This window comes from Castor canadensis, chromosome 15, assembly GCF_047511655.1.
Source record: "Castor canadensis chromosome 15, mCasCan1.hap1v2, whole genome shotgun sequence".
In the NCBI taxonomy this organism is placed as follows: domain Eukaryota; kingdom Metazoa; phylum Chordata; class Mammalia; order Rodentia; family Castoridae; genus Castor; species Castor canadensis.
In genome coordinates, this window is record NC_133400.1 from 12,443,518 (window position 1) to 13,596,950 (window position 1,153,433).

General features: G+C 42.7%; 18 protein-coding genes, 3 long non-coding RNA genes, 11 other non-coding genes and 6 pseudogenes across 90 annotated transcripts; 19 read left to right on the forward strand and 19 right to left on the reverse strand.

Annotated features, from left to right (window-relative positions):
- Window positions 1-297: 297 nt before the first annotated feature.
- Rfwd3 (ring finger and WD repeat domain 3) lies at window positions 298-37,657 on the forward strand. Of its 5 annotated transcripts, none has more exons than XM_020179656.2 (13): window positions 298-429; window positions 4,104-4,728; window positions 8,128-8,330; window positions 12,288-12,361; window positions 14,881-15,075; window positions 15,157-15,248; window positions 18,114-18,228; window positions 18,713-18,941; window positions 25,316-25,466; window positions 26,828-27,004; window positions 29,876-30,090; window positions 32,771-32,982; window positions 34,969-37,657. In XM_020179656.2, exons 2-13 carry the CDS (start codon window positions 4,106-4,108, stop codon window positions 35,110-35,112), a joined length of 2,430 nt encoding a protein of 809 aa, XP_020035245.1. In that variant the 5' UTR covers window positions 298-429; window positions 4,104-4,105; the 3' UTR covers window positions 35,113-37,657. The 5 variants fall into 5 exon arrangements, with proteins under 5 accessions (XP_020035245.1, XP_020035247.1, XP_020035246.1 ...); XM_020179658.2 differs by having other exon boundaries at window positions 14,884-15,075; XM_020179657.2 differs by having other exon boundaries at window positions 12,291-12,361.
- Window positions 4,742-8,104, forward strand: LOC141417359 (elongin-C pseudogene; annotated as a pseudogene).
- Window positions 37,658-47,981: 10,324 nt separating the features above from the next.
- Glg1 (golgi glycoprotein 1) lies at window positions 47,982-158,599 on the forward strand. 2 transcript variants are annotated; one of them, XM_074055661.1, is made up of 27 exons: window positions 47,982-48,481; window positions 96,167-96,199; window positions 106,664-106,750; window positions 111,137-111,352; window positions 115,412-115,615; window positions 116,459-116,530; window positions 118,078-118,261; window positions 118,979-119,193; window positions 123,349-123,470; window positions 125,311-125,412; window positions 127,300-127,453; window positions 129,842-129,979; window positions 132,874-132,960; window positions 136,115-136,177; window positions 136,810-136,923; window positions 138,410-138,498; window positions 139,692-139,809; window positions 141,287-141,379; window positions 143,724-143,861; window positions 145,376-145,499; window positions 146,426-146,568; window positions 146,743-146,844; window positions 147,962-148,069; window positions 151,868-151,988; window positions 152,588-152,694; window positions 153,560-153,723; window positions 154,678-158,599. In XM_074055661.1, the coding sequence occupies exons 1-27, from the start codon at window positions 48,011-48,013 to the stop codon at window positions 154,751-154,753; spliced, it is 3,645 nt and encodes a 1,214-aa protein (XP_073911762.1). In that variant the 5' UTR covers window positions 47,982-48,010; the 3' UTR covers window positions 154,754-158,599. The 2 variants fall into 2 exon arrangements, with proteins under 2 accessions (XP_073911762.1, XP_073911761.1); XM_074055660.1 differs by lacking the exon at window positions 154,678-158,599 and having other exon boundaries at window positions 47,983-48,481; window positions 153,560-154,122.
- Trnat-agu (transfer RNA threonine (anticodon AGU)) lies at window positions 53,996-54,075 on the forward strand. Its single transcript has one exon. It is a non-coding gene; the product is annotated as a tRNA-Thr (tRNA).
- On the forward strand, window positions 63,538-63,643 carry LOC141417656 (U6 spliceosomal RNA). The gene has a single exon (XR_012442306.1). It is a non-coding gene; the product is annotated as a U6 spliceosomal RNA (small nuclear RNA).
- LOC141417657 (U6 spliceosomal RNA) lies at window positions 70,470-70,577 on the forward strand. The gene has a single exon (XR_012442307.1). It is a non-coding gene; the product is annotated as a U6 spliceosomal RNA (small nuclear RNA).
- Window positions 93,645-93,884, reverse strand: LOC109684992 (cytochrome b-c1 complex subunit 7 pseudogene; annotated as a pseudogene).
- LOC141417742 (small nucleolar RNA SNORA51) lies at window positions 104,436-104,552 on the reverse strand (annotated as a pseudogene).
- Window positions 158,600-178,645: 20,046 nt separating the features above from the next.
- On the forward strand, window positions 178,646-235,733 carry Pdpr (pyruvate dehydrogenase phosphatase regulatory subunit). 3 transcript variants are annotated; one of them, XM_074055662.1, is made up of 20 exons: window positions 178,646-178,780; window positions 184,281-184,339; window positions 185,628-185,756; window positions 186,627-186,883; window positions 191,148-191,281; window positions 201,971-202,052; window positions 202,146-202,309; window positions 203,027-203,148; window positions 203,897-204,014; window positions 204,732-204,881; window positions 205,644-205,836; window positions 207,963-208,087; window positions 209,965-210,120; window positions 210,324-210,457; window positions 210,820-210,968; window positions 212,595-212,707; window positions 214,061-214,155; window positions 215,684-215,773; window positions 226,845-227,027; window positions 228,152-235,733. In XM_074055662.1, exons 3-20 carry the CDS (start codon window positions 185,739-185,741, stop codon window positions 228,557-228,559), a joined length of 2,691 nt encoding a protein of 896 aa, XP_073911763.1. In that variant the 5' UTR covers window positions 178,646-178,780; window positions 184,281-184,339; window positions 185,628-185,738; the 3' UTR covers window positions 228,560-235,733. The 3 variants fall into 3 exon arrangements, with proteins under 3 accessions (XP_073911763.1, XP_020017200.1, XP_020017201.1); XM_020161611.2 differs by lacking the exon at window positions 185,628-185,756; XM_020161612.2 differs by lacking the exons at window positions 184,281-184,339; window positions 185,628-185,756 and having other exon boundaries at window positions 178,647-178,780.
- LOC109684979 (10 kDa heat shock protein, mitochondrial pseudogene) lies at window positions 217,345-217,906 on the reverse strand (annotated as a pseudogene).
- Window positions 235,734-251,683: 15,950 nt separating the features above from the next.
- LOC109684991 (C-type lectin domain family 18 member A-like) lies at window positions 251,684-264,864 on the forward strand. 8 transcript variants are annotated; one of them, XM_074055663.1, is made up of 12 exons: window positions 251,684-252,096; window positions 252,649-252,740; window positions 255,748-255,987; window positions 259,533-259,630; window positions 259,979-260,139; window positions 260,319-260,426; window positions 260,987-261,079; window positions 261,472-261,578; window positions 262,204-262,333; window positions 262,696-262,792; window positions 263,814-263,908; window positions 264,448-264,864. In XM_074055663.1, exons 1-12 carry the CDS (start codon window positions 251,955-251,957, stop codon window positions 264,525-264,527), a joined length of 1,443 nt encoding a protein of 480 aa, XP_073911764.1. In that variant the 5' UTR covers window positions 251,684-251,954; the 3' UTR covers window positions 264,528-264,864. The 8 variants fall into 8 exon arrangements, with proteins under 8 accessions (XP_073911764.1, XP_073911765.1, XP_073911766.1 ...); XM_074055664.1 differs by having other exon boundaries at window positions 263,817-263,908; XM_074055665.1 differs by having other exon boundaries at window positions 259,994-260,139.
- On the reverse strand, window positions 261,886-266,418 carry LOC141417360 (uncharacterized). Its single transcript, XR_012441896.1, has 2 exons — window positions 265,937-266,418; window positions 261,886-264,745 (listed from the first exon to the last, which is right to left on the reverse strand). It is a non-coding gene; the product is annotated as an uncharacterized lncRNA (long non-coding RNA).
- LOC109684981 (RNA-binding Raly-like protein) lies at window positions 265,876-279,999 on the forward strand. Of its 5 annotated transcripts, none has more exons than XM_020161620.2 (7): window positions 265,877-266,044; window positions 273,245-273,323; window positions 277,238-277,285; window positions 277,369-277,514; window positions 277,660-277,776; window positions 278,121-278,260; window positions 279,244-279,999. In XM_020161620.2, exons 1-7 carry the CDS (start codon window positions 265,972-265,974, stop codon window positions 279,280-279,282), a joined length of 642 nt encoding a protein of 213 aa, XP_020017209.2. In that variant the 5' UTR covers window positions 265,877-265,971; the 3' UTR covers window positions 279,283-279,999. The 5 variants fall into 5 exon arrangements, with proteins under 5 accessions (XP_020017210.2, XP_020017209.2, XP_020017207.2 ...); XM_020161618.2 differs by having other exon boundaries at window positions 265,879-266,044; window positions 277,663-277,776; XM_020161619.2 differs by lacking the exon at window positions 265,877-266,044 and adding an exon at window positions 269,982-270,211.
- Trnag-gcc (transfer RNA glycine (anticodon GCC)) lies at window positions 276,096-276,166 on the reverse strand. Its single transcript has one exon. It is a non-coding gene; the product is annotated as a tRNA-Gly (tRNA).
- A 63-nt stretch (window positions 280,000-280,062) lies between the features above and the next one.
- On the reverse strand, window positions 280,063-283,017 carry Exosc6 (exosome component 6). Its single transcript, XM_074055670.1, has one exon. The coding sequence runs from the start codon at window positions 282,014-282,016 to the stop codon at window positions 281,198-281,200; it is 819 nt and encodes a 272-aa protein (XP_073911771.1). The 5' UTR covers window positions 282,017-283,017; the 3' UTR covers window positions 280,063-281,197.
- A 148-nt stretch (window positions 283,018-283,165) lies between these two features.
- On the reverse strand, window positions 283,166-305,937 carry Aars1 (alanyl-tRNA synthetase 1). Of its 2 annotated transcripts, none has more exons than XM_020161622.2 (21): window positions 305,848-305,937; window positions 302,711-302,875; window positions 300,819-301,007; window positions 300,340-300,485; window positions 296,607-296,798; window positions 295,963-296,107; window positions 295,466-295,611; window positions 294,736-294,844; window positions 294,456-294,606; window positions 292,945-293,069; window positions 292,300-292,444; window positions 291,213-291,391; window positions 290,465-290,578; window positions 288,699-288,905; window positions 288,141-288,325; window positions 286,253-286,361; window positions 285,488-285,601; window positions 284,758-284,877; window positions 284,538-284,624; window positions 284,051-284,164; window positions 283,166-283,682 (listed from the first exon to the last, which is right to left on the reverse strand). In XM_020161622.2, exons 1-21 carry the CDS (start codon window positions 305,881-305,883, stop codon window positions 283,497-283,499), a joined length of 2,964 nt encoding a protein of 987 aa, XP_020017211.2. In that variant the 5' UTR covers window positions 305,884-305,937; the 3' UTR covers window positions 283,166-283,496. The 2 variants fall into 2 exon arrangements, with proteins under 2 accessions (XP_020017211.2, XP_020017212.2); XM_020161623.2 differs by lacking the exon at window positions 305,848-305,937 and adding an exon at window positions 305,549-305,840.
- Window positions 305,938-311,970: 6,033 nt separating this feature from the next.
- LOC109684983 (ATP-dependent RNA helicase DDX19B) lies at window positions 311,971-327,234 on the forward strand. Of its 2 annotated transcripts, XM_020161624.2 has the most exons (12): window positions 311,971-312,173; window positions 316,723-316,771; window positions 318,317-318,370; window positions 318,708-318,843; window positions 319,165-319,257; window positions 321,736-321,838; window positions 322,536-322,650; window positions 323,753-323,930; window positions 324,256-324,493; window positions 325,050-325,212; window positions 325,691-325,882; window positions 326,281-327,234. In XM_020161624.2, exons 1-12 carry the CDS (start codon window positions 312,006-312,008, stop codon window positions 326,340-326,342), a joined length of 1,551 nt encoding a protein of 516 aa, XP_020017213.1. In that variant the 5' UTR covers window positions 311,971-312,005; the 3' UTR covers window positions 326,343-327,234. The 2 variants fall into 2 exon arrangements, with proteins under 2 accessions (XP_020017213.1, XP_073911783.1); XM_074055682.1 differs by lacking the exon at window positions 316,723-316,771 and having other exon boundaries at window positions 312,154-312,173.
- LOC141417363 (uncharacterized) lies at window positions 318,838-321,824 on the reverse strand. Its single transcript, XR_012441901.1, has 3 exons — window positions 321,696-321,824; window positions 320,935-321,189; window positions 318,838-320,329 (listed from the first exon to the last, which is right to left on the reverse strand). It is a non-coding gene; the product is annotated as an uncharacterized lncRNA (long non-coding RNA).
- Window positions 327,235-329,777: 2,543 nt separating the features above from the next.
- LOC141417362 (uncharacterized) lies at window positions 329,778-352,044 on the reverse strand. 2 transcript variants are annotated; one of them, XR_012441899.1, is made up of 2 exons: window positions 351,953-352,044; window positions 329,778-337,964 (listed from the first exon to the last, which is right to left on the reverse strand). It is a non-coding gene; the product is annotated as an uncharacterized lncRNA (long non-coding RNA). The 2 variants fall into 2 exon arrangements; XR_012441900.1 differs by having other exon boundaries at window positions 347,742-352,038.
- Window positions 352,045-352,077: 33 nt separating this feature from the next.
- On the forward strand, window positions 352,078-372,840 carry LOC109684984 (ATP-dependent RNA helicase DDX19A). 2 transcript variants are annotated; one of them, XM_020161626.2, is made up of 12 exons: window positions 352,078-352,244; window positions 357,109-357,157; window positions 359,655-359,705; window positions 360,515-360,650; window positions 363,274-363,366; window positions 365,898-366,000; window positions 366,367-366,481; window positions 369,198-369,375; window positions 369,700-369,937; window positions 370,490-370,652; window positions 371,131-371,322; window positions 371,721-372,840. In XM_020161626.2, exons 1-12 carry the CDS (start codon window positions 352,188-352,190, stop codon window positions 371,780-371,782), a joined length of 1,437 nt encoding a protein of 478 aa, XP_020017215.1. In that variant the 5' UTR covers window positions 352,078-352,187; the 3' UTR covers window positions 371,783-372,840. The 2 variants fall into 2 exon arrangements, with proteins under 2 accessions (XP_020017215.1, XP_020017216.1); XM_020161627.2 differs by lacking the exons at window positions 352,078-352,244; window positions 357,109-357,157; window positions 359,655-359,705 and adding an exon at window positions 359,739-359,914.
- On the reverse strand, window positions 372,037-381,547 carry LOC109684985 (uncharacterized). 3 transcript variants are annotated; one of them, XM_074055691.1, is made up of 5 exons: window positions 381,274-381,547; window positions 379,533-380,593; window positions 375,473-376,690; window positions 372,994-373,172; window positions 372,037-372,584 (listed from the first exon to the last, which is right to left on the reverse strand). In XM_074055691.1, the coding sequence occupies exons 2-3, from the start codon at window positions 379,564-379,566 to the stop codon at window positions 376,077-376,079; spliced, it is 648 nt and encodes a 215-aa protein (XP_073911792.1). In that variant the 5' UTR covers window positions 379,567-380,593; window positions 381,274-381,547; the 3' UTR covers window positions 372,037-372,584; window positions 372,994-373,172; window positions 375,473-376,076. The 3 variants fall into 3 exon arrangements, with proteins under 3 accessions (XP_073911792.1, XP_073911789.1, XP_073911791.1); XM_074055688.1 differs by lacking the exon at window positions 379,533-380,593; XM_074055690.1 differs by lacking the exons at window positions 379,533-380,593; window positions 381,274-381,547 and adding an exon at window positions 378,321-379,526.
- A 143-nt stretch (window positions 381,548-381,690) lies between these two features.
- On the reverse strand, window positions 381,691-432,294 carry St3gal2 (ST3 beta-galactoside alpha-2,3-sialyltransferase 2). Of its 7 annotated transcripts, none has more exons than XM_074055683.1 (8): window positions 432,086-432,294; window positions 396,691-397,072; window positions 393,995-395,343; window positions 390,539-390,732; window positions 385,387-385,566; window positions 384,298-384,343; window positions 383,892-384,011; window positions 381,691-383,100 (listed from the first exon to the last, which is right to left on the reverse strand). In XM_074055683.1, the coding sequence occupies exons 3-8, from the start codon at window positions 394,331-394,333 to the stop codon at window positions 382,927-382,929; spliced, it is 1,053 nt and encodes a 350-aa protein (XP_073911784.1). In that variant the 5' UTR covers window positions 394,334-395,343; window positions 396,691-397,072; window positions 432,086-432,294; the 3' UTR covers window positions 381,691-382,926. The 7 variants fall into 7 exon arrangements, with proteins under 7 accessions (XP_073911784.1, XP_073911787.1, XP_073911786.1 ...); XM_074055686.1 differs by lacking the exon at window positions 396,691-397,072 and adding an exon at window positions 415,144-415,282; XM_074055685.1 differs by lacking the exon at window positions 432,086-432,294 and adding an exon at window positions 421,601-425,376.
- Window positions 431,152-468,549, forward strand: Fcsk (fucose kinase). 9 transcript variants are annotated; one of them, XR_012441897.1, is made up of 26 exons: window positions 448,572-448,644; window positions 452,827-452,931; window positions 453,283-453,434; window positions 453,705-453,752; window positions 454,217-454,267; window positions 455,545-455,670; window positions 456,029-456,101; window positions 456,500-456,597; window positions 456,998-457,078; window positions 457,687-457,806; window positions 457,989-458,160; window positions 458,551-458,663; window positions 459,167-459,268; window positions 459,389-459,559; window positions 460,027-460,091; window positions 460,468-460,838; window positions 461,544-461,754; window positions 461,904-462,070; window positions 462,158-462,379; window positions 462,772-462,915; window positions 463,077-463,196; window positions 465,473-465,660; window positions 465,738-465,837; window positions 466,398-466,621; window positions 466,791-467,005; window positions 468,425-468,549. XR_012441897.1 is itself a non-coding variant. In XM_074055674.1 (25 exons), exons 2-25 carry the CDS (start codon window positions 452,850-452,852, stop codon window positions 466,875-466,877), a joined length of 3,288 nt encoding a protein of 1,095 aa, XP_073911775.1. In that variant the 5' UTR covers window positions 431,152-431,295; window positions 452,827-452,849; the 3' UTR covers window positions 466,878-467,502. The 9 variants fall into 9 exon arrangements, 8 of the variants coding, with proteins under 8 accessions (XP_073911775.1, XP_073911776.1, XP_073911781.1 ...); XM_074055674.1 differs by lacking the exons at window positions 448,572-448,644; window positions 468,425-468,549 and adding an exon at window positions 431,152-431,295 and having other exon boundaries at window positions 466,791-467,502; XM_074055675.1 differs by lacking the exons at window positions 448,572-448,644; window positions 468,425-468,549 and adding an exon at window positions 431,379-431,561 and having other exon boundaries at window positions 466,791-467,502.
- Window positions 434,384-434,487, forward strand: LOC141417665 (U6 spliceosomal RNA). Its single transcript, XR_012442314.1, has one exon. It is a non-coding gene; the product is annotated as a U6 spliceosomal RNA (small nuclear RNA).
- Window positions 467,759-497,958, reverse strand: Cog4 (component of oligomeric golgi complex 4). 2 transcript variants are annotated; one of them, XM_020161635.2, is made up of 19 exons: window positions 497,770-497,958; window positions 495,630-495,712; window positions 494,309-494,423; window positions 492,727-492,901; window positions 491,739-491,932; window positions 489,100-489,205; window positions 488,448-488,605; window positions 486,721-486,779; window positions 483,927-484,060; window positions 481,001-481,119; window positions 480,293-480,459; window positions 479,218-479,383; window positions 473,193-473,255; window positions 470,469-470,585; window positions 469,803-469,895; window positions 469,152-469,235; window positions 468,844-468,945; window positions 468,463-468,591; window positions 467,759-468,251 (listed from the first exon to the last, which is right to left on the reverse strand). In XM_020161635.2, the coding sequence occupies exons 1-19, from the start codon at window positions 497,926-497,928 to the stop codon at window positions 468,117-468,119; spliced, it is 2,358 nt and encodes a 785-aa protein (XP_020017224.1). In that variant the 5' UTR covers window positions 497,929-497,958; the 3' UTR covers window positions 467,759-468,116. The 2 variants fall into 2 exon arrangements, with proteins under 2 accessions (XP_020017224.1, XP_073911782.1); XM_074055681.1 differs by lacking the exon at window positions 467,759-468,251 and having other exon boundaries at window positions 468,474-468,533.
- A 220-nt stretch (window positions 497,959-498,178) lies between these two features.
- Sf3b3 (splicing factor 3b subunit 3) lies at window positions 498,179-542,380 on the forward strand. Of its 4 annotated transcripts, none has more exons than XM_074055672.1 (27): window positions 498,185-498,373; window positions 498,687-498,754; window positions 500,644-500,783; window positions 503,522-503,848; window positions 504,584-504,756; window positions 505,109-505,250; window positions 507,933-508,045; window positions 510,157-510,294; window positions 511,129-511,232; window positions 513,537-513,702; window positions 515,910-516,005; window positions 516,679-516,751; window positions 522,229-522,380; window positions 522,838-522,993; window positions 523,767-523,922; window positions 524,714-524,857; window positions 528,886-529,008; window positions 529,698-529,852; window positions 534,902-535,076; window positions 536,044-536,249; window positions 536,345-536,501; window positions 537,467-537,592; window positions 538,417-538,629; window positions 539,189-539,287; window positions 540,481-540,624; window positions 541,018-541,122; window positions 541,761-542,380. In XM_074055672.1, exons 3-27 carry the CDS (start codon window positions 500,714-500,716, stop codon window positions 541,899-541,901), a joined length of 3,654 nt encoding a protein of 1,217 aa, XP_073911773.1. In that variant the 5' UTR covers window positions 498,185-498,373; window positions 498,687-498,754; window positions 500,644-500,713; the 3' UTR covers window positions 541,902-542,380. The 4 variants fall into 4 exon arrangements, with proteins under 4 accessions (XP_020017228.1, XP_073911773.1, XP_020017229.1 ...); XM_020161641.2 differs by having other exon boundaries at window positions 498,213-498,319; XM_020161639.2 differs by lacking the exon at window positions 498,687-498,754 and having other exon boundaries at window positions 498,179-498,319.
- Window positions 504,150-504,228, forward strand: LOC141417770 (small nucleolar RNA SNORD111). The gene has a single exon (XR_012442401.1). It is a non-coding gene; the product is annotated as a small nucleolar RNA SNORD111 (small nucleolar RNA).
- LOC141417769 (small nucleolar RNA SNORD111) lies at window positions 509,756-509,844 on the forward strand. The gene has a single exon (XR_012442400.1). It is a non-coding gene; the product is annotated as a small nucleolar RNA SNORD111 (small nucleolar RNA).
- On the reverse strand, window positions 511,640-511,827 carry LOC141417604 (U2 spliceosomal RNA). Its single transcript, XR_012442261.1, has one exon. It is a non-coding gene; the product is annotated as a U2 spliceosomal RNA (small nuclear RNA).
- LOC141417324 (thymosin beta-10-like) lies at window positions 526,554-526,686 on the reverse strand (annotated as a pseudogene).
- Window positions 542,381-548,935: 6,555 nt separating the features above from the next.
- Il34 (interleukin 34) lies at window positions 548,936-607,894 on the forward strand. 11 transcript variants are annotated; one of them, XM_074055694.1, is made up of 7 exons: window positions 548,936-549,115; window positions 595,123-595,540; window positions 600,904-601,124; window positions 602,021-602,098; window positions 602,348-602,578; window positions 606,108-606,243; window positions 606,481-607,894. In XM_074055694.1, the coding sequence occupies exons 2-7, from the start codon at window positions 595,513-595,515 to the stop codon at window positions 606,642-606,644; spliced, it is 858 nt and encodes a 285-aa protein (XP_073911795.1). In that variant the 5' UTR covers window positions 548,936-549,115; window positions 595,123-595,512; the 3' UTR covers window positions 606,645-607,894. The 11 variants fall into 11 exon arrangements, with proteins under 11 accessions (XP_073911795.1, XP_073911800.1, XP_073911799.1 ...); XM_074055699.1 differs by having other exon boundaries at window positions 602,348-602,509; XM_074055698.1 differs by having other exon boundaries at window positions 602,351-602,578.
- Window positions 574,333-578,579, reverse strand: LOC109702718 (B-cell CLL/lymphoma 9 protein pseudogene; annotated as a pseudogene).
- Mtss2 (MTSS I-BAR domain containing 2) lies at window positions 607,517-628,234 on the reverse strand. 4 transcript variants are annotated; one of them, XM_020181688.2, is made up of 14 exons: window positions 628,092-628,234; window positions 623,549-623,610; window positions 623,390-623,463; window positions 622,549-622,633; window positions 622,362-622,453; window positions 622,191-622,265; window positions 620,846-621,003; window positions 620,397-620,504; window positions 619,478-619,575; window positions 617,619-617,748; window positions 611,915-611,989; window positions 611,341-611,517; window positions 611,006-611,171; window positions 607,517-610,816 (listed from the first exon to the last, which is right to left on the reverse strand). In XM_020181688.2, exons 1-14 carry the CDS (start codon window positions 628,158-628,160, stop codon window positions 610,029-610,031), a joined length of 2,157 nt encoding a protein of 718 aa, XP_020037277.1. In that variant the 5' UTR covers window positions 628,161-628,234; the 3' UTR covers window positions 607,517-610,028. The 4 variants fall into 4 exon arrangements, with proteins under 4 accessions (XP_020037277.1, XP_020037275.1, XP_073911793.1 ...); XM_020181686.2 differs by having other exon boundaries at window positions 617,619-617,838; XM_074055692.1 differs by lacking the exon at window positions 628,092-628,234 and adding an exon at window positions 623,999-624,930 and having other exon boundaries at window positions 617,619-617,838.
- Window positions 628,235-629,678: 1,444 nt separating this feature from the next.
- Vac14 (VAC14 component of PIKFYVE complex) lies at window positions 629,679-738,971 on the reverse strand. 4 transcript variants are annotated; one of them, XM_074055705.1, is made up of 20 exons: window positions 738,586-738,971; window positions 728,786-728,892; window positions 725,829-725,979; window positions 725,397-725,564; window positions 724,573-724,635; window positions 723,644-723,751; window positions 723,014-723,123; window positions 722,636-722,742; window positions 721,552-721,686; window positions 720,907-721,059; window positions 710,518-710,581; window positions 702,138-702,282; window positions 701,793-701,858; window positions 681,723-681,879; window positions 670,612-670,744; window positions 640,276-640,450; window positions 638,776-638,894; window positions 637,549-637,628; window positions 634,530-634,680; window positions 629,679-630,313 (listed from the first exon to the last, which is right to left on the reverse strand). In XM_074055705.1, the coding sequence occupies exons 2-20, from the start codon at window positions 728,881-728,883 to the stop codon at window positions 630,151-630,153; spliced, it is 2,346 nt and encodes a 781-aa protein (XP_073911806.1). In that variant the 5' UTR covers window positions 728,884-728,892; window positions 738,586-738,971; the 3' UTR covers window positions 629,679-630,150. The 4 variants fall into 4 exon arrangements, with proteins under 4 accessions (XP_073911806.1, XP_020037280.2, XP_020037281.2 ...); XM_020181691.2 differs by lacking the exon at window positions 728,786-728,892 and adding an exon at window positions 731,114-731,251; XM_020181692.2 differs by lacking the exon at window positions 728,786-728,892.
- Trnag-gcc (transfer RNA glycine (anticodon GCC)) lies at window positions 720,033-720,103 on the reverse strand. The gene has a single exon. It is a non-coding gene; the product is annotated as a tRNA-Gly (tRNA).
- On the forward strand, window positions 726,991-727,061 carry Trnag-gcc (transfer RNA glycine (anticodon GCC)). Its single transcript has one exon. It is a non-coding gene; the product is annotated as a tRNA-Gly (tRNA).
- Window positions 727,673-727,743, forward strand: Trnag-gcc (transfer RNA glycine (anticodon GCC)). Its single transcript has one exon. It is a non-coding gene; the product is annotated as a tRNA-Gly (tRNA).
- Window positions 738,972-744,506: 5,535 nt separating the features above from the next.
- Window positions 744,507-1,141,916, reverse strand: Hydin (HYDIN axonemal central pair apparatus protein). The gene is made up of 86 exons (XM_074055707.1): window positions 1,141,833-1,141,916; window positions 1,097,436-1,097,593; window positions 1,095,244-1,095,369; window positions 1,089,011-1,089,130; window positions 1,085,288-1,085,422; window positions 1,072,256-1,072,455; window positions 1,064,701-1,064,825; window positions 1,049,121-1,049,322; window positions 1,042,114-1,042,297; window positions 1,027,852-1,027,951; window positions 1,003,294-1,003,412; window positions 997,959-998,182; window positions 991,909-991,976; window positions 986,686-986,921; window positions 984,487-984,587; window positions 981,695-981,830; window positions 979,162-979,326; window positions 977,515-977,667; window positions 947,428-947,666; window positions 942,031-942,304; window positions 940,132-940,275; window positions 935,831-935,974; window positions 930,894-931,207; window positions 906,054-906,194; window positions 905,312-905,390; window positions 902,940-903,050; window positions 902,455-902,664; window positions 900,202-900,339; window positions 887,131-887,308; window positions 884,771-884,895; window positions 873,346-873,479; window positions 872,825-872,961; window positions 872,446-872,573; window positions 872,118-872,309; window positions 871,648-871,797; window positions 869,354-869,593; window positions 865,812-865,980; window positions 863,271-863,447; window positions 861,253-861,426; window positions 856,606-856,779; window positions 852,229-852,449; window positions 848,202-848,339; window positions 845,530-845,713; window positions 843,010-843,151; window positions 841,139-841,301; window positions 833,656-834,276; window positions 831,517-831,738; window positions 826,447-826,652; window positions 826,052-826,234; window positions 824,778-824,897; window positions 821,890-822,049; window positions 821,618-821,790; window positions 818,128-818,326; window positions 814,420-814,519; window positions 812,696-812,795; window positions 809,859-810,027; window positions 809,117-809,355; window positions 804,509-804,626; window positions 802,475-802,679; window positions 801,360-801,595; window positions 799,299-799,450; window positions 799,021-799,210; window positions 795,532-795,634; window positions 795,015-795,302; window positions 793,350-793,492; window positions 790,820-791,038; window positions 788,167-788,327; window positions 784,438-784,535; window positions 782,995-783,193; window positions 781,690-781,902; window positions 781,157-781,295; window positions 779,096-779,261; window positions 773,706-773,853; window positions 773,049-773,256; window positions 772,364-772,585; window positions 765,309-765,478; window positions 762,889-763,087; window positions 761,075-761,233; window positions 758,841-759,118; window positions 757,409-757,628; window positions 753,120-753,332; window positions 752,025-752,188; window positions 751,032-751,182; window positions 749,459-749,689; window positions 746,782-747,006; window positions 744,507-745,123 (listed from the first exon to the last, which is right to left on the reverse strand). Exons 2-86 carry the CDS (start codon window positions 1,097,568-1,097,570, stop codon window positions 744,641-744,643), a joined length of 15,342 nt encoding a protein of 5,113 aa, XP_073911808.1. The 5' UTR covers window positions 1,097,571-1,097,593; window positions 1,141,833-1,141,916; the 3' UTR covers window positions 744,507-744,640.
- Window positions 1,141,917-1,153,433: the final 11,517 nt, after the last annotated feature.

Here is a 1,153,433-nt window from a genome sequence, read left to right on the forward strand (position 1 = left end):
AAACGAACCGAGAAATGTTTTCCTCGTATCTTTCTCCTGCCAGAAAGTTCAAATATAGTGTGGTTTAAAAATAATAATAATAATCTTTTGCTCGGCTCTGGAGCGAGCGGGGCGCGAGGCGACAGACTTCGATTTCTACCGATTGTACCACAATTCTTAGCGCGAGTTCCCGCCTAGTAAGACTACGAAGGACCAGCCAGTGAGAGCCCCGCTTTTTCAGCTACTGGCGACTAAATGAAGAAGGAGCGTGTTCATTGGTCGCCGTTTGGAGCTGCTGTCCAATCGGAGCTGGCCGGGGCCGCGGCTCGGGCGGGGAGCTTGAGTTGTTCCAGAAGCGGTGGTTGGCGCCGGCGCGGTCGGGAGTTCGTCTGAGGTAGCGACTGTGAGTGCTGCGGTCTCGCAAGTCGGGCCGCGTCCTTTCAGCTTCAGGTGAGGTGGGCGCTTGCTTCTCCTCAGACGGTGGGTCTCTAGTTCCGGGATGACTCCTGGGCTACGTAGTTCTCGGTGGCGGGGCCTGGGGGCGGGCTTGGAACTCGGCGGCCTGAGGAGGTTCGGAGGCTGAGGGGCTCGAACCCTCGCCCTTCCGCTCTGGAGGTGGGGGCCGGGGAAGGCGAGAACGCCGCGCGGTCGGTAGCGGCTCGGGGGCCGGAATCGGCGTTCTCGAGGCTTCTTCCCGAGGGCGGGTCTTCGAATATTTGAGCGCCTGCGTTCAAGTTAACAGAAGAACTTTGGGTGTTTTTTTTTTTTAATAATAAAGTAATACTTTCATTATCCCGGTTTTGCGGGTGAATCTGTTAAACCGAGGTCAGGAAAGCCACTTCAGGTTCCCCCGGGTCGTAAGTGGCAGAGCAGGGATTCGAACCGAGTGCGGACGGAATTTCCCGCTGCCTCGTCAACTCCTGCTGTCGGGGACTCGGGGGCCTTGAACGCGGCGCAAGCTTTCATGGCAGGCGGAGGTGGAAAGGCTGGCCGCGGGACTTCATCGTTAATTTGATGTCTTTTGGGGTTTTTTTGTTTTGTTTTGTGTTGTTTTTTGGCGGTACCGGGGTTCGCACTCAGGGCTTCGTGCTTGCTAAGCAGATGCTCCACCGCCTGAGCCACTTCGCAGCCCTGCGCTGGTTATCCTCGAGGGCCTCGAAACCCCAGCCTCTGTATCTCTGCCTCCCAAGCAGTTAGGGTTACGGGCGTGAGCCACGTAAATGCGTGGTTTCTGGTGTGTTCATTGTTGTTTGTGTTTACTTGTTTGGTTTTCTCCTTGTTTTGAAGTGGAGGGGATACTTTTGGTAGGTGTTAGCACTAGCTGAACTTGACGCCCTGGGGATTTCACTGTTAGGTTAGGCGTGGATTCTGCTGCCTTCCTGTTGTAATTAGAACTGGTTGCTGTCTTGACACAGGATGGGAGGAAATTTAATTTTTTTTAGTATATAACCATGCTGATAAGTACAGAGACTAATAAAAGAATGTTCATTCATCACTCAGATCTAATGAATCTTGGTCTTCTGACATAAATATTTCCAAATTTTTAAAGGACATATAACTTTCTTTCTGTTTGTATTTTTGAGACAGGTAGTCCAGGGTGGCCTCAAACTTGCCATCCTCCTCTCCCAGCTTCCCAAGTGCTGGAATTACAGGCCTGTAATTACAGCTGCTACCATGTCCAGCTGAGAAATGCAATTTTATAGTTGAAATCTCTTGTGTACCCCTGCACACTCTCCTGAATTTGGTGTTTATCATGTATTTATAAGTCCACATGGTAGCATTTTTTGGTTGTTTTTTTTTTTTTTTTTTTTTTTTTGGCAGTCCTGGGGTTTGAATTTGACTGCATGTTTGCCAGGTAGGTGCTCTACCACTTGAGCCACTCCACCAGTCCTTTTTTTGTGTTGGGTATTTTCAAGATAGGGTCTCACTTTTTTTCTTTTTTTTTTTTTGCCTGGGCTCATTTTGAACTGAGGTGGTCCTGATCTCTGCCTCCTGAGTAGCTAGGATTACAGCATGAGCCGCTGTGCCTGGACCCCTGCCCTTTTTTTTGCTTTTGTTATTTTTCAGATAGAGTTATATTTTTGCCTGGGGTGAGCCCCAGATCATCTCCACCTAAAGTCTCCAGTTACTTCACACCAACATCTTCCCAGTATCTGCCTAAAGTAGTTGGGGTTACAGGTGTGAGCTGCTGAGCCTGGTCTTTTAAAAGAAAATGTTATCATGTTTACGGGTTTTCAGAAATGACTAGAGAAAGAGACACAAGTGCTTCATCCCTCTCTTGACTGGAATTCCTCCATTTACTCAGCCACTCCAGTCTGACCTCTGACCTCACCACTTCAGGGAAACTACCTTTTTTTTGGGGGGGGGTCATCTAATGCTAAATCTAGTGGCCATTCTTCCCTCAGTGGCACTTGATGCTTGAAACATTCTTGTAAGACACCACACTCGCATATCTTTGTCTTTGTAACTGGGTTCTTTTCCTGTAACTGTCGTCTTCTGATTTTAGTCTTTGGTGGTCTTCTGTCATTTTTCCTTCTGTGGTGATTTAATCTGTGATTTTAAAAAAAGCATGACTGGGTAGGAAGTGTAGCTCAGTGACAAAATACTTGCATAGGATGTGTGAGGTTCTGGATCTATCCTCAGCACTGTAAGGAAAAACAAAAAGCATTCCTGTTCTGAAGATTCCCGCCTCCCCCCTTTTTTTTTTTTTGAGAGAGGAGCAAGGTTTGAACTTAGGACCTCTACTGCTTGAGCCACACCTCCAGCCCTAAAGATTCTTAGTTGTCTACTTCCCATCTCCACTGTTTCTCCTCTCACCCAAGCCTCCATGAGTAGTCTGGACTCCCACAGTTGCTCTAAACTCATCATATGACTTGCATTTTTGCTCCTCTGTTGTCTATTCCTAATACAGAAGAAATTTACCAAAGCCCATAAGAACTCTGCTGATAGTGTTCTGCCCATCAACTTCATCATACGCTACTGTCTTCTCTTTCTCATTGTGTTGTTAACACTGGTCTGCTAGCCTCTCTGGTACCCATGCCCACCCTCGTTACGGACCTGTGCACTGATTTCCTTTTGAAAAGTTTACTTAGTTCTTCATAGAGCCAGCTTTTTAAATCCTTCATTCCTCACCTCAATTTTCTTTTTTGTAGAGCCTTTCCATCACAATTGAGTCTTTAAGTGGCACTCCCTGTTCCCCCTTCACTTCTAAAACCAAACATCACAATATAATTTTCTTTTTTTTTTTGGCACTGGAGTTTAAACTTAGGGCCTCACGATTGCTAGGCAGGTGCTCTTAATGCTTGAGCCAGTCTACTATCCCTTTTTTGTGATTTTTTCCAACTCTTTGCCTGGGCTGGCTTCAAGCCATTATCCTCCTGATCTCTGCCTCCTGAGTAGCTAGGATTATAGGTGTGAGCCACCAGCACCCAGCTCCATAAATGCTTCTTAATGGAACTAGACATATGGTATAAGCCTGTAATCACAGAACTTGAGAGGCAGAGGTAGGAGAATCTTCAAGGCCAGTCTGGGCTATATAGTAAGACTCTGGAAGGGGGAAAAAAAAAATGCTGTGGTGGCTCAAGCCTGTAATGCTAGCAACTTGGGAGGTGGAGATCAGGAGGATCACAGTTCAGGCTGGCCTGAGCATAAAGTGAGACTATAACCAATGTAAAAAGGACTGGCAGAGCAGTTCAAATGGCCTTGTAAGTATAAGACCCTGACCCCAAAGTGCTTCTTAAGAGAAAAAGTGATTACCAAAACACTTGACTTAACTAAAATCTTTTTAGTGTCTCTTTTGTGTGTGTGTATTTGTTTTTGGATGGGACTGGGATTTGCACTCAAGCTTTGCTCTTGCAAAGCAGGTCCTTAACTCCAGTCCATTTTGCTGTGGTTATTTTGTTGGGAACTATTTTCCCTGGCTGGTCTCAAACCTCAGTCCTCCTGATTTCACCTTCCCAAAGTAGCTAGGGTTACAGGTGTGAGCTACTGGCGTCCAGCAGCTTCTGAGTTTTGCTAAGAATGATCTTAAATGAACATCTGAAAGACTAGTTGTGATTATATCAACTATATAACATATTTCATCTATTTCACTAATACTTTTTACAAATATATTGCATCCCCAGTTATGACTCATGAAGCAATGGACTATGATCTTCAAGTGCAGTTAGATGGTGCTACAGAACAACTTGCTCCTGCTGAAGTGGTCAGCAACCAAGGGGGGCCACCTTTGCTCCAGCTTGGTCCTGCTGAAGTGATTAATAACCAAGGGGGGCCACCCCCGCTCCAGCCTGCTTCTGCTGAAGTGATCAGTAGCCAAGGGGGACCACCCCTGCTCCAGCCTATGACTCCTGAAGTGTTCAACAACCAAGGGGGACCACCCCTGTTCCAGCCTGCTCCTCCTGAAGTGGTCAACAGTCAAGGGGAACCATCCCTGCTCCAGCCTGCTCCACTGGTGTCCATTGACCAGGTTGAGGAAGTAGAGCTCTCAGAAGAAAATAGGGAGAACAGCAATCCAGGAGCTTCAGAGGAGCATACGCAGAGATCTGGTGCTAACCACTCTGTCCAAGCATCTTCGTTGGATTCAATGAACAGCTTCATCAGTGGACTGCAGAGACTTCATGGCATGTTGGAATTTCTGAGACCTCTACCTTCAAACCACAATGTGGGTCCAGTGAGAGCAAGGAGGAGGAGGGAGTCTGCTTCACATAGGACAAGAGCTGGAGGGTCTCAGAGGACAGATAGTGCCAGGTAAATACATATGTATAAGTTATATGGTTGGTGCCATTCTAGAAATAATGAAATGTAGGCTCTAGTCATACTCCCAAGGCTGCCAAAGATAACTTTTCTGAACCCCCATTTCCTAGTAAGTCAGATAGAAATAAAGCGTTTTGTTTACTTCATTAAGTAATTCAAGGGATAAGTTTTGCTGAGTTTGAATATGCTTTTGTTAGCAACAGTCTCAATAGAGGTTGTGTTTTTTTTAATGTGCTGGGGGATCTGATCCAGGGTCTTGCATGTGCTAAGTACATGCTGTATCGCTGAGCTATGTGTTCAGTCTGAAAATAATTTTCTTTCATAGTCTTTGGACTTGCCTCTTTAAGGGCTTGACAGGGTTATATAAAGAATAACAATTATCTTTGCCCTATCTGTGGTGTTTGTTTTACTTCAACTTGCTTTACTTAAAATATCTTCTTTCACTTTTGACCTTCTAAATATTTTTATAATGTTGAGAGATTGAGTTCAATATTTTTATTTTATATGTGAAAGAAATTTGGACCCTGAAAGAATACCATTGTTGAGGGTTTCATAGCTATAGCATGGAGGGGTTAGCTGATACTGACCTTGGATCTGACTTGGTTTTACACAGGCAGATGGAGGAAGCTTCAGTAAGATCCATTTGTTTTCTAACACTGTGTAAATATTGAGATTATATTAAAAAGTGGTATCGAGGTCATCTGTACTTATGTTGTATAAATGAAGCAAATGAAATAATGTTTTATTTACCTGGGGTAACTTTGGAATTGGACTGGTACCTTTTGGTTCTTGATTCTATGGATTCTGCTGATAATTGTCTCAGACCCTGCTACTACTATGGCTCCAGTCTTGAGTTGTAAATGTGCATTGATTAAAATAGTTATAGACTTGATGTACACAGAAGCCAAACTCTTTCTCAGAAAATTGCTTGATGTGGGAGTAACGGCTGTGGCGGTGCACTGGGGAGATGGCTTCTGTGGCTGTAGTAGCTGCAGGGCTGACAAGAAACTATTAAAGTTCCTTTGGAACCAAAGTAAAATTTTATAAGAACATAATGGATGGAGAGGAGAAAACCTAATAATGGCTGTGAAGGCCTTGGTACCATGTATATTAAATTGATATATTCTGATGGTCACAAATTTATTGTAAAGAGATAACATGTACTAACATCAGGAACAATAAAAGCCATGTGGAGAGGCCCAGGTCAGTTTGCTGAGAATGAGGTAAATTTTAGACAGATCCTTTCCCATGTTCTTTCAAAGTATGCTTGTATTTTACCTACAAGATTGACTATACTAACAGCTCCACCAAGATTCCTGAATTCCCCATTGCACCCAAAATTACACTGGAACTGCTGATGGCTGGAAACTTTTTAGAGTGTTAAATAAAATAAATTGTAATAAACTGTTACTTTTTTCAGTAAAAAAAAGAAAATTGCTTGATGTATTTAGAATCTGTGCTCAATAAGTAGATTATAGGATTTAGATGTTGAAAGATGTCACCCAAGCTATTTAGCTGATAGTTGTATGTCTTACTTCTCCAAAGAAAGTAAACCTAGAAATCCAGGGGCTATATAATTCTGTGGAAAGAACATGGATCATGGAGCCAGATAAATGTGATGTTAAACCTCTTTTCCCACCAGGTACCTGTGGCTCACATCTGTAATCCTAGATACTTTGGAGGTGGAGATTGGGAAGATTTTGGTTAGAGGCCAGCCCAGGCAAAAAGTTCCATGACATACTATCTCCATAATAACCAAAGCAAAAAGGGCTTGGGGGTGTGTGACTCAAGTAGTAGAGTGCCTGCTTATCAAGTACAAAGCTCTAAGTTCAAACCCCAGTACCGCTAAACAAAACAAAAAAACCCAAGCCAAGTGCCTGTGGCTCACACCTGTAATCCTAGCTGAGAAAGAGGCAGAGGTCAGGAGGATCATGGTTTGAAGCCAGCCCTGGGGCAAATAATTCACAAGACCCTATCTTGAGAAAAAAAAAAAAAAAATCACAAAATGGGCTGGTGGAGTGTGTAAGAGCACCTGCCTGCCTAGTAAGCAGCAAGCCTGAGGCCCTGAGTTCAAATCCCAGTGCCCGAAAAAAAAATTGTTTTTCCTAATATTATATTGTAAGTAAGTACCGCACTAAGTTCATGGAAAAGTGTGAGTATTCCTAGGACTGATTGCTTATGACTTCTAAATTTCTTGGGGGTTTTTTGAGACAGGATCCTGCTTTTCCAGGTTGGCCTGGAATTTGTGTTCTTCCCACTTCTGCCTCCCAAGTAATGAGATTATGGGGAGGTAGCACAGACATGTGCCACCATGCCCTGCTTCCATATAGTCATCAATTTTCTTAATAGAAAGCCCTATTTTGTCATAAATTGCAGCTAAATTATTAGAAATTAAAAATTTTCTGTGAGTGGCCTCCAATAATATTTCTGGGTAATAATATGAATGTCATAAAGATGGTTATTAAAACTTGATATTAAGTTACCTTTGAATAAAATTTTGTAGTTATTAGCTAGGTAATATATTCTAAAGTTCAGAATACTGTTTTTGCTTTAATATAGAACTTTAATTCTGGGGCATAAGTAGGATATGGTTTGTTATCCCAGAAATAAGAGAAACTGAGGTATAGTAGTTGTCATGGTTAAAGGTCAGTCAACCAGAATGAATTCAAAGTGGTTAAGTCTGGTCCAAGCTCTTATTTTATTTTAAACAAATATGATTTAAGTTTTAAAAGGAAAATACTGTTATTAAATAATAGATGAGCAATGATGACTGAAGCCAGACTTTGTTCTGTACTACAAAAGGCCAAAACATCTTGGTCTAAAAGCAGCAGAACCCCCTGAGCCCATATTTGGGCAACAAGACCCTTTTGCCCTTTTCTTGCCCAAACCCTCTTTTTTTGTGGTACTCAGGGTTTGAACTACAAACCCCTGAGCCACACCACCAGCCCTTTTCTTTTTCTTTTTCTTTTTTTCTTTTTTTTGTGATGGGTTTTTTTTCTCTTAACTGTATGCCCAGGCTGGCTTTGAACCTTGATCCTCCTGATCTTTACCTCCTGAGTAGCTAGGATTATAGGTATAAGTCACTGTTGCCCAGCTCCCAACTCTTTTCCACTCCCAGATACTAATAAAACAGAAAACCAGAAGAATTAACTTTAAGCAGAAAAGTCGAGCTCTAGTGTGAACTATTGTAGCCATGACTAAATGGAAAGGAATATCTAGGCCAAATAGCATCTGCCCGAATCTGCTATTACTAGTGCTTCAGCTTTCAAAGGCTGCATTCAATAGCCTGGAAATAGATTAGAAGAAGTAGAATTTACCTTTCTATCACTATGAGTTATTCTTGTAGTGATGATCCACTGTATTATGATTCTGTTGTCTTTCTGCCTTATATAGGTTGAGAGCACCGCTAGATGCTTACTTTCAGGTGAGCAGGACCCAGCCTCACTTGCCAACCACCTCTTATGATTCAGAAGCTAGGAATCCTGTGTCCGAAGATTTGCAGGTGTCAAGTAGTTCTGATTCTGACAGTGGAAGCTCTGCTGAGTCTGAAGAGGTTGTTGCCCAGGCAGAGGAACCCAGAACTGTCAGTTCAGAAGGTTAGTATTTTATGCACGTTTGGATTCACAAAGCTAATACCCATAAAGCTTAGTCTTGAGAAAGGTAGAAATTCTTATTTTTGTGCTTTGGTACTACCCGACCTCCCAAGTGCCATGGAGTTCTATTTTATAATACAGAGCTTTTACTGACCATGGTGGTAGTGAAAGAATTTGATCAAACTTGCAGTTTTATGTGATTTGAGTCGTCAGTCCCCTTATAATCCCATTTTACATTCCCTTTCATTTTCTTACACATTTGATAAAGAAGTAGATTGTTAATTTAAAAGAAAGATTTTGTGCAGCCAGGTGTAGCAGTGCACATCTGTAATCTCAACACTCTGGAGGCTGAAGCCAGAGGGTTGTGAGTTCAACGTCAGCCTGTGCTATGTAGTGAGACCCTGTTTCAAAAAAGAAAAGTTTTATAAAACCAGCACCTTTTGTTTAAACTGTCATTTTCAAACCTTGGTATAATGCTAATATATTATGTAAATGGAACTTTATTATGTAAATGTCCTTTATTTAGGAACAGAGACCCCTAAAGTAGAGATCCCTGCATACATTAAAACCCACTGATGGGCTGGAGGCATGGCTGAAGTGGTAGAACTGGCTACCTAGAAAACACAAAGCCCTGAGTTTAAACCCCAGTACAACCAGGGTGGGGGAGCCACTGATAATCACATTGTGTTTTTTCTGTACCTTTTCCCGCTAAAAGGGGAAGAAACGGCTTTCCAGGTCTAAAATAAGAAACATACAGGATGTGCCTTGGACATTTTATTGTGCTAGAAAAGCAAAGAAGCCATCTAAGTCTCATAGAGTTTGGTTAATAATAGGCACAAGAGCTACCTTTTTTTTTTTTCCCTTTTTGTATTCACTCTTTTTTTTCTTTTATTCATATGTGCATACAATGTTTGGGTCATTTCTCCCCCCTTTCCCCCGCCCCCTCCCTCACCCCCCCACCCCCTCCCTCACTCCCCCCCACCCCCTCACTACCAGGCAGAAACTATTTTGTCCTTATCTCTAATTTTGTTGAAGAGAGAGTATAAGCAATAATAGGAAGGACCAAGGGTTTTTGCTGGTTGAGATAAGGATAGCTATACAGGGAGTTGACTTGCATTGCTTTCCTGTACATGTGTGTTACCTTCTAAATTCATTCTTCTCCAACTAACCTTTTCTCTAGTTCCTGGTCCTTTTCTATTGACCTCTGTCACTTTAAAGTATCTGCATTAGTTTCTCTGCATTGAGGGCAACAAATGCTATCTAGTTTTTTGGGTGTCTTACCTATCCTCATACCTCCCTTGTGTGCTCTTGCTTTATCATGTGATCAAAGTCCAATCACCTTGTGTTTGCCCTTGATCTGATGTCCAATATGAGGGAGAACATACGATTTTTGGTCTTTTGATCATTGTGAGCTAACTTCGCTCAGAATGATGTTCTCCAATTCCATCCATTTACTTGCGAATGATAAGATTTCATTCTTTTTCATGGCTGCATAAAATTCCATTGTGTATAAATACCACATTTTCTTAATCCAATAGTCAGTAGTGGGGCATCTTGGCTGTTTCCATAACTTGGCTATTGTGAATAGTGTTGCAGTAAACATGAGTGTGCAGGTGGCTCTGGAGTGACCTGAGTCACATTCTTTTGGGTATATCCCCAAGAGTGGTATTGCTGGATCAAATGGTAGATCTATGTTTAGATATTTAAGAAGCCTCCAAATTTTTTTCTAGAGTGGTTGTACTAGTTTGCATTACACCAGCAGTGTAAAAGGGTTCCTTTTTCCCCACATCCTCACCAACACCTGTTGTTAGTAGTGTTGCTGATGATGGCTATTCTAACAGGGGTGAGGTGGAATCTTAGCGTGGTTTTAATTTGCATTCCTTTATTGCTAGAGATGGTGAGCATTTTTTCATGTGTTTTTTGGCCATTTGAATTTCTTCTTTTGAGAAAGTTTTGTTTAGTTCACTTGCCCATTTACAAGAGCTACCTTGAAAGGACTTATAGTGGCCTAAGATAGTGTGATTTAAACATCAGAAAATTAATATATTATTCCTGGGTTATGGATTGAGATACATCAAAACTATAAATTCATAATTACATAATTTTCAAAAACCTCACCTGTTACCATCATAAGTAAATTGTTTGAACTTCAAGTCATTCTTTCAAAAACTGGTAAGTAAATGATAAAGCATTTATCCTGCATTTACTATATAAACTATTTAGGATAACTAAATAGTTAAAAGAAGTTTTTTTGTTTTGTTGCTATGCTGGAGATCAAGCTCAGGGCCTTACACATGTTAGACAAGGACTCTACCATTGAACTACACCACCAGCCAGGAAGATTTTATAAGTAGAGATACATAGCTAATAATTGCAGATGGAATGATAGAGAAATCACCATTTCATTAATCTAAGTAAAATGATGTATCTAGACAAAGATCATCAGTGGAGCCTAAAATCATTAGGCTGAAAGCTTGATGGTATTTGACCCAGTGATCAATTTTAGCATCTTAAAAAGCAGAACCACCAGATCTAATGTCCCTTTTAATAGGCTGCAGTCAGAAATATTCGTACCTAGGAAATACTGCTGACACCAAAAAGAAACCTGAGTCTACTCACAACTACAGATCTAGTAACCAGTTTGCACGTTTATGGGAAAGGGATAAAGGAACAAGGTAAACACCTCAGAGATGTATTCATATAGGACATTTTACAAATGGAACATCTAGAAAACCATTCAAACGTGTATTTGAAATATATTGTGTTGTAAATAGAATATCTCAAATTAGTAGAGATAGTACAGAACCATAAAAGGATATATTTTACAAGTAGATCAGAGATCTAGGTTAAAAAAATGAAACCACTCTATTATCAGAACAAAACATAAGTGATGATACCAAGTAGTAGGGAGTACTTTATGAGTAAACGATTACATGGAGCCTGACACCGATGGCTCATGCTTATAAACCTAGCTTCTCAGGAGGCAGAGGTGAGGAGGGTCACGGTTCAAAGCCATCTTGGGCAAACACACACACACACACACACACACACACACACACACACACTGACAGAATGGGTCAAGTGGTAGAGCACTTTACTAGCGGAAGTGAGGAGGGTCACGGTTCAAAGCCATCTTGGGCAAACACACACACACACTGACAGAATGGGTCAAGTAGTAGAGTGTGCGCGCACACACACACACACACACACTCTGACAGAATGGGTCAAGTGGTAGAGCACCTTACTAGCAAGCATGAGGCCCTGAATTCAAACCCCAGTACCACAAAAAAAGACAGAGATTACATTGAAAAAATATTTCATAGAACAGTATACTAGCATAACTATTTCTGTGATTCTACTTATTAAAATGTCCAGAAAAGACAAGTCTACTGATACAAGACTGGTGGATGCTTAGGGTTTCAGTGGCAAATGGGAAGTGAATAAAATAGACATGAGGTATCTTTTTGGGCTAGAAATGTTCTTTTGTTTATTTGGCTTTTTTGTTTCTTTGTTTTTTTATTGTGAGATGGGCCTTGCTATATTGGCCAGGCCAGTCTCAAACTCTTGGCATCAGGTGATTTTTCCTGCTTCAGCCTCCTGAGTAGCTAGCACTACAAATGCTCACCACTGTGCGTGGCTCCTAGAAACGTAAAACAGTGGAATGGGGCTTAGGTGAAACAAGATTAGCAAAATGTTGATAATTTTTTTAAATGAGTTGATGGGTACTTGCAGGTTAACTGAACAGTCATGTAGTTATGTATGTCTGTTTGAGACTATCCAAAGTAATTAAAATAATAATTTACTGATGCTATTTGAGGGACTTGTTATCCCTTTTGCAGGAACCTATCAATTAAAAATTGAAAACCACAGTGAGTTAAGCTTTTTCCTGCTGACTTCTCATACCTAACTCAGGTCTTCTTTTGTGTATTACCTATCCCATCATTTCTGGGTACAACTCAGTAGTGCCACAAGGAGTTACTACAGCAGAGCAAGAAGTGACATGTGTTAGCGAAGACAAGACCCTCTCCAAACAGGTAATATGAACTTTTTTTTTTTTTTGGGGGGTATGGTGGGTGTTGAGCTCAGGGCCTTGTGCTTGTTGGGCAGATTCTCTACCACTTTAGCCATGCCCTCAGCCTTTTTTTTTTTTTTTTTTGCTTTAGTAATCTTTCAGGTAGAGTTCAGCCTGGGACTGCAGTCCTTCTACTTATGCCTACTGTGTAGGTGGAATCACAGGCATGAACCACCATGTCTGGCATGAGATGGGGTCTTAGTAACTTTTTTCCTTGAACTGAAATTCTCCCAATCTCTGCCTCCCAAGTAAATATAAATATGCTTTAAAAACTATTAAACAGAATTATTACTTAGTGATAAAACAACTTTAATTATTGTTTATTATACCTGCTGTGAATTCTTCTACTGAAGTTGAAGCATTATTTATCTATTAGTTGCATGTTTTTGTATGGTCTCCAGGTTTTTCTTTCTGGAAAATTGTATGTACATGTAAGTCTGTGTATGTGAAATTTAGTTAGTTAGTTAGTTTTGAGACAGAATCTTGTTAATGTAGTGCAGCCCTGCCTTGAACTTACTATGTAGCCCTCAAATTCTCAGTCCTCCTGTCTCTATTGGAATTATAGGTATGTACTACCACACCTGGCTAAATGTTTTTTTAAGTTTACACAAGAGGGATTTTTTTTGGGAGGGGGGGTTACTGGGGTTTGAACTCAGGGCCTCACTGTTGCTAGGTTAGGTAGGTGCTCTTCTCCTTGAGCCATGCTGCCAGCCCTGTTTTGTGTTGGGTTTTTTTGAGATAGGGTCTTGAGAACTATTTGCCTGGGCTGGCTTCAAACCTTAATCCTTTTCATTTCTGCCACCTGAGCAGCTAGGATTACAGGCATGAGCCACTGGCACCTGACAAAAAGGCTTTATTATATATAACTTGTTTTGAGTCTGGCTTTTTTCTTTCCCCAGCTTACTACATCTTGGATAGCTTTTCATTATCACTGTACTACAAAGTTGCAGTTTTGTAAGACACAGAAGCATAAGCCTGTGATCCCAGTACTCTGGAGGCTGAGGCAGAAGGATTGCAAGTTGAGACTAGCCTGGGCTACTTGGCGAGACCCTTCATCCGGAAAAAAAAAAAAAAGTTGAATCTTGTTTTTGTTTTTGTTTTTGGTGCTAGAGATCAAACCCAGGGCCTTAGGCATGCTAGACAAGCACTGTACTGCTGAAATACATCCCCAGTCTTTGTTTTTTTTGAGACAGGGTTTCGCTTTGTAGCTCAAGCTGGCCTTGAACTCAATATGTAGTAGCCAAGGCTGGCCTGGATTCTCAGTCCTCCTGCCTCATCCTCCTGAGCGCTGAGTTTAAAGGTATGCACCATCACACCCAGTAAATCATGTTCTTAATAGCTATCTGGTATTCTATCATAGTTATAGATTTTCAGTTAACTCTTATCATACATACCATAGTTGGATTGCTAGGTCTAAGAAAAGAGATGTATTTTCATTTTGATAGATAAGACCAAACTGCCCGCAGAAATTTATATACCCATACTTTTAACAGCATCAGTGTATAAGCATGTCTGTTTTTCTATCACCCTTAATGGTGCTTGGTGTCATCAGTCATCAATTTATATCAATCTAATAAGTGAAAAATGGTTTCTTAGCCAGGCGCTAGTGGCTCATTCCTGTAATTGTAGCTACTCAGAAAGCAGAGATCAGTAGGATCTTGATTCAAAGCCAGCCTAGGCACTTGCCTAGTTCCCAAGATCCTATCTTGAAAAAACCCATCACAGAAAAGGGGTGGTGGAGTGGCTCAAGGTGTAGACCCTGAGTTCAAACCCCAGTACTGCCAAAAAAGAAAAATGGTTTCTTTAATTTGCATTTCTGTAATTATAGTGATTGTCTGTTGACCACTGTGTGTTTTTTGTAAGCTGGTATATCTTTTGATTTTCTGATTTTTCCTGAGAGTCTTATGTGCTAAATATTTTATATCTATCTGAGTTGGTAATAGGCCTAATTTTAAATGTGTAACAAGCCTATTATTCTCTGTTGTTGATTATCATGGTAGTAGCTAGAACATTTTTTGCTATTTTATAGCTCTGTATAGATAGCTGCTTTCCTTTGTTTGAATGAAGGAAAAAAATCCAAGAATTTCATGAGATCAGAAAATAGGCCAGGCTGACTCATGCCTATAATCCTAGCATTTGAAAACCTGAGTCAGGAGGATCATGAGTTTCATATCCAGACTCTCGATATTTTTTTTAAAAAAAAGGTAGTGCTGAGATGTAGCTCAGTGGTAGATGACAGCCTTAGCAGGCACTAGGCCCTGAGTTTAATTCCAAGAAATCAAAAATAAAATCAGGATAAATTTGGCTTATGTTTTGCCATATTACATCCTAGAAAAAAAGTGGCAAGTGATTTCATTGTTCTGCAGCCTTTTCAATTAGGTTCATTTTTGCCTACTTTTGTTAACTTGAAAGAATTGTACAGCCTCTTTAAGGACTACTTCACATTTTCTCATTTGATTTTATTTATCAATTTCCATCTAGCAGTCTCCCCAGAAACCCAGCTCACCTCTAACTTCTGCTTCTGTGGATGATGAAGAAGGGGATACTTGCACGATATGTTTGGAACAGTGGACCAATGCTGGGGAACACCGGCTCTCAGCATTACGCTGTGGGCACCTCTTTGGCTATAAATGCATTTCTAAATGGCTCAAAGGACAGGCACGAAAATGCCCCCAGGTAAAGACTATATGTAAGGACCCAACATGTTAAGTCAGAATTCCTAGAACCACACTAATTGTGTCTCATTGTACTCTTTAGTGCAACAAGAAAGCCAAACATAATGACATTGTTGTCCTTTATGCCCGAACCCTGAGAGCTTTGGATACTAGTGAACAGGAACGTATAAAAAGGTAGGTAATGCTTAGCTTAAAAATTCTCTTTTGTTTCTTTGTAGATTTTATTTATTTTTGCAGTGCTGTAGTTTGAATTCAGGGCCTACACCTTGAGGCACTCTACTAGCTCTTTTTTATGATGGGTTTTTTCAAGATAAGGTCTCACAAACTATTCAGACATGAGCTGCTGGTGCCTGGCTGTAGATAAATTTTAGTGAGGAAGTAGGAGACTACTTTTAGTGTGTTTCTAAAGCTTTACTTAACTGTGACTTGGGATCTTTGGGGATCATTGCAGTTTGTCTCACATTATTATAGCATACACCTAATTGTCTTTTTTTTTTTTTTTTTTTTTGGTGGTACTGGAGTTTGAACTCAGGGCTTTGTACTTACTAGGCAGGCACTCTACCACTAAGCCACGCCCCCAAGCCCCCCACCTAATTGTCTATAGGGAGTCTATGTTGTTTGCTGTCCATGAAGCATTAACAATAATATCTAGGGCTGAGGACTAAACTTAGTGGTAGAGCACTGTCTAGTATGTGTGAGACCCTGGTTACTATTCCCTACTGCAACTGCAAAAAAATCTTTCTTTTTAAAATGAGAATCTGAAGCTGGACACTGGTATACTCCTATAGTCCCAGGTACTTGGGGAGGCTGAGGCAGGAGGATTGCTTGTGCCACAGTTCACATAACAAAGACCCATCTCAAAAATAAAAAAGGATCTGTCACATTACTTGTTATTTTTACTTTTCATGTCCCTGAGCCTCCATACAATAGTAAGTGAAGATTGCGCATGCAGTACAACAACAACAAAAACAAATCAGGATTTTGCAAGCCCTGAATGATTGCTAATAGCATTACTTAATATACTTTAAGAACAGAAAAGATGGTAGTTCATGCCTATAATCCCAGCACTTGGGGGGCAGAGACAGATCACAAGTTTGAGGCCAGCCTAAGCTATGTAGGGAGATCTTGTCTCCAAAAAATAAAAATAAATAAAAGACTTGTTTGTCTTCAAAAGACAAAATCAGGCTGGGATTGTTGCTCAGTGGTATAGCACTTGCTTAGCATGCATAAGGGTCTGGATTTGATCCCCAGCACTTCCAAAACGCAAAATCTGTGGACTTTTTTTTTTTGGCAGTAGGCATGGCTGTTAATGAATGATTTAAATTTAAAAACAATTCATTGAGATCAGTGTGTTTGCTAGTTTCCTTAGGAAAAGTGAAAAAAAAAAAATTAAATGACAGTTAAGTGGAAACTTAAAAATAGAACCCATTTTATCAGGCTACCAGGGCCTGGCTAGGAGTTCTTTATGTTAAGGAAACTACTATTTTTGTCAGTTGTGTACATTGCAGGTATTGTCTCCCAGTGGGTGTAGTTGTCTCTTTAACTTGTGTATAGTATCTTGTTGAACATGAGTTTTTTTATTTTGATGCAAATATATGTATTCCTTATGCTTTTTTTGTGCTACTCCTTTAAGATCATAAAGGCATGTCGTCTAAAGGTCTTTAAAGTTTTGCTTGTCAGACTGACTCTTAACTATCTTAAATCTAGTTTTATGAATAATCGGAAGGTATTTTCTAAATAGTATCTACTTTCTACACAAATTTGCATTGCCACCTGTATGTTAAATCAAGTGTCAGGGCTGGAGGTGTGTCTCAAGCATAGAGAGCCTGCTTTGTAGGCGGGTCTCTGAATTCAGTGTCCAGTCCTACCAAAAAAAAAAAAAAAATCACGTTTCCACTTGTGGATTGTTTTTTGTTTGTTTGTTTTATGATCTGTTGACTCTTCTCTAATATTGCAAGTTAGAATTAACCATTGCTTTAAAAAATTTTCTTTGAGATGGGGGTTCTCAATATGTTGCTCAGTCCAGACGTTCAAGAAATCTTGTCTCAGCCTCCTTGAGTTGCTGGGATTTGGAGCATACACCACCACACCCAGCTCATCTGATTTACTTGGTCTTGAGTTCATCAACTTTGTTGTGTGGGTTCTTTTGAATTTCCCATTTCACTGAAGTGGAATTCTATTCTTCCATTCTTGTTTGTTCTTTTACCGTACATTGTTCCTCTTTACGTCTATTCATGCTTTTCTTTTTCTTTTATTTTTTTAAATTTGGGCTGTGTTGGGGTTTGAATTCAGGATTTTATTTGCTAGGCAGGTGCTCTACCAGTTAAGCCACGTCCTCAACCCTCTTCATAGTTTTTTACCTTATTCTCATTGGTCTTTTATTACCTTTGCTTAGTATCTCTTTTTTTGTTCTATTAATTTGGGTATCTCATGAATAGCCAACGTTTTTTGGTGAGATTGGGTTTTGAACTCAGGGCCTCAAGCTCACAAAGCAGGCACTCTGCCACTCGAGCCACAGCTCTGGTTCTATTATTTTCTTTTAATCCACCAGATAATCTTGGTCTTTTAACACATAATCTCTTAGAATTTGTCTTAACTCAAGCAGTGAGTTGGCTCTGTTCCCTCATTTTTCCTTGGTGTTTTTTTTAGTCCCCATTCCCTAGTAGGAGTCAAATTCCTAGTCATTGTTTGCTTTAATATCAAAACCCAGGTAAGCTTATTAGTTCAGCCCTGCATGCTACCCTCCTTTAGTGTTTCTGTATTGGAGAGATTTTTCTCTTTTTGTATTTTATCCACTGTCAGGACATTTACAGCAAAGTATGTGAAATACAGTACATATCATAGTAATGCCAGTTTTTTTTTTTTTTTGGTGGCACTGGGGTTTGCATTCAGGGCCTCACATTTGCTAGGCAGGCCTGCTACCACTTGAGCTACTCTGCCATCCCTTTGTGTGTGTGTGTGTGTGTGTTTTGGGTATTTTGATGTGAAGTCTTCGGTAGCCTTCCTAATCCCCACCTGTTGCTGACTTTCCCCTTCTAGTGACTTACTAAAGGAGCAAACACTCAGGAAGAAGGCAGAGTTAGAATCTGCACAGTGCCGCCTCCAACTTCAGGTCCTCACTGATGAATGCACTAAACTTCATAGCCGTGTCCAGGTGAGTTTATCCTTTCTTATTCAAAGAACTTTTGGAATCACAATTAAAAAGGAGGATGATTTAAGAGGGATTTAAATATTACTTAGATTTATTTTAGATACAATTAAGATTTGCCATGTTGTTTCACAAGTTAACATAACCAACATTTCCTTTATGATTAGGGCATTTATCCAAAACATACGTACTTTATGATGAATTCTGCCACAATGAGAATTTTAGAAAAAAATTAAACAGCCAGCTGAGAATGCTAAGCTTACTTAAGTCATTTTACTTCAGGGCTTCAGACCATTAAGAGGTTCAACCCCAATACTTGATATATGTTTTCCTTTTTTCAGTGGCTTGTTGAAGTACTGTAAAAACTCATTTCTTTAGGATTTGCAGTTATATGTTCATGTAATAGACAAGAATTCTAGATTAAGAATGTATTCTTAAAGGGAGTATCAAATGAAGAAGCTTTGCATTTACAAAATCTTTTTTGCTTTAGGACTTGCAAAAACTTATTGTACAGCATCGGGATCAGGTTTTACAGCGCTCTAGGTGCCCCCATGTACATTTCTTAAACTGCCTGCCCTCCAGTCAGAAGCAGCATAAATACCACTTCCAAAAGACCTTCACAGTGTCTCAGACAGGAAATTGCCGAATCATGGCATATTGTGATGATATGAGCTGCCTGGTGGTATCACAGCCTTCTCCTCAGGCTTCCTTCCTTCCAGGTAAACAATTTAGCTTCTGTGTTCATTCTTGGACTCTTTTTTATTTCTCTTCTCCTCTTTTCGAGGAATCTAGTCGAGGAATCTAGGACTCAGTGTACATAAACACTGACCACAGTTCACCAAATCATCTTTTTCTGTCAGTTCCCTATTAGTACGAGTACTTTAGGGTACTTCAGAGGTGTCTTATCTATTGCCTTCATTCAGTAACTTTGTTCACCAAGAGGATAGAAATACTGATAACTTTGGTAATATGAGAGAAAAAGGAAGTACATGGGTGTGTGGGTCATTAGTATAGTTCTATATGTCCCGCTTACCTTATAGATTGATTTTAGGCTTGAAATGCTTGACAAAACACTATGCTGAGGGCTAATTCAAGTTGCAGTAATATTTAGTACTTGTTTTTAGTAGTATTCAAATTGCCAAATTCTAAGACTACATTGATTATTTTTATTAATGTCATACAAGTCCCCCCTCCCTCCCCCCAACATGGTCTTGGCTATATGTAGTCCGCACTAACCTCAAACTCATGATCCTCCTGCTTAATTGTAGGTTATCTTGTTGAAAACCAAATGTCCTCACCTGTCTAAAAATCATTCCTAAATGTTGCAGGTTTTTTGTTTATTTGTTTTTGTTTGTTTGTTTGTTTTGGTGGAACTGGGGTTTGAACTCAGTTGTTTGCACTTTCAAAGCAAGGTCTCTATCATTTGAGCCACACCTCCAGTCCTAGATCTTTCTACCTTTGGCATGTAATTTCTGCCAACTGTGAGGTTCCTTTACTTTAGCTTCATTTCCTTTGTTTTCTCAAATGAGTTCCATTCAAGTGCTTTAAAAATATGTCCCCCAAACTTATGTTTGTACAGGTTTGGGGGTGAAATTCCTAGATTGCCCTGGATTTTTTGTTTGTTTGTTTGTTTGTTTTGCCATACTGGGGATAAAACTCAGGACCTACAATTTGAGCCACGCCACCAGCCCTTTTTTGTGATGGTTTTTTTTAGATACGGTCTTGAGAACTATTTGTTGGGGCTGGCTTTGAATCTTGATCCTCTTGATCTCTGCCTCCTGAGTAGCTAGGATGACAGGCGTGAGCCACCAGCACCTGACTGTCCTGTATTTTTTTTTATTTAGTGATGATATAAGTTGAGAGGTTATCCAGAGCAGAAAGTACAAGGATTATTTATAATGTTCCTGTATCCCATACAAGATTTGTTTTTGGTGGTACAGGTGTTTGAACTCAGGGCCTTGTGCTTGCTAGGCAAGCACTCTACCACTTAAGCCACATCTCAGACCTTTTTGCTTCAGTTATTCAGTTATTCAGTTATTCAGATAGGTTCTTGCAGCTTATGCTCCGGCAGGCCTCAGACCATGATCCTCCTATGTCCTCCTCCCAAGTAACTGGGATTGCCCATATGAACCAACAGGCCTGATTTGCTCTTTGAGAAAGGGTCTCATGAAATTTTTGGCTGGGGATGCCCTCAAACCTCAATCCTTTTACTTCTATGTGCCAAGTTTTTATGTGGTTTTTGTTTGTTTATCTTTTGGCAGCATGGGGATTTGGTCTTGACCTCAGGCTTGCAAGGTTTTAATAAAAAGATTTATCATTAAATAAAACCTTACCTTCTGTTGTTCCACTAATTGGGTACACATTCTATTCCTTTTTGCTTTTTTGTTTTTTTGAGAGAAAATCTCACTAGGTAGCCCATGTTGGCCTTAAACTCAGGATCCTCCTGCCTCAACCTCTTGAGTGCTGAGATTACAGACATGCACCACCATGCCCAGCTTTTTCTTTCTTTTTTCCTTTTTAAATTTGTTAGCTTTTAATGAACCATCCTTTTTGTGACTTCAGTCCACCAGAGCACAGGCATCCCCAATACCCTTAATCTTCTCAGCTCTTCTGAAGAATTTGACCTTCACAGTGAAAGCTGCTTAGTGATCTTTCCCTTCTGTAGAACTTTGTAGTAGCCTTCGGAGAGAAAGGGATATACACCTCAGCAGGTACTAACTTCCTAAAGGGCATGAGGAAAGAGGCCTGCCCATCCAATCATTCTAGGATCCAGGTGGACATATTTCTTATCTGGGCACTAACAGGTGCTGACTGCTTTTTCCAGTGAACCAAGACCATCAGGTTCTCCCTAAAACAAGTGCTGTGTTAGGATGTGACTCTGGTTTCAGCTTTGTTTTTTCTTAACATGTCTATTCTAGTCTACACAACTAATTGTGCTTGATAACCTGCAAATGCTAATTTGTCCTTATTCTCTCTAGTGATGAATTAGGCATTAATGATTTTAAAGCCTGTATTTCTCCCTGGGCTCTCCTAATTCTCTTTCAGGAAAAGAAATAGACTTGGACTAGGGCATGGATCAAGTGGTGCTTGCCTAGCATTTGGCCTTGGGTTCAATCCTCAGTACTGCCCCTCCCCCAAAAAAAATTTAAAAAAGAAAAAAAATCCAATAAACTTTATCCCATTTATCTGTCTGAATAAACTGAAATGTGGTTCAAGGCTATCTTGAATGTAGGATTCTACAAATTCTGATTTTTTTTTTTTATATAATTCAGGCAATAAAAGATACTTAGTAAAAATAAGTTACCATAGCCTAGTAGGGGCACTGACTGAATACTTGAGGTGCCATCTATTTCATTGTCTTTTTTCATTTTAATAAATTTTAATATTCAGAACAACTTTAGATTTACAGAAATATTGTGAAACCTATACAGAGAGTTCCCATATACACTCCCATACCCAGTTTCTCTATTACTGACATCATATATTAGTCTGTCACAATTGATGGACCAATATTAATATTTTACTATAACTGGAGTTATACTTAATTCACATTTTCTTAGTTTTTATTCAGTATTCCTTTTCTATTTTAAGTTACCATATTACATTTAGTTGTCATCTCTGCTTAGGCTCCTCTTGGCAGAGACAGTTTCTCAGACTTTTCATGCTTTTGGTCACTGAGGCAGTTTTGGCCTGGTTAGGTGTTTTGTAGGAGTTCTTCCATTGGGGTCTCTCTGATGTTTTTATGATTATTAGATTGGTGTTGTGAGTATGGAGAGGAATACCTCGGAGGCAAATGCCGTTCTCACCATATTTTACCAAAGGTACATACTGCAAACATGTGACTATAACTTATCACCTGTCAGTTACACCATTAGTGTTGACCTTGATTACCTGTTCATCGGGTTTCTTCACCATAAAGTTATTCTTACATTATTGAACACTCTGGAAAAAAATGAACTATGCACAGCTGGAATGACTACATAATTTATCTTGAATTCCTCCATCTATTTGTTTATTCAAATATTTACTTATTTCAGTAAATATTTTATTCTTTGAGATATGATCCAATACTCCATTTATTTTGTTGTCCAAATTATTTCTTTTTTTTTTTTTTATTCATATGTGCATACAATGTTTAGGTCACTTCTTCCCCCTCCCTTACCCCCACCCCGCCCCCTCCCTCATTCCCCCACCCCCTCGCTACCTGACAGAAACTATTTTGCCCTTATCTCTACTTTTGTTGTAGAGGGAGTATAGGCAATAATAGGAAGGACCAAGGGTTTTTGCTAGTTGAGATAAGGATAGCTATACAGGGAGTTGACTCACATTGATTTCCTGTGCATGTGTGTTACCTTCTAGGTTAATTCTTCTTGATCTAACCTTTTCTCTAGTTCCTGGTCCCCTTGTCCTATTGGCCTCAGTTGCTTTTAAGGTATCTGCTTTAGTTTCTCTGCATTGAGGGCAACAAATGCTATCTAGTTTTTTTAGGTGTCTTACCTATCCTCATATCTCCCTTGTGTGCTCTCGCTTTTATCTTGTGATCAAAGTCCAGTCACCTTGTTGTGTTCGCCCTTTATTTAATGTCCGCGTTTGAGGGAGAACATACGATTTTTGGTCTTTTGGGCCAGGCTAACCTCACTCAGAATGATGTTCTCCAATTCCATCCATTTACCAGCGAATGATAACATTTCATTCTTCTTCATGGCTGCCTAAAATTCCATTGTATATAAATACCACATTTTCTTGATCCATTCGTCAGTAGTGGGGCATCTTGGCTGTTTCCATATCTTGGCTATTGTGGAATAGTGCCGCGATAAACATGGGTGTGCAGGTGCCTCTGGAGTAACCTGTGTCACAGTCTTTTGGGTATATCTCCAAGAGTGGTATTGCTGGATCATATGGTAGATCAATGTTTAGCTTTTTAAGTGGCCTCCAAATTTTTTTCCAGAATGGTTGTACTTGTTTACATTCCCACCAGCAGTGTAAGAGGGTTCCCTTATCCCCGCATCCTGGCCGACATCTGTTGGTGGTGGTGTTGCTAATGATGGCTATTCTAACAGGGGTGAGATGGAATCTTAGTGTGGTTTTAATTTGCATTTCCTTTATTGCTAGAGATGGTGAGCATTTTTTCATGTGTTTTTTGGCCATTTGAATTTCTTCTTTTGAGAAAGTTCTGTTTAGTTCACTTGCCCATTTCTTTATTGGTTCATTAGTTTTGGGAGAATTTAGTTTTTTAAGTTCCCTATATATTCTGGTTATCAATCCTTTGTCTGATGTGTAGCTGGCAGATATTTTCTCCCACTCTTTGGGTGTTCTATTCAGTTTAGAGACCATTTCTTTTGTTGAGCAGAAGCTTTTTAGTTTTATGAAGTCTCATTTATCTATGCTATCTCTTAGTTGCTGTGCTGCTGGGGTTCCATTGAGAAAGTTCTTACCTATACCTGCTAATTCCAGAGTATTTCCTACTCTTTCCTGTATCAACTTTAGAGTTTGTGGTCTGATATTAAGATCCTTGATCCATTTTGAGTTAATCTTGGTATAGGGTGATATACATGGATCTAGTTTCAGTTTTTTGCAGACAGCTAACCAGTTTTCCCAGCAGTTTTTGTTGAAGAAGCTGTCTTTTCTCCATCGTATGTTTTTAGCGCCTTTGTCAAAGACAAGTTGGTTATAGTTGTGTGGCTTCATATCTGAGTCCTCTGTTCTGTTCCACTGGTGGTCTTGTCTGTTTTTTGTGCCAGTACCATGCTGTTTTTATTGTTACTGCTTTGTAATATAGTTTGAAGTCGGGTATCGTAATACCTCCAGCACTGTTCTTTTGACTGAGTATTGCTATCTTGAATGTAGGATTCTACAAATTCTGATTTTTTTATATAATTCAGGCAATACAAGATATTTAGTAAAAATAAGTTATCATAGCCTAGTAGGGGCACTGACTGAATACTTGAAGTGCCATCTGTTTCATTGTATTTTAGGCTGATGTAGCATATCTTTTTTTGTACTGGGGTTTGAACTCAGGGCCAGGGCCTCCTGCTTGTTAGGCAGGTGCTCTTACCACTTGAGCTACTTTATCAGCCCTTGTTTTGTGATGGGTTTTTTTTCAAGATAGGAACTGGCATTGAACCATGATCCTCCTGATCTCTCCCTCATGAGTAACTAGGATTACAGGCATGAGCCACTGGCTCTAGGCCAGATATAACATGTCTTAACCACCAGACATAGAAATTACTTATCTCCTTTCTTTTTGGTAGGACTGGGGTTTGAGCGCAGTGCCTCCTGGTTGCAAAGCAGGCCTTCTCCTGCTTCAGCCACCCCTCCAGTCCCTTTTGCTCTGGTTATTTTTAGAGATGGTATCCCACAAACTGCTCAGACTAGCCTCTAACTATGATCCTCCTGATGTCAGCCTCCCAAGTAGTTAGGATTACAGGTGCGAGTCTTACCTGCATTGTTTACTACTCAAATATCCCACCTGCATTTTTAATATCTGTGTTTCAGGTGTAATATTCTCAATACCTCGGTTTCAACAGTTTATTTGAACTATAATTGACATAAAATAAGTTGTACCTATTTAAAGTGTATTTGGTGAGTTTCAACATGTGTGTACACCCCTGAAACCATTACTGAGATTGAGATGTAATGAACATTTGGGGGGAAGGGGAAATTTTTTTTTTTAAAAAGGAGTAATAAATATACCTATTCTCCCCAAAGTTTTCTTTTTAATAATCCTCTCCCTAAGCAACTACTGATAATGCTTTTTGTCACTGTAGACTACTTTGCATTTTTTTCTTGTGACTTTCAGCAGTTTTTTTTTTTTTAAGATTCATCCATGTTTTTGTGTAAAACAGTACTGTTTTACACTGTTAATACTGTTACTGGACAGTATTTTTTGTGTGCATCATTTATCTGTTGATGGACATTTGGAATGGATTGTGCCCTTTTTTAAGTAAATTATAGCACTTAAGAATTCCTTCTTTGACAAGTTGTTTCCCTGGAACTTAACATGCCAAGAAAGATGAGCAAAAAAGTCAACTAAAAAGGTAGTTTGCTTTTGCCCTAAATTGACTTTCAGTTAACTATTTTAACTCTTTGGTAGGCTTTGGTGTTAAGATGTTGAGTACTGCCAATATGAAAAGCAGTCAGTACATTCCGATGCATAGCAAACAGATCCGTGGACTGGCTTTCAGCAGCCGATCCAAAGGCTTGCTGCTATCTGCCTCCCTAGACAACACTGTTAAACTGACCAGGTGAGTGAGTCAAGAGAAAATGGGGCCTTATTGAATTAATGTCAGTGTTGAGATGTCCTTAGCACGCCTGTTGGTCTGAGGCATTGTCTTCTGAGATTTACTTAAAATGCATTCCTTTAAAATGTGAGCATATCTGGTTACTAAACTGTATGTGTAGTGTCCTTTTCTTTAAAGTCATATTTTACAAAACATTTGTTAAAGTTTGTGATTAAGAGTAATAGTCTAGAGATTTTTTGGAATGATAATATAAAGGATCCTTGGTGCCTAACACTACAGAGTTACCATAACAGTTTAGGACTGCTTATTCCAGATCCGTTTCTTAGATAATTCTGCCCATCAGAGATTCTCACTGGGCCTTAGCTCTCTCTGGGTGCCAAGATAACTTTAATCACTTAACAGCATTTTATATTTTACATGCTGTGTTGGTACTTTGAACCAAATCTGCATGTTGGCCTTGCTTTTATCTTTTAGAAAATTGTTCTGATCAAATGTGTGAGAGCTGATTTCCTATTAAGTTTCCACTTCGGAGTATGAGCAACATCCTGATAGTGCAATTAGGGTGGATAAGCCTTTTGACTTTTTAAGAGTGTTTCAAGGCTGGGGGTATATCTCAGTGGTAGAGCCCTTGCCTAACAAGAATGACACCCTGGGTTCAGTCCCTAGCACCATTTAAATAAAAATAATAAACTGGGCACAGGTTGGCGGGTCACAACTGTAATCCTAGCTACTGGGGGAGGCAGAGATCAGGAGGATTGCACTTCAAAGCAAATAGTTTGCAAGACCTTATCTGAAAAGTATCCAATACAAAAAAGGCGTTGAGGAGTGGCTTAAGTGGTAGAGTGCCTGCCTAGCAAGCATGAGTTCAATCCCCAGTACTACAAAAACAAAAAATAAAAAACAGAATGCTTCTGGAAAAACTTCAGTGTGTAAGTGTTGTTTAAAACAGGGAAGAAACATACTAAGTGTGGATAATGATCTCTCCTGGATGGTTGGATTATAATTTATTTACTTCTCCTTATATGTATTTCCTGATTTTCCTATACTGATTACTTGTATCACATTTAACTATGGAGAAGGTAATAGGAGTAGAGTGGAATATACTGTTCATATGTTCCTTTAATTTATCTTTTTACTTACTTTGTAACTCAAGAGGAAGGCTTGTGGACCCTAAAACAAAAGTTTGGGGAATGAAAGGGGTTATCTGGACAGTTTCTAGAGGAAATTGGAAATCAACATAGTTTGGGTTTGTGTATATGCTCTCAAAAAGGATTATTGATTTTATCCTTCAATTGATAATCTTTGTTTCTTTGTCATGATTTTCTTAATGTATAGTAATAAACATCTCTCTTGTAATTCTACAGTCTAGAGACAAATACTGTGGTCCAAACTTACAATACTGGACGTCCTGTCTGGAGCTGTTGCTGGTGTCTTGATGAAAACAATTATGTCTATGCTGGACTGGCCAATGGTTCAATTCTGGTGTATGACCTACGAAACACAAGCTGTCATATGCAGGAGTTAGTACCTCAGAAAGCCAGGTAGGAAGCCACCCACTTTTTTTTCTGTTGGTAGTAGCTTTCTTGCAGATGGTTTATTTTATTGTTTGTATAGTCCTCTCCTCAAAGGGTATCTACAGTTGGTTAGCAGTACTCTTAGAAGACAGTTCTCTAAGATTTGATGCTTACTCACCTCAGAATCAGTAGAATTTGTGCTTATTTCACATGGTGGAAAACTCTGGTACCAAGTACAGCCAGGTTCATAGAATCAGTAATCACCCAAATGCAAATAATGTGAGGTCTGTTTTCAAACACAGCTCCACTACTTATGAGCTGTGTGACTTTCCTTGATGTTTCTTGACCTTTTAAATACAGTTCTCATAGACTTGGTTTCATAGCTAGCACACAAAACAGATTGATAAAGGATAGTCTACTTAAAGTGACTTCACTTAATCTAAAGTTAAAACACCTTAGTCTGAGGATACTGTGTTACTATGATTTATCATGTATTATCTAGTTATGGGTTTAGAATGTTGTCAAGTTTGCCCAAGTTCTGAGGGTGGCAGCACCACTAAGGCTTTGAAGAAGCTGGGCACCAGTGGCTCACGCCTATAATCCTAGCTACTTAGGAAGCAGAGATGAGGAGGATTATAGTTTGAAGCCAGCCCAGGCAAATGGTTTGTGAGACCTTTGAAAAAAACCCATCACAAAAAAAGAGGAAGTGGAGGCTCCTAAGAATGCTTTGAATATCATGTAGACTGTCCTGGAGATATAAAATTCTCAAAAGGGGTATAGGGTATGTAACTTGGCCAAAATAAGTATCTCTTTTTTTAATTCTGGTGTTGGGGATAGAACCCAGACTAGGCTATCTTCATCCCCAGCCCTAAGTGAAGAATACCTTAAGAGAGAATTCCCATTTCCACTTTCAATAGATATAAAAAGGAGCAGGACAATCTCAACATAAACTTGTTATGCAGTAAGTTTCCTCTTCCCTCCCCCAAGCACTGGACTTGGCTTCTGTGCAAGCGCTCTTAACACTTGAGCTACACCCCCAGTCCTTTTACTTTTTGTGATTTTTCAGCTAGGGTCTCCCACTTTGCACAGGTTGGCCTTGGACTGTACATCTACCTTTGCCTCCTTAGTAGCCGGGAAACCACAGGTATACACCACCACACCTGGCTTATTTTTGAGATAGGGTCTTGCTGACTTTTTTGCCTAGGCTACCCTCAAACCATGATCCTCCTGTCTTCATCTCCTGAGTAGCTAGAATTATAGGCATGCTTATTTTGTTTTTAAGAGACAAGGTTTCACTATGTAGTCCAGGCTGGCTTTGAATTCACAGTCCTCCTCAGCCTCCCAAGAGTTAGATTTTTGGCATGTACCACCACTCCTGGCCCAGTAATTTACTGAATTACTACATGCTTCAGTGATGAGCGTGAAGATGATTGATGTGAACCGAAGCCAACAGGTAGCTGCCATTGATGCAGAGGGTCCCATGTAAAATAGTCCATAAAATACAACAAGCTTAAAAATAGCAAGGTCCAGGCATGGTGGCACGTGCTTGTAGTTTTAGCAACTCATGAGACTGAGACAGGATTACTTGAGCCTAAGAGTTTGAGACCAACCTGGGCAACATAGCAACATTCCCATCTCTTTAATTAATTAAATAAATAAAGCAAGGAAAGACTGTGTGTTTCGTTTGTTCTTTATTTAGTTTACCTGGGTAGCTTCATTATGAGAAGGAAAAATGAAATAAAAGGAAATGGTCACTTTGGCAACTTAGGTACAATCAGCTTCAGAGGAACATAGTCTTCAGGCTGATGTTTCTGGGAAGATTCTTGCCCTACAGTTCTGGTCATGAGCTTTCAGAAATAAATTCAGAAAATCTGAAGAAAAAAATCCTATTTCTGAATTTAAAATGTAGTTGCTGGCTGGGCACTGGTGACTCACACCTATAACCCTAGCTACTTGGGAGGCTCAGATCAGAGGATTGCAGTTTGAGGCCAATCCAGGCAAAAGTTAGTGAGATCCCATTACAAACAATAGTTGTGCCCTGTGGTACACACCTGTCATCCCAAGCTATGTAGGAGAATGAAATCAGGAAGATTGTGGGTTCAGGCCAGCTGGGGCAAAAATGTTTGCAAGACCCCATCTCAGTGGATAAAAGCTGGGCATGATGGTTCCTATCTATTATCCCAGGACAGTGAGAAGTGTAAACAGAAGGATTGCAGTTCAGGCTAGCCTAGCCAAAATGCAAGACCCTATCTCCAAAACAATAAGCAGTCCAAAAAGGAGACATGGCTCAAGCAGTAGAGCTCCTAGCAAGCACAAATCCCTGAGTTCAAACACTAGTATGAAGAAAAAAAATAAAATAGTAGCTTTGGGCTGCATTTTTATTAACTAGAGTTTGGGTTTTTGTTTGGTTTTTGGCAGCACAGGGGTTTGAACTCAGGGCCTCATGCTTGCTAGGCAGAAGCTCTTAACCACTTGGGACACTCCACCAGCCTTTTTTTGTGGTGGACTTTTGGAGATAGGGTCTGGAGAACTATTTGCCCAGGGCTGGCTTTGAACTATGATCCCTCCTGATCTTTCTCCTTAGTAGCTAAAATGACAGGTGTGAGCTACCTTCACCCCACTGAGGTTTTGTGTTTCTTTTTTTTCTCTTCCTCTACCCTCATTTCTTTTAGAGCATCTGGTGTCTCTGTTGAAATTAGATGCAGAATATTATATGTATGCCCTTTTTTCCCTATAGAATGGGTTAATAGTTTCTGTAAGTTGTCAGAGAATACTAACAGGTGTTGAACCTTTTCTGTAGGCATAGGAATGTAGTCCAGGGCTCCTGCTTGTGAAATCTGGAGCACTCCAAGTGTTGAGTTTGGAGTGTGATGTGTGATTTCCTTTCTTTCTCTTCAGATGCCCACTGGTATCCCTGTCCTACATGCCCAGAGCTGCCTCAGCTGCATTTCCACACGGTGGGGTGCTGGCTGGTACCTTAGAGAATGCATCCTTCTGGGAGCTGAAAGTGGATTTTTCTCACTGGCCTCATGTGCTACCTTTGGAACCAGGGGGCTATGTAGACTTTCAGACAGAGAGCAGTACTCGACACTGTCTTGTGAGCTATAGGCCTGGTAAGTGCTGGAGTCCTCTGGGGCCTCCTAGTTTGTTTGGGAGCAGATAGTAGAGGGGAGAAAAGAGCTAGACCCTCCTCTTGGTGGCTGCAGTAAGCCTTTTTTTTAGTTCACACAAACACCTTTGATTTGAGACAAAGGACAGTATGGACACAAGGGGAAGCACCTCTAGATAATGATGCCAGTGTGATTCTCACAGAACCTGTGACATCCAAGCCTTTTGCGGCCTTGCGTAGAACATGGGCTCATGGTGGGTGGTGTTCTGTTTTATTTTTGTTTTTTATTTTTGTTGTACTGGGAGTACATTGTATCATTAACAAAAATTCTTAAAATATACCATAATTTAGTTCACCCCCTCCATTTTTCCCTTCCGTTCCTTTCCCCTTCCCCTTCCTTTCCTTTTCTTTCTTCCTTTCTTTTATCTTCCTTTCTTTCTTCCTCCTTTTTTGGCGGCACTGGGGTTTGAACTCAGGGCCTCGTGCTTGCTAAGCAGGCGGTCTTACTACTGCTTGAACTGCTCCACCAGCCCTCAGTTTTCCATTTTCATACATGAGTGCATAGTATTTCCACATATTCACTTTCCTACACCCTTTCTTTATAACCTCCCCCCTCTTACTGGTGCCAGCCCCCAGACAGGACCTTTTTACCTTCCTGTTTTCTGTTTTTGAAAAAAGACATTTCATTTATTTAAGATAACTCCACAGGGAGTTTCATTGTGACATTTCCCTGTATATATGGATTATAATCCGAATTGGTTTACCCCTCTATTTTTCTTCTTTCTACCTTAGTCCCCTTTGTAGTAAGCCCTTAACAGGCTATGCTACAGCTCTTACTGCTGCAGTGAGGATTATGGCTCCCAGTTCCTCCATGTTGCCTGCCTCTCTGCTCTTTGTGAGAACTACAACAAATTCTGAGTACTTCTAGATGTGAAGTAGCCACTCTAGTGGCTAGTTCTTAAAAATACCTGTATCTTAAAACTGTAATGTATTCTCTTAGAAGCCATTCAGCAACCTTCAGATCAGTTTCATGTTTTCTGTTTGTCCCTCACTTCACCTAAGAAAAAGACCCAGATGAAAGCAGCCATGTTTGGCCCAGACTTTAGGGTATTAGCTGTTCTTCCTTATTTGGGGCCAACAAAGGTAAGTAAGAGAAGACTGATAGCCATGGTTGTGGCCTAGCCAGCTAAACTTCACTGGCTCCAGAACCTGGGTACCCCTGACATCTGACTATTCTTAAATTCACAGAGTTTAAAGGCATGAATCTAAATTCCTAATGAACCATACTGATTGATGGTCAGTATTGTAGGGTTTTTTTGTTTTGGTTTGTTTTTTTTTCCCCTTTAAGTCTTGAGGTCTTTCAAGAAAATAGCTAGCTCTGTCCTGATGGGGCTTTGATATTTAGTTATGGTTGCTTACAATGTCCCTTTCATGGGATACTTTATCCTGACCTGTGACCAGGTATACCCCTCACAGGAAATATGTTTGTACTGGCATGTGCCTTTGTAGCTTTTATCTTACCTGAGTTGGGTTTATTCCTGCCAAGATAGCTGCCCTCTTGGCCAACCAAAACAGAAGATAGATTTAGGTGAGATAGAGAGGAGGCAACACAACAAAACTCATGAAATAACACAAGCAGTTTATTACAGTTCCAGAGAGAAGAGGGCAGCGTGCCTTGCAGGGCCATTGGGAACAAGGAGGAGCCATCTGGGATACGCATGCTCAGCCAGCAGGTGGAAAGCAAGAAAGAAGGTCCTGTGGGACTGTTCTCATTCAGATACATGAGCGTTATCCCTTAGACTTTCCTTCTGGGAAAGAGAGTGGATTGACTGGTTTAAATAAAACATTTGTGAAGAGAAGAACTTATTTATATGACTGGTGGCAACCATTTGGGTTTTATTGTGGTCATCAGTTTGGAGATCTGTTCGGATTTGGATCAGTGAGATTGGGAACAAGTGGGCTATGTTAAAGACAACCTTTCAGGGAGGGAAGTTTTAACTAAGTCAAAGGTGTCAGTGTACAACTGGCTTTCAAACTTAGGTCAGGCCTAAAAATGGGTGCTGAGACAGCATCTATATTAATCAAACGTATAACAATTAGATGTTCGGTCAGGGTCAGTCATTAAAATGCCTACACTTTTGCTACTTAAGAGTAGATGAAATTTTGTTTGACTTAGGAAACTGTCTCAAGTTGATTCTTCTGACCTTAGCAAATCATGGTATGATTTGTATAGAAAGCTTGAGGATTCCATTTTATTCTCCAGCTTTTGTTTTGCCTCCCATCCAAACCTTAGGTACACTTCTCCTTCTGTAATACCATGTTTTTACCTTATAAAAATACACAGTCCTGGTGCTAATGAGGTCATCACTGGAGGAAGGAAAAAAACCCCTCTTAGTGAGATCTCATGACAGATAAGTCTACCAGGTCTACCAGGATAGAGATTTTTTACTAAACCAGAGAGTGTGTTCTCAGAATTGTTTCTCTTGTAGACAAAACCTATTGTAGATAACTTGCTTTATCCTTGCCCATGGTTCTGAATTTCACTTATGCTGTCTGTGTTACTTTGTTTCTGTCATAGCTGTTCTTGTGGTTGCTATCCAATTATGTTATATCTGAGGTTCAGGTACTTGGTTAATTTCTTTTGGACCATCCAGTGGGGCAGCACTAATTTCTCTATGCCATAGATAAAAACCACAACACCGTACGAAGTGTGCTGATGGAGATGTCCTATAAATTGGATGATGCTAGAAACCCTGTCTGTACCTGCCATCCTGTGCAAACATTCCTTGGGGGACCCACCTGCAAACTATTGACCAAAAATGCCATTTTCCAAAGTCCAGAGAATGATGGCAGCATCCTGGTGTGTACTGGGGATGAAGCAACAAATTCTGCCATGGTATGACTGTTTTTTTGTCTGGGGGCTGAGGGTATGGTTCAGTGATAGAGTACTTTCCTAACCTGTGAGATACTGTTCAATCCCAGCACTGCAAAATAAATGAAGGAAACCTTGACCATTTTTATACAGAAGTACATAAAGCAAAGCTAAAATCCCACCTATTTTTATATGTGTATATATGTAATTTTTGGAGTTTTTTTAAATTTAATTTTGGGGTTTTTGTTTCTTTTTTTTCTTTGTGGTGAACACAGGGTCTTTCATATGCTAGGCAAATGCTGTACCACTGAACTATGCCCAACTCCATGGATTTTTTTTTTTTTTTTTAAAGGTATACTCAAATATCTACAAAATAGATCTGAGGGCATTGCTCAAGTGGTAGAGCACCTGCCTTGTAAGCACAAGGCCCTGAGTTCAAACCCCAGTACTAAAAAAAAAAAAAATCTATAAAATAATTAATTCACACATTAGCTTCATCAATTCAGGATGAAACCAACAGATGAAGGGGAATTTTAGCCTGTCACCACCTGCATGTATAGGTCAATCTTAACATCACTGTAATGGGTTAGCCCAAATAAATTCAGCTCTTTGTAAGCTAATGTGAAGCACAGGGTGCCTCCTGTGAGATATTCTTGATCCTGGCGAAGCAAGTCTGAGCGATGCTGTCCAAATAAGTCACACTAGCCACTTGAGCATTTGAACTGTGGTTAGTGAAAATAAACAACTCAATTTTTTATTTTATTTTTATTCTTATTAATTTAAAGATAGACTGAGGCTGGAGGTGTGACTCAAGAGGTCATCCAAAATAATAAAGATAAACACACAACCAGCCACTGGTGGCTCATGCCTGTAATCCTGGCTACATGGGAGGCTAAGTTTGTGAGGGTTACAGTTCAATACCTGCCTGGGCAAATAGTTCCTGAGACCCTAGCTCCACAGTAACTGGGGCAAAATGGACTGGAAGTATGCCTCAACTCAAGTGGTAGAGCACCTGCTTTATAATTGAGAAAGTCCTAGCCAGTCTCACCAAAAAAAAAAAAAAGAGAGCAAGAGACTATTGGATAGTGCCATTCTAGAATCTAGTGCTGATTTTCATTAATTACAGTTACAGGAATTAGAGGAATACACTAAGTGGTAACACAAAAAGCAAACAAATCCAGATTGTAGACATTCTATAGGTTAGCTGGTCCAGCTTCTACAAGTCAGTAGAAGGTTAGATTTGCTTTAGATGAAAGAAAATGTGTTAAAGTTTATAACCAGGCTGGGGGTATAGCTCAGTGATAGAGCACTTGCCTAGTATACATGGTGTGAGCCCTAACACTTATCAAAAAAAAAAAAAAAAAAAGTTTATAACTACCAAGTGTAATATGGACCTTACTTGGATCCTGATTCAACAATTGTAAAAACACACTGAGAATATTTTGGTTATGCAATTAGGTGTTAAATAATATGGAATTGTGTATTTTGTTGGCTACGACGACACTGAAATGTAAGAAAATGGCTTTTTTTTAGAGATGTGTATTTAAGTATATAAGGGTAAAACAGTGTACTCAGCAAAGGACAAAATAGGATTGATAAAACAAATGTGATAAAAGCTTAATTATTGAATCCAATGACGTGTGGCTCATTGTGCCATTTTGTCTACTTTTTGATACTTAAATGTTTTTCATAGTAAAATTTTTAGAAAGGAAATGAAAGCATCATTTAGAGTACAGATTCCGTGAGGACAGGGGATAGATAGCGACTGTCCTTAGAAGAGACAGTACCTAGAAGACTACTTGGCACATAAATGGAAGGAATGAGTCTCAAGCTTGCTTTTCAATAAGTCTACCCCTCATAGGTAGATTTAATTGCTGATCATAGTAGATGAGGCAGGCCATACCTGCAGGTATTGTCAGATGTGCTTTGTGCAAACTTGTGAAGGTTAGGGACAGTTATTTCCCAGCTGAGCTTACTGACTCTGACCTTTCTCTTTGCTTATTTCCTTAGCTGTGGGATGCTGGCAGTGGCTCATTGCTACAGGACCTGAAGGCTGATCAGCCTGTCTTAGACATCTGTCCATTTGAGGTGAACCATAACAGCTACTTGGCTACTTTAACTGAGAAGATTGTCAATATCTATAAGTGGGAGTGAAGATGGTCTTGAGACCTTTCAGACATGCTGCTAGTTAACATTAAATGTTTGTTAGCACTTAGCAGGCTAGAGCTGTTGGGGTCGTGGTTCATTTGTGTTAGTGTGGTTCTAGGACTTTAGGTCATTGAGACACTACAGATTGTTAAGAGTGGATCATCTATATTCATTCTCAGGTTAAAAGCCTTCCTGAATCTTTGCTGTGATTTTTATTTTCTATCTAAGGTCTGCTGAACCTTAGAGGGTTCTCTCAGCAATCATTTAGGGTATGAGTGTGCACCATACATTTTCTAGGTGATATGACACCCACCTGAGTTGTCAGTTGGGCTAATTGGCTTGAAAGGGATCTGCTTAGTTGCGGTGTGAATGCAGAAGTCTTTCTCTGTTGAACACAAGGGGGCACTATAGAACCTTTTGGGGTTTGAGTTATTTCTGAGTTTGAAGGCTCGTAACCAACGTTAGTAACAGTCCCACCCCCTACCGGAAGTGTGTTGTAAGTAAACATTTTTTGTGCTTTGTGGCAACAGCAGTTGTGTTCCAAGTGCACAATTCTAGGATGTTGCATGTTGGCAAGCCCAGTGATGGAGGTGGATGGTAAGCTATAGAGCCTTAGCTAATGCCCAGTTTGTAGCATTGTGAGAGTTAAGGAAAGGAATTGGTTTTTTGAGCAATGGCAAAGATTCATTTTTTTTCTAACTTGCTTAGGATCTCAGGGTTGGTTTTACCTAAGCCAGTGTTCTAAAGAATAATCACTTTTTCCTTCCTATTAGGAAAAGATGAATGGCATTTCAAAGCTTTTACTTAAGTTTCCTCTAATATCAGAGATCAGGAGCAAGGGACTAAATAAGAGCTTATAGAAAAGAAGCTGTGCAGACTGCTTAAGAGAAGAGGGGAAAAGTTGGTCTCCCATTTTGATAAAATTCCTGTCTTAATAAAGCCAATCCCTTGAAATTAGGAGCTGTTCTTAACCATTTCAGATTCCCATGTAAAAGCTTCCCTCTGTGCAACTGATGTTTGATTTTAAGTACTTCTGATTTGCCTAACATTTTCTTAAATGTTGTAAGTAAAATGGCTATTCTCAAGAAGATGTGTATCTGCTATGTCCATTAAAAGAGTGTGACTGGTCCACTATGGAGCACCAGTCCTCTTGGAGTCCTTTGAATAACAGGAAGGCACCTACTAAATTTTATTCCAATCCTGGATTACCCAACACTGAGAGTTACACTTCCCTCCAATAAAGAGCTTAGTTTCTGTTTGTCTACTCTGTCTCAGACTATTCTGGTAAACCACTGTCTACCAGATATGCCTCAAAGTATGGGCAAGTCAGTGTTCTTGGCTGACAGCGTGATTTTCTTAAGTAATTGTTGGTAAGGTATATTGTCCTTTCTATAAAACAGCTGTGATCTATCAACTCCTGTGCTGTTTCCAGGATCTTTCTTACAAGCAAGGGATTGTTAAAGTAGATTTCCCCAGAGTTCCAAGTTCTAGCTATGCCTTTTAATGAAACCTGTTTGAGGATATTTTATTTTTGGAGATTCTTTCAAAATGCCAGCTTCCACAGCCTGGGAAAAGCCCCCTTTTTCAGAGGAGATTTTTTTTTTGATATGTTGATGACTAAGAATGACTGCCCCAGCCTAAAGCTTTAGAGACAGAAAATTATTCAAATGAAAACAAAAGACTGTCTCAAAAAAAACAAAAAAGCAAAATTTACCTGGCTTTAGCAGATTGTCATAGAAAGGATGCTGGTGGGGCAAGGTTAGGGTTTGACTTGCCTTGAAGTATACTTGATGCTGATTGATTCCTTTCAGAGTAGTAACCAGGGGACTTCTTTTTTTAAACCAGGAAAATTGGGTGAATATCAAGTCTTGCCAATCCTTGAATTTCTATAGTAAGTTTGTATTGTTGGGGGTAGGGGGGAGTGCTGAAGATTGAACCCAGAGCCTCATGCATGCTAGGCATGCACTCTTCCACTGAACTACATCCCCAGCTCAAATTTGTATGTGTTTGGAAGGAAAATCACAGGATAAACTGATTTCTCTAAAAAAAAATCTCAGGCTGGGAATGTAGCTTAGTGATAGAGTGCTTGCCTAGCATTCACAGGGGCTTGATTTGATCCCCAGCACTGGGAAAAAAAATAAGAAGAAAAAAATGTTTCCATCTGGGCATGGTAATTCACATCTGTTAATTCCAGCACTCAGGAGGCAGGAGAATTTTGGGTTTCAGGCCAGCCCAGGCTACTGAGACCCTGTCTCAATAAACCAAAAAAGTAAAGAAAGTGTCCTCCCAGTCCCTACTCTCATTTCCACTTGTGGGAGACTTCATCTATAGACCCAGAGTCTCCTGAGCACCACCAGAGACTTTGACCCACTGTTCCCTTACTCCTATCTCCAAGGTTTTCCCATTTTAGGGTATAACATTAAGCAAATACAGAATATGTTATTTTATGTATCCTTGCACCTGCTTTGAGAACAGGGCAATGGGATTTTTGTTTGTTCATGCTCTGAGTTTTAAAGTTAATATGAAAATAAAGAATTTGCCATGTGTAAAACAGCTCCAGGTGTCTTTTGTATCTATACCTGCTCTCCAGTAGAATATGTCTGCCTCTTGGGAAAACAGTATAATCCTAGCCTGGTAGATTCTTCATGTTATGCAGTACTGAGTCTGAATTACACAGGATGGTCCCTAGAGCTGAAGTAAACATTTTATTTAAACCAATGAAGCAGTTGAAAGTTTAGCTGGCAATCTTTTGTGCCATTGCTAATGGAAAGCTGTGTCTTTGCCTCATAAAGAACCCCCTGTATCCTGGGCCTTCATTCCTCCCCTGCCTCCTTGGCTTCCTGTTGTTTCTTTGAATTCAGGAGACTAATATGGGAGGAAAAAAAATGAGAAGGAAAGGACTTTTTTCATTTTCTTTGAGTCATTGGCAACATTTCTGACAGTGGTAGCAACAGTGGGCAAGTGTGGGCTTTTGGGTTCCTGCTCAGCCCAGTTCTGGTCACTTACATCAGTTTGAGATAAGGAGTCTGTTGCCATAAAGATGGTATTCTGAGATTAGCTGCAAAGGCTGCAAATGTCTTCCAGTTGAACAGCAATAGAGTATACTGGATTCCAAGACTGAATCTCTAAGCATAAGCTTACTATTACGGAGTCTCATGCTCCAAGGAAAGTGACACGAGTCCTGGGGTAAATGTAAAGAAATAAAGCCCAATTACTAAGAAAACAAACACCATTTTTATCATAGTCCTTTTTTTTTTTTCATCTGAGGGAATGGCTATAAATGAAGTTTTTTCTAAAAATAAATGTTTTGTGTTCTTATGCTTTATTGCCTTTTTTTCTTTTTTTCTTTAGTACTGGGGTTTGAACTCAGGACCTACACCTCCAGCCATTCCACCAGACCTTTTTTGTAAAGGGTTTTTTCCAGATAGGGTCTTGCAAACTGTTTGCCTGGGCTGGCTTCAAACCTTGATCCTCCTGATCTCTGTCTCCTAAGTAGCTAGGATTACAGGCATAAGCCACCAGCACCCAGCTACAAAGCCTTTTCTTAATGTTCAATCTGACCACTAAATAGTATTTGAACTAGGAAAAGGTCACTTTCACTAACTTCATGTGTCTATATCCAGAACAACCTAGACTGGGTTCCCACAAATTATTTTTCCCATGTTTAAAATTAAAATACATAATCATAAATATTTTGGCATTTTACACTCTTCCAAATACCCTCATTGTCTTAGGTTCCTGGGTATTGAGACTGGGAACACCACTGTCCAATGGAAGAAAAAATGGCTCATAAAGAAGTCCCTAACATATAGCTAGAATCACTCAGTTCAGTGATCATCACGGAAGTCAGCTGAAGGGAAGAAGGTGATACAGAGTAAGTTACTCTGGCTTACTATAGAAAATGGGAAACAAAGCTGATTGAATAAGGAGTCTACTGTTAAGATAATGGTGTGAGAAGGAATGCCATGAGCCCATACTGGCTCCTGAGGAATAACAATACGTTTATCTAGTAATGGCCACTGCAAGTAGAAGGACTTCCCTTGAGGCTGGTCATGGGCCCCAGCTAACAGTATCTGAATTTGGATAAAGGAACCATTGAACATTGAGAGGAAAATAAACAGTTTGAGATGGCAGTTAAGCTGGGCACTGGTGGCTCATGCCTGTAATCCTAGCTACTCAGGATTGCCATTCAAAGTCAGCCCCAGCAAATAGTTCACAAGGCCCTATCTCAAAAAAACCCATCACAAAAAAGGGCTGGTGGAATAGCTCAAGATGTAGGCCCTGAGTTCAAACCTTAGACCACAAAAAAAAAAAAAAAGAGACTCAGTTAACAAGATAAAAAGACCTGAGGATTTAATTACCTCAGCAAGTTGGATGAGCCACTAATTAATGAAAATAGAGGTTTGGCAAACCAGTTATTCCTGCTAAAAGGTAGAAGATATTTGCCCTGGACAAATGGTTATTCTGTGCCTTAAAGCTCACTTAGATGTCCATAGACCCTACCATTTGATTTAAATGCCACATTAAATCAGTTCTAGAAGAGTGCTCTGAATTCCCACTCTAGTGGAGATGTTGGAAATGGTGTGGTACAGAAAATTGATCAAGTACCCAGGAGCCAGATGGAAGGAATGAGGGCTTAACATGAGAAATGGTGACAGGAGCATGGGTAAGAGGAGAAACCGCTAAGTAGGACCTGAGTTTAAGCCCCAGTACAGCAAAAACAAAAAAAACCCCTCTGAAGAACGATGAAATTCCTACAACTTGGCAACTTTTCATAAGGGAGGTAATACATCAGTCATGCCTCTGCTGCCTATGGATTAGGTAAGAGAGTTACACCCTCTGGATTTTAGATTTTCAGCCTATATTGCTGAGATTGTGACAAAAAGTTACGGTTCCTTACCTGGATAATTGGAGGGTGCCTAGAAGTTCCACTTTTTTCATTCTTTAAGTCTTGCCAGTATTAAGTTACTGATGTCCTAACTGAGGATTTTGATTTTTTTTTTTCCCCTGAGAATCAGGTATGAGGCTCTGAGTTAATTTTAGATTTAGAATGTGTGCTTAATGCCTTGCTCTACCTTTTATACAAAAGGGATTCTTGGGGCTAGGGGCGTGGCTCAAGTGGTAGAGTGGTTGCCAAGCAAACTCAGTGCCCTTAGTTCAATTCCCAGTACCATCACCAAAAAAAGTCTCATCCAGAGATACATGGCCATAGCACATGTCAGATAACCAGATATGTGGTATTGTGAAAATGAGCCTCTCAGTTCTCCAACTAGATATGTGGTATTGTGAAAATGAGCCTCTCAGTTCTCCAACTATGGGGAGTATAATTGACAGCTGTTGCAGCTGCTGAGTGCCAAGTCCATTACTGCATTCATGCCAAGGCCATACTTCCCAAAGGTTGCTCCCAGCCAATGAGAGGCTGGGAGGCTTCTAAGGCAGGATGATTTCTGGGAGACACAGAACTCTGACAGGCAGCTTTTGCTTGAATACTCTCCAATGGCCTTGGCCAAACTTCCTTGGGATTGAACTTCAGTTTAACTTTGGTTTTAAATATTTCCACCTAATCTTCCTTCCCTTCAGATGGCTGGCACTCTCAGCTGCCCCATTTTTTTTCTACAAGTGCTGCCCCTAATCTCTTGCAAGGGGCCAAACATGATGGCACATGCCTGCAATCTCACCATTTGTGAGGCTAAGGCAGTAAGATCTCAATTTACAAGCCATAGCAAGACCCTGTCTCAAAGATTTCTCGCTTTTGTGGTTGGCTTCCTAGAAGACTTGGATCAGTACAAGTAGTGCTAGAAATGTTTCAAGAAAGCAAGTTGTGAGATGAGGATGATTGGGGCCCCAAAATTATGAACAGAAGACCAAGAGGTCTTAGCTAGCAGGTAGTTGTGAAGATTGTTAATAAAGTAGACAAAAGCCAGATGTCAGTGGCTCCCACCTGTAATCCTAGCTATTTGGGAAGCTGAGATTGGGAAAATTGCTGTTCAAGGCCAGCCCAGGGAAATAGATCACAGTACCTCCAGAGCCAAATGGACTGGGGGCTTGGTTCAAGCTATAGAGTGCCTGCTTTGCAAGCATGAACCCCAGAGTTTAAACCCCAGTCCCACTGGAAAAATAAAAGACAAAAATAGATACAATAGAAAAGCCAACAAGGGTGCAGTTAAACATCTCAAACCAACAAAGTTGACCAGAATGAAAGAACAAACACAAAGGATGGTCACCTCTAATAAGTCAGGCTCCCTTGCTTAGGTTCTAGAATGCAGCCAGTTTGCAGATCCAGTGTCTGTTAGTGAAGGCGTCTGAGATGACATTGATAACTAAAGGCCAAAAGCATCATAGTCCCCTGGCCTATGGGACCCAGTTAATAGAGTTTTGGCTAAAGTATGGCTCACAGTGAGCCCAGTGGATGTGTGGGTCTACCCAGTGATTTTTACATAACTGGAAATGATCTGGAATAACCCCACATTATTTACTTGACCTATAGGGTAAGGATTATCATGGCAGGAAAGGTCAAATGTAAATTTCTGACAGTGCTCTCCACCTGTGATTGAGATAATGAAGAAAATGTCATTGGGAGGGTAATAGATGGTAGAAATTAGAGCCACCATTAGAAATGGTGGAGGCATGGCTGAAGTGGTAAAGCACCTGTACAGCAAGCACAAAGCCCTTGTACTGACAAAAACAAACAAACAAAAAAGATGGGTGGTCTTGAAAGGCTGCAGGTGTGACCCTGAAAGATGGAGGGTAAAAACTATTCCCAATGGGAATAGCTGCTAGCTGTGCCCTTGGTCTTTCCACCTTGTATGGAAGAAATCCGAACATGTACAAATTACTGGATACGTCCAGCAAGTCTGCTCTAGGGCAGAAGCATGCAGGTAAAATGGAAGTAGTCCACTATGTAAAACTCACATCAGGATAATGCTCACCAGAAAGTATGAAGGATGCAAAATTGTTTGGCCAGGCTGTGTGTGTGGTACATACTTACAATCCAGCTACTCAGGAAACAGGAGGAGGATCCCCATTTGAGGTTGTTCTGGGCAAAATCACAAGACCCTATCTGAGCCGTACACTGGTGGCTCACACCTGTAATCCTAGCTACTCAGGAGGCAAAGATTAGGAAGATCATGGTTCGAAGCCAGCCCAGACAAATAGTTTGTGAGACCCTATCTTGAAGATACACAACACACACACACAAAGAAAATACACAACACAAAACAAGGCTGGCATAGTGTCTCAGGTGGTAGAGAGGCTGCCTGCCTAGCAAGCATGAGGCCGAGTTCAAACCCCAGTACTGCCAAAAAAAGAAAAAAGGGAAGGGAGGGAGGGACAGAGGGAGGAAAAGAAATTTTTTGGTCAATCGACATTATTTATCCTTCAGCCATTCCAAACCTATCATGCTGGGCACATGAACAGAGCAACCATAGTGGTAGAAATAGCATGGACTGGGTGTTTGGGGATTTTTCTGGTGGTACTTGGATTTAAACTCAGGGCTTTGTGCTTGCATGGTTCTACCACTTGAACCATGCCTGTACTTTGAAAACCATTCCTGCAGCCCTATTGATGCCTCTGAATGTCCAAATTGACAATAGACCAACACTGAGTCTGAAATGTACTACTTCTATAGAAGACCAAGAAACTACTTGATAAGTCAATTACATTGGGTCCATTCCAATGTAAACTGCTGCAAAGGCCAGCAGTTTACTCTCAGAGATAAACTGCCTAATGTTAGCATGGGTTTGCCTTTCCTGCTCTCACAGCCTCAGGTAGCTGAATGCCTGATGGAAACAAATTACTACCCAACGTAACTTTTGATCCAAGGAATAATCCTGTTGAAGAAGAAAGTACAGAAGGGGACCTGCTGGTCTCATATTCCACATTGTCCAGAAAACTGGTAATGACTTCCTAAAGGCACAAATGAAGCACTAACTGAGAATCAACATTCTGAAAGAATGAGGTGCCATTCTCCAGGATATGCTAAATTACAGACCTCTCTTTGGTGCTGTATACTCAATAGGAAGAATACATGGGTCCAGGAACCAACTGGGAAACGGGCATGGCCTTACTTATCATTCCCAATGACCCAGCTGATTTTGTGCTGCTTATCCCAGCAATTCTGGGCCCTGTATGGTTGATGATCCTGGAGTCCTACAGTATGGATGCTCAGGACTACTCATGCCTAGGGATCAGTTGGTAAGAAGAGTTACTGTAGTAGTTACTGGCAGTAGTAATAAACCCTGATCATAAGGAGGAAATGGAACTGCTTTTACATACTGGCGACAGGAGGAAATAACCAGCTGATCCTCTTGGGTGCCTGTTGGTAATTCTCTTGCCCCTCTCTAATTGTGACATGTACAACAAAATACCATACCACACAGAAAAGGGTAGGATGACCAAGAGTTCAAATACCACCACCACAAAGAAGGGTTTGGATCACACCATTAGGTAAGTATCAAGACTTACAAGGTACTAGCTGAGGGGAGAAAAATTCAACAAGGAGGAAGAAGATGAATACCAGTTGTAGTCCTGAGATTAGCTGTAATGATAAAGGTCAGTTTATCTACTAACCTCTCTTCTGAGTTTTTCCCTCAGAAATGGGCCCAAGGACACTAGAGTAGCTGTTCACCATCTTGTACAGAGAAATAACTCTGTGGGGCACAAAGGGTGGGATGTACTGGTAATGAAAATATGACTCTCAGATCTCTTAATATTGGGGAGTATAACTGACCAACAGTCCTGGTTGCTGTGCTCTGAAATCCATCGTTGCACTCACTCTGATGCCACATTTGCAGGGTTGCTACCAGCCACTGACAGAACACAGCAGAGATGATAAAACAGGCTCGTTCCTAGTAAGTCATTGTGTGGCTTAATCCCATTGGAAGACTGTTTCTCAGAGAACCCAGAATAAGCTGGTGTGGTGGCACATACTCAGGAGGCTGAGGCAGGAGGGTCCTGAGTTAAAGACTAACTTGGGCTACATAGACTGCCAGAGAGAGAGAACACACAGAATAACCTACCAGCAAGCAATGGTGGAGTAGTTGGTTAATGGAGCACAAACAGCCCAGGCTGGTTCTCCTAACCACAGTGCTAGCCCCAAACCACACTGGAGGTGTTCAGAAAATAGCTACTAAAAAAAAAGGGGGTTAAAATTAACAAGGGGTTAATTTTCCTAGGAAACTTCAGAAATGTTGAGGCTTTTGAGAAAGGAATTAAGATGAAAAATAAAGTTTGGGGTAAAATGTTAGAAATTCATGAGTCAGTGTCACATCTATTTGATCTGGAAGTCTTGGATATGACAAAGTTCAGGAAGTTGCCTAAAGAAAGATCAATCACCATTCTGGTCATATACTAGAGCAATAGTTGCCAACAAGCATCAGGAATCAGTGCTGTTAGTTGTTAGAAAAACATATTCCTGGATACTAAAATCAGATTTTTTAACAAAATGCTCCAGGTGATTCAGCTGCACAATCAAGTTTGGGAAAATTGTATTACCTTAAATGTGAAAAATGGTAAGAAATGAGAGACACAAGAGGAGTGCCCTGCCCCGTTGCCGGTTTTCACTTCACTTATCCAAACAGTGGGCCAGAGAAGGCTGTTAGAGGCTTCAGGGAAGTGTGAACTTTACGGCCACTCAGCAATGGCAGCTTGACCATGCCCCCAGCCCCTATTTTTTCGTTTATTCACTTATTTATTTTTGTGGTACTGGGGTTTGAACTAAGGGGCTACACCTTGAGCCACTTCACCAGCCCTTTTTTGTGATTTTTTTTTGGAGATAGGGTCTCACAAACTATTTGCCTGGGCTGGCTTTGAACTGTTATCCTCCTGATCTCTGCCTCCTGAGTAGCTAGGGTTAACAGGTGTGAGCCACCAGCACCCAACTCCCTCTTTTATTTTTTAATTTAACATATTAATAGGCCAATAGGAAAAGGGGAACAGGTACTAGAGAAAAGGTTAGATCAAAAAGAATTAACCTAGAAGGTAACACCCACGCACAGGAAATCAATGTGAGTCAATGCCCTGTATAGCTATCCTTATCTCAACCAGCAAAAACCCTTGTTCCTTCCTATTATTGCTTATACTCTCTCTACAACAAAATTAGAAATAAGGGCAAAATAGTCTCTGCTGGGTATTGAGGGGGTGGGGGGAGAGGGAGGGGGTGGAGTGGGTGGTAAGGGAGGGGGTGGGGGCAGGGGGTAGAAATGAACCAAGCCTTGTATGCACATATGAATAATAAAAGAAAAATGAAAAAAAAAACATATTAACTATGGTTTTTTTAAAGCCCCCAACTGATAAGTCAAATGCCTGAATCATGAGATTTGTTTTTTGGTTCGTCTTTGGTTTTGGTTATTTAGTTCAGTTTTGCTTTATTTTTGGCATGCCTCATACTTTTTTATTCAGTACTGGACCATATGGACAAAAAAATTGTAGAGGCTTTGCATGATGGTTATCTTTTCTCCACAAAAGGTTAGTTTTCCTCTTATAGCAGGGGACTGGTTCACCTTGATCCCACTGGGGCGTTTTAGGCTTTATAAGGGTTGATCTATTTTAGTTTTGTCCTTTCATCTAGGGCAACGTTCTTATTGCTAGGGTGTGTCCTTCCTCCTGGCTTTAGTTCTTATTCCTAGGGTGCAGCCTTTCTAAGGCCCAACTAAAAACCTGAAGTGTTAACCATGGCTCCTATACCTCAGCAGGGTTTAAACCCTAACATCTATTTCCCCCGCACTTTGGGGGCTGCTGAAATCTCCATATCAGCTTATTACTAGCCAGTATTGTTTTCTGTTTAATTTGGAACCTTGCCCTGTGCATGCAATTTAGGAGTCAGCTAGTGACTTAACAGAAACTTGTTCACAGATTTTTGGCTCTTTTTCTGTGGTTTTCTTTTCTCCAACGGTTTTGTTTGTTTTTTAACACTAGGTCTTGCTAAATAGCCGAATAGCTATTATAATATTATAATAATATATTATAATAGCTGGGTCCGAACTAGAGATCCTGCTGCCTTAGGTTCTCGAGTGCTAGGTTTACAATCATTTGCCACCCAACCCAGTTCTCTCCATGGTCCTGACTTGTAAATCCCAATCACTTTGGAGGCTCTGAACTCCTTCCTACCTGTATATTTTTAGCCCACTAAGATTGCTACTTCCTGCATGGGTTCTTCCTAGCTGCAACTTGGAGTGTACACTTAACAAAAATCTGAGTAGGATCTCCCCTGTGTACTTCCTTTTTCTCCAAGACTAGCCCCTCATTCCCTATGGCTTCCATTACTTTCTTAACCTTTCCAAAGATACATAGATATTTGATCACTTTTTATGGTTTTATTGAAGTAGAAATACAAACTCTTACTCATGGTTGGAATCAGAGCCTCCCAGTTACACATATATAGGTTCATAGGGTCCTGTATGATCTAACCTTGGCCAGTTTGCTAACTTTTTTTTGTTTTGGGGGGTGGTACTGGGGTTTAAACTCAGGGCCTTGTGTTTGTGAACAGTGAATTCCTAGTTTATGATAGAGGTAGAATATCTCATCTGGTCTGGGGACTGAACTCAGGGCCTTGTCCATGCTAAGCACACACTACCATTAAGGAACATCCTCATCCCTACAGTAGTATATTTTATATTGCAAAGTCAATGAGGACAGGAGACCTGAGTTAAGTCAACTATCTTCCACTAGTTAGGAGGCTTGTGCTAGATTTGCCTGACACAGCCTAAGCTGGCCAAGTTCCCAGATTTCTGTTTCTTACTTCTTGGTCACTGTGATTTCAAGATAGCCTTATCCTCTGCCCCATCTCAGGGGCAGTCTGTGGCTGGATAAAGGATTTCCTCAATTCATGATGAAAGATAGGTGACTGCTGGCTTCTCTAAGCGCATTCTCAATGTCTAGCCTTAAATTAACTTAAAATAATATTCCACTGGTTATGTGACCACATGCACTATTGAAAATTAATGGTCCTTAGTTAGTTCTCAAGGACTTCTGGTGATGGCTCTGGCTTGCCTGCTGGAGACTTATCTATGCAGGGTCTTGTTAGTGAACACATATATACTTACCTGGTCCATCCTGGGCTGCTTTTGTCAATGTTCAAGTTTGGCAGCAGCCTCAGGATCATTTTGTGGCAGTAGCAAGGGCAACTGCTGGTGGAGATGCAAACAGTGGGTTATTTGTTTACTTATTTCTGCACTGGGGTTTGAATCAGGGACTCACGCTTGCCAGGCAGGCGCTTTACCACTTGAGCCACTCTGCCAGCCCGATTTTGAGTGTTGGGTGTTTTTGAGATAGGGTCTCACTTTTGTTGCCCAGGCTGGCCTTGACCCGCGATTCTCCTGATCTCTGCCTCCCGAGTAGCTAGGATTACGGGCGTGAGTAACCAGTGCCCCGATATTTTGTATTTTTAGACAGGGTCTCGCTAAGTTGCCCAGGCTGGCCTCGAACTTGTGATCTTCCTGCTTCAGCCTTCTCATCACATCCAGCTAAGAGACAGGTAGATTCCGGAATCACCTAATTGCCTAAAATTCACCTCTACACACAAAATTGTTTTGATTTTTTTTTTTCCTCCCATTTCACTGAACCGGCGACATATTCCACCGGCCATCTTGGTTGTGGCAACACCAATTCCTTTGATTTTTTTTTTTCCTGTAACGACAACCAAGGCAGTTAGACCATGCTTCCCCAGTCAAGATTTTCAAAGCAGTACCAGCAGCTCCCCGGGAAGGAAAGCCACCTTCCCGCCCGCCAGGACCAGGATGTAGAACATTTCGAACGCTACCGCGCCCTCGCCCTGCTCGGGAGCTCGCGGGTCTGCGCCGGCAGAGGAAGGACGTGCTAGGGTTACGCCGGCCCACGCCCCGCGGCTCCGCCCCCTCATTTAAATACGTGGCGCCGGCGGGTGCGTCGAGCTCGCCGCGGATCCAAGATGGCGGCGTGTGGACGTGTACGGAGGATGTTCCGCTTGGCGGCGGCGTTGCAGCTGCTGCTGCTAGCTGCGGCCGGGGCCCAGAAACCCCTGAGCCAAGGCGGCCACAAGCAGGGCCAGGGTCCCGGGGATAACTTTGCGTCCTTCATAGGGCAAGGTGCAGGCGGCGGCCTGGCGGCTCAGGCGCCGCCCCAACTGCCTCAGTCATCGCAGCTTCAGCAGCAACAGCAGCAGCAGCAGCAGCAGCAGCAGCAACAGCAACAACAGCAACAGCAGCAACAACAACAGCAACAGCAGCAGCTGCCTTTCCCGGCGGGTGGGCCTTCCGCCCGGCGGGGCGGATCGGGGCCTGGTGGCGGCTGGAAGCTGGCGGAGGAAGAGTCCTGCAGGGAGGACGTGACCCGCGTGTGCCCCAAGCACACCTGGAGCAACAACCTGGCGGTGCTCGAGTGCTTGCAGGACGTGAGGGAGGTGAGGAGGCGGGCCGGGCCTGGTGCGGGCCCGAGGGTGTCGCCGGCCTGGGAGCCGCCGATGCCGGTCTGCTGCCTCCCTCGCTTCCCCTGTGCTGCCCTCGCTCCCCCGCGCCTTCGGAGCAGCGGGCTCCACCCCCACCCCTCCCCCACCCCGGCCCTTGTCTCTCTCTCACTGTTGCGGAGGGGTCTGGGACGAAGACCTCGGCGCCGGTCCGCAGTTCGCCGAGGCCCTGAGCGTGTTTCTGTTTGCTCCTGTCTTTTGTGTGATGCTGTGTGCAGAGTGGCTCCTCATGGAAAACCAGTTTAGGATTTCTCCTCAGTTTCACCTAGATAATTTGTAGCGATCCATTTAAACATGAAAAATGATTGGCGTATTTAAGCTGTTAAGGACCGAGCTGCTTGTTGATTAGCAGTAGGTAACGTTTGGGAGAGGTAACCCAGGTTCTGTTCAGGAGTGCATTGTAGTCAACAGCAGAATTCTTGCTATCTTTACCCCATTCTTTTGTAATTCGCAAATGCCTACTATTTACCTGGGTGAAGAAACTAATGTATGCTTTTTTTTTTTTTTCTTCTTCTTCTTTGGGCAATTTGTAGTGAATCTCATTTTTACATTATTACTCCAAGTGAATTGGAGTCCTAACGCTTGAAAAGTCGGGGCAACATTTGAGGCTGTAGTATATACCCAGTGCTTGTGATTGGGTTGTGGGTCCTTTGTGAGGTGTGACTATAATTTTAACAGTACTGCCCTCCACTGCTGGGGAGAACCCTGGGCTTCGCTTATGCGAGGGAATTGCAGTACCACTGAGCTACATCTACAGCCTTAACAGTACTAGTGAATTCTAGATCTGATGTTTGGTGTTGATCAGTTAAGAGACATTGGCAGTTTCTTCTCTAGATTTAATACTGTAGACATAAGTGCAATATTTGAGAATTCTCAAAGTTTGGGAGCAAATCTGGTAGGAATACTTTCTTCAAAGGTCTAAGTAAAAATAGAATTAGTTCCAAAGGTTCAAGTAGAATGAAACTGCTGTGTCTTGAAAATTGTTTAAGGCCATGAGAAGATTGTGGGCTTGTAGCAATTTGTCACTCTTGTCAATTTCCCTCTCCACTCCACTGTGATATTTGCTGTAGTATTGTATGCCAAAGTACTTTAGAAGAGGAAAAGACATACTTAATCAGGACACAGAAAGAAAGTTTTCAGAGCCACAGAAATGTGGGATCTTCCATGAGTTCTCTCCAGCTTGAAGACTTACAGATTAATTCCTTGTTATTCTGTGCTTTAACTATTTCTGTAGTAGATACAGCTAAGATTCTTGTTTTGTTTTTTGCTTTCAACTACGATTATTGGCTATGATTATTAACCTGTCAAATGTGTTGGAATTTTCTGTTTGGTTTTTGAGATGGTAGGTTTTTTTTTTTTTTTTTAAAGATAAATGTTTCGAAGGAGGATCCTAATATTGGTGACCAAATATTGTTAGTGGATTGTGGCAGAAATAAGACATTGTTAAGGAAAGTGGCAAGCTGTGGCCAACTGAAGAAGTGCGTGTCTGTGCATTCTGGACACTTGGAAACCTTCATTTAACAGTAGCAGTTGTTCTTTGTCATGTGTGCAGTAGGGTCCTAGAAGTATGCCTCACCCATAAATAGCATAGACTGCTCTAATTTTGGAATGTTTAATTTAGTGGGTACTATTTTTCTTACATTTAGTTAGTGTAAAGAAAATTACAGTGTCCTGGAAATTTACTCCCAGTTCTACCATTAAGATTCCCAGCAAGGATATTATTTCAGTACCTACATTTTTCTTCCGTTTTGGGTATAATATGTAAACTCTGAGGATAGGTAGTGGGTTCTGTATTTCCTTTGTAACATTTCAGAGTACCCAGTTCAATGCTGGGATTCAGAAAATACTGTCATCCAATTGAGAATGAGTAAATTAATGGATGTGATCTTAACGTTCCAGTGGAAGAAAGGTGTCATGTAAATTGGAGATGGGCTATTTTGTGGGATGGGGAAGCCAAATTTCCAATTTAATTAATTTGTTTTTCTTTTTTTGGCAGTACTGGGTCTCTAGCTAGCACTGTAGCATTTGCCACACCCCATCCCTTTTTGCTTTAGTTTGTTTTAGATAGAGTCTCATATTTTTGCCCAGGTGACCTCAGACTGCATTCCCTTATATCTGCCTCCTGAGTATCTTCGATTACAGACATGTATTACCATGCCTGGCTTGTATTTAGGATAGGGTCTTTGCTAACTTTTTTGGCCTGCTAGCCTTGATTCTCAATCCTCCCACTTCTGCCTGGCTTTTTCTCCAGTTTTATACACAAATATTTAACAAAGAGTACTGTGAATACCTGAGTGTGTGTGTGTGTGTGTGTGTGTGTGTGTGTGTGTGTATTTTTTTTTTTTTTGGCAGTACTGGGGTTTGAACTCAGGGCCTACACCTTGAGCCACTCCACCAGTACTTTTTTTTTTGTGATCAGAGTTTTCCAGATAGGGTCTCAGGAACTATTTCCCTGGGCTGGCTTGGAACCAGGACTCTCCTGATCTCTGCCTCCTGAGTTGCTAGGATTGCCGGCATGAGCCACCTGTGCCCAGCCTGAGTATATTCTTCAGGAGGTGGAGTTACTAAAGAAAGCAAAAGGAAATTTCATTCCACTTTGAGAACTGATTAAATCTGACTACATGTTTGGAAGAGCGTAACTTAAAAAGTGAAAAGGGTGGGCTGGAGGCGTGGCTCAAGGGGTAAAGCACCTGCCTTGCAAATGTGAAACCCTGTGTTCAAACCTCAGTTCCACCAAACCAAAAAACAAAAAGTAAACTGGGCACATTTAAAGAGAAATGGGACTGGGGGCATGGCTCAAGTGGTAGAGTGCCTGACTAGCAAGTATAAGGTCCTGTGTTCAAACCCCAGTACTATGGGGGGGGGGGAAGAGAGAGAGAAGGAGGGAGACAGGGAGGGGAGAGACAGGTAGCAGAGAGGAAGAGAAAGAGATGTTTTGTACTTGCTGTAAGTAGGACTATTTGATAGGGAATATGTGGCTTTTTTTATCCCTTGGGATACAAATTCAAAGAGGATTGTTCCCTAATTACTTGCTATTAGAATTATGAAAGGGCAGAGTATGTGAGTATTTTAAAGGCAGTTTAGTGAATGACGTTTTTATTTAGAAATAATGTGGATATGTAGTGCTAGTTTTTGTTTTTTCCCCCAGGGCCTTGTTTATGCTGAGCATATATATATATATATATATATATATATATATATATATATATATATATTCTACCACCAAGCTATACCTACAGACCCTTAAGGTGAAATTTTAAGGTTTTCTGTAGTATGGTCCAAAGTTACAAGGTAATTCACTTACAGAACCCAGTTGAAAGTAGTTATGGTTACCTTTAAGTCATGTTAACTGATACTTTCTAATTTGTCTAATGTATCCTCTGGCAGCAAATTGAAAATCTGTGTATAACTTAATAAAACTGCCTATTAACTACAGATCCATTCACAGCTTTTCTTCAGATTCTTTGGCTATTATTTTGAAGATATGTGTTATGTGGGGTAATCTTTTTTTTACACCCTCAGATGAATCATGCTTTTAAAAAGGCCTGGTATACCCAGTAGACCCACTCTTAAATAGATGCAGTAGCAGTCAGAGATGGTGGGGGAGCAGTCCTGATTTAGTGTGTGTTTATCACACCCAGTTTCAGTGATCTCTATCCTTTTATTTTGGGGGCACAGTTTTGGTAGACTGACATATTTAAAAGCAAATCGCCACATACTATGTCATTTCTTTTGTACATACATCAGTGTATTTGTGTGATAAAAGACTTAAAAACAAACCAGAACCAAAGTGTTACTTTTTCGTATGTATAACTGCATCACAAAATATTTCTTCTGCATTTCTAAGTACCTTCTCTGGATATATCAGTCTCAGATTACAAATTTGTGAGCCACCATCTAAAACTGCGCAGAGAGTGAATGCTTTGTAAATATTTATTTAAGATGAACTGTTTTATATATTGGATAGAATTAACATTCACCATCACAAACATACTCCATTTCAGACTCATGGTAGACATTTTGTTACTCTGTTCTTTGTTTTTTTTTTCCATTTTTATTAGGATATATTTGTTCTATGTTACCGTGTTCTTTTTTGTTCTGGTTGTTTTTGGCGGGGCTGGATTTGAACTCAGGGCTTTACGCTTGCTGGGCAGATACTCTTACCGCTTGAGCCACTCCTTCAGCCCTGTTACTTTGTTCTTAACCTTTCACTTGACTGTGTACCAGAGGTAGTGGACCACACTATCTCTTGTTATCTCATTTAATATTCTTGATAGTCCTGTTAGGTGGGTAGTGTGATTTTTGTTATCTCAGTTGAGAAATAGGCTCAGAGAAATAGAGTGACTCATTCTACATTGCATGGTAAGTGGTGAAACTGGAGTTCGGCACGTCCTCTATGTTGTAGAAATCATACTCCTTCCACCGTACATGGGTGGTTGCAGCTAGAAAAATTAGGATATGACTGTAGAGGATGTCACAAGTTAATAAATGGACACAAAATGGGAAGGGTCTCCTGGAACTAGAATCTTCTCTTCATTATCAAAAACAATTGAAGGCTAGAGGCATGGCTCAAGTTGCAGAGCACCTGCCTAGCAAACGCAGGCCCTAAATTCAAATCGCAGTTACCCACCACCACCCCCAAAAAAGAAGCACTGAGTGGCAACAGTTCCTATGCACCAAAGTACTGTAGACTCCTCAGGCATATAGAACAGCATTATTTGACAAAGCTAGTTTTATTGCTAGCCTGAATCTATAATGAACAGAATTTCTGCTTAATGAAAAGATTTTCAAATCCCAACTCACTTGAAGCAGACTTTGTGCTAGTGCCATAGAAGAATTTATATTTCCCTGCTATTTTGAGTTGAATCCATGGAACAGTCCAAAAAGTTAACTATAATAAGAGCTGGCATGGCCATTAACTACTTGAATTACTGTGGGCAAATCATTCTACCATTCTTGGTCTGTTTTCTCCAGTGTTAAATGAGAATTTGAGGTAATAATGGGATTTCTGAGGTCTTTGTAATCTAACTTAATATGAGATGTTTCCTGTAGATCTATATTGTATAGTTTCTAGGATTTATATTTGTACCATCTCCTTATCCCATATTCATTCAGAGGGAAATAGTGATATGAATAATACATTTGACTTGACTTTAGTATATGATTGTTTTGTTTGAACCAATAGGGAGTTTCCTCTTATGCTAACTCTCAGCAGTTGAAAGCAGTCTAACCACATAATCAAGGCACTATTGATCTCCTGTTATACACCTATCATTTGTGGAAGGACACTAGTACTTTAAGACACCACCATTACTTACAGTTGGTTTGATAAATGAGATTGTGATCAAGAAGCAATTATATAAGAGTGTTAATCACTTGATTTCATACAGACAATAAATTCTTTCAGGGCAGTGAAATGAGCATAGATTAGTCTTTAGATCTGGGTGGAACTCCAAGTCTGGGGTATAGCTCAGTGGTAGAGCACTTGCCTAGTATGCAGGAGGCCCTGGGTTTGAACCCCAGCATTGGAAAGGAAAAAAAAAATCACATTTTTTTTCCTTTATTTTTTAGTCAGGTGATTTCTTTTTTTTTCATTGTTGTACTGGGGGTACATTATGACATTTACAAAAGTTCTTAGAATATATCATAGTTGAACTCATCCCCTCCATTCTTTATTCCCCCACTCCCCGTTTTTTCTTTCTTTCTTTTTTTTTTTTTCCCTTAAGTAAGGACTGTGTATTTTAGTTCTGCTGTAAATGGAGATTTCATGAATTCAAGAGTTTTATGTGCTAATTTGGGTTAGGGGTGGAGCTCAAGTCCTAGAGTCATGGCAGGGTCCTGGGTTCAATCTCCAATACCACCACCAAAAAAAAAGAAAAAAGTTTTATGTACTAATTATGCTTTTTAAAAGTATACCAGATTGTCCTTGGGCTGGTGATCTTCCTGCTTCAAGTTTCTAAGTGCTGGGATTGCAAACCTGTTAGCACCATGCCCTGCTGGGATGGATTTTTATCCCATCCTGAGATAAAAATGTTCCTAAAGATAATTGAGAGTTACCTGTAAAAAAAGCATTGTCATTCATGGCAAATACTTTTAAAATGTCTCTTGATAGGAGTGCTTTATAGCACAGTTGCTTAATAATTCATTGTTCTGTAGAAAGAAATAAAGTATTTGAACAGTCCAAAATAGGAAATACTGTGTTTCTGCTCATGTGCTAAAAACAAATTTAGTCAGCAATAATATAAAAAACCTATTTATATGATATATTTATGTATTTTTTGGCTGTACTGGGGCTTGAACTCAGGGTCTGCTTAGCATGTGCTAGGCCACTCTGACAGCCCATAGGTACATATTTTTTAAAGAAACAGTTAAAATGGCTTCCAGTCTGTCATGCAAATTAACTTTTCATTCATCAGCTTTTATTGAATCTTGTTGTGTGCAAGACACTGTGCTCAGTTCTGGAGGATACAGATAATGATAACAGGTAGAATGTGTGGAGAATTTCCTATGGCCCTGTCCTCCTGAGCTACATACCATCTCATTTAATTCTGTGTATTATTTTTATTATCATTATTATTATCATCATTATTATTTTATAATATAGAAATTTTTTTGAGCCAGTCTCTCGCTATGTTTCCCAGACTGTTCTTGAACTGGATTCAAGCAGTCCTCCCACCAGCCTCCTAAGCCTCCCAAGTTGCTGGGCTACAGTTGCACAGCATCACAACTGGCTTCATATAATGCAAAAAGAAAAAAGCTTCTTTTTCCTGTACTAGGGATTGAACCCTGGGCTTTGCTAGGCAAGTGCTCTACCACTTGTTTCTGGGGGGATCACATTTTCAGCCTGCCTAATCTATGAACTCTAAGGAGTGCTTCAGTTTCAACTTGAGAGGAACAATGCTGTGATAAAACTGGAGTTGGTAAGGGACACATCTTTATTTAGCTGAGTTTGATAAATTGGAAACTTGATGTCCCTCAGAGCTGTGCCAGTACTAACCCTTGTATCTGCATTAGAATAGAGTGTGGAGAAGCCTGAAGTGTGGACTGGAATCTAAAAACAGTGAGTACAGAGAGCCAGGCATCTGTTTTCATTCAGTGTTAATAATTTTGCTAAAATCAGAAAATGTTAGATTGAATGTCTGATATTTATGGTACCTGTAAATTCTCCTATTGAATGACTGAATAGCACCTGGAACTTTTATTTTGAGACAGGGCCTCACGATGTAGCTCAGGCTAACCTTGAAATTTCAATCCTCCTCCCTCAGTCTCCTGAGTGCTAGGATTCCAGGCATGTGCCACCACACTTGGGTTTTGTATACCTTTAAAAAAATAATCATTGTGGTGCTGGGGATGCTGGGGATATAGGATGTAGGGATATTGATCACCAGCCCTGAAAAAACAAACTAGTATATATTTAAATCCATAAACAAGATAAACAGTGAAATAAAATGGTATGTGGGGAAATTGTACCAGAAGAATGTAGATATAAGTTCTTTTTCATTTTTTAAACTTTTCTTACTGTGTTCTTTTTTTCGTAGTGCTGAGGACTGAACCCAGAGCCTAGTGCATTGCTAGGCAAGTGTTCTGCCACTGAGCTATAACCCTAGTTCTGTTTTTCTTATTTAAAAAATTTTCCCATTCTCGTTGAATGCCTGGATATTAGTTCTAAACTAAGCCAGGTGCCAGTGGCTTGTACCTATAATCCTAGCTACTTGGAAGGCAGAGATCAGGAGGATCACAGTTCAAGGCCAGCCCAGGCAAATAGCTTGTGGGACCTCCATCTCCAAAATAACCAGAACAAACTGGACTGGAGGTATGGCTTAAGAGGCAGAGCACCTGCTTTGCGAGCGTAAAGCCCTGAATTCAATCTCCAGCTCCACCAAAAAGAAAAAAAAGTTCTAAACCAATTCATATACAAGTAGAAAAAAGAATGAGAGCAAAAGAAGTCATGTTCAAAGAATGCTCTGGTACCTAGGAAAGCTTCATTTGTAAGTTAAGTTTATACTACAAAGTTAGAACTGGTCTAAATCTGGTAGAGTGATTGCCTGACGTGTGAGGCCCTAGGCTTGATCTCCAGCATCATAAGAAATAAAAATAGAAAATCACCTTATAAGTCACTTAACAGAATTTTCAAAGATCTTGGACTGGCCAAATCAGCTTTGTAATGTGATAACATGGAAGTAGAGGATAATTTTTAGTATGGAGAGTTGTCATATGAACAAAACCTGGCATGTGTTAAGTAGTACCATCACATACTGAAGGACATCTTAGTCAATTCCAAATGTTGGCGATGATAAATAGAGCTGCTCTAAACATATGGGTGTAGTGTATCTTTTTGGTAAACTGGATCACATACTAAGCACATCTTACAGTTTTTGACTTGACAGTCTCACTGTTCAGAATTGTTCCTGAAAGGCAGAAGTGGTCACTATCACTCTGGGGCCCCACAGCAGAGCATGGAGCCTGGCAAGTAGTAGTGACTACTTGTCACTTGCTGATGCATGGAACCTTTATCAGTTTATAGCTGCTAAAGTGCAATTTGGAGGACTGGGGATGTAGTTCACTTGCCTGGCATGAGCAAGGCCCTGGGTTCAGTCCCTATTACCACAAAAATAAAAAATAAAATGCAGTTTTGGGAAAAGTCAACATTAGCTAGCTAAAAGTAATGTAAATAAGATGAACATGGAAGGCTGGATGTGGTGGTACATGCCCGAAATCCTAGTACTTGGGAGGATTGGGAGTTTGAGGCTACCTTGGGCTACAAGATCAAGCTCAAGTCTGACGTGGGCAACTTTTTTGTCTCAAAAAAACAGAAAAGAAAAAGACAGATGTATAGAGAAGATAAAACACTTGTGGTGTGCACTTACTGCATGTATGTCTAAGTTCAGCAGTGGTAAGAGTTCATGTGGGCGAACCTCACTTGTTTTTTATAGGTTCTCCCCCTCCTCCAATAGTGCAGGACCATATTCACAGTGTCAGTCCAGTAATACAGACAGAGCAATGCCTTCCCTGGTCTGCCCTTCATCCCAGACCCCTCTCTAGAGGTTTTGGTGTCGTCTTCCAGATCTTTCTGACTTCCTATCCATTTATACATACACACAGAGGCCTCTGGCTTCTTCTGCCTTTCTAGAAATGATGTCTTACTGTTGTATGGGTCATGGTGCTTTTTCCCACATGAGTGCAAGCATTAAAGAGCTGTTCTCATTCCCATTGGCTGGCATAGTGCATCCCATAGCATGAAGACTCCCAGATGAATGCTTTGCCTGTTTATGGACATTTAGGATCATCTGATTTGTTGCTGTTACCACACCTGTGGTCCTAAGGATCTTGGTACACATTAAAGCTTCTCTTTGGCTTCTGAAAGGTTTCTCCTTGTTCTCAGCTCCATCTGTTCTGAATCTTCAGGTTTACCTTCTTTCATAGATTGTGTTCATCAATTTAAGAACAGACTCTCCACAGTCTTCCATTTAAAAGAAGCACTAAAGGACTGAAAAGAAAAACCTCATTTGCCTCCATGTCATTTCTCCTCCATCATAGTAAATCTCCAGAGGTCTCAGCATTCCCTGTCTCTGCATCTGGAACCTTATACAGCCTCAATGTCATTTTTATTTTTTATTTTTTATTCATACGTGCATACAATGTTTGGGTCATTTCTGCCCCCTCCCCCCACCCCCTCCCTTAGCCTCCCCCCGCCCCTCCCTCCCACCCCCCCATACCTGGCAGAAACTATTTTGCCTTTATCTCTAATTTTGTTGAAGAGAGAGTATAAGCAATAATAGGAAGGAACAAGGGCTTTTGCTAGTTGAGATAAGGATAGCTATATAGGGAGTTGACTCACCTCAATGTCATTTTTAAAGAAATATTCCAAATGCACAGAAAAATACACTCAGTAATATAAAAACACATAGGTACTCATACCCAGCTTTACTTGTATATAAATAGTTGTTTATGTTTCCCTCACATTTATCTAAAACCTATTACAACATGATCCCCAGTTGAAGTCTCACAAACTATTTGCCTGGGCTGGCTTCGAACCACAGTCCTCCCAATCTCTACCTCCTGAGTATCTAGGATTACAGGTATGAACCGCCAGTGCCTGGCTTTGCTTTTAAAATTTCTTATGTATCATTAGGAAACGTATTAATTATTTTCTTGGTGAATCTAATTAAAATGTCATAAGTAGGTGAAAAAAAGAAAAAACCTTGGAGTAAGGTCAAGAACATTTGTAGAAGACCAGGTGTGATTAAAGCAAGAGGATCTTGAGTTAGAGGCCAGCTTATGCTACATAGTGAGACACTGTCTCAACCTTCCTGTGCTCCCCCAAAAAGGAACATTGGCAATGTCTTCACCAGGTATTTAAATATGCACACTTTGAGATTAGAGAATGCTAAGGAGTAAATACTCCAAATACTTTTGGCCTAAAGGAAGCCTACATTTGGAATATACTGTGTACCAAATGCAAACTCCATACTCTATTCTCAGATATAAGAGGGCCTCATGCTTGCTAGGCAGACACTCTACCACTTTCGTCTCTCCATCAGTCTTTGTCTTTCCATATTATGTGCTTTTCAGATAATTTTGACAGTTATATAGATAATATATTTTGAAGGATTTTTAATATTTTTATAGCCCTTTCCTGATTTTTATTTAAATCAACAAATATTTCAACTTACATATGTGCCCAGTATTTCTTTAGTTTTTCTCTTCTTCCTCTTCTCCCAGGTTCTTAGGCTCTAATCTTATATGCACTAAGTTGATTGCCATTGTTCTATCAGTCATGAGGCTCTGTTTTGTGCCCCCTATATTATGTTTTTTTCTGTTTCATTTTGCTTAGGTGAACAAAGTGAAGCTGTAGCTTAGTATAGCGTGTCACCTTTTTTATAATCAAAGAGGAAGAATAAGAATAAAAAGTGGTGCTGGGTTGTAACTCAGTTGGTAGAGTGCTTGTGTTGCATGTGCGAGGCTCTAGGTTCAATTGCTAGCATTAAAAAAGTAAAAAAAAAATGAAAATTAAAAAAAAGTTGGGCTGGAGGTATGGCTCAAATGGTTGAGCACCTGCTAGCAAGTGTGAAGCTGAGTTCAAACCCCACTGCTGTCCCCACTCCCCCAAAAAAGTTAATACTGTTTGTATTTGTGCTAGAATGCTCTAGAAGTATTCAGAAGAAACCAGGCTAATGGAAGATGAGTGGGAAACTTCCCACTGTGTTCTTTTTTAAATTTTTCCTCTGTATTTTATGTATGTATATAAACTAAAATAAAACCAGGTGCCAGTGGCCCATGCCTGTAATCCTACCTACTTGGGAGGCAGAGATGGGGAGGATTGCCATTCGAGGCCAGCCCAGGCAGATAGTTCAAGACACGAGACCCTATCTCTAAAATAAACTCCCTAAAATGATCAGAGCAAATGGACTGAAGTCATAGAGCACCTGCTTTGCAAGTGCAAAGCCCAGAGTTCAAACTCTAGTCCTACAAAAATAAAATAAGCCTGACATGCATCCACATATCTGTAATATGCACAGTATGTTATCTGTAATGACATTTGGGAGTTGAGGCAGGAAGATCTTTGTGTTTGAGGCTAGCCTGTGCTACATAGCAAAACTCTGTATCTAAATAAATAAATAAACAAAAATTAAGATAAAGGAAGATCTTTATTTTCCATTGCCCAATGTTGACAAAACTGCTTTAGTGTGAAAATTGCACTAATAGAGTTTGTTAAAACTTGACTTTTAGCTAATACGCCGTGTATCGGCATACAAGATAAAAGATACCCTTTCAGTTTCTGTATTATTTAAGGTAAAACTAACTGCCATAACAAACCCACAAATATAGCAGCTTACCCCGGGAACAGTCACGCAAGGCTGTCCGCCACCTGGTGATGCTCAGACTCTGGTTCTTCCCATCTGTGGTTCCATTCATTTCCTAGGATTTTGAGGCTTCTGCTTTCAGGCAGGTAAGAAAGTTGAGATGCCTTGCCAGTCACACATGCTAGAAGTTTAGTAGTGGTGCTGCTAGGAATGTGATTATCATACCCTTCACCTCCTCGCAGATGACATGATTCCTCCCCTCATGGAGTTTACATCCAGTGAGGAGGTAGCCATTAAGAAATCACAGGCAAATAGTTTCTCAAAAAAAAAAAAAAAAACCCATCACAAAAAGGGCTGGTGGTGTGGCTCAAGGTATAGGCCCAAGCTCAAGCCCTAGTACCACCAAAAAAAAAAACAAAACAAAGCACAAAGTAAGTGGAAGGTTATAGCTATTAAGTGCTGTGAAAGAGAGGCACATGGACATTTGTCTAGTGGGAGAGCCAGGAAATGTTTTCTCGAGAAGACAATGATTGAGCTGAAACACTAGTAGAATTCATCCAGGTGAAGAAAGAAGTTAGAGTTTTAACTGTTAGGCTACTTCCAAAAATATGTAATTCTTAACTTGTGTTGGGTTTGAAACAGCAGCCAGGCACTTCAAGCAATTTCCAGTAAGACGATGTAAATTTGAAACCAAATCTTGAACTGAATCTAAATTTTACAGTCATCCAGTGTACCAGGGTATAGTTGGAGCCGTGAAAGTGGTTGAGCCCTCTTAAAGAATACGTAAGTAGAGTATAATTCCAAGGACAACACCTGGGGAATGCTCACAATTAAGGGTTTCGAAAGAGGTTTGTTGAAGGAATTGGAGGGAACAGAAGGAGTGGTTGAGAGTAAAGGATGATTTACTAGAGTTTAGTTGTAGGACTGACAGAGTGGCTCAAGTGGTAGAGCTCCTGTGAAGCAAGCAGGAAGCCCTGAGTTCAAACCCTAGTTCTGCCACAAAAAAAAGGTAGTTTTAGTTGTGGGAGTCAAAGAGAGGGAATTTTCAGAGGAGGTAGTAGTAATCACTTGGGTAAATAGAATAGCACAGGTAAGGTTAATGACTAAGAAAAGAGCATTGTTTTCAGAAAAATAGGACAGTTCCTACAGAACCCAGACTTCAACTATTTGAGTTATATAAGTATATTTATACTAATATAAATATATTTGAGAAATTTGTTAGTAAAAAGAAAGTGAGAGTAGCATCCCAGTTAATGAAGGGGCTGGGGTTGTAGGTCAGTGTGCTTAGCATGTGTGAGGCCCCTGGGTTCGATTCCTAGTACCACAAAAGGGGAGAGCTTCAAATCAATGCAATACCAGAAGGCATGACTTACAATTGTTTTAAAAAGAACTTAAGGACTGGTGGAGTGGCTCAGGTGATAAAGTGCCTGCCTTGCAAGCATAAGGCCCTGAGTTCAAACCCAGTACTGCCACAAATTAAAAAATAAGTAAGTATAATAAAAAGAACTTAAAGGCAAGTTGGGTATGGTGGCATAGACCTGTAATCTCAGCACCTGGTAGGATGATCTTCCCATCCCATGAGAAGTCGTGTCACTGACTGTCCCTTGATGCACAGAAGTCTTAAATTTCGATCATGTCTACTTAATTTTCCCTTTTGTTGTTTGTGCTTTTAGTGCCCAATCCAGTTCATCATTGCCATATTTAAAGAAGCTTTTCTTCTATGTGTCTTACAGTTTTAGGTCTGTTACACATTCTGAGTTGATTTTGTATGCAGTATTAGGTAACAGTACAACTTCTTTCTTGAACTCAGGATCTGGCACTTGCTAGGCTGGTGCTTTGCCACTTAAACCATACTCACAGCCTTGTTTTTTCTTTTTTTTGCAGTACTAGGGCTTGAACTCAGGGCCTACACCTTGAGCCTCCACCAGCACTTTTTTGTGATGTGCTTTTTTGAGATAGGATCTTGCAAACTATTTGCCTGGGCTGGCTTTGAACTGCAGTCCTCCTGATTTCTGCTTCTTGAGTAGCTAGAATTACAGGTGTGACCCACTGGTGCTTGGCTCAGCCTCAGACATCAATCCTTCTGCCTATGGCCTCCTGTGCACCTGAGACTAAAGACATATGACACCACACTGGGCTTGTTTGAGATGAGGTCTTATCAACTTTTTGCCTGGGCTGGCCTTGAACCAGGGATCCTCCTGATCTTCACCTCCTGAGTAGCATGGATTACAGATACGTACCACCACATTTAACCCTCCAACTTCATTCTTTTGCATTTTGATATTCAGTCTCTCTAGCACCATTTGTTGAAAAGACTGTCCTTTCCCTGCTGAGTGATTTGACACCCTCATTGAAAATAACTTAACTATGCAGTAGACCCTTGGCATCTTTGGGTCTGTGGTTCCAAGGAGACTCCCACTGGGCAAAACCATGAATAATTAGGATACATAGAGTTCACTACTCTGAAATTACTCACATTTCCCTATACCATACATACAGTGGTTCTGAGTATCCTAACTTGAATCCTCATGAGTAGGCTACATTACTACCACAGAAATCAGTGTTGCACACATCAATACAGCTCACCTAAAACTAGAGCTCACAGTGCTCTTTATCCCAAATGCTGCAGATGCTCCACTCACTTTTCCCATAATGCCGCCTGACTTCCACCAAGGACATGCCGCCTTTCACCAAATCTAAAAATTTAACTTTATCACTTCAATAAGCATTCCTTTTTGGCTTGGGAGGGGTATCACCATAACTTTTGCCTTGCTTTTGGAATACTATTTGCTTTTTGGAAAGTACCTTTCCATAAAATTAAGGACTGGATGCCCTCAACAAATTACCAAGTGATTTAAACACAATATTTAAATAACATAGGACTGAATGAGAACTTCTCCACATCTTTTTGAGAGCTGCATAGTGCACACAAAAAATTTTAAAAAAACGTAAGATTGAACTATTCTGAAAACGTTATGCTAAGGTCTTCAAATGAACATCTCTTGAGTTTTGAAAACACACTTCTCAAATCCTGGTATATTGCTGGACATGGTAGTGTACACCTATAATCTCAACATTTGTGAAGCTGAGGCAGAAGGATTGTGAGTTTGAGGCCATCCTGAGCTACATAGTGAATTCCAGGCTTCTAGGGACTACAATAGTGAGACTGTCTCAATAAATAAATAAACAGTGCTCTCTTCAGCAGCAGGTACACTAAAATTGGAATGATACAGCGAAGATAGCATGGCCCCTGTGCAAGGATGATGCACAAATTCATGAAGCGCTCCATATTTTGGAGACGTGTTGAAACTATTCCAGGAATGGGGGCAGGTGGGATAAAGGAGAATGATGGAGGGGCAATTCAACTGTGATACATTGTAAGAACTTTTGTTAATATCAGCGTATTCCCAGTACAATAGTAAAAGAAAAAAAAGGAACCTCAGTGTGCTGCTGCTACTCAACTTGTTTTTGGTAGTGCTGGGGTTTGGTGCTTGCTAGGCAGGTGCTTTACCACTTGTTCCATACCCCAACCTGACCAGATGCTTTTTTTGGTGTATTAAAGCAGAGCAGAGTAGAACAGGAGTGCATCTTCAGAAAATGTGCAACCATGTATCCTGGCAGGCACATGGTTTGGTCTCTTCCCCTCATTCTTTATTCAAGCAATGCATGTATGTAGTTTTAAAAGTATGCATGTCGCCAGATGTTATGTGAAAAACTGTAATCTCCTATCTTAGTTCTCCCCACTTTGAACTCTTTTAGCTCTTTATTCTTGTATTTGCCTAACTTTTTAATAAAATACTTTAGTTGTTCTGTTGATTTTTTTTTTTTAATTTTGCTCAGGATTGAATGCAGAGCCTTCTGCATGCTAAGCAATTGTTCTGCCACTGAACTACACCCTCAGCCCACCTATTGATTTCTTATAATTTACCTTTATTCCTCATAAAGCATACTTGAAATTGAACTTCAAGGATATCTTAAAGCTAAAGGATAAAATGGGCTATGCTGCACTACAAACAGTAAGACAAGTCAGTAGCTGCAGAATCTGGTATTAATTGGCTGAGTTCTGCAGCCAGCTTTTCCTTACTCTAACGAGATCAATTTTAGTGTATTTCCTTGTCTCAGTCTCATTCATCAATCATGAGTCATCAACATACTCATATAATAAGCATGGCTTTTTTTTAAGAGATCACATTCACTGTTAGTTTGGTCTGGTTAATTAAGGGGAAAAAAAGCAGACAAAAAATACCCTTAAATAACCCAGAGTTGTGTATTGTTCATTCTTCTGTTTAATTAATTAATTAAAGCAGTATTGAAGGTTGAACTCAGGGGCTAGCTAGGCCCGCACTCTTAACACTTAAGCCGCAGCCTCATTCTTTTAGTTTTTTTATTTTATTGGTTTTTTTGGTGGAATTGGGATTTGAACTCAGGGCTTCTCCCTTGCAAAGCAGGTGATCTGCTTGGGCCACTTCTCCAGTCTATTTTGCGCTGGTTATTTTAGAGATGAAGTCTCAGGAACTACTTCCACCGGCTGGCCTGGAACCACAATCCTCCGGATTTCAGCTTTTCAAGTAGCTAGGATTACAGGCGTGAGCCATCAGTGCCAGCTCTCTCTTTCAAAATTGTTAGGTTCTTCCAGTTCTAATATACTAGACCTTTTTTTTTTCTTTCCTGATAGTGCTGGGGATTGAATTCAGAGCTAGCTTCAAATTTCTGATCCTCCTATTTCAGTCTCTGTAGTACCGGAGTTACATGTGTTCACCACTGTACACTGCATAGAGATCACTTAGAGATCACCTGTTCTCAAAAGATTTTTTCCAAGTTTATCTTATTTTTTTAAACATTGGTATATCAAGACCCACTATGGTAACCACCACCATATATGACTGTAGAACACTTTGAAAAGTATGTTGTATAAATTGAGATGTACTATAAGTATAAAATATAAATTGTATTTCAAAGACTAAAAGTGGAAATGAAGATACCTCAATTTTTATATTGCTCACACATTGAATTTTGGATATTAGACTAAATAAATTATATTAAAATTTATTTCTCATGTTTCTTTTTATTTTTTAATGTGGCTCCTAGGGAATGTAAATTGGCATGTGTTGCTCATGTTATTTTCTGTTGGTCAGCACTGGTCTATACTCTAATGATGATGATGATGATGAAATTGATGTAGAAACAATAATTTAGACTAAATGTTCAGATGACAGTATTTTAGGCAAACTTCCTCATGCTCAAAATTCAATGGATGAACAAATTATTTTTTTTTTCCTTTCTTCATATGTACATGCAATGATTGGGTCATTACTCCCCCCTTCCCCCTGCCCCATCCCTTTCCCTCCACCCCCGACAAATTTTTTCTAAGAATAAAAATGAAATGTATTCCAATTCAGTTATCTAATAGGAAGGTCTTCATCATGCAAATTTTCTGGCATGCACTTGCAACAACTCCTTTTGCAAGGAGTATTACCAGGTAAAGGCAGAGGCTGCTTATCACTCAAAGGCCAGGAGTTAGTAGGAATCAGGTTTATTCAGGGGCTGGAATCTAGAGAAGATGGAGGGGCTATGGACCTCCAGGCTTCTTCTTGAGGTCCTAAGGGCTTAAAAGGGCTTTTATGAGAAAACAAAGGAGGAGCAGGGCAAGAAGACTAAGTGCTGAGCCTGCTATCTAGGGCCTCCTTTTTTTATTCTAAACATTATAATGGCCCTTGACCTCCTGGTGCAACTCCTACAATTTTGTTTGTTTGTTTATGGCAGTACTGGGTTTTGAACTGAGGGTCTTGTGCTTGCTAGACAAGGGCTGTAGTTCTTTTTAGACAGATGTATTGCTTTTCTGCAAGTTAAAATAAGATTAATTTACAGTCTTTGTGTTAGTTGCTGTACAGAACTAAAAACTATTCGAAGAACTTACAAAAGTCACCAGATGTTCTGGGTTTTGTAAATTTAAAGAAAGATTTAGCAGTTAATATCTTAACCCTTTGGATTGGGCTTCTCCTTGTAATTTGGAATGTCAGACTCTTGAACCGCACCACCAGCCCCTAATTGATTTAATAGAAAAATAAAAATGTTTTGCAATTATGGAACAAAAAAGAAATATTTCTCTTTAAAAAAAAATTGAGCCATCAAAATTTTCAAAACTATTGCATTTTGAAGATAGGAGTACCAGAAATAATGATAAGTTAGGTTCTATTAGAGCTGTATTTGAAACCTGGAATCAATATTTACAAGGAAAGTATATTCCAGGTTTGTGAATTAGTGTTTGGTGGGTTTCATTATGTTATCTTTGTGTGTTTATGGGTGTGTGTGTGTGTGTGTGTGTGTGTGTGTTACATACTAAGATCCTCTTCACACACAGCACCTTCTCTTTTTGTCCTCCCCTCTATTACCCCCACCAGCAGTCCCCCTTTTACTCTCATGTGACATTATTCTAATTATTTTAGGTCTAGATTGCAAATATGAATAAAAACGTGATATTTGGCTTTTTTTTTTTTGGTGGTGGTAGTACTTGAGTTTGAACTCAGGGCTCATATTTGACAAGCTTGTCTTGTTTTGCTCAACATGATGATCTCCATTTCCATCCATTTTCCTGCATAAAAACATATTTTAATTCTTCTCTCTGGCTCAGTTATACTCCTTATACCACATTTTCTTTATCTGTTCATAGGTTGTTGGGTACCTAGGCTGATTCCACAGCTTGCCTATTATGAGTAGTGTTGCAATTAACATGTATATGCAGGTATTCTTCCTGTATGTTGATTTACACTGCTTGGATATATGCCCAAGAATGGTATAGCAGAGTCATAATGTAGGTCTATTTTTAGTTTTTGATGGACCTCCATACTGCTCCTGAAATCTTTTTATGTTTAGTTATTCTTACTATATATTGTTCATTGTCTTTGGGAAATTATACGTAGGAATAACTTGAGCCCTAAGATGAATATTCTGTTTTTCAGAAAGGCAGGTTGGACCATTACCATTCTAAGATCATCCTAAACTATTTTCATAGTCTGAAAATAATGGATGTTTTCTGAAACATCCAGACAGTACAAATCTTTGTTCAGATCAGTGGAAAGGCTGTTTTGCTTCTGATTCGCCCTTGCCTTAAAGATACAGGTTTTTGAAATGCTAGTTTAAAGCTGGAACAGTCTGTTAGATATCCTACCTTGGACAAATCTTGGGCTTGATTTCTGCCCACATGGCTTTTCAAAAAGCATCCAAGCTGGGCACCAGTGGCTCACACCTGTAAGCCTAGCTACTCTTGAAGCTGAAATTGGGAGGGTCACAGTTCAAGGCCAGCCCAGGCAACAAGTTCTTGAGACCCATCTCAACAAAAAGCTGGGTACAATGGTATATGTGCCTGTCATCCCAGCTACTCAGGAAGTATAAATACCAGGAGAGTCCCAGCCCGGGCAAAAAGCAAGACCCATCTCAAAAATAACCAGAGCAAAAATGGCTGGACGCTTGGTTCAAGTGTAGAGTGCCTGCCTAGTGAGTGTGAAGCCCTGAGTTCAAACTCCAGTACCACCAAAAAAAAAAAAGGGGGGGGGGTGGGAGGAGCAGACCATCCACTTTGATGGATTTAGCCTGTGCCTTCAAGGCACAAGTTAGCTTTAGAGCTCTCCTGTGCTTCTGGGTATATACCCTCTTTTTCCTTCAACTCTACTGGGTAATAGATTGCATTGTAGTTAGAATTTAGTTGCTTTTTTGTTTGTTTGTTTGTTTTGTTTTGTTTTGTGGTACTGGGGCTTGAACTCAGGGCCTACACCTTGAGCCACTCCACCAGCCCTTTTTTATGATGGGTTTTTTCGAAATAGGGTCTTTTGAACTATTTGCCCAGGCTGCTTTGAACCTCAATCCTCCTGAGTAGCTAGGATTATAGGCATGAGCCACTGGCACCAACCTTAGTTGCTTTTAAGAAGATTATCTTCCCACATTTTTAGATGTTTATAGTTACAGGGCTATAGTTATAAGTTATAGTTACAATCTTCCAGAAGTGAGTAAACATTTTTTCCCTTTTCCCCTGTTAATTGGTGTGTGCACTGGATTTAGGGTACTTATTGTTTAAGCACTTTGCAAATAGAAGATATATAGAGAACTATAAAAATTTAAAAGGTAGGGACTCATTTATTTGGGAGGTAGAACCAAGAACATTAAGTCAGTGAGTAATGTTCGTTTCAGTTAAGCATAAACACAAACATGAATGCATACCAGAGAAAGCTTTTTCTTCAATTAACAAAAGGATGAAACAAAATAGTTTTATTATTTTTGGACCTTATCACATTTTGGACGTTATCACATGTCTTTGAGTTGGGTTAATATGTTTAAGACAGCAGAAAGTTGAGTGTTTACCAGCATGGAAAATTCAGGGTTGGAATGAAAAAAATAAAGGATTACCCAAAAAACATGGATAGTTGCTATAGTGTGTAGATGACAGATCACCCATGCTACACTTACGAATTGTGATATGTCTGGTGGAAATTTGAGGTTAAAAGTCTTACATTAATTTTATTTTGAAAGTAGTTCCATGAATAATTTACATTCATTTTAGGGTTCAAATCTTATATATGTGTGTGCTTGTGCATGTATGTGTATATATATATATATGTATATGTGTACACACACATATATACACACACACACACACATATATATATATATATGTACACTTTTTTTTTTCTTTTTAATCAGTTTTTTTAACCTAGTTATTTTCTGCTTCATTTTCATCCTGCTGTGGCTGGGGAAATGACAGCTTTTTCTTCACACTTAACAAGTGGCTTTGCTTGCTACTCCCTTTAAACCCTGTGGTTTATTATGTTGCTCTGGACTACCCAGGGTAGCAATTAAGATAATTGAGTATTTTAGGAAGATCAAATATTTTGGTAGCTTACAGTAAACTGTTTGGATCTTGAGGTTAGCTATCTCAAATGTGTTTTTCTTGAACATCCAAACAAGTGTTTTAGAGCCGTGTATCAGAAGATATGATAGAAAGTGAACCAAATTGGTATGATGGTAAATAAATATTTAACAGCTGGTGTGTGGTACTCATATTGAAAGATACAGTTGACAAAGGCAAAATAAGTAAATGTAGTTGTAGACTTTAGGAGTGAAATTTTGGCCTTCTGCTTAATCTAATAACTGTTAATGTGCCTGGTAACAAGCTCATACGTAATACTTTGGTTTATTGTGCATTAAAATCAGCACTGATGTTTACATTTGTACAGTGAATTGTGTATAGGAACATTGTCAGCTGAGAGTCACACTATACAGTCAAACTAGAGTTATTCAAGTCATTGAATAATTAAAAAAACACTTCGAGTTGCTCAACTAAGTGTGTTAATATTTACCAGGTTATAAACATTTACCACATTTTTATGGCAGTGAATCTGTCCCATTGTTATGAAAGCCTGAGTTAAGTTCTCTTCTTAAACTTGTCTTTTTGTTTAATACACTTCTCTCTCTCTCTCTCTCTCTCTCTCTCTCTCTCTTTCTCTCTCTGTACTGAAAGTGATAGTAAAGTTTATTAGGAAAGGAGTACACTTTTAATAGAAAGGGAGTAGTCACTAGAGTGAGAGTGACCTGTTTTTTTCTCTGACTCTTGAACCCTTGTGGTAATTGCAGTAGCAACTACTACAAACCAACAGCCACAAAATTACTTTTTGGTAGATTTGGTTTCACAAACCTAAGCCTGAGAAAACAAACGTGGCAGCTTCTTTCCACGGCTGCTTACATTATCACGTTCTAGGCCTTCCAGAGGACAGGCATTTTATTTTCAGTAATTCACAAAACCTCCACTTGATTTGTTCTGCTGTGACACTATCATGAAATCCTCTTCAGAATTTCAATATGCCATAGCCACAACCAGAATTTGTAAATAGATTTTATTTAATACTGAGGTATAAACTTAGTAGTTTGCCATCTGCCTGTTAAGAAACAGAGACTTCAAATGAACAGGTGAAAATCTAGTCACTTTCTCAGACCTTATTGAAAATGTAATTTAGAAGGCACATAGATCCCATTGAGATTGGTAGATACAGAATATGAGAAGCATGTTATGTCACTTTTGGAAGATACTAGACAGCAATCACTGTTAAATGTGTTTTAAAATCAAATAGGCCGTGCTCTCTTCAGCAGCAGGTACACTAAAAATTGGAACAATACGAAGAAGATTAGCATGGCCCCTATGCAAGGATGACACGAAAAATCATGAAGAGTTCCATATTAAAAAAATTAAAAACCAGACCATTTGCCAGAGTATAGAATAATTAGCTTTAATGTCTTAAAAATAACATAGTTTCCATTTTTCCATATTTCCTTGGCTTGGGTGACTCAATTGTTTTTAGCATAGTGTGCATAACAGCATAGGATTTCTTTAAAAGAAGACCTTTATTGTCATTGAATTTGTTAAAAAGTATGAGCTAGATTTAAAAAGTGGAAGAATTATTTTATTTCTTTCAGCTTTTATCAGAGTGAAATTTAAGTGTAAAGTACATGCATCAGTTAGAACTCAGTATTTCTGGGCTGGACGCCTGACTCAAGCAGTAGAGCACCTGCCTAACAAGCATGAAGCCCTGAATTCAAACCACCAAGAAAAAAAGGAAGAACTTATTACTTCTTTTGTAACAGGAAGTCCTATCCAAACAAGTTTGTTACAAAGAAAAATTGCCTCCTTTGACTGTAAAGATAAAGTGTAGCACTTGTTTCAAGCTTAGCTCAATACTGGGGCTCAACATCTTAGCTGGACCAATTTCTATCTTTCTAATGTTTCTGAACTGGCTTCCTTCACAGCTTACACATTGCTGCTCCATCTGTGCTGGCAGTATTTGCAAATGTTCTATTGTTCCCCATTGTCTGAGTCCCTGAACTAGTGAGGAATATGATGAGGATAGTCTTAGAGGAAACTCATTTTCTCTAACCATGTCTCAGGTGTGAGGCCCTACTTCAAGCAGTTGAACCAAGAGTGAGAGATGGGGATCTCCTTAGTGAAAGCCAGGATGCTTTCAGCAGAAATTTTCCATACCTAGTGAGGGATCAGAACCAGAAGCAGTGGGGGAGGGGGACAGGGGAAAAATGACCCAAATAATGTATGCACATGTGAATAAATGAATAATTAAAAAAAGAAAAGAAAATGTTAGAGAATAAAAAAATCTTGAAACAAAAAAAAAAAAGGGAAAGAACCAGAAGCAGTGATTTTTTTTTTTTGGAGAGGGAGAGTGGTACTGGGGTTTGAACTCAGGGCCTCACACTTGCTAGGCAGGTGCTCTACCACTTGCCACCCCCTGACCTTGTTTTTTATTGGACATTTTTTTTTCACCTAGGGCTCAAGTTCACATTTTTTTTTCATTTTTCTTTTATTATTCATATGTGCATACAAGGCTTGGTTCATTTCTCCCCCCTGCCCCCACCCCCTCCCTTACCATCCAGTCCGCCCCCTCCCCCCACCTCAATACCCAGCAGAAACTATTTTGCCCTTATTTCTAATTTTGTTGTAGAGAGAGTATAAGCAATAATAGGAAGGAACAAGGGTTTTTGCTGGTTGAGATAAGGATAGCTATACAGGGAGTTGACTCACATTGATTTCCTGTGCGTGGGTGTTACCTTCTAGGTTAATTCTTTTTGATCTAACCTTTTCTCTAGTACCTGTTCCCCTTTTCCTATTGGCCTCAGTTGCTTTAAGGTATCTGCTTTAGTTTCTCTGCGTTAAGGGCAACAAATGCTAGCTAGTTTTTTAGGTGTCTTACCTATCCTCACCCCTTCCTTGTGTGCTGTCGCTTTTATCATGTGCTCATAGTCCAATCCCCTTGTTGTGTTTGCCCTTGATCTAATGTCCACATATGAGGGAGAACATACTATTTTTTGTCTTTTGGGCCAGGCTAACCTCACTCAGAATGATGTTCTCCAATTCCATCCATTTACCAGCGAATGATAACATTTCGTTCTTCTTCATGGCTGCATAAAATTCCATTGTGTATAGATACCACATTTTCTTAATCCATTCATCAGTGCTGGGGCATCTTGGCTGTTTCCATAACTTGGCTATTGTTGTATTGGATATTTTTGAGATATGATCTTGAGAATTATTAGCCTGGGGCTGAGTTTGAACCAGGATCCTCCTGATCTCTGCCTCCTGAGTAGATAGGTATGAGTCACTGGCACCCAGCTGTTTGCTTGTTTTTTTGAGATAGGGTCTCACTATGTAGCCCTGGCTGGCCTCCAACTTGCCATCTTCCTGCCTCCACCTCTTGAGTACTAGGATTACTAGTATGCACCTCCACATCCATATGTAATTTTAGTTAGGATTCATTCATATAGAAATTTCAAAAACACCAGATTTTAGACTGAATTCTAGACCAGAGGCCCAACTCCAGGGATTCCAACCTGTCAGGTCCCACCATTCGCCCAGTATGCCAAAATAGAGATGACTAGTGGTGAAGGGCAGAAAAAGGTTTATTGCACAGCCCAAGCACACTATGAGAAGAGGCAAAGTAAGCATATCAGTCTGTCTTAGAGGTACAGGCATGAGCTTTAGCTTTAAATAAAGGAAGGACTGGGATAGGGAGTGAGAAATGCTCGTAATCATTCCGTAGTCCTGATCAGAGGCGCAGTCTGACCATGGTAAGACAGTCATGGTGGCTGGGGTTTCAGCTCTTGTCACAAGATGTTGTCCATCAACCCTGACCTCCCTGGATTGCAAGGTGACTGCTCAGAGCACAGACAAATGTAAAATAGAGGCAGGGATGCCAAGCTTTTCTCATGCTTTTAGTTAACTCTGGGCCAAAGAAAGGAGTCAGTGCCTTTTAGAAAGAACAGTTTCTATGTACTGGGTATTTTATTGTTTTACTGCTTTGAAAAAAAAAATGCAGTACTGGGATTTGAACTCAGAGCCTCATACTTACTCGACAGGCCTTCTACCACTTGATTCATGCTCCCAGCCCTTACTACTTTCTTTATATTAACTTGTGTCTGGAATTATAAACTTCTCTTTCTCTCTTTCCTCTCTCTTCTCTCCTTCCTTCCTCTCTCTCTTGCTTTCCTTCTCTCCGGTGATGGGACTAGAACCCTGGGTCTTGCACATGCTAGATATGTAGCTCTACCATTGAGCTACCCCCCCCACACACACTTTATAGCATGTGTCTAACGTTTAAATTTCTTTCTTTTTTTGCAGTGCTGGGTTTGAACCCTCTTTTTAAACTTTTATTTAATCATCTTTTTTATGGAGTATACAGATTTTACATAAAAAAGGCAACTGTCTCCAGCTTAAGAACATAGCTGAAACTGTATAATAGTCTAACATATGCAGGCTATTTCATCACATACGCAAATAAAAACAGCTCTGTTGTGCCTTTTAATGAGTTAATATGGCAATTCATGCATTCTCATAAAGAAAATGTATTCAGATTTTCATTGTTCAAGTACACTTTATATTTTGGTAGCAGGAAGGATTTGCTTACCACATTTTTAAGCTAATCAAAGGGAGAGCCTGTATTTTTCCCACTGATCAGTCCTCCCTGACATTGGTAAAGAGTCAAGCAAAACTAGGGCTGGTAGAGCGCCTGCCTAGCAAGTACGAGGAGGCCCCAAGTTCAATCTCTAGTACTGCTTTAAAAAAAAAAAAAATTGAACAAAACTAGAAGGAATCCAGAACCTTGAATTCAATAGCTCTGTAAATCCTTATTTCAGATATTACACTTTTCTGTAACTACATATGAATCAAGTTGTTTCATTTTGTTTTTATGGATCTTTATGTATTGAGTAGTTACCCACTACTATGTAAAAGTGAGCTGAAATGAGCAGCAAGACTCTCCACTAAAGAAAAGATATAATAATAGAGGTTTTTAGATGTTAAAATATATAGGAAGCTCTCTGTGGGTCTGCAGCATAGCCACAGTATAGGCTGTGTGTGGATGAGCTGTTGGCCTAAGAAGATGTGAGTAGGTGGGGATGAAGACCATTGGCAGATGCTGGTAGGCCTAGATTCTTGGCAAGCTTAATGTAGACTCTGGTCCAGCTGCAAAAGACTCCAGGAAAGCAGAACAAAAGCTTGAGTCAGGAGTTCTGAGGCTGAGCAAGTGAGGCAGAAAGCAAACCAGGCTGAAGATCTTCCAGAAGACCATATCCCAGAAACATCTGAAGGAGGTCTGGGAACAACCATCTTGGTGCTCTGGTGGAATTGTCTTGTCTTGAAGATCATAGGCCTTATACTGAAGGAGAAATAATATTAGTCGGGTTTTTTTTTTTTTTTTTAAACAAAACACTAGTTATTTAGGAAGAACATATTCTAAACAAAATAGAAAATGCTGGGGCTGGGGATGCAGCTTAATAGTAGAGCACTTGCCTAGCATGTGGGAAGCCCTGGGTCTATCCCCAGCACCTCAAAAACAAGAAAAGAGAATAATCCAGAAACACCTACTTTTGTTTGTTTCTAACACCTTGTCATATACCTTATTATATACTAATATCTTCTAGAGGATTGGTTTGCTTTCTTGAAATACAGGCAACAGGTATATTTTGTCATAGGAATTTATTATTAATCTACAGTAATATTAAGTAGATGGATTATCACCAGCTGTAATTTTCTCTGTATGAATTAGTGACTCTGAGTTTTCCACAGAAATCTTTTAAATCTTGGGCTAATCTAATTGTTCCTAAAACCCAGCATGTTTCTTAGCCATTAGTTAACCTTCAGGAACAGGAGCATATTTTAGTAGTACTATCAATAATTAGCTTTAAGAGGCCGGGGGTCATGATTCAAGTCTGTAATACTAGCTGATAGAGATCGGGAAGATTGCAATTTGAGACCAGCCTTGACAAAAAGTTCATGAGACCTCTCCGTTCCCATCTTAACCAATGGCTGAGTATGGTGGTCACACCTGTCATCCCAGCTATTCGAGGAAGCACAAAAAGGAAGATCATGGTCCAGGCAGGCCAGGAAATAAAGCAAGACCCTATCTCAAAAATAACCAAAGCAAAAACGGCTGGCAAGTGGCTCAAGTAGAGCACTTGCCTAGCAAGCGCAAGGCCCTGACTTTGATGCCCTGTACTGCCAAAAATTAAAAAAAAACCTCCAAGTTAAAGTTAATTTTTGCTAAATGAAATAATATTCAAAAGAAAAAGCAAAATATAAGCATAAGTATGGATATATATATCCCAAATCAAGTTCCTTAGCACAAACCCAGGAATGATCTCAGTTCTTGACATAGGAGAATCTAGCAAGAGACTTTTTCTGCCATCCTGTGTAGGTGAAATTTTTGCCACTTGCTGCACTGTATTACAGAAACTGATTAACACACACTAAGTTACCTTGATTTTATACATAGTTATTTAACACAGAAACATAAAAATTGTTACAAGCCCTTTTTTTAAAAAATTTTTTTGGGGACAGGGTCTCAGTATGTAGCCTAGACTGTTCTGGAATTCATGATCTTCCTGCAGAGTGCTGGGATTACAAGCTTGCACCACTAAGCCTGGCTCACCAAGTCCTTGTTTGGAGCATGGGATCACATTTTAAATGTAGTGATGATATAGTTGATGTTTCAAAGGAAACTTGTACTAAGTTTTCTGTTTTATATTTGCATAGTGGATCCTTTCACATATAAATAATTACTTCCTGTTTTTGTGATACTGGGTAATTACCCTATTTTATGTTTTGTCAGTTGGGGTCAGAACCACTAGACAAAGACAGAATTATAATTTGGGGAAATTGGTGACATGACCCAGTTTACAATGAAGGAAATTTTTCAATTTGTGAGTTTTTGACAGGGCCTTGCTGTTACCCAGGCTGACCTCAAACTCTTGATCCTCTTGCCTTGACCTCACAAGTACTGGGATCACAGGAATGTACCACCATGCCTGGCTGTGAATATGTTTTTTAAATCACCACAATGAAGAAAAACAAAGCAAACAAACAAACAAAAAAACACAGTGATCATTTGACCAATAGGTAAGAATAATCCACCTACTTGATAACTTCAAGAACTGTTATGACTGTTTGGTTTTTTTTTTTTCTTTCATATCATCATGAAGTCCTATAAAGTAAATTGAAGGAAATTATATCTTTTGTATTAGCATCTCATCTTTATTTGGGCATCTATCAAGTTAGGTCCCTGTTGGGGAAAGAGCTGGTTAAAGTGACAAACAATGATGGCATTGACTTCACAAGTTGAGGAAATGAATACTAATAAGATACATCCATCAAAAAGTAATTTTATTCATGTACTTTACCAGAGTTCCTGTCCATATAATAATTCTTTTCCTGACTGATCATTTTCATCCTGGCTTAATGAAATTCTATCTGCTGAGTTAAAGTGACCACCTCATATTTAGTAGAGACACATTGAGAAAGGTGTAGTAACCTCACATCATTTATTGAGGAAATCTTGTCTTAGTCATTTTGGAATAAATCTGAGTTTAAATAAGTAATAATGAAGAGCAAGTTATTTATTTTTTTTCCTAAGACAGATTTTATGCAAAACATAAAACAGTACTTCCCTGGTTATCTCCCATAAATGACAGTTTTGTGTTGTATCTAGTTGGTTCTTAAATGTGTCTATCACTAAGATTTACTTAGGCCATGGTTGAGAATATTGGATGCATGTACTTTGGTTGAGGGTTTTAATAATCCCACAATAAATCCAGATTGATGACTGTATATTTGTATATGAGATTGATACTATTATTAGATTGTTATTTATGCAAAAATGCTGTTTACCAAGTTGTGGAATTTGGACAAATGGAAAGCTCAGCTTCTAGAAGCCACAAGAAGACAAAATGATAGCAGAATGTAGAACTCTGCTATGGAGTCTATACCTATTTTAAAGAATTCCAGAAATTTTCCATTTATTTAATTGATACTGTTAAGATAAAATTGGTCTGAAGAGTCAAACTTTGAAGAAAGAAGTAAAACAAGGTCTCATGACTCAACTATGGACTTAAATGCAAGTTCAAATCTTTCAAATTGGTGAAGGAATTCAGAACGAAAGAACAGCTTAAGGACTTCAGTGAAAGGACCTGCATCTTAACAGAGTTACTATTTTCCAAGTCAAGTAACCTGAAGGGAAAGAAGGTAGTCCATCCACTAAAATGTTGTATCTCAAGTAAATATTAGATATTGTTTTGATTGCTCAGGAAAATTTTTATGTAGCCTGTTTTCTGTATTCCCCAGTCAAGGTCATAGCAGTGACTAAAACTATATAAACTTCAAATTTCTTTGGATAAAACTTAACTCTTCAGTAGGAAACGTGAAAGACTGGTATGAAAAGGAAAACTAAGAAGGTGTTTGCTAATTTCTTCTAATGATAATTCACTTTCTGTTCTATACTACCTGTTGTGTCTACTTGTACTAATGTGTAAGATTCTTAAGAATTGCAGGTAGAAAAAAGTATTTTTAGAAACACTATCATCACCACTTCCCTTCCCATCCGCAATAATTCTCCTGGTGTATTTGAAATGGGCTGCATAACAGCAGACTCTGCCCCTGTGCACATAGACCGACATGTGTATGCAAGTCAACTTTCAATTTTAGGTTCAACCTGATCTTATCTTAAAAATGGTTTGCCTTATATAAAACCCATTTTGCCAGCTCAGGGAAAATGAAAAGCTATTTTTATTACTTATAATTAACCTAATTCAGGGGAAAGGAGCAGGCTTGTGGAAAAGCTAGCATTAAGGCAAGTGAGAAAGCTCAAAAATTGCCTTTCTCTGTGTGTGTGTGTGTGTGTGTGTGTGTGTGTGTGCGTGCGCGCGCCACTGGAGTTTAACTCAGGGCCTCTCGCTAGGCAGGCGCTCTTACCGCTTTAAGCCACTCCAACTCAAAAATTGCTTTCTTGACATTACAGTATTATCAACCCTAATTTGAAGTTGTTTTTAGAATTAGGGACCATACTAAATCAAATCTAGGACTGAGTTTGTGGAAATTAAGCAATTTGTCTGGTATATTCAACATGAATCTTTACCAAGTTGCTCCAGCTTCAAACATTGGATCAGCTTGTGTGAGTGGCTAATGATGTGTTATTGTGCAAAATCTGGAGAAGTAGCTGGAGAGCAATTGGGAGTCAGCCCATTGATGTGCTGCTGTCTCTCATCTTCTCAATCTGTCCTTATTTGGCATTATCAAAATGTAGTATTCCAAAAGCTGTTTTTATGCAGGGCACCTTTATATTTATAGCACAACTAAAAAGAGGCTTCACTTAAATCTTTAAGAGATTTTTTTTTCCAGAAAATTATTGCCAAGCTTATTCCCCATTTCTTGACTTTTGTTTCAGTCTTTGTCTTATTTCAAAGACTGAGAGCAGTTACCTTACTGAAACTTAAACAACAAAAGTCTAATATATTTTAGATCCTAAAATTTAAAAAGATCCTTTTCAATTTAAAACATTCTTATGTCTTAAATTTGGAATCTGTTACATTCCATGGCCCAGAATAGCATATTGAGCTTTTGGCATCTTCTATCCTCCCTGTGCCAACAAAAGCCAACCATATGGTAGGACTGCTGTTACACTAGGAAACCCACACACAGTGTGGAGACATTGCCTGGCGTGAAGTAGCACTGCTGCTCCCATATGCTTATCTTGTTAAAGCCAACATATTGACCAGGATATATTAGGACTACAGTACATCATGGCGTCCTCTCAATTGAGTCTTTCAGCTCTTTCTCCTACCAGTTTCAACATTTGACCTGTTATGAAAACAAACTCCAAATTTCATGGAATCTCTTACTCAGTTGTAGAAAGAAGCTTTTGGATAACTACTGTAGGAAGGGAAGAATATATACCTTTTAGAATCCAATCAGTATTTTAGTGCCCTGTAAGTGCTAGCACCTCTCCATCACTATGCCCTTTCTTCATAAGAATAACTTCTCTCATATTCCAACCCTAACCAGATATCTAGAAGGAAAAGAGACTGCAAATATAGATATTAGGTGTTCGTGTAAGTGTGTGGGAGGAGGGACTGGAAGGGAGGAAAGGGCACATGCAAGAGAGAAAGAGGAGCCAAACACCCAACATAGCTAACCCATTCCTGCAAGAAAGTGTTAATCCAGTGATGAGCGTTCCACCCCATGCATAAACACTGCTTACTAGACCCTGTTTCCCAACATTGCCACACTGAGGAGTCAAGGTTCCAATACTTGTACTTTGCCATAATACCCTCAAACCATAGCAGTTACCATATGCTCATATTGTAACAAGTGATACATTACTGAAATGTTTAGCTTTTGGGTTTTGTTTGTTTGTTTGTTTTTGAGTCAGAGTCTCACTTTGTAGCCCAGGATTTCCTCAAACTGAAGATCCTCCTGCCACAGCCTTCCATGTGCTGGTATCATAGGTCTGTGCCACTGTGCCCAGCTCTAGAAATTCTCTCTCACTCTTTTTTTTTTTTTTTTAACTCCTTCCCATCCTAGTGCTTTTCCATTAAGAAAACAAAATATTGGGCTTAATTTTCTGTAAATAGCATTAATTCTAAAACTGCCCTTTAACATCTTTATTTAATAATTTCTTGTTGTGGCCATATTGAATCCATCTCATAGATTTTTTCTTTTGTTTAGTGGTTTTGTTGTTGCTATTGATATTTTGTGGTGCTGGAGATGAAATCCAGGACTGTGCATATTCTAGGCAAGCATTCTACCATTGAGCTACATACCCAGCTTCAGCTTTGGTCTCAGTTTGAGGCTATGTTAGGAAATTGAGGTTGAAAGCTTAATTTGACCCCAGTAATTGATAGTTTACTTTTGGATGCCTAGAGTTCAAGTAGAATGTCCACCAACCAAATGACAGATATGATAAATGGAATGACAGTGTATGCCTAGTATTGTGGTAGGCCAAACTGTGTTTATTGACTTTCAGGAACTTTATTAAGTGGAAGTATCAGTACTGTGTTAGTTAAATTTTTTTTTTGCCATGACAAAAACTTGTCTAATAGAGGTAAGATTTATTTTGGTTCATTATTTCAGTCCATTTTGTCTGGTTCCATTGTTACAGGCTTCAGGCAAAGCTGAAATAACATGGTGGAGAGAAGCTGCTCAACCTCATGGCAACTAGGAGTCAGAAGACATCCCCAGTGATCCACTTCTTCCAACTAGTCCCCACCTCCTAGTTTGTACCTCACCCCAATAATGTCATCACATTATGAATCCATAAGTGGATTAATCCATTGATTAAGTCAGAGCCCTTATGATCTAATCACCTCTCTGCATCCACCAGCTGGGGACCAAGCATATATTCAGCACTTGAAATTTTGGGGACACACCATACACAAACAATAGTAGTTATCTTAAAATTTCTGCCAGATTCTTCTTATGGTCAAGAATTTATTTTATTAGGATTCTGATAGTTTCAGAAAGAATTACAAAGTAGATAACAGTTTGGAACCAAATTTATGCCAGCAAAATCATTTGTGCAGTTGTCTGCTTTGTACAGTCCTAGTTGCACCAGATTAGAAATGGAACATGGGTAGGAATTGCATTCTCACTATTCCAGTGTAACATCTATGACTTGTGTTCTTAAAAGGGAGCAGTTAAAAGGGTTGCTGCAAGTCAGGTTTGCATTCAGAAAAAGATACTGAATACTATCAAAGCTTCAGAAAGATAGGCTCTAATTTTTATGAGAGAAAAGTTTGAAAAAACGTGTTTTTCTGTTTTCACCATGGCTCAGGTTCAAAGCATTTTCATGGTAGAGGGTGGAATTAATGATTGGTTTCCCCCAAATGATAGCACAAGTTAACTGGTAGAGTAGGAGTTAGAGTTAACAATTTCATAGTCTTAGCCAGTGAGTTGCTTTCCTCATTTTCCAAAAAGAAAGTCAAATTTTGAAAAGAAAAAGAAAAAGAGTTTTATCATATATGTAAACTGTAGCCTTCAGCCAATATACAGCCATAAGACACTTTTGTTGTGTCTAATCTATTTTGGTGGCAATTACTTATATAAGCTAGATCTGCTTAATCTTAAATTCTAAAGCAAATGGATTAGTCATCTTTGGGGGAGGAATCTGTACTTCATTTTTTCCTGAGGTACTGGGGCTTGAACAGAAGGCCTATGCTTTGAACTACTCTACCAGCCCTTTTTAGTGATGGGTATTTTCGAGATACAGTCTTGCAAACTATTTTGCCCAGGCTGGCTTCGAACCTCAAACCTCCTGATTTCTGCCTTCTGAGTAGCTAGGATTACAGGCGTGAGCCAGTGGAGCCCAGCTTCTGAGTTTTTAAGAGAGGATCTATAATTATATTAAATAAACTATTGAAAAAGAAGAGAAAGGTTGAACAGGTACTATGTTTATAGAAATTATTTTTGTTTTTTATTTTAATTGAGATATTCCTACCTCCCTCTTAGAGAAGGAGCACACAGTATAATCAGAAAGATTTAGGATTTTTTAATGGCCCTGAAATAAACTAAAAATAGAATTTTATCTTCAAATTTTTATCTGTTTGTTTTTGAGAGAGTTTTGCTATGTTTCCCAGGCTGGTCTTAAACTTGTGACTCTCCTGTCTCAGCCTTCTGAGTGCTGAGAGACTGTTTTCAAATGGAAAATCAACTTTCTATTCTTCCTTTTTCTTTCTTTTTTTTGTTTTGTTTTGTTTTGTTTTGTTGGGAGTGAGGTTTGAACTAAGGGCGTCTCACTTGCAAAGAAGGTATTCTGCCACTTGAGCTCTGCTTCCAGTCCATTTTTGCTTAGATTATTTTGGAGATGGGAGGGTCTCTCAAACTATTTGCTCAGGCTGGTCTTGAACTGTGATCCTCCTGATCTCAGCCTTCCAAGAAGCTAGGATTATAAACATGAGCCACAAGGCCCAGTTCAGCTTTCTCTTCTTATACATTATTTCTTTGTTCTAAAAGCAAGGGCTATTTTAGTAATCAGTTGAATAAATTATTTTTGGTAAATCGTGGGTATTGATCATTTGTTCAGTTTTAAGTTTTTTGGGAAGAAAAATTAATGCATTCACTTCTTTCTTTTCAAACTGCATTAATTTGCTATCAGATCAAAATTATCCCAAGTTATCCAATTATAGTCATGGATCCTTATCTTTATTTCTGGTGTAGACTAGTTTTAGAGGCCTTAAATCAATGCTTTGTGTTTTAAACATTAGATTTCTCAATATTCTTCACAATAATAATAATAATTATGATAAAAATTTTAAAGATACTATTGTAAGGTCTGAGTGTATTTGAAAGAATTAAGATAGCCTAGCTCTGGACCTCCTTTTGCACTGTTTTGTGCAAAACAGTGTTCAGAGGTGACTGTCAGGTGATTTAAAATAACAAGCCCAGACAGATTCATGACACTTGAAACTGGATTGTCAGAGTTCTAGATCTTGCTTATTAAATTTGACCAGTTGATGATAAGCAACATGTATTTTCTTATTTTATTTTATTTTTTTAATTTTTATTTTATTCATATGTGCATACAATGTTTAGGTCATTTCTCCCCCCTTCCCCCCCCCTTTACCCCCCTCTTCCCCCCTACCCCCTCGCTACCTGGCAGAAACTATTTTGCCCTTTTCTCTAATTTTGTTGAAGAGAGAGTATAAGCAATAATAGGAAGGACCAAGGGTTTTTACTAGTTGAGATAAGGATAGCTATACAGGGAGTTGACTCGCATTGATTTCCTGTGCATGTGTGTTACCTTCTAGGTTAATTCTTCTTGATCTCACCTTTTCTGTAGTTCCTGGTCCCCTTCTCCTATTGGCCTCAGTTGCTTTAAAGTATCTGCTTTAGTTTCTCTGTGTTGAGGGCAACAAATGCTATCTAGTTTTTTAGGTGTCTTACCTATCCTCATCCCTCCCTTGTGGAATCAAAGTCCAATCCCCTTGTTGTGTTTGACCTTAATCTGATGTCCACATATGAGGGAGAACATACGATTTTTGGTCTTTTGACCATTCTGAGCTAACTTCGCTCAGAATGATGTTCTCCAGTTCCATCCATTTACTAGCGAATGATAACATTTCATTCTTCATGGCTGCATAAAATTCCATTGTGTATAAATACCACACTTTCTTGATCCATTCTCAGTAGTGGGGCATCTTGACTGTTTCTGTAACTTAGCTATTGTGAATAGTGCTACAATAAACAAGGGTGTGCAGGTACCTCTGGAGTAACCTGAGTCACATTCTTTTGGGTATATCCCCAAGAGTGGTGGTATTGTTTGGATCATATGGTAGATCAATGTTAAGTTTTTTAAGAAGCCTCCAAATTTTTTTCCAGAGTGGTTGTACTAGTTTGCATTCTCACCAGCAGTGTGAGAGGGTCCCTTTTTCCCCACATCCTCACCAACACCTGTTGTTAGTGGTGAGCAACATGTATGTTCATAAAATGGATCAAATTGAATTGATGTGATGAGGTAAGTAAGCATACTGACTGCCTGTGGTGGGCAGGAAACATTTCCCAAGAAAAATTCAGAATAAAGGTCTAGCTTGCAAGCATCCATGAGGCCCTGGCAAAAAAGGAGAGCTCTAAAAAGAAAACAACAACAAAAAGAGATCTAGGTTAGATAACTAATACTCTGCATTTTTTGCATATTTGAAGATAACTGCATCTGAACAGTTGAATTTAAGTACAAAGTTGAGCTTAAATGCAAAGATGTTTTACCTAGAAACAGAAACCAAAATGAAATTCAAAATAAATATCTGAATCTAGACTTGTACATGGATAATTGATAGTCAGATAGTTCCATTAGACTAAGAGTTTTCCATCAGAATTTACTAAATTACTACTTTTCCCCAATTGTTTCTAATGTAATTGAACTAATATAAATTGAAGCTGCCTTCCTATGATTTAGAGTCTACATATCCTTCAAGGTTTTCTTCCTTCCTCTTTCCTTCCCTCCCTCCCTCCCTCCACCCCTCCCTCCTTCCCTCCCTTCGTCTTTCTTTCCTTCCCTCTCTCCCTCTCTCCTTTATTTCTTTTAATGGTGCTCAGAATAGAACCCATTTGAAGACTTAATACACATTATTAATGCTTGTAAACTTCAATATATTCGGTTTTATAGATACATGGATTAAGTTTTCTGTAATTCTGCCCACCCTACACATCTTTCAGAATTACGTAGTAATGTAGTGTGCTGCCTTAATCCAGGTGACAGACCAGTTCCAGAATCAAAGCTGTTCTTTCAGAAGCACCGGTAATTTGAACTGGGTTCTATGGAGAGAAACCTGCACATTCTGGCAACTGAGCCCTGCTTGCTCTTGCCTAGACCAGTGAAGTAAACATGTACTCACTGCTAGTCAGTATGGGAGAAATGTGGTAGTTTTGGTACCTGGTTATGGGGAATGGGAAATTATATTTAATTTCATGACTCGTTTTCATCCTATAATCTTGTATGCTTCTTTTGGCTTTATCCCTTTCAAAATTATAGAATAGAAGTACTGTGGTTAGATTGACAGAATCATTCCAGATTGACTGGGTTTAAAACATTGGTGTTGTTAGATGTCTGGAATCTTTTCTCTATTTTAATCTAGTTTCCTACTACTTTGCATCTGGCGATAGTAGCTACTGCCTTGACAAATTTGTACCTATATTCTACTGTCCCAGATAATCTGAGAGGCAAACAAAGACCATAAAGGATTCCATATCAAAATTGATAAAATGCCCTTTAAAGAATTATATTCTCACTGTCACTTTTAGTTCCCACGTAAAAGTTGGTCATTCTGGGAGTTAGACCTTCAGTTGTTGATGGGTTTTTCTTAGAGCATAACTACCAGTCCAAGACTCAAGAAAGGAGGATTGCTACTTACCATGTCCTACAGGGTTTAGGTATCCTATGCTTCCTTCCCACCACCACCCTTTTGAGATAGTGGAAGGGAACAAAATAGAAAAATATAGAGAGGGAGAGCATATCATTAAATCCCTTCATGTCCCAGCCATGAAAACTTATTTCAAATATTTTCAGAGATGTCTGTGTATATCTTAAAGTGGAATTCCCTTAGTTTTTCTCTCTACCTTCTTCTTCTGTTCTTTTTTCCTTGCTTCTTTACACACATGGTACAAAAATTCAAAAAGTGCAAAAGGTATATAGTAGAAATAAATCTTTTTATATATCCTTTCTGAGATAATTCAATATGCAATCTAAACACAATGAAATATGTATATCAAGTCTTTGAAGTCTTATTCTTTGCTTTTGTGAAGTATGGCTTCCTGAAGAGCAGGGATGTAGATTTGATGCTAAAAGTTTTACACTGGGAATAAAAGGCCAGTGGTATTTTGTATTTCAGAAGTCCTAATTTTTAAATTACATAACAGCATTAAATCTGTAACAATTTCATGAGGTATGTAAACAAGATTTATTTCTGTTTTAGAAGAGTTTGCTCAGGCACTGGTGGCTTATGCCTATAACCCTAGCTATTCAGGAGGTAGAGATCAGGAGGATTGCAGTTCTGAGGCCAACCCTGGCAAAAAGTATGACCCTGTCTCAAAAATACACAACACAAAAAAGGGCTAAAGGATTGGCTTAGGTGGTAGAGTGCCTGCCTGGCTCCTGCGTAAGCTCTGAGTTAAACCCCAGTACAAAGAGTTTGGTACTGCATTTCAGTAGTAGTTTCAGTCTCATGACCCAGAAGTGTGGTCTTTTTGCTGTATGGTTTGTAAATGTTAGCCACTTTAGAGCAAGTAATGATGTTCTAGGTGCCACTCCTTAACAAGGACAGCATGACTGACTGTATTCAGGCAGCTGGGCAGCACAAGGGCCTTTTGTCCCTTTATAACTGTGCACTCACTCTATTTGAGAGTGAAATTGATAAATCTATCCAGCATTCTTCTGGAGACTACAGTAGAATCTAACCAAGCATTTAATAAAGTGCCTGACTCAGTTTCCTTCCCCCATAAATTATGTAAGAATGCTCATCACCAACACCAAAGTGTGTTCTAGATTCTAAGTAATCTCCTTGGGAGGAAAAATGAATGGTAGGAGGAAAAGATTTCTGATAGAAGGTTCTTAGGACAATTTGATCTCAGAGTTAACTCATTCATTCACAATAGAGAAGTGAGGCAGACAGCTTGCAAAGCTGGAATCAGGTTTTAAAACTTTTGTTATTACAAAGCAGTCTTTCCATTTTTTGATTATTGGGCACTTCCAAGTGGAAAGTTGATGAAAAGTCTGGCTGAGTTGTATGTATAAAAAGAAGTTTCTCAGCTTGTGGAGTGGCTCAAGCAGTAGAGTGCCTGCCTACCAAATGGGAGGCCCTGAGTTCAAACCCCAATACTGCCCAAAACAAAATTAAAAAAAAAAAAAAGTTTCTGTGTATATTCCTTTGAGGATGGTCAGTTTCCAACAGTTTATAGGTACTTTCTTTCTCATTCGCAGCAGTAAATAGGAACAAAAAAATGATTGTAGAGTGGACTAGGGGTGGCTCAGTGATAAAACACTTTTCTAGAATGACTGAGGTCCTGAGTTCCATCCTCAGCATTGCAAAAAAGAAAGGGGTATGTGTGTGTGTGTGTGTGAGTTCTTGCATAGTAGAGAAAAATTATGTGGTTCTTATGTATTTTTGTAATCTGTCTATCTTTTACCCTTTTTAAAACTCAACATGTTCCTATAGAAGTGAGTTGATTTTGTAATATTTACCTACTGTATTATATGGGAAGCACACAAGTAATAAAAGTTAATTAAACCTACCACACTGTGTTTAGTACAGCATATTAGTTTGGTCTGTGTGAAATCATTATTGAACTGGTGTGGGAATTTTTATTAAAACCTTGTTGCTATCCCACCATACATAAGGAGATACAAGTAAAATGAGCCTAAGAATGATCACTTAGGGCTCCTCACTTTCTCACTAAGGTGTCTGTCCTTTGCACAGAACATGCATTTTCCATTCCCCTTCCAAACCTTGTGTTATACCCTACACAACTCCTCTCATCTGCTTCAGTATCCATGAAACAGCACACAGCCAGTTATAACCTCCTGTTAAGGCTCATCTTAAATGTGTCCTCTGTGCAACATTAACTGATTTTCTTTCTGTTGTCCTATTCATGAAGTTGCTGGTGCTTTTTCCCTTCTTTACAATATTAGCACTAATCGGGAATTATTGGCTCATGCCTGTAATCCTAGGTACTTGGGAGGCTGAGATTGGGAGGATCACAGTTTGGGGCCAGCCTGGGCAAATAGTTTGAGAGACCCCATCTCCAAAATAACCAGAGCAAAATGGACTAGAGTTATGGCTTAAGTAGTAGAGCGCTTGCTTTGCAAATGCAGAGCCCTGAGTTCAAACCCCAGTCCCACCCTCCCCAAATGTATATATACATATATATATTTGTATATATACATATACATATTTGTATATATACATATACATGTACATATATAGCACTGTTCCTCCCTCCCCCAACTCCACATTCAACCATGAATGACGGTTAGATGGTTAGGTGTAGTCTCATGTTTTATCTCCTTTACCACACTAATTTAGTAGATCCAGCATCTGTATTTCATACTTAACCAAAAACAGTAACCATACACTGAGCCTCCTACTGGACCTGTACAGTAAATACATCCTTGTTTTAAAAAATGTTGGATTCATGGAGAAGCACAACTCTTCAATGAATCAGTATTGTTAGAAGACATAAGGCCTATATTCAGCACTATCCCTTGGAAAAATAATATTCAGATGCTGTCTCTGGATATAGTACTGGGTTGAACTCAGGGCCTTATACTTGCTAGACAGGTGCTCTACCACTTGAGCTACTCTATCAGCCCTTTTATTATGTTGGGTATTTTTTTGATAGGGTCTCATTTTCTTTTTCCCTGGGCTGGTCTTGAACTGCAGTCCTCCTCATCTCTCCCTCCCAAGTAGCTAGACTTACAGGTGTGAGCCACCAGTGCCTGGCAAGAAAAATAAATTCTGATTAAGGCCAGAATAAGGCACTAAGAGGAAAGTAGTTATGAATCTGACTGAGGAGATTTGCTCAGAGAAAATTTTCCAAGACTAAAAGATTGGGTTTATCTGATTTGATAGCAATTCCATTATATTCATATTGCTTTGGGGAGCAGGCTTTGGAGCAGGTTAGTAAATGAATTGTTCATGTGATTGGGAGTTTACTGGGTTCTTAATTAATAAAGTCCCAGAAGAATCTACTTAGTTCTGCAACAGAATGTTCCTAATCAGCAGGAGTGTTGTTGCTGCCTTCAAATTTTGGGGAGGACATAAAAGCATATATACTTCTGGCATTTTCATTTGTTTGTTTTCTCCCAGGTGAAACAAATCTATTGTCACTTGAATACTTAGTACTGGGTGCTTTGAAAAAGGTAGCTGTTCTTTTGCACACCTCTCTTTGGTGGGTATTTCAACTTCAGTTGATGAAACTGTAGCATGTTCAATATTTTAGACACCATCCAATTCCCAAGCATTTCTGTTTCAGAAACTAGGACAGCTTCCAGGTTAGTTTTATGAATCCTTTAATTTCTTTGGCCAGAGTCATTAACTCAGCCTGTTTACTGTAGAGAGATCATAGTTCAGACTCATACTTCCTGTAAAAACCACCCTCCTAAGTGAATGGGGTGGTTGTGTTAATATTCACCCCCAAGCTTTTTGGTAGTTTATTCTGTAACCTATTTGTTGTGACTTTAACCAGCAGAGAATGAATAAATAAAGCAGTTGATAGGCTCATGGAAAGAACCTCAACCAATGTTCCAACCAGTTTTTTTGTTTGTTTGTCTTATAAAATTTGAGGGGATTATGACAGCTGTGCATAATATTCTCAGAAAAAAATACACTTAAACTCAAAAAGTATGCATTCATTTTCAAGACAGTCTTGGGCTCCTACAGGTTATTCATGAATCCTAAGTGAAGAAATCTCTGTTCCAGTCCCAAGCCCGAAGTGACAAATGTAAAGCCACATGGATTCTGCAGCTAAATACTTTACTTTTGTTAATCAAGTCTCTCTCTCTCTTTCTCTCTCTCTCTCTCTCTCTCTCTCTCTCTCTCTCTCTCTCTCTCATATTCTCTCTCTCCCCCTCTCCTCTCTTTATTTACTTATTCATAGATTGGGTTTCCCTATGTAGCCCAGGCCCACTTGGAACTCTCCTAAATGCTGGGAGGTGTTCTTTTTCTACTTAAAAGAAGGGCTAGGAGTTTTAAGCCTTAAAATCAGTGATTCCACCTTTAGTGTACCATACTAGGAGAGTAAAAGTGCAAGAATACCTAAAACCTTTAAGTTATTATTTTAAAAAGCCAAGTAAATTAAACAAAGTTTTCATAATTCACTGGACATTAAGATGTAATGTAGATCCCAAGTTTATCTAATTATTTCATCATTTTCTTACCTGGACTGTCTGCATCTGAATTCATCATGACATTTCATTGGACAGATCACTCTAGAGTACTACATTTATGTGTTCATGCTATCTACCCTTTCCTTTTCTTGTTCCTCTCAAAGGGCCACCATAATTGTGCTCAACCTAAGCCACTCTACCAACACAGCCTTTTCTGGGAGGCACCAAGCTCACAACATCACATACCTTTTGTTACAATTCAGTTATCATTTATTATCCCATTTACATCCCGGTTTTGTTGTCTCCTAGCAGTGTGTCTTTGATTGTGTTACTCAATTTCTCTGTACTTGAGTGTTTTCATCTGTGAAATTGGACACAATTCCATTTGTCTTGCAGTCTGTTGTGTTTTAAGAAACAAATGTAGCATCTGGCTCAGTAAAGTGTTCCTGTCACACCCATTGCATCCTTCATTGAAGGCAGGCAGGTGTCTCCAAGTACTCAGTGCTTTGTTTGCTGCATTATTTGCTCAACATTAACCATGTCCTTCTCTGTTTAATCACTGATGAGCTGGGATGGGGAAGTGTGCTACCTTCTCCTTTTCTCTTTCCTGTGTTCATAATCGTTTCTTCTTTTTTTTTTTCCCCAATACTGGAAGTTGAACTCATGTTAGGCAGTTCTCTACCATTTGAGACATGCTACCAGCACCCTTTTTGGTTTTTTATTTGTTTGAACTCAGAGTTTCATGCTTGCTAGGCAGGTGCTCTATCACTTGAGTCATACCTCCAGTCCCTAAAGTACCTGGAAGTCCAGATTTCTGTCTCCAGGATGATAGGGATCAGCTGATAATATGGCATAACAGCTTACAACTTGATGCTTCCACAGGTTGGGAGCCTATACTTTGCCTCTGATTTGAAGGGCAAGAATTGACATAGGATTCCAACACTGATTAGAAAGATTTCAGCTCTTAATCCTCTGTCTTGAACATTTGAAAAAAAAATGCACATCCCCAGTGAATACTTATTCATAAGATATTCTTTCAGCATTACGTATATTGAAAAATACTTTAAAATTTAATTTTAAGGCTGAGCTTTTTTTTTTTAAGTAGGGAAAAGAATACTTTTCTCACTGAGTCCTAAGGGATCATGCTACTTCCTCATGGAGGAGTAATGTAACTCTCCTTTCTGGAGGTTTTGTTTTGTTTTGTTTTGTTTTTTTGGTGGAACTCGGGGCTTCACACTTGCTAAGCAGGTGCTCTACCACTTGAGCCACTTCACTAGCCCTTGGAGCTTCATGCTTGCAAAGCAGACACTGTACTGTTGAGTCACCCCTCCAATCCATTCTCCTTCTGGTGATTTTGGAGATGGGGGTCTTAAGAACTGGCTGGCCACAATGCTCCCAATCTCAGCCTCCCAAGTAGCTATAACTACAAGAGTGAGCCACTGGCAGAGCAGGCATTCATTTATTTATTTATTTATTTATTTTAAGATTGGGTCTTGCTATGTAGCCCAGGTTGGCCTCAAACTGATGATCCTCCTACTCAGCCTCCTGACTTACCTGTTCTTGGACATCACTCTCCTAAGTAACGCTTTAAGCCTACCTCAAGTTTCTACCCTTGCCTCATTATTTGATTTCACTATTTTATCTGTTCTATGTGGATTGTAAACTGCCTGAGATTAGAGACTAAGTAAATCTTTTGTTTCTTTGGTATCCTGCAATAAAGTGTAGCACAATTTTGGATACATAATTATTAAATATATACTTATTGATTTATTTCTTGGGATCATTTCAGAATATTCTTTTACTGATGGCTAGCAAAAGAGGGGAAAAAACACTCAGCCTTGATCTACCTCACTAATTCTGGGGTTTATTTTTGTGTTCTTCTTCTTTCAGGATTATAGACAACCAAGCCTATCTGTATTTACAACTTTGAGGAAATGGGTATACTGTAGCTGATGAAATGATTTGATTGTGATACCATGGGAATGGTGCATTCTAGGATCCAAACCTGAATTACTAACACCCACATCTGTTATGGGTTTTGAGGGTTTTGTCCTTTAGTTCTTTATCAAAGGCTAAGTGCTAAACCATACCATTTTATGCTCATTTCCTTTTTATATTTATTCATGTTGGCATTGATGTTCCAAAGTTGTATAAAATACTACTGTGTTTTATTTTGCAGGACTCTGTTTTGTTTCTCTGAACCACCCTCTCCTCAGAGGCATTTCTAAATTTCTGAAATTAATTATTTGTGACTATACTCAGAAATTCTATATAATTATATGGTTCCATAAATCTTGAGCCTAACATCATAATCTTGTTCATATGGCATTCCTATATTGTCATTTTTCCAAAGAAATTATCCTAAATCTAGGAGGAAAATATAAGATCAGTTTATAATCAGTTGGAAATCAAAATAGCAATAGAGATGAATAACAAACACTGGTCTTTATGATGTCATTCCTTCATAAAAGGCATATACTCTATACTTCCTAATATAATTCACTAATTTTAGTTGATAGCTGTTACCCATTACAACTTACAGGTTTGAGGATTTTTGTTATTTTATTTGCTTGGTAGTTATGCTAGGCTTTTTTTTTTTTTATTAGTACTCACTTTGAGGGGCTTATATGGCAAACATTTATTTTTCTTGCCCATGAGTATACAGGTTATTTGAGGTGGCTTTACTCCAGGCTGCAGGTTGGGTTTAGATCTGCTGTACATTGTCTCTCTTCCTAGTACTACCAGCTACCTGGACATCTTCCCATGGGGAAGGGCAGGATTCAAGAATACAAAGCTGGGTGTGGTGGGACACACCTATAATCCCAGCACTTGAGAGATAAGGCGGGAGTTTGTAAGAGTTCAAGGCCAGCCCGAGTTTCCTAGGGAGACCCTATCTCCAAACAAACAAAACAAACAAAAAAAAAAAAACAAGCCAAACTCATATTGTGTCTACTAAAATTCGTTTGGCCAGTGCAAGTCAGTACAGCAGGATATATACTCATTCACAGCAGGAGGCAAGCACAGTGCAGAGGATCTGATGTAAACATCCTATGAAAGGCCAAGTGGAGGGGAAAGAACCCAGTTTACCAACATAGGGGAGCAAGTCATTGAAGCAATCACTAATTTGCTGACATAGATCCTATGCACTCTAAGCATGATAAATTTTTCTTTCTGTGGTTTCTTATAACTTGACTACATTGTTTCAGAAATTCTCCACTGCTTTGAATTTTATTCACGAATGGCCCTTTAATCCAAAGTTGTTTGGTAGAAATGTGTTCAAGCAGAGAAGTTGTGATATTAATTGCTTTCTATGCCTTGTTTGAGAAAGAACTAGATTGATTAGAAATTTTTAAGAGGTAAATTAAAATAGGGTAGAAAACTACCTAAAACAAGCTGAAAGCATTCTTGTTGGTAAATGGAAAAGAGTTAGAAATTAAGCACTCCAAATTGAAATGGATAGGAGCAAAGTTAAAGTAGATAGTGTGGAGACTGATTGCTGAGACGCAAAAGGCGTTTAATTAACTTCTTAGACAAGCAGGGAGAATGTTTAAAAATAGTGTGTTTTAATCTCATCATTAACTAATAACCTCATTAAAATCATTTTAATGTAATATTTTATAAATAGGTGTAAAATTAGTTTGTATGGTTTGGTTATTGCCTGCTAAATTCTGCGATGGAATTAACAGATGCTCTGTCAGCTAAAACCTAGTCCACCTTTGCTTAGGGAATTGAAAGTTCATTTTAGCTCTGTTATGTGTGCGTTTTAAACTTTCCTGTTTGTTTATTAATTATAGACACAAGAAGTTGCAAAAATAGTACATAGTAGTCCTGTGACCCATCACCTAGCTTCTCCCAAGGGTGACATTAAACTAAGTGTCATTTCTTATAGGTAAGACACCTAAAAAACTAGCTAGCATTTGTTGCCCTTAATGCAGAGAAACTAAAAAAAAAAAAAAAGTGTCATTTCTTATTCTTATTTTTAATTTAATTTTTATTTTTTTATTTAAAGTAATATGTCTGTAGACCAAATAATTTTTAGGTTGTATGTTTCAGGTTTAACCAACTTCATAAAAAGTTTGGCCGCATCCACAGATTTCATCTGCATGATTACTTCTTTGCCCATTCTTCTCTCTCTTTTCTTTCCCGTATAATTTCTTTCAGATATGGCTCAAGGTAGAATTTATCCTCCTCATATTTTGTCCACTGCTTTTTAGGCAAGATCTGATGCCTCATGGTCAGGCCCAGTGTTCTCTTGATGCAAAACCTCCTGTCATTATAGAGGTTTTCAGGAAGCCTTCTTAGGGCTTCTTTCACATCCTCATCTTCATTTATTGTACCATCTCACATTAACCCCCATTTATTGAATCCTGCAGCATCGTAAAACCATTTTCGAATTCCTTCTAGTCACTAGCCTGATGCTGAAATGGCAGGCCTGCCTGCGATTTTGACCCAAGAGTGAAGTGTTGCCTTCTCTAATTTTATTTTTAAAAACTGAATGCATACCTGGTTGCTGGTGGCTCATGCCTGTAATTCTGGCCACTTGGAAGGCTGAGATTGGGAGGATCTTGGTTTGAGTCTGGCTAAGGTAGGGAGTATTGGAGACCCCGTCTCTTCCAATAGCTGGGTGAGGTGGCATGCATCTGTCATCCCAAGCCACATGGGAAGATCATGGTTCCAGACTAGCCTAGGCAAAAAAGTTTTTGAGAACGCCATCTCAATAGGAAAAAAAAAAGGGCATAGTAGTGCACACCTGTTATGCCAGCAATAGTGAGATGGGTGAAAGAGCATGATCCCTGTCCAGGCCCACCTGGGCAAAAAGTGAGACCCTGGCTCCAAAGATAACCAGAGCAAAAAGGACTGGAGGCATGGCTCAAGTGGTAGTGCACCTGCCTAGCAACCTGGAATCCCTGAGTTCAAACCCCAATACCACAAAACAAACAAACAAAAACCTGAATGGTTGCATTTAATGTGCTTGTTAGGAATAGAAGGAATACAATAGGATTAGAGTTTATACATTAGACATTTATATAAAAGAGGCTTCATTGTTTTAAAGAAGTTTCTCAATTTCTGTCTTTTCCATCTTTCCCAGAGCAATAAATAGCAGTCAGTACTCTTCTGAATAAATGCTCCATTATGTTAGAGTAATATCTTTATTTTTCACATCATTATCAACTATAGTGTTTCACTGTAAAGTTACTCCATTTGAATTAGAAGAGCTCATAAAGTTAGAGCAGTCAATTCAAGTGAACGAATGCTAGAGGTCCAAGGATTTTAAGAACTGGCACAAACCGATTCATATTATTAAAATGGCAGTAGTGGAAAAGAAAACTACTTTAGTGAAAAGAACTTATCAGAGATTTCTATTGGTCCTTTTGTTATTGATTCATTTGTCGTTTGTATCTGCACCCCTGTAGTCAACTTGGCCTTTTTTCTTTTTTTTTGGTGGTGGTATTGGAGTTTGAACTCTGGGCCTTGTATTTGCTAAACAGACACTCTACCACTTGACCCACTCCACCCACCCAGTCATTGGACTCTTATACAGCTTTTCTAGGGCATATATGACAAACAGAAGGTATGACTCCAGGATTTTTTTTTTTTTTTTTTTTTTTTGGTGGAACTGGAGTTTGAACTCAGGGGTTTGCACTCTACTACTTGAGCCACACCTCCAGCCCATTTTTCTCTGGTTATTTTGGAGATGGGGGAGGGGAGGCGGCGGATGTCTCAGGAACTTTTTTGCCAGAGTTGACTTGGATCCTCCATCCTCCTGATCTTATCTCCCAAGTAGCTAGGATTACAGGCCTGAGCCTGGTGCCCAGCTTCAGAGCCAAACTGGAGTGATAATACTAAGAATGCACATCATTGTCTCTGTGTGGGCTCCTAAATGTGAGGATCAGAAATGTGTCCAGAGTGTCAGGGTGCAGGCCACCTCAGAGTAGCAAGGAATATAGAACTCTGGGCTGGCTGGAACTCCAAGAGTGCTGCTGAGCTGGAGCCCAGGCCAGAGCCTGCTCCTGGCTCAACCTCATACTTTTTATTTTTATGTTTTTGAAATAGGGTCTTGTTACATAACCCAGGCTGATCCCAAACTCACAATCCTCATTTTCTGCCTCAGCCTCCCAGGTGCCGTAAACCGAGTTTTAAATTATTGTTGGATCCACTTTGCGCTTTCTTGAGTGTGGGTTTTTTGTTTTTGTTTTTGTGTTTTGCAGTACAGGGATTGAACTCAGTGCCTCATGCTTGCTATGCTAGCTCTACCATGTAAGCCATACCCCCAATCCTTTTGCTTTTAATTTGTCTTTCAGATGGGGTCTCCTACTTTTGCCTGTCCAAGGACACCCATGTTGTGCCTCTTTACCTTTCAAAATTAGAAAGTATCATGTAAAAGAAAGGGTCCTTCTATTGTTACTGCTTTCTTGTGTTAGTATATTTTCCTCCATTCCCCCCATTTCCACAGTTACTATCATACAGGAAGGGATTTTGTCATCTGTACCTTTTTGGTACATTGCTCCCCAGCAATCCAAAAGATTTCTAGTTTTGAGTTTGTTTTGGTAGTATTTTAAAACTTCAGAGGCTTTTTTGTTTGTTTGTTTGTTTGTTCAACATCATCTCTCTTTTTCTTTCCCCTCTAGCCTGAGAATGAGATTTCTTCAGACTGCAATCATGTAAGTATGGCTTTTCTATAACTCACCATATGTAATTTATAGATATGATGACAGATTTTTGTATGTTTTCCTTTTGTTCCAGGAAGCTTTATTCTTTGTTTGAGTCTCTTAATCTTAAAATGATAAACCTTGTCCAAGGACCATGGAAAAGGCTACAAACACCCAAGTTTACATTTTCCTTCATTTTAACTACTATAGGAAAATAATTAGCTCTCTTTATCAAATTGACAACTTTAAAATACTATATTTTAAAGTTCTTCAATTTAGTTGTCATTCAGTTATCTACTTTGTGGGTTGCACATTAAAAGCACACAGTTGTGGGAATCTCTACTCACATTTCCTGCATGCATTGGGAGCAGGAAATGTTTCTCCCTTTTTTCTCATTTCTTCCCCACTTTCATCCTGTCACACTAAATTTCTAATAAACTTTACTATTCTACTACAAAAAAAAAAAAAAGGCAGACAGATGTGAGATTAAATCTGTGCAAACAGTGGTGTGCAGCTTTGGTGGAGTCTATGCAGATTATAGTGGGGCACAGATTCCATCTGGAATGTGTCCAGGTGGGTTGTGGTCAGGAAAGGCTTGCTGGGGGAGAAAGTTCAAAATGAGACCATGAGTGACCTAGAGGAAAACGAGTAGAAGGAAGTCTTTCCCAAATATGACATAACCCCAGAAGATGTACACTCACACTTCCTGATTTGAAAACACTGCAAGGCACTAAGTGTGAAGCCCTGAGTTCAAGCCCCAGTCCCACCAAAGAAAGAAAAAAGAGGATGCAAATGAAACCCATAATGAGATACTACTTTACTTGCACTAGTGTGACTGTTGTCAAATAGACATAAAGTAACAAATGTTGACATGGATACAGAGAAATTAGAATCGTTTTACATTGCTAGTGGGAATATGAAGTAGTACAGCCTCTGTGGAAGACAGTTTGGCAGTTCTTCAGAGTTGAACAGTTACCATTTGACCCATCAGTTTCATTCTTAGGTATTTCCCTCTGTGTTTGGAAAACAAACTGCCTGTTTTTCCTCTGCTCACACACCACAGCAATCAACACGGAAGACTTCTTTGACCTCAGAGGGTGTGGCGATTTCTTCCTATCAGCAAGCAGTCAGTTCTGGTGTCTTCTACCCATTTCAGTTCTGGCTGGATCTACCTGGAGATAGTGTCAGATCCTATCCCACCCCCACCCCCATACACTTTAGATGCCAGTCACAAACCCAGGTCGTTTTTGTTTATTCAGTTTGTTTGTTTGTTTATTTTTAAGAGGTGAGGTCTTACTATGTTTCCCAGGCTGGCCTCAGCCTCTTGAGTAGCTTGGGCCCACAGGCATGTTACAACATGCCCGGTTCCCAGGTCAATGTTACCTGTACTCTAATTGACTGGCTGTAAATTGGAGTTCCTACAGCCCCTTCCTTGGGTTTAATTAATTTGCTCAAGCAGCTCACAGAATTTTGGGAAAATATATTTAACAGTTTATTATAAAAGTTAATACAAATAACAGATGAAGGTATGGAAGAAATGTACAGAGTTTCTGTGCCTTCTCAGAATGTGCCACCCTGCAAGACCTCATGTTCAGCCCTCTAGAACCCTGTCCCTTTGGGTTTTTATGAAGACCATATTGCACAGGCATGATTGCTAATGGAATTGGTGGGCAAACAATAAGTCTGTCTCTTCAGATTCTTCTTAGCCTCTGTACAGAACTCCCTGCTCTTAAGTCAGGACCCCTCTGGAGTGATACTGGATAGAAGTAGATCAGAGAATTCCTTTATGGCCAGCTCCAAGACAAAAGGTGAAGGAAGGTTTGAGTTTCATGACCTGCCTTGGGGAAGATAAATTGTAGTTTCTGTGACCTGCCTTGAGGAAAGAGTTATAAGTTCTAAATTGTGGATGAAAACCAAAATATATATCATAATATCACAATATCTAAGAGAGTTGAAAGCATGTTCACAGATATGTGCCTACAAATATATACAGCAGGATTATTCATAATAGCCTAAAAGTGGAAACAACTCAAATGTCTACCAACTGATGAATGGATAGGTAAGTAAAAATGATGTAAGCATCCATGGGATATTATTTGACCAAAAAAGGGTGATATGCTGTTATGTGCTACATCATGGATTGACCTTAAGAACTGGGCCAAAACGTCATATGTGATTCATATGAAATGTCTAGAATAGACAAATACACAAAAATAGGAAAATTACTGGTTATCAGGGGCTGGAAGAATTAGAGAATGGGAAGTGACTGCTAACAGATGTGGAGTTTTTTCCCTTTTTTTGGGGGGTGCTGGGTTTTGAACACAGGGCTTAGTGTTTACAAAGCAGGCATTCTACTGCTTGGGCCACACCTCCAGTCCACTTTGCACTGGCTATTTTTGAAGATAGGATCTCGTGAACTATTTTCCCAGGCTGGCTTTGAACCATGATCCTCTCTGTCTCAGCCTCCCTAGTAGCTAGGACTGCAGGCATAAGCCAACGGCACCCAGCTATTGTGGAGTTTCTTTGGGGATGATGAAAATGTTCTATAATTAGTAGTGAAATTAGTGTAATCCTATTATGCAACTAATAATCACCAAATTGTACTTTGGAAGAATAGATTTTATGGTGTGAATTATATCTCAGTGGATGTAGTCAGCTCCCATGTAATCACCATACAGCTTCAGTTATTAATTCAGATAGATCTTGTTTCTTCTGTAGCCCTACTTACTTCCCCTTCATTTGTATTATTTTGAAGCAAAACATTTCATTTGATTTCATATGTTACTATTTTAATAAATACCTGTCAATAAGGGCTTTTAGGAAAACTACCATGATACCATTATCATATCTTAAAATATCATAATTCCTAGTCAGATATCTACATAGTGTTCAGATTTCTAATTTCAGCTTCCATTCTAGGAGGGAATTTATCTAATCTGGTAAATAGTGCTATAAAAAGACCTATATAGCAAATGTAAAATATTGATAGCTTTCTACCCAAGATTGGCAACAAGACATACTTGCTCACTGTCATAGATGTCTTAGCTAGTGCAGTAAGGCAAGGAAAAAAGGAAATAAAACAGTTTAGGATTGGAAAGGAAAAAATAAACTGTCATTATTTATAAATAACATGATTGTATTAGTAGAAAGTCCAGATGAACTTACAGATAAACTATATCAAGTTATAAATACATGACTTCAGTAAAACCCCGAGACACAAGGTCAGTATATAAAACTCAATTGCATTTTCATATAGTAGAAATAAGCAAAAATTTTAAATGAATTAATAAATACTTTTTAAAAACAATATGCATGCCTAGGAGTAAGTCTTTTAAAAAATGTGTAATACCACTCTGCAGGTAACTATAAAATATTATGAGAGTTGGTGTGGTGGCTCACATCAGTAATCTTAGCTACTTAGGAGGCAGAGATCAGGATCACTGTTCAAGACCAGCCGAGGCAAAAAGCTCGTGAGACCCCCATCTTAACTAAATAACTGGACTGTGCACCTATCATCCCAGCTACATGAAAGCATAAATCAAGGTCTTGGCTGGCCCAGACATAAAGTTAGACCCTATCCCAAAAGTAACTAAAGCAAAAACGGCTGGGGGCATGACTCAAGTAGTAGAGCACCTGCCTAGCAAGCATGAGGCCCTGAGTTCAACCCCCAGTACCACCAGAGAGAGGGAAAGAGAGACTGATTTAAGAGACCTAAGTGAATAAATAAGCAACTATCCTCATGAGTTGGAAAACTTGGTATTATAGAAATTTCAGCTGTTACCAAATTACCAGTAGATTCTGTGCAATTCCATATTTGTTACTATTGGAATGGAAGGACTCTAAGATTTTTGTGGAAAGACCAATACCAATAATATGCAAAAGAGTCCTGAGGAACCAAGCAGAGACAATTTGACCACTTGATTGAAGAGTTAATGTAATATACCCAAAAGACTGTGACACAGGTTACTCCAGAGGCACCTGCACACCCATGTTTATTGCGGCACTATTCACAATAGCCAAGTTATGGAAACAGCCAAGATGCCCTACCACTGACGAATGGATTAAGAAAATGTGGTATCTATACACAATGGAATTTTATGCAGCCATGAAGAAGAATGAAATGTTATCAGTCGCTGGTAAATGGATGGAATTGGAGAACATCATTCTGAGTGAGGTTAGCCTGGCCCAAGACCAAAAATCGTATGTTCTCCCTCATATGTGGACATTAGATCAAGGGCAAACACAACAAGGGGATTGGACTTTGAGCACATGATAAAAGCTTTAGCACATAAGGGAGGGGTGAGGATAGGTAAGACACCTAAAAAATTAGCTAGCATTTGTTGCCCTTAACACAGAGAAACTAAAGCAAATACCTTAAAAGCAACTGATGCCAATAGGAAAAGGGGACCAGGAACTAGAGAAAAGGTTAGATCAAAAAGAATTAACCTAGAAGGTAACACCCACGCACAGGAAATCAATGCAAGTCAACTCCCTGTGTAGCTATCCTTATCTCAACTAGCAAAAACCCTTGTTCCTTCCTATTATTGCTTATACTCTCTCTACAACAAAATTGGAAATAAGGGCAAAATAGTTTCTGCTGGGTATTGAGGGGGTGGGGGGAGAGGGAGGGGGCAGAGTGGGTGGTAAGAGAGGGGGTGTGGGTGGGGGGAGAAATGACCCAAGCCTTGTATGCACATACAAATGATAAAAAAAAAAAAAAGAGTTAATGTAAAGCTGTGGTAATTAAGCCAGGTGGCAGTAGACCAGTGGAACATAATGAGACAGAAACAGGCCACACATGTATATGAATACTTGAATAAGGAACCTTAGCCCTTATTGCCTATTATTCACAGAAAATTTATTCTGTAACCAAATGTGAAAAGCAAAACTAGGAAGTAACAGAATACCTTCATGACTTTAAGATTGACAAATATTTCTTAAATAAGAAACCAAAAGCACTAAACACAAAGCAAAGATTGAAAAATTATGGAAGACTGTTTTTCCATAAAATTATTTTATTGGGGCTGGTAATGTAGTGCAGAGATAGAGCATTTGCCTAGATCCCTAGTGCCACTTTGAAAGTTTTACTTTATTAAAGACAATATTAAGAGTGAAAAGGCAACCAGGCCACCGTTGGCTCACCCCTGTAATCCTAACTACGTAGGAGGCACAGTTCAGAAGGATTGCAGTTCAAAGCCAGCCCCAGCAAATAGTTCATGAGACCTTATCTCAATAAAACCCATCACAAAAAAGGGCTGGATCTTAATATCAGACCCCAAACTCTTAAGTTGATACAAGAAAGAGTAGGAAATACTCTGGAGTTAGTAGGTATAGGTAAGAACTTTCTCAATGAAACCCCAGCAGCACAGCAACTAAGAGATAGCATAGATAAATGGGACCTCATAAAACTAAAAAGCTTCTGTTCATCAAAAGAAATGGTCTCTAAACTGAAGAGAACACCCACAGAGTGGGAGAAAATATTTGCCAATTATACATCAGACAAAGGACTGATAACCAGAATATACAGGGAACTTAAAAAACTAAATTCTCCCAAAACTAATGAACCAATAAAGAAATGGGCATGTGAACTAAACAGAACTTTCTCAAAAGAAGAAATTCAAATGGCCAGAAAACACATGAAAAAATGCTCACCATCTCTAGCAATAAAGGAAATGCAAATTAAAACCACACTAAGATTCCACCTCACCCCTGTTAGAATAGCCATCATCAGCAACACCACCAACAACAGGTGTTGGCGAGGATGCGGGGAAAAAGGAACCCTCTTACACTGTTGGTGGGAATGTAGACTAGTACAACCACTCTGGAAAAAAATTTGGAGGCTACTTAAAAAGCTGGACATCGATCTACCATTTGATCCAGCAATACCACTCTTGGGGATATACCCAAAAGACTGTTACTCCAGAGGCACCTGCACATCCATGTTTATTGCGGCACTATTCACAATAGCCAAGTTATGGAAACAGCCAAGATGCCCCACCACTGACGAATGGATTAAGAAAATGTGGTATCTATACACAATGGAATTTTATGCAGCCATGAAGAAGAACGAAATGTTATCATTCGCTGGTAAATGGATGGAATTGGAGAACATCATTCTGAGTGAGGTTAGCCTGGCTCAAAAAACCAAAAATCGTATGTTCTCCCTCATATGTGGACATTAGATCAAGGGCAAACACAACAAGGGGATTGGACTATGAGCACATGATAAAAGCGACAGCACACAAGGAAGGGGTGAGGATAGGTAAGACACCTAAAAAACTAGCTAGCATTTGTTGCCCTTAACGCAGAGAAACTAAAGCAGATACCTTAAAGCAACTGAGGCCAATAAGAAAAGGGGACCAGGAACTAGAGAAAAGGTTAGACCAAAAAAAATTAACCTAGAAGGTAACACCCACGCACAGGAAATCAATGTGAGTCAATGCCCTGTATAGCTATCCTTATCTCAACCAGCAAAACCCCTTGTTCCTTCCTATTATTGCTTATACTCTCTCTACAACAAAATTAGAGATAAGGGCAAAATAGTTTCTGCTGGGTATTGAGGGGGGGAGCGGGAGGGGGTGGAGTGGGTGGTAAGGGAGGGGGTGGGGGCAGGGGGGAGAAATAAACCAAGCCTTGTATGCACATATGAATAATAAAAGAAAAATGAAAAAAAAAAAAAAAACAAAAAAGGGCTGGAGGAATGGCTTAAGCAGTAAGAGCATCTGCCTAGCAAGAGTGAGGCCCTGAATTCAAATCCCAGTGCTGCCAAAAAAGGCAAACCAGAGTGGACAAAATATTTTCAATATATCTGAAAATATATCCAGAATATATATAGAAAATGCACAGAAAGCAGTAAAGAAGATACAAACTAATTAAAAGAAAAAATGGATAAGAGACCTGACCAGCCTTGTCTCACAGATGACATCTGAATAACAAACATTGAAAAAGTGCTCAACCTCATCAGTGGTCAGGTACCTACACTTTTAGAATTGCTACAATTGAAAAGATTGACAGTGTTGCTACCAAGTATTAGTATGAACATGAACAAGGGAGCTGTTTGACACTATTAACTAAAGCCAAGCATAAATATAATGTATTACACAGATACTTCACTTCTAGATATTTACTCAATGGAAGTGCTTATTTATCTGCCCAGAAAGGCACATGTAGGACATTTGTAGCAGTTCGAAAGCTGTATGAGTAAAACCTTTCCTCCTTCTTCATGAGAATTTGAATTACAATGACTTCTTAGCGCAGTGCTCTTCTCAACCTGATAAGTGTAAAATATTAAATAAGTTTCCAGGCAGCATTGTTTATGATAGAAATAAGTCAGTAAAATTTATATGGACTGGGAAAAACTACTAAGAAATTACAGATACCCTAAAAGGTTCCCATACTTGGGCTTCTCTGAATGGGGTGACTCCCACACTTGGGTGTATACTTTGCAGACCCTGAAAGCTGTCCTCAGAGGGTTAAAAAGATTCTGGCTTCCATGTGTGTGACACTTCTAAGTGAAGGTATGTTCTTCTCGTGCCATGGTGTCTTGTCTTCTCACAGCTGGAATGTCCCTTTGGGGAGAAGGTCCCTTTAGATGGCTTCCATTGTAAAGGGACAATTGACATGACCTTACTGGCAGTTGTGGTTTCTGTGTTTTTTTCTAGCCCAGCTCTTTCCACAGAATTCCAGACCCTATCTGCTGAGTCCATATTTCTTTTTTGTCTAGTGTTCGTTTTCCAAACCTCACTCTTAACTTCGAGCCCCTAAACCCTCTCCTGTTATAGTCTTCCCATATCAGTCTGTAGTTCATGTTTTTCCCGTTGCTCAAATCAAAAACCTTGGTTCCTTCCTGTCATTCTCACTGCTTCTTTTTAAATATATCCCGAATCTGACCACTATCACTATCTCCTTAGGCCAGATCATCCTCAGTTCTCTCCTGGACTTCTAGATACATTTTTTGTTTGGTTGTTTTTTAGTTTTTTGGTTTTTTTAATTTCACAGTACAGGGGATTGAACCCAGGGCTACTTGAGTCACACATCCCCGCACTATACGACCCTTATAGAAGCATTTGACTTAACAGGTAGTTTTCATTTAAAATATAGAAGAGGAAATAGATAAAATGAGCTATATACTATACTTTCAAAGAACTTGACTATGAAGGCAGGGTTTTCCTTCATCCCCTACACCCCAGTTCTATAATCAGGGTTCAAATATTTTCTTCCATCCAAATCAGTTCTTTCTGTTGCCCTCCTCCCTACCCCCATTCACAATACAGACCAGGCACAGGGCCTGGGCTGAGGTGTAGATGGGGTAGGTTTACTTTGCCTCCTCTTTCTAAGAACACAGACTGTGGAGCACTAGGAGGCTCCAAATCAGCAGTTGTCTCTTAACCTCACTGACCTAATCTCTCGCTCTCCTGTATACTGTAATCAGAGTTGATCTTTTGAGTTATCTGGTTAAAATTATCTAGTAGGTTCCCATTTCCTTTAAGCTAAAATTCAAAATTTTTGATATGAACTATAATACTCTGTGATCTCACCCCACCCCACCCCCAATCTTTCATACTGTCAATTCCAGCCATTCTGAACTACAGGTGATTCCCATAAGTTATCCTTACTCTTTTTGTTCTTTCTGCCTTTGCACACCTGCTACCCTAATTTTCCTTAGTTCATCAACAGAGTCCTTCTAATCCTTGTAAATTGAGCTATGCTACCATATGCCCCTCTTCCTCCTCCATTCACTGAGATGATGTGTTCTTTTTTTTTTTTTTTTTTTTGTGGTACTGGGGTTTGAACTAAGGGCTTCATGCTTGCAAAGCAGATGCTCTACCACTTAGCCACACCTCCAGTCCAGATGTGTTCTTTTCTGCTCCCAAAACATCCTTTACATGCTTCTGTTAGCACATTTACCACACTGTTCTGTTCTTATTGCTTATTTTCTTTCCAGTTTTCCTTCTCTTGTCATGCTATGGCTAAGTGCACTAGTGATGGGAGATTAGAGTTTTATACTGTGTTTCGGAGGAGGAAGAAAAGAAACCCTACTCATCTTTCTCCTGCTTCACCAAATCTTCCTTAGCACTCACACAGAGTTAACTGCTTATTTCTGTGTTGTGGTGACAGTGCTATGTATATCCCTCCTCTTTACTTTTTAAAGCAGATCTAGTCATATCATACCCCTTACTTTCCCTTTAGTGACTCCCCATTATTCTGGGGTTGAAGTCTAGACATGGCTTGCAGGACTTTCTGATCTGGCCTTAGCTTCCTCTCCTGAGTTGTCCTCCCTGGGACTTGAAATTCCTTTAACACACCCTGCTTCCATGCAGGCTGCTTCATTTGTTTAAAACAGACCTTTCTACCTTTTAATCTGGCTGACTGCTGCTGCTGACCTTTCAGATTTCATATTTCCATTTTTTCCCTCATCCCACCTCCATCTGGGGTACTCCTCCCCTGTTAGGCCATGGCCCCTCATTAGGCTATTATCCACTTCCTGCTATTGATCATTGCCACCACTGGATAGCCTGGGTCTTTATGCCCCAGTTCCTAACAAAGTGCCTGGCACATAGTAAACAATTGCTTCTGTTTCTCCTCCAATAGCCTATGAAGCTCCTAGAGATTAGACTGTGCATGGTGCATCGGAAGTGCTAAGTAGATGGTTTACTGATCCAGTGAATGACTGGTTGTATACTTTTATCCTGAAGTGTGGCAGTCAGAAAGGAATGGACACCTTTCCAAAAAAGATCTCTACATTATCCAAAGCCTCTGTTTTGTCTCTCCTTCTGAACAGTTTGAAGGCTTAATTTTGCTACGTTTCAGAAATTGGATGACTTCCTGAAATTTTTCAACTGAAGCCAAACAGATAAAGTAGTATTCAGTACTCATCTGGGAATAATAGCAGCATTAGATATTTTCTAGCTTAAAACATGTTAAAACAATATATTGTGTAAAGTAGGCCTTGTGGATATGGTCAAGTCAAGTGTTTTAAATGAATGAAGATAGATATGCCTAGAAACTAGACCATGGACAACTCTCCTTCATAAAACTGATCTATGAAAGCACTGTTGGTTGTGAGATCTGAGACAAAACCCACCACCTCTGAGCTTCTTCTGGGTTAGACTTTTTGACTGTAGCAGAAGTTACCTTATATAACCTGTTTATATTTTCTCAGAAAACTATATTGGGATTTCATTAAGTTTTTGATAGTCAATTTTTAATTCATAGGGTTTTGTTTAATATCCTTTAGTAAAAAAGAAAAAATATGTCAGTATGGTACTGCTTTAATTTTGTTTGTATGTTTTTTACTTTAATCTGTGTCATGTTATTTTATCTTTTTATTTGTTATTGGACATGTAAATATGCTTTATCTGATGGTCTAATTGGCTTTTTGTTATTTATTTATAGTAACCACTAATGATAAATTTCATACTTTTCTAACTGGATTTTTTTTTTCTCCCTTTGTTTTGTTTTCCCCTTTGAACCTAGTTGTTATGGAATTACAAGTTGAACCTGACTACTGATCCCAAATTTGAGTCTGTGGCCAGAGAGGTTTGCAAATCAACCATATCAGAGGTAGGTTCATAAAAGATTTTGTTGTTATTTAGTGACTTAGAAGAGAAAATGCATCTGTGACCAGCCCCCTCATTAAGAGAAAAATGACTCAGTAACCTTACTTTTCTTGTAATTTGCATCTGTCTTGGTTGAGACATAGGAAGAGGGGTATAATTAGACTCCATTTTGTTAACACCCAGCCTACACTTACAGTAGGATGCTACTGAATGAGACAGTTGGAAATCAGGTTCAGTTGGTCCCCATACATGTCATAGTGCAGCTGCTGAGGTTATCAGCACTGCTCTCCTACCTCTCACAGACTGCCCTGACTGAGGCAAATCACAATCATCTGTCTACCCCTCCCTCCCTATTATAAACCTTCCTAAATGTTTTGACCTTGCAGTTGGACCTATTGAACTACAGAGTCACATGCTTCAAATAATAGGAGTTAGTGCTAAAAAGATTAAGAGCATGAGTATTTATATAATTACAAATTGATATTGTATATAAAGAATAGTACATGAGAATGTATAGCACTATACAGATACTAATTGGGGAAATTTTTAAATTATTTTATTTTGTCTCAGTATAAACAACAAATGATATTAATGAAAGTTGTAGTTGAAATTTCTTTTTTGTTTTGGGTTTTGTTTTTTGGTTTTTGAACTCAGTCTTGCTAGGCAGGCATTCTACCACTGGAACTACTTCACCAGCCATGGGGCAGGTTTTTTTGAATCAGAAATAGAAAATCCAAAAAGCCTGAAATTTCTGCGTAATTACAAAGAGGAAAAACAGTTGCTATTTTTTCACCTCAAAGTTATAGTCATAAATCTTGCAACATAATAATCTGCCCTCAAGTTAATGCTATTGATGACATAAGTCATGGTTAGTTTCTCCACAGCTCTTGAAGGAAGATCCTGACCCACCCAGGTAAGCCCTTAGTTTATGGTCCTCATTTTGGTCATTTTGGGGTCTGATAGAACTGACTTTCTTTCTGAAGCCTTCTAGTACTGTATCAGATACATTTTATTCTTTTAAATCCATGACCCTTTATATTTATCTTGGGGCTTCAGAACAGAATAGCATATCTTTGGAAAATTGATCTTTACCTCCCAGTTTTAATATTGTACATCTCAAACTCCCTTAGCTAGTTATATGACTAAACCTCCAACTTTAAAACACCATGAGGAGAGGTGTTTGCTTAATAAGAGAAAGACTACTAATAAGGAAATGACCCTAGGCTTGAACTGTACATGTTCGTATATTCCCACTATCTTATGAACTATCAGTTACAAGCTTTTTCTTTTTTAGGCACATTTTAGGCTTGTTTTATCCCATTCTAAGATCAGCATTAAAAATATATATCAGTTTGATTACCCTGTGGCAACATTTCTGTGTTTCTGTAAATCCTCAAGTGGTAGCTAAATAAACTTTCAGTTGATTATTGGGGCTCCAATTCGAACTTTGTTCTCGATTTTTCTGCAGATTTTCACACTTTGCTTATCCAGTATTGGGGCCTATGTGAATGCTTTTCTACCCCCATTAACTTCTAAAACCTGCCAATGGGCCTATATTTTATACAAGATGTTTTTAGATGGTTGAGTTACAAATGCTGGGATTTTCAAGCAGCCATTTTACCTTTCACTTTTGAACCTTAACTCTATTTTGCTTTAAAAAAAAAATACACTCATGGTCTTGTTTTTACACATCACAAAAAAGTGCTCAAGGTTAAGCTGGAAGAACATTCACCTTGATTGTTGAATAACTACTGCCTCTGAAGCCAGTGTGTGACTATTAAATGCCCAAGTTTGCTTCTTTAAAAGTTAACAAAATTTTCTGACTTAAAAATGAGGTTTTTTTACCTAGTCTGAATTTGGTATAGCAGTTAGACATGAAGAGACCCAAGTTGTCTATAGGGTCACTTGTGGAATATCCTTCACCCAGCACCTTTTAGAAAAGGAGATTATATTTGTTTTGCCCCAAAACAAATTATTATATTAATTATAATAATTATATTATAATTATTTATTTTAAATATGTATTTAAAATAAATCATATGGTAGGGGAGAATGGTCTCCATTGGTTTAAAATAAAGGAAAAAAAAAAGAACTGGTACACTTTTTGGGTTTATATTCAAAACAAGCATTTAAGCCGGGTACCAGTGGCTCAAACCTGTAATCCTAGCTACTCAGGAGGATAGTGGTTCAAAGCCAGTCTGGGCAAATAGTTCATGAGATCCTATCTCAAAAAAACCTATCACAAAAGGACTGGTGGAGTGGCTCAGGGTGTAGGCCTTGAGTTCAAACCCCAGTACCACAGAAATAATACTAATAATTAATAATAAATTTTAAAAAGAGCACTTACATTTGGCTCCCTCCTCTCTTCCTCTTGTCAAAACCACCACTTCTGTTTGTTTTTATCTTTGTGTTTTTGTTTTTTGGGGAGTTTTTTGGAAATACTGGAGTTTGAATTTGGTGTCTTGCACTTGCTAGGAAGGCTGTCTGCCACTTGAGCTACGTCTCTAGTCCTGTGATTGTTTTTAATTTCCTTAAATGCAAAACCTTCTGCTTTAACTCATGTGTATAGCCATACACATAGATTTCATCTTTATGCCTGAATTTGTGCTTTTTTGGGGGGACCTAGTTTACTTCATTAGCTTTGTGGTCTGGGATGTACTTCACAGAGCACCAGCCATGTGGAATCACTGCCTGATCCACTAGACAAACTAGCTTTGCATTGGCTTTCCCCTCCTCAGATGCTTGCCAGACTGCACTGGATATTGTATTAAACATGTTTCTGTACCAGACCACAGCAGTGAAACTTGCATTCTAGTAAGTTTAGAAATACATGTCCAAATCCATAGTTAATTCAGAGCACCTTAATGTCATGTCAGAAAGTAATATGATGCCTTCCCTTTTCTCTCATTTTGGCCATTAGATTTGCTGTGAGGCTTGGGTTGGGATATGCAGTTAGACTTCAGTTCTACACCTGTTTCCCAGACCTGCTACCTAATTCATCTCCGCTACATTCATGACCACTGCATTCTTTGCATGGTTAAATGGATTTCTCTATTTCTTAAAGTTGTCAGTATTAACTCTGTTAGTTACTCCATTTAGAAACAAGTTTGTACCTAAGCATTTGGTAGAACTTCTTGCAGAAGACATTAATTGATTTTTCCTAGAAGACACAATAATTTGAGTAGGGATGTGTATCTAGGGAAAACAGTATGTTTTTCTGTAAACTGTAGCTAGTGTCCTCTGCTTCAGTTTAATTCTGACAGTGTCCACCTGGAGACAGCTTCAGATCCCACAGGTTAAGGGCTCAGTCTTCAAGGCTCTCCCTTTCCCCACTTTTAGGTTCTAGTCAGAAACCCCAGATTTTTTTGGGGGGAGTAGGGGACAGGTGGGAAAGGGTTATTGGTTTGTCTTGAGACAGGGTCTTGCTCTGTAGCCCAGGCTAGCCTCAAACTCATGATCCTGTCACCTCTACAGTGCAGGAATTACAGGCATTGGACACCATGCCTTGCTCCCAGGCTGGTTTTACCTGTGCTTCTAACCACTTATAAATCAGAATTCCTTACTTCTTCTTCCTTGGGTTTGGTAATTTGCTTCAGTGACTCACAGAACTCCAGGATACACCAGCTTATTATAAAAGATACTTAAAAGGATAAGACGCATAGGTCAAGAAGGGCCGTATAGCCTCGGTGCCCTCTCCAGGTACATTTCCCTCCAGAAACCTCTGCAGTGCTCCCAACCCTGTCCTTCCAGGTTTTTATGGAGATTTTATTAATATCTAATGCTAAACTGGATGGGGATACCCAACAAGGCCTGTCTGCATCAGCATTCTTCTTGACCGCTCTGTACAGTATTCCTCCCACCAGGATATGGATTAGGACGACTATGAAATGAGAAGGGTTTTTATGATCTCCTGTCAGAGTGCCAATTCAGAAAAATGAAAAGTATTAGAGTTTCTCTGTCCTACCACAGGGAAAAGAGATTCTAGTTTTTTATGGAGGAAGTTGCGAGGTAGGAGCCCTGGATAAACACCAACATTTATGTCCTCATCGTAACACAGGATGGTACATTCTCTTTAAAATGAATTATTTCTTTTTTTTTTTTTTTAAGGATGGTTTTTTTTGTTTGTCTGCTTTTTTTTTTTTTTTTTTTTGGTGGCACTGGGGTTTGAACTCAGGCTCAGGGCCTTGAGCTTGCTAGGCAAGTGCTCTACTGCTAAAGCCACTCCACCAGCCCCCTTTTTTTTTTTAATGAATACATTTCTAAACATTTTTTTCTTTCCCAGGTAAAGAGATAGGAAATCAACAAGAAAATATCAAACATTTATCTTCCTTAAAACAGTTTGATATACTCACAGAATACTTGTGTAAAGCAGCCTCTTTCTTTTGAACAGATTAAAGAATGTGCTGATGAACCAGTTGGAAAAGGGTACCTGGTTTCCTGCTTGGTGGATCACCGGGGTAACATCACTGAGTATCAGTGTCACCAGTACATTACCAAGATGACAGCCATAATTTTCAGTGATTACCGTTTGATCTGTGGCTTTATGGATGATTGCAAAAATGACATCAACATACTGAAGTGTGGCAGCATTCGGCTTGGGGAAAAGGTATCTACTACATTGGCTTCACGAGGGGGTCTTAAGAACTTTGTAGATCAAAACCATTGTGTACCTCACATGGGAAAAAGGACTAGAGGAGATCTGAAAGTTGAAATTAAAAAAACTTGCCTGGGCACCCTAAGATCTAAGCCTTAGTGACTTATGAATATATTTCATGTGTTTGTAACAGTGTTTCAGTACTACATGGGAAGTAGAGGAATTAATATCTATTAAGAGTAGCTTAATCTTCAAAACATTACCTATTTAAAAAAAATATATTGCCTATAACATGCATCTGGCAAAGGAGAGACCTGAGTTCTCTAATATTTTTCTGCATGTATTCTACTGTTACCATTAAAAAAAAATCATGTAACAAACACACTGGTTAGTCTCCATCTACAAAATGAGGTATTTAAATGTTAGAAAGCTTTAAGATATGTAAAGGTACTTCTAACATACAGAAGAAAAATGCTCTGTAAACTGGTGCTTCATAAATCTGTTCTTCAGATTATAGTAAAGACAGAAACCACTTAGCTAGTTTCTTCTTCCCTATTATAGCTGATTTTGTTTGAAATTATTAGTCTATGGTACAGAAGGTTACAATGGAGGTTTTCCCAAGTTTATTCTGAATTTGTTTGCTCAGTAAAAATGAAAGAACCTCTTGAAAAGTAATGAATGCCAGTGGGAAAGGTGCACAAATACCTCTGGCATCAGCTATTAATTGTTACTGCTCATTAATCTGTTGTTTAGGACAGGATGGAAAACAAAATCCATTTGTCTCTTTGTGCTGTCTTTGTCCCTGACATGAATGCTATATCTGAGCACACCTGCTCAAGTGAAGGATTTAGTGCTGGGTGTTGGCTGGTTGTCACCAAGCCCTGATGCTCTGTCCTCCATATCATCACAGGGCCCTATCCCCTTGCATAGGTACTTCTGAGTCAGTATCTCCTCCTTCCCTTCCCTCTTCTCTCCCTTCTTCCCCTCCTCTCCCCTCCTTGCCATACCTGGCCTGAGTCAGTCTTGAAAGATCTTTTAGCTTGGCATAAAGCTGTCAGACAGCCAAAGAAAGGCCAATTTTAATAAAAGCAAATTTTTTTTTCCTTCCCAACAGACACTAGCAGTGGCATAAAAGTACTATTTCACTCTGATAATTCAGGAAGCTTGACTTTTTACTTAGGTTGTTGGAGATTCTGTGTGATGCCAAGCCTCCCTCCTTTTAAAATTTGCACAGTGTTACGGATACACTTTTTGGGAATCAGTGACGACGCTTTCTCACATTGCAATCAGTGGTCACACTATAGAGTGGACCATTTCATTTCCCCCCTTTGTAGTAGTTCATGCCTGTTGACCACCAGGATGATAGCTGACTGGCTTCCCCCAGTTCTCTGAATTATCTGTATAAATCTGTTTGTAGCTGCAGGCATAAGCTAATTTCTAAATCTGCAGTGGCTGAAATGACTGCAGGAAATAGTACTGCTGGAACTGAAGGTCATGACAAGATTGTTTGTTCAACTCTGATAAAATAGCAAAAGGATAGTTCCATGAACCATCAATGTTTTTTTTTTTTTTTTTTTTTGAGGCAGGGTCTTGTAGCCCAGTCTGGCCTTAACTTCTTGATCCTTCTATCTTAGCCTCCCACGTTCTCGGATTACTGTGTGCTCTACTACGCCCGATACATTTTATCTTTTGATGCACCTACCAGTTAGGTGAAATTTCTGTTTGTGCCACGTCCACCTTCACATCACAAGTTTGCTTCTGTTTATGGAACAGTGAGATGTACTCACTCATGCCTCATGGAAAAAGCATGCTCCCTCCATGTAACTCATGCTGGTGCCACAGCCATGTTTTAACATGAGGGCAGCATGTCCTCAGCTCTTTGCATTTTCTTTTTCTTTCTGTTTATTTTTGCAGTACTGGGGTTTGAACTGGGCCTGATACTTGGTAGGCAAATGTTGCCCTCTTCCACAGCCCTGCATTTTCTAACTATAGTTTGCTTCCCCAAAGCCAGTTATTTAGATGTAGAAAGTCCATAAAACTTCACTAATTGGCTTCTGACCACAGAAGAGAATAAGCTTCTCAGCTTCAAATCTGAAAACTGTAACTGGCTTTGAACTGACCTCCAGAGGTCAGAGGAGAGGGCTCATGCTTAATCTGATGTACCCTGTCTCTATGTGAATATATAAATATCAGAATTTCAAAAATAGAGTGAATTTTTCCAGACTATTAATATATATAAATTTTAGAGCAAAAAAGACAGATTAACAAAACCTTTTAGAATTTCCTAAATAAATACTGTCAAAAGAAAAGGGCAGATTTCCATGGATCTCAGTTTAAAATTTTTAATTTTAAAAAATCTGATAAACAAAACCATTAAGAAATATAGTAGCCCTAAATATTTAATCTCTCTGGTTGCATATTCAAAACAATTACAGACCCTAAATATACAGGGAAACACTTAGCAACTCATTACATGGAAATCATTTCCTTGCCAAATAATGCCAAAATTAAAAACTGAAATTTAGTCAAGTTAATTAACCTGCTATTATTTTTTAAACCTCCTTTTGATGCTTTATAACAGTGCTTCTCAGAGGGATCCATAGTCTGTCAGATCTAATGATGAAAACTGCAAGTGCTTTCTTTTGATTCTTATATGTAAAAGTGTGGTTCTATAGACTTTACATATTTTTATATGTAATAAAGATCTAAATATTTTTAAATAGAGGAAAAAAGATCAGCTGTTAGCCATTTTAAGTTTTTGTGATCTACTCAAATTTGGAATAGTACATTGTTTTATAATATCATGTTTATTTTTCTGTTCAGAATTGCTCTCCAAAAACACTTATCAGAGCCAATTATGGTGACTCATGCTATAATTCCAGCACTCAGGAGCCTGAGGCAGGAGAACTAACAGGTGGCTCACACCTGTAATTCTAACTACTCGGAAGGCAGAGATCAGGACAATCATGGTTTGAGGCCAGCCCTGCCAAATAGTTTGGGAGACCCTATCTCAAAACACCAGGGCTGGCAGAGTGGCTCAAGTGATAGAGCACCCGCCTATCAAGCGTGAGGCCCTGAGTTCAAACCCCAATATCACAGAAAAACAAAGAAAAAAAAGTTCAAGGCCAGCCTAGGCTAAATAGTGAGGCCCTGTCTCAAAAGAAAGAAAAAAAAAACGATCCAGAACTTTTTGGTCATTCCAGGTTTCTAAGCATTGGATAGATTCATAGAGCTAGTAAAAAAGGTTATTCCTGAATACAAAGCAGTTAGGGGAAATTTCTTCTATTTTGTTTGAGTGCATTGTTGTGTTACTATGGGACAATATAATGTAGTGCTTCTTTTTTTTTCTTCTTACCACTTGAACCACTCCACCAGCCCAGTACAGTGCAAAATGAAAGGTGATTGGATGGTTTTAGGAAAACTCTCAGAAACAATTTGTATAAATGGGATAATCTTGTTAAGTCGTGTTACAATAAATTCAAAACATCAAAGTGAGTGTAACACTGCACTGGTACATACTGTGTTGTTTGAGGACTGTATAGAGCAGAAAAGAAAGGCCAGGGGGTCTTTATAACATATTAAAGGATTTTGAGCTTTGTTTTGTACTGGGGATCAAACCCAGGATCTCGTGCATGTTAAGCGCATTGCTGCCACTGAACTACTTTCCCAGCTCTGCTGTTTTTTAGCTTGACTGAAAGCATTTGGAAAATGCCTAGCTTTTTAGAAGTCAACGTGTAGAGATTTCTGCAATGTTATATTTCATATTGACATGAAGTATGATCAGAGCATTCGGCTATTGTCTTTTCTTAAGAATTTTTTGACATTTAAACTTTAAAATTTAGAATCTTATTTCTAGTGCTAACCTATACTTGTAGCATACAGCATGGTTATTCTAAGTGAAGACTGTTGAGGGCATTGCCATTCACTTCACAGTGTGGTTGATTCTCAGAATATTGTTGGGGTAATAATAATGTTGGGGGATTGTTACTTTTTTTTTTTTTAAGCCAAATGATTTTTATTTGAAACCCACGAGATGAAAGTTTTAAAATACTAGTATCCTTGCTATTTTAGGATGCACATTCACAAGGTGAGGTGGTGTCATGCTTGGAGAAAGGCCTAGTGAAGGAAGCAGAAGAGAAAGAACCAAAGATTCAAGTCTCTGAACTCTGCAAGAAAGCCATTCTCCGGGTGGCTGAGCTGTCCTCTGATGACTTTCACTTAGACCGCCATTTATATTTTGCTTGTCGAGATGATCGGGAACGTTTTTGTGAAAATGTGAGTCAGCTAAGAAGCTCATCTTTTTTTCTTCCTTTTCTCTTTAAATATCTTTAATACTGTGCTCCAAAATAAAATAAACCATCACAAACCCTCACATGTAGAAAAGCCACTGTAATGGAAGATGGAATTAGTCCCAAGATAATAGACAATAGTGTAAGATGCTCAGTCTTGAAGATTTAACATCTAGCTAACAGTTGGCTTCCAACAATTTCCACACGTAATTTTTTCAACTTTATCTCATTTTCTCAGTTTCATTTCTTAGAAGTCTATTTTATCTATAGGAATCTTGTTTTACCAGGGATTCCTGTTCATACCTGTTCTGTGGCTAAAACTGACACATTATATATTTATATGGTCTCTTTTTCCTTCCTTCCTTCCTTTCTCTCCCTCCTTCCCTCCTTTTCTCCCTCCCTCCTTTCAAAGCAGGACTTCATACATGCTAAAACCAGCACTTTACCACTAAACTACTCCCTCTAAGCCCATAGACAGCTTTCTGACACTTTAAATACAAGTCTCCATCCTCACAACAAAGTTACTTATACTTCCTCTCTGCCTGCTGTCTTGAATTAACAGCATTAATTAATATCAGAGCTACTTATTATAAGTTTTATGACTAGCAAAAAGTTGTAAGAAAGGAGACTCACTCTGACACTTCTTGGTTCTTTAGCAGCGTATTTAATAGAAAGTTCTACATGGAAGTGGCGAATATCAAAGTACATTATACACATATGTGAAAATGTCATAATGAAGCCCATTTGGCACATTATTCACAGTTGTGGATAATGTGCAACATAACTATTTTGCTAGCAGTAGTAATAATGTGTATGTTCTATCTTACAGACACAAGCTGGTGAAGGCAGAGTGTATAAGTGCCTCTTTAACCATAAATTTGAAGAATCCATGAGTGAAAAGGTATTAGTTTGAAACAAACTGATATTTTATTAATTTCTTAAAAGTTTTCAGAAACTCGTTCTTATATGGTTGTCCCATAGTATCCACAAGGAGTTGGTTCCAGGACCCCCTCAGATGTCAAAGTCCAAGGATGCTCAAGTCCCTTAAATAAAATGGCATAACTTTTGCACGTAATCTATGCACACCTCTTCTGCACTTTATTTTATTCACCACTATACTAACAAAAATCCTGTGTATTTTAAATCACCTGTAGATTACTTACAATACTTCATATTATGTAAGTGATATGTAAATGGTTGTTGTACCGTATTGTTAAGAGAATGACATCTATACATGTTTAGTATAGACATAATTTTCTTTCCCCTGAATATTTTCATTTTGTGAATACAGAGGGCTGAACATACAAAATATGAATGAGCATTCCCTTTTCAAAGGTGAAACACTTGTGTTTAAGTAGAAGAACAAAGCATTTTTGGGCAACAGGTATGGTGATACATGCCTGTATCCCAGTATTCAGTTTGAGGCCAGCCTGAACTATATAGTGAGACCCTATCTCCAAAAAAAATTGGCTTATGCCAAGAAAATGAAGCTCTAATTGTGGTATCTAGACCGTGGGAAGTCATTAAAGATAATTTGGGAAGTAAAATTGGAAAATTTTGTATCAGAATCCCACTGATGCCAACACTACATATCTTGCAGTTTAGGCTAACCAAACCAGTATGCCTCTCAGGTAACCTTCTGTTTAATTTTTCATTAGCTTTCTCATTAAATGTTCTCATTGTTAGTCCTGTGCCTGGAAGAATGCAAGATCTCATTTTAAAATTAATTTGTCATTCCTATCATTTAGTTTCCTGTGCAGCTGAAGAAATGTTTATCATTTAGGTTTCCTTATATTATTTACTATTTACTACTTACTGTCTGATAAAAGTATAAAATGGAACATTCAAGTGTTATTGTCAGTTGCCACTTTGATTCTGATAAGATTTATTCTAGGATTATGGTTGAAAAGGAAAAGAACACTTTGTGTCAAATTAATGTATTACAATTTATCAAACATTTATACATTTAGGACAACTGCTATTGTAGCAACAGTTAGCAGTTCACTGTCATTTCAGGGTTTCCTACCCATGTACTTCTACCTCTTTGTGTGTGTGGTATTGGGGTTTGAACTCAGGGCCTCCACCTTGAGCCACTCCACGTGCGTGCGTGTGTGTGTGTGTGTGTGTGTGTGTTGGGTATTTTCTAGATAGGATATCAAGAACTATTTGCCCAGGCTAGTTTCAAACCACAGTCCTCCTGATCTTTGCCTCCTGAGTAGCTAGGATTACTATGGCTCAGTAGCTGTGAGCCATTGGCGCCCAGCTACTCCTACCTCTTGCCACACTAGTTTAGCACACCTGTGCTAAATTTTAACCAAACTTACAGACAGACATTTCAGTAATGACTGCAGTTGACATGTGTGGGATTAAGTTTCCACTTGTCTCAGAGGTCCATGTAAATTGCTGAGCCACACAAGTGGCATTACTTTTGCTGTACTCTTTCCTCAGTGTAGAGAAGCACTAACGACCCGCCAGAAGCTCATTGCCCAGGATTATAAAGTCAGTTATTCATTGGCCAAATCCTGCAAGAGTGACTTAAAGAAATACCGGTGCAATGTGGAAAACCTTCCTCGCTCCCGGGAAGCCAGGCTCTCCTACCTTCTAATGTGCCTGGAGTCAGCTGTGCACAGAGGTGAGAGTTCCTTTTATCTCACACATTTCTTTTGGGATTCACACTTTGTACCTCTAAATGTCAGTTTCCTCCTATCTTTTCTGAGAATTTTTAATTTTTAAAACACATAATGTTTACACTTAGGAAAATGGGGTAACATGATTTAGCATGTGAGCTGTGGATCAGAGAGACTTGGCTTCAACTTAGGGCTAACTGGCTGGATGACCATTTTTCTTTTAAGTTTATTTTTGTTGGCATTTACAACTCAAAAGTAGGGGTGACAGAGTGAATATTTAAAATGTAGTCTTTTCCACAAGTATTAATTGTGTAGACCAATGGGGATTGTTCTTTGGGTTTCATTTTACCCCCAGTAGTTCTCTTATTGGTAAAATTTCTGGGACTAGGGATACAGCTCAGTGGCTTATTGTTTCTGAGTGTACATAAGGCTGTGGATTCAGTCCCTAGCACCAAATAAATGAATAAGCACTTCCACTGGCAAAGCATTTATTTTACTAGTTTAGGAGTACAAAATCTGTATAATGTACAATACTGATAGGATAAACCTGAGTCTCCAGCATTTAAGTCTGCTTTGTGCTTATTAAAGCTTTTCGGTCTAGATATTAGGATAAGTGACATATTCTATTCCAGACAAAAACATGCATTTTACATTTTGTTATATGTGGTGATTTCTGATCCTCAAGTTCACCAGTATTGTGTGTGACTTGTGTCCTAACTCAGGGCGACAAGTGAGCAGTGAGTGCCAGGGGGAGATGCTAGATTACCGGCGCATGCTGATGGAAGACTTCTCTCTGAGCCCTGAGATCATCCTGAGCTGTCGTGGGGAGATCGAGCACCACTGTTCTGGATTACATCGGAAAGGGCGAACCCTGCACTGTCTGATGAAAGTAGTTCGTGGAGACAAGGGGAACCTTGGAATGAACTGTCAGCAGGCGGTAAAGAAAAATTTTCTACTGCCACCTTTACTATCACATTTTATCAGTTAAGGAGCCTCTCATGACACTTCTTGATATCTGGATCATTTCTGCTATCACAGTGAACATTAGGTACTAATGACCACACAAGAATACTGGTTTTTTGAGCGTATCTGAATAAGAATGTGAAATTTGCTGCAGAACAAAAGTTTGAGCTCATAATCAAGAAAAAAGAGGTATATAGTTAGGTAAAGAAAATGCATTTGTTTGCTGCAGTTTCTAAAGAAAGGATAACTTGGCTAAATTGAATTTACTAAACTCAAAATCAAGACAAATCAGGTTCTGATAAATCAGGAAGGGTCCTTCACCAAAAGAGATTTTTGCCTGTTTTAATAAGTTTGATTGAGTTGAGGCTGAAAGAGCTGACATGGGTTGAAACTTCTGAAAGTTTCTTTTTATTACCGATGTGCAACATGGCCTGAAGGATCAGGAAAGCATGCCATTTTTAGAATTGTACCATCTATTTTAATTAGACAAGGGCAACTATGAGTGAAAGGGTCTTTATTTTGCCACCCCCAGACTTTGAAGTCAGTGCTCTTAAGATAATTGGAATAATTAGCACACTTTGCTTGAGAAAATTATTTTTGCTGCAGTATTCATAGGCAGTTAGATAATTGCAGATCAAGTGTGTAATATACAGTTAACAAAACACACACATAATGTATCTGTGTCATTACCACTGTCCGTATTTGTTACCTTTCACTGGGTCTGAGTCCTTGGCTTAAAATACCAAATGCAACAGTAGCACTCTGTACGACAGACTTTCCTTTAGGAATCACATAGTTCAGTTTTAAACCTAAAGTAGGTTTTCCCCTAAGTATAACTTTAGGAAACACAATTAGTCCTTTATCTTGTAGTTGACATTTTTATTAAAAACTATTACTTGAATTTTATTTTCCTACTAATCATGTAAAATCAGAATTTTACAACCTGAAACAAAATTTTACCGTCTAAAACACAAATTTCTATAGTCTTTGGGTATGGAGTAAAATTTCATCTTAGCTTCTGTTACTCACCCTAACTCAAAGTAGACAGTTATGTTTATGTACCCTCAGCGGGAAAAAGAGGTAAATGTAGCATCTCATCCAGACAGCAAGCCTGGCTACAAGGAAGGCTTCTGGGATCTACTGTGGTTTGAGTTTGTTGCAATATAGTCCTTCAGGAGCAGTTCTTGCTGGCAATTGCCCTAGGAAGCCTCTGTGCCAATGAATGTGCCTGGCACCAGACCAAGAATGAATCAGAAAACAGCCTATGCTGTATTTCCCTTTCATCCCCATTTCTGCCCAGAAAGATTTTGGAGGAAGGTCGGGGAGAAAACCTGTCTTTTTACTCAGCCTGCACCTGTTGTAAAATGTTCAGAAAAAACAAAATAGACTGAGCTAGCTTTATTTTGAGGCATGTAGTTCACTCCTCAGGCTTTTTGAAATTGAGCTTGTTGAAAGATCTAGTGACTCAACATGAAAATAAGTAAGTCCCGCCCACCTCACCCTTGGTGCCCACAAGAGAGTACTTTCCCACCTAGAGGGCAGCCTCAAATAGTGGTTTTGCCCACATGAAGACTAGCCAAGTGGGAGAAACTCTTGACTTTTAGTTTTATGAACCCATGTTTTTTAGCCTTTTCTCATAAAAACTGAAGGCGTTTCTCCAAAGGGAGAAAACCTTCCTTAGTCTTCTTTGTTGTCCATCCTCAGTCAAATTGAGGAGTGCTTTGAAGTAAATTATTTTGAGTGTCTTTCTTTCGTTTTCAGACATTGCTTCCTTGATACAGTAGACTTTGTTTGCTAAGCAGGCGCCCTGCCCCATGAGCCACCACCCCCAGTGTAAAGCAAGAGATTTTGATACCTGTCTGATTGAGCATTAATTTTTCCTATTCTCTTCTTGGATTGTTTAGTGATCACTCAACAATAGTAAACTATAAAGTATAAGGATAATTAGTATCTTAATGAGTACATATACTTCCAAATTTACCACAATCTTGAACTATTCACTTTTCTGTGATTACAGGTAAATGATTTCAGACAAGGCACTCCCAGGCAAAAATGATCCCCCAGACTATTCTAGAGTAATCTTTTCTCTGAAGTGCGTCCCAGGATTTCCTAAGTGTGTCACAAGATACGCTTAGGAATAGATGTACAATCATGTAGCACCTTACTTTTTTGTTGTTGTTGTTGTTTTGTTTTTTACTGTACTGGGGCTTGAACTCAGAGCCTACATCTTGAGCCACTTCACCATCCCTTTTTTGTGAAGGGTTTTTTCGAGATAGGGTCTCCTGAACTATTTGCCCAGGCTGGCTTCAAACCATGATCTTCCAGATCTCGTGTCTCCTGAGTAGCTAGGCTTATAGGCGTGAGCTACCAGTGGGGGGCTCACATTTCTTTTTTTGTATTTCACATACTTCCATCACTGACTTCCAGAATAGCAATGATCCCTTGAGCTGTTAGCCTGTTAATCTCTATAGGGTGTTTATTTTCTCCTTTAATTTTAGCTGCAATGTAATATATTCATTGTGAGTTCTCAAAGTTTGCCCATCAGTCATGAAATTTAACTGACACATTTCTTACAAAGTCTTCCAGACTCTTTGTTGCTTCTAACTTCCCTTAGAAAAAGATATAAAGATTTTTATCTTTGTCAACATAACATCATAAATTAGGTGGATTATCAAAATACTGTAGTCTTTTATCAACTAACCACAGCATTTTGTAATTTCTCCAGATTGCTACCAAGAATCTATATAAATAATTTCCATCCTAGAACATTGAAAATCTTTCATATTTCTCTTAATTGGCTTCTTTTAGGATAATGGAAGGGTTTTTTGTTCTACATTTCCTTTGATCTGTGATTTCTGGTAAATACGTGAAAGGGTCAGGGCCTCCACATGAGCCTTTGTAGGATCAACGTCAGGTGTATACATCAGAGAAGTCTCCTAGAGAGGATAAATCACTGACACAAAAAGGGGTCTAATTCTTTAACTTGAGGGAGGAGAAAAGACTCAAACCAGTAAAGCTTGTAATTTTTAAATTTTCTTTCTCTTATTTAAGATTTCCCACCCCTGGAGTTGGGTTTGTAGTTCAGTGGTGGAGTGTGTGGCTAGCATGTACAAGGCCCTGGGTTCAATCCCCAGGACCAAAAAGAAAAATATTTCCACCCCAAATGCCATCTGCCACCCATCTGTAGTAATAATGATGTTTTATTTCTATAAAATGCCTTGCAGTTTACCCAGTTTCTCCCCAAGTAGTAGTATTTCTTATAGTCTGCAGTTAAACTGAAACTTAGATGTTAATCAACTTGTCCATATTCTCAGCACTAGTATTGTGCAGAGCCAGAACCATCAATAGAATTCTGATCCTTAATTTAGAGCTTTTTCCTCCATGCCCCAAAGGCCTTCTCAAAGACAGGAAAAGAAACTAAGGCATCTTTACTCCTCCCTTATTCCATGATCAAGGATGGATCAAACAAAACTATAGATAGAGTGCCTGTTATCAGTTTCAGTTGCATGATGACATACATTTTTCCTGTAGTCTTGTAACAAATGAGTTGTGGGGTTTCTCTTGGCTGTGTAAAAACAGTTGAGGACAAAATAGGAAGTTATAAGTGTTCTTGTTTTGTTTCTGCAAGTTAAATATCTCTTATCTGACTTTAATAAACAGTATACTTGTTTTAGTACCAGTGTCATTAAAGCAAAATTTAAATTCATGTTAGCCCAAATTAGGTCTCTAACTGGAGATGTGTTTACTCTCTCATCCACTCAACTCTGGCTTGACACCTTGTGTGTCAAGTTTAGTTATCTGATTAGCAAGTAGCCAGATAAAAAGAAAGAGGTAGCCTTCCCAGTCACATTGTGAAGACCTGTTGTTTTTCAGGTATCCAGGGATAGTTTATAACAGATAGATGAGCTACCTCCACAAGGACATAAACAGAAAAACTTGCAACAAGGTGGAAAAGCCAGTTAGAAAGTATTTGGCAACAATTCTTGAGCTTGGCCAGTGACAACTCCAGAGCCTTGTTAAAGTACATTGTGATGTGCCAGACTGAGCAGCTGATAAATGGTGGCATGACACTGCTCTTTTGTGGTGCCTTAAGTGACTTTTTCTTCCTTTGTAATTTTCCTTCATCCAGCTTCAAACACTGATTCAGGAGACTGACCCTGGTGCCGATTACCGCATCGATCGAGCTTTGAATGAAGCCTGTGAATCTGTAATACAGACAGCCTGCAAACACATACGATCCGGAGACCCAATGTAGGTTCTCTTGTTTGGCATAATCCATATTGTATGTTAGCTGGCAGCAAAGGGAACATTCTATCAAATGACTTTGGGTGGCTTAATTTTTTTTTTTCCTTCAGTACTGGGCTTTGAACTCAGGGCCTACACCTTCAGCCACTCCACCAGACCTTTTTTTGTGATGGGGGTTTTTTCGAGATAGGGTCTCACAAACTATTTGTCCAGGCTGGCTTCAAACCACAATCCTCCTAATTTCTGCCTCCTGAGGCTTAACATCTTGACTAAAATTTTGTTGAACAGGAACATACCAACTTGTACTAAAACTAGTATTGGAATTCAGGCTTCCTATAGAGGTACAGCACTGTGATGGTGTTTGTTGACAGTGACTGGGCATGTATGGGCCTGTCTACCAGGTCATGAAACAGCTTCCTGTAATGCAGGTGAAAGTGAGACAGAGACACCCTGTTTCTGTCAAAGACAAAGTGACATATACACTGGTGCTCTGTTTGTACATTGACTCATCATGTGCTTTGGCTACTTGATGATCGTTAGAAAGCAGTTGACTGTAATTGAAACAAAATGTGGTAGTTGGAGAGTGTAGTCATGGACCAACTAAATATTGGAGTTGCTTCCAAGGTCTAGGAAATCTAAATAAATGCTATGATAAAATGTTTGATTCTCTTGTATTAGTTTTATTCTATATAATGTGAAAACAATTCTCAAAGCCAGATTGCAAGTAAAAACAGGTTTCCCAGTCTGCAAAAGTTTTTATAGATTTCAGCTGGCACTACCCAACATTAAAGTGAACTCAGTCCAGGTTTATTGTCATTATGCTATGTAAAAACTGCTGTTCATGCTGTGGTAGGGAATTAAAAATGGTACTCTTGCTGAACGTGGTGGTATATGCTTATAGTCTCAGCAATACAGGAGGAATAGCAGGGGGATTATGGTCCGAGACTGACCCTGGGAAAACGTGCAAGACCTGATCTGAAAAATAGCTAAAGCAAAAAAGGGCTGGCGGGGGGTGGGGGGTGGGGGGGGGGTGGGCGTGTGGCTGAAGTTGAGAGTACTTGCCTAGCAAGCACAAGGCCCTTGAGCCCAGCACAGCACCAAAACAAAACAAATATTCTATTTAAAGCTTTTGGTGATCATGGAAGAGAGAGATAAGCACACTTACACTAAAAATATAATAATAACTGCTTCAACCAAAACGTCCAGGGGGTTGGGGAGGATCTGCTACAGATTCAAACAGACTTAGATACTTGAAATTAAATACAATGTGTGGACCTTTGCCGGGTCCTAATTTAAACAGCATGTAAAAAGACATGAGGTAATTGGAAAAATTTGAAAATGAACAGGATATTACTTGATATTAAGGATTTTTTTTATTGGTGGTGTGACAATAGTACTATGTTTCCATATTTTTGAGAAAATGCCAAAGTATTTATTACTGAAAGGATGTGTGAGATTTGCTTCAAAATATCAACAAGGAGCGCAGAGTCAAAAGAAACTCTGCACCAGGCTGATAAAGCTATGGGCGTGAGGGAGGTAGCCAGTATGTCATTCTCTATTTCTGTGTGTGTTGAATGTTTTTCTTAATAATAGTTAAAACAAAGCAGCTGTGCACATTTGTGCATGCAGAGCTCTCCACGCAGGGCAGCTCTAAGGTTGATAGAAGACATCACTATCAAGTTCCATTCATTTTAGTGATTATCAGAAAAAATATTTCTTATTGCCTTAGGAAAATAACTGAAGGGCTTTTTCTGTGGACCAGGGAACTAGTGTACAGACATAAGCATTCCAGCTTGTTGTCAGAACACTTGTCTCTCTCACTACACTTTTACCTCTTTATGGCTAGGATCCTGTCGTGTCTAATGGAGCATTTGTACACAGAGAAGATGGTGGAAGATTGTGAACACCGTCTCTTAGAGCTGCAGTATTTTATCTCTCGGGATTGGAAGTGAGTATTTTGAATCTAGCATAAGGCATTACCTCAGCCTGTTCTCCTCTGTAGTTAGTATCATCTCTGGGGCAGGTGGTAGAAGGGGTGCTGGAGAATAATCCCAGGGTTTCATGCTTGCTACGTCACACTCTATGCTACTGAGCTATACTCCCACCCCTTCCCCCCCACCACGTATTTTATAATAATCAGGAGGGAATTATTTTCAAATTCTGGGATGGCTAACATATTCCAACCTCCTGAAAACCTGTTATTGCTTCCAGAGTAGTATCTGAAAGCAGAGTCTTATCAGTCATACCAAGTATTACTGCTCACCACTACTTTGGAAGTCAGGGCCAAAATGATTCTGATACCACAGACATCTGTCTAGAAAGAACTCTGGCATCTGAGGTGCACCAAAAGCATCTTTAGATATGACTAAGAAGATAATAGTACATTTGTATCTTCATTGATTTTCACTAAGAATAGGTACTTGCTTTTATTTCCTTAACTATTCAGAGTTATTGAATTTATTCTTTCTTGAGAGATTGTTATCAATAAGCGACAACTGTATTCTCTAATTGCCGTCTCATCCTGTTAAGGGAAGAAAAAAGAGGGTGGGAATGAAGTGAGAGAAGGGTCTCTGTTACAGTCAGAATCGCTATTGTTTACTGGCTGTTTCTCCCCTCTTTTTTCCATGTCCTTTTTCCCTTCCACCTCCAGAGCCACTGATAATGGATCTCACTACTGCTTCTGCTTCCCAAGTTCAGTTGCTTCCTGATTCAATTATTTAAGCCACTGTATGTGGGCATTAATCTTTTCTGGTGATTAATCTATGTTTTGCTCATATGTTATAATAGAAAGAGATTACTTGAAAATTTGAGGTGGTTTTATTTCTGTTCAGAGTAACTTCGGAAGGCAGTTGTTGTGGTGTACACCTGTAATCCTACCACTTAGTAGACTGAGGCAAGAGGATCAAGAGTTTGAGGCTGACCTGGGCTACTAATGAGACCCTGTCTCAAAAAAAAAAAAATTATCTGTGGGAAAGGCCACAGATAGCTGTGCTTGGTCAGGCCATTTGAACTGAAGTTACCAAGAGTTTCCTGAAAGCACATGTCACCTTAGTCAAGACCATGATTTCTCCTCTTCAGTTCTTTCCCCAATGACCAAAAATGTGCCTTGGAGCCCTAAAAGCTACTCATTAAGTATATAGCAGCCTCTCTCCTATTAAATAGCCTTCCTCCATGATTGATAATATAATGTAGACGGAATGAAAGCATTCCTTGTCTGGTTTGAAGAAAAGAAGCAGGCTTATTGCCTAATTCAAGTAGTTCAGGCTGACCTCAAATTCATGATCCTACTGACTTAACCTCCCAAATACTGGAATTATAGTTTTGCACCACCACACCCAGCTCCAGGATGACATCTTTGAGGTAGGGCATAAGTTTTTTGTATGAAGGTTAACAAACTTTTGTAGATTGACCATGGTGTGTCCACTATGAATGACATTTAGGCCTGATGTGGTAGTGTACACCTGTAATCATAGATACTCAGTGGGTAAAGATCAGGAGGATTGAAGTTCAAGACCAGCTGGGCAAAGAGTTAATGAGACCCCAGCTCAACAGACAACCCAGGTGTGGTGGTGCATAGCTGTAAATCCCAGTTATGTGGGAAGCAGATAGGCGTATCACAATCCAGACCAACCCAAGCAAAAATCAGGAGACCCTATCTAAAAACAAAATTAAAGCAAAAAGAGTTGGAGGTGTGGCTTGGAATATGTTTTTCCATATCTACTCCTGAGGTGATTTTTCAACAAGTACATAAGCAAGCATCCTGTAAAAACCCTTAGTGTGTATGAGGCAGAAAAGTATGGTAAGTAGCCATTCTTTTTAACTCTTAACCTTCTAGGCTGGATCCTGTCTTATACCGTAAGTGCCAGGGAGATGCTTCTCGTCTTTGCCACACCCATGGTTGGAACGAAACCAGTGAACTTATGCCTCCCGGAGCTGTGTTCTCTTGTTTGTATAGACACGCCTACCGCACCGAGGAACAAGGAAGGAGGGTATGCAGTCTGCACTGTTTTCTTACTGTCATTTGCTTTTCTAAAAGCTTTGGTGTCTATTCTGTTTTCTGTCATCCTAGGGAAGCTCTTTTGGTATATTTGGGGAGAGGGTTGCTGTACTACCAGAAACTGCACTCAGTGATGTTCCTGCTGCTGCAGTTGCCTTCCCAGCTTCCCCATCTGGTGATGTCTTTAACAAAGTGAAGAGGGGAACATTTCCAGATTTTTTTCTTTAAATTTCCGAAATCTGAATCACAAATGGACAATTAAATTCTTCTGTCCTGACTTTATTTAGGTTTAAAGATCCATTAGAGGTTTTTAGCCAGGATACAAGTGGTTTTCTAGGCTTCTGCTCTTGGCTGCCAAACACAAACAAGGCCTCTGTGACAGCACTGACTGGAGCTGAACCTTCCATCCCTGGTTTCTTGGTGTCTGTCTGCCCCTATATCTTTTAATGTAGTATTTGTGTGACCTCGGTTCTCATGAAACCAAGAGTTTTGGACACAGGGCCCAACCCCCTGGGCTTCCACATTTGAGGTCCGGCCACTCGCCTAGTATGCCAAATAAAGAGACATGGTGAAAAGCAGAGAAAGGAGATTTATCACATGGCCTTGGACACACCATGAGAAGAGGCACTTCAGTCATCTTCAGAGTGCAGACAGGAACTTTAGATTTAAATAGACAAAGAATTGGGGTAGATGACAACAGGTATGCATAGTTAAACAGTCCCAGGTGTGTTCCAGTGGGTCATTTTCTCAGTCCTTGTCTTAGGAGGAGTTTCCGAAGAAGTTGTTATTGTCCTGGGGGTGGGGGGGGGCTCTGATGTACCCTTCCTTTGGGGCAGCTTCCTCCATCCCTCTTTGTAAAGATTTTATCAGTAAGTCCTAAATCCTGTCCTTCCTGGATTCCAAGGTGACCGGAAGGCTTAGACAAAAACATGCAAAATTGAGGTAAGAATGCCCAGCTTCTCTCCTGTTTTTGATTAATTCCTGGGCCCATGCTTTTCAGAAAAAGTAGTTTAAGCATCTCTTACACTCATGCAGCATTGGTTGCCTTCCGGTGCCACATTGACTTGCTGCTTTCTCTCCAGAATGGCCTTTTTATGTCTTCTTAAAAATGCTACTGGAAGTTAATCTTGTATTTGTTACAGAGAGTAGCTATGGTATTATTTCACATGCTTGTTTCCAAACAACCCTTCTGAGCCCAGTGCAAAAGTCTGTCTAGGATTCCAATTGAGGAAACTCAAGTAGAAAAATGTCATACTTAGTTGCTGAAAGCCTAGCCCATTTTTTATGACTATGTAAGAACACATGAAGCTAAGCACTGGTGACTATCACCTATAATCCTGTAAACTTTAGAGGCTAAGATTGGAAGGATTATGGTTTGAGGTTAGCCTGGGGAAAATAGTTCTTGAGACCCCATCTCCAAAAAATAATCAGATCAAAATGGACTGGAGGTGTGACTTAAGTAGTAGAGTGCTTGCTTGCTTTGTTACTACCTGTCTCACAAGCACAAAGCCCTGAGTTCTAACCCTAGTTCCACTGAGGAAAAAAGAAAAAGATTACATGAGACTGTTACATTTTTCTTCATATAATGAACCTCTTACTAGCCACAGGGGCTGTCAAATCCTGACACTTGGCAAGTCTCTATAGTAGGAAGGTCCATCTCTTGTAAATAGGGAAAAGGTAGAATCCAATGCTCTGGCTTTTAAAAATGAAGTGAGATTCACATAACATAAAATTAACCATTTAAAGAGAAAAATGCAGAGGCATTTGGCACATTTGCAGTGTTGTACAACCTCTTTCTAGAGTCAAAACAGTCCATGACTCTAAAAGAAAACCCATGCCCATTAAGGAGTTATGTCATCCCTCTGCCTCAGGTGTGCTGGCCTTGTCAGGATAGGAAACTGAACTTCACCTGTCAATGACTGCTTTCTTATAGCTCTTAGAAAAAAAAAAAAAGCCAGTTTTCACCTGGTTCATTCCACATAATTCATCTAGAAGAGTCCTGATCTGCATAACTACTTAGGTCAGTTTGAACTCAGTTCTCCTGAACCGTGGATATTCTTGAGCAAATCATACCTGATGTTCTGTTCTTGTGCATAGAACAGTAAGTGAATTTTGATGAACAGAAACTCTACTTTGAATAAATCTAGATCTTCACTTTTATCAGGATACTCTCAGAAATAGATGTCATTTTATATTAGAGAATACTGAATGTATGTGTAATTGCACCCTAGAGATAAGGAGTTGCTCTGGAAGAGATCCAAGGTATAGCATTTAAGAGATAAATACTGAGTTGTTTGTTGTTTGACCACAGGTTTGCTCAGTTTAGGGTCTTCATGGATTTGCTTTTTTTACTTTTAAAGTCTCATTCTTTCTTATGTAGCTCTCACGGGAGTGCCGAGCTGAGGTTCAGAGGATCCTACACCAGCGTGCTATGGATGTTAAACTGGATCCTGCCCTCCAGGACAAGTGTCTGATAGATCTGGGGAAATGGTGTAGTGAGAAAACAGAGACTGGCCAGGTGGGTAACAGGGCTTCCAGTTTGTCTTACAATAATAATATTTGATTATTTTCATTCTCTCTAGAGGTGGCCCACTTTCAGTCTATTGAACTCATATTCCTTTCCTATAAACTTTACTGTCACTTTCACTACTATTTAGGGAGGAGGATACCCTATGCTGTGAAGTCTACCTTGGTATTTACTTCATAGACTTGATTTATTACTCAGTGTTCTTTGTAGAAGAAATCCTCAAGAAATACTTCTGTTGTCTTTATATCAAGAATAATTGTTTATTTCCTAAGCAGCTAATTTGTGTTTTGTATTATGGCTACTGTATGTTGTAATTGATTATTTTCCCTCTTTGTGTGGCCTTTAGAAAGTTTAGAGCCAAAGCCTTGGCCTACCTCTAAGAACTATATGAACATTTTTATACTAGGCTTACTGCTGACTCCATCACACTTTCCATAACATATTTCCCTTTTCCTCCTTCTTTTTTACTGATTTTAATTCATTTTATCTTGCCTGAGATAAGCAAGGTATGAATATATTCAAGTATGTAAATACTGGTATGCATGAATAGGATGCAGGCCCTGGGACAGCACTATACAACACATGTGGAAATGGAATTGTTTTTTTCCATGTAGTTACCCAAGTTGAGACTCAGAGAAGTAAAACAACTGACTTTTCTTACCTAAAACTCAAGTCTCATTGTAACTGGGCATTCATTCCATTGTAAGAACCTCTGCATATTGGAAGGTATGGGGAAATAGTAGCTCCCAAGAATTATGTGCATGTTATGAATAATTCCTCAGAATTATGTCCTAGTTCTGGGAAAAAGAAAGTTATGTGACTGCAAGTTACCAGGGAAGGCAGTATGTCTTCCATCATGAAGCAGAATAACAGTGAGGAAAACCTGCTTGCTTAAAGCCACATTAGTACTAGAACGAGGAGTGCTCTCAGGCTTCCAGGCTCCATTTGTCCAAAACTGCTTCTAGGGCTAGAGATGTGGCTCAAATAATAGAGCTCCTGCCTAGCAAGTGTGAGGCCCTGAGTTCAAACACCAGTACTGCCAAAAAAAGAAAAAGAAAATATAAAACCCCCTGGAATTAGAGTATTAAAAAGTCACGCCTATAGGAGTTGGGCATTTTAAAGCAGCAGTGTGTATGGCTGCTTCCTAGGTCTATTGGATATGGGAATATCATTTTCAGCAGTCTGTTTCCACGGCCTGCTGCAGTTTTGTGGGAGTTTTGTTAGAAAATGCCTATTGTTTAGCTTTCTGAATCCTCTGTCTGATGGAACAAAGCTGTGTTGATATGGGACCCCAGGAAACAATTTCCTCCACACCCTCTGCAAAGTCAACATTTAGACAGATGCACCCCACCACCAAGAAGCTAAACCTAAGGAACAGTTTCATGAGCAAGGTGTTCAGTTTAGTGCACTTCCCTTCAGGTTTTTTGGGTTTTTCCCTCCTTCCATTCTGGCTGCTTTGTAATTCTTCTATCCCTTCTCCTCACTTCCTATTCTAAAACAGAGAGATCCTTACAGAATGTTCAGTATGTGAAGCCTGATCCCTGAGCAGAGCACTCTGCTGAGAGCTAGCTGTTGATTTGCTTGGGAATGTGAGCTGCTGCTACACCTGAACCTGCAGACCGCTAAATGGAACAGTGACAGAGTAAGGCTTCAGCAGCGTCAGCTCCATTTCCAGAGCCCAGACAAAATAAATCTCTTGTTTTGGAATTTCCTTCAAAGGATCCTTTTGATGTAGGCTGGGTTAGAATCCCCATTCTGCCTTGGAGGAATTTTAGCTCTGTGTTATGATCCAGGGTCGTGGATCCCCACCTACTTTGCCCATGAAGAGTTTTAGTGTAGTTTATGCCTTTCACTATGAATTTGTTGTCCAGTGATCATTATCAAAGTGCTCATCTAAAATGAAAGATAAGGCCAGTACAGTAGCTCACACCCATAATCCTAGTTATTCAGGAGTCAGATTGAGAGGATCAAGGCCAACCTGGCAAAAAGTTAAAAAGATCACATCTCAACCAATAAACTAGGCCTGCGTAATCCCAGCTGTGTAGAAGGTGGAAGGCATTAAGTCAAAGCAAATGGGCAAACTCAAGACCCTATCTGAAAAATAAAGTGAAAAGAGCTAGGGGTGTGGTTTAAGTGGTAGAATGCCTGCCTACAAACATGAGGCCTTCAGTTCAACCCCCAGTATGGTGAAAAAAATGAAAAATTAAGAAATAAAATGGGAGGTAAAAAATATTCAAAACTTGGATTAAAAGTATAAAAGTGGAATAGCAGGGGCTGTAGTTGTGGCTCAAGCAGTAGAACCACCTACCTAGTAAATAGAAAGCCCTGAGTTCAAACCTCAGTACCACCCCAAAATAAAAAAAAATGGAGTGGCAGAGCAAGGCATCAGTGGTTCACACTGTAATCCTAGCTACTTGGGAGGCTGAGATCAGGAGGATCTCTGGTTCAGGGCCAGCCCAAGCAAATAATTTGAGAAACCTCATATCCAAAATAACCAGAGTAAAATGGACTGTAGGTGTGGCTCAAGTGGTAGAGCATGAAGCCCTCTCTGAGTTCAAACCCCAGTCGCACAAAAAAAGAGGGGAAAAAAAGTGGAATGGCAGATGTGGATGGAATGGAATACAAGCCTGGTAAGATTTTCACACTTTGAGGACATCTGAAGATTGCTTTCTGTTGGGCTTTATAGGCTGTTCTTCTATGGGGTATGCAGGGATGCTGGCCCTCTTAACCACCCGCTACATCACAGAACAGTCTTGATTGGAGAATTAAGTGAAGTTTTTGTGTTGCGTTCATAAGGTTGTTCTAAAAGGAAGGAAAAAAGAGGACAGGTATGAAAGGGAAGGGCACTGGTGTCTCACCTTCCCTTGTTGCCTTTTTCCATGTAGGAGCTCGAGTGCCTCCAGGACCATCTGGATGACTTGGCAGTGGAGTGCAGAGACATAGTGGGCAACCTCACAGAGTTAGAGTCAGAGGTAAGCAGCACGCAGCTCCCTGGAGGAGAGGGGCTGCCAGCAGCCTGGCCTGTTGTGCCCAGTTCTGCTGTTTCTACTCTTGAGAGTGCGAAGCCTCTGTTAATCAAAAGAAACCTAATCAGGCTTTGCCCATTTGCTTTATAAAGACAAACATTGCATTGTGTCCTGACCCTTCCCTCACTTCTCTAGAAAAGCTCTCTGTACAGTTAACACTTTGGTTTTCTTCAGAGTTATCATAGTGATTAGACCTTTGGCTCCCATGAGAAAAGATAGCTGCTATACTTCAAACTCTGAATCACATTCAAGAGTAAACCAAGCATTCATTCTCTTACCCTTAGAGCTCTTTTACTTAAGTCATTGGAAATGTATGTATAACAAAATAAAAGCCTGGGATTTCTAGTAACACGTAGAAGATTGAGCACATGTTTATCCCTGTTCCGTCCTGAAACCCACTAAAATATAAAACATGAGGTTTGTTTGTTTGTTTATTTATGGTGGGTCTGAGTTTTGAACTCAGGGCTTCATACTTGGAAAGCACACACTCTACCACCTGAGCCACACCTCCAATCCATTTTGCTCTGTTTATTTTGGAGATGGCTGGCCTGGTACCATGATCCTCCCCATCTTAGCCTGCCAAGTAGTTAGGATTACAGGCGTGAGCCACTGGTGCCTGGCTACAGCAGGAGTTTTAAAAACCTCACAAGCATAGTCATATTGTTCAGAAAGACTGGGATTATTACTGTGGCAGACACAGCTAAAAATGCTAAGGTGATCTTATGGAGGCAGAAATGAGAGAAAAAGGGAAATGCCATTTTTTTTCTTTTCTTTTTTTTTTTTTACTTGCTTTTATTAGTTGTACAAAGGAGTTTCCTTGTGGTATTTGCATATGCATACAGTATACCGCCATCAAATTCGCCTTCTCTTACCTTCTCCTTTTTATTCCTACCCCCTTCTTAAAACAATTTCAGCAGGTTTTATTTTATTTTCGTACATGTGTATAAAGTATTTCAACCACTCCCCCCCCCCGCCCACTTCACCTTCTCCTTTTGCCCTCCTGCTTGTATCATCCCCAGACAGACAGGCACAGACCTTGTTTTGTTGTTGTTGTTTTGGTGGTGCTGAGGTTTGAACTCAAGGCTTTGCTCTTGGTAAGCAGGAATTGTACCACCTGAGTCACACATCCAGCTCCTGTCATTCTTTTTTTTTTTTCTTCTTCTTTTTCACACAGCTAGTAAGTAATCCTGTCATTCATTTTTAAGAACTGATTCTGCATATGAGAGAGAACATACAATATTTGTCTTTCTCAGCCTGGTTTATTTTTCTTAACATAATCTCTAATTCCATCCATTTTCCTACAAATGCCATAATTTCATTCTTCTTTATAGCTGAATAATATTCCATTTTGTGTGCGTGTATGTATACTGCATTTTTTTTCATCCATTCATTGGCTGCTGAGCACCTAGGCGGATCTCATTTTGGCTTTTGTGAATAGTGCTGCTGTAAACATGGATGGGCAGCTATCTTTTTTTTTTTTTTTTTTTTGCAGCACTGGAGTTTTGAACTCAGGGCCTCACACTTGCTAGACATGTGCTCTTACTGCTTTAGCCACTCTACCAGCCTTTTTTTGTGATGGGTTTGTGTTTTTTGAGATAGGGTCTCATGAGCTCTTTGCCCAGGCTGGCTTCGAACCACAGTCCTCCTGAGTAGCTAGGATTACAGCTGGGCGCCAGTAGCTCACTGCAGATGTCTTGATTGTGTGTTGTTTTACATTCCTATACCCAGGAGTGGTATAGCAGGATCACACAGTAGGTCTAGCTTTGGTGTTTTAAGGAACCTCCATGCTGATTTCCATAGAGGCTGCACTAATTTACATTCCACCAACAATGTATAAGGGTTCCGCCCCATACTCATCAGCATTTCTTGTTTTGTTTTCTTGATGATTGCCATTCTGACTGTGGTAAAATGGAATCTCAGTGATGTTTTGATCTGTATTTCCTTTATGGCTAAGCATAGTGGGCATTTCTTCATGTACTTATTAGCCATTTATACTTCTTTAGAAAACTGTTCAGTTCATTTACCTACTTATTAAATGGATTATTCTTTTTGTGTTTAATCTTTGGAGATCTTTATATATTCTGAATATGAATCCTTTATCAGATAAATAACTGGCAGAGATTTTCTCCCTTCTGTAGATTTTCTTTTGATTCCAGTAATTCTTTCCTTTGTTGTGCAAAAGCTTTTATTTGATGCAACCTCATTTTTCAGTTATTTTCTGAGCAATTGGAGTTCTATTCAGAAAAGTGTTACCTAGGCCTGTATCTGTAAGGGTCTTCCTTCAAAGTTTCTGGTCTTATATTAAGATCTTCAGTCCATTTGGAATTAATTTTTGCACAGGATGAGAAATAGGGGTCTGGTTTCAGTGTTTTACAGGTTGATAACCCTTTTTCCCAACACCATTTTTTTTTGAGACTATCTTTTCTCCAACATAAGTTTTTGACACTCTTGTCAAAAATCAGATGGTTATACCTGTGTGGGTCTATGAATCTTCTGTCCCAGTGATCTACATGTCTGTTTTTGTGCCAATAAGCCCTTTGGTACTATTTGAATTGTCAGGATTGGCAATAATAAAAATACATTTCTCAGCCAGCCCTTCTTTGCTTCCTGGTTTTCAGAAGTTTGTTGCCTTCTTACCTCCCATCTCTCCCTTCCATTCTCATTGTCTTTGGGCTGCCCCGTGTTGTTCTGCTTAAAGGCATCTAGCAAGTAGCTGCTACTTATGTAAGCTCATATGGCTTATGAGCTTACAAACAAAAGATACATGACAGGTATCCCTGTTTTCAATTTAAACCGCTTAGCATTTTGGAAAAATTCCAAAGGCTTTACGTGCTCTAATATTATTGCTAGATGTTTCTTTATCCCACCTTTCTTAATTCTGCCTGCTCTTTTGTTCAGGCACAGGGGGAATCTGTTTTCTAGAGTATAAAGGCAGAGCACTTTTGTATATTCTGGGACTATCTAACCTAAATATAGAATCATTTCTAAAGGCACATGCTAGATTGTTTGCCTGGTGATGCTACTGATTCAGGAGAACTGCTCTTCCTCTACCTTTAGCTCTTCTTCAAGCAGAATGATCAATCTGTTTCATCTTCTACAGGATATTCAAATAGAAGCCTTGCTGATGAGAGCCTGCGAGCCCATAATTCAGAACTTTTGCCATGTAAGTGATGTCTGGAGGAACAAGGGTTAGAAACAGAACCAAATTCATTGGGACTCTGACCTCCCAATGGTATGGGACTCATCTGTGTCTTCTGCATACATTGGAAAAGTATATAAGAGCAAGATCCTGGGAAACCCTGTTTGATTAGCCTTTGTACATGGCTAGGTAGCAGCAATAGTTGAGATGCCGTTATAAGAAAAGATGCAACAGAGAAGCCATCAGGAACGTGACTGAATTGCTTTCCAAGTAGTAGTGGCTTCCCCTTCCTCAGGTCTCCTTTGTTCCTCAGTGTTGAGTGAGTGAATTTTGTTACCTTGTTACTCACTGAACCACCCAAATTATGGCAGTAAAACACAGTCAGGAACCTTTAGGATCTGACAGTCAGGAAGCTGTGTTAGTTATTACTCTAAAAGCCAGCTGTACAGTCATGTAAAGACAATAAGTAAAAGCCCTTAGAGTACATATTCCTTCCTCAGGTAGAACAACTTGCTGTATGAATTTTATCCCACCAAGTGTTACTCTTTTGTGAAGGCTTCTAGAATCAGCCCTATTCATATTTTTCATGAACTGAGCTACAGGTTGTATTCATTAATTGTTACAAATGAAGTATAAGTGTGTACTGTCTTCTCCAGGATGTAGCAGACAACCAGATAGACTCTGGAGACCTGATGGAGTGTCTGATACAGAACAAACACCAGAAGGATATGAATGAGAAATGTGCCATTGGAGTCACCCACTTCCAGTTGGTCAGTTGGTTTCCTGTTTCAGCTGTGTGAATGATTACTGAATCTTATTTGGAACATCAGTGTATCTCTGCTGTTCTTTAAAAAAATCTTTTTTTTTATGACTATACATCCTATTTTGAACTATTCTCAGTAAGTGTGGTTTTTCTCTACTGTGACCAGGTGCTTTTCTAGGCTCCCTGATACAATGATCAGTGAGACCTAGTCCCTGTCCCTAGGGAGTGTTGAGTCTAGTGGGCATAGAGACAAATAAGCAGGCATTTTCTGCATCAGTCACAGTGCTCACATGAGGTATTTTTGCCTCCCCCGCAGTAGTTAATATCACTGGTACCTGTTCTGTGTAACTATTCAGTGCACCTGCCCAGAGGTGCATCAATACACTGGACTCAACCTTTTTTTGCTTTCAAATCATGAAATCCAGATCTGGGCTGGTGGAGTGGCTCAAGTGGTAAGAGCCAGCAAACATGAGATCCTGAGTTCAAACCTAGGTACTGCTCCCCGCCCCCCAAAAATTAAATAAATAAAATCCAGATCTGACATATGAATAAGAAGGTTAAAGTGCTGGAGGTGTGGCTCAAACAGTCAAGCACCTGCCTAGCATGCATGAACCCTTAAATTCAAACCCCAGTACCAACAAGAAATTTTAAAAAATACACTTGGAGGGAAGAGGGAAGAGGATGAAGGAAAATGAGGGAGGGGGCAAATTTAAGATACATTGTAAGCACTTTTGTAAATGTCACAATATACTCCCGGTACAACAATAATATAATAAAAAAATTTTAATTTTTTTTAAAATGCACTAATGAAAAAAGAGGACTGGAGGCATGGCTCAAGTGGTAGAGCACCTGCCTAGCAAGAACAAGACCATGAGTTCAATCTCCAGTACTGCAAAAAAGGCAAAAAAGAAGATTGGACCGTACTCCTCATAATTACTTGTAACTAAGGAAGTGTGAGATATAGTGGACACTTCCTGCAAGGAGGATAGTCACCTGAGGTAATTGCTTCTCAGGACAGGTAGCCCACTTGCCTGAGTTCACCGTGTTAGCCAGCACCCCTGCCCCAGTGGACTCCAGACTCTTTAAAAAGAGAAAGATGCCAAAACAAGTATACAGTGATTGTGGTCTCAGGTGGTTTGAAAAAGAAAAAGCAAAGCAGGGGCTGGAAGGTGAAAGAGAAAAGAGGTTTCAGGAGGAGGTATTAGGATAGAAACCTGAAAGAAGTAGCAGAGAGACCATTACAAAGATCCAGGAGAAGAGTGCTTTCAGCTGAGGGAGCCATGTGTGTGATGCAATAGTAGTGAGGCCAGGGTGCTGTCACCTGGGGAGCCATGAGAAATTAGGTTGTGAAGTCTAAGAGACAGGGAAGTTGTACAGGGTCTTGTGAGCAGGCTTCTGAAATCTGTGTGACTAAAATGTCACCAAATGTCACTCACCAGTGCCGACTACAGCTTGCTACAGAGCTTCTGATTTTCTTTCTCATCATCTTTCAGGTGCAGATGAAGGATTTTCGGTTCTCTTACAAGTTCAAGATGGCCTGCAAGGAGGACGTGTTGAAGCTTTGCCCCAACATTAAAAAAAAGTATGTAGCCTTTAATTGATAGGCGTAAGTATGCAGGATGTCAGGCCAGCCTCCTGCTGTCTGGCAGAAGTAGCCCAGAGGATTCCTGTGCCTCTCCCTTGGTAATATGGCCAGATACTTGCATTGTCTGTACAAATCATCTTCAGAGCTGCCTGAGCCACACCTGGTGGTGGAACCTCTCGTAAGGAGAGCCCATAGGCTATAGGAACATTCTTAATTTTTCCAGGTTCAGATGCCAAACTGATGGAACAGATAATAGATTGTATACTTAGAGAAGCAAGTTGCAGTGTGAGTGGGAGGTAAACCAACTTCTTCCCATTACATCATCTCTGCAGAGAAGCAGCCACAGCTTTCACTGAGTTAGATATTTAATGAGGAAGCAGAACCTTGATTCACTGAGGAATTAGGTCTTAATGAGGAGACTGATAAGTTTTGACAGTGAGATTGCCCAAATTCTTCTGTGTTGCTCTTCAAAAAGGCACATTTCTAGAACATATTTTCCTCTCATATAAACCAAGTTCCCATTTTGCACAGATTTCTCTACCTATTGGTAATAAATCTCATTGTATGTCAAAGGCACAGCCCTGCAGTGAAGAGCAGCATTCCTCTTTGGTCACATGTTTTTAACAAACAAGTGTTAGAGCTATCCTTGCACATATGTCCCCTCTCTGGCCTCCCCTCTAGTCAAGAATGGAATCAGCATTCAGGCTACTGGCTGACCTTTGTGCAGTGGTCCCTCCCTTATAGTTAGTCCCCCCTTATCAGCAGGGGATATGTTCCAAGACCCCAGTGGATGCCTGAAACTAGAGATAGTACCAAACCCTATAGGAAATTAACGAAAATAACTTAATAGAACAAATTAAACAATACTTTTTTCCCCATGTTAAATCCAGAACTTTGACCTTTTCACTTAAAGGAAGCACTTTATGGCTTCTCTTTGGCATATCTTGAGTTTCCAGTGCTACTACTCTTACACTTTGGGGCTATTATTAAGTATTAAGTACAGGCAAGCTACTGCTTTTAGCACTAGGGGAAAAAATAGTGAAGCATATAGGAAAGACATTCAAAAGGAGAGCAAAAAAGATGACTAATTGCAGGTAAACGGTGTGGCCCTGCCCCTGCTTCAGACGAGGTCTTAGGCCATCTGCCTGGTGTGGCTCTAGACAGTGTCATGCCTTCTCCTTTCTTGGCAGGGTGGATGTGGTGATCTGCCTGAGCACCACTGTGCGCAATGACACTCTGCAGGAAGCCAAGGAGCACAGAGTGTCCCTGAAGTGCCGCAAGCAGCTCCGAGTGGAGGAGCTGGAGATGGTAATGCCTCCCAGAAAGTACAGGGGCTGGAGCTCAGAAAGCTGGGAATGGGTTGGGTCAGGGGAAAGATTATAGCAGCCGTTGTGATGTTGAGACATGGAGTCCTATGCTAAAATCTTGCCGTGTAACATTTAGCTTCTTGTTTCACTGTTTTTAAATGGTAAAACTTTTTTTTTTCTTTTTTTTTCTGTCTTTTCTTTTTTGGTGCTGGGATCGAACCCAGGGCCTTGCGCATGCTAGGCAAGCACTGTACCACCGAGCTACATCCCAAGCCTTTAAATGGTAAAACTTTTTTAACACACATAACTAACTGGAAGTGAAGCTGTAGGACAAACTGTAAGTTGTAATGTTCTCAAAGATTGAGGGCTTTTCTCTCTACTCTGCTGTCCTTGGCATTGGCTTCATCCTAAGGCTACAGAATGGCTGCCTGAGACAGCTGGATTACCTGCTCCATTGTTCATCTACAACAAGATAAGGCAAAGAGAGAGAAACCTCCTTGACCAAGAATAAAACTCTTTCTCTTCAATCTGATTGTGTCAGCTGGGGGTCCATGTCCACTTCCTGACCACAACAGCAATGTCTGGGGAACCGATGTAGTACTGATGAACTGACTCATCAGGGGCAGTGAATTTAGGGAAGTCTTCCACAGTGTGCACTATAGGAAGAAACTTCTTGCTTTACTCTTAAGATCAAGCCCAAACCATGTTAAACATAGCTAAATATATTTTAAATATGTTTTGCATCAATTTAATCTAAGCAAAAACTAATAATGGAGACCAAACACCATTAATAATATCCCAGAAGTTACTTACTAGATTCTCACACATTGGCAGTGATTCAGTGGTATTCTGTTTAAATGGGGCTGCCCTGAGTATGCTACTATAATAGAGATTTGTTTTGAGCTTTTAACTTTTGGTTCCCTCTCTTTGAGCCTAGCTCTTTAGTAAAAAAGAAATAAAAAAGGTAGAACCCTACATTTTCACATAATATTTCTTCTCAGATCAGTCCTTTGAAAGACTAAACATGGCATTTCAGGGTAAATACAACATTTTATTTTAGAAAGAAGGTTCAAGGGTGTGTGGCTACTTGGTGGCAGAACTGAAAGTAAATCCCAGTTCCCCTGTAGCATGGCCACACTGCTGCCACTTGTAGCAGTCATGGTCTCTGAAAAAGATCCAGTCAGTAAATAACTTTGTAGAACCTTTGACATCTTCATCCTAAAATCAGCTCACTGCCGGGCACCAGTGGCTCATGCCTGTAATCCTAGCTACTCAGGAAACAGAGATCAGGAGGATCGAGGTTCAAAGCCAGCCTGGGCAAATAGTTCTGTGAGACCCTATCTCAAAAAATCCTTCACAAAAATAGGGCTGGTGGAGTGGCTCAAGATGAAGGCCCTGAGTTCAAGTCCCAGTACTACCAAAAAAAAAAAAAAATCAGCTCACTGTTCCATGGTTCGTCCTTCTTCCCTCTCATCCAGACAGAGGACATCCGTTTGGAACCAGATCTGTATGAAGCCTGCAAAAGTGACATCAAAAACTACTGTTCTACTGTGCAATATGGAAATGCTCAGGTAATTTTTTGTTTTAATTTTTTAATTACAGAAGTCACATGAAGGTAACATTGTCATAACTCTTTGCTGGTGAGACAGGACCATCACGTCCCATTCAGCTTAATCATCCCTTTATGCTACACCAGACTGCTTTTCCCAGAGTTCCTACCATAAACTCTTTTGTTTCCTGCTCATTTTCTTCCCTTTTTCCAGGTACCTCATCCTTTTCCATCTTGTCTTCCTAATAAATTCAGAGTGATCCCTCAGATTGCCTCCTCAGGCCTCACTGGGTTCCTGTTGCAGGGTCATGGTTTTTTTGTTGGTTTGGTTTTTTTCCTTCTTTTTTAAATTTTGTTAATTGTGCAAAATAATAGGTTTCATTGTGACATATTCATATATACATGTTATGTATCTTGATCCTCCATTCACCCCTCCATCTTCCGCTCTTATCCCCATTCTTCCTCCCTCGATCCCTATCCTATTACCTAGTTGTACCCTTCGCAGAAATTCTTTTTTTTTTTTTTTTTTATTCTCTTTAATCCATAGCTTTAGTTTTTAAAAAAAAGTGAAACCAAGACACTATTTCAAAGTCTGGGCTCTTCAAGCCTCACAGGAGTTCTTAACGAGAAATCACATAAGAATCAGCTAGAGAGCTTTTTTTAAATACACAGAAACAAGGCCCTACCCAGAATCGCCAGGAATGAAATACAAACAAGTGATTTTTTTTTTTTTTTAATGTTCTCTGGTTACTCAGCTACCAAGGGCATTGCTGTGGTGCTTTAGCCTCTGAGATAATTCCTTCATTATCTTGGGTCTGCTACTGCCAGTGCAAAGTCCGAATCAAGAATTTTCATTTCTTTGTAGTTAGTCCTTTTCTGGTAAGTGTTATTCTTCTGTTTAATGATTTATCATTTCAGTGTGATGTGACTGCAGTTTTTTGCTTTTTTTTCCCCCAGTTGGGAAGTTCTGTCATTATTCTTTCAAATATTGCTTTACTTTTCCTTCTTGAACTCCCATTTGAGCATTGAAGCTGGAGCATCTGAGTCCTCCAGGTCTCTTACCTGTTTCTTTTATGCTTTCCAGACTTTGTTACTTTCTACTACATTTGAGGTAATTTTTGCTCAGTTCTGTTACCCAGTTTAACAATTTATTTTTCACTTCTATCCATTCTTAAGAGACTACCAGTTGGTACTTAATTTTTATTTCTTAGATCTCTAGTTGGTTCTTTTCATAACTACCTGTTGTTTATTCTTATTTATCATTTCCTTCTATATTGTTCTGAGGATATTCAATATATTTTTGGTTTTTTGTAGGCATGGGGTTTGAACCCTACATGCTTGCAAAGCAGGCGCTCTACCACTTGAACAACACCTCCAGTCCAATATTCAATATATTTCTGAACTCTTGTTTTATCATGTTTCTTTACTAACTAGTTGGTGGTTCCTGATGATGCCTTGAGAATTTCATAGAGGTCTCATGGTATCATCCCGCAGCCTGGCTGCTACAGCTTCCCATCTGTTTTCCTTCTTTATATTTTTCATAGTAGCTGAAGGTTTGGTGTTAGGAAGGGAAGATTTCAGAATATACTTAATTCACTCTCTTAAAATCCACTTTTTTTTTTTTTTTTTTTTTTTTTGGTGGTACTGAGGTTTGAACTCAGGGCTTCATGCTTGCTAGGCAGGCAGTCTACCACTTGAGGCAACCCATCCCCAACCATGGCACTTTTATGTTACCACTCATTTTTTTCTATGACAGTTATTCAAAATTTTCTCTGTGAGACTGTATTATCAAGGCTAAGGATTGGGTCTCATTTATACCTAGCATCCAACAGTCTATTCTCATTTGATACATGATGAGTTGAACTGAGCCTTCTGGCTTCTGCCTACTATCCAGTCAGGGTTGTTGCTCCAAGGCCAAGGTAGAGAGCCTAGTGTATGTTCCAAAATGAATCTTAACAAGGAATGGCTTACAAAGACCAAAGAAATCAAAACCTGAGTGGGCTCCCTTCCCATTAGACTCAAATGCAGCTTTCTAGTCAGCCTAAATTTTTAATACCATTTGATTTGCTATTGGCCCTAAGCTTGTAAATCTATAATTCTTCCTAATAAGGAAGTTCTGATTCCTGTTGCTTGGAAATTAAAAATGAAAGGTACTTGGATAAAAAAAACGGGGACATGCTTTAAGAACTAAATGCTTTAGTCAAAATACATGGACTGTGAATCCCTGTTACATCCCCCAACTTGACCATAATTGTTGTTTGTTTTTGCAGTACTGAGGTTTGATCTCAGGGCCTTGTACTTGCTAGTTAGGCACTCTACCACTTGACCCATGCCCCCAGCCCTTGACCATAATGCTTATGTCCTAGATTATTGAATGTCTGAAAGAAAACAAGAAGCAGCTGAGTAACCGTTGCCACCAGAAAGTATTTAAGCTGCAGGAGACAGAAATGATGGACCCAGAACTAGACTATACGCTCATGAGAGTCTGCAAGCAGATGATAAAGGTAAGGGCCACGTGCAGCTTAAGTGAAAATAAGAAAGAACATAGCCTCTTTCCACTGGGATCTGTGAAACATTGGCCAGGTGAGGTCCCTAGACCAGCAGCATCACCACCACCATGGAGGTGAGGTAATTGGCCTCACTTTGACCCAAGGCACAAGTAAATAGATGTCCAGTAAATACACCATTGGTTTTGTGGGTGGTTAAAGGTGAAAAGAAAGCCAGGAAACAATGTCCTGGTCAGACTATCTCCTACACTCAAAAGATTCGTTTGTTCTGTGGGGTTTTTGCTTTATTTATTCTTCCAGTGAATGTTCTCAGAAGTTTCTTGATCTGTCCACATACACAAATAATTTCCTTATTTCAGCTTTCCTTTAAAATAAAATGCTATTTTTCGCCTTATCAAGTAAATTCCAAAGAGAATTTTGAACGTTCAAGGTCTTAAGTGTACAATTGGATCATATAAAGAAGTATAAAAACCAGATTCTGATTTGAGAGAGACTTAAGATTTTATTAAGAAATCAGAAATCCCATATTAAGATGACAATAGAAGCCGGGCACCGGTGCTTCACGTCTATAATCCTAGCTACTTGAGATGCACAAATCAGGAGGATCATGGTTCAAAACCAGATCCAGGCAAATAGTTTGCAAGATCCTATCTCGAAAATATCCAACACAAAAAAGGCTGGCAGAGTGGCTCAGGTGATAAAGCACCTGCCTAGCAAGCATGAAGCCTAGAATTGAAACCCTAGTACCACAGGAAAAAAAAAAAGCCCATAGATTATAATCACACATGATTTAGAGAACTAGAAACAGAGGCTGTGAAGGGAGGATTGGTACTGAAGTATCCCAACCATAGTTTATCAGATGCTGTGATATTTAAAGACCTGAAGATTAGCAAATGAGAGGTGGGGTTTCAACCAATCCAAAACTGGGTTCTGACTTAAAGGACAATGTAAGTGTACAATGTTTGGTTTGGCTGCAGTTAAGATGAACCAGATGGAGCCAGATTTGGTGGCACATGCCTGTAATCCCAGCACTTGATTAGACTGAGGCAAGAGATCAAGAGTTCAGGGCCAGCCTGGGATACATAGTGAAACCCTGTCTCAAAACAAACAAAAAGATGAACCAGATGGCTCTTCAGTCCATATGCCTGGGGTTGGGTAGATATGGCTCAAGGGCAAAATGGCCACCTGGTGTAATGCTACCATCGTACTCGAACAATAATCATACTCATGAGATGGCATGTAGTTTAATATAGCTGTAACTGTAGGAATCAGTCCCATGCAAAATAGGAACCAGAGGGGTAATGGAGAGAAATGTGAGAAACACAGTAGAGAGTAAGTAAAGCAGGGGAAATGAGGGCTGGGCATATATTCAGGCTTAACTGTTCTCTTACACCAAGCAATGCCTTCTTGCTACTGCTTTCTTGAGCTCTCTGACAGCTGTAAGAGTAGTCACAGATGTGTTCTTGCCAGTTTTGAATAGCTGTTTTTATAAAACTGCATTTTTTTTGCAGAGGTTCTGTCCAGAAGCAGATTCTAAAACCATGTTGCAATGCTTGAAGCAAAATAAAAACAGTGAATTGATGGATCCCAAGTGCAAACAGATGATTACCAAGCGCCAGATCACCCAGAACACAGGTACCATCTTGGCTCAGTTCTGCTGGTCCACTGAGCAGAGCCTAAGTGGAACTGAATGGTCATAGAATTATCCAGTTAATCAACAGGGGCTTTGCTGCCTGTGGATTTTAAGAGTGGAGTCTGGGGCTGGAGGCATGGCTCAAGTTGTAGAGTGTTTGCCTAGCAAGTAGCAGGCCCTGAGTTCAAATTCTAGCACTGTTGAGAGAAAGAGGGAGGGAAAGAGTCTCAATATAAGCAACAGTACTTTCCTCTTCCTTTGAAGAGCATCTAGGAAAAATAGTATAAAAGGTCAAAGGAAAGAGGAGACTAAAAATCTGGACAACTGGTCTTGAAAACATACAAAAGGAATCAGGGATAGAGTTCCTTGGGGGAAAAAAAACCTAGAGATTTAATACAATTTCATGACTATAGCAGAATATATGGGTAGTCTTTTTAGAACAGAGAAGCTTCAGCTCTGGGTTGCTAGACTTTGTAGCTTTATGGGCAAAGTGTGTTGAATATTTTTTTCTTCATGTTTGCAAAAATGTTATGAACAAGTTTGCTGATGTCTACTTGGTTTTTTAATATTGGACTGGAAGGATTCTTAGGGACCTGCAGAAGTGCTCTTTAAACAAGACATGTTGCTGATTAACAACGGTGGAGAGCAGGGCATAACAGTACATGCCTATAATTTTAGCATTTGGGAGGCTAAGGCAAGAGAATTGCAAGTTCAAGTCCAGCTCGCACTACACAAGACTCTGTCTCACCAAAAAAAATAACAAAACAGTGCAGTGAAAGCTCAGTGGCTTTTTATCTTAATAAGCAAAGTAGAGTTTGTACTTACAGCCATTAATGTAATATGCCCTCTTTTGGAAGATGGATTCCTAAGAATTTGTGAAAGTTTCCAGGTGGAATATTTTATCATGTATTAATTATTTCTGTTCTAGATTACCGCTTAAACCCTGTGCTAAGGAAAGCCTGTAAAGCTGACATTCCTAAATTTTGTCATGGTATCCTGACCAAGGCCAAGGATGATTCAGAACTAGAAGGCCAAGTCATCTCGTGTCTCAAGCTGAGATATGCAGACCAGGTAAACTTACCAGGCTTTCCACAAAGGTGTGTTGACACAGCCACCTCTGTCCCTGGGAGTTTTCTTTGTGGATTCCCTCCCCACCTTGCTCTTATTTCCCAAGCCCTTTTCTGTGCCTTTCTCAGGGCTAAGGAGCCAAATAAAAATGATATGTTCTCCCTTTGTCGAATGTAGCGCCTGTCTTCAGACTGTGAAGACCAGATCCGAATCATCATCCAGGAATCCGCTCTGGATTACCGCCTCGACCCGCAGCTGCAGCTGCACTGCTCGGATGAGGTAGGGTGCAGGTGCAAAGCTGGATATGGACAAAGCTACTCAGAGAAGGTGTGATAGGAGGAAAGTTCTTCACTGGAATTTAGCTCCCTTTAACCCTGAACACATCTTAGTTGCAGGCCCATCTTCTAGGATGTCCATTGTCTGAGTTCCAGATTCTGTGTAAAGCTGAACTGGACTTAGCATCGGTTTATCACTCTACAGTGTGGGTTCCATACTTCTCTGTTGAACAAGCTTATTGATTCCACATGTGATTTGTTCTTTCCTTCTCCCTGTTCTGTATGGTCAACTCAGCATCCCAAGACTTGCTAGAAAAATGAAAGTGCTCTCATAATAGCTCTAAAGCACTGCCTGTCCTTTGAAATCGTTTGACTGCCTAACTACAAAAGGCCATGTGACGATCCCGCTCATCTTACAAAAGCTTACCCATAAAACCGACCAAAGAAAGTGAAGTTTGTCATCTTTAGTATAGGCTGTGCCAGAGCTCTTTCATCTATATGCATGTTCATTTTCACATTGTGAGTCTGAACTCTGTACAAGTTAAGCATTTGCTTTTGGATTTTACTTACTATCAAACCGCTGGTGGTATTCAGGAGTAGTCTTTGTGACAAGTCCCGGGACAGTCTCACTCCAGTTTCAGGATTGACAATGAAGAGATGGGTGTATTTACTAGCTTTAAACACTGCCAGTTGTGAAGGAGACTGGAGCCTGGGAGCCTGGCCTCCAGCATGGGAGGGAGGAAGGAGTGCACACTCCACTAGGACGCTCTGAGCTGAGCCCTGGGTACTCACGTGGGAAGGTCATATCAACATGTGGGAGGCACAGGTTTCTGGCGACACCAGTGCTATCCCTTCCCTGTCACTTGTCAGCAGTGGGCCAGTGCAGAAACAGCACAGACACTGCTTATCCAGAACAGGTTGGACTCACCATGCTCATCTGGAAGTTGTTTGTTCTTTTGTTAAGATTGTCTCACTCTGCAGCCCAGATTGACCTTGAAGTCTTAATCCTCCTGCCTCAGCCTCTCAAGTGTTGGGATTATAGGCATGTACCACTACATCTGGCCCCATTTGCTCTCTCTGTCCTCAGTGGGTGGCCTTGTTTTCTTGTGCCTTCTGACCAGATCGCCAGTTTATGTGCTGAAGAAGCAGCAGCCCAGGAACAGACAGGTCAAGTGGAGGAATGCCTCAAGGTCAACCTGCTCAAGATCAAAACAGAAGTGTGTAAAAAGGTAATGTTATAGTGTACCCATGCCAGAGTGAACTGCAGCCTCTGCCCAGCTTTCTTGCCTGTGGGCTGTGATCACTGAAGAAGGTTGCACAACTTGTTTTTTTTTCTCAAAGTGTAAAGTGGGAGAGTTTATTGAGACAGAAAAGTGTAAAGTGATCAGGTGCTGGTGGCTCATGCCTGTAATCCTAGCTACTCAGGAGGCAGAGATGGGGAGGATTGCAGTTCAAAGCCAGTCCAGGCAAACAGTTCCTCGAGACCCTATCTCGAGAAAACCCTTCACCAAATGGGGCTGGTTGAGTGGCTCAAGGTTTAGGCCTTGTGTTCAAGCCCCAGTACCGCAAAAAAAAAAAAAAAGAAAAAAAAAGAAAAGTGTAAAGTGGGAGAGTAGAGCTCCCAGAGTTGGAGGAGTGCCAAGAAAGGGTGCCCCTAAAGGTGGAAACTCACAGTCTGTCACAGGGGGCCCTTTAGGTCAGAACTTCTGTTCCACTTCTTGCTCTGCACTAAGGAAGCCTTGCTCCAGAGGCAAGGATAAACGTTACCATAGCTGTGCAGACAGGACAAGGTCCAGTGGCCTCCATGTCCAGATTTGGATGCACCAACTTTCCCGCTCCCCCAAAGCTTATTTTGTTGGGGCAGTACGGGGGGGGGGGGGGGGGGGGGGCGGGAGAGAGACTGAGTTTGAACTTAGGACCTTGCATTTGCTAGCCTGGCGCTCTGCCATTTTACCATTTGAGCCATGTCCCCTGCCCACACAATTTGTAAACAAAAATAAAAGAAGAAAAGGTAACCATTATAGCCTTCTTTTCTTTCTTTCCTTTGCCTCCCTTTTTTTATCTTCTCCACACCCAAAATGGGATCCTCCTGTGTTGCCCAGGGCTGGCCTTGAACTCTTAAGCAAAAGTGACCCTCCTGTATTACCTCCCCAATACCTAGAACCACAGCCATATTCCCCCAGCTTTGTCCCTCTTTGTCTCTTCTTCCTTGTATTGATTGCTTGATCCTTGTATTGATTTATGGGACTGGTATTTGAACACAGTGCTTCACACTTGCAAAGTAGGCACTTGGACCACACTTCCAGTCCATTTTGTTCTGGTTATTTTGGAAAGATGGGGTCTTGCAAACTATTTGCGTGGGCTACTCTTGAACCATGATCCTCCTGATCTCAGCCTCTCAAGTAGCTGATTTATAGGAGTGAGCCACTGGTACCTGGCTTTCTTCTTCCTTTTAATCCACTCCTTAATAAATAATAAAAAATCTATTCTCTCTTACCAAACTGTAATCTGGTCCTGGGCCATTAGCCTATAACTTTCCTGTGACTTGACTGTTCTTTCACTTAGACTAATTATGTGTGAATATGTCACTCGACAGCTAGACCGAGGGTACTGTGAGTGCATTATCAACAAAATGGCAGTACCACCATGTCAGTAAGTGTTGTACATTCATGAAAATGTAAGAAACTAAAATTTTAGTTCATTTCAGAAACACCAAATAAAAACAAATTATCAAAATTTGCTAAGCATACATTATCTTGCAATATTGAAATGAAAATTTGACTTTTTTTTTTTTTTTTTTTGCTGTATTGAGGTTTGAATTCAGGCCCTCATGCTTCATAGGCAGGTGCTTTACCTCTTGAGCCTGACTTTTTTTTTTTAAATCTTAATCTTAGGCCAGGTATGGTGGCTCATTCCTATAACCCCACCTACACAGGGCCTGGTAGAGATCTTAAGGATCACAGTCCAGGCCAGCCCCAGGCACAATAAATGTGAGACCCTATCTAAAAAATAATAACCTAAACCAAAAAGGGCTCAGGCATGGCTCCAGTGGCAGAGTGCTTGCTTAGCGAGTAGGAAGCCATGAGTTCAAACCCTGGTACTACCAAAAAAAAAAAAATTAAATCTTGTTTAAAAGAGGGTTTCTTTGATGTCATTGTTGAGTTATGGAGAATGTCATTTGCACATTTTCTCATCCACATGTTTTCCTTTGCCTGCTTTGTCATCCCATGATCCCATATAACTTTGGGGAGGGTTTTTTAACAATGTTCAGTCTTTGGGGGAAATTTTTGTATTTATTTTTGTTGTTGCTGTCTTACAGAACTACTTCTGTTGAGAGCAAACTAATTTTTATTAAGAAGTGCTCCTGGAGGGCGGGGAGGGGGCGTAAAAAGGAGAGAGTGAATATAATGAAGAAACATTATAAGCAAATATCACAATGAATTCCCTGTAGAAAACCAATATAAAACTAATAAAAATGTTACTTTAAAAATGCATTGCTGGGTTTGGGGTTTTAGCTCAGTGGCAGATACAGCACAGTGGTAGAGTACTTGTCTAGTGCAAGCAGAGCTGTGGGTTTAATATCCAGCACTATGCATTTGTGATTGATAGATAGATAGATAGATAAACACACACATACATACATACACTTTTCTGACTTGTCTTTGCCCCCTATAATTTTCATCATATGTAAATACAGCATCTAGCCAGGCGCTGGTGGCTCACACCTATAATCCTAGCTACTCAGGAGGCAGAGATCAGGGGGTTCGAAATTTGAAGCCACCGGGGCAAATAGTTCCCGAGACTGTATCTCGAAAAAACCATCACAAAAAAGAGGATTAGTGGAGTGGCTTAAGGTGTAGGCCCTGAGTTCAAACCTCAGAACCACAAAAAAATAAATAAATAAAATAAAATTAGTAATAAATAAATGTAGCATCAGTTCTAATATGTTTTTATCTTTTTGCTCAGAGCATCTTTAAATTCAAATAATTACTTTCGTGGTAGAAGTTATGTTCTGTCCTTTTTCTCTTTTTGGGGGTGGCAGAGGTAAAGTGAAACATTTCATGAAGAAAATATATCCTTATTTGATTGGTTGGTTTTTTGATGAGACTGGGGTCTGAACTCAGATTGTCACACTTATAAAGCAGGCACTCTTATCACTTGAGCCACACCTTCAGTTCATTTTGCTTTGGTCATTTTGTGTCTTTTTTTTTTTTGGCAGTATTAGGGTTTGAATTCAGGGCTTCATGCATACTAGGCAGGTGCTCTACCACTGGCACCCAGCTTTTGGGGAATTTTAATACAGTCTATCACTCTGATTTTCAAATATCACATTTTTTTCAGATTTCCTAAAGTAACAAAATAGCTTCATTGCAGCAAAAAAAAATACTAACAAGGTAGGCACTGGTGGTTCAAACCTGTAACACTAGCTACTTGAGAAGCTGAGATTGGGAGGATCCCAATCTGAGGCCAGCCCAGGCAAAAGAGTATGCAAGACCCCCTCAATGGAAGAAAGCTGGGCATCGTGGCACATGCCTGTCATCCCAGCAAGTGGGAAGCCTAAAAAAGGGTCACAGTCCAGCAGACCAGGGCAAAAATCAAGACCCTGACTCCAGAAAACCAAACAGAAAGGACTGGAGGCATGGTTGAAGCAGTAAAGCGCGTGCCTAGCAAGTATGAAGTTCTGAGTTCAAACCCCTATACTACCCAAAAAAAAAAAAGCACACAGTACTAATAGTTAGGAACTTTATAATAACATGGCATACTGCAGTGCCACAAACCCACTTGTGAATATTACACACTCTCCTTAGCTTTCTGTAGCCCATACTGGATCCCTTAGAGGAAGTGAGTGGGTGAATTAAATTAGATGCCAAAATCTTCATTTCTGTATATCATGACCCTATCCCAGAGTATCTGTAGTTAACTCTCAGCCTTCCCTCATTGACCTGCTCATTTGCATGTAAAGGATTTGCAAACCTGATGCATTTCCTCTGTGAAAGCTCTCTCTAAAATGATCCTTCCTTTTCCAGGAAGTGCTGAACATGCTGAAGGAGAGCAAAGCAGACATCTTTGTGGACCCAGTTCTTCACACAGCATGTGCCCTGGACATTAAACACCACTGTGCAGCCATCACCCCTGGCCGTGGACGTCGTAAGTCTCTTGTTTATTCATCTGGCCCTCTCTGAACTCTCTTAGCCCTTGCAGCTACTCTGTTCTGTGGCTGCAGGCCAGCCATAGGCAACCATCCCCTTGGGACCTGGTTGATGCAGAAACTAGGCCTTTATGGCATAATGAATTTAGAAGTAGTCTTACAGGTTTAAACTGACTTAACGATGACTAGAACTAAAAATTTGGTGAAAAGGGGGAAGTGAGTTATTTATCAGGAAAGCAATGGTTACCTTCATGGTTCTCTTCTCCCTTGGCCAGACTAAGCTTTCCCAGGGACCACAGTGGGCAAAATAGGCAGGTTCTCTGTGAGGATGGAACCCAGGTGGGTGTAAACGTTTCTGAACCAGGCATGCCAAATAAAAATAAGAGACGTGGTAAGAGGGTCTCTGAACAGCCAACTCTGGAAGCTGTATTCCACCCTCACTATGTTAGATATTGGGTCAGTTTTTTCTAGAATAGATTTGATTTGTTAAGCCAAAAGATCTGAGTCCCCTGGGTTGGCTATCCTTCTCCCCAGCTTTACAGAAATGTAAAGTCTGTTCTGTATAGTTGTAGATGTTTCTTCCCACTTGCTCCCACAGAAATGTCCTGCCTAATGGAGGCCCTAGAGGATAAGCGGGTGAGGTTACAACCCGAGTGCAAAAAGCGCCTCAATGACCGGATTGAGATGTGGAGTTATGCCGCAAAGGTAAGACCAAGAGAGGCTCGGACATGGCCATCTTTTCTGTTCGTTTCCAGACTCTGTCAGAGACATGACTGGTCTTATTCTTACTGGAAATCTAGGTGACTCACACCTGTGATTACATCATAGCTACTTGGGAGGTAGAAATCAGAAGGATTGCAGTTTGAAGCCTGCCCAGGCAACTACTTCTCCAGACCCTATCTCAAAAATACTCAACACAAAGAAGGGCTGTCAGAGTGACTCAAGTCATAGAGTGCCTGCCTACTGAATGTGAGGCCCTGAGTTCAAACCCCAGTTCCCCCACCCACACACACAAAAAAAGCAACCAACCTGATGAAAAACTTGTGCAAGTTATATAACCACCCCAACCCAGGCCACCATATCTTCATTTGTAGTGTGGAAATAATTCGGTCTCCCCATTGGGCTGTTGTGAATGGTAAACTAGGGAAGAGATGAGGAACCTTTTCTCAAACCAACATGGTCATGTCCACAGTGCAAGGAGCCATGAGTTTGTTAACAATGGTCGTTACCCATGAAAGAATTAGGGGGTGACCACAGCCCTTTATGTTTTTCTGTGTCTTTTTTTTTTTTTTTTTTTTTTTTTTTGGCAGTACTGGGGTTTAAACTCAGGGCTTCACACTTTCTAGGCAGGTGCTCTACTACTTGAGCCACTCCTCTAGCTCTTTCTCTGTCTAATTTTGTGCAGTAGACATGCAGTTTTATGATCAGGAAAAGAATTAGCTTCATGTTGGTTTTCTTGTCTCCTTCCCTGAAAGAAAAGACATAAACTAGGAATTGAGGGAACAAGTTAGACCTAGAACTGCCAGTTGCCCAGCTCTCCCCAGAGGGTCACATTGCTGTCTCCTTCCAGGTGGCTCCAGCAGATGGCTTCTCTGATCTTGCAATGCAAGTGATGACATCCCCATCTAAGAACTACATCCTCTCTGTGATCAGTGGAAGCATCTGCATATTGTTCCTGATTGGCCTGATGTGTGGACGCATCACCAAGCGTGTTACACGAGAGCTCAAGGACAGGTAGAGCCACCTTGATCACCAAAGGACCTACCTGCCCAGTGCCCAGTTTGTACAGCCTTCCTGTATAGTGTACCCTCTCACCTCACCCTTCTAAGAGGTGGCACCAACATCTACAGTAGAGCAGCAGCAGGTGCCCACTGCATTGTCCCGTCCAGACTTGGTCTCGCCCATGGTGTCCTCTTCCTCCTAGCCGTCTGTGCAGCATCAGCAGCTGGCCGCTTTGGTGGTAGCCTTTGTTGGCAACTTTGGGTTTACCTGCCTGTAGACAACAGAACTACCAGTACTTCCAGAAACAACTCTCCTGACCTGCAACTCAAATGCTTTTTCAAAAAAAAAAAAAAAAAACAAAAAAAGAAATTTTTAAAGAAAGAAAAAAAATGTATATATAACACATCTCTAGGCTTGACTTGGACAATGGGTTATTTCTTCCATGTAATTGTGTCAGATGAAGGCAGGACTTGGAGGGCGCACACACACAAGCAGTATGTGATTACTGAAGTCTGGCTTATCTCCCAGAAGCACCTCTGGACCAGATCAGGGCAGGGACTTCACCAAATAGTGGGAAACACTAACCAGCCTGCTTTGGGTTGTCTGCTTCTGCTGAAGCAGCAATCCCTTACTGCTCCCACCCTAAATGAGCCACTGCTGGTCACAGTCCCATGGCTTATGGGTATTATGATTTAACTGCAGTACAGAAAGGCCAAGGACAAGTCATTCGGGGAGAGGTTGGAAGTCTGTGAAGCAGGATAGTCCACTTATCTGCACTCAGAGGCTGGATTCCCATCACCTTCCTCCTCCAGGATGGCAGAGGACTGTCATATTTCTGTTGGCCCCGCTGAGGATGCCCTCACTCCAGAAGTTCTCTGCTTCACTGGAAGACAGACTAAGAGGGTCCTATAAGACTGGTGTGGGGGTAGGGCAGGAAGGGGGTGTGGGGGTCACTTTATTTTTCAGGCTACAATTCAGGCCAGAGACAATGGCTGATAAACATTTAGTGTGGTCTCAGGGTGTGACTGACAGTGCAGCCTGACCTTCTGCACACTCCAGGTAGACTTTCCAGACACACTCCTTTGTGCCTCTGTGTGGAGGGTTGTGGAAAGTGATTGCATTAAAAGATGGAGAATTTTCTCCCTTTTATTTCTGTCCATTTTCTGCATGTACCCACTCTAGTACTAGGCTCAACGTATTTGGGTGATTGGTCAACCTTTCCAGAATCTGAGCATTACAGGAGCAATATTGCCAGCCATCTTTCCTCATTCATTCAGCATGGAGATGTCAGGGTTGGGGCATAAGATGGAGGGGCCCAGGCATTGCAGCTTAACCTGCCTCACCTTTGGTTGAGTTCAGGGCATGGCATCACCGTGGCTGTACAGAAGGGCAGCATGTACAGTAGGAAATATATTTATATAATATATATTTTATTAACCTGTTAGATGTCCACAAAGTATTATGAATCACGTGCCTAAAACTGTCCGCATAGACTGAGGCCCCCTTGAGGTGGCCTTCCTCCTCCTGCCTCCTACTTGTACTGTCCAGGAGTGCTGCTGCACCTGAGCAACGTGTGCTGCGCAAGCTGTGTCAGTTGTGGATCCATCCCAATTACTCTTTGTTTAACCTGACTGACGTACATTTGAATTCCGTGGTTTTCTTCTTTTTTGCTGCATTTCCTTATAGCAATAGGCTCCAGAAACCAGCTATATGTCCCCTGTCTAGGGTGAAATAAGCCTAGCTGCTAACCTGCCTGGTCCCCTCATTCCGGCTCTTCTGGTCTTCCTGATTCTTCATTCTCATTAGACTTAAAACACCTGCAGTGCCAGCAGCACCCCCATGCTGTTGACTGACCTGAGCTGGTCAAGGGAGTCCCTCCCTCTCCAGGGATTCTTATGAGGCTCACTAAGACTTTATATCCAGAATTGGGAACATGATAGAATGCAGGCCCCCTGGCACCTCACTGTTGTTTGCAGGATAGGATCACCTTTAGTCCAGGGTGGGGACTGTCATTCTCCACCTCTGCAGCCTCCCTCTCAATGTATTTAAAACATACATGCATCACAATATTTTTGTTCTTTCTAAACTATAGAAAATCTCATTGGTTGTCTGCAGCAGATTGGGAGGTTTGATGAGCTTGGTTCTTGAAATATTTGTCATCTTAGAAATGGTCAGAATAAGCCCAGCACCAGTGGCTTACACCTGCAATCCTAGCTACTTGGGAAACTGAGATTGAGAGGATCACAGTTTGAGGCCAGGCTGAGCAAATAGTTCGCAAGACCCAATCTCCAAAATAACCAGAGCAAAATGGACTTGGAGGTATGGTTCAAGGGGTAGAACACCTGCTTTGCAAGTGCAAACCCCTGAGTTCAAACCCCAGTTCCACCAAAAAAAGAAAAACAAAAAAAAACAAATGGTCAGAACAGAAAGGGTAACTTTCTATTGAATTGTTTTGGTATAAGGAACTGTTTGCCATCCTCCTTTGAGTTTCCTATGACTGGCTCTTGAGAGCCCCTGTTCTGGTCTTCAGCAAGTTTTTCTAGTCTAAGTCCAGGCACAATTTGTACAGGCAGCCCAATCACATCCACTCTAGCTCATAGGGCATGAGTCTGCAGCACCACTCATCCCTGGCCTCATAGGTCAATTGTGGATATAAATCAGCCATTCAAGAACTAGTCAAGAAGAATACTGACCCTACTGCAGGAGCCAATGATGAACTCTGACCTTTATCTATTCTACTGATGCCTAACCCCCATGTAAGAATTTAAGAGTGGATAAGGTTTGGGCCAAGACTAAGGCTCCGGGCACTTGCTCACAACTGTCATAGTCAGTTCACTGTCATCTGGCTTTGCCAGCTCACCCCACTGTCTCAGGAACTCTTTACACCCAGTGCTCTACCACCTTCCATAGGCTCCTGATGCCAGGTACCTAGGCCAGAGGCACTTCAAACAGGAGGGCAGAAATCTGGACAGAACGCCAAGAACAAGACTAACTTCCTCTGATGGGACTTCTCCCACAGAAGAGAAGCTCCATGAGCAAAACATGTCTTTACCTTGGCACCATTGCTGCTGGACTTCTCTGCCACTGCTGCTATCCCAAGGCAGGGATACCAGACAAGACATGCTGACAGAAAAGCCATACCAAAGGCTTGGGTCCACTCCCTGGAAAGTCCTCATCCCTTGCATTACCAGGAGATGTTTTGCCACTTCCAGCCCCAGTCCTGTGGATCCAGTGGGTTGGTCTGAGCTAATGCGTCTGCAGAAGCTAGGAGCATTCTAGGTCTACTGATTACCTGGTATCAAGTGTTGTCAGAAGCCTGTTGCAGCCACCCTGGCTGTCTCCTCCTGACCTAACTCTCCTGGGGACAGTAAACTACTGGGCCTGCTCAGAGCTGGGGAGAGTGTAGGGAAGAGACCACTGTCCTAGAAGATGTGGCAAAAGTTACTATCCGATTTCATGACTTCCTGTTTCCTGAGGTCACCTGATAGAAAAACTCCAATGACAAAGACATCTACATTTATATTTTATCAGACAAATTAGGAAGAGAATTAGGTGGTTAGTGTCCGTTGACCTTACTAAAAAAAGGTTCACTCTTATGCATCAGTGTGATTTCTGGAACTCTCTCCATCCTCCCCACTTCCAGGCTGCCCTACAGAACCCCTCTGTAATGAGTCATGGGGGCATTTTCTGGGCCTCGCTGTTCTCTACTCTCTCTGACAAAGTCCTTCCTTCTCTTCCATTCCTTCCCCTGTCTCATCACAAAAACAAGCTTCTTCCATGTGTAACAGGTCTTACTGTCTCAGAAGAAAACTGGCCTGGGGCCCTCAGAAGTCAGCCAGCCCAGCTTGTACCCTAAATTATGGCCATACATCCAAAGGAAGGAGGTAGCTTTTTGAATTATGTGCATTTGGTGTGTTTACTTTATTTCAGAATGCTCTCTGATTGTCACCCTTTGGGCACACCAGAATGGTTTTATAAACTGCATCATGAGTTCTTGGGCCATTGGGGTGCATCTTTCCTAACTCCTTTCTGTCATTTGGCTTTAAAGGATGCGAGGCTGGATCTAATGTACTGGCCTTTCCTTCCCTCCATTGCCTCCAGTTTGACATCTATCTAACCACACTCCCCCTTGATCCCTCCACCAGGGTCATGTGTTGGGGCAATAGAGGTGAAGCCAAATTCCCCTTACTACCCAGTCCTCACACAACAGGCAAGTCATAGCAAGCCCAGACAGAACCTCAGGGTGACATGCTCCCCAAAGCCATTCAGTTGAGACTGCTGTGAGGACCCAAGGGCTGTTTGTCACTGTGCAGTCAGGTGGTGACAGGATGCTGACAGGGCCTTCTTGCCTCACATCTACACACACACACACTGGTGGGCACCAGGACTAGGTAGCCTGCCCAGCAAGGAAACCTAGACCATACCTCTGTGTCATGTTTTGCCTTCCCCCAATCCAGAAGTGCTATCTGGACCCCAGAGCCCTTCTTTCAGGAAGCAGGGTGGTTGGAATCGGTCCCCTGGGTCCTGCTGCAGTACACTTGGCAGCAGGAGACTACCTGAGCTCCTGCTCCCCAGTACAGTACCCCAGGTTGGTCCCAGCCAGAAGACAGACTGCACGGCATGTGCTGTGTGAGATCTTAGGCCTCTTTTTTTTTTTTTAATTGAGTTTTTGTTTTGTTTTGTTTTTTGACAGAAAAGTACAATTAACAAGCCTCTTGTAAATGGGTTTCTTTTCTTATGTATAAAAGCCCGGCAGTTCCTTGTTTTTACATGTTCATGCTGTGTAATTTTGAAATGTTACTGAGATTCTGAACATAATGTGCATTTTTTTCTGTACAGATGAAATGGGAGAATTTAATAAAGAGTTTGCAGGTTTGTATTTGTTAAATCTTCTGTAGTAACTGGGAGGAATCTCCAACCGCCTGTTCTACTTGTGGACATTTAAGGAGCTGTAAGTGCTGACTGTGAACTTGGTGATAAGATCTTCAGTTCCTGGCTAACCAGGTCCAGCAAAAGGGGACTACAGGACTGTTGGAGACAAGGGAACTTCCATCCTATTTTCTGTGTGCCAGTGGCAAAGCTGGAAGTCTCATCTGGGGTTTTCCAACTCCCAGAGTGATGCTTCCAGAACTACTCTTCCACCAACATGTTTAAGGCGCCACACTGGGAAGGGCACGGACCTAGAACCTCTTGGAATCCAGCACATGAATGACTGGCCCTGTGAGAGGTGCCTGATCTCAGCCCTTGCCAGTGCCCACCTGAGTCCCCTTCTTGGTCTTCTCACCATCACGCAGTAGTTCAGGCCCTCAGTGATCTTCCCTGGACGCCCTTCCTGGCCTTTTCTTCTCCCACTCAGCAAAGCTAATTAGCATCTGGGTAGAGTGTTAGAAGTTAGTGGCTTAAGTAATTTGCCTTGCAGCAGGGAGGACTTGAAGTAGTGGTGGTGGGGCACACAATAAGAGAAAGCAGTAACCTGGACCTTGGGCTTCTCCCTGGACTTCCTCCAATCCAAGCAGGCAGGTGTCACTTAGGAGGTGGTGGGCTTTGGCATGAGGAGAGGCCGGGGGTGAAGAGAAGAGGGAAGGAGAAGATTTGAGAGCCTACCTAACTGCAGATAACTCCTCTACCTTGAGTGCTGTCCTGCCTTGGCTTAAGCTCAGGAAATGGGGTCCTGGGTTGGAGCTCCTTGTCACCAATATCCTACACAAGGGAGACATGGTTTGCCTCACTCTTTTCCTCATAGGACACTCCAGCTGCCAAGTACCTGGCATTGTGGGGAATATACAGTCAGTCAGCTGGTGCCTTATCCGTCAATGAATCACTTCACCTTCAGTTTTCATGGGTGAAGATTTTTCTGGTTAAAGGTCTTTTGGCCAAGATTCAGTTCTTGGAGGCATTTGTGCTCAAATGGGGCTCAAACTTGAAGGGCTTTAGCCAAAAAAGGGAAAAGGTTAGATCAGGGGCTGGACTGACCTTCACACTTGGATGGCCAAACAGACCTCCCACCCCCATCAAGTACCAGCTGCGGTAGGACCTGATCGGGTCCAGGTGTCTGCAGACTCCCTGGGAGCTGTTGGCCTTGGTCCAGGTCCTCACTTCCCTTACCCAGAACAACCCCCTGCACAGGTGTTTGCTCAGGTCCCCTCTATCTGGGGGGAAACTTCAAAGGAAGTAGCTGAGGGGTGATGAAGGCAGGAGACTAGGAAGAAGCTGGCTGGAGTGAGGATTCGAGGCTGGCACACAGGCAGCCCTCCTGAGGCCTTGCAGGCCACTGGGTCAAGCATGTCATCCTCCAGGGCCTATCAGGACTGGGCTCCCTCCCACCTGGGGCCTGGAACCAGGGGCTGCTCCTTGACCCTTTTGGGTGAGTGGCTCCTGCAGGTGGGCAGGCAGCAGTGATTCCTCCAGAGAGCAACCAGGATCAGGTTGGAGAAAAGAAAGTGGCACCCAGCAGCCTCAGGTAGCCCAGATCTGCTCCAGCTCAGTGGGGAGGAAGCAGACAGAGGTGGGAGGCAGCCACTGCTGTGCTCCAGAGAGCTCTTTCCTCCTGGAGGTGGGGGTACTCTCTGGTTCCAGGTCTAGGGGTCGATTCAGGAAAAAGTATGGATACTGAACACATAGAAACTTCTTTCTTCAAACAATACAGTAACATTGTGTTAGATATTACAAGTCATCTAGAGGTGATTTAGAGTATGCAGAAGAATTGTGGGGGTTATATGCAAATCCCACCCACTTTTGTGTGTGTGTGTGTGTGGTACTGCAGTTTGAACTAAGGCTACACCTTTGAGCCACTCCACCAGCTCTCATTTGTGATTTTGTGGTGGGTATTTTCAGGATAGGGTCTCATGAACTGTGCCTGGGCTGGCTTCGAAATGCGATCCTCCTGATCTCTGCCTCCTGAGTAGCTAGGATTACAGGTGTGAGCCACTGTCTCTCCGGCTTCCCACACACTTTCTACAAGAGCTGAGCATCCATAGATTCTGGTATCTGCTGGCGGTAGGGCTGGAACCGATCCCCACCCCCTTAGTTTCAGAGGGACAACTGTGCCCCCAATTTCACAGGTGGAACTCTTGACCTTCCTTCTGCAAGGGCAAGTGTTTGTTTTGTTCACTCTGTAGCCTAGGACTGGGTGTGATGATTTGTGGATGGGTCTGAGGCCCAGAGATGGGCGAATGACTCATCCGGGCGGCCAAGAGACTGGGCAGAAGCTGAGCAATCCCAGGTTCTCTTTATGTACTTAATCAAGTCAGGACTCCGCCCCAACTCTGCATCCTTCAAGCAGAAGGCTCCTCCCCTCTGAACTCCTGGATGGTCTCTTCCTAGTACACTCTTCCCACATTCTCCTGCACTCTGAACCTTGGTTCAGTTCTGACCTAGCCTTCCAGACACCCTAGCATTCAGATTTCATGTGCCCTGGTAAGTCCTTGGTCTGCCATCAATATCTATTGACATTTGACAGGAAGTAGTTGTCCAAAGACCTGGCTTCATCAAGGAAGACCCAGGTCAGCATTAGGGAGCCATAGCAAGAGGAATGTCTGCACTGCTCTCCTGAGCCTCATTCCAGATGAGGGCATGGCTCAAGTGGTACAGCATCTTCCAGGCAAACATGAAGCCCTGAGTTCAAACCTTAGTACTGCAAAAGAAAAAGAAAAGCCTGGCAATGGTGGCTCACATCTGTAATCCTAGCAACTGAGGAGGCAGAGATCAGGAGGATTGCAGTTCAAAGCCAGCCAAGTAGTTTGTGAAACCCTATCTCAAAAATGCCCAACACAGAAAAGGGCAGCTCAAGTGGTAGAGTGCAAAAAAGCCCCTCTCTCCCTCCAGACCCACAAACTCCCACCTCCCATTACACCCAGCCAAGCTTAGTGGTATCCTGGTCTTCCTGCCACCTAGGTTGGCACCACTCCCTTGCCTTCCATCATCCCAGCAACCCCCCAAGTGTGTCAGTCCCGCCGCTAGTAGAAGCCACCTAGGGTAGCTCTTCACTGGGGACTTCCAAGTTCCTCCCTGGTCTCATTGCCACAGGTTACAGTGAGGAACAAACCCCTGTCCAATTCCCTGCCTTAGGCAGGCAGTTTTCAGGTCCCCAAGAGCCTCCATCCATCATCTTCCTCCTCCCTTCACCCCAGCCCAACCAGCCCAAGCCGGTTTTCCTGCTACCTCCTGCCTACCCCTTCCCTTGTTCTGCCACAGCTCTGCCATTCTTACCAGGTCCTGCTCACCATCCTTATGACCCATCCCATGCTAAGGCTCTCCCAAGTTGTCTAGAGTCCAGTGAGATAAGGTCAGGCACCCAGTGATTGTTTCATGTTATTCTTTCTACTCCTGTGCTTTGGATGGTATCATGCAGGTGACACCCACCACCACCTCCACCCTCAACCAAGTACTGCCTCTGCCTGTTCCCGACCCTCAGCTTCCACTTCTCAGTGCCTTCCCAGTCCTCGGGCCCTGGGTTTGTCTCTGAGAGGGTCAGTGAGGAACCCACAGGCTCCTGCACCAGCTGCTTCTGAGCCTATGGCCTCCATAGCTCCCCCCTGCCTATAAGCCCCCCAACCATGGGCTTCTTCACTGGAACTGGTTATCACCTCCATTTCCATCACTAACATGAACAGCAGCAACAAGAGGGACAGGGCCCTGGCCAGGTCCAGACACAGCTCAGAATCCACACTTAGTACTTGGGTTGCCAGCTCCTCGTAAGCCCAGGACATAGGTACAGCCTTCTCAAACTGAGCCCTGCTGTGGTCCCAGAATCAAGACTTGGTGTCTGCTTCCTCCCTAGTGTGGAGGCTGGAGCAACATCCTGGACTTTGGGAAAGCCCCTGGCCTGGGCCCTAGAGTGGGCAGTGCTGGGGCGAAATGTCCACCACTGCTTCAGTTGCAAGGAACAAAAATGCAACTACAGCTGCCATACAGGAGAAGCAATTTACTGCCCTTGCAAACTGCAAAGTCCTAGGGCAGTCCAGGGTTCAGACATTGCTGCCTACATGGGCTTCAAGGATGCTGTCAGAAATCCAACCCTTCCTTCTCTCTGCTCCGTCTCCTGTTTGGGTGTGATTCTCCAGCAGACTCTCCCTAGGTGGTACAGAGATGTCCACTGGGCCCTCAAGCCTCCCACTCAACAGCTCTGCCACCCCAGCTCAAGGAAAGATCTCTTTTCTGTTAGTTAAAGCTGACGTCCAAGGCTGATGAGTCCACTAATCCCAGACCAGCCTGGGCAATATAACAAGTCTCCATCTTGAAAGCTAACAAGGCTTTAGCTGCACCTCCATAATACAGATATGCTGTGTTGCCCTGTCATTCCATTTCAAAAGGAAAATTTCCCTGTGATTTTTTTGTTTGACTTACTGGTTATTTAAAATAGGTTAATTACCAAAAATCTGTGGAATCTCCAATTGCCTTCCATTATTGGTTGATTATTGAATTCTGTTATTGTTGGAGAGCATATTTTGTATTTCTGTCCTTGTCGGGGGAGGGGGCGGGAGGAGGGGAGAGGTGGCCCGCACAGTGTATTCACATGTAAGTAAATGTGAGAATGATAAAAGAAAGAAAGAAAATTTCTGTCTTTTTCAACCTATCAAGACTTGTGACCTATGTGACCTAGTGTACAGTAATGGCCTGGAGAATGTCCCACGTGTGTTGAAAAGAAAAATGTATTCTGTTGTCACAGGGGAATGTGTTCTGTGGATTTCACAAAGATCAAGTTGGGTGGTGGTTTTGTTGAAACCTTTGTTCTTTTTTTTTTTTTTTTTTTTGCAGTACTAGGGCTTGAACTCAGAGCCTTCATCTTGAGCCACTCCACCAGCCCTATTTTTTTGTAAAGGTTTTTTTTTCGAGATAGGGTCTCACAAATTATTTGCCTGGGCTGGCTTCAAACCATGATCCTCCTAATCTCTGCCTCCTGAGTAGCTAGGATGACAGGCGTGAGCCACCAGCACCAGGCAAACTCTTTGTTCTGATTTGATCAATTATTAAGAATAGGGTAGTGCTGAGGTTTCCAACTACTGTTTCTGTTGGGGTTTTTTTTTCTCTTTTTTTTTATGGTACTGGGGTTTTAACTCAGGGCCTTACACTTGCTAGGCAGGCAATCTAGCACTTGAGCCACACTCCCAGCCCTCCAACTACTGTTTTTATTTATTATTGATTGATGTTTTTTATTGTCCTGGGTGGGGGTACTTTGTGGCACTTACAAAAGTTCTTACAATATATCAAATATATTGTACTTGAATTCACCCCCTCCACCACTCTCCTTTATGCCCCTCCCCAGACTGATTTCTTTTTCAAATATTATTTTGAACTCTTTATTTCTCTCTTCAGTTATCAGTTTTTGATTCATGGATTTGGGGGGTTCTGTTGTTAGGTCAATATACATTTATAATTGTGCCTTCCATATTAGTTAACACTTTTATTGTTATAAAATAACCCTGTTTAGTCATTAGTAACTTTTTTTTTTTTAAGGTACTGGGGATTGAACCCAGGGCCTTATTTTTGCTAAGCAGGTACTCTGACCCCTTCCCCCATCATCCTGTAACTTTTTCTTTTCTTTCTTTTTTTTTTAATTTTCTTTTTCTCTTATAATATTTTTAGCCTTAAAATCTATTTTGTCTGATATTAGCATAACCGATCTAGCTCTCTCATAATTGCTGTTTGCAAGGTGGATCTTTTTGCTAGCCCTTTACTTCCAACTTATTTGTGTCACTTATAGACAGCAGGTAGTTGAATGCTGGGGTTTTCTGTCCAGTCTGACAATCTCTGATTTTTTTATTGGCATATTTAATTCACTTACATTTAATGTAACTTTTTATGTAGTTGGGTTTATGTCTTCCAGTTTGCTCTTTCTTTTCTGTATTATATATATACATATATAATATATAATTGTTACATTATATATTATTCAGTTATATATTGAATAATTATATAGAGAATAATATATGTATATAAAATTATATATGTATATATAACTGTTATATTCTAATTAGTTGTTCAGTTGGGAAGGTCTAGAGCATAGTAGAAAGAGTGGAAGCAGTAGATCTGAGCTGGGAATGAAGGACAAACATCCAGATACATTCCAGGCCCTGGAAAGCACAGGTGTCCAGTCTCCAGAGGTTAGCAATGTCAGTGCCAGCTGGTGCCCACAGGTGCAGGGACTGGGACTGGTATGCATGGAAAGATGGCATGCAGACTTAGGTAATTGCAGCCAAGTCCCAAGGTGCACCTGCAATAAGTCTTCATTAAATGTGAGTGGTTAGTTTTAGAAGTAAACAAGTCATAATGAACTCAGTTACAAGACATCTGTGCCAGTGGTGCTTTGGGACTCCATCCCAGCTCCTATAACAAGAATCTGGTGACAGTTCTGGGCCCAGGTCCTTTGCTCCTCATTCAGTTGCCTGTTTCTTAGCCTCCTGGGTCATTCAGTTTTATTTGCCTCCCACCATCTCCCTCACTCTGGAAATCCCAGGAGCCAATCCACATGGTCCACCTTGTAAGACTAACAAAAATCACAGCTGTCACTGGAGGCACGGCTCAAGCAGTAGAGCACTTGCCTGGCTCAAAGCCCTGGCTTCAGACTCCACTACCACACACACAAAAAAAGAAACAGAAAAAAACACAGCGGTCATACACAGAATAATGTCATGGATAGAGTTTCTCTCTCTCTCTCTCTCTCTCTCTCACACACACACACACACACACACACAACTTCATTGCTCATTTTAGAAGCAAGTGAGTATGAGCTGTGATGGTTAATTTATGGGTCAATTTTGCTAGACCATTGTGTCCAGGTATTTGGCTAAATGCCAGTCTAGACATTGTAGTGAAGGTATTTTTTAGATGTGGTTAACATTTAAATCAATAAACTGTACAATATGTTCACAGTCTTAAGAGAAAAGACTAAGGTCCCCTGCCCCAAGGAAGAAGAACATCCGCCTCAGACTTTCTTTGGACTTGAGCTGGCAAGTTCAACTCTTTCCTGAATTTTCAAATTTCTGGCCTGCCCTGCAGAATTCAGGCTTGCCAGGCTCCACAATTGTACCAGCCAATTTCTTAAATCTATCTCTCTTTTACTCTCTGTATTTCCTGGTGGTTCTGTTTCTTAGGAGAATCCAGACTAATACTGAGGTTCAGGAAAGGCATCCTCCCAAGGTCATACACCAAGGGTGAGGCAATGCTGCCATTCAGATCCAGGCAAGGTCAAGCCCAAGGTCATACTCTTTGCCATCACCACAAGCCAAGATCCTGAGAGGCTTAAATAAGATGATGTAGATGACACCCAGATCTCAGGGTCTGAGAGTCCCTGACTCTATAGACCCTTTTGTAGGACAACACAGCTGGAAGAAAGGGCACATCCCTCTTTTTAAGGCTATCCAAAGGAGATCGATCCTCTGTCCCTTCTCTACCATAGAGGTCATGCTGAATTATTAATTTTCACAGGGAAATTTTATCAGTCTGACTTGGGTTTCTAATAAACCTGACAGAATCCACTCAAGGTAAGAGCCCAGAACACAATTCACGGTTGCCATTGCCACGTAGTCATCCGTGTGTGAGCTGAAGGCAGGAAGTGGATCTCATATGGTCTGTGAGGCAACTGCAGTGTGATTCCATTTTAAAGATTGGCAATCATTTTAAAAACTTGAAAACACTTAAAAGTTTGAAATACTAAAAACATTACAAAGCTTTTGGCCTCCACTTTATTCTGTTGATTTAATCATCTGTGACATGCAGACAAGGCTGGTATTGGACTTTTAGACAGCCCAGTCCTCCACAGGGAGACTAACAAGTAAAGATGCATCAGAAAAGGGACAGTGGGCTGAGCACTGGTGGCTCACACCTGTAGTCCTAGCTACTCAGGAGGCAGAAATAAGGAGGATCATGTTTCAAAGCCAGCCCAGACAAATAGTTCTCGAGGCCCTATCTCAAAAAAACCCAACACAAACACAAAACAGTTGGCAGAGTGTGAGGCCCTGAGTTCAAACTCCAGTACCACCAAGAGAGAGCGAGAGAGAGAGAGCTGGGGCTCTGTGATGAGCAGGAACCCTCCTGACTATAGACAGAAGTCATTGCATAGAGGAGCTCTTTGACTTCTTGTATGCAAGGGACCACTGTGTGGTTCACAGACTCTCTAATAGCTTACAGCAAATATGGAGCTGCATTCACCCCAGCCTTCATCACCTGGCCATTAGGATATTTCCTTCTGATTTTGAATATGTCATTTGTTTCTAATGCATTTAACTCTAACTCCTGTAAACCCATGGATTTTGACTTACACGGGTGGTTTCTATATAATTAACAGTATTTCCATCTTTTACTTTCTTTTTCTTTTTCTTTTTTTGCAGTACTGGGGTTTGAACTAAGGGCCTACACCTTGAGCTCTTCCACCAGTCCTTTTTAGTGAAGGGTTTTTTCGAGATAGGGTCTCTCTAACTATTTGCCTGGGCTGGATTCAAACATAAATCCTCCTGCTCTCTGCCTCCTGAGTAGCTAGGATTACAAGTGTGAGCCACCGGTGTCTGTTTTATTAAGATGGAAATCTTAATAAAGACCCGTGACCTACACACACACACAAGAAAGACAGTGGGGATGAATGAGAGACCCATCCTCATGGGGAAGCAAATAATTGAATGAATTTTTTCTTTTGCAGTGCTTGGGATTGAACCCAGAGCCTCACACACACTAGTAAATGCTTCTACCACTAAGGTACATCCCCAACTCAATGCAATGTTTTTTTTTTTGGTAAGATTGTGGTTTGAATTCAGTGCTTTGTGCTTGAGGCACTCTACTGCTTGAGCCATTCTATAAGCCTAACGTCATCCTTATGGGAGAAACTAAACTCTTTTCTCTCCTAAGATCAAAAACAGGACAAGAATGTCTTCCCACCATTTGCACTAAACATTCTACTCTTTTTTGGGGGATGGGACTGGGGTTTGAACTCATGGTTTCACACTTGCAAAGCAGGTGCTCTAGTGCTTGAGCCACACCTCCAGTCCATTTTGCTCTGGTTATTTTGGAGATGGAGTCTCAAGAACTATTAGCCTGGGCTGGCCTCACACTGTCAATCTCCCAATCTCAGACTTCCAAGCAGCTAGATTACAGGTGTAAGCCATCAGCTGCCAGTAACATTCTACTCTTTAATGTGCAATGACAGCAACTGTTACCAGTCAGAATCAGATACAACCACCCAACAAAGACTTTAAAGGAGAGTCTTTATTAGCCAGCTGGCAACTGCTCTGACCAACAGGTCGGTTGGATCTCAGAGCAGCCCCTCTCTAACTTTTTGCAGGGTTTATAAAGGCAAAAACTACATCCTATCTGGCAATCTTTGCAAAGCAAGCTAGCCTAGGTACAGAAGCGAGACAATAGCTGTTAGCTAAGGTACAGAAGTGAGACAATGGCTGCTATCTATAAGCACGAATGAACACAATCAACACAATCTACACAATCATTTGACCATATCCTAGTTTGGTTCCATCTGTTCTTCTAAATTTATGAGAACCAGAACCCTCATGAACCTCCTTCAGCTTTGAAGCTAACACAGCACCTGATTAATGGCTTCCCTCTGGCTAAGTCTTTTAACAAGAAGTCATTGAAAAGGAAATAAAACACTGACCACAATGCAGTAAAAGTAGAACTCAACAACAAAAGTAAAGACAAAAAACATGCAAACAGCTGGAAACTAAATAACTCATTACTTAATGAAGAATGGATCATCGATGAAATAAAAGAGGAAATTAAAAAGTTCCTGGAAGTCAATGAAAATGAAAACACAACCTACCGGAACCTATGGGACACAGCTAAGGCAGTCTTGAGAGGAAAGTTTATAGCCATGAGTGCATATATTAAAAACATTGAAAGATCCCAAATCAATGACCTAATGATACATCTCAAACTCCTAGAAAAACAAGAACAAGCAAATCCCAAAACAAATAGAAGGAGAGAAATAATAAAAATAAGAGCTGAAATCAACGAAATAGAAACCAAAAAAACCATACAAAGAATTAATGAAACAAAAAGTTGGTTCTTTGACAAAATAAACAAGATCAATAGACCCCTGGCAAACCTGACTAAAATCAGGAGAGAAAAAAACCCAAATTAGTAGAATCAGGAATGCAAAAGGGGAGATAACAACAAACACCATGGAAGTCCAGGAAATCATCAGAGACTACTTTGAGAACCTATATTCAAATAAATTTGAAAATCTAAAAGAAATGGACAGATTTCTAGATACATATGATCATCCAAAACTGAACCAAGAGGAAATTAATCACCTGAATAGACCTATAACACAAAATGAAATTGAAGCAGCAATCAAGAGTCTCCCCAAAAAGAAAAGTCCAGGACCTGATGGATTCTCTGCTGAATTCTATCAGACCTTTAAAGAAGAACTGATACCAACCCTCCTTAAACTGTTCCATGAAATAGAAAGGGAAGGAAAACTGCCAAACACATTTTATGAAGCCAGTATTACACTTATCCCAAAACCAGGCAAAGACACCTCCAAAAAGGAGAACTATAGGCCAATCTCCTTAATGAACATTGATGCAAAAATCCTCAACAAAATAATGGCAAACCGAATTCAGCAACACATCAAAAAGATTATTCACCACGACCAAGTAGGCTTCATCCCAGGGATGCAGGGGTGGTTCAACATACGAAAATCAATAAACGTAATAAACCACATTAACAGAAGCAAAGACAAAAACCACTTGATCATCTCAATAGATGCAGAAAAAGCCTTTGATAAGATCCAACATCATTTCATGATAAAAGCTCTAAGAAAACTAGGAATAGAAGGAAAGTTCCTCAACATTATAAAAGCTATATATGACAAACCTACAGACAGCATTATACTTAACAGAGAAAAATTAAAACCATTCCCTCTAAAATCAGGAACCAGACAAGGATGCCCACTATCTCCACTCCTATTCAACATAGTACTGGAATTCCTAGACAGAGCAATTAGGCAAGAAGAAGGAATAAAAGGAATACAAATAGGTAAAGAAACTGTCAAAATATCCCTATTTGCAGACAATATGATCTTATACCTTAAAGACCCAAAAACTCTACTCAGAAGCTTCTAGACATCATCAATAGCTATAGCAAGGTAACAGGATATAAAATCAACATAGAAAAATCATTAGAATTTCTATACACTAACAATGAGCAAACGGAAAAAAGAATGTATGAAAACAATTCCATTTACAATAGCCTCAAACAAAATCAAATACCTAGGTGTAAACCTAACAAAAGCTGTGAAAGACCTCTACAAGGAAAACTATATACTTCTAAAGAAAGAGATTGAGGAAGACTATAGAAAGTGGAGAGATCTTCCATGCTCATGGATTGGTAGAATCAACATAGTAAAAATGTCTATACTCCCAAAAGTAATCTACATGTTTAATGCAATTCCCATCAAAATTCCAATGACATCCATTAAAGAGATGGAAAAATCTACTGTTAAATTTATATGGAAACACAAGAGGCCACGAATAGCCAAGGCAATACTCAGTCAAAAGAACAATGCAGGAGGTATCACAATACCTGACTTCAAACTATATTACAAAGCAATAACAATAAAAACAGCATGGTACTGGCACAAAAACAGACATGAAGACCAGTGGAACAGAATAGAGGACCCAGATATGAAGCCACACAACTATAACCAACTTATGTTTGACAAAGGAGCTAAAAATATACGATGGAGAAATAGCAGCCTCTTCAACAAAAACTGCTGGGAAAACTGGTTAGCAGTCTGCAAAAAACTGAAACTAGATCCATGTATATCACCCTATACCAAGATTAACTCAGAATGGATCAAGGATCTTAATATCAGACCCCAAACTCTTAAGTTGATACAAGAAAGAGTAGGAAATACTCTGGAGTTAGTAGGTATAGGTAAGAACTTTCTCAATGAAACCCCAGCAGCACAGCAACTAAGAGATAGCATAGATAAATGGGACCTCATAAAGCTAAAAAGCTTCTGTTCATCTAAAGAAATGGTCTCTAAACTGAAGAGAACACCCACAGAGTGGGAGAAAATATTTGCCAACTACACATCAGACAAAGGACTGATAACCAGAATATATAGGGAACTTAAAAAACTAAATTCTCCCAAAACTAATGAACCAATACATAAATGGGCAAGTGAACTAAACAGAACTTTCTCAAAAGAAGAAATTCAAATGGCCAGAAAACACATGAAAAAATGCTCACCATCTCTAGCAATAAAGGAAATGCAAATTAAAACCACGCTAAGATTCCACCTCACCCCTGTTAGAATAGCCATCATCAGCGACACCACCAACAACAGGTGTTGGCGAGGATGCGGGGAAAAAGGAACCCTCTTACACTGTTGGTGGGAATGTAGACTAGTACAACCACTCTGGAAAAAAATTTGGAGGCTACTTAAAAAGCTAGACATCGATCTACCATTTGATCCAGTAATACCACTCTTGGGGATATACCCAAAAGACTGTTACTCCAGAGGCACCTGCACACCCATGTTTATTGCGGCACTATTCACAATAGCCAAGTTATGGAAACAGCCAAGATGCCCCAGCACTGACGAATGAATTAAGAAAATGTGGTATCTACACACAATGGAATTTTATGCAGCCATGAAGAAGAACAAAATGTTATTATTCGCTGGTAAATGGATGGAATTGGAGAACATCGTTCTGAGTGAGGTTAGCCTGGCCCAAAAGACCAAAAATCGTATGTTCTCCCTCATATGTGGACATTAGATCAAGGGCAAACACAACAAGGGGATTGGAGTTTGAGCACATGATAAAAGCGAGAGCACACAAGGGAGGGGTGAGGATAGGTAAGACACCTAAAAAACTAGCTAGCATTTGTTGCCCTCAGTGCAGAGAAACTAAAGCAGATACCTTAAAAGCAACTGAGGCCAATAGGAAAAGGGGAACAGGTACTAGAGAAAAGGTTAGTTCAAGAAGAATTAACCTAGAAGGTAACACCCACGCACAGGAAATCAATGTGAGTCAATGCCCTGTATAGCTATCCTTATCTCAACCAGCAAAAACCCTTGTTCCTTCCTGTTATTGCTTATACTCTCTCTACAACAAAATTAGAAATAAGGGCAAAATAGTTTCTGCTGGGTATTGAGGGGGGGAGAGGGAGGGGGTGGAGTGGGTGGTAAGGGAGGGGGTGGGGGCAGTGGGGGGAAATGACCCAAGCCTTGTATGCACATATGAATAATAAAAGAAAAAGGAAAAAAAGAAAAGAAAAGGAAATAAAACTGACTTCACTGACATGGTCCTGTAAATTAAAACTCTAAAGAAATATTTTTTTTTTAATCTGGGCAGGAGTGTAGCTCAGTGGCAGAGCACAGCTCCAATCCTTGGGTCCAATCCCACTACCAAAAGCAAAAACAAAAATAAAAAATCAAGGGGTGAATTCAAGTATGATATATTTGATACATTGTAATAACTTTTATAAATGTCACAATGTACCCCCAACCAGCACAACAATAAAAATCTAGGTGTGGTGGTGCACAGCTGTAATCCTAGCACTCAGGAGGCCAAGGCAGGAGAATTACAAGTTAAAGATCAGAATGGGTTACAAAGTGAGACCTTGTCTCAAGAAAACCCCAAAATAACAACAAAAACCCTAGAAAAAGTTCTTAGAATACATTTTTTTTTGAGTGTGTATGTGTGTGTGTGGTACTGGGGTTTGAGCCACTCCACCAGCCCTTTTATGTGATGGGTTATTTCGAGATAGGGTCTCAAGAACTATTTGCCCAGGGCTGGCTTCGAATCTCAATCCTCCTGATCTCTTGATCTCTTCCTCCTGAGTAGCTAGGATTACAGATGTGAGCCACTGGCTCTTGCCAGAATACAATTTTAACATGCAGAAATCAATTGCACTTCCATTAACTTACATTTCAATAAACAACTGAAAAAAATGAAATTGAGAGAACAATTCTATTCACAGTGGCATCAAAAAAGAACAGAGATGCCAGGGATGGTGGCTCACGCCTGTAATCCTACCTACTCAGGAGGCAGAGATCAGGAGGATCATGGTTCGAAGCCAGTCCAGGCAAGTAGTTCTCAAGACCCTGTCTCGACAAAACCCATCAAAAAAAGGGGCTGGTGGAGTTCAAACCCTAGCACTGCAAATAAATAAATAAATAAAGGATGGGTCACTTGAAATCCAGGAACTCAAGAGGTGGAGGTGGGAGTTCAAGGCCAGTCTGAGCAACTTAGTGAGACACCCTCCCCCCTCTCACACACACACAAAATGAAAAGACCAGAACAAATAAAACAATAAGACAACCAGGGGCTGGTGACTCACACCTGTAATCCTAGCTACACAGGAGGCATAGATCAGGAGGATCATGGTTCTAAGGCAGCCTGGGCAAATCATTTGAGAGAACCTATCTCGAAAACATGTAACAACAAAGGGCTGGCAGAGTGGCTCGAGGTGTAGCCCCTGAGTTCAAAACTCAGTACCATAAAAAACAAAAATCAAAAAACTATAAAACATTGGTCAGAGAAATTCAAGGTCTCAATGAATGGAGAGACATTCCATATTTATAAATTGGAAGAATCAATATTGTTAAGACAGTGATTCTTTCCAAGAGTCATCTACTGATTCAATACAATTTGTATTAATATTCCACAAGACTGTATTCTTTCTTCCTTCCTTCCTTCCTTTCTTTTTCTTTTACCTTTAATTCCACTTTGACTTAAATGACTTAATCATTTAATTTACAAATAAGTCTATGTGGGGAAGTATCTTTCTTTAATTCTTCTTCCAATTTATTTTACTTATTCATTTTTGTGGTGCTGGGGATTGACCCTAGAGCCAAGTGCTCTATCATTGAGCTCATCCCAGGCCCCACATTTTTTTTTCTCTGGCAGTACTGGGGTTTGAACTTGAAGCCTCAAGTGCTCTACCATTTGAGTCATGGCCCCAGCCTCACATAAGAGTTTTTTAAAAAGAAATTTGACAAGTAGATCCTCTATCATAGAGGTCAAAAAGAATTATAACCTCCTCAGGGAGATTTTATTAGTCTGACTCGGGTTTCAAAGAAATCCCCACAAAGTCCATTCAATGCCAGGAGCAGAGACAGCCAGGCCACCCCAATTCATGGCCGCCATCGCCACCTAGTGCTCGGTGTATGAGGACTCAGCTCTTGCATCACGCTCAGCTCAGCCAACACCTGGGGCAAGGCTGCCAGTCACACCATGGGGACCTCAGCTGACCACGTGAGAGGTTTCAGCCAGTGAGCAAAGTGATCTGCCGTGGCTTGGAAAGAAAGCCCTGTAGAGAGAGGAGGAAAAATAATTGAAGCGATTACCATCAGTGTAAGGAATGGCAAGTGTGTCAACGATGGCAGCAGGAGCAGGGAGAGGGGTGTAACTACAGGAAACGATCTGGAGAATGACAGTGGGCGGTTGAAGAGCTGGAGGCGGAGGCAGAGGTGAGACAGGAGACCAGTGCCTCTCAGGTCATGAAACTGAGTGAAAAGGGGCAGGTTTGGAAGACAACACGAAGAGATGGTTGCAGACACGTGAGCCTGCGGGATCCCCAGATGCAGCTGCTCAACAATTAGCTGGAGAAGCAGACTGAAGACCCCTGACTTCCAAATATGCTATGCGTGAAGAGTTCCTTAAGCAGGGTAGGTCCTGAGTCTGTCATTTCTATACAGCTACACTGACAGAGAGCAAAGAAGCTGCATAGCAAAGCAGCCCTGAAGCGTGCCTGGCACGGAGCATTTGGTGTCATGCTTCTGGGCCTGCAGGTGCCTGGGCATTGGCCAGACACGTCTGTTTCAGGCTTGGCTGCAGACAGAGCTCAGGTCTGTTTCATGCATCTCTCGTCCTCTAATTCTGTGCCTAGTCAGGGCAGGACCTTGTGATTCAGGGAAGGGTGCCGACAGGCTATGCAGAAGCCCAGTGCCTCCCAAGGCGAAGCTTCAGACTTGTTCAGTTTGGCTTGGCCTACCTTGAAGAAAAAGGTCAGATGGATGGCTGAAGCCAAGCAGCGTCACTGGAACTAGAAATTCCTCCACTCCTTTCATGTTCTGGAAGATCACTTGGCAGGAGGGAAGGAGGAATTGAAAACAGTGCCTAATCCTCCCCAGCTACACGGCATTGTGTGCTCCTTCTATTCCGTTTCCAGTCATTGAATCATCACAACCTCAGATGCCCTTAGGCAGAGGGCCTCAGATGTCCTATGGCAAAGACTGTGGGTTCAGCTATGTAGTGTCAGTATATTCAGGTTTTGAGAACTCCATTTTCAGCTCTTCCTAGTGGCTGTGTGACCTTAGAAAGCCATCATCCAAGTCTATGTCATCTGTTAAAAAGTTACCTGCTAAAATTGTCATGCTGACTAAAGAGGATGGATGTAAAGAAAAAAAAAATCTCGTCCTTACCACTTTGGTTTAGAGGTTTAGACTCTGACTGGGGATGTAGCTCAGTGATGGTGTGCTTGCCTAGCATCCTCGAGGCCCTGGATTTGATCCCTAGCACTGCGAGGGAAGGAGGGAAAAAGAATCTTTGGTTAAGGATTACAAGTTCAAGGACTGTCTGGGGTATATACCAGGACCTTAAAAAAAACCAAAACCACAAGGGCCCTGCTTAGGTCCTCCTGCACAAAGCTCTAAACAAGCACCACTTTCAAGACTCTTAAATAGCTGACATCCAGTGCCTTGTGGATACAAAAGAAGTTCCTGGGAAATTGTTTAGACTTTTTTTTGTTGTTGTTGTTGTTGCTGTTTATTTATATGGTACTGGGGTTTGAACTCAGGGCCTTGTGCTGCTGGGCAAGTGCTCTACCACTTGAGCCATACCTCCAGCCCCTGGAAAACTCTTTGGAACTATTCTCTCCTTCAGTCTGTGAATGCGATCCACACAGAGGGTATTGGTTTAGACTTCCCAGGTGAATCTAACAGCACCCAGGTCTCTACCACCCCACTGAGCTCTTACTTGAAAAGGTCACCCTTTACACCTGCCGGGTAAAGACTAGCAGGTGAGTCCTGGTTTTCATTATCTGCAACTTGAGAACATGCTTTTCTAAGCCTCCCTCTCCTCATGGTGATGGAGGGATGCTTTCGCTAGTGTCCCCAGTTTCAGTGACGTGTTGATGACACAGTTAGGGCCTTGGGCACAGTCCTGGTACAGAGCCTGGCAAGCGCATCTTACCATCACTCAGTCTGACACAGACTCTAGGATATAGATGCACATGCATGACAACCAGATGTGCAGCCACAACGCCCAGAGGTTCAGGCACGGAGGCTGCGGGCACTGAAAGGGTACATCACAGCTGCTGCTCCCCGACAAGGTTCTCTTCCCACAGGCGTGAGCATGAGTGTACACACCATTTGTCTTCCACACAAACACAGGCTCACAGGGACATAGTCGGGGTGTCCATCAACCCTTAGTCAATAGTAGGCTGGTGTCAACTGCAGTGATGACAACAGAAAGTGCAGAAGTGCAGGAGGAGGAAGGTGGGGCTCCACCCCCAGCCTGGCCAGCACTGCACAGTCAGACACAGGCCTGCATCTTCCTTACCTTGGTGTCCAGTTCTTGCTTATACACTGGTATCACAGGTACAAGTGGTTTTATGTACAGCGTTTATCCTTTGTGATAAGAAATATTATACTGTACCAAGTTCCTGCAAAGGCCATTTCGCAACTGGACATTTTGCAAAGTACTTAAAATGGCTCTTTGATCAGATATCCATATTTAATACATGAACAGAAAAATCTCAACTGAAACACAGCCGGCTAGAAGTACAGTGCTCAATGTTAATACCATGTTGGGGGGGGGGCAGAAATGCTGGGTCACCTTGTGTGCCCAGTCACGTAGACTCTAGGGAAAGGTCCCATTTATTTAAGCACCTCAGGACCATATGCTAACTCTGTAAAGGAACAAAAGGGGGATGAACAGAACTACACACTTACAAACCACAATTAGAAACAGGGTTTTATAGCAATTACAACGGTAATTTTTACATCCCAAGAGTTGACCAGAGAGTAGTGTGAACTGGGAAATGCTTCAGTGAGTTGAGCTACAAAACTTTCCGTCCCATATCCAGGAACTCACAGACTGAAGTGGACTTCCTGCATTGTCATTCTTTCAATCTCTATCCGCAGCTTGACATTCTGGAGCGTAAGGCACTAAAACTGGGCGTAGAGAGGTTCCAAGCTAGAGTTCCTGGTTTGTAAAGGCAAACCTGGCACAGGTCTTTAGAAACACATGCCAAAAATGTCCTCACTTCCCCTTGTAGTTTCTGTCCTTCACAGGAAAGTCAGGCGGCAGATGTTTGCAAAATATAAAAAGTGCGTCCAACTCTCTTAAACAATTAACCCGTGAAAAATGCTTGATTTTTCAAGAGAGGCTCAGCGCTCAGATGTCGGGAATCAGTCAAGAAATAACTGATGTTTTATGCAAAAAAGAGAAGCCAAAATATAAATAATCCTCTTGGATGCACCCAATGGTGTACTAATGGTTATGAGAAAGCACAAAGGAGAACACTTGTCACTGGTGGCACAAAGTGCTTTTGGACTTAGCATCTCATAGTGGAGAGCCAGTAACAGTGATGGGAAGCAGGGAGAGGTCTGTGAAGCTTCTGCACTTCACTACATGTGAACAGAAGAATGCAATCAACGTGTTACCTAGTGCTTCATCACAGCCACTGTCTCCTGCAGACAACTAGGTTTCTCCCAAATTCATGTGCTTAGAAATGACAAGAGGTCATGAAGAGAATTCGTACTGTTTCTCCTCAAAATTGCCACATCTGGGCATCACAAAAGGTTTCCCTAAGAATGTCTTCCATTGGACAGGTAGCATTCAGTTCTTAGCTAAACCATGAAAAGGTTTTTCTAGCGCAGGAGCCCAGATGCCTATTGTATGTCAGGAGAGCAAGGAGCAGACTTGAGTCCTAGTGGGCAGATGTTGTCTGAGTGACCTTGAGGAAGTTCACTGGCCAGTCAGTAGTAAAATATCCAGACTGTGGCAGGAAAGAAATCATGACACAGGGGTTCCTGGAGCCTTACTGTCACTCCCGAACGGCAGAAGCCCCTGCTTGTGCAGGGCTGTACCCCATCACGCAGAACAGTGCCTGGCCACAGGTGGTCAGCAATGATGCCCAAGATAGGCTTGTGTGCCAAGATGATCTTGAATCCGAAGAATGGGAACTGGACAGCGTGGCCCACGTGCGGTGGTGGCTGCAGCATGGATCACTGTCCATGCAAAGAAGATCCTACTGGATGTGCCAGGCAGCGGGTGTGTGCTGAGAATTTAGGGGTGCCGAAGACTGAGGTTCTGCAGTCAAGAGGTCAAGGTGGCGGGCAACGCCAATGGGCAAAGCATCCTGCAAACACTTCAGTTTTTGAGACAGTGGTGAGTTCGTGAAGGAAAGAAAACTGGGCGATGTGACAGTGGGGGTGGGGTGGGAATGGGGGCTGTCGCTGAGGCTCCAGTGAATGAAGGCGCAAGGAGGAAGGTCGGGCAGGGAGCTCAGGTCGGCCTGTCCTGCCTGTCAGTTAGGCAGGCCGCATATCAGGATTTGGGCCCGCAGTGCTACAGCCTGAGCAAGCAGAGCCCGGAGTGACTTTCGGGGAACAGCGCGACCACAGGCCCAAAAGGTCTTTTCTGCCCTGGGCTGGATATGGCTCTGGCCGGGGACCCACCTAGCAGGGCTGGCCACACTGTCCGACTCTCTCCGACAGCTCCGACGCCGAGGCCGGACTTCTCAAACCGCCTGGGGATCGCAGCCTCTCAACCACCTCGGCGCCCGCCGAGGCCCAGCCCAGGGGGAGGGGCGGAGCCTTGCGAGACCCAAACAAGCCCACGTGCTGGGCTGGGCCTCGTCGCTGACGTCACGGCGCGCTCGTGCGCGGAAGAGGTCGCGCGCCCGCTGTATCCTTGCTGGGGCCGTAAAGCGTGGAAGGTCGCGGTCCCCGGCGCTCCCGGAACTTTTCGCTCCTCCGTCCCGCCCCCCTCCCCATGCCCTGTCTCCCCGTTTCCGGCCCGCGGCGACCCCCGGCAACCGTCGCGCCGAGCCTCTCTGCCGCCCGGGCGTTGCGGCGCGCGGAGCCGGTGGGCCCCATGAGGTAAGGAGACGGCGGCTGCGGCCTCCGCGTCCCGTGACCCCCGGCGCGCGTCCCGCCTTTTGCTCTCTGGTCCGTGGCGGGGCGGGGTCCGCACTGCCTCTAGCTCCGTCCGGTTCGGAGCCGCCAGGTTCTCGGAGGAAGTGCGGCGGGGCGCCAGGACTCTGTTCGCGGAGCGTCCGGGCCTCGGGCACCCGCTGCCTGGAGCCTTGCACGGGCTCCTGCGGGCGCCGCAGTTCAGTCCGACGCCCGGGGCGGCCGGGACCTCCCCGCGGGCTGCTGCTCGGTATGCGCGCACCAGCCGCTCTAACCCGCCCATCAATCTCTGCAGGTGACGTTTTCCCGCCTTGAAACGTGCTGTGCCCCTTGCCTTACTAAGTCTTTTTCTTGCGGTACTGGGGTTTGATCTCAGGGCCTACACCTTGAGCCACTCCACCAATCCTTTTTTATGCTGGGTTCTTTTCGAGGTAGGGTCTCACAAACTATTCGGTCGTGCTGGCCTCAAACCGCGATCTTCCTGTCTCTGCCTCCTGAGTAGCTAGGATTACAGGCGTGAGCCACCGGCGCCTGACTTTACTTACTCTTAAAACCGCGGCTAAATCTAGCGGAAGTCGTAACCTGGTAAGGGCTTTCCTCTTAAGGTTCGACTTTTGGGAGCTGTTGTGTATCAGGTTCCTGTTTGTAAGCATGGGGGCATGAGGTGCGAATGGTCCACTTTTCTGTAGTAGGGATTTGTTCTAATTTCTCCAACTCTCTTGAGCACCTGGTGCGTGTGTTGAAAACTGCAGTGCTCTAGACCAGCAGGATCAGAATCCAAAGGTGGAGCCTGGGTATCTGTTGTTGGAAACAAGTGTGGGAAATGTGTTAATTCACTTGTGCTCACCCAGTCTTTCTCGTGTCCAGCAGCCCCACTGTGGCTAAAGCGCTAACCAGAGGAAAAAGTCAGGAGCTGAAAACTGTCACCTTGTTGGGCTTTGTAAAAGATATGAGCAGAACCAGCCTGGCTCTTAAGGTTGTTTAGCAGAAGGCATTCTTTTATTTTTTTATTTTACTTGCAATGTGTCCTGCACATTGTAACTACCTATAATTTCATTTTATTTAATCATTTTTTGGTGGGACTGGGATTTGAACTCAGGATTTCATGCTTGCAAAGCAAGTGCTGTACTCCAGTGCATTTTGCTCCAGTTATAATTGGAGATGGAATCTGTTGAACTGTTACACCAGCTTGCCTCAAAACTCCATCCTCCCAATCTCATCCTCCCAGGTAGCTAGGATTACAGGAGTCAGACACTGGCACCTACAGTCTATTTGGCAGTTCTTTCAGGCAGGACATGGTGGCTCTCCTCTGTAATCCCAGCTATTAGGGAGGGGTAGATCCAAGGAATCTCACTTCCAGACCAGGCGGGACAGGGGTTAACAACTCCCCCATCTCACCCAACAAGCTGAGCATGGTGGATCATATCTGTATTCCCAGTTACACTGGAGACACAGGTCGGCTGGTTGCAGTCTGAGGCCAGACCCTATCTGGAAAAAATAAATAAAAACTAAAGTAAAAGGACTGGGGACATGTCTCAAATGGTAGAGCGCCTGCCTAGCAAGCAAGAAGCCCTGAGTTCAAACCCCAGTAATACACATACACACACACACACACACACACACACACACACACACACAAATAAATAAATTCAAGTATTTGATATCCTCTTGAGTCTGGGAGCTTAGCCTTGAATCTTGAAGTCACCACTAATTTTTTTTCTTTTTTTTTTTTTTTGATGGGACTGGTGTTTAAACTCATGGCTTCATGCTCACAAGGCAGGTGCTCTACTGCTTGAGCCACATCTCCAGTCCATTTGGCTCTGGTTATTTTAGAGATGAGGTCTCTTGAACTATTTGCCCCAGCTAGCCTTGAACCCTGATCCTCCCCATCTCATCTAGGGTTACAGGTATGAGCCACCAGCGCCCAGCATCATTGATACTTTTCTCTGTTTTCAGTCATCTCAGCATGGTTCCTAGGTATCTGTGGTGAATGCTGGAAAAGCAGGAACAAGTTATTGTTGGTCCTTGTTCTCAGGGAGTTCCATGTAATGAAGAAATAAAAACTACTACTTTGAGTGCTTTTTAGGTGCCACGTGCCACATTCTTCCTGCATTGTGGTCTAAGTCTCCACAGCTGTGTGGAGTAGATATTACTAGTCCATGTAACAGATGAGGGGCCCGACACACACAGTTACTCCAGCTCAGAGTCATACAGCTTATGAGTGGTGGGCAGGTTTTCACACCAGACTTGCCCAGTGCCCAGCTTGCCCCCGTTAGCACGCAGATGGTTCAACTGTGTGGAACGTGCGTGTTGGCAGAAGTGCAGGGTGTTACAGGAGAACACAGGAGAGGCCCTTGACCAAGGGTTGGGCCGCCGGATAGATGTGGACCAGGCTGTGGGTGGAGATTATCTCTGTGGGGGAGGGTGGCGGGCACAGTGCCCTGTGTACAGGTGCTGAGCATGGTGGGAAAGTTAAGGCTGACATGTCTGAGGAATGACCAGTAGTTCAGCTGGACTTGATCAGAGTGAGAGGACAGAAGCATGGTGAGCCCTGTGTACTAAGGAGTTTTGAGTTTTTCTTGAGAGCTCAGAAAGTCATTGGAGGGTTGGAAGCAGGGCCATGAAGACGACTTGCTCTGACTCCTGTGTACAGATTGGGGTATTGAGGAGGGGAGGAGGAGTGCGGATGAGAGGCTGGAAGCTTTGGGAGGAGGCTGAGCGAGAGTGAGATGTGGCTCTGCTCAGGTACTGGCAGTGAAAATGGAGAGTAGATGGATCTTGGGAGATTTAGGATGTAGACTGCTAAGGCCTTGAGTGTCTAGGCAGGGGAGATGAGAAAGGAAGGAAGCCAGGGTAGCACTAAGGGTTCTGGTATGTGGGGCCACTGGGCACACAGGGTGAGCAGGCTGGAGGTTGAGGGACAGGCATTTGTGTTTGGATGTGCTGGGTTTTACCTTGCTGGGTATGGGAGGTGGAGCTCAAATCTGGAACTTGTGAGTGAGTTGGAAGGAAGGGTCAGCAGTGTTCATGGCATGGAGAGGTCCAGTGTGAGGGTGCTAGAAACCGTCTTCAGGAACTAGCAGCTTGAGTCTTTTGGTGAGAGTAGTGTTTGCTGTGGTGCAGAAACAACTTGACTACTTTGGGTTCAGGACGCTGGGGGCCAGGTAGTGAAAAATTGGGAGTAAGAAACCCTTTCTGTTTATTAATTTACTATCAAGTGAGAAACGCAGATTGGGAAAATATGTATATATATTTTTTTAAGGTAGTGCTACGGATGGCATCCTGGATCTTATGCCTACCAGGCAAACTGTACTATTCAAATATATTTTCAGTCCAAGAATAAATATTTCTTCAAGAAACTCACCTACTGGCATACTGTTCAATTACTAAAGTATGAAGAAATCAATTTAGAGTAGGATAGTGGTAGAGATTTTGCCATCAAGACAGCTCATTGCTACTAAAATTCTGAGAAGATACCATCAACACTGATGATTTTCTTTAGTGAGAAACCTTAATTCCTTCCTGTATATGTGTTATTGCAAAGATCATAAACTTAGTATTTTTGAAGTAAAAAATTGCTAATTGAAGAAAGTTTTAGAGCTTTTGTTTCATTTCTTAAATCCTCTGGGAGGGACTTGAGGATATTAAAATGGTGAGGAGAAAGAGCCATATGGCAGCAAAACTTTGCTGATGTGTGAGAGAGGACAGTGGATGGGGCCAGGGTGCAGAACAGAGAGAAGGTGGGATCCAGGGCACTTATGGGATGAGACACTGTGTACCCACTGAGAGAAGCAGAGATGGCACATGTGCAGGTAGGTTTCTGGGAGGGGTTTTAGGAATGAGCTGATACAGACTGTCAGTTTAGGGAGGATCGAAGATAGTGGGGTGAGGCTAAGCGAGGAGTATGTTATGGGCTCAGAACCTGAGTTTGGAAATCTGCCTATGGCTTCCCACATGCTAGCCCAAAGCAGGTGTGGCGCCTACTAGTCTGAGCCACAGAAGAGCAGGGGCTTTTTAAAGCATGACTGAGTGGTAACCGTTAGGGAGGGTGGGTAGGCAGGCCAATGAAACTGGCTGGCTATGGTACTGTCTTCCTGGAGAGAGCTGCTACATTTCCTTTGGAACAAGAGGACATGAGAATGTTAGTGAGAGGGTAGGCATTTAACTTGGAAGGGTGGTCCTGAGGGTACAGAGAAGTTTTTAGGGCAGTTAAGTGCATGGAGAGAAACGGTAGATGAGATTACAACTAGCCATGTAGAGGAGCTTTTATATCGAGTGGAGCATAACAAGGACCACAGATGTGAGGCATGGTGGCATCCACAAGGTGGTCATGATACTTGGTCTCCACTGGCATGAAATTTACCTTGGCACACAATTTGTACCTGTATTGGTTGCAGTTCTGAGTCCTATCTGATGGGTATGTGTGAACTTCTTTGGCCTTAGATAACATGGGCTGATCAGGGAGCCATCTGTGGGTCCAGGTACTGATGTTGGAGATGGTGGTGGCTTTCCTAGTACTGTGCTGCTCTGATGCCTACATGTCTGCCACCCTGTGTCTTTAAGTCCTCATGTACCTGTACTTTAATGGTAGCATAGTCTGCCAGTAGGTCAGTCTTTAGTTTCTTGAACAGTTCTCTGTTTTGGTGTTAGAGTTTGTTAAAACCCTACCTTTTCTATTTTCAGCCTGTAGTAACTCATCTAACACATCAGACCACATACTCAGAGTCTTATGGTCTTGGCTCCACCTTCAGTTCCTGCTACATAGCAGTTCATGGTAACCCTTTGACCTCCATACCAGTTTCCTTACTGTCGTCCCAAGCAGACATCACACCCAGACTTATTCCACATCTTTACTGTTTATGCTTTCCATTTCTTGTCTTTGTCCAAATTTTACTCTTCTATGCTCAGCTTACACCCTACTTCCTATGTTAGCCTGTTCCTAGTGGCCTTAGCCTTCTCCCTTCTTCTGTAGCCTGTTGTATTTATTGCTTATAGAAATATGTGCTTTAGCTGGGCACCGGTGGCTCATGCCTGATTCCTAGCTACACAGGAGACAGAGATCAGGAGGACTGTGGTTCAAAGCCAGGCGATAGTTAACAGGACCCTATCTCGAAAACATCCATCACAAATACAAGGCTGGTGGAGTGGCTCAAGGTGTAGGCCCTGGATTCAAACCCCAGCTCCACAAAGAAAAAAAAGAAGTGTGTGCTTTACTACTACCTGTGTGTAAATGATAAGTAGTGTGTAAACGATGACTAGTAATCCTTTCTTCCTTTCCAGAAAGATGTCTAATATTTAACTCTCCACCCCATCACCTGGGGGAAACAAGGCCTGCCGTCATTCACTTGGGCTCTGGGTTCCATCTCTTTCTTTCCCAAGGATTTCCATCTTTATTATTCTCTCGTTGCCTTTTTCTGGGTCTTTCCCACCAGAAGTGAAACATTCTTTTTGTTTGTTTTGGGACTAGGTTTTGCTGTGTTGCCCAGGCTAGCCGTGAATTGTGATCTTCCTATCTCAGCCTCCCAGGTAAGTGGGGTTAACAGCTACTGGGATTCAGGATGCCTACCAAGTCAAGCTGAAACATTTGTGATACTGCCCATCTTTGAAAAATAAACAACCTTGTTCTATCCCACATTTTTCTCTTGCTTCTGTGCCATTTTTCTACCTTGAGAGTAAACTGTAATAGAGCTGTCTCTACTCCTTCATCTCTTCTACTCATCAGTTTCTTCTAGTTCATATTCCATCCTTAATACTCCCATGGAAATGTCTTTTTGAGGACACTAAGCCTTCTATGTTACTACATCTCTCTGGACACATGTTCATCTTCCTAGATCCCTCAGGACTGCCTGATGTTAACCTTTCTTTCTTTTTTTGTGGCATTGGGGTTTGAACTCAGGGCCTTGTACTTGCTAGGCAAGCGCTCTGCCACTACAGCTGTGCCCCCAGTAGCTTTCCTCCCTCCCTCCCTCCCTGTTTTGGTGTTACTGGGGTTTGAACTCAGGGCCTCAAGCTTACCTACACAGGTGCTCTACCGCTTGAGCCACTCTACCATCCCATCTTTCTTTATTTTTCAAATAGGGTCTTGGTTTTGTTCCCAGGCCAGCTGTGATCCTCCTATTTACATTTTCCACATAGCGGGGAGGACAGGCATATGCCACCATTCTTAGCTATGGTTGTGATGGAGACTTTTTGCCTGGCCTCAAACTGCATTTCTCCTGATGTCCACCTCCCAAGTAGCTAGGGTTAAAGGTATGAGCCATCAAACTGGTTTATAATTTACCTTTTCTTGAAACACCTTCTTCCAGCTTCTGTGATGTGCTTCTGCTCCATTTCCTTTCTGTCTCTTTTTTCCATCTCTGTAGCCAGTCCTTTCCTTATCTGGACACCCTTTTTGAGTCTGGCACAGTCTTAGTCCTTGCTCTTTGTCCTTTGCTCATCCAAATCTGTAAGTTCTGGGGTACCTTGATCTCTTCTGTTTCCTCTATATGCGAGGACTTTAAACTTACTTAAGCAAAGAGCACCCAGGTCTCTTTGCCACATTGCAGACTTGTATAGGCAGTTGCTGCTTGATAGTTCCACATGGATGTCTGGTGGGTACCTAATACATAACTTATCTAAACATGTAACCTTTGATTGTACATCCTTCTACATTTATCCTCTCCCTCACTCTCTTTCCCACCTCTTATGTTTTTTTACTGACACCAGTTCATTGATGAAACTGAGCTGTCATTCTTACTACTCCTTTATCTACCCTTAGTTTGTTGGCAAGTAAGTTCTGTCACTTCTTTTTCTTTTTTTCTTTCTTTTGAGACAGGGTTTCACTATGTAGCCCAGGGCAGCTTCAAACTCACTATCCTGCCCAGGATGGCTTCTCACTGGCAATCCTACTCCTGCCTCAGCCTCCTAAAGTGCTGGGTTTACAGGCATGCACCACCATGCCCAGGTGAGTTCTGTCATTTCTACTTCCAGAACAATCTGTTTTCTTTCTCTGACTCTACTTGACTTCCAGTCTAAACCACCATGCTACCTCTTGAACTGCTGCAGTAGCTTCTTTCTCAACTTTTTCTCTCATTCCACATGGCATCCTCTCTCTACCATGGAGCCACATTGACCTTTGAAGACATACCAGATCATAGAATTCTCATTAGTGATTTTTCTTTGCACCTTCTCATGATGGCATCTAAGGCCTGTAGAACTGGTTTCTTCCTGTCTCTCTACCTTTGTCTTAGATTGTTTCCCCATCACTTACCAAATTGTAGACACATTAGCTTCCTTTCTTTGATTGTACTTATCAAAGCCTGTCTTGCCTTAGGGCCTTTATTTGTGCTTGTGTCTCTGTCTGAACTTTCATATAGCTGGCTCCTTGTCATTCATCAGCTCTTTTTCCGAATGTCATTTCCTTAGGGGCTTTTCCTGACTGTACTATTTTAAATATATCCTTGCTGTATTATGTTAACTTTATTTACTTGTGTATTGATTGCCCCTCCCCCATTTGTACCCACAAGTTCTCAAATGTATATTTTATAAAGGCAGAAATTTTTTTTTTTTTTGTGGTGCTGGGGATTGAATCCAGCGCCTAGCGCATGTTAAGTAACTGTTCTACCAGTGAGCTACACCCCTAGCCCAAGACTTCCTTGTTCTTGTTTATTGCTTTATTTACACCTAGCAAAGTGTCTGAAACATAGGTCTTTAAATACTCATCAAATGAATAATTACTCTTTGTTAAATCGTTTTTTCATTAGTCCTATGCACTGAGTTAAATGATTGACTATGTTTGACTTTCTCTGTCTACTTTAAATTCTTGGGATCTCAGCTGAATGAGAGCATATCCCAGTTGGTGACAGACATGTTTTACCGGTTGCTGTCAATTGTCCGAACACAAAGAAGCAGCCCAGGATGGCAGAGTTGGTCCTCGACAAGAAGCATCACGTCAGCTGCCGAGGCGCATTCTGTCACCCTGCCCTCTCAGGCCCAGGTGGTCATTTGTGGAGGTGGAATCATGGGCACATCTGTGGCCTATCACCTCTCCAAGATGGGATGGAAGGATATCATCCTTTTGGAGCAGGGCAGGTAAGGATTAAATTAGACTTGATTTGTGGCTGTGCTGTCCTAATGAATGGTATAGGACTCCCTCAATCCCTCTCTTTTCCATGATGATGTCCCACCAATAGCTAATCTAAATGTTGCTCAATAGCAAGAAAAGAATTGGGACAGACTCTTCTGCACTTTGTGTTGCAATGCCTAATAGTGCTTACATTTTCTGATTTTTAAAAAGGTGGCAGATTTCAAGAAAACACAAGTGTCTTAGAAGAATGTGTGTTCACAGCACATCTTATCTTGCTCTCCTTATAGTTGTCCAGCAGCATAAATCCTAAGGCCACGGAGCTGAACAAAAGTGGCTACATTCTGCCCAGATTTCTGTTACTTTATTTCATTTAATTAACTTACTTTACAACAGTTTTAGATTTACAGAGAAACTGTGAAGATAGTATAGAGTTCCCATGTACCCTGCACTCACTTTCACCTGTTACTTTTTACATTATTATGAATGTTTCAGTGAACCAGTGTTCATGCATCAGTGTTAATAAAAGTTTATACTTTATCCACCTCTTTTTCATTTTTATCCCTACTGTCTTTTTTCTGTTCCAGGATCCTATCGAGGATCCATTACATTTAGTTATCATATCGCCTCAGTCTCCTTGGCTATGACAGTTTCTTGCATTTTACTTATTGGTAACTTTGACAGTCTTGACTTTTCTCTAACAGTTTAGACTTTGACAAGAATTTTTCTTTATGAAATAATGAGCAAAATAGGCAACTACTTGTTTGTTTTAGCTTAATTACTAGATATTTATTTATTTGTTTTTGACAGTACTTGGGTTTAAACTTGGGGCTTTGCCCTAGTGAAGTAGGCGCTCTACCACTTGAGCCATGTATGCCTCCAGCTTTTTGCTCTGATTATTTTGAGGATAGAGTCTCACTTTTTGCCTACACTGACCTGGACCATGTCCTTTTGTTTTAAACTTCCCACCATTGTTGGAATGACAGGCATGTACCACCATGCCCTCCTAGGTTTTTTTCTGTTGAGATGGGGTCTTGAAAACTTCTCTTTTGCCCGGACTGACCTAGAACCACAATCCTCTTGATCTCAGCCTCCTGTGTAGCTTAGGATGCCAGGTGCATGCCACTGCACCCAGCTAATTGCTAGATTCTTTTTTTGGTGGTGGTTGTACTGTAGTTTGAACTCAGGGCTTTGCACTTATAAGCAAAGGGCTATACTCCTTGAGCCATGCCTCTGGACTAATTGCTATATTCTTATTTCTCTCTTTTCCCTAAAAGAAGTGTGCTGTCTTTGTGGGTTTTCTTTTCTTTCTTTTTTGTGGTACTGGAGTTTGAACTCAGGGCTTCACATTTTCTAGGCAGGTGTTTTACCACTTGAGCTACTCCATCAGCCTCTTCATGGGTTTTCTTTGTTCTTGCCTTCTTTTAGATCAATCAAGTATTTTTAGTTTTCTCATGGGCTAGAGTATGACTCAGGTAGTAGAGTGCCTGTGTCACAAGTTTGAAGTCCTGAGTTCAAACACCAATACCAACCAAAAAAAATTTTTATTTTTAGTATTTCATTTTTATTTCCTCTGTTGGGTTTTAAGCTAAATCTCTTTGTGTTATTATCATCATCATCATAATTGAGGTGGGCCTTGAGAATGGCTTATGACATGGTTTCCCTACTTCCTTCTTATAGTCATTGTCCTCTTCTCTATCTCTACTACTGTGTTTCTCATTGGTGGTCTCAACTTTGGCTGCATATTAGAATGACCTTGGGAACTTGGAACACATAACAGTGCCCACAACAAACCAGAATCTCTTGAAGTGAGTGAGATCCAACTTCAGTATGAGCTTCCCAGGGGATTTTTTTTTTTTTTTTTTTTTTGAGACAAAGGCTTGGGCTTACTATGTAGCCCAGGCTGGCCTTGAACTCACTATCCTTCTGCTTCAGCCTCCCAAGTGCTGTGCCATCATGCACAGCTCCCAGAGTACTCTTAATGTTTATCCTAGGTTGGGAACCACTTACCAGAGCTGTTCCAGGAGTGCTGTCCCACCCTCAGTAGAGCACCACACAGTGACTGTGCATTAGTTACAAAAATTATAAAGACATTTGTGTTTAGGAAGGTGACAATCTGACATGGAAAATAGAACCTTTAGAGCAAATTCTGTAAACTTTCAGTGACAGGAATACTGACGAAGGTGGTAGTTTCCTGAGTGCCCTTTTACAGCATCTTATGTTCAGTTGCCTACCACAAATTGGAGAACATTTTTTAAATAATTTATTTTAAAATTTTTGGCAGCACTGGGGTTTGAACTCAGGACCTCACACTTGCTAGGCAGGCGCTCTACCACTTGAGCCACTCCACCAGCTGGAGAATATTTTTCAGTTAAAATTGTATTTATTTTTGAATAGGCAGTACATTTATGTGATTTAGAATAGAGGTGAGATTATTTCCTGATACACTCCCTACATAAACAGTATAAACAAATATGTATTGGTAACCTGTGTTTGTGTATATGGGTATTCATTTTTTTCCCCTTTTTCATACAAATGGTGACAGGCTTTATTTATTTATTTTTGTGGTATTGGGGATTGAATGAACTCAGGAACTTACGCTTGCTAGTGAAGCACTCATATCATCTGAACCATATCCCAGTCCTTTTTCTTTTTCTTTTGTTTTTTAAATTTGCTTTTCTGTGATTATTAATAAATCTGAGCATACTTCTTTTTATGGGTTAGTCATTTTCATTTCTCATTTTGTTAATTGCCTATTGTGGTCCTTTACTCAGTTTTTTACTACTTATTTTTAATTTTGCTCATTGATTTGTAAGATGCTCTTCTAAATTATAGGTGCATGTTTCTGTTCATTTTAAATGCCTTTGCACAGTGTGATTTTTGTCTGTTAACTTTGTCAATGTTTAGCATTAATATAATCAATTTGTGTGTCTTATTATCCAAGATACTTATGGTTGGTGGTAGTTGAATGCTTTTTACAATTATTGTTATTATTCATTTATTCACATGTACATACGTTGTTTGGGTCATTTCTCCCCTCCTTCATTTTTGTTTTTTCAGCCAGGGTCTAATACTAACTTTCTCCTGAGTATATGGGATTATTGCAGGTGTGCATATTTATGCCTGGCAAAGTCAGTGGGGTTTTTGTTTGTTTTTTTGTAGTACCAGGGTTTGAACCCCAAGACCTTGCACTTTGCACTTGCTAGCAGGTTTGAGCCATGCCCTCATTCCTTTTGTGTTTTTGTTTTGTTTTGTTTGTACTGGGGTTTGAATACATGGGGTTTCACACTTGCTAGGCAGGTACTCTACTACTTGAGCCACTCTGCCAGCCCTTTTTTGTGCGGGGTATTTTTAAGATAGAGTTTCTCAAACTGTTTGCCTGGGGCTGGCTTTGAACTGCCTGAGATCCTCTTGATTTCTGCCTCCTGAGTAAGTAGGATTATAGGCATGTGCACTGGTGCCTGGCCCGTGTCTTCATTTTTAATAATTACATAGTATTCCATAGTATACGTGACCACCAAAATTTTAAATCAGTCCTTTGTCAGTGGGCATTTAGATTGGTTCCATTTATTTATTTAATTTTCTTGGTGGTAATGGGGTTTAAACTCAGGGCTTCACACTTAGGGGACAGGCACTTTACTGCTTGAGTCATACCTCCAGTATTTTTTTTTTTTTTTGCTCTGGTTAATTTTGGAGGTAGAATCTTGCTTTTTGCCCAGGTCCTCCTATTTTAAACTTCACACCATTGCTGGGATATGGGCGTGCTCCATCATACCCAGCTTTTCTCCGTTGAGATAGGGTCTAGGAAATATACATATACATATATATGTGTATATATATATATATATTTTTTTTTTTTTTTTTAACTAATTTATTTGTTTGCCTGGGCTTGACTGGAACCACTATGATCCTTTCATTCTTAGGCTTTTGTAGCTTAGGATGATAGGCACACACCACTGTGCCCAGCTGTTTGTTGACATGGGGTCTCATGAACTCCCTGGCTAGGCTGGCCTTAAACCGCAGTCCACCCAATCTCAGCATCCTGAGTAGGTAGCATGACAGACATGAGCAACCCGGTCCCTGGCTATTTACTTATTTTGCCTTGCTGGGGTTCAAATCCAGGGCTTTCTTAAGCACGGCTCTTATCACCAAGCTACATCTCCAGCTATATTTCCATCTTTTGATATTACAAGCAATACTGTAATAAGGAACTTTGAACTGTATTTACAGATTTATGAGTCTATCTAATAGCATTTTGCCTCCATCCTGCAGGCTGGCTGCTGGCTCTTCCAGGTTCTGTGCTGGCATCGTGAGCACTGCCAGACACTTAACCATTGAGCAGAAGATGGCAGACTATTCAAACAAACTCTACTATCAGTTAGAGCAAGAAACAGGGATCCAAACAGGTAAGCAGGTATCTTCTAGTCTGCCCAACTCTTACTTAATACTTAATATATCTGGTCCTATAACCAGGTTTGCCTGGAGTTCGGGTAATTAAGACTTGGGGTTTAGTCTAAACTCTGCAGCTAACCAGGATGCTACCTTGGGCAAGTCATATAGCTTGTTGAATTATCTTTGATTTGTCTGTAAAATGGGGATTCAGTCACTATCCCTGGTCCTTCTTTGTTATAATAATTCTTGTCATTATATGAAAGTTTTCCACTTTCTATATATTTCACTCACTTATTACATAGTAAATGGCAACACATAGCTCATAACAAAGAGGAGAAAGAACATAATATTAGATACTTGACAGTTAAATCATAGTTTAACTTTTGAACTTCATCAATTACTATTATAAAGCATAGACATATATTTGTTCTTATCTGTAATTAGGGGGAAAAGGACACAGCAAACTGTAACCTAAATAGTATTGGAATGAACAGGAACTATTTCAAGAACAGAATGCTAATCAACACTATGATTAAATTTAATAATAAGTTGGAAAGAGGGTCTGTTAGTTTGTCCTAAGGTGATGGGTCAGCTGGAGTCCCAGAATAAAGCTGTCTCATGAATGATTTAACATTTTGCCTTGCTTGCCTTACCTTAGTCCCTGCCCTGTGGGAACATCACCAGACCCACATGGTGTCACTGAATTTGGCCTTACTTCCTTTTTGAGACAATGGTTCTAGAATGAACTTAGTAATAAGTGGTTATGCTATGTGTCTTCAGCTTTTTAAAAAAAAAATAGCCTCGACTGGTCTCAAACTTGATCTTTCTGCCTTGGCCTCCAGAGTGCTGGGATTACAGATGTGTACCACCACCCTGGATTCTTTGCAGCTTTTACTAGGAAAGATGCCTGCTATATGCATGGCAGGTGGGAAACAGTCCCTTTTGGTTGGATTAGATTTGATGTTGGGCTAGTGGAGTAACTCAAGCGGTAAGAGTTCCTACCTGGATTTGATGTCAACAGGTGCTTAAATCAAGTCTTAACAGCATCCACAGTATGGGCCAGAGATGGAGTACTGAGTCCCAGTTCACTGGAACAGTTACTAGTGTTTTGTAACTGAGTGATGACTTAGCATCACTCAGTTGGATAGATTTCAGAAGAATTGGGGTCATTGGCTTCTTTATTTTGTGAGATAAATTAGTCCAGTGGTAGTCCTAGGTCACAATCTAGAATCTTTTATTTAGCTTGACTTATTTTTGATGCTTGTGGGGCAGTGGAAGGTGAAGATGGGGAGCAGTGAGAAAGGCAAGGGAATGCAAAGATACTGCCTGAAATTATCACCCCATTATAGTGTACTAGTAATGTAGCGAAAGGTGACTTGAGAGCTTCAGTGTTGGGAAGTTCTCTGTTAACTGGCAGTGTGTATGTGCGTATATTGACATAATTGTTACTGCTTTTGAGTCATAAGATGAAGTGACATTAAGTATAAATTAGATTTAATGAGAAGAGTATTCTAGTCTTCTAAAAACAGCTCATCCAGGTGAGGTGTATGTTAATGAGTTTTTAATCTGAAATTCTGGATAACTTCAAGATTCCTCATTGACTTTGTTAAGTAAAACTTTTTAAAATCCTTTCATTAGCATGCTAATTTTGTCAAGTAAATGGTGTGGATGTAATTATCTAAAAGTTAATGATATTTTAGGCTGGGGATGTGGCTCAGTGGAGGAGCACTTGTCTAGCATGTGCAGTACTTGGGTTGAATCCCCAGCACCACAAAAAAATTAATAAAAATTTAAAAATAAGTTAATAGTCTTTTGAAAACATTCCATATACTATTGGACCTTATAATAAAGAAAGGCCATTCTTTTACAGATAAACCAAGATGCAGTAATAGTAAGCCAGTTTTCCAATTCAGTGAAAAGTTGATTTAAAAAATTAGTGCACAAACTTTTAAAAGTTTTAAGCATGTATAATAAGTTATATAGTCATTAGGGTAAGTGTGAAAGATACAGACATAAAAATGAAAAGTGGAAACCTTCCAATGCACCAAAAGGCTAATTTGTGGTACTATACTTTACTATACTTAATTATATGGATTTGTTATATAGATGCTTTTTGTTTGTTTTTTTTGCAGCACTGGAATTTGAACTCAGGGCCTTCACCTTCAGCCACTCCACCAACCCTATTTTTTTGTGAAGGGTTTTTTTTTTTTTTTTTCCAAGATAGGGTCTCATGAACTATTTACCCAGGCTGGCCTCAAACCGTGATCCTCCTGATCTCTGCCTCCTGAGTAGCTAGGATTATAGGCGTGAGCCACTGACCCCCAGCATAGATGCATTTTTTTAATCAAAATATATTAAGTATGTTATCATAGACCTTATTTTTTTATACCTTGTAATGTTCTATACAAAAATTAATGTACACAAGGTATATATATGAAATGTGCTTGCAAAATGTATATCTCAAAAAAATTTTTTTTTTTGATATTGGGGTTTGAATGCATGGGCTTATGCTTGCTAGGCAGGTACTCTACCACTTGAGCCATGCTGCCATCTCTTTTTGCTTTTGTCTTGCTTTCTGCCCAGACCAGCCTGGACAGTGATCTTTCTATTTATGCAACATAGCTGGATGACAGGTGTCAGCTTTTTACTGTTTGAGATGGGGATCTTGCTAACCATTTGCCCAGGCTGACATTGAACCACAATTCTCCTAACCTCTGCCTCCTGAGTAGCTAGGATTACATATATGAGCCACTGTGTCCAGCTCCTAGGGAGCTTTTGACCATGGTGTTTTTGTTTTTTCTTGAGCCGGGGTCTTGCTGTGTTGCCCAAGTTGCACTTCAACTCCTGAACTCACTTCACCTTCCTGAGTAGCTTAGACTATAGGTGCATCTCATCACACTCAGTTTTGGCCTTGGTGTTTAAACTCTTTCCTCTCTGTCTAAACACAGGCAAAATTTGATTATGCAAGTTTATTTTCCACAGAGGTGTAAATAATTCTGCTTTCTGTGTATTCTAAGGTTGAGAAAATGAGTAATACATGATGATAAAAGGAAGGTAACTCTATTGAGGATAAAGAGCTGGGTTTCTTAGTGTTGGAGAAAGGAGTTAAAATATGGAAAGAGAGGTAACTAGAGGAATCCTGTGGTAGTTTTAAAAGACATTCTAACCTGAAATGAATCAGGGCTTCTTGAAGAAATGATTGATTTCTGACTGGGGCTAGAAAGGTACAGAGTAGTGAAACATGGAGCATGTTAACTGTGCCAGAAAGTAAGGAAGTGGTCCCCAAGTGATGGGACATGGCAAAGGTACATAGAGAAGAAAGAAAAAAGACAGAGAAAAGAAAAGGTGCATAGTAACAAGCTTGAAAGGTCTTTTACTGATCAAATCTGGTATAATTCAAGCAAGGAAATAAATGAGAGCAATGGATTATAATTCATTATACAAAATAGCAATCCACAATTCCATATTGATAAAAGAAGTACAAATTAAATTAGGAGTAAGGGAAAACTATAACCTACTGAAGAATGCCAACTAATAGATGTAGCAGAGTGATAGAATTAGAGCGCACCATTTCACCTCCATCATACTAATAATTACTTCAGGTAAAGACCAGGGGCATGGGTGAAGTGGTAGTTTACCTGGTAGCAAACGCAAGGCACTGAGTTCAAACTCAGTACAACAAAAAGATCAAGAAAGACAAGCTGGGCATGGTGGCATACATTTGTAAATCTCAGCTATGTGGGAAGTGGAGCTGGGAGAATCATAGTTTGAGACCAGACCAGGCAAAAAAGACAGTGAGATCCTATCTCAAAAAAGTAAGCCAGGTGTTGCGTGGGATATGCTTGTAATCTCAGTTACACAGGAGGTAGAGGTAGGTGGATCATGGTCTGAGACCAGCTCCAGGCAAAAGGAAAGACTCTACCTGAAAAAAATAAGCTATAAGCAAAAAAAGGTCTGGGGATGTAGCTCAAGTGGTAGAGCATTTCTAGCAAACACAAGGCCCTCAGTTCAAACCCCAGTAGTACCCAAAAAAAGGCAAAAGAAAGGAAGAAAAACTGTACTAGATTGAAGAAGACTAAAGAGATAATACAACTCAGTGTAGTTACTGACCTTAGACTGGATTCTGGACTGAGGGCAAAAAGAAAAATAATAGGGCTGGAGAAGTGGCTCAAAGTGGTAGAATGCCTGCCTAGCAAGCATGAGGCCCTGAGTTCAAACCCCAGTACCCAAAAAAAAATGAAAAAAAAAAAAGGGAAGAAAAATGAAGAACATCATTAGACAGCTGATGAAATCTGAATATGCACTGTGGATTAGCTAATAGTATTGCTAAGTTTCCTTCTTAAAAAAAAAAAAAAAAAACGCACCCTACTCTAATCCCAGATTTGGGGGGCTGGGCTACATAGTGAGACTTTGTCTCAAGAAAAAAAGGAATGCATGCTAAAGTAATTAATAATAAGGGTACTTTGTCTGCAGTTTCCTGAAATAGTTCAGGAAAAAAGTGGGGGAAGAGGAAGAATATGAATGAATGATTGATAAAGCAAATACAGGAAAATCTAGCTGGTGAATCTGAGTAAAGAGAGCTCTTGATACTGCTCCTCCACATTTTCTCTCAGTTTGAAATTATAATGAAAAATTACCCATTCACCACCCCCATGCACCCCCCCCCCCCAAAACAAAACAAAACAAAACAAAGCACTCAAGGTACTTTTAAAAAGTGCTATTTCTGGTACAGCACTTCCAAGAGTCTGGTTATATTTATTGGACTGAAATAGGGCCTTGGCCGTGGATCATGTTTGAAACTGCTCAGCTGATATGTGGCCTGGCCTGAGAACCCCTGCACATTGGGATCATCTGTGTCCTGGTCTCACTTCACATACACTGAATCAGAATCTCTGGGTGTGAGGCCCAGATTCGGGTCATTTTTCAAAACTTCTTAAAGGCAGACATGGTGGTGGACTCCTGGAATCCCAGCTACTTTGGATTGCTTGAGCTCATGGACTTGAGATCAGCCACCTAGTGAGTGAGACTTTGACTCAAAAAAAAAAAGCTGGACACAGTAGTGCACATCTGTAATACCAGCTACTCAGGAGGATCACAGTTCTGTGGCAGCCCAGGCAGAAGAAGTTAGCGAGACCCTATTTTAACAAACAAGTTGTGGTCCCAGCTACTGGAAAGCATAGGTAAGAGGATCATGGTCTGAGGCTAGCCCCAGACAAAAACAATAGAACCCATCTGAAAAATAACTAAAGCAAAAATGGCTGAGCTGGGGGTATGACTCAAGTGGTAGTGTGCCTTCTAGCAAGTGGGAGGGCCTGAGTTCAAGTTACAGTACCACCAAAAGACAAATATATGATTGGTCCCAAGATGATGGATTGAGGACACCTACCAGAAACCAGAAATACAACCTCGGACCAGTAATGAGAAATGGCAGATCAAGCCTGTTACTACCGAGTCCTGCCAGAATATACAGAGTAATTCAGCTAAAAGACTTTCGGTGATTAATATTTCCAGTTAATGACTTGATCTGAAACGAGCAAGTCTCAATGCAGAAACACAAGAAATATGAAAAAAACAGGCCAACATAACACCTAAAAACAAAAAACAAAAAAAGCAAGAATCCCACAGTAAAGGATTTGAATGATAGTAAAGTGGATGAAATCTCAATTCAAAAGAATGATAAGGGTATTAAAGATGACATGTAAACACCTCAATGAATTCAAAGAGAAAACAAATTTTAAAAAATTCCTAGAATCAAATGAAAATGAAAACACAACTTACCAGAACCTTTAGAACATAGTAAAGGCAGTGCTAAGAGGCCAAGTGCATAGCTATGAGTGTCTATATTTTAAAAATTTAATGATATATCTTCAGCTTTCAGAAAAACAAGAATAAGCCAAACCCAAAAATAGTACATGGAAAGAAATAATAAAGCTCAGGGCAGAAATTAACAAAATGGAGACTGAGAACAATATAAAGAATCAATGAAAGAAGTTGGTGCTTTGAAAAGATAGAGTTGACAAACCCTTACCCAAATTAGCCAAAAGAAAGAGGGAGAAGACCCAAATTAAAAAAATGAGAGATGAGAAAGGAGATAGCCCAACAAATACCAAAAGAAATTCAAAAGATCTTTAGTGAATACTTTGAAAATCTATATTCAAATAGACTGTAAAATCTAGAAGAAATGTATAAACTTCTAGATCCATATGATCTACCAAAATTGACCCAAGAAGATACTAAACAGATCTATAACAAGCAGTGAAACTGAAGCAGTAATAGTCTCTCAACAAAGAAAAGTCCAGGATCAGATGAATTCACTACTGAATTCTGCCATACCTTTAAAGAAGGATTAACACCAATGCTTCTCAAACTATTCCATAAAATAGAAAGAAAAGTAACACTACCAGACTCATCCTATGAAGCCGGTATTACAGTGATTAAAGAAAAAAAAAAAAGCCAAATAAGAACACAGGGGAATAAAAAAAAACACCTTTCATACTGAATTCAACAACATGTTAAAGAGATCATACACTATCATCAAGTTGGTTTTATTCCAGGAATGCAAGGATGGTACGACACAAGCAAGTCAGTAAACATAGTACAGCACATAAACAGAATCAAGGACAATCATATGGTCATGTCATAAAAGCAGAAAACCTTGACAGAATTCAATATCCCTTCATGATCAAGCACCAAAGAAATTAGGAATAGGAGTATACCTCCACATAATAAAGACTATATACAATAAACCTGTAGCCAGGTTATCCTAAATGAGGAAAAACTGAAACCATTCCCTCTAAAGTCAGGAGCAAGACAAGGATATCCATACTCTCCACTCTTACTCAGCATAGTTGCTAGAATTCTTAGCCCAAGCAATAAGGCTTGGGCTAAGAATTTGACTTCTTCCTTTTCAGAAACAGAAAAGGAAGAAGTCAAATTATTCCTATTTACATATGGTATACTATACTACGTTTATTGATTTTTTTATGTTGCAAAATGGATTGGAGGTGTGGCTCAAGCAATAGAACACCTGCTTTGCAAGTGCAAAGCCCTCTGTTCAAACCCCAGTATCACCAAAAATAAAAAAAACTAAAAGAACTACCACATGATCCTGCTGTACCACTCCTGACATCTGTCCAAAGGAATGTAAGTCAGCATATAATAAAGATACCTGCACACCATGGTCATAACAGCACCATTCTCAGTAGTCTAACTATGAAATCAGCCCAGATACACAACAAGTGAATGGATCAAGAAAAAGGATATGTGTATGTGTGTATATATAGGTGTATATGTATTATTTATCTTTATGTAATGGGGTACTATTCAGTCATAAAGAAGAATGAAATTACGTCATTTGTTGGAAGTTGAATGGAACTGAAGATCATCATACTTAGCAAAATAAGCCAGACTAAGAAAGATAAATATATGTTCTTTCTCATATGTGGAATTTAGAGTGTAAACTGGAGACTTTAGGTGTGGGAACCAACAGGAGTGGGGGAAGGCAAAAGGAGAGGGTAAAGTGGGAGGGTGAATATGATCAAAGTACTTTATATACATGTATGAAAAAAGAGTTATGAAAATGTTTAAAAAGGGGAGCAAGATAAAGAGTAAAAGAAGGGCCACATTTGATCAAAATACATTATATGCATGTATGGCAGTATCACAGTGAAACCCCTTTGTACAATTAATATTTGCTAATAAAAAAATCAAAAGAAAAGACCTTCTTAGGTGATTCTAATGTATAGCTAGTACTAAGAACAATTGACTTATATCAAACTGAAATTTAACTGACGAGTCATAGTATTCATCTAACTGGCCAAATTTTTTTTTTTTTTTGCTGTGTTGGAGATGAACTCAGGGCCTCGTGTATGCTAGGGAAGCACTTTATTGAGCTATATCTGCAGCCCAACTGGCCAAATATGTTTGGTTAATTTGTCCTTTTTTGATGGTACTTAGAGTTTGAACTAAGGGCTTCATGCTGAGCCACTCCACTAGCCCTTTTGTGTTGGGTAATTTTGAGATAGAGTCTTGCAAACTGTTTGCCCTGGCTGGCTTTGAACTATGATCCTCCTAATCTCTGCTTCCTGAGTCAGCTACATTGTGAGTGTGAGCCACTAAAGTCTGGTGGTTAGTTGGTTTGTTGGTGGTGCAGGGGTTTGAACTCAAAGCTTACGCTTGCTAGGCAGGTGTTTTACCACTTGAACCCCATCCCCCCCGTTTTTTTTGTTTTGTTTTGTTTTTTTGAGACACAGTCCTGCTGAATAGCCCAGTTTAGCCTAGGAATTTAGCCTCCTGAGTGCTAGGATTATAGGCATGTACCACCATGCCCAGCTTGGTTTATCCTTTCAAAGTTACTAAATAACTGCACATCAGCTTCTCTCAATCTATCCACATGCTTAAATATCCTGATATATTAGTACTTCAGAAGGCATGTATTCCATACTGTTCAGCCCACCTGGATCTCCCCTTTCTCTAACCTTTATATTAGCTTTTGTTGTGTTTAACAATTCACTATGTACTTTTTTTTTTTCCTCCACAGTACTTGGGTTTGAACTCAGTGCCTTATGTTTGCTAGGCAGGTGTTCTACCTCTTGAGCCACTCCGGCAGCCCTACTACCATGTACTCTGTACCACATTCTGGGGCTTACACTCAGGACCTATATCCTGAGCCACTCCACCAGCCCTTATTTTTATTTATTTTTTTTTTTGTGTGTGTGATGGGTGTTTTTGAGATAGGGTCTCACGAACTATTTGCATGGGCTGGTCTTGAACCATGATCCTCCTAGGCATGAGCCACCAGCACCTGGCTAACATTTTTAATAATAGTTAAATGAGAGTATGTGATAGTCTGCTTTCTAAAGTAGCATGTAGAAGTCTGTTTCACTATTCATAGCCGCAGAGCAGTGTTTCATAGTATGTCCTTCCATAGCTTGCACACCCATTTCCCATTGCCTGACATTTACTGGGACACTCTCACTTCTTGCCGCTATAAATAGTGATTCAGTTAAATTTTCATTTCATAGGCTTACTGGCCATTTACATTCTTCAAACTGCCTTTAATATTATATGTCTTTTTTCCTTATAAGAGTTTTCTTTTATGGTTCTCTACATTTGACAAAATAAATTATATGTCAGAATTGCTGTAGTCCAAATCTTAAAAGTCTTCTGTGGGAAAATAGTGGAAATAATTTTGTTAATAATTACTGTATTGAGTTACGGTGTGTAGTTCTATTTTAGGAATATGGTTTAACGTAGTATAACATGAGGTAAGGTGCCAAAACTGGTCTTCTATGCAATCTTCTAGTTTGAGCAGAAACTAGCTGCTGAACCCTTTATCTTCAGGTGAAATTCTTAGTGTGGTAAGCTAGCTCACATATCACTAGCCAAAATCACTTCATGAGGCTGGTATATTTACTATTTTTGAAAAACAGTTTTTAAAATACCAGTTCCTCCAAACTGGGACCTTGTGGTCATGTCAGCGAAGGACACACTTATCTGGTTATTTTAAGAGACAGTAGGAAACTTTAAATTACCCTTACTGTACTTCATATTTAAAAGATAACTGACAGACATTAGATCAAGGGCAAACACAACAAGGTGATTGAACTTTGATCACAAGATAAAAGCGAGAGCACACAAGAGAGACATGAGGATAGGTGAGACACCTAAAAAACTAGCTAGCATTTGTTGCCCTTAACGCAGAGAAACTAAAGCAGATACCTTAAAAGCAACTGAGGCCAATAGGAGAAGGGGACCAGGAACTAGAGAAAAGGTTAGATCAAAAAGAATTAACCTAGAAGGTAACACACACGCACAGGAAATTAATGTGAGTCAACTCCCTGTATAGCTATCCTTATCTCAACCAGCAAAAACCCTTGTTCCTTCCTATTATTGCTTATACTCTCTCTTCAACAAAATTAGAGATAAGGGCAAAATAGTTTCTGCCAGGTAGTGAGGGGGCAGGGTGGGTGGTTAAGGGAGGGGGTGGGGGGCAGGGGGGAGAGATGACCCAAGCATTGTATGCACATATGAATAATTTAAAAATAAATAATTAATTAAATTTAAAAAAAAGATAACGGATGAACTCATCATTTTTTCATAAGAATGACAGACCATTCAGTACATTTTAGACCTGTCATCAACACAAGTAGTTATTATATGTCAAGTGTGTTGATCCCAAACAACAAACTGACTCTAACTTGGGAAGAGAAGTGCATGTTGAAAAGATGTTAGGCCCTTGTGGAGTCAGCAGAAGGCTACTAGTTGGAGACAGCCTTGGGGCCTTGATGTAGGAGTAAGAAATGAGCTGGCCAGGACACTACTGCCCCAATACCAGAGACCCTTAGTCATTTACCCACTTTCTCAGGACCAAGTATTCCAGGAGGTTCTGGTTGGCTGCACTTAGGACACAGCCCATTGTTTGACTGTCCTGGGGAAGGAGAGGGAGGACCTGACCCTCTAGTAGCTAATATTATGAATGACTTTCACCACACTCCTACCGAAGGGAGGAAGAGTGAAATTGTCTCAAAGGAGTAAAAAGTAGGAATGGATTCCAGGTTACATCCCTGCCCTAAAAGGATTTGTTAGCCATGGTATCTTTCACTTTTATTATAAGTGATTTTATGTACATTAAAATCTCATTTTGATCTAATAACCTAGTGGATCCTACTAGACTGCTCAGTTTGGCTGATTTTGTTTTACAGGTTACATCAGGACTGGCTCAATCTCTCTGGCCCAAACGCAGGACCGGCTGATCTCCCTGAAGCGCATCAACTCAAGGCTGAAGTATGTAAGAGCTAGAAGCCTATCCTGACTTTACCAAACTGACTTCTGCCAAAGGGCCTGTGAATGTCATTGTCCCCTTATGTTCTGTGGCAGTGTTATAGGCATCCCTTCTGAGATCATCTCCCCCAAGAAAGTGGCTGAACTTCATCCTCTCCTCAATGTGCATGACCTGGTGGGAGCCATGCACGTTCCTGAGGATGCAGTGGTGTCCTCTGCTGATGTGGCTCTTGCCCTGGCAAACGCTGCCTCCCAGAATGGTGAGTGGGCTTTTGCATTTTTTAATCGAGGTTTGGGAGAAAAAGTTTATCTAAGAAAGGGTCTCAAAGTAGACAACAGCATCAACTCAAGTTTGGGGAATGTATCCTCATTGGGGTATTCAGCTTCACATTTTTGAACCCTGCACCATATTTTTAAACATAGTATCTGTTAATGAGTATTTTCCCTCAGGACTGCATTTTAAAGTAAAAAGTTAAAGTTCTAAAGAACTGCTTTTAGTGCTAATACATTTCAGACTTAAGGGAATCCTCCATCTCCCTCTTCCCCCAACTTGAGAAGATCCAAGGTTAGAACACATCTTGGGAATTCAATCCACAGCTTAAATTATGAGCCAGAGTTGGAATGAATGAGTGGAAGACTTACTAGTGTCCAAGGTGTTACATACTTTGGATAATCTGATTCATTATGTGGGTAGACGAGGATTTAAGATGCCCTATTTGAATTCTGCCCCTGCCTCATATTTATGATTGCCAGTATTTAGTTATTGTTTACTTAAGTCTGGTTTTAAATTGGCTTACTATTTTCAGTCTTGGGCAAGACCCAGTTACACTCTCATGTTGTGGTTCCTGGGAGTTTTGTCTCTAAATTAAAGCGGTAACTCAACCTTCTCAGGATCTCTTTTGGGTGGAGAATCTGCTGCAGAAGCTTTAATACTGGAGCATCAGACAATGCAGCATTCTTTCTTTCCCTTGTCTTAGGCATTCAGATTTATGACCGGACAACTGTTCTTCATGTAATGGTCAAAAAAGGCCAAGTTACTGGTGTGGAGACAGATAAAGGACAGATTGAGTGCCAGTATTTTGTCAACTGTGCTGGTCAGGTAGGTTAACAACAATACTAGACTGCTGATTTTATTTTACTTGGATTTTGTGTACATGGTTTATTGATGTAAGATTAATATTGTGACTGATTAAGAAGAGATACAAGGTACTACACTGTTTCTTGTTTGGGCTTGGAAATTTAGAATCATGAATTCCAAATCAGAAACCTATAGTTATTCCTCAGATAGAAGCATACGTGACCTTTCCTTCCTCCACACTGGGTAAATTGGTGCCATCCTCATTAGGAAGACCAGCAAACCATCAGGCATTGACATGAATCCTTGGTGCTGGGTTTTTCTATGGTGTTACATTTCATTCTACAACCTTAACAAATAAAATATTAGCTAGCTTGTTCTGTTGTGTCAGAACTATGCATTCATTTTCTAGACACTAAGCTGCTACTTCTGAGATTGGTCACTTGCCTTCCACTATAATCTTAAAATGAACGAGGAAATATGTTTTGCCCTGTGAAGTTCATTTAGTGATTAGTTTGTAGTTGTACTAAAAGGGCCCCCTTTAACGAGCTAGTAAATCTATCTTCCTCTGATCGAAAGGTAATTTTATAGTTTAAAAAGCATAAAGTTGCTCCCATCCAAATACTTGAACTCAGTAAGCAGGCTGAAACTTGGCGTGTTACACTGTAGCAAGAGCACACAAAGCCACTTGAAATTAAACTGTTTTCAAGGGGCTGAACTTGCTCATTTGTGTTTCTGTTCCTCTTTCCACCCACAAATTGTCCATTTTTAGTGGGCATACGAGCTGGGTCTGTCCAACGAGGAGCCGGTTAGTATCCCGGTACATGCCTGCGAACACTTCTACCTTCTGACTCGCCCCTTGGAGACCCCTCTGCAGAGCAACACACCAAGTGAGGATGTGTACTTTTTTTTTTTTTTTTTAACAGTTTTATATCCTTGCTAGGATCCTGTGCTCTGAAAAGAAAGACTTTCTGCTAAGGATAAATTGTGCTTGAAAGAGTCTTTTTCTTTTCTGGAGCATGTTGCAGGGAGGTGGACCCAGTTTGAAAACTCCTTAGGAAAGGATGGCCAAAATAGGCATGCCATTAAGCAATTTATATTTTGTTTGTTTTGCAAACTAACGTAGTCCAAAATAGAGGTCATTGAGAATATTTGGTATGTTAATTTTGAGTTTTTAACTTGAATGCTATCAGTTATAGAAATGTCATGGGTAAAACATAAACTTGGGTGGTTTAGTGGCTCAAGTGCTGTAAGAAAGGGGTTAGATATGATTTTAGAGGTCTTAATATCTAGAATGGGCTCTGCAATTCCCCTTCTCGTTAGACTTTGGGTTGGCACAGTGAGAATCATGTAGTTCAGTTGTGAGGCCTTAAAAAAGCTTCCTGGTTCCTACTAAGATTTGGAATCAGAGAAACTATCTTCTCTGTAAATCTAAATGGGAAGATCTCTCCCATAGGCTAACAGATGCCTATGTTTATTAGATGCTCTTCCATTAGTAAAGCCATTCATAGATGTTTTATGTCTTTTTCTCCATTTAGGAAGCTGGCTTGCCTCTAAACTCTTTGTTTTTTTCTTCTATTCCCCACTCCCTTATTTCTTTTCCTCAGCTATTGTGGATGCTGATGGAAGAATTTATATTCGGAACTGGCAGGGTGGCATATTGTCTGGGGGCTTTGAGAAGAACCCAAAACCTATTTTCACTGAAGGCAAGAATCAGCTGGAAATTCAGAACCTGCAGGAAGACTGGGATCATTTTGGTGTGTTAAGTAGATTATAACAATTTGTTATACTATTTGTCTAAGATACTATATTTTCCAAAGCATTTTCAGGAGTAGCTCCTTAATCACATGCAGGAAACTAAAGTCTTATTTAATGGACTTGGACTTGGCTCGTTATTCACCTAGAATGATTGCTGAAATTTTAGGCTAGAATGAGATCTCCTTTTGATAAGACTATATAAAATCGAGCTTTTTTTTTTTTTTGTGTGGTACTGGGTTTGAACTCGGGGCCTCATAATTGCTAGGCAGGCATTCTACCACTTGAACCATTCTGCCAGCCCCTCAAAGACCTTTTTAGAAAGCTGAGCTATTTCATTAATGTGGTCTTTTATTCAATTTTAAAAGAATTTTAATACTTATTTATTGTCTTTTGCACCTATATCAATGTAGAAAAACAGTGCCTTCTATGGAAATTTCTTTAGGTGCCATTTAAGAGTTTTTCCACTCATGCTGACCTCTCAAAATTATCTGTAGCCATGTGTATTACTTGTTACTCTGTAGCTCTTTTCCTTTCTAAAGAGTATGTTTTTTTCTCATGCTTTATACCAAGCATTTTGCAGTTGTGTCTTATGATTCCAGCAGGCTTTTTGGTTTTCTGGTAAGTAGCCTAGTTGGCTCTTAGAAAAATCTCTCCCAAAGGATTTTCTGAAAGGAGAGGGCATAAAGAAGTTTAAAAGGGCTTGAAAGTTTTTAAGTTCCCTAAAGGTGAAGACTGTGTTTGGGTTTGTTTTGATTGCTCAGAGCCCCTGTTGAGTTCCCTCCTGCGTAGGATGCCAGAATTGGAGACTCTGGAGATCATGAAGTTGGTGAATTGCCCCGAGACCTTCACACCAGACATGAGGTGCATCATGGGCGAGTCTCCTATAGTACAGGGCTACTTTGTCCTGGCAGGGATGAACTCTGCAGGCCTGTCATTTGGTGGAGGAGCTGGAAAGTAAGTCTTTCTCCCAATGTCAGCTGTGGACACATCAGCTTGCTGGGCTTTTTCCCTTCTCACATTACTTATTGTTAAGATGTTATGTGACATATTTAATCAAATGTTAAGAAGAGACATGTAATTTGAGAGTTACCTTCTTCAAAGTATTCATTATGGGAGGATTTCCCCACATTTCAGAAATGTCATTGTGCAAAATATTTTGGGTGGAGTTAGTCACAACCTGTGAGATAATCTTTTGTACTTTTTCAATAACAAATATTGGTCCTTTAAGTGTATATGTGATTTTAAAAGCAGGCAAGTATGGTGAGTAAGGAAAGTGATCAGCTGGGTAATAAAAATTTTTAGTTAAAAATCAGGTACCGGGCTAGAGGTGCTCAAACGGTAGAGCACCTCCTAGCAAGAATGAAGCCCTGAGTTCAAACCCCAGTACTGCCAAAAAATTAGGTACCAATAAAAAAATAAGGCAGTCACAAAAGGGATACAAAAACTGTGATCCCACTTATGTGAGTTTCCTAGAGTAGTCATTTTTTTTTTTTTTGGTGGTTCTATGAGAACAGTACTTGGATCCATGTTTGTGTAGTCCAGAAAAATTAAGGAAATTGCCCAACTTGCTCAGCTGTCTGTGACAACATAGGATCTTTTAATTCCCTTGGTTCTTTTTTTTTTCATTTTTCTTTTATTATTCATATGTGCATACAAGGCTTGGTTCATTTCTCCCCCCTGCCCCCACCCACTCCACCCCCTCCCGCTCCTCCCCCTCAATACCCAGCAGAAACTATTTTGCCCTTATCTCTAATTTTGTCGTAGAGAGAGTATAAGCTGTAATAGGAAGGAACAAGGGGTTTTGCTGGTTGAGATAAGGATAGCTATACAGGGCATTGACTCACATTGATTTCCTGTGCGTGGGTGTTACCTTCTAGGTTAATTCTTTTTGATCTCACCTTTTCTCTAGTGCCTGTTCCCCTTTTCCTATTGGCCTCAGTTGCTTTAAGGTATCTGCTTTAGTTTCTCTGCGTTAAGGGCAACAAATGCTAGCTAGTTTTTTAGGTGTCTTACCTACTCACCCCTCCCTTGTGTGCTCTCGCTTTTATCATGTGCTCATAGTCCAATCCCCTTGTTGTGTTTGCCCTTGATCTAATGTCCACATATGAGGGAGAACATACGATTTTTGGTCTTTTGGGCCAGGCTAACCTCACTCAGAATGATGTTCTCCAATTCCATCCATTTACCAGCGAATAATAACATTTCGTTCTTCTTCATGGCTGCATAGAATTCCATTGTGCATAGATACCACATTTTCTTAATCCATTCGTCAGTGCTGGGGCATCTTGGCTGTTTCCATAACTTGGCTATTGTGAATAGTGCCGCAATAAACATGGATGTGCAGGTGCCTCTGGAGTAACAGTCTTTTGGGTATATCCCCAAGAGTGGTATTGCTGGATCAAATGGTAGATCGATGTCCAGCTTTTTAAGTAGCCTCCAAATTTTTTTTCAGAGTGATTGTACTAGTCTACATTCCCACCAACAGTGTAAGAGGGTTCCTTTTTCCCCGCATCCTCGCCAACACCTGTTGTTGGTGGTGTTGCTGATGATGGCTATTCTAACAGGGGTGAGGTGGAATCTTAGTGTGGTTTTAATTTGCATTTCCTTTATTGCTAGAGATGGTGAGCATTTTTTCATGTGTTTTCTGGCCATTTGAATTTCTTCTTTTGAGAAAGTTCTGTTTAGTTCACATGCCCACTTCTTTATTGGTTCATTAGTTTTGGGAGAATTTAGTTTTTTAAGTTCCCTGTATATTCTGGTTATCAGTCCTTTGTCTGATGTATAATTGGCAAATATTTTCTCCCACTCTGTGGGTGTTCTCTTCAGTTTAGAGACCATTTCTTTTGATGAACAGAAGCTTTTTAGTTTTATGAGGTCCCATTTATCTATGCTGTCTCTTAGTTGCTGTGCTGCTGGGGTTTCATTGAGAAAGTTCTTACCTATACCTACTAACTCCAGAGTATTTCCTACTCTTTCTTGTATCAACTTAATCCCTTGGTTCTTGATTTGTACAGTATTGCTTGATTTATTCTTGTGTATCACATCTGAGGCCCAATAACTTTTTGTTCCTGTCTAAACAGGTATCTTGCTGAGTGGATGGTACATGGCTATCCCTCAGAAAATGTCTGGCCATTGGATTTGAAGCGCTTTGGAGCCCTCCAGAGCAGCCGGACCTTTCTACGCCACCGGGTCATGGAAGTCATGCGTAAGTGAAGCTTTATTCCAATTCTGTCTAGCTGTAGATATCTTTCCAGTGGCCTGTTTTATAATTTAGAGGGGCAGATTTTTCCTTAATTTTTTTTTTTTATTCTCACCATTAGTTCTTTAATAACTGCTTGGAGTTGGCCTTGTGATGCTTGACTGTTTCAAGCCTGAGTAAGAGGACATATGCCCATGTGATACATGTGGATTTTCTTTAGTATATTGTACCTTGCTTACTTCTAGGAACAGGAACAGTAGAATATATTTACTGGTGGTATGCAGCAGATTCCTCTGTGTTTCTAGCAATGCCTCCTTTCCAGTTTAATGGGTTTTAAAATCATTGTTTTCTTTCTAAGGCAGAGGATTTGCCAAGGTTTTCTCAAAGTTTCAGGCCCTTCTGAGTGACTTTTATTATTAATTCAGCACATGCTAGTCAGTTAAGAAACTGCTTCTGATGTTAGTACAAAACATTTCTTCTCCTTGTTCTTTCCTCCGTCCAGCTTTGAAGAGTTGGCCTTGTCATTTTAACTCTTTATTCTACCTTATCTTTATTTTCCAGTAAGCCCTTAGAAACAGCTTTTGTATCAGGAATTGATCCAAAGTTTGTGAGTTCTCACAGGCTGTAATTTCATTTTCCTATTCTGAGAAACTTCTCAAACTTTGTCAAAGGATTACTAAATATTTTCAGCATATTTATCTCAGGACTAAGTTTCTACATTGACTGTCTCCCCTGTTCTTTGTTACAAATGCATTTTAGCTTAGTAGCTAGACAACATTCATGGTAAGGCCTTTGAATGGCTTTTAATGCCTGAGTGCTAATTTTGGCTTGTGGCAGACTAGGAGATGAGGTAGCCTAACAGCAGTTTGTTTAACTGTTAGGGCTAACTTTATGCATATACAGTAAGTCTAATTTCTCCACCCATAGTGACTTTAGAACTGTGCAAAACATAATTGAGCTTGAGCTTCTCCTTGGTTGTGTGATGCTTTTGGTGGCCTTCTTTTATTCTCATAAATAGAAACTGTAGCCATGATAGACAGTGGGAAAAGGAAAATAGAACCTAAAGTACCAGAGGAGGTTGACAAATTGTCACAATACAAGGAACTCAGTGTGGCTTCCTTCTCCTCCATCTCTCAATCCCTCCTCCGGCCCTGATGTACCTTAGGCTTGGAGTGAGGTCAAATCTTCTCTTTGGAAGAGATTCGAGTTCACACTTGTTCTGGTTGTTCTTACTTACTGATATCACAGATTGGACTGTATAAGAAATGAATTCTGACCTTTGCTTTGTTAAGTGAATAATGTCATTGGGGCAGTACAATGCAACCTCTCAGATTTCAGAGCCACCAAATCAAAGTATGCTGTGTACCCTTTCACTTCAAAATTGGGGTAAATATTAAGAAATGAAATGTCTGTAAAAAGTCTGAGGTCCCAACAACACAGGCAAAAAGAAAAGTTACCATTTTTTCTCACTTTATTATCACCTGTATCCTTCTCTGCTGTAGACTTGAGCAAGGTTTTAGAGCTATGACCTTCCTCATTGTTCCTGCCTACTAATTTGAAACTCTAATTGTGAACAGAAACCATGAGCTATTAGCTACTTACAGAGGGATAATGCCAACTCTGGTAACATGGTCCTTGCTTCTGAAGCAGGCCTGTTACACTGGGTAATATTTGACAAATTAAGCTACATTAGCCTGCAAATTATGCTCTCTTGAATAAAAATGACTGCAGAATCTAGTGGATATTGGTCACTCAGTTCTTAAATCTATGAGATAGGCTGTTATAGACTTTTTTTTTTTCTGGCAGTACTGGGGTTTGAACTCGGCTTCGTGCTTAGCTAGGTATGCGCTCTGGCCCTGATAGACTATTCTTGTCTGCTGTAGCTCTGATGTATGATCTGAAGGTTCCCCGTTGGGACTTCCAGACTGGTAGGCAGTTACGCACATCTCCTCTCTATGACCGGCTGGATGCACAAGGAGCCAGATGGATGGAGAAACATGGATTTGAGAGGCCAAAGTACTTTGTTCCACCTGACAAGGGTAAGAAGGCTCATTTTTGACCCCCCCCCCTTTTTTTTTCTTCTAACTGGTAATAAAACTTATTTGTAATTGCATATAGCTAGAATGTGTTTCTGGAAGAATAAATAATAAAAACCTGCTAAGCTATATCAAATTATATGGGGAGAGTCCTCAGTATAAATCCCCTCTTTTTCTTTCCACCTTTTGTTTTCTCTGTTCTGTAGATCTCCTCCCACTAGAGCAGAGCAAGACTTTCTACAAGCCAGATTGGTTTGACATTGTGGAGTCTGAAGTCAAGTGCTGTAAGGAAGCTGTTTGTGTCATTGACATGTCGTCTTTCACAAAGTTTGAGATAACAGTAAGTATTTGGAACCAAAATAACAGATTGGGAAACTGCATGTTTTTTGACTGTCTTCAGTTTCTCATCTGTCACTTTGAAACTGATTCTGTGAGAATTCTGATATATTTCACTGTTTCACCTGCATTAATCACATTTTTTTCTGAATTCTTTGCTCCTTACATATGGGTTTTTAATTTCCTTAGGTTCATTTATCATAAGAATTAATAGTTTTTCCTGGAACTTCTTGCAGGAGAGTAAATCTGCAAATACTGTCTCTTGGGCGTGGGCTTATTCAACTTTCTCAGCAAGGTACAGTGCTAGGTGACTACTACCAGTTTGGCACGCTTGTGCTCATTGTGCCACTTCATTCTACCCTGCAGTCCACTGGAGATCAAGCATTAGGAATTCTACAGTACCTCTTTTCCAATGACCTGGATGTGCCTGTGGGCCATATTGTGCATACCGGCATGCTCAATGAGGGTGGAGGGTACGAAAACGACTGCAGCATTGCACGCTTGAACAAGCGCAGGTGAGATCAGCTGCTGTTCTGCTCTGCTCCAACTGCTGATTCCTTAAGGGTTTTTTGTTTTGTTTTGTTCTGGATTGGACTCAGAGCCTCCAAGCACTCTGTCACTTGAACCACATCCTTAGTGATTCGTTCAGGGTCAGCAGAGCAGAGCACCTAATGTGTTTAGTTCTCCTGGAGACCACACTTATCCCAGAGACTGAAAAACCATTTCATAGACTCGTGGTCAGTTTATTAGCAGCCCTAAACAAAGAAATTAGCAGAGAATGGGGATGGGGGTGTGTGTATGTAAAGAATCAATGGGATTAAGTTAGTTTAAGAAGACTTTTTTTTTTTCTTTGAAAGTGTAAAGGGGGAGAGTTTATTGAGTTAGAAAAGTGTGAAGTGGGAGAGTTTATTGAGATAGAAAAGTGTAAAGTGGGAGAGTAGGGCCCCCAGAGTTGGGGGGCAGGGGGTCCCAAGAGAGGGTGCCCAAGAAATGACATGATCTGAGGGTTTTTTTTAATCTGTTCTCTTCAGGGTGTTGTTTCAAGGTAACTCCCTCCTCCCTCTTCTCTGTCCTTTATGTTTCTTAAAGATGTATGTGTGTGCTGCGACTCCCTTTTCCCCTTCTTTATCTTGTATCTGCTCCTTAAGAGATGTGTGTGGGTTGCCATGTCTGTACTCTCTATCTTCTGGCTGCCCTTTGATCTGTGCTGTTGCCACTTCTGCCCCTCACCCTAGCTGCCTATGTCCCAAGCTTATGCCTGTCATTTCCCCCTCTGAAGATGAGTGATTACTGCTCTAACTGCTTCTTTGCTGAGAGGGGGAGAAGGCAAGGGGACAGCAGTCAGGCCTTCTGACAGAGGCCTATCTAAGGGTCTCTAGTAAATGGAGGTCTTTATTTGAGATTCCCATTCTTTCTCAAACCCAGGAGGTGACAAAGAAGATTGAGCTGGCAGGATATTTAGTTGATGGGTTGCCAGGACCAGGAGACATCCAGTTACTTTTTACTAAAAGAGAAATTAAACAGAAATTAGTGAAAACCATCTTTTAAAGAAAAAGATTGTTTTGTTGTTGTTTATGTGGATAAAACCAATACGATTTTTAAGAAGAATCATTAAAAACATTAAGGAAAATGTATAAAGTCTACTGAAAATACCTGCCATTTATAGAAACAGTATGGTGAATTGATAGCTGCTAGTTTATAATCCTTGCTTTGCTTTAAACCTTAGTTTATTGTCTCTAGTGAGGGAAAGCTTTGAGGTCTTTAAAATGTATTTTAACAGGGGTGGCATCAGTTGCTCTGTTTTACCTGAGAAGCTCACAGTTTTAGATTCACATCTGTCTCTGTTAAGGGTAGACGTAATGATTGTGCCAGTGTCATGAAGATAGTAGCGTGCATACAAGCCAAAATGTTGGAAGAGGATTTTTTACCTCATGTTAGTAAGTCTTCGTAATTTCTTGGCACTAACAGGAAGGCAGAATTTTGTTTTGTTGTTACGTGGTATATTGTAGAATGGTGCTGTTGACTCTCTTGCAAAGTTAAGAGATAATTTCCCAGTAGGCTTTGAAGCTAGATGAAACCCTAATTACTGCTTGATTCTTTTCTGCTACCTGGTTTTGATTATTTTGGGGTCTCATTTTCAGTTTCTTCATGATCTCTCCAACCGACCAGCAGGTCCACTGTTGGGCCTGGCTTAAAAAATACATGCCAAAAGACAGCAACCTGCTGCTGGAGGATGTCAGCTGGAAATACACCGGTAATGGGACATTCTGGGCTCAGCCAAGTGAGAAAAAGCTAGCAGATCCAGATGTAACTACATTAGCCTTCTTTATATTTGACTTTATTTATTTATTTATTTTGTGCAGTATTAGGGCTTGAACTCAGGGCCTTTACCTTGAGGCACTCTGACAGCCCTTTTTGTGATGGGTATTTTTGAGATAAGGTCTCTCAAACTATTTGCCCAGGGCTGGCTTTGAACTGTTATCATTCTGATGTCTGCCTCCTGAATAGCTAGGATTACAGGCGTGAGCCACCAGTGCCCAGCTATATTTGACTTTAAAAAATGAATGTCAGAATTAGTTTCAAAGAGGCTTTCTGGTTATAGAAAATGGATCTCTAATATATCACCACTTTTTTATTAGCAACATAAAATGAGTTAGTGCTTCAGTTTCTGTTTATTTTGTTCTTTATTATACTCCCTACAACAGCTAGTATGCAGGAGCACAAATACCTGTAAATGAACGAATAAATAATTTTTAAAAGAATTTTTTATATTACTTATGTAATATATTCTTCAAAATTTCCTCTTACCTTTTCTTTTTTTAAATGAGTATATAATTTTAGGACTGGAGGCAAGTGGGAAACTCTTGAGTTCAAACTCTACTACCACAAAAAAAAAGTTTGCCAAAAATAAGTCTATAATGATGACTTAATTTCCTGGTTATCTTTTCTTCAGCAGTCCGGTTGGGAATGTGTCCCCAACCTCTTCTATTACCCCATTCTGGGTTTGACCTTTCCCTCCTCCTCATGTGATACCTGCTCCTTACCTCACCAGTGTTTAACTCTCCCTGGTCCTCAATCTCAATTTGTTATTAGTAGTAACTGACTTCTTGCTTCCAGGTTGTCAAACTGTAGAATCTTACTTAACAGAAGTTGTTTTCTAGCCTGTACTAAGGTGCTTAAGGTGTAATTAGCATAAGCTGCTGTCACAGATACCAGTTCCCAGGTGAATGGACAGCTTCCTCCAGGTACTGACTTGGGATTGAGGCTGTATTTATCTTCTAGCCGCACTGGAAAGCGGGAAGAGTCCCATTGGCCAGGGCCCTACTCCCACTGCAGAGGAGGCTGTAGAACTGTCTTCCTGGTGAACCGGGGGAGGAACCATACTGGTCAGACTTACTCCAGCACAGTTAGTAGCTGCATTCAGCAGGCCTGTAAACAATGGTGTGTGTCCTTGGCATCCATCCTTGGATTGCATAAGAAAAGGGACACTTTTGTGGTCGTAACTACCCAGGTCTGGACCTAGGTGAGCAAGTTCACACCAGCCCTTTCCCATTGGCTCAGCTGTTACCCTGGCGAGGCTAGACATTTCTTGTTCTTTTCCCTGTAGCCCTCAATCTGATTGGCCCTCGAGCTGTGGATGTGCTGTCCGAGTTGTCCTATGCCCCTATGACTCCAGACCACTTCCCAACTCTCTTCTGCAAGGTGGGTGCTAGCAAAGTTCTGTTTTGGTTTTGTTTGTTTTTTTGGCGGTATTGGAGTTTGAACTGAAGGCCTTGCACTTGCTAGACAGGTGCTCTACCATTTGAGCCACACTTCTTGCACCAAAATTCTGTTTTTTAAATAGGCAGAGAATTTTTCTTTCATAGTTGTGACAGATGAATAATGTTGCTGTGGCATGAGCACAGTGTTTAGACCTTTATTAAGCAAATAAAGCAACCAATTAAATTTATTTTTTTTACTTTTCAAGCTTTTATTTAGTAAGCATTAGAATATCTTAGTTATTTTAATTTCAGTTGACAGCAAAAGGTGCCCTCTGAGATCAGATTTTTTTTGTGTGTGTGGGGATTTGAACTCAGGGCTTCATGCATGGTAGGCAGGTACTCTACCATTTGAGCCACTTTACCAGCCCTTTTTTTGTGTTGGGTATTTTTGAGATAGGATCCCACAAACTGTTTGCATAGGCTAGCTTCAAACTACTATCCTTCTGATCGCTGCCTCCTGAGTAGCTAGTATGGTATAAGCCACCGGTGTCCTAGGAGGTCGGATTCTTTCTCCCTGGTTTTGATTCTTTTTCACACACAGAGTACTTACATGCATTTTGGGAGAGAAATAAATCCCTAAACAATTAACATAAATTTTTTCCTGGAAATGGTCTCTGTAGCTGACAGACACAAATTTTAACTGAGTCAAAGCAATGATAACTGAGTATTTTTTAGGAAACAGCTACTTAGAGAGGTCCAGACATTTTGGCAAACTATAACCTGGCAGCTGCTGAACAGTTTCTGATGGAGGTTCTTTGAAGTTCAAGCCAAAGTTGGGCTCTAATGAAAAACTGTTTCACAGTTTTCCCTCTTCTCTGAGGTAAAGAAAGCAACAGGAAATTCTCCATGTTAGCCATCAGCAGAGCCCTTCACTGTTCTCTCTTATGCCTGGAGAGTGCCGCATCATGTCAAGCTTCCAATGGCAGTTGTGTGTTTCAGCGCTGAAGCTTACCACTTTCCTTTATATGGCAGCAATTTAAGTCAGTGACCCAAGTAGGTAACTGACCTGTTGTAACATGTTTTGAAAATTAGAAGCTGGATCTTTAATCCCAGGGTAGCAGATGAATTTTGTTCTGTGGACATCAGGCATCATTTTTTGTGTGGCATGTGCCCAGCATTTGTCTGCAGTGTCCCCTGGAGAAGAAATGTGCCTAGTCTTCATTGCTCCATATACCCCCAGCTAACCCAAGTCTTCAGTAAGACTTGGTAAAGAGGAATATTCTGTGCTTAACCAAGACTGTGCCACCAGTTCCTACCTTTGGCTTGACTAAAACTCTGGAAATGGTGATATTCATGAGAAGACATGTGAAGACTGTGCTCCATTTTTAGGATGAAATGCTTTCCTAGACATGTATCTCCCTTAGGGCTAAGCAAAGGGTAGGACACCAATGAATGTTCCTCTCAATTAATTCCCTTGACTAGAGTGTGTGAGTGCCCTCTTCCACTGACCGCTTTCTCTGTCTCTACAGGAGATGAGTGTGGGCTACGCAAATGGGATCCGGGTGATGAGCGTGACTCACACAGGAGAGCCAGGGTTCATGCTTTACATCCCCATAGAGGTAAGAGGGCTGCTTTCTTTTCCCAGGACCACTGGGAGAGGGGCTGGCCTTGAACTCTTGATCCTTAGCCTTCAGTCCAGCTTCTTTTTTCATTCATTCATTCATTTTTTTGTGTGTGCTACTTAAAATTCATTGTTATTGATTTATATGAATTGTACAAAATAATGGATTTTATTATATTTTCGTACATGTATGTAATGTTATTTGATCATATTCACCCATACCTTTTCTTGTCCCTTCTCCCTCTGGCCCCTTTCCTCTTCCAAATATCCCTGTCTACTTTCATGACTTTTTTTTAAATGTATATTCCGTGTAAGAGAGAAATCAAGCTATATTTGTCTTTCTGAGTCTAGCTTATTTCACTTAACATTATCACCTCCAGTTCCATCTGTTTTCTGGCAAACGTTTTGTTCCTTATGACTGAATAAAACTCCATTATGTATATATGCCAGATTTTCTTTATTAATACTTTTGTCAATGGGCACCTAGGCCAATCCCTTGTCTATTGTAGTTAGTGCTAAAATTAACATGAGTGTGCAGGTATCTCTATTTTGTGCTGACTTACATTCCTTTGGGTGTATACCAGTTCTATTTTTAGTTTCTTGAGGACCCTTCTTACTGATTTCCATAGTGGCTGAACTAATGTATGTTTCCATCAACAGTGTGTAAGAGTCCCCTTTTCCCCCACATCCTTACCAGCATTTGTTGTCATTTGTTTTTCTGATGAGAGCCATTCTGACTGGAGTGAGTTAGAATCTCGGTGTTGTTTTGATTTGTATTTCCATTGTAACTCAGGATGTTGACTATTCTTCATGTGTTTATTATTTGTACTTTTTCTGAGGACTGTCCAATTCGTTCACCCATTTATTAATTGAATTGTTTGCACTTTTATTGTTGTTTAAGTTTTGGAGCTCTTTATATATCTTGGAATAGTAATCCTTTAATTAATACCCAGCAAAGGTTTTTTCCCATTCTGTTTGCTGTCTCTTGATTTTGATAATTGTTTCCTCTGCTGCAAAGCTTTTTATTTTAATGCAATCCCACTTGTTATTTCTTGCTTTTATTTCTTGAGCAATTAATGTCCTATTCAGAAAGTTGCTGCCTATGTATGTATCTTGAAGTGTTTTCCCCTAGTAATTTCAAAGCTTTAGGTCTTACATTTAAGTCTTTGATCCATTTTGAATTTATTTTTTGTACAGGGTGAGATCGGGTGAGACTGAGACTAGATTTATATGAAACTATATGTGGATATCCAGTTTTCCCAGTACCATTTGTTGAAGAGTCTTATCTTTTCTCCAATGTATACTTTTGGTACCTTTGCCAAGAATCTGGTGGCTTTAGCTGCTAGGGTCCTCTGTTCTATTCCACTGGTCTACATATCTGTTTTTGTGCCAGTACCATGCTGTGACTCTATATCTCTAACATGCTCTTTTTAGGATTGTTCTGGCTACTTGAAGTCTTTTGTGCTGCCATATGAATTTTAGGTGAAGAATTTCATTGGAATTTTTTTTGGTATCATTGGTTTATTATAAAAGGGAGACACATGGAAATTACTTACATGATGAAAGATTTCAGGATGTCAGTGGAATGGGCAGCTTCATGTGATGCCATCTCAGTGATTTCAGTCTATGTACTTTCCAAGAATGTCACCATCTCTAAATAAGAAATAATCCTTGACATCTAGAACTACTTTGGTGCCTCCATATTCTGGCAGAAGAACTTTATCTCCAACTTGTACACTAACAGGTTGGATCTCTCCATCCTTTCCTTAGAGCCTGATCCCACGGCCACTACTGCTGCTTGCAACACTTTTCCTTGAGATTTTTCTGGAAGCATAATGCCACCTTTAGTCACCGTTTTGGCTGCATTCCTTTCTACCAATACTCGGTCAAACAGCGGAAGAAACTTTCTAAATGCTTTTCCTGCCATGACTTGCGCCATCACAGCTCGGACTCTGCTCTCGAGCCACCACCGAAAGGCTGCCATTGGAATTTTAATAGGGATAGCATTGAACCTGTAGATCCCTTTCAGTAATACAGCTATTTTCACAATACTAATTCTGCCTATCCATGAACATGGGATTTCTTCAGATTCTTTCTTTAGTGTTTTAGTTTTCATTGTAGAGGTCTTTCACTTCCTTGATTAGATTTATTCTGAGTTTGTTTATTTATTTAGGCTATTGTGAATGGGGTTGTATTCTTTATCTTTTTCTCAGCATGCTCATTATTGGTATATAGAAAAGCTACCAATTCTTTATATATTGCTACTCTGCTGAAAATATTTATTAGGTCTAAGTTTTCAGTTGGAATCTTTAAAGTCTTATGTATAGGATCATTATCGTCTACAAATAGGGATAATTTGAATTTTTTCTTCCTATTTGTATCCCTTTTACTTTTTTCTTTGGTGAAAGTGCAATTTGCTCTTGGGTTTACGCTCGCTAGGCGGGCACTGTATCTACCACTTGAGAATATTCCCAGTCCGTCTTTTGCTTTTCTTGTTTTTCAGGGAGGGATTTTGTGTTTGTCCTGGGCTAGGCTCAGACCATGATCCTTCTATTTAAGGCCTCCTGCATAGCTGGGATCACAGGCATGAACCATCATGCCCATCTTACTGATTGAAATAGGGTTCACTAACTTTTTTGCCTGGGCTGCCCTCAAACCACAAACCTCATTATCTCTGCCTCCCAAGCAGCTAGCATTATAGTCACGAGCCACTGCACCCAGTCTCCTTTTCTTTTTCTTGCCTTTTATTGCTCTGGCTAGGAATTCAAGTGCTACGTTGAATAAAAGTGGAGATAGTAGACACCCTTGTTTTATTCCTTATTTTAGAGGAAATGCTTCCAGTTTTTTCCCACTCAGTATAATGTTAGTGATAGATTTGTCATATATAGCCTTTATTATGTGTAGGTATGATCCTTCTATTCCTAGTTTCCTTAGAATTTTATCATGAAGGGATGTTGAATTTTGTCAGAGACCTTTTCTGCATCTATTGAGATAATCATGTGATTTTTTTTTTGGTCCTTGATTCTACTTATGTGCTGTATTATACACTGTTATTTATTGATTTGCATATGTTAAGCCATCATTGCATCTCTGGAATGAAACCATTCTTGGTCATTGTGTGTCATGTTTTTGTACATCCCTTTATTTAGGATTTCTCACTATATTACGCTCTTTTGCTTGTGAATTCAACAAAGATGATAAGAGGCTTTGGCACACTTCACATTATTTCCCTATGTGTTGTCATGTTTGCTAGAAAGATCATATGATAACGAGGCCTTCCCACATTGTATACTGAGGAGTTCTCAGTAGAGTGAGTCCTTTCATGTTTCTGAAGGAAACCAGAACAAGTGAAGACTTTCCCACATTTCTTACATACATAAGGCTTTCCCTGCTGTGATTTCATTATGTCTTTGAAAGTTACTGGATAAGTAAAAGCTTTTCCACATTTCTCACAATGCATTGCATTTCTGATTTCCTTCATATGTTTCTGAGCATTCCTGTCTTGCTTTATGCCCAGGCTGGCCTGAACCAATGATCTTCTTTATGCTTTCCATGTAGGTGGGATGACAGGAATGCACCATTGTGCCCAGTTGTTTTTTTGGTTTTTTTTTTTTTTTTTTTGTCATCCATTAATAATATGCAGGGTCCGGGTGCTGGTGGTTCACAACTGTAATCCTAGCTACTCAGGAGGCAGAGATCAGAAGTATCTTGGTTTGAAGCCAGCCAGGGCAAATAGTTCGAAGACCCTATCATCTTGAAAAAAATCCATCACAAAAAAAATGACTGGCAGGATGGCTCAAGCAGTAAGAGCGCATGCCTAGTAAGTGTGAGGCCCCAAGTTAAAACCCCAGTGCTGCCAAAAAATAATGAGGGATTTCATTGTGATTAATTCCATACATGCATAAAGTATACCTTGATCAAGTTCACACACACACACACACACCACTATATTACTATTTCCCTTCTCCCTAAGTTTTTATTTGAGATGGGGGATCTTGTGGATTTTTTTCTCAGGCTGGCCTTGAACCTTGATCCAACCCATATCTACCTCCTGAGTAGCTAGGGTTACAGGCATGAACCACCTCACCCAGCCCTTTGAAGTAACAGTAGTTCTTTTAGTTTCTATTCTATTAATTTCTGCCCGATACTTCTTTTGATCGACTACTTTGGGGATTAATTCTTGTTTTTCTAAGAGTTTGAGGTGCGTCATTAGGTTATTTGAAATTTGATTTTTTATTTTATTTGTTTTTTAAGTACTGGAGGTTGAACTCAGGGCCATGCTTGCTAAGCAGGTACTTTACCACTTGAGCCATTATGCCAGCCCTCTCTGATTTTTAATGTAAGGCAGTCATAACTACAAACTTCCCTCTTAGAATTGCCTCTGCTATACCCCAAAGGTTCTGGAAAATTGTTTTTCATTTTCATTTGATTCTAGGAATTTTTAAATGTACTTCCTGATTTTGATTTCTTCAATGATTCTCTGATCATTCAAAAGTGTATTACGCAATCTCCATTTGTTTGTATAGTTTCTGTAGTTCCTCATGCCACGTTTTTCTGATTTTACTCCATTATAATCCAAGAAGTTATTTCAATTTGGTGAGTTTTTTTTTTTTTTTTTTTTTTGTATTTGTTAACACTTGCTTGGACTGGAGGTGTGAATCAAATGGTGGAGTACATGCCTAGCAAGTTCAAACCCCAGTACCACCAAAAACAAAAACAGCCCCTTGCTTTGTGGCCAAAAATGTGATCTATTTTGAGAAAGTTCCATAGGCTGCTGTAGATGTTTGTTGAGTCCCTTCATAGTATGGTGCAATTTCACTGTAAAGTTTGTTGACCTATCTATTGATGAGAGTAGGGTGTTGGAGTCACTGACTTTTCTTATGTCCCCTTATGTCCTGTAGTGTTTGTTTTATGAAGCTTGGTATACACTTGTACCAAGTTACTTACATAGACAAAACCATGAGAATAACAGCAGATTCTTAGCTGAAACACTAGCAGCCAGGAGAGCAAATGTTTATTTAAATACATTTTTTTTTTTTGTATACTTGGTTTGAACTCAGGGCCTACACCTTGAGCCACTCTACCAGCCCTTTTTTTGTGATGGTTTTTTTCAAGATAGGGTCAGGAGCTATTTGCCGGGGCTAGCTTTGAACCACAATCCTCCTGATCTCTGCCTCCTGAGTAGCTAGGATTACAGGTGTGAGCCATCAGCACCCAGCTTAATTGTTGCATTTTCTTGATGGATTGTTTCTTTTATTAGTACTTCACTATTTATCTCTTTTGACGAATTCTTTATACTTTTAAAACTAATTTTGGCTTAATTGTATAGGAGTGTAACAACTCCTGCTGGCTTTCAGATTCTGTTCACTTAGAATGTTCTTTTCCATCCTTTCACTTTCAGTCTGTGTCTTTGTCAGTGAAGTGAGTTTCTTGTAGATGGCAAACAATGGATCGTTAATCTGTTTAGCCAGTCTGTGTCTTTTGTTTTTGAGTCTTGCTGTGTACCCAGGCTGACTTGGAGCTTATGATCCTCTTAAGCCTCCTGAGCTTTAGGATTACAGGTATGCACCACTATGCCATAGTCTGTCTTTTAGTTGGCGAGTTAAAACTGTTTACATTTAGGGCTATTACTGAGAGTTATGTACTAACTTCTCCAGTCTTTATCTTAGAGGTTTGCTGAATTCTTTCCCATTTCTTATTTGTTTATTCTCTAGTGAGATTTATTCTTGAGCTTCTGTACTTGTTGATATCTTTCTTCATTTTCTGTGAGTAGTATTCCTTTAAGTATGTTCTTCAATGTTGGCTTCAGTGGTCACGAATTGCTTTAGTTTATGCTCATTGTGGAAGATCTTTACTTCTCCTTTTATTTTAAAGGATTACTTTTCTGGATATAGTAGTCTTGGTTGGCAGTTAATTTGTCCTTGCTTTCCTGGCCTTTAGGATTTCTGCTAATAGGTCTCCTGTTCTGACAGGTTTGTCTATGTAAGTAACTTGGCACTTCTCTCTTAGAGCTTTTCTTTGTTCTGTCTCTCAATATTTTAACTATAATATGATATGGACAGGTTCTTTTTTGGTCATGTCTGTTTGGGTATCTAAATGTCTCATATACTTGGATATCCATTTTTATTCTATAATTTCATTGAATAAGCTTTCTGTGCTTCTAGTCTGTATCTTGGTTCTCTCTTCTATACCATAGATTCCTACAGTTGGTCTCTTAATCATACCACAGAGGTCTTAGATGCCGTCTAAGTCATTCTTCAACCTTGTTCTCAATTCCTGATGTTCTTTCTTCTGCCTAATTTAATCTATTAGTGATGCTTTCCATTGAGGTTTTGGGTTTTTTTGTTTGTTTGTTTTGTTTTGGTTTTTTTTTTTGAGCTTTTCATTTCCAGGATTTTCATTTTCTTCGTTCTTTTTTGTTTGTTTTCTCCCCTAGAATCTCTTTGGTGAATTTCTCATCCAAGTTTTTGGCTTCTGCATCCATATCGTCAATTGATGTCTTTTTTTCTTGGCAGCACTGAGGTTTGAACTCAGGGCCTCATCTTTGCTAGGTAGGCACTCTTATTGCTTGAATCACTCCACCAACCCTTCAATTGATTTCTTTACTTCATTTGTTTATTTGAATCCTCCTTAAGGTCATTGATTATTTTTAAAACTAGACTTTTGGGGCTAGGATTGGTATCACATACCTGTAATTCCAGCTACACAGGATGTAAAGATGGGAGGATCTTTGGTACAAGGCCAACCCAAGCAAAAATATTTAGAGTGACCATATCTCAAAAGACAAGCTGAGTATAGTAGTATACACCTATATTCCCAGCTCTGTGAGAGGCAAAGGATTGTGGTCTGAGACTGGCCCCTGGCAATAACAGCATGAGAGACTATCTGAAAAATAAATAAAGTAGAAATGGTCAGGGTATGTGGCTCAAGTGGTAGAGCATCTGCTTAGCAAGTATTATGGTCTGAGTTCAAACACTAGTACTACCAAAATATAGATAAAACTGGACTTTTTGAATTCTTAGGTATTTTAACCTTTTCAGTTGTGGTGTTTGTTTATTTGTTTATTTGTTTGTTTTGTGCTACTGGGGTTTAAACTCCAGGCCTCACACTTGCTAAGCAGATGCTCTGCCACTTGAGCCATTCTGCCAGCTTCAGTGTCTTTGGATTCAGTGATTAAAGAGTTCTGAAGTGGAGGAGCCATGTTACCTTACTTTTTTGTATTTCTTGTGTTTCTACATTGTGATCTGCATCTGTTGGAATGGTTATGTCTCCCAGTTTTATTCAGGGATCTTTTACTGAGCAGCTTTCTCTTGAGGTCTCAGTCCCCAGCACCACTCAAGAGAGAAAACAAACTGCTAAAACAGCAACAACACTGAAAAAAACCAGATACAGAAATACAAATAAAATCAGTTAAAGTCACCTGGTGCCAGTGGGTCATAGCAGTAATCTTGACTACTTGGGAGACTGAGATCAGGAGAATCATGGACAAATAGTTCATGAAACCCCATCTCCAAAATAACCAGAGCAGGCTAGCAGTGTGGCTCAAGTGGTGGAGCACTTGTCTAGCAGGCACAAAGCTCTGAGTTCAAACCCTAGTGCCACAAAACAAAAACAAGCAAAAAAAAAAAAAACCAAAATAACCAGAGCAAAATGGACTGGAGGTGTGGCTCAAGCCATAGAGTGCCTGCTTTGCAAGTACAAAGCCCTGAATTCAAACCCCAGTCCCACCAAAAAAAAAAAAAATCAGTCAACTCTATACCACCAATAATAATAGAAAAGAAAATGGGAAGAATAATGTGGAATAAACTGTGAAGTTAAAAAAATTGAGGTAAGCATAATAGTATTAAAGGAAGGAAATAAAGGATGAAGCAGGAAAAGGGGGAAAGGAAGATGCCAGGTTAAATAGAAGAAAAAGAAAAAAGAAAAATAGAGAAAAGAGCAGATTTTTTAAAAATCTGATTGCAAAATGAAAAAATACGTAAGTAAAATGAGATAAACAAGAATAAAAAGTGGCCTGGCATAGTGGTTCACTTCTGTAATCCCAGTTACTCATGAGGTAAAGATCAGAAATTTAGCAAGATCTCTTCTCAGTAAGCCTGGCATGGTTGCACATGTCTGTGATCCTAGCTACATGGAATTTTAGGATCAAGGTAGGAGGCCTGCCTTGGGCAAAAACACAGACCCTACCTGAAAAATAAAGCAAAAAAGGGCTGGGAACATGGCTCAAGTAGTAGAGTGCCTAGTCAGTTTGAGGCTCTGAGTTCAAACCCCAGTACTGTCAAAAAACAGGAATAAAATTGAAAGAATTTTTACAAAATAAACTAAAAACAATACTAAAAGTATAGTACAAAGAAAACATTTTAAAATGACAAAGAATTAAAGCTTTTTCTGGGTCTTCTAATACTGGAACTGCTTGGTTGTGGGGGTGTAGCTGGAGTTGTATTTCCCAATGTTCAGGCTGGTCCTATATGTGGGCTGAGGGCCAGACCAGTCAAGGGTCAGTTGTCAGTTTCAGGCCTTCATTCCCTTTAGAAGTGTCCTTTCTTGCGTATTCATAGCCACTGCCGGCCCCAACAAGCTTTGGGACTTGTGTGCTGGAGAAGATGCCACTCATTCCAGAGCCCCGTTTTTATACCCAGGGTCAGCAAATGTCCAAGCCTAAGGGTGTCCCCTGAGTGTGCTGGCAGGTGACAGAAGTGCACACTGCCTGCGGGTTTCAGTGTTTTCACAACCTACCTAGCATTAAACCACTCTGTGGTGGAGGCTGAAGAAAGCAAGTGATCTGCTGGACCTGGGCTCAGAGCTCTCAGTCCTGCCCAGCAATAAGCATGTATGACAGGAAGGCAGCTTGAAGGTGAGTGACCAGCTGACAATAGACTTGGCGCTCTGTCTCTACTATAATGCTCAGTGATAAAGCTTGCTCCTTGCCACACAGAATGGGACCACTGCCCATCACACCCTCCACGGCCTGAGCTCCCTTGCCTTAAACTCAGCAGGTCTATGTCCAGTCCTCTTCCCCTCCATGACTGCCTGTTGTGGCCGTCTCCCATCCAAGTACTGTGGCAGTGTCCTCAAGCTCCCTGACTTGTGATTATTCTTTGTTTTCAAGTCCTCAGAATAGCTCAGTCTCAAATAAGTTTGTTTCAAGGTGACCCTAGATAGCACTCCAAACATGGACAGTGTTAGAATGGATTTCTTTTCCAATGCTAGCCCACCATACAGTAATCACTGCACACCACATTCCTCCCACTGGATTTAAGATTTGTGAGAACTGGATTTCTTCTGCAGCTAGCACTGCCAGTCCGTTTTCCCCAACCCCTGGCTGGGAGAACCTGGGTTTGGAGTTGCAGGCTGTTTCCTACTTTTCTTTTTTTTTTTTTAATTATTGTACTGGGGGTACACTGTGAAATTTACAAAAGTGCTTACAATATATCTTAGTTAAATTTACTCCCTCCATCATTCTCTTTTATCTCCCCCCTTCTTTCTTTTTTTCCCCTGCACTTTTCAGCTGTCTTGTCACCTCTTTGGTGATTCCCAGTGGTTTTTTTGGGACTGTGGTTTGAACTCAGGCCTTTGAGCTTGCAAAGCAGGTGCTCTACCCCTTGAGCCACACCTCCAGTCTATTTTGCTCTGGTTATTTTGAAGATGGGGGGTTCACTCCAGCTATTTAGACCTGCTGGCCTTGAACTGTGATCCTCCTTAGTCTCTCAAGTAGCTAGGATTACAGGTGTAAGCCATCAGCCATCAGCCCCAATGCTCTTTACTCTCTTCAGAATATAGTCTTTGTTATCCTGACTTTCTCATTCACAAATTGGCACTGAGGAAGTTTCCAATCCACCATCTTACTTCAGAAACCCCTTTTTCTTTAACATTGACACAGTATTGCATTTTATGGCTGAATTGTAATTAAGTTAAACCAGTCTTATACTAACACCCATTTGTAGTGTATCTAGTCAGCTATTATAAAGATCTTTGAACCTTTGTGCTGGTGGCTCACGCCTGTAATCCTAATTACTCAGGAGGCAGAGATCAGGAGGATCAGTTCAAAGCCAGCCCTGGCAAATGGTTTGCAAGAACTTATCTCAAAAAAAACTCATCACAAAAAAGAGTGATGGCTCAAGGTGTAGGCCTTGAGTTCAAGCCCTAGAACTGCAGAAGAAAAGGTTCTGTCTTATGTTAAGAGTGTTTTTTTTTTTTTTTTTTTTTTCTTACTGCATGTACCAACAAATAGAGTTGTCAGGCTTGAGGCTTTTTTGTTAATTAGATACAAATACTTTGTCAGTACATAGGAGTTTTTGTTTTGTTTTTTGGAGAGAGTTTCACTGTGTAGCCCAGGCTGGTCTGGAACTCGAAATCCTTCTATCTCAGCCTCCCAAGTGCTTGGGATTACTAACAAATCTGGCTTGTTTTAAAGCAAATGGCATAGACTTTAAACTTAACAGACTGCATTTAGAGATTGAATTTGATTTCAGTTTTGCAAACCTTTTGCTCACTTCAATTATCTGATACTTTACATGTTTCTGGAATCAAGAAAAGAATATGTAAGAGCTGAGATGTCAGTAGTTGAGCTCTGCTTTCCTGGCTCCTTTGTGATTCATTCTGGGTTCCTAAAATATGCCATAATCTGTGTGAAAAATCAGATATGTGCATACATAGCTGTAGTTAAGTGAAAAGCTTGGGCAAGAAGAGGGAATTTCAAGAAACTGGAGCAAGATCCAGAACTAGATAAAGATGGGGGAGGGTAAGTGTGCTGTTTTAGAAACAGTGATGAGATTGGTCATTTACCCAGCAGAGAGAATGCTTCTGTGAATTATTATTTAATAACTGCTATATATTGAAATCGGTATACTAGACATTTTGGGGATATGAAAGGCTCCCACTTTTGTGGAGCCTACAGTCTAGACTTGGAGTGACCCCAGCACCATGATTTATTGAGGATGAGATGTCCCAAGAGTTCTGTACACTCTCCCTTGTCCACATTAGTAGTGTTAGCCATCACCATTTCCATATATACTTCATGTTTAATTCTGAAGGTCTGAGGGTTACTAACTTTTTCTCTTTCCCTATAGTATGCCCTTCACGTGTACAATGAAGTGATGAGTGTTGGGCAGAAATACGGAATCCGGAATGCTGGGTATTATGCTCTTCGCAGTCTCCGAATTGAGAAGTTTTTTGCCTTCTGGGGTCAGGATTTAAATACCCTCACCACACCCCTGGAATGTGGAGGAGAGTCTCGGGTGAAATTAGACAAGGTACTGTGTTTATCCAAGCCCCACTTGTCACTCAGCTCCCTGAGTAGTGAGATCTGCTTCGGATAGGAAGAGTTTGACATGGAATATGAGAAGAATGGAAAATGTATCTATGGGATGAACATCTTCATATGAAACATAACACAGCAATATTTTTGAGCTCTTTCCTCTCAAAAAGCTTGAGCACTTTGGGGGAAGTTGTTCATTAGTTCATTATGGTGATTCATTAACATGCCACAAATATTTATGCAAATCAGTCATCTTCCAGTCAGGTGCCTAATTTTTTCTTAATAGATGAGCATTTTTTAGAAAACTGTTGTTCAAAGAATGTCCTGTAAAAATTGAGTCTCTTTCCCACCTTTGAACCCCACCCAATCTCTGTTCCCTTTTGTTTGAAGAAGCAGTTTCTTGTCCCTCCTTTTGGAAATGTAATGCAAGATTCCAGTGTAAAATTTCTGCTTCCCCTATTTTTAGACAGGGTCTAATGGGATTCTAAATGCCTAATGGGATTCCAGGCATAAGCCACCATGCCCAGTTCCCATTTGCACTTTTTTTCACCTATGCTGGGGTTTGAACTCAGCCTATGCTTGCTAGACAGGCACTCTACCACTTGAGCCACTCCCCGGACCCTTTTTTGTGTTGGGTATTTTCGAGATAGGGTCTTGAGAACTGTTTGCCAGGGCTGGCCTCAAAGGGCAATCCTTCTGATCCCTGCCTCCCAAGTAGGCTGGCTCCATCTGCACTTTTAATCTAGATGGTGCCATATTTGTGCCTTTTTTCACAAAACAACGGATGGTTTTGTTCCCTTGAGCAATTACATGTAATAATTTTTCTGTGATAAAAAAGTAACTTATTTTGGAAAATAGGAAAAAAAATTACAAAATGGCTATTTCATCTATCACATAATCACTATAAACCTTATTCTAGTGATTAAAATGTTACAAATAAAAGAAAAACACATACTTGTGTTACAAAAATTCTGTTTTCTGTATTGTGAATGCAGCTTAACACATTCCCCAAAAGCCAGCAGGAATGTGGGGGAAGGTGCTGCATTCCAATATAGTGACAGCCTTCCCCGTTCATGTCCCAGGTCAGACTACTGAGTCCATGTTTCCTTCCTTTCCTAGGGCATGGATTTCATTGGCCGGGATGCCCTGCTGCAGCAGAAACAAAATGGGGTATATAAACGCCTCACTATGTTCATCTTGGATGACCATGACACAGACCTAGATCTCTGGCCTTGGTGGGGAGAGCCCATTTATCGGAATGGGCAATACGTTGGCAAGACTACCAGCAGTGCCTATAGCTATACCCTGGAGCGCCATGTGTGCCTAGGCTTTGTGCACAATTTTTCTGAGGACAGTGGGGAAGAGCAGGTGGTGACAGCAGATTTCATCAACCGAGGAGAATATGAAATTGACATCGCAGGAAACCGGTTCCAGGCCAAGGCCAAGCTCTACCCTGTCCCTTCCCTCTTCACCCACAAGCGCCGAAAGGATGATTCAGAGCTGAGTGACTTGCATGGAGGGAAGTAATGTTAGGACACGCCCCTCTCCTCCCGATCACCTCATCCTGAGGAGCATCCCTTTCTCTGTCCCTGCCCATGCTTACTGAAGGTAACTTCACCTCCCCTCTCTTTATCTCCTTGATATAATTTTGAACTTGACCTACCTTAAAGCTTACCTTGCAGCCTTCCTGTCCTTTCAAAACTCTTCACCTTCCATTTGCTGTTGCCCTCATAATACCCTGAGCTTTTCTTCCCATCCCCCACCTGACGGGAAGTGTATCTAACAGCAGGACAGAAGCAAGCTCTATTGTAGAATTGTGTTAAGGTAACAGATTTTAAATTTGGCATCTCTAAACAGTGCAAGCTAGTGTGACACAGGCCTCAGGGCAGGAGTCCATTACTTTTCTAGGAGTAACCTGCTAATCTGATGGTAACAGCTTGTGCCTCTTAGCCAGGCAGATTGTTCTCCTATTCCACTGCTCTCTGTGGTTTAGCATCTGATACCTCTAGCAAAAGGATGATCATCTACCTCAGTATTGAGAGGCACTCATTGCATGGACGTTGTCCTGTCTGTCGCAGAAACAATTCACCTGGCACCATTCTCACCCTCCATCCTGAACTAGTTCTCAAACCTTTGGGCTAGGGCAGTTTGCCTGTAATTTTCTTATTTTTTGTTTAAAGATTATCTTTTTCCCCCCCGGGGGAGGGCAGTACTGGGGTTCAAACTCAGGCCCTCACACTTTCTAGGCAGGTGCTCTACCACTTGAGCTACTCCACCAGCTATAATTTTCATCTTTTGCTAATCTCTGTAATAAGGTAATGTTTAGTTTCCTAGTTGAGTAAAACAGGATACAGGTGTTTATGCCACTGTCAATACTAAATTTCCTAATATTGAAACAGCGGCTGCTTTTCTTTCAGCTATTCAAAGGTCATTCATTCCATCTTGATTTTTCCTCTTCACGTGACTCTTAGCCTCACCTGTGTAGTCAGACCAGAAGCTCAACATAATTTCTCTCCTTTTAGAATAGGGAGGGATAATTTCTCTCCTTTTAGAATAGGGAGGGAAAGGCTTTTTTTTGTTTTGTTTTTGAGGGGGAAGGTTTGAACACTGCTGTTCATGCCAAGTTCTGAGAGCTACCAGCACTCCAAGCTTTATGTTCCCTGGCATGGTACAAACAAAGCCACACAGAGCTGACCACTGAGCTGGTCCATTGAAAGATCTGAGTACCGTGGGTATGATAGAAGGCTAGAGGACTGCCTTTTATCTTTTCTTTCTAGGCTTTACCCCCCGAACACACACACCATTCAGCCATCCCTCTATCTTCTTTGGAATGGAAAATGACTTGGGGTACCCCAAAAGTGCCCTGCACCCTCTCAAGCTGTATCTGTTTTCTGAAGGTGAACCTTGTATATCACAGACTGTGCTACCCAGCCCCAACCTTTAATTTCTCTTTTGTAAAAACTGTCCTAGTATAGGTTTTTAAAAGTATAATCAAACTGTTGTAATTCAACTGTAGCCTGTGCTGTCTTGGTACCTTCAGTCTACAAGTATATTAAAGGAGAGCCTTTATTTCATTCATAGAGCAGCTTAAAATTCTCAGGTTTCTGTCATCTCTGTGGGATCTGTTACCCACTAAGTCAGACGAGCTCCTTCCAGACATTTATTGCTATTACCCCAGCTAGACCACTCCTACTTGATTACTGACTTTAGTGTCCACCTGTTTTTGGTGGGGCTCTTAGTTGACTTGCTAAGAGAGCATGTAATTCTGTTTGGGTCCTTGCTCTTTTGTAGCAAATGTATATTTAACTAGCTGAGAGATGCTTATAGGCAAACAGGAGAAAGGAGGAATGGTATTGCCTCATTGGAGAGCCAAGTAAAGGAGGACTCAGGAACATGCCAAAGTCATCTATGTAAGTGAAAATTTGGAATTGAATCCAAAAGAAATTCTTGATTTAAGCATAGATAGTACAAATGTGACAATGTTTGTTAACTGTTACATAGGAAGGCTCTATTAAGTTCCAAATTGAAAAAAAAAATCACCATCTCTATAGTTTAAAAAATTGGGGAGAATCATCCTCACAGTGTATCATTCAAGTAGAAGTGTCATCAGAAGTATATTCAAGCTGGGTGCTGGTGGTTCACACCTCTAATCCTAGCTGCTTGGGAGGTTCACACTTTGAGGCCAGCCCAGGCAAATAGTTCTCGAGACCACCTATCTCCCAAATAACAGAGCAAAAATGAACTGGAGGTGTGGCTCAAGTGGTAGAGTGCCTGTTTCATAAGCTTATAGCCCTGAGTTCAAACCCCAGTCCCACCCCAAAAAAAGTATAGTTAACATAGACTTTAAGACTTGAATTCCTTTCTGCATGTATTGATCTCTAGCTAATTACTGTTTTATTAATTTGCTGTCCTAAGTAGGTGGGAAATTTGATGTGTCCAAAATCATGCAATAACTTTCTATTAAACTAGAGCTAAAAGCACTGGCCTCCTATTGATGGTAAAGTGGGGTGTGCACTCAGGCTAGGCCTTGAAGTACCTCATCCATAAGTTACATTTTTTTGACTTTGGCAAGGTACTGGTCTTCTGGGGTATCACTTGTTTACTGAGTATCCTGAAACAAATTATCTTTGGCACTTTAAATATATCTTGGAAGTCTCTCTTGGTTCATTCATACACAGGCAGTGTAAATCATATTTATTTATTTTTAATTTTTTTTTGTATTTGGTCCTAATGTGAGTGCTTTGAACAGACTCTTCCCCTGCCTCTAGCATAACCTGTGCCTGGTGTTATAAGCATCTTATGTGGTCAAGAGAGGGCAGCAGAAACTCCGTGCACTGATGAGACTTTAGAGCCTTCTGGGCTCTTCTTGAGTAGGTGCAGGTTCATGGAATCAATCTAGAGGAAATCCAGCAGGACTAAGGAAGGACAATCAAAGCATCTTCATTTGTGTGTCATTTCCATCTCAGACAGTGGGGCCTCATGGGTTCACCATGTGTGACAACTCACTCTGGGAAGCCAGATTCAAGGAACTGTGGACTTTAGCTTTAAGTGATCAGGTACTATTTTCTCTCTGAAATCCTATGTTGTCAGCTATAGTCACGATAGGGGGAAGGCTCTAGGTTCTTTTATTGTGTCAACATACTCAGTTAAATCTTTTTGAAATTGGGAACAGGAAGCATATGGGCAGTGGCAGTACTGGAAAGAATGGCAGGAGCTTCTAAAAGTATGTTTTTCCTCAATGAAGAGATGAACCACAGCTTTGATTCTGCTGTTTATTCTCTAGCTTATGGATACATTTGTTGGCATTTTGAATGTATTTTCACCGTCCATTCATGAACCCGAGACAGATAGCAGGAAATGTTCTGGGTGCTATACAAAGTCTGTAGAGCTTGCAAAAGTGAACTGTAAGGTTACCTCTTTGTTGCTTTTTTTGCTTTTTGGCCAGGCTAGTCAACAGGAGTCCTCTATAACATCTAGGACCGAGCTCTGGTTAACAATGAGTAGTAACTTTCTGCCACTTTAGTTTTCTTTTTGTATCTCCATCATATCCCCTAACAAATGTTCTTATAAAACAAGCAGCATTTTATCATCACAAGTACATTTTTCTTATAGTGGAAGAAAGATAAAGTAGTATGGTATCTGTGTGGATACTGGAATTTGTGAGCTGTGGGTCTGTCTGGCAGCACCTCCCTCCTCCCAGCTACATTTTTGGCCTCCACTTCAAGGTGCTGAGTTGTAAGCCCCCATGAGCATGTCACTGTGGGGCTTGTTCTTGCAGTTCCTTATCACTACCAGTGCACTGTTTTTCACAAGGATTAAGTATTTTTGTGTATCTTTGCCTTCTCTTTGTCCATTAAACATCAGCATTGTTCCCTGTATGATGGGATTCTTGAATTCTGAGCAAACTCTCTCTTGGAGAATTATGCATTTCTTCAAGGGCTATTTTTCTCATGCTCTTTTCAATCCTTTGCAAACATCTGCCTCGTTTTCCTGTCTTTGAAGGACAGAAACTATAAGAGAAGGGAGGATATTTTTAGCATCTGTTCCAGGAGTTCCTTTGCATACCAAGAACTAGAGCTTGGGGCATCTCTAAGCCTGGTTCTAGTGCCTTACACTCCAGAATGTCAGGTAAGTAGATAGGAAGAGTGAGAATGCAGGAAAGTTCATTTCAGTCTGTGGGTTCCCATCATTCCACATAGCCGAAACAGATGGGTGTAGGATTGAAAGTTCTGTAACTCATTTCACTAAAGGGTTTTCCAGTTCACACACTACTTTCCTGGTCAACTCTTGGGATGTATAAAAAAACCACTGTAATTATTGTAAAGTCCTGTAACACTTTATTTGCATTTGTAAATAAGGGTGTAGATCCATTGAGTCCCCTTTTGTTCCCATAACAGAGTTAGCATGTGGTCCTGAGGACATTCTGGGAATAAATGGAATTGTTTCTTAAGAACCAGCTGGACTGATTTTGAGCACACAGGGTGATCAAGCATTTTGGCCCTCCACGAATACAGTATTTACATTGAGAACTGTATTTCTAGCCAGCTGGGTTTCAACTGAGATTTTTCATGTTACTAAGTGTCAATAAACAGACGTAAAACTTTTGAAATGTCCTTCGTCTGCAGGGACTTGGTACAGTAAGGATAGAAATGACACCATTTGTGCTGGGTGCCAGTGGTTCACATCTATAATCCTAGCTGCTCAGGAGGCAGATCAGGAGGATCAAGGTTCGAAGCCAGCCCGGGAAAGACCCTATCTCGAAAAACCTTCCACAAAAATAGGACTGGTGGAGTGTATCAAGGTGAAGGTTCTTGAATTCAAGCCCCTGTTTTAAAAAAATTTTTTTTTGTGTACAACTGTAAGAAAGGACACTGAGGTAAGGAAGATGCAGGCCTGGCTGAGGAAGGAGCACCTCTCTTCCTCCTCCTGCAGTTACTACTGTCGCAGCTGTTGGTATGCATCCAGGTAATTCCCAGTGTTTCCAGTAACAATTCTTAAAGGTCAAAACAACTATGCAGCTGGACATGGTGACTCCTAACTGTAATCCCAACTGTTCAGGAGGTGTGGGTAGGAGGACCACAGTCCAAGGCTGACCCGTGGTAAAAAGAACCCTGACTGGTGGGGTGGCTCAAGTGGGAGAGTGCCTGCCTAGCAAGCTCACTACTGCCAAAAAGTGCTAGGAGTGTGCCTTAAATGATAGAGCAACTTGCCTAGCAAGTACAAGGCTCTGAGTTCAAATCAAGCTCCAGTACCAACAAGAATAATTTAAAAACCTACTCAGTGCCACCAAGAACTTACCAAAGAGTGAGGAAAGGGAAAAAAATTAGCCACCTAGGAAGACAAGCCATTCTAAAGAGTTTACTTAAAAGATAAAGCTATCTTAGGTGAGAATGGTCCCAGAAAGAGGCTTTTACTTAAAGGCAGTGGGCTCTCTCCCTCCACTTATCAACCAGACAGACAAAACTTTTTAAAACCAGGCTCTGGTTGCTCATGCCTGAAATCTTAGCTACTCAGGAGGCAGAGATCAGGAGGATGGCAGTTCGAAGCAAGCCCAGGCACACAGTTCATGAGCCCTAATCTGGAAAATAACACATACACAAAAAAGGGCTGGTGGTGTGGCTGTAGTGGTAGAGCACCTGCCTAACAAGCATGTGAAAGTCCTGAGCTCAAATTCCAATACCATGGGGGAAAAAACAAAACTTTATGTTGCCTTGGTATCCACACATATATTTTTCAATTTGATTTTGGGGATTGAACCCAGGGCTCTGAGCATCCTAACCACATGCTCTACCACCAAGCTACATCTTCAGCCCCTTTCAATACCAATTTTAAGTATAATCTGGACTTTCTCATAATACAACATGGGCTCAGTCACCTTGGCAGCTTCCAGTTTCCCACATTCTCCTAGTTCCTCAATGTGGTGGGTACATTTATCTGCCCCATACAAATGCCTTCTGTTGACTATGGGACAGGAATACAGAACTTCAACTGCTCTCACTGACTCCACAGCCCACACTGACCATGCAGATATGCCACAGTGACCACCTATCAGTCACACGGTGACCACCTGGAACTTGAGCACTTTAAACTGTCAATTAGGACAGGATGTGTAACTCAGTGATAGAGTGATTGCCTAGCATGTTCAAGGCTCGTGGTTCCATCCCTAGTATTAAGGGAAACAAACAAACAAAAAACACCTTATTTCCCAAGTACCCTACGAAGGTAACCAATCTCAGTAGTTTCTGCTTTTATCCTGTTACATCTGCTTTCAAAAGAACAAGCCAATACTTGCATACTTTCCTGTTTCTTACACAAAAGTGTCACACATTTGTACTCTTAAGACTTTTTCTCACTTAACAATGTGTTCCAGAATCACTCCATAGTAGTTCAGACAGCTTCCTCTTTTTTTTCCCTTGCATCCGTAGCAGGTTTTTTGTGTGATGTTCCACTTTACTGACCAGTTCCCATGTGTGGACATTTAACTTTGCAGTCCTACACTTGCAATTATACAGTGCCACAACAAATCTGCATGTACATTTTTTCCCTTTCTTGTGGGGGTGGGCATCCAAGCTAGGAAAACACTCTACACCTAGGACCCCCCCTCCTTTTTTTTTTCATGAGAAAAGGTCTTGCTATGTCAACCCAGCTAGGCTCAAACTTTTTTTTTTTTTTTTTTTTTTTTGGTGTTACTGGGGCTTGAACTCAGGGCCTATACCTTTGAGCTACTCCACCAGCCCATTTATGTATGGTGCTTTTTGAGACAGAGGCTCATGGACTATTTGCCTGGGCTGGTTTGAACCTCCTGAGTAGACAGGATTACAGGCATGAGCCACCAGCACCCAGCTTGGGTTCAAACTCTTGATCCTCCCACCTTAGCCTCCTGAGCAACTAGGGTTCAGGAGTGTGCTACCACACACAATGCTGCATGTGTATTTCTGTACAAAACATTCTTCGATGGGAAAAATGACACCTAGAATAATCTCCTTAATATATTTTGGTTAAAGAAAGTATACCTATATAAACATACTAAAAAAACCCAGCTACATAGCAGTACCCTTTTGATAGGTATTTAGTGTGAAAGTTTTATATTTTTGTTCATATCTATTAAACTGAATATGTAATTTGTTTTTTAACCTATTAAACAGAATTTTAAATGTTCCAGTGACAAAAAAATTGATATAATCTTGCTTCATCTAGTGTTCTTTTTGTTTTGTTTTGTTTTGTTTTAAGACAAGGTCTCATTGTGTAGCCAGGCTACCCTGAAACTCACTATGTAGCCCAGAGGGGCTGAGGGCCACTTCTCGCCTTCTACACTCCCACCCACGGTGACTTGCTTGACCATGACTGAAGGCCTGACCTTCCATAGGATGAGCTTAAGACCCATTTATCTACTGCACAATGGCCATGTCCACTTGACCCCACAGGTAAAACCCAGCACATCCAAACACAAATGCCTGTCCCTCAACCTCCAGCCTGCTCACCCTGTGTGCCCAGTGGCCCCACATACCAGAACCCTTAGTGCTACCCTGGCTTCCTTCCTTTCTCATCTCCCCTGCCTAGACACTCCTCAAGGCCTTAGCAGTCTACATCCTAAATCTCCCAAGATCCATCTACTCTCCATTTTCACTGCCAGTACCTGAGCAGAGCCACATCTCACTCTCGCTCAGCCTCCTCCCAAAGCTTCCAGCCTCTCATCCGCACTCCTCCTCCCCTCCTCAATACCCCAATCTGTACACAGGAGTCAGAGCAAGTCGTCTTCATGGCCCTGCTTCCAACCCTCCAATGACTTTCTGAGCTCTCAAGAAAAACTCAAAACTCCTTAGTACACAGGGCTCACCATGCTTCGGTCCTCTCACTCTGATCAAGTCCAGCTGAACTACTGGTCATTCCTCAGACATGTCAGCCTTAACTTTCCCACCATGCTCAGCACCTGTACACAGGGCACTGTGCCCGCCACCCTCCCCCACAGAGATAATCTCCACCCACAGCCTGGTCCACATCTATCCAGCGGCCCAACCCTTGGTCAAGGGCCTCTCCTGTGTTCTCCTGTAACACCCTGCACTTCTGCCAACACGCACGTTCCACACAGTTGAACCATCTGCGTGCTAACGGGGGCAAGCTGGGCACTGGGCAAGTCTGGTGTGAAAACCTGCCCACCACTCATAAGCTGTATGACTCTGAGCTGGAGTAACTGTGTGTGTCGGGCCCCTCATCTGTTACATGGACTAGTAATATCTACTCCACACAGCTGTGGAGACTTAGACCACAATGCAGGAAGAATGTGGCACGTGGCACCTAAAAAGCACTCAAAGTAGTAGTTTTTATTTCTTCATTACATGGAACTCCCTGAGAACAAGGACCAACAATAACTTGTTCCTGCTTTTCCAGCATTCACCACAGATACCTAGGAACCATGCTGAGATGACTGAAAACAGAGAAAAGTATCAATGATGCTGGGCGCTGGTGGCTCATACCTGTAACCCTAGATGAGATGGGGAGGATCAGGGTTCAAGGCTAGCTGGGGCAAATAGTTCAAGAGACCTCATCTCTAAAATAACCAGAGCCAAATGGACTGGAGATGTGGCTCAAGCAGTAGAGCACCTGCCTTGTGAGCATGAAGCCATGAGTTTAAACACCAGTCCCATCAAAAAAAAAAAAAAAAAGAAAAAAAATTAGTGGTGACTTCAAGATTCAAGGCTAAGCTCCCAGACTCAAGAGGATATCAAATACTTGAATTTATTTATTTGTGTGTGTGTGTGTGTGTGTGTGTGTGTGTGTGTGTGTATGTGTATTACTGGGGTTTGAACTCAGGGCTTCTTGCTTGCTAGGCAGGCGCTCTACCATTTGAGACATGTCCCCAGTCCTTTTACTTTAGTTTTTATTTATTTTTTCCAGATAGGGTCTGGCCTCAGACTGCAACCAGCCGACCTGTGTCTCCAGTGTAACTGGGAATACAGATATGATCCACCATGCTCAGCTTGTTGGGTGAGATGGGGGAGTTGTTAACCCCTGTCCCGCCTGGTCTGGAAGTGAGATTCCTTGGATCTACCCCTCCCTAATAGCTGGGATTACAGAGGAGAGCCACCATGTCCTGCCTGAAAGAACTGTCAAATAGACTGTAGGTGCCAGTGTCTGACTCCTGTAATCCTAGCTACCTGGGAGGATGAGATTGGGAGGATGGAGTTTTGAGGCAAGCTGGTGTAACAGTTCAACAGATTCCATCTCCAATTATAACTGGAGCAAAATGCACTGGAGTACAGCACTTGCTTTGCAAGCATGAAATCCTGAGTTCAAATCCCAGTCCCACCAAAAAATGATTAAATAAAATGAAATTATAGGTAGTTACAATGTGCAGGACACATTGCAAGTAAAATAAAAAAATAAAAGAATGCCTTCTGCTAAACAACCTTAAGAGCCAGGCTGGTTCTGCTCATATCTTTTACAAAGCCCAACAAGGTGACAGTTTTCAGCTCCTGACTTTTTCCTCTGGTTAGCGCTTTAGCCACAGTGGGGCTGCTGGACACGAGAAAGACTGGGTGAGCACAAGTGAATTAACACATTTCCCACACTTGTTTCCAACAACAGATACCCAGGCTCCACCTTTGGATTCTGATCCTGCTGGTCTAGAGCACTGCAGTTTTCAACACACGCACCAGGTGCTCAAGAGAGTTGGAGAAATTAGAACAAATCCCTACTACAGAAAAGTGGACCATTCGCACCTCATGCCCCCATGCTTACAAACAGGAACCTGATACACAACAGCTCCCAAAAGTCGAACCTTAAGAGGAAAGCCCTTACCAGGTTACGACTTCCGCTAGATTTAGCCGCGGTTTTAAGAGTAAGTAAAGTCAGGCGCCGGTGGCTCACGCCTGTAATCCTAGCTACTCAGGAGGCAGAGACAGGAAGATCGCGGTTTGAGGCCAGCACGACCGAATAGTTTGTGAGACCCTACCTCGAAAAGAACCCAGCATAAAAAAGGATTGGTGGAGTGGCTCAAGGTGTAGGCCCTGAGATCAAACCCCAGTACCGCAAGAAAAAGACTTAGTAAGGCAAGGGGCACAGCACGTTTCAAGGCGGGAAAACGTCACCTGCAGAGATTGATGGGCGGGTTAGAGCGGCTGGTGCGCGCATACCGAGCAGCAGCCCGCGGGGAGGTCCCGGCCGCCCCGGGCGTCGGACTGAACTGCGGCGCCCGCAGGAGCCCGTGCAAGGCTCCAGGCAGCGGGTGCCCGAGGCCCGGACGCTCCGCGAACAGAGTCCTGGCGCCCCGCCGCACTTCCTCCGAGAACCTGGCGGCTCCGAACCGGACGGAGCTAGAGGCAGTGCGGACCCCGCCCCGCCACGGACCAGAGAGCAAAAGGCGGGACGCGCGCCGGGGGTCACGGGACGCGGAGGCCGCAGCCGCCGTCTCCTTACCTCATGGGGCCCACCGGCTCCGCGCGCCGCAACGCCCGGGCGGCAGAGAGGCTCGGCGCGACGGTTGCCGGGGGTCGCCGCGGGCCGGAAACGGGGAGACAGGGCATGGGGAGGGGGGCGGGACGGAGGAGCGAAAAGTTCCGGGAGCGCCGGGGACCGCGACCTTCCACGCTTTACGGCCCCAGCAAGGATACAGCGGGCGCGCGACCTCTTCCGCGCACGAGCGCGCCGTGACGTCAGCGACGAGGCCCAGCCCAGCACGTGGGCTTGTTTGGGTCTCGCAAGGCTCCGCCCCTCCCCCTGGGCTGGGCCTCGGCGGGCGCCGAGGTGGTTGAGAGGCTGCGATCCCCAGGCGGTTTGAGAAGTCCGGCCTCGGCGTCGGAGCTGTCGGAGAGAGTCGGACAGTGTGGCCAGCCCTGCTAGGTGGGTCCCCGGCCAGAGCCATATCCAGCCCAGGGCAGAAAAGACCTTTTGGGCCTGTGGTCGCGCTGTTCCCCGAAAGTCACTCCGGGCTCTGCTTGCTCAGGCTGTAGCACTGCGGGCCCAAATCCTGATATGCGGCCTGCCTAACTGACAGGCGGGACAGGCCGACCTGAGCTCCCTGCCCGACCTTCCTCCTTGCGCCTTCATTCACTGGAGCCTCAGCGACAGCCCCCATTCCCACCCCACCCCCACTGTCACATCGCCCAGTTTTCTTTCCTTCACGAACTCACCACTGTCTCAAAAACTGAAGTGTTTGCAGGATGCTTTGCCCATTGGCGTTGCCCGCCACCTTGACCTCTTGACTGCAGAACCTCAGTCTTCGGCACCCCTAAATTCTCAGCACACACCCGCTGCCTGGCACATCCAGTAGGATCTTCTTTGCATGGACAGTGATCCATGCTGCAGCCACCACCGCACGTGGGCCACGCTGTCCAGTTCCCATTCTTCGGATTCAAGATCATCTTGGCACACAAGCCTATCTTGGGCATCATTGCTGACCACCTGTGGCCAGGCACTGTTCTGCGTGATGGGGTACAGCCCTGCACAAGCAGGGGCTTCTGCCGTTCGGGAGTGACAGTAAGGCTCCAGGAACCCCTGTGTCATGATTTCTTTCCTGCCACAGTCTGGATATTTTACTACTGACTGGCCAGTGAACTTCCTCAAGGTCACTCAGACAACATCTGCCCACTAGGACTCAAGTCTGCTCCTTGCTCTCCTGACATACAATAGGCATCTGGGCTCCTGCGCTAGAAAAACCTTTTCATGGTTTAGCTAAGAACTGAATGCTACCTGTCCAATGGAAGACATTCTTAGGGAAACCTTTTGTGATGCCCAGATGTGGCAATTTTGAGGAGAAACAGTACGAATTCTCTTCATGACCTCTTGTCATTTCTAAGCACATGAATTTGGGAGAAACCTAGTTGTCTGCAGGAGACAGTGGCTGTGATGAAGCACTAGGTAACACGTTGATTGCATTCTTCTGTTCACATGTAGTGAAGTGCAGAAGCTTCACAGACCTCTCCCTGCTTCCCATCACTGTTACTGGCTCTCCACTATGAGATGCTAAGTCCAAAAGCACTTTGTGCCACCAGTGACAAGTGTTCTCCTTTGTGCTTTCTCATAACCATTAGTACACCATTGGGTGCATCCAAGAGGATTATTTATATTTTGGCTTCTCTTTTTTGCATAAAACATCAGTTATTTCTTGACTGATTCCCGACATCTGAGCGCTGAGCCTCTCTTGAAAAATCAAGCATTTTTCATGGGTTAATTGTTTAAGAGAGTTGGACGCACTTTTTATATTTTGCAAACATCTGCCGCCTGACTTTCCTGTGAAGGACAGAAACTACAAGGGGAAGTGAGGACATTTTTGGCATGTGTTTCTAAAGACCTGTGCCAGGTTTGCCTTTACAAACCAGGAACTCTAGCTTGGAACCTCTCTACGCCCAGTTTTAGTGCCTTACGCTCCAGAATGTCAAGCTGCGGATAGAGATTGAAAGAATGACAATGCAGGAAGTCCACTTCAGTCTGTGAGTTCCTGGATATGGGACGGAAAGTTTTGTAGCTCAACTCACTGAAGCATTTCCCAGTTCACACTACTCTCTGGTCAACTCTTGGGATGTAAAAATTACCGTTGTAATTGCTATAAAACCCTGTTTCTAATTGTGGTTTGTAAGTGTGTAGTTCTGTTCATCCCCCTTTTGTTCCTTTACAGAGTTAGCATATGGTCCTGAGGTGCTTAAATAAATGGGACCTTTCCCTAGAGTCTACGTGACTGGGCACACAAGGTGACCCAGCATTTCTGCCCCCCCCCAACATGGTATTAACATTGAGCACTGTATTTCTAGCCGGCTGTGTTTCAGTTGAGATTTTTCTGTTCATGTATTAAATATGGATATCTGATCAAAGAGCCATTTTAAGTACTTTGCGAAATGTCCAGTTGCGAAATGGCCTTTGCAGGAACTTGGTACAGCATAATATTTCTTATCACAAAGGATAAACGCTGTACATAAAACCACTTGTACCTGTGATACCAGTGTATAAGCAAGAACTGGACACCAAGGTAAGGAAGATGCAGGCCTGTGTCTGACTGTGCAGTGCTGGCCAGGCTGGGGGTGGAGCCCCACCTTCCTCCTCCTGCACTTCTGCACTTTCTGTTGTCATCACTGCAGTTGACACCAGCCTACTATTGACTAAGGGTTGATGGACACCCCGACTATGTCCCTGTGAGCCTGTGTTTGTGTGGAAGACAAATGGTGTGTACACTCATGCTCACGCCTGTGGGAAGAGAACCTTGTCGGGGAGCAGCAGCTGTGATGTACCCTTTCAGTGCCCGCAGCCTCCGTGCCTGAACCTCTGGGCGTTGTGGCTGCACATTGTCATGCATGTGCATCTATATCCTAGAGTCTGTGTCAGACTGAGTGATGGTAAGATGCGCTTGCCAGGCTCTGTACCAGGACTGTGCCCAAGGCCCTAACTGTGTCATCAACACGTCACTGAAACTGGGGACACTAGCGAAAGCATCCCTCCATCACCATGAGGAGAGGGAGGCTTAGAAAAGCATGTTCTCAAGTTGCAGATAATGAAAACCAGGACTCACCTGCTAGTCTTTACCCGGCAGGTGTAAAGGGTGACCTTTTCAAGTAAGAGCTCAGTGGGGTGGTAGAGACCTGGGTGCTGTTAGATTCACCTGGGAAGTCTAAACCAATACCCTCTGTGTGGATCGCATTCACAGACTGAAGGAGAGAATAGTTCCAAAGAGTTTTCCAGGGGCTGGAGGTATGGCTCAAGTGGTAGAGCACTTGCCCAGCAGCACAAGGCCCTGAGTTCAAACCCCAGTACCATATAAATAAACAGCAACAACAACAACAACAAAAAAAAGTCTAAACAATTTCCCAGGAACTTCTTTTGTATCCACAAGGCACTGGATGTCAGCTATTTAAGAGTCTTGAAAGTGGTGCTTGTTTAGAGCTTTGTGCAGGAGGACCTAAGCAGGGCCCTTGTGGTTTTGGTTTTTTTTAAGGTCCTGGTATATACCCCAGACAGTCCTTGAACTTGTAATCCTTAACCAAAGATTCTTTTTCCCTCCTTCCCTCGCAGTGCTAGGGATCAAATCCAGGGCCTCGAGGATGCTAGGCAAGCACACCATCACTGAGCTACATCCCCAGTCAGAGTCTAAACCTCTAAACCAAAGTGGTAAGGACGAGATTTTTTTTTTCTTTACATCCATCCTCTTTAGTCAGCATGACAATTTTAGCAGGTAACTTTTTAACAGATGACATAGACTTGGATGATGGCTTTCTAAGGTCACACAGCCACTAGGAAGAGCTGAAAATGGAGTTCTCAAAACCTGAATATACTGACACTACATAGCTGAACCCACAGTCTTTGCCATAGGACATCTGAGGCCCTCTGCCTAAGGGCATCTGAGGTTGTGATGATTCAATGACTGGAAACGGAATAGAAGGAGCACACAATGCCGTGTAGCTGGGGAGGATTAGGCACTGTTTTCAATTCCTCCTTCCCTCCTGCCAAGTGATCTTCCAGAACATGAAAGGAGTGGAGGAATTTCTAGTTCCAGTGACGCTGCTTGGCTTCAGCCATCCATCTGACCTTTTTCTTCAAGGTAGGCCAAGCCAAACTGAACAAGTCTGAAGCTTCGCCTTGGGAGGCACTGGGCTTCTGCATAGCCTGTCGGCACCCTTCCCTGAATCACAAGGTCCTGCCCTGACTAGGCACAGAATTAGAGGACGAGAGATGCATGAAACAGACCTGAGCTCTGTCTGCAGCCAAGCCTGAAACAGACGTGTCTGGCCAATGCCCAGGCACCTGCAGGCCCAGAAGCATGACACCAAATGCTCCGTGCCAGGCACGCTTCAGGGCTGCTTTGCTATGCAGCTTCTTTGCTCTCTGTCAGTGTAGCTGTATAGAAATGACAGACTCAGGACCTACCCTGCTTAAGGAACTCTTCACGCATAGCATATTTGGAAGTCAGGGGTCTTCAGTCTGCTTCTCCAGCTAATTGTTGAGCAGCTGCATCTGGGGATCCCGCAGGCTCACGTGTCTGCAACCATCTCTTCGTGTTGTCTTCCAAACCTGCCCCTTTTCACTCAGTTTCATGACCTGAGAGGCACTGGTCTCCTGTCTCACCTCTGCCTCCGCCTCCAGCTCTTCAACCGCCCACTGTCATTCTCCAGATCGTTTCCTGTAGTTACACCCCTCTCCCTGCTCCTGCTGCCATCGTTGACACACTTGCCATTCCTTACACTGATGGTAATCGCTTCAATTATTTTTCCTCCTCTCTCTACAGGGCTTTCTTTCCAAGCCACGGCAGATCACTTTGCTCACTGGCTGAAACCTCTCACGTGGTCAGCTGAGGTCCCCATGGTGTGACTGGCAGCCTTGCCCCAGGTGTTGGCTGAGCTGAGCGTGATGCAAGAGCTGAGTCCTCATACACCGAGCACTAGGTGGCGATGGCGGCCATGAATTGGGGTGGCCTGGCTGTCTCTGCTCCTGGCATTGAATGGACTTTGTGGGGATTTCTTTGAAACCCGAGTCAGACTAATAAAATCTCCCTGAGGAGGTTATAATTCTTTTTGACCTCTATGATAGAGGATCTACTTGTCAAATTTCTTTTTAAAAAACTCTTATGTGAGGCTGGGGCCATGACTCAAATGGTAGAGCACTTGAGGCTTCAAGTTCAAACCCCAGTACTGCCAGAGAAAAAAAAATGTGGGGCCTGGGATGAGCTCAATGATAGAGCACTTGGCTCTAGGGTCAATCCCCAGCACCACAAAAATGAATAAGTAAAATAAATTGGAAGAAGAATTAAAGAAAGATACTTCCCCACATAGACTTATTTGTAAATTAAATGATTAAGTCATTTAAGTCAAAGTGGAATTAAAGGTAAAAGAAAAAGAAAGGAAGGAAGGAAGGAAGAAAGAATACAGTCTTGTGGAATATTAATACAAATTGTATTGAATCAGTAGATGACTCTTGGAAAGAATCACTGTCTTAACAATATTGATTCTTCCAATTTATAAATATGGAATGTCTCTCCATTCATTGAGACCTTGAATTTCTCTGACCAATGTTTTATAGTTTTTTGATTTTTGTTTTTTATGGTACTGAGTTTTGAACTCAGGGGCTACACCTCGAGCCACTCTGCCAGCCCTTTGTTGTTACATGTTTTCGAGATAGGTTCTCTCAAATGATTTGCCCAGGCTGCCTTAGAACCATGATCCTCCTGATCTATGCCTCCTGTGTAGCTAGGATTACAGGTGTGAGTCACCAGCCCCTGGTTGTCTTATTGTTTTATTTGTTCTGGTCTTTTCATTTTGTGTGTGTGTGAGAGGGGGGAGGGTGTCTCACTAAGTTGCTCAGACTGGCCTTGAACTCCCACCTCCACCTCTTGAGTTCCTGGATTTCAAGTGACCCATCCTTTATTTATTTATTTATTTGCAGTGCTAGGGTTTGAACTCCACCAGCCCCTTTTTTTGATGGGTTTTGTCGAGACAGGGTCTTGAGAACTACTTGCCTGGACTGGCTTCGAACCATGATCCTCCTGATCTCTGCCTCGTGAGTAGGTAGGATTACAGGCGTGAGCCACCATCCCTGGCATCTCTGTTCTTTTTTGATGCCACTGTGAATGGAATTGTTCTCTCAATTTCATTTTTTTCAGTTGTTTATTGAAATGTAAGTTAATGGAAGTGCAATTGATTTCTGCATGTTAAAATTGTATTCTGGCAAGAGCCAGTGGCTCACATCTGTAATCCTAGCTACTCAGGAGGAAGAGATCAAGAGATCAGGAGGATTGAGATTCAAAGCCAGCCCTGGGCAAATAGTTCTTGAGACCCTATCTTGAAATAACCCATCACATAAAAGGGCTGGTGGAGTGGCTCAAACCCCAGTACCACACACACACATACACACTCAAAAAAAAAAAATGTATTCTAAGAACTTTTTCTAGGGTTTTTGTTGTTATTTTGGGGTTTTCTTGAGACAAGGTCTCACTTTGTAACCCATTCTGGTCTTTAACTTGTAATTCTCCTGCCTTGGCCTCCTGAGTGCTGGGATTACAGCTGTGCACCACCACACCTAGATTTTTATTGTTGTGCTAGGTGGGGGTACATTGTGACATTTATAAAAGTTATTACAATGTATCAAATATATCATACTTGAATTCACCCCCTGATTTTTTATTTTTGTTTTTGCTTTTGGTAGTGGGATTGGACCCAAGGACTGGAGCTGTGCTCTGCCACTGAGCTACACTCCTGCCCAGATTTAAAAAAAAACATTTCTTTAGAGTTTTAATTTACAGGATCATGTTATCTGGAGTGAAGTCAGTTTTATTTCCTTTTCAATGACTTCGTGCTCTCATTGCACATTAAAGAGTAGAATGTTACTGGCAGCTGATGGCTTACACCTGTAAGCTGAAGTCTGAGATTGGGAGATTGACAGTGTGAGGCCAGCCCAGGCTAATAGTTCTTGGGACCCATCTCCAAAATAACCAGAACAAAATGGACTGGAGGTGTGGCTCAAGCACTAGAGCACCTGCTTTGCAAGTGTGAAACCATGAGTTCAAACCCCAGTCCCACCCCGCAAAAAAAGAGTAGGATGTTTAGTGCAAATGGTGGAAAGACATCTTTGTCCTATTTTTGATTTTAGGAGGGGAAACACTTTAGTTTCACCCATAAGGATGATGTTAGGCTTGTAGAATGGCTCAAGCAGTAGAGTGCCTGCCTAGCTAGCACAAAGCCCTGAATTCAACCCCGATCCCACAAAAAAAGAAAAAATTGTTGAATTGGGTTGGGGATGTACCTCAGTGGTAGAAGCACTTACCTAGTGTGTGTGAGGCTCTGGGTTTGATCCTAAGCACTGCAAAAGAAAAAAAACATAATTGAATTGTTTGCTTCAGATCTGTACAATGAACTATATAAATATTAGCTCAATTTTATTTGTGTTTACATATGTAATCACTTCTTATATCACCTTTTTTTCAGGCTTGAACTCAGGGCCTACACCTTGAGTCACTTAACCAGCCCTTTTTTGCATGTAAGATATTTCCGAGATAGGGTGTCTTGAGCTATTTACCTGGGCTGGCTTGTAACTACAATCCTTCTGATCTCTGCCTTCTGAGTAGCTGGGATTACAGTTATGAGACATTGGTGCTGGCTTATCACTTATTATATACATAAAAAAGTCAAAATTTTAGTAATTGATGAATCCAGGTAAAATGTGTTTAAAGTTTATTGTACCGTTTTTTAAAAACTTTTCTGTGTTTTTTTTTTTTTTTTTTTTAAATAATTGGGCAGGAAGAGGTGGTACTGGGGTTTGAATTCAGGGCCTCATGCTTACCATGTAATTTCTAGAAGAGAGTGGCCACAGATCTGGAGATTTTTTTGGAGAACATGAGTAGGATTTTATGGCTCTGAAAACATAAGATGCTTCAGGAAGAGACAGAATGGTCTGAACACTGTGTAGAAAGAATACACACTGAAAAAGGAGGAGTCTGCCAAGCATGAGCTGGAGAATCATGTGTGGTCATTAGCTTTCCATCACTGCAACAAAATACCCTGAGATAATCAACTTAAAAGGAGCAAAGGTTTATTTTGCCTCATAGTTTCAGAGTTTTCATTCCAGTGTTGGTTGGCTGTATTGCTTTTGGGCCTGTGGCAAGGCAGAACATCATGGCAGGAGCTGTTTATCTTATGATAGCCAAGATGCAAAGAAAGAGGCAGGAAGGGGCCAGGGTCCCAATATCCCCTAGAAGGGGATGCCCCCAATGACCTAACTTCCTCCAGCTAGGCCTCAGCTCTTAAAAGCTCTACCACCTTTCAATAGTGCCACGGACTTGCAGCCACACCTTTAGCATATAGGCCTCTGGGGGGACATTCCAGTTCCAAACTATAGTAGTTGTATGGGTAGAGACAAATGTAACAAAGCATATAATAAAATGCAATAACGTCCTCTGGAAAAAGTTATCTTACAAGAAGAGGCCCATAGGGCTGGCAGAATTGCTCAAAAAGTAACAGCGCCTGCCTAGCAAGCATGAGGCCCTGAGTTCAAACCCCAGTGCTGTAAAAAAAAAAAAAAAAAGAAGAAGAAGAAGAAGAGGCCCACTTTCTCTTTTCTTTTTTTTTTTTTAATTTTTATTTTTATTATTCATATGTGCATACATGCTTAGGTCATTTCTCCCCCCTGCCCCCACACCCTCCCTTACCACCCACTCCGCCCCCTCCCTCTCCCCCCACCACCTCAATACCCAGCAGAAACTATTTTGCCCTTATTTCTAATTTTGTTGTAGAGAGAGTATAAGCAATAATAGGAGGGAACAAGGGTTTTTGCTGGTTGAGATAAGGATAGCTATACAGGGCATTGACTCACATTGATTTCCTGTGCGTGGGTGTTACCTTCTAGGTTAATTCTTCTTGAACTAACCTTTTCTCGTTCCTGGTCCCCTTTTCCTATTGGCCTCAGTTGCTTTTAAGGTATCTGCTTTAGTTTCTCTGCGTTAAGGGCAACAAATGCCAGCTAATTTTTTAGGTGTCTTACCTATCCTGACCCCTCCCTTGTGTGTTCTCGCTTTTATCATGTGCTCATAGTCCAATCCCCTTGTTGTGTTTGCCCTTGATCTAGTGTCAGCATATGAGGGAGAACATAAGATTCTTGGTCTTTTGGGCCAGGGTAACCTCACTCAGAATGATGTTCTCCAATTCCATCCATTTACCAGCGAATGATAACATTTTGTTCTTCTTCATGGCTGCCTAAAATTCCATTGTGTATAGATACCACATTTTCTTAATCCATTCGTCAGTGCTGGGGCATCTTGGCTGTTTCCATAACTTGGCTATTGTGAATAGTGCCGCAATAAACATAGGTGTGCAGGTGCTTCTGGAGTAACCTGTGTCACAGTCTTTTGGGTATATCCCCAAGAGTGGTATTGCTGGATCATATGGTAGATCAATGTTTAGCTTTTTAAGTAGCCTCCAAATTTTTTTCCAGAGTGGTTGTACTAGTGTACATTCCCACCAACAATGTAAGAGGGTTCCTTTTTCCCCACATCCTTGCCAACACCTGTTGTTAGTGGTGTTGGTAATGATGGCTATTCTAACAGGGGTGAGGTGGAATCTTAGTGTGGTTTTAATTTCATTTCCTTTATTGCTAGGGATGGTGAGCATTTTTTCATGTGTTTTTTGGCCATTTGAATTTCTTCTTTTGAGAAAGTTCTGTTTAGTTCACGTGCCCATTTCTTTATTGGTTCATTAGTTTTGGGAGAATTTAGTTTTTTAAGTTCCCTATATATTCTGGATATCAGTCCTTTGTCTGATGTATAGTTGGCAAATATTTTCTCCCACTCTGTGGGTGTTCTCTTCAGTTTAGAGACCATTTCTTTTGATGAGCAGAAGCTTTTTAGTTTTATGAGGTCCCATTTATCTATGCTATCTCTTAGTTGCTGTGCTGCTGGGGTTTCATTGAGAAAGTTCTTACCTATACCTACTAACTCCAGAGTATTTCCTACTCTTTCTTGTATCAACTTTAGAGTTTGTGGTCTGATATTAAGATCCTTGATCCATTTTGAGTTAATCTTGGTATAGGGTGATATACATGGATCTAGTTTCAATTTTTTGCAGACTGCTAACCAGTTTTCCCAGCAGTTTTTGTTGAAGAGGCTGCTTTTTCTCCATTGTGTATTTTTAGCGAAGAGGTCCACTTTCAAAGCCTACCCCAACCACTGAACAAGCTCCAAATTCTAGACCAGGGAGCTGGGAGTATAGCTCACATTTTATAGCATTCACCAAGCAAGCAGAGGCTCTGTATAGTCCCTGGTACTGCCTAAGCAAAACCTCTGAACCAAGGTGCAATGCCCTGGTTAGGGAGTTCAGCAGTTTATCACCCCTTCTTTTTGCCATTGACACTGAAGCCCAGGGGTGGAAGTGACATCCCAGGGGTCACACAGAGTGTCTCAGTTAGAGCCTAGGCCTTCAGGACTCTGTTTTGTCCATGTCCTCTCCTCTTCTGGTTCCTAAAGCTAAGTGTGACATGGCCTCCTGGATTGATCACACTTTTTGTCACTATGACAAATAGCTGAGAAAACACCTCAACAGGAGGAAACCTCATGGTTTCAGAGGTTTCAGTCCATGGTCAGCTGGTTCTGTTGCTGTGAGCCTGAGGCAAAGCTAAACATCATGGCGGAGCAAAGCTGTGGAACAAAGCTGTCATCCCATGGCAGACAGGAAGCAAGGCAGACAGGAAAAGGCCTGTGGCAAGGTATAACCCCTTCCTCCATCTAGGTGCCTTCCTCTACCTAGGCCCCACCAACTAAAGTTTCCAGTGCTTCCCAAAAGAGCACCCCTCGGGCAGGGCATGGTGGCTCAGGCCTGTAATTACAGCTACTCAGGAGGCAGAGATTGGGAGGATCAGGGTTTGAGGCCAGTCCAGGGAAAAAAATAGCAAGACCCTATCTTAATTAATAATCTGGGTGTGGTGACACTTGTCTATTAACTAATCCCAGCTATGAGGGAAGCACAAGTAGGAGGATCGTGACCCAGGCCAGCCCAGGCAAAAAGCATGAAACTGAGAAATAACTAGCAAAACAGGGCTAGGGGTGGGGCTCAAGTGGTGGAGTACCTGCCTAGCAAGTGTGAGGCCCTGAGTTCAAACCCCAGTACCCCAGGAACAAAAAACATACATATATTCCCCTAGTTGGGGACCAAGCCTTCAATACATGAGACTGCAGGGACATTTTATGTTCAAACCTTAACACCTCCTTTTACAGACAGCCAAAGCCTAAGGATACTAGGGTTTCTCAAAAGTCATTGCACCTCTTTCTTCCTACCTGTCTCAAGGGCCTGGCATCACTATTATATAAGACACATTTACCACTGAAGCCCAAGAGCAGGAATGGGGTCATTTATCATATCACCTGGCATAAAGCAAGGCTGTTGAGAATTGAACTCAGAAAGATACGGTGTGAATTAAAGCCCTGGGGATATGAAGGAGAGACCTTGAGTTAGCTGGGATGCACCATGTACTTGCTGAGTGACCTTGGACAAGTCTCTGAGACACACTGAGCCCCAGTTTTCACATCCACAAAATGGGCATCACATCTGCTACTGTACAAGGTGGTTGTGACAATGAAAGAATTTACGTGTGGGAACATGCTTTGTAAGCATATGGCTATCACTAAATTAAGCATGGCTGGGACCCCGATGTGGTGAGTTTGAGGTTGCCAGGTCATCTGTTTGAAGGGGAAGAAACTCCTGTGGCCCTGAGTACCATGCACTCCCAGGCCGGCTTTTGGGTCCTTGTGCCTGATACATCCACGGTGATATCCACATTTCCTCCTTGTCTCCCTGGAAAGCCATGCTGCCTACCTGCTTCTCAGCAGAGTTTCCTCAGAGTTCACATCCAGCCCTGAGAAGGCACTGGCTCAGGGGTCAGGGGTCACATCAACCTCAGGAGGAAGTAGCAGGTTTACAAGCCTGTGCTTTGGGATGGCTGAATAACCTTTGATCCGCTCCCCTAAAGGAATAAGGGCATTTGGCTGTGGCCTACAAGTCAGCCTTTAGTTTTCTAGGAAATGTGGACTGCAGATCTACTTCAGTGATTCTGGGGGGATTATGTTGGCTGCTGCCAGGCCTGGAACATCATGGCAACTGGCTGCCCTCCTACTGCATTGTGGCCTATCTGTCCAGAGGCAGACTTGTTCCCAGGACTCAGCCAAGGGCATCCATCACGTGCTCTCCTGCCTGCCTGCCTTGTCCCCTCCTGGCCCACAGTCACGTGAGGGTGGCAGGTACCAGAGCTGGCCTCAGCCCTCCATGCTGCCCAGACAGACTTCCGGGAGGCACCTCTTTGTTCCTGAAGGTGCAGCTCCAGTCCACTTCCCTACATGCCCACCGATGGCACCTGTCTGGTGTATGGTTACCTCCTGCCTATGTTTAATTCATGGCTGGGGGTTGGGATGAGCTTCCAAAGAAAGGAAAGAACTCCCCTGAGATCTTGCCCAGTTTCTGACCATCTCATAGGGCCCACAGCCGAAGCCCCAGCCTCTTCCCCAGGTCTGGGTCTAGGGAGTAGAAGCTCTGGATGGGCTTGGAGACTGTCCCAGCCAGGGTATAGCCATCCACTGTCCCAGCCAGGGTACAGCCATCGGTCCACTAATCCACAGCCCTGGAATGTCTGTGGGCCAATCAGCAGGGTCTCTAGGGGCTCCCCGAGGGTGCTAATAATCCTGCAATGATTAGCAGGGGCCAGGAGGTCAGTGCACACTGTACTGCCTGCTGTCGGTGGGGCAGGCTGGCCAGGCTGTGGAGGCTAGAGTATGAGGAATCCGGGAAGCTGTCTCTTTTCAAGCCAGTGCCGACTACAGGAGGCTGTTTGGACACACTGATTACTCACCAGCCTCCCTCTTTTGTCTGCCAGCCCAGCCTGACTCCTAGAGATTGTGAATAGCTTCATCCAACCTGCGAAGCAAGCTGGACGGTTGAGCCAGGCGGTGCCTGCAGTGCCCCACAGGTCCATGCTGCAGCCTGAGTCCTCCCCAGGGCTGCGAGGCCAGGGCCCCTGGTTTGGCCTCCTGCCTGTGCTCCTGGCTTTCCTTGGCATTGCCTGCGCAGAGGTACAGCCACCTCAGTCACCGGAGCAGACTCCAATGCCTGGAGGTAAGGGTCACCTGGGTGAGGACAGGGGTGGAGGAGCCATTGTGAGCTCTGCAGAGGGGACACCAGGGGACTTCTGGAAGCTAGGTCCCAGACCTGAGCCCTGTGTTGTGCTGATGTGACCTGATGAGGGACTCATCAGGACAGTCTAGGGTGTGTGGTGGATGGATGCTAGGCTGGGGGGAGTAGAGGGGATGAAGTAGATGGGTCCGGGGTTGGGATCAAGGAAGGATATCAGCTGGAACCTGCAGCTGGAGTCCCAGAAAAGACAAAATGATTGAGAGGAGCCCCAGCTGGGGCACTGCTTTAAGCCCAGGGTTGGGCCTCTCATTCCTCTGCCATCCCCTATTGTCACAGCACTGTTTTATAACACCATCTCACCTCCATTCCTGTCTCCATTTTCTGGTCTCCCTCTATCCCCGCTCTGCACCCTCCCATGATCCACCATGATCCTCCCCATCTAGGTCTTCTTCCTAGGGGTGAAGAGGCACTCTCACCTCGCTAAGGTGACACTGCTTCCTGCTCAGTGGGCTGACTTTCTTCCCTGTCCCCCAGCCCTTAGCAGGAAGGAGCGTTTCTTTCTCCTCTCCCTACACAACCGCCTGCGCAGCCGGGTCCAGCCCCCTGCAGCCAACATGCAGAGAATGGTGAGTGCTCCTAACCCCCATCTACCAGAGAGGGCAGTTCAGGGCTCAGGAGGCCATGACAGTGACAAGCACTCTTTCACCTGGGTAGGACAGCCAGTCACCTTGCCCCTTGGAGGGACCATGGTCCTGGTTGCTCCTTGACTTCCTCCTCCCCAGAAGGGCCCCTAGTGTAGGAGGTCAGGCCCCTAGGCTCACACTTGCCTGAAGGGCAGACCTTGGGCCTTCCCTGGCATCCCGTTGCCACGGAGACCAGAAGACACGGAAGGAGCCTGGATTCCCTCCTCCAGGGAGAGAAGCTGCACAAAGAACTCCAGCAGGAAGGGAGGTGGGTACAGGGAGAGAGAAGTGTCCTGCTGGCCTGCAGAAGGGCTTGTGTGTGACCAGGGTTTATCTGGGCAACTAGGAGAGGCCTCTCCTAAGTTCCTCACTCATTTTGAAACCTGGGGTAGGGTCTCAATTCTAGTTGAGGTGCAGGGTTGGGGCTGCCATCCTGGGGCTCAGAAATACTTCCCCATAATCTGGGTCCCCAACAGCCCCCGCCCATGTGAATAGGCCAGAAAGCAAGGGCAAGAAGGGTAAGGACAGGCAGTGTTTCCCATGGCTGCATCCCATAAACTCCTCCGAGGCTGGCAGCCACAGTGGGTGGCGACCTTGAGAGCTCTGAGGTCAGTTTCCCAGGACGTGGGGGTGGGGCAGGAAGGGAGGGTTCGGCTTCTCCCCCTTTCCCTGCCCTAAGTGGTTTTGCTCCTTCCCCTGCAGGCAGGGGGACAGCTATGGATCAGCTGGTTGGCAGTTTGTACCTTTTTCAGGCCTTTTGGTCAAAGTCTTAGAAAATTACATTAAAAAGAAAAAAAAAAGGCGCTGGTGGCTCACGCCTGGAATCCTAGTTACTCAAAAGGCAGAAGAGATCAGGAGGATCGCAGTGTGAAGTCAGCCCAGGCAAATAGTTCATGAGATGCTATCTTGAAAAAAACCATCACAAAAAAAGGGGTGGCAGAGTGGCTCAAGGTGAAAACCCTGAGTTCAGACCCCAGTACTGCAAAATAAAAACAAAAAAAAGGAACAATGTGTGTGAGAAACTCTGGGTTCGATCCATAATACAACCAAAAAAAAAGCACAAGTAAGCCAGGCATGGTGGCTCACACCTGTAATTCCAGCTACTCAGGATTGCAGTTTGAAGCTAGATCAGGCAAATTTAGCAACATTCCCATCTCAATAAACTGGGCGTGGTAGTGTGCACCTCTGGTCTCAGCTACTCAGGAGGCTATAAGTAAGATTGTGGTCTGAGGTCAGCCCATGCTCCCTCCCCAAAAAAAGCTACTTGAAAAATAACTAAAAGTAAAAAAAAAAAAAAAGCAGGGGGAGCAGAGGTCATTGTTCAAGTGATAGAGCGCCTGCCTAGTAAGTGTCAGGTCCTGAGTTCAAACGTTAGTACAGAAAAAAAAAAGAAAGCACGAGTGGTGCCTTACCACTCAGCCTCCCTCCCATCTTGTCCTGCACACCCCTGTGGGTCTTTAGTGTTCTATGGTGCCTGTCTTGGAATACAGTGGAGAATGAAGCCCTCTGGGTGGTGGGGGCTGCTGAGGAGACCTGGGAGACCCTTCCCAACCTTCCTCAGCGCTCATCATAGGTGAGGCCTGCTACATCCATTTAATCTCCGTAACAATCTTGTTGTGGTTTTCTTTTCTTTCCCCTTCCTTCCTTCCTTTCTCCCTTCCTTCCTTTTCTCTTTCTTTTTCTCATTTATCTTTGTGGTGTACTGCAATTTGAACTTAATGTCCCACTTTGCAAGGCAAGCACTCTACCATTTGAACCTTTTTTGCTTTAGTTATTTTCTGAATAAGGTCTCACATTCTTGCCAGGAGTAGCCTGGACAGCAATCCTATTTATACCTCCTGTATAGCTGGAATGATAGGCATGCACCTCCACTGTTGAATTGGGGGGACTCACTAATTTTTTTGCCCAGGCTAGTCTCAAGATGAAATCCTCCCAATTCTTGCCTACCAAGTAGTTGGGACTGCAGGTGTAAGCCCCCTGAGCCAAGTTTATTGTTTCTGAGACAGGGTCTCACTATGTAGCCCTATCCTCCTGCCTTTGCCTCCCAAGTGCTGGGATTACAGGCGAGCTCCTCCACCCACCATGCCCTGTAGGCACTTTATTGATGCCATTTTAAGGTTGAGGATATTGAGTCTCATGGAGATTAAGTGATTGCTGGAGGCCTCATAGCCGAAATGAGGTAGCTGGGTTGGACCAGGAGTGGTGATGAGATGATGATGGCTGAGAGCCAGGGGTGGGAGTGATGGTGGAAGTAAGCTGGTGCTAGTGGGAAGAGCAGGTGAGACCTTTCCAGAGAATTCAGCTCACTGGGGCCATAGTGTTGAGACCCAGGAGACCTCTCACATCCTTTTCTTCCCACTGGTTCTCCCAGACACCCCAGGGAAGTGGGGCCAGGAAAATAGGAGAGAAGCATGGCTACTGGGGCCATTTGCATTACCGAGGGAAGTTTGGCCAGGTGAAAGAAGCAGAGTCCTTCTGACAATGGCCAGGGCCAGCTTCACCCAAAGGCAAACACAGAACCAGTCTGCAAGGCTTGGGCACTGCCCAGGCTCACATCACCAGATGCAGAAAGTGGTTGCAGAAGCCCATCCTGTGGCCTGGACTGGCACCTGGGCAGAGCCTAATGATGTCCATGTGGGATTCAAGAAGATGGAGCCTCAGTCCTGGCAGAACTAGACTCTGGGTCAGGTGTCAGACACTACCTGTGCTTTCTCAACACATCTTAGGGAGTTCTGGGGTTCTGTCTGACCTTCCTCAGTCCTGTACAGTGAGGGAAACCAATCCAGAGCATTAGGCAGCCACAAAGGACTCTTCATCACTCAATGTTCTCTTCCTGGCATGACCTGGTACCTACGATGCTGCAAGATAATGAGGAGTTCAACTGTTGCTCAAAGGTCTCCCTCTTCACCCCAAGGCTCCCTGCAGATGTCTCTGTTTGTGTCACCCTCAGGACTGGAGTGAGAGCCTGGCCCAAATGGCTCAAGCCAAGGCAGCCCTGTGTGGCACCCCAGCCCCAAGCCTGGCATCTGCCCCAGGGCGTGAGTCACAAGTAGGCTGGAATGTGCAGCTGCTGCCCACAGGCACAGTGTCCTTTGTTGAAGTGGTCAGCCTCTGGTTTGCAGAGGGACAGCAGTATAACCACGCGGCCGCTGAGTGTGCCCGCAATGCCACCTGCACTCACTATACTCAGGTGAGTGTGTCGCTAATAAGGCCAAGGCATGGCTCCCCAGAGGCTGCTTGGGTCCTATCAGAAGAGATGGGCTACACTGTTCTACATACTAGGATTCTTTTTCCTTCAATTTGCTTAGTCTTACTTTTCTCAACTTTAAATAACAATTATTTCAAACATAAATTTAAAAAGAAGCCAAATGTGGTGACACATGTCTGCAATCCCAGAACTCAGGAGGATTGAGAGTTTGAAGCCAGCCTGTGCTACACAGTGAGCCCTGTCTCAAGAAAACCAAAGGCTGGGGGTGAGACCGGGGGTGTGGCTCATGTGGTAGAGCTTGCCTAGTATGTGCGAGGCTCTGAATTTGGCCCCTACACCAAAAGAAAAAAAAAAAGGCCCCCTCTTACCCACTACCTAGATTTAGAAGATATTACTAAACCAAAGCCATGTACCTCCTCTTTTTCCTGTTCCTCTCCAGAAGAACCTTCCCAAAGTTCCAACATAACATTCCCAAGCAAGTCCCCCCCCCCAACACTTTATTCAACAACTATTTCTTGAATGCTTTCTGTGTACCTGACACTGTTTAGGCACTAAGATATAATACTGGAAAAAAGCAAAATCCCAAACATGTTTTAAAACCTTTGCTACACACACAATGGTAATGAAATTGACTTTTAATTTTCTTTTCTCATACTGCCCTTACCTGAAGTGAATCCGAATCAGTGCCTCATTTTCTAGTCTCTGAGATAATTTCTATATGTGCTATAACCCTCCTGTAAAACTGGGCCTTATACTATTTTGTGTTTGTTTTCTGAGTGTGGGGGCATGTGTAAATGGATTCTTAAGCACTGATTCAACTTTTAGAAATGGTGGACTGGAGGTGTGGCTGGATCAAGTGGTAGAGTGCCTGCTCTGTAAACATGAAGCCCTGAATTCAAACCCCAGTCCCACCAAAAAAAAAAAAAAAAAAGAAAAAGGAAAAAAGAAAATGGTTATACGTCATTTCAGGATTTCTATTTTGAGATCATTTGCCAAATTCTATTTTTCTATGGAATTTCCTATTTTATGTTTTCCAATTTGTTGGTTATGTTGTTCATCACTTTTTTTTATTTTTATTTTTTGGCAGTACAGGGGTTTGAACTCTACTTGCTAGGCAGGCACTCTACCTCTTGAGTCACTCTGCCAGCCCTGTTGTTCATTATTTAACAGCTTTGAAAATTGACTTAAATAGATTTTTAATATATTAACTGTCTTTAATTATGTCTTTTTTAGAATTCCCAATATTGTTTCTTTGTGCCTTCTCTCATATTCCTTATTGATATTCCCAGAGGTTTGTCTATTTTTTAGTCTTTTCAGTAAATTAGATTTTTGTTTTCTGTTTTTCATTATTCTTAATTTCTGCTCTCTTCAATTTTCTTCTAATTTATTCTTATTCTTTTATAGTAGTACTGGGGTTTGAACTCAGGGCCTTGTGCTTGCTAGGCAGGCGCTCTGCCACTTAAGCCACCCCCCAGTCCATGTTTTCTTCTTTACTTACTTATAAATTATTGACTTTACATGGTATGACACTGAGGCAATACAAATAGTGGCACATGTCTGTAATCCTAGCATTGGGGAGGCTAAAGCAGGAGGATCACAAGTTCCAGACCAGCCTGGGCTACACAGTGAGACCCTGTCTCAAAAAAAACCCGCTGAGGTATAGCACAGTGGTAGAGCACTTGCCTAGCAAGGTACTTGGGGTTCAATCCCCAGTACCATAAATTGTATTGCACCGAATTCATAGAATGTGGCTTCCAGGACATTGATTCTTTGGTATTTGTTGAAATTTGCTTTGTGGTCTAGTAAGATGTCAATGTTTGCAAAAGTTCCATGTATTTCTAAGAAAGAACGCACATTCTACTTGTTGGATACATAAATATGACTCTATGTTTATACCTTTTTCACACAACCCACTCTCATATTTGTCAAAAATAGCCACTATTTTTTTAGTGGCTACCGGAGAGTTTGCTTAACTGTTCCTGTGTATCAACCATTTGTGCTATTTCCAATTTGTCACTGATTCTGAGACTTTTAACCTAAGTTAAAAACTTGCATCCTTCTGGGTGCTGGTGGCTCATGCCTGTAACCCTAGCTACTCAGGAGACAAAGATCAGAAGGATCACGGTTTGAAGCCAGCCAACCCAGGCAAATAGTTTGTGAGACCCTATCTCAAAAAAAAAAAAAAACCCATCACAAAAAAGGGGCTGGTGGAGTAGCTCAAGGAGTAGGCTCTAAGTTCAAACCCCAGTCCTGCAAACAAACAAACAAACAAACAAAAAAACCCTGTATCCATTAGTTTTTTTTTTTTCTTTTTTGGTGGGACTGGGGTTTGAACTCAGGGCTTCAAGATTACAAAGCAAGTGCTCTACCATTTGAGCCACACTTCCAGCCCATTTTGTCCTTGTTATTTTGGGGATGAGGTCTCCTGAACTATATGACCAGGCTGACCTTGAACCATGAAACTCCTGATCTCAGCCTCCCAAGTAGCTAACATTACAGGGATGAGCCACCAGCGCCCGGCATCCATTAACTTTTGCTGGATGACACACCACCTCCAAAATAGCAGGCTACGACCAGTTGGATTGGACTCAGCTGGGAGAGTCTCTAGTCTTATCTGGGCCCATTTATGAAACTGTAATCAGCCAGTGGGTTTGCTGGGAGCTGGCTGTCCAGAGAGACCTCAAACGTATCCTCTCTGCCCTGTGAGATGTTTCACGCTCCAGCAGGCCAACGTGGGCTGGTTCATGAGGTAGATGAGCATGGATCTATGAGCATGAGTGGAAACTGCAGTCTCTTTAGGCCTGAGTTCAAAATCAGCTCAGTATCACTTCTGCTGCATTCTTTAGGTCAACACAAGTCACAAGGCCAGTCAGACTCAGGGGTGGGGAGAAAGACATTGCTTCTTGTGGCAAAATAGCTGCAAAGTGACATGAAAAGAGTGGGCTTGTGGGCTGGGGCTATAGGTTAGTGGCAGAGTACTAGGGTGCTTGTTGAGCATTCATGAAGCCCTGGGCTTGAGCCTCAACACAGCAAAAAACAAAAACAAAAACAAAACTGACTGTAGATGGGGTACTTGGGGTTGAACTCAGGGCCTTCACCTTGAGCCACTCCACCAGCCCCTTTTTTGGTGAAGATTTTTTTTTTCAAGATAGGTCTCGAGAACTATTTGCCTGGGCTGGCTTTGAATCATGATCCTCCTGATCTTTGCCTCCTGAGTGGCTAGGATTACAGGCATGAGCCACTGGTGCCCTGCTCCAAGTCTTTCTTTCACTACTCTCTACCTGCCCATGATCTCCCCTTCCTTCAATATCTACTAACCCTTACCTCCTGCTCAGAAATTCTTCTCACCATCATAATGGCCCTGCCCTGCTGCTCCCGAGGACCCCAGGGAGGACAGAGAACTCTCTGTGTGCCTGGATTAGTATCTTAGCTATGTCATTTCCCTGCCTGATGTGTACTGCCTGTGCTCCTATCTCCCCGATTGACATGGGGGTGGTTTGTGACTATGTCCACTATGTCCCCTGAAGCTCGTGTGGGCCACTTCAAGCCAGCTGGGCTGTGGGTGGCATCTGTGCTCTGTGGGCCAAGCAGCGATGGAAGCCTTTGTCTGTGCCTACTTCCCTGGGTAAGCCCCTAAGACATGGGCTAGGGTGGGGGGCAGGGCAGGACACTTTCACTGTGGGTGATACTCACCCATCCACCCAAAAAGTCTGCACCCCTTGGTCTGCACCCTTGGTGAGAGAGGGAAGAGAAGGAGAAGGAGAGGATGAAGAACAGGGTCTGTCTGGGCACACCCCTTCCTGGAAGCATGGCCCTGCTTTTAAGGACTTTGCCCAGGATTTGTGTAGAAGTCATCTTTTCTTTCCTAGCAGACCTCCCTGTCTCACCCAGCTCCCTAACTCCCTGGCTGGGCCAAAGACACTGAAGGGGACAATGGGGAAGGCAGCAAGTCCCTTCCCTTGCCTTGCTCAAGGCCAGGTCCTTCCAGACCCTCTGGCACTTGCTCTCACAGAGGCAACTGGGAGTTAGATGGGAAGACAATCACCCCCTATAAGAAGGGCACCTGGTGTTCGCTCTGCACAGCCAGCGTCTCAGGCTGCTTCAAGGCCTGGGACCACACAGGGGGGCTCTGTGGTGAGTGTTCCACCCTGCTTGCCTCCTACTGAGGCAGCAGGGACATGAAGGTTTGGTCTGGTGACCCTGGGGTTGGGGGCAGAAGTCTAAAGGGCTGTCATGGAATCCCTGGCCCGTGGAAAGCACCTGTCTGGCCTACTGAGAAGTGACTTCTCAAGGTTCCCTCCTCATCTGACCAGAGGTCCCTAGGAACCCATGTCGCATGAGCTGCCGGAACCATGGACATCTGAACATTAGTACATGCCACTGCCACTGCCCCCCTGGCTATACAGGCAGATACTGCCAAGGTGAGAACACAGCTCTCATTCAGGCTGCCCGAAGGTGAGGGGGAGGTGCACCTGGGTGTGCACACATCTGCCCTGAGAGCTGGGTGGTGGGAGGCTGAGAGTATTTTGAGGGATATTTGAGTGGGTTAGGGATGCTGACCATGTACTTACTGGGTTTGCACAGTGCATGCATTCAGTCAACAAGCATTCATTGAGCACCAACTGTGTGCCAGACCCTGAGTCAAAATGCAATCAGGTTTTGCCCTGGAACAGTGGGGAGGATAGAATTAGAGAACCAAAGTGGATTTTTGTTGCATGCTTCTCCCATGACCATGGGTAGATCATCTCTCAAGCTCCTATTTGCTTCTGTCTACAATGGAGGATCAAATGAAGAAATCCAGTATGCCAGCAGCTGGAAGCCTGATAGCTCCATCTGAGAGGATTGTCCTGACTATGGTGGACATTCCCCAATTCTCCAAGGCCTATGGGGGGAAGCAGGCGTCCAGGGGGCTAGCGGCTTAGCTCTCTGCCCTCCTGCCCTGTCCTGCTGAGCTCTCGGCCTTTCTGTCCTGTCCTGGCAGTGAGGTGCAGCATGCAGTGCGTGCATGGCCACTTTCGGGAAGAAAAGTGCTCTTGCATCTGCGATGTTGGCTACGGAGGAGCCCAGTGTGCTGGTGCGTCCTACCCTAAGAACCCTCTCAGTACTCCCCTTCTAGGGTGCTGGATCTGGCTGTACCAGCTCACAGCAGCCCATTGTGTGCATCTCTTCCTAATGTCTCATTCAGTGATATCACATTAATAGCTTGACATTGGCCATGGTGAGGGTATTTACACCACAGAAGCTAGCCAATGCTACAATCTGTGAATCTTGCTATTTAAGAGAGTGAGAGAGAGAGTTCATTGTTATACATTTACCAGCACACCACTAGCCCTGACCTACTTCCAATTTGGAGCAGGTGTGGCCAGAGAAAGGGGCACTTTCAGCTTAGCTCCCTGGCAAGGTGGGAGAGGGGGACGATTCTGAGGTTGGCACACACAAACTTAGTCTTCCCATCACCACCACCAGCCAAAGTGCATTTTCCTTACCACACCTGTGACCTGAGGATCGATGGAGACTGCTTCATGGTGTCATCAGAGGCAGATACCTATTATGGAGCCAAGATGAAATGCAAGGTGATGGCTGACTCCTGCCTTCCCAGAAACCCCCTGGGTCTCAAACAAGGGTCATAATGGAGTGATTCTAGACCAAGAGTTGGTTCCTTCAACTTCTCCTGCTCTCTTCATTAGTATAAAGCAGGGATCTCAGACTCAGAAGCTCATAGAAGCCAGGAGGTCACTTAATGACCTATGGTACCCAGCCAGGCACAATGTCCCACCAAACCTCTATCTAAGGAGGTCCTGACTCAGCTCCAGCTGCTGGCTGTCATTCAGGAGTGCCAGGTCAGGGTGGCCAGAACTGAGGAAATTTTTTAAAAGCAGAAATCCAGGTTTTTAATTAGTGTCTATTGATTTATTAAGGTTGGCAATCAATTCATATATATTTAAGACATCCTTCCAAGGGCAGGGCCCTGACTGGACCTGGGGGCTCCCAGTTGGGCCACTGTGCACTGATGGAGGAGAAGCTGGAAGCAGAGAGGAAGGGGGACCCACCCCAACTCTCAGAAGCAGGTGGTCATTGGGGGTGGGGGTGACGACAGCCTGGCCAACACATACATACATTTTGGATCCATGGCCATGTGGGGTGGCAGGATGGGCAGGAAGGGGGCCCTGCTAATGTGACCCGGGATGGGGGTTTCAGGGAAAGGGAGGGGTGCTAGCCCAGATTGAGAGCCAGAAAGTACAGGACATCCTCGCCTTCTACCTGGGCCGCCTGGAGAGCACCAACGAGGTGACCAACAGTGACTTTGAGACCAGGAATTTCTGGATTGGTAAGTACCCAGCTGGTTGAAGGATGAGGTGAATTTGGGGACTAATGCCTCATGCAGCCTCAGGAATCCTGGGTTGTAGCAACCCAGAACACCCCCTAGCAGACAGCTAGGGCATGGTGAGGGCTTGGAGCCCAGAATGGGGCCAGTAGTCAGACTGCCAATCACCTTCCTTTGGGAGAGGGCTGCAGGGAGGGGAGAACCCAGGCAGTAGGGGCTGGAAACACTGGGAAGAGAGGTTTGGGGCTAGGGTCCCAAAGGCATTAGGCAGCAGACTCCTCCCTAAGGTCTCCTGGCTCAGGCCCTCCTCCCAGGGTCTCTGAGTGGGGGCCCAGGCTCTCAGCAGGTTGGCTACTCTGACCCAGGGCTCACCTACAAGACAGCTAAAGATTCTTTCCGCTGGACGACTGGGGAGCACCAGTCCTTTACCAGTTTTGCTTTTGGGCAGCCTGACAACCAGGGGTAAGTCTGAGTTATCCACTCTCCCCTGGGTCCCTTTCTCATTTGGGCCTGCCTGACTGAATCTTCAGACTCCATTGTAGAACCAGCCCAGCCAGCTGCCTGGTCAAGCCTCTGCGGCTCTGGGTCTTACCTGGTGCCAGATGCCAGGGAAGCCTGGACCCAGCTGATGCAGGCACAAGACTCAGGAGAAGGAGGGACAAGTCAGAAGGCACATCATATAAAAGAGAGAGGACCCAGGAAGGCCTTATCTACCATCCTCACTCTTTTTCCTCAGCTGTCCTTCCATCATTATCCACTCCTTCCTCCCTCTGCATTGAAACACTGGTTCTGGCATTTTTTAAGCCACCCACCCATCTGCACTCTTCATGCATATAACCAGCCACCAGCTGACCCACCAGATGGCCTGTATAAAGGACCTTTTGGCTTTGTGGCCTTGCTTTGGTCTGCAAAGCCCACAAATATCCAGGGCAGGGGTGGAGGTGGTGAGGCTGTGTAGCCACCAATAGCTCCAAATACCTCTGGGCTCTGAGTGGGGCCCCAGGCTCTCAGGTGGTGGGCAACCTTGGTTACCTAGGCCCAAAGAGTAAGAGCTCTCCTTGCTGGCAGCCAACCCTGACCAGACTCTTCTGCTGGGAGGAAAGAATGTGGGTCTGTCTGTTCCAGACCTCTCCCCGTCCCCCACTGATGTGGCTGAGTGCTGAAGTGGGGGCTTTCCTGAGACCCTCTCAGCTTCCTGGAGGAGAGCTGCAGTGCTATGGAGGTGGGATAGGAGTTTGGTAGTGGGTCTGGCTCCCAGCAGCCCCATCTTCAAGTTGGGAGCACTTGGGCCTCACAGATGCAAGTGGCCTAATGGGGTGGAGGGCTTTAGACTCTCCCAGACTCCATGGGCTGGCAAGGTGGCTTAAGTGGTAGAATGGCTGCCTCACAAGCATGAGGCCCTGAGTTCTAAGCCCAGTCTGGGAGACTGTCTCAGACACCTGATTTCACTCCTCTACCCTGAGCACCTCATATCCTGATTCAGTAGGTTTGGCAACTGCGTGGAGCTGCAGGCATCTGCTGCTTTCAACTGGAATGACCAACGCTGTAAAACTCGAAACCGTTATATCTGCCAGTTTGGTGAGGGTCTTCTCTCAGCTCCCCTCCTCTAGTTCCTATCCCCTGGGGTAACGATGATTTGCTCCAGGCTGCTAAGATAGGCAAGTCACAGGCACAGAGACTGTGAGGACACAGGGCCACAGCAGATGTCCTGCTCGGAGACTTGTTTGAGGTGTTTGAGGCTCAGAGAGGGTACGGTGGGCCCAGCATCACATAGTGAGTCCATGCAAAGGCAGGACTCAAGTCACATTTTGGTGGGGCCTTTCCGGGTGCTGGTGATTCACACCTGTAATTGTAGCTACTCAGGAGGCAGAGATCAGGAAGATGGCGGTTCAAAGCCAGTCCAGGCAAATAGTTTGAAAGACCCTATCTTAAAAAACCCATCACAAAAAAAGGCCTGGTGGAGTGGCTCAAAGCCACTCCCTGAGTTCAAACCCCAGTACTGAAAAAAAAAAAAAAAGCCATGGCATGGGAACTTCCAGACTGAGTGCAACAGGGTCCCTACCCCAGGACTGCCTTGGATGCCACCAAGCCCCACCTTTGTGTTGCTTCCTTTCCAGCTCAGGAGCACATTTCCCGGTGGGACCCAGGGCCTTCAGCTTGGTCAGGAAGCTCTCCTGCCAGCCCTGGGGCACACTGACCCTACCTGCCTGTCTGCTCACCTGTGTGGAATGAGGGGCCAGGCTAGGACTGCATGTTCAACATCCAAAGAGGTCTTAGACCTGGCTCCATGCAGGAAGTTGGTCAGAGGATGGCAGCAAAGATAGAGAAGGGGTGCTTCAGGAGTCTGGGATGGCACGAGGAGAGCCTGGGCCTCTCACCCTGCTTTTGATTGAGAAGATGGGTTTCCATGAGCCACTGAAAGAGAAGCCAGAGCCTGAGGTCAAAAGATGTCACTCTCCTCCAACTGGGCCAAAGCCTGGGGCAGCTGGAGCTTTCTGGGAACCCAGCAAAGGATTAAACTAAGTTATGAATCAGCTGGGCTAGCAACTGTTTGTTTCAAAGGGGAATTTAGATGACCCAGAAAGATCCTGGGAAGACCAAAGGGGATCTGACGCTTCACTGCCCAGTTGTCCCTTTCCTGCTCACCCTCGTGACTCAGGCCACTTTCTGGTTGTTTTCAGGTTCCCCAGTAATTTGGAAGACCAGACTCTACCTGGTGTGTGTGTATGTGTGTGTGTGTACAGATGGAGTGCTGTCACATACCAGGGCTGACATAACAATTAGAATGTATAGTTCCATTCCCTCCTCCAGTTCTTCAGACATCATAGCTGGCACTTAAACACTGTGTGTCAGGTGCTATAATCAACACTTGACATCTATTAACTCATTTAAACACCTACACATCCTCATTGAGAAGGGAGTACTACTACGCCCATTTCACAGTCAAAGAAATGGAGGCACAGAGAAGATGAGTAACTTGTCCGAGATAACACAACTGGGAAACAAAAACCTTTTTCTAGTTCCGTCTGAGTGATGGGGACAGAATGGGGGCGAATGGAAGGCTTGGTTGTGCCCAAGTTCAGAACGTGGGCAGACACGGGGCTTTCACAAAATGCCAACAATATCGGCCATTCACAAGAGGAGGCAGTTAGACGGTCGCTGCAGGGCCAAACCCCAGACCCCATACTCAGACATTTGCCGGAGGTTGTCTGCAAGGACCAGGCTACAAGGGTCGGGGGCGACTTGCCCAATGCCCTGCTGCCAATGCCCTACCTGCCTTGGTTCTGTCCGTTAGTCAGACACGGACGAGCCACTCTTTCCCCTGGACAGGGACACGACTTCCCCTTAGGAGTCGCAGACACAAGCATGGTCTTGACATCACGCCTGCAGCTCAAGCGGCTCAGGAAGACCAAGCCCAAGTGTGCGCGCCCCCTGGGAGCCAGGCCCGCGCACGCGCCGCTGCAGGACCCCGTCTCTGAGCTCCCGCGCAAGGCCCCGCCCCCTCTCGAGGCCACGCCCCCTGGGCAGACCACTCCGTCTCCGCCCCCTCCCCTTGAACCCGCCTCTGCAACCCCTGCCCCTCTTGCTGCGCCGCGCGTTTGTCACCTGGTCGAAGTCCTTCCGTGCGCCTCGGGTGGAAGATGGCATGTCGCCGGATGGGCCCCCTGCGGGTGGCAGTGGGGCTGTTGGACGGCCCGGAGGCGCGTCAGAGACGTGAGTGCGCCTGCGCGCGCCCGCCGGGGTCGGGGAGGGCCCGGGCGCGCGCCCGCCGAGGCTGGACCCAGACCCCACACAACCCTCGCCCAGTGGGCAGCCGGAGACGCTGTCCAGTGCCCGCAGTATAAGCAGGCAGGTGTCAGCGTGGGCGGAGTCACTTCCTGGGCCCGGCAGGTGTAGACACCGGGTGCGGGAAAACCTGCCTCGCGCGGTGGCCCTCAGGCGGTGGTCCTCAGGTCACAGCGAGGGAAACCGAGGAGCACGTCCAGTCACCCCTGCGGTTGTCATGGTCCCGGGCTTTGGCTACCTAAAAGGAGAGTCCGTCATGGGCAGGTGATCAGCCTAAGGTGTGAGGAGGCTGCCTGTCCGAGGCGTGGTGTCCTGGGCAACCTCCTCTCCCTCTACTTCCTTCCGTCTGGCACTCCTGGCCCATATCTTGGCCTAGCCAACAATCCGAGGAGACAATACAAACCAAGCAATCGGCATTAATCAGATGGTGGTTATTTATGATACAAGAAGATTCTGCAGCTCATAGTGAATCCCTGTAGTAAGTTCTGGAAAAACTTAGAAGATCTGACTTACCAGCCTGCATGGTGGTACATATCTGTAATCTCTACTACTCGGGAGGTAGAGACAAGAGGATCAAGAATTCATCCCGGGTTTGAGGACAGGATGGAGACCATGTCTCAAAACAAAGACAAAAAGGACTGGGCATGTGGCTGAAATGGTAGAGTGCTTACCTAGTAACTATGAGGCCCTGAGCTCAAACCCCAGTCCAAAAAAACCAAACGAGCAAAACCCGCTGACTTAGCATGTCTATCTCTGTGGAGTTTTATCAAGGGAACTTATTTTTCTTTGAGATGGTAAACTTTTCCAGGTCAGGGTGCGTGTTTCCCCAAAGGCTGTGAAAGTCCATGAAAGCACATGGTGCTTACTTCATGTACTGGAAAAGTGATGAGGGGCAATGGACCTTGATCTGGTTCTTTAAAAATCCTCCCTTAGGTATGGCTCACGACTGAAATCCCAGCTACTAGGGAGGTGAGATTGGGAGGATTGAGATTTGAGGTCAGCCAGGCAAAAAGCTAGCATACCCCATCTTAACTAATAAAACCGTGTGTAGTGGTATGTGCCTGTTATCCCAGTCAGGCAGGAAGTTTAATAGAAGGATCTTGGTTCAGGTCACCTGGAACAGAAATTTGAGACACTATTAAAAAAATAACTAAAGCAAAAAGGGCTGGGGACATGGCTCAAGTGGTAGAGTGTTCAAGTACAAGGCCCCAAATTCAAATCACAGTACCACCAATAAATGAATGAATGAATGAATAAATAAATATCCCCACATCTCAGGAAGCTGAGGTAAGAGGATCAGGAGGTCCAGATCAGCCTGGGTTATAGTGAGGACCTGTCTGAAAAAAGAAAAACAAAAGTTCCCACTTGTGTTTACCTTCACCAGGGGAAAGAGGGAAACAAACTCAGTTGACTGTGGCCCAAACTCAGACTGAGAACAGATGCATGTCCAGGGGGAGAGGGAGAATGTGGAATAAGGCAAACCTGGGATTTCCCAGGCAAAAGAACTGCTTTCCTGAGATTTTCCCCAGAACTGCACAGAGGACCCTTTGCTATGCTTTCTGGCTCAAGCTGGTGTTCTAAATGTGGTTCTAAAAGGCAGAGCTCTGTCTGGGCCACAAACTTGGTGACTTTGTAGCTTGGTTGCAAACAAACAAACAAAAAACTACATAACCATATGCTTCCAATTAGGAATGGTCTGCATGTACTACAATACTAAAATATATGTACACTATGAGAGAGACACAAATAAAAACATTAAAGGGCAAATATAAAAACAAATATAGCCAAGCACTGGTGGCTCACATCTGTAATCCTGGCTATTCAAGAGGCAGCGATCAGGAGGATATCAATTCAAAGCCAGCCTAGGCAAATAGTTTGTAAGACCCTATCTTGAAAATACCCAACACACACACACACACACACACACACACACACACACACACAGAGGCTGGTGGAGTGGCTCAAGTGGTAGAGTTCCTGCTTAGCAAGCATGAGGTTCTGAGTTCAAACCCTATTACTGCCAGAAAAATGAAAAAAAAAAAAAGACAAATGTAAATATCCTAACACTTTTGTCATGGATCTGGAGGGACTTCCTTGTGGAACTTGAGCAGTGCTACCTGCTCTCTGGAGACCATGCATACAGAAAACCTAGGGTGCCTACAAATGTGGGCATTGCCTTCCTATGGCCATTAGCACAACTTCTCTCCCCAACAGATCTTGACTTCAGTGTGACCTTTGTACCCTTCAATGGCAGGAGCCAGTAGGTCCCTCAAAGCCTTGCATTTGATGGGTGCTTTGTTCTAGGGGACCACAGGATTAACTGTCTTGCCATGACATGCCATGGGCGGCTGGCGTCCTGTCTCTTAATACTAGCTGGATTTTCACTGTTCTCTGGCCACCTACCAACCTTAGATTGCCCCAGTTTCCTTCAGGCCTTCTTGCTCCATCCACACCTAGTCCTATTTTGGTATAAAATCAAAGTTCTTCATTGTAAGCCACAGAAAAGAATTCTGGCAACTCTTAAGTAGAAATGAGTTTGTGGACTATAGTTGTAAGGTTATAGGGGCCCTGGAAGGGTCAGAGAATAAGATCATGGCAGAAGTGGCATGGTGAAGACCCCACTGCCTCTGTGGGGCACAGAAGCAACACTTGGCACCACTGAAGTAGGACAGAGATGCCACCCATGTAGCTGTTGCTGTCACCTCCAGTTGCTGAGATGCTTCTTCTCCCCATTAGCAGCTTTAATTCAAAGTTGGGTCTGTGAGTTTGATTGCCCAGGTCCTAGCTGCAAGGAAGGCTGAGTAAGGAAGGCAGAAAGGGACATTTTCAGCTTCTTTCATGGTAGGCAGGCTCAAAGTTTTGGAATAATGATAACACAGGAAGAGACTCAGATGTGGGACAGACAAAACAATGATGCATGTCCACTGCAAGAAGCCACTGGTGCATGAGGATTTGGGGCCATAGTGCTAGTCTTATCATCGCACGTCCTCCCCACTCTGCCGCCACTTCCACACTAACCAAGGAGTCATCAGCCATTGATTCTGTCATGGTGGAGTAGGTAATGGAGCAACCCTATGCAAAGGCAATGAGGTTGCCCTGCTTTGTGTGTACCTGGACTTCAGACTATTTGCAACAAACCATCTGATTTCTTGAAACAGTGTATCAGTTTCCAGGAAGGGGACTGAGATCTCACCACTTCTAGCTAGCTGTCCATGTGGCCCTGGACACATTCGTTAACTTTTTTGTAAGATAGGGGTTAGTAGTAATAGCATCTCCTAGTGAGGTCAGTGGGGGTTAGATGGGATATTGGATGGAAAATTCATAATGCAATACCTGGCAAAGAGTAGGAATTCAATCACTGTTAATTGCTGCTTGAAGTCTTTAATATTGGGGATGATACAATTACCCCTTCCTTTCTTCCTGAGAGCACAAGGAAAAGGAACTAACCAGTTGGTATCCATTTGATGAATTCATGGGGGATGTCTGGGAGTTGGCTGGGTGAACTCCAAAGAGGACTTTTCTTTGATATGTTCACCCCTTTCTGCTTCTCTCCTTGGCCTCTCTGCTTAGTTCTTCTTTTACCCATCCGATTGCAAACCTGCACTCTTTGAGACATCCCTGTCAATCATTATGACTCATTGGCTAACAGTCCTACTGTGTTCCTTGCTGTCAAGCATGAATAGTGAGTAGGAATACAAAAGGGTGTGTCTCTGAGGAAATTCTTGTAGGGGCTTTGTGAGCCATAGATATACAGCAAAGACCTCCAGCCCTCTTCCTAACATGTGCCCCTGTGATAGTTAATTTACTTATTAACCAGACATCAACTGAGCACCTACTACCTGCAGGTCCCTGAGCCAATGGAGAGGATCCAGCAGTGAGCAGGATTCTTCATCCTCTCCCCGTTATGTGGAGCCCTCCTCTCCAGGGAAGAATTCTGAAGAGGAGGCCAGAAATGAATGGCCTGGTGAGGGGTCTATCCACAAAGCAACATATCCATGATGGAGTGCAGATGGCTGCATCTTTTGACTTCTCAGACCTCCTTGAATGAATGGGCTTCAGATAACATTTGACTTCAAACCCACACATCTGTTTGATGTAGGTGAAGAAAAAAAAAAAACACAAAAATCAATAGTTACCTGGCAAGTGGGGACAATCCTAGGCTGATTGAGTAGACTGCTGAGAAGCTGCCTGAGTCACTATACACACACATACAAACACACACACACACACACACACACACACACACACACACGCACGCACGCACACACACCATTTACATATGCTTTGACCTTCTTAGGGCCTGAAAACAGTAATTCTTACATTTTTTGTTTGTTCCCAGCACAGTTGCAAGTGTGTGTTTCCAGGTCACACTTTGGGGGTCTAGTCAATTTTCTTGCTGACTAACAGACATTGGCTACTGGGAAGGTTTGACACTGGAAGAAGATTCCTTGCTGAGGGGACATGAAGATCATCAAGCTCAGTGAGATGAGCCAAGCTTAGAAAGATAAATATTGTATGTTTTCACTCACATACAGAAACTAGAACTAAAAAAATGACATGATTGCAAAAAATGAACTGTTCGGAAGTAGGATGGAAAGGATGATGGGAAGTGAAAATGCTCAAAGAACATCATATATATGAAAATATATCATATAATATAAAGTATATATATTTAATATAATCTATAATAGTTTAATGAAACCCACTAAAAAACTGTTTTAGAGCGCAAGGGATGTGGCTCAAGTGCTAGAGCTGGACTCAGACTCTAGGAGGCCATCCTGGACATGCCCCTAGACAAAGAGACAAATAATCCCTTTTGCACATTTCAAAAATACCCCAAGGGTCAGGAAGGTTGTACTATTTTCTTCAGACCCATTCCTTAGGTCAGAATCAACCCCATGTCCAGGCCCTGGAATTTGGGATGGTACCGTCAAAAGGCAGGAGGAGGGATGCCTGTGATCCTTGTGTCCTCTGAGGAGACACTCAACCCTGGTCTAGGTTAATTCTCAAGTGTCCTCCTGCTGCCTGCCCTGGACTGAAAGCATCTGTCCTGCTGCTTGCACACTGGTCTGCCCATTGCCTGGCAGTTGTCCTGTGCTAAGCCCCTGTTTGCTGGCTGCTGCTGAACACTGCGGAGGTTCAGAACCTGAAGGAAGCTCCCAGGTCATCCACTTTAGGTAGCTGAGCAAGGCTGAGGCACAAGACCAGCTTTATGATTTGTCGAACCTGGTACAGACTGAGAATTAAGAATTTCAAGCAAGGCCCTGAGTTCAAACCCCAGTACTGTAAAAAAAAAAAAAAATAGAATTCCAAGATAGTGACAACAGAGCATAAATTAAGTGCAAGGCCTCTGAATGAGTCACTGTGGACCACACAGGTGGTACACCCATGAAGGCTGCCCACATTTGAGATTATGGGAATGGGGTCCGACCCATTTTTGCCATCATTGCACACCAAGGCCCCAGTTTGGGTCCTTGATGCCTAAGTGTCCTGACTCATGGATGCTCCCTGGTTCCACTAGCAACTAGGTGGTTCCCCACCCCACACCAGATATGAACTTAAACATTATAGCAGAGATCCCCTGTCCCAAGTAACGTCATGGACTGCCATCTGCTTTTCAGGTCACGAGAATCTGGGGGAGGAGAGCGAAGAAGGGAGGAGCCAGGCATGGTGGCCACAGCTATAATCCCAGCGCTTGGAGACTGAGGCAGGAAGATCTTGAGTTCTAATCCAGCCTGGATTACCCTCAAAAAATGACATAGTGTTACCCTCAAAAATAAAAAGAAAGAGGAAGGAAGGAAAAGAGGAAAGGAGGGTAGAAGGGTGAGAGGGCTATCCCTCATGGTTCCCTGCTTTCTGCTGCCTTGGGCCCAGGACACTCATTTAGGGATTAGCCTTCAGAATTTAGGCTAATTTAGGGTTCCTCTGTGTTCATCTTAAAAATGTCTCATGATTGGGCTGGGAGTGTGGTGCAAGCGATAAGAGTGACTGCCTAGCAACTGTGAGGCCTTAAGTTCAAATCTCTCTTGTTGCTGGGTATGGTGGGGCAAGCCTGTAACTCCAGTTACTCAGGAGGTGGACATAGGAGGATCTCAGTTTCAGGCAATCCTAGGCGAAATCACAAGACCTTATCTGAAAAAAGCAAAAGGACTGGGGGTGTGGCTCAAGTGGTACAGTGCTTGCCCAGAAAGCCCTGAGCTCATACACACAGAGGCTCCTGCTAACATTTAGCTGGTATGCCGAATTGGCAGCCATAAAATTCCACATAATATCTTTAAATGAAATGTGGGCAAGGGGCTTTTAATTTGAATTTCAAATCTGTTCAATTTACTGTAATAGGATTTCTTATAACATTACTGGCTTCTCTGATGACTTAAAAGTTGGGACTGTCTCCGCCCATAAGCACTCAAGCCCAGTGATGGTGCCGAGTGTGGCTACCATGTCTCATTCTGAGTCTTTCGCCTTTCTGGGCTGCTTCTCTTTTAAATTCAAGGTAAATAATCTGGTCTGGGGTCTAGGAGGTTGTTGGTCGGAGGCCAACAATTTTGTGAACTTGATACTATTTACTTCCTGTTCTGAGCCACCCCAGGCTTTTTCAGCAGAAGCCAACAAACGGGGGCTTAGCCTAAACAGGACAGCTGCAGGGTGTAGGCCAGGCAATGGGCAGGCCAGTGTGCAGGCAGCGGGACAGATGCTTTCAGTCCAGGGCAGGCAGCAGGAGGACACTTGAGAATTAACCTAGACCAGGGTTGAGTGTCTCCTCAGAGGACACAAGGATCACAGGCATCCCTCCTCCTGCCTTTTGACGGTACCATCCCAAATTCCAGGGCCTGGACATGGGGTTGATTCTGACCTAAGGAATGGGTCTGAAGAAAATAGTACAACCTTCCTGACCCTTGGGGTATTTTTGAAATGTGCAAAAGGGATTATTTGTCTCTTTGTCTAGGGGCATGTCCAGGATGGCCTCCTAGAGTCTGAGTCCAGCCCTGGGTGGGGGCCAGGTCTCTCAGACGAGAGTTCTGCCTTCCAGAGCTGAGCAACAGGGCAGAGCCCTACATGTGTGGGTCTTCTCTTGCACACCTTCCTTCAATCCTTCAACTCTGCCTTACTCTCATGTTTTCTTTTTAGATTTGGACATGGCTGGTGAGCCCAGACCAGGCCCCACCCGGCCTGGCCAGAAGAGGCAGCAGGGCACAGCTATCTTTTGGTGAGTCTGTCCAGGTGGTCTGTTGGTGAGGGAGGCTGTTTTCTGGCTTGTTTGGGTTCCCCTGAGATGGGACAAGGACCCCAGTAGGCTCCCTAAGTATATTGCTTAGAGCCCTGTGAGGAGGTCCCTTGCCCCTCAGCCTCAGGTTTTGTCTGTAAACTAAGGGAATTTATCCAGGGCATTCCAGCACCCCTTCTGGCTAATGGACTGAGCCACCATTCTGAGGACTGAGGGCAGGGGCGTAGGTTCCCTGACACAAGCCTCTCCTCTGGTAGCTGGGACTTTTTCCAGGTATAAATGTCTGGGAAGTAGTAAATGGGAACCTTCTGGGATGGCATGTTGCCCCTTGGAACCTGCAAGCAATTTTAAAGAAACTTTGAAGCCTTTTCAAAGTTCTGCCAAGCCAACATGCTATATTCCCAGGGGTAAAGAGGGTGTGTAAGCCATGATGGCCTCTTTGTCCCCTCAGCAGGGCATCTGTAATGGCTGCAGTCAGCTCCTGGCCTCATTGTGGGCATTTGGATGGTTTCTGAGGTGAGGTGGGGAGAACAGCACTGTTCTAAACACAGTTCCAGTTACTTTGGTGTTCATCTCTGCCCGTTTCCCAGAAAGTAGAGTGGCAGGGCTGGATGTGGGCTGCTCTGAGGTGCCTCTGCAGCTCCATGTTGACCTCAGGAATGATTCAGTGTAACCCTATAGTAGACCAGTGGGGTAACTGAGGGTTTTTAAGCTTGTGTGTCCTTGGTGATGCAGACCTGTTGCCTCTTGCTGTGTGCTTAATGCTATGTGTCACCTTGCCATCACATGTGCAAGACTTTCGTCTAGGGAGTGATGTGGTTCTGGGACTTTCTGTCTGATGGGGGGGCTAGTGGTTCTCCTAGTTATAATATGTGGATTTTTTTTTCCTTTTCTTTCTTTTTTCTGATAGTACTAGAATTTGAACTCAGCACCTGTGCTCAGTAGACAGGCACTCTACTATTTGAGCCATGTCCCCAGCCCTTTTTCTTTCTGTTGAGACGGAGTCTATTCCTATAGTGCAGTTTGCCTTGAGCTCCCAATCCTCTTGCCTCTTCCTTTTAAGTGCTTGGATTGTAGAAATGTGCCACCATGCCTGGTTCTCTTTCTTTTCTTTTCTGTCTCTGTCTCTCTCTGTCTCTCTGTCTCTGTCTCTGTCTCTCTCTCTCTTTCTCTAATTAATTAGTTTTTTGTGGCGCCGGGGTCAAACACAGAGCTTCATGAATGCTAGGCGAGTGCTCTACCACACAGCTATACTCCCAACCCCCCATATGTGTTATTTCTGCATCCCCCAGGGGAGGACCCATTCCTGGAGGCCCTGCAATACCAGATCAATGGGTAGAGTAGACAGAGCTCCTATTCCATCTCCTGCTCCAAACATCCTTTATCCTCAGATATTAAACTGATAAGACTGCTGAGAAATAGTCACATGGGTTTTTTTTTTTTTTAAATTTGCAATACTGGGGCCTGAACTCAGAAGTGTTCACTTACTAGGCAGGTACTCTACTACTCGAACCACTCCACTGGCCCTTTTTTGTGTTGGGTTTTTCTTCCTTTTTGCAGCACTGGGGTTTGAACTCAACTCAAGGCTTCACACTTGGCTAGGCAGGTGCATTCACTGATCAGTCCACTTTGTCAGCCCTTTTTCTGTGGTATGTTTTTCCAAGACCTATAGGTCTCATGAACTGTTTGCCCAGGGCTGGCTTCAAACTGCAATCCTCCTGATCTCTGCCTCCTGAGTAGCTAGGGATTACAGGCTTGAGCCACAGGTGCCAGCTTCATTTAGTCATTTTTGAGGCTGAGTGAAGAGGCCTCCTCAGTTCTCCAGTTCTAGTTACGTTAATCAAATTCCATATTTTTTGCTCTAAGCCCTGGCCCAGCAGGCTTGGACCTAGTGCTGTCAGCCTTCACTGGGGTTGTACATGGAGGGTGGAAGTAACAGGGACTGATGTCTGTTCTACAGTGACTCAGGCTCCATTTGGAGGGGTCCCTGGGCTTTCATGACAGGAACAGAGGTGGGCAAAGGTAGCCTCCTTAAGGCCCTGTTGTCCCCAGGGGACTCCTATGAGGCCAAGTACTTCCCTAGGCGCTGGGGTAGTGCAGATGGGAGGCTGGGGTGGTGGCTTTGGCCCCCTTGAGTCTATCCCCAGAGGAGGCAAAGGTTGGGGATAGGGCTGTGCCGGGCACTAAGCAGCTGGACGCCCTATGAAAAGTGGTCAAGTGCAGGCCATAGGATTTGGGCCTTGAAAGGGAATTTGCCAACATGGAAAGTTGTGGTGGAAGGATTGGCCACATAGGTCCTCTCCTGTCTCACGGGGTAACCCTTAGAAGAGACACTTGAAGACACTTGAAGAGATGTCTTGATCTCTGCCCACAGATCCATTCCCCCGTGGTGTTTCTTTGTTCCTTTTTGTGGAAAGTCCCAGACCAGAGGCAGGGGCAGCTGCTGCCCAGGGGCAACTAGGCAGCTCCCCTTGGGGAGGAATGGGCAAGGCCACCCAACTGGGGCACAGACCTCAATGTGGGTGAAACAAGGCAGGGATGAGAAGTTTCCAGGAATCTTTGCTTTTAATAGGCAGAGGCTGTAAGAGCACAGGTGTCTACCCTGCAGTTTCAATTTGGGCAGCTGCCAGTAAAATATTGCCTTTTGCACGGCTCATTCCTGGCTAGTTAGGACAATAGTGTTGGGAAATGTAGAGAAAAAAAAAAAAAAACCCAAAACGAACAAAAACCCCACAAACCTGAAAAAACAAGCCATGCATTGGCCGGGAATCGAACCCGGGCCTCCCGCGTGGCAGGCGAGAATTCTACCACTGAACCACCAATGCTGCTATATGTCACTCTCCCATCTGGTAACCCAGGTGGTTGGTTAAAGTGCTGTGTACATGGGGCTAGACCCCACAGGAGAAATGAAGTGTTCATGTTTCCAAGAAATCTGAATGACTATCCTGGCCACAACACCCCTCCAGACCCAACCCCGCATGGCTGAGGGTGGGATCTGAGCCCGGCAGCCTGCTGGCTCTCTTCTCTCCTCCAACCGGAATCAGCAGCAGCCGTGTTTCCTGGGCCGCCCACCCAGACCTCCTGAAGCCAGAAAGCAGCGGGTGGCTGGAAATTTCGCCTGCATTTCTGGGGACCTTGCAGGATAAAAGGGAAGGGCTGGTACTCCGGCCTCACCTTGTAGGCCGGTCTGAGCTGTGGACATGGACAGTATCAGAAAGTTGTTTCAGAACTTTATTTCCGTTCCCATGCATTCTTCCTCTAACCCCCATCTCATCACTCTCCCCAGCACCGGGTGTCCCCACAAACCCTTCCTGCCCTGCAAGAGATCCCCAGTTGTCTGCACAGATTCCCCACCCCGGCACCAGTGCCTTGGAGTGAGCGTTCAGTGTGAGCCTGGAACCTTTCCGGAGCAACTGTCCTCTTCTAAGGCCTGCAGGCAAGGGGCAGGTGGCCTGGCCACAGCTCTGACTCTGCTTGCTGGCTCTGCATCCTGGCAATTCCCACGGCAGGATTAAAGGCTCTCACCCTCCAGAGTGGCTTTGGGCTCTGTCTTAGCTCTTTCCTTTCATCCTTTGCCAGACTAAGACCCATAACATCAGCAGTGCCTGGCTCAAGCAGAGGAGCCTTTAGAGGGGTCAAGGTGCTGGCCAGAGCCTGCAGGTGATGTTTTCCTCCTGCCACCTGGGACCATCAGGTGGGCTCCTTATCAGAGTACAAGCAGAGGGAAGCTGGTTTCCTGTGGTCTTCCAAAGTGATCTTGAATTAGGGTTTCTTCCAGTGAGGAATTCTGGCTTTCTAAAGAAGAGCTGCTTACTTGTTTCCCAAATACAAATGGGGACCAGGCAGAGAATTTGGCCCTGGACAGTGACCCTTCTCTCCATTTGTCTCTGCAACAGTAACTATGACCTGAACTACAAATTGCACAGAGAAGATGTCCCTTACAGGTGGGTGAATCTTGCCCTGGATCCTCTGGGGAGCAGCAGGTAGAGCTGGTTGGCCTGACTGTCCCTCTACCCTGTCCCTTTAGGGTGTATGAATATCAGAGGATTCCTCCGCTTATCAACCAGGTGCCTGCCAAGATCCGCAGGACCCATGTGGGCCTGGGAATCAAGAGCAGCTGCAACCCACACAAGGCCTCCAGGAATAGCCATCTGGCCCCCAGGCAGATGAAACGTGAGTGATGGGGCACAGACCTTAGCTGCAGCACTAGGGAAGAGCTGGGCAGCCTTATCCAAAGTGAGGGTAGGCCCCAGAGCCTTGCAACACTACCCTCGTCCCCTACAGCCTCTGTGGGCACCAACCCTGGCCTCTCTCCCAGCAGTCCCAACTGAAGAGCTGCACTCCATCAGGAGGGCACTGAGTCAGATCAAAGCCCAGGTGGACAGCCTGTTGGAGAGTCTTGAGCACATGGATCAGCAGGACGACCAGCCTGAAGGTCAGGTATCCAATAGGCCCAGGCCACACTCTAAGCAGGCCCAGCTTTTCCTGTTCCTGAACTTGCCAGAGCACCAAGGGTCTTGCCTTGTGCTCTCCCTGACTACAGGCCTCCCCTACCCAGAACACACCTCTCCTCCACTCCCTCTGGCTGTTCGTCTCTTGTGGCTTCTGGGTTGTCCCATTACCTTTGCTCACTTAGCACCTCTCTAGAGCCAGAGCAGTGTCCCTACTTATCCACCTCTTGCTCTCTGGAGTCCTAGAGGCCTGAGATCACTGTTGGGCCCCTGATGGAGTCAGCTAGGGCCTCCAAACTCAGCCATTGACTGTTGACTATCTGCACAGGGAAAAAGGAAAGTGAAGAGAGCAGGAGCTCAGGAAGTGAGAGCTCCTCATGCAGAACTACTGAGTCTCAGCAGGAGCCCAGGGACCACAGGGCCTGTCCAGAAGCAGATAGCTCCGAGGAAAACACGGATGTGGTGCAGGTAGTGAGTGGTCTGCTCTCCTTCCCTTCTCCACCCTACTTATGTTGGGTCCTTATGGCCTCCCTGTGAGCAAGGAAGGATCACTTCAGTTTATGCAGGAGCCCACAGTGGGGTGTGGGGAGGCTTATAACTTCTATCCCAGAGCAGTGCCCAGAAGGATGAGCGCTACCCTGTTTTTTATTCCAAATCTGGGCTTGGTTGGCTCAGCTGTTTCTGTGAGGCAATTGGTCACTTGGGTCAGTCAGTCCCAGGCTGAAATATCTAGCTGGAGGGGAGGAGAGAGTTCAGCATTATAGAGGTACTATCACAGGTGTGTTTCATAGCCCTCGCATAGGAACCACCTTGTGAACTTGTTAAAACTCACATTTTTGCCCTCTCCCTGGGTCTACCCCCACCTACTGCCCCAAGGTTTTTGGGCTACACCATACCATACTCCCTCGGAAAGCTGTGGAATATTGACTTTGCTTAATGTAGAGCCAAACATGGAACCGATAATGGTCCTTTGTGCAGCATTAAAGGGTTTGAGTCTTCCCTGCCCTACCACTTCCTTCAGTGGTCCTTAAGCTAAGTCCCACAAAGCCTGGGTTGCAGAGGGAGGGACTGGAAGAAGTGAACTGCCCTCCTCCCCTGCTCAGCTGAGCTCAGGAGGGCCCTCACTGATACCCATGACTGAGTCACAGCTGCCTATGGAAAGAGAATGGGCTACATGGAAAGAATGTTTTCTTTTGCCTGTTGGTTCTGTGTTCCCAGGTCTCAAGAAGGGCTGGGGAAATGTAGCTTAGTAGTACAGGGTATATTTAGCATATGCAATCCCTAGCAACCCTCCCCTATAAAAAACGTACCTAGAGTAGCTCTAGAGCTGCTAAAGCTCCAAGACAGTGACGGAGTGGGTGGGGGAGCAGGGGGGGACTAGATGCAAGTAGATGACTCTTTCCTAGCTCTGACCTCTGGTCCAGAAGTCCTGCTTCTGTTTCTTTCTACAGGTGAAGAATCAAGCATCCAACCAGGAGGGCAGTCAGTAGGAACCCTTCCAGGATCATCAGCTCCATGCGTCTTCTTGGGTGACTCTCTTCCTTACCTTGTGTATTTTTTTGAAGGCCCCTCCAGCTGCACCCCTCAATCTGAGGCACCCATTCTGAGCTAGGGCAATGGAAGTGAAGGCATGGCATAACCAGATCAGCCAAAAGACCTTTCCATAGTGGTGAGGTTAGCTTTGGAGGTTGTTTCCAAGTGAGTTCTGGAGCTGGCAGGATGGGGAGGCCTGGGACAGCCTGAAGAGCAGTATCAGCCTCCCTGAATGCAGATATTGCCTAAGCTGCCCATGTGCAAGATCTGCTCTAATGACGTATAGCACCATGCATTCTCCAGCCACAGTGGTAAAACACATCTGTGTTGCAACACTGACCTGTGAAGTTTTTGGCATGTGTCCACCTAACCACTTGTCGTTCCAGACTTCCTATGTACCCTACAAAGCCACCAGTTAGAATACGAACATACATATTTTTAGTTTTTTGGGAGTGTCTTTTTTTGGAGGTGGGTGGTACTGGTGTTTGAACTCAGACAGGTCTTCGTGCTTGCTAGTCAGGCAGGCATGCTCCCCTTAGGTCACTCCTGCAGCCCTGGGAGTTTGTTTTATGTCCTGTTTCTATCTCCTGTCTCTCTAGTATACTATGTATTTCAGACCTGCTCTAGAAAAACAGAAGGGGGAAAAAAATAAAATCTGTATTTCTTCTTCCTCATCAGTGGTTATCGTGATCCCCAAACTCCTGATCCTTGGGCTATGCTAGGCCAGCCCTTTCTATAGCTTAACAGCCCCTTGAGACACACCCCAGGTCCCTGCCCTGACTTAAGGGCAGTCTCACATGGCTTCCACCATTCCAGCCCAGAGCACAGCAGGGCTCAGGAGCCACCCAAGGAAGACCCCACCCTCCTAGTTAGCCAGGTGTATCTGTATCGTTTCCCAATATCCAGTTCAGTCTGTGCTGCCCAGGGCCTTGCTCCTAGGAGCAAGGTTGGACAAGAGGGACCAGATGATGAAGTCAGTTCAGGATTCCCCCTTCTCACCAACAGTGGAGGCGCCTTCTGGTTGCTCTGCTCTGCTGGCTAAGAAAGAATGGGATCTGGCTCTCTCCCTGCACCCAGCACCTTTTCCAGCTGTGTTCTTAACCCACACTAAGCCAGAAGCAAAGAGTGCTCTTGGGACCACTGAGTTCTCCCCAGTTTTGTCACATGTCAGCAAGTGCTCTGGAGTCTAGCACTTGAGTGGGCACCCTTTCCTCCTCCAAACCTCACTACCCACAACCACCTCTGTAGTCACTTCAGTATTTCACCCTACCTCTTCTGCGCTCATTGGTCTAAAGGACAGGAAACACTTAAATTTAAGGCACTGCTGTCCCAATGCCTAGACAATAAGGATCCAGGAACATACCAGAAGAGCCTTCTCTTTAAATCTCATACCAAGAAGAACCACAACTCAAATGTTTTTCAGATATAAAAATGTTTGTTGTTTTAGCTCGGATAGTGAGAAGGCACAGCCACTCATCCATCCTCCTAAAAGTAGCCCAGTTATATTGGAGGGAGTCAATGGTCGTCCTGCTCAGGGTCCATCCCCAAGACCATAGCTCCAGGTCTCATTTTGCAGGAAGTCCAGCTGAGGTCTTCTTCCAATTTCGGAATAAGGCTGCTTTCACTTTTCTCCAACTGCATCGTAGCTGGGAGCCAGCTCAAGTAGCAAAGTCCCTTTAATGGGATGGTTTCTAAGAAGCCTGCCCAACACGGCTGTCCAGTGTAGCGCTCTTGTGTGTGCGCACCAGTCCGCACCCTCTCCTGTGCTCCGGTTTCTTAGCTCGGGCAGTAGGGAGACCGACAGCGGAGGCCCTGTAGGGACGGGATGGTGGCAGCGTGGTCCTCGGCGTCCTTGTCGCTCAGGCATCTGATTCAGGGCGGGGCGGCGGCGCCCCTCCGGCGGGCAGCCCGTACCAGGCACTGCTGCAGCACGGGGTAGAGGCGCTGGCAGCCCTCCAGGCCCAGGCGCACGGCCTCGGCCCAGCTCTCAGTCTGGCCGCCCTCTCCACTGCCCAGCAACCCAGCCACCTGGTTGAGCACCGGCATGAGCGCCACGGTGAGGCCGGTGGCGGCGCGCTCCTCCTCTAGCCGCGTGGGGTCCAGCAGCCAGGTGGGCGCGGGCCCCGGCGCGAGGCTCAGGCCGCAGCCCACCACCAGGTCATACATCTCCACTCCCGCGTCGGCCAGAGCGAGTGCAGCGGCCGTGAGCGAGGCAGCCAGCGCCGAGCCGCCGTCCTCCAGCAGCAGCGCGGACACCTCGAGCTGCGCGCGAGGGTAGCGGCCCAGGCGCACGGCCGGCTCCAGCGCCTCCTGCAGCGCCAGCGCCAGCTCGCGCTCCTCGCCGCCGCCCGGGGGCGCGCGGCGCCGGCGGCCGGAGAAGGGCGCACGGCGGAAGTCGCAGACCAGGCGGCCGCGCAGCGCGGCCGGGGCCTCGCCTCCCGCTCCCGCAGGGCCGCCTCCACGCTCACCGCCCTCGGCCTGGCGCGGGCCCGACACGGCGCACAGCACTTTGGTGCCTCCCGCCTCCAAGTAGGCCGAGCCCTTGGCCTGGCTCAGCAGCCCGGCGCGCGCGTACACCGGCCGCAGCCGTGTCGGGTCCCTGGCGGCGGGCGCCTCGTCCTCGTCGGCAGCGTACAGTTGCGGTGGCTGGGACTCCTCTGGTCCGCGAATGCGGCGGTGGTCCCCTGGCATGGCGGCGTTCCGCGTGCTAGCCGCTTCCGCCTGCCGCGCGGCCTCGCACTGCGGCTCTTCCGCCGGCTTAAAGATACGCGCCCGCGCAAGGGCTGTCGGGATAGCGGCATCCGCATCGCCCCCTGGCGGCCTGGCGGGAGAACGGCGAGCGCTGTCCCTCTCCCCAGACAGGCTAGCTAGCTGGGTGGCTGGCTCCAGCAGGCCTGCCCACGTGATAACTGACCTCTAGCCTTCCAAGCTAGGGCCATCTCAGTGGCGTGTCTTCTTCTTTTCACCTGTGAAGGTTGCCATTATTTAAATTTCGCACTTACCCAAGATGATGAGGGCTTCTGTACTCAGTGCTCAGGTGCTATTAACACTTGAATAAATAGGAATGTCTGCCTTTCTGCACTGGTCACTGGGCTGTGTGATCATCTTTCTACCCTAACACTTAATCTGGCATACGCTCCTGGAAGCTCTCTAACACTCCAGGTGAAAACTGTGTCCTCCTGCCCTCTCCCCACCAAACTCTCAACACCCTCCACTCTGCCAGCAAAGCTCAGTGACTCTGGGCCCCAGGACCAGCCTGCTGTATCTCTAGGAGCTAATGCAGACAAACAGTACTTTTACCTCCCCCACCCTATTGATTTCCAATCCCACTGTTGTAGACTTGGCCGGAAGGGACTCAGGGCCAGGCCACGGACTCTATCCTATCTTTGGGTCACAGAAGCAGGAATGATGGGCAGTCATTGGGGCAGAGGAGACAACAACTTGAATCCTGAATACCTTCTGTGGTCAACACCTCACCTGGCAGAGTAGCACCAAAAGGAGGATGAGGAAGGACAGAAGCCTAAGACAGGGCGAGGTTCTTCCAACAGAAGCTCTAAGAAAGGTATGTCACCTCTCTGAGTAACCTGGTAAAACTTACTGAATTATATCAATGCCTTGCCCCATCTCTTCCCACCTAGTCTGCCTAAACCTCCACAAACGTCTTGACGAAACTCCAGGGGCCATTTCCCAAAGTTCAGGGGTCTAGAGCTGGACTTAGTGAGGATGGCAACCAGAAGCCAGCTGGATCCACAGCCTGTCTTCTAGACACTCAGGGAGCCAGGGGCTGTATGACAGGGGCTCCCTCAGGAGAAAGGATAGAGACTGCATGGCATCATCAAATATTGCACATGGTCCTTTTATTCTCTGCAGCAAAAAGCCTCGGGTGAGCAGAGAGAAGTTACCTACACAAGCATGAGGACATTAAATAGCGATCCTGGGGTAGTGGTTCTAGACAAATGGTGCTGACGTGTAGGGCTCAGGGCAGTAATGGAAAGGGACACTGAGTCACAGGATGGCTCCAGGTGTGTTCCAGTTTCTGCTGGGTTAGGACAGATGGGGCTGTATCTTGGGTCCCAAGATTCAAATGTCTTTGTGGCAAATAAAGAGTCCTCGGCTAGACTGATACATCCAGGTGGCAAGAGATACTTCCCAGTGAGAGCTGCCTCTCCCCTCAGTTTTTCACATCTCCCAGGCGGAGCTGGGCAAAGGAAGTGGCCAGCTGCAGTGCTTCCTGCAGGCAGCCCACGTTCTTGCCTGTGGCCTGGGCAGACCCGTCCTTGCCCCCACCTTTGCCATCCATCAGGCCTGACACCTGCTGCACCCACTCGCTGGCTTTCAGGCCCCGGTTGGCAGCATTCTAGAAGACAGGAAGGGAAAGTGGGAGTCAGGACAGAGGATGGGACTGGGGAGAAATGGAGGGACAGAAAAAGGAGGGAAGCCACTGACACCCACCCCCACACTCAGTGATACTACCAAGGGCTACAGCTGGTACAGGGGAACAGCCAACGGCCACTGCCAAGACAGGGCAAGTGGCAAAGCAAGACACCAGTCAGTGCAGTTGAATATTCACAAACAAGGTCTGGGGGCTAAAGGGTACTGGAGAAGGTGACAGACAGGTGGGTGGGTGTTTCTCACAGGGCTGCACACATATAAACAGGTCTCAAACTCTGAGAAGCTACAAATGTGCTTCCCACAGGATTTGGAACAAGGCGCAGGCATTCTGACCTGGGGAACTTGACACAAGCATGTGATCTTGCCAGCCTCATTGTCCACTGTGAAGAGCATGGCAGACGTCTGAGGGGAATATGTCTTGAAAAGCTTCAAAGCTTCATTCAGAGCCTGTGGGCAGAAACTTGGTCAGGCTACAGCTCTGAGGCAGGAGACCCAGCTGTCCATGAGGGAGTTTGTAGGGCTCAGCCCAAGAGCACCATCCTATTCCCTTCCCATAGCAGGTGTTGTCTCCAGAAGCTTGTATGGAGAAGGACCCAAGCACAGGGCTCTGCCCTGGCTCTGAAGTATGCCTTCCACTTCCAGGGAGCTGCTCCTTCCTCCAGCTACTAGATCTCTCCATGGCTCAGCCTAACTTCAATCCTACGTAATAGGCCCTCAGGTGACCATATGGCTTAGAGCCATAAAACCCACCCATCGGGCCAGGAGGGAAGGGGACCTATAGCAGACAGGCAGGACAAGCCTAGACCCAGCCTCTGATTGCCTTGGCTGAGGCACCGCTCTCCATCTCCAGGATGACCAGAGGCTGGTTAGGGTTGCTGTCAATGAGCTGTTTTGTCTTCTCCAACACCTGTGAAAAGAAAAGTCCAGGAGAGAAGCTTAGGCCAAGGCCCACACCCCAAAACCCAGGCAGCAGTCCTGCCAGCCTCTGCTGAGGAAAACCTTTTGGCTCCCTTCCACACAAGAGCACTACCAGAACTCACTCGCTTCTGGACATCAGCTTTGCTGGCGCGGTCTAAGTCATCCATGACCTTCTTCAGGGATTTCAGAGTTTCTCGAAGTTCATCCTTCTGCCATTGGGGGATGACTGCAGTGGCCAGCGCCTGGAACCAGAAGGAGAAAACCATCTGGGTTGAGCCACAAGGAGCCAGGAGAGGCCTTTACTCCACCCCACTGTTCTGTTTGTAAACCAAAGTCCTCCCCAACTAGTGTCTGGGGAAAAAAATCAAAAACAAAAAGGTGCTTTGAGAGTAGTCACTATAGCAACTGCAGCAGCTGTCATATGTAAGGTGGGATGAGAGAAAAGGACAGTGCAACAAGGGCTCAGCTTTCATGTAAAGACCTAGTCCTTACTAGACCATGAACACAGCCTGGGAGGGTTACCAGATGCTCCAAATACTAAGAAACACCAGGCAGGCTCAGAAACAGTGGGCTCCCTCAGCACTGCCCCGACTCCCTCACCCCAATGCCCACTCTAGCTTGGAATGAGCTCTCCTGCTCCAGCACTTGGACCGAAAGGCAGGGCTCTGTGAGCCATGATCCATGGAGTCCCCTTGGGTAAGGCTTCAGGACAACAGAGTTCAGCCCAAAAGTCCAATCCATGAGAATCAGGATCTGACTGGCTCCCATGGGGATTTTTCAACAACAGTGAGGGTCTTACTCCTCAGGAATAAGGAACAAGCAGGCCCCAACGAGGAAGAAGGCCGCCCTTACCTCACCAAGGTCAGCGATCTCCCTCTGCACATCCTTGTTTGGTGCAGTCTGGGCCTTCACTTTGGCCTCCATGACAGACAGCAATTTCTTCAAGCTCTCCGCCTTTCTGAGGGCCTGGGAGGGGGACAATCAGAGCTGTGACTCCAGGCAGATAACTGTCAGTATGACTGCTCTATCTGCAAATAGCCGTGGAAGCACTGATGACAAGGTGTGAAGTATACACCCCAACACACCAGAAATTTATTTCCTTCAGGGAGCAAGTCCTAGGAGCCTCCTGAACCAAAAATGAGCACCTGCCTCACACTTCTAGCCAGCAAAAACTGCACCCTAACTCAGGTTCACAGGGTGACCAGGAAGTCACAAATCAGAGTCCCCTTTCACCCTGTGAAATGACCACTCCTCAGGACTCAGCACAAGCTACAGTTCCCACCCCCACAGCAACTATCCTTCCATGCACACACCCCTCCGAATACATGGGGAAGCAAGAGAGCATCTGAAGTTGGAGCCAAACCCTGCCTTCCTTGCTAGACACAGATGTATTAGGAGTAGGAGGCAGAATTTACATATATTTATAAGATTAAATGTGACAGCAAGGAGAGTTTGTGCGGTGGTAGAAGCAGGGGTAACTAGAAGCCTTCTGGAAACAGCACAATTGGTGCTTTCATTCTGACTGCAGCAGCCACAGAAATGTTTGCTCTAAGGATTCACTAGCTGGGTTCCCCTTGCCTTGATCAAGTAAGTCACATTCTAGCCCAATCTGCTCACCTTCTGGGCTTCAGCACCTGTGACAGCAACAATCCTTCGGATACCCTTGGCAATAGCTTCTTCAGTTACAATCACAAAAGCTCCTGCGTGACTTGAGTTCTGCAGATGCCTGAATGGCACAACAGAAAGGCCATGGTGAAGAGGAAGCCCAGGTGCCCTGGCTTCCTCCCTGATCTGGGAGTCACTGGCAGGAAGCTTACGCCCCAATAGGCAATCCCTCCAGGGACAGTAGATGAGTAAAGGCCCCTCATGTTTAAGGGAATTTCAGAGCACAGCTCTGGCTAGACAGGGCAGGAAAAGCAGTGGGAAAGGAAAGAGAGCCAGAGAAAGCTTGAGTTTGAGAATATTCTGACACTACCTCTCTGAGCCTGTTTTCTCATGTATAAAATAAGGGCAGTTCTACTTCACATGGCTGCTGTGAAAATCAAATGAGACACACATGAGAGTGCTCTGTAATCCCTCACATCCAATACAACACTACTGCTTACTAGGCTCTACATGACATTTTTGATCCTTTGATAGAACGTAAGATTTTTTATATCCCTGCTCACTAGGTGAAAATACTGGAGGATTACTTTTAAGATCTTACCACAATCCCTTAAACAAATAGGTGTTATTCTCTAGCTGCTCAGAGAACTCAAGGACTCATTAACTCTCATAATCATTTTACGGGATGGGGTATGAAGTCTTTGAATACTGTTTCCTGTGCTCTAAAGGGTATTAGCAAAGCCAGGTCTAGTAGCTTTGCCCAGCTATTCAGGAGGCAGAGGCAGGAGGATCATGAGTTTGAAATTAGCAAGACCCCATCTCAAAATAAAAAAATAAGTCAGGCACCAGTGGCTCATGCCTGTAATCCTAGCTACTCAGGAGGCAGAGATCAGGAGGATCACAGTTCAAAACCAACCATGCGCAAATAGTTTGCTAGACTGTCTCTTGAAAATACGCGTCACCAAAAAAAGGCCTGGTGGAGTGACTCAAGGTGCAGGCCCTGAGTTCAAACCCTAACACGGCAAAAAAAGGGGGAAAAAAAAAAGGGCTGGGGGCATAGCTCAAGTGGTAGAGATATCTGATACAAGTGGGACTCACTTGAAGGCCCAATTCAGCTGGGCAGAGCCCTGGAACACAATCCTTCAGATTCCTAGCCCACCACCTGTTCCCTAACTGCCTGAGGCCTGCCAGGAGCATCTAGCTGGGCTTGTCCAGGGCCTTAAGAATATTTTTTTCTTTTAGAATGAGGAACTTTCCAGGCCACCATGACCTTCCCCAAAAGATCCCATGAGCTGTGAAGGAATCCAAGTTGGCAGAAACAAGTGGCCCTCCCAAGCAAGCTAAACCAGGTCTACTACATGGTCCACCCAGGGGCTCTGAAACAATGGTCTCAATTCCCCAGGTGCTGCTCAAGCTGACAAAGGCATTTGGGTGGGCACAGGAATAGAGGGAGCTAGGAATACAACAGGCACTCCATGAGCACTCCATGCTCATATATCCTCCATGTTTGTGAATCCTGTGTTCACACTGGCCTCTTTGTTAGGAGTGGCTCAGAAAACAAGAGCAAGCAATTATGTGGCTAGGTGAACATGCAGTGTTTCTGACCTCCCCCCTTATAGGAAGAACATCTTATCATAAACCTAGGAATTTCTGAAGCATTAGGTTGCTAAGATTCTTGAGAATGCTTCTGACAATTTCTAAGGACTTCATTTCAACCACAGAAAAATGAGAGGTGGGGCTAGGGATGTGCCTCAGTGGTAGAGCACTTGCCTAGCATGTGAAAGGATCTGAGTTTCATCCCCAGCATGACAAAGAGAAAAGAAAAGGAAAACAAGAGCCTACTACAAATTAATAACAGGCAGTTGACACCATCTCGTGCTGCTCCTGCTGCAATACTCACGTTCCCCCACAGAACTCAACCGAAGTAAGGGAGCCAGCAGGACCAGAGGGGTCATCCAACAGCTCAGACACTGGGACCCCAATGGAGACGACTCTCACTGGGTCAGGATAGGTCTCATCAAACACAGCCCGCAGGCCCTGGATGGCTTTTGCTGCTGCCAAGGAACAATCCTGGGTGTACACAGGCTGTCATAGAAAGAAGACAGTAAAAAAATGCTGGAAAAAGCTACGGAGGTGCAGTAAGAAGCAGACAGAGAGCGTAAGAATCTATCCTAGGCTCTGCCTGGCATGTGCCGAGTCTTCTGAAATAATGTACCATGCATAAGGGAAAAGGGTAAAGATGGCAATTTTCAACTTTTTTGTTAAACTGTGAGCCAAATCTTATGTGCATACAGTGTATATAAATAGAAGAGCTGACTGTCTACCAGACACTACTTTAAGCAAATCTATATGTAAGGCAGAACATGGTACAGTACAGGACAAGTATCTGTACTGCTGGGCCTCTGTGATGGAAGGTATGGGGTTTACGACCCAAGAACACAGACATAGTAAAACCTACCTTGGCTGCCTCAATCATCTCATTAGCGATTTCTTCAGCCTTCTTGATCTGTTGGGTGGACATGGCTCCCTTGGCAGTAAAGTCAAACCGAAGGCGATCAGGAGCAACCAGTGAGCCTTTCTGATCAGCTTCCCCAAGCACTGAGCGCAGGGCAAAATTCAGAATGTGGGTAGCTGTGTGGTTGCTCATGACAGGTCTCCGCCGGGGCTGTGGAGGGCAGACATGGTGACGGAGAGGTCTGAATAAGCTGGCCAACGGTCCCCAAGTGATAGGATTTTTAGCTGGACACCTGGCCACCCAGAGTAAAAACTTCATTTCCTTGCAGGTAAGTGTGGCCATGTGACTGAGTTCTAGCCAAGAGGATGTGAGAAGTGAGATATATCCTTAAGAGAAGGGGCATGGCCTCTTCCTTCTTCTTCCACTGCCTAGAACAGGAATTAACCATTGGTCTATGAACCAAATCTGACTTACAATTTATTTTTATTAATTTTTATGCATAGTTTTATTGGGAAACAGCCACACTCATTATTTATATACTGTCTATGGCTTGCCTGTGTACTATCTCAGCATGGCTGAGTAATTATTAATTATGATCAGGACTGTATGGTCTGCTAAACCAAAAATATTTACTATCTGGCCCTTACAATAAAAAATTTGTGGCTGGGCCTGGGAGCGTGTCAAGTGGTAGAATGCCTGTCTAGCAAGCGTATGAGTCCCTGAGTTCAAAGAAGGGACCACAGCCGAACATGGTGATACATATCTGTAATTCCAGCACTTGGGAGGCTGAAGCAGGAGGATCATAAGTTAGAGGCCACCTTGGGGTACATAGTGAGTTTGAGTCCTTTCTGGCCTACATACTAAGACCCTGTTTCAAAATGAAAACATCAATAACAAGAAAAAGAAAAAACAAAACAAACGAGAAACACAGCAACAAAAAAGTTTGTCAATTAATGGCCTAGACAATGGATCTGAGTTACCTCCTTGTTCATGAAATCCTGGGCAAATGCTCAGAAATGATGGTGGAACAAAAGTAAGGAGAAACTGAGCCCTATGACTCTGTGGGGGCCAGAGACTTGGATCAGCTTGGATTCAGAGGTTCGAAATATACACTACTATCTTGTTTTAAGATACTGTTACTTTTGTTGGTGGAGTGGCTCAAGTGGAAGAGAACACCTGAGTTCAAACTCCAGTACTGCCAAAAAAAAAAAAAAAAAAAAAAAAAAAATCAAGATACTGTTTCTTTGGGGCTGTCATAGTCAACAGAACCTAGCTACCCCTACCCCCTTCTCTAGCAGTTCAATCCAGGGCCTCATGCATGCTAGGCAAGCTCTCTACCACTGAGCTATGTTCCCAGCCCCTCACTCCTTTTTGGAGTCAGGACGTTGTTATGCAGTCCATGCAGGCCTCAAAGCTATTATCCTCGTGCCTGAGCCTCACTTGTGCTGGGACTATAAGAATGCACCTCCATGCCTGGCTTCCAAGTTCTTAATTAATACAGGATCCTTGGCTTCTGAAGAAGTACTTGAGGTGAGAAATACAATTCATAAAACAGATCTACAGGATCTCAAATGAAATTCCTGGTAAAATGACTGACTTGGGAACACACAGATTTTACAGTTGTTTCACATCCCTCACAATGTGATTCACAAAATTTACTCCAGCACTCTACTTAAAATTTCACATAGGAGGACAACAGTAATCGGTCAATTGAAAGCCAAAATGTGATTACTAACTAGATTCAATAGGGGCAGCATGATGCAACTCACCTCATCAATAAACAGCCGGACTTGATCCCCCACTTTCAGGTGGCCATAGATCGTGCCTATGTGCAGCACATAGCCTCCTCGTACCTGAGCATTCTTCACCGTAAACTCCGATTTCTAAGAGTTAAGTGGGACACCAATAAGGAAAACCCTTTAAAGACACCAATATCAATTCTCCTCCCCCCTTTCTTTCTCTCTCTCTCTCTATATCTGTGTATTTTTATATACACACATATATGAACATATGTAAATTCTCCTTTTACATATATGTTATATATACATATTTTCTAAAAGAACTCAATACTCTGTATGCATACACTTATATACAGCTATTACTACATACATTAAATATTACTAACGCACACAATAATAAGGAGCATCTTAAAGAATTTGAAAGCCATTGTCAGGAACCAGAGGCCTAATTAAGACCAAACTCAGGGGGAACAGCGCTAGAGACTGTTTTCTATAAGAATATTTTCCTGCAGAGAGCAACCACTCCTCCCTTATAGAGCAAGCATGTAGGAGTCAAGAATCAGTCTTTACACTCTGGCAACAAGGATCCTCCTACAAGGATACCTACTGGTCAAGAAAGCAACAGGTACTAGATGTAACTCCCTGAGCTGCAAAAACATCAACAATGGAACCTTAAGCCAAATATCTTGTCTGTCTGCTCCCCAAGGTGGAACAAAAGAAGCTACTGGGTTCTCCATGCCTGGCCCTCCATGGCAAACAGGAAGAAGTGTTGGCTCACATCATCACTGCTGTCATCAACCTTCACCAAGTAGCCTTCATCGTAGATCTGCCCTCCTTGCTCAGCATAGAAGCAGGTCTTGTCCAGCACCACTCCACACTCCTGGCCAGTGGACACCTCTTCTACGAACATCTTGTCCCTGCGGAGAGCCAGCACTGTAGCCACTGTACTCTCAAACACTGTTTGATGGAAATGAATAGATAAAAGAAGACAGGTCAGTGACTTCATTCACTCATTTTTTATTTTTCAGTGCTGGGATTGAACTCAAGGCCCCATGCATGTTACACAAGCCTGTACCAGAGCTACATCCCTAACACCATTTCCATATTCTTAGCTGGCTCTTTTGCTGGATTCTATTTCTGAGCTCTTCTTAGATCTTAATTATCTAATTTTATTTTGGAAGCAAGCCCATAGACTCCACAAAGGAACTAACATGTTGCTTTCCACCAGAGAACCAACAACACTCAGCAGAGTGCCTAATGGTCCCAATTTTTAGGACTGAGGGGTTCCTGGGATATGGTCTTTATATTAACACTGAGACAGCTCTGAGCAAACTGGACAGGTGGTCACCCTAGAACTCAGACACTAAACAGTAACCTGGTAAGTCTGATTAGATCTCTAAGAATAGTAATAAATTCTCTAGTCCAAGATCAACTGGCAAAGAGTGTATTCAATTTGTGGTTCACTTGTACAGATTTTGGAATAGGGTGCTCTCTGTCACAGCAAAAAAGCAAAAAAACATATTACCTATTTTTTGTTCGTTTCTTTAGAATGCTATTATATTGATGCAAAATTCAATAGCCACCTGGTTTCCTACAAGGTGTTACAGGGAAAACTGATGAAGGGTTCATGGAACTTCCCTGTGGGTTTTTTTTATTTTTCCCTCACAATTTCCTCTAAGTATAATTACTTTAAAATAAAAATAAAACCACCAAACAAGGAAGCCTATGAGAAGAAAAGTACACAGCATGATTGTGTGGTACTACAGGAGAAGCTGCTGGAGACTTGCTGGGCATCTTGAAACTTATCTCTTAAAATCCCCCAGATAGGGGACAGACAGCTCAGAAGCAGGAACCCAGCAACATACCATAGCTACCACTGGAGTCTGAATGGTAATTATACTTTGGAGAATCATCTGTAGCTTCCAAACACTTTCCCCGGAGCTCTTCGATAGCATAAATGTCCAGCATAATGAGGTCTTCCCCACCGGCTCCCTTTCCCTGTGATTTTAGCTGCCAGTAAGAGAAATAAGCATTAGTTACCTTAAAGTAGGAAAAAAAAGAACATTAAAGAATTCGAACTTGCTAGAGCCTCTCTGCTCCTACCCCCTCCTTTGCCCTGCTTTACTAAATAAACTTTTGCTATAATCTTTAATAAAAAAAAAAAAAGAATTTGAACTTGGTTAACTATGCCCAAAGTAACAGCATTTTCCAATCTCAGCATCACTGGCATTTTGGGCCAAATCATTCTTTGTTGCAGGGACTGCCCTATTGTATTGTAGCATGTTAAACAGCATCCTTGGCCTCTACCAATAAGATGACAGGAGCACCTCAACTCCAGTTGTAAAAATTAAAACTACCCCCATGGGAGCAGAACTGTCCCAGTTGAGAGCCAGTGGTCTAGGGAAAAAAGAAATTCAAAGGCTTTAATAGAACAAAAGTCATGTTTGCTTTGCAGTTAAGTCTTGTCTTGATAGGTGTTAGGTTCCCTGCTCACTCTCCATATTCTTTACCTGGGCCAGTTTCCTCTCTTCTTCAAAGCCATCCATATCTACCACCAGGCCCTTCTCTTCTGCAATCAATCCGGTGAGATCCACTGGGAACCCATAGGTGTCGTAGAGTAGCCAAGCAGTGTCTCCTACACAGCACAAAGGAGATGTATCAAAATAACATGGGCAGCCATCCCCGCCCCTCCCCTTTTCCATGCCAAACCCTCCCAGGAGGATGCTGGAATTAGAGAAGGGATTAGAGTCAAGGCGAAATAGTAATGGCCCTGTGGGCCTGCCACAATATCCATGAAATCTTTATTCTTTTTTGGAGGTAAGATTTGAACTCAGAGCCTCAAGATAGGATCTAGCAAACTATTTGTCCGGGGCTGGCTTTGAACTGTGATCCTCCGGATCTCTGCCTCCTGAATAGCTAGGATCACAGGCATGAACCACCACTGCCTAGCTCCATCAAATCTTTTAAAGCTAACCTGCAGGAAGCACTAGGGGTTTACTGATAAAGTCCTGCTTCTTCTTTTTTTGGTGGTACAAGGGCTTGAATTCAGAGTCTACATCTTGCCACTCCACCAGCCCTTTTCTTATATGTTAGGTATTTTTGAGATAGGGTCTCTAGAACTATTTGTCTGGGCTGGCTTCAAACCTTGACCTCCTGATCTCTGCCTCCTGAGTAGCTAGGATTACAGGCGTGACCCACTGGCACCTGACTTAAAGTTCTGGTTCTTGATCTGAACACTAGTGTGTTCAGTTTGGAAAAATTCATCAGACTTTCTCTTTATACATTGTATTTCAACAAAAAGAAAAAAAAGCTTTAGAACTGATTTTCCCATCTGGTGAAAAATAAAGCAAATTGCAAAATAGTATACACCAAATGTTCCCATTTTTGCTTGAAAAAAATATACAGACACATAAACACCCACAAGCATTTGCATACAAATGAGAAAAATCCTGAATAGTTATACATCAAAGTCTACTTTTTTTTTTAAGTGGGACTGGGGTTTGAATTTAGGGCTTCAAGATTGCAAATCAGGCATTCTACCACTTGAGCCATACTCTAGTCAATTTGCTTTAGTTATTTTGGAGATGGGGCCTCAAGAACTATTTGCCTGGTTGGTCTCCAACTGCAATCCTTCTGATCTCAGCCTCACAAGTAGCTACGATTACAGACTTACCATGTAGCCCAGGATGGCCTGGATGTTCATTTTGGTCTACAGAGTGCTGGGATTACAGGCATGTCCTACCATGCTTGCCTATATACCATACTCTTAAAAGTTGTTATCTCTGAGAGATAAAATCTGGGAAACGATTTTCACTTCTTACTTCTGTACAGTTTGAATACCTTCCCACAATAAATTATTTACTTTCATAATTTTACCTAAATCTGACTTCATACCAAAAGCAGTTTAAGCAAGCTATGCTCAGCCTTGGCAGACATGAGAGTCTGGTGTTAGTCTGTAGGGCTTGCTTTTCCAAGAAAGATGCCACAGCTCAGACAGAGGAAGGCACACACTGAGCCCTACCGGGAATGGTCTTGCAGTCTCCCAGGCTCTGGATTTTTCGGTCCAGGATGCGACGTCCTCTGCTGAGAGTCTTGAGAAACTGCACTTCTTCTTCATTAATGATGTCCTTCACCATGTCTGGGTCCTTCTTTAGCTCTGGAAATGCATCTCCCTAACAAAGAGAGCTTAATGCAGTCAAAGACCATTCCACGGCCTCTCTTTAAAATGCCCATTAACAGTAGGCTACCATCTTAAGAGTATGGCTTCATTACAAAAGATGTAAGCAGGGAATTATACCTACCAGGGACTGGACGACAACATCAACTAACGTAGCAAAGAAACCCTTGCTGGCGTTGAGTTTCTCATGGGAATAGCGAACAGCCCGGCGGAGAATCCGTCGCAACACATACCTGTAAGAGGCAGACTCTAGTACCCTGCTAGACAACATTCCCAGATGAGGGTTCTGTTGTAGCTCCTGTGAAGTCTATCCAAAGCAACATGAGCTCTTAGTTCTTACAGTGATTTTCTTCTATCCTAAGCCTGCTTCTTTTTGTATTCCCAAGGTCCATAAGGCTAACTTCAGCATAAACTAAGTAACATACCTACAACTACATGATCAGGCCTACATTAAACCCTAGCTTCTTGTCCTTCAATGCGTGGCTATCCTGAGAGGCAAAACAGGCTGGATACATATGATCCTAGGCCCTGTCTGTCAGTAATGGAGTTTCCTGAGACTACTCAAAACTTATCCCTACCTTGCCCCTGCCAAGGTCCTATCAGGCAACCTAAAATATAATCCTTAGCCTCTGTATTTAGAAAAGGTTTAATACAGAGATGCCACTGAATCTCTTCTTTAACATAAGCTGAAACTCCCTCTATCCCTATTTAAAATAACAAAAATGGGATCCCTCCACCTATCCAGAAGACAAAGAAAACAATAATAAAGTTTGGCTTTTATTTTATTTTATTATTTAGAGTTATAAAACTCATGGTATTAGTCTAAAACCCCGTCCAGGGTGCAACATACTCACCCCCGCCCTGTGTTGTCAGGTCGGCCACCATCAGCCAGTGCTACAGTGATGGTCCGAGCATGGTCAGCTAACACCCTGTAGGCCATGTCAATCCCATCAACATCCTCAGCACCAACTTTTCCAGTGTACGGCCGGGCACCTGTGCCCTACAGGTAAACACCAGGAGGCAGCCCATCAGAAGGCAGCCCTTCTGGTGCTGTCTTGCCCAAGGAGGTTCCCAGAGGATTAAGGAACATTGTGAAAAAGGATGACCATCTTGCCAGATCCCTTAACCTCAAGAAATGGGATAGTAGGGAGGGAAAAAGAGTCTTCAACCAGTCTCTCACACTCAACAAATTACAGTGCCTATGCCTAGACCCTCATGCTATTAGCAATGAACTAGGCAACAGGTATTTTTGGTTGGCAAAGCATATGGTCATTTATCTTTTGACAGCATAGCTAAGAGTTCATCCTGGAAACCTCCACTAAAGTTTCATTGTTTGCAATAGGATCAGTACCTTCTGAATGGCTTCAAAGTAAGGAACAAAAAGATCAGTGTCATAGTTGGACATCTTATTCTGTAGCACAGATACCAATCGCTCCAGGCCCATCCCTGTGTCAATGCTTTTCTTGGGAAGAGGTTTTAGAACGCCATCATTCTCCCTGTGTGATCAAGAAAAGAAAGTTGAAGTAGGCACACAGGCTGCTCCAGGTAGCCCCTCCAGGCTCTCCTGGATAGAACTCAGTAAGTACAGTTTGCAGGCTGTGACTATTTGCCACTTGCCTCTGTCTCTTTTGTTGGGAAGAGAAAGAAGAGGTGGAAAGAGAGGTAGTCTGGGGTCCATATTAAAGGCAAGTTTTAAAGAAACGAACTTTTAAAACCACAGACCAAATTTCAACAAAAATGGACATGAAGAAGAGTAGCCTCCATGAAAGCATTATGTGGGATAAAACCACTTTTTAAAAGGATTAGACCAAGCCCTTCCCAGAGATCAGAGGAAAAACCTGAGAAGCTAAAGAACTACCACAAGATCCCATAAGGCTGCATCTTTACTGCTCCACTGTTCCCAAAAGATGAGGATCCAAAAAGAACCTCAGCTCCAAAGATAGTCACATAGTTCTGATTCCTCTTTCTCTACATAGAATAGGACTCCACAGCTACCTGTTATACTGGATGAACACAAGGTTCCAGATCTCTAGCACATTGGGATCATCCTGGTTGACAAGGTGAGCGGCATCTCGACCACCAATCCGATCATAATGGATCTCACTACAGGGACCACACGGGCCTGTGTCACCCATCTCCCAGAAGTTATCCTTCATATTGCCAGGGAGGATTTTGGTGTCATCCAGCCTGCACCGAGTAGTGAAGAAAAGCCCAGTTATAGACAATGGCAAGAATTTTGCTCAAACTTGTGTCTTCCATAAAAGGAGATCTTTATGATTTATTGCAAGGAAGTCCCACTCTTTGGCAATTACTAATATTAAGCCTATATATATAGCCCAGGCACCAGTGGCTCATGCCTGTAATCCTAGCTACTCAGAGCAAATAGTTTCTGAGACCTCATCTCTGAAAAACCCATCACAAAAGAAAAAAAAAAAAAAAAGGTGGTGGAGTAGCTCAAGGTGTAGGCCCTGAGTTCAAACTCCAGTACCATCATAAAAAAAAAAAGCCTACATACAAACTCTACTAAAGGGAAAGAACATGACTCTTCTCAAGTGTGACTACAACATAATAGAAAATATGCATATGGTATGATCATAACTCAATAAAATGTGTAAAGATATGGAGAGACCCTAGATGGGAACACATAAAAATGAAATTGTTTATGTTAAATATGACTAGAATTTAAGTGAATACATTTTTCACAAATGTCCCTTCATTTAAAAAAAGAGCAGTATGGTTTGGATATGGCATGTCCCTGCCAAAGCTCATGGCATAATTTTCTTTCTTCCTTCCTTTTTTTTGGGTGTGATTGGAGTTTGAACTCAGGGTTTCATATCTACAAAACAGGCACTCTACCACACCTCTAGGCCTTGTTTGTTTCTTTTGTGTGTGTGTGTGTGGTACTGGGGCTTGAACTCAGGGCCTTCACCTTGAGCCACTCCACCAGTCCTATTTTTGTTTTTCAAGATAGGGTCTCATGGAACTACTTGCCTGAGCTGGCTTTGAACTGACAGCCTTCTCGTCTCTGCCTCCTGAGTAGCTAGGATCACATGCGTGAGCCACCAGTACCCAGTCCTTGTTTATTTCCTGAGAAAGGATCTTACTATGTGACCCATGGTGGTGTCAAACAAGTGGTCTTCCAGCTTTGGCCTCTCAAGCACTGTTTTTTGTTTCTTTGTTGTGCTGGGAATGGAATCCAGAGCCTCACATGTCTAGGTGAGTGTTCTACCACTGAGCTACACCTCCAGCTCCCCAAGCACTGGTATTTCAGGTGTGCCATCATGCCCAGCTTCAACACTGAAATTTAATGAACTGCCAAGGGCTGAGTACAGCCCAGTGGTAGAGCACATGCTTGGCATGTTTGAGGTCCAGGTTTAATCCCTAGCATTAAAAAAGAAACATACAAAAAAAGGAAGAATGGAAGAGAAATTTAATTGCTTATGTAGTGGTGTTAAGAGGTGGTAGGTAGGTAGGATTTTTAAAAATTAATGCAGTTCCTGTAAGTATGAGCTAGGTACCTTGAGAGCAGGATTTTTTTTTCTTTTTTTTTTTTTTTTTTGTGATGCTAGTGATTAAACCCAGGGTGTTATTCATGGTAAGCACATGCACTACCACTGAGCTACATCCCCAGCCTCTCAACAAGAATTTAGTAAGGTGAAAACATCTCCAAAGTATATGACTTTGCTGAAAGCTGCTAAATAAAAAACATTGTTTGATAAACAACGTGCAAATATACATTGACGTCAAGTAAAAGAGAATTTACATAGAGTTAAAGTAATAAAAGAACAAAAAACAGAAGCATTGCTTCCAAGTATAAGAAGCCATGACTATAGGATAAGTGAGTTATTAAGAACAAAAAAATGAGACAAGAACAAGAAAATGAAAAACATAGGCATGTTAGTGATTTATAAGGAATACACCTCACTACATTTCAGATTCTCCTTAATGTAGTACATCACAAATTCTATTAAATTCAGGGGGGAGGGGAGATGAGGGAGACAGATGGAGGGAGTGAATTTAATTAACATATATTGTTAAGCACATATGTGACAATGTATCCCCTGTACAACTACTATATGCTAATAAGACAAACAAAAACAAATTTGGGCTAGAGGTGTGACTCAAGTGGTAGAGCACCTGCCTAGCAAGCATGAGACCCTCTGAGTCCAAACCCCAATGCCACCTGGGCTGGTGGAGTGGCTCAAGAGGTAGAGCACCTGCCTGTCAAGTGTGAGGCCTAAGTTCAAGCCCCAGTACTGCCAAAAGAAGAAAAAAGAAAAAAAGAAAAACCCCAGTGCCACAAAAAATAAATAAAGTTCTATTAAGTTAAAAGCACAAAACACTCTTGCTCACCTATGTTAGCTTTTTTTGGTGGGGGGGACTGGGATTTGAACTCAGGACTCAGAGCTTACAAAGCTGGTGCTCCATCACTTGAACCACACTTCAGTTCATTTTGGACTGGTTATTTTTAGAGATGGGGGTTTCGTGAATCATTTGCCCAAGCTACCCTCGAACCTCAATCCTACTGATCTTACTCTCCCAAGTAGCTAGGATTACAGTTTTGAGCCACTGGCATCGGGCTCATGTTAGCTTTTATAGTACATTATTATGGTGTATCATTATACTTTAGGATTATATTTAAAAACAAACAAACAAAACATGTTCTTTTCCTCATCCTGTTTGACATTATTACATTTCCAAAAGAAATAGTCTGTTTCACATAAAGAATACCAAGGTGAGGTGGGGGGAGGGTGGAGATAAAGTATAAGGGAGAGTAACAGAAGGGGTTGAATGGACCAAAGTAAAGTATACCCACAGTGGACATGCATTCTCAAACCCCTTTAAACACCAACTTAAATATTAATAATGAAAAACAGGACTGTAAAACAGGTACAGTGTGTATGGGGGGTACTAGTGGGAAGGAGAAGGAAGGAGATGAAGGTGAGGGTATATGGTTGATGGACTTCACATACCTACATGAAATAGAACTAAGAAACTTCTTACAATTGCTTTAAGTGGGGTGTGGGGGGGTTTTGAGGGGGTTGATGGGGACAATGCAACTAATGTACAATGTAAGTCTAATTGGAATTGTCACTATGAATCCCCTTCTGTATAACAAATATATCCTAATAAAAAAATTTATTAAAAAAAAAAAAAAGACTACCACTGTTGAAAAAGACAAACCCATACACACAGGGCTAGAAAGATACGAAAAGGCATGCAAGACTACATAAGGAGTATCAATGCATTAACAATAATTAATTTTAGGGTCCTTCCACTTTCTATTTTCTACATTTCTGTACAATTTGAATTTTTTCCAAAGTGTGCAAAAGACAACATGTTTTGATTTTTTTTTAAGAATATGTAAAAAAGCAAAAAACAAAAACAAAAACAAAAAAACCTCTTGTATCAGCTTTGGACAGCAGAATGACCAAACATACTAAGAAGCAACAAATATACCAAAAGGTAATTAATTACTCACCAGGCTCAAGTGGTAGAGCACCTACTTTGCAAGCGCAAAGCTGAGTTCAAACCCCAGTCCCACCAAAAAAAAAAAAAAAAAAAAAAAGACAATTACTCGTGGGCTAGGAATGTAGTACAATGCTTAGCATGTAAGGCCTTGATGCATACCCCAAAATGAGAAACAGCAATGTACTCCAAGTCATAAAACTCCACTCTGGCACTGAGTTTAGGAATCTCTCTCTCAGTAAGTGAGTTGCATTCTTACCCTAAATTTTGCCAGATCTGTTTGCACTCCAGATCTGGTTCTAAGCCAGCTGCTTCATCTCCACCAAAGTAAGTAACATAGAGTCTTTCAACTGGAATGCCAAACTCTTGGGTGAGAAGTTCCAGAGCCATCTTACATGCCAATTCCTACAAAAAGAACAAGAACTATAGAACACGGCCAAACCAAAATCTATGTAGTATGAGTAGAAAAAGATCAGGTTTTGAGACCAGGAATTTAAAACTACAGTATCTTCATTATAAATTCAACCAATGGAGGATCAATTGATATATCTAAATATAATTGAAAACCATCAAATTACAGTACTTCTAGGTAGTCATAGAATTATTAAATATCCTCACTCCAGAATCAGAAACATGATGATGTTTCATGTTTTAAAACAAGCAAAATTAGAAACCAGTTTCCTTAGTGGAAATGATCGCTTTACTTAAAATTCTAACAGTTCTCTGAGCTAAGCTTACCTTGAAGTAATCTCCAAAAGACCAGGAGCCCAACATCTCAAAGAAGGTGTGATGGTAGACATCCTTGCCCACATCATCCAGGTCATTGTGTTTGCCCCCAGCCCTGATGCACTTCTGGGTATTGGCAGCTCTGCTCAACTTTGCCATAGGGTGAGTTGGGTCAATCGTGTTCAAGAAGATGGGTTTGAACTATAAAAAGGAGAAGGGAACAGTTCAACTTTTAAAGAGCTACAGGTTATGTCAGGAGGCTACAACCTGGCAGGAAGAGGCTGCACACAAACTATCCTTTCAATTTAGTAAGACTGGAATGCAGATGCCTTGTACCAGGTGGCCCACTGGAGCCAAAGCAGAAGTCTAAGGGCTGGTGGAATGGCTCAAGTGGTAGAGTGCCAGGCCAGGAGGTGCGAGACCGAGTTCAAGCCTCAGTACCACCAAAACCAAAAGAACAAGAACAAAAAAGCAGAGGCAGCCTATCTTGGAGGAGTTTCTATCTGGACCTAATTCCCAGAAGGTCCTCATCACTGCCAGTGATACCACCTGCAAAAGGGAAGGCCTGCCAGATCTCCAAAGTCAAGCTGACATATGAAACCTATGCTTCTCCACAAGTCTCTGATGCTGACAGCTTAAATAATTCTTCTGTTTATGTTTTTGTTGTCTTTATCATTTATTTATTTATTTTGGTAGTATTGGAGTTTGTACTGAGGGCCTTGCACTTGTGAGACAAGTGTTTCACTGTATGTATCATCCTTCTAGAAGAACTTAAGAATAAGTTGCTCACTTGGGAATAAAGGTGAAGAAAAAAAGGGAGTAAAACTGGAACAAGATGATGAATGACTGGGTGTGTATGGATAGTATTTCTTTCCTTACCACATCATACTGTTTTTTCTTTCTCTTTTCTTTTTTTTTTTTTTTTTGGTTGGACTGGTGTTTGAACTGAGCTTCTCACTTGCAAAGCATGCACTTGACCAAGTCATACTTTGATGTACCATTGCTATTTGTGTAACTATGCCTTATTTTTCACACTAGACCGGTCCAATTCACATTTTTCCAACTTTGTAACTACTAATTACTTGTGACCATGTCAAACAAATTAATTGAAATTCAATAATTAGTAATTTAAAAAATGTTTTGTTGCTTGTAATCAAACCCATGGCCTCATGCATATTAAGTATGTAAGCGTATGATCTATCTATCCCCATCCCTAATTAATATTTTAAAAAATTACAAATATCTGTTCCTTGGTTATACCAGCTCAATAATCACATGTGGCTGGTGATACCATACAGGGCAGAGAGTATGCTTTACAAGCATGAAGCCCTAGGATCAAACCCCAGTCCCACCAAAACTGAAAAAACAAAAAAAAAAACCAACCAGATTTCTCAACATCTTGGACATACTGAAAAACTTGTTTTAAATCTCTTTTATGTGGCCAGGCACAGGTGGCTCATGCCTATAATCCTAGCTACTTGGAAGACTGAGATCGGGAAGATCATAATTCAAGACCTGCCCGGACAAACAGTTCATAAGACCCCATCTCCAAAATAACCAGAGCGAAATGGACTGGAGTGGTGGTTCAAGTAGGAGAGTGCAAGGCCCTGAGTTCAAACCCCAACAGCCAAAAAAAAGTTAATGTCTGAGTATCTCCTATGTACTAAATATTGTGCTAAACATTTTGCTTGCATTATGCCTTATCTATTCATTTCTCACTGTAACCCACAGGCAGACACTATTCTCCATTTCACAGAAAAACTCAGGTAAATGACATACAAAAAGTTCTGCAAGGTCACACAGTAAATGACAAAATTGGGATTTTGTCTGACTCCAGACAAAATCTTTTCATCACTGCTCTGCTGCTTTGTATGTAGACAGTCAATAAAAGAAAAAATCCTTACCTGGTTCATGCCCGCATTGGCAAAGAGCAAAGTCGGATCATCCAATGGGATGGTGGCAGATGAATGAACATAGGTGTGCTCATTTCTCTTGAAGAAATCTATAAACCGCTCCCGGATTTCCCTTGCTGTTAGAGTCGAGTCCATCTTGAAAGTCGCTTCAAAGAACTAACCAAAGGAAAAAATAAAGAAAAATTTGGGGACTTGAAATTAAAAGTAGGCATTACACAAAACTCCTGGTTTCTTAAGCCAAGTCAAAGCAGGACACAGGTTAGCTATTTAATCCTAAAACCTTTATGTTGCAAGGTCTAAGGCTAAAATCATCATCAAAGCAAAACTTGCTGCACAAGCAGACGGCAGCCCCATCCACTCTTCTTTCCTATGCCAATCTCAATAGGATCAACACACCAACATTATAAAGTAGAGCAAGAGATGGTTCATTCATTCATTCAACAAATATGTACAGAGCATCCACAGCTAGGACTTAGAACAGAGGAATAAAAGCCCTATATAACTAGGGAAGAGGAAGTGACTCAGGAGACCTACATTCCAGTCCTACTTGCAAGTCCTTGAGGGGGGGGTCACATTACTTTAATGGAAGCCTCTATCTTTCAAGCTTCCTATTAATTTATATGCCTAGAACTGTGCAAAATTCCACATCTCCAAAGCCAATTATAGCCAATGTTATACAAGGTTTGGCCTGATATCTTGATGAGGCTGCTAACAGTGGCAGTGGACCCAAGGACAGGCCCTTCTGTAGAAGGAACCACTTGCAAGGAGCAGGAATGTACCTACTTCTATGTAGCCTAACTCCCCAGAATCCAGACAAGTAAACTGCTGCCTTCCCAGTCATTAGATTACTAAAGAAGAAGCTAGGGCTATAGCTCAGTGGTAGAGAGTATACATGAGACCTTGGGTTCAATCTCCAGCATCTCCCCACCAAAAAAGATTATTAGGAGGTGAGTAAGGTGTGTAGGCCTACTGAGGAGGTAGAGCTCACTGAGTGAAAGAGCAAAGGAATAAGAGAGGGAAACTGAGAAATAAGACAACTTTACAACTTCAAAGCTCTTTTCATATACTATGACTTCCCTGTGAGGCAGGCTGAGGAGAAGTGACAGGCTTTGGTAAGGGTGTCAATCACTGCCTGGTGGTCTGGTGCCATGTAGCACTGGGTGCCATAAAAATGGGAACCATCTCATTCATGACATTATTTAAAGGCCTTTAGAATTCTAGACCGAACCCTAATCTTAAATAAGTCACTTTGCTCTGAATTTGGGGCCTTTTCTGAAAAGAAAATCTACCTTGCCTACTCAACCAGAGTGCTGTGAGTATCAAGAGGAACAGAATGGATACTACTATGAACCACTCAGTATAGTTTTCTTCTTATGAAGATAAAAGGATGGGAATATAGCTCAGTGGTAGAGTGCAGGTACAAGGCTCTGGGTTTGAGCCTCATCACTAAACAAAGATATGATAAAGAAAGATATATAAGGCGAACATGACTTAGAGTTATGGTAACCACAATTCTAACTGATTTAATCACAATTTCAGTCAACACATTACTCAAACAAAAGCCCTTTGGGCAAAAAGATGGTTAAGCAAGCTGACAACCAGAATGGACTCAAATTTCCACAGATGAGGACTTGCTGTCCATGGTAAGGAGTCAAGGCTCAGGTTTTCAGAAATCTTGTTATACCACATTCTTTCTCATCCCTCCCTCCTCAGGTCACTTAGTAAATATTAACAATGGTGGCAAAAATGATTTCACCCAAGTAATTCTGCCTTCATAGCAACATCATAGCTGTTTCAGAACATTGACTGCTCCTCCTCTAAATAGTTGGCTTGAGGTAAGTAAACAGTTAAATTTCAAAAGACACGAGTTTACCATTTTCACTTACTCATTCAACATAATGAATGCACACTATGTGCAACTCAGATGGAGAGTCTGTGCCCTTAGTGAGAAGACTGCCACATACAGGAGTGTTGTGGAAAAGGACCTAACATGTTAAACCCCAGTACAACCAAAAATTAATAAACAAAAGGATCTATCTAATATGTTGGCAATTAGCCCAATGAAGGCTGAGGCTATTAAAAGCTGTGTCCCTGCCACCATGACTTCATTTTTTTCAATATACATGAAATCTGTACAGGATATAGAAGTTAGCACAAAGGCTAAGGGACCTGTGAAAGGCTTGGGTATTTTTCATTGCTTTTCTAGTGCTGGGGAGGCAACTCCCAGCTATTTTCATAGCCTTGGGTACCTTAAATTATTGCACTGTGGCTTAAGCTACAAGACTTTGTAACATACCCTAGTGCCAGGTAAGATGTCCACTCCTTTCTCCTTTCCTACTTCATTTTTCAATTTTGATATTTCAATTCCAAAGAAACCCATTTCAGGAAGCCTTTCCTTTCTTCACCAGGTTCTGCCTTATGTGTCTCCCCTCATAATTTCCACATACATTTGATGGCTGTTTATGTCCATCTCCCTATCAACCTGAAAGTCACAGCTCAGTGGAAATCGTGGCTGTTTTTGCCTCACCATTACAGTATATCCTCAGCGTCTAGTACAGTGGTTCCTAAATACACACCTCATTAGTAATGAGGTATGTATTTAATGTCACTCTCTGAATTGACCCACATGAAGCACTCCAGGAATTCTGACTTAGGAAAAAGTAACAGCTGAACATGATGGTTCGGGTTGAGCCTGGACAGTATCAACTATTCCGTAAACGTTTTAAGAATTGAGGGAATGGCTCCTAGCGGGACTCCATCTGGGTCACCTTTCTCTCCTACACCCTCCCCGCCCCCCGCCCAGAGGATTCAAACCATGGAAGATAAAACCTTAGCTTTGGGTGGTATACGATGGCAACCGTGATCCTCTGAAAGTCTTGGTCCTCAGCAAGTCTACCAAGGCCGCTCCACGAGGCTGGCAAAAAGCCACTATCGAGTTCCCGCTCCAGCCCGGGCCCGGCTTCCCCAGGCCACGCGGGGACCCGCTACAGCTGCTGCCCTTTCCTCCTAGACCTCGATTCCTCTCAGGACGCCGCAGAGTTCCCGAGGGCAGCCTGGGGTCCTGCAGTCCCTGGAATCGAGGACCCTAACTGCCACCTCAGTGCCCACCGCCAGGGTCCCACAGTTACCTGTTCTCGCAGACGCGCAGACGCGCAAACGCACATCCGTACCACAACGGGTCCTAACACGCACGTCCTATCCAATCAGAGCGCGCGGATGGAAAGTGACCTACTACGCCTTATCCTTTTCAGATATTATTGGACTATCCACATGCCAATCAACCTGAGCACGAATCAGCTTATTGGTCGGTTTCTAGGAAGGCGGCTGAACTGGGCTGATGCAATGACCAAGAAAGACGGGCTAGAGGGTGTCATGTGACGGAATTGGATGCTGGATATCCGAGGCAGTTGGTTTTTGTCTCCTAATACTTGACATTTAACAAGAGGGATGGTAAGGGGTTGGGGATTTAGCTCAATGGAAGATCGCTTGCCTGGCAAGTGGCAAGGCCCTGAGTTCGGTCCCCAGCACCAAAAAAAAAAAAAGAAAAGGAAAAAATAGAAAAGGCAAAACAAAAAAAAAAAAAAAAAGAGAGAGGGATGGTAACATGTGTTTGGTAGAAGTAATAGGTCTGGGGAATCGTTTCTTCATTTTGATTGATAAATGACATGCAAACTGTTGTACCCAGATCGCGAGACCCCAAAAGACCGCTCAGGAGTCCGAAGTCGCATGCAAAAAATAAGAGCCTTTATTCGGGCTTAAGCTCGGGCTCTCCGACCTCACCGACACAGCGGATCGGCACAGAGAGCCCCGAGCCTCAGGGTTTTTATTGGGGAAGGGCAGGAGGCAGGACTTCCCATCCTAGGGGTAAACAGATTGGATGTTATTCAGGTGAGGGGGTCTTGGCATATTGGAATTGGTTTTTACTCCATTGTGTCTTGGTCATCAGGAGTGTGGCTAGAGTTATTCCTTTTTTTGGTCACCTTGGGCAAAGGCCTGCTTTGCTCAATTATGATTGGATCAGGGCTGAGGTGGTGCATTGCAGAGGAGGGTTCACGCCCAGGTTATGGTGCATTCCAGGGGAGAGGTTGTGCTCAGGTCAGTGCTAAGGAACAAAGGAGCCTGAGCCTGAAATGACAATGTCCCTGTTATTTTTTTAAACGGGGCCCCACATCTGTTATTTTTTTCCCTAGTTGGGGCCCAACACAGACCTCAAAGATTCTTGCTGTGACCACGGATATGTTTATCCTTCTTGTCAACTTAAATTTTATATAGGAGAAATGACCTAACAGTAGTTAAAGGACTTCTATTTGCCTTTGAAAAATAATGATTAATATTTATAGGCAAGACACTGCACTAAATATTCCATAAACTCATTTTAATTTCTATTTCCTTTATTTTTATTTATTTGCTGTACTGGGGTTTGGACTCTGGCCTTCGTGCTAGACACCTTACCACTTGAGCCACGCCTCCATTCCCTTTTTTGCCTAGGCCAGCCTGGACCTGATCCTACTATTTTAAGCTTCCTGCCTTTGCTGGGGTTACAGATGCAACACTACACCCAACTTTTTTTCCATTGAGGTGGGAAGGGGGGGGTGTCTCTTTTTTTTTTTTTTTTTTTTTGGCCAGGGTTGGCTTAGATCCTCAATCCTCCAGATCTCAGCCTCCAGAGTAGCTTGGGATGACAGGTGCATACCACTGCACCCAGCTATTGGTTGAGATGGGGGTCTCATGAACTATTTGCCTGAGCTGGCCTCCAACAGAAATCCTCCCCATCTCAGCCTCCTAAGTAGCTAGGATAACAGGTATGAGCCACTGGACCCCAACTATTTTATTTTATTTTTAAATTGTGCTTTAGTTCTGCTGGTATTCCCTTTTTACAGGTGAGGAAACTGCTCAAGTTCATAGTTACAGAGTTACTTTTGCCTATTTAATTCCAAAGCCCGTACTCTTAATCACCTCATTACCCTATATGATCAGGTATACCCAAATGCAAGGTGTAAAATTGTTACTGATCATAACTTGGTTACACACATGGCAGAAAAAAATATGACTTTTTAATGTAAAAAAGCATCCTTAAGCCAGGCATCGGTGGCTCACATCTGTAACCCTAGCTATTCGGGAGACAGAGATCAGGAGGATCTCAGACACAGGCCAGCCATGGCAAAAAGCGAGATTCTATCTCAAAAATGCCCAACACACACAAAAAAGGGTTGACAGAGTTGCTCTGATGGTAGAATGCCTGCCTAACAAGCATGAGGCTCTGAATTCAAACTCCTGTACCACCAAAAAACAAAACAAAAAAATCCAAAACTTTGATGGGCTTGATCTCAGGGCTTTGAGCTTGCTAGGCAAGCACTCTACTGCTTGGCCATATCTCCAACCCCTAAAAGAGCATCCTTTACAAACAGATCAAGTTTGAAAGCCAGAAAAAAATAAATCACTTGATTTAGCTTTCCAGTTCACAGCAACTCATTAATAGTAATCATTTTACCTAACATTTGTTGAGTACTTAATATACAATAGGCGCTGGCCTAAGCATTCTTTTTTGTCCTCCTCCTTCTCCTCTTCCTTTTTTTTTTTTTTTTTTGAGATAGAATCTTGCTATGTAGCTTAGGTTTCTGTAACTTGCTATCTTTCTAGGTAACACACACTCACAGGAAATTAATGTGAGTCAACTCCCTGTATAGCTATCCTTATCTCAACCAGCAAAAACCCTTGTTCCTTCCTATTATTGCTTATACTCTCTCTACAACAAAATTAGAAATAAGGGCAAAATAGTTTCTGCTGGGTATTGGGGTGGGGGGAGAGGGAGGGGGCGGAGTGGGTGGTAAGGGAGGGGGTGGAGGCAGGGGGGAGAAATGACCCAAGCCTTGTATGCACATATGAATAATAAAACAATAAATAAAAAAACTTGCTATTTTTCTGCCTCAGCCTCCCGAGTGCTGGGATTACAGGTATGCGTCACACACCTAGTTCTGATCTAAGCTTTTGATCCTTAAAACAACCTTATAATGAGTTATAGTTCCTGTCTACTGCCCCCCTCCTTTTGGGGTTGGAGATAGGATCCAGGGCCTCATGCATGCTAGGCAAGCACTGAACTACACCCCCAGCCCCAGTGACAGGATTTAAAATGTTTGATCTACCTGAAGGATGCATATACCTCAGCTATTTACTCACTCAATGTGTGCCTACTGTGTTAGTCCCTAAGGATAAACATTTTAAAAAGCAGACAACCTGCCCCGCCTCATGTAATTCTCAGTTAGGGAGTCATTCAGCAACCATGTAAAAACTCCTTAAGTAAAGGAGCCCTCTGCTTGAAGCTCGCTGTAGTCTTTGGCCCCCACATCCCTTGGCGCACACGTGCAGTCTGTTCCATCCCCTCTTTTGATTGGTTGGGCGGGACCAAGCCTCACCCAATGAGGTTTGGCTTTGGCCTGGGTGATGAGCAGCGGTTGCCCGAGCTTAACCGCCATGCTGAGCAGCGATGGCTGGGGCTACTGGCCGTGTCGGAGGCACAGCCAGTGGACGGTTTCCACTGTCCCTGCCAGTGCGCAGCGTGAGTATCTGTGAGAGTAGAAGCAGACCCTGTTTCCTCGCCTTTAGGCGTCTTCCTTGCTCCTGCCCCTGGGAGGAGGGGGATAATAATAAAAAGTACTGTTTTTTAACCTTTGCTATAAACCAGGCACTGGGCCCCGACCCTTGTGGTCTTGTAGAACCCTGTAATGCAAAGCGGGTACTAATCATGACTTGGGGGAAATGGAGGCTGCCTAAGGCCATGAGGGAGTAAATATGGCCCCTGAATTCGAAGCCAGATGGTCTTACTTCCCTAACACTCCTTTCTTCACTTTCTTCATGCCCCACTTTGGATAGTAAAGATTTGTTGTTGTTGTTGTTGTTGTTGGTTGGTTGGTTTTTTTTTGGTGGGACTGGTGCTTGAACTCAGGTCTTCATGCTTGCAAAGTAGGCACTCTACTTCTTGACCCAAAACTCCAGTCCATTTTGTCCTGATTATTTTAGAGATGAGGATCTTATTAACTATTTGCCCAGGCTGGCCTCAAACCTTTGTCCTCCCGATCTCAGTCTCCCTAGTAGCTATCATTACAAGCCTGAGTCATTGGTTCCTGACTACCAAGTTCTTTCTTAGCTGGAGTCTCACATTGCTTATATATGTTGGGGTAGACATAGGAGAATCTAGAGTTCCGATGCTTGGTTTTTTGTTTGCTTTTTTCTTTTTGGATGTTTGTTTTTTAAAGTGTTTTTTTCCTTTCTGCGTTAATAGATAAAGTAACACTTGCTAACCATGTACAAGAAGGATAAGCACCAAATTCAGGATAGCTTTTATCTCTTGGGATGGGTGTACAGGGTGCTTCAATTGAAGTTTTGGTTTTGTTTTGAAGTGTTGGGGGTTGAACCCAGGACCTGGAATGTGCTAGACAAGTAAGTGCTGTACCACTGGGCTCCATCTCCAGCCTTTCTCTTGAATCTTGTTTTATTTTTTAAGCCTGTGATGGAAGCCTCAGTATTTGGTATATCATTCTCTTGTTTGTCTCAAATACAATTTTAAAAAGGAAAATGGGCCAGGTGCTTGTAGCTTATGCCTGTAATCCTAGTTACTTGGGAGGCAAGATATCAGGAAGATAGCAGTTCGAGGTCAGCCTGGGCAAAAAATTGAAGCCCTATCTCAAAAATACCCAACACAGCCCAGTGCTGGTGGTTCCTGGCTGTAATTCTAGCTACCTAGGAGGCAGAGATCAGGAGGCTTGTGGTTCCAGGCCAGCTGGGGCAAATAGTTCATGAAACCCTATCTAGAAAATACCCAACACCCAAAAAAAGGGCTGGCAGAGTTGCTCAAGTGATAGAGTGCCTGCCAAACAAGTTTGAGGCCTTCAGTTCAAACCCTGGTAGCACCAAAACAACAACAACAAAAAATCTAACATATAAAAAGAGGGCTAGCAGAGTGGCTCAAGTGGTAGAACGGCTGCCTAGAGAAAAGGCTGTGAGTTCTAACCCCATTAGCACCAAAAAACATTTTTAAAAAGGAAAACAAGGACATAGAAAGTAATTTCAGAGGCTAAAGTGTACACAACAAAAAAGGAAGTCTTTTCTCACCTTAGCCTCAGAAAACCCTTTACCCCAGAAGCAGTTCCAGTTGTCAGTTTCATATGTATCTTATGTATTTTCTGTAGTATATACAAAGCACATATGTGAGATCATTTGTTTTATTTTGTTGCACAAGTGGAATCTATTATATACAGTCTTGCACTTGGGATGATGAAATTTTTAACTTCATGAAACTATGTTTGGAAAATTCCTTAACCTTCTTTAGCCCTGTGAAACAACAAAATTTCTCTAGCAACATTTTTCCAGGATTGCTGTGACTTCAAACTTAAATCACAGCTCCCAGGTTGTGTTTGCCTTTTTCTTATTTGCACATCCTCACCTGTCCACCGTTGTTTGAGATTAATTTACTGTAGTAGAATATTGCCAAGAGAATTCATTTTCGAGTTTCAGGAAAATGTCCAGCTTTTTTCTACGGAAGGAACAAGGGGAGGGACACTTGTTTGATTCTGGTTAAGGAAAGCGAATATCTCTTATTCATTCTTTTTTTGGAGGGCGGTAGTGGGGTTTGAACTCGGGGCCTTGCACGTGCTAGGCAAGCACCCCACCACTTGAGCCACACCTGCAGCCCTCACTTATCTTTAATTACTTAATCTACTCTTAGCAGTTTCTCCAGGAACTTTTTTGTTCTGTTCCACAAACCTGTTGCTTTTTCCTGTCTCTTTAGCCCTTCCGGGAACACTTGTCTAGCTTTTCAAAGCTTAATTCCTGTAAGTGGTGGTGTCATGTGGTCTGTGGTACAACTCTTTACCGTTCAGGCCTTTAAACAGGTGTTTTGTTTTTGTTTTTGTTTTTGTTTCGGTGGGACAGGGATTTTAACTCAGGCCTCGCTTGAGCCACACCTCCAGTCTACCAACTGGGCATTTAAATATTTAATTAATCAACCTGAAAAGTGCAATAGCGATCTGCCTGCTTATGCATTTTGAAGTAAGTGGAATGGTGTTCTGCTTGATGGGACGTCCTCCATGCCTCTGCGCTGGACGGGAATGCGATTGCCGCCTTTGAGTTCAGGCGTTTGAAGACAGCGTCCTAATTCGGAAAAGAAGGCATGCGCGGGCGGGGGTGAAGGGCGAGCGTGTGAACGAGCCCAGGGGCGGTGAGACGGCCGAGCGGCGGGAGCTCTGACGTCACTGCGGCGCGCCGCTTCCGGCCTCCAGCGCGGTAGCTAATGACTTCCCCGGCGGGGGAGCCAAACTCCGGCTCGCGGCGAAGCCCCGGGGCCCAAGATCGCGCCGCGCCAGCAGGCGAGTCAGCTAGCGTCCCACCTGCGCTGGGGACCATGGCTACGGACTCGTGGGCCCTGGCGGTGGACGAGCAGGAAGCGGCGGCCGAGTCGGTGAGTTGTCATCTGCCGTAAAAGGGTCAAGGAAGCAGTTCTGTCCCGGGTTTGGTCCCTGGGAAAAGACACTTGAGTAGGCTGGTCATTGCAGAGATGCATGGGGAGGGATGGAGCCTGGACCTTGAACTTGGCTTTGTTTACCCGCCTGCCTGCAGCGTTACGTAAAACTCAGGTGCGTCCTACAGTTCCGCAAAGTGTCCAGCCACTTGCCTGTCTTCCTGGAATCAAGACTGATCATGGCTTGCACTAATCACCCTGATTTGTACTCAGGCTCCATTTTCAGATCTGAACTCTGGGCTCAGGACCATGTCTTACTTAGATTTGTGTGCCTCGTCCAGCTTGCTCACTGATGAATGATCGACGCGGTGGGTCAGGCAGTCAGCAAATCCCTCCTGATTGCCTTAACTTTGTTCGTGTTTCTGAGCCTGATACATAGTAATCGTAGTAAGAGTTAAACATTACTATGTAAAATTGATTTCTCGCACCAAGACATTCTGAATTCTGGTAGGACTTTTGAAGCCTAATTCTCTTAGTACATATTTCTGTGAATTCCCTGAGAACAAAGACCTTGTCTTTTTTTTTTTTTTTAACTTTCAAAGAGAAAAGGTTTGAGTTCACACCTTGTCTTATTTTTAATAGATGGTAAAGTTGTTAGCGCATAGTTTAAAGAGAAATAGCCTTAAAAACAGTTATTCCTGCCGATGTTTTTCTCCACAGAGGCAGCTACATTTTCTCTTGAAACTGATTGATAGTATTTCCCCTCTTCTTCCCTAAATAACATGCTTGCCTTGCTACCTACTGAATTCTTAGTTTTAGATATTTGTCTTGACTCTTTTTCCTCCATCTTCCTTTCCCACCACACATGCATGCTTTTCAATCAATACCACATTTTCATTATAATATAATTTTAATTGGATCAATATTCCATGTTTGTATTTACTCATGAATGCTTTTACTTTTCTATAAAACTTATTTTTCTTGGAATTTCTAATCGCTTTGTAGTTTCACTTTATTTTAAGAAGATATCCATTCAACTTCAAATTCAGGCAGTCAGCAAATCCCCTCCTGATTGCCTTAACTTTGTTCGTGGTCTGTTTATCTTAGGATGTTCACACACATCAAGCATTTTGTGAGTGCCAACTCTCTCAAGCCTACAGTTTGATTAAAACTGTCCTAGTCACCCCAAGTGTAAGCACAATTCATTTTGGGAGGAACAGGGCAGACTGCCTTCCACCTCATCCTGGGAATTCCCTTCTCCTCTCTTGGGTTGGATCCCCTTTCTTCATCTTTCTTGATGTATTTATTTTGGTGCAGATATCAGCTTTCTCCCAGTGAATGAAAAGTAAAAATTTTAAAGATAAGGGATAACTAAAAATCTTATTTTGCATTATCATTTGGATATTTGCTGAGTGTAGAATTGTTGGTGGTAAATTATTCTTCCCCAATTTTAAAGGCATTGTTCTATTCTGTTGACATCTATGTTTTTAGTTGTTGGGATGTCTGAGACCATTCAGAGCTTTGACATGGCTTTTTAAAAAAATTTTTTTTGGGGAGTGGATGAGATAAAGTCTCCTCATGTAGCCCGGGCTGGCCTTGAACTTGTGATCATTATGCCTCAGCCTCCAAGTTTCTGACAGTGCAAGTATGCACCATCATGCCCAGCTTGTTTTTTTTTTTTTTTTTTTTTCTCTTCTTTTCTAAACGTGGAGAAATATGTGTTTGTCTCTGGTATTCAGGAAATTCCTGGCCAGGCACTGTGGCACCCTCCTGCAGTCCTAGCTACTTGGGAGGCTGAGGCAGGAGGATTGCTTAAGTCCAAAGTTCTAGGCCAGTCTGGGTAACAGAGAGATCCTGTTTCTGTCTTGTTTTGTGAGTTTTGTTGTTGTTTGTGACATAGTCTCATTATATAGCTTTGGATGCTCTTGCTTTAGCCTACCCAGTGCTGGGATTACAGGTGTGAGACACCACTCCTAATTCCCTGTTTCAAAAAAGAAAAATTCTTGATCTCTTGATATGGATCTATTTTCATTCATTGTACTGGGTGCTGAGTAGGATCTTCCAGTCTGAAAAACTTATTCATCAGTTATGGGGATTTTAAAAAATTATTTCTGGTTTGGTGTTGTTCTTTTTGTCTACTAATATAACCAATGGTGGGCTTGATCGTACAGTCCTCTTGCCTCAGTCTCCTAAGTGCTGGGATTACGGATATAAGCCACAATGCCTGGCTTTTCTTGAATAATTTCATTGTTGATTTCCTCCTCTTTGTTTTTTTCTTCATTTCCTTTTTTCCAGAGCTTTTATGACTTGTGAGATTTATTTATTTATGTAGTCATGCTGGGGATCAGACCCAGGGCCTCACATGTCAAGCAAATGCTCTACCTTGAGCTAAGCCCTCAGCCCTCAGAATTCTTTAGTTGAATGTTGTAAATTATTTTCCTCCCAAATTTTAAAGGCCTCAAACTTGAGATCCTCCTGCCTCTGCCTCGAGTGCCGGGAGCACAAGCACTTCCACGCCCAGTAGGCTTCATATTTTCATTAGCCAATATCTTAAGGCACAATATACACTTAGGAAACACCATACTATTAGCTGGTATAGAGATAAATACTCTATAAATATGTACACACACACACATTTCAAATAGTTCTGGTAATTTTTCTTTCTTATGGTACTAGGGTTTGAACTCAGGGTCTACAGACTGTGCCACTCCACCAGCCCTTTTTCGTATGGGTTTTCTCAAGATAGGATCTAACTATTTCCCGGGGTTGGCTTGGAACTGCTATCCTCCCAGTCTCTATCTCTGTCTTTCTTATAATAGATAGGATTATAGGCATGAGCCACCAGTGAGGGCCCCCCCAATACATTGTGATAAAAACCCAAACATTTATTGACTTCCTTTGCAGTTGCTGGTAGCAACTTTTCTGCTCATTTAATTGAATCCTGCTAACTTTGGTTTGAACAATATATCAATGAGAATGATTTATGTCATTAAATGTTCTTTTTATCATTGAGTATTAAAATGCTTTATAGTAATGGATATTACTAACTCATTTATACTTTACTTGTACCTCATTAACTTATTTATATCTCAGCCCTGTTGTTTATTTTACTTAGCAATTATTTGTCACCATAGGAATGAGTATTTCTAGCCTTACTCTTGTAAATATTGCCAGTCGCTCACTCCCTGTCTCTCTCTTCCCTCTTCTTCTCCCTCCCTTTCTCCCATCTCTCTGTCTCATCTCTCTTTCTTAAAGATCCTGAGTACTAGACTTAACTGAGATCGCTTGGCAGGATGTAGGGGAGTGCTTTAGCATTAAAGCACTGAAGTGTATGAAGCAGCCACTATATATCAAGTCCTGTGCTGTTGTCTGTTAATATGTGCTCTGTCTTTTGGGATTAATGGAGGATTTTTACTGCTTTATGATGCTTTTTTTTCCCCCCCATTTCTTTCCTGGTTGGTCTCTTGAGTGTATTCCCCCTTTGCTCCTCTCTCCCCAACACCAAGCAGACAGCCAAAACTTTCTGCTAGTTTCTGTGAATAGAAGTGGGGCTCCTCCATTCTCAGCTTACCACCTATTAAAATAATTTTTTTCATTCCTGTCTTCCCACCCTTCTTCCTCTTTCCCTTCTTCTTGGACTTAAAGGAAAGATGGAAATGAACCTCAAGACACAAAGAACCTGGTGATGGTTTAAGAAATAATTTCATTAGGACTTTCATTCTTTCACCCTTTACTAGATGATGTCTTAGTCCCCACTTAATATTTTATAACTAGTGCACCTACTTTATACTAGATCAAATAGAATTGTCATTGAGGTATTTGCATTTTAATTGGGGACACAAGTTCTACCCGGATATCCCTAAATTTATGGTGTTTGATGACGTCCTAATGACTTTTTTCTTGAAATATTTTTCTGATGTGTCTCTTCCTTTCTATTTTCACTTCAGCTGGGGGGTATTTTGATTACACACTGTGCCTCAGTGCTCCACGCTGTTCCCAGTTAGAATGTCAGCACCAGCACTAAGCTACTTGAATATGAGGCTGCAGGATCGTGCTGAGGTGCTCTGGCTTGAACATGTCCTGCAGCAGGGCCCTGTCCTCCCCACATATGCTTTATGCTTTACATCCTAGACCTTCCTATTCTGTGTGCTTTGTCTGAAAGGTAACTGATTTTCCAGTATCTCTTTATATTTACTTTTGTTTGGAACATGAGAAAATGACAACTCTAATGATACTACACTGGGAGAGGCTTTGTAATCAAGGCATTAAGCAAGCTCACAAATTATAAATGTGAGTTATAGAAATTGTAATTAGGAAGTGTGGAGTTTGAGCTGCTGTGGAGTCATGGTTTTCTACTGCTGTATTCAGGGGAAATTTTATTTGCAAACATTTAGTAAGTGAAAGGGACCCAGCAGAACAGCTGTGTGAGTTCATTTCTGTGAATGCACCTAGTGAGTAGGTCTTGAGTGGCTTTTCTCCCACTGTTGATTCAAAATCTTTTAAGTGATTTTCCTGACAATTTCCCCCCTCCCCCATATTCTTCATTTAGTTGAGCAACTTGCATCTTAAGGAAGAGAAAATCAAACCAGATGCCAATGGTGAGTAAAAAAAAGCTAGTTTGAAAACAAATGTGATTTCCTTTCGTATTTCTGTTTTGGCATAACAACTATCTGGAAAAAATTGTATTTGCACTAGATAGGGGTCTAGCAGATTCTGGCATTCATTTGATTTGGGAATCAATAAACTGGAGTATAATGACCAAATTGTATTTAATGTAAAAGTGAGAATACTTAATTGGCTTATAAATTATTAAATTTATTACTCACCATAGCACTGTACCTCCAAAGATTAATTTGTTGTGTTTTTTTTAAACTGTTCTTCAATTTTGGGTGAGATGGAGAAAATATGACCAACCTGAGAGTTTATCTGTTCTAATATTCTGAACTTGTATCTATCCAAAATCTAAGGATGAAGACTGGGAGTGTGACTCAGTGGCAGAATGCTGGCCTAGCATACGCAAAGCACTGGGTTCCATCCTTGTACTGAAAATAAATAAATAAATAAATAAATAAATAAATAAATAAATAACCTAAGAGGGGTAGTTGCAACATTTCTATCATCTTTTTTGTATATTTTTCTTGTGTAAAATTTTACATAACTACAGTGTTGTTTGACTATACATTTCTGTTACATTTCTATGTATCTAGACTTTTAATGACATTGTGTTCATATATTGACAATATGATTTGCACAAATACTCTGCTGTATTCATGCAAATTAACCAAGGTGCTTTCTAATCATTGCAGTTGTATTTGCGTGTGTGTGTGTGTGGTACTGAAGTTTGAACTCAGGGCCTTGTGCTTGCTAGGCAGGTGCTCTACCACTTGAGCCATATATTAGCCCTTTTTACTTTGGTTATTTTTTATTTATTTATTTTTTTGGTGGTGCTTAGGTTTGAATTCCGGGTTTCATGCTTGCTAGGTAGGCACTCTACCATTTGAGCCACTGCACCAGCCTACTTTGGTTATTTTTAAGATAGTATAGTGTTTCACTTTATGCCCAGGTATCGTGGACTATGATACACTTATTTACACATCCCATGAAACTGGGATGACAGGCGTACACCACCGCATCCAGCTTTTATTGGTTGAGATGGATTTCTTGAACATTTTGCCCAGGCTAGCCTTGAACTGCAATCCTCCTGATCTCTGCCTCCAAGTAACTAGGATTGCAAGCATAGCCACCATGCCTGGCTACAATTATAATCTTTTTATAGTATTTCAGAAATGTTGATCCTGTGAGGAAAATAAGCATTGATTTTTGAGCTAGGGTAAGGTGACCTGGAATAGGAAAGACTTAAATATAAGCAACAGTATTTCAAAACTTTATTTAAAAAAAAACTTTGCTTATTTAGGCACAATGAAATATTTTAAAAGTGGCTTGTTTTCCTCATTTATGTATGTATGTATATGTGTGTGTGTGTGTGTGTGTGTGTGTGTGTATATATATATATATATATATATATGTAATTTTTTGCTAGAATTTGGGAATTTTTTTTGTCCTAGAATTTGAGTAGTCTCATAGTCTCAGATGCTGGACATGGGATAGGATTTTTAATGACAATAACTTTGTTTCTGAAAAAGGTGCTGTTGTCAAGACCAGTGTTAATGCAGAGAAGACAGATGAAGAAGAGAAAGGTAACACAGCTTTAAAGCTTTATAAATGCAGTTCTATATTCTAAGAAAATGAGTTGTTATGAGCCTTCATTTTTATGCCCAAATTGGTTTGACTTTAATGGGGGTCATAGTGCCAGAATAAAAGTTCAATTTATGTAATCAGGAGGTGAAAGAACTCCAATGGTTTATATACCTAGAGAAATTTTTAATTTAATTTATAAATTAAAGCTAGGATGTGCCTTCAGTTTGAAGACTTAGTACACATACATGTTATTACTTCAAAAACTAATGGCAGTTGAATTCAAATAAGTTCACAGTGGGTTTCATAGACTTTTTAAAAATCTCTCTTTTTTGACAGAAGACAGAGCTGCCCAGTCTTTACTTAACAAGCTGATCAGAAGCAACCTTGTGGATAACACAAACCAAGTGGAAGTCCTGCAGCGGGACCCGAACTCCCCACTCTACTCAGTGAAGTCCTTCGAAGAGCTTCGCCTGTGAGTACTTCCTTACTTTCTGACTCATGCTCTTGTATTTAGATATCAATCCTAGACCTGGTATGTGTATTTTTTCATATAACAGTAGATTTTTAACTAACACAGTGTTAATACATACATGGACTTAGCTGCTTTGGCTGTTGAGTAAAATTTCCAGACTCTCTGTAAAAGCTTTAGCTGCATTCACACATTGGCTTGTGTTCAAGTCAACCATTGTTCGTTCCAAACTACATATAACAGAGGAAAAAAAATCTCCCAGATATTTTGCTATGTTCCCCAATCAAAGAGACTGTGATTGTCATCTTTAATGTTTTTTTCTAGGAAACCACAGCTTCTCCAAGGAGTCTATGCTATGGGTTTCAACCGTCCATCCAAAATCCAAGAAAATGCATTGCCTTTGATGCTTGCTGAACCGTATGTAACTTGATAATACTCTACTTCATTTTTACTTTATATTTTTAAATTTTTTCTTTTTAAAAATTATGCAAGTAATTCATGCTCTTTGTAGAAAAATTAGAAAACAATGAGAAATAAGAGAAAAGAAGTCATCTATAATTTCTTCCTACTCTGTCAACATTTTGGACTACAGACTTTGAGAATTTTTTTCTGTGTGTGTGTGTGTGTGTGTGTGTGTGTGTGTGTGTGTGTGTGTGTGAGTTTAAATAAATGGAACCATAGGGATTGGTGATGTAGTTCAGTGGTGAAGCAATTGCCTAGCATATATAAGCCTTGGGTTTGATTTCTAGTGCTGCCAATATGTATGTTTGTATATATGTATATATATATGATTTGACTTTTTTTTTGTGATTCTGAGGTTTGAACTCAGGGCCTTCACCTGGAGCCACTATACCAGCCCTAGTTTTTTTTGTGAAGGGTTTTTTCCGTCTCTCAGAACTATTTGCCTAGGCTGACTTTGAACCAAAATCCTCCTGATCTCTGCCTCCTGAGTAGCTAGGATTACAGGCATAAACCACGAGTGCCTGGCTCCATATGTAATATTTTATATACTGTGTTTTTTAAACTTAATTATACAGTCCTCTTTCTGTGTTAGTTAGTATACTAATTCATATACACCAAGATTTCATTATATGGATATGTAAAAATTGTATCAAACATAGTAGGCAGAAACAAAATAGGGTTCTAGGAGACCTGAATAGTATTACTGAGATTGTTTTCTGGTACAGTGCTTCTCTCACTTTCATAGGCACATGAATGTCATGGAAATTTATTACATACACATTCTGATTTCAGTAGGTCTGAGTTGCATGGAGAGGTCAAGGTCAGTCTGGCTACATAGCAAATACTGGTTCAAAAACTCAAATAGAAACCAAAACAAACATAAACAAACAAGGTGTGAGGGTGATCTGGCTGCAACATCTGTCATGCCATTGATTGCCAGGGCTGGCTAGGCTGCGTCCCCTTTTCTCACTTCTCTATGCAGTGTTCCTCCTGAAGCTGTGCGATTGGTCAAAGAGGATGACTTTCTCTGAAAGAGGAGGACCATTCATAGTCATGGGTATAAGAGTAGCTATGCTCCCTTGTTAGAACTGCCAAACAAACTCTCAAAAAAACAGCCAAGGGCTGACAGAGTGGCTCAAGTGGTAGAGTGCTGCATAGCAAGCCTGAGGACTTCCTAGTACTGCTCCCCCACTTAAAAAAAAAAAAAAAAAAACCAACTAAAAAATCAATCCCCTTATAAAAAGCTGGGCATAGTAGTAAACACCTGTAATTCTAACTACTTGGGAAGTGGAGGCAGGATTTTGAGTTTGCATTTACAAAGCAGTGGCTCTCCTGTTTGAGCCATACTTTCAGTCTGTTTTGCTCTGGTTATTTTGGAGATGGAGTCTTTCAAACTATTTGCCTAGGCTGGCCTTGAGCAGTAATCCTGCCAATTTCAGTCTCTCAAGTAGCTACGATTACAGGTGTGTGCCACCAGCGCCCAGCTGCTAAATTTCTTTCCCCTGTGACCAGGGTATGTCTCACTGGCCTTCACTTTTAGCTCCTCAAGTTTCTTCTGCTTCTCTTTTTTAAATTTGTATTTTTATTGGTATGAATTGAACAAAATAATGAGTTTCATTACGAATTTTGTACCTGCATATAAGGGACTTGGATTAGATTCATCTTCTCTTCCTCTTTTTGCTCCTGTTTGAGAGCTGTATCTTCCTCCTTCATCTCTTTGGCCTACTATTGAACTGCTCAGGGGCTTCTTCAAGGCATTGAATGCAGATCCTGCCGCCCCTTCCGCAGGCCTTGTCACTGAAAGCCTATGTCTTGTTTTTTAAGGCATCTCAAAGTAGGTTACACTTTTAATCAGGTGCTTCAGGTAGGGTCTCAAGTTCGTGATAGCTGCACAAAGATATAAAGGAGAGGAAAGAGTGAGTATGTTGTCCCTGGATTGTCCCAGGCAGAGTACAGCCAGTGCAGAAGCCCTGGACTGGAGTATGGCTGACACATTGCCAGAGCTGCATTGGGCCTGTCGTGGTGGTTTGGAGTGAGGGAAGGAGGAAGAGAGTGGTAGGAGATGTGAGCTGGTACTGGGAAAACACATTGGGTAGGACCTTATAGACCATCATACGGTTTTTAACTTGTACTCTGAATATAATGAGGAGTGATTTGGTACATAAAAGTTACATGAGCTGACTCAGATTTTATTAGAATCAGTGGCTGCTGTATAGAGAACAGATAAAAGATAGGGAGTGCTTCAAATCCAAGAATAAAACCTTCTCTCTATAATGCTCTGTACTGTAAAACTATTACATGTAACCCTGCTGCAAGAGGTCACCTTCTGTAAATAAATTATAACACTCATTGTTTTAAGCTTTATTCTTCATTTTTATTAACTAAAAACTTACTTGATATTTAAGCTCCTAAACAGTTTGTTTTCTTGTACAGCCCACAGAACTTAATTGCGCAGTCTCAGTCTGGTACTGGTAAAACAGCTGCCTTTGTCTTGGCCATGCTCAGCCAAGTAGAACCTGCAAATAGATACCCCCAGGTAAGGACTTGTCAGAGTTTGGTTTTCTACTAATGTATAACTAGAAGGGAAATTCCATTTGATGTATTAAAAACCAAGCTGTGTTACTACTTTTTACATAAACTGAACTCAAGTTGAGGATGAACAGTTTGATTGATCTTTCCGTGGCAACAAAAATCTTAATTCCACTTTCCATAACCTGCCAGTTCTATGATGCTGCTGACAGGCTTGACTTTTACTTACAGCAAAAATCTCCTTCATTTACAACTGTTCCCACTTAGAAAGTTCTGAAAACTGTCAGGTATGATGGCATGCACCTATAATCCCAGCACTTGTGAGGCTGAGACAGGAGAATCATGACATTGAAGCCAGCCTGGGCTACACAATGGACCCTGTCTCAGAAAAGTAAAGAAAGTCATGAGAACTTTTGGAGCAAGTGAAAAGGAAGCTAATTTCTAATTGGAATTTCAGATCCTTGCTCATGGGTAGGTTTTTGTGCTCCAGTGGCCAATGGCTATTTGCAAGTGTTTGTCCTAGCCAGAGTCCTGACCGCTAAAAATTCTAGTTTATGAGTGGTGCTTAAAGAACCAAAAGGAGTACATTTTCATTTATAATTTTTTCCTTCAGTTTCAGCTGCAGGGATAAGCCCCAATGAGAATTTCCCTTAGCAAAAGAGATTTTTGTCTTGAACTCTCATTATGCACTCTTTCCCTGCCAGTGTCTGTGCCTCTCCCCAACGTATGAGCTCGCCCTTCAAACAGGAAAGGTGATAGAACAAATGGGCAAATTTTACCCTGAACTGAAGTTAGCTTATGCTGTTCGAGGCAATAAATGTGAGTATGAGTGTGTGATCCTGAATCAGTGACCCAATCACTTTTTATTTTGAAAAATTTCACAATATACCCTGTAGTTAAAATAGTATAATGAACACGTGTATTTTCTTCGCCTAAATTTAAAAACATAACATTCTGTCACATTTTCTTTATCTGTACACGTGTATGAACATTTTCTGTTGAAGCATCTGAAAGTAAATCGCACATGCAGTAACTCTTCGTTATGAAATACTTCAACACACGTCTCGTAGGGACAGTTACATACCTAAGACACCCATGTCCAACCAAGGAAATTGACATGTCCTGGAGTAACTACTATCCAATCCATTTTCTTTCTTCCCTAGTTGTGCTAAAATGGTTTTTTGTTTGTTTGTTTGTTTTTATTTTTGCTTTTTGAGATGGATATCACTATGTAGTCCAGGTTGTCCTTAAACTCACAATCCTCCTGCCTCACAAGTGCTGCAATACTCAAGGCCTTACACTTGCTATGCAGGTGCTCTGCCACTTGAGCCACTTGAACCCCTCCTCCAGCCCTTTTTTGTGTTGGGTATTTTCAAGATAGGGTCTCTGAACTATTTAAAAGGTATGGCTTCAAACCACAGTCCTCCTGATCTCTGCCTCCTGAGTTGCTAGGATTGCAGGTATGAACCACCATTGTCCAGCCTGAGCAACATTTCTTAAGTTAGGTTTAGTTGTAAAACTAAAGATGAATAAAGCAAAAAGAGTTACAGACAGGCGCCAATAGCTCATACTTGCAATCCTAGCAATTCAGGAAACAGGCATCAAGAGGATCATGGTTCAAAGCCAGCCTTGACACATAATTCCCAAGACCTTATCTCCAAAAACCTAATCACAATAAAAGGGCTGGTGGAGTGACTCAATGTGTAGGCCCTGAGTTCAAACTCTGGTACCGCAAAAAAAAGCTCAGGACTGGCAGAGTGACTCAAGTGGTAGGGTGCCTGCCTCATAAGTGTGAGATCCTGAGTTCAAACCCCACTACAAAAAAAAAAAAAAGCATTAAATACATAATAGCTGTAGGATATCAGAGAGGAGTTCTGGTTTTGCCTTTGAAATACCCACAGAAAACATGTCATCTCCACAGTGGAAAGAGGTCAGAAGATCAGTGAGCAGATTGTCATCGGCACTCCTGGCACTGTTCTGGACTGGTGCTCCAAGCTCAAGTTCATTGACCCCAAGAAGATCAAGGTGTTTGTTCTGGATGAGGCGGACGTGATGATAGCTACTCAGGGCCACCAAGATCAGAGCATCCGCATCCAGAGGTAGGAGCTTGAGCCAGGGGGATCTTGACACACCTCCGCTTGCTTCTGTTGGGTTCTTCATTCTGCTACTTGCAGCAGCACTTGTTTGGTGGGCCATTTCCTCATCAGCACTGACGATGCTTCCAGCCTGGTTGAGAAAGGAGACCTGGGACCCCTAAGCCAGCCCAGCACCACCCTGGCTCTGCTCCTCCTGCCCGAGGTGTTTTGCCCTCACCCCTTACAGCCTGCTGGGGCCATAGCCCACCCAAACAGGGGAGACTGAGCTTCTGTTCCTTGCGGTAAAAACCTGGAGGCTGAGCAAAGTTGCCTGGGCCTCGCCTTACAGGATGCTGCCCAGGAACTGCCAGATGCTGCTTTTCTCCGCCACCTTTGAAGACTCCGTGTGGAAGTTTGCGCAGAAAGTGGTCCCAGACCCCAATGTTATCAAACTGAAGCGTGAGGAGGAGACGTTGGACACCATCAAGCAATATTACGTCCTGTGCAGTAACAGAGACGAGAAGTTCCAGGCCTTGTGCAACCTGTATGGGGCCATCACCATCGCTCAAGCTATGATCTTCTGCCATGTGAGTAGCAGCTGTAGGCCGGCAGAGCCGCTCCACTCCTCTTGGGTGAGAAGGATCTAATCCCCCTGTCTGAAACTGTAAAGAAGGAAATGACAGTCCCCTATTCCTAGTCAGTTTCCTTGGGTTTTTGAGTTTCAAGTGAACTTTTTTCATCCCACTTTAAAGACTGCTTAAAAATAACGCCAAATTATGGGCTGTAGGTGTAGCTCAGTGGTAGACCACAGGGTCTGTGCACAGGGGCCCAATACCTTAAAAAAAATCCCAAATAATATCCAATTATATAATTTTTAATCATGAATGATACAGATTATTTAGAAATGAAGTTCTGCAGCTCAATTCATAGTCTTCCAAGATTTAAAGAGCAGTTATTTGATTCATCTAAACAAATCACATGGATAAAATTCTATATGAGAATTTTTAGCCTAACCCCAGAGTTTCAAGTTCCTTGTGTATTGTAATAGTGATAAGCCACATGTTTGTGGATATATATATATATATATATACATATATGTTTTTTAATAGGTCTCTTAATTTAAAACAATACTTTTCACTCCAGACCCGCAAAACAGCTAGTTGGCTGGCAGCAGAGCTCTCAAAAGAAGGCCACCAAGTGGCTCTGCTGAGTGGTGAAATGATGGTGGAGCAGAGGGCTGCTGTGATCGAGCGCTTCCGAGAGGGCAAAGAGAAGGTTCTTGTGACCACCAACGTGTGTGCCCGCGGTGAGCAGAGACTTTCCTGGTGTGCCAGGCTCAGGATCCTGGCCATGTTAGCAAGAGAATTTCTCATTTCCATGGTCTCAGGGCTTGGTAGGGACATTTCTTTGCAGCAGAGACTGGATTTCCCAAGTGACGGGAACTGATACACAATCCAGGAGGGCTGCCCTGGGGAAGGAGATGCACAGGCTCTGAGTGCTGGGAACCGAGCCTGCTTTTCCTGGAAACCACCGGGTATTCAGCTGTGTCTCCAGATGCTTGAGTCTAGAGACTTGCTTTCTGACTTCAGAGGGGTTTTTGGCAGTGCCAGAATTCTCTCTCCGGTTCTGCTACAGGCCTGTATGCGCCCTTTCTTGTGCCTACATCCAGAGCTGGCCTGTCCCAGGTCCCCCTCCCTCCACCTGAAGTGGGTATGGCTGACTGTGAGTGACTTTGTGTCCCACCCTGACTCCTCTGTCTCTCTCCTCCCCCTGCCACCGTGCAGGTATCGATGTCGAACAAGTGTCTGTCGTCATCAACTTCGATCTTCCTGTGGACAAGGACGGGAACCCAGACAATGAGACCTACCTCCACCGGATCGGGCGCACCGGCCGCTTTGGCAAGAGGGGCCTGGCTGTGAACATGATTGACAGCAAGCACAGCATGGACATCCTGAACAGAATCCAGGAGCATTTTAGTGAGTCCCTGGAGGTGCTCTGCCCAGCATCCTCTTTGTGGAGGGGAGAGGAAGGGAGGGTTTTCCTGTGGCCTTGAGAGAGGCCTGTGTCCCTGCTCACGCTCCCCTCCCTTCATCACCACCTGGACCTTTTCAGGAACTAGAATGGCAGTTTTCCCGAGGCCAGGCTGGGAGACAGGGCATTGACTGTCGGTGCCAGTGACCAGGGTCCTGTTGCCCCCTCCTCTGAAGACCTTCTTTTGTGGTTAGAGGAAGCATCACTGTGACCCAAAGTATGATGCGTGCCTTGGCAGGGAACTGTGTCCTTCCATATCCCTGCTGTGCTGGTCTAGGTGATTTCAACTGTGTCTCCTTAGTAACTCCACATTGGTCTCCCTTCAAATCTTTTTTTCCCCCAGATAAGAAGATAGAAAGACTGGACACAGATGATTTGGATGAGATTGAGAAAATAGCCAACTGAGAAGCTCCACCAGTCACTGGTGCCCACTCTCTGCGCTGCCCCTGCCCTTGCTCGGGACACTAGTGCTTTCATGGCATAGGCCTTGATGGTCACCTCAAAGACGAAGGCACGAGTAGAAAAACTACCTACCTCATTCAAAATTACGTTTGGACTGGACAAAAAGTTGTGCAAATGATGGGGAATGGTAGAACAATTGTTTACGCAACTTTGGATGATTAGGCATGAATATACAGAATTTACCTTGGGGAATTCCTTCATTTTTTTGGCCAGCGTTTTACTCATCATTACTCAAGTCTAGATGCTGTGGCTAATCATTTGCCTAGGATACTGTGTGACAACCCCTGCCTGTTCTCTGGCTTGGAGTATGCAGTCCAGCCTCGAGTTCTTTCAGAAATGACAGCATAGAGATGAAGAGGGAACACAGAGGGAAAGGCTGCAAGTAAGATAGGTGTGTAAGCCCATCCAGTTGTGTCTGGAGGATTGTATATGCAGCAGAGGAGGTCTTTGAACTGCTGCTTAGGATTTGGCATGGAGCAGCTTCTCTGAGTATTGCCAGCCCCTCTTTCCTAATGCCCACACCAGGAAAGGATTTTCTGTGATGGACCATTATGCCACCTGTGGGGCCTTTGTTTGCAGGTTTGTGCCTCAAGACCATGACCTGCTCTTTTCAGCTGGTCCAATCTGTGTGCAGTTCAAGTCCAATCACTGGTGGGTTTTTTGCTTGTGCTTTATCAAGTCCTGTGGAGGAGTCACCGTGGAGAACTAATGGTAGCCCTAGCTTACCACAAAACTTGATTTCACAGGCACTTGCAGCATCTTTCTTTTTTTACATCCCTCACATTGCCGTGACCCTCAGTACCCTAAGTAAATAAAAGGTTATCTGATATTTGGATCCTTGGTAAAATTGTGGTTTCAAGTTTCTGATGGCCATCCTCAATCAAGGCAGCTCCAGACGCGCTCAGCAGTAGTCGAAAATTTTTGCTTTGCCTGAAGATGTCAAAAGGCAAGTTTTGTCAGAGCTGAGGAGTGATTACAGATATTGGGCATCTTGACTAGAAAGGGGTACTGAACATCTGTGTTCACAGTGCCTGGAATACAAACAGGTACAACTGAAGGACAAGATGGACTACAGCCATTCATCTGTCCAAGGCAAGAGTGATTTCCAAGGCCTTTTTGCCATCTTACCTTGGTACCTATGTGTAGAATACTTAGAGCAAACAATAGAAACGAACACTTGCTCACTCCTGGCCAAGGCTGTTGATACCCACAGAATGAAAACAAGATGAGATGAAACTCAGTTGCAAGAGCAGTCTGAAACCTCATCCGAAGTCCTCTTCAGCATTTGGCCTTGACCTTGATGCAGAGTGACCACTTTATCTAGATACTAGAAGAGGATTTCTTTCTTTCTTTTTTTTGGTGGTTCTGGGGTTGAACCCAAGACCTTCCTCAGGCTAGGCAAGCACTACACCACTGATTTATATCTCCGGCCCTAGAAGATGAATTTTATATGATAAGAGCTAATCTCCTATCTTTCTTGTAGGCATCTATGTTTCTAAGCCAGATCTAGGAAAGGAAGAGGCCAATGCCACTCTCCAGCTGGTCTCCTTAATCTGACACTACACAAAGAGACCAGCATACTCCTTCCTGTCACATTCCCCCAGTACATACTTGACTACGTAGCGTTTTCTCTACACTGCTGGTCAACCATCTTAGGAGTCTTACAAGAAGAGGAGAAATTTTATGTTCCCTTGAAGTACTGTGGACCAACCCTGAAATAACTAAGAACAACGATAATAATTAAAGAATTATACTCTTCACTAGTATGCATACTGACCACTGTCCTCACAATATGTATAACCCATCCAATACTGTAGCCCTAAGTCTGAGAAGGAAAAATGGGAAGGTGTGTGCAACAGACTCTTCAGTAGCAGGAACAAATGGGCTTCCGGGAGAAGTGTAGATCAACAGTTCTTTACCTAGGGTCTTGGACTTCTAAGAATTCACTGGATGGGTTTCTGAAGGATACACGTTAGTTTGAATTTAAATGCATTTCGTTGGGGAGACTCAGGATTATGCATCTTTTAAAAAGGTAAGACCCACTGCTGTGAATGGCTCTGCAATGTCACCCCACTTCCAATGCAGACCACATTCCTTCACAGTCCATATTCATTCCTACCAGTGCCTATCTGGCATTGAGCCCAGGGCTGAATGTCCACAGCTCCTGCTGTGACCTTGTACAGCCTGGAAACATCGGTGATGTGAAGATGTATTGAGCTTGATGAGCGTTGGTCCCCAGGGATTCTTTTACTGATTTTAGTAAATACTTAATGTGTATATGAAATGATAAACTGTGCCCTAGAACAGAGAAACTCAGGAAAAGAAAATTTTGTTCCAGTGGAAAATTTTGGATATATTTATTGTCCATAAACAATGGATTTTATTGTTTTGTTTTTTTTTTTTGGTGTCATTCGTTGGCTGTATGCATAAGAACTAACCAGTTGTTGATATAGTCTTTATTGATGTTAACTGAACTTAATTATGAAGTGTTCATGTTACTAAAACATTAATGAATTTAAGAAGGAAGGGCTGGAGGTGTGGCTGAAGTAGTAGAGCACCTGCCTCATAAGCACGAAGCCCTGAGCTCAAACCCTAGTACCTCCAAAAAAAAAAAAAAAAAAAAGGAAGTAGCAGTATGTTTTTGGTTGCTAAAGAGTCATGTGTTACTCCTTAGGCTAGTTATGACCTGACATTACTATCATATTTCAGTTGGTCTTGCTCCAACATGAGCAACTGGAGTATCTCCACAGGCTAAGTACCCTGCTCAGTTGCCAGAGGCTGTTCACATTACTTTTTTTCTGTTGGTAACCAGAGGATGTGAGATAACTATTTAGAAAGAAAATTGATGCCAGTAAATACAAAGTCTTCACATTCTATTCCTAGGAAAAGGAAAGGTATAGAAATAGGGTTTGGAGGCTGGGCATGGTGGCATATACCTGTAATCACAGCACTCAGGAGGCTGAGGCAGGAGGATCACTAGTTTGAATCCAGTCTGGACTACTTAACAAGACCCTGACTCTAAAAATACCCCAAAACAAAAAGAGTTACATGGGACTCGGACATGGGTCTTCTTTCTTTGTGGTTTTTGTGTCTTGTTTCTTATTCAACGTGTAGTTTGTTTCATATAAAGAGTCATTGGGGTCCAGAATTAATGTAAGAATTTCTGAGGCTAGAGGAAGTTTTGTGGAGAAACGGAGTTTGCATGTAACAAAAGCAGAATTGCAAGTGACAAGAAGAGTGCCCTAGGGACTAAAGTAAATTGACCAGAGTAAAGGAAGTATGTTAGTCATGTGGACAGAGAAAAGTCTGATTGGTAGAACATAAAAATGTGTCTTAGTCTGTTTGTCTTGCAATAACAAAATACCTGAGACTTGGTAGTTTATGAAGAACAAATTTATTTCTCACAATTCTGGAGCCTGGAAAGTCCAAGATTAAAGCACCAGCAGGCTGGCGTCTGCATCCAAGATGGTACCTTGTTGCTACATCCTCTGGAGGGGAGGACCATGTGACAGAATGGGTGAAAGGGCAATTAGCATGCCCTTGCCTTGAGCCCTTTTGTAAGGGTTCTGATCTCATTCCACTCTCAGGATTCCTACATGACTCTTCCAAAGGCCACATCTCAGTACTGTCGTATTGGAAGTTAAGTTTCTACATGAGTTTTGGAGGGGACACCGTAATTCAAACCCTATCAAGCCAAGCATGAGGGTACATACCTGTAATCCCAGTATTTAGGAGGCAGAGGCAGAAGGATCTCAAGTTCCAAGCCAGCCACTGCTACATTGCAAGACCCTGTCTCAAAAAAAAAAAAAAAAGTGGTATTTGAATTTAGTAGTAAATTTTTATATATATATTTTTTCTCATGAGCTACATCCTCAGCCATTCCATAGATTCTTAAATCACAAAAAGGAAGTGATAGTACTGTCTTTTACTGGGGGGTAGAGGCTTAGCAAAGATATACAGGTTTATCAGAGGTAGAAGAGGCTGGCAGAGCTAGAGGGTGTAGCTTAGTGGTAGTGTGCTTGCCTAGTATGCACAAAGCCCTGGGTTTAATCCCCAGCATTGAAGAAGAAAAAAAAAAAAAAAAAAGAAAAGGCTAGCAGCAGATTTCCTTCCATCAGTCCCATCACAGTCAGTGTTGGGATGTCATTGGCTGTATTGAGAGCATAGAAGAAATGCTATAGATTTTACACCTTCTTATTCCAAAAAGGATGTGTGTCTCAAAAATTAGCTTCACTATGCAAAATAATCTGGGAAGAAATCCACAAGGAAGATTGGAAGGAATAGGTGGCATCAGGGTTGAATCTCCTACACAGTGTTTATGATGTTGAGCTTCTCACTTGCAAAGTGAGAAGGGACTGACCCCTCCTTCTCTGACACCACCCAAGATGTTGATTTAATGGATTCTCTTCAGGTTTCTCTTGCTCATGGACATAGGCACCAGATTCTTGGGAACCCACTGCAGTTTCACATGGCTTTTGCTTTACTGCTTGAGAATAAATATTTCTTATTCTCTTGCCTGTGTCCTATTGTAGCATCTTCCAAAAATGTCAGGGTAAGGGCAGCCTGAGGGGGTGATGCTAAGAGGTTCTCTTAGCTAAAGAGCTTTTCTTGCCCTGAATCTGACACAGGTTCCCCAGAACAGCTCTGAGCACCTACTATGAAGTTAGAGGACATGAATGGGTGGCAGATGCTTCTCCTTGGCTTAGAAACTGGCCTAGCATTGGTATTCAGCAGGTCAGGGAACTGCTTCATAGTACTTCTAGGTGTGAAATAGGGGATAGGAGTCATAGCTTGGGAAAAGAATGCTAGATTAAAAAGCCAGGTGTGGAGGCAAACAATTGTAATCCCAGCACTTGGAGAGGCTGAGGCAGGAGGCTTGAGAATTCAAGTCCAAGCTAGGTTGCATAGTAAATTTGAGGCCAGTCTGAGCTATATGGTAAGCTCTAGGTTAGCCTGAACTATGCAGTGAGACCCTGTCTCAAATGTTAGATAAACCTTGACCATTGGGCTCTGTTGGTTCACACCTGTAATCCTAGCTACTTAGGAGGCAGTGATCAGGAGGATCGAGGTTTGAAGCCAGCTCAGGCAAATAGTTCTCAAGACCCTATCTTGACAAAACACTTCACAAAAAAAGGGCTTGTGGAGTGGCTCAAGGTGTAGACCCTGAGTTCAAGCTCCAGTACTGCAAAATAAATAATAAATAAGTAGATAACAGTGATGGCTGGCTGAGATGCTAGCCACTTAAAGGACACACTCATTTCCTCTGCCTTAGCCATATCTCATTGCAGGGGAGGGGCATGGGTGCAGAAGCACCCAGTAGCCCAGTGTTTGCTGGGGTAGGAGAGGAGGACAGTCAAGGTGGAACTCTTCTAGAAGACTGCTCTCATTTTGTGCATCTTTATAATTCTTCTGTTACATCTTCATATGTTTCCTAGTACTTGGAATTGCCCAGGTGGAGAACAGCATAATGGTCTTAGGTTCTTTGCTTATCCCTGAGAGCAAACAACCTTCTGCTTACACTTGAAAGAACACCTCAGCCCTGCTCAGGTCTTGTAGGCAAGTGTGCCAGGCTTATTGTGCTGTGATCTATTTTGTCAGACACAAGTAGCTGCTAAATTTGCATGGAAATTATGGAGATAAACCAATGTAATTTGAGTCCAGTTTTAGCCAACAAAGTCCTAATGTTTAGGCATTGCCTTATTAACTTCCAAAACAAGATTAGATCAGAGGGACAAATTAAATAATGTTATATTGTTCTGATTCCATATTTAACACCAATGGAGAAGAGAGCTTCACAAAATACCCCAATACCTCTAGCCCCAAAGACCTCTCTGGATAACTCCCCACTCTCCACAGTGATTATCTCAAGACTTTCACCTCAAACTTCCAGTCCAGTCATCCCCCTCAGCTGTCAGCAAATCTCCCTATTCCAAGAAATTGGCCAACATAAATTCCCTCAACCTCCTACCACCAAACAGACCTTCCTCTGTATGGCACCGGTCCTCCCTCTTCGTCCTGTTTTAAATTCCCTCTCCTGGCTTTTTAGGGTTCTATTGATTTCATATTTTCAACCTCTCCCATCCTAGTTGCTCCTTTTTAAAACATATTCATCCTTGGCAAAATTCTACTGTCCCTCTACATCCTCCAGCCTTGTTTCTCCTCAATTAACAAAAGTCCTACAAGAGGCATGTCTTTGTGTCAAGTCCTACTCCTCAATGCTTTGCAGTCTGACCTGCCCCACAACTCCCCTGAAATAACTTTCATCAAGGACACTAATGGCCTACATGCTCCTAATCCAAAAACAAGTTTCAGTCATCACACTTCTCAGCAGTATTTTAACACTGGGCAGTCCCTCTGACCACTCTCCTAGTGACCAAAGTGACACACCCCACTTGCTGATCTTCCTTTTCTAACCATTTCTCAGACTCCTTAGCAGACTTGTTTATTCAGCTATTTTATGTATGTATGTATGTATGTATGTATGTATTTACTTATTGGCAGTACTAGGGTTTGAACTCAGGTCCTCATGCTTGCTGTGCAGGTACTCTTCCACTTGAGCCACTCTGTCAGCCTTTTATTCAATTTTTGTTTTTTTGGGTGGGACTAGTGTTAAAACTTGAGGCTTCATGCTTGCAAAGCAGACCTTCCATTGCTTGAGCCTCACCTCCAGTCTGTTTTGGTCTGGTTATTTTGGAGATGGGGTCTCCCAAACTGTTTGCTGGGGCTGGCCTTGATCTGTGATCCTTCCCATCTGAACCTCCCAAGTAGCTAGGATTACAGGTGTAAGCCACTGGTGCCCCACCTTTATTCAACTCTTAAATATGACTCTCTTCTGTACCATTTCTTCCTTTCTCTGCCACAGGCAATTTTGTTCATTCCTATGGCGTTGGTGCTATCCTCCAAATCTACACTGAGACTCGATTGTTGAGCTCCATGGTGATAGGGACAACTGTCCCACATCACTCGCACTTGGGAGGTTTTCAAGAAGTCCTGTACTCATAAAAAATAAGGATACCATCATCTCACCCATCACCAAACACCATCACTCCAAAAACCCAGGCCCTGCCCTTGGTTCCTCCTCCAACTTTACCTCACAAAATGGCATTATAATTGCCTATTTGCTGCTCAAGCCAAATTCATCATGCATCTTGCTCCCTGGTCACCAACCAAAAATCAGCAACTCCTTGTGGATCAGTTACTATGGCTGTGTCACAAGTCACCACAAAACAATGGCTTAAAAATGACAACCTGTGTTGAATTTTTTTTTTTTCCTTTGGAGACAGGGTCTTACTTACATAGCCTAGGCTGGCCTTGAACTCAAGATCTTCATGCTTCCATATTCCGAGTGCTGGGATTACAGACATGTGCCACCATGCCAGACTGTTATGGTTCTGAGTGTTGTCTGGATGGCTTTCTGGTCTCTCCCAGGCTTGCTCATGCAGCTTCCTTCCTCCAGCTGGCATTTGGGCTCAGCTGGGCCAGCCAGACACCTCTACCAGTTCTATCATCTTCACATGAAGGAAGGTTGTTTACCTTAAGAGCACAACACAGAAACTGAATGGTTCCTTAAGGCCTTGGCTCAGAACTTCCCCAGTGCTACTCTGTCGTGTTCTTTTGGTCAAAGCAAACCACAAAGTCAGCCCAGATTCCACAGGTGGGGAAATAAACTTTTTTATCTCCTGATGGGAAGAGCTGTGTAGTATCTAGTTGCAACTTTAATTCACCATTACTATCTCCTATTGGGTCAAACCAAATGAAATTGCCACTATTTGTTCTTTTTGTTTTGGGCAGTATGAGGGTTTCAACTCTTACCTTGCGCTTGCTAGGTGGTCACTCTACCACTTGAGCCAGTCCTGGTTCCAGCCTCTGAAAGTGATCCTCCTACCTACAGCTTCCTGTGTATCTGGAATCACAGGTGTGCACCACCATGCCTGGCTTATTGATTGAAATGGAGTCTTGCTAACCTTTTCCTCGGCTGGCTTCAAACCATGATCCTCCCAATCTCTGCCTCCTGAGTATACTTGGACATTTTTGTCCTGTAGAGGCAACACTTCCATATGATACTTGGGAATACCCCTGATCATCTGTTGCACTAGCTTTCTGGCAGGTGCTTGTGACTCCCAGTCCGCTGTGTCAGCAGCCAGTGTGATCTTTGCAAATGTTGAGTCTGGTGATCTCACTCCTGCTTACAACTCACCACTCCATTTTCCTTAAGTGCAAAATAACATGGTATCAGAGGCTCTTCAGATGGGCACCTTCTTACTCATTTCCTTCATTTGCTTTGCTTTCCCTTTCACACTCTGCTCCCACTGAATTTGTCACATGCTGGGATATGTCACAGAAACTGATGGAAAATAGTGGCAAATTTGAGATCTTGAGGGCCGTACTTCTTTCCCCAGCCCAATCTGAAGCAAAAAGTCTTTTTATCTGTTATTTATTTTTTTGGTGGGACTGGGTTTTGAATTCAGGACTTCACACTTATTCTACCACTTGAGCCACACCTCCAGTCCATTTTTGCTCTGTTTATTTTGGAGATGGTGGTCTCTTTAACTATTTGCCTGGGCTGGCCTCAAACTGAAATCCTCCTGACCTCAGCCTCCCAAGTAGCTAAGATTACAGGTGTGAGCCACCGGCACCTGGCAGAAACAGGTCTTAAGAAACTGTGAGGACTTAGGGGTGAGGTGAGGAAATTTTTACCTCCAGGATTCTAGCCAAGCACGGCATGGGGAGAAAGAGAAGGCCATGGAAAATGGGAGGCCTCTGGTACTGCAGAGGCCAGAGAATTGAATAAAGGAGTTCAAAAGATACTGCCTTGTGTCCAGTCCTGCTCTCTTGAAGTGCCCCACTCTTCCCAAAAGAGCTCAAGAAATTTGGATAACCTATGTGGAAGAGGAACCTGGAGGGGGAGCCTTACTTCAACAAAGATGGCCTAAATAACCTGTGATCTGGTGCATCCAAGTTACACCTCTAATTGGAATTCTTTCTTCCTAATCTTTCCTATTTCAGTGGTAAAAACCACTTCTTTTGGGAAGGTGTGTCCCGTACCTGTCATAATTCTCTTATCAACTTTACATTAAGCAACCTTCCAAAGGTCTATATAGATTAGCTCATCCACTCCTCACAGCAGTGTGATGATTCCCATATTACAGTTGAGGAAACCGGCCCAGAGAGGTTCAGTAATTTGCTTTACAACATTCAGCAGGGCTTTGTAGCACCAGGGCCCACGTTCTTAACCATTAGCCTGTGTTTGCCATGTGCCAATTTGGGACTGCTTATTTAGCATCTGTCTTCCTTTGTATTTAAGTCCAGAAGCCCAGCAAGGGTAGGGAAGGATTTCTCAATTACCACTGAATTTTAAGCTGGCAGCAGAGGGTGGTGCAGAGAAAATTTTCCTGTTACTGTGTCTTAACGAATGAAACGTGGGATATGTCTTGAGGAAGATGATTCCCAGTCACTTTTTCATGCAGATCTTCAATTTCTTTTTCCGTGCTGGAGACTGAGCCCGGGGCTTCGCTAACTCCACATCCACAGCCCTTTATATAGTTTTTTAAATTGTCATAGTATAAGTTAGTCGTTTGACCTTTGTGAGCCAATAGGCTCCTGCCATTATTCCTAAATTATTTTCTGAGTTCTTGTAGCAGTCTCTTCCCTTCCTCTCCTGTTGCTTCTTGTACTAGAGGTCTCAGGAGGGTAAAAAGCCGCCTTAGTATTGTCCCTACCTTCCCTGCAACATTTAGAACCGCAATGCGAGTCTCCCGCACCTATTCGCTGACAAGGCATGCAAGCGCGATCTTGATCATTAATTCACTTACTGATTCGTCCATTCCTTAATTCAGCCATTGTTTATTGTGCCCTGTTATGGGCGAGGTGCAGGGGGCGAGTGGCGAACCCGGGACTCAGTTAGGAAAACCAAACTCTTCCTGCCATCAGGCCAATTGTAATTCCATCTACAACCTTCACAAAGCTGTGGCTCCGCAGCCTGTCAGGTCCAGGAACCGATCTAGGCGCCCTCCGCTGATTGGATGGTTCGGCTAACCTCAGCCAATCAGGTGGCCCCCTGCGCGGCTTGCGGAGAAGGTGAGGTCAAGTTGTCAGGGATTGCGCAGAGACCCGCCTGGCTGGTTCCAGGGAAGCCAGCGGCTGCCTCCGTCCACATCTAGTTTAGTTGCCCAGTGCTCTGGACTGGGTTTCCCTTAATTGAAATCTCAGATTTGCCACTTAATATTAGGGCGTTTGATCTTAGTAAAGTTAACTTCAATTTCTCACCTGTAAAATGGACATAACGCTAACGCTAGGAGTGGCTGTGAGAATTAGCTGATTGAAGTAAATCGTGTAGAATGCCTTTTTTTTTTTTGGAACGTCTAAGAGCAGATTTATCAATGTGGCTGCAGGGGAGCACAAAAGATGACATTCAAGGGGCTTACAGGACTTTTGAGGTTTTCTAGAAAAGGGAGTCGAAGGAGGGGTTTGAAGTACGCGAAGCTGGTGCTCTGAGTTACCACTGCCTCGGTTCTAAGTTGCAGAGAAGTCACTGCTGTTACCACGTGAGGGTGAGGGCAGGGAGCGCGTTCCCAGGAGATGGTTGCTCCTCCTCCAGGTACAGCATCTAAATTATAGGTAATCGTTCTCATTTAGGAGGGGTGGTCCATCCCACAAGGCTCTACTGTTCTTTAGGGGTAGTTTTAGTCCCTTGTCATAAAGATGTTTTTCATCAGTTCTTTTTCTCCTAGAATGCAAGGTGACTGTGGGCTCCAGTTACCAAAACTGAGATTAGCCTTTCTCCAGATGCCAAGGGGGCCAAGGCTTCTGGGGGTTGGCATCCTCAGCTTCCTGCATGGTATTTCTGGTAGAAAGTTATTTTTATTTTATCTTGTTGGACACCATACTGGGGAGGGAATTTGGTTTTTTCAAATGATTCAATTTTTCTTTTTAGTTTTCAGGAAATAAATGTTGATTCTCACTGAAGAATGGAAACTTCTTCTCCTTCTCCTTCCCTTCTTAGAATAACAATTTGGTCATATATCACATCAGAATGAGGGCCCTATGAGGACTCTAGAACACATTTTTTTGAGGTGTTAACTTATGTGATCTGCAGCTGAGTCTGAATTTGACCCAGGGCAGGCTGCCTAGTCCAAGCTTCAGCAGGTGCCTTTCTCTTTGGTCTGAGCTCTGGAGAGAGGCTTCCGGCTGGCTACCCTCCCTTTAGAGTACACATGCTCGCTGGTGTGGGTGGAGGGAGCACCAGCTGTGGCAGAAAGCACCCTCTTCCCCAGGGCTGCTCCAAACACTGACCAGCTGAGTTCATCGTCCCAGGTGAGGCCTCAGCCTAAACCTCGCTAGGAGCACTTGCTTGGATTAAGCAAATGGAGGAGTGCAATCTGTGCAGGAGGAGTGAAATAAGTAAAAAGAAATATCATTAAATATCTGAAAATCCAATGCAAGCAAAAAATCCTGTCGTCAATTCCTCCCAGACACCACGTTCAGCTCTAGGAATTGTGTTTCAGTGGGGGCACCATAGGAATCCCCTGCTCCATCCTAGAGCAGCTGTCTGTGCTTCATAGTGACCTAGGAAGAGAAAGAGGGCAATGGACAACCAGACTTCAAATTTTGCTCTAAGCAAGATCTTCTGCCCCAAAGAATTTACAATTGAATTTTTTGGCCTGGGTTTTTTGTTTTGTTTTGTTTTGTTTTTGGTGGTACTGGAGTTTGAACTTAGGACCTATGGTTGCTAAGCAGGTGCTATTTCAGCTGCTTTTGATTTTGATGAAAAGCTTTGGTCTATAACTTTTTTTTTCAATTAGCAATAATCGTGGCTACGATACTGCCACTGCGCAAAGCTGGTTTATAAATATTTGAGATACCGGGGGGTAAGGAGCAGGACTGGGGTTGTGGCTCAAGTGGTAGACTGCTTAGCAAGCATGAGGCTCTGAGTTCAAACCCCAGTACCACCAAAATATTTTAGAAAATAAAAATATAAAAAAATAAGGGAGCTGGGCACTGGTGGCTCATGCCTGTAATCCTAGCTACTCAGGAGGTAGAGATCCAAGCTAGCCATGGCAAATAGTTTGTGAGACTCTATCCTGAAAAACCCTTCATAAAAAAGGGCTGGTGGAGTGGCTCAAGGTGTAGGCCTTGAGTTCAAGCCCCAGTACCAAAACAAACAAGCAAACAAAAAGGTAAGGGAGCCAGTAGCTGGTGGCTCATGCCTGTAATCCTAGCTATCAGGAGGCAGCAATCAGGAGGATTGCAGTTCAAGGCCAGCCTGGGAAAATTGCTCCAGAGACCCTATCTGGACCCAACACACAAAAAAAGGGCTGGTGGAGTGACTCAAGTGCTAGAACTCCTGCCTAGTAAGCATGAGACCCTGAGTTCCACCATCCCCCCCCCAAAAAAAAGGGAGTTGCCTCAAGATCTAATATTTTTACTGATTTTTTTGGTGGGATTGCGGCTTGAACTCATGGTCTCACGCTTGTGTTGTACCACTTGAGCCACACCTCCAGTCCCTTTTGCTCTGATTATTTTGGAGATGGGGGGTCTCACAAACTATTTGGGCTATCTCAAACCTTGATCCTCTTAATCTCAGCCTCCCAAGTAGCTAAGATCACAGATATGAGCCACAGGTGCCTGGCTTGCTACTTATATTTTTTAAACTTCAATTTTTTTCATTACATTGATTGTATTTTATTATTTTATTTTTAATTGACATACACTTTACATGGAGTACAGTGCAAAAATATTAGGTGCACAATTCCATGAGTCTTGACAGTTATATACACACATGTAATTCCAATTCCAATCAAGGTAGAATGTTTCATCACCTCTCTAATTTCTCTTCTGCCCTTTTTTGATCAATCCTCCTCACCCCAGCCCATCCCCAGGCAACTACTATTTTGATTTCTATATCAGTGGGTTAGATATACCTGTTTGGAGCCTATACAAATGAAGTCATGCACTGTGTACTCCTTCTGTGTCTGAATTCTTTCAACATAATATCTATGATGGCAAACTTCTCACTGCACTTGTATGTATCAGTATTTTTTAAAGTTTTATCTTCCTGCTATGCCATCCAACCCCCACTGCTACATTATCAGAACACAGACTTGCTTGTTTCTTTTTTTTTTTTTTTGGCCCTCCTCCCTGTTACATCTCAGCCTTTCAATTAGCTAGGATTACAGGCGTGAGCCACTGGTGCCCAGCTGAAATAGAGGAGTCTTACAACCTTATCTTGAAGGAAAGATGCCAGACACAAGAGACATAGGTAACCTTTTTTTTGGGGGGGGGGGTTGATGGGAACTATCTCTTCTGCAGCCTAAGCTGCAGCTGGTTTCACTCCTTGCAAAACAAAGCCCACTGTTTCTTATCTCCCACCCCCCTCTTTCTTGCCTGTCCCTAGACCTCGCTTCAGCAGCCGGTCTCATCCTTTGCTGATCAAAGCTCACTGTTCCTTATCTCCTGCCACCCCCTTTGGCCTGAGACCTTGCTCCTGCAGCTGGTCTTTTCCTTTGCCGATCAAAGACCATCCCTTGCCCTTGCTTTCTCCCAAATGCTACTTAAGGCCACACCGGCTGAGAGAAGTGGCTGCGCCATTTTTCTTTTCCTTTTCTCGGCCAGCAAGCCTGCTTATTAAACTTTTGGACATGAGATAACTTTCGTGAGCCTCCTTTGTGCGTGATGTGTGGCGTTTTCCTAACACTTGGTGCGTTGGCTGGGAACAGGTGAGCTTCCGGCATTGACCTTGCTCTCCCAGTCAGTAAATTCAGGTCCTTGTAGGTGGGAGGTGCCTTCCTTAAACCTGGATAAACTTACTGGGATCTGAGCTGCTTTGCCGGGACCCCTGTTCCTAGACTAGTGCCGTCATCGCCACTCCTGCTCACAGGGAACCTCCTCAAGATCAGTGTGCTTCCTGTAACTCACCCAGCACCAGCTGATTTCCTCGGTCCTCCCTTGGTGAGCTCCCTTGGGTCATGAGTCGTGACTCTCAGTTGGGAAATCCTAGTACTAGGTCCCGACTCACTCAGCTCAGAAACCGGGTTCCTGAGGCGTGGGCGATCCTCTCGGTGAAGACATTCTCTTGAGGTCCCTCCATTTCTCTATTTCGTCCAGGAAAGGAATATCTCCGGGACGCCTGCCATATTCTTCCTCGGACCGGGTCTCACCATCAGCACTGGACCTTCCAAAATTCCCTCAGACACCTCTCTGGGCTGTCTATTGGCCAACCTCGAGCCCCTACGGCTCTCACCTGATCTAAAGGCAAAAACTCATTTTTCTTTCCAATCAGGCTTGGCCACAATACCAATTGGACAATAACTCTAAATGGCCACTAGATGGCACACTCGACCCTAACATTCTCAGGGATCTCTACACCTGTGAACGCACTGAAAAATAAAAGGAAATTCCCTATGTCCCAGACTTCTCTTATCTCCGCTCTAAGCCTTCTCTCTGCACTTCTTGCTCCCCTGCCCAATTCCTTTTGGCCATAAAAACCCCAATTAACATCCCTGACTCTAAAACCTTCTCTTCCTTTGACCCTGCCAACAAACCAACTCCTCTCCCTAACCTCCTCCTTCCCCATGTAAACAGACTTCTTATACTGCTCATCTCTTCCTATCATCCTGAGAAACTTTCCCGTCATGGAGTTAAACAAGCCACTCCTTGCCAACTCTAGCCTCACGGTGATTCCGGCTCTGGGGAGTTCATGCTCCCTCCCTATGGGCTGTGACCAAGCCCCAGGTTTATTCAGTACGCCTCATGCTACATTGGCGGAATCCTGTTTGATTATGGCATCTGACAACTGTCCCGTCCCCCCCCCCCCCACGTCTAATGTCCCTTTTTTCTGAGGCAGTGATCAGAGAATGGAGGTTTGGTGTTGCTGAAAATGTTCCAGTACCAGTCAATGGGAACGACCTGGAGACACAGGTGATGGCTAATCCCTCAGGCATGTGTCATGCCTCCAGGCTCTGCCCTCCCTCCCCTTACCTAAGATGTCAGCACATCTTTTCTGCTTCCTCTATGGTCTCACCACATGTCCTTTGTCTCTGTCTGCCTTCCCCTCCCTGGGCTTATGACTTAAATTATTCCAACTAGTTTGCCAGGCTTCTCAGTCTAAAGTAACTTTAAATCAGCTGCTTTACAAAAGCGCTTGCAAAAACCTGCAGCTGCCACACTTCCGCGGTAACTCTGCCCCCACAAGGGGAGGAGGGAAAACAATCAGGCACCCTCCGCTCATGCACAGGATGCCAGCTCCTGGGCACAGCAGAATGCCTGCCATAGCCAAAAAAAAAATCCATAGAGAAGACCCAGCACATCCTGGGCCGCCAGTCACACGTAGCAATGAACTCGCGCAGAGTGCGCAGGAAGCGGGGAGGGGCCACAGGCTGCAGGATCAGGCTGAGACAGACAGGCTCACTTGTCCTGTGTATATGTAGAGGGAGTGGCGCCTTACACAAGGCCTGCTCCTAGTCCCACCTCACACCTGGCACCAAACCCAGCCCTTGTAAGCCAATTGTTAACTCAAGGTTATAGTCCCAAAAATAACACATTCCTGTAGTCTCTAAGCTTCTCATTTAAAATTTTCTATACTTTTGGCCTTAACATAAATTTTTTCCTCCAAATATTAACACGAGTTGTCCCATATGGTACAATTATTGGTCCAAAAAGCCCTCTGAATGCCCTTCTCTAACTTTACAAATAATTTATTTCTTTGTTAAAAAGGGTAACCTTTATTAAAGAGGCTGCCTGCTGTTAGCTAAAAGGCAGGATCCTAACATTTTGTTCTTTCCAGATGGGATCTGCAGTCTTCCAGTCTTCTGGCTTGTAGATGTTAAAAGCTTTGTACTGAGGCCTGGCCTCAATATGCCTTGGGTGACCAAGAGAAGAGGCCTTCACAGGGTTCCTTAAATTACAATACCAAACTCCAATTAGACCTTTTCTATAAAAGTAAAAAAGTAAACTAAGGTCCCCATACAAATTTTCTTTCATTTCAGAGTGGCTCCACAATTACTATTTAGATACTCAAACACTGGCCATTCTTTGTAAGCCACAGGATAAACATGGAAAGGAGGACCAGAAAAGCCCCTTATCAATGACAAGGCCCAGCCCTACTGCTCCACCCTCTGCCCTACCTTCTAAGCCACCCCAATATCCAAAACGTCCTAATGGGTGCTTCCCCCTTCAACAGGTAATGGAAGGGGTCCAAACCTTTCAATTAACATAAAAGGATATTATGCTTCTACTAGACCAGACTTTTGTCTCATTAAAAATACAATGGGTTCTGGCCCAGGCCACTCAGGTTAAAAAATGATTACCATTTACAATAAGCACCAATACTAGTGATGCCTAGAAATGAGGAAATAAATACACCTACCTACAGGGGCACAGACAGTCCCCTTAACTGATCCATAATCAGTGACTAATGATATAACTCAAGCAATAGAGTGCCACTTTGCAGGCATAAAGCCCTAAGAGTTCAAATCCAGTACAGCCAAAGGAAAAAAAAAAAAGATATTTGGGGCTAAAGAAGTAGCTCAATGGAAGAATGTCTGCCCAGCATGTACAAAGCCCTGGGTTCATTTCCCCAACATTACTAAATCAAATAATAATAATAATAATAACTGTCATTAATGCCACTTCAGCCACCTCATAATGAAAAAAGTAGTTTAACCTAGACCAGTTTCCTCATTCTTCAAATGGAGGAAACCGAGGCCCAAAACAGTTCAAAGACCTGTTTTCTAGAGTGTCAGGTGCCAATGTAAAATAACAACTTTGCTTCACAGCAATGCCCTAAAAGAAAATCCCCTTACCTTTCTACAACATCTTAAAGAGGCTATCAGAAAACATACCACAATGGACCCAGAGTCACAGGTGAGAGAGGTTCTCCTCAAAGATAAATTTCTAAGTCAGCCCCTGATATTTATAAAAAACTCAGTCTATGCTGAAGGAGAAAAGTCATTGGATCAACTAATACAACTAGCCATATCTATACATTATAACTGGGACATTACTAACAAAGAGAAAAATAAGAGACATCATGACCTCATTGCTGCCCCCACCCAATTGGGGCCTACGTCTCCAGTTTGCTACCATCGAGGACAGGAGGGGCACTTCTACAGAGAATGCTTAAGGGGGGACAGCCTGGGAGACAGCCCTGCTGTTGTACCCAGATTGCGAGACCCCCAAAAACCACTAAGGAGTCTGAAGTCGTATGTAAAAACAAGGAGCTTATATTCAGGCTTAAGCTCGGGGTCTCCGACATCACCGACACAGCGGATCTGCACAGAGAGCCCCAAACCACAATTAGGCAGGGCTTTTATTGAGGGGTAAGCAAGGGACGGGGCTTTCCAACTTGGCAGTTACGCGACTGGGTGTTATTTGGGTAATGTAGTCTTGGCATATTGGGATTGGTTGGCCCTAGCTGCATCCGGGCTGTAAGGAATGCAGCCAGGCCTATTCCTTATTTGGGTAAATATTTAGTCGTCTTGAACAAAGGGACTGTCTTGTTCGTTTTTGATTGGCTCAGGACCGGGAAGGTGCATTCCAGAGGAAATCTGTGGTTTTTCCAGTAACTCAGGGTCAGGCTTAGGTTAGCTCTAAGATGGAGCCTAGTTTCGAAATGGAGTTACCTCTGTCAGTCTAGCTGGGGTCCAATACCGCCCCCAACCAGGACCCTGCCCTGTCTGAAAAGGTAACCACTGGAGGTCTAAGTGCCCCTGTTTCCAGATGGAAGGCGAGGTGCCACCACCCATGGATTGATGGATCTCAGCCTCCTGTCATTTTCCTCCTATACAGTGGAGCCCATTTCTTTGTTTTATCTTTCTCTCCTGGTCCCCAGTCCAATGACAACGTTATCATCCAGGACAAATCTGGCCAGCCCCTCGATCGCTAGTTTACCCGGCGTCTGGCCTGCTCTTGGGGAGACCTCCTCTTCTATCACTCTTTCCTCATAGTACCTAAAACTCCAATGTCCCTGCTGGAACAAGATTTACTATCACAACTAAAACTCAAATTCTCCTCCCCCAGGCAGCTATCTCTGCTGCCCCCTCCTTCAGAAACAAATAGATCCCACAATGTAAACTGATAAAATGAGTGTAGGGTGAGAGGCCCTCCCTATTTAAATAAAACTCAAAAATCCCTCACAGTTTCCACACCCAAAACAACATCCCCTCAAGCCTGAGGGACAATGAGGCCTTAACCCTATCATAAATTCCTTAAAACAACAAGGGCTGCTAATTAGTTAGTTCAGCTCCTATAATAAAATTATTATAAAAGTTACAAAGTAAACAACTAAAAAAGATATAGATAGGTAGTAAATGTATTTTTTTAAAAAGTTAAAAAAAATGTTTTTAGATAAAAAAGGATTCTATAGAAAAGAGTTTGTCCTAAATATTGTTTCAAATAGGAGGGATAAAGACAAGCCATCAAAGGGTTTAATATGTTATATAAAGGTCTAAGTAAGTTTTAAAACTGTATAATAAAAAGCTTCAATATTGTAATAAAGTTAAAGTTAAATATAATCTAAGAGTTACCTATGTTGTACCCAGACTGCAAGACCCCAGAAGACCACTCAGGAGTCCGAAGTCACATGTAAAAACAAAGAGCCTTTATTCGGGCTTAAGCTGGGGCTCTCCGACCTCACCTCACCGACACAGCGGATCTGTACAGAGAGCCCCGAGCCTCATTCCGGCAGGGTTTTTACTGGGGAAGGGCAGAGGCAGGACTTCCTCTCCTGGCAGTTAAATGATTGGGCGTTATTCAGGCAAGGTGGGCTTGGCATATTGGGATTGGCTTACCCCAACTGTGTCTGGGCCATGAGGAATGTGGCCAAAATTATTCCGTATTTGGTCACCTTGAACAAAGGCCTGCTCTGCTCAGTTATGATTGGATCAGGGCTGGGATGATGCATTCCAGAGGAGGGTTCATACTTAGGTTATGGTGCATTCTAGGGATAAAGTCATGCTCAGGTCAGTTCTAAGATGGAGCCTGAGCCTGAAATGAAGCTACCCTAAAAGATTTTTAGGGTCATGTCACACTAAAATCAAATTCTCTATGTCTATAAAATAACAAGGTTATCTTAATATTGTTCTGCTCTGAGTAACATCTACCAAAAAAACTGTTACAGAAAAAGACTTTATCAAGGAAATTATTTATGTTTTCTGTTGATCTTGTCAAACTTTAAGTACTACTAAATCAGAGTTCATTTATATATTTTCTCATGCAACACTCTCTTAAATGACCACCTTATAACTGAGTTCAATATCTAGACTTTATCTAAATATGATACAAACATTTACAGAGTTAAATGTGTCAATTTATGTAAAATGATGAGCTAAATCTTTTATCCAAAAGTGTTCCATTTAACCTGCATCCTGACAGTCAGCCTCTATTTGCCTTTAAAGGTCCCACAAACGCTTCACAACAACTAACCTGGTCAGTCTTGCCACAAGAATTTAAAGACAGCCCTCATCTTTGTGGACAGGCCCTAACCAGAGACTTATTAGACTGGCACTAACCAGAGGCCACCCTTCTTCAATGCAGAGCCACAGAGCCCCTTATCTGCAATGCAACTCAGTCCCTTTTAAAACTTTCTGGCCTCCAGAAATACAGTCTCTAAGGAGAAGGCTCAATTATGTCTCCCTCAGGTCATCTACCTACATGTGTTCTTCAAAGGACAGACTCACTCCCTGAGTCATTAGTAAATCAACTCAATCCTCTGTTTCCCACTTCCCATACCATAAAAGCAGCTTAGAGCTTTCCTGGGAGTTATAGGATTTTACAAACTTTAGCTCCCTAGGTATGCAGTCCCTTAGCAGACACCTTTTATGTTCCTCCTAATATTCCTGTTTGGGTATTAAATAATATATGGCCACCCATTTCTCTTAGAAAACTTGCCTCCAACAGACCCTGCTCTTCTGGCTGACTACCTGCCTTATCTTAACCTTCTCAGGGAACTTCTCAGAGAGTATACAGACCAGATCCTGCCTCACCCTATAACAATTTCTGTTAAACCAGGGGATCTTTTTCTCCTAAAAGATCTTCTACCCTCTCCATTGGGACTTCGATGGACCAGTCCTCATCTGGTCATTTTCACGACACCCACTGCTGTCAGGCTCAATGGAATCCCCCAGTGGCAGCACCTCTTAAGGAACAGACTCTTAAACCCCTCTTGAGAACAACATTTCACAGTGGTTCTCCTGGCCAATGCCCATCCTGATGCCTATGTTCTTGCTCTCCTATTCTTAAGCTTCCTCCTTTGTATCATACTACATGTCTGCTTTTGCTAATCAAAATTTAATCAGTTGTACCTCCAGGGATATCAGCCTCTCCAAAACTGTCCAGAGGACTGCTATGAGGGCCCCCACCAGGATGCCAGAGGAGACTGAGGATCCTGCCCCATACAGCGCCCCCTGCCAGCAGGAAGCAGCTAAGAGACCAATGCTTTGCCCCAATTCCTGATCCTCAGCTCCTACCTTCATCATTATTAAACAAAACATGGGGGAATGATAGGAACTGCCTCTTTTGCAGCCTAAGCTGCAGCTGGTTTCACTCCTTGCAAAACAAAGCCCACCGTTCTTTATCTCCCACCCCCCTCTTCCTTGCCTGTCCCTAGACCTCACTTCAGCAGCTGGTCTCATCCTTTGCTGATCAAAGTTCACTGTTCCTTATCTCCCGCCACCCCCTTTGACCTGAGACCTTGCTCCTGCAGCTGGTCTCCTCCTTTGCCGATCAAAGACCATCCCTTGCCCTTGCTTTCTCCCAAATGCTACTCAAGGCCAGACTGGCCGAGAGAAGCGGCTGCGCCATTTTTCTTTTCCTTTTCTCGGCCAGCCAGCCTGCTTATTAAACTTTTGGACATGAGATAACTTTTGTGAGCCTCCTTTGTGTGTGATGTGCGGTGTTTTCCTAACAGGGTGGAACTGGAATTTGAATTCTGGGCTTCATGCTTCCAAGCAGGTACTCTACTACTTGAGCCACACTTCCAGTCCACTTTTGCTCTGGTTATTTTGGAGATGAGGTCTTATGAACTACTTGCTGAGCTGGCCTTGAACCTCGATTCTCCCAATCTCAGCCTCCCAAGTAATGTATAATCTATTTATATAAGATTTAAAAATAGGAAAAATGGTTGGGCACTGGTGGCTCATGTCTGTAATCCTAGATACTTGGGAGGCTGAGACTGGAGATGGTAGTTGTGGCAAGCCCAAGGAAAAGAGTCCATGAGACCCATCTCCAAAACAAACTAGAGCAAAATGGACTGGAGGTGTGGCTCAAGCAGTAGAGTTCCTGCCATTTGCAAGCACAAAGCCCTGAATGGAAGAAGCCAGACTCAAAGCCAGGCACAGTGGCTCATACCTGTAATCCTGGGTACTCAGGAAGTGGCGATCAGGATGATCTCAGTATGAGTCCAGCCGGGGCAAAAAGTTCCTGTCAAGACTCTATCTCGACCAATAAAAGCTGAGTATGGTGGCGTGTGCTTGTAGGGGAACCATAAATAAGAGGATCATGGTCCAGACTGGCCTGGGCGAAAACACAGGATCTTAACTGAAAAATAACCAAAGCAGGACTAGAGATGTGCTCAAGCAGTAGAGTGCCTGCTTTGCAAGGCTGAAGCCTTGAGTTCAAACCCCAGCCCCATAAAAAAGAAAGGTTTCATCTATGTCATTTAGTGTATCAGTAATTTATTCTTTCTTGTTGGTGAATAACATTCCATTGACTAAATAAACCATAATTCTTTCATCAATTTTCCTGTTGATGAGACTTGGGTTGTTTCCAGTTCTGAGTACTATGGGTTAAATCTGCTAGGAACATCAGTGCACATGTCTTTTTGTGGACATGTTCTATTTTCCTCAGAATTGCTGGATCAGAGTAGGATTATGTTTAACTTCCTGAGAAGCCACCAGTGATATGAATCTATTGTGTCATTTTACATTCCTTCCAAAAATTTATGAGAGGGCTGGTGGAGTGGCTCCAGTGAGTGCCTGTCTAGCAAGCATGAGGCCTGAGTTCAAACCCCAGTTCCAGGAGGCAGAGATCAGGAGGATCATGGTTCAAAGCCAGCCCAGACAAATAGTTGGAGAGACCCTATCTCGAAAAAACCCATCACAAAAAAGAGCTGGTTGTGTGGCTCAAAGTGTAAGCCCAGCATCGCACCAAAAAAAAAAAAATAGTTTATATTCTAGTAAAGAGAGAATGACAAAAAATAAATTGTAGGCAAACAAGCTGTTTTTGACTGTTTGGAGATGCTCACTGAAATGTAATCAATCAGTAGCAAAACATTGGAAATAAGTTGTTATCCTCTAGGGTGGAAGGGGGACTTAGGGAATATGTGACATGAACTTGATGAACTATTATACTTCTGTCATGAAAGAGCTATGCTAGAAACATAGACATGCTGTATCAGAATTCACTGAAGATAGCAGAATGGCTCAAGTGGTAGAGTGTCTGCCTAGCAAGCGTGAGGCCCTGAGTTCAAACCCCAGTGCTGCCAAAAAAAAAAAAAAAAAAAGACTGGAGATGTGGCTCAGGTGGTAGAGTGCCTACTTTGCAAGTGTAAAGCTCTGGGTTCAAATCCCAGTCCCACCATAAAACAAAGCAAAAAAACCCTTCAAGCAGAATTCATTGAACAACAATAAATTCACAGATAGTTGCCAGAAACATCCTTGTACATTTTTTTTCTGTGGACGTGTTTTCAACCCCTTTAGGTAAATAAGGAGGAAGATTGGTGTATCATCCAAATTTCTGATTTTTGAACCATCTGAAGAAGACACCCCCTCAAAAAGTAAATTGAGCTGCTTGTGGTGGCTCACAACTGTAATCCCAGCTACTCAGGAAGTAGAGGTAGGAGGATCACTAATTCTAGGCCAACCATAAGCAAAAAGGTACCAAGATCCTGTCTCAAAAATAAAATGAAACAAAAGGGCTGGGGGAATAATTCAAGTGGTAGAGCACTTACCTAGCATGTCTGAGGCCCTAATGCCATGGGGGGTGAGGGGGAAGGAAACTGAAATAATTTAAAAATAAATTCTCTTTTTGTGGTACTGGGGTTTGAACTGAGGGTCTCATGCTTGCTAGGCAGGCACTCTATAACCTTTTTTTGTTGTTGTTGTTAACATGGGTTGTACATGGGTTGTTTTTGTGACATTTGCATATGTGTTTACAATGTATCTTAATTAAATCCACACCCTCCACCATTCTCCTTCATCCCCCATCACCAGGCTCTTAATTACTGATATTAGCTCTCACATTATACTTCACACAATGACATATGTACAAATATATCATAGATATATGATATATGTGTAACATATACATGTTACAGAATGGCTAAGAAAGGTTAAAGCAGTAGGCTGTAAGGCTCAAAGTGGCCTACTAAAGTCAAGAGCAGAGAGCTGATATAGATGTAAAAACAGTCTCTGCAGGTGGTTAAATATTAATGTAAGGAACCTACTCACAGCTGTGTGGCACAGGGCTGACTTGAGGGACAGAGCTTGTTCAAGGTGCAGAACTGGTTCCAGGCTTAATGGGTCCAGGTAAATGGCAACTAGAAGCCAGGCTTGGTGGTACACACCTATAGTCCCAGAACTTGGGAGGCTGAGGCAGGAGGATCACAATTTCAATGCCATCCTGGGCTACGTACTGAGATTCTGTCACAAACCATCAAACAAAAAATAGGCAAGTAGAGTGGGCCATGTCAAGAGGAGGTGTGCAGAGTTGAAGTCCTCGGGACAGAGACAGGAGTTCATGGTCTGTCAACCCAGATGCACGCACCAGATGGTCTGATGAGGGGTTGCTGGGTGCCACAATACTCCAGTAGTAGGTGACTCTTCTTTTAGAGAGGTTACATCTAGGGTGATCAGTAAGTCTACCAGCCTATATTTTTCTGATGTTTTTGATATACCCATGTGTCCATGTGTTCCTGATTTCACTCTAAGTTCATAGGGAGTAATACTTTGTGTAAACAGTTGTTTATCAGTCTGTGCCTGATGGTTTGTGCTGGACTGAAGGTGGTGTTTCTTGCACAAATAATATGTAGTCATTCTGCCTCAGAATTTACACTCAAAATGGAGCAAACTGCTGTTTTATAAAATGAAGTCACTTAGGGCAAGGCATGGCCTGAAAGCTACAGCTCTATACAATATGCAGTTAAGTTAGAGCAGGGCACAGCCTGATCTCCATGACTGCTTTAAACTGGTAATTATAACATTAAAAATACTCATCCATGGCTGGGTATGGTGGTGAACTCCTGTAATCCCAGCACTTGGGAGGCAGAAGCAGGAGGACTGTGAGTTTGATGCCAGCCTGGACTACATAGTAAGAGCTGTCTCATACAAAATAAACCTATGCATATAACTAAACAATTGTATGCGTAGGACTACCTAAAATACTTGTGCCAGATGCAAAGCTGTTGTGTGTTATGTTTTGGAGCCAGGAGACTGGGAATTTAAGGCTTTATGTTTCACTGTTGTTTCCTTAATTTTTTTTTTTAATGGTTAATGACTTAGCCAAAGGGGAGTCATTAATCAGGTGCCATTTTAGCTTTCAAGCTGAAGGAGGTTCATGAAAAGGTCTGGTTCCCATAAAAAACAAGGAAAACAGAAGGAACCAAACCAGGATGTGGTTAAACGATTGTGTTGTGTTCACTCATGCTTATAGCTAACAGCCATTGTCTTGCTTCTGTACCCAAGCTAGCTTACTTTGCAAAGACTGCCCAACAGGATGTGGTTTTTGCCTTTATAAACCCTGCTAAAAGTTAGAGAGGGGCTGCTCTGAGACCCAACTGACCTGTTGGTCAGAGCAGTCGCCAGCTAGCTAATAAAGATTCTCCCTTAAAGTCTTTCTTGGGTGGTCGTGCCTCATTTTACCTTGTAACTTTTTTTTTTTTTAGCAGTACCAGGGTTAAACTCGTGGTTTCACACTAGCTAGGCAGGCGCTCTACAGCTTGAGCCACTCCTTCAGCCCTATTTTCTTTCTTTTTATTTTATTTTTTTTGCAGAACTGGGGTTTGAACTCAGGTCTTTGCACTTGCTAGGTGGGAACTCTACTGCTTGAGTCACACCTCCAGCCCGTGGTGGGTATTTTCGAGATAGGGTCTCGCGAACTATTTGCCCGGGCTGGCTTCCAACCGTGATCTTCCTGATCTCTGTCTTCTGAGTAGGTAGGATTACAGGCGTGAGCCACGGGCGACCGGCCCTATTGTGTTTTAAGAGTAAAAACTGACAACATAATTTTGTGCTGGAAATCAATTCTCTCTTCCTATCTCTTGTTCCTTCCTTCTTCCCTCCTTCCTTTCTTTCTTTCTTTAGACACGCTCGCTATGTAGCCGAGGTTGGACTCGAACTCACATTCTCCTACCTCAGCCTCCCCAGTGCTGGGACTACAAGCGTACTCCACTACACCTGGCTCCAATAGAGTATCTTCATGAGACTTTACAATTCACAGACTTGTTTAATATGAGACGTGGCAACTATGAAGTGAAATTTGGGTTAGCTAAGTATGAAGCAAGGCAGTATGAAGCTTCGTTTTGCACAGCTCAAGGATTCCAACGCTCGATGAGGAGACTGTACCTGGGAAGTTGGAGGAAAAGGCGTCAGTCTGCTCACTTATACCGGGGACCAGGCCTTCGTCCATCCTGGGCGCGCAATGGTGACGGTTCACGCCGCATAGGAAGTGACGTCACCTCCACGCACCACCGCTTCCGGCCCACGTGAGCCGAATCTCGCGCCGGCTGCAGGCTGGAGGTTCATATTGGCTTGCTGTGTGGTGCAGTTTTTCCCGAGTGGCCCACCCTTCTTCGGGACCATGGCCACCGACTCCTGGGCCTTGGCGGTGGACGAGCAGGAAGCGGCTGTCAAATCGGTCAGTAGCTTTAGGCAGGGAGACCGTAGCAGGGGCTCATGCGGACCCCGTTTCGAGCCCAGGGGCTTCCCGAGTGGGCCGGCAGGTGCCCAGCACTCGCCTGGTATTGGCCGCGGGCAATCACGTAGTCCTGGTTTGCTCCTAGGGCGGAAGAAACCGATGTCGAGCTTTTTCCTTTTCATCTAGGCTAAAGACTTCGCAGATCTGTGTTCTCTATTTGTGCGGTGTCTCCTACATTGCACCTCTTTCTCGTGACGATTGTAAGGAAAAGCAAATTTAAATTCTGATTCTTTTTAACTGACAAGTTTCTGAGCGTTCTTGTGCTACTTAATATCTAACGATTCTTAGGTTCATTGTATGTAATTGGCAGTTTGTAGCTCTTTGCAGAATAACAGATTGTTTTAATGTTTCAATCAACTGCAGGTGTTGGAGGGAGACACTTAAAAATTGTTTCATTGATGTTTTAAGTGACATTTAGTTTCATAGTTTTTTTTTTTTTTTCAACTGGAAGGTAATTACAGTGTAAACTGTGGCTTTCTGTTTTTACATCTAAGACCTGAAGTTTAGTTTTCAGAATGTATCTTTTCATTGTTTTTTTTTTTTTTTTGGTAGTCTCAGCCTTATATAACTTTACAGTGTTGAAATTACATTTCTTAGCCGGCGTGGTGATGCAGACCTGTACTCATCTCAGTACTCGGGAGTCAGGCAGGAAAATCTTAAGTTCGAGGTCTGCTTCGGCTTCGTTAGGGAGACCTTATCTCAATCAATCAATCAATCAATAAAATTTTTTAGCCATTTTTATTGCTTTGAGAGGATTATTAAATAAATAAATAAATTACATTTCTTTAGCCATTTTTATTGCTTTGAGAGGATTACCAGTCTTTCAGCAGGTGTTCGAATTGGACTAAGCCTCATACAGTGTAGGAAGCAGCTTTACAGTCTCATTGTAGGGTTGGAGGTGTGACTCAAACAACAGAGCACCTGCCTAGCAAGCCAAGGCCCAGAGTTCAAACCCCTGTACTGGGGGGGAAAAAGTTTCATTGGAAAGGCTAGAGTGGGGGAAATTGTGGAAATGGTAAGGGTGATGTGATAAATGAGCCATGACCAGATATGTATGAGTAAGAAATCAGATACATTTCTTGTGAACTAGATATCAGTGAATAAATATTTTTTAAGAGCAAGGTGGAAGTTAGTAAAAAGGTAGAGAGAATGCACCAAAGTGTTGGCAGTGTAGAAGGTTTTTTTTTTTTTTTGTGTGGTACTGGGGCTTGAACTCAGGGCCTTCACCTTGAGCCATTCCATCACCCTATTTTTGTAGAGTTTTTTGAGATAAGGTCTCGCAAACTATTTGCCCCGGCTGGCTTCAAACCGAGATCCCCCTGAAGTCTGTCTCCTGAGTAGCTAGTATTATAGGCATGAGCCACCAGGGCCCAGCACACATTTGAGAATTTTTAAGAGGGATACTTACAAAATTAGTTCTGCCAGTTCACAAGACATAAAGGACTAGCTGGGCATGCCTGTAATCCCAACACTTCCAACTTTTGGAAGGCAGAGGCAGGAGGATTGTGAGTTCAAGGGCACCCTTGGGACTAGCCTAGGCTCCATAGTGAGACTTTCTCTCAAAAAAAAAAAAAAAAAAGAAAAAAGAAAAAGAAAAAACAGGGCTGGTGGAGTAGCTCAAGTGGTACAGTGCCTGCCTAGCAAGTGAGAGGCCCTGAGTAGTTCAGTCCCCAGTACCACCAAAAAGAAAAAGAAAAGAAACAGGCTGTGGGTATAACTCAGTGGTAGAAGGCTTGTCTAGCATGCTCAGAGCCCTGGGTTCAGTCCCTAGCACCTTAAAAAAAAAGAAGAAAGAAATCAGGGCTGAGGTGTTGCATGTAAGAGATCCTGGATTTGTTCCCCAGTGCAGGTTTTTTGTGTTTTATTTTGTTTTGTTTTTCTTAATCTCACCAAGATATGAATGTCACAAAGATAGGGCTACAATACTTGATATCTTGGTCTAACCATTGATTGCACTTGCCAGAAAACTGGTCTCAATACATTTTTTAAAACATTGCTTTGTAATATTCGGGGAAGGACCCATGCACACTTTTTCCCCCATGTGGAATTAATTACCTTTTCCTTTGAATGCAGCTGAATAAATGCTGACTTTTTTTTTTTTTTTTTGTGGTACTGGGGTTTGAACTCAGGGCTTCATGCTTGTTAGCAGGTGCTTTACTATTGAGCCACAACTGCAGCCCTCATTGTTTTGGTTATTTTGGAGATAGGATCTTGCTTTTTTGCCCAAGCTAACCTAGACCAACATCTTCCTATTTTACACTTCCTGCCATAGCTGGGATGACAGGCACCTTTACCCCCCTCCCCCCAGCCTTTTCTGTTAAGCTGGGGTCTTGTGAACTCTTTTTGCCCAGGGTGGCCTGGAACCATGATCCTTCCAGTCTCAGCCTCACAAGTACAGGTGTGAGCCACCAGTGACTCAAAAGTGCTGACAAGGCCTGGGGGCATGGTTCAAGTGGTAAAGCACCTGCCTAGCAAGTGCAAGGCCTTGAGTTCAAACTCTAATACTGCCAAAAAAAAAAAAACACCTTATGGCTGTGGAAAATGCTGACGAATTCTTGTTGGCAAGATCCCTTTTTCTAGCTTTTAAGCATGCCTCTGTTTATTAACATGTCTGTTCTTCAAACACATTAAAGGACAGTGGATTTGTGAATTCGGTTACGGTTTCTTTTCATTCATCCGTCAGACTTTCTAGTGACCACTGTAATCAACTTGGTTGGGTTACGGGGTTCCAGCTGGTCTCAGTCCTATTTTCAGACCATCCCAGTTGTAGTCTGTTGCTGTGGATACCTGTGTATACATCCTGGAAATGAGGATTAACCAACCAATAAATAAGTTCTGATGTAAGATCCTTTTCTGTGTATGTGTCAGCCTTCCCATTCCCAATCAGCCTTAATGATTTTTATTTATTTATTTTTTTTGCAGCACTGGGGTTTGAACTCAGAGCATCATGCTTGCTAGGCGGGCACTCTACCACTTGAGCCACTCCACCAGCCCTTTTTTTCCTTGATTTCCGCCCCCCAGTTGGCCTTCAGAGAAAGTATGTTCACCAGTAAGGAGGAAGTGTGCTAATCTGCTTTTCTCTGGAAAATCTGGTTTCTAAACAGGTCAGATGAGAGCCAGGTACCAGTGTCTGACGCCTATAATCCTAGCTACTCAGGAGCCAGAGATCAGGAAGATCAAGGTTCAAAACCAGCCTGGGCAAATAGTTCTTGAGACCCTATCTCAAAAGTACCCGACACCAAAAAAGCTGGTGAGTGGCTCAAGGTGTAGATCCTGAGTTCTCAAGCCCCAGTACTACAAAAATGTAAATAAATAAAAGAACAAGAAAAGAAAGAGATCAAAATGAATACTGTGTGTGGGTGTGCTTCCTTCTCCCAAAGACTCAGAGCAGGGTCAGTTGGAAAGGGCAAATTGGAGAAGGCATAGTAATTTAACGAAGTGTAGCAAGACTTCAGGAAACTAACGGTTATCATAAGGATAATGAGTTGCTACATCAACCCAGGGATCTTGGGGGTGAGCTTGGACCTAGGGCTTGATTTGGGAATTCTTCAGACCCTGACAATATACCTTTATAATACCATCTTTATATCACACTCCTACCAATTCTCAGAACTTAGAAAGTTAGTCTTCCTGGAGTTCCTAGAAGTGGGGAGTTTATTAATTATTGTTGTGCTTCCACTTTTCTTTGCAATTTACTAAACAAGTTTGTATTGAGTAGATCTGCATAGCCAAGAGTAAATGGAAAAGCCCTTTTATTCAAGTTTCTGGGCTTTTCAGAGCAGGGTCTTGGGTTTGTCAATTGTTTCATGGCAGTAAATAAGTTTTTACCAAACTGGGCATGGTTGTGCACAGTTGTAATCCCAGCACTCTAAGGTTAAGGCAGGATTGTGAGTCTTCTGAACACCAGCCTGTACTACCCAGCAAGACCATGTCTCAAAAAATGTTTTACCTAACTTACTGTGCAGTTGGTTGATATTGATAAAACAAGATGGAGGACTGTAGTTTATTTGCAGTGGGTTTCAGGATTAAAAAGAAAAAAGTGGAGTAGGGGGTATAGCTGAGCAGTAGCCACTTACTCAAGGATTCAATCCCCAGCACCACACACACTAAACAAACTCATTTGTTCAGATGGTATCATTCTTAGAAAGGAACTGTGAGTGTTTTTGCCACACTGAAAGGATATAAAGGATTAGATGGTCTTTTTTTTTTTTCTTTTTTCTGTTTTTGGCAGTGCTGGGGTTTGAACTCAGGGCCTCACGCTTGCTAGGCAGGCACTCTACCACCTGAGCCACTCTGCCAGCCAGGATTAGATGTCCTAGAAAGAGTATAAGTTGGAGCCAGGCACCAGTGGCTCATGTCTGTACTCCTACTTACTCAGGAGGCAGAGATCAGAAGGATCACGGTTCAAAGCCAGCCTGGGCAAATAGTTTGCAAGACCCTATCTTGAAAAAACCCTTCACAAAAAAGGACTGGTAGAGTTGGCTCAAGGTGTAGGCCCTGAGTTCAAGCCCCAGTACCAAAAAAAAAAGTATAAATTCAGGGAAGAGAAGAGGTTTTGAGACTTTTTCTTACTCTTTCTCCATATCATTACATTTAGCCCAAGGGGGCCCCCCCGCCTTTTAAGGTTGAAAATGTTTAAAATATTTGTGTCTAAACTTTTAGCAATTCTGCATTGTGTAGAACAAACCAACTTCCTACAGTTCTGCAGTAGTCCTTGCTGGGCTTGCAATAGGGAGTGTGTCTTTGCTCAGAGCCTTCCTTGGCTTGGGTCATTTGTTTACTCGTTTCTTTTTCTCCTATTCAGATGAACAATTTGCAGATCAAGGAAGAGAAAGTCAAACCAGACACCAATGGTGAGTCATTAACTAGTAACTACAGACTAGGTACAGATTCCACGAGTGCTTCTGCTTTGCCCTCACCTGCAGTGAGCTCTCCTTCATTGCACCATGTGGCAAAAGATGGCACTGGAATGGAGAGCCCTAAGTTAGGGTTCATTCCTAAAGGAGGAATATGTCACTTTTCCAGATTTTTCTTGCCTCTGACTCCTTAAAATCAAGACTCACTATTGGATTTTTTCCACCCCTGTTCACTGGACCTCTGTTCCCTGGACCCCTGTTCACTGCATGATACTTCCTTAAGTATTTTTAACTTTCTAAAAAATGAAAATAGCCTCAAAAGTATAAAAAGTATACTCAAAAGTATAAAAAAGTACAATGTAGAAGCAGCAAGATTATGAGTTGGAGGCTAGCCCAGGCAAAGGTAGAAGCAAGACTCTGTCTCAACAATAAATAAGGACTAGGGGTGTGGTGCAAGGGGTAGAGCACTTGCCTAGCATGCTTGAGGCCTAGGTTTCCATCTCTAGTGCTGCAAAAAGATTCAAGGCCTTCTTCCCATACAGTTCCAATATGTATTTACCATCTTCCCATGCTTCTGGTTTAACCCAGCACGTGGGTTCATTTGCTGGGTCTGCCCCAATAAAACATCACAAAGCTGCCAGATGCCAGTGGCTCATGCCTATAATCCTAGTTACTCAGAAGGCAGAGATCAGGAGGATCATGATTTGAGGCCAGCCCGTGCAAATAATTTGGGAGACCCTATTTCGAAATAACCCATCACAAAAAAGGGCTGGTGGAGTAGCTCAAGGTGTAGGCCCTGAGTTCAAACCCCAGTCCACAAAAAAAAAAACCAAAAAATTACAAAGCTGAGTGGTTTAAACCACAGCAGTTTATTGTCTCACAACTTGGGGGGCCAGAAGTCTAATATCCAGGTGTCTGCAAGGTTGGTTTCTTCTCAGGGCTGTGAGGACAAACCCCTTCATGCCTCTCCCCTGGCTTCTGGTGGTTTGCTGGCAGTCTTTGGTGTTCCTGGGATTGTAACAGCATCACTTGGATCTCTGCCCTCATCTTTACACGGCATTCTCCCAGATATCTGCATCATCCCCCACCCCTTTGTTTTTTTGGTCACTGCTAGGGATTAGACTCAGGGCCTCAAGCAGGCTAGGCAAGTGCTCTGCCACTGAGCTACATCCCAGCCCTAACTCTCCCCTTTTTATAAGGACGTGTCACTCTAATGCTCAGTTATGTCTGCAAAGACCCCATTCCAAATAAAGTCACATTCGGAAGTATTGGGGATTGGGACTTGAACATATAAATTTTAGGAGGACGCAGTTCAACCCATAACACTACCCCATCCCACAAGTAACCACTGTTACTGGTCTTTTAATATTCTTCCAAAGTTTCTTTAATGTCCTCCCTCCCTTCCACTCTCCACTTTCCTCTCACCAAAAGGTGGTGTGAGTGGCATTATAGTACACAGTGTACTTCTTTTTTACTCAAAAATAACCTTTCTCAAGCTTTTCCTATCAGTGCATGGTTTCATCACTTCAGTTGTAACTGCATAGCATTCTATTGTGTTACTGTACCATAATTTATTTAACCAGTCATCTATTGATAAATGATTTGGGTTGGTCCCATTGTTTTACATTATGAACAGTGCTTCTTGGAATAACCATGAACTTAAATTGTTTACATACGTGCAACGTGTTTGTAGGATAGATTCCTCAAAATAGTTTTGCTAGGTCATAGGTATCTGCAGCTTTTATAAGTATTTTCAAAGTACCCATCAAAAATATACCAATTTGTATTTCAGCAGACCACGAAAATGTCTGTTTCCTTACAACCTCATCACTGAGTTTTTTTAGTCAAACTTAGAATTTTGCTAATCTGATAGGTTAAAAAAAATGGTGGATTGAGTTTGCTAATATAATGCTGTATTTTAACTTAGTATAAGTAAGTCAGGCTGAGTGCAGTAGCTCATGCCTGTAAGCTCAGCTGCTGGGGAGGTGGATATTGGAAGGATTGCAGTTCTAAGACAGCTTGGGTAAAAAGTTAGGAGACTCCCAACTCAACAAAACAAGCCAGTTGTGAGGGTTCATACCTGTAATCCCAATTACAAAGGAGACATAGGTCAAAGGATCGTGGTCCCAGGCCAGCCTAGGCAAAAAGCATGAAACCCATTTGGGAAAATAGCAAAGTAAAAAGGGCTGGAGATGTGGCTCAAGTGATAAAGTGTTTACCTAATAAGCACAAGTCCTTGACTTCAAACCCCAGTTTCTCCCCAAAAAACGTAAGTCAGAAGTGACATACCTGGTCACTCCAAGTTCAAAATCCTAGACATTTAAATTTTTGTTAAGCACCTAAATACTTCCTAGAAATAAAATCCATTGAACATAAATGCAGACTATTCACATTTGAGTCAACTGAGTAAGTCCTAGTGTTTCCGTTGTCCTACCATTGTCCTTTGGGTGGGTTCAATATTTGTCTTTCTGATGATAACTCTTTTCTTCTATAGGTGTTATCAGAACCAGTACTACTGCAGAGAAGACAGATGAAGAAGAGAAAGGTACTACTCTTTGAAGCCCTGTGACAAAAAACAGGGTGTGGCCCAGGGCTTGCCTTCCTGGAACCTGAGACACTCTTGAGTTACAAGATACAAGATCGGGCAGTTGTGGGGAACTCAGCAGAAGAGGTTGAGAAGGAGCAGTCAGTGAAGTGCAGCAACAATCAAGAATGTGCTGTCATACATACCAGAGGAAGTGTCTCAAAAATAGGGTATGGGACTGCATCCCTAGCAGTAGAGCACTTGCCTAGGTTGTGCGAGGCCCTGGATTTGATCCCCATCGTGGCCAAAACAACCCAGAGGGTGTCAATTGAAGGTAATAAGGTGATAAAGAGAAGTGCAGGCCAGCCTGGTGACTATATCTCAAAAAACTAAGGATGGCCAGGTGCTTGTGGCTCACACCTGTGAGTCAGGCGCCGGTCCCTCGTGACTATAATCTTAGCTACTCAGAAGGCAGAGATCAGGAGGATCGTGGTTTGAAGCCATCCAGGGAAAATGGCTGGTGGAGTAGCTCAAGGTGTAGGCCCAGAGTTTAAACCCGAGTACTGCAAAAAAAAAAGGTATAAATAGGGGTTTGGGAGAAGAATGAATAAGTGGATTACGGAAACAGGAAGACTTGCTGAACAGCTCAGTCCATTTGAGTCTAGTGGTCAAGAATGTAAAAGGAGACCTGTTAATGTGAGTGGGTTTTCCTCCAGCCATGCTTGGCTATCCAGGTGCTGATGCAGGGATAAGGAGAGGGTAGGGTGTCTTTGTAAGGGTAGGTTTTTTTGCCCAGTGAGTCTGAAGAAAATCTGTTTTCTTCCTGACAGAGGACAAAGCTGCCCAGTCTTTACTTAACAAGCTGATCAGAAGCAACCTTGTGGATAACACAAACCAAGTGGAAGTCCTACAGCGGGACCCGAACTCCCCACTCTACTCAGTGAAGTCCTTCGAAGAGCTTCGCCTGTGAGTATTCATTGCTTTGAATGGCTATTCCTTGCCAGTCCTTCCCCATAAAACAGAGATTCTTGGGAGAACTTTACTTTTTGCTTTAACATTTTTAATACATTTATTTCTTTGAGTAGGTAATTATCCTCATGATTCAGAAGTCAAAAGTGTGCATGAGTTTACAGTGATGCGCTCCCACTCTTCTCTTGGCTGCCCAGTACTCCTTTTGGTAGAGGTTTTTTGTTGTTGTTTTAATTTAGTCTCACTGTGTTGCCCAAGCTGGCCGTGAACTCCTGGGCTCAAGGGATCCTCCCACCTCAGCCTCCTGGGTAGGTGGGACTACAGGTGCACGCCACAGCACCCAGCTTTCTCGGTAGAAATTTTTAAATGCCACAAATTTATTCGTTCATAGCTGAAAGTCTTCTTTCTTTTATGCTCTTAGAACTATCAATAAAATATTGGCTGACAGGTGATTTCTGGATGTCAGGAACTTTCTTATTAGGTAAGCCCTTTTGTTAGACTACAGGGTTTACGGTTTTAAGAACAGTTTACCTACTTTTAGATAGTCTATCAAAAGATTCCTGGTACCTATCATAGAGCAACCTTTGATAGTTCAAGATTTAAAAAAAAAAAAAAAGAAAAAAAAAGAAATCCAGAACCCAGAATTCAGCCTTAAGGGAGCATATTTACTGAGAATGACCTTTAGTGTCATCATTTTCAAAGGCAGGGAATTATGAAAGGTCATACTGCATGTTTGTTTTCTTTACCAAGTTAGTAAAGTAGTATTTATGGATGATTGCCTCTGGGCTGGGTGTTAATGTGGAACACAATACAAACCTTGCTACTTGTCAGGATCCAAATCATAAATAGAAGGTAGCTGGTGAATTAGACTGTGGTACAATGGATGGATTATTTGCTTTTGTTGAGCAAAATCTGTAGTGTGCGAGGGCAGAGGCCACATTCCGCTGGCTGTTGCCACTGAGGAAGAGACACTGTTAATAAAGTACCTGTGAAGAACAAGGTTTTTGAAGTGTTTCTTTTAGGCTTTCAGGAAATTAGATTTTCTATGGGTGTTTCCTTTGTCCCGGGCTTTATTCACCAAATGTGTCATCCCTGCTTCTGTTCTTAAACTATATCAGGGCTTAGTGTGTGCTCTGTTTGCTGAGACCAACAGTTTGTTCTTCCAGGATCGGAGAGTTTTAAAAATTCCTTTTGTTTGAAAGACTTGAGGTCTAAGTTCAATCACTGATGAATCATCCCCTTTGAAAAACAAGTTCTGTCTGATTTAGCTGTTGGAATCCAAAGGAGATAGGAATGAACTTAAAGTCTCCTATTATACTTGGGCTCTTTTATACTTACAAGATTTAAAATATTGTGCAAAAATAAAAGAAAATTAATGACCCAATGGAAGCTGTTTGGTTGCAGGAATTCCAATTAGGTAGTAACTTTGTTTCCTTGACAACAAAGTCAGAGGCTTCCTTCTTTCCAGATAGATGACACCAAAGTTTATGGTTTCTTAAGGGGCGGGGGGAGTTTGGAAGCATTGGAGGTGGAACTCAGGGCCTCACACTTGCTGGGCACTCTTACTGCTTGAGCCACTCTGCCAGCCCTTTTTTGTGATGGGTTTTTTCAAGATAGGGTCTCTCGAACTATTTGCTCAGATTGGCTTCAAACCTTAATCCTCCTGCTCTCTGCCTCCTGAACAGCTAGGATTACAGGTGTAAGCCACCAGTGTTGGCTGGTTTTTGAAAGTTCTTTGTTTCTGAAAACCAGCATATGCCAGAAAAATTGGCCTTTTAAAGCGCCTGCTAACTTCTAGGGAAAGTTTAGAGTATAGAAGGCTTAATTAACTTGGTCTGGCTTTTCTTCACAAACAGTCTGGTGTGGTTTTTGTTAAACACCCGGTCAATTTAGAGGTTGCAGAGAGCTCATTGTAATGCAACGAAAGAGTAATTTTAATTGTTATTTGTTGTGTGTCTACTTACATAAGTTGGTGCTTTTCTAATCTTGATTTTTGGCTAGACAAAATAGCTAAATCTGAGCATATGTAAGGTTCGGTCTGATAATCAAACCACTCTTACCTGACTATATATCAAGTACTAGAAACTTAATCAGTGTTCTTACCTTAATCAGTATTCTCACTTTTTTTGTTGTCCTGTGTATTTGCACAGCTGGAACACAAAAGGACTGTGGCTCAATTTTAATATGTGCACCAAGAAATAAAAACTGAAATTTCATTCTCTAAGGCGATTTCTCTGTCTTAGCAATATAGCAAGCACTGTTCATTTTTAGGTATTTTTTAATAATTTGCTATATTATAATTTTAATAATATGCTATGAATTAGTAAATACTACTCTCGCTGTATCCAAGGAACACTTGTCATCATAAGCCAACCAGATTTGTGGTTCTGCTGAAAGAATTAGTTTCTTCAGGAAAGGAAACCAGTGTGTGTCTTATGAATTGTGTACTAGTTGCAGATTAAGATTTAGTAGGAAAAGATGATGGTTTAGATTGTTTTAAATGGTGTTTTTTAAGGTACTAGAAAATAGTTGGAGGTAGGAGGCATCATTTCTTAACTAATAGGCCTCTAGAACAATTTCAGCTGCTAGAAACCCATCCTCTCTGTACCTTTCCTCCTAGGAAGCCACAGCTTCTCCAGGGAGTCTATGCCATGGGCTTCAATCGACCGTCTAAGATTCAAGAGAATGCGTTACCCATGATGCTTGCCGAACCGTGAGTGCAGACCTAAGTGTACCTCTTCCAAAGCTAGTTTAACTAAATCGTACCTCAGACAGCTCTTACTGTTTCTTTTTTTATTTTATTATTTAGCTTTTCATAGGACTGGGGTTTGAACTCAGGGCTTCATACTTGCTAGGCAGGTACTCTCCCTCTTGAGCCAAACTGCCAGTCCATTTTGCTCAGGTTATTTTGGAGATGGGATGTTGGGAACTATTTGCCCAGGCTAGAATCAAACCACTGTCCTCCCAAACAGCAAGGATTACAGGATCGAGCCACCGGCATCTTCTTACTATTTCTAGGAAACACATTTTCTTCAGGAAAATAACTCAAACAAGTATAGAGAGTCACATGGATTTGGACACCATTTCTATTTTTCCCACTTAACACTAAAAACTGGTAAAGTTAGCTGAATGCCAGTGGCTTATGTCTACAATCCTAGCTACTCAGAAGACAGAAATCAGGAGGATTATGGTTTGAAGCCAGCCAGGGCAAACAGTTAGCGAGACCCTCTCTCGAGAAAATCCATCACACAAAAGGGCTAGTGGAGTGGCTCAAGTTATAGGCCCTAAATTCAAACCCTAGCACCTAAAAAAAAAAAACGGTAAAGTTAGTACTTTATTTTCTGTAATTTTAAAATTTGGTATTTTTGCCGGGTGCCAGTTGCTCACAGGAGGCAGAGATCAGGAGGATCTTGGTTTGAAGCCAGCCTGTGCAAATAGTTTGAGAGATCCTATCTCAAAAAAACCCATCACAAGAAAGGCCTGGTGGAGTGACTCAAGGTGTAGGCTCTGAGTGCAAGCCCCAATACCACAAAAAAATACATATTTTTTTGGATTTTACCTTTGTTTCCTTTCTTTCTTTATTGGTGGTACTAGGGTTTGAACTCAAGACCTTATCTTGCTAGACAGTTGCAATACAATGTAAGCCATGCTTCCAGCCCAGAAATTGGACTTAAAAATAATTTTTTTTGGCAGCACTAGGGCTTGAACTCAGGGCCTCAGGCTTGTTAGGCAGGCTGTCTTACCACTTGAGCCATTCCACCAGCCCTTTTCTGTGATGGAATTTTTCAAGATAGGGTCTCACACACTATTTGCCTGGGATGCCTTCAAACCATGATTCTCCTGATTTCTGCCTCTTGAGTTGCTAGGATTACAGGCGTGAGCCACCAGCTCCTGGCTTATGTAGCAACTTTTTAGCTTAATGTTTTTTTTTTTTTTTGGTGGGACTGGGGTTTGAACTCAGGACTTCATGCTTGCAAAGCAGGTGCTCTACCAGTTGAACACATCTCCAGTCCATTTTGCTTGGTTATTTTGGAGATGGGGGTCTCATGACCTATTTGCCCAGGCTGGCCTCAAACCATGGTCTTTCTGATCTCAGCCTCCCAAGTAGCTAGGATCATAGGCTACCAGCCTCCAGTTCAATTTTTAATTTTTTTCTTTTTTCTTTTTTTTGTGGTACTGGGGTTTAAACTCAGGACCTACACCTTGAGCCACTCCACCAGCCCTTTTTTTGTGAAGGTTTTTTTCAAGAGAGGGACTCGTGAAACGATTTCTCTGGGGCAGGGTTTGAATCACAATCCTCCTGATCTCTGCCTCTTGAGTAGCTAGGATTATAGGTGTGAGCCACCTAAATATATATATCAGCTTATATATATATTTTTTTTCTTTTTCTTTTTTTTTTTTGTATATATATATATATATATTTTTTTTTTAATGACAAAAACACTACCCATTCTCATGAGTCTGTGTTAACATGAAATAGTATTCTAATGTTCTCTCTAAAACATTTATCTTAGTTGGTATCATAAACTGTCTGTAAAGACAGAAAAAGGGAGCTCAGAGAAGGAGCCGAGTTCTGGGGACACATTGTGACTCAGCAGAAAATGTCATTGGGGACTTGTCTGGCCCAGATCTTAGTATACCTTCTTGATTTCCCTGAGTACCATGAAATACAAAATTGGAGCACTCTAACAGTGCTAAAGTCTGGAAAGAGGACTTTTTTTGGTGGGAATTCATCTAAAACAATTCTTATTTCCTTCACAATTGAAGCCATTTTTAACAACATACAAAGAATGTAGAGCTGGGGATGTATCTCAGTGGTAGACAACTTGCCTAGCATGCGTAAGTCCCAGATTTGATGATCCCTAATGCTACAGGAAGAAAAACGAAAAGAGAAAAAAAACTGCTCAGTGCAGAGACCTAGATAATATAGAGAAGCATAAAGAGAGAAATAACTTCTTCTACCTTGAGTTATGTGACAGTTATGTCTGATTCTTTGTGTGTGTGGTACTGGGGTTTAAACTCAGTGTCTACGCCTGGAGCCACTCCGCCAGCCCTTTTTTTGTGAAGGGTTTTTTTCAAGATAGGGTCTTGGGAAACATTTGCCAGGCTGGCTTCGAACCTCAGTCCTCCTGAACTCTGCCTCATGAGTAGCAGGATATCAGGCGTGAGCCACCGGCACCCTGCTTTCTGTTTCTTTATTTGTTTAAGCAATATTAATTTCATTTCTGTTCTTCACTGATCCAGCCCACAGAACCTAATTGCGCAGTCTCAGTCTGGCACTGGGAAAACAGCTGCCTTCGTCCTGGCCATGCTCAGTAGAGTAGAACCAGCAGACAGATACCCTCAGGTAAGGGCTTAGAAACCTGGGGGCCTGATTTATCTACCCTGAGAGGGAAGCACCATCTGGTGGGGGGAGGGAGTTACTGAGAAGATTGACCATGGCTAACACCTTTGACTGTGGCTCAGGCAGAGCAAGTTACTGCACAGGTCCCAACCAGGTAGAATTCATTTGGAAACAGTAGCCTTAAATAGTGACTTCTAAAGGCCTTTCTAGAGCCAAGGCTCCCACCAGGCCAGGGCTCCCTGCTACAGGTTCCAGGCCACACCTGAAAGGTGTGCTTGGTCCAGGATGCTGTCGCTCCAGCACTGTTCCGGTGGTAGTAACATTAACATACGTGGTGCGTAAACTCATCCTCCATGATCTCTCTCTCAGTGTCTGTGCCTCTCCCCAACATATGAGCTGGCGCTTCAAACAGGAAAAGTGATTGAGCAGATGGGCAGATTTCATCCAGAACTAAAGCTCGCTTATGCTGTTCGAGGCAATAAATGTGAGTATAAGGAATGGGGCCTAAATATCAGGCAGGAGGCAAGGCAGCTGGGTGTTTGGATTTTGAAGGTGTCACGATCATATTCAGCTTTTAAGGTCTGACCCTGTCACCCAGTTGTATTGCTTTTAGCACAGCTGTTGAAATCCTTGCTGATTTGTTAGCAGTCTTCTCAAGTCTTCCCTCTCCTGTAACCATTGCCATCCATCATGGAAATCAAGCTCATGCCTTGCACTTGCCTTGAAAGGGCTCTACCACGTAGCCATAAGCCCAGCCCCTGAGATACTCTCGATTCCACACCCAGCCTTAACAAATGGTAATTACTGAAGTTAGTTGGCCAGGGGAGTGGTGCATACCAGTAGTTCCAGCACTTGGGAGGCTGAGGCAGGAGGATCAGTTGAACCCAGGAATTGGAGACCATCTTGGACAACACAGCAAGACTACTTTCCAAAAAAAAAAAAAAAAGTTAGTTGCATTGTGGTTTCTTAACCTTATTGAACTTGTAGACTGTGTTACATTAAAATCTATTGGTCTCGCTTAGGCTTTGAATGTATCTCTTGTTCTAGAATGAGTTTCTGACATTATACCTTGGTCATTTTAGAAATACTGGCTTACTTAGTAATGTTGATCTTGAAAACATTGACACATCTCATACAGTATTAAAAATGCACGTGTTCGTATCATTACTAGGCTCGTCAGAGCTGTTTGCACACATGGGGAAACTTACTTTCAGTGGCACTTAGAAGTTTTCCAGAATTCTGATTTTTCTCTTGAAAGCTCAGATACTGTAATGGCAAAACAAGTACTGTCTGGAGAGGTGGCTTTGTTTGTTCATTTTCAAGAAAGTGTATATCAAATTTTCAACTTGAATAGCGATAGTTTGTCTATCAGATGACAAATAAAAATGCTAGTTCAGTTCACCTCACAATGAATGAGGGTTTCCCGAAGAAAATCATCATGCTCTGTCATGAAGCAAATGCACTTTATTCAGAAATTCTAAGGTTGAGTGTTTTTATCTGATATCTCAAACTGATGTGAAGTATGCCAGAAGCTTGTGACAACATTATCTTCTCTTCTAAATTGTTTTGTAATGTTTGTGTGAAAGGCTGCTACATTAGCTATATTTTATGTGTCATTCTTGAGAGGTTCAATTTTGAAAAGCGGTGAACCTTGAGGAACCAAAATGCTTTTAAATGTTAATTTATAACTTTTATAATGGATAGTAAGTTTCTAAAGAAAGACCATTTACCATCTTTCCAACACAGTGATTTTATTTTTAGAAATACTTGTTTTGGTGGGACTGGGGTTTGAACTTGCAAACTGGTGCTATACTGCTTCTACCACATCTCAGTCCATTTTGCCTTGGTTATTTTGGAGATGGGGGTCTCTTGAACTGTTTGCCAGGGCTGGTCTTGAACTTTGATTCCCCCCAATCTCAGTCTCGAAAGTAGCTAGGATTATAGGCATGAGCCACCAATGCCTAGCTTGAAGTTTTTAATACTGTTTAATATCTGGATATTTAATATTTAAATTTTATGTATTTTTTAGATTGTGAACACATTTACATGTTTTAAAGTTAAAAAGGGTCTGTTAGAAACCTTTCTTTCTCCCATGCCTCGAGCCACCTAATTCCCTTCCCTTGAAGTAACTAGCACTACCCTTTCCTGTGTTCTACCAGAGATACTCTTATTTGTTGACAGATAAGGGATATGTGTATATATGTGCACATGTGTATGAATGTGAGTACATGTACAGTGCGTGTTGACATGTGTTTACATATATTACATGCATCTTTTTTGCCCTTTTCCGTATACAAACTAACATTTTTATTTTTGATAATATATTTTGGCAGAAAATGGAGGTGCATGCTTGTAATGTAATCCAGAATTTGGGAGGCTGAGGTAGGAGGATTGTGAGTTTGAGGCCATCCTGGGCTACATAGCAACACCCTGGTCATCTCAAAAAAAAAAAAAAAAAAAGTGTTCGCGTGCTCATGTCCATGTGCACACATGCAGGTGGTTATTTCTTACTGGTTCCTAAACACTTTTCACACTTTTTTTTTGGTGCCATCCAGGGGTATATTGTATTTCACTAATCAGCTCTTCTGCTGTGTGCATATTCTTACAAGCATGGATATATCTGTAGAATTCATTTCTAATAGTGGAATTTTAGTCAGAGGGAAGTTTTAATCAGAGGGCATTGTAATTTTGATGAATGGTTGTTTCAGTTTCAACTCCATCTATAGTTAGAAGGTAATGCAATGTTTTTTCAATCAAAGTTCTTTGTACTTATGAAAATTAGTTAGACAATTAAATGTCTAGAGACCAGAAAATAGCAAAGAATCATGGATTCTAGAATCCTGGGACTCAAAACTACCAGCTTAGGGGGAACTCAGTGAACCATGCTTGAGTAGGTGCAAAGAAATAGACTAATGGTGAAGAGAAAGAGTTGTATGATGTTGAATTCTAAGAGGAAGTGCAGAAGCTATTGACATGTGCTGAGGGTCTGTGGTGTGGAATTTAGTCCTGACCACAAACCACTGAGACAGGAGTCATTTTACTCACTTCACAGTAGAATAAATCAAGGCTTGAGGGTATGTGTATGTGTTTTGATGTTTGGAATTAACATGTTCTACTAGTCCTGGAGGGATGGGCAGGGCTTTGATTCCAGAGCTGCCTTTGCCTTTGAAATACCCACAGAAAACATGTCATCTCCACAGTGGAAAGAGGTCAGAAGATCAGTGAGCAGATTGTCATCGGCACTCCTGGCACTGTCCTGGACTGGTGCTCCAAGCTCAAGTTCATTGACCCCAAGAAGATCAAGGTGTTTGTTCTGGATGAGGCGGACGTGATGATAGCTACTCAGGGCCACCAAGATCAGAGCATCCGCATCCAGAGGTAGGAGCTTGAGCCAGGGGGATCTTGACACACCTCCGCTTGCTTCTGTTGGGTTCTTCATTCTGCTACTTGCAGCAGCACTTGTTTGGTGGGCCATTTCCTCATCAGCACTGACGATGCTTCCAGCCTGGTTGAGAAAGGAGACCTGGGACCCTAAGCCAGCCCAGCACCACCCTGGCTCTGCTCCTCCTGCCCGAGGTGTTTTGCCCTCACCCCTTACAGCCTGCTGGGGCCATAGCCCACCCAAACAGGGGAGACTGAGCTTCTGTTCCTTGCGGTAAAAACCTGGAGGCTGAGCAAAGTTGCCTGGGCCTCGCCTTACAGGATGCTGCCCAGGAACTGCCAGATGCTGCTTTTCTCCGCCACCTTTGAAGACTCCGTGTGGAAGTTTGCGCAGAAAGTGGTCCCAGACCCCAATGTTATCAAACTGAAGCGTGAGGAGGAGACGTTGGACACCATCAAGCAATATTACGTCCTGTGCAGTAACAGAGACGAGAAGTTCCAGGCCTTGTGCAACCTGTATGGGGCCATCACCATCGCTCAAGCTATGATCTTCTGCCATGTGAGTAGCAGCTGCAGGCCGGCAGAGCCGCTCCACTCCTCTTGGGTGAGAAGGATCTAATCCCCCTGTCTGAAACTGTAAAGAAGGAAATGACAGTCCCCTATTCCTAGTCAGTTTCCTTGGGTTTTTGAGTTTCAAGTGAACTTTTTTCATCCCACTTTAAAGACTGCTTAAAAATAACGCCAAATTATGGGCTGTAGGTGTAGCTCAGTGGTAGACCACAGGGTCTGTGCACAGGGGCCCAATACCTTAAAAAAAATCCCAAATAATATCCAATTATATAATTTTTAATCATGAATGATACAGATTATTTAGAAATGAAGTTCTGCAGCTCAATTCATAGTCTTCCAAGATTTAAAGAGCAGTTATTTGATTCATCTAAACAAATCACATGGATAAAATTCTATATGAGAATTTTTAGCCTAACCCCAGAGTTTCAAGGTCCTTGTGTATTGTAATAGTGATAAGCCACATGTTTGTGGATATATATATATATATACATATATGTTTTTTAATAGGTCTCTTAATTTAAAACAATACTTTTCACTCCAGACCCGCAAAACAGCTAGTTGGCTGGCAGCAGAGCTCTCAAAAGAAGGCCACCAAGTGGCTCTGCTGAGTGGTGAAATGATGGTGGAGCAGAGGGCTGCTGTGATCGAGCGCTTCCGAGAGGGCAAAGAGAAGGTTCTTGTGACCACCAACGTGTGTGCCCGCGGTGAGCAGAGACTTTCCTGGTGTGCCAGGCTCAGGATCCTGGCCATGTTAGCAAGAGAATTTCTCATTTCCATGGTCTCAGGGCTTGGTAGGGACATTTCTTTGCAGCAGAGACTGGATTTCCCAAGTGACGGGAACTGATACACAATCCAGGAGGGCTGCCCTGGGGAAGGAGATGCACAGGCTCTGAGTGCTGGGAACCGAGCCTGCTTTTCCTGGAAACCACCGGGTATTCAGCTGTGTCTCCAGATGCTTGAGTCTAGAGACTTGCTTTCTGACTTCAGAGGGGTTTTTGGCAGTGCCAGAATCCTCTCCCCGGTTCTGCTACAGGCCTGTATGCGCCCTTTCTTGTGCCTACATCCAGAGCTGGCCTGTCCCAGGTCCCCCTCCCTCCACCTGAAGTGGGTATGGCTGACTGTGAGTGACTTTGTGTCCCACCCTGACTCCTCTGTCTCTCTCCTCCCCCTGCCACCGTGCAGGTATCGATGTCGAACAAGTGTCTGTCGTCATCAACTTCGATCTTCCTGTGGACAAGGACGGGAACCCAGACAATGAGACCTACCTCCACCGGATCGGGCGCACCGGCCGCTTTGGCAAGAGGGGCCTGGCTGTGAACATGATTGACAGCAAGCACAGCATGGACATCCTGAACAGAATCCAGGAGCATTTTAGTGAGTCCCTGGAGGTGCTCTGCCCAGCATCCTCTTTGTGGAGGGGAGAGGAAGGGAGGGTTTTCCTGTGGCCTTGAGAGAGGCCTGTGTCCCTGCTCACGCTCCCCTCCCTTCATCACCACCTGGACCTTTTCAGGAACTAGAATGGCAGTTTTCCCGAGGCCAGGCTGGGAGACAGGGCATTGACTGTCGGTGCCAGTGACCAGGGTCCTGTTGCCCCCTCCTCTGAAGACCTTCTTTTGTGGTTAGAGGAAGCATCACTGTGACCCAAAGTATGATGCGTGCCTTGGCAGGGAACTGTGTCCTTCCATATCCCTGCTGTGCTGGTCTAGGTGATTTCAACTGTGTCTCCTTAGTAACTCCACATTGGTCTCCCTTCAAATCTTTTTTTCCCCCAGATAAGAAGATAGAAAGACTGGACACAGATGATTTGGATGAGATTGAGAAAATAGCCAACTGAGAAGCTCCACCAGTCACTGGTGCCCACTCTCTGCGCTGCCCCTGCCCCTGCTCGGGACACTAGTGCTTTCATGGCATAGGCCTTGATGGTCACCTCAAAGACGAAGGCACGAGTAGAAAAACTACCTACCTCATTCAAAATTACGTCTGGACTGGACAAAAAGTTGTGCAAACAACAGGAGAAAATCAAAGGAAAATTTTGCATTTTGGTAAATAATCCCCCCTTCCCCACCCTGACCCTTTTTTAAACCACAGTTTGCCCAGTTTAGTCATCTGGTTGTCATTGGTGATCACAGGACACCTGCGTCCTCTGACTGTGGTGTTAGGACCTGCTTCCAGCCCTGAAGGGATGATAGAGGTAGAGGTGGTTGGTAGAGTTGGGGAAGACACGGTGTGGCCCCATCACCATGGATGTAGTGGAGGGATTGGGGCTGAGTCCCCTGTGCTGCCCTCCAACCCTACTGGATGCCCTGAGGCTGTCTTTATTCTCCTGAAATTCAGAGACATTCCAGGTCTCTTTTACCTGCTCTGGGACAGAAGCTGGCCCTCTTTCTCCCTGATTCGAATCCTGGCTACTTTTGTATTCTTCAGATTGGGGAAAGAAACTCGGAAGTCACAGCCTTGTGAGAGAGATTTGTCTGTCAGAGTGGTCACATCCTTCCAGGATCTAGGCCTGCCTTCCACCAGTCATATTAGCCACTCTGCACCTGGTACTCAGTTGTGGCAGCCAGGAGACACTGGGTGGTTTTCTCAACTGCCTGGTCCAGTTAGTTGGTTCTAATCCATGGGTCGTCATTTTGTGCCTAAAGCCAAGAAGCAGTTTGGAAAGGAAAAACTCTAATTATGCAGTTATCCATAATAGTGGACTTTATGGGTTACTTAATTCATACATTGTCCGTATGAATAAGGACGGATAAATTATAGGTATACACATCATTCATTATAAGAAATTTTAAAGTAATTATGAGAACGCTTTACTAATCATGATTTGGTATTTGTATTTTTCTGCTTATTAGACTAATATAAGCTCATTAAAAACGTGTGTCTGTATACTGCGAACATGTCCTCGGTGCCTCCCTTCCCAGAGTTCACCATTGCCACCAGCTTGCTGAACATTTCCCCATATCAAAAAATCAACCTGCTTTTACAAAAGTGTAGACATTCTCTTCATACTATCATGCAACCTGTTTTTTTGTTTGTTTTTTAACTTACTGGCTTATCTTGGACATGTTGACACGTCCAGCACGCACACACGTATCTCACTCTGGAAGATGGCTGCCACTGCAGCGTAGCGTTCATTTCAGTTGTTCCCCCAGTGATGGCCATCATGGTGAGTAAAGTACCTTTTCCTAGTCTTGGAGCCCTGGTCAGAATCACTCTAGGATATATTCCTGAAAGTAGAATTGTTTGGTCATGAAACAGGACCATTTAAAGCCAATTCATTGCCAATTTACGTCTGCCAAAAAGGTTTTTCCAATTTATGTTAATTGCAGTAATACAAAAATAATTTTATCCTCTTACCTGCTTGCCAACTTGGGCTGAAGGCCTTGGTTCAAGCAGTAAAGTGCCTGTTTAGCAAGTGCAAACCCCAGTACTGCCCAAAACAAAACACCTGCTTGCTACAAGGGGCCAGTGGCTCACACCTATAGTCTTAGCTACTTGGGAGGCTGACATTGGGAAAATCAAGGTTTGAAGCCACCATGGGCAGATAGTTCATGAGACCCATCTTCAAAATATCCAGAGCAAAATGGACTGGAGGTGTGACTCGAGCAGTAGAGTGCCTGCTTCGCAAGCACAAGGCCCTGAGTTCAAACACCAGCCCTGCCAGGCACTGGTGGCTCACACCTATAATCCTAGCTACTCAGGAGGAAGAAATCAGGAGGATCTTGGTTCAAAACCTGGGAAAATAGTTCATGAGACCCTATCTCAAAAAACCCTTCACAAAAATAGGACTGGTGGAGTGGCTCAAGATGAAGAAGATGAAAGCCGTGAGTTCAAGCCCCAGTACTGAAAAAAAAAAAAAAACCACTCCAGTCCTAAAACAAAAAAAAACCTGCTCGCCAGCTCTATATTACTAATTTTTAAAACTTTACCAGTCTAAGTAGGAAAATCAATATATGTCATTGCTTTTTTTTCTTTAGTGAGGCTTGGCAAATAAATACAATTATCCAATAAATTAATTTCTTTCTGGGAGCTGCCCATTCCTGGCTTACCATTTTATTGGATTTTTGGCAACCTTTGTATAGTAGGGAAATAAGACTTTGTCCTTAGTTGTAGATTTGTTTAATATATTATTGTACTGGGGGTACATTGTGACATTTACAAAAGTGTTTACAATATATATTAAATTCACCCCCTCCATCGTTCTCCTTTGTCCCCCCCATATTTGGTTTCTTAGTTTGTCTTTAGAAGCTCATTTTTTTAGTGCTACACAAAAGATTATTATTTTGCCATACTGGAAATCTTGAACCCAGGGCTGTGCATGCTAGGCAAGCACTGCACCACTTGAACTACACCCCAGTTCCCCCAGATTTTAATTTTAATGTTAGATGCCACTTTTTAAGAAATCTGGATTTTTAGATAGGTGCTAGTGTTTCACACCTGTAATTCTAGCTATTTGGGAGGCTAAAATTGGAAGGATTGAGGTTAGAGGCCAGCTTAAGCAAAGAGTTTGCAAGACCCCCATCTCCAAAATAACCAGAGAAAAATGGACTGGAGATGTGGCTCGAGTGGTAGAATAAGTGTGAAGTCCTGAATTCAAAACCCCAGTCCCACCAAAAAAAAAAAAAAACCTGAAAACTAAAATTCCAAAGGGCATGATGGGTCTGATGCTAAGAAAGTCTGCACAATAGATCAAAAGAGTTCACTGTAGGTAAAGTAAGTCTTACGGAATGGCCAGGTAAACGATATCTGGATTCTTAAAGAGAAAAGAAAATCCAATGCCCGTGGCTTTTTGTTTCGTCTCTTTTGGTTGAAACATACTAAGCATGTGCTTTACCATTGAGCCCCCACTTCAGTTTTTTGTTTTTTGTTTTTGGTGGGATTGGGATTTGAACTCAGGGTTTCACCCCACTTTTTCACTATAAAGAAAACAAAATTATGAAATAAACTTAGGCAAAAGCAGTAGTGTGTCCTTTCACAAGCGCCTGTTAAGTCATGGTAGCCTGACACTGACCAGGTTGGGTATTTACACCACAGGAATCAGCAAATGCTGTAAGTCAGTTCACCACGAAAAACCCAATGCAGATACAAATTTTAGAAGTGGGAAAGGTAGCCCTTGAAATAAGCACAATGGATGGAAGTCCTAGATTTTTAATCCTAATTGTACCCTTAAGGACAAGAATAAAACGTGTGGTGAAACATATCTGTAAACCCTAGGACTTGGGAGACTGAGGCAGGAGGAACTTGAGTTTGAGGCCAGCCTGGGCTACATAGTGAGCTGTCTCCAAAAACAAAAACTGGAGATGAATGTCAGTGGTAGAGCATTTGCCTAGCATGCGTGAGGCTCTGAATTTGGTCCCTAGCATCACACACGCACATAAAAATAAAAAAAAAGCCTTTCTTTCTGGACTTGGAGGTGTGGCCCAAGTGGTAAAGCAAGCGTGAATCCCTGAGTGTGTATCTGCCCGTCTACATACTCAGCCCGCTGGTTCCCGTCGTTAATTTGAGGTTATTAGCATGCCGCACTTACTACAATTAAGGAAGCAATGTTGACACACCGTACGTGGCTGTTAACCAAAGTCCGCAGGGTGCTCGACTCAGCTTCCCCTACAGCCCCTTCTCTGTTGGAGGATCCACGGTCCATGTGGTCGTCTTTGTCCTGCTCCTCTGGCAGTTTCTCACACTTGGCACTGGTGACTGTTAGGAAAACGCGGCACACCGCACACAAAGGAGGCTCAGGAGAGGTCTCTGTCCAGAAGTTTACTAAGCAGGCTGGCAGAGAGAAAATGGCGCAGCAGCTTCTCTCCGCGGGTCTGGCCTTAAGTAGCACTTGAGAGAGGTGGCAGGAGATAAGGGACAGTGGGGCTTTGTTCTGCAAGGGATGAGACAAACTGCTGAAGCAAGGTCTAGGGGCGGGCAAAGGAAGGTGGTGGGAGATGAGGAACGGGGCTTTGTTCTTCACGGGGAGAACGAGCTGCGGCTTGGGCTGCAGAAGGGGCAGTTCTTATCAGTGCCCCTGCCAGCGTTGTGTTGGTCAGGGATTTTGTAGTTTGTCTGATGTTCTCAAGATTAGGCTGTGGCTAGGAGTTACTGAGAGGAAGAAAAGGCCATGGGGGTTAAATATTTTCATCACATCAAAGATGCCCATCATGGGGTCGCGGGGGGCGGGGCTGGGGGCGTGGTCGGGCAGGGGGCGGGGCTGCGGCCCCGGCCGCGAGCACGCTAGCGGAGCGGAAGATGGCGGCGGTATCGCGGCTGCAGCGGGGCCGACTGGGGTTAAGGCGGGGGAGCCGCCGGCTCTGACCTCGCCCTGGCTCCGGTGCGTGCGGCTGCGGCTCGGCCCCTCGCCTCCTCGGAGGGGGCGGCGGCGGCGATGTCCTCGGTACTCTGGGACGGGCGGCTGGTGGCCCGCGCCATGCTCGGCGGCCTGTCGCAGACCCAGGGCCGGTGGCGGTGGCGGCGGCGACTTCGGGCTGGTGACGTCGGGCTGCGGCGTCGGCACGGACTTCCGTAAGGGCCTCCTCAAGAAGGGCGCGGGCCACGGGGACGACGCGTGCTTCGTGGCCCGGCACCGGCCCGCCGATGTGCTGGACGCCGCAGCCTGGCCGCAAGCTGCGGGATCCCGAGCCGAGCAGAGCGGACAGCAGCGTGAGCCACCGACAGCCCAGCCGCTTTCGTTCCCTCCCTGGATCCGTGACCAGATTGTCATCCTTTCCGGAGTCTCGTCGTGGGGAGGGAGGCTGCTGGCCTAGTGGAAAAAAAAAGAAAAAATTCTCAAAACTGATCTTGTCCATTTTGAGGTCATCTGGGGTGGCAGACATTCTCCTTTACCCAAAATAAAATGGCCGAACCTGCTGGGAGAGTGCTGCCAAGACAGTGTTGAGAATTGGGCACTGCCTTTTCCAGGCCACAGGTGCCTCCTAAGGCCTATTCCAGTTCCAGGTTTGGGGAGTGGGAGATGGGGAGAGCTTCAGAGAGGGCTAAAGAGAGCTCACAAGCAGTGAGAAACTTCATCTACTGTATGTCTTTGGAGACATGCCACGCCCTTCTATGCCATTAAAGCCCTTTTAGTAAATAAAGCATTTCCTTTGGAAAAAAAAAATCTGTCATCATTTGATGTTGACTTTGATCACCTGAGTGTCAGGTCTCTCCCCTGCAGAGTTTCTTTTCCCCCCATCCATACTGCACTCTGGAAGTCACTGTGTGCAGCCCACACCTAACTAGTGAGGTGTTAGGCTCTCCTTCCGAGGGTGGAGTAGTTAAATTATTTGCAATTCTGTTCTTTGTGTGTGTGTGTGATCTTGCTATGTTGCCTAGGCTAGTCCTCCTGTCTCAACCTCCCAAGTAGCTGGTACTACAGACTTGCACCACCATGTCCAGCAATTATTTAAAATTCTTCTGTGAGCCGGGTGCTGGGTGGCTCATGCCTGTAATCCTAGCCATTCAGGAAGCAGTGATCAGGAGGATCATGGTTCAAAACCAGCTCCAAGCCTATAGTTCGTGAGACCCTATCTCAAAAAAAACCACACACAAAAAAAGGGCTGTTGGAGTGGCTCAAGTGATAGAGAGCCTAGTAAGCATGAGGCCATGAGTTCAAACCCCAGTACTGCTAAAAATAAAAATAAAATTCTTTTGTGAGAGCTGGAGTTGGGGTTCAAGCAGTTTGCCTGCCTTGCAAGTGCAAAACCCTGAGTTCAAACCCCAGTACCACCACCAAAAATATTCTTCTGTGAGAGATGTGTCTCTTTTCCCTCACTGATGAACTTATCTAATCATGTATTTGTATTAGTATAGACTAGTGATATCAACCTTGATCACTCAGTTAAAGTAACTTGATAACTTTTAAAATACTTTAAGTATGCTAAGTCATAAAATTTTAATTATTTCCATGGATAGCAAAGACAGCTGAGCTTTCAGACTTTTCCCAGAAGTTGTCTCTGGTGTGTGCTCACTGGGGCCTCACAGGAACAGAGGTGTGGACACAACTCAGTGACTGGGCCAGCCATCCACATGGGCCAATGTCCTCCATTCAGCTATGGTTCTCTACCCACTTTATGACAAGTGATAGATATAAAAGAAATACTGCAGGGAGGCCTCCCAGTTTTTACTTCCTGTATCTGCTTAAATCGTTTTGTAATGAATATGTGCTATTTTGTTATTTAAAAGGAAGAAAAGACAATGTCATTTTGTAGCAAAGGTAGAATAGCATTCAGACCCCTGAGTGCAGGCACCTTATGTTCTTTCTACTTCACAAGCTTCCTCCCAGGAGAAGCCATCTGCCACAAGAGCCTGTACTATTCTCAGGAGCAGAAACAGTTGTTAGAGGAAAGATATTAATCCTATATTCTCAGGGGACCACGCTGGTCCTTGATACCTACTGTTCAGCAAGCTTGGGGGTGGAGTGAGGGGCAGAGGAACATCCTTTTGCATTTTTGTGGGTTGGTTGTTACCCAGGCATAAACCAACTGCAGAAGCTGTGTTTTTTCTAGGAGGGTAATGGACAAGAGCATTGGTTCCTAATTCAGTCAAAAAGGAATAATTTGTCACTTAGCATGTGCAAGCTTTTGGATTTGATCCCCACCCAGGGTTTGAACTTACAGACTCATGCTTATTAGGCTAGTGCTCTACTGCTTGAACTGAACTCCCAACCTGGAATCACTTGATTTTTGAAAATACAGTTTTGGGATTTGACTCTCCCCACCCAACCCCCAATACCTGCCAAGCAAGGAACAGTGTTTTCCTACCTAGCCAAACATGTCATAGGAAATAGAAGTTTCTTGCCTGCTGAATGGTAGCCTGCAGATGTTCCAAAGTTGGTTAAAATGTTTGCTTCCTTCCCTTCTCTTGGCACTCTGCCAGTGTACAAGTCAGGTGTGTGTCTCCCCACCCCACCCTAGACCATAAAGCCGGGGGCTTCTCTCCAAAGAGCTGTCTGAATTAGCTATGTTAGTGCATCCAAATATGGCACCTTGCCCAGAGGCAGACCACACACTGCCCTGACACACTGAGGCTCTGCTGTGAGACTGGTTTAGCCTCAAGGATACAAACTTCACAGAAGCCTGAGTCAACGTGTAGCTCACCAACTTTCCTTTCCCCTGCCCTTAAGATCAGAAATCCATCTTAGATGGAGCCACTGAGTGGCTATTATGGAGGTGTGACTTGTGTGAGGTGTAAACTTTGCTGTTTCAAGCCACTCAAAGTTTGGGGTTTGGGGGGTTGTTGTTACTGCACCATAACCTAGTTCATCTTAAGCACCTTCCACTCCAGGTGATGGCCAACTCTCTGTATACCACCCTAATGTCAATCCTGACCATTGATAAGCCCCAGTCATGTACACAAAACTGGCAAGCAATTTCCCCCAGTTGATCCACTATTTCAGCAAAGAGCATAGTCTTCCATTTCCAGACTTCAGAAGTCTCCACTGTGACAGAGAGTGGTGAAACAAACAACTGATGTTTGTGTGTGGGGAATCTGTGGAGACCAGGAAATCAAGGCAGAAAAAGGTGTTTGCTAAATACATGGTGAAATCTCACATGTCCCATAACCTCACTAAGGCTGTAGGAATGAAAAAGGTAAGCCAGGTGCCTTACCAGCTACCCAGGAGGCAGAGATCATGAGGATCATGGTTTGAGGTCAGCCCAGGCAAATAGTTTGTGAGACCTTATCTGGAAAAATCCCATCACACAAAAGGGCTGGTGGAGTGCCTTAATCAGTAAGAGTTCATGCCTAGCAAGTGTGAGGCTCTTAGCTCAAACCCCAGTACTGCCAAAAAAAAAAAAAAAAAAGGTATAAACTCATACAAGCAGATAGGGATAATTATAGCCATAGATTAGGAATTTAACAAAATGTTTAGAACACAATGTTTTTCCCTTTCAATAAGGGGAACCAGAAAGCATGGGAAAAAAAAAATCCCAATCTAAAAAACCAACTAAAGCTGTAGATACATATATAGAATATATCAAAAAGCTACCACTATGGGGGTTTTATTTTTTACATTTTGTTCTGTGATCCATTTGGCATTTATTTTGGTAAGTGAATTTAAGGATCTAACTTTATCTGGGTCTAACTTTGTCTTTTCCCAATGGCTATTCAGTTACCCACTGAAATTTAAGCATCCATCTTTTCCCTAATGATATGCAAGACTGACAGAGGAACTCTGCCTCTAGCAGTTCTCCAAAATGAAGTGTAGCACAGCACTCACGGCACTTGCAACAAGCTGTGGGCACTTTGTGGTGTGGTGGGAGTAGGCTGCAGACACAGCAGAACCATGCCAAAGCCAGGAAAACTGGGGATGACCTCACCACGGGAAGATGAGGATGGTCCAGCGTGGGACATGCCCAAATGCACCGAGCCTTTAATGGAGACCCTGCATTTATGGGACAGGCCAGAGTGGCTTTATGACAGCCAGTGCAGAAAGTTCCTGCCAGAAATTCTTTTCAACTAATTCCTCCTTTGGAGAAATCTGGAGGACAAGTTTATTTTTAACCAAAATACTTGCAGTCTCTCAGATTTAAGTGTCTTGGGGTGGACAGAGAGCAGTCTTCAAAACCAGGCTCCTTCTGTGTAAGGGAAGGGTGTAGGAAATTGTCGTTATCCATCCATGTCTTCCCAAACTCCTTAGCCATCACTTGGTCACAGCTCCCCATTCTCTCTGTGATTGTATAGATTTCAGAACAGACAAATGATTGTAGATTGTTGTTCTTTTAATTCAGAAAGAGAAAGGGAAGGAAATAAAAAATGTTTAAATAACTATTGAAGAAAAAGAGATCTGGGCTGGGTGCTGGGACCTACCTCTTCCTGGATGGTGATTAATGGTTTAAACAAAACAGATAGAAAAAGAATCAAAAAAGAAATAAATTATTCTGCTCAATACTGTTTGGCATAATTGCATTATTTTTCATCTTCTGAACACTCAAAACAGCCTCTTGCAGAAGCAGAGATGAGACTGGCAAGAATAGAACAGCTGGTGCCTTGACTCTCCAAATAGGGAACCCTGAGAAAGGGGTTCTACCACAGTCCCTCCCATTCCGCCCCATTTTCTACCCTGCCTACTCTTGGAACTGGGAAGGAAAAAGACTCAAGCTAACTTACCAATATATTAATTTTCAGGGGTGCTCAGTGATCCACCCCCACCCTCCTCTAACCCTCTCCCCTATGGGTGACTGTCCCACAACCAGCTGCAGCAACCAGGAGACTGCTTGGTGGTGTCAACTCACTAAGAGCAGTATTTGAGTCATCACTATTGGGAAGGAGGATCCTTCCCATGGTTTGAGAGCTTCACAGAAGCCCCTTCTCCCCGCTAAACTTCCCCAATCTAGAAGGTTAGAATACCATAAGCAGCTTCCTCTAGGGACTTGGTTGGGTCCAGTCACACAAGTAGCTTCCAGTTGTAATCCCTGGTTGTTGACTTCCCAAACCTTCTGGAGCTGGAAAGGAAAGAGGGTTGGAAGGAGGAAGGAGGTGAGCAGAGTAGGGGTGTGGAGAGACGAGGGGAGGCATGCCGGGCAGCCACAATTCTGCTACTCCCCAGCAAGGCTCAGGGCTACCTGCATGGCCTGCTTAGAATTGTGACGGAATCTTGTGGTTGACAGCTTTCACAGTAACTAAAGTATGAGCCCAAAGCAAATTCCACCCCCAAGCAAGAGGATGAAGGAAAAAAACGTGCATGCACAGGCGGTTGGGCTCTCCTCTTTAGCCTGCTTTCCAACCTCTCTTGCCCTAGGGCCAGCTAAAGAGGGGTGTGTATAAGTGAGTGAGTGTGTGTGTGTGTGTGTGTGTGTGTGTGTGTGTGTGTGTGTGTGTAGGGGAGAGGGAGGGAGAGAAGGAGAGAGAGAGAGAGAGACAGGAGAGAGGGGGAAGGGGGAAGAGGGAGAAAGGGGAAGGGAAGGGAGGGTGAGGGAGAGGAAGAGGGAGAGAAAGGAGACAGAAACAAATAGGGCCCCAATCCCAGGACAAGTTTCCTGATTTTTTCCAAGAGCAACTCGTAGGATGGTGAGGAGGCCCAGGGCCTGAGAGACACTAAAAAGGTTGTGGGTGAATAGTAGGGACGAGGGCATAGTGAGAGAAGCACCTTACATGTGAAGTGACAGGGCTTCCTGGTCCCCTGCCCTGTTCCTGACACCTCTGTTACAGAGTTAGACCCTAGGCAAGTCTACCCCTCAGCATGGGGTGAATACAATTCCCTAGTTTCTGGTGAGACACGAAATGCCCTGGTCAGAGAGGCCATTGCAAAGGGAGGCGGGAAGCAGGAGGTCCCATTTGCCCTCTGGATTTTCACCATGACCGCCTTTCTTTGGTGGGTTTGCACTCACTCATCTGGGCCTGATGGAGAAAGGAAATGTGCAGTCTAAAATGCTCTCGGATTTGGGGACACCAGCTTTTCTCCTGGGGTGAGGCGCACTGTCTCTCGTCCACAGCCTCGGTGGACGCCTCCCTGACCCCCACCCCCACCCCCACTCCGACAGGCCATCCTGGCGGTCCAGGTAGCACCCAAGGCCGCCACCCAACCCTGACCCTTCCCTGGCACTTCCTTCTTGGTGCCTCTAGTGGAGTCAGGCCGGCCAGCGACTAAGACGCTCCTCCTCTCGGGCCTGAGAAAAGTACTCAAGCGAGGCCCTAAGCAGCCTCAACTTCTTAAAAAGCGGAAAACAAAATCCTATCCAAAAGCAGAAGGGAAGGGGATTGAGGGGCCGCTGGCCCGCCTCCGAAGGCCATTGATTGGAGGAGACGGCCAGCACCGGAAGTTCTCGAGTCGCAGCATTGGCTGAGAGAAACAAGCTCCGCCCGACTACAGCGCTGATTGGTGCCGGGCCCGAACCGACCCACAGGGTCTCGTGATTGACAGACAGCAGGCACTCGCTGGACTACAGCTTGACTGGTCCAGACGTTGTCCTGGCGTCGCTCATGATTGCCTGGTGACGCCCAGAGCCGAAGCGCGTCCCCGCGCCTCGCGGCTGGGCAGAAAGGGTCGCGGCCAGGCCCTAGTCAGTTGCCCCGGTAGACCTCGATTTTGCTGGCCTTGGCCAGCATGTCGATGATGTGAGCCTCGAAGTCCGCATCGTGCACACCGGTCTTCCGAAACTCGCCCGCGTACCGGTTATTCTCCCAGTAGTGGTGCCAGTTGCCTCGGCTGTCGGCCCCGAACCCATATACGTTCACCTGCGGAGGACAGCGTAGGGTCACCGCGCGTCGGGGAGGACAAGGGAGCATCACCGGAGACAGCAGCCTGGAAGGCTGGCAGCTTACCACTTCACAAGCGGGGGACACTGTTCCCTTTTCAGTTCTCCTGCACAACCCCCCTTCCTTTTTAGAAAAAACTTAAATAGCGAGGTTTTATTTGAAAGCTGATCACATATCCAATATCGTAATAGTGAATTTACTGGCAAAAGTTGGCAAAATGGGTGTGGCCGGGTTTGAGCAGATGCCCACTGTACCACTGGCCCACTAAAGAAATGCAGTTCTTTGGATGACTAACCTGTATTTTAAATTAAACCAAAACCAGGATCTGGGAATCTGGCTGTGTAACCCAGGCCAGCCTCCAACCGAAAAAACTTCTTGTCTCCATCTCCCAAATGCTGGGATTAAAGACAGCAGTGTCCTCTCCTCCATCCCCCACCCCCTTGCACTTTTAACACAGAGTAGGCCTGAGGCTGCAGGCTGTTTGCAGTTACATTTCATTCTGTTTGTTGATGGTTACCCTTCCTTTATGGCAAGTAACCTATTACTGTGTAGTTCAGGCTGGCCTTAAACTCTTGGGGCAGGTGTTCCCCTGGCCTCCCCAGTAGCTTGGGATTACAGGTGCCACAGTGGCTGGCCATAAATTTAATTTTTCAATGAAGTGGTTTTAGATTTGATAAAATCATCAAAGTAACAATGTTTCAAAAATGCAAATTTAGCTGCTTCCCTGCTCTACTGATTATTTCACCTTGGGACTGAGGTCTACTACCTACCTCATCACACACATGCAGGGCAAAAAAGAGCACTAGCATCCCTGTGGAAGGGTACCGCCCATGATGCTCTGTCCACCTGTCGTGAATGTACTTGAAGAATGCTGGGTTATAGATTTGAACCTGGGAGGAGAAAAAGGTAACAGACACATGAGGAATTTGAGGGCCCAGAGACTCAGGCTAGGTTCTGTGCAGCTTCTATAAGTTCTTAAGTGCTTGTCAGCAGTACAGAATGTGGGTGCTACTTGGCTCCTGTGGTCAATGGTAGGCTCAGGCATACCAGCAGATGGGGATTCTGAAGGTGCTGGGAGGGCACTCCTGAGCTATGGGACTGAGTACACTATGAGTGAGGTCATCACTGTTTCAACAGAGATGGGGACCAAAAAGGGGGAAGTGGTGGGGAACTTACCTTTTCTTTGTCTACTCGAAGGAAGGACTTCACTGGGGCATAGGTGCTGTAAGCAGATAAAAAGATAACATTTCAGATGGTCCATGGGATCTAGAGATGCCTCTCTTCCCTCTCAAGACAGAATGATGGCAGCCTCACAACTTCCAGACTGATCTGCTTCCAGACTGCTCCCCATTGCACAGTCATCACTGTAGTACCTTGATCAGAACCTTTCAGTGGCTCCCATATCATTCAGGATAAAACAGGGATGTTTTAGACAAGTCCTACCTAGGGACCACCATAATCAGCCCCAACCCTTCTTCCCCTTGTCTTCTGAGAACTTTGTAGTTGGATTAGCTGAACACCTCAAATCCACATTTGTGTGCATACCTCTGCTCAGAATGACTCTCTCTTTACTGCCCTCAGGCTTCACCTGAACCTCACTTCCCTCTTTACCAGTCATGGCTTCTGTAACCTACACTGCCTTTTCTGAGGTATGTAACTTCAAGTCCACAGCACTGAACTTAGCCCTCCAGCCTCCCAAATGTAAGATAATGAACATCCTAAAATCAGGAAACTATAACTTATTTTTTCTTTTAAAAAATTAGGGCTTTTTTGGCAGTACTGGGGTTTGAACTCAGGGCCTCATGTTTGCTGGCTCCATCTCCAAAATAATCACAGCAAAATGGACTGGAGATGTGTCTCAAGCAGTAGAGAGCACCTGCTTTGCAAGTGTGAAGCCCTGAGTTCAAACCTCAGTCCCACCAAAAAAAAAAAAACACCTCAGTAAATTGGATTTCCCATGGTTCCCAGCTATGGTGGGACAGCTAGGCAGAGCTCCCACAGTCAGGAGCTAATTCTGGAGGAAACCAAAACCAGACTGTCCTTTCTTTACTTTTTCACCTCTAGTATACTGGATGGCACCATGCAGGAAGTGACACAGAACAAGCTGTGTGCTTAGCCAATCCATCATTTTAGGCCCTCCCTCCTCACTAGCCTTTTTTGGACAAAATATTCAATTGAAGGAATTCTGTAACCCAGACCCCAGGGAGATGTTTCACAGGTAGTGCTATCACCCATATTCTATTCTTAGCCAGCAAAGAGGCTCACAATCGGATCTGCCCCGTAGACAGGGCACTGGCAATCCACAGTAGGTCCAGGGCCTTGAAGGGCACCAACACAAAGCTAACATTGGCAGGCAGATTCTTGGCACTCTCAGGGTACATGAAATGGTGGGTGGTTCGGCTGCCAACATCCCGCTCAAAGCCCACAGTTGGTGCCTGATTCATCCTGCAGAAAAAAAGAGGGTGACATGAGAAGAAACTGCCATGGAAACTGGTACAAGATATTTAGAGGACAATTTGGTGCTGTCCATCAAAAATGCAAATGGTTGACACAGCAACTCCAATTCTGTAAATATATCTTATAAAAATGGTTGCATAGGTGTGCAAAGACTTACAAGGCTATTCAATTAATCAAAGAACTGGTTAAAAATACATTTTGCACATCCATATAATGAAATACTATATTGCCATCAGAATAAATGAAGTAAATTTATATGTGCTGGTAAAAAATAAATCCAAGAGCTACTTGGTAAAAGAACCAAGCAGTGTGAGGTATCCCACTTCTTTTAATACATGTCTTCAGTAACAAATATGTATGGCATGAGGAAATTCCAACACAGAAAGGAAAATTTTGGCAGTATTGGAGTTTGAACTCAGGGTTTCATGCTTGAGAGGCAGGCACTCTACCACCTGAGCCATGACTCCAGTCTCAGACAGGAAAATTTTAAAAGATACTGGGCACTGAGGCATCCTAGCTACTCGGAAGGCAGAGATCATGGTTCAAAACCAGCCCTGGGCAAAAAGTTCGTGAGACCTTATCTCAAAAATAACCAACTCAAAAGGGCTGGCAGAGTGGCTCAAGCAGTAGAGCACCTGGCTAGCAAGGGTAAGGCCCTGAGTTCAAAAAAACAAAACAAAACATATTTTGGGAACTGGAGATATAGCTTAGTTGTAGAACACTTGTCTAGCATGCACAAGGCTCTGGTGTAATCCCAGCACCAAAACCAAACAACTTGGGCTGGTGGAAAGGCTCAAGTGGTAGTATGCTTGCCAAGCAAGAGTGAGGCCCTGAGTTCAAACCACAGTACAGCCAAAAAAACCAAACAACAACAACAACAGGGCTGGAGATGTGGCTCAAGTTGTAAGAGCACCTGCTTTGCAAGCATGAAGCCCTGAGTTCAAACTCCAGTCCTACCAAAATAAAAATTGAAAATTAAACAATTAACAAAAAACCCAAACACTCCAAAAATGAGTGTAGCCTTCCTATGGCCCAGGATATAATAAGGAGGCATTCCTTCCTTCCTTTCAATGTAGTGTGTACAAAATACAGGATAACTATAACCAAGGCTCCCTTTTTTGGTGAACATCTTACATGATAGGTAAACTAGCTATAAACACACACCTGTTGGTCTGATCTTCTGCTATGACTCTTTATGAAGACATTCCTGTCTCCTGAGAACACTTCAACTGCCAAGGCAGAGTGACCATAACCTGGTCCTCCACTGGGACACTGGAACCTGGGAGGGGAAGGAGCAGTTTCTTCCATCTTTGTTGCCAACTCTCTAAAACCGGTACAATTGCTTCCTGTCCTTAAAGTGGGCAGCACCATTAGCTGGGCTGGCTGCAGACTCGCTGTGCTGCAGAAGTTCCCATGTTATCTTCCTCCCACTCCTCATTCAATGATGGGCCCAAGCAGACCAGGGCTGCACTGTCCAGGATGCCCCCACATCTGCCAGTCATATCACTGTGGCTCCTGCCTCTCTTTCCCTTGGGAGATTGCAGAATGCCTTGGTGTGGGAGGCCATAAAATATGAATAGTGAGTAGGGCCTGGGGTACATGCCTATAATCTCAGCACTCAGGAGGAAGCAGCAGGAGGACTGCCAGTGTGAGGCCAGACTGGGTCACATAGCAAGAATATCTGAAAAATAAATAAGTAAAACTTGGAATCTTTGCTCCCATTTCCTGCATGGGGAACAGGAAATGTTTCTCTCTTTTTCTCTCCCCTGGCCCTTGTCTATACTTTATCTCGTTATACTAAAATAAATCCTTGCTAAAATGTCAAAAAAAATTAAAGCTTAGCTAATGAGTTTTTGTCTCTACTTCTGTTCTAGGTTCAATCAGATACCTAGAATCTTCCTTATAGAACCTACAGTGCTACATGCCCATAATAGGGCTCTAGATCCTGCCTTCCTACCCCAGAGATCTATGGTGTTAGAGGAATTGCCTCTCTGCTCTCCTGGGTACAGATACTGTCTCCTAGAGTAGCCAAGAAGTATTTTCCTTCCAGTGAGTAATGCTTAGCAGCTTAAGGGCTGCTGGAGCTCCACACAAAGGAACTGGTATCCTGCGGTCAGCACAGCCAGTCTGTGCCTGCCTTCTGCCAAGTCACCCAGGCTCTGTGGGGACAGAAGGTTGGTGAGTAGCTGTAACAGGGGATGGTGTCAAAGCTGGTAGGAATGGAAAGGGTCAAGCAGGAGGTGGAAGAGTTGGGTTGTTGACATTAGGCTGGACAGGAGCTACGGTCCTCACATGCTTGTGAGGACCTAAGAAGCAAACTTCATCTCACCAGAGACAAAGAGGCCAAGCTGTTCCTGCAGATCAAAGAACTGTGGCTGCCTCAGGCCGGCTTCTGAAGACCCTACTACCTGCCGTCTCCACTGCACCAGCAGCCAGAGCTCTTATAAGTCCCTCCTTAGACATGGCAAGCAGGACCACCTGTCTCTAACCCCTGCAGGTGGCTCTGCTGCAGAGCCTCCTCCTATTTCCTTCCCCCCTGCTGCCCAGGTACTAGTCACCAGACCAAGGGTCTGGGAGGGGAGGAGCAAGAGCTCCCAAAAGATGTTTCATAGCTTCCAACGTAAAGGGAGACTGTGATTCATTCTGGAGAAGCCAAGCTCTGAAAAGGGGCCAGAGGATGAGCTGGATCTCCAAGATGTGGTTCCAAGCATTCTGTGAGGAGCTAACTTGATCTTAGGCATTAGGGTTGGGGGTCATAAAGGAGCAGTTAAAATCAGCAAGAAACAGATGTTAGGCAAAAGAACAGATAGCACAAAATGGCCTTGAAAATCCGAGGGTGGACTCAGGATAGGGAGGGAATAAGGGCCCACCCAAAGCCCTACCTTTTAGAAAGCTGTCTCCAGGGCTTACCCAAGGGCCCACTTGTCAGAAAGCTGTTTCCAGGGCCTTGCAAAGTCCGCCCCAAAAGCATGCCAAAAGCTAGATAAAAATTTCTAGATGTTGCAGTTGCCACGGCTCAGTCCTTCTAAGTCCCATCTCTGCCTTTTCTTTACTTCAATAAACTTCTTTTTCACTTGCCAATCACCCATTGTCTGGGCTTGTCATTCTTAGACTGACCCTGGATAAGAACCCGATGAACTCAAAACTGGTATCAATTCCAGAAACCTGTCTGCCTCCAGCAGCCAAAGAGGCACTGAGGTGGGACACAGGCAGGGTGGTTATGCGATCTTATTTAGGATCCAGTGTCTGACTGCCTAGTCCCTTTCAGACACTCATATTTATGGCATGTCTATCTTCCAGGCACTGTACTGGGAGTTGTGGATGTATCTCCTAGCCAGATAAGGCAGGAAAAGCTCAACTCGATTTCGGGGAGTCAGCAGGGCCTGGAGGGGCAATATCTCTGGGAGAGACAGGAAGGTAGGGTCATCATTTCCTCATAAGTGAGTTTGGCTCTCTCAGTGCAGTCTCATATTGATCTTGCTTCCAGGGTAGAAGGCCTCCCTGTTGGTTCCAAAGCAAGACAGACCTATAAGCAGAGTCATTTTCACTGCCACCTAATTCCTTATACAGATCAGCAGACAGCAATTTACTATTTGGGTCACCTCTTTTAGAAAGTGATTCTAGGGCCCACTCCAAAACACCTCATCTCTAGCCTGGCTTCTGTGAAGGAGCATCTGTGAATTTATCTACAGTTGGGCCTGGGCAGTTACCACCCACGTATCATAAGCATCCAAGATTTTTGAATCTGCAGGGTTTCGATCCTGGAGCTTCCTAGGCATAACTAAGGTGCCTAAGGAAAACTCCCACTCTTGTGCAGGTGGCTGGGGAGGCTGGTGCTCAGGCTCTGAGAGCATTTTCCTGGGTTTCCCAAGTGCCATAGGTAGCACTGGAACAATGAGCAAACATTCCCTAATCTCCACTACTGTCTGGGTGGAGCAAGTTCTCTCTCTAACTCCCATTATACCTACAATTGGGAGGATGGGAATAATTCCAGATGGCTCAGGTGCTAGGAGGGGTCCAGCATCCTCTTCCCCCACCCATCACCATTTCCCAATATGAGGAAGGTCTTGCAAGGAATGTGGAAAGCCTCAGAGACATATCACTGCTAGGTGTTGCTATGGAGACAGCAACAGTTTCTAAGACAAAGCCTTGCCTTCTGCCTCTTGGGAAATCTGGTCTTTCTATAATGCTCATCCAAAGTGATGCTTACCAAAAACCTGGCATTTTCAATGTATTTGTAAGGCTCCTCCTCCACCAACAAATAGGGTGGAAGGAACCTCATTGTGACATCCTGTCCAGGCCAAGTTAGGAGGAGAGGGTTGTGTGGAGGGAAGTCAGAAAACACACAGGTTGAGAACAGAGACAGCAGCCCATTTGGGGTCCCAAGTCTACCCTATGTTCCTTATTCACGCCCAGGCTTCCCTTGCTCTGTCTTTGTCTACACTCAACACATTTCCAACCCTTCTCCCTTCCTCAGGGCTAGGCACAAATGTTCGTGGACGTCTTATAAAGATGAAGGAAAAGGGCAGCCACCCAGAGCAAGCACGGGACAGCTACCTTCTCTGCTTAGGACATCTGCCTTCCATGAAACTGCCAGAAAGAATTTCCTGTTGCAAAAAGCAAAATGATAGTTTGGTTTGGGGTCCTCACTCATTGCCCAATTGCCCAACAGCTGGAGGGGACCAGGTAGGTAGAAAGGGCCTTTGGTGGGAACTCCCACATTAGTTTCCAGAGGATTCAGAGCCATGGAAACTGATATGGGCCTCCAGCAAGGTTTAGATTTGGGGCACCTACCCTAGACAAAGGAGAGAGACCTGAGCCTTTCATCAAATGCTCTGGGTGACAGGGTCTCTCAGCACACTAAGCAACTGGTAATTCGTACTCTGACAGAAAAAGCCATGGACACATGGCCCCTTCTGGAAGCTTGTCTTGGCCCACCCTGGGTTCCACAAGGGCTCACCTCATGATAAAGTTGTGTCCATCCACATCCTGCCCGTAGCCAGAGCCCCGCAGGTTACCCGAGTTCCCCACCACAGCACAGCGCCGGCACTGGTTGGGGTCCCGGAAGCGGTAGGGGTTCTCGCCTGGCACGATCTGAAACAGCTTCTCCAGCACTTCGTTGGTGTTGTGTGACTTGAATTGGGGTTGCAACATCTGGGGGTGGGGGAAGAGGCCTCTGAGGAGGGAGGGACACCACCAACCCTTTTAGCAGTCCCATTCAATCGGAGACAGTGAGTCCTCGTCCCAAGCAATAAAGGCCCGCCCTTCTTTCAACAGCAGTAAAGTTCCCAATGGTCTTCACCACCATTCAAAGACTGGTGTCCTGCCTGGCATGTGGCTGCTCTGATGCTCTGGAAAGGGCTTGGGGATAAAGGTGCTATTCCCTATGTTCTGGAGGGACCTGCAGGCCTGTGCCATGAAGCAGAGAAACTTCCTTCAGAGCTCCTTTCCAAGAAGCCTTACAGGGGTGTCATTGGGACTCAGTTTAGACGCCCATGAAGGCAACATTCATGGGATACCTGAGGCTACTCAGGCAGAGAGGAACATAAATTCTATCAAAGCCAGATGGCTGGAATAAAACTCGTCCCTTATACCACCACCTACCACCAGCTGGTTAAAGACATATAATAAAGTGGGACTGCAATTCAATACTTCCAGGACCAGGCAAGAAACACAGGTGTGAAGGGGCAGGTGAGGTCCATAGCAAACAGAAAACCATGTGTTTATCACAAAGAGCAAATTCAAATTCAGCCAACTGTTGCCACTTGGGATTGTGATCCCAGAAAGGACAAATCTCCCAATTTTTCAAAAAAAGCTAAAAATAAGCTAGGCGCCTTACCAGGTGGCTTATTCCTATAATCCTTACCTACTCAGGAGGCAGAGATTAGGAGGATCGCAGTTTGAAGCCAGCCCAGACAAACAATTTGAGATACCCTATCTTGAAAAATCTCATCACAAAAAAAGGGCAGGTGGAATGTTTCAAGGTGTAGGCTCTGAGTTCAAGCCCTAGTACCACAAAACAAATTAAATGCTAAAAATATAGATTTCATTTGAGATACCTAGATTTCATTTTTTTTTTTTTTGGATGGGACTGGATTTTGAACTCAGGGCTTCACACTTGCAAATCAAGTGCTACTGCTTGAGCCACACTTCCAGTCCATTTTGCTCTGATTATTTTGGAGATGGAATCTCACAAACTATTTTTCTGGGCTGGGACTGGTAGAGTGGCTCAGGTGGCAGAGTTACTGACTAGCAAGCATGAAGCCCTGAATTCAAGCTCCAGTACCATTACAAAAAAAAAAAAAAAAAGGATTATTTTCCCGGATTGGCCTTGAACTGCAAATCTTCCTGATCTCAGCCTCTCAAGTAGCTAAGATTGTAGACATGAGCCACAAGCACTCATTTGTGTTTTTTGTGGTTTTTTTTTTTTTTTTGGTTCAAGTGATAGAGAGTCTGCTTAGTAAGCACAAAGCCATGAGTTTAAACCCCAATACTGCCAAATAAATAAATAAATAAATAACAGTAATAAAGAAAGTGACACCTAAAAAATTAGCTAGCATTTGTTGCCCTTAACGCAGAGAAACTAAAGCAGATACCTTAAAAGCAACTGAGGCCAATAGGAAAAGGGGACCAGGATCTAAGAAAAGGTTAGATCAAAAAGAATTAACCTAGAAGGTAACACACACGCACAGGAAATCAATGCAAGTCAACTCCCTGTATAGCTATCCTTATCTCAACCAGGAACACTTGTTCCTTCCTATTATTGCCTATACTCTCTCTTCAACAAAATTAGAGATAAGGGCAAAATAGTTTATGCTGGGTATTGAGGGGGTGGGAGGGAGAGGGAGGGGGCAGAGTGGGTGGTAAGGGAGGGGGTTGGGGGTAGGGGGGAGAAATGACCCAAGCCTTGTATGCATATATGAATAATAAAACAATTTAAAAAATCCAAAACAAAAAAAAAAGAAAGTAACAAAATAAAGCAAAATTAATTTTTTTTTAAAATGCTGTTATAGCTGGATGCCAGTGGCTCATGCACATGTGAGTCCTGGGTTTGATCCCCAGCACGTCAAAAAGAAAAAAAGGCACTGTGGACTGAGCCATAATTCCACAGCTTAGTGAACAGGAGGACTGCTTAGGGGACCAGAGATCTTTCTGGAGAGGGACCTGGCTGGTGTCTGTGAGAGAAGGGAAGTTTGTGGGCTGAAGAACACATTTGGTGTTTACAAACCATTGAGTTCCAGCTCTGTGGGCATGAGGCTTGTGCTGTCCCCTGCATCTACCCCTGCCAACAGTCCTAACCTGACTCTAGAAGGCCACCACTGAGACTACAATGCTGTGCAGACCCTGTGCATGCTCTGAACCTTAATTTTCCCCATAAAATGAAGGTTGTGACTACAAGCAACAGGTATAACCCTTCAAAGGCTCCAGGTTGCCATGGGAAGGGCCTATGGAGCTCCTAAACAGCCCTGTTCTGGAGACTCCAGTCCTGGGGGCTCTGACAGTATGGGTCAAAAGGCATTGCTCTGATAAGCCTGGTCACATGAGGTCATCCTGCTCCCATTTGTCAGCTGGAGAAACCAGGAACTAAAACCTACCTCCTGAGGCCCCCCAGTGGGGAATGCAGGTAGACTGTGGGCCCAAGGATAGGGTTCCATCCTTGGCTCTTAGCCCAGGCAGCAATCAGATGGCTCTGCAGAGCATGGAAAGTGATGCTCCAGAAATGATGGGAGCAGGGTGGAGGGCATTAAGAGAAACAGAAAGGTGCTGGGATCTAGAAGAGTGGAAGGTGGATCTGTAGCCCAGACCCCCAACCTCCTCCTCATTTTTCTTATCCTCTGAGGACAGTTTACAATGCTTTATCCCAGTCCAGAGCAAAATCTTTCTCAGCAACTGCAAAAAATCAAAAGTAGTTCTCAAGGTATTTAAGATTACCTCCAATTAGGATATTCAGTTTAAAAATCCAGACTTCTGGGGTCTGATAAGAGGTTGGAAGAGCAACAGCATGAGCTCCATCCTGGCATAGCAGCACTAGCTGAGGGTGGAAGGTGGATGCCTCCTACATAACAGGCACCCCTGCCCCCACTGCATGACTCTCCCTTTTCCCTACCTTCTCGCTCAGGCCGCTTCTCCCACTGCCTGAACCAACAGGCATTTCTAGTCTATGTTGGGCTGGTACAAGCATCGCAAATATTAGTTCTCTCTCCTTCCAGGTCAAAGCTCACTCTGCCTTTCAATAATTTGTGATCCTGGTACATGGCTCTGGTCAAATGGGCTTTCCACTTTGTCAAGGCGCTGGGGGTCAGAAGACAGACAGCCCAAATCCAAGAGGGGGCTCTAAGGGTGACTCCAAAACAGGGGGAACCAATCCCTGTAGAGGGGGCAGCAAAGGGGAAGCAGAAGGGGCTGCAGCTCTCACCATCCACCACCTCTGGACATCCGGAGGGAGATCCATGTTCTCTCGAGTCCAGACAGGCGAGATGTTGCTGTCAAAGTGACTGTCGAACCAGTCAGAGGTGCCAGTATCACTCATGCAGCGGCGGCAGGCACAGCTCTTGCCTGAAAGCCCCTCCTTGCCAAGGCGCTGTAGGCCAGAATAGCCAGGTACCAGCTTCACCCGATGTGTCCCGCCCAGGGCCCCCGAGTCCAGGTAGGGCAAGGTGGCCATGCTGTGATGTGAGTAGGTGAAGAGCAGGGACATGATGAACACCAGCAGGAAGGCCACGGAGAGGAACCACACCCGCAGGGAGCACTTCATGGTGCTGGCGGGTGGGCAGCAGTCACCGTGGCCACTCCTTTCCCAGTCCGCTAAGGAGCTGGCCACGGTGCAGCCTGCGTGCTCTGGCAGCACATGCAAAGGGCATAGGACCACGTGCTGCAACAGGGGATCCTCACCACGTCCTCTCTCAATAAAAGGAGAAAGCACGTTGGCAGGAGCGGCTCCCCTGTCCCTGAGCCACTTTGGGCCCCTGCTTAGGGCTTCATCAGGTTTCTCTGTCACTAGCTGGGCCACAAAGACTCTGCTTCTCCTGCCACCCTGGCCAGGAGAAGGTCAGTCCATCCCAGCCCTCTAGTCCCTTGTAATTGCTGGTTGCCAGCTCTGGGGGCTCTCCTCTTTGGCAGCTTGAGAAGGTCCAGTCTGGAGCAGTAGGGGTCCTTGTGGCTCATGAGCAGACACCGAGGCGGCCCCTCGTCCCCTGCAGTGGGGAAGCTTTGGAACTCTGACTACAACAGGGAGCACGCAGGCTTCAGGGGCTTGCATTCCACAAAGTCCTCCCCTCTGTGGGTAGCCTTCCTGGCCCAACCCCTCTAAGGGATAGGAGCCAGGTACCAGCCCTGAGAGAAGAAAACCACAAAGCTCCAAGGGCAGTGAGAAACTCTGCTGCAGAAAACAAGATCCTTCTTTAGTTAGCTTCTGTCCTACTGCTTCCCATTCAGTGGACTGGTCCCTTCTGGTGGTCACAGCCCAGCTGCAGTTGCACAGAGAGGTCACAAAGCACCTACTCCTTCTAAGGGCTCCTCTGGGGCTGGGAACAGGTGTTGTTCAGTGGGGTGCTGTGTCCAAGTCAAATGGATCAGCAGAGCATGTCAGGAGCTCCCCACCAGGGCCCAGGCCTCTTTTCTGAGGTTGCCGGCCTGGGCTTGACGGATACTCTGCCCATCCCCACTCTCCCGAGACCAGCCTGTCCTGCCGTTGGCTAGTGCTAGCAGTAATCCCCTGGCAGGTTCTTCCTTACTTATCAGGCACCAGGCTGCTGCAGCATGACCCTGAAATTTCAGAGAAGAAAAAGAATGTGAGGATAAATCACACACAGGCTCTCCCCTCAACCCTGCCCCTAGACCTAGAGGGTCTACTACAAAGATAGTAGTAGAGGAGATGCCCACTTAAGGGTGGACAAAAGAAAGAGCTCTCCCTTCCAACCATCCACAGATAACATTGCTCTACATAACTCCAGGGCCTCAGAGAGCTAGATTAGCCAAGAATTTTACTTATTAGACAGAAGGTAAACAAGGACTAAGGTAAATTGATTTCCCCAGAGTCATACAGCAAGTTACTGGAAGTACTTGGTTTAGAAAGCCCCAGCCCAGCTTTATGCAGCTTCAGGGGAAACAAGAAAAAATCAGCCCAGAGAGGATCTCAGGGGACTGTGAATACTGACTTCACCACATGATGCTCTCAGGGGCCTCTTAATGCCTGTGGGAAGCACACCCAACAAGGAGGAGGGTTGGGCCTGTCACTTTCCCTTTTCCCACTTGGGTGTGGATTACAGAGGAGGCATTTCTGGTTGGTTTGGTAAACCATGAACCATCACTCCTGCTCTGTCAGGAAATGGAGTTGCTAGGCTCAGGACCATCACCAATAAGCACTCTGGGCAGTTGCCTTGGTCTGTACATTGCAAATGAAGTGAACTCCAGGGTCCCTGGTAGAACCCTGGTAGAGGGTCCTATGTCATCCTGGCAGACAAAAATAGGGAGAAGAGTACACCTGCAGTGTAGTTGTGAGTACTGACCCTAAAGAAAGGAGCTTGCACCCATGCCATGGCATATGCCTATAATCCCATACTCAGCACACTGAGGCAAGAGGATTTCAAGTTCAAGGCCAGCATGGGGCACATAGAAAGACCCTGTCTTTAAAAAAAAAATGGTGGAGTGGCTCAACTGATAAAGTGCCTGCTTAGCAAGCATGAAGCCCTGAATTCAAATTCAAATCTGGACAAACCTGGTCCTTGGGCCTTGCTGCCTTCCCCCCCACACTGCCCCTACTTGTTAAAAGCTCTAGTTAGCCCTTTCAGGCAGGGTCTTCTGGCTTCTGCCAACAGTTGGAGATAAGTTCTCTTATGCTTTATGTTCAAGAAACACTGCTGCCCCCTCTATTTGTGGTTGCTGAAATTTCTAGGGCCAAGTCAAACCCCAAAGCCATCAGGGAATGAAACTAGCACATTCCAATAGGGAAGATATTATTCTGGGTCAGGAAAATGATGCTCACGGAGATGAAAGTACTGCTTGAAGGACTAGAAGTGTAGCTCAAGTGGTAGAGCACCTGCTTTGCAAGTGGGAAGTCCTGAGTTCAAACCTCAGTACCACCAAAAAAAAAAAAAAAAAGGAAATACTTGCTTCAGGCTGTGACTTCATGAATGGAGGTGAGGTTTGAGCCCAGGTTTGTCTGACTCCAAAGCCTGGATGAGCATCTTGAGTTGCTCAGAGCACAGGGTTGTGAGGGAAGGAGAGACACAGAGGCTGGCTTTGCAGGGACAAGAATGAAGCTTCACCCAGGGATCCTGGCTTGAATCCATAGATCCCAGCAGAGTTGACTCAAATGTGCTTCTTTAAATGTTCTACTGTACTCCTAGCAGATCACACTCTAGAAGAGGTCTTTCAATGAACAGTCTGTAAACAGGAAGCCAGGCAGGTCACTGTCTCTTCTATTTCTCCCTTTGTTCACTTCCATGCCCAACATCTAAAGTTTCTCTGGGTCCTGCTCCTGATTTCCTGTGACCTGAAGAGAACCACTCATGAGAAAGGTAGCCCTGGGAGGAAATGACTTTGCAGGCTGGGCAAATGACGGAATCAAGGAGCCTCAGCTGGGGAGATCTGGCTTGCAGGACTACAGCCCCACTGAAGACGGAGGCTGGGCAGAAGCCAGCAATGGGAGGTTTCCAAAGCAAACATCTCAGTTAGGGACGTCACTAACTTCTTGAGATTCTAAATCAATGTGGGGCATTTGAAGTAACCAGACTGCCTTGCTGGGGAGAGGAAATATCCCTAGTTCAACAATGCGCTTGGGAAGAGCAGAGGAGTAGGGTCACTGGCAAAAGTTCTTGCATTGGGAACCCCATGTCCAGGTTGGTACTGGGAGCTTACGCTGTTTAAATTGTGTGGAGGGCAAATGGAAGCATAGGGAGGGACAAAAAGCATGAAAAGCCTCCAGACATGCACCAAAAACCAGAGGTCAACCCATGCTGGCACTTGTTCATCCTTTTTTGTTTTTTTTTGGGGGGGGACAGGAGGGAGTACTACTGGGGTTGGAACTCAGGGTCCTTCACTTCCTTAGGCAGGTGCTCTACCACTTGAGTCATGCAACCAGTCCTTTAGCTTTTAGTTGTTTTTCAGATAAGGTCTTGCATTTTTGCCTGGGGCCAGCCTCAGACCATGATCCTCCTACCTATGCTTCCCGCAGAGTTGGGAACACGAGGTGTGCCCCAAGCCCAGCTTACTGGTTGAGGTGGATTCTTGCTAACTTTTTGCCCTCAATGGCCTTGAACCTTGTTCCTCCCAACTTCCTCCTACTGACCAGCTTGATAGACACGTATTGCCATGCCTGGCCCATGAATCATCTCATTTCTACCTAGGAACTCTCCATGTCCCTCAGGTGGCCCACTGCCTAACTGAGATCTTTCCACTTTATGAGCTGCTCAATCTTTCGCAGTCAGTCCATGCACACCCTGATATTAAAAAAAAAAAAAGTTGGGGGAGAGGCCGGGTGTGGCGGTACATGCCTGTAATCCTAGCACTTGGGAGACTGAGGCAGGAGGATCTTGAGTTCGAGGCCATCCTAAGCTACATAGCAAGTTCCAGACCATCCTAAGCACATAGCAAAACTATCTCAAAAACAACTATATAAACAAGCAAAATCTCCAGGACAACTGTGAAAACTTTCTAGTCTCCCATTTTATACCCATACCATGTGTTCTGTGAGAAAGATGGTTTTTAATTCCTCTTAAAGAAAAAAAAAGTGGGGATATACTCACATCCATTTAAAGTAAGGTCAAAGTGTCTTCCAAGGCACTGAACCAAATTCCATTCTTATACTCCACATTCTCTCCAATCTTGATACTTGGGTTTTTAAACAGTTTGCTCCAAGGGTCCATTTTAAAGTAGAAACCAGTTTGTGATGCGTTCCTTCTCAAACCTTCCCACCAGGTTCCTAATAAATCCTAATCAAGCCTCTTGGCTTCCCCTTTGACATCTGCTCTGCCTTGCTGGCCTTAAAGGCATGCTTTCTTTGTTTGCACTGATGCAGATGAAACCAGGGCCCCACACATGCTAGGCAATTGCTCTACCCGAGTCATATCCCCAGCCCTATACCATGCTTGTAATAGGTCAGATTGATTTCCTCCTGAGGTTCTTTGCAGTTCTTGTTTCCTCCCATTTTCTTGTAATTTCCCTTTTACAATGCTTGGTAATTTCCTGTCTTTTGTTGTTGTTTTGAACTCAGGGCCTCACATGTGCTAAATAGTTACTCATACAGCTTGAGCCACTCCTCCAGCCCTTTTTGTGATGGTTTCTTCAAGATAGGATCTTGAGAAATACTTGCCCAGGGCTGGCTTCAAACCTCAATTCTCTTGATTTCTGCCTCCTGAGTAGCTGGAATTACAGACATGAGACACCTATGCCTACCTTGCCTGTGTCTTTGAATTTGCACTGGACTGAAAGCTCCATGTGGACCTGAATGGGTATGTCCTGTTCCACAATGGCCCAGCACTGGCCCCTAAGTGCCTGCTTAAGGAACACATGAGTTCCTCCATCAGCTGACTGGCCCAGGAATATCGGCAGCTTTCTTTTGGTGGCAGCACAGGTGGGGGCTAATGCCAAAGTGTGCACCAGGCTTTGTCCTGGGCTTATTTTATGACATTCCATGTATGTACACATCCTCAGAGATTGCTTTCCCCCTCAGGTTTGGGTGGAAAGGAATGGTTTCTCACAACAAAGCCAGTGAATTCTGCCTGCTTGTCACACCAAGTAGATTTAAAGCTTAAACTGAACCCCAACAATGGAGTTGGCTATAGTATTTAATTTCCCCATCCAAATCTCACTTAGGTGACTCTTGCTCCAATGTGGGTCAATCTATTTTTGAAAAGGTTTAATTGGTACATATTAAAATACAGAAATCTTTCAATGTAAAGCTTGATGGAAGTTTACCTATGTGCTTATTAGTGTGACCACCCAGTTTAGAGTACAGAACATTTCCACCACCCCAGAAGTTCCCTTTACTCCTTGCCAGTCAATAGTCATGGCTCCACCAACTCTTCTGACTTCTTCATTAGAGATAAGATGCACCTGCTCTTGAACTTCACATGCATGCATGTGTGCCTGACTCTTTTTGCGCAGCATAATGTTTTAGAGATTTCTTCGTGTGTGCATCAGTAGTTTGTTCTTTTCCATGTTTGGATATTGAGCTGTTTCTAGTTCTTGGTTGTTATTAAAACTGTCACGAATTTCTTTGTACAAACCTTTTTGTGGACACATTCTCTCATTTCTCTTCAGTAAATATCTGGGAGTAGAATTGCTAGGTCATAGAGTAGGCATATGTTTAACTTTACTAAAAATCATCAAATAGTTTGCCACAGTGACCATAGCGTTTAGATTCCCACCAGAAAGAATGAGAGTCCCATGGGCTCAAGTGGCATTGCATTTGCCTGGCATGTGTGAGAGCCTGACTTCAAACCCAAGTACCACCAAAAAGGAAAAAAAAAAAAAAGGAATTCCATTATTTCCATGTCCTTGTTATGTTCACCCTTTTTAATTTTAGGCATTCCTGTTGGTGTGTATTTCTCTAGTATTTCTACTACCATCAGGTACATGAGAACATGTGTACCAAGAGACATGTATAAGAATGTACTCAGTTGTACTGTGTAATAGTTGAAAACTGCAAACAACCTAAACGTCCATCAGATAAACTGGGGATATTCCTGCCATGTGGAAAAAAAATGAACTCTAGTCTCAGACATCAACAATGATGAATATGACTAAAACACTGTTATGCTAAGCAAAAAGAGTAAGTAATAATTTCCCATATCATGAATCAGTGAAAAGTTCAAAAATATGCAAAGCTAAGTAAGGTGTTTATAACTCAATATATAGATAACCAAATAAAGCAGTAATTCCATGAAGCAAAACAAAATTCAGGAAATCTCTGTGGAGAAGGAAGATAGACAGAATCAAGGAAGGAACCCCAGAGGCTTCAGGAGCACTGAATAATGTACTATTATTATTATTATTATTATTATTTTGGCAGTGTGGGGGTTTGAATTCAGGGCTTCAAGCTTGTTAGGCAGGTGCCCTACTACATGAGCCTTGCTCCCCAACCCTTTCTTGCTTTAGTTATTTTTTTGGATAGGGGTCTAGTTTTTGTCCAGAGCCAGCCTCAGTCTGAAATTGTCCTACCTATGCCTCTGGCATAGCTGGGACCACAGACATGTACCACAATGCCCAGCTTTGTGTTTGTTTGTTTTTGGTGGTACTGGGGTTTGAACTTAGGGCCTCAACTTGCTAGGCAGGCACTGTACCACTTGAGTCACTCTACCAGCCCAAATGCCCAGCTTTTTATTGAGATGGGGCGGGGGAGGAGGTGTCTAACTTTTGGCCTAGAACAGTGATCCTCCCTATCTTTGCTTCCTGAGTAGTTGTAATTACAGGCATGAGCAATGTATTACCTTTTAATGTGGGTGGTGAGTACAAAAATAATTTTTATGTTTTTTAAGAGTACCCATATAATATATACTATTTTGAGTATGGATACATCTCATAATAAAATTTTAAAAACTTCTGTGTGTGCTGGGAATCAGACCTAGGGCTTCATGCATGCTGAGCATGTGCTCAACCACTGAGCTATGTCCCCAGCTCCTAAATTTTTAAAAATTAAAACATGTTTTATTAAAGGACTGCTCTGGCTGCTGTGTGAGACTAGCAGGGAGACCAGACACTAGTTATGGCAATATCACAGGCAGTAGATGTGGTAAGAAGGGGCTGGATATGTATTAAAGGATTTAACTGATACAGATGATGGAGGGATTTGGGAGGTGAGGGGACCAAAGAGAACCAGAAGCTATGGCCTAGAAACTGGTGGATGGGAGTGCCATTCAGTGATGGAGAAAAGACAGGAAATTAATGGTTTGAATTGGAAAAAAACAAGAATTCTATTTGTGATAAGTTAAATTTTAGACACCTGTGTGCAAATAGCAATAGAAGCTGGAAACACACCTGAAGCTCATGGGGGAAGTCAGAGTTGGGGTGACGTAGTTGAGAGTTTAGAGAACAGTTGATTTTGATTTTATTTTTTTGGCAGTACTAGAGTTTGAACTCAGGGCCTACACCTTGAACCACTCCACCAGCCCATTTTGTGATTGATTTTTTTCAAGCTAGGTCTTCCAAACTATTTGCCCGGGTTAGTTTCAAACCAAGATCCTCCTGACCTCTGCCTCCTGAGTAGCTAGGATTACAGGTGTGAGCTACCAGCACCCAGCTAACAGGTGATTTTTAAAACTACAAAACTGGAAGAAAAATGATCTAGGGAGGGCCTGACATGAGAGAAGGCAGCCCCTGCTGGAGCCTAGTGACAACCTTCACAATGGCTGATGCAGAAGTTGGATGAATGTGAAATGGCCAATAAGTACGTGAAAAGAATTAGTCCACAGGGAAATGCAAATCAAAACCACAATCAAACACTTCCCAGGATGGCTGTAATAAAAAAGACAATAACAAGTGCTAGTTGGGCATAAGACCCTATCTTGAAAAAACCCTTGGGCTGGCAGAGTGGCTCAGGTGGTAGAGTGCCTGCCTAGCAAGCATGAAGCCCCTGAATTCAAACCCCAATACCACAAAAAAAAAACAAAATACAAAAAACAAAAAAAAAAACCTTTCGTGGCTCAAGATGAAGGCCCTGAATTCAAACCCCAGTACAGCAAAATAAATAAATAATAACAAGTGCTAGAGAGGATGTGGAAAAATTTTAAGTAGTAGAAATGTTCAAATGGAGCTGGGTGCTGGTGGCTCACACCTGTAATCCTAGCTACTCAGGAGGCAGAAATCAGAAGGATCGGGGTTTGATGCCAGCCTGGGCACACAGTTCAAGAGACCCTATCTCGAAAAAACCCATCACAAAAAAGGGCTGAAGTGGCTCAAGATGCAGGCCCTCGAGTTCAAACCCCAGTACTACAAAAAAAAAGAAAAGAAAAAAGAAAGAAAGAAAAATGGAAAGAAATGTTCAAATGGCACAGATGCTCTGGAAAACAGCCTGGCAGTGCCTCAAAATGTTAAACACAGAGTTATCATATGACTCAGTAATTCTCCTAAGAATATAACCACAAGAAGTGAAAGCTATGTCTACATAAAAACTTGTACACCAATTATTTACAGCAGCATCATTCATAACAGCTCCAGAGCGGAAACAACTCAAAGTTCCATCAACTGATAAAAGAATAACAAAATATTATGTATCCATATGATGGAATATTATTCAGCCATAAAAGGGAATGAAGTTCGACACATCCTATATCATGGATGAACCTTGAAAATACGGTGCTGAGTGAAAGCAGTCAGAAAAGGCCCCCATATTACATGATTTATATGAAATGTTCTGAGTAGGCAAATCCATAGAGACACAGAGTAGATTTCTGGTTGCAAGGGGCTGGAGGCTGGGGTAGAATTGGGAGTGACTGCTAGTGGTTAGAGCTTCCTTTTGGGATGATGAAATATCCTCCACTTGTTTGTGGTGATGGTTGCACAATTATGTGAATAGATTTAAAAAGCACTGATTTGTATACTTCAAATGGGTAAACTATATGGTATGTAGATTATCCCAAAAAAGGTGCTATTTTAAAAAAGAGAGAAAAGCCAGGTGCTGATGGCTCACACCTGTAATTCTAGCAACTCAAGAGGCAGAGATCAGGAGGACTGCAATTCAAAGCAAGCCCGGGGAAATAGATCACAAGGCCCTATCTCGAAAAAAAACCTTCACAAAAATAGGGCTGGTGGAGTAGCTCAAGGTATAGGCCTTGAGTTTAAGTCCTAATACCAAAAAAAAAAAAAAAAAAAAAAAGCAGCTGGTGGAGGAGAAAAGAATAAAGAAAAATAGTGGACCAGGGGTTAAGCTGGGATATGCTACAGAACGTGTGTATACTGATGGGCATGAATTAGAGAGGGTGTAAGAAAGCCAAGTGAGGAGCTAAGTCCCTGAGTAGTAAGAGGGGTTGGGATTGAAAGCCTACGTGGAGAGGGACTACCTGAGGAACAAAAGACAAAGCAGAGCAGAGGGGCCAGGATAACCAGAAGGGTCTCTTTATTGTTGGGGTTGAAGAGATCAGATGCGAAATAATTTCCTAAGAGAGAAGAGTAGTGGCCAGACAAATTTAGTAGGTGGCAATGCCACCATTCTTTTTCTTCTTTCAATATATATATCCTTTCCAACCTGGGCATGGTGTACACAACTGTAGTCCCAGCCACTCAGAGGCTGAGATAGGAGGATTGCTTGAGCTTAGGAGTTTGAAGACAGCCTGGGTAACAGAGTGAGACCCTCCAAGAGAGAAAGAGAGGAGAGAGGAAAAAAATTTTTCCCTTCTCTATTTCTCATATTTATTTATTATTTATTGATTGATTGCAGTGCTGGGATTGAACCTAGGGCCTCATGTATGCTAGGCAAGCACTCTATCCACTGAACTACATCCCCAGTCCAATGCTATGGTCTTTTAAAAGTTTGTGATCACAAATTTGGGGAGACTACATAACAATAATCATCCCCTGAAGGGCTGATCATTACATGCTGCTGAAGCTGAACAGAGGAAGTGAAAGCCAGGGTGGAGGTCTGGGGCAGCTGGGACCTTGAGGTCCTGCCAACACGCAGGTAAAGGGAAGGAAAAACCAGAGCAATGGATTAAGGAGCAAGGGATGGCAGGAAAGGAGAACAGCAGGGACTGTTTTGGAGGCTGCAGTGGCTTTAGAGCCATTCCTTGTCAGATCTCAGGAGACCAGCCATCGAATTTACCTAATAAAGCACAGGATAGCACAGCCTCAGATCAGCACAGTTGAACACAACCTTTTTGGCAGGCAGAGAAAAGAAATGTCAAAATAAGGCACTGAGGTTGGGGGGATGGGAACTGCTTACTCTAGGAAGGATGAGAAGGAAAAAAGCTAAGCCCAAGACTGACAAAGCATCTCTTTCCACCACTTACACACAACCTGCGGGTGTCCCAGAGCCTCATTCTAAAGACAGCAAACCACACACTATTACTCAAATGGTATGATGCTTTATGAGTCTCCTGGCAGTTTGGGGGATAGCTTTTTATTTAGTATTCTCCCAGTACTATCTGAACAAGGTCAGTCTGATGGAAGTGCAAATTCTAACATCAGTGCCTTTCAAACAGGCTTTTCCTACCAACTGAGGTATACCACCAAAAGGCTCCCTGATCCCCAGATGCTTGCCAACCTAGCACCCCAGTAAACTCCCTGCCAGGGTGAAGAGACTACCAACCCTGCAGAAGGTGCCCTGGGGGCTCAGTCATGATCTTGAGGGAAAAAACAAATGCCTGTCCCTATAACTCAAACCCAGTAAGTCATGCCCTGCCATGTCTGAGAACTGGTTGCTTCATCTCCGCATACTTACTTATCTGAAATCACCAGGTTGCAACATCCTGGCATCAGTGTGTGGCATCACAGACTCCTTGCCAGCCTAGTGACCCAGTCTGTGTTCCAACTCCCTGGGCAGCCCTTGCCTTCTTACGAGACACCTAGCCTTGACTCCTAACACTCAGCTCTGGTACTACTAATCCTGCCCAGAGTTAGCAGCCAGAAAACCAGAAGGCAAGAGCCAACATGTCTTCAAACCTAAGGTCAGAAGTCTGGCTAACCTTCTGTTAACTCCTAGAGAAATGATCGGTCTTCACTGCAAGAGGACCAATGCCATGCCCCTAAGTAATGTTCCTTAGGGCTGGCGGAGTGGCTCACGTGGTAGAGTGCCTATCTAGGAAACGTGAGGCCCTGAGTTCAAACCCCAGTACCACCAAAAAAAAAATGGCCTTTAGTGGGATGTGGTGGTTCAAGCCTGTAATGCCAGCACTTGGGAGGTTGAGGCAAGAGGACCTGAGTTTGAGGCCTTCCTGGGCTACATAGCAAGGCTCTGTCTCAAATAATTGACAAAAGAAGAAATACTCTTAAGGGAGGAATGCTGGGCCCAGAGGCATAGGGAGGGGGCAGGGTTGGAGAGAACTGGGATATAGTTTCTTTAGATGAGTCACCTGCTAGTCTCAGGTCTACTTCCTCAGGAGGGAGCCCCAAGTGGTTTGGGAGAGAGGCAGTAATTTGCCATACATATGTACACTGATGCAGGAAGGTAAGTCTAGACGAACAAAGTTATTGCAATAGCTGGACAGGCAGACTAGATAGGAAAAGTTGAGGAGAGGGAAGAAAGATGTGGCAAGGAATAGAATGGTTACAAGTGTGAAAACCTATGTGGCTCCTGTGATTGTTTCTTGCTGACAGCTTTCTCTAAGCACCAGACCACTTTTTATCTAATCTGATAGTCTTGGGTTTTCCTTTTTCTCTTTTTTTTGTTGGTACTGGGATTTGAACTCAGGGTATCATGCTTACTAGGCAGGTGCTCTACCACTTGAGCCACTATTGACAGCCCTTATTTGTTTTTTGAGACAGGATCTCCTTATGTAGCCCAGACTGGACTCAAAACTCTTTTAATTCTCTGGCCTCAGCCTCCCTAATGCTGGGATTACAAGTGTGCCCCAGCACACCTGGCCCTGTTTGTTTTTAATACATGAGCTTAATCCATTACACTTAGGTATTTATGCATGTATTACCTTTGTGTTTTCTCTACTATTTTTTTCTTCTTTCAGTGAATTGACACATTATCCCCATCTCCACCACTTTCCTCCTGGTTTAGAAATGTTCTTTTAGTGATTACCTTAAATTGCATATATATACATTTTCCTGATGAAGTCTAGTTTTTCAATAATGTCATTTTCTTGAAAAAGACAGAAACTTGGTGTGATTTAACAATGACACTCATGTTTGTTTGGTTTTTTTTTGGTGGGACCAGGGTTTGAACTCAGGGCTTCATGCTTGCAAAGCAGGTACTCTACTTGAGCCACACCTCCAGTCCATTTTGCTCTGGATATTTTGGAGATGGGGAGTGGAGTTCTCATGAACTATTTGCCTGGGTTGGCCTCAAACTGTGAACTTTCTGATCTCATCCTGACAAGTAGCTAGGATTACAAGCATGAGCCACCAGTGCTCAGTACTTCTAATCTTTCTTGATAATGTACTTAACAATTCTAGTTTTCCTTTTTTTTCATGTCATGAGTTTATTTACAAACATATCTAGTGTGCTGAGTTCAATCCACTTTTCCAAAGATACTGCCCCTCCTGAAACATTCTTCATAGCTGTTGAATGGGTGAATTAAAACACTCTTATTTCCTAAGCAGTGGTGTCTTACTATAAAGAATGGCACAGCAAATCCAATTCCAAAATACAAGGCCATCATATCCAGTAATCACCATTTGTTTTCTACTGAAAATGGAATATTCTTCCCAGGTCTTCCTTGTAGTGGCTCCGATGAACCACAGAGGTTATGAACCTCTGGATGCTCTGCCTCAACCTAGCGCTGTTGGAAGCTCTGCAAAAGGTGCAAAGACGACTAGTTTTCTTTTTTTTTAAGTTAAAAACCCAACAGCTGGGTGTGGTGGTACACAGCTGTAATCCCAGCACTCAGGAGGTTGCGGTAGGATGATCATAAGTTCCAGGCCAGCCTGGACTATACAGTGAGACTATCTCAAAAAAAAATCTAAATAAATAAATACCCAAAGAGATAATGATTTTTTGCTGTGTGTTTTGTCATCTGTGGCAGACACTGTTGGTTGCCTATCAGCAGTCACTCTCCAGTCACTCTCTTCTTTTCCTGACAACAGAATCCTGACTTGTTCAGGCAGCTAAAGATCTACTCCCAGGAGATGCGGCAAGACTGGTCAAGCTAACTACAACCAACCTGTTCCTTTTTAGCATGAAATATTCTAAGGATGGATCACCTTAGACTAAGGAACTAAGAAGATACTTAGTAGAGCTGCCTTAGAAAAACTCTTCCTCCCCAAAAAGAGGCACATGAAAAGAAAGCTTCCTTTCTCCTAGCATCTTCTTGCATTCCTGCTTGAGATATTAAAGGGTGATGAGACAATGTCTGCATCTATAGCAGCCATCTTACAACTACAAGGAGGAACATCTTACGTCCTGAAGATGGCAGAGGAGAAAGATCCAGGATTTGTCATATCCATACTAGAACTACCCCTACCTCCATTTCTCATTATTAGCTAAGTCAACTCTGTGTGTGTTTGTGTGTGTATTTTGTTGGAGACTGAACCAAGAGCCTAGTGCATGCTAAATAGGCTTTCTACCACTGAGCCCCAATACTCGTTATAGTTCAAGCCACTGTGGGTTAGCCTGATACTTAAGAAAGTATCCTGATATGCCATCAATAGTTAACTTTACCAACACAGTCAGGCAACGGTGGCACATGCCTCAAATCCTAGCTACTCAGGAGGCAGAAATCAGGATGATCATGATTTGAAAGCCCAGGCAAATAGTTCAAGAGAACCCATCTTGAAAATATCCATCAAAAAAAGGGCTGGCGGAGTGGCTCAAGGTGAAGGCCCTGAGTTCAAGCCCCAGTACCACAAAAAAAAAAAAAAATTACCATCACAAAATATCAATTTTTTTTTTCAGTACTGGGGATTGAATTTAGGATCTCATGTATGCTAGGCAAATACTCCACCACTTCAGCTATGGGGCCGTGGGCATGGTTCACATGGTAGAGCACCTGCCTAGCAAGTGTGAGGCTCTGAGTTCAAATCCACTTCAGCTATGGCCCAGCCCTTTTGTTTCTTTTTTTGAGAGACAATGTCTCACTGTGTTGCCCAGGCTGCTCTCAAACTCCTAAGTTTGGGTTGACAGAGTGGTTCAAGTGGTAGAGTGCTTATCTAGCAAGCGTGAAGCCCTGAGTTCAAACCCCAGTCACACCAAAAAAACACCAAAAACTCCTAACTTCAAGCAATACTCCTACCTCAGCCTCCAAGTAGCTGGGACTACGGAGGTGTGCCATAGTGCATGGCTCAATGTGTTAATTTCTGTACTCTCTGTTGGCACCAGCACCTCTTGCTTCCCCCACAGGTTTACTTCTTACTAACATGCACCTTTAGTAAACTATTTAGCAAGGGTTTGATGGTGACAAAACTGTCTTAGGATGTCCAGAAAAACTTTTATCTCATCTTAATCTTGAATGATAGCTGGATATGGAACTCTAGGTTGACAAGTAATTTCCACATAAGACATGCCCAGCTGCCTCTCATAGTTTTTAACATTTTTTCTTTACTATGTCAAATGGCATATTATTTACTGTTAGATACATATTCATACTGCTTTTTCTTTTATTTACTTATTTATTTATTTACTGTTGCCCTGGCTGTACATTTACAAAAGTTCTTACAATATATCATAGTTGAATTCACCCTCTCCATCATTCTCCTTTATCCCCCCACCCCCATTCCTGAAATTCATACTATTTTTTCAAATCCAGAATTCTTAACCATTATCCCTTCAAATTTAAATATGTGTGTGTGTGTGTATGTGTGTGTGTGTGTGTGAGAGAGAGAGAGAGAGAGAGAGAGAGAGAGAGAGAGAGAGACACACACACTCATTTTTGGTGGGACTGGAATTTGAACTTGAGGCTTCATACTTGCAAAGCAGGTGCTCTTCTGTTGAGCCACACCTCCAGTCCTCAAGTGTTTTTATTCATATCTGGAATTCCTACTAAACACATTTGTAAAGGGTGTCTATCTGTCCTCTGTGTGTGCTGTATTCTAGATGAATTCCTCAGTATTATCTCCCAGTTCCATGAGTTGTCTGTGACCAGGCTAGCATTTCTATTGTTTCAAATTCTAATAACACTATTTTTCATTTCTAGAATTTTTTTTTTTTTTGAGATAGGGTCTTGCTGTGTTTGCCTATGTTGCCCAGACTGGATTGAACTCAGGCCTCTCTTTCCTCAACCTCCCAAGCAGCTGAGATGTCAGGCACATGTCACCATGCCTGGCCTTTCCTAGATTTTTTTTGGTGGGGCTGGGGTTTGAACTCAGGGTTTCATGCTTGCAAAGCAGACATTCTACCACTTGAGCCACTCTTCCAGTCCATTTTTGTTCTGTTTATTTTGGAGATGGGGGTTTAGTTAACTATTTGCCCAGGCTGGTCTCATCTTCCCAAGTTAGGATTACAGGCATGCCCAGCCCTAGAATTTTTAATAAAGTACTTTTTCATATTCACATGTTCTTTCTCCCTTCTTAACTTTCCTTTCTTTCGTTCATGGATTTAATGTATCCTTATCTCTTTGAGGGTCCCAAACGTTTTTATACTGAAGACATTTTCCAGTTACTCTATTTTCTTCTGGGACAAATTTTTCTTTGATTTTATTGGTTCTTTTTTTTTTTTTTTCTATTTATTTTTCTTTTTTCACATTAGTTTTCTCCCACTAACTCAGAATGTGTATGTAAGTTCACCCTAACTTATTATAACAGGTACTTAGAAAATGCTTTTGCTCAAAAGCACTGACTCTTTACTGGGGCCCCTGAATTAACTAAAAGCAAGAGAGAAACATGGCATCTCTGTCTCCATTTTACATCTGTCTTTGCTCTGAGCCATTCACCTGGCAGCCACTTTGAAATGTGGGAAGGACAGACTGATTGACAACATCTTCATAAGGAGTCAGTGACAGGACAAAGTACGGAAGAAACTGCCCCCAAAGAAAGGAACTGCAGAGCCTCCACTGGACAGACCACCATGAAGCAACAATGACTCGCTTATCCTGACCACATTACTCCCCTCAAGTGATGACACCAATAACAACTTGGAAACCTTTCAATAATGATCAAAAAGGCCATATTTTGACCCGGACTGTATAATAATTATGTCCTTTACTCAAAACTCTTTCTCTATTTAAATCTAAAGCCCCAATGATGGGTTGAAATGCTTGCTTTGCTTCTTCCTATATCACACCCATGCCAAATAATAAACCTCCTTTTTCTACCATTCACCCTTACTTGTCTCTTTATTTGGCATACAGGGGCAAGTGGCTGGACCTGACATGTGGAACCCCTGGAGTTGAGCCTGGAGCTTAGAACTTCATATGTGTGTGTGTGTGTGTATGTGTGTGTGTGTGTGTGTGTGTGTATTCTTTTTTGGCAGAACTGGGGCTTGAACTCAAGGCTTTGCTCTTGCTAGGCAGGTGCTCAACCACATGGGCTCTACCTCTAGCCCACTGTCTCTTATATTTTACTTTTCCCTCTCTGTCTAGGAGTTTTCACATCTCTACAGTCAGATCTTAAAGCAGCAGTTCAGCTTAGGTCCAGGATGTAAGATTATGTCTTCCTAGGCAAGCCTCCTTAAAATAAACCACAACCCAAAAGAACAGTTGTAGCGACTTTTATCAGCTTGCTTTCCCAGCCCTCGGGTTCTAGCAGTTTGCTGGCTCTAATTCCAAGCTTCACATGGAGCACTTTATCACTGTGACCCCAAATTTCTGCTTCCACACTAGAGACCAGCAGGTCTGTGGCTTCACCCTGGCTTTCTTCTTTGTGTGCCTGCTCCAGTTCTCGTCCAGCGGAATGTTTATCCATTGTGTGGCTTATCCACTGGAGACTGGAGAGGGGGAACATGATTGTTTTTAGAATATTATCCTTTAAGTGTGACTGCTGTGTGTTTAGAGTATAAATTTATAGTGCCATCTTGATGGGCTGAATTGGATTAAACTATTAATACCAGGGAACTGGGGATCCCTGCCAATACTGTCCCTTGGGAAAGGGTATCAAACCATCTCTAACAAGACTGATAGAACTCCAGCCAGCACACTGAAGGAAGCAGAATGAGATTCCCTCGAGTAAGCTGATCAAAAGTCCCAATTAACACTGCTCTTTCTCACCTTCATTCTAGTCCGCAGTGGGATGGGACAGAGTATGCAACCATGACAATGGGATCTTTCAGATGCGAGCTGAGCAGGGCTTCACTGCCAAGGCAACTTCCATAGCACCTGATCATTTCAATCTTTCACCTGGCTAGTGAAAAATACATATTGGCCAGATGGACAACCTTGATGAAAGGCCCATCTGGCTCCCTTCAAGTCCTCTGCCTGCCTGCAACAGACCCAGTTTGACATTTCAATGTGTACTGGAAGGGCACTGGAGGCAGGTGTGGTGGCCTGTAATCCCAGCATTTGGGAGGCTACAACAGGAGGACTATGAGTTCAAGACGAGACAGGGTTACAGAGGGAGAGCCTCTCTCAAGAAACAAACAAAAAGGACTAAAGGCATGTTTAAACAATCGAGTTCCTGCTTAGCAGGTGTGAAGCCCTGAGTTCAAACCCCACAGAGTCAAAAAAAAAAAAAAAAAAAGGACAAGAGGACAATCCTACCTCTTCCTCTTGGATTGTCCCTGTTTGTCACCGTGGACCATCACTTTGACCTCCAAGTCACTGTAATCTTACTTTCTTGATTCTCTGAGGTATTCTGAAAGTTCTGCTCTCAGCCCTTTTTGCTCTTTTGCCATTGTACTATGCAGCATCTCCTTTCAAATCTAAGAGCCTGCATTCTCAACTGCTTCCTTAGCATGGCTATGTATTTCAGACTTAACTCATCTTCTTGCACTCAAATACATGAGATAGGGTACCCTTATTGATGGGAACAAGGTCAGGCTCCTTAACATAAACAGCATTCAGAAATCCCCAAACCAGTCTCATCTCTCACATCTGTTCTCTTGAGATTATGACCTAATTTGGATCACAAGTAAAATGTGGTCCACATTTATTAAAGTCCTATATTGAAACTAAACACTTGTATGTGTCCATCTTCCTCACTTGAAATAAAAATTGTAAGGCTATAAAGACCATATTATTTAATTTATCATCTCTGTCCTACTATAGGACCTAGCACTGTTCTACGTATAGTGGCATCAATAAATGTTTGCCCAACTGGACTATCATCTCTGCACATAACCTCAGTGCTCTAAGAATTAGAAGAAATACTGGCTATGGAAAAATGCTTTGAACCATTTTTATAAATTATATAAGTAAGCAAATAGAAGTGATAATTATATTCTGCCCCACTCTTCTGTTCCTGACATCTAGAAGTGAGAGCTTTCTTTAACTTCTCTTAGACCACCAAAAATCCTGAGGGCTCAGGTACAAACCAATTTAGCAAATCTGAGACACTGGAAAAGAGGCATGTGTGTGTGTAAAAACTGTAGAGGCTTCTTGGACAGTGGGACAAACTGGAGTACTCTGCTCTTAAGTTTCTGTCAGCAGACATACATCAGGGTTGCTAAGACCAAACTCTTTTATCACTCCCCTAAGAACTGTAGGCAACTGGCTGTAGACCATCCTAGGTAGGGCTTTCATATGGCTTGAAGTCTCAAAGCTGGAATGGCAGTACACCTCAGTGATAGAGCACTTGCCTAGCATGCTCAAGGTCCTGGGTTTGATTCCCAGCACCTCCCCCCACAAAAAAAGAACCCTCACAGCCTCCCAAAATGAGGGAAATACTTTTATAAAAACTTGGATTCATATTCTGGCTCACCACTTGTCAGTTATTAACCACTTACCCGCTCTGATCTGTATCCTCATTTGTAAAAGGGAAAATTACCCTTCTCAAAGGAGTTCTATATAAATTAGAGGCAAAAAATTCTTGGCTCAGTAGCTGTCATCTTGGGCTGGGCAGGCTGAGGCCACAGTTCTGCCTGGGGAACCCCTGGAAATAGCATTCTAACCTTGATAGCATCCCAAGGCAAAAGCCCCTCCGGCACTGCCCCAGCTCTGGTCCATCAGCACCCACACTCCACCCCAGACTCCCTACTGGTCTTGCTCCAGAGCTTCCTTCCTGGCCAATCACAGGTACTGATGCTTCCCCTCCCCAGTGGCAGGCACCAGCTTCTAGGAAGACTGAGGTCTCAGAGCCAGTTCTACCTTGAATGGCAAGCTGAGAGGCTGCTGTGTCCATCCTATATCAGAACTTACGGGTCATGGAGCCTGTCACCTCTTCCCCAGCTTCTATTTCATCATACCACATGGAACAGAGGCCTGAGGTGGTTCTACACAGCCTCCTGAGGACCATCTCACACAGCTCAGGCCTGTGACTCTCTAGCTATAAGTCAGCAGCAAAATTCTAGGGAAGACAGAGGGTTTCTCCTTGGGGCTGAAAGTCTCAGATATAAGAAGAGGCAGGAGACACATGAAGACCCTAAAGATAGGAGAAATGAAGAGAAATGTAAGATCCTTTGGAAGCAGAGAGTGGGATGGATAAATGGTAGCCCAGGGGAAACCAGGAGTCTGCTTCATCTCCCAACTCTCTTGACTGCCTCCAAGGGGTAATAGGATTTGACCACAGTCCCCACCCAGGGTGAAGGGCCTAGAGTGCAGATATTCTGATTTTTTTTGAGGCTGTTGCTCTGTTGCCAAAAACCTTTTTTTTTTTTTTTTTTTTTTGTGTGAGACTTGGGTTTGAACTCAGGGCCTTACACTTGCTAGGCAGTTGCTCTACCACTTAAGCTATGTTCCAATCCTCTCTGATTTCCTTTAAAGACAGCGTTCAAGTGAGCTGTGGTGGTATATCCCTATAATCCCAGCACTCAGGAGGCAGAGGCAGAAGAATCTTAAATTTGATGCCAGTCCAGACAACATGGCAAGACCTTGTCTCAAAAACAAAATACAAACAAAAGGACCAGGGGCATGGCTAAGTGGTAAAGCATAAGGCCCTAGGTTCAATACCCAGTACTACAAAAATAAAATAAGGATATAGTTCAAAGTGCCAGGTGCTTTGGCTATTTATCACTTGATGACTATGATCGCAGTCATACCATAGATGTTTAACTTTTTTTTTTTTTTCTAGTGCTGGGAATTGAACCCTAGAGCCTTGTGCATGCTAAGAAAGTACTCTACCATTGACCTACACTCCCAATTAAATTTCTAGGCAGAATGGCCATCTCTCTCTCTCTCTCTCTCTCACTCTCTGTTTGGGTTTTTTGGGGGATGGGGCTGTGTTTTTGTTGTTGTTGTTTTTTGAGACAGGGACTTGCTATATAATCCAGGCTGGCCTCAAACTGATGATCCTCCTGCCTCAGCCTCCCAAGTACTGAGATTATAGGTGTGTTCCACTATTATCTGGCCCAATTACAGATGTTCAATGAAGAGCCATCAAGAAACTTCAGGGTAGGCTGGTAGAATGGCTCAAGTGTTAAAGCACCTACCTAGAAAGTGTGAAGCCCTGAGTTCAAACCCCAGTACTGAGAAGAAGAAAGAAGGAAGGAATAAGAAAGAAGGAGGAAGAAGAAGCAACAGTTACTGCTACTTCAGGGTCCAGGCAGGAGCTCTAGCTCAGTGGTACAGCATTTGTCTTGCATGTGCAAGGCTCTGAGTTCATTCCCCAGTACCACAAAAATAAATAGAAGGACAACAACAAAAAGAAGCTTCAGGGTCCTCCTTTTCTTTTGTGCTTGACTGCTACCTACAGAATGTTTTGAATTGCAAGAGAAAAACAAAGGATGTGGTCATTCAACAAATATTTATTGGTCCCACACCAGGGAGTGGCAACCAGCATGGGCAAAGCCTGTCTTTTCCCGTCAGGCCATATCACTAACCCCTCCACAAAGCTTTGTGGCTCCTCTCTGGCAACCATTAGGCCAGCTTCCTGCTGTCCAGGAGCAGAGCCATGGAATTTCTTTGTTTTGAGGTCTCCCTAAGGCCTCAAAAGCTTTCCTACCACCAGGCTCCTGTGTAGCCAGGCTTCCTCCAGGAGGGCTGCTCTTCCACAGGTTTGCCAACAGATATCTGACTTCCAAGACAGGCACCCCAGGTCTTGTCCTCTTTACAGAGTGGAGCTGGTGACATGCTTCTATTACCTATCCCAGAGAAACACATATTAGTGGAGAATTGATGCTGAGAGCAGAGCCAAGGCTTCAAGGAGAAGAAATGAGGGCAATCCTCAACTTATAGCCCCTCTTTCAAGGCAATTCTCCTGACTCTTCTCAGAAACATTGGTCAGTCCAACCCGCTCCAACTCCCAAATTCCCCAAATATATATACATACACTCTCTCGCCTGGCTTGAGAGGATCTAAAGAAGGTTCAAAAGAAAGTCTGATTATGCCCCACTGCCCACTCCAGAAGATGGGTGAAAGAGAAGTGGAGCAAGTGTTTTCTCCAGATAATCTTCATCTGTCTCTTCTCTAGCCCATGTGTCCACAGAGCAGGAAATCAGAGAGTGATAACAGAGCACACTGTTATCAGAGAGGCTTCTGGGAAAGGATACACAGCTGGAAAGGAAGCTCCAATGGTGGGAAAAAAAGCCCTCACTAAAGGGGACTAAAGGAGCCCTAGCTTCTCCTACCCTGTCTGTCCTTACCTAGGGCTCCTAAAGGAGAGAGCCAGGGTGACTTATACAAAAACATGGAGAAGGGTCAGGGCATTTCATCTCTAACTCCTAACCCTTGGCTATCAAAAAAAATTCCTAAATCTGATTCCTCTTTCCTTACCGTCAAGAATGGAATGGGACTGGTGCTTCTGTTTTCCATTATTGCCCTCTTTTTTTTTTTTTTTTTTTTTGCAGCACTGGGGTTTGAACTCAGGGCCTGACACTCATCGTTGCCTTCTTTTATCCCTTCCCAAGCCTGGACTATGGCCAGTGGCATTGGTCTGGTTCTACTTCTCTTTCTACCTGTGAGCACTGGAAGGTTGGCCACTTTGGAGAAGGGTCAGGCTAGCTTGACCCCAGCAGGAGCTGATAAAAAAGGGCTGAACTTGGCTACATGTAAGTCCTGCCAACATACCTAGGAAGAAAAAGTTATGCCTCCTGAAGCCTCTACCAGAACATTCTTCTGCAGCTCAAAACTCTGGTCAGACCTTGGCCCAGACTTATAGAACCCAACTTAAACATTCAGCATCTCTATCCGGGTGCCAGTGGCTCACACCTGTAATCCTAGCTACTGAGGAGGCAGAGATCAAGAGGATCACAGTTCAAAGCCAGCCCAGGCAAATAGTTTGTGAGACTCTATCTCAAAAAAAAAAAAAAAAAAAAACCTTCACAAAAAAGGACTGGTGGAGTGGCTCAAGATGTAGGCCCAGTATGGCAAAAAAAAAAAAAAAAAAAAAAAATCAGCATCTCCCACATTCTTTGTGGGATTCGAGGACAGGGAACAGAATTAACAGAATTAATCCAATAGCCAGCTTCACTGGAAAGGAAAGCTGCAAGGTGGGATCTGTAGAATCCACAATGTACAGTCCAACAGGATCCAGGCCCTCAGAAAGCCAGAGGGCAGCAGCACAGCATCCTGCCTGGCATGTTTGAGAGAGGCTTAGCCCAAAGCTCTGACACAGAACAAGCTTCAGCACCTAAGAATGCTAGGAGACCTTCTGGGACATATAACCTAATTCCCTTGGAGTGCAGCAGTCTTGGACCTGGGAAGTCTCCTCCTCCAGTCCAGTGACCAGAAATCAAGAGTGGTTTGCTCACTCATCTAGTGCAAGGGTCACACTTGAAGATGCAGGTGAGAATAAGATTCTCCATCGTAAGCCCCAGAAATGTGCCACACCTCCTCTACTGAGTGTGTACGGCCTCTGGTTGTCACCTGTCAATCCTCATAGCCCAGCATGCTACCCAGGTGGAATTCAGGCCAAGTAGAATGCCTTGCCTCTAAGACCAGGCAATATCATCAAAGTGACAGTCCAGGATGCAGGTGTGGAAGCTAACTTTCCAGATTTCTCTAAAAGACTCCAACATTAGCAGCAGTCTAGGGAAAGTGATTGTAACCGACTACTTATCTTCCCTTTTTAAATCCATTCTGCCCCCACATTTCCCTGAGATGGTGGTTCTCTGATTTCTTGCGACTTCATCTGAACATCTGGCATGCAGTAGGGGTACTGTGTGTGCTGACAGGCAACAGTTTGGAGCCTAGAGACCTCTCTGGCTCCTGGGCCTCATCCAACATCAGGTGGGATACAGGTGCTGCAGGCTGGAAACTCAGCTTTGTGGTCAGGCTTTTATCTATGTCTTTCATCAAGACTACGTGACTTCAAAGTACTGGTTGATTTATTTTTTTCCCCAAAACTCAGAACAATCTTTCCTCCAACCCTCCAATAGACTACCATGTACCACGCCAACTTCTTATCATTTTCTATTCTTGTGGCCTAGTGGAAGATAGGAACCAGGTTCTACAGTTCCTGCCAAGATCAGATGTTGAAAAACCACCAGCCTTTTGTTTGACAGCTTGTGGGATACGTAAGGCCTGAGCACTGCTGTGTAGAGTGTAGATATATTTCAAGGCTTACTTAGAATAAGACTGTACTCCCAGAAAGCACAGTAATGTAGATACCAATCTCCTGGGAGAGCAAGGAAGGAGGAATCCCACACAAAGCCAATGAGCCCTGAGTAGTGAGGAGAGGGTAGATCAGAGGCAAGGTTTCATGGCGCTTAGACAGGAAAACAGCCAGTGCCAGGAGGCCAGAGAGTGAAGCAAAGGCCACTGGGAGGAGTGCTGGCCCTAGAGGTGGCTACCTTCAGGAAGTAGTAGAGCAGAGCAGCGTCCGAAATCCTTGGAAACAAACTGGCACCTGTACTTTGTGAGCTGAGCTGTTTTTATTCTCTGTATACCCTATCTTTAGCTTTCTTTTGTTCTCCTTTTATATTTAGTAATGGCTTTTGGAAAGGTCAGCCTATGGCAGCTGTACTAATGGAAACCCAAAGATGTTATAACCATGCTTGGACCAGAAGATTAAAGAGAAGCAGTGCTTCCCCACTACTCCACAGTACTCTCGGGAGTGGAGGTTAAGAGAAGAAGAGTAAAAGGATGGGAGATGACCAGAGTTGGGTTCCCTGCTCTGTCACTGTATCTTCTGGACATCTCCTTTCCAACAGAGACCTTGAAAGTTCCAGATAGGAAGAGAAAAGACATGAGCCCATGGCCAGTCTGGTGCTACTGGGTAACTTCCAGCATCAACCCTGCAGGTGGCTTTGAGAAGCACCCCTGCCCTGCACCCCACTTTTTCATGTCACTTACTTCTGCCCTCAGGAGGTGGGAGGAGGGGGACAGATGGTGAGCTGAGGCCCAGTACACATTGTTTTCACTTCTCTCTGCTTCTGGTTGAGCAAACTTCCTCTTCATTGAGGAGTTGGTAATATGTTATGACCTACTCAGGAAGGGCCCTGGTTGCTAGGTTAATCACTTGACCACTTCCGGAAAGTGGCAATATTGGCTGCTTTGAGAAGGCACAAAGAGGCCTGCTCCTTGCATTGCCTGTCATCACTCTCACCCCAGGTGACGAAAACCAAGCTGGGGGAGCCAGGGGTCTTCCCCTTCTCTGCTGACCATCCTGAAGAATAACTCATGCTCCTATATCTGTACTAGGTTATGAGCTCCCTGCCATGATGATATCCATCACTACATGTGCTAATACTGCCAACTGTAGGAAGATATAGAAGGTAAGGACATACAGAGTTTGGTCCATTAAAATGGTCCCAAAGGAGCAGGCTTTGTTCTCTAGCATATATATCTTGGGTTACAGAGGGATTGCCAATATGACAGTATTGTCAGTGACTGAGTAGGGGTGACCTGGGAGCTATGAGGAGTTGGGGATAAGGCCTGCTCTCAAGTCCCTTGCCTTCCCTTATGAGGCTGGAGTGTCCTTACCCCAACACATGCCTCCAAGTTGACATTTTGTAATGAATAATGAACTAAAGCCAGAGGACCCTGATTTTTCTAGGAATAACTCTGCTAGTTGATGATTGTGTGTCTTTGGGCAAATCTTATCTCTCTCAATTGGCCTCAGGTTCTCCATTTGTAAAATGAGCATGATAATATCTTTCCCGTTAACCTCACACATTCCCTGCAAAGATTTTCTCCTTCTGGATCTGAAATTAGCACCACTCTCCTGCACATTCCCTTTCAAAGACGTTAGAGGGGCACAACACTCCCCAGCAGGAAATTCCCAATATAAACCAGAAAATACAGCATCCCTAGAGCTATATCCTGATCCAGTCCCTACAAGAAATACCACAAGAACAGGGTGAACATCCCTGAAGCAGAGATGACAGGGGAGACAACCCTAGGGCAGAATTCAGGCAAACAAGGCCAAGTCTTATTTACTGGGATTTGGTCGAAGCTACCACATCTCCTGTCTCAGATCCAGTTACAACACCAGCCTCCATGCAGATTGCCCAGAGCAATAGGAGGAAGAGCCCATTTGCTACAACTTGCCTGTGCCTGTCTTTTAGCTCCACAATCCAGAGAATGAATCAGTCCTTGTGGTTAAGCAGCCAGGGAAAGGAAGCGGTTCCTGCCTAAAATGCAGCACTTCATACTAAAGTCATCAGCCAGCACAGCAGACTACTTTGGTACTTGTCTTAGTTCTTCTACCTACTAGTTTGGGGATTTCAGTCACATTCCTCAACTTCCACTTCCAGATCTGTATAGGAAATGACTCAATGATTCCAGTTTTTAACAAAGTAAATTAATAAATGGCAGCAAATCCTGATTAGTTTCCCTACAGTGGTGTTTCTGATACATAGGCCACCAAACTACCATAAAGTCTCCATGGGTCCAAAAGCACACTGGGCACTGCCTCAACACAAGACGTCTTGGGCTAAGGATGTAGCTCATTGGTAGAGTGTCTGCCTCGTATGCACAAGGCCCTGGGTTTGAGCCCCAGCACCAAAAGAAAACAAAGTAAAACAAAACAAAACAAAACAAAACAAAAAACCATGTCAATTTTCCTTTAGGGAACCATCTGTCCTCAAATTGCCATCTCTGTGCCATGCGCCAGGCCCAGCAAATGACAGCACCAACTATATCCATTCCAGTGATTAAGGCCAGTGCTGGGCAAGGGCTCCAACTCAGGATTCCCTGCAGAAATCCCAGGAAGGGATGCTAGGAGAATGGAGACCTGACCTGGGATTCATGTGGAAACTGAGGGCTGAATCCGTCCTTGTGCTAGTCTAGTCATATCATTAGGTATATGAGGCAATAGATTCCCTTTATTCAAAGGGCACTTTATTAAAGGAGATTTCTGACCTTTGTAATTGAAGAAGTGCAACTGATATAATCTCACACACATTTACAGCTATTTTCCATTTCTTAAAAGAATGTTAAAAAGGCCCTCACCGTATCACTTGCCATCTGACATAAAAAGGTTGCCCTGAACTTATACTTAAAATTCCCATCCTTGGTAGGTCAACCTAGCTCAGAGACCCACAAAGCAGAAGCGGTCTGGGCACCAGTGCTCTGAGATTCCCAGCAGTGGCTCAATTCTGGCCAGGACATAAGTTTTTCTCCAGCTAAGGTCCCTGCCTATGTATACAGTCAGTAAAGGAAGCTCTAGTATCCATGGCCTTCCTGGGAGGCCTGGGATCAACACTGCACACTGTCAAAGTCCTCCCAACATCAGAGAAGATTCAACAGGGGAGGCTGCCTTTTGCTATTGAGTCATGCTCTAAGCCAGAAGTCAGAAAGCATGAAATATGACTCTGGACATGGACTATAATATGAAGTCAAAGCCCTAGGTTCCATTCCTCATCTTGCAATGGATTTGAGATTGTAGGGGTCTTTCCAAAATTGCTTTTCAACCAATAAGAATCATCTCTGGTTTTTCAAATGATGCTAGATACTCCCCTGAATGTCAGTCTCATCTATCCAACTGACTCTGGACATTACCCTTTAAATGATGTAACTTGGGAGTACCCAGAAGTACCTCAAACTCAACTTGCCTCAAACAAACTCACACATGATCTGAGACCTTGAAGCCCAGTCTTTTTTCTGAATTCCAAATTTCTGGGAAAGGGATCACATTACCCATCTCACCCTAAAACATAAGAGTCATTTGTAACATCCCCTCCCTGTGGCTTCCCTCAGCAAATCTATTAAAAAACCCAATGGATTTTTACCACCTAAATCTCCCTTTTTCGATTTCTCTCCACATCCTCAACCATCCTTTCTACCCAAGGAACTGTCATCCTTCAGCTAGGGAACCCTCCAAACTACTAATTCCCTCCAATTTCTTTTCCATAAGAAGCCAAATAATCAATCTTCACAAATGCAAATCCCATCAGATCCCCGCCTCCAACTGTCCCAGCAAAACAGTCAGACCTCCCAATGTTTTGAGGCAAAGCTAGGACCTCCCCAATGCCCACACGGCACCAGGTCTGTCAGGCTGAGCAACAGAGACATCTTACCTAACTGGAATAGGCAGGTCTGGGAGTCTCTGATCAGGTCTCCTGGAGTGGCTTCAAACTCCTAGGTCAGGCTCACAATTGGCTCTCTGTCTCATCAGGATTGCCCCCCAGTGCAGACCTCATCTGATCCCAGACAAGGAAAGGAACTGGCAGTCAGACAAAGGAAATCCAGCTGGGCTGAAGCCAGGGACTATGAATTTCAGGAAGAGCAGATGGAGCAAGAACCACATAATACACTGTCAGAAGCTGTGAGGCCGCCCAGCCCAGGCAGCTGTCTAAGTGTAAAATCCAAGGAGTCTCTCTCCCCTCTTATCACACTGACCTCTTGCCGCCTAACAGCCAATAGAAAACCACCCTCATTAACAAACTCTCCCACACTTCCAGGCAGGCATAATCTTTTGTGGCCAGCCAGCCCTGGTTCTGCCAGAAAGTTTGCTCCTCCTCCCAGTCAGGGTTGAGCTTGGGGCTCATCTCTGGCCAGACCCCTCAGTACTGCCCCTTCTCCTTAAACAGTATTCCAAGAATTCTTATGTCGTGCTCAAACTGGTCTCCTCAGGGTCCTCAAATGTCCCTGCCTTTTCCATTCAGGCCTTTCCCTCAACACCTTTCTTCTGTACTAGGAGACCCCACTCTGCCCCTCTCAGGCAAGTTCTCAACTCCTAGCAGATAGGATCAGTCTGTGATCTCACTTCCCACCTCAGTTTTGGGAAAACCTGGCTAGAGCAGAGTTCAGAACATAAGGGAGTGAAGGAACCTGGAACAAGAAAACAGGAACCCTTTTAACCTTTTCCCCAGAGCCTAGTGAGTGGCCACTGTAAGGAGAGGGCCAGATGGGAGTTTCTGACTGAACCTAGGACAGAGCTCAGAGCTGGAGTTAGGGTTGGGGGAGAAGAGGGAACTACTCACAGTGGTGGAATAGCTCCCTTGGCTGCAGGAGGCTCTGCTCTCCAGAGACAGCTAACTGACAGAGCCAACTGACTGCTGCTTAATGATCCCAGCAGGTTAGGAGGAAGATCAAACTAACTCCAGACATCGGGACCACAGAGTGGCATCCTGGGTCCAACTCTACTCAGGATGTAGCACTCTTTTGTCAAGTCACCCAGATGTTTGTTTTATTTATTCATTTATTTATTTTTTGGTGGTACTGGGGTTTGAACTCAGGGCCTCACATTTGCTAGGTAGATGCTCGACCACTTGAGCCACTCCACCAGTCCTGTTTTGTGTTGGGTATTTTTGAAATAGGGTCTTGAACTATTTGCCCAGGGTTGGCTTTGAACCACAATTATCCTGCTCTCTTGCCTCCCCAGTAGCTAGGGTTACAGGGGCGAGCCACCAGCACCCAGCTTGCCCAAATGATTTAAGAGCAAATTCCTGAGCAGTCCTCCTTGGAATTCTTTACTTACAGACAAAGACCCTCAGGTCTAGAAAGGGGCAGCAACTAGCACTAGGTCATACAGCACTGAATCCCCTGGGGGTTTGTAAATGCTATGTATGCCCTATATGTACCCAAGTAGACTGAACCTGGATTGTGGAAATCTAGCCCTGTAGGCCACCCAGGCAGATAAGCTACTGCCCATTTGGGAGAGCTAAAGAGCCCAGTCCTGAAGCTCTCGGGTCTGTTTGGGGGCTGCCAAAACAGAGAGCCTGTTGACTTCCTCTCCCTGTCCTGCACAAGATTCAGCCCATGGATTCAGGATGGGCCAGAATTTCTAGGACTGGCAATGTGGGTAGAAGAAGTCACCCTGAAAAGTACCTCACCAAGGTTTGAAGGTGGTGAAGAATGCAGACAGCAGTATCCTCTGTGTAAACCCACTTAACAAATTAAAACTCACATTCATTCATCCTAGAAGTTTGCCCACTATTGCTTTAAAGTCAAGTGTGGATTGCTTTTCAGGTACTGAGGACATTCCTTTATCAAATGGCTGCCACTTTGGCCTTGGGATGAACCTCCTTGACGTAAACTATTTACCTGCTCCCCATTTCACACTTCTAAAGAAGTGCCCCCTCCACTGGAAGAGCCTGAATGGGGTCCGAATTCCTCTTCTCACCCCCTTCAGGTTTTCTGGTCTCCGGAATTATCTCCTTCCCCATGGCACCTGGAGTATTCCCCTAAACTATGCTGGAGGCCCCAAGCATTAGCTAGAGGCTAAATGGGCATGGGACCAGGGAAATACCAAGCCCTAGGGGCAGGAAGGACAGAGAAGGCAAGAAAGACCACTAGCAGCCTTACACAGCTCCCTAGAGAACCTGAGAGAACTGAATGAAAAAGTCCCTCCCTTTGGATGCATGGTCTTTCCCATCCAGCTGAGTCCCTGTTGGTTGCTGTTTGCAGCACAGCACAAGGACTCAACACAGGCCCACAGAAACTTTCATTTCCTCTTGTCAATCTCGTTCCGAGTCACCATCTGCTTCAAATAACAGTATTTATCTTTAACTGAATTTGGGAAGGAATGGGGGCCCTGGGAACCCCACCTATGGGACAGGGAGATTTAACATCTACTGATGTCCCTTTTAAATTGAAAGGAACCCTGCAAAAAAGGTAAGAGGAAGTAGAATGGGGGAGGCAGCATGGTAGAGGTCAATGAAGTAGTAGAGTGACAGGACCAAGTAGATCCCCACCTCACCTCCTTGACTCCCTAATCTGTGCCTCTGCCACAATCCATCTCTTATCTTCCCCTCTTCACTAAGAGTCCCATCCTCTCAAAATTCCCTTTACCTACAAAAACAAATAACTTGTTGATTTTCCCTCACCAGAGCTGTTCCCTCTAGACCAATTAGCTATTTGCTTTTGTGCTGATTTTCTTCTTCTGAAGGCTGCTGACCTGCTAAGGCTGAGAGGATTCAGGACAAAGAGGTAGACAGTCCTGGTCCCCAGGTCATACCCCATCACTTCAGGGTCCTTTGCCTCTTCATCTAAGGATGGCCTCAAGCCCTAACCATACAGCAGGGGTGCTGTCTGTGTCCCTGTGGCATGTCCCCACCCTAATCCTAGATCAGAAGAAAAGGAGAGAAAAGGAAAAGGGATGCTAATGGGCTGAAATCATGGCCTGCTGGGTAGAAAACAATGCCCCAGAGGCAGGAAACCCAGGTCCTGCTAGTTCCCCTCCCACCTCAGCAGAAATCACCCTCACTGGGCTTCTTCATCCCTCAAGAGAGTTTTTTATCTGCCAGAGGGAGAAGGTTAGGCTGATGATCCCCTTAAGTTTTCAACATCCGATACTAAAACTATGTGTGCGGTCTTAATATTGATATTGTATAAATAAAAATTCAGCATCCATATCAAAATAAACAAAAATTATATTTTTTGTCAAAATTCCCTTGTCTCTTTAATACAGTAGTAGATGGGAAAATATCACAGAGATTTGAATTGAGGGAAACAACCCTCTTCAGGAAGATGACCTTCTGCTCTGGGAATCTATGGGGATAAGGACTCTTCATCATGGCCAGCTGGAGTGGACCCTGTTTCCTCCCTTTTCCCATCCCTGCAGGAGGAAACTCCCCCCTTAAGCTAGGAAGCTGGGTGGCCCAAAGCCCAGCCTGTGCCCTAGAGCCCTCAGCAAGATCTACAATGGCTACATGATCACTGGACTGACAATATGTTGTAATTACAATAAGGATTTATAAATAAGCAACAAAAAGTACTTGAGACGGCTGGTTGGGGACACAGGCAGCTGTCCCTTGTGAGTCCCACACAAGTGGAGGAAAAGCCTCCTTTCTCCAGATGCAGTCCAAGTTCAGACCCTTTCCTTGGGAAATGTCACTTGGAGATGTCTTCCCTAATAGTTAGGAAAAACTTATTATTAACAATCATTTTGAACAGAGAGAGAGGAAAACACAGGTCCCCTTTTGTTGGTAAGGGCTCAGGTACATGGGAACATAGGAGTGGAAGGGGAGATGGGGCGTGTGAACTGTGAGAAGCAAAGGGGAAGAAAGGCAAGGCTCATCCTGGGATGAAGTATGGAGAGAAGCGATACAATGGTGCTGAGCTAGCCACAAAGCCCCAGCTGCTTTCAGGATGTAGATTTGTGGCACCACTTCCTCTGGGCTGAGGCCCCAAACCTCAGGTAGCTTTGGGTCTGAAGTAATAAACTGACCAGGATTCCAGCTGTACTGTCAGCATCTGCCAACAAAGCAAGGCAAGTCATCTGCAAGCCTTTCCTCCTCCTGAATGTTCCTTTTCAGCTAAAGGAATGAACCCTCATTACCCTAGCACCAAAACATCAAATTCCAGCCAAACAAGTATATGTTCCAGAAGATGATACTGACTTTTATAGCATCTCTTGAATCAGTCCCCTCTTTTCCATTTCTACTGCCAAGTTCTAGCCTTCATTACATCTTACCTGAACCATATCTGGTTTTCAGTATCTTACTCACTTCTCTCCTTGTCCCCTGATGACTCAGCCATACCCTGCTGCATATCAGTCTGGCTGATATGCAGTCTTGGCTGGTCAGAAACTTGCTATATTCACTAAAACCTTTGCCACCTGACAACTCAAGTCCTTGTTTAATACCTTTCTGGGGTGATATCTTGCAATATCTGCAATGTCCATTTCCTTTTCTGCTGGGGATTTTTACTTTTGGAGACAGTATGGAAGGACTGCCTATCTACCAGACCACCAGTCCTTTCCTCGCCAAGTGAAGCACATGGCTCAAGCTGAGCTAACCAGACATTTCCTCTCTGGAATGGGAATCTCAAGTTGTGGTGACAAAATTACTGGTCATAGCAGGAGTAGGTTTATCCTGGCGACAATAGTACTCTCATGAGGCTAGCCTTTGGTTCCTGCCGCACCCACTCGGAGACCCTAGAAGAGATGTGGGTCCTGAGTCACCCCTCTGAATCTGTAGTTCTCATAGCCTTCTAAGGAAGCCCTTTCCTGCCAATACTTCCAAGTGAAGGCTTCAGAAGCAAAGCTTCTCTCTGATCCTCTCCTGCCTTCCTATCTCCTGCTGCCCTTTCTTCCTTCCCCCACCCCAAGGCAAGTCACAGAAACTAAAATTTCTCTTCCCTAAGGCAGGTTATAGAAATGAGAACCCTTTTCCCCCAAAGCAAGCCACAAAGCCTAAAAATATTACTTTAATCTTCCCTGCCTGCTTTTCTGTTTTCAGGCTGGCCACAGAGAAATTCTTTGATCTGCCTTGTCTGATAGTAACATCCCCAGTTCATAAAGGTCCTGTCCCATACCCAGGAAGAAGAAATGCTGCACAGAGAGGCAAGAAGAATCTGAACAGAGGCCCTCCTGGGTTTCTTTGCTCATTCTATCAGCATTAGATCCAACCTTTTTTGTCCAATCATATTTCTACACCACTGTCTACACTTCCTCCAACCTAAGCATAAAAATGGATAGTTTTTCCTGGGTCTTTGGGTTTTCAGTCTGAAGGCTCTCGTGGCACATTAAATTATGATCAAATAAATTCATTATTCTTTCCTCTTGTTAACTTTTTTTGTTTTAGATAGGGTCTTACTATGTAGTTCAGGGTGGCCTTGAACTCTTGATTCTTCTACCTCCCAAGTGCTGGCTGGTGTTACAGGTATTTGTTACCACATCTGGCATTCTTAACTCTTTGGTAAAGGAGTTAATACGATATGCAGGAAGGGAAGGGGATTACCCCTTTTTTGCCTCAACACCTGCATCCAACAAATAAGATCGTCTCATTACTTTTTTTTTTTTTTGGGTACTGGGGTTTAAACTCTGGGCCTCACGCTTACTAGGCAGGCGTTCTACCACTTGATCCATTCTACCAGCCCTTCTCATTACTTTCGAAATGCATCACCTATGCTCTAGAAGAAAGGGACAACTCCCTAAGTGTATCCTGTGATGGCCTCTCTGCACCTGGTGGCTTGTGCACCTCTCTAGCCCTCTATGCCTGTAAGCCCTGTGGAGGAATGACTTCTACCTCCTTTAAACTTATAAGCCACTGGTTCTACCACCTGCCTTCTACTGCTGATGTACTGGTGTACTTGTCCTATCCTTCTCCCAGAGGACAATGGCTTGGTCATTGTTATCTCCTCCACAACTCAACATAGTTCCAGGTTCAAAAAAATCCATCTACTAGGCTTTGCAGGGCAGATCACCACAAAGGACAATTACAGGTGTGCTGGGTAAGACAGACCACAAGTGACTAAGAGAATGGGATATAAATCCCAGGTCCTGTTACTAGTTATCTGAGTTTGCATAAGTCTCATACATTCTGTAAGCCTCAGTTCTTTCATCTGAGACAGTGAAAATTTTGCCAACTTCACAGTGTTGCTATAAGGATTCACTAACACATGACAGCATCTAGCATAGCACCCAGTTACCAATAAGCACTCAATGAACAGCAGCCATTATTTGAGCAGTTAGTAGCAACTGGCTTAGCAGATACTCAGCCAAAGGATTAGAATCAGGAGTCCAGGGACTGCTGTATGGTCTAAGTATACCTCTCTGCTCCTCAGTGACCCTACCTGTGTCTATACCTGCTTTCTATCTATATCTACCTCTATGTCTATCTCTACCTCTCATTGGCCTATAAACCATAGATAGAAAATGTTTTGCAAAGCACAATGTGATTTGTCCTGCTTGTCTTAATTTCAGATTCCTAGAATCCTGTCCAGTGTGTGGCCAGAGCAGGACTTCACCTAACTGACACTCTCACCCATTTGGTCTGAGAGACTGGCATAGGGCAGACAAGGGCCTGGCTCAGCTTTGTTTTCACTGTGTCCCTGCAGCCACCCTTTTCCAAAGCCCTGGTTCCTAAATGTCCTGCTTGGTCATATGGCCTTCCTTCAAAGAACAATGGGGCTGTGGTTTCAGTGAAACTGGCAGCTCAGGCACCACGAGTCAGGCCTCTCATTAACCTAGCCAACCCTGAGCAGCATGAGAATGAAAGAAAAAGGCCAAACCAGTGCAGATGCCAGAACGAGCCTGAGGGGGGAAGTAAGGTGGAAGGAAGTCTCTCATAAGACCTTACATCTGCCAAAATTAATTTGCCACACAACTGTAATGGCCCGAGTCCAGTGGTTTTCAAACTGTTAGCCCCAAGGAGCTGGGTAGAGATGCAAAATGTAGGCCCCACCCAGACTGATTGAATTAGAAAACTCTGGTAGTACAGTTTAGCAATCAGCCTCTGGAGAGAGGTGGGGGGAGAGGAAGGACAGAATCCAAGATCTGATCAAGTATGAAGAACCCTGTCCTAAATCTTTAATCATGAGATGCTCTGAGGTAACTTTACAGAACACCTACTATGTGCCAAGGACTGGGCAGGGAAGGGTATTAGGACAAAAATGGAGTCCTTTTTGTGAGATAGGGTCTACTCTACTAGCTAGGTCACAGCTCTCTTAGCTCAGGGGCAGAAAGCTCCCAATTCTTTGTTCACAAATATGAAGAATGCAGTCCATCGACAACAAAGGGTGAATGCACAGGCAAGAAGTTTATTAAGCGAGAAGACAAAGCTCCCACAGGAGAGGGAGGGGTCTCCAGGGGCTTCTTGGGGGGACTCTGCTCAGTCCAGGGATATTCATTTAGTTGAAGAGGGCATTGTCCTGCTGAGTATGTTAATCAGGCCTAGGAAATGTACATTTTCTACTGGCATCTTTAGCTATGAGTACCCAATGAGATTAGGACTGGGCTTGACCAGTTCGGAGGGGTTGGGTCCTGAACTCAGAAGATAATCTTCAACAAGGTTCATCCCACACGTTCTATTTTCTCTCCTCCCCTGTTCCTTTATCTGGTGAAATGCACCTTGTGACTAGGGTGTATGGATAGCATATGGTAACTTTTTTTTTTTTTTTTTGCGATACTTGGGCTTGAACTCAGGGCCTCATGCTTGCTTAAGCAGGCTCTCTACTATTTGAGCCACTCTACCAGTACTTGACTTTTTTACTGTGGGATTCCTAGGCTCTCAGGACCCTTCCTACCTTTGTACTCTTTTCTGGCTAGTGTCAGATACGGGCTCTTTGCTCTTTGTAGAATAGTAACCTAAAGAAAACCAGCATTCTCACCTTCTTGGTCTGTGCCCTGAGTTCTGCTTACATAGGTTCCTTCCTTTCTGTAAATGAGACTAAGGGGGCTCCCTACCCTAACTGCCTAAAGTTAATACTACCTCCTGCACTCAAGGGTTTTTGAGAAATGAGCTCAAGTGGAGGAGTGCCTGCCTAGCAAATGTGAAGCCCTGAGTTCAAACTCCATTACAAAAAAAAAAAAAAAAAAAGAACTTCCGATCTAATGTGAGCCAAAATCAAATACATAAAACCACCAAAATAAGGCAGAATTTGTTGTAGAACACAAAGGAACTGTTTCCTACCTCTCTTCCCAGACCCTACCCCCTATATCTTCTCTTACCATGAAAAGAGAAGCAGACTGCCTCACCTCCCCCACATTCCCAATCCTGCTGTTTTAGATTCCTCGGTCAAAGGGCTGGGGATGTAGCTCAGTGGTACAGGCTTATGCCCAGACTCCTCAATCACAGGTGGCCTTCCCAAGAAGAGTGACAGTTGTGATCCTCACCCTGACAGCTTGGCTTGAGGGGAACTGCTCTCATGAGGCCACATGTAGTGGGGGGTTTTTTGTTTGGTTTTTTTGAAGCAGACTCTCACTATGTAGCCTGGCTGGCCTCTGGCCTCCAAGTGCCAGGATTACAGGTGTGCATACTACCACACCGGGTTTTAGTGGGTCTTACTAGCTTCAAAATTGGATCTATCTGGGATTTGGGCTCTGAAAGTGCCTAGGGTTGGGACAGCATGCCACAGGCACTTCACAATGCACTCTCAGCATGGTCACTCCCCTAGGCCCTTGGCAAGCTTGCAAAGTATGCAGATGCAGATATAAACACACACACAGAGACAGTTGGCCCCCTGGCCTGGCCTCCCTTCCTCCATTCTCAAGTTACAAGTTAAAAGCATCCTATTCACAGCCAAGGAGGTAGGGATGAGAGAGGGGTACTGGAGCAGAGAACCACCTGGTTCAGATCAACATGGATCACTCTGGACCCCTCCAAACTCCTGGGGCATTCCCTCCCTTATTGAAGGCTCACAGGTTTCCCTCCTTCCCTTTCCCCCTTTCCCCTGGGAAACTGGGACGGCCCAAAGGAAAATCTGCCAATGGAAGATGACAAAACAGAAAAGTGAATTATGCAGGCAAGTCTGTGACACCCCTCAGAGCCCTCAGTCCCACTTTCCCTTCAAATCCTGAGTACTAAGACTAAACTTAAGATCACCACATACAGGCAACCAAGCCTTCTTCCACACTCCACAAAATGTTCGGAGCACCTAGCAGGTATTCCCCCCAACCCCCACCAAGGGCAACTCCCTCCAAAGTTAGCAGCAGAAGCAAGATGAGGCTTAGGGGTGTAGTCTCCCAGAGTCCTCTAATGCCACTAACCCATAAAAGTAGGCAGATCGCATCCCTCTGAGAATCCCAGAGGGACTTCCAAGTCTACCAGGCATAAGAGGAAGGGGTAGGCAACTAGTTTACAGACATTTGTCCCAAAGACAAGGAGGAAGTGTGTATTACTGGTGTCCCAGGTGCTCCAATCCCCTCTCAGTGGCAGCTGCTGAAAGAGACTGCAGATGCCTTTCTGCCACCAGCATCTATTTCTCTCTCTCCCTTCTCCTAACACCACCTTACTCCTTTGAGCAGCTGGAAAGCAAGTCAAGATGGGAGATGGATGCAGCTGGCAAGAGACAGAAACGAAAGGCTAAGTCGAGCAAGCAGCAATAGGTGGGTGACTCCTCTCCAAGCAGAAGGCTATGCAATGGAAAAGAGGGCCAAAGAAGTGGGACAGGAGCTAAAGGAGAGACTAAAGTGAGCTCAGCCCAGGGGCTGGTAAGTTTGGTCCAGTCGCAGGAGAATGACTGGAGGGAAGGAATCAGTCTTCCAAGGCATGGAAGGCACGTAAGAGACAAGGGATGGGGCTCAGGTCAACGTTCACAGGAGTGGCCCATTGGCCAAGTTTCTGGCTTGCATCGTGCCTCACTTTCTCCAAGGTAGGAAGGCGGTCAAGCTACCAGGTCTTATCAAAGAGAACTGGGCCACAGAGGGTGGCTAGGGGACGGTGCCAAGTAGGCGAACGGCTGTAGGGGAAAGGGGAGAGAGGTGCTGATGGTGCAGAGAGCCTCCGGCCAGGAGGACTAGGGCAGAGGGCTCCAGGTGGAGCAGAGGCCGGAGCGCTCCAGGTTGTCCGTACGAACTAGGTAGTGGACTGAAAGCGGGGACTGGGGCAGGAGCTCTTCAGGGGCTGGGACTGGGGGCTGGCGGCAAGGAGTGGAACAGGAGCGCATGCAAGGCTGGGAGCGGCTTGATGTGCAGAAGCAGAAGGCGGGGATCCGGATCGAGGCCGAGGCAAGAGGACCCCCGCCCACACAGCGCCCCGACCCAGGGGAAGTTGCCAGGCGGGACCCAGCCGGTCTGGGCCGCTGGGCCGAGCCCGTTGCCCGCGCAGAGGTGGTCTGGGGGCAGCGAGGGGCCTGGGGCACCCCGCATCCCGCCCGCCCTCATCCCGCCCGCGCACCTCAGTCAGTGACGGGCTCCGCGCGGGCCATGCTCGCCGCTCCTGCCGCCGCCTCCGCCCGTGCAGAAAGGCGCCGCTGCCGCCGCCACCACCCGCGTCCAGACCCGTTAGCTACGAAGCTCTCCAGTCCGCCCGCCGTGGGCCAGTCCCGCCCTTGCCTGGCCCTGCCCTCCAGGAGCGCCGCGGCCGCCGCCTCAGCCCGGCCCCTCCCCCCACCCCTGCCCGGCTGAAGGGAAGGGTGGGGGAAGGGGGCGGGTGCCCCCTCCTCATTCACATCCTCCCGGTCTCTCCCCTCCCTCCCGTCTCTCATGAGCTTAGGCATGCTGGGATATGCAGTCCAGCAGGCGCTACACCGCAGTGGTCCTCCCGCATCCGAAACTACCACCCCCAGAAGGCAGCGCGTATCCACAGGAAGGATTACGGGCTTTGTAGTTCGGCCGGGACTCACTGGGGCCAAGGCGCCGGAGGTGGTGCGGTGGGGTGGAGTAGGGGGGATGAGGTGGGGTGGGCGGCGGGGAGGAAATCTCTGTTTTTGAAAAGCCGTACTTGGGGCAGCTGAATCAGAAACAGTGGAGTCTGCAGTGCCCTTTGCCTGGGCTGGATATCAGGATTCTCAGAGGGATGCGATGTAACTGAGGATGCCTCTCAGAAGCTGCTGTGTCCAGTCGCTGCCGATCCCTGCTGAAGGGGACTGTTCGCAATTGCTCTCTCAAAAAGCCATGACCCAAGCCTTCTGGGTTCATGCCCTGGCCCTGCAAGCTGGAGCTGTTGTGAGGCCGCTGCGTCCAGGGGATGAGAGAGGGACCCCAGCAGGGGTGTAGGCAAGGGTTTTGGCCTCACCAGACTTTGTGTTCCCCACCTGTGAACAGGGCATCTCTTCATTCCAATCTTTCTCTCCCCCTCTTCATGCCCTTAGCCTATGTTTAGGGTAAAGTGCATGCATTTAAAAATATTTTTTCATGTCTTTTCTTAGCAAGAAAAAAAAACTTTTTTTTTTTTTTTTTTTTGGCGGTAGTGGGATTTGGACTCAGAGCCTTGTGCTTAATAGGCGGGCACTCTACCACTTGGGCCATGACCACAGCCCCTTTTCTGAACTTTCAAACCAAGCTCCAAACCTTTATGAAGCTCCCCATTAACTGATGGCACTTCCACCCTCCAGGCTTCTTCCCTTCTGGCAGAGGGGAGGCCTGTATGTCAGTGGTTCTCCAGCTTTGGTGTGTATTGAATCCCCCTAGAAAGCCTGTTCAAGCAGACCCTCAGGACGAACACACACACACACACACACACACACACACACACAGAGTTTCTGATTCATTATCGCTAGGGTGGGCCTCAAAATGTGCCTGTCTAACAAATTCCCAGGAGATGTTGGTGCAGCTGAAACCACTTTGAGAACCATTTCTGTTGGTGTTTGTTGGCTACAGTTCTGGAATTGTCCTTCAAGCGACGCCCTGATTTAGGATAATAATAGCATATGAAAGGCCGGGCAGGAAAGCAGGGTCTTGCTATGTAGCCCAGGCTGGCCTTGAATTCACTGTGTAGTACAGGCTGGTCTCAAGCTTTGGATCCTCCTACCTCTGCCTCCCAAGTGCAAGTGCTGGGATTACAATGCATCACCACCCCTCACATAGAAATGTCTTCTTCTTCTTCTTTTTCTTTTTTTCATTGTACTGGGGTTTAAACTCAGGGACTTGCACTTACTTGCTTTGCAGGTGCTCTACAACTTGGTCCATGCCTCCAGCCCAGGAATGTTCTTTTTAATAGGAAACAGCAAGTGCCCCTAGTAAAGGAAGATACTATGTGAGCCATCCTGAGGCAGGATCACTATAATTGAGGCATAGGAAACAGCAGCCAGGAATTTACAAATAAGTATTGCACTCATGAAAAGCTGGAATAAAAACATATAGATACTATTTTCTCTGCTTTAAGCCTTACAATCCCTCAACAAACTGCAACATTTACTAAAAAGGAAAAAAGAGTAGCTCTTTCCCCCAACCTTGCCTGAGAATGGAACAAGAATATTTTAAAGAAAGATACTTACCCTGGGAAAGAACACTTATCTTGGGAAAATGACTTCTCTGGGCACAAAAAGTATCTACAAAGAAAAATACCACAAAGATGGACACCTGTCCTGAAGGGAGCATCTGGTAGGACCTATCTTTTCTTTAAAGGGATGTTCAAGCCTGGCACAGGTGGGTCACACCTGTAATCTTAGCTACTAGAGATCATTAGGATTGCTGTTCAAAGCCAGCCCTTGGCAAATAGTTTGGGAAACCCTATTTCAAAATACCCAACACAGTGCTGGCTTGGGAAGCACATATACTAAAATTGGAATGCCACAGAGGAGGTTAGCATTCCTATACAAGGATGATACATAATTCCTTTAAAAAAAAAAATCTAACACAAAAAAAGGGCTGGCAGAGTGGCTCAAATGGTAGGATGCCTGACTAGCCAAGCATGAGGCCCTGAGTTCAAACCCCAGTACCACCAAAAAAAAGTTTGAACATCTATGTCATAGTGACTCAGATTTAATGAGTGGGCCAACCGTGAGGTCTCTGTGACCAACTGAGAAAGCACTATAACAGCAAAAATAATATAATATACCAGGTGTCAGAACAAAGAGGAAAACTCTTCCCTAAGGCAAATTTGAACTAAACCCCCAACCCAGTTTTTCACAATAAATACCCTGATGTTAGGGCATTTCTTGAACCTATATCTGGGCTGTGTACTATCTATCTTTGTTTTCCTTTGCTTTACTCATCAACTTTCTTGGCCTCTACCTTGATCTTTTTTGCAACAACATCACAAACTCCATATCCAAGGTCCAGGCAGAGTCCTCCTCCCTTTTGGAGATCTCCTTGGAGCCTCACCAATTCCAGTAACAATCCAACTGAAAGGTATGCCAGATTTTAGCCCTTGATATTCCCCCTATAGCTGGAAGATTATTCTGTTGCAAAAGGGGCAGCTGAGGCATGCCTGGTGCTACCTATTACACTCTGGATGCAAGTCAGAGGTTGTGATATGAAACCCCTAGGTCAGGGTTGGCAAAGTAGAATCCGTTACCAGTGGGTGGACTATGACGTAACCCGGGCAGGAGTTGTGAGAGATTGAAAGGTAGATTTTCCTGATCTGTCAGGTATCTGAGAGTCATTCTGACCCAGGTAGATCCTCCTTAATACCTATTATCCTGCTGACCTTGGAGTTGCAAAATGCTGAAGCCAAAGCTTGATGAGCACCACCCCCCAGAATAGTCCTAGATTCTGGAATTGCAAAGTGATCCTCTCCTTGACCAAACTCTAGCTGAGCCTTCTTCTCAGCTAGATCTCAATGTTGGCCTATAAAAATGACACATTTGGGTGTGTGTGGAGGGGGTGAATGTGAGCAAAGTGTATCATATGCATGTATGATAATAGAATAATTAAATCCATTAAAAATTGTAAAAAAAAATGTGAAAGAAGAAGGATAGAAAAAGAAAGAGAAGTTGGGTGCCTGAGGCTCATGCCTGTAATCCTAGCTACAAGAGGCAGAGAGCAGGAGCATCACAGCTTGAAGCCACTCCTGGGCATATAGACTCTACCTCAAAAAAAAAAAAAAAAAAATCACAAAAAAGGGCTGGTGATGTGGCTTAAGAGGTAAGAGCACCTGCCTAGCAAATATGCAGCCCTGAGTTCAAACCCTATGCTGCCAAAAAAAAAAAGGAGTAATGGGGGTTGACTATGATCAAAATATATTATATGCGGATATTTCCATGTGGAAATATCACAATGGAACCCTTATACACAATTGATATATGGTTTTTAAAAAAGACACACTAAACACAAATGATTTCATCCCCCTCCCTCCCTGAAGGTTAAAACCTGTAAATACTAAGTTTCTAACAGCCTAAGGCCATATCTCCAGCTTGACCTTAGCCCTCCCTACAAGTGCTTGCCTGAGAAACTCAAGACTGACATCAGAGAGTTTACTGTTTGTTCTAGCCCTCCTTTTAAAGCACCTCTGTACAAATCCAAGCTGAGTTCAATTCATGCTGGCCTGTTCTCTATTGCAACACTGCTTTACTTAATGATTAAAAACCATCTCTACCACTTTAACTAGGGTTTGGCTTTGTTTATCTTTGATAAAGTGAGTCTCGTCCTTGAGTTCTATGGGCCCAGGCTCTACCCTACCCATCTCACCTGCCCCATTCACCCAGAGGCAAAGAGTAACTTACCCCTAAGTCCTTGGGCAAGCAGCCAAATGGCTACCAGAAGCATTGGACCTTGACTAAGTTGACTCAGGAATGCTTTTCTGTTTCATTTAGATTTGTGTCCTTATCACAGGCCATGGGGGTGGAGGGGGGGCTAAGTAATTCCTATGTAGTCCCATGTTCTGCCCATAAAACTAGCAGGTAGGGCCTCCTTGCAAAGACTTTGCTTCACAGGCAATGGCAACATTCCCTCTCAGGCAGAAGTTAAATGAGCCTTTTTGGGGCTGGGGATGTAGCTCAGTGATAGAGCACTTGCCTAGCATGTACAAGATCCTGAGTTTCATCTCCAGAACTCAAGAAAACAAAAAAACATGGTTTGGCAGAGTAGCTAAGTGGTAGAGTCCCTGCCTAGCAAGCATGAAGCAATATATTCAATTCCCAGTACCAAGGAAGGAAAGAAGGAAGAGAGGGAGGGAGAAAGGGAAAGAAATGAAGGAAGGAAGGAAGAAAGGAAGGAAGGAAGGAAGAGAGGGAGGGAGGGAGGGAGAAGCTTCTTGGAGTTTATATCCATCTCCCAAATTTTTTGGTGCTGAGGATTAAATCCAAGGTCTCATGCATGCTAAGCATGAGCTGTACCTCCAGCTTCTCAAATTTCTGTCAGCTTATTCAGGAAGAGTGTAAATATTTCCTGGGTAAGGTAGAGAGATCCTCTCTATCCTTCAGCTCCATCAAGAGCCCCCATCATCATCCTCACTACTTTGCCATTAGTGTGGAATTGGTTCACCCAGTCTCCCTTGCTGGTTATGCTTTGCATCTGGGTCTTCTCCACTCATTTAGATACTCCTTGGCTGTCCAAAGTTTATCTTCAGTTTCCTTCAGAAGGTTTTCCCAGCTGCCTCAGCCCCATGTGAACACTGTGTTGCACTCCTTTTGCATTATTCATTGAAAAGCCTGCCTTTGTGCTAGGGATATAGCTTAATGGTACAGCAAGGTCCTGTGTTCAATTTCCAGCACCACAAGAAAACAAAACAAAAATCTTGTTCTCTAAAAGTCTAGCTTTGCTGGGGAATTGTGTAGTGCAAGAGAGGCAGTCCTACGTGACTAATGGGAGCACAGGGCTTTGGAGGCAAAGTACAATTAAGGAGTGAGGTACAAAGAGGAATGGGATCCCCTCCTCCCTGGCTTCTGTTTGGGATTCAGACAATTAAAATCAGACCAACCTGGCAGCTCCTCCACCTAATGATTTCTATGATGTGGGGCCAGTTGCACAGTCTTTCATCTGTAAAGAGGGAAAAAGAATAATAGACTACATTTTAGAGTTATGAAAATTAAATGAAAAAAAATCATGATTTTGGATAAGAAGACTATCAAAAACAAGTCAAGTTAATCTATAAATTTAATGCGATTCTCCATGCACATGGCCTTGGCTCAATCCCCAGCATGACAAAAAAAAAAAAAAAAAAAAAAAGAATGTGATATATTAATGAAATAGATCAGAAAGCCCAGAAATAAACTCCAATACACATGGAAATTTGGCATATGGTAAAGATGCATTGCAAATAAGTGGGAAGGGGAGATTGACTTTTCTATAAATGGTATAGGGACAACTGAGGAACCATCTGCTAAAAAAATTAAGCTTTCTCTGAATAAATTAACAAATCTAGGCAAAAATCACCAATAGCTACCAATATCCTGAAAAATGATGAAAGCTAGCTTCATGTGAAGACAGATAACTGACTCCTGATGAAGGTACATGATATTTGAAAGCAGTGCAGAAAAAAAAAATCACCTTAAATCTGACAACTGCCAATATATAGAAAGTACAAGTATCAGAATTAAGTGAATCCCTTGGGGATGCAATTAGCAAAATTCAGTGAGAAACTCTACAGGACAAATGACCCAGTTGTTTTTGTTGTTGTTTTGGTTTGGTTTTCAATGAATGCATTGCAATTTAAAAGAGAGAGAGAGAGAGAGAGAGAGAGAGAGAGAGAGAGAGAGAGAGATACTGAGATGAATCTATAACTTAAAAAAGAGGTGTATCAACCAATTGCAGTGTATGACTTTATTGAATCTTAATTCAAACAAACTGAAAAAAAAAAAGATGTCTAGGGAACTGCTTCAAAATAAACCAGGGTTGGGGTGTAGATATACATATAACAGAGTTGGTTAAATTGGTAATTGTTAAAGCTGGGAGAAGATGCTGCCTCAGGGTTCATTACAACATTTAAAAAATTTGTGGACATATTTGAAGTATTCCATGTACAATATTTCCTTTTTAATAAAGTTTCAGTCAGATCCCTTACCTCAGACCTTACTAAAAACCAAACATTACAACAAAAACCAAGTCAATAGAAAAATGGAAGAAATTTCTGTGATTTATATCAGAGGGGAAGGGTTAATACAAAAATACTTTTGCAAATCAGTTCAGAAAATGAGCCAGAACTGGGTGCTAGTGGCTTATGTGTATAATCCTAGCTACTTGGGAAGCAGAGATCAGCAGGATCAAGTTTGAGGCCAGCCCAGGCAAACAGTTCATGAGAACCTGTCTCAAAAATGCTCAAGATGAAAAACGGCTAGTGGAGTGGCTCAGATGGCAGAGTGCCTCTCTAGCAAGCATGAAACCCTGAGTTCAAACCCCAGTACTGCCAAAAAAAAAGTCAGAAACCATTAGGAAACATACAAAGGATATAAAGTTAGTTCACAGAAATATAAAGGGCTTTGACATGAAAAGAGAGAGGGTGGAGCCACCCTTCCAGCCCTTTTCTTCTTTGTAATGGCTTTTTTCGAGATGGGGGGTCTCTTGAAATATTTGCCTGAACTAGACTGAAACCTGTTTCCCCTGTGTCCTGCCCGGGTTCTCTCTTCTTTTTAATTGTGCTAAAATACACATAACACAATGTACCATCTTAACCATGGTAACCATTTTCCAGCATGCAGTTTGATGATACTAAGTATATTTATATTGTTGTCCAATTATCACCACTATTCATCTAACACTTACCATCATCTTGCAAAACTGAAACTCTGTAGCTAGCTATTAAGCACTGATTCCCTGGATGGCAACCATTCTACTTGGTGTTTCTACTAATTTGACTACTCCAGGCACTTCATTTAGGTGGAATTGTACAGGATTTGTTCTTTTGTGCTTGGCTTATTTCATTTAGCCTAACATCTTGTAGGTTCATCCATGTGGTGGTATATATGGCAGAATTTCCCTCCTTTTTTAAGGCTGAACGGTAGCCTGTTGTATAAATACCACAGTGAAAGGATGAACAATGGATACAACCTTTTGGCTGTAGTGAGCAGTACTGCTATGAACACGGATGTTCAAACATTTCTTTGAGTCCCTGCTTTCAATTATTTTTGATATATCCAGAAGTGGAATTCCTGACTTATATGGTAATTCTGTTTTTATTTTTATTTGGCTGCACTGGGGTTTGAACTCAGGGCCTCTCACTTACTCACCAAATACTCTACCACTTGAGCCATGCCCCTAGCCCTTTATGCTTTAGCTATTTTTTAGGGAAGGTCTCCTGTTTTTGTCTGGAGGTGGCCTCAGACCTTGATCCTCCTAATCACAGCTTCCCACAAATCTGGCATGACAGGCATGCATCACCACACCTGGCTTATTGATTGAGACATGATCTTGCTAACTTTTTACCTGAATTGGCTTTGAACCAGGATCCTCTCAATCTCTGCCTCTTTAGTCACTGGAACTATAGGTATGAGCCACCTTGCCTGGTCTATTTTTAATTTCTTTTTGGTGGAACTAGGATTTGAACTCAGGGTTTTGGGCTTGCAAAGGAAGTGCTTTACCACTTGAGCCACACCTCCAGTCCATTTTGCTCTGGTTATTTTGGAGATTGAGTCTCTCAAACAATTTGTACAGGCTGGCCTCAAACCATGATTCTCCCAATCTCAGCCTCCCAAGTAGTTAGGCATGAGCCACCAATGTCCAGAATATTTTTAATTTTTTTAGGAACTGCAATACTATTTTTCATACCTGCTGCACCATTTTACATTCTCACCAACAGTGCACAAGTGTTCCAATTTCTCCACATCATTTCCAACACTTCTTATTTTCTGAGAGCATCATCCTTTTTGTTGTTGTTTGTTTTATTTTTTTGAGATAAAGTCTTACTACGTAGACTAGGCTGGCCTAGAACTCATAATTCTCCTGCCTCTGCTTCCTGAGTGTTGGGTAGGATTACAGGCATACACTACCATGATTGATTTTAGAGCTTCACTCTTAATTAAGAAATGCAAATTCAGCCAAGTGTCAGTAACTCCTACTTGTAGTCCTAGCTACTTGGGAGGCTGAGAGCTGGAGGATTGAGGTTTGAGGCCAGCCCAGGCAAATAGTTTGATAGACCCCATATCCAAAATAACCAGAGCAAAATGGACTTGAGGTGTGGTTCAAGTAGTAGAGCATCTGCATTGCAAGTGCAAAACCCTGAGTTCAAACTCCAGTTTAACAACAACAAAAAAATGCAAATTGAAACCACACTGAAATATCACTTTTCACCTAGCAGATTGGCAAAGAGAACAAGGTGATAACTATCTTGGCAAGAGTGCTGGGAACAGGCATTCTCATTCAGTGCTCCTGTGACTGGAATCTGTATGATCTCTGTGAAGAGAAGCTTGGTAACATCTCCAAATTTGTACATGCAGAAACCATTTGATCTACTTACTAATGTCTCTTCTAATGAAGTATCTTATTTGCATGTAGTGATCAAATCAAGTTAGGGGCTGCTAGTGTAGCAAAAAAAAAAAAAAAAAAAAAAAAGGTAGGAGAATGCCTGACTGGGAAGTGCAAGGCCCTGAGTTCAAATTCCATTATTTAAAAAAATACATTGGTTGAAAAACATAGTTATATAGGAGGAACTAGCTATTGTTTTCGTTTTGTTTTGGTGGTACTGGATTTGAACTCAGGACCTACACACCTTAAGCCACTCCATCAGCTCTTTTTGTGTGTGTGTGTATATGTGTTGGATATTTTTGAGATAGGGTCTCGAGAACTATTTGCCCAGGCTGGCTTCAAACCTCAGTCCTCCTGATCTCTGCTTCCTGAGTGGTTAGAATTGCAGGTGTGAGTCACCAGCACCTGGCAGTTATTATGCTTTATGGCACAGCAAGGTAACTGTACTCTACAAACTATGATATATTTCAAAATAACCAGAAGAGTCTGAAGATTCTTTTTTTTTTTTTTTTGGTGGGATTGGGGTTTGAACTCGGGGTTTCAGGCTTGCAAAGCAGATGCTTTACTGCTTGAGCCACATCACCAACTCATTTTGCTCTGGTTATTTTTGGAGATGGAGTTTCTTGAACTATTTAATTGGTTGGTCTCCAGCTGTGATCCTCAGGATCTCAACCTTCCAAGCAGCTAGGATTATAGGCATAAACCACAAGTGCCTGGCTTTGAAGATTTGTTTTTTTGGTGGTGCTGATATTTTAACTCAGGGCCTCAACACTTGCTAGGCAGGCACTCTACTGCTTGAACCTCTCCACCAGTCCTTTTTTTTGCACTGGATATTTTCAAGATAGTGTCTAGAAAATTATTTCCCCAGGCTGGCTTTGGACCACGATCCTCCTGATCTCTCCCTTCCAGATAGCTAGGATTAAAGGCGTAAGCCACTAGCACCAGATTTTTTTTTCTTAACATATAATGTACAAGGGGATACATTGTGATATATACATATGTGCTTACAATATATCTTAGTTGGATTTACCCCTTTCATCATTCTCCCTCACCTTCACCCCCAAGATTTTTTTTTTTTTTTTTTTGCAGTACTGTGGTTTGAACTCAGGGTCTTCACTTTGAGCCACTCCGATAGTGCTTTTTTGTGATGGTTTTTTTCGAGATAGGGTCTCTCGAACTATTTGCCAGGTCTGGCTTCAAACCTCGATCCTCCTGAGCTCTGCCTCCTGAGTACCTAGGATTACGGGAATGAGCCACCGGCGCCCAGCCCCCCTGAAGATTCTTAACACATAGAAATAATAAATGTTTGAGCTGCAAATGCTAATTACCCTGATTTGTGGGGATTTTTGTTGTTGTTTTGTTTTGTTTTTATGTGCTGGGATGGAACCCAAGGACTTGTATATGCAAAAGTGAGTTCTATTTTGAGCTACACTAGCAGCCCCTCCCCTGATTTGATCATTACAATTGTATCTATTGTATATATGTATCAAATTATTGTCCTGTCCCCAACAAATATTATGTGTTAATTTAAAAAAGAAATTGGGGGGGAGGGGAGGTGGCCCAAACAGTATATACATGAGTAAATGTAAAAATGGTAAAATTTAAAAAATAAAGTTGGGCTGACAATGGTGATGTAGCTCAATGGTAGAGCACCTGCCTAATGTGTTCACTTCACGGTGCTGGGTTTAATCTCCAGTACGGCAAAAAAAAAAAAAAGGGTGTAGCTGGTTTGGTATGGTAGCACACACCTGTAACCTCAGCACTTAGGAGGCAGGAGTGTAATGAGTTCAAGACTAGCCTGGGGTACATAGCAAGTTTGTGACCAGCCTGAATTTTATAGCAAGACACTGTCTCAAAAAAATATTGGTTAAATTAATGAAATTATTTTTCAGTTTTTGGCAGAGCTGCATTGGCAGGCAGCTCAGGAAAGTTAGATGGCTTGTCCAAGGTCATTCATGCAACACATACTACCTATCCTTTATGTGCAAAGCACAGTGGCATACTGTAAAAATATACTGAAATCAGAGAATTGGGTCTTACCCTCTAAAAACCTGACATCTAGTTAAACACTCTGGCGGCCATTAAAAATATCAAGCTCTTTTTTATTGTCCTTTCAATTATGTCATCAGAGACCATTATTTTGCTCTGTATAGATCAGAGAAGCAATTCCTTCTTTTTTTTTTTTTTCTTTTTTTCATTACTAGGATTTCAATTCAGAACCTTGTGCTTGTTAGGAATTGCTCTACCACTCTGACCCATACTGCTGGGCCAGAGAAGCAGTTTCTTAAAGACTGTACAAATAAAGAGAAGGATGATAATTAAAACTGACATCACAAAGAGTGCTTACCTACCAAGTGCAATGACCTGAGTTCAATTTCCGGTGTCGCCCAAAGAAAAAATAAACAGAAGGCACGTTTTGGTTGTGCACATTCTAGATCTCTGAGAGCCTCATTTCTAGAGATCCATTTTCTACCAACATTCCACATTCGGGATTATCCTTCTCTATGGAAAATCACATTATGGGCCCTGTACCATTCATTCTCTAGAAAAGGGTTCCTGACCCCACACATTTGTGAGATGCTTTATATATCAGCCTGCATCTTAGAATATTTTTCCCTAGTTCTGTCTACTAGAAGGTCTGAGAGCAGTGAAATCCCATTAGCAATAGGCACACCTACAACCTAGATCTTTTTTTTTTCCAATTGAGGTGAAATTCACACAATGTAAGATTAACCACTTTATTTTATTTATTTATTTATTTTGCAGCACTGGGGCTTGAACTCATGGCCTACACCTTGAGCCACTCCACTGGCCCTTTTTTTGTGACAGATTTTTTTGAGATAGGGTCTCTTGAACTATTTGTCCAGGGCTGTCTTCTAACCGTGATCCTACTGATCTCTGCCTCCTGGGTAGCTAGGATTATAGGTGTGAGCCACTGGTGCCCAGCTGTTTAATTTTTTTTTAAGGCAGGGTCTTGCTTTGTAACCCAAGCTGGCCTGGAACTCACCATCTTCCTCATCTTCTGAGTGCTGGGATTATCGGTGCCCACCATCACACCTGGTAAGACTAACCACTTTAAATTTAGTGAATTTTGTAAATTCATGTTTTACAACTGAAGCTGAAACCAGAGTTTTAGACCCAAGGCCCAAACTCCTGGGATTCCAAATGCCAGGCCTAGCCACACATCCCTAAATGCTAAATAAAGAGGCATGGTGGCTAGATGCCAATGGCTCACTTCTGTAATCCTAGCTACTCAGGAGGCAGAGATCGGAGAGAATCGCAGTTGGAAGCCAGTTCATGCAAATTGTTTGCAAGACCCTATCTTGAAAAAACCCATCACAAAAAAGGGTCGGTGGGGTGGTTCGAAAAAAAAAAAAAAAAAAAAAGGCATGGTGAAGGCAGAGAAAGATTTACTTATTTTTGGCAGCACTGGGGTTTGAACTCAGGACCTCACACTTGCTAGGCAGGCACTCTTACCACTTAAGCTACTGCACCAGCCCCTTTTTGGTGTTAGGTATTTTCCAGATACAGTCTCCAGAACTATTTGCCCAGGCTGGCTTCGAAACTTGATCCTCCTAATCACTGCCTCTTGAGTATGAATTACAGATATAAGCCTTTCACACCCAGCAGAAAAGAGATTTATTACATGGTTTGGGACATGCCATGGGAAGAGGCAAAGTAAGCACTCAGCCCATCTTTAGCCATCTTCAGGGTATAGACATGAGCTATAGGTTTAAGGAGACAGGGGGGCAGGGGACAAAGGTATGTATAAACAGTTCCAGTCACAGGTTTGGTCTAGTTGGTCATTATCTCAGCTCTTGTTCTGGGAGAGGTTCTGGAGTTATCTGGAGGGTGGTCCATCCAGAGGCAGGTTTACTGTTGGGGGTAGTTTCAGTCCCTTGTCATAAATATGTTATGATCAGTCCTGTCCTTGCTTGATTCAGGTAGTTACAAGGTGACTGCAGAGATGATGGCTTAGAGCAAAGATAGATACAAAATAGAGGACAGATACCATGCTTTTCTCCTACTTTTAGTTAATTTGTGTGCCTGAGTAAGAAGCTCATGCTTTTCAGTAAAGGCAGTTTAAGCACCTCTTACAATACCTCTACTAGTTTTTATTACTTCCCAAAGAAAACCCTGTACTCATTGAGCAGTTACTTTCTATTCTTCCCACCCCAGCTCAGGCAACCACAAATCTGTTTTGTCTTTATGGATTTACATATTCTAAATACTTCACGTAAGGGAAGTCAGACAACATGAGGTCATTTGTATCCACTTCCTGTACTAAGTATGCTTTTGAGGTTCACCCATGTTGCAGCATATACTAGCATTTTATTATTTTTTATGATTGAGTAACATTCCATTGTATGGATAGAACACATTTTGTTTATCTAGGAATATTAGTTTATAAAAGAAGAAACTAAATATATCTACCTATGTCTCTTCCTGAAACCACCTCTGCAGCAGCAGCTGTTAACTTCCTACAGAATGCTCTTTGGAAAATACTGCACAGAATATTTGACCTTGGCAATGGTTGAACTTTGGCAGAAGAGACTACTTAATGATAAAGTACACTTAATAGCTCTCCAGAAGGGGTTGGCTGTTTGGTTATGCTATCAAGTGTGTGTTTTGACTATTTGAAACCAGACTAGGCTGTACATTATGGTCAACACTACAGTACTACCACTTGAAAATCTGCTAAGAGGGAGTGGGGTGCAGGTGGCTCACACCTGTAATCCTAGCTACTTGGGAGGCTGAGGTCAGGAGGATCATGGTAGGCCAATCTGGCAAACAGTTCATGAGCCCTCATCTCCAAAATAACCAAGCAAAATGGACTGGAGGTTGACTCAAGTGGTAAAGCACCTGCCTAGCAAGCGTGAGGCCCTGAATTCAAACTCTAGTCCCACCCATTTACTAAGAGGGGAGATCTTGTGTCAAGCGTGCTTACCACAATAAAAAAAAACAAATCTATACCAGTTGTTTCATTTTCTCCTTGGAAGACACAGGAGAATTTAATATCCCCTCCCCATTTTCTTCCCTCAGTTTCCATCTCTTCACTGGTTTCCTGGTGTAAATGCTACTGGTGCCCCTTCCATGGGGCATCCCTTTTCAACAATGGTGTACCTTTTCCTCAACTCTTGTGAGTGTTGGCCACTCATGGCTCACAGCTTCACCTTACTCTGGTGAAGTCGTCCTTAGCCCATGTGAGTTGCTTTCAGTCATGCTTGGAAGTTATGCTCCTTTTCCCCACTTCCTACTGGCCCCTTGCCCATGAATAACTTGTCTTCAGTTCAAAGTCCAGCTCCTTTGCTTCTGAGAGGGATCAACTTTGAAGATCAGAGTATAGATTTAGGTGAACCACATCTTTGCTTGACTTCTTCTGCCCTATCTTGCTTTCTTAACCCCGCAATAAGTCACTTGCACAAAAATCCCTGGCTCCAGGTTTGGTATCTAGGAAACTAAGATAATCCTCCAGACAGTCTGGGCTCCCAGAAGGATTTCTGTTTTCTGGAGCAGCAGGCCACACATCAGGGTTTTGAAGATTTCACCACCTTTAGGAAGACTTCCCAGCAGGGGGTGGTGGTGCAATCCTACACTCCAGAATGGGAGGAGCCTGAGCTACACAGAAAGACCCTGTGTAGCAAAGCAAAGCAGAGCAGAGCAGAGCAAAGCAAAGCAAAACAAGAGTTTGTGGTGTGGCTCAAGCAGTAAAGCGTATGCTTAGCAAATGCAAGGCTGTGAGTTCAAACCCTAGTACAGAAAAAAAGAAAAAAAATGAGCTTCCCAGTCTTGACTCCTGTAACTTGGACGGTATTTAAGAATGAGGAGGTTGGATGCCTGGCCCTGTGCTGAACCCTTTATGTGCAGTAGCTCATTGAATTCTCCCAGCAATCTGACTAATTACTATTAGAATTTCACAGAAGAAGCTTCAGTGGCTCAGAGGTTTGAGTGGCTTGTTTGTTGCTGGCACAGTAGGGAAGCATTGGGAGCTGGAGGATTTGACAATTTCAAACTCTTGGATTTAATCACCAGATTCTTCTTCTTCTTCTTTTAATATGCTACTAGGGTTTGAACTCAGGGCCTACATCTTGAGCTACTCTAGCTGTTCTTTTGAGATATGGTCTTGTGAACTATTTGCCTGGATTGGCTTCAAAACCCGATCCTCCTTATCTCTGCCTCCTGAATAGCTAGGATTACAGGTGTGAGTCACCGACTCCCAGCTTTGCCATATTTTGTTAGGGCTCCCTATACCCCAGAGTCAGTCGGATGACATACACAGAGTTACGTGATTTTATGTCTGCTGCTGTCAGAATGCAATGAGAGCTTTATTATATTAGTGCTGGGGATTGAATTCAGGGCCTCATGCAAACTAGGCAAGCACTTGACCACTTTTTCATTTTCTTTGGTGGTACTGGGGTTTGAACCCAGGGCCTCATGCTTGTTAGGCAGGCACTCTACCACTTGACCCATGCCTCCAACAGGGGCTTTACCACTGAGCTACCCTTGCAGTGCAGGACTCTCCCCTTCCCTCCCATTAAATTTCTTTCTCTTTTGAGACAGAGTTTCACATGTAGCACATGCTGGCTTTAAACTCTCCAGCTTCCATCCTCTGCCACCCAAGTATTTTAATAAAACCTTCCTTGAGTATCTTTGCTTCTCAGGCAGGGAAGCCCTGGAGCCATCTCTGACCTTGCTCCCCCCCACCCCCACCCCCACCCCCGGCCCCAAACCATGCCTGCCTCAGGAAGTGGGGTGAAGCCCTTTGCTTCTGATCTCCTTGGGGACACTCTGTTTTCTTAAGGTCCTGCCAAAGCTGCAGTGTCAGGCATCCCTGCGTCCCACTCACTGCAGAGCACTGCTGAGAACAGCAGCAAGGGGAGGCAACTTGCTGGCTGATTTCTGGAGGCCTCCTACGTTCAGAGAACAGCAGGGACTGAAGTGGAGAAAGTGGCTTCCAGTACATACTGTTCTACAATTTGCTTCCTTTTCCTTAACAAAATGTCGGGAATATTGTGCCCTACTGTACATATTGCTGTACTGTGTTCTAACTAACTGCTGCATAATATTCCACTGTATACCTAGTTTAGTTTCCTGGACCCTAGAGAGTGACACTTCCAATTTCCGGCTATTACAAATAATGCTGGCATTCACAACCATGCAAAAGCTCCGCAGATCCGTCTTCTCGCTGCATAGTTGGAAAAGTTTCTTGCGGAAGGATCACGTAAGAAAACCAGGGGGCAACATAGCCACTATTAATCCAAAGGTTGCAAGACCTGTGATTTTTTTTTTCTTTTTAAAATTTCCTTCCGAGAAAAAGCGGCGGCTCCGGGCTCCAGCTAACCGACAATAAAATAAAATAAAATTCATGGGGTGTGGTGGTGCAAGCCTGTAATCGAAGCACTCGCGAAGCTGAGGCAGGTGGATCGTCGAGTTCAAGGAGGCTTGACCCTGTATCAAAATAAATAGAAAAAAATTCCCCTAAATCAAAAGCAACCCAAACCTGGGACCCCCGAGTCCCGAAAAGCTGGCGTGTGTTTTTAAGACGCACGGGCTGCTCTGCTCCAAGTCGCTCGAGGTCGGCGGGATTCAGCCGGAACTCCACTTCCCAGCATGCACCGCGCGCTCCGCCCCGCCCCCGTTAAAGAGCCCGCTCCGCGAGCGCCGGCGCCGCAGGTACGTGGTCGGTTGGGCTCCCCGCGCCCCATCGGGTACCCCGCGGCACGCACCGGGGCTCACAGGGAAGAGTCTCGGGGGCTCTGCTAGCGCCACGAGTGCCCGCTTGCCGCCGGGGACTTCCGCCACCCCGCCTCCCCTTGCTCGGCCTGGGCGATTCGGCTCAGAGCGAGCCCCGGGGAAGTGGCAGTGGACACCTGGGACACAGGGACTTGCAGCTCAGCTCTAAGACAGCTGGGGCTCTGGATGCCGGTGCTGCTCTGGCTTTGCTCCTCCTTCCTCCGGCTGCCTTCTCCCTCAGTTTACCCCACCGGGGTTTCTCATTATGCACGAATTTCAACTGATTTTATTCCCAATCAACTTTATTCTTCTTGTTTGCAGAAGGTGTCAAATCAGTCCACCTTTTTCCTTTTTTCTTCCCCTTCCTTTCTTTTCCTTCCTTCCTCCCCTCCTCTCCCTTCCTTTCTTCTTTCCTTTTTAGGACTGGGACTTTGCACTTACAAAGCAGGGGCTCTACCACTTGAGCCCCTCAGCCAGCCCTGTTTTGTGAAGCACCAGCACCCGACTTTTTTTTTTTTTTTTGTGGGTGTGTGCCAAAATGTGCACACTCTGCCTAGCCCACCTCTTTTCAAAAAAAGTATATATAAATCCGGGCATAGAGGTACATGGCTGTAATCCCAGCACTAAGGAGGGAGCTGGAGGCCAGCCTGGCCTACAATGGTGAGACCCTGTTCCAAAAAACAACCAACCTCCCCTTCAAAAAAACAAACATACAAACCCCAAAAAGCATATGAGGAGGTTTATTCTTTTATTCAGTCTCTGACTCCCCACCCTATCCTCAGTGACATTAAAAAATATTTCATTTCGTAGTTGGGAGCATAGCTCAGGGTTAGGAATGCGTGACAGCCATGGGTTTTGATCACCTGGATTGAAAAAAATTACATTTGATCTTGGAGGATGAAGTTCTGTTGAAAGTGGGCAGAACGTTGAATAATTAGGAACCTGTATTCTAAGGCGTTAGCCACACCTCCAATCCATTTTGCTGGTTTTTTTTTTTTCAGTTCTGAGGTTTGAACTCAGGGCCTCAAGCTCGCTAGGTAGGCTCTCTACCACTTGAGCCAGCTTTTTGTGTGTATGTGTTGGGTATTTTTGAGATAGGGTCTCAATATTTATTTATTTATTTATTTATTTTTTTGCCCAAGCTAACCTTTAACTGTGATCCTCCTGTTTTGTTTCCCATGTTATTCCCAAGTGAGCCTCTGGCACCCAGCTGCTCTGGTTATTTTGGAGGTGGGGTCTCAACAAACTATTTGCTGGGGGTGGCCTGGAGCCTTGGATTCTCCTGATCTCCACTTCCCAAGTAGCTGAGATTACAGCTGTAAGCCAGTGAGCCTGGCCTTTTTTAATTTTTGCCATGCTGGGGATTGATTCCCCGGCCTTCACATTCTGGGCAAGTGCCCTACTACTGTGCTACATTCCCTAATAATGTCTTAACTGTGGGAGAGAGTGTGAGCTCAGCCCTACCTCCACTTCATGGTCACCTTGTATTTGATTAGGCTTTGTCAAACTAAGTAGCAAATACACATTGAGCACTTCAAATATTTTTTTTTCTTTTCCTCTTATTTATTTATTTGTTTATTTATTTATTTATTTGCTGTGCTGGGGATCAAGACCTAGGGTCTTGTGCATGCCAAGCAAGTGATCTACCACTGAACTACATCCCCAGTGCTCCTATTTTTTTCCAGCCCTACAAGGTAAATTGAGTATAATAGGAAAAAGAATGGACTCTGGAGAAACCAACGTGTTTGGCTCACTTTCTGTGTCTCAGTTTCATCCTTAAGGATAAAGTTGCTTTTTTTTTTTTTTCAGTACTGGGGCTTGAAGTCAGGGCCTACACCTTGAGCCACTCCACCAGCTCTTTCTTTGGTGATGGGTTTTTCAAAATAGGGTGTTACAAACTATTTGCCCAGGTTTGCTTGGAACCATGACCCTCCTGATCTTTGCCTCCTGAGTAGCTAGGATTATAGATGTGAGCTATCATGCCTGGCAGGATAAAGATGCTTTCCAGCATTAAATTAGAGATTCTCTCTCTCTCTCTTTTTACTTGGTGCATGCTATGCACCGTTGAACTACACTCCCCAGCCCCATATTGTTGGTTCTTACAGTGTTTTTTCATTTGAGGTTGCCAAGAAGGGCATGATGATATGTTCCCCATGTCAGTTCAGGTCCTTGGAGAAGCCATCTCCAAGATGGGGTTAGGTTTGCCAGAGTTTCTTGTTTGTTGGGGGAAGGAAAAAAGGGGCAAGGGGCTGGAGCAGCTGGAGGAGCTGTCAGCCTGCTATCCAGGTCTGCCTGTTGTGAAGGAGCCCTGGAAGGAGGGAGGGAGGGGCAGGAAGGCAGTTTGGCTGGAGAGTGCTAGAGTTCAAGTTGCCTGTCAGAGGAGTCTAGAATCTTGCAAGAGTGGGTCAGCCTCAGTAATTGGTTGGGAGTAGTTGGAAGCTTCCAAATAAGCAAGGTGGTGGATTCAGAGTGAAGCAGCTTGGGGTACCTGTCAGTTACTCTCCCTGCCTCAGGAGACCTGGGAGGGTTCAGGTGCCTAAGGCAAAGCAGTGGATTGGCAGCCACACTGCAGTCCCAAGGCCAGGTGCTAAAGGAAAGCCTTTGTCCTAAGGTGCCTAGTCAGATTCTTTAGGTGGATTTCCCTTCTGTAGGAACAGAACAATTTCTGTTACTCTGCTGAGGCCTTTCCCGGAAGCTGGGAGGTGCGTAGGAGTTGCTAAGTGGTGGTGTCTTGTCAGCTGTAACTGTAGGCTTGGTAGCCATAACTGAGTCTGGCATAAGAAGAGACTGTCACCAAAGTTCTGGTGTCCTGCTGGCTTTTGATTGGGGCCTGAAGTGACTGCTGGATGCATGCTTGGGGCACATTTTGGATGGTGGCAAGTGGCTTCTCTTGGCTGTCTCTCCCTATGCTAAACTTTGGGAGCTGGAGAGTGGGCTGCCTTGTGTGTGGGACAGCAGCAGAGCCCCTCTAGAGGCAAATGTTAGCACCCTCTTAAGGCCTTATCTATACATGATCTCAGGAGGTCTGGGCTCTGGAGGCAGATTGGTTCCCTTATCTGGCAGCAGAATTAGCTTTGGCCTTAATATCTCAGAATCTGACAATGTCCTGGAGGAGGATGGCTAACAGGTTAGGTACAGTCTGTTCTGGTTCCCAGAATGTGGAAGGGGAGGTCCTGAGTGTCTTGAGTCTCCATGCTCCTCTAGCCAGCTGGTGTCTGTCTCACAGCTCAGTGTGTGCTTTGACTTCCCCACAGCTACCATCTCCTCCAGGGAGTCCCCTCAGCCTAAGGAGCCTGGGAGGTTAGAAGTTCTGCCCCTTTTCCCTTCCCTGGCTCACAGCTCATTATCGAGTGATGAGGGACTGCTGGTACAGAAAGGGCTGTCCCTTATTTTAGGACCCAAGATCAACCCTGTCTTACTCCCCTCACTTTGTTTTCTCAAGTCTGCTCCTCCAGGAAATTGCATGTGCACATTTTAGAAAGTCAAAGACACACCATATAAGCTAGAATTCCCATTTCTGGTATCTACCTAGAGTCATGAAATGTGGCATTCATTCAAACCTGTACCTGAAGGTATATGACAGCTCTATTCTCAAAGCCCAAAATGAGAGAGTCAAACCACCCTTCAATGGATGAACAGAAGAAAAGACCATGGTACCTCCACTTCAGGGAATACTGTTTAGCAGAAAAAGGATCTGGCTATTGGTGTATGCAACAATCTGGATGTATATCGGAGGCATTGTATTGGAGGAAGGGCATTGTGTTGGGGCTCGAACCCAGTGCTTTGAGCAGTCTAGGCAGGCGATCTACCACTTGAACCATTCCCCCATCCCCAACTGACATTTATGAAAAGACTAACCCATAAATGAAGAACAGATCAATACTTGTCAGGAGTGAGGAATGGAGGAGAGTTTGTCTAAAAAGCCACATAGAAGACTGGCAGAGGGCTCAAGTGGCAGTGCATCTGCCACTAGTAGCAAGTGTGATGCTCCGAGTTCAAACCTCAGCAGCGTAAAAAAAAAAATCTATGCTTGTATTAAAATTCATAGAACTTCATACCAGAAATTTTAGAGTATGACAACTTTAAAAAATATTCACATATACTCATACTCTGCTGCCTCAGGAACACCATCCATTTTCGCCAGAATGGAGCAGTCAAAGGGGGTTGATTGGACAGTCATCATCCTGACATGCCAGTACAAGGACAGTGTTCAGGTCTTTCAGAAAGGTAGGTGAACACTACACCTGCCTTTTAACCAGAGTGTCCCATTCCCTTCCTTTGCTAGAACCCTACAGCCCCCAGGAGCTTGGTAGACCTAGGTTGAAATCCAGACGCCTTCCTGCTTGTGACTTCATACATGCCATGCCACTTTATTGTGCCTGAGTTTTCTTATCTGTAAAATAGGAGTGATAATAGTACTTACTCCCAGAGTTGGATAAAGATCTAACTAGCTACTGTAGGAAAAGCTAAGTCAAAGAAGTCAAAAAAAGACTATTAGTAGGCTTACTCAGATCCTTTGCACCAGGGCAGGTGGCTGGGGAGGGGTTGGTGTCCCAGCATACCTTCTGAACACAACAGAGCTGGAGGTACGGCAGAGGCGGGAGCAGATCCCTGCTGGCACACTGTTACTGGCTGTGGAGGACCCTGAGATGCGTGTGGGCAGTGGAGGAGCCACCCTCAATGCACTGCTGGTGGCTGCTGAACACCTGAGTGCCCGCGCAGGCTTCACCGTGAGTGCTCCCAAGCTACCACCTCTCTGGTCCTTGTCCTTGTTGGTTCCAGAGAGTTTCCAAGATTCCTGGCTCTTCTGGCTCCATTGCCCCTGGCTGGTTGGGCATTTGGTTTGTGGTTTGGAATCTGTAGGTTGAGCAGACTCATATCTGACATGCCATCCAGGTGAGGATGGAAAGCTTTTGTAGTATTTTTAGAAAGTTGTGAGACTGTCTGGCCTCTTCCAACTTCCAAAGCTCTTCCAACTTTGGGCTCTCACTCCCACATAGCACCTGTTCACTGGAACTGAAATGTGGCTTCTCCTTTGGGCAGAACATGTGAGTCAGTATCCCCACTGGGCTGTATCCCACACCCCCCGCCCCCAGCTACTTCACGCAGCCCCTTGTCTGTATATCACCCTGGTATGGAGAGTGAGGATGGGCACAGGCATAGCCATGCTTTGGCAGTTGAATAAGGAATAGGCAAAGGATGGCAATACTGTGTGGTTCCTATGGAGCTGACACCCCTTCTAGTCACCCAGCTGGCCTATAATTGTTGCCAATAATCTCCCATCACACAGGGCAGGGAGGTGACGCAAGTAGAGGGCTGCTGGGCTCCCTTATTCAGAACAGGCCTCGGCTGCCTCTTGCCTGCCTGTGGCCATTGGTCTTGACCTTGCCTTTTGACTTTTTGAAACATGAGTGAATTTGTGTTGGGGGTTCCTCCTTGGACTAGAGGGTTCCATAATCCAGGTGCCATCTTCCTAAGGCCTCTGTCAACAGGGCTGTCCTTCTCCTGACAGGTGGTCACATCTGATGTCCTTCACTCAGCCTGGATCTTCATCTTACACATGGTAAGTGAAATCTGGGGCATGGGTCTTAAAGAGTTTGGAAACCTGGTTCTCAGGATTGTGTGGGACTTTTGGGGTGTTCTACCTTTGTGTGCATCAAAGTGTTCATTGTGCAAATCCAGAAGAATCAGAATTAATCTAAATGTCTAAAAACTGGGTACTGGGTAGGTATATATAGCATATAATCCTGGTGAAATATTGGACAGATTAAAAGGCCCATCTAGGCCAGACATGGGGGCTCATGCCTGGCTATTTATAATCCTAGCTATTTGGGAGGTTGAGATCAGGAGAATTACAGTTCGAGCCCAGCTTGGACAAATAGTTTGAGAGAACCTATCTCCAAAATAACCAGAGCGAAATGGACTGGAGGGGTGGCTTAAGTGGTAGAGTGCCTGCTTTGCAATTGTGAAGCCCTGAGTTCAAACCCAACCCCAATCTCTCTACCAAAAAGAAAAGCCCATCTTTCTCTATCTGTGTGCATTAACCTGGAATGAGGCTTATCATCTCATTGACCTTGGCAAGTCACTAGGCTCTTTCTAGGCCTCAGTTTCCTCATCTGTAAAATGAAGATGGCAGCAGTTCCTACTTCATGCAGATGTAGATGGGGACATGGATATGCTGAGACGATGCACGTGAATTCTTGAAACAGGGCCAGGCTCACTTTAAGTGCTCAGTGAAATGTATTTTCATTGTTAAGTGAAAAGGGCTGGGGACAGAAGTTTGTATAGAATGATCTCACTTATTTTTTTTTGGTGTTACTGGAGTTTGAGTTCAGGGCTCTGTGGTTGCTAGGCAGGCACTCTACTGCTTGAGCTATGCCGCCAGTCCTTTTTGCTCTGGTTATGTTGGAGAAAGGCTCTCGTTTTTTGCTCAGGAGGGCCTGAACCACGATCCTCCTATTTTGTGCTTCCTACTGCCACTGGGATGACAGGCATGTACTACCACGCCCAGCCTTTTTCCATTGAGATGGGGTCTTGCAAACTTTTTTGCCCAAGTTGGCCTGGAGCCATGATGTTCCCAATCTCAGCCTCCCAATATCTTGGAATGATAGGTGCACACCACCTTACTGATTGAGATGGGGTTTCTTGAACACTTTTGGCCACGATCCTCTCATCTCCACCTACTGAGTAGCTAGGATTATAGGCATGACCACTGCATCCAGCTGAGATAACATTTTTTTATATATCCTCTACTTAATGCCTGTCACCCTTGCACAGCTGTGAGGTGTCCCAGTTTCTCTGCCCTAAGGGCTCCCTCACTAATCCCTGCTCCCACTCCAGGGCCGAGACTTCCCCTTCGATGACTGTGGCAGGGCCTTCACCTGCCTTCCTGTGGAGAACCCCCAAGCTCCTGTGGAGGCCTTGGTTTGCAACCTAGACTGCTTGCTGGACGTCATGACCCATCGAGTGAGTGGCCCTGGGGGCCTAATCTCAGAGACACTTCTCCCCTATTGCACCACCAGATAGGGTCTGTGCTGGCTCGGATGGGAGACCCCAGGAAGAGTGGTTTTTGGGGCGCTCAGTTAGTTAGAGCCAAGAAATTAGTCTTGGCCACCTTTGGGGAAGGTGTGGCTCCATGGGGTCAGAGGGGTGGGTCAGCATCATATCACTGGTCTTCAGAAGGCCCTAGCACTTCAGCAGAGGAGACCCTTTGGATGAGTTGGCTGCTAGAGCATTAGGAACAAGTGACATGGGGATGAGGGAAAGAAGGAAAGGCTGGGCCAGGCCACCAGCTGTGTTCTCTCTTTCACTCTGTCCCCTGCAGCTGGGCCCAGGCTCCCCACCAGGTGTATGGGTCTGCAGTACTGACATGCTGCTGTCTGTTCCTCCAAACCTTGGTGAGCTTGAATTGGCATGGGACCACCTTCCTTTGTCATAGCTTGGGCTGGCTTGGGCTTTCTAGCCCACCTGGTCTCTTGGCTGCCCCAGTGTTCTATTCAAAAGGGAGTCAGAGGGTATGGAGAATAAAGCCCAGACCAAGAGTCAGGCCTTGTCCTGCTGGATCTCAGTTTGTCTGTCTGTTCAATGAGTATAACTGTCCTGCCCCTTCCCCCTATAAATTTTTGTCGTTGTCATTCTCTCCTCTGGAAGGATGACTTTGGAATGGCTCTGGAAAACATTTTTGCCTTTTAGAGGTGCCTGAATACCTTATCCCTGGGCTTTTGCCTCCTCATGGCTGGGACTCCCTGCCTTGGGTTGGGGCCCCTGAGAGCCTTCTGACTGCATCACCCCACAGGCATCAGCTGGGATGACTTCCGGGGAGCCAGAGTGATTGCTTTTCCAGGGAGCCCAACCTATGCTATGAATCATGGTGTCTACCTCACTGACTCACAGGTAGTGCCCCTGGTTGCAGCTGAGCAGGCCTGGGACTGGGATTGGCCTTCCAGTACTGTGTTGTAGACAACCTCTTGATCTGAATTTTCCCATGTTGTTGTGAGATAGAAATTCCCTCTGTGGCAGCATCCCTGGTGCTTACTTACTTCTTTGCCAGAAATGTGTTTCATACTGACTGCATGCCAGGCTTTGCTCAGGCTTAGAGGCTGTGATGACAACTAAAGCCTGCCTTAACCTTCTGGAGTACATCTTGTGTCCTCATCAATATGCTGGTACCTGCCAGACTTGCATTCTTAAGTTTTTACTTGGAAAACACTTGCTAACACCTATGGCTGTGCCCACCTTCTAGGAATAAAAGAGATTTTATTCCCTTCCCTAATTCTGTTGTCTCCCCACATAGGGCTTTGTTTTGGACATTTACTACCAGGGCACTGAGGCAGAGATACAGCGGTGTGTCAGGCCTGATGGACGAGTGCCATTGGTATGTCTCTTGGGCATGGGTTGTGGGGTGGTTTTGGGGACCTTTTGGGACAGGGGAGGGAGAGTTTCTCTTGTTTCTTGAGGGAGGAGTCCCACTCCCTCCAGAAGATCCTAGCTAGAACAAGAATCGGAGAGAGGTCTGCACTTGGCATTCAGGGGTACCGCTGGAGTCAGAATCTGAGGAAGGGTTAGCCTTAGAATTAAGGCTCTGGCCTTGAACCAGAAAGTCTAGAACCAGAATGTGAGCAAGTCAGGGAATACCGTTAGCAGGAGGTACAGAACCAGTTTTGAAAAGATGCTTCCAGGATAAAGGTCAATGATGGAAGTGTTGGGAAAGGGTCTGAGCCTGGACTGTGGGGAAAGTGAAGAATGGGGTTGGGAGGAGGCCTGAGGTTGAGGGGAGTCCCAGAAGTGAGGAGAGTCCCAGAAGGTGCCTTGGTGGGAGCTGTTTCAAGTAAGCCTGGAGTCTGGGTGCTGAGAGGCTCAGAAGACTGACGTCCCTGCCTGGTATGGCACCTGGCCTTGCTTGTCCCATCTACATGTGCCCTCCTCAATTCATGCCTCAGCTGTTCCCAGGGTCCCCTTCCTGACCCTTGTGGACTCCTCCAGGTCTCTGGGGTTGTCTTCTTCTCTGTGGAGACTGCTGAACATCTCCTGGCCACCCACGTGAGCCCACCCCTGGATGCCTGCACCTACATGGGCTTGGACTCTGGAGCTCGGCCTGTCCAGGTGACTGGGGGGAGAGTGACTGGGGCACTCTGACTGGAAGTGAGCTTCTGCGTGATCTCAGGGTAGTTTTTTTCCCTCCCTTTGGGTCAGAATCTCTGCAGATGGGACTGCCCTGGCTTGGCCTTACAGCTGTAGGGCCCAGCTGCTGCTCCCCCAGTAACTACCTTCCCCTTTCTCCCCAGCTGTCTCTGTTTTTTGACATCTTGCTCTGCATGGCTCGGAGTGTGAGCAGGGAGGACTTCCTGGCTGGGCGGCCCCCAGAGATGGGGCAAGGTGACACAGATGTAGCAAGTTATCTGAAGGGTGCCCGGGCCCAGCTGTGGAGAGAGCTTCGCGATCAGCCCCTTACCATGGGTGAGTGTTGCCTGTTGGCTCTGTGGGTGGGGAGACCATTGGAGTGAGGACCTCCATGAGGAGATCTCCCCTGCATTCTGGACCAGGGGCCCAATTACCCTCTCCCCATCCAGAGCCCTCCTGCTGAGACACCTATCTCTCCTCCCATCTGCCTCTTGTCTCTTTTCTGGGCTCCAATCTCAGTCTGCCCACTTGCTAGCTGTGGGGCTTTGGGTAGGGTGATGACCCTCTAGACCTCAGCTTTCCCACTGGTCCAACCGGCTCACTGCCATGCCTTCCCTCCTAGTGTCTGATAAGGGTATGTCTGCTGGTAGGACATACCCTCATCCCTGGCCTGGCACCAAAGCTGTAGCAGGCATAGGGTTGGGGTCAATACTTGTATCTTTACAGTGTATGTTCCTGATGGCAGCTACAGCTACATGACATCCTCAGCCAGTGAGTTCCTGCATAGCCACACGCTGCCTGGGGCCCCTGGGCCCCAGATCATTCACTCTCAGGTGGAGGTGAGACTTGCCTGCCCCTCAGAGGTGACTGGGATCAGGATGTAGGCTCCAGGGAAGGGAATAGGTCATGCTTGGAACAGATTACCTGAGTGCAGGTGTGATTGTTCCCATTTTATACACAACACACTGGAGGTTAGAGAGGCTAAGTAACTTACCCAAGGCCACAGAGCAAATAAGAGGCCAAGTTAGGATTTTCCTTCAAGGTCTCCCTGATTGAGAACTGAGGAAGACCTTTTGCAGAGAGAAGCACATGTGGAGTTGAGGAATGGGGCAGCTAGGGTTCAGGGGTGGCCCTTGGGTGGTGGGGGTAGCTGGATAGGTAGAATGAGGAACAGGCCTCAGGCTGGAGCCAGGACAGGTTGAGAGAAGGATCTGGCTGGCTGAAGGTCGCAGGGAGCAGCAGGCCTCAATGCTTCACATGCAGATACTTGGGTGTGGGGGAAGAATTGGGGCAGCTACTTGCCCTTGACCCTTAGCCCTCATGATCTTTTCTGGCTTCACAGGAGCCACAGCTCCTGGGGGCTGGATGCTCCGTGATCAGCTGCCTTCTGGAGGGTCCTGTGCACCTGGGGCCTGGTAGTGTTCTGCAGCACTGCCACCTGCGGGTGAGGCATAACAGCTCAGGCAGAGGGAGGGGAGGCAAAGGCAGTGATGTTCTTTTTGGGTGTGGGTGGGGGCCGGGGCAGGTACCTGCCCATCCAGTATGCCTGTCTTCTTTCTGCCAGGGCCCCATTTACATTGACACCGGTTGCTTCTTGAGTGGCTTGGACATAGCCCAGTGTGAGGCACTGCATGGCTTGAAGCTGTGTGATGTTGTCCTGCAGGGACACCACGTGCGGCTACATGGTTCCCTGAGCCGAGCCTTCACCCTCTTTGGTCGTCTGGACAGCTGGGAAGTAGGCACCTGCCTAACATGCCCTCACTCCCATTTTCAAGCTTTGGGGAGCCCCCCCCAGGGATCTCTCTTCCACAGCACACCACCTTGAGGACTGGCCTGGGGGATAGCCTATGGGAGGTGTGGCCTGTAGTCTCAATAGGTTTTTGCCTCCCTCTTCTCTGCTCTTAGAGGTGGGCTGGGTGGGGATTTTTATCCCCATTTTATAAACTAGAGACAGGTTTAGAGAGGGAAGTGGCCCAGCCTGGGTCCCAGAGACAGTTACAGTGGATCAAACCTGGAACCCAGGATTCTGCTGTAAATTCCAGGCACCCAGGCAGAAGTGTTAAGTAGTTTCAGAACCTGCTGGAGTATGGGCCTACCTCTTTCAGTCCCAGCTGGAGGAGCTGCTCCCTGCCCTCTGGCCTGGTGTCCTTTATTCCTTCCCATGACTGGTGCAGCCTTGACTGCTTCCTCTTCTTCCCCCAGAGACAGGGGGCAGGCACATACCTCAACATATCATGGAGTGAATTCTTCAAGAAGACAGGCATTCGGTAAGCCGGATGCCCTGGCAGGCCTGTGTGGGCCTACGCAGCCAGTGTGGGCTCTTCTGTGAGGCTTATCCTTTCCCCTACCCCAGAGCAGCCTTGCCAGTCACCCTTACAGTCCTACCATGCCTGGGGTAGTTGGGAGACCACTGGGTTCTCTCTAGCACTTTTACTCTGGGCAACTCCAAAGCACTGGCTGTGCTGATTTGGGGATTTTTGTTTAGTGACCTGGGAAAGGTGGCAGGGCAGTGTGGCCACCTCCTCCAAATTGCTCATTTGTGCTGCCTCTGGAGTTCTGTCCCCATGAATTCACAAGCTGGTTAGAGCTTGGGAGGAGGTGGGAGCCTTGACTTCTTTCCCACTAATATTCTCTGCCCTTCAGAGACTGGGACCTGTGGGACCCAGACACACTCCCTACAGAGCGTTGCCTTCTGAGTGCTCGCCTCTTCCCTGTGCTGCACCCCTCGAGGGCCCTGGGGCCCCAGGACATGCTATGGATGTTGGACCCCCAGGAGGATGGTGGCAAGGCCCTCAAGGCCTGGCGAGCCTCCTGGCGCCTATCCTGGGAGCAGCTACAGCCACACCTGGACCGGGCTGCCACCCTAGCCTCCCGTCGGGACCTGTTCTTCTGCCAGGCCCTGCAAAAGGCAAGGCATGTGTTGGAGGCCCGGCAGGACCTCTGCCTTCGGCCGCTGATCCGGGCTGCTGTCCGAGAAGGCTGCCCTGGGCTCCTGCTGACCACGCTGGATCAGGGTGAGTGTGCTGGGCATTAGTGCTAGGGAGTCAGACCATGGTCAGGACCCACTCAGCCTGTTGAAGGGACTAGGGAGCCATGTGACGAGGGCAACAGAGAGACACACTGGAGTTTACTTTGGGTATCTGGAGAGCTTCATCCCTGTCAGCAGAGGGTCTGGCAGGAGTTGTGGGCTGGCTGCTGAGCCTCTGGGTCCACAATATCCACAAACCTGCGTGCTCTGTACCAAGTGCGAGGACGTGGGTGCAGAGCTCCAGGAGGGCTGTGGGGCAGTTGGGCTGCTCTACCTGAGGTCCCACACCGGCTGGAGCTTCAGAGTATTAGTCTCGGAGGCTGAATCTCATCAGTGGTCCTGCAGAACATTGGAACTGTAGAACAATGTCCCTATTTAAGTCACTCACCCAGAGCCACAAAGCTAGAAGAGACTGAGACTTGAACCCGGGTGGTTTGACTGTGAGCCTGAGCTCTTAACCATTATGGTGTCCTGGGTGGGGGTGATGGGGCACATTTCAACTGGGGATAGCAGGATGAGAACTTTTCTGGAAAGAAAGTGGGATGCATTCATAGGGAGGGGTACATTTTAGGCAGAAGCTAGGAGGGGTGAGGGGTCTGAAGCATTTGGGAACTGTTGAGTAGTCTTTGGGGACAGAGGTTGTTGGGAGGCCAGTCCCCTTCCCTGACTCCCCTAATTCCTGGTCCCTCAGTTGCAGCTGGGGCGGGAAACCCTGGTGTGGCAGCCCGGGCTCTGGCCTGTGTGGCCGACGTACTGGGCTGCATGGCAGAGGGCCAGGGAGGCTTGCGGAGTGGGCCGGCTGCCAACCCTGAGTGGGTGCGGCCCTTCTCATACCTGGAGTGTGGAGACCTGGCAGGAGGTGTGGAGGCACTTGCCCAGGAGAGGGACAAGTGGCTGAGCAGGTGGGTGCTAATCAACGTCAGAGCCCTTTGAGAAACTATCCAGGGATGTAGTCCCTGATGGTGGAAGCCCAGGGCATTCCAGTCCTCCAAATTGGACAGTTTGCCCCCAGCTTGGGGCTCCTGCTGCCATCTGTCTTCCCTCCTGGCAGGCCAGCCTTGCTGGTGCGAGCTGCCCGCCACTACGAGGGGGCTGGGCAGATTCTGATCCGCCAGGCTGTGATGACAGCCCAGCATTTTGTCTCCACGGAGCCAGTGGACTTGCCAGCACCTGGGCAGTGGGTGGTGGCTGAGTGCCCAGCCCGTGTAGATTTCTCTGGTGAGCCCCTTGTGTGGTTGGGGATGTGGGTAACTTCTCCAGGGCCAGGCCATCAGGCTCTATGAATAGCTTGTAAAAATGCCTTAGGAGGCTGGAGTGACACGCCACCCATTGCCTATGAGTTTGGCGGGGCAGTGTTGGGTTTGGCTGTGAGAGTGGATGGCCGCCGGCCCATCGGGGCCAGGGCACGCCGTATCCTGGAGCCTGAGTTGTGGCTGGCAGTGGGGCCTCGACAGGAAGAGATGGCCATGAAGATAGTATGCCGGAGCCTGGACGACCTGCAGGATTACTGCCAGCCTCATTCCCCAGGTCAGGACACTCCAGGATATCTGCTTGTGGGAATGGCATACATAGTCAGCTGGAATGGGGGCAGAACCTGGAGATCCCTCCATGGACAACTGCAGGTCATGGGGACCTGACCTGAGGGCCAGCAAGTGTGTGGATGAGGAGTCCCAAAGGAAAGGAAGGGCTAGAATTCATCTTGTCTAGGCACCTACAGGCACAGAAAAAAGCAGTGACACATTTGCCTATGTTAAGGAACCTGGATGCCCTTTTGTGATTTGAGGATGAGGCCTGCACTGCTACTGGGCTTTTGTCCCACCACATGAGTCCCATCCTGAGCTGGGAAGTTACAGGGAGAGTGGGCTGTCTGAATGGTGTGAGGAGACCAAATTGCTTGCTTTATGCCCATCTCTCCACAGGGGCCCTGCTGAAGGCAGCCTTTATCTGTGCGGGGATTGTGCACATTCGCTCTGAACTCTCTCTGTGTGAACAGCTGCTGCATACCTTTGGGGGTGGCTTTGAACTGCACACCTGGTCTGAGCTGCCCCATGGCTCTGGTCTTGGTGAGTGGATCCTGGCCCCCTGTTGCTCACCTATTCTTCTGCAGCTTTTCACTTTCACTTGTGATCCCCTTCCCTGGCCTCAGTGCAGTATAGAGGGAGTGGGGCAGGACTGGGCTTGGCAGAGATGGTTCATGCCTGGTACCCTCCTCCATGCCCTGCAGGCACCAGCAGCATCCTGGCAGGTGCTGCTCTGGCTGCCTTGCAGCGGGTTGCAGGCCGGGCAGTGGGCACGGAGGCTCTGATCCACGCAGTGCTGCATCTGGAGCAGGTGCTCACCACAGGTATGAGATGGCCCGGGGTGGGGAGTGATCTCTGGCACTTTCCCAAGGGCTGTGGGGGGCTTCCCTGGATTTGCATGGGATTCCCAGGAACCATATAATTGTGCTTCTTACCACTTTGACTTCTAGTAGTTTTCAACTTGAAAAGTTCTCCCTTGAAGCAGGTAATGTTTTTTGACTACCTACTGAATGCCAGAAGCTGCTGCACCTTTCATGTGCATTGGGTACCTGTTGGTACCAGGTACTAGTCTTTTTTATTCTGCCCCCCATCCAGGCTGTTTTTCAGAGCTTGTGGGGCAGAGCTGGGTTTGGATTAGAGGATGGATCTTAAACCTGTCCTTCTGGTGACTTGCCTCTCCCTTGGGCTGTGATCATCTGTACCCCCTCACTGCTCCTTGGCCATATGGTAGGGCAGTAAGGACTCAGCCAAAGCTGTGATCTAATGGGATATTTCTGGTGCCAGGCTTCTCAGTTCCTGGCAACTGTGGCACCTTACAATCTGAGCACAATGTAGAGCAGCCAGCGATTTGTCTGGTTCCAGATTCTAGTGTGTTCAGTTCACCCCCCCAGGGCTTGTCTTCAGCATGACTCTAGAAGGAAACTGCCACAAAGGTGCCTGATTATGGTGTCTACTCCCATCCCTTTGCAGCCCAGGTCCCTTCCTTCACAATGACCCATACCCCATAATAGGTAGTCATTTACAAAAGGGTTAGCTGAGGGGAGGCTTTTTTAGTTTCCTTTTGAGGTAAGTTATTGATTTGGTCAACTAAGCCATTTATTGGTAATCCACTCTGTTGGGTCCTGGGGATAAAATGAGCCTAAGTAGGGTCCTTACCCTCAAAAGTAGTCATAGGGTGTAAGGAAGATAGACATTAATGAATGGTCACTTAAATAAGTATTGTTTCAAACTGTGACAAGTACTCTGATGGAGAGGGATACATACACCTAAGGAGTTCTTGACATTTCTAGTCTACCCCTATATGTTGGCTGTAAAGTTCTATATGCCTCTTGCCATTTGCATTCTGTATTTTAAATCCTTGCAATCCCTTTCCCAGACATCAAGGTTTTGTCCCAGAAGCAATTCATTTTGTCTTATTTATGCTGGGGCTTGAACCCAATGCCTTGGGCATGCTAGACAAGTGCTCTACCACTGAGGCTACAACTCAATCCCTATTTATTTATTTACTTATTTTAATATTTTTTTGGTGGTACTGGGGTTTGAACAGGGCATCATGCTTGCTAGGCAGGCACGCTACCACTTGAGCCAGTCCTGTTTTGTGTTGGATATTTTTGAGATAGGGTTTCATGAACTATTTTCCTGGGCTGGCTTTGAAGAATTGTAATTCTCCTGATCTCTGCCTCCTGATTAGCTAGGAGTATAGGAATGGGCCACCAGTACCTGGCTCCTATTTATTTATTTTTGAAATGGGGTCTCACTATGTTATCCAGGCTGGCCTTGAACTCCTGGGCTCAAGTGTTCCTTCTGCCTTAGCCTTCCAAGTAGCTGAGACTACATATGTGTACCACCATACCCAGCTTTGTCACTTTTATCAGTGACAGTTAGGGCAGACTCTTTTTTTTTTTTTTTAATGGTACTGGGTTTGAACTCAGTGCCTTGCACTTGCTAGGTAGGTATTCTACCACTTGAGCCATTCCCCAGCCTTTTTTTTTTTTTTTTTTTTTTGAGATAGGGTCTCATTATATAGCCTAGGCTGTCCTTGAACTTATGATCCTCCAGCCTCTGCCTCCTGAGTTCTAGGACTACAAATGTGTGCTACCACCTCTGCTTTGTCATTTTTACATAGATATAAGGAGAAAAGGGCCATCCCTTTTCATTACTAAGGCAAGATGTATATAGCTCTTTCCAGTTAAATAAGATAAAAATGAGAGATGCTGAAAAGCTTATTTTCAACATAAGCTTATTTCAACTGAGAAGAAATAAGCTTCTTGCTGCAACTCCCTTATGAGGGGAGAAGTTAACATACAATCCTTCTTTGATGTGGTTTATCCCAATTTCCAATTTCAGATTTTGTCTTCAAGGCATTTTAGGTCTTGTTAATTCCAAGGTTGGCCCCAGATTGTGGCCCCTTTCCTTTGCTGGGATAGACCTGCTTCCAGGTCTGGGGACAGAAGCTGCATAGCTCACCTGTCCCAGCTAGAGTTGGGGGAAGCTATTTTACCATTCTGGTCCTAGCCAGAGGTACAGGGCTATAAGCCTTGGCTGGGAGAGTGAAGTTGGTCAGATAGGGTCTAACAGTGATAGCGTCCTGGACTTCTAGGAGGCGGCTGGCAGGACCAGGTGGGTGGCCTAATGCCTGGCATCAAAGTGGGGCGCTCCCGGGCCCAGCTACCACTAAAGGTGGAGGTGGAGGAGATCACTGTGCCTCAGGGCTTTGTCCAGACACTCAATGACCACTTGCTCCTGGTGTACACTGGGAAGACCCGCCTGGCCCGGAATCTGTTGCAGGTGAGTCCAGCTCCAAATGAAGGCAGATGGCTCAGCTGGGACTGATCCTCATTGCACCTCTTCTGCCCCATCTGCAGGATGTACTGAGGAGCTGGTATGCCCGGCTGCCTGCTGTGGTGCAGAATGCCCACGCTCTCGTACAGCAGACGGAGGAATGCATTGAAGCCTTCCACCAAGGTGAGGTGCTTCTTTTACCAGAAATCAGGTCATCTGGAGTGAGTGCCTTGTCATTTGTTGGTCTCAGAGGCCAGGAGCTATTGCAGGTTTGGCACAAGCTCCAGATAGTAGGCTGCTGGGGATCTTCTGTCATCTCCCTGATCTACTTAGATAGGGTCTCAGGGCAAAACTTGCCTCATGAGAAAGGTCCTCCAGCCCCACCTACTGGGCGTGGGGGGGGAGACGCTCCACCCTGTGTTTAAGTTGCAGGGAAGTTGAATTTGGAGCTGGCTCCAGGTGTGTATGCCTTTTTTTTTTTTTTGGTACTGGGGTTTGAACTCATGCTTCCTAGGCAGGCACTCTTACTGCTTAAGCCACTCCACCAGCATGCAGTTTTTTTGAATACTGACAGTTTTGGACACCATGTCAGTTGCTTTGTGCACATTAGTCCTCAACCCTGTGCAGTGGGCTTTATTATTCCTGTTTCCAGCCAGCAGTGAACCTGGGCTAACCCTGACACTGCTCTCTGAATGGGTGTCAAGTATCTTGGCCCAGGCCATTCCTTTCTGCCCCGACCCCAGGAAGTCTGCCTCTGCTGGGCCAGTACCTGTCCTCCTACTGGCAGCAGAAGAAACTCATGGCTCCAGGCTGTGAACCCTTGGCAGTGCGGCGAATGATGGATGTCCTGGCTCCCTACGTGCATGGCCAGAGCCTGGCAGGGGCAGGTGGCGGGGGCTTTCTCTATCTGTTGACCAAGGAACCACGGCAAAAAGAGGCTCTAGAGGCTGTGCTGGCCAAGACTGAGGTACGTGATGGTGCTGGGGTTGGTAGCTGGTGGGGGTAAAAGACCTCGGGGTGGTCTGCTAACTCACCAGGGGTATGTCTGCAAGTCCTTTTGGTCATGCTGCCTCAGTCCAGCCTCCAGAAGGCCTAAGAATTACCCAGATCCCTCTAAACACCTCTGTCCTATCCAGGGCCTCGGCAAGTACAGCATCCACTTGGTGGAAGTGGACACTCAAGGTCTGAGTCTGCAGCTGCTGCGGAGTGAGGCTTCCACCTGACACCTATCTCAATGATGCTGGGCGCTCTGAAGCAGTTACAGCTTCTCTTCTTCTGCAGGAACTCTCAGCTCTCAGCCTGCTGTTCCCCACCCATCTCCAAGTCTGCTCCCAAAGGAACCAAGAGTCAGGCAAGAGAGGCAGTGCTTGGGGACAGGACTACACCTCATGACTGGCAGTGGCTGAGATTTGGCTTCTGCTCCATGTGGGTTGAGGAAGGTCCTAAGCTCAGTCTCATGTGCGGTTCTTACAAGTCCCATGGCTCAGTTTAGGCCTTGGCTGTCTCACTCTCCAGAGGGCCTTGGAAGGGGATGACAACCAGATGTATCAGGGGGTCCCTTGCTAAGACTGACCCTACAGAGGCCCTTTGAGGCATTTCCTGTGGCCTGATGTAGAGTTACAGTTTTCATGTTCAGTCCTTACTCCTTAGCCTTCCTGGGAGAGTGAGATGAGGGCAAGGCTCCATCCCTAGGTCTGTGACAGTGAGCCAGTGCAGTCCTTACAGCAAGTCCCTGCCAACGCAGGCCTTAACCAGCAACACTACCAACAGTGTCAAGTGACTCACCGACCCTGTGGGCAATGGGTTTTTAAGACTGACATTCTTGGAATAAATTCACTCTACCCTTCAGGGTTGTCCTTAGAAAACTTTGTTTTTGCTGGGAATGGTTCCATTTCTCCTGGTATTGTGGGAAGATTCCCCAGCTTCTAGTACTGAGGGCCCATCCAGGATTGGATGAGGGCTCCTGCTGTCATACTGGGTTGTAGATGTGGTGTGGAAGGAGAAACTGAGGCCTTCAGCATTTGCCTTCATGGTTCAGTGCCACGTGGTAGACCTATCCTGCCCCAGAGTGGCCAGCCCTCCCTGGAACCAGCACACTAAGATCTCTCCAAGCAGTATCTTTATTTTGATGTGTAGTCATAAAACATCACAGCTTCTCTTTGAAGTCAAACCTAACTCCCAAGTTCCCAGATACACCAAATTCTCCAAGGCTGGCAGGGGCAGTGGGATGCTGTAGTGTGTGAGGGTGAGAGGATGACTACCCACACAGAAGGCTAGCTGGGTGCATGCTGCTTGTCTTGGTTCTCCCACTTCTCTCAGTGCCACTCAGCGAGGTCTGAGGACAGAGTGTGGGGTGAGGCCAGACATTTTCTGGCTGTCAGCTTCCCCAAGCCAGATAGCCTCATGCAGCTCCTTGGCTGCAACTTCAATAGGCCCTGAAGTTTGATAGACCAGATGGGTAGCTATAGGCGTAGCCTCTTAATGTCCTCGTTGCGGAAGTCTATACGCAGAGCCAGCACCTGGCGCACTTCAGCAGGGGTGAGGCGCCATGTCAAGGGTCCAGAGTTGGCACCCCAGTAATCTAGGATCTCTGTCACCTGTAGAGAAGAACAGAGAAACCAGTCAGCATGGCAGGGGCTATCCTGAGGGAAGGCCTTGAGCTCCACCAAGGCAAAGGGGTACTTGGGAAAGGGAAAGTGGCCTGCAGGACTGGGCTGCTAGCAGGCATGAAGGAGTGGCTGGGTTCAAATTTTGCCTTTCCTCTTTCCAGTCACCTTTCCCTGGCTAGGATGAAGGAGCCTCACATACCCGCTCCAAATTGAGGATTGTGGCCATCTGGGAGAGCCGGGCAAACTTGTCTCGGATGGTCCAAGTTGTCACTGTGGTAAGATAAGCAATGAGTGACCTCAGCTCCTTGTCAAACTGCAGACCGCCCAGCTGCAAGAGAACACAGCCTTAGGCATGGCCTGTGACCAAGCAGAGCTAGCATTCAATTGCTCTCAGAACTGGGAGGCAAGACCAACTGGGGCTCAGGTGGCACCAAGGGTCTAGTTTGTTCTAGTGCCTCAGAAGCCAGGGCAGATATACAGGACCTGCAGGTAGCAGAGGGAACACAAATCTGGGGTGGCATGACCTGTCTTCCTCATAGGAAAGGAGGAGAGCCGTGGGCCCATGACCCTTTGAACTTACCCGGTTGAAGGTAGATTTCAGCACCACTTTCTCCAACTCAATGGCAACAAGGTTGGTCATGAGGCCAGTCAGGCTGTCATAGATCACTGGGGACAGGCTGGCCTGCACAGAGGCTTGACATCAGTGGGAATTCCACCAAGCCCCTCTGTCTCTACACTGGTCTTCAGGGAGACAGGGCAATTACATGAGGCCATGGGGGAGTGTTTCCAAGGTTGGAGCTTGGTAGAACTTTTGGAGTCTATAGCAGGAATAATAAGCTGCAGGCTGCTGGTGTGGGCAGACAGGTAATTTTAAAGGCTTCCACTCACCTTGAACTCTGCCATTTGCTGCTCCAGGTTAAGGATGAATTGTTGTACCCAGGGGTCATTGGCCTCATAGTCATTGAATTCTTCCTATTGTCAGGAAGCAAGGGTGTGAGATAGTTTGCCACAGACCTCTTTCTAAGTACCATTCACCCCCACCCACCTCTAATCCTTTAGTGATAGAATCTAAGAGGTCCTTCCTCTCTGTAGCTTCTGACTCCTCAGTTCAAAATCTGCTCAAGCCCCAGGCTGGTGGGAGCTGCTGCTACATCATACTCTACACAGCAAGCAGCCCTTTGATATAGTAGTAGCCCACATACTGGGGCAAGGCTCCTGGCCATTTGTTTCCTCTTGCAGTTCATTTTCTAAAGGTGTGAAATCACTAGGTTAGGGAAAGAAAGCTCCTAAGTTTATGATAGGTGGCACAAAAAGAGCCTCAATAAAGGGATGAATCAGATCAAGGCAGACTCCTTTTACATGTCTCTTTGAGCCTTTCTAACTATAGAAAGCTGTTTCTTCGGAGGAACCTAGTCTTCCTAGTCTTCCATGGGGAGGGAGGTAGGCCTAGTCTACTCAGAAGGCACCACTGTCTTTCATGTGGGGGGTATGGAAGACAAGGGTAAGCCTGGGCTTGATGGCTGCTGTGGTCAGGCTGACCTCCTCGATGTTGTGGGAGACGGAGAGAAAGCTATTGATCCAAGGCTGCACCTGTGGCTTGACTGCTGTGCTGTTGAGCTCTGTCAGCCCTTCCTGCACAAAGACAGGGCAAGGACAATTAGACACATGTCCTACCCCTCCCCTTCTCCTCTTCCATCCTTCCCTTGACTGCAGGGTCCTCTTGTAGGTCTGTGACTTTCTGCAGGCCCTGTGGGGAGCATGATGGTTATCATGCTAATAAAAGTCAGGGATGTCTCCCTTTCCAGATCTATGCAGATTCAGGCTCAGAGATGAGACCCTGAGTTATTCTAGTAAACTCTGCAAAGATTTTACAGTCCTCATGTGGGCAGCACCTGTGGCTAAAATCAGAGTAACAATGTGGTTCATTTCTCTGAGCATCTTTCTGAGGGCTCTTATCATTTTGGGGCCAAGTGGAGATTCTCAATAACCAGACACTACTAGCTTGTTAATGTTGACAACTGTGCTGTTGAAAAACCATCAGGGCCTGTAGTCTCAAAGGATTCACATAATTTCTGTGGTTTGTATGGTACGACCTCCCCCCTTTCCTGTTTCCTTGTACAAAGAAGCCCACATAAGCCCGTTAGCAGTCTCTTCTGAGCAGCACACAGGTGCAGGGTCTGGGTAGCAGGTGAACCTGGAGCTTACCTGCAAGAGATCTCGGAATTTGTTGGACACAGCAGCCAAGTCAGACAGGCAGCTGTCAAACTTGGCCTGGGCCTGCTCCCCTCCAATGCCCTGGCTGAACATCTTGGTGCAATCACTCTAGGGGGGAATATGGCTTTAGATTATTGAACATGCCTACACCATGGGAATGTGAGTAGAGGTAGGGCAGGCCAATATGCAAATGGCCATTTCTCCTGCAGCCTTCTCTGTGAGCAGCTATGGCTTATCCTGGGCCAGAGCTCTGGATGACCTTCTGAAAGCTGCATTCTATTCTGGTGGCTCTCCACTTTGCTTCTACTTCTCCCTTTGTGATATGGGGTACTAGTTTCAGGGGAAGTGAAGAAACACAAATACCACAAATTTCTTTATACCTTTAGAGCCAGACATTTCTAGGTTGAGTGACCTTGAGCAAGTAATTTAGTTTTCAAGCTTCAATTTCCCTGTCTATAAAATGAGAGTACATATTCTTGTTCCCTTGGTGGTTGTGAGTCGCATGAGATGATGCACAAAGTGCTTAGCTCAGTGCTTGACACACAAGAGACACTATTACTGTTATAGTTTCTGCTTCTTAAATATTTTGGTCTGGTTGTAAAAGAGAGGTTGTCATAGCTAAGACTTAAGTACTTACTGTGCGGCAGGCCCTGTTCTAAGCATTTTACTTTTATTAAAGTTCCTATTCTCCTCTAGAAGCACACATACAGGCACATAGAAAAAAACTATCATAAAGAACTTTGAACTTTAAAACTCGGCTTATAAAGTAAGTACTATTATTATTCCTTTTGCACAAATGAGGAAACTGAAGCATAGATAATTTAATAACTTACCAAAGTCACAGCAGTAGGATGTAGAGCTGGGATTCTAGCTCAGGAATTCAGGCTCCAGGGTGCTTGTTCCTAACTACTGCACCATAGGCCAGATGTAGAAAACTCCACAAGGGGTCCTGCTTGAAACTTGGGCTATTTTGGATTGCCTGCAGCTGCCCACTTTTCTTGTAGCATTCCTTAGAAAAGTTTGTGCTGTTTTGGCTATAGCAGAAGCAGTGTGGAAGAGCTGCAAAGGGACTGGTCTATCAGGCAGAAGAGTCAGATTCCCACGGCAGCACGCCCCACTTAGGCCTTAAGCCTTTTTACCTCATCTGGAAATGGGTCTTGGACCTGCCTATCATTATGGGCTGATAATGGGCCAAGGAGGATTATCTGTGAAATGTGAATCTCATTTATGGGAACTGTTGTTTCAGGTTTTTGCTATCTTTCTTTTTTCCAATGTAGCTAATTCTACTGGATTAGTTATGAATTTCTATCATTTCCCAAAATTTTACTTAAGTACCCAACAGACTGATGTTAAGGATGAAGCCAGGAATACAATCTGAAGTGCCATGACTTAGGCCTAGGGATGTAGCTCAGTGGTATAGCACTTGTCTAGCATGCACAAGGCCCTGGATTCAATCCCCAGCACTACAACAATAATGAACAATAAAGTTCCACTACCTAAAAACAATGACAGTCGCCTTGTTAAAAACATGAGGTAACAGACACTATACTATCTGTACATTTGTGAATATCACTTTATTTTATTCCATTTTAAGGCCTTTTTTTTTTTTTTGTGGTACTGGAGATTGAACTCAGGGCCTCATGCTTGCTAGGTAGGCACTGTATTACTTGAGCCACTCTACCAGTCTTAATGGCCTTTTTGGGGTAAATTCCTAACACAGTCCCTTCCTTCTTGTTCTCTGAGCCTTTTTCAGGAACCCCATTAACTACAAGGTCTGTGTGCTGGCTCCAGCCTCCTCAGTTTTCTGAGTTCCTACTTCACACCAGCTTGTGCAAACAGCCTTTTGCCTCTGCTGCAAAGCATCCTCTATACTCTGACCTACCAGGGAGGCAGGACTCTAGTCTCCCTCCTTCCTAGGTGCTGATTCTGGGAGTAGGGAAGAATTGGGCACCTCATTTCCCAAGGCTTACAGGGTGATCTTTCTATACTGTCATTTTTAACTGTTAATACAGTTAATGAGTTCTACTGTATGCTTTACATGTGCCAAGTGCTTTATATTACCACATTCATCTCATTACAACCCTTTGGGTTAGAAGTCATTTAAAAGACAGGAGAGTGAGGCTCAGGGAGGTTACAGAACTTGTCTAAGGCCACATAACTGGTCAAAAATCAAGTGGATTTGAACTCTCTGGTATCTGACCGCAAAGCCCAAACATTTCCCACAATACTCTGCTGTCTTCCTTTAAAAAAATAACTGCAATTGGCTTTGTGCATGATTTGGTCAACTTTATCTAATTTCTTTCATTTGTAAGAGGGCTTAGTCATAAAAAGCAATTTTTTAAATAAAGTGCTTGAATTTCAACCCTGTTTTCCATAAGGCCACCCAACAAGCCCAAAGTAGGGTAGGACAGAGATGTATATCTCATTTCATAGATAAGAGAGAATTGAGGCTCAGAAAGTTAAGGGACTTGGCCAAGGTCACACAACAAATAGGTGCTGGAAGATCTAATTTGAACTTGATCTTCCAACTCTTGGGCCAGAGCTTTCCTCACAGGTCCACAGATGCCTTGCTACCATGTCAATCATCAGTGAATCCCTGCAAGTGTAGCTCTTTGTCAGAGAATGTTTTGGTCTCTACCAGGATGAGTTTACAGGGCTTTCTGTCAAATTGGATAGCTACAGTGGTTGAAAGCTGATAGACAATTTCTCCTGTACCTCCAGAGTCTTCTTCAGAGTGGAGATGTTTTCACTACAGACTTCCACGTTGTTCAGAGTCACCTGGAAGATAAGGAAGGAAGAACTTGGAGTCCTGCTCACTAGGGTTGCTGCCTACTCTGCTAGCCAGGTTGATGAACACCTGCACTTCATGCTGTGAAGAGCTGGCTGGAATTCAGACTCAGGCTAAAAGAAAGCCTGCACTGCAGTCATCAAGTGGGATGTGCAGATCTTGGATCAGGCAGAATTTAGGCTCACACTTTCTCCTGTGCCCGATGCCAGGGCAGCTAAGCCATCTGGACTGCATAGGTAGCATGAACAGGCTCCAAATCTTTTTACAACCATGTTAACTATAGACCAGAAAGGACTCAGGCACACAGGTCTGAGATAAGTCTTGGGGCTCAAACTGGCAAACCTGGGTCAGGAATGCAAGGTCTGACATTCATTAAAAAGGTCCTGGACTTGAAGGGGCTAGAGGAATGGCTCAAATGGTAGAGCGCCTACCAAGTGCAAGGCCCTGAGTCCAAACTCTGGCACTGAAAAAAAAAAAGATTCCAGACTCAGGAGACTGAGGCAAGGAGGATCCTGAGTTCACAGTCTCGTCTCAAAAAAACAAAAACAAAACCTCCCCCAAAACAAAACAAAACCTATCCCCTTCATGGAGTTGATACTCTAGAAAGGGAATCAGAGTAAACAAATATATGTATGATATAATGTCAGATAGTGATAAATGCTATGAAGAAAAATAAAACAGATATGGGGACATATTCGGCTAAAAGGCCAGAGCCAGCATTAGAATTCAAGGGTCCCCAATGTGGATCAAGGGCTCCTCTTTCATTACTCATTTGCCTTTAAGTTTAGGTGCAAAAAAAACCAAACAATCATAAAAAGCAGTATGTGATAAAGCACAAACTGCTACAGCCATCTAGAGGAAAGGAAAACTGCTTTGGTCTAAGGTATTTAAAGAAGGCTCCATGGCAGAGTTGGTGGCTGAGCCAAACTCACAAGGCTCGAACATAGTTCTAACAGTAGATGAGTGTGAGTAAGCTCCACTCTATCAGCTTCTCTAGCTCACTGTCCTATTCCATAAGTTCCCTACCCCTCCGTGGTACTGGGGATTGAACCCAGGGAATTGTATCATTCTACCATTAAGCAATACCCCCAGCCCACTGATATTTTCTCAATGGTACTTAGTTTTCGGATATTAGCTAGCTATGTTTCTTATCTATAATGAGATCCCAAGAAGGTAGGAATCTAGTTTGTCTTCACCCCCACTGTCTCTCTGTCAAATTCTTGATGATGGAAATACTCTAAATTTGTACCCTCAAATACACTGGCCCCTAGCCATGTGCAGTTACTGAGCACCTGAAATGTGGCTTATATGACTCAGGGAATGGATTTTTAATTTAAATTTAAGTTAATTTAGTTTTTGTTTTGTTTATTGTAGACAAGGTCTCACTATGTAGCTCAGGGTGGCCTTGAAATTTCGATCCTCTTGCCTCTACCCTCCAAGTGCTGGGATTATAAGCATGTACCACCACACTCAGCTTTTTTTGGTAGTACTGGGGTTTGAACTTGCTATGCAAGTGCTCTACCAGTTGAGCCACACTCTTCAGTCTAAATGTACATTTAAATATCTACTGTGAGTGGTGGCTACCTGTTATGCAGCTCAGTTCTAAAACTATTTGTTGAAAGAGTTAATGAAAGTATTCTGGAAAAGGGATGATGTAAGCAAAGGCAAAGTAGCAGAAAACTTCAGAAGGTGTTTGGAGATCAGCAGAGTCAGTTCATGGACATGTTCAGGGAGTGGCACAATATAGAGTTGCAGAGGTGGGGAAGGTCTGACTGGGACTGGAGTACTGTGCTGAAAGTTAGCCCTTTGTCCTGTGGACAACGGGAAAGCTCCAATGAATGAGGATTCTTTTAAAAAAGAATGGTACTTTTGGTGGTACTGGTGTTTGAACTCAGGGCATTGTGCTTGTATGCTTGCTGGGTAGGTGCTCTATCACTTGAATTTGAGCCACACCCCCAGTCCTTTTTTTTGCTTTTAGTTATTTTTCAGGTGGGTCTCCAGTTTTTTGGTGGGACTGGGGTTTGAACTTTGCACTTTGCAAAACAGGTACTCTACTGCTTGATCCATGCCTCCAGTCCAGTTTTTGCTGTGGTTATTTTGGAGATGAGGTCTCATGAACTATTTGCTTGGGCTGGCCTTATATGGCAATCCTCTTGAGAGCAGTCTCCTAAGTAGCAGTATTACTCAGGAGGCATGAGCCACTAGCGCCCAACTGAGTCTCCAGTTTTTGCCTAGGGCTAGCCTCAGACTGTGATTCTCTTACCTGTGGCCTCTTGAGTAGATCACAGGATCATGCCACCATGCCAAATTTATTGATTGAGATGGGGTCTCACTAACTTTTTGCCCAGGCTGGCCTTAAACTTTGATCTTCCTGATCTCTGCCTCCTCTTAGATTAAAGGCATTAGCCATCTTGCCTGGCTAAGAATGAGGATACTTTAGAGTAGGTGAATGCCACATGAATACTAGTCTAGAACTATGAGTAGGAGGAATTACAATGTTTGAGAGTATCCCACTACTTCTGAACTGGACTGCTGGTTGCCTGACCAGGACAGCATGAGTCAGGAACTTCAAAACTTCAAGGTGAAAGGAGAATCATAGGCTGGGTAAGGTGGTGCTCACCTATAATCCCAGCACTTGAGTAGTGGCAGCAGGAAGATCTTGGGTCCTAGGCTAGCCTGGGCTATGACACCCTGTCTCAAAGACAACAAAAACAAAAACAGAATACCAAAAGCCCAATAGTTTAGAATGGGAAGCCCCTCTCATCAGAATGCTTCCTTTGTTGGCATCCTGCAACCAATAGTGAAGAATCACATTGCTGACATTGCCCCTTAGGCCACTCTGAGTATGGATGGGTAAGGCTAAAGATGGCACAACACAAGCCTGCTAATATCACAAGTTTCCTGAGAAATAAATGCACTGTCATAACAGCTGAAGGATGAAGGCCACAACGTAAGTGTTTCCAAGGCATTTTTTTTGGATGGGACTGGGGTTTGAACTCAGGGTTTCATTCTTGCAAAGCAGGTGCCCTAGTGCTTGAGCCACACCTTCAGTTCATTTTGCTCTGGTTATTTTGGAGATGGGGTTTCTTGAACTTCTTGCCCAGGCTGGCCTCCAATGGTGACCTCCCTGATCTCAGACTCCCAAGTAGCTAGGATTACAGGTCTGAGACACTGGGTGTCCAGTTTGTTTCCAAGGCATTTATAAGGGCAACAGGAATAGTTGTCATGAGGGGAAAATGGATTTGAGTTCAAATAGTATTGATTTAAAAGTTTCCCTTGTATTGACAATCCTGGTAAAGCACAGATTCACTGGGCTTACCCCCTGCTCGTGAATAATGATATATATCAGTACAGCTGGGGAACTCATCTTGACAGCCAAATGAAACAAGGTGTCATAAAAATTGGTCCTGTGTTGGGAGTGATGACATTTTAAGTGTCTGGCATCAGGAAAATAGAAATCTGTCACCAAGCATTTAACATCACCTTTCTTTTTGGCATTACTATCTAGACCTTCCAACAATGAAACTATCTAATGGGAGTTCCTAATATAGCAATGAATACGTAAAGGCACACTGGCCAGCCTTAGGGATGTGGTAGAAAACAGAACTGGAAAGGTAGATGGTTTAGGTTTAGGGAACCCTAAAAGTGACCAAAGATATCTATCTAGCTTTGATGTGGTAGGTTACAAGAAGCCTACCTTCTGAGCACAGAAATGAAAGAATGAGTGTAAGTTCTGTTAAAAAAACAAAACAACAACAAAAAAAGAAACAATGCAAACAAAATAAAAGAATGTAAGTCAGTTCATGATCATATGATACTGGTTGTTGGACATTTTTGCAAAGTTTTCTATAAGTATCACATTTCAGAGGTAAACAGTTCTTGGTACTGATTTTCTTTTGACAACTACTATGACATCCCCAATCAACAGAACTCAGGCCCAGGGAAAATACTTTCAATGACAGGAAGATGGCAGTGCTGCCTATTAAGGGTACCTATTTAGTCTTCATATTGGATCTGACAACTAATGTGGTTCTCCTGCATAGGGGCAAAGTAGGTATTAGCAAGTTTAGGCTCTTCTCTGAAAGTAACAGCCTGAATAGTTTTAGGGTCACAGATCATTTCAAAATCTGACAGAGTCAGGCACCAGTTGCTCACGCCTATAATTTTAGGTACTCAGGAGGCAGGGATCAGCAGGATTGTGGATAGAGGCCAGCCTGGGCAAACAGTTCATGAGATCATATCTCAAAAATACCCAACACAGGAAAGGGCTGATGGAGTGGCTCAAGTGGTAGAGCATGAAACCCTGAGTTCAAATCCCAGTATTGCCAAAACAAAAACAAAACAATCTGATAGAAACTGGGTGCAGGTGACTCATACCTGTAATCCTAGCTACTTGGGAAGCTGAGATTGAGAGAACTGTGGTTTGAGGTTAGTTAGCCCAGGCAAACAGTTTACGAGATCCCATCTTCAAAATAACTAGAGCAAAATGGGACTGGAGGTGTGGCTCAAGCAGTGGAGCTCCTATTGTGTAAGCACAAAGCCTTCACACACACACACACACACATACACACACACACAAGAATCTGGTAGAAGGTAAAGACCTTCTTCTAGAAAAATGCACATACACATTTTGGCATCCAACCTATCGATTAAGAGTTCAGCTTGATTGTGTGTTTCCTTCAGCCCCTGAGCCTGAGGAGCCAAACTCAGAGTCTAGTCAATGTGGAGAGTGGAGGGCAATGGGCCTGTGACAGTCCTCTTCTCATTCATGCCAAGATAGCACGTGCCAGAGAGACTTGGTTGTGAGCTCCAAACTTCTGTGTTTTCCTTGGTGTGTCACAAACTGGCTGTTACTCTGTACAAATCTTTTCATACTTCCATGCATCTCCTTCCTCAGCTGTTACACAAAATTAGTAAGACTCATCACTTCATTTTACCTGTCATTCTTTTTGGGTGGCTAAAGGTTTCTTTTTGTTATTGTTTTTTAACACTACCGGGGCTTGAGCTCAGGGCCTACACTTTGAGCCACTGCACCAGCCCTTTTTGTGTTGGGTATTCTCAAGATAGGTTCTTGCAAATTATTTGCCCAGGCTGGCTTTGAACTTTGATCCTCCTCATCTCTGCCTCCTGAGTAGCTAGGATTACAGGTATGAGCCACCGGTTCCTGGTTCTTGTTGTTTTTTAAGACAGAGTCTCACTATGTAGCCCAGGCTGGCCTTGAACTTGTGATCCTCCTTCCTCAGTTTTCTGAGTGCTGGGAGTATAGGTATGTGCCACCTTAGTCATTGCTAAAGGCTTCAATAGAGTCACCCTTCCAGAGGAAGTTGCTAGAAAAGCAGTCTTGGTAGGCCTAAAGTACTGGCATTGACCCATGCTGTGGGCCTATCCTCAGAGAAGCAGTATGGGGGTATGGCACAGATGTTTACAGTTGGTTTTGTGGCAGATGCATACAAGCTGGACACTCCATGGAGCCCCTGAACAGCTCTTAGGAGGAAACATTCAGGAGAACTGAGGACCCCTAGCTAATGGCAAGGAAAAGTATATGTCCTGCCTCAGGCTGCATAGAACAGGTCCCTGGGTAAGAAATGGTTTAAGAACCTTCTGGGGATGGGGGTGTGGTCAAGTGGTAGGGCACCCAACTAGTAAGCACAAGGCTCTGAGTTCAAACCCTAGTACCACTAAAAAAAAAAAAAAAAAAATCCTTTTAGGAGGAGCTTTCCTTAAAGGAGATTTCCCATTCTACAGATACTTAGACACTGGAGGAAAACACTTTAGCTTGAGGATTTTTTATAGTGTGGCTTAGAGGTCATAGTTTAACCTCTCACACTGCTGGGGATCAAACCCAGAGTCTTATACATGCAGACAAATGCTCTACTGTGGAGCTATATCCTTATTCCATAGTTTACCCTCTCAAGAAAAACTGACCTATCTCCCAATTTGTGGGTCACCTACCAGGAAGGACAGCTTGGCCTCGTCAGTGCTCTCAATGCCTTTTGTGTCAAATTTGCCCTGTTGGAGGCTGCTGTGCATGATGTTCACGGCACTTGTTACTCCACGCTGTATGTCCTGTAAGGTGGTGGCTGGGAAACCCATCCTCAGCTTGTTACACAAAACATCCCTAGGGGGAGAATAGCATATGGAGAGTGACAGTGCTCAGTATGGCCTCCAGGACAGCAGGACTAGAACACCCAGAACTCCAATCCAGCAGCACCAGTTGCGTTTTGGGGAGATAACTAATCCTTGAGACCACTATAGGAGACCTCAGGAGCCAGGGTACAACAATGACCAACACTCCCTCAAGAAGTGTTATCTAATAAGACAGTAAGACAAGTATACAGAGGAGATTGGCTATTTCTCTTCCCTCCATCTCTCCCTTGCTCCCTCCCTCCCTTTTCTTCTATGGTAACACACCAATTTATTGAGCAGCAGAGCTGGAATAAGGGGTAGGATGGACCTAGCTTCTGGTCAGCAGCTCTATCATCAGTTCCATGACAGAACTGACAATGTCACTGTGGTTTTCCCTTTAGCCAATTTTTACTTCTTATGGGGCTTTCAGTTATTACCACTGAGCTCCAACAAAGAAGAAGGAGTATAGCCCAATGAAAGGTAGTACCAGGTCGGAGTTGAGAGAAAAGGTTTTGAGTCAATTAGTTCTGGACTATGTACTCCACCACTTATGGGGTATATGATCTATAAGGAATGAAATCTCTCTAATCTCTCTCCACTTTCTGCATCTACAAAACAGAGATAATAGTTTCTACTTCATAGAGTTGTTTTAGAACTAAAAAGACCCATTAGATTAGTATAGTGCCTGGCCTGTAGAAATGGCAACTGCAATTGCTATTACAAATACTGTTTTCATTTGAACCACCCAGTCTGAGGGCCAAGGGCCCTTTCAACCTAGTGAAGGGAAGTAGGTTAAGTACTAGAAATTTGGCACTTAGAATCATCAGGCAAACAGGGAAGAAACAAATGGGCCTCAGGAATCAACTAGGACTTTTGTGGCTAGAAAGAGAATCAACCATACCTGAAGTCAGCCTCCAGCTCTGTGGTGGCGAGGTTGATCATGGCACAGAGACAGTCAATGCTGGAACTGGACAGAGCCCGCCCAATGCACTTCTTAACAATGTAGAAGACGTCATCTACCATACTGGATGTCAACTGGCCCTTCTCATAGGTGTCCAGAGCCACAGCCTACCCAAAAGTCAAAACACTCAGTGAGCCTCCTAGTTCTGTACATTCTTGATGGTTTTAGTTATGCTGGCCCTGCCTCTACTCCCTTTTCCATACCTTGTCCATGTTTCTCCCAATATGGCTGGCTTATTCTGGTCATAGCTTGCCAAAATAGCTCACTTTCCTATTGATCACTGTATTAGGGTATTTAATATCTGGGGCCTCTGACTTGGGAACACGTTACCTGGGATGTTGGACATAGGAGAGGCTCTACTTCCCTAAGGCTCCTCACCCACATACCTGTAGGGAGGAGGGAACAAGGAGGCTCCATGGGGAGCTGAACTGTTCTTTTGTAGTCCTTGGGAAAGAAATTCCAGCTGGGTATATCAAAAACATGACCACTCCAAAGATGCCCTCTTACCATACAAAGCAGCACCACTCAGTCTGCATTCAAAAGTATTCTCAAAGAAGGACCAAGAATATGACAAACCTCAGCCACTTCCTTCAGCCTGGCTTCTTGGACAGGCAGCCCCACTTGTAAGAGATGTGTCCTATGTCCTACCTTATTGACAGTCTCTCTCATGAAGTACTCCTCCATGGTAATATATAAGCCAATTAGCTCCTGCATGGTACAGCTCAATAGGCAGTTATTGAGGAGTTTGTCCAGGCACTTCTGGTGCTCTAGGGGACAGCCAAGAAAGGAACATTCACTTTTCTTCCTCAAGGGAAATGAAGAAACTTTTCTTCATTTTTTTTTTTCAGGTTCCTTTCTAGTCTTTGTTCCAAACAGGTGCATGTTTTACATGGCTATAATCATATTATAGACACTTTTTTTCTATATACTTAAAATTTTCTGTTTCTCTCTCTCTCTCTCTCTCTCTCTGCAGTGCTAGGGATTGTACCTAGGGCTTTGTACATGTTAGGCCAGCACTCTACCACTGAGTTATAACTCTAGCTCCAACTTACCTATTTTTAATGGCTATGTAGATTTTTTTTTTTTTGGTACTGGGGTTTGAACTTACGGCCTACAACTTGAGCCACCCCGCCAGACCTTTTTTGTGAAAGATTTTTTAGATAGGGTCTTGAGAACTCTTTGCTAGGAGCTGGGTTTGAACCGTGATCCTCCTGATCTCTGCCTCTTGAGTAGCTAGGATTACAGGTGTGTGCCACTGGCGCCCAGTGGATTTTTTTTCATGGGACTGGGGTTTGAATTTAGGGCTTTGTACTTGCAAAGCAGGCACTCTACCACTTGAGCCATGTCTCCAGTCCATTTTGCTGTGGTTATTTTGGAGATGGGGTTCTCACAAACTATTTGCCTAGGCTGGCCTTAAATCATGATCCTCCTGATCTCAGCCTTCTATGTAGCTAGGATTACAGTGTGAACCACTGGTACTCAGCTTTTTTTTTTTTTGTTTTTGAGATAGTGTCCTACATAGCTGAGGCTGGCCTCAAATAAATGATGATCCTCTTGCCTCAGACTCCCGAATACTCCAATTATAGGCATGTGTCACCACACCTAGTAGTGTGCAACATTTTATCAGATGCATAATCCATATTATTTTAACTCTCCTATTTTTAGACATCTGGGTTACCAGATGTTTTTCCATTGTTGGAGATAACTGGAGAGCTCAGTGAATATTTTGTACAAACAACTTTTTACTCATTTTTTTGTTATTAAATAGGAGTCAAAAGATACAAGTTTCCTGGGCAAAGAGAAATTGTATCTAGAACACTCCATTCCCTATACCAGCACTGTCACAGGAGTTTCTGTGATGATGGAAATATTCTTTGTGTGTTTATATGCTGATGGGAATGAAATGTTCTATATCTATGTTGTTCAATGTGGTAGCCAATAGACAATGGCAACTATTGAGCACTTCAAATGTGGCTAAGAGGACTGAGGTACTGGGTTTTAAAATATAATTGTAATGAAATTTGAGTTCAATAGATACATGGCAGGCAGCTGCTATACTGGACAATATAGCTATGAACACTGATGGTCATTATTGATACTGATAAACATTAAACTCCAAGTGAGCATACACCCTGCTTTAAATACTTATTCAATAAATCTCCTACTATGTTTTATTGGCACAAACCACACAGAATGCCAGAAACACTGGATGGGTCTTGAGTCCCTAGTTCAGGGAACCCTAAAGATACTTGGCCATCAGGAATTCAATGGTTATTTTTATGCCACCACCCCTACCCCCGCCTTTTTTTTTTCTTTTTGAGGCAGGATCTTGCTATGTTGCTCAGGTTGGCCTTAAAACTTTTGAGATCAAGAAAGTCTTCTGCCTCAGCCTTTGGAGTAGCTAGGAACATAGGTATATGCCACTGCACCTAACAAATGATCATCCTAAAAACCTAGACAGTCAGCAAGGCAAAGTGACAATGGGTCAGTAGTGCAAACTACTCAGGAGGTTAAGGTGGGAGGATTCTTTGAGCCAAGGAATTCTAGACCAGCCTGGGCAACATAATGAGAACCCTATCTCAAAACAACAAAAAATCCTGAAGAGTCTACTGGTAAGTGAAATTGAACTGTGTTCCATCTTTTTTTCTTTAAATATCATCTACCCCTTTGAAAATTGTGACTGTTAGAAGTAGAAGACTGGAAAGGGGTAGAAGACTTTCTTTCTTTCTATTATATACTTTTTTTCTGTGTGTGTGTGTGTGACAGGGTCTTGCCATGTAGCCTAGCTTGGCCCTCCTGAGTGTTGGAATTACAGGTGTGTGCCACCACACCCAACTTGTATTATACTTTTGGTGGTACTGGGGTTTGAACTTAGGGCCTCACACTTGTTAAGCAAGCGCTCTACTACTTAAGCCACTTTGCCATCATTTTTCTGTGTTGAGTATTTCTAAAATAAGGTCTTGCTTTTTGCCTGGGTTGGCTTTAAACTGTGATCCTCCTGATCTCTGCCTCCCAAGTAGCTAGGATTACAGGTGTGAGTCACTTGTGCCCAGCTTACTTTTTGAAAAAGCTTTAGAGTATAATTTATAGTCCATAAAACTCATACATTTGTATGTGTACAATTCAATGAGTTTTAGCAACTTTATACATATGTGCAACAGCTGCCACAATCTGGTTTTAGAATATTTCTTCCATTCCCAAAAACTCCCTACTACAGTTATATAGGTTTTTTATACTACTTAAATTATCATGTGCACTCCTCCTAAAGTCTTAATGATAAAACTCTAAACCAGAGCTGGCATAAACCAAGGTATAGGGAAAAGACCAGAGGAAAATCATCTAAAACTGAGCATCAGATTTTTTTGCCTATAAAATGATTGGTGGCCTCAAGGATTCAGTACAATTCTAAAATATGGTGCATTGAGAGTCCCTCTTGAGAGCCAATTTGGTCAAAGATGCACTGAGGATTAACGAGTTACTTCCTTAGTAAGAGATCTGTGGCTTAACTATGACAAGTCAGTCAGTACTCACTGTACATGCCAGCTATCTCACAGACTCTGGAAACATGTTTTACCTTGCTTTACTTCTTCTGAGGCCATGGAGTCCCCCACCTCAAAATCTGAGCTGACTCTCTTCCTGAGGAAGCGCAAGTACAGCTCACTGCGGGCATTCATCAGGGTGACCTCAGTCAGGATGGGGTCCAGTTCCCTGAGCAGAAGGAATGAGGAAGATACTGAATTCCCTCAAATGGAAGAGCTACAGACAAACAGACTTTAACACCCCTACTCACTGAGTCTGTAAAGGACAGCTCTGCCAGTCGGTCATCCTGGAGGTACTGCCCCAGTTATTATCAGGGACAGTGGTCAACCACATTTTCCTCAAGCTATTTCAGCTGACTCATTCATGCCCTAAAATGATGCCATGGCTAAGTATGAGAATTATCTATGCCCTACATGAAAGAAAGTATATTTTCCCAATCTCTACTTTAGTCATGGTGGGATTTTAGAATATACCATTAAATTGTACCCCAAATCTATTCATTTTCCCCAATGTATAGCCAAAATCCTCAAAAAAACAGTTTGAGGACTCATACTTCCTGATTCAAAACTTACTACAAAGCTATAGCAATTAAGATTATGTAGTGCTAGCATAAAGATGGAAATACAAATGGAACAGAATTGAGAGTCAAAATGGTCAGCTGACTTTCAATGAGACTGTGAAGATACTTCAATAGGAAATGGTCTTTTCAATGAATTGTGGTGAGACAAATTGCATTATATACATAAATAAACTCCCTTTTACATACTGAAGAGAACTTTTAAAACATAAATCTTGACATATCCCATAATTTCTATAGCCTGCAGGATACAAGACCCTGAATGGCCTGACTCTAAGGAACTCTTCATGTTCATCTCATTTTAGGCTCTCCCTAAGGCTTTTCAGTTCGGCTATATTCAACTCCTTTCAGTTTTTCAAATACACAGGACCATTCCATACACTTTCCCCACTCTATCTGGGACACTCTTCCTTTTTTATTGTTACTCACTCTTTAGGTCTCAGATTTAAGGTCATTTTCTCAGAAATTCTTCCTGAAACTTCCCCAGATTAGGTTACATTTCCTAATTACATGCGGTTCTGTGCCCTGCACTTGGTATGTAACAATGGTTAACAGTGTGAACTCCATAGTCAAATTGCTTGAGTTCTATTTCTGCCTCTGCCAATTTCTAGCTCCATGACTTCTGGCAAATCATTTTGCCTCTCCAGGCCTTAGTTTCCTCATCTATGAAATGTTTATAGATTAAACAAGTGATTTACAACTGAGGGCGATTTTTGCCCTCAATGGGACTACTAGTATTAGCAACGGGGATATTCCTAGCTATCCCACAATGCACAGATCATTCCTCTCAACAAATAATTATCTAGCCAAAATGCCAATAGCGTAGAGGCTAAGATACCTTGGAGTAAAGGGTTTAATATTTGTTATAAATGCATAGAAGTGTCTGGCATGTAGTAAACACTGTATATGTGTTAATTATTACTGTCTATGTGATAGGTCATGGGTACTACAAGAACAGAATTACATATGTTTTTGCTCATTTTGCTCTAATACAAAGACCAGTATCTGGCAAATAATGTATACATCTAGAAATTTGAGTGAACAAATACATCTTTATAATGTTTGAATTTGGAATTTGCTTCTTCTTTGTTTTTCTATATTTGGTGCTGGGGAATGAACCAGGGCTTCCTGCATGGTAAGCACACATGGTACCACTGAGCTATATCCCAGTCCGTATTTTCTTTCTTTTTTTGTAGTGCTAGCAATCAAACACAGGGTCTCTCACAAGCTAGGTAAGCACTCTACCACTGAACACTCTACCACTGAATTATATCCCCAGCCCTTGCATTTTCTTTTAATAAGCACATTTTACATTTATTATAAAAAAAGTAAGTTTAAAATTTTAGAATAAACTTTTTTTTAGAAGTACTGAGGTTTGAACTCAGGGTCTTATGCTTGCTAGGCTAATACTCTATCACTTGAGCCATGTACCCAGACCTTAGGATAATAAACTTTTGAAGGAAAGGGAGGAAGAAAGTCACTCTGAGAATTAAAAAATACTGGTATAATGTTCTATTATTCTTTTTTGGTGGCACTGGGATTTGAACTGAGGGCTTCATGCTTGTCAGGCCGACACGCTACTGCTTAAGCTACTTCACCAGCACTATTTTGTGTTGATTATTATTATTATTATTTTTTTTTCAGTACTGGGCTGGAACTCAGGGACTGCACCTTGAGTCATTCCACCAGCCCTTTTCTGTGAAGAGTTTTTTTCAAGATAGCGTCTTGCAAACTATTTGCCTGGGTTGGCTTTGAACCTTGATCCTCCTGATCTCTGCCTCCTGAGTAGCTAGGATCACAGGCACGTGCCACCAGGATCTGGCTGTGTTGAGTGGTTTTGAGGGTCTTGTGAACTATTTGCGTAGGCTGGCTTCAGAATACTATCTTTTTTTTTTTTTTGGGCAGTACTGGGGTTTGAACTCAGGGCCTCATGCTTTTCTAGGAAGGTTCTCTACCACTTGAGCTATTCTGCCAGCCTGGGATGGCTTCAAACCATGATTCTCCTGATCTGTGCCTCCTGAGTAGCTAGGATTATAGGCATGAACCACTGGTGACCTGCTGATTTACTATTCTTTATGAACCACACATATATTACATGTATGTTTTGTATGATATTTTTCATTACAAAATAAGTCATTGATAGAATACTTAAGAAACAAAACCACATTTTAACAGAGTAGTCTCTGAATTATATATATTATATATGACTGCCAATTTAAATTCCTATGTGCTGAATAAAACAGGATATTACCTTGGTTCGATTTTTTCTGTTGTAGAATTTCTCATCAAGTTGTTCTGGACAAGCCGGAACTGCAATACACCACAGAAATGAGAAGATTCTTCCCCACACCCCAGCTATTGCCTCTTGCTGGTTACTCCAAACTTCTGCCACACAAGAGTATTATTTCTTTGGTGGGACTGGGGTTTGAACCCAGGGCTTCCTACTCCCAAAGCAGATATTCTGCTGCTTGAGTCACTCTTCCAGTTTGTTTTGCTCTGGTTATTTTGGAGATGGGGGTCTTGAAAACTATTTGCCAGGGCTGGCCTTGAGCCTCCTTATCTCAGCCTCCCAAGTAATTAAGATTACATGCGTGAGTCACTGGGGCTGGGCAAGAATATTTAGGTTCAGCTTGCTCACTCGGCTTAGTTTTCCTTCAAGCCAGAGTTGGGTTTTCTAAGTGATAGGTTAAAGATTTGCTTTTTGGTTTAGATGATTAACACATTACGTTATTGCACATAAAAGTAATGCTAATGGTGTTTTTGTAAGCTGACCCTATTTATGGATTTATTACACACAGTTTTGACCAAGTGTGATGAATAAATTAAAAAAAAAATTTCAAGAACAAAAATTTTTAATTCCTATGTAAGCATTATACAGTTCAGTTGATGGAGAAACTCTCAGCCAGTCCTGAGACCATGTAATCTGCTGAGTTTCCCTGCCCTTAATTTTGTGAAAATATGCCTCCCCAAAAGCAAGTGGTGTCCAAAAAGCAAGGTAAAAGTTAATGTGCTTGGACTGACAGAATAGTTCAAGTGGTAGAGTGTCTACCTAGCAAGTGTGACGTCTGAATTCAATTCCCAGAATCACACACACAAAAGTTAATGTACTTAAGTGATAAAGTTGAAAATTTAAGATTTGTTTAAAGACTGCATGTCTTTAGCAGAAGTTGGGCAGTGTTAGGGGAAAAAAATGAATCAGGCATCCAAAGTAGTACTGAACTCTGTGAATACTGAGTATTTCTACTCAATGATAGGGCTGGTGGAATGGCTCAAGTAGTAGATCACCTGCCTTCCAAGCACAAGGCCCTTAGTTCAAACCCCAGTACCACCAAAAGAGAATAGCATCAAGGTCATGTGGAACAGCATCAAAAAAAAAAAAAAAAAAAATTGAAAAATCACTTAATTGAAATTCTACTCAATGATAGTCTCCCTGAAATCATATTCCCTATAAGTACCAAGGGTCTACTCTACTGTCTATAGTCTCCAAGTCTGGCATTTTTGAAATGCAATTGTATGAGGCCATCCTATTTCTATGTACTACTTTTATTTTCTTCCCTCACAAGTATAGAAAAACAAAGTTCTGAAAAAATAAACATTATTTTAGCAGTTAAGGAACTAAAGGGAGACTCAAGACAAATTACTTGACATTCAACAAGATCCTAGGAAAGAAAACCCTCTTTATATCAACAGAGGGCATTGTTGCACATTCTGTAATAGAGAACTGGTCTAATGTTTTGTTGCATTCTTTCAGGAAGACCTTTCTATTCCTTTGCAGTCTTGTACTGAGGCCATAATCATCTTGACAACACCTGAAGTCCAAAGTAAGGAGGTAATAGGCCAGATGCAGGCCAGATGCATTCAGCATTTGTTCTTCGATTTGTGTCTTTTTTTTTTTTTCATTTCTTCTCTCCTAATTTATTCTCCTTAGTGTCCCTGGCTAAAGTTGCTTCCAAACTGCTGGTAGCATCCCCTGCTCACCTGCTGGTGGTAGTCCCTCTGCTTGATGAATTTGTCTACCACCTTCTCCACTTGTCTATCACATTCCACCTGAAGATATTTGATCAAGGTATAAAGTCTCCCTGGTCCATAATAGGTCTCCACTATAGGTTGGTGGCTTTCCACAATGCGGGCAATCCCTAGAAAGAAGTGAGAGGATGGATTCCAAACATTCTTCCCACAAAATAAACTCCTTCTTTCTATCCAGGCATAACCCAGGTCTAAACCAATGCCTTTCGGCTAATTCACTGACTAAAATGAACACAAATAGTTCTAGTTGGTGTGAGGCGTTGCTAACAAAACGTTTGTTAAATATGAACAGTAAATAATATATGAATAGGCATCTTTGGAAACTAAGACCACTCTCTTTCCAGTAATTTGTTTTAGGGTTAAATTTACTCTTAGAGACTTTGAGTCCTGAGGACTAGGAAGGATAAAAATACTGGGGAGAATCTAATCTTGCTAATCAGATACTAAATCTGGAAGTTAATTCTCCAATAAACCAATACATAGTAAGCTACAGGATTAGATTAAGGGCATAAGGCTGAGAGGAAAGAAGAAAGGCTAGGATACTGCAGATGTCAGACAGAAACATTTCTGGGCCTCCTAGAGATGTGTGGAGAAAGAGCCTCACCTTCAAACAGAAGAGTGAGTGTGTCTGCAAAGATGACTGCAGCTCTTCGATCACTCATGTCTGACCCAAGCACCAAGAGCAGGTTCTCTTCAGCTTTATTAGCCACCTGAAAAAAACAGAAAATCTGTATATATTTCTCAGACGAAAGGCCAGCTTCATACAAGGTACATCTCAGTTTTCAAAAAAGGCCTCCCTTGGCCCCTTGGGTTTTCTTTCCCCTCATTTCCCTTGAAGATTGGAGGCCCAGGCAGCACAAAGGAATCTCCCTTGGGGGCTCTGGGCTGTTGGAGCTCAAGCAGGAAAAGGAACTTGAGTATGGTGACAGGGCTTCTTCCACTCAGAGGGATAAATAATGCTTTTTTTCTCTTTGAAAACATGGAATGCCTTTAGCTGAAGGGACAGTACCCCTAGTTTCAATAATCTTCACAAAGTGTGACTTGTTATCATTAACAGCGTTTTTTTCTTTTTGAGCCACCAAAGAATCTGGGTACGATGGAAGGTATGTAGCCCAGGCTTATCTCTTGCCACAGCCTCCCTAGTGCTGGGATTATATGTATATGCCACCACACTTGGCTTGGATAGGTCTCTTAAGGGATTAAAATTGGAAGCCATTTCTAGGTTCCAGGTGGCAAAGTACTGACTGAAAAAAAAAAAAAAAGTACCCAGAACAGTTGTACTTTTATTTTTTGAGACAGGGTCTCACTATGTTGTCCAGGCTAGTCTCTAACATACCTCAGCCTCTAGAATGTTAGGAATACAGGAGGGTGTCATACTCAGAACTTTTTTTTTTTTTTTTGTGGTACTAAGGTTTGAACTCAGGACTTCACACTTACTAAGGTACTCTACCACTTGAGCCACTCTGCCAGCCACATTTTAATGAATTAACGTCTTAGAAGTAAAATGGGCAATTAAAATGTTCAAAAGGAACAAAGAAATGTTTGATGAAAAATGGACCTTCTTCTTCCCTACCTCTCTTGATCTAATTCCTCCTTCCACAAGTATATATACATATATATATAAAATTGTGTGTGTGTGTCTGTGTGGTCTCCAATCCTATTTCTTCTTTTTTTTTTTTTTAATTCGTTTATTCATATGTGCATATATAGTTTCGGCACAAGTATATATTGGGTTTAAACAAGTGTATACTGTTCCCCTCCCCTTCATTTTAAATAGGAATGCTATCTAATAAACCATATACGTTAAAGAGTAAAATATGTCAACACCTATGGAATGGTCTCATTTTTTTTTTGTGGTACTGGGGTTTGAACTCAAGGCCTCATACTTTAAAGGCAGGTGTTCTACCACTCGAGCCGCTCTGCCAGCCTGGTCTCATTTTTCTTAGTGGTAGAGTAGAGAATTCTCAGGTAAGGGAAGGATGTACCCACATATAGTTAAAAAAAAAAAAAAAAACCACATGCTTATTGAATTTGCCTCTCTCCATCTTAGAAAATTAACTGTTAATATAAAAAATAAAGCTGGGTGCCCATGGCTCACGCCTGTAATCCCAGCTACTCAGAAGGCAGAGATCAAGGAGGACTGTGGTTCAAAGCCAGCCTGGGCAAGTAGTTCTCAGGAGCCCATCTCAAAAAAAAAAATCACAAAAAAGGGCTGGTGGAGTAGCTCAAGGTGTAGGCCCTGAGTTTGAACCACAGTACTGCAAAACAAATAAATTTTTAAAAATAAAATAAAATACAACTGTACTTTCTTTTATTAGTAATTTGCAACTTGAGACTTAGAAATGGATTTTACTTTTAATCTCTCTTTTTTTTTGGTGGTGGTACTAGGCTTTGAACTCAGGGCCTCACCCTCTCTATGTTGACACTCTACCACTTGACCCATGCCCTCAGCCCTTTTTACTTTAGTTATCTTTCAGATAGCATTTTTGCTTGGGGCTGGTCTGGGTCAGCGATCCTCCTACCTATGCCTCCTGCATAGGTGTGATTATAGACGTGTACCACCACCTCCAGCTTGTTTTGTTGAGATGGGAGTCTTTTTTTTGCCCAGGCTGTTCTCAAACTGTGATCCTCCTAATCATCTCCCTGGGCAGGTGGGGTTACAGGTGGGTATCACTATGGCTAGTCTACTAGCTCAACAAAGAACCATTAATAAGAGCAAGTTACTTTGAGATTACTGAAATTGGGGGCTCTTTCCCATTGGCTAATGGGAGTCCATATTTTCAAAGAGAAGAAAAACATTAAAATCCTGAGACTTGAACTGAAGCCTTTTTACTTCTCAGAATTTAACTTCAAGTGACCTCATCTCAATAAGTCTTCATGTCCATATGGTTTATTTTGAGACTTAAGCCTGGTTATGAAGTCTTGAAACCATTAACTAAGAATTCCAGTTGCTCTTAAAAGAAACTAATTCTTAACTGATAGCTTGAAAAGGGTGATTCAACTTGCCAGAGAACTTGTATTTTAATTTTCCTATACTTTCACCTGGTTTGTTAGAAATAAATGTGCATCAGCAGATGTGTAGGCCATCTAGACATACACAGTAGGTTGGTAATGTGTTCAATGAATGCATGCATCCAGTTTTGCCAGACAACAGCAAGAGCAGAAAGAGGAGTCATTTGTCCAATTCCTCAATTTGCAGGCAGAACACAACACCATTATCCTGGCAAGTAATAGGGTCCATACCTGCTTGCAAAGGTATTCTGAGAACTTGCTTAATCCCTCCTCGTGCAAACCCAGCAGTGGAAAGATCTTGAAGAAGCGTTCCACCTGAGGCAAATCTCCTTCCTTGGTAGCAATGGCAAACTTTTCTTCTACAATGGCTTTGAGACGCTGCTCCGCTTCCTGTAGCAATTTCAGGTTGGCATCAATCATGCTTCCTGCACAAAGGAGAGAAAATAAGAATTAATGTAAAGAACAGCATTGTGCTGGGTCCTTTCCACTTGGTGCACCACTATTCACTTAGCAAATATGTATTAAGCACTTACTAAATGCAAGATACGGTGCTAGCAATGTGGATGATCAAAAGATGAATCAGCCATGATCCTACTGTCATGGAGGTTACATTTAAGTAAAATGTTTATAAGACCTAAATAAAAAGTCTGATAAGTGTAGTATGAAAGGTGCCCCAAAATCACAGATCTTGCTGAAGTAACCAAAAAGACTTCCTAGAGAAGATGACATCCCATTTCTAAAAGATTGGCAGGATTTTGATACAGAAGTAGAAGAGACATATGGTTCAGGCAAAGGGAATGAAATAAGCACAGGAATAAAAGTAGAAAGATGAAGAGTATTTACAGAGTACTGCAATAGTGTATGTCCTGGAATAAAGAGGAGCTCAACGAATATTTACATAATTAATGGCTACATGAGTGAATGTCCCTAGAAAGACAAGATGAGTGAAGATCATGGAAGACCCAGAATACAGGGCTAAGAATTTCATTTTATAAGTAGGCAATATGGTCAAGTGCAAAGAAACACTGGCTAGAGAATCAGTAAGAATGGATTCAGTTTTTTTTTTTTTTTTCATAAAATGGAAATAACAAGATCTGCCCTGGAATGGTATGGGACCTACATAGGGCCTACTACCAGAAAAGGAAACTTATCGAACAGCACATGGCTGAGTTTGCCTAATTCAAATTATAGATGCTTATAAACACTCTGGGATGCCAACCTTCTTTGCCCTGTCGGCTGAGCTCAATGACTGACTTGTCCAGGCACAAGTAGCGATGAATGTGGGCTGCAGCCTGCTCATAATCTTCATTCCTCAAAGCAGTCTGGACTCCATCCATGCAGAATTTCAGGTCCAAGATGTCATCAGCTCTCTGAATGGCCTGATAGAGGCGGTTCTGCAAAAAGACTTCATGCTTAGAAATGATGTATTATTCTTTCAAAAACACCTTTCCAGAAGGTAGGGAAATTTAGTAGCTGAATCTGATTAACCATAGTTCCGTTTTAGCTTTAACTGGCAAACACACAAACATCACCTCTACCATTCACAAAATTGTTATTGATGATGATCAAGACTACTGACAGGTATCATACAATTTTATATTAATATGGTTAAATAATTAGCTTTAATGGAAGAACAGAGATAACCCATATTTATATTTGGCTTATTTTGTTAAATTTATAATTGAATCAGGATGTATGTGATACATTGGGAATATGACATTGCAAATCAAGTAATAAAGTAAATGATATATGTGGAAGGTATTTTTCTTTTAGAATAAACAATCATTAAAAAAAAACCCTTTCATATGTAAGTTGGTGGCTATATTACTACAGTGTTTTGTGGAATTTTTTTCAGAACAGGAACAAACCAATCAAGAAGAGTTTATGCTATTTCACAGGGGTGGAGACTGGGACTGACTTGGTCAAGAGTTTAGACCCCATGCTATCTAATATAGTAGCCACTACACTGAGATTCAAAGACTAAGTATAAAAGTAAATTATCTCACTATTAATATCTCATGGTAATTACATGTTGCAATGTATTTGGATATAATGGGTTAAATAAAATATTTAGATTATTTTAACCTATTTCTCTTTACTTTTTAAAAATGGCTACTAGAAAAAACTAAAATTATTTTGGTGATTCACATTAAATTTCTTCTTTTCCAATCTTGGTGATTTATTTCATTATCTAATTGCCCTAGCACATTAAACATCCTTGTCTTGTTCCTTATCTCAGGGGAAAAGCATCCCATCTTTCTTTCACCAGTGTGGTGTTAGCTGTGGGTTTTTCACAGGTGTCTTTTATCAGGTTGAGGATGTTCCCTTCTGTTGTTGAGTGTTTTTATCATGAAGGGATGCTGAATTTTGTCAAGTGCTTTACCTGAGTTCATGAGGGGATTATGTAATTTTGTTCTTTATTGTTACAGTGTATTATATTAATTCATTTTTTGAGGTACTAGGATTTGAACTCGAGGCTCTACTACTTGAGCCATGCCCCCAGGTTTATATTAATTGACTTTTCAGATGTTAAACTCGTTTTGTATTCCTAGGATAAATTCCACTTGATTCTGGCATATATTCCTTTCTATATGTTGCTTGACTTGCTGTTAGTATTTTGTTGAGGCTTTTTATGTCTATGTGCAGTAAGAGCTATTGGTCTGGAGTTTTCATGTGATATATTTATCTGGTTCTGGTATTTCATATTAGATTTCTACTTGATGGTGCTACTCAAGTCTCTCATGTGGTAGCTCCTTTCCTGTTCTCTATTAACTCAAATACCAAAAGCTCAATGGGATTACCTTGGCCAGGTCAAGCTGACGGACTTTGCTAGACACATTCTCAGCTAGGTTGCAGGTAAAGGTGATCATTCCAGCCAACTGCTTTGCATCTCCCTCGATCAACTGCAGGTTGGGACTGGAGACACATTTGTTAGCACACATATATCCACAGGGGAGGGAGTTGAAGTAAGAGACAGAAAAATGTTTTTCAAGATGGAGACTGTGCCTTCTACTTTTTTTCTTTTGAGATAGGTTCTTGCTATATAGCCAAGGCTGGCCTCACACTTTCTATGTAGTCCAGGTTAGCCTTGAGCTCACAATCCTCCCAGCTCTGCCTCCTGAGTGCTGAGACTGCAGACTTGAGCCACCACACCCAGCCTTCTACTTCTTTTGTAGCTACCCATGAGTCTTAGTTCAGTTCATCCTATACATTCTTTGTTTGCTACTTTGTTTTTCTGGTACTGGGGTTTGAACTCAGGAGCTCATGCTTGCTAGGCAGCCATTCTACCTACCACTTGAGCTATTCCACCAGCCCTATTTTTTTTAAACTTGGCTTTTTTCAAGAGTACTTTACTGTGAAGTCAGACCTATATTTAATAAAAAATTATACTTAAGAAAAATTATTAGATTCACCCCTAAATATACACAGCCAAAGAAATACAGAAAAATAGAAATACAGAAAAGATTTTCCCAACTGCTAAGTGAGCATAAAATACACTAGCCAACGAGGTGAGAGGATACTGAGATCAAAGAGCAGTTTTATGACTAGCAACCATCCAAAATCTATAAAAGTAGAGTTGCAAATCAAAATCACCTGGGGGTGGGGGGCTTGTTAAAATGCCTATTGCTGTCAGACACTGGTGGCTCATGCCTGTAATCCTAGATACTCAGGAGGCAGAGATCAGGAGGAGCAAGGTTCAAAGTCAGCCCAGGCAAACAGTTCAAGAGATCCTATCTTGAAAAAAACCTATCAAAAAAAAAGAGCTGGTGGAGTGGCAAGTGGTAGAGCGCTTGCCTAGCAAGTGTGAGGCCCTGACTGCAAACTTCAGTACTGCCGTCCCGCCCCCTGCAAAAAAAAACATATTCCTGTGCTTTACTCCCTAAGTTTCTGATTGGGTAAGAGGTGTCAGGCCCCAAGATTGATATTTCTAACAAGTTTCTGTAGGTTCAAGGACTCTGATAACCACTGACTATATAGCCTTAGGTGTATTTTATGTTGGGTTAATGCTCCTCTCTATTTGAAATTCAATTAGTATAGAACAGAAAGTCAGGAAAAATAGTAACTTATCCAATGGACCCTGTAGGAATTTACAGTTCCTCTTGCCATGAGGCACTAACTCACCCCATTCGGTGGAGAGTGACCATCTTACTTTCAATGGTGTTTTGCTGTTCCAGAAGAGCATCCAGCTCTTTCTCCACCACTTTCTGGAGAACAGAGAAACATCTTGTTATCAGAATGGGTAGAAGAAACTTTAAGAGTTATTTAACCCAGCCACTTAACTGAAGGATGAATTCCATTTCAAGTTTCTTTTTTTCTTCCACTATGTTCCCCTCGGACTTAAATAACACTTTGTTTTTGCAATTAGCACACTTTATAATGATTGTTAACTTATGTGTATTTCATTCCATCTAGCAGATGGACACTATAGTGGGAGGAAATAAACTTTTAAAACGTTTAAAAAACATTTGAGGAGCTGGGGATTGAACCCAGGGTCTTGTGCATGGTAGGCAAGTGCTCTACCACTGAGTAACACCCCCAGCCCAGAAATAAACTCTTATTTACTACCATTAGCATAATGCCTCATAAAGCAGGCTTTAAAATACAGTGCCTAAACAAATAAAATTTCCAAATTGGCAGTCACAAAAAATTTTTTTCTTGGTGCTGTACCTAGAGAGATAAATATAGTTCTTGCTCAGTAAAGCCATTTACTGTGCTACTTTATGTAACCTTATGCTTCACGTTTCTTCACTTGTAAAATAGGGGATAGCATTAAGTACTCCACGAGACCATTGTGCAAATCACACAGGGTAACACACACAGTGTTAACATAGTACAGAGTGTATAGTTCAACAATAGCCCTTAATACATTTATTAAAGGCTATACATTTTTATTGAGATAGTTCAGCAGGATACAGAGGAAAACTTCCCCAACAGTCACTAAATACAAACACAGAACTAATGTTGTTATGACTATAAGAACTCCTGGCTGGACACCTGTAATGCTAGCTACTTTGGAGGCAGAGATAAGGAAGATCATGGTGTGAGTCAGTCAGGGCAAAAAGCAAGATCCTAGTGAGGCGCTGGTGGCTCATGCCTGTAATCCTAGCTACTCAGGAGGCAGAGATTGGGGGGATTGCAGCTTGAAGCCGGCTCAGGCAAATAGTTCTTGAGACCATATCTCAAAAATAGGGCTGGTGTGCAATATTGAGTTCAAGCCCCAATATTGCAAAAAAGAAAAAAAAAAAAAGAAAAAAGAGTGGTTTGGGAAAAAACAGTTACTAAACTTTTATATTAGAGCTTAGATCACTTTCTTCTGACTGGCAAGGAATCTAACTGACATTGGAAAGTGAACTGATAGCATCAGGTTGCTGTGGGAAAGTGAAGGAAGTAAAAGGAGATACAATGTTACCAACTCAAAGGAATCTTAGAATCTAGCTCACACCCTTCATTTGACAGAACATCACAGGCAGAAGAGAAAAAGTGATTTGCCAAGACTAGACAAATGTGCCTGCATCCTAAAAGCTCAAACTCTTACTGGGGTGCAATTACAGTTACTTGGGAAACTGAGGCAGGAAAGGTGCGCTCACTGGAGGTGTGCCTCAGATGGCAGTGTGCCTGCCTAGCAAGCCCGAGGACCTGGGTTCAATCTCCAGTTCTCCCCCCATTAAATAGATAGTTAGAAGCAGCTCGAGGCTAGGCTGGGCAAAATGGTGAGACCCGATCTCAAAAAAAAAAAAAGAAATCAAACTCCTACAGAGCTGTGTATTAACAGAAACTCTAAAATCACAACTGTAAGTCACTACCTACAAGAAGTCGTAAAACTTTTCTAGTTTATTTGCAACGACTTTCTGCTTAAATGAAATAACGAAAAGGTAGTTCGTTATTTTTCAACTGCTAAGTCAATGCAATTCTATTTTGCGAATCAAGAGGCTTGGCATACACTCTCAGTCTCACTTTACTTGGTGGAGAAAATACTACAGTGACAACCGGCCCGGGAAATCGATGGCGCGGGCGTGGGTAGAGTGGGAGAACATGTGGATCGCTTATATATCAGGTCAAACAACCTTGCGGACAACCAATCGAGGGAACGGAGTTGGCAGGTCTCCCCAAATGCCCAACTTCTCTCACGCTTCCTGGGTAGGTGCTTTTTAGTACCCCCCGCGCAAAGAGAGCTTCCCATAGCCCGGATTTCCCAAGACTGACAGCCCCTATGCCCACTGCCCCTGAATCCTCCCGGAAAAAGAGGAGGCTCAGCCCCCACCTCCTCGCCGCAGAGCCGTTCGTACACAGCCTCCAACTCCTGCAGCTCTGTCAGGGAGCGAATGAGCTCGGTGGAAATTTCCGAGCAGCGGCCTCCTCCCACCCCCTCAGGTGGCGGAGGCACCCTCGACAACTTCTGAGGGGAATCGAGGTCCGCCATCTTGGTGCCCACTCGGCACTTCCGGGGCCACCAAGGCCCCTCGTCTTTGGCGCGCCTGGCCTTTTGGGCTGTCCACAGAAGTGCCCGTCTAATTTTTAAGACTGGTTTAAAAAAAAAAAAAAAAACTAATGTTTTATTTTCCTCGAAAGTGACGGTAATATGGTATACTTCAGTAATTTTAGATCCTGTGTGGAAACAAGAGGAAAGCATTAAAAATTATCTACTTACATTATTCAGGCGCGGGTTGGGTAGCTTCTTCCGTCGCGCGCTGCCAAAAGGCCCCTGTCTTGAAGACTAATGGCGGACGCCAGCGGATTTGTGCTGGCGGTGGCATAGGCCTCGAAAGGATTCAGCATCCGTCGGATACCTACGCCATCCTACCTACTGCAGGGTAAAGAAGCGGCCTCGCAACTTTTCCTGCCCTGGAGAAGTGGAGGGCTGCTACGTAAGAGGGGGCCCGACACTTTGGCGGGAGCTCACAGGCAGTCTAGGCCCGAGTGGTTCTGGCAGGGGGGCGAGGAGATGGAGGAAAATGGTTGGGGCGCGGAAGTGGCTTTCTGGGGTCTCTTGCTCCAGTCGACCGGGTGGGAACGAATCCTAGTTCAAAATGAGGCCTGTACACCTGGCGTGGTGGTTCCCGCTGGTAAATCCCAGGCCTCCGAAAGACTGCTTGTTCGAGGCCAGCTTAGGTTACATATTTAGACCCTGACTCCAAAAAAAGAAGAAAAAAAGGCACGTAGAAATTACTTTGCCTTTAGGCTGTGGGCCTCCGAGGTGGGGAGATGTCGAAAGAAGCGAGAGGGACGTCATCTGGGATGAGTAAACGGTGGGTACCTAACCGGAGGGTGCAAAGGCTAAGCTAGTTTTAAAAAAACGTAAATAACGGAATCAGTCTCTGGAACCAGGACTTTGGTTTGAATTTGTGTTTTGGTAGTTGAGGCAATTTGTTTCGTCCTCTGAACCCCAGTTTTCTGCGAAAATGAAGGATGGCAATGTCTTGGAAGACTGCAGAATCTAAATGCGGTGATGTTCCCACGGGACATGGAGAAGGGACGGAGTGAGCATTCACACAGGCTTCCTGTAGAAATCGCAGATAGACGTGGAGGGAGTTTCAAATCTCACCAAGTTTTGTCCGTTATAATTTTCCTGGTGTGAGCTCTTCTAGTGCTGGACTGGTTTTCCTCCAGAATGCACCTCTTCATTACTCAAGATGAAAGTGTAGTTGGACAGTCTGGATCTAGCTAGTTTGGGGAAAATGAATTTTTAGGGCTAATGGATGGTATCTGGTTAAAAAGGAACAGGAAAGGCTGAGCGCAGTGCCTTACTTCCGTATTTCTGGTTACTCAGGAGGCAGAGATTGGCCTGGGCAAGAGGTTCAGGAGACCCCCATCTCAACCAATAAAAGCTGGGTGTGGTAGTGACCTGTCTGTCTTTTAGCTTCAATGGAGGTTTAGGTGTAGGATCTCAGTTCAGGCCATCCAGGTCTTAAACATGAAACCCTATTTGAAAAATAACAATCAAAAAGGGCTTGGGGGTATGGCATGAGGGGTAGAGTGCCTGCCTAGCAGTCCCTGAGTTCAAACCTCAGCACCAGAACAAACAAAAAACTAAACAAAACAACAAAAACACCCCAGGAAAATAGGCTGAGTTCTTTGCGTTAGCTACAAAGAAAAGTACTCATTTACTTTGTATGAGATCCTAGAAGAACCCTAAAGATATATCTCTCTGAGGCTCTTCTGGTAGACTGGAGGATTGAACTTGTCACCTGCTTTTGTGCAGCCCAGAAATTTCATTTATTGGACATTTGCTTATTCTCTCTGCTGGGTTAACAACAAAGTCAAATTTGTATGTTAATTACACACCAATGACTTTGGATTTCTCAAGATCGCTTGCTTTTTTTCGCTAAATAATGACACTGGAAAAAGTAATTTGGTTTACTTTTAAGCAATGTCTGCATGTATAGGTGTAGTTCTGGATAATTCTTAATGACAGAAGTTCTTCAGAGGTTGTACTGTCTTCTGTCTTGTCAGTTGAGAAGAAATCTTTTTTTTTGTGTGACTCCTGTTCTTTAGGGAGGCCTCTTGATGTGGCAGGAGTTCAGTTTTATTTTAGTGTTTGAAGGTCTTCCTGTTGTAGCCCAGGCTGGCCTCACACTTAACCCTCTGCTTCAGTCCCTGTAGTACTGAGATTACAAATGTGTGCCATCACATGAGGCTTTTTGTAGCGTCTTGTAAATTGGAAGCAAAGCCAGTTGCATTGTGTCTGGCATATAGAAAGCACTTTTTTTTTGTTTTTTCTTTTTTTCAGTACTGGGACTTGAATTCAGGGTATACACCTTGAACCACTCCACCAGCCTTTTTTTTTGTGATGGGTGTTTTTGAGATTGAGGGGAGGAGTCGCTCAAACTGTTTGCCCAGGCTGGTTTTGAACTTGGATCCCCCTGATCTCTGCCTCCTAAGTAACTAAGATTACAGATGTGAGCCACCAGCGCCTGGCTTGTTTTCTTTTTGCAGTGCTGGGAATTGAACTCAGTGCTTCTCTCATGCTAAGCAAGTGACAACTGAGCTACTTCTTCAGCCCTAGAAGCACTTAATTGTAATCGTGTTCTTCAGTATGCCTTATGTCTAGTTCTCCTACCTTCAACCAGAAGTTTCTGTACAGAAATGTCTGTTAATATAATTTCCCAGCTGTTTTTCTGTTTTTGTTTGTCTTTAGCTTGTTTTGATTTGATACGATTGGCATAACCAAGACCTGGAGTAGTGAGTGGCTCAGTTTTGCTGCCACCATGTTCCTGTACAACTTGACCTTGCAGAGAGCCACTGGCATCAGCTTTGCCATTCATGGCAACTTCTCTGGTAAGTTCTTTAATTACTATTTTGCTAATTGAAATGAATTAAGATATATTTTTCTTATCACTTGTGGAGGAAATGTTTTCCAATTATAAGAAATCACTTGTTGATAAATGTGAACAATCAGTCTGGCTTGTATGAGATTTGTGTTTAATCTCATACACAATTGATAAAAAAAATAGTCTCAAGATGTTTGTCAGATTATCAGAGAGGTTTTTCATTTCTTAAATTTTTCCCAAAGGGAAGGTTTGGCCTTGGCCTGGTGCTTGAAGAGAAAGTAGGACTTTTGTGAAAAAGAAGAGAAAGTGCAGGGCTGGAGGGATGGCTCCAGTGGTAGTACCTTAGGTATTGAGTTCACACCACAATGCAATATACAAAAAATAACAGAAGGAACAGTGGAGTTTAGGTAGGGATTACTGCCGTGTACACCTGTGTCATACCATGCATAGTGAACTGAAGTGGTGGGGAATTATTTTTGGAAGGATGAATTAAAGCCAGTTTGTGTGAAATTTTAAGTACCAGGTTAAGAAAGGGAATATTAGTCTCAGAAAATGAGATGGTATATAAAATAAAATTTTTTCTTGTCATTGTAATGAATTTTGTTGAGGTTTAAATCTGAATGCCTATTGCGTGTGAACTGAGCAGGAACCTAACAGATCTCACAGATTTATATTGTATGCTGGCATTTTCTCTTACTGTGGTTCTGAAGGATTTCCTTGAATGATTTAGTTATTTTTTGCTACCTTTCATGGAAGAAATAATTTGTATACATAAATTTGGGAATTTTTGAAAGCTTTTTTTTAGGGGGAGGAAGGATGTTGGGGCATGAACCTATGGCCTTGCACATGTTAGGCAAGTGCTCTACCTCTGAACTATACCCCCAGCCTTGCTGACTTTGAACTTTGGATTCTACCACTTTCTTCTGTTCATTTTCAGTATTACTATTACATTCTTTACGTTTGTGGGGTTTTTTTTTTTTTTTTTTCTTTTTTTGGCTGTACTGGGCTTTGAACTCAGGGCTTTGAGTTTGCTAGGCAGAAAGCTTTACCACATGAACCACACCCAGCCTTCAAATTCCTTTTTTTTTTTTTCTGTGGGAACTGGAGTTTCAACTTAAGGTTTCCTGCTTGCAAAGCAAATGTTGCCTCTAGTCTATTTTACTCTGGTTATTTGGGAGATTGGTGGGGGAGGGGGGGTCTCATGAACTAATTTCTTTCCTAATTCTTTTTCTAATTCAAACTTTCTAAAACAAATTATAGACTTATTCCTTAACCATTAGAAAATATTGTAATTTACATGATGCCTTACAGTTTTCAAAGTAATTTGAAGTGCTTCATTTGGTCTTCAAAAAAGCCTTTTGAAATTAAAGTGGATAAAACAAGTGAAAATGGGTAGGAGTGGGTATCACATAGCATTAGGAGACAGTTTGGCATTAAATAATGAAAACCTGTACTATGGCAGAGTGTAGGAAAAAAGTGAAGGATACAGATTTCCAGCCTGAGTGGCAGAGAAAATAACAGTAAATGTTAGCAGATTAGTTGATACTTGGAGGGGTTGTTTGTGGAAGGAAGAACTTAAATACTTAATGATAATTCATTCAGATGGAATTGAAATAACTGACAGGGAGAAATGGAGACAAAGTTGACTGTATTTGGAGGTGTCCATTATAGTTATAAAAATGAACTTAGCAGGTTTAGAAATAAGAGATTATATATTAGATGGCAGTTTCAAAAGTTCTTTGAAGCACTGCATCGAACCCTATAGAAAGTTAATAGGGTATGGTTTCTTAGAATAGTAGCCTTCAACATGGACTGGAAAAAAGAAAGCCTTTGGAAATTTTTAACATTATGAAATTTCTAAATATTAGATGGTCCTCCGTATCCATAGCTTCTACAGGTGGAGTTCCAAATTTGTGGGCTCAAACAATCCCAGATCAAAAATATTTAGAAAAATTTCATCTGTACTGAACACAATCAGACCTTTTTCTTGTCACTATTCTATAACAATGCAATGTGATAACTATTTGCATAGCATTTACATTATAACTACTTATAAGTAATCTAGAGATAATTCAAAATTTTTTTTAAGGGACAGGTCTCAGCTGGGTGTGATGGTACATGCTTGTAATTCCAACACTCAGGAGGCTGAAGCAGGAGGATTGTGAGTTAGAGGCCAACTTGGACTACATAGCGAGACCCTGTAAAAGAGAGTCTTGCTATATTGCCTAGCCTGCCCTTGAACTCCTGAGCATGAGGGATCCTCCTGCCTCAGCCTTCTAGATGTTTGGGACTACTGGTATGTACTACTAAGCCCGGCTCTAAATGATTTAAAGTATACAGAAGTTATATAAGGAACTTATATAACTGCAGGTTTTGGTATTTGAGGGGCTCCTAAAACCAATTTCTCAATGGATACTGAAGGATGACTGTACATTAATAGCAGTTATAGATAATTATCAATTACGCATATTGATGGCAAATCTTAGAAAAGATAAAAAAAGAATGGAAGTTTTTAAAATAATTTATGTGACCTTTTTCAGAAAGCTTTCTTTGATAACTTGTTAGATCATTTGGATTTTGGGAAAATAGAATAAATTAACTATTTTTCAAATAGAATAAATTAATTTAAAACACTGGGCCTTCAACTTGTTTCATTGGAATTGTCTTTAAGGACATTGCAATCTTTTCAGATTACTTTTTGGATTAGCTGTAGTTACTCATGATGTTTATTTTTTGGTGGTCTAGGAACCAAACAACAGGAAATTGTTGTTTCCCGTGGGAAGATCTTGGAACTTCTTCGACCAGACCCCAACACTGGCAAAGTACATACCCTTCTCACTGTGGAAGTATTTGGTGTTATACGATCACTCATGGCCTTTAGACTGACAGGTGGCACCAAGGACTACATTGTAGTAGGCAGTGACTCAGGTCGGATTGTTATCTTGGAATATCAGCCATCTAAAAATATGTTTGAGAAAATTCATCAAGAAACTTTTGGCAAGAGTGGATGCCGCCGTATTGTTCCTGGCCAATTCTTAGCTGTGGATCCCAAAGGGCGAGCTGTTATGATCAGTGAGTGACTTGATTTTGAATGTTCAATTTAGGATAACTATGGTGTGATCTTGGTGGTGTGATCTTGGCAGTGTGCCAGTGTATCGCTTAGATGAGATAAGTTTGCATTATATTTGAATTTAGTCTGGTTTTAAGTTGTGTTGCTTTTTTAAGTTGTATTTCCTTTTAAAACAATTGGGAAAATCTTAAGGTACCCGTTTTACTCCTCATCTAGTTGAAAATAGTTGTTTTCAATTTCTTTATCTTTGGAAAAGACTGCAGTGAAATGATCTGCATTATTGGTATATATGGTTGCTTTCATTAGCCTGAAGTGATGATTCACATTCATGTCTCTTCTCTGATAAAATCTTGACGGAAATTCTGTGTATCTGATCAGGCCTCTAGAGGGCAGCCTTCTGAGCAGTCACAAAATCACCAGGTCTAATTCAAAGAATAAAGATAATTTTATTACTTTTTAGTTTGTCAGTGTCTTTAAATTTAGGGCACATTAAATTTTTTTTTGATGAGTTAGTTGGGGTGTTAAGATTTTTACTAGAAAGGAGGGGGGCAAAATGACGCTGTTATTTACTAACTACGGAGCAGAATTCTGAGTTACTTTACTGTTAGTATAATGCTGGCTGTTGATAAAAATGATAATCTTTAATGAAAATAGTCATGATGTGAATCCAGCTGTTTTGTAAGTTTGTCTCTCTTTTTAAGTAGAAATCTGGTATGTCTTATCTCCTTAAATTATAGGTGCTATTGAGAAACAGAAATTGGTGTATATCTTGAACAGAGATGCTGCAGCCCGACTTACGATTTCATCTCCCCTGGAGGCCCACAAAGCAAACACTTTAGTATATCATGTGGTTGGAGTAGATGTGGGATTTGAGAATCCAATGTTTGCTTGTCTGGAAATGGATTATGAGGTAATGCAGACCAAGTCTTTCTCTTTTTTTTTTTTTGTGAAATGAACCAATATATTTGTTGGAAAAAGAGTGTGAAGAAGGTGAAACTAGATTTTGGGGTATTTTTTTAAAGGGCAGTAGTGAAAGGCACAGCATACCATTCTTTGCTCTGAATAGACGGCAGCATCTATAGTAAGGCGAAATCCCTGGATCCCAGATCCTTGTTCTAGCTCCGCCATTATACAGGAGCATGAACTTGTCAAACTGTGTGGCGTCTATGAACATACATTTACTCATTTGCAAAATGGGAGAAGTCCTGATGTCCTTCCCAGATCTGAGTTTATGGTACTGATTAGTTTTTGTACTCTTGTAGGAAGCAGACAATGATCCAACAGGGGAAGCAGCAGCTAACACCCAGCAGACGCTTACTTTCTATGAGTTAGACCTTGGTTTAAATCATGTGGTCCGAAAATACAGTGAACCTTTGGAGGAACACGGCAACTTTCTTATTACAGGTACTTGCAGAGCTGCTCTGTACTCTTTAACATAGACATTTTGTGTCCAAACTTACTGGATTTTACTTAATAGGGTTTTTAAGCTAATCTATTTGTGCCAAACCTGAATACCTTTTATGTTTTGTTGATGTTAGTAGTTCAAGCGGTAGAGTGATTGAAGTGTTTTGTGGGGCTTGTGGTAGAATATTTGCCTGCATGTGCAAGGACCAAAAAAAAAAAATGTTATGTAGGCGGAGTATCTAGCTTCTTAGTAACTCTTGTATTCTAATGGGAGCAAGGATGAAAGGATGTAGAGAATAATAAAAGAAAAATGAAAAAAAAAAAAAAAAAGGATGTAGAGAGCAGTCAGTTTGGAATATTGATTACTATTAGTTGCTGTGAGAATTTGGCTGTAGTCAGTATTCTGCGCCCCCCCCCCCCTTTTTTTTTGTGGAGAGGGGAGGAGGGTAGTATTGGTGTTTGAATGGATACTGTGACACTTAAGCTATGCCTCCAGTCCTAAAGTATGCTTTTTTAAAAACCTAATTAATGGAATAGACAGATAAAATGGATAAATGCAACAAGATAAAACTGTATCTGTTAATTTGAAAACTTAGATTAAATACCTTGAAAACTATTATCACATTGATCCAAAAAGAAATTAAGAATCTGAAAATGAGTAGACCAACAAATCACTGTGAGTCTAAAGTGACCCAGTATCAAAACCGGGGAATGACAGTAACAAGAAAAACTTACAGACTTGTTAGTACTTACGATTGTAAATAGAAAAATGTAAAATTTTAGCAAGTTTTATTCTTTTTGTGTGTATGTATGTGTCTCTTGAGAAAGAGTCTTGCTATTCAGTCCAGGATGGCCTCCTGAGTGCTGGTATGATGGGTGTGTGCGACCACATAGAACTTTCAAATTCAATATTTTATTTTATTGGTGTTACAGGGATTTGAACTCAGGGCCTCACTCTACTGTGTGAGCCACTCTGCCAACCCTTTTTTGTGGTGGTTTTTTTTTGAGCAGGGTCTTGGGAACGATTTGCCCGGGGCTGGCTTTGAACAGTGATCCTCCAGATCTCTGCCTTCTGAGTAGCTAGAATTGTAGGTGAGAGTCACTGGTACCCAGCTCAGATTCAGTACTTTAAACGCATCATATCTAAGGAAGATTTTTGTAGGAGCTCAGTGTTTTCCATTAGGAAATGAATTCCATTTAATTTATTACCTTAAAAGACTAAAGGAGAGCTGGTGGCTCATGGCTGTAATCCTGGTTACTTGGGAGGCTGAGATTGGGAGAATTGTGGTTTGAGGCAAGCTCAGGCAAATAGTTTGTAAGACTCCAACCTCCAAATCCACCAAAGCAAAATGAACTGAAGGTGTGGCTCAAGCAGTAGAGCGCTTGCTTTGCAAGCACCTGCTGAGCAAGTGTGGAGCCCTGAGTTCAAACTCCACTCTCTTCAAAACAAAAGTACTAAAGTAGGACGACTGTATTTCAGCAGACTTGGGGAAAACAGTGATCTAGTTCTTCGTGTTTTGAGCCAGTTACTCTTGAATTGATGTCTAAAATCAAGGCTTTTGTTGAGCCAGGATTTTTAGACAAGAATATAAGGCAGGACTAACTTACTGTCTGTTAATATATTAAGCAGATGAATATTGGAAAGTAGATTATATATTTTGTCACTTGTTACAAGATACTGACACAACTTTGATCTACAAGGTTTTTGTTCATTCAATAAATTTTTACTGAGCTTCTATAATTCTTTGCCAAGGTATTCTGCTGGGTCCTGGGGATTGCAATGCTGAGATATGAGATGTAGTGCTTCCCTTTGTGCAAGATTTAAGTATAAGTGGTGAATACAGAGAATTAAGGAAAATGGCCAGATAAACTGTACCAAAATGCTATGATAGCATAGAGAAGGGGGCGTTCCTGATTTAGGGAAAGGAGGAGACAATGTTAGAGAAAGCTTTCTAAAGATGTGCTCTTTAAGCTGAGAACTAAGAACTGAAGAGTAGGTTTGAACTGAGAGCTAAGGGAGCTTCTGTTGTAGCATGCACATGGGCTCAAAGAACATGGTTCCCTCCTAATGAAGGGAAAGCGCATTGTGATTGTATTATTAGAGTTAAATGGCTTGGATATATAGGAGTAGTGGTGATGTGGTAGCTACTAAAGGACTCTGTAAACAAAGGAATAGTAACCTGGTTAAGATAGAACCTTTAAAAAGGTTGCCATTTACATTTTGATGATGGAATGGAGACTATGTAACACTGTGAACAAGGAGACTGGTTAGGAAGTGCTTTCAGTAAGAAACTGACAGCGTGAGCTGCTAAAGAGGCAGAATCCATAGGGCTGTGGGAGGGAAGAGGTTTAAAGGATGACCCTCAGGTTTCTGGTTTGGTCTGTTGGTTAATGGTGGATAATATTCCTAGATGGAGAACCCAGGAGATAGAATATGCTTGGGAAGGAGCTTGAGTTTGTTATTAACACTATATTTTGATTAATCCATTTGTTTTTGAGATAGGAGTCTTGCCATGTTTGGACACATGTCTCTGTCCTTATCTAGCGTCAATGTCAGGGAGAAGAAACACTTGGAATGTTTCTTAGCTTTAGGCACACTGTTGTCATGAGGTGCTAAAGGAAAGGAGTTGAAAGTAATTCATAGGTATGTTGAGTCATGCCAACTTTTATTTTCTCTGACAGTTCCAGGAGGGTCAGATGGTCCAAGTGGAGTGCTGATCTGCTCTGAAAATTATATCACCTACAAGAACTTTGGTGATCAACCAGATATCCGATGTCCAATTCCCAGGAGACGGGTAAGTTCTTTGTTTCCAGTTAGAGGTGATAGGTTTATGTTTTTGAAGTGAATTAAACTTATGTAATTATAGTGTAATCTCCTAATTTGTCTGTTAGCAAGGTTTAGTTTTAGTTATAAATATTATTTATAATAAAGTTGATAACATTTTAGTAAAAGTAAAACATTCTTTGAGAAATGGAATTAATCAAATTTTAATTTCAGAGTAATCTATAGGTATCATCAGTTTGAAATTCCTGAAAGTTTTTAGCTTGAAGAAGTAGACATATTTGTTGGAGATAGGTTTATTTTTTTAAATTCTGTTTTCCACCCATTTCCCCTAGCATTTTATTTGGAAAAACTCCAACATTCAAAATATTTAAAATTAGAACAGCGAATTACTTATGAATATTTATGTTTTACTACATTTGCCTTTTCTTTCTTATATCTATGTATCTTTTCTAGGCTAAATAAAACATTTGAAAATAAATTGATTCTTGAAAAGAAGGACTTTTTTTTATGTAACTACACTGCTGTTACCAAACTCAAGAAATTTGACTTTTTTTTTTTTTTTTTGGTGGGGATGAGGTTTGAACTCAGCTTGGCACTTACGAAGAAGGTGCTCTTCTGCTTGAACCACACCTCCAGTCTGACGTTTTGTATATGATCCTGTTATGCACAACTCATATTCACATTTCTCTCGGTGTCCCAAAAAGTTTCCTTCTTAATCTGCCTTTAGTCTCTTTTAATTTGGGACTTTTTCTCTTATCTTTATTTTTATTTTTTTATGAGTTTTACTTTTTTTCTTGGCTAAGTTTCTTGCAGTTTGTCCCTCAGTTTATTTCTTCATGATTATATCCAGGTTAATATTTTGCTGTAATTATTATGTAGGTGGTGATATACAGTTCCCACTGCATCACATCATGCACATACAATACTGGTTTGTCTTACTGGTCGTGCCAAATCAGTCACTTTGTTAAGGTGGTGTCTATCTGCTCTCTTCATTGTAAGGGTACCTTTTTCTTATTTGTAATTGGTATAGAATCTTATGGTGATCTTTGAGATTTGTAAAAGTCCTTTTCCCCATCATCTTTTTATCCTTTGGTTTCATTATTGACCCCTGAGTCATTTCCTACATTTTCTCACCTCACCTCAGGATTATTTGTGTATTAATATATATTAGCGTTAATTTACTGGTCCTGTGGTCTAAACCTTTTAGGACTGATCTAACACATGGTGTCTGAGTAGGATTCTATCAGTTTTAGAAAACTTGAGAAGTTTAATCTTTATAAAGGCTGTGAAGTCATTCAGTTGATCAGACATTTACTGAGCATCTAACTGCCAGGCATTGTACTTGTCTTTGGGGCAACAACAACAGAAAAGAGTGTAAAACTTGATGCAGAGCTTACTTAGAGAAATATAAACTGTTGGAAACTTTCTTGTGTTTTTTTTGCAGTACTGGGGTTTGAACTCAGGGCCTTCCCCTTTTTTGTGATGGGTTTTTTTTGAGATAGGGTCTCACAAACTATCTTGCCCAGGCTAGTTTTGAACTGCGATCCTCCTGAGTAGCTAGGATTACAGGTATGAGCCACCAGTGCCTGGCTGGAAACCTTTTTTAACACACCAAAATCATAGCTGGCATGTGTGCCTTTTAGAAATCAAGGAAATTTAGGACATGGTTGATATGGATGGTTTGGATGGTAGTTTCTTGGATGTGTGAGCATTTTATTCACAGCCTGAAATGATGATTTTAAACTTCATGTCTCTTCTCTGACATTTTTCTCTGGAGATGATTTTTGCCTTACTCATCTGATCAGGCTGTAGAGTGGAATTCTGACTGTTGGTTACCCAGGGCTTGTTAAATATTTTTATCAGACAAGAAGTTTTAGGGTGGTAAGGGGGAGGGGCAGGGGGGAGAAATGAACCAAGCCTTGTATGCACATATGAATAATAAAAGAAAAATGAAAAAAAAAAAGTTTTAGCTGTCATGTTTTAGTTCTGGTAGGCTGCTCTGGGTCAAAGCTATATCTTAGGTATCAGGTGGCCTATACAGTTCCTATTTGTAGGGTACTAAATTCCAGAAATAAGAAGTACTCATTTCTAAGATGTTGATTGTATATTTGACTTTGCTAGAATGACCTGGATGACCCTGAAAGAGGAATGATTTTTGTCTGCTCTGCCACCCATAAGACCAAGTCTATGTTCTTCTTTTTGGCCCAAACTGAGCAGGGAGATATCTTCAAGATCACTTTAGAGACAGATGAAGATATGGTAAGTAGACCTCGGGTGGAGCAAAATGTGAAGAGGAAGCGAAAACAACCATTTGTTGTAGTCTAGTTGCATAAAAGTTTTTACATTTTAATCTTAATTTTAACTGAATGGTCTCATTTTTAAAAACCCATATTTATATATACTTAAAGGTTTACTAGGCTGTTTTTTTTTTCCTTTACAAAGCTGTTTTACAAACTTTTCACCACAGCTGCTCTTTGAGATAAGATATGACAATACTTTATAAATTTAAAAACTTAGGATGCCTTAGAAAATGGTTACCTTTGGGTTTGAATATGAATATAGGTTTTTCCACTTTGGTTCACAGATACTTGGTCTAGTAACCTTATATATAATGAATCTAGGTAATACCTCTTCAAGAGATTATTTTCAGGTAGTAATAATAGGTCTGAATAAGAGAAAGCTTTCCATGTCTCCTGAAAAAATCAGTAATATACATGATCTGTTACTTTGGTGTAGGAAGGAGTTGTGTGAACATTTGGGCAATTTTTGTAGGTAGCTATTTAGATGAGGAATTAGAGAACTTTTTTTTAGGTCAGAAATTGGTGAATGTTTTTTGTAAAGACTAGGAAATATTTCCAGCTTTTGTTGGTACACTAGTCTCTGTCTCTACTCTGCTTTGGCATTGTAGCCAAAAACAGCCATAGTAAACAATAGGTGTTGCTGGCCTGTGAGCTGTAGTGTATTCATTCCTGGTTTAGTTACTGAGTATTTTATTTGCTGCTGAGCAAATGCTGTGTGATAGTAATGCTATGCTTTTTCTATGGCCAAGCTTCACTTCCTATACATTAGAATCTTTCTTTCTTTTTATTCTAGGTAACTGAGATCCGGCTGAAATATTTTGATACTGTTCCTGTTGCTGCTGCCATGTGTGTGCTTAAAACAGGCTTCCTTTTTGTAGCTTCAGAATTTGGAAACCAGTGAGTAATTCTTTTTATTACCCTAGTTCACCTTGGTTCCTCTAAATAGTAAAAATTGGCAGGAGGAAGGTGTAGATTTAAAGATAGGGAGCTTTTCACAAGAATAATTCAGTTTTTCCAAACAAGTTTTGTCTTCCTTTCCTCTTTACATTCATTCTCTTTGTTAGTTTCCTTTACTTCATTGGCTTTAATCTGTTAGTGTTGGTAAAAAATGTCTTTGGGTTGTATGTGGTGGTATACATCTGTAATCCAAGCCCTCTGGAAGCTGAAGCAGGAGGACCACAAGTTCCAGGCCGCCCTGGGCTATACAAGTGAGATGCTTATCTCCAAAAAACTTTTTTTTTAAAGTCTTTAGAAGTGACATTTCTCCTGAGCTTTTTTCTTTTCTCTTTTTGGTAAATCCCTTGAGGGGTTGCACCATTCCCAGTGGCACCACAATACCAGATTAATGCTCGATTGGATGGAGCAAGCTCCTATTCTATCTTCCTGTTGCAAAAATCCACACAATGTTGTCCTTGGATAGAGGACATATCAGATACTAAATTGATAAAAGCAGATACTACACTTGATCTTAGCCAAAAGGCCAAGAAGCGATAGGAGCTTTTTTTTCAACGTTACATTGACTATTTATTTTGGATGTTTCTGGAGTTTTGAACTTAGGGCCTCATGCTTCCTAGGTGGACCCTCTACCACTTGAGCTATGCCCCCAGCCTTTTTAAAATTTATTTTAGATAATCTTGCATTTTGTCTGGGACTGACCTTAGATTGTTTTCTTCCTACCTATGTTTGCCTTATAGCTGGGATTATAGGCATGTACTACCACATCTGGCTCATTGAATATTTATTGAACTACTTACTATTAAAGAGATTTTCACAAGCATTTCACTTGTATAAATTCAACGGTGAAGGTTGTTAGTACCCACAAGTGCTTACCCACATCACCAGTGCTCCTGACCTCAGTATTTCTGATGGTGACTAATGGGCCAGGTGTGTAAAATCTCAGTATTTTTGTCTTCTACCACTTTCAGTCAAGTGTTAAGTTCTGTTTTGTTTTTTTTTCCTATATCCCTTAGAGGCGCTAATCTAAGCCAGTTCATTAGTTTCCTTATTTCATTTTGTTGCATTTCCTACAAAACTAAGTCTTCATAGAGTTGTCAATCAGAGAAAACATAATCCTTATGAAACTGTTTCCTCTGTCCTGTGTTACAAATCTTTGATGGCTTTTCATTGTTAGATGGAAGAAATGTGAACTCCAGCCTCAAATTTAATACCAGATATCCAAGATTCCAATTTATATGAGATAATCTAATAAAGTCTTACTAGTATAGCTAAAGTATATACAAACCACTTTACTAATCTAACACTTTATTTCTACATAATTAAATGAAGATGGTTTGTAGGATTTGACCTTTCAATTCTCTCTCTCTCTCTCTCTTTTTTTGGTGTGAACTCAACTTTGTGCTCACTAGGCAAGATACTCTACCACTTGAGTGACCCACTTTCCCCCCCAATCCCCCAAAGTATATTCAGTATTTTATCTTTTGGTGGGACTGGGGTTTAAACTCTAGGCTTTGTGCTTGCAAAGCAGGCACTCTACTGCTTGAGCCATGCCTCCAGTCCATTTTGTGGTGATTATTTTGGTAATAGAGTCTTGCAAATTATTTGCCTGGGCTGGCCTCCAACCTGGATTCTCCTGATCTCAGCCTCCCAAGTAGCTAGGATTACAGGCTTGAGCCACTGGTGCCTGACTACCCATATTCATAATTTTCAAGAACTGTGTCATTCCTTTAAAAAGATCTCATTTTTCCCTTAAACTTACTTACATCCTTTTTTTGAGACAGGGGTTCTCTACATAGCCCAGAGTGGCCTCAAACTCATGATTCTGCTTCAGCCTCTGAGTGCTGGGCTTATGATGTAAACTTTTGATTTTGTTATGGAAGTTTTCTCATATAAGATGAGCAAATAGGGCTGTGGCCATAGCTCAGTGGTAGAGCACTTGTGTGAAAAGCCAAGCACTGCCAGAAAACGAAACAAAACAAAACAAAAAAAGAGAGAGAGTAATATATAGTATCTGCCTGTCCCATTACCTAACAAAGATCCTTGACCAGTCTTATTTTATTTATTCCACATTTCCCAAATCCTCTCTTCAAATTGACTTGGAAGAAATCCCAGACGTAATACTTCATTATACCTAAAAAATAAAGTACTTTTTTTAGTATAATCCAGTAGCTTTAGCATTATGTCGATGTCAGGCATTGTTGTCAGAGAATCTTTTAACTAAAGTCTCCTTTTGCATCCCCCTAGTTACTTATATCAAATTGCACATCTTGGAGATGATGATGAAGAACCTGAATTTTCATCTGCCATGCCTCTGGAAGAAGGAGACACATTCTTCTTTCAACCAAGACCTCTCAAAAACCTCGTATTAGTTGATGAATTAGACAGCCTGTCTCCTATTTTGTTTTGCCAGGTGTGAGCCTTTTCAATCACCTTCACAATGACCAGTGCCAGCCAGCTGTTCTTGAATCTCAAATGTCATGAGTTTAAAGTTAAATTCCACATATCTGTGAAATTACCCGTGTGGAAAAGGTGAAGAAGTTAGAAAAGTTAGGGAACCGTAATTAAGATTACTTTTTTTATTAATTTGAAAATCATGTTCAGTATAAGAATTCAAACCACACAAAAGGTGAAAGGTAAAAGTTCCCACAATTGTCTCAACCTTCAACTCCATAGAGGGGGACCATTGCTATTAACCACCTCTTGTGATTGATTTTAGACATTTTCTCTACATTTGCAGTTATATATATGCTTGTGTAGGTTATTTGTTCATATATCACTCAGTTTTTTTGTTAGTGAAAGCAATAGTAAAGTTTACTAGGAAAGGAATACACTTTCAGTAGACTGAAAGTAGGTAATCTCTAGAGAGAGAATGAGAATGACCTCATACTGTATTTCTAATGACCTTTTATCATTTAACAGTATATGTGTATGTACAGCTATATTTATCTCATTTTAATATAGTTCCTTTTTTTATTTTTGGCAGCACTGGGGTTTGAACTCTGGGCCTCATGCTTGCTAGGCAGGCCCTATACCACTTAAGCCACTGTACCAGCCCTAATGAATTTCCATTTAAAATGCTTCACAGTGGACAATTGGAATTAGTCAGCAACAGGAAGTTTTTAAATCACATCTTCATGGAGTAAACTGAAGTGATCCCAGGACAGATACTGTTTCCCACCTACTGGATTTCAATTTTAGCAGCTTGAAGTTTTATCATAGTGATTCCTATATTGCTATAGTTTGAATGACCATTAGGGACTACCTTGCACTTCTGATAGTTTGTGTACTAGGGGAGCATGTCAGCATTCAGGCACTCTCCCTGGTACAAATAACCAGTTTGAAATTAACTGCTTTTAGTCTTCCCTATTGAGAAAATATTAGTCCTGAAAACAAGAGAATGTAAGTGTGGGTAGTTTTTGACTAGTACTGTTTTTCCCTCTTCACTGGAATTTGAAGAAATAATTGTATAAAGTTTGTAGATCAAGAATAAAATTAACCAGAAATTATAGGGCTTCGTAACCTTTTTTTTTTTTTGCCGTGTGTCTACTAGCCTAAGGCATTTGGTTCCATGTGTTTTTGTTTGTTTTTTGTAGTACTGGGTTTTGAACTCAGGACCTATGCCTTGAGCTACTCAACCAGCCCTTTTTTGTGATGATTTTTTTTGAGATAGGATCTCAAGAAATATTTGTCCCGGTCTGGCTTCAAACCGCAATCCTCCTGATCTCTGCCTCCTGAGTATCTAGGATTACAGGCATGAGCCACCAGTGCCTGTAATATTTGTATGCATATGACAGTAAATATAATGGTAGCTAAGATAGCAAAATAGTTTTAAGTTGTGGAGAAGTAATATGTGTGCTTTTTGAATGCTTTATAAATAATAAAATGACACATTTAAAATAGGTAATTTAGGTACCCACCCCTCATCAGTGTTAAGGGTTGCATACAGGCAGAATCTACATGCTCATCTATGTTACAATAGACTTTTGCTGTACAGAGTTAAGAATTTAAATTGTCCATATTTAGCAAAACTACAATCCAAATGATGCATCTGTTTTCACATATTAGTTAGCAAGTAATTTTATTGGAAAAAGAAGCAGATGTCTGGGATACTGATACAAGAACACGTGGCTTCCCCATTTGGTGCCTAAACAGCCATATTATAGGAATACCCATAGATAGGGTAACTGATCTTATGCAGTCTGACAGTGGGCCTGATAAATACAGTTTTGTAGTAGTGATGAGGGTAAATGATAATTTGGGCTGTCTATAAACTTTATTGTAATGTGAATAGTTTATATTGGTGACAAAGTTATGGGTACTGTAAATGTATTTTGTTAACGTATAATTTTAATTGGAACACTAATTTCAGATGGGGGTTATACAGTTCATTTCATTAAATATCCAAGTTCCTTTCCTGACTTAGTAATGGATTTAAGTCTTTTTTGTTTTAAAAACAACTTGTTGCTTCAAGTGGTTTGCTGTCTTTGAACCCTGGGGCTTTTTGTCTTCATATTTCAGAGTTAGTAGCCAAAATAAAGGGTAGTTTGTCTTCTGAGAATCAGAGTTGTATTTGAAAATTTAGCACAAGTAGACATTTTTCCCTCTTGTTCTTTGCAGATAGCTGATTTGGCCAATGAGGACACTCCACAGCTGTATGTGGCCTGTGGTAGGGGACCTCGGTCATCTCTGAGAGTTTTAAGACATGGACTTGAGGTAAGATGGGAATTTCTAGATTCTCTTTAGAATTTGGAGAGAAGTATACACCTGCAATTGATGACTTTACTTTGATGAGGTCAAAGATACATTTAATGTTTCTGTAAAAAAAAAATATGTTTTCTTTTCCTTAGTTCCCTAAAGTTTATAAATTACCAGTTCCTTAACTTGTGAGCATGGTAATTCCAGGCTCACTAGCCATGACATCGAGGGTAGGAAATCTACATGGAAGATTTTACTCCATTTCCTTCTAGTCTTAGTCTTTGTTCAAATATTTCTTTCTTTTGGTAGTGGAAGTAGGATGCACTCTACCACCTAGTTATAACCCCAAACCCTGATATTTTAGTAAATTTATTACTTATTACTACATTGCTGTTTTTTTTTTTTTTAAATCTCTTAATATTCTGTTATTTCACTGAAATGGATAGATTAGAATTTATTATAAATTCTCTATTCTTGGACCTTTTAGGCAATATTGACACTCCAAATTGCCTTCTTGGGCTGGCAGAGTGGCTCAGGTGGTAGAGCACCTGTCTAGCATGTGTGAGACCCTGAGTTCAAACCTCAGATCTGCATATATATGTAATTATATTAAAGGGCTGGGGGCATGGCTCAAGTGGAAGAGCTTAGTTCTATGCTCACTGTAACTGTGATTTGTCTCCTCTTTTGTCAGGTGTCGGAAATGGCAGTTTCTGAGCTGCCTGGTAACCCCAATGCTGTTTGGACAGTACGTCGGCACATTGAAGGTAAGTATCACTTTCCTAATAGTCAAATTTGGGCTTGGGTTCTACTGACATAAATGACTTAAGAGACTTCATTCACAATATTTCTTGATCACTTCACCTAGTACCATAAACCAGAGACTTCTGGCTCAACACCATATTTCTGAGGCTCTTCCAATGAGGGTGGTTAATCTACTAATTCTTTTCATGCAAGGGGGTAAGGGGAAGATAGGGTGACTATTATTCTTTAGTTACATTAACATTTTTGTAAGGCTGTTCTGTGATTTTGAACTTTGTACTGGTTCCATCTGTATAAAGATGTATGGTACGAGGGAAAGTTGTTGGGTTTCATTTTTCTTCAACTGTGTTCTTTTGTCTTGCTCTGGAACCACATGAAATTCAAGGTGGTGTTTTAGGAATTAGGATTTGGTAAAGCCTGTCAATTGCTCAATTCTGCTTATACTTACGGAAAGCAGAGATTGATTGAATGGAATTAGAATTTTAGAGTGATTAGAGAAGAAACAGTAGGGAAGACTGTGAATTCCTGGGTAAGAATGGTTACCTCATCCTAAACTTGAAAGTAATGTGAAAATACATAGTACTGCAACAGCAGGGAAGTCTTATGACAATTGAATTTCAGTTCTATAGAAATAAAACTTAGTTCTCATTTTTCTTTGATTCCTTTGGAACTGAAAGTCCTTTCTGTTCCAAGACCTCATTTTCCTCTTTTCCCCCAGGAATGTGGCATTGATGAGTAAGATCACCCTGGCCAGCGGACAAAGCTTTTTATAGAAAACAGCTCGAATTCTGTCTAATGTTCAGATGTTCTTGTTGAGTAGAACAAATGTAAGGGAGCTGGGAAATGTGTAGGAGGAAGACCTCTTTCTATTAGTAGAATGCTAAATGTTTTTGTGAATTTTGTTTTCATTGTAGTTATTGGAATAGGGTGAGTTGAATTGAAAAGGGAAAAATGAACAGGATATGGTAGGCTCATTAGCTGAGAAAATAATTACTAAATAATCGGTTTTCAAAGATTTCCACATCGTATGTAATGTTTATAGAAAGAATCTGGTCAGTGTTGATGTTTACTTTGGCAGCTGTTGAGTTTGTATGATTGCTCTTGAAAACACTGCCTAGACTGTTTAAATTATAAACATATGTAGAGCTGGGCACTGGTGGCTAATACCTGTAATCTTAGCTATTTGGGAGGCTGATATCAGGAAGATTGTGGTTTGAGACCAGCCCAGGCAAATAGTTTGCAAGACCCCATCTTGCAAACTCAAGCGGTAGAGTGCCTGCTTGACAAGCATGAAGCCTTGAGTTCAAACCCCAGTCCCACCAAAAAAAGGAGAGGAAAAAAAAAAAAGAAAAACAAGCATACTTTGAAGTAACTTAAGTGTTCCCTCTCTTTTTCTTTTAATTATCTTCCTTCTTTCCTTTTTTTTTTTTAAGCAGGATCTCACTATGTAGCCTAGGCTGTTCTGGAACTCCCTATGTAGCTCAGGGACTGAACTTCAAGATCCTCCAACCTCAGCCTCTCGAGTGCTGGGATTACATGTGCTCCCTGGTCTGACTTCTCTTGACTTTTAAAACAGTTTTCTAAATGTTAGACCTGATTTAGGCTTATACAAAAGTTTCTCATTTTTAGGAAGAAGGCAGAAATTCCCAAGGGTTGACTCTCATGATAATAGGGCTGGAAAATGATGGAAGTCTGTGGTTCTTTTAGTGTATATGCTATACTTCATCTCACAGTTATTGAAGTATGCACCTCATATTCAGAGTCATTAACATAGAATCCCTGCCTCAGAACAGTTAACACCTAAAAGGAAAAACAAGGGACTGGTCGTAGCTAGTATGCATAAGGCCGTGGGTTCAATCCCAGCACCACCAAAAATTAAAACAAAATAAAAAAGAAGGCAAGTATGCAAAAACTGTTGTATTATCTGATGTGAAGAAAGTCACAAGCGTGTTGCTACAAGGGGTAGAGGAGTGGGATTGGGACTATATGTTTGAAAATTGGTGAAGGCTCTTGGAAAGTTTGCTAAGTAAATAGTAGAGACAGTATATTATATGAAGGTGTTAGTGGAAGATTTTTCTCCTCTATTAAATCTTACAGCCTAGGAGCGACTGTATCCTGATAATTTTATTCTTTAGGTACCATAATTTGGACAATTATTCATAGCAACAGGCCAGGTTCTTTCTGTTCATTTTCTTTCCAGATACCCCAAATTACTGTTGAGTGAGCATTCCTATATCCACACATACTGCAGTCTTGAGGCAAATACTAACCTTGGCTGGTATTTGGTGATGCATACTACCAATACCAAGCCTTTTTTTCTCTTCCACAGGTGGCTGGTGAAGGTGCTGATCACCACAGGTGTGTACCTACTGCTAGGGTCTACTGTGGGTTCTTATAGTTTACCCAGGGAGAGGGACCTACACAAAATACTGAGGCTGCCCTGATGGCATTTCTCAGAGGGTAACTTTGCAGTTGGATGTGGATGTGTGTTGTGGTGGTACACACCCATCTGCTTGTATATCAGCTGGGAAGCAGGAATTAGTTTTTTTTTTCCCCCACAAATTGTGGAAAATAAAACTGATTCATTTTTACTAGGCTGAAAGAACATGTAGCTAGCACATGTTCTTTGTACATAGCTTCGTACATTCTTGGAGAGTTGTCCATTCCAAGTGTACTGACTGAAAGATCAGGACCCTACGTCCTCACTGTACTGGGGCAAAATAAGTACCAGGTCTTCTGAATATAAAGTGAAAATAAGATACAGGAGGGTAATAATCTGGATGGTGGCTCAGGATACCCTTTGGAGTGGTTTACTTGTTAACCTTTAGATCCTTAGGCAAGGAAAATAGAAGAATAAAGCATTCCCTTCTCTAGAGTACTCTTGTAATGCTCAGACTGGTAGCAGTCTCACTGAATTGAGACCTGCACCCCAAGAGTCTTCATTGAGATATGAACTAATGTTCTTTATGAAACTTGGAATATTTAGAAATAAGCACTGCGGTTATTTACATTTCCTAGTCAATTATGGTTAAAGCTTGGTTTTAATCTGAATGTCAGCTTTTAACCTATCATCTCCGTATGACATAGAGTAATTAATCTGCTGCAGGTCTTCCTAGCTAGAAAATGGAAGTGTGTTTTGTGAGGGAATCTGGTGAAGCAGCTTTTATTTATTTATTTATTGTCGGTATTGGGGTATGAACTAAGGGCCTCCTTTTTGCTAGGCAGGTGTTCCACTACTTCAGCCATACTTTACTTTTTGCTTTAGTTATTTTTCAGATAGATTCTCAAGTTTTTGCCCAAGCTTTAGACCATGATCCTTTTACCTATGGCCTCACAAGTAGGTAGGACCACAGACAGGCATATGCCACCATAATGGCTTATTGAGAGGGGGGTCTTGCTAACTTTTTGCCTGGGCTGGCCTTGAATTGTGATCCTTCCATTCTTCACCTCTTGAGTAGCTAGGATTCAGGCATAAGCCACTGAGCCTGGCTAAAGTAGCTTTTAGACATCAATCATTGATCTCCTGCTTGCTGAATTGTTTAGTCAAAGTATGACCCTATTCAAGGTGACTGAGGATCTCTATTATATGAACCGCTCCTTCCCTCCCATTTCTCTTTGCATGTAAGTTGTATGGTCTCTCTTCTCAAAAACTCCTTTTTCTTCTTGACTAAAGGAAGAGACTGGAAATTGTGGCCAGTTAGAGCACTTTTGTTGTTTGGCTTTAATTTGCTCTGACATAGTTTTCAAGCTATTAAGTTTTAGTCATTGGAACCTGGAAAATGATGCAGTAGTCATATAAAAGTAAGCAATTTCTGTTATTACATGCCAGTTTAAAAATTGAGAGCTGGAGTAACATGTCCAAGTTTGATACTATATTGAGATGAATTTTGGTTTTGTTGTAAACTTTTATTAAGGTACCCATTTCAGGAGCAACCATATCCTAATTCATTGTATGCTTATCAGTAGTGCTTAGTCTTGTACAATGTGTCCAAAGCATTTACTATGTGCTGACATTTGTAACAAATAATCACAAACCAAATATCTTGTCCAGTATTACTCTATGATTTGGAAATTGAAGTCAAACCCCATGGATTCCTGGTCAACCCATTAGAGTATACCCATTGGGAAAGATCATTGGTCCTCCTTTTTAGCCACCCTATAAACATGTTTATTATTAACTAAAACAGAAGTTTTTGTCAAATAGTACTTACTTATCCTTACTGTATGAAGTACTTTTCATAAATTATGTTTATTTGTATTATGAAATGCAGATTGCTACTACCAAATTGATTTTATGTACTATTAGGTCAGAACTCTGCTGCAGACTATTACCGGTGATACATCTTTTCTTGGCCCCTCCTATAAAGAATGCTGATTCTGCTGAACTAATCTGGTAGCTCTGTGTCAGCTGAAACTGATTTGGAGTAATCAAAACCAAAAAATATATTCTTGATGTGGTGGGGTAGACTATCATTATAGCAATGAGCTCTGGCAAGGTTCAGGCAAGCAGAGTTGGTTAACTGCTACTACCTTGTTATTCTGTCCTTTGTTTACCTGATTTCTGGCTAAGGGGGAAAAAAGTGGAGAGTTAATACAAAATGGACATTGTGAAGTAGGAAAATCTCACTCTTTAAAAAAAATGTGCCTTTATTCAACATTTGTCAAGCTTTATGCCAAACATTATGGATGTAGGGACACAGAAACTTTTGTGTTGTAAAGTGGGAAATGGTCTCTAAACGATGGGATCTGCCAGGGGAAACTTTTGGATTTGCCTTTGTACCTTGGATCCTTTGACCTCCTTGAGAAACTTGTTATTGTTTATCCAACTACATTTCATGATGAAAAGCAAATCCTTATAGGATTGCTCATGACCACTGGATTGTTGTATTTTTAAATAGTGAAAAAAATCAAAGAGGTCAAGGACTAATAATGTAAACACTCCTCCTCTCCCATTTCCTGGTTATCTGGTGTTCTTACATCAAACCCAGTGGGACTAGTATTCCCAGTTTCCAATTCTAGAATGACTTACTCTCATGAGGCTTAAGTCTTTGTTTTATTCTTTAGAGCTTGTATTCCTACATTAGCTTCTTTTGGAAGAAGTTGAGGATCTTTCCTGTTACAATGAATACCTCTTTTTAAGAATGGGTTGTGATTGAAGATTTGCATAAAAGTGTTATAGTTTTATTTTTATGTATATAAAATGTATTTAAACTTCCCTCATGCCCCCGGTTTCCTTGTGTTCTCGCTCATATTTCCAGCAAATATCTCAAAAAATATTAGAGGAGGACATTTGTCTATAGGCTGTTGTGGCCCTCAGTTATCTTTGGGGTCATTTTGTGCTCTGTGTGTGTGTGTGTGTGTGTGTGTGTGTTTGTGTTCATTCTACACACAAAAGTGCCTTGGAAGGTTTTTGAAAAGTCTCATTTGGCTTTGAAATTATAATGAGTTCTTCTCTAACCAACTCCTTTCTTTACTTTTCCAGATGAATTTGATGCATACATTATTGTGTCTTTCGTGAATGCCACCCTTGTGCTTTCTATTGGAGAGACTGTGGAAGAAGTGACTGATTCTGGGTTCCTGGGCACCACACCAACCTTGTCCTGCTCCTTGTTAGGAGATGATGCCTTGGTGCAGGTGAGAATTCTCAGAGCTTGCTTACATGTGCAGCTTGCTTTGTCTTTTTTTTGCCCTCATTGTGCTGTAGGCTGCTTATGTTCATGTCTCTCCACCAGACAGCCTTGCTTTTTGGGGAGTGGGGCAGGTACATACTATTTTGTCAACATAAAGTACTGCACTAACAATTAAGTATTATAGGTTTTTACTAACTTAACTACTCAGAGTTTTGAAGCATAACATTTTAGCTTGCCATTTCTCTGTTACAGAGCCCCCATCACTGCTGCTCTCATCTTCATAAAGATTTTATGTGTATTTTATTAATGAGTTTTGAACTTCTTTGAAATTGACATTGTCTAGGGCCTACTAACTCCAGCTGGTGCCTCAAACAGAGTGCCTCCAGGTCTGCTAGGGGTGGGGATTGTTCTGAGTGATGAGTCAAATTGCTAAAGTCAGGTGTCTTTCTTTTACTGACTAGGTATATCCAGATGGCATTCGGCACATACGAGCAGACAAGAGAGTCAATGAGTGGAAGACCCCTGGAAAGAAAACAATTGTGAAATGTGCAGTGAACCAGCGACAAGTGGTGATCGCCCTGACAGGAGGAGAGCTGGTCTATTTTGAGATGGATCCTGTATGTTTTTTTGTTTGTTTTGTTGTTTTATCATTCACTGTGAGACTTAATGTAGAGTCTAGAGGTAAACATGGGAATTTTCATTCAAACACCTAGAATATACTCATAAGAAAGAGAATTGGGGAAGAAAGTGTCCCTTTTCAGAGGGGAAAAAGGAATAAGTGAGATTCTAATAAGAGTTGTGAAACTTTTTTCAGCAGTGAAACGCTTGCTCCCTCTGCACTTTGCACTATACTTTGCCAACGGATATTTGGCATAGATTTCTGCCATCTGAATCCATTGCAGGAATTTTCCTTTTCTTTTTCATGTGGAGGGATATGGAGTATATACATTGTCTTGCTATGACAAAGTTCCTGGTATAGGTGAGACTTCTTAGTTTTTAACCACCATATTTGAATTCCCTTTTCACTCCAAATATAAGCAGTTTCATGTATTTTGCATTTCCTGAGGACTTCGTTGGCCTCGAAAATTTGTGGCATACTGAGTTTGTCAAAGGTCTCTTGATTCTGTTGTTACTTGGATACATTAATTTTGCTTGCAGCTAGCCTGTTGTCTTGGGATCTCAGGTGAAGAAATTCTTGGTCATTGATTATTGTAAAAGGAGTGAGAAGGGGCAAGAAAGAAAGCTAACAATCTTGTTCCTTCACTGGACCTAAGGTTTTGGAATGAATTGAATCATTCATATCTCCCTCTCCCTCTTCCTCTCCCTCTCTCCCTCTCTCCCTCTCTCCCTCTCTCCCTCTCCCTCTCTCTCTCTCTCTTTCCCCCTGTAGTCAGGACAATTGAATGAGTACACAGAGCGGAAGGAGATGTCAGCAGATGTGGTGTGCATGAGTCTGGCCAATGTGCCACCTGGAGAGCAGCGGTCTCGCTTCCTGGCTGTGGGACTGGTGGACAACACTGTCAGAATCATTTCACTGGACCCCTCAGTGAGTGATGCCCTCAACTTCAAGGATCTGGTTGGAATCTGAACATCTGAATCCCTACACTATACCTGTTGCTTCTCATTTTTTAATTTTTTGATTTGTGGTGCTTGGGATCAAACAGAGGGCTTTATGCATGCTAGGCAAATGTTCTACCACTGAGCTACAGTCTAAGCTATACCTGCTGCTTCTTTCATAGCAGCATACCTCAGAAGTCTTGTGTGCTGTGGTTTAAGGATGTTGATCTTGAGACTCTAAATGTTTTTTTAGCATAAGCCTTGAATCCCTTTTGCAGTTAAAACCAAGAACCCTAAGACTGTTTGAAAGGAATTTAATGTTTTCTAGGGACTTAATTGACATTCAGGGAGGTGCCATTTGCTTATTTACTTTTGTCACTATCTACTTTTCCAAAAAGAGGAAAGCAAGATCCTCCCAAAGCTTATTCTGAGGTTTATCCTCCTACCCTTCCAGAACTCACTCCTGTCTGGGCATATTAGGTCATGCCTGTGAACCCAGCACTCAGGAGGCTGAGGCAATGGGATTTTGAGTTGAGTCTAGCCTGTGCTACAAAGTAAGACTTTGTCTCAAAATAAGAAACAAAACAAAGTCTCCTGGGGTTTTTCTTGCCAACAAGAAAGTTCTTCCTTTAATACTAGATTTTTATTTCTTCTCTGGGTATAGTTTGGTTTTGAGGTTTTTTTTGTTTTTTTTTTCACAAATAGGTCATTTCCTGTGTTTTGATTTTTTTTTTTTTTTTTCTCCTCTGTCCCCATTTCTCTCCCCTCTCCCACCTCCAGGATTGTCTGCAGCCTCTGAGCATGCAGGCTCTCCCAGCACAACCTGAGTCCCTATGTATTGTGGAAATGGGTGGGACTGAGAAGCAGGACGAGCTGGGTGAGAGAGGTTCTATTGGCTTCCTGTACCTGAACATTGGGCTGCAGGTAAGATGTCCAGAGGTTGACATTGTTGGTGTTAGGCCTTCTATAGGTTTCACACACTCTTTTGTTCAAATACTGTCATTTTCTGTACCTGTGGTTTCAGATAACCACCATATGAAAAATGAATACTGCTTTTCTGAATTCACTTTTCTTAGCACTTAAATTAGAACAAACCAAGTGTGGAAAAAAGTATTTTCACAAGGTCTTCATACCTGATAAAAATACTTTATGATCACTGTTCTGGGCCCTCAAGAATCATCTGCAGATCTCACAATATTCAGCTTTTTGAAGTGATTACTTCCCAGTTCATAATTGGCACCTGTAGTGATAAATACGATGGCTATTGTTAAAGCAGCTGAGTTTTTCATACCATGAAAAGCAGGAACCTAACAGTAAGATAGTGTCGGGGTTCTTGATTATATATACTTTTTGTAGTCCTTTATGATTCTTTATACAAACACTTCAGTTGCCTTTTAATTTTATTTTCCCATTTAGAAATTGTGACGCATGGACAGAAATTAGACCAATATATCAATCTTCTTTTTCCTAGAATATTTAAGTATGTATGTAAATTTAATGTTTCATGAAATAGATACATAAATTAGACAAAGTTCATCTATGTGCATTTTTAATAGCATTTATTTCTAATATTAGAATTCTATAGTCAGATTAAGATACTGGAAATTGGAAAAGATCAAAAGCTAAATAATAATTACCAACAAAACTACAACTGAAAATAACCATTATCATGTTGGTATATCCTCTTACCCTCTCTTCTGGCATACTCATGTCTGTGACAAAATCATTCCCTTGGTATTCTCATAAACATTTGTTGAAGTAAATCTTTTTCCTAGAGGATTTTAAAGCACATTCAAGATGATAAAATCATTTCATCCGTAAATAGTAGTAATGTACCTCTAACAAATGTTTTCTTTTTAAGGCAGTAATATTATGCCTATCAAATTTAATAATAATTTCCAAATGTCATCTGATGCTTGTTCATGTTACAGTTTTCTCCCCCAAAATGACTTTATAGCTGGATCTCAAGATCTCAGCAAAGCAGTCCACACTTTGCATTTCCTTCATATCTTTTATGTCTCATAACTGTCTCATCCCAACCTTTAAATGTTTAAAAAAATTTTTTTTTCTTTTTTAAGAAACCCAAATGTCTTGTAGAATTTCCCACCTTCTAGACTTAGAAGAATCATTTAAACTGTTGGGTGGATCTAGACGATGACATACATTAGAAATGTGAGAGCTGAGTGTGGTGTGTCACACCTGCAATGCCAGAACTGGGGAAGCTGAGGCAGGAGGATCACCTCAGCTTTAAGGCTGACTTGGGCTGCATAAAGAGACCCTGTCTCAAAAAAAACCCAAAAAGAAAAATATATTTTTGTTTGTTATTTTTGGTGGCACTGGATTGTTTGTTTGTTTGGTTGGGTTTTTTTGCCACGAGGTATGTTTTATTTTTATTAGTCAGACAACTAATTTTCTATAACATCCCATGGCAAACCGGAGATTTTGGCAGTGTGATTGTGAGGAGGAGCAGGGGCTCCCCTCAGAGACCCACAGGCCAGTGGCATTGGAGCATAGTACCCGGGTTCACAGTGCAGCTTGTGGCTCGTGTCCATTTTGCAGGTGGCTCTTTCTCCACTTTACAGGGGTCTCCAAGATGAGGGGTGGGGAATCCTCTAGGCACTTAGGGAATTTCACTCTGCTTTTCCTACTCAGTGATCTCTTTGGTCAGCAGGGTGTTCTTCTCCTGCATCTCTATTTTCTTCAGCTTGGCCTCATCGAAGCTGACGATTTCCCATGTCCAGCTTGTCTGCCATTTCCTTAAAAACAGTTCTTGGTGTCTCGCTCCAAGCCCGGGCTCCTGGTGCTTCCACTCTTGTTGCTGCAGCAAGAGACCGGCACTGGGGTTTTGAGCTTGACCTGACCTCACGCTTGCTAGGCAGGCACTCTACCAGTTGAGCCACTCCACCACCCTTTTTTGTGGTTTTTTTTTTTTTTTTTTTGAGGAACTGGGGCTTGAACTCAGGGCCTACACCTTGAGTCCGCTCCACCAGCCCTTTTTTGTGAAGGGCTTTTTCGAGATAGGGTCTCTTGGAACTGTTTGCCTGGGCTGGCTTTGAACCATGATCCTCCTGATCTCTGCCTCCTGAATAGCTATGAATACAGGCGTGAGCCACCAGTGCCCGCTGTGTTGGTTATTTTTGAGATAGGTTCTCAAGAACTACTTGCCTGGCTGGCTTCAAATTGTAATCCTTCTGGTCTCTGCCTCCTGAATAGCTAGGATTACAGGGATGAGCCACCATCTCCTATCTAGTTTTACTGGATTATTCAACATTTTTCTTTGTGTAAGTCTTTGAAATCTGGTTGTTGGGAACTTTAAACTTAACATCCCATCTCAAGTCTGACTAACCACACATGATTTGGTGTATGTTTGACTAGCACAAACCAAGAAGCTTTTTAGACTCAGATTTAATTATCTGGGGAAAGCAAGAGTAGCTCAGAGGTGGTGCTATTTACTCCCTGTTGCATTACATCAGGACATATGAGATGTCTGTTTGGCCAACTTAGTGCTGTTAGAGTGTTGGTATCAATTCTCTTTTAAAGCTACCCATCAGCTTTTTACTTAACAGCTACTGATACACGATGCCTTGATTGGTTATTTCTTTAGGGGTTGGGAAATGATGGTTTTCTATTTCTTAAATTTAATCAGTTGAAACTCTTCTCTAAAGACAAAATGAAATTCATTTCTTTACTTGCCCAAATATAGTTATGTAGGAAAAAGAATAAATACCTCAATTTTTTTCTCTTTGTTTACCCATTTTCAGAGTTAAGGAATTAGGGACCTAACAATTACCCTGCAGTGAGTTTGGTAGTGGTTCTGTTTTTCTGTGACAGAGTCTTGGTATATGTATCCCAGGCTGATCTTGAACTAGAGGTCCCTGTGCCTCAGCCTCACAAGTTCTGTGATTACAGGAATGTGCCAACATGCCCAGCTGTTCTTCTTTTTTTTTTTAAAGTAACATTGTGAATTTGTGCATTTTTGTGTATTTGTTCTTCAAAGTATCAGTTTTTTGTTTTGTGTTTTTTGTCAGGGGGTCAAACCCAGGGCCTTGCACATGCTAGACAAGCACTCTGTCACTGTACCTCTAGCCTTTGGTTTTTTGACACAGAGTCTCTCTGAGCCCTTGAACTCACTATTCTCATGCCTCTCTGCCACCTGAGTTCTGGGATTACAAATGAACCATACCACACCTGGTTTCGTTTTCTTTTTTTTAAAGATGTTTAATTACCTCATTTTTGGCAAATGGAAGTTCCTTTTTGAAGTTGGTTCCTTTGTTTTATTAATATGACCCCACTATGTTGCCTTGCACAATAAGGTATCCCATATGCATCTGGAACATTTTTGCCTCAGCTTTGAATCAATCATTTATCTTAAGAACCTTTTTCTGTTAGGGAAAATGGGCTTTACAGACTCTAGTCAAATAAGCCTGAATTTTTTCAACTGTAGATTTGTTTTAAAATTACAGAGAATTTAACATACACAATTTACAATTTTTTACAGGATAAGTGTGTTTTTCGCTTAGTTGGTACTTAATAACTGTTGGAATCAGGAAGCAATGAGTGATTTAGTGAAAGAGTGAATGAATGGCTGATTATTAGGATTTTCTTTTTTTTTTCAGTACTGGGGCTTGAACTCAGTGCCTTTACCTTGAACCACTCCACCAGCCCTTTTTTTTTTTCTTTCCTTCTTTCTTTCTTTTTTTGTGTAGGGTTTTCCGAGTTAGGGTCTCATGAACTATTTGCCTGGGCTGGTTTTGAACCATGATCCTCCTGATCTCTGCCTCCTTAGTAGCTAGGATTACAGGCGTGAGCCACCAATGCCTGGCAGGATTTTCTTTTTAAACCATCAAGTCATTTCCTATCATCTGCTGTGAAAGTAGCCAAGGGAGGCTCTTTCATAGCTGATAAGCATCCATCATGAGTGTGGCTTCACTTCTTCCTCTTCTTTTGATTAGAATGGTGTGCTGCTGAGAACTGTCCTCGACCCTGTCACTGGGGACTTATCTGATACCCGCACTAGGTACCTGGGGTCCCGTCCTGTGAAGCTTTTCCGAGTCCGGATGCAAGGCCAGGAGGCAGTAAGTGTTAAAAGGGGGATAGGCAGCACATCAGCTGAGAAAAACTTTGTCGTGTAAGATTTACTCTCACTAATTCTCCAGTATGTATTTGCCTTGACATTAGCTCTATCTTGATTAGTTTCCTGGGTTTCTTAACCTACACTTTCCTAACAGGGAAGTTCCATATCTCCGTAACATTACTTGGTTACAGGGGTTTTGGAATTTTGGTCTTTTTAGCAAAAGACTGGAAATACGACTGGGGATAGCTGGAAACCTCCAATCCTGGGCACTACTAGCCACAAGTGAGCAAGTCAGTTTTATCCCAGGCTTCTAGCAATTTCATGATTTAGTAATGTGAAAGAGATTGAATGCTTTGTAGTTAAGAATTTTAGTGTTGCTGAGTATTGTGCTAGTTCTTAAGTGTTACCTCATTTAATCCTTGCAGCTGTCTTGCCTTTTGATGGTTATTCTTATTTTACACACATAGAAACAAACTTGAGAGAGAGGGAATGATTAACCTAGCCCATGATTTTAGCCTACAGTAAGCCATACTGCCTCTTCTCTAGGCCTCCTTTACTTAGGATGGCCTTTTAATTTTCTAAAATTCCATAGAGTATTCTGTGGACTGAAACTTGGGATTAGGATATTTGGTCAGCTTACCATGTTTGAGCTTTTCTCCAAGCTTGTTAGACATGTTTTTTTCTCTTCAGGTATTGGCCATGTCAAGCCGCTCATGGTTGAGCTATTCTTACCAGTCCCGCTTCCATCTCACTCCCCTGTCTTATGAGACCCTGGAGTTTGCATCTGGGTTTGCCTCTGAACAATGTCCTGAGGGCATTGTGGCTATCTCTACCAACACCCTGAGGTAAGTCCTATGATTGGAGCCTAGCAAGAAGCCTTTTTGCTACGAGTTTAGCCTATGGTTCTGCTAGTGTTGGAGGAAGTTGTGGCGAGATGGCATAGAGCCCACTCCTCATGATTAGACTAGTGTGTTGCAGTTGAAACCTTCATTTGGCTTAAGACTTAAGAGCCTGGGAGCCAAGTTTCGATGTTTGGAGTTTTAGCTTCTGTTTAGACTTTTAGAGCCAAGTTTTAATACTTATTTATCAGTGTAGTCCAGTAAAGATTTTTGGTTTCCATTGGAAGGGCAGTGTCACTTGATTAGTTTTAAAGCAAGTGTTTGATCATGATAACCTTTTCTGACTCTCATATTTGCAGGATTGCATCTTAAATCATGTAGGTTATTTAGGTCATTTGCTTGGAAGTTGATGCAACTATTGTTCATACTGCTAATATTTATTTACTTTGTGAGCACTATATTATATTTGTAGCAAGATAGAAAATAACCTAGTCAGTTTGGGTTTCTCAAGGTTTTGGGGTTTTTATTCCCCTTAAACTTTTAAGTTGGTGAAATTGTTCATGTCCTTGTTGCAATTATTGCTTGTTCACAATGAAACTGCCAATACCTGTTAGTTGTTTCATAGCCCAGGTCCAGGCTGGCCTCAAACTCATGATGCTCCAACCTCAGTCTCTCCTGTTGCTGGGATTGCAGGTGTGCACTACCACACTGGGCAAGCATAGCCTCTTGATAAATCAGTCACTGTTGCTTATCAAGTGAACTTACTTTTTTGCAACAGCTTTTGGGATCTTTTCACAGTCATTGTCTTTTCTCTAACCATCAGTATCTTTATATGCCTTCTCTAGCATATGTGATCTCCTTGCATTCTTCCATGCATTCCTTATAGTTCTTTTTAATCTCAGCATCTGCCCTTGGAATGCTTCCCTCATTTAGGTCTCTGCATGTCAGGATTCTATCTATGTCTCATTCATGGTCCCTAACTCCTGAATTCCTCTAGATTGACAGCCTCTATAGATTTCCACACTGTTTAATAAGCAGACTGTCTCCCACCCCAACAACAAAATCTATCCATCCTAAAGATGGATAAAAGCTGAGTTCTTCATAGTAGTTTAAACACCAGAGTTTGTAATACTAACTGTCAGAATCAATCATTTCTACTTTTTTGGCTGCTTGAATAATGCTGCTATGAGTTTTTGTGTGGACAAAAATTTTCATTTTTCTTCAAAATATACCTGTTAAAAGAGTATAAATGATAGGTCATAAGCTATGTTGTTTAACAACCCCCCCACCTTTTTTTTTTTTTTTTAAATAGTCTGTGGTTTGAACTCAGGGCTTTGTGCTTGCAAAGCCACACCTTGAATCCATTTTGCTCTGGTTATTTTGGAGATAAAATCTTACAAACTGTTTCCCTGGGCTAGCCTCAAACTGTGATCCTCCTGATCTCAGCCTCCCAAGTAGCTAGGATTACAGGTGTGAATCACTGGCACCCAGCATGGTTAATTTTTAAGGAACTATCAGACTGCCTTTCAAAGAGGCTGTACCATTTTACATCTCTACCAGCCAATATACGAGGATTCTAGTTTCTCCACATTATTGAAAAAACTTGCTTTATGGCTTTGATTCTATCCATCTTCATGGATATGAAGTGGTATTTGATGATTTAGATTAGTATTTCTGAATATTTTTTATGTGTTTATTGACTGTTCTTTGAAGTAATGTTTGTTTAGATTCTTTGGCCATTCATTAGTTAGGCTATTGTCTTTATTATTGAATTGTGTGAATCAGTTTTCCATTACTATAACAGAATACCTGAGATAATCAACTTAGAAAAGGTTTGTTTTGGCTAATAGTTTTGCAGGTTCTAGTCCATGGTAGATTTGGGCATGTGGTGAGGCAGCATGTTGTTGTAGGCCATGTGGTTAAGTAAAGAGGTGGAATGAGGTGAGGTCTCACACTCTTCTTCAATGGCATACCTCTAGTACCACTGTGAGGACCAAGTCTGTAACACATGAACATCTGGGATGACATTCAACACCCACACCACAGCCAATTCTAAGCTTTTTATGTTCTAGATACAAGCCTCTTATCAGATATATGATTGTGTTTTCTTCTATTCTGTGAATTGTCTTCACTCTCTTGATGACAGCCTTTATATCATAGAAAAAAGTCCATCTGAGAATTACCTGACAGCAGTGTTGGTTGTCACTGATAGCATGTACCCCCACATTGACAAATGCTGGATAACTTTGTGCTTTGCGAGGAACAGTACAGCATGGGAGCATCAGTTAATCCAGTTTTGTGTGTCTCTGAGGACAGATGCTCCTTCTGTCTAGAGTCAATGTCCTTTGTCTTAGTAGGTGTGGGTTAGACTAGAAGAAAATGGGAACCTGTGGTTTTTGTTTTCTTTATGTTATAATCAGATGTTTGTAAATTGTTTGAATTAGTCTGTTTCCAAGTAAAGCAGCAACTCAGAACTTGGAAACCACCAGAATACGAATATTTCTTTCTGGTGGGGTAGGCACTCTACCACTTGAGCCACTTTGCCAGCTCAGAATATTTCTTTAAAAGTACCAGAAAATGTTTTGATTTTATGTTCTTTTTTATATATGGTTCTAGAGTGACTTTTTCTTGTAGCACTTTGGAAGGATTTCTTTCCTGGCTTCCTTTGTTTTTTAGGTTTGCTAGAAGTCCAGGCTGGTCTGGAACTCAGCTCTTGAGTACTAGGATTATAGGTTTGTACCACCACGCCCAGCAGTGTTTCTTTGATCTACTTGGTTCCTCTTGCATCTGTTGATTCTTATCTTTTTATTTTGAAATATTTCATTATTTTCGTATTCTACCTTTTCTTTTGGAGTGTCAGTTAGATGAGGGTTAAATATTCTCATTCTGTCCTTCCATTTTTCAACCTTTTTGCCACTTTCAAACTATGTCTCTGACTCTGTGCTTCATTCTGGGTAATTCTTCAACTACATGATCAAATTACTTGATACCAGTTACTGCTTGATACTGGTTCTTTTTCCTCAGTGGTAAAGAATTAGGGGGAGGGTATCTACTTATATATGTTCATGTGTAAAGCAAAGTCTCTTAGCCTTTGATTTTCACTTGATTTTAGGAAATGTAAAGCAGTTCCTGATGTACTGCTGAATCACGGAAGTGTGAGTTCCTTGGGGGCAAGTCTTCAGTTTTCTTTTTTTTTTCCACCAAAGAGTACAAGTCTCTGTATATATTTGTGTGAGGAAGAGGGTTGAGTGAAAGGATGTACTTACCAATTGAACAGATTGTTGAGTCTTAGAAAAGATGCTAGTTGTAAAGTATCTGTTCTTATTTTTGTTAAAAGCCTCTTATGAAAGGATTATAACTCTTTGGCCAGGTCTTAATTCCTTGAGGGTGTTTAGTCTTTCTAGTTCCTTGTATTAACTTAAGCAAGTACTATCTTTAGTCCTCATGGAAGGATTCAGTAGAAGAAGTGGCAGGAAAAAGTTTTGAAGTAGCTTTATTTATTTATTTAATTTAGTTTTTGAGGCAGGGTCTCACTAGATAGCCCAGGCTGGCCTTGAAATCACAGTTCTCCTAACTCAGCCCTCCATGCAACATCACATTTGCCTGGGTTGAAGCAAAGTTTTAGATGACCTTGAAGGCCCTGGCTCCTTTGTTAAAATAGATGTCTTCTTCCGCGAATGTCCTTCAGTCACTCCTCTCCCCTCAAGCATCTGTTACAAGTTTCTTTTGTACAGACGAGTAAATATGTGCATATGTTCTTTTTCCTCCTATTTATGGAGAGAGCATATTACATACAGTTTCAAACCACGCTTTTCTCATTTAATAGTATATCTTAGAAATCACTTGATACCAGTATTATTTCGGCCTCCATATTCTTTAATAGCCAGTGTATTCTGTTATATGGATGTGGCATGGTTTATTTAACTAGTCATCTCTTGTTGATATTTTTAACAGTGCTGCAGTGACCTGATCGGTTGATCATTTCATATGTGTGAATAAATATATAGGATTAATACTTGGTGGTGAGATATACTGGGACAAAAAAAACCATTCACATGCCACTTGTCTACCATTTTTTTCTTCCTTGACTCATGCTGTGTCTTCAAAGTGTGAAATCCTTGTTTTTCCAGTTCTTAATGCTTCTTCAGGTTTTGGGGCTCAGCTAATTTGCCACCTTTCAGAATTTTTTTAAATGCAGTCTTGGGATTCAAATGGGTACCTTGTATATGCTAGGCAAGTGTCCTACTACTGAGCTTCCCAGTCCCAGCTTCCAAAATTTATTTAACATTTTGTGTCTACTGTTATTTCCTATATCATCTCCTTTGTCATATGTTTTTTTAATGTACAGATATTTAAGCTACAATATATATATATATTGTGTGGGGGACTGGGGTTTGAACTCAGGGCTTTGTGCTTGCAAAGCAGACACGCTACCACTCAAGTCACACCTCTAGTCCACTTTGGTCTAGTTATTTTGGAGATGGGGGTCTCATAAACTATTTGCCTGGGCTGGCCTCAAACCTCCTGATCTCAGCCTCCCAAATAGTTAGGATTACAGACGTGACCCACCGGCTTCCCTAAGGTCTTTTTAGTATTTATTTATTTGTTTCTAAGTAACTATATTTTTAAGAATGCCTGAATTCTGCTCATTTTAGACTTAGTTTGGCTTGGATATGTGTCTCTGTCCTGTTGGACAAAAAGTTTATAGGTCCCCTACTTGCCATTTCTTTGGTTTCCTAAAGCTGAAGTTTCATGCAGAAGGGCATCCACTTTATTTTTATTTGTTTTTTTAGGGTGTCTACTTTATTTTGTGAAACACAGTTGGCACAAGTACCACATATTCAAGTAACTGTAGTGCTTCACAACACATTTGGAATTGGTCCTCCTTATCATCTGGATCTCCTTGTCTCCTGTGCAGAATCTTCTCATTTAGAAGGCTGTTGTTTTGTGTTGTCTAATATCACCATTAGGGCTTTAGGGATTATGCCTTGGCAATTTCACCCATTTCCAGGAACTGAGTGAGTGACTTGTTAATCCTCTTGTCTTCTGTCATAGGATTTTGGCATTAGAGAAGCTAGGTGCTGTCTTCAATCAAGTAGCCTTTCCATTGCAATATACACCCAGGAAATTTGTCATCCACCCTGAGAGTAACAACCTTATCATCATTGAGACGGACCACAATGCCTATACTGAGGCCACAAAAGCTCAAAGAAAGCAACAGATGGCAGAGGTGATGAATCTCATCTCCAAGGGTTTAGTTAAAAGGCGTGTGTATGTGAACTTGTGAAAAGTTTTAAACTCTATAATCTTTAATTATATTCTTTGTCATTTTTAAAGATTCAGGGTTAGGGATTGAGCTCAGTGGTAAGAGCACTCACTTTGGATGTGCAAGGCCCTGGCTTGGATTCCCAGCACTGCGAAAAAAGCCCCTACTATTCAGGCTCTTTTGGGGTTCTTTAAGCAGAGTCCTTTGATAAGTTTTTGGGTTTAGTGTCATCCAGGATTCTTAATAAGCTAACCTGGTTTATTCAGAATTCAACTTCCTCTGTGGAACAGTTTTTTAGTCCTTGAGCTATTTGTTGTTATATGTTGCCTTGATTCAAGCCCAGAGGAATCAGCTTTCAGATTCACCAGAATACCAGCTCTTCCAAAAACCATTTCCCAGTAAAAACCAGTCACAGTGAGGTAGAACTGTAGCCAACCTGAAAGAGAGGAAACAAGTAGCAAGGGAAATCAGGTAGGCTAAGTAGAAAAATGGGGTTTTCATTTTCATGTTTCTTGGGTTACTGGCCCAATATTTGCCATAGTTGATATTAGCTCTTTCTGGCATTTTTCTTTTCAAATGTAACTGCCAGTATCCAGATTTCCTGTTAATTGCTTTCTTTTTCCCCTTGTTTTCCACCTTTCCACTGAATCTTTACTTTGGGGAATCCTGGGGGGTTTTTTTTGTCTTTTTCTTTTGTGATGGGTTTTATTGAGATAGGGTCTTGCAAACTATTTGCCCAGGCTGGCTTTGGACCACAATCCTGCCTCCCAAGTAGGTAGGATTACAGGAGTGAGCCATTGGTGCCTAGTTGAGAATTCTGGTTTAAATGACAGACTATACTAGTTTATATATTGTGCTCCCCCTTGAGTGTTCTTCTTACTTGCCTACCTCTCACGTCTGAGCATAGACTGTTCTTGCTTTTTGGATTTAGGAAATGGTGGAAGCAGCAGGGGAGGATGAACGGGAGCTGGCTGCAGAGATGGCAGCAGCATTCCTCAATGAAAACCTCCCTGAATCCATTTTTGGAGCTCCCAAGGCTGGCAATGGGCAGTGGGCCTCTGTGATCCGGGTGATGAATCCTATTCAGGGGAATACATTGGACCTTGTCCAGTTGGAACAAAACGAGGCAGCTTTTAGGTAAGGAGCCTCGGACAGTCTACAAGGTTTGGTGTGTGGGTACAGGAGTTCCTTGGGTTTTGACTAATGTCTTACTCGTTCTTCTTTGTTTGCAGTGTGGCTGTGTGCAGGTTCTCCAACACTGGTGAAGACTGGTATGTGCTTGTGGGTGTGGCCAAGGACCTGATACTGAATCCCCGATCTGTGGCAGGGGGCTTTGTCTATACATACAAGCTTGTGAACAATGGGGAAAAACTGGAGTTTTTGCACAAGGTAGGAACCAGGCAGTGACTCCTGAATTGAGCTTATGAGTTAGGTCTTGCGGGTACTAGCTTGCTGATTCCAATCCCTCTGGGAAGCACATGGACCTTCCTGCTTCAGTAATGCTCCCAGTTTCTGATTCCCACAGGAAGCCTGGGTGCTGACCACCCATAGTGGTGAGATGCACGCTGAATCAGCCCCTTGTCTGTTGTCTTAGTAAGCAGTCAGCAATTCGTGACCAGAGCTGAACAGCTTTGAAGAATCAGTATTCTCTGAGAGGTACTGTTTAATAGACACAGAGTTTGGGAAGATGAGAAAAGTTCAGGAGATGACATTGGTGATAGTCGTACAGCAATGTAAATGTACTAATGCCTCTGAACTGTACTTCAGGATGTTAAGTGGTCAGTTTTGTTACTCATTTTATTGCAAATCTAAATAAAATTAAGAATAGTTTTATTCTTTCCTTCACACTGATGCCACATGAATCTGATTGGTTCAGCTTTACCAGAGGTGTGTCTTCTAGGAAATAATTACTTCACAGACACTTCTTTGTGTTAAACTTACTTTCTCTTCTTTACAGGTAATATGTCACTTTTTATTAGCATTCCTTTCCTATCCTTCCACAAACCACAGTTACTCCTTAGATGTTTAGGCTTCACTATTATTTCATGGTGTTGCATAAATCTTAGCACAGGCTCTCTGGGCAGCATTCATTGGGCACCAGGACTTCTCACTTGTAGCATTGAACTGCTTGCTGGGTGAAATTCATTATTTAGGATCTGTTTACCCAAAAAGGCACTGTTTCTTAAGGACTGCTGCATGTGGTTTATTTCTCTGATTTTAAAAAAAAAAAAAGGTTCACTTTCTGTCTGTCTTCCTGACAGGAGCCTGTAGAAACAAGCAGCTCTGGGTTAAAGGGGTGGGTCTAGCAAGTGACTATGTTCTGACAGCTTCATGACCTGCTTTTCCTCTTACAGACGCCAGTGGAAGAGGTCCCTGCTGCCATTGCCCCATTCCAGGGGAGGGTGTTGATTGGTGTGGGGAAGCTTTTGCGAGTCTATGACCTGGGAAAAAAGAAGTTACTTCGAAAGTGTGAGAATAAGGTAAATATGCTGGTGTGGGGACTAGGGTCTAGCTAATGAGGCATGAGGGACTTTCAGTGGAGATGTGGGCATTGATTATTACAATCATTACTTTTATTAGGACCATGTTATATTCCTCATGATTCCAGCTTCAGAATTGGGCCTGTTAGTCTTAAAAAAGACAGGAGTAAATGATGTCATTTCTTGGTTTTTTCAAATTAAGAACCAGCCTCAACTTGCAGTTTTTGTTTGATTTTTCAGTACTAGGTTTGAACTTAGGGCTTCATTCTTGGTAGACAGTGCTCTACCACTTGAGCCACACTTCCAGCTTTTTTTTTTTTTTTTTTTTTAATTCAGTTTTATTTTTGGCAATACTGGGCTTTGAACTGAACACCTCCTGCTTGTTTAGCAGGCACTCTGCCACTTGAGCCATGCCTCTGGCCTGCCAACTTGTTCATATAAGGAATTTTAACTGTGAGAGTTAGGCATAGATTGGTACAGTGCCTGTCTAGGAAGGAAGTAGCCCTGAGTTCAAACCACAGTACCACCTAAAAAAAAATAATAAATAAAAACTGGCTTCTGCTAGGAATGGTAGTACACAGTCATAATCCCAGCACTGAGAAAGCTGAGGCAGAAGAATGGAAAGTTGGAGGCCAGCCTGGGCTACATGGTGATACCCTGTTTCAGAACAAACTAGCTTTTTGTCACCTTTCAGGTATTCATTGCTTACTGTTCTTTGATGTATGCCTTTCTATAGACCCTGTGTAAGTTGTAGTCAGGGAACCAACTACTGTGCATTCTAAATTGCAAGATTATACCCATTACTGTTCTTGTTTTTTCTCCAGCATATTGCCAATTACATATCTGGAATCCAGACAATTGGGCACAGGGTAATTGTATCTGACGTTCAAGAAAGTTTCATCTGGGTTCGCTATAAGCGTAATGAGAACCAGCTCATTATCTTTGCTGATGACACCTACCCCCGATGGGTGACTACAGCTAGCCTCCTCGACTATGACACTGTGGCTGGGGCAGACAAGTTTGGCAACATTTGTGTGGTGAGTTGATGTTGTTTCCTTGGGTTGCAGTGAGGTGTGGGAAAGCTGGCACCATTTATGATGTTGATAAAGTCAAGGATCCAGAATTAGGACCTCTAATATGGAAGTGAAAATGGGTGTAAATTTCAAGGTTACCTCTTTAAAGAAAGTTAATTTGCATTCTTTTAGCCTTCCTACTAATATTTTGGAATCCCCCTCCTGTTTAACCTCCCACCTCTCCATAAAACATGATTTAGTAATGATGGATTTAGTTTGAGCTAATGGCTAGTATTTATTTTTACCTTTTGCCATACTCTTGGCTTGTCTTTTTCTTGTCTATGTTCTTTGGTCTGTTTTTGCTCTTGGCAGTGGTGAACCCTTGCTTTGTGGCTTGATTCTTTTGGGTTTCTTTCTCCTTAGACACAGCTCCCCCTGAGCAGATACAAGAGACTTGGGCTGAGACCTCCTTCTAGGTAGTGTGCCTCCAGGCTTACTTGCAAGGATCTGGGACAAACATATTGCTAGGCAAGCAGATGCAGGATCCATCCTCATCCTTGTAATTTGTGTCACTTTCTTTTAGGTGAGGCTCCCCCCTAACACCAATGACGAAGTGGATGAAGATCCCACAGGAAACAAAGCCCTGTGGGATCGGGGCTTGCTCAACGGGGCCTCGCAGAAGGTAAGATTGCAGAAAGGGATCAAAGGAAAGGCATACGCAGTACCTTCTTTGTTGCTTTCACTGGAGAAACAGTTTTTAGTGGATTATCCACAGTGCACAGACTGTGCTGAGTGCTATCTTGTGAATGGTCCTTCCTTCTTGGAATCCCTAAGCTGATGTATATATAGCCTGTAACAAATGAATTCTGGGTTTGTTCTAAGGTGAACATGTCACTATCCCATTTTCATTTTATTTTATTTATTTATTTATTGTGGGATTGTGGTTTGAACTTGGGGCTTTGTACTTGCGAAGCAGGCGCTCTACCTCTTAAACCACACCCCGAGCTCATTTTGTTTTGGTTATTTTGGCGATTTTGGTGGGGAGGGGTCTCGTGAACATTTTGCCCAGACTGGCTTTGAACCATGAGCCTCCCAATCTCAGCCTCCCAAGTAGCTAGGATTTTAGTTGTGATCCTCTGAGTCCTGGGTTTTGCTCTTCTTTAGGCATATACTTCTTTAATAGAGCATGACTGAACTTTTTAAAAATAGCTCTGAGTGGCTGACGCCACTGGCTCAGGAGGTAGAGATCAGGAGGATCGAGGTTAAAAGCCAGTCTGGGCAAATAGTTCGAGAGACCCTATCTCGAAAAAACCCTTCACAAAAGGGGCTGGTGGAGTGGCTCAGGGCAGGCCCTGAGTTCAAGCCCCAGTACTGGAGGGAGGGGGAAATTAGCTGTTTAATTCTGCACCCAGGAGACTGACGCAGGAGAACCAAGAGTTCAAGGCCAGCTAGGGCTACATAATGAATTCTAACACAGTGAGAACCTTTCTCAAGAAAAGAGTATTTTAGAGAAATGTTTTCTGGTCCCTCTTCAGTTGCAAATTTTGGTAATTTAATAAAAAAGGTTTTGTTGGTTGCTCAGTTTTTTTTTTTTTTGAGATAGTGTCTCACTACATACAAGTGACACTGACACTTGACTACAAGTCAAGCCCAGGTTGACTTGGATCTCGCGCTCCTCCTACTTGGCTAAAGTGGTAGAGTACTTGCCTCATAATCGCAAGGCCTGAGTTCAGTCCCCAGTAATCCCCCTTTCTCCTCTCCTCCCCCCGCCAAAAAATTGGTGAAATATACTCAGGGGCACTGCTTGCTTTGGGAATCCAGTACAGACAGACTCTAGAGGGCACAAATAGTTACTAGTCTGTTTTCAACTTGCAGGCGGAGGTGATCATGAATTACCACGTTGGGGAGACAGTGCTGTCATTACAGAAGACCACACTGATCCCTGGAGGCTCAGAATCACTTGTCTATACCACCTTGTCAGGAGGAATTGGCATCCTTGTCCCATTCACATCCCATGAGGTAAGAGACCCTACATTGCTCTGGCCTTGGCCTGGAGTTTAAGCCCTGGTACTGCCAAAAAAGAAATCAGACTTCACAGGCAAATGACATTGTCTCTTTTTGGGTTTTAGCTATCCTGTTGTAGTAGAAAAAGCAGTAATCACCAGAAGAGGGATTAGATACTTACCATCTGTTTACATGGTAAAAATCAATGGCTTAGAGCTGGGTGTGGCGGGACATACCTGGAATCCCAGTACTTGGGAAGCTAAGGCAGGAGAATTAATAGTTCAAGGGGCTACGTAGACCCTCTTTCTCAAAAAAAAAAAAAAGTTTTGTTTATTGTGCCTCTACAATCCATAGACTAACAGTTAAAGTCACTTCTTTCTCAATGACAGTCTTTGTTTCTTCCACCAGGACCATGACTTTTTCCAACATGTGGAAATGCACCTTCGGTCTGAGCATCCCCCTCTCTGTGGGCGGGACCACCTCAGCTTTCGTTCCTATTACTTTCCTGTTAAGGTAGGTTGGGGAATCTGGGCTAAAAAAGTGAATCCTCAGCCTGTTCATCAGGTCTTTTCTGTGGACCTCCTCCATTTCTTAAGTGAGAGCAATCCTAGCTGGGCATGGTGATACATGAAAACCTGGCTCTTAGAAGGCCGAGGCAGAAGGACCTCAAATTTGAGACCAGCCTGGGCTATATAGCAAGACCCTATTTCAAAAAAAACATAAGCTGGGGGTGTGGTTCATGTGGTAGAGCAACTTCCTAGCAAGTGAACCCAGTACTGCCCTCTGCCAAAAAAAAAACAAAAAAAACAAAGGCTGGAGTATAGGTCAGTGACAAAGTATTTGTAGAACAAATACAAGGTCCTAGGCATGATTTCTAGCAAGGGAGTGGTGATGGAGGCTGAAGCTGTTATGGAGACAGTTAGTGATATTCCTATCTGAAGAACAGGCTATAGCCAAGACAAAGCTGCACTGAGTTTTGCCAGTCTGAACTCCGGCTACTCAGGATCAACTTAGAATATGTTTCTGGCTCTACATGTGGGGTTCAGGTGTTTGAGGGAAAGTGAAAACCTTTCCCTGCACCTGCTTCTTTAGTTTGTACTTTTTTCTTTGGTGTATAACATTTGTCTTTCTCTGACTCCTCCACATCTTAGAATGTGATTGATGGAGACCTCTGTGAGCAGTTCAACTCCATGGAGCCCAACAAGCAAAAGAATGTGTCTGAAGAACTGGATCGAACCCCACCTGAGGTGTCCAAGAAGCTTGAGGATATCCGAACCCGTTATGCTTTCTGAGCCCTTCCTTTGCCTGTGGGGCTTGCCAGATACTTTTGTTTCCCCACCTCCTGGCTTTTGCAGGAGAAAGGTGACTGGATAATTAGGAATGCATTGTTAAAGCTAATGGCTCTTTCCCTCAACTCTTCCTTTGGAATGACTGGTTCCCCCTAAAAAATTGGCAGTGAGATCCACTCACGTTCTTATTGCCCCAGGCTCCAGTGTAGAACATGATGTTATTCTGGAAGCTGTCCTTGCGTTCATGTGTGGCTCTTGTCTACTTTTGTACACACCCTTAATTTTTACCTAGTTTTTCCTGTAAATACCATTTTGTACAATGTTCCTTTATGGGAGGGAGGGATAGAAGGACTGAGGGACGGAGGGAGGCATGCTACAGTGGGGCCAGGTTAGATGCAGTATGACTTGTAAATTCTGCCACTCTTACCCTCCCCAAAAATACAAATAAGTTTTTAAGGTGGTCAGTGTCTGTCTGTATTTTTCGGGGGGTGAGAATTCAGGTGGAAGAGTTGAGCCTGAGTTGGAGCAAGAACTGAGTCTATTCCTTCCTTCCAGATACCTACTTGGACATCTCGCGTCCTCTGGGCTCCTTCCCCTGGCTCCATGGTGGTTTCTTTGGCTTTTTCTGGTTCTTTGCTATAAGATGAAACTTGGGCTCATTAACCATGTAGACATACATCCCTTCTTCCCACTGGATTGAAGAGATTTAGCTGACTGTCCCCACATCCCATTTCAGTGCTTCTCTACCCTGACTTCTGGGAATGAGGGATTTAGCATGAGTCCCAGCTGGGGAATCTCATTTAGTGACAACTGTGTTCACTTCCACACCTTAAACAGATCCTTGGTCTTGACTACCAGGAGGTCAGTTAAGTACAGATGAACTCAGATACCAGCCTGCCCGTGAATACCACATGGATGGGCCCTGTTTAGAGGCACATGGATAGCCAGGGGAGTTCGGATCAGGGAAGGGCTTCTACAAATACACTCCTTGGGCAGGTTTCAGGTGACCTTTGGGGTATAAGGAAGGAGCACTGCAAGCCTATTGGCCGGAAGTGGCACAGTTTCAGAAATGTTCAACCCATGCCTGGAAATTCCTCCTCCTGCTTAGATGTGTGGGAAGCCCTAATCTTTCAGGCATTCCTTTGACACATTGAACCTGGAGAAACCTGAGCTCACTGCTGTTGTCAGTACTTCATAAAGTAAAACTTTCATCTGTATCCACTCAGCCACCTAAAACACAGCCAACTGTCTGCAGCTGACATTTGGTGGGAGAATCAGGATTGCAGGTGATTAAATACAACCTTTCAGAGGCCCACTATTCAGCGAGCTATACCATCCTCTGAGTAATTAATTATGAATTGAATACTTGGTTCTAGGTCCGTCAGCATAGATGGGTTTTGCCAGGAATTGAGTCCCTGTGTAGCATTTTTTTTTTCTTATGGATTTCCACAGGAAAAAGTTCTGAAATACATCTGGAAGGCCTCATTTCAGGTTCATTTTTTCCTTTGGCCCTAAATCCATTCTATCAAATTGTATGATGCTGACATTGAATAGTTTGAGATAGTTGAGTACTGGTTCTTTGTTTTAACCTCCTTCCTCACTCAAGTTTGACAGGTTTGTACTCTTCCTACAGTAACGGGAGTTACATAAGGAAGGAAAAGTTGATCTCTGTATAAAATCAGGAATTGTCCCCACCAAGCTTCCACTTGGAGTTCACCTATCAGTTTGCTTGTTCTCTGCCAGAGGAAGTTTTGGAGTGCCAGTGCAAGGAACTGGGATTGAGTATCCTGAGGAAGAATTTGATCTTGTTCGTAGATACTGCATCAGGACCTACAAAAGGTGGTTAGCAATATTTAGCTATTGGATAAGGCTGATTTGCCAATTCCAGCTGTGCAGTTGTTTTGAGAACTGAATTGCCTCCTTTGATTTGATTGAGCAAGCAGGTAAATAGGGAACTGTCTGTAGCCTTGCAGATGCTGCTGGGAAACTCAGAAGAGACAGGCTATGTCATGACCCTGAGGCATCTGCCCTTGCTTATTGGGTTTGCTCCCAGCCTGCTCTTTGTGAAGCCTGCTCTTTGTGATTTGGATCTAAGAATGGACCGAAAATTTTTCAGCTGCCTCAGCTTTCCCCTGACCTCTCGGGCAGAGGTTCTGCAGATGTTGTTTCCTTCGGAAGATCTCTAGCCAAGAATAGCATTCCTTGTGGGGAGGGGGTTCAAGTTAGACCGTGGCTGGAATGTTGCTTTTCTTGGTTTGTGTAATAGATTGTTGGCAAGACAGCTGCTGGGACTAGGAAAGGCTCTCAGGATCCCCCTTCTCAGGGAGCGTGCTGGTGTCCAGGATGCCAGCCTCTCTCACGGCCACTGCCTTTCTCAAGATCTCAGAGGGGAGCCAGAAATGCTGAGGCATTCTTCCAATGGGGTCAACCTTTCACATTTCTGTTAATTCCTAAGTTCTGTTTTCTACTCAGAGTAGAAGTGCCATGTGTTTGCATGAGCCATCCACTTGCTCATTTGCATAAGAAATATTATATGTATATATTTTAAGTTTATTACATCTTCAAAATTAATTTCCAAGAGCTGGCTATATCCAGGGTTCAGAAGAAACATCTCTTCTGGAATCAAACTTGCCCAAAAAACTAGCATGTGTGTAGGGAAACAGATGAGTTAGTCTGGGGTACTTGCTAAGGGGCTCAGTGAATGCCTGTTTGGCTGTGGTTGATTTATATCTGGGGACCTGAGAGCCCAACATGTGGGGTCATGTGACATTTGGGTGAACTGAAATCAGCAGGTACATACCGCAGTGTGTGAAGCATTCCTGTCACCAGTCTGAATCAGCACAAGCAAGAATTGTTTTTTTGATGGAAAGCCACCATCAAAAGACTAGGAGAGAGTGTTTACTAAGTACCTACCATACCCCTCCTCTGAGAGCTCTGAGGAGAATTGATAAACTGACAGCTCTGTCTCTCCAAGGATGAGTAGAATTCTGGAAATCATGGCCTAAGGTCCATGTTAGATTTCCTCAGATCAAACAGGCACAGCTTCAGCACTTTGGGAAAAAATCAAAAGGTCAAGTCTGAAAAGGGGGAGGTGGAGAGTAGGCAGCCAAGGACTTCAGGTCTGGAAATGATAAGAAACCTATAGTAGTGGCCCTTACCCCAACTGGACATCAGAATCATCTGTGTGTTCAGCATAGACTCCTTGTCTATACCCAAGAATCTCATTTTAGACCTTTTCTCAATCTGGCACAAACGATCAAACCTGGAAATCACCAGCTATAATTGCGGGGGGGTGGGGGAGGGGACATCACTACTTGTTCAAAACGATCCAATAAGTATGTTATCAAAACAAGTTTGGAAGTTGCAGTTTTGGAGAAGAAGCTGAGAGAGCCCACCCAAAAGTAACTGAAAGGCTGCATTCAGCACGACTGTACTCAACCTACCCCCACATCCAGCCACTCTTGTTAAATCTTGGTGGCAAGCTTGCCTTAGTTCCTGCCTCTGACTGCCTTCTAGAGCATGGTCCTCAGATTTGCAATTCACAGTAAAACTCGTCCCATCTCTGCAAACAAAATTTGGGAAGGAGGGCCAGGTATACACCTGTAATCCCAACTGCTCAGGCGGCTGAGAGGATAACCTGCTCAAAAAGTGAGAATCCACCTCAACCAACAAGCCAGATGTGGTGGTAAGCACCTGTTGTCCCAGCCATGTGGGATGCTTAAGTAGAAGGATCATGGTTAACTACAGCAAAAAACAGAGTGGGAGCATGGTTCAAGTGCAGAGCACTGATTTCAAACTCCAGTACTGTCAAAAACATAAAAATCTTGGAATGAAATAAGAGTTGCTTTTAGAGGATCCAGATATGAAGCCACACAACTATAAGCAACTTATCTTTGACAAAGGAGCTAAAAATATAAGATGGAGAAATAGCAGCCTCTTCAACAAAAACTGCTGGGAAAACTGGTTAGCAGTCTGCAAAAAACTGAAACTAGATCCATGTATATCACCCTATACCAAGATTAACTCAAAATGGATCAAGGATCTTAATATCAGACCCCAAACTCTTAAGTTGATACAAGAAAGAGTAGGAAATACTCTGGAGTTAGTAGGTATAGGTAAGAACTTTCTCAATGAAACCCCAGCAGCACAGCAACTAAGAGATAGCATAGATAAATGGGACCTCATAAAACTAAAAAGCTTCTGTTCATCAAAAGAAATGGTCTCTAAACTGAAGAGAACACCCACAGAGTGGGAGAAAATATTTGCCAACTATACATCAGACAAAGGACTGATAACCAGAATATACAGGGAACTTAAAAAACTAAATTCTCCCAAAACTAATGAACCAATAAAGAAATGGGCAGGTGAACTAAACAGAACTTTCTCAAAAGAAGAAATTCAAATGGCCAGAAAACACATGAAAAAATGCTCACCATCTCTAGCAATAAAGGAAATGCAAATTAAAACCACACTAAGATTCCACCTCACCCCTGTTAGAATAGCCATCATCAGCAACACCACCAACAACAGGTGTTGGCGAGGATGCGGGGAAAAAGGAACCCTCTTACACTGTTGGTGGGAATGTAGACTAGTACAACCACTCTGGAAAAAAATTTGGAGGCTACTTAAAAAGCTGGACATCGATCTACCATTTGATCCAGCAATACCACTCTTGGGGATATACCCAAAAGACTGTTACTCCAGAGGCACCTGCACATCCATGTTTATTGCGGCACTATTCACAATAGCCAAGTTATGGAAACAGCCAAGATGCCCCAGCACTGACGAATGGATTAAGAAAATGTGGTATCTATACACAATGGAATTTTATGCAGCCATGAAGAAGAACGAAATGTTATCATTCGCTGGTAAATGGATGGAATTGGAGAACATCATTCTGAGTGAGGTTAGCCTGGCTCAAAAGACCAAAAATCGTATGTTCTCCCTCATATGTGGACATTAGATCAAGGGCAAACACAACAATGGGATTGGACTATGAGCACATGATAAAAGCGAGAGCACACAAGGGAGGGGTGAGGATAGGTAAGACACCTAAAAAACTAGCTAGCATTTGTTGCCCTTAATGCAGAGAAACTAAAGCAGATACCTTAAAGCAACTGAGGCCAATAGGAAAAGGGGACCAGGAACTAGAGAAAAGGTTAGATCAAAAAGAATTAACCTAGAAGGTAACACCCACGCACAGGAAATCAATGTGAGTCAATGCCCTGTATAGCTATCCTTATCTCAACCAGCAAAACCCCTTGTTCCTTCCTATTATTGCTTATACTCTCTCTACAACAAAATTAGAGATAAGGGCAAAATAGTTTCTGCTGGGTATTGAGGGGGGGAGCGGGAGGGGGTGGAGTGGGTGGTAAGGGAGGGGGTGGGGGCAGGGGGGAGAAATAAACCAAGCCTTGTATGCACATATGAATAATAAAAGAAAAAAAAAAAAGAGTTGCTTTTGACAAGGTCGTTTGGGGAGTTTCACAAGCTCCTTCGGGCCATTACATCTGTGTAAGCTAGTGATATGTGAGAGTCAAGAAAACCCATTTCCTGTGGGTTATTAGAGCCTAGTGCTGGCAGGGCAACACACAGGAGGGAGTCTTGCCTTTAAGGAGCTGATGTTGTAAGGTGCCTGGAGAAAGGCAACTGTAGTATACACAGCCATCAGAAGCAAGACTCCCATCTGCCAGATTCCAGGCAGGAAAGGAGTGCATGGAAAGAGCACTGAACGCTGAGTCAGGTGACCTGGGTGTGGCCATGGTAACAGGAGAGTGCTGAGTGTCCAGGAGGCCTGAAGGGCATGGCCCTGGGAGGACCTACGCCCCTCCCTCCTAAATTGCTGTCCTATATGGGATGCTTTGAGAGAAGGACATCACCCCAAGCCAAAGGGCCTCAAGGAGGGCATGGTGGGGGTTTGTACCAGCTTTGTGAGGCCCCAGTGAGTTCCTGTGGCTGTATCTCCATCTCTTGTCCTCCCACAAGCTGACTGACTGAATCAGCCTTGGCAGAGCTCCTAGCAGCGCCTTACAGAGGGTGTGGCCACTGCTGGGGGCGGGGGTGGGGAATTAGCTGGGTACATTCCAGCGTGGGCACATTGTCCTGCTGCAAGGTCAGGGAATCCAATTTTTTCCATTCAATTAAGAAAGCACTTCTTGAACAACTACATTCATTGGCATTTCGAATAAGGCATGCTCTCATGTCCAAGCCAGCATTCCCAGTCGGGTGCTGTGGAGTCCTACATGTTAATAAGGGGCCCTTAAGGAAGGGTTTGTGCCATGACAGGGTCCGTGCACACTCCCCTCATATAGCTAGATGCTTTGGACACTCTCTCTTCTCCCCATTGTAGTCTGGAGAAGAACTGAAGGATCCCTGGCTGGGATGGGTGGGAGTGGGGGAGTTAGCCACCCAACTACTCCAAATACAATCTTGTGAAATCTGGGAGCTTGTCATGGAGATGTCTCAGTGAGGATTATGGTGCTGTCCCCTGGGGCCCACAGAGCTCTACAGGTTAGGGCTACTGAGCCCAGTCACTGTGACCAGGTAAAGCAAGGGTTCCTGTGCCTGTATTTTTTGCAGGTGCAGCTGAGGGAAAGGGTCTCTGTGACTGACTTTAGGGTTAGACCTCAGTAACCAGCTGGGGATTCTTGGGTGACACATGTCATCTCTCTGACTCAGGCCTCTGGTTGTAGACTGGTAGACTGGGCCATTTCTCAGCTTTCAGCAGTGATGCTTGGGTCAGAGAAATACCTTTTCTCCATCAAATGCCCCCTACACACACTCCAGTCAAGACCTTATCAACAGCTACATTCAGTTTTGTGCTGAAATGATTTTTGTCAGGGGTTGTGTGTTCTGAAGAGAGGTTGGGATAGACCACCCTGCCTGGAAGCCAGGGCCTGCTTTCTAGGGAAGCCCACCATTTTCACCCTCAATAAATATTGTCCCCTGACTGATCCTCTGGGTTTGAGGCTCCCTCCTACTCCACACTCCAAGGCAGGCCACGTGGCCCCGCCCCGCCCTTGCTGGCTCCCATTCCGAGTCAACTTGGAGTTGCATGGCTTGTGTTCCTGCCCTTCTCATCAGATGGGAAGCCTGAACTGTGTGCTGGGGGTGCAGCCATAGTTTCTCACACCTGGCACTCACTGCCTGCAGTACCTGAGCACCTGCTCCGGTGCCCAGAGCAAGCCTTAGAAGACCACTTCCCGGCTCGTGAGCAGGTAAGCAGCAGTCGATGTTCTCTCCTGTGGCTAGCTTCCCCTTGCTTTCCCTATTTCACCTAGCACAGCAAGAGGGACTAGAGCTAGACTTGACAAAGACAGTCCCAGCCAAGAAGCTCTGAAGTATATCTCAGAATGATGGGAACTGCTGCTCTGGGTTTTAGCTTTTAACCTTTGTCTTCACAGCCTGCAGGAAAAAGCAGATTCACATGACCGTAAGTCATGTAGCTTCTCTGTGCTCCCTTCTGAGAATTGTCAGTCAACAAACCCACTTTCTGAAATGGTTGTCCTGAGTTACTGGGTGCTGCTTTACTGTATATTGCCTTAGGTCTTTAGAGTTTAAGCACCATGTGTATGAATTGTTACTTGTATGAATGGCCTTATCAAAAGGAATTGATAAGGCTGGTGGACAGAGTGGCTTAAGTGGTAGAGCACCTGCTTAGCAAGCGAGAGGCTTGGAGTTCAAGCCCCAGTACCAGATTAAAAAAAAAACAAAAAAACAAAAAATGAATTGATTTCAGCACCCAGGAGGCTGGAGCAGGAGGATCACAAAAATGGCTGGTGGAGTGGCTCAAGTGATATAGTGCCTGCCTAGCAAGTGTGAGGCCCTGAGTTCAAGCCCCAGTGCTGCAAAAAAAAAAATAAAAAAATAAATAAAAATAAAAATTCTTTAAAAGAAAGGGAAAAATGACATAGGTAAGCTTTCCTCATTTAAAACAGCTTCTGAAATTAAAATGAAGTGTTCTGCTTTTATTCTTTACATTTATTTTAAATGCACATAAACTATATGTCATTTGAGGGTCCACATGGTATTCATCACGCCAACAAAACTATTCCAGGATACCTTTGTCCCTTGATTGTCAAGTTGAATTGCTTCCAGGTGTTTTTGCAACTAATAGTTCAACTTTGATGGACAACTCTGAGAAAAGAACTTCTTTTGATGTCTTTATTGTTTCCCTGTTCTTTTCCCTCTCCCTGGAATTTTCTCTCTACCCAGAACGAATACTCAGAGCAAAGGGCAATAACATTTTTGTGGCTCTGCTCATGTTACATATGGGGTCAGCTCACTACAAGAATTTACTAATATCCGGGACCCTGGTGACACAGTGGGGTGGGTGGGGGAACTCGTGTTCTCTGGGGATTTTTCAGGGAGCAGTAGGAGGCAGCCTAGCAGAGTGGTTAGGAAGGAACTTGGTCGACCTTGCACTCTCACCTAGTAACTTTATCCTACCTTGATTAGTTTGGGTGTAAAATAGAGATTATGCAATCTCCCAGGGATGCCCGGAGACAGAGTATCATGAACCATCTAGCACAACGTCTGGTGCTTACGAAGCACCCTGGGGCCTCTTCCAAGCACAGGGCTTTCCCTGGGCCATTTTACAAGCTGCACAGAATGAGAAGGTCAAGGGTATCTTTTCTTCCCCTGTTCTGTATCTAGAGTGCGTCTCGGTTATCTGTCAGAGGACTTTTCTTTTCTGGAACTGGGATTTGAACTCAGGGCTTCATGCTTGCAAAGCAGGTGCTCTACCACTTGAGCCTCGCCTCTAGTTCATTTTGCTCTGGTTATTTTGGAGATAGGGGTTTACGAACTATTTGCTGGGCTGGCCCAGAACTGTGATATTCCAGATCTCAGGCTCTCAAGTAGCTAGGATTACAGGTTTGAGTGACTATGCCTGACTTACTAAATTAGACACCTGTCTGTCCTGAGGATGATCGGCTGGGTGCCAGGGTCAGTGTGCCTTTGAAGGACCCCAGGCTCTTGTTTTCCCCCTGCCATCAAATCAGGATGCCATTTCTCAGCCACCTTTCTCCTAGCACAGGATTCAGGGATCTCTGGACAGAGTGAGAATTTCCAGGAAGTCTGTTCAACTCCCCACCCTGCTGGCATTGTGGAAGGTTGCTGAATCCCACATCCAGCAGAGCACAGTGAGCTCAGAGGCTCTGGAGCTGGTGGAACTGGATGCTAATCCTGGCCATGCCACTTCTGGCCTGTGTGCAGTTACTGGTCCTCTCTGAGGCTGTTTCCTCCTCTGTGAAATGGAAATGTGAAAACATGAGTCACGGAACTACATGAGATAACACAGTGAAACATCTGGTGCTCGGTCCCTCACGGTGAAAGGTTAAGCTATGGTCCAGAGCCTATGGGAAGGGAGCAGAATTAGTAATCAAGATAGGCAGATGAGCCAAGAGTCTGTTTTCTTGTCAACAAACGTTTATCAGGCTGACTGGCCATGGTGTTAGAAACCAGGGAGAGAGTCTTCTTGCTCTTGAAATAGACATGCGTCTTGTTCAGAGAAAGTGGGGACAATGACAGTCAGTGCCTTGCCTGGCCTCCAGGAAGAACAAGCGCCGTCTTAGGCAGAGACTGGGAGAAGAAGAGCAAGTGCTGGAGAAAGCAGAGTTTGAGGAAGGGCGACAAGTCCCTGAGAGGGAAAGGGATCATGGAGTGAGATGAGAAGTGTTGATGGGGATCAGACTGTGAAGAAGCTTGAAGGCCAAATGGGAATGTGGACATGACCTCAGTGGCGTGAGGTTTAAGAAGCCCGAGGGATCCGTTGCAGTACCTTTGGTGTGGGGGGATGGTGTTGGGGGCCCGCTATGCATCCAGCCTTCCACTCCATCTCAGGGGCTTTGGTGGCACCCAAAATAAAGAAGTACAGAGAGTGGGATCCTTAGGACAGGACTGGTCTGGGACTTTGGGTCCTGGGTTCTGGGTGTCTGGGGTCTGGTCCTGGCCCATCACCAGAGCACGGCTCTGTTCTACTGCCTCAGGTGAGGGTTCGTGACAATAAGGATCTTACAGCTCTTTCCTTCTGGGGGTCTGTAGGATGTCCCCAGAGGTTGCAGCTGCTCTACCCTCACCCTTAGCCCCTGTGACGACACTGTCCTGTGACTGCCCTGGTCCAGCCTTGGGAGGAAGTGACATTGTGTCTGAAATGAGCAGCTTGGCCCCTTGAGCCTGAGAGAGACTCCATGGAGTCTGAGAACTGTAGTGTCCAGGCAATCCCAGAAGGGTTCTGTACTCTGGCTGTCATGCATGCTTGTGTGTGAGAGCCATGACCCACAGTTGTGGGGTGGTATCTCCTGGGAGCTGGGCTGCAGTTGGCCTGCAAAGCTACCTCCCAAGCTTCCCATGGGCTGCCTTGAAACAGCCAGGAAGGGTCCCGTGCTGCCCTTGGGCTCTCCCCAGGTTGGCAGATGTAGATGGGTTGGGATGAGACTATAGTTAGGAAGATTCGAGTGGTGAGTTTGAAAAGTCAAGGGGCACAGCACTTGCCTAGCATGCCTCACAGACCCTGAGTTCAAATCTTAGCACCACACACACACAAAAAGTAGTCTAAGAGATGTGGGTTTCCTAGCAACTATTGGAAAAGATCAGGCTGCTACTCTAAAGCTTTCCAAGGTGTTCATTGTCTCTCCCAGCAGGAGAAAGTCCACATAGCAGCCCTGAATTCTGTCACCAGGACCCAGCCCCTCTCTGGCTTGTCACCCACTACTTTCCTTCTAGCATACCAGCCCTTCTGTCTTCCCCAACAGCTGACACTTTCCTCTCTTGTCTTCCTACTTACGACATTTAAATCTCTCTGCAAGTCTCAGTTGCTTTAGGTGGCAGTTCAGTAGTGCTAAGCATATGCACATTGCACAGCAGACCTCAAAAGCTGAAACTCTGTGCCCACTGAACAACTCCCCATTTCCCTTTCCCCAGTACCTGGTAGCTACCTTTCTATTTTCTGTGCCTATGATTTTGATGCTCTAGGTTCCTCGCAGAAGTGAAATTATAGTCTTTTAGTTCTAGCTTATTTCACTTAACAAAATGTTCTCAAGATCCAACGTTCAAGGTCCTCAAGGTTTTAGTATGTGACAGGATTTCCTTCCTTTTCAAAGCTGAATATACATATATATTCCACTATATATGTATATTCTTATCCATTCATCTGTCCACAGACTCTTTGGTTACTCCCATCTCTTGGCTACTATGAATAATATTGTTATTAACGTGGGTGACTTGAACATCCCTTCTAGTCTCAGTCTTTGCTTTCAGTCTTTTCAGTACCTACCCAAAAGTGAAACTGCTGGGCAATATGATAATTCTACATTTAACTTTTCGAGGAACTGCCATACAGTGCACAGGGTTCCAGTGTCTCTACATCTTCATCAAAGCTTGTTACTTTCTGGCAGTTGTCACTGTGGTTGATAATGGCAACTCTAATTTGGTGTGAGGTGGTTTCTCATTGGGGTCATGATTTATGTTTCTCTAATGATGAATGATTTTTTTCATATGTTTGTCATATATTTGTATATCATCTTTGGCAAGCTCCTTTGCCATTTTTTTTGCCTTTGTTCTACTTTTCACATGCATCCTAGACTTTGCCATGTCTTTTTTTTTTTTTTTGACGAATTGGGATGAAGTTTTATTGCAGAGTAGAATACACACTTGAGAGAATGTGGGCTTTTCAGGAGAGACTAGACTTTGCCATATTTTAATTGGTTTATTTATTTATTTTCTATTGAGAAACAGGAGTTCTATTAAATTCTAGAGATCAGTCCCTTATTGGATACCTGATGTGTAAAATATTTTTTCTATTATCTGTCCGTTGTCTTTTCACTCTGTTGGTTATGTCCTAAATGCATGAACTAAAATTTTGATGTAGTCCCATTTGACTATTTTCACTTTCACTGGCTGCATTTTTTAAAATTTTTAATATTTTTGGTGATACTGGGATTTGAACTCAGAGCTTTGCACTTGGTAGGCAAGCAGTCTCCCACTTGAGCTATGGCCCAGACCTGCTGTCTGAATTTTTGGTGTCATAGCCAAGAAATAATTGCTAAGTTCAATTATGAAGGCTTTTTTTGGTGGGATTGATTTTATTTTTTAATGCTAATATTTTTATTTGCCACTTAAATGACAGTTTCATTGTGCTAGCCTGATGGCATGACGGTGTAGGAGAGTCTACTGGACCACAGAGACAGTAGTAACTGGCAAATTAGTGGCAAAATGGCAAGATGCTGATCTGAGGATGCTGCTCTTGACTCTCAGGAGAGATCCTGCAGCCCACTTAACAATGCTGGGCCAGGAAAGGCTGAGGCAGGAGCAGTCTTTGTTCTCCTCAGTCTGGTGAGAATGAGTCCCACAAAGTGCAGAGTCCAGTGGACCCCTCCAGCTCTGTTCTGAATCGAGCAGGCAGTAGCTGCTCTTGCTTTCATTGCCTAGGAAGGGCTGCCTGTCTCTGGTGTCCCTTCTGCACCTCCCCAGGCCTTTTCACCAAGGTCCCTGAGATTCCTGGGGAGGATACTACCTTTCCCATCCCGTCCCAGGATCACTGTCTGATCTGGTGGCTCTGGTGGACCCTGTGCCGGTCCTTCAGGAATTCCCAAAGTGCTCAGTGGAGCTCAGGCAGTGTCAGAACTCTACAGTGCACACCAGCCATCTGGACAGTGAGGAGTCGTGGGGATGGCTGTTGAGAACCCTGAACATCTGAATTTAAATCCCAGCCCTGCCACCTGCCACCTATGGACCTTTGGCAAGTCACTGGGCCTTGACAGTTCTACTGTCCTCAGCCATAAAATAGGGATGAAAATGGTATCTCTATAAGCTACCTCACACTTATCAGGATGGCTACTGTTAAAAAAAAAAAGTGCTGGTGAGGATGTGGAGAAATCAGAAATTCATAAGTTGTCGGTAGGAATGTAAATTGGTACAGGAAAATGGTACAACAGTTCCTCAAAAAACTAAAAAGAGAATTAGCATATGGTTTGGCAATTCCACTTCTGATTATATTCTGAAAAGAATTAGAAGCAGGGATTTCAAAAGGTGTTTTGTCCTTTTTTTTTTTTTTTGCGGTACTGGGGCTTGAACTCAGGGCATACACCTTGAGCCACTCCACCAGTCCTTTTTCTTGTGATGGATTTTTTTGAGATAGGGTCTCATGGGCTATTTGCCTGGGCTGGCTTTGAACGGAGATGTTCCCGATCTCTGCCTCCTGAGTAGCTAGGATTACAGGCATGAGCCACCTGCACCCAGAGAAGCAACCCTTCACACACAGAGGAATGGATAAACCAAATGGGGGTACATCCACTATGGGATTTAATTCAGCCTTGAAAAGGAAGGAAATCCTGTCACCTGCTGCAACAAGGATGAATCTTGAGGAATTATGCTAAATGAAATAAGCCAGATACAAAAGAACAAATACTGTCTGATTCCACTTACAGGAGACGGAGTGGTCAAATTCATAAAATAGAACTGGATGCATGGTTGTCAGGGGCTGGGAGGAGCGGAGCATGAGTACAGAGTTTCAGTTTTGAAGATGAGAAAGTTCTGGAACGGGGTAGTGGTAATGGTTGCACAACAATGTGACTGTGCTCCATGCCACCGAACTGTACACTGCAAAGTGACTAAGACAAAAACTTGTGTTACTTTTTTTTTTAACCAAAATTTAAAAAAAATTCCTCACAGAGAGTCTGTGGGGATTAAGTGAGGCATGGAAACTGTTATTATGAGTGTCAGGTCTATGAAAATTGAGGCTTTCTGTCTCCAAGTAGTGTTGTGGCCTGGGCATCGCAGGGGTTCTGTGTCCCTTTTGGGAGGAGTTGCTCCACCAGTGTGGGAGAGGCTGGGGTTTGGGAGAGACTTTCTGGAGGAATGACTTCCTAGCGTTTGTGGGTGGGTGAATACCAGATATTGGAAAGTCCCTGGCATGAAAACTCACTTCCACTAACGGCCAGTTTGCAGGTGGAACGGGTTGCCTCATGGAGGGGTGACTTCCCTGTCAGTGGGGGGATGTAAGGAGAAGGGGGTGGTGAATGGCACAGGAAACTCCCATATGAGGCTGGGGTGGGGCCAGGGGGTCTTCCGAGGTTCTGCACCTGTCTGATGGGTCAGTCCAAATAGGATTATGTGTAACAGGTGTGGGTAAGGTAGGACCCAGGTCAGAAGGAGGGACAGACATGTGGAAGACTTGTCCCCATGTTCCCCTTGTAAGAATGGTGACAGTCATTGCCGGCTACACTAGGTCATGCACTGGGCTAACACTGATCAGGCTGGATCTCAAATTCTCACCTCAGTCCTGTGTGGCAGGTGAGAATTTATTAACACCTGGGAACCACGGCCTGGAGTTAAGATGCTGTCCACGCTCAGCTGGGAGGTGTGAACCCAGGCAGCTTGGCTCAAGCCCTCTGCACTGGATGGATGTCTCCTCCAAGCTGGCCACTCGGGCCCCCTGTCCCTGGCCGCCCATTTCAGGCCTGCACACTGCCAGGTGTGGCAGCCACCTTCCCCTACCAGTGAGTCAGCATGGTAGGCAGGCTGGGAGCCAAGCCCAGCCTGCTTGGTTCTCCAGAATCTGAGGGCAACACTGACCTTGGCTGGGAGCCAGGTTCCATGTCACTCAACCCTTCCTTCTCCTTCTGTTAAATAATAACTCTCTTCCAGGGCCCAGAGTCTTTCCCATAATGTTGACTTCATTCTGCCTTTTTGGAAACTATACTGGTCTAGCCCAGCCCTCGAGGGCCAAGACCTTGTTCCCTGTGAGTCAATTTGTCCAGCTGCAGCTTAGCACCTGATAGGCAACAAATGGCATCCTAATGGGGGCAATATGGTGACTTGGTCTGACTTCAGCTCTGAGCCAGGATGACTATGACCTTTATAGCTGCAGTGGGGAAAGTTCTGGCAGCATGGCGGTTCATCTAGAATGTTCCAACTAGCCCAGGTGGCATTCACGTGGTGTGGAGGCACAGAGGGGCTGTCACATGCCTCTGTGTCCTCAGGGTTCTAGGCCCCGGGCAGGCACTGACTCATAATTCACATGGTCCAGCAGGTGAAGTGCCCGTATACCGCTTGAGCCACATCCTCTATATTGCAGATGAGGAAACAGAATCAGAAACACGAAGTCATGCTCAGGAGCCTGGATTTTTCTCTCCTCTCTCTGCCCCTTGAGGCTCTAGATTGGTTTCTGGGTCTGAGGGCAAAAAAGTTAGTGTCCCTCACTGCCTCTTTTCCACTCCTCCTGTGCCCTCCCCACTGCCCTGGGAGGGACCTCGGCAGAGCTTATGTTATGGATGGGGAAAGGGCACACTGGGGCAGCTGGCAGTCATTTGTCACTGCTCACTCTCCACCCCTGAGCTGGGTCACAGGCTCCATATCCCTTTCCTTGGCCTTGGAGGACCTGTTGTGAGCCCCAGTGATGCTGGTGAGGCAAAGGCCAGCAGACCAGCTGGACCAGCTGAAGCTGGACCATGGCCAGGTACTTTCCATTATCTTCCCACAGGCAGGAAAACAGCTTATCTGGGTGTCTTCTCTGGAGAGAATGCCACATGGTCTTGCTTACTGCCATTCCCCTCCGTGGACCACCTCTTGACAGATAAGAGGAGCCACTCCTCTGTCTGTGCATGGCACTTGTATGGACCACATCATTGTAGTGACAGAGTTCTGAAAGTTTTAACACAGCTGTGTAAGGCGTGGCTGTCAACCTGGAGGCACATGGGGACTTGAACCCTAGGCTATCTGCCTCAAAGCCTGTGACATTTGCTGCAAAGCTTACATTTGAAATACATTTAAAACTTTGCTTAAAAAAAAAATCAAAGGTCAGGAATGTGGCTCAAGTGGTAGGGTGCCTGCCTAGGAAGCATGGGGCCCTGAGTTCAAACCTTAGGGCTACACACACACACACACACACACACACACAATGAATAATAAAAAAGAGGACACTTTAGAATATCAGGATTTTTTTATGAAAATAGAATAATGAAATTGTTGACATTATATTAAGAAGTTGGAGAGAGGGATGAAGGAGAACGTTGGAGAGGGTGAATCTAAACAAGATACATTGTAAGATATATGGAAATGTTATAATTAAACCCCTTGTACAACTAATATATGCTAATAAAAATGTGCAAAAAACAAAAAAAAAAAGAAACCAAGGATGGGAATGTAGCTCAGTGCTACAGTACTTGCCTAGCATGTACAAGGAAGGCCCTGGGTTCCATTCCCAGATGGAAAGCCAATTGACCTTTTTTTTTTTTTCCCGTGGTACTGGAGATCGAGCTCAGGGCCTTGTCAATAGACTTGTTAAAGCAGTTTTAGATTTACAGAAAACTGAGCAGACTTGAAGTGGAATAGCTCTACTCTAGGTCTAGCAGTTCTGGGCTTCAGCCAGTGGGCCCTGCCTTGCCCTGACCAGCTCAAGGTCAGAAACTCAGCATCTGTGTTCAGACTTTGAACTGAGAGGAGCTCAGGTCATTTCTCCAGCCCTGGTCCTCGTGAGCTTTCCCCACATCAGTCTCCTTTGGCCCACAATCAGGTTCCATTTTTTCCTTTTCTTTTAATTTTTTTTGTAGTTCTGGGAATCAATCCAGGGCCTGCATATTAAACAAGTGCTCTGCCACTGCACTACATCCCCAGCACCAATCAGGTGCTTTTGCTGTACTAAACTGATGGGCTGAGAGAATGCACTCTTCCCCTTTAGTGTTCGCTCTGCTGCTCTAGGCTGGGGATGCAACTCAGTCTCACAGTGCTTGCCAAACATGCACAAGGTCCTGAGTTCAATTCCCAGCACTGCAAGAAGACTGTCACTCTGATGCAGAGTTAATAGCAAGAGCTTTGTGGTGCCGGGTGCTTGTGGCTCACGCCTGTGATCCTAGTTACTCAGTAGGCAGAGATCAGGAGGATCGTGTTTTGAAGCCAGTCTGGGTAGATAGTTTGTGAAACCCTATATTGAAAATACCCAGTGCAAAACAGGGCTGGTGGAATGGCTCAAGAGGTAGAGCTCCTACCTAGCAAGCATGAGGTCCTAAGTTCAAATCCCATTAGCCCCCCCTCCCCAAAAAAAGAGCTTTGTGGTTAAATATACTTACTATACTTATACTTAATATTTGCTGGCTGTGTAACTCTGCGCAGATTGCCAAGCTTTCTGAACCTTCATCTTCATTTGGTTTCTTCATCTTCAAAATGGGGTGAGAATTGCTAGCTCTGGCATTGATGTGTGTATGTGTGTGAGTGGGGTGGGGATTAAATGACATATACTCACTCACACTAGCTGCTATTCTCCTCCTCGTCCTTCTCCTCTTCTTCCTCCTCCTTCCTTCTTTTGAGACAGGATCTCTCTATGTAGCCCAGGGTGGCCTTGAACTCATGATCCTCCTGCCTCACCTGAGTTCTTGTATTACAGGCCTATACCACTACTCCTGGCTGCTATTATTACTCTTGTAATCACCATTTGTCCCTGCAGTCCTTATATTCCAGCTGAAGTAGTCCCAACTCTGTGCCATGGACTGAGGCCAGCATAAACAATCCAGGTTGTATGGGTCCCAAACACCCCAGAGGACAAGGCAGCACCATCTACGTGACCATCCTCAGTCCTAACTGGGAGGGACTCCTGTCATTTACTAGTTTCCAGTGCCTGTGTCTCTTGTGTCCACAGTGAACGACCTTGGAGTTCTAGTTGTGTTGCAGAAAGAGCACCCAAGGTCAGGCAAAAAGCCAATGCAAGAAAAAAGTAATGTAAGAGACATTTCTTTTCAGTAAGATAGAAGATTAGATAGTTTGGAGAGAACACTGTAAAACATCTGGAAATTTAGAATAGAAAATATATATATATTTTTTTTCATGCATAGCTGAACTGCATGGAAATAAAAATCTTCCCATGGCCAGAAGCATGAAGGAATTAGAGAACCAGAGTGGATGGGGGCTATACTGCTTTGCCTGCTGTGAGGACCATCTGCTGGTCTGCTGGTCTAGATAATCCAGAGATTTTGGTTTTAACAGACACAGGGTAGGGGACAAAATTTTGAGCCTACAGGAAGTGGGGAGGTAGAACTACAACACAACATGCCTGCTCCAGTCCCATTTATGGAAGATAACTGTCTCGGTGTATTTGTGTCTACAGGATAAAAAATGAGAATAGTGATATGCAGATGTGCCCATAACGGGCTGTGAAGTGGGTAGGGAGAAAGGTATAGAATTGCATAGATCTGGTGAATCAATTTTATTGGAACAAACAAGCCAACTTCCCCTTTATGTGTACATATGCTCATGTGTGTCAGCATGAGCAAAGAAAAAGTTGGAGGACATCTATAGATCCCTGACCTGTGGTCCTATACAGGAGAAGGTGGTCGGACAGAAGCAGGGAGGGGAAGACAGTAGCTTCTGGGGTCCTTCGGAGAGACACTAATCTGAATACCATTTATATTAAAAATATTATTGACAAACATGGTGGTGCATATCTGTAATCCCAGCACTCCAAAGATGAAAGGAGTATCATGAGTTCAAGGCCAGCCTGAGGCTACATGGCAAGACTGTCTCAGAAAAGGAAAGAGCATTATGGCATTGCAATAATGCTACAGGAAACATCCATGTATTGTTTCACTTGTGGCAACACACTTGCGCTAATTTGGAGCATGAAATAAAAAACAAAGGCAATCAAAAACAAACAAGTGAGCTAAGGCAAACAAGTCTCAGGCTAGAGCCGTAGGTCAGTGTAGAGCACTTGCTCAGCAAGTGCAAGCCCTTGAATTCCATCCCCAGCAGTGAAAAAAAGAAAGACCAAAGTCCTGAATCTTGCTTATAAGAGCATGTGTTGTTCCTATCTCCTTGGAGAACCCGTTTGCAACAGCTTTCAAACATTTAAATGTACCCGATGTACCTTCTATTTTCCAACCCAAGAATTCTGCTTCCACTTGGAACCCAGGTAGGCATAAAGCTGTTAGCACAGAGACAGTCATTGTAGCATAGCTTGTGCGAGAGAAAGGATGCAAAAGGCCCCTGCATTCCTCGCAGGAGACTGATATCCTATGCCATAGAATACTAAGCAGCTTGCAGAAAAAAAGGAGGCAGTTATCACTGTTTTCAAGATAGCCTGAGTGAGGAAGAGTGAGGTGCAAGAGTTAACTCTGTTGATTTCCTGGGGCCACTGTGGTGACTTCAAATAGCAGAATCTTTCCTTACACAATTTTGGAAACTAGAAGTCTGAAATCAAGATGTCAGCAGGATCATGGGCCCTTTTAAAATCACCCTTCCTTGTCTCTTCCTACCTTCTGGTGGCACCGTGCAATCCTCGGCTTGCAGCTACATTACTGCAATCTCTGCCTGTCTTCCTTTGGTCTTCTCTGTATGTCTCCCTTTTAATAAGGACACCAGTCATTGCATCTAGGATGGCCTCACCTTAACTAATGGCGCTGTTTCCAAATAAAGACACATTCTGAGGGTCCGGGTGGATAGGAATGTTAAGGGATACTAACATTGTGTAGTTACCACTGGAATAGGAGAGGAGAGAAAGGGAGAGGGAGAGATGTGATGCCTGGGTGCTCTGGAGTGGTAGCAGGAAGCTGGTAGGAGATGTACACCTGAGAAGAAAGTACCAGAAGGCCAAAGAGCTGTGTGGGGGAGGGGAGGGAGGAAGATTTCAGCCTGAGGGCTGAGGCCTGGTGTGACTGTGGCTGTAAGAAAGGCTGGGAAGATGGGGCTGGATCCACCTTGAACTCACGCTTCACGACCCCTAGGCTTGTCTGAGTTTTGGATTTCTCCATCTTTTCATGAATTCCTGCAAGCAGTTGACGGAAGGGTGGAGGTGGGAGCTTGTTTCTCACTATTTGTTGGAAGGGTGGAAAAGGCCCCTCTCCACCTCCTCTTCTTTGTATGCTTGGACTGGTGGAGCCATCTCTTCCACTCTTTGCTTCCTGCTAATTGAGAGCTGGCCTCCTCACCAGTGCCAGCTGCTGGGATCGAAGCTTTCCATCTTTGTGAACCAAACCCTGGGCAAATGAGAGAGGCTTTTCTCAAAAATTCAGGTAGAATAGGTTTTTACTCGGATGCTCAGAGTTAAATGGATACTTCATGGATCCATTTAAAAAGTGTCTTCTACCAGGTGAGTCAGGGCAGGGCTGGGAGTTACACATAACCAGGGCAGGATGGGGCCAGAGTACACAAGTGAGGAAGGAAGAGGGCCAAGGCGTAGCTGGTGACTCCTCCCATCCCTGGCCTGCCCTTTCTAAGGGGCTTGGGGACCAGAGGCTGCATCTCATTTCTTCAACAGTTGCCAATGCTGATAATAGTGAGCCAAAAAGCCACCCAGGCCCCCTGCTGAGGGCTCCCCTGCGTTAATGACTTGATACAAAGAGGCTCTGAATTAGGGGCCTGGCATTTGGTAGGGCTGATGCTCCAAGTGAGGAAGGGAGATGTAAAACTCCGGGTGAATGACTGATTCCACTGCTTTGAAGATGCAACAGAAAGAATGGGACCATGAGCTAGGCCCGGGAGCAGCAGGGTGTCCCAGCCAACAGGAATAGCAAGACTTGAACCCAAAGTCAACAAACGTAAGGCCAAACCCATGGGTAGATCCCACGCATGCCGAAAAATCTGAAACAAAGCTGCTCTGTCATTAAGAATTCCTTTTCTCCATTGTTCCATACTGGGAACATTCCAGAATTAGTGAAGTGTTCTGCCAAGTTTCTGGCAGCTGATCTGCAATGCTGGGTCTAGACTGGACTTGAAAAGTCAGAAAACAAAGTGAGGAAGGAAGGGCAAGCAAGGTCATTAAGGAGCTCCCTGCCTGGCCAAGAGGCATGTAGATACACAGGACACTTTGGGCAGGTTAAAGGGAGAGGGAGACCAGGTCTAGGGGGCACAGAGAGAAGGCACTCCCCTTGGGGAGGGGCCACAATCAGAGACACAGAAGCTGGAAGCCTCCTGTGGCTCAAGAGCCATAGTAAGAGAGGCCGTGTGTGTGTGTGTGTGTGTGTGTGTGTGTGTGTGTGTGTGTGTGATTCACACACTTGGTTGGGCAAGTGTGGGTTCTGCTGTTGATGGACGAGGGGGACAGATAAACTGTGCATTGAATTCAGCAGATGCCAAGGGGCTGAGGCCAGCTGGTTATCATGGTGGGCGGCTGCAGAGGTGGGACCTGACTCCTGGACATCTTGACTCTATGGAAAGCTGATTGTCCTTGGGAAGGAGGGCTGTGTGGGCCTCTCTGAGAACAAAGAGCCCTTGGGAAGCTGAGAAAAGCACAGCACCTCTTGCTTCTCCTCAAATGCAACTGTTTAGCACCCATGAGGCCCTGGATTCAACCTACAGGTTCCCTCCCTGCCAACACATACCACCACCAATGTAAGTGTATACTTACATGTGATTTCTTAAAAAAAATTTTGTTTTTTAGTGAAGACCTTGTATGTAGCCCAGGCTGGCCCGGAACTCACTATGTCACCCAAGCTGACCTAGAACTCACAATCCTGCCTCAGCCTCCTGAGTGCTGAGTTTACAGGTGTGTACCACCATACCTGGCTTTCTTAAAAACTTTTTTTTTTTGGTGGTACTGGGGCTTGAAATAGGGCCTTGCACTTACTAGGCAGGTGCCCTACCACTTGAACCATGCCTTCAGCCCTCAAAACATTTTTTTATTGTGGTAAAATATAGATAACATAAAATTTACCACTTTAACCTTTTTTCCCTCCATGGTGCTGGGTATTGAACCCAGGCCTTTGCACGTGCTAGGAAAGTGTGCTACCATTGAGCTACACCCCTGGCCATTTTACCATTTTTTTCCTTGTTAACCATTTTTGTTGTTGTTGTTGTTGTTGTTGGGACTGGAGTTTGATCTCAGGGCTTCACATTTGCAATGCAGGGTGCTCTACCACTTGAGCCATACCTTCTGTCCATTTCCTCTGGCTATTTTGAAGATGGGGTCTTGTGAACTATTTGCCTGGACTGTCCTTAAATTGTGATCCTCCCGATGTCAGCCTCCCAAGTAGCAAGGATTACAGGTGGGAGCCACAGGCACTCAGCTCACTTTAACCATTTTTAAGTGAGCAATTCAGTCACATTAACACATGCAGTGTTACATAACCATCATTGCTACATATTTTCAGAACTTTTTCATCCTCCCAAACAGCAAGTACTCATTAAACAACTTCCTATTCAGTAATCTTTAATCTACTTTCTATCTTTATGAATTTGCCTATTCTAAGCTAGCATTGGTGGCTCACGCCTGTAATCCTAGCTACACAGGAAGCAGAGATCAGGGGGATCGTGGTTCAAACCCACCCCAGGTAAATAGTTTTGGAGACCCTATCTCGAAAAAAAAACAACACAAAAAGAGGGCTGGCAGAGTGACTCAAGTGGTAAGAGTGCCTGCCTAGCAAGCGGGAGGCCCTGAGTTCAAACACAAGAACACCAAAAAGAAAAGAATTTGCTTATTCTAGATACCTCAATTTACATGCAATTTTAAAACAGATTGAGGTAAAAATGGATGTGCAGTAATGGCACAAAAGCACACAATTTGCTTGATTCTGAATGTGCGTACAATAAGCAAGGTAAAGAATATGTTAACCCTGTCGACATGGTGGCTCACGTCTGTAATCCTACTTACTCAGGAGGTGGAGATCAGGAGCATCAAGGTTGGAGACCAGCTGAGGCAAAAAGTCTGAGAGACCCCCCATCTCAACCAAGATAAACTGAGTGTGGTGATGCACACCTGTCATCCTAGTTACACAGGAAGTGTAACTAGGAGATTCCAGGTCCAGGCAGACCCAGTCATAAAAGCAAGACCTTATTCAAAAAAATAATGGAAGCAGAGAAAACGATGGAGGGGGTAAATCTAAGACATATTGTAAGCACATATGTAAATATTATGCTGTATCCCCCTGTACAACTATTATATGTTAATAAAAAAGAAAAGAAATACAACTCATTGACAAAGACATACACAGACAACAATTAACAAAAGCCAAAAGGGCTGGTGGTACGGCTCAGGTGGTAGAGTGACTGCCTAGCAAGTGCAAGGCACTGAGTTCAAACCCCAGTACCACCAAAAAAAAAAAAAAAAAAGAAGAAGAAGAAAGGAATATGTTGATCATTGCCAAAAATTTCCTCAGTCCTCTATGTATTTTCTCCCTCTTCTTCCTCTGTCCCTAAATACCCACTGACCTGTTTCTGTCACTATAGATGAGTTTGGATTTTCTAGAGTTTTAGATAAGTGGTATTATTATACAGGATGTGCTCTTTCTTTTGAGGGGTCTGGTTTCTTTCAGTGAGCTTAACTAATTTGACATTCGTCCATGTTGTTTTGTGTTTGGTTCTTTTTCATTGCTGAGTAGTATTCCAGTAGGAGGAGGGGGCAAAGGTCAAGGGTGGGTACAGTACAGGACAGCCAGACTCATAATGCACCAGAATTCAGCTGAACTACCCTACGTGAGCCTCAGGCTCAGTGCACTGGGTGGAATGGCCTCAACTATCACATACTCTTGTGTCCTGGGAGGCACCACACAGTCCTTTCATCTGCAGAAACCTTGGACTCTGTATATGGGAAATGGAGTAGGGCCACAGGCCAGCTGTATGCCAGCCACCTGAAGGGGCTGCAAGTGCAGCCAGGGCTGCCCCATGAAGCTGGGGGCTGGAGCCCAGGGGTAGACCTGGCTCGAATAGCATTTTCCTTCTGAGTAAAATGGAGGTAGCAGCACCTTCCACCCAGGGCTGCTATAGGAAATGAGCCCAAGGTGACAAAACTCTTAAATAAATGATATGAAAGTGTCAGGTGTGGGTTTGAATCCAGACTCCACTGCTCACTTGCTGAATGCTCTTGGATCAGTCACCTAATCATTCAACATTAGTCTCCTCCTTTGTAAAATGGAGATCATGGTCCCTGGAGATACAAGTTACAATAATAATTTGTACAGAGCAAGCAAGTGTGCACTGAGTACCTGGTGCAGTGCCTGGCACGTGGGAAATGCTGGGGGACCTCAGATCTGAGGTCTGTCCTGGGACCCAGGGAGCCACACTAATGCCCCACAGCAGCATGGGAGGGGTGGGCACTCAAAGTAGGGGACTCCCTGCCCTACTTTCAGTTTGTAGTGGAGTGACTCAGCCCCATGGCCCCAGGGCTGGCACTCCTGGCAGCCCTAGCACTCATGGTAGCCCATAAGACTGGCATGAGCACTGTGGTACCCTCGGGGTCTGGGTTGAGGGTGGCTCAGATCTGGCACTTGGCTAGGAACCCAGGTGCCCCTGGATGTTGTGAGAGGGTCACGCTTTTTCCGGAGTGAGCATCTCCTCCATGGATGCCAAGTTTGTCTCCATGTTGAGGGGTCACAGATGAGAGAGAAGCAGGAGAGTGGGGAAGGAATCCAAGGGGCCATCGAGCCCCTTGGAATGGCCTCTTCATGCTCGCCTCTTTTTTTTGGTGGGACTGGGGTTTGAACTCAGGGCTTTGCACTTGCAAAACAGATGCTCTACCACTTGAGCCACATTTCCAGTCTATTTTTCTCTGGTTATTCTAGAGATGCGGTCATGCAAACTGTTTGCCCAGGCTGGCCTTGAACCTTGATCCTCCCAATCTCAGCCTCCCAAATAGCTAGGATTTTAGACATGAGCCACTGGTACCCAGCAGCCTGTGCCATCTCCTCAGTAGAGGGGCCAGTCATTTAGCTGGCCTCATTCTTTTTCTCTGTTAGCCCCAAGGCCAACTTCATTCACTTAGATTTCATTTCTTGGGTATCAGAGTCTCCTCTGTGTCAAGTCAGAGTCAGACTCTGGGGACACAATTAGACCAGAACTAGGCTCTGCTCCCAGGGCCATTCTCAGGGGAGACACCCACCATACAGTAATCAGAATTAAGATAATGTCAGTGTGGTGAATGCCGAAGGTGCTGTTGTGTGTGTGTGGCTTCAGGGATGGCCAGTGGAAGCATCTCTAGGAGGGGATGTTTGAGCTGATAAAAGGAGCCAGCTGGGCAAAACTCTGGGTGGAACATTCTAGACAAAGGACAGCAAAGTCTTTCAGAAGGAGTAAGTCAGTGCGGGGACAGTGGGTGGAGCTGAGAGAGGAGGCAGGAGGGCCCATCATAGCTGCCGGGAAGCCATGGAAGGACCCAGGGGTTACTCTAAGTGTGGATTCCAAGAATCTTCTAGAAATGAAAACATGCTTATAGTCTGCCCTCCCCCTCTGTCCTTTAGATTTTTCAGGGCTTCTTGTGTAGAAATGTTTGAGAAGCTTTCTGTCCTGGAAGGAAGGACTAGCATCCATTAAATGTCCTCTACGTGTGGTTCCCAGCTGCTGCAGGGCAAGGGCCCTTCTCTGAGCTATCTTGTTGGAGGTTACACCACTTCACACTCCTTGGTGTCACTGACTGAATCCGGGTGCAAAAGCTCCCTGTCTTTGCCTCCAAGTGGGACCACTTTGTGGTGCTATTTAAAACAGCCTTCCCTGCCCTGTTTTCTTGGTTGTCACATCTCCCTCCACCGACTCATGAGGAGTCTAACCCTTGCCTCAGGCTCTGCTTCTCGTGAAGCAGGAGAGATAATGTATTGTGTGATCTAGAAATTGGGGTTCTATGACCACAGATCCAGGGGTTTCCTAGGCATTCTTCCTTCCAACTTTGAGATTTACTCAAGTCATACAGCAAGCTCATGGCTGAGTCACACCCACAAACCACTCACAGCCTGAAGGCACTGGGGGTTGAGGGTAGGGGAATTAAGAACCTGCTGGTGAAAGTGGTGCAAACCCAAGGCCCAAAGTGTGTTCACCAAAAGCTGTGCCCTAGGATCAAGCTCCAATCTCAGGTAAGGCCTCCTATACCTTAATTACTCCAGAGACGTTAGGTCCCTGAAGTATCGGCCTTTCCTCTGTATCACTAAAATGTGAAAGACTGGCAGCTCAGAACTCTTTCAGAGCCAGGGCACCCTGAAAAGCAGAAATACAAAGGACTTTTTGTCCATTGATAAAGTGAGTTGGAAAAAATGCATACAGTACAAATGTGGAGATTTTGGGGTTCATGAGAGAGCCATATCTGAGGAACTTCCTCAGCTTTTCCAGATTCGCCTCGCTCTGATTATGGAATCAGATCACACATGTTGCAAAATGGTTCTTGTCTTTCTCAGGTTCCCACAGAAGGTCCTGTCATAGGTGTGAGTCCCTGGAAAGGAAGGTGACTCAGCTAAAAAAATCATTTTGCTAAACGTGCATTTTTAAAAGGAACAGCTTAGCCAGGCAGGGTGATGTATACCTGTAGTCTCAGCTGGGAGGCCAAGGTGGGAGAATCAGCTGAGCCCAAGGAATTCAAGGCCAGCCCGGACAACATACAAGATCCTGGCTCCAAACCAACCAATTAACAAACCAATAAAAGGAACAGCCTGTTGGTTTGGACTGAACTGTCTAGAGGCTTGGCTTCCCTTACGGGCTCAGGCAGGTTTTGTGGCACAGATCTGGGCTGGAGGTGGGACAGGTATGCCTGAGGGGTAGCAGCTGCATTGCTCTTGCTGTCCAAATGGCCTTGGGCAAGTCGTTTACCTTTCTCAAGGCACAGATTTCTCATTGTAAAACAACCCGAGTTGTATATTCCAGAACCTTGTCACTGAAAGCATGGCTTAATACACCAGCACCACCTGCAACAGTGAATGTCTGTTAGACATGCAAGTTCATGGGTCCCAGACCCATTGAAGCCCATCTGTAAGGCGGAGCCCGGGGACTGTGTTCACAGTCTCTCTGGGGTTCTTAAGTGCATTGAGGCTTGAGAAGGCAGATGCCAACTCTCACATCCAACTACAGCTGAGTTGCGGCTGCTCCAGCTGCTGGGTACAGAGCATGTTTTGTGTCATTTTTTGAAGCACTCACATGCTTGCACTTCCTAGCAATTCTACAGAGTCCTTCTGTCCTCACTTTTGCTCTTCTAAGAGAAAATGGAGACTTAGAGAAGGGTAACTGGGTTGCTCAAGCTCTTCCTATCTTATGTTTCTTGCAAGTGCTGATGAATTATTACAGGTAATAAAACTGCTTGTAAATGTTTAGCATTACCTGATGACAAATGATTCCAATGACAAATTGGAATAAGAGCTGGGGAAAGTGTGGGTCTTGATTGAGGCTTAGGATCCATAAATTACAACTCCCCTCTCCACTGCTTTAATGTTTTGATTAGATAATGCATTCATGTGGTTTAGACATCACGTAGGAAAAAACAATAGTGAGAACATTTTTTCCCACTCATGTTACATCACCACCCAGTTCCTGTCCTTGCCAGGTAACTGTTTGTAGGTTGTGTCTGATCGGCTTTCACTGATCCTTGGGAAAACTGAGAAATCTCTTCCTCTGTGGCTCCCTCAAAATCCCCCCAGATCACTGGACAGTCAATGTGTGCACTTTTCCAACTTACCTTAACATCCTGACAAAAAGTTCATTAAATGACAGAATTATTCCCAGATAAAATGCCCACCAAATTATAGACTTATTTAGGTTAATGAGCGTCATCTTCTTTTAAAGACATGCTATTTCTGAGTTCCTAGCATTCAGTCTCTTACACTTTAGCATGAATTATTCTAACACAAAATATCTTTATGCAAATATAATCATATATAAAATATATTAAAAATATGTTGCCGCTTCTGCTGAACACAGTTTGCAAAACAGAATACACACTGTTCTGAGCCTTCCTTGTTTCACTGAGTAACACACTAGGCTATTGTGGTGAACATGCAGGTGTTTTTCAATCTGTTGTCACAGACACAGCTGAGAGGAATAGTCTCTCATATGTGCATACAGTGTATGCAGGATAAATTCCAAGAAGTGGGATTGCTAGGTATCTGCACTGGTAATTTCAAGAGATTTCCCAGTTTTCCATTTATAAAATTAGTACCAAACTGCACCTGCATCAGTTCTGGATGAAAAATTACTGTTTTCTCAAATCTTCGCCAACGCATCACTTTGTCAGATCACTGGATCCTTACCAATCTGATAGGCGATAAACAGTGAGTCAATGTAGTCTTAATTTAAATGTGTTATGAAAAGTTTTAAATTTATAGCATGTTTAAAAGCCATTTCTATTTTTTTTGTTTATGACTGTCATATCCTTTGCTTATTTAAAAAATGGCTGTTGGCTTTTTTGATTTTATTTCTAGGAGCTGTTTATATATTAGGGATTAGCCTTTTGTCTTTCTTTGATGTAATTACATCCAGTGCAGTGTTTCTTTTTTTCTTCTTTCTTTTTTTGGCATACACAAATTTTTATTTTTACATACTCATTTCATTGGTGGCTTCATAATGTTGAATCATAGGTGTAAAAACCTTCTTTGTTTTAAGATGACAGAATGTGTCTTGTATATTCTTCTATCATTTTACATTCAAATTTTTACCCATTTGGAATTTATCCTGGTGTGTTCTGGGAGGAAAAGATCCTTATTTTTTTTTCCAGATGGCTCTCTTTTCCTTGCTGAATGGAGAAGCTATTTTATCATAAGCTGTTCATCATAAGCTCTTTCTCCACATATATTTGGATCTGTGTCAGCATTTGCACCTTTCCCCTTTGGTTTCTATCTATTCATGTCCATTCATGCTCCTACTGTTTTCCACTAGGGTTTATAATATTTAAAAATATATCTTAATATAGAGAAGTGTATTTTCCCCTTATTTCTTGAGCTCTTTCAGGCTATCTTGCCTATTTTTCTATTTGAGTGTTGAAATCTAATGCACACATGCATGTTGATATTTTCATTGGAACTGCCTTAACAAAAACTCAAAATGTAACACACATACAGAGAATAAATTGTCAGTACACTGCTTGATGACTTATTATAAGGTAAACACAGCCTTGGTAACGATCACTGACATCTGGATAGAGAACATTATTGGCTTGTAGAAGCCCCTCCTGCACCCCAAATAGTCACTATCTGTTATGGTTTGAATCTGAAATGTCCCCCACAGGCTCAAGTGTTGGACCTTGGTTGCCAGTTTGTGGTGCTATTTTGGGAAGTTCTGGAAACTATAGAAGGTGGGGTCTAGCTGCAGGAAGTAGGTCACTGGGGTTGTGGCTTTGAAGGTTAAGCCTGGTCTCTAGTCCCCTCCTTTTTGACTGCTTCCTGTCCACTATGAGACAAATAGCCTCCTCCTCTTCCATATGCTCCTGCCACCATGATGTTTCACCACAGGCTCAGAATCAACACAGCTGAGGACTATGAACCGAAATCTCTGAAACCATGAGCAAGATGAACAATTCTCTCCATAAGTTAGTTTTCTTAGGTGTTTATCACAGCAATACAAAAGTAGCTAATACACTATCCCATGCTCTTTCTGAGAACATATGGGATTTTTTTATGTCACAGATTAGTTTTATTATGCTTTTTAAGTATGTGTGTATTTTAAAATCTGGCTTCTTTTGCTTACCTTATATTTATGAGGCTTATTTATCTATTTTGCTGTCGACAGACATTAAGTTATTCCTAGTTTGGGGCTTCATAAATCATGCTGCCATGACATTGTGATATGTGGCTTTCAGCCCCAGGAATACACATCTCTGTTGGATACTTATGAAAAGAAATGCTGGGCCATGAGATATGCACAAATTCAACTTCAGAAAACATTACCAAACTATTTTCCAAATTAATGTGCAACAACCCTTCTTCAAGAAATGTCTGATGCTGTAGCATATACCTGTAATTTCAGTACTTAAGCAGACAGGAAGATTGGGAATTCAAGGTCAGCTTGGGCTATATAGTGAAACCCTGTCTCAAAAAACAAACAAACACAAACACAAAACAAGAAATGTCTTGAGTATTACAGCCATTCAACATCTTTTCAACACTTGGATTTGTTGGTCTTTTTGATTTTATTCATTCTGGTGTGTGTTTAGTGGTAATTGTGACTCTAGTTTTCACTTCTCTAGCAACTTATGAGTTTGAGCAATGTTTTTATGTGTGTATTGGCCAATTAAATATCTTTTGTATTCAGGCACCAGTGTTATGCCTGTAATTGTAGCTACTTGGGAGGCTGAGATCAGTAACATTGTGGTTCAAGGTCATCCCTTGTAGTTCAGAGACCTTATCTTCAAAATAACCAGAGCAAAAATTGACTGGAGGTGTGGATCAAGTGGTAGAGTACCTGCCTTACAAGCACAAAGCTCACCAAAAAAATTGTAAAATGTATTAGGGCTGCTTTAAATTTATGTGTTAAATTCACAGAATGGACATATTATGAGTTAAAATTTTCTTCTCCAACAACAGTTTGTCTTCCGATTGGTTTAACTCTTCTGTGTTTTTCAATATTGTTTACTGGTTTTTTTTTAGTATGTATCTTGCACATTTCTTTTTCTTTTTTTTTTGACTAGGCAGGCACTTTACCACTTGAGTCACTGCACCATCCGATACACTATGTAATTATAGTGATAGCTGTCTTTTGTTTATGTCAGGTGATATATAATATTATCCCTATACTACAGATACACAGCTCAAGGTCACACAGTTTGTAATTGGTCACCTTGGATTCAAACCCTGATCTTAGCTCAGAGCTTCCTACTCAAGGTTTACTTAACTTTACCTGCATTACAAGTTGCTTATAGCCCGACTATCTAGGAGGACATTAAGGTGACAGAGAGCTGGTAGCTTGGGAATCACACAAAGCTGGTCAGTAACACAGGTGTTGATACTAACCTCCACGTTTGCGAGGAGCAAATGAGAAATGAGGTGTGATAACATTAGAGAAGTACTCGGAAGGGTTGTCTGGGGTGAGCAAGCTGGGGTGAGCCTCTCCTAGGGTCACTAACTCGGCATACAGGTGGGGGGAGATTGTGAAGGGAGAGGATGATGGAGTTCTAATAAGGTGACTGCTTGGTGTGTGAGGCGGCTCCTCTTCATCCCCACACTATCTTCCCTGAGGTTTCCTCCCGCCGACGTGCTGTGGAACTCAATGGACTTTCCCAGTTTAAGACTCCTATGGATTGGCACACCAGGGTCCCAGACTCAAATCTGCTCAAGTCTCTTACCTGAACAGTGGTGGGGGGCAGAGATGTGAAGCAGGCCGACCCCACAGCCCGTCCTTAGGCCCCAAGTTCGTGGGAATAAGTTGAGAGCTAAACACGTCTCGGATACGCGTCTCTGGGGTCAGCCCGACGCTCGCTCACGCCCATGCTTCTGGAACTGCATTTCCCAGCGTCCCTTGCAAAGGCGGCCATCTCCCACTTCCGGAGCCACTTCCTGCGCTTGGACTACATTCCTCCTATGGCGCGTTTCCTTTTTCTCTCCTCTCTCCCCCACTTCCCTCCTCTCCCTCCTTCCCTCCTTTCTATATAAATATGATAATAATTAAATAATAAATATGATACATATATGCAGATAGATACAAATATTTTATTTCTCTGACACCACATCTCTGGCGCGTGGTTTTGTATCATTTAATTCAGGTAACAACATTTTTTCGATGGGAGAGGGAGGAAAGGGAAGGAAGCACAAAATTTAAAACAAAAACAAGATCGTGGATAGCTCTTAGCATCTGTTTCACTTCCACATTAATAAAATTCACTTGGATTTTCCTTATAAAAGGAGAACAGAAAGCAAGGTGGACAAGAAAGAGTACACTGGGAAAGAGAAAGGTGAGAGGAGAGAAAGGTCAGAGGGCATCCCCAGGATAGAGCTGTCCCTGGGGGCCAGGAAGAGGCGCCCATGGAAATGTTCACTAGAGGTATTTCCCCCATAGAACATCAGGTATTACAGCTGCCAAAGGGAAGAAGAGAGGAGAGTCACCAGTAGGGGCATGAGGGAAAGAAACACATTTAACCAAGAGCCTGGAAGGGTAGGGAGGAAAGGAGAAAAACATGGTGATTGGTTTGTATACTGGGGGAGACAGACTGCTGAAGAGCACTTGAACTGAAAAAAGAGATGTCCTAAGCTTCATTATTTTTTTTTTAAATTTTATTGTTTTTACATTTACTCACATGTGTATACATTGTTTGGGCCACATCCCTCTCGCCCCTTCATTATTTTTAAAAAGAAATATCCCCCGCTCCTTGCTAAACTTAGTTCCTTTTTGTGTGTGTGTGACTGTGCTCTGAGGCTGTAGGTTGGTTTTTCTATACACTGGAGTTGAAAGAAATAGTACCAAAGGTACTATTTTCTCTATGGTTTTCTACCTAAAAAGTCCAGCACTCCTGATCTCCTCTTGCCCCAAAGACTAAAGTCTCTGTTAAAATCCCTCAGTACACACACACACACACACACACACACACACACACACACAAGCCCAAATCAAAGAACAAAAACAAAAGAATCCTGGAAGAAGCCGGTTCAAAGGACATGAAGATAGAGAATGGTGCAACACATGACTGATGGCAATTCTCAAAGCACAACTAGTTTCTCAAACATAGATATCATGAGATAACCAAATCCACAAAAATAAATTTTAAAAAATAAATCTTAATGGAAAACACCTGTTGATTAAATGAATAATTTGTTTTCAGGTAAATCCATACATTCTCGAGTTTTCCCCTCCTCCAAAGCAGTCCTTGGATCTCTGTTCTCCTATTGCATGAAGCCAGCCTTCCTGGAGCTCCCTCAAAGCAGCTCTCAGGACCTGCAATCTCATCTTGACAAGGATTGACATGTCCAGTCTTAGTAACAAAACATCATGTTTTCTGGGTTGCCAGGTCCTTGGCTGAACCCACCTGTGCCCACATCAGCAGCCATGCCCTGGGGCCTCATCTGTGGAGGAATCATGATGTTCTGTTGCAGTCCCATCATGCCCTGTGTGGACATTAGCATGCCTGGAGGCAGACCCAGAGTGGATGTAGATAGAACCTGGCAGGCCCTTGATTCTTGCTGGGAATCATGCCCATCGTAGCTGCTGGGTTGCTCATCAGGTTGGGCTGGCCAGGCATGATAGATTGTGTGGGTGACATCATCTGATGGTGAAGTCCCATCATGCCTTGCTGGAGAAAGGTTGGTGTTCTCATTGGGTTGTGGCCTGGCATGGATGGAGTTGTACCAGAGGGATGTCCACAGTTCCTACTGGACCTCCATGCCAAGTAATGCTAGTCCCATTCTGGGGGCTTGGTTGCCCATAATACCCTGCATGTGCAAAATTCCAGGTCCAGGACCCCTGGGGCTATTTACTGTTTGGAACTTCTCTTGGAGGAAAATATTGCAATGTCTGGCTAGGCTTCTTGGATGGAATGATGTAGAATAGATCAAACTCAGGTATTCCTGTGGCTTCAGGCCAAATGACCTCCTGCAGATCTGGGTCTGTAAATCCTGAAGGCATGCTGCTCCCCATCACAGTGAAGGAGTCAGGAACCCCCTGAGCCTCCAGGTTTGCAAAGCACTGAACTTTGGGGCATGTTGCTGGGGCAGCCAAAAGAGCCTTCTCCTGGGAAAGTTGTTTTGTCCTTCACTGGGGCTATTGTGAGTGAATAGGACCTGGTGTGGAGGAGATTGTACTGGGGGAAACCCATCTGTCCTTGAGGTGCCATCGGAGGCTCTTGGGACCCCGGCTCCATGACAGGATTATGTAACATCCAGGTAGGCCCCATTAGGACACCATGAGGAGACATGTTGGGTCCATGGCATTTGGAGAGGGCATCTGATTGGAGTGATAAAGTGGCTGGGTTGTTCCCATTGGGCCGAGGGTTGGCATCAGAACCACGGGGTTTGGACCCGAAATTTGAGGATTTTGTGCATTAATGCCCACTCCTGGCATATTATTTATTGATGGCAAGTTGGGAGAATGAGCTGGAGGGGAGTTGTCATCGGAGCTGGCCACAGTCTTGATGGTATCATGGTATAATGAGGTAGATCTGGGCATTGCAAACAAGGACATTTGAGACTTCATAACTGAGAGTGGGTTTTGAGAAAGAATTGGCTCTGGAGGCGTGGTGTAAGGTGTACTAGAGGGAACACTTCCAGGGATATCACAGAGGCCGGCTGGCTGGCTGTAGGAGGTGGGAGGCCACCTGACTCCACACTTCCCAGCATGACTGGAGAGGCCATGTTGGGAGGGCTGTGGTTTGGAGGAATCCCAGGACTCTGGAGGGAAGGCTTAGGAGAGGTGACGGGTCAGGAAGTGATGGGGACTTGAGGTCTCATAACTGGGAGGGATTTAATGGAAGCAGCAGTAGTTGGGCCTACCAGCATGCCTGCCAGCTGTGAGGGAGTCTGAGGGGACTTGAGGATCACCGAGGGTGAGCCCAGCATGGGGGACTGGACTTGGTGTATTACGGGAGATTTCAGAGGGATAATGTCTAGGGAATGCACCTGGCTGCCTGCCAAAGATATATCCAAGGGCTTTTGCCCCCAGGCAGCACTGAACTGGAGGAGCTGTATTGAGGCAAGTGGGGTTACTGGAAAGGTTGGCATATGACTGAGCTGGCTGTTAGTTCTTTGGTCAGGCCCAGTTGGTTCTCTGAGATTCCACGAGCCACTATTGCTGCCTGGACCCTGAGACATGGGAAGAAATAGCCTGGGCCCACGCCATACTCCTTCTGAGGGTGCCTACCAAATAGCAGGGGCATCTTTTTCTGCTGGTCAGGCAGCATATTTTAAGCTACCTGAGGGTATTTTCATCCTCTCCTCAGGGCCTGCCCTAGAATCATCTTCTGAAGGATCAGCTGAGAGTTGGATCCCATGTTGACATTTAGATTGAAACTTCCCTTCATTCCACCAAGAACCATCCCAAACTCGAGTTCCAGACCAGGACCTATCTGTGGAGGCATTCCTTTAGGAAAGTGGCTGCTGGAAGAATTCAGAGGGCCCTCCCTGGTATCCGAGGGGAAATGGGATTAGTCCTAGGTTCCATGTGCTGCTGGGAGCCTGGGATCATCCTGTCCATCTCCATGCTGGGCCTGATGCCTTCCATGCTCATCCCCATGGGGAGACCCAGCTGTTTCTCTGCCAGCTGCTGTTGAAACATTTCTTCAGATGATCCTTGGGGGTTTGGGAAGCATTCTTTTCAGCCAGGACCACTGAAGACACACTGACCAGGAGGGAAATTTCTACCATCTGGGATTTTTGGGACATTGTCTGGCCAACTGACTCCAGAAAGAACTGTTTTAGATGCTGAGTAGAGACGTTTGGCCCCTCCATTTCAGAGTTTCTCATTCTTGCAAATCCAGGAAGGTGCATCTGTGTGCCTGGCGTGTTGGGGTGGGGATCCGTGCCCTTTGGAGAGAGACTGTGAAATGTTGATTCCATCAGGAAATGGTTCTGCACCCCTGAATGCAGATCCTTGAACCTCCTCTTGGTCAGTGCTGATGGACCATCTTGTCCTGGACGGAGTATTGCCAAACAGCTACTTGTTCCTACTTCTTCTTCTTCACCTCATAAAACTCCTGCTGCAGTTTCAGCAGCTCAGGAGTAATATGGTCCAGATGGTCAGGTCCTATGTGCCCAGATGTGGAGTTCATAGAAGGTGGAACCGTTTCATCTGGAGAAAAGGGCACACCTCTATGTCCTTGAGGGTCAAATGGAACTCCCACATCTGTCTGGGGCCCAGGTCCCTACCTAGTCTTTGAGATTGAGCCATCATGGCCTGTATTGGCCCTTCTGGGTTTTTTTTCCTGAGGTCCATCTAATACCCCAGTATTATCTGGGGTCTCCCACTTTGAGCGCCTGTGAATTCTTTCTTATCAGGGAAAAGCATACTCTGGATATTCTGAGAATTTGTAAGGAGCGTTCCCAGTGCTCCAACTTCTCCTGAGATAGGCCATCAGGGTTCTCTCCTAGTGTGTGGGGGGCTTGCTACTAGATAATGGTGGAGGTTAGGGGGCTTTTGGATAGACATTGGTCACTGCTTGATTGTTGGGAGTTGAGTTTGGCCTGGTACCATCTGGGGACAGTGGAGTGGAGCTGGCAGGACTGCCCATGGGAGGAATCAGTTTATTTCTACCCCAGGACTGACTTGGTCCAAGAGACACAGGAGTGCGGCGGGTGTGGGTGCTGGTGCTGGAATGAGTGGTGTTGGTTGCAGTCTGGTGCTCTGAGAAAAATTCTGGTCCTTGTTGACTTGGAGGTGGGGGGCTGCTGTGGGAGAAGTTTTAGGTCATTCCGAAGGGAAGACCTAAAGAGAAGGGAAGACATCTGTGCATTCAGAGGGGTTGTGCTTCTCTTGTCTTGCTGTTAGAAATGTTCTGGGTGTAGAAAGAGATGGTAGTTTCAACCTGACCCTTCAATACAGCTTCGGCAGCTTTATTGGCCATCTCAGTAGAAAACACACATACCACTTTGGCTGGAGTCTTCTGAGCAGGTGTGGGCTCAGGTGCAGTAGTGTGGTCAGGAGACGGGGTGGAAGACCTGAGGGGTTGATGGGGTCATGGACTATGCTGTGTGCTGGGAATCCTGGAACTTTATGTAGTCAGTAGAATTACATTCTTTCATGCTAGTCATCATTTGGAGTCCCAGGATCTCTCTGATCAAAGGAGTCAGCAGAAATACTTCACTCCCTTTTCCACTTGCCCTTGGCACCATTTCCATCCCTATTCTTCAGCCCCTTTCTCCCAGGTGGGCCAGGGAGTGTTTTAAGAGTATGGCTCTATCTTGGAGTCACAGGAAGATGACTGGGATTGGCTGGCTGATCCCCCTTGTTTACCCTGATTACCCTGGGGGTTTCCAAATGGGGACATCACTGTAGGGGGACGAACCATCACCTCCTGCTTTGATTTAGGGCTACTCTGTGTGTTTTCTGATGGAGAGTTCCTCACTTTAGGGTTACTGGAATGCATTAATTGAAATCCTGAGCTTGCAGTCACACACAGGGTTCAGCTCACCGAGTTCCTCTTGGGCTGCAGCAGAAGCAGCTGCTGGGGGCAGTGACAGTGGCTTACTGCTTGCTTGCTGTGTTTCTTAGTGTTGGCCACCTGTATGCCTTTTTTCTCTGCTGTGGAAGTGGTTCCTTTCCCCTTGCAGCTCCCACATTCTCTAGGTGAGTGCCTCTTACCACCAAAGAAAAATCTCCCATCTTCAGGGCACACAGAACCCCCAGGGTCATGGCACTGTGGTGCACATCCTGGAGGTGAGGAGTCCAGGAGCCCCTTGTACAAAGGGGACCCTTACCTTTCAAGATTTCCAATTTGCTCTGTCTTCTACATCAGGTCAAAGGAGCAATTCCCAAGAATGATCACTACCACTCAAAGAGATGGGAGGTTTTAGGTCAAAATGGAGTGACACCGACTAGTTCAACATTCAGTCCCTGGGGGCAGCATTGGGAGAGGGGCACAGAAGACCAGAGCTGGGGAGGGGGCTTTGGTCTGGGAGGCCCTTAGCCCTGGGGGGGCTGGGGCATAGCATCTCCCTCTCCCTTTATCTGGCACAGTTCTTGCTAAGTTTATTCCTAGGTATTGTGAGTGGAGTGCATAGTAGTTGATTTTCTTGAATGTTTTAGGTTTATAATCATATCATCTATAAATGGAAATAATTTTACCTCCTCCTATTCAGTTCTTATGTCTCTAATTTCTTTTGCCTATGTAATTGCATTGGCTAGTCTCGCCTGTACAATGACAGTGAGCACACTTGTATTGTTCTTGTGTTTTAGTGGGCGTGTTTATAGTGATTCTAAGTTAAGCAGAATGCTGGCCTTTATCTGAGATTGATATAGTTCATCTTGTTCAGGACCTACTTATCAATTCCTACTTTGATAAGGAATTTAATCAGGAGAGGATGTTGAATTTTGTAAACGCTTATTTAACAATTTCCAATCTCCTCAGGGCTATCATGTTATCTTATATTAAGAGGGTTCCTAATATTAAACCATCCTTGCACTCCTGGGATAAATTCCCTTTGGACCTTCAGTGTCCTGTGTCACCAGTTTCCAGAATACTCTGTGCACTTGGACACGTGCAGGACTGACACTTGGGGGCTGTATCTCCTTTCCTAAAGTAAGCAATGGCTGGTTTGATTCTCTCCCAGGAATCTCATCTCACAATCTTTCCTGGTGCACTGGGCGATAGGAACTGGGATTTTCCACTAGGTTGGGAAAAAAACCACATGATTCTGGTCTCAGTCCTTTCTAATTTGTTCCCTTATTATTTTTGTTAGTTTTCATTGCAAAACAAAACAAAACAAAACATATTTACCCCCCCCCCAAAAAAAAACATAACCAAATAACCTTCATCCTGTTGCACTCAACTTTGTTTATGTAATGTTTTGGAAGCTGTCCCAGGAAGCTTAGAGTCTTTGGGATATTCTAAAACTAAACTTGGGACTCTCTGCCCTCATATTTCTCAAGAAGGGTGAAAAAACAAAAGCTTAAAAGGTTAGAAACAAGGAAAAGCCTTTGGGTTCTCAGTCAGTGAAGGAAGTGGTATCTACTTGGTAGGACAGTCCAATGGTTAAGACAGTGACCTCTGGGCCAGATTGGGCTGAAATCTCTGCTTTGCTCCTGACTTTGGTGACTTTGGACAAGCCCTCTGGTTCTCCATTTCCTCGTCAGAAAGAAAGACAATAATAGTTCTCATCTCCAGCCTTGTTGTGAGGATTCACTGAGTTCAGACATGGACAGTTCCTTGGCACATGATGAACATCCAACAAATGTAGGGACCTTCGTGAGAATTAGAGCATCCAGTCTGGATAGGACCAGGTGGTCTCTCATTCAGCGTCCATTCCTGACCTTGGCTGACCCTGAGCCTCATGCAGACATCTGCAGGCTGTGCTGAAACAAATGACAGGCCACTTCTCAAGGTCATGGGCTTTTACCATGAAGCAAAACAAGACTTTTGAAGTGTTTCCTTTCGTTAGTGTCTGGGCTGCAGAGAGTGAAGGGACGTGGCTGAAAATTCCCTCAGGAAGACATTTCAGAGAATAAATGTGTGTGCAAAAGTCTGGCTCCTTACCAGACTTTTCTGTGGTCTTTCATTTTGGGATTATAGCTCCCTCAAAAGGGGCTGGCTCGATTTTAAACTGAACATCCACAAAGTGGGTCTCTTGGGTAGTGCTGCACACTGGACTGTATGGCATTTGCGTTCCAGAAGGTAAAGGCAGCACTTTTACTGTGGGCAGGGGAAAGTTTTGCATGGTGAACAAGTGTGAAAGGAAAGCCACTAGGTGAGTCAGGCATGGTGGTGCACATCTGTAGTTCCAGCTACTCAGGAAGAGAAGGAAGGAAGATCGAAAGTTTGAGACCAGCCCTGACAAAGGTGGCAGCAAGTCCTACCTCAAACACAAAATACAGGCCGGGCACCTGGGGCTCATGCCTGTAATCCTAGCTACTCAGGAGGCAGAGATCAGGAGGATTGTGGTTCAAAACCAGCCCCAGGCAAATAGTTCATAAGACCCTATCTTGAAAAATACGCACCACAAAAAGGAGCTGGAGAGGTTCAAGTCTTAGATGAGCCCTTCCCTTTAGGATTGGTGGAGTGGCTTAAAAGGAAGAGTGTCTGCCTAGCAAGCATTGAGGCCCTGAGTTCAAATCTTAATGACACAAAACAACAAAGCCACACAAAATACAAACAAAAGGGCTGAAAACATGGCTTAGGTGGTAGATCACTTGTCTATCATGTGTGAAGTCCTGGATTTAATCCTGAACACCACAAAAAACAAATAACAAACCACAAAAAGCCACTGGGAAGGCCCATTTTGAAGGTTCTGAGCAACCCTCCCATGCTTCTCTAGGTATTCTATCTAATTTGGTGAAGCCTGAGTGGGCTGCAGCTTCTTGCCAGCTTGCTGTGTCCTCTGAGCTCCTTTTCTATTTTTAAATTTGGAGTATAGTTTACTTAAAATAAAACTCATAGATCCTAAGCATCCGGTTTGGTGGTATCTTAGTTTCCTCAGGTGACCATAGTGAAGTTCTGCAAACTCGATGGCTTATTATAACAACAGAGCTGGGCTCTCTTTCACGTCTGGGAGCAAGAAATCCAGCATAAGTGTGTAGACAGGGCCTGGATCTCTTGGAAGGACCTAGGGGAGGAGCTTCCCCATCTTCTTGCACAGTTCCTGGTTGTCTTTGACTTGGAGACATATCACCTCCTGTCTATAGTCACATAGTATTCTCCCTGTATTTCCTTTTTTTTGGTGGTGGTGGTACTGGGGTTTGAACTCAGGGCCTCATGCTTGCTAGGCAGGTGCTCTACCACTCAATCCACTCCACCAACCCTTTTTTTGTTGTTGTTGTTTGATGTTTTTGAGATAGGGTCTCTTGAACTATTTGCCTGGGCTGGCCTTGAACTGCCATCCTCCAGCGATCTCTGTCTCCTGAATAACTAGAATTTACAGGCATGAGCCCCTGGCCTCAGCCTGTGTGTTTAACTGTGTGTTTCACCATTCTTCTAACAATCTGTGAGTTCTGGTTGCTCCACATCCTTGGGAGCTCAGACACTTATTTTCTTGGTGATGGTGGTTTTTTGGTGCATAGAGAGGATGAACTCTCTGCAGAGGTTTTGGTCCACAGAGTCCTCACTGGTGCTGAAGACTCCCAGCTGGTGGCTTCCTCCTTTTTGCTTAGTTTTCCTTTTCATTCTGCTTCTCCAGGGAAACTTTCAGGCACAAAGGCCTGCTGAAGCCGCTTTGCCCACTGTCCCTATTTTTCAGTGTGCATTCCTTATAACCTTCTGTTTTGCTTTGGGTCCCCTTGCTCGTCACAGGTGAAATGTTGGAGGTCAGAGGTCAGAAGCTGGAGTTCTTCAGAAGGACATCAGTGGTTTCCCTGAAGCAGAAGCTGTTTAAAACATTCAAGGGCCCCATTGATTATTCCCACCCTGGCCTTCTTTCTTTCTTCTCTCCCTCTCTCTTTTCTTCCTTCTCTTTCTTACTTTTAAAGTATTTTCCTCACAGATCTCTACTGATGTTGCAAAAGCAGCAGCATTAAGGAAATAGTTCAAAAGTTAAAAAAAAGCTTAAGTTTTCTCGAAACCCCTCTTTACTGTTATTGATAGTGTGTAATGCTAAAAGTAGTGACTATTCAGAGTGCATTCTGTGTACCTGCTCATGTTTTAAGCCTGAGTATGGAAACCCAGTTCCTTCCATAACCCTTGAGGTTAGAATTTCATACTGAGCCCATTTTACAGATGAAGAGGCAATACAGGCTGTCCAGCTTTGGAGTTGGTGTCTTTTTTTTTTTGGCAGCACTGAGGTTTGAACTCAGGGCTTCCCACTTGCTAGGCAGGCACTGTACCACCTGGGCCACTCCACCAGCCCTATTTTGTGTTGGGTGTTTTCAAGATAGGGTCTTGTGAACCATTTGCCCAGGTTGGCTTTGAACTACAATCCTCCTGATCTCTGCCTCCTGAGTAGCATGAGTGCCCCACCTTTTTCTTTTGTTTTGTTTTTTTAAGTTGAGGTCTCACTAGTAGCCCAGGCTGACCTTGGACCTCAGTCTTCTTGTCTCTACCTCCCAAGTAGCTGGGATTACAGGTATGTAGTCCCATGCTCAACCTGATTTTATAGTGAGGAAATTACTTTTTAGTACTTTTTCACCTTTTCTCATTTCTCTAGAATGTGGTTGCTCAGTGTTGGCACTATTGACATTTGGACTAGAACATTCTTTGTTGTGGGAGCTGTCCTATGCAGTGTAGGATAATTTAGCAGTATCCTTGACCTCTACCCATTAGATACCAGTAGCACCCTCAGCCCCAGTCAGGACCACCCCCAAAAACATCTCCAGAGATGGTCAAATATTCTCTTGGGAACAAAGACTCAACCAGAAAGCAAGATGAATGAGACGATGGCATTCAGCAACCCTCGATGAGTTAATGGACCCATGCATTCTGCGGCTGCAGCTGCCAACACCAGCAGAGTAAAACCAGATAGAGTATGTGCTTCCAAGTAAAAGAACACAGCAGCACGAGTAGTCACGACAAGGGTCTGAGCTGGAGTCCGATCCAGCCACCAGGCTGACCGAGAGAGGGCAGAGGAATGTGGAACTGCAGCACAGTTCTGCAATCAGCAAAGCTTAGATGGGGATACTTGCTAAAAGGAAAACTTTATACAAAATAGAGTGGGGTTTTTTTGTTTGTTTTTTGGTGGTGACACTGGGGTTTGAACCAGGTGATCTGCCACTTGAGACACTCTGGCAGTCCTATTTTGTGTTGCTTACTTTTCAAGATAGAGTCTTATCAATTATTTGCTCAGGCTGTCTTCAAACTGTGATCTTCCTGATCTCTGCCTCCTGAGTGGCTAGGATTACAGGTGTAAGCCATCGGCACCTGGCTTTTTAAATTATTTATTTATTTATTTTGAGACAGAGTGTCACTCTGTAGCCCAGGTTGGTCTCGAACTTGCCACCTTGCTGCCTCAGCCTGTCCAAATAGATGTAATGGAGTTTATTTGAGCTAATTGTGATTGTTGAATCAGGCAGCACTCAAACCCAGAAGTTCAGAGAGTTCCACATAGCAGTGTGGGCAACAAACTTGTATAGGCCAAATCTAGAAGAAAGATGAAGAAGATGGACTTGATGGGCTGAAGTGGAAAGAATCCAGTTAGAGGTGGCTGGAAGAGTCTGTAGTTAGGGATTAATTGTTGGTTTCTGATTGGTCAAGCCTGTGGTAAGAGGTGAGTTGACAGGTTTCTGATAAGTCTCTTAGCTTGCTGTTCACTTGGGCGTGGGTTTGCATAGGAACTTGAATCCATGGAGCTAAGGTGGGGGCATGGCTCAAGTGTTAGAGTGCCTGCCTAGCAAGCATGAGGCAGAGTTCAAACCCCAGTGCTGCTAAAAAAAAAGCCAGGAAGCTGTCCTGCCTAATGGCCTCTTAATTAAAGACACTTTAAACACATCCTACATCTTCTTTATCAGAAAACTTGTAAGAGAAAGAACTGGATGGAGGAGAAAACACATAGAATAAAGGAAAAATTATAAAAATGAAACTGTAGCATTCAGGGTGGCACAATTAGTTGATAAAACCACAAAGAATCCCAATAAGGTGATTTTGGTGATTGTTGGGACAGTGGTTACTTTATGGGGTGGTGGGGTAGCTGGGATTGGGATGGGGCACATGGAAGCTTCTGGGATAGCTGGGCAGGTTCTATTTCTTGACTGGATGGTAGTTGTAAGGTGTGAGTGTCTTATAATAATTAATTGATCTACACGTTTGCTTTGTATCTTCTGTATCTGTTATTTATATTTGTGGTGTTGAGGATCGAACGTGGGGTCTCGTCACTCTGCCTCTTAGCTATATCCACAGCCCTTGTTTTTTATTTTAAAATAAAAAATTTCTTTCAAACCTATACTTTATTTTGTGGTACAAGGATTTGAACTCAAGGCTTCACTTGCTAGATTGGTGCTCAACCACTTGAGCCACACCCCCAGCAATTTTTTTTTTTGTATTTTTCTAACAGAGTCTTGCATTTATGCCTGAGCTGACCTGGACTGCAATCCTCCTATCTATACTTCCCACATATCTGGGACGACAGGGGTGTACCACCACACCCAGCTTTTATTGGTTGAAATGGGGTCTCTCTTTTCTGCCCAGGCTGGCCTTGAACCGCAATTCTCCCAATCATCAAGTCCCAAATAGCTAGGATTACAGGTGTGAGCCACCTTGCCCTGCCCAAAGATTTATTTTTATCTTTAAAAAATATGAATTTGAGCTGGAGGCTTGGCGCAAGCACTAGAGCGCCTGCCTAGCAAGTGTGAAGTCCTGAGTTCAAACCCTAGTGCTGCCAAAAAATAAATAATAAAATTTAAAAGTTTGAGTTTGCCACCTGAAAAGGCCTATAAACAGTGACAACCCTGTCATGATGAGCCCTCCATGTCCCCAGGCTGTGGAATCTAAGAACCATTCATCACCAAAAATGCTCCTGGAAAAATATATAATATCAAGTTGAGGCTGAAAATGTACAAGAAGAACATGGAAACTTCTGTGATGTCACAAAGAAAGGAAATTATTGACTATTACTGGAGTCATGTCAAAAGGACAGAAACGTACTAGAAGGAGTTCTCATTAGTTTAATGATTAAATAATTGCACCTAAAAGAGTATAATAAATAGTCACTTTGGAAAATAGCTTGGCAGTTTCTTATAGTTAATTCTCCAGCTGTCACATGACCTAATAACTCAACCCTAGGTATTTATCCAAGAGAAAAAAAATATATGTTCATGGAAAGACATGTGTGTCAGCCCATTTTCCAGTATAAAATACCTGAGGCTGAGTACTGTATAGAGAAAATAGGTTTATTTAGCTCACAGTTTTGGAGGCTCAAGGGCAAAATGCAGCAGCATCGGCTGTGTTCTGGTGAGGATTTCATGGTGATTGGCATCATGATGGCAGGAGCATGGGTGGGAGGGAGAGACCATGTGGCAGGACAGGACACCTGGGAGTGGAAAGGGGTCAGTCTTGCTCTTTCATAGCGATCTGCTCTCCTGGGAACAAACTGGGATCCCCCGACTTAGTTACCTTAGACTTGGCTCCACATCGCAAAGATTCCACCATCTCCTAGCATTTCCACACTGGAGACCGAGCTTCTAATTTCCCTTGGGAGACAAACTCGAATCATACCCAAACTATAACAACCTGTGCACAAATGTACATGGCAGTTTTCTTCATAACTGCACAAATCTGGAAGCATCTCTGACATCTGGCAGGTGATGAATGGATAACCCAACTGCAGTACAATGGGTTACTATGCAACCATAAAAGGAACACACCACTGATCCCCTCAACGTGAGTGAATCCCAAAAGCATTAGCCAAGTGAAAGAAAACAGGACAGAAAGGACAACACTCTATATGATTCTATTTATATAACATTCTAGAAAAAACTCTAGGGACCAAAGCTAGATCAGTGGAGAGTGGGGACCCATGCTCCAGTCCTTTTTCTCTTTTGCTTCTTAGTTTGTTTTTTGAGTTTTTGCTGAGGCCAGTCTTGGGTCTTGATCCTCCACCTCTGCCTCCTAACTGGCTAGAATTATAGGCATGCTCTACTAAGGCTGGCCCTATATGTTCTATATCTTGAAGGAGCTGTCATATATTACTTGTATACATCAAACTGTACACTTCAAGGGTAAGCTTTTCTGCACATCAGTTGTAACTTGATAAACCTGACTTAAAAATAATTTCAGTGAATTGAAATATATAAATAATAATGAGAGACCACCTACCATCATAAATGACACAGTAACTGTCTGGACCAGGAAGGTCACAATCAATTAATTGCTTTAAAGGAAACAAATGGTCATTGATGTCCTTCACACTGGACAGGTAACATTACCTGAGAAGAAATTTGGGAAAAATTAGCCAAAATGTGTAAGACCACAATTTTCTTTTTGTGTGTGTGTGAGACTGGTGTTTGAACTCAGGGCTTCATGCTTGCAAAGCAGATGCTGTACTGCTTGAGCCATGCAGCCAGTCCATTTTGCTGTGATTATTTTGGAGATGGAGGTCTCATGAACTGTTTCCCCATGCTGGCTTTGAATCTGGGTCCTCCTGATCTCAGTCTCTCAAGTAGCTAGGACTACGAGCATGAGCCATCAGCGCTCAGTTAAAACCAGATTTTTGTAGTTGGATTGAGAACCCATTTGAGTGTGGCTTGGGCATGATTTATAGTTCCTGTGGTCAAGAACCCAAACATAGACTCATAAGACATGGCCTGGATGAGACCAGAAGAAAACGGTGAAAGGTGAGGTGGGGGATATGGCTCAGTGGTAAAGCACTTGCCTAGCCTGTGCAAGGCCCTGTGTTTGATCTCTGGCACCACAAAAAATAAACAAAAAGGGAGCAGGAAAGGAATACAAAAACAAAATGAAGAAATTCAGGCACTGCAAAGGCTAATACTTGAACTGGCAAAAGAAAGTAAACATCCTCAGTGACTTAGCTGTGATGATTGTGTGGGTTTTTCATGAGGTGATTAATAAACTGTAAAAAAAATGAAAAATTTTTAGGTGTCATTGACTCATATCTGTAATCCTAGCTACTTGGGAGACTGAGATAGGGAAGATTGCAGTTTGAGGATAGCCTGGACAAATAGTTTACAAGATCCCATCTCCAAAATAACCAGAGCAAAATGGACAGAAGGTGTGACTCAAGTAGTAGAGCACCTGCTTTGCAAGTGAGAAACCCAGAGCTCAAACTCCAGTCCCACCAAAAAAAATTTTTTTTTAAATTGAATATTTCCAATGATACTAAATATCCTTATCTTAAATCTCTGGAGAGGAACTGGAAAAAGGAATGAATCCAACTTTTCTTCTGTGTTTTATATGTAGACTAAACTTGAAGATAAGCAAACAGATGAGGAGGGAAAGTTCTACTTTCTACAAGAATCACAATAATAAATGTAGATGGAAAGATAGAATCAGGAAGTCACCATCTAATGAAATGCCAAATCAAGACTATAATAAGTGTCTGATGAAAGATAAGATTTGTTGGGACATTTGTAATGGGTAGATCAGAGAGAAAAAGCATGACATTGGCTCATTGAGGTGGGACAAGCAGACATGCTGTACCTCCTGCTGTGATGGGACAGGAAGTTCTCAACACCCTTATTAAAATTACACTCGAGCCCAGTGAAGCTTTTAACCTAAATACTAGAAACTAGAGATTAAAAAATGTTAAATGACATTCCAAGGATGCAATCAGCCAAATACCAAATCCAGAGTGTGAGAAATCAGAGGACTAGGAACTAAGCTTCAACTAATACACGGGGAGAAAAGGGAAAGTGAGTTATTATAGATTTAAGAAGTCCTAAGAATCAAAATTTACTACAAAGCTACAGAACTCAAGACAGTGTAGTACTGACATAAGGACAGATATATAGATCAGGAATGGAGCACTCAGGAGGCTGAGGCAGGAATGTCTTGAGTCTGGACTATACAGTGAGACTCTGTCCCAAAAACATTTAAAAAAAAAAAGGAATGGAATTAAGAGTCTAGAAGAAAATCTTCGTGTGTATGATTGACTGGTTTTTGACAAGGGTGCCAAGAATTTTCAATGGGGAAATAACAGTCTTTTCAAAAATGATGTTGGGACAACTGAATAGCCCCACCCATTAAGAATGGTGTTGGGCCAGGTGCCAGTGGCTCACACCTGTATTCCTAGTTACTTGTGAGGCAGAGATCAGGAGGATCGAAGTTCAAAGCCAGCCTGGGCACACAGGTCATAGGACCCTGTGTCAAAACTACTCAACACAAAAAAGGGCTGATGGAGTGACTCAAGTTGTAGAGCTCCTGCCTAGCAAGCATGAAGCTCTGAGTTCAAACCCCAGTACCTCCAAAAAATAAACAAAAAGAAAGAATGGAGTTGGATTCTTACTTCATACCATATATAAAAATTAACTCAAAATGGATCAAAGACCTAAATGTAGGAGATAAGACTACAAAACTTTCAGAATAAGAGTAGATATATGTCTTCATGACCTTTGAATTAGGCAATGGTTTCTTAGCTATGACACTTGGGACATCAGAGTCAAAAACTTGGGCTGGAGCCAAGTGCTGGTGGCTCACACCATTTGCATGCTGGTGAGTGCTTTAAAATACTCTGTGGGGAGTGAGTGAACTGGAATGTTAGAATACTGATGATTTGAAGCTAAGGAATGGCTCTATGGGGGTCCATTGAAGTGTTCTATCTTGTTTGGGTTTGTCTGACAAGTTTCAAAAAAGAAGAAAAGAAAAGAAAAGAAAACCTAGGGCTGGGGATGTGGCTCAAGAGGTACAGTGCCTGCCCAGCAAGTGCAAGGCCCTGAGTTCAAACCCCAATACCACAAGAAAAAAAAAAACCCACAAAATCAAACACAGCAGAATAATTTAAAAGCCTCATTAGTTCAAAGTTCTAGAAAGTTTCATTTCCAACAGAAAATTAGGATCTGGGCCCTAGGGCAATGGTAGCCCATCCTTGTCCCCAAAGGCTTCCTGACCTGGGACTGATCTTCATTCCTAGAAGGGAACCCACCTGAACCACAAGCAGAACGTACTTTGGATTGGGATTGGTCATCTGCAGAGATGACCTTTATGTTACATCAGCTAGCTTTTGCTACATAAAAAATCAGCCCAAATTTGAGTGTCTTAAACCGAACAAACCATTTCTCAAAACTCTGTGGGTTGACTGAGATGCTGCGCTGACTTAGTTGGGTCCAGCTAGTCTAGGATGGCCTCACTCAGAAACACCTCCTCCTCTGGGAGGCTGCCTGGATTACTTACGTGGTACAAAGCCTTCCCAGCAGCAGAGGTGCAAACCCCAATGCATAAGTTTCTGTCCCATTGGTCAGAGCAAGTCAAGTGCTCACTTCAAGGGGTGGAGGAGTAGAGATTTGTTTGCAGATTGGATTTGCACAGAGGGCACTAGCCAGGTCACCTCTTAGACTGAGACAGACATCTTGTATGTGGACAGGAGTGGCTAGTGCATTAACTCATGAGCTCCAGAGCTGAAATCTTGTTTTCACTGCTAGGACAGGGGTGATGGGTAGAATGTGCCTCAGAAATACACATCGTGGGCTGATGGAATTAATCAGAACTAATAGTTTTTATGTCTGCTTTTGTTTGTGACTTAAACTCAGTCTAATTTTCTTCCACTTCCTCCCTGTGTAGGATCATCTGGCAATGCTTCCTGAGCCTCCTATATTCTTAAGGGGTCATGGCTTGGTTCACAGGAGGAGAATGTGCTGGGAGGTCTGGAGGCCCTGTGGCTTTGGTCCAGTTTCCCACCCCTACCAGGTCTCTGTTTTCTCATCTCTAGGATGTGGGGTTGTATGGAATAGCTCTGAGGCCTTTCTGGCCCTGTTTTACTTATAGGGAAGTGACCCAATACTGGGCTGGGTAGGTGACCCAATACTCTGTCACCTGGGATGCTTAGGTCAGGCCTGGCCTCTTTGGGGAGAAGAATGTTTCAGGTAGGTGTAATAGCTGCGTTGCAAACATGGTCCCAATTCTTCACACTCACCCACCATGTCCTTTGGGATGACATTATGCGGTTACTTCACCAAGAGGTGGAGCTTAGCTGGGTGCTGGTGGCTCATGCCTGTAATCCTAGCTGCTTGGGAGGCTGAAGTCAGGAGGACTGAGAGTTAAGGGCCAGTCCAGGTAAATACCAAGAGATTCCATCTCCAAAATAACCAAACCAAAATGGACTGGAGGTGTGGCTCAAGTGGTAAATCACCTGCTTTGCAAGTGTGAAGTAGAGCTTATTCCTACTATGGGAAGGAGGTAAGTGTGTGTGATTGTTTTGAGTCAGGATTCAATGGACCTTGACTCATTTGCTGTCTTTCTTGAGACCTACTGTGAGAACTAGCTTAGGCGAGCCTACAGGAGGATGTCATTTCAGATGATGCCTACCTAGACCAACCAGTACCCTGCTAATCCACCAGCATGAGCAAGGCTAGCCTGGATCAACCAAGATCAGCCCCGATCACCAGAGATTAGCCGGGATTAGCCAACCCCAGTCTAGATTAGCTAAACCCAGTCCCTGGAACAGCAGAGCCCAACTTGGACCTGTTAACTTCCAGTCAGTCTTCTGTTCTTAAAAAATAACATGTGTTGTTTCCAGTGTCTATATTTTGGGGCAATTGGACATTTGGAGTCCCTCTGTGTCCTGATCACTTAACTATATCTCCTCTTCTGGGCTGAGGCACAGCCTCTCAAGTTGAACTGCTGTGATTCCAAGTTGGGTTTCTTTGTGCCCTCCCTTGGGGGCGGTGGTCTTGGTTCTCAGGCAAGGATGGAAGGACCAAAGTAGATGGCTTTGGAAAGGACAGTGAAGCCCCAGGGTGAGCAGGTTCTTGCTGCCTGACTTGGGTGGACATCTCTATACAGGTCCAGCAATAGAAATTCCTTTTTTATAAAATTTAGTTTTAATTTTTGAATCCAAGTTGTATCTGCACCTGAATTAAAGAATAAGATAGCTCCATTTGACATTATAAACGACAGGGCTCTGCCTGCTCCCTTCTGTTCTCAGACACGGGAATTCCAACTTAAAAACGATGATCAAGGTTAGGGATGTAGCTCAGGGGTTCTGTACTTAAGGCCCTGGGTTCTGTCCCCAACACCACACACACACACACACACACACACACACACACAAAGAAAAAAAGAAAAACAAAACAAAAAAATCCCAAACAAAAGCACCCAATTACCTACCTATCTTCTAAATAGCAGTTCATGTTGCTGCATCTTCGTTGTGACCCTTATCTGTTCCCTTCCTACCACACACCTGCCCGCTGCCTGACCCTGGTCCTCTCAGGACCTTAAGTCATGATTTGGTGAAACTGATAGTCACTTTGATTTGTTTCTATGACTTTGAAAATGCTCTTCACCACTGAACTATGTAGCATACTACGCCCACTTTTACTTTTTATACAACATTTCCCTGCAGGAGTTTCCCAGTGATACTAAAAGCCCCAGGGATGGGGTGGGGTGGGGTAGAAGAGGCGGTTTTCCAAATTCTTCATCCACTTCCATCCCCCCCACCCAGACAGAGAGAGACAGAGACAGAGAAGGAGAAAGAGACAGAGGCAGGTTTGGCCCTGTCTTGGGGACAGAAGTTAAAAGGTCCATGGTTAGGCCTCATTTGCCAGGCGCTGAGGCCTTTGGGCCAGTTCCATCTCCAGCCTCTGCCATAGGACCAATTTCCTCTGTGCTCCCCTCAGCTCTAGCATCTGTTATCATGTATCTCCCTCTTGGTGGCTTTCCTGGGATTTCTCCCACTTCCCCATTTTGGTGGGGCTCAGACTGGGACCACAAATTGTGGACAGGCTTAGGACTCAATAATTAAGTATGACATGGAGGTAACCATGACCCTATTTCTTGCTTCCTTGGCTTTTCCCTCAGGGGGTGACAGTAGTCCAGGACACGTGGTGGGGTTCAGTGCTAGGGGCCTTTCTGAGTGACGACTCTGCCACGAGAGTCTGTGAGACAGATGAAAAGCCTTATTGTGGTGTGTGCCTGTGTGTGGGGGGCCTAGGCTGTGTGACCCCCAGTCCTGTGCACAGCAGAGCTGAGAGATGCAGTCGGGGTGGCAGGCAGCCCAACCTCCTGAGGTGCATGCAGAGCTCAGCTTGTCTGAAGGGTTGTAACTCAAAGTTACAGATAGGCCCAAGAAAGATGGAAATGTTTATCCACACCAAAACCTGAATAAACCAAGGCCCTGAATAAAGCTGAGGCTCCAGTGGCTTTATTCGTTATCATCAAAAGCTGGGAACAACCCAGGTGCCCTTCAACTGGTGGGCAAACAAGCAGTGATCTGTCTACACAATGGACTACTACTGAGCAAAGAAAAGGAGGGAAGTACTAACACGTGCAGTGACATGGCTGAGCACAAATATAGCAGGTCGAGGGAAAGAAGCGAGATGCAAAAGGATTGCATTTCTGTGACATTCTGGAAAAAAGTGCTGGACAGAAAAACAGATGGTTATTGCCTGGTGCTGGGGCAGGAAGAGGCATTCACTGCAGAGTGGTGGGAGGACATTTTGGGTTGGTGGAAAGGTTTTATATCTTGGTTGTTATGGTGGTAACATGGCTCTATGAATTTGTCAAAATGTTTACAATCGCATGCTGAAAAAAGGTGAATTTTCCCTATATAAATTATATTTCTATAAACCTGAAAAAAGTAACAACATAGAGGTATAGTTTGGGTAGTATTTGTAGTGATGGTGTGATGGTGTGGGAGTTTCCAGACTGAGCTGGGGGAAGAGGAAGAGGAACAAGAAAAGAGAGGGTAGGCCAGGTGCTGGTGGCTCACGCCTGTAATCCCAGCTACTCAGGAAGCAGAGATCAGGGGAATCACGGTTCGAAGCCAGCCCAGGTAACTAGCTCGAGAGACCCTATCTTGAAAAACCCATCACAAAAAAGGGCTGGTGAAGGTGAAGTGGCTCAAGGTGAAGGCCCTGAGTTTAAACCACAGTACTGAAAGACAGAGAGAGAGAGAGAGAGAGAGAGAGAGAGAGAGAGGATAGAGGAGGGGAGGTGGTGATGACGTTGAGGTTCACGGGGCACTGCCTACCCTGCTGAGACGCTCAGAGTGGGGGTGGGGCAGCACTCTTTTTTTTTTTTTTTTTGGTGGGACTGGGGTTTGAATTTACGGCTTCAAGCTTGCAATCCAGGTGCTCTACTGCTTGAACCACACCTCCAGTCCGTTTTGCTCTGCTTATTTTGGAGATGGGGTCTCACGAACTATTTGCCTGGGCTGGCTTCAAACTTCAATCCTCCCCATCTCAGCCTCCTAAATAGCTAGTATTACAGATGTGAGCCACCAGCATCTCTTCCTCCCCACCTTTTTTTAATTGTTTTATTATTCATATGTGCATACAAGGCTTGGGTCATTTCTCTCCCCTGCCCCCCCCCCTTTTTATTTTCAGTGCTAGAAATCAAACTCAGGGCTTCATGCAAGCTAAGTGAACACTCTACCACTGAGCTATACCCCCAGCCCAAGGACTAGCACTCTGGTATATTCTTTGGGGACACCATGGATGTCACAAAGGAGAGGACCCCCAAACCATATGTTTTCCCCTGACCAGAGGGGAAATAAGGAAGGCCTGAGGAGATGGAACAGAACTGAGTCAGACTGAATTTCAGCACTAGCACTGCCAACTCAGCTTCATCTGTACAATGGGGACAATGTTCCAAACCTCACAGAGCCCAAGGAGGGATGGATGGGATGGCTCTGAGAGAATGCTGGGCCCCGTGAGGGTGGCAGCTCTTGGGGATGACCACTGGCAAGCTCTCACACTTTTGCCGATGTTTATTTTTAGAGGCAGGGTCTCACTGGCCTTGATCTGGAAGTTCTCTTGCCTCAATCTCCTGAGTGCTGGGAATGTAGGTGTGTCCCACTATACTCTGCTACTTTTTTTGAATACTTTTTTTTGACATAAGTATATCACAAGCAATATTTGGGACATACTTATGCTAAAAAAATTATGAAGTACTTACTAGAAAGAGTATTTGTTTATTTGAAATTCAAACTTAACTAGACTCCCAGTATTATACCTGACAGGGGAATCAAATTGGGGGTGACATAAGACTGGGACTAAGACTGAAGGTAAGCACAGGGCAAAGCAGCTACTGTATTTCAGCCATCCCTGCAGCTTGAGAAACTCCGGACTTCACCTGGCATCTCGCCTCCTCCAGGCAGCCTCCTGGCCTGGTAGTCACTGTTTGTGCATTCCTCCAGTGGCTTTTGTTCCGGCCCAAAGCTGCCAGGCTGTGTCGTGTCATCACAATCGTAGCTCACTCTTTGGCTCCAGGCAGATGCTCCGGTGCCCTGGAGTCCTATGTTATGTGTGAGCTCGTGTCCCTGCATGGCCAGCAACCAGGACCCGGTGTCCCGGCACAGGCGGTGGGTGCAGTGTGCGCAGAGGGTCCTCTGTGCCTGGCTGGTGGCTGAGTGGCAGCCCTGCTCTTACATAATCAGTTTCTCTCCTCCTTCTTTTTCCACAGCCAGACTTCACACTGAGCAGCTGCAGTCGGAGAAATCAGAGAAAGCGCCACCCAGCCCCAGATTCCGAGGGGCCTGCTAGGGACTCTCTCTTCCTCCTCCCTGGAAGGAAGGAGACCCCGAGGCTGCTGTCTCACACCAGCTCCTGGGCTAAGATGGAATTGGCAGCCACTGTTCTCTGGCTGGCCTCCATCCTGCCAGGCAGATAGGGTGGCTGCTGCCCCAGGAGCACCTGCCCTTTTGCTGCTGCCCCGCTGCTCCTCTGGGGTCAGCCCTTCCTGGATTTGGTGGCCACCTTTGCTAACCTGAGGCCATGTAGGCCCTTCTCAGGCCTCTGTGGACACACCACTGGGGACAGCACCTCTGCTCTTGGGGAAACCCTGTGCACCACCATGCCCTGGGGACTCGCCTGGCTGCACTGTGAGTACTGGGGGTCCCTGGGGACCCGCCCTGGGAGGCCTTGGCCCTGGGGGGGAGCTCTGTGGTAACCGTGACAACAAGGATGTTCTTGCCGGTTTGGTTGAGATGCTTTCCAGCTGGGTTGCAGGCGGCCTTGGGGATGGAGACTCCATGACTGCCCTCTGCCCTGCCTGCTACTGACTCCACACTCAGATGGGCAAGTGAGGCATGAGGCCCTGCCTGGGTGGGTGCAGTCAGTACTAGAGGATGGGGCAGACACTGGGGTGGATGGCAGCATCTCATCTTTAGAGACTCATTGGCACTGGGGAGCAGGGCAGGCCAGAGGTGACAGAGAGGATTTCCATCTTCCCTGGGTGTGGCCCGGGGTGGGGGGTGGCACGAGGGTCAAGGACCCAGATAATGGGACCCACGTAGCCAGGGCCCTGGAGAAGGTAGCCATTCCCCTTTAACCTCCCTCCATAACAGGACAAAAAAATTGTAAAAGTAGAAAGATAATAGCATTGCTGGTAAAAAGAAAAATAAGTTAAGTCAGAAAAAAGAACAGGACACAGAGGGCTTTCATGCCTGCTGGGTGGGAGGCCAGCCCAAGACCCCTGTAGACTCCCAGACTCAACTCACTTCTCTGGTGGTGAGTTTGGAGATTGACTGTCATGATGAGGACCTCGCCCGCCTTGTGCCTCTCAGTCTCCACCACCTGGCTGGGAATTAGGTCTCCAGGAACTGTGTGCTAGGCAATTGAGGGCGGGGTCTAGGGCCCTTGGGGGTTCAGAGAAAAGCCAGATGCACCTGGCCCTTGTGGGGAGACACTGGAAAGGGTCAGACACTCAGAACGGGCAAAAGACCTTACCAGACACAAAGTTCTAGAAGCTTCCAGGCTTTGAGGAGCAGGAGAAATAGCACGGGAGAGGCGCCACTTGAAGTGGTCTCAGAGGTCAGGCCGGGTGGTTCTTACTCATATGCAGACTTGGGGTAGAGAGAACTGTGTTCCAGGCAGAGGGAACTGTGTGGGCAAAGGCTCAGTGGTGGGACTGGAAGAGGCCAAGCTAGAAAGACGTGGCCCAGGTGACTGAGGCCTTGAACTCCAGGCAGTGTCTGCTTCACCATACAACAGGAAGTCCTGGGAGGCGGCGGTAGGGGCCGTGGTTGGAAGTTTCTCCACTTGGAGTTGCCTTTGGAGCAGGAGGTGACCAGGGTTAGTCTCCTAGGGGAAGTGAGATTCGAAAGATAAGGTGGTGGGGAGAAGCTCTGGAAGGCCACTCTTAGGATGTGGCAAGGATTGGAAGGGGGTGAGGGAGAAGGAGGGGTGCAGGGTAGAGGCTGCCTGGCAGAGGGCTAGGGAGCTGGGGGACATTGGCCCACTGTGTAAATTGGTGGCTTAGAACAACAGAAATGTATTTTCTCCAGTTCTGGAGATGAGAAGTCTGAAATCAGAGTGTCACAAGGCCGCACGCCCTCTGAAGGCTTCAGGGGAGGGTCCTTCCTGCCTCTCCCAGCTTTGGGGGGCTCCTAGTGTTCATTGGCTTGTGGCAGGATCACTTGAATTTGCCCCTCAGTCTTTACATGACCGTTCTCTCTGTGTGTCTTCTTACCAGGGCACCAGTCATTGGGTTTAGGTCCTTCCCTAAATCCAGGATGGCTTCATCTTGAGACCCTCCACTTAATTATCTCTCCAAAGATGTAATTAATCATTACACTAATAACGAGTTAATATTACAATAATATCATTTCCAAATAAGGTCACATTCCAAGGTTCCAGGTGGATATAAATTGTGTGTGTGTGTATGTATGACATTCAACCCATGACACAGGCTCAGATTTGTCTGCTGGGTGTGGTAGTGACAAGCCTCATTTGTCCTGTACAAATGGCCCCTTGGGCCATCTTGAGGAGGACACAGTTCCCCCTCCCCCACTATCACCCAGGCCAGGGACCTGACAGGAAAAGTCTTACTCCAGTCTCCAGCCTCTGCTTCTGTCTTGCTGGTTCTCATGTCTGGGGGTGGGGTGGGGAGAGGAGGAAGAGCCAGGGTCTTCTGACAAGGGTTGGGCAAGTACTGACTGTGTGACTCCTAGGGTTCAGAGTGAGGGGACTTGAGGTTGTGACTGTGCTGTTCCTGTTTGTTCACCTGTTGCTGCTGATGGAGGCATAAGAAAATAATCTTAAAATTTGAAATGGAAGCCTAGCTGTAGACTTGGAGGAAGGGTGTTCTGTCTGGAGGAAGGCAGGTCACCCATGGACAAGGTTTCCAGGGCAGCCTGGGTGCCCACTGTGCTAGGCTGAGGTGTTGTAGGCACCTGCATTGAGATCACAGTTGGCAGGTCCCAAAGGCCCCAGACAGAGACACAGTCTCTAGGGCAGGACTTGGGGGTGGAATGAACAGCCTGGGGTGATGGCCACATGGGAAAGAAGATTAAGTGTGGACAGAAACCCTTTTTTAACAAGAAAAGATAGAGATTTGGATTTTTATGTACAATTCCTGTGAACCAGCTGTAGTTCTTAGGACAACAGCTTGCAGCTGTTGCTCTAGCTTCATGGTTGTCGTGTGTCCCTGGTCCAGTGGCTCCAGCTTCACCCGGGAGTTTGGTACAAAGGCACATTCTCTGGCTCTACCCCACACCTCTGAGTCAGAGACTGGGGTTGGATTGGGCTATTGATACCATAACCAGTTCTCCAGGGGGATTCAGATGACCCTCCTGCTTCCACTGCTGGGGCCAATTCCACAACTCAGGTGGAAGGTGTTCAGTCCACAAGGCCAGCATTAGGGATTCACCTACCAAGTGGTTCCGGTCAGATAATGAGTGAACTTGGCAGGTGGTGCTGGAGACACAGGTTGGTGGGGGCTGGGGTAGTCAGGGGAGACCCTAGGGGTCTGGAGAAGAGTCCCAGTGAGACTTTGAAAGAAGCTTCAGTGTGAGGGGGAGGGCGGTGCAGGGGCAAATGGACTAGACCACTGCAGGAATGATCTTGACCTTTGGGGGTGGGTGCCAGGCTGAGAGGTGTTATGACTCAGAGATAAAGACAGAAAGCAAGCTGATGTCAAAGGGGGACGGGAAACACTGGCTTGCTTTGTGTTCCTTTGGCCCAATTTCATGTCAGATTCATGGGAAGAGAGAAGGAAAGGAAGTGCAAGACATATTGCAAATTTGCCACCTTGCAAAAATGTGATTGCTAGAGTTTTGTGGAGGTGAAGGGCGGTGGCTACAACCTATAGGAGGCACAGGGTGTGAGTAGGGCCTGAGGATCAGGCTGAAGGAGGGCATTCCTACCAAGGGGTCCTGCAAGGGTAAAGGACCAAGCAGAGTGGGACTGGAGCAAGAGGGGAAGTGAACAAACAGGTACTGTGGCCCAGGCCAGTGGGAGTGTAAGGACAAAAGTCTTCAAGGTGCTAGAAAGTGAGTGGGGGAAGTCCGAGCAGTGATTCCTACTTATAACAGATGGATCAGGGAGGTGACAAGCCTGCCTGGCTATCTTTGCAGAAAGGATAATTGTTGCTTTTGTCTATACTACTACTACTCACTGTAGAGCATTAAAAAGTTCTACAGAATATAAATCCCTATGGAAATAGGAATTCAGTGCATTTCTTTCTACCACATTTTCCAAACACACATTTCAGCAATTAACAAAATTCAAGTTCTTCAGATAGTGTGGGTTCATGCGGGTTTTTTTGGTGGTTCTAGGGATTGAGCTCAGGGCCTCACACTTACTAGGCAGGTGCTCTACCACTTAAGCCCCTCCCCCAGCCTTGTATCATGCTTGTTAAAAATGTCACTAAGCATAGCGTAAGTATTTTTCTCATCAGGTAAACTACCATGAACATTTCTTGACAATGTGATTTTTATTGGCTACATTCATTATTACGGAATGTCTTGGCCACGTATAGATTGTCACTATTATAAAATAATGCTGCAATGCAAGTTTTGTTTATAAATCTTCCCCCTTCTCTCTGTTATATTTCCATTCCCCCCTTCAAACAGTGTTTGGTGGGTTTCATTATTCTATCTTCATGTGTATCTACATAGTGTACTTACCATAAATCCTTCCTATGTATCTCTTGTTTTCCTTCCAAATTATGATTTTTGTGGGTCAAAAGGATGTGGACATTTGTAAGACTTAGTGGGTTGGAGGATATAAACTTGATTAAATTAATTAATAATTTTTGTTTCAAAATTTCTACTAGTCTGAGATCACCTGTCTTAGTACTTTGGCAGGATTATTAAAACAAAATATGGGCTGGTGTAGTGGTTCAAGTGATAGAGCACTTGCCTAGAAAGGGTGAAACCCTGAGTTCAAGCCCCAGTACTGCAAAAAAAAAAAAATTGCCATGTGCTGAAGGCTCAGGCCTGTAATTGTAGCTAGTCAGAAGGCAGAGGTCAGGAAGATCGAGGTTCAAAGTCAGACCAGACAAAGTAGTTCGAGAGACCCTATCTTGAAAAAAACCCATCACAAAACAGGGCTGGTGGAACAGCTCAAAGTATAGGCTCTGAGTTCAAACCCCAGTACCACAAAAAAAACAAAACAAAACAAATCACCAAAAAACTCCACAAAACTTTCCATTTTCTTAGATGAAAAATGGTATCGAATTGTTTTAATGTGAATTTCTTTCTTATTAGTGATGTTGATGTTTTGGACTCATCTTTCCCTTTTAAATGTTTTGTTCTTTTTTTCTGATACATTTAACCCCTATTCGTATTTATCGCAAATTCTTTTTTTTTCCTGTTCAGTTATGCACAAATCACAAAGGTTGTTTTTGAGGTCACAGTGACCTCCAGTGGTAAAGACTGGTAATGTTTAAAAGACAGCCACTCAGTTGTTGCAGGTACAAAGAGTATGAAGTGTCCCAGAGCTACTAAACTGGAAGATACTACATTTAATGTAGAGGAATGCCAAGGTCAGATAGAGCAGGAAAGAAGGTCACTTGAGTCACCAAAGAGTCATTTTTAGAGTTGGAACTAGAGTCTATATCTGAATCCCTAGACACAAAAAAATCCAGCAACAGATTTGGAAAATATGTCACTCCTAGACAAGGGGCTGTTTACCTTGGAAGAGATTGTGCCTACCCCATAAGGCAGAGGTTGGGGAGATTGGAGAGCAGCCTTTGGTGCCTCTCTGGGGACTCTGCTGGCCAGGGGTGTGGTGGGCGTGGATCACCACCTGGACTGGCCATGCCTGCCTGTCCTTAATGTTCTGAAGCCCAGAACCCAGGAGAGCATTCAGATTCTGGGTGGCAAGGCCTCCTCAGGGCTCTTTACACCTGCTCCCACTTCTCCCACTGGTACTTGTAACCCTTGAAAATGGCTTTGCACATCAAAGGCAATGTGAACACAGTGCCTGATGCTCATGGGCTCTTGTTGGGTGTGGTCCACAGATCTTGGGATTCTCCTTGGCATGGCTTTGAGGAGCGACAGTTTGGAGGTGTGGTCCTTGACCCAGAATAAGGAGTGTGATGTTACCGGCTACCTGCGGGTCAAGCTGCAGTACAAGAACCGGCTTCAGTACATGGTAACCACACAGGCACCAGCCGTGACCCTGTTCCCAACTCCCATGGCTCACCTGGCACAGAACTCTTGGACCTGTGTTAGCACCAAGGTTATCCTAGATCCCTTCTCCATCAGGGTGCCTGGTTTGCACTTATCACCCCCTCCCATCATCTCCTATGGCCCCATCCCTCCTCCTCGGCCTGACCTTTGAGCCCACCTCCACTTCGTGCTCACCCTATGACTCAGGAAGGAACTTCAGGAAGACCTTGGGAAACTCCAGGCGTTTAGTAGCAGGAGAAATAAAGTCCTACAAACTGGAACATTTGGTTCTTTTTGGAAAGTGGAGATGCCCACATGGCTCTTTATGTTTGTTTTGTTTTGTTTTAGGATCTTGTTATGTAGCCCAGGCTGGCCTTGAACTCACAATCCTCCTGCCTCTACCTCCCATGTGCTGGGATTGCAAGTGTGTGGCTCTATATATCTATTTTCTTAAACAATCTTATTGAGATACAATTCCTATACCATAGGGCTGATGGAGTGGCTCAAGAGGTAGAGTGCCTGCTTAGCAAGTGTGAGGCTCTGAGTTCAAACCCCAGTGCCAGCAAAAAAAATAAAATAAAATAAAAACACATACCAACCCACCCATTTAAAGAATGCAACTTATTGGTGTTTCGTGTGTCCACAGAGTTGTGCAACTGTCACCATAGTAAGTTTTCGAACATCTCCCTCACTCTTAAAATAATGCCTTCCTTGAAGTCGTAGGTCTTTATTCTGGGCTCCTTAACAGGAGCTGTGTGTTTGATTTCACCCTCTCTGTGTCTCAGAGGAAACTGTGTTTAATCCACTTGGGAGCCAGGGCTGCCTTCTTTGTAGATGAATCCCCCTCTGTCCTCATAGGCTGGGCCTGGGCCTCTCTCCTTTGTCAGCATTCATCTGGGAGGCTGGGGGAGCCTGTCTAAGCCGTTTCTGCCTCTGACTTCTTGGTTTGTTCCTGTACCTCCCCAGAAACACTACTTTCCCATCAACTACAAGATCGGCGTGCCTTATGAGGGGGTGCTCAGAGTCGCCAACATCACCAGGCTGGTGAGGATCCTCCCTGCCTCCTGTGACCCCCTGTGGGCCTCAGCCTAAGAGGCACACACATTGGTTTTGGCAGGTTATGCTGCTGTCCAGGGGCCTTTTGCCAGACATTCAAGCCCGCCCTTGACCCAGGTTACCTGTTGTTCACAGTGTGTGCCCTTGTTGATCCCATGCAAGGGGTCCTGGGGGGAAGGTGATCACAGCCCAGAGGCTGGTGTCTGGGAGTTCTAGTGATTTCTCTTGTCCCTGTAGCAGAGGGCCCGGGTGAGTGAGCGCGAGCTGCGGTATCTGTGGGTCTTGGTGAGTCTCAACGCCACTGAGTCGGTCCAGAATGTGTTGCTCGAGGGCCACCCATCCTGGAAGTACCTGCAGGAGGTTCAGACACTGCTATTGAATGTCCAGGAGGACCTCATGGTGAGCCAGAGCTGCTGTGTAAGAGTGTGTGGGTCTGACAGGTGTGGCCAGGGGCTGTGGAGGGAAGAGGTGAGTGTGTGGAAAGTTCTGACATGTCTTGAGGGTATGGGAGAAATGGGGGATGGGTGCAGGAAAAGGAGCCTGAGGAGGGAGGAGGCAGCCATGATGAGCAATGAGTGGGGTGGGCTGGGCTGGGAGGCAGGAAGTGCCTGAGACTCTGTTCCAGGCTCTGGTTGGCTCACCCTGGGGCCAGGGCAAAGCCTCTGGCTTTGTTTCTGTGTCTAAGAAATAAGGCTCCTTCAGACGAAGAGGAAGAATAGTGACATACAGGGGATTTTTAGGCGGTGAAGCTGTGTATAATAGTTTTTCAAAACCAGTAGAGCTGTGCAACACACAACACAGTCAATGCTAATTGACTACAGCGTGAGTTAATTTAAAAAAGTTATATACATATACATATATATATATATATATATATATATATATATATATATATATAAACTTTGTATATAAAAAGGTTCCTTTTTGTTCAACAGAGTTGATCTGAGGCCTCAGGGAACCATCCTTTCTAAAACCTGAGTTGAACTAAAAGGTCATGGGATGAGCTCATCATGTACCCATGCAGGCTCCTGCCCCCACCAGCCTTCCTCAGGTTCCCAGTGCACACCTGTTCCGGGACACACCTGGCCCCCTGCTCAGCCAGCTGCCCGGCTTTCTCTGCCCACAAGGCCCAGCCCACGGCCAGACCATCTGACACCAACTGTGAGCTTCCAGTAATGAAAAGGTTCAGAGCTCCAACTGTTTTTGCAGCTGCTAAGAACCAGACCTGGGAGGGCTCTCTCAATTCAGTTTCCTCAATTCCTGCTGAGGAGGTTGTCCCGGGAATTGGCTCTTTTGTGCCCATGGGCAAGATGGGTACTCTAGGGAAGAGGACCAGGCATGAGAAAGAGACACTTTTCCGCCCTTGGTTTTTTGAGAGGTTCCCCAGGAGCTGGACTGCAGGGAAGAGAGGAGGACGCTGCTCTTCCCATCTGGCCTTGGCTTTTTTTGATTATACACACACAAATATTTTATTTTTATTTTTATTTTTTGGCAGTACTGGTGTTTGAACTCAGGGCCTTATGCTTGCTCAGCAGGTGCTCTACCACTTGAGGCATGCCTTTGGCCCTGATACTTTTTATTATCCAGATGTAGGCAGCTTTTTTTTTTTTTTTTTTGTGGTGGTGGTGGGGATCAAACCAAGGGCTTTGAGCATGCCAGGCAAGCTCAGCCACTGAGCTGCATCCTCAGCCCTGTAGCTTTTTATTTATTTATTTATTATTCATATGTGCATACAATGTTTGGGTCATTTCTTGTAGCTACCTTTTGAATCTCTCTTCTCTCTCACACTGTTAGAAGTCTATGACCTAGCATTTAAGATGGATTAAGTTTAGGGAAAAACCACCCTTCAGATTTTCTTTAGTTTTAAATCTCCCAGTGGTAGTGGATTATAGGAGGTCCAGCCTGGTTGTTGAACACCAGCTTGGTTTCCAGCTGTATAACCTGGAACATGTTTCACTTCTGGGCTTCAGATTCATCATTTGAAAAGGACAAGGGTTGAGATGAAGCTGGAAAATGGATTCGATGACATTCTATCTCTTGAATCTGGGTTCTGTACTGTTCTTGTCCAGTATTTCCCCCTTGCTTTCCTTAAGTTTCCTTAAGAAAACAAAAATAAAAACAAGGTTCTCCATAGAGATTGTAGCACCTGTGCTGAGAGGGAGCTCATTTTACAATATAGAATCTGCCATTTTGACCATTTTTAAGTGCACAACTCAGTGACATTCGTTATATTCACCATACTGTATAACCATCACTCCTGTCCATTTCCAGAACTCCTCCATCATCCCTTCCAAAACCCAAAAACCCAAAAAACTGTGAAGCGGTCACACCTCACTTCCCTCTTCTCTGCACCCCTGGTAACCTGTAACCTTTCGTCGTTATTTATTTGCCTCTTCTAGAAGTAAAGTGGTGAAGCACTCACCCTATTGTGCCTGCCTGTGTGCACTTTGAGTAATGTTTCCTAAGTCCATCCACTGGCCTGGGGGAATGGCTCAGTGGCAGAGTACTTTCCTACCATGTGTGAGGCCCTGAGTTCAAGTCCTAGCACTGGAGAAAAATTAAAAGGTTCATTAACTTAGGAATGAAATTGCTGGGTCAGATGATAACTGTGTTTTATGCTTTCTTTTGCGATACTGGAATTTGAATTCAGGGCTTTGCACTTGCTAGGCTGGTGTTCTACTGCTTGAGCCACACCTCCAGCCCCATGTTACACTTTTTGAGGAACTGCCAGGCTGCTTTTCTGTAAGAGGCTTTCAGAGGAATGGCTTCTGCCTATCTTCAACTTTGAGTGTCTCTGGATGGTACAGTGGCCCTGGGGGACTAAATCTAGAGGACCGTGTGGCTTTCTCCTGATAGAGAGTGGGCTATGGGATGAGACTTCTTTTCACTCCTGTCATCCTTACTCCACTTTGGGTGTAACTTTTCTAGGGCTGCTGTAACAAATTAGCACAAACTGGGTGGCTTAAAACAGAAATTTATTCTTTCACACTTCTGGAAGTTGCAAGTCCAAAATCAAGGTGTTGGCAGAGCCATACTTCTTCTGAGGGCTCTGGTGTGTGTGTGTGTGTGTGTGTATGTGTGTGTGTGTCTTTCTTTGCTTTTTTTCAGCTTCTAGTGGTTCAACACCCAGAGTCTTGGCTTGGGTCAGCATCACTCTAACATCTGTCACATGGCCTCTGGTCTGTGTCTCTCTGTGACCTTTATAAAGATACATGGTTGTCTAGCATGGTGGATCCCATCTCCACCATGGCAAAAAAAAAAAAAAAAAAAAACCAACCAAAAAAAACTATTGGATTAGGGTCTACCCTAAATCCAGGATAATGTCATTCTGAAATCCTTAATTACATCTACTCCATTTCTAAACAGGGTCACATTTATAGGTACTGAGGGTAGGGCTGAGATTGTAGCATTTGGGAGGCTGGGGGGCTGGGGGCGGGTGGAGGGGAGAGATACAATTCAGCCCAGATGGCTTGCCTGGGCTGCGGCTACCTTTAGGAACGCCTTCTCCTGGCTCAGGCCCCATGTTTCTCATGATGCCTCTACAATGGCCCCTATTCAGGGACTTCAGGTGCCTAGGATGTTCCCCAGGTTTTAAGCATTGTGAGAGAACCCATCTGAGCTTGGGGCCAGATAGCCCTGCTTGTGTGACTTGTCTAAGTACCCTCATCAAATTCTTCTATTTCTTGGAGTTGATGGAGGTCTTTGCTTCCAGAAGGGCAGTTTTCCCAGATTGGGGTCTCCTCATTGGGTGGTCAGCCATGTGTGGGCTAGAACAGCAAGGAGCCCCCAACTTCTTCCCGTTCTGGGCTGTGCCTTATGGCCATTTTTCCAATAATGGAGAAGCAGTAGTCTCTGTTGTGCTTGGATGACGGACAATGACTGGGACCCTCCTGACACAGCTCACAGGCTCCTGGTCATGGGAAATTTTATCCTTTTGTGACTTGGAGCAGCTCTGGCCCCCTCTCTTTACTGATTCTGATGGCTTCCTCCTCCACAGGATGTGGAGATCAGCCCTCAGGTGGAAGCGGTGTTATCTCTCCTGAGTACCCCAAGTCTGAGCCTGAAACTGGTGCGGCCCAAAGCCTTGCTGGACAACTGCTTCCGGGTCATGGAGCTGCTGTACTGCTCTTGTTGTAAGGACCTCCAAGGGTGTGGGACTGGGGAAGGAGGTCAGGAGTCTGGGCCTAGGTTATCAGGCAGAGAGGTGCACCCTCCTGGGCTTACCCTGTGGTACACAGAGTGACAGACCATTTCTGGAAGCCCAGATGGGCCCTGAGGGAACAAGACATATAACTTAGCTGCTGGGATGGAGTGGATGGGGTGGAGCCTTGATATTTTCTGCACATTTTTTCCCCCTCTGTCCTTTGCAGGCAAACAAAGCACCACCCAAACATGGCAGGACTGTGAGGTGCCAAGTCTTCAGCCCCACGGTCCAGAGCCCTTGTTGCAGTGTGCAGCTGCCCAGGTGTACCCTCCTCCCCGGCAGCCCCCCACCTCCTTGCCCTACTTCCCGGGCACAAGTGCTGGTCCCTAGGGCAGAGCACACAGCTGAGGACCATTGCCCTGAGCAGGCTGCGTGTTGACCCTGGATAGGGCCACTGGACAAGTCCCAGGATGGGACAATACTTTGAGGGGTGGTGGTGGGGAGCTCCCTTAAGAGAGGCCCTTGGGAAGGGTGTTTTGTCTTTTGAGGGGAATTCTATGCCACAATTGGGCTCAGCTTCCCACCTTCCTCGAGGCCGCTCCTGCCTGAAGCGGTGCTGTACTCATGTGGCCTCAGAAGTCAGAGTTGTGTCCCTCATGCAGATGGGCAGGGATAGGGGGACCATAGAGAACTCCAGGACTCTTGGAGGCTTTCCAGTTGGGCCGAGTATGGGGTGCTGGGCTGAGGGCACAGAGCCAAATGCCACATTTTGCCACAGTAATGCTTTTGCATTTTTAAATTTTTTCTATTAAATGCCCGCATTGTTTTGTTTTCTTTTTCGTTTGCATTTGCAAGAGTGAACTTGGAGGGGCTGTGAGCCTAGCCAAGTGCAGGAGGTAGGAGAAGGGGTGGGGCTGGCCCTGGTCTGAGGACCTGGATTTGGAGTGGACAGAGCCTTACCCAAGAGGCATTTGAAGACTGAGTGTCTTCCAGGCCTGTCCTAGCCTGCGGATCTCAGCAGGCCTGAGAGGTGTCTGCTGGGTGTGTGTGTGTGATTCCCTTGGCCATTTTCCCTCCTTCCTTCATACTGCCCCAAGACAGTTCCCAGCAGAAGAAAGGGGTATTTCAAGACCCCAGTCCAGGTAGTCCCCTGTCTCTGCATCAGTGAGAACTGGGTCTGGGATGAGAAAGGCTGGGGTGCAGGGGCAGGAAGGGGAGCATGTGAGGAGCAGCAGCCCAGGGAAGCCAGGCAGAGGCCGGGGTGTTAACTACAGTACCACTTTATTAATACTGGAATCTTCACAGTGCATTTGTTACTTGTAGCAGTGACTATTTAAATCGAGGGGAAAATGGAGTGAGGGGGGTGGGGAGGAGAGAATTTATCCAAAAACCGACAGACAGAAAAGAAACGAAATGGTTCAGATGGGATGCAGGGGGTAGAAGAAGTTGGGGAGCAGGGAGAAGAAAGGGTGAGTAGGAACCAGGAAGGACAGCCTGGGGTGGGAAAATAAATTAAAAAAAAAAGGAACAAGTTAACAACAGCACCAGAAAAGTTACTTCAGTCAAAAGACACTTTTGAAAAGAATATTTCTCTGTACAAAGTGAAAAATAAAGACCAACGTAAAGTCCCCCAAACCAAAGTTTGTGATGTGGGATGGTTGGTTCGGATCCCGAAGGGGGTGGGCCTATGAGGTGGTCACTACATGGAAGAGAGGGTGGTGGGGGTAGTCAAGGGGTGGAGTATGTACAGCCCTGGGGGCTCGGAGGGAAGGGGAAGAGAGTGTGGGATATGGTGCCAGCCTCTCTGGGGAAGCCCCAGCCTCCCTTCCCATCAGGGCCCGGAGCCTCCAGGAGGTGGTGCGCTCTTCCTTGAAAGAACCCCTAGGACCTAGCCACACTCAGTGCAGAGGCCACACCTGCTACCCCGCTGCCCTGTATTCCATATCCTGTTTCCTCCTCCATCAACACACTGGGCAACTCCCTCCTCATCCTGGGCACAGCCCGGGGGGAAGGCGCAACCGAAATCTACCACCATGGCCCCACAAACTGGTCCCCTGTTCTCCTGGCCCTCACACCTGGGGCTCTGGTATTTGCCAGAGCTTGGTGGGCTAGGCACTCAGTTCTCAGACCTAGAGACTTGTAGGAGATTCTCTAGCAGCCCTGGAAGCCCAAGGTGGGGCCTCCACCCATACAAGGGAATTCTTGGGTTCTCAGACCTGCCTAGCTGCTCTGCCAGGATCCCAGTTCATGGCACTAAAGCACCCAGGAGCACGAGCCTGGACTGGCCCCAAATCCATTCCATCTGGACCAAGCCAAACTGCTCTCCTGACCCCTGGGAGACACATTACTGCTGCTTTCTCTACTACCCTGTGGCCACTGCAATCCCTCCACTCACCCTAGGCTCACATGCTTTGACCTGCTCAGACTTGGTCTGACTTGGGCATGGAGTGGGAGGTGAGCCCACTCCTCTCCCTGGTCCCTGCTGCCAGCCCAGGTTAGGCCTATGGTGTGGACCATCCTGGAATGGCATCTCCTCTGGCAACAGAGAGTCAAAGCCAATCTCTCTGGACTCGCTCCCCAACACGGGCCTGCAGCTCGCTCAGAACACAGCACAAAGGACTGGAGGTGCTCCAGCCCTGCCTTCTCCAGCCTTATTTCAGCTACATGTGAGACTGCAGAGAACACTGGCTTCTCCCTGGCTTTGGGGGAGCCAATTCCACCCTTCCCATCCTGCCACGGGCCCACAAGGCCACCGTGGGGCTCTCCATCTGTCTCTCAGGCACTCAAAGACACACACCCTGTACCACCGGCTTGCCCCACACAAAGTTCTTGTCTGGGGCCAGCTCCATTTTATTATAGCCAGAAGATAACCCCCCCAATACCCTCTACAGCTCCAGCCCCCACCTCCAACAGTGGCTGAAACTGTGACCCTAAAGTGCCACCAGAGTAAGTCTCAATGTGCCCAAATGAAGATGGGACATGTGAAACAGCTCGGGTGTGGCTGGTCAGGTGACCTCGTGAACCTCTGGATTGCTTTCCCTGCTATCTGCCTGGTGCCTCCCAACCACGCCTCACAGGGCAGGGGAGCTGGAGGGTCTCCCCGGCTTTCCCCACTCAAGGCCCCTACATTTCCTCCCCGAGATGCGGCTTGGTCCCCTCGGCTCTGTTCTTGGTGGGTGGGCCTGGCCAGGCAACATCAACCTGGTCCCTGGACCCTGGTCACAGATTAGACACTCAGCTGCTTGGGCACCTGGCCTCTCCGTGGCTACCCTGCCTCCCGGGATGGAAAGGAGCCTGGGACAGGCAGAGAGAAGGCAAGAGACAAGCAGAGGGGCTCAGGCAGGGAGAGGAGGGAGCCAGCATTCAAGAAGGAGTCAGAACACCGTGGATCTGGGGAGCTGAGTTGTGGACCCCAGGCCAGGTGGGGCCAGGGTGGCAGAGGAAGGCTGGCCCAGCACTTTGTCTTGGGCTCTGGAGCATAGACAAGGTTGGGCCTACAGAAAGTAAAAGGTTGGTCAGAGTAAGCAAGGAAGGTATAAAACAGGCTCCAAAACCAGTTCAAGGCCTGCAGGCTCTGTCCTGACAAGATTGGTTAAGGAAGTCACTTCCTGTTAGACATAGAGATCCAGCCTGGGTGTCTCTTTCTGTAAAGTGGCTTTGCCTCATCCCTGGCGCTGTTCTCTCTCCTGGCTGTGCCATTTCTCAGTGGCTGCTGCTTACAGACCAGGCCACCTGCTCGCACCAGGGCCAGACAGGGTGGGGAGAATGGCGCCATCACAAGATGCGGGGTGCCGACCTGTCGTTGGTGACGGTCCTGCGGAGCCGGACCCCGCGACGGATGGCCACCAGCATGTCTTCAGCTGGGGGATCGCTTGTGGCGGCAGGAGGTGGGGTGGGCGTCTCCTCCGTGGTGGTGGCTGACAGGGCGGTGGGGAAGGGGAACTGGCCCTCACCCAGGGCATGGGCACCAGCCACCAGCTCTCCAAGCTTCTCCACAAGGCTGTGCCTGTTGGCAGCCAACTGCTGCTCGTCGTCGTCCTCAGCTGCCAGCCCGGTCCCTGCCCCAGGGTAGCTGGCTCCCTCTGGGGATGGGCTGCCCCAGGCTGTATTGGGCAGGCTGAGCCTCTTTGGGGAGGCCTTGGTGAGGTCCGGTGCCAGGGGAGAGGCTGCCTCATCTGTGTAGAAGACACACTCCTCACTGCCTGCCCGCGTGGGCCCCACATAGCCAGGGGAGTCAGGCACCGTGGGCGTCTTCACAGGGACGATGGGTGGCCGGATGGGGATGGGGCCAGCGCTGGACAGGGCGCGGCGCACGGTGGGCTTGGTGGAGGGTGTGCGGCGGATGGTGGCCACGCCGGGGGGTGCGCCCGAGGGCAGGCCTGTGGCTGTGGGTAGCCCTGTGGTGGGCAGCCCGGCGGTGGATGCCGGGCGCTTGGTTTGGATCAGGCGGCGGTAGTTCTGGGCGATGTTGCTGTTGCGAGGGATGGTGGATGACTTGTCAAACTCAGGGGGGCCCTCGCTGTCTGCATCCCCGTTCACGGAGTAGCAGTCATAGTCGGAGCCTGGGGGCACAGGGTGCAGTGAGCCTGAGGCCCAGATGCCCCCTGAGCTCTCCCCTCCCCCCACCCCCTCGGGACATGGAGAGGGAAAGAAGGGAACTCTTGTGAGGCCCTGTCCAGGGGTGCAGTCCTGGGGCTGCAAAGGCCCAGGGAGCATCCCCGGCCTGTGGGACTGCAGCGCTCTGGGCCCACCTTGGGAGGGGATGGTGTCCTCGGAGCATGAGGGCGTGGTGGTCTGTGTGCTGTAGCCGCTGGAGTACTGCAGAGAGTCCCGGCTGCTCTTCTGGTGCTCCAGGCTCAGGCCACGGGTCAACACCATGGCCAGGTCACTGGCCGCAGGGGACACCTCCTCACCGTGCTAGGGGTGGTAAAATATCAGGCTAAAGCCTTGCTCCCCACCTCTGCCCTCTGCTCAAATCCAGGTGCCCTGCTAGGTGGTTGGAGGTGGTCCTGGAGACCATTTGCCGTCATTGACCTGAGCGTGAAAATGAGGTCTGGCTGGGCTACCCCAGAAGCTGCCTGCCTACCTTGGCTGCAATGGTGGCAGGGGACATCCGGGCTCGTGGTGCCTCCTCCCCACTGGAGCCCAGTGCCCCTCCACTGGCAGGGCCTGGCTCCGCGTCCCGGAGGAGTTCCACTCGGTCTTTCCTCCGTTGCAAGGTGGTGCCTGAGGGCTGCTCGTGGGGGCCGGCCTTGGTCCACTCCTGTAGGTGTGAAAGCAAGTCAGGGGACCCTTGGCCCGAGGCTCATGACCAAGAGGGCCCTTCACTATGGTTGAGGGCCAGGGTGTCCTGATGTGTGAGTGGCCTCTGGCTCACAATTGCGGCCAAGGTCAGAGCCTACAGGAGGGTGGTGGCCGGGAGCGGGGGTGGCCCCTGTTCCTATAAGCTCTGGGGCAGGACAAGGGTTCCCAGGAGGGAAAGACATATGTGAGGAGTGGCTAAGGGTGGTGGCCAGGCAGCTTGTCTCACGACAATGGGGACGGACTGCTAGGGTTCCTCTAGCTGAGTTGGAACCCTCCCTATGGTGACATCCCAGATTGGGAGGGCCCCAGTGTGGACAATTGGTAATGGTTGTGGGGTTGGGGCCAGGAACACTGACCGAGGTCGGGGAGCTGCATTCGCTAACGGACTGGCAGGTTTCCGAGGCCTCGGAGGACGCAGAGCTGGAGGACTTCTGTCATGCAGAGGTGAGCAGGTGGTTGCAGACAGGGGCCGGCGGGCAGACAGGGCAGGAGGCAGGGAGGAGAGGAGAGGCAGGGAGGAGAGAAGAGAAGAGTTCTGGTCACAGTGCCAGCATGCAGTGGTGGTTGAACTCAGCACCTCCCCCCACATCCCTCTCCCTTCCGTCCCCTCCTCCATGGCCACAGCCACAAAGAGTGCCTGCAGCAGAAGGCTGCAGCCCAGAGCCCACATTGCAAATGGCACAGCTCCAGAACCACATAGTTTGAGATTTCACCATAGGACTTGGCTGATGGCCTGTGTGTAGCAGGAGAGGGCAAGGGTGTTTGGCTTGAGAGGTTGGGTGGATGGTGTCACTATTTTCTCAGGTAGGGAATGCCCAGAGGAGGAGGGTATGTAGGCAGTCCCAATTGCCATCCTGTGTACGCTAAGCTGAGCTACCTGCGTGCATGGATGCAATGTCAGCTGCCATGTTTACAAGCCTGGAGTTTGGGGGAAGTCGGAAGAAGTCATCAGCATAGCTAGAGTCAAGGCTCAAGACAATCCCTCAGGGTTCCGACATTCAGCCGCTGGAGGACGAGCCCAGCAAAGGACAGTGGTGAGATGCTGCTAGAAAAGTGGGAGGAAAACCTGATGTAGGTGATGCCACAGGGATCACAAGAACCTGCTTGACAGACGGGAGGGGACAGGCTTTGCTTAGGCTGTTGGGGCCATTAGCTGCCTATGCTGGTGGTACTGTGACAATTGCTTCAATGGGACATGGCGAGGGGACCCCACTTAGCAGTGGCCTTGTGTGTCTGGGACATGACTCTGCTGTGGGCAGCAGGGTATATATATCTTGGGAGCCCTCCCACTCCAAATTACTGCAAAGAATAGGGAAAGTGAAACAAGGTAAACAGAACCCTGAGCAGGTGCTGACTTTGGCACCATGGTCAGAGGCAGAGCTCATGGAGGGCTCATCTTGTGATGAGCAAACTAAACCAAGGCACCTGGAAGGGACCATGCCAGATCCTCCATGGCATCCTCATTTACATCCCCAGATTTCTTACAGATTATGGTGAACCAAGATCATCAAAATAAAAGGGAACAAAGGACTAAATGTGAAGATTCAGGTGAAGTAACACATCCAGACTTTTAGCAATATGACTGTTAATACAGAACCCAATGGAAAAAAAAGCATCTGGAGTTCAATGTCTGTTCCTGAAAAACAAACAAAAAATCATAAAATCACCTAGAAATAGAAAAGAATTTCCTTAGTCCCAGGGAACTGCTAAACAAACAAATAAACAAACAAAAAGGATACTTTTCCCTGTGAAGTTGGAAAAAAGACCAGGATGCCTCTATCAACACTTCTATTCAGCACTGGAAGTCTTAAAGTGTGATAAAGCAAGAAAAAGAAAATTAAAAAAAAGTGAAAAGACTGGAAAGCGTTTGCAATGACATGATAGCAAAGAACCTTTAAAGCCATGAGTGGTGTGCACTTATCATCCCAATACTTAGGAGACTGAGGCAGGAGGATCACTTGAGCTCAGTTTGATGCCAGCCTGGGCAATTTAATGATACCTCGTATAAAAAAAAACCCATAAGGTATCAGAATTAGTAAATAATTTTAAGAATGTTATTAGCTAGAAGGTCAGAAAAAAATCAATTGTATTTCTAAATATCATTAGCTAACAAGTAGAAATGTGATTTATAATAGCATCAACAAACACCAAATACCTAGAGAAAAATTCCAGTGATAGATGTTTAAGATCTTTACATAAAAACTACAAAACATTATTGAGAACTTAAAGCCTAAATAAATAGAGAGATATACAATCCTAGCTAAAATGCCACGAGCTTTTTGTTTTGTTTCATTTTTGGTGGAATCTAACAAGGTGATCTTACAATTTATAAGGAAATGCAAAGGGGTAAAAATAAAGGTGGGGTTGGTGGAGTGGCTCATGTGGTACAGCACCTGCCTAGTAAGCGTGAGTCTGAGTTCAAACCTCAGCACTGCCAAAAAAAAAAAACCAAGGTCTGATGGAGGTGTTACTCAAGCTGTATAGAGCCTGCTTGCAAGTGTGAATCCCCTAAGTTCGAACCCCACTCCCACCAAAAAAAAAAGGACAAGGTGATTCTGAAGAATAATAAAGTGGGAGAATTTTCATTATCAGACATCAAGATTTTTCATAAAGTTACAGTAATTGTGATGGTGTGGTACTGGCACAAGGACAGATAAATCAGCCAGCTGAAGAGAGTACAAAGTCCAGAAAGAGACACACACAGACATCTGATACAGACATCTGATTCAGAGAAGTAAATGACACCGCAGTGCGATAAGGAAACGATGATGCCATGGTCTGGAGCTCTGCATCCTCTCAAATTCATGTGCTGCAATTCTGATCCCTAATATAGTGGTTATGAAGGGGGCCCTGAGCAGATCATGAGGGTGGAGCTCTCACAAATGGGATTAGTGTCCTCATAAAGGAGACCTGAGTGAGTTTGCCTCTTCTACTACCTGAGGACACAGCAAGAAGGCACTCTCACAGACACCAAATCTTTGTACCAGGACTTCCCAGTCTCCAGAACTGGGAGAAATAAATTTATTTTTTACGAATCATTCAACTTATGGTATTTTGTTATAGCAGCTTGAATGGGCTAATACAGACAGGCCTTTCAATAGACTGTCCTGGGTCAATTAGATAACCACACAGAAAAAAAGGACCCCTAATTCACACCACACATATGACCAATGAGCTGCAGATTTAAATTAAAAAAGTTAAAAAAAGCTTTTAGAGGAAGACATCTTTGTAATCTAGGAGTATAAAAAGAATCTCTCAAGCAAGATGCCAAAAGCACTAGCAATTTAAAAAATGGATAAATTGGACTATATTAAACTTAAGAACTTGTCATTAAAAGAGAAGTTTAAGACTTGTCATTAAGAGGGCAAAAACATACTCATAGAATCAGTTATCTGAAGAAGGACTTATATCTACAATATATAAAGAGTCCTAGTAGTCAATAAGAATACCACAAACAATGTACTGGAAAAATGGGCAGAAGATGTGAACAGATCTTTCACAAAAGAAGATACTCAAGTGGTCTTTTAAAAGTATGAAAAGGTGTTCCAATTGTCAGGACCACGCAAATCGCAAACTCAAAGTGCTACTATTGTATACCTGCCAGGATGGCTAACATGAAAAAGATGCAACATACCAAGGGCTGGTGAGGATGTGGAACAACAGTGAACTGTCATAATCTTGCTAGGAAGTGAGAATTGGTATGGTCTCCTTGGAAAGCTATTTGGAAGTAGCTATCAAACCCAAAAATGTACATGTCTTGTGACTGGGCAATTCCACTCCTAGCCATGTACCCCACAGAACTGCATTCTAGAACATTAGTAGCACCACTGTTAGCAGCCATACCCCCAAACCTAGGAACTTTCCAAATATCCTACAAATGTATTTAGAATGGCTAAATAAATTATACATTCACACATGGAATGCTATACAGCAAAGCAAATGATACACATCTCCATGTGAAACAGATCCATCTCATAAACACAATGCTGAGCAAAAGAAGCCAGACATAGGACTGCAGGTGTGGTTCAAGTGGTGGAGCACCTGCTTTGCAAGCACTAAGCCCTGAGTTCAAACCCCAGTGACACTTTTCATGGTGCTGGGGATCAAACCCAGGGCCTCACATGTGGCAGGCAAACACTCTACCACTGAGCCATAATATCCCCAGCCCAATTTTATATACATATATGATGAAAAAAGACAAAACTGATCTAGCCAGGATAGTAGCAACTGGGGGAGCACAGAGGATTCAGGGAGATGGTCACATTGTGTCTTGTGCATGGTGCTGTTACTTGGGTATGTTGAGTTTGTAAATTTATTGAGATGTACCCTTATGATATATTTACTTCTTTGTATGTATAGAATATGTCAATAAAAAAGTTCTTAAAAGACTAAGTAGTAATGGATTATTACCCATTATAAAGGGTTATAAATATTTATAACCTATTTTTTAATTTATAACTCAAAGAAATATTTATCAGTCCATAATGATATGAATAAGTAACTGACTACATGAAGGGATAGTGGAATTACAGTTAATAAATGTAAGGAGAATGAAGGAAATAACAGGCAAGGATTACCAGTGGGTGAGGAACAGGGTATCTGCACAGTCTCAAAGTATCCCCCACAAGGTATTTAATCACAAAGGGGAAAATTATGACCATAAAGTGGGCAAGCCTGGTGCGGACCCCACTTTAACCAAGATCAGGTCAGTATTACCAGTCATGAGCCATAGAGACACCGCACAGCTGAATCAATACACCAAGAAGCCTATGCTGTAGCCTCCATTTTTGAGGTACTTTTGCCAGAAATGTTTGGCTCTTGTTGTAAATGGGAAGACGTAAGGTCAGCCCAAATTGAGAGACATTCCACGAAACACCTGAACAGTGTTCTTCAAAATACCAAAGTCATGGAAGACAGGGACAGGACCAAAGAACTGTCATAGATTGACGATGACATAAAATCTAAATGCAGCAGAGGATTCTGTACTGGGTCCTAGACTCCTGGACCAGATAAAGGATAGGAGAGAGAAAACTGGCACAATGTGAAAAAAAATCCCAGCCAAACAAACAAACAAACAAGACTATAGATCAGTTAGCAGTGTTGGAGTAGTGTTGATTTCTTGGTTTTGGAAACTGTTTGGTGGTCATATAAGATTGAAAAATTAATTTTTAATTTTAAAATTAAAACAAGCTGGGTACATGCCTATAATCCCAGCACTGAGGAGGCTGAAGCAGGAGGATCTCTAGTTCAAGGTCAGCCTGAGCTACGTAGAGAGATCTCCATCTCAAAAAAAAAAAAAAGATAAACAAACAACCCCAAACAGTGGGGAAGAGTAGATTGGAAGACAGACCTAAAGAAATTATCCAGAGGTTGGGGTGTGGTGGCTCAGGTCTATAATCCTAGCTACTTGGGAGGCTGAGATCAGGAGGATCAAGGTTTGAGGTGGGCCTGGGAAAAAGTTTGTGATACTCCATCTCAACCAATGGAGGCATGTACCTGTCATCTCAGCTATGTGGGGAAGCACCAATAGGAAGACTGAGGTTCAGCCTGAAGCCCTGAGTTTCACCCCTAGTAGCACCAAAAAAAAAAAAAAAAAGAAAAGAAAAAAGAAATTATCCAGAATGTAGTATGGAGAAAATAAGAATTAAGACATGGCAAGGTATGACATATGTTGAATTGGAAGAGAACAGAAAGAATCAAAGTGGGCATAAAGAGATAATGGCTGGGGCTGGGGGTTTAGCTCAGTGGTAGAGTGCTTGCCTAGTATGCACAAGGTCCTGGGTTCAGTCCCCAGCATTGCCAAAGAAAGAAAGAAAGAAAAAAAGAAAAAAGACATTGTCAGATTGGAGAAAACGAGATCCAGGCATATGCTGTTTACAAGAGATTCATAATGACACGGTGTATTTAAAAATAAAAAGATGGACCGCGATGAAATAAAGAAAGAATGAAGGGCTGGGACCAGGTTCAACAGCTATAATGGCCCCACACATGAACAGCTTGAGGTCGGCAAGAGGCTGTTATCCCCCTCCACCCTAGGTGGTCCTCCAGAGGCCCCCTCACCTGGCTGGTGATGTCTGAAGGCATGGGCGAGGGGGGCTTGGAGTAGGTGGCATCTTGGGAGACGAAGCCAGAGTCGTGGGATGAGACGCTGGAGAGGCGGGTGGCGGAGGTGGCGGTTGGCTGTGCCAGGCTGCGGTAGCGACAGGTGGAACTGGGTGAGTATGTTTGGGCACCCCCAGGCCATGGGGCTCCGCCACCCTTGGCACTGCTGCTGGGGGCACTAAGGAGTGAAGGAGGAGGGCACAGCAGTCACACAGGGAGACACAGGGGTGCGTGTGGAGGGGAGGGTGACAGACGAGGGTGGGGAGAGAGGTGAAAGGCAAAGGAAGGAAAAGATAGTATCAGACTATGAGGTCCTGAGACCCAGGTACTACAGAGGAGCTGGGTTCTGGAGGGTGTGGCAGGGCAGGATGCAGGATACCTGGCCCCTGCCCTTGGAGGGCCTTAGGGCTGAGAAGCTCCTTTTGGGCACACCTAAGGTGAGGCCATCTCTCTGTCCTACTTTGCCATTGGAATAGTTGCCCTCAGGTTGGTGACAGGGAAGCTGAGTCACCAGGCATCAAACAATTAGAAGCAGACATGCCTGTTTCTAAAGTCCTTCGCCCACAGGCATCTAACATGTGGCAATGGCATGCCTGGAGATGGAGGCTGCCTTTCAGTGGGTCCTAAACCTATCATCACCTCCATTATCCAGCCCCCCCAAAACCCCGCGCAGGTCCAGCTCTCCACAGCTCACACACTTTGCACAGCCATTCTACCCTGCTCCTGGCTGTGAAGGCTGTCTTCCTCTTGGGCATGACCTTTCACCCCCCCCACCCGTTTCTGCACATAGGTCACCCCCACAATCAACATTCTCCCTGGGACAGCTGCCCACTGGGGGTCTGAACAGGCTTCAGCAGCCCTGGGCCCTCCTCTCCCCGGCCTGGCTTCTTTCTCGTCTCTAATGCACAGCCAGGGGGAATTCTGGGGAGAGGGGTACCTGGCACAGAGAGGCCTCACTAACCTAGAACCTGCTCTGTGCTCAATGCCCTCTCCATCCACCAGAGGACCCTTGGATCATAAACACCTCCTCCAAATCTGGCCCTAGTGCCAGCCCAAGGAAGGCCCAGGATCCTGAGATAGCCCGGTGGTGAGTGAGAGCCTTTGTCTCTCCCCAGCTCTATGAGGTCCCGGAGGCCAACAGGGGCCAGTAGCAGCTGAATGAAACCAGTTTTCGGAACCAGCCAGGATGAAGGATCCTCAGCATGTGTTCTCAAACCTCCACACACTCTTCCTTGATCTTAAGATTTTTTTTTTTTTCCTTGGGTGGTACTGGGGTTTGAACTCAGGGCTTTGCGCTTGCAAAGCAGGTGCTCTACTGCTTGAGCCATACCTCCAGGCCATTTTTCTCTGGTTATTTTCGAGATGGGATCTTGTGAACAATTTGCCTAGGCTGACCTTGAACCTGATCTTCCCAATCTCAACCTCCCAAGTAGCTAGGATTACAGGTGTGAACCACTGGCACCCAGCAATTTTGGATTCTTACTACTATTCCACACTGTCTGAGGCCTAGCAGAGTCCAATGGTTAAATGTTAGAACTACGTGCCTCAGTTTCCCCTTTTGTGAAATGGAGATAACACTATGCCTAACAGTGGTGTTAGGATTCAATGTAGAAAATGCCTGACACCTGGCACAGAGTGAAAATTCCATAAATAAAGCTTCTGCCCCCTCCTTCCTGCCAACCCACGCCTGCCTTGGGAGGATGGGCATTTTTTCTCTATACTTGGAAATTCTTTGGATGCCACATAAGTGTGAATTCTGGGGCTCTGAGTTTCCCTAGTCCTTCCCAAGCCCCTTCCATGATCTCTTCCCCACTGACCTGCACATGCTGGACTTCCGGGAACTGGAGCTACTGGGTGATGAGGGTGGGGTCTGGTAGGACCAGCTGTAATCTGAGCCCTTCAGGTCTTTGATCACCTGGACAGCGACATGGATGGGGGTCACTGGAGGCACTCCTTAACCTGAAGCGAGCCTTATCATTTTTTCTGGGACCTCTCAGAAAGCTGGACATCCTCCGTCCTCTTCCCAACTGTGCACCATGCCCCAGGAGACCCTGAAAATCTCCAGCCTCTCCTCCAGCCTTCTCCTAAGGTGAGCTGTTCACTGGTGTAGGCAGCAGGGAGATACTGAGGCCAGCCTGGCCAGGTGGGGGACATGGGTGGAGCAACTACTCCCAAAGACTCACAATCACTGGTAGAGCATCCAGGTGAGCGTGCATGTCGCACCAGGGTTTAGATCATTACTAGACTTCTCTGAGCCTCAGTTTTCTCCTGTGGATTAGAGCCTGCTCCCATCTTAGAGCCCCATCAGGAGGACTCAGAAAGAAGAGCTGGAGCGCGTACACGGCAGAGGCAGGGCACTCAGGAAGTGCCTAAGGAGTGCAAAGCCATGTAGGCTGTCCAGTGGAGTAGGGGCAGGGTAGGAGAGGTGGACAGGTGGACCTGGATCTAGAGGAGGTGATGGGGTTCTGGGCATCACCAGTTTTGGAAAGACCGAGCCCCAGGGAGCTCAGACTTCCACTTATCTGTCTCATCCTGAGATCACTGTTGGGTCCTGGGCATGCCACCCCTCACCTGGGCAGATGCTCCCAGATAACCCACAATAGCTGTCGGAAAGTATTTGGTCTTCTTTCCCCAGATGCCTCCCTGAAATGCTGTCCCCTTTTCTCCTCTACCATTCCCCAAAGAGGACAGGACCATTCCCCCATCCCTGGCTCTTGGCCCCATGGCTGTCCGCACCTGTTCACTGGCGGGAGGCAGCTTGTGGGGTTCCGCAGTCAGCACCACCAGATCGTCAATGATGCCCTGCAGGTGGGTGATCTCGCCCAGCATGGTCAACTCGCCGTTCTGAGGGAGCAGTGAGTCAGACCTGATGGCTCTGCTATCCGCCTGCCCACCTGCCCTGGAGAAGCAGGCCTCATTGGGCCTCTTCTCTCTCATCCTTCCCTGATAACCATTGCCGCCTGGGGCAGGTGAAGGCTGGGCTTGCACTGCTGGGTGGCTCGCACCATCATCTGTCCAGACCCAGTAGCGTACGATGAGCTAGGAAACCTGATTTCTAGCTAGGAGCATGTGGCTCTGAATGTACCTCGCTAGGGATCACCCAGAAGTGATCTTGGAGGTCGAGAGGTCCACCTTGGCCTGTTTCCCCCCAACCCCTAGAGCCTCAGAGTCACTAAGGGACCCACCACCACAGGCTGCAGGAAGGTGATGAAGGTACAGAAGCGGCCCCGTTCTTCAATCAGGGCCCGGCGCACTGCCTGCTTCTCCGTCTCCTCCAGCAGCAGGTACATATCATTGACGTCCTGTAGGGCACTGTCCAGCTGGGGCTGCAGGTCTCCTTTCCCTGGAGGGGTGGGGAGGAGAGGCCGCGCTGGGGACGCTGGCCTGGTTTGCTACACCCACAGCTCAGGCTTGTGGTGGTATCCCTGGCTGTGCAGCTGTGTGCTATCATGGGAGCCAGGAGTGTGGAGAGGGCAGGACTGAGGAGGGGCTGGTCCCACCAGAGCAGGCAGAGAGGACAGACAGACACACAAACACAGGAAAGACACCAAGCTGCAAAGCCACCCAGGGCCGACTGCATGGGGGGTCAGCTGGAGGCCTCCACAACCCAGGCTCCCCTCAACTGCCCTTGAATAGTGCCTTCCACTGCACAGAGTAAGGGAGGTGTCTGAAAGCACGACAAAGTGGAGTTGGGTGGGGAGGAAGGCTTAGCTGTAGGCCAGGCCACTGCGGGATGTGGGGGTCAGGAGGGCTAGGGACTCTGGGGAGCAGGAAAGAGGGGTGTCTCAGCATGGGTCCCCACTCAGCTCAGGGAGCAATCCACAAAAACAGCAATAACGACACAAAGAAGCAGCGAGAGAGACAGAGAGAGGTGAGAGGATGAGGATGAGGAGATGGTGAGGGGAAAGTAGGAGGCGACAGGTAAAGACCTGGCTAGCCTGGCAGGGGCAGGGAAACCAGGGCCTGCCTGGCTAGCCAACTCCTCCTGGCCTGGCTACTGACCCAGCAGTGGCCCAGGACTCATCCTTAGTCAGGGGCCCTGGGAGACCCAGGGAAAACTGTATTCCGGGCCCCTCCCTTGGTGGACCAATCGCCTTCCTTGCTCCTCCTTGGCCTGGAGAGGTTCCTTCCAATGGCCCTGAGCTCAGGGAAGACAGACAAATGCGACAAGGATGGGAGGAGCAGCTGGAGGAACGGACATTTGACTTACCAAGTAGCTCTACAGGAAGGATGTGGGAGGAGGGAGGAAGAGAGACAGAGAAAGAAAGAATGTGTGAAAGACAGCCGGATGGACAGAGCCACTCCTGGGGTTGGGAGGGGAGGCCTGGGCCTGGGGTGCCTCCTGCTGCCTCCCAACAGGGAGGGCATGGTATACAGGTGCTCCCTCTGTCCCACCCGATAGGTTGGAAGGTCCTGTGTCAGGACAGAGCCCCTCTGGTCAGCATAAGGCCCTGAGGGTGCCCAAATTGGGCTACAGGGGCTATGGAGTGGGGCCCTTGGGCTGGGCCTCTGGGGTGCTCAGGGCTCTACCTTTGCGTGCTTTCTTTTGTAGCTTCAGCGTGTCCGATGATTTCTTCTTGATCTCGTGCCTGGCTCGTTTGTACTCTGCAGGGAGTAAGAGGGAGGCTATAATGGGGGCCCTTGTGTGTGTGCGTGTGTGAGGGGGCGCGGCGCAAGAACCCTAGCAAAACTCCACCCCACCTTTCGCGTGGTCCTTGTCCAGTTGGTTGGCAGACTTCTTCCAGTCCTCGATGCGCTCCTGCAGTGGGTTGATGAGGCTCTCCAGCAGCGCGCTGTGGGCAGGAGCTGCCAGTCAGGGCCAAGGCAGAGGGGGTGGGGGTGTCTCCCCGGGACTGAGGCCCCCTGCCCTCCCGCGGCGCCCACTCACTTGGTGAATTGCCGCAGTTTGGTCTCGATGCTGCGGTGGCGCATGCACATGCGAGTGAGCGCGGAGCCAATGTCCCGCGTGGCCCCTGGCGAGGAAGCACGCTGCTTGGAAAGGGGCCTGCTGGGGCCTCTGCAGTCCCGATCTTGGGCCACGAGGGGGCGCGCCCGCCCGCGGAGGCCGCGCCAGCAGCTCGAGCCCCGTCCCCACCACCCGCAATCCGGAGGGTTGATCTGTCTGTGAAGGTCCAGGCCACCCTGGCCACTCCAGCTTCCTGCTGGTGCCCTGCTGGCAGGGCCAGGAGCCTCCCCTCTCCCGCAACTGGGAGATGCCAGCGCCAAAGACTGCCCAAGGAGCAAAATTCCTCTTCAGCCCCTCGGGGAACCCTTTCCAGGTGTGCCCAGATGCTGTTTTCTTGCCACTGGAAGGAACAGGAGCCCAGGTCCCATCTACATGGACCAGAAGGCAGAGGAGCATCTGAGTCCCTAGGGATCACTCACCTGCCTGCAGGCTCTCAGGAGAGCACACAGGGATGAGCCAGAAGAAACCATAAGGAGACTCACTGTACAGAGCGTGAACATCTGTGGCTGTGGAGTCAACTGAGCTGCCCACAGCAAAAAGGGAGTCCTAAGTAATGTTCCTGTCACCACTCACCAGCTCTGCTTGCATGTCTCTTGTTGAGGGGTGACTCACTCTCTCCACAGTCAGCCCGTTCCAACAGGGAGCAGAACCTAAGGTCTGGACTCTAGGCCTGTTGTTCTCCCTCTGGACCATACCCACTCAGCCTTTCTAGCCTCCAAGCCCACCCTGAGGCAGCCCACCTCCAGCTGTGCTCCCTCCCCACCTCGAGTGTTGGTGGCCATATCAGCTACTTTCTGGAAGGCATCTAGGAAGGCTACAGCAGCCAGCACAGTGGTCCTGGGGAGAGGGACAGTGAAGAGGTTGATCAGTAGGGGGTCCTTCTCTACCCGCCCCTCCCCAACTGGGGCATCCGCAGTCTCACCTCAGCTGGGAATGTAGTTTCGTGGCCTTGGAGTTGAAGTCCTCCCAGATCGGGTAGGAGCTCTGCCAGAGAGGCAAAAGAGGAAGTGAGACCCTGAGGAGAGGGCTCCACCTGGACTGGGCTTCCACATGTTGTCCAGATTTTGGAAAGTTTCTGAGATGGTCCTGCCCCCATATAGAGGAGGCTCCCGCACCCTCTGGGAGGAGAGGACCCAGGACAGAGCACCAGGCATGGAGGAAACCTTGGCCCTGGAAACAGGTGCCCGACAATCAGGAAGTCCATCCTATTGTCTGTAGTCTGAGACCATGTGGCCCTAATCCTCCTTCAGGGGAGATGGAGGCAGTGAATGGCAGGTCCTGTGTCCCCTGGGCTCCCTGGCAGGGGTCTGGGCTGAGCCCAGTGAAGGGCTTCAGGTTCGCTAGACACATACCTAGGAAGGTAGGCACTGACCTGCTGCCTGGCTTGGGGACAGAGGCATTGTCTGGAGGATGGAGACTGGCAGGGCTCAAGGCATGCCAGGTCTAATGTGGGGCCCGGAAGCTGCTGCTGGCAGGCCAGCCATCCCAGGGCAGCAGCAGTGGCTCCCAGGCCTGGGGAGACTGAGACTGCCGAGGGCCAGCCAGCTTGCCTGGGACAACCAGGCCCCAGGCTGAATGGGGCCTTGTACGGCCAACAGAGCCACCTTTCTCCACCCCCTGCTCCCCTCCCCTCCAGGGGAACAGTGTAGCCTTTATCCCAGTCTGGCCCAAGGCTCCACACTGGGAGGGGGTTTCCCAGTAGGGAGATTGGGGCTCCTGGCGACCAAGTTGTCCAGTCTGATTAAGGGGCTTTTCTGGCTAAAGTACTTTCCCCATGGCTGCGGGGCCTGGAGAAATCTCAGCCCTGGCCTGAGGGCCCTGGGTCTTTGAATGGTAGCCCTGGACTAGCAAAGCCCCAGTCCCTGCCCCAATGGGCCCTTCCCCACCGTGTAGGATGCCACTGAGGGCTAGCCTTTTCCCAAGTGAAGGGAAAAGGCAGAGAGCCAGTCCCCAAGGCTTCAGGGAACTTTCTGGTGGGCTGGAGCCCCAGGGCAGGTCTGGCTGGCTTTTCCAGGCCAGGAAAGCCATAGGGGTAGCTGAAAAGAGGCAGGCAGCTTCAGGAAACCTCTGAAATCTCTCTCTCCCAGCCCAGCTAAGCCAGGGTCCAGGGAAAGCAAATATCTGTGAAGGTCATCAAGGCTGGAACGAGAAGGGAGACTGTGGGTGGGCTGTCTCCATGGGCATAGGGCAGGGTAAAGGGGCCTGGGAGGGCACCCCTAGCAGTCCCAAGGAGCTGAGTCCCAAGATCCCTTGGCCCCCAGGGATCTTTGAAAAGGGGGAACCCTTCTAACACCTAGACTCTTCCCAGCTTGGAAGCCTAAGACCTCCTTCAAGGGTGCAAAAAAAAAAAAAAAAAGCAAGGGATCCAGGGCCAGCTGACCTGGACCCCTTCTTAGCTCCCTCAGCAATCCCTGGTTGGTCTTATGGGGGCTGTCCTAAGGGTGGGGAACAAGACATGGGTGAGGCTAGGTCCAGTCCCCCTCAGCAGACAGACTGAGGACTCTGTCGTTAGCCACCCAGGATTCCCTCATTCCATCTCCCCTGGTTCATAAAGGACCCCAGAGACAAAGAGGAAGAAGGGCCAGAGTGGCTGGGGCCTCAGAGAGAATGTCCCTGTCTTCACCTGGCCCAAGTTCTAAGCCCCTGTTGTATTAACACAGGCCTCAGTAACTGTGCCCTGTTGACCAGGTGTTCTGGATGGCTCAGCCCTTGCAATGTGTGCTCACGTTGGACCTTCAATGGCCCTGTGAGACTAATCTTATTATTGGCCCCATTTTATTGATGAGGAAATGGAGGCTCATGGAGGTCATGTGACTTTCTCAAGTAGGGTCAGGGCGGGGGAGGGGGAAACTGTTTCGGAGGGTGCAGGGAGATGAGCAATTGAGCACCTTAGTGAGGGAGTGATGAGGAGACTGCTGTGGCTGAGAAGTGGTGTGCCGGGGAGCAACCCAGGCTCCAGTCCCAGAGGGAAGGTTTTCTTTTCCTTTTTTTTTTGTGTGTGGCGATACTGAGGTATGAACTCAGGGCCTTATGCTTGCTAGACAAATCCTCTACCATTTGAGCCACTCCACCAGCTCCGAGAGAAGGCTTTCTGGAAGACTGGGCCTGTTTCCTCACCTATAAAAATTAGGAGAGGGATTGCATTTTCCTCATCTGTCAGAGTGTGGACTCCAGAGGGCGCTCACTGCAGGCAAAGCACCCAGCCAGTAGCCAGCTCTCAGTCTATGCTTCTCTGTTAAGAGCCCCTTCCCCCCTGGCCAGGGTCTGTGTTTGGGTGACACTCCCTACTCTCCAGGTGAGGCAAAGATTATGATCCCATTTTTTGGGTAGGCCAATGCAGGATGGAGGCCTTACTGGCTCAGCTGAAGGTGCTATGTTGAGGCCTATGACCCCTGTCTGCATTTAGTGGGTCTGTGGTCTGGCTTGTGTAAGACAGAGAAGGCAGGCTCTTGAGGATCCCTCCCTGCCCTGGGCTGGTGGTGCCCAACTTCAGCCATCCAGCTCCAGTGGTAGCTGGGAGAACCCCTCAGCCCAGAGTCTAGGCTTCCCAGTGGCCCTGCAGAGAGCACTGTGGGGCTGGGGGCTTGCTGGGGAGTAGCCTCACAGGGTGAGCTCTGTCTCCTTGACCTGGCCACCGAGCAAGACAGCCAGAAGCTGCCCCCAAGTCCAGCTGATCAGCCTTCAGGTGGCCCAGTCCCCTTCATCTCTGGCCAGGGTCCCTGAGCACTTGCATGGGACATTGGTAGGGGCAAATCTTTACATAGCATCACCTCACTTGGTGAAACTGCTCCCATTTTGCCTCCTCATGTCCAGAAATCCTGCCCCCCACCTAGCCTGAGTCTCTTGCTGTGACCTGGGCCTGGTTGCTTTTGGCTCATCCTGAGTTTCTTGCAATTGGTGGAGGGAGGATACAGACAGGCTCTTCTCTGGGCAGAAGCTGCTGCTCGCTGCAGTGTTTGCTGTGCGGCTGCCAGTGGGAGGAGGTGCGGGCAGCTCCCACTGTCGGCCAGCCGGGAGTGGCCATGGGAGGTGGTTTGGGCTGTCCAGTCCCAGAAAGAGACCCAGATGCCAGAGTTGTAATATCTACAGGGCAGGTGGAGGTTGCTGGTAGAAGGGGCCTGAAGGTGGAGTTGCCAGGGATGGAGGTCCCAGGGGGGACACAGGCCAGAATGCCTTCATGGGTACCCCTTCAGGGGTAGGGACCTGACAGCTGCCCTTGGGGCTGTTCCCCTGGCAGCACAGGGAAGGGAGCCCCATCTTTTGCCTGCCCGCAACCCTCCACCTTCCTAAAGTGCCTGCCTGGAATCTTTGGGTGGGCTGCACTGTGGTGTGTGATGTCGCCTGCCCCGGGCCTGGTAGGACTCTGTGATGTGTACTTGGGGTGTGTGTGTGTGTGTGTGTGTGTGTAGCCTGGCCGGAGGGGAGAGTGTTGGAAGTTCCTGTGGGGAGCCCAATTTCTTTCTCTGGCCTGCAATCCTGCCCCTGGATCCTAGCCCAAGGAGCCGGGACAGTGGAGAAGGGTAGGAACACCGGTTCCAGGCCCCCACTTTAGGCCCTCTCTGCCTAGCCTGGCGCAGCCCTTCCTGTCAAAGCCTGGCCTCCTTAGGGTGGAGGATCCCCCTATGTCCCCTGATGAACAATGAGGGCCGAGGTCAGGGGTAAGGTCTCCTTAATGACCTTGAGTCATTTCCAGGCCTCAGTTTCCCACATGGTGCGGTGGCCTGCTCCAGCCTGACCTTGAGTAATCAAGAGGGGGATGGTGCCTAGGGCCTGGGGTGTAACGGGGCAGGCACAGTGCTCCCTTGGGTCTCTCCGCCAAACCCAGCCTTCTCCCGCCTTCTCCCAAGTTGATAATACGGGCGGGCTTATCCTTGGGATTCTGGGACTCCGGGTCAGCCGGGGACCTTGGAGTCCTATAGTTCTCTCCCGGGTGGTGGTGGCGGTGGGGGTGGGGGTGGGGTGGGGTGAGCTCAGCGCAGAGGCCGAGGTCGGTGGGGAAGGAGTTAACGGTTTTCTGCTTTATTATTTTTTCCTGCTTCAGTGGTGACAGCATTGTCTGGGCTCCGGGGCCGTTGGGGTGGGGGACATTGTGATGGAAGGGGGCGGAGGCCCGCGAGAGCCATTAAAAGGCCATGAGAGTCGGCCCTGAAGCAAAACCCCATTCATGGTTTGGGGATTCTGGGGAGCAGAACGTCCGCGTGCAAAGGCTCGGATCGGGGAGACCTGGTCACCTCATGGCCACCCCAACACACAAGCACAGGCCCCCGGCGCCCCCCACCTCCAGCCAGGCACCCGGAGATCCGGGCGCAAGGCAGACGCAGGCAGGACACGCTCACACAAGGACACACAGACACCACGGCGCACGGGCACAGTAGGGCACGGCTACCCGCCGCCACGCGTCCCCGAAGGGGACACGCACCCGCACCCACCCTCCCTGGTGCCCGGCCCCGCCGCGCCTCGGTTACCTTCATGTCGTTGACGATGGCCTGGAAGAGCCCGCCCAGGGCGCCGCACTCCTTCTCCGCCGTCTCCATGCTGAGGCCGGGCGGGCCGCGGCGGCGGGGCGCACAGGGGCGCGGGGAGCCGCGCAGGGGAGGGGGCCGGGCCGCGGCGGGCTCTGCTCCGAGGCCGCGCCGGGCCTCCCGCCTCCGAGCCGCGCTCAGCGGCCGGCCGCGCCGTGCTCCGGGGTCGCGGGCCGCCGGCGGGCGGCGCGGGCCATGTCGCGGCGGGGCTGGCGGCGGCGCTGGGGGCGCGGCGCGGGCAGCTCGCGGCGCAGCCTCGGCGCGGGGACTGGAGCGGCGGCGGCGGTAATCCGAGCCGCCGAGGCTCGGGCGTCACGTGGGTGCGGCGGAGGGAGGACCGCGGGGAGGGAGCGCGGGAGGGGGCTGTGGGAAAGGCCGGGCGGGCGCAGGCCCATTCACGGCCAGAAACCAGGGCTTTGAAATCCGAGCCCTGGCGCTGCCAGACTGGTCCGGCGAGCGGGGCGGACGGGCGCGGGCGCCATCGCGGGTCGGGGCGGCGCTGGGGCGGGGTCCGCACAGCTCCCTGCGGGGGTGGATGGGCGCTGGGGTCCCGGCCCCCCGACCGCACCTTCTAGCCCTCGGTCTTGCTCAGGGGGCCTCCTGAGCCTTCAAAGATGTGATCCTGCGCGCATCCCGTCAGAGCGGTAGTCAGCAAAGAGAGTGCGTGCAGTGTCACCAGGAATTCCTGCCTTGGGGCGGTTCACCCCAGGCACAACTCTCCATAAATTCGGACCCTCCTCCATAAGTTCTTTGGCTTCTATTGCAAGCGATGTCTTACCGATGAGGTGCCCGAGGCTTAACTTTTGGGGGCTAGCGGTGATCTCCTGGCCCTTGGGCAACCTCTCTGCTCATGAGTGGGGTCCGAGTTGGACCTACAGAACAGTTCCTGATGCCTGGGTGTAGTGTGGGGGCGCACACATGTGTACATGGGCAACAGCAAGCACTTTGTTGTCGACCTGGAGACTCCAGGTAAACCCACTCTCCTGGGACCTCATCTTTCTGGGGCTCTGGGGAAACACATGCACAAGCTCACCCCTGACTCCAGTGCTGCAGGAGCCACTTGGGAACTCATCAGGTCAAGGAAGGGAGTCCCAAAGCCCAGGGACAAGTGACCCCTGGTCTATAGGTGTAGGTGGAGAGGGCTTGGCTTACAGTCAAACCAAGGGTTGGGACACCCTCCCCATGCCCACTAGTCTTTCTTCCCAGTGATCTGCAAAGTGTTCTGCAGAGTGCAATCCCTTTCATCCGAAAGCCCTGAGGCTCAGCTGTCATCTGTCTCAGGGATATGTCCCATTGCACCCTCCCTCCGGGGGGAGGGGGAGGAGAAGGGGAGATGGAAGATGGCAGGGTTCAGGGTTCCAGGTAGGCTAGGAGAAAGGTGCAGGTCCTAGGGGTGGATAGGCCCTTGCAGCACTGCCAGCACTCCCTGGGGCCAGCGTGAAGCCAGGTCTCCAGGGCAGTTGAGGCCCTGGGGCAGCTGCAGCATCAGGCAGCACAGGTATCATCAGGGAAGAAGTAGGCAGGTGCAGGTTAAGGTTTGTCATTTCTTTATTGGGGCAAGGGTAGAGTGGACATCATTCAGTAGAGATTTTCGTGCTGGTCCCAGTGTGCACACAGGTATATATACATGGAGATGTACATACACACATGCTCACTCATGTATACACATATACACACCAGGCCAGAGCTCTGGGGGCTGAAGTCAAACTCTTCTCACAAAGGGGTATTAGAAAGAGACTAGTTCCAGAAGATGGGTGACTTCTGAGGCTGTGGTCCCACCCTGGTGGGAAGCCAGCTGTCTGAAGCCAGAATGCAGTGGACAGCACTGGGGGCCAGAGGCTGGGCTGAGAGTAGCTGGGGTGGACAGAGCAGCCTCTGTCCCTCTCCCTGCCTGGGCTGGTGATCAGGCCCAGCCCTGCCCAAGAGGCAGGTCCTCGGGGATGCCGAGGAGGAAGCTTGAAGACCCTGAGTGCTTCATGGGCCCTTCTCCATGCCAGGTGTGTCAGAGAACAACTCTGCGGTCTAGGTGATCCCCGCGCCCGCTGCGCTGATGCCTCACTTCCAGGTGCTGCTTCTGGACCTTCTCAAAGTGCTGCAGTAGCTCTGTGTAGTCGATGCTTGGGGAGTCGCCTTTCTGGGACTTGGGGGTGGCCTTTAGACTGTCTCTGGAAAGAGGGGCAGAGAGCCGAGTGAGTGTCTGCACAGTGGGAACTGCGGTATGAGTCTCTGGGAAGAGACTCTGCACTCTGCTCTGCCACCCTCCCCAGTAGCCAGCCCCAAAGAGCTGGAGAGCCCCTTGCATACCCCTCTCCCGCAGTTGGTGGGAACAGCCAATGTGCTGCTTGAATATTATGCAGCCTGTGGGCTGGTGATGGCGCCCAGAGCAGGCATTGCATGGGGAAGCATTTCCTGTTTACCAGTGGCTCCCTTTGGGGTGAAAGCCAGAGCTAGCAGCCAGCCAGGAAGCCAGCTGGGGCCTGGAACAGGGTCTGGGGAGAAAGAGGAGGCAACCTGGCCTTTTCTCTGGGGCAGTGCTAGGGCTGGGAACAAGTGGGATAACTTAAGTCTCTGCTGGGCCAAGCTGGCAGGACATTTGTTTCTGAGTGTTGGGGACCTGAGGCCTGTAGTTAGCACCTGTGCCCGTGGAAGGAGAGCTGGCCTCACTATTGGACATGCTGATGGCTTCTATAGTCCTTTAGCTGCCGTCCTCCCTAGTTGTGTGCAGCAGTACAGGTTGGGCACTGCACAATTACTATGCACGATGCTGCATGTAACTGCCCTGCTGCCCCACGAAAGCCTAGTGCTCAGCTTATCCACGGGGACTAGACCGCTTGGGTTCCTGCTGCATTCCTAACCATCCCTCCAGCACAGCCTCATGACACACTGGTCTTCTCTCACTGGCTTGGAGAAGTAGGGCTGTGTGGGGTGGGGAGCATCTGTTTTCAGCCCCGATGGCCCAGTGGCTCTGGCAAGGAGTTTCATGAAGACTGGGCTGCTCAACTAAGCAGAGAATCTTTGGGCCTTTTGAGTTCATGATGATACCCAATGGAAGAGGTGCAGACAGCAGCTGAGTCAGGAGCAAGGAAGGCCTGGACCCAACCGGAGCACCACTCAGAGTCATTGGACCCTGGGCATGTGACTCAGTTTTCCTCATCTGCCATGGGAGCTATGTCTGGGGTGGCCAAAGGCTTCCTCCAGACAAAACATTTAAGAGCTTAGCCTGGTGCCCAGTCCTGGCTGCTGTGTCCCAGCCCTGTCCTTCTGAGGTTAGGCAAGCCAGGGCCAGCAGGCCAAGACCCAGTGTACATGGGCTGCTCAGTACCTTTTTGGGGGAAACATAGTGGAGCTCCCCCTGACAAAACCCTTGCCAATGAGGTTTTGTCAGGCACAGAACACCAATGACTGGAGCTAGACAAGGGAGACGACTCCTCACAACAGAGATGCCAACTGGGCTGGAGGCAGTTCTGTGCACCCTGGCCACATCCATTCTCTTCCCACCTTCTGCGGAAGGCAGAAAATGCCTGGGCCAGCATCTGTGGTGGCTTTTCTGGGTCTTGAACCACTGCCTCCTGAGCTGGGACTTAATTACTATTGGTTCAAGATGGAAAGCGGCTGGACTGTGGGAGGCATTCTGGGCCTCTGTTGATGCTTTTGATTCCCCTGGGAATGGGAGAGGGGCTTTCCTGGCATAGTGACCATGTGGCCAAGGTGTCAATGCCCAAGAGAGCAACCTGGGCTTTTGAGGAGACTGAGGGACACATGAACTTGAAGCCCAGACTCCAAGACATGGCCAGCTAGCTAAACCAGATGGGAGAGAGGTGCAGGTATGGACGGCTCAAGGCCTTGGGAACGACAGTGAAGGGTACTGTTTGAGTCTAGGTGTCCATGCGTCCCTACGCCATCCCTGGCAAACCTGAGGTCTGAGGTGCAGGACAGGGACTGAGATGAGGGATTTGGTGGGGAGGGGAGACACTGGTAACAGATGGCAAATGGGGTGTGTGTAACATGTACAGAGGAAATAGGGGGGAATGGGGGAGCCGACCCTTCCTGGCCTGAGGTCTGTATCCCTCTGGGAGTGAGTGGCACTACCTGGATCTTCTGAGTCTGGAGAGCAGAGTTCCTCTCCCTGCCCACTGTCTGTTTCCAGCAACCCTCAGGCAAGGGGTGCCAGGGACACCTAGCCAGTAGAGCAGAGCCAAGGTTCCAGAGTCCAGAGCTGGCCCTTCTCTGCCACCCCACCCATGCACCTGTCACCAGCTTTTCCTCCACAGGTTTCCCCTTGCCTCACAGAGGAAATAGTACTTGGGGAGTGGCCTGGAAGTCTTAGGGAGGCCACAATCCTCAATAGCCCTGCTGGTGCCTGAGCACACAGTGAAGGGTGGGCAAGAAGTGCAAACTTTCCCAGCTGTTCCTGGCTCACAGTCCTGTGAGGAAACTCCATGTTGTCTGCCAGCTGCCTGCCCCACCCTGGGTTGGACTGTCCTCAGTCCCATTCCCAGAGTGAACTGTCTCTTTGCTCCCAACTCTGCAATTTGACCCCTCCCCAGCTGTCTGAGGCCCCTTCCTCAACCACAGCTCCAGTGCCTGTATCTAATCTCTCTCCCTAGTGCCTGGCAAAGAAAGGCTGGGAACCTAAGTCCTGGAAGACTGAGAGGAGCGCCCCCCCCCCCACCAGCATACCTATTAAGTCCAAATATGTACTTACTGATGAAGAAATCAGGAGCCAGAGAGGGCAGGGGGCTTGCCTGGTCACACAGAAAACCTGTGGCAGACCTTGGACCACGTCCTCATACAGGCTGCTAAACACCCATTGACCCATGGAATCCTCTACTCAAAAGCCTCAACTCCTTGGCTCAAGAATTCCTTGACTCTAACCATGGAGAGTCTGAGGAAATCCTCATTTTTCCCTCTGCAAATGTGTTCTACCCTGGCTTAGGTGGAATGTGGGTAACGGTCTGACTTCTCCGAGCCTCTCTTCCCCTCTCAAGACAAGATGTGGTATGCGGCACTCAGGGGCTGTGATCAGTGCAAGGCTTGCAGCCTGGTCCAGAGGTCTTCCACAAGAAGGTAGGCTGGTTCCCATGGGCAGACAAGGCTTTCCTCCCTTCCTGAGTGCCTGCCAGGGGACCCCTAACAGGGTATTGAAGGGGCCAATGCAGGCAGAGGCCAGACTGGGGAATCCAAATTCAAATCCAACCCCACGGCAGCTGCCTTGTTTCCTGGGGGCACTCAGTGTGCCAAGTGCTGTCTCCTGGGGAATCACTGGGTGGCACCCAGAGGAGAGGGGATGGCAGCCAGCACAAGGCCTGGTCCTACCACCTGGAGCGCTGCTGTCTGAGAAAGGTGGAGGGAAGTCACAAGCTGGCCACAGCCTGGGATAACCTATCAGGCATCTCATACCAGCTCTGGAGAGGCCAGGCTGGGTGGAGGAGTGGTGGGAGCCTGAGCCCAGTGGTCTGGAGGTCACAAGGCTCTGTACAGGCCCCTGAGTGCAAACAGGCTCATCCTGAGGTTGCTTGTGCCCACCCCTTGGGCAAAGGCTGGAGGCCTTTGCTAGAGCAAGGCGCCAGGCCTGCTGAGCGGCTCCAACAGCTGAGGGTGGAATCTAGATACACAGGGCATCTGATGCAAGCTGGGTGCACTCCATTCAGCGTAAATCTTCTCAGTGGCTCTGCTTGTTTCCATGGTGACCTGACAAGTGAAATTTTCCATCTCGGATGCCAAATGCCTGTGGATGAGGCAAAGCCTCCAAGGGTTACCAAATATAGACACAACCCAACAGGCCGTGGGGCCTGGGCCAGCAGTGGGTTCAGGGTGGGTGCCTGGACCCCTTGCCTGGGGGATGTCATGCCGGGCTTCTTGGAGACCCACTTTTCCTGTTTTTCCTAGTTGCAGGTGCACCCCCCTACCTCCTACCCTATGAGGGGTGGCGGTGGGAAGGTCCTGGCAATGCTGGGGTCCCTCAGTAGCCCAGATCTGAACCGCTGTTGCAGAGGGACTAGAAGGGATGTTTGAAGCCAGGAGGCGCCTAGGATAGGGTTCTCTAGCCTGACTGCCACCTGGGTTCCTATTTCCCTCCCTCTCCCAGGGATGCCTCTCCAGGGGCTTCTCCGGGTGACTCTGGGATGCCTGAGATCCTAAAGTGAGTCCTGATCTCACTGAACAGGGAAGGGAGGGGAATTCTTGGAGAAGGGACTGCTGCTTGCTTTCACCTCGTAATACTCCCAGGATGTTCTGGCCAGGGCTCTGCCTGTGGGGAGGATAGGGCTGCAGTGACAAAGGAGTGGGACACCGAGGCAGGGCAGATCTTGACAGGACCCTGGACCCCCAAACCCCAATAGTGGGCATGGTGGCAGTGGATAGTGCCCAGGCAGCACTCACTCAGTCTGCAGCAGCTCAGGGTTGGGTACGCACTGGAGCCGGTGAGACAGCAGCTGGAAGGCGCTGCTCTGGGGTAGTAGCATGAGCAGGCCATACAGGGCCTTGATCAGGTATGGGTTGTTCTTCACATCCAGCAGTTGCAGACGTAGATCTGCAGTAGAACAGAAGGCAGGGGTCAGGGGTTCCAGCCCTGCTCTGAAACACCAAGCCCAGCACATTGAAACCATGCACCTGCAGCCCGAGGACTTGGCCTGGGTGTAGCCAGCCATGTCTGCTTACTCCTTATCCAGGAGGTCTCAGTCATCTCCATGATCTTCTCTCTCTTCTTACCTGCCCACCTGCCTGCCTGTCTGATCTTTCCAGCAATCCTCTCAGTCTGAGGACCCCTACACCTGCTGCTGGGCCTGGCCCACCTCCCCCAGGCTCAGCTGCCTCTCTGGTAGTAAGAGGTATGGGATGGGGTGGGGGTGGGGGCTGGAGAGTAACAGATTCCCCAGTTAGCTCTACACGTGCCAGCCCCACAGCTATAAATAGGGTAGGCTGGAGAGAAAGACGGTGGATTAGGGAGCAGTAAGGGAGGGAAGGATGAGAACATGCTTCTGGATGTAGTGAGACACATAGCAAAACCTGGAGAGCCTGGAAGTGCTTTTGCATACAGCCTGCTACCATGTCCAGAGAGGAGGAGTTGCACCCCCACCCATTCCAATCTGGGGTGCCTGGACTTGCTGGTGGCCTGCTGCCCTCCAGCTGCCCCAAGGCCCAACTGGACTGGAGACAGGTTCTCACTCCTGAGCCTTTGCAGAAGGATCATGGGCTCTCCTCCCTCTGTCTCTGGGCCTGTGGCAGGCATCCTTTGGGTATGATGATCACACTTTCTGAAGCAATGTGGAGCCTCCCTCACAGTGGCTGCACAGGGCATCTGGGGGGATGCTGGGAACCTAAGTAGCCAGGACTTGGGGTTCAGGGTGAGGGGGGTTCAGGAAGCAGAGGACTGGCTGGCCTCTCCCAATCCTCTTAACACAGGAGGCAGGAATCACAAATGGAAACTTACATATATATATATTTGGAATTCATCCCAGTTTCCTGACACACAACTCTTAAAAGCCTTGGAATCTCTGAAACAAGGGTCTTTTGTATGCTGATGAGTGAACTGATAGCTGACAGTCCTCAGGTAGCTTCAGAATGGGGCTGATCACATGAAGGAAAGACCCAGGCAGGATCAGTGAAGGATTGAAGGTTGAGTTGACTACCAATGGTCAATGACATAATCAGTCATGCCTAAGTAATGAGGCCTCCATAAAGACCCAAAAGGACAGGCTCAGAGAGCTTCCTGAAGAGTGGTGGACCCCTCCCACACACCTCGCCCCCCCAGCACCTTTTCATCCATACCCTTTATAAGGTATGAGCTGCTCCAGCAAGCTAATCAAACCTAAGGGGAGTTTTTACCTGATCTACAGTACAGGTAAAATAACCCAGAGCTTGTGACTGGCATCTGAAGTGGAGGGGAGCAGTTGTGGGGACTGAACCCCAGCCTGCAATCTGATGGGGTCTGTAGGTAGACAGTGTCAGAAGGGAATCATGTTAGAGGATGCCCATCCTGTGTCCTCTGCAGGTACCATGCTTGCTGGTGTAGAGAAAGGCCCCCACCTGTGGGGCTCACAGGAGAGTTCTGTGGTGACTGCTGAGGTATGCAGGGGAAATTGTTTTTGCCATATGCATGGCTCTGGAGAAACATGAACATTTCCAGTCTTTTCTTCCCTTGGGCCCTGGGAAAACTGGGCCTGCAACCAGTCAGTAGGGTCCAGGCAACTTGGCTGGGATGGGCTCTAGGCAGAGACCAGGGGTGATCTCTGCTGCTGGTACCTTTCCCAGCAATGACTGTGCCTGGGAGAAGCTGTTCACAGCATCATTTTGGTCGGCATGGACCTGACCTCAGTTGAGTGGTACCAGGCCCTCCAGGAAGTCAGATGGCAAGTGGGAGCATCCTTGGGACAGGCTGAAGTATACTTGGCGGAGAGACAAGATCTGCCTCCAAGACCTGAATCACTGTAGCACCTGCTGCTTGGAGCAGCTGGGAGTGGGGCTCCCTGAGCTCCTGCATTTGCTTTCAGGCTCCAGAGTGAAGACTGATGGCTCAGACTGGGTGGGCCAGAGATGCTGCCGAGAGAGTTGGAGGTTTGGGTGGCTAGTTTGGCTAGCCTCCTGCTTCTCTACTACACTGTAAACACATGGTGTCATTCAGTGTTGCCTGCTTTGGGGAGGAGCACTGCATGTGTTGAGGTGCTAAGCACTCTGGCTGCTGCCACTTCTGCACGTTCAGCCTGGGTGTTATACACAGGGCAGTCCCTGCTCATCAGTTTTAGTGCACACCATCTCTTTCAGAGGAGATAGTATAGCTCCTGCGTAAACAGGAACATCTGCAGAAGCGACCACTACTGTAGAGCCAGGGCAGAGAGGGGCAGGCTGGGGAGAGGTGCCTGGGGACAGCCCTAGGGCAGGGCTTATGTTAACCATGAGATGTAGCTGGACAAGATGGTACACCCTATAATCTCAGCACTTAGGAGGCTGAGGTAGGAGAATTATAAAGTCATTATAAAGTCAAGATTGAATTTGAGGTCAGCTTGGGCTACAAAGTGAGATCCTTTCTCAAAAAACCTACAAACAAAACATAGGACCCCCACACCCCCCCTGAAAAAAAAGAAAAGAAAAACCACAACCCTTCAGGTGAGTTTTGTATCAGCACTGGCATGTGTCCACAACACCCTTAAGGATACAGGCAGGACCGAATTCTGAAGCCAAGTGCCCCAGCTCTGCTTCAGCTGGCCTTTTAGCCCTATCATCTCCAGTCTTACATTCTTGACATTCTAGAAGCATCTCTGGGGTGACTGCCCTTCTTCCCTAGCTCCAGCCAAGAGCCCATCTCTGAACCTGGCCCCACCTCCACCTCAGTCAGAGCCAGCTGAAGGCCATGACAGGCCTATGGCCATGCCAGACAATGATCTAAACTCAGGACTCTCACATGTGAAGATGGGGCACTCTATCAGCTGCACCAGCTTGTCCACCTCTGTGAGGAAGTCCACAGTGACCTCTAGGTCCCCGCTGGGTGGGCAGTTAAGGAAAGTCTCCAAACTGGGCCAGCATGCCCTGTATCTGTGAGGTGGCAGATATTGGACCCTAGGGGCCCAAGCTAACTCAAGCTCAGAGCTTGGAGTATTCCTCCTCTCTGGCCCTGGCTTCCTGGGCAGAGCCTGGTTCTCACTAAGTAGGAAGTGATACACAAAGGACAGATGTCTGTTTTCCTCTTTGCTTTTCTGTCCCTCTAAATGGAATGCATGGCTGTCCCTCCTGCCCAGCACTCTGGTTCCACTCTGGCAGTTGTCTCTTCTGTGCCCTTTTGGCCTGGAAAGGCTCTTCTCACAGCTCTGCAGCCTGTCAGAGGACAGCTGGGCAGGAGAGGCCCCTCTCCTGCCTCAGAGGTTAGCCTCCACCAGCCCCAGCAGGCCAACAAAAGCATGCGGGGCTGGGCTGTGGCCTCCGAGACTCTAGGTCACAAGAGTGGTCAAGGGGGCAAGTTTAGGGTGTGGAAGGTCAGCAGCCTCCCTGACAGGAGCCAGTCAAGGGTCAGCCACACCTGACCATCACTGAGGCCTCTCGAAGCCCCTCTTTCTTTAACACCTCCCCCCGCCCCCTGCTACTCCAGCTCCTCATCCATCAGCACAAGAAGCCGGTCTTGCTTCCTAATAATTCAGGGTCAGCCTTCACACACCAAGCTGTTTTGTTTAAAAAAACCTGACTGTGGATGCCTTTCAGCCAGGCAGGTGATATGGTGTTCATGGCACTCCTTCCCTTCCCAAGGGCTCAGGCTTCTTCTGTGTCATTGCAGAGCTTGCTAGGTCCTGGCTCTGTGGCCTCTGGAGTCCACCACCTGAGTTCAAGCATAGGCCTCACCTATGCTTGCCTGAGGCACCTAACATGTTTTGGTGCCCAGGTCTTCTCCATCCCCAACTCTGGGCCTGTCATAAAAGTGCTAACAGTGGCTGGTAGGAGCTGCAGTGGGCAGAGTTGACTACCCACTGAGGGTCTGTAGTCCCATCCCCACTCCCATTTCTCCTGGCCCAGTTCCCTTCCAAGGGCTCTCTTTGCTGCCAACAGAGCTCTCCCAAACACTGCCCCTGGCTGGGTGGCTCTACCATCACAAGCCCTGGAGGCCTAGTGGAGGTCCCGAATGGTAGTAAGAGAAGGATACAACTTCTGGATGAGGTCATACGCATGCCGGTAGTTCTGGGTGAGGAAGCAGAGGGATACTGTGGTGACTGGGTTGTGGCACCAGGAGCGGTACAGGCAGCAGAACAGGTTCTGGCTCTCCTGAGGAGAAAGGTGCAGCAGTTAGGTGTCCCCCTCACCCCCCACCCACAGACCCACTTGGGACCTATGGAGGGAAGGTCCTTGAGGGGTGGCAAACTGGGCCCTTGGGAGCAGCTGGGGTGCCAGCTCAGCACCCGGCTGTGTTTGGTAGCCCAGCTGGGAACGAGCTGTCACAAAGGAAACGCTGACAGCTCCTCCTCAGACCCTGTCATTACCTCCGGGCCCCACAGAGCCACGTGGTGGTGGCAGTGAGGGTCTGGTCGGGAGCAAGCCTACCCTTTGTAAGCTGGCATTTCTGCCTACAGCAAAATGACAGTAATTGTCCTCCCCAGGACTCTGTGGTCCTGGAGCCCGGGGTTGGTGTGGGGGAGGTGTATGCTAGAAGATGCTTTCTCAGGGCCCACGTCTCCTCTCCATCCTCAAATGCCATCTCCTCCCCACCTCAGCAGCCACCTTGTGCACGTGGTGTACTCGGAAACCAGCCCAGCAGCTGGGCCTGCACTTTGGGGAGCTCCTGCCCGAGGAAAATTCTTAAGGTCTATGGGAATGTCTGGAAAGAGCCCCAGGAGGAAGGCAGGGCTGTGGCCTGGATCATTCCGAGCTGCGTGGCCCCAGACGCCCTCAGAATGGTGTTGGATGGCCTTCAGACTCCTAGGGAAGTCTTCTGGAGAAGACTCTGCAGGGGAAGAGGGGAGCTGACTCAGGCCCAGACTAGGGAATAACTCCCTAGAGCTCCTACAGCCAGGATGGCACCAGGTTCTGCAGCCCAGAGGCAGCCTAGGCCCTTGGTCAGGTCACATGGGGCCTGCAATTCACATCATTCCCCATCCTGCAGTGAGTACCTCCCAGCTCTGTTTGACTAGTCCTTGGCCTTCCCCAAAGCTGGGGACGGGAAGCAATGTGACACTATGGCTTATGATAGGCATTTTATGAGACAGATGTGTCCAGCTGTGGGAGAGGGGCCAGGGCAAGGAGAAGGGCAAGGAAAGCAATTAACCCCTGGCTCCCTGGGAAGACTATGATCCTGACCTGAGACAGGGGCTTCAGAGTCAGCAGAGTCTGTTTTCTGAGGGCAGGGATGGGTGGGGTGGGAGTCAATGAGAGGAAAAGGCTGGGCTGTTGGCAGGTCAGGAAGTGCATGGGGACCCTGGATCAGGCTTGGAGCCTTCTCAGGCAGAGATCTTGACAGCAGTGGTACACTCTGTGGGTTTCGCTAACATGTAGCCATTCTTTTAGGGGTCTGTATTTTATATGAGACCAGAGAAGATCCCTACTTCATCCCTGTCCCTCCTCTGAGTCTCCTGGGATAGCTGACGGGTGGCTAGGTGCCCGTGTGCACACAGACCTAACCCTGGGGTTGGTGCCCATAGGCATGAAGTACCAGAGTCTTCAGGTCCTTGAGCTGGTTCCTCAACTGGAAGAGCTCAGCAGAGGTGAGTAGAATGGTGTTGAGGGTGTGCACCATGGTGGAGGCGAACTTGAGGTCCTCCTCCCGGAGCAGGATGTCTGCCATTGAGTGGAAAATGTTCTCTGCATTCAGCAGGAGACAAAGCTGCCTGGAAAACAGGTGGAATGGCAATTAGGTTCAGGTGGCCGAGACACTTTTGGGTCTCAACTTGGGAAGCCTCCTCTTAGTTTTTCAGTGTCCTGGGGAAAATGTGCTCTTTCCTAGGCTAGTGTGGGGCCCTGACACAGGCACACAGTAGGGGGAATAAGGGATGTTCATAGGAGTCCTGGCTCTGTGCCTCCCAACACCTCCTACACCAGCCCAGCTACCTGAGCTCCACAGGCTATATTTACCTATCTCTGGGTTTCTGGCTACCAGGGATGTCAGAGGGCCCCCAAGTTACCTTCCTGAGTCCCCATATACAACAACAGGGCCCCACATGCCAGCATCCTTCTGCCCCTTGTGGACTTTACTTATCTTGGCAGATCTCATCTTCACCTGAGAAATTCTCCAAGTAGGGGTCATGCGTTCCTGTCATTTCCAAAAAAGCCCCGCTGTGGTCAGGGGTGTGTGCTGTTCACACTGTATCCCCTGCCTGGAGTGATGGCTGCAGGTGGCAGGGGGCCAACAGGCATTCATGGACTCTTATGACAGCCATGAGCTTTATCTTTCCAGCACAGATGAGGAAACTTGTGGGGGGAGGGGAAGAAGCTGAAGCAAGGTGGCAGGACTGGGTAAGGCTAGCACCTGGCTCCACTGGCCCTCAAATCTTTCTTCTAGTAAGAGTCGTCGGGGTAAGGATTGGGCTTTGTGGGAAAAGTATCTCCATGTTATAAAATAGGAGCCCAGGGAATGAAGAAAAGTGAGTTTTCCATGGTCCCTGAGGCAAAGTGACTGCAATGGTGATAAGATCTTGGAAAGAGTCTCAGAGGAGCCTGTTGACCTTTCCATGGGGCCCCCATGCTGTCAGAGGCCCAGTCTTGAGGGGAAGAGCACCCCAAAGCCACCTGTGTAATAGTCTCTTAGCTGGCATGAGCAGGAGAGGGCAAAGGGCTGGTGGGGGTGGGCAGGTGGCGTAGTGCTTTAGTGCTTCCTGCTGGTGGTCCCTGGTCTGTGGTCTGAAGCTGATGTTGTCTGTTTGACTCCTACTCCCTGCCCAAGCGAGTCATCACCACAGACAAGGGGTGAAGGTCTCAATGGCATGAGCCACACTTTAAGACATCATGCCTACTTCCTCCTAGGCATTGAGCTTGTATAGAACACAGTTTGCATTATCAGGGCCTCATTTCCTGCTTCCTTCTGACTACCAGTCATGGCTTTGTGACCAGACTAAAGAAGATTCCACCCCATTCCCAGCTCTGGAAAAATCCAAGCATTTGGTAATGGAGAGGCCAAACCACGAAGTGCAAACAATGGGCAGGCTGTTTCTAGCCTAGTCCTGGTTGGAACCAGTGGGCTTGGGCAAGAAATCCAAATGAGGCTTAGGCACAGTAGGGGGTGGGGTGGTGGACAGTGTGGGAGCTGGGAGGTGGACACACGAACAAGGGGCCACTTCCTCTCTGTTGCACAGACTTGCCTGGTGGCTTTCCAGTACTGATGGGCAAAGGCCTTAGAGCCTAGTGGCCCCAATTCCAGCTGCATCACTCAGTGTCTCTGCACAGCAACTACTTCATCTCTTTAGTTGGGGTAATACCTGTCTGGAAAATGGAGGGAACTACCAAAGGGCAGCTGGGAGGACTGCAGCTATCTCATGTGAGGTATGTGGTGTTCAGTACATGGCACACAGGGCCCAGAGCCCCTAGGTGGGCGACCTGCCTATGCTGCTTCAAGATATGGTGGAAGGTGGTAGCCTTTCTGCAGAACTCAGATAAGACTTCCTGTCCTCTCCCAGTCCCTACCCCTAGAGCCCTGTCTCCAAGGCTATGGGACAGAAATGTTCCAGAAGGGCAGGCTGGGGAGAAGGGGAGTGCTCTGACAAATGGTCTCAAGTGCCCGTCGCCCACAGCTGCTGCCGTCTCCATGACAGAGGCCAACAGCTGAGCTGCTGCCAGGCAGCGCTCTCCAGGGACCCGGGCTAGCCCGGCAGGACCTACAGCAGCCAGAGGGTGGGGCCCTCTCATCTGAGGATGGGCTGGGAAGGGTATGGGTGAGGAAGGGTGGGCATCAAGGTCTCCTGGTATTCCAGAGAACCTGGGGAATGCTGAGGGTGCTACAGGTCAGAGATGGCAAAATTTTCTGGAAACACTCTCTTGTCATCAGTGATACCACCCTCTCCTGGTTTTCCTCCACCTTGCTGACTGCATCCCCTCCGGTGAGGTTGGGGTGTCCCTCTGCTCTTCTCTGGTCTGTGTCTCATGGTGGTCTTGGGGTCCCATGGATATGTTCAAAGCTGCCTGTAATCATTAATTCTCATCATGCCTCTCCTGCCCTAAGCTCCACTGAGCTCCCAGAGGCTAAGTGCTTGCAAGTGAACGACCCTGCCTGTACTTGACAATTTAAGCTTTGCAGAACCACAACCACTCTTCCAGACTAGTCTTGCCAGCATAGTCAATGGTGTCACTGCCCACCCAGCTGCTCAAGCCACACCAAGGATTTCCCATCACCAGTGCTTCCATCAGTCTAGCCACAGGCCCTGGCTCTGCCTTCTGAGCACTTCCTTCCTACCTCAACCTTGTCCCACTCAGCCACCACTGCCCCTGGGCAAGTGCCAGCTGTCTCCGGGGTCAATCCCAACCCATCTCCCTGCTGCTTCTCTCACACCCACAGAGGTGGTCTTAAAAGGTCATATCTCCCCTGCTTGGGCCTCATTAGTGGCTTCTTGCTGGACCTAACATAATGTCCAGCTCTTGCCACCACCTACAAGACATCATGTCTGCTGTAGCTTCCTCTCCAGCTTCAGCTCCTACACCTTTTGCCCTAACAGCCAAGACTTTCCTTCTGTTCTGGATTTCACCATACCTACCATGCCTTGAGGCTTTGCTGCTCTGCCCGTGCCTGGCACTGGCATACAACTGGCTCCTCTGGCCATGGAGGTCTCAGCTTTGTTTGGGTGCTGATGAGGCCTCATTGTGACCGTCTTTTCTTCCTGCCAGTCCCTTCTAAGTGCAGGTTCTACTTTTTAGAGCATTCCCATCTGTCTTTTGCACTAGAATGTGAGTTGCAAAGGCAGGGCCTTATCTGTGACCCTTGTGTGCCTCAAACAAGAGGGCCTGGCATGTAGCAGCTGCTCTGCCACCATGTTGGATGCCGCCGTGTGAAGGGACCTTGCTCATCTTGTTCAGATACTCCTATCCCCGCTCTGGCACGTCTCTCTGCTCACTTCAGGCAGGTTCGTGCCCCTTGCGCGTCATCTGGTCTGTAGAGAGCAGCTGTCCTGATTTACACTTTCACCTCCTCCTGCCCTGCTGAGGAGATCTGGCCCCGGGAGGCCAGATGATCCCAGGAAGATTCTGGAGCGTGTTTCCATGGCAGCCTGAAGAACTGGCAACAACACATGGCACCAAGTCTCCCGTATTAGTAAGCCTTGTGTTACTGTAACGAAGCAACTGAGGCAATTAGCTCCCTTTCACTCCAAGGCTGGTGGTCTTATTACTTTGGGTCTCTGTTGATAGCAGCACTTCACAGTGGCAGCATGTGACAGCAAACTGCTTATATCACAAGTCAGGAGGCAGAGAAAGACTGAGAGATGAAGGTCCTGCAGTCCTCTTCAAGGGCATGTCCCCAATGGCCTAAGGACCTCCCATAAGGTCCTATCTCTTAAAAGTCCACAGCACCTCCCTGGGGACCAAGTCTTTAATGCATGGACCTTGGGGGGACACTATATGCAAATCACGGCACCTCCTCACTAGGAGTCTCCTCACTGAAAAGACCAGAGAGGAGTGGGGAAGCTGAAAACAGGTACCCACAGTACAGCAGTACTCAAAGAGCACCTGCCCTGGCCTGACCTTAGACCCTCATGCTCTGAACATTTGCTGCTACCCTGCCCCAAGAGGTCATAGGGAAGGACCTGGAGGGGCTGCTCCAGGGCCACTGGCTATCAGGGTTCTGCCCACGGTGGCTCCACTCTGTGGCTGGGACAGAGGAAAGGGAAAGAGAGCAGGAGGGGAAGGCACCCCTGCTTTACCCTCAAGGTCACCTTACATTTGGGGAGGACAATACTACCAAGGCAGCTGGGTCACAAAACCTCAGGAATATGGGAACACAGCTGGGCACTCACTAGTGGATCATGCTTGCAATCCTAGCTACTTAGGAAGCTGAGATCGGAAGGATCACGGTTCAAGTCCAGCCCAGGCAGACAGTTCATGAGACCTCCATCTCCAAAATAATGAGAACAAAATGGACTGGAGGTGTGGCCCAAGCAGTAGGGCACCTGCTTTGCAAGCATGAAGCCCTGGGTTCAAACCCCAGTTGCATTAAAAAAAAAATAAAAAAGAATGGCAGTGACAGCACTAACTAGGTCAGGGCACTAACTTGGTAGATGCCAGATGTGGTATGAATCTGCTTGGATCCAGTCAGGTAGTGATGGGAAGAACAGTGGCTCCAGGCCTGTCTCAAGTGGTCACCAGGTTCAAGATGCTGTCCTAGGCCCCACACAGGAGGGGAGGGTGAGTATGGAGAAGTCAACCTGCCCTGTCTTAGCCCTGATGCTCATATCTCTTCTTTCATCAAGAAGGTGGAGAGGGGGGAGGAGGGCCCACTTTTCACTGTAACCCCAAATCCATGACAGGATGTACACAGGCAGCCTCAGTTTCTACATGCCTGGTACCAGGCTGTGAGCTTCTCCTGGGGCTTTTGGCTGAGTCCTCACATAATCTAGGCAGTATATACCCTCTTCCTCCCCACCACATACAGAAAGAAGAGGAGTCTGAGATTCAGAAAGGACTCACACTGCTACTCAAACAGCTGACTGGGGAAGAGGAAGGGAGGATTCAGATTCAGAAGAGTCAGCTTCCAGAGCCTGAGTTCCTCCTCAGCACTCCTCCTCCTCGGTGCCTGTCCCTGCCCAGTGGAGGCCTGGCAGATGGCTGCCTCACAGTGCTGCTGCGTCATCACTTCTCTGTTGAGCCCCAGCCGGGCTTGAGCTGCCTGCCTGGCTCTCAAGCATAGCGTCAATAATGGAACACAGCTTGCAAGCATTACACATTTGCCCATATTTTTTAATACCCATATTAAAGGGCTATTCATCACGAGACAATGGTCTAGAGAGTGCTTGGGGACAAGGCAGGAGGTGGGATGGGAAGGAGCCTGAATGGGTTCTTGCACCATCCTGGAGGTGGGCAGGAGTCCATATGTGCATCCCATCAGCAAGGGGCCTGTGGTGTGCAGCAGTGACCTAGGGAACAGCAGGAGGGAAGTGGATGGAAGGAACGGATGCATGACCATTTAGGAAGGGTCCTGGCTGGGGGCAGTGGAGCTTCTGGGGCAGCTTTGCTGGGCCTGTGCCCCTACTACACAGCTTGGAGCCCACGCACAGGGCTCTGCCTTTCACTTTCAGGCTGCCTACTGCTGTCTGCATTGCTGTCCCCTGGTTCCTCTTCCACATAGCAGGGGCTCTCAAGGGAGCAGCCTACCTCTGGCCTGCTTTAATCCCCTGGGGACCCAGCAGAAGGGCTGTCATCTTCCCTTAAGAGCTGACACAATGCTGCTCTGCCCACAGAAACTGCCTTTTTCTGGGCCACCTCAGAAGGCTAAGGCTTAGGCCCTCACCGGGGCCAGAAGCAGCACTATGGGGTAGTGTCCACCTGAAGTGCTTGCACCACACTTGCCAGGCTGCTCTGAGCCTTTGTGTCACTATTCTTTTAACCATGAACACTGACAAAGCATGGTCCTGCACCAGGTCCAGCTGGAAATTCTAAAGTGTTGGTCAAGTGGCATACAGTTGAAAGTGCTCTCCCAAGCACCCACCAGGCACCCACTTACTGTCCCTGCTCCAGGGGAACCCCCAGCTGAGTGCATGGGAGAAGGAAGGCCTTTACCAGCCTTGTGGTACCTTGGGCCTCTTGGTGGCTCTAGACCGGCCAGTTACCCCTGTGGTTCCATGGCCACGCTCAGCAGGACAAAACCTGCTCCCACTGCAAGAAAAGGGTTGGCAGAAGAAAGGCACCTCTTGCTAGGGGTCTAGTGTTGTCTCCTGTCCTGTCCTGACTGTGGGAAAGGGGACACCACTGCTTCTCTTTCAGGGACCAGGCAAGTCAACTCAGACCAAGCCACACTGGTTGAGTACAAGACCTCCTACGGACTCTAACCCTGGGGCTATGCTGTGTGCAAAGTAGAAGAGAGTGGTATGCACATCACTGTTTTCCAAGGGAGCCAGGGCTGCTTATTCTGGGGGCCTGGGGCAGAGCATAAGGCAGCCTATGTGGTACTGGGGGAGTATGGGTAGGTTCTTTTAGGACAGACCTACCATGGGACAGGGCAATGGGGAGGAGCAGGAACTGTGCTCCTTGACAGGGCCAGACTGCAGTAGCAGGGTATTTGTACTGCAGTGTGGGCCCTGGAAGGCAGAGGTCCAGGTTTGCAGTGCCCTTTTTAGAAGGTATGGGTTCTGAGTCCCTTTTGCACTTTGCCTGGAGATCCTTGACTCTGCCATGTGACTTCAGGAAAGACTTGTTCCCATGACCCCACTACCCTGCACTCTTGAGAACAGAACCAGCAAAGTTGCCAAGGCCAAAACCAGCATCCCCCATCTCCGCTGTTGGCTGATCTTCCCCAGGTCCCTTGGCCTTTTGCTCCGGACACTCATGTTGCTCCCTTCCTGGACTACTCTGCCTTTGCCTCCCAGTAAAGACATGCTGCACCCAATGTCCTCACTTGCCTTGTGGTCATCACATTGAGTGTGGACCAAGGATGGCCACAAAGGGAGCTGCTCCCTTCACTGAGTGGTGCAGGCTGCTGACCAATCTCCCTTCCCTCATACCCTCCTTCCTCAGGCCTGTACTTTTTGAAGGAATGACAAAAGGCAGAAGCAGTTGAGGTCTCTGACCCACAGTGAGGATGTGTGGGCTGAACATTCAGCCTGGAAGGAAGGGAGAGGCTGAGGCCCAGGCCTAGCTGCTGGACAGTGCTGGCTTGCAGGGTGCTGGGCACAGCCTGACTTCTGGGGAGCCAACCCCAGGCTACTGTGTAGGATGGTGGGAAGGACACCAGAGGGACTCGAGTTAACTTTAAGGGGAAATGGAGGTGCATGGGCATCTTCTCCCAGGAGCCTTTGACACTCCTGATTGTCCCAAATAATGTCATCCACCACACCAATAATGGGCACCAGCAGAATGAACAGCTGGCCGAGGGGGTAGAGACTGGATTCCAAACCTTCTGAGCAAAGAGAGCATCACCCAGCTGGGAGCACCCACCTGCCACCCGCAGCCCTTGCTTACCTCTCAGTGCTAACTGGTCCACAACAAACAGAAAACTCAGGGTAAACTTCATTTGGCAAGTCCTAGTCTAGGTGGGTGTGCAATCAAAGGGATCAGGCATTCTGAAGTGTGTCCTGTTAATGCCAGCTGAGAAGCATGAGGTTTTGACAATTTCACTGGGTGCTTCCTGTTAGGCTAGGCCATGTGAAGGAATTCACCTGATATTGGAAGGTCTATCTGCTATCTCCTCAAACTGCCCCAAACCGCGCCCCCAATACAACCCCATCTAATTCTCCACTCTGCTTCTCGACAGTCTGGCATTAGGACCACAGGGCACATTCTATCTCCCTCCCAGGGAGGTCTAATTCTCCAGCCCCACAGGGCCAGGTGGTCTCCACCTGTAAGCTCAGCTCTTTGGTGGGAGGCTGTCCTCCCATGGTGGCCACTGCCAGCCTTATAAGGGTCAGAGGGTTCTAGTGGGTGACTGGGCAGGAAACCCTGGCTCAAGGATCCTCCCAGAGGTAGGCGTGGGCTCTGCCTCCGTAAGTGGCCTCTGGACCAGGCAAATAGGCAGGAGTTTCAGGTACCTGTTGTTGGTCCATCAGTCCTGGGGCAGGGCTGAACCATTCTGTCTGTCTCTCCAATGAGCTTCTTGCTCAGTGTCCTCCCCTTCTCTCTCTGGGCTGGGCCTCCCTCCTCAATTTCTACCCCCAGCCAGTATCACACATGGAGGGGTGAGCCCTAACTTCCTCTCTAAATTGGCCACTTGTTAATGTCCATGTTCCTTTCAATGGCCTAAGGCCAAAGGGGCAAAGGCATTTTCCTTCAAGTGCCTGGAGTTTCCTAGCCAATAAACCTGAGTGTGACCTAATAGCAAGACTGGAAAATGCAGGGGCCCAGAGATGTTCCCTTGGGAAAAAGGCCTGCTCCCTGCTGTGTCCCTGCCCAACAGCTGGGCTCCTTCAGGAATTTAAAGAGAAAGCAGATTTCAGGTCAGCAAAAGTCTAGGGTAGGAAAGGAAGGAGCAGCTTCCCAGCTGAGGTTCAGAAGGCTCCAGAGTTTCACTGCACCCTGTTGTCCCCTGACCCCCAACTCCCTTCCCTTCCAACTCTCTGCTTCCCAAGTATGAAAACTGTAAATCTGTTTTATTTATTTCAATCAATCCTCGGCAGTGTGCCCCTAGGGCAAAGGCAGCCATGGTAACCCTGCCAACTCATGCCTTAAAAATTCATCGAGTTTAATGCAGTCGATGTGTCTGATACACTTAAAAATTTCTTGGGGGTGGGGTAGGGTGGAAGGAGGCGGCACGAGGGCTTGTTTTTCTGGTCCTTGCTGGAAGTTGGTAGAAAGAGGATGGATGATGGGGAAGAGGGAGGAAGAAAGGGACCTTTTGTCCTCTCTGCTGTCTGATTCAAGAGCAGCTACTGCCAGGCCGGTGCAGGCGGTTGTCACAGATGCCTGGGTGGGCTCATCTAGAGACTTCCAGAGCAAGTCTCATCAGGTCAGGAGTAGCCACAGGAAAATCCCATGGTCTCACCGAGGCAGCTGGTCCTCACTCTGGGTTTGGAGTTTGCTCTAGGGATTGAGTTGAGAGAGATGTTGAGAAGAGGTGTCTCCTGCCTCTTCTACCACCAAGGGTGGAGCAGGGCAGCCTTCCCTGCCATGTGAAGGGCTCCACCCGCCTCCCAGGACAGAAGTCATCTTCTGCCTAGACCAAGGACCAGCTGGGCCTCATTTTTCATGTGTTCCTATCACCTGACCTGGCTGGTCCAAAGACATTTCTTCAGCCCCTTTGGGCCTGCATTCCATGTGCTGCCCACCCTACCCCCTTCCTCAGAGGTCCTGCCTTGAGGTGGCCACTTCCCATCATGGCTTTCTAGAGCTGTGCTTGGCCTCTTACCCCCCAGACCTTGTGAGTCTGGGAAGGGCAAGGCAGCCTGGTCATCTGTTGTAGAATTTGGCTTGCACATGGAGTGGACACTGATGGGCTTGAGTCAGGTGGATCTGGATTGCTAAAAGGGATTTTGTGATGTGTCTGGCTTTGTTTGATGCACTTCCAGAAGCTGCAAGGAGGCATTTAGAGAGTCTCTGCAGAAGTCTGACTAATGAGGATTGGGTTTGTGTCCTAGAGAAGAGGCTGCATGTGTGGATACTCCAGAATACAGCTGGATGGAGGTCCAGGTGGCAGGGGTTGGGAGGCAGGGGCACAACTCCTGTGAAGAAGCAGCATAGGGAGTTCGAGGCTGGCGAGTACAGGGCAGTAGGCATCAGGAGTGGGGCAGCTCTGGGCCCTGCCTGAGGCCATCACCTGAGCTGAAAACCCTTGGACTGGAGGCCCATGGACTCTGAAAGCTTAAATTTCATGCTTCTGAATGCAAATAAAGCAAAGGGACAGGTCACTAAAGGAAATCCTGTTGTCTCCATGACAATCAGCTCCAAGCACTGCTGAGATCCAGCCCAGCCCTGGATTCACCTGGCTCTTGCCTTCTACTGCCACAGGGATTTCCTTTGCCGGAACCACTATTTCCTTCCTAATGGTGACCACAAATAGCAGACATTTGGGTGGGTTCTCTACACAGGCACATCATGTACAGCAAATCCTTCCAACACGGACAGGTGTTACTGCAGCCTGTGCCCTTTCTAATAGACTATACCTGGCTGGGACAATGCTAACCTGCAGTATACACGTGGTTCTGCCCTGCTGGGGTGAGGGCTTATCTCCATGGGGATGGTAGGGAAGCAGGGCCCACAACCAGGTCCTGAACTCAGCACTGGGGGGAAGGGCTGGGGCAATTTCAACGGTAGGTTCCCAGAAACCTCTGTTAAGGCAGCAGCTCTTGAATGTGGGTCCCAGGTCAGTTGAGTCTGAGGCCCAGTACAGGGGGATTTTAATATAATGATTCCTGATACCCAGGGAGATGTGGTCAAAGCTGCTTCTCTGAATCCAGGGCTGACGCTACCAGGGAAACAGCACCCCTGAGTCCCAACTGCCCTGGAGTCTCCTTGGTGATTGTCCGAGAGCCACTGACGTAACGTCTGTCCCTTTGAAGTCCTGTGGGCTCCAGCTCTCCCAAGCAGGATTTCCTCCTGAGGATGTGCTGAACCTTCTCCATGGAGGTGCCCTGCCTGAAGAGGCTATGCAGCCTGGCATACTGCTTTGTGGCCCAGATCTGCCCACCATCATGCCCCTGCCACCTAGCTAGGCTCATGTGCTCCAACCCCCTGCATGGGAGAAAGGAGGACACTGAAACTCAGGACGGGTGTGAGGCCACATAGCTAGGGCCATAGTGGGGCCAGAGCTTGGGATGACTCAGAGTTCATGTCCCTATTTGGCCAGATGGTCCCACATGAAATAACACAGAGCACCCTTCCTAGAACCAGCCTGCTTTTCCACCAATCCCAGAATTCCCATCCCTGCAGCTCATAGGCCCAGGGCAGGGACACCTCTTAACCTCTGGCTCCTCAGAGGCAGAGGCACCCATCCTGGCATCTCTGCTATTTCTCCCTTCAAACCCTGGGGTGACCTGGGAAATAAGGCAGGCAAGAAACTGCACGCAGTGCCTGGGACCCAGCTGGGGTTGCTCTGCTGAACCCTTGAACAGCCCAGCAGTCTTCCTGTTACCACATTTCCCTAACTTCATTTAATTATTCCCAAACTAGTCCCTTTGTTCCAGGCCAAGAGATACTCTCCTTACTGTTTATACAACCATAAATATTTCAGACGGCTCCCTTCTACCTTACCTATGAAGCCTGACACTGAGGCCTTGGCAGGGCCTTCTGCCCTGCAGCAACACCCTGATGTGGGTACAGCAGGCCATGGCCTGAGGTAAGAATACGTCCCTCTTCCAAATTATTTACCCAGTGGGCTGTCCTCCTGGCTGGGGTTTCAGGTGATCATGGGGGTCTACCGACAACTCATGTGCCCATGGTAGCCTTCCTTCCTCCAGAGGACTCAAGGTGCTCTCAGGAAGTTTTAACCAGGGGCCACCGTTTTCATTTCTGGTGATACCTCTCAGTGGAGAGCCACCACTTCTGGTCCCATCAGTGTCCTCACCCCACCAAGAATGCTGAGTACTTACCCTGCAAAACCAGAAAGGCTCCCAAACCCGCCTATATGCTAGAGTTACCATGGAGACGTGTGCAGACACCCAGCTCTGGATGCTGGTGTTCTGCATTCCCAAGCTTCCTGAGCAGGCCCATGGATTACTGCCCTAGTCTGTTCACCAGGGATGCCGCTCTGGGTGCTGGTGGTGTCGCTGTGGGTGGAAATGCGGGACTGACCAGGAGTATCAAAGGTCCAGATGATGGGAATTAGAGCCCAGGGAGACAGTACCTCTGAGGAGAGGGGCCAGCTCCCCACTGCCCTTTCGAGCAGAGACTAGGCAGTCACATGCTGAGACTAGGTGGCTGTAGAGCTTGGGCTCAGTCCTGGAGCTTTGGAGGAAGGCTCCACTTTTACCTCCTTAGACCCTGTGGACTGGTTTCTGCTTGGCACTATAGACTCTTCTTTCCTGCTGGTCCCTGCCTGTTGTGCCCTGCCTTGACCTCCTCCACTTACACAGAAGGAGAAAGACAAGCTCTTAGGGAAGACCCATGTTTGCCAAGGACTCTTCCTGGTGTTCTCACCTCAGGCCCTGCTTCCTTTGGCCACCTCGGGACTGGTCTCACCTCCCGCAGCACCTGCTTCAGCGTGCCAGTGAAGTTCAGTACTCTGGCCACTGTGTTTGGCATAAGCCCTTCCTGCCTTTCTGGCTACATCTGACATTCATAGATGATGACAGTCCCCTGATTAGGAGCTAGAATGACCAGAGCCTCTCTCATCCTCATATCTTTAGTCTGAGGCTTCTGTGAAGTTTTGTAACTGAGATGGGTTTTTGAAGCTCTTTACAAGTGCCCACTTAAAGGGCACTGGGATAAGTGGTAGAAACAGAGGGGAAGTTAGACACTAATCCCACTGCCAGTGAGAGAGCAGACATCAGAGTGGTCGCACAGCAGAGACTCCCTGAAAATGGTAACAAGCTCAGTCTACAAAAGCCAGGACGATAGCAGAGCGCAGCACACGTGGTGGGACAAAGATAGCATTGAGGGGACTGACTGTGTCAGGTATTTGTGGCCAAATCGAAGTGGGGTTTTCTCTTATTTGCACCCTTTTCACCAGCTGCTGGGAGGCTGGAAAAATTCCCTTAGTGAGCCATCGTTTTTAAGGAATTTTAAGATGCATGAAATTGGCTTTTCATCTGAATGCCCTTGCTGGCCTAGGAAATCACCAGATTAAAAGTAGGTGTGGAGAGTGGAGTATGAGACGCGTATGAAAACTTGACATAAGCACAGCCATGTCTGCAGGCTGGGATTGACACAGCCACCAGCTGCAGAAGGGAGTGAGGGCAAAATGCAGCACAGCTTTTCGTAAGATGTTTACGTGCAGAGAGTAGCGACTGCAGGTTCCCCCTGTTCCCCATAACTACAATGTCACGCCCCCGCCCCCCCCAGAACTGTTGCTACTTCCTTGTTTGGTGCTGTATATAATCAACTCAGTGGAGGTGGTGGAGGCTGTTGTGTGTCTCCACCAGAGCACCCAGTCCACCTGATCCCAGCTTTTTGCATGTTTGTCTTTTGGTCTTTTCTCAGTCTCCTGTTGCTCCCAATTAGGATCCCAGAATGAGCTCGCACAGGCTGCCAGAAGTGGGAGAATGAGAAAGAGCCCCGGAAGTCACTCTGGGAGTTGAGTCTCAGGATTTGGTTACAGACCAGGCTCCCCAGCAGAGATTGTGCTGGGCAGGAGAGGGACCTGCTCTCCTTCCCCCAGGATTACATCACTGGCTGACAGAGCAGAGTCACACACAGAGAAGCATGGGGGATTTTAACACTCAGATGTGGCAACCTTCATGATGCCATGATGGGGAGAGAGCCCCTGGCCACTATGCTCTGGCTCAGAGTAGAGGGCAGTGTCTATATCTGAGGTCAGAACCCCAAAGGAGATATGCCTTGCCCAAAGATGGTGAGGGGTAAATCCAAGGCAGGCTAAAGAGCAACACTAGGTGTAGAACCCACTGCTGGAACTCTACAAACAAACCCAGCCCTGTGATTACAAATGCACAGAAAAGGTTTTGGAAGGAAATTCATGAAGCTGAGAGCAGAAGCTCTTGTAGGGGACAAAGTGGAGGTAAAGGGTGTTTCATATTCTATACTTTATCTCTCTCTCTCTTTGTGGTACTTGGGTTTGAACCCAGGGCCTCACGATTGCTAGGCAGGCGCTCTACCACCAGCTCTTCTCATATTCTATGCTATATTCTACCACCTTACTTCAATTTTTAGTTTATGTGGTTTCAATAATTTAAGGTTATAAATTAAAAACTCTTTAGAATCCTATACATTTGAAACTGGAGCTGGATCAGGGCTCAAGAGAATAGCACTTCCCCGGTGGGTGGTGGGGCTCTGGCCTGGTGATGCGGTGGTGGTGGTGGAACTTCTCTCTCCCAAGAGGGGCTGCTGCAGATTTAACAATGGAAACATGCATTTTACAAATGAGAGGATCAACAGCCGGGAAGTGGTATTTTTAGTTACTGTGGCTCTTTGCTTCAAAGGCGTATGTTTCATCTAAAACCAGGCAAACCTCCTACAAAGTCTGTGTGTTTGCAAGGAGCGATTAGCATAATACGAGTAGGGAAAAAAGGCCTGGCTCCACTTGGAGCAGGAGTGCCTACTACAGGGAGCGGCTTTTTCCTGAAATAGCATTGCCAAATGAGGCAAGTCTTATCAATGAAGACAAGTCCCCATCTTCACTTGGATCAGAAACTTGCCTCGGCTGATGGCCTGGCTATTAAGGTGTGATGCTGCCACCAGCAGAGTGAGATCTGAGAGTCTCAAGTGGGCTACAATTCAGTGCTGGAAGGCTGCCCTTCTGGGTGTGATTTAAGTACCACTTTTGCCTCATGCAATTGCCTTCTACCAATTTTAAGTATAAAGGATCTTAGGCTGCCTGTACATATGTACTTTCTGAGGGGCAGGACAGAGCCAAGTTCAGAGTGAGCAAGGGAGGGGAAAGATGAATGAATGGAGAGGGTTAATATGGTCTATGTATTTTATACACTTGTATGAAAATAGAACAATGACGGAAATCAATGCGAGTCAACTCCCTGCATAGCTATCCTTATCTCAACTAGCAAAAACCCTTGGTCCTTCCTATTATTACTTATACTTATACTCCCTCTTTAACAAAATTAGTGATAAGGGCAAAATAGTTTCTACTGGGTATCAAGGGGGTGGGGGGGGGGTAAAGGAGGAGGTGGGGGAAGGGGGGAGAAATGATCCAAACATTGTATGTAAATATGAATTAAAAAAAAAAGAAAATAGAACAATGAAACCTACTGAAATTGTTTTAAGTAGGGGTAAAGGAGGATGAGGGAGAAAGATAGTGGGGATGAACCTAAACAAGATACATTGTCAGCATATATGAAAATATTACAAAGGAACCCCCTGCACAACTAATGTAAGCTAATAAAAATGTTAAAAAGGAGTGAGCAAGAGGAACGGATGGTAGGTGGGGACAATCACAGCATGAGGTCATAAGTGGTGGCATCCCAGGGAGGGTGCACTACTGTGGGTCTGATGACAATGCCTCTCTGAAGCACCCCTGGCTACCACCACCTGACCGGCCTCTCCTTTTTGGTCCTTGTGTTTGGCCTGTAGGCACATCTTTGGTGGCTGCCTTTTCTTACCTGGACAATGGTCAGCTAGCTTGAGAAGGAACCCTGGTTTGAGTACATTGTGAAGAGAGGCTGAGACTCTCCTCACACCACCACAGAATGAAGCACAGGCTGTGACCTTCCCAGAGCTGTAACTATAGATACTCACCTCTGGGATCAAGTCAGAGACAGATAACAGTAGGCAGCTCCTCCACAAGCCTCTCTTTGGCTGTGACATGGGGCCTAGGTGACATGCTGAAGGGAGCAGAACCTGGGCAGCAGGTGGAGGTGGGGTGACAGGAGCAGAAAGTGGCAAGGGGTATCTATTTTAGGGATCACTGGTGGGAGAAGAGACTGAAGAGTCAGTTCTCCACCTCCCCCAGGAGAAACATCATAGCTAGGTCTTCCTACAAGGGTCAGGGGACCAGGAGGTGCTTCCAGACAGGGCACACAGCTGAGGATCTGAGAAGCAATTACTGTGCTACTGGGGGGCCAGGAGAAACAGAAGGAACTGGAATGGGGCAGCCACTCAGGCTTCAAGGGCAGGAAGGAAGGAAAGGAACTCCAGGGTCTGCCAACTGTTAGGGCCAGGCTTCAGGCAGAGGTGGGTGGAGGTAGGAAAGGAGAAGCAGGCCTTCATCCATCTGGGAAGGAGCAGCCCAGTTCATGGGACAAAGGGAAAAAAACCTGATTCTCTTCAAGAGAAATGAACAGGTGAGGAAGGGCTGCTGAATTCACAGAAGATGAACTGACTGAAGCCAGTATCTCCTGAATAATCACACACATCCAGGGCAGGGATGTTTGGGGCACAGAGGTCAAAATGTAGCTCAGACCAACTGTTTAAATTGCCTGCCACACCCAGCAGTATAGAACCTTCTAGAACAATATAGCAACAAGATCCCTTGTCCAGCAAGTTGTTGGAGCCAGCTCTTTTGAGTATCCTTTGGTGTTTTATGAGGCTAATGGTAGGGGAGGTATAGCTGTCACAGTGAAATGAGTGAGGGTCCCACCCATTTCCTTCAACTCTCTCCTGGTGGACTGAGGACTCCACTTCCCTTCCACTCCACTGCAACTTCTGGGAGCCTGGTGGGGCACCAGGAGCTAAGTCACCTCAGGCACAGCCTCATGTACACCTGCAGACCATTTTGAAGGCTCCAGGTTGGCTACACATTGTTTTCTGTGCTATTCATGCCCTTTAGTGGCACTGCAGTGGCTGCTCGTGAAGCAGCTGGGGCCTGGGCTTCCCTCCAGGCTGGGCTCCCTCATCTTCCAGCCAAAGACGAGTCCACCCCACAGAGGGCTTGAGAACTGGCCTCAGGACTCCTGAGCAAAATGATTTGCAGGGACAGAAGCATCTTCTCTACCTTCGGCATGCTCCTACTGATCAGCTTAGATGCTATTTCTTTCCAGCAGCTTTCCTGGGTTCCTCCATCCCCTGGGAATCCCACCCCCACCCCATCTGCTCCCACAGAGACCCATTATGCTGCACTGCTATCACTTGTGATTGTGACTAACCCTGGAGGGCAGAGACTGGCTCTGCCCACTGCAGCATCCCCATTGGGGTAACTGGACCTGACACTAGTAGATGCACAGGACAGGTCTGTTCAGTGACAAATGGTGCTTGGTGCTCCCTGGGCCAGTGCAGCAGGAGCATCCTCCTGGGTGCCAGGTGGAGACTTTCTGCGCCCTTACAGGGAGGGGGCTGAGCATTGCTCCCGGCAGTTCCATTCTCAGATGTGAGGGCTCTTGCCCAGCCTGACAGCTGTGGCCTAATTTCCAGGGCTATCACCAGGCTCCTTATTTTTACCCACTTAGTATTTTTCATTACTGATGCATGAGGGATGGTGAGGGATTGAAGATGGGGGAGGGTGTGGACAAATGGCAAACATGAATGCTGTGGGGCTGGAGTCAGGCTGTAAGGGTGAAGAACTAGTCAGGCAGGAAAGGGCTGGGGGTAGGGATGAGAACAAGAATGGACCAACTATATTTTTTGTAATTTAAAAAGGGAAAAAACAATTCTGAATTATACCCCTTGATTTTCCTCAGTAAGCATTTTCAACAAGGTCACAAATGCACTGGCTCTATAGATTTTTTTGGCTCCAAACTACATTTTAGGCAGCCTTTAAAAGCCAGTTCTTGGCACAGCTTCAGCAGAGCCTGAGGAGAAGGAAAACTAGGGCACATCTATGCTTTGAGAAAACATCAGATCCAGGTCACAGCTTCCTGGCTCTGTGGAGGCTGTGGGGCACCCTCTTTTCAATGGCCCCAACCTGAGTACCCTGCCACCCATCCAGACTGGCATTTCCTTCAGAGCGGGAATCACAACACTGGGCCACACATTTTTTCTTATTTGAAACCTACCTGCCTACTCCACTATATTGCAACCTATGAGGAAGGAATCACAGCCTAGTTCCCATGTATACTCAGAGCTGGGGTGGGGCCTGGCACATCCCAGGCACACCAGGGGTATTCAAAAGGTAGCCTGCAATGTGGAGGGAATCTCTGATCAGCCCCAGCTAGGTGAGCTCTCTTACAGACTCCCTGGCACACATCCTCCTCTACAATGCCCACACCTGAAATGCCTCCTCTCAGGACCTTGGAGGCTGGCCCATGTGGGTTCAGCCTGAGCCCACATATGAAGGTAGTATGCAGTAAGTAGTTACAGTAACAAGAGTCTCAGTTTCCTCCTGTGTTTAAGAATGCAATGGGACCTTAAGGACCCTCTGGCCACATCTCACTGAGACTCTCTCCAGGTCTCTCTTCAATCATGACCCCTGTGGCAATCTGGGGCACATATGTGGAGAAGGGCACCAAGTGGGACCTGCTGGAAGGTACTGATTCTATATACCCCACAACTCTACACATGACAAGGGAAGCCTTAACTGCTCTGCCAAGGCTGATGCTTCTAGTCTCTGGCCAATGCAGTACTAACAAAGGAAGCCATACAGGGATTGGCTGGGAGGCCTGTAGCATTGTCATAGCTGTCCATACCCCACAGGCCACCTCCTCATTGCCTGCTCCTATGTGGTCCTAGCAAAGCCAATGGGTCCTACATACTACTTCACTGTCCTCTGCCCTCCTAGAGGATGAAGGACATGGCTGCTGGGAGGTGTGTGGGGGGGTCACTCCTGTCAGCACCATGGGGGCCTATGACAAGTCTGCTTCACACTTCCTTGCAGTTAGCATTGGAACCCAGATCACAGAGTAAGCACCATTGGGTCTGCCTTCCTGGTGTCCATACCTTAGATTCTGGTTCTACAAAGAACTGTTTCTCTCCCTCTGCCTGAGAGAGAACACATGACCCTGCTTAGGACAATCAGGCACCCTGCTCTCTGGTTACACTGACAAATATGATGATACTCAAATTCAGGACAGCTGCTGAAGGCCTGGATGCTGAGGGGATAGGAGTGAGCCATCTTGCCACACACTGGGTGGCCTGTGCAGGAACAGGCTGGCAGAGAAGTAAGAGGTGCCAGCTGTGGAGATGGGGAGAGGGAGACTGAGTCCTGGGAACAGGAAGTATGGCTCTAGTCTTGGTCTTTGAGGTTTAAGTGAGCCAACCGTGTCCCTGCCTGCCCACTACTTTTATTTATTTATTTATTTATTTAAGGAAAGGCTGAGAATTGTGGTTCTGTCAAGTGCCATCCACTCTTTACTGGGTATCCCTGAACAAGAATGGGGTAAGCAGGTGTGATGGAGGTGGAGGAAGGGAGGATGCCAGGGTTCAGATCTGTTTAATGGCAACTCAATGCCTCAAAGGCTTTCTTCCTTACCCCTCAGTAGAAAATAGAAGGTGAGTCAAGGAGTTGGGCCCAAGGGAGCAGCAGAGGCAGAGAAGGACACCAAGCCCAACTCTGTGATTGCCTAGCTGGGCAACTGCCCACCCACCTCCTGGGCCTCCCTTGGCTCGGCACTTGTAAAGAGGGCTAATTCTGCCATCACAGTTACCCTCGTAGTTGCACAAGTCACAGTGTACAGTCATCATGCACCAGCTTCTCTGCTAAGCACCTTCCATATGTTATATCATTTAATCCTCACAAAGAGCAGGAGGAGACAATGATGGTTCTTTCATTCTTCATTTAAGTAAACTGTACTTGGACACTGGGCGCTAATGGCTCACACCTGTAATCCTAGCTACTCAGGAGGCAGAGATCAGGAGGATTGTGGTTCAAAGCCAGCCTGGGTGAATAGTTTGTGAGACCCTATCTCAAAAAGTCCTTCACAAAAAGGGCTGGTAGACTGGCTCAAGGTGTAGACCCTGAGTTCCACCCCAATACCAAACAAACAAACAAAAAAGAAAACTGTATTTGGGGGTGGGTGTAGCACTGTGGTAGAGCACTTGTATAGCATGTACTGGCCCCATCCCCAGCAGTGTCAGAAAAGAATCTGTAGTATGTGCTTAGTACATGCAAAGCCCTAGATTTGATCCCTAGCTCTGCAAAAATGTACAGAAAGAAAACTGTGCTTAAGATGCAGCCACATGGCAGGTCCCTGTCTGGACTGCGCAGCATCTCCTGGTAAGAGCAGCCCCTTTCTTTTGGAGAGCTGTTACTTCTTACTCCATGTGGGATCTATCAGGGCTGCCTCTCCTAGGACCCCACATCCCACCTCTGCCACTGCTGAACCCACCAGGAACACACACCCTGTCTGGGCCATGACCTGCAGGGATGTGATGGCCATGAGTCTGTGACTTGGAAGAGACCAAAACAAGGCTGATATATTATGTCTTTAAGATACTGATGCCACAGCTAAGAAATAATGCCTTTGGGTTTTAGATGATTGTGTACCAGCTCACTGGGAATGGGTGACAAATGTTAACTGGGAATGAGCAGCACTATGGGTGTGTTCCCAGGAGCTCTTGATCACCTAGACTACATTAAAAATCAAATGATGATTCACGACAGTGAAAAGGCATACCACAGAAGAGAAGGTAATCACAGTACATATAGTTGGGAAAGACTTGAGTCCAGAATATACAAAGAACTTCTACAAACCAATAACAAAAACATTGAAAACCCAATGGAAAAATGACATGAATAGGCTTGTCACAAAAGGATATCCAAGACAAATTAGTGATGAAAAAATTGTTTTGACTTCATTAGTCTTCAGGGAAATGTGAATTAAAAGTACAAACCTACCAGAATGGCTGATATCAAAGACTGATGATACCAAGTACCAGAACTCTCCCACACTGATAGGAGTGGAAGCTGGTGCAAGTACTCTGGAAAGCACCTCCCAAAGCTATGAATGCATGTCCACGGGCCAATCCTGAGATTCTTAGGTATTTACTAACAGAAATTGTGTATATATACACACACCAAAAGATATGCAAGAGAATGCTCATAGCAGTATTATTCACAATGGTGCCAGACTGAAAATAACCCACATGCCTATCCTAGAACAGATAAACATATCACAAGCATCTTCATACAGTGGAATCCTTTATGGAAATATGAACTACTGAGGTTGTAGTAGGACATGCCTGCAATTATAGTTACTCAAGATGTGGAGATAGGAACCTGTGGTTCAAGGCCAGCCCGGATAAAAAGGCAGTGAGATCCTATTTCGAAAACAAATCTGGGAGTAGAAATACACACCTGTAATCCCAGTTACTCAGGAGGCAGAGGTAGGATTGCAGTCCAAGGCCAGTCAGTGCAGGCAAAAACATGAAAACTTATCCAAAACCAAACGAAAGCAAAAAGGACTGAGGTGCAGCTCAAGTGGTAGAGTACTTGGCATGCTTGGCAAACAAGCTGGATTCAAACTTCAGTACCACTACCACCAAAAAAGAAAAAAAAAAAACTAGTATGAATCAAAAGAAGCCAGGCTTTGTAAAACAGCACCAACTATATAATTCCACTTACGTAAAGTTAAAAGTTCAAAACCAGCATGACAAACCTAAAAGTGCTGGAAGTTAGGACAGGGCTAACAGTAGGGCGGATACGTGGAGGAGACATGAAAGGACCGTTTGATGCTGGGTATCTTCTACTTCTTGATTAGAGCACTCATGTGTGTGACAATTAGTGAAAATTAGCTGAGCAGTAGTACACTTATGATTTGTACTTTTTTTTTTTTTTGGACACAGGTATTGTTATGTAGCCCAGGCTTGCCTCAAATTCTTGATCTTCCTGCCTCAGTCTCTGGAATGCTGAGAATACAGGTATGTGCCACCATGACCAGCTTATGAACTGTTAACAGTACATTATTTTTTAAATTTACACTCATAAAAGGTATTGAGGAATAGAGGGCAAGAAGGGTTCCCACTCTACTCTGGATATGCAAACAGCAGTCTGGGGTCAGAAGGGCCCACTTCAGACCACTGTTTACTGATGACAGGTCTGAAGATGTAATGGAGATATGAGTGGGCTGGAGTTGGAGCACATGGTTGAGGCATGTGACTGCAAACATGTGACTGGGGCTTGGCCCAGGGCATATGGTGCCCCTTCTCGGGGAGTGGAGAAAGAGACACATATCTTTGCCTTTGAGGAAGCAGTTTCCAAAAGGCAAGAGTACAGATTAGCCTCAAAACTCACCTTGCAAGGCCTCAAGGGAGGAATAGACAACACAAGCTGCTCTGAGTTCACTTAAATCCATTTCAGCTTGATTTCAAAATCAGAGGGGTCAATGTGGAGGGTGCAAGCAACTGTGGTAAGGCAGAAGGAAAAGGAAGGAGGGGTGATGTATGTCCTCTTGAGCAAGAGTCAGAGGGAGATTCCGACCAAGAGAGGTATTCACTGTCAAAGTGCCCAGGAGGCCCAAGGAGATTATGCTGGATGACAGAGTCTGGAAGCAGATTGGGACAGTTGATGGGCTAGTGTGGAGGGCCTGGGGGCCTAGAAGGAACATAGGGAAAGACACACAGATCCACTTAGCATTCTATTTCTTCTTGAGAGTGTGGCAGCCAGCAGAGCTGAGCAAGACAGGGAGAAGAGTCCGAAGGAGGTCTCTGCAGGTTAACAACCTGGAGCATGAGGAGGGCACAGCTTCTTTGCAATAAGGGCTGAGACCCTCCCAGAGTCCTGGATGCCAGATCTGGGGTCCTTCCCTGGTATGTGGAAATTAGGAGACATGGGTTCCTCATCCTAGGCCTGCCCTGTGTGTTGTGTGGAGCAGCCACTGCACCTTGTTGGGAGGGATACCGTGAACTCACTGGGCCTTCCAGCTGTGGATTCTGGGCTAGCTGTCCTGGTCATCACTTTACCTTCCTCACACATAAACCCCAGGCTTGGTAGAGGAAACCTCAGCTCTGGGGTCTTTGGTTGGCTATACAAGATTTTTGCAGATCATAACCCAAGACATGGGGTGAAGGAGGCAGGGACAAATGCTCTGTTGCTACAGGGACATTCATGTTCAAAAGATACAACTACTACAGTAACAGACCCAAAGCTTGTGGTCTCTTGAGAGCTGAAGCAGTCGACTTTTACAGAAAGTTCCACTGTCCACTTCAGATCCCAAAGCCTTCTTGGTGGGCCATCTCAGCCTGGATTATGAAGAGGCATTTGGCTTGTCCAGCACTCTTCCCCATGGACTGCCCTCTATTGTCACCCTCTGAGGTGGAATTCAATACCATGGTTCCCTTGGGCTAGGTCCTTTCCAAGGCCACTATCACCTGTACTCCAAGATGGGACCTCTCCTTTTTGGTGAAAAGGAAGTTGGTCTGGAGGGCCTTTCACAAATCCTTCTGGGTGTTTTTCTGAAGTTAGGGGTCAGGGCATGGGGGTTCTGTGATCTCACTGACTGTGTGCTAAAAGCAACCACTTGAGGGGAAAGCAGGGAGAGTCTCACAGGGGTCACCAAGGGCAGTCCCAGTAAACAGGTGCTGGAATGATACCAGGATAAAAAGAACTTCTGGAGAAACTGTACAATGGATAGACAGGATGCACTCTGCAGCCATATTTTCAGGCGTTTACAAGCACTTGGCAACTAAGCACAGTACCTGTCTGTGCTGGTTCAGATGCAGCCCTACCCCAAAGGAGGCGGGAGATGAAAAATGACTTCTAAGGGTCAATTTCAAAACTGCTTTTTTTTTTTTTTTTTAAAGATGCTATACTGTGATCCACTTCGGTCACTTGCTAATTCACCAAGCTGTCTGAGTTACTAATGTCAAAACTTTCTAAGTTTCCTGGCATCCTTAGGTAAAGTATAAACAGATCAGCGAGTACTGCAGGTTCCATCTGGAAACAAGCTCTCAAGCTTTGGAGGGAAATTCATTATCAAGTTCTCAGCCTGGAAATCAGTCCCTGACCACATTGGCCCTGCCAAGCTGTGGGCTTGGGGTGCTCTCAGGTGTGTAGACTACAAAGTAAGTGGTCTGAGTGGTAGGCTGGAAAAGGGCCAAGCAGGTGCCAGATCCATGTGGTGAGGAGTCCAACATTGCACACCCCACACCCCAGGGGTGGGCTTGGAGGCAAGCAGCTTCCCCATTAATGTGCTGCTGAGCCCTCCCCTTCCCCACAGGGGCTCCTGGAAATAGGAAAACAGCTGGCTTAGGAGGAGCTTGGCCGCTTGGCCTGTGGTGACAGGGGGTCACCCTGAAGGATGCATGGTCTGCCCCTACCAAGTTCACCTGTAGTTTCTAATCTCTTCCAGTCCTACTCAAAGAGAATAGACCTGTGAAACATGGGGGCACTGTCCTTTGAAGCTCCCGGCCTCACAGCACACTGTGCAAAGTTCCCTTTGGCTGGCACTCTGTTTTTCCTCCCAGGCCCTGGGAGGACCTAATTAATTCCAGCCTGGCCTAACAAGGCCCATCACATGTGGTTTCCATCCACCAGAAGAAAAGACAGCTCTCTTGCAGGAAGTGCCAGAATGTATGATGGTGTGGGGACTGCTTGGAGAAGGCAGAGCAAAGGCAGCAGGCAGTCCCAGGCCCCTTAGCCTTCCCTGCCACGGTAGGTCAATGAGGAGAAGAAGGACCCCATCTCAGATGATTCTGTGAGAGGCTGGGATGCTGGTTGCTTTGTCCTGAGTTAGGGGAAGATGGACTGGGTCAGGGCCTCTGACTTTTGTCCCTCATAGGGACATCTTTTTACCTTGGAGGGCATGACTTTTTCTCCCAGGCAGATTTCTTCTGTGTGTAAGAATGGTCCTCCCTGCCACCCTTCTCACAGCATTATCTCCAATTAGGAGATCAGTAGCCAAAGGATGGTTGTGCAAAATGGCGTCTGCTGCACACCCCCCTTTGCTATATTGCACTTAAACAAAAGCAACTCAGCCCTGGTCCCCAGGGTGGAGGCAAGGCTGGGGAAAGTTCCAGAAGATTCACACAAGGAGCTGGGAAGATCTTAATTAAAGCCAGCAAGAAAAGAAGCTTCCCTCTTGTGAAAGAGACGTAAGATGTTACTCAGAAGAATTCTTCCAGTCCTGTTCAATGTCTTGTCTCCTTTGCTCAGCTGGGGACCCAATCAATATGGCTACAAACTAATAAAAGATCAAAACCGATCTGCAATCTGGGTAGAAGGATCAGGGCGTTTTCTAGCAGACAGACTCAGGTTGGTGCGTGTCTGCCACCCACAGCAATTTATTTTATTTTGAGAAAACAAAAGGCAATCTATTAAAGGGGCAAGAGGAAAACTGAGTGGGACCTCACAAGATACAAGTAAGCTGGGGCCTAGGGGCAAAGCAGGCTTTTCTGAAACACTGATTAATGGGTTTTGACACTTTACTTTGCCTTCCATCTGCATTAGCACAATGGACTTCTGGGGGCCTGGCCAATGCCCCCAACAGGTGAGGTGACATGTTCAAAGATTCACAGACTGAGGGGAAGGTGTCCCCTTCACAGGGACTCCAGAAACTGGGAAGCCTGGGAGGTTCCCAGGGTGTGAGAAGAAACGCTAAGGTGGTTGGGTGGAAGCGGTGGTTAGGCCATGTGGGCTGCAGACTTTCAAGGCCAGCAAAGTGGAATTTCTTAATTACAGACTTAAAGAGCTGCTTCTCGTGATGCCCTGCTCTCTAGAACCCACAATTACAAACAAGTCCAGTTTCTCGTGGCTACCTGGTCCCACCATCCACCTCAGCAGCCACTCCTCCACCTATCCCCTTTTTTCCCATGCAAGGGCTCTTCTGCAAATCCAGGATGCTGGTGGGGAACAGTATTAGTCAGGACACATATTAGGGGCTGTCTGAGCATTTGCTGGGAGAAGCTATCATGCCTGTCTGCACTGGAGAGAGAGGAGGACCAAAATGTACCGGAAGTCTTATCGTTGGGCTTCTCTGGGCGGGGGTCTCAGGAAGGAAGTCTCATGACAGCTTACTTCTTTCCCACTTGGTCCCTGGCTCATTCTGCTGGATGCCTGCCTCATCTTAGGAGTGCTCCTTTCCCTGGGAGGGTGCTCAAGACTCATCTGCCATCACCTAGGTGGTCAGGTCGAAACCCTCACATTCACAGCACACAGTGGCTCATTAAAAATGAAAGCATTCTCTGGCAAGTGCTCTTTGTAAGGCAGCAGGGAGGAAGAGGAGGAGAAAAATGCACAGTTGATGAAGCCAAAGGACTCTGGCCAGAGGGCCGCATTGGCAAGCAGAGTGGAGTGTCTTCAGACTTGCTACTTCCCAGCACAGAAGCGGGCTTGTAAAGATCACAGCTGTTGGGTTACACTGGAGTTCATATCACAGCTTATCAAAGAGGCTGGCTTTTCTCCCTCCTCTCCTTTTCTCCTGCATATAAGTGGGGTGGTTCACGAGTAGACAAGGCCTGGGCTTGTTCGACTGGCATTAGCATGGAGGGTGGAAAGAGGCTGGAGGAGGGCAATGAACACCAACACCTACTTTGGTCAGAGTTGGTTTAGTGGGGTGGGGCCGGGTGCTGGTGGGTGCCCTGGGCACTGGGGCAGGAGAGCCGGCTCTTGGCACAGAAAGTCAATTATCTCACTCTCTCATGCATCCTGGTTTTCTCTCCTCAAGGACCACCAGGGGAGGTGGAGACCATGGCTGAGTCAGAAGCTGGACAATAGCTCCCCTTCATCATATATCACCAGCATCATGCTGGAACCCACAAGAGCTTACTTAATCCCACTGCAGTAACAAGACAGGCACCATTAGCATCTGCGTTTCAAGCACAAAGCAGGAAAGGTTTAGAAACAGCTCATATGACACAAATAGGAGGAACTAGGTTTGAACCCAAGTCTAACTCCAAAAGCATACTCTTCCTCAGGCTCTATGGAGTGTAGGTAGGTTTGCAGCACCAGCCTCCCACAGTACCCTGCCCACATGTGTGGTCTTCTCTCCACCTGTGGGCATGATCTCAATTTGAGTCAAGAACCAGGATGGGTCTGAAGAAGGCCTGCTGAGAGCCAAGAGTTTTAGAGCCACTGGCTCCACCAACCTCAACATACATCTAAATTGCTGTATTCATCAGAAAAGGAGGCCTAGCTAGAGTTTAGGAGTCCTGTTCCTATTCAACTCTACACTGAGGTGCAGCCTGGGACAGCTCCATGGGGTGAGGAGAGGCTCCCAGGGCATGAGGGAAATCATGCATCTCCCTCAGTGCCAAGAACCCATCAGATGTTTGTCATCAAGAGCTTTGGACTCCTCTGTCCTCCTACAATTGGCAGCTGCTCCTGTGCCCTGTGCTAAACACACTGCTGCACAAATAATGGCTTTTAACTTGTTTGCCAGAAGAATCTATCTTCTTTCTTAGTCTCAAGCTTAGGAACTAAGAAAAGCAACTTAACAGCTGAAGGAAAGGGTTGAGAAACCACTTATTGTGTTCCTTGTCAGGCCTGTGGCTCCATAGAAGCAGTCTGCAGGCACCATTAACATGCCCCTCTTTAAAGCCATCAGCAGAGAAGGACATGGAATGGAGAAGCAAGATGGAAAGCTGAAGGGCCTTAGCTCCCTGTGCGACCCTGGGAGGAAACTGCACATTTTCAAGGCCTTGCCCACATCAGATGCTGGGTGCCTGGGACAGTGACCAGTGATCAGAGGCTGGTTGGCAGTAGTGGGTATGCTGACTTTGCAAGGCACCTAGGTCAGGTAGCTGTCTGCTGCATACTGATAGGTTCTGGGGCTGCTTTTGGGAGAACGCAGGCTGGACAACTGTGGCAAAGGCCTAGGAGAGACCCAATCCTTTGTGAGAGGCCCAGCCACAGGTTCCACCTATCCTGGGTTCTCTGTGCTGGTGTTCAAGGCTAAGAGACCCTAATGGCTGGGTATGAGCCAGGCCTGGTTTGGAGGCTGGACTTGATGCCCTCTGAGAACCTGGTGCAGTCCATGGGAGGTCTGAGCTCTAGAACAGTGAGCAGTTGCCCTGCTGGATACACTGAGCCTCCAGCAGGCACATTGTTTCCTCTCATTTTCCCTTTTGCAAAATGAGGATTGCCATTAGTCCAGGGTGTTCTAGAGACACTACAAAGCCAGTAAAACCTCATGGCTCTGGAATCTGTAAATGAGGGCCTGGCTGCCCATTTTACAGAACCTTGGGCTCCAAATGTGTGGGGAGGATGCCCAAGCATGTTCAGGACACCTGCAGTTCTGCTACGTGCAGTCTGGGGATGCTGGTTATCACCCTGAGCAGCCCCTCCCCATGCCTAACTGGGCACATGAAGTCGGGATGGCAAAGAAAACTCAGGATAGCTTGTCCTCCAGAGAGGAGGTCTTCTTCAAAGGCCTTTTTCTCCCCACTGACTCGAGTCAGCCAGTCAAGGAGTGCTTATCAGGAGTGTGGATGCCTCCGCAGTTTGGAAAACTAGATGAACGTAACTGTCACTTATGCGGGGACATTTCACCATTTTCCTGGTGTGTGTGGGGCCTCTCTATCACATCTAATGTCTACTTCAGTCCCCTAATTGAAATCATCCAACTTCTTGAAAATAAAAACCATGTTTTTTTGGCCAATAAAGTTAAGAATCCATTTGTGTCTCTCTGTAATAGTGGTTCTCAAACAGAGTGATTTTGCAGTGTTTGGAGACTCCTATTTTTGGGTTTTGCTGGAGATCAAACTCAGAGCCTTGAGTAAGACAGGCAAGTACTTAACTACTGAGTTATACACTCAGCCCTGACACATTTTTGATTGTCTGAACTGGGTAGGGGTTGGTGCTACTGGCATCCAGTGGGTAGAGGTCATAGATGCTGCTAAACATCCTATAGTGCACCATTCACCCCACACAAAGGATGTTCTGGCTCCATGTCTAGCAAGCACAAAGCCCTGAGTTCAAACCCCAGTACTACCAACCCTCTCCCCCAAATTATCTGCTCTAAATGCCCATCGTGTTAGGGTTGAGTGATCTTGCTCTAGAAGGGCCGAGAGAAGCAGGAGGGGGTGACAGCTTCCTCATCATCACAGGGACAACCTTCTGGGGGCCCAGAACATTAGAAGTCTCTTCCTCCTGCTGTGGTCCTGCTATTCTCTCTGTCCTCACCCAGGACTCAATCCCCAGGGTACCCTCAACTCCACACTGAGCCCTTGAGCCAACATGTGTTTTCCTTCCACTCGCAGTCAAGCTTCAAGTTGTCTGTGTCCTCTCCTCCATTTCCTGGCCCCCACTCCTTCATCTCATCCTGCAGCTAAACAGGCCATTCTACCAATCCCCAGCAGACTGTCTTCGGATCTCATCTTCCCTTACCGCCTCCTTCCAGCTCCTTCTTTCCTTTGCTTTCTTCTACCTTTCTGGACCTTAACCTCCTCTTCTTGTTTTTCCCTTTACCCTCAACCTTGGGGCTCCTTGGGGCTGAACACCTTTCCCCTCACTTGGCCTCCTATTACTCTCTAAATATGAAAGTTCCATAAGGGATGAACCAGCCACAGCAGTACTTTCCACAGGGTTCAGTAAGTATTTGTTGATGGACAAGTTGTCAATGTCCAGAGTTGTGTCTTGGGTCCAGGTCTCCCTTTGGACAGTCAGGTGCACTAAACTGCGTCATCATCTTTCTTTTGATGTTCCTAAAGCAATCTGAACTCAAATATGTGACCCTCCTCAGTCCCTGCTACTCTCCCAGGGTTCCCACCTTAGGGATCTGTGTTATTTCCACCTCCTTTTCCTTGCTTTCTCATGTAGTCAGTTTCCAATCAACACTGAATCCCCTGCTGCTCCCATTCTCCAACAAGCTGCCAGTGTCTCCACAGTCTCCCAACTCATTTTCATTCATTTTGGCCCCTTCTACTCATTCTACTATAACACAGCAATCTTTCAAATCAGAAAACTGCTCATGCCCTTGTGGTAGCTTTTTACTAACCTCTGGGTAGGGTCCCCAATCTTTGGTATGGCTTGAAAGGCTAAGACTCTCACCCCTTGATCTCTGGTTTACAGCAAAAGGAGCTCTCCATGCACTTTCAAGGCTGGGCTTCTGAGGAGTCTCCTCAGGTCCCCAACCCTTGAGACCATGTTAGTGTAGTCTGCTCCCCAAGCATCCTGTACTGCTTTAAAAGCCCCACCACTCTGAGGTCCCAAGTCTACTGGTCAGGAGGGAGGCCCAGAAATCGTTTTAAAGCCTCTCTGGTGATCTAACAAGTTGGGTTGAAAACCACTGCTGTAGAGCATTTGTGGCCATTTGGACTATTCTGGAACTGTCCTCTGCCTATAGGAATTTGTGTCCCTGATGTAGCTTTCATTAGCACAAAAGTGACACTGGGCCATTCTTTTGGTGACCCTGCTCTCTGGAGCTGACAAAACAAAGGGAGTCCCCAGGCACGCTGCTGGTGATGACAGTACTCAGGCCTGAGCCTGGGAAAGGTTCCCTGAGACCATCCAGAGCTGGACTCAGATGACTCTAGAATCCTATTCCACTAAAGCTGGCCAAATCCTGCACTGGTGGGTGGGCCTCAGTACATCTTCAGTCTGGCTTATCTGTATTCCTCTCCAAAAAGACTGGTAATGATATTTTGGGAGAGGATATTTCACTTGAAGGGAAAACACTAGCTCAATAAGCAAAATCTTTTTTGAAGACATGTCAACAATGGCTGCCTACGTCTACAGCATCAGCAACCAGGTACAAAGAGGGAACCTTCCGTCCTCCCTCCCTTCCTCCCTCCTTCCATTCTTTTCTTTCTTCTTCTTTTTAAGATAAGATCTTGCTCTATAGACAGGCTGTCCTGGAACTTGCAATCCACCTGCCTCAGTTTCCTAGTGCTGGGATTACAGGAATGTGAAGTTACACATGGCTTTCTTCCTTTCTTTCAAGAACAGACATAAAAGTCAGGAAAAGGAGGAGAGAGAAGGACCACTTTAAGAACTCTGTATGGTGCAGAATGCAAAGCTGAGACTCTGGGAGACGAGGAGAAGGAATGCAGGGCTGACCTGATGATGAAAGGGCCTCTGACTTCTAGGAGCTTCCGTTCACTGCTGAATCTCTGCAGAAGGTTGATCATGAACTTATAAAAGTAGGAGTTCATTGTGGGAGTGGAAGGAGAACATTCTAAGCCTTTGGTACCTGTAGAAAAAGAGACAGAGTTTATGTGTTCACAGGGTAATCAAAATCATAAAGAATACAAACAATTGTAAATGCCAAAAAGGGGTGTATGTGTGTGTGTGTGTGTGTGTGTGTGTGTGTGTGTGTGTGTGTATGTGTGTGTGTGTGTATCTGTGTGTAACAAGATAAGAGAAAATCTCCAATCAAGCAAGCGCCAGAGACTGACTAAAAGCAAGGACCACACAAGTATGTGTAAGTACATACAACTTTGCTTCTTGCAAAAATGCACATTTGCTTGTCCACTCTTCCATCCAACCCCAAGCTACATAGTGAACTTCTCATGTGTAAGGCCTCATAAGATGCTATTTTCATTTTTAGAAAATAAACTTCTATTTATTACCCCAATAAATTAGATACTTTAACCCAGTTAAGGACAATGGCAAGTCAAAGAGAAGAGCAGTAAGACAGGTACACTCTCTCTGTAACAAAACCAGCAAGGTTTTGTTGAAAGGCCAAGGACAAACTCCTTTCCCAGTGTTACTTGAAAAAAATAAGTCGTAGACACACTTACTATGTTAAAGACAGCAAAATGGACTAAACAGTGCAAAGTGTTTAAATCATCAACTAACATTTGGAAATCAAACATTCCTCTCCCTTATCTTCAGGCAAAGATTCTCTTTTAGGGTGGCATTCTGAATACCTGCAAAGTTCCAAGTTGGGTTTATAGCCAGAAGCACAAACAATGTTGCTCTTTGGTATGTGTCCCAGCTGCAAACACGCTGAGGGCCAGACTCTGTCACCCCTTCGGCCTGATCTGCATACATACCCCCAGTGAAGCTTCAGTGCTGGGGGGACTGGGGTTGATAGGATGTTTGGATGATCCTGGCATGGTGTACTCACACACCTCATAGGGTCCCTCTTTCTTTCTAATGCACATTGACCCCAACAGCAATGCTGGAAAGAGGCAAGAAGGACGGTGGGAATTCTCACTCAGTTTGCCCAATGCACTAACTGACAATCTCTGTTAAAATAACAGATTATTAAAATTTAACTCATGCATTTCAAGTTTGTCCAGCATAAAACTAAAAGGTTTTCTGAATATTCACAAAGTTGCTCAGCAATCAACACTACTTCCAGAACATATTTTATTATCCCCTACAGAAACCCTTATACCCAATAGCAGTCACTTCCCTGCTATTCTTCTCTTCTCTAAGCCCTAAAAAACCCACTAATCTGCTTTCTGCCTCCAAGGACTTGCTATTTGGACATCTCACGTGTATAAGTGGAACCCTACGGTATGGGGCTTCCTTTTCTTTTTTGGCAGTACTGAAGTTTGAATTCAGGGGTTCATGCCTGTTAGGCAGGTGCTCAACTATTTTAGCCCTGCTCCCATTCCTTTTTTATGTTACTTCTCAGGTACAGCATCATGTTCACATATGGGGTTGGCCTTAGACATCGATCTTCCTACCTACACCTCCCGTGTAGCTGGGATGAGAGGCATGTGTCTAGCTTACTAATTGAGATGAGGTCTCACTAACTTTTTGCCTTAGGCTGGCCTTAAATCATAATCCTCCTCATTTCTATCTCCAAACTGGTTGGGATTATAGGTATGAGCCACTGTGCCTTGCCAATGTGGCTTCTTTTATGCAGCATATCCTCAAGGTTCAACCTTGTAGTATGTATCAGTTCTTTATTTTTATAGCTGAATAGTATTACGTTGTATGGATAAGCCAAATTTTATTTCTCTGTTCATCAGTTAGTGGACATTTGATTGTTTCCACTTCTGGTCCATTACAAAAGGAGTAACGAACATTCATTTACAGGTCTTTGTGTGGGCATGTTTTCATCTCTCTTGGATATATACCTAGAAATGAAATTGATGGGTCATATGGAAACTGACTTTTAAGGAATTGCCAGACCATTTTCCATAGTGGCTGCACCATTTTATATCCCCACTGGCAATATAGGAGGGTTCCAATTTCTCCACATCCTCACCAATACTTGTTATTTATCTATCTTTTTGATTATAGCCATCAAGTAGCTGGGAAGTGGCATCTCATTGTGGTTTTGATTTGCATTTCTCTAATGACTGATGATGTTGGTGTGTTTAAAGGCCACGTACATGTATATATCTTCTCTGGAGACATCTCTACTCAATTCTTTTGCTCATTTTTAACTTGAGTTGTCTTTTTACTGTTGACTTATAAGATTTCTTCATATAGGATACAAGTCTCTTATCAAGTGTGTGATTTACAAATATTTTCTCCCATTCTGTGGGTTGTTTCTGCACTTTCTCCCCACCCCCTCCCTTTTCATGGTGCTGAGGATCAAACTCAGGGCCTGTGTGTGCTAGGCAAGCACTGTACTACTAAGCTACATCCTTAGCCCGTCTCACCTTTGAAACAAGTATTATTATTACTTGCAGTGTTATAGGGCCTAGTACATGGTAGGCAAGTACTCCATCACTGAGCTATGCCTCCAGTCCCATAATCCTTTTTTTTTTCCCCAGCACTAGGGATTGAAATCAGGGCCTCACACTTGCCTACTACTTGAGCCACACCCAGACCTTTACCTTTTTTTTTTTTTTGGCAGCACTGGGGTTTGAATTCAGAGCCTCATGAAGTTTCTACCACTTGAACCATACCACCAGCTCTTTTTGCCTTGGTTATTTTTGATATGATCCTGGCATTTTTGCTCAGGCTTGCCTGGAACATGATCCTCCTACTTATGCTTTTAGCACAGCTAGAATGACAGGCACACACCACTATGCCCAGCTTTTTTCCATTGAGATGGGGTCTTGCTAACTTTTTGGCCTTGAACTGTGATCTTCCTGATCAGTTTCTGCCTTCCAAGTACCTGGGATTGCAAGCATACGCCACCACACTCAGCTTCAATTTGCTTTTTCAGATAGGGTCTTGTACTGTTTCACAGGCTGACCTCAGACTGGGATTCTCTTACCTCCACCTCCTGAGTAGCTGGGATTACAGATGCGCACCACTATACTTGGCTACGAAATTCCAAATTTTGATTATGTCCAACATACCATTTTTTCTTTGCCTGCTCATTCTTTTGGGATAGTGCAGGATGCAGAGTGCCCAACTGAGACACATAGGGCCATCAGTTTCTGAACTCTGTTTGGCCCAGGAGTCCTATGGCAGTCACAGTGCTCTCTCTGCACCAGGGAAGGGGCAACCAGGCACAAGGTAGGCAGGATGTGGGGTCTCTGTGGATCAAGCTTGATTGTAAGAGGGCATATGAGCTCTCAGAAGCATTGGCCCAATGTATGAAAGAAGAATGTGTTGAACTATGCCAAGCATTATGAGCAAGTCTAATAGAGGAGCCTTTAGGACCTATTAGATGCTGGTGGTCAGAGAGCAGCAGTGAAATGCTTCTCCCAAGAATTTTGTCTTTTGGGTTGCTCTTAGACCTGCCTTGTGTTTTCTTGTGGCCCTTATATGGATTGGCTGTGAACTAGAGAAGGTGTTCTATCAGCTGTGGATTATTCTATGAGGATTCCTTACCTCCAAACCCTGCCATCCTCTATCTTGAGGTCCTCCTAGACAGAGTCCTGGTGAACCGTGTTGGGGCAAGCTATGTGTGATGACTTGCAGTTCAAGGGCAAGCCTCATTTGCTTCCTGCTGTTTGAATTGCATTATTCTGGGTCCTTGCCCAGGACAGCCAGGCTGGGGAGGTTCTGAGTGACTCTGGAATGGCAAACAGTCTCTGCTCCTTGGCCCAGAGGTGCTGTCTACAGAATCAAGTGTCACATTCTTACAGATCGAGTTACCCCAGGTTCAGCTGGGGCTGATCTCAAAAGAGGTAGCTGCAGATACAGCTGTTGAGGCAGCCCTACCTCTCTATCCTCATCCTTAGGAGATAAATTCAGTGGTGGCCTGCCTCAGTTTCCTTATCTGTAAGTGGGCAGGAAGAACCTCCATTAAATGAGACAAAGCATACAACATACTGGGCCTGGCCTGCCACATAGTCTGTGTTCAATAAACAGGGGTGTTTTTATTAGCAAATGTCTCATATCCCAGAGTACTGCACGGGGAAGACTGCTCCCAAGCTGGCGATCCACAGACATTCACGATTCATTCTGAATGAATGTCTGGGAACTGGGTACTAGTCTGGAAGTGTCTGAGTGGGGAGACCTCAGGTCTGGGACAGATTCACAGTGCTCTGTTGGGATGTTGTAAGGAGGAAGAAAGGGTGTCAACTGTGACCCCCCTCACCAGCCTCACATCCAGAGAGGGATTTTCCTTTGTCCCTTCACCTGATCGACTAGTCAAAGATGGCAGGAAAGGTCTGGGGCTGCTCTGGACACAACTATGGTCTCTTCAGCCATAGCTCCCATTTGGGCCAAAAATGGACTTTCAGTGTCCAGGCTGCAGTGTGGCCCTTAGTGGAAGGAGGAAGGGGCATGGAAAGAAGCCCTGTCAAGTGATTCACGTTCTCACATCATCTAGGAAAGCTTCAATTTTTGCAGCTCCCACTGTCTACAAAGGCCAAAAATAACAAGAGGCCAGGCACTTGGGCCACATGCTTTTCCTGAGACTTGGATGACAAAAGGCTGAGGCATGGTGGGAGCATTGTGGGAGCCACCCAGAACCTGGTTTGCACCAAGGGCAGTCACCAGGGACAAGACTTCTGTCTCTAGGCTCCACCTGCTAGAAAGACCACTGACTCGAAAGAAACTGCCTCAGGACAGGGCTGGGAGTCCTTTTCCAGCAGGGAAGGCAGGGGTGGGGGGTCTGGACAAAGAGGGGAGCTGTCTCAATGCTCACTAGGAACAGGGTGAGGGCCTGTGAGCACTCTCTCCTCCTTAGTTTTCCCCTTTGCTCAGCTCGTCTATGACCTCAGCAGCCGTCAGTCCTTTCTGGCTTGAGACAGAACCTGAGAAAGGAGGTTCTCAGCCAGAGCTGCAGTTTGAGAGGAGGAGATGAGGTGAAGACAGAACAATCTTGCCCCATGAGTGTTACTACGGGGACAATGGACCTCTCCACTGCACTGATTTCCGCCTCACTGCAGCCTGCTCCTCCTAGGGGACAGCTTAAGCGCCTCCACCAGCCCTTTCCGCCCACCTCCAGGTCTTTAGTGACCCTGTTTCTCAGCAGGGCCCTGAGCTGAGTTCACATCTGAGGAGGGGCAGAGCTGCATCAGGGGCTCAGTGACCCGACTCTGGGTATGCCTGCCAATGCTGTGTCTAAGGATATGCTGCGAGGTTGCACCGGGATGGTATTGATGGCACAGGCTCATGGGCATCATTGAGATGGTGGGAACCAGCAGGCAGGGAAGGAAAGGGTAGGAACAACTTGGCAGTGTGTCTTGGGGGCCCTCTCTGAGGGGCCAAGGAGAGCAAGATTTCCATTTCCTTATCCTGTAGAATATAGGAGTGTGAGCTTCCTGACAGAGCAGGAAGCTCATGTGACTGGCCGGCTGCTCAGGGACAGACAGATGCTGTGGGGAGCCCTCTGTATACACAGCCAGGCTGGTGGGGTGGTGGCTAGGGAGTTAGCCCTGCAGATGTTGCTAAGTGAAACCTGATGTGGCGACATGAGAATCTGCAGCCCATCTCACAAACAACCATCCCTGGGATGTTTTGGATTGAATTTTGTGGCTATGACGTGAAGGAACCTCACATATCAGGATAAAAATAGCTTTGGCCTGAATACACGATGCGAGCTACAGTTCAACAGAACCAGATGCGAAAACATCAGCTGTCCAGCACAGGCTCAGCAAGGTCCCTGCTCCACTCCCTGCTGAAGTTGGAGACATGTGCCTAGACAGTCTACCTAGTAGGTATCAGAAGTTGTCACCTTGAGAATGAAGGGCAAGGGCCAGTGGCTGCTCAGAGTACTGCAGTTCAAGGTACCAGAGTAGATCCAAGCACTACTGCTGACAAGCAGGGCAGTGAAGGCAATAAGCCTTCCCAGAAGCTGGTTCTTCATGTGTGAACTATCATAGGAGTAAAGGGTGTAGCATGTGCTGGCATAGGAAATGTTTCAAGGAAGTGGCAGTATGACTGGAAAGCTGGTACAGGATCAAAGGGACTGGGCTGCAGAAGGGACAGCTTCCCCACAGAATCAAGTGGCTGGGAGAAAGGGAGGCCAAGCTGAGTTTTGAGAGGGCATGGCGTTTGCCTAACTGGCTGTGTGGACAAAAGATACAGCAGCCAACAGCACCTGGGGACCTGACCTGACCCGGAGATGAGTGCTTTCTTATCTATGGGCTAGCTCTGGTGAGGTCAGTAAGGACAGGAGAACAGGGTCTCACCCACATCCAGGAGGCATGCTAAGTGCTCAGCTCAGAATAAGAGGGAAGCTAAAGGGTTGCAGTGGGACCCAGAAGGGATTTGTAGCTGACTGGGCAGCAGTACGGCCGCACAGCCGTCTTCCAGTTCAGGAAAGGGCTGCTATTGCTCCAGAGGAGGGGCAGAATGGAGGATGGTGCTGGAGGGAGGGAGCTAGGGCTGCAGAGACCAATCAACAAGAAGGGGCCTGGCTTGCAGGCTAGGCAGCCAGTGCCCAAAGGGACAGCTTCCTGGGCAGTGCAGCTGGGAACTTCAGCTCATCATCCTTGGTGACTGTGCCCCACCTTTCTTCATTTAATGAGCTCCAAAAAAGGGTGCTGACCCTTTCTGGGTGCCTAATGCTGGGGATTAATTAATGTGGCCCCATGGCCTGAGATGGGGATGCAACAGCACGCAAGTAATCTGGTGATCCTGATAAAATGCAACTCTGAGAGGCTGGGGTAGCCACAATGTGTGCAATTCTGATGACTCTGGGTCACTGAAGAGCAACCTGCACCTCAAGCTGCAGGGGCCTAATAGGGTCACAGTCAGGAGCGTACACGGGTCACCTCCACAACCTACCCAGACAAGCAGGAGTGAGGGAGACAGACTCACAGAGGACAGGCCTCTAGAGCACTTGGGAGGTCCCATAATACACGGGTTGGAAGCCAAGGCCACTTCTCACAGCCCAGAGTGCTTATCTCAGCCCTGTCCATACGAGAGCTCCCAAAGTCCCCAACCACTCCACCACCCAGCAGGACACTTGCCCAAAGAGCAACAGGCAAGTCTTTCAGAGGCTGGGAGATGGTCTGCCATGGCTGGAACAAGTGGAGGGGCAGAAGGGCAGGAAATGAGATGCTGTGTGGCCTAAGGCCAGATGGGGGTCCCTGAAGCTACTGTGAAGAGAGGAAAGACTTCCCTAGGAACTGCTAGGCTAGGGCCATGAACTGGCACCCAGCCCAGCCTCCACTGTTCCAGAGCTGCAAGGGTGGGACTCCATTGCTCTTCTGAGTGTGGGGTTAGAGGCCAGGCTCCTGGGCCAGCAGCAATGCCTGTTGTGTGCAATCCATACTAGAAGGCACAACAGAGTGCTCCCCTCTCAGAGCTGTCACGAGGGGTCAGGGGCTCATTTCCCAGGCAAACCTTTCCAGTGAAATGCTTAGCATACTGAGAACAACATCAATGCTATCAGCCATTGTTATCATGTTACTGTTATTACAGGGGGAAATATCCCAGAGATGGTTTCTGGTTTTCAAGTTTCCTAGAACTTGTTTCTGTCTAGTGACATGAAGATACTGCTGACATTTGGCCACATGGGCCTGGGCTGCAAAGAATGAAATAGAATCAGTACATTTCATTTTTGCACAGTTTTAGAGCTAGAGGTGGAGACACCTTGGACCATGAGCTCCCACAGGGTATGCCACCATGAGTGGTTTTTAATCACACCTAAAATGGCCTCAAGGCAATCAGGTGAGCCAGAGAGGACTGGGGTTTCGGAGCAAACATCAGTCTGGAGGTGACCTTTAGGCCCAGACTGCCACCCTGCTTCTATGCTTGGCCACTGATCCTGAAGCTGTCTGAGTCTCCCCAGGCCTAGCTGCTCTTCCTCTGGCAGCAGAGCTATCCAGGTCTTGGAAGAACAAAGGGACTCATCCCTAGGGCCTCCTTAGTTCTATCCAACTTTCCATACAGGCTCAAGTTCAGGGTGGGTCTGCAGGCTTGGTTATTGTTGCTTTTTCCTGTTGCCTGGCAGGGTCTCTGCAGACCCCTTCTGAGTAGGGCCAAAGAAGGTACAGAAGGAGTTGAGCCCAGGAGACCAAAGGTGGGAGACAGAGATGTGGTGTCCCCTCTGAATTCTTTCAGAGCTGCCCATCTAGGTAGCTCCCCTCATTTGCCTCGGAAGTGGCTCTCTGCTGGTTAGGAATGAGAAAGAGTTCAGCTGGGAGAACCCAGATTTGGACTTCTGCACTAGAAGGAGAGATGTTCACGTTAGGCTAAGGGAGAGGAAAATCCCACGTGGACAACTCTGCTTCTAGGGCTCTGGGGACCCCTGCTGTGGTGTGTTTAGGTCAGCACAGCAGCCACCCAGGCATGCAATGGGTGCTTTCCTACCACTGCATGCGATCTGCACCATTTGAGTTTAAAGACTTAAGGTGTAGGTGGGGTCGTTTGCTTCCCTGAAGATGCCCTGACTTCATCTCTGCTAGGCTTCCTGCTCTTTTGTGTTCCAGAAAGATCCTTCATAGAGGGTGGGGCAAACTCCCTGATGGGACACAGCACTACAGTCTGCAGGTTCTCAGAGATGTGCTCTGGAGAACCAGAGGAAAGCAGAATTCAGATAGGAAGAGTAGCTGGCCCTGAAGCCTCTGTCCACATGCATGGACACATGGAAACAGACAGAATGAGTCTTGTGCAAGCCAGAGAAGCCCTCTGGGGAAGAGCAGCCAACAGAGGAATGAGTGTACATTTCTTGCATGTTTTCTGACCTAAACACCACCCCACACTTTCTTGGCGCCTGGTGTGGCCCTCTAAGGGTAGCTGGGACAGAAGAGGGGAAAGGGCACACTGGCTTCCTGCATTCTTTCATTATTGGTTGGAGCTTGACCTTTCAAAACCATGAATTTGTTTGTAAACTCTGATGCCAGCTGTGGACTTGCACATGAGAACACGCGTACATTTTCCTGGAGGTTCTCAGGCCTTGAAGCCCACACGTGGGGCTCATGGTGTTGTGCATTCTTAAAAGCAAGAAACATTACTGGCTGAAGGCATTTCCTTGGTGTTCTTTCCAGGACGGAATTTCTTCCCATCTGGCGTACTTTGTTGTTTTTCTATGAATTCCAAGTGCGACCCTGGCTGATGTGAGTCAGTCTGACAGCCTTGGCAGGCTGGGGCAAGTTTCAACCCCCTCAGTCTCATTAGCACCCCATCCTTCTTGGAAGGGCCAGGAACTGGGATTCAGAGTTCTTTGCCATGTGAGTCAGTCCCTTCAACTTTTCTCTGAGCAGCTGCAGTCACTTGATTTGCAGGGTCTTTGGGGACCTACTAGACTCTAAGTCTGGCCTAGACACCTATAGCAATTTCCTAGCCCATCCCTCTGTTGGTGGAAACCTGTGTTTCAGTTACCAACTTTTCTGTGCCCAGGAGGAAAAAACACTTTACAGATGAATATAGAAATCACAGGGGATCCCAGGAGAGGATCTAGGGTTCTGCACTGTTCTAGGCTGTGTTGTACATATAGCTTTCTTCTGCAGCCATGCTGAGAGTGGAGAAGATGATAGGGCAGGGTTAAGGGCTAATACAGGGCCCCTCAACCCTGCCCTCCCCTTCCTGTTATCCTCCCTCTCTAAGGAATAGTCTTTCCTTCCTCTCCCTGCCTCAGCGTAGCTCCCGCTCACAGCTCTGTGCCCATACAATCTCTAGCATCCCTACCATCTGTCCTAGAGACTTTAGGTTGACTCCTCATGTGCTGACCTGGGACACAGGGTGGAGAATGAACTCCTGTGCTAAGGGACAGGGGTGGGATCCCCGGCAGAGGTTCTGGGGCCAGAATGTGGGAGCTGCTTCCCTGACCATAGCCACTGACTACTCAAAGGAAAATGGGTTCCTGAGCAAGGAAACTATGATATATAGGGAAAGGGGAAATGCTGGTAAAGCATACAGAAAGGTGGCTTGCCACGGCTTTCCATGTCACGGTGAAGTGTCCTTAATACATGGGCCTTCTGCAATCTGACCTGGCACTTCCTGGGGTGTACTGAGGCCTGCAGGGCTCTGGCAACACCCTGAACTTCTTAGACTGGGCTTGGCTTCTGGGTCACACAGGGCTAAGGGGCTTTCACTGGGTGGGGCAGGTATTCTACAGACCTGGGACTAGTACAATGAGGCTGCAGAAAGGACGCTGCCACTGAAAGTTCCCGAGTCCATGTGATGCTTACAAGGACCTGGTGCTTGGAGGTCAGAGGGGCTCAATGGACAAAGACACCCAGGCAGACATGCAAGACTCACTGGGTACTTTCCTACCAACCTGTGTCCCTGGGCCTTTTCTAGGATCACTGACTCCTTACACACTGGCAGAATTCAGGATCATGTGGCTGGAGGGAGGCGGCATCTATCCGGGAAGGGAGAACCTAGGCAGCGCATGGCTCAGGGAGAGGAGCCACCTGCTGTCTGGAAGGAACCCGAAGGGTGAGTCCTAGGAATGCCTTGGCCAATTCCACTTCCAATGACAGCCTGGAAACAGCCTGTTAGAATTATCCTGTTTCCTGCCTGGGCTGCATGCCATGTTGAGAGTTATTCTGAGCTTTTCGCTGAGGAGGAAATGGCTGCTTTGTCTCTTTCCACCTGTGAGACCCAAGACTGAACCTGGCCTCCTGCCTGGGGAAACGCTGCCCAGGTAACAGACCATCAGCTGCCTCAGATGGTTTGTGTTTCCCGAGTGGCTCAAAAGCATCGAAGGTTCAGAATGATGAGGGAAAAGGGCTATGAGGGTCTCTTTGTGGGGCTGTTGAAGTGTAAACCAGGTGGCAGCAGGAGGGCGAGGTCTGACCAACCTTTCATGGTGACAGACCAAGGGTAGGAAATCCACTGACTCCTTACACACTGGCAGAACTCAGGCTCATGAATCACAGCCTAGAGTACCACCTGCCCCAGGACAGGCCCAGCACTAGCATTTCATAGGTTCCTGGGGCTAGAGTCCTCAAGGGAATACTTACTGGGAGGATTCAGCAAGCTGGCTCTGCCAGAGGTGGGAACCTGAAGCTCAGAGTGGCTGACCCGGAGGTCAGGGTCATCAGTTAGGCCTGGGTCATCTGTCTGGCCTGCGGGGGAGGAAGCAATTTCTGCCAACACCTCTAGATCCTTCAGGACGACCTGGGGAGACAAGCAGAGGAAGAGGGTCCCTATTACAAACTGAGCTGACCCGGTAGAGGTAAGCTCAGAGACAGAGACCTACCTGTAGGGGCTTGCCAGTTGTGACAGCCTCAAGAGCATAGCTATGAAGATATGGATTGAAGAGGCCACAGATGGCAATGTATGGGGGGATTGTGGAGGAAGGCTGCTGGAATATGAGGCTGGACAGATACTTTCCCATGAGCTCTCCTCTCTCGTCCCAAGCAGAGGTTGGAGAGGTCCCCAGGAGGAATGGGTCTCAGGTGCCAGTGTACCTTATGCACAGTGAGTACTTCAGGGCCACTGTGTGTGGGCTATGTGAGGGTCTAATGATGCCCCTGAGGCCAGTGCTCTATTGTATGTAGTGACTTCAGCCCTGCCTACTATGGCCACAGAACAGATGTTACTGCAGGTGTGACACTGGGCCACAGACTCCAAAAAGCCCTCCACATGTGGAGTATTGACTCTGGTCTCCAGGGCAAGGACTTCTAGACATGGCTGCTTCCAAAATGTTCCTACCCAGGGTTCAGTGGAGCCAGGCTTCTAAAACCTGACTATCTACATGTCAAGCTCTTCGAAGGAAGAGGAAGAATGGAGTGTGGGGACAGTCCAGAGTATGAGTACAAGTCATGCTGTCACAAAGCCCCCCAAAGATGCCCCTACAATCCAGAGTGCTCCTGTAGACTTGGGAGGTACACCATTTTCACCTGGCACCAAGAGCCAACAGGGTGGTAAAGTCTAAGCCCATCATTTCTCTCCTGCAGGAGGCAGTGGGGACAGGCCAGGGATGTGCCCTATTGGGAGGGACCTCACCATGGATGCATACATGTATGTCACCTCTCCCAGGGGTTGTTGAACATTCCTGAAACCTGCTCACAGGGAGCTAGCCCATTCCACTGCAGGTGCTGCTGGCTCTTTCTGCTCCCTGCTCATCTCTGCTCTGAAGAGGGTTGTGTGTGTTCTATCCACAGGACATCCCTGGGACTGTCCTTGGCATTGGGCACATATCCAGTGAACATAAGCTGACTGGATGGATATTATGCCTCTTTTTTGGCTACAATGGGCCCAGACCAAGAATCACCATGGAAATATGGCTTCAGCCCTGGACCAGCAGAAGTGACACAGAGCTTGATGGGTGAAACCCTGATAGGTCAGCTGGGTAGAATATGGTGAGTTCAAGGTCAAGATAAGACTGCTATAGGGCTCCTTTTGGGATGATGAAAATGTTCTGGAATTAGGTACTGGTGATGGCTGCAAAACCCTGTAAATAAAGACGCTCTTCAACTTATGATGGGGTTATATCCTGATAAACCCAATGTAACTGTAAAATAAGCCACTGTAATTGGAAAATATCATAATCAAAAATGTATTTGATTCACCTAACGTACTGAACATCATCGTTTAGCACTCATGCTGTAGAGTATGTTTCCCTTTTAGATGGCCAGGCTGACTGGGGGTGACCCAGCATCAAAGAGATTATGAAGTTAGTGGTACAGCCTGTAACCCTAGCACTCAGAGGCCGAGGCAAGAGGACTGCAAGTTTGAGGCTGGCCTGAGCTATACAGTACACAGTTGAGTTTGGCCTAGGCTATACAGTGAGACCCTGTCTGAAAAAAAGAACAAAAGAACAAAAAAGAAAGAGAGAGAGAGAGAGAGAGAGAGAGAGAGAGAGAGAGAGAGAGAGAGAGAAAGAAAGAGAAAAAGAGGCAGGGAGGCAGGCAGACTATACTGCATATCAACAGCCCAAGGGGAAAAAAATCAAAATTTGAAGTGCAGTTTCCAATGAACAAGTATCAGTTTTATACCACTCTAATAAAAAAAATCAAAGTTGAACCATAGTAAGCTGGAGAACATATGTATAACACAAACCAGTGAACTATATCCATAAAAGGGCTCATTTTATCTCAAAACCAAACAAATGGAAATATATGGCTTGCCTCTCCTTTAAGCTTGGAGGCACTTCTATCAATGTGGATAAAACAAGCCAGTGTCTCACTCTACACAGCCCAATTGTCACTTCACCTGGATGTCCTTCTGGCTAGCCCTACCACACCCTGCTTTGGCTCCCTTTGCCTGCTGGTCCATTCTACCTCTCAGTCTTCTCCAAAGTGCATCATGTGTTTTGTCTGTGATCTCACCAGCTGCACCCTGGCCACCTCCAGGTGGGCAATGGTATCACTCACACAGATGTCACCCTCAGTGCCCCTCCTTCCCTTGCAGGCCCTGACACATTCTCTAGGCCCTGCCTGAGCCCCTCCTCTGTTATCAGGGCTGTGCCGGGTGCTAGGCTGGAGTAAGTCAGAACTACCCCTGCCAAGAGCTGGTGGGCAGGCTGACTGGTAAACTGATCGCTAGCACACAAAGCCCTGGCAAGGAGCTGAACACTCACCTGCCCTTCCATGCATTGGAATATGGGATTTTACTTGCTCTTAGAACAAGAATAACAGGCCTTATTCAAGGCCTATGGGAAATGGATCTGTAGTGGCTGAAAACCGTGGCCACTATCAGATGGCAGGAGCAAGGGCTGAGCCTGTAGAGCCTGGGTAGGTCTAGGCCCAGGGCTGTTTGCATGGAGAGAAGAGCCTTCAACAGTGCGGGAAAGGGTGGAATGGGGAAGCAGACAGCATAGCAGTAATGTTTATCTCTCCAAGATGAGCAGACCCTACATACCTTCCTCTACAGGCTGAGCAGAGGCCATGCACCCCAATGCTGCATTTCCCAAACAAGTTGCTCCCCAAAGATCAGGGAGGGAAAATGAGACCAGGGACAGAGGGTAGTAGGAGAATGATTCACCCCAAATTAAACAGTGAGGCAAGAATCAAGCCAAGAGTTCTCAGAATATTAAACGGAGTTGCCAAAGGTATACTCCCATCCCTAGGTAGTCACCAAGAGAGTTGCAAACATGTCCACACAGAAATTTCTATATAAATGTTCACTGTAGCTGTATCCCTAAGAGCCAGACAGTGGAACAACTGAAAGGTCCATGTACTGAAAAAAAGGATAAACGATCCAACCCATGGGATATGATTTGGTTATAAAAAGGGATGCGGGTGGGGTGTACAGTGGCACATGCCTATAATCCCAGATACTTGGGAGGATCACAGCTACAGAGCAGCCCTGGCAAAAAGTTAGTGAGACTCCATCTCAACAAATAAGCTGAGTATGATGGCACATACCTGTGGTCTCAGCTACTTGAGAGGTATAGGTAGGAAGAATCATGGTTCAAGGCCAGCCCTGGGCAAAAACATGAGACCCTAACTGAAAAATAATTAAAGCAAAAAAGGGCTGAGGCCATGACTCAAGTAGCAGAGTACCTGCCCGGCAAGCACATGGCCTGAGCTCAAACCCCAGCACTGCCCCCCCCAAAAAAAAAGAAAAGAAAAAGAAAGAGAAAAAAGGAATTGCACACTGGCACATGCTACAATAGGAGGAACCTCACAAACATTTGTTAAGTGAAAGAAGCCAAACATATAAGGCCACAAACTGTGTGATGATTCCATTTATAGGAAATGTCCAGAATAGGCAAATCCAAGGCAGAAAGTAGATTAGTGGTTGCCAGTGAATAGGGGAGGGAGACCTGGGGAGTGACTGCTAATGGGTACAGGGTTTCTTACTGAGATAATGAAAAGGTTCTGAAATTAGATAGCAATGGTTGTACAACCTTGTGAAAATGAAAATATTTTTTAAAAACTACTGAGTTTTGGTATGTGAATTGTATGAAAAAACAAAAAGCCACATTCTCAAACTGGCACCCTAATTCCCAGTCTAGAAAGATGTGTAGGGAAATTGCTCTCGTTCTGCATATAGCCTGAGGTGGGCATGCTGCACAACTTTCCACCTGATCCAGACTTAAGAGGAAAGATGAGAGGGCTCCAGAAGGCCACACTTCTCTCTTTTTAGCCCTGTGTATCTGTGGGCCCTGCTGTGCACACCTGCACTGACTGCCACTCTCAGGTCTGTCTGCAGGTGGACAGAGGTACACAGCCTCTGGGCAGCAAACCATGGTGGTCAAACACACCCAGTGGGGAAACTGTGAGCCAGCCAGGTTAACTGGGCTGAGCCAGGCTAGCCGTCACAAGATTCCTGACACCAGGACAGGCACATTGACCTGCTAGGGATTTGGTGGGTACCTGGTAAGAACCAGCAGCCATGTCTACCCTGAGTGGCTCCAGAGCCAGGCTGCAAAGGATGGGAGGTCAGGGAGGAAGCTGTCCTTGTTCCTGGCCAGAATTAATACCCTCATTTGTTATCAGCATCACCTTATGTACTACACAGGAGAAATCTGAGGCTTGGATAGTCACCACTCAGGATAACAGTGAGTCCACTTCATACCCAGCTCTGATCCCCAAACCTGAGGCTATCAATAACACTACTCAGGGGTTTGTGGCCAGATAGTCATGACTTCTGACCCTGACACTCAGCTGCCTGAACCTGGGACCAGTTAACTCTATCCTTCTCTTCCCAGCATCTGTGGAGCAGGTACTGTGGGCCAGTTCTGTCCTGGCTGTAGAGATGCGAAGCCTAACAGGCCAGGCTCTGCCTTTGATAAGTCACAGGCTCATGGGGACATGGGAGTAAACATTAACTGACAATATAAGCTCTGGCATTGGGAGCGGGCAACTCGGCCTGAGGAGAGTTGGGAGCCTTTGGGTGCCGCTGAGCATCAATTTGCAAAGGTAATAGAGGAAAGGGGAGAAAGGCATTCAAAGCATCTTCTAACTAGCATAAGCCACTCATAGATGCAGGGAACAATGTAGCACACTCCAGGAAACTAAGCTCGTGGTCTAGCTCCAGAGTAGGGTGTGAGGCTAGAGTGGAGGATATGGGGCAGACTGTCATGAACTATGACCAGACAAAGGAGTATGGACTTCATTATGCAGGTAATAGGGAGTCTCAGCTTCCCCATAATGTGCAAATGTCCTGAAGACTATAGGAGACACACCTGGCCCTTTGTGTCTGAGGATTCAACCAATCATGGATTGAAAATATTAGGGGAAAAAAAGGTATTTGTATTAAACATGTATAGATGTTTTTCTTGTCATTATTTCTTAAACAATACAGTATAACAACTACTGACATTGAATTAGGTATCATAGGTAATCTAGAGATGATTTAAAATATATGGGGTGGTGTATGTAGGTTATATGCAAAGCTATGCCATTTTATGTAAGGAATTTGAACATCTTTAGATTCTGGCATCCATGGGGTCCTGGAACCAAACCCCTATGGATACTTATGTGCAAAACAAAAAAGCAGGAAACACAGAAAGCAGGCACAAAGACAGGCTGACTTACCCTGTCACATAGTCAAGCCGTTCAGTGGCCCTGGCTTGGGGAAGAGCAGGGACAGCAGTGCCCAGATGGAGGGCTTCAGAAGAGAATGTGCATCACCCATCTCTACCACTGTCTCCCGCAAGACTGGAGAGTGCAGCTAGCAAAGCTACGTATTTTACATTTTGAATTTCCTTATTTTAGAAAGTTTGACACCAAATGGCAAATGAATGCAAATTATACTTCAATTGAACAATTAAAGCTGGAAATGTTGTCTACAGGTTCCTTGGTGATCCAGCTACTCCTCCTGTGCTTACATATCAAATGATTTGTCTCCGTCCCCAGTGGCTGGCAAAAAGCCCACAGCCCTGCCTGGGGCAATATCACATGTACTTGTGCAGGTATGTGAACACACATAGAGCACCCTTCCTTTCCCTTAAATAAGACAGGAATCTGAACAACGTCAGCATTCCCTCAGTTTCCTAGAGGCGAGGAGGGGAAGGGGCTGCCTGATAGAGCACAAGGTGCTGCTTAAGGTGGGCAGTGGGGAGTGACTAGGGAGCCACTCTACAGCTATGTATTGGTTCTTGGACATCCAATTTAGTACCCATCAAGTCCAGTTGCTGGTTCTCTCCCACATGACCCACAAACCTGATATGGACTTTGAGGCTTTGAAGCCAGGGCAGAAAGAGAGCCATGGCAGAGGAAGGGCTTATAAACAGGGGTGGAATTTCATGATAAAAGCGCTAAGAGAACTAGGAATAGAAGGAAAGTACCTCAACATCATAAAAGCTATATATGACAAACCTACAGCCAGCATTATACTTAACAGAGAAAAAATGAAACCATTCCCTCTAAAATCAGGAACTAGACAAGGATGCCCACTATCTCCACTCCTATTCAACATAGTACTGGAATTCCTAGCCAGAGCAATTAGGCAAGAAGAAGGAATAAAAGGAATACAAAAATAGATAAAGAAACTGTCAAAATATCCCTATTTGCAGATGACATGATCTTATACCTTAAAGACCCAAAAACTCTACTCAAAAGCTCCTAGACACCATCAACAGCTATAGCAAGGTAGCAGGATATAAAATCAACATAGAAAAATCATTAGCATTTCTATACACTAATAATGAACAAACTGAGAAAGAATATATGAAAACAATTTCATTTACAATAGCCTCAAAAAAAATCAAATACCTAGGTGTAAACCTAACAAAGGATGTGAACGACCTCTACAAGGAAAATTATAAACTTCTGAAGAAAGAGATTGAGGAAGACTATTGAAAGTGGAGAGATGTCCCATGCTCATGGATTGGTAGAATCAACATAGTAAAAATGTCGATACTCCCCAAAGTAATCTACATGTTTAATGCAATTCCCATCAAAATTCCAATGACATTCATTAAAGAGATTGAAAAATCTACCGTTAAATTTATATGCAAACACAGAGGCCACAAATAGCCAAGAAAATACTCAGACAAAAGAACAATGCAGGAGGTATCACAATACCTGACTTCAAACTATATTACAAAGCAATAACAAGAAAAACAGCATGGTACTGGCACAAAAACAGACATGAAGACCAGTGGAACAGAACAGAGGACCCAGATATGAAGCCACACAACTATAACCAACTTGTCTTTGACAAAGGAGCTAAAAATATGCGATGGAGAAATAGCAGCCTCTTCAACAAAAACTGCTGGGAAAACTGGTTAGCAGTCTGCAAAAAACTGAAACTAGATCCATGTATATCACCCTATAACAATATTAACTCAAAATGGATCAAGGATCTTAATATCAGACCACAAACTCTAAAGTTGATATAGGAAAGAGTAGGAAATACTCTGGAATTAATAGGTATAGGTAAGAATTTTCTCAATGGAACCCCAGCAGCACAGCAACTAAGAGATAGCATAGATAAATGGGACTTCATAAAACTAAAAGCTCAACAAAAGAAATGGTCTCTAAACTGAAGAGAACACCCACAGAGTGGGAGAAAATATTTGCCAGGTACACATCAGACAAAGGACTGATAACCAGAGTATATAGGGAACTTAAAAAACTAAATTCTCCCAAAACTAATGAGCCAATAAAGAAATGGGCATGGGCAAGTGAACTAAACAGAACTTTCTCAAAAGAGGAAATTCAAATGGCCAAAAAAACACATGAAAAAAGCTCACCATCTCTAGCAATAAAGGAAATGCAAATTAAAACCACACTAAGATTCCACCTCACCCCTGTTAGAATAGCCATCATTAGCAACACCACTACCAACAGGTGTTGGCGAGGATGTGGGGAAAAAGGAACCCTCTTACACTGCTGGGGGAAATGTAAACTAGTACAACCACTCTGGAAAAAAATTTGGAGGCTACTTAAAAAAGCTAAACATTGATCTACCATATGATCCAGCAATACCACTCTTGGGGATATACCCAAAAGACTGTGACACAGGTTACTCCAGAGGCACCTGCACACCCATGTTTATTGCAGCACTATTCACAATAGCCAAGTTATGGAAATAGCCAAGATGCCCCACTATTGATGAATGGATCAAGAAAATGTGGTATCTATACACAAAGGAATTTTATGCAGCCATGAAGAAGAACAAAATGTTATCATTTGCAGGTAAATGGATGGAATTGGAGAACATCATTCTGAGTGAGGTTAGCCTGGCCCAAAAGACCGAAAATCGTATGTTCTCCCTCATATGCAGACATTAGCTCAAGGGCAAACACAACAAGGGGATGGGACTTTGATCACATGATAAAGTGAGAGCACACAAGGGAGATATGAGGATAGGTAAGACACCTAAAAAACTAGATAGCATTTGTTGCCTTCAACGCAGAGAAACTAAAGCAGATACTTTAAAGCAATTGAGGCCAATAGGAGAAGGGGACCAGAAACTAGAGAAAAGGTTAGATCAAAAAGAATTAACCTAGAAGGTAACACACACGCACAGGAAATCAATGTGAGTCAACTCCCTGTATAGCTATCCTTATCTCAACTAGCAAAAACTTTTGGTCCTTCCTATTATTGGTTATATTCTCTCTTCAACAAAATTAGAGAAAAGGGCAAAATAGTTTCTGCCGGGTAGGGAGGGGATGGGGGGGAAGGGAGGGAGTGGGGGGGTTAAGGAGGGGGTGGGGGAAGGGGGGAGAGATGACCCAAGCATTGTATGCACATATGAATAAAACAACAACAACAACAACAACAACAACAAAAAACAGGGGTGAAGCCTCCTCCCTTCCGGTTGGACATGGTCTTGAGTCTCTGTGTGCAGGCCAGGGTGCTCTACCCATCCAGAGACCTGCAATCTTTGGCGTGTGGATAGGAAGCTCTGGGACAAGGACCAAGTGATCCCAGTGGCCTTGCTTACTGAGCACCCCACTTGAAGCCAGGAGAAAAGGCCCAGAGCTACAGACATGCTGCAGCCAGTCCTGCATCGCCTCTAGAAAAACAGATCCTGTTCCTTCCAGTGAGCAGGCTGGCTGGGCCCATGCCTGTGGCTGGCCTGGAGTCCTGGCTCTGAGGGTGCGGAATGGCTTAAAGAAAGCAGGAAGCCACACCAATTAGTATGCACTACACAGCGTTTTTGCAAAATGAATATAAAACACTTGTGCTTTCTTTTTGTGTGAGAGAAAAGGGGGGAAAAGAGGGAGGGAGGTTACAGGAAAGCAATATTCTGTAGGAGCAGGAGTGCCTGCTGTTACCATAGCAGCAGGTGGGGGTAGGGAGGGCCCATCAGTTGGTCTCTGGTTCTAGAATGAAATGGGCAGGCCTTGACTCCTCACAGGAGTGCAAGGGTCAAAGTTGGGGGCAAATGGGTACAGATAGCCTCTGATAAAGCAGCTCTGAGGGGAGGCTTCAGGGGTAAGGGCAAGGGGCTTTTTACCTCCCATGGGGTGGGCAGCAAAAAGGAGCAAGCCAGGGGTTCCAGGGAAAGTTTCCTTTCTTAGAGAGAACTTTATCCCAGTAACAGGCATTTTATCATATTGGGGGATGGTCCACATCTAGGTGGGGGCACTGATCTGTCACCTTCATGTATTTCAGCAGCCAAGGGAAGCTCTTGGGGATGGTGCTATTTCTTTTTCCCTCTTTCATTTTTCATTTCCATTCAGCATCAACTATCCCAACACCTGTCCACAGCCCAGCCCTGGAAAGCACGTGGGACTGTAAGGGCTGCCCTTCTCACTCTCTGCCCAAGGTGCTGCGGCTGTTACTCTGCCATCCTGGCCACAGTTGGAGACTGGAGATCTGTCTGCAAGGCCATGTCCCTAGGCAGGGAAGCCCATCCTTGCCTCCTACAAAGCCTCCTGGACCAGAAGGGTCAGGTGAGACACTCAGAAGATGTTGACCTGCAGTGTATAGGCAGGAAGTAAAGATGGATAGCTTTGAATAGCTTCTGCCATGGGGACGGAGGGAGAAGCCTCCACTGTAGTGTACTCACAGAACTTTAAGAAACATTTAGGAAGCTTTGGGTTTGCATAGACCACTGTCAGATGATGAGGCCCTCCATGTCAACTGGCTCAGCATCCCAGCTACAGTGGTGAGAACCTGCCTTCTGTTAATATAAAAACCCTAAGCTGAGCTCTCTCCAGTCCTGGCTGGGAGGAAGCTATAAGAACGTTCCCAAAGGACACAGTAATGGTAAGAGGTGAATTCAGCTCCAGTCCCTGGAAACAGCACTCTGGCTGGTGCAGGCCACTGCCAAGTGCTATCTGATGCCTTTGTCCAAAGCAGTTGGGTCGAAGGGCCTTGCCTGGGATCTAGATCAGGTCAGGCTGTTTCTTATGCTACCAAGAAAAGCTCGGTGCAGAAGCACCAAGGCCAGGTTTTCAGGGCTCTCTGCTTCCTCCCACACAGACCCTGGCTCCTTCCTTCACAAGGGTATAGCCCAGCAGATCAGGCCCCTTTAATCCCTGACCACATATGGCTCCTGCTGCCCAGAGACTTGGGGAACCAGTCAGAGAATTCACCCTAAGAAGCCAGGCTGAAAAGCCAAAAACAGTGGAAAAGGCACCCACACCAGATGGCACCAGGGCAGAGGCCTCCTCCCTGGACACAAAGTAAACACAAGCTGCAGAAAGCAGCAATTGGGCAGGCATTCTGAGAAGACTGCGGTCTATACTGAGGACATAGCAAGCCTGCCTTCTGCCGCAAGGAAGGGAAGCACTGCCCAAAAGAACATCCAGTTTTGGGGACAGGCAAGAAGGACTGCCCAGGTTCAGACTTAACTGTATTTCCCATTCAGAAGACCACTCTGAGGAAAACCTTTTTGGGTCTTAACTTAAAAATATACACATCTGTATCTCAGTGTTGCCGACTTAGCACAAAGCCCTGGGAGTATAGGACAGCTTTTTTTTTTTTTAAAGTGGACTTTGGAAAGCTTTCCTTAAGTGTCTAGTCCTGTGTGGTCTGTGCAAAAGGCCAGCACCTAATGCTACTGTCAGTCCCATTGATTACTAGTGGAACAGTGTGGATTCTGGCAGCTGTCTTTCCTGGGGTACAAGAGAAAAGAAAAGAAAGGCCAGCCTGGGGTAGGATGGCTTGGACATCAGATCCGTGACCTCTTCTTCTTGCTCACCCTCCAGGATCTCCTTCCTGCTGTCCCTTAGCCATTGCTCATTTGTGCAATCCTGAGCCCCTGACCAGGAGGATAGACTCTCAGGGCTATAAATTCTCCCACAAGCTGGGTAGGGAACTCAGTGCATCAGGAGAGCAGTGTATACTCAGACCTCTTAGAGCTTGGTTACCAAGAGATGGAGCCCAGGGGCTGCAGCAACCAGGAGAGGGGCTCCTGCCTACCTCCAGGACTCTGCTTAGTCCCAGCTTACTTTCAAGTTTCACATACCCCTGAGGCAGGCTCTTCCCTAAGACAGGGAAAGGCTATGATATGTGGGGCAGGCCTGAGTTGGGATCACCTCACTTTCTGGCCAAACTCCCATTTTTTCACCGTCTTATATTTTCAAGCACCTACCATGGACTGGTAGAGCCTGTGCTTAAACTGCCATCATAAAGATTGATAAGGACTAGGAGTGGGTCTAAGGGGACAGGGTGGGTATAAAGACAAGGGTCTTGGCCCAGCCTTGATATGCAGGAGAGAGAGAGAGAGAGAGAGAGAGAGAGAGAGAGAGAGAGAGAGAGAGAGAGAGAGAGAGAGAGAGAGAGAGAAAACAAGAATGAATGTATGTGTGTATGTATGTGTGTGTTATAAATGAGGCTTCATGGGGCATCTATGTGGAGATCTTGACCAAATTCCTAAACTTCTCTGGGCCTCAATCTCCTCTTAGGTGAAAAGGGGAAAATCCACAGCCCTTTTATGAGGGTTGTTGTGAAGATGGAGGAGGACTGTGTTCACAGGGTGTTGTGGTAGCTCTTTTTGTTAGTGGTGGGGGTTGGTCTCTGCCTGGCTGATGAGTTAAAAGAGTTGCCACTGAAATTCAGCTGCTTCAGTTTGTTTGTTTATTTAGTTTTGCACTGCATTGGGGATTGAACTCACGGTATCATACTTAGCAAATGATCTACCACTTGGGCCAAATTCCTAGTCTTTTTACTTTTGTTTTTTTGAGATAGGGTCTCATTAATTTTGCCTAGACTGGCCTCTAACAAACCTTCCTACCTCTGCCTCCTGATTAGCTGCTATTACAGTTACACCTCCACACCTGGCCAGCTACTTCAGCTTTAGTTATCTTTAGATGAAGAAAAACCAACACACAACTTGGAAGAAAATTTGACTCCTGAAGACACCAGGAGCACCATGTGGGGTGCGAATGAACATTGGGCTCTGGCCTAGCTATTACCCCTGGGGTGTATGGAGAGAGAATGGGAACTGAAAGCTGCAAGCCTGGGCGGAAGTCTCCATACTGAATCGCCTGCTGGTCCATAGCTGTGGCTGTCAAGCAGAGATGAGCACCAAAATCTCTTGGGAGTTTCTGAAAAAAAAAAAAAGAACAAACAAAAAACCCCAAACAAACAAAAACACCAGTGCTCTGGAAACCAGGCCTAGCTTGAGAGGCCTGTGGTGAGGCCCAAGTAGCTGGTTTTTCAAAGTTCCAGAGGACTCTGATGGCAGCCTAATTTAGATGGCTCTGTTTGGGCTTCAGAGTCAGCTGGCTGGACTTTGGCTTCTCTAGGTGAGATCACTTCCTGAGTTCAAGGAGAGGCAGGCTGTGGGGGCAAAGGCAGGGCTGGGTAGTATGCTCAGTCCTGCAGGCAACTGGGCTCTGTGAGAGTTGCCATCCCTGTCCCGGGGGAAGACTGTCCCCAACAGGGTCCCTTTTGTGAACTTTGTCCTGCTGCTGTTGGAACTTATCTCTGGGAAAGCAAACCTCCTTTCCTGTTGCCCTTCGCAGTCTAGCCTCCACCTTCACCAGAGGATAGGCAATAGTCTGCAGTCCCCACCCCACTCACAGCAGTTACTGTACCCAGCTTTGGGTTCTTGCTTGCCCCTCTCCGCTGTGGAAGGACCCAGACAGACATAAATATAAAAATCCTCTTGGCACATAAACCTGTATTTCTGGAGTGGGGTGCTAATAGGTCACCTGTGGTTATCATTAGTCCCTCCTTTACTCTAGGGTGGCTGATGGGGAGATTGAAAGAAATGTATGAAATCTAGAAGAATGAGAAGGAGCAGAGGCCCTCTTAGCAGGCACAATTCTGGTTCTGTTACCTTGCCTTTCTTCCCTGGCAAAAATCTGCTGACAAGGAGTTGTTTCAGAAGATCTAAACCCCCAGCAGTGGCTGCTAGCACCTCTGCTGTGGGCTGTGGTGTATGGTAGCTGACAGATTGGACCGAGGGGTCTTGAAGGCCTAGGGATTGTGACTAGAGTCCAGCATCTTCCCTTGTTACCTGGAAGTTCCTCTCCCTCCTCCTTACACCCTTTCCTTGCACTTTCTCTCCCAAGGCAAGCTCTGCCAGGAAGCTGCAGGGTCAACCTTGAGAGCTCAGTATGATCAGTGTTCAGTGCCTCAGAGCTGTACCAGGAAGCAGCCCTGGGCTATGTGGCCAGGCCCTACTCAGCTTCCTGAGGAATCAAGCTACTGACATGTTATCCCTTAGTCTTCTGGGTGGAGATTTTACCTTACCGGGTGATTTGATTTTAAAGAAACCTGGGGAATTGAGGCCGGAGTGGAAGGGTTGTTTTTGTTTGTTTTGGAGAGTGGAGAGAATAAAAATTGGAGTGAAATAAAAACCGAGACAAGGAACTGAGAAGGAAAAACAAGTCTCATTCTTAGGGAAGACTGTCCACTTTTGAGCAGGCAGCATTAGTATTCTAGAGAGAGGAGTCAGGACCACACAGATTCAGACTTGGAAAGGACCAGGGACAATCCAGTCCAATCTCAGCATCTTAGGGAAGAAAAGTGAGGGAAGACATGGTATAATTTGCTTGGTCCCAAGAAGAGTTGGGTGGCATGTGACCAAGGCCTCCTGGACTCTGAGACCCCTCAGTGGCCCTAGCCACTGGCCTCAGTCCTTCTGGAGAAGGCCAGATAGAGAATGGGGATGGCTTGTGGTCTGAATCCAGGAGAGGAGTTGCCACTACCTCACCCCATCAGTGAGTAGCCTGGGGCTTAGGAAGGGGCCAGGGAGCAACGTCAAAGTAAATGCTAAGGGAGAAAGTACATCCAGAACTGAAGGCAGCCAAGGACAAAACACCATAGGTTCAATGTGAGGGTGGGGCCTGGATGAAGCAGTACTTCCATCTGGGCTGGATCCTAGCTCTGCAGTAGAGACTGTGTGGGGTTTTAGATGCTCCGGAGTCAGATCTACCAGACACCCAATTCTAGTTCCTGGCAGTGTGACCTTGGGCAAGTTATTCTTCTCATGCCTGAACTTCCTCATATGTCAAACTGAAGAGAGCTGAAACCATTCTAGGACTACCTGGCAGGTTTGTTAAAGCAATGGATGCAACAGAATAGTGCATGTAGTCCTAAGGAGCCTCTATTAAGTGTCAGTCCTCGATTTGGAGGTAGATAATGAGGGACGGCCAAATTTCAATAGAAGGTCTTCTCCCTCTGGGGACAGAAAAGCCCCAGTCACCTTAGAACCTAAGGGGTTCAGAGTCTTCTGCCACCATTCCTTACAGCAAGTACTTGAATTTAAGGCCTCCTCCTGGGAGAGAATTCATGCCAAAGTCCCTGCTGTCATTAAATAAATCCCTTTAAAGCAGGAATATGAGTCCACATGCCCAGGTGGCTGATGACCAGACTAAAGTGGCAAGGATTCCTTGGAAAAGGGAAAGTCAAGGGAGCACTTTGGTAGACTGGATAGGATGATGTTGAGAAGGAAAGGGACATAATGGGATGACAGAGTCACTCGTACCCTGAGACAAAGAAAGCCAAAGGCAGCCTCACCCCAGATCTGCATGCATAAGACCTAGGTAGCATATGCAGGGCTGCCACAGCACAGCCCCAGAGCTGAGCCTCCAGTCTCAAATGAGCCTTGACCGGTTTCTCTTTCTGGCTCTCAATTAGCCTGCTGAGCCCTCTCCCTTGAGAGCCAAGAACCTCTTCAGTTTTTCCATTCCATTTTTCCTGGGGCCTGGACCATGAAAACAGGTGAAATCTCCCCTTCCCCAAGGACAAACCCTCTCCAAATACAGCCCAGGACACAGCAAGGTTATTCTCTGGGATCGCACCCTACTGAAAAGGGGCTGAGAATCCTGGAGATGAAGACTGGCTGGACAGGCTGAGACTTACACCAGAGAGAAGAGCCAACAGCCCCAAGACACCCAGTTTGCTCCCCTTCTAACTTGGCAAAGGTGGGAGAGGCTTGTGGGTCTAGCACTTCTGAGACGTCCCACTGAGTTGAAGACAGGGAAGGCAGAGGGCTGCCTTGGACAATGGCCCCTCACTGCACACATATGGTACTTTGAGCACCTTTATAAATCCTTTTTTTTCAGATGCCCTTAATCACTCCTTGGACCTACACCCCAGTGTCCTTTTTCTCCTAGGTCAAGGATTGTGCTCATGCTCTTCATGTAGTTGGTAGGTTCCAACTACCAACTACCAAGTCTAGAGACTCTACCACGAATCCTGCCCTCCAAATTTTCTAGAAAGGTATTCTCAATCTTTTCATTGCTTCTGCACCAGTCACATCAGCCATAACTCCCATCAGCAACTTCTTGATGGTGACTTTGAAGTTAAGGGGAAGGGGATGAGGGAAGCATAGAGTTCCTCCTGGTTCTGAGCAAGAGGCGGTGGCTACAGAGACCCCGATGAGTTTCTGCCAGCAATGCCCTTTCTCCTATTCTCCTGAGGCAGCCAGCTGGAGACATTCCCCCTAGACCTGGGCTGGAGGAGCGATGTTTCAAAGGGCTCTGATAAGTGAGGCTAGTGCCGAATGCTGCCTTGCTCTCAGTCTAGGAAGCGCCAACCATGCCTCGGGAGGTGAGGGAGGGAGGGTGTGAAGGACATGGAGGGTGTGGCCCAATTCTTCATTCCATCCCCTGCTTAGCATTCTGTGACCTAGAGATGAACACAAGTCCCTCAAGCGCTCCTATGCTTGTCAGGCCTCTCAAGACAGGCAGGAAACAGAGGACAGAGAGCATCTGAAGCTTGGAGGAAGGACTTTGGGCAGACGAGAAGCCTATCCTATTGATGGCATGTATGTCTCCAGACTCTTTTACAGAAAGTATCACCAGCCTCAGAGGGTTCTCGCCAACTGTGGCTCCTATGTGCTGAGCACTTGAGGTTCATGATCTCATTTAATCCTCTGACAAACCTGGGAGCAAAGCTTTTTTTTTTTTGGTTGGCACTGGGGTTTGAACTCAGGACCTTGTGCTTGGTAGACAGGAGCTTTACCAATTTAGCCATTCTGCCAGACCAGGAGGCTCCTTTCTTATTCTCCTTTTATGGATAAGGAAACTGAGGCTCAGAGAGGCTAGACTACTTGCTTGAGGTCAATCAACCATTAAGTGGCAAAGCCAAGACTGGACTGAACTGCCTGAGTCCAAAGCCCATACTCTTAGTCATCAGGCCCCCCTGCCACCCAGGAATAGAACATTCCTAGGAAGGGAGGCCACTAAATCATAACAGAAATACAAAATACCGAGTTACCCTCATCATGAGTGACTAAGACCAGTAAGACCCTGAGGTGACTGAAGGACAAGATGACTTATTGGGGATGAATGAACCTTGCTCCTGGGTGGGGTGTCGCACTAAGAAAACTTGTGAGGATAGACAGGTGGATGTGGTGAGCAGAGTCTGGTGGGTGCTTCATAATTTTTTTGGGAATAGTGATCTAGAAGGCAATTGTAGACATCATTAGTCACATTTCATGGACCCAGGGAAGTGAAATTCACTCCAGGTCTCTGGCAAGAAAGGGCCGGTGCTAAGATTCAGGCCTGAGACTGATGGCCCATTGTCCAGGCTGTTCACATTTATTCAGAGGAGACAGATGTCCTTCCCAGTCTTTTCTGAGACTGAGATTCCCCTGAGAATTTTTAATGCAGGTTGGGAGGCAGTTATGCTTGGGAGAGAGGCGTCGCCTGGGACCCCTCCCAGGCTGGCATCACTGCCAGGAACATGTAGATGCTCATGGCTGGAGCATGAGGGTCTTCAGGTGGCCAGCAGCTGTCTGGCTCAAAAGGCAGTTGACAACTGGCCTCTTCCGGCAGGGAAGGTAGTAGTACCCCTTTTCACATGGGGCTCCAGCAGGAAGCTCTGAGCATGTGTCCTGAACTCCATGCTGGGGAAATCAGGGTCACATTTTCATTTAAAAAACAAATAATTAGATCTCTAGGTAATGGGAGGATTTCCACTCCAGTGCCAAGAATATTAATTTGACACCTGCAAATTTTTTCTGATAAAAGGGATTTTCATACAATGTATACAAGGAACAGTCAGTAGAAAGGAAACAGCCACTTATCCTGAATAACGGAAAAGCAGAGACAGGGGAGGAAGCCAGAAGGATGTGGCCTATCCAGTTGTCACTTTGGCAGAACTGAGGAACAATGGCGGATGAGACAACCCAGTGAGGCCACTGTGCCAACTGGAATGAGGAGCACGGTGGTGGGGGGAGGGGACAGGACTATGTCTCCGAGTTCTGCCCTCTCTGTGCCCAGCTCTTGCATCATTAACACCTGGGTACATGTTTTCCCGTAAGGCCAGTGGCTCTCAGCCAAAGTGAGGAGCGTGGGTTTATCACAACTGCACAGACATTTGAAACAGAGATGACAAGCTGAATGTCCCAGATATATAAAGAGCTTCTTAAAAATCAATAAAAAAGGCAAAAGGTTTTGAGTACTGAAGAGGAGCTTTTCCAAAATACACACATGTCCACACCAAACAGAATCTTTCTCAAGAACTTATAGGACTAGAAAAAAAAGAAACAGGGATGGTAAGTAACACCACTAAACCCAAGTGCGCAATCTCCCCAGCTGGTTCTGCACTGGGTGAGACACAGGCATACTGGTTAAGCAGTTGAGTAGATGAGCTGACTTTGAGTATGGGCTCTAGCACCTCCTTGCTGTAAGTTACTAGGTTTTAGTTTTTGGAGGTGCAAAATGGAAATAACAGAATTCCTCCCAGAGAACTGTTGTGAGGCCTCTCTAATATGGTGCTAGCACCCCAGAGAGTTCCAATTTGAGATCAGAGCTGTGTTTGGAAATATTTGGAAAAAAATCCACCTATGAACACTTTCTAGATATCTTACAAAGAAAATTCCAGGAGTAGAGGACTTGCCTTATTCATGGCTGTACTTCCATTACAAGTACACAGTACATCCTCAAAGTGAGACAGATTTGGGCAGGGGACATTTAAGAATGGGATGCTGGTGAAGAACCAGGATATGGCAGAACCATGACTCACCAATGATTATCAAAGTCCCCAAATCTCTGCTGTAGCAATGGGAAAGATGGACTCTTTTCCCCTGTCACAGCATCTCCCCAACTGTCCCCCAAAGCAGATTTAATCATCTCCCCACAAGGCCCACAAGATGTACCCCAAAGCCCTGACAACATTTGGCACTTCAGCAAATCGAGTTTCCACAGCCGCAACCTGAACAGAGCAGTTTAATGGACTGCGTCTCTTCCCACTCCCTCTAAATGCACACGCTCACAAAGCCAATTTCAAGCGAAGTAAGCTGGATGGGATTAAACAACTCAATTTAAAGGACTGAAAACTCAGTTGCTTCCAGTGCAGTCCTAGGGAAGGCACCAATCAGCAGAGCTCTCTTTTTCCTTTCTATACTGAAATAAGGGCCTGGGTATGTGGTGAGTCACTCCCAGCTCACAGGCAGAACTGGGCTGTGTCCACCTGGGCCTTGCCATTCAGGGGAGTTGTGCAGGGGAAAAGAAGAGAGGGTATGTGTGTGGGGTGGGCAGGCAGGAGGGACCAGGGTAATGCACAGACCATCTGTTTGGAATTTTTCTGGAAATGCAGAGAATCTCAGAGGACTGAGAGGGTGATACCTGCCTGTTGGCTTCTCTCTTCAGCTCAGGTTCAGGAAAGCAACTCCAGGTTTCAGGACAGTTGTCCTAGGGCCCCATGTGAACCTGGGACCAGCCCAGGGAAGACCAAGCTGCCTCATTCCAAGGAAGTTGTGAGCAATGTCCTTCTCCCTTTCCCTCCAACCTCAACCCTCATCCACTTCCATGTTCCCATGTTCACACTGGGCAGTGTGTGTAGGTCTGTCAATTCTGTGCCCACTGCCACATGGAGACACAGGCCATTGTCCACAGTGGCTTAGATCCAGAGGAGGGAAAGGGGTGAGCCACAGCTCAGACCATCAGCATCTAACACACAGCCTGATGAGCTGGTATGGAAGGAAGGAAGGGCTGCGGCCTTGTGAATGGGTGTGCCCAGCTACTACTGCCCCTTAGCTGACAGGCAAGGGAGCACTAAAAAGAACTACCCTGACCCTACTCTGGGGCAAACAATTGTGAATGGAGGGGGGAAATGGTGAGCTGCTGGAGGAGACCCTCCCCCAGACAGGAGTCCCTCAAGCATTCTGCACCCCAGCCAGCCTCATTGACTGGCTCTGGTTGTTACTCCTGCTGCCTGGGATAGGGGTCAGCCTTTCCCTTTCACACCAGTATCTCTTGGTGACCCCAATAAAGCAAGGCTCTGGAGTCAGTTTCAAGCTGGAGGTCAAAGTTGAAACTGGAGCACAGTACAAATGAACAACACAACTAATATGCTGTGTGCTCAGCATGTGTGTAGTGCAGCAGGTGGAACTTCACATGGATCATTCATTCTCAAACACCAGGTACTACTGCTGCCCCATGCAACAGAGAAGGGAACTGAGGCTCAGGGATGCTAAGTACCTGGCTCAAGTTTGGGCAGCAAGGCAGATCCGGACCTTGCCCGCAGGCAGCACGACCCCAAAGCCACGTTCCCACCCGCCAAGCATTCTCCAGGGAAAACAAATGAATTCCTCAGAGCTGGAAACTCCCTTCTGTCATAGGTGTCCCCGAAGGACCAACAAAAGTGTCTTTATTCCCAAAGCCCAGAACACTAAACACAGCTTTACCTCTACTGAAATTATAGGATACTGACTTAACAGCACAATATCAACCAACCAAACAAGTACTTCTCAGCTATGAGACCCCACCAGTCACTAAAAAGAGAGGCTGGGTACCTGATGTTCTGTGAAGAAGGGTGGTATTAAGGACCTACCTCATCGGATTCATCTGATAGCGTCTGTAGTAGGATGGGAAAGAGGCTGTCTGTGTGCCGGAACATCTGGAGGGCAGAGAAGGGGGCACCCAGTGAGCTTTCCCCCTGCTTTAGGACTGGCCTTGGTGCAGGAAGCATTCTGATGGTCTCTACACAGACCACCTCCCTACCCACATGGCACTGAGGTTCCTCACAGCATCTGTTATTCCTCTGTTTGCCAGGGTTTCTCCAAAAATGCCATGCCCAAACTCTCTCAAGTGTTGGCAGGCCCTACAAAACCCAGGCAGACCTGAAAGAGGCTCTGAGGTGTGGAGGAACCTCCTACAGGGTGGGGCGCAAGCTCACCTTGCGGGGAGTCTTGATGTAGAGGTGATACAGCCACTTCAGAACAGCAATCCTGGTCATCATTCCGATGGTCATGTCTTTCAGGTGGCAGTTCAGGACCTGCACGATCCCATCAAGGTGCAGGGTCACTGGGGCCCTATCAGTACTGTGGGAGACACCAGAAGGGAAGTGAGGCCGCACACCGCCCTCTCCCGACACGCCACAGCTCTCCCTGGGCCCGCATACTCAGAACATGTTCTTAGCCACTGCCCTGCAGCATCATGGGCAGGCCCGAGTGACTGCAGGCACCTCACCTGGCTCAGGAATGTAGTTCTACTAGCCCAGCCCTGGTGGCTTGAAGGAGGTCTTACTTCTCTTCCTCTGCTTCTTTTGGTCCTCTCTGAAGGAGTTTGGAGCTTGTGGCTGGTTGGAACTATACTATCTGCATATGGGAAGAGAGGTCACCCTGCCAGGCTCCCACTCTTCACTTTCATCTTCCCAGCACCAGCATCGGAAAATACAGGTGGAGGGACCTCTCCAATGGCATGAAGCTGGCCTACCCAGCTGTGCTAAACATTTTGGATGTTTAGCATCCCCAGGACACTAAACCATATCTCTTGCTGATGAAGAAAAACTACCATGTGTAGACAGTATAGGGGAGAGCCCTGAAAACACCCCTTGACATTCAACAGGCCCTTCACCGGGCAACTGAGGAACATTTCTTGAGTGATGACAGGCACTGTGGCTTGTTTTCTTGCCACAGGATTTGGCCTAGGTGAGAAGGCCTGAGAACTGCCTGGGAAACAGAAACACTCTTTTGAGTCAGGGAAGAGGCAGTAGAAATTCTGCATATAGAAAAAGAGATTGTTCAGAACGTGCTTTTGCTCCAGTCAGGCCAGGAGACCCCTAGGCTCCCTCAGACCACAGCCTTGCTGATCTCCCCTCAGAGAAAAGTCACACTGAGCAGCCCAGGGGAACCTGGGGCATTGGTGGGAGACTGAGACAGCCCAAAGCATGGATCCCTGGAAGAGTCTGGGCTGTCAGGATGGTGAGCAGCAAACCTTAGGAGTCAGGGGGCACCCCTTCTACAGATGCATAATGCTGCATTTGCTGAGAAGACAGTGCAGGCTGCATTTCCTGAGGAGCAGGACCAGGTGGCTCCACTGCCCACCTATACAAAATCATCTTTCATGGCCTTTCAGGATGCTCAATTATTCATTTGCATCAGGAACTCAACAGCTACACTCTCTTTACTTGCCTGCAGCCTCTGTGAAGTTCATGTGATGTGAATTTCTACAGGGCCTGATTCTGAGCTCTGTAACTGCTAGGCAGAATTGCTGTTTGATATGGTTTGATGGTCCCCTGGTGCCTGTTTCAGGGTGAGAGTGGGCACATCCATTCTCAGGGGCCAGAACATCTAGGCACGTGATACAGTGACAGAACCCAGAATGGAGCCTCTGCGGGAGGAGGGCCGCCACCATGCTTTCCCCAGGAGTCACACGGCTGGAAGTTCATGGGGTATTTCGAGCAACTCAAAATATCTCAATGCTTTGGGAGCCTAACATCCAGGGAAAGCAAAATGTAGACAGGCCCAAGGTGGCAGAGGTGGATCCCAGTCAAGGTCTTAATCGCTGTCTTGTGCTCACTGTCCAACAGAAACAAAGCAAGCCACAGATGGGACTCCACATTCTCTAGTTTTTAATTGAAAAAGAAAGGGCTGCTGGAGTGGTTCAAGTGGTCAGAGCATTTGCCTAGCAAGTGTGAGGCCCTGAGTTCAAACCTCAGTGCAGCCAAAAAGAGACGAATAAGTAAATAAAAGGAAAACGCATCAGGGGAAATTAATCATAATTGACCCAATATATCCAAGATACCACTAGCATCTCAACATGCAATCAATATGATCAATATAAAGATTAATGAGATGCTTTATATTCTGCATTGTGTCCTAACCTTTGAAATCCAGAGTGCATGCATGTCCCAACTCAGGTGCTCAGCAGCCATGCGGGTGCCTCCGATACCAGCATAGTAATCCATGCCAGGGCTTCCTCAGCATTTCCTTGTCGGCTCTGACAATTTCCTAGACACTCCTCCCTCTGCTAATGGCTAGCACTTCCAGTCTTATCTCCAGGTCCCCATCCTGGCTAGCCTCCTGTAGAGCTCCTTCTGGAGTGTTCCTGTGGCTTGGCTCTTCTCCCTTAGCCACAGATCTCATGGCTAGAGCAGCTCTGCCTCAGAAGTGGAGAAGATGCCCACTGCAGATTAGGGTCTTACATGAGGCAGATGGACAGTGAAGGATGGCTACATCTACCTCAGCCCGTTCTTTCACAGCTCCATGTTCTGAACTCTGCAGTAAGTCCCTTTCCAGCAGGAGCCACAGAGTGGTCATGTTGCTGCAAGGGGCCCAGGGTATCACAAGTACTCTGTGCCTGGTAGATCACTGCCACATCTCAGCTGAACTGGGCCACTGGCAGGAAGGCCTTGTTCTACTTAGCTGGGTGCTCAGAACTGCACTGGCCTAGCAACAGCCCAGACCTGGAGCTGCTGGAGGGGAGGAAGGAAGGAAGTGCCAAAACTCTTCCCAGAGCAGGAACAGAAGTGAGTATAAACCTCGGAGTAGGGGAATAACAGCTTTGATGACATGGTAATGAAGGTACTGACATGATGACGAACACTGTGGAGTGCTTTACTGGCCAGCCTTATTTTCTCAGCAGCCTATGACCCGAGTCATGTTATTTTTCCTTTGGAGATGAGTGAAATGATGTACACAGACATGAGTGACCTAGTCAAGGTTACACAGTCAGGAAGTGGTGATGCCAGCATTCTGAACCTGAGCAGTCTGACTCTGGAATGGAGGAGTGCCACCTACCACTGGCACTGCCTCCCAGTAGGGGTGGCAGATTCCGGACAGTACACAGCAGCATCACCTTCAACATCTCTTGGCAGGAGCAGCAGAGCAGCAGCCCCTCTTTGGCTAGGGCAGCCCTGACAGACCCAGGTGTGGAGGAAAGGAAGTTATCTAACACACTTTCCAGAGTACTTTCTTGTCAGAACAGCAGTCAAAAGTTCTGTGGGGAGAAAGCAGCCACTTGGGGAAGCCCATGTGGGACACCCTCTAAAACCAAACAGGGCCTCTGGGCTCTAACTCACAGGAACGCTGAGCTGCTTCTGGCCAGCCATGGTGGCATCTCCTTCTGGTAGCCCTATGCTGCAGCCGCGCTTTTGAACAAAGGAAGGACTGCATGAAGTTGGAGTGTGAACCAGTAGCAAACATTGTGTGTACTGACATTCTCCTCAACTTCCCCCACAGCAAATGCCAGCTGGGGCAAAACTCCCAGATATGGTCATCTGCAGGCTGCTGGAGATGCAGATGTCAGCCTTACACAACTAAGAACTTCGTAACTAAGAGAAACCTCACGGTTCATGCAACCCAATCCTTTGATGCACAGAAGAGCAAACCTGGGTCCAGAGACAGTATAGGACTGACCAGGCCATGAGGCCAGTGCTGAGAACTCATTCCCTTGGCTGGAGATATACTCCTGGGTCTCTCTTCCCTTGGCTAGTTCAAGATGAAGGTCATGGGAAGCAGGTACCCACCCAGGCACCAGGTAGATGGATTTTAGTGTCTACATCAGAGAAAGGGCAGGTCAGGATCCCATCTGACCTTGAGCAGGTGGCTCTCAGCTGCTTGGTCAGGTGGGGCTGGCTTCTGAGCTCTGAACACGCTGGGGCCTTCCTAGAGGAGGCACACTGTATGATGTGCTCAGCTCCCCTCAGCAGAGGAGTGGAGCTCTCTCCACCCCGGCTAACCTTAGCCATTAAGAACAGAAGGGAGCTCATGCAGTTTAAAATACATTTCTACATCAGTTCCAAAAAGTCTAGACGAGTCACTCCTGGGGCTTCTGAGTTATTTCAAAGTCTGCAAAACCCCACTTGCACCAAGTATTTTCTCATAAAGCATCTCATAACTGGTGTCTTACACATACATGTACTACAATTTCCACGTGCATGGTGCTGCTGTGACTATTAAAATGCTGACTTACCGAATAATGCTTCTGATACCACCAATAAATAATAATATGCTCCAGTGGTTTTCTGAGAGATGGCACTCTATTTCTGTAAAGTCTAACTTTTTATGGTGTTCATATTACAACTCTAATTAAATTAGAAGAAATGTAAGTCTAAAAATAGAGTTGTTTCTGAATTCAAAGTTACCTTTTTAAAAAAAACACAAGATCATTATATATTCTTTTTCAATCAGCAGTTGCTAAAAGTTGGGAAGCACTGGTTTCTAGGTCTTTCTGTTTTTTTACAAATAGGGGAGCCAGCTATACCAGGAGACCAGTTGAATGTCACTGATGACAACAGTGACAAGGTTCTGGACACCAGAGGGAAGATTGCTCAAATAACAATACCTGTTTGACGACTCCTATCAAATGAGTCATGGAGGCCAAGAGGCAACTCTTCTGGAACTCTTCAACTGCAACTAATGAGGCTAAACAGAGGACTTGGAACCAAACAGAACCAGCTTGAATTCTCACTTGGTCACTAATTACCTGAGTGGCTTTGAGCAAGAAGTTAGCCTCTCTGGTCTGTTTCCTCACTTGTATGATGGAGGATAAGGAGGGTCTTGTGAGAATCGGTGTAACCAAGTATGACAAAGTGCCACTGCCTATATTCTCTACACACTTTAACTCATTTACACCCCATTCCTCTGAGGCCAGTGCTATCACTACTTGGTTTACATATGTGGCAGAGTAAACATGTGAACCAGGCCCTTGGTTCTACCACCCCTAACACTTCTGGGAGGAAGGGATGTGCCTATTGCATAGATTCTTTTTTTTTTTTTTTTTTTCATTTTTCTTTTATTATTCATATGTGCATACAAGGCTTGGTTTATTTCTCCCCCCTGCCCCCACCCCCTCCCTTACCACCCACTCCACCCCCTCCCGCTCCCCCCCTCAATACCCAGCAGAAACTATTTTGCCCTTATCTCTAATTTTGTTGTAGAGAGAGTATAAGCAATAATAGGAAGGAACAAGGGGTTTTGCTGGTTGAGATAAGGATAGCTATACAGGGCATTGACTCACATTGATTTCCTGTGCGTGGGTGTTACCTTCTAGGTTAATTCTTTTTAATCTAACCTTTTCTCTAGTTCCTGGTCCCCTTTTCCTATTGGCCTCAGTTGCTTTAAGGTATCTGCTTTAGTTTCTCTGCATTAAGGGCAACAAATGCTAGCTAGTTTTTTAGGTGTCTTACCTATCCTCATCCCTCCCTTGTGTGCTCTCGCTTTTATCATGCTATTGCATAGATTCTTGATGGTAGCAACTCCTCTCTTGCCCTTGCCTTGCCTGAGCTTGCTTCCTCCATCTTGGTTTCTTTTCCTCCCCAGAAAGGCCAGTCTTCAACTTCCATGAACTTTCTGTGCTCTGGAGGGTGGAGGACCCTGGACTCCTCTAACTCCTTTTTTGCCTCAGCTGCCTACCCAGACCCACAGTGACCTGTTGCCTCTGCTTCTCCAGTGGTTCTCCTGGTGTCTGGGTCTGGACCTTTCCCAGTACCTGGGAAAGAAGGCAGATGAAAAAGAGGAAGGAGGCTGTGCTCTTGAGTTTAGTCAGTGATCTCTCCCTTTCTCTCCATATTTTGATCCAAGTAATGTTTTTTTTATTATTATTTTTTAAATCTGGGGTGCAAAGATTGCCTTTGAGGAGATCCTTGATCTCCTGAGGGAGGATTCAGAATTTTATGTGGATAGGCATTTTCCTACTAAGAGTGTCCATAGCTTTCATCAGACTCTCTAAGGGATAATAACCACTTAGAGGCTCAGGACTGTAGCCACAACTGCAGTTTTCTGCCAGGCGGGAATGCCTTCTGCCTTGGAGTCCCTCCTCTAGTTGCTGCCAGTGGCTGGCCTGAACTAAGTGAAACTGGCAACTTTGGGTGGTGCTTTAGGCAAGCAATGAACCTGGAAGATCACAGGGCAGGTTTTGTTCAGTGTCATTCTGCACAATGCCACCTTGTTAGAGCTCAGCCTGTCTTTTGACAGCACCATTGGAAGAAGTAGGTGGAAGAGCCTGGGACCTGACTCCTCTCTGGCAGGGCTAATAATTCAGACCACAAGAAGATCTCCCTATGTCAGGAGTCAGAAAGTGTTGAGTGATTTGTTCTTATGTGTTTGTGTTAAAGGTAGGAACTTTTACAAGTTCTTGTAAGCTTCTGAACGACAGTAAAAACCAAGCCCAGTGCCAGTTCGGTGGTTCCTGGCCATGGCACAGGAACTGAGGCCTCTGCAGGCCTGCCCCAGCAGTAGCAGCAGCAGCAGCAGCAGCAGCAGAGGCTACCAAGCGAGGCAGCAGAGGGTCATACCACTTCCACAGCCCATCAGTTACGTCCTGTCTCTGCCTCCTCCCCCATCTCCCTTGACATCCTATCATCACTCCCTCAAAGTGTGACAGTCTCTGTAGTCCAGATTATAGTGACAAGTCTACAACAGACTTTTTGGCTGCCAGAAGAGTAAATAAACCCAGAACTGATCCTGCCACTCTCACTCACATTGGCTCCCATGGCCTCCAGGATCAAAGCTGAACCCTCTAAAGGACTCATGGGTCCCTTGCATATCACCTAGACCTTCCCCAGCCCCAAGTTTCAGAACCTAGAGTCCCTACCTGCCTCCTTCACCACTCCCAGGGATGCCCAGAGCCACCCAAGCAGAACTTGACCCACCCCACTCATATCTGCTTTTCCTTGCAGCCCAGATTGGAAACTACCAGGATGTCCTGAGTTTAGCCAATGCTAAACACCTAGAGGTTATTCTTGCCTCAGGTCTCTCCTGTGTATTCTATCCCATCCATCAGCAAATCCTGACAGTCACCTCTGAAATACATCTCCCCAGTCTACCTCCTCCTCAGTCTGAGGCTCTACCCTTTCTCACCGGGATGGCTGCAGTGACTCCCCAGCTTATCTGCACCCGACTTGAGCAGCACCTAAGTTTATTCTCTACACAGCAATCCCTGTTCCCTATACCTTCTCATCCTTAAAATAGAGATAACAGTGCTGCTGACCCTGGGATTAAACATAAGCAAAATCTGAATGATCTGACATGGATTTAGCATAGGTTTGCGCCTCAGGAGCACTTTCTGGGTTCACCACCATGAGCCATTCTCAGCCACTGTGCTCAATGCCTCAGCGCAGACACCAGGCTCTGTGGCTTGCCCCCGACCCCCAACATCAGCTGTAGAATAATCAGTTCTCTTTCCAGTATACCTCACCATAGCAATCAAAGTTACCTTTCTGGTAATTTCCTGGTTACTTCTCTGCCTCCCCACTAAAGAACTTCAAGATCAGGGGCACATTCAGGGACTGACTCTATCTTGGAACCTACAGAGTTGAGTATAGGCATGACAGCTAACTGAAAGGGAGCATATGACCAGCATTTACTGACTTGCTGCCCCCTGTGTGAGTGGTCCTAAGGGGTGTAAGTTTATAGTTAGTCTTTGTATACTTAGGGATAGGAATAAATTAAAAAACGATACACAAGGAAAGATTCTAAGGTCTGGGGAGAAAAGCTTCTTGGAGCTAAGCGAATATTCTCTCTTCATGAATGACTGGCTCCCCAGGCCTAGGTTTAATATCAAGTTCAGAGGAACAAATACACTGTAGGAGAACAGCCACCCAGTTCAGCCACACAGATGCCAATGCCATCCAAAGAAACAGTGAGGGGCAGGTCCAGGAGACTTGGACCCTGACAGAACTGTGACAGTTCCCTCCCCAGGGATCCCATCACTCTGCAGGAGCATGAAGCAAGTTGGCAAGGCTCGGGATTACTTCGCTGCTTGGCCTGCACTGCCCCCCTGTGGAAGACTGTGCTCCAGATAGCTGTCCTGGGAGTGTCGAAGGACAGTTCCTGTACCTGGAGTCCTCCAACAGCCTTCTGCTTGGCAGTCTTGTAGTCCCATAATGTCCTGGACTAGTAAAGGGTGCTGGGCAAAGGCATTTGGGTCGTTGTCATCACCATGAATAAGATGGACTTTAAAATGTGCATTTGCTTTAGACAAGGTGGCATATGCCTGCGAACCTAGCACTTGGGGTAGGAAAATCACGAGCTTAAGGCCAACCTGGGCTACACAGTGACACATGGTCTCAAAAAAAAAAAAAAAGGTACATTTACTGACCTCCAATGTCTTCTAATCTTTCCCCAAAGTCTATCTGGCCACAGGAACTAGATAGCTGGGCTCCTGCAGTGTCCTTCAGAGCCCCTCCTAAAGTACCTCTTGTGTGCACAAGGTGCCCCTCAAACAGTGGCCTTGGGAATTTGCCTTGCGTCTCTGCTGCAGTCTCCTGCACCCAGAAAAGATCTAGGCTCCTCACTTTCCACAAATACCTCTGGATGGAACAAATCACTCACCTGGCTGGAGTGAAGACATTGATGCTGCTCCCAAAGCTGGAGTCACAAGAACCATCTGGACCTCCTGGGAGAGGACGAGGAACAAGGTGCCATGAAAGTGTGTTTGGTTTTTTGAATAAATGAGATCCTGGTTAAAAGGACACCCAAGAATCTCCTCTCCAACCCCCACATCTTGATTCAGGGAACAAGGTCCTGGAACTCTGAGGCCCCAATGCCTACTCATTTCTCAAAGCTTTTGGGATAGTAGTCAGGCTTTTATGTTTCTAGGCATAGTGATCTCACAAGGAAGGGACATCACTGCTGAACACATCTGGGAAATTTCAGAAGGGACTGATGGCCCGAGGGCAATGATTATTAACTGACTATTGGATAATTAACATCCTTAGCCATTAGGGAATGCAAATCAATCAACAGTGAGACACCACTTTCTACCCACTAGAATGGCTAACGTAAACAAGATAATAAGAACAAGTATGGGTTAGGATGAGGAGAAACAGGAACCCTTATACACTGTGGGTAGGAATGTAAAATGGTGTAGTCACTATGGAAAACAGTCTGGCAAGTCTTCAAAGGGTTAAATACAAAGTCACCACAGGACCCGAGAGATAGAAACTCTTATCCACACAGAAGCTGGCACTTTATGTTCACTGCAGTATCATCTACAACAGTCAAAAAGTAGAAACTGCCCAAGTGTCTACCAACTGATCAATGGGTAAATGAAATACTATTCAGCAATAAAACGGAATGAGCTATTGATACATGTCGCAATATAGATACACTTTAAAAACATGGTGCTGAGTGAAAGAAGCCAATCATGAAAGACCATATATGATTCTGCTTATCAGAAATGTCTCGAATAGGCAAATGCAGAAAGACAAAAAATAGATTAGAGGTTGCCTTGAGCTGGAGGAAATGGGGGTGGGGATGCTTTGTGGTGGCAAAAAGATTCTTTTGAGGCACTGAAACATATTCTAAAATCCATTATGGTGTTTATACTACTCTGGGAATATACAAAAGTCACTGAATTGTACACTGTAAGCTGGGTATGTGTGGTATGTGAAGTATCTCAATGGAGGATTAAAAAACGACTTTGGGAAAGGACTGTCTCTGCACTCTGCTAGTTTTTCTCCATGTGGCCAACTTAATACCTGTCACTGGAATTTAACTTACTCCTACCTGATCAGGATAGAACAGGATCTATCTGGCATCAATCATGTATTTTATCCACTTAAGGAATAACCTTAAAATCTCAACCTTTTTCTTTTGGTGTCTAATTAAGTTTCCTAAAGAGCTAAGACATTCTGGATCTGGCAGGTTGCCAGCAGGATTCTATTCCAATGTCAGCCCCAGCCAGGTGTTGGCCACAGTTCACAGTATGGAGGGAGGAAGGAAAAGGGAGTTGGCAGTACTACAGTACTCAGAGCAGGTGGCAGTCAGGAAAAAATTCCAGACTCCCCTACCACCTGTGTGATTTAGAGCATGTCATGGAACCCTTTTTACTCTACATTTTCTCATCTATCCAACAAAACTGATACCACCCACATTGCCTGATCCAAACTTTAATATATTTTCCTAGATTAAGAAAAAACTTAATTTCAACTTGGCATTATTGACTCATGCCTGTAATCCCAGCTACTTGGGAAGCAGAGATCAGGAGGATCATGGTTGGAGACTAGCCCAGGAAAAATAGTTCTAGAGACCCTATCTGGAAAATACCTGACACAAATAAAGGGCTGGTGGACAGGCTCAAGTTGTAGAGCACCTGTCTATCAAGTGTGAGGTTGAGTTCAAACCCTGGTACTGCCAAAAAAACTCCACTTTATTTTGAAATAATTTTCGATATATAGAAAAATTGAAAAAGAGTAAAGAATTCTCTGTGTATTTTTCCCTTGGCTGTCCTTAATTTCAACATCATACAGTTCAATGATCAAAGCAGGAGAGGAGTACTAATTATTAATACACCATTAACTCCACTCTACACCAAATTTGAACATACTCAGTTTTTTCACTCCCGTCCTTTTGATTGTAGGATTTCACCTTGCACACAGTTCTCATGTTTTCTGAGTCTCCAATCTGTGGCAGCTTTTTTTGTCTTTCATGACCTTAACACATTTAAAAAAATTTTTTTTGGGTGGTACTGGAGTTTGAACTTAGGGCTCATCTTGCTAAGTAAATGCTTTATCACTTGAGCCATGCCTGCAGTCCATCATGGTCTCACTCACTGCCACCTGTTCCCTTTAGTCCCAGAGGCATTTTGGAGGATAGGGCACAAGTGGCTGTGGCAGTAGGCTGGGCCTGCTGAGGGTGATCCTCAGGCCACCATCATGTCCTGCAGAGCAGCCTGGTGTCTGTCTACTGCACTAGGACCTAGGGGAAAGGTGAGGAGGAAGTGCTGGGACCCTGGGCAGGACAGACTGATAGAGCAGCAGCCATGGCTCCACACCCTTGGAGGCCATCCTCCCTTTCATCTTAGAGAAACACACTGACAGGTGAAACGACAGGTATCAGAAATGTGTCTCAAATTCACTTAGACTGCCCCCACATTTTCATTCAATCATCTATTCTGTGCTTTCTCTGCATGAGGGTCCCCTGTACAGTGTACTGTACAGTGGGGCTGCTGAGGGCAAGGATCAGACATGTGTTTTCACAGATACTACCCTTTAGGGAGAGATTCTACCAATTTATATGTGCTTCTAGCACAGAAGGGCACTCAGCTTCCCAAAGCCTCGGAGGGGATATTAATAATCTTTTAAATGTTTGCCAACTTGACAAGTAAAAAGGAAACCTGCTTTACTATGCAGTTTTCTGATTCTTGTCACACAGGACATTTTTGTTGCCCAATCGTATTAATTCCTTCTTCAGAGAGCTGCAGGAGGACACAGAGTTTAGTAGCAGGAACTTTTGAGTTCCTTGGCTTGGGTTTGGGACCTGACTCCCTTACTGACTAGCTGTGTGACCCGGGGCTAGTCATTTGACCTTGCCTCCCTTTCTCCACCTGTAGGATGAAGGTAATGACAGCGCCTACACCCTAGACTTGTTATGAAAATAAATGAGCTAACATTTGTTAAGTGTGTAAGAGGATTCCAGGTACATCCTAAAAGCTATATAAGCATTTGTTAAAGGAATAGACAGCTTCGTCATGGACTTTCATTATTTTTTCCCACTGGGTTTTCTCTTCTTGATTTAAAAGGGAGATTTTTTGTGTGTTGGATATTAACTCTGACAGTTAAATGAATTTTAAGTATCTTTTCCTAGTCTGTGGCTTTTCTTGGTTGTAACAGTTTTAAATTTAAGTACGGCGAATCAGTCTTTTTCTTTAAAAGCTTAGCTGTGGATCTTGTTTAAGAAATTCTTACTAAGAAATTCTGAACTTGAGCCTGACTAAGTAGCATTAACAATTGACTGGGAATAAAAGGGACAGGAGACAGATGACTATGACAAAGACATAGGGGACACTCTATGATGAATTACCTGTTTTCTTAAAATAAGAATTTCAAGGGAAAATAATAGGAAGTAATTTAAGGGACAGATCAATCAACTGCAATGTATGTAGTTTTCTCCTACCTCAAAATAAACTAACCAAAAAAAAAAAAAATCTTGAGTCCATGGGGAAGTATGAGCCCTGAAGATATCTTGTAATATCAAGGGCCTAATTATTTTTTCTTTACTGAGGTGTGATGATGGTATTGCAACAACTTTTTCTAAAAGCAGCTTTTATCTTTAAGAACACACACTTATAGATGAAATGGTAAAGTATCAGAAACATGGTTCAAATTAATCAAGGCAGGTAGTGGATGGGAGAAGGGAAATACCAAGACTGGTGACAAGCAGGAGTGTTCAGCAGATGGACTGCGGTTTCCTTGTGCTATTCCTTTTACTTACTATGTGCTGGGCATTTTCTTAGGCTTTTTTACAAACTCCTTTAATTCTTTTAACCACTAAGTGGTTGGTTGTATTATAATCTTCACCTTACAGATGGGGACACTGATGCACAGAGAAGCTGAGTAACTGGCAAAGTCATACAACTGGTAAAGGATAAATGACAGGCAGCAGATCCCCAGGTTCTATACTCAAACAACATGACCCAGCCTTCCCATTTGGGTTTTAATATCAATGGAGGATGGGGCCAGGAGGTCAGCCAGGAATGCAGGTGACTTTTAGAAACTGGAAAGGATCTGAGAGAATCCAGAAGGAATGTAGCCCTACTGACCCTTATTAGACTGCTGGCCTCCAGAACCATAAGAACAGGAAAGTTTGTGGTAATTTCTAATAGCAGCAATAGGAAACTTATTATAAATCCTCTAATTTCTTTAGTTAAAAAAAAGAGCCGGGCACTGGTGGCTCATGCCTGTAATCCTAGCTACTCAGGAGGGAGAGATCAGGAAGATTGCAGTTCAAAGCCAGCCTGGGCAAATAGTTCATGAGACACTATCTCAAAAAAACCTTCACAAAAATAGGGCTGGTGGAGTGGCTCAAGGTGAAGGCCTTGAGTTCAAGCCCCAGTACCATAAAAAAAACAAAAAAACAACAAAAAACCAGAAAGGAAATCTGAGCCACGTGCAGTTATGTGGGCCTATAGTTTCAGCTTCATGGGAGACAGAGGCAGGAGAATTGTATGCACCCAGGAGCTCCAGGCCAGTCTGGGCAACATAATAAGAATCTATCTCCAAAAAAAAAAAAAAAAGGAGAAAAATCTCTGTGATCTTGCCTGTACTGTCAGCCTCACTCCATTTCTCTGCTCTCCCTTTTAGATAAATCCTCAAAAGGATTTCAGCAGCATCTGACACAGCAGCATCCCTCACTTGGAAAATCTTCACTGCTTTCCTTCTGCCCTGGGTCTGTGTCTTTTCATCTCCTTGGTGCTCCTTCTTATTGCCCCATTTTACATGCTGGTGTGCCCAGGTCCATCCTGGGCCTCCTCTCTTCTCTACCCACTTCCTCAGTGTCCTCACCTGGCCTCATAGTTCCACACATCTATACACTGACGGCTTTCCTTTGGCGCAGTCCTCTCCCCTGAGCACGAGACTGTCTACACAAGGCCCCATTTATGTCTCAGAGGCATCAGAGATTCAGCACATTTTACACTGACCTCATCTTCTCCTGAAGATCTCCATCTTACTTGTCTCTCCTCACCTCAGTAGATGATGACTCCATTCAATTTCTGTCATCTTGATTCCTTTCCCACTCCATACATGACCTGACCAGCAAAAGTTCTCTCCCCTTCATGAGGGTCAATCCTTCCAGAGGAGCACTGTCTTACCAGCATTACAGCACAGCTGTGCCTGAGCTTCCTAGTAGCTGTATTTTCCATACAGCAGCTGGAGTATGAAAACATGGGTCTGCCATGGGTCACTTTGCTCAGAACCCACATGACTACCTCAGGTATACAGAGTAAAAGCCAGAGTTCTCTGAATCTCTTGTTTTCCTCTGACTTCATTATGGCCCCCTTTCTTGCTCTGCACATGACACCACTGTCCCTGCTCTTTTGTACTTATGCCTGGCATGACACCACCCTGGGGGTTCTATACAGGCTGCTCCTCCTGCTTGGCATACTTACTACCTACAGTCCTCCCCTTCCCTCCTGCATCTTTTCTCAAATGTCATATTATCAGTAAGGCCTTCCCTGAGGACCCTGTTTAAAATCCCACCCATCTCCTAGACATGGTAGCTGCCTGCTCTTTACATGGGGTTCCCTATGGCATTTATTGGCTAAAAACTTAAACTTCCCCTGTGATTCCAAGTCCTAGCGCTCCTTCACCTGGTTTCTCTTCCAGGAGCCCCTAGTTATTCTGGGAGGCCCACTTCAAGGTAGGATTGGAAACTGGCCTAAGCAGGCTGAAAGGTATTTGGCAGCATGTATCAAAAGCTTTAAAAGCATAAGAATTTGTCCTTAGAAAATAATTACAGATGTTTCTAAGAATGCTCTACATGAAAGTTCTTTTTAGCAGGTATTCTAAGTTTAAGATAAAATTAGAATGCTAGGTGCCTCATGTCTGTAATCATGTAGATTACTCAGGAGGCTGAGATCAGGAAGATTGTGGTTAAAAGCCAGCCTGGGCAAACAGTTTGTGAAACCCAAATACCCAACACAAAAGAGGACTGGCTGAGCGGTGAAGTGATAAGAGTGCCTGCCTAGCCAAGTGCAAGACCCTGAGTTCAAACTCCAGTACTGCCAAAAACAGGACACAATTAGAAGCAACTAAATGACTTATAATAGAAGGTTGGTTAAATGAATGATACATTATCTACCTCATAGAATGACATAAGGTTAAGTATTTTACATTAACAGGGAAATAAGTCTAGAATGAGTAAGAAAATTATAAATTATATCTCAAAGACAAAAGAATATTTGAATCATCTGTTCCTAAGACCAATTTTATTAATATGCTTAATTATATACAGTGTTGGCTGAAAGGGAAATAATCAATATATATTGGTTGTGATTTTTAAAAAAATGTAGTAGAAATAAACCCAAATGTTTACTTGTAAATGTATATACTTTAAAATAATGATGAATGTAAAGAAAAAAATGTTTTTTGGGGGTGGTACTTGAGTTTGAACTCAGGGTCTCATGCTTACTAGGCAGGTGCTTCACCACATCATCCGTGCCCTCAGCCTTTTAATTTTTTAAATGCAGTTAATGTTGACTAACCTGGAAAAATGTTCATAACTTATTAAATGAATATATACAAAGTTGGCAGTGGTGATTCCTGGGTGAGATTACAGCAAGTGCTCTCCTTTTCGCTCTCTTCTTCCAAAATCTCTATAAGCAACAATAACCTTTATGAAGCCAGGCCTGGTCTCCCCTAATGGTGCGGATGCCTCCTACCCTGGGTCCTGGCATAGTCCTCTGCAATTATACTTGGTCTCACTACAATTACTCATCTGTGGATCTGTCACTGAGCTCCTTGTAGGCAGGTTCTGGGTCTGATTCACCTGTACTTGCAGTACCTAGAGATGGTGCTGACAAACCTAGCCCAGTCTCAGCTTTGTGAACAAAAATTTCATTATATGTGTACCAGGGACATTACTAGCCCTCCATTGGAAATCCTATTTATAGCCCTGCTCCTCACTTGTCATGTGAACCTCCATCCCTGGCCCTCTATGAGTAGAACCCATCATGGGCCCATTACCATCTGGGTGATGCAAATTATAAGAAACAAGACTGTAAAAGCCTTGGCCAGTGCCTTACTGCATGAACACATTCAGATGGTCCCTGGTCTATGATGGCTCGACTTAGGATTTTTCATCTTTATAATGGTGTGAAGGCATACTCCCAAAACCATTCTGCTTTTCCACTTTCAGTACAATATTCATAAACTACATGAGATACCCAATACTTTGCTATAAAATCAGCTTTGTGTTGGATCATTTTGGCCAACTGTAGGCAAATGTACTTTGAGCATGTTTAAAGTAGGCTAGGCTAAGCCACAATGTTTGGTAGGATAGATATACTCAATGCATTTCTGACTGACGTTTTCTTTTTTTTTTTTTTCCCCCCCACATTTTTTTTTTTTTAAATTCATATGTGCATACGATGCTTGGGTCATTTCTCCCCCCTTCCCCCACCCCCTTCTGACTGACATTTTCAACTAAGTGTTTAGCAGGATGTTTACAACCCCATTGTAAGGTGAGAGTGTCTGCCACATGCTATGTGTGCAACAATCTAGTTTGAAACTCACAGCCATACTATAAGTTATGAATTATTATTATTGTTACTCTACTTAACATATAAGGTACCTGAGCCTTAGGCTGAGCAGTGGAGCTGGGTATGGTGGTGCGTATCTGTAATCTCAGTGCTTGGGAGACTGAAGCAGGGGGATTGAGAGTTCAAGGCCAGCCTGGGCTACATATTGAGATCAAAGAAAGGCCAAATAGTTGTTCAAGGACAACAGATATGAAGTGAGCAGAGCCAGGAGTTGCAGGCAGGTTGTTCGAATCCCAGAATCTTTGCTGTGACACCTGAGACAATCAGGGAACTTCATAGGGGTGGGGATGGGGCTAGAAATGTTAAGTACTGCAAGAACTCAAAATGAGGGTACAGCACCTGCCTAGAAAGCACAAGGCCCTATGTTCAAATCCCAGTACTGAAAAAACAAGACAAAACAAAACAAAACTCAGAGTGAAGGAAAGGACTCTACACTGTGGATCCCCCAAGTAGCAGGGCCAAAAGTAGCAGATGGAGAGAGGCTAGGAGCAGCATACAGAAAGGAGGGTCTGCCCTGACTGGCCCTGTGGTTAGAGGAGGAAGGAGAAATTCTAGGAGTTGGGGTGTGTGTGTGTGTGTAAACACATTCACAGAGGGTCCTGCCTGGAAGTGAGCCATGGAGAGCATGGTGCTGTAGCTCCATCCAGACTGAGCCTCGAAGAGAGAACTAAATGAGCAAGGCAGGTAGGAGGTTTCTTCACAGTCAGGTAAACTAGGGCCGGAACAGTGGGAGCAGAGACAAAAGGGTAAGTGGGGGAGGGCGGGATGAGCTTGTCCATTGACTAGCTGGATCATCTCTGTTTTTGGCTTGTGGGAGCTCTCTTCTGGGCAACTTAGTAAAAGACTGTGATTAGTTACAAGCTGAGCATGGCTAAGAGTGAACATGAAGCTGTTAAATTAGCTGTTGCCATCACTGGGAGCTACAATAAAGTGTGCTTTTCATCTGTTGAAATGCTGTTTATGAGGCAGTAAAATCCAGAGCCAACCTGCCTAAATGTATCCTGGTTTAGGGTAATGCTCTCCTGAGCAGGCAGCTGCTTGAAGAATGCTTAGAAAAACTACCTAAAAGGGCAGAGAAACTGCATTGGCTGGAATTGAACCCAGGCCTCCCATGTGGCAGGCAAGAAGTCTACCACTGAATCACCAGTGCTCTAGCTCACAAATAAGCTTTCAGCCATTGCCATGACCCACAGAATGGGGCAATTCCTTTCCAAAGAGCTTGATTACTGCACTGTACGTAGAAAAGACTGGGGTTGCCAATTCAACTTTGGGGGAAGAGGTAATAACCTTTTTAAAAAATTGAGATCCAATTCATGTAACATAAAAAACTTTACTCAACACCATTCACAATTTTAAAGTATATAACCAGGCTGTTTTTAGTGCAATCACAAAGATGTGCAAACATCATCACCACTTAATTGCAGAACAGTTCCATCACCCATAAAAGAACCAGTCTCTGTTAGCAATTAGTCCTAGCACCCTTTCCCTCAGCCTGAGTAACTACTATTCTACTTTCTGACCCTGGATTAAGAGGAACTAACTTTTATGTCAACTCCAAAACAAAGCATAGCAAAGTAAAAAAGGAAAAGAAAGTCACCAACTCCCCAAAACAAGATGTGTAATTATTTAAGACATACGATTTTAATTATGTATATATTAAAAATTTAAAATAAGCCAAAATTCTGATACTGTCTTTTGGTGCAGACAAGTCTCATTGCTGAGTATTTTTTCTCTACCTTAAGGCCTGTACTAACTTATCTGTTCAAGATTTCTTTTCTCAAGAGCTGCCAAAAAAGTGTTCAGCCACTGCATTGGCCAGGAATCGAACCCGGGCCTCCTGCGTGGCAGGCGAGAATTCTACCACTGAACCACCAATGCTCCAGCTGTGTACTACTCTGCCTCCAGCTGTTTTGTTTCTCTGGCTGACTGACAGTGGTAGTGGCAGATTTGTAACCTGACTCCTGAGACAGGTTCAGCAAGAAAGACTGCTCATTCTATCAGCCATAACCACATTCTATCCCATAACCACATGAATGCCTGACATTCTACTCAGATGTTGGCTCTAGGCGCAGGTTCCAGACCTTACTCTGTTATTTTTAAAAACTTGAATCAACTTACTCTCTGACTGACTGCAAAGGGAACACTACCCCCAAGCTGACTAGAGACCTCTCAGTGAGGACAGGATCCAAGAGATATGAACATGTCAGAGCTCTAGATAGCATTTAGAATCAAACGCCAGACCCTAGTACTTGGGGAGTAGTGAATAAAGTGGTTTTCCCTACCCTTCCTTTCCCTGAGAATGATAGGACAGAGGCAGCTGTATGGCTGGTTGTTGATAGCCAAGCATCAACTTGTGTGGCCTGGTGCTCCTGCCATGCTCCAAACAGTGATTCACTGTGGCTGAACCAGGAACAGATAAGGGCAACATATAATGGTCTTTGAGGTGGCAAGGGTTAAGAGCATGGGGTTCTGGGGGAAGGTTGCCAGGTTCCAATCCTAAACCTACCATTTACTAGCTGCCAGAGCCTGCACAATGGGGATAATAACAGTTCCTGCTTCACTGGGCTATTACCAGAATTAAATGAGCTAACACATGTACATGAAGTTGCAAGTCAAGTATCAGGACCTCTGGTTCCCAGGGCCCCCATGAAAAATAAGGGGTGGGGGGACAGTTTACTCACCACTGGCTGTCCCTCCCTGCTTTGCCAGAGAGTCCTCGGGGTTGGGTTCTGTCTGTCTCTGTCCCACTGGCTTTGGCTCATCTGGCTCATCGTCCTCAGGGGTGACCAGTTTCATCAGACTCTGGTTGCACACATTGGCCACCTCTTTGATGCCTGTGTCCACTGATGTAAGAAGCAGCCCCATGCAGGTGTCCACCCTAAACCTAAAGCTACTGCCCTTCCCAGTCAAGGGCTCAGTTCTCCCTGAAGGATGTGTCAGTGAGCAAGTAGACAGTGCAACCTGAATCCCCATTCTCTTTGCCACACAGCGCCCCTCTGAGATGCTCTTCTTCTCATAGACCCCTTCCAGGTGACCCTCCTACCAACAGGATTTGCAATGTGAACTCAGAGCAGTGGAACCTTGGTGTCTGGGAGAGCTACTCCAGATCTATGAGTAAGCAAGTGAGGACTGAGGACAGCCAGCATTAGCTCTGGGTCCCTGGCTTTCCTAGTCCATGTTCAGCTCCACCTTTTGCTTCCTAGGGAAACAAGGGACTACACAGAGGTGTGAAGTATACTAAGAGAGCCCCCTCCCCACTCAGGGTCTCTATACTTCATAGCCTTCTTGGGACTACCTTTCTTTCTTTTCACCAAGGTGAAGGATACTTTTCTTGCGGTCATCATAGGCCAGGCAGGGCAAGACAGCAGTGAGGATCCCAGAAGAGTAGGGCAGCATCACCCTGCCAGCCAACTGAATGAACTCCCGCATCCAGCACATGGCTGTCAGCTGGATCAGGTCATCTGGAAGGGGAATTGGTGGGTTCCCAGGGGTCAGCACAAGCAACTGGAGAACTCTCTCTACCACTGACCACACATGCAAGATGGGAGTGGAGGACTAGGGGAATATGAGCTTGACTGTTTCCAGCTTGCCAATATTTTCTTCCCTGTGTGTGCTGACCCCAAAGGTCAGTCTGGATAGCAGGCTTGAAGGGAGTGACAATCCTGTGCTGGACTGGAAAAGTGACCACCACAATGCTCTACCCTCCCTGGATCCACGACCCTCTCTAATGTGATCTTATGTCTCATCTGGAAGTTGAGTTTATTTCCCTACCCTTGAACCTGGACTAGCCTTGCAACTGTGGCCAAGTAGCATGTGGTCAGTGTGCATGGTTCAAGCCTAGGCCTCAAGAAACATTGTCCATGTCTCCTGTCTCTTGGAACCCTGATGATGCCACATGAACACACCTGGGTCAGCCTGCTGGATGATGAGACATCTGGACCCACTGCCCCAGCCGACAGCCAGTAAACCACCAGACATGAGTGGGGCCATCCCAGAGTACCCAGCTCCAGTCACTCTTGCAGTTGACTGCAGGTACACAAACAGGCTGAACCTGGCCTAGGAGGGCAAAACTACCTGGTATGTAGACTCATGACCAGTAACAAGTGGCCATTGTTTTTGGTACCTCATAGAAGCTAAAGATACACAATCCTGATCTCCAAGAATTTCAACTCTCAGTGACAAGGCCAACCTTGCCAGAAAGAGAGTCTCTAGGATCTTCACCCCAGTCCAGACCAACTGAAAACACCCAGCTCTCTCTCACAGACCCTCCACTCCACTGCTCCAGGGTCTGGTATCATATCAATTAAATCTACTACCAGGGCTCCCAACTGCCCTCTCACTGAAGCTGAGACATGGGAGAAAGGGGCTTCTAAGGAGGTGGTGGTGGCAGTGAGGCCATCACACACTCACCTGTGGTCTGGCAGTGGATGACCAGGATGTTAGCCATCTCAGCAAACTTAACACTGGAGGGGTTCTTCTTAATTTCTTTCAAGAATTCTCCAAGAACCACCTCACACCTACCAATAACAAAAGGAGGAGGGAAATAGCACCAGTCGGCATGTTTCTGCTCTGGGTCTACCACCCCAAGGGTAGTCACACTCTTCACACTTGCCAGGTGGGTGCTATATAGATGCTGGGGGTGACTGAGTCTCAGTGACTCCAGCAGGAAGCATGAGTGGCAGGGAGGGTGGTTGTGTTCTCCTGCTGCTACCAATATTGGGCATGGAGTCCTGTGTGTACCCTCAGGGTCTCAGTGGACCCTGAGGCCTCCTCCCCACCTCCACTCACATTTTCCGAATCTCTTTGCCATTGTCACCCAGGATCTGGAAGAGTCCATCTAGGATCTCTGGCAGGTAATCCAGAAGGTTGATATCTGGCACAGACTCCAGAACCAGGATCTGCCCGAGAGGAAGCAGAAGGGAGAGTTGGCTCAGGCAGAGTCTTGTCCCCCTCTCATCCCTCTCCGGAGACTCTGCAACGAAGAGGGCCCTGTGAAGGCATGTGTCACGGCACTGCTGGTATCTGTGCGGGAAGAGTGCTGGTAGTGATCATTTTTCATTCCATGGGCAGGGGTTGGTAGCTGACTCTAAGGTGATGTGGATGTCTAGGGACAAGGGACTGGATGGGGAAGACCAGATGAGGCTAGCAGAGGTGAGTGCTGGAGGCAATGCTAAAGGCTTCAGAGAAACCTGGTGTTTTCCGGGACAAGAAGAGAACTGTATCCTTGCAGGGTTAACAGGATAGGCATTGGGGGTAAAACTGAATAAAGTGTTTTTGATTCTCAGGTGTCAATGGCTGTTAGAAGGATGACAAGGAGGCTTCTCATAGCCAAAGGAACTGCCACAGGTGTGTCAGAGAGTCGATGGGCCCCTCCAGAGACTGTGTGGCTGAGGCAGCTTTGCCGGGGCTGACCCTTACCCAGGAGATGATGAACTGCCGAGCGTATTGGTTGTTGGAGTAAATTCTCTCCCGCAATAAGGGGATGAAGCCCACCAGATCAAACTTGTTGCTTTCAGTCACAATGTCCTGTGGATTGGAAACACATGAGCTGCTGAGAGCAAGAGACCAGGCCTGCCTGACCTGTCACATTACTGGCCCTGGGCTGGCTCCAGGGTCAGTTAACCATGGAGGAAAATGGCAGAGCCCAAGCTAGACAGGATAGGTGCCTGGAGAATCCATCCTGTTACAGACCAAAGGTAAAGCAAAATTGGTGGACTGAAAAGTCAAGAATACTGAAGGATGAAGAAGATGGAAGTACACTGCATATATACACATGAAGATAGCATAATGAAATCCACCAAACACTGTTTGAAAGGGGGCGGGGAGAGGGAGAGGGAAATAAGAATATAATGGAGGGGGTGAATTTGTTCAAGGTAAATTGTACACATGTAAGGAATTATCACAAATAAATATCGTATTATTAGTGTAGGATACAGTTTAAAAAAGTGCATAGTTATAAAAAAGAAAATAAAAGAGGATTGCAAAAAAAAAAAAAAAAAAGTCAAGAGAAATGAAAAACTGTCAAGAACCCTAGTCCCTATAATCTGGATCAAATACCTAGTGCCCTGGCATGGGGAAGGGTAGTGTGGAAGGTGAACGTCTATGCTCTGCTGGCTACATTAAAATAGGGGGACATTCAGCAGGATGGAACAGCTCTGTTGTATTTTGACTATGGTGGTGTCATAGCGGTATACACTTACCACAGAACTATATACCAAACAGTAAGCTTTACTGTAGGCAAATTTAAAAAAAATTAAAAATCAGGGAAAAAAATCCCAATGGTAGACTTTCTAAGCTGTATAAAGGGAATAGAGTCTACAAGTAAAAGTAGGACAAGGGAAAAATACCTTTAAAAGGCGGTCCAGGAGCTCAGAACCACTTTTCACATTGGGATCTGGGTCAGCAGCCAACTACAAGGCAGAGAAGCACAAAGAAAATCGTCATAATCAAATGTTAAGACAATAAACCTACTGGAAACCCATGGTCAAGTTCACTCTGCAAGTGGATCTTAGGTGGTGGGTAAAATGGAACTTCAATTCTCTCCTGGAGCCCTTCTGGGCCCTTCTGGAGTTTCTAGGCCCTGTTGCAACTGGGTCAGGAGGTTGCTTCCCATTGGCCATCTTTAGGCTTTCCTGTCTTAAAATGCTGGGTCCTCTTTCACTTCAGGAGAAGGGCACAGGTGGAGGTGTAAGGCTGGTGCTTAGAAAGGCCCATGGCATTCATTTTGCAGAGGCAGTGGGGCTCTAGGATGTTCTAGGCAGCAGGGAAAGGCAAGTCCACTAGGCTGAGAGGTGCACAGGACAGCATTAGGGACTCCCTATGAACAGTTTTCTCTACAGCTCTAGAATCACTGCTGCCCTCCTCTCAGGGGAAATTCAGCCTGTCTGGTGGAGATGCCATTAACACCTTCTGACAGAGGGGTTGTTGTTACCAGCTTTTCCCCTCCAGGGTGGTAGACTGATACTTTCAAAAAGTACATGACGAGAAACAAACAAAAACTACTATGTACAAGCTCATTAGAAACGATCAGATTCAACAGACAGTATGTGATCCTTGCAGCCACATGCTTCACTGCTCTGCTTGCATCTGGGCAGAAGGCCCCAAGCACCCACAGTCCCAGAAGGTCAAGGTAGGTGGGTAGACTGAGCTCAGTCTAGGTCCAAGAAGTTACCTTACTCAGCCCATCAAAGAGAACATTGAAGTGGGGCAGCACGGCGCCTCGGGCCACCTTGACGATGTTGTAGAGGGCTTCACAGGCATAGTAGCGCAGCCTGCTGTCTGCATCATTGAAGCAGGTCAGCACTGGCTCAATCAGCTCCTTTAGGTAGAGCCCTGAATCCTACGATATAGGGCAGGAGGAGGAAAAGACAGCTCAGAAAGAGGCAGGCCCTAGCCCTGTAGTGCCAGTTGGGTTCAAAGACCCTTCCCAAGCCAACCTCCCAGAAGAAGAGTCACACCTGGGAACATGGTTACAAGTTTTTAAGTGTGGACAGAGTAGTTATCAAATAAAGGTCTTCAAGGCCCGGCTGGGTCTTAGGAGGGAAGGTATACGGCCACAGTGAAGGCCATCACTGATGTGCCTGTCCCTCAGGAGAACGCCCACCTTGCCCAGGGCGATGGAGCAAGCAGCCAGGCCGATGAGGCCCCCTTTCCGACTGTGGGGATGCTGGGACAGGGCAAACTCCTGAGACAGGGTCTGGATCACATGCTTGATTTGTATGGTGTTGTTCTGTGCCACGAACTCCCGAACCAGCCTGGAGAGAAAAGAGAGAGGAGCTGTGGGACAGGAGGACCTGGGTTAAGGAAGGGAGATGACCTGTTTAGAAAGAGGAACTGGGTGGCAGCATCTCAGGGAAGGTCCTCTCAGTTCTGCTGATGAGTGGGAGCTGCTGTGTGGATCATGCTCGTTTCCCTACTCTTGGTCTGAGTTTCCCTTTTGTATATCCCCTTTGGAACGAGGAATAGCACCATCTTGCTTCCATAATGGGGATCAAACACAGCAATGCTTTCTTAGTCTGATAAATCGTCTTTACTGAACACTTGTTTAACTTTACATTCATGAATCCAAGAAATCCTTTGCATCTTGTCATCATTCCAGGGACAGTGCTGGGGACACACAGCTAAATCACACCCCAGTCTAATGAGCAAGATTCATATATAAACAAGTAACTGTAGCAAAGTGGCGAACATGTGACCACAGGAGCAAGAATGTGGTACACGCTAATATTCCTTGGGCTGACAGAGAGGTACCATTTCAGTCAGATCTTAAAAATATTAATAAGCATTTCCCAGGCAAAAAAAGGAAGGCAGCAAGTGTATGTTTTGTTGTTGTTGCTATAATGAAATGCAAGAGGCAAGCTACTTATGGAGAAAAGAGATTTATTTTAGTTCACAGTTTTGGAGGTTCAGAAGGCATGGCACATACATCAGCTCAGTTCATGAGATGGTCCTCCCTGGTGCATCATCTCTTGACTGTGGTGATGGTGGGAACAAATATGGGAGGCAGGGATCACATTTTTATGGGACAGAGGGCTATGGATGAGCCAGGCCTCTCCAGGTGAAGACAACACCAATTCATAGGCCAAAATTCCAGAAGCAGCAGAGCAGGAAATGCCTGGCAAGGAGGGAGGTACATAAACTTGTCTGGTCTCCCAGACTGGACAAACCAGCCAGATGAGGCCCAGGGATTTGCTAGCATTCTTGTCTGCAAAGTTACAGACAGCCCAGTGAGGAGAGCTTTACAGATGCTGTAGAGGACAGCCTGAGCATTGGTGGTTCAGTGGTAGAATTCTCGCCTGCCACGCGGGAGGCCCGGGTTCGATTCCCGGCCAATGCAGTGGTGCTTTTTTCTTTTTTTTGCCTCTTCTTGGCCAGTTTCCTCACACAGATGTCATGCAGGAGAAGCCAATCTCCTCAACCACAGAGGGCTTGCAGCAGCCCAAGATGCCTGTGATCTGGGACCACACACCCTGCTCAGGAAGCCCACGGAGAGCTGCTGAACTCAGAGGACAGACTGTGGGAGCTTGGCCAGCATTCCTTCACCTGGAAGGGGACTTTGTTCCTCTGCCTTCAGCCTAGGCCACTGGCCAGCAGGAAGCCGGTAGCTAAGAGCAGTAAAACAGCTCCACAAGCAGAATGGAACAGGAGGACCCACACATCAGAGGGGAGATGCACCCAAAGTCTGTGTGTTTTGCTACTTTACTGAGAAGAAGAGAATTGAGCACTAGTTTCTGTCTCAATCCCTCAAGGTAAATCAACTTCACAAACATACATATACAAACACGCCCCCTCTTCTGCTCCCTCCTGCTCTGGAGCTGACACTTTCTGTTCTTGCATCTGTGCTGATGTGGCAGCATCAGAGCCTGAGCTCAGTCTGTGACTCAGCATATATATAAGGAAGCCCAGATGGTTTTAAAGGGAGGTACCACACAGATGCTGACAGCTGGAGCATTGGTGGTTCAGTGGTAGAATTCTCGCCTGCCACGCGGGAGGCCCGGGTTCGATTCCCGGCCAATGCAACATCAGCAAACTTTTTAATTGAGACTTAACTTGAGATTTCATACTGCCTACCAAATTTATGAATGGGGTCAGAGAACTGTGAATGACTTGTACTCTAGTTTGAGTTTTAAAACTTAGGTTTCCTAAATTCCATGAAGATTCCAAACTAGTGTGTCCTTGCTCTTGAAGAATCTAGGATGTGAGCATACACTACAGCTCATGGCAGCAGCTGTGCCTCATCTTCCTATCCAGACAGGCTAACTGAGAAGCTGGGCCCTGCTTCTGCATGGTGCAAATCACAGTAGCACCCAGAGTGACAGCAGTGACATCCATGGGCTCCAGTCAGGACCTAACAGGAGAGTCCATCCCTCCTCTCCAGGAATTCCTAGAATCTCCTCCTCTCCTGCCTCCTGTGTCTCAGGTCACAGACATTCATGGAATACTCCATCTAGGTGACAGCCTCATATGGGATGCATTCTCTGGCTTTGAGGGGCCCCCCTGAGAGGATGGGGGAGGAAACAGAAGAGTCCTCCAGGACTATGATGCAAACCTGATAACAAGAGTACAAGGCAGGTGAGGCAAGACAGACGAGGAAGAATGGCTAGTGTCTGGTGGGGCTGGGGGGGATGTGGTATGGCCTCATTAAAGTCAGCACTGGAGAGGGTTCTATAGATGAGTAGGTGCTTGTTCTGGGCTGTTGAGGATGCCAAGGCTCCGAGACAACATTTGGTTTGGTAGAAGCAAGGTCAAGGTGGGAGAAGTGGGTGACAGAGTTGGAAAAGTAGCTCTGAGTCAGCAGCACAGGACCCAGAAAGCTTGGCAAGGGAATTGGCACCTCATTCTGGTGGCAGCGAGGAGCCATGGAGGGTGGTGGATGGGAACTTTTGAAGGAGGAATCTGCAGTGATGGGCGGTATGGATCTGAATGGCACTTGGGAGCTTTGAAGACAAGGAAGGCTCATTGAGTGACTAAATGGTGAAAGTGAAGGAACGTGGCTCTAGTGTCCCAGTGACAATTTACAAGGACAAGGGGGTCTCCTGAAGGGAGATGTGAAGCAAATACCTGTGCTTGGTGCTCTTCACATGCTCAGTGGCACCTCTTTCCTTTGCTGGACACCAGCAAGGTGGTGGTCTCCCCCATGTATGGCTCAATTCTGACATCACCAGTCACTACAAAAATAGCCGTAAGATCATTCAAATCTTATAGCCACAGGCACCCCAAGTCTCTACTGTGTGTACCCTTGCATTAAGGTAGAATATTCTTTATCACCTGGAAAATAAGAATTGGGCAGCCAAACGATGGTTCCCTCTGGAGAAGAAACTATGCAAATGTTCTCAGCAATATCCCCAGCCAGAAAGTACAATGCCTGGTCCTGGGGTCAATCCTGGGCCACGAGCAGGATGAATCTGTCTCTCTCAAATCAAGCCCACTCTACCCCCCTTTTTAAAATGGCACTGGGGTTTGAACTCAGAGCTTTGTGCCTGCTAAAGCAGGTCCTCTACCACTTAAACCATGCCTCCTGTTCTTTTAGCTCTGGTTATTTTGTAAATAGGATCTCACTTTTTGCCCAGGCTGGCCTGTTTTACCCTTCCTGCTGTCACTGGGATGACAGGTGCATGCCACCATGCCCAGCTTTTTTTGTGTTTGAAATGGGATCTTGAAAATGTTTTTGTTCAGGCTGACCTAGAACCTCAATCCTCCCAATCTCAGCCTTCCTCTATATAGCTGGGAAACAGGCATACACCACCACATCCAGTTTTTATTGATTGAGATGGGAGCTTGCAAATTTTTTACCCAGGCTAAGCCCACCCTTCTTACTGACTCATGGGGAATGCAAACAGGGATAAGGGTCTCTCTAGCCTGCCTGCTCAGCTCCTAGCATCATCTTGTGCTGTAGCCAGACCTGCCTTCCTACTGGGCCTGTTTGTCACATTCTGTCTGTACTTCCTACCTGTCTGTCCTCTGGCACATTCACTTCCACACTCCACATCTGGCTCAGTTGCACCTCCCTGTTTCCCTACTAACCCACAAACTGAGCACTTCTCCTCTGAACCCTGAACTACTTAGTGACTCCTCATTCTGTGCCCAGCAATATGCTGACAGAAGTCACCAGTTATATTCCTTCTACCTCCACACCTGCTTGACTGAGTCCCTGAGGACTGTATCACACTCCTCTGCACCTCTTGTATCATTCCTGTTCCTAGTCTAGTGCTGTGCATTCAGTAGGTAGCCAATCAATAAGCACCTGCCAGTGGATTGAATCCATGAAGGCTGGCAGAGCTAATGGATGGTATAAGTTACAGGGCAAACCCAGGCAACACCTCATGCTGCCAGATTGGTGGCTAAGGGATTGTCTGCAAATCTAAATCTTCCCTGTTTGTCTAACCAATGTGGAAGCTGGACAGCGCTAAGGCCTTAGTCTTATTACAAGTTAGTAGGATCAACTGCACCATTCCTGAGATCCCAAAATGCACTCTGAGAAGGGCCCAGTATGCCACATCTGTGGCTGGTGGCTGAGGAAGTATGTACAGGTCAGGATCTGACCTGAAAGGGAACCTGCTGAGTGGCAAGCATGCTCCAACTCCTCAGGGGAGCAGCCAGCCAGAGGCACAGTCTTGCTCTTCACAGAGAAAGTACAGACAGAAGAAAAGCAACTGAAAGGGAAGCAGAGCAAGTGAAGTTTAACACCAGGCACCCCCAGTTCCAGGCCCAGTCTCTCTTCAAAGACTATTTTGTCTCTGCTTTCATCTATAGATTGGGGGCCAGAGGTGGGGAGTCTGAGGCTGAACTCATTTTGAAGTTTGTATTTGGCCCAAAAACTCTCACGATGGAGAATCCCTGGGGCCCTTCACTGATACAAAGGTCTTGCTCAGGCTTTACTGTTCTATACACCAGAAAAAGAGAATCCGTATCTGCCTGGTTTTTTCACAAAAGCACTGAAAAATCTTTCATCAAGGTAGTCCTCTAGTGGTGAGGTGTCCTCTAGTGGTGGCTCAGAGCATCTGTTCACAACTGGTCAGTGGTGTCTCAGGACAGCAGGAACATCCATCTCCCCGAAGACATGAGTCCCATTATGGGCTGGCACCAGGCTCCTGATACCACCCACGATGTCATGAACACTGCCACACCCCTCCCTGAGAGGTGGAGTCACAGACAGGGTAGGATGCATTTGGACTGTCATCATCCAGGAGAAAGCTTAGGGCCACACTCTGTACTACACAGCCACAGCCCTGCACTGGACCCCTTGGCCTCTATAACATAGCACTGTAACAGTCATATACATCATGAGGACTGGTAAGATGGCCACTTACTATGCACTTAGTCTACACTATGTTGCTCAGGGGGCGGTTATTCCTTAGGACAACCTCCTTCCATAGCTGTAATTCTCACCTTCCAGATCTGAAACAAGATCTGAAATCATTTCCTTTTCCCAGGGTCACAGAGGGTCTGCATCCTTGACATCTACACAGTTTACATCCTTTCAACTGTGTTACAGTCTCTCCCTTCCATCTTCTGAAGCCACTGCAGCTGCAAATGGAACACACCTGGTGAGGTGACAGACAAGTTGCTTTCTCCACACATTTCCCCTGCTGTTCAGTGTTCAGACATCCCCAAAGCATTCCTCCACACACAGAGAGAGCACACTTCAGATGGTCTGAAATGAAACTCCAGAGATGCATTCCACTGCGAAGGCAGCAAATGAGTAACCATTGGCTGAGCACTTACTACATTCCAGGCAATGTGCTAGGTGGCTTGATCTAATTTAAGCCAGGAAAAAAGACACTCAGGTACCACATACTCATTTTATCGTTGGGGGAAGCTGAGAAACATAGTCAAGGTCACACTACTTGTAGATGGTGGGTCTGAAAATCAATCACCTGAACAGTCACAAACCGAGGCTCTAAGCCACCACTAGACACCTCTAGATTTTTCTAACCCCAAGGTCAGAAATCTTGCCTGCTATGTTATACTACCACCCTCCCAAGTATCAGTGTTACCACCTATTGAATGCCCACTGCCTACCAGCACTTTGTGTTTATTATTTCACTGAACTCCAATTCCATTTCACTTGGTGATGCTTTGTCCTAGGTGGCAGAGGTTTCAGTCACTGCCCTCCAATTCCCACGTGTTCAAAGGAGACATCCTCAGCCATAAGGCAGGATAATAACGTTCACAAGGACTTCATGCTGTATTTAGAGAAATTAGATGATGAACTTCACATGCTCTACACTGCCCACGCTCAAATAATAGTCTCAGTTCAATTTCTTCTATAATGTCGGAACCAGGGAGAGAAACTGTAATCTATATACACCAACCCAAGACCATGTTCATTCAATGAATGTGGACTGAGCACCTGGTCTTCTCCAAAGAGGATAAAATGATAAACCCAGAGTTGACACTTATTCCTGTATTGTGAAACCTTCAGCATGGACTTGGACTGCTTTGGTTTTTCCCCTGCCAAGTCTAATTATCTGTTTCAGTTCTCTGACACACTTAGTATGTGACATATGTATTCAGATGGCAAATCCAGGCAGCGATTTCCCATAGAGAATCTGGATAAACATCTCTTCCATCTGCTTCACTGAGTATTGCAGTAATTTGGTTTTTACTTGCTCATGAGTCTCCAAATAATTTTGAATGGGAAAAGTGAACATGTGTCCCAGAGAATAGGCCAAAGATCTGAAAAGGCTAAGACTTAACTGACAAAACAGAGACTGAGCATCCACTGGACATGACCAGTGGAGAATAAGAGAGATGGAGCAAGAGACCTGTTTTGATCTCAGGTAACAATTACCATCATTCGATAAGTGCTTCCTTCACACTGCACCAACACATCATTCATATTCTTAGTTTTGAAAACCAAGACACAATTTATATACCAAAAGTTCACTCTTTTAAAGTAGACAATTTAGTGGGTTTTTTTCTGCATATTCACAAAATTGTGCAACTATCACCACAATCAATTTAATGACATTTTTGCGTCCCCCTCAACAAACTGTACCTTTTAACTGCCATTTCCCAAACCTCTTCCCTTCAGCTTCTGGCAACCACTAATTTGCTTTCTCTCTCTTGATTTGCCTCTTCTGGACAATAATAGCCTTTGTGTCTGACTGGCTTCTTTTAGCACAATGTTTTCAAGATGCATTTTTTTAAAGATGAGAAAACAGAGGCACAGAGAGGTTAAGCCAGAAGTTACAAACTTAGATGTTCACAAGAGCCAGGCAGGAGATTCAGATGAGGCCAAGGAAGGTAGGACAGGCTTGGCAAACTTGCCAACAGGGAGGGGCCTGGCTCATATTGATCTGCTGTGTGGGAATGTAGATCCCACAGCTACAGTAACCAATTCCTTAACGGAAGCCAGAAACCCCAATTTCACTGTAAAGGTTCTCAATTTAAAATGCTCCAGTCCCAAGCCAAACTAAACAGTCTCTAGGCAGGATACAGTCACTGGCTACCAGCCTCTGACCCCTGGATTAAGCAATTTGCTGAGGGTCCCACTGCTGATAAACAGCAGAGCTAAGTGGAATTCTGACCCAATGCCACAAACTGCCCCAAGCCACTCAGGAATTGAGTTTTCTCCATAGAGTTGGCAGACTGCAAAGAGCCACGTCCAACTGGATAGTTCAATATGTGTCTGATCTCAGAGCTCTAGGGACTCCTCCTCATAGCCCCCAGCAGGCATAAAGGCATCATTCAGGAGCCCTGATTCCCCAGCCTCCTTGGGGCTCTCAAAGGACCTAGTGTTTGGAACTCAAAAGTGCAGACAAGATCATGTGTTCAGGGTACTTTAGCTGGAGATAAAACTCAACACTCAGGGATACTAAAGACTTGACCATGAAGGGTGTCATCTGCCCCAACAAGCAGTAAGCCAGAGAGGTTCCTGCCTCCACAGTGCCTGGCATGGCACCCCCACAGATCAAGCACCCATACCAATCAGTGTGCTTGTCAGCATCCCCTCCCTACCACCATTAACTGCTGGCAAGAGGACAGCTCAAAGTCTTACCAATCTTTTCATCAGGACCAATCAATGGCTATGTCCCTTGAAATTGAGAGGCCACAAAACCTGAGGTGGCCATTTTAAAATCTTAACTAAAGTTTAAAAGGTTAGTCTTAATCTTTAGGAAACTGTGTGGTCATATTGGTCATATTGGACCTAGGTGGTGGAGGGAAAGTTCTCCAGGTCTTGTGCACAACAGGCATACAACATCTGCCGTCAGGTGCTGGTCACACCACCATGCTAGTACAGTTGAGCCAAGCATTGACCTCTGCATTTTTATCATTTGAGAGGCCTGTCATGGCAACAAAGCACCCGTGACCCCCCCTCATTGGAACACCATTTGCAGTACTGGCTCTATCACCTAAGCAGATGGGCTCTGGAGACTGAAAGTAACTGCTAAAACCACCACAGAGATGTACAAGTATGAAATTTCTTTTATGTATGGCCCCTTTATGTCAGAGAAAACTATTCATAGTTATGATGAACAGCCTTTCCCCCCCAGTGCTGGGGACTGAACCCAAGGCCTCCATATGCTAGGCAAGTGCTCTACCACTGTGTTACTCTCACCCCCACCCCTCGCACCTCCACTTTGAGACAGGATGGAATCTCTGATCTCAGAGGATTAGTGTCCTTATGAGAAGAAACACCAAAATTCCCTTACCCAACCCCCGCCCTACTGCCAAAAGAAGAAGTCATGTGAACAGATATGTGAGATGGCAGCTGCCTATGAGTCAAGAGGAAAGGGTCTCAGAATGAAGTCTACTTTGCCAGGATTTCCCAGAATTGTGAGAAATAAACTACTATTGTTAAGTTACTCAGTCTATGGTATTTTGTTATGGCAGCCTGGGCAGAGTAAATCACATCTGAGCATTTAGTGGGTAAAGCTCAAATACACTTGACACCTCTCAACATGCATTATTTCCACTCACTTTCCACTCCACAGAAGTGGGCAATTCGAACTAGAGACTATGACTGTACCAGGGAAGCCTCAGAGCTCCACCTCCTATTAAACCCAGTCTCATTCTCTGCCTTCGGAATATGTATCCTATTCTCTTGAGCTTTTCTTTAAAGGGATTCCTCATCACACTTCACCACGACTGCTGGGCTCAGGCTGTCAAGGCTGTGGGTCTAGGAAAGCCATGGGTAGATTTGAGGGGCAGCCAGTCTTCAGCCTCCCACTAACTCCTGCCTTCACAGAGCTCAACGTGTAGGAAGGATGGCAGTGGAGTTGTATGAGATTTCTATTGGCTCCTGTAATGAATTACCACAAACTTAGTGGTTTAGAACAAAAATTTACTAAGGGTCTTACTGAGCTAAAATTAAGGTGTAGGCAGGACTGCTTCTGGAGGCTATAGGGGAGCTAGTTTCTTGAGGATGCCCATACTCTCTGGCTGGTGGCTGATACTCTTCTGCTTCCCTTTGCTACAATGAAAGATGCCTGGTGTTACACTGGGGATTACTCCAGGCTACTTTCCTTATTTTAAGATCATATGATTAGCCAGCTTAATTCCACTTGCTATCTTAAATCCAGAGTCACAAAGTCCAGGGATTAGGACTTCTTTGGGAGGCAATATTCTGCCAGCCAAAAAATGATAAAAGCTGTACTGACAGAAAACAAGTACAAAAAACTCAAACAATTATTTAACAGGTCTCTCTATATATTAAATAACAATTATAATGTATCCAGCACTGTATGAAGCACTGTACAACATTAACTCAAGTAATCAAATAATCCTTACAGATGAGGATATTGAGGTAGCGCTCCATATCCTCAATTAGCTGGTTCAGGGTCACCCAGCTCCAGAGCCTGCTTTTAACCACTCTGCCATTTGACCTCCTAAGTGGAATTTTAGGGGGTTCAATGACCCAAGAATAGGACTAAATCCTTTCATTTCCGAAGGACTTGCGTTGACATGTCTACACTATAAATGCAACTGCCAATAATCTGACTTTTATGAGATGTCTACAGAGATTAATAGTCTGTTTGATTGAGGGACACTTTGGGCAGTCCATATGAAGAATATATTCAAGCACACAATATTCTGTGTGTAGAACAGTCTTTGAAGGTAGCACTTGTCCAACAATATGTGCAATGATCACCCAGTGATCTTGTTAAAATGCATATTCTGATTTCAAAGGCCTGCTAAGGTGAAACTGGAGTCTCTTTCTAACAGGCTACTGATGCTGCTGTCTGCAGGCCACACTTCTGAGCAGCAATTTTAGGTTGCAATGTTATTTCGCTACTAAAAATGTATGACTGTTCATTCATTTGGACACCACATGTCAAGTGTCACTGGGCACTGAGCTAAGTGCTGAGGGTAAATAAAACAGGGTCTCTGCTCTTAAGGTGTTCACAGTTCAATTAAGGCCCTAGAGAGTTTCCCTGAATTCTACAAATCAGGGCAACATCTAACACAAAACAAAGCCCATTAAGGAAAAAACCCTTAACTGCCTACAAAGTGAGAGCCCTTACATAAGGCTGTGTTGGAAGCATCAATAATGCTGAGATGATTATCTCTGTTCAAGGGCCCACAGATGACCCAAGTCAGCATAAAAGCAGACTTTCCTGAGAAGCTGAATGGGTGATGAGCAAAATGGGGTGACAGCGTGCTATAGTTTGGATCTTAAGTGTCCCCCAAAGGCCCATGTGTTAAAAGCTTAGACCTCACCTTTGCACTATTGGGAGGTGGTGGAACCTTTAAGAGGTAGAGCTTACTGGGAGCTCCTCCAGTCATTGGGGGTGTGCTCTTGATGAGAACAGTGGGACCCTAGACCCTCTTTTTCCTCTTTCTAGACCTAGCTATGAGATGAATGCTCCCTGCTATAATGTGCTGCCTTGTCACAGGCTCAAAAGCAATGAGGCCAACTGACCATGGACTGAAACTTCCAAAACTATGAGCCAAAATAAAGAGAGAACTCTTTATAAGTTGATTAGGTATTTGATACAGTAACAGAAAGCTGACTAACACACAGTGCAAATTCAAAGCCAATGAAACCCATGGACATGCAACCATGCTTATAAATCATCTTTGGGTCCCCTTATTCACTATGGCAATTCTCATTAAGATGTGCTAATACTGGAGAGCCAGAATATAAACATAAAGCTGCATGGAAAGAGAGCAGTCAAGACAGTAGTTTCTAATAAGAGAAGTAGCTAGAGTAGACACAGTGAGTATTAGAGCTGAATGGGAGGGTCTCCTTATCAAAGTCTAAACCTGTTAGTTTAGAAAACTAAAATCCAAAGCAGGTAAAGCAACTGTTCTCAATTGGGGCGATACTGCACCTTCAGGGGATATTTAGCCTTCAGGGGATATCTGGCAATGTTCAAAGACAATTTTGGATGTTGTAATTAATGGAGTGCTATTGGTATCTAGTGGGTAGAAGCCAGAGATACTGCTAAAAATCCTACAAGACACAGAATTATTCACTACAACAAATTATGTGTTCCAACAGTGCTGCCGGGTGCTGGTGACTCATGCCTGCAATCCTAGCTACTCAGGAGGCAGAGATCAGGAGGATCGCAGTTCAAAGCCCCAGGGAAATAGCTCGTGAGACCCTATCTTGAAAATACCCAACACAATAAAGGGCTGGTGAAGTTGCTTAAGTGGTAAGAGCGTCCATGAGGCTCTGAGTTCACATCCCAGTGTTGCCAAAATATAGATCAATTAATAATTAAAAAACAAAATGTCAACATTGCTGAGATTAAGAAGCTCTGAGTTAAGAAATCTCCCTCAGGTCAAAGAATGAGTGTCACATTATGGATTAGATGGGGCTGTTTAAGAGAGCAGTGTGCAATGATTGATAGAAATACTTTCTAATCTGTGCAGCTCAATATGATAGTCAATAGCCACCTGTGGCTATTGAATCCTTGAAATATAGGTGACTGAGGCATTTAAAAACTTTATTTAATCTTTAATAATTTCATTTTTTTCAAGACAGAATCTTGCTATGTAGCCCAGGCTGTCCTCAAACTTGAGATTCTTCTGACTCAGTCTCCTTAGTACTGTGATTACAGGTCTGTGCCGCTACCCCAGCTAACTGAAATTTAAATAACCACACATGGTCAGTGGTTACTGTTAGACAGGGCAGAACAACAATCCACTTTTTCTGACTCCCAGACTACAATGTTCTTCCACTTTCACAGCCTTCTTTCTACTCTTTTGAAATCCACCCATCCACCTGACTTTATCACTAATATTTGGCTGGGAAGAAAAATCCATGAAAGTAAAAAATAACAACAAAACATTCCCTACTTTGCACATTGGGAAACAAAGCAAAATATCAGATCTTGGTTACACATACATGTGATAATACTGCAAGTGCAAGAAAGGTCAAACTACTCCTATTCCACTTTGAAGGAAGGATGATAATGACAAGATAAAACAATCTTGACCGTTAAGATCACGAAGCTTCTGATTTCTCCACATGGTTACCTTAGCAGTCCCTTTCATTTCTCAGAAGCTGGGCAAGAAACCAGGCGGGTCTACATCACTAGCAAATTAATTTCTGATTTCTCTCCCATCACGGAGGCCACTGTTGGATCGGCTGGATTTGATGGAGATCACACTGCGGACTCATCAAGTGCTAAATATTGTGCTATGTATTACACATACATTATGTCATTTCATTCTCACTGTAGCCCTTGGGGACACCTGGAGATTAAAGAACTTGTCCCAAATCACAACCAGTCAGGAGAAAGGCTGGGACTCCTAGAAAGGACTGCAGATCTCCTGCTCTTAAGCACTGCGCTACGGGCCTGAAACCTGGGAAACCAACACAAGGCTGGGAAGGGGTTGAGAATCTGCCCGGGGGTCAGAGCAGCTACCGGCTGCATTAGCCAGGGCGGGGTCCCAGTAGCTCTTACTTCTCGATCTCCAGCGCTGCCACCTTCCGCTTTTCGTATAGCTTGTCATTGAGGGCACGCACGATGTTGGGAGTGAGCGGCGCGAAGTCCTTCTCGGGGTTCATAGTGGCAGCTCCGTGTGCGTCCCGGAGCCTTGCGACTCCTTAGCCCGTGGCTCCCGGGACCGCGCCAGGGCCAGGGGAGTCTGCGGCGCGGCGCCGGCTCATTGACCACGCCACCCGGCCCTGCCTGCCTCGCTTCGCCGCCACGCGCTGCCTCAGAACTCGGGCCTGGACCCCGCTTTTCCACACTCTACCCCGGCCGCCTAACCGCTCACGCGACCAGCTCCCGCCCGGCACCGGCAGCACTCACCGGGCAGCCGCCATGTTACTCAGGTCACATGACTTCGTAGCCACTTCCGCCTTCCGTTGTGAGGACCCGCCCCTCCAGCCACGCCCCCCAGCGCAGGCCTCAGGTGAATTGGCCACGCCCCCTCCCGCTCCCCATCTCTGCTCTAGATACGCTCAGTGTGCTTGGAGACCAGGTTTCTGGGTGTGCAGTGCACACAGTCAACTGCTGGCACGTAGTAGGCTTGGCACGTAGTGAGCTTCTGTAGACGTTAGTGAGACCGAAGGGGTCAATATTTATGCTCAATGCTCTTAGTTTGATTCAGTACCTGGTCGCTTACCAATTTTACATATACAAATATTTTCCACAATCATTTTCACTATATTCTAGCCATGTGTATGATTAATATTTTTTTCTGAAGTCAATCTGAGAAAAGGAATCTTTACAAAAATCTGAAATCCCTACTTCAGTCTTGTTTATACCCTAAAATCGTGGGATTGAATAGTTTTATTTTTCCTAATAAATATTAAAATAATTTCCCAACTAAAAGCGGTATTATCAGACCTTAAGTGGCTGCCACTCCACCACTTGGGAGTCAGGGTGTATTTCCCATGCTCTGACTTCCAGGAAGGCTGGGGTACAGATAGCAGAACAGATCTGCTGAGTGCAGGCATCTGGAGGGATCCATTGGAAAGGAGTTCTTTGAAAGTCACACTAAATGGTGGGACAGAAATTGCAGCTATGTGGTAAAATTGAAAAAAAGCGATTGTGGCCACCATGGAGCTCAAATGAATATTAAATATGGCTTTAGATGCATGTTGGTATTCTTAAAAGTACACATATAAATCTTGTAATGATCTTGAGAATGGAGTATTGTCTTCAACTCATAGATCAGAAACAGAGACACAGGAGTGAAATGCTATGATAGGCAGAATTCCAGGATGGACCCCAAAATTTCCACTTCTTTAGGTAGATGCCCTGTATAATCCTCTCCTTGCAAGTCTGAACAAGTCTTGAAAATACAACATCATGTTCACTCATATAACTATATCATATTGGGGCAGAAGGGATTTCTCAAATAAGGCTCCTAATCAGTTGACGTTGGGGGAGGTGGTTATTGTGGGTGAAGCTGACTTAATCGTGTGACTCCTTAAATTGGTTAGAAATTTGATTTGGAAGATTTTTCTGCTGACCTTGAAGAGTAAACAGTTATGTTGTGAACAGCCTATGATGATAAGGACAGTGGTCTCTAGTTGTAAAGCAGTCCCTTGTCATCAGTTGCCAAGCAAATGGGGATTTCAGTCACATGGCAACAAGGAACTGAATTTTGCCAATACAATGAGGGAGCTTGGGAGCAGATCTTTCCCTGATTGATCATCCAGATTATGTTGCAGCTGGCCCTTGACTTCAGCCTTTGGGTCCCTGAACTGAGAACCCAGTCCAGTCTTTTGGACTCCTACCCAGTGGAACCTGTGAGATAATAAATCTGTGTTAAGTTTCTAGTTTGGTGGAATTTGTTATGAAATTACAAAAAAATACAGAGGATAATCCAAAACTCAGTAAATCATGGAGAAATTGTATCTAGAAAAATTTGTGAAAAACATGGTTTCTCTTACTGGTGAGGTTTTTACAGGTGGCAGAACCTTTTCAAACACAATCTGATGAATGGAGGTAGGTGCACCAACAAATAGGAAACCTGCCCCAAATATAGATTCATGTCCAGAGAAAATTATTGCTTGTTAGTTTTTCTCCTCTTAGCTTGATACCAAGTAGTACTGACAAGGATATTTCTAAATGTCTTGCAGAGTTTATGTATTTAGGACTTGATGATTCTTAATGCCAAATGAAAAAATTAAATCAATGGCAATAACTTAGATCTATTTCTCCAAGGTGATTTATTTCCACTGGACCCATATCTAATATAATATTTCATCTGTTTCTTTGCTTTTTGGTTTGGGTTTTTCTTAAAGGTGAATGGAATTTCCCAAGGGTCATAATGTGATATGGTTTTTAATAATTGAAGCAGTAGAGAATTTTTTTTACCAGAAGGAAATCTTTTCTCCTGAAATTACATTCTGGATCAGGTTGCTAAGAAACCAGTTTCTTATTCAAAGCCCAAACCAATGCTTTTTCCTACCTTCAGGTCAGAAGTTTCTAGAAAGAATTTTTTTTTTGTCTCTGGTATCTTGGAGATACCAACTAACTAAGGTCATTTATGCATCACTGGGCTGGCAGTGGTGCTGAGAAAAAAAGCCCAACGGCCAACCTTGCCTTCTCTGTATGATTTCTCCTTCTCTGACCAGCCCTGGCTAGCCCTGCCACACTCAGACGTTGCTAGACCAGTGGATAACTAATATGCCTGGCTGTATGCTCACCATAATTTCTCAGTGATAATCCATCTGCATCTGTGTGAGGTTTAGTTATTATTACAGACTTTGTGATAATTCTGTAGCAAGTATTAATAATAACTACTACCAAGCTATGTGAAAGTTACTGTATAACTTGTAGCAAGAGGATGCTGGTGTACCCCAATCAAAGCAGTGTCTCCAACAACAATGTAATTTTAGCAGGAGTTTCAAAGCAACATACTTGAAGGTATCAGCAGCTTGGGGAGGCCACACTTGGGATTTCTTGCATTCTGGCAGGCCCAATGTCATATCATTACCCCGACTTGAGGCGTGGTCCCCAAAAGTGATCAGACTTAGCATGCCACACTCACTGGGGCTGTATCGAACACCACCAGGGAGCCCCCTATATATGGTATTCTATGCATCCTGCCACTCCCTTTTGAACATCTCTGATTAAAAGTCTTCTAGTTTGCTTATTAAGAATGTCCTCTCTCAAATGTAATTTCCACAAATTGTGTCAGGATGCTTATTTTCACCTAACCTTTTCCCCAGACCTCTGTTGAGCTATTTTGCCATTCCAATTTTGTCAATATGAAACTATTTTGCTGGGATTTTTGTGAGGCAAAGGAAATATGATAACCTAAAGGGAAGAAATGCACCTACTCTCAAGTCAGCCTAAGGGGCTCCTGCAGATGTATGAGGATTTGGACTCTAGACACAGTGGTTTGGGGAGAGCTGGAGCAAGTCTGGGGTGGGTTGCACATAACCCCTAGCCACCTGAAGGCAGGTGACAGGCTGCTGCCATTTTGCCAGCAGTGACATTGGAAGAGTCTAGTTCCTGCAGCAGCCAGTGTTTGAGATGGTGATCAGGAGCTCTCCAGCCTCAAAGGAACGTATCAAAATGGGGGTTTTCTTCATTGAAGGAACCATTGGATCTCACTGTGCCTTGACTCTGTGTGTTAGCTCAGCTTTCATTCATCTGCCTCCATCTTTTCTTCAGTTTCAGAAACCATTAGTGTATTAGATTTGCAAGTGTTTGAAGTGTTCCTTCTGAAAAATGTAGTAATGGACTGTTTCCCACTCCTCCCAAGCTATGCATCTGGTGAGTGGTGGGAAGGCCATTTTGGGGAAGGCTAATTTCATCAACTAGCTCCTAAGAAGAGTTGGTAAGACCTCTCTCTAGGGCTCTCGTGAAGAATGTTAGGGCTGTGGATTGGGAAAAGTGGCCTTATAGCAGGGCTTTCAGCTACATCATACATGGGCCAATCACCTGAACGGTCCTTCAAATGCAGATTCTGACTCAGTATGTGTGAGGTGGGACTTGGGTCCTTCCCTTCTGTAAAGTTCCCAGGTGATGCCCTTCTGCGAGTCCATGGGCCATGCTGAATAGAGAGGAGGGTTAGGTCTTTAAACTGTGGATATGGGCCTGCTCCTTTGAGCAACAAGAACAGTATTACTGGTTAGAAATGCAATTTCCCCAGCCCCTCTCACACCTCCTAAATCAGACCTTTTGAGAGTGGGGCCCAGCAATCTGGGTTTAAGCAAGTGCTCCAGGGGATTGTAATATACAGTTAAATTGGAAAACCACTGACTTTTTACACTCTGTAAATAATATTTACATAATATTTGTTATGTAATAACATAATATTTGTTCATTAATTATTACATGAACAAATAATTACATAATATTTGTTCATTGATTTTAGCATTCTCTCAGATTGTTGTTTAGTGCAGTCTTTGCTCACCTAACTACTGGGAAAATCTGTTGTCTAGTTCTTTGCCTTTGTACCTATTAGTGGTGTCTTTAGTGGTTATAAAAATAAGTTGTTTATGAAGCATAGGTCTGAGTTTACAAGCATTCTAGAAAAAGCTTAATTTGCTATTAGCTATGTGTGGATTGAGGGTTGTAGGAAGGTACAAAAAAATTAGAAGCATCTCCATCCATTAAAAAAAAAACCTGTATTAGGGATAGGGGCTTATTAATGTATTGCTGGGCTGCACCCCTACAATTTTTAACTTAATAGGTCTGGGGTGAGGACTGAGAATTTGGATCCTTAATAAATTCCCAGGTGCTGCTTCTGGTGGGGCCAAGGGACCATTTTGGAGACCCAATTCTTTAGACCATTTGTTCCCAAGTGGCCATGTAAATTCACACCTCTTCCCTCTCTGCAGATGGACTACAGGAACCGAAAATGGGCAGGAGAACTTCAGTCAAAGGTTGTGTTTGCAGAAGCAAGTTCACTTCAGGGCCAGTGTTTACCCATCTTTATTTTGCCATGTGTCACCCATAGGTAAGTGGTCCTACTAATACATACTTTGAGACTCTGGGGGAAGAGACAGGTGTGAAACCAGGTCCCTGGATTGAGGCAGGTGCTTCATGATCTCTTGGAGGTGGACCCTCTAGTATGGTGCTCAAGAAAGGCACTACCCTAGAGGGTCACCCTTTACATGCACATGAAATAGTTGCAATTCCAACATGTCACATTGGGATGCAGTCCTTCCCCTGGATCGGATTTCTGACTGAGTTGCAGCACAAATGTCTGGGTATGTGGTTGCTCTGTAGTCCTGGTTTTCAACTCTTCAGAATAAGTTTATATATATGTATAGAGATATCCATGCCCCTTACAAGACTGATTAAATCAATATTGGGGAGAGGTGGGTTCTGGGTGTGAGTTAGATGATTTGATGTACAGATGTGTGGAGAATCATTGCTTTCCTACTGACTGCTATTGCCAGGGCTGGGGGAGGCAGTGGGGAGGTGTGGTCTCATTAGCCTTCTCTAGGACCTGGCATTGAACAAGGACTTTCTGTGTGGAACAGATATGAGATTTGGAGGCTGATGGTGTAAAATTTAAGAGAAAAAGTGAGAGCATCCCTGAGTTGGCATAAAATTACCCGTTTGTTGATTAGTTACTTCTTTGGCTATTATGTGAAAGCAGAAAAAAAAATGTTACATCAAAATTGAGTCAGATTTAAGGATCATTTAGATTTTAAGAAGAATTTGCAGTGCCCTAGTGTCAGGCACTGCAAAATGCTCTGTGGCAAAGGTCACTAGTATGACCTATGTCTTCTTGTTAAGTGTGATCATTATAGAGTACTTGAGGCTGTGTGATACGTCAAGAAACAAAAGTCAGAGACTTGCAAAGATTAAGTCATCTCAAATGTAGATCTGTATGTATCTATGTTTAATATGGAGTATATTTCATATTTGCATTTGGAAAGCATGAAATATAGAAATGACTGCCCCTAAAATTAAATGAGGATAAAACTGCCCCTTTAGATTTCCTGTTTTCTTTTCTAGTCTTTGTCAGTCTAGGGCAATGTATGGATCTTAGGCTGAGGAGTTAGCTTTTGGTTGATGAAGGTAACTCTGGTTATCACTAAGGGGTTATCCCCTTCAGATAATAAACCCATTTAATTCCAGTTTCATTGCCTTCCCCTTGAGGACAGGTCACGATCAGCTTGGTGGTGATGGGGGTTTTGCTGCCCGATGGGTTTCCCTCAAAGTAGACTGCGATGTTGTTGATCTTCTTGGACCGTACAGAGTCTACAGCACGGACAGTGAAGGCTGGGTTCTCTACAATGTAGGAGAAGTTCACCGTATGCAAGAAGACATTCTTGAAGGGGATGATCATGTTGTACCCAGCTCGAATCAGGAAGGGGCCTTGAGGCTTGGGAGGAAGAGCCATTCCAAAGAGGGGGATGATATATTCCCCACCTATAACTGATGACAGGATCAGGATGCCCTTGGTCTCACCCAGGTGGCTGGGCTCAAAGAAGACTTCTACGCTGACTTCTGTGCCTCCCTGGGCTCCTGGGACTGCACTAATGACTCTTTCTGTATGAAAGTCCGGAGAGTCTGTCTGAAAGGGGAAAAATGAATTTGACTCACATAGGATCTTAACTAGCATCTCAGGAGCTGAAATTCACACCAACCCCTCCAATTCTAGTCACCAAACAACTTATATTTATGTGAGGCTGGGAGGGCTATAAAGTTGTGTCCTAATAACCTATAAATCTGAGGTCCTTGGATGGTAGGTATTATTCATTATTATTCCAGTTTTGTTACCTAGAAATGGAGGCAAAGAGATGTTAGTAAAGTGCCTTAAGACACACAGCTAGATCATGGTGGTAGGGCAGACACTGGGCTGACTCTTCCATATCTGGTGCTTTCTTTCCATACACATGGAAGATGAACATTCTGACTCCTTATAGATGGGTAGGACTAATTTGGACAATTAGCTGTGAGTAGAAGTGAAAGGCGTCACTTCCATCCTAGAGCATTTACTTTTCCCAGTTCCCTTGTTGCTAGACGTATTTCAGTGAAGTTTTGTTCAATGGGATGTCAGTGGATGTTTGCAACTCCCCCTTCTTTCTCCTTGTAACTGGCTGGAAACATGGATGTCATGGTAAGCCATCTTGGCCCATGTGGCCCAACACAACTTTGTAGAGGAAAGAACAGCAGATGAGAAGTCTGGGTATCTGATAGCATGGACTGCCATTCTAGATCAGACTGCCAGTGACTAGACTATTATTTGTGAGAGGAACAAGTTTCTATTTTGCTGTTATTCTTGGATTTTTGTTTTAGTGGTTTAAGCTATATTCCAGTTGCTGTAACAAATAATGTATTACTAATGTACCCCATGGGCTTGACACTAAGAAAATAGATTTATATACATATTTGAAAGTGCTTGCAGCAGTTCTGTGAGGTGGGAGATTGCTGTGGTTTGCTTGAATGTCGCCATCAAAGCTTATGTTGTAATTTAATCCCCACTGTGAGGTATTGAGAGGTGGGACCAGGTGGCACCTGTAAGAGGTGATTGGGTCATGAGGGCTGCCCTCATGAATTCATAGATGAGTGGGTTAATGGGTTAAAGGTTTATCTTGAGAGTGTGTCTGCTATAAGATCCACTCTGATTCTCTCCCGTGGAGGTACTCCTCTCACCGTGTGATGCCCTGTACCAATTTGGGACTCCGTAGAGCATACTCATTAGCGAGAGACCTTGCCAGATGCAGCCCCTCAGCTTTGGACCACTCATCTTCTAAAATTATGAGCTGAATAATCCTTTATTATTTATAATTCCCCAATCTGTGATATCATTTATAATTATGAAAATTGATGGAGACAGGGGTATTATCTTCATTTACAACCTAGAGAACTTAACTAAGTTATTCATACAAAGAATAAGTAGTGAAGCAAGGATTCAAATCCATGTATTTGATTACACAGCCTAAACTCATGACCATGAAGTGATACTTTCTTCCGTTTTTGGCCCCTGAGCATGGCGTAGGAAGCAAAATTTCCACCCCACCCTAGTTTGATAAAATAGAAAATCTGAAAAGGAAGTACCCAGGCCTGGTACTATTTGTTTCTAGCTGGGAGTTTCCAAGCTAGATTCAGGGTGGGGGTTGTTATGACAGTGAAGTCACTATGTTCTCTGAGTTTCACTTTTCTGCATCCTCAGAGTCATCTTCCCATCATTTCTGAACACAGACTGTGGCAAGGGAAGGGCCTGCTCACCTTGCAGTAGTACTCTGTCTTCTGCCGTGTGTAATTGGTGAATTTTGCAAAGATGCTTTGGCTGCTGCCAAGAACGGTTTGGAAGCGGACAGGCTTCTCAGGAAGTGCTGGCAGGGCCTTCAAGTTGAGCTCATACTGGTAATAACCTAAATCACTGTTGTGCAAAGTGAGTCTCCCAAAGGTTTCTCCAGCTTTCAGAGGCTGGAATTCAAATGAGAATGTACCCTGCAAGAAAAGACAGAGGCTCTTGTCATGCTGGAAATCTGATCTACTCCTCTGCTTACCTAGTGACCAGCCTAAGGCCTCACAGGGGTTGGTGGCAGAAATGGTACTTCATGCACAAATGCTCATATAGACCCTGAGCTTAGGGAACCTCTGTCCAAGTGCTAGTCCACTCTCCCTCCTCTGCACCTCTCCCAACTTTCTCTAGTTCAGGTTTTTCTATATCTGGAGTCTCTTTGAATCTAAGAAATAGGAGCTGGATCCTTTCTGGAGAAGCACATTTATGGAGATGGTAGATAGGCTCAAGATGCTTCCAATGATATCTACTTCCTGGTATTCACACCCTCAGGCAGTCCTCTTCCACATTGTCCAGGGATTGTCTGGGTGACCACGAGTATATGGGAGAAGACATGGCACATCACTCCTGAGATTAGGAGAGTACACAAGACAAGCTAAGCTTCTGTCTTGTGTACTCTTTTCTCCCTTGCAGTCTCTCCTGCTCTTAGATCTCTCACTCTAGGGGAAGTGAGCTGCCATGTTGAAAGCAGCTCCAGGCAGAGATTCAAATGGTGAGGAACTGAGGTCTCCAATCAACTGCCAGAAGGAAGCTAAGGCCTTTCTAACAAACTCATGTGTAAGACTGGAAGCAGATTATGTAGTTCCACTCACCTAGGGATGACTAGAGTCCTGGCTAACTTGCCTAACTCCAGTTGCATGAGAGACCCTGAGCCTAAACTACCCAAACAAAGTGCTACTCTTGGATTTCTGATCTTCAGAACTGTGCAGATTGCAAATGTTTGCTATTTGAAGTGGCTAAGTTTTGAAGTGATTTGTTATGGACCAACAGATAACTAATACATTCATAAAATAATCTATAGATTTAATGTAATCCCATTAAAAACTCCAATAAATTCTTTTACTTTTTCTTTATTTCTCTTGAGCAACTTGAACAGCTGATTCCAAAATTTATATAGAAATGCAAAGAGTCAAGAATAACCAAGATAATCTTCAAGAATAATAAGAATATAAGAGGTTAGTAAGTCTTAAAATAATGATACAGTGATGGCTTACTTTACTAGATATCAACCTTTAAGTGTATACTAATTAGGATACAGTGGCATTGGTATGAGGTCAGAAATTAGATCATTACTATATCATGGAAAATCTAGAATAGACCAATACATCTATGAGCTTAATTTATTTTATAAATGGTCCTTCAAAGCAGTGGAGAAAAGATTTTTTTAAGTAAAATAGTCTGAGTTGATTTATATTGACTTGGGAAAAAGGAAACCTCAATTTTACTCACATTATACATTAAAACCAATTCCAGGTTTTGGGTGAGATGACAGTAACTGTAGCATAGTTTGGAATCTCCCTATATCTTTTTACAGAACACACAGATCAACTAGCTTAACAATAACAACGGGAACTCATGCAAGCTTCTATGACAAAACTAAGTGAAAAGGTAACTCTTAGACCCCCAAAATATGAGTGGGTAGGGCAGACTACTAATAGCTGCAAGCTTCATGTAGTTATGAGCCCCTCCATGGGATGAAGGGGGGAAAGTATGCAAAGAAACATCATCCTGAGAACCAAAGAACCCAGAAATCACCATTGAATTGAGGGATCCAATTCAACCTGGAAAATTTGATAGAATAATCTGACAATGACAGCCAAAGCTGGAGGTGGTTTCTAGCTCCCAGTTTGTTAACTGCAAACTGTTGCAATAAGATTAGACCATGGGAGGCAGTATAGGCCATTTGAAGACTCAGAACCAGGTCACTGAGGCCCCCTCCTAAGACAAAACCCAGCATGGAGAGAAATCTGAGAGTAGAATCTACTCTCAGCTCTCAGAGGGATTTTGGTGAAATCTAGGCAGTGAGAATTTAGAGGGATAAACTGATAAAAAGTATAAAGAATGAAGTTCATCTTCCTACAGTTAATTATTCCAGGCTATGCCCTCCCAAATCACTATTACAGATTTCTTGTGCATCCATTGGAAATAGTCTGTGCAAAAATAAGCACATTTACGAGAGAGAGAGAGAGAGAGAGAGAGAGAGAGAGAGAGAGATGTTGGTATTTGAATTCAGGATTCCATACATTCCAGGCAAGTGTTCTTCCACTAAGCTATATTCTCAGCCTAAGCTATTTTTATAATTAGAAGAAAAACCAAGAAAAATATTTTTAACTTGAACATGCCAAGAAAACAAACAATAGAGACAAGGTTCACAATCAAAAAGCCCATTTTATCTGTTCAAACCAAAGCTAATGGCCCCTAGTTTACATGAGGACTTTGGAAGGAAAGGAAAGGAACATGAAGGTGATCATCTTCCACCCTCGTGACCTCTGCCAGGGCTGGCCCATCCTTAGGGAATATAGAACAGAGACCCAGAGGCCCTATGAGTGGAAGTATCTTTCACAGCCCTCAAGGGACCCCTGGCAGCCAGGGCCATACCTCAGAGTTGGCAGGGACAGCAAACTGCGAAGGCAGGCTGATGTCAGACACCCTGCATTCCGTGGAGAAGGTCACTGAGTAGGGCAAGGGGTTCTCCACCTTGATGGAGGCTGATGTGCTCTGGCGGATGGGGCTCGTCATCTCAATGGTCTTGATAATGCCTGAAGGGGTGACTCTAAAACTCACCATGTAGAACAAGAATTCATTGGTCACTTCATTCCGGAAGATCACCTGCATTCACAGAAGAGTGGGATGAAGCAAGGAAGAGGAGGGGTTAGCAAAGGGTCCTTGCACGTGCTCAAGGGCTTCTGATCTCTGTTAGCTTTGCCTGGGCATAGGAAACATAGGCCCTGGCCCTGCCAGCTTGTCTGAACCCTGCTAGCCAGCTTTTCTCTTTAGGCATTCCAGACTGGCTCCACCTCCCAGGCAAGAGGTGATTAAAGAGCCTAGTTTGGCTTTAGAAGAGGTTAGAGCAATTTGGTCCAATGACCATCCATTCCCAGTGGGGAAAGCTGGTTGGCTCTGGAGAACAAGTGAGACATCAGGAGGTTCAAGTTGTAATGGGCCTTCCTTCTACTGCAGTTGCTACTCCAGCAGGAGTACTTAACAACAATGATATCAACGACAGCATCTAACACTCAGTGGATGATTACTGTGTGGAAGTAACTGTCTATTTAATTCACACAATTTGTATGCACTGTTATTATTTTCTCTTTCCTTTCTTTAAAGATGAGGAAACTGAGGTTTAGTCAAGCTAAGTGTCTTGCCCAAGGTCCCATGAAAAGAACTGTCATAGCCAGGATTTGAATCCAGGTTGAACTGACCCCAGAGCTCACACTTGTAGCTGCACTAACAATTCCCCTCACCCTGCAAGTGACTTGTTGATGTGCCTCTCAGTTGTCAAAGCTCTTTTCCCTGGTGAATGAGGATGTTGATTTTGTGTGCTTATTGGTCATTCACATAGCTACTTTTGTGAAGTAGAGTCTGTTCAACTTTTTTGTTCTTTTTAATACACTGAGTTATTAATCTTATTATTGTTAAGGTAGTAATATTTATATAGTCTGCCTTTTATAGACATTGTATTAAAAATCTTGTCTTTTTTTCACTTTAAAATCTTTACTTTGGTGATTCTATCATCTATCATAACTTCAAATACTACCTATAAATGAGTAATTCCTAAATCTTCAGCCCTATCTTCTCTTATAAGCTACAAATCTACAGATGATCCTTTTCTTCAAAGCACACACCTCATTTTGAAATCATACACTCATGGTGCAGTTATTTGAATAATGTCCATTTCCCCCACAAAACTTTGTATTCCATGAGAACACAAACTGTGTCTATTTTGGCCATTGCTGTGCTGCCAGCACTTAGTACAGAATATGACATATGTGTTCAATAGATACTTGTTGAACAAATGAATGAACTGGGCAAGACAGCTCATGTGTGAAAGACCCCATGGTGTCTTTGAACAGTGACTGGGGGAAGATCTCCACTATTTCCTAACACCAGGATCAGCAACCTCAGGTTGGACTTCCAGGGTTTCCAGGTAGTGCTTTTGACATGGAGATACCTTCGCAGAGTACAGTCCCTCCTTGTAGGAAAAGAAGTTCAGCTTGTAGTCTCTCTTGGAGGCAGACAGTACATCAATGTAATCAAGGCCCTTCATGGTGATGCTTGGGTCTGCCTTCTCTGGTTTCACCATTTCCACAATGACCTGGAATCTGGGGCAACACAAGAGCACATGACGAGAGGAGAGAGACAATTAGACTGTTTGTCCAAAGGAAAGAAGGAAAGGTGCTGTGTTTATTCTTGATTTTATGGAAAGCATGTGGGTATTCAATTGTAGTCTTCAATCTGTCCCTAACAGTAACTGTCATTTATTGACCACCTGTTCTAATGTGCTAGGTACAGAGCAAGTTCTCTCCACGTTACAGACATTTTATTATCATAAGTCTGTAGAAGGTACGTATCACTAATATCGCCACTTTACTAATGAGGAAATAGAGGCCCAAAGAAGGAGGATAACATGCCAGGTATCATGACTAGTTATTGGCAAAACTGGAATTCAAACTTAGATCCCAGCCTCTATTCACTATGCTAAGCAGGTAGCCTTCAGGTAGTTATGCCTTTTCTCTCAGTCTTTGTTTCTCCATAAAAAGAGGAGACACCAATCTGGTTGGCTTTGAGCTGCTCTAGTCTCTGCATTCCATTCTACTCTACTGCAAGTACAAGATTCAGTGGTATTCCTCACTGGCCAGTTGCTTAGGTAATAAGATACACTCAACAACAAAAATGATTATCATTATTCTAATGACAGCTATCATTTATCGGACATTTATTTTGTGCCAGGCATTGTTCTAGGGGGTGTAGAAGAAATAGCACTGAGGAGGAGAATTTGGAGGCTTAGAGTTCAGGAAATGCCTGGCTATATCAAAAAACATTATCTCTGACTCCTTGAGCCCTACAACATTCTCTATAGAGAATGAGCAGGGGATGGACCAAGCTAGATGGTGGAGGTTGTCCCTTTGTCTCCCCACCTCAACCCCTTGTCCCACTCCCTCACCTCTGGGTCTTGTTCAGCCAGTTGGTGACTGGCAGGAGCTCTGTGTAGGGTGTCTTACATGGCACTTCACGGTAGATGTTGGATACGGCTTTGGGGAGTTCGGCAGTCCCATGCAGAGCATATAGCCAGCCAGTCCCATCAGGGAGGGGGAAAAAGAGTGTGCCCTTAGGATGAAAAGAAACATGAGCAGGATAAGACAGAGAGCCTTTTAATAGGCACATAATAGGTGTCCTTTATTAGGTGGAGTAGGGATACAGGACTAATAATGGTTCTGCAAATAAACAGCACTTTTGGAAAGCAGTTTGGTAATATGTTCTAAGAGTTATAAAAATATTTGTATGGCCAGGCATGGTGATTCATGCCTATAATCCTAGCACTTGGGAGGTTAAGACAGGAGGATCATGAGTTTGAGGTTAGCTTGGGCTACATAGTAAGACCCTGTCTCAAAAAAAAAAAAAAAAAACAAAACAAGTTCATGTGCATTTGAATGAGGTAACTTACTAAGAAAAATCCCTCTGAAGGTAAATCTCTGGAGAACAACCTATAATACTGATGAAAATTTGGAGATAAACATTCAATAACAGGGAATGTTAAATAAATTATGGAGCACTCAATGAAATGTTAATCATTAAAATGGTTATCACAAAAACTACACAGTTAAACAGAAAAATGCTAAGGATACAACGTAAAGTGAAAACAATCTGAATACAAGATTGGGTATGTTATGAAGACAGGTATGACTGTATCCAAATAAGGACTGATAATAAAGAAAGAAGAAGATTTCACTTTTTAAAATAAGGGCAGAGATTGTAGCTTCTTTTCTGATTTTTATTACACTCACCTGCTATTTTTGTAATTATTTCAGAACCAAGCTTTTGGCTTTAAGGAGAATCCCCAATGCTTTTATGCATGGGCAAAAAGGACAGACAAATTTGGACCATCTGTACAACCACCACGTTGTTCCATGATCTGGGTACTTACTCCCCACTGTTTTAACACTCTCTGAATTCTGAGCTCCAAATTGTCTTCTAAACTCTCTCAACACAGCTCCTCTTTTCAACTATGCCAGGAATCCAATGGGAAGCCTCAGCCTACCTGGTGCTTACGGTTCTCCACGTTCATGGTACGGGGCCTGTAGGTGATCTCATAGGGCTTGTTTTGCTGGTGGGCTTCCAGGGTGATGAACTCAGGCCCCTCCCAGTGCTCGCCTTCAAAAATGGGGTGCAGATTCCAGGTCTGGTTGGTGCGGTTTGACAGCAGGATGGTTTGCGTGTGCTTGGAGCGCACTTGGCAGGTGAAATTTACCACCTGGAAAAAAGCTGGCACCTTACTTTCCATGGCACTTCCCCTGGCCTGTCTTCAGGGGCCAGAGGTACAGAATATGTGAGGTACAACACTGTCTTCAACAGTGATTCCCATTGTGAGTTTCAATGGATAATTTTTCTTTTCATTCATTCAATAAATATTTATTGGCTACCTTCTGTGTGCCAGGCACTGTTCTTGGTGTTGGGTTTGTAGTAATAATAAAAAATACCAAAAATCCTTGTCTTCAAAGAGCATGCAGTGTGTGGGATAGGAATTAGAGATATGGAGCAAAATAAAGCTGGGAAAGGGCATAGGGAATGCCAGATGAGGGTGGATGTGAAACTTTACGTAGGGTGATCAAGGAAGACATCATATAGACTGGGAATACATATTTGATTAAAGACCAAGAAGAATGAAGTTATGAGAGACTTGAGGGAGGAGTTATCTACGCAGAGAAAACATCACTTGCAAAGGTCCTGGATTTGACAAATGACAAGGAGGCCATCCTTGCAAACGTGGAGTGAGGGGATGATAAAGTAGGGGGAAGAAGAGCATGTAGGGCTTTGGAAGTCATGGTAGCAATCCCCCTTACTGAAATAGGGGGAATTCAGGGAGTTTTAAGTAGAGGAGTGAAATTATTTGATCTATGTTTTAATGGAATCATCCCAGATACTTATCAGTGACAAAGGGAGAGATACAATTAGAAGACCCTTCTCATAGATCAGGCGGGAGAGGATGATGCCTTGGGTGACACTGGCAGCAGTACTGGGGATGGTGGGAAGTGGATGTGTTCCGGTTGTACGTTGAAGGGCCAATAGGACTTTCTAATGTATGGAATCTTGTATGTAAGTGGAATAAGATTTAAGAATGACAGCCAAGTTTTAGCCTGAGCAATTAGAAGATGGAGATCCATTTATGGAGGCCAGGTTGACTGTGGGAGGAGCAGACTTGAGGAGGAGATTATGGATTCAGTTTTGTGCATTTCAAATTTGACAAGTTTTGAAGTTAGTACAGGAAAAGAGCAGGAATACCCTGGAAACAACAGGTAAAGGCAAGGACTTCCTCAGTAGAACTCCAGCAGCCCAGCAACTAAGAGAAAGGATGGACAAATAGGACTACATGAAATTAAAAAAGTTTCAGCCCAACAAAAGAAATGTCTCTAAATTGAAGAGACCACCCATAGAGTGGGAGAAAATATTTGCTAGCTATACATCAGACAAGAGACTGATAACCAGAATATACAGAGAGCTCAAAAAACTAAACTCTTCAAAAATTAATGAACCAATAAGGAAGTGGGCAACTGAACTAAACAGAACTTTTTCTTTTTTTTTTTTTTTTTTTTTTTTTTTTTTTTTAATTTTTGCAAAATTGGTGCGTGGTAGTTTAAGATTCCTTTGTATGCAGAACTTTTTCTAAGGAAGAAATCCAAATGGTCAAAAATCATGAAAAAATGCTCACTATCCCTGGCCATAAAGGAAATACAAATCAAAACCACACTAAGATTCCACCTCACCCATGTTAGAATGGCTATCATCAAGAACACCACCACCAACAAATGCTGGTGAGGATATGGGGAAAAGGAAGCCTCATACACTGCTCATGTACTGTAAGCTAGTACAACCACTTTGGAAAACAATATGGAGGCTCCTTAAAAAAACTAAATATAGATCTGCCATATGATCCAGCAATACCACTCCTAGGGATATACCCAAAGGAATGCAACTCAAGTTATTACAAAAGCACCTGCACACCCATGTTTATTACAGCACTATTTATAATAGCTAAGTTATGGAAACAGCCAAGATGCCCCACAACTGACGAATAGATCAAGAAAATGTGGTATTTATACACAATAGAATTTTACTCAGCCACAAAGAATGAAATTTTGCCATCTGCCAGTAAATGGATGGAACTAAAGAACATCCCTTAAGCGAAGTTAGCCAGATTCAGAAGGCCAAAAATTGCATGTTCTCCCTCATATGTGGATTATAGACCTGAAACAAATGCAGTAATAGTATTAGACACGGGTCACACACTAAGGGGAGAACACACATGGGAGAAATATATAAAGGAAAGGAAACCTAAAACTTGAATGTAGTTGATATGCACACTATAGTAGATCAAATAAAGTAATCTTAAACTGGCAGAGGCCACTATGGAAAGGAAGCAGCAAAGAGGTCTGGTAGAAACGAACCAATGTGGGTTGCAATACACAAGTGCATGGAAGCAATGCTAGGAATCTCTCTGTATATCTATCTTTATCCCAAACTGGCAAAAATGATATGTCATTCTTATTATCTCTTATGTTTTCTCTTCAACAAAAATGGAGAAGTGGGTGGTACAGGTTCTGCCTGTAAGGCTATAGGGGTGGTTTGGGGGAGGAGGTGGCACAAACAATGTATACACATGTAAGCAAATGTAAAAATGATAAAATGAAAGGAATAAATAATAACAAAAGAAAAAAGAAAAAACAAACAAAAAGAAGTTTGATAAGTTTATTAGTCAAGCAGGAAGTGAAATTTACAAATATGGAATCTAAGGGAAAAAATTCACTCTGGAGATACAGATTTGGGGATTGTTAGTATTGCAAACTTTTTAAAGGCCAACTTTGAAAGAGATCAACAAGAAAGGAGCATCTTTAGAAAACAGAAGGAACCTAAAACAAACTCTTGATGGGCAAACTACTGTGTTATGGAGAATGAGAAAAGATGAAAAAAAGAGCAGTCTATGAAGCACAGGAAACCAGGAAGTGGTGTCCTGGATCCAAACAAAGGAGTGTTTGAGGAAGGAGGAAATGGTTTACATGTCACATGCTATCCCAGATCCAGTAAGATAATGGGTGAGAACCAGCACTGGATTCAAGAACATGGATAGTGTGATGTTGGTGTAAAGACAGTTACATCAACATCAATGGGCAAGAACAGAATTTAACAGTCGACCCATGTATATATGATGAATTGATTTAATGCTAGATGCAAAAACTTGGACAGTGTGGTGCTGATGTAAAGATAATGATGTAGATTAATGGGCAAGAACAGGATTCTCCAATGGAGAAAGGATAGCCTTTTCAAAAAATGGTGCTAGAACAATTGGCTATTCATATATAAAAAAAAATTGATCCCTATCTTGTACTGTATACAAAAATTAACTCTAAAAAGATTTAATACAAGACTTGTGTCCAAAATACATAAAGAGCTCTCAAAACTTTAAGAACAAATTAAAAATAGAAGACTTGAACAGACACAACAACAAAGAAGATACATAGATGGAAAGTAAAAGTAAGTTCCTGAAAAGATGCTACGTATCAATGTTTATTAGGGAAATGTGAATTCAAACCTCAGTGAGATACTACTACACATGTGACAGAATGACCAAAAAAAAAAAAAAAAAAAAACAAACCCGAGGAAACTGACCATATCCAGTATTGACAAGGATAGGGAGCAACTGGAAATGTCAGATATTGCTGGCAGAATCGTAAAAGGACACAACTATGGAAAACAATTTTGCAGTTTCTTAAGAAGGTACACAGGCATACTCTATGACCCAGTTATTTCATAAGTAGGTATTTGCCCAAGAGAAATAATATGCTCTTGCAGGACTTGTTCATATATGTTCCTGGCATACCGTAGGATTCCATCCAAGTAACATACTTGAACTAACAAAAGTCATAGAGAGGGAGACTTGATGTCATTTTTTACCCTAAGCTACATTGTCAGGAAACAGAGCTGACAACACACTTAGATTTCCAGGAATAAGGCTAGCAGAGGATTCATCAAAGGCCATTTTTAAAAATCCACATGGAATGAGAAAGGTGTTAATCCTTTTCTCATAGGTCTTACAACAGAATTTGATCTAGAAGGGATGTCAGTGCAGGCTTCCATGAGAATGCAATGCTTGAGTTGAGAGCTGAAGAATAGTAGTTAACTAAATAAAGAGGGGAGAAAGAATATCCCAGCAATGGGAATGACATGTGCGAAGTCCCTGTGGTGGGAAGGAGTTGGTCTGGATATTTGATACATGTGCTGAGGAATGAATGCTCTTGCTGAACTCATTCCTGCTACTGGTTTACGCCAACTTACCTCTTTTATTGCAGGTGGTCCAACACAGACTCCAGATAGGGTGAGGCACAGAGGACTGGCTCCCTGGATATAGCAGTGCAGGTTTTTATAGAGACTCTCTTTTCCTACCTCGGAGGGACGGTAGGTCACTTCAAAAGAAACCTCCATGCCTGCAGTGATATAGCCTTCCTCTGGGCTGATGGAAAAATGAGGTTTAAATTTTCTGACATCCCATTTAAACCTTTTCCAAGACAAAAGAAGACAAGGAAGACAGCTTGTTACTATTTTGAGGGTGCTCTCAATGCTAATGAAAACAGATTTCACATGGGCTTTTAAGCTGCATGGTTTCCCTCATTGCCTACTCCCTGGGATCTGGGAGGAGAATGACCTGCAGGACAGAGCAGAGACAGTTGGAGACATGGGCCTAGATCACTGGGTAAGGGAACTTGGCTCCCTCTCAGGGCTGAGCCAGGGTGGGAAGTATCTGCATCTTATCTCATTATCCATGGGTAACACATCAGGGAACAAGAGCGTGAGCATGCACACAGCTAGCAAGGGACTGGGCTAAGCCTGGAATCTCCTGAGACCATGACCTTACCATGCTCTGTTTTGCCACTCTGTTCAGATATGGTAGGGTGGTGAGACAATCCCTTCATGTGAGAGTTGCACTTATTCTTGGGATCTGATGGCTCTATGGATAATCCCTGTGGTTGGACATTTGGTCTGGGGCAGGAGACAGGGGATGGACGGTGTAGGCCAGTCCCACCACATCACATTCCTTAGGATGGCATTCACACTGAGTCTGTGCCATGAGAACCTCCTTGGGAGGGAAGTGCACAGCCTGCACTGCTGTGTCAGTATTCATGAGAGGCAAGTGAGAAGAGTTTGGAAAGAAGAGATGCCACAGTTATAGCTGGATTCCAATCTTTTTGTTTCCAATGCCTGGTTGTGTGATCCTGGGCAAGTAATCTAATTGTTTTGAGCCTCACTTAATCTGTGAAATGGGTCACTATAGTGATCCTCACCTAAAGGATCCTGGGATAATTCAATAGGAGATTATATGTAAGAGTGCTCAGTATTGTACCTGTACACAGTAAGTTTTTGTTACAGGTGTGATTTGGGGAAAAGCTGCTCAGTTCCTTTGAACCTCAGTTTACTCATATTTAAAATGGATCAGTTAGTAGTACTGGTCTCCTAGGGTTGTGTTTGGAATTAAGTGGGATAAGCCAAGTGAAGGGCATGTTAACAGGACTGTGCAAATGGTCTCTCTCATATTAATTTCAGTAATCATGATAGCAGTGGTCACTCTGGTGGGACCCTCCTATCCTCAAGGAAAAGGATGTATGTAGAAGAGAGGGCAGAAATAAAAAGTGGCTGCACTTGCAAAATGACATCTGGCAATCCAGAGACAGAGCTATCTGCTTCAGTGTCCGAGGGAGGCACTACCTCCTACCTTGCACCCACGTCGCCTGTGTTGAACATGAGAATGCGGCGTGTGGCTTGCGTCTGATATACGACTGGTCCAAAGGGAAGATGCTCCTGGTCCAGGGAGATCTCCAGGGCCTGGCAGCAACCACTGAGGAGGAAGAGAGGGTGCAGAAGCCCCATACACTCCATGAATACCTCCTCAGAGAAGGGAGGGACACGCTTCTTGGGGGCAAAGATGACCTCCAGTTTACAGACTTCTTTGGGCTTCAGGGTGATGCTGTGGAAAGGCACCAAGGTGATGACCTGGACAAAAAGACAACTGGACTCAGAGCTGAGGGAAAGGAGGCTCCTGAGGCCTTGATTACCTGAAGTCTTGCTGCTGGGGCTGTCAGCCCAGGGTCAAATCTCACATTTGCTCTTACCGACTGTGTCATCTTTGGTTAAGTTACTAAATCCTCCATGACTTGCTCTATGGTGAATGTTAGGATCATGTATATAAAACGTGTGGTATATAATAGGCATCCAGTAAATGTCAATTCCCTTTTCTGCTCCATTTCAGCTCAACTTGAGCATTTCCTTCTTCCTTCCTTCTCTCTGGTAGAGAAAATGGTAGCAGGAAGCAGGAAGTAGGAAACAGGAACTACTCTGTACTCCTCTGTTTCTCAAGAAGCGCTCCCTGGGATTGTTACAATGCAGACTCCATGCTGTTACTCCAGGTACACTGTGTCCCTGGAACAGACTGCAACCTACATTTTCAAAAGTTCTCCCAGGTGGTTCATGTGTTCTAAAGTTTGAGAGGCACTGCACAAATCTGTATGGCTTTCTGTTTCCCCTTAGTCCTGGGAAAAGGCAAATTCAAATCAGCCTTAAGGAAGCCAATCCCTTAAGTGTTTTGGTCCAGAGCACTGACAAATCACTGACAAGTGGACCGTGGATGTAGGGAGTGTGGTGAGGGGCAGAGAGGATCCACAAGAGCAAAACAATCCTAGAGAGTTTTCTAACACAATGATGGGAGTGAGCCTCAGGGTGGCAGGACCAACACGGGTCATTCTGGAAGCTTTGGCCTGGTTATATAAGAGGAAGAATTAATATGGGCAAACTCTTAGGGGCCTTGACCCCCTAGGATAAGGACTTTAATTTGGATAAATGAAGAGAAGGAAGCAATGACTTTACTCTCCTTGTCTGGATGGAGCCATGGGCAATGTAGATCCTGGGATGAGATGCCCACAGGGTCTCTTGTTTTGACTGGCCTCACAGACAATTTTTCTGTATCCTGAAATCCCTAGGTGGTCTACAGTGCTTCTTTCACAATGATTCACATCTAGTTTCTCAGAAACTCTGACCCTTTACTCCCAAGGGATGCTCCTCTCCACCCTTCTGACTAGGAGATACCTGTTCATCCTGTAACATGCAGACCAGGCCTCTCTGCTTTCCACTACCCCTGAGACCTGCTCTGAGCAGCCTGGCCCCCAATTCACATCCTGCTTCTGTAGTTTCCATGCTGTCCTGTGAGTGCTTACATGTGTGAAACCCCAAGACTGTGAACTTCACCAGATTAAGAACTGTGTCATAGTTACCTTTATATTCTCCACATCTAGCACATATTTACTGAGTAAATGCAAGAATGAAGTGAATGAAGGAATGGATATAGTCCACTCTCATATGGTTCATTTCTGAAGGCCCAACTAAATACTGAAGACATGAAGTTGGGTAGCAGGCAGCCTGGAATGGACTTTGAGGAGGTGAATTCAGCAATAAACATGCTTTTCTCCTATTGCCGATAAGACTGGGACAGTCTTTCAGGGGTAGATTGGTGATACTCATTGAAGCACACTTTCTCTTTTCACCCATCAAGCTCATTCTAGGGATTCATCTTAAAACAGAGAGCCATGGATGCACACAAAGATATAGCTACATGGATATTACAAGGTTGTTCATTATGTAAAAAATTAGAAACACCTAGAATGAGAAGAAAATAGAGAACTGGCCCATCTACATAGTAGAGGTATAAATAAACAAATGTCAAGGAAAATGAAATAAAAATGTAAAATGAGAATAATAAAAGTGCTAACCTTATACTGTTTTTGGGAAAGTGATCTGAACTAGCACATGGAAGCTTCTTAGAATGTTCTAGTACATTATAGGTGCATAAGAAATATGAGCTGTTACTGTTGCTAGCATGGTCATCCATATCAGTAGGAAGTTAGGAAGCATGAAGAAGCCCTTGGGGGTCCCCTCCCCCCTTGCCCAAGCACTGACCTTGGGATCCTGGAGTTCTGGAGTGGAGAACAGGACTGACTGATTAAATATGAGTGGGGCAAGGCTGTTGTTCATGACAGAAACCGTTTTCTTTACAACTTGTCCAGGCAGGACAGCTCCTAACTTCACAATCCTATTGGCTGGATCTAGGACTAAAATCTGTGGGAAAAGAAAGAGAGTTAGGCAGAAGAGCTCATTAGTTAATGAGAAAAATAAATATGATACATGTATCTTGGTGAGGCAAGGGTGGCTCCCTCTCTTTCAGTGACCTAAGTTCTTATTGGGTGGGCATTGAGTTGCTCACTCAACATTTATACACATAAAATGCCCACAGAACTCATTACACAATTACATAATTAAAACTGGGTTAAGAGAGATGAAGGAAAAGTTTAGGTTACCTTGACAGCCCATTGTGGGGGCGGGGGGAGGGGGTTGAAACTAGACTGGGGGCTTATCTTGAAGATGGAGCTAAGGAAGGGCTGGATCTAGTCACTTTGAGTCAGGGTGGGTGGGGGGGCCAGGAAGCCCTCCAGGGAGTGGTGTCAGCCTGTGCAAGGGTGGGGGCTGGTCAAGGCCTGTGGCTAAGAGATAGCAGCTGAGAAGAATTTGGAGAGGTGGTTATGTCTTTTAATGTCTATAGGTTACTGTGGGCTTTATTCTGGGGAAAATGGGAAGTCAGCTTCTCTGGAGAATGGACTAGAAGGCAAGAGGGAAAGTGTGAGAGTAGAGAGGATGGTGATTTGACTAGAACATGGCAGTAGAGATGGAGGGAAGTAGATACATTTCAAAGTACTCATCTAAGGGATTGTTTGAAATGTTGATCTGGTTGGGGCCAAGGTTTGGCTGAGCCTTGGCCTCCAGAATGATTTGACTCACAATAAACAGCATCTACTGGCCAATGCTATTTGATTGCTCACTGAATTGTACCCCTCCTTCCAACTATCTTCTAGTCCACATGTGTCTATTTTGTCTAAAAAGGTGAGAGAATTTCCCTGGCTGGTCACTTTGCTCCTGGAGGTCTGAGAACATGTTTAAGTTACCACCACACAACAGGTGCTGAATGAGCAAATGAAAGATCAGCCAATGAAGGAGTCAGCAGTATCAGAAAAGATTCTGTCTTTGTCTTGGGTCCAGAAATACCAGGTGGCAATATTCTGTTGTTCCTATGGCTTGAGGGGAAGCTTCCAGGAGTATACCCTCCTATTTCCCTTTGGTTGCTGAAATGCCATGCATTCTTGAGAATCTTGGAAGGTTTAGTGTGTTACAACGCGAATATTTCTGCCAGACAAACACCTTAAATGGCTGCCAGACATTGGGAAGAAAGGGAAGAGAGGACCATTTTCTTTCTTTCATGAGCACATGGACAGAAGGAATACCCAACTGAATGTAATCCTGGGATCTGTGGCTGGCTGGAGACAGTCAATCAATGGGTGTGTTAAGGAAAGACGCTTCATAGCATACGTTTCTTAAAATGTTATCTACTGAGTCTCTCCCCTGAAAAAACATGCCCTAGTGTGGGAGGAAGAAGATGTGCTTGGGATGCCACATCTGATAATCTCAAACCTCTCTAAGAAGACGTAGAAAGTTTCTCTAGTGTCTGTATTCTTTGATATGGAGAAGTCTGGTATTGAGTAAGAGATATGATTCACTTGAGTCTGATTTGACAATTCCCTCCTTTGTGTGATTAGGACTACTATCTCAGTGGAATTGGTTGATAGCTGATATAGTAGCCCCAGGGACAGAGATGTGGAGGGGACCTGGGAAGGGGGAGAAGGAAGGAGCCAAGTCCAAGGGCCTCCCTCATTATCTCTTACCTTCATTTCTGTACCTTTCCCTTTGATCTCAACTATTTGTTGAGAGAGCCCATTGATTTCAAAGGGGATTAGTTCTCGGTAATTGATACTTTCTCTGGGATAGAAGATGATTGGAATCTCCAGTGTTTTTCCTGGCTTTACCACATCCACATGGACGTTCACCTCGAGATGGGTAGTGTTGGTGTACAAACAGTCAATGCTGGGAAAAATCAAGAGGAAGGGGTATAAGCTCTGAGATGGCTGACTTGGAGGGACTGACACGTCCCCTAATCTCTCTGAGTTGGGCACTAGCAGATTTCTTGTGCTACTGTCCTAGACTCAGAGAAGTCATCAAAGAACTGGAAGAGGCCACAGCAATGACTAGTCCATGCTCTCCTAGGTATTGTTAAGTACTTACCCTAGGACACTCCTAAGATCCACACAGAATCAGACCTTAATCTCAAAGGCTCATGACCCTTTGCCCAGTACACTTTTCACCGAATTGGTTCTTTATTTCTTGATAATTTACCTCATGATTTTGTACTCTTTCATAAGAAGGAAGTACTTCCAGAAGTAATTGGGTGGTAAAGCATAGTAGAGAGGGGTATGTGTTCTAGAGTCAGGCAGAAAAGAGTTTGGATCCAGTTTCTACCATTAACTAACCATGTGACCTGGGAAAAGTTACTTAGTCTATTCGGGTCTCTGTTTTCTTATCTGTAAAATGGGGGTAGTGGTAGGTATTTCATAGAGTTGTTGTGAGGATTACATGAGATAAAGTGACTAAAGCAGTTACTAAACAGGACACAGAAAAAATATTCCACAAAGGTGAGTTATTATTTTTAGGACTAATTGCTCAACTACAGTGTCTACCCTGAGGGCAGGAAGGTACCTAAATCTCTCCATTATAACCACTCCTTGTCTGTCTGACAAGAATTTAGTGGAGTCTAGGTAAATCAATGCATAGAACTCCATGCCTTAAAGAAAGTAGGACTGAGATTACATCAAATCATACAAGAAAGACTATAGGTAGATAAGCTTTTAAATTAGTACTTACAATGTTATGATACTATTATAATTTAATATTCATAACAATAATCATAACAATAGTAGCAGCAGCAGCAACAACAGCAGAAGCTAGCAATAAGTGACCATTTCCTATGTTGCAGGCACTGTTCTAAGTATTATTTCTAGGTAAACTAATTTAATCCTCATATATGGGAGGTTCTATTATGGTTCACCATTTCAGGCAAGCAGATATTAGGATAGAGAATTAAAAAAATGTTTCCCAAGGTCACACAAAAAAGGAAGAGCTGAAATTTGAACTTAGATGGTTGCTATCCAATATGGTTGCCTCTAGACCCGTGACTATTAAAATAAAAATATAATAAAATAAAAATTCATTTCCTTAGTTGCACTAGCAACATTTCAAGTGTTCCAAAGTCACCTCTAGCTATGTGCCACTGTGATGGTTAATCTTGATTGTCAACTTGATTAGATTGAGAAATGCCTCACAGATAATTAAAACATGCCTCTAGGTGTGCCTGTGAGGACATTCATTTTCAGAGATAATCAGATCATGAGGGATTTGACCTATTGAATGGTTTAACCAATTAATGGATTTGATATCTTAATAGACTATTGGGAGTTGGTGGAACTGTGGAAGGTAAGGCCTGGTTGGAAGAAGTAGATCACTGGGAGCATGTTCTTGGGGGTTATATCTTGCCCTGGGCCATTCCTATTAGCTCTCCTTCCTGTATGCAATGATGTGAGCTGCTCTGCTATGTCCTCCCCACCGTGATGGACTGAAACTTCTGAAACCATGAGCAAAATATGTCTTTTCTTCCTTAAGTTTTTTGTCAGGTATTTGTTCACAGAGATGATTAACAAGCTGCCATATTGGACAGTTCAGATAAACAGCTTACCATCATTGTAAAAAAAAGTTATCTATAGTACTGACAAAGAGTACTTTGAGTCTATATCAAGTCTCTGGACCCAATGAGATTCTGTGTCATTAGATCTGGAATGGTGCCTAGAAATGTGGACTGGAACATTCTACAGGGATGGTGTAAAGAGGCTGGATTTGAATAGGATGACTTAAGTTCAGTACAGATTTATTTCAGAGAAACTCACTTTTAAATTCTCCAAACCTCAGTTTCCAAATATATTGCATGAACAAAATGAATGGAAGCTATAAAAATTCCCATTAGGTCATTTGGCATTGTATTCTACACTTCGAGAAGAGGATTTTTAGCAGGTACCTCATGGCTGTCCAAGTATTAGTATTAGTGCTGGGATCAGGGACCAAGATTCATGCTTAACTGTGTTTGACTCTTTCTCATAATCCCATTTTTTTGGCCTTTGCAGGGCCTCACCTGTATAGAAGTCTGTAGGAACTATAAGGAGCTACAGAATCATCTGGACCTTCTGGGAATCCTGCTTACCTCATAGATGTTTCTTCCTTGTTGGTGATGACCAGGGTCTGTTTGTATGGGGGCATCCCAGCTTGGTAGATGAAGCAAGTCCCAAAGTTGAAGCTGGTGAAGGAGAAATGGACAGCTGGGCTCACAGCACAGCCTGAGATGTTGCATATGAATGTTGGGCCATGGCTGATCTGTGGGGAGAGAAGGTAACAGGGATACTGATTAGAAAGAGCAGAGGGCACTTGTATCTTTGGGTGATGGAGGAAAGTGGTTGGTACTTAAAAGGATTCAGGGATCCATCTCCAGAGATTCTGATTTAGCAGGCTAGAGTTTATTTATGAAAAGCTTTGGTGTAACTCAAGACTCTACATTGGCTCTTGGTTTGTTCCTAAAGCAATGATTCAGCTTGAAGGCTGAGGGGTTGAGAGATACTGCTGGTTACCATACCAAATCTTCTCTCCACGAATTCTTTATTAGATTAGTAGGATTCTGGTTGCCAAAGGGCCTAGGTGAAATGATTGATTTCCCATCTTGTAGTTCAGGGTGGCCATTGAACATAGCTTTGGCTATTGGGTTGTAAATATAAGATCTTGACTAAAGAGGTAAAGTCTTGCTAGGGAATATTCTTTGCTTTTCTGCTCTTCACCCCTTTTTTCTACCCTGGAATGCAGACATAGGGCTAAGGAAGGAAGGTCATCAGTGATCAGGAGATGCAAGGGTGAGGACAAAATCCTATATGCCAGAGTCCCTTGTGGACTCAATCATAACATAATACATGATTCTCTGGTACATGAACTTAGTTTGCTCTTCACAATATGAAATTTTATAAATTCTTAATTGATTTAAAATAAGACATACAATACTCATTTAGTACATCATTAAAATAAACATAATTTTAGAAGAAATACTCTAAACATAATTAAAATAAATCAACAGTTCTTGGTACAAGTCCCTGTAAACAACAAATTTAAAAATATTTTCTTATTCAAGACTTTTAAAGACTTTACATTTTGTGGTTGATTCTCTGAAAAAGGATTAAACTCTTCTGCTAATTAGGGTTGGAAAATCATATGATATGTGATATTCTTTTTGTTGTAAGAAATAAAATTTCTCAAAGAGGATGGGCTATGTATGAAAGCAGAACATAAACCTGCTGAATTTGTTTCCAGAAGAGGGGAAAGGGGATGAAGAGGAGTGATGGAGGGATGAATTTGGTCTGGGTATATTGTGCCCATGTGTGGAAACAATGAAACACCTTTGTACAACACATATAGACTAATAAAAATGGAAGGACGAGCTGCTTCTGAGGCCACAGGTTGGCACTTCTCAGGGTCAATGGCTGCAACCCTGCCACTGAGTTTCAGGCCAAGAAATCAGAGGAGCCCTCTCCCCCATGAATTCTAATGGCCAGTGACTCACCCAGGGTTCTTCTACGATTTAGATATTTGTACTCAATATATCTCATATTGAAGTTCAATTGCCATTGTGAAAATATTGGGAGGGGGGATGTTTAAGAGGTGTTTAGGTTGTGCAAGTGGGTTCATCCCTATCCCCCTCTCTCCTTATGCCATGTTCTGGTGTAGCACAAAGGTTCTAGTTAGATGCCAGCACCTTGATATTGAACTTCCCAGCCTCCAGAACTTCTGTTCATTATAATTCACTCAGTCTCAGGTATTCTGTTATAGTAGCCCTAAACAGGCTAAGACAGGTTCCAACAGTTTTACCCCATCTCCCTGTCAATAATCTTCTTTCTCTTTTTTATTAGCATACTTTAATAGTACAAGTGGGTTTCACTGTGTTAATTCCATAGAAGTGTACAGTGTCAGTCATCTTCTTACTGAGTTACTTGAATAAAAATGTCTTTGGTTGATCATCTCAAATTTCTCTTTGTTATTGATTTCCAATTTCATTCAACTCATACTTTGTTTGACTTCAATCCCTTTAAATTTATTAAGGTTTGTTTTATGGCCTGATTATAATAAGTCTTCTTTCTTGTCAACTTTCTGTCTAGTTCTATTTATTATTAAAAAAACAGTGTGCTGAACTCCCTGATTCTGATTGTTAAATTGTCCATTTGTCATTTCAGTTCTGCCAGTTTTGCTTCATGTATTTGGGATTCTGTTGTTATGCATATATATATGCATATATGTCTTCCTGATGGATTGACCCTTTCATCATTATAAAATATCTTTATCTCTGGTGACCATTTTGTCTAAAAGTCTATTTTGCCTGGTATTAGTATAGGCATTCCAGTTCTTTTTTGATTATTATTTGAATGTTATATATTTCCTCATTCTTTACTTTCAATTTACTTATGCCTTTAAATCCAAAATATGTTTCTGGTAGAAAGCACATCGTTGAGTCATATTTATTTCGCACAATTCTGCCAAATTTCTGTCTTCTTAATGGAGTGTTTAATTAATTTACATTTGATGTAATTAATGACAAAGTAGGATTTGAGTTTTCTGTTTTGCTATTTACTTTATATGTCTATGTCTCTTTCATCCTATTCATCTATACTGCCTTTTTTGGTGTTAAATAGGTATTTTCTAGGGTACCACTTTAATTCCTTTGTTATTTCTTTTACTATATTCTTTTGAAATTTTTTTTTGGTGGTAGTGGGGTTTGAACTCAGGGCCTCACACTTGGTAGGCAAGGCACACTTACCACTTGAGCCACTCCACTAGCCTCTGTTGAACATTTTTATGTGTGGCTGCCATTAGGATTACTTGAAATTTATAACAAACTAGTTTTGTAAATAAAAAATTTCAACAGTATGAAAAACCTTTTCTTTCCCTTCATTTGTGCTATTCTGATCATACAAATTGGATATTTGATATTCATCAACACAATTATTGTTTTATATAGTCATTATTAAAACCAGATAGAAAAAAGTTATGAACAAAATTATATTTATACTGCCTTTCACATAACAACTGCAGTTACCTCTACTAGTGCTCTTTATTTCTTCTTTTTATTTTGTTGGTATTGTCAAGACAGCAGCTTGCTATGTAGCTCAGGCTAGCCTTAAACTTGTGATCCTCCTGCTTCAGCATCAAGAATGCTAGGATTACAGGTGAGAACCACTATGCCCATTGTCTCCCTCTTTATTTCTTTATATGGATTTTAGTTACTCTGTAGTGCCCTTTCATTTCAGTCAGAAGGAGTCCCTTTAATATTTCTTGTAGGCAAGTGTGGTAGTGACATATATATATATATATATATATATATTTATTTATGTATTTAAATCTGAGAATATTAGTTTCTCCATTTTTTTGGTTTCCACTTTTGAAGGGTAGTTTTTCTGTGCATGAATTCTTTGTCCATAGTTTTTTCCTTTCAGCACTTTGAATATGTCATCCCACTGTCTTTGGACCTCTAAGGTTTCTAATGAAAATCAGTTGGCTTTCAACATTCTCTCTGTGTTTTAGTATGTGGATTATGACATGTCTAGGTGGGATCTCATTGAGTTTATTCTAGTTGGAGTTCACTGAGCTTTCTGGGTGTTTGATTTTTTTCCCATCAAATCTAGGAAGTTTTTGGGACATTATTTTTAGAAATTTTTTGGTTTTATTTTATTCTTGTTTTTTTTTGAGACAGGATCTTGCAATGTAGTCCAGGTTGACCTTGAGATCACAATCCTACTGTCTCCATCTCCATAATGCTGAGATTGCAGGTGAGTACTATAACACTTAGCATTTTTTTTTTTGACACAGGTTCTAGTATGTAGCCTGAGCTGTTGCAAACGTGAAATCCTCCTGCCTCAGCCTCCTGAGGGCTGGGATTACAGGTGTGAGGCACCATATTTGGCTTTTGAAATATTATTTCTAACCTTTTCTGTCTACTTCTTAGGCTCCCACCATGTGTCTGTTGGCATGCTTAATGGTATCCCATTGGTCTCTGAGGCTGTAATTCATTTTTCTTCATTCTTTTTTCTTTCTATTCTTCAGGCTGTATAATCTCAAGTGCCCCATCTTTCAAGTTTGCCGATTCTTCTTTTTGTCTTTTAAAATCTGCTGTTGAGCCCCATTTGTGAATTTTTTTTACTTCAGCTATTATACTTTTCTTTTTAATTAATTAATTTATTTATTATTCATATGTGCATACAAGCTATTATACTTTTCAACTCCAGAATTTATATTCTTATAACTTCTCTCTCTTTATTTATATTTTCTATTTGGTGACACATTGCTCTTATATTTTTCTTTAGTTATTTAGATGTGGTTTCCTATGGTACATTGAATATATTTATTTATTATTAATTTTTTGGGGAGTACTCAGGTTGACTTCAGAGTCTTGTACTTATACTAGGCAGGCATTCTGCCACTTGAGCCATGCTTCCAGCCCTTTTGTGTTGGTTATTTTTTTTTTTTTCATTTTTCTTTTATTATTCATATGTGCATACAAGGCTTGGTTTATTTCTCCCCCCTGCCCCCACCCCCTCCCTTACCACCCACTCCACCCCCTCCCGCTCCCCCCCTCAATACCCAGCAGAAACTATTTTGCCCTTATCTCTAATTTTGTTGTAGAGAGAGTATAAGCAATAATAGGAAGGAACAAGGGGTTTTGCTGGTTGAGATAAGGATAGCTATACAGGGCATTGACTCACATTGATTTCCTGTGCGTGGGTGTTACCTTCTAGGTTAATTCTTTTTGATCTAACCTTTTCTCTAGTTCCTGGTCCCCTTTTCCTATTGGCCTCAGTTGCTTTAAGGTATCTGCTTTAGTTTCTCTGCATTAAGGGCAACAAATGCTAGCTAGTTTTTTAGGTGTCTTACCTATCCTCACCCCTCCCTTGTGTGCTCTCGCTTTTATCATGTGCTCATAGTCCAATCCCCTTGTTGTGTTTGCCCTTGATCTAATGTCCACATATGAGGGAGAACATACGATTTTTGGTCTTTTGAGCCAGGCTAACCTCACTCAGAATGATGTTCTCCAATTCCATCCATTTACCAGCGAATGATAACATTTCGTTCTTCTTCATGGCTGCATAAAATTCCATTGTGTATAGATACCACATTTTCTTAATCCATTCGTCAGTGGTGGGGCATCTTGGCTGTTTCCATAACTTGGCTATTGTGAATAGTGCCGCAATAAACATGGATGTGCAGGTGCCTCTGGAGTAACAGTCTTTTGGGTATATCCCCAAGAGTGGTATTGCTGGATCAAATGGTAGATCGATGTCCAGCTTTTTAAGTAGCCTCCAAATTTTTTTCCAGAGTGGTTGTACTAGTCTACATTCCCACCATGTGTTGGTTATTTTTGAGATAGAATCTTGCTTTATTCCCAATCCTCTTATTTGTGTTTCCCCACATAGCTGGGGATGACAGGTGTATGCCTCTGCTGGCCGGGTTGAGATGGGGTTCTTGTGCCCCACCCTATTTGTTTGTTTTTGATGCTGGGGGTTGAACTCAGCCTTGAACATGATAAACATGAGCTCTACCCTTGGCTTGAAAATATTTTAAATAGGCAATTTCAGGTATTTTCCTTGTAAGTCCAACAACTGGACTTTCTTGAGGAAAGTTTCTGTTGATTGATTTTTTACCTCTGTATGGGTCATACTTTTTTACTTCTTTTCATGTCTCATTTTTTGTCAGTTTATTTTATTTTATTTATTTTTTCATGTCTCATTTTCTTAACTTTTTATTTTTTTAAATTTTTATTGTTTTATTATTCATACGTGCATACAAGGCTTGGGTCTTTTCTCCCCCCTGCCCCCACACCCTCATGTCTCATTTTTTGTTGGAAATTTGAGATTTAAAATAATGTAATGTGACAACTCTGGTTATCATATCTCACACCTCCTGCCCTGAGTTTATTGCTGCTTTTATTCTTTGTTTAGTGTCTTTTTCAGTAAAGTCTCTACAGTCTATACAGTAGTCCCTCCTGTATCTGTGGATAATATATTCCAAGAGCTCCAATGGATGCCTGAAACCACACATGGTACCGAACCCTGTGTGTATTATATACATTGCCTTTTTTCTGTATATAGATATCTATGATAAAGTTAATTTATAAGTCAGGAATGATAAGATATTGACAACTAATAATAAAATAGAACCATTATAACAATATGCTATACTAAAAGGAGAGGGAAAATAGTGCCTTTTTCTTCTTTCAAAGGATCTTTTTTTTTTTTTTTTGGCAGAGGTGGTACACACTTATAATCCCAGCACTTGGGAGGCAGAGTCAGGAGGATCTTGAGCTCAAGATCCTATCTCAAAAAAATCAAGGTTGAGGATATAGCTCAGTGGTAGAATACTTGCCTAGCATGTGCAAGACCTTGGGTTCAAACCCAGTAGTGAAGAACAAATATAGGTCTGAATCAGTTCAAATAAAAGCAAACCTTCTGAGTGGGCTTGCTGTGAGTGCTTTCCTTAAGTTTCCGGATAGGATAAATACTTAAAATTTACCATGGCTTTTAGGGAATTCCGAAGCTGTTCTGCTATCTCCAGTGGCTAATAGGTTGCTCACTTGCAATTTATTACAGACCTGTTGGTTTTTCAAGGCTACTGCAGAACTGGGGGAGGGGGTAGGGAATAGGCAAATTAAAATACCACAAAGCTCACTGTTCTTATGGATACTCAGTCATTTTTCTTTAACAAATGCTCCTATGAGCAAGTTTATAGTTTGAAAGTTTTCAGAGTTCTGAAAAAGTTGATTTTGACTTTTTTTTTTTGTCAGTGTTCTTATTGCTGTGGAGCAGAAGCTTTTTAGAGTTCCTTATCTGCCATTCCTGCTGACATCACCATTGTTGATTTTTTTCATGCAATTACTTATCTTGGAAACTGTTGAATATATGCTCTCCCTGCCTCATCTATCTGTCTCATTTATTTTCATATCTGGATGGCATTTCAGTGCATGGATGGTCAATTGCTTTTCAGTTGGCACTTACTTACAATGCACCTGAACCACAGAGGAGGCCTTTGTGCTAGACATTATAGGGCTGTCTCCAAGACAACCACCCGGAAGGAGCTCTGAACAGGTAAAGAAGACTGAACACCCAGGACAATTAACTTGTCAGGGCAGCATGCTGCCAGTGCTTTAACCATTTGGAAAATGTTAAGTAGTCTCACCTTGATTTTGAGTTCCAGGCCCTTCAAGACACATTTCTGAAATGGCTGGAAAGACAGGTTAGCATGCTCGCTCTGCCCTGAATCCACAGTACCATCTATGGGTGAAAATTCCAAGTACTGCAACAGGGCTTTGGACCCAGAAAGCTCTGCCTGGAAGCTGAAGTTGAACTTTCCAGTATTGATTAAGTTAAATTCGCACTGGACAAATTCATTTAACTCCACCTGAGTGACAGAGAGAGAACACAGCAGTGAATGCAAACCATAGCTCCCTTATCTGGGGAAAAATACCCTTTGGGAAAAGAGGATGGTGGATGACATTGGTGAGCTGGGTATTTAGCTTAATGTAGTCTGATATTCTAGCCAGAGGTAATAAGCGTTGGGGTTCCTTTTATGTCTCAAGTGTAAGTTGGGAATTTAATTCTTAGATCTCCTTTAGTAGTCACATATCCTTCCTAAATACCTAATACTAACATTCTTGCTTCTCCCCACTATCTCTACTCCCTGAAAAACAAAGCAAGAAAGGTATTTGCATCATATCTATGTACATTCTGGTCATGGAGCTGTTTCTGTTCTGGCATCTCTGGCATTTGAGACGGAAATACTGCTCTTATTTACTTGTACCTCGTTCCCCAGTTAAACATGGAACATGAGGGAGATAGCAAGGTCCTCCCACAGCAACCTTTACCTCATAGAAGTTGATGATGTTGGTTTGGTTGGGCATTAAGAGAGTGACAGAGCCAGTCCTGTCCTTGCATTTGATTTCTGCATTCATAGTGTAGCCTTCGGCCTTGACATTTAATGTCAGAGGGTGGACTTTCTTTTTCACATTGCAGATCAAATTAAAATTCACATCTCCTTCATGCTTTGGTGTGAAGAAAATATCAATTGGTATCCTGGTTGAGGAACAAGAGCAGATTAGATGACTAAGTCAACCAGTTAAAAACCTGATAAAAAACCAGTTAAACCTGATTAGCAGATACACTCTGAGCAAAAGATACCAAAAAGGCACTCCAAATTATTATGAATTTTTAAGGTTTGCCAGGCAAAGTTAGACATTGCTCAGTGGATTCACACGGGCAGCAGACAGCAAAGAAAAAGATTACAAACACAAGAGAAAATATTGAGAACAAGAACCTAAAATTTTCAATGCTCCATAATTCATGAAGAACATGAACACCATGGAGTAAGAAGGACAGGGATGGAACTGTTCATTCTAAACCTTAGAATTTTAAGAGTTTTTGTAAGTGGGGCATCTAATGAATTCTCCTGGCTAGCAGGCCTGGGTCCCCTGCTATGCTGGAAGTGTGCACCCAGAGGATGTCATTTTTTTTTTTTTTTTTACCTGGAGAGTGGTGGGATCCAGCCTTCCATGGGACATACGACCAGATTGTTGCTGAACCCTTCAGAATATCGGGAGTTGTCCTGGAAGGCAAAACTGAACGCCTGTTCCTCTTTGTTGATCATCTGCACAGTTTCTCGGGCTTCTCTGCCTGGGAAGGAAACACTAGTCCTCAGTGAAAGCCTCCTGCTTGCTGAACTATCTCAGCAGATACTAGTCCACAGGCAAGCAGAAGCCTTGGTAGAAGGACTCCAACTTTGGCTCCCTCTTGGACCCAACTCCTTAGCTGCTGACTACCTCTTTTTCCTTTTGCTCTCTCAGTGACCTTCCTCCCTTGGGGGATTCCTTATCTTCCTTCTAGAACTTCATTTCACCCATTGCCTGCTCCTGCTAGGTGGTTTCTCTGCCCTGGTCACAGCTCTCCAAGGATTCTGGTGACACTATTTTCTTCCCTTGCTCCTTCAGATCTGGGGGTTTGTAATGCATTCCTGAATGTTTTTATGGGGGCTCATCCTTGCTGATTGGCCCTTTAACTGACCACATCTCTATAAATAACCCCTGCAATGAATTCTTTTGAATTAGACTTTGTATATATCACAAATTTCCTGCCTTGGGTCCTGAATAACACATCTCCTCTCATTATTTTGTTTTTCCATTGGCTATTGTTATACATTTATTACACCACATAAAATTTAGGATCATTTTATCTAATTTTCTCCAGTCCCTAATCTTTTTTGGGTTTAGGATTGTTAGCTGTAGCAAATAATTTTTTTTAAATACAAAACTATGTCCCAATATATTGCGTGGAACATACTTACACTAATATATTATTTATTGTTATTTGAAAATAAAGTTTAACCATGCATCCTGTATTTTAACTGGGAACCCTAACTAGTATTCTAATTGGAATTTGATTAAATTTGCATTAATATTTGACAAACATTTAGATACTCTTTGGAGGCATTTTGATATGATTTAATAATTCTCTCCACTTGGGTCCTGTGCTTTTTTGGTTGCATTTATCCTTGGATATTGTATATTTGGTCAAATTTAAATTAAAAATTTTAACCTTCCCCCCCCAAAAAATTAAATGGAATTTCTGTTTCTGGGTGCTGTGTTAAATGGGAAGAAATTATTGATTTTTGCATATTTCTTTGGCATTCACCTACTTTACCAAATTATCTTGATTCTAGTTGTTTTGTTTTTCTCTAGGGCCTCTTGAGGCTTTATGTGTGAAGTCATCAGGAACAGCAAATGGTATAATTTTGTCTCTTTTTCCCCAATATTTATACCAATTATTTAATGTTCTTGTTTGATCATACTTTTAGAAATCGCTAAGAAAATGTTCAACAATAATGGTGATGCTAAGTATCCGTGCTTAACTCCTGATTTTTTTGTTGTACTGGGGTGGGTACATTGTGATGTTTATAAAAGTTCTTACAATATATCATAGTTGAATTCACCCCCTCTATCATTTTCCCCCTTCTTATGGTGACTTCAACAGGTTTAAAATTTCTATATTCATTCTTGTATAGGAAGTACATCAACCATATTTGCCTTCTTAACTTCCTCCTTTTACCCTCCCTCTCTCATATGTGACCTCCCGTTAGCGTGACCTATTTTTCATAATACTGATGGTATTTGTATTGGGTCTATATTCCACATATGAGAGAAAACATGTGGTCTTTGGCTTTTTGAACCTGGCTAACTTCACTTAAGATAATGTTCTCCAGTTCCATCCATTTATCTGCAAACAACAAATTTCATTATTCTTTATGCCTGAATAAAATTTCATTGTCTATAAATACCACCTTTTCTTAATCCATTCATTAGTAGTGGGGCATCTTGGTTGTTTCCACAGCTTAGCTATTGTGAATAATGCTGCAATAATCATGGGTGTGCAGGTGCCTTTATGGTAAGCTGACTTACATTCCTCTAGGTATATCCTTAGGAGTGGGATTGCTGGATCATATGGTGGTTCTATTTTTAGTTTTTTGAGGAGCTTCCATACTGCTTTCCATAGTGGTTGTACTAATTTGCATTCCTACCAACAGTATATGAGGGTTCCCTTTCCCCCACATCCTCAATGTTTGTTTTTTGTGTTCTTGATGATAGCTATTCTGACAGGAGTGAGGTGGAATCTTAGTGTGGTTTTAATTTGCATGCCTTTATGGCCAGAGATGTTGAGCATTTCTTCATGAGTTTTTTTCTATTTGGATTTCTTCCTTTGAAAAAGCTCTGTTCAGTCCATTTGCCTATTTCTTCATTGGGTCATTGATTTTTTTGGGGGAGTTTAGTTTTTTGAGCTCCCTCTATATTCTGGTTATCAGTGCTTTTTCTGATGTATAGCTAGCAAGTATTTTCTCCCATTCTGTGGGCTTCCTCTTCAATCTGGTGAACATTTCTTTTATTGTGCAGAAGCCTTTAAATTTCATGTCGTCCCATTTGTCCATCCTTTCTCTTAGTTGCTGAGCCATTCGAGTTCTATTTAGGAAGTCACTGCCTATGCCTATAAATTCCAGTGTATTCCCTGCTCTTTCCTGTACTATCTTCAAAGTTTCAGGTCTTCTATTAAGCTCCTTAATCCACTCTGAGTTGATACTTGTACAGGGTGAAAGACATGGATCTAGTTTCAGTTTTCTGTAGGCAGATATCCAGTTTTCCTAACAACATTTGTTGAAGAGGCTATCTTTTCTTCCTCGTATGTTTTTGGCACCTTTGTCAAAAATCAGGTGGGTGTAGCTGTGTGGATTCATTTCTGGGTCTTATTCTGTGCCAGTGTCCAAGCTGCTTTTATTGTTGTGGCTATTTAGTATAGTTTGAAGTTGGGTATTGTGAAACCTCCAGTGTTACTCTTTTTGCTCAGTATTGCCTTGGCTATTTGCAGTCTTTTGTGCTTCCTAGTGAAATTTAGGGTTGATTTTTTAATCTCTGTAATGAATGTCATTGGAATTTTGGTGGGGATTGCATTGAACATGTAGATTGCTTTTGATAATAGATCCATTTTCACAATATTGATTCTGCCAATCCATGAGCATGAGAGATCTTTCCATCTTCTGTAGTCTTTGATTTCTTTCTTCAATGATACATAGTTTTCCTTGTAGAAGTCTTTTATTTCCTTTGTTAAGTTTATTCCTAGGTATTTTATTTTTTTGAGACTATTGTAAATACATTTTTTCCTTTATTATTTCTCAGTCTGTTCATTGTTGATAAATAGAAAGGCTACTGATTTTTGTAACTCTAACTCCTCATTTTAAATGAAGTAGTTTTAGTGGTTTATTATAGGACATTTACCTGTTAATTTTGGTTAACCTTCCTTAAGTTTTTCCATCAATTCTTGTTTTACTATTGGAAGTTTTTGAAGGAACGTCTGTTGAATTTTAGCAATGAGTTGTCAGTATATTAATATAATCACAAAGTTGTTCTTTAACAACTTTGGTGTAATGATTATATCGAAATGCACACTATTGCATTCTTGTACTAAACTCTTTGTCTCACAGTTATTCTTATGCTACATTGCTCATTTATTTTTTCAAAACCTTAATAAAAGTCACCCCACCTACTTATGTGTATTGGCTTAAGAAATGTTTGGAACAATACATATCTAGTACATATCCCAACTTTTAATATTGGTTTCTTTGGTGGAAATGAAGGACAAGAAGATGTGTAGTCAACAAGGGGATTGGATTTTGAGCACATGATAAAAGCGAGAGCACACAAGGGAGGGGTGAGGATAGGTAAGACACCTAAAAAATTAGCTAGCATTTGTTGCTCTTAACACAGAGAAACTAAAGCAGATACCTTAAAAGCAACTGAGGCCAATAGGAAAAGGGGACCAGGAACTAGAGAAAAGGTTATATCAAAAAGAATTAACCTAGAAGGTAACACATACACACAGGAAATTAATGTGAGTCAAATCCCTGTTTGTCTATCCTTATCTCAACCAGCAAAAACACTTGTTCCTTCCTATTATTGCTTATACTCTTTCTTCAACAAAATTAGAGATAAGGGCAAAATAGTTTCTGCTGGGTATTGAGGGGGTGGGGGGGAGAGGGAGGGGTGGAGTGGGTGGTAAGGGAGGAGGTGGGGACAGGGGGGAGAAATGACCCAAGCCTTGTATGCACATATGAATAATAAAACAATAAAAAAATACTTAAGATGAAAGGGTTCAAAAGCAGATATTGGCAAGAAGCTTATTCTTTTGCTTGATGTATTAAATAAATCACGCAGTGGGTGAGGATGTGCTAAAAAGCAGAGAAAAGACTGAGAACAGATAATTAGTAAAATTACCTTTCTTGTAATTAAATATTTACAAATAAATGGTCCAGGAACCCCCCCCCAAAAAAAAAGAAGATGTGTAGTGAGAGGCTAAACTTTTTCTTATACAACACCATATTGGTTGACTTACTATAAAGAATATTATTTTATAAATAAATTGAATGAATGATTTAAAAATCCCTTGGCTTTAGTTGTATTTTATAGATACATAAACACACACACACACACATACATTCCCCCTCACCCCCAGTATCCATGTGAAAGGTTGGGTTATAAGGGACCCAGTGACCACTTCCTTTTTATCCTTAGGTCTCTACTCAAAGGCCTACTTCTTCCTTATTTTCCCTACCCTGCTGTATTCTTCTCTAGAGCATTTACCAACATTTGTGTTCTACTTACTTTTACTAGAATGTAAATACCATGAGGAGGACTTTGAGCTTTATCTGTTTTTTTTTCTTTTTGTGGTACTGAGGTTGAACTCAGGGCCTTGGTACTTGCCAGGAAAGTGTTCTACTACTTGAGTCATGCCCTCAGTCCTGTGCTTTATCCCAAAAGCATTCTCAGCCCAGAGAAGAGCAACTGGGCTAGACTAGGCTCTCAATAATGATTTTTTAACTCAATGAATCATATAAGGATGGTAGAGATATGAGATGAAAAAGCAAACAAATACAGCCTACAATCCGGGAAGTGGGGGGGCACATGGAGATGGTTGGGGTTGACAAGAGGCTCTGAAAATGAACAGTCAATGCAAGCCCTCAAGGAATCTATTTAGTAAGATCTTTAATAAGGCTCCTGAGTTTCCTTAGATTGTTAGTATGTGGATTGTTATTTGATGAAAATTAGATTTAAAGATAAATATTTTACAGCTTTCTGTCAAGAAGTTTTTGTTTGTTTTGTTTTTATACTGCTAGGGATTGAACCGAGGGCCTTGCATATCCTAGGCATGCATTCTACCCCTGAACTACATCCTTTTGTGGCTTTCTGAAAAGTGAAAGAGGCCCTCTGACATGTTTCTTGAAGGCACTGGATGTTCTCCACACAAGTCTGCTCCTGGAGCTCTTGGTAACCTTACCCAGGTCATGCCAACTAAATACAAACCAATGGGGCAGCTTTACCAATGAGGAGAGAACTGAAGTTGAGGTGTGACTTGTCCAGAGAGACGAGAGGGTCAGTGGTTTTTCCCACCAGTAAGAAGGGGACTGAGATATTGTGTTCGGGGATCAAGAAAGTCCATAATGCTTCTGTAATATCCAGGTGGGAAGGTGTGAACTGGAACACAATCTAAGAAGAAAATTTGGAAGAGGGTTATGAAAGGCATTTCTGTTTTCCTACTCCTTGTGCCCTTGGAGACTTGTCAGCACTAAAGTCACAACAGCTGACATCCCCAGGTTATTGCTACCTTTCTACAGACTCTGAAGGCATGTAGGTATGGCTGTATCAGCAGCATCAACATGTTTTTCCTGCCCACTGTACTTTAAGATAGTCTATCCTATTCATTGCCTCTGATGGTTAAGCTGTTGTACTCTGCCTTTGGATGTCATGATCGTAACCACAGTGGGCTGGACTGATGAGATGGAACTCCCTCCCTCACCCAAACACAATCCATATGCTTGTTAACAGCCTGGAACACAGCCCAACTCAACATGGTTAGCAGGGCAACTAGATTTCCCTCTCCGAAGTGGCTGTCTGGCAGTGGAACTGATGGTACAAGATGCCCTGAGGGTGACCTTGGCCAAGGAATGCTATAGTTTCATTTGCTAAATGAAGTTACAAAGCAATGGAAACAAATAAAAAAGGAATAAAATAGTTAGGGGGGAGAGAGAGAGAGAGAGAGAGAGAGAGAGAGAGAGAGAGAGAGAGAAGAAGGGAGGGACGGAGGGAGGGAGGGAGGGAGGGAGGGAGGGAGAGAGATAGAGCTCTCAGAAGCTGAAAGACTTGTAATGAAAATTCAGTATCAAAAGCTATACCAGTTCCTTTTTTCTTTGAGTTGACTTGAGTCTCTTTGCAGTTAACTAGTCAGAACTGAATGGAAGACCAATGAAATGTGGTCAGAATGCAAAAAAACAGGTCCATGTCAATGACAGGATGATGCATGGGAAGTTTTCTGGAAATGTGTCACTCCTCCATGACACCACTGTCCCACAAAGACCAGCATGACCTTAGATGATGCATTCTGCAGCTTGCCTCTCTAGAAATGGGGCAGATTTTTGATACATTTCTGAGATGTAGTGGAGGCCACATCCAACTAGGACAATGCTTATGGTGGTCCCAGCTCTTGGATTCCATCACATTAAACTAGACGGCTAGTGTACTGACAATATGCAGAGGACAAAACCAAATGTAGAGTCTACAAATATCTATAATTTGGCCTGGGAAGTGTTAACAAATATTGAACTAGCTACTTAGATGTAGAATAGGGGGATTTGCATAGAAATGTGGAATTTTGGTTTCTCCAGAAAAGTTTGGGAGAATAAGCCACCTGGATTCTATTGTCTGTGTGGTGATCATCCTCCAGAGAAGAGCTCGGGCCTGCAGGCCTTAGTGCTCAGCATTTTCTATCATTGTCCTGTTGGCCTGCTTCGTTCATTTGGGTGACCTTCCTGAAGACATGTGAGTTCATAATTTTTGTTTCATGGACTTATTTCTACCTCTAAGAATCTCTGCAGAACTTATTGGACATGGAGCCCATAGATTTGTTTTGGTCAGCAAGTTCATATGTAAGTCTGACCTGCTCCCTGGTATCACTGTGGAAACATTTAGGACTAAGCCATAGGACATGATTCCACTTTTGTCTTTTACCCTTTGGCCTGACCAAGTACCTACACATTAGTGTTTGTTTGGCCCCTTGAACAAATATAACTCTTTGATTCCTGCTATTGTCTGAGACCTGGAGTTCTCAGATATTTGTGTTTAGTTTCCCTTTGCTGCTAGAATATTCTTCGTTTTTAAAACTGCAAATGCTAAAGCTCTCACTTTCTCTATGGCCAGCCAAAAGAGCCCAGGTCTGTCTTGGTCATCAGGATTTCCTGATGCGCATAGTAGCCACCTGAGAAACACTTGTTGATTGATGTGTCCTTAAGTAGCTCTCACTAACATCTACTCTCTCCACACACTTGTTATGTAAAGGTGGCTAGAGTGGCCCATGCCTGACTTGAGTGGTCCCCATGTACACATACTTCAGCTTTCTTTTCAGGATGGATGAAGCCTTTTTCTGTAAGGCATGAGAAGACTGGAGGGTTCTGGAGACTTTCAGTTTCTTCAGAGATCCAGCAGAAGGAGTAGGTGCTACTGGTTGGGTTCAGGATTGTAAAGGTCCTGGCCAAAGGGGAAAAATTGACAGCAGGAAGTGAAGAAGGTGACTGAGAATTAAAACTTTCCCAGATCCTGATCCTAGCTCAGTCTCTCACTGGGAACCCAAACTGTTCTGAGCATTGTAGAAATGAAAATGCATTGGATTTGTGATTCAGAGTATGGTTAGTGTTCTGGCCTTTGGAGTAAAAATGCTTCCAAGGTCACATCTGTCCCCAGGATGCACTATGGTCAAGATAGTGGTCAGGTATTATATCTTTATATATACCCAAATTTCCCCACTGTCAAAACTATGGAAACAGAAGTCAGCTTCCTTTATGTGACAGTTCTCTAATGCCAAACTTCTAAAACTCAGGTTAACCCTCAAGATATCAAGTCTGCTTCTGGACAGACAACTCACCGGAGATTCTTTCCTCCTATGCCCACACTGATGAACTCAATCACCCGGGTGTTTGAATCCAGAGGCCCTATGCCAGACCCTTGGAGTTCTGGGTTACGCCGATGACCACTGATGTAGTCTGATTCTTTCAGGTCAAAATGGCAGAAGGGCAAGATGCTCCGGCCTTTTGCTACCAGGACTGGACATTGCTGTCCAGGTGGCAGGTTAGGAATCCTGAGAGGAGAAGGTTGTTTTTATTTAGTTTTATTTTATAATCTTTTGTTGCTTTCTTGGTTGGTTGGAAATAATCATAATTATTTTCACTAGAATGTGATCTCTGTGGGAGCAGAGAGTGAGTTTGTCTTGGTCAACAGCACCACCTTGGTGCCTTGGCTAGTACATGGTACATGTTAGATATTCATTAATTAATTGTTAAATGGATGAATGGGCTGAGTATGCAGAACCTGGATTTGGGTTCCTTCTGTGTATCTAAGTATGGCCATAAGCTACTTCTTCCATGAGTGGTAAGAAAATCTTCCTGCTATAAAATGAGCAAACTTCCCTCTGGGACCTCTGAAAAGACATTTAGTGGACTAGAAAAAAGAACCTTGAAATCCTAAAAAAAAGTGTCCTTAGCTCCATGGAGGTGAGTGAATGTGAGAAGATCCTCAGTTGAGATTATGCTGAAGTGATTCCTGTGTGGGATGGATCTCTGTGGTGTGACTGAAAGGGCCCCAGGAGACTCTGACAGTTCACATACGTCCCTGTCACTCTAGTCACTCCTGGAAGTGGGTACCACAATAGGCACTTTCATTGTCAGGGCACCATGTATTCCTCACTACTATGTACCAGGTCTACCAACTCCATACCCCCTCCCACCATCTAGTGTTCACTGTGACAGGCACTGTTCTAAGCTCTTCTCTTAAATTAACTCATTTAATTTTCCCTGCAACTCTACAAGTTGGGTATTGTTATTGGCATTTTGTATATGAAAAAATTGAGTTTCAGAGAAGGTACAAGAAAGTTTGCCCCAATTCTTGCTTGCCTAGGGACTAGAAGTCACTTGGCTGCCAATTCTTCTATTGGTCAGTGGAATCCTATATGTGGCCAGGAAGGGGAAAGCATCTGGAGAGGTCGATAAGCAGAACAAAGACCAAATTCTCCAGAACTGGCCTTTTTCAATCTTACAAATGGAAAAGTAGCAGTTTGGGGTTATGGAGGGGCCTATGGTTGGAAAGAATGGAGGCAGTGGTGGGATGGAAGAGGAGATGAGCTGCAGAACTTCACCCCTGCAAAGTTGGAGGATCTGGAGAGCATGTTTCTTACTGGCATAAAAGATTGCACTCGAAGTCTCCAATGTCCAGTGGGGAGAATTTCACTTTGAGCTTCTGAGTCTTCCCCACAGGCACGATGCCTGAGGAGGGCTCCACAGAAAATGGCAATGGGGAACCTTCACTCCAGTGGTCCATGCCGCTGTCCAAGGTGCTGCCCGTGCCCTGACTAAGCTGATCTTTTACAGTAGAACCTGGAGGCAGATGGAAAGTGGGTGAATTCTGTCGTTGCAGTGAGAGGAAAGGTGGGAGGTAGCCCACTCACAAGTCCTTAGGGACCCTCTGTGAGTAATTTTTTGTTAGTAAATTTTTATTGGGGGTCTCTTCTTGGATGCAGGAATTATTTATAAGGGCATTTTAAAGTATCCAAGCACATGACAATTTAAACATTGTAAAAATTTTTGTTGATTTTTAAATAAAATGTTAGAAAACATCACTAATATTATACTTACCCTTTATTATTTCAAGACTTTATTGCACCATACATTAACAATTATTTTAAACATTTTATGTCTGCTTGAGAAGAGCATGCATTCTATAATTCTTAGACATGGACCTTTTTTTTTTTTTGACGTACTGAGGTTTGAACTCAGGGCCTACATCTTGAGCAACTCTACCAGCTCTTTTCTGTGAATGGTTTTTTTGAGATCTCACGAACTATTTTCCCCAGGTGACTTCGAACCACAATCCTCCTAACCGCTCCCTCCTGAGTAGCTAGCACTATAGGCGTGACCCACCGGTGCCTGGCAGACATGACCTTTGTTGTCCAGCAGGAATACTTAACCTTGGGCAAGGAATCAGGTCATATCTTATAGGCAACTCATGAAAATATTTCTGTTAATTCTATAATATTTTCAACTTTGTTTTCTTTTAGTTCATGGGAGTGGGTTAAGAAGGTATCTGTGGATCTTCTGTCCTAGAATAATGGGACATGAACAATAATAGGTTAGAATTATTGTTCTTAAATACTGGTTTACAACATGGGGACCCATGGATAATGGCTCATTTGAAATTGAAATAACAACGAATAATGTATTTGCCTACCAGGTGTTGAGTCCTTTTACAGTATTTCATATTTATCAATTGCAAACTTGAGCATGGGTGTGTATTTTCCTTGGAAAATGGGTCATAGCTTTCATCAGTTTTTCTAAGGGTTCTATAATCTCCCTGAAGATTAAGAATACAATGTTCCTAGTGGGATCTGTGAGATGAGGCATTGGTTTAGTGGGGGTTCAGGGTTTGGAATCCAGGAGGAAAGAGGTTAGTTCTTTAGTCTCTCAGGCCCATGTGGGTCTGCAAATGCCAAGAAGCCCTTGCTGTGCTTTTCCCTAACTATTTAGGAGGTTGTCTAAGCAGGGCGAGTTTCTCTAAGAACAAGGCGTTTCCGCTAACTGGTGACTCAGGTCAGGTCCTGGGTTTTGCCTGCCATGACATTTACCTTGGTTTTCTGGCATGGCAAAGCTGACTGACTTTGAGGTATCTTCTGTGATCCAGTTGAATTCTAGCTGCACATGACCTGAATTAACCAGGTCAAGCCTGTGAATGAATCAGGAATAAATTTCAGAAATGTGCTACAAGTAATTTTTGTCCTGCTCTAATATCATCTATACTGTTTCTTAAAGGCAAGTCACTTCATTTTTAAATATTTTTTATGGTTGAATTATATTTCCTTGCATATCTCTACATATTTCTATATATCTAAGTCACATTTTTCTTTTTTTTTTTTTTTTTTTAGTCACATTTTTCTTTATCCAGTCTTCTGCCAGTAGACACCTAGGCTGATTCCATGTCTTGGTTATAGTGAATAGTACATGAATAAGCACAGGAGTGCAAGCATCTCTTTGATATGCCGATTTCATTTCCTTTGGATGCACACCCAGAAGTGAGAGAGGTGGATCATATGGTAGATATGTTTTTAGTTTTTTGAGGAACCTCCATACTGTTCTCCATAATTCTGTCTTTTGCAGCAAAATGGATGGAACTGGAAATGAGCAGTGAAATGAGCCAGACATGGAAAGGCAGTTATCACATGTTCTCTCTTAAATATGGAAACTAAAAAGTTCATTTCAAAGTAGCAGAGGATAGAATAGTGATTATTAGAGGTTGGAGAGGGCAAGGGGGAAGGCAAAGAGGGGCTGGCTAACAGGTGTCAAAATAGACTTGCAGAGGAAGAATAAGGCCTAGTGTTCTACGGCTCAGTAGAGTGACAGTAGTTTACAACAATCTATTTTATACTTATGGAGAACTAGAAGAGGAGAGTTTGAAGACTCCACACACAAAGGAATGATAAGGAAATAAAAATGCTAATTATTTTGATTATTACACACCACATACATGTATGGGACTATCACATTATACCCTATAAATATGTATCATTATTACATATTAACTAAAAAGAAACTATGCAAAGAGAAGATTAAAAAATAAACAAAAGTTTTTGAGACAGGGACTTACTAGGTAGGCTGGACTCAAACTCAAGATCCTCTTGTCTCAGCCTCCCAAGTGCTGGGATTACAGGCATGTGCCACCATACCCCAAAAATATTAAAAAATATTTTTGTGGTACTGGGATTTAAACTCAGGGCCTCACAAGTGTGAGGAAAATGCTAGGAAAGTACTCTACCACTTGAGTCATGCTCCCAGCCTTTTTTGTTTTTAGTTATTTTTCAGGTAGGGTCATGTGTTTTTTGCCTAGGCTATTCTGGACCATGAGCCTCCTATTTATGACTCTTGAGATTACAGATGCATATTACTACACCTAGCCTTTTTGTTGAAATGGTGTCTCACTAGCTTTTTGCCTGAGCTAGCCTCTAACTGTGACCTTCTGGATCTTTGCCTCCTGAGTAGCTTGAAATACAGGTGTGAGCCATGGCACCCAGCACAAATATTTCTTCCTAAAATACATAAAATATATACATGGATATTAAAAATAAAATAATGCATAGGGTGTGATGGTTCATGCCTGTAATTTCAGCTACTTGGGAGGTGGATGTAGCAAGATCGTGGTCAGAGGCCAGCCTGGGAAAAAGTTAGTGAGACCCTACCTGAAAAACAAACTAAAAGCAAAAGGATTGAGGGCATGGCTTAAGTGGTAGAGTGCTTGCCTAGCAATTTTGAGGCCCTGGGTTCAATTCCCAGTACCACACAAAAATATAGAAATAAAATTAATGCAACTGCTCAGCCTTTAAAATTGTTTTGCAAACCACTAACACTATATGCACTGAACTCTCACCATGCATCATGGTAATTCTGAAAAATTCCCATGGGAGGAGATACAAAGCCTAGTTCACACAGTAGAACCTTCCTTAAGAGCAATTTCCACAGGTTCTCCCATCCTGACTCACCTCCCACCAGAAACAATGTCCCTGTGACCAGAAGCCATTTGACTATTCCTTGCAGTGACTTCTCTGACTGAGACACAGACTTGGATTTTAGTTGCTCTGAACTCAAATTCTAAATCGGCAGAGACTTTTCTTGCCTTAAAGTTTCCTGATCTAAATATCAGAGAGAGAGAAGCATTTTCTGGAATTGCTATTAAATTTGATCACAGTCCACAGGAAGATAAGGCTTTGAAACAAGAAAATGATGGTGTTAGAGAAATAAAATACACCTGCTCTTCTTGGTCTTAGGGTAGTGGGAGGGATCAGGCATTTAAATGGGGAGTAAATCTAGGGTGGGAAGCAGAGATCAGATTTCCATTTTCTAATCTAGGTTGACTATGCAGGTATGTCTGAAGTGAAGCACTTTGGACACAGGGGCATTCTGTTTAGTGTGTGAATTTATGAACATTGGTCTTTATCCTAAAGATAATGCTTATAAAGTCAAGAAATTTCAGTGGCAAAAATAAGAAGAGTTCTTGATTTAGATCTGGGGTTGGCAAACACTTTATAATCGGTCAGAGAGTAGGCTTTTTGGCACTGTGTGCCACATGGTCTGCAGCAACTACTCAACTCTGCTTTTGTAGTGTGAAAGCAGCCATATATAGTTCATAAATGAATGGCCATGGTTGTGTACCAGCAAAACTTTCTGTACAAAAACAGACCATGGGCCATAGTTTTAGGTGAAATGGCTACCAACAGGTCCCACTTTCTGCATTCTATCTTTTGGTCCTTTAATAATTCCAGAGGTCATTTAAAGTGCAATAAATGTGGAATGATTTAAGTGAGTTAATTACTGATTTGAACAAAGGAGAAATGCCAATGGTTGTTTTTGTTTTTGTATATGTTGCTCTCTCCACTGAGAAGGATATTTATTCCCACTTCTTCACCTGTCTGCCTTCTATCTGTCCTTCAAAATTCAGCTGGAAAGCTTCCCCAGCGTGCCATCTCTCCCACATCTTGATCATTAGTCTTTAGGTGTCTTGCTGCATGCACATGACACCATGCTACAACTGACAACTCACCTGTTTCTATCCATTCTCTCACCCCAGTTCTATACTGCATGCTCTCAGAGGTCAGGGCCTATGCCATTCTTGGATCCCTGCATCTAAGTGTGGGTGAAGGGTTAGCATAATATTTTCTCCTCCTCAAAAACAAATTTGACTCTGAATTAACTTTCAAGTTCTGTATCCTTGGAAATCTGATAAAGGAGAAAGGTCAGCTGTATTATTAAGCAATGCTGTTTGGAGTAAAAATGACCTTGAATTGGTAAATCTCAAGTAGACTAGGAAGAACTGTGTTTATCTGAAGAAAAGCTCTCTGAGTGTGGTGATGCTTGGAAGTGGGCATATTCCCTTCAGGAATCCTAGAAGCTATCTAGGATTCCATCTGTGGCTTCTGTTGGAAATAGAGCTTCTCAGCTAAGATGAGCCCTACACCCACTTGTGTGGGTATAGTTTGAGTGTCATCGGAGGGGCCAGTAAGAATAGTTCCAGGGTGGCTGTATAGATTGTGGTAGGAACTAGCCCCACTAAAGTGGACTGCCTTATGTCACATTTTCCTGGTAGACTGCTTCCTGGTCTATATCTTGATTTCACATGTTAACTTCAGTAGTCTTGAGGGTCTGAATGTTTCATTGGACTTCAGATGGTACTCTGGTGCATACTACACAGATATAATTCTTAGTATAAGCTGTCATAGACACTGAATAAATGTTTAAATGACTGAGTGAGTGAATGATGGAGTGAAAGAATTTCTCTAACTACTATTGTGAGGCTTTTGATGACTTACTCAAACACTCGGGTCTGGTAAACCAGTGTTTCCTTAAAGCACACATCACGTGTTTGGCACTGGTACGAAGCGTAATCCACATTGGCACTGATCTGAAGCCGAAGGTCTTGGTAGTTTTCTTCTAGGACCGAATGGGCAGGTTCAGGATCTGTCTCTGTCACCTGTAACAAAGGTAACTGTGTCCTCAGCAACGCAAGGCCTGCTCCCTCACAGGAATAATGGGAGGAAAGCACGGTACTTTATTCTATCCATGCAAATTAAGTTCTCTAAGAAGTGATTAAGGAAAACCTTCAGTAACTCATAGGATGAAAAAGGAAGAAATAACAAAAAATTACTGAGAGAATTAGGACCTCATAGGCATGAGTCTGATGGTACCCAAAAAAGGTACAGGAAAGAGAATCATAAAGGAACAGATATTAGTGGAACAGAAACCAAATTTAAAATGGAGAGGATCAGCAAAAATTGTTTATCTGAAAAGATTTTACAAACTTTTAGTGAGACTGATCAAGAACAAGAGAGAAAATGCAAATAACCAGTATCATAAATAAAAAGGGGGTATCACTACCAACCCTACAGATTCAAAAAGATGATGACAAAATATTGTAAATGATTTTTGAAAATACATATGAAAGCTTAGTTGAAGAGAAAATTCCTAGAAGAATAATTTAATAAAATTCACACAAGAACAAATAAAAACCCTGAGAAATTCTGTCACTATTAAAGAAACTGAACAGTAGTAAAAGCAAAAAATCTTAAAGAAAAAACTGAAGAGCCACATTCCTACAAAGAAACTGGATACTGTCACGCCTTAAAGAAGACCTAAATAAATAGATACACCTTGTTAATGGGAAGGACAAATAAATACCACAAAACTGTCAATACTTTCTAAACTGACTGATAGCTACAATCCAATCTCAATCAAGTTTTCATCAGAATTTTCCATGGTTCTTGATAAATGGATTCCAAAGTTGTATATCTATATTATATCTCTATCTCTATCTATCTATCTATCTATACAACAAAAGAGCAAGAATGACTAAAACATTTCAGAACAAAATGGCATAGAGGAGGGATACCAAGGTTGAAATAATGAAGTTACAGAAATTAAGGAAGTGTGAAGCTGGCATAGGGATAAAGAAATTGGCAGTGTAACAGAATAGAGAGACCAGAAAGTGACCTAGACAAATATGAAATTTAAATATATGACAATAGAGTCTTGGAAGATCACTAGAGACCAGAGGACTAAACAAAGGGATTTGTCAAGACTAGTTTTCTAGATTAAAAATATGAAATCAAGCTGAGTGCTGGTGGCTCATGTCTGTAATCCTAGCTATTAAGGAGGCAGAGATCAGGAGGATCATGGTTCGAAGCCAGCTTGGGCAAATAGTTCTCAAGACCCTATCTCAGGGGGCAGGGAGAAGCCATCACAACAAAAGAGTTGGCAGAGTGGATCAAGTGGTAAGGGTGCCTGCCTAGCAAGCATAAGGCCTTGAGTTCAAACCCCAGTGCCGCCAAAAATAAATAAAAATATTTATCTTCAAAAAAATATGAAATTGAGTCCTTGCCCCATACATCATAAAATCCAGATGGGCCAAGGGCTTAAATATCAAAAGCAAAGCTCTTAAAAAATATAGAGATAAATATCTTTAAGGGAGGGGAAGTGTTTTAGAAATAAGAGATAAGAAGTAATAAATATAAAAGAAGAGACTAATAAATTTGACTACATTAAAATTAAGAACATTTTTTTATTCATCAAAACAAATTAAAGAAAATAAAAGGTAAGCTAGGAATTCTGTGAGTATATATGATGACAAATAATACAAGAGTTTATGAGAAGTAAAATAACTCATAGAGTCAAGAGTTTATGAGAAGTAAAATAACTCATAGAGTAAGAGCCATAATTGAAATTGGCATGAAAAGGCATTCACGTAAGAGGTGACTTGCATGGCTAAAAATCACTTGATGAGACACACAACCTTATTGGTGATTAGGAAAATGCAAGTTAGGCCCATAATGATACTATTTCCCACTCATTCAAAGGATAAAAATAAAAATGTCTGACAATACCAAGTATTGGAGAAGATAGGAATTCATAAGATCTCTTTGCTGTAAGAGTAGAAACTGGTACAGCTACTTTGGAAAATACCTTCGCATTGTCTTGAAAGGTGAACATTCACATATCCTGTGACTTAGCAATTCCACTTCTAGGAATATAAACTCTTGCAAATGAACACCATGTGATACGGACACTAATACTCATAGCAACACCCCAAAATAACTTTTAAAAGAAGAAGAGGCAAATAATGGAATTGCATACAGAGTGAAATGGATACACATGGATTCACAATATTGTTGTATTGTTCCACATCCAACAATACGAATGACCACAAATAACAACCCTTAAAACTAAGTGTTAGTTCAAAACTAAAGCAAAACTATATGCCTTTTAGAATGCATAGGTTAATAAAGAACAAAAACCAAAAAAATCAAAGGAATGAACTAGACAAGATTCCAGGAGGAAGGCGGAGAGATGGAATGGGCAGAACCTTCTCTGTTTTCCATGAAAGAAGAAAATGATGAGACATTGAACTTGAGAGTAGTAGACATCGAAGTATGGTAATTTGGGTCAGATTTGCTTGATGTCCCTACTTACCTTTCTTTTTGTAGTCAAAGTCCCAGGTGTAGTTCTAGGTGCATCTACCCACTTGACTGTGCGCATGCGGTCATCCCAGTCAGGGACCTGGTCTACAGGGAGTTGGAGCATGATCCTGGAGAGTTTGCACTTGACCCCAATCTTTTTCAGGTTGATGGGCATGTCTGACTTCACAGTTGCCACTATGTCCTTGGCACAGCCAGGGTGGAGGTGGCCCACCTAGGGAAGAGTCTGGTGTTAGTACTTTTGGGATTTCAGTCTTAAGACTTGATACCTGATGCTGTCATTCTAGAGAAGGTGCGGAGTCACAAGTTTTGGCAAAAATTTGTATCATTCAAGCTGGTATAGTAGATTGACTTAAATATGTTCAAAAGATTTTTAGACATATAATCATAATAATGAGAGCAACCAGTATTTATCAAACTGTTATTCCTTCAGGCATTATTATAAACCCTTATGCAAGTCTACTAATTCCCATAATAATCCTATAAGGCACATCTATTATTCCCATTTTATAGACAATGAACTATGTACATCACTTAAGGTCATAAATATTTTAAGATCTGGGTTCAAATCAGGAAGTTTGGCTCCAAATGCCACATACAACCATACTTAATCAATATAATGCATATGAAAAGGGAGAGAGGAATATAGTATTCTAGCAGTTCCAGAATATGATCTAGTGACCTTAGAGTGCCCAAGATATTTTCAAGGGGTCCATGAGGACAAAACTATTTCATCACAATACAAAGATGTTATTTGACTTTTTTTTTGTTATTTGACTTTTTGACTCTCATTTTGAGTGTACAATGGAGCTTTCTAGAGGTTACATGATATCACATCAGATATAATGCAAGAGAAGATATGCGATCCATATGACTTTTATTAAGCCAGATATTAAAGAGATCTATAAAAATGTAAAATAGCCAAGCATGGTGGCACATAGCTATAATCCTAGTACTTGGGAGGCTGAGGGAGGAGGATTGTGAGTTCAAGGCCAACCTGGGCTACACAAGGGAACCGTGTCTCAAAACAAAAGTAAAATAACTGCTCTCATTCAATTTTTGAAAAATATATCCATTTTCATAAAAATATTGTAATTATATTAATATGTAGTGTGTTTATTATTGTATTTTAAAATGAATAAACATGTTTCAAAATTTCTGTTTTAGTTTCTAATATATTAAATATTAGACATAATCTATGTAAGATTCTTTGGGGGGGTCTCAATAATGCTTAAGGGTATGAAGGAGTCCTGAAACAGAAAAATTTTGGGATTGGTGAAGTATACCAGACACATGGGAAATCCAATTTTGTCTTCAGAATAAAATCATTTATGAGTTATCATCCATAAAGGCACACGTACATAACTCATATATGTATCATATTTGTGACAGTCCTATCATGTTTCTGACAGATAAAACACTCTCCTTCCTCTGGCCAATGAAGGGAGAAGTTTGGTATTTCCCAAGGCATATGCATGTATGTGTATGTATGGGTGTGTATGTATGCAAATGCATCATAAGAAGCTTATCTCTGCCTTCTTTGAATAACCCTTTGCTAATATAGATAATGTCCCAAATTAGATTACCCTATTAGGTTTTACTGTGTCTGTTTCCTCATAGGTCAAATGCAGCCTTTACCTTATAGGGTTGCTATGAGGATTACATCGATTAACCAAGGTCATGGAATTGGGTCTGGCGTATAGTACATGCTCAGTTTGGGTAGTAGATTTGGGCATACTGGTGTTGGAATATGTCCGGAATATTAAGATGAACTCTACATCCTTCCAGAAAGCAATAATTATTCCTGATAGCACTCAAAGATTTAAAGGTGACAAAGTAGGGTCCCCAACCCTCCTGGCTCTGTCCCTATAGGGTTCTATGCTTGGACAGAGCTGGAGGCTGTGTGCAAATAGAGCAGAAGGCAGTGGGTATATCTGGTGTCCCAGTATCCCATTGACCAGAGGCAAGGATCTGCTACAATGACCTCCTGAGTCTTGTTCAAGGTTGAAAGCTTTGGTGAGTAATTCACAAAATATATATTGCATGATGCTAAAAGAAGGGGTTAGAAAATTCCAGGAAAAACAGCAACTAGGTTTTAATGTGCCAAGGAGTACTAGGACTCTTTAAAAGAAAGATGTAACTTGCAACATTTTCTAAACTCAGTTGTCCTTAGGATCTACACCCACTTTAGCTTTTGGTAAACTACTTCTGAAGGATTAATGCTCTAAGGAACACACACATAGAGGGACACAGGTCCACACCCTGAAATAGGAAGATTGAGAGCTGTATTCATCCACTCAGGCCTTCACAGAAGTCCTCAACTTCGGCCTAGCAACAGTCTCGACTGACTGCATTCTCTGTTCTTCCCTTCTTACACTAAGGGTACTAGGTCTGAGTGTGGGATGGTTACTGGGTTATTCCCCAGTTTGAGGCACCTATCCCATTCCATGTATTCATGGGAACAGGCTAACAATCAGATTAAGGTTGGGAAGGAATCCAGAATACAGTGTATGACTTTCACTTACCTGTGGGGAGAAAGAAATTGTAGCTAAAAGGGGCCATTCAAACCGCACCACATTTGTTTTGCTGTGATTAGTGATTGTGAAACTGACATTATAGGTCTTTCCAATGTGGCAGTACCCAAACTGGATGTGGTCCACCAGAGCAGCTAGGGATTAGAAACAAAAGACTGGTAAGTCCTCTCTAGCCTCCTTGAAGGGCCTGCCTCCTTGAGGAGGCAGAACCTGGTAGATAGTGGGTGTCACTCCCACGCAACCCTTCCCTTCTTGAATGGTTATATTTGAAAAACCTGGAATTCCTGGATAGCAAGATACTCCATCAAGAGACTATACCCATTCACCTACCCATTCATCTATCCATCTGTCCATCTATCTATCCGTCACCCACCCACTTTGGGCCTCACTTCCATTTGTAAAAGAGAAAATGTAAATGACCCAAGCATTGTATGCACATATGAATAATAAAAAAGATGTAGATTTCCAAACTCATTTGTTTGGTGAGACAATCCAATCAAAGGTTAGATCACCAGATAAAATAAAGGAGTCCCTGGTAAATTTGAATTATAGATAAACAATGGGTAATTTTTAGGATAAGCTTGTTTTAAGCAATATTTGGGGGGCATATTTATACTAAAATTATCCATAGTTTACTGAAATTTAAATTTACATGGGACTCCTGCATTCTGATTTGCTAAGTCTGGCAACCCTATAATAAATAGGTACGACATTTGATTTTTGAACTTGGGTTACTGCTGGCTCTTGTTTGATCCCTGACAAGAAAGATGTCAACATGTAGCTGCAATAGAGGTAAAACACCAATTATGTAAGGAGTGTTGATTTCAACCCATGTTGTATAGACTATCTAATCATACATTCCAGGACTGTAATTAAACTCCTGGGAAAACTTTGAGGCTGTGTTTACAATTCACTCTATAGCAATCAGTCACAGTTAGGGTGTTTCACAGTTGCTTTTTTTGTAATAACGATGAAGTAAGTTTTTTCCTACCGTAAAGAATATGGTCATTAAATGGAAGTTTCATTGCTTGAGAGACTTCAGAACAACACAACTTAAATTTTAATATACACACGAATCACCTGGGGATCTGTTTAAAATGCAATAGGTTTGGGTCTGAAATTCCCATTTCTAACAAGCTCCCAGGGGATGCTGACGTTGTAGATTCCCAGGCTGTTTACTGAGTAGCAAGGCCATTGGAGAATGATGGCACAAATAGATGCCCTCTCTAATGAGATCAGGCCACCATTTCTTTTAGAATGCCTAGGATATGTATTTGTTTCATATGAAATAGACAATGCCAGCACAAGGCAGCTATAAGAGACAGGAAAGAACTAGAAGGAGGTGTTCATTCACTTATCAGCCTAAGTGGAATATGAATGTCAAACCAGAAACTCCCTAAAAGCAAACTTTCTTATTAATCCTTGCAACTCCAGGGCTCAGATTAGTACCTGGCATGCACACACTCTGTAAGTGTTCACTTGAGTGAATCCACAAAAGGACAGAGGCAGTGACTGAGTCAGGCATGAAGGAGCACACAGTAAGTGCAGATTCACTCTTAAATTCTCAGGAAGCGACACTTGTTACTTACATTTCACTCTTACTTAAAATGACCCAAGAGCCAATAGTTGTTGACACCTTGCTGCTGCTTATCCTACCTGCCACCAAGTTTTCCACAGCATTTTCCTCAGCAATCTCTATGACCTCTGAGATATCTGAGGCCTCCTGGCTGGTGGAAACTGCCAGCCCATGGATGTTGTCCAAGGTGATGTCGTCCTTGTAGCCTTCTCCCACTAAGTGGATGATGGTCTCCTCATACTGGTTGTTGATCACTGACAAGTGGATGATGCCTGTCATCCTCCCAACCTTCTGGGGGTGAAAAAAGACGTCAAATTCAGCTATGTCTCCAGGAGTAACAACCAGGGAGGCCGTGTGGGCTTTTTTTGCTGCAAAGAGAAGGGAGGGGATATGAATTAGAACCAGTTTAAAGAACTATAACTCCATAAAGATCCTGGTTGAAGGGAAAGCAGTTCTATTGTGGGAAAGAGCTTTGACTAGAGGCTACTGGTGATGAGACTGGCATCTAACTGGCTGGGTCCTGAGAGGTCACCAACAAACCAGCTACTGAGATCTATGGCCCTCTAGAGACTTCTGCCCCCCCAACCCCAAACTCACCTTTCTCATTTGGTTTAGTTTCCTCTGTGATGTAGATATAGGAGGTTGTGGGCCTCCCTTCCAGGGAGAAGACTCCTGGTTGGTCCCTCAGGTCCACATGCAACTAGCAGAAGGAAAGGGGTGAGTATTGAGATTACAAGCTTCTCATGAATTTTGAGTCTGGGGTTTGATATTGTGCTGTGTTTGGGGCAGAACCTCCCCAAAATCATTGTGCCTACTATTCACTTTTTTGAGTTTCTTATTAAGAGAGATATAATAAATATTAAACCTGGATAGGATAAAAGAAAAATCAGTCAGGTCAGCCCTTCTTTATTATCTGAGTTAGAAATGGAAGGTTCAAAGAGTATAGGTGACCTTCCAGATCACAAAGCTAGACATTGTCAAAACAGGGTTGCCACTGTCTCTGTCTATAACAGAGTCTATGCCAGACTAATAGAATAGAAAAGAATGTTCATAATTTTAGGATGACTTGCATTAATATGAATTCCTAAAAGTTAGCATCTCCTAGGTATTATACATTTGTTGTCTAGTGTCATAGTGGGAATCCTGCCAAAATAAAGAAGTTGTTTCTAGTCCATGGGAAGGAAGATAAGACAAAGCTATATATTTAATATTAGGTATGAGAAAATACCTAAATATGAGACATTTTTAGGAGATAGTAATTCTGACATTATTACGAACAAGATTGACTACTATAAAAATGTGGCATGAAGAAGGAAGAAATAGTGACATCACATAGAAAGTTTCTTAGATAAGAGATTGTATATTTGGAAATAATATTAATAAATCTATTTTTAAAATATTAACATAAAAGATCTAAATAGATGAGTGGGGATCTTCCATGTTGCTCCTGGAAGAAAGTCTAAATACTCTAAAAGTAGAAATTCTCCCCAAATAATTCATAGACCTCCCAATGAGATTTATTAGGGACATTATAAAAATGATTCTAAAGTTCATCTGTGAGATTAATATGGAAAACTTGTTAAGAAAAATTATAAAAACAGTGGGTAGGCAGAAACTCACTAAATTACATGGTAGAACATTTCATAAAGCCATAATAATGGAAACAACAGGTAATGATAAAGTAGACAAAGTGAACGCAAAGCAATCAAAATGCTAGACTAAATATATAAAAAAATCCTAAAAGCATCACAGAGCTACAACAGTAATGAAAAGTACCAGATCAAGACCTGTGAGAGATAGGGCTGGTGAGATCCAACAATCCCACTTGAGAGCATGCTCCCAATGACTTACGGATCTGCCACCAGGTCCCACCTCTTAAAGATCCCCAACACCTCCCACTACCACCACACTGGGGACCAAATCTTCACATATGGACATTTGAGGAGCACTCATTGAACCATAGCAACAGTCAAAAGAAACTATGCAGGATGAAGTCCAGAGAAAAATGAAGGAAAATATGAATGAAAGAAATAGAGGATATGGAAGGCCTTCAACACATTTAATTGCCATATGAGAAGGAGAGATGAGAGCAAATTCTTAGCCATGTCTAAGAATTTTCCAAAGTCAATTTGACATCGGTCTATAGAACCAAGAAGTCTGGTGAATTCCAAGAAGGATAAATTAAAAGAAATCAATTCCTTACACGTATCATAGTGAAACACAAAAAAACCAAATACAATGGGAAAATATTAAAGGCAATCAGAAGAAAAAGACTGTCTTAGAAGAACATTTTAAAGTCACAGCTGGTCTTTCAGTAGTCACAATAAAAGTCAGAACACATGGGGAAAATAGCTCACATTTGCTGAAAGAAAGCAACTGCCAAACCAGTTAGCACAAACACATTAAAATGAAGGAGAAATAGATTTTCAAATAAAAATGAAGAGAACTCACCACAGCATACCCATATAAGGAAACACAAAGAATATTCTTCAGTCAGTAGGAAGAGGATCCTCAGATGGAAAACTGGAGGTGCAGGAATGAACAGCAATAAAAATGACAATATGGGTGGCTGGGTTATTGGGGCAGCCCTGTAATTTCAGCTACTCAGGAGGCAGAGATAGGAGGATTGAGGTTCAAGGCAAAAGTTACTGAGACCCTATTCAAAAGCAAACCAGGCAAAGGGTTGCATGACTATAGTCCCAGATATGGGGGAAGCAGAAGTAAGAGGATCACAGTCCAAGGCTGGCCTGAGCAAAAGCTTGAGACCTTATCTGAAAAAGACTGGGGGTGTGGCTCAAATGGCAGAATGCTTGCCCAGCAAGCACAAGACCCTGAATTCAATTACCATAATATAAAACAAAAACAAACAAACAAACAAACAGCAGGTGCATGTGTAAATCTAAATGAGCCTGAGCTGTAAAAGAGCAATAAGAACAACAGTAGTAGTGCCTTGCAGGTTTTAACGCACATGTAGAATCCAAGCCCTCCATACTCTATTTTTAATCTCCCATTGCTCTTCTGCTTGTATCTTCTGCTGTCACAAAGCTGGTGGTAACTAGTCCCCATGAGCCCCGATGCTTTTGGTTTCTGTGTCTTTGCAGTTCTCTGTCTATTGCAATGCTCACTTCCTAAAACCTTCCTATCCTTAAAGCCCCATTCCAATGTCATTATAGTGGATTTTCTTTTATCCCCTGGATGTAGGCAGATCATTTTCAAAAGTCCTACAGTCCTTTGTATGATGATTAACACAAGTTATTATTTTTTTGTAAAATAAACACAAATTTAATCACCGAACCAAAGTTTCTTTAGATATTGCATCTCTTACCCCGAATGAAGTTTTCGTCTGTTTTTGTACTATCCACATTACAAATATGATATTCATTACAGAAAAAGTAAAAAAATAAAGAAGACACTAGTGTGCCCAATCCTATCCACTCAGACTTAGTGCAGGTCACTGCATACTACCTTGTGCAGTTATTGTTAGTGCTCTGTGTAATCTGCTTTCCTACATTCCACAAGGGCAGAAAACATGCCAGATTCCCTTCTGTATGCCCCATGTCTCACACACAGGTTAATGCTTGAACACCATCAAAGGAGTCCTTGTACATTGGGGATGGCAGAGACCCCAAAGTCTGAAGTGTAACTTCTGAATGATGCTTCTCTTTCTACTTGCTATGGTTTGGTTATAAAATGTCTTCCCCAAATGCACATGTACTGAAGGCTTAGTTTCCAGCCGGTGGCACTATTTTGGGAGGTTATGGAAACTTCAGGGGGTGGGGCATAGCTGGAGGAAGTAGGAAGTAGGTCACTCCTGGGATAGGCATGTCCTCAGGGCTGTATCTTGTCCCAGGCCCCTCTCTGTTCTCTTTGCTTCCAGTGTGCTGTGAGTTGAGAAGCTTATGCTGCCATGATGGTCTGCCTCACCACAGGCCCAGAATCAAGGAAGTCAAGGACTATAGATGGAAACCTCTGAAACCATGAGCTAAAATAAACCTTACCCTCTTAAGATGTTTATGTCAATTATTTCACCACAGTGATACAACATCTAACTGACACTCCACCCCATGCTTCACCCTCAAGTATTACCTGGGCAGGGATGGTGCCATTGTTCTTGAGGATGAGAGGCAGTTTCTCTGAATGACCAAGCAGAAGCCTCTTGAAGAGGAGCAAGGGGTTTCCAAATTGGTTGTAGAGAGTTGGCCGCACGACAGTCACTCGAGGGAGGGTCCCCTCACCAAAGATATCAAACACAAGGCCTCGGCTCCTGGCTAGGTTGCTGCAGGGAACAGGAAGATCAAGGCCTGTGAACCTGGCCTAGCAGGAATGACTTCCCATATGGTGTGGCTGAGGGAGCAGAGTGGTACCTGGGCAAGCCATCCAAGGTGGCCTCAAAGACACACTGGTAGGTCTGCATGGTCTGTGGGGTGAAGAACACTGTAGCAAAGGCGTGTGAGCGACTGGCAATGCACATCTTGTTGGGTTCCACGTCAAAGATGTCAGTGATGCGGGCAATAGCCTGGTGAAGGGAGCAATACCAGAGGGTGTTAACTACTTTGCATTTCCTCCAAGGCTTGCTGCTTATCTCTCTTGCCCTGTTGTGAACTCACCCTTCTCCAAGATGTGGTAGACAAGCTAAATGGCCTGCAGAGTCATGGGCCCAGCTAGGAGCATCCTAGAGTCTGTGGGACTCACCACTAAGCAATATTTGGCTGTATTTGGCTAGACCATGAACTTTGACTCAAATAGACAAACCAAGCCAGTCAGCAAGATATTCTCCCTGTCAACTAAGTAAAGATACTCAAAGATTGTTGCTGGTTGCTAAATGTGGAGCTGAGCTGGGAACTGGTAGAGCTGCATATATGAGGAAACCAGACTAGAGAAGGGAGCAAAGGAAACAACCTGAGTGAGAGAGACATGTGGCCTCTCAAAGACGAATGGAGTACTGCTGATCCTCTGAAGGGTGGATTTAGGTGCCAGTTCCAATCCTTAAGAGTTACAGTACCACAATGTGTTCTGACCTGTATCTGAGGTCCCTGACTCATTGCCGTGTATCTTGTGTTGTTTGGGATAATCTGAGTGGGTTTTTGCTCCTTTTAAGCCTTGGCTAGTCTACCCTCTGACAGTACTTCATGTGTTCCCATCCAGAGGCAGTGTTTGGGGACCCTTGGCATGGTTGTGAAAGGATTTGCATTCTCATGGGAAACAGGTGGGATACAAGATTAATTATTCCCTCTTGTTCTTCAGCTGAGGGCATTAGGATTTCTTTGCACTTTCCAAGGGATTCCTGTTTAGTCTGCAAATTTGGAAGGAGGAGAACATGTCTGCAAATCCTCAGTGAGAAACTTTCTTTAGAAATCAGGTTTGCTAATTTTTTAAAAATGCTTTTAGTAAGGAATAGGGAGATACCCTTAGTATTCCAAATAGGGTCAGAGAATAATGAATGGATGTTATCAGGGCCTGAGGGAAGTCATGAAAAGGACTAGATGATCTCCTTAACCCTATCTCCCTGAGCTGAGAATACACACACTGTAGCTCTAGGTGGAGATCACCCTTGAGGACTTCCTTACCCCCATCACCCTCCCTACTTTCACCAGCTCTGGGGCATGAGGGCCACTTGGGCCCAGATCCACCTTCAGAAAGAGAACTGGTAAGGCTAGCCAGGATTTGTAGAACATTTTCTTGGAAACTAGGGGTGACAGAAACCCATCAATTAAGTCCTTCCTAACTCTGACCTAAATTTTCTGTTCCACTCTGAGAAAAATGGTCTAAGTCTGATCTAACGCAGACAGAGAGAGAGACAGAGAGAGAGAGAGAGAGAGAGAGAGAGATTGAGAGAGAGAGAAAGGTAGTTTCAAGTCTAGCAGATCCTGAGATGGGAGGGAATTATTTACTCGAACATGGATGAAGCTTGGTTGTCAGCCTAGCTGTATGTTCCAAGGCTATGGGACCTGAGAAGAATTTAGCTTTTCTAAGCCTCAGTTTCCCTAATAACAAAGTCTGAGGGTTGTGAAGGTGAGACAAGGGAATAAGTGTAAACTGTTAAGCACAATGCCTGTCATATTAGAGGGGCTCAATAAATTCTCAACATTTCACCTTATCCTTGAAGTCTGACACCCTCTCTGACCAGAGAATGTGAACTTGAGGCAGGCCTGTTTGAAGGTGGTGCTCATCTTAGGCTTATTTCTCAATGCCTTTTCTATTTTAGCACAGTGAGTGTTGGATGAATGGGTTGTTCATGAGGGTGTATTAGTTTATCACAGAGATACCCAGAGAAGATATCCACTGGGGGACAAAGAGGTGGTCCTTGGTCTAGGGGAAGTTGTCCTGTGACCTCAAAGAACTTCCAGAAAGGCCTGAGACCAGATAATCCCTACGCAGGTACAGAGGTTCCAGAGCTTGGACTAGAGGCAGTTGGAGCCTCTTACCTTATTGGAGATGGGCTTAACTACAAGGTTGACATCACAGGCAATCTTTCCCATATTGCTGATCTTGAACCGAGCCTTGGCCTGATGGCCCACCAGGACATTGCAGAAGATGAACTTGTTATCGTCCTCCACAAACAGCCCCCCACTCTCTATGGTTGGCAGGACATGGTACAGGTTGAGGCTGGTACAGATCTGGTGCTCTTCAAATATCAAGACATTGTTGTCAATCACAAAGGCTGGGGAGTGGAGGAAAGATGGTTAGGCCAGGCCTGGTTGCCAGATTTCTGCTCACTGTCATTTCTAATTTGGACATTTGGATTCTGACAAAAGAGAACCACAGAGTTACATGAAGGAAAATCCATACAAAGGATGTGAGTGATAGGACAAATTCTATTGTTTCCTTCTTTTGTACTATGCTTGATGCTTGCCACATCTCTACCACTTGAGCCACATCTCCAGCCAAATGGAGACAGAGGCCAAGCTCTTTGTTTTTTTTTTTTTTTTAGGTGGCACTGTGGTTTGAACTCAAGATTTACCTGCTTGCTAAGCAGCTAAGCAGACACTGCTTGCCACATCTCAGCCAGCCTTTTCCTGCCAATGGCAAGGAGGGATGAGATAGAGGTGTGGGGTGGGCTAAGGAGGGAGGAGGCAATTGGTTCACTTTGTTTCACGACTCTAGGAAACCTATAAGCCAAAGCAAGAGAAGTTCTCTCTGTGTTTTATCTGAGCTTTTGCTGGGTTAAAATTTAAGCATGTTCAATTACCTAGTATTTCTCTGTGCATATGTTACTCATAGGGAATGACCCAAGCATAAACAGAGTTGGTGTTCCTCAGTCCTGGGATACATCCTATGTCACCATGATGCTCAGAAAACACCAGTCATCTGAGAGTCCACGACAATACTGAGAAAGGCTGGGGGTTTGAATTGGAGAGGTATAAGTGGTGTAAGGGCTTTAAGAAGAAAAAAAGGCTGAAAACACTAGAGGAAATTCTAAGACCGGAAAAGAAGAAGCCCAGCCTTGTCTGCTGGACATCTTTAGAGGAATTTGCCTGAGAGGGAGGAGTGGGGCAGGCCCAAGTCTTTTAGGGTTGTTGTCCAATCAGGGTGGCAGTACCTGGTAGACATGCTTCGGCCAGCAGGGTGTAAGGAATTCCGGCAGGATGTTCTTTAGGATCTCGGTCAGAGATATCAATGGCTAAAAGCTCTTCACACCTTCCCACTGGGTCAGCCACACAGTCAACGGTGATGACTTGCTGTCCTCCAGAAGGGATGGATCCAAACCCAGGGTACACAGTGAACATGCCATGGGAGAAGCGGGCCTGCAGGACAAGGGTGGGAGGCATGGAGCAGATGGAAGCAGGATGGGTGACAGAATCTGAGATCTTTCCCCAGAGCCATGAGATGGTGAAGTGTGTGTATGTGTGGGAAGACAGGACCTCTTCCCCACAGGCACTCTCTAGGTCCCACCCCTTTCCTCCTGGATGGATAGGGAGCCTGGGGGGTTCCTCATGGATGGGTTCTCAGTGCTTCCTTCCTTTTCTGCACATTCCTTCTGCCTGGTCATGATTGAACTGAGGGCTTCAGGAAACAGATGATCTCTACATCAGATAACACATACCTAAGGGAGATCTTGAAGCAGAGGAGTGCAATTTTGGAGTAGTGGCTGAGATTATGGGCTTTTGAGTCAGATACTCCTGGGTTAGCGTCCCATCCCTGCTATATATTAATTACTTGACCTTGGACAAATGACTTTTCTGGATCTATTTTATTTATCTATTTAATGAGACAAGAGCTCCTAACCCCAGAGATCACTGGAGGCTTAAATGAAAGAATATGTGAGAAGCACCTAGTGTAGCATCTGGTATAGAATTAGTGCAGGACGTTAGTATAGGAGGAGCCCCCCCGATGTTCCAAGGGTCCCCAGATCATCCCCTCCCATGCATAGTTCTCAGGATAAATGTAGTGTGTGCTGAGAATGCAGTGTCCTGAGGTAAGGGGTTGTTGTTTTAGATAGAGCAGACTTTGTCAGCCTCCGTTGAAGACGATGTCATGCAATGCTCTCGCTCAAAGACCCCAGTTTCTCCAAGGGTATAAAACCCAGTTTGGAGTGGTTTTGAGAACTCTCAACAGCATTATAAAGTGGGGGTGTGCCCAGATGAGATGCCCTGGGCAACTTTCTTGAGTCTTGGGGGACAGGATTCTAGCTTCTGTTGGTTCTTTTGGCCTTTCTGTGAGCGATGCTTTGCATGGCTTGCTGTGTAAATGAATATCCCGTCTCACTGCATTCTTTCTGTGGTAGCTGGGTCTGTGCAGAACCTCCTGTTAGATCTAGGAACCTTAGAGGAAACTGGTGAGGTGGCTCCAGCCATGCCAATGCATAGTATCAGTGAGTCGCTCAGAATTGTCTCTGGGGATTGATAACTGGTGCACAGTGTTCCCCTCCGATGGACACTGACCCCAGGGCCAGTCTTCTGTTTTAGTGCTAGTGTGCACTCCTCTGCTCTTGGGACCTCCTCTCCTCTGCTAGCACAATGGTTGAATGGTTGGTGGAGATGTTGTTCTTGATTGGCTGACTTTCATTCAAATTTTGCTCCTTTTTCCCTCGCAGATGTAGTCCTCCCACTGGTCCATGCCTGCACCTCCACAAAATCCCTTTAGGTGTGTTCTACAGTAATTCTGCATTAGGAAGTGATTTATTCTGATAATTCTCAGCATAAACTCTAGATTCTTTAGGATATCACGAACTTCCCTAATTCTTATCATGACTCTATAGGTGCTGGACCAGCTGGCACACTATACTCCTTTAGATTGGTTACATGGTGCCTGTGAGGATGAGCCCCCTAGTGTGGTGAAGAGTGACTGCACATCCATTCTTGGAGGATGCTATTGACCTAACTCTGTCACTATCTACATCCCTAATATGCCAGGAGCTGTATCAGGTACTGGGGACTCCCAGATAAGCTATCCAGATAGAGAAGGACTTCTCTACAGGTTTGTTTTTTATAAACAAATGATCCATCCATCTTTCTTCCTTCCTTCCTTCTTTCCTTCCTTCCTTCTTCCCTCTTCCCTCCCTCCCTCTCTCCCTCTCTCCCTCCCTTTTGAGACAGGCCTTGTTGGGTCTCTGTGAGTAAGGAAGGGCACTTACCTGGTTTGTGATGCTTAGTTCTTTCTGGGTTGTGTCCGAGAATTTGGCTGCTTTAGCAGCACCAGATTTGTAGAAGCTTTCACTTTCCCGAGTTCTCCCATGTCTAGCGTGGGTAGTTCTGATCGAAGAAGCAAGAGCACACCCTCAGGTTTTGGTGGTGACATTAGACACCACTTGTCTGTCTGTGTATTCCTTTCTCCTAAGCATGGGGAGAGGGGGTCCTTCTTTGCCCAAAAGGGTATCACATTGGCACAGTTAACTTGGTTCTCACTGACAAATCTTATTGAATGATTATAAGGAAACTGAGCAGTAATTTCACTTATTCATAAGGATATTGAAAATTAATTGCAATGTAAATGCAGTAATGAAAATTAGTGCTATGGTTTGGATAAGTATCCCCCAAAAGCCTATATATTAAAGACTTGACTTCTAAGGTAGCACTGTTGTGAGGGCCTTGGATCATTGGAGGGTGCCCTCCAAGAGGATTGTGGGATCCCAGCCCCTTCATCTTCCTCTCTCTTTTGCTTCCTGGTCTGAGGGGAACAGTTTTGCTCTGCCTTGTGCCCTCCTCATGTAGTACAGCCTTGCTATAGGCCCAAAGCCACAGCTTCACAAACTGATCCTGGACTAGAACCTCCAAAACGGTGAGGCAAAATAACTATTTTCTCTTTAAACTTGACTATCTGAGGCATTTTTAATAGTTATGGAAAGCTGACTGACAAAAAAGATTAGGGCTGGCAGAGTGTCTCAAGTGGTAGAGCATGAGGCCCTAGTTCAAACACTAGTACTGCCAAATAAAAAAAACCCCAAAGAATAGCTTTAAAATTTTTATTAGCATAAATTAATTATATAAAGGGGTTTCTTTGTGATATTTATAACATGCAGATAATGTACTTGATTAAATTAGCCCCATCAATATTTTTCTTAACTTCCTTCCCTCTTCCTTCCTCCTTTTAAACAGTTCTTGGCAGGTTTAATTTTGCTATAAAAAGAATAATTTAAAAATTTTTATTTGAGTTCACTGGAAAACAGTATGTGGGAAATTAATTTATTGCCTTGGGAATTGGTAAAACCATTCCTAATTTGTCCAAAAAGAAACCAAAACAACCCAATGGAAGCCAAAAGCACTCGAAAGGTAATAAAAGGTTTACCTGATTGCATTTTAAAAAGTGAAGTGGTGAACAGATTAAATTTTGTCTCCTTTCTTCACATTTATAGCCATGGTGTTTGTAAGGCTTAGTATAAACAATAGTATAAACAATAGCTCAAAATAGCTTTCTTCACATTTATAGCCATGGTGTTTGTAAGGCTTAGTATAAACAATAGTATAAACAATAGTATAAACAATAGCTCAAAATAGCTTTTTGGCAGTACTGGGGATTGAACTCAGGGCCCAACACTTGCTAGGCAGGTGTTTCACTTGAGCCACACCCTCGGTTGTTTTGCTTTTAGTTTATTCTTTCAGATAGTCTCTGTAACTTTTTGTCCAGGGCTTGCCTCAGTCTGTGATCCTCCTACCTTAACCTCCCAAGTAACTAGGATTATAGGTATGCATCACCATGTCTGGGTCAAAAATAGGTTTTGATAACTTCACTTAAAGTCAGTTTACCCAATAATTAGTTTACCTAGAGACCACTTTATTCAAGATATTCAACTGTATTTGAGGTGCATCTTAAATTTTGGAGAATTTTACATATTCGAGAATTCATTTGCTTAATGACCAGAACATCTAAAGTTCAACCCCCTTTTGTATGTTTTACATGAATTTGTGAAAGCTAAAATGAAAAATTAAAAAATTTAGGGTTGGGATGTGACTCAGTAGTAGAGAGCTTATTTAGCTTTCGTGAGGCCCTGGGTTTGACCCTGAGCATTGCCAAAGAAAAATGAACAAAAAACTCAACTTAAAGCAAAATACAAATCATTATTATGTAAAAGTTACTAAACTATTATAAAACTGTGACTTATACAGTAAGATGTCATCAGGAATACTATTCAATTTCTTTGACATTGGTATTTCAGATTATTCTAAAACTTTATTCTATCTTTTCTGAATAATGGTTATCCCATTTTGATAAGACAAAATGTCCACTATAATTTTTTTACTTCAGATAAATTTATAATTTCCCAATTGATATTACATATAATCTTGTAGTAAAAAGTCAAATCTTGTCAATAAAGTGAAGTAGCATTGAATAGTCATATAATACGATTTTTCCCAGAAGTAACTTCTAATAGGGTGTAGTTTATACATATCCAGAATTTAGTCTAGTAACTTAATAATAACATATATACCACAATCTTTTTGTGGCCCTCATTTTAATAGAAGGGTTTTATTTTAAACTACATGAGTTAGATAATATGAAACTTTCTGTGAATTATATTTGGTGATAGTATAACTTGGAGGTCTTCCAATGTCAATTTATAAAAATTTACTTCTTTCTTTTAAAATCTTAAACAGCATTCTGTGGTTTTATGTATTTTGTTTTATACAAAGTACCATTTGTCTTTTGATGGCATTTCATTTGACTGCAAGTTTTTGAAATTAAAATAGTTTTTAAAAATAGAATGTTATCTTTTATTTTCTTTAAATTCTTTGAAAATATAAATTTTCTTTGATTGATTACTGGAATTTATGCTTTAATGTGTCATGAGGAAGATGTTTCATGGTTTTGTAATGGATAGTCAATTTTCTTCACACCATTTATTGGCCATTTTTAAATTATAGTTTTGAAACTTCACCTTCATCCTAAAGTATACTTCAATGTACACACGAGTTTGTTTTTGGTGCTTCCACAAGTAGTAACTTCCTTAAAAAAAAAGCCTTTCTTGGACCCAGATTACATTAGGTACCATCAAGGTTCCATTTGAATGCTCTGCAGGTATCTAGGTCTCATTGCCTCATTACATGGGTCTTAAATTTGTCTCTGTGACACAAAGGGTTCTGCTGCTGAGTCCTGCCTTCCTGAATTCTTTCTGATATTTGCAAAGGGCTTGACATGAGGATAAGTTTGGGCTATTTCATGTTCAATCGTGTTTCTCTTCCAGGCCTGTACATTTTTCCTTTTGAGTCTTCTCAAACCACTTCCTTTCCCAGAAATTCATTGGCACCCTGTGGTACCTAGAAAAATGTGTAACAACACCTGACCTATGGGTAGAATTCACTTGTTAATGTCCTTAGGTTAAACATCTGTTGTTCTCACTCTATGTCAGAGGTTTTTCAAAACTGTGGGTTGTGTACAGTATGTTGATGGTAGACTGCTCCACAGGTAGGGAAACAGAACTAAAGAGCAAGTGAAGATTAGAAGAGGGGAGACAAACACATCAGCATATTAGCATCATATCTAATCATCACTATATTGTTAAGGTCCACTCTGCAAAGGAATGGAGAAATTAAAATATCTTTTATATGAGGAAATACATTTTAAAAGGGGAAAAAAACATAAAATATAGAGTTGATGTCCACTGTTGGATACTAGAGAGAGAGCACTTATTAATTACTAATTTGGAGTTCTGATGGTTCTGACTTTAAATCTTATGTTTACTAGGAAGATGAAATCTAAATGCTAATGCATACCAATTTGAAGGGAGAAGATAAGCTTTATCAAACCCAGGAAGAACAAACCAATGATTATTCTATAAAATAATTAGAAAACATTGAAGTGAAAAAATTGAGAGTCTGTGTGCATGGGATCCTTGTATTGATTCTATTAAAACTTTAAAAATAATCTAAAGTAAGAAATATGTATTCTATACATAAAAAGCTAGTTTGATACTAAATTGTAAAGAAAGAGACTTTAGATATCTTAACCCCAAATTTCTTAATATGTTTAAACTTTACCAACAGAGAGGATAGTTGCAAAAACATAAAATAATTATGAGCAATGTAAAGATGTAGGTCTGATTCAAAGAACTTAGAAAGACAAAATTAAGTCAGAGTGCCTTGAGAAGTGGCAAAACCATTCCTAACTTCCTTCTCAAAGGATTTGACAACCCAGTGAAAACCAAAAGCACTTAAAAAGTAAATTGTTTTTGGTGTGTTTATTAAAAGTCACCTTTTGAAGAATAGAGTTTTGTTGTTTGAACAACTATTAAGGTGGCTATCATGTCAGAGTGACTTCATAGAGAAAAGGCAATAGTAATCCCTGGTAGATGGAAGGCATCAACCCACTTTCTCTCATTCACATCTCCAGGGTGCCCTTTGTCATCTTTTATCATGAAGTACACTATGATTTCTTTGTATGCAGCTTACTGTTGTCATCGTTTCTTCACATTCTCCAGTATGAATAGGACAATGACTCACTAGTAAGTCTTTCAGCCTGCCAGAAGCACCAGGACAACAGATAAAAGAAGACTTCGAATTTGTTCAACTAAAATTTATCCTGTATTTGACAGCAGACAGAAAATATATAAATCTGGAGTCAGAGATATGGGTTTAGAGCTAAGATCTACTGGTGATTTCCCACATAATCTTGGATGAGCCATTTCTAAACTTTAGTGACATCACTGAAAAGGGGATTGGGTGAGTTTATGTAAATTATGTGAATGTTTCTAAAATATAAAGCACTGAGTAACAGAGAATAGCATGAGTTAAAACAATACTTATCTTACCCTTTCTTTTGATGCATGGTACTCTCCCCTGTCAGCCTGTAGATGGAGTACTTGAAGTCAGTAATGCCTTGGTTTTCTATGGTGAAGGTGGTGCTCTTACGAGTGCCGCAGATCAAAGCCCCAAAGTTGATGATGGAAGAAGGGCTGATGTTGAATTTGGAGTATACTGCATTCACAGAAAACTTAATTGGGATGCTGGCAATGATATCACCTCCTTCTGCAAGCCTGGGCTCTATAATCTAGAAAAGGAAGAAGGATTGGGAAGATATCAGTTACTGACATAGCTATAGAATTCCTTTGATTGTCTTCTTCATTCCCTACTTTTATCATTGATTTGAAGATGCGCTCTTTATTTCTCTCTCTATATTACTGCATCAACAATAATATTAGCATGCACTGACACAGAAGTTATTATGTACTAGCCAAAAGTCAACATGGAGCCCCTTTGGCTCCTGTTTTCAGTTACCCATTCATGTTTGCACTTGATGATAGAATATAGATTTTTTGTCTCTGATGTTCCCCAAAGACTTAGGGCACATTTCCTCTATTGTTCTTTTTATTTCTGGTGACTATGCACATCTCCCAGTGACTCACCCATGCCTGCTAGTTGGGACTAAACTCTGGTTGCCATGCAGGCCATTCTCCCTTTGTCCATGACCCACAGATTAGACCTTGTACCATTCTCTTCAGCAGGAGGCCTATAATCCAGCTACTGAGTAAACCCCTCCCTGAGCTCTCTCACCTGACAGCGCAGAACAGGTTCGTGCTCAATTTTCACTTCCCTTTTTGCACGAAAGAAAACCTGGACAGTTATGGGCTTTTCTGAGGCAGCCAGTGAGCCCTTTTTGGGTTGGACTGAGATCATGGAATTTATATTGGTTGTCAAAATTCCTAAGGAGTCCACAGAAAAACTGAAAGACAAGAATACAGCGACAGTTTAAATCATCATCCAGAGAATCCAAGATGCTAGAGAGGACAGTCTAGACAGTTTAGGCCTGCCACATTTCTGGCCCTGTTCAACTACTATGCCAGGTAGAATCCATTATGCTTTTTTTTTTTTTTTTGTAAGGCAGGGTTAATATGAGAATGAATCTAGCAAAAGATCTTTCTGAGACATGATATAAAGACTCAGCAATGTTAACATTTAACTTATTACTCCAGTCTACTTTGAACAGTGGATTACAGTATTATCTGGGGCAGAGATTGGTGCTTGAGGCAAAGATAGTCATCCTGTATCCCACGGTCAAGAGGTGACCTTGCAGGGTATTTCTGTTCAACAGGGACATTTGATACGGGAAAAGTAGCAATTAGAGTAATTTTCTTCTTCCCTGCTTTTTCCTTTCTCTCTGTGAGACTGAATGAAGCACACAAAGAGGGAACAGTGTGGTAAGGAGATTTGAGGAGAGAGGCAAGGACAGAAGCTGTGCAACAGAGGCACAGGAAGTAGACTCCTTGGCCCAATGGGGGTGAGGCAAGAACTACAGAGAGGAGGTGACTCATGACAGTGCTGGAGGGACTGGAGCAGGCACAAGAAACTTAATTGGGACCCCTAGAGTTGCTATGGGGGTCTGGTTGTTGTCCTTATTCTGGGAAACCTGATGGCTCAATCACTACATGCATGGTGTCTGTGCTTCCTTGTTTCCCTACCTTCTCTTCAATGAACCCCTAATCACCAGTTCCTACCAAGGGTGACTCTGTTCCATGCAATGTGAAAAGGTAGAGCTGATGACCAGGTCATGATCTGACCTAAAATATGTACAATTCTACTTAGCACAGATTCCAAAGTGACAGTGGCTTTCTTCTAGTGTTCTTGGCTGTACTCATTTAATTCAATTTACAGTTTCATTGCATTTAATGGATGGTGGTATTGAGGCAGAACCTCTCTCATTCTACTATTCTTTTAGCTAAAATGAAATGATCATGAACACGCTAGATTTTTCCAAGTCTGCAAAAGGAAGTCCCTTTGTCAACTGTAAATCCCTTGGGGTAAGGATGATCTTTTATAGAAATTGCCTGGACCCACCAAGGAAGACTGTGTGACATCCCTTTCCTCCACCCTAAGCCATCCTTTCTTCTCTGAGGAACATTTCCTACTTAGTGTCTTGTCTTTATTTAAAAAAAAATATTTGGTGGTACTGGAGTTTAAACTCAGGGACTCAAGCTTACTAGGCAGTTGCTCTACTACTTAAGCCATGTCTCCAGCCCTCTTTCCCCCTTTTTTGCTTTAGTTATTTTTCAGATAGCATCTTATGTTTTTAGCTGGGCTGATCTTAGACCATGATGTTCTTACCAACAGCCTCCCACATAGCTGGGACCACGGGGGTATGCCACTATGCGTAACTTGTTGGTTGAGATGGTGTCTTGCTAATTTTTTCCCTGGGCTGGCCTTGAACTGTGGTCCTCCTGATCTCCATCTCCTAAGTGGCGGGAATGTGAGCTACCATGCCCAGCTCAGTGTCTCATTTTTTTTTTTAAATTTTGTTTTTTTTAATTTTTTAATTTTTTTTATTTTATTGTTTTATTATTCATATGTGCATACAAGGCTTGGGTCATTTCTCCCCCCTGCCCCCACCCCCTCCCTTACCACCCACTCCACCCCCTCCCTCTCCCCTCCACCCCTTCACTACCCAGCATAAACTATTTTGCTCTTATCTCTAATTTTGTTGAAGAGAGAGTATAAGCAATAATAGGAAGGAACAAGTGTTCCTGGTTGAGATAAGGATAGCTATACAGGGAGTTGACTCACATTAATTTCCTGTATGTGTGTGTTGCCTTCTAGGTTAATTTTTTTTGATCTAACCTTTTCTCTAGTTCCTGGTCCCCTTTTCCTATTGGCCTCAGTTGCTTTTAAGGTATCTGCTTTAGTTTCTCTGGGTTAAGGGCAACAAATGCTAGCTAATTTTTTAGGTGTCTTACCTATCCTCACCCCTCCCTTGTGTGCTCTTGCTTTTATCATGTGCTCAAAGTCCAATCCCCTTGTTGTGTTTGCCCTTGATCTAATGTCCACATATGAGAGAGAACATACGATTTTTGGTCTTTTGGGCTAGTGTCTCATTTTTTAAACTCAAGATTAAATCTCCAGTTCCACAAACTGGAGCTGTACCAAGCCACTATTTGGATTCTCTAATGCAGTGGTTCTTAATTTTTTTAATTGAAAAACTCTTTATTCACATGAAATCTTATGCAAAAAGCTAACCTGTAGAATAACTCAGGGATAGAAGTAGTGCAGGACAGGACTGCTCGAATTCAGGTTATTTCCAGCTGGACCCTCCTCAGCCCCAGGGTCTTCCCCTGCCCTTGTGGCCTCTTCCTCCAATCTCACCCTACATCTCCCCAGACCCCTGTGCCTCAGGTATGTTCAGTAGCCCTTGAAAGTCCCTGTTCAGCTGCAGAGTTGAGAGCACTATGAAAATCTCTGCTCTAAGGAGGTGGAATTCCATTCATTTGAAGAAAAGGGAGGCAAAAAAAAAAACCTCCCAGAAAGTTTTAACAATTTCTTTAATTGATTTAATTTTTTTTCCCAGACGACACTTTCTCACCATGAGTGGACATGGACGGCCCTGTGCCTAGTGGGATTACCTGAACAAGATCTCGTATTTCCCACGGTTCTTCAGTTGAAGGGGCTGCTTCATCTCCTCCATGACTTTCAAAGTCCCGAAGTCGAGGCCTCCTTCAGCTCCTGCAGAGAACAGGGGACGAGGTGGGGGTGAGTAGGCATGGGAGCCAGAGCAGAGGACTTCCCACTGAAGTCACATGGAAAATCCATGGCGATGATTTCAGAGACCTTGATTACTGAAAACTCTGGCTGGAAGAGCAAACAAACAACAGGTGCTGCTCTTGCCCTCAGTTCATCTGGGTCCTTCCCTGGGATTCCTTCCTGTGGTAACTGTCCTTTTGTGCCAAGCATTAGCTTAGAACTTTCAGGATTTTACGAATTTTTGAACTAACAGTTGTGATATTACATGTAAATTTGTGATGTTTTACTTAGCATTACATCATAAACATGTCCCCAGATTATTAAAACTCCTCATCAAGATGATCTTAGTGGATACATGTTTCATTTTATGGCTGTTCCGTAATTGACAATATTATTCCTATAACAACATTGTTCCATTATAGATAGGCATTTAGGTTGCCCCTAATTTTTCATGACTATAAGCAATGCTTTATTAAAGAACTTTGTATATAAGATAAGGACAGCTAAGTTCACTTGTGGCTCTAATATTCTATGACTTTTGCTGAGAAAGAGAACTATCAGAGAAAGAAGGGATGATGAGAACTGTATGCTCAGGGGAGAAATGCAATTAAGGAGTTAGGGCAGCAGGGTAGACAGAATTAACAGCGCTCATCCCCCAAGATACCCAGCCTAATCCTTAGGATCTGTGCTGCCCTACTTGGCAAAGGGGAATGAAGGCGCGGGTGGAACTGAGGCTGTTAATCGGTTGTTCTTAAATATTGAGATATGGATTATCTGGTGGTCCAATGTACTCACGAGCATCCTTAAAAGTAGCAGAGTTTGGGAGAAGTGAAAGAACCATAGAGATGGCAGCATGAGAGAATGTGGCCCAACAATTCTGGCTTCGAGGATGTAGGAAGGGGACACTAACCAAGAAATGTGGGTGGCCTTTAGCAGTGCAAAAGGTTAAGAAATGGATTCTCCTCAAAGCTTCTAGGAAGGAACATGACCCAGGTGACACCTTGATGTTAGTCCAGTGACTCCTGACCTCAGAACTACAAGACAATATATTTATGGGATTTTTGTTTAATTAACTAAATTATTTATTTTTATTTTATTTAAAATATTTTATATATTAAATTGTATTTATTATTTATTAAATTATTTTACTTAAAATAATTATTTATTTTGAGACAGGGTCTCACTATGTAGTCCAGGCTGGCCTTGAATTCAACCTTCCTGCCTTGGCCTCCTGAGTATCTGGGATTTCATGTGTGCATCACCATTTGTGCTGTGTTAAGCCAGAAAGCTTGTGGCAATCTGTAATGGCAGTGATAGAAAAATAATTCAGGAAGGAAGACGTGTTTACTACCAACTTTCAGAAGAGAACTTTGCAAATTTTATATTTATGATAATCCCTTGCTATCTCCAGCTGGAGAAATTCTAATTTGTAGCAGTATTGCTAACATTGCTCTGGGCTTGCATTACTATTTACCAAAACTGTCTTCTCCCCGACAACCACCACCACCACCACACTAACACCACAGCAGCCTTCCTCTGTACAGAACTGCAGTATATAAAAAAGTCGTAACTACTACACCCTCTTTCCTTGCAAGGTTTCACAGACCTTTAGGGAAGGTAATGTCCAAGGCAATGTCGTATGCTTCTGCAAAGATCAAGATGTTTTCAATCTGAACGACACCGACAAGGTTGTCTGCATCTAAAACCTGTCAGGACAAGAGAATTTACTCAGTAAAAGCCCATTTTGGAGCCTGAAAAACGTAATGTGCATCGGCAGTCAGGCAAGGGGAGAGGGTAGGGAATGTTTCTGAGAGGTAGTTACGTGTCAGTCTCTTATCCTCAGTAAGTGTTTGGGAGGATTTGCGCTCCTCAGCACTCTCTGTGGAATGCGGGTATGAACATAGGAATGGAGAGAAGGAGCTATATTTTCATCTCTCCTTTTATTAGATTCAAATCATTTGCATAATCATCACTACATTACCGAAGTTTAGACCGAGTCAACATTAAACGAAGGTATTTGCTTAGAACTTTTAGGTCAAATAAATGTGAAGAACATTTTTCTAACAATTGAGGTGGGAGACCTTAATACTCTGTCTTCCTGTTTTACATCTTTTAGAAATCTGAATATTGTGACAATCTTCAGAAAAAGTGGTAGATTTTTCATAGAATATGAGTGTTTAATGTTTATTTTTTTGAAATTCAAAGTGTTTTATTTGTGCACCAGACTCCTGGGATCCAGTTGCTCACTGACCCTACTATTGTCATCCATGGTGGGGATCCTTCCTCATTGTCCCAAAGAGCCTCTGAGCTGGTGCCAGCTGTTAGCCCCACCCAACTGTCCAGGTGACTGTTGACCTTGGAGACTAACCAGGAGGTGATGAAGGTCTGGTTGTCTGGGAAAGAGCTGCTGGGGATGGGCACAGAGCTCCCACATCTGAGTGGTCATCTCTTTCTCTGCTGAAGCCTCAAGCTGAAAAACTAAATCACCAGATCACCATTACATATGCTTTGCCAATGGGAAATTTGTGGCTGTCACCAAAATCAAGTTTTAATTCAGAATTTCTATTCTTTCTCCCGCAGACAAAACTGGAACAAATTAGGTTTTACCTTCCTCCTCTTGCTGCTTCTCTTCTGACGGAGATGTGAGAAGGGCTAGCTGAATTCAGACTGGACCTGTCTTCTGACAGATACCAAGTGCCCAGAGCATTCTGTTTGCTTTGCTTCCCCACTGGTGGAGGAAAGGTTTAAATTGTGTAGTTGAGGGAAATTTTGGAAGGGCAATTTAAGAGACACTCAAATAAAGTAAAACAAATTCACTGGAATGTTTTCCAAAGGGATAAGAAAGCATGACATTTCATCTGATAGATGTTGAAAGAAGATAATCTGAGGAAAAGAGGCCATAGTGCATGGTGGGGGCATGAAAGACTCTACTCTGCCTTGTGCAGAGCCCTGATCAAGGCTGCTGTTTGGATGGGACACATGCGGATATTCACAACAGTCACTGAAATACAGAAGTGTTTCTGTGCCACTTGGTAAACAATTGTCAAAATGACATCTCCAAGGGTCCCTTTGTGGCCTGCCTCCTACAGCCCCTGACCATGGGAACCCCTGGACTTGCCATGATCCAGCAACTAAAGGATGAAGCTGGCACATCCGGAAGACTCTAGGTGCTGACACCAGCCATGTGGCCTGTTCAGAGACAGGAGCTACAACTGTTGAGCATCAGCCCTGGGCATCACACACATTTATAGACTGGATGAATCTATCAATATCTGCTCTTAGTTTTAGGAAGGGCTATCATAGGCAGGGGACAAGACAGATTAGATCCATTGACTAGCCCCAGAGCACAAAAAAGGATTAATGCATGCAAGTTATAGAGAGAAATATAAGCTTAACTTAAGGGAGAACTATAGACTTGTTTAAAGGGAAATCAAGCCCTTACAGTGGCAGTAGGTTTTCTGTCCCTGAAAGTATTCAAGAGAAGCTTGGATGACCCTTTGTATGGTCATCCATACAAATTAACTCAAGCATTTAAAGTCAATGTTATTCATTTATTCATTCATCAGTACCTACTACCACTTCCAGGCCTGTACTAGATGCCAGCAATATGATGGAATAGTAGTGGAATGGTGAATCCCCTAAAAGCATGCTTACTCTTAACTCCTGGAACCTGTGAACATGACCTTATTTGGAAAAAAAAGGAGGTATTTGCAATAAAGTCAAATATCTGAAGATGAGCTCATCTTGAATTATTCTGGTGGGCCTTAACTCCAGTGACATTCTCCCTTGGTATCTATGGAGATTGGCTCCAGGATCCCCTAGGATAACAAAATCTGTGGATGCTTAAGTCCTGTATGTAGTATTTGCAAAGAACCTACACAATCCTCCCACATACTTGATTTCTAGATTACTGATAAAAGCTAGTATAATGTAAATGCAGTATAAATAGTTGTTACACTGCATTGCTCAGGGAGTAATGCTAAGAAAAAAAGACCTGTATTATGTTTAGTACACAATTTTTTTCTGAATACTTCCGATCCATGGTTGGTTGAATCTGTCCATGTAGAACCCATGGGTACCAAGGGCTGTATCTTTATGTGAGAGAACAAGAGAGGACAGGCTGGAGAAGGGCCTTGTGATGACAGAGGCAGAGTCTGGAGGGACACCATAACAAATCAATGAATAGTAGACGCCAAAGCCTTCAGAGAGAGTGAGGCCCTGCCACAGCTTGATTTCTAATTTCTGGTCTTCAGAACTATGAGGGAGGAAGATCTCCAGTTTTGAGTCACCCAGTTTGTAGTAATTTATTACACCATCTCTAAGAAAACTAATACTAATGTAAATAAGCCAGGGAGACCCCCACCCTGATGGTGTTCATATAAGAAAGCAAAGAAACAATAATATCAGAAAGAGGTGGTGCTCTGAAGGATGGAAGACAGTGAGTGTTTGTATACCTAAGATCCCTTGATGGTGTGACAGTTGAAGCAATGATCTTAAAGCAGGTGCCACCTCCCCAAAAGCCCAGATTCCCAGCAAGGGTGCAGCAATGACAGGGCTCTGAGACAGGAAAGAGCTCAGAGAGCATGACAGGAGTCAATGGATAAGACTGACAGTGGAGCAAGATGAGGATGCAGTCAGGAAGGGCTTCAGAATCAGGGAAAAGCCACCAAAGTGCTTTAGGGAAAGAGAAGGGTGACTGACTTGATCTAAATGACATTGGAAAGATCCCTTTGGACACTTGTGGGAATGGAGAGAGGTCAGTTAGGAAGCCTCTGCAGAGGTCCATGTGAGAGATGCTGCAAGTGGCTTGGATGAGGATGGCAGTAGCAGTGTAGCCAATGAAGTGGGTGGGAAGGAGATACACTGGAGGCAGAATTGGCAGAGCTTGTTGGAGGACTGGGTTGGAAGGAAGCTGATGAGAAGAACAAGGGGTGGCATCAAGGATGATTATTGGGAACAATGAGTGAAGGTGACATTTACTGAGACAGGAATCTGACAGGTGATTAGATTTTGGGTGTAAATCAGGAATGTAAGGCTTACCTAGGTAAGCAACACCATTCATTCAATTATTCCACATGGATTGAGTACTCTGCTGAGCACTGAGAAATCAGCTCTGAGATATACTACCTTTATGGAACTTGCAGTTGTGTGCAGAACAAGGTATTGTGGGCTGCGATCAGATGGAAGCATGCAACAGAGAGACCTGACTGTGTGTGTGTGTGTGTGTGTGTGTGTGTGTGTGTGTGTGAAGAGACCTGACTGTGTGTGTGTGTGTATGCATATATTCAACGTGCATACAATTCGATAACCTCACCTCTAACCGAATAGCCTTCTTGATGTTGACAGGTTTGGAGGGCTGGAAGTACACGTGCAGGCCATACTCTGCCTTGGGTGGGATGGTCCCCTGCATCATGGACGTGGTGAAGTCATCGCCGAGGTGCTCTAGGCTGGTGATCCGCCAGGCCACAGGCAGGAGTGTGACATTGCGGAGAAGAACTACCTTGGAATCTTTTCTGCAGAGACCAAAAGAAATTTTGGTCTCTTTAAATTTAAATTTTGGTCAATTTAAAATAATTAAAAAAAAATCATTGTTTCTCACGTGTGTGTGTTTTAAATTTTCTTAACCTTTCTTTTCTGCTGATTTTATTTAGGTCTCTTTGCTCACAGGGCTGGGCTAATTTGCACAATGTAAAATTTTTCATGTACAAGTTAGCCCAAATTATCCCAAATAAACTGACATAATTTAAAACTTACAGAAAAATTGTAAGAATTCTTGTATATTCTTTTATTCAGATCCACTAATTGTTTTCATTTTTCCTTCTTTTCTCTCTTTCTCTCTCTCATGCACACACACACACACACACACACACACACACATACACACACATACATCCTTATCATTTTTTCAGAACCATTTGAAATTAAATTGGAGACAATTGTACTCTTTGACCTTTAAACATGTCAGGTGTATTTCCTAAGACCAAGAACATTTATTAAACCAAGGGGGTTTAACACTGATATAAGTCCACTACTTATTCCACAGTTCATATTCAAATATCATCTTAGTTCTAATGATTTTCATAGCTTTTATTTTTTCCCAGTCAAGGATTCAATCCAGAATATGTATTGCATGCCTCTTCTTTTTTTTTTTTGAGCTTTGACTTTAAAAAAAAATTTATTGTTTTATTATTCATATGTTTGCATGCCTCTTCTTTCTTTCTTTCTTTCCTTCCTCTCTTTCTTTCTCTCCTCTCTCTCTCTCTCTCCTCTCTCTTTCCCCCTCCTTCCCTCTCTCCCTCCCTCCCTCCTTCCTTCCCCTCTTTTCTCTCTCTCTCTGTCTCTCTTCTTTCTCTGTAGTGCTGGGGATCAAATCCAGGGCCTTGTACATGTTAGGCAAGTGCTTTACCATTGGGCTATATCCCCAGCACTTGTCATGTCTGTTTAGACCCCTTTAATTTAGAAAATTTCTTCTATCTTCCTTTATGTTTCTTGACTTTGGCATTTTGAAGGTCATATGCCATCTCACTTATAGATGATTTCTTAATTTGGGTTGTGTGGAGCTTCTTTATGCTTAGGTCTAGGAAACACATTTTTGGCAGCACTGCAGAGTTGCTGGTGTACCCTTTTCAGTATATTGTATCAGGGTATCAGGAACACCTTTCTGTCAGTTTGTCCAAATATTAGTGATGTTAGGTTTAATGACTTGGCAGGGCTTTTCCTTTATAATGAATAAGTAGTTTGTGGGGAGATAGTTTGAGACTATGTAAATATCCCATTTCCGGTCAAACTTTACCTATTAATTTCAGCAACCAGTAATCATTATCTAACTCCACTAATCTTTCCATAGTTATTATTTGGTATTCTGGTGTCAAGAAAAACATGCCATTCTCTCTTAAGTATTTATTTATTCATTTGCTTATTTATATCAGTAGATTCATGATTCTTATTCAATAGTTTATAGTACCTTACTATCATTTATTTTGACATTCAAATTGTCCCAGTTTTAGCCAATGGGAGTCTCTTTGAGTTGGCTCCTGTCTCCTTCTGCTTCGTGTCCATGAATCTTTAAGTACTTCTTTACTTTCAGATGCAACAAAAGATTTCCAGTCCATTTGGAACTTCCTGTACTTTTCCTACCCCATCCTGAAAAAAGCCTTTCATCATGGAGCCTTGCTGTTTAACAGAAAATGCTATTTAGAGACCAAGACTTGGATGTTAGTGTGCTCACTACTGTTGATGTATCATTCTTTCTACATCCTCCTAGATGACAGAGCTAGGAAATGTGTGTGTATGTTCCATCTTGATCCACATATTGAAAAATCATAACCTCATATTGACACTTCAAATTCTAATTCCATATAACAAGGTACATTTTAAATCTCCCTCTCCATATTTATAGCTCTCTCTTCCAGTGTTGAGAAATCTGGTTATAATCTAATCACATTGTGGGCACACATTTTGTAAGATTTTGATCATTTGAAATTTAACAAGACATGTTTATGGCTCAACACTCTCTTGTTGATGTTCCGTGTATGCTTAATTAAATATGCATTTTATAATTACTGGGTATAGTGTTATTTAAATTTTCACAGGTCAAAGTAGTTAATAGTGATGTTCGGATCTTAATTTCCATGATGATTTTTTGGACTAGTTGTTTTATTAGCCTTTCAGAAAAGGATATTAATATTTTCAAGCATAGCTGAATGATAGTATTAATTCCATGTGACCTATGAAGAAACTGAGAGATTAACTGATGGCCCTCAAATCACAGATACAGTGATAAGACTTGGATGACTCAGGATACGTGTTTAGCAGTCATGGTTGCCCTAATATGTACTTCTCCATTGATTTCAGAACAGTACTTTGGATCACCTCAGTTATTACTTAGTTCATTATTAGTGATTATCAGGGAAGGGCCTGGTGGTGAAGACCACAGAGTGCAGGGCACATATCATAACAATACTCTCCCCCAGAAGCCCCAGGAATAAACATTCTCTACGTAGAATAATACAGTTCTATTGAATGGATATGAAAGTTCTAGGTTTGGTCTAGTGTTCTCTGATTGTGCCCTAATTTCTAGAGCTTTTAGATAGTGGATTACTTTAAGAACCTGAAGAAAACTAGTCCTGTGATAAAAAGGTGCCTGTGGCTTATGCCTAGAATCCTAGCTACTTGGGAGGCTGAGAATGGGAGGATTGAATTTTAAGGCCAGTCCCAGCAAAAAAGTAGCAAGACCCCCATCTTAACCAAAAACTGGCTGTGGTGGCATGCACCTGTCATCCCAAACTACCTGGGAGGCTGAGATCAGGAGGACCATGTTTTCAGCCAGCCTGGGCAAAAAAGTTCATGAGAGCCCATCTCAATGAAAAAAAGCTGGGTGTGTGGCACGTGCCTGTCATCCCAGTGACTGTGGGAGTTGTGAATCGAGAGAATTGTGGTCCAGACTGGCCTGGACAAAAAGCAAGACCCTGTCTCCAAAATAACCAGGGAAAAAAGGGCTGGAGGTGTGGCTCAAGTGGTAAAGTGCCTGCCAAGCAAGCACAAAGCCCTGACTTCAAACTCCAGAACTGCCAAAACAACACCCCCCACACCCCCCAAAAAACTTTGACAGTTGATCTTAGGGAAGTCTAGTTGGTCTTATGGGGATCTTGCTCAAGTTCATCCATGGAACCCCAGTTAACAACCTGTGACCTAAACAGGGCTACTAACCATCCTTGCTTGCATGGGACAAAGAAGTTTCCTGGAATGCAGGCCTTTCAGTGCTAGCAGTAGGGAAGTCCAACTGAATGTTCTGGAACTCTCACCTGTGCAGCAAGAGCCGATCAAAGTGTAACTGCCTGGGTTCCAGCTCTAGCTCTGGGCGGATCCCTTGGCAGCTTAATTGGAAGATGGCTGGCTCTGGGTTCTCCTTGATGCAGCAGACAATGTTGTCTTCAAAGACACCAACTGCAGTAGGGTAAGCCCATACGCTTAGCGACTGATGGAAGAGTCAAAAGAAAGTATGTACCGAGGATGCCAAGGTCTTGAGAGTCCCAAGAAAGCCTTGCCCCGGTGGGGTTTTTCTATGTCTTCTTACCTGCTTCTCATTGGGTTTCAGAATCATGTTGACAGGCTCCAGAAAGTAGGTGTTTGCTTTGGTATCATTCTGAAAACAGAAGTATGCCTCCACCACCATTGGGGAGTTGTTCAGGATTGTCAGTGTCTCCATGTTGCCTGGGAACAAGCATGACTTATACCTGGAAGGGAATAGAAATGGGGATGTGGGTGTGAGGAGTGAATGGGAACTCAGACAGAAAGGAGCCTGTGAGGTGCAATGGAATTCAAAAGGCCGTGGTGTGGTGGCTAAGAACATGAAATCTGTAGTTGTGAACTTGCCCCTGAATTCTGTTTTTTTTTTTTTTTTTTTAGTACTGGGGTTTGAACTCAGGGCCTCTCACTTGATAGGCAGGTGCTCTACCACTCGAGCCACTCTGCCAGCCTATGAACTCTCCTCTGAGAATAATACATTGTGATTTGACCCCTAAACCTTGATCTCCTTATCTAAGATGGGTGACAATATCCTAAGAGATATCATCTCCTAACCAAGATTGCTTGGTATTGAGATTGTACACGTGAAGCTCTTGGGAAAGCTATATATACGTGTATATATTTATGTATATATATCAAGTGTCCAACAAATGGTAGTTATTCTTATTGCAAAGAATTTTGAGAAATATGCCTAGCCATCCCTCCACATTTATATCCCCCAAAGAGATTAGCATTTCAGTCACCTGTGTTTCACATTTGTCAGAGCTGACCTCATTCATCTACTTTCATGACCTCCTCACAGAATATTACTGCTCTTACATGGATTCACCTGGCCTTGTTCACCATTATCAGGCTGTTTCGGTTTCCTAGTACCTTAGGGAGAGATCCAGAATCGAGTACCAGGGCCATTGGAAGATGTTCAATTAATGGTAATGAACAGAAAAAGGAACCATAGTGAAGGTTCAAGGACTGAAGGTGCCTATCATCAGAGATCATAGCACAGGCCAGGAACACAGAAACACTCTGAAAGTATTTTGTGTTGGTAGATGGAATGAGAGAGAATGACAGACCAAATCAGAGTCCAAGAGAACTCAGCATTAATAACTGTGAGGGGGGTGCGGTGATCTCCATGGCTAACCAATTATCACCACCATCCAGCATGTTACCCAGTTCATCCTCACAAATCTGTGAGGTGGTGCTGTTACCTTCCCATTTTGCAGATGAGAACACTGAGGCTCAGCAAGCTTTGAAAGAATAAACAAATGACATCTATTTACACAGGGCTTTATTTTGGACCACTGAAATCACTGTTGTCTGGCCACACATTTCAGTTAATTCCAGTGCTGCTCCAAACACTCACCCCTTTGAATAGCCACCATCACCCTGATTTCCCCTCCTGATTTTCTCCGCATGTTGTGTCCATCAACCTGACGTTTGCTCTTTCTTCCTCCTAAACCCTTCTGTTAGACCTTGAAGATCTTCCCCATTAACAGCAAACTCTCTTCACCTTCACTTCCTACTCTACCATCTCAGCAAATAAACAGGAGTTGATAAATGAGTAGACAAAGATGGCCTATTAGCCCTACCAAGGAATCATGAAACAAACACTCTTCACTTATTACAGTAAATGCTGTACTGGATGAAGACCTAGTGGAAATCTTGGTTCTGTTTTCTATCCCATATCCCTGTCTGTACAAGAAAGCAGTTTGTATAAGTTGAAAAAAAACTAGTATTGCTAAAAACTTATGATAACCAACCTCACCTGGGCCCCCAATTCAGCCTGATAATCTTCATCTGTTCTTCTGCTATGCTCCCTATTTCTACAAAAATGTTTTCACATCTCCATTTCCTCAACACTTAAACTTTCTCCACTGTATTCACTCACACCATTTTGTTACAAGGTAATAGACATAGTTTTTACAGGAACCTCCTCCTCATTCCAACCAAATCTCTAACCATGCCTTCTCACCTTCTTCCCTCCTGGTGGGAGAAAATGGGTCCTCCTGGCAAGGACCACATCCTGTGGTGTGTCTGGGATCTATGCCATTGACAGCATACTTCTCCTGACACTCCAGCCTGTTTCTCCTACTTCCCCTTGGCATACAGACATCACAAGAAGCAAAGTACATGAACAGCCTTCTCTGGACTCACCTCTTCCTGTCTCCCCTCATAGCCGAGCTTTTCCAAAGAATTATCTTCATCTCCTGTCTTCATTCTTTCACCTTCCATGAACTCTTCAACCCATTTAACTTGGGCTTCACTCCAAAGACTTCCCCACAAAAGACTCTTGGTAAGGTCCCTGGTGACTTCCATGCTGTTGAACCCTGTGGATGTCTATGCCTTCATTCTTCTGCCCTCTCTGCAGCATTCTACATAGCTGACCACACATTATTTTCATAGATTCACGATGCTACCCTTCCCTGTTTTCCCCTAACACCTTTGGCCTCTTTCTCATCTCCTCTGTGGCTTCTTCCCTTGTGCATGGTGAAGTTCTCTGAGACTCTATCCTCTGTCTTTCTCTTTTCACTACTGAGAAGTTGTCTTCTTAAGCTATCTCATCCATAGCCAGGCTTCTATTGTCTTGAAGATAGATCTCTCCTTTGAGAACCAAAAGCATGCATCCTATTCTCTGCTGTGTTTGGCTCCTAGAGATATCTTCCAAGCATCTCAGACTTGACATATTCCAAAGGGAACTCTTGTCCTACCCTTCTGAAATTTGGTCTTCTCCCAGGCTTTTCCACCAGGGAAGGTGGCACTGGATTCACCTGGATGTTTAAGCAGAAACGTGGGACAAAGGACCCAGTTCTCCTGATTTATGGTTTGGGGCTAATTGAAGCAGCACCAGTAAAAGCTATGTCTACACAGAATCCCTACTTGGGCTATTTATGAATACATCCCAGGAGTCTGAAATATGCTTTGAAATAACAGAATACTTACTTATCTCTCGATTTTCCACAAAGCAGTGGCCCAAAGTAAAACCTGTTGGTGCTCATAATATACTTCTTAAAGATGACTTCATTTGGCTTCATGTCCTTCTTCCGATCAGGGAATACCACTCTGAACACAGGGGAGGAAGAGATGAGGGGAGGCCACCTGAATAGGAGTTCAATGCTGCATATGATGTGTGCATGAGCCTAGCACTTCCTGTTCAGCAAAGGGTCCAGGTATCTGGAGACAGTGACTATTAATTTGAGGACCTTTGTTGAGGCTTTGTTTCCCCCACCCAACAAGAGGAGGTAGTATGACTTGAACTTGAGAAAGAAGACTCCTAGAACTGAGTGGGATATTCTGTCCTAATGTGCCCAACTAGAAAAATTCTCAAGAATATCTATGGAAAAACTAGTTCTGGTGGATATTAATTAGCTTCTGAGTTTCTTGGTAGAATGGGACCCTTTGGGGAGAACCAGAAAAAACAGTTTCTCTCAGAGTGGACAAGTTATAAAAGGCCCCTTCCTGCAGAGGAGTCACCCTGTTAGCTTGCTCAGCCAGCTGCCTTTACGTGGGGCATACACTACATACTGGCATCCAGTAGCCTGTCCATGCAGATTCACACACATATATTCATTCTACCAGATAACAAGTCCCAGAGTAAAAAAATGTAACCAATGGGCCAGGTATAGTGGCTCACACCTGTAACCCCAGATACTTAGGAGGAAGAGACAGGAGAATCATGGGTTTCAGCCCAGTTCTGGCAAAGAACTCTAATGGCAAGCTAATTAAAAAAGGATTGGGGCGTGGCTCAAGGGACAGAGCATTTGCCTATGCAAAGCTCTGAGTTTAATTACCAGTATTACGAAAAGAACGAAAGAAAGAAAGAAGAAGGAACTAGGTTAAATTTGTTTAATCATAAGCAAATTAACTTGCCAGAGGAAGACTTTTTGTTTTCTCCCTTTTTACACTTACTGTAGCTCAACCTGGGAATGCCTCATGGTACCATGTTATCCCTGTGGTTCTTAGTCAAGGTCAAAAACACTGAAGCTAAGTGGGTGGTAAGGGAGGGGGTGGGGGCGGGGGGGAGAAATGACCCAAGCCTTGTATGCACATATGAATAATAATAAAAAAAAAAACACACACTGAAGCTTGCTACAAGAGGGTCTGGGATCCTGATCCAGTTCTGTGTTGTTATTACTAAGAGCTACTTTATTCAACACAGCATGGGAGAAAACCAAACCATACCTGTCAAACTTTTTTTTTTTTTTAAATATACTTACTTTGGGTCTTGGCAAATGTAGGGGTAAGTGCAGATACCCCGACAAAACAGCTGGTACTGGCGGCGAGTTCCGAGGATCTCAAAGTTAAATGTTTGGTCAAAGTTCCCGAGATCCGTAGAAGAAAAGTGTACTCGTAAGGTCACCTCTCCGTTGGCTGGGACGATCCATCGGAATTGATTCAGCCTGAAATGACCACATAGGCTTTTACAGTGATAGTGCTTCCTCTGGCCATGAGAAGATGAGGAAGCTATCTGGGAGTCCTGTTCTGCTGGGGGGTTAGGAATGGTAGGCCCTAGGGCCCCAGAGGCAGGACAGCCCTGTTCCAGTCTGGTGCTATGTTACATCCTCAACTTGGTGTTTCAGTATCTCCCTCCCAGGTTCCTGGGGAAGCCCACCTGACAAGCTTCTCCTGGGAGTGCTGCCCACTGAAGTTGTTCTGGTCTATGTCTGACAGGGGGGCAATGGTCCCCGCAGTTCCCCCACTAGTGCCCTTCCTGAAGGCCATGCGACGTTTTTCCTTCTGAGTCTCATGACTTTGTTCTGGTTTTTCTTTCAATTTCATCCTGCTCGCCTTAGCTGAGGTGGTCTGTTCCTCTTGAACCTTAGTTAAAAATGAACACAAGGTCTTAAATATTCATTTTACACACAGACAACAAGGACAAGAGATGCCTGAAGCATGTCTGTAGTCTGTGTGATGGGCTGGCAGGTGCTAGGTGCTGGGATGGATGGCTAAGTGCCAGCTTCATGGGGTGATGTCAAGACCAGTGCTTCCCTGGGCACCCTGCTCCTGAGGAGGGGCAGAAGCCCTAGAGCAAGCTTGATGTTGGCAGAGAGGGTATGGGAGGAGTTTCAGCTCCTCATAGTCCTCACCTTAGTCAGTTGGGCTTGCAACTCTCCTGCCATTGCCTAGGTGGGTTACTCAGTCTGCCTGTCATCCAGCCCCCAAATTTTATTGATATATTCTGTTCTCAACCATCTTCTCTCCCTTTTCTTTTTTCCTAGGATGTATCTATTTTAAAGACTATTTTACATGTTCAATCTGCTATGTTTATTAAGTTCCCATTTTCTAGTCCAATTTTCATTTTTCTTGATCAATTTTGTTCTCGTATGTTTTGACCTTTATTTATCACTTCTACATTTTTGTTTTAGAAAACTTTCATAGTTGAAGGTCTATTGCAGGAATAATTAGTTTTAACATTTAGAAACATGTAGTCATTTTATCTTATCTATTTTTTTCCCTGAACCATTTGAAGGTAAGTTGCGGATGGGGACTGCTTCTAAATTCTTTAGCCTGCATTTCTTCACAGCAAGGACTTTTCCTGCACTACCACAATGCTATCTTACACCTAAGGAAGTGAGCAATAATTTCATCCCATTATTCTAGCACACAGTCCATATTAACATTTTTCTACTTGTCCCAGTGAAAGGGGTGCTGTTTCTCACACTCCCTCCCTTGCTGGAGCAAGGTTTTCTCTCTCGCTCCTTGATTAATACTGGACCTAACTGGGCTTAACTGGGCGTGACTGCAGATTTTAGAAAAGACACAGGATAGACAGACAGACAGACAGAAAGTTGGGGTCAGGTGTGTTGTACACTTGGCTGGAGATGCACAACCCTCATTGCTTCTTTTTTCCTGTTTTGATTCTTCAAGGCCTTACTCCTTGTAGGTCTTTAAAACCTTGCTTTTAAAGTCTTCTTTAAAATCTTGCTTCAAAACCTCTTTCCTTATCTCTAACAGTTTCTGCCTGGAAGCAAGGGGGTAAGGGGGGAAGAGGGAGGGGGCGAGGAAGGGGGGAGAAATGACCCAAACATTGTATGCACACATGAATGAAAGAAGTAAAAAAATCTGAAAAAAGAAAAAAAAGTGAATATTTAAAAGAATGCTCATTATTTGTTGCTTAAAATCATTATAACTTCATAATAGCAATAATTTAGACATTAAGAAAATATCAAAGAGTTAATAAAAGGCTTTTCTACCTAAAAAAAAAACAAAAACCAAAAAAAAAAAAAAAAAAAAACCTCTTTCCCTAGGCTTGCTATGTCCCATGTTTGCTCTTAACTATCTTTAGCTTAATTACTCTTAAAGTCTTTTGTCCCCAGGCTTGCATTGTCCCATCTCTCTTTAGCTCTCTTAAAGCCTCAAAGTGCTCAAACTTTGCAAATCAGCAGCCACACCTAAAAATTGCTTTTGCTTAACTCTTAAGGTCTCTTAAGGTCCTCAGACTTGCACTGTGCACTCTCCCATGTTCTCTTTAGTTTTAGCTTTCCTAAGGCCTCTGCATGAAGTTCTTTCTCAGCTTTGCTTTCTGAAGCCTATGTTTAAGTTCTCAGTGTGGACTTTCTATCAACCCCTCTTTAGCATTTTCCCTTCAACAATTCTTTTCCCTTCAGCAATTTTTCCCTTCAATAATTTTTTTCCCTTCCAAAAGCTTCCCACACCAAAAGGCCCCAAGTAAAAGCTTCTTCCCAATATTCAAAGGCAAAAAGCCCTGCCAAGCAAAAAGCCAAAATCCAAGCAAAAAGTCCAAAAGCCCCAAATCCCAAAGTAAAGCCCCAAAAGGCAAAAGCCCCTCTTTCTCCTTCAGGGGTCTTTTATAGCAGCAAACAGGGTGGAGCCACAGGGAGGGGCATGACATTGTAACAGGAGAAACCTGCATTCCTGCTTCTCCAACACAACTTAGGAGACTGTTCTGCCTTTCCCTGTTACGTGCTGCGGCTGTGCCTATCTAGGCCTACAGATAAAAGCAATTAACTGCATCTCACCTTACTTGTGTCCAGTTCTCATAGGCTTTAATCTGCTCCCCACATCTCAGGAATGTCTTCTTATAGTCATTTGTCCCCAACTGTCTATCTAGATTCCTATATTGTGTTTATCACTACATTTCTTCAGTATTTTTTAATCTAGACCATCCTACATCTTCACTGACTTTTTGGAGAGATCAGATCTAGGTTCTTATGAAATATCCTATAGTGTGAAAATTTCTGGTTTTTCTCACAGTGCCTTGGAACTTATTCTCTTATTCCTTGGATTTCCTGAAAGCTTAAAACTAAAAGCTTGATTGAATTCCTAGGTGATCCCACATACTTCTGTTGGGGTGCTTTAACTTGCAGCCCACCTCGCCTAAAAATCAGCTATAACTGGCATGACCCTTGGGTAACCTCGTGAAGAGGAAGATAGCCTTGAAACAGGGTTGTAAAACATGGTAAACTGTCAATTAAAAGCTGTAACTTCGGACAGAGCTGTGAGGAATTGCTCATTAGAGCCATGCAAAAGTTCTGGACCGAGATGAAAGGCACCATGCAGAGATAAGCACCCATTCCTGCCTTTCTTTGTCTCCACTTGTAAATAAACTTTCCAAAACAGGACTCCCCTGCTGTTTTTATCTAAACCTTAGGTTTCTATTCCACTACTAGCCCCTAATTTATGGGAGAACGCATTCCTTGTAACCTGATAAGTAAACCTCTGGTGTTTCCCCAGTTCCCAATAAATAATATTACTCCACCACCAAGATGTGGGCAAGATCAGGAAAATGTGACCCCAGGGGCATGAGGAATTCCTATGTGACGATGACTGATGCTTTAAAGAGTATAATACCTGCTTAAATTTTGCTTTCAGGGTCCTTGTTGAAACCTGCTGTGTCAGGTGGATGCTCGGACCCTAGCTAGCTAGAAATAAACCTCGCCTTGTGACTTCCTTTGTCTCGAGTGTTCTTTGTCCTCTCAGAAGGTGGCCGGCCTCGTACCCTAACACTTCATACTCCAACACAAGGGACAAATGATGTCAGGTTGACTTGACTCATGGTTACAGATGAAAGGTGTACTGACCTGGTTAGGCGTGTGTCCAACAGATCTGTCCCTTGAAAATCACACTGTTGCCTTTGCAGTTAGTCAATCACCTGTGGCGTGCTGTTCTGGCTGGTGTGAGTGCCTTATTCACGGACAACCTTCCACCTACTGCTTTTTGTACCTATTGATGATCTTCAATCAATTATTTTACTGAGGATAACTAAACAGTGATTTTTTTTGGTTCTATTATTTCTATAAGTTTAAGCTGCTATTCTAGGATGAAGGGCTTTCCTTTGTTAATTGCAGAGGGGCTAAAGTTCCTCTAAAGTGATAGGTTAAAGATTGCTTAACTCTTTCCTTCATGTCATCAATTTTTAGAGTAGGGGATTGGTACGATCGTTTGCCTCTGATGATGACGACAGTTTCTCTCTCTCTGGTGGTACTGGATTTGAACCTAGGGCCTCATTACCACTTTAACCATGCCATGCCCCCAGTCCTTTTTGCTTTAGCTATTTTTTTTTTGGATAGAGTCTTGCACTTTTTGCCTGGGGTTGGCCTTGGACTGAGATCCACCTCTTTACACCTCATAGCTAAGAATTACAGGTACATTCTACCATGCCCAGCTTGTTGGTTGAGATGGGCTCTTGCTAACTTTTTTCCTGGGCTGACTGTGAATTGAGATCCTCCTGATCTGTACTTCTCTAGAAGAGTAGCTGGGATTACAGGTATGTGCCACCCCACCTGGTTTCTCTTAGTCTCTTTTGAAAACCCAGCATGAATGGTATGCTCTTGCAAGACACTCCCTAATGCAGCTGCTGGCCTTGGATGCTGATTTTCCACTTGCTTGTACAATGAACTCGGGCCAGTCTCTGTCACCTCCATAGGAGCTACCAGGTCCTACAGGTGATCTTATTTCTTTCCTTGCTCAGATGCATGGTTTGTAGGAGAAGGTGTAGAGGGATTCAAGTTTTGGGCCACCATTCCCCTCTGGGGATAAAAAGCCCCTGTATAATGTTAATACTCATATCTTTGGCATATTATTGTTCAAATATATTACCTTTCATAATTTATTCTATTGATTGCATATATGTTTTATTCTATTTTTATATGGTATTATTTTGATCACTTATCTTTTTAATCCAACTGGAATTTAACATATCTCCAGGCAAGGAGCTAAAAAGTGACTCTTCCCAAAATATCCAACCTTGTCATGGCAATTTCTTTAACAATCTATCCTTCCATGGTGGAGCATGCTTCTGTCACTGGTGTCTGTTGATCCTTATATTCTTACCCACTGTGTTTACCCACTTTAGTTTCACAACACATTTTCTTAGTTTTTTAAAAAAACCATATACTTTTGCTTATTTTTTCTTGCAGTTGAGCCTCATGGTGAGGTAACAGACAGGTTTCCTAGATTGTTCCCTGTGGATTGGAAAGGTTAGCAGGGAAGCAGAAGTCATCTTCAGTCTCTCATGGGCCGTAGGGTAGCCAGAAGTAGAGAAGGTTTAACTTGGGGGTGGGGGAAAAGGAGGGCTCATGCCAGGGTATTAGGCAGACCCCCATGCATCCAGAGAAACATGCCTCCCACCAGACTCAGGTTTTGGCCATGTGGGATACCCTTCCTGCCCTGTCCTCTGAAGTCATGCCAAGGCCAGAAGAACCAGCCTCGGCTGCTTTACCTTGGTGGTGATGGGGCTGACCGAGGGCTCTGATTCTGCTTCCACTTCTTTTTTCTCATCTGGCAGGGTGAGGTCATCAGATGGTGGGCTCACAAACACAAAGTGCTTCAGGATGTCGATGGGGGGCAAGGGTAGCCGCTTCACAGGGTATGAGATGATTGAGAACAAGGCAGGAGGCAGGATGGGTGGTCCAGAGGACCCCAGGCCCAAGATGTCCAGGATCTAAAAGGAAGCCCAAGTTAATTCCCTGTGAGGGTGGGTAAACCCTAACCCCTCCCTGAGTGAGCAAGGGTGGCTCACCCTCTCCTTTTCCCTCAATGTTCTTGAGAGACACTCCTGCAACTCAGGATGTGAAGGGACTCTGACCCAGCTCTGCAGGGCTTTCTAGATCCTGTACCCTAAGCCAGGCTGGGGTTTTTACTGTGGCTCTGGGCTCCCTGTAATTCTCACTGACTTGGTTTAATTGTCTGTTTTTGCAAATGGACTGCAAACTCCATTAGGACAGGAACCAGGTTGATCCAGCACATGGCCTAGCACTTAAATAAATATATGTAACTTAAATAGACCAGGGTTCAACGTCTGATGTCTACAGTATAGAGCTCCTCTATCCAATTTCAGATTCCATGTTAACTTTCCTCCCTCCCTTCCTCCTTTCTTCCTTCCTTCTTGCCTCCCTCCCTTTCTTTCCTCCCTCCCTTTTTTCCTTTTTTTTTTTGTTTTAATGCTCATCCTTTCCAAAGTGAAAGGAAGTTAGGATGGGAGCAGGTCAAATACAGCAAAGAACTCACACATACATGTGTGTGTGCACACACACACAATAAAAAAATCAAAGCAAAGGTTTGGGTATTCTCCCATTCTTTTCTGACTCATAATGCATGAGCAAAGAGGTGTACAAAGGACAGAACAGGCATACCATGCCTAGATTAATTGCTGCCATCACAACATTCAGGGCTATAGCCCACCAGAGTGCCCATTCTGTGGATCACGTGGTGTGGTGATTCTAGCAAGTTACCACCTTTGTGTAATCTTGTGTTTCCTATCTATGGGTCAGGGCGCTAACGCCATTCGAATGTGGAGCTGGTGTTACCTCCGAGGATTTAAAATGTCTGTGAGGAAAGAGATAAATTATGTGAGCCCGGAGGTTCTTCAAGCAACAGTCTAACCTATGACTTGGAATGTAGAGGGAACAAGACAAGATATTCCTGGCTATAGTTCTGTTTCAAATAACATATTTCTGGGAAAAAAAAATCACAATTCTTTATCTAAGGCTGGCCTGAGGCAAAACTGTGAACTAAATGCAGTTGGTGCTATGTGTTCACACACTGTCTTCTTTGATCCACCCAATACTTACCATGAGGACACATTACTTCAGAGTCTGCTCAATCTCCCAGAACCTGCTCAATATCCTGCCATTCATTACTCTCAGACTCCATTTTGTACTTCTGAAGATTGTACCTAGTTTTGATAAGCTAAACCAGAGGTCAGAAAACTGCAGCCTTCCTCCCCCAAATATGGCCTGTTACTTTTTTGTAGGTAGTTTTATTTGAACATGGCCACTCCTATTCAGTTACATCTTGGTGGTTGTTTTCACCACCCCAAAGCTGAGTTAAGTAGTTGTGACAAAGACTGTATGACTTGCAGCCTAAAACTTTGCTTTCTGGTCCTCACAGAAAAAAGTTTATCCTTGGACAAAAGTCAAATGCCTCTCCTATCTCTAAACCACCACTAACAGTGGTCTTTTGATGTGTAATACTTTTGTGTATAGGAATAAAAGGTTACTAATAGGTTAATCCCTGTCACTAAGGGATGCTTGTGGGAAAGAGATTTTGGAGTAGTTGAGTCTCTTGCTTGACTCCAAAGCACACTTGCCTTGCTATTCCATAGCACCAATGTTGTCACAATTAAAGATAAACTGTACAGGTGGCCTTTTATGAAGTTAGATGGAATAATATAGATTGGTGGGACTTTCTTTTGCCAAATGCACAAAGGTCCCTGTAGCTATTATTGTTTTATACCCAAGAGGGCACCAGAGATGAGTGAAATTGAGGGGATGTGGATTTTTCAATAGAAGGAAACACTTTTACGACAGGATAGGCCTGTTGCCTCCTTTGTTACTTCATCCTGGAGAAGAGCCTATACCTGCTCTCCTTTGGGAAGCTGGTCATTCTCCAGAGCCTGCTTCCAGCTCAAGCCTTCAAAGTCAGGAGTCTGAATGTCGATGAACGGCACGCCCAGATCCTTCTTTCCCTCATGGTCCTCTTCACCATCCCCTTCCATGTCGCTCCGCTCCTCCAAAGCCCGAAGCTTCTCTAGGCGCTCCCTCTCGGCCTTCTCCCTTTCCAGTCGCTCCTTCTCTGCCCGCTCCTTCTCTAAGCGCTCTCTCTCTCGGTCTTTACGGCCCCGACGTCCACCAGAGGGGAACTGGCGCTGGTCATCTGGCTCATGGGATGCCTCCTCCACCCCTGGGTGAGGCATCTGAATTCCTTGTTTCCGGTCCCAGTACACGAGGGTGTTCTGGATTTCTTTCAAACACAAGTCATAGACCTTAAATTTTTGGGCCAATTGCTTGTCAGTGTCCTTCAGGAAGTCCCCTTCACTGTCCTCTTGTTCCTGAACAGGAGGAAACCCAATCGTATTGGTGTCAGAAATGGGTTTCTTTTTCTTGTTTGGATCTTCCTTCTCAGAGGTAGGTTGATCTCTGACAGAAACCTTCCTTTCTATTGACTCACTCTTCATATCTAGTCTGGTAGCAGTAGGTATCTAGAAGGTAAAACACAAACTATGCTTAAAATAGTTTATTTGGGCTGGTGGAATGGCTCAAGCGATAGACAGCTTGCCTAGAAAGTGTGAGGCCCTGACTTCAAACCCCAGTACCACCAATCAACAAAAAACCTCAAAATAGTTTATTTGGGGTGAACAAACTGCATATGGGAACAGCAAAGGAATATTTTGTTTCATAAGGCCTCATAGGATTCAGGCTCCTCTTCTGCACACTAAGGTTGGGCCTAAGAATCACTTTGGGGACATTCATTTGAATGTCCATCGCAGGGTTCTGCCCTGTTGTGTCTCTGCCTGGACCCTGGCATGGTGCATATTCAGAAAGGTGCACAGTGATGTTAATGTGCTCTCTTGTCTGAGAGTTCTGAAGGATCACAGGAAAAGACCAGCTTTTGCCACCCACTTTCAAGTGTCCTGGGAGAGGCCAGAGAATATAGTGGTTTAATCCCAGCTGCACTGCTTGCTAGTTGTATGACCCTGGACAAGGGCTGAACCTCTTTGTCCAATCTGTATAATAAAGACAGTAATATTAATATTATAACTATACCAGAGATTAAATATATGAATACATAAAAAAGCCTTACAATTGTACATGCCATGGGGAAAGGGTTCTATGAGTATGAAGTTATTAAAACTACACAGCTGTTGTGTATAAAGGATATTTTGGAGAATAAATGGGAGTTTAGAATCTGACTACACTCCAGGCTTTTAAAAATACCTATTTTTTGAAGGAACTGGGCACACAGAAACCAACTTTATTCTTTTTCTTCCTGCCCTTCCAAACTTGTTTTGTAGGCTTTGATTTTTCTCTTCCTTTGGATGAAATCCTTGTTTAGGTTCCATTGCTTTACAGGTTATTCTTTGGTGATATCAAATCCACTGTGGTCTAATGGCCACCATCTGAAGTACAGCCCAGTGTCCCCCTTGCAAGTGATAGCTCTTATTCCCTCCAAGTTCAAGCCTGCTGCAGGCTTAGAGTCCCGAGTGGGACTAGTGGCTGGCTTTCCCTCTCACCTCACTGTGCCTCTTTTATGCTACTTTCTCCATCTCCAACATAGCCAGAAGAGATGGCAACATGACAGAAAAGCTGTTGAACAGAGTAGATTATCACTTCACTTTAGCTCATGTGGGGAGGGGAGGCACCTGGATCCTACTGCATTCATCTTGGTCTGGAGATCCACTACGAATGGTTTGTATAGAAGGTAGTTCCATTGACTTATGTTAGGTCCCTGGCATTCTTGGGGTGGGCGGAGAGTCCCAAGGCTAACACCAAAATCAGACCTCCTGATTTATGACCGCTTGCCAAACTTCCCTGCTTGTTTCCCTGCTTGCAAAATCTCAGGAACTTCCAGTTTCTCAACTAGCTAGCCATGTTGACCCATTCCATCTGGTGATCACAGATAATCAGAGACCAGAAACTCTTTCCCTCCTTCATGGCTTAGCCCCTCCAATAAAGCCCACTACCCATTCCAGCCAAGCTGCTGCAACCTGATCCCGAGGGAGACAGCCCAGCAGTCTGTATTTCAATAAATTTTTCTTTTCCACACGTGGTGTGGTCTTTGTTTAGCAGTTCCTTACAACTTGTACTTGGAAGACTGTAAGAACCAGCATAGAGCAGCTGAAGGTTGACAATAAATTACTAAGAATATAGGAAAATTTAACAACATGGGTTATGAGCATGAGAGAATGGATGCAAAAAGAAAATATACACATTATTCTAACATACATGGTATATTTACAAAAACTAATCACATGTGAGACCAGAGGCTCAACAAATGTGAAAGATCAAAATGATATAGAACACATTCTCTGAAAATGGTATTCTAAAACCAGAAATTAAAGGGAGCCATTCATTTGGAAATTAGAAAATATACTTTGCAATAATTCATGAGTTAAAAAAGCAGCTATAAAGAATAGTAGAAAATATTTAGAATTGAGCAGGAATAAAACATTGAATAACAAACAAGGAATATATCTAAAATACTGTTTGGAAGTTTCTTCTGATAAATCAGGAAATAATAATAATTGAAAATTCATAAGATTAGGCTCTGCCTTGAGAAGTTCATAAAGGAGAAAGAACATAAAGTAGAAAGAAGGAAATTACAAAATGAGGAACAGAAACTAATTAGCTAGAAAGCAAACATACAATGGAGATAAGCTATTTCTTTGGAAAGATAATAAAAATGACAAACTTCGATTAAGATAGATTGAGAAAAATAAAAAAGAGGAGGGTACAAATAAGCAACATATGGAAAGATAATGAGGACCTCTTCTGTAAAGATACAGAAGAGGTTCAAAAGATAGCAAGATAATACCATGAATTACTTTATGCTAATATATTTGAAAATACTTTTTTAAGATAACTACAAACGATCAAGTTTACTCTGGAAGTAAAAGAAAACCTGGATAAACCTAATTCCTAAAACAAATTGATTTAATAGTGTAATATGTAACCTATTACATGATTTGATTGAAGACAAAAAATAAATCATGTCATATAATTCAACACCCATAAGTGGAAGATCTGCATAAAACATTAAACATTCCATGGCACCAGAGGGCCATAAAGGCAGTAATGAGTTGAAGGCTGAGGTCTGGGAGAGGAGAGAAAGACAGAGGGGTGACCTACCACTGGGGGCTGCTTTTCCCTTAAGGGCATTTACAGCTGAAAGTGTGGCTGAGAATCTGAGTAAAGCTTTTTTTTTTTTTCTTTTTCTTGTGGTACTGGGGTTTGAACTCAGGGCTTTGTGCTTGCTAGGCAGGCACTCTACTACTTGAGCTACACTTCTAAACCCCAAATCTTTTGATAGACTCATGGGGCTGGTGTTCAAAGGCCTTTGGGCCTTCAGAGTAAAAGAGGCTTGGGATTCCTAAGCCTTTGGGTTAGAACTCTAAAGTGCTCCATCCCAGGTGTAAGGGTGAAGGATCCTGAAATAGCCCAGCCCTTCCAGGAACTGAACCCCAGTTTCAAATGAGCTCACTCCTGATTGCATTAAGACCTGTAGTGCTCCTAGACTAGAAGGCCGGCTGCCAGAGTCAAATAGCAATTCTCTCTGGAGGGAGATAATATTGCCCAGAGCCTTGAACTATTTGTATAGTTTTTCCTGTTCAATAAAAAGTAACCTGGCACCCAAAGAGACAAGGCTACATGACCATAAACCAAGAGCAAATGACAGGCAACAGAAAAGACTGAAATCTGTGTATTGACACTATCAGATAATGACTTTACAGATATGTTTAATAAGCCAAATGTGGTGCATCATGCCTATAATCTCAGCACTTGGGAAGCTGAAGCAGGAGGACCAGGAATTCAACACCAGCCTGGGCTACATAGCAAGTTCAGAATAGCCTGGGCTGCATAGTGAGGGCTTGTCTAAAAAAAAAATTCAATATGTTGAAGTCATTATAAGACAAGATTGAGAATTTTGAAGAGAACTAGAAATAATAAGAAAAGAATCAATAGCTTCCCAATTTAGTAACAAAATTAAGAACTGAAAAAATATTGTTATTTTTTTGTCATACAAAGGTTTGAGTCCAGGGCCTCACACTTGGTAGGCAGGTATTCTAACACTTGAGCCATGCCCTCAGCCCTTTTTTGCCTTTGTTATTTTTCAGGTACTGCTTGTGTTTTTGCCCAGGGCCGGCCTCAGACCTCGATCCTCCTACCTATGTCTCCTATGGCATAGGATGGGATGACAGGTGTGCACCACCATACCTGGGTTACTGATTGAGATGTGCTCTCACTAACTTTTTGCTGGGTCTGGCTTTGAAGTGTGATCTTCCCGATTTCTGCCTCCTGAGTGGCTGGATTACAGGTGTAAGCCACTGTACCTGGCTTGAAAGAAGATTTAAACAATGGATAAGACCTCACTGAAGAAAGACCATGAACAGAACAAACTGTCAGAAGAACATTTCCAGTGTGAAGCAGGAGAAGACAGAAGCATGCAAAATCTACAAAAATCATAGGAGACAAATGGAATACTGTGAAAACTTTGCAAAAGGGTTAGTCTATGTGGTTGGAATCCTTGAGCGAGAACAGAAAAAGAATGGAGGAGAAGCAATTTTGGTTTCCCAACCCACAGACTTGAAAATGGATAAAACAGAATGAAAACCACACATAGGCAAATCATGGTATGTTATTGAGCAAACATGAAACATCCTAAAGATGGTGAGGTATCTTAAAGACAAAGAAAAGCATCTTAAAAACAGAGAAAATAGTCAGACTAACATTGTAACCATGCTGGTAAATTACCAACACCTTAACTGACAAATGGCGTCTGCCTTCCTCTCCACTCTCACATCTGGGCTGGCCATCTGCCTGCAGGGCCCTGCCTTCCCTTTTGAACTCACAAGCTCCTCTTGACTCCCCTGTGTGATTAGTGTGTAGCAATGAAGTCACATGTGGGATGGTGTATTAGTTAAATTGTCATTGCTATGACAAAATAACTGAGAAAATCAATTCAAGGGAGGAAAGGTTTATTTTGGTCCACAGTTTTAGAGGTTTCAGTCCATGGTCACTAGGCTCCGTGTCTCTTGGCCTGTGGAGTGAGTCATGGTGGAGAGGGATTGGTACAGCAGAGCTGCTCACCTCAGGGAAAGAAAGAGACAGAGGTAGGGTCTGCAGACAAGATACGCCCTTCAAAGGCCCTCCCCCAGTGGATTATTTCCGCTAAACAGGTCCCACCTTCTAATTGTCCACTCAGCTATGAACTCATCAATGAATTCATCCACTGATTAAGTTTAAGCCCTCATGATCCAATCGCCCTCAAAGCCCACCAACTGGCAACCAAGCATGTAACACAGAAGCCTTCAGGGGACATTTTAAAATTCAAACCACAAAAGATGGGATAAAAATTCCAAGTGGCAAGAGAAGAAGGCTGAGGCTAGAAACCTCTTGAATAACTAAGGATGGATGGAGGTAGGGGCCAGAAAGGAACTAGAATGAGAGGACAAAGGAAAGCCAGGACAAATGGAGCTGAGAAAGAGGAAAATTCAAAGGATGGTACAGTCAAGAGTAAAAATCCTACAAAGGAAGCCAAGCAAGTCAAGCACTGAACTGTGTACAGTTAGTTCAGTGGTGCTCTGGTGGAGAAGCCACCAGAGCATTTTACAGAAGGGACTGAAGGAGACTGAAGTCAGGGTAGAAAATGTCTGAGCATGAATGGAGGTGAGCAGTTAAAGCCTGCAAATGGGGACAATTCTGGAAATTTTTAATTATGAATGAAGGCGGGAAATGGTGCCAGTAGGAGGAGGCACCAGGGCTGAGGAGACTTTTTTTCCTTTTCAAGGTCAGTGATTCTAAAACAGAACTTAAAGCAAGAGGCCTGTGAGAAGAAGCTTTGAAGCCAGAGCAGAGAGAGGTAAATAGATGGTGCTGCTGGCCCAAGAGATGGAGACAGCTTTTCAATGAGGAAGCAGGAAGTCTCCAGTCCTTTCCTGTTACCCGGCACATGGGATCTTCTTTCACTTCCTGAGGATGTATTTAGTCTCAGTACATTTTCCTGAGCTAGTGTTTTCAGACAAGGCTACTGCATTAGTCCAAGAAGGGTCTCAAGAAGTTTCCTTAGGGAATATGGTTGATTGTGTTTTGTGCTAAGCTCAGGGTTGTCCCCAAATGGATGATGATGACATGGCCCCTCCCACCATGCCCAAGGTCAACAAACCTTGCCCTGTATATGGTAGTGGGTGGGAACTTAGGGAGTGGGGGCAGTGCTCAAGTCACAGTCACTTGAGCTGAGAAGAAAAGAAGGGTCTTGTATGTTCTTAACTAAAAGTTTCAACAGTACCTGCTGGAGAAGTCACTGGGCATAATTTGAGGTTAATTGTGCTCCAGTTAATTTTCCTTTTAATGATGTGTTAAATGTTATCTTTTAAAAGCAAGTTCAGGAAAGTTAAATTCTGCACTGATTATTCTGAACTTTTTTCAAATAAGAAATGGGCTTTGTTAACTGTAAAAAGAATGGTGCCTCACACAGTTACTTCAATTCTCCCTCCTTGCTTCATGAGCAGCATCATACAAGAGAGGCAGGTACCAGCCTCTGTAATCCTCCCTGGGTACCCCCTTTGTTCTCACCTGAGAGCTCACATACTTCCTTCAGGTTGGCATCCTTAACTTGTGCCCAGGCCAGTAGGCTTAGCCCCTGCTTCTTTCTAAGCTCTTCCTCAGTGGGACCTATGGACACTGATTCTTCTGCCCTTGTATCTACCTGGCTGCTGTCACTGCCTCTTACTCATTATCTACTTGGACCAGTCTGCAGCTTGTCTGGAAGTCTGGCTTTAGCTTAGCCCTTAGAACTCATAGTACTAAAGCAGCTCTGCCCATACCATCTAGTCTCACCCCTGGGCCATAGTCACTACTGAGGAGGCTGCTCTAGCCATTCTGACTTTCTTGTGTCACAGCAGGTAGGGATGTGATTACTATGCCTGGCAGGGTGATAGACTGGTGGCCTTGTCTTTATGCTGGAGCTTAGTAACTACTGTCAAGGAACATACTAGTCTCAGAGACTTTGTGACTTCTGGGAGGCAAATCTTTAATGCTAGCCCATTAGTACAATTCAGGGTCTTGTGAGGGCAGAGAAAAGAGAAAGGGCTGTGGTCAGACATAACTCAGTGGGGTCCTAGAACTGTGACTTCATCTCTGAACCATGGATGGATTATTAGGATGACAAAAATGTGCCATCAGGTAAAGCATAGGCCCAGTACTTAGATTCAGTCTGTGCTTAACAGTGATGGGCCTGGAACTCCTACCTACTGGCTCACCACAAAAATCCAAACATGGTTAGTCAGTTTTCTGGGGAGGAAATATGCTGGGTTGGTTGGTGGGTTATGGTGGTTGCTCCTCTACCTGCTTGTTTGTTGCTTGTGATTTCTTCAGGGGGGATTCCTCCTTCATGAGGCCCTGCTTAGGCTTTTTGATTTTCCGTCTCAGCTCATCTTCTTCCTTTTGTCGCTCAAGTTCCTGCTGTAGCTTCTTTTCTTGCATCTCTTTGGCCATCCTCTCCAGCTCCCTTCATCAAACCAGATAGAAGAAACAGAGTTCATGGTCCCCTTCCTCAGCCTCTGCCTACCTGGGACTGCCAGATGAGGAACCCTGGATCGAGCTTTCTTAGGCATGAAAAGAAAGAATGAACAAAAGAAAGCTGGGTGAATAAGGAAGGAAGGAGAGAAAGAGGAAGGAAGGGAGGGAGAAGGAAGGAAGGGCAAAGAAGGGAAAGAAAGAAGGAAAGAAATGGGCCACATCTATCTTTGAATGATTATTCAGTAAATCCGATTAGCTAACCACAACTAGGAGGACTGTTCAATTAATCTGTATTTCGGTTTGAATTTCCTTTTAAGGAAGAATGAGTCAAGTGCTGAAAATACGCTTGATCTTTGAAAAACAACATTCAAAGATAGTTCCGGTATTAGTGTAGCCTCCTATCCTGTCACATCTGGTGTTCAGACAATAAGCAATGGTGTTTAGAATAGCAGTCCTTATCATGGCTAGCTTGGAGCCGTGATACTGGGTCTGAAAGCCACTTTCCTCTCCTTCCCTTTCTTCTGTGCACGTCCTGCAGCAAATAGCAGAGACCAAAGCTGGTGAACAAGCGAGGGGACAGCACTTTTGAAAATATCTAACCCATCTCCTTTCATCTCCAGGAATCTCTAGGTGATTCTGGTCACTGTGGCTCTCTGCTCACTAAGGCTAACTCATCAAACTTCATGGTGTGTGTGTGTGTGTGTGTGTGTGACACAAACTCACTGCAGCTCTGCATTTTCTAAGTCCACTGTGAAGACAACACTTGTAAGCAGAAGCTTTGGTGAGAAAGAAGATTCTTTCAGTATACCAAAGCTAGGTTTGGCCTGCCTCTGGAGAGCTAGATGTTTCTATAATACACCATGCAGGAGAAAGGCTGACAGTATGCTATAGGGGCAGGGGTGCAAAAAGCATTTGTGGGGTCAGTGGGAGGAGTCTGGAGGTGGAGGGAGAGGACAAACCAGGATTGTAGGTAAGAATCTTGGCTCCGCCCCTCCAATGTTGAAAACTCCAAGGAGTGGGTAGGCAATAGAGTCACCTAGTCCTGCTATGTTTGAAGATCTGAGGAAAGAAAGAACATATGCCCCACTGCCCACCTGTATCTCTGAGTGCTCCCCTCCCAAACTCTCCAGGGCTCTAGGTGGTATAGACAGGATGAGTTGTTTCTATATGGTCCCCAGTGAGGGGAACAGAAGGTGGCTGTGTTTGGTGGTTGTGAGTCTGCCCTGGGTCTTGGGGGAATTGCCCAGGTCAGGGATCACAGACAGAGGCAGCCAGACCTCATGGGATGTACAATACAACCAAGAGGAAGGCTTAGGAAGTAAGATAAATGACTGAGTTGTGGGGAGCAGCCACTATAGCCATGTCAGGAGAGTGGATGCTGAGTCATCAGCTGTGAACACCTATGTATGGAAGTGTACTTGGTAGGGAGGCCGGCAGGGTCCCAGGGATAGCACAAGGGCCAGAAGCCCCTCCCCAGGGTGCTTCCTACGGTTCCCAAATGCCCCCAGCAGAAAGACGGAGAGTGCATGATGTGCTTTCCTGCTCTCTTGAGGAGGCAGGTCTCCTCCTGGGTCTTCTGTGGCTACTGCTCCCCTCCCAGTTGTGACCAAGAGCTGAAAATGCACCATGCCAACCCTGGTCTCCTTACGAGTTCCTCCCAGGAACAACTTCTGTTCCTGCCTGCCCTTGGTGCCCACCTCTTCTTCCTCTCCCGGAGCAACTGCCACACCTGCCGGTCGAACACGATTTTCTCCTCCTCTGTCAAGGCATCATATTCTTCTTCATTCATGTTTTGGAGACGCTCCTTCTCTTTCTGAAGAGCTTCCTTGCGTTTGTGCTCTATGTGGGGGAGTGGAGAGAGGAGGGGAGGTCAAGGCCAACAGCAGGTTAGCTCTCAGCCTATCCAAGCTGTGACAGCGAGAGGTGGCAGGTGGGTGGCTGGCATTCCTACTCACTTCTGGGATTCTTTCATTCCCACAGTGCCAAATTTGGGTTTCATATGTGGTTGGCTGAATGGCAGCCCCCAAAGATGCTCATGTCTTAATTCTCAGAACCCATGAATGTGTTATGTGTTACCTTCTGTAGCAGAAGGTGTTTTGCAGATGTCATTAAACTAAATCCTTGGTCCAATCTAATCACAAGGATCTTGTAAGAGGGAGGCAGGAGAGCCAGAGTCAGAGAAGGTAATGTGACACAGAAGTAGAGGGAAATGTGATAAGGGGAGAAGTTGGAGGGCTGCAAGGAAGGGACCATGAGCCAAGGAACGCAGGTGGCTTCTAGAAGCTGGAAAAGGTAAGGAAAAGGATTCTCCCCTACCATAGCCTCCAAAGGACCACAGCCCTGCTAACACCTTGTTTTTAGGACTTCTGAAACCAGAACTGTACCATAATAAACCTGTGTTGTTTTAAGTCACCAAACTGGTAGTTGCTATGGTCTGAATGTTTGAGTCCCCCAAATTCATATATGAAAGTGTAATCCCTAATATGATAATACTAACAGGTAGGGTGTGAAGATGGAGCCCTAACAAATGGAACTGGTGCCTTTATAAAAAGAGGCTGAGGGGGCTGATTTGCCTCTTCCACCAGGTGAGAATTCAGCAAGAAGACTCCTTCTATGACCAGGTTATGGCCCTCACCAGACACTGAATCTGTTTGATCTTGGACTTCCCAGCTTCCATAACTATGACAAAAAAGACTACCCAGTCTATGGTATTTTGTTATGACAGCCTGAGCAGACTAAGATAGCAGTTTGTCACAGCAATGATAAGAAACTAATATGCCACCCACTGTCTTTACCCATTATGAGCATCCACCAAAGTACACAGGGTGACAGTTATTTGCAAACCAAGAGGAATTCCCCTACTTATCCTACAGATTCCAGGTCATACTTCCCAGCATAGCATCCAGCATCCTCACCTTACATCCTTGCAGGTTTGAGCTTGGACTCAGAGATCTGCCTTTGAGTTTTATCCCCTGTTACTTGTCAAGAGGTAATAACATAGAAGAAGAATGATTCCTCTTTCCTAGAGTTGTAGGGATTGAATACTCTAGTAACTTGCACATTTATGCATGTTCAATTAGATTTTAATATAATAGTACTGTTCTTGTATGCTACTTTAGGATTTTTTTCAAAGGTAGATGATCTAGGGGTAAGGAGCCCACAATTTAACTGGGAGAATCTTCAATCCAAAGGTAACTGAGAAAATGAAAAGTAGCAATTTCTTTTAAGTGGATCAGAATGAGAAGATGAGCTTTCCAGAAAACCAGGAAGGTAAAGGGTGAAATACTTCTGGGGATGCTTGGTTTTGGTCCTGATTTTTCTCTGATGAGAATTAAGGAAGCAGCCTTTGAGTTCCTTTCAAGGATGATGGCAGCTCAGTGTTTGTGAGCACGATGATTTGTGTAGATTGTGCCAGAAGAGAGGTAAGCCCAAGCAAAGAACAGTAGTGTGCCCTATCAGAGGCAGGGTTCTGCCTTCCAGGGACAATGTCACCACTGTCCTCCAGAGGCCAAGCTTTGCTAGGTCTGCTTCTGACTAAACTGAGAATTTAAGTAACATTACTTTGTGTTGTGTGTATCTATTTTACAATCAAATCTTTCAATTATTGATGGTTTTTTCCTATGCCATTGGCATGACAGAAAAAGAAAAGGTTTTAGAGTCACACAGACCTGGTTCTCTTACTAATGTACAATGTGATATTGACAAGATTTCTTCTATCTCTGAGCTAAAATGGGGACAATGATTTTCATAGAGTTACTATCAGAATTAAATGACCCAAAGTGTGCAAACTGTCTTCAGTAGTGCCAAGCACACAGAAGCCTCGAATATAGAGGCCATTTTATAAAATTTACCAATCCCTCTAGTTTTACAGGAAATGTGGTTGGCTTAAACCAAACCAGCAAAGCAACCTGGAGTCAGGATGGCCCCATGTGAGTTCTCCCCAAGCCTGTTGTAAGTAGAGATCAGGTTCAGCCTTCATTATCTACCCTCCAACAGGTTGCTTCTGTCTCAGGCCCCTCATATCAAAGGAGACACATAAGCCTCTGACCACTTCCTTGGGCAGAGGTGAGACAGCAGTGAGAGAGCCAGTGTAAAAATTTCACTTAAGCAGAGTGGACTATTACATCAGGTAAACAGGTTGAAAAGCCTAAGGCCCTGTGGAAAAGGAAGACCTGTTAGGACTTGGGAAGGGAAGCCAGGGAGGTTAGAGGCCTTGCCTTCTTGCTCCTTTTTGGCCTTCTCCTGGGCCTTCATGAACATGTAATCCTGGGCCATGTTGAGAACATATATGTGCTCCCTGTTGCCGATGGCCTTCAGCAGGCAGAGGAGGGCGGCAGGTGCATTCCGAGCGAAGAGTGTGTCAAGGCTATCAAACACCACTCCTCGGTAGCAGTCACTTAGCTGGAACCAAAGAGAGCAAGGAAGTTATAGTCATGAAATAAAAGAAAGAATAAAAAATATCTATTCAGCCACAAAAGATCTCTATGTCTCTATAGAATAAAGGAACAAACAAGATGTCAGAATAAGAGTCTGGGAAGATTCATGAGGCATATAGAATATGATGAAAACGAGCTGTCCCACGCACAGAACAACAGGTAACAAGGCAGTCTCTGTATTTTCCTTAGTGGGCTCACTGCCTTGGAGTGCAATGATTTTTGTGATATCAACCATTGAGGATTGTGGAGAGCGGATTATGAAAAGCCTATGAGAACTGGACGTAAGCAAGGTGAGATGTGGCTTAATTGCTTCTACCTGTAGGCTGAGATAGGCACAGATAGGCACAGCCCTGGCCAGGAAACAGAAAAAAGCACAACAGCTGTGTCTCCTAAGCTTCAGAGAAGTAGGAACGCAGGTTTCTCCTGTTACAATGTCACGCCCCCTCCCCCAGAGCCTCTGCTCCACCCTGTTTGCCGCTGTTGATAAAAGGCCCCAGGGCTGGGGGCCTTTGCTTTTTGCCTTGGGCTGTTTGGGTTTAGGCTTTGGCTTGATTCTTTTGCTTTGGGCTTTTTGGTGTAGGAAGCTTTTGGGAGGAAAAAAGAATTACTGAAGGGGAAAGAACTGCTAAAGGGAAATTGCTGAAGGGAAAAGTATGGCTAAAGAGGGATTGATAGAAAGTCTGCACCAAGAACTGTAACACAGGCTTTAGCAAGCTAAACCAAAGACAGAACTTTAACAGAGGCCTTAGGAAAGAAAGCCAAAGAAAGAACTTTAACATAGGCCTTAGAAGCTAAAGAAAGCCAAAGAGAACACGGAATAGTGCAAGATAGAGGACTGAGACTTTGCTTGTCTGAGCACCCAAGCTTTAAGAAAACTAAAGAGACAATGCTAAAGAAAAGCTGCAAGCCTGGGGGCAAAAGACTTTAAGAGCGATTAGGCTAAAGATAAGCTAAGAGAAAACATGGGACAGGGAAAGTCTTAGGAAAGAGTCTTTAAAGAAGACTTTAGAAGCAAGATTTTAAAGAACTGCAAGGAGTGAGGCCTTAAAGAATAAAGATAGAGAAAAGAAGCAATGAGGGTTGGGTGTCTCTACCTGAGCGCCCAACATACCTGACTCCACTTTCTGTCTGTCTGTCTATCCTGCATCTTTTCTGAATCTCCAGTTGCCCCCAGTTAAGCCCAGTTAGGTTCAGTAATAACCAGGAGTGAGTGAGAGAGAGAAAGCTCGCTCTAACAAGGGAGGGAGCGAGAAAACAGCGCCCCCTTCAGAGGATCAGTCAGTGTTCCTCAAAGTGTGGTCCAGGACCCGGCTGCCACTGGCAAGGAACTGATCCTTGCATTTGGTGGGATGAGAAGCTGTGTCAGAATGTAAACAGGTTGTATCACTAAACATCCTGTTTAGTTCAGCGGGCATTTCTTTTCTTTGGAGAAAGACTTTGTTGATGAAGGAAACAGAGCAAGCAAGCTTCCTGTCTTATCGAAGACCAGTTCATGAGTAGCAGAGCACCACTGGCTTTACCAATGTCTCTCAGCCCCCAGCCTGGGTACATGACACCCATACACATAATGACACCTGCACACACCTCGCTCAAGTCAGTTGAGAGTGCCTTTAATGCAGTAGCAGCCCAAACCTTAGCAAATACCATTTCTGGTGAGGACAGTCTTCTGGGAATCTTGTCTAGTTTTGTTTTGTTTAAATGTAAAATAGTGGCCCAGTTTGAAAAACCAGAACTGGGGAGCAATTTAGCTTTCCGTCTGCAAACCATAAGCAGCAGCCAGGCTTACATGATACCCTTCCCAGTCCTGCTGGTCTTGTTTCTTTAAGTTATAAAAATATTGAAAAAATTGGAAACAGTGTTGGTCTCCTGTCTTTAAAAGCAATATGTCATTATAAAACAATTCAGAAATATAAATCTGAAATCTATAGCCTGCTACCAAAGACAACTATGTTAACATGTACAATAAGAGTCTTTACTATGTATGTGATATCATTTATAAATACTTATATAGAAATGTAATTTTGCTTTACATACTATTTCATTATCTACATTTTTCATTTAATTATAAACATTAAATGAAACATGTTTCATTTAATATAAACATATAATGTAAACATATTTATAGAAATTAATGTAGTCTAAATTCTAACTTTTAATGGCTCCAAATTATAATTTTTTAACATACTACTCTGTTTTTTATTTGAATGTGCAATCTTCTGCTCTTGGCTCTTTAAGAAGGGGAATGACTTCAGGCTTCAGACTGGGCTGGGGTCAGAGACTGGTAAAAACTGTTAAAAGGACAAATGACCATTAGAGGTAAGGAAACTCATCTTCAAAGTCTCTGGGTTCTAAGCCATTGTCAGTGGCCAATGGTCCAGAATCTCAGCTCACAGGATGGGAACAGTGTGTAAGTGCTAAGCCTGCCTGCTCTGTGCACGTGGGTGTGGACATACCTGTATCCGCTCTGCCAGGATCTGCACAAGAAGTTCATCAGGTAACACACAGCTCATCAGCCCTGTATCACCTCCAATACTGGCACTGACACTGAGCCGGCGCTGCGTGGGCCCCATGAGGAGAGGGCTGGAGGAAATCTGTTGAGTGGGAGGACCAGGAGTCAGAGTCCAGCTTTGTGCTCAACAACTACAATTATAAGCCATGTGACCTCAAGAAAGATCATTTAGTCTCTCCAAGTGCCTAAGCTGTAAAATGGGGATTGCCTGGCAAAATGGAAGATTCTTATCTTCATTAAAGAATTATTGGCAGCTTCAAGTGGGAATATTGTGGAGATTCTCTGTGTGAATGCACACATATGTTCATTCATTTAACAGATATTTTTTGAGCACCCATAATGCACCAGGCCATCCTCAGGACCTAGGGATCCAACAACAAACAAGGCTGACTTGTTTGTACTGCTGGTGTGGCCCTTACATTCTCATGGGAGAGATGGAAAATAAGCACTTTAGTATGTGAATCAGTAATATAATTGCAGGTAGTGATGAGTGCTAGGGCGGAAGTGACCAGGTAAGAGAAGAAAAGAACAATGACAGGATTGGTAAATGGCTATGTACCTGGGTAATATGACACAACGACTAAGATAAAAGAGAAGGGCCTTTCTGAGTAAGATCAGCAAGTGTGCTGAGGGGTTTGGAAAGCACACAGGAGTCCAATGTGGCTGGAACTGGGTGAGCACTGGGAAGGTAGCCAGAGGTGGATGGTGGTATAGAGGCCTCACTGGAATCAGTGGAGCAAGTGGAGGCATCTGGGGATGAGGATGTAGTCGCTGCAGCAATCCTTTGGAGGAATTATAGTGAAGGGGAGCTGAGGGATGAGTTAAGAGCTGGAGGGGGAGGAGGGGTGACATGAAAAAGGAAGGATACAATAGAGTGGGGAAAATGGCAGATCAAGGTCAACTTCAGGAATTTAACCCTTGAATAAGGGAGAAGGGAGGGGCCTAGTGCACAGGTGGTGGGATAAGCCCCTGATGAGAGCAGGTGTTCAACTGCAGGGAAGCATAACACGGGGTTAGGAAGAAGGCTGGCTGGGAGACATGATGGTGGGAGGATGAGGAGCTTGACTTCTGCTTTGCCTCCAGCTCCATGAAATCAGCAGAGAGGTCATCAGCTGAGAATGAGGGAGAAGAAAGTATCTTAGAGGTCAGGAAAGTAAGGAGGGCCTACAATAGTCATTTTGAATGAAGGGAAAACTTACCAGGGCAGACCAAAGGGCCCTCTTGAGATTCATGGTCTTAAATTTAAACTAAGACCATTCAGGAGAGTCATTTTCCCTCCATCTATATTCAGCTGCTAGAGAATTGCATTATGAGGGCTAGAGATTTGTTTAGAGAACATGATGAAAGAGAAGGCACAAGAGAGTGCCCATGGTGACAGACTATGGAATCCAAACAGTGAGGTGAACCACAGGAAGTGAGAATGTGGACTGGAGGTTTCCGTGGGGCCCATTACTTACTAGAGTAAGCCATCTGGAAAGTTAGTTTGAAGTTGGTTGTCAGAAGATAGGATGTACAATGTAGGGATCTTGGAGTTTATGGGTAATGGTGACCATATGTCTAAGATATGGTCATGGTAGTGGGCAGCTGAGGAGGACATGCAATTGAGAAGCAAGAATGTTGGATTAGATATTATTCAAAAGATAGGATTTATAGCTGGTGCTTTCCTGGAAAAATGATTTGTAAATAAAATGCCTTATAGTATAGACCCTATCTTCATTAAGTAACACATCACACATTTCTTACTATTTGAAACACGAACAAAATCACAATTGGAGGATCCATGGTTTCTGAGTTTCAAGAAGAGTCTGGATAAAGCACTCTCAGAGGCTCTGTGTTGTCCAGATTGTTTAGGGCCTGTCACACTGAAGCACAGTATAGGCAGTTGCTTGGCGGGGGTGTCTATGAGCTCTACTTTCTACTGTGACATTTAGATTTCCTACTTATGAAGGGGTTGGAGTCAGAACTGGAATTTTCTGCTGCCTTTGGAGTATTCTAAAAAAGCCTTACCTTACTTCTATATGAACAGAACCAAACCAAAGAAAATGACTTACCCTAATACCCTATTTATATGCATTTTATATCCTGAAAAAGAAGGTTAAAAGATGGTGATCCAAAACAAAATACTTTCAGTTTTCAAGATGTTAGATGAATGTAAAATTGAAGTAATGATCAGAAACTCCATCTGGCACAAATTCAGCCCTGTGAGATGCTCCATCTAACCTGCAGGCCTCTTCTTCCATCAAGACCCTCACCTTTGTCCCATTCGTCTTCTTCTATCAGAACCTAAATCTTTACTCCACCCACAGACCCAATTCAATTTTCATGTATCCTTTCTTTTGAAGACCTGCAATCTTCATCCATCTGCTACATCCAATGCATAAGCCTCAACTCTTACAAAGACCATCATGCATCTCCATCCCCCTCAGCAACCCACTCTGAAACCTCAACTTCTCCCACTGCCCTTGAAGCACTCTCTAACTGTAGTAAGGCCCACTGACATTTAATACTTCCTGTTTTCACATTCTATGTCCTCTTCTTAATTCCTTCTCTATGTAGGCTGGTTCTCTGCCAATGTCATCTCAACTTTCTTACTCTAGTTCTGAACCCACCCACTCACTGAAATGATCAAAATTTCTTCTCTCTATGCCTGTGAATGAGGGCTTCTGGGGCCATTTGGAGAGAAATCTTACAACTTTGAAGTTATGATTGCCAGTCTAGGTTGGGCCATCACCATTCTTAACTATTTTTTCTTTGTCTCTCACCAATTTCTGGTTCTATCCACCGTAGTAGAGACATTGGTGCTTTTTTCACTCCAGCGTGCCCTGCAAGCCCACCCTCTTCATTGCTTCCTGCACAAGACCATGTCTCTTGTATACATCACAGAATCATTCAGCAAGATCCTCCCCATTTCCATTCTCTATCTTGCTTCTCCCACCTTTATCTGTATCAGTTTCTACCTTTACTAACCCCAGAGGAAGCCAGTTGCCTTCTCCTTTAACTATGCTTAATCCTGCCCTTCCTATCTTCTTCTGGAATCTCATCTTGTCTTGGGTAGATTGTCACCTAGGAGATACTTTCTTTATACACTTACTTCTGCCTCTACTTCCTTTCCAAAACCAGACTCTCTTCACTTTGGGTTTGTCCTTTTTACACATACTACATCTTTTTACCCTTTCTTTCAAGCATCTTAAATGCCCTTACTTACTTGATTTCACTTTCCCACCTACAACTCATTACTCACGTCACTCCTCTATCTTTGGCATTAGTATCTGCTACTTGGCCAAGATTGCTCTCTAAGTCCCTTGGCTTGTCAATCAAATTGTGACTTCCAAAATTCCTTCTGTATCTCTCTTATCATTTGTGCTAGTGGTTTCATCCTTCATATTCCCTTAGTACTAGCTTGAACCATAGGAAATTGCTGTTATGGAGTGCCAAAATGGTTTGAATATTGGCCATTTCCTATGGTCCAACTTAATTTCTTTCATACCTCTATTTTCTCAATAATCTCATTTTTTTTGCAAATATTCACAAGTGTGAACATTTCCCTTATGAGACTCTTCATTAGTACAGCTCGAGGTCAAAGATCTTGCTTTCTTTATTGTTGGTACCAAGGTTTGAACTCAGGACCTCACACTTGCTAGGCAGGTACTCTACCAGTTAAGCCACTCCTCTAGTAGACCTTATTTTATCTTCACTTTGCCAGCATCTAACTCAGTACTGATAATGTAAAAGGTACTTCCTGGCACCAGTTGGGTGAATGTAAATTTTAGGAGTGGTGCTAACTCAGTACTGATAATGTAAAAGGTACTTCCTGGCACCAGTTGGGTGAATGTAAATTTTAGGAGTGGTGCAGGGACAGAGCTTAGGCTGACCTGGGAAGGATACCCATAGAAACAAAGGGCACTAGCCTGGCTTCAGGATGATGAGAAGGAGAAAGGATCCAACTCTCCTCCCAGAGGGCCCGGGTTTACCTGTGGTGTTTCAGACTGGTGCTGGTGATGCTGCTTCTGTGACCCAGAGCCATGGCTATCTGCCTTGCTTTTGGGGAGCAACAGGCTTCCACGCACGGCTTTTCCAGATTTAAGTTCCGGGGTTACCAGAGTGCTTTCTGAGTTAAACTTGCCTAAGTTCTCAGTGCTCAGTCGTGGTGGTTGTTGTCCTGTGGCATTTTGGTTTAGAGAACCTTCCTGGGCTAGTAGGAGAAAGTGAATTTTTATTAAAAGTCACCATAGGATAAGAAGGAAATGGCAGAGGTGGTGGCATATTGAAACCTAGTGTCACTCTCTGTTTTTATTTAGTTATTTAGTCATTCATTTGCTTATTTAATTTTGCAGTATTGGGTTTGAATTTAGAGCTCTGCACTTGTTAGGAAGGCACTCTACCACTCAAGTCACTCCCCCAGCCCACTGTGTCACTCTTTTAAGGAATACAAAGCCATCCCCAAATGTAGCTAAATACCTGGGTGGGAAGTTGGAAGAGGAGACTCTACTCACTGAAGATTAGATGATGGGTCAGTGGAGAGCTAGGCCTGGGGTTCCAGGCTCTTTACTGCTCATCCTGCCAACAGGGCCTCAGTTGGTATGCCTGCACTTTCTCTTCTAGCCCAGAGGGTAATAATTTCTTAAATTGCTGGCACACTATGGCTTTGCCTTGGAAATCCAAAGCCTGACCTTTTGAGATTTTAGGTAGTGGTGAGGCTAAGGAAGAGCTAGGGGAGGGCCATCTCTGCTCCCAGCAGAGCCACTCAAATAACAAATAAGTAGTTAGAGTGAAATTGTTGGCAAATAGAATGAGATTAATTTCTCCTTTTTCACTCCCAACTCTTTTCCTAATCAGAACACCACCCTTCCAAACCTCTACCCACTGAGAAGCTCCCTTCTGAAATTCTAATTATTTAAAAGCTGTTGAGAAAAACCCTCGCAGGAAAGCTTTGATCTTTATGATAAACTCCTGACACCTCTTAGTCTCCAAGTCCCCCAACACTCCCCTCTCCCTACTACATGAAGCTGCTGTCTCATTGTATCCTCTGGGATTCTAACCTTGAGGATGGACTATGTATCCCCAAAAGAAAACAGAATTGTAGCAGACGTTGTTGGCCTTCTAAGGTAGAGTGATGTGGCTGTGTGCTAGGCAGCCATACTTTTCCAGCTCTGCAGGAGACTAAGACTCATTGCTCATCCTTTCAGCAAACAAGCCCCCAGGATTCCCTGGAGAGGTATTATTACAACTCCCTCTGCTTTATCTTTTCATGCCACTCCCTCCTCCGGTCCCCCTGGTTAGAAACAGGGACTCCACATTGCATCATCTGGGGGAGTAAAGAGGTGGAAGCAGTGAAGTCTTGCTCATTATAGAACTGGCTGGTCCCAGGTTGGCCCATCCCCTTCACCTCAGGTCCCTCCAGGCCCTGCCTGCCTCTTTCAGAAGTGGTGATCTTACCTTGGTCATGACTGCCCAGCCTCCTACATGATTGCTGGCTTCACTGTGGATCCTGCCCCTCCCTGCTCACCCCTGCCCTTCACTGGTTGCTGTGGAATCTCTTCTACAGTGTCCATGTGCCCCTGGCCTTTCCCTGTCCAAGGCACCCTCCATGCTTTAACAAGTTCCAGATATAATCCTAATAAAACTTTTCACTTTCCTCCCTCCCTTCCTGACCTGCGCAGTTTCTCAAAACAGTTTCTACATTAGCTCTGTACAATAGACACATGACATGAGCCATATACACTTATGATTAAAAAATTTCTAGTAGTTACATTAAAAAAAAACTTTTTTGGCAGTAGTAGGGTACTTAGCACCTGCCCTGCACTTGCTACACAGGCATTCTACCACTTAAACCACACCTCCAGCTGTTTTTTTGTTTTAGTTATTTTTCAAATAGGGTTTCACATTTTTGCCAGGGCCCGGTCTCAGACTGTGATCCTCCTACCTATGCCTCTCATGTAGCTGGGACCACAGGTGTGTACCACCATTCCTGGCTTAATGGTTGAGATGAGATCTTATTGGTTGAGACCTGGGCTGGCCTCATACCATGATCCTCCTGATATCTTCCTTCCCAGAGGCAGAGATTACATGAGTGAGTCACTGGCTAAAAATCAATTTTAATGATATATTTTATTTAACCCAATATGTGAACAATGTTGTTATTTCAATGCATAAAGCATGAATAAAAACGATTAGTGTTTTTAATTCTCTCCTATTTCTTCTACACTTCAGCATTCCAGTGTGTACTGTGCACCAACACATATTTTGGTTTAGACTGGCAATGTTTCAAGTGCTCAGTAGCCCCCTGTGTCTGGTGCCTTCTGATTGGCACAGGCATATTTGGATTTGTCCACTTCATTACTGCCTGTCAACTCCACAGCAGATAGCAAATGTAGGTTACATCCTAATCCCTCCACTAAGAGCTCCCAAAAGCACCAGGAACCTCTGGACTATGAAAATCAACTCAGGGCTCAGTCTAATAGAGCTTTCAGCACTTTCTGCTTCTGCTCATTATTTTATTTATTTATTTATTTGGTAGTACTGGAGTTTGGATCCAGGGCCTTGCACTTGCCAGGAAGGCTCTCTACCACTTGAGCCACTCCACCATCCCTTTTGCTCATTATTGATTCAATACCTTTTTACAAATCTTAGTTATATATCAACTATGTGCCTGACACTGCTCCTGGTGCTTGGAATACATTGTGAGGAAAATTAACACAAATCCTTGACCCCAGAAGCTCATGTTCTCCCCAGAGGACAACAAAATAAAATAAATAAATGGTATGTTAACTAGAGAAAAGGCTGAGAAAACACTAAGACAGGAGGATGAGCAAGCCCCTTCCACCTTCCCCTTTCCAGAACCCTAGGGAGGGTTCTCTCCTCCTCTTCCCTCATGTCCACTCTCCTCAGTCCCCTGCCTTCAGGACCTTTCACCCACCATCTGAGCCTTCCCTGGCTTCTCCTCCACCAACTCTTAAAATTTAGTCTTCCCCAAGGCCCTCCTCTCTCATTCTGGTTCTTTCTGGGCTGATTTTTTTCTACCCTGGTGGCTGCCCCTTTCACTTGGCTGGGGAAGACTTCTTCAATTGACTCTAGCCTGATGTTGCTTTCCCATGTAAGGAACTCATATTCACCATTTGGCCTAGGACATTAACACAGCTGCACAGATTGCTCTGAAATGTAGTTTATCAGAAAAGGAAACAAAAATGTAAGAGAACTAGAATTAGCATATTGCTGCAGGTTCCCACTAAAGAGTTGTTTTTCTTATCTTCACAGAAAAGAACTTCCATTTCTATAAGCAGAGGTATTGAGAGGAGGGGATGCCCCTGAAAGCCCCAACTAGTTTTAACAACTACAGTTATGACAGTATTATTAGAAATTATGTCATGCTGTTATGACTATTTACATGAAAGGGATTCTGCTCTGAGTAGGTACTCTGCTTTGTATTCAATATAGTTTCCACCAGGCATCTGCTTGCCTGCCTTGTAGTTCCTCAGTTGACCGGCTGGAGCTAGGATTCTCAACTTCTGATGAGAAGGCCACATCAGGTTTCACTATTGTGGGATTCAAAAGCTCAATTATTTCCTCTCCAGCAATCTTCTTCTTCCTTCTGGGTTCCCTATCTTGGTAAGTGATGTTACTCTCTTAGTTTCTGTGGCTAAAAATCTTAAATCCCTCCTACTCCTTCAGTTCTTGTCCATGCAGGTAGATACAGGGCCACCTGGCCCAGGATCATTCTTCTTCCTTTACAAGACATTATAGGAGCTTATTTCCTATCATGACTTTCTGATTGCTGGGATACCAAGGTGAAAACTGCCCCAGTTCCTCTTTCCTTCAACAAAATCCAAATTCCTAAGCAAAGTCAATTATAATTGGCCCTAACTTGCCTTCCCACACATGGCTTTCTATCAACTTCCCTGCTTTCTTAGTCTGGAATGTCCTTGTCTCTATTTTTGTCTATTAATAATCTTCTACTACTCCTTCAAAGCCTATTTCTATGAAAAATTTTCCCAAATCACTGTTGTTGGGATCCACTTACCCCGAACTTGCTCCTTCATGGAAGCTGGCACATCTACTGCAACATTATCTCTCTCTGTGCTGAATGTGCCCAAGTTTGGTTTCCCTCTGGGTTTCAGCCCACCAAAAGTGCATCCACTCACCATTCTATTCCCTACTGTGCCAAAAGCCACCTGCGTTGGACAGGGATGGACATTTGCATGCTTGATGAAGAGAGTTTTTCTCTGGGATAAGATGGCAGCATATTACAAGTCAGACTTAAACCAGGCTGTGTGGGAGGGAAGTTCAGTGGGGGATACAGAAAAGGGAGTGCTTACCAGAAGGGGTGCCAGCTGGAGAGAATGAAGTCTTACCAAAGTCTTCTGCCTCCCTCATGGACTGTTCTATGGCTGCCCTGATGCAGAGCTCCCGGGCCCGCATCCCGGGGCTGTTGTTGCCATCGGACATAGCTTCCAGGATAACAGAGTCAATGTTCAAGCAGGCTGCGCTGTAGTACTTGGCTATGCTGACAGCATTGGCTGTCTTTCCTATGAAAAAGGTCAGAGAATTGAATTTCATGGTTCTCACTTGCTCAGTGTGCAAGACAGAAGTCTCTAGAACAGAGTCCTGTGTACAGTGATCGAAGTGCTCTGCCTCCAAGCCTCACAAGTACCTGGAGGTTGTAGCAGCAGAGAAGGAAGATCTGAGGCAGGCATCAGGGCCACAGTTCTGGTCCTAATCCTGCCACTGAGACAAGTATGCATGGCAACCCACATCCTCACTAGGTTTTATTGTCCTCAGCGTAAAAACTGATTTTATCAGATGATCTTCAAAACACTGTCTCTTATTCTAGCAGGAAAACTATTTTGACTTTAAGAGTAACCTGTCTTATTTCAAAGTATTTTCATTAAAAGGCAGAATGTTCAGAAATAACAGACAAGAGCATAAGATCCATAATCTACTCATCTAAAGATGTTTCAGTTGGCCTTTTGCAGCTAAGTTTGCATATGTAATGATGTTATTTATATTTTTGATAAAAGTAATGGGTTACATAGTAGCCCCCCCCATACACTGCAAGATGTCCTTGTTCTAATCTCTGGAACCTGCAAATATGTTACATTATATGGTAAAAGAGATTGCAGGTGTGATCACTTTACAGATCCTAATATGGGAGATTATCCTGGCTCACAAGGGTCTTTATTTAAAAAAAAAAAAGCAGGAAAGTTGGATTCACACAAAGTGTATGAAGCTACAAAAGAAGAAAGAGAGACTGGAGGATGGTACATTGCTGGCCTTGTGGATGAAGGAAGTCACCCCGAGTCAAGAAATGTGGGCAACATTTCTAGAAGCTAGAAAAGACAAGGAAATGGACTGTCCCTAGAGTCCCCAGAAAGGATGTAAGAATTTTGGACTACTGATCTCCAGGCCTACTAGAGTATAGATCTGTATTTTTTAAGTCACAAGTTTGTCATTATTTGTTTGCAATAGCAAACATATAAATTGCCAGTCGTAAGTATGACATTTTTTCTTATATAAATGATATATCATGAATATCTTTCTATTCATTACATTCAATACACCTGTATATACTATTTTTTTAAAGAAAAACTGTGGTAATGTAATATGAAACTTACTATTATTATGGTTACTGGGGTTTGAACTCAGGAATTTGTGCTTGCAAGGCAAGTGCACTATCAGTTGAACCACACCCCCTCAAGCCTTTTTACTTTGGTTATTTTGGAGATTGGGTCTCATATTTTGACTAGATCAGCCTGGACTATGATCTTATTTTAAGCTTCCCACTGTCTCTGTGATGCCAGGCATGTGCAACCATGCCCAGTTTTTTTACCAAGAAGGAGGTCTCACAAACTTTTTTTATGCCTGGGCTGGCTTTGAACTGTGATCCTCCCAATCTCAGCCTCCCTAGTAGCTAGGATTATAGGTGTGAGTCACTGGTGCATGGCTGAAACTTACTATGTTAACCATTTTAGGTGCACAGTTCAGTGTCATTAAGCACTTTCATATTGATGTGCAGCCATCACCACCATCCATCTCAGCACCTTTTCATGTTTATATATCAAACTCTGTCCCCATTTACTCTGATTCCTACCTCTCTCCTCCCAGCCCCTGGAAACCTCCACTTTACTTTCTAGTTCTATGGATTTGACTACTCTTGGTACTCCATATAAGTGGAATCATATATTTGTCCTTCTGTATCTCACTTATTTCCCTTAGCATAATTTCAAAGTTCATCCATGTTTGTAGCATGTATCAGAATTTCATCCCTTTTTAAAGCACACCCAAAATTTCCCATTTTTTTCTATTTGTTCATCCATTAATAGCCATTTGGATTGTTTCTACCTTTTTGGCTATTGTGACTGATGTTGGTATAAACAGGTATAAAAGATACTGTTTTTAATGGCAATATAAGTCACTACATGAATATACTGGCTTAATCAACCAGTTCCCTGTGTTGAAGGCTTCAATTGCTCTGAGCTTTTATTATGGTAAACAGCGCTTACAGTGAACATTCATTTAATTAATCATTGTTTTCATTATTAATTGTATTCCTAAGAAATTTTTAGAAATAACATTGCCAAAGGGTTTGCATATATTCTTCCCTCTTGTTTTAAATAATTGAATGTCTTGGATCTTTGCTAACATCTCAATGCTTTTAAAGTCATAAAAAATTCAAACTTTTCAAAGATGTATCAATCAAAATGAGGTATCTTTCCTCTCTTTCTTGACTTGTACTTGTGAGGTCAGCAATGTAACAGTTTGTGGATAATCCTTTAGCATATAAGTTATATGCAAAAGAGTTTTTATTGCCATATATATATATACACACACACATATATATACATATATATACACATACATACATATACACACATATATACACACATGTATATACACATATATATACATACATACATATACACATATATACATATACATACACACATAATATATACACACATGCATATATACATATATGTATATATATGTATGTGTATATATATGTGTATATGTGTGTATGTGTATATTTATATGTGTATATATATGTATGTGTATATATATATATATATATATAGAGAGAGAGAGAGAGAGAGTTTGAATTCAGGGCTTACGCTTGCTAGGCAAGTGCACTACCACTTGAGGTACACCTTCAGCCCTTTTCACTTTAGGTTATTTTATTTTCTTCAGAGAGAATCTTGTGTTTTTGTCTGGGACTGGCCTCAGATTGTGATTTTCCTACCTATGTCTCCTGTGTAACTGGGACACCAGGCGTGTACTACCACATCTGGATTGTTTTTGTTGAGATAGGGACTTGCTAACTTTTTGCCTGGGATAGCCTCCAACTGCAATCCTCCTCTCTCTGCCTCTAGGGTAGCTGGGATTGTAGGTGTAAGCCACTATACCTGGCTCCTAAATTATATATTCTAACCTCACCATAAATCCCAAAGGGGAAAAATCCCCAATATTGAAAAAATCTGAGACTATTAAACTAGTTGGCTCAATGACTCTTTGAACACTGTAAGGTTCCACAAGCATGGTGGGATTGTAATTGCTGTAGCTGATATTCTCCTTTATAATTCTTGTCATCTCCAGATGAAAATGTGATTAGACCCTGCCCTAGAATGGGGCAGTGGCTCCTTCCAACTCATACATTTTCAGGGTTAAATTTCTCTCTTAAATTTCTATGAGTCCATTGACCATGTGTCTGACATTCCTCTTAGTGCAGCACAAAAATGGCCATGAGCTAATGTGGGCAGCAATCTTTAAAACATTTTTGGTCATATTTTTAACTGCTTTGTCTGATTCTGTATGTGGCTCCAGATTTGGCCTTAGACTTTTAGGTTCTGGTTTATGACTTCTCAAGACAAGGTTCTTCAAAGGAAGGAATGATGGACTGTTACTTATGAAAACATTTCTGGAATCTCTCAGTGATGAGAACAAAGAAGATGTTCCATGAATGTGTCACTCTGAGTGAAAAGAATCAGATTAGAAAAGGTTTCCTTGCCCTTCTTCAAGGCTCCAGGGCATCCTACAAAAGTCCTGCTGTTCTGCAAGTTACTAGCTGGATGACCTTGGCAGACACTCTGCAGGGTCTCTGAACCTTAATTTCTTGTAGATAGAGGCACTCAATCTCTCTTCTCTGAGTGGTTGTGAAGTTTAAATAGAGAAATGAATGGGAAGGAGCTCCATAAATTGGAAATCACTCTACAAATTCATGATCTTGTTAAGACAGGTGATTTTGCTCCTTTGGGTTCATGGTGAAGTTGGTACATGTAATTTTGAAGACAGTAAAGGACCCTCATTAAAGAATGGCTCACCCCTTGACTGGTTGTGATTAGCAAAATGTCCCTTGAAATTATTTAGCATGACGTTGGAATGTTTTTCCCTAGGCATTTAAATTCCAGATATGGTTACAAGTATGGATGATAATAGTTACTACAGTAATAATGATGATGATACTATCAGCTCTTTGAGTATTTGTTATGTACTAAGTACTGGGATAAGCATTTTATACAGATGTTCTCATTTACTTCTCACAACTATCCTATAAAAGAGATACTGTTAGCTGAGCATGGTGGTTCATGCCTGTAATCCCAGCACTTGGGAAGTGCAGGCAGAAGGATAGCAAGATTAAGGCTGGCCTGAGTCATACACTGAGACCCAATTGAGAGAGAGAGAGAGAGAGAGAGAGAGAGAGAGAGAGAGAGAGAGAGAGAGATGTTAGTATCGTTTTTACAGACAAGGATGCCTACTACAGAGAACCTCAGTAATTTTCCCAGTGGTACACAGCTATTAAGTGGAGGCGCTAGGGTGTGAAGGATATGACATAGGGCTTTTTGGCTTGGGGTACGTGCTTATAATCACTCTGCCCTGCTGTTCTGCAAATGGAACAGCAAATGTTCCTTGACCATTCTGCTGCCATTGCCACTCTGGAAACCACAGAGTTTATGGAGGGTGCATGGCATCCTTGGTCTTGACCTTCCCTCAGAATCGCTACATACCCGACAAGGGTGTCCCATGGATGATAATGGCAATGCCTTTCTGGCTCTTGGCCATGCGACCTTCTGCAGAGATGTCAATGCCCAGATGGCGAGCTATTGCCTTGCTCACTGGGTTGTTTTCCACCTCTCCTACTTCCTCTGCAGAGTGGCTGTCAAGGCTCTGAATCTTGTCTGCTGAAAATTAAAAACACACGTGTGTGAGAACACATACGTGCATGTGGATATACACCCCAGAATTTATTTACATGGGCACCAGTGGAAATGAGAATGAATTTTTCTTTTTAAACAATGTTGTTTTAAAATGGCAAATGTGGCAGTACCCACCTCTTGTGTATGAGAGTGTCCCTTTGAGCTAATAATTTGTCCACACCTACCAAAATTTAAAAATACAAGTATTCTTTGATTCAAATTTTATTTTTGGGACTCTCTACTGCTGAAAAATAAAAAGGGAGTTTGTGTGGAGAGGGGGACTGTTAACAGTAGCAAAATATTAGAAACTAGCTGAATTTCCACCATTAAGGGCCATGGCAGAATAAATGATGACATATTCATATTATAGAATTAATACACAGTAGTTATCGAAGTAATGACTCGTATTTTAAAGGCTGATCAATTATAGCTCACAGGTCAAATCCTTGTTTCTATAGGTACAGTTTTATTGGAAAATGTCTATGCCGCTCTGATAGTATATTGTCTTTGGCTGTTTCTATGCTACAAGGCAGAGTTGAGTAACTAAGTGAAGACTGTATGGCTCAGGAAGCCCAAAATACTACTGTCCAGATTTTCACAGGAAAAGTTTGCCAAACTCTGTTTTAAATCAAAAGTATTGCAAAAGTAGTGGTCTGGAGGGATGGCTATAATAGAAAAAAAGAAAGGTGCAGGAATATGTATGTAGTATACAGTAGCCAAATACATATAGTCACTGCAAACACATTTGGTGTTTTATTAACAAACTAGGATCATGCTCTAAATTTTGTTCTGCAGCTTGCCTTTTCACATAATACATCTTTCAACAAACTTAAATATAGTTCTATCACATTCTTTTTAAATAGCTGCTAAATAAATTCCACTGTCTGGATTTATTATAATTTAACTAGTCCCCTCCTGATGAGCATTTAGTTGGTTTCCAGGTTTTTCCATGCTAAGCATCGTGGTGTGCTTCTGTCTCCATAGGGTGTCTGAGGTTGGCTCTGGGAGAGCTCAGGCACAAAAGATGTGAGCAGAGCCAGGATGTGAGGTGGGTACTGGTTGCCATGGGAAACCAGGAGCCACTTCCGGGAAGGTCAGCAGAGTCAGGTGGATTAAGCATGAGACATAGAGCCAGGAACTCTGCCTTTATACCATTGCATTAGCCTCTCACCTGGTAAGTTTGACTAGGACTAAGAATGATGACTTAGTCATCATTGGTTTTAGCCTGGCTCATAATTTCTATTCCTCAAGATGGGCACACATGACAAGATGGCTTATACTTTGTTGTGCTCTATAATGACTGGCAAATAGTCCCCACAAACTCAGTTTCAGTGAATCCAACTTTCTAAATACAGCTTCAAAATCTTGCATATTTTAGGGACCAGAAAATTGCATATTTAAATACCAGAAAATGGGTCAATAATGTTGGGAGATCAAAAGGAGTGTTTCCTAATGGTCCAAATGAAAGGACACTAGGAAGAATGCTCTCCATTCCCCCAGAATATTTCTCCAAATACCTCCTAGTCTGCTGGAATTTTAGCATTAAAGATTCAAGCCTTCAAATTAAGATTTAGTCTAGTTAAAATGCAAATAACTGTGGCAAGAAAAATATGTCATATGCTAAGCTCCTCAGCAGACTTCTGTAGTCATAATTCACTGTGAGTGGGTGGATCAGGTCTTCACACAAGGCAGAATAGGTGTGCTAAGCTGGGAGCCAGTGCTAGGAGGCCTAGAGAGGACATTTTTTATGGAGAAAGGTGACAAGTTACTGAACAGTCTTCTCATTTCTGCTTAGAAAGAACTGGTCCCCAAACAAAATGCTTAGTTACTTTGAAACACTATTTTTTCCAGGCTTTCCTCATCCTCATCTTCATCTGGGTAGGTTTTGGAATCCACGACATTGTGCCGCTCTTCCAGGTTGGACGTGAGGGAGATCCCTTGGCTGAGTGATGTCCTCTTTGTGCTAGCTGAGTTTCCCTGTTCTGATGCAGCTATATCTTCCTCTTCTGTCAGGGAGCAAAGGATGAGAACAAATGAGGAAGAGTTGGGAGGAGAACAAGGGAGATGGGGTCAACATGCAACATGGAGAGACAAAGAGGAAAAGCCATCACCTAGACTATCCAATCCCAACAAATAAGAACTGTAGTCAGTTGGCTGTCTAGAAGTTTCTTTGCACAGTGTTTCTCCATTTTAACATTTATTTAGAGAACAAACATACATTTGTTCAGAAAATTGGATAATTCAGAAGAGCCAAAAATTATAAAGTTCAGCTGTAAAAAGAGATTGAGATAGACAAAGAAATGGTGACAGGAATTGCAGCTGAAATTTATAACACTGGTACAGGAAAGCTGCAACCTTTTGGAGTTTTAATTTTTAAAATTTCAGAATTACACTTGGGATCATAATATACATACCAGTCTATAGCTTGATTTCCCCTAAACCTTCTTATGAACATTTCCCACATTATGGTTAGCACTGCCGTTTTGTTGGCCCTATCACCTTCCTATTCTCCTCTCTTTCACAGCATCTCAGTGGGTACTGGAGCAAGACATCCTTTTTGTTCAGAATTGGGATTTGAGTCTGAGAGCCTACAGCCCTCTTGTGAATGGTGATGATGTGACTTGAGGCAGCTGGCCTTCCTGGGATGTGATCAGGGAAGCAGAGAAGGATGGTCTATATATAGCATGAGAATAATGTGAATGGATGTTCAGAGAAGCACTGGTGAGAGGCAGAGGTTGTCCCTGCCTGGGTCCCCCAAGATCCACTATTCTTGGCTCCAGACCATCTTCCGTTGGGCCAAATGGCAAGGCAAGCCTATAACAATGGTGTGTATGCGCCACAAAGGAACAAGGCACTTCTCTGCTCTCACAAGATCCTCCATACATGGCTGCCCACCAAGTCTCCTGCCTCAGGCTATTGGATGTTTTCTCTGAATTTAATTATTTTGCTTCCTACCCTCTCCCTGACTGTGGGCTCTCTGACTCAATAACAGAAGCCTCTTGTCATTGATCTTTTCCCCAGTACTTCCGTTCAGTTCTTGCAACATAGCTGTGGGTTTGTGTCTCCCCCAAACTCATATGTTGAAGTCCTAACCCCTCAGTACCTCAGAAAGTGGCTGTATTTGGAGATAAGGACTTTAAACAGCTAGTTTAAGTAAAATTAAGGTCACATGGGAGGGTCCTGTTCCAATCTGACTGGTGTCAGCAAAGAGGACAGGACATAGGCACTGACAGTAGGGAGACGCAGAGGGAAGACAATGATCCACAGGAAGAGTTTCAGAAGAAATCAATCCTACTGATACCTTATCTTGAACTTATAGACTCCAGGATTATGAGAAAGTAAATTCCATTGGCTAAGCTATCTGGTCTGTGGCATTTGTTATGGCAGCTCCAGTAAACTACCACAGTACTTTAAAAAGAAGCATGACTAAGAGACTGGGTAGGGAGGCAGCCTTCTTCTCTGCCAAACAAATGTTTTCTGAGTGCTTCTTTTTCCTTGAGAGACCACAAAGAGGACAAAGGGAAAGGACTGCATTCAGTCTATTGGTCCATTTCCTCACATGGCACACATTTGCTGGGCATGCTCAGGTATGGGCTGCTGTCCCATGCGTTGGATTTACAAGTGAGGAATACATGATCATGGCTTCTTGTCGAGTGGGGGAGGCAGATATGAAAAAAGATTACTTAGGTGATGACTGTTACATAGAAGAGAGCAAGCCAGAACAGGCTGGGGACATTTCCAGGATGAGGGACAGAGAAGCAGGAAGGAGAGGGGTACAGCATCATTATTCACATAGTCCTCAAAGTCAGCAAAGGGCCCTTCTTCTCAAGAACACACAGAGGCTCTTGAAAGATGATAGCATGACTCAGGAGCTGGGCCAGAAAGGGCAAGTTTATGAGAGTGCAGACCAGCTCATGAATGGCCTTGAGGACCATGGAGGGGATGATCTTTTCCCTATGAGTCCCCCTCCTCTTCCCCCTTTTAGGGCACTAATTTTCTACTTAACGTGACACATTACTTTGCAATATCTGGGCACACCCACTGGAGGCAGTGGAGTATAACGGTTACCACCAGTCATAGACTCTGAAGGCAGAGAGACTTGGGTAGGAATCCTGGTTCTTCCACTTACAACTGTGGACTTAGCCTCACTGTGACTCAGTTTCTCATCTGTAGGTACAAAGCCTTCAGCACAGAATCTAGTAAGTATTCTATCTATATTAGTCTCGAGGACTACAGGAGGAGCAGACTGTGATGCAGTCTCTACGTCCATAACATGGGGATGACAGGACCAGACAGGTACTCAGGAACCTGTCACTCAAAGGGGCCAGGGCAATGGCTGTTGCCAAGGACTCTCCACATTGAGTTCTTACCATTATCCTGTGCCAGATTTTCCAGATATTTCGCCTTCATCTGCTCTTCTTTTGACTTCTTTATCTCCTTAAAGTACTCATACACTTCTGGGGGCAGCTTCTCTCCTGGGGTGCGGGGAGGTAGCAGCAGGGTGTTGTAGGAATCATAGCCCTTTAGCTGTCTCAAGATCTGTCCAAGGGAGAAAAGGAACTGCTGTTGGTCTCATTGGAAATTTCTGCTCTGCTCATTGATCCAGGAAAATCCCTGTTCCTACCTGAGGTTGAGATTTGTAGAAATACTTTCTGGATTCCAAAGAATGGGGCTCTTTGGAGAAATCTGAAAAGGAAGGCTGGATGCTGATTTTATGTGGATTCAAGATCTTTATTTTGTTGCATGTCTACCTGGGCATTTCAAATGTAGAAAAGAAGAATTTGCTTCTTGCTTTGAAAATAATATATACTGTTTTTTTTCCAATGACAAAAACATAGAATTCCATTGTTTACTTTGAGTGACACATTCTAAAAAAAATAGTCATGTGTTGCTTAATGACAGGAACATGATCTGAGAAATGTGTCATTAGGTGATTTCATCATTGAACTAAAACCATAGAGTGGACTTACATAAACTAAGATTGCTGTAATGTCACGAGGTGATATTGTCATATTGGACCATCATTACATATGTAATCTGCTGTTGACTGAAATGTTGTTATGCAGCTCACGACTGTGCTGTGTAATATTGAACAACATTACATTAAGCAAGGTTGTTTTCTTAAACAGAGGATACAGGGAAAAACAGTTAGTAAAACGGTATTAAGGATATGGGTGTGAATACGTACTAGGGCTGCCAGATAGAATACAGGATGCCCAGTTAAACCTAAATTTCAGATAAACAAAAATACTATTAGTATAAAATGTTCCATGCAATATTTGGAAATACTTATATCAAAATGTTCTTTTTAGTTTATCTAAAATATTCAAATTTAACTGGAAAACATGTTTTTTTTTCCTTCTAAGTCTGGCAGTCCTAGTGAGCATGTATATTTATAAAACACAGTAAAATAAAGCTATAGAAATCATATACCTCTTCTAAAACCTGATTTTTTTGGTGTGAGAGCCTATTTTGTTTTTTGTTATGTAACCCTTTTACAAGATCAGCATTTTTAGTGGTTTGAAAACTTCTGATAATAAGCTCATCCTAAAATTTATAAGGAAGTGTAAAGAGTCAAGAATAGTTAAAACATTACAGGAGAAAAATAAAGGGAGGGTACTGCCCACTGTAGTAAAACAACAGGGTGGTACTGATGATGGGGGAGACACATTGAGTAATGACACAGAAGACAGAGCTCAGATAGACTCTTCCATATACAGAAATTTATATGACAGAGATGGCATGGCAGATCAGTGGGGAGAAGAAGGAATATGCCAAAGATTGCTTGGTATGTAAGGGATACAAAGTCCTGACCAACTTGCATCAACTGGGGGCAATCTGAAGGGCTGACCCTGTTCCAGAGCTCATTATATGATTAGCTGAAGTTTCCACTGTAATCTCATCATGGTTTATCTTTTCTTTCTGCTCAATTCTGGCTTCTTATTCTTTACAGATGTCGTTACCAGAATGGTCCCAATAAACCTCCATGTGCAAATGTCAGGCTTGGATTATGCTTTCCATGGAACCAGACCCATCACAGAGTGTGCTGTGTTAATACAATCTATTGAGGAGCTCAGAAATACCAAATGAGAAGATTCCCTTACAGTGAGGCAGATTCTGTTTCCTAGAAAAACTTCTTCAAGTTGGGCAGGGTATAAACACTGGAAGTAAAAACGTCAGACGATTCAAAGGCTGAGTGGGGGAGTCATCCAGAGGAAGCAGACTGTCTTAGCTAACCCATCCCCAAATTTCTGACCCGCAGAAACTATGAGATAATAAACTTTTATTGTTTTAAGGTAGTGAATTTTGGGGTAATTTGTCATGCAGCAAAAGATAACCAGTACAGAATCAGACTTCATGAATGGTAACACCTAACCAGAAAATAATGGAAGCAGCACATTTAAAATATTCAAGTGAAGAAAATGTGAACTAAGGACATTGTATCCAGTAAAACTGATCTGGGAGACTATAATACAAGATCTAATGTTAGTATCAAATGAGTCCTAGATGTAGAGTAAGTAGAAGGGGTGGGGGCTGAAAAAGTATTCTAGTAAGTAATGGCTAAAAATGTCCAAATTGGGAAAAAGGTGAAAATGTACAGATTCAAAAAACTGAGCAAGTCCTCCCCGCACCTAAATAGCCACCCCCCCACCATAGTCAAAATTATGTAAACTAAGGCAAAGAAAAATTCTTAAAGTGGTGAGAAACAAATGAAACTTTATGTCTAGAGGAAAAAAAACCACCAACAATTCAAATGACACTAGATTTCTTGTCAGACCATGGAGGCCAGAAGGAAGGGAAAAAGTTTTCAAGAGCTGGAAAAATACCTGAACCAAAATTTGACATCCAGTAAAAAAATCCTTCAAGAATTAGGGGCAGGGGAAATCAAGACATTCTCAAGTGAAGGAAAACTAAGAAATTGCCACCACATAACTACCCTAAATGAACAGCTAATGATGGCTCTCTAAATGGAAAAGAAATAGTAAAAGAAATAAACCTTGGAATATAAGAAAGAAAGAAAAGAAGGAAGGAAGGAAGAGAGAAAGAAAGGAAGAAAGGAAGGAAGGAAGAGAAAGAAAAATGGAAAGAGAAAAATATAATACATTTCTTTTCTGAGATTTTCTAATTTACATTTGACAGTTAAAAGAAAAATTATAATGCTATCTGATACAAGGAAATATTTAAGATAATTATATTGAAAACAAAGAGGGTAAAGGGAGATAATGGAAAAGTTCCTAGAGTAATTTAGACTGATAAAATACCAATACCAGGTGGTTATGATAAGGTATGTGTATAATGTAATATATACAGCAATAGCTAAAGAAGCTATATAAAGACATATACCCAAAAAACACTTGATTCAACAACATGGAATTCTAAATAACGTTGAAGCAACTGTCAGGAAGGCAGGAAAAAGTAAATAGAATAAAAAAAACAACAAAATAATAAAAGGCAAATGTAAGCCTTAATATGTCAATAATCACATTAAATGTAAACAGTCTAAATACACCAACTGAAGACAGAGATTGGCAGGTATATTTTTAAAAATGTCCCAATTACAGGCTTTCTACAGATAATTCACTTGAAATATGATGATACAGGCAGGTTGATTGAAATATGATGATACAGTTCTTCAGTGTTTGAAATTTAACCACAAACTTGCCTTAGTTTTTCAATTAGTTGTTTTATAAAAATGTACATTGGAATTACAAAGAAGCAATGAATTCTGCTCAGGGTAAGGGAAGTAGGTGAAGAAAAGCTACAGAGAAGTAAATGGTAAATTGGCTGGGACGGGTTCACAGGGTCGGGGGAAAGGCCGGGGGATGTTGATCTGTGAGGAGAGAAGAGCACGCGTATATGGTAAGGCCTGGTGCGTGCAGGGAAATGGAGCTTGGTCTGGGTCTCTGCTCACCTTCTCCTCTAGGATATATTGCTGGTCAAATTCTAAGGAGTAAAACTCAATTGGAAAGTTGCAGGGGTTCTTCACGATCACGTCGGCCTCATCTCCGGGGGTATAAGGCAGCATGGGCCCCAATTCCAGAACTGAAGGACTGAATTCCAGGCGTGGCTCCAGACCTTGCCCATGTGCCAGCAGTGAAAGCTTTTGATTACTCTGGCCAATTTGGAAAATCAGAGTTTGGCTGTAGAATTTCTGGAAAACACGTAAACAAAATAAGCACCTTTTTTTTTTTTCTGTTACATGCAATGTAACAGACGCTCTACCACTGGGAATGTAGAGGCTGGTTATCTAACCTGCCAGAAACTGTACCAAGAGCTTCCTCCCTTGTAGCAGGCCCTCTGAGTGTTGCACTTATAACTCTCAGAGCTTCCTGTGTGCTCAGACTTCCAGCTGCTACTTTCTGCACCTCTTGGCATGAAGGTTCTCATTTTAAGGGCCCTGCTGCCCACGGGCAGTGAAGGGCATGACAGAAGTACAGAGGAAGTAACGCTGGGGTGGCTTTCCACCAGAGTCTCAGGAATATTGAATAAATATCCTTGATCCCTTGCCCTTGAGGAGAGATGATTCAGTCTGATACAATTACAACAGATGCCAGTTTATAGTGATACATAACTACTCACAAATTTTCTCAAAATAGTACAGAAATATATTCCCCATTCAGTGGTTCCTAACCTGATTTCACTGGAGAACCTATTAAGAATTTATCCTTAGAGATCATGACCTCACAGGGGCAGAGAAAAGCCGAGAATTCTGCATTTTTTGGGGGTGGTACTGGGGTTTGAACTCAGAGCCTCACACTCGCTAGGCAGAAGCTCTACTACTTGAGCCATACTTCCAACCCTTTTTGATTTGTTTATTTTTGAGATAGCATTTCACATTTATTCCAGGGCTGGCCTAGACTGTGATCCTTTTCTTTCTTTTCTTTGTCTTTTCTTTTTTGGTGCTGGGATTGAACCCAGGGCTCACGCATGCTAGGCAAGTGCTGTACCACCAAGCTACATCCCAGTACTGTGATCCTTTTCTTTATGCTTGCCATGTGTCTGGGATGATAGGTATATACCACAATGCCCACATTTTTATTGGTTGAGATGGGGTCAGGAGAATTTTTTGCCTGGGCTGACCTAGATGTCTCCTGAGTAGCTAGGAGATTCTGCATTTTTAACCAGACACCCAGGTTATTCTGATGTAGTTGGGTTTGGAGGACATGAGTGGCTTCATAATATGAAGAGTTCCTAACTGTCCTTGTCTTATGGGGAAAATCAAATGGATAGAATGTATATGGTCATACTAACACATCTAAAAAGTATCTCTTGCTGGATACAGTAACAGAATGAACTGCTGGCTAAGCATTCTGTGTAGACATGGCTTCAGCACTCTATGACCCAAACTTCTATGTTTTAATTGCTACTTATGAAAATCTTTCTAAAACATTTTGTTCATTACCTTGTTTTCTACCACGGAGTATTCTGAATACCTGTTATAATGTCTAAGACTTGCCAGTGTAGACACTGGTGATTTCTCTGTGCTATTGATACTGACGGAGATGCAGTCAATTCCTCAAGTTTTCCCAGGTGGTGGAAACAATTTTATTAATTTTGACCAATTCCTGCTGCAGGTCAATAATAACTTATCCAAACCCCAGGGATCAGATGCTTTAAAATTCAGATTTTAGAAAAAGGTAAGCATAGAATATATATATACTCTGTGATACCTAATGTTCTTAGTAGACTATTGGGAAGGTCCCCTGTAGTCAAGCATATTAATATTTCTGCAGTTGCAATGTTTGACTCTGAAAATTAAGTTGGATAAATAAAGGCAAAATAGTGTTATGTCAGTTCAGATGAGATTTTTTTGCCAAGTCAATCTTGATATGAAATTTATAACCACCCCCTCTTCTGGGGGCTTATTGGATTTCAGAAATGTAATAAGGGATTTTTGATATGGAAGATTATTTTTTATTTTTATCTGAGACTTTATTAAAGAGGCTAAGTGATTTGTGCAGTCACACAACCTGTGAACACAGAGGTGGAAGGCCTCTAACTCAGGGATGCTCATAAAAGTTGATGTAGTGGTTAGACCTGCTGTTTCCAGACCACAAGGCCATGCAGCTCCTATGTGAACCAGAAGCACTTGAGATGCCATATTCAGAAGAGCAAGGCACAGGTGACTCATGGTTTCATGGACCCTGGGTGAAGTTCAAAGAGATCTAGAGACTCTTAGTGAAACCACATTTTTTTCAAGCTTACCTCTTCTTTTGGCATGAACTTCACTTGCACGTTGGACCTCTCACCAGGATCCAAGACTCCAGAAGTAGGCTGGATCTCAAAGATCCTAGTCTTTGGCTTTAATTCAGCACGTAGTTTCCGTCTTAAATACCTTGGCATGTGTTTCTCCAGCTGGTTTGGAAATATTAGAAAATTAGATCATCTTCTATGGCAATGGATTCATTCCATTCTCCACTCACACAACCTACATTTCCTGAGTACCTCCCAGGTGTTAGGGAATGTGTAGATAGCAGATGTACAAAGAATAGTAAGACATTCTATCTGCTACCATGGCCTGACAGAGCCTTGAGTGCTGGGCTAAGGGCTGGGCAGTGGTTACCGCTGGAAGTCTTTGAGCAGGATATTGAAATGATCAGAGGAAAGGTCTAGAATTATGACTCTAGCTGGAATGAAGATAAAGAAAAGAGGACTGATGGCCACATCACATTTACCTTACTAATAGGCTTTTGGGTATGGATAAACCATTCACAAGGGACTTGGAGATGATTGAAAAGCTGAATAGTTTCCACCATGCACTGTCCACACTGAATCATGGCAAAGTCCACTTTTCTACAAGACAGTGTCATAGCTGGAATGGTCACGTTGGCTCGGAGACAGATGTGAACTGTTGGCCCTCCAACCACCTGGAGTGGACATAGAATTGCTGTTACCTGTAGCATGGGGTTGGGGGAGGAATCACGGCTCTGACATAATAGCTGGATCATCCCAGGGGGTGATCAGCATACAGAGCTGGAAACCTGGAGCATCAGTGGGTCTCACCTTGATGGGCAGGATGACCTCTTTGTTTCCCATAGGAAGATTTGCTCCTTGTGGGTCAAATCTTACTTCAAATGTTTCTGTTTCACAGTAAGGTAGACTCTTTACACGGTCTAGCTCAATACTGAAACCTAGACAAGACAGACAAAATTCTTTGTGTTAAAGTGAAACAGCAAACAGGAGCTGCTGTAGGTAGTGCCCCCCGCCACCGTCTTTGGGCAGGATGACCACGTGAAATATTGAAGTATCACCGAATGGCCCAGCAACTCCTTCAGCTGATTTCAGAAGAAGCATGAATGTCATTCCAGGATAGGACAGAGTGGGTCATTCCTTGTTGGAAATAACAAAATGCAATACAAAAGGGTCATTACAGCCTAGTTACCTGTGTCATGAAGGATACGCTTTTCTGCATGGAAGGACACTGGAAAGTGACTGTTGTTGGTGATCTTGATGATGTGGGTCCGGACCTCACCAAGGACAATGAATCCAAAGTCTAGGATGTACTCTGGCAGCTGGACTCTGAAACAGTTAATAGGGTCTACTTATTAGTCACTTTCAAACCTGAAAAGCTACCTTTCCCAAAGTGAAAGTGTGAGATTCTCTTCCATTTCCTGTGTAAAATTTTGTTCTCTAGAGTGGAGAATTGCTAAATGCCACTAGAATGGAGAATAGAAACAGCATATTTCCTTCAGAAGTCCATATTTGTGTTTTGGTCATTATTACAGCCTGGGCCTTAGTGTACCTATTAGAGCCAGAGTATTCTGACTTTAAGAGGCAAAACTGCCCACCTGGCTTGATGGCAGACAACATAGCAAGTGGATGTCATTCCTAGATGATCAACAATTATTTCAGGGGATGCTGTACACTTCTTGTGCCTCCACACTCTGAAATAAACACACTCACTTGGCAAGTTTGGGGCGATTCCGATAGCCGACATAGGAGTCATCTGTGGAATCGGAGGGAACTGTTTTCTGATGATCCAGGGCATAGTCTTGGACTATAAGTCTCTCTACTTCCATCTGGAGATGAGCACTTAACTGGAAAATGACAGAAGAGCAATTAAACAATTGCTCTAGAAAATGCATACTCAATGGGAAAAATATCACCCCTAAGGGATGAAAATTGGTTCTTGGGGGAGTAAAAACATCTTAGATATTACAGTGGATTGTGGTCCTCCAATATAAAAAGATATACAGTATATTTAGGGTATTAAAATTTTCATGGGAGTGGTGGGGGAGTGAAGAAACTGGTCCGTTCACACCATGGCGTACTACTCAACAATAAAATGGAATGAGCTCTCCATGCACATGACCTGGATGGATCTCAAGAGTATTATGCTGAATGAAAAAAGCCAATCTCCAAAGGTTACATACTATGAATATGACACTCTTGAAATAGCAGAAGTGTAGTGACAGAGAATTGATTAGTGGTTGCCAGGGGAAAGGGCTGTGGAGAGAGGAGAGTGGGTGTGGCTATAAAGATTCACCATGTAAAGGCAAACACAAATGGAAAATAAGAGGATCGGTTCTCCTTGTTGAAAACAAGAGAACAGGCTTCCCCCTCCCTTATTTTAGGGTATTTACTTTAGAAAAGTTGTGATTTTAAGTTCTTTTTATCTACTTTAGAAAAGTTGTAACTTAAGTTCTTTCATATATATGTGTATATATACATATGTATATATAAAGTAAGCCTTTTGCCAGACCCCTGACATGACTTTTTCTATGACTTTTTTCAGTACCTGAGGCCCATCTTTTGGAAATACAATTAATCACAAAGGAAGATGGAGTCCCTAGCTCCCAGTTTCTGTGGGAGGACAGAAGCCTAACTTTGGTGGGGGCTGGACAAAAGAGGTTTGTTTTTCCTCTGGATAAAGTCAATTAGCCAACACAGGTGCACACATGTAAAACTGGAGAAGTCTGATATTATGCTAGCATGTAAGCTATTGTCACTGGAAAAACGTTTTTTTGCAGCTTTCCAAGATGGCAACTAGGGTACGGAAGCAGAAAGCCCAACCTCCATAACTCCAAAACCTCCCTGAGAAGTTGGAACCACACTGGGTAACTGTGACTGCCTCTAGCCGAAATAATAACTGCCGTTACACTAGGTGCAGGAAAATATTCAAAGACTGACTCACAAATCAGACTTTAACTGCACCTAACAGCTGCAACCCGCTGCAAAGCCAGCAAGGTGGGTCCAGCCCTGGGGAAACCCTCCTTCCCGATGGTGATTTTTTTTCTTTCCTTCTCTTCTTCTCCTTCATCAAGCAGAAAACATAGACTGGGGAAAACTTCCCACAACACGTTACACTGAGAAAATTTGGAGGCTGCTGCCACTGGCTCCAAACCTGCTTATGAGACATTCCACAGACCAAACAGGTGAGCACCAGGCATCACACAGAATTTCCCCAGCCACCCCCAGGATAAACCAGCACAGCTCCTGGACAGACTGACCCCCCAAAAAAACCCCTGAATAACAAAGAGTGAACTGTAATCCAGCACAACAGCGGAGGGGTGGGAACCCTGAAAATGCACCAGAGAAAGGGAGAGGGGCAAGGGGCTAATCTTTGCACTATCAGTAAACAAACACTGGAAAGGCAGGAAGATTGAGAGCAGATGGATGATAAGCCACTCCCTGAAGCAGGGCAGGTAGCAGATCACAGAGCTCATCTCTTGAGCCAGTGAGCAGCACTCAAAGCCAAACTGCCCTGCAAAGCTGAAAAACAGTGAACCATCATAACACACTGACAGAAGAGGGGGCTGACAGAACACTGAACCTGCCCCAGAGGAAGGGGGTGGGGCAAAGAAATAAACTCCCAGTGCAGAAACCCCAGTAAACAAGCATAGCAAAAGCCACCTCCAAAGTAGGGCAGGTAGTGGACTACAGAGCTGATCTTCTGAACCAGAGGGCAGCATTCAAACTTGAACTGCCACACCTTGTTGGGGAAGGAGCTGATCAAGTAGCTGCAGCTGAAGGGTAACACAGCTATCAGCTGGGGAAATCAATATCTCTGAACACCCTGCATAACCTGGCAAAGCTACCTCACCTCACAATTTCAATTCAACTGGTGGACAGAAGAACAAAATACTACTCACAAGCCAATCACCTTGTGAGAACATGTCAGAGCTTCTGCTTATATGCCAATACCAGGACTGGATGCTAGAGAAGTAACTCCAGAACTTAAACTAAGACTGAAATTCTTATTTCAGTTCAGTTCCTGAACTGGTGTTTTGTTTGTTTTTTTTTAATGTTTCTTTTTTTGTTTGTTTGTTCATTTTTTCCCATTGAATTTTTTGTTTGTTTTGTTATTGTGGGTTTTCTATTTTTATTTCTATTCCTATTATCTTTTTTCTTTCTATACTATCAACTTTACTATCATCATCTTCTCATCCCTACTCTCACCCTTTCACTCTCCCTCCTTCTGTGCTAAAATCCATTGCTCTCATCCCCAATAACTCGTTCTGCCCCTTCTCACCCACTCTCTCCCCTTGCCTTCACCTTCCCCTCCCATTCTCCCCCAACCTGTCACCAGACTACCCCTCCCTCATATACACTCATCACTTGCTAACCAACCTTTTATACCAACTTTACACAACCCCAACCCCCTGCAATCCCTGACACAAGCACCCTTTACTACAACAACAGAAATACACCCAAACACACACAAGGACCACAAAAACCAGCAGCCCTGCACTGCTTCCCCCACTCACCCACCCCACTTCCTGCCTCCCCCTTTAGTGCCACCGTATCGAACTCTCCAAATTTCTATAGCTAGCTTTACAAACATTAACTTCCCCCCTCCCCAATTCCCACTGCTTATAGATATTACCACCAAGGGGTTTTTTATATAACATATAAACTACTGGTTGGGTATTAAACCTGTGAATTAGTTATTACTAAGTTACACTCAGACCAGGGACAGAAATAGCACACCAACCTAGATAAAAACCCAAGACAACTACAAAACAAAAATTGAATTAAGGGAAAGAAAACAGGTGACAAAAACCATCAACTAGCCTATCAAGAACAGAGTTGCACAGTACCAAGTGGAGTGATGGGAAGAAGAAAAAGGGATAGAAACCATTTCCCCCACCCCAAAAATAATTTAATACAGGGTTTAAAGGGAAATGAAGAAAATGGATGCCCAGTTCCTGACTCCAACAAAACAAATATAAATGACACCAAGGAACCCAGTGATGCCCACAAAAACACTCTCCAAGAAGAAATCCTGCAAGTGAGCACTGAGCATTTCATGGAAATGATATTAGATGCGGTTAACCAAAATGTACAAGATGCACTCAAGAAATTTCAAGACACCAAAAATAAAGAATACGAGAAGACACAGAAACAAATAAATGAACTCATAGGAGCCCTAAATAAACACCAGAGTGAAACAGAGAACACTATAGAGAAATAAATGAATTAAAGATGAAAATAAAAAATATTAAAGAGGAAGTTCCCCATGATATGGAAAACGTCAGAAAAAAGAATCAAACAGAAACACAAAACAGTGGAAGGCCACTCCAGCAGACTAGAACAAGCAGAAGACAGAATCTCAGAACTCAAAGATAAAATAGAAATTAAAGGAAAAACTGAAAAACTGTTAGTCAAACAACTCAAGACCTGTGAAAGGACTATAGAAGAACTTACAAACTCCATCAAAAGACCAAACCTGAGAATCATGGGCATTGAAGAAGGAGAAGAGGTCCAAGCAAAAGGGATTCATAATATATTCAATAAAATAATACCAGAAAATTCCCCAAATTTAGAGAAAGTTATGCCCATTCAGGTCCAGGAAGCCTACTGGACACCAAACAGACTGGACCAAAATAGAACTACCCCATGACATATTATCATTAAAACAACAAGCACAGAGAATAGAAAAAGAATATTGAAGGCTGTAAGAGAGAAAACCAAATAACATATAAAGGTAAACCCATCAAAATCATGGCAGATTTCTCAACAGAAACCTTAAAAGCAAGAAGAGCATGGAGTGAGGTATTCTGGGCACTGAATGAAAATAACTTCAACCCTAGGATACTCTTCCCAGCAAAACTATCATTCAAAATGTATGGAGCAATAAAAATCTTCCATGATAAGCAGTAACTAAAACAATATATGACCACCAAGCCACCACTACAAATGATTCTCCAAGGAATTCTGCACACAGAAAATGAAAGCAAACAAAACCATGAGAGGACAGGCAGTATCAAACCATAGGAGAAGAAAAGACAAGGAATCAGAGAGTAGCATTGATTCAACTGCACACAATCAAATCCTTAAACAACAAAAACAACTAAATGACAGGAATCACCACATACCCATCAATATTAACAATGAATGTCAACAGACTCAACTCCCCCATTAAAGGACACCAAACTGGATTAAAAAATAACATACAACAACCTGTTGTTTACAGGAGACCCACTGACAGAAACAAGCACTGGCTTAGAGTGAAAGGCTGGGAGAAGATTTACCAAGCCAATGGCCCCCCAAAACAATACTTATCTCAGACAAAGTAGACTTCAAACTTACATTGATCAAACAAGATAAAGAAGGACACTTCATACTAATAAAAGGAGAAATACACCAAAAGGAAATAACAATTATCAACCTATATGCACCCAATTTCATCAAACATACTTTAAAGGACTTAAAAGCACATATATACTCCAATACAGTGGTAGTGGCAGACTTTAATACTCCCCTATCATCAATAGATAGGTCATCCAAACAAAAAAATCAATAAAGAAATTCTAGAACTAACTCACACCATAGATCAAAAGGACCTAGCTGATGTTTACAGAATATTTCATCCAACTTCTGCACAATATACATTCTTCTCAGCATCCCATGGAACCTTCTCCAAAACTGATCATATCTTAGGGCACAAAGCAAGCCTCAGTATATATAAGAAAACAGAAATAATCCCCTGCATTCTATTTGATAACAATCCATTAAAACTAGAACTCAACAACAGAAGCAACAGCAGAAGATATGCAAACAATTGGAAGCTGAACAACACATTGCTCAATGATCAGTGGGTCATTGATGAAATAAAGAGGAAATTAAAAGGTTCCTGGAAGTTAATGAAAATGAAAACATGACCTACCAGAACCTATGCAACACAGCAAAGGCAGTCCTAAGAGGAAAGTTTATAGCCATGAGTGCATATATTAAAAAGACAGAAAGATCTCAAATCAATGACCTATTGCTACATCTCAAACTCCTAGAAAAACAAGAACAAGCAAATCCCAAATCAAGCAGAAGGAGAGAAATTATAAAAATTAGGGCTGAAATTAATGAAATAGAGACCCCAAAAAACCATCCAAAGAATCAACAAAACAAAAAGCTGATTCTTTGAAAAAATAAACAAGATCGACAGAGCCCTGGAAAATTTGACTAAAATGAGGAGGGAAAAAACCCAAACCAGTAAAATCAGAAATGCTAAAGGGGAATAAGAACAAACACCATGGAAATCCAGGAAATCATCAGAGACTACTTTGAGAACCTGTATTCCAATAAATTTGAAAATCTTGAAGAAATGGACAAATTTCTAGATACTTACGACCATTCAAAATTGAACCAAGATGATATTAAGCACCTAAATAGATCTATAACACAAAATGAAATTGAAGCAGCAATAGTCTCCCAAAAAAGAAAAGTCCAGGACCTGATGGATTCTCTGCTGAATTCTATTAGACCTTTAAAGAAGAACTGATACCAACTCTCCTTAAAGTTTTCCATGAAATAGAAAGGGAAGAACACTACCTAACTCATTCTATGAAGCCAGTATTACATTCATCCCAAAACCAGACAAAGACACCTCCAAAAAGGAGAACTATAGGCCAATCTCCTTAATGAACATTGATGCAAAAATCCTCAGTAAAATAATGGCAAACCAAATACAATAACATATCAGAAAGATCATTCACCATGACCAAGTCGGCTTCATCCCAGGGATTCAGGGGTGGTTCAACATATGGAAATCTATAAATGTAATGCAGTAGCACATTAATAGAAGCAAAGACAAAAACCACTCGATCATCTCAATAGATGGAGAAAAAGCCTTTGATAAGATTCAACACCACTTCATGGTAAAAGCTCTAAGAAAACTAGGAATAAAAGAAATGTACCTCAACATTGTAAAGGCTGTATATGACAAACCTACAGCCAACATCATACTTAATGGAGAAAAACTGAAACCATTTCCCCTAAAATCAGGAATGAGACAAGGGTGCCCACTATCCTCACTCCTATTCAACGTAGTCCTGGAATTCCTAGCCAGAGCAATAAGATAAGAAGAAGAAATAAAAGAAATACAAATAGTTAAAGAAACTGTCAAAATATCCCTATTTGCAGATGACATGATCCCATACCTCAAAGACCCAAAAAACTCTACCCCAAAACTCCTAGAAACCATAAACATCTTCAGCAGTGTGACAGGATACAAAATCAACTTACAAAAACCATTAGCTTTTCTATACACCAACAATGAACAAATTGAGAAAGAATATAGGAAAACAATTCCATTTACAATAGCCTCAAAAAAGTCAAATACCTAGGAGCAAACTTAACAAAGGATGTGAATGACCTCTACAAGGAGAACTACAAACCTCTGAAAAAAGAGATTGTGGAAGTCTACAGAAGGTGGAAAGATCTCCCATGCTCATGGATTGGTAGAATCAGCATAGCAAAAATGGCTATACTACCGAAAGCAATCTACATGTTTAATGCAATTCCCATCAAAATCCCAATGACATTCATCACAGAGACTGAAAAATCTACCCTAAAGTTCATTTGGAAACACAAGAGACCATGAATAGCCAAGGCAATACTCAGTCAAAGATCAATGCAGGAGGTATCACAATACCTGACTTCAAACTATATTACAAAGCAATAGCAATAAAATCAGCATGGTACTGGCACAAAAACAGATATGAAGACCAGTGGAACAGAATAAAGGACCCGGATATGAATCCACATATCTATGCCCACCTTATTTTTGACAATGGCACCAAAAACATACGATGGAGAAAAGACAGTCTCTTCCACAAATGTTGCTGGGAAAAGTGAATATCTGCCTGCAGAAAACTGAAACTAGATCCATGTCTATCACCCTGTACTAGTATCAACTCAAATGGATCAATGATCTTAATATCAGACCCAAAACACTGAAGCTAGTACAGGAAAGAGCAGGGAATACTCTGGAAATAATAGGTATAGGCAAGGACTTCCTCAATAGGACCCCAGCAGCTCAGCAACTAAGAGACTGGATGGACAAATGGGACTACATAAAATTAAAAAGCTCTGTACAATAAAAGAAATGGTCTCTAAACTGAAGAGACCATCCACAGAGTGGGAGAAAATATTTGCTAGCTATACATCAGACAAAGGACTGATAACCAGAATATACAGGGAACTCAAAAAACTAAACTCCCCCAAAATCAATGAGCCAAAAAAGAAATGGGCAACTGAACTAAACAGAACTTTTTCTAAAGGAAGAAATCCAAATGGCCAAAAAATACATGAAAAAATGCTCACTATTTATAGCTATAAAGGAAATGCAAATCAAAACCACATTACCTCATCCCTGTTAGAATAGCTATCATCAAAAACACTACCAACAGCAGGTGTTGGTGAGGATGTGAGGAAAAAGGAACCCTCATATATTGCTGGTGGGAGTGCAAGCTGGTGCAACCACTCTGGAAAAAAATTTGGAGACTTCTTAAAAATCTAAACATAGACCTGCCATATGATCCAGCAATCCCACTCCTGGGGGTATACCCAAAGGAGTGCAACTCAGGTTACTCCAGAGGCACCTGCACACCCATGTTTATTGCAGCGCTGTTCACAATAGCCAAGTTATGGAAACAGCCAAGATGTCCCACCACTGACGAATGGATTAAGAAAACGTGGTATTTATACACCATGGAATTTTACTCAGTCATGAAGAAGAATGAAATCTTATTATTTGCAGGTAAATGGATGGAACTGGAGAACATCATTCAGAGCGAGGTCAGCCAGTCTCAGAAGACCTAAAATTGTATGTTCTCCCTCACATGTAGACTTTAGATCTAGTGCAAATGCAGCAGTGTAGTTGGACTTGGGTCACATGGTAAGGGGAGAACACATACGGGAGACATAGGAATAGGTAGAAAACCCAAAACATGAAAGCATTTAATGTACCTGGGACCTGCCTGAAACTGAGGAGGGGAAGGGGGGAGGGGTGGGGGAGGGGGGCAGGGTGGAGAAATGACCCAAACAATGTATGCACATGTGAATAAATGAACAAAAAAAATGCCCCACCACTGATGAATTGATTAAGAAAATGTGGTATTTATACAGAATGGAGTTTTACTTAGCCATGAAGAAGAATGAAATCTTATCATTTGCAAGTAAATGGATGGAACTGGAGAACATCATTCTGAGCGAGGTTAGCCAGGCTCAGAAGACCAAAAATCGTATGTTCTCCCTCATATGTGGATTATAGACCTAAACAAATGCAGTAATATTATTGGACTTGGGTCACACGCTAAGGGGAGAACACATACAGGAGGAATAGTGATAGGTAGGAAACCCAAACTTCAAAGTGTTAGAGGAGCTAATACAGTAATCTTAAAGTGACAGAGGTCAATATGAGAAGGTGACTGGGAAGTAGTGAAGAGGTCTGGTAGAGATGAATCAATTCAGGTTGTAATACACATGTGCATGGAAGCAATGCTAGGAATCTCTCTGTACAGCTATCCTTATCTCAACTAGCAAAAATGCTATGTCTTTCTTATTATTGCTTATGTCTATTCTTCAACAAAATTGGAGAAGAGAGCAGAACAGGTTCGACTGGAAGCAAGAGGGGTAGGGGGGAGAGGGAGCGGGTGGGGGGCAGTGGGGAGAGATGTCCCAAATAATGTATGCACATAAGAACAAATGAATAAATAAACAACAAAAGACAGGACATTTTAGAAGAAAAAAAATCATGTTTTTCACATATACAGTCTTTGAGTTGTTTTAATACAATCTGTTTCCACACCTGTCCAAAATTAAAATGAAAAATGCTTTAAAAAAAACAAAAACAAAAATGTTTTTTGCAACTCCCTGTGAATCTATAGTTATTTAAAAATAAAAAGTAAAAAAATCAAAATATTCAAAGAGGATTTCATTTTATATATAGTAAAGATATTTCATAGGTGACAGTAGAAAAAAATACCTAAAAGTGATTTTTTAGGGGAAGGACTGTGAAACAGGTTGAAAAAACTGTTTAAGAAGGGCCAGACTTGGGGGTTTTGGCAGCGGCGCCCTAGCGGCTCGTGGCCTGGGTAGGCAGGGGGAGGGGAACGGGTGGTTAAATAAAATAAAAAAAAAAAAAAAAAAAAAAAAAAAAAGAAGGGCCAGACTTTAGTCCAGGGCCCAGGAGGCAAGGTTAATGTGAGATGTGACCCTCAACCAGACAATAGGGAGCATGGTTGACACCTGTGTCTTACTCAGAAGGACTAGCTCAGCTCTGCAAGTGCTATCAAATGCACCAAGTTCCCACTGAGGATCAGAGCAGCAGTCAGAGACAACTGTCCTAAGGCTGTGGTGGGGAGCAGCCTGGGAAGGTGGTGAGCAGATGAAGACACACCTGTGCTGCCCTCAGGGATAGCCAGGGCTCTGTCCCAAGAAGACAGAAGCTAAGAACCCTGTCTTGGCAGCTGGAAGGCTCGATTCAAATCCTAGCTGTGTGTTTGCTTTGGGCCATGCACTTTGCTTCTGTGAGTTCTGTACAGCTGTAAAATGTGGGTGATAATGGAGCCATTCTCCCCTACCCCCACTCGAGCAGATTTAAAGAGATCAGAATGCAGGCTAGCAGCATGGCACAGGCCTAGTATAAGAGTTCAACAGACAGTAGCTGGTGTTATTACTTCTGATGATTTGGTGCTAATTCACTTTAACAGTTTGGCCTTTGGGGCTCTCAGTCTTCCTCATGACAGCTTTCCTCCCCAACCAGCCTAAGGGGTCTCTAGCTACATATATAATTCTTCCATGAGCAAAATTCTCATGTACATTTGCATTCCTGATCAGGAATATCTGAGGAATTTCAGAGGGTGCTGAGGGAGGACATTTTGGGATTTGTCTTCATAACTCACTTCATATTACAGCCTTTATTAAGAGCTGGGCCACTTCCTCCCTCCAGAGACCACCTCTTAGCTTGGCTTCCACCCAGTGGCACCATGTTCTCTGGATTTTTCTGGAACCTCTTTGGCTGTGCTTCTCCTCACTCAGGTGCTGGTCTACAGAGGGCTCTGTTCTCCATGTCATTCCACTTGTCTGTCTTAGGAGGCTCCATTCTGAACCTAGCCTGTTCCTGGGAACCTCACACCACTTTTCCAGGGAACCTCACACCACTTATTGTGACTACAGTGACCATGGATGACTCTCAATCCACTTTCTCCAACCTGTCTCTCCCAGGGCCAGCAGTGGCGCTGACTCCTTGCTTGGATGACACATAAAACCTCATGGTCAACAATGGACTATCTGAATTCACTTCCTTTCTCCCCCTTCCACAAAATCTTGTTTCTGCTCCTGAGGTCCTGTCTCAATGCCCCCTCCTTATTTTATCATTCATGTGAGACACCTGGAGGTGACTCCTGCCTCACTCCATAGCATACCCAATCAATCTTGAGTCCCTCCCCATTCTACTTCTGGAATATTCCTTGAGCCCACCCAATTCTCCCTGTGGCCACTGTCATCGTGATTGCACCCACCACCAGCTCTCACCTAGAATCATCCCAACAGATTGAAAAAACCCCACACCTCCCCAAATCTATTCTCACTCCCTCAATTCTCCTCCACCAAAGCTCCACAAGACAGCCAGAGGGATGTTTTAAAGACGGAAATATGAACAGGGCGCTGGTGCTTCACACCTGTAATCCCAGCTACTCAGGAGGCAGAGATCAGGAGGATTGCAGTTTGAAACCACCCCAGGCAAATAGTTTTCGAGATCCTATCTCAAAAAAACTTTTCACAGAAAAGGGCTGCTGGAGTGGCTCAAGGCTTAGGCCCTGAGTTCAAGCCCCCATACCACAAAAAAAAAAAAAAAAAAGGATGTAAATATGACTATACTACACTCCTGGCTGGGACACTTCAGTGTCTTCCTGTTGCCCTCAGGAAAAAAGTCTAAAACCTTTAATGGGTTCTCCAGGGGGCTGCTCACTCTTTTGGGGTCATCTTGCCATCCCTCTCCCCCTTTCTTTGCCTTAGCTATCTCTCTCCTTCTGTCCCTCAGAGACATCATACCCCAGGACCTTTGCACATACTGTCTGCACACACATTCTGCACAGAGTGAAGCTACCTCGGTGGATTCATCTTCAGGCATTTCCTCAATGTTCTCAAAGTGATTGAGAGTTTCATATCCAACGAACTCTTTTTCTATATTTTTCTTGGCCTGATCCAAGAAGGTTTCATACTTTTCATTGCCTGTGGAGGTTGGCAGGAGAAGATAATCAGAATGGTCAGAAAAATACAAATCATACTCGAAACAGATTCTCAGCTCAGGGTAAAATGAGAAGGAAGAGAACTTTTGACCTGCCATGTTTTTTCTGCTTCAGAGGGTGTGGGAGGTATTTCACAAGTGAGTTGAGCTTGTGTCTGAGACCTCACTAAGTTTAATGAGGTTGTACTTGTGTGGCTGCTATCTGGTTCTTAAGAACTTGAAGGCAGTACAGGCCCACTTGGGGCTTTCCCTTCCAGCACTGAAACCCCACCCTCTAGAGCTCCTCAAGGCTGGACACACCGCACAGCTCTGCACTCTTTCGTTGTTCTCCGTGTTTCTTAAATCTCACTTTGGGTCAAGTTACTTCATAAATAAACCACAATACCTTAAGTGGGGGAGAGGAGGTAAGTGGTGGGGCCATTCCAGACACTCAAATTTACCACTGAGCCAGAGCAAATTCAAGTGATTTGAAAGGCAAAGTAGGCAAGGTAATTAAAATCTACAAAAACAACAGGAAATGCTGTGACTGTGGTAGAAGGTAGCACCTAAGGCCAACTAATGACATTCAGATTTAAGGTTTTGTTTGTTTGTTTTGGCAATACTGGTGTTTGAACTCACTCAACTACTTGAGCCACACCCCCCAGCCATTTTTTGCTTTGGTTATTTTCTTGAATAGGACTCATTTCTCCGCCTGGGGCCAGCCTTGGATTACGATCTGCCTCCTCTACCTCCTGTGTAGCTGAGGTTACAGAACTAAACCATCATGCCTAACTTCTTTGTTGAGATGGAGTCTCCCTAACTATTTGCCTGGGCTGGCCTTGAGCCATGATCCTCCTGATCTCCACCTCCCTAGTAGCACATTTTTTTAAAGCCCTTATTGGCCAACTATGTCTAACTGCTTTCTGATGAGGCCAGCTGGCCAACCAGTTTTCAACTAGGTGGCAAAGGCTTTCCTTCCTGACACTTACAGTTGGCTTTCTGTATCTGCAGGTTCTACATCTGTAGATTCGAACACTGGATCAAAAATATCTGAAAAAAGACTACACCTGCACTGACCTTTTCCTTGTTGTTGTCCTCTAAGCCATACAGGGAATTGCCTGATTCTGTTATCTACATAGCATTTGTGTTGTATTCAGTATTATGAGAACTCTAGAGACGGCTTAAAATGTATGGAAGATGTGTGCAAATTCAAGGCAAATGGACCTTTTTTTTTTTTGGTGGTACTGGGGATTGAACTCAGGACCTTGAGCACGATGCCATTTTACATAAGGAACTTGAGCATCTGTGGTTTCCAGTGTTCCCTTCCCCTGCCGAATACTGAGGGATGACTGTACACGTGAAGCTGCAGTTACCTGCCTTCAGCCAGAATGCTATCCTCTACGTTATACTCTAATGAGTGACGTTTTCAGGGTGCAGACATTTAGAATTTAATGGTGATCATGAACAGGTGAATTAGTAGCTTTAGAGAATAGGGTAGGAAGATGTGGGAGTGAGGAATTAGCCTCAAGCTTTGTAGGGTAAATTCCAAGGAACTCGAACAGGGGCTCATGACCCTTGATCCTGTCCTGTGTCAGGGAGAAAGAGTGAGACAGAGTCTATGGCTGAAGGAGCTACTCAGGGGACTTTTGGGGTCTACTAAGACAGCAAAGACAGTGTGGTGCAGAGGGATGGCTCTGGGAGCTACACAAGACCAGAAAAGCCTTGGCGAGGAGGTGGGCAGATGACTAATGTCTAATGTAGCCTTCAAACTGAGTAATGCCAATGTAAGGGGTCAGAGGCTGCGGCTGCCTTTCTGGGCAGTTTACATTTTGAGAATTCTCCATCTGCCTATATCAGCCTTCACCTTCTCCATCGAGAAGATGCTGGCACATGCTATTGAGAAACAGTTATGACCGGAAGGAACCCACCCGGGACCAAAAGGCCTTCAGAGGTGAGATTTCCTAGTCCTTCTGTAAATAATTCAATGATGGCAAAACTGGCCAGAGGTCTTAGTTTGGGCCTTCCATAGGCTATTTCTTGTCTCTCTAAAATTCAGGTTACCAAGTCAAATTGAACTTTTGCACAACCCCCCAGAGTTTTGGGCAACTGAGGAATAGCACAGAAGGGCACTAGAGGGGATCACTAAGAAAACAAAGTCAGCAGCCACACTCTTGGAAGAAGCAAAGCTAAAATGCATCTGTTGTCCCCGAGTGGGGACATACTATGACAGGCAGCAGTACCTCGGAGGCTCCTGGGGAGATCAAGGCAGATCCGGGGAAAGATGCCCTCTCCACTCAGCGTGATATTCTCGGGGTCCAGGTGGGCGATCTGTATCTGGAAGCTCCTTTGAAAGACCTCAGGGATTCCAGGTAAGTAGTAAACCTTTAGCACCTGTGCCTCACATGAGCTGATAAAACCCTAGGCAGGAGAAAGACCGGAGAGAACTTTTTACAACTTTCAAATGGACCCTCCTTTGGAGGGGTGATGGATTAGGTAATCCCAGAGATCGCTGGAATTAAGTCCCTCCAAGACATGTTCCTATGACATTGCAAAAAGGTGACAAGAAAACAAGAGCAAAACAAGCAATGTATATGAACAGACATTTCATAAAAGAAACATGAAGAGCAAATAAAAACAGTAAAAGATGCCCACCGTCACATCATCAGGGAAACAGAAACTAAGATCATAGTAAAAAGAAATTAAGACTGGGTCTAGCTGCTGAAGCCTAGCTACTTGGGAGGTGGAGATCGGGAGGATCATGGTTGCAGCCCAACCCAGGCAAAAGTTCTACAGAACCCCCATCTCAACCAATGGCTGGGTACAGAGACACATGCCTGTCATCCTAGCTATGTGGGGAAGCATAAATAGGAGGATTGCAGCTCTGGCCAGCCTGGGCATAAAGCAAGACCCTATCTAAAAAATAACCAACACAAAAAGGACTGGGGCTGTGACTCAAGTGATAGAGTGTCTGCTTAGCAATGATGAGGTCCTTAGTTCAAGCCCCAGTACTGTCAAAAAAAAATTAAACCACAGACTGGTAAAAGTTTACCAAGTTTTTGTGAGAATATGCATCATAGGAGACTTTGAAACACATCTGATGGGGCTGTCCATAGGAATTAAGCATAAAGAAAAACATTTATTTATTTTGAGGTACTGGGGATTTGACTCAGGGCCTGTGCCTCGGGCTTGCTCGGGAAGTACTCTACCACTTGATACTTGCTCTAGTCCTTTTGCTTTGCTTCGCTTTGATTTTTAGATAGGGTCTTGTGTTTTTGCTTAGCTGACCTTGGACTGCAATCCACCTACCTTGGCCTCCTGAGCAGCTGGGACTGCAAGCATGCCACTATGTGCAGCCAATAAAGTGGAACATACATGGCCTATTACCAGAAATTCCACTCCACAGAAAATTCTCTAGGAAAACTTCTACATATGGATCAAGAACCACATGGGGGAAAATCCATAGCAGCATTGGTTCTAATAGCCAACTATTTGGGGAAAAAACACCCCAAATGTGCTTTCACAGGAAAATGCAACACAACTTACTTTCCATGTAGTTAGAAAAGGAATATTATTCAGTAGTGAAAATAAATGAACTAGAGCCATTGTGCGACAATATGGATGAGTGTTTTAGAAACACAATATAGGTGAGAAAAGCAAATTGCACCAGGTTACAGTTACTGACACCATTTAAAAAATAATGCTCGGGATAAAGCAAAATCACATAGAACCAAACCTCCATGAAGGTAAATATATTTGTCTGTTTTCTTTTTTTTTTTCATTTTTCTTTTATTATTCATATGTGCATACAAGGCTTGGTTCATTTCTCCCCCCTGCCCCCGCCCCCTCCCTTACCACCCACTCCGCCCCCTCCCTCTCCCCCCCCTCAATACCCAGCAGAAACTATTTTGCCCTTATTTCTAATTTTGTTGTAGAGAGAGTATAAGCAATAATAGAAAGGAACAAGGGGTTTTGCTGGTTGAGATAAGGATAGCTATACAGGGCATTGACTCACATTGATTTCCTGTATGTGTGTGTTGCCTTCTAGGTTAATTCTTTTTGATCTAACCTTTTCTCTAGTACCTGTTCCCCTTTTCCTATTGGCCTCAGTTGCTTTAAGGTATCTGCTTTAGTTTCTCTGCGTTAAGGGCAACAAATGCTAGCTAGTTTTTTAGGTGTCTTACCTATCCTCACCCCTCCCTTGTGTGCTCTCGCTTTTATCATGTGCTCATAGTCCAATCCCCTTGTTGTGTTTGCCCTTGATCTAATGTCCACATATGAGGGAGAACATACGATTTTTGGTTTTTTGAGCCAGGCTAACCGCACTCAGAATGATGTTCTCCAATTCCATCCATTTACCAGCGAATGATAACATTTCGTTCTTCTTCATGGCTGCATAAAATTCCATTGTGTATAGATACCACATTTTCTTAATCCATTCGTCAGTGCTGGGGCATCTTGGCTGTTTCCATAACTTGGCTATTGTGAATAGTGCCGCAATAAACATGGATGTGCAGGTGCCTCTGGAGTAACAGTCTTTTGGGTATATCCCCAAGAGTGGTATTGCTGGATCAAATGGTAGATCGATGTCTAGCTTTTTAAGTAGCCTCCAAATTTTTTTCCAGAGTGGTTATACTAGTCTACATTCCCACCAACAGTGTAAGAGGGTTCCTTTTTCCCCGCATCCTCGCCAACACCTGTTGTTGGTGGTGTTGCTGTTGATGGCTATTCTAACAGGGGTGAGGTGGAATCTTAGCGTGGTTTTAATTTGCATTTCCTTTATTGCTAGAGATGGTGAGCATTTTTTCATGTGTTTTCTGGCCATTTGAATTTCTTCTTTTGAGAAAGTTCTGTTTAGTTCACATGCCCATTTCTATATTGGTTCATTAGTTTTGGGAGAATTTAGTTTTTTAAGTTCCCTGTATATTCTGGTTATCAGTCCTTTGTCTGATGTATAATTGGCAAATATTTTCTCCCACTCTGTGGGTGTTCTCTTCAGTTTAGAGACCATTTCTTTTGATGAACAGAAGCTTTTTAGTTTTATGAGGTCCCATTTATCTATGCTATCTCTTAGTTGCTGTGCTGCTGGGGTTTCATTGAGAAAGTTCTTACCTATACCTACTAACTCCAGAGTATTTCCTACTCTTTCCTGTATCAACTTAAGAGTTTGGGGTCTGATATTAAGATCCTTGATCCATTTTGAGTTAATCTTGGTATAGGGTGATATACATGGATCTAGTTTCAGTTTTTTGCAGACTGCTAACCAGTTTTCCCAGCAGTTTTTGTTGAAGAGGGTGCTATTTCTCCATCGTATATTTTTAGCTCCTTTGTCAAAGATAAGTTGCTCATAGTTGTGTGGCTTCATATCTGGGTCCTCTATTCTGTTCCACTGGTCTTCATGTCTGTTTTTGTGCCAGTACCATGCTGTTTTTATTGTTATTGCTTTGTAATATAGTTTGAAGTCAGGTATTGTGATACCTCCTGCATTGTTCTTTTGACTGAGTATTGCCTTGGCTATTCGTGGCCTCTTGTGTTTCCATATAAATTTAACAGTAGATTTTTCAATCTCTTTAATGAATGTCATTGGGATTTTGATGGGAATTGCATTAAACATGTAGATTACTTTGGGGAGTATCAACATTTTTACTATGTTGATTCTACCAATCCATGAGCATGGGAGATCTCTCCACTTTCTATAGTCTTCCTCAATCTCTTTCTTCAGAAGTGTATAGTTTTCCTTGTAGAGGTCTTTCACATCTTTTGTTAGGTTTACACCTAGGTATTTGATTTTGTTTGAGGCTATTGTAAATGGAATTGTTTTCATACATTCTTTTTCCGTTTGCTCATTGTTAGTGTATAGAAATGCTAATGATTTTTCTATGTTGATTTTATATCCTGCTACCTTGCTATAGCTATTGATGATGTCTAGAAGCTTCTGAGTAGAGTTTTTTGGGTCTTTAAGGTATAGGATCATGTCGTCTGCAAATAGGGATATTTTGACAGTTTCTTTACCTATTTGTATTCCTTTTATTCCTTCTTCTTGCCTAATTGCTCTGGCTAGGAATTCCAGTACTATGTTGAATAGGAGTGGAGATAGTGGGCATCCTTGTCTGGTTCCTGATTTTAGAGGGAATGGTTTTAATTTTTCTCCGTTAAGTATAATGCTGGCTGTAGGTTTGTCATATATAGCTTTTATAATGTTGAGGAACTTTCCTTCTATTCCTAGTTTTCTTAGAGCTTTTATCATGAAATGATGTTGGATCTTATCAAAGGCTTTTTCTGCATCTATTGAGATGATCAAGTGGTTTTTGTCTTTGCTTCTGTTAATGTGGTTTATTACGTTTATTGATTTTCATATGTTGAACCACCCCTGCATCCCTGGGATGAAGCCTACTTGGTCGTGGTGAATAATCTTTTTGATGTGTTGCTGAATTCGGTTTGCCATTATTTTGTTGAGGATTTTTGCATCAATGTTCATTAAGGAGATTGGCCTATAGTTCTCCTTTTTGGAGGTGTCTTTGCCTGGTTTTGGGATAAGTGTAATACTGGCTTCATAAAATGTGTTTGGCAGTTTTCCTTCCTTTTCTATTTCATGGAACAGTTTAAGGAGGGTTGGTATCAGTTCTTCTTTAAAGGTCTGATAGAATTCAGCAGAGAATCCGTCAGGTCCTGGACTTTTCTTTTTGGGGAGACTCTTGATTGCTGCTTCAATTTCATTTTGTGTTATAGGTCTATTCAGGTGATTAATTTCCTCTTGGTTCAGTTTTGGATGATCATATGTATCTAGAAATCTGTCCATTTCTTTTAGATTTTCAAATTTATTTGAATATAGGTTCTCAAAGTAGTCTCTGATGATTTCCTGGACTTCCATGGTGTTTGTTGTTATCTCCCCTTTTGCATTCCTAATTCTACTAATTTGGGTTTTTTCTCTCCTCATTTTTGTCAGGTTTGCCAGGGGTCTATCAATCTTGTTTATTTTTTCAAAGAACCAACTTTTTGTTTCATTAATTCTTTGTATGGTTTTTTTGGTTTCTATTTCGTTGATTTCAGCTCTTATTTTTATTATTTCTCTCCTTCTATTTGTTTTGGGATTTGCTTGTTCTTGTTTTTCTAGGAGTTTGAGATGTATCATTAGGTCATTGATTTGGGATCTTTCAATCTTTTTAATATATGCACTCATGGCTATAAACTTTCCTCTCAAGACTGCCTTAGCTGTGTCCCATAGGTTCCGGTAGGTTGTGTTTTCATTTTCATTGACTTCCAGGAACTTTTTAATTTCCTCTTTTATTGCATCGATGATCCACTCTTCATTAAGTAATGAGTTATTTAGTTTCCAGCTGTTTGCATATTTTTTGTCTTTACTTTTGTTGTTGAGTTCTACTTTTACTGCATTGTGGTCAGATAGTATGCACGGTATTATTTCTATTTTCTTATATTTGCTGAGGCTTGCTTTGTGCCCTAGGATATGATCTATTTTGGAGAAGGTTCCATGGGCTGCTGAGAAGAATGTATATTGTGTAGAAGTTGGATGAAATGTTCTGTAGACATCTACTAGGCCCACTTGATCTATTGCATATTTTAGATCTTGGATTTCTTTATTGAGTTTTTGTTTGGATGACCTATCTATTGATGATAATGGAGTGTTAAAGTCTCCCACAACCACTGTGTTGGTGTTTATATATGCTTTTAGGTCTTTCAGGGTATGTTTGATGAAATTGGGTGCATTGACATTGGGTGCGTACAGATTGATGATTATTATTTCCTTTTGGTCTATTTCCCCTTTTATTAGTATGGAATGTCCTTCTTTATCTCGTTTGATCAATGTAGGTTTGAAGTCTACTTTGTCAGAGATAAGTATTGCTACTCCTGCTTGTTTTCGGGGGCCATTGGCTTGGTAAATCTTCTTCCAGCCTTTCATCCTAAGCATATGCTTATTTCTGTCAGTGAGATGAGTCTCCTGTAAGCAACAAATTGTTGGATCTTCTTTTTTAATCCATTTTGTCAAATGGTGTCTTTTGATGGGTGAATTAAGTCCATTAACATTAAGCATTAGTACTGATAGGTATGTGGTGATTCCTGCCATTTAGTTATCTTAGTTGTTTGAAGGTTTGATTGTGTGTACCTAACTTGATGTTACTCTCTACTGTCTTGCTTTTTCTTATCCTGTGGTTTGGTGCTGCCTGCCTTTTCATGGTTAAGTTGGGTGTCACTTTCTGTGTGCAGGATCCCTTGCAGAATCTTTTGTAATGGTGGCTTTGTGGTCACATATTGTTTTAGTTTCTGCTTATCATGGAAGACTTTTATTGCTCCATCTATTTTGAATGGTAGCTTTGCTGGGTAGAGTATCCCGGGGTTGAAGTTATTTTCATTCAGTGCCCGGAAGATCTCACCCCACGCTCTTCTTGCTTTTAATGTTTCTGTTGAGAAGTCTGCTGTGATTTTGATGGGTTTACCTTTGTATGTTACTTGTTTTTTCTCTCTTACAGCCTTCAATATCCTTTCCTTAGTTTCTGAACTTGTTGTTTTAATGATAATATGTTGTGGAGTAGTTCTATTTTGATCTGGTCTGTTTGGTGTCCTGGAGGCCTCTTGCATTTGTATGGGAATATCTTTCTCTAGATTTGGGAAATTTTCTGTTATTATTTTGTTGAATATATTACGCATTCCCTTCGCTTGCACCTCTTCTCCTTCTTCGATGCCCGTGATTCTCAAGTTTGGTCTTCTGATGGAGTCAGTGAGTTCTTGCATTTTCTTTTCACAGGTCTTGAGTTGTTTAATTAATAGTTCTTCGGTTTTTCCTTTAATTACCATTTCATCTTCAAGTTCTGAGATTCTGTCTTCTGTTTGTTCTATTCTGCTGGATTGGCCTTCCGTTTTGTTTTGCAGTTCTGTTTCGTTCTTTTTTCTGAGGTTTTCCATATCCTGGCTGTTTTCTTCTTTATTGTTGTCTATTTTTGTCCTGAGTTCATTTATCCATTTATTCATTGTGTTCTCTCTTTCACTTTGGTGTTTATACAGTGCTTCTATGGTTTCCTTTATTTCTTCTTTTGCTTTTTCAAATTCTCTATTTTTATTGTCTTGGAATTTCTTGAGTGTCTCCTGTACATTTTGGTTGACCATATCCAGTATCATCTCTATAAAATTCTCATTGAGTACTTGTAGTATGTCTTCTTTTAAATTATTCTTGTGGGCTTCATTGGGTCCTTTGGCATAGTTTATCTTCATTTTGTTGGAGTCTGGATCTGAGTTTCTGTTCTCTTCATTCCCCTCTGGTTCCTGTACTAATTTTTTGCTGTGGGGAAACTGGTTTCCCTGTTTTTTCTGTCTTCCCGTCATTGTCCTTGGTGTTGTTACTGTCCCTGTACTGTGTGTAATTAAGTATTTTCTAGCTTGTAATAATAACAATGGTAATATTGAGAATGGAAGAGTGAGCTGAGATGGAAAGTAAATAGTTAAAGAAAAGGGGAAAACAAATACACAGACAAGAGGGAGAAAGCAGAACAAGGTATCAGACAAGAGAGTTTCAAAGGTATAAACAGGGAGTGTTAGTGTACTAATCGACAGTAAGCTGAACAGACAATAGAGAGACAGAGAGAGGATTGAAAATCAAAGATAAAAAAAATAAAAAATAAGTAAATGAAAGTAATATCTATATATAAAAATGAATTAAAATAAAATGGAAAATAGAAAAAAAAAACAAAAACCCAAAAAACTTCCAAGTTTATATGCAATGCAGTTTCAGTCTTAATAATTTGGGTGTCCGTCTCAATCTCCAGTCCTGGAGTTGGTGCCTCAGATGTTGTTCTGTAGTTGTCTCATCAAAGGGGATGCATAAAGTAGAACAAAACTGCACACACACACACACACACACACACACACACACACACACAAGAAAAAAAAAAAGCCCCACCAAGTGTCCCCAGTTCAAATGCAATACAGTTTCAGTAAGTTTTTCAGCTTGCAGGTGTAATTCGGTTGTTCTCTCATCAAAGGTAGGGAGAAAAAGAAAAAAAAGCGTCTGGAGACAGTTCTGAGAGTGGTATCTGCAACTGTGGCTCGCCTGCCTGCTGCTCTCAGCCTGTAGCTGGCGGCGTTATTTATGCAGATCTCTGGGGTGAGCTAGCACTCACCTGGTCCCACAGGCTTTGTTTGCTCAGAGTTCTCCTGTGTGGGAGCCTCTGCTACAGGCTTTCCCCTTCCCAAGCACTGGGAAAGGTGACACTGCCCCGCGTTGTCAGGCCTGCGTGTTTATTTACAGTTCATGTGGGAGCCCCTCTCCTCTGAAGTTTTCCTCCCACTGCCACTTTCAGCAGCTTTCCTGCTCCTGCTTACTGGGCAGTGCTGCTGCTCCTGCCAGCCACCATGTTTGTTTACAGTTCACGTGGGAAGTGGGTCTTCCCTCCTCTCACAAGCTTCCCTGCTCCTGGTTGCTGGGCACGCGCCCCGCTCCCGCCAAAGCCTCTCCGGCCTGCCTGGCTTGTTTATTTACAGTCCCGGGAAGGATTCTCTTCCCCCAATCTTCAGTGCTCAGGGTGCCCCACCCTCTTTCCAGCGTGTCTTAACTGTTCTTATTGCTTAGTACTCAGTTTCTCTTTTTTTCCTGGGTGGAGGTCAGTCTGTCCAGGGGGCTATGCTGCTCTGGCCCAGGCTTGTCTGTGGGGCTACCGCGATACCGCGAAGCTCACCTGGTCCACGTCTTCCCAAGCCGTATGGGCGCCGGCCACTGGCAGCCCCGGGGGCCCTCCTCGTTTCTCCGTTTAACGTGAAGTGGAGATTCTCTGCGCCGGGTGGAGGTGTGGAGGGGTCAAAGTTATGCCTTTTCTCAGTGATTATGCCTGCAAAGTGTGTCTCCAGCGTCTCTCCAAGATTTCACTATAGGAGGGTCGCTTTCTGCTTCCTACCTCTAGCCGCCATCTTGGAATTCCCTTGTCTGTTTTCTTTACTACTCTGTTTCCAGTGCTAGAAAAAGGCTAGAGACAAGTAGTTGTTGCTTAAAAGTTCTGATAAATAAAAATTAAGGTCTTTTGAGAGTGTATACATATGCAATGAAATTATTATTTTTTAAATCACCTCAGAGGCTACATTTTACTTAATGGATGACTGTCAAACAGGTGAATTTGCATCTGGAAAACTCCTATTCATTCTTCAATACCCTTTTCCATTATTACCTAATTTGAAAAGTATTTCCAAGTTAGTTTATCACTTTTTTATTTTTGTAAACAAACTTATTTTTAAAAGGAAGTGATGAACACAAAATTTGGATTGGTGGTTACTGGTTATGAGCAAGTAGGGTCATGAGATAGGAAAGGTGCCTGGGTGGATTTCAGTAGAGCAGACTGCATGATAGGGCACTTACTGAACACGTGCAAGGCTCTGGGTGAGAGAGAGAGACACAGAGTAGCCTCAAATGTATCAGCATATTCTCGATTTAAAGATGGTGGTGGGTTTGAGGTTATCATGCTCTCTAAGGCAGACACGTGTTACATAGATTTCTTTTGTATACATAAAATATTATATATTGTACAACATGGTAAAAATATAACCTCAGGTCAGTAACCAAAAAACAAAAGATGAGGGAATCTCATGGTTAAAGTTACCAGAAGAGACAAATCTGAATGTAATCCAAGCTGGGAAAAATAATGCCAGTCAAAGTTCCAGTTATCTAAGTGTCTTACAAGCCATTTTGATGGGATCTTTACAGCTTTTGAAACTATCTCATTTTGATGTCATAAGAAATGCATATCCTTTGAAGAAAAATTAGAGAATGTAGATAAGAAAAAAGTTAATAAGTGCCACACAAATAATGACAGTGATAACATATTGGTGTTAGATTTTATTTAAACACACAGACACTCACACACATGCACACACACACAGAGATGGGGGCTCTGCCAGCCCTAGTAGAGTCAGCACACTTACCTCAAACCCCTACACCAGCCACGAGAAGAGGAGGAGCCGTTGTCTCCACTCTTTGGCTTCCTTATGTGCAGTACCACTGCACAGACCTGACCCTTGCCACCAAATTTCACAAGGCATTCATCCACATGAAGCACTTTATGAAAGTTCACACATTTTACAGAATGCTGTGTGTGTGCGTGTGTGTGTGCGCACAGGGGGCCCGCGATGGGCAGTCAGTTGTGAAGCGTGCCGTTTGTGTGTGCAGGACCCATCTTTACTCCCTCATTCTCTCTCCTCACCCTTCCTTTTGGTTTTCCACCAAGCTCGTTTTCCACAGAGTGGCTCTTACTGTACTCAGTGTCCTGGGCTGAGGGGTGTCTCAGTTTTAGCTCAAGCACTTAGCAATGTATTTTCCAAACAAAAATATTTCTCATGGAAGCATGGGGGGAGACTTTTCTCTATTTTGATATGCATTCAAAACTCATCTACATGGTGGAGCTCTGTAAACCTCTGTTTTGATTATAAGAATTTGGCTTCATAATAGGAAAGTGGGTATAAAGAAAAGGAAAAACATACAAAGAAAAGTCTCATTTACACACATGCAGAGAACCCTGTTCAAAAAAAGGACAGTGCAGACAGGAGTCAGCATGGCAGCCTGGAGGCCATGTTCCTAGAACGGCTATTTGCAAGGTCAGCTCCTAGCTGGCAGCTAGAAACTGAGGTTTTGGGAGTTCCTACAATTTCTGACGGGACTGGCTCACTGTGTCTCAACTGGGCACACAGTATATACATGGAATTGTCACAATGAAATGCCCCGTATAGCTATTTTAAACAAAAAAGCCTTTTTTTTTTAAAACGGAGGACAGGTTCTGCCTGGGGGGTTGGTACCAGTGGTGGGGGGAAGGATATAGGGAAAGGGTTTGGTAGGGTAAATATGGTGGAAGTATTAGGTACACATGTATGTAAATGGAAAAATGAGACCTGCTGAAACTATTCCAGGAATGGAGGGAGGGAGAATAAAGGAGAATGATGGAGGGGGTGAATTTAAGTATGATATAGTATAAGAACTTTTGTAAATGTCACAATGTACCCTTAATACAATAATAATATGGTAATAAAAAATGGTTCAATGTGGAACTCCTGCTTTCTTTCTGGGTACCTGGAATCTTGGTATGTGCCAGACAGAGATGCCGAGGTGATGAGCCCCCAATAAAAACTGTGGACACCGAGCCTCTAAGCAGTTGTCCTGGCAGTCACGATGTCACAGCTCAATGCTGGGGGACATAAGAGTGCCCTCTGTGACTCCACTGGGAGGAAACCTTGGAAGCTGTGCCTGGTTCTTCTGAATTAACCGTACCCCATGTTCTTCTTCCTTTGCTGGTTTGACTTTGCCTCTTTGTCATAGTAAATTCTAGCTATAAGCACATCATATTACTGAGTCCTGTGCATCTGCTTAGAGAAGAAGGGATATATTACAATCGAACAAGTTCTGCCAACCTTTGAGAAAACAAATAACCGCTTTAGTTTAAAACCATTCCAGAGAACAGAAAAGAGAAAAATTCTCGCTTCTCCTATGATATCCAAACTGGCCAAGCACAGCATGAAGAAGGAAATTACAGGCCAATCATCACTTAACAAACATGTAAAAGAAATAAGAATTGTCTAACTGAATCCAGATTTTATATGTATACATATATAGACACATATCTATGTATCTATATATGAAGGTGTATATATTTTAAAATGTAGATGGTAACATATAATATAGTATTTTCATATCTTCTTTTCTTTTTATAAACCTAATAATTAATACAATAGAATTAACTCAGTATTAGTACATCCAGCACTGCCTCATATCCTTTTAGACTGCTGTGTATTATTCCATCACACAGTTTTAATATATTAAAAAAACCTAGCTCCCTACTGACATATACATTTAGTTTGTTTCTGGTCTTTTGCCATTATCATTATAGATTAGGTAGGAAATATTCTTCTACACATATGATCTTGCAAATGTTGGAACATATATGTATGATAATTAGAAATAAAATGAAATTTCTAATTGAAGAGTAATTTTATTTTGGATTTTTGAGCCAGGCTCTTGCTATGAGCCAGGTTACTCATGACCCTTATGCCTCAGCTGGGATTATAGGTATTTGCCACCATGCTCAGCAACAAATACTAGTACTAGTGCAAAATTACTTTTATTTTAATGTTATTAGTGGTTCTGGGGTTTGAACTCAGGGCTTTGTACTTGCTAGGCAGATGCTCTACCACTTGAGCCATTCCCTTTGTTCTTTTTTGCCTTACTTTTCTGACTTGGTCTCGTGCTTTTGCTGGGGCCAGCCTCAAACCATAGAGCCTTCCAATCTCCACCTCCTAGTAGCTGGGATTACAGGTGTGCACCACAAAAATTGCTTTTTTTTTGTTTTGTTTTTTATTCATATGTGCATACAAGGCTTGGGTCATTTCTCCCCCCTGCCCCCACCCCCTCCCTTACCACCCACTCCGCCCCCTCCCTCTTCCCCCCACCCCCTCAATACCCAGCAGAAGCTATTTTGCCCTTATTTGTAATTTTGTTGAAGAGAGAGTATAAGCAATAATTGGAAGGAACAAGGGTTTTTGCTGGTTGAGATAAGGATAGCTATACAGGGAGTTGACTAACATTAATTTCCTGTGCGTGTGTGTTACCTTCTAGGTTAATTCTTTTTGATCTAACCTTTTCTCTAGTTCCTGGTCCCCTTTTCCTATTGGCCTCAGTTGCTTTTAAGGTATCTGCTTTAGTTTCTCTGCGTTGAGGGCAACAAATGCTAGCTAATTTTTTAGGTGTCTTACCTATCCTCACCCCTCCCTTGTGTGCTCTTGCTTTTATCATGTGCTCAAAGTCCAATCCCCTTGTTGTGTTTGCTCTTGATCTAATGTCCGCATATGAGGGAGAACATATGATTTTTGGTCTACAAAAATTGCTTTTATTTGGCATAGTCAGTTGAGAAAAAGACCTCAGAAATCACAGAGAAGTATGAGACACCAGTGGAAATACAATTAAAAACATGTTTTTGAGACTGGGTCTTGCTATTGTAGCTCAGGCTAGCCTTAAATTCACAATCCTCCTTACCTCAGCTTCCTGGGTGCTGGGACTACAGGTGTGAACTGCCATGGCTGGCGAATATTAATTTTAGGATCATGAAAGAAATCCATAGGCTTTAACTGTCTGCTTCACTAATGTATCCCTGCCGCCTGGGAACTGGCTAATGGAGGACATGGTATGTACTTGTTTAATAAACGAGTGAACTGCATTTATTTATTTTTCTTCCTCCTGAGATCTCTTTAGTTTTAATTTAAAAAAAAAGTCACACTCATAGTCCTGGAAGTGATCACTCACTTATTTCCAGGATGTGGTTTATAGGCTTACTCACCGAGAGAGGCAGAATGAGTGGCACTCCAGGAAGAAGGTTATCTGGCAAGGCCCTGTGATTGGCCAGAACTTGGAACTTGAAGCCAACTTTCCCAGTGTTTCTCAGTGTGATTTCACGCTCTGCGACATGGTCGAACAACTGGAGAGGAGAGGAAGGGAAGAATGACTGTCATCCACTCTTGGGATGGATGCTCTGGTACCCTGATGAAAGAGAATCAACATGTCTCTTCATGAGACAGTCACTGGTCAACCACACTTGAGCACTACCCCTGGTGACAGGAGGACCACTGGTCTCTGGACGTCTGGCTCCGTCTCGTCTTAAGCCACTGGTTTAGTTTACCTCTGACCAGAGGCGTGCACAGCTAACCTCTGCACCTCAGTTTCCTCCCCACGGAACGTACATTAGAGAACACTGAGGTAAGCTTTCTACACTAAGAAGGTTTTGCTTTCTGGATTCTATCCTATAAGAAAAACATAGAATTTGACTTCAGAATGTTCTTGAATGGATTTTTCCACTTACATAGGGAACCATAAATGTATTAGGCCAGGCATGTTCTTTTTCCTGGGATTTTGCTCACATCGTTCACCAATGGGTATAGTAGGCCTGATAACCATATTAGAGGCCCCGAGGCCAAATGAAGGCAAGGACTATCTGCTTCAAAGAACAAACTCAAAGACAAACTGAAGCCATTGCCCAGAGGACCCTGGAGACAAGGAAGGAAAGAGAATTCTATCTGGTCAACACAATGGAGGCGGTCTCAATTGTTGTTGGATGAATTTGAATTTATATGCAACCTTTAATCTATAAACACAATGCATACACATAATTCAGTAATTATACCTGCAGTAGCTGTATAATGGGGATCTAACTTTCATGAAGACTTGCTATGATATGTGGTTTCTGAGTACCTAATACAATGTTAAATTGGGAAGAGGTGAACAGACAGAATTAATTGACAATTATCCCCCCAAATTAGAAGTTCATTATATTATGGCAAAGACTATATATACATAAGTGATAAGGGAATGTAAAAAGAAAGATAACTTTGGGATGGAGCCAATTGGGTCTTACAGGGTGAATAAGTGTGGGGTTGGCTGAGTGGAGGAAGAGGAAGTGTGCAGATGGAAGGATTGGGGTGAATTAGGACATGTGGGTAACCAGCTTGGCCACAGTTAAATATATGGGCTATAATGGAGAATTATGGGCAATAAAATTCCTGTGTAAGGAGCATCAGTTAACAGAGGGGCTTAGAACATCCTTACCCAGGTGGAGCAACTTGGCCCTGACCCACTGGGTGTCAGAGAGAGAAACTCATAACTGATCCAGGCACAGCAATGACTGTAGATGCTTCACTTAAGTAACTACTACCTGCTGGTGAGACAGACATTGTTAACCTGTTCCTATCTAGTAGATGAGGGATACTGAGGTTTAGAGAGGTTAGGTGATGTGCTTAAGGTAACACAGTAGGAAGCAAAACAGAATATAAGCCATGCTCTTTCCTTAATACTATGTTGCTTTCCCAAGTGCTGCTGGGATCAATTGGTCATGGACTAATGGGATGAAAATACAATTTGGGGAAAGTTTATCTGGTAACGACATTTAGATGAGTTAATGGTGGAAGCTATGCATGCATTGCAACCGATTGCTTGCAACAAGTCTGTAGATAGACCCAGCAGCATTGATATCACCTGGGGGTTTGGTAGAAATGCAAACTGTCAGGCATTCTGATTCTGGATGTACAGAATCAGAATCTGCACTTGAACCTGTTGAGTTGTATGCACACTGCAGCATGGAAAGAAGGGCTGTCAGAATTTAGGCATGGCTTGATGACATCCTGTTCACATTGGTGAGGGGATGGGAAGACTGGCTCAGAGCAGGACCTGGTGGATAAATTAGTCAATGCTGGATGCTGTAAGGGAGAGGGCAGTGGAAAAGCCCTGGAGATGAAACCAAAGGGTGTGAGAAAATGGAAGTGCCAATGAAGGAAACCGAGAGGTTGGAACAGACTTCTGGATTGAAACTCGAGTGTCTATCACACTGAGTTTCAGAAGATGGTGAGAAAAGCAGTGAAAATGTCTGGCAAACAGTTAAGAGCAGGAGAATGATCAGGAGGAGGAAAGCAGTTAGGGATTGAGGACAGGGGTGATGGTGAGACTGTGATGTGCAGGATGGTTCAGAAGACATTTGAGGACATGGACTATGATCCATGTTTAAAGCAAAATCAGAAAATCCCCATCCAGTGGTTTGCAGTACCTGTAAGCCATAGTTAATATCCTTGGTGTCAAAGGAGTAGCTGACCAGGGATGCCTCTCCCTTGAGTATTATTTCATAGGTGGGCCCTCCTTCTACTTCACACAGAGCTTTGGCCTGGGCAATGATGTCACAGTGTCCGTAGAAGGTGAAAGATATCTGATGGCTGCTGTGTGGCTGCAGGACTCCAGAGAGGGGCAAAATATCAAACATCTGTAGAGAAAGTCATCCTACATGAGAATAGCTATCGGGATGATGGGCCTGGAAAAGGGTGAGTTAAGGTCATATCAACAGATGGGTGAGTTCCTAGCTTTTAACTTGTGTGACTCCAACAGAGGTGACTAGACCAACGGGGCTGAACATATCTGATGGTAATGGCCATGCCAGTGGTCCGGTATTAGATATAAGTTGCTAATGTGGGAGCAGGAGGGGTGTTCAGTTAGAAACGTCAGTATCAGAGACGTCAAGACCCCGGAGGAATTACTTACTTCTTCTATCCCGATGGAAAGCATGTCTTCCTGTTCAAAGAGCCACAGGGGTTCCTGAAACTCTGCTTGGCTCTGGCTTCTTTCTGTTTCAGCAGAGCTATTTTTCACTCTCTAGAAATTAAAGATGTGAAGAAAAGCTAGTGGGAATGCACAACGGATCATTGGTGTGTGCCTCCTCATCACTACCAGTAAAAGGACATATATTGTGTATATGATTATAATACATTTTCTTAGTTACATAACTGGACAATGCCCAAAATGTACATATATGGATGTTTTCTGTAGTGTTATTAATGACGGTGAAACTCTGGAAGCAAACTGACTATCCATTGATAGGGGGTCACGTTACATATAGTGAACCAGTATCCATGGAGGTTGATATAATTTGTACTTATGGACCAAGAATCATGAATACAGCATGTTATTGGGTATGAAAGCAGCTCTGTTCATGTAAAATTACATAGGCCTCACGTGTGAGTGGGTATAAGTTCATTCTGAGATTTTTGTATGTAAACAGGTATCTGGGAGATTATTTGCTAAAAAGTTCAGTAGTATTTTTCTATGACGGATGAACTTTGGAGGATTTTTTCTTTAACTTCTCTGTATTCTTGAATTTTCTATGACACACATCTTTGAAAATAGAAAAAGAATTAACATTTAAAAGACAAGTGTTTTATACACTCATACATATTCTAAAAACTTTGAAAAATATAGAAAGCTCCAAAGCAAGGAAAACCAACTAGTTATACTATAAATATACACAGATGTATGTCTCTATATTGTAAGTTCCTACATTTGTATTCTGGTTTTCAGTTGACATGACTGTGATTTCTCATGTGACAGAATATTCTTCACAAGTATCATTTAAAATAATAAATAGTTTATACATATATATGATACAAATTTCATAAAGTATTCAAAAGGATATATGGCCAAAAAAATAGGACTCCCACCCCTTTGCCCTAGTTTTCCAGTTTCCCCTCCCTGGGTAACTATATGTTCCATCTAGTTACTTTCTTCATTTGACTAATATTAATTGAGGAGTTACTATGACCAGCTCTAGGGCCTGGGGATAAAATAGTGAACAAAACAGAAAAAAAGTTCCCTGTGCTCATGAAGCTTGCATTCTAGAGATATTCCATGCATAAAGCATAAGCAAATATATCTATGTAATTATTTGAGAGATAATATAACATAGTGGTTAAGAGCAAGCCAGACTGGCAAGTGTCACAGCGCCACTGTTTGATACATCTCCTCGTCGGTGAAATGAGGAAAGATAATGGTTCCTGTTAATGTAAAAAAATACTTTGCACAATGCAAAGCATACATGTCTCAGGGAGTGTTAGCTGTTTTTGCATACGCATTTCTTGACATGAATGGCAGCATACTCTATGCACTGTTTTGCATGTAGCATTTTTTACTTAATATATCAGAGACTATAACAAATTAGCTTATAGAGAACTCAGCATTGCCTTGTGCAGATGTAATTTAATTTATTAAATTAGTCTCCCATTAGTGGAATTAAGTTGCTTCCAATTTTTATTTTTCTTTCCTTTTTTTTTTTTTTTGGCAGTACTGGGGTTTGAATTCAGAACCTTGTGCTTACTAGGCAAGCCATGTCTCCAGTCTTCCAATTTTTCTTACTTTTACAAAATGTAGTGTACAAGGATAGTTATGTGTCTTTATGTAAATATGGCGGCATATCTGGAGAATAATTTTCTAGAAAAGGAACTATGCTTTTAAAATTTTGATATACTTGCAAAGGTGTATGTCATAGAGGTTATAACAATTCATATTTTTTTTTTGGTGGTTCTAGCATTTGAACTCAGGGCTTCACGCTTGCTAGGCAGGTGCTTCACCACTTGAGTCACACCTCCAGCCATATAAACACTGTGTGTCATTGCAAACACATAGTAATTTATTTTGCATTTTTTTCAGTTTTTTGATATGTCTAAGGTGCTGTAACAAGCATCTGTCTGTGTAAATCTTTGTGTCTCTGTTTGTTTCCTCAGGCCATCATTCTAGAATCTAAGGGTAAGCATTTAAAAATTCTCTTTATCTTCCCTTTGTTTTTTATGCTGGAAATACTGAGAAAAATATTTCTCCTTTAGTAGCCTTGTAGGGAGAGCACAAGATCACAAGGGCTGGGAGATAACTGTCTTTTCTGTTTTTGAGATCTGGGTCCTGAGGTGTTCTGGGCTCCCACTGAGGTGTTAGATCTGGGGAGATTTGGTTGGGAAGTGATCCGGATGAAGCTATATAGCCTCATCCCAGCTCAACCCCAGCACTGCACCTGCCACTCTACTCCTGACTCTTCCTTTGCTTTGGGATCCCCCCAACTGCCAACCCTCCCAAGGGTAAGGGAACCATACATCTATGATCACAGTGGATGCTCTAGTATTTTTAAGTTGTCTTTCTTCAGTCCCAGCATCTTCACCCATCAGGAGAGTCCTGGGGAGTATAATAAAATGGAGAGAATTACTCACGTGGCAGCTATCACCACACAGTCTCAGCTATATCTCCCTTCCCTGTCTTCTTCTTCCTCTCTGCCATACCCCAGAGGAAGGGGAGGGTCTCACTCAAAGGACACTTTTCTCTAGAGGTCAACTAGCAGTGCTTGGTTTCCCTCTGCCCTCCAATGTGCAGTCTAGGCCACTAAACTGGACAATTTTTGATAGGGCCTAACCTTTCTTTCCTGTATCATCAAGCCCATGTCAGACTTATAGAAAGTCCTAGGAAGCTCTAGCAATTCTTCAGACAATTTGGATGTGGATGTGTCCTTTAACTCAATGTTAAAATTCATTTTATTGGAGCTCTTTATTGTGAAGACCACTGTTTGATGGAGTATCATATTCTTGCTACCCTGGACCCAATCCTGGCTGCAGACCTTGGACAATGTGAAGGAAGGGCTCTGTCCCCGAGTTCAGGACCCTACTCCCACCTGAGAGCAGCAAGGATCCTCAACTCCCTACCTCAGAGGTCTAATCCAGGGTCTACCACAGAAGGCACTCACTCAACTTGTTGACTGGTTAATGGTTGGATAAACAGACGAGGAATAGATATTGAGAATGTAAGCCAGAATAGAGAAAAGAATGGGTTTATATTTTCACTTACTTAATGGAATCACTTAAGTCCATCTCTGAGGAGTCTACTGTTGCTGCACCTGCAGGTGAGCTGGCAGTGGTTGAGGTTATTGGGATGGACTCTAACTGGGATATGGGGGCACTGTAGGGCTTCTTTGGCCATGTCACAAACCTACAAAGGCATGGGGAGGACATGACAGGTGCACATCAGTTTTTGCAAATCAGTTCCTATGGGCTCTCACTTTTAAAGTTCAACCTCCCAATTCTAGACCTGGCAGATTTAGAAGGCCCACCCTGGACCATCCCTTGGACTTTGCTTCAAATCTCAGTAAAAATTTCACTTGTTCCTCGAAAGTTTTGTGACCACTCATCCCAGGCCTCTGGGCTTCCCCTCTCATACTTATCTGTGATGCTCACTGAGCACTTGTATTTAATAGGGTTATCTGATACAGTGCCTGGCCTGAAGCACACAGCCAGGCCTAGCTACAAATGAATGAGGGATCTGCTTGCAGATAACCAGAAAGTAGGGCTGGGAGTAGGGTTAGGCATGTTGCATCCTATAATGTTGGGTCCTCATGCCTTGATTGCCACACCCTTGTCCTGGTCCCACTGGTGAGCTTCACTGCCACTCAAATTCTCTGACCAGGGGACCTTGGGGGAGCCACCAGCTGCTGGTGGCATCAGCTGGTGCTAACGCCCATATGCCCAGTTTTTTACTGCTTAGAAAGGAGTTTGGCTGTCATCAAGGCCAAGGTAGGGTCATCCCCATTTTTTCTGTTCCTTTTAGAGTGCAAGTGACTTTTTCTGGACTCCTCATCTCTCTCCCCACCCATTTCTTGATATTAATTTCAACCCAGTTCACTTATATATTCTGGCTCCATATGTACTCAGAGGCTCAGCAGAAACACCATTTCCTAGAGGAAACTTCCACCAATGACCCATCTTCCCTGTGGAAGAAATTCTCCCTCCCTCTGAAGTGTCACAACACTTCATCCACACTTCTTTTATGATACTGTCTACTCCCCACTGGGTCCTGGAGTCCTGTTTCTAAAAACAAGACACTGTATTACTACCTTCATGCTATCTGCCATATCGGGTATTACCTAATATAGAAATTTTATTGTGGAATCATTTACACACAAACTAATTCATATGCATACAGTCTGATGAAATTTACAAATATATATGCCTGTGTAACTACTGCTACATTCATAGACAGACAAAATATTTCCATAATCCTAAAAGTGCCTTTGTTTAAGCACTCATCTGCCTATGTCACTGTAGACTATCTTGCCCACAGTGTCATAGAAATGGAGCGAATCAGAAATGTATACTCTTCTGTGTCTGACATCTTTTGCTCAGCATAACTAGTTTTTGAGAGTCATGTTGTTATATGGAACAGTAATCTTTTTCTTCTTTTTAAACCGAGCGGTATTCCATAGTCTGGACTTTTATCCACTTCTCGTTGATGGACATCTAGACTATTCCCAGCTTTTGGATGCTATTAATAAAGTTGCTATAAACATTTTCATATAAGTCCTTGTGTGGACATATGTTTTGATTCTCTACTATCATTTAGATCTGGAATGTCCCCTAAAGACCCATGTGTTAAAGACTTGGTCTCCAGCTTAGCGTAATGCAATTGGGAGATAGTAGAACTTTTGGGAGGTGGGGCCAGTAGGAGGACTTAAGATCACTGGGGAGGGGAAGGGGGCTGCCCTCAAAGGGGATAGTGGGAATTTGGTTCCTTCCTCCTTGTCTCATGATGAGGTAAGCAATTTTGCTTTACTGTGACCACCCCCACCCCAGTCCCCATGAGACCAAGAGACACAGAGAGCCAAATGATCGTGGACTAAAGACTTGAAAATTATGAGCTAAAATAAACCTTTTCTCTTTATAAGTTGATTATCTCAAGTATTTGTTATAGTAACAAAAAGTGACTAACACATTATTCTTGGCTAAATTCCTGTGAAGGGAATTCCTGGATTGTATGTTATACGTATGCATATGCATATGCATATGTACTTGGGAAACTGCCAAATATTTTTCAAAGTGGATTGCATCATTTTATATTACTTCTCAAAGTGTATGAGAGTTCTAGTTGGCTCATATCCTCACCTATACTTGATACTCAATCTTCTTAATTATAGTCATTCAATGATCATATACTGATAGCACATTATGTATTAATTAATAGGCTTATTTTATTTTATTGAGTCAAGGTCTCATTATGTAATTGAGGCTGGGACTCAAGCTACTGTTCTCCTGCCTGAACATCCCAAGTGCTGGGATTATAGGTATGAGCCACCATTTTAAACTTATTTTAAAGGGAAAATTTATATCATTACTATAAATGAAAGCCTGGTATTACTTACCAATGCAAAAAAATCAATGGAAAAAAATCAATGCTATTTTCTTGCCTGGTGAAGGCTCTGAGCTGAGCCTTGCTTGCTCATTTTAAGAAGGAAGATCAGTTCACTTTCCCCTTGGGAAAACATGGGGCGAATGCCATTTGTGGCTGGAATTATTACTCTACAGAACTGTGAGCACTTGAGGGCAGGGTCTGGCCCCTTAGCACAGGGTTTAGTACACAGAGAATGAGCTCAATAGATGTTTGCTTGAATGGATGGATGGGTGGGTGGGTGGTTGAATGAGAATGACTGAACGCCACGTGGGGTTTTTGGCTGTTCTGTACCTACCCCCATCTAGGATGGCCTTAGAGAAGTAAGGAAAAGCTCTTCATCGTTTTTTTCATGAGTTTTCATTTGGCTTGTTCCAGACCACAGGTATCTCTAGTTGACTCTACCTTAGGTGGAAGCCACACCACTCCGGGCAGAGAACCCATGTTAGGTAGGTTCTCAGACCTCATCCTTGGTAGATTCCAATTCAACATGTCTCAGGTAGGGGCCAAGAGTCATTTTTAAGTCTTCCCACGTGCTTCTACTGGACAGTCAGATTGAGGAGTCGCCATGAGTGGGAATGGCACTGTGACAACTCAGGACAGAGCTGATAATTAATATGGGGTTAGCACTATAGCCTTACCAGCTAGGGACAGTGAAATCCAGCAAAGGACAATTCTGAGCACTTATTAATCACCCCAGGTCAGCAGAGATCCCTGGAGAACCCTGTGCTGGCATAACTGCACACACATAATAGCACTCTCTCATCCAGCATTTGCACTCCTGAGATATGTGCAGAATGAAAAGAGAGCATGTGAGAATATCTGTCAAGGAAAAATACAAAGCTGTAGAGTATCTGCACACCTGAGGAAAAAAACCCACAAAAACAACACCTCAGCTGACAGTGATACCTGGACAGAAGGGAAGTGAGACATCTCTTTGGAGACAGAGGCGAGGCTAACAACAGCCCTTCCTGACAGTAGGCTGAACCACAAGAGACAGCAAGACCTTTAGAATGGAGGCCCCAGCTTATTAAAATGGGAAAACCTGATCCAAAACCTCAAACAGAACACTGGTAGCTTTTTTTTTTTTGGTATGATTTCATTTTACCCACAAGTATAGCTGATGGTTTTCCTGTTATGCTGACCCAAACAGGACCGGATTTTGTTATTTTTAAAAAGAGAGTGCATAGCAAACAAGAAAAATCAACATTGTGCCAATTCAGAGTTACCCATATCACTGGAGGAACCAGAAGAGGACTCCCACACCCCACTTGGGCTGTGACAGCATCAGGTGTATGTCAAATACATGCTGACCAGCAGCCCTGGCCTGGGCTTAGTAGTCTTTCTCTTCCTATTTTATTTTGAACTCTTGTGTAAGGATCAATACAACCTTATGTACTGCAAATTAAAAAATAAATCCACTGCACTTATTTCCTGTTCCTCCTTCACTGTAAGCAGTATTGTGCCAAAATAAAACCCCAGAGAACAAGCTTGGAGTTCAGTTAATAGTGTGTGCTGGAGTTCACAGGAGATGTGCAGATGGGAGGCATGTGTGGGACATCTGCTCGTCTGTGCAGTGCAGCCCAGGTCTTGGCAAACAAAGGTAGTAAGGATGTGCAGCTTTGCAGAGACACAGTGACTTCTAATTCACTGACTTCTTTGACTTTGGTTCTGGGAGCATCCACTACTGAGGTTGAGGGTGAAAATAGCCACTGGCTGTATAAAAAGGGCCTGCAGATGGGCCTTGGTTGGCTGGATGAAGAGAGCCTCCATATGTTGTAATGTGTGTTGTCTGGATTCCTCTTACTGGGAAGGTGTGCCATTCCAAGGGCTAAGCTATTGAGTGCACCTGTCTCTGGGGGTCACCCTGGCCTGATGGAAGTTGACTCACTGACCCTGAGCTGCCCAGCAGGTTATGTCTTCCCTCCCATTAGCATCCAGCACATAGACAAAGGACTGACTGACTAGGGGGTGATACTCTAAAAGTTCAGTCTCCTTGCCTTTGAATAGGACAAACTCGGTGCTGAAATCTACTCTCTAGAACTCCTTGTGAGAATTCTTCTGAAATCATACCTTCCCTCTCTTGCTTCCCTTGCTCTCATATATCTTCTCCTGAGAGCCCCCCTTCATCACCTCACCTCCAGAATAACCATCAGTCTCTGCTTCATAGGAATTCACCGCAGCACTGTTTGATTCTGAAGCAGACAGACTTTGGCTTGTAGGACCTTAGAGGCCACAGTAAGGTAGTAGGAATGGGGATGACTCAGGGTCTTTGTGCTCTAACAGTGATACACGTGGAGTAGAGTGGGTCAGAGCCAGGTAGCGAGCTCATGGGCCTGGGTTTGAATTCTGATTTCCTCACTATGCATGGTTACCCAAGTGCAGCATTAGTGATGGATTCCTCCTCAGCCAGTCGTTGCAAGGCTTGGTTCATGAAAGGAACTAGGCATAACGTCTGGATCATGGCCAATGTCCAACGAATGTGAACTGCTCTTATGCTCGGGTTAGTGGAGACTATGGCCATTTCTGGAATTCAAGGGAAAGACTAACTGCGGATTTGCAGGGAAGTTCATGAAGGAGGAGAGAATCTGACTACCTCTGGAAAGTGAAGGGTGGAGGGAAAAGCTGTCTGTAAAGGAAAAAGAACTGAGAGGACTTGGATTTTCTGGTGACAAGTGTGAAGCTTGTTTTAGGAGCAGAGGGTATGAGGGTGCCAAACAAGAGCCGATGATGACAATGTCAATGGTGATGAAGAATTTAGAAGCTGTGAGTTGGGGGTCAGTGTAGGCAGGCATAATGGGAAGGGGAAGCAGCCATGAGGACAGAGAGGTGCCATTTTAGTTTTACTGCTCTTACCCACCTCTTTCTTTCCTCCTTCCTTCCTTCCTTCCCTTCTTTACTTCCATTCTTCCTTCCTTCCAACAAGTCACTCAATCTCGCTCAGGACTGACTGGGGGTAGTGGTGGGAAGAAAGTCTTGGACCATGGGATAGCAGGTCTCTGCTATCGCACTTCCTCCTGTGCTTTGGAACTTCATGTTCCTTTCTACATCTTGACAGTATTGTCACTATCCTTGTTTTGATTCCTAGCATAGTTTTCTTTTTGGTCTTCCTGGCTTGTATTTTGGTATAAATGATACAGAAATAGACCACATCCCATTGGGCCTGGTTTTCAGTAACTATAGCATTGTTCTAAGTTTTGGTTATTTTAGGGTTGTCCTCTTTCAATCCCTACTCCATTCTGCAGCCCAAGTAAACTTTCTGTCATTTCATGTCCCCATTGTCCTGAGGACAAAGTCCAAGCTCCTTAATGAGGCTTACAAGGCCTTTTGTGGTCAAGCCTCCCACTCTTCCCCACTGCCCTTGAGACTTTCCATTTTCCATTCTGCTTTTCATCTGCCCAGTTTCAGAGCTGATTTCTCCAAGTCCCAATAACACTCTTTCTCATTAACAGGCCTTGGTCTATGCCCTTCCTCTGTCTAAAATTCTCTCTTTATCCACTTTGTTCAGTGAACATCTACTTAACTATTAAGCCCATCTTAGCTATTACTTTCTCTGGGACATCCTCTCTGATCTTGAGCCCAGGTCTACCTCCATGCTTCCATAGATCTTACATTATAATTCACTCATCAGCAGGAGTAGCAGCCATGTCTGTTTCCCTTACCACGATCCACAGCACTTGACACTGTAACAAGCTTCAAGTAGACACTGAATAGTTGTTGAATGAATAATTCTAGTGGAAAGTCCTGTAGTTAACTGTCTGTATTAAAAAGGGACACAAATATCTTGTTTTGTTCAAGTCTTATATCAGATGGTATAAAAATAGCCCCAAGAATTCCTCCAATTCTTAAAAGCACAACCCTTGGCCTTGCACTTTTGCCTGTCTTCTTTTCAACAGGTAGTCTGTTTTCCTCAACCCTTGAGTCTAGACTTGGCTTTGTTTCTTTGGCCAATGACAAGGCATTAGAAAATGCAACGCAGACGGCAACTTTATAATCTGGTGTCATGCTAAGCAAATCACTCTTCACTTGTGACATTCATTAACTCTCAGTTGTTGTTGTTGTCTTTTTAACATTCCTCTTCTTCCTCTCAACTACCTAGCTTCTGCTTTTATCTTATAAAGCTTTTTTTCCTCCCTTCCCTCCCTTTCTTCCTTACTCTCTACCTCCCTTCTTCTTCCTTCCTGGGAATCTATACATCACAAGTCTGCTGCTGATTCCTGTTTCTAAGGGGAATGGAATATAACCACTGCTTTAAATTGTATTAGCAGTGGACAAATTCCCGAGTGCCCTAGGAACAACCACAAAGTCCCTGCTGTGCTACATTTCCACATTTATTGCCTGGATTTGTAGTCTTACGTGGCTGATTCTCCCACATTGGGAAGCAAATGACAGAAACAGATGGGGCTGGTTGTGCCTTCCTACTCACATTTAGCCTAGCTGTGCCACGTGAGAAGGGGAAGCCAATTACAGACACACACCCACTATGGAAAGCACCATGCCTAGCACTCTGACATCATTGTGTTCCAAACGCTTCCAACTGGCCACCTGTGCTAAGAAGTTGGTAAGCGATAACTGAGTAGTAGAAACTCAAGTTACTCAGAACTTAAGGGGTGAAAAGCATATTTTTGAAGGTTCTCAGAAGGAGTTACAATTGGGGCTTCTGCAACAGTGGTTCTCATTTGGCTGTCCATTGGGATCACCTGTGCAATTTTAAGAAAGCTGGGACACCTGAGGCCCAACTTCAGCGATCCTGATTGAGTTGGCATCACTCTATTTAAAAGCTCCTGACTTGATTCTAATGTGCACTCAAGGCTGAAAAGCATTGGCTAGAGATGCTGGCAAGAAAGTCACAAAGAAAATGATGGTAAGCCAAGTATGCCAATGGGATTCCTAATTAAGTAACTGCAGCCAACCTTATTCATCCTTATTTTCCACCAAGTACTATTAACCACTGCCTAATTTGATCTCCACAATAGGATACTCAGTCTTCAGGTGACAAAACAGGCTCAGAGAGCAAGTATGTGGCTATGCTAAGTTAGACTGACTCAACACTTATGCTCTTAGTAACTTTGCTGGAGAACTTGCTTGATCAACAGGTGAGGGATCTCCTGGGTTCCTTCATGTCATGCCATGCCATGCCCGTGACATGAGTCACAAATCAGGCCATTTCATGTCAAAAGTAATTGGAACCTTCAATACGAGGAACATACAGTGCATTGTCTAGACCCTTTCCTTGGAAGAAGAGGGACCCATCCTGATTAGAATGTAGGTAAGAAAAACAAGACACCATTCACCTTGTCTTCGAAGTGATTTTGCAGAAAGAGTTTTGCAATGAGGTGAGTAGTGGAAGACTGTGACTAGAATCTGCCTTGATGCTCTCTGGAGGGATCTGTGTGCCATGGCCACTTCTAGAAAGCTCCAGAAGGTGTCCCCACAGCTACATGCTCTTGGAAAGGCTGTCAAACAGGTAGGATGTGAAATCACCCTTGTAATATGATCAAGGCATTGGAAAAATACTTTCAAAACAGGAAGGTTTTTAAAGTCAATTTCTTTGAATGTCTGGCCTTCCATAGACTTAGCTTGCCTTGGGGGAATTTTAATTAATATGAACATGTAGATATACATCAAATGAACTCTTTACGAATCTTATCGCTAAATGAACCACACAGACAGGGCTCAGGTTGAGATATGCACTGTTACTTTCCATTGATTTCTTTAGAAGCTGGCATAGCTCACAATGAATCTCTAAAAGGCTGATGCTCTCCACTGATATTAAAGACAGTGGAAAATGCCTTAAAAAGAACGAATCTATAATAAGGTGACCAATTCTTCTATAGCAACATAAAAGCAGGACAAAAAGTTTTATAACATTCAAAATTGAAATAAAAAAAGCCCCTCTCATTTATCCATGGGATAACAGATCTGGTACCTCAGGAAATTGGACTAAAGTGAGTTGCAAACAGAAGTGGATTACATGATTCCTGATACAGGTATGGCTTTCAAGTTCAATACAGAGCCCCCTAAAGGCCTACCTGCTCTGTAGGTCTGCCTGGGCTTGGCCTTGAGCCACATGCAGGTGTACCAAAAAGGCTTATCACAAGATCCACTTGTTTCTGGAGGCTCAGATTGAAGAGATGGTTTACAGCTCTCTCATTAACCTTGTAGGCTAATCTGATCTCCTGGTAGGTAAATTAGCAGACCCCTCCCAGCAGGAGATGAAATTCTTGATGGATGGGGGCTTACAGGAGTGGAGGGCCCAAGAGGGCTCTGGGGATATCAGGGATGAAGTATAATGGAGCTTTACTGTTCTTTTTTACAGGGGCCCTCATATTTGTACAGGGATGATGACACATGGACATTTACTTTATTATCCTTATACTATGCATAGATATTTGTGCACATTTCTGCACATATCATGTAATTTCACACTCAAAAGAGAGTGGTGTCAAGGCACATGTGGAGTGAGAAAGGGTCAATACTGACTGACCTTCTGGAGAGGGAGTTCAGTTAAATGAGGGGAGCAAACCCCAGCTGAAACTGGTTTGGGCAGTTCACAGAGGTGGTAAATGTTTTGCACTTTCTTACATTTGCCTGTTACAGAGTTGTCAGTTAACATACCAGAGGACTAAGAAAAGGGCTTTCTAAGACATGGTGCCCTTGTGCTGAGGGCAGAGGAATCGAGAACCTGATTCTGTGAGGAGTGACAGGAGATTATTGAGAGAAAAGAGCAGATAGGAGGTTTGACCCTGAAAAAGCAGCAGATGCTATTTTCTGTATTTTTGAAAGCATTCATGATTTAAAAAAAAAAAAAGTGAAGGGCTCCTCTTTCTCTTGAGCCTGAGGGAAAGGAATGAACTGATGAAAGCTCAGTCTGACGAAAAGCCATCTCTGGTATTCTGGAGCTGCAGCCAGGGACTGGGATGAGACCAGAGAGAAGAGAGCAGCCCAGCCAAGAAGGGCCAGGCAGTGTAGGGTAGGGAGGAATCCTGGGCAGGACCAAGATGGGGGAGAGCCAGAAGGAAGGGTCCTTCCAGGAAGCACTGCAGAGCCAAACCTGAGGAATGTATCCATTAGCTGGGTACTGGCAGGGGAGAAGCAAGAATCAAGGAAAGATGGCACAAAACCAGACAGGCTAGAAGGCTAGACAGGGCCTTGGGACTGTTCTGGGTCAACCTTACCAGCTGGTTTCCAAAGTGACTGCATCAATTTAAACTCCCATCAGCAATGTCTAAGCTGCTATTCCTCCACACCTCCAACAGCATGTGGCATGGGCACATTTGATTTTCTCCAATCCAGTGGATGTGTCATAGTGTCGAGTTGTCTTAATTTTCATTTTCAAGATTACTAATGAAGTGGAACATCTTTTTTATTCTTTATTGGCCACTCAAGTTTTTTCTGTAAAATAACTACTCACCATATTCTCTCGTTTTTAAATTCAATTATGCCTTTTCCTTCAATGCCATTCTTTTCTAAATTATATGCACTAATCATTTAAAGATAATTTGTATGCTAAAAATTTCTCTTGGTTTGTGATTTGTCTTTTTACTCTTTTTCTGGTGTCTTTTTGATGAGTAAAAGCTCTCAACCTTATGGCAGAGGCTATGAATAGTTTCATTATAGTTCTATGCTTTTTGTGTCTTATTTAAGAAATTCTTGCTTATTCAGAAATCATCAATGCATTATCCTACAGTTTCTTCAAGTGAAAGAGGAAACTTGACCTTTACATTTATATAGTTAGCCTATATGGAATTGATTTCTTCAACAGTGTAAGTTTAGGGAAACATTTTTGCTTTTTTCTATACAGATTATTCCTGGATTGCTTACTGAACAGGCCATCCTTTCTTTGTTCAACAGTTTCGGTTTTGTTGTGTTTCCATACATTTATGAGTCTGCTTCTGGACTCTCTGTTCTGTTCCTTTATTCTGTTTTCTTGAGGGCACAAATTCACTTTTAACATTATTATATTTTTACATTTGTCACTTCCTACTTCATATAAATTTTAGGTTCAACTTGTCAAAATTTTGATTAGAATTGCATTGTGTCTATAGATCATTTTGAGAGGAAATGACATATTACTAAATTGAGTCTTTTAAATCAATGAAAAAAGATATGTCTCACCATTTATTAAGTTCTTTACTGACTTTTAATAAAATTATTTTATATATAAATGTCTTGTGTTTCTTGTTAGATGTATTAAGTACTTTGTTTTGTTGTTTGATTTTCTACATGTGCTGTACAGAAATGTGACTGATTTTTATAACTTTATGTCAATCCATCCTCCTCACTAAATTGGTTTGCTACCTCTCTCTCTCTCTCTTTTTCTTTCTCTCTCGCTCTCTCTCAGCAGTACTGGGGTTTGAACTCAGGGCCTCATGTTAGGCAAGGGCTCTACCACTTGAGCCGTGCTTTAGCCCTTCTTGCTTTAGTTATTTTTCAAATAGGGTCTCACATTTTTGCCAGGGCTGGCTTGCACTGCGATCCTCCTATTTATGCCTCCTATGTAGCTAGAGTAACAGGTGTGTGGTGTGCCAACACACCTAGCTTGATGGTTGATATGGGGTCTCACATTCTGCTTGGGGTTGGCCTGGAACTGTGACTCCTGAGTAGCTGGGATTACAGGTGTGAGGCACCACATCTGGCCATTGAATTACTAGTTCTAATAATTTCTCTGCAGATTAATTTGGGCCTTCTATGTAGATGATCGTAACATGATAGTTTTATTTCTTCTCTTCTAAATCTAGTCCCTTTTACTTGTTTCCATCTCTTTCTTCTAGGCACTTTAGTAAACTGTAGAAATGGAACTTTTATTTTATCTGATATTTCCTAGCTTCTCCAGAACTCCCTCAGTATCCCCCTTCCATATCTTCTAAATCCTTTTACTTTTACATTTCTGTGTCTTTTTTTAGGTATGTCTTTAAAAATAGCATACAGTTGTAAGTAAAATCCAGAAACACAATCTTTTCCTATTTACACTGACTTCAATTACAAATATAATTGGATTTATTTCTATCATTTTATTTTGTGCTTTCTATTCCACTCATTCTATGTATCTTTCCCATGTCACTTTCCCCCTACACTTTTTAACATTTCTTTTAGATATTTTCCTCTTTCATTTTATTTTTTCCTTTCTTATACTTTCATTTCTTTAAATAAGCTTATTGATACCTGAATTTTACCCTTATCTTCTTCTCAAGCAGCTCGGGACCTTAAACTGCTTCTGTCCTGAAGCAGTTTAGTGTTTGCTTTGAAACAGGGTCTTGCTATGTAGCCTAGGCTGGCCTCAAACTCCTGATCCTTCTACCTCAGCCTCCTAGTGCTGGGATTATGGGCATGACCACTACACCCAGTTAATCCTATATATTTTTAATCCTACAGTTTATTCGTATTTTTATTTTATGTAGTTAGTGGCAGTTTAAGTTTACCCATAAGCATACCATTTTCTTAGTTCAGAAATCCCTGTTTCCTCTCAGACATTATGTCTTGGATAATTTTCTTTCTTCCTTAGGCATAGTCAGTATAATGTCCTTTGCAAAGGGTCAGTTGAGAGTGACCTCTTGCAGTGCTGTTGGTCTGATTGTTGTTTCTGCGGAGTGACTCTTAGTAGCTCATGTTATTCTGTTATGAAAAAGAGACCCTCCCATAGCTTGTCATGACATTTTGAAAAAAACCAAAATACCAAAAAAACTCAAACTCCTCAGCCTGCCTTACAGCACCCTGCCTGGCCTGCCTCACAAGAGATTTCCAGTCTCAGGGTTTCCTGACTGACGGGCTTCTGCCTCCACAGCCTTTCTAATCTTCAAACGTTTCCTCCTATGTTGAATGACTTTTAAATTGAACACTGTCATGGGCTAAATTGAAATTCTTTGAAATGCCTGTGTTCAGGTCCTGATTCCCATACTAGAATATGATGACATTCGGAGACAGTCATTTCAGAAGTAATGGATAAGCCCAAAGCCAGCGTGAATGGTGTCCTTCTAAGGAGGTAAAAGTTGGTCCCAGGATCCCAGATGTGTGCAGATTGAAGATGATGTGCAGACACATATCTGCAAGGCAAGAGACAGGCCTGGAGCAAACCCTTCCCTCACAGCCCACAAAGGGAATCAGTCCCTTCTGCACCTTCCTCTCAGGTTTCTGACCTCCAGAACTGAGAAAAGAAACTTCCGTTGTTTAACCCACCCACTCGGTAATATTTAGTTATGGCAGCCCTAGAAACTGATATGAACATTCAGATTCCTAGGGCCTTTGTCTGTGAGAATTCCTGTCAGCTCATGTATGCCTTAAACTTAAGGAAAATTAAGTTGTTATTGTGGCCTGCCATATTACTGGAAATGGAAATGTCCCCTTGTCATGTCTATTTCTTGGCCTCGTTGGCTGAACCCTCTAATTTTGTCTATCCTTTAAATAGAAATTCCATTCTTGATCCTCTTCTGAGAATCACGGAATGTTGACACGAGAAAGCACATTATTCTGCCACTCCTAGTTCCTCCTCTGCAATGTGAAAAGGACAAAGACTGAGGGGGACAAGACCACAGAGCCACAGAACTTATGGACCAAGCAGGATTCAGATTTTTGTTTTCATTGTTGCTATATCCTGTTTCTTCCAGAAGTTCCTAGATGAACAGATGGGGTTCTGGGCCACAGGACTGTGCTGTGTCATGGGGAGCTAAGTTGTATGGCAGAGATTTATGAATCTATATAAAAAAAAATAAACCACATGCATCCCTAGAGTCCTGTTTACTGGGACGTTTCTATTGTCAATCTGGTGCCACGACAACTCCTTCCTACTCACCATGCCTCACGATGATGGAGCCCAAGTTTCTATTCTCTACATTAATTCTTACCTCATGGGGAAGGGCAGTGTCAGGTATTCACAGAGCTTTGTCACAATATTTTCTAATCACAGACCTTAGTTTTTCTTCTACACCAATCCTGGAGTGTACTTTCCTTACCTATGGGCACAATCTTATACCTAGGTGCCTTGATGCACCCTTTTCTAACCCTATCCAGCCAAACTGAAAATCCTATCCAGTTTTCTTCTACAGTACCTCCCAGCTGGTAGAGACCATGACAGGTTTTTTAAGTTACCAAGGTCCCCGGTGGACCAGGTCCTTGGCCATGTAGCCAAACCTTAGCTGTCAATTTCTCCTTTTCACTCCTCCTAAAGTGAACCTAAGGCTTATTCCAACCTTTTTTGTTCTTGATTGTTACTGTTTGCTTCTGAAGGAGGCCAAGATGTTTTTTTCTAATGTTTAACAATTTTAAAACAAGGCTGAAAAGTGAGGTTCTGCAGTGGTTCTCTGGTTAGTGCTGTGGTTACCCATGTGAAGTGACAACAGGGCCAGATACATGTGTAATCTTTACAAGGGCAAGGAAGTCACAGGACTGGATAGGCTGCCTCTCCATTTCTCAGTGCACATTCTTTCTGAGCTTTTGATAGTGAGGAATGATAGTTCATTCAAGAATGAACTGGAGAAATAGAGGACCATCATCACTATCACCACCACAAACCTTATCACCGTTTTTGTGCATTTGTGTGATGGGCGTTTAATTTTTACCACCCTGAAAAACTCAAACATAACTGGTTGTGCCATGTTCTCAACAACTTCAACATTCTGCATCAATAACTGAGAGGCAGAACAATGGCCCTCTTGAAGATGCCCATTCCCTAATCCCTGGGACCTGTGACTATGTTACCTTACATGGCAAAAGGAATGTGGCAGATGTGACTGCATTAAGAGGACTCAGATGTGGGAAATGATCCTGGATTATCCACATGGGTACCATGCAATCAAAGCTCCTTAACGGGCTGGGGATGCAGCTCAGTGGTAGAGCACCTACCTAGCTTGCACAAGGTCTTGGGTTTCATCTGTAACTCTCCTCCCCAAAAGTCCTTAAAAGTGGAAAAGGTAGGCAGAAAAAGAGAGTCAGAAAGATGACAACAGAATCAGGGTCAGAGAAAGGCTCTGTTGTTTCTGGCTTTGAAGATGAGGAGGGGTCTTGAGCCAAGAAATATTGACAGCCCATAGATGCCAGCAAAGAAACGAATTCTTCCAAGTCTTCAGAAGGGAAGGCCACCCTGCCAATACCCTGATCTTGGCCCAGTAAGGCTTGTGCTGAACTTCTGACCTAGAGAACTACAAGGTGACCAATTTGTGTTGTTTCAAGTCACTAAACTTGAGATAATTTGCTGTGGCAGAAAATGAATACGACAACTGAGAGCTGTTGTATTGAGAGTTTATCCTGTGTCCTGTACTTTGCCTTCAGAAGCCTGGGACTGCCAGTGCTCAGAAGTATGGTGGACAAAATAGTGACAAGACTTTTCCTGGTTTATGAAAGAGTTAGGTAGGGACTAACTGATATATATATATATATGTTTTTAATTTAGTGTGTGCTATGAACTGAATTGTGCCCTTGCCATGCTCCTTTTGTATGTTAAAACCTTAATCCCCAGTGTGATGATATTTGGAGAGGGAGCCTTTGGAAGGTAATTTGGCTTACATAAAGATATGAGGGTGGGAGCCTCATGATAGGATTGGTGCCCTTATAAGAAGAGACACCAGTGACTCCCACCCTCTGCCATATGAGCTCAAGGTGAGAAGGCAGCTGCCTGCAAGCCAGGAAGAGAGTCCTCACCAGAACCCAACCATGGTGGTACCCAGACACCTAAGGTTCTTGTTTGCAGTTAGTGAGGCTGAGGCAAATCATTGGTTCCTGTCTGAAGCAGGAATCAGCTGACCATTGCAGTCAGTTTGGATGTGGTCGTCACAAAAAATGTCTTGTAGGACACAGCCTCCACATGGGAGGCCCCCAATTCTTGCAGCTCTCAGCCTCTGAACCATGGACTCAGGATCAGGCTGGGATACCCACCCAGTGGCTCCTTCCCACCATGAGACACCCAGCCCTCCAGAGAAGAAGGTGTTTCCTTACCCTTAGGGGCCAACCCACTGACCATCGACTATACCAGGAGACCTTGTGAGCTTTCCCACCACATCTTTTCACTGAGTAATATTTGCAATGTGGAATACAGGGCAGTGTGCTTTCAAATTGTGAACAAACTGTAGTTGTAAGTCTTTTATGAGTCTCTTGTTTTCCCATCTAGTTTATATACTCTTGATGGGTACAAAGACTGCTTTCTACTAAATACTTCTCTCCCTTCTCCCTCCCCATTTCTGTCTCTCCCTTCCTATTCCTCCCACCCTTCTTCCCTCCCTTCCTCCCTCCCTTCCTTTTCTTCCTTCCTTCCTTCCTTCTGTCCTTCCTTCCTTCCTCTCCCCTTCCCTCTCTTCCTTCTTTTCTTCCCTCCTTCCTTCTTGTCCTTTATGTTTCTTCTGTGTACTTCTCTGTGTTTCTCTCCCCTCATTTGTAAAATTTCCTAATTAAGTGCTATGTAAATAAGGCTGTGGGGAAAACTACACAAAACCATATTTGGCAGGACCTGGCACATAGGAAGTGTTTATCCATCCGCCTCGTGCCTCATGAGCAATTTCTGGGCTTGTCTCTGCTGGTTCATCAATTCCCATTGGGATGGGAATTGAGCTTTGGAATCTCCACAGCTCATGGCACAATTTCTGGATAGAAGGCTCATTTCAATGAAAAAATGAACACATAATAATAAAATATACAGAATGAGGTGCTATGTTATAATGTCAGTAGAAGACAATAGTTAAGGTGTGGACTTTGCAGTCAGTGTAAGAATGGAACCTTAGACCCATGTGTGGGCTCAGGCACGGGGCTTTAGTTTCAAGGGGGGACATTTACCCTTAATCTTCAGGGTTGTTATAGGACATGTAACAGGGTCAGGTTGGTGCCTGGCACAAGAGAAGTACTCAAGGGAGGTTTTATTTTTTATTTTGGTGGTACTGGGGTTTGAACACAGGGGCCCATGCTTGCTAGGCAAGAGTGCTCTACCACTTGACCACTCCGCTAGCCCTCAGTTCTGTTGGGCAAAACCATGAGATATCTCCATATTGAGGATCAGTCCTCAGGCAGCCATCTACAGGAAGTATTTCCTTCTTGAGGCATTTTCTTTGTGCTCTGGAAAGCTGTTAAAAGAGCTTTTTTTTCATAATAGAGATGTGGATTGTTCACACTGTGTTGGTGGTCTTGCCCTAAGGCCTCAAAAGCAGGCATGCTGTCTTTCATATGAAAGATCAAAACTGCAGAACCAGAAAATGTGAAGGTGCCTTCACAGCTGGTGCTCAGGGTTCCATGGTGATAGGGGTGAACCAGGAGCAAAGTCTCACAGGGACTTGTTTTTCCAGTGTCTGAGTGGTGTTCTAGCTTATCATGTCTCTGGGGCACTGGCTATGTGGTCTTGCCCCTTAAACATCCTTCCAAGCAGGTGGCATCTAGCCTCATAATTAGATGCCCATCTTTAGCTTAGGACCAGCAAGGGAAATACAAAGGGACTATCTGTCATTATGTTGGGCCTCTTTGTTCTTTGATGCCTGGCATCCATCATCCCTGTCTCTGGTCAGGTGCCTTCTATATCCCTCTGACACAGCTTGTCTCAAACTTCCACCCTTGCTCAAGGGTAGCAATGAGTTCCCTAGGTCATAGTTGAGGAACATGGAAGCCAATCAGAAGCAATGAGTTATAGGAAAACATTTGTCTGGACTTACTTCAGGGAAAAGCTTCTCCCTCTTCCCTAGACTTGAACCTGGCATATGGAGAACTAGAGCTGCTGAGTCTTCCAGGACCATGTGTGGAGAACCTGACTGAGAATGGAGCCAACACAGCAGAGGGCAGAGCCAACAGGTGATCAGGGAGACGTCGGTACAGGTGCCACTGTCCTGGCCCTGAATCAAGCTGTGTTTGAAGACTACACCTGAGATTTTCAGTTATATGAGCCAACAAATTTGCTTTTATGAGGGTTAGGTTTAGTCAGGCTCACTACTGTTTATAGCCAAAAGATTCCTTATGGCATGGTCATTAACAGTAGGTTCAGTTTTCAAGCTGACTTGGACTAGAAGAGAGTAAAGAGAGCATGAGAACTCAGTGCTGGTAGACTTCAGAATCTGGGAGGTTTAATGATAGAATCTCTCAAGATGTCCACATTCAAATCCCTGGAACCTGTGAATGTTACCATACATGACAAAAGAGACTTTGCAAATGAGGTTAAATGAGGGCTCTAGAGAGGGGGTGCCCACTGATAATAATCACAAGTTTCCATACCAGAGGGATGTCAAGGATTATACTACTCTTGACAGAGAGAGAGAGAGAGAGAGAGAGAGAGAGAGAGAGACAGAGAGAGAGAGAGACAGAGAGAGAGAGACAGACAGACGAAGGTAGAGAAGGGACCATGAGACTTAAGGATGCAGCTCTAGAAGTTGGAAAATGGATTTTCTCTAGATCCTCCAGTTGGAGCAAGAGTTTTGGATACTTTGGTTTCAGCTCAGTGAAACTGGTTTCAGATTTCTGGTCTCCAGAACTGGAAGAGGATAAACCTGCATTGTTTTAAGCCACTAGGCTTGGAATTTGTTACAATAGCAACAGGAAATTAATACATTAGGGGGAGGCAGAGGCCCCATTCCCACTGGACTCATTTTAGGGCTGGGAAATCTGTCATCCTGGCTTAGACATGAGCAAGGAGAGAGTTAGGCAGGAAATGGGGCTGAAGGGGTGTTAACACAGGCCTTGAATTTTTCCAAGGCAAGCTGTGGCACCTGAGGTTCCTGCTCTGTTTCCCCCTCAGTACTCCTTTGCCCCTTAGAGCTGCTTCCCTCTAGCCTCAGAGTCTGCTGCTATTTATCGCCTCCAATCCAAACCTTCCCTGGGAGGTGAAAAAGAGATGTGAGTGCAGAGGCTTAAAGGGTCCTGGGAAGTGCAGAGCTGGTGGAGAAGAGGGGATTTATGGAAGGGGTAGAAGCTTAGGTCAGGTAACTGCAGCCTTCAGGCCCCATAGGGCCTCCCCATGTCCCAAAATGGCACCAGACTGATTGCAGAAGACATCTCAAAGCCATCTCTGGGATGCTGCTTCTCAAAAATTGTAAACGTGCTCTTCTCATTTTCTTCAATGAAGACTCAGCCGTCTAATTGCTGGTATTTGCTGGGCACATATTATGGGAGGAGGCAGAATTGTAAGAGCTCTGTGCGGACTGACTCAGTTCTCACCACATCCCTAGGTGGGAGGCGCCATTATTACCCCCCTCATTTCACAGGGGAAGCTGACGCTCTGGGAGACTCAGCCATCACTAAAGTCACATAGGGCAGGTGGGCCTGGGGGTGTAGCTCAGTGATAAGAGTGTGGGCCTAGCACACATGTAGCCCTGGGTTCCATCCCCAGCATCACCACATCCCCCTCCTTCAAAGCAAAAAAGCACTTTAGGGAGCGACCAAGTGTGAGTCCGAATCAAAGGTCTGGCTCTTAGCCAGCACACTGTGGCTAGCCGTGGTTTAGGGATATCCAGTACCTACCCCTATGGAAAAAAACAAAACAAAACAAAACTACATGACCCCTAAACAGTTCTATTTTCTTATTGGGCCCTTGGGAAAGCAAGAAATTGCTCCATACCATGGGTTTGGGTTCATCTGTCTGTAGGGAGGAGTCGAGGGGAGGACAGGAGGCTCACCGGCCCTGGCCTTCCTGAGCCAGACACAGGCCATGGCTTGCCTATGTTTGGCTAAGGCCTGGTTTTGGCTTTGATGAATACTTTACACTATGCTTGAATACTATACTTTGTCAGTAAGAAGGGGAGCCTGGGTGTATATTGTCTTGATATCTAAGGACCTATAGCTCCAGTACTTAGGATTCTGGGGGTGGGTGGGTAGCATAATGAATGAAAGAGAAGAAGGAATCCTTAGAGACCATAAAAACAGCCACCAATTTGGGAGCACTCAGCACGTGTTAGGAATACACACATGCATTTTATGGACATAGCTCATTTAATCTTAACAGTTCTTTAAAACTTCTATGTTATTCCCATTTTACAGGTGAGTAAACTAGGGCACAAGGTTACATGGCTAGAAGGACTAAGCTCCACAGCCCAGGACCTCAACTACCATGAATATACCACATCTAAGAAAAATTCTACTTCCAAAGCCGCAGAAATTGAGGGATGATGAAGACACAGATGGAAGCACCCAGAAAATGGGCTTCCTCCCACCTCCCTGCTGACCTTCCACCTCTTCGTCCAATCACAACATTGGACAACCATCATACTCATCACAGGGAAATCAATGTGAGAACAACACTCTCCTTTACTGCAGGACTTGGCTCCCTTAGGCCTTCCTATTTAATTTATTCATAATCTGATTTGGAAATGAAAAGCAACTGGATCCTGGAGACCATTTGGCCTCCACACTCTGAGTTCTAGACTTGCTTCACCTTTGTGGCCCTGCAACTGGGTAGAGCTAGGTCTAGCCTGGGGCTGCTTGGCTCCCTGTGGGCTGGATCTCTATTCTGGCCTTTTAAAAAAGTGCAAGCGTCTCCTTGTGCTCCTCCCTACGTAGGTGCCATGAGAATGGTGTTCTTGTCAAGCTATTCAATTAGAATGAAGAGACAGGCCCAGTCTGTCCTGAAGAGACAGGCGCACTCCTGTAGTGACAGCTATGGTACTGGCACACCTGGCCCTTACCCTTCACTCCTGCATCCTCATTACGTGTGTGTGTGTGTGTGTGTGTGTGTGTGTGTGTGTGTAAGGATAGACTATCATCCACCACAGCCAATCTAAGAATCTGTGATTGACATAAACCTACATGAATCAGCATGTTTCTAAGGCAACGACTGGCATGTCCCCTTCTGAGTATTTACTTAGTGTGATTGTCCATTTTACTTGTTTTTCGTTCTTATGAGACATGAGGGCCAACTTGGAAAAAAGTATCCTCAAACAAGGGAGATGCTTAAAAATAAGTCAGAATAGCCTGTAAAATCATGCATGTAGTATACACACATGCACCTGCACACACACCCACAGATGTGCACACATGCACACACCCTGCAGATGTATGTGTGCTGTGACAGGAGAGAGTGTCTAAGCATTCTCATACCTGCCTAGAAAAGAAAAAGAAACCTTCTCTGATGCTTTTGTTTCTCTTACTAACTGTAAGGCTCAGAAAAATTGTAATTGGAAAAGAAAGGTTACTGTTGATATAGCAGATAAAATGACCTTTAGCCAATATTTTTTTGTGTTTCTCTGATGGTCTACACAGAGATAGTCTGTCTGGAGGGCAGGTGGCATTTTTTTGTTTATTCTCGGTGACATTTATGCCTTGAATCTTTCCATTTGGTAGGTGCCAGGAAGCTGACAGGAAAGAGTCTTAAACCAGTTATGAAACTATCTCCCTCGTTATAATAACACAGTAGGGAGCAGTTGGTTAACCAAAAAATACTTTTGAGGACCTGGTCTATCCTAAGGGTGGTGCTAGGTTCTGGGGCTCTGGAGGTGACAGGATAGATGTGTTCACCAGTCTCACAGGGGTTCAGAGCCCACTGGAAAGATGGACATTGAGCCCTAAGAACAGGTGTTAATGAGTGTAACCAAGGAGATAGAGCTACCAACGCCCGTGACGGGGGCTCTGGCTTGGGCAAAGGTCTCAGAGAAGGCTTCCCTGGGGAAAGATGCTGAAATCTTATGGAGGAGAGCAGGAGAGAGCTGGGGGAGAATGGGGAAGAGCTTCCGGTAGAGAGGGGGCACATAAACAGGAGTGGCACTGGATGGCTACATGTTAGATAAATAGAAAAGGGTGAGGTGGTGTGTGTAAGGAGGAGAGCCAGCTAGGGAGAAGCTGGAGAACTCAGGTACCAGCATATATGAAGCCTTGTAGAATACTGTCCTAAGGATTTTGTGCTTTCTAAGAATCATGACTTAAGTCATTACAGGCCTGAGCCAGAGATGCCACATGCTTGCTGTCACTGGGCTCCTGAGTAAAGAATTGACTGTGGTCCATGTGTGGAGTAGAAAGTCCTGTTAGGGCTGTCACAGTGGTCCACTTAACAGATGATGCTGGCTAGAAACAGTGCAAGAGCAGTGAAAATGGGAATGAGGTTTCGAGAGGCATAACAGGCAGAACATGGAGATGGACTTGATGGGATGAGTAGAGTCAGGGAAAGGTAGAAATCTGATCCTCCCAGAGAAGTGATGTCATTCATTGGGATAGGAAGGGCAGGGAGGGGCAGAAAGGAGCAGGGGGAGAACCAGAGTTTATGTGGGGCATATTGGACATGAATCTAAGAGAAGATGTTAAGAATGGAATGGAACTGAACTCTAGTAGAGAGGTCAAGGTCAAGATACACATTTGGAAGCTTCAGTGACAGAGGCTGACTGAAGCCATGGGGGTGAGCCAATTGCTGGGAAGAGAAGAGGGTCCAGGACAGAGCCTGAGTCCTACTATTTCAATGCAGTTGTTACTGGCAGAGAGCTGAGAAGGAGTGGTCAAGGGGACTTGAGCAAAAGCACGAGAATATGTTCTGCACGTCAAGAATGCATTGGTTAACTATGCTGAATGCTGCTGAGTTATCTTCCTGAAAAATACCTTGACTGTCATTCTCTTGATTAACAAATCTCACCACTGCCTCCAAATAGAGTCTAAATTCCTTATGGAATATCAGGACTTTCACATGCTACTGCCAACAAACCTCTCCAGACTTGTCTCCCATCACATAATCCAGCCCAGTGAAGTCCTAGTTCTTACCATGTTGAAGGATTCTCTGCTGACCCTGATAGGCGTGGGTCACTTGCTCTCCAGCATCCATTCTTTCATATGTCAATTTTATTTGGAGATCCACCCCATTCCCACCCCTTCAGTGGTCTAGAGGTCACTGTCTGCAGACCTTGGTATGGGGCATGTAGCCTGACCGGCAATGATTAGTGCATCACCATCCTGATTAGGAGTGGGGACAGGAAATGTAATTAAGTAGCTCCAGTGATGATATTGCTTGAATCTGCTTTAAGACAGGACAGAAGACAGAATCTGGCTTTTGAGATGTGGGAACCAATGACTTTCCTTTTCTTTAAACTTTTGCTTAAGGACATGCATTCTGTGACTTGCAACAAAATAACTAATAAGTACATGCTATTCCTGTTACTTAGAATGCTTTCTTACTTCTCCTCTGCAACACAAACCTGTGATTCCTCACTGTAGCCTTTTCTGACTGCTCTGGGGACAGACACCTCCTTTTTTAGAGTCTGGCATTATGGCCTGTCCACCATGGTTTCCCTGTCTGATTCCCCTACTAACTTCACAATAGGGATAATGTCTTGTTCACTTTTCCATCCCTGTTGCCTCACATGATACATAATCTCTAAGAGCCACTTATCCAAATGTATTCTGAATGACTTAATGAATGAGTGAATGAACAAAAGAATAATAATCAGAGGCTCAATATCAAGAGATAGGAAGATACTGAAGCAGAAAATGGATAAATAAATGCTTAAACAAATGAAAATTAAGTATGTCATCTTCAGTATTGGCCAAGAACTTTTTAAAATGTCATTATTTTAATTATGGAAATGGCTTCTCAAAAAAAAAATAGTGCATATCCTTGTTCCCAGATAGAATAAACTCATTTAGCTGTGTTGCATCAGAATAATTTCACAAAATCTGGTATTCGAAAAGCATTAGGTCAGGTTGGCTGATTTTTCCATAATTATTTTAAATGTTCGCCATCTCCAGAATTTTATTCCAAACCCAAACAGTCCATGGCATTTAATGAGTAGGCTCCAATGCTCAGTCCCAGGACTGGCTGCCAACTTCAGTGCTATGCTGGGTCATCATTAGATGTCTACAGAAGACATCCAGAGCAAGCCGCTGTTGCCCTGGTAACAAGCACAGGAAAGAAAAGGGTGGCTGTCAGATGTAAGATGAGGATTATGTACAGGAAGCACTGACAAGCCACTAAGGAAATAATATGAGTTCTCCTCAGTTAAGAATGGCCATATGACATCTACCTGCTAAAAACTGAGCTGTCAAAACACCCAGTGAGGGAATATACAGAAGCTCATCAGTCCTGGTCACCAACCAAGAAGAAAATGAGGCATTTTACCTCCCACTATTTCATAATTCTGTATATGTCAACATACATGATCAGAACAGAAATTCACTGAAATATGCAACAGGGCACTGTGGAGCTCTGCAGGGCACATTTCCAGTGTATGTTCTACCCAATCCATACTTTGCATTTGAAATGCTTATTAAGAACATACTATAGGCAACAATAAATAAGTGGGATTTCATCAAACTGAAAAGGTTATACATAACAAAGGAAACAATCAGCATGGTGAAAAGGCAATCTATGGAATGGGCAAAGACATTTGCAAGCTATATAACTGATAAGGGGCTAATCATCAAATTGTATAAGGAACTCCTAAACTCAATAGCAAAACCCCAAAACTAGTTCCCCAATTAGAAAATGCACTAAGGACTTAAATAGACATTTCTCCAACAAAGGCATACAAATTGCCAACAGATATATTAACAAATGTTCAATGTTACTAATCATCAGGAAAATACAAATCAAAACTACAATGAGATATCGCCTCCTACCTGTTAGGATGGCTATTATAAAAAAAGATAAATAAGTGTTGATGAAGGGTTTGGAGAAATTGGAAGTCTTATATACTATTTGCGGGCAGGCAAATGGTACAGTCACTATGGAAAATAGTATAGAGGCTCCTCAAAAAATTAGAATACCATATGATTCTGCAATTCCAATTCTGGGTATTCATCCAAAAGAATTGAAATCAGGATTTCAAAGAGATATTAGTAATGCCATGTTCACTGTAGCACCATTCATAATAGCCAAGATATTAAAATAAACCTACATGTTGCCAACAAATAAATGTAGAAATAAAAAGTGATATTTACATAAATAGGGTAGAAGGAGATTCTGCAAAGTGTAACAGTGTGAGTAAAACTTGAGGACATTATGGTCAGAAAAATAAGCTAGTCACACAAAGATACTGAATGATTCTACTTATATGAGTTATCTAAAATAGTCAAATTCATAAATCAGAGTGGAGTGGTGGTTGCAGGGGCAGGAGGCAGAGAAAATGGTTATCAATAGGCATAAAATTTCAGTTAAGCATGACAAATCCTGAAACCCTCTGTACAACATTGTACCTATAGTTAACACCATACTGTACACTTAAAATTAGCTAACAGGGTAGACCTTAAGTTACATGCTCTTACCACAATGAAATAATAAGTTAAACATTTTACAAAGGTTTTATTTTTAGTGATAAATTTCTAGTGATCTAACCACTGAATTCAAAATGAAAACAGGCTTATGGCTATTGCTTTGTTAATTTGGTGGTGGTTGGGGGCTTTCAAAGATGTTAAATCTACTTTTCCTGTTTGGAAATTTAGGACAGACCATAATTTTAAGCTTTATGTTACTTCTTCAAGTAATTAGCTGCCAGAACTAAAAATACTCCTGGAAGACCGTATGAAGAAAAGAAGAAAGCCAGTGCAAATCCTGAAAGAGAAACGTGTGAACAGCCGAGGTCTGTGGACTTTCTATGCCCATGGTACCTTATCTGATTTTCCTCATCGCCCACCAGGAAGAACCAGCGGAACTTCACAACCAAGGGGCTGCAGTTGGTGATCGTAATGTAGCGAATGACTTCAGTATCATTCAGGATGCAGCCAAAATCCACCACCATCGTCTCAAAGCTGAGGTTGGGGTAATGCACCTCTCCACGCAGGTTCAGGCTGTCTACCTGAGGGTGTTCCATGTACTTAATTGACAGAATTTCTTCTGCCACCCAGTTGTTCAAATCATTTCTGAAGGAAGGGTCAAACTTGATCAGCAGGTTTTTTTCTTCATTAATCTCCAGTTTAATGGGCTACAAGTAAGATAATGGAGAATTCTCAACTTTTGTGCTATGAATTTCCAGACTGATACATGATATAGGACAACCATGTCTGTATGTATACATACAGATGCACACATCCATTCATACATATTAGTTGGAACACATATACATACATAATTAAACAGCTAGTGCTATGGTTTGAATATGGTTTTCCCTTCCAAAACTCATGTTGAAATCTGATTGTTGTTCTGGACACATTGGGAGGAGGGGCCTAGTGGCAGTGTTCAGTTCATGGGGATGGAGCCTCACGAATGGATTACTGAACTGTCTTGTAGTTCTCACTCTCAAGGGACTAAGTTACCTTGACAGTGGCTTGTTATAAAACAAGGTTACCTCTGTCTTCTCTCTTATGTACCCATTCGCCCTTCTGCTTCCAACCATGAGTTAAAGCAGTATGAAGTACTTTACTGAGGCCATGCTCTAGGACTTCCCAGCCTCCAAAACTGTGAACCCAAACAAACCTCTTTTCTTTATAAATTAATCAACCCTCAGATATTCTGTCAGTGCAACATAAACCAAACTAAGACAGCTACTATATATAAGCATAGACAATTATATAAATGCAAACACATATTTTATTAGTTGAAGATGAAAGTAAGGATAGTACCATGAGGAATTATTTAAGGAAAACATTTTGATACGAGTCATAGGGTTCTAAGGATTGAGGAGTTGTAAAAGACCAAGTGTACAAAGAAAAACTATTATTAAATATTCTTAACTAAAAATAAATTGGGGAATGTTCTTGCTAGACAAATGGGAGAGTTATTTGCTTAAGAAATTTTTAAACAGCCTTCTAAAGCATCGGAGGAAGGGGGAAGTCCATAGAGTGACCCAGAAAGGGACAGATTGGGTAATTTAATTTCTTTCTAATGTCTGCAATCCTAACTTTTCAGCACAGCATTATGCACTTTCCATTCAACTTCAAATGACACTCTGAAGAAGTGTAGTATTGTTGGGTGGGTTTTATTTGTTCTTTTCTCCCTTTGATTTCAAATCCCCACATGTCCCCTCATGCTGTGTCTGCAGTAATACCTTCCCATAGAAGGCCTTGGGTTGGCTTTTTTTAGGCATTGCTCAATTCTTACATTCAATCTGCATGAGAAAGCCTCCTCATGACTTGCAGCAAGTGCTCTGAGGCATTCAGAAGCATCTTCACAGGAATGGGTGTTCACAGAGTCCTCACCTCTGCATTGGGCTTAAATAGGTATTTACCTTTGTACCTCAGGGGCATGATTAGATGGTTTCAGTTTTTGAGTTAATAAAGCTAATCACCTGCTTTAAAAATGGGGCGATGGGGGGAAGAGAGAGAGAGAGAGAGAGAGAGAGAGAGAGAGAGAGAGAGAGAGAGAGAGAGAGAGAGAAGGAGAGGGAGAGGGTAATGTTTCAACCTGCCTAATCTCATCTGGAAGTCACACTGGCCACCTGCCCTTACTGCTGGCACACATGGTTTGGCACAATTTAGGGCCCACAGTTGTGGATTGTGACATCTAGGTACATTAGCATTTCCATGCTTGGTGTTTAAAATATCTTTGAAGATTGACTAAAATTCGGTTTTCCCAGTGGAATGACTTTGTTGTTTTGTAGAAATTATCTACCACTGAGCAATTCCCCCAACAACTATCTCCCAATTTTTATTGGCTGTAATGAATTTATGAAAGCTGAAGTTTAAAATGTTCTGCTCTAAAAATCCCAGCTGCCAAAGGTGTGTAGTCTCAAAGGAACCCAGTGCTTCCTGTCAGTCTTCCTCACAGGTTTTCATCCTTGAGTGCCTTATTTGATTCTTCTGGATGTTTGTATTTCACTAGCAAATTGTTTTCTTTTTAGACAAGGGTATATGAGTGCTTATTCAATGATTCCTTGCATCCTGAGAGTACCCATCTGTTACCTTTATTTTGGCTGGTTGTAAAATTCTTGGGTCATACTTCCTTTCCCTTAAAACTCTGTAGGCATTTCTTTTTTGTCATCTGGCATTAAGTTATTGTGGAGAAGTCTGAGGTTAGCATAAAATATTCCTTTGGTGGGTCTCTTCTGCTTAAAGACCTTGGTTATCAAGGAGTCCTATGACTTCACGAAGATAGGGCTCCTTGTTGAATATATCATTTTGTCCCAGGACAAATTATGACCTTATTTAAAAGAGCTTTTAAAATATTTCATTTATATTTTGAATAGGTTAGGCAACAAAAAGCAACTCTTCCTTGTGCTATCTCCCTACCTTTTACCTAAGCCAACTAGTTTCCCTCTTATAAGGTAACCAAATTTGCAAGTGTCCTGTCTATTGTTGTAGACATAAAATCACATTCATATATGTTTTATTTTTACACATATGATAACATACTATGCACACTGCTCTGCATTTTGCTTTTCTCACGGGAGATCACTCAATATTAGGGAATACAGAGCTGCCTCATTCTTTTCAATAGCTTCATTTTATTCCATCACATAATTCTGTCATCATTTACTTAACCAAGTCCTACTGAAGGATATTGGCTGCCAAGGTTTTGCCTTTATACTCAATTTTCCAATGAATACCCCTGATATATGTCACTTGTATACTGAATTTGTGCCTGTAGAATAAATTCCTAGGTGTGGAATTACTAGGTTAAAGGACATCAGCCTTGAAAATCTTTATAATTATTGGCATATTGCCTTCCAATGTGTATCACGAAACGCTGTAGGAGTATCTGTCTCCACATGGCCACCCTAAAATGAAAAATGTCAAATTTTTGTTTTTTGCTAATTTGATAGGTTAAAATCTATTTCACAGTAATTTTAAGTTATATTTCCTCTAAGATGAATAAAATTGAGCATATTTTCATTAATTAAGAGTCATTTTTTTTCTTTCTATGAACTCTTCATTTCCTTTGCCTATTTTTCTACTGGGTTGTTGGTATTTTTCTTGTTGACTCATAGAAGCTCTTTACTTTTAATTAATGTGTGTTTATTAAGATTATATGTGCAAATAATATAAAAGCTGAAAATGTACCATTAGAGTTGAGTAGTTCCTGACCTACTTTCCATGCCAGTCACTGAGATGCCACAATTTCTCACTTTTTGTCACAGACTCGGTCTATTGAATATTTTCCTTGGGCGTACAGAGAGTGATCAAGGCAGTGGGCATACTCCAGGTACCAGAATGAGAAATAGGGGAGTGGGGGGGTTGCTCTGGGGTATCAACCCTGATGACACTAGAAAGATAAAATTTCTCCAATTGTTTTTACCCATTTCTCTGGAGAAGAATTGTTTTTACCCATTTTTCTGGAGCTGGGATAAAAGCCAGCTGTTCATATTTTCTGGGTGAGGTCTGGTACACAAACAACTCCATTTTCAGCACCTTCCTCATACTGCTCTAAGCCTAGAGATATTCTATATCGCCAACTGTGCAAAACAATCTGCTTCCTGGAACTTCATTGCAATAGCAACATTTTCAGGGATGCAGATTTTTTTTCCAACCCACTCCAATCATCATTCTATGTTCTACAAGTTAACTTATAGCTCAAAAAGTTCATTGTTTGATCATATCTATCCCCTTCTCCCTTTATTTGATTGCTATGGGCCTTTCGTGTATGTGGTACTGGGGATTGAACCAAGGACCTTGTGATTGCTAGGCAGGTATTCTACCACTTGTCCTACATCACCAGCTCTGCCATAGACTCTATCTTTTGGAAATGTCTACTTTTATCCTATTAAGATCTTAGGAAGAACAAAAGTGAGCCTAGTCTACCACCTATATTGAGAAAGGTGCTTATGTCTGAATCTTCATTTTCTTTCATCCATTTGTTTTCCTGTGCTCTGTGAGTTCACTTTTCACCTCCTCTTTGGGTACTGTTCTCATCCTTGGGCTTTGTTTTTAACCAAAGACAAATCATAGCATCTGTACTTCCTCTGAGGCTTCAGAGAACTAACTATGTTCTTTTTGACTTCTTCCTTGGGTAGGCACCTTTGCAGTATATTTTCATCTGCCTCTTGCTTAGGATCATGTTTTTCTTTTCTTTCTCAGTTCAGAGATCCTAACTGGACCCCTCCTCCCACCATGTTTGAAAGAAACTCATTCAATATATTAGTGGGGAGGAATAAGGTGGGCATGGAGCAGCTCACAGCCTCCAGCCAACCATTGTCACTGGTGTTTTTATGCCCAGCAAACGATCATGGGGACAAACTTGGGCTGTTTAGAGAACATTGCTTCCTGCCCATACTGTTGGCAGAGGAGAGCTCATAGCTCCCTCCCTCAGCTAGGCTCAGATTTGTCAGCATTTGGATATAGGCTTGCTGGTTTGGGGACCAGGCCTGGATATTTCTTTATTTCCTTGGGTATGAAGTTTTGGTTGGACTTGGAGAAGTAAAAGTTCTTCACTGTACTAGTAGAAAGTCACTGCTTTCCTCAGACTGCCTTCATAATAACGGGTAGGAGCAAAAGTGTTCATAGTGAACTGGAAGTTTTTACAGCATTAATGAGGGCTCCCATTGACTGATACTTGAATTTATTTGTTATTCATTTTCTGGAGCCTTTCCTGTTGTTTTTCTGGACTGAAGTTTTGCAGCATTTTATTATTCTCTTTTTTTTTTCTTTCCACACACAGCCCCCTGTCCAGTTACCTCAGGAGTTGCAGGTAGCAGGGACTTATCAGTCTCGCATATGAAGAAGGGTGCAGGTGTTGAGAGCAATATTCTCACGGGCAGGTTGGAGATGTTTTTTATGTCCAGAGGCTGATAATTAGGTTCCAGGACAGTGTTAGGTTTCTGAAAAAAAGGAAGAAAAACATAAGTCAAGTTATGTTAAATAGAAATAAAATCTCAGCTTTATCGTAAACCAAACTTAGCGCTCCCCTCCATATCTACATACTCCCCCATCCTGAAGAGGTTTAGCGAAGTCACATGGAAGCAGGTATGGTGGGCTACTGAGGAGTGAAGCTACATAGTCCACGAAGCACAGAGTAATGACTCTTGCTGCCTAGTTTTACAAATCTACAGAAGCAATGCTCTGCCTAGAACTATTACTATAGAAGTTTCTACCATGCCATAAAATGAAGTAATAAATTAGTGATATCTTGTGAAAGAATCTATCTATCACTATAACAATAACTTATGTGGTAGTTCTCTGCTTAAAATACTCAATTTGTACACATGCTTAAAACACTTGATTTACAAATTGCTTGTGACTGTTTCCTATAATTTTCTCCTGAAACCAGCAGGAGAGCTGATATGGAAGCATTTTCCACTGGAGAAAAGCATCTGAAATAGATCTTGATCCAGAAGTTTCTGGTCAGTCTGGATTTTCCTCATTCTTATTTTGGGGCCCACATTATTTCTGTATATTCTTCAATGGGGCTGCTTTACCAGAAGCCTCTGGCCTCCCAAGGGAGACCAGTCTCTCACATCATTCCCTGGCTTTTCCAACAACTGCAGCCTACTTTTGCCAGGTTTATCACATCCTGGTTTGCTTCTTCACCTTGTTCCAATTTCAGTGGATTCCTGGTTTCATATTTTGGTCTGACTTTGTCTTCTAGTTGTTTGGCACAGTTTTCCTTCCACTGTGGTTCCTGGGTCCCATGACCTTGGGTGAGCTTGGGTGGCTGGTGTCCATTGGCTCCACCTCTTGTCTTGGTTGAAATACCCTTGCTCCTGTACACTCTCAAGGTTATTTCAGGGGTTTAGTCTAGTATTCGTTATGTGATGCCAGCCTTCAATTCTTTCCCTCTAATGTGGCAATACAAATACCGACTCCCCTGGCACTTGCAGGTGGCATTCCTCAGTGCAGGGAGGGATAAAGCAGCACATTTAGGCCTACTAAGTAACAGGCTGCATGGAGAACTGTCCACCCGGTGACCTTCCCTGAAGGCTGCTGTGTCACTGCAGATGGTTTTGAAGTGGAGAAGTCACACTTGGTTGGTTTTGGCAAGAGGCCATTCTGAGGTTAGTGAGGAGAAGGAGCCGAAGCCCAGAGAGGCTGATCTATTTTAAAATGACCCCTTCTCTCTGGGCTGTTTGTCTCCCCAAATATCAGCAGACAGAGTCTGCTGCAGGAACTTCATGAAGCAAACAGGCTGAAAGTTTCAATTGACCTTTTCAATCCCACAGAGATGCGGTTTCATCTCCTTGGTTTATGAATGGTACAATCATTATAAAGTAGATAAAATCTGAGGAAGCAGTTATAGAAAAACCCTTTCCATAGGCAGGGGTTGTATCATTATGTTCTAATGCACCAAATCAGATACACGGCTCTGAGTTGACAAGAAGGCGGAATGGAAAATTGGGTGTTAGATAATTAAATCTGAATGTTGGGACCTAATAGGTCTCTTGCACATGCAAGGTAGTGAACTTGCATTTTTTCATCATCCTTGACGTGAATTAAATGTGAGCAGAAAATGAACAATGAAAAATTCAGTGGTAGGAGAGACTTCAAACTTCTGTTATTTGGGGAGAAAAGGAGAGAAGGGTAAATACAAACAGCAGGTACTTGTGGCTCAATTCACTTTGTGATTCATTGAGAAGCTGCTGCTGTATTCAGAATATTTGTAAATTTTGAGCTAGTGATGAACTCCAACAATAGCCATTTAAGCAAAAATATGTTACCTTCCCTCTGCCAAAGGTATGAGGATAGAAAGAGAAGGAGCACTATCAACATATTTTTATGTGTGTTTATTGGCTTGGGAAAATCTAATAAGAAACTAAGCTGCATATTTAGCACATACTATAATGTCTTGAACAGAATAGATATTCAATAAATATTCACTAATTGTTTCTGAATAGCTTGCATTCAGAGAAAATATGATGCCACCAAATTCAGTCTAGCTGTTGTCAATAAATATCTTTTCAGATTACTAAAAAGGAAGATTTGCTAATGAAACTTATTATCAATCACAGGAACTCTGTGGTGTCTCCTTACATGTTCCAATGAAGCTTGCTAGCTTCATTTTTAGCTTAGCTGTCACCGACACCCTTCTTTTTCCTCAGTGCCAATGTCCCCCAAGTCTGTGAATCTAGGGTCGTGTGGTGTCTTTTCTGCCCTATATATTGTTGGCACCTAGCATACTCTAGGTGCCTAACACATTGTGGGTACTCAAACACCATTCACTGATTTGAATTGAACTTGTACTTCTCCACTCCCCTATGGGACTACAAGTTCCCTTACTCATCAACTAGCAGAGCACCTTTCCCATGGTGGTGCCCAATAGATTTTAATTTGTTCAATGAACAAAATATGATGGAATCCACTGCCCACAATAAATTGTCTTGAACATTCTCCTGCATACTTTCAGGTAACAAAAGGAGTGCCAGTGGATTCCTCTATGACTGGTTAGGCACTGCCACACCCACCACACAGAATCACATGATAGGACAATGGCTTACTGAATGCTAGGTCTTCCCAGTTGCCTGTGAGGTCATCAGGGAGGATTATTCTCACTGTAGTATTCCTAGCACCTGACAGTGTCTGGCACCTGAGGAGCCTGGATGAAGATTTTTTTTCTGAGTGGCCAACATGACTGTCTTAATGAATAAATATGACTATGTTACTACCCCGCCCCCCACCGAAGCCCTCCAAAGGCCACCCAGAATAAAATCCAAGGCCCAGAAAGTGCCATCCAGGCATGCCACACCCATCTGGCCCCTGCTCCTCTTCCACAGAGACCTCTGTCTAACGCAGCCTTTTAGTTCTTCATCCTTATCAATTCCTTTCCCACTGCAGGCCTTGGGCATAAACTATTCCCTCTCTAATTTTTTTGCCCTCCTTTGCCACCAGACTAACTTTCTGTTCTACTTGCTCAAGGAAGCTACTTGTGACCGCAAAGTCCAACTAAGTCCATGCCTCCTACTCTGTTCTCTCAGTGCTTTACAACTCTGTTTATCACTGGAATGGAAATGATTAAATGTTTTTGGTGGAACTAGTTGTTTTGAATTCAGGGCCTCATACTAGCACCACTTCAAGCTATTCCCCCAGTGCTTTTTGCTTTAGTTTATTTTTTCAAATTGGGTCTCCCACTTTTGCCCTGGCTGGCCTCAGACCATGGTTCTCCTACTTCTGCCTCTTGAGTATGTATCACTATACTTGGCTCTGAAATGATAAATTTTAATAATTTAATCTGTAACCTCTACCAGTCTCTTAGCTTTGCTTACATCTGTCTGGTTCACCAGATTCTCAGCCCCAGCATAGTCTTTGACTCAGAACAGACATTCTGCTCATGTCTGTTTGGAATGACAAATAATTCTAGGATGGAAACCTGCATAAGAACAGGTCAAGTCCTACTGTGATGTCTCCGCCAACTCTTCACCATCCTGACTCTTGCCCTGGGAATGGGCAGCATCCCTTCCTGCCTCTCTCCTGAGCCCAACTCTCTCATTTACTGCCAGGCCTTAATGGCCATGCAAAATCATGGGCTTATACAGCCATATAAATTAAACCATGTAAATCACAGTACTGGGCGATCTATACAGCTTAAGTCATACCTCAGTTTCCTTATGTGTATCACAAGAATAATAACAGAGTACACCATTTAGGGTTTTTGGGAGGGATATCTGGGGAAAAGTAGGTCATGAACATGGCTTAATGCTAGCAATTCTAATTGGTAAGTAGTAGTTATTCTCAGTGATAATTATAATTATCAACAATTCTATTACAATCTTTTCTCCACCGTGATGCTTGACTAAAAGTAAAATGAGTAACTACAATGCATTTTCATGCACTGGAATACCCCTTCCCTTTGGTCTTATACATCAAGAGCAATGGAAACAATTTCATTTCAAAAGATTGTACACTTATAGTTAGAAGTTTTAGTGGAATGTGTACTGGCCTCTGAAGCTTAAAAAATATTTGCTTGTAATGGCATTCCAATTAATCTAAATGAATCTTTTGACTGCTGGTCAGTGCACCCAGACCTCCCTAGCCCAGACCCACTGACCTTCTCCAGTCGGTATATGAGCTGCCTGGTGGAAAGCTGGATAAGAGGTGCTATAAATTCACAGATGATATTCACGGACATCACCAAGCTCTTCCCCCTCTGGGACCCGACCATGGCATGGCACACCAGCTTTTCTTTGACTAACTGTACACAGCATACACCAAAAATTTAGAACCACAATATCTCAGAAAACTTAATGACCCACACAAAGCAAACTGATTCCAAAGTTCCTGCCTGAGGATCTGAGGGAAGAGCAAATTACTCTGAATAGTGCATTTCAGGGATTGCTTTCTGTAGCACAATTATGACCTGGTTGGTTAAATATGGCTTTGGTGAATTCTATGTTTATTTCTGACTGTCCCTGAGGATACAATCAATTTACATTTAGGTATATATATGAAATTTATTATGCAACTGGGGCTTCATTAGGATCTGGGTATACAAATCAGTGATGAACAAGGCAGATAAAATCCTTCATGGGGCTCATAGTTCAATAGTAGTTACATAATTTCTTACCAAACTCATTGGAAATTGTGGTTGGATTAATTTTGCCTTTCACAATTACATATTTAAAAATTATGTGTTAGAAACTAATATTTCTTTGGGCCCAAGAAGATTAGAGTTTGAAAAAGCACAAAGGCCTCAATATGAATTTATGTCATGAATAGCTTAGATTGAAGGGTGCTCAGGTTTGGGATGTTAATGAATTCAAGCACATTCAGGGAAGATTTTAGTAACGCTTAAACTAAATTTAGTCCCCCACTAGCTCAGATGTAATGCCTTTTAAAAACAGTTTAACTCTTGATAACCATGTTATAAATATGCTCTTCATATAGTGTGTGAGTGTCTTGAGATAAAGGACCGTGTTCTAATTATCTTTGCATCCTCAGGGCCACAGTGTGTGCCACAAGGTACATGCCCAATAAAAGTTGGCTGATTCCTTAAATAACAGGGAGAAGGAGCACATTATAGACTCCAAAATGAGGGATAACTTCTTTTGTGCAATGAGGATGTATTCTACCTGAAAATGCTCTATGAAAAAAATAATACAAATGTAGTAACATGGAATCTGTGACCCTGGAGAAGCTAAGCAATGGATCGGTTTTCTCATCTTGTCTCTGGGAGACAAATTTCTTATTTCTTTCCTATTTCATGAGGAAAGAAATTGGTATCATCTCCTATTTGGTGACACAAGCAGGACCTTAAGAAAGCATCATTTCTCATTCACAAAGTCTGCATTCCTGGGATGGGAGAGACTTCAAAAGTCTTTCTTTCAGGCTTTTGGTGGTTTCCAAACTCCATGAGAGAACATAAATAGACACATGGTTTGGATCTGCTTAAACCTTTTAAGCAGAATGTGGGATGATAATGCAAATAAGAGCAGAATCAGAATTACTGAGATAAACATGGTGTGTCACTGATACTTAAAAAAGAAAAATTTTAAATATGCTGCTGCAGTAGTCAAGCAGGGAGGGAAAAAACTCATGGATTTTTGCAATACCTGAATAGAAGAAGTGGCCCAGAGTATCTATTAAAAATACATTTTTTGAATAAATATTAAGACTGCTATTAATAGAAAGAATTTCTTTGATTGAAAAAACTGGATGTACCTCTGCCAGAGACTGACTGATGGGTCACTGTTGACCGTGGGAATGAGAACCTGCTTTAAGTGGTCCTTTAAGGCTAGGGTCATGGCAGATATAAAAACAAACAGAAAACTGTGTAGAGCTGAACCTTAAAAGCAATGCATGCTGCCATGGTAACTCAGTGCTGGACATAATCCTTGAAAAACCATATTCTTTCCCAAATAAATGTCAAGGGACTATCCTAAGAAAAAGATACAGTACAGCAAAGATTTATTTAGGAGAAAAATATCTGATAAATATGCTGTCCTCTTACCCTGGGAGTAGCAGAATAGCCTTCAAGTATCACATCGATTTCCTGGCCTGGGTACAGCTCCATCCTGACAGGGTGGAGCTGAAACACGGGACTCCCTGAATCCCCAAGCTCCTTGGGGGCTTTGGGCTGCTGTTGGCCACCACTACGTCCCTTCTTAATCCCTCCCTTCTTGCTCAGCTTTTCCTGGGGGCGGAAATCATCATTCATCCAGAACAACTGTTGAACCTGACGACCCTTGTTGATCAACTTGAAGTGGTAATAGTGGATATCCAGGCTGGAAAAGAAGAGGGAGATGTTGAAAGGACTCAACTTAGGGATGTCCCATTCAGCACTATACACTTGGGATTTACCCTTCTTGAAATACTTAAAGAATGAGCAACAAAACAAGACATTATTTTCTAAAAAATGTAGGAAGACTAAGTTATGATACTATTAGGAACTGTCAAGAGTGATAGATTGAGGTAATATCTACTTAAGGGTCCTCAGACTTTGTCACCAGTAGGTGAGGGGCTGTGGGAAAGTGGCTCCACCCATCCTTCGTCTTCTGTCATGCACACCACAAGACACAGAGACACAGCTCATGTGAAAAGCACTCTAATTAGTGAGAAATGGTTTTGATGTGTGAAAGGAAAAAAAAATACTGACCAGTGGAGAAGCATATTTCAAATTGTGTTGGCTAAATATCTATTGAGCGTGTGAAATGTCTTGTAATGATGGGCTCAATTTGAAGAGGAACAACACATCTCCCTTAACAGAGGTCAGGCAGAATGGACTGAAGCGGACTAAAACACCATGTAAACTGGGCACTTTTCTTAGACTAATGTGTTTTCAAGACTTTTTTTATTCTACCAATCCATCCGTCCATCCATCCATCCATTCTCTGCCCTCTGATTGCCTGGTTCTTTGTGAAAAAACTGAGACTTAGAGGTGATTCAATTATGTTTTATTTGTTTGAAATTTTAAAAATTGATTTATAGTCTTACTTTACTCATATTCTTTTCAGGGTAAAACACCTAATCTTGGGACTGTTTTTATTTTTTTAATCTTATTAGTCCTTGCAGTTTTATACTATCTGCTCCTCCTTAGGAAATGATATCATATCTAATAAGTAACTTGAAGTGTCAACTAATCAGAAGAAATATTTACCAGCTGTCAGGTCAAACCATTTCTCTATAACTATGTGCCTACAGGGCATGCTCAATGGGATATCTTTATCCAGCAGTTTAACTTTATGGCTAATGGAAGCTTCGGGGGAGTAAATAATAAATAATACATATTGTTTCTAAGCTAGGTAGGGCCTCTGTTACTTATTCACCATATATTTTCAACAATCACAGAAACACAGCCATCATTCATTCCTATATTAACTCCCATTTTATGAAGATATAGAAGCTCTGAAAATCTAAGGGAGTTGCCATGTGGATATTTCTTGAGACCTTGGATTGGCCAACATTTTCTGTAAAGGGCTGAAAAAATATAACAATTTTGGGCTTCTGGGGACTTGTGACTTTTGTCACAACTACTCATTTTTTTTGGTGGGGCTGGTTCTGGGGATTGAACTCCAGGGGATTGCTAGGCAAGCTCTTTACCACTTGAGGTACACACTTTTAGTCCTAATTATTCAACTTTTTTTTTTTCAGTACTGGGGCTTGAACTCAGGAACTTTACCTTAAGGCACTCCACCAGCCCTATTTTTTGTGAAGGGTTTTTCAAGATAGGGTTTCGCTGGCTTTGAACCGTGATCCTCCTGATCTCTGCCTCCTGAGGAGCTAGGATTATGGGCCACTGGCACCCAGTCCAATTATTCAACTTTTAATGTGAAATAAGCCAGAGATATATTGGCCATGTGCCAATAAGACTATTTATAGGCAGTGGGCCGTAGTTTACCTACTACTGATTTTGACAATTCTTCTCGCTATTGCTGGCATCATGATTTTATGTCAAAAAGAGTAACAATAGGGTTTAGTCAGAGGGGATATTAGCAGCTAACAAGTAGTTAGCTCATACAGTCATAGAAAACCTTCCAATTCCAGGCAAATGTTGAAATATCCTTTGGGGGCTATTTGACTCTATTTGTAGATTAAGAAGAACATGTAATTAGATCTAGTTTTCAGCGTATTGTTTTCTATAATTAGATTTGAGTGCACTTAAATAAATATAAAAATAGAAACACTGGTTTGCAATGACAAAATGCCTAGCTTATGGCCAATAACAGGCAAAGAGGAGGATTTTTGTATCATTTGGCTAAAACAATATAACTTTACATTTGTCTAAAAGCATACAACTCAACTTTATCTTGCCTGTTACTTAATTTGCTTTTGTTTTGTGGTATTTTCAACCAAGTACTTATGTTTTAGGGAAGAACAGTGGAAAGGAGGAAGGGAGGGCTTCTAACTGATAACTGTCAGTCAAATCTTCCATAAGCACAATGCAAATGATTTGGTTTCAGGCACTGTTATGCTGGAAGGCAGGAGAAGCCCTCTATGAGGTCTGTTCAAATTCAACTGGCCCCAGTGGTCAATTACTGATAACTTCATGGCTCTCTTGAATAACCAAGGATAAATCTCACACATATTCTCTACCTTCGGCATTCTAACTTCATACTTCTTATCTCTACACTAGATTGTTCTACTCAAAGCTGTCTACAGTGTACCAACTTTTATTTAAAGATTTAAACCCTCTAACTTTTCCTGGGTGATGGGAGGAAGCCATTTGCAGCCATCTCAATTGTTAGTGCTACAGTGTTCTGTTATAGAAACAAACAGAATAAATAATACCAAAAAAGCTACTGGCTTTGCAATACTTGATAAGATATATGTGCAGTGAATTTTTACCTTCCTAGGGTATAGTCTACTTAGGTTACCACTAAACTATAGCTGTATTTTCTGCATTCGTGGAGAGGGATTAGTGGTGTATTGGAATCAAAGAGGAAAAATCATAGTTGAGATTATGAGATTATGAATTCATCACAGAGAAGTCACTATAAGTTTGGGAAAAGGGTACATTTCCTCTTCTTTAGGATAGAGGGATGCAGCTAGGAGAATATAATCAAGCCATATCTAGGAAATGTCTTCTATTTTTTTTTTTTTTGCTGGAACTAGGGTTTGAACTCAGAGCTTCATCTTGCAAAGCGGGCACTCTATTGCTTGAGCCACACCTCCAGTCCAGGAAATGTCTTCTTATAGCTGATGTACCCATCAAGAAGGGGGAAAGTATTTACAATAGCCTCAAAAAAAATCAAATACCTAGGTATAAACCTAACAAAGGATGTGAATGACCTCTATAAGGAAAACTATAAGCTTCTGAAGAAAGAGATTGAGGAAGACTATAGAAAGTGGAGAGATCTCCCATGCTCATGGATTGGTAGAATCAACATAGTAAAAATGTCTATACTCCCAAAAGTAATCTACATGTTTAATGCAATTCCCATCAAAATCCCAATGACATTCATCAAAGAGATTGAAAATCTACCATTAAATTTATATGGAAACACAAGAGGCCACGAATAGCCAAGGCATACTCAGTCAAAAGAGCAATGCTGGAGGTCTCACAATACCTGACTTCAAACTATATTACAAAGCAATAACAATAAAAACAGCATGGTACTGGCACAAAAACAGACATGAAGACCAGTGGAACAGAATAGAGGACCCAGATATGAAGCCACACAACTATAACCAACTTGTCTTTGACAAAGGCGCTAAAAATATACGATGGAGAAAAGACAGTCTCTTCAACAAAAACTGCTGGGAAAACTGGTCAGCAGCCTGCAAAAAACTGAAACTAGATCCATGTATATCACCCTATACCAATATTAACTCAAAATAGATCAAGGATCTTAATATCAGACCACAAACTCTAAAGTTGATACAGGAAAGAGCAGGAAATACCCTGGAATTATAAGTATAGGTAAGAACTTTCTCAATGGAACCCCAGCAGCACAGCAACTAAGAGATAGCATAGATAAATGGGACTTCATAAAACTAAAAAGCTTCTGCTCACCAAAAGAAATGGTCTCTAAACTGAAGAGAACACCCACAGAGTGGGAGAAAATATTTGCCAGCTGCACATCAGACAAAGGACTGATGACCAGAATATATAGGGAACTTAAAAAACTAAATTCTCCCAAAACTAATGAACCAATAAAGAAATGGGCATGTGAACTAAACAGAACTTTCTCAAAAGAAGAAATTCAAATGGCCAAAAAACACATGAAAAAAGCTCACCATCTCTAGCAATAAAGGAAATGCAAATTAAAACCACACTAAGATTCCACCTCACCCCTGTTAGAATAGCCATCATCAGCAACACCACCAACAACAGGTGTTGGTGAGGATGTGGGGAAAAAGGAACCCTCTTACACTGTTGGTGGAAATATAAACTAGTACAACCACTCTGGAAAAAAATTTGGAGGCTACTTAAAAAGATAAACATTGATCTACCATTTGATCCAGCAATACCACTCTTGGGGATATACCCAAAAGACTGTGACACAGGTTACTCCAGAGGCACCTGCACACCCATGTTTATTGTGGCACTATTCACAATAGCCAAGTTATGGAAACAGCCAAGATGCCCCACTACTGATGAATGGATCAAGAAAATGTGGTATCTATACACAATGGAATTTTATGCAGCCATGAAGAAGAATGAAATGTTATCATTCGCTGGCAAATGGATGGAATTGGAGAACATCATTCCGAGTGAGGTTAGCCTGGCCCAAAAGACCAAAAATTGTATGTTCTCTCTCATATGCGGACATTAGATCAAGGGCAAACACAACAAGGTGATTGGACTTTGATCACAAGATAAAAGCGAGAGCACACAAGGGAGATTTGAGGATAGGTAAGACACCAAAAAAATTAGCTAGCATTTGTTGCCCTCAACACAGAGAAACTAAAGCAGATACCTTAAAAGCAACTGAGGCCAATAGGAGAAGGGGAGCAGGAACTAAAGAAAAGGTTAGATCAAAAAGAATTAACCTAGAAGGTAACACACATGCACAGGAAATTAATGTGAGTCAACTCCCTGTATAGCTATCCTTATCTCAACTAGCAAAAACCCTTGTTCCTTCCTATTATTGCTTATACTCTCTCTACAACAAAATTAGAGATAAGGGCAAAATAGTTTCTGCCAGTTATCGAGGGGGTGGCGGGGAGAGGGAAGGGGTGGGGTGGAAGATAAGGGAGGGGGTGGGGGAAGTGGGGAGAAATGACCCAAACATTGTAGGCACATATGAATAAAAAAAAAAAAGAAGGGGGAAAGTGAGGATGGGACAGGAGATGGACTGAAAAGTCTAGTTCTATTTAATTAAAAACAACTATATGAAGTATAGGTGATGTTTATGTAACATATGTGATATCAATCCATAAAAATAGGCCCACAATATTCTCCTACCTAAAATGTGATCCCAAATTGAGCTCTGGAGCAAAGGGCTTATCTGAAACAATGGTAGAACCAATTCCTGTAGCCTGGACAGGAATCCGATAGGTGTTGCTATTTTCAACCTCCAAAATCACTGTGTCTTTGAATGTCACTATGTCATTCAGGTTGGCGGTCAGTGTCAGAGGAATATCAGCTTCCGCAGGAACCATGCCTTCAAGGGGTTCTATCGTCCAAAGGGATTTTTTGCTTGCCTGCAACACAAAACCACAAGTTAACAGAGAAGTTGCTCTTGGCTTTTCATTCCGTATGTATCAAAGCCCTCTGTGCTTCAAATGAATGGCATCATAGAATTTAACATCAGAGACAAACATTATTGTTTAGAATCAAAGCAGCTGAATAGTTGTTGGCTTTTCTTTGTTTGAAAAAGTAATCTGATTCTGAAGAGCAAGCCTACAATTCTCCAGTTGAATGCTCTGTGAAGAGTCTTCACATCTCTTTCCCATCATGATAACCCAATTCTCTAATAAGCTTATACTAGTTATCTGCTCTAATCTTCAAATTGTGAGATATGAGCAGAAGGTGCAACATTCTCCATGAAAGGTGGAATTTTGCAAGAAATGGTTTTCAAATGCAAAGTGAAGGCAAACAATTTTTACTAATCAACACAATATAGAAAGTCATCTGATTTCTAATATTTCATGGTAAAATAAAAATTAATATGAAGTTAATTAGCTAAAGGCTGAATCATAGAGCTGGAAGTGACTCCCACCAATATGTATATCCCTTTTAACTGCTTAGATCTTTACAGCTCACTCCCTTTCTTTCTTAATGTCTTTGGCAAAATAATGCTTATCAGTCATGCTAACTCTGGCCATCAATCTGAGCTGCAAACCCACCTCCACTTCTCTTGGTCACCTTCACATTGCTGCTTCTTTCCTCGGCACTTACCATCTTGTAACCTAGCACATAATTTATTCATTGTTATTGTCTGTCTACATGCAGTAGGACATGAGCTCTACACAGAAGGGACTTTGTTTGTTCACAGATATGTCCCCAGAATCTGTAGCTATGCCTGGTATATAGTAGGCACTTAATATATATTTGAAATGAATGAATGCATCAGCCCTTTAATCAAACTCTTTGTTGGTAGATAATTCACTTCTTATCTAAGGTAACTTATCCCAAGTTCTAATGACTCAAATTATTATACATTTTTTCCTTTCTTTTTTTTTGATAGCATTGGGGTGTGATCTCAGGGATTCATGCTTGCTAGGTGGCAGGCATTCTTACCCCTTGAGCTACTCCACCAGTCCCATTTCTTCCTTATGTTATGTAGAGATGTGCTTTTTTTTTTTTTTTTGTAGTACTGGGGTTTGAACTCAGGGCCTTGAGCTTGCAAGACGGGCACACTACCACTTGAGTCACGCCCCTATCCTTTTTTGCTTTAGTTATTCTTTGAATAGGGTCTTGCATTTATGCTTGGGCTGGCCTGGACTATGATCCTCCTATTTAAACTTCCTGCATAGCTGGGATGACAGGTGTGTGTGCCACCATGCTCAGCATTTTATTGGGTGAGATGGGGTCTTGCTGTTTGCCTGGGCTGGCCTCAAATCACAATTCTCCTGATCTCCACCCTCCTGAGTACAATATATGCTTTTTTGGGTCCTCTGCACATTGCACTTGGTTCACTTCCTTGGAGATATATAGGATAAATTGAATCTACCTCTTTTGAGTAATGGCCATTCAATTCCTGCATCCTAGCTTCAGAAGAAAGTCTCAGGTCACATCAGGCTCCAAGGTAAGGTTAAGATGTCAAATCAGAAAAGAAAAACTCATGCTATAAGCATTTATTCAGTTATAAAAATATAATTTCTGCTTCTTTGATGGTTATCTCTTGATTTTCTGAGACTGTTTTTAAGATTTTGTCCTTTTCTTTAAAAGCCTTTTGGGCAGGTTCAGCATAATGTATCCAAGACTAAATTTATTTTCCTTATTCTTCTAGGAATTTGCTATCATTCTAGAGTCTTTGGATTGTATTTTGCTTTTCTGGAAAATTATCAGCCATTGTCTGTTTATTATTTTTGCTCCATTCTCTCTCTCCTATCCTTGTAGGATTTCCAGCTCTATGTGTGGCTTCTTGATGAACTCTCTCTGCTAGTCCCTCAAAAGGCGTAACCCCATCTGGTGGAGCCCTTGGGAGATGATGGAAACTTTAAGGGGTGGGGACTAGTGGGAGGAAGTGAAATCACTGGGGGTGTGTCCTCAAAGGGGATGATATTGGGATCTTGGTCCCTCCTCCTGTGCTCTTTGCATTCTGTCACAGGAGGTGAGCAGTTTGGCACTACCATGTGTCCCCCATCATGACGTTCTGTCTCACCACTGACCTAGAGCAATGGGGCCAAGTGTCCAGGGCCTAAAACCTCTGAAACCATGAGCCAAAGTGAGCCATTCTTCTTTGCATACAATGTTTGGGTCATTTTTCCTGCCATTCTTCTTTTAAGTTGTTTATCTCAGGTATTTTGTCGCAGTGATGCAAAGCTGACTAACACAGTCTGTCTCTTAGTTTTTAATCTGCATTTCTTTTCTTTTGCTTTCTCTGCTTCATTTTGGATGATTTTGCCTGAGTTTTCTTCCAGCTCACTAATTCACTCCTCAGCTGTGGATAGTATGCTGTTAAACACATATATTACATTAATAATTTTGGTTTTTGCATTTTTGGGTTCAAGACTTGGTATTTCATATTTCTTTTTATAAGGTCTTCAGCCTCTTTGGAGCATTTCACAATTTTAGGACCTTCAACTTATTAGCTGCCCCTTCTAGTCCCTCCTCATCATTTGCAAATTTGATGAGCAAATTGTTTTTAGGACTTTCAAGAAATATAGCAAATACATATTCAATGACCCTGAGATCCAGGTATTGTGGGAAATACAAAAATGCCCACAACATATCCTCTTCCTCAAAGGAGAGAATAGTAAGGACATTCATTTCACAGAAAACACAATGTAAGCAAGAAAAACGCAAATGACAAGGAGGCTGATGAGTGAAGGTGCCTCAAGAAACCTGAAGAATAGGATGCTTCTCCAGGGCAGACGATGTTAGAGCTCTTAGATTGTGACCAATGTACTGCACACATTTTCTTTTCCCTCTAAAGGGGAGGTTAGACTTAATTATACTAATTATATTATGCTATGGATTAAAATTGCTAATGTACTCCACTCTAATTATATACATACACAGTTATCTCAAAATTGGTAAAAAGCATCCTCCCCCTGTTTTGACAGCTATTTCCTTTAATTCAATTCTGTTCTGTTTTATTTTGGGGAAGACATTACTCAAAAATATTTATGTGGATTAATCTTCATACAAAACATTTAGTGATTAGCAATCACACATTGAGAAAAGCTAAAAAAGGACTACGAAAATCAGTTAGAAACTTCCAGGACAATGACTCCAATTCATTGCAAAAAAGCTTGAATAGTCCCTGGTGAATCTCCTCAGACTCTTCTGAGTATAAGGGCTCAGAAGAAGTCCACTGAGGTACAGCATATAGAGGAAAATAATTTATTTAAATAACAATGTAAAATTTACTCTATGAGCTCAACTTTGGAAGACAGTTGTCTAAAATTATCCTTCTTCCATTTAGTTTCTAGCAAAAGGTTAAAAAAAGAAGAAATGTAAAAACACCTGTAGCTTTGTGGGAGCTCAGGTACAATGGAGGCTATGAATCAGAAACTTCCAGATAAGCTTAGGTTGGGTTTAGAATAGAGTTGCACTGATGAACTTTATAAATGAGAAGATTGTACATTGCAGATTATAGGCAAGAGTTAGAGACTGTGACCATCAGAATCTCATAGGGTGATATTCCAGTGTGTCACCAAAATCCAGGTCTGGCTCCAGTGCAGACTGAATTTGGTCAGTGGGGCTCAGTGTCACTCTCTTAGGAACTGGCTCAGAGGTACTTACACAAGGAGAATCTAATATTTAAACCAAAATGCCAATTTCCCTATTTGTAACTGAGAACAAATCCTGTTAGACCAGAAAACTAGTTACATTTCTTCCTGGTTTGAAAGTTTACATGGGAAATAAGTAAATTGCATTTTAAAATTTAAATGAATTAAGTAAAGCAGAGAAGAACATTTTGTGAGTTTGAAATTATATATGAGAATGTAGATGAATGATAATGAGGAGATTTTATTTTAATTTTGGCATTAAGGAAATTACAGGTTTAAGTCAAAAGTCTTATTATTACTCATCATCCCTAGAGACACAGAAATAGAGGAAAACAAATATTAAATACTATACTAGATAAACTAGGACCTAGCTGGAGATATTTGCATGATAACTGTATTTGAAAGACACATATGGGAAAAAGGCTGAATCTTGCCTGACCAGCCATTTCTCAAAATTTTCTCTGTAACTTATTTTGGCTTAGTCCTACCAGATGATTAGGATAGTGAGAAAATAGTAAGTGAAGTCTTTGTCTTTCCAGAATGCCATTTGTTCATAATTTTCTATTACTATTAGTTAAAGATAATAATCCTCATAAATTTAATTTTCAATAGTGTAGGTCAATTATTTTTAGCAGAAGAAACAGTAAGAATTGAATGTTCGTATTTAGGGTCAAAGAAATAAATTCTTTTTTTGATTATTTTATTATTCATATGTGCATACAATGCTTGGGTCATTTCTCCCCCCTCCCCCACCCCCTCCCTTACCACCCACACCACCCCCTCCCTCTCCCCCCCACCCCCTCAATACCCAGCAGAAACTATTTTGCCCTTGTCTCTAATTTTGTTGTAGAGAGAGTATAAGCAATAATAGGAAGGAACAGGGTTTTTGCTGGTTGAGATAAGGATAGCTATACAGGCAGTTGACTCACATTAATTTCCTGTGCGTGTGTGTTACCTTCTAGGTTAATTCTTCTTGATCTAACCTTTTCTCTAGTTCCTGGTCCCCTTCTCCTATTGGCCTCAGTTGCTTTTAAGGTATCTGCTTTAGTTTCTCTGCGTTAAGGGCAACAAATGCTAGCTAGTTTTTTAGGTGTCTTACCTATCCTCACCCCTCCCTTGTGTGCTCTCGCTTTTATCATGTGCTCAAAGTCCAATCCCTTTGTTGTGTTTGCCCTTGATCTAATGTCCACATATGAGGGAGAACATACGATTTTTGGCCTTTTGGGCCAGGCTAACCTCACTCAGAATGATGTTCTCCAATTCCATCCATTTACCAGCGAATGATAACATTTCATTCTTCTTCATGGCTGCATAAAATTCTATTGTGTATAGATACCACATTTTATTAATCCATTCATCAGTGGTGGGGCATCTTGGCTGTTTCCATAACTTGGCTATTGTGAATAGTGCCACAATAAATATGGGTGTGCAGGTGCCTCTGGAGTAACCTGTGTCACAGTCTTTTGGGTATTTCCCCAAGAGTGGTATTGCTGGATCAAATGGTAGATCAATGTTTAGCTTTTTATGTAGCCTCCAAATTTTTTTCCAGAGTGGTTGTACTAGTTTACATTTCCACCAACAGTGTAAGAAGGTTCCTTTTCCCCGCATCCTCGCCAACACCTGTTGTTTGTGGTGTTGCTAATGATGGCTATTCTAACAGGGGTGAGGTGGAATCTTAAAGAAATAAATTCTAATGTATCTTCTTAACTTATCCCAAATTATTTTTGCCAGTTCCAAAGTGAAAATACTAAAATTCTGTAACACATTAATCATAGAACATGACACAAAAATGAGTTATAAAAGAGTTATAAATGCAAATTAATTTTTTCCCTACCAAGCACTAATCAGGCTTGACCCTGGTTTGCTTCTGAGATCAGACAAGATTGGGCACATTCAGGGTGGTATGGCTATAAACAGTTTTCTTTAGATATTTAAAAATGGATCAAAGTAGCCAGCAACAGTGAATCTGAATCTCTCCTGAACAACGAATATATCCTAGTAAAAAAATTAATAATAAAAAAATCCTAGTTACTAAGGAGGAAGAGATTGGGAGGATCATGCTTTGAAGCCAGCCTCAGGCAAATAGTTCTGAGACCCTGTCTGGTGGTGGTGGGGAACCCAAAACAAAAGATGGCTGGAGGAATGGTTCGAGTGGTAAGAGACATGCCTACCAAACGTGAGGCCCTGAGTTCAAACCCCAGTGCTGCCAAAAAAATAAAAGTGGATCAAAGTAGCTTCATTTCATCTAGTTTCTTATTAAAGTAAATAGGGGTCTTTGACTTATGGCATGTTCAGTTTTATCCACACAATCAAAGGAAGACATAGACTGTTCATACTTGGGTAGCTAGCCCTTCTCCTTTTTTCAAACTACTGTTTTTCTTACTTGTAGTTTTTAGATTCTAGGCAGTTATTTTAGATAAGGTAATGGTAACTGCTCTAATAGAAAGACTCCTGACATTTAATGGCTTAATGGAAGTTTTCTTCTGGATCATATGAATTCCAATTGGTGACAGGGGTGAGGATTGGCTTCTGTTCCACTCCACCCAGTCATTCAAGGACTCTAATTAATTTAATAACTTCAAATTCAATAATTTCAGATTAACTTGTGACTTCTAAGGACACTCTGGACATTGACACATTGTTGGCCAATAATGAAGAAAGAGAATGAAGTACCTAGTACTAGCATTTTATGCACCAAGCCTGGCTGTGGGACTCATCATTTCTGCCCATTTCCAAAGGCCAGGACCTGACCATTCAGTCACACCTAACCTCAAAGGAGACCAAGAAATGTAGTCTAGCTCTGGGTCCAGAGGAAAGGGAGACCAGTGTGGTAAGTTACTATTTGTTCTCTGCCAAAACTACCTTGTTGGTTCAATCCACTGCCATATCCTTAAGTATTCCTACACTCCAACGCAACCAAATCTCAGATTTTGAAAGGTGAAGGGCTCAAATAGGTGAATAACTTAGCATTTCAAATCCTATAGCAACCGTGAGCCCGGAGTTCACATTCATCTTCTGTTAGAAAAAAAAAGGAAAGAAAGTTCAAGGCAAGAAGATTTCACTCTGTGGTTTTTCTTCCCAACTTTGTGGCCTTAGAGCATTCTACATGGTTTTGCTCATTTATGAGACTGAACTTACAATTAAGACATTAATCAATGTCATTTGTCTCTCTCTTTATCAAAAAGAAAGATGCCTTTCAGACAGGGTAATGTCAATGTCATTTTTTCCATTCCAACTATTTGTTTTCTTCCTGTAGTCAGTGTCACAGGTCAATCCTTTATTCACAAAGAAGTGAGGATGTCACCAACATAAGTGCTATTTCAAGTCAGGGGACATTAGTTTTCAAAGGTTGTGTACCATTTCTCTTCTGATTCCTGCTGACACAGGTTGGCTGCTCTGGAAACAAGACCTGAAGTTGCTTTCCTGAGCTGAATTGATGAGTCTTCTTTTTGATGAAGCTTATTAATCAGTGCTTGGCATAAAATGAGACAGCAAAATACATCATAGAATCCAAGAACAAGGCACATTAAAATGCCAGATGCTGTGGTCCTGGGCTCTCCTATCAAAACTGAGGCTGTAAACTGCTCCATCATTCCTATGTCCTTTTGTATCTGACTTTTAGATGTATCCTTTTACTTTGGGGGAAGACTTAGTCTGTGTGACAGTTTCTGTTATTAGAAGGCAAATGAGGCTAAAGAAGAAATGGGTGAAAGATAATTGCCTCCATCATAGCTATGGAGAATTTTTCAAAGCCACAATATAGTGAGATAACGGATGGAAGTAGGCGAGTTGGGAGGGCTCTGGAGGAAAGGGATGGGGGTTTGATACCTCTCTGCTGCTTCCTAGATGTTGACTTTGGTATGTGACTCACTGTCTCTGGTACTGACTGTACTTTCCATATAGAGTTGTGGTGATGGCTAAAAGAGGTTATACATGTAAAATCTCTAGCACCCAGTAAGTCTTCACACACCACAGCTATTGCTATCATTTTACCAAAATCTGAAATGCCCCACATGACACCTAATTATGTGTTTGACAGAGTTTGCTAAAACAAACAAACAAACAAACAAACAAACAATTCAGAGCCAGGCATGGTGGTGCAGGCCTGTAATTCTAGCTACTCAGGAGTCAGAGATCAGGAGGATCGTGGATTGAGGCCAGCCCAGGAAAGAAGATAGTGAGCTCCTCATCTCAACTGACAAACTGGGTGTGGTGGTACACATCTGTCCCAGCTATGTAGGAGCAATAGGTAGGAGGATTGTGGTATGAAGTCAACCCTGAGCCAAGCCATGATACTCTAACTAAAAAATAACCCAAACCAAAAAGGACTGAGGGATGTGGCTCAAGTGGTAAAGCATCTGCCTAGTAAGGACCAGGACCTGAATTCAAACCCCAGTACTGTCAACCCCTCCTCCCCAAAGATATAATACTCTTGCTAGAAGAGAAGCATGTGGCAGTTAGTGATAGGCAAAGAATTCTAAAATCCGCCCCCACCCCCACAAGGTGTCCATCTCCTGAGGTGCAATGAACATCTCCCAGCTATTTAGTCAAACTAGTCTAGGTGCTACTGTAAAGGGATGTAGCTAAGGTCCCAAATTAGTTGATTTTAAGCTGAAGAGACTGTCCTCAGTAGGCCTGACATAACTAGCGGGCTTTTCCATACTTCCCCTAAGATGTGCTGTTGCTCAACCTTCTCTGAGCCTAAGGAGAGCACCTAGCCAGGCTCTCCTGGACCATGGAACTAGAAAATAAATCAGTATTGTTTTTCTTTCTTTTTTCAAGACATTAATTACTCACACATGACTTTTTAAATTAGTATCTATGAATTGTATAAAATAGTGGGTTTTGTGTGTGTGTGTGTGGTACTAGGGATTGAAACCAGGCCCTCAAGCATGCTAGGCAAAATTCTCTATCACTTGAACCATGCCCCCAGTCCTTTTGTTTGTGTCTGAAATAGGGTCTTACTAACTTTCCCTGGGCTGGCCTTGAACTCTTGATCCTTCTATCTGTACCTCCTGATTACCTGGGATTACCGGTGTGCTCCTCTGTGCTTGGTTCAAAATAGTGGACTTTATTCTGACATTTTCATACATGTACATAAGAAACTTTAAGTCACTAAGTTTGTGACAATTTGTTGCCCATAAAGGGGAAAGTAATACAAGACTCCATATATTTGTTTCAAAGATGATAAAGACAAGCCCTCTATCAAAACTTAGTGATAGCTACTTCTGCTTTTAATTCAAATTGGGGTCGGAAAACCAGACATTTCTAAAAATAAACGATGGAGAAATAGCAGCCTCTTCAACAAAAACTGCTGGGAAAACTGCTTAGCAGTCTGCAAAAAACTGAAACTAGATCCTATACCAATATTAACTCAAAATGGATCAAGGATCTTAATATCAGACCACAAACTCTAAAGTTGATACAGGAAAGAGTAGGAAATACTCTGGAGTTAGTACGTATGGGTAAGAACTTTCTCAATGAAACCCCAGCACAGCAACTAAGAGATAGCATAGATAAATGGGACCTCATAAAACTAAAAAGCTTCTGTTCATCAAAAGAAATGGTCTCTCAACTGAAGAGAACACCCACAGAGTGGGAGAAAATATTTGCCAGCTACATATCAGACAAAGGACTGATGACCAGAATACATAGGGAACTTAAAAAACTAAATTCTCCCAAAACTAATGAACCAATAAAGAAATGGGCAAGTGAACTAAACAGAACTTTCTCAAAAGAAGAAATTCAAATGGCCAAAAAACACATGAAAAAATGCTCACCATCTCTAGCAATAAGGAAATGCAAATTAAAACCACACTAAGAGTCCACCTCACCCCTATTACAATAGCCATCATTAGCAACACCACCAACAACAGATGTTGGCGAGGATGTGGGGAAAAAGGAACCCTCTTACACTGTTGGTGGAAATGTAAACTAGTACAACCACTCTGGAAAAAAATTTGGAGGCTACTTAAAAAGCTGGACATCGATCTACCATTTGATCCAGCAATACCACTCTTGGGGATATACCCAAAAGACTGTGACACAGGTTACTCCAGAGGCACCTGCACACCCATGTTTATTGCGGCACTATTCACAATAGCCAAGTTATGGAAACAGCCAAGATGCCCCACTACTGACAAATGGATTAAGAAAATGTGGTATCTATACACAATGGAATTTTATGCAGCCATGAAGAAGAATGAAATGTTATCATTCGCTGGTAAATGGATGGAATTGGAGAACATCATTCTGAGTGAGGTTAGCCTGGCCCAAAAGACCAAAAATTGTATGTTCTCCCTCATATGTGGACATTAGATCAAGGGCAAACACAACAAGGGGATTGGACTTTGAGCACATGATAAAAACGGGAACACACAAGGGAGGGGTGAGGATAGGTAAGACACCTAAAAAATTATCTAATATTTGCTGCCTTTAACGCAGAGAAACTAAAGCAGATACCTTAAAAGCAACTGAGGCCAATAGGAGAAGGGGACCAGGAACTAGAGAAAAGGTTAGATCAAGAAGAATTAACCTAGAAGGTAACACACGCACAGGAAATTAATGTGAGTCCTTATCTCAACCAGCAAAAACACTTGTTCCTTCCTATTATTGCTTATACTCTCTCTACAACAAAATTAGAGATAAGGACAAAATAGTTTCTGCTGGGTATTGAGGGGGTGGGGGAGAGGGGGAGGAGGGAGAGAGGGGGAAGAAGGCAGAGTGGGTGGTAAGGGAGGGGGTGGGGGCGGGGGGAGAAATGACCCAAGCGTTGTATGCACATATGAATAATAAAACAATAAAAAAAAGAAAACCAGACATTTTAGCAGCCCATAAACAACTTGGGAGGTAGGAGCATGCATGAAGTTGCACAAAGCTGTGTGAAAGATGGAGAATTTATGAACTTTTGCAATTTAGGATGCCAGGCCCACTGATGATTGGGGTGAGTCCTCCTCTCTGAGGCTCACACACCTGAAGATAACATTTGCTTCTGATTTGATAATAGGGCATCAGCATATTTCTTAGGAAATGCTTAGCTCCCAAGGTAAACTGGCCACAGCCTTTACAAGTTTCCTTCTCATGTTTTTAATATTTGCCACAAAAGACAGACCTGAATGCTAGTGTTTGTACATATCACGTCAACAATAACTGAGACAGACCTGCTATTCTGTAGTGCTAATAACAGTGAAGCTTGAAGAAAACAGCACTGTGCACTTAAAAAAAATAACTCATTTGCCAATTGAAATTTTCAAGAATTTCCTCTCAGGGAAGGAGAGAAAGAAAATAACAGCAAGAACTAGCATGAAGAATGAGGGGTTTCTTTGGATTTATACTCTTATTTTAGCAGATGATCTTTGTGGAACAAGAACAATGAAGAGTCACCAAAGTCTCTCCTTTTCGTCATCTAAATGGTATCTCTGGCCATATACTTCTCTTCCCTGAAGTGAGTCACTTTGCCATTTAAAATAATTAGCTGAAACTTAGGAGATGAGGTGCAGAAAAATCAGTGCTAAAACTTTACAAGAGAGGCAGTTCATGGTTAGAAGTGAGGGCTTTAGACTCACACGATCCTGTGGTCCTCTCTGGACTTTACCATTTGTAGCCAGGCGACCTTGGGGCAATTTTAAAAATCTAGATTTCAGTTTCCTTCTCTGTTAAATGTGCAACATGAAGATGAAATAAATGAGTGCCATGCATTAGCACCCTGTCTAGCACAGAGTAAAGACTCAATAAATGCTGGTTACTGTTCATGTTATCTTCCAAAACGTCACATCCACATCTCCCTGTTGGCATCCTCCTTTATCTACATCGCTGACAGGGTTATCTTTCAGAAATTGGACCCTCTTCCTCTCTCCTGCTGAAGATTCTGGAAGATTTTCTAATGTCTAGGTCAGTGATTTTGAGCTTTTTTATCCTCTTTGAGAAAGCCATGGATCCCTCCATAGAAAAATGCTTGTACACATACATCTGCCCCCTCCCCACACACTCTTAAGCTTTACCTACAAGTTCTAGAGTCCATGGACTCCAAATGCAGTGGACGTTTTTCACTTCTGTTTGACCCATACATTAATTCACTTTTTGTTTTGGTGGTAGTGGGGTTTGAACTCAAGACTTGTGCTTTGTTAGGGCAGTGCTTGCTCTACTGGGGGAGTTCACACCTCCAGCCTTTTTTGCTCTAATTATTTTGGACATAGGGTCTTGATTTTTGCCCGGGCTGAGCTGGACCATGATCCTACTATTTTACATTTTATGCTGTAGCTGGGATGACAAATTTATACCATCACACCCAGTGGGGTGGGGGTCTTGCAAACTTTTTTGCCTGGGCTGACTTGGAACTGCAATCCTCCTGATCTTGGCCATGTAGCTAAGATGACAGGCATGTACTACTATGACCAGCTATTGATTGAGATGGGATCTTACAAATTCCCTGTCTAGGCTGGCCTCGAACAGGTGTGATCCACCAGCACCTGGCATCATGAGCTCATTTTTTTTTTTCTTTGAGGCATCCATCATTTTGTATGAATTTTGGTAGGAGATAGGATCTCACTTCCTTTTGAGACATCACCCAGGCTCTCTGCAAACATGGTGGCCTACAATCAGGACTCAAATAGCAGACATGTGCCTCCGCTGTGGAGGATCCAGTCCCAATTCTTCCTAAGAGGCTCCAATGCCTTTTCCAGATTTACTTCTCAGAACAGCAGGTATTCAAGCTTCCAAAATGTGCTGAGAGTCACACTGCACATAAACATAGTCTCATTTCATCATCTTTCTTTCCCTAGTCTTCAAGTCTCCACTCAAATGTCTGAACCCATAGCAAACAAGGCTCCTCCTCTGGGCTTACATATATAACCTAGCCGTACTATTTGTGTACTCATTTCTTTTGTGATATTGTGAACTCTGCAGAAAGAAACCATTCTATTTACCTTTTGTCTCTCCCTCCTGCTCAGCACAGTACCAGGAATGGAAGACAGGCCTCAAAAATAATATTTATTTTTTATTTTTTTCTCAGTGGCCAAGAGATCTATGAAAAATATTCAGCCTTACCAGGAAGACAAAGACACACAGACTTCAAAAATCTTTTTGTTTTTTAAATTGCTAGATTTCTTTTTTCTTTTTCTTTCTTGTTTTTTCTTTGTGGGATTGGGGTTTGAATTCAGGGCTTTGCACTTGCAAAGCAGATGCATGCTCTCACCTCTTGAGCCACAACTCCAGTCCATTTTTGCTCTGGTTATTTTGGAGATGGGATGTCGCAAACTATTTGCCTGGGCTGGCCTTGAACTACTATCCTCCTGATCTCAGCCTCCCAAGTAGCTAGGATTACAGGCGTGGCCACCAGTACCTGGCAAAATTTGCTAGATTTGATAAAAACAAGTGTTGGCCAGGCTCTGTGAGAGAGTCACATTCTTTGGTACTGCTGGGGGCAGAATATCAAGTGGGATAAATTTTCTGGGAGATAATTCATGAGATGTATTAGTTATGTTCATTTGACCTAGAAATTGTGTTTCTAGGAATTTAGACAAAGGAAATAGTTCAGGATGTGAGCTGTAATTAAGATACAAACATTGTTTACACAGCAGTGAAAAACTGGGGACAATCTATCAGTAGGGGCTTAGTTAAATCAACTGTGCTGGAGTAAAATGATTCAATAAAAGCAGTCAGTAAAAATGAATCTGTTGAGGAATTTCCTTAATAATTCATATTAAAAGTGATGACAATATAGCTTGAGTGGAAACAGCTAGTATCCCATGAGAGGCGGGGGGTGGGGGGATAGGAAGACACAGATCTCTCTCCCTCTGTCTGTTTCTGTCTCTCCTCCATCTCTTTCCCTCTCTCTCCCTCTCCAGGGCAGCCTTATGCATGCCAGGCAAGAACTCTGCCACTAAGCCACACCTCCAGCTACTCTTTCTCTTTGGAGCCCATTTAACTTCAACTCTGAGGCTGAGGTCTCATTCCTAGTTTCTACCTTTTTGGAAGCTTTTCTTTTTTTTTTTTCTTTCAAAATAAAGAATACACAATGGAAAATTCAAACAGATTCAAAGGGAAAAGAGTCTCTCTCTCTTGCCTGTGAATGTTCACAAGCCACCAATCCCAGAGGCAGCCGTGTCAAGAGTTTTCAGATACATTTTTGTCCTTTAGTCAAAAGACAAAAAGCATTTTTGCATATGTAAATGGTACAGACACTTTTGTACCTTGAATTAAATTTTTGTTTTATTTTTATCAAATGTATACATACGCACACAGTTTAAAAAGCCAAACGTTTCTAGAAAAGGCATACTGTGAAAAACAGTGGTCCTGTGAGGATACTCTCCCATTTCCCCTGGTTTCTCTAACTCTTGGCCATTAACACAGCCAACAGTTCGTCATGCATTTCCTTTTGGCACCTGTATCTCTAGATAATTTGCTCCTACTTGATTTTTCAGTTGGGCATTATCTAATTAGTTCTCCCTATGGAAGGGAGTCATAGTTCTATTCTCTCCGTCTTTCCATGTTTTTCTTTCACTTTCTTCTCCCCATCAAGTCTCACTTTTTCATGAGATCAATATTTGCATTAACACCATTATGAGGATGCAAATGCTATTCACAGCTGAGCCATAAACGTGCACCATGATTACATTTCCTTGCACATTCTGGGGAATGTTGTCTTTGCTTGGTTTTCAATCTAGCTATCATAGGCGCATTCTGACTCAATCCAAGAGGCGTATTGCCTCTCGATGCTTTCAGGAACACCAGATTTTCTATCAGTTTTGTTTTCTTGGAGACAAATCTCCCTTGGAGCCATCTGTTCTTCAACTCCTGTCTGACAGGCTGCTGTCTGGGCCTGTGAGACGGCTGGTATCTGAGGAATGCCATCCTACACATCCTTGGGATTCTCTACTGGGTTTAAGCCTCTGTCTCCCGAATCCCATGTCTTTTTCACAGTGGGGTTTTCCTCAGTAACTTCCTGAGAAAGGGAATATGGAATGTAAACTTTTTGAGATCCTGCATGTCTGAAATGTCCTAATTGATCCCCTCTGTTTTGGCTGTATGATGAATCCAAGAGTAGGAGTTACATATATTTCCCCCTGAGTGTTTCTGTCTAGAAGTCTGATATCACTCTGGATCCTAGTTTTTAATTGATTTTGACCATTTATTTTTGTCGTTGCTATTTGTTTTTAAAACAGGCTCTTGCAATGTAGCCTAGGCTGGCTTTGAACTCATAATTCTCCTGCCTTAGCTTCTTGAGTGCTGGGATTACAGGAGTGCTGGGGTTGTAGGCGTGTAATACCACAGCCAGTGCCATCATTTTTTTTTAAATCCTGAGGCTTCTATAGCCTTCTTTCTGTGTCCAGTGTCTTGGACTTGACTTGATACGAACCTGTTTTCATTCACATTTGATGAGTTTTTTCCATAAATTCCTCTCTTCAGTTCTGAACACATTCCATCACTCATTTTCTGGATAATTTATTCTCCTCCATTTAAAAATTTTCTCTTTCTGGAATACTTATTAGGGTCTTAAAAATCCTGAACAAATTGTCTAATCTTCTAATCTTTCTCTTCTAATTTCTAGATCTCTGTGTCTTTTTCCTACTTTCTGATGGTTCCTCAATTTTATTTTCTGATTATTCTATTAAAATTTTAGTGTCTGTGATATTTTAAATTTCTATGAGTGACATTTTCTGTTCTTAAAAATATTACTGCTCTTGTTCATGGATGAGAAATCCTGAGATTTCTCTTGTCCTTATGGATTTTGTTTCTTTTGTATTACAGGCACTCTTGGTAGAGCTTGGTTAAGTATTTATATAGTGGCAAAGCACTAAAACCTCTGTGTGCTTGGATAGCAGCCAACCAAGGGCTACCAGACATTTTGTTTTTCAAATGTTTTAATTAGTATATAACAGTCATACAGGGGGTTTTGCTGTGACTTTTATATATATATATATATATATATATTATACCTTGGCTTGGTTCATTCCCTCCCTTATTCTCCCTCTTTCCCCACTCCCCTTCTTAAAATGATTTCAACAGGTTTCAATGTTCCATATTCATACAAGTGTAGAAAATACATAAACCCTGTTTTACTCACCTTCCTTTACTCTCTTCATTTACCCTTCCCTTCCTGCTAGTACCCTCACTTGAACATGACTTATTTTACGTTCTTGTCCTTCATTATTATTCATTGTTCAGTGGTATTTTACCTATAAATATATTGTATTTTAATCAGTCTAATCCTCTCTATTACTCTTCCTCATCCTTTTCACTATACCCATATTGTTGAACAGTTTTCAGTGCATTTTGTTGTGTCTTGTTCCTATACAGATACGATGTATTTCAATATTATTCACTCTCTATCATTCTCTTTTTTCCATCCTCCCTTGGTCTCCTCTAACAGTCCTATTTTGGAAACATGCTCTCTCTCTGTATGTATGTATATGTATATATATATGTGTGTGTATATATATATATGTATCTGTATGTGTATAGGATAATGCTTGCATTTGTATTTGTATCTACCTTCCACATATGAGAGAAAACATGAGACCTTTGTCTTTCTGAACCTGACTTAACTTCACTTAACATGGTGATCTCCAGTTCCATCCATTTACCTGTGAGTGACAAATTTTCATTCTTCTTTATGGCTGAAAAATACTCCACTGTAAATAAATACCACATTTTCTTAATCCATTAATCAGATGTAGGACATTTGGGCTGTTTCCATGGCTTGACTGTTGTGAATAATGCTGCAGTAAACATGGATGTGCAGGTATCTTTACTATATCCAGATTTACATTCCTTCAGATATATGCCCAAGAGTGGTATTGCTGGATCATATGGCAGATCTAGTTTTAGTTTTTTGAGGAGACTCCATACTGTTTTCCTGAGTGGTTGTACTAATTTACATATAATTACATTATATGAGGGTTCCTTTTTCCCACACCCTTGCCAACATTTGTTGTTTGTGTTCCATTCCAACAGGAGTGAGGTGGAATCTTAATGTGGTTTCGATTTGCATTTCCTTTATGGCCAGGGATGTTGAGCATTTCTTCACGTGTTTTTTTTTTTTTTTTCTTTCCCATTTGTACTTCTTGCTTTGAAAAATTTCTGTTCAGGTTATTTACCCATTTCTTCACTGGTCATTGATTTTTTTCTGAGTTTAGTTTTTTGAGCTCCATATATATATTGTCAGACATATAGCTGGCAAAGATTTTCTCTCATTCTGTGGGCTGCCACTTCAGTCTGGTGACTGAAGCTTTGCTGTAGAGAAGCTTTTTAGTTTCAGGTAGTCCCTCTTGTCAATCCTTTCTCTTCATTGCTGAGCTACTGGAGTTCTATTTAGGAACTTATTACCTATGTCTATTTGTTCCATTGTTTTTCCTATTCTTTCCTGCAATAGTTTCAAAGTTTCAGGCTTTATAATGAGGTCTTTGATCCACTTTGAGTTGAAAGACAGGAATATAGCTTCAGTCTTCTACATGAGGATATCAAGTTTTCCCCAGCAACATTTGTTGAACAGGCTGCCTTTTCTCCATTGTACATTTTGGGCTCTTTTGTCAAAAATCAGATGGCTGTAGCTGCATGGATTTATGTCTGGGTCTCTTATTCTGTTCCACTGGTCTTTGTGTCTGTTTTTGTCCCAGTACCATGCTGTTTTTATTACTATGCCTCAGTAGTACAGTTTGATGTCAGGTATTGTGATACCTCCAGTGCTGCTCTTTGTTCAGAATTGCCCTAGCTATTTGAGGTCTTTTGTGCTTCCATATAAACTTTAGGATTTATTTTTCAATCTCTGTGAGGAATGTCATCAGAATTTTGATAGGGATTGCATTGAACATATAGATTGCTTTTGATAGTATAGCCATTTTGACCACATTAATTCTGCCGATTCATGAGCATGGGAGATCTTTCCATCTTCTGATGTCTTCTTCAATTTCTTTCAAGATTTATAGTTTTCATTGTAGAGATCTTTCACTTCTTTTGTTAAGTTTATTCCTAGGCATGTCATTTTATTTTCTGAGGCTACTGTAAATGGGATCATTTTCCTAAATTCTTTCTCAATCTGTTCATTGTTGGTATATAGGAAAGGTACTGATTTTTGTATATTTATCTTTTATTCTGCTACTTTGTGGAAGGTGTTTATTATATCTAAGAACTTTTTGGTAAAGTTTTGCAGGTCTTTTAGTTATAAGATAATCTCATCTGCAAGTAGGAATCATTTGACTTCTTCCTTTCCTATTCAAATTCCTTTTATTTCTTCTTTCTGTCTTATTGCTTTTTCTAGGAATTCTAAAATTATATTGAATAAGAGCAGGGAGAGTGGACAACCTTGCATCATTTCTGGACTTGAGGAGATGGTTTCAGGTTTTCCCCATTTAGTATGATGTTGGCTATAGGTTTACCATACATAGCCTTTATTATGTTGAGGCATATTCCTTCTATTCATAGTTTCATCAGGGTTTTTATCAAGAAAGGATGTTGAATTTTGTTAAAGGATTTTTCTGCGTCTATTGAGATAATCATGTGATTTTTGTCCTTGCTTCTGTTTATGTGCTGTATTATATTTATTGATGTGTGTATGTTGAACCATCTCTGCATCCCTGGAATGAAACCAATTTGATCATAGTCTATGATCTTTTTGATATGTTGTTGAATTTGGTTTACCAGTATTTTATTGAGAATTAAAGATATTGGCCTATAATTTTCTGATTTTGTTGTGTCCTTGTCTTGTTTTGGGCTGAGTTTGCTACCAGACATTTTAGATGGCTGACTATCCATTTATTTCTGCCTTTCCTGTGGCAGGTGAAATTGTTACCATTAAGTGAGGAAGGCACTTTTAGGGGGGTAAATTCCTCTCTCATATTTTCTCTCTCTCTGACACCATCTCACTATGTATCCCAGGCTGGTGTAGAACTCACGAACCTACTGCCTTAGTCTCCCTACTGCTGGGGTTACAGGTCTGTGCAGTGATTATGCGTGGCTGCAAAGTTCTTTCTTGTTGTTTCCACTAAAACTCTTTGGAGACACTTAGTAGAGGTAGCCAAGGTCACTGAGTTACTCTGACTTATTCTTTTAGGCAAGTAGAGTAAACTTGGCTCTTTATAATACTGAAGTGAGCATGTCCAGAAAGCTCATGTCTCCCATCTTCCATTTTGAACCTGTGCTCTATGACCTTAAACTCATCACTGTTACAAACGTGCCCACCCCTAATGGTTTTCCTATGTGAATATGAGTCAGTTCCTAGAATGAAGTTCCTATGCTTCCCTTCTTCGGTGGGGGAGAGGGGGTAGAGGGTGGGCATTGCTTTGAAAATAACCTCAGTGCGCTTCTTATCTGAAGCAGGTAACAAATCTTTCTCTACTCTTATCTTCTGGTTGTGCTTTTTGGCTTTGCACTCACCAAGGTGTGAACACACTGCATTTGGTTACAAAATAGCCCACGGAAGAATCTTCCAATTTTCTGTCCATGTTTGGAGAATTGAAGAAGGAAGTTTTACCTTCCAATATGAAGTTTTCTTGTATTCCACTTGTTTTCATCATGGTGTTCTGCCCTCAGTAGTGTCTCAGAAGTCAGCTGTCAGACTAATATTCCTTTTAAAGTAAACTGTTTTATTTTCTTCTGGATGCTTTAATGGCTATATTTTGGTCTTCAGCAGTTTTATTATAATATGCCCAGATGCAATTTTCTTTGTACGTATCTTGGCTGGTTTTCATAATGCTCTTTGAATATGTGGCTTAATGTCCCACCTATTATCTATTCTTCCCCCCTCTCCTCTTCTGGTATTCCAATAACCATACCTTCTATGTTTGTCTGCTTTACCATCTCTTCTGTATTTTTCATCCTTTTATCTTCCTGATTCATTTTGGGTAGTCTCTTCTGCTTCATCTTTTTTTCCCCATAATTCTCTATTCATCTGTGTCTATTTATCTGTGCACTTAAACTCCTCCACTAAGTCCTTAATTTCAATTGCATTTTTCGGGTCTATAATTCTCATTTGTTACTTTTTATGTTTTCCAGACCTCTAATTTTTAAATCTTGCCTTTTATTTCCTTGAACATATTAGCACATTTTAGTTTTCTACTAAGTTTTCTTGTCCCCTTGTATGCCTTGTTATTTTAAAATTAATTTGTACATACAAATTATAGAGGTACTTTAAGACCTAGTATAAAGTTTCCTTCTTCTGGGGATGGTATATATTTGTGTCTTGGAAAATTGTGAGGAGATTAGCAATCCTGGATCTCCTTTATCTAGGAAAAGATTGAAATGATTTTAATTGAGGGTCTGTTCTACTTTACTTTTGTCCTCAGCATATAGGTTTCTAAATTCCCACTCAAAGACTGGGGGTTTTATCAGAATTCATCCTCCAGTTTTTACGTCCTTGGCCCATCTTGACTCAAATTTTGTCTCCAAAAATCTGGAATTTTTTTGAAAGCTATTCTCAACTTTTCTGGAGTCACATAGGAAAAAGTAGTCCCAAATGCCGGGCATATATCTCTTGTTTCCCTTTTTCTTTTGATCTATTCCTGAATTGGTTGTCCCTTGATTTCCTCAGTTGCATTATCTTCTTATTTGTCAAGCTTTTCTCCTTGTTTATGCAGTGAAATAGTTTGGAATGATAGATTGAATAGAATGGGTTTGGTCACTGATAGGTTGAGAGTTCCCTGTTGGTCAAGCAATTAATCTACCTATTGTTTTCCCTATTTGTGAAAAAAAACCCTGTGTAATAATGATAAGGCCAATGACTTTGAATGTAAGAGGGAAGCTGGTACATGTAATTCACATATTCTCAAGTCATATGTACCAATAATCTTTTTAAGTTACTAGGTTAGCACCCTGAAACAAAGTCCATAACGTTTTTTCTGAAAGCCATTCCATTTTCAAGATTTGGTAAAAGGTGTCAAATCAAACACCAGGTACAACAATAGTTAAATAAAAGGAAACAGGACAGCTCCTAAGCACACAGTCATGGTTTATACAATCTGTACAAATAAGTAAGTAAGCTCCAAGTAGATAATCAGAAAATGAACACACCTAATATTTCTAAATATTAATTTGTTAATAAATTTGTTTTCTTTGATATGAAAGGACACATACATTCATCAACACATATTTTTAAATATTTTGTAAGATAGCTTCACTGTCAAAAATTTAGACAAATAAGTGAGTGGCAAGAAAAGCATTAGAGAGCCCATTTCAGAGTTCTGTAGTTAGTTCAAAATCTTAGGGCCTCATTTCTTTTTTCTTATGTAAGAAACAAATAAAAGACATTCAGATATAGTGCCACAAAAAATATGCCAATATGTCTCTCTAGAAGCCATTTCCCCTGGCTCTTTTTGTGTGTCAACAAATCACAACCAACAACCAAAGCTACTATGTATTGAGTGCTTATTTTTCAATAGGCACTTTTACATATATTACTATGTTTAATTTTCTAGATATCATTATCATCATTACATTTAAAGAGAAGAAACCAAAGGCTCAAAAACATTAAGCAACTTTCTCAGTTTGTATAGATAGAATTAGGAGCTGATTCCATATCTGTCTGACTACAGCACTCTTACTCTTAATCATATAGTATGCCACCTTAGCACTCATACTCAACAACTCTTTGTGAGTGACTATCCTATATAAGACAACTGTACTTGGCATATGACCATATGCCAACAGATAATGTTGTCCTTCCCTCCCAGACACATTCCAATTTAATGTGTTATCATCCTAGAAATATATTTTTTCTTCCAAAGCATACAACTTAATGTTGCATACAACAATTTAATGGCAGTTGACATTAAAAAATGATATACCATCCTACTATGTAATTCACATCCTGCAGTCTCTATACTATTACCTGTGACAGAGAAAAGGAAACGGAACTGAGAGAGGTATGATTCTTTCCCTGATGAACATCATATAATCTTCATGGGTGTGGACTGGGGATTTCATATCATTAATAAACTTCCACACCATGTTACTTAATGTACTTCTTGTTTTTGTCCATCATAAAAAGTGTTTATTTCATTTTGTACTGGATTAATATTGAATTATGAGTGTCTACTATCATTGAACAAAACAGAGGAAATGCTTTAGTCAATAATGAAAGCAATAACCTTTTCTTAAAAGTAATGTGAGTTGAGTTGGTGGTGATGCTGGTTATGGGAAAGAAGTTATAAGTTTTCATGGAAGAGAGAAGTTGGAGTTAGAAGGAAAACAACCACATTTGACCCATAAGAAGAAAGTTTTGCCTTAAACTCCTGTGGTGACAGGTACTACCTGTATACTGGAATAATAATTAATAGCAAAAACAATTCTCTAAAACTAATTAAGAGCTGGATTGGCAGAATGGAGATGGATAGGTTTGTAAAGCATGCAAAACCAAAAAACAAACAAACAAAAGCAAACACCAAGATATTTTTCTGGACATATCCCTACTGATGAGGGAACTAAACATCTTCCTTTCATTTTGGCTTTAGCTTATACTCAAACTGATCATATTCTACTAAGAGAGTTGTCATTCTAAATTTGGGGAAGGTGCTGATCCTTCATGTTAACTAAGGATCAATCAATAGCTTTCCTTCTCTCGCTGTGGTTTCTAATCAATATGACCTCTGGAATCTATCTTCTGAGTTTAACATTTAGCTTTACCAAAGTATAGAGGTCTTAGGTGGGGGTGGGGGTGAGAAGCTCACAGTTCTCTGTCAAGTGCAAACCTTTGCTTCTGGATGTCACTGTCATCCTCATGTCACAAAATGGGTCACTTGGGATGGCTCAAGAAGACCCCAATCCATTTTGGAATGGCCATGAATTTTATGTGACAAAGGAAAAGATGCCAGTCATGATAGAGTAGAATTTTATTTTGTTCTTATTCCCTTATTCCTGTGAAGTTTTTTTTTTTTTGATAAAATTTGTTTTTCACAGGTAAGGCAAAGATAAAGGAAACTTGTTCTCTTATACCAACTGAAAACACATTTCATCATTTTGTAAGTGATCATGTGTTAATAAAGAACCATAAAAAGTAGTTAAAAGGACTGAGTATAAATCAATGAGTGTAAGCTTTAAAATATTCCATTTACTCTAACACATAGGAAAATGAGATGAAATTTTGAAAAAAAAAAAGGGAAGAGCTAGGCATAGGTGTATTCAAAACCAAGATATATATCTCATACAGACCACAAATGGAACAGAAATAATAGGAAAGGCTTGAAGCTATAGATTTACCGGGGTCTAGGTTCTGGAATCAGTAGAGGCAGGTCAAGGAAGAAAAATGGAAGCCATAAAGATCCTGCAGGAGGAAGGAATAAGGACAAAGGCAGCTTCCTTATATGTGAAAGAGGCTGAAAAAAAGCTGTAATGTTCCTAAAGCTATGATCTGCATACATTTATGCCACTGGTAGTGAAGTGGAGACTGTCATGCAGATAGACCTTAGGCCAAGCCACTGGCTGTGCAATGACTGAACTTGACTCCTCTAATGTCCGCATGGGAAAGGAGGCTCAAAACTTGATTCTGGACTAGTGATCACTGTTCAGGTTGAAGGCAAATGTAAAAATGCTAGAAAGGGATGTGTGAGCATTGACTGAGAGAAAAATATAGGTCCATACCAGACTGATTTAATTAAATGCTCAGAAGAACAGTTACAAACAATCAGACAATTAATTCATTTTTAAGCAATCAATAGCACAGATTGAAATTAATTAGAAATTGCACTCACAGGTGCAGAATGGATAATATATATAAAACAAAGACTGAAACATGACAGTGAGGTACGGATCAAAACAAGTGCCTGTATATAAGCAATTATAAATCTCAGGACTGAAAAATATAGTCACCGACTGAAATTAAACTATGGGATGAATTTTAGATTTGCTGAAACAAAAGACAGAATTTATAAATTGGAATATATCACTGGGAGTGTAAGAAAGAAAGATGAAGAGGTGAAAAAATATCTATAAGGAATAAAATTAGGTACATAGGGTAGTAGAAAGAAAAATATTAGTACAAACACTTCGTATGTGTGTGTGTGTTTCCCTCAAAGCAGGAAACAGGAGGAATGGCAGAGAAGAAACATTTGAAGTGATAATGACTAAAAACTTTCCAGAATTTAAGATTGAATCTTCTGATACATCAAAGAGAGATTTAAGGAAATCAAGGACAAAAAGACAGTCTGAAAATCAAGTAGTGCGAAAAGACAAGTTACCCAGAAAGGACCATTAACCAGACGAAGAGTGGAATTTTTATCAGCAGCAATTAATGTCAGAAGTCAGTTTCAAAAAATTGGAAGAAAAAAATGAACCTGTCAACTAGAATCTTATATCAGCTAAACTATCATGCAACAGTAGTATCTCATAAACTATGAGACATCTATCAAAGAACTTAGAAGGATATAATTTAGCAAAAAGAAATACAAACGAAGCTGGGCTTGGTGTTGCATGTTTGTAGTCCCAGCTACTGGGGAGGCTGAAGCAGAAGGATCACTTGAGCTCCGAAGTTTGAGACTGACCTGGCAACAGAGGCAAACAAACAAATAAAAACGAATAAACAAACAAAACCAAAACCAGAAACCCAAGAAGAAAATGTAGCGCTATAAGAAATAAAAGAAGAAAAAAGAATTAGCAAAATATTTTGGGAACTAGTGAGTGATTGTTTGCTGACAAAAACAAACAATGCTTTTGTGATAAAGAAGAGAAGATTCAAATTCTATACAATATTTAAAAAATAATAGGATGGTGAAAGGTCAAGCTATAATACATGTGTGATAAGGTCTCTGTTTTAGTCTTGAAGAAAACCCAGGTACTAAACTCTTTATTATTAAGAAAATACACAATTTATTTGTTAAAAATATAAGGATAGCTGGATAAAGAAATAAAATGAATAAAACTTATAGCTTCTACACAAGTACAAGAAAACCATATGTAAGGTGGTAGTGGTTGTGGTGGATTGGGGAAAACTTACTAATCCAACACAAAGCAAAAAAAAAAAATGAGGGGAGAAACAGTACAGTATATAGGAAATGCAAAATAACATGACAGAAATAAGTCCAATGCACACCTCAGTCACAATCCATTTTGTGACATTGCAGCTAGGCTGCAGACAAGAAGACTATTCAGTAACTGGTGATAAGGCAATTGACTTTATGAAAAAATAAATATTAGTTGTATTAAAAAAAATTTAGATGTGTTAGATATGAAAAATAAGAGACTACACTGTTTAGATAGGAGAACAGGGATAGTTTTCTTAAAGTATGGATGGAAAATAGGCATCAGTAAGGAAAAGAATTATAAAACTGACATAAAAATTAAAACATGTTTAAAAACTTCAAAGCCCCTTTATAAACAAAGGATCACTATATATAATACATAATAAATATCTAAAATAGATAATTGATGATTGATAGAAGAGAATATCTGTGTTAGCTAGCTTTCTATCACTGTGACAAATACCTGATAGGAAAAACTTATACGGAGAAAAGATTTATTTTGGCTTATGGTTTCAGGGATTTCAGCCCATAATGGTGGGGAGGGTATAACAGATATAGCAGTTTACATCATGGTGGCCAGAAAGCAGAGAGAGAATACCCATGCTGGTTGGCTTTCTCCTATCCCCCTTTTACTCCATCTGAGCTCCCAGCTTATGGAATGGTGCTGCCCACATTCAGGGTGGGTCTCCCTCCTTTAGTTAACCCTCTCTGGAAAGTCCTCACAGACACACCGAGAGGTGTGTGTTATTCACACACTCCTCAATCCAGTGTAGTTGGCAATCATGTTTGACTACCATAATACCCAAGTGAAAATTTCTGAATCTCCATGGTAATAAAGACATGGAGACAGTGAGATACCACTTCATGTACAGACTGGCAGGAATTTAGGAGTCACTAGAGAAATGCCTCAACTACTCCTGGAAGGGCACACAGATATAGTCCTTTGGGAGGGTAACTTGGTATTATCTAATGAAGTTGAAAACATATCTGTCTCCTGTCTTAAGAGCCAATAGTTTTACTTTTGGATATTTGCCCACTCTATAAGTACACCCAAAACTCTTGCCTGTGTACACGAAGGGACAAATAGCCTATTCACGATAGCACTGTTTGTTATAATAACTCAAGGTCAGCTGGTAGACTAAGAAATAAAAGTAACACTGGTAAACTGAATACACACAGCAGCTAAATGAAGTGAATATATACACACACTAGCATGGATAAAAGTTAGAAATATAATCTCGAGCCTAGAAATTAAGTTGAAAGATGTCACTGCAGTGATGTGATTTTAGATACATTTTAAAAGCAACAAAACCCCATACTACAGTATTTATGAATAAACATATTGTGTGATAAAATGTGAACGCATGGCTTGGACAGGTATCAAATCCATAATATAGCTGCCTCTGGGCAGAGAGGCAGGACATGGAAGCGACCAGGAGAGGATATGGGACTCCAAGTTTAATGTCGATGTTTGTTTTCTGTAAGTATAGGATGTGCAATAAATGTAGGAAAAAGCTAATGGGGAAGACTTTAGTGTCAAGTATAACTCTTTGAATTTTTCTGTATTAAAAATATGTTAAGGGCTGGAGGCGTGGCTCAAGTGGTAGAGTGATTGCTTTGAAAGTGTGAGGCCCTGAGTTCAAGCCCCAGTACCACTAAAATAAATAAATAAATAAAACAAAACATCAAGTACACATAGTTCCTGATCCTTAAGAATCAAATATTCCTGTGGTAGAACACAAAGGAGCTAAACTGAAATTCCTAAAATATGAGTCCTAAGAATGGAATGAATATGAGTTTTTTTTAGTTACAACTAAATAAATGTTAGCCATAATTAATTTAATACAATAATTGTCAAGCCTGCATCCAGGTGCTGGGAATTCAGTACAGAAACTATTGTCATTTAAGATACAGACTTAAAAACAAATAAATATAGAAAGGGGTTCCCTGCTGAAGTGAGGAAGTTACCCAGTGGCTGAGGGTCTGAAGGACATGTGAAAGTCCCGGATTTCCCTTGCTGCCACATCACTGTGTGTGGTTCTGTAAGTGACCAATAAAAACAAATGTTTGAAAAGAACCATGCTTGACTGATGCTTCAGAATTCCAGTCTTCAGGGTCCAGGAATTTTAAATATCAAATTACAATGGACTCTCCTTGCAGATCACAGAGGCAAGAGGCCTCGGTGCTGGGGACTCCCAAGGTATCACTGCCATGTGAACACAGGGCTTTGATAAAACTGTAGCCAGGGCCAAACTAGAGCCAAGAGGACAGGGAAAGGATTCCAGATGCTTCCAAACAAGTATAAGCAAAGCACTTGTTCAACCAAGGCGTGGACGCCCATGAAAAGACGGCATCTGTTCTCAAGCCCAGTGTTTAGACCCTCACTGCCCCGGCGACAATGCAACATTCTCACCTCATTTCTGCAGCTCACTGAACAGGGAACTCTCTTCCTGATAGAGACCTCTGTGTATAACAGAGCCCATACTCAGCTAAAAGGGTTTTTCCATCCTCAGGAAACCAGAGGGTTACTCTATCTAGAGGGGTTCCAAATAACTACCTGGGAACAGGTAGCTTAGGATAAACTGGTATTCTAGGTGTTCCGAAGCAAAGGAGGAGCTTCTGCTCAGTCACAGGGTATTCTTCCTTATGCTAATGAAAGAAAGAAATTTTGGGGGGCATTGGGGATTGAACTCAGGGTCTTCTGCTTGCTATGAAAGTGCTCTACCATTTGAGCACAAAGGATGCTCCCACATCCTTTGGCTTTTTTAGTTTGTTTTTTCAGATGGGGTCTCAAGCTTTCTGTCTGGGCTGGCCTTGGACTTTGAGCCTCTTATCTCTGCTTCCTGAGTAGCTGGGATTAAAGGCATGAATCACCACACCTAACCTCAAAATTTTTACACTCAGGAAATACTAAGCTTCAATGGAACTATATATATATATTGTGTGTGTGTGTGTTTGTGTGTGCATGCATGTGTGTACATGCATGTATATTCATATGTACATATATATAAAATCCTCAGTTTCTTCTCTTCATACTATATGAAGAGATCTCAGTTTTTAAAAAAAATCTTTGTTTTGATCTAGCACTTATTTCTGAGAAATTAAAAATTGCTCTGTGTCACTGGTCTTTTCAATATCACTGCTAAAGGAAAATTTAATCACAGTGGTTATCAAGATGTGTGGCCACACATGAGGCTGAGTTTGACAGATGGCTGACAGTAGGGGCTGCATCTGGGGAGAGATGACATTCACTGACAGCCAAGAGAGAAGAGAGAATGACCCCTCCTGACAAGACAACCAACAAGAAGAGAGAACATCTGAACCTCTATTAGGCTCAGTTAGGGAATAAGCAATTATTAATTAAAATTCCTCCCTAAATTTGAATAATTTCTGTAATGTGTTTGAAGGCTTGGCACTGTATATCAAGTTGAAATTTAATAAAGGGCATTTTGGTTTCTTCCCAGAAAAGCCATGTTATGGAAATTAACATAACATTAATACATATTTACTAGGAAATCTACAAAAATCCCATCTGAAATATGAAGAGTTTAATTTTCACCTATGAGATCTACAGTTGACACTACTTTTTTGCTATAACTCAATAAACACCAGTTTTCCAACAGCAGATGGAAGGAAAAACACATCCTACAGTAAATCATTTATATCACACATTTGGCTTCTTGGAACTGGCACACGCAGATTTAGGGAAACATTAAAGAATTGAAAGATGAAATCATGAGACTTTTGTTGAAGAGGAAAAAGTCCTATTTTAACAAGCCAACAGGGTCATTTAATACATCTACTATATTAGCAAGAAAAAAATGGATCTTTCATGTGCTTTGTTTTTTTTTGAAATGCATCGAAAGTGCCATAAAAAGTGAAATCTAGACATTTGAGAATGAAAGGGAATGGCCGTATGTGTACTTAAGTTTCCTTGGGTTGCTCATCTCTTTCTCCTGTCATCCATTCAGGCCCTGTTGTGCCCACCTGCACGGTTCTGGATGGGCTGCTGACTCTTTTCTCTCCCACCACCAACTCAGCACTAGACTGAGAAGCCATATTTCCTAAGCAATACGTTGTGATTTCTACCATTCATCAGCTTATTGGGTAAAGACTATGAGAAGTGTGTTCTCTATAGGGTTTTTCTTTAATAATTTATAAGCAATATTTTTCATACAAGATCCACAAGGCACTGGAGCAAGATTGGTGTTCTGTTGGAATCTCGTGTTGAAAAGTGCAGTGACTGTATGTGAAAGTGACTGCCTTTATAAGGAATCATGAAAAACGACAATAAAATAAATTATGGTAATGATAAATGGCTACTAAGTGGGACCAATGTCTGGTGTGCTGAGTCAGAAGAAAACTATAGTCCTAGTTCATATCTAACAAATGCTGAACCTAAATGTCAGCTCTCATTCAAATGCCAATAAGTTGGGGACAAGAGGAGGGCTAAACCAGTTAAAATTATATTTAAAACTTCGATAATTTCAATAACCAGATCAGAAATTCCTAACCTCTACAAAAATATCTAGCCTTATTTTACCTCTGTTCTTGTATGAAAATAAAACTCTGCAAAAATAATCCCACCTTCCTATATTATCTCTCTTTGTATAGCTCATGGGAGACCAGCAGTTCTAAATATTATTATGAAATAAACAGAAATGACAGACTCATTAAAAATAAATCTATCTTTGTATCTCTCTTTGGTTTGCTGTTTTCTTTAATTTCCATTTTTAGAAAATACTATCTTTTACTTCAGACATCCTTATAAACTACTTTAAAGTACTCTTGAATGAAGAGAAAACAAAAATAGAATAAGCATGCTAACAAATTCATAGCCAAGAAGATTCAAATGAAAGGAAATATTTCCATATACAGAGACATGGAAGAGTTGTTCCTCAGAGGGCTGGAGCTTGGGCTTCTGCAACATCAGTGTGAGAGCTGCGACCCTCTGATGCATCTGCCCCTCCTGGGATTTTATGAAGAGTATCTGTTTGCTTACCAAAAGTATGCAGATTGTGTTTCTTTATCAATAAAAGGACAATAATAAAAAGGAATTGGGGATGGAGGTGATATAGTTTAATACAGTTTAACCATGCAACTCTGGTTCTGGTGTTCACTTTTCAAGACATGTTGTAAAAATAGGGACACTGCCATAAACCAAAGCTGTGTTTTCATCACACAACCACCCACAACTTACTCACCATGCGTGCCCGAAATAATGCGGGAATGAAGGATTGGTTGGATAGGCTGAGAATCCTGGAGGATGCCTTCAGGACATAGATATTGCCAAAATCAACTTGAGTGGGATGGATGTAGACAACTGGGCCTTCTCCCCTGCTCTTTACGTGGCATACCTATGTTCCATGTGAGAGAGAAAACACAGGACCAACCAGCTGAAAGTAGCTAGCTTTTAAAATAGAAGTTTCTGTTTAGAGGGGTGTTTACCCCTCTTATAATAACTAGGGGTATAAAAAGGTACTTTTGGGATCTGACATCTCTTCCCACTCATACTCTGTGGTCAGAGGGACACAGGTGGCCATCCAGGGTCAGATCTCTAAAGACAGTCTGGAATTCTCCCCAAGGATGGTCAGCTTTCCTGGGTGAGCCCTGAACTGTGCACTAAGGGAAAATAAGACTCTTGGGTCACTCTGACTCATGTAGCCTTCCAGCCTCAAGGACACTTAGCGTGGGGTGCTTCAAAGTCATATGTGGCTGGATTTGAGTCCCACTTCTGTCACTTTAGTAGTGGCGAAACAGGCAGGGCCACTGCACACAGCTGTGTAGGTTAGCAGTGAGATCTGTACCATGTCTGCTTGACAAGGTAGATTCTTTTCTTTCATTAAGCACTGGCTACCCTCTCAGGAGCTGCATCGGTGAAGGGGGTGGGAGTATCGCAGTGAGCCTAGTGGAGGACATGTACTGGCACATATTGGGGTTGCCCTCCTTTGTGATACTGTTCCACAAGTCTGATTGCTTATCTATGGCATCTTATAGGGAAGGGATAAAAAGCAAAATCCTACTCTAAGCAAATAAATGTAAGCTGACATCAGCCAGCTCCCAAATAAACCGAATGTCTAGGGACACAGAGCCTGTTAGACAACCTCCTTTAAGATTCAAGATTTAATCCTTCAATTTAGCTCAAGCAGCAGAGAGCTTTCCATGTCTCGCTCTTACCTTGCATGGAGAGAGACTAACAGCATCAGTAGGTTCATTTGGGTTATGGTCACTATACAGGAAAAGATCTGGGGAGCAGCACATGAAACTGATCTCTTGACCACATGTGACAAACTAGTGATATCTACACCTGGCTTTGCACCTAGAACAACTTATTAAGCATACAGATGGAGGGGGGCCAGGCGAGTGTGTGTGTGTGTGTGTGTGTGTGTGTGTGTGTGTGTGTGTGCATATGAAGCTTCTGATTCTCAAATTATGCTTAAGAAGATTTGCTAGCTGGGTGCTGGTGGCTCACGCCTGTAATCCTAGCTACTCAGGAAGCAGAGATCAGGAGGACCAAGGTTTAAAGCCAGTCCCAGCAAATAGTTCACAAGACCCTGTCTCAAAATTATCCATCACAAAAAGGGCTGGTGGAGTGGCTCAAGGTGAAGGCCCAGAGTTCAAGCCCCAGAACCTCAAAAAAAAAAAAAAAAAGATTTGTTATAAAACCTTACCACTTTCAGATATATCTGGAAATAGATTCTCTAAGTAATACTACACTTGTATTTACCATTACAGAGTGAAAAATGTGAGACTATGAGTAATCAGAGGATATATGCCTGCAATGAAGAGGCTCAAACTATTTTATAAGAAACCTGGTGATTTTAATCATGGTTCTGAAAATTGGCTCTCACCAGAGGGGGGTCCTGGCTTCCAAAGACGGAGATGTAAACCGTGGACTTGTGTTCTCCAATGACCTGGGTCTCCAGGGCCAGTGGTATGTGAATGGTGCTGTGAGGGGAGATGATCCCACAGGGGTTGGGGCTGGAAAGCAGCACAGCAGGTGGGTCCTTATACACCTGGAGAGAGACAAGCTGGGCAATAGGCAAGCCAAGCCAGGTATGGTGGAGAACAAATGTCATATTAATTTATTTTGAAATAAGTGTTATCCTCAGTTCATGGGGAGTCATCTGGAGCATCTTATTATTCAGGAATGAGCACCCTAATTTAGTCAGAAAAAAGCTGGGTCAAGTACAGCATATGTAAGGCCCCAAAATCCAGTGTACCCATCACAGCAAAGTGAAATGATCCATACATGAATGAGTTTGGGAAAGCAGCCTTTCACACCAAGTCTGTGGTGTGGCCCCACACCTTCATGCTTCGCTCCCCATCACCTTGCCCCTCTGCACTCTACTAACAGAGGCCACATGGTCACCATTTCCTGAGCACACTGTTGCTTCCCACTTCCAACCCTCTGCGCTGTGGCTCCTCTTCTTTGACTGTTGTTCCCTTTGAACTACCTAACACATCTTTCTCGAATTCCTCCCAAGTACTCCCAAGGCTCTAGAGTGTGGGCTTTGCCTCTTTCCCTAGGAAGTGTACTGTGAGGTCCTTTTCCTACAGCATGCACCTGGCAGTACTGTAACCATCTGCATATGCATCTTCTCCATGGCTAGAAACTTCTTAGGGCATGGTGCAGCCTCTCCTCTCTATATGTTCACTTTGTGACTCAAAACATATACTCAGTACATGTTTTTTTGCATAAGGAATGAATGAATGTCATTCAGTGCTTACCTGTGCGTCTTTCTCAGAACCTGTTCTGCAGTATATTACTAGCTTTTAAGCAACAACAGTAAAAGAAGTTTTAAAAAATTCCATGGTCAAATGAATTTGGGTAATTCTGAGAAACACTTCTGAGGGATCTCAGCTACTTGGGAGAAAGATAGAGCGTGCAGGGTCCACCCTTCTGCAGCATCCCACGGTCTGTCCTACATATCACAATCACACTTCACTTCTCTGTGCAGCACTGCTCTGCAGCACCCCCTGGAGCCCGACACCAAAAGAAAAATCAGCAATACTAATCCTATCTTTATATAAATGTTGATATTTTGCTCATTATGGGGGTTTTAAATTAACTTTAATATCTTAGAATATGGCATAAAATTTTGTATCTTGGTGATTGTTTGGTTCTCCCTTAAATTTTGCACCCAATTGCAAGTGTCTTAACCTATTTCCAATCTTGCACAGAAAATGCATCTCTAACCCCAGATGCAGGCTCTGCTCTGAGTTTTTGAAATGTTTGTGCATCGCACAGTGCAGCGTGTTCTGCTGTTGAGTATCTGAGTGTTAGACATGCCCTATAACCTGACCCTTGGTTCCTGCTTATGTCTCTCAGAGAAACCCACACAATAACTCTAACTTCCTCTTTTATCTAACAGCCCTTTGACTAGGGAGAAGTGACCATCTTATCCCAGCTAAGTCTTCTCTGTTGCAGATTAAACTCTTGAGTTTGGTTCCTCTCATGACGTGCATTTGTAGAGGACATGAGTCACATTTTGGTTACTATGAACATAATACATTTCTTTCAAATTCCCATTTAAAAATACAATGACAAGACCTGAGGACAAAGTTCTGGCCATGGTTTGACCAGTGGCTGCCACCTTTCTTGAGCTGCAACTTCTCTGGTACAGCCTAAACCTGCCTTGATTCTGTGGCCCCCACCTTAAAGTTTTTTTAAAAAAACTCATATTGAACTTGGATCCAAATGAACCCCCCCATTGATTTTTTTTCATGAATTTATGTCAGAGTACTGTTCTTATACAATTGAATTTTAATCCCAAATGCATTCTTGGTAAACAGTTCATCATTAGTAGCCTTCCATTGTTATAATCTGTTCAGCTCTTTTTGACTCTTCTCCATTTGTGAACTGCTTAGTCTTCCACCTGGCCATACATAGTGACATGTGGACAGACACATTTTGTAAAACATTAAGTGATGATCCTTCTTACCTTTTCCTGTATTACCTCCAGCCTTCTGGTCCAACAAATCCATTTATAAATACTGCATTACTGTATCTTGGTGATGTTGTTCAAATCACAGTCATGGGCATAAATGAAAACTCCTAGCTCATTTCACATGCTTGGTTAATTTATGGGCAATTAGTTGCAGGTGCACTTCTGTGTGTTGGCTTAATTGACACTTTCCTTTCTTTATCAAGGGCAATTTCCCTGGGAAATTAACAACTGTTTACACCTGCAGCTGCTCATGCATGCAGCTGGCAATCCAGCTGTGGTTTATAACCCCATGCCCAGCTTACTCAAGGGTTAAAAATCAGAATTACATAAGGTCATGTGTTCAAGGTTATGGCTCTTCAGAAGGATGTCTCCTTTTCATTGAGGGAATCCAATGGAAGAAAATTTAACAGGGAAGAAGAAAAAAGAAACTCACATGAGGCAGTATCTCATAACATCCTGGGAGGTCATCATGATTGACAAGCTGAACTGTTTTCTCATAGGGGTACTTCAGGAAGCAGCGCCCAAAGTTCACCTCTGTATTGACCAGCTGGAGGGTAGGTACAATGCACCTGTCCAAAGGAGCACATTAAACAATTCAAAATAGAAAGTTTATTTACACACAGAGAATGCAGAGTCCTAAAATACATTTGTCACTGTCACATAATAGTTTTTCTCTAACAACTACATTAATCATTTTCAACTCTTCCCTCCTGTCACCCCTCTCTCTTAGCTCCCAGTCACTATTTTTAATTAATAAAGGACTATGAGCACAACTCCTTAAGCAGCTGTCTTTGGTGGGTAATGACTAACATTTCCATTGTTTTTCAACTTGGCCTTTCTTTGGCCAAGGGCCCCGTGGTGCAGATTCCTTAGGGTTTGGGTCTATTTCTATGAACAGGGCCAATGCCACCAGCAAGGAGTCCTAACTAGCTGTGATACTTTGGCTAGTCAGAAAGTCCCCCAAAGACTAGCAACAGACTACATCATCTAAATAATGGTAGTAATTCTAATTCCTATGCAGAATAGCTGTATTGGATGGGTGGGCTCTGCAGCTGCTCAGCCCAGAACTACACTGTGACAGTGTTTCCAATATGGAGAGAGTGGAATGAATGGGGGAGGGAGGAGAGTTGTGTGCAGCCAGGACAGGAGGTAGAACCCTGTATTTGCAGTTGGTCTATTGTGCAGTGACTTGGGTTTTATTTTGTGTCTGTAGCTCTCAATGTCTAAGCTGCCTTATGCCATTGTCACAACATGCAATACAAGGGTGAAGAGTACTGGCTTTTGTATTAGACAGAGCCAGGTTCATTGCTGAGCCTACAAAATATAACCTGAGTTACCCTGGGCCAGTTGCTTTCTCTCTTGGGGTCCCACTTCTCTCAGAGGTACAATGAAAGTCATTCTAGGGATTGAGTGGCATTATTACTCTTCTTAGGGTATCATGGGGAATCCAGAAGAAACTGTGAATGGAGGGCATGGTCCAGCATTATGTAAGTGTGCAGTGAGGGGAGATAAACCTGGGGTGAGGGCATGGCCAGCGTCACTGCTGGTTCTCTGAGAGAGTTACTTTGAGTGCAACTTCTAAAAGCAACTCTTCTGTTGAGAGCAAGCAGTTCTTATAAATCACACACACACACACACACACACACACACACACACACAAAACCCCCAAAATCATGAAAGAACTTTCTTCAACATGAAGCCTGTGATTGAGCATGAGATGAATGTTCATTTTTAGCTATAATGGAAGTTGTCAGTTGACCCAATGACTCTCTCTCAAAGCTAATCCTTCACTGCCTGAAACATTGACTGAGAGAGTTTATATTTCCCATGGGTCACACAGCATACCTTCACAGGAAACTCATAGCCTCTTTACACTTATTATTATTTGAAATTCAGAATTTCCTTTCGATAGCTATGGTAAAAAGGGGCTGGAAAGTACCAAAATAAGCCTGAACAGAAAATAAATTTAAGACCAGACTAAAAGGCAGACTTGGATATAGAATGGACCATCTCAAAGAGTTTTTGCTGTTTTTAATTGAACAAGAAATATTTAAGTCTTGGAAAAATGCTAAATGGATCAAGACAACACAAGTTCAAGTTCTTCTAGGGTTGTTACTTGGTCTTCACCCAAGCGCTGGCCACGTGAACTATTGCACCTTCTTTAAAGTATGTCATCCTAAGATCTGTGAAAGTCCTAAATTCGACAGACTGGCACGTCAGCCTTATTAGTTTTATTAAGTCATTTTCTCTGTTTCCTGTACACAGCATTTTCATTTGTACACTTTCAAGTCCCAGGTATGGACACTGTTTGCTTTAGGAAGAGTGTGGCCCCATGATTTTATTTAGTATTATGTCATCATCAGCAGGCGATACCACTTCTCTCATCACTACCAGGGAAAAGACTGAAACTGGGTCAGAGAAACCCAGTCAAGAAATGGTAGAGTCAGGATTTTAACCTGACTCCAAAGCCCCTTGTTGATTCCCTAAGAAGGGAGAGAAGTTGATCATAGTTCTGAGGACTTCATATTGTTAGAGATGAGCCTCATTTGGGGGGCCCATCCATAGCCTGCCATTCAAGTCATAGTAAGTGTCACAGAGCAGGGATATGTTGGCTAAATGGTTCATCCACTGCAGGATTGAGAGTAGACCTTCCTCCTTCATGACTGGGGAGTACTATGTTGAGAGATGAGAATAAAAACCAGCATCTTGAGAGGGAGGGTGAACGGAGATGAAGGTGAGGGAGTATTGTTGATGGGTTCACATACAAATACAAAATAGAACCATGAAACCTCTTGCAACTGTTTTAAGTGGAACGGGGAGGGTTTTGCAAGGGGGTTGGGGTGGTGGTGGGAGTCATCTAATCAATGTACAATGTAAGGCTATTCAGAATTGACACAATGAATACCCCTCTATAACAGGTACATCCTAACAAAAATGGAAAAAAGCACACAGCATTTTGTCACTTCTTCCTGCTAAAACCTTTCCCCTTACATACTTTGAAAGTAACACTCATCAGAGAGCACTGTTCTTGATACACACACAGCCCTTCTTATTGCCTCCAAAGGTGTTAGAGAAACAGTGGCTGTTCTAAAGCTTTGTCCTTTGAATGTCTGATTCAAAGGCAGAACAATTCCAGTTCTGATTGGCAGGAGAACTGCTTTCTGGGAGGCAACCCAACACTGGGCCCAGGGGGCACTCCAGAAGAGAGGAACAGGTGAGAACTACCTGGCTGTAATTAAGAGTGCCAGCACTTCTTCTCCAACACCCTCCACGTCTACTACCAATGCCAGCTCATATTTCTTCACAGTGTTGGAGCATAACGTCACCTAGAAAGGAAAAGGCGAAAAGTTGCTCTTCTAAAAGGCTGACTCTTTCTCTACACAGGGGAGAGAGGAGACGGGGAGGACAGGGCTCATGAGTGTGGTTTCTAAGTGCTTTATGGATACATAGCATTTTACATTTTCAGTTGAACAAGTTAACATTGCGGGGTCAGGACATGCCGAATGTTTTCATAGGCCAGGTCAGAAATAACATGGCTTTAATACAATAGGTTTGCTCATTTCTGAGGTGGTTTTGTCATAGAAGGCACATACCTACAAGAGGGGAAAGGACCATGAATCACGAACAGTAAGTATCAAACTAACTAATTGTTGCAACTTAAATTGTTCCTTATACCTCTGAGCTATATGAAATATTTACATTAAAACAAATGAAAATAATCATATGGGTTCCAGAAATTGGCATAAGAAATCAGTCTTTTTTTTTTTTTTTTTACTCCAGAATCTTGCCCAGTGTTCATCATTAGAGGAGAAAATAGGAAGCTCCAAAAAAGAAAAAAATCCATGTGAGGGCAATATTTGACAAGAACATTTTGCCCTATGTTTCTATCTGCTGCTGTGAAACTTATGCTTAGGCTTTTGAAAGCTTTGTTACAACTTTTAATTGCTTTAAAATGATTTGTACCGGAAGAGGTACTTGTTAGTCTAGAAAACAGCTTCTGGTATGGGTTAAGGCCTTTCTGTCTATAAATTATGTATCAGGTTCTAATTAAAAATTTTTTTGGTTGCAGAGAGAATCACTGGATGCAAATTTGAGTCCACACAGACCTGGCTGAAGTGCAGATCAGGAGGGAAAATTGAAGCTTAGGAAAGCTTTTCCAAATATACAGGAAAAATAAAGTAAGGATGAAGTCACTTGCTGGACTTGGAGGAAAGCAGAGAAACCTAGGATGACTATAATGCCTTGTTTATGTATTCAGGCTGTGATTAAAGAAGAAGAGCAAATGTTTCTCGCAGGATCTGCTAGAGAAGTACCATGTCTTTAAAAATCTTCCTGTGCTCTGTGGAGATCCAAAAGAAAGACAGGTGACATACAGGCTAGCATTATTTTGTAATAAAAAATGAATAAATCCACTGCTGTAGCACTTTGACCAGGAATGTCACTTTAGCAATCTTGAGAGGATGGAGCGATAAATGACAACAACAACCCTCATTCTCATTGGACCTGAGGAGAAGCCCATGGAAAACGTAAAACTCCCAGAAAAGAGTTGGGATGGGTAGATTTGGGGGAGATATTAAGAAGCATTTAAAATGAGTGTGGGGATAAAAGAACAGCTGGATTAAATATGGTAATAACTAAAGAGAAAATTACTGATTTTAGCTATGAAGTCCTACCTTTCCTCTTTCCCAGAAAGTTTAAAATCATTTCAATTTAGTAGTTTTCAATATTGCTAGACCTCACTGCTTGGAGAAGCAAAAGTGAGGGGAGACAGCTAAAACCCTTCTCAGTTAACTGTGAAATAATTCTGCCAGTGGCACTGTAAACCCATAACCACAGCATTGCACTGCCCTGAATTCCAACCAAGCATGGAGATGGGGGGTGGGGGAGAACTCAGTAGCTTCCTCACTGCTCTTCCTGTGGACCTGGATACAAAGCACTGATGGAAGCATACCCACCTGGAGCCCAGTTTCATATTACAAATCTAAATAAGCTGTCTGTCATCACTGCCATAAATCGGAATATTTATTGGTATAAAGGATCTGAGTCTGGAGGAAAGAAGAAGCCAATTATCAATGAGTTCTTCTACCATGTTGTAGTTGGTACCCATTAGTACCAGTGGATGGGTTATTTGTATACAGCAGTGGCTTCACTAGAAAAAGCTAGATGTTACTGTTCTGGCAAAGGCAATACACCCAGATTGACAGAGATCCAATGAAGCAGGGTCGAGTTCTTTGCCCAGTGTATTTGTGTCTGGTTTCATTGGCTGCAGGAGTTTATTTCCTATAGACCCTGCTTTCCCATGTGATTTGGCAGGTACTCTCTCCAACTGTTAGTGGACAAAGAACCTTAGCCACTGAGGTCCCAATGGCTATCTGAAGGCTCAGCTCTTGGTGGTGGGTACTGGAAGGCTGTGTGTGCACTTACCCTGATAGGAGCAAATCCCTGGGAGCGAATGGTGCCGTGGGTGGGAGCAATGGTGAATTCTTTTGGTTTCATTATGGGTGTTTCTTCACTGGTCCGAGATAGTCTTCTGTTGTCTGAATCCTGCTCATAACTTGGAATGCTTTTTGGGCCAAGGCCATCCCCAGGGACACGAAGTTTGAAGGTCATAGGGACCAAAGATGTGTTATTGAGGGAACATATCAAGGTATGAGGAAATCCTGGAACACAAAATATGGGGTGAGAAATAAAAGCCCCCCTCCATAGTGGCTACATCCTTAGCAACTGTCCAACCTCTTTGGTGAACCATTTATGCGATTAATTGCTACTTAACTCTAACTTGCCCTAAAAATTTTTTTCAATCACACAATCAATAAATTCATTCTTTCATACATTTGTTCAATGAATATTTATTATGCATTTACTGTATATCAGGTTGAACAGTAGATACAAAACACCTCCCCTGATCATCAACCCAGTCCCCTGCAAAGAGGCAGCATCTATTATTAATTTGCTAAATTGTTGTGTAGACGTATATTTTGTTCTCAGTTTTTTTCATAAAATTACAGACTTTTTAAACATAGAATCATGCTTGTTCTTTTTATTTGTCAATATGTGAAAGGAAAAGCTGAGTGGTTGTGCCTGCAGTGTAACCCACAGCCTGGCCAAGACATGGTAAACTTAGTTCAGCACCAGTCTGAGGCTCATGCTCTCAGGGTTGATGACACAAAATTGAATAATAGCTTCTTCTAAGAGAGACTCAGCAACCTGCCTTAGAGCCAGCCAGAGACCAACACCAACTTTCACCTCCTTCAGTCATGCTATAACCAGCTCTCCTGTGTTCAGTTTGGTGGGACTCATGCTCCTTTCTTAAGAGGTGTGAATCTTTCATGCTGGGCAAGCAATAAGCACAGCTCTGATTTTAGAATCCCTAGGTGGCCATTGCATCTGGCACCACTTTCAGAACAAGAAGAATTATCTATATCCATAGGAGAACACAAGCACTTATTTCTGCTGGATGCAAACCCTGCTCTGTTACCTTGAACTCACTTCTCCTAAGTTATTCTTGGGGATTCCTCAGGTACCAGTAGGAAGGTAGTTTCTCAATTATGTAATTGCTATGTTTGACCTTTCTGAACTTGCCCAATAATGACTCTTGAAACTGTACCCTATTTTACCTGACCATTTGTGGGTCAAATGTTTTACTAATACAGGGCGTATTACAAAAAGTGGATCCTATAAATAGTCATATGGGTCTTTCAAATCCATTGTCCAAACTACTTCCCTGAAGCCAGAAATTTTTCACAGAATAAAGCCAATTAATCCCTCAGTTAGAAGAATTCCTTGTATTGGTATCTATAATGTCCCATATTGCTTGTCAAGAATCCTAAAGGAAGGGGATATTAGTTTGTTAAAGACTTAATGGTCATCAGTAAGAATGGTATTCCTTGGCCTCTGGTTGCACCCAATCCTAGTACCCATTTCAATCTGTAGTTCCACCCTAATGCAAGTCTTTTACAGTTGTAAGCATCTATGATCCCTTAGTTTGTATGAAGAAGATAGAGGTCAGTATTTATTTTCCTTTTCCTGGAATAATAACAACATGATTGGGCAGAATGTTCAAGCATTCTCAGAGGCAACTCATATTTCTCTCAATACTTAAATATTGATTTGAAGGACAACATTCTCAAGAGATTCTGTTATCCTTCAATTTGTATATTTTTTAACCTGACCTAAAAAGCCCTTAAGAAGACTTCATGAAGAAATTAGCAGATTGGGAAGCTGCACAGAAAAAAATCAACAACAATAAAATTCTTGAAAAGAGGGTACATCATTTGGAATGTGACCTGCTCTGCTAAAGAATGGACCTGATCTGAAGGAAGTATTAAACTGAGCAACGTGCAATGGAGAGACACGTGGGGATTCACAGAGTATGATGGGCAATGGATTCCTATTTTTTCCAGTAAAACAAAAATCTCCACAAAGCAACAGGAAATGTGTTGCAGATCATTATGCAAATCAGGTGGCACTTTTGCAGTTGTTCATAGAAATAATTCATAATATGGGAGATCAATAAACACATATACCCAATTCATTTGGGCATATAAAATTCAGACTTTGGTTTAGAAAACAAACATTGCCTAAATGAGGGTCTTCTGTCTACTCCTACAGTCTTTGGCATACCAACTGTGTCCCAGATCTGAGCTGGTTTTTGATGAAAATATCATACTGTAGGTCCCATCATAAAAGAGATAAGACACTCTCTGAATAAGAATCAATTTAAAATTTTTATTGCACTGTCTTCTGATACCATTGCTGTTAGTCTGATTATTCTTTCGTGTATATTTTTTCTCTCTAGAAGCTTTTAAGATTTTCTCTTCATCTGTAAGAACTCTGAACTTTTACTGTGATGTTTCTATGCTTGAATTTAGTTTATTGGATGGTACATTACACTGACAGATATTTTTCCTTAGTTTAAAAACTCTCAGCTACCTTCTCTCCAAATATTGCTTTTTGGCTAAAGTCCTTCTTCTCATAAAACTCCTAGAAGACCCACTTTGAAACTTTTAAATCCATCTATATTTCATTCTCCTTATTTCTCCTTCATATATTTAAACTCTTTGCTTTGAGTGCTATGATCTGCATGAGTTTCTCAACACCAGTGAATTGTTAATAGACAATTTTTATGTCTGACTTCAGAGTTTTGGAAGCTCAAGTGGAGGGGAAACTTAGAGGGTAGAGGAGTCTCACAAATCAATGTGTTGACCTGTACTTGATTTCTTGATCTTTACATAATACTCCCACTCTCAGCAATGTCTAATGTCCACCAATCCATAAATCCTTTGCTTCATTTACATATATTTACATATACATTTCCAGTCTCATGCCAGTCTTCAAGCATGCTAGTAGCTTGGCTAGTTGCCAGCTGTGTGGAATGGAGGTAGGTGATAGGTGGGGGTTTAATTGCTGTATTTGAATTTACAATTCATGCTGTATCTAGGATTCATGCAGAAGGAACATACTTAATATCCTGAACAAGTGTTATTTATTTATAAATTTAAAAAGCTACCATCAGAAATGTTGACCAGTGATGGTAATTTTTTATAAACAAAATCCGTCTCCCAGGTATATTTAAGAGAATGTCTGTACTATGTCAGATACATACTGCTTTGTGTATAGTCATCATTCTTTATCTCATGACAGTCTGGCTTCTGTTCCCAGCACTGTTAAAACTGTACCTGGGAATCATTAGTGACCTCCACTCAACTGGGAGCCTACTAACATGAATTTCAATTACTCATGTTAGAAGTATCCCCATTAAAAATCAATGCCTATGCTTTGTTACATATGTTGGTCATTGGGTCATTGGAAACTATAAGAAGATGCATTATTTTGAGAAATCAGTGGCATCTTGGGGAATATAGGTACATACTGCCCACTGGACCTTGATGCTTTTAAATGTCTGAGTTCTAGATAAAAGAGTTTCAGATAATCTTGGGCTCAGCAATTGACTTACCATTGGTATATAGCATCTGCACTGATATTTCAGAACAGATTACAGACAATGAGTCAATATGAATAACTGACTTGGGAGGCATACTTGGATTCTGTTTTCTGATTCCAGGACAGCATGATACAGGGAACAGGGTCCGAACATTTGTACTGCAATGCTGTGGAAGGATGAGCTGCTGTCCAGATCTTTCTGGACTCAGTTTAAACTTCTTGGAGGATGACTGAATAAGTCTTTGGATTTTCTAATACACCTCAGATGGTGCACCAGCCATAGTCACCCTGGAGAGGGTCTGCTTCTCTTCATTGGCTACTAAATGATTTTCAAATTGAAGATCACATCTATTTTCCTCCAGATGAGTCTAACTATCACTCAGATACACATACAAATTAGACAAATCTCTCCAGCAATTTTCTTATGTTATAGACATTCTATTTTATTTATATAGATTTTCCTTTGGTGCAATGTTCATGGGACATTGTATAAATAAATGTGCCTTGAATTAATAAAGCTGTCATAACTACCAAATAGTAAAGCAATTGACAAAGACATTATGACTAAGATTTTCCTAAAGAACTATTTTTCTCCAAAGTACATGGATCTATTCAAAATGAAGCAAGACAAGATGGGAGGTAATGGATCAAAATGGAGAGGATGATGGGACATGGATTTAAGGCAGCATACCTCAACTACAACCCCTTCCCCAATTATCACTTACTAAAAAAAAAGGTAAACCAATTCTAAGTCAAAACAAATTAATGCATTAGATATGATTTAAATCATATTTAAATTCTCCCTAACAAGAAACATTCGGGACTAAGGAATGATTCTGTTGGGAAGGACTGAACTTTTGAGGATCATAAACTATTGTTATATGTAAGGTTTTTATTTCATCATCTAAGAACCAGTTTTTACCCCTTTGGGAGCAACATCAACCCTGTTGATGGTCCATGAATTTAAACAGATCTTACTTGAGGTACTAATTCTGCTCCTGCTCTGTGACCTTGGGACATTATTTAACTATTTCAAGGCTCAATGATTCCTTTTTAAAATTGGAGATGTTAAGTAGTAACTCTGGATAGTATTAAAGGGATTAAATGCAGCACTGCATGTAATCCACTTAGCAGTGACTAAAACACAAGAAATAACCAATAAATAGAGCTGCTGCTACTTTCTGCAGCTACTGTTATTAACATTTTTATTAGTGGTGAAGCTTAGGCAGGAAGATACGGCTCAGGGAAACAACTAAGATAGCACAAAAATATAGAAGAACCATCAACTTGGAGTGGTAGAACACCTGAACCAAACCACACTGACTTCACCTTAAACTTGAGAGCATCTCTGTGAGGAGGTTGCTGTGCATCCAGAACGGCAAGTCAGAATGTGCATTTAAATAGAGTGCAGACTGTTCACATAGAGACTGAAGCATAAGGCTTCTGCTGCAGCACTGCTGGAAGTGGGGAGACAGCCAGGACTGACAGCTCATAGTGCCCAGGACACAGCTACTACTTTCACATTTGAGCTTGGAAATGGCACCAAAATGCCACTGCCATGGAGGAAGCAAAGAACAATTCTAGTCCCCTTGACTATTGCCTATAAAAAATGGTCAGCGAGGTGCTTTGTGAACATTGTTCCTCCTAAGTAGGTACAAAAGAAACTCAACTCAATTTCTAAACTTAAAATGGAAAATTACTCACCATAAGAAACATCACCAAAGTGCAAAGCAGGAACATTGAAATGGAACGTAGGTCCGATGACACAGCCTCTGAAAGTAGGAATACAAATTGGGGGAGGAGGGAGAGAACCCAGTGAAATCAAGGTAATGCTCGGGAGCTGGGAAGAGGGCGCACTAAAAACCGTAATTTGGCAAAAAGCAACTGTCGAATGGATTTGTATACTGGCAACTGGAAAACTATGAAACTGTGTGGTCTCTCTCACTGGTCCTTAAAATTATATTTCAAGACTCAAACGATGCTGTGGTTAACTTATATAACCTTATTGCTACCAGTGAACAGCACAGAAGTGGAGCAGACAGATCATCAAACCAATGGCACAAAATGTGATTGGTTTGGATGAGTCACCTATCATGTAAAGCTATGAACTCATCAAGAAATAAAAATTACAGGTCTAATCAAATAACAAACTGCAAAGACTATCAATGATACCAGCAATCTCTGTCCTGAGCTTTCATGATTTCATTCCTACCACCACTTTACTGTGATCTTGGCCAGTCACTTTACCTCTGTTAGCCTCAGTTTCTCCTGCACCAGCATAAAAGAGAGGACAGGACTAGGTGACCTTGAAGAACCTTTCACTCCAAATGTCGACCTATTTCTCTCTGAGTCAGGCTTCACATCTTGAAGAGATGGCTTAAAATATGTACTAAAGAGATTATGCTGGTCTCTAGCTTACTTTAAGTGGTAAGTAAAATAATAAGTTTCCAAAGGTACCTATGTTCTAATTCCCAAAACCTGTAAGGAATTACGGCAAAGGGCAAATAAGGCAGCAGATAGAATTAGGGTTGGTAATAAACTGAATATAAGATGGAGAGCTTATCATGTATTAACCTGGCTGATCCAAGACTACAGGAGGGAAACAGGAGAGGGGCTCAGAGTGATACAATGTGAAAACTCAACCAGCTGTTGCTTGATTTGAAGACAGAAGGGAAAGATGTCAAGGTGAGTGGGCAGCCTCAAGATGTCACAAAAGTTTGGGCAATGAGACTGGAGGTGTGGCTCAAGTAGTAAAGTGCCTGCTTTGATAACATGAAGCTCTGAGTTCAAACCCCAGTCCCACCAGGAAAAAAAAAAGTTTGGGCAATGGATTCTCCCCAGAGTGTTCAGAAAGGAACATAGCTCTGCCAACAACCTGATTTTTGTCCTGTAAGACCTGTTATACTTTTAATCCATACAATTATTAAATAACAAATCTGTGTTGTTTCAAGCTAACAAATTTGTGATAATCTGTTTTAGTAACAAAAGAAAGCTCATCAGGTATTCTTGTTTCCCTTTTGAGTAAGAACTATTTTTGTCCTTGATTTATGTCTTTTTTTTTCTGGCAGTACTGAGGTTTGAACTCAGTGACTTGCACTTGCTAGTCAGGAACTCTACCACTTGAGCCAGGCCCCAATCCTTTTTTGCTTTAGTTATTTTACAGACAGAGTATTGAGGTTTCGACTGGGATAGACCTTGGACTGAAATCCTCTTATCTATGGCCTCCTTTGTAGCTTAGATTATGGGCATGTCACCATGACTGGCTTGTTAGTTTAGATGGGGTCTTGCTAACATTTTTCCCTTTGATCTTCCCTATCTCTGCTTCTGAAGTAGCTGGGGTTAAAGGCATGAGCCACCATACCTGGCCCATGATTTATATCTTAAAATTTCTAGACCAAAGGTAAGAACTGAAAAATCCTCCACATGTGCCAAATCTTTAAATAATATAGACACACAGATATAAAAAAAACACCCTATGGTATGAATCTCCTAATCTATCAACACCAGATGTTGGTGACACAGTTGTGTCACTCCACTTGGAATGCATTGGTGCCTTAGTGATACTTACAGCTGCTCTAGTTCTGGCTATAATGTGATGAGAGGTTATTACATGCCTGGGAATGGTGCCCATGCGCAAGACACAAGGAAGCAAATTTCAAGTGTCAGAGACCTTCCCTTGACCATGCTTATGATCCGAAGTGGTTTCAGAGGGAGTGACTGGTACTCAGCAAGGCATTGGGATTCAGTTGAGAATGAAGTCAAACATGTCTACTGGTGATACACTTGACTTGGAAAAGGAGCTTTTGGGGGACAAAATAACAAATGATACAGTGTGCAAAATGCACAAAGGCTAAAATAAAAGCAGAAAAGAAGCTCACAAAATTGCACTCATTTAATTAGTGCAGCAGGTGAAAGAGCCAGAGATAAATTATACTTGTTCAAAGGCACTTATAACTGAGGCACCCCTGGATGAAGGGTGCCATCTGGATTAGAATGCGATCATCTGAATGCTACCAGGCATATTCTGAATATTAGGAGAGCCTATGCCAGGACTTCCGCCCATTAGTGCAGTGATCTGATAAAATTATAATTTTAGATTAAGGGAGAGAGTGATTGAAATATTATGCTATGTTAAGTGAAACAAGTTGAATACAAATGTATCTAAGTTGTAGTTAAAACTTTAGAAAATTACATATGTAAAAATAAAAGGAAACAAAACTGATTATAGGAAATTCTTTTAAAAATCACATTAATTTTATAATGTTGTTTAGCTAACTACTTAAAATGTTGTGTTATGTAATTGGAGAAGCAAATAGAAACAGCAAAAGTATATTTGTTCTAATATTTCAAGGTACCCTAGCCAGAGTACCAGACAATAAGAGAATAAGAAACAAAATTCTAGAATCTACCATATGAACTTCATAGACGTTTTTTGGAGCATGAGGCCCAAGGAAGTTTTTCTGACAAAGTAACAAGGAAGACAGTATTAATGTCTGAGCCTGGGAAGAGATGATATATTATATGTGCATTTCCAGCCTTTAAAATTAGATGTTTACTCATGACACCAGAAATTTATCAGGTTCTTAAAATGGTTTGAAATGTTAGAACATTTTTGGATGCGTGAAACACTGAGCTTTAGAGAAAGTAAAGTGGGGAAGAAAATTTAGGTAAGTCTATTTCTCTTTAAAATTGGTGATTAGTTTGGGGATAAAGCCCCATTAACATTCTTTCACAGTCAGAGTTTCCTTTCCATTGAAAGAAAGAAGAAATGGACAACTGAAAAAATAAAGTGTCATGGGAATTTGGGCAGATGGTAATGTCCAGAGGACAGAATGAGTGATGTAACCTCCACAGAGCAACTGTAATACTAAATAGTCCAGGTTCAATTGTGAGATTGCTAAATCCAATTATCCATAATGTAAAACCCAAGTACACCTTAACCTACTCAATCACTGCTAGTTTTGTGCATTTGTATTTTGAGATCTTTAGAAGAGATTAGTTCATTTAAAAAATACATCCAGGAAATGACATAACTATAATTCAATATTACAGGCAGTGAGAACATTTTTAAATGACAACTTCATTGAGTTATAATTCGTGTACAATAAAAATGCACTCATTTAAGATAGACAACCCATCGTTTTTGTATATTTCCACATAATGTGCAGCCTCTACCTTGAGCCACTCCACTAGCCCTTTTCTGTGATGGATTTTTTGAGATATGATCTCTAGAACTATTTGCCTGGGCTCCTTCGAACGATGATCTTCCTGATCACTGCTTCCTGAGTAGCTAGGATTATAGATGTGAGTCACCAGCACCCAGCTCTTTTTACTTTCTTAACTGTGTCCTGAAGCACAAATCATTTTACATATGATGAAGTCTAATTTGTTTATTTTTCTTTGGTTGCCTGTGATTAGGTGTCACATCTGATGAACACTGTTTAATCCAAAGTCATGAATATTTATGTGTATGTTTTCTTTTAATAGTGTTGCAGTTGTGGCTCTTACATTTAGATCTTTTATTCATACTGAGAAAATTCACTTTTATTTCTAATGTTTTTGTTTTTAAATCATGACAGAGTGTTGAATTTTAGCAAATGCTTTTTGGTTTATTAAGATAACCATGGTGTTTTTGGTGGTACTGGGGTTTGAACTCAAGGCTTTGTGCTTACGAGGCTCTGCTACTTGAGCCACACCACTAAGCCAACCATCTGTTTTCTTCTTTTTATTTTCTTAATATTTTATGACTTTAATGTGTTACATTACATTGATTGATTTTCACATGTTGAGCCATCTTTGCATTCCTGGGGGTAAATCCTACTCAATCATGATATTTAATCTTTTTAATATGTTGCTGGGTTTGGTTTGCTGGTATTTTGTCGAGGATTTTTGTGTCTATATTCATAAAGGTTGTTGGTTATTTATCTTAGGTGTTCATAAGACCGAGCTTTATGATTTTATCTTCCCCATTTTTGTATGAAGATTAGTTTATGGTTGGATGTTGTGGAGGGCACTTGCAATTCTGAGCAATACTTCCTGATGCCAAGAAGTCAGAAAACTTGGCTCAAGAGCTTTAAAAGTGATCTCCTAGAGCTTCTGAAGAACCCTCAAGGGATCAGATGAACTGCTTGTCATGAGATGTGAGTTACTGTGGAAGTCAGAAGTGGGTTGACATTCATGCAATGTGAAGGTGAACTATATGTACCTGAAGGACTGAATTGTAGGGTGGGATAAATTTGGTACATCTTCTTGAAGAGTCCATGGTATCAAATATTTAGAATACAACCTCCATTTTTATATTATAAAAAGGCATATATATATTGTGAAAGAAAGTAAAAATTTCTTGTGTTTCAGAGAAGCCTTGAGACTTAAAAAATCATGATTGTGACAGGTGCCTTAGCCATGCCACAGAACCCTTGAGGTACATCTATTCACTCTCCTTAATTGTGAGGGGTTGTACTAGTTTACAAGCACTGTCATATCAAAATGCCATAGTCTGGGCAGCTTAAACAGCAGAAATTTACTTCTGTCGCTGTGGAATCAGTGGGTATTGGTAGCATTGTTTATTGGTTTGTTTTTTACTGAGAGCCTCCACCCTCAACTTGTAGATGACTGTCTTCTCTTTAGATCTTCACCTGGTCCTTTTCTATGAGTGAATCTGTGACCTAATCTCCTCTTCTTAAAAGGACACCAATTGTATTGAGTTAGAGTTTATTCATATCACCTCATTTTTAACTTAATTACCTATTTAAAGGGCTTATCTCCAAGCAGAGTCACTTTCTGAGGTACTAAGTATTAGGACTTAATTTTGGGTGGACACAATCCAACTCATAAAGGGGTACTTAGGGGGAATTTGAGAATAAATGGTACTCACTTTTGAGCTGGTCTTAAGATTTTAAATTTCTAGTACATACCATGAGATCAATAAATTTCCTGGGACACTTCAGGCTATATGTGTCTGTCTCTTTTCTATGTTACCCCAGGCCCCAAGAGACACCTCCTCTGCTAGCAGTAACCATAATAAGAAAGATGCTGTGGTAATTAACAACTTGTTGCAGTGGGCATACAAATAGAGAAAGAGCGATATGTTCTGAAGATGTGATCTTTTTATTCTGAAGACATGGTCCTTTTAAGCACCAGGAGTCAAAGTTGTATATCTGAGACAGAACTTGGTTACTTGCTTGGTAACAGAAAACTTCTTTTCAAAACCTGAGGACAAATTCTGCTATTAATGACTCTCAATTATCATAAGAAGCAGGAAAGACTTGTAGCACAAATGCTGCAAGTGTCTACCTTTGGCTGATGGACATTATAACCAGACTGTTTTACAATGCTTGGAGGCATTATAGGTAGGATCATTTAAAGAATTTCCCTAAAATAAAAACAAAATCAAAGATTTAGAAACTGTGATCATAGCCAAAGCTTAGTCAAGAAGATAATTTCATTCAGGTTTTACTATTATAACTCATCTTCTCCAAACATTCTAAACGCAGAGAGTAACTACAAACTATTGTTACTGTTTAAATCCTTATTGTGTAAAGTTATAACCTATAGACAAACTAGATCCCCAAATAGTATCTATATCTGTACTGCAATAAGTCGCAGCAGGGAAACATTGGTGGAAAGTTAACATCCCTTTCATGCTGAAGTATTCACATCAACAAAGACAGTTGGGAACATCCAAGACATGATCTAGTTTTGAAGCTCAAAAAAGCAATAGGCAAAATATTTATAATATTATAAGTATTCCTTACCTAATGGTGAGTTTCACAGGCTCGGGTGACCCATTGACATTGATCAGGAACTCTTCTTCAAAGTGTCCCAGGATGGTAGAACTGAAGGAGATCTGGACAGCTTGGATTCCACTTGGTTCAATGATGCCTTCTTTGGGATTGAAACCAAAGCAGGCCCCCAAGGCCGAAGACGGAGGCATCACATTGAAGAGGGCATCGATGCTGCCTTTGTTGGACAGTACTGCCTATATCAATAAAAGGAAGGATGGACCCATGATCAGTTTTCATGTAAACATGTGGCTGTATTATTGAATATCAACACAGAGCAATTAGAAACATAGGGAAAACTCTCAGCAGGAAATCTACAGTCTAATATCTTGAATGTTTAAAGGTAAGCCTTCCAAGCCAAAAAGTAATTATGTATTTTTTGAGTCTTCTTTAAAAGTAAGTTGCTCATTCATGTTATATTCATGCTATAAAGATGGATCTTAAGATACATTAAAAACATTCTCTATAAAGTAACCAATAAAAGGTAGAAATTTTTCTTATATGCATAAAATGGCTGAGGTTAAGTGATATACTGAAAAATAAAAAGCAAATCAGAATAGAGGAACAAGAACTACCTAACATATACTTATAGTGTAGCTGGACAATGTAAATGAGGCATTGCTGTGGACTCCAGAAGACAAACATTTTCTTTGTTATGCTGTTAGATTTCATCCTATTAAAATATGTTCATTGTTTATGTTATACTGTTTTGGATGGATGACTGTTTGAGGACTCTTGTTTTTTGTTTGTTTTGATGGTATTGGGGTTAGGCAGGCACTCTACCACTTGAGCCACATTCCCCACTCTTTTTGCTTTAGTTAATTTTGAGTAGATTCTTGCTTTTATGACCAGGTCAGGATGGATTGCAATCCTCCCATTTAAGCTTCCCACATAGTTGGAATGTCAAGCATGTGCCACCACACCCAGCTTTTTTACTGGTTGAGATGGGTCTTGCAAACTGTTTGCCCAGGCTGGCCTTGAATTTTAATCCTCCCAATTTACTAGGAATATAGGTGTGAGCCACTGTGCCTGACTATTTTAGTAAAGCAATAGCTTTACTAAAGAAACATTTTTATTCCTCTGTGCTAATGTTCTGACACAAAGTTACTGCCCATATTTGATTGCACACTAGGCTTTGAGTGTGATGAGCTCACATCTGGCTTTCAGAGCATGAACCTGCATCACAGCCATTCTTCTTCATTCCTGGCTTCCAAAGATATCGCCTCCATTCCTTGCCAATGCTGTCCTGACATCTAGAAGAGTGACCAGAATCCTCTTGAGATTTACATAGGAACCACCTTAACCTACACCCAAGGCATGGTACGACAAAGAACACAGAGATATTCAGAAGTTTAGCAGAAAAACGTGGGGCATGTCAAGAATATGCTGAGGGATGACAGAGCATGCTGCAAGCTGAGGAAACAGGATTCCCAGAGTGGTCAAATGTGGACAGCAGTCAGCAGAATAATCTATGGGAAAAGTTACAGACTTGTATTTATAATTAGAGATCAGCCCCGACCTTGAAGAAGAGTGACTGCAGTGGGGAATGGTTGCAGAATCCAGAGTATAGCTATGCAGGGGTTGGGGATAGTGGGGTATAGAGGAAGTAGTTGTTGGCTTCTTTAGATTCCCATTTTAATATTAGTGGTAAAAAGTGAGGATGGGAGAAGCAGAGGGCTGGGAAGCTATTTTAGAGGAGACTGATTATGTTTGTATTAAATCAGTTGATGACCACTCAGTGCCTGCCAAAAGGAAACCTCTACCATGTGATTCCTGCTGTTCTCTGCAGAGAAGGGCTGGGTGCTGGGAAATCAAGGGAATGGGATATGTCTGGTGATTGAGGAGAATGAGTTCAGGGGACCAGCCTGCCTCTTGAGAAGAGCACAGGTAGGGCAGAAAGAGCCTCTGCATCCTCTGCAGAGGATGATGGCCACTTGTGCCAAGGGAAGGTGGCTAATGCACAAAAACAGATACATAAATAAAGGCTGCTTGCTACTTGTCTCATGTTTTATGCTTATCTCCCATCTTCCTGATTCTAAGTTCCCGGGTATCCTTAATTGTGCTTCACCCTGCATCCCTTTTAAGGAGACCACATAGAAAAGTGATTACAGCCAGGTGCTCTGGAGCCAAACTGCCTTGGTTCAAATCCAAGCTTTGCTGTTGACTTACTAGCTATATAACTTTAGACAATCTTCTTAACTGCTCTGTGACTCAGTTTCCCCATTTGTACCATTAATTTATTTTTCTGTTATTGTTTTAGGAATCATTAATGATACAAGGGAATTTCATTGTGACAATTTCATAGATGTCTACAGTATATTTTGAATAAGTTCACCATATTGGTATAAGATTAAAATGAGCAATTTATGTAATTTTTAGAATAGTGCCCGGCAAATAGTGGTTATAGGTGACAATGACTGCCACTTACATCCCTTGGGTCAAGAAGATTGGGCATAGTATTTACTTGTGCTTAAGGAGTGACTGACATACACTAGTGGTAACTCAAAATCCATTTAAAGGCATTAGTGGTCATGAGGACTCTGGGAATATGCACACCTTGCCTTTTTTTGTTTTGTTTTTGGCTTAACAGGACTATCTTTTCAGATATTTTGCACAGTGACAGTCCCTCCATCTTCAAGAATATGTATCACTTTCTTCCACCTGACAAAGAAGCACCAGCAAATAGTTTGAGACTTGACTCTGAAGCCTTGTGAGTACTGGTCATGTTCTTAGTCTTGAGGTCCAACTCCTGAAGGAGGGGCACACTTACAATGGACGTCACCTCCCATTTGTTTTCCTTCTTGATCACACTGGGGAATACTGTCTCTCTTGGGGTTATGGTTTATTCTTTATGTGTCTGCTAAGTTCAGCAATGACTAAGGGCAATAGCTAGTTATTCAAATTTGTCTCAAATAGGTAATGTAATAAATCGAGAGATGCAATGAGGCATCAGAATTAAATATGCAGAGAATGCAAAATATCCCCATAAGAAGCACCTTACCATATCCTTCCCTGCCACTTCTCAGCTCTCCAAACTGCCCAATCTGCTGCATTACCTCATTGAACATTTTGGCTGGCTGTACTTTGCTTCACTGTTAAAATCTGTTAGAAAGGGAAGTGGTGACCTAAAGTATACTTCTATTAAATTTGTAAGGAGTTAGTTAACACTGAGGGAAATCCTACCCATTTTGCATGAGAACTACAGGTCCTTTTCTGGATGTGGCATCTATAATGTATGATCTGCAGGATGCGAGAGAAATTTACCCAGGATAAATTATAGAAAGAGTATCAATTAAGAACTATTGTCCTTTCCCCCTCTACCTTAGGGACTCTTCTCTCCAATGCAACACAAAACAATGCAGAATACAGCTGGGTCGCTTTTCAGCTTTTACAATCCCGCAACTGACTTCTATGTTCAAAATGTGTTTAATTTCCTCATGAAGTTAACATCTCTGCTTACGTTTTGCATCACCCTATTTAGGTCATAGATACCCTGGTGAATGTAGGGAGGAAGGACATTGTCTCCATGCCAGGTTAGGCTGGGTTAGGAGCTGGGTTGGTTGCAGGCTGGATTTGCTCAGAGGGGAAGAGTGGGATACTAACAGCCTGAAGGACAGGAATGCCAGCAAAAGGCCTTCTATTCCTACAACAAGATAGAAGGTGCCAGTAACCCAGTGCCCCAACATTTATAAGCTGGCAGTGAGAGGTGCAAAAAAAAACTCCTCTTTTTGGGAGTTGGTATTGGGGTTTGGACTCAGTGTTTCTCTTGCTAGGCAGGTGCCCTACCACTTAAGTCTCACCTCCAGCCCATTTTGCGCTGGTTATTTTGGAGATGGGGTCTGGCTTTTGCTCAGGCTGGTCTGGATCATGATCCTCCTATTCACGCTTCCCATCAATGATGGGATAGCAAGTGCACACTACTATGCCCATTTTTTTTTCAAGATGGAGCTTGCAATTTTTTTTGCCCAGACTGTCCTGGAACTGTGATCTTCTGAATCTTTGCTTCCCAAGTAGTTGGGATTATACATTTCCTCTTCTATACTGACTGTACATCCCCTCTCTTGCAATCACATACAGATAATGGAATGTGAATGACAATGCAATGTGCTACCTCCAGTGCCACCTCCTTAAAATCTCATGTACATTCTCATATGTTCTTTCCCTTTCTGCCAGTGAGATACAGGTTGAAGTCACAATCTTGTGGGCATATGGCAGGAGTGGCTGAGCAGAAGATGGAAGAAGCCTGGCTTCCAGATTTTCTGGGGGAGGAGTGCATTTGCTGAGCCTCGGCTCTGGACTTTATCTAGTATTACCTTAACTAGTAAAATTTCCCTGAGGCTCAGTTTACTCAGTTATAAAACCTGCTCTGTAGGGTTTCTGTGAGGACTAAATGAACAAATGCATATAGAACCATTAGCACTGTCTCAACACACATTCAAGGAGATATTGTTGAGGGTATTAATCACATATGCCTCATATTTCTTATTGCAAAATAGGTAGAATAAAACCTACTTTCCACTGTTTTGTAAGGATTAGAAATTGCATGTGCACATACATGTGCATACACTCAGACATGCAGACACACTAAAACATGGGACCAGACAGTTACTTGTCACTCATTAAATAATTGTCTTTGTTAGCTTTATAAAAAATACAAGCATACACAACTTAGGAACATTCTAAAACAAATCTTCAATGGTACAATTTGATATAGTGTAAAAATGTGCCCTAGATACAAAGCTAGCAATGAGGTGACATTGGAGTAACTTTGACCCTGGGGAACCCATGAGTCCATTCTGTAAAATTCCACTTTCTGTTTAATTGGGAAGACCAAGTAAGGAGGTCTCCTCCACAACCTGTGATGACCAGTTTTTAAAACATGGACTGGAGATTAGGGCATTTAGAGAGAATTCTGAAGTGTGAAAACAGCTATCCTCATTAGGACATTCTAGAAAATGTAAGGAATTCTCTCTGCTCTGATCTGTAGGATTTATGTTGTCAGAGAATAAGCACTAAACAGATGGGAGATGTATTTATGGTTTTCCTCTTTGTAATCTACAAAATGAGGAAGATAAAGCCAATTAAATTATGACTGATGCTTTTTTAGCTTTTAGTACAGTTAAAGGGGACTAATGAGGATGAGAAAAGTTGCTCCCTGGGGCAGTCAGCATTTTGGAGTCTGACTAAGGATGAGAAATGGCAAACAGATGCAACTGTACAAATTTCCTATCAAATAAAGACACAAAATAAAGCAAATTTAAAAAGTCAAGTACTGTTAGGAGCCTCAATGAACAATCCTAGTGCTCACCTCATAACAATGGGCAGATCCAATGAAAACTTTCCCAATGTCCAGCAATTCAAAGTTGAAATGAATCTTAGGTCCCATTCCTTCCCCTCTGATTCGGAGGGGCAGACGGATCTCTCGGCCTACAAAAACAATTCAGTATTTATTACCCCAAATTACCTACAACTTATTACCAAGGTAAACATTCAAGATTCTTAAACAATTCCTTGCAATGCTGAGGAAAACTGGAATTTAGGCAATACAGAAAGTTTATCTTGTCTTTAGGAAATAGGAATGCTGTCCCTTTCTTACCTTTAAGGGACATCCTATACTGCAATTTAGGCTGACATTTTTGCAGACACACACAAAAAAAGGCAATTAAAAAATTTTACCTCCAGGCACAGAAAGACAAGTACTGCATTTTCTTATTCATTCAGAGAAGCTAAGAAAAAGTTGAGCTTATAGACGTGGCCGGCAGGGAGGGGTTGGGAGGAGGGAGGATAGAGATAGGTGAGGTAGGTGTAGTTCAGTAGTACAACACTTGCTTACCATGCAGAAGACCCTGGGTTTGAACCCCAACACTGTACCCCTAAATCAGCTAGATAGGAGGATTAAGTTCTAGTGTTCCATTTCACAGTAGGATGACTAGAGTTAACAAAAATTTATTGTATATTTCAAAATACTAGAAGAGGATTTTGAATGTTCTCAACACAAAGAAATAATGTCTGTTGTGATGGATATATTAATTATGCTGATTTGATCATCACACATTGTATATATATATCAAAATACCACACTGTGCCCCACACATATGCACAATCATTTTATGTCAATTAAAAAATTAAGAAAAAATAATTTAGCAAATGCCAGTTATCAGTTTTGGAATTTTTTTTAGTCACCTCTTCAGATACTGAAATACTGCTTTCCTTTCTCTCTCTCTCCCTCTCTCTCTCTCTCTCTCTCTCTCTCCCCACATACACACACAGCCTTTGCTGGGTTTTGTCTCTACATGCTTTCAGTATTTTCATTTGACTTATCCAATTTCCACTTTACAAAATCTCTCTCTGGCTTCATCTAGTGGGCTATTAAATTTACCCGCTGAGTAGTTCTTAATTTGTTTTATAATTTTTTAGTTTTAGACTTTCCAGCAGATTTTAATACCATATCTCTGTTTAATTTTGACTGACAAAAATAGTTTTAAAATCCAGCCAGGTGCTGGTGGCTCATGCCTAAATTAGTGCATGATCCTACATGAAAAACGAACTAAGCAGCTGGGCGCTAGAGGCACACACCTGTAATCCTAGCTACTCAGGAGGCAGAGATCAGGAGGATTATGGTTTGAAGCCAGCCTGGGCAAAAAGTTCATGAGACCCTATCTTAAAAAATTCCATCACAAAAAAGGGGCTAGTGGAGTGGCTCAAGGTGTAGGCTCTGAGTTCAAGCCCTAGTATAGCCTCTTCAGCAAGCACAAGACCCTGAGTTCAAACCCCAGTACCACCAAAAAAAAAGGTGTCTGATAATTTTATTATCTGAATCCTTTATTTCATTATTATTGGGGTCTTTAGTTTGTTTTCTATCAGATTGCCTTATCTCCTCATTGGTTTGATTATTTGCTGACTGATTGCTGATCTTTGTATATAAAATCAATAGAGATAATTGAAGCCCTAAGAAGATAACCTCTTTCAGCTTCTGACTGATGACTAGGGGGCATTTACAATTCCAGAAAACCTAATTTAACTGCACTCAACTAAAATTTCGGTAGAGAATTAAGATCTGAAGCAAATCATTTGAGTATGGAGCTAGTATCACCCTAGATATAAAATAGAAGAGTTAATTCCTCATAAACAATAGATATCTTAGAATATCAGGGATTAATTATCTTCTAGTACCTCAATGAAGAGGAAGTATCTTAATCAAATTGGTAAGGGAGAATGATTTAAAGCTGAATTTCAGTCTTTGTGGAGGTTGGTCCATTTCCAGATCCTACCTCTCTGGGTCCCCCCATATAGCCTGGGGTTGTCAGAGCCCTTCCTCCTTGGACACCCCATGAACATCTGTGTTTTCTTCCCTGATATTACTTCACTTTTCAGCCTTTGGTTTCTACAAGAAAGGCAGTATCTTTAAGGATAAGTTTGATGGTCTTGATTTTCTTCTTCTGAATCTTCTTTTTCACTGGCCTTGTAGGTTTCTTTTTCCTTCAAAACAGATTTTAAAATATTTTGCCTTGCTTTTCTAGTTGTTCTTAGGCCAAGAGATAAAGAATTGATCCAAACCACCCAGTCCACAATTATTGGAACTAGAATTTCTAAGACAGACTCACATTTGACATTTTGATAGCTGCAGCTGACTGTCCTCCAGGATGGCTATACTAATGACGCTCAAACGTCAATAGTATTTATGGGTTCCTGTCTCTTCACATCCTCCCCAGCAGTGTGGATATTACCATTCTTGAAAATACTTGGTAGTTTGATAATTTTCCTTAAATTTCTACCATTTAAATTTCAAGTTCCTTAAGGAAAAAGGGTTTGCTTGCTCTGTGTGCAACATTTTGGATATTGAAAATACTTTTGATGCTCTGTTAGATGTAAGTTTCAATATTACAGCAAATACACTTGAAAAACCAAGTGATAGTTCTAAGTTATTGTCATCATTATAATGACTTGTGACATTTTACATTCTACTGCTTTTGTATCTTTAATGCTTTTTCCCTACAACTAACCTTTTAAAGACAGGAATACTGGCTCTTCGTCTCCTCCAGTACTTGGCATCATAGTGGCTATTGAACTATTACTTTGATTACAAGAAACAAGACTGATCAATCGTAACACTATTTAGGACAGCTTATTTATTTGGATGTTCTCCCACTCTATCTGATCCTTGGAAAAGAGGTTTCTCTAAAGATCAGGTGTTAACTGCTGACAATACTCTAGAATATAAGTAAAACTTTCAGAAGGTTCAAACATTATTTTAGATTTCTAATCTATTCACAATAATTTATACTCCTTGGTCCAAAGAAATGTACTTTGATTGAGATCCAACTTTTAGAATGGCAAAGAAAGAGAACTGCAAAAATATCATGGGATAAATTGCAGGACTATTTATAACTGTCAGGCTGAAAAATTTCTGCATCTGTTACCTTCACTTCCTTTAAAAAGGGGAGATATGTTGCAACAAAGCAGTGGGTGACATTTCTTTGGACACTATTAATTACTTCAAGGGAGCTGGTGTTATTTGTTGCTAGCCACTTCCCTCACCCAGGACATAAGGACAGTACAAGTAACACTAGCCTTGCATTTCTAAGAGTTCATGTAAATTTAAGGTCACATTATAAATGCTATTTTTCTGCAAGATTTTCTAAGAAAATTATTTTCTTTCTCTTTTTTTTGGCAAAAGGCAGCAAGGACAAGCATCAAGGAGCTAGTAATCTTCAAGAACAGATTCCTTATTAAAGGAGAAAAATATTAAACTATTAAAAAAATAAAGCAGTTTCTTGCTGTGGTTACAGTGTCCTGGTTCCACACAGGAGAAAGCAAAGAGATGTACTGCAGACCTCTTTAATGAGCCTGAAATCCATGAATGCAATGGATTCCATGCATTAAATGCCAGAAAATGCAAACCATGGACTTGGAAAACTTGCCATACCCCACGGTCTGTTTGTGTGTCCTTCCCCACTCAATTCACATGTTGAAATCCTAATCCCCAATGTGGTGGTGGTACTCAGAGGTGGGGCCTTTGGAAGATGATCAGATAATGAGAGCAGAGCCCTCATGAATGGGATTAGTGTCCATATAAAAGAGACCAGTGTCTGCCCCTTTCACCAAGTGAGGACTCAGCATGAAGGTGCTTATGAGAGATGGACCTCATCAGACGTCACATCTTCTGGTACCTTGATGTTGGACTTCCTGGATTCCAGAACTGTGCAGAATAAATTTCTGTTGTTCATAAACCACCTGCTCATGGTATTTTGTTGTAATAGCAGCCCAAACTAAGATATCAGCTAAGATATCTTAGATGTTTGATATTACATTTATTCCTATGCAGTAAGATAAGAAAAATAGGGGAGAGAATAATGATAAGAAAAGCAAACTGCCATTAGTTACATATTGTAAAACTGTCTACCTGGAAAATCCAAAGGGATAAATACATTTTAAAAATTAATAAACACTAAGAATGAGGGTTACCAAATCAGTATACCAAGTCAGCTGCATTTCTACTCAGCAACAATCAGAAAATTTTGATTTTTAAGATAATGCTTATAATAGAAACCAAAATATAAATATACTAAAAATAAATCAACAAAATATACTTAAGACCTCCAAGGCTAAAACTGTAAAACTTTATATAAAGAAATTAACAAATATACAAATAAATGGAGAACCAGACTATACAGTATTTTTAAAAAGAAAGACTCAATATCATAAAGGTGCCAATTTTCTTCCAGCTGATCTATGTCTAAAAATTTAAGTTACTGGTAAACAAAAGGCAGATAAAATGTTGTGGAATTTAGTGGATTGATGCCAAAATTTAAATGTAAAAATCAAAGGTCCAAAAATAATCAAGGCATTTGTGAAGAAGAATAAATAGAGTGGCTTACCCCTTCATAAGGGACTAAAACATCTGGACATCCTGATAGGATCTGTGGGAGGCTGAATTATCTACATTCTAATTTCTGAATCTGTAAATATCACCTTATATATGGCAAACAGTATGAGTAAGCATTTTTATTTATTTATTTATTTATTTAATTGTTTTATTATTCATATGTGCATACAAAGCTTGGGTCATTCTCCCCACTGCCCCCACCCCCTCCCTTACCACCCACTCCGCCCCCTCCCTCTCCCCCCCCCAATACCCAGCAGAAACTATTTTGCCCTTATCTCTAATTTTGTTGAAGAGAGAGTATAAGCAATAATAGGAAGGAACAAGGGTTTTTGCTGGTTGAGATAAGGACTCACATTAATTTCCTGTGCATGTGTTACCTTCTAGGTTAATTCTTTTTGATCTAACCTTTTCTCTAGTTCCTGGTCCCCTTTTCCTATTGGCCTCAGTTGTTTTTAAGGTATCTGCTTTAGTTTCTCTGCATTAAGGGCAACAAATCTAGCTAATTTTTTAGGTGTCTTGCCTATCCTCACAACTCCCTTGTGTGCTCTCACTTTTATCATGTGCTCAAAGTCTAATCCCCTTGTTGTGTTTGCCCTTGATCTAATGTCCGCATATGAGGGAGAACATATGATTTTTGGTCTTTTGGGCCAGTGAGTAAGCATTTTTAGATGGGGAGATTATTTAGGTTATCTTCATGAGCTCTAAATGTAATCAGAAGCGTCCATAAGAGGAGGTAGAGGAAAATTTGGTACAGAAGAAGAAGAGACAATTTAATGATGAAACTAGATTGGAATGATGACACTAAAGCCAAGGAATGTTGGTAGCTTTAGATGCGAGCTGGAATAGACTAAGAATAGATTTTTCCCAGGAACTTCCAGAAGAAACAAGCTCTGCTGGCACCTTGCTTTAACCCACTGAAACTGACTTCAGACTTTTAAGATATAAATGTGTGTTGTTTTAAGCCACCAAGTTTGTGGCAACTTGCTACAGCAGCTGTGGGAAACTAATACAGAGTCCCTACCTTTTGCTCTAGGAAAAAAATCAACTCAATGACCATTTAACTGTGATAATTAATTATAAAACATTTTAGAAGACATAAATAGAAAAATATCTTTCTTAACTTAGGTACAGAGAGGGATTTTATTTTTTATTTATTTATTTTGGCAATACCAGGCTTAAACTCAAAGCCTTGCACTTACTAGGCAGGTGCCATACGGCTTGAGCCACACCTCTAGCTCATGAGAGGTTTTAAACAATGGAAAGTATACAAACTATAAAATAAAAGTGTTAAATTCAATTATATTAAACTTAAGAAGTGTTTGTTCACCAAAATCACCATAATGAGAGTCAAAGGACAAAAAACATGGAAGACATTTGCAATATATGTAAAGTCAAAGTTAGCACCATGAATACATCAAATACATGAATCAAAGACAAAGAGAACATGACTGAAAAATGGGCAAAGGGCAGACAGGAATTTCACAGGAGAGGAACTACAAATGGCCAGTCACTATAGCATGCTGTTTTCATTAGTATAAAGAAATTCATAATTGCAGAGATGCTAACCAAAACCAGTGAGATTTCATTTCACATCTACTAGAGGGAAAAATTCTAAGTGCTGATCAATACTACAGGCAGTCAGGTAATTGAATACTGTAATGGACACTCATCTCCTGCAAGTAGAGGAGACTGGTACAAACCCTTTGGAGAAGTCTCAACACACAGCAAATCTGAGTGTGAGCATCCTGTGCATCTTAGAGACGCCACCCACAGGGACATATCCTAGAAAAAATGGCAATGTGGGCCACTGCTTATATTCGAGAATGTTCATAAGAGCACTAAGCTGGAAGCCACACAAATGGCTGTTTAGGAGTGGAATGTTTGCACATCCCAACAACATTAACTGTTAAAACTCCAGTCACCTGTATCACATGAGTGAACCCCACAATAACATTTATATGAAGTTCAAAACACGTAAAAATAAAATATTGTAGACCTTTGGTATCCCCAGGTAAGTGGTCCCCAGGAGACCACCACTGAGGAAAAACTGCACGCTCAGAACGCATAGCGCTTGGATTGCAGGTGCTTCATTTAGTTTTCTCATAATGCCACCTTTCAACAAATCTCAAAATTTCACTTAATCACTTAGGTGCCATTTTGACCTGGGAGGTTTACTATAACTTTTACCTTGCTTTTGGGACACCATTTGCTTTTTTTTGGGAGACAAATTTTCACAGAATGAATGGCAGGGAAACAGTAGATTACACAATGATTTAAACACAACTGATGATGATGCAGGACTGACCGAGCTTCTCTGCAACAACTGAGCTGCAGAATGCGTGTGTAGGAATTTAAAAATTTTCTTTTGAAATTTCTTTTGATTTTATCTATTTTTGACTCTACTGGTCAAAACCATGTGTGATAAATCCACAAATAAAGCTACTAATGGTATTTGTAATTATGGGGTATTCTTTGTACTTTTTCTACATATTATAACTATTATGTTTTATAATTTCAATATAAATAAACACAAAACAAAGCTTTCTCAGATGTTAATTAAAGCATTAACTGTGTTTTTGTGTGCAAAATTGTTTAAAAGATGGGTATTTCTTAGAACCTCAAATCTCACTATGAGAATTTTCACACTCAATAATATGACACAAATTGTTTTACCTAAGTTCATTATCTGAATGAAAACAATATCATGACACATATGTATGCAGGAGCTAGCAAAACATTTATACTTTCTTGAGATTTGAAGATAAAATGGAGTGTGTGCTACAATCCAGCCTCAGCTGTTCTGAGAAGACACATTTGTCTCTGCTTTCTTTGTTTTAAAACTTCTTATGCACACTCAGCACCTCTCCCCACATTCCTCCTGATGATTCGAGTCCTTCATGGGTCACAGAATTTGTTTCTGCCAGGAACCTAGGGCAACAACCAACCAGGGGCCAATTTACATAGTATTTCTAGATCTATTAACATATTATTTCATTGTTTATATTACAGTTTGTGTTCATAGTAATGTAGAAAGAAATGTAATTTGTATTTAATATTGTGTAGTACCTTTACTTGCCAGAAACCAGTAAACCCATTAATAAGCTCATGGATAATGAATGTGTTTTAAATGCTTTGCATTATACAGGAATGTTTGATGAGTTGTTGTATAGATTTTAAATGTCTTAGGAAATTGGGTGGAGTTTGGGGATGGGCTGGGAACCTGATTATTTCTCCTGGTAGTAATAATGGAATACGGGTTGTGCCACGTCACAGGAACCATGTGGCTATGGGGTAGAGCAGTACAGGATTCAAATTTTGGATTCAGAAGTCCTCTAAGCAATTTACCCAAATTCTCCAAGCTTTGGTTTTAGTTTAGTCACTAAAATAATGACACTATCCAGCCTACCCTACTGATTTACTGAGAGGCTCAAATGAGATTAATATGTGCAAGTTTTTGTGTTTCTGTACAAATGTGTTCAAATGTGCATAAATGACAGTATCCTGGAACTGTCACGTATGACAGAACAGGTGTTTATCAGTGAGGAAAGATGGACTATGTAGTATAAGGAGCTAAAAACACCAGACATCCACATGGGATCTGTGGTAGGCTAAATAATGGCTCAAAGACATCCATATCTTCTAAATCTGCAAACACTGCCTCATATGGCAAAAGGGTGAATGTTACCTTACATGTCAAAATATGTAATTAAGATAAGAATTTTTAGATGGGGAGATTATTCTGGATTAAATTATTAAACTTTAAAACTATCTTGAAATCAAAAGTAATAGCTTCCCAGTTTTATTCTTCTTTTCCAAAGATGTTTTTGCTCATCTAGGTTCTCTGCATTTCCATAGGAATTTAAGAATCAATCTGTCAATTTCTACTCTAAAAAGCAGCTCAGGGTCTTTTGATTGTATTGATCTATAGATAGATTTGGGGGAGAAAGCACATGTCAAAAATACTGAATTTGCCAATGTACAGTTTTCTATTTGTTTTGGTCTTTAATTTCTCTCACCAATGTTCTGTAGTTCTCAGAATACAGGTGCTGCACACCTTTTAAAAAGCTTACCTCTAGGACCTCAATTGTTTGTTTTGTTTTGTTTTGTGGTACTGGAGATTGAATCCAAGGTCACATGCATGCTAGGCATGTGCGCTACCACTTGAGCCATGTTCCCAACCCTTTTGCTTTTGAGACAGGGTCTCTCTGGCCTTGAACTTGCTATCCTCTTGCCTCCACCTCCTGAGTAGCTGGGATTAGAGGCATGTGCCACCATGCACAGTTTCTAAGTAGTTCATATTTCTTTCTTTTAGGTTACTTTTCAGATCAGGTCTTGTGCTTGGGGGCCAGCCTCAGACCATACTCCTCCTACCTATATCTCCCATGTAGCTGGGATTATAGATGTGAACCACCCTGTCTGGTTTTGCTTGCTGAGATGAGGTATCGCTAACGTTTTTGTCAGGCTGGCCTTGAACTGTGATTCTTACAATCTCCACCTCCTAAGAAGCTGAAAGTACAGACATAAGCCACTGCACCCAGTTTAAGTACTTCACTTTTCTTAATGTTATTGTAGTGGTGTTTCTTTCTTAAATTTCAATTTCCTATTGTTCATTGTTAGTATATGGAAATACAATTGTTTTCCCTCATATCCTGCAATATTGCTACAATTGCTTTTTAGTCTTCATTTAAAATGAATGTTCTCCACCACCATTTCAACGGATTTTTGCTTCAATAAAACATAAGTAAAACCCAAGAATCTACATTTTTAATGAGTAGCCAGGGCAGTTCTGATGCAGATTCTCTAAGGACATTACTTTGAGAAACACATGAAAATTGTCAGCTATATTAACTTTTGACAACACAGCCAACTTAGAGGACTCAGCCCTTTCTTCCACCCCAATACAGAAAGAAAAATTAAAGCAGGTTAAAAGCATGATAAGTATATATATATATATATATATATATATATATATATATATATATATATATATTAATGCATATCCAAGCTCAAAATAAAGGAAGGAAAATACCAGTATTAGAAATAAAAAGAGAACTCAGCTAGCATAATAAATTAGCAAGGTCACCCAAAGAATGAAGCATTGGAAGACATTGAGACACAATGGAATTTTATGCAGCCATGAAGAAGAACGAAATGTTATCATTCAATGGTAAATGGATGGAATTGGAGAACATCATTCTGAGTGAGGTTAGCCTGGCCCAAAAGACAAAAAATCGTATGTTCTCCCTCATATGTGGACATTAGATCAAGGGCAAACACAACAAAGGGATTGGACTTTGAGCACATGATAAAAGCTTTAGCACACAAGGGAGGGGTGAGGATAGGTAAGACACCTAAAAAATTAGCTAGCATTTGTTGCCCTCAATGCAGAGAAACTAAAGCAGATACCTTAAAAGCAACTGAGGCCAATAGGAAAAGGGGACCAGGAACTAGAGAAAAGGTTAGATCAAAAAGAATTAACCTAGAAGGTAACACACACGCACAGGAAATTAATGTGAGTCAACTCCCTGTATAGCTATCCTTATCTCAACCAGGAACACTTGTTCCTTCCTATTATGGCTTATACTCTCTGTTCAACAAAATTAGAGATAAGGGCAAAATAGTTCCTGCTGGGTATTGAGGGGGTGGGGGGAGGGGGAGGGGGCGGAGTGGGTGGTAAGGGAGGGGGTGGGGGCAGTGGGGAGAAATGACCCAAGCCTTGTATGCACATATGAATAATAAAAAAAAGAAAGAAAGACATTTAGATAGAAAATGGAAAGACAGTCGGATGCCGGTGGCTCACACCTGTCATCCTAGCTACTCAGGAGACAGAGATCAGGAGGCTTGAGGTTCAAAGCAGCCCTAGGAAATAGTTCATGGGACCCTATCTTGAAAAACCCTTCACAAAAATAGGGCTGGTATAGTGGCTCAAGGTGAAGGTCCTGGGTTCAAGTCCCAGCACTGCAAAAAAAAAAAAGAAAAAAAAGAAAGAAAGAAAATGGAAAGATACATGTGATTCCAGGGAAAGACGTCTATTTAAAAGAGTTTCCAGAATTAGAACATTGACCTGGTGAGAGGAAGACAACATTGAAGAGATAATTACTGAGAATTTTCCATAATTGATGAAAATTTCTTAGCCTGAAGAAGCATATCAAGTACTAAGCAGGACAAACAAAGGCGAATCCATCACAATGAAACTCAAAAATAACAGAGCATAAAAATTCTTAATATCAGTATAAGAGAAAGGACAGGCAATGTAAAGACATGACAGACTTTAGATTTCTGATATTGACAATTCAGGCCATTGTCTATATTGTGAGAAAGCAGGCAGCCACACAGGGAGACCACAGATGGATTCAGCAAATAGCTCAAAGGTCCTTGCTCACAGTCAGCATGCGAGTATACAGTAGGTGCACTATAAATGCAACTGGCCTCCCTTCAAGCTGCTCATAGCTGACACCATGTGGAGCAACTACACTCACTGAGTCCTGACCAAATTGCAGATCTTTCACTTCAATAAATGATTGCCAAATATTTTAAGCCACTAAATGTAGGGTGCTTGATTATGCAGCAATGGGTAGATGGAACAAGGTGCCAAACAAATTAAGGGCTTCATTTTGCTCATATATCAAGGACACTGGGAAATATGTATTTTTGGTAGGGTAGGGTTTAGAGGAATAGGGCATGACGATAATGATGATATGGTGATGACTTTGAAAAAGATGGAAAAAAGAATGACTATTGAGTTGATATCTACTTTCTCATGAATCTCACATTGCATTTACTACAGTTTTTAAGGTTTTAACACATGATGAAGCTAGTTCTCCCATAGTACCCTCATGTTTCTGAATTTTCTAGGCAACCCTAGTTCTCTAATTTCCCCCATAAATGCATTGAGATCAGAATCCAGGTGCAGTGGCACATGCCTGTAATCCCCACGCTTAGAATGTGGAGGCAGGAGAATTTCAAGTTCAAGGCCAGCCTGGGCTGCATTGTAAGACCCTGTCTCAAAAAGTCAAAGAAACCAAAATCAACCAAACAAAAAAACCTCTGAAATCAACTTGAATGATTAAAAATAGTATTATCACAGAGACCAGATTAAATTTATGTGAGAATAGAACTACTTTTCCAAGGTGTGCCAATCAAATGAAATGTTAATGAAATGTCCAAATGTTGATCTTCCGGACCCCAAACGGGACACCTTGCTATTTATTCAAGCCTTCTGAAATTGGGGTTATGTATGCATAGGCATTTGTCTATTAGTCTCTCTGAACTATTTGACCAATGAAAATAGAAAGTAAACAGAGTAGGTGATGAAGTGTTTTCTTACTCCTAGGACTAAGAAAGTTCATTAGATTGTGAGAATACCATCTGATGAATTTGGAGAAAGAAAACCTACTCACTTACTGCCCTGAAAATCCCAAACTGCTTTTAATGATTGGGATGATTTAGCTTTCTCTTTTCCTAAATCTACTTCAATCTCTGTTTTTAATTCAATCAAGATAAAAATCAAAATTGATGAATTATCCTAAAAACTCAGATGTTTCCCTCTTACAATGTACAGAATGAAAATGCACGGTGGGGTTTCATCTTGCTTGAGTCTCTAAAGGAAGTGGGTGTTTCTGGAATTATTCCCATCAGGCTACTTTTCTGCGTTTGACTCTGCAGCACCCATGGACCATGTTATCTAGCAAGACATTACAAAATTTAAGGCAGAAAGTGGTGTTTCATTTTCAAGTTCCCATATGTGAATCTAAACCAAAACATAGTTTCCCTTTGGGAATTTTTTTTAAAAAAGGTAATCTGCGTGATTAAGTACAGGTCTTTATAAATAGCTACTGAACAGATTTCACTACTTTTAAGAAAATCTGATGATTTAAAATATAGCAAAATTGTCCAGTTTCAGATTAACTGACAAGATTTTAATAATGTCATATTTGGCACATTGAGATCCGAGCAGATCACTCACCTGCCTAGAGTTCTTCAGTGACTCTTGGCTGCATTTGGCATCAAGTCCAATGCTCAGGCTGGCGTTCAAGGGCAGCTCCATGAACTGGATTCCCTCTCTCTCGCTCTCTCCAGCAGTCCCACCCTAAGAACTTGCGATTCTTTGCAATTTCATACTCTCGCTATGTTTTTCCACAGCAAGTTTACAAAGTATTTCCCTTCTTCACATACCCAGTCTTTTGTTTTTGTTTTTGTTTCGATATTACTTGACTAACAAATACATTTGGAGGAATCTTCCTTGATAACCCCAAGACTCAGACTGTTTCCCGGATGCTCTTCTATCATTTGATCACTGTGTGGTATTACAATGTGCTGTTGATTTATACGTGTTTCCTCCACTCACTCTTCCAAGGGCAGCAAAAGTCCTTTTGTACATCTTTGTACTCACGGTGCCCAGACACAAAATGTTTTCAAAAGAAAAGAGGGTTGAAGTTGGAGATGCGGGTTAAACTTCTGCATCCTGAGAGCCCTCCATCAAGACCAGTGGCTGTGTCTGAACATATGTTCGCATAGTGGAATACTGCACAGAGTGCAAATGAAAGAAATATACAAGATGGATGAGACATGCAGACTGGCGTGAGATGTACATTCCACAACAGGCAATAACACATTGTGTAGTTTGGGGTACATATGTAGGAATAGGACTATAAAAACAATCAAGGGAATCATGGTCCTGAAGGACAAAATGGTCATTACCTTGAGGTGGGGGTTGGGAGAGAGTGTAATCAAAAAACACACAGAGGGGCATCTGACAGCTAACATATTCTATTACTGATCTTGGTGGCAAATAAGTAGTGGTTGTCTATAAATAGGGACTTGTTATAGTGTGCGTGCATGTGTATTAGTTTCCTAGTTGCTGCTACTGAGTTGTTACAAACTTAGTGATTTACTGTACAAATTTATTATCTTAAAGTTCTGGACATCAAAACTTCAAAGTGGGTCTCACTGGACTAGAATCAAGGTAACAGCCTCCTTGGTGAGGTTCTGGAGGGAAGACCATCTTTGTGCCTTTTCTAGCTTCTAGATGCTGCCTGAATTCCTTGCACCTTCCATATTCAGTCAGAACTGACTGCTAGAGGCTGTTTTGCATACCATCACTTGGACACTGAAGGACCCTTGTGGTTTTGTTGAGTGACCCACGTGATCCACAATACTCTCTCTACTTTAAGGACAGCTCATTAGTGAACTTAATTCCATGTGCTGCCTTCACGCCTCTATGCCATGCAATGTAACACATCTACAGTGACACAGTCACAGGTTCTGTGGATTAAGATATAGACACAGTCACAGGTTCTGTGGATTAAGATATGGACATAGTCACAGGTTCTGGGGATTAAGACATGGACATAGTCACTGGTTCTGGAGATTAAGACATGGACACCTTTAGGAGGTCACTACTATGCCCAACACAAAATGTATTATGTACATTTCTGAACCTGTGTTCTATTTCATAATGACACAAGGTTAAAAGTTAAACTGTGGTATATAAATACAAAGAATTCCTATGCAACCATAAAAAGAATGATGCTTTTTATTTAGTGTTATAAAACAATTTCCAGGGGATATTTCAAAAGCAATGTTTCAATTGTGAAAAGTATGCTGGCATGAGAGAGAGGCCTAGCTCTACGTATTTGCAACTTGCTTTTATATCCCATACATATCTCAAGGCAAAGAAAAACAAAATAAAAGAAGGGAAGGAGCTTTTCTATCTGCCTAGGAAGTATTTCTTAGTGATCTTGGGAGGAAGTTTTGCCAACTGGTTGAAATAATAGTAAGGAGTTATCACTTGAAGGATACAGAATTGCATGGAATTTACAGGAAAGATAATATGGAATTACTACATAAACAAAGCCCTTCTTTGGCAATCGTGTCTTTTAATAAACCACTAACAAAATAAAGAAGAATGTTATGCAGATGGAAAATTACACTATTCAGTTTACCCAGGATGTGAGTTATGTGGCAGAACTCGGAGTTGCAAATGAAACAATGGATGAATATCACTGGTTGTGTAATGTGTGGGAACCTCCTGGAGAGCAGCCAACCCTCTGGAATGTGGCCAAGAATGATGTCCCTGGGGAGCTGTAGTGGTCCCATCACCTGTGGCACATACCAGCCCACATGTGAACACTGCTGTACCAACATTTCTTTCAGATCCATTAAGAATTTTGTGTGGGAACAGCCTTATGTCAATCCAGAAACTCCTAGTTTATTCTGCAGTTATCCTGGGGCCATCTTGAGAAATACACATTCATATGCAAGGAATAGATCAAAATAGGATCCATTCACTCATTCATTTTTTAGCTGTTTGCTTATTCATTGAATCAATATTTATTGAATAGTATAATGTTCTTGGTGTTAGCAGCACATAAAACACAGAAAGAATGGCAGAAAAAAATTGAACTCAGTTTCTTACAAAGCAATTCACAAATTCTTTAGTTTACACTTGACCTTACTTTCTGTGATTGCAAAAAAGAAAAAAAAATCAAGTGTGGTGGTGCATGCTTATAATCCCAGCTACTTGAGAGGCAGAAGTAGGAAGACTGTAGTTGGTGGTCAGCCCACCAAAGTTAGCTGGAGACCCTATTTGAAAAATGAACTAAAAACAAAAGGTCTGGGAGAATGGCTCAAGTGGTAAAGTACTTGCCTAGCAAGTGCAGGGTTTTAAGTTCAGGCCCCAGAACCACAAGACAACAACAAAAACAGAAAAAAAGACAATCAAAACGATTCCAAGTTTTTGAATAATACACATTTGTACCTTTGAAACAAAGTTCCCAGAGGCAAGGTGCCCTGAAACCACTGTTTAGAAATGCTATCTGGAACCTGTTCAAGACAGACAAGAAACATCTCAACTACAAAGGGAAAAAAAAGTTATGTTGAAGAGTAACTTTGGTTTGTTGTTATCTGGAAAACTGCCAGTGTGAGCAAGGAAATAACAGTAATGTACTAAGCACACTATTTATTTATTTATTTATTGTTTTATTATTCATATGTGCATACAATGCTTGGGTCATTTCTCCCCCATACCCTCTTCCCCTCCCTTACCACCCACCCCACCTCCTCCCTCTCCCCCCCACCCCCTCAATACCTGGCAGAAGCTATTTTGCTCTTATCTCTAATTTTGTTGAAGAGAGAGTATAAGCAATAATAGGAAGGAACAAGGGTTTTTGCTAGTTGAGATAAGGATAGCTATACAGGGAGTTGGCTCACATTGATTTCCTGTGCGTGTGTGTTACCTTCTAGGTTAATTCCTTTTGATCTAACCTTTTCTCTAGTTCCTGGTCCCCTTTTCCTCAGTTGCTTTTAAGGTATCTCTAAGCACACTATTTAAATTTGAGGAGGGACCTCTGTACATTGGCAGTGATTACCTCAAGAGCTGGCTGTAGCTCTGCTGGTGGTTGAGGACAGCTGTACCTGCACAGTGTATCCTTCTATCCTAGAATTTCCTGACAAATAAATGTCAGTGTGTCTCTGGACATCTGCTTTCAATAGCTTTGAATTATATTTAATGTCATTTATGATACTGTCTACAGGTTAAAATCTTATTCTTTGAAAACAAGGCTTTCAGGTCTAACATTAACTTAGTAAGTTCTGCAGAAGAAAAAAGTGAAAAATGGAGGAAAGGCTATCAAAGAAATAATAAAATAGTATTTCCCAGTGCTGAAGTGATACATGAGTCATCAAATTCAAATGGCCCATAGAGAGCTGAGGAGGATGACTGTGAAAACCCACATATGGACAGGGCTTTGTCACATTTCAGAACTTAAGTACAGAAAGAAAACTCTCAAAAGAAAATCCAGAGAGAAATTAGAGGGTACCTATGAAATCACGAGACTTAGATGACCTTCAGACTTAATTTTTTACAACAAAATTGGCACAATGTCTTCAACATTCTAAGGAGAAATTTCTTCAAATCTAAACTTCTATAGTGAGTAGAATTACCAAGCAAATATGAGGGCAGAAGGAGACAGTTTTAGGCATTCAAGGATCAAAGTTTCCACTTTGACACACACATTCTGAGGAAGTCCTTCAGCAGAGTGAGAGGGAGAAGATGTGATAGAGCACAATGGAAATAAGTTTTTAAAATTCCAGATAGGGATTTCAAGATGGCGGCTAGAGGGAGGAAGCAGAAAGCGTGCCTCCTAAAGTAAAATCTTGGAGAGATGCTGGAGATACACTTTACAGGAAAAACCACCAAGAAGAGGCAAAACTTTGACTCCTCCACACCCCCAGCCTGCGCATAGCATCCCCACTCCATGTTAAATGGAGAAAGCAGGAGCACTCCCGTGCCACCACCAGACACCAGCACCCAGACGGCTTGGGAAGACACAGACCACAAGGTGAGCTAAGTGGCATGCGGTACTCCCACAGACAACCCTGGGATAGATCAGCATAGCCCCCTGGACACTGACCCCCACCCAGGGAAAAAAGAAAAATAACTGAATAATAAGCAATAACAACAAAAAGACACGTAGCAAAGGAGGCGGGGTGCCCTGAGCACAAAGAGTAGGGGAGGGGAAATCCCTCACAAGCTGGCTGGAGAAGGCAGAAGTGGTGACACATGCCCAGCAACCAGGAGTGGGAAAGCTTGTAAAAGCGGTGGTGGGAGGAAAACTCCACAGGAGAAGGGGGAACACCCACTTCCCAAGTGGGCTATAAATAAACATGCAGGCCTGAGAAAGTGGGTGCAGTGTCACCTCCCCCAGTGTGCTTGGAAAGGGGAAAGCTTGTAGCAGTGGCTGCGCCCAGAAGAACTGAGTAAACAAAGCCTGCGGGGCCAGGTGAGTGTTAAGCTCACTCCTGAGATCTGCATAAATAACGCCTCCAGCAACAGCAGGCTGACAGCAGTGGGCAGGCAAGCCACAGCCTCAGATACCATTCACAGACCTGTCTCCAGACTTTTTTTTTCTCTCTCCCTACCTTTGATGAGACAACAACCGAACTACACCTGCATGCTGAAAAACTTACTGAAACTGTATTGCATTTGAACTTGGGACACTTTGTGGGTTTTTTGTTTTGTTTTCTTTTTAGTTTTTTTCCCCTTTGATGAGACAATGACAGAACTACTTCTGAGAAACCATATCCAGGATTGGAGGCTGAGGAATGAACACCAAAATTATTAAGACTGAAACTTTATTGAATTTGAACTTGGAGATTTTTTTTTCATTTATTTATTTATTTTTATTTTTATTATTTTTTTATTTTTTATTTTCAATCCTCTCTTTGTCTCTCTAATGGCTGTTCAGCTTACTGTTGACTAGTACACTATCTCTCCCTGTTTATATCCTTGAAACTTTTTTGTTTGTTTGTTTGTTTCTACTTGTTTGTTTTTCCCTTTTTCTTTAACTTCTTTACTTTCCATCTCCTCTCACCCTTTCATTCTAAATATCACCATTGTTATTATTACAAGCTAGAAAATACTTCATTGCACACAGTACAGGGACAATAACAACACCAAGGGCAATGACAGGAAGACAGAAAAAACAGGGAAACCAGTTTCCCCACAGCAAAAAATTAGTACAGGAACCAGAGGGAAATGAAGAAAACAGATATTCAGATCCAGACTCCAACAAAATAAAGATAAACTATGCCAAAGAACCCAATGAAGCCCACAAGAATAATTTAAAAGAAGACATACTACAGGTACTCAATGAGAATTCTATAGAGATGATACTGGATATGGTCAACCAAAATGTACAGGAGACACTCAAGAAATTCCAAGACAACAAAAATAGAGAATTTGAAAAAGCACAGGAAGAAATAAAAGAAACCATAGAAGCACTGTATAAGCATCAAAATGAAACAAAGAACACAAGTAATAAAGAGATAAATGAACTCAGGACAAAAATAGACAACATTAAAGAGGACAAGACCCAGGATATGGAAAACCTCAGAAAAAAGAACAAAACAGAATTGCAAAACAAAACAGAAGACCAATCCAGCAGAATAGAACAAACAGAAGACAGAATCTCAGAACTCGAAAATGAAATGGTAATTAAAGGAAAAACCAAAGAACTATTAGTTAAACAACTCAAGACCTGTGAGAAGAAAATGCAAGAACTCACCGACTCCATCAAAAGACCAAACCTGAGAATCATGGGCATTGAAGAAGGAGAAGAGGTGCAAGTAAAGGGAATGCATAATATATTCAACAAAATAATAACAGAAAATTTCCCAAATCTAGAGAAATCTATTCCCATACAGATGCTAGAGGCCTCCAGAACACCAAACAGACCAGATCAAAATAGAACTACCCCACGGCATATCATCATTAAAACAACAAGTTCAGAAACTAAGGAAAGAATATTGAAGGCTGCAAGAGAGAAAAAACAAGTAACATACAAAGGTAAACCCATCAAAATCACAGCAGACTTCTCAACAGAAACATTAAAAGCAAGAAGAGCGTGGGTTGAGATCTTCTGGGCACTGAATGAAAATAACTTCACCCCCAGGATACTCTACCCAGCAAAACTATCATTCAAAATAGATGGAGCAATAAAAGTCTTCCATGATAAGCAGAAACTAACACAATATGTGACCACAAAGCCACCACTACAAAAGATTCTTCAAGGGATTCTGCACACAGAAAGTGAAACCCAACATAACCATGAAAGGGCAGGAAGCATCAAACCACAGGAAAAGAAACAGCAAGAAAGTAGAGAGTAACCTCAACTTAGGTACACCAATCAAACCTTCAAACAACTAAGACAACTAAATGACAGGAATCACCACATACCTATCAGTACTAACACTTAATGTTAATGGACTTAATTCCTCCATCAAAAGGCACCATTTGACAAAATGGATTAAAAAGGAAGATCCAACAATTTGTTGCTTACAGGAGACCCATCTCACCAATAGAAATAAGCATAGGCTTAGGATGAAAGTCTGGAAGAAGATTTACCAAGCCAGTGGCCCCCCAAAACAGGCAGGAGTAGCAATACTTATCTCTGACAAAGTAGACTTCAAACCTACATTGATCAAATGAGATAAAGAAGGACATTCCATACTAATAAAAGGGGAAATAGACCAAAAGAAAATAACAATTATCAATCTATATGCACCCAATGTCAACACACCCAATTTCATCAAAAATACCCTGAAGGAACTAAAAGCATATATTAACTCCAACACAGTGGTTATGGGAGACGTTAACACCCCATTATCATCAATAGATAGGTCATCCAAACAAAAAAATCAATAAAGAAATCCTAGATCTAAAATATACAATAGATCAAATGGACCTACTTGATGTCTACAGAACATTTCATCCAACTTCTACACAATATACATTCTTCTCAGCAGCCCATGGAACCTTCTTCAAAATAGATCATATCCTAGGTCACAAAGCAAGCCTCAGCAAATATAAGAAAATAGAAATTATACCATGCATTCTATCTGATCACAATGCAATAAAACTAGGACTCAACAACAAAAGTAAAGACAAAACACATGCAAACAGCTGGAAACTGAATAACTCATTGCTTAATGAACAATGGGTCATTGATGAAATAAAAGAGGAAATTAAAAAGTTCCTGGAAGTCAATGAAAATGAAAACACAACCTACCAGAACCTATGGGACACAGCAAAGACAGTCCTGAGAGGAAAGTTTATAGCCATGAATACGTATATTAAAAAGACTGAAAGATCCCAAATCAATGACCTAATGATACATCTCAAACTTTAGAAAAACAAGAACAAGCAAATCCCAAAACAAATAGAAGGAGAGAAATAAATAAAAATAAGAGCTGAAATCAATGAAATAGAATCCAAAAAAACCATACAAAGAATTAATGAAACAAAAAGTTGGTTCTTTGAAAAAATAAACAAGATCGACAGACCCCTGGCAAACCTGACTACAATGAGGAGAGAAAATACCCAAATTAGTAGAATCAGGAATGCAAAAGAGGAGATAGCAATAAATACCATTGTAGTCCAGGAAATCATCAGAGACTACTTTGAGAACCTATATTCAAATAAATTCAAAAATCTTAAAGAAATGGGCAGATTTCTAGATACATATGATCATCCAAAACTGAACCAAGAGGATATTAATCACCTGAATAGATCTATAACACAAAATGAAATTGAAGCAGCAATCAAGAGTCTCCCCAAAAAGAAAAGTCCAGGACCTGATGGATTCTCTGCTGAATTCTATCAGACCTTTAAAGAAGAACTGACACCAACCCTCCTTAAAGTGTTCCATGAAATAGAAAGGGAAGAAAAACTGCCTAACACATTTTATGAAGCCAGTATTATACTTATCCCAAAACCAGGCAAAGACACCTCCAAAAAAGAGAATTATAGGCCAATCTCCTTAATGAACATTGATGCAAAAATCCTCAGTAAAATAATGGCAAACCAAATTCAACAACACATCAAAAAGATTATTCACCACAACCAAGTAGGCTTCATCCCAGGAATACAGGGGTGGTTCAACATATGAAAATCAATAAATGTAATAAACCACATTAACAGAAGCAAAGACAAAAACCACTTTATCATCTCAATAGATGCAGAAAAAGCCTTTGATAAGACCCAACACTATTTCATGATAAAAGCTCTAAGAAAACTAGGAATGAAGGAAAGTACCTCAATATTATAAAAGCTATATATGACAAACCTACAGCCAGCATTATACTTAACAGAGAAAAACTGAAACCATTCCCTCTAAAATCAAGAACGAGACAAGGATGCCCACTATCTCCACTCCTATTCAACATAGTACTGGAATTCCTAGCCAGAGCAATTAGGCAAGAAGAAGGAATAAAAGGAATACAAATATGTAAAGAAACTGTCAAAATATCCCTATTTGTAGATGACATGATCCTATACCTTAAAGACCCAAAAAACTCCACTCAAAAGTTCCTAGACACCATCAATAGCTATAGCAAGGTAGCAGGATATAAAACCAACATAGGAAAATCATTAGCATTTCTATACACTAATAAGGAACAAACTGAGAAAGAATATATGAAAACAAGTCCATTTACAATAGCCTTAAAAAAATCAAATACCTAGGTGTAAACCTAACAAAGGATGTGAAAAACCTCTATAAGGAAAACTATAGACTATAAAATAGTTTTATAGTTTATAGAAACTATAAAATAGTTTCTGCCGGGTATCGAGGGGGTGGGAGGGAGAAGGATGGGGTGGGGGGGATAAGGGAAGGGTGGGGGAAGGGGGGAGAAATAACCCAAATATTGTATGCACATATGAATAAAAAAAATAAAAAAAGATATGAACTATCAAAGTTAACTTAAAAATAAATAAATAAATAAATAAGTAAATAAATTCCAGATAAACAACTCTTCAGGAGGTGATGAATCTGAATTAGTGTAAGAAACTGGGAGGCTCTGAGAAAATGTCTTCAAAGAGAAAAGGAGAATATATTCTAAATTAGATAGGAGTAAAAAAAAAAGAAGGAATTAGAAACCAGAGGGACAGAAACCCAAAAAGCTGTACAGGAGTCAAGTCAACTATGAAGTAAACTAAAATGAAGTGCTGTTATGAGTAACCAATGGGCTATGAAGGAAGAGAATCTACTTGGTGCAGACCTTAGGGACATTCTTTGAATGACTAAGAGAACAGTGGGTCAACTGAGGATACGATGCAACCCTAGAGTACTTGACCCTTCATAGTGAATATATATTTATGCAGAGGAAACAGAAGACTTAACTTTGGCTATCAATATATTATCTTGTGAAAGTGGAACAAGTCATAGAAGATAGGGAGAAAAGGGTTGTGGTATGGTGGTGGGAAGTTTAGTGGTATCAATATCCTTACATGTCAAGAAGTATTATAAAGTTTAGGGAACAAAAACCTCAGGTTTAAATATATTATTTAAGGTTATAAATAAAACTAATAAAATAAGATATATAATGAAAATGTTTCCATTGCTAGGGGTGAGGTGGGAGGATAGGGTTGCCTGTAAAAGGGCACGAGGGAACTTTATGGAGCAAAGGAGATTTTCTATATCTTGTTTTGGCTGCTGGTGGTTATGTGAATATTCTGCTTTATTTAAATTCACAGAACTGTATTCCAAAAAAGGGTGATTTTTTTACTGCATGTAAATTATATCTCAATAAACTCAGGAATAGGAAAAGCAGATATAAGGGAAATAAATCTTCATCTTTCATATTGGGAATGAAAAAGAAATGTTTGAAATTAATAAATCAACAAATAGAACATAACATAGAGTAAGCAAGGGAACTTTCCAACACAAGAAAGAATTAAAAGTGCTTCTTGTTGGAAGTAGTACTAGAAAAACAGACTACTACTTAGCTTTACAATTTTGCTATTTTAGTATTTACTTATTTATTGGCATTGACATTTTAAAAAATTTGGAAGAATTTTTAAAATACAGACATTTTCAGAGGTACACAGAACTTCCTTATATCCCTTGTCCAATAATGTCCTGTGAGGCAACAGATCCAATCCAGGACCACACGTTGTGCCCTGTTATCACTCTCCCGGGCCTCCTTCAGCCTGGAACAATTCTTCATCCTTTCTTGACTTTCGTGACTTTGATATTTGTGAAGATTACAGGCTGGACGTTTCATTTTGTTCTTCTATTTAGTTTGCCTGATATTTTCTCTTGGGTTGACCCAGGGTAGGTAGTTTGTTCCTAACAGCATAGATGAGATGCTTTGTTCTCACTGAAGCCTAGTGGGGTAGTCTGAGAGGTTGATCTGTTCTATCACTGCTTGTATTGACCAAGATAATATCTACCTGGATTATTTACTGTAAAGTATGTTTTCTTCACTTAACAAATGACAAAAATAGGGAAGATATTTTGAGAATATATAAAACCCTTTCCATACCCTCTTCACCCACCTTTACTTTAAGATCCACTGATACTTTTTTACCTGAATTGGTTATTACTGTGATGATTGCCAAATGCTACATTTTAATTGAGTGGATTTAGAGATTTCTGTTTATTCTATAAACTGTAATCTATTAGTAGCATTATTTGATTCTCAACTTGCTAGTCAGGGGAGTCGCTTCATTGGCCTCTGTGTCATTGTGACATGTTTCCATCATTCTTTGAGCACTTCTTTCAGTTGGCACCAGAGGATGTTCTAGGCTCTCCCTGTTCTCTCCTTGCCTCAGTCCTGGAATCAACCAGCTCCTTTCAGTGGAGATGGTACTTTGAAACCAAGCTTTGGGTGGCTGGTGTGCACATTGCTAATAGAGTCTTAAAGCTTTCAGAACCTCTCAATGACCGTAGCTAGGAGACACATGTGTGTATGTACATTTGCATACATACACTTGCATATACATTTATTTATATATCTGTTTAAACATATCAATAACCATGAGATGATACTGATAACTCAATCTCATTCCAATATCAAAAGATTTATCTTAGCTTTCCTCCTTCCTATATTTGCATCTCCGTCCTCCAAGAGTGAAAATACCAGCTCCCACCATCCTCAATATAATAAGTTTTTTGCTTAATTCTTCCAATTTCATGGTGCCATCAGGTTGCCAGTGTACTTATATATTCTCTCTGTGGCTTCTAGCCCCTGCCATGCTGCCTTCTCACTCAACTTGGCATGCATTATTTTGATAAAAACTTAAAAAGAAAAAAATAGTATCCAGGTGCGATAAAAGGAGCAAAAACAACAACAACAACAACAAAAACACTGTGAGAATTTGTCACAAGTAACAATCTTACTGCTCTAAATATCAAGGGGAAACACAGATTTGTGACTTTCCTATTCCCCTCTCCCACTATCACAATTGCAAGGCACTTTAAAGTTTTATCTGTTCTAGAAAGAAGTGAGCATATAGCTTGACTGCAACATTCTTCCATTGATATTGTGCAGTGCCCAATCCTGAATGCATGCAAATGTGTGTGCACATGCAGACATGTGTGTTCACACACACACACACACACACACACACACACACACACTCAGATACATATTTTCTGCTCTGATAACCTGACTTTGCCACACAGAGGAAGTCTCTACCTGAAATGTCACAGAAAACAGTCTGTTGGTAGGTCTTGGCCTCTAGGGGGTTGAAGTACACAATGATTTCAGCTGAGGTGTTGGGCCACACATCACCTTCCTGAAAAACATGAATTAATCATTAAAAAACAAGGTGATGAAAGGAAGACACTGCTTTTAAATTATGGCATAATTCCATGATTTTTAAAATAAAATTATCAATATTCAAGGGGAAGGACATGATGTTTTGATACACATGTGGATAGTGAAATGATTACTATAGTCAAGCAAATTAGCATATTCATCTCCTTGCATAGTTACCTTTGTGTGTGTGGTGAAAGTATTTCATCTACTCTCTTACCAAATTTCCAACAGATAATGCGTTATTAATAAATAGCCACTATACTATACATCAGGACTTTATAACTTATTAATCTCATACTTGTAGGCTTGCACCCTTGAACAGTTTCTTCCCATTTCCCATACTCCTGACCTCTGGTAACCACCATTCTACTCTCTGCTTCTATTTTTTTATATTCCACACATAAGTGAGATCATACAGTGTGATATTTATCTTTCTGTGTCAAACTTAATTCACTCATGTCCTCCAGGTTCATCCATGAAGTTGCAAATGTCAGGATCTGCTTTTTTAAAGGCTAAAGAATATTCCATTGTGCATACATATCACAATTTTTTATTCACTCATCTGTGCATGGGTACTTAGGTTGTTTCCATAACCTGACTGTTTGAATGATACTACAATAAACATGGGAAGCACATAGCTCTTTGAGGTACTGGTTTTATTTCTTTTGGGTCTATACCCAGAAAAAGAATTACTGGACCATACAATCGTCCTGTTTTTAATTTTTTGAGGACCTCCATCCTGTTTTCTATAATGGCTGTACCAAATTTATATTCCCACTAAGAGCATACAAGAGTTTGAGTCCAGGAAATTTGAAGGAAACATTTTTACAACAAATACAAGAAAGCACTATTTTACTCAGAAGATAATGGACTTATACTGTGTGTTAACTTATATGGTGGTGTAAGCTTCAAAGATTATTTCAGTTAATTTAGGAATATTTAATGAGTTACAAATAGAACTAGGATGACTAGGGCATTTCAGAGTGTCTGTATTCAGTGAACATTCGCTGTCTGCTCCTGCCTAACCCCAGGGCTTCAGAGAAGCAGAACATGGGCAGGGACTGCAGGGCGCTCATGCTGGAGTGAGATGATAAACATGAATGCAAACATATATGACAAGTGCTGTGCCTGAAAAAATAAAGCCCACAGGGGCCATGGAGAAAGAAGGATCTGACTTCCTTGCTGGAGGCATCACCTTCCTAACTTTAAGGTGAAAGCAAAAGGAAAGAAACACCTTCATTCTATGAAAACAGGAGTGGCCTCAGGCAGAACAATGGCCAGCTTACAATGCTTCTGGTCCATTGCAATAGTTCTCGCTTTAATTCACATCACTCAAAAGTCACAGTGAGGAAACCAAGTTTTGAACCCATAGTGCAACATATCACATACCAGAATATCCCTGTTACACATAATTTGCTTAAAAATTTTTGTACTAATCATATAACTTGGGGCCACTTTACTAACTTCTAAAGAAAAAGGGGTTGCTAAGAGTACCTGCCTCCAAGGGTTTCCTAAGGCCTGACAAAGCAGGCAGCCACCTGCTTTGAGCACACAGTTAAGAGCTTCCTAAATATTTACTTACTATGATTTGTTTCTTTTATGACACTTAGAAGTACTGAGATGAAAGCATTGAAAAAGGGGAGAACATGTGTGTGCTTTTCTGTTTTTTTTTTTTTTTGGTAAATATAGCCAAATGAGTTTAAGTGCTAAACACATCCAAAAACTGTTCTATTGAACAGTCTCAGCAGTTAAATAGAAAACCAAGGCAAGACAAGCAGATAAAGAATTAGGCTCCAGTTGCAGATAGTCCCCAATGCATACTTGATGGAGTCTGGCTAGAAATGACATACTTCTGGAATAAAGAATTGAGAAGAGAATGAAATGGTTTAAAAGGCAGACATCAAACAAGAGTGGGAAACAGAAAATTAGAGCCAAGTTGGGTTTACTGATGAGAGCAATCATTCTGATCAGTGTATTTCTCAGGCAGCATCCTTCCTTTTTCAGAATGAGGCTCCAAGAAGTAGGAGTGGGGATCGTGAAGGACATATGGGTTCTGGGGGCTCTCACATCCCCTGATCAGCCTGAGAGAATAAAGGCTCTATGAGGGCAGGCATTCGTATCTCCAGCACCTAACCCAGAAGGGGCTCTTAGTGGGTGCTTATTAAATATCTGCTGAATTAGCTCTATCTACTCAGTTTGTACCCTATGTAGTTATTAGTAGACACCTATTCATTTTCTCCAACCTCTTTCTGTCATTTTTCCATCTGGAACCCTCAAGGTCACACAGTTTTAGAAATGAAAGAGAGCTTTGAGATTATGGAGAGAATAGAGAAGCATTTTCATATACTTAGGCTTTTCTAAACCTTGAAACAAGTACCTGTTCCCTTCAGATAAATGGCAAATACCTGAACTCTTTTGACTGGTGCCGTTTTAGTGATATGGAGAGGCCAAACAGATGACTGGCTCATCCATCCACAGCAGTAGTCAACCAGTGGCATATCAGTGAGTATTCCATCTCAAAACTACTGAAGATCTGGGCTTTTTCCTAAACCATGACACAATGTACACCTGGAGTGTTCAGACTTTTCTCTGTTTAGGTGTATAGACTGGATGCAGCTAACCTGCTCTTCCACAAACTGATTAATCAAGAGGATTCCCGGAGAAACCCATGCTACAAAAGCTTCACCAGAATAGCAGGAAGTGGCACCCAAAAGGACACACTGGAAATCAGACTGGCTCAGTACTTATAAGCAAGTCAAGGGTCTTAAGGTTTAAGGTGGCCAGACCATTTTCAAGGCACTATTTGAGCAAGAGAGTCCAGGGTCTATGCACAAGGATGCAATACATGGGAGTTCTATTCCAGAAAGCACTCTTGGACATGACATTATCAAAGGAGTCTACTTAGCAGAACTAGCAGACTGGGAAATAAGACACACTTTAGAAAGGCAACCTGACTCCCCAGAGAAGGAAGCACAGATGTTCACATGGGATGGACCAGAGAATCCTCTGATTCAGAGGTTCGTGGTGGGGGGTGTGGTGGTGAGAAGCCCTGCTTATCGAGGGAAGACCAACACAATGAAATCCAAGTCCACAGGACTCAGACTGAATGAGTGTGACTGTGAGCTCAGGGCTTTCTTATTCAGAGCTGCAGCTGTTTTATTGAGTTTGTAACATCCACTAGTAACTTGTAGTTTTTTTCTGAGCCTGGGAGATAATTCATGGACAAATATTATTCTAAAGCCCTTTCCTAGGCTGGAGCAGGTAATGTGTATTAAGAGGGCTGTGTGTATCTGTAAAAACAGAAGCATGGCCATTCAGTATCCTGTCCCAGAGTGTGAGGTCATTTGAAGAAGTAAGGAACATGCAGAAGGACATATCTGCATTTCAGTTGTGATTCAAATAAAAGTTAAACTTCTACTTCTTTACAGCAAAAACTCAACTTAAAAAAACCTCATAGCATTTTCTAGCCAGTGAGAGAAAAACAAACCCTAGAAGCAGGCAATAACCCTAAAATGCCTCCACTATTACTTCTGTGTCTTTGGAACATTTTATATTACTTCTCCAACTCTGCTGAAATTAACTTCGATGTCATTTATGTTTCTGAAAAGAATTTTTCTTTCTTTATTGCTCAGTTCTAAAGTTTCTGAAAATCAAAACATTCAGAAAATTCCCTACTGGCTCCAACATCAATATCCCTACTTCCCAGTCCTCCAACATCTGCCTCATCACTCAGAACACCTGCTGTTCTGTTTTCCTTCTATATATGACCTCTTCTCCCTTCACTGCCCATTTTTCTGCTCCAAATGAGAATCTATATGGAGAGGATTTAATCTGTCATTATCACCTTGATGTCAAAAATAATTGTCAAAGTGACCTTCAGTTAAGTTGTAATTATCGGACTTCTTAGCCTTAGTCCTTTGTTTTTCTTTCAGATATGTAATGAGTAAAGTAATTGTGCTTCACTTATCAACCAAGTGACCTACTAGAAGGAATCTACTTTTGAATTTTTAGGACTAAAATTAGTTCCCATATTATTATTCCCAAATATTAAATATCTTTGGACTTGGAACTACATGTTTTCTTCCAAAAGTGAGCAAACAACCAACCAAGTGACTTGATAGTCATTGTCGAGATTTCTGAAAACTTTCTATGAACATACAACCACTGGTTCATGAAAGGTGATAAATACAATCATGACAAAACTATCCTTTAAAAGGGCTCTCTCTCTCTCTCTCTCTCTCTCTCTCTCTATATATATATATATATATATATATACACAATGATTGAAGGGACTTAAAAAAAACTCCCTCGAAAATTCTTAAACAAAAAGAAACCCTTTAAAAAAATCACCTTCCTTCCCTCTTTCTATTACTCATATCACTCCCTCCGTCCTTTCCTCCTTTCCCTCCTTCCTTCCTTCCCTTGTTCCCTCCCTCCTTTACCTCTTTCTTTTTTTCCTTCTTTCCTCCCTCCTTTCCCTTCCTTCTTTTCTTTCTTTCTTCCTTGGAGGATTATTTCCTGAAAATCTTGCCAAATCAACACTCAAAGTGCAAGAACAGAGTTACATATGTATTTCATTTGTTTGGATTTATCTGGACAGAAATATGACTTAAAGTTTACAGTTTGACTCAATTCCTACATTTATTAAATAAGATAGTTGCATTTTAATTCCCAACTTACATTTATAAGAAGGATCCAAATATTTTCTCATTCAAATGTTATAATCTCCAATCATACTCTTAAATCTGACAAGACTAGAGTGTTGCCTAGCTCCAAATCATAAGTTTGCAAGCATTTATTGATAGCTTATGTTTATTACTATGGTGTTAAATGCTTATATATGTTACCTAGTTCAATATTATACAACCTCATGAAGTAGTATTATCTCTATTTTAAAGATCAGAAAATACAGGCAAAAAAGAAGTTAAAACCAAAAGACAGAGCTCAGATTTTATAGTAATTCTTTCCCCCAACTTCCCCATCCCACTACAATTATAGCAATAGGTCAGGCTTCACCTTTCTCACAACATCATGAAAAAGGCCAGAAGAAGTTTAAAATCACTACAATTGATATGCAAGTTTAGTTTTCACCAGCATGACATGGTGTTCCTGTCTGGTGAACATAGTGTGACACCCTGTGTGTGCATATGTTCAGGTACCTATGGAAGGTGACTCACGGGAGGTTCTTTTGGATAACACAGTCCACATTAGTATGTTACAGCTCCTGAGAAATGCACTGGTAGATCTTTTTTAAGCTGGCCTGGTTGGGCAAAAGTCAGGGCCTCGTCAGTTCAGAGCAGAATAGGGGAATAATGATGTCAAGAGCAGCTATAACAACATGTCATGAAGTCAGTCATGCTTCACCCAAGTGCAGATAAGCTTGACTACATAAACATTTTTATCTGTCTTATCATTTCTCTTAAAGCTACTGGAGAACTATCAACATAAAGAATTTTTCTCAGGAAGCTGAGGCAGGTGGATCACTTGAACCCATGAGTTCAAGACCAGCCTGGGCAATATAGTCAGATCTCATTTAAAAACAAATAAATAAGTAAGCAAGTAAATAAATAAATAGAAAAGAATTGGTCTTGAGAAGAGAAAAATATGCTCTCAAAGTCAAATTTCTCTCAAGGCATAACAATAATAAAAAGAATCATTAATAAGCTGTAATCTGTTTTTCTACTTACAACTGCTCCAGATCAATAAGAGAAACTATGGCTCTCTTTACCATCACTTGGGGAATATACCATTGTCTCAAAGAAAAATGGAAAAATAAATGGAAGTCTAGAAAATGAAGAGTGAAGTACCCTAGTTATCATTGAGAGAAACAGTCAAATCGGCACATGACAGGCAGAGGTTTTTCCACTTCATTATGTCTGCTGGGACAAGAAACTGTGAATCAAGTAAACTTATGATTCTGAACATAATAACCACAAAAATTTCTACCGGGGGCACTGATATTTGGTCATCTGTCAGAGGAAGCTTCACAAAAGGCGCAATCTGTCTTGATCTCACCTCCAACTAAGAATGAAAATTCCTCTGGGGCTTTATAGAGCAGAGGTAGCTGTGGGTGATGTCCAGGCCTTTCTCTGGGGAGAATAGAATTGGGTCTTTTCCATCAAGAAAGGGTGTTAACTGATTTAATGAGCCATGAGGAACCTTGCTGTTTCTAAGATTTCTCTAGGCCCTCCTTCCACCTACACTGGTTCTCCAATACAATAGTGAATGTTTTGGCACAATTGCAAAAAGTAGGGCTGAGCACAAAGTCCTCAAAGGACAATCCTAAAGAACAGAGGCTGAAGAATGGGAAAACTGCACTGACAGGGGAGCTGTGACTTGTCAAGGACAGTTTGCTCAGGGCAGATCCTTGTCCTCCTTTCTCCTACTTGGTATCCATTTCCAAGGAGTCAGCGCCCACATGTTCGCAAGGTGACTCATGGCTAATGGTATAAGAAGTGGCAGGGCTCTGCAGGAAAAAGCTGCATGTTTCTTCTTTGGTAGCCATCTGGGCTTCCACCCAACCTGGTTCTGCTGAGCTCATATACTATGCCAAATGGGGAAAAGGAAAGTAAACTAAATTTGAGCTGTGCTCTCGGCATCTGAATTGCTAGACCAGCACGTTTCCTGTAGGCTTGGATGACAACAAAGCATGGTTTACTATTACTTACATGGTAATAAAGAAACTCAAGTTTCTCTCCCCTTTTAAGGCTCAGCTAAATGAAGCTTAATCTTCACTAGGGGCACAGGATGAAGTTTTCTTGGATGAAGATACTTGGTAAAAGAAGCAGGGATGTTTTCCAAACTCACCAATGTCAGCAAGTCAGCTGGGTCAGTTTGGGAAAATACCTTTAAATTTTCAGACCTTTCTTTTTGAAAAATACCTAGTACTCAATATTCAGAAAATTGCTGCATCTTAAAAGTGTGACCTGAGCCAGCAGAAGGAGAGTTCAGAGACAAGGCCAGCACATCTGTGCTGTGATTTCTCAGAGGATTCCTAGACGCCCATGGAAAGCAAAAGCTTAATTCTCTCTTTTTGCCTTGTGATATTCTTTTGCCTCTCAATTTTCAGAACTGTGTTTTTTGTCTTTGAATCTCTCTTTCAGGGTACCCAAGAGACCAAGCAGAGGAAATAACAGAATGAGACTGTCAAAATTCTGTACAGCCAGGGCCTGTCTAGCATAATAGAATATTATATTTCTGAAAGTAGTCAATTCTACTTGCTTTTCCGGAAGGCACAAAACATGCATAATAGACCCAATTTTGCAGTTCCTTTCCAAAGGGGAAAAAACCCATATGGAAGCAGGTGGCTTGACAAATGATCACTATTTTGTAGAACTCAGTGCTCTCCTTAGGTAAGGAATAAATGGAAAAATTTAGGCTAATGACATTAATATTCTAAGATATTATCAAAAGAACTGACATATGAGAAACTTTATATAAATAGTAGAAACACACTACATGCCATAATCACTACACAACAATCCTGGTTACTTTTAGAATATTAATATATTACCAAGTAGCATTAAAAGAAAAAAAATTCCTTCCAACCCTCTGTCCTGAGGTCACTCTGGGTCCTTGATGTCCTACTGTCGCCACCAATGATCACTTCTGGGTGTCTCAAAAGACAAACTCCCAGGTCTGTGTGAGTGGAGCAGCTTCCAACTTCCCTCTGCCCAAATCACAAGGAAGTGGTGGAAACAAGCAGGCCTGGGGCTCTATGGCCATGTCAGTACCCAAGATGCCCAAGTCTACCTCCTCAAGGTTCAAGCAACAGACTTGGTGGCCACATTCCAAGGATGAGTACTATGAGAAAAAAATTTGCTAAGACAGTGGAAATTGCCTGGGGCCAAGTGGTAAATAGATGATGGGATTAAGTAAGAATTCTCAGTTCTATGGTTTTTGGTCTGTCACTCCTATAACACTGAGTCAAACTAGTTCTCTCTGATAATATCAATGGAATGCGATTTAAATTCAAACCCATTACCACCTCTTGGTAATTTAGGGACAGGATTGATCTCCTGATCTTGAATCTCCTTGCTTGAAGTTGGAAGAGCCTCTAAAACAAGAACAATGTCCCTATAAAATTCTCAATATGTAGGGAATATAGCCAGAGCTATACTAACCTTTTGTTTTAGCTGATAACATTTAAAGATTGAAGTGATATAGATAGAGGTCTAGGAAAATAAGCATATATTTCTTATTTCTTTCCAGACCCTAAAGTAGGTTTTTTTTTTGTCTCTCTTTTAAGTTCACCTCATTGAAAGTGATACCCTTTCTCAATGGACAAAGAGGGTGAAAGAGTCCATCAAAAACTAAGGTGGTTTTTAAGCCTTTGCATCCACCTTGTATTTTATTTTATTTTATCTTTTGAGCAGGATACAACTGAGATTGATTACTATATCAGTTGGGAACACTTCTTTTTTTCTAATCTTCTTTGCTTCTACTGTGAACTCAACTCATAGCAAGAAGCTGGTTAAAAGGCATCACACCACAGGAAAAAAATTAATCACCAATATATAATTCAAGTGCCAGAAATTAAGTTGGGGCCATTTGGAGCAAAATTCAGAAGAGACCTTCAGTAGACAAAGGTACAGAACCAGGCGCAATAGGAGTAGAAAGAGCTCTTTTAGAGCCCTCTCTGTGAAGTCCCACCTTCCTACTCTTCCCAGATCTTCTAAAAGTGGGTGCTGGAGACCAGATCCTCTTTTACCTCATGCACTTTTCCTTCTTTGCCCTTCTTTTAGAATGTCCTGTTTCTCATGGCTCCAATGAAGACCTTCACAGGATACTCACAAATCTTGCCTCTGGTCCTGAATCCCTTTCCACAAATTTTAGTCCTGTATTTTCAAAGCTCTGTGGGCATCTACAGTCATCTCAAATTCAGCATGTTTATGGTCAAACTCACTAGAAACTAGTTGATTGATATTTGTTCATTTGTTCATTACTCATCCACTTATTAGCACCAAGCTAGGTACTGGGCACAGATGAGGATAAGGCCTTCCTTGGCCTTAAGAATATCAGAATCTGACTTCAAACTTAAGAATCAGCTTTTATGAGTCAAAAAAGGTACAAGCAACCTACTCCTAATGCTTGTGGTTTGTACACAAGGCACCTTCAGCCAAGGGAGATCTGATGACTAGTTTAAGGTCACATTTGCTGTTAGCAAAGCTAGAAGTTAAATCAGGACTTCTGACTTAATAATTTCTACCAAAACATCATAATCCCCCCTACCCCCACACCATTCCAGCTCAGATCTGAAGGTACATGTGTACCCTGCCTCTTGGAAAATGAACTTCTCTTGAAGTAGTTCTTCCCAAATGTATTTAGCCACAAATACATTTTTTTTTTTGCAAAGAACACTCATTACTACCTCTTGGATCCAGTGGCTCACAAAAAGCATGGTGGGAGATGATGGGCTGTAGGCTAAATCTGGCAGCCCAGATTTCCTCTATTCTCCTTACCAACCAGAAAGGCTCTTCTGCCCATTGTTACTTAACCTGTCATGAACCTAGTGGTTTCTTTTGTTGTTTTCCCCAGCTGGAATCCTTCTCCTCCTTTTCTGCTCTCTCCTATAAATCCTCCCCAAATCTCTCATCTGAGACTACTGTAGCATTTATTTACCTGCATCAAAAAGCCAAGATCTCAACAGTAAAAAATATATTGTGTTGAGAAGCTAGAGAAATCGTGGAATTTTGCCAAATTTCTTCAAAAGTAATTTACAAGGCAAGATTATATCCCATTCAAGAATAAGAACCAAATTTATATAAATTGATCAAGATCATTAAGTGTGTATGGAGATTTAATTTTAAGAAATAATTCCTCATGGAAATGTAAATTGGTATAGACAAAAATGGGAAAGAATATGGAGGTTTCTTAAAGACTAAATATGAAAGACTGTCATATGACTTAGATTATCCACTCCTGGGTATTTACCTAAAGAAGCTGAAGTCAACATAGATGAAAGAAACCTGCATAGCCAAGTTTATTTTGGCACTATTCACAAGTAGCTAAGCTACAGAATCAGCCTAGGTGCCCATCAGTGGATGAACTGGATTTAAAAAGTATGGTATCTAAATATAATGAAGTATATTTTCTTGAGAGAACTCACACTGGAGAGAAACCCTGTGGATGTAAGCAATGTGGGAAAGCCTTCATGCATTCCAGTAAAATTTGTCTTCATGAAAGAACTTATACTGGAGAGAAATGCTATGGATCTAAGCAATGTGCAAAAGTCTTTTAACTTCCAGTGACCTTACAAACATGAGTGAACTCACATTAGAGAGTAACTATATATAGGAAAGCAAGTTTGGAAAATTTCACTCATTTCAGTACCATCAAACCATGAATGTCCTTACACTACAGAGAAAATCTATAGATATTAACATAGTGAAGGTGCCTGTACCCATTCCATTCACCTTCACAAAAATGAAATGATTCACAGATACAATTCTTACAGCTATAAGCCACGTTGAGATGTCTTCACTCATTCCAATTAGCAGCAAATTCTTGAAAGATACCACACTGCACTGAAATGCTATGTTTGGAAGCAGTGAGGGAAAGCCTTCACTTATCCTTTCTTTTAACATGAAAGAGCTCCATTCTGGCACACATTATAGTGTGCAGTGTATAATGAGAAGGTTGGAAGTAGCCTGAGGCAGCTGTAACAAAACTAAGCCTCCCCACCACAGTTCTATACTTCAGGACACAAGATACCAGTGGGACTTTTGGCATTCAGCCTTCATAAGTTCCTGGAACCCATAAGGAAGACACCTTTTTACTCTTTTATGGTGGAACCAGAATTTGAACTCAGGGCCTCAGAGTTCCTAGGCATGCACTGTACCATTTGAGCAACTCCAACAGCCTTTTCCTGTGCTAGGTATTTTCAAGATAGGATCTCATGAACTCTTTGCCCAGCATTGCTTTGATCTTCAATCTTCCTGATCTCTGCCTCTCCATTAGCTAGGATTATAGGTGTGAACCCACCAGCACACAGCTATTATTAGCCTTGTTGACATATATGTTCTTTCAACAAGACTTCTGTACATATCCTTCACATTCTTAAGAAATTTCCAACAACTTGTATAGTAAAAAATGTTAGCTTTTCTCTTCGCTCAGAAGCTAAATGTAAAAATCACAACATAACCCCAGATTAGATCTAATTTTCTTTTGTTGTTCACATCTCAGCATTCACTATGAAAATGTGCAATCCAACAAATGGTGATTTTTCCTCCTGTAAAAGTTACTTTTCATGCTTATATTGTCTAACATTTATTGGGATTGTAAATTGTGCTTTTTCATGACAATGAGTTAGATATCATGGAGCCTTCTTGGCAGAGACCACCAAGACCATACTTTTGTCAATTATATTGTAAAGAATTATGCTAGTCATTAAAGAAGAAATAAATAATTAAAAAAAGAAAATATGGTATCTAAATATAATGGAGTATTATTCAGTCATAAAGAACAAAACAATGTTATTCACAGGCAAATGGATAGAACTAGAGTTCATCATATTACGTGAAATAAGTCAGATGGAGAAAGATGTGCATTGTGTGTTTTCTCTTACATGTGGAAGCCAGAAACTAATATGACCTGATACGGGTAGGACTATCAGGGAAGTTAAGGGACTGGGAAGGGAGGTAATAGAGTAGGGTGAGAAAGGATAGTTGGAAGGGTGACTATAACCAAAGCACCACATATGCATGCATGGAAATATCACCATGAAACCCTTAATACATACATTTAATATACATAAATTAAAATTTAAAACTTCACCATTTTCTAACACTGAAATTGATGTTTTGAACAGAATTACTAGAAGAAGACACTGCAAAGTTTTATGCTTCATTCTCGTTTGCAAAATTGTCAAGAACCAGCTAACAAACACTGTTAGGTGAAGAAAAACTGAATAGTGTGTATGGAAAAGACAAAAATCATTACAGATTCCATAAGGACCACTGATACTATAAATTAATTTTACAGATTCCTATTATGGAAATTTTTTTCTATACAGTATAAACAAATTAGTCTCATTTATTATTTTTTTTAAAGTACCATTTCTGTGGATTACTATTTAAAGAAAATGTTTTTCTTTCTAATGGGGAAACAATGCTTCCTCATAAGAATGCCCAATTCCATTCCTAACTGGAGTTCAAAAGTGTATTGAAGTCTACGGTTCGACACATATACACATGTGAATGGGAATAAAAATAAGCACAGCCACTGTGGACAATGTTTTAATACACATTTCCATCATGGTGTTGTGGGTTATAGGAGGAGGCATGAGAAAAAAGTCTAAGGTAATTTTATCTTTCTACTTCTGACTTGGAAATGGACACCCCAGGGCCTCCCCGCCAACTCCCCTGACCACATTTGTGATCTCAGAGCCATCCATTCACAGAGGGCAAGAGAAACAGGAAGAGCAATGTTCTGCCTGGCTTTCCACTATGGCTGGGAATAATCTTAGATTGTGTGGACTTCACATGTCTGAGACTGTCATGACTGGCTGCTCTTTCTTGCTCAGTTCAGCTTAGCCACTTGCTTGTTTGCTCTAGCAATTCCTTACTAATGTTTTTTAAATCTCTTCACTTGACACCTTTTCACTTTCAATCCTTATCTTGATTTAACCTCTTGCTAGTCTAACCCATTATATCTGGAGCTTCCTTTGCTCAGTTGAGCCCTGGAGAGTCTATGGAGGTGACAGAAGATTCAGCACCAACCTGCATCTCCAACCTTATTTCCTGTTTGAGCCTCTGACTGCAGGCAAAGTGGTCTACTCGTGGAGCCTTGAATGAACTGTTGCATGCACACCCGCAATTTTGTTCTCCAAAAGTCCTGTCTGTTCTGCAAGACCCAGTTCAAAGTTCTTTGAGGAAGTCTCTAACTTCTTAGCCTGTGATAATGGCCTGAGCCTCTGAACTAGCACACTACTCTCACTGCCTTCTCCAAAGACCACCGTGGGTCCCACAAAACATCAATCCCAGAGGATGTCTCAGAGGCGAAAATACTTTTGGAGATTGACAGTATGCTATATTAGCATATTTAAGACTTTCCAAAGTTTTACAGCAAAGAAACCTTTCAAATAACATTGAACCTATGTTTCTCAAATTTATTTAGTAACAGACCCTTTTTTCCATGTTGTGTCATTTAATAATAATCCAGAAGGGCAGATGTAAGGAAAATGAGTCTGCGTGTATTCTATTTTCTTCAAGTGATTTCAATGGTAATAGCTCAGCAGTTAGAACTAGCTATGATCTTTCTAAACTCCTATTGCTAAGTGGGAGGTAATGCACAGAAAGCTCACAGCACGGTGCCCAGCCCACCGTAATTATAAAAGCTGCTGGCTACTTTCATTTTGAGGCAGTAGGACAGGGTGAATATGAGTTTAGTCTGTGGAATCAGACCGATCCCATTCCAATTCTGGTGCAGCTCTCACTACATAGGATGTGAGGTCGAGAGCTGTATCTGTTTTGATCACCAATGCCTAGTACACATGTAGTGCTTGGCACAGACCACGTAGTCAATAACTATTTGTTGAGTAGATTAAGGACAAAGCAGTTCTGAACCCAAGTGATTTTGCTCACCAGGGGATATTTGGCAGTGTCTGAAGATAGTTTTGGCTGCCATACTAGCATCTATTGGGTAAAAGCAGAGGATGCTATTAAATATCCTACAATGTACAGGAAAGAATTATCTAATTGTAAACATCAGTGGTGCCAAGGGTGAGAAATCCTGCTCTTGAATCAGGCTAATCAGGGATGAATTCCTAACTACTGACACTGGCTGTTCAGCCTTAAGCAAGCTGTGGGATTTCTCTAAGTTTTAACTTCTTTTCTGAAAGTTGGGGTTCTGTCTTGTACGGTTGTTGTGTATACATGTATTTATACACATATGAGACAAACTGGGCAATCCATAGGAAGTATGTGGCACAGTGACAGGTACAGAGGAAGTGTGGCCTATGAACATTCTCACCACCAACCTCCATGCACAGTCTCTACTGTTGATGATGCCCTTTACATGGAGTCTCTACCTTCTCAGAACTCATTACATCAGTTCTAGGGGCAGGGGAGGACTCTCACACAAACAGTCCTGGATTCCCACTGTGTTTCCTAGATTGTCAGACTTTATTTATGTGCTCACCAGAGGCTCCATAGTGAAAATGTTACTCAGGTAGAGCATGCAGTCTTCCTGAACCAGCCTCCTCTGGTTCTCAAAGGTGCGGGAGAGAATGGAAAGACGTTCTCGGAGTGAAGGATCAATGATGCACTCTTCAAGAAATGCATCAGTTTCATACTTTTCCTCTTTGGTTAGCTCATCGCAGACCCTAAAGAAAATACAGGAAATGTGAGCTTCATTTTGGTACCTCCATGAAGAACTTTGTACAGGCGCTCCCCTTCAGTCCATCCTTGCCTTGCCTATGACCTTAGGGTGGTCCCTTCTTGCCCTGAGTCTAAAACATACTAGCTGGGTGACCTTGTACTCAGTCCTCAGACCTTTCAGAGGCCCAGTTTGCTCATCTTGATTCACCTCCTTCCAGAAGTTCTCCTGGGATTCCTTTCCTTTAAAAGGTCTGTTTACTCACTCCTGGATCCTTATGTATCTGGACAAATATTTTCTTTTAGGTAACTATTTTCCAGGCTACCTTTAAAATATTTAACAGCTCCTCTGCCTCTCACGCTGCAAGGATGATTTTGTTCCTGCTTAGCTCTAATTCTTTCTTAGCTGTTATTTACTTAGGGAATAGAATTTGGAGCCTGCAAGGACCAGGTTTAGATACTGATTTTACGATCTACTTACTAGCTCTGTGACTATGGGAGTTACCCAATTCCTCTAAGCCTCAGTGCCTGCCACTATAAAATAGAGATAATAGGAGTGGAGCGACTCCATCAAAGGGATGAGGGTTAAATGTGATTCCTGGGACAAAGCAGGCACTCCCTGTGTCAACAAGCAGTTGACTCGCTGTGTCAACTGTAGGCTATTACTAAACTGCCAAGCTTTAAAATGCTCAAGCTAAACCTAAAGATGCCTCTTTCTCTCTCTTTTTCTAGCTCTTACTATTTACAGATCAGTCAGAATAGCAGCTTTCCCCAACTCTCCACTTATCAAACCCTCACCAGAGCTGTGTTTACCTTTCACCTGAACCCTGTGGACTGGATTGTATCTCTTCCCAGGACCTATGACCACATTTCCTGTGCTGTACTGCTGGTACTGGTGGTGAGAGATATATTTAGCAAGTGAGTGCTGAGTGGGAGCCTAGGGTCACCAAATTTCAGTTTCAGCCCCTACTCTTTCTGAATGACTTCATGCTAACCACAGTCTCAGTTTTGTCAAATAGCTCTTTTATAATCATTTCAGCATTCAGAGTCCTTTGGTCACATCACATAAAGAAGTCAAAGAAATGGATTCAGTGTGCCATGGTTCCAAGGAAGAAAGCATTCTTGGCTTTCTTTCTCTTGCTAGGTGGGAAACAGTGTCCAAGGTAACCAACAGCTATCCTTCTGTACTGCTGGGCAGAGCAGGGCACATTAAAGGCAGCTCAGGAAGAAAGGAATCCAGTTCTTTTTATGTTGTTATTTGACACCTATCTGAAAGGCTTACAGATTCATACCTTTTGAAACAGTCAATTCTACTTGCAAGAATAAATCCTGAAGAAATAATTATGAATATAAACAAAGACACAGCTACCATGATGTTCACTAAAGTGTAGGTATAATTCTAAATAAAGTGGGTAAGTTTGATGTAAGATATTGGAAGTTTGGTTAAGCAAATAATTGGCATCCTAAACCTTAGAGTTGCTGGGTACTTGTCAAATCCTTCACATGTTACCATGTAATTTAATACTCATTATCATGAGTGAGGTAGCTATGATGATCATTATTCCCATTTTATAAATGATGAAACTGGGGCTCAGAAAGGTCATGGGTCCAGCTGAAAGATGGAGCCTGAAATTCAAACTGGGTTTTTTTTCGTAGTTTGAATCCCCTAGGGTTATGTTAGCCAACCAGCTACACTGCCTCCTATTATGCAGTTGTAGCAACAGAATAATAAGCAGCTGTTAAAATGGTATAAAAAAGACCAATTAACAGCATTTTCAAATGTCAGAGAAATATTTAAAAGGTGAAAAAGCATGTTACAAAATGTAATGTACAGAGAAATACCAATTTTGTAATAAAAAACTAAAAGAAAAGGAAAAAATCATACCCATTGTGAAAATGGACAAACTTAAAGACACCAAAATATCCATAGTGTTTTTCTCTAGGTTGTAAGATTACAACTGGTTTTCACCTTCATCTTTGTGCTAATCTTTGTTTTCTAAATTTTATTAGCTCACAATATATTTATTTCTAAAATAGAAAACAAGTTATTTTAAAAATTATTAGTCAACTCTCATATTGAAGCACTATAAACTTTTCCACCATTGCCTAATATGCAAACTTTATTGGCATGAACCAAGATTTTGGCTGGATGAGGCATGGAAAAGTATGGGGGTTTGCAACAAAATGCTCTGCAGCAGCCAGAGCAACAGGTTAGATACACACACAGCACAGCATGGACCTTAGAACATAAAGCCTAGTGAAAAAGGAGAAAACTGAATGCAAAACACGACATCTATCGGCCTACTTACCCATCTTCCAAAGCAATATACACTTTATAAGAACACAGTCACATAAAATGACATACATTAACATATGAGAATGGTGCCTTTCCTGGAGCTAATAGGAATTGGGTATGGAATATAAGAGATTAAATAAAATGCTTCATGTGGAATAAGGATGACAATGCCCCATGAATGCTAGAGTATGATTAATTCAGTCCTCCCATCTGAAAACACAAGAACATGAAACAAAAAATCCCAAATGCTGCTCTTCTCCCATGCTGTTGAGACTGTGTCAGTGACAAACAGTATAAGGCAAGAGGAGGGCGAGGGATACCAGTTGTCTTACTTTTTGCCCTTTGATGAAGAATTGGAGCTGTGGCTGAGTGTTTTAGGAGGGGAAATGCAACAACTCCTACTTGAGTCCAAGTAGGACTGCCATATATCTCAGTCTATGCCTTTGCCATCTTGTCCTGCTGACAGTCATGGCTTCCTACACTCAGGACCTCAGAGGTGGTCTGTTTTGCAGATGAGGAGACTTCTCATCAGAGAGAGAGAGAGAGAGAGAGAGAGAGAGAACAACAGCAAAAAAGACCAGCCTTTCAGTAGAACTATGAACATTTTCCAAATGGTCTGGTGGCCACCAACACCCAACACTTCAGGCATCAACTACAGGCTAGCCCATGGACTCCAGCCAATGGAGAATGAATGTCTCAGATGCAGTAGGATTGAACAAGTAATGCTCCCTCTCTTGACGTGCCTGAAACCTGAACCCTGCTCCCTTGCAGGACCCACAAGAGGTGGTAGTACAGGTGGAGGAGATTAAAAACCTAGTTCCATGACCTTCAGAGCTGGGAGATATACTGTATTTGGTGTGGAATATTCAAATAGACCAGGTGACCCCGGACAATGAACAACTCTGTGATGATTGTTACAAACTGAGGACTAGAAGTCTTCTTCCTATTTACCAGGTACCACTTAAGTCTTTAGAATTTTTTTATGACCCTGAGGAAGGCTAGGAGCCTCCAAATGCATCTGAGATTAAATTTATTACAACCCAGGTGGCAGACTCAAGATCCAATTAAAACTGATTTAGCTAGAGAAGCATGCCATTTCCTACACCTAACTGCCGTGGAATAAATCTATGCTAATCACTTGGTGGGGGGATCCATTGAGGATTCTGGGAGATCTTATACAGGGCAAATCTAGAATTAGAACCACCTGCTCTTGAGACAATGGCTATGATCGTGCTGGAGAAATGGGGAGCAGAAATCCTTACAAGCCCATGCCAAATCTGTGAATACAGTAAACGTGATGGGAATAAGTATGAAAGATTCTTACAGAGTGTTTTACAAAGTGGAGGAAGAAAGGAAGGATGAATTCAGCCTCCATTTCTGAAGAGATTAATTTCTTTGCCAGTTCCAGAAAACATCAAGAAAGAGAACAAAAAGGTAATTTTTAAAAGGTCTCTTCTGATCCAAAGTTTTAAAAAGTACGAATAAAAATAATTTTAAAGACGAGAACTTCTTCCTAGAGGAGAGATATCTTCATTGGTAGTGTCTGGGGTCTGGAAATAACCCTACATTCGCAAACCTAGATGTGTCCTAAGGTTTGTACCAACACAAAAAGATAGAAGGAGAGGAAGGTCATTCTACCTAGAATGGAAATGTATACTGCTAGGAAGTAAGAGGGACTGCTGGAGCAGCAACTCCATTGGGAGGCATCTTCTTTGCCCATCAAGAGCCTAGTGAACAAGGAACCATGACAACCGCAGCAGTAGTTGAGGGCTTGTGTGAAGGTGATTAGTGTTATCCATGTGACCTTTGAGTAAGCTTTGTTACTTGCAACCCAGGTGGCAGACTCAAAATCCTCAGAGACAGAAGTCACATTATAACTGGAGAGCAGCGGGAAGACTTGTGACTCTCACCTAAGAGTTTATACTACAGTTGAATTTTAGGTTCTTGTGGTTCTAAAAAGGAAAATTTCAGTCTCTGGATGTATGTATTACCCCACTTAGAACAGGTTCTAAGATCAGGACCAAGATCCATCTTTCTTTACATTTTTAACTCTCTGTAGAGGCTGCTGAAGGAATCAGAGAAAAGGAAGACCAGCTCACTGTCAGGAGCAGGTGAGTCACAAATACAAAGGACCATGCCAGGAAAGGCTGCATAGGCCTTGCCAGGGAGCTTGAGAGAAGATTTAGATTTTGTCGCTACTTTTCAGGGACAGAGAGACCACTGTATAAGCAAGCCATCACAGAACATTCTGCTGATTTGTGGTCTGGGACAACCTGAGAATTTGTGACATGGAAGATGCGGAGGCTGACACCCACTGCAGAGCATCACCGTTTGCAGAGAAGAAGCTATGCAGATGGGAACTCAGTGTTCAGTAAGGTACAAACAGCTCTGAACTTACCTTGCTTTTAAAGACAATGGACATTTCAGGGCAGTTACATCATGGACCAAGAATCCCTGGTTAATAATATGAAAGTTGAGGCTTACTAGGGATGTGTCAAGGAATAGAAGAGGGAAGAGCCTACTCTCAGTCAAAAAGGAGATTAGTCATAAATGGCTTCAATTACCACTGTTGTCCTAGGCATCTGGCTTAGGAGAGGGGAAGAAAGGAAGAGCAGGACATTCAGGAGATTCTTAGATAAAACAATCCAGTTCCAGGAAACATGAGTTATGTTGCTATATGTCACCCAAAGTGAACACAAAGGTATTCTGTTTGTTTGTTTATTTACTTTTGGCAGTACTGGAGTTTGAACTCAGGGCTTCACATTTGCTATTAGGCACTCTACCACTTTGAGCCACTCTGACAACTAAAGCAAAGGCATTTTTATTTAGTAATCTAAAACCACTTTTCAAGTTGGTTGTTTAAAAGAGAAGCATGACCTTAGATGATAGCATTAGGCTTTCAATCATGGTTATGAATATGCTACACTATATTGTTTACTGTAACAAAAAAAATTGTTAGAAGAAATATAGAAAGAGCAAGAGAGATAATAAAGAACAAGAACACAAGAGAGAAAGAAGAATAAGAGTGTGAGTGTCAGGTGAAGTGGAGTAGGAGAAAATATGCCCAGCCACATGTGGCTGAAATTATACTTCTTTATATCATCTAGTATCTCTGGTAACAATTGATTTTCATTTTTCTTGAGTTTAACTGTTGAAATTAACTTCCTTAAGTACTTCTTGGACATTGGCATGGCACCAAACACACAGACACAGTCAAAATTAAAGCCACTTTCCCTCTTAGAATGTGCACTTGATTTCCACAAAAGGTTATGTCCATAGGACAGCAGGATATTGAAACACTACTTTTACTGCTGTTTCATTCCTTGATTTGTACCCAGTCTCTCACTTTATCTTTAAATACACCGGGGCTGTTCTGACATCTGGTCAGCAACCATCGGCTGTGGAATCAGGACAAATGAAGCAGGGGATGAGCCGTTTCCTCCTGAGTTTTAAGCCACTGACATTTCTAAACCATGAGGCCAAATGAAGTTTTGAGGCAGGAAAGGTTTTTCTTTTCTCATTTTTTAAAGATGGCACAGTGGTGATCCTGTGATTAAAATTCATTGTCTGAATGACAAAGCTTCTTGCCCACAGCATCCTGTCATTGTCATAGCTCCTTCTGATTCAATTAGGGACAGCACACTGGGGGGTTTCTGCCTAGTTTCCATGGACAAGAGACTTTTATTTTTATCCCATACTAACTTGGTTTTAAACAAAGCTTTGAAGCTTCCTAGGGCTAATCTTTAATGGAAATGGAGAAGCAAATAGAAAAAGCCTAAGAAAAATTTGGATAAGAGCAGCAAAAGTGTTAATTCAGGGAGGTTGGAAGGAGACAAAAATGAAATTGTACTTTAAAAGAAATAAGAATGGATTCAGCAGAGAGAAGTATTCAAAACTTAATAGTGATGAGATTAGTTAAAAACATTTGGTTTTACATTTTTATTAATTTTCTCCACTGTCTGAAGTAGCATTTTAAAAAGCAGAATATTAAAAATACCAATAAGAAATTGTTGTTAAATTATATGGTTTGCAGAAATTGAGAAATGCTGCTAAAAGCAAGAATGTAAAAGCTGTTACATCTAAGTAAGACCTTCTTTTCCTCATTATGCCTATTTTCTGGAAATATCTTTTTATTGAAAAAATTACATTGGTGCCAGCACAAAATAGATTATTTTTAGAAACTCTTTATGAAAGCTGATCAACCTGGTTAGTTATTGAAAGGAATACAGACATGTAGATTAGTTTTGGAAAAATAGTGAAGAGTGACGTATTTGGTCTTTAAAATCTAGGAGTTCTATTACTGCTGAATTATAATCAGGTTAAATTAACTGAAAATGGACAACATCCTGTTCCATATAGCTCAGCTCAGAGTCTTTAAATGTGCAGCTCTAAAAAAGAGTATTGTACACTAGAATCAACTTATAAAAATTTAACACCGAGTTGGTTAGAAACTTACCATGAAAGTCACTGATTTTTCCATAATGACCAAGTCACCCACCCCCCGTTGCTGCATAGGGGTGATTTTTGTTACAAACCTGTGTTTTTCTCTGTCCTCCTCTTCTTGGTTAGCAAATACCTTCCACTGGAAATGAGCGATGATATTGCTGTGATTATGAATGGTTATAGTTCGTTGACTGGCCAGAGACATGTAGGTTTTCTCCATGATCAAGGAATTCTTGTCCAGCCTTATATTCATATCTATAGCAGCTCCGTAGAGAGATACAAATACTGTTTCACCTAGGAATGAACAAAGTACAAACATTTTATGATTTATTTTAGAATGATACTCCTAGTCTATTTTTTTCTAGCTAGGTTGGGGATTGTAGAAGAAGCATTAGACATTTCATGGTCTCCTATTCCACCAATCCAGATAGCAGATGTGATCAGAAAACTTAAGTACTGTGCTTGGTGCATTTATAGAAAACCAAACTATCTTTCTCGATCATTTCAAGAAATTTGTAAACTATGAATTTTTGTGGTGGGTGCACCAAGATGCTTCCTTCTTCACAAACAGTTCTCAGTCTTGCAGCCTGACCATGAGGGCAGCTGGGCTCCAGCAGCATAATCATATGCCTCAGCATGAGCCCGGGCATGAGCTGGCCTTCTGGTTCTAAAGTGATTGTGCTAAGGATAGATACATACACACAAGGAAAATCCCTGTACAGCTAGCTCATACACACAAAAATGTCTTTTTTTCAAAAACAGAGAACAGGAAGGCAAAACAGGTCCTATTCATGTCTGGGGGGCTAGTACCAGTGGGAGGGGGAAGATACAAGGAAAGGGTATAGAGAGTGAATGTGGTAGAAATATTGTGTACTTATGTATGTAAATGGAAAAATGAGACCTGTTGAAACTATTCCAGGAATGGGGGGGGGGGGTAAAGGAGAATGATAGAAAGGGTGAATTCAACTATGATATATTCCAAGAACTTTTGTAAATGTCGTAATGTACCCTCAGTACAACAATGATATAATAATTTAAAGAGAAAAAATAATAAAGAGGAAACATCCCCCCAAAAGGAAATTGATAAATAATCTAAAAATCTGGAAGACAGTCATAGTATAGGATTTATAGGAACAATATGACTTAAAATTTTAAAAACCTCAAAGAATATACTAATAAGAGAATTTTAATTTTTATGAAAAAAATAGTGAAACATAAAATACTTCAGAAAATGTGAAAGACAGTATGAAGAAAACACATGGAAAATAAGCACAAGTGGATAAGAGGCAACATAAATGGTGTGAAGAAGCCTAAAAGTGTGTAGTCAGAAACTCAGAAGGAAAGACAAATATTTTAAGAAAAGCAAAGACAATATTTTAAGAGATGATGGCTAAGAATTTTTTAGAACTAATTAAAGACATTGACTAACAGTTCAAAAAACCCAATGAAAGTGCAATGGGATGAATTAAAAGAAATTCATACCTAAATATATTGCAATGAAACTAAACAAAACCAAAGACAAGGAGAAAACCCTGAAAGCAGTGAGAGAACAGAAATTATCTTTAAATGATCCCCAGTTGGAATTATTGACTTTTCAATTGAAACAATGAACACTAAAAAAAAAATAATAATGAATGTTATCTTCAGTTTCATGAAGGTAAAAACAATCTTCTTTCTTCTCTCTGTGCTCTGGGTATTTTCTATTGACCTATCTTCAGGTTCACTAGCCTTTTTTTCTGTTGTGTCTATTCTACTGTTAAACTTACATAATTAAATGTTAACCTCCAACATTATATTTTTTAGTATAACACTGTTATTAAAGTCAAATGAATATAAGACAAACAGGCCAACTGTACTTCTGAATGTCAATATAAAAATTGATATTTTATATCTATCAATCATAATTTATTACCACATTAAAAGAATGATACTTTATAACCAAGTGGAGTTTATTTCAGGAATGCAATGATGGCTTACTACTAGCAAATTTATTAATGTAACAATAGATCTAAGGAGACAGTGATAAGCTTTTCAAATTGATGCTAACAAAATTCAAAACACATTTTTATAAAGTCTATAAAACAGGATCTGTTTTATATGAATGAAAACACAGTAAAACATCTCAATAATTAAAACAGCATGGTGCCATTGCAGGAAAAGATAGTCAATGGAATAGAATAACAAGTCAAAACAGACAGAAGTGCATATTACATTCCGTATATTATAAGGGTAGCATAAATCAATGGTGTAAAATGAACTTCGTAAAAAAGAAAAGAATTGCTAAAACAACCTTGTAGCCCATATGGAAAAACATGCCTCAGATCTTACATTAGAATGAACGTTAACAAGACATTTAAAGAAGAACTAATACCAACCCTCCTTAAACTGTTCCATGAAATAGAAAGGCAAGGAACATTGCCTAACTCATTTTATGAAGCCAGTATTACTCTCATCCCAAAATCAGACAAAGACACCTCCAAAAAGGAGAACTATAGGCCAATTTCCTTAATGAACATCGATGCAAAAATCCTCAAAATAATGGCAAACCAAATCCAACAACATATCAGAAATATCATTCACCACAACAAAGTTGGCTTCATCCCAGGGACGCAGGGGTGGTTCAACATATGGAAATCTATAAATGTAATACAGTAGTACATTAATAGAAGCAAAGACAAAAACCACTTGATCATCTCAATAGATGCAGAAAAAGCCTTCGACAAGATCCAACACCACTTCGTGATAAAAGCTCTAAGAAAACTAGGAACAGAAGGAAAGTTCCTCAACACTGTAAAGGCTATATATGACAAACCTACAGCCAATATCATACTTAACAGTGAAAAACTGAAACCATTTCCCCTAAAATCAGGAATGAGACAAAGGTGCCCACTATCCCCACTCCTATTCAACATAGTACTGGAATTCCTAGCCAGAGCAATTAGGCAAGAAGAAGAAATAAAAGGAATACAAATAGGTAAAGAAACTGTCAAAATATCCCTATTTGCAGACGATATGATCCTATACCTTAAAGACCCAAAAAACTCTACCCCAAAACTGCTAGATACCATAAACAGCTATAACAAGGTGGCAGATACAAAATCAACTTACAAAAATCATTAGCTTTTCTATACACCAACAACGAACAAACTGAAAAGGAATATAAGAAAACAATTCCATTTACAGTAGCCTCAAAAAAAAAATCAAATACCTAGGAGTAAAGTTAACAAAGGATGTGAATGACCTCTACAAGGAGAATTACAAACTCCTGAAGAAAGAGATGGAGGAAGACTACAGAAGATGGAAAGATCTCCCGTGATCATGGATTGGTAGAATCAACATAGTAAAAATGTCTATACTCCCAAAAGCAATCTACATGTTTAATGCAATTTCCATCAAAATCCCAATGATTTTCATCACAGAGATTGAAAAATCTACCCTAAAGTTCATTTGGAAACACAAGAGACCATGAATAGCCAAGGCAATACTCAGCAAAAAAGAGCAATGCTGGAGGTATCACAATATCCATCTTCAAACTATATTACAAAGCAATAGCAATAAAAACAGCATGATACTGGCACAAAAACAGACATAAAGACCAGTGGAACAGAATAGAGGACCCAGATATGAATCCACACAACTATACCCATCTTATTTTTGACAAAGGTGCCAAAAATATATGATGGAGAAAAGACAGCCTCTTCAACAAATGTTGCTGGGAAAAATGGTTATCCATCTGCAAGAAACTGAATCTAGATCCAGGTCTATCACCCTGTACCAGTATCCACTTAAAATGGATCAAGGACCTTAATATCAGACCCGAAACTCTGAAGTTAGTACAGAAAGGAGCAGGAAACACTCTGGAAGTAATAAGTATAGGCAAAGACTTCTTCAATAGAACCCCAGCAGCTCAGCAACTAAGAGAAGGAATGGAGAAATGGAACTTCATAAAATTAAAAAGCTTCTGCACAACAAAGGAAATGGTCTCTAAACTGAAGAGACCACCCACAGAGTGGGAGAAAATATTTGCCAGCTATACATCAGACAAAGGACTGATAACCAGAATCCAAGGAACTTGAGAAACTAAACTCTCCCAAAATCAATGAACCAATACAGAAAAGGGCAACCGAACTAAACAGAACTTTCTCAAAAGAAGAAATTCAAATGGCCAAAAAAACACATGAAAAAATGCTCACCATCTCTAGCCATAAAGGAAATGCAAATCAAAACCACACTAAGATTCCACCTCACCCCTGTTAGAATAGCCATCATCAAAAACACCAACAAGAGGTGTTGGCGAGGATGTGGGGATAAAGGAACCCTCATACACTGCTGGTGGGAATGCAAGCTAGTGAAACCACTCTGGAAAACAATATGGAGGCTTCTTAAAAATCTAAACATAGATCTGCCATATGATCCAGCAATCCCATTCCTAGGGATATACCCAAAGGAATGCGACTCAGGTTACTCCAAAGGCACTTGCACACCCATGTTTATTGCAGCGCTGTTCACAATAGCCAAGTTATGTAAACAACCAAGATGCCCCACTACTGACGAGTGGATTAAGAAAATGTGGTACTTGTACACAGTGGTATTTTACTCAGCCATGAAGAAAAATGAAATCTTATTCGCAAGTAAATGGATGGAACTGGAGAACATCATTCTGAGCGAGGTTAGCCAGGCTCAGAAGACCAAAAATCTTATGTTCTCCTTCATATGCGGACTGTTTATCTTGGGCAAATACAGCAATGTTGTTGGACTTGAGTCACATGACAAGAGGAGAGCACATACGGGAGGTATGGGGATAGATAGGAAACCCAAAACATGAAAGCATTTGATATTCCCACTCCAGAGGAACTAATACAGAAACCTTAAAGTGACAGAGGTCAACATGAGAAGGGGATCAGGAGCCAGTGTAAAGATCAGTTAGAGATGAATCAACTTGGGTTGTAACACATTTGTACATGTGTTACAATGTACAAAGCAATGCTGGGAATCTCTGTATAGTTATCCATAACTCAACTAGCAAAAACGCTTTGCTTTCTTATTATGCTTATGTCTTTTCTTCAACAAAATTAGAGATAAGGGCAGAACAGATCCTGCCTGAAAGCGAGGGGGTGGGGAGAGGGTGGGGGCAGAGGGGAGGGGGGAGAAATGACCTAAACAATGTATGTACATGTGAATAAATGAATAAGAAAAATGCATGTCAAACTAATATTTAGATATTTAAATGTTCATCTGAAGCCATGAAAGTACAATGCACAAGAGAATGTCTTTATAACTTCAAACTATGACCCCAAAATCCAAACCCCTCCAAAAAAAGATTGAGAAATTTGAATTCTGCATGGTGTGAAACAAATAAAGATGTCCTTTTCTCTCCCCAAACCCACGTTGAATTGGAAAACAAGTCTGAGAAGGTAATTTGTTGTCAAGAGCGGGAAGGAAAGGTGTTCTCATACATTGCTTTGGAAACACAAGTGGTTATCCCTTTTCCTCCCTCCTGGATTAAATTTGGCCATATAGATCAAAATAGCTATCAAAATCACAAAACTCTTCAGCCTTTGGCCCATTTCTAGGAATTTAACCCACAGATGAGCCAGAAAAAGATCAGATTTTGATTACAGCATTATTCTTAATTACAATAGACTGGAAAGCGCTGAAGTATCCATGAGAAAGCTGCTCCAATAACTTGTGCTATATCTAAAAGTAGAACTCTGTACACGACAGCAGGACAGCTCTTCAGGATTCATGATCAGGTGGAAAAAGCAACATGTAGAACAACTTATGTAGTGTGTGATTTTTCCATAGGAAGAAAATGCTTTCGTGTTTGCATCCATTTGCCTACAACCACCAGAAGGATATGCAAAAAACCAATAAGGTAAAAGTAGGACTGGGTGAACAAGGGCAGTGGGAGAGCAAGACCTGAAAGTATACATTTTTGAAATATTGCTTCAATCTTTGAACATATAAATATATCACCCATCTAAAAACTTTAATGTAAAAGAGGATTGTAAAGCCTCCAATAAACATGTAAAACTGTTAGGTAGCACTAGTAATGAAAGATATATAAAGTAAAATACATCCTCATATCTTAACTTACAAAAACAAAATATTTGACAATAGGGTTATGGTAACATATTGGCAAGGAGGTAGAAAACAAGAATTTTCATGTATTGCTGATGAAAGTATAAATTGGTACAGGTGATTGACAAACCAATTTAATGTTCAGTAAAGCTCAGGATAAATTTCCCTAGAACTAAGCAACTGCACTTAAAAAGAAAACCTCCCACAGCTGCAGGAGGACATTGTACAAAGATGCTCAATGAAGCAGTGTTTGTAATAACAAAAACATAGGAATAGCCTAAATGTTCAATAAGAGAATAAGTTATAGTATTTTTGTGTTCTAGAATGTGGTACATAAGTTAAGATGGATCAGAGAAATGTGTAAATGTGTACATGTTTAAAATTTAAAACAATGTTGAGTGAAAAATGCAAGTTGTACGATGGCACATACAGTATAATACTATATGTCAAGTTTAAAATTGTTTGAGACAATGCTGCATATTATTTATATATAATCAAATTTAGCATAAATTTGGATTAAATTTATATGCATAAAATGTCTCTGATACAGCTCTCCTAAGGAGTAAGATATAGGAATTAGATCAGAAAAAAATTAACAAGGTGGCTTCAAATCTATAGCAAGTTTAATTATAAAAAATAAAATCCCTGAAAAAATGCATATGGCAAAATGTTGAGGTGAACCAAGTATGAGTGTTGCTTTTATTATTCTCTGTGCTTTTGTGGTTATTTGCAATATTTCATTATTTGAAAAAATTAATCAATGGAAAAAAGACTCATGGGCTTATTTCATATAAATCTAAGAGCCAAGGAGATTAAGGCATCAATTTGAGTTCTTCACTGCAACAATGTTCCTCTCAGAAATACAGCAAGAGCTACTGTATTTTTTGAGAACCATTTAACTTTTCACTATTATTTCCCCCAAATTATCATATCCACAAGAGAAGAAAGCAATAACTCTTCTCTTGTCCCCAAACTACTGAAGTAACTGCTTTTTATATCCACTTGCATAAAGACACCTTTAAAAAGGGTCTCCCCCCAGGCCAGGTGTGGTGGCTCAAGCCTATAATCCTAGCTACTCAGATGGCCAAGATCAGGAGGATTGCAATTCAAGCCCAGACTGGCCCAAAAGTTCACAAGACCCTATCTCAACCAATAGCTGGATGCACTTGTGTGCACCTGTCTTTCCAGCTGCATGGGGAAGTACAAATGGGAAGATTGTGGTTTAGGCTGACCTAGGCATTAAGTGAGACCCTATTTCAAAAATAAGTAATACAAAAAGGGCTAAGGCAGTGGCTAAAGTAGTAGAGTACCTGCCTAGCAAGTGAGAGGCCCTGAGTTCAACCCCTGGATACAACCAAAGAAAGGGGGGATAGTCCCTCGCTTCCTAGAAGACATAGGATGGAGGTAGTACCATGCCTGCAGGGATAGAGAAGACTGCTGTGCCTGATGCTGAGGCATTAGTACTGTTTGTGACCTTGGAGTGCCTGTTCCCACACTGGTTTGACTTTTAGGGTTGAATGCCACAACCCCTATAGATAGAGTTAGCCACAATCATTTATTATGTCTCAGGAAAAATATACTTTGGGGAAGGTCTCATTACTCCCTTGTCAGTTTTGCTACTATCAATCAAGTAAAAGCAAATATGAACAAAACTAACTTTACAAAAATAAACACGAAGCAAGCTAACAGACACAGTACATTTCCCACTGTGGTTTCAGGACTTTTAGACAACAGAGGACACTACATAAAATATGAGTGGAGCCATACATTCTCTAATTGATGAAAAGAGTGTTTCTCATCTGGTCACAGCAGGGTCAAACTCACCACTGTCTTGTATTGCTGAACCAAACAAACTTCCTTGGAAGTGTGCTTTGTTTAGGAGTGGAAATGAGGCGACTTGCCTGAGCTCACCAGCACATCAGTGGTAAAGGCAAAATTGTCATTCTTAATCTGCACCAAAGACTGTGTAGGTCTGTACAAAGAGTGCTGTCTTAGAGGGTCCCAAAGACTTGGGTTCAGGTTCCAGCTTTACGTAGGAGGAGTTATTAAACATCACTGGCCTCAGCATACTGGTCTTGAAAATGAAGGTGATAAAGGAATATCCTGTAGGCTGGAGGTGCAGCTCATTGGTAGAGCACTTGTGTAGCACACAGAAAGCCCTGGGCTCCATCCCCAGCACTGCCAAAAAATGTCCTCTAATGTCCCTTTAAATATTAACACCTAATGATCTGAGAGTCTTCCCTTGCTATGTAATTTATGGGAACCTTATCCCACCTCCCTAAACAAACCCTGACAGCCACAGACTGCCCTAACTTGTACTGTTTCCTATCCTAAGCTATGGGTAAGGAATGAAGAAAAGAAAAACAGCTCAAGGAAGGTTTCTGTTGCCTCTAAGCCATGTTAAAACATTTGCTGCTTTTACAACAATGTCTTGGTAGATTTTCTGTTTATAATGTGCACATTCATAATTAATTATAATAAGCACACAATGGAAACAAAGTTCATGCAGGTAAGCTTGCATAGATATATTTGGATAGATATTCTTTACTAATTTCAACTTGCAAAGTATATTATTCTCAATTACTTACTGCATTATATTGGATTACTCTTTTATTGTCCTTTACAAGGAAAAAAGAAATTCTTTATAGCTTTAAAAAGCATACCAAAATATAATACATAAATGACTATAAAGCTGCCCATGAAGTACTAATATTATGGTTGCTTATGTATTTAGTAATAAAAATACATCATCACACCTTTGGGGAAAAGCCTATTTGCCAACTCCTGACTCCTAAACTGATATTATCTCCTCTTCAGTAAGAGACTTAGTACTTTAAAATGCTGAGTAAGTATATCAGCTCTATTTCCTGACTATGCCAATGGTTAATGTCACTTCTAAAATGACAGCGACCTCGCCAGGCACTGAAGAAAAAACTGTGGGGCTCCTATTTCTCATACTCAACCAAGTAACCAAATGTTCAGTTAAGAATGTCTTTTTTTTTTTAAAGCCTGTTCTGACTAAGATCTCCATGAACCGTTAGATTATAGAAAGTTGCTCAATACTCAGTTGAAAATTACAAAACTAAAAAGCAATTAGCCATTTGTCTTGTAAGAGTCAAATAGTATTTTCAGTTCTCAGTTTTACTGAAGTTGTAGAGCTAGTGTCCTCATTGCTCTGTTTTTGGTTTTGTTTTGTTTTGTTTTTATCAACATAGCCTTGAGTAGTTGTGTTCTTAATCTCTTCTGAAAGGATGTGTTTGTAAAAGGTATCACACTACTTCAGTTCTCTCTCAGTTTTAGATTATAATTAAAAGCCAGCTAAATCATTTCTGGGGTAAAATCAGCTACCTAAACACACTTGGTTTTGCTACACATGGGCATCCACAGGGGAGAAAAAGGAAGCAGAAAGGAGGGGAGAATTCTGACTCACAAAACCATTAGCAAGTAGAATATTAGATATTGATGAAGCATTACACTTAACTTCCTTAAGTGATAGGGTGCTGGTTCAAATCTTGTCAGAAAAAACAAAGAAATCCCCAAGCTACATTTTATGAAAAAATATATCCAATGGGTGGCTGGGCACAGTGGCTTATAGTCCTAGCCACTTGGGGAGTAGGCATCAGGATTGCAGTTGGAGGCTAGTTCAGGCAAAGATCCCATCTCAACCAATACTGGGCATGGTGACATGAGCCTGTCATTCCAGCTACACAGGAAGCATTAACAGGATCATCACGTACAGGCCTGCCCAGGCATAAACATGAGACCCAGTACCAAAAATAACTAAAGCCAAAAAAAGGGGGGCATTGCTCAAATGGTACAGCGCCTGCTTAGTAAGTACAAGACCCTGAGTTCAAATTCTGGTACTGACAAAGGAAAAAAGAATATATCCAATGGAGGAGGAAGGGAGAGAAGCTGTGGGAACAAATTGACAACTGATAAAAGTGAGATTGAATTGTTCCTGCTGGAGACTATCAGGGCTTCTCGTTCTGGAACATTGTTTGGGGAAGTATGATGAAAAGACATTCATCAATATCCCGTATTAAATTCCCCTCCTCAAATCAATTCATACTTCAAACAGCTGCAGAAAGTTCAATCAGATGCTTATTTAGTGAAATGGGAAGCCAGTGATCATTGCTGCTTGGAAAAGCTCCTATGATTAATTATGTTGAGGCACTCATTACTGTTTTTCCCTAATGGACGGTTAAAGATTCTGGGCATTGATAACCCACATAAAGATGAAAGCATATGTTTATCAGCTGTTCATTTCATGTAAGGAGAATGTTCTAAGACAGTCTGCCTCTGTCTGTAATCTTCAGAAAATGACGTTACTCATTCACTAACATCAACACAAGGATCCCAGGGCGTGGAAACCATTTTTTTCATGAGGAATTAAATTTTAACACACAAAAATTCATTGCAGTTCAACCTATCTTTCCTTTAGCACGGTACTATAAGTGTAAGTATGGGTATCATGCCAGGTACTTAACATAAAAGAAGAATCCAGGGCCTCTGGGAGAATTCTGTTATATTTCAAAGTCAATGGATTAAGGGAATAAAAATGCATACGCAGAAATCAAGATTGGGGAGACCCTCACGAGGACAGTGGGAGGGCAATGCGCAGGAGTTAAGAGTCTGAGAGCTCTGATTGGGATTTGAACTAACACATGACCATGGGTAAGTCATTTCACCTCTTAGGGCTTCAGTCTTCCTTTGTAAAATCTAAGGTCTGCATTCACTTACCGCAGAAGTCTTTCTTCATGTTTTGATTCTATTTTTCTGTAAGCACGCTCGCTCAAAACCTGACCAAATCAGTTTTTTTTTACAATTATTTCCCCAATGTATTAAGATTTATTTATTTACAGATTACACCCATGTACTAGAGCGCTCATATTTCAAAGGCATGCAGATATACTGAAAATATTTAAAAGGATACATTCAGAAATATTTTAAAGATAATTTATTCAATGTATTTATTAACAACTAATGATTTTAGTGAGAGTAAAAGGACTGACTATTGCTTTTCAAACCCCTTCCCCACCACCAAGGTAATTACTGACACTTAGATTTAGGGACTGATATAAACAAAAATGATACCTTACAAAGATAGAGAGATCCAGACGGAAGAAATGTATTATTGACTGAGTTTATTAACACTCATTTTTTTTCAACCGCTTCCATTAAAAACACTAATAACATAAAGGTTCTGGTTAAAATTTAATTACCTATTTTCCCATAGTGGTTATAACTATTTAATAGTCAGACAGAAACTTCAGACTCAAATACATCAGTCATTTCATTCAACATAGAATAATTAAAAGAAAGATTTTTTAGAGTGGATTTTAATAAAACCACCTGGTGACACTTCCAAATGTCAAACTTTAAATATAAAGACATAGAAAGGTTGACAGTAAAAGAATGAACAGAATATACTATGTCCACACTAATCAAAAGAAAGCTTTTATACTGTATAAATGCCAGATCAAGTAGATGCTAATGTCAGAAATCTTGCTAAAGATTAAGAGCTATTTCATAATGAACCATTACTTTGTACAATTAATATATGCTAAGAATTTTTAACTAAAGAGATATTTCATGATAGATGATTAATTCAACAGAAAGTTATATTAATCCTAAATGTTCATCTACCAAGTACCATAATCTCAAAATATATGAATGAAAATTGACAGCACAAAAGAGAAATACCAAATCATATGTTTCTCACTATAAAATAGTCATAGTTGCTAATTTTAATAATGTCACCTAACAACTGATAAAATATGGAGACAAAAAATTAGTAGAGATGTAGAGTGAATGACATATTAACAAACGTGACCTCATTGCCATTCATGGAACTGGTATCCTTTCCAAGTGCACAGGGAACATTTACCAAAATGAAACATATTCTGGACTAGAGATACAATTTACCAACTTCAAGGAGAGAAATCACTAAAGATCCAATCAACATTACAAAGAATATGAATGGCGATTCTGAACAACTTTATGCTGACAGATTTAAGTTTTTACATTATATGGAATCATTTTTTAATTATTTAAGGAGGTAGTAACACAAACCTTTTTTTTTAAACCTATCCCAAAGAATGAAGGAAAAGAAAATCTCGATTTGTTTTTTAAGACCAATTTGTTTTTTTCAGAACAAAACCTGACAAGGCTATTACATAGTAAGAAAATTATAGGACAGTTTTTCTCATGAATTTGGATGGCAAGCACTCAAACAAAATGTCAACAAATCTAATCCAATGATTTATTAAAATGATAATATTTAAAGCTTGAGTTTATCCCAGACTGTATCAGGGATTTGGCATTTCAAAATCAACCACCACATTAGAAGAATAAAGGTAAAATGACATATGAACATTTGAAGAAACTCAACATCCATTCAAGAGTAAGAGTAATTGAAACCTAGGAAGTACAGGAAATTTTCTTAATCTGATAAAGTATCCACTAAAAACCTATAGCAAACATCAGTCTGGAATAAACTCGAATCAGTGTTCCAGAACAAGACAACGAGAATGGGGAAGAGCCAGTAACTCCTATGAGAACAAAAAGACATGATATTCAAATGGCCAGAAAACACATGAAAAAATGCTCACCATCTCTAGCAATAAAGGAAATGCAAATTAAAACCACGCTAAGATTCCACCTCACCCCTGTTAGAATAGCCATCATCAGCAACACCACCAACAACAGGTGTTGGCGAGGATGCGGGGAAAAAGGAACCCTCTTACACTGTTGGTGGGAATGTAGACTAGTACAACCACTCTGGAAAAAAATTTGGAGGCTACTTAAAAAGCTGGACATCGATCTACCATTTGATCCAGCAATACCACTCTTGGGGATATACCCAAAAGACTGTTACTCCAGAGGCACCTGCACATCCATGTTTATTGCGGCACTATTCACAATAGCCAAGTTATGGAAACAGCCAAGATGCCCCAGCACTGACGAATGGATTAAGAAAATGTGGTATCTATACACAATGGAATTTTATGCAGCCATGAAGAAGAACGAAATGTTATCATTCGCTGGTAAATGGATGGAATTGGAGAACATCATTCTGAGTGAGGTTAGCCTGGCTCAAAAGACCAAAAATTGTATGTTCTCCCTCATATGTGGACATTAGATCAAGGGCAAACACAACAAGGGGATTGGACTATGAGCACATGATAAAAGCGAGAGCACACAAGGGAGGGGTGAGGATAGGTAAGACACCTAAAAAACTAGCTAGCATTTGTTGCCCTTAATGCAGAGAAACTAAAGCAGATACCTTAAAGCAACTGAGGCCAATAGGAAAAGGGGACCAGGAACTAGAGAAAAGGTTAGATCAAAAAGAATTAACCTAGAAGGTAACACCCACGCACAGGAAATCAATGTGAGTCAATGCCCTGTATAGCTATCCTTATCTCAACCAGCAAAACCCCTTGTTCCTTCCTATTATTGCTTATACTCTCTCTATAACAAAATTAGAGATAAGGGCAAAATAGTTTCTGCTGGGTATTGAGGGGGGGAGCGGGAGGGGGTGGAGTGGGTGGTAAAGGAGGGGGTGGGGGCAGGGGGGAGAAATAAACCAAGCCTTGTATGCACATATGAATAATAAAAGAAAAATGAAAAAAAAAGACATGATTCCTCCTACACATGTGCGAAATCAAAGATAGACCATTAACATAATCATAGGAGCTAAAACTATAACTCTATGGGAGTAAACATAGGAGAATACTTTCAAGACCTTGGAACAGCAAAGATTGACTTCTTAGCAAGAAGACAAAAATCATTAATCATAAAAGAAAAAATGATAGCATGGATTCCATCAAAATTAAAAATTACTTCTCATCATGAAATACTATTAAGGAAATGATCAGGCAAGCTACAGAATGGGAGAAAAGATTAATAATACATATGTCTGACAAATGATTAGTATTTAGAATACCTAGTTATAAAGGATGCTTAAAAACTAGTAATAAAAGAAAAAAATGAGCAAAAGACAAAAACAGATGCTTAAAAGATATAGGAATGGCTACTGAGCAAATAAAAAGATGTTCAATGTCATTAATCATTAGGGAAGTGAAAATTAAAACCACTGTTAGACATCACTTTATATACCTAGTAAGTCTAAAATTAACAAAACAACACTATATGTTAGAAGAATGCAAAGCAACTGGAACTATTACAGTGTCGGTGGAAGTATAAAATGGTCAGGTGCCTTGGAAGAACTCTTCCATGTGTTATGAGCTGGGCCATTTGTTTACATGGGTTGGAAGTTTCCTCTTTTTTAAAGACAGTTCAAATTAGGCAGCCAGTGGCTTGCAGCTAACACTGGTAGGTAAGACACAGAGGCTGTATCACTGGTTATGTTGCTGTTATACTGCACATTGAGGAGCCAGGACCACTTAAGCATAGGTCATATAGGCAAGGGCTTGAACTAGCCCTCTGGGATGCATAGCCACAAAGCCAGTGACTCTGAATCATGACCGACAGGTCATTTATAGCTCTTTCCCTGGCTGTGCACTTGTTTTCCACCTTCTGCAGGCACTCTGGGTAATCAACACGAATGAATAAAAAGGAAGTGAGAAGGAAATGAGAAAATCATGAAATGATAAATGGCAATAATAAAATATTAACTTGAAAACCAGCCTTAGAGACTGAATAATGCAGATGCAGTCTAATTTCCATGCTTGCACAGGGTGTGGTCCTCAAGAAATGCTAGCAGTGATAGGTACACTTCTATATCATGGAAGATGTTAAGTAAGACATTTGCATGTTCTAAGGATGAAAGTTACTGGGTCTTACATAGACTAGTAGATACATACAAGAATATTCTGAACTTGGATTTACATTTTTAAAATGCTACACCAGGGCTGGAGGTGTGGCTCCAAAAAACCTCCAGTACTGACAAAAAAGAAAAATTTTAGTCAAGTTGGGTGTGGTGGTTTAATGCCTGTAATCCAAGGTACTCTTAGGAGGTGGAGAAAGGAGGCTCACAGTTCGAGGCAGGTCCAGGTAAAAAGTTAATGAGATCTTATTTCAAAAAAAACAAACCAGGAATAGTGGTACATGAGATAGTGATCTCATTTACAAAGGAGGTGTAATCATAGTCTGACTCTGGCCCTAGGGGAAAAAAACACAAGACCTTATGTGAAAAATAACTAAAGCACAAAAGAGCTGGGGGCATGACTCAAGTGGTAGGTAGAGTGTCTGTCTAGCAAGCACAAGGCACTTAGTACTGCCAAAAAAAAAAAAAGACAAATGTAGTAGCAGTAAGTCAAGTGGAAAACCCAAGGGGTATTCATTACCTTTTAAGTTTTCATTTACACATAAATAACTATCTACTAGTGTGACTTCTGGGTAGAGGTCCTTCTTGAGCCTTGAACTCTCCAGGCTTTCAAGCACTGGGAAGCCAGGATTTACACCTAGCTGGACATCATCTCTGGTGGAGTCATTCATTCTTTGGTTCCTTGCCTTGCGTCCTTCAGCTCCTGTGCATGCCCCCCAAAAGCCATGTGCCACTTATTCTCATCGTATGTCCCACCTGACCCTTCTTACCACTTAGAGCTTTAGACAGAGAATAACACATACCTGTGTCATAATCGACGATAAGCCTCTCACTGTGATTGCCCACACTCTGTGGTTCAAAGTCTACTTCCAGTTGCATGGACTCCCCCACGTTAAGAGACCCGTCAGGTGGCTCTACAGAGAAAGGCCTGTAACACACAGGGAGGCAGCCATCAGGGCACATTTCTGACTAGTGTGAGAGGAGGAGGACAGGAGACATGATGTCGGCTCTGCAGGCAGTTCAGATCCGACACTGCAACTTGGGGGCCAGAAGTGAAGGATGCTTTTCTCCCTGGTATGAAAGAACCTAGTTTTATGTTAAAATAACAGTAATTGAGTAGTAAGGTAAGAGAAACTTAAATGATGCAATAATATTCTTGTTTGCGTCTAGTCCTTCTTATAACATTCCTTGAGTGCTTCTGCTGGACTCAGGTAATGGGTTAGGATGATCACAAATGCATAAAATCCAGACCTTGTCTTCAAGACACTGAGATACCAGTAAGGGGGCAGATTTCAACATGTATGCAAAAAACAAAACTAAACAACAACCAACCCAGTGCTTCCTCCAGATAAAAGTCAAGAGGAGACAGGGCCTTATAGTGGAAAAATATATCACAGTTCCTAAACAGAAGTGATGGCACACTCACATTAGGAAATCCAAGGACAGTTTAACAAAGATCTATTTTAAGGAGATGGGAGGGGTATGGGGAATTACAAGAGATGGTGTAATAGCCCTGCCTTAGTAACAGCCAGAAGAGCCTTGGGAAAGGGGTGGATTTGAAACCCACAGGTGTCCTAAGACAAGGCTTTGGGCAAAGGAGACAGTCAGTCTCTCACAGAGAAGACAGCAGGGTAAAAATATCCTGATCCAACATCTTCTGTCTGATTGCTTTTCTGACTCTTATTATCTAAACCCAAACAGAATCCAGAAGGCCACTGAGGTCAGCTTCCTGGGCGAGACCAGGCTGGAGAAGGGCAGAAAGTGCATGTGGAAATTCACCAAACAGGACAAGTTCTGAGTCTTGAAAAAAGAATTGGGGGATTCAGCCATGGTGAGGAGTGAGGGTGGATTTGGCAGAAGGAAATAGTTTTGCTTAATTGTCTTGGAAGGGAAGAGCAAGGGAGAAACTGGATCTGATCATGAAAAATCTCCAAGAATTTACAGAATTCTTTCTTCTAAATAGGAAACTCAGCCTGTTTAATTATTTTCATGGTCTATTTCACTTCTTTAAATTGCTAGTTTTTCAAAGTAATGTGTTGTACAATGTATCTGGCAGGCTGAGCTGTTTCTGATTATTTACTTATCCATCCTTAAATCTTCCCTTAGATACTAAACTCAATTTCAGAAAACCTGAGCTTGCTGCTGTGAGGATGCGGAGCTAACAGGAAAGGCAGCACTGGGCGGAGCCTGAGATTATTATGGCAGTACCTCTAGGGCCTCTTACCATGGACACTTGTTTAACATTTTCCCTAATGCACTCTACTTTGATCTCATTTCCCTTCACTTCTTCATTTCCTCCCTTCCTTTCTCTATCTTTTCCTGGTACCCACAGCACCAGCAATTGCTATAGGGCACCCTGGTTCCTAGCCCAGTCTCTGGAGCCAAATGATGGAGTTTAGAATCTAGCACTGCCATGACCTTGGGCAAGTCACTTAACTCATCAATAAAATAAGTGTAATGACAGTCTACTTCGTAGGGTTAGAGTGTGAACTAGAGGGGCTGATATAGGTAAAGTGCTTAGAATACAAGTGTTTATTATTTTTTTGTTATTGCTATTTTTATCTTTCTCTCTGGTAGCCCTGAGATGCTAAAAGATGAACCTGAGGATGAGTTCTGGTGTTTAGATAAATTCAAGCTTTTATCATTGTGCCCTTCATCTTTCACAGACTTCTAGGGATATTGGAAAACACACACACACACACACACACACACACACACACACACACACACATGCATCACAGCACATCAGTCTCCTGCTTAAACATCCTCTTTGGTCCTCATAATCTATGCAATAAAGTTCAAACTTTGAGGCATTCAAGGTTCCATATAATTTGTGCTCAAAGAGGTTTTGCATTATGAATACACACATACATCTTTCTAAATATCCTATACACCTGTCACTTTCCCAGTCAACTGGGGTGGGATGAGTGGGAGGCTTTGGTCTCTTCACCTACAAACTCTGCCTTCTGATCAGATTGTGTCCCCTCATTGACAATGCAGAACTGCTAGGATTGGATCAGAACACCCACTTCCAACATGCCATACTCCATCCAAAGTTACCACTCATGGCCCAGACTCAAAGTCAACTCTTAAATCTTGCATATGGAAAGCATCCAGCCTAGTAATATGCACAGTAGAATATGTGCTCATGAAATCTTGGGGTTTTCTTCCTTTTTCCCTCAAGAGTATCTTCCTTTCTCCTCACAGTAGAGGCAGACATGAAAACAGATTCTAGTACAAGGTGAGGCACAGAAAAAAGTAAAAATGAGATGCATAGAGCATAAGAGGAAGGAGAAATGATTCCTGAGCACATCCTCTTTCCTGGGTGATACTTCAATATGTCCATTTTTTAATCCTCTAAAATACCTCAGGAAAGTAGATCTTGTTATTTGCATTTTAAACAAACATTTAAAAAAATGATGTCCTTAAAGGTCAGGGAATTTGCCTAAAGTTGCCCGACTAAGTAGTGGTAGAGTGGGAGGGAAGCCTACCTTCAAGTTTCTTGCTTTTTTTCTGCCTACTCTCAGCTACCCCTGGACATGGGAACCACATCTTTAGTTGACCTTTGTGTCTCTCACCACCCCCTCATACACACATGTATTTCTTTTTTCACAGGAGTCTCTCAGAAGAGGTTGTTGGATTGAGTTACAATCAAATCCTAAAGGGAAATAAGAATATTTGCAACCATTCATTAATTTTTGTAACATCTTGGTGGAACAGAAAAGGAGTAAACTTTCAGTAGCTCAAAAGCTTTCCTTCGTGGGAAATAATGAGTCTTCCAGACTCAAAGTTATTTCCTTTCTTCTGGCTCAGTAAGAACCTAAAAGCTGAGAACAAAATGGCAATGTCTTCTTCTATTTTTGCCTCTCCACTTCCTGACATTTTTCTTCCTGCCCTGTGCTTTCATTTTCTTTTCAAATATTTCTTGGTAGCAAAAGAAGAGTTTTGAAATGAATTGGATATTACATGGCAGAACCTAAGTTTCATGTCTCTAGGACCTTCAGGAATCCAAATTTCCCCAGTTGTGATGGATACTTTCCCTTTGTGTTAATTATTAGGTTTAGATTACACTAAACTTCTTCAGTAGTTAAAAAATCACCTGGGATTGCCATTGTCACTTAGAGCTGCCTAAACTTTTGCAATAAATAAGATGTTAATTGAGTAGTGTGTGTTAAGTCCTAGTGCTTAAACATTGTCTATAATTTGATTTTGCACTTCATTTCACTATAGACAGACAGGCTGAACAGGCTAGAAAGTAACAAGTATCAGAAAATGCTCTTACAAAGAAGTGGAAAGTATTGTTCCAAAAGTGCATAAAGCTGACTCTATCAAACTGTTTGGTTCGATATCACACCCTCATTAATGCCAAATACTCGATTATGGAGTTCATTTTTGTGAGAAAATCATGAACTGTGAGAAAGACTGAGTTTTGAACTAAAATTAGTCCATGATTCAATATTTTAGCTGATGCCTAAATATTGGTCCTGTTATATTAAATATTGAATATAATATTAGTATTTTATTCAGATAATCCTTTTTATTGAATTCCAAACTTGAGGCTTTAGATTTTGAAATTTCTTCTCAATCCTCTACCTTTCACCTTCCGATATGAATCCTACTTTTGATAGTCACAGTTATTCTGGGACATACTAGAGTTTTAGGTCAAATCTGTAATAAAGTTGAACAGTAATTGTTTATGCCTCTGTATATTTTATAGCATATTGCAGCTCCTTTTATCAGCGTAAAAAAATTACACCCATTTTATAGTACTTGGAGCATGTATTTTTATTTTAAATTATTGTAGAGGTTTATAGCTGCAGCTTTGCTTTTGTGATATGTTATTGGTTAGGCATCCTATAAACATTTATTGAGCAGTTATTTATTCTAGATACTAGCTAGATTATGGGGACATACAAATGAAAAGGGTTACATATAATCCTTGCATTTGAGAACCTCACATACAAAGCGGGGGCAACAGACAGGTAAGGAAATTTTTTATTTTTATAATTTATATAAACCTAGCCATTTTATAAATGTTAATTGTTAAATCATGTTTTTAATGAGAAAAATATGATCTGTTTTTAAAACAATTTCTTGTGACATATTGTTTCTAGCTATATATTGAACCTAAAAAGGGGCAGCACCAAGAGTAGACCCTGGACTTCTGACTGTAAATTCCCAAACTACATATATCCATTGCTCTACCATCTCTATAAACAATCACATTAACTGAAGAACTCTGTCTGGGAAATAGAACCACATGTGCCATTTTTAGAAAGGATACTTACTAGGGGATCTTTCCAGAGATTCTGATTCAATATGATATGATCACAAGTTCAACCACATCCTTTCTCATTGTCGCCACCCGGGTTCTCAGTTGCAAACAGAAGCCAACTATGGCTAATTCAGGAAAGGGACTGACTGGAAGGATGTGAGGCAGCTTGCAGAATCAATGACATGGTTGGAAAACAGGCATTTTTGTGGAAAGAGCATAAAACTACAATTTTATGAAGAATCTAAAGAGGAGAATGAAGATAATTGCAAACAGGGAAAAGTTTTGCAAAAATCTCTTTTTTAATTGAGAGCCTTGGTTATACAGAAGATAGGAGAGAATGAGTAATCCAGCTTAAGAGAGTGAGACAGCTCTTATTGACAGCAGTAAGCCACTTCCACCCCTGGACTGGAGACAAAAGGAAAGGAGCAAGTGTTATCAGACCCCAGGAACCTAGTGGAAGTTGGAACCATGGCAGGCCAGTCTGACAGCAGCCAGAACCACAGAGAAGTTATAGCTGCTTGGCTGAAGATGGAGAAGAAGGAGAATAAACACCCCAGCTTCTTCCTTCCTCTTATCCACCAGTCTCCTTCTAATGCCTTCCACTTGTCAGACCCAACTGGACTCCAGCTGACCAAGAGGGCTCAGAAGGATAATACAGCCCCACAGCAAGACCAAGCCGAACAGGGGAAGAGTAAGAAATGGATCTAAGCACAAACAAGCCTAGAATTGGCCCATGTTTTTTCTAATCTGGTAGGAACTTGGATAAATCAGTTCCTTACTTCCTTCATCTTAAATGGGAATACTGGACCAGAGCCTTTAATGTCTTTGTGGTTCCTAACTGGTCCTTGAGGTGGCTGCCCATATTATATGTGTATTAGTTATATGGATAGAAAAGTTAAAAATTTTTCTGCAACTTCACCCTACTAACTGTGATTTTGCTTGACGTTTGCATGAATCTAATATATAGGAAGTTGACAGTTAAGTGTAATTTTTAAGATTCCTCCAAACAGTCCAGGAAGACATGCTCTGCTAGTACTTGTTTTTCCACATTAGGTATATTTCCTTTTCTTCATATAAAAGTATCAAGATAAGAGAAGTTTTTAGTATGTATTATGGATGGTGGTTGTGGGAGGACTTTTTGGGTTCTTTCTAAGTCATAGTGGGCCTGTTGAACAACCTTGCCCCTTCCTCCCTCAATCAAAATATGGGAAGCTCACGATGAGATGGCAAAGGCTGACTTTGCCTTTGATGGTTGATTTATTTAAAGTGGTTCCAAGTCTTGCTTCTTTCTAGAGAAAAACTGGAAGAGTTTCTCTCACCATAACAAAGAAGAAAACCAGATGAACAACAAAAAACATAACTTCTCTTGAACTCATCAGAGTTGAGGTGGAGGGCAAACAGTCTGCAATTTAAAGATGGATATTCCCCACCCCTCTTCTCCCAGGGAGATGGGACACATGAAGACTGTTTCCATAGTGGTTTTCACCTGTGGTAGATAGTGCTTCCCTACAAGTAGAAGAAAAGGTGAAAGAAGAAGAAGCACAGAAATCTTTGAGGAGATAGTGGTTAAGACTTTCCAAAACTAATGAAAGATCTAAAAAGTTCAAAGAAACTCATAGGACTAAATCAAAACCAAACCAATGCAAACAAAATCCTTAAAACAAAACCAAAATCTATACCCAGACACATTGAATCAAGAGTATTCTATAGCAGTCTCACTTTTGAGAACAAAGAAGAAGCAAATACTAATCCTTTCTGGAGAGATGTGTCCTTAAACCAGGAAAGGACTACAGAGACAAAGCCCTTTGAAAATGAGTTCACAATCCAGGTCAATATACACACTATTTTAAAAAAAGTCATAGAAAAGAACTTGACCCCTTGCCTCCTGTCTTCCCAAGTTGGTCATTCTTGTTAAGGCCCTACTGAGCAAGCACCATTCTTATGTCCCATGGCAAACTGTTCTTTCCTTCTTTTACTAAAGTTCCTGAGAGCAGTGATCATCTCGCAATCCTTTATATTGTCCCACTGTAGATAGCTACTCCATAAACATTCAGATTAACATCCAACTCCATCACTTACTAGCCCTAGGCTCTTGATACAGCCTTTCCCTCCCACAGTTGCCTCATCTTCACAGCCAGCAATAGCATGCTGAGTCCTCCTCATGTTTTGTCCCCTGAACTCTGCTCCCCTAGTCTATGTTCTGTGATGACATTGGGCTCATCCAGAGAATCCAGAAGGTCTCTCCATTTTCAGGTCAACTGATTAGCAACCTTACTTGCACCTGTAACCTTCATCCCCTTTGTCATGTAACATTACATACTCACAGGTTCTGGGGATTAGAACTTGGACATATTTATGGAGCCATTATTCTGACTGGTTGGCTCATTTGAAGAAAAGATAAAAGAGCAAACTCTTATTATATAGTACTTTCTATGTACCAGCAGGTAATGTTTATTAATTTTTTTCCTCATAACAACCTATCAAGTGGCTACTATACATGTTTCCATTTCTCAGATGAGAAAACTGAGGGTCATTAGCCAAGGAATGTGAATGGCACCTAAAAGCTGGAGAAAGCAAAGGAATATATTCTCCCCACCGGCCTCCAAAAAGGGCCACTGCCTTGCTGACACTTTGATTTCAGTCCAGTGATACTCAGACCTACGGAAACATGAGGTAATCAGCATGTGTTGTTTTAAGTCACTGAAGTTGTAATTTGCTACAACAGCAATAGCAAACCAATCCAGAAGTTATAAACAGCAGATCCAGAAATCACAAAAATTCTTGATCAAAAGAAATATGCTCATTTATAAATTCCCATGGGCCATTATCTATACTAAAAGAAGAACTTTTATGCAGCCTTTCAAAACACCAAACAGGTAAGAGGATTTGGTAAGAAATGGTGTGTAAAATATTAACCTGGAGTTTTAGTTTTCCTTTAGGATGGAGAGGAAGTCAAATCTACGTTAGTGAGGACTAAAAGACTGTACCGAGTAACTCCACCCCAAATGCTATCCTGGCAAGTTACCTGTGCTGACCAGCTTTAGATATAATCAGTCAAAGACAAGAGCCGAAGGAATGCATACCTACAAGTTTTGATGTGAAACACAGCATCTTTGTTGCCAATGTTTCGTACCAGCAGAATCTTCTGAGTACTGTATTTGACAGGGCAAGTGGAAAAATTCAGCTCGTCAGGAAAATCCAAGATGGCTCGTGCACCTCTAGCTTTGATGGGTACAATGAACTTTTCTCTTTCCGTAACACAGGTCAACATATGGGCATAATCCTATGAGGGAAGGGTACAATCATTATTTATGGGAAAACCAACATGATCAAGATAACTGCAAGAGGGGCTGGTGGAGCGGTTCAAGTGGTAGAGTGCCTGCCTAAAAAGTGTGAGGCTCTGAGTTCAAATCTTAGTACTGCAAAAAAAAAAGATAAAAGAATGTGACACAGGTTACTCCAGAGGCACCTGCACACCCATGTATATTACAGCACTATTCACAATAGCCAAGTTATGGAAATAGCCAAGATGTCCCACTACTGACAAATGGATTAAGAAAATGTGGTATCTATACACAATGGAATTTTATGCAGCCATGAAGAAGAACGAAATGTTATTATTCGCTGGTAAATGGATGGAATTGGAGAACATCATTCTGAGTGAGGTTAGCCTGGCCCCAAAGACCAAAAATCGTATGTTCTCCCTCTTATGCGGACATTAGATCAAGGGCAAGCACAACAAGGGGATTGGACTTTGATCACATGATAAAGCGAGAGCACATTTGGGAGGTATGAGGATAGGTAAGACACCCAAAAAACTAGATAGCATTTGTTGCCCTCAACACAGAGAAACTAAAGCAGATACTTTAAAGTGACAGAGGCCAATAGGAGAAGGGGACCAGGAACTAGAGAAAAGGTTAGTTCGAGAAGAATTAACCTAGAAGGTAACACACATGTACAGGAAAGCAATGCAAATCAACTCCCTGTATAGCTGTACTTATCTCAACTAGCAAAAACCCTTGTTCCTTCCTATTATTGCTCATACTCTCTCTTTAACAAAATTAGAGATAAGGGCAAAATAGTTTCTGCCTGGTTACGAGGGAGTAGGGGGGAGAGGGAGGGGCGGGGGGAAGGGGGGAGAAATGACCCAAACATTGTATGCATATATGAATAAAAGAAAAAACGTTTCATACTGAGAAAAAAAAGATAGCTGCAAGAAAAATGATGGTTATGCGAGGCATTGTGTAAAACAACCTAGTGTATTGCAGTGAAAACTTCTCAAAGCTAGTATAGATGCACTTTCAATGAGATATACTTTTAATGAGAGGGAATATAGTTCAAGTGTTAAAAATCTACAAACCAGTACAGAAGCTCTGGTTTCACATGGAAGATGGTGACAATCAAGGCACATTTTCTTCCTTAGGTCAAAGGAAATTCACGCCAGTCCCCCTAATGTCCTCCTTCTAAGCCCTATTTATCCTCCCACCCCACATACTGGATTAATACTCTAATGAATGACCTCTTCGTGCTCACACTCCTTGCAATGTGACTTTGCAGTTCCTCTATCAAGACTGGAGTTTATTTTTCCACTCCTTGCTTTGAGCAATAGGAGGTGGCAGAAGTTAAGCTGTGTCAGTTTCAGGCTGAGGTCTGGAGATGCTTTGGCATTTCCAGTCTTTTGAACACTGCTGCTACTAAGTGAACTACACTAGTCTAACCTACTTCAGGATAAGAGCCAGATGTCCCAGTCAGGGACAGGCCAGATTAGCCTCAGCCCACTGATCACCAATATATGAGCAAACACAGCCAAGATGAGCTGAGCTGCCATCCTGGCACAGGAGAACAGAAGAACCACCTTGCTGAGCCAGTCTTGTGACCAGTAATAAACACTTGTTATTTAAAGCACTAAATTTTGGAGTGCTCTGTTGTTATATAGCAAAGCTAACTGATACATAGCCCAGTTTGCAAAGCCTTTACTGAACAACACAAATAAAAATGCCGAGACCTTGGGCCCCTGTCTTTCCTGGTATTGAGTCTAAATGCAACAGACATGCTGAATAAAGTCACTCTATGTCACCTCATTAGATAGAACTCTTGCTGGCACCATAGCAAAGAAAAAGTTAAAAGTGAACTCTTAGCACTAAGCAAGACTAAGAGGAAAATGTTAACAGTGCCCTCAAGAATTGGCCGGAAGCTCAGAAGTCACCATGAAAGGAATGTATTATCTAACTAGAGTTTATTTTTCTTCATTCTTGGTGTTTGCATTATGCCGGTGTGTTTTAGCTGAAAGGCAATCTTGATAAATGGAAAGTCATTTTGAACCTTTCGGTAAACATGTAGTAAATGGTATTAAGTGGTGGAGGATTTTACTTTGTTTTGTTTTGCTTTTTAAGCAACTCTCTTTCCATAGAGTCGGAATGGGACATACAGATTAACATTGCAGATCTGCCATGCACTGGACTTCATGAACCACCGAACAGGTAGGAAACAGTGGTATCCCTAATCTGTTATTCATTCAACCAGGTGTCAGGCCCTCTTCCAAGTCTAGGAATACAACTGATTAGGAAGCAGACATGGTCACAGCCCTCTTCCCCTTACATGAGGATGGACAAGACAATGAACAAATTAATGAAGGATATATAATGTACAATACAACAAACATATAAATAAGAATAAAGGTAAAATGACCAGAAGGCTCCAAGACATGGCCTTTACACCTGCAGTTCTCTCCCAGCTCCCAAATTTCAAGTTCATGTCCAGCTACCTAGCTGGCATCTTGTTGGATGCAAATATATTACATCTCAAACCAAAGTGGATTAGTGCCACTGCCCACAATTGTGCATTAAGAAGCCCTGCTGAAGGTAAGGAATGGGGGCTAAGACTCAGTTCACTCTTCTGGCCTGACTGCACCACCTTTGTACCCACAGCGGTTTCACAAGTCAGCTGAGATCCTGCTCCTAGCCCTCTCTCTACCCCAACACCATTCCCACAAACCTTGAGGTCTCAGTACTAGTACCTCAATCCTTCGTGGCCTGAGTTTGAAATCCCAGAATAAGGCATTCTAGAATGTTTTACTTCTCAATTTCTTAGTAAAATCTATAGGACTGCCTTCAAAAGATATACAGGCTGTGACCAGTTCCTGCAAGTCCACCCTGGTCCTAGGCATTGCAATCTTACCTAGGCTAGTGGGACTCTTCATTCAACCCTCAAAGTCCATTTTCCATCCAAGAGCCAGGGGAATCCAATTAAAACACAAGTCAGATCAGATTGCACTTCTGCTTAAAATCACCCAGGCTGAGAGAGCTAGAACACTGATGAGGGCTCCGTGGCCTGGCCTCCTGTCCTTTCTCTAGCCACATTGCCCCATCCTCCTTGTTCATCTCTGCAGCTACAATGCTCCCCTCAGAGCCTTCACCTAGGATGTTCCCTCTATCCAGAATTTGCTTTCCTCTAGTTACTCATAGCACTCACCTTTCCCTTCTTCAGGACTGGCATAACTATCCACTCACTGAAGCCTCCCCTGACTGTTCTGTTTTAAAATCAATTCCCCCTCTCCTTCCCTGTAGCCCTCTAGCTTTTTGTTCCACTTTGGTTTTCCCCAGCACTCTCTAACATATATATTCTACCTACTTACTGAGTTTGTTACATGTCTCCTCCAATAGTTCCCTGTAAACAGGGAGTTTGCCCATCTTACTGGACTTCTGTATGTCCAGTGCTACAATGAGGTCTAAATATTCAACAAATGTTTCCTAAAGGAACCACAATACAATGTAAGGTAGTGGTGAATGAAAAAAAGCCTGGTTGGGGTCAGAGGTAAGGAAGGGCTATCATGAAGAGGTGATATTTCAGCAGAGATCCAAGTGGGTGAGAAATTAAGCCATGTAGGTGGATGGTTCTCTGGGGGAAGTGTGCCTCAGAGCCCATGGCCAGAAGGGAGCAAGGGAAGGAGAGCAAGGTTCTGGATAGGACAGGTCATGGAGCATCTTGTAAGCCAGTAGCAAGACCTCAGGATGGTTGGAAAAAAACATTAATAATGCTGAACACTGGTCAGGATACAACCTGATTTATTTTAGAAAAAGCACTAGCTGCTATGTGAGCAATGGACAGTCAGGAGACTATGGTGGGAAAGAGGAGGACCAGTTAGGAAGTCACCATAGTCATCCAGGCAAGAGATAATACTGACCTGGACTAGTTAGCTAAAGCACTTTTTTTTGTAGGAAGCACTAGTGTTTTTTGAGTAGGAAGCACTTAACCAATGTTAGTTGGCACAATTAAATTTTTGTATTAAACACAGTGCTTCAGGTTACTCCAGAGGCACCTGCACACCCATGTTTATTGCGGCACTATTCACAATAGCCAAGTTATGGAAACAGCCAAGATGCCCCACTACTGACGAATGGATTAAGAAAATGTGGTATCTATACACAATGGAATTTTATGCAGCCATGAAGAAGAATGAAATGTTACCATTCGCTGGTAAATGGATGGAATTGGAGAATATCATTCTGAGTGAGGTTAGCCTGGCCCAAAAGACCAAAAATCCTATGTTCTCCCTCATATGTGGACATTAGATCAAGGGCAAACACAACAATGTGATTGGACTTTGAGCACATGATAAAAGCGAGAGCACACAAGGGAGGGGTGAGGATAGGTAAGACACCTAAAAAATTAGCTAGCATTTGCTGCCCTTAACGCAGAGAAACTAAAGCAGATACCTTAAAAGCAACTGAGGCCAATAGGAAAAGGGGACCAGGAACTAGAGAAAAGGTGAGATCAAAAAGAATTAACCTAAATGGTAACACACATGCACAGGAAATTAATGTGAGTCAACTCCCTGTATAGCTATCCTTATCTCAACCAGCAAAAACCCTTGTTCCTTCCTATTATTGCTTATACTCTCTCTACAATAAAATTAGAGATAAGGGCAAAATAGTTTCTGCTGGGTATTGAGGGGGTGAGGGGGGGAGAGGAAGAGGGTAGAGTGGGTGGTAAGGGAGGGGGTGGGGGCAGGGAGGAGAAATGACCCAAGTTTGTATGCACATATGAATAATAAAAAAAACAAAAAAACCCCACAGTGCTTTGTGTAAGGCATATAGGAAAAACCCAACATGTGTTTACTCTTGTTAGTATGACAGCCATAATGGTAATACTGAAATTGATTGTAATAACAGAAGATAGGACAAGATAAGTTCAGACAGTGACAAGGCTTTGAGGAAAATAAGACATGGCTAAGAAATAATTTGAGAAGTGGATGCTTTCAGTTGGCACAACCAAGGAGGTCTCCCTGAGGAGGTGACCTCTGATGGAGACCTGAACAGCAAAGGAGCCAGCCAGGAGAGATCCAGGAATAGAGTGGTCCTGGCAAGGGAACTGAGAACATAAAAGTCCTAAGGATGGAGTGAGTAATAAAAATCAATAAAGAGTGGTTGTGAAATTTATGAAAGTTTAGTTTTTGGACTCTTCACTTTACCATTGATTCTGGTACTGCCAGGCTCAGAAATGATAATTTCCAGGTATTAGGCAATTCAAATTACACCAAGTTATCTGATTTTAGGAAACCCTACAGAATTCAACAATGCAACAATCTAGTCTGATTACAACAGAATCCTAAAGAGATAAGTACTATTTTCATTTTTTGTAGGAGATAAAGCCCAGCCAGCAAAGGTTTTGTTAGGAATTATAAACTGGAAAACAGCTGCACACATGCAAACTTAATATTGGGGCTTTGATAGAAAAAAAAATCTGCTGAGCCCCAGATTAGAGACCATTCTGAAATGTTTGTCTTATTTTGTTCTATGTTCACACATCTTCTGCCTTGTTCTACAGGGAATTTAAGGCAGCTGGAAGTGGTTTAGGAGGCTGATTGAAATATGAAGAAGGCTCTTTTCAAGTTCTCAAATGAAGAAGGTTCGAAGTTTAATAAGAACTATGTCTTTTTCATAATCAATTCACACATTCATAAAAATATGAAGAAAGTTCTTTAAACAATTCTTTTAAAACACATTCCAATCTCTGAAGTTATTCATTTAATATGACTATATTAGGTTATATAACATGACATTATATATTGCTCTAGTGGCTTAGAATTAATTCAGAGGTAGTGACTCGGGAGGCTGTCAGTCTGCAAGCCAAGCAATTGCTTCAGCTGATGCATTCCCTTCACTGTCTTGAGATTCACAGCAATCAGGTCAACCACTATTCAAAGCCAAAATATTTATTCTAAGCTCTTTCCCTTCTGCTATGAGAGACTTAGCTACAAATTACTCTATACCTAAAATGTTATTCTATTAACAACGCCCTTCAGATAGCCTTCCTTCTGACGTGCACCTCCTCCACACTTAAAAAACCCAGCAATATGAAAATGGCAGATAGGACTTTCTGAGAAGTGGAAAGAATGAATCTTGACTTTACATTAGTCACATGATAGGGTGCAAATGTAGCAATGGTTCTTTCCTTTAAAGACTCAGCAAAGGGAAAAGCATGACTACTGAAATGAACGACTCTGTGATCAAGGGCAAAGCAGTGTGGGTCAAGCCCACATCCTGTCTCTGCCTTCTCTCCATTCTGAAATGTGAGGGAGGAATGGCAACAGAGCAAATTAGATCTGACCAGGACTCAGTGAATTTCATACTCAGTGTCCCTTTCTTTAACCAGTTGAAAGTTGTATTATAAATTATCTTTTCAATCTGAAATTTACCGCTCAAAAGGGAAAAAACATTCAGTTCTGATGTCCCAATTACTATAATGAGATTAATCAAGTGTTTTGGGCTTTGTCCTCTGCCACTATGACTCTTGTGTGGCTTGACCTGGATCTCAGCTTCCTACGGATATCTGTTTTTCTCCATCTATTAAAAAAGAATGACTTCTGACCTTTGGCTTTAAAAGAGCCCTGGATTTCCAAATTTATTTTGACTATCTTGTGCTTAGTATACAATGATAGTATGGTTCACTTCATGGTTTATGTCTACATCATCCACTTGGCGTAATTAATTTTCTCTTCAGCATTTTAGCTTGCTAAGGTACCCTTAAGCCCACCACTCCACCTGCATCTGCATTTGGGTATACTGCCTCTACTCCTGTTCCTGTCTAGAACCCACCCTCTCCTATATGCTAGATATCAACCTTTCTGTTATGCCACAATTTTCCTGCATCACCTGTTTTCCTTATTGAACATTCACACATCAGCCTACAATCATGCTTGAATAACATCAGTGTAACTATTAAAAACACCTTCCCTTTACCCCCAACATCCACCTCCAGTTATTTCCCCATTTCTCCAATTTCCTTTGATAGCAAATCTCAATTTTGCAGTCTCCTCACTTTCCATTTCTCTCTTTAACTCACCCAATCAGGCTTCTGTACCCAATATTCCATAAAAGTATTCATGCCAAGGTCACTTTACCAAATCTAATGGTTAATTCTACATTCTCATTTTATTACTGACTCTCCACCTTCCCCCAACCCAGCTTTGTAGACCTGCTGTGTCTTATCTCAGAAAATGGCACCACCATTTTGCCAATCTCTGTCCCAAATCTTAGAATCAAATGAGATTCCTTTCTTTCTTATACCCATCATCCTATCCTTAGCCAGTTAAAAGCTTTATTGTATAGAATTTCATCAATTTGAAATTGACCCCTCGAAAGTGAGGAAACAATTAGTTCTGAAGTCCAGCATATCCTGAGAGCTCTACAATAAGAAATTCTAACTCCTCCATCACTGACATTACACTAGTGCAAATCATCCTCATAGTTTGCCTGAACTATTGCAAAGCCCCTTGTCCCAGTATTCATCAGGGTTCAGTTCAGCTACATACAACAGAGAAAAGAACAAAATAAGTGCAGTTTACAGGAGACAGAAGCTTATTTCTCTTGCATAAGGAAGTCCAGATTTAGGAGGGCTAGGTTGGTAGTGTGACCCCACAGTATCATCAGGGACCCAAATTCTTCTACCATTCTAGGACAAGGATCCATTCTCAATATCACCTCATGGGCAGAGGGATCCCAGGGATGCTCCTCTCATAGCCAAACTGGAGGCCAGTAGGAAGAAGGCAGAAGGACAAAATGGAGCACCTCCTGCTGAGCCAGCTATCATAAAGTAGAAATCTAGGAAGTCCTTCTTCTTATATCTCATTGTCTAACACTTAGACATACACAGCTGAAGAGCAGGCTAGAAAATGTAATAATCTCTCATTTCAGGTAATGAATCCAATCAAAAATTTGGTTCTCCCTTGTACACTGTTAGTAAGAATGCAGATTACAGACATTATAGAAAACAGGATAGAAGTTCCTCAAAAAATTGAAACATCATATATCCATCACTTACACATCTGAGTATGTATCCAAAGGAAATGAAATCAGTACATTGAAAAGATATCTGCCTTCCAACAGTCATCGAAGCATGATTCACAAAAACCAAGGTAAGATGGGCACCAGTGGTTCATGGCTATAATCCTAACTACTTGGGAGGCTGAGATCAGGAGGATCACAGTTTGAGTTCAGCATGGGCAAATAGCTTGTGAGACCCCATCTCCAAATAATTAGAGCAAAATGGACTGAATGTATGGCTCAAGTGGTTAAGTGTGAAGCCCTGAGTCAAACCCCAGTTCCATCAAAAAGCAGGCAAGCAAACAAACAAACAAAAAAACCTAAGGCATAGAATCAACCAAAGTACAACAACGGATGAATGGATTAAAAAAATGTGACACACACACACACAAATGCAATACCATGCAACCTTATGAAGGAAAAAAGTCTGTCATTTGTGACAGCATGGGTGAACCTTTTCCTGGTGTGAAATAAAAAGAAAGGAATAACTTCTAACACATTTAGGACACAAACGCTACTTGTGCCCTTTTCATATGCTTCTACTTTCATCATCTGTAGGCCACTCTCAAATTGAAGAAACTTTTTTACATTTTCTTGAGATTAACTTTTACTTTACTCATCTCACTCAACAAATATTAACTGCACATTCCCTCTGTGTCAGGTACTGTGCAAGGCCCTGGGGCTATAGGAGGGGCCCAGATGGAATTGGGAGAGGGCTAATTCCAGGCAGGAAAAACCCAAAATTACTGCCATTATCTTTGCTAACACAAATGATGGATTGTGAAAGATTTTATGATATCTATACTTTAATCCAAAATGCTGGCAACAGAGTTTTGGTTATTATACACCTAGAATGCATAATATATGTTAACATTTTCTATTCTTCTCAGGACAGAGTTTGAAAATTTCATAACAAGTCAGGAAGACCATCCTGACAATACAGTCCATATTTCTTCAAAATACAACTAAGAAAGCTACATCACTGCACTTTTTCCAAGCATTGCTGCCACTTCCATACAATGACACTATTATAAAAAGATGATTTCTTACATCCAACGAAGTATCTGTTTTGCTTTCTGACAAAAGTTTAATATTTTTCATACTCATTTTAATGTTAAAGATTCAAATTTAAGAGGTCAAGAAAAATGCCACGCACCAGAAGTTTATAGTGTTACTTTATGATAACATTGACTATTATCCTTCCACAGTGCATGATATATATGCACTGTAAAAGTATATATGTCATATTAATAACATATCCAATGGTTTAAAAAAAAGAGTCTGTGTAAGGAGAGATAAGGAAAGCCAAAGTGAATTTGCTGCACCTGTTATCTGGGTATTTGGCCTTTCTTAGTAAGTCCCATCCCCAGGAAGCCAGATCAATAGATGACAGGGGAAGATGTAACTTGCATTATCATCTTCAAAGTGCTAATATGCATGGGTGCTGGAAATCCAATTGAAAGGGGACTGGCTTATTAACTGTGGCATGCTGCAATTTACATATCTCATCCTCCAGATGTGAGGAGGGTAAATGAGAATGGAGAGGGCTCAGATCAGCAGGGGATAAGGAGGGGAAAATACCCACACACTTCAGCTATCCATGTGGCCAACTGAAGAAACAGTGACACTTAGTGAGATGATTGACTTTTTCCTAAAATAAATCTGGCTCAAGTTTCTATTTGGCTGCGTTCTGGAACAGCACAGAAGACAGCATGCCTACCCCTAGTGAGTCTTTCTGTACATGATCTGGTCAGCTTCTCAAAGGTGAGGACCAGTGGAAATACTGAACACATACCATCAGTCTAAGCCACAAAAAAAGGAGAAACCAATTCTGACTTTAGAAAAATGAGTTCTGTAAAACTACATTGCAGCTTGGAGTCCAAGTCCAATACAAAATCATTGTTTGTTTGTTTGAGACAGAGTCTTACTAGGTAGCCCAGGCTGGCCTGGAACCTTCAGATCCTCCTGACTCAGTCTTCCAATTACAGGTGCACACCACTGTGTCTGGCTTCACAAAATTTTAATGTATCCAAAACTGGATAGTTAAGATTTCTCATAGGTAACCAATATACTCACTGTCTCCTGATACAGGCACATAGCCTATGATAACTTTCAAATATTTAAAAGAAACAACAGTATAATAGAATTTAGCTTAGTTAATATATAGAGATATGCAATGTGGAATAAATGGAACAGTAAGAGGAAATACGAGAGCTGAAGTAAGATAAGCAGCAGTAAAATATAGCCCAGTATATTAATCTCAGCAGGAATATTGGCATTTCATATTTATAAAGTAAATACCAATAGGTCTAAAATACATTTCAACTACTATTTTCTGGACTGCTGGATAGATAAATAGTATAAGCAGTAATGAAATCTCTTTTCTTTTAGCTTCTGGTTATGGAAATTTTAAAACATATACAAAGAAAACAGAATAATATAGCAAATTCCAGTGTACCTACCACCCAATTCAACAATTATTAATATTCTGTTATTCGGGCTTCCTCTATACCTCCATCTGCTCCCTTCTCTGTTATTACATAGTTTTTAGGTAAAATTTGCATATATATTGGAAAGTACAAATATTAAATGTATAGTTTTGACAAGTGAAGTCATGATGAAATCCACACTCCTATCATAATACCATACATTCCATCTCCTCAGAAAGTTTCATTTGTCCCTTTTTCAGCGAGACTACCTGCAGGTATAACACCACTTATCCAATAGAGGATATATTTTCTCTAGCACAGAAAAAAAAATCAAGAAAAGCCAGCTCCTCAAATCCAGCATGCCTTGTATTTCAATCCATACCAAAAGACATATAAATCAGTCTCCTACAAAAAATGACAGGGTAGGAATCAACACTAGAATGAAAATAGGCACTGTTGTCTTCACAGATAGCATTCAGGTAGAGTGCCTCCAGAAGAAAACAAGAATTCGACAATATATAACAAAAAGGCTCACATCTGGAGTTATTTATCTTTTCTTTTATTTCAATAGTGCCCCAAACAAAACTACAGCTCCACAAACATAACCCCAGAAAAAAATAGTGACACTGCATGGTGGCAAAACAATAAGAGCAGAATTATTATAATGGAATTTTAACCACTCATTACAGTGAGCACATGCTTGGTTGATCACATGAAATTCTATAGTCTGTGGTCATTAGTAGCATATTAGTACTGTTAATGACATTAACAACAGCTCATAAGTGGTAGTGGTAGAGAAGCAGAGCTCATTCTGTCTGACTCACTGTGCTCTGTTGAGTCCAATACAATGGTGCCAGACAGATAAACATGCATACGATTAACATTACATACAGCCTGACCCTTTGTTACACCTACTTAAGTCTTGTTTTCTATCCTTGTTCCTTCAGTTATGCCCTTCACTGAGACTCATAGAGAAGAAAATATGACCAACAATTTTGTCCTCTTGGAGAAGGGCTGGAGAGGAAGCCTCCACCCTCAGTCCCACTTACCTGTTCCTTCCCTCCTAGTAAAAACTAGGGCTTCTGTGACCCAGAAGGGTCTAGGAATGGGCTCCATTGCCTGCAGCTGTTGGTGGTGCTGAGGAAAAATGGCTGCCTCTTTTTGAATGCAGGCCTTGTGTGCCTGCCTGTGTGCAAATGAAGGTAAGCAGACCAGACAGGTCTCTGCAATCAGCTCTAGCTTCTCTGCTTGTGTGTTTTTGGTTTGTCTGGTTTTTTTTGGGGGTGGTGGTGGGGCACCATAGGGTAGGTTAGCCTTTACCAATGGCCAATTATCTACTAGTCATTAGAGAGCAGAAGACCCCATCTGGCTCAGGTCTTGTACATTTTCTTTGCTATGAATGTGCTGATACTGTGATCAATATTTGGATCTTGGATCTCTTTCCCAAACAGGTTAGAATCTGGGGAAAAAAGATTGGGACTAGGGTCCCAAGAAGCCATCATGTTTATCCTTTGTCTCAGCTTGTTGCATCTGGACTGCACCTTTTCTTTTTGGTATCACTCCAGCTGTGTACTTCCATATGAATATGCTGGGTTAAGGCATGAGGGGAGCAGGGCTAGCAAGATCAGCCTTTCTTACACCATGGCTACTTACAGCTCTTGGAAGCCCTCAGCAATGTCTGATAATTCTTTGCTCATTCCCAGTGGTACAGTACCCTCTTCTGTCACTGCTGTCATTATTCCTCTCACCATCACCACCATCACTAAACACTAACTCTATTGCTATGGTTTGGATGTGGTTTGTCCCCAGGGTTTATATGCTGGAATTCAGTCTTCAGTATAGTGATGTTGGGAGGCAGTGAGAGTGCAGTGGGAGGTCATGGTGTGTCTCTCCCTGAGCTCTGGGTTCAGGTCTCACCATTGCATCTCTACTTTTTACATGGGCTCCCGCCATGACGCCATTTACCTTGAGGTGTCTCAATCAAGCACCAGGGAGCCTGCCAGAGCTAAAACTATGCCACTTGGAGTTTCAGCAACCACACTGTAACCCAAATAAACCTTTTTACTTTCTAAGTGCCTGGCCTTTGGTATTTAATTATGGTAACAAAATCAGACTAATACAACTGCTACCAATGACAAAAACACCACCATCGACTATACTACCAATATCAATATCAACTAACACCAAACAGCACTACCACCATCAACAATATCCACTAGTACCAACACCAGTGCTACCAAAACCATGATTAATACCAGAATACCACTATCAACACTTCTGTGAATGTTTAAAATTGGATTGCAAACTGCTAGTGATGCAAGTGATGCATATTGAATCAATTTCTTGCCGGTGCCGCTATTACCTTGTTCTCCTCTGGTGTGAAGAGGATTCGGAATATGGATGGCACTCCTGGAGCTACTTTGTGGCCAATGTCTTTGGGGCTGATTACTTTAAAGTAAGGTGAACTTTCCTCAACAATTTTCACCATCCTCGGAATCTGCAGGAAAAACACATGATGGTGAACACTGTGCATACAAAAAAGCAAAAGAAAGAGCACAGCTTGGGGGTTACACGTAGCTGAGTTCTCCATCCACTACTCACAGACCTGTGACTGTGGTCTTGTCTGAACTTTTGTTTTCTCAGTTGTAAAGAGATGACAGTGTCTACCTTTATCCCAGTGCCTCACACAAAGTAAGCCCTCAGTACATTCTAACTTTAATTTTATTAACATTATTATTATCACTTGTTTTTATTATTATTGCAAGTCTTTGTTCAACTTACTATTTAAATATGGCCATCTTAAAAAAAACAACTAACTGTTTAATCAGCCAAAATCTCACCCACATAGTGGAGCTGAATTACTTCCCAACATTTGAAAACTGCTCTGGGAGAAGATATCATATTTACTATGCTCTTTCTACAGACCATCCACAGAGGATGAGGTGCCACTCCATTCCTCCCAGTAGCCTTTAAGATTCAAGATACACATTCTACAGATGAAGAAAATGGGCCAGTTCCATCAAGCAATGCTAGGAGGTAAGGCCCTGCTTCCCTATGGGATCATCCCAAGTGAATACCATCAGGAAGCAGGAAGAACAAAGCAGAGCAATATCCCCCAGCCAGTTTCAAGGCAGCTTCAAACAGTTTCATTCTTTTAAAGTCTTGTCTTCACCCAAGAGCTATGTAGCTGTCTATCTCAGCTAGCCTAAGGAATAAAAGACACACAATCATGTCCAGCATGGTGGTGCACACTTATGATCCCAGCTACTTGGGAGGCGGAGATAGGGGGAGCTCCAAGGGCAGCTCAGACAAAAGCAAAAGACTCTATCTTAAAAAAAGAAACTGAAAAAAAAAAGCAAAAGGGCTGGGGCATGGCTCAAGTGGTAGAGTGTTTGCTTAGCAAACTTGGTGCTTTAAGTTCAATCCTCGTTGCAGGCAGGAAGGGAGGAAAATGCAATCCTAAGAATAGGAGAATAGTCACGAGTGGAGGTTTACAGATACAAAAGAAAGAGAAAGTTTTTTTAAATTATTCAAACGGGCAGAAGAAAGTTAACTACAACTAAGCTAATTAGGATGGTCTGAAGTCTCAAGGAAAGATGAGGAGAGAAGAACTCCCACCACCTCTCATAGCCATAATCTAGATGGGCAAGAGAAAAAGAAATGCAGAAAAGAACCAAGTCAGACTTTAACAACAGAGTGCAGGGATAAAAGGAAAAGCTGTGTGCAAATCTACCTTTGCTGGTTATGAGAATGTGGAGTGGCATTTGTGTTATACCAAATAGTACCAGGCAAGCTTTCCAGGGGAGGGGACATTTAGTTTGAACATAATTGCCTATTAAAAACCAGGTAGGGAACCAAAAGTAACATTAATACTAATAATCATAGTGGTTTAGTGCTTAGGATGGATGCAACAATCACACAGCTGAACACATTCATTATCATTTAATATTCAAAACACTATAGAAATGGGTACTATCTCCATGACTTGAAGAAGCAGTGACTTGCCAAAAGTCTCCAGCTAGAGACAGCAGAGCTAGAATCTGAACCCAGATTAGTCTGACTCTAGAATTATGCTGTGGTTTATAGAGTGTTCTTGGCTTACTCTCACCCAGTATGTGTATGTGAGAGGTGAAGAAATAATGACCAAATAGGTTGTGGATTTTTGCACTCCAAGCCAGTGAGGAAGCAAATAATGGATGAATGGGGCACATTTCTGTGTGTCCCCAGTTCCTCCCTGTGGTTCCTTTGAGAACACAACTGCAGGAAGGAGAGGAGGTTTAAATCAGCCACTTAGTAGAAGCAAATAATGGATGAATGGGGTACATATCTCTGTCCCCAGTTCCTCCTTGTTTTTCCTTCAAGAACATGAATACAGGAAGGAGAGAAGCCACTTAGTTCAATGGTCCTGGTGTAACTAACTGGAGAATAAGCCTCCCTAGCCTGAAGAGAGCTGTCTGCTTGTTGGTAGCTGGGCTTTCCTGGATGGTGACACTCTTTCCATAGGGCTAGCATTCTGGCTGCATCTTGCTAAGAAGTGCTACACATTATCCATGAGGACCGAGTGCCCTTTGGCAGACAAAACTTAACACAATGCCCCTTACCTTGACTTGCTCTATACATTCATGGATAATTATTTTTCCTTGGGGTTGGGGAGGACTGGCCAAAGTACCCTTTGGACTAGCTCCTCTCTGTCTTTAATAGCCTGATAATACCTGAACAAGAGTCTAAAAAGAGTAATAAGTAAAGGAAAAAGAGAATTCAATGTGGAAACTGAATTGGTTGGGAGTACATGAAAAGCCCTAATGTCCATGCAGCATTCCTCTTCTTGTCTCGGGACATACCAAAGTACCTTGGATTAGTCTTCATCAATTTGCTTACCCTTTTAGCCTCAGTCCTCGAGCTTCTTTTGTTCACAATATTATAGCAAAGAACTAAATATACCATTTTTTCCAGAGTCTGACTCTGCTGTCACTAAATCATCTATTGATCTCTGAAAGGCATCACTGATTCCTTTAATGAGTGACTATACCAAATACAACTGCACATCTTCCTGTTTGCTTTGGATTCCTGCATAGATTTGACTGGTTTCTCTCTCTCTCTCTCTCTCTCTCTCTCTCTCTCTCTCTCTCTCTCTGTAGCTCAAAATTTTTGGTGTCCACATTCTTAGATTTCAGTAAATAGTCTGTCTTTTCACCTGAAGTTCAGCATCTCTTAGTTGCCTTCCTCCCCAGTTACTTTTTAACTGTGCTTAATGCTGAATTTCCACATTATTCTTTCATATTCCAAGGAAATCCTCGGGGATTTAATAACTTTCCTTAAAATAACCCCTATTTTATCTCTGAAGAAAAAGGCTGGGGAAGAAATTCTTAGTTGAACTTGAGAGGTTTTTCAAATATCTTGAGTTGTGTGGCTACTATATTGCTGGGTTTTATGTAGAAATAAAACAAATTGCTGTGTACATATAAATCTTACTTGAAATAAATTTATTGATGCAGAAAAAAAAGAAATCCTTAGTTACAATCACAAAGAGAGAAGGTATAGACAATGAGAGAAACCATGCAAAACTACCTACACACAAATGTGAAGGCTATTTGATGTAGAAAGAAGAAGACAAAAAAAGGGGGGAGAAAGTGATTCACAGGTTTTTGAAGAGAAAAGAATTTATTTAGAAGTATAATTTATAGAATATAATTACACTGCAGAATATAAATATAAATGCAATATTTGCAATTATATCTTGAATTGGAAAAATGGTGCCTATAGTGCAGAGTACATCAACATTAATAGTAATTGTTCTGTCTTAAAAAAAAAAAAAGCCTAGCCCAATTGGTCAGGCATGAGAACTCCATGCCATTCATTAGACAAAATCCTTATTCAACAAGTTAGTGGACATGTTGGGAGTTCACTCTTTTGGAGGTACCATACTGGAACTGAACATATAGTAACAAACAAACAGGTCAAAGGGCATGTTTTCATACTGTTTTCCCAAGTATGTCAAATTAAAGGATTTAGTACAGGATTCCAGTTTGCTCAACCCTTTTCACATATCCTAGAAAAGTCCACCTACCCCAGCAAACATACTCACTTTATCATTGTTCCTCAAAACCAGTGGAACTTCATAGACTTCACAGGGAGCATAGTTCTGGAATACAATTTCAGATGGAAAGGGCTGGAATAATGCCTGATCCAGGTCAATTCCCGAAAACTGCAGTTGAAAGAGTCAATTAGTCAAATAGTTACATGGTGGAAAAAATGACTGGGGAAAATAAGAAAATACTACATAGAATTAGATATTAAAATTAAGAACATGGGAAACACTCAAAAGGAGGTAACTACAATAAAAATGAACAGTTATGATTAGTGAGGTTATTGTTACTAATTTGTTCAATACAAAAGAAAGTAGAAATTTTAGTCCTCAGTTAAAAAGGAAAATAGGCTAATAAGATCATTAACCCAAGACTCATTTCTAGTAATGGTGAATGAGTTGAGTTGAACCAATTTCATTTTCTTATTCATTTATTCACATGTGCATACATTGTTTGGGTCATTTCTCCCTCCTGCCCCCACCGTCACCCTCTCCCCCCCGCTTCCAGGCAGAACCTGTTCTGCACTTTTCTCCAGTTCCGTTGAAGAGTAGAAATACGCAATAATAAGAAAGACATAGCATTTTTGCTAGTTGAGATAAGGACAGCTATACAGAGATTCCTAGCATTGCTTTCATGTACAAATGTGTTACAACCCAGGTTGATTCGATCTCTAACTGATCTTTACACTGGTGGAACCAATTTCAATATGAAAATAATTGGAAAAGCTGTATCAGCAAATATCTGCTGGGAGGAACTGAAGTGAAGAAGACAGTGAATGATTGCTGGTCATACTCCAGGAGCACACTGATACATAGAGATGGAGAGATGAGTAAACAGAGGAATCTGGGCTACTTTTCCCTCCATTGTACTGTAGTGAAAAGATGAGATCTGTGTATGTTTGGACATGTAGCAGTGTTATGGAGACAGATTGAAATTCCATGGCTTGTCAAGGGTAGGGAGGGACCATGAACTTTACCCTCATTGACCCATGAAAGGATGTGTCATAGAATAAGGATGGACTCTCAGTCCTTGCCTGTGAGTGAAGGAGGTGATTCTGGATTGGTACTTAAAGAGGCTGGGCAATAGCAACTATGTCCTTTCTGGAAGAAGAGAACATAGATTTGGGGCTCAAATCATGCCTAATCTAATCATGAAATTTTATAGCTATCAAAAATTTTTTTCAACCACAAAAAATGAAAATTACAAAATGGCTAGAAATATGAGGAAGTAGGATGTCATGAATGAAAACCAGCAGAAACAGAGTCAGTAGAAACAGTGTTATGATTCATGTTTACTTTATACAAGAAAATAAAAACAACAAGATTGGGAATTTTGGCAGAAAATTGGAAATGGAAACAAAGAATCAAATGTGAATTTTATAACTTAAAATGATAACTGAAATTAGCAATTCAATATATGTACTCTAATAGTAGAATGGTCACCACTGAAGAAAGAATGCCTGACTGAGAAGAATATTTAAAACTAAGAACACCTATCAAAATGATAGAAAATTCAGAAGGGGAGGCAAGATATATAGATGATATAACAAAAGGCCCTAAAATAGGTGTATTTAGAGTACTTGAAGGCATGAATAGGGCAAAAGCAATACTGATAAAAATAACAGCAGAGAATTTTCTATAACTAGTGAAACTGTCAAATCACAGATTCAGGAGGCCTTATAGATGTAAGCAGGATTGAAAAAGATACATACTTAGGAACATAATTATAAACCATTGAAAACAAAGGCCAAAATGTGCAAAAGACATTAAAAGGAAAAAAGAGAATATTTATCTTCCAAGAAACAAAAAATGTTAACTTCTCAACATAATTAATATAAGTCAAAATACAGAGTAATAATATCATTCAAATCTTGAAAAAAAACTTCTGCAGACATAGTATTGTCTGCCCTGGAAAATTCCCCTCACGAATGCAGTTCAAATAGGGAAAACACTTGAAGACATATGCATAGGTATTGAGTTTCTGAACCGGACTCTAGTTGCTTAGAAAACAGGAGCAAGAAAGACAAATGGGATTGCATCAAATTAAAAAACTTCTGCACAGCAAAAAGAACAACAACAAAAAAAAAACCAATTACCAGAATCAAGAGATTATCTACAGAATGGGAGAAAATCTTTGCCAGCTATCTATCAGATAAAGGATTAATATCCAGAATACATAAAAGCTCAAAAAATTAAACACCAAAAGAACAAACAATCCAATTAATAGACAAATGAATTAGACACTTTTCATAAGAAATATAAATGGCTAATAAAGAAAAAATGTTTAACTTCCCACCATAAAGGAAATGCAAATCAAAACAACATTGAGATTCTCTCTCATTCCAGTAAGAATGGCTATCATCAAGAAACTAAAAATAGAATTACCATATGATAATATCTGTAGTCTGCTGACTACAGATCATTCAACTGATGAATGGAAAAAGGAAATGTGGTATATACACAACAGCACATTATTCAGTTAGAAAGAAGAATAAAATTATGTCATTTGTGGGAAAGTGGAACTGGAGGTCATCATGTTAAGTGAAATAAGTCAGACTGAGAAAGACAAATATTGCATGTTATCTCTCATATGCAGATTCTCAACAAAAAAAATGAATGACATGCTTGTAAAAGGGGGACTGTTTGGTGGAGTAGAAACCAATGGGGGGGTGGAGGGCAAAAGGGGAGAGTGATAGAGGCAATGATCAAAGTATTTTATATGCATGTATGGAAATAGAATAAGAAATCCATTAAAATTGTTCAAAAGGGAGGAAGAAGGATAAGGAAGAGTAACAGAGAGGCTGATTTTCATCATATGCATGTATGGAAATACACAATGAAGCCCCTTTGTATAATTAATATATGCTAATAAAAATTGAAAAAGAATGAAGCTCAAATAGAGACATTTTCAGAGAGATAAAAATTGCAAACTGTTGTCAGAAACTTCTAAAGAAGACACTAAAGGGAATTCTTTATAGAGAAATGACTTTATCTTGGATATTCAGAGACAGAGAAAGGAAAGAACAGTAACAGGGTAAAAATGTGGTTAATCTAAATGAATTTTGACCATATAAAGCAGTACAATAATAACTGTTTACCAATGGGATGTGTGCACCACTTGCGCACTGCATAACAGAACCAAATTGGACATAGATCTTTCATTTCCTGTTCTACTTTGAATTCCAGAAGGTACTAGACTTTTTATCAGGGCAACCATTGGTCTGGGCTACTACTCAACATTAACTGATAAAATAGCAAGCCCCAAAAGAATTCCCTTCTTTCAAATATGGGTAATAATAATAATTGAAATGATAAATCAAGCCAGGATATAGGGAAAATACTTAAGGAAAAAGTAGAAAAACAAAGAAAGTGACAACTAATATATATTTAATAGATATTCTTTGTTGCCATGAAGCAATGAAAATCATAACCATGCCATTTTATCATAAACTCAAAGAACATAATAAGAAAAAAATCAAAAAGCACAAAACAAATATTCAAGAAGGCAGGGAAATGTGAACAGTTAGAAGAGAGGAAAATTCATGTTTTTATTCAATAAATATTGAGTTTCCAATATGTGACAGTTCCTCTCTAGTCCTGAATACAGAGTAGTGAACAAAGCCACCAATGCCCCTGTCCTCAGGTGACAGACTCACTGCTAGGAATTTGCACTTGCTAGTCTGCCTAACTGGAATGTCCTTCTCTCAGATCTTTGCATACTTGCTTCACATTTCTGCTTAGGTGCCATCTCCTCAGAAAAGAAGCCATCTCTTGGCTATCTATCTTGTGAGGCGACCATCCCCCCTTCATTCATGGGAATTATCTTCGATATGGCAATAGCAGCAAGAGGGAAGTACAGTTAGAAGAGAATGAGTCACACACCAGGGGAAGGAAGAGGCGTGGGAAGGAAGCAGGACTAGATGAAAGGGGAGCTAGAATCTAGGGTATTGAGTTTAGATCTTTTTATCAGAATAGTAAGAAGGGAAGTCACTAGGTGACAGCAACATGGAAGCAACATGCTCTGACTTACATTTTTCAAAATACTCTTACCACTTTGTGGAATACTAATAATGGAAGGAAGAGATAGAAACAGGGAGGCTATATCAGTAGTCTTCATGATAGCAGCTGAACTAGAATGGTTGTGGAGAAGGTGATAAGAAGTGATTTGATCAAAGATATATTTTTGAAGGCAGAATTTATAACACTTGCTGTTGGATTATAAAATGTGAGAAAAATCAGGGATAACTCTGAAGGGGACCAGAGAGAAAAGATCAGGCTTCTAGGAATGGAATACAAAGCAGTAATTAGATCTAAACACATTAAGTTTGAGCTGCCAACCATAGATTGTGATGAATATACAATCCAGAGTTCAGGGACAGACTGTAGCAGGAGACGTAAATATGACAGTAATCACCAAAAATGCAGCCTGAGGCAGACTGAAGATATAGCTTAGAGGATATGCCTAGCAAGTATAAACCCTGGGTTTGAGCTCCAACACTGTAAAAAAAATGTTTTAATTGTCAAAATACAGGTAAAGCTCCTTTCACCTAAGGAGTGAATTCAGAAGAGGAAAAAAAAAGGTCCAAGTAACAAGTATGAGAACTCCGATACTTAGTGATTATAAAAATAAGCAAGATTTGACAAAAATAAAGTAAGAAACAACCAGTGAAGAAGGAGAAAAACAAAAGAAGTATGATATGTCAGATGCAAGAAAAAAAAAAAAAAGGAAACTGTGTCAAGTGCTGTGAAATAACTCAGGTCTACTGAACTGGCCGAGCTCAGAATGGACTGCAGAAGGAATGTAAGATGTAGCAGGGCAAACAAGTAAGGCCCAACATATTCATAATTGATCTTGCTATATAAAAAAAGTGACAAGGAAAAAACGCTTGAAAACTCAAGAAAAACGTTCTAGAAACAAAATAAAGGCACACTAGTGGCACAGGAAATTTTTAGTTATAGCTTAATAAAATTACTGAACAGCAAATAAGAATAAACAATCTGAGCATACAGGCTAAAACATTAAAGTACTATGGGGAAGAGGGTCAAGCTGAGTTGTAGACTTCTGCAAAGTATCAGTTAAAGCAGAAGATACTGATGGAAAATGCCTGCAAAGCATTAAGGGGATATTTTGTGACCCCCAAAACTTTATACTAACAAGTCTGCAGTTAAATATTGTATTTAAACATAAAGGCAATATGCAAATACCATCAAACACAAAACCAACATCCATAAGCTCTTAAAGAAATTAGCAGAGGTTGACAGTCACCATACTAAGGAGAAATTATTCCAGAATGTAATGTAAAAATAATCCAGTGAATTGGGAAATGAAGAAGGAAGGTGATGTAACAAAGTATCCATTTTCCTCATTCTTCATATCTGGAGTAATAATTCATTAAAAGACATACACTAATACTATACACCAAAATGTCTGGCCTTAGTTACACTTTCAGAAAAGAGGAAATTGCCGTTAGAGAGGTTGAGCTTTGGGGAAAGCTGTATACCCTCTCCCCCAAAGTGGAGAGTGTTTGTAGGGAAGAGAAGATACAATGAATAATTAAAGCTAGCAATGCTCAGAGCTGCAAATTTTATGCCAATCCTAGACAGAGGCAATGGTGTGGCAGCGAGAGCAGAGAGGTATCAGACTCACTCCCAGGTGGGAGGTAACTAAAACTCTGAGGAATGGTGGGGGACCCAACTGATGGAGATTCATATCATAACCCATGTAAAAATAAAATGAAGCACAGACTTAAGATATTAAAAAGTAGGAAACACGGTCTTCATGTTCCTAAAGCTGGAATGAATGATTTACACTAGAATATAGAAACAGTAAATATCAATTTTTAAGACAAAAGGATACATTTGTTCTTGGAAATGAGCCCAGAAATGATAACAAATGCCTACTTTAATGAAAAATTCCACCTTTTCCCATCCCAGTGGAGAGTGAAGTTACCCTAAGATAACTTCATAGACTTGACTGAATATAATTCTTAGATTTACTCCTACTCTGTCAACAATCGCATCCAGAGTAGCTTAAAAAGAAGCGTGACTGGTTAAAAGTGATTTTAAATGCTGTTTTTGTGTGTTCGTTGTAATTTTCCACCACACCCAAATGGAGAGATCACAGAGACAAAAGGAGTGTCCAAGCAGACCCACGAAGGACTAGCTAGCCAGAAACAGCTCTTATTTGGTGGTGGTGGTTCTGGGATGTGACTGCTCTGTGCTTAGCTCTCTACCTTCTGATGGGTCGTCTCTCCCATATCTAAGAGCTCGATGACCCGTGGCCGGCACATGATGTGTGTATCCGCCAACCTCTGCTCCGTGGTGAGGGACATCTCCTTTAGGAACTCAGAGGGTGTCAGCTAGGATTCAAACAAGAGCCAAAGATTCATAAGTGATTCGTGAAAAAGTGTCTTCATAAGTACCAGTAATGAATAATTTGTGTTTGTAGCTTTCAGGACAATTCTGGAATACCACTAAGTTCCCTTATAAAATATTTAAGATAGCTAAATTATACAAGGGAAGTCCCCATGCACTTCTGAGGTCTTTATACAGTAATTTAAAGTGACGTATAGTTGCCCCTCCCTCATAATTTGAAGGAATCCCACAAAGGACCCCTAGAGAACAAAAAAGTTAAGAAATTACACAGGAGTGTGTCTAACGAGCTTCACATTCGTGCTCACTAGAGGCATCTGAGCATTAAACTCTAAGTTTGAAAGAATCACTCAGGGGGTTCAGAGCTGAGCAGTCTGAAATACTCCTGTTTCTCAACTGGAGATCCAATATGCAAGCAAAGCTTCTGGGTGTTTAACTCCACATTGTATCAAGTTAAAGGGAAATCATATAAAACATAAAGGATCTTGGAAGTGGGATTCTACTACTTAGCAATGAGTTTGAACTTCTTAGAAATCACAGAGCAGGTTTAGATTTTGTTTAGAAGGAGCTTTAAGCTAATCATCAGATCCAGCAGCCAGTCACATTCACATACCCAAATAAGAACACAAAATGCTTTAACACTTCCCAGAGTTGTGAGAAAAAAATGTAACCTGTTATTTAAGTAAAACTAACCCATCAAGAGATTAGTGAGAACCAATCACTATTATTTAGCTGTTCTAGAATGTCCTCATTGTTCCAGGGCTTACTTTATATGCAAGGAGATTGCAATTATTGACAGCGACATAATGTTCAAGCATATGCAAGACTTTGAAACATTCAGGGGGACATAATTCAGCTGATTTATTTTGCCTTGGGTTAAAGTCAAAGCTCATCAAAAATACTTATTTTTCCAACAAATATGATTTCTGTGATTGAACCCATTTAAATGAAGACACATTTCTAATACAGCTTTCAACTTGTTTTTTTAAGTTCTTTTTGATTGGAACACAGATGAGAGTAATGGAGTGTTAAGAGGTATCTATCAGCAATATTGTGATTTAAATTAAAACAATGAACAAAAAGCAAAAAGGCAGGAGTTTCTACAAATATGTACCAATAGCTACCACAAAAGAGAATGATTGATTTTATTTTTCTAATTGGAATACAAGTTGAGATTAGCTTTAAAAACGTAGTGGATACTATTTCAGCACTATGAATTTTTATTAGTATTGCCCCTACCACGTGGGCCATAATTCAGTTCTCAACAAATCATTAGCTATCATTTGGATGCAAATATTTTTATTTTAAAAGACAGGAGAATATGAATTTTCCCTAGATACCATTTAGTCATTATTTTAAAGCTCTGTGTTCTGTAAATACATAAACAAAAATAACTCTTGCCAACATCCAAGTAATAAATTATTCAGTTGAATCCTGTGAAGTTCTGACATTTGTCTGTTTTTGAACCATACAATGACAATTTCACATGGTTCTGCTCACTAATCAAAAAATTTTAATAGTTTGTTTATATAGTGCTATGATTTGAGTATGATCCCTAAAATTCATGTTTTGGACCCTTAATTCATATGGAGCCCTCATGAATAGATTAATGCTTTCCTTGGAGTCTGAATCCCTTTTTCTCTCTTCTGACATGGCCACTTGTTCTTCTACTCTCCAGGCATGTAAAAATGTAGCATGAGGCCCTTACTAAATGTACCTACAGTCTTGGACTTCCCAGGCTCCAGAGCCACAAGCTAAAATAAACCTCTTTTCTTTGTAAATCATCCAGTTTCTGATATTCTGTTATTGGAACAGAAAATAGACTAAGATAGTCTTACTCCAACAAATTAATTTAAGCAATTCAACCCTGCACTTTGAAATATATATGTATGCAATTTAAAAACTTCTCAGACTTTGAAAGATGCTTATGCTCTATAGCAGACTAACAACGGAATTGATATTAATCAGTCAGGATTTCTCTGTTTGATATTCTAAGAATGCCAGGCAGCAACTGACATTAATTATTTTACATAGAAATTCCCTGATGTGTTACCATTCGGTTTACTTCTTCTTCTGTAACCACCTTTGGACTCATGGGTGGCAAAACTTTGCTTTGGAATCCTTGCAGCATTTTGACCAACCCCATCTGAACGGCCCCCATGGACTCCTCAAGTCTTTTACTTGTCATTTTTGGTTATTTTCTTTGCCTACCTAAGAATGAAAAAAAAAAAAACATTTTAGAACAAATACATTCCTGAATACAGACCACAATTTTTAAAGGCTTTTCAGATGAGATCAGTGTGTTATGGCCATATGCTAAAGCTTTTTCAAATACAGGAAGGTTTACAAAATACTTCAAAAAATACATCAAATGCTTAGAACGCATATCTTAACTAAAATTTTTTACTCCATGTGACTAGATTTATCCTTATCCCAAAATCTAGAATCCATTTTAGACTGACTAAGAGATTCTAGACTCTGCTCAGGAAGACAGAAATACAAGTGGCTCCTACATTTTGTCACTTTTATCTTTCTAGTGAGATAAACACTGGCCAATAAACACTATAAAGCTTGCTACTTTATCTGTTTATTTGAACGTTCTCTCAGATAACAATCATCCCTTCAAACACAATAAACACAAGGCGTCCATCCTTCACAGCTGGGCAAGAGACTCAAAAGAAAAAAAAAAGGTAGTGTGAGATAAGATGGAGAAGAAGAGGTTTCTGGAAAAGTTTTGAAGTTTATGTCTAAATAAGTTATAAAGCACAAATATCTACAAATCAAAGAAATATAACCCCTCTCCTTTGCACATTGTGCCTGAGACTTCTAGCAAAACACTTTCAATTTTAGGGATAAATTTATGACTAAGTAGAGATTTGTTAATAGCAGGCTAGTTTACTCAACCATTGTACTAAAAGAAAGCCAAACTAAAAGTTCTTGATACAATATCAAATAAAACATTCTGAAGTAATTAAAAAGCTCACAAGACAGTAAAAAATTTCCAGACCAAAATATGGGAGAAAGGAGATAAAGGAAGATAGATTTAATAAAAATATAATAAGGTACACTAAAGTAAGGCAATAAAACATCCATGAAAATGATGCAAAACTTTTAAAAATGAACATTACTTATACTTATGGTAGAAAGCCTCTAAGCTGGTAGCCAACATAATACTGGATAAGCATCATGTAACATGCTTAGGTCAACACTGGACCACATTTACAAAAGTGGTCTCATAAGATTATGTTGCCTAGAGACACTATAGCCATCACAGTCTGTGTAAGTACACTCTGTGATGTTTGCTCAACACAGTCACCCAATGATGCTTTTCTCAGAAGGCAAAGAAGGTCCACCATGCTGTCATTGGAGACCATGAAGAAAAACAACGTAATGAAATACATTACTTAAAAATATAACCCAAGAAAAATGTCTAGAAATAAAACACGATTAAAAGATTCCAGTAGATTCCTAGTAAAACTGAGGAAAAAAACATTCTCTCTCTCTCCCTCTCTCTCTCTCTTTCTCTTTCTTCCTCTCGCTGTCTCTCTCTCTCTCTTCCTGTCTTCCTCTCTCTCTCTCTGTCTCTCTCTCTCTTTCTCTCTCTCTCTCTCTCTGTCACACACACACACACACACACACACACACACACACACACACACACCCCTCCAGCTACCACACTGCTAGGATACTCAGGAAACCTATACAGAGATCCATGTAGTAAGAAACCAAACACGCTAGAAATCGTGCGAATGAACTTAGAGATGGATCTTCTGTAGCAAGCCAGCAGCCAGGTGAATGAGGTTGAAGGCAGATATTTTTCCCAGCTCCAGTCAGTCATGACAAGAGCTGCATGAGAGATGCTGGGTAAGAGGAGTCCAGATATGTCACACACAAATTCTTGATCCACAGAAACTGAGAAAAAATAAATGTTGATTGTTTCAAGCTATTATGCTGGCACTTTGTTACACAGCATTAGATAACTAATATCAGCATTATAGCGAATTTACATGCAAAGAAAACTACTGTGAGGACTGCCCTGCTTTCCAGAAAGCCCAATTATGTCAGTAATGACCTTCTCATATTTTCCAGATGCACAAGGGGCATCATTGCTCTTGACATCCAAGCCAAATTTTGGTTGGGGGGGACATTCTATATTTGAGTGGTGACAACAGAAACAATCAAAAGCAGGGATAGTGATCATGACTTAAAAGTGGAATTTTTAAACGATTAAATATGACAAAGAAGAATGTCTTGTAGTGCTAAAGCCATACTTCAAAATAAATATATAATGAAGACAGTAATGAATACCTATGAATCCAATAGTACAAAAACCATCCATATAAAGTTGCACAAATAATGGGACATTTTAATATACTACTCTCAGTACAAGATATGTCAGGTAGACAAAGTAAGTAAGATCATAAAATATTTGCACCATATAATGCATTAAATAGGTTTAGGGATAGTATCAAATACTACATCCTAATAATAGATAACATAACTCCTCAAGAACAAAAGTAACAGTCACAAAATATGTCCAAGTATTTTGGAAAATATATAATCTAGAAATATTACAAATAATCCTCTGATCATAATACAATAAAACTAGAAATTAAAATCATCCTCAAAACCAGAAAGGCCAATTCACTTGAAAACTTTAAAACCTTCTATTAATGAACTTGAGCTAAAGATCTGAGAAAACTAAATTATCATTTCTGTTTATATGATAATAGTTACAAAGAACTAAAACATGGTAGTAAAAATCTACACCCAAATTATACATGCATATACACTTGACCCAGCATTCCTGCTCCAGGAACCTGTCCAAATGACATGCTGGCAAAAATAAGAAATGATGCACAAGTCAAAAAACGACTGGATACCCATTGGGGGTCAAAAAGGAGAGATCAGGGGAGAGGAGTAGAAGAAAGATTTCACTGACTGTACCCCATTGTAGTGCCGACTTTCAAACTATGTCAATATTTTACATGTCAAAATTCAAAAAGAACTAAGAGGGAAAAAAATCAATTCTTAAAAATTGAAAACAAACTGAAACAAATGAACCTGACTATGTATCAAGCTGGTGTTAAGCCACAAAGAGAAAACAATTACTCCAACAGACCTTAGAAGTGTTTTGAGCATACATCCTCAATAGGAAAGGCTGTTAAAAACACAGAGAACAACAGACAAATCTTACCATGTATTGAATGGTTTTACTATTGGTTATAATACCAGTAACAACGTTTTAAACAAATAAATAGCTATATCAATATTGTTTTTAAAAAGAAGCTTTTGCGCATTTAAGAAAATATAAAACCAAAGAAGTTCTCATATTAAGAAGTCGTATTTTTTCTTTTTTGGTGCTAACGATTAACCTTGGGGTCTTGTGCACGTTAAGCATGTACTCTACCACTGACTTTACCCCCAGCCCTGAGTACCATAATCCTCAATTTAAATTGAAATATGAGTGCAAGATCATGATAGTGCTCTCTTTTTAAATAACCTGCCCACTGCAAAAGCCCAGAAGCAATGGGAGCACAGTACTAATGATATTGAAGACTGTGGTCTTCAATACCATTTACCACCAAGCTCCTAAGAAAAATGGGTAATTTGCGGTTGAGGGCACAAAATGTGTACGATGAACTTGGAGCATTCTATCACACCATAAAAAAGGAAGTTATCGAAGGCTACCAGGATCGGGTTAAGGGTCCAGAGCAACTTCAAAGAGTTCCCACTCACCAAAGAAAGAACAATGTGAGAATTAAAAACAAAAGTCTGTAGTGGATTAGGTATTTTTTTTTTCCAATCTAAGATCAAATAATACTGAAAATATCATTTGGCCACCTTTGGAAGTTTCTAAGGCACCAAACTAATTATTTTAGAAATAATGAAAGGAAAGTCTCTACTTTTTCAAGTACAAATTGCATTGTGGGTTAACAAAATAGTTGATGAAGGAAATTATTCTTCATAAAAGAATTCCAGCTAATAAATGCAAAAAATGACAGAAAAAATAACCACCATTCTGCAGCTCCTAATGAATGAAAGATCATCAATGCTAAAACAATTAGGTAAGATGTTTCTGAAGAACTTTATTGTTACTCACGCAGGATGACAACACCTGAGCCCTCTGAGTCAATTAACACTAAAAGAGCAAAAAAATAGCAAGGGAATACGACGGAGGGGTGAACTTGTTCAAAGGACACTGTATACATCTACGAAATTTTCACAATGTGATCCCCTTGTGCTATTAATGATAAAATAAAAAGAGTAAAAGGTAGGTATAAAGTGCTATCTGATGCCATGTAGCACACACCACCAGTCGTGAAGCACTACTAACAAAAATCTAGACCTAAATCTAGCTAAGTTTCTAGACCTATCAACTAGGCTGCAGAAGGTAAGAGGGAAGAGAGGAACATGCATATTTGGTAAGAATACAATTAAGCCAAATCCAGAAAGTAGAAAATGGCATAGGAAAATGGCCCGTTTATTGACTAATAAATACCACAAGGGAGAGAAAGAATGCTTATGAATTTAAAAAGAGTCTCACCAAACATATGCAAGGTAGAAGATATCTGGATTATGATCCACAAAGTGAGTAACAATGATAAAAGTAATTACTGTTCATTAAATATTTTTGTTCCTTTAACTAACTACATAATACTTCCACAAACTATGTACATCCCAAAAGATTAATGGTTCTATTATTATTATTGCCTAAATATGTCAATAAACAAAATACTTTAAAAAAACTATTGTTCATTTTGTTGAGTAAGAATAATGAGGAATTGAGATTGATTTTCTTAAATACGTTCCCATCTGTTAGAGAAATTTGGTGAAGTATTTGCAGGGGTAAAGAGAAATCATACCTGAGATTTATGTTAAAATACTCCAGGAAAATGTAGTGTGTGTGTGTGTGTGTGTGTGTGTGTGTGTGTGTGTGTGTAAAATCAAATGAGAGCGAGAGAATGGTGAGAACTGCTGAAGCTGGATTACAATATACTTTCTAATTTTTTGCATGTTTTAAATTTTCATAATTAAAAATCTTAATACACTAAACCCATTTTTAAAACTGGAAAGGAACCTCCACCACTGATAAAAATAGAGTACGCATACTTTCTCTTATTCCTTCCACTAAATATAGCAAAGCCCCTGGACATTTTATACACAATAAAAGAAGGAAGATGGAAAGGATGAGAGAGGAAGGCAGACTGGTTAGGGACCTCAGACTCAGACAACTGCAGAGGGGTGAGGTCCCTCAGTTTTCTTTTGCCTCATACACTTCAGAGTGGGGACTGGATAAGCCAACAATCTGAAAAACAAACAAACAAAAAACAGGAAAGGATCAGCTCAGCAAAAAACTTAGACAAAACCCTTCTGCTCTTGCCACGCCCCAGAGGAAAAACTGCAGCCCACCTCCAATCCTACCAACAAAACAAAATGGAAACCTAGACTTTTAACCTGTCTAGGTTGTAACGAGGCACCCCAATCATGCTGCCAACATGGTGTCTGAAAAAGCAAAGTGTCAGAAGAGGTAATGAGGAGGAGACTGGACACAATCCAGTTAGAAAATGGGTGAAAGACATGAAGAGACACCTCCACCAGAGAGGATATAAAAATAGTAAAAAGAATATGAAAAAGACATTCAGCATCACTAGTCATCAAGGAAACACAAATTAATACCATAGTGAGATATATGGTGCTAACCAAATACCTATCAGAATAACTAAAGTTTAAAAATAGGGACAGTATTAAATGCTGGCAAGCATGCAGATAAACTGATCTCTCATTGCTGATAGGAACGTAAAATGGTACCGTCACTCAGGAAAACAGTTAGGCAGTTTCTTAGAAAACCATACATGCACTGAGCTGACAGTCACATTCCTGAACATTCACCCCAGAGAAAACACACCCACACAAAAACCTGAGCATGATCATTCACAGTACCTTTATTTGGAACAGCCCCAAATGATAAACCACCAAAATCTCTCTCAATAGGTGAATGCTGAAGCAAACTGGTCTATCTCTATGGTGGAGTATTACTCAGCAATGAAAACAAAACAAAACAAAAACCTATGGATACACTTGACAATTTGGATGGGTCTCTGGCAAAAAAAGTGAAAAGGCCAATCTCAAAAGGTCACATAATATGATTCCATTTATATAACATTCTCAAAGTGACAAAATTATAGAGATGAAGAACAAATTGCCAGTTGTCAAGGGTTAGGCTAGTAACTGACTGGGGAGAAAGGTTGATTATAAGGGGGCCGCACAAGGAGATTTTTATGGTAATGAAACAGACATGTAAAAGGAGATAAAATGTCAGGCAAAATCTGGAGCTTGTGCAGCTTGAATAAATAAAAGAAAAAATTCTACTAGTAAGTTTTTCTCTTCTTTTAAGCTGTGAGTTTATTTCATGCAACAGCACTGAACCTGGTACCAGATTTTTCTGTATCTTGATTATGGTGGTGGCTCTATAAAGCCACATATGCAATAAATGTGACATGAAACCATATACCCACACACATTGTACCAATGACAATTTTCTGGTTTTGATACTGTACTACAGCCATGCAAGATATAACCAACCAACGGAGAAACGAGGGGTCAGAGTGTGAGAACTGCTTTGTATTTTCTTTGCAACTTCTTATACATTTCTAAATGTTTCAATTTTTAAAACTTTTTCAGGAAAGATTGGCAAAATGCACTGAAGAAATGTTGTGGAGGTGGGCATGCATCGGCTAATGAATAGGTAGCATATAAACCAGTAACTTCATTTTGGCAATTTTTAAAACCTGCGTATCCTTCGATGCATAGATATTGTTTGGCAGATTTTGGCCCCAGTAAAAAGATATATTTGTGAGCTATGTTACCATTTAAATTGATCATTCTGACTCAATAGAATTTCTTCCTTTTATCAAACCCAAAGTAGTTATTTTATTAAAATATGATGACTGAGGTCTATTTGATCAAAACCCATTTATTCTTACAACTAATTTTAAGTACTTTAAAATGTTGGCCATTTTCCTTTTGTGCCTGATCACTAACAATTTGCTGAAATTCCAGTGTGTAGCTCTTGGATCCTGCATTTGCAGCTCTGTTTTATCGAGTGTTAAGGTATTGTCCCCTGAAAATTAGCTCATGATCTCTCCTTCTGAGTGTAGTGTCCTTCCTCCACCTTTTCATGGATTCTTCCCCAGTCCCCTGTCATTTCCTTCGCGAAGCAATTTCTGATCCATAGCTGGAAGTGACTGCTACCCTCTTTGACCTTCTAGTAGCTTACTTTTTTTCTCTTTTATTGCACCTAAAACTTTCTATTTGGTAGTTAAGTGTGTGCTTATTCTAATCTTAATAGACTATAAGCTCCTTGATGTAAAGACTTATGCATAGTGTCTTGTATATAATGTATGCTTCTGAATTCCTAATGATCATCTACCAGTGAACTCAGTAAACTAGATAGAGTCAGTATTTGGGAATGGAAAGGGAGTAATTTACAAATGGCAATCATCAAGCTCCAATATCTAACCAAGGACTGAAATAATGAAAATGTCCCTGGAATGTCTTGTGTCATGTGATCCATGGGTCAACTTCACCCCCTGCTTCTTAAGACCTTGCTCAAGACTAAATATGATAAAACAGGCCACAAACCAAAGAACTTTTTAACTAAAGAGTTTAGGATAGCAAAGCCCCTACTTATCATAAGGCCCCAGCAAAAAGAAGATTCAGAGAATCTTCAAGGATAGAATAAATTTATTTTTTTTTAGTTAACTTCATGAACTCTTACAGTGATATTTTCATTAAAAAGACATTATATTCCTTCTCACCCCTCCCCCATGCATACCTGCACATCCACACTTATACACACTCTTTGTTCTTCCTCTTTCTCTTCCTCTATTTCTTATCATCGTGCTTTACATCATCAGTTCTCAAGCCTGTGGTCCAAGAGTCATCCTCAACCCCTCCTGCTCCTTTCCCCACATCCCATCAGGTTTAGTCCTGTTGCCTCTCTCTTGCCCCACCCCCAAGCCTTATAATTTTTCTGAGACCAGTACAATAGTCTCCCAACTGGGCTGCCTACCTCCAGACTTTCACAGTCTTTAAAAAAATCTTGAAAAGGTATGAATTTCAGATTTTATCTCCCTGCTCCCACTCCTTATATAATGAAGACCTCGGTCTCAGTGTGATGTAGCAGGCCCTTTCCTCTGCTTCCTGTCTGCTTTGCAGCCTCCCCTGTTGCTCCATGGTAAGCATCCATCTCCCTTCCCTGCTGTCCTCTCTTCTATTCCATGCTCACACTCACTCACAGATGGTCCTGCCACCAGACTCACAGTGCTCTCTTCCTTTTCAATTCCTGTAGTCATCTCATGTGACTTCAGAGCTCATATGCAGCTAAAAATCCATTGAAAACACTTCTACCTCCATTATTCTTCAACCTTCATTCCCATTGATGCCTGGTAGGTCTCAGCATCTCCAGATGCTGCTCTATTTAAATACAACCTTTAGTTTAAATGTCCCACTCTCACAGGTTTACAGTTAACAAGAAAATACTAGACCCAAGATATATTAGAAGAAAAGCAAATTGCAGAACACTATGTATGATATGATTCCATTTCTGGAAACATACAAATAAATAATGAGCAGAAAAACATGGAAGAACATGTACCAAATCATTAACAGTACATTTAAAATAATAATAAAGATTACAGCAAACTATTCAAATTATAAAGAATTTTCACTTCCTAAGTGGATTTGATTTTTCAGTGTCTGAAGTTTTTACTAAAAGCATGTACTACTTTTTAAATTTAAAAATATGAACAATTAAACACTATGGTGAGGCATGGCAGGGCACCCTTCCCTATCCATATAAGCCACCTTTCAGCGCCCTCTCTCCCTAGTGCTTCCCCTATACCTGGCTGCAGCCTCCTCATGCCCCTTCATCTCCTGGCCCTTCTTGCTTCTTTCATATCCTCATTCTCTTGCCTCTCTAGCCTAAAACTCACAGTTAATTTTCTCACCCAGTCTCTCAGCAATTTTGTCAGCACCCTGATTCCAAGTCTGGCCATCAGAACCAGTACAACCCTGACACTGGTGGTCCAGCTGTTCTGATACTTCTCTCTCACACCCAGGCTGTTGGGACTACGTGAGGAAACCGTACAACAGCTCAGAATCAAGTCAATGAAAATTCAAAGTCTCCAGCCTCCATGGGGCCCCAGGCTACCTAGTCTTTTACCATTGTCAGCTTTGATCCCAACAGCTATTTCAGGCCTTCCCTCCATTTCTCCCCCTGTAGCTGTAGATGTATCCTACCCCTATCCCTTCTGAGCTCCAGCACTATCAACTCAATGCCTACAAGACATATTCACCCAGGTGAATGTACCTTAAGCCAAGCATGATATGCCCCCCCCGCCCACCCACTCTACTTTCTAATGTCTTACCTCTTTGAGGAAACCATCATTCACACAATTGTCCATGATCTAAGTTCAGGCATTGTCTATGGCTTCTCTCTCCACCAACTAATCATATAATAACTAAAGATTTGTTGAACACTTTCTATGTGCCAGTGTTCCAAGCATTATATGTATTAATTTAATCCCCACAACAATTCTAGATAAAGGTACTATTACTTTCCCATAGCACAGATAAGGAAACCAAGGCACAGAGAAAGTAAGTAATGAGCCCCAGTTCACACAGTAGGAAAGGGAAGAGCTGGAGCAGAACCATCACTCTGGTCCCAGAGTCTGAGCACTATTCTGCCCTTACCTTGTGACACTCCCTCCTTGATACTTCGCAGATCCATCTACTCCTTTCTGTCCCTGCTGGCCCTCCTTTTTCTTTAAGTGTCACTATCACACCTTGCCTGGATGACTAAAACTTAACTGACCTCCATGGTTCTAGAACAGTGTCTCCACTCCCACTCCCTACCCCAGTCTTTCTCTACACTGCAACCACAGAATCCTTCAAAGAGCAGCTTTGGGCATCCCATTTCCCTGCCTAAAATCCTTTGGTCCAGAAAATTCTTCAGGCTCCTTTCTAGGAACCTGTCCTTCTTCTACTTTCTGCTCGATGTAGACTTCAGAGTGTGTTAGTGGTCACACACCTGGAATGCCTTTATCACCTCCCCTTCCCACCCCCCCACAGCTAATTCCCATTTGTCTTTCTGGAATCAATGGTAATCACTTTCTGGACTCAGGTATTGCTTCATTTGGAAAACCTTCCCTGACTCTCCAAGACATCCCCTTTTATGATCTCCCCTATCCTCATGTTCACCCCTCCTTACTGGAAGTTCCTTTTCTTTTTCTGTATTCCCAGAACCTAGTATAGGACATCCTACGTATGCTTATTTGTTAAATGTGTTTAATTAATTAACTAATCAATCCATTAAAATTACTTTCTACTGTCCCCAAATGTGCCAGGCTATTTCACATCCCTATGCCTTTACGCAGGCTCATTGTTTCTCCTCACATCCATGTCCCCATTGCATAGCAAACTTCTATTCATCCTATAAAAGCCATCTCAAGGGGCCCAAGAAGCAAGGCTTTCTCTGGTACACTTGAATGGCAATTACTCTGTTCTTTGCATAAACCTCTACTGCTACATAAAATAAATGCACTTTATGGCAATTATTTGCTTATGAGCCTATCTCTCCCTCCAGAATATAAGCTTCTTGACTTTAGGGACCATGTGTCATTGTCACATAGAAATGGCTTAGTAAATAATTGCTGAACTGAATGATTAAATTGCACTAATTAAAACGAATTTTCACTAAACTAAAAAATCTCTCAGAGAAAGTATTTCTTCCCTCTTTTGCTTTGTTTTTCTTAATTTAAATGTCAAATTTCAACTTCTAGTGTCTCTACTTAACAGAGTCCAGGTTAATTAAGGATTCGGTAACTATGACCTAATGGCTTTTCATGCCTTCATAGATTTGCACCACTGGATTCCCTTTTTCCCATTATTTTATTTTTGACTTAGCATATATTAGTAATACAAGGAAATTTCATTGTGATAATTCCATACATGCAAACAGTGAACTTTAAACAAGTTCATCCCCTCCATTATATTTCCATTCTCCGCCCCCTCATTCTTCCCCTTTTTCATTTTAGTCTAGTTTCCACAAATTAGCAGGAATGTGATATTTGGCCTTTTGAGCTTGGTTTATCTCACTCAGCATGATCTTCAGGTCCATCCATTTCCCTGCAAATGACATAACTTCATTTTTCTTTACGGTACTGTTGAGCACCTCAGCTGTTTCCACAGATAGGGCATAAAAATGTTTGGGAGTAGATAATCTTAAGCACAAAATTCATTTTCTTTAGGGAGCTGTGTTCTGTTCACCTCTGGGAATTCATAAGGGAGCTGAGTTTAAAAGAGTTCAAATTCAGAGTAGATTGCTGCCTTTTAAAGCAGAATTTCATGATGTATGTTATTAAATCAGTGAATGCCTCCAGATGCTATAGGGATGTGTACATGTCACATTAATAACTATCATGATCACCGTAATCATACCCCCATTCCTGGTCTCTGTGCTTTCTTTTCATCTTAAATATCTCAAAAATTTATTTCCTTCTATTTTTATTCTACAATCCTCCATTTCCAATCCCTTCCTTCTTCGCAGAAAAGTCAAACAAAAATGTCCTATTTTCCCAGTTAAATATCAGAAAAGAAAGGAAATCTTTTATTTTATCATTTTTATACTTACTTACATGTGTATACATTGTTTGGACCACCTTCCCCCTCTCCTCACTCTCCCCAATCCCCACTCTCTCCCACCCCATATACTCCCCCACCCTCACTTCCAGGCAGAACCTGTTCTGCCCTCTTGTTTTCCTATTTTGTTGAGGAGATAATAAGAAGACATAATAAGAAAGACTGCATTTTGCTAGTTTGGGATAAAGATAGCTGTACAGAAAGATTCTCAGCATTGCTTCCATGCACTTGTGTATTGCGACCCACATTGGTTCATCTCTACCAGACCTCTTCACTACTTCCTGGTCCCCTTTCTACAGTGGCCTCTGCCAGTTTAAGATTACTGTATTCACTCCTCTACAGTGTGCACATCAAACACTTTCAAGTTTTAGGTTTCCTTCCCTTTCCCAATTCCTCCTGTGCGCAGTCTTCCCTTAGTGTGTGACCCATGTCCAATAATATTACTGCATTTGTTTTAGGTCTGTAATCCTCATATGAAGGAGAACATGAGATTTTTGGCCTTCTGAGACTGGCTAACTTTGCTTAAGATGATGTTCTCCAGTTCCATCCATTTCATTCTTCTTTGTGGCTGAGTAAAATTCCATTGTATATAAGCATTACCTTTTCTTAATCTATTCATCAGTAATGGGGCAACTTGGCTGTTTCCATAGTCTTTCTATATACCAACAATGAACAAATTGAGAAAAAATATAGGAAAACAATTCCATTTACAATAGCCTCAAAAAATCAATTACCTAGGAATAAACTTAACAAAGGATGTAAACGACCTCTACAAGGAGAACTACAAACCACTGAAGAAAGAGATCAAGGAAGACTATCGAAGGTAGAAGGGGCTCCCATGTTCATGGATTGGCAGAATCAACATAGTAAAAATGGCTATACTACCAAAAGCAATCTATATGTTTCACACAATGCCCATCAAAATCCCAATGACATTCATCACAGAGACTGGTCATTTGGAAACACAAAAGACCATGAATAGTCAAGGCAATAATACTCAGCAAAAAGAGCAATGCTGGAAGGTATCACAATACCCGACTTCAAACTACACTACAGAGCCATAGCAATACAAACAGCATGGTACTGGCACAAAAACAGATATGAAAACTAATGGAAGAGAATAGAGGACCCAGATATGAATCCACACAGCTATGCCCACCTTATTTTTGACAAAGGTGCCAAAAAACATATGATGGAGAAAAGAGCCTCTTCAACAAATGTTTCTGGGAAAGTGGTTACCTCCCTGCAGAAAACTGAAACTAGATCCATGTCTATCACCCTGTACTAGTATCAACTCAAAGTGGATTAAGGACCTTAATATCAGACCCAAAACTCTGAAGTTAGTACAGAAAGAGCAGGGAATACTTTGGAAGCAATAGGTATAGGCAAGGACTTCCTCACTAGAACTCCAGCAGCCCAGCAACTAAGAGAAAGGATGGACAAATGGGACTACATGAAATTAAAAAGCTTCTATGCAACAAAAGAAATGGTCTCTAAACTGAAGAGACCACCCACAGAGTGGGAGAAAATATTTACTGGCTATACATCAAAGGACTGATAACCAGAATATACAGGGAGCTCAAAAAACTAAACTCCTCCAAAATCAATGAACCAATAAAGAAATGGGCAACTGAACTAAACAGAACTTTTTCAAAGGAAGAAATCCAAATGGCCAAAATCAACATGAAAAAATGCTCACCATCTCTGGACATAAAGGAAATGCAAATCAAAGCCACACTAAGATTCCACCTCACCCTTATTAGAATAGCTAGCATCAAGAACACCAACAACAACAAATGTTGGTGAGGATGCAGGGAAAAATGAACCCTCATACACTGCTGGTGGGAATGCAAGCTAGTACAACCACTTTGGAAAACAATATGGAGGCTTCTTAAAAATCTAAACATAGGTCTGCCATATGATCCAGCAATCCCACTCCTAGGGATATACCCGAAGGTATTTGACTGAGGTTATTACAAAGGCACCTGCACACCCATGTTTATTACAGCATTATTTGCAAAAGCTATGCCATGGAAATCTCAGAAAATTTAAAATCCTTTCTATCCAGGAAGCAACATGTAAAATATAAATCTCAACTTCAGTACCAAACTCTGTATTTCATATTTACACATGCATTTCTGTAGTCCACATACTTTTAGCACATTTTTAAAATATAAGCTTTTACTGATAAAAATGTTTTTCCCCAATTTAAAAAAAATTCTTTTTGGAAAGAACTGAGCAATAATAAGCCAAGCCCAGAGGAAGTACCTTGCTTCTACTAGGACCAAAGATTTTGGAGCCATCAGTCCTGGGTTTTAATCTTCCTGGGCCTCAAATGTGCTCAGAAGAATAATGAGAATAATAAGAGAGAGGTTATTGTAATAGCTTCCAATTGCCACATAATAAAATTATCCCTCATCATGTTGATCCATGTGCAAACCTAGATGTTTTTCTGGTATGCTGAAAGGCTTAATTTTTATTTAGTTTTAAAATACCATGGTTATCCAGGTACCAGTGGCTCACACCTGTAATCCTAGCTACTCAGGAGGCAGAGATCAGGAGGATTAAGGTTCAAAGCCAGCCAGGGCAAATAGTTCGCAAGACCCTATCTCAAAAAGACCCTTCACAAAAAAAAGTGCTCAAGGTGTAGACCTTGAGTTCAAGCCCAAGTATGGCAAAAAAGTAAGCAAATAAATAAATTAAATTAAATACTATGTTTAAAGGTCACCGAAGAAAGAATTTTTGTTAATTGTTGGAAATTAACTAAACCTTATCTTTATATTACTTTCTTGTCACTGTAACCATTTATCTGAGTACAACAACTGAAAGGGGGAATTTATTCACACTTGGGGTTTCTCAGGTGTCAGTCCTCTCTGCAGAAGCATTGTGTGAGTGGGGGGGGGTGTAGTGGAGGTAATCTAACCAATGTACAATGTAAGAAACCATTGGAAATTGGCACAATGAATCCTCCCACACCACAAATATATGCTAATGAAAATGAAAAAATAAAACATCCCAAAATAAATAAATAGATTAGTCCTGAAAATATTGGACAAAATAACAATGTTTAAGTAATAATATACAATGTTTATTCTCACAATTTCTGTCATTCAAAAATTTGAAAGAAGTTTAGCCAGGTGCTTATGACTTTTCTCACTCAGGAGGTTGCAGTCAAAGATGGCAGCCAGGACTGCAGTCATCTGAAGGCTTGATTAGGGTTGGAAAATCCATTTCCAAGATGGTTCATTCACAAGGCCAGCAAGCATGGCTATTGGTAACAGACCCAGATCTCCTCCTTTTGGATCTCTCAACAAGGCTGTTTGTGTGTGTGTCCTCAAAGTTTGAAGACTGGCTACATCCAGAGTAAGCCACCCAAGAGGTCATGGGAGAAGCTACTATGTCTTTTTTGACTCAGAAGTCATACAATCATTTACACATCTAGGGATCACATAGATTATCCCAACTCAATGTGGGAGAGGTCTCACAATGACATAAGTACCAGAAGTGAAGATGACTGGGGGCCATCTTGGAAGCCATCTATTATATCCACCTCATATAATATTATCAAGATTAAATGAGACAGCATTTGAAAAGTACTTCACTTTGCACAGCATCTGGTATATAGTTGTTCTTGGCATTATTGTTAGTATAAAGTTTGTTTAAAATCAAAAAACAACAATAAGAAAACCAAAAGAGAAGGAAATTCTATTCAATGAAACCTGCTTGCTTGAAGTAAATGTGAGTGTATAAACCTTCTCACGTGCTATTACACTGTGGGATGTTGAGCAACATTTTAGCAGGAAAATATCAAATTAAAAAATAAGGAAAATACTGAATAGAACATGACTTTTGTTGTCAGTGGGGGAATTCTCTAGACACTTGCTGAGTAAAAAGATTAATTTTCATTTTATAACCCCACCTCATCTTCTGGTTTTCCACTGTCTCTAAAGCTGTTATGCTCCTTGGTTTTTTATTTGTTTGATCTCTTTTAAATTGGATTATTTCAGATTTTATAGGTTTCACATTGGCCTCTGCTCTCTTCCCCTTGAAATAGTTTTTGAAGACAATGTGTCTCTGCAGGGTGTGCAATTCTTATATCTGAGGCAAATCAAAAAGAGACAATTTTCAGGGAAAAAAATTCTCCTATTTGATCCCTGTTGAAGAAAAGTAAAATTCCAATGTATAAGGAAAAGTAACTTCTCCAAGTTCTCAGATTACAAAAGAACTGCTTTCCCATAAGAAAATATCAAGTGCTGACAACTTGTTCAAATTGTAGAAGTTTCCAGACCTGACATACATAAGGGAAAAGACAAACAGCCAACTACAAGCCATGTCAGACAAAGATTGATAATAGTAAGAGTCAAGAGAGAGATACAGCTGGTGGAGTGGCTCAAGTGGCAATAGCACCTGCCTAGCACAGGCAAGAAGTCCTAAATTCAAACCCCAGTGCCTCCAAATACATAAATAAATAAATAAATAAATAAATAAAATAAAGGTAGTCTGAGAGAGATACAGCTCCAAAACATGCTTATTGTGTTTTGTGAGCCCCAATTCACATCATTAATTATTAGCATAGATTAACTGTACAAAATAATGGTTTCATCATGACATTTTACATATGCACAAAATTTTTATGATTAAAAAACCATGACTATAAGAATTAAAGTTTCAAAATTACAGATTACTTTTTTCATGTGGGAGTTGTTACCTTTCAATTTAATAAATAGTAGATGTGACAGTAAATTTTGTGTGCCAACTTGACTGGATCACAGGATGCCCAGATATATGCGTAAACATTATTTCTGAGTGTGTCTATGAGGGTGTTTCTGAAAGAGATTATCACTTGAACTGGTGGGCCTCCCAATGTGAATGGGTAGCATACAATTCACTGAGGACCTGAATAGAAATAAAAAGGTATGGGGAGAAAGAATTCACCCTCTCCCTGCCTGACTGCCTGAACTGGGATGTTGATCTCCCACCATTGGTATTTTTGGTTTTCAGGCATTCAGATGCAGACTGAAGTCAGCCTTCAAACTATGCCACCAGCTTTTCTGGGTCTCGAGCTGGCCAATAGCAGATCATGGGACTTCTCAGCTTCCACAATCCCATGGGTCTATACCTTATAGTAAATCTCTTCCTAGAGATAGATATAAATCTAGACAGAGATATGCTATGGATTCTGTTTTCCTAGACAACCGTGACTGGTAGAAAATCTACTACATGCAAATCACTGTATTAGTTAACTATAAAGAAAATTATACCACTTTTGAGGAGTGAAGATGAAATAGTGATATAGTTACTAGCATATGGTAATAAGCACCCAAAAATCCAACTTAATTTTGAACTCTACATCTAGGCTTCACATCTCTAAGTGAAAATCACTGCAACAATTTGATTGAACAAGTGATAAATTTTTATTTTAATTTCAATAAGGTAGAAATAGTGATATCATCTTGAAACAGAACACTTCCAGCACACAGAGAGTCCCCTCATGCTCCTCTCTTTATAAGCCCTTTCCACCCACTGAAGCCAACCACTTTTATATAAGTCACTTCCTTGCTTCTCTTTTATATTTAAACATGCATCCCTGAACACTATGGTCTTGGTTGGTGTTTGATATTTAGAATAGTAGAATTACATAGTGTGTGATTTTCTGTGTCTAGCGTCTGTTAATCTAATTTATGTAGCTATTTTGCTGAATGCAGCTGTAGTACATTTAAGTTATGTAAAACAGTCCATTGTTTGAATATACTGAAATTTTTTTATCCATTCTACCCTTGATTAACATGAGTTGTTTCCAAGTCAACACTATTACAAATAATGATGCCATAATCATTTTGTAAATGCCTCTCCATGAACAAAGGCAAGCAGAGTATATATCTAGGAAAGAAATTGCTAGATCCTAGAGTATGTGCAAGACCTCAGAATGGTCTTTGGTTGATCCAGTTCTTCCCACTTTATTGCTTATAGTTCTTGAGAATAACTATAGAATGTTCTGGGAATGTAATGTTCTGAGATGGGGAGGGAGTGGCCTGAAACAACCTGGGTTCTGTTCCAGTTCCCCGACCCCTATAGCAGGACATTTTCAATGCTTTAGCCCAGCAACTCATGTGATCCTGATATATAAAACCCAGATTGCTTTACAGGGCTCCTCAACTGTGGAGAAGACAAATTCCAACTGCCCTGTTAGATTTCCTGATCCTAAGGGTACTGGCTTTTAGTGAATCCTGGGCTTCTGTTTTCCCTTGTTTCCTTTCTGTTAGTAATAAACCAACCCACTTTGTGAAATGTGTGAAGTTAGTAATCAATGCACAGTGAAACTGCTTCACATTATGCACATCTTAAACTGTGGTAGATGATGTTCAACAGTTTTCTGAAGTGGTTATACCTGTTTATGCACCCACCAGTAGCTTTTTTAAATAAATTTTTTTTAGGATATATTCCTTATACTGAGGGGAGGTTCATAGTGATAATTCCAATTAGTCTTATACTGTACATTAGTAACATTGCCCCCACCAGCAGCTTTCAAGAGATCTAGTTGCATCTCAATCTTGCAAACACATGCTATTTGCAATCTAATTTTAGCTATCTGAGAGAGATATCATACCAACTCACTGTGGTTTGAATTTGCATTTCCCTTACTGGTAACGAGACTGAATATCTTTTCATATTTTTGTTTGGATGTCTCCTTTTATGAAATGTTCAAGTCTTTTGACTTTTTTCTGTTGGGTTGTCTTTTTCTTATTGATTTGTGGAAGTCCTTTATATATTCTGGATAGAAGCCTTTTATCAATTATTATGTTTTTGCAAATATCTTTACTCACTGTATGGCTTAGTTTTGCATTTAAGTGGCTTTGTGGACCTACTTCTAGTTTATCCCTACTCCTTTGAGGCAGGCCTTCAAAGCTCAAACCCAAAGACAAGGGGATTCACCAGGTTCCCACTATCATTGGCAGGCCCTGCTCATTAATTCTTGTCTTAAACCAAAAATCATATGTTCTCCCTCATATGTGGACATTAGATCAAGGGCAAACACAACAATGGGATTGGACTTTGAGCACATGATAAAAGCAAGAGCACACAAGGGAGGGGTGAGGATAGGTAAGACACCTAAAAAATTAGCTAGCATTTGCTGCCCTTAATGCAGAGAAACTAAAGCAGATACCTTAAAAGCAACTGAGGCCAATAGGAAAAGGGGACCAGGAACTAGAGAAAAGGTGAGATCAAAAAGAATTAACCTAGAAGGTAACACACACGCACAGGAAATTAATGTGAGTCAACTCCCTGTATAGCTATCCTTATCTCAACTAGCAAAAACCCTTGTTCCTTCCTATTATTGCTTATACTCTCTCTACAGCAAAATTAGAGATAAGGGCAAAATAGTTTCTGCTGGGTATTGAGGGGGTGGGGGGGAGGGGGAGGGGGTGGAGTGGGTGGTAAGGGAGGGGGTGGGGGCGGGGGGAGAAATGACCCAAGCCTTGTATGCACATATGAATAATAATAAAAAAAATTCTTGTCTTAATCTACAAAGTTTGCCCACACCTTAGTTTCACATTTTTCCTTGGAATTTTCATATGCTTTCACAGAAAGAAATGGTTTCAAGTTTGGGGCTCACTTTCCTGGGTCTCTATCCTCCCCTAGAGTTGGTGTGGTCATTCTTCACCATCCTGTTAACCTTCTAGTACCTTGAAGCAAGTTTTCTTTATAATCTTTCCAGGCTTTCCAGTTGCCCTCAGTAGAATGGGCCTGAATTACCTCGTCTACCACAGAAGTACCCCATTTATGAAGTGAAGTTGGTATAAGAGGAGAAATCCTAACCCATGCCTAACAACTTTCCAATGCAGAAAAGGAACTTTTTTTAATTTGAAGAGAAAATGAAACACAATATGAAGAATGCTCAGGACTAGTAGAAGTCTACTTAGAGCACCTCTCATATATTTAAAATTAACCTCAATAATCCAATTCTGCCACCTAGTCCAAGACTTGTAGAGCTAATTTCTTAACATTGTGATAGCTTCATTTTAGGTATCAAGTTGATATAAAATTACTGTTCACTGAGATGCATTATTGGTATATTAACACTGAATAACTACTTCCAGAACTTCAATGGCCAAAAGTAAAAACCTTTATTTGCCTACCAAGCAAAGAAGGTCATTTCCCAAAAGAGTGATCATTTTTTTTGAAAAGGAATACTATAATTGCAATTCTCTGAACTTTATCTAGTTTAAGCCTAGGTTACTGATCTTTAAGAAAAAGTCTTGATAAATGTATGGCTATGGATTGTGAGACTATAATGGACACCCTCAGACAACGTGGTGAAAAGCATGTACTTGTCTCTGAAATATTCAGCCACTCTTTCCAAGTTCATTAACCATAGTGGTACACTCTGCCTATCTTCTGTCTAGGTTCTCAGACCTCCCTGGTTCCCTTCATCTCACTGCAGGTTATATAGGAGTAAGATGCCTGGATTCTCTTCTTCCATCCTACCCCCTTTCTCATGCTATAGACTCATCCTATAGGGCTCAGTTTCAGTATCACTTAATCAGAAAGCCTCTCCTGATCTCTCTGAAGCCACATGTTATATGTTTTCATGAAAATGTACTTTTCATACATTTAACTGTTTTGTGTAACTAGATTTTTATATCTGTCTTCCCCACTGGAGAGCAAGCTCTATGAGGTCAGAGACCCTCGGCCAACTTGCTCACCTCTGAAATATATGCCTAGTACAGTGAATGACAAGCAGTTAGAAAGTATTTGTTAAATGATTAAATCAGCAGCAGAATTGCTGAACCTTTAATTATATTTTCCTTCTCAAAGAAATTTCCATTAAAGAAGTCATTGGCAGATATTCTACCCTACATCTCTCTCACACCCTCTTTCTGGAAGCAATATTCTGGTTTTCCTTAAGGAAATATTCTACCTAAAACTTCAATCCATCAGTGGCCTAGTCCAGTATTAGGTGACTGGTTCAGAACAAAGCACATGACCCAGGTCAAGCCAGTCAGACCCAATGAGACTTAATTCTGATTTTATTGGAACTGCTGCCAAAGAAGCATGCTCTCTTTCTTCTCAGATGAGAGATGGGCTATGGCCAGAAGCTGCTGGTGACCATCTTGCCTCTGTGGGGAAGGTGCAAGGCTATCTGAAAATGAAGTCACAAAAATAACAAGTGCCAAGAGAGGCATAGGCAGCCAGGAACTTTTGAGTTATCTGACACAGTTAATGCCTTCTGACACAAAGTGTCATTTGAGTTGTATGCTGTGATCATAGTCTCTTGACAACGTGAACGCTTTATAAATAATTGTAGCCCATACATTATTTGCAATGTATTACCACAGCATGAATGACTTGGACAGGTAACCAGACCATAACTTGTGCAGCAGTTTTAGTGTTCTTGTTCTATTTGTCAAAAATTCTAATTTAAACATGGTAGACAAATTTATTTTAAAGCCATATTTACCTTACAAAAATATAATAACTTCTCTTTTGTGTGCCATTGGTTCTGTCACCAGCTGAGTCTGGAAGACTGGCAGTCTTTGAGAAAAGCACAGTGAGAATGCCTTTGGCTCTTACAGCTATTTACACACTCATTTTGATTATTTGCTTTAACATACACACATACCACTCAGTCTATTTTATAAGCTTATGAATGTGAGGCAATTCATATTATTGTCATTGAAAATGAAATCTGCAATGAAGAAGAGATTGAAATTACCTTTGGAGTCAATCACCAAATCAGTGATGGCTTATTCATATTTTAATATAAACAATAGACATAATGACCCCCCTCCCGATAGGTTAGCAATAAATAATAAATACATAAAGTTGCTGCCTACAATTTCTTAGTGTCTTCTTTGTAAAAGAAATCTAAACAAAGAAAATCTTGGTTGTGGACAAACACAACAAGGGGATTGGACTTTGAGCACATGATAAAAGCGAGAGCACACAAGGGAGGTGTGAGGATAGGTAAGACACCTAAAAAATTAGCTAGCATTTGTTGCCCTCAATGCAGAGAAACTAAAGTAGATACCTTAAAAGCAACTGAGGCCAATAGGAGAGGGGACCAGGTGAGAAAAGGTGAGATCAAAAAGAATTAACCTAGAAGGTAACACATACGCACAGGAAATTAATGTGAGTCAACTCCCTGTATAGCTATCCTTATCTCAACTAGCAAAAACCCTTGTTCCTTCCTATTATTGCTTATATTCGCTCTTCAACAAAATTAGAGATAAGGGCAAAATAGTCTCCACCGGGCATCGAGGGGGCGGGGGGAGAGGGAGGGGGAGGAGTGGGTGTTAAGGGAGGGGGTGGGGGCAAGGGGGAGAAATGATCCAAGCCTTGTATGCACATATGAATAATAAAACAATAAAAATTAAAAAGAAAAGAAAATCTTGGTTGTAATATTTTATTTTCATAACACTTGCAACAATCCTTAATTAAACTCTTTCATCTAGTTGCTATAACAATTCTCCTAATCAATGGAATTTTCCAACATGAGACACTATCTTCCCAAATGCCTAGAATGAGCTTAGAAGGTCATTTTCTCAACTCTGTCTTCCTTGGATTCAAGATTGTTCTCAATCAGAAATACTGCTTAGCAGCTCTTCATCCTGTTCAATGATGTATATTTCCTCTTGGCTATCCAATATAGCTTCCTCCTCATATGCTTTCCTCAGATATAAATCACCACCTTGTCTAGAAGGGTAGTTAGAGTATCCTATTCTCTTCTGCTCTGATTACTGTTTGGGTAGACATGTGATTCTGATAACGTAATGTCAGTCAGAATCCTTCTCTTGAGTGGCAGCTAGACATTGGGATAGAAAAGTTCTTTCTTTGGACTTGCTAGACTGAAAATGAATTTAAAGCACTGACCACTACCTTAGCCCCCTATACATCCTTCACACGCATGCACACGCACACACACGTGGATAAGTCCTTCTATAGAACAAAAGCAGGAATGTGAGGATGATGGACGCATAGATAAGTGGAAAGAGGGAGGAAAGATGAATAGAGTGAATTGTAGTAGACACTGAGCATGGAGAGCAATCCTAAACTCTGAGGCCTTGGTGTATATGGCTCATCTTTTAATACTGTGAGCCATCATAGTGTCCTAACTAAATGGACTAATAAATTCCTTACTTTGATGAAGCAATATTGAAGTAAATTTCTGTCACTTAAATCTGGCACTTTGTATAGTAATCATTATGTCTATAGGTATCATATAGTTACCTGAAATCTATTCATGGAGTTTATTAGGAAGACTTGAAAATAACTACTATGCAATGGTGTGAGTTCCTACATCCAAGGAAGCTGCTAATGCAGTATTCCTCTTGGCAGAGAATAAGCATATACCTTTGGTATCTACTACTCATCTGTACCAAGGATAGCAAATATGTTTTACAATTCCTAGAAATCTGGAAATTATGAAAAACCACTGGATATCTGCACTGGGCAACCCAGAACAGCTAATTCCACACATTAATTGTTCTGCTCTTATGAAACCCACATTTGAATGTAACTAGCACATAGCAGTCTTTGCAAAAGCTCACAGAGATGCAAACATTCCTGGTCTTTGGATGTGTGAGTCTAAAAGGGAATATTTCATTTTTTGGATTCTAAAGAGCAAAAAACAAGTTCTTTTTCTCAAAGTACTTGCAACCTACAAATATTAAATAGTGATCTTACTTGTTAACAAAAAAGAATGCCTGGGAATCAGATTTCCTTTCACAGAAAATGTGCAGAATCCCTTTAAGAAAGCTGGCTACCCTCACATTACTCATCCACCCTCCCATGGCTCCCATTGGCATTGGTAAAGAAAGAGATCAGTGCTTTCATCAATTTCCACCAGCCACTAGGGAGGTGGCAATTCCCAGAAGCAAGTGAACAGCAAACTCGTTTGACCCTTCTCAATTGAGTGCTTTCAACACTGATCACTGGCTTGTACATCCTCACTATCAGCAGCTTGTTAAATGCTGCATGTCTACCTTTTATTAAAATGTCAAATGCAATTCTTTTAATTTGTATGGGATGCCTGTCATAATGGAATCCAGTAATGAAAGCCAGTGACAGATTAGTTGCACACTGTAACACTGTACTTGGGCTGTCTGGCACATAACAGGGCCATTTTTCTTCGTTCAGTTATACCGTTGGTAAATACTGACTAGGAAATTCTAGTGTTTTGCTTTCACAAGGTTTGGCCAGATTAATTCCCACTAAAAGCATGAAAATATTTGTGTCCAGCCCATCTCTAATAAGGACAACAGTAAGATACTCTTCTAAAATTAAAGAGGACTTCCATCCCAGTAGTGGCAAGGAATGGTTAGTTGGACCAACCACCCATATGAACACAACTAAAGTTCTAGGGGAAAAATATAATCTCTTTAAAAGCATTAAAGAGCTGTCAAGACAGTAATAAATTACCAGATCAAACCCTAAAGAAAATTAAGCACCAGAGAAGTAAGTAAAATATGGAACACCACAGCCACAAGTGCCCTTAGGGCACTTGCCATCCAGAAAAATGGGGCTTTAGTGTGGGTGGCTTTTCTGGGCAATGAGATAGAAGTCAATGATTAGAACCTTCCAAGAGGGGAAAGTACAATGAGAGACCTTTACTACCTTAGGCTAGGATCTGAAATTAAAGCTGGCAGCTCTATCACCATCCCCAGCAAGCTACAGTAAAACATGTCATGGTGCTGAGCAAAAGGAGAAAATAAAACAAAAGGGGAGTGGGGAAATGCCCAAAGGGTTGGAGTTAGTTCTGACAACAATTTACACACAGATGCATACCATGTAAGTTGGTCAGAGAACATCAAAGCCATGAGCTAGGTTTAGGGTCGTCCCAGACTAAAAGATCTGAGATGTCTGGGAGAACCAATTACAAACGTTCTATGCAGGAAGACACCATCATCCTAGACCTGAAAGAATAAGAAGCTTCCAAATACTATTTCAACGACAGTGAGGAACACCTAGTCAGAAATAAGCAATGAATGCTCAAGAATAAAAGACATGGTGAACAAAACCAGCAGGAACTAAAGATTGCAGAAATATCATATAGGGGACTTATTAGATACAGACTATAAAACAACTGTTTCCTACCTGCAAGTATTAAGTACTTGATGCAAGAGTTGATACAAAGTTTGTATTATATACAACAAGAATTGATACACAGCTTGTATCACATACTTGGGAGTTTTGTTTTGGATTTTTAGTAGTACTGGGGTTTGAACCCAGGATCTCACACTTGTTAGGCAGTGCTCTACCACTTGAGCCACTTCCCATCCTAAGTATTAAGTACTTGATGCAGGCTTGATAAAAAGCCAAATGGTATCTGCAAGGCATAGGATCCATGAAAAAAAATGATACAACAATTCTGTAAAACAATTGGACTCCAAAAATCCAATGTTTTGGAAAATAACCAACAACCCAAAAAAGGAATGAGAGAAGGAATCTTAAAAATCTCAACAACTCAGTGCAGTATGTGATCCTTGACTGGATCCCTGTTATTATTTTTTAAAGCACTATATACTCATAATGTGGAATCTAGATTTTTTTTAAAGGACATGAAAGTAGAAGGGGGGCTATTAGGGAAGAGGAAGGGGACTAGTGAAAGGGGAATAATGAGGGGTGAATATAATCAAAGAACATTATGTACGCATTTGAAAATATTCTGATGAAACCCATTAAAATGTATAAAAATATAAAATACTATAGTGGACAGTACTGAAAAAATTGAAGAAGGAAGGAAGGAGTGAAGGAAGGAAAGAAGGAAGAAGGAAGGAAGATTCACCCTAGCAGATACTTACTGAATAAAAATTTAAAGGATACAATTCAAACAGAAGGAAAGTGATTCCAGAAGAAAATTCAAAGATGTAAGAAGAAATGGAGAAGGAAAAGTGGCTAATATATGAATCAATTTTAAATAAACATGAGTGCTATTATGAGTTTTGAAAATTGTTGTTTAGAATATTAAAAATAAAAACGTGTTTAAAATAAACAATATCAACAATCTGTAAGCCAAGAAATGAATATAGGAGTTGAAGGTTACTGAGATCCGTTTAACATCTAAAGCATGTAACTATTCATTAATTTCAGATTTAGTTAAGTATGTATACATACTGGATTCATTAGGAAGTATTAAATTAATCTAATGAAAATGTTAAGAAAGTTTGAATAATAAAAAGAATTCTTAATCCATCAAAAATATTGAAATATTGAAATATATTGGGTTTAATGTAAAGTTGGAGTCATATTAGCAATCAGTTAATGTTTTCATCATATTGATTGACATATTAAAGGAGAAAAATCATATAATAATGTCAAAAGATGCAGAAAAGAGTATGATAAAATTCAACAGTCATTCATGATTTTAAAGTTATTGGCTAATTACAAATAGTAACTTCCTAATCTCATAAGGGGTTCCTACAAATGTACAAAACCCTATAGCAAACATAATTCTTAATCAATAAGCATTGAAAAATTTCATTTAATATCAGGAAAAAGATAAGAGTACCTGCTATCACTGTTTCAATCAATAAAAATTTAATGTCCTACCCAATGCAAGAAGACAAAAAAATTACAAGAATATGACTGGCACGGTGGTTCACACCTGTAATACCAGCTATTTGGGATGCAGAAATCAGAAGGATCACAGTTCAAGGTCAATCCACGCAAAAAGTTAGTGAAATCTTCATCTCAACAAACAAGCCAAGCATATGGTACATACCTCTATTCCCAGCTACACAGGAAGTATACAATAGAGGATCCTGGTCCAAAGCCAGCCACAAGGGAAAAACACAAAACCCTATGCAAAAAAATAACTAAAACAAAAAAGGGCTGGGGGCATGGCTTAAGTAACAGAGCACCCACGTAGCAAGTACAAAGCCCTGAATTCAAACCCCAGTACTACCAAAAAAAAGTACAAGAATTTAAAGGAAGAAATAAACTGTCATTACTAAAAGATAATACGAATATATAATTTTGCAGAAAAAATTAAAATTATCCTAAAGTATTAGACTCAATAAGACTTTATCAAGATTGCTAGAAACAAACTCAATACACTAAAAATTGCTTTCATAAATACTCACGAAGTTAGGAAAATCAACCTAAAAACTAATTTCAATACCATAAAATTCCTTGGGCTATATCTAATAAAAGTTGGATAAGACCTGCAAATAAAATGACATTACATTTTTGAGAGATCAGAGATGACTTAAAAGGAGAGATATATTCATTGGCTAGAAAATTTAATATTGAGCTGGAGGCATGGCTCACATGGTACAGTGCCTGCTTGGCAAGTGTGAGACCCTGAGTTCAAACCTCAGAAAGATATCAATTTTCCCCATTTGCTCTACAGCTTTAAATAAATCAAAATTTTAAAATAGTTAAATCCTCTGATCACTAACAGGTCCAGAATTTTTAAATGGAACTTGACAATCTCAATCTAAGATTTTTATGAGAATGAACAGGGCCTAAAGAAACCAAGATTGCATTGGAGAACACATGAAGTGTGTTGGACACTCGTGCTCCACCTCACATCCTCTAAGTCAACCAAGAGCTTCCTGAAGTATAACCCAGAAGCAGCTCACCTCCGATGTATTGTGTTATTTCACTCTTCCTGTTCTGGGGTTTCTCTAATTAGAACTTCTTACCACTCACATATATGCGGCCTGGAAGTATGAATAAGGAAGTGCTTGAGCAAGGGGAGGCAGAAAGATGTTGGTGTATAAAATCTCCATTCTTGCACTCTTCAGGCAGAAAATATTGAGGTACATTCTAGAGGATCCTCAGATGGTCTCAGTGGACAAAGCCTCTGCTGCTCATGGTGGTAGCTAACTTAAGAATACAGCCTTAAATTGGTTTTATTTCCTCCCATTTCACTCTTTTGGTCCCTCATTCCTATTCCCTGCAATCATCAACCAAAAAAAGACATCAAGTTTCAACATTCAAATCTTAGACTCAGGCTCCGTCCTCTTTGCGGGAAATCCAAGATAAGATGGTGGAGAGACCTGCTCCATTAAACATCGACACTTATTATAAAGCCACATCTGGGTCAGGAAATGACAAGATGAGCCTGAAGTACCTGGTTATAGCTGAAAGTAACAAAACTATCAACAGTTGTGCAAAAAATAGGCAAGTAGACCTACAGACCAACTTAAAGTGTTCTTCCATTGGCCAAAGATGGGGTACTTTAAATATACATAACTCATAAGTTCATAATGAAGCTAAATTCACTACTCACCTTCAAAGGTCAGTACAGCATGAATTATTCTGAAGAAGGAATGGGGGGGGGGAAGAGAAGGGAGGGGAGTGGAGGGTGAATGGCTAAGAATTCATCATTGTTATCCTTTACAAATGTATTTCATGGTAGCAAATGAGTAAATTAGAAAAAAGTCATTCTGATAAATGCACAAGGAATTACATTATTTGAAAATCATCACATCACCACCCCTACTGGAAGAATTTAATCCCTATGCCAAAACTGAAAACTTCACGGAGAACATTAAAACCAATCAGGTTGACAACACCTAAACCCTATAATCAATCTTAATATCATTAAAAGAAAAACAACTAGATTTAGTGTTCCTCTTAATGTGATAGGATAAGAGGTAAACACCACCATGAATTATTCTTTTGAAAAAAATGTCAAACTTGAAATTTTTTTATTGTTTTATTATTCATATGTGCATACAAGGCTTGGGTCATTTCTCCCCCCTGCCCCCACCCCCTCCCTTACCACCCACTCTGCCCCCTCCCTCTCCCCCCCACCCCCTCAATACCCGGCATAAACTATTTTGCTCTTATCTCTAATTTTGTTGAAGAGAGAGTATAAGCAATAATAGGAAGGAACAAGGGTTTTTGCTGGTTGAGATAAGGATAGCTATACAGGGAGTTGACTCACATTAATTTCCTGTGCGTGTGTGTTACCTTCTAGGTTAATTCTTTTTGATCTCACCTTTTCTCTAGTTCCTGGTCCCCTTTTCCTATTGGCCTCAGTTGCTTTTAAGTTATCTGCTTTAGTTTCTCTGCATTAAGGGCAACAAATGCTAGCTAATTTTTTAGGTGTCTTACCTATCCTCACCCCTCCCTTGTGTGCTCTCGCTTTTATCATGTGCTCAAAGTCCAAGCCCATTGTTGTGTTTGCCCTTGATCTAATGTCCGCATATAAGGAAGAACATACGATTTTTGGTCTTTTGGGCCAGGCTAACCTCACTCAGAATGATGTTCTCCAATTCCATCCATTTACCAGCGAATGATAACATTTCATTCTTCTTCATGGCTGCATAAAATTCCATTGTGTATAGATACCACATTTTCTTAATCCATTCGTCAGTAGTGGGGCATCTTGGCTGTTTCCATAATTTGGCTATTGGGAATAGTGCCGCAATAAACATGGGTGTGCAGGTGCCTCTGGAGTAACCTGTGTCACAGTCTTTTGGGAATATCCCCAAGAGTGGTATTGCTGGATCAAATGGTAGATCAATGTTTATCTTTTTAAGTAGCCTCCAAGTTTTTTTCCAGAGTGGTTGTACTAGTTTACATTTCCACCAACAGTGTAAGAGGGTTCCTTTTTCCCTACATCCTCACCAACACCTGTTGTTGGTGGTGTTACTAATGATGGCTATTCTAACAGAGGTGAGGTGGAATCTTAGTGTGGTTTTAATTTGCATTTCCTTTATTGCTAGAGATGGTGAGCATTTTTCATGTGTTTTTTGGCCATTTGAATTTCTTCTTTTGAGAAAGTTCTGTTTAATTCACTTGCCCATTTCTTTATTGGTTTATTAGTTTTGGGAGAATTTAGTTTTTTAAGTTCCCTATATATTCTGGTTATCAGTCCTTTGATGTGTAGCTGGCAAATATTTTCTCCCACTCTGTGGGTATTCTCTTCAGTTTAGAGACCACTTCTTTTGATGAACAGAAGCTTTTTAGTTTTATGAGGTCCCATTTATCTATGCTATCTCTTAGTTGCTGTGCTGCTGGGGTTTCATTGAGAAAGTTCTTGCCTATACCTACTAACTCCAGAGTATTTCCTATTCTTTCCTGTATCAACTTTAGAGTTTGGGGTCTGATATTAAGATCCTTGATCCGTTTTGAGTTAATCTTGGTATAAGGTGATATACATGGATCTAGTTTCAGTTTTTTGCACACTGCTAACCAGTTTTCCCAGTTTTTGTTGGAGAGGCTGCTATTTCTCCATCGTATATTTTTAGCTCCTTTGTCAAAGACAAGTTGGTTATAGTTGTGTGGCTTCATATCTGGGTCCTCTATTCTGTTCCACTGGTCTTCATGTCTGTTTTTGTGCCAGTACCATGCTGTTTTTATTGTGATTACTTTGTAATATAGTTTGAAGTCAGGTATCGTGATACCTCCAGCATTGTTCTTTTGACTGAGTATTGCCTTGGCTATTCGTGGCCTTTTGTGTTTCCATATAAATTTCACAGTAGATTTTTCAATCTCTTTAATGAATGTCATTGGAATTTTGATGGGAATTGCACTAAACATGTAGATTACTTTTGGGAGTATCGACATTTTTACTATGTTGATTCTACCAATCCATGAGCATGGGAGATCTCTCCACTTTCTATAGTCTTCCTTAATCTCTTTCTTCAGAAGTGTATAGTTTTCCTTGTAGAGGTCTTTCACATCTTTTGTTAGGTTTACACCTAGGTATTTGATTTTGTTTGAGGCTATTGTAAATGGAATTGTTTTCATACATTCTTTTTCCGTTTGCTCATTGTTAGTGTATAGAAATGCTAATGATTTTTCTATGTTGATTTTATATCCTGCTACCTTGCTGTAGCTATTGATGATGTCTAGGAGCTTCTGAGTTGAGTTTTTTGGGTCTTTACGGTATAGGATCATGTTGTCTGCAAGTAGGGATATTTTGACAGTTTCTTTGCCTATTTGTATTCCTTTTATTCCTTCTTCTTGCCTAATTGCTCTGGCTAGGAATGCCAGTACTATGTTGAATAGGAGTGGAGATAGTGGGCATCCTTGTCTGGTTCCTGATTTTAGAGGGAATGGTTTCAGTCAAACTTGAAATTTAATCAAACATTTAGGTCTAATTCAAGTTCACATGAAATACAGAGAAATGTTAAATTGCAAATTATACCACAAGGATACAAACCTACAAAAACAAGAATGTGGAAACTCTATAGGATAAAGGACATGATTTCTTTTACAATTGAAAAAAAGGAAGGAAGAAGAAAAAGAGGAGAAACTAATAAGCAAAAGAGACATACCAACCAAACATGACATGCAAACTTTATTTTGTATCATACTTTGTGTAGAACCAGCTGCCAAAATGAGAAAAAATTTGAGAAATGTAAACAGTGACTAGGTATTTGATGATACTAAAGAATTATTGTTCATTTTAGTGTGAAAATAGTATTGTGGTTATGGTTTAAAATGGTCTTTACTGTTTTAAATGTTGGAGTTACATAGGTACATGGTTGAAATTTTCTATAATAAGTTAAGAGAGAGAGCAATTTAGGGAAATACCAATCAAATACAATTTTAGACCTTTTCAAATACTCATTTGAACAGACCAAGAACAATTTCAGAGACAATCAAGGAAAATGGGTCATAGTTATATAAGATGATATTGAGAAATCACTTTTAATTTTGTAGGTGAATTAGTGAACAATTTACTAAAAACCCTTAGGAGGAGGAAGCACGTAAGGGAATATTATAGAAGGAGTGAACTTGTTCAAAGTGCGCTGTATGTAACCATGGAACCATAATGAATACATGCTATTAATGTATGCTAATAAAGGAAGAAAAACAATGTTGTCTTTAAGAAGATAGGCAATCTGGAACTTCTCATAAAAGTACTGAACACAATTTCAAAAGAGGTGGAGGATGACAGCAAGATTAGATGTTGACAATGGGTAATAGGCATGATAATTTTCTATTTTTGTTCATAGAAATTCCCTAATTATGTGTGTAGTATCAGCACAGGTACGCACAAATAATGAAAAGAACAGAACCTCCAAAATTCACGAATACTTGCTTTATGACTAAGATAACTACAACAGTAAGAAAATAATGTCTTTTTCCGTAAATGATGCTGGAAAAACTAGGTATCAATATAGATTTTTTTTAAAAAGGTGGGGGAGAAGGGGATTCTCAGTCCTACCTTACATCACACACATAATCCTAGGAAAAATTAAAATCTAAATGTGAAAGACTAAACAATAACTGTTTAGAAGATAATCTGGGAGAAATCCTCATTAATGGAAGGATCTCGTCCACACAAGAAAAATATCAATGGCTCTGACAAATTCAATTAGGAATTAGTGTTTTAGCAAAAGGCACCAAATTTTAAAAGAATGAAAAGCCAAAATGAGAGAAGATATTTGCAACAAAACTCTAGTACCAGAATGTTGAAATAATTCCTATAAAACTGTTTGAAGAAAAATCCAGACAACCCAACAGGAAAAATAAAACAATAGAAAAGACACGTTGAGAATATCCTACTGGCCAATAAATATATGAAACATGCCCAATGTTACCAAAAACCAGGAGTGTACGATTAAAATGACAAGATACCAGTACACATCTACCACATGGGAAAATTTTGAGTCTGATAATTCTGAACATTGGCTCCTCTCTGTTGCAGTGGGAAATCCTAAACTCTTGTTGGTGGGACTGTAGCTGGGTAAAACAATTTTTTTATTTTCTAGTAAACTTAAAAGATATGCATGTCCTGTGACCCAGACTTTTGCCTGGGTATGCAATTCAGGGAAATGGATGCATGAATGTTACAGACACTGAGCAAATCTGCCCAAAGTAGTATTACTTATGATAGTGAAATATTGGAAACAACCCACATTTGCATCAACACATATACAGAATAAATCACTGTATTTCTATAAAAGAATATCATAAATCAATAAATATGATGTATAGCCAGACCAAGAGATGGATAAATTTTACATGAAGTTGAGAGGAGAAAGTAACATAAAACATGAATACATACAGTGTAACTCAATTTATATAAGATTAAACAGAGGAAAAACTGAACTTTTTAAAGAATGCATATAAAATAATAAAACTACATTAGAACCCAAGAATGATTGTCATAAAAGTCAGGATAACAATTACCTCTGAGGTGAGGGAAGAGGGGGAAAAGATTTCTGGAATACTTGCATTCTAATATTGGCTCAGGTTATGTCTCTGTTCCCTTTATAATTATTTGTTAAACAGAACATGTATGTTGCAAACATTTACATGTAACACAATTTTTCCTAAGGTAGCCTTACCTTGAGATCACCTAGTACTGCTCCAGAGATACTGATTTAGTGGGTCAATGGTAGGCCCTAGTATTTCTATTTTCAAATAGGTACACTAGTTTGGGTAGCCCTGAAGTTCAGACTCCATGGAAGGTTAAGGTATTTACCCTGTCCCTACCCCTAGGCAAAGGCTCTCTCACCTATGTCAATGAGGACTGGACATCCCTTGTCTTTTGTCTCTACTCTTTCCCTACAGTTTCAATAGTCATGAGGCTTATAGACTCAGTACAGGAAACAATAGCAGCAGGACCCTATGGGAGGCTCTTGTAAGTCTCTAGTTAAAGCATGCTTAATATCCAGTGGGTTACACTGACTACTAATTGGATCCACACTAAGATTTAAGAGACTTTTCTCCAGTATTCTGCTCTTATTCTTTCAATCCATCCAATAAATCACAAAAATCATATACAACACTTGCTGAAATGGATTTTGAATTGGTGGACACACACACTTACCCATTTTAAGTTTCAGTGATGCTCCAAGTCATCATTCAAATGAATTCATGAATGCATGTGCATCTATCCTGATGTACCACTCTCCAAAATGAGGAACCATAACCATTTGAACTAAACAGAGATCTCATTTGTTTCAGACTGATAACAATTTGTCTGTCCTACGGTTCTGTATTAATCACTTCACACAAATAGAAATACTGTTACTCATATGTGAATTTCACTCCTGAATAAAACAAAACAAAAATCTGTGAGTGGTGACCTCAAAAGTGAAGTGGTTAAATTTAAAGGGCTCATTTTCAAAGGTCAACGTCCTTTGCAACAAATACAGTTCCTATGAAGATGAGAAGTTGAACCTGCCCTATGGCACTGAGCGTAATTAGCCAGCTGCACCCTCATAATAAGGTGCAGATGGTTAATTGCACAAGCAAATAATTGCTTACTTGTGAGCACAAAAGCCTGTACCTAAAACCATTGAAAGTATACTTGGGCCTATTTATGCTCAGGCAAACAAAACACATTTCCAAGGTTTTATCTGTGAACAGGCTTCAGCAGTCTCCAACTCCACTGCTTTGGGGGAGAGCCATTCACACTCCTGATGCCTGTTTGGAGGGAGGGACCCCTAGCCACAAAATCCCATTTCAGTTGATGAAATACTTGTTGATGAGCTGAATCTTTATAGAAAAAAAATCCCCTAAAGTGAATTTTCTATAATAGGATTCAATAAGTAAGGTAAGAATTTGGTTTCCCCAGAACCCAAAGGAAATAATATTACTTTTGATATCATTTGATAAAGCCCTGTGCTATATAGGTTGGATCCTGAATGTCCCCCAAAAGCCCATGTGTTAAAGGCTTGGTCCCTAGCTTTTGGCACTATTGGAAAGTGATGGAACCTATAGGAAGTGGGGCCTAGTAGGAGCTTTTATACATAATCCCCTTGGAGGGCATTATGGTCCACTGGTCTCTTCTTTCTCTCACATCCAGCTATGAGACAAATGGGGCTCCTCCATCACATACTCTGCCATGATGTACTTGCCTCCACAGGTTCAATCAATGGGGCAATCTGTCACAGACTGGAACCTCCAAAACTCTGACCCAAAATAAGTCTTTCCCCTTTTTAAGTTGTTTTATCTCAGTTATTTGTGTTAATAATGAAGAACTTTTTTTTCACAAGCAAACATGTCAGCATTGGTTTTCTGAGCAAGAAAAAAAAAGATTAATTTTCAAATGTCCATGAGGAATTTCATGCACTAGCTGAGCTACCTGAGTTTAGATAGTCATAGTGGATACAACTAACTCGATTGTCTTGAGAGACTCTTCTAAAGATCCCAATTGAAAACACAGTCTATTAATCCTTATGGCAAGTCTATTATCCTATGGTAAGAGAAGGATTGGGGGGAAAGCAGAGATGGAGTAACTACTTTATAAGACCACGTTTGTTTGGAAGCCCTCTGCCAGCTGCAAAGCCCTCAGTTTGGCAAGGGGTCAAGATGATAGGGCTGGGAAACAGAATACTAATCTACTTGCATCCACACAGACCCTTTCTTCTGAAGAACCCTCTGGGTTATATGATTCTATTCAGCCTAATTGTATGATGGGGAGGAGGAAAAAGCTGCTTGCCGTGGTTTTAATTGCTAAGTACACACTATCTTTTTCAGAACCATCTGTTTGGTTGTAATTACAAACAGCGATGTAAAAACACAAGTGATGAACAAGTACAAAATTCCTTGCCATGAACAGTTTTTAACATAACAAGCCATATTGTGAAGGAGTATGGTGCCTTTCCCCTCTCTGCAGTATTTCATGATTTAGCAACTGACAACCTGCTATTTATTACAGAATCTCATTCTGGTAGAGCTAAAATTATTAATTAGTATTCTTAGATTACATCCTCCTGTTATTCCTTTTTATTAAATCTAATTCCCTCTGAGAATAAAAAGGGATTATATCAGAAATGACATACATAAGGGCCCCTTCTTTTCACCTCCTACCAAAGTCTTTGCAACTTCATATAATACACAGCACCTATAATTAATTATCAGGCACATTCCAAAGCATTGCAGGGCTAATTTTTGGCTTTCATAAACACAAATTTCTGCCTTCCTGATTTTGAAATATGCTTACCACACTGTTATTATTTTAAAAGCTACAAGTATTAGTAATTGTTTTCAGGCATGAATAAAAATAGCCTAACCTTGAAATTTATTTTAATTAGAGATCTTTCAGAGCCTCCACTGCAAATTTGGGTGGATTGTTTATAATAAAAACAAGCACCAACAACATAACTGTACAGAACACGGAATGAGGCAAAGTTGCTCAACTTGGACTTACAATACCAGTTTAAATAAATAAAAGCAGACACAGATGCAGTCAGATCATAATGCTAATAGAGCAACCTTACACTCAGGACATTTAAGATGGCTTATTAAAACAAGGAGATGCTATTTTAAAATAAAATATAGGGAACTTATGAACCACCAGTGAAATTACAAGAGATTTCTCTAGTCATTTCACACTAATTTGTTTTTGAAGTCAACCGAGTTGACTTTTCAGTAATTACTTTAAGATGAAGATGGCCACTTTAATGATATCATATACACTTTCCAACAAGCTTTTCACTCAAGCCCATAACATTTTTTAAAAGTCCACTTTTCCTCCCTACTACCTCAAGGGATAAATAGGACCCTTTAAAAAAATCAAAGACCTAAAGCACTTTCAGTCCTCAAACAAATTAGAAGACTGACTGCACAGTGTTTCAAATTAAATTGCATTACAGGCATTTTGCAATATATCAATTCCTCACTTACTCTTCTCTGCCCAATCTGAAATCCTTCCAACCATGGTTCTACAATTATCTTTGCCTCATTTCAAGCCTCACCCCCATGAAAAGACATTTGTATAAAGAACAGCCAAATGCTAGGTGTCTCTGCAGTGTTAATGAGGAAATACATTTTGGAAGAGGTCATTTGAGAGGAAGTGTTTGCCCTTAGGACAGGGATGCTTCTTTTCTCTTTAATGACAGTAACTGTGGTGGGGTTTCACATGATCTACTGCATTCTGAAATGTGCACAACCCAACTCAGTGATCTTTAACCTCTGTGGTCCAAGTCCCACTGGGACTCTGAGAAAGAAGGCTGTGGACACTATCACCTCAAAGATAAATTTAAAGGTAAAATCTGAAGGTCCATATACCCACAGTCAAGAATCACTGCACAGATCCCAAGTGCACACCAATTAAAACATCCTTTCCATTCTATCAGGCTATGTGGTTTCTTTCAAACTTGAGAATTTTCATACCCGAGAATTTTCATACTCTAAATGTTTTTTTTTGCTGCTAAAATGGACAAACATTCTCAGAACTTTCCTGGAGCCTGTGAAACTATACCTCTAGTTAATAGCAGGTAATAACTTCCCTCTGCTTGGTGATTGCAGGGATCATTCTCACACACAAGCCAAATGTATTGTTGTGCCTTCCCCAGTGTAACTAACATTGCTTCATGTACAAGTCACGAAATTTAAAAACAAGAATACCTCCCAAGTACCATTGTCTGATGGTACATGTATTTATTTTTCACATCTCTAAACGTAATATTGAATTAATCATACCCACTTTACATAAAAAGAAAAGTTAACTCTCTAGTTTAAGTAATATATTCTTCAGTTGGCATTTGCTAAACCTGAATTACTCCATCTTTGTCAACTATATAGTCAATACATCCAAATTTCATATCAGATTTACTCTGATGCTTTCAATAAATAATGTGACACACAAATTATTAAGATTAGTTACCTCTAGGAAATGAGCTTGAGAGAACAGGAGGAATAAGGAAGAAATTTTCATGTCTATGTTGCTAAGGTATTTTTTACAAGTATGTAAACTATTGTGCTAAAAATTAAGATTTAAAAAGTAACACCTTGTTTCTAATATAAGATGATCCTATAATTGGAACCTACCACCCTTCTGAAAGCAACTAAAAATACTGGTTAAAATATTTTTAAGCTTCCCAAAAGCATCAAAGAGCTAATATGACCACAAAAATTACCTGGCCAATATCTAACTGAAAACAAGAACCAAGACAGGTAAGTACACCACTGAGATGGATTTTGCTGTGAGATCATTTACTGGAAAAGAATATATTGAGCTCTGCTTATGGCTGCTTTCTGAGGCTTGGGGAAAAGGATTCAAGCCCTAGGGCCCATGCAACATGGGAAACTGACATGAGACTTCATCCCAACAGTCTGTATCTTCAAGGTGATATCAGACCAAAAATAAACCCTTCCTGTCCCATCATCTCTAGCTGAATGCAAGGGAAGTTTCTATGGCACTGAACAGAGATGAAAGATTAAAAAAAATGTACCCGAGAAGTTGTAATCACTAATAAATGAGCAGCCCAAATTCATATCACCTACGAGCTCCAAAAGCCTCCAGGTGTGATTTTACTTTAAAAGGAGCCTGGACAGGTAGTTCCCCCAGGTGCCTGGCAAAGGAAGATGCAAATTCTCTCTGGAGGGCTGCTCCTTCATCTCAGCTATCAAAGAATTTCCCATAAATAATTTTCCAAAGAAGAAAATAAGCAGCTCATAGTCAAAATGAACAAACACCCTTTCAGGGTGAAAAGGCACCCTGAAAAGAACAAGCAAACACATAGTGTAGAGAAGAAATGAAAATGATTTTTAAAACTCAATAAACAGAATTTCTCATCCTAAGAAGAATATGCTGATCGCAGTAGGCCCTTATATCCACTTCAACAACTAAGAAAAAGAAAAGGTAAATTAGAACAGTCCTATTTGTAAGGACATTGGAGAGCCTCACAATAATATCGTCTAAAAGAACTACAATTCCAGAAGGCAACTGCCCCCCCCATCCTAGGTGAATTGAGATCACTGGTTGTTTTTCTGTGGAGACTAATTCTAGGCACAGATAGAGGATCTAACTTGGCACAGACAGAGGGACTAAAACAAAACATTTTTATTAGCATATATTAGTTGTACAGGGGGTGCGTTCATTGTGACATTCCCACATATACTTACCATATACCTTGTTTAATTTTAAATCATTTTAAATTGTTTCCTTGTTCTATTTTTGTACAAGCATATAAAGCTCATCTGCCATATTCACCCTTATTACGCTCTCCGTTCCCCCTCTCCCTCCCACTAGTACCCACCCTCTAACAGGACCTGTTTTATATTTCTGTCCTTCACTTTTTAAAGTGTATATTCATTATTTAAAGGGGGTTCACCATGGTATTCCTCCTGTGAATCTATTATAATCAGATTAATTCCCTCTATTATTCTCCCTTACCTTTTCCCCCTTCTCCTATTATTCAACAGCATTCAGTGCATTTCATTATGCCATCTTCCTAACAGATGCAATGTATTTTGATATTTGTCACTCTCTATCATTCTCTTTTCCTCTCCCTCCTCCCCCTAGTCACCTTGAACAGTTCCAGTATTGAAAATATGTACTATATGCATGTATATATTATCCAATTTTTATTTGCGTATACATTTATTTTTTGTTTGCAGGTAAATGGATGGAACTAGAGCTCATGATGTTAAGCAAAGTAAGGCAGGTTCTGAAAGACGATGGTTGCATGTTTTCTCTCATAAATGGAATAGATCCAAAAGGCAGAGGAATTCTTAAGCTAAGGGAGAAGCCAACAGAATACTTGATGGTTATGAAATTGGCATGACTGACAAATATGTAAAAAACTATGGTCAAGTTTCCTGAGCAGTAGGGCAGAGTGAGAGCTCTGAGTGCTTAGAGCTCAAGATCCCAAAGAGGGAGGGACCTGCCACACACATCACTGTTCTCCCTTCAGGACATTTGGCTCAGCATCCAAAAGGAAAGGAAAAGTACTTTTAAGACTACACAGATAGAGACAGAAAGCCCTCAATCAAAAGCCTTGGGAGAACCATTCTCAAGGAAGAAGCTGAGGCTGGAAAAGTAGGTGAAATCACTAATGATCTTGCATGCGTAGGAAATAGTCCTGCTAGAGAGAGGAAACAAGTGTCCAAGTTGCTATTTGCAAATTTTTAAAAATTATTCATTTATTCACATGTGCATACATTGTTTGGGTCATTGAGAAATGACCCAAATGCTCCCCTCCCCTCCACTCCCCCCCACCCCCCCGCCTCAGTCCCAGGCAGGTCCTGTTCTGCCTTTATCACTAATTTTGTTGAAGAAAAGACACATATTTGCAAATTTTTGAAGCAACATAAAGTACAAAGTTAAAGAACTAAACTCAAAACTCTGAAGAAGGACTGGGGTTATGGTTCAAGTGATAGTGTGCCTGCCAAGCAGGTGTGAAGCCCTGAGTTCAACCCCAAAAATCTCAGCCAAAACTCTGAAGGGAAAATTAAATTGCTGTGGCATTTAAGGACTGGGGAGACAAAGACTCGCAAACCTTATAATCAAAAGCCAAAAAGGCTTACCCCTAAGGGTAAGAAAAAAACCAGGGGTGAACTCATAGGCCTAACTAAAACTGCCACTCAGTAATGACAGAAATCAAATTCCTATGTGAATTTAGATATCAGCTCTTCAGCCTATTCACCTAACATAGGAAAGGATAAACCTTCTCTGGAGAAAAATTATATTCCCATCGGTCTACTTGTCCTTTTAAATGAAATGTCTGACATACAATCAAAACCTACAGGATGAGCAGAGAAAGAACTGTGACTAATAATTAAGAAAAGGGGACACAGAAGATACAGTTACTGGAGGCAGGTCTTAAAAAACTATTTTAAGTGAGAAAACAGGAAAAGAAAGACAAAATAAATGAAAAACTGGAGAATTTCAACAGCAATATGGAATCTATGGAAAAATTCTAGAACTAAAAAAATACGGTATCTGAAATTGAGATCCTATTGGATGGGTTTAAATGTAGACTAGTCACTGGAGAAGACAAAAATATTCAAGTCAAAACAAACACATAAAAATGTCTAAGACAAGGCACAGAGGGGGAAAAAGATGAAAATAAAAGAATGATGCTTAAAAGACATGCAGGATGTAGTGAATGGTCTAACATACATATGATTGTCATTCCAGATAAAAGAGAGGGAGAATAGCACAGAAGTAGTATTCGAAAATTAATGACTAAGTTTTCCAAAACTAATCAACCCAAGGTTCAGACAACCACTAAAAGAATTATGTAAAATAGGTATAAATAGATAAATTAATAAAGGAGATAAAAGAGAATCATGAGAGATCCAAGAAGTTCCAAAAATTCCTAGGAGGATATAATCAAGTTGCATCACAGTAAAAGTATTAAAAGTGAACTCAAAAGATAAAATCCTAAAATAAACCAGAGAAAAAACATATTTGTTGCCATAAGATTGACAGTTGACTTTCCATATAAACGATGAAAACCTTAAAGTACCAAAAGGAAAGCCAGGGATGCACAGTGCTTGTCATCCACGCTAGGCAGAGAGCATCAGCAGGAAGATCACCGTCCAGGCAAGCCTGGTCATAACAGTGAGGCACACCTAATGCACGAAGCTGGGGGCATGGCTGCAGTGATAGAGTGCACTAGCAAGTACAAGGCCCCAAGTCAAGCCCCAGGACCATCAAAATGAAAAACCCTGAAAGGTAACTTGGATTTCTGTAACCAGTGAAAGTACCCTTCAGAAATGAAGGCAAAATAGTTTCTCAAACAAACAAAACCTGAAAGAATTTGTTGCCGTATCCTGAACTCTACAGCATTTTTTTTTTCGGTACTGGTGTTTGAAATCAGGGCCTACACCTTGAGCCATTCCACCAGCCCTTTTTTGAGAAGGGTTTTTTTTTTTTTTTTTTTTTTAAAATAGGGTCTCACGACTATTTGCCGGGGCTGGCTTTGAACTGTGATCCTCCTGATCTCTGCCTCCTGAGTAGCTAGGATTACAGGTGTGAGCTGCCAGTGCATGACTAAAGCAAATCTTAAATTTAAGAGAACTGAAATAACACACAGTATCTTTGCTGGCAATAATGGAATTAAATTAGATAGCAAACACAAAAGATGACTAGGAACCCCCCAAATGTTTGGAATTTAAAAACACACTTCTAAATCATTCATTAGAAGTAGAAGTTAAAAAAAAAAAACAAAACCAGAAGTGGAAGTTACAGGGGAAATTTAACTCATGTTAAAAAATTGTGGGACATAGGTAAAACAGTGCTACAGGAAAATATCTAGCACTGAAACACTTACACTAACGAGATAATAGCTTTATATCCTCTAGATCTGATGAAGGACTATATACAGACTAAAGACAAGACTAAGTGCCAAGAAGAAAGTATAAAAAGAAATACACATGTACCTCATCTTGAGACCATAGGACATTAAAGACAAAGAAAAGCCCGAAGAGAAAGGAGGTGGTGGTGGGCAGAAGACAGATTACATCAAAGTGGCAAGAGCTAGACTGACTGCCAACTTTTTAAAGACAAAAATGGAAGGAAAAAGAAAGCATTTGTTTGCTGGGTAGCCTCAGTATTAAACTAGTAAAAACAAAACAAAAATCAAAAAACGGTAAAAATACATTTCTGAAATGAAAAAATAAATGCTGAGAGAGGCAGTGTGGGGGAGGAATTGAAGTATGGAGGAGACTGGGTGTTTGTTACTATTTCTTCTTTGGCAGTACTGGAGTTGGAACTCAGGGCCTGGTACTTGCTAGGCAGGTGCTCTACTAGAGCCATGCCCAGTCCCTTCTTGCTTTTGCTTTAGTTATTACCTATTTTTAAAAATCTAAAAATGCTACTAAAACTAATAAAATGAGTTTACAAGGTTTCGTCAGACAAGGTTGATAAAGAAAAACCAGCTGTATTTATGTATGCAATGAATAACTGGAAGCCAAACGTTTAAAAAGAGCACCATGAACAATACCATCAAAAAATCATGCAAGGGGTACAGAGTTTATAAGATGCATACAAAAGCCAAATGCTAAAAACTACAAAATGCTGTTGAGATAAAGAAGACTAAATAAAAGAGTGTTGTGCTGGACAATTAACATTGCTCAGATGGCAGCTCTCTCCAGCTTACTGATCAACAAACCCAATCAAAATCGCAGCAGGAATGTTTTATAGACATCAAAAAGTTAATTCTAAAATTTACATGAAAAGTCAAAGGAATCAGAATAGTCAGATCAGTTTGGAGAAATAAGAACAAAATAAGGATTCAAACTACTTGATTTCAAAACTCACTATAAAGTTATAAAAATATATTTAAACGTGTGTATAGAGATTCTAGACAAATATTCTAGAAAATTCTAATTATATACATATATAGTTAACATATAAATATAAAGATATAAGATCCAAAATTATAATCTTACAACTCAGCAAGAAGACAACTGAAAACTAAAATAATAAAATATAGGCAAAAGATGTGGACAAAGTTCAGCACTAAAGCTCACCAAACTTCTTCAGCAGAGAGTCAGTTACAAACACATGTGGTTCAATGTCATTAATCATTAGGGAAGTGCACATTAAAACTACACTGTGATACCACTACACACCTACAAGAATGGCTAAAATTAATAAAATTATCACCTACTGGCAAGGCTGTAGAGCAAGTCAAACTCATGCTATGTTGGCATAAATGCAAAATTGTTCGATCACTTTGGAAAATAGTTTGGCGGTTTCTTGTAAAAACATTCATTTACCATATAACCTAGCAATCCTACTGCCAGATATTTATCCAACAATTAATAAAATATGCCAGTACAAAGACCTGTACATGAATTTTGTAGATTTATTTATTCATAACTACCAAGTCCTAGAAGCAAACCAAACCTCCACCATCTTATAATACATCCATCCAATGGAATAGTGTTCAGCAATAAAAAAGGAATGAACTACTGTTACATATGACAACAGGGATAGATCTCAGAAACAACATGCTAACAAAACAAGCCAGATAAAACACTTTATGTATTTTATGATTCCATTCGTAAGACATTCTGGAAAACATAGGAACAGAACTCAAGTTATTGGTTGCTGTAGACTGGAGGTAGTGGAATTATTCTAAACATTTATTGTGGTGGTATTTACATGACTTTATATTTTCAAAACCAACTCATAGAATTATACACCTAAAGATGGTGAATTTTACTGTATGTAAATTACATGTTAATAAACCTAACTTTAAAAACAGCTAAGAACATACTGGAGGAAAGTATTAATTTTAATTACATATCAATACACCATACAAAGTATCAATAAACCAGATATGTATAGTAGTACTGCAAATCAATACAGAAAGGACAACCAAGTATAAAATTGGTCAAAGACAAAGACAGGCAATTCACATAGTCAACAATCATAAACTACTAAATCTCACTAATCATGGAAATATAAATGATAATAAAGTATAACCATTATTTTCCCATCAGAGAGACATCATTTTTTTAAGACTGATAATATCAAGTGTTCATGATATGCAGGGCAAATCAGTCTCTACAATGTAACACCTCCAAGTTGTACTAATGGTGACTATGGGATTGTAACTATATTGGTATTTAAGTCAAAAGGCAGAAAAGTAACTTTTTACAGTTAGGTGATTGCCTTTGCTGAGGGTGTACTGGTCACGCATTTGATCTTCACAGTCAGTTCTGAGAAGGAAGCAGGGGAGAGGGCTGAGGAGGGGTGGGAGTGGCACCCCATTCTCCTTGTGAGGAAAGTGATCTACCCAAGGCCTCAAAAGGGACTAACTCCAAGGTAGAAGTGAGGTAACCCCAGGGTTATGTTCTTCACACAGGGCGCCTGTCCCCTGCTACTGCCCGGCTGGGGAATCCCAAGAACGATAATCCAAGGTCCCCTAACTTTAATGGGGGGTGCGAAGGTGCCAGGGGAGGGAAGGGAAGGGGTCTGAAAAGTCTAAGGAGTCTCTGGGACGGGACGTAGGGTAGGAAGTAGATCCCCTGCCCCCTGCCCTTTGACCCCAGGATCCCTGTGAGAACCTCGGACCCTGGGGCACCTGTGATCCCAGTTGTATTTCACAGCCCGCCAAGACCCCGCACCCAACTCACAGACCCTGAGCAAGTGGCCCCAGGCAGCCCGCCGGGTCCAGCGCCGCCGGCTCCCCAGCTGTTGCCATTCGTTGCCACAGCAACCGCGGGGCGCCCACAGCCCAGCAAGCCGCGCGATAATTGGAGGAGGAGAGCGTCCTTAGCGACCGCCAGGCCGCGCTGTTTGAGTGAAGGAGCTGGGTTTACAGGGATTCTCTGGAAATCAAGTACTTGTCCTGGCTCTTTAAAGGCACTGCACGCATTAGCTTATTGAACACTCGCCAATTCCAGAGGAATTAAAACCTGGGGTCCTTTGACCTTTTCAGGAGGCCCATGGACCCCCTTAAGTTATATGCAACAGTTCATGTCCATTTACCCGGAAAGGAGATCCATAACTGTAGATTGCCAAGGGAGTTATAATCAAAACCCAGGTTGATAGGTGCCCAAGATAGTCCAGAAGAATAGTTTTCATACTACATTAACCCCATCTTCCTTTCCAGAGGCCACAGACAAAGAGAGTCTTGTTCTTCCCAAACATCATTACGCTTACTTAAGTCATGCCTTGAGACCTCTCCCAAAGACTAGTGATCTTCCTTCCTTCCATCATTTATTTAATAAATATCTATGGATCAGTAATTATGGGTTAAATATTTGTTAACTGAGAGATTTTTGTAGTCACTGAACGATTGCAATGTCAATAGTTTCTCATTTCTTGGTTCTGGTATGGGAGACAACAGATGCACACACAAGATCACAGATTGTAATAATAAATGCAAAAGTGGAGCGTGTTAAGGGTGATGAGTTCTGGAGACAGAGTGGTCAGGAATAGTGTCTTGGAGGAGATGGCAAAGGAGCTGAAACATGAGAAGACACCAGTGATAAAAGAGCCAAGGACATAAAGAAGAGGCAGAGGGAGCAAAAGGTTAAAGGCAGAAATGAGCTTGGGATGTTCAAGAAAATGAAAGACAATGTGAATCCAGCAGAGAGGGCGTGAAGGACTGTGGCAAGATGCAGTCAGATGGCTCTTTGCAAAACTGGCTCCTTCTCCTTCACACTCCCTTGCTGCTCCGCCCTCTGTCACAACCTGTCCTGTCACCCTATGTATTCCTTCATAGCCTTCGTTACTTTTTATTGTCTGTGAGCTCCATGAGAACAGAGATTATGATATTTTTATCCCAGCACCTGGAATAGTAACTGACCAGGATGGACACTGAATAAGTATTTGTTGGCTGCATGGATCTTCATGCTGGGGGGAGGGGGGAGGGATACAAACTTGCCTTCAGGGAGCTGGAATGCCTGTGGGATAAATGAATAAAAAACTTTGTGGGTAAACTAATTGTGGAATTGAATAATTTAGACCATAAATGCTGTGTGAAGCCATTCAACGATTCCCTTGACAATTTTATTCTTTCAATTATGTTTTAATTCAATTTCACAAGTATTGATACCTACTATACGCCAAGCACTATGGTATAACAACTTTGCCTGTGAAACTTATGGTCTGCTGCTGAAATGTCCACCCTACCACAATTTGCCACTGGTCACTTATGGCCATTGAGCTCTTAATATATGACTAAGCCTAACTGGAATATGAAGTGCAAACCCTGGGTTTCAAAGACTTAGAGCAAAAGAAGAATGAAAAAAATATTATTAATAATTTTTAAATATGGATTTCACATTGAAATGATATTTCAGATATATTGGGTTAAGTAAGAGCTATAGTTAAAACTAATTTCACCTGTTTCTCTTTCTTCTTTTTAGTCTGGCATGGCATCTAGAAAATATTAAATTATACATGTGGCTTGCCTTGTATTTCTATTTGACAGGGCAGGTCTACTGGGAGCTCAATGCTATTTGAATAAACAAGTGAAGTCTTATTGCAATATTAAAGTAGACATTTTTGGCCTTGCCACACTAAATAGGAACATTCAAATAAAGGAAGTAGACTAAGAATTTACAATGAAAATGAGTCAGACAATCTTAAACCTGCCACACATGGAACTTATAAAAGGGCCAGGAGTAAGTGATTAGAGATTTCTCTGAAGAGAGATAGCTGTGAGTCCCTCCTCCAAATCTCCAAAAAAGGGTTTTGAGGAGACCTCTGGGTGAGTTGAAAATGTGTCAAGGGGCAGAGTGAGCTTGTGTCTGAATCCCGCCTGGAAATTCTACAGGACAAGAGAGATGAACCCACTAGTCAGCTCACAGCAGCATAAAGGAAAAAATGTTTGATTGGGAACAACACACCCTCTTCTTCATTTTGCCAAAGTGAAAATGTGTGAGTGTGGTGTGGAGCATAGATGTGGACCACTCAAGAGAGATCACACAGGTTCATTTAGATCCTTTCCAAAAGGGAAATCTGGTGGGAAAAGGAACCTCAGCAAAGGGAAGCTGAGTGCTATGGTTTGAATGTATCCACTTTAAAATTCATGTTTTCAAACTCAAGGCCAATGTGGGGTCTTTAAGGAGTGATTAGGACATGAGAACTCCTCACTAATGAATGGGATTGGGTGCCTTGTAAAGGGGTTTGAGGGGGAGAGTCCATGCCCTTCTGCCCTTCCACCTTCTGCCATGTGAATATGAAGCACTCCTCCTCTTCCGAGGATCCAGCATTCAAGGCACCACTAGCCCTCACTAGACAGTGAACTGCCAGCACCTTGATCTTGGACTTCCCAGCTCCAGATCTGTAAAAACAAATTTTTGTTCTTTGTAAATTCACAAGTCTCGGGTTATGTTGTTATAGCAGCACAAACAAAGACATTGAGGTATTGTTAGATTCCCATGGACCAAGGGAAAAAAAACAACCAGACAATAGAGAAATAAGTATGACCCATTCTTAAGGTAAGTAAAATTTACTAGTGATGAAGGTAAGTTCTCTGAAAGAACTTATGTCTCATGAGAGGACATATCACTTAACCACAGAAATACCAGACAAATAACTTTCTTACAATCTTTTCTTCTCCACTTTCCCATGTCTCAATTGCAGAATGGCCAGAAAACAGTTCTCTAGCTGGAGGGTATGAGTGTAGAGAATCAATGAACCTAAATAAGAGAGCAAGAAAGAGATGAAGAAGATGGCATGTTCCCATCCCCAACTATAGATTTTCTGCCTCACTTGGCTCTACATGAGAGAAGAGAAGCTTGTACTCAAAGAGAAAAGTTTTGACTTATCACCCTAACTGTATTGATACTGTTTTGACATCTGAGAGAGTCCCAAAAGTCTTGGCATCTGACTATGTTTACCCAGGAGCAGGGAAATAATTTTCCCCTGCAGAGAAAACTTAAAGAGAGACTAGAAAATAAAAAATTACGTTGCTTTATGAATGCAACCCACAAGTCACACATGTTTGACCTAAGGGTTGTACAATAAATATGAGACAGGCTATAAATGTGGACCAAAATGTGTTACTCTTGGGGTGCACAGTAGAAGTATATAATGTTAAAGATTGTAGGGAGGAAAGTGGGCTATCTAAAGTCACACAGTACCTTGCCTCAGTCCTAAGATAATCCCCCTCCCTAGAGGCTTGCTGAGGCTGCTGGGAGCAGCAGTCAGTAGGGATCTGCTTCTCCTTAGGGGCCCATTTATAGCTGCTGCACAATGACAGAAGCCTGATCACAGCAATGTTCTTAGCACCAGGTACACAGGCGGAAAGGCAGGCAGGAAACAAACACAAAAACAAAAAAGTCACTCAGCTAGAAATGGACATCTCACTGAAGGCTAACTATAGCATTAAAAAGTAAATCAAATTTGTGAATTATTTTTGTTAATTTACATTTCCCTTACAGCAAAGAGGGTAACAAAGGATGAAGACTTCTCCATTCTTATCCAGAGCTGCCTGGCTCCTAAGGATACTACATTTGGATTGGATAGACAACATGAGGCCAGAGCCTCGTTCTTTCTAAGTTGTGAGAGGATAATTGAGCAACAAGTAGTGTACACTGTGAATGCTGAGCCATCTTCAGACTCTGGAATGGGTAAGAAGGCAAGTTACAATGAGAGTCTCATGACGCCAAACCTACGCAGTAGGGAAGGGTTCTTGACAAGAACTTGGGAGATAAACACTGGAAATCATGGACTAATCTTTATAAAGTGTCTAGAGATCATTGTGTCCAAAACTCTTACAATAGTTGGTCAACACATGAGCCACGATTTTTCTTACTATTAGATGACTCAGGTTCTGTCACTTACTAATATGTAGAGTTTGCTACTTAACCTCTCTGTGCTGTGGTTCCCACTTTTGTACAATGGGGAGAGGGGTGCAGGCCACTACAGAGGACAATTGAAGAAAACAAAAGGTTTCCCAAAATTGAGTCTAACTCCCCTACTGTAGTGATTGGTTTGGTTGTCAACTTGATTAGATTTAAATGCACACTTCTGGATGCCTCTGTAAGAGAGTTTCCAGAGAGAATTAACTGAGGGAGAAGGACCTGTCCTCAATGTAGACAGCACCATCCAATGGGCTCGAAGCCTGGATAGAATAAAAGAGAAAAACAGATAAAGGCAGCCCAGCACTGGTCTTCTCCCTTTGCTCTGCTTCCTGGCACCCATTACGTGAACTTCTCTGCTCTTCCATGTCCTCCACGCCATGATAGGCATGACCCTCTGAAATCATGAATCAAAGTAAATCTTTTCTACCTTAAGCTGTTTCTGTCAGGTATTTGGTCACAGCAATGGTAGAACTGACTAACACACCTACTCAAAACTGTTCTGTTTTGTCATAACCAAGGCTCTTGGTTGCAAAGTAGAGAAGCTCATTTAAACTAGCAATTTAGAGAATTTGCTGAAGAATTCAACTAAATTACGGAACCTAAGCCAGCCAGACTTCCTGGGAGATTGACTTTCCTGGAAAGTCAAACCAAACAGCGCACATCTCTCTGTCTCTCTCAGGGCTCAAATGTCCCTCATTTTTGATTCTCTCTCTACATCCACTTCAATTCATATCTGTCTTTCTCTAATTTTCTATCCAAATCTTCCAAAGAGTTATACAGCCTACAACATATCCACCCTCTTATGTATATCTCTGTCTCTGAGTACAGAGGGTTGATAGTAACCCAAAAAAGATATCTCTATCTTAAATGCCAGACTCTGTGAATGTTACTTTATTTAGAGAGAGTCTGCAGATATAATTAGGTTAAGAATTTTGAGGCAAGGTCATCCTAACTTACCTTTAAGGTAGACCCAAAATCTAGTGACTTTGTAAGAGACAGAACAGGAAAAGACACAGACACAAGAAAGAGGAGGAGGCCATGTGGCTAGAAAGGCAGAGATTGGAGTTATGCAACCAAAGAAGCTAAGGAACACCAACAGCCACCAGGAGCTAGAAAAGACAAGGAAGTACTCTCCCTTGGGACTTCCAGGGGGATACCACCCCTGCTGACACCTTGACTTTGAACTTCTGGCCTCCAGAATCATGACAGAATAAATTTCTGTTGTTGTAAGCCACCCAGTTTGTGGTCATTTGGTGTGGCAGTCATGGAAAACTAATACAAGTTTTAACTCCATATAATTTGGAAGAAATCTGGTTGGTTTAGGCTGACTCAGGTGCAACACATCCCTGGTCTGTCCAATATTATCTTCTTCTAAAAAAAGACAAGGAACACCAAGTAAGAATGCTGCCAGGGCCCATTCCCATGTGGAGAGTAGTTGCTAGTCTCAAGAAAGTGGACTGAATTGGCACCCCAGAAGGCATCTACTACATTGCAGTCCTCTAGTCATTCAGATCCCACACTTCATTTTCCAAAGTTCTTTCCTTCATCTCCACATCCTGTTCATTCAACATTTGGACCACTTCTCCGTGCCACCAATTTTTCACTTCTAAATATTTTTCAAAATTTACCACTTCTTTGGTTATCTGCCTGCAAAAAACTGAAACTAGATCCATGTTTATCACCCTGTACTAGTATCAACTCAAAATGGATCAAGGACCTTAATATCAGACCCAAAACTCTGAAGTTAGTACAGGAAAGAGAAGGGAATACTCTGGAAGCAATAGGTATAGGCAAGGACTTCCTCAATAGAACTCCAGCAGCTCAGCAGCTAAAAGAAAGGATGGACAAATGGGACTACATAAAATCAAAAAGCTTCTGCACAACAAAAGAAATGGTCTCTACACTGAAGAGACCACCCACAGAGTGGGAGAAAATATTTGCCAGCTATACATCAAAGGACTGATAACCAGAATATACAGGGAGCTCAAAAAACTAAACTTCCGCAGAATCAATGAACCAATAAAGAAATAGGCAACTGAACTAAACAGAACTTTTTCAAAAGAATAAATTCAAATGGCAAAAAAACATGAAAAAATGCTCACCATCTCTGCCATAAAGGAAATGCAAATGAAAACCACACTAAAATTCCACCTCACCCCTGTTAGAATAGCTATCATCAAAAACACTACCAACAACAGGTATTGATTGGTGAGGATGTGGAGAAAAAGGAACCCTTGTACACTGATGGTGGGAATGCAAGCTTTTCCACTCTGGAAAACAATATGGAGGCGTCTTAAAAATCTAAACAAGGATCTGCCATATGATCCAGCAATCCCTCTACTAGGGACATACACAAAGGAATGTGACTCAGGTTACTCCAGAGGCACTTGTGTCGCAGGAGGTTGTTAGCTGAGATATGGCACTCTTGAGGCAATTAGCAGGAAGCAAAGTTTTATTGTGCCAGCACAGATTCAGCAGACTCATGTCCAAAGGCTGAGCCCTGAGAACAAAGGGGTCTCACCTTATATACCCTTTCAAGCAGGTTACAGAAGCAAAAACCAAGGTCTAATCCATATATGGTTATATTTAATTTTATTGGCTACTTTACCCTAGTGCTACATGACTTTCCCCTTCCTGGTGCTACATGACCTTCCTCATGTTCTGATTTCTCAGGTTTTATCTCTCTGCTATGCCATCCCTACCTCCCTGCTACTTTCTCAGGATTCAGGACTAGTCTATTTTTTTCTGATCCTCCTCCCTTCTACATTATCCCCCCTCTTTGATGCTCGGACCCATTTAGGGTCAAAGAGCATCATTTTAATTTAGAGGTTTGTATTTTTATAACATCATTACACGTAAGACCATGTGTCACCCTTTTCCCAAGCCCAGTAGTCTTCCATGTTGGTCCCCCACAAACATAGCATGAAGTGACATTTAGTGTCTGGGCTATAGACTCAGCCAGTGAGAGGAACAAGTTTTTAGCTTTGGCAGAGATGGAAAATTCATTTTTCATCTCCTTATAAAAGGAGTGAAAACCTGGTATGAGGAACTCTCATGGGTAATGGTTACTAATTTGAGGTGTATCAGACTCTCAGGGTCAAGACCCTTTTTATCTATTTTTATACTAATTACTTTTCCCCATGTTTAGTCAGATGGCTTAAGTACAGTGAAATTTACAGGGTTACAGGTGCCACAGGTATAGTTAGGGGCAGCTTTCCCTTGTGGAGGAGAGCTGCGTATTTTGTCCTTTGTTAAACCAGATCAGTAACAATAAACAGTAATTATGCATCCTGCTCAAAAGAGATAGAAGAGAGCAAATGAAAACTTTCCACCGTGAGACCAGTGAGCGGGGCATTTTCTGCCAAGCCTATGGGGAAGACTAGGGTGAGAACTACAGCAGCAGATACAGACAAGGGGTGACAATGCATTGCAGTGAAATAACTGGTGTGAAAATCAACCCATTTGTCCTGTTGGAGAGTTGACTCCTCAAGCTTTTCCTGTGCATAGACTAGTCAGCTTCCAGTGGTGACTAGTGCAGGGCTGGTGTCCTTTCCTCCTTGGTCTCCTGCTGTTTCCTGGGAAGCGGAGTCCTGCTGAGGGATGGTGCTTAGGTTCCAGAGGGTGATCCTACACGTTGAAGCTGGATCAGGGATGCAATCCCACTCGAGAGAAGCTGGCTTGTCTCGACTGTGGTGGATCCAAGGAGAAATCACTGCTACTATAACTACAGTGGGAGTAGACAAGATAACAACAAAAGAGCCCCTTGAATGGGGTTTTAATGGTTGGACATTTTAGGGTTTTTTTTAATCTAGACAGTATTTTTTTTGTGGAGTAGAATTACCTTGGCAACAATATACTGTTTTTTATTATTGTTTTATTATTCATATGTGCATACAATGCTTGGGTCATTTCTCCCCCATACCCCCACCCCCTCCTTACCACCCACTCCACCCCCTCCCTCTCCCCGCCACCCCCTCAATATCCAGCAGAAACTATTTTGCCCTTATCTCTAATTTTGTTGAAGAGAGAATATAAGCAATAATAAGAAGGAACAAGGGTTTTTGCTGGTTGAGATAAGGATAGCTATACAGGGAGTTGATTCTCATTAATTTCCTGTGCATGTGTGTTACCTTCTAGGCTAATTCTTTTTGATCTAACCTTTTCTGTAGTTCCTGGTCCCTTTTCCTATTGGCCTCAGGCAACAATATACTGTTAGTATACATGTCCAAGAAAACTCATTGTTTCAAAAAGTTAAAACCACCATCTTTAAGTATTAAAGGACATGTTTAGAGCCACTAAAAATAGTTATTTTGTCTCTATTTAAGTAGAAGACCCTGTCTAAAAATAGGAGTTTGTGTCTGGAAGGGCTTTAATGCTAGATAGCCACACATGCGTAAGAATCATTTCTTTAATCCTCTCGGCCTTGGTTATTTTTGAGAGGTCTGGCACCAGTGACTCCATTGGAACTTTGATGACTTCCCCCCTTCGTCTCCAAACTGCTTGTCTCTGAGCAGTCTCTTTTGAAGATCTGTCTTCTATCCAGGTACTAACCAGGCCTGACCTTGCTTAGCTGATGAGATTGGGTGCATTCAGGGTGTTATGGCCTTAGACTGAAGATCTTTCTTGACTGGGCATTTTTTATTCATCATCAAGATTTGCTCTTTCCTGGATTTTCTTTGGTTGGTTGGTTTTGGTCCCACGTCATGAGGGGAGGGGGAGAATAACGAGCAGATCAGGTGGGAGTCAGTGCCAACTAGACCCTTTTGGCCAAATTTAAGCAACAAAGAGGCTTAGAAGGAGTGGCTCTTAGGCAGTGGGTTTCTAGGCAAGGACAATACAAAACAAAATCTAACAAAAGCAGATGTCTAAAAAGCTAACCTGGTTGACACATAAGTAGTTATTAGAGTCATCTTTTTTATGGACTTGATTATAAATGTCCCAGAAGAAACAGAACTGTAATGACAAAAACTTAAGAGTCATAGTTAAAATTCTTATGGACAATTTAGCAACTACAGAACAGTATATCAGTACCACTAACTTTTTGTTACCTTGTTTAACTAAATTTTGTATTTTAGAAGGCTCGCTATACTTGAAAAACATAAATATATTTAATATACAGGAATCAGCAACAGCATTACAGCTCTATAGAGGTTTTATATATATATATATATATATATATATATATATATATATATATATATATATATAATTTTAGTTGTTGCTCTTGAAGTAAAACCTTAGATTTTTTTTCATCAGTTGGGGGAAAGAACAGTTTTAGTAAACTCAAATAGCCCAGTCACAGACACATATAGGGTACCAACTGTATTAGAATCACCCAAGACAACAGTTGTTTAACCATGAAGTCATCTAGAACGTTTTATATAAACTGTTAGAAAATAAGAGGTATGGAAGAGGCAGAGAGATGGCTCAAACACTAGTACAGGGTTTATTGTTTAGGCAGGAGCCCTGTGGAGGGGGACCCCAGCAAGAGAGCTAGAGCCCATGCCATACAAAGGCTTGGGCTAGATATAGGGGGCTAGTGGAAAAGTACCAGAAGGTCACTAAGGGATATTGTTGCTGGGCAACCAAGAAAGATAAGTTGTAGTTAGGTCACTGTCTGCCCAACTGTCCTTGGCATCTATCCAGGGAGATAAAAGTAAGCCATGTGCAAAGAGGAGGGCATATAGTCCTAACATGGCTGTCCTTATTGCTAACCCCAACATAAACCAACTCATAAATGAACATGACTCAGTTACCTTAGTAGTCAAAACCCCGACAAAAATCACCAGAGAACACAGGTAAATATTTATGGGGACTAAGTATAGAGTTAGGAAGCATAGTAGCCAAGAATCATGGCTCAGATGTTGATAAGGAATCACATCCCATATTGGTAACATTAACATATGGCTCATGACATAGGGCAGGATCCCACCAACCTGTAGTCAATGGAGCCCCCTAAAATAACAGCCCCAATATGGCCATCCCAGGGCAAAAATTTCCTCCACCTGTCATATGGAAGGAGTAGAACTAACACCTTCACTCTGTTGAGTTCAATAGAAACTCAGGTCTTGACTTCCAGTGTAGTGGTTTTGTTGTTGTTTTTTTTAAACCTGTCTGGAGGGTGAACTTTGGCTTTGCAGAAGTAAATTTGTTTTAGCTCTCACATCAGTGCAGCAGTACTCCCTGTGTTCAATTGCCTCTCATTTTTCCATTTTTTAATAAACTCTTGTTGTCTTGTCAAATTTGTGGATTAACCTGTTGCACCAAAAATTCCCTGACAGTTATCTTGACAAACAAAAACCACTTTAAGACTTTTTTTTTGTAAATGTTATCAAGAACAATATGATATTTTAAAGATAGCCTTGTTGTTATGAACTTAGAGAATTAAGTTTTTAGTTTAACATCATTACATTAAAATTTGACCTTACAAAACCTTTAATGTAACTCTTAGATTTTAGTCAACTTAATTACTTACATAAGCATCTATAAGCTCCATCTTTTTATGACAACTTACTCTGTACCTCTATGACAACTTATTTCATATCCCCTGGGGGAGCTTGTTTTTATCCTTTTTTAAAAGTATTTTTTATCCTTTAAAAAAATCTTATCTTTAATGTCATGTTACTTGTTAAAATTAATTTATAAAACCTTTTAACTTAGAACCTTATATTTGGATGGGAAAAAAACAGAAAGAAAGCAACCTTAAAAGATTTTTTTTGCATAAAACAATTTATAGAATACTTATTTGTTGATAGACCCCTGTATTATGAGAGAGAATTAAATTCCAGATTGAAATTACGGCAGAGTGAGACATGTGAAGGTCATTTCTTTAATTACCCAAATTCTGCTGCAGGCTGTGGGCGCCCCCCCCCCCTTTTTTGTCTGCTCTGGTCTGAGCTGGAGTGTTCCCCCTTGAATGCCTGCAACCTAGTGAGGCCTGGTTGAAATAAGTTTGAAAACCTGTTTTCTTAAAAAGTAGCAGCAGAACAGAGTAATAATTTTTACATTGACACTATAATAAGAACTGTTCTCAAGATGTTTACATATTTATGTGTAAAAAGCCTAAGCAGTTTATAACAGAGATCTTTAAAACAAATACTCTGATTTTTTCTATTTTGGTTACCTTGAGTATCACATTAACCTTATAGCAGTAGTTTAAGAACCATTTTGAAGCTGTTTACACACACACAGATACACACACACACACACACACACACACAGACACACACACACACAGACACACACACACACACAGACACACACACACACACACAGACACACACACACACACACACACACACACACAGACACACACACACACTGTGAGCACACCATGAGATGGATGTATAATGTGACCAGACATTAGCAAGGGAAACACAAGCATCTCATGACTGTCTCAATAACAGACCAACCTTTTGGA

Excerpts from the sequence above, each read along its gene's own strand:
- Rfwd3 (XM_020179656.2), top strand. The coding sequence starts at position 4,106 with ATGACTCATGAAGCAATGGACTATGATCTTCAAGTGCAGTTAGATGGT. Across the intron at positions 25,467-26,827 it reads AACACTGTTAAACTGACCAG|TCTAGAGACAAATACTGTGG; the intron begins GTGAGTGAGTCA and ends GTAATTCTACAG. Across the intron at positions 32,983-34,968 it reads AAGCAACAAATTCTGCCATG|CTGTGGGATGCTGGCAGTGG; the intron begins GTATGACTGTTT and ends TTATTTCCTTAG.
- Glg1 (XM_074055661.1), top strand. The coding sequence starts at position 48,011 with ATGGCGGCGTGTGGACGTGTACGGAGGATGTTCCGCTTGGCGGCGGCG. Across the intron at positions 48,482-96,166 it reads GCTTGCAGGACGTGAGGGAG|CCTGAGAATGAGATTTCTTC; the intron begins GTGAGGAGGCGG and ends TTTCCCCTCTAG. Across the intron at positions 141,380-143,723 it reads TGCAATATGGAAATGCTCAG|ATTATTGAATGTCTGAAAGA; the intron begins GTAATTTTTTGT and ends CTTATGTCCTAG.
- Pdpr (XM_074055662.1), top strand. Across the intron at positions 203,149-203,896 it reads TTGTCAACTGTGCTGGTCAG|TGGGCATACGAGCTGGGTCT; the intron begins GTAGGTTAACAA and ends GTCCATTTTTAG. Across the intron at positions 215,774-226,844 it reads TGCTTTACATCCCCATAGAG|TATGCCCTTCACGTGTACAA; the intron begins GTAAGAGGGCTG and ends CTTTCCCTATAG.
- LOC109684991 (XM_074055663.1), top strand. The coding sequence starts at position 251,955 with ATGCTGCAGCCTGAGTCCTCCCCAGGGCTGCGAGGCCAGGGCCCCTGG. Across the intron at positions 261,579-262,203 it reads GAGCCAAGATGAAATGCAAG|GGAAAGGGAGGGGTGCTAGC; the intron begins GTGATGGCTGAC and ends TGGGGGTTTCAG. Across the intron at positions 263,909-264,447 it reads CCGTTATATCTGCCAGTTTG|CTCAGGAGCACATTTCCCGG; the intron begins GTGAGGGTCTTC and ends CTTCCTTTCCAG.
- LOC109684981 (XM_020161620.2), top strand. The coding sequence starts at position 265,972 with ATGGCATGTCGCCGGATGGGCCCCCTGCGGGTGGCAGTGGGGCTGTTG. Across the intron at positions 273,324-277,237 it reads CAGGGCACAGCTATCTTTTG|TAACTATGACCTGAACTACA; the intron begins GTGAGTCTGTCC and ends TCTCTGCAACAG. Across the intron at positions 278,261-279,243 it reads AAAACACGGATGTGGTGCAG|GTGAAGAATCAAGCATCCAA; the intron begins GTAGTGAGTGGT and ends TTCTTTCTACAG.
- Exosc6 (XM_074055670.1), bottom strand. The coding sequence starts at position 282,016 with ATGCCAGGGGACCACCGCCGCATTCGCGGACCAGAGGAGTCCCAGCCA.
- Aars1 (XM_020161622.2), bottom strand. The coding sequence starts at position 305,883 with ATGTGCGTTTGCGCGTCTGCGCGTCTGCGAGAACAG. Across the intron at positions 290,579-291,212 it reads TTGATGACAGCAGTGATGAT|AAATCGGAGTTTACGGTGAA; the intron begins GTGAGCCAACAC and ends CTTAACTCTTAG. Across the intron at positions 284,165-284,537 it reads AGAGCGGTGCCTCAGCCAAG|GCTCTGAATGAAGCTTTGAA; the intron begins GCAATCAGAGGC and ends TTCTGCCCACAG.
- LOC109684983 (XM_020161624.2), top strand. The coding sequence starts at position 312,006 with ATGACTTCCCCGGCGGGGGAGCCAAACTCCGGCTCGCGGCGAAGCCCC. Across the intron at positions 316,772-318,316 it reads AATCAAACCAGATGCCAATG|GTGCTGTTGTCAAGACCAGT; the intron begins GTGAGTAAAAAA and ends TTTCTGAAAAAG. Across the intron at positions 318,844-319,164 it reads TCCTTCGAAGAGCTTCGCCT|GAAACCACAGCTTCTCCAAG; the intron begins GTGAGTACTTCC and ends GTTTTTTTCTAG.
- LOC109684984 (XM_020161626.2), top strand. The coding sequence starts at position 352,188 with ATGGCCACCGACTCCTGGGCCTTGGCGGTGGACGAGCAGGAAGCGGCT. Across the intron at positions 366,482-369,197 it reads TGCTGTTCGAGGCAATAAAT|TGGAAAGAGGTCAGAAGATC; the intron begins GTGAGTATAAGG and ends TCATCTCCACAG. Across the intron at positions 371,323-371,720 it reads CAGAATCCAGGAGCATTTTA|ATAAGAAGATAGAAAGACTG; the intron begins GTGAGTCCCTGG and ends TTTTTCCCCCAG.
- St3gal2 (XM_020161638.2), bottom strand. The coding sequence starts at position 394,333 with ATGAAGTGCTCCCTGCGGGTGTGGTTCCTCTCCGTGGCCTTCCTGCTG. Across the intron at positions 384,012-384,297 it reads TTCGAGTAGACAAAGAAAAG|GTTCAAATCTATAACCCAGC; the intron begins GTAAGTTCCCCA and ends TTCTCCTCCCAG. Across the intron at positions 383,101-383,891 it reads CCCTGCATGTGTGTGATGAG|GTGAACGTATATGGGTTCGG; the intron begins GTAGGTAGTAGA and ends TGTCCTCCGCAG.
- Fcsk (XM_074055674.1), top strand. The coding sequence starts at position 452,850 with ATGGAGCAGTCAAAGGGGGTTGATTGGACAGTCATCATCCTGACATGC. Across the intron at positions 452,932-453,282 it reads TGTTCAGGTCTTTCAGAAAG|AGCTGGAGGTACGGCAGAGG; the intron begins GTAGGTGAACAC and ends TGAACACAACAG. Across the intron at positions 459,269-459,388 it reads TGCAGCACTGCCACCTGCGG|GGCCCCATTTACATTGACAC; the intron begins GTGAGGCATAAC and ends TCTTTCTGCCAG.
- Cog4 (XM_020161635.2), bottom strand. The coding sequence starts at position 497,928 with ATGGCGGACCTCGATTCCCCTCAGAAGTTGTCGAGGGTGCCTCCGCCA. Across the intron at positions 495,713-497,769 it reads AACGGCTCTGCGGCGAGGAG|AAAGTGGTGGAGAAAGAGCT; the intron begins GTGGGGGCTGAG and ends TCTGTTCTCCAG. Across the intron at positions 486,780-488,447 it reads AGAGGGACTACCACCAGCAG|TTCCGGCTTGTCCAGAACAA; the intron begins GTGAGCAGGGGA and ends GGTGTATTGCAG.
- Sf3b3 (XM_020161639.2), top strand. The coding sequence starts at position 500,714 with ATGTTCCTGTACAACTTGACCTTGCAGAGAGCCACTGGCATCAGCTTT. Across the intron at positions 536,502-537,466 it reads AACTGGAGTTTTTGCACAAG|ACGCCAGTGGAAGAGGTCCC; the intron begins GTAGGAACCAGG and ends TTCCTCTTACAG. Across the intron at positions 538,630-539,188 it reads AGTTTGGCAACATTTGTGTG|GTGAGGCTCCCCCCTAACAC; the intron begins GTGAGTTGATGT and ends ACTTTCTTTTAG.
- Il34 (XM_074055694.1), top strand. The coding sequence starts at position 595,513 with ATGCCCTGGGGACTCGCCTGGCTGCACT. Across the intron at positions 595,541-600,903 it reads GGGACTCGCCTGGCTGCACT|ATCTTGGGATTCTCCTTGGC; the intron begins GTGAGTACTGGG and ends TGTGGTCCACAG. Across the intron at positions 602,099-602,347 it reads TCGCCAACATCACCAGGCTG|CAGAGGGCCCGGGTGAGTGA; the intron begins GTGAGGATCCTC and ends TTGTCCCTGTAG.
- Mtss2 (XM_020181686.2), bottom strand. The coding sequence starts at position 628,160 with ATGGAGACGGCGGAGAAGGAGTGCGGCGCCCTGGGCGGGCTCTTCCAG. Across the intron at positions 611,990-617,618 it reads CTTCAGACATCACCAGCCAG|AAGTCCTCCAGCTCTGCGTC; the intron begins GTGAGGGGGCCT and ends TCTGCATGACAG. Across the intron at positions 611,518-611,914 it reads AATGCAGCTCCCCGACCTCG|GAGTGGACCAAGGCCGGCCC; the intron begins GTCAGTGTTCCT and ends TCACACCTACAG.
- Vac14 (XM_020181691.2), bottom strand. The coding sequence starts at position 738,689 with ATGAACCCCGAGAAGGACTTCGCGCCGCTCACTCCCAACATCGTGCGT. Across the intron at positions 724,636-725,396 it reads TCTTTGATGGGCTGAGTAAG|TTGGCTGCTGACCCAGATCC; the intron begins GTAACTTCTTGG and ends TCTGCCTTGTAG. Across the intron at positions 710,582-720,906 it reads GCAGGGAGGGACAGCCAGTG|GAGGTCCAGATGGTTCTTGT; the intron begins GTGAGTAAACTG and ends GTCCTCTCCCAG.
- Hydin (XM_074055707.1), bottom strand. The coding sequence starts at position 1,097,570 with ATGACAAGTAAAAGACTTGAGGAGTCCATGGGGGCCGTTCAGATGGGG. Across the intron at positions 1,072,456-1,085,287 it reads TCACACCAGAGGAGAACAAG|GATTATGCCCATATGTTGAC; the intron begins GTAATAGCGGCA and ends CTTCCCTCATAG. Across the intron at positions 1,064,826-1,072,255 it reads TTTCACATCAAAACTTGTAG|GCCTTTCTCTGTAGAGCCAC; the intron begins GTATGCATTCCT and ends TGTGTGTTACAG.